Source organism: Cydia amplana, chromosome 18 (genome assembly GCF_948474715.1).
Source record: "Cydia amplana chromosome 18, ilCydAmpl1.1, whole genome shotgun sequence".
Taxonomy (NCBI): domain Eukaryota; kingdom Metazoa; phylum Arthropoda; class Insecta; order Lepidoptera; family Tortricidae; genus Cydia; species Cydia amplana.
The window spans coordinates 1,479,299-2,552,011 of NC_086086.1; the positions used below are offsets into that span (position 1 = coordinate 1,479,299).

The window sequence follows — 1,072,713 nt, forward strand, 5'->3', positions numbered from 1 at the left end:
CGCCGATACAAAGGTTTACTTAACTAATCCGCGAAATAAGTAATAACATACTAAGTAGTTAATCAGTGCTAACCTATTATACTTATTTGCGTATTTTTTCATACAATTTTGGATTGGAGGGGATTGGTCACGATATAAATATGGCCGACCATTCAAGTCAGCTCAATCGGACGCCAGACCGTCAACATCTCCAGCACCTCTTGAGGATGCCTTGTAGAGAGGTGAAAATGTGTCAAGTTTTGTACTAAACTTTTGGTGGTGGTTTATTCTATTTATTTTTGGTGGGAGGGTGGGAACATGCAAAAATACGCAAATAAGTATAACGAGTAAGCACTGACTGATCAGCGCGTATTAGCAAAGTAATATTTTTGTCTTAATTAGTGGCATATCTGTTTAACTTCTTCGTATAATCCGTATCTCGCAGCTTACAGCTGCCACACGCCGAAGCCCTTAATCCCTATTGGCGGCGTTCTGTTGTCGCCGATAACGAGTTCAATGGGGCTTGATTTCAGTACTCGGTATTTGTGATTAAATGTGGAGCTGGATGTGGCAGAATCTAGACTCTAAAAAAATTATCACTGCAGACATAATTAAGATGAATTATAGTGACAACTGTACATTCGGATGGCAATTGTAGCTGCATTTCTGTAAAGTGAGTGACGTTCGTGGCTGCACGGCATTACTGCCTCGATTAAAACGTTTAATCCGTCACTCGGTTTTTTAACGAAATCGAATATGACAGAGCCGGCGTCAACGTCGCAGCAGTAATTTCTGCAGTTGCCATCCGAATGTCATCTCAACACATTTTCATATTGTTTCCAAATAATAAACATTACATTACATCATATTCATGTTTGTATGAGAGTGGCACAAATGGTTCATCCGCTACGTACGAAATAAACTATGTTATATACTCGTGTTATGTTATTCAGAAACGGTGCCAAATCCTAACTCCTACGTACTCAACACATTCCAATCGCTACCAAAGCTACAGCCGCGGTGATAAAGTACCTAAGTAAGGATTAATCCCTGCCATTTTCTGCCAACGCTCTACGCGCATTACCTTCGTCACCACAGATGGTGCGCAGTTCCCAACTGTGCGTTTCTCCAGAAACTTCTTACCTCGCACAGCTAAACGGTGAAATGAACTATCGCTCGCGGTATTTCCGAACCGATACAACTTCAAACCTGCAAGAAAAGAGCGTACTCTCATCTTAAAGGCAGACAACGCACTTGCTCCTCTGGTCCGATCACTGATCCGATTCACAATGCCGATGCTGACGAGTAGGTGTCTGAAGATTACATTTGGATTGAGACTACATCAGCATCACTGCTACAGCGTAGCATTGTTGATCTCTCGTCACTCTAGAGATCACGATACACTAGTTTTTTCGAGATCTCAACTCTCTAACCCATGTAAACTCATCTTGATCTGAGATGCAGTCGTGACAAGGTTGTGAATCGCTGCACTCACACAAGATGGTTCCCGATAGCGGGTTGCATTTCAACGAGACTTTATTCAGGGCTCGCTTGATAAAATTATAGATCTCAAAACTTGGAGAATGAAACGAATGAAATCACACTAGTAAACATAGAATGCAAATAATAGTACAAGTACCTATTAATTACGATCATAAAAAAACTTTTCTCATCCTCTCGCGGTCCCTAAATAATACATTATGTCTCTTCCAGAATATTTAGGATCCAATTCATCCGCCGAGTTTGATTGAAAGCCTCTACTCTAATGCGTTTACAGACGAACGACTTTCTGAGGATAAACGCAGAGTCACTTAGCTTGTTCGCATGTAGATAACTGACATAATATCGAATGACTTGAGTTTGAAGACTTTGAACAGGTATACTTGTATTAGGTGTTCTGTGAGTTCAGGTCCGTTTCCGAACGCAGCTCGTTAAGAGGCAACAGGAGTGGTAATTTCTCCATACAAACGTACTTGACTGTTTCCTCCGTTTACAGATTATTATTATTAATATCTGTGTCGGACTATTTTGCTTTTTTTGGTATTTTTGTTTTTTAACGCGCTAGCACTTCAAATATTTGCAAAAACGGCCTGATTTACTAGACTGCAAAGAGAAGCATGGTATTCAAAACTAATATCAATTAGCCCAAAAAGCAAAACAGTCCGATAAAGATAGTTTCATTACCATTTAGATCTCAAAATTTCGTTATATTTGGTTATGTTTGGGGGGAGGAAACAGTCGAGTACGAAACCTCGTTATTTGAGATTTTTATGCAGTTTTTTTCGCCGTCCTTATCGCACTAGTTTTAGGAGCCGCTTCCATTAGCGAGACGGGTATATTTACCTAAAATATTTAAATCTCAGTTCCCGTATCCTCTTAAGCAACGAGTTAAAGCCTGCACGGCCTATACACAATGATGTCGCAGAACTATAGCTATACACAATGAATAAATTAAAAATCAGACGGCAACCTCCGCCGAAATTACAATATACCTAGTTCAATAACAATTAATTGTTTGTCTTTGTAACTGAACAAACTAGGCATCCAAATCCGAGGCTGTGTTTATTTATTTATGGATCACGAAGGATTCGTTAAACAATTATTCGGGTGAAATCGTAACCTTGATTCAAGCAATGACAAGTAAACATTTAGAAAATTTGTATTCCATTTTGGAGCTTTGTTTGTGGTGGCAGATTGAACTTTAGATGGATAAGCGGTTATGACAATTAAAATTTTACTCAGACTGAAATATACAACAAAAACATAGGAATTATTATGATTGACCGAGTGGAGCACAGGGGCCCGTTTCTCAAAAGCTTGTAACTTTTAATACAAGCCGAAGTCAATAGCTTGTATTACAAGTTACAAGCTATTAAGAAACGGGCCCTAGGTCTCCGTTTCAGCTTGGACCAAAATGCTTCCGTCCGAATGTTCTCTCATACATCCATTCCTGGGCACCATTGTGGTAAAATAATCAATTCATTAGAACCTTAACGCCAAGTTGCTACCAAATACAATCCCCAAATTCAATAACAGTAACAATTAAAACCTTTTTATTTCCGATTTCGATGTAAGCGCTAGTCTCTGTTTATCCGGCGTTGTTTGTAGAACAATCCAGCCGAATTGAAACCTAGTTGTAATCGGGCGGACCATTAGGCTGGTAGGGATGCGCGTGATGTTGCCGTTGCCATTACAATATTGCCACGGGTGGAATTCGGATGGCAAATACAGCAGCATTGCTGTTACAATATAAAGGTGACGTTCAGATGTCAACTGCATATGCATAACTGGTGCTGCGTCGTTGTTGCTGCCGCTTTTTCGAATAGTTTCCGCAATAAATTGAGGGGAGAAAGGGACCTTTGGATGCAATTATTGAGATTTCCCATTTATCCAGGTCCCAATATACAAAGCTTCACTCTGTAATTATAGATAAAGATAAAATAAAAAGCATTTATTCGTGACAATCACAAAACATGTACAAACGTACAGACAACAAAAGCAGAAAACAGAACATTATGTGCGCATCACGAAATAGACCCAACTCAGTAGTACAATCAAAACCAGCGCTGCGCTAATAGGGCCCACTCGGTGATGACACGACAAATAACACATAAAAAGGTGTATCACAACAAGTGGAGAAGATCGACATATAAATTTGATTTCAGGGAAGACCGCCAAGAACTCTCATAATTTTGACCTTACAAAAATATAATAAATATATCAATCCCTTTCTAATTGCGATTTGATAATATTGTCACAGAGTTTTCCCGAATTCCGGCAACATGCCAACTTCCCAACGCTACGGACGATCGCAAACACGTGTTCAATTGTTTACTCGATTACTCGCATGTATTTGTATTAAATACACCATCAGCGTTGAATGGTATTCGTTACGATTAATTAGAAAGTTAACGTATAACGTAGATTCGGACCTTTATTACAAGCTTTTATTTAACTTGCAATAATCTTGCAGAAGTAAATTAGACCCATGTCCCATTATTGATGCCAGATTTTATCGCTGACTTCGGTAACAACTGGCTTGAAATTCAAGTTAAAGGTGGCATATTGGGACGGTATCCTGAATTTTGGGCATTCAACTTAGGTCCTAACTTAACGGTATTAAAATATGAAAACGCTTTACATTATAGAACATTTTAAGCGAGTTTCTCCTAACACAGCTGGCTGAGCACTGAGCTAAATATTGTAATTGAATTCTTTTTTTGTGTACGTATTTTAGAAGCAATTTTCACCGCCACAATTGTTACAAATGTATTTATTGATTTACTAGAGAAAGATTGCTATTAATATTTTTTGGCAACCATAATAATTATTATATCTTGAAAACGCGCTATAATTTTTCAAAATGTCTGCTGCCTGAACCTAATACACCTTAACAGATTTCCACACGCCGTTTTAAAACACTTCAACAAAAACATAAAAATAAAAATTAAGACTTTTAATTTAATCTCAAAGAAGCAGTAAATTCCCGTTTCGCGGCCTGGAAAATGTAACTGCGCTGGAGTTAACTTCATTACTGCTCGAGGGCGGGAATCTTGAGAGGCTTAATTTTATTTATCACTGTCGCACATTAAAACGACGGTGTTTTTATTTCCTTGAAATAATTTTGTCATAGAGGTGCTAAAGGGAACCTGTTACTTGATAATACATATTATTTTATTTGAATACCTACAGTATTTATTTTTATTACATTTTTATTGCACTTAAGGCGGACTTAATGCAAAAAGACTTCATACCAGTGAACTTTAATGCAAAACAGAGAGATTGTGGATGGTTCTACTCCTACCAACAAAATATAAAAACACAAAAACTAGAATAAAATTTAAATTTTAACAAATTATATTTCTTAATTGCACCTACTTATTAATGTATGTGTGTGAGTATTTACGTCGTGTGTTCCATTGCAGGTAAATGACTTTCAGACCACACCACCATCATTACTGCAGCAGTATTCCAGTGCGACATTTATTACTGCCGATTGCATTACTGTCGCAAATGTTAATATTGATGTTGCTGCCCGGATTTTTGTAATGTTTGACTTTAATAAGCTTACTTTGGAGTAACTGACCGTTTCAAAACATTAAATGTCCAACGCAAAAGCCTAGTCCATTCTTAAACTTATAAGTCAAGCGTTGTTCCAAGATTATAAATTAGACGCATAAATAAGGATTATTAAAGTAATTATTTTTTTAAGAAAAAAAAAACAGAAAAATTACAGAAGTATGGAGGGTTCAGTTCAGGTTTATTAAGACGAGAAAAGGTAAGATAAAAATGCGGAGATCTTAAAAATAAGGTCTTCAAATTTATCAAAATAGTGCAAGTCATGGCGTTCGTAATTTTGATTTTGACAAGCCAGCAACCAGACCTCGTTTTGAGTATATTTGTGACGAAAATGGAGGCCAAAATATAGCTGTAGTAGTGTTTTGATTAATTATTCGCTATGCGGTTGATTGCGGTAAGTATTTAGTAATTTCCGGTCATAGATTGAGAGCGAAACCTGAAGCGGTAACGATCCTTGTATTAATATAAATACACGAATATCTAAAAATTTAAAAAAGAAAAACAAAATGGGATAAATTCGCCTTTGTACTTCTTACTACTTGTATGTTTTATTAAATTATACAACGGGACTTAATCGCGTATCTAAGTTTTAAGATTTACCTCCGACGTTTCGAGGACGGCGTTGTCCCCGTGGTCTGGGAGAAGACTGTCTTCTGACGCGATTAAGTCCCGTTGTATAATTTAATAATGTGTAAAAATCGTGAAAGTTTAAATCAGTGTTACTTGTATGTTATTTTTAATATGTATTTTTGCACAATAAAGACTTTACTACTACTACAAATAATACTTGCAATTCAAAAGGACGAGATAGATCACATTTAGGTGCAGATTTTGTTTTCATAATGGGAGTAAGACTAAATAAGATTAAATTAATAAAAAGCTTAACCTTACAAAATTATGCAAATTGTCTTTGAAGCAAAATAATTTTGCATCAAACACTAAACTATAACTAAATTAATAAACTAGACTAGAGCCGGTCAACTTGTGAGTCTTGTGACCAGCGTGTAACTCTTCGTATAAAGTACATTGGTGATAAAAGAAGTGCATTCGATTAAAAAAATAGCATGATCTTTTAAGCTGGAAACAAATTATCGGACGCGGCTCACAGCCGCGACTTATAGGTATCTAGATAATGAATATACACTGAACTGTGCAAACTATCGGAGGTAAGCCGTGGACGTAACCTTGAGCCTTCGGACATCCGACAGAAATCTGGCGCGCTGGATGTTCCTGACTGTGCACACTTTTATGTCGCGCGCGTCAGCCGCGTCCGATAATTTGTTTCCAGCTTTAGTCTAGTTTATTAATTTAGTTATAGAGGTTAATAGAGTATCCCGCTGCTAGACAAAGGCCCCCCTCCACCCTCTCCACGTATGCCTTGACCCCTCTCCCACCAGTTTCTATCAAAGCTATTTGCTAAAGCCAGCGCTCTATACCGATCATCATTAAGTCTAGTACTTACATAATACACATCAAGAAAGTGTTTATTTCAACATGTTCAGCTGCAAACATATTTTATCCCCAAGACTTTCAAAATCAAAGTCTCAAGAAATTCCTAATTCAAATTATTGTTATAATTCAAAATGTTTATCTTCAAATTGCCTCGAAGTGTCCTGTTAATATAAAGTAAAGTTTAACAATAAATCCCGACCCAAAGGAAAACAAAGTTCAAATTAAGATTTCCCAAGCTTGATAGATGGGTAGACGTAATGTTCGCCTCCATGATTCAGCTAAATTGGGCTAAGCAAGCCAATCTGTTTAAGGCTTTTAGTAAGTCTTTTCAATTTGACTAAACGGAATTATATAGGGTGAAAGTTTAGACGCAAATGTAAATACCCAAAAAAAAATCGTAGATTGATCGTAGATTTTTTGGTAAATGAAGTGACAAAGTTAAAACGGGCAAAAACAGCAGTAGCAACAATTACACATCACAGCAGCGGGAATATCTAAGCAAGCGAGATGTTCAAAATGATCTGAACATAGGTTTGTGGTTTGAAAGGTGTGCATTTATAAACCCCCACTTAGTTCCTTATGCGGCTGACTGTTGCACTAATAATGGCGTTTCTTGTAAATGTATGCAGAACATCATTTACATCATTATTTTTGTATTTATACCTACATTAGGTATTCAAAAACACATTTAGATTGTCAAAAAATGTTGGAACTATGCAGATTTCAAGACTGCTATTAAAATTTCGGAAATAAACATAATACATTCTATATAATCTCTATTAGGTTTAATGTTTGACATATGAAAATAGTATAAAATTTACAATAATATATTCTTCACTTTAAGTATATTGCATAAATCCAACCCTAGTGCAATGAAAAACCATAATACTTTCTTTAACATTTTGATAAAATAACTTTGCAGGTACTTACCTATACCAAATCTTAATCCATCCCGCTAAGTAAGAAAACAAGCTCAACGGCGTTTTAACTCATTCAATGTCTATTGATAAATTCAAAGGGTTTAACCCTTTAATACTTAAGGTACACACAAAAGTTGGAGCCTTCAAATAAATGTGAAGCCGTCAATTTTCGAGGCTGGCAGATTTGGCCCCTTTGCACGGTTAAATAACAATAAAAGGTAAAATAAATCGAGGTATTCACAGTAACTTTTTATCCTTTTCAGAATACAGTATAAGAAATCTAGCTTATTCTTTGCTAGAAGACATTTTTAAGAACGTTGAGTACCAACTTTGTCTAGTTTATATGAGTTCCTTGATTCTCATTTTTGGAATCCACGGGCCTATAAATCCCGGTCTTTTGATAGGCTTGCGTGGGGATATAGTTCCAACACGTAGAGGCCCTTTGGAGAGATGTAGCTGTAATGTCATGTAGAATGCCTGCTGGGACCGGTACACAGGTGCAACAATAGACACCCATGAACCAGTCCCAGCAGGCATTGGGGCTATTGTAAAAAAAAAGTGAATTATATTAATTAATTCTCATTATTTTTATTTTAAGACATATTATATCGACCATAGGAATTTAAACATTACGTAAAACGATTTTAGGTATTATATTATTTAATTATTTAAAGTTGTTTCTTTAGATTACTGTCCATATAATCCAAATTATGGTAAATGTTTGACATGTGAAAATTATATTTACAATAATTACAATATATTGCTGACATAGTTTTTCTGTAGGGAATTTCATAAAACTTCTTAAATTGAACATAACTTAAAAAGAATTTTAATTTATTCAATAAAAGTCAAAATACAAATACAAAAAACAGTAACAACTTAAGACTAGCCTAGTCAAAAAGTCCCCCGCGAGTTGTCCCCGGCGCAAAGGTACCCATCACACTAGCAGCGTTACCACGTTGAATGGCGATGGACAACCTTTGCACCAGGTAGGTACCTATGAACCCGCGCGGTAGGTAGGTAGGTATGAGCCCCCCTCTCCCTAATACGACGTCCCACTTCCCTAATAAAGGCAATAGCCTCCGACCTCCAGCACCCAGTAGTCTCAAACGCAAGGGGCACAAAATAATAATTACTGGCCAGGTTCGCGTACTTATCCCGCTTCTTGACCGCGGCAAAATCTGCAGCGGCACCAGCCGTCCGCACAGTTCGGCCGAGGTGTGAGGCCGCGAAAGTGCTAACGCACGTGGCGTCCCACAGCAGGCACTTGCCCCTCTGCCACGGCACCAAAGTCAAGCCGTCCGGCCTTCTACCATCGGTGCGGCAGAGGTCCGGAGGCTCGAGGACACAGGGGATATTGGCGGATATTAAAGCCCTCCTTACAATGTCATTGAGAGCGTGGTGACGCGGGAACCTTCCTGAACAACGACAACAACTCAAAGCGTGATGGCCAGTCGCCTCCACCATGGAGCTGCAGATGCATTTATGAGGCACACAAACATCGCAGCCCAGGCGGAGAGCCACTGCCACCCGCAATGAGTCGTTGTCCAGGAGTGTTCCCAGATGAGGAGCAGGCAAAGCTTGCAACCACGCTCCCGCTTCGGCGTTTGACACCGACTTCAACCTGGCCAAATTCACCCCCGTGGCTACCCCCATAAGCCGTGCAAGAGCATCCCCAGCCCCCACATCGTCCCAAAGTCGCTGTACTCGCGGAGCCTCGGGCAGCGACGCCGTAGGGTAACGAGCCGTCCACCTCGACAGTGCATCCTCGACAAACGGAATGGTAATCCTTTCTTCCTGACAACATAAAATTTTAAAGACAAGGTCACCAACTCCATGTGCCGATGCTAGGAAGGCTGGCAAGCCCACATCCCCCGCACACCGCAAACCGAGGCCACCGTGACGTATCGGCAAAGACGCTTGAGTCCATTGTTCATCTGAAAAAGACACATTCAAGATAGTCTCTGCCGTACCCCTCAATGCACCGTCAAAAGAGGATATTTCACGCGAACACAACCATGTTGGAGTGGTTCTCAACAGGTATGTAATTTTGGGAACCGCGAAACACATACGCAGCAGAGTCAGGGCGACATGGGCATTAATATATTTTAGGCGCTCTCGGGTGAGTAAAAGGAGACTTAAAAAGAGGTATTCTTGCAAAAGTAAGTTTCAATTTTAGATACTACCCTCAAAATAATAGAAATAATTTTATGTGTATTGTAATATTCCTTTCACTTGGAAATTATCTCTTCCACTGACGAGTTTGAAATGGTGGCAGTCTGTCAGGTTTTCAATCCTTTTTTTTTGCTTTATTGAGATATTTTAAATAGAGAAATGATGCAGCGGACACGATTACGGAAATTCGGGAGTAACGAATTTTACATAACAAATTAATAATTATTCTGAATAAAGTACCTATCACAAATTACCTTTTGAACACCACGCTGTGTCAATTATGTCAATGTCAATTGTCAATTTCATTAGGTACTTATTTAGATTTTAATGATTGACCTTGAATGTATGTATTTGGTGTTTAATAAAATGTATTTCTCCCTCTCTCTCTCTCAGTTTTATGAAGTCATAAATAAAACAATATTTTTTTAACTATCTTAATTCATTTCAATGTATAAATAAGTTTTATATTATTATTTTAGTTAAATATAAATAATTAAATACCTAAAACACATCCCATAGCTCAACAACAAATATCTGTAATAAATACACAATTAAATATGCCCATACCATGATTCGAACCCGAGACCTACTGCTACTAATTCTAATATTAGGTCAGCGTCATTTCTAATAACACATTTAATATGCATTCTTAATTGATTTACCGTAAGTTAATAAAATAAGCAAAAAGTGACTCTAAGAAAGAACGAATAACGTGCATTCTCGAATAGCTAAGTGTCTTCTGCATTTCTTTTAATCGGAAGACGAATCCTTAATCTGTTCGCTTGTAAAAGGAATGCCTCAAGCGTGTCTAATAAGGAAGAATCTAGATTGCGACAATTCTGTCCTTGTCTTTACAGTGATTGGTCTTGAGACAGAAGCTGATTCTGATTTAACATGTTGATATGATTTTCAATCGAATTTGACACGACTAGACGATAGTGGATGAACGCTTCTCTATACAAATATAGATAGATTCATAGGTAAACACTATTTATTTCCACAACATATTTACGTACGTGGTAATTAAAAAGAAAGATTTAATAAATAGTCATGGAGCTTAAATTTAAATGAAAAACTCTTTAAAATTACACACACATAAAACATTTTTTGAAGTGTAAACTTCTTTAGCGGCGCTGTGCACTTTTTGAGGTGGGGAAAAAATGTTAAACTCGAGACAGCGTAAGACGATCACGTGGCCGTAAGACGGACACGTGACCTGATCGAAAAACTGTTACATGTAATGTCATTGAGTTTTTCTTTATTGATTTAAATGGCATCTAGTGAGTTTCGCTCTAACTGGTATTAATATAACTAGAGTACTAACAGTGATGTGCTTAGGGGTTTCAAGTAATTAACGCTAACGCTAGATAGCGTTAACCTCAATAATTATACATAGTGCATTTTGCAATAGTCATTGAGTTTTCACTTCTGCCGGCACTCTCTGAGTGCAACCCGTTGTTTTTTTTATCATTATTATAAGAGTTGGAATTTGGTTTTCGCTCCTAACTCATAATTTAAAATTGTTAGTTAAGGTTAACGAACTGTCAGAGTGTGGGCGATGGTACTCACAGTCAAGGTCGTATCAGAACAAGATGTAGCGGTATCAAATTGTTGAAGCAGATTCGGCCTCACAATCCCCGACCCAGTTCCTGTGAACTTATGTACTTACAATATTCTTTGGAGGGTCATTGAAAATTCAAAATAAAGACTAGTTATTATTATTGTTATTAACTTAAATTGAGACTTCATCTCATTTCACATTTAGGAAGACAACCTCTTTTTATAAGCTTTTATTATTTCATAGACATAGGCAAATTTTGATAGATATTTTGAAAGGATTTTAAAGCTGGCTTTATTGCTGGATTTTATTTACTTTATGAAAAAAAAAAATATCGAGCAAAAGTTGTTTAATCAAGTACTTGGATACCTAGCCTAATAGTAAAAAATAATAAGCTAATGAATTAAATGCATTTGTATTTGTATTTTGTATTTGTAATAGGAAAGATTAAAAAATTCACCAAATAACAGGCAGTTTATTACATAAAAAAGAACATCATTCGTGTGTGGAAAACTAGTCATGTAACTAATTGGATAAACTTCATAATAAAATCCTTATAAAATCTCAGAGAAAATATACTCACTAAAACATCAAAAGGTACTAAATAAAGCTCTAAGATAAAAATATGACTCGATGAGAAAGTATTCCCGCTGCATCCTGCAGAATGAAACGCAGGCCGAATACAAATGGCTGCGTTTTGTTATTCCTTCACTGGCAGGTGTTATTCCAATCGTCTTAACTGAGCACGGAGGAGTTGAACTCTCAGCGCTAACCTACATTATATAAGGTATATAAATACTATAAGCCTTATGGTGGTATTTTCGGTCGAAAGTTTGCTTTTGGCAGAAAACTAGCGAATACCGAACCTTCGGTTTCGGAAAAAATCTTTCGGTAACTCGCCTACCTACCTCTACCTACTATAGTTTGTCAAGCCGGATATGTCAGTAGCAATGTAAAGCAAACTAAAGTATGGTATCCCTAGGAAACGAACAAAAAGCAGCAAATGTATCGAACAACGATGAAATGTAAACAAAACCGTTCCATAGTAGATAAGATAAGATATAAATGACACACGAATTTCGAACAATTCAAATGTAGTGTTGCTAAACCTCGAATTTTCAAATTTTCCGCCGTTTTCTACTGACATGATTTGCTTGACCATCTATACCTATAGTTGGGGAGCTGACGATGCTAAATGTGTACTTACTCGAGCGTCGTAAAAACCTATTGGAATCGAATTATTAGATGATAAGAAGAAAAAAATATATATAAAGTTTTTTTTTCCAGCGAGCCGGAAAGCGTCTACAATTTTTTTTTAATTTCGAGAGGTTGGTGGAGGGTTACAAAATCGTTAAGCAGTTTGTGGGTTTAGTCGTTTTTGTCCACGTTAATGCTATATTTTTTCTATAACTTAATATAACACTTATTTGTAGGCATTTTCTTAATCTGACGAACACAAGTTTGACGCCTAATTTTTACATTGTAACCGTACGATTAAGGAAATGCGTGCAAATAATTATCATATTTAGTAATAGAACAATTATAGCGTTAATTTGGACTAATATGACCAAATCCACAATCTGCTTAACAATTCCAAGGGCTCAACATAGATGGCTAAAAGGGATAAAGGTAGACTACACGGGGTAGCAAGATATCACTCATATCTTAATCTGACGCGCTCGAGTAAACACAAAAATCCCCTCTTGGGCTCCCCTACCACTATCAAAGTTACAGTGAACAAATGATTACCTACAGCTTGTTGAATTTGACAGACCTTTATTTATTTATAATTTAAACCTTTATGGTTGAATGAATAAAGCATACTTATAAAAAACCTGACTATTTCTTTGAGAACACAAAAATTACGCCATATTGCCAAGAAAAACTAAAAATAATATCTGAAAGATTACAGAGCCAACCTCGCCTTACGTGGAATTCCCCGATGATAGTAACATGTTTCCCGATAGACAAAAACTTTATTTGCATGGCTTACGCTTACCTTTAAAAGTAATATATTGTTGACATGATAAGATTTACCTACGTAAAATGTTATGGGATAGTTTTTGAACCCTAACTCAGATGTAATAGTATATTTATCTACTCGTACTACAGACATGATTCTTCCTCGCGTTGTCTCGGAATTTTGCCACGGCTCATGGTTCGCTTGGCTACTAATCCCAGGAATTAGCGTAGGCACCAGTTTTTACGAAAGCGACTGCCATCTTTACTCTGACCTTCCAACCCAGAGGGTAAATCAGAGGGTAATCGTAGTTCCCATTTTCCGACCTGCATATTGACATTAAAAAAAATATTTTTCAACAATTGTAATATATTGACCATAATTACCTATGCAAGGTTTACTGCGATACCTGTGCGTCTAAAACTTTCGGCCCTATATCGATCTTCTAAAAATAAAATACATATTCAGTTATACCTACATATATTTCTATTTTCATTCCAATTAATAGGAATTACATCGAATCTCATGGAAAATAAATCATACCTAGTAATATCCCCGAACCAATTCAAAACTACCCACCCCCACCAATTAATCTTAAAATCGAATTGAAATCTTTATCCTCAAAGAAAATTTGCATTTCAAAAGTTTCAATGAATGAGCCATAAATGACTTCTGACATTTGTAAATGAAAAGCGTAATTTTGCGGACATTTTAAACTACGCCTTTGATAAATTGCCACGCGATATTCAACTTTGTTGTTGAAGGAATAGCGTCGCATTCGAGTACCTTATTAGATGGGTGCACAGTGCAGGCAAAATGAATAAAAGGGTAAGAGCACTGTCCACACGAACTCTTTTGTCTGACAGCGTGTGACCGCAGCTTATAACAGCGAGGCGTTTATACGGCAGGCTCGGTTTAAATCCCTACTAGTTCCTACTAATATCCATATGAATATTATAAATACAAAAGTAATTCTGTCTGTCTATTATTAAACCACTGAAACGATTTTTTTTTTGTAAAATTACTCTTGCGGGCTTAGGTACAGTTAGTTAACCCCAAAACGCTCACAAGATAATATTACCCATGCAATGTCAACTTAATAAATAGGTAAATAAATTAAAAATTATTTAAAATATTAGAATTACAATGAAATGAAATTAGTTATGGTTATAGGTTAAATTTGTTATGGATTTTTGTTTGAGGCCCGGAGAAGGACATAGGATAATTTTAATCGTTCATCATCATTCCATGGAAATTGCGGGTAGAGGCTAGTTAATCATAAACCTCATTCGACTTCTTTATAAACCTAAAAATTGATTAAATTTGGATTTACTTATACTCATATTCCTCGCGTTGTCCCGGCATTTTTCCACAGCTCATGGGAGCCTGGGGTCCGCTTGGCAACTAATCCCAGGAATTGTCGAAGGCACTAGTTTTTACCAGAGGCAATCCAGAGGGGAAACTGGGGACCTTATTGGGATTAGTCCGTATTCCTCACGATATTGTCCTTCAAATCACCTCCAAATAAAATAATAATAAAAACACGACAGCTTCTTTAGATTGCTTGCTTTGGTCTTCTTATATAAGAGCCATAATAAAATTATAAGAAGACCGACTAGATAATTCTAACAAATTTTTACTTCAAAATAAAACATATCAGAACTGTTTACGCTGAAATATTTAAGCTACGTAAACTGAGAGCGGGGAGTTAGCCACGCTATGAAAAATGGAGGGCTTACCCGCAACTTATGAGGAAGCTAGCTTTCGCCACGCGCTACGTTAAACCATGTTATATCATATTATACAGACAGTGCATGGTACATGTACGTGCCTCGAGTTTTCTATGCATCTCCACCTATCCTGCTTTTAATATGAGCTACCTGTAGCAACACTGAGTTTTCGAGCTGTCTTATTTTTAATATATGAGCTCCCTTCGTTGAAGCTCAAATGCAAAAGTTTCCTATTTCTACGAAAGAGGACTGAATTATTTCTCTTCAAATAAGGTTTCTTTGTTACGAGTATATTGCTTCGCCAGGCGTGGCTCACTCAGCGATGTCGTCGCGTCGCTACAAGTACCTACAAGTACATGCGGCCCACACAAATTTTGGTGTCTAGCCATAGTAGATGCCGCGCACCGCTACGGAATGAACGCCTGCTTGCGCTTGCGCCACCTAGCGGTCATATCTGTCATAAAAGACGCGTTTTGTTAGAGTGAATCTTCTGTAGCTAGTACTATTATTTATTCCGAAGCTTCGCTTCAAATTGGGACCTACGTATTTAATGAATACCTTTCCCTCGAATTTAACTTTGCTCAATGTAAAAGAAAATTAAAAATGACCTTCAATTTTATAGGTTTAACTAGATTAAGTAGGTCTAATAAAACTTTAGGTTTTATGCTGTAGGCATATGATGGTCGCACTTATCTACGTCACGATATGAAGCAAATTAACTGCGATATCCAACCAAGTTTCGTTCTTTAAATATACTTCTCTATAATGCCTATACTTAATCCGGTTAAGAACCAGCAGAAGACACCAAATAAATAGCTCCAAAAATTGCGATTTATCACTGACTTCGTTGAAATTCCTTGTCGACCTGAAAGAAAAATAGAACACATTTGTTGCCCGACGGTGTGCACTGCGCGACTACCAACTTCCTGTCTAAAACGTCGTAAAGGCCCCCTTATTCCTATTAACATACAACGTTGTAAATAACGTAGTCCTATTCTTCGATAGTTCCAGCAGAGACTTACAAACTCATCAGGCATCCGATGGAGCTCTTAATGCGGTATAAATAAGGTCGTTTATTGACTCACTCGGGTGTAAAAACAGCACGTGCTGTGTCTTTAGGTGCACGTATTAGCTGCGTCAATGCTCTTTAGCTCAATACAGTACAAATATTCCCCATTTTTCACGGAAAATAGAATTGAGCCACCATTTATTTCCGGCCAGTTTGTCAATCTCATGAGTGTGAAAAACCGGACAAGTGCGAGCCAGACTCGTGCACGGAGGGTTCCGCACCATCAACAAAAAATAGAGCAAAACAAGCAAAAAACGGTCACCAAGTACTGACCCCGCCCGACGTTGCTTAACTTCGGTCAAAAATCACGTTTGTTGTATGGGAGCCCCACTTAAATCTTTATTTTATTCTGTTTTTAGTATTTGTTGTTATAGCGGCAACAGAAATACATCATCTGTGAAAATTTCAACTGTCTAGCTATCACGGTTCGTGAGATACAGCCTGTCGACAGACGGACGGACGGACTGACGGACGGACGGACGGAGTCTTAATAATAGGGTCTCGTTTTTACCCTTTGGGTACGGAACCCTAAAAATCGTGTATTTTACGAGATATTAAATTCATAAATTAAACTTTAAATAAAGATCGCATAGGACGAGGAATTTCGTACATTGATTCGACTGTTCCTATCTCTATCGCTCCCGCGTTATATCCCGCACATGATGACGGCGGTCAATGACACTGTGCGAGCGGGATAGCAATATAATTATGCGAGTGCAATAGTGACAGGAACAGGCAGGTCCATGACTGTACGAAATGACTCGTGCTAATCATCGTCCTTTCTTCATTGAAAATATCAATGTCATTTAAAATTACGCGATTAGAATGTTATAGCTGGTCAAGCAAATCTTGCCAGTAAAAAAAAGGCGCGTTATTCAAATTTTCTATGGGACGATATCCTTTCGCGCATACATTTTTCTTTGCCGCCTTTTTCTACAGCCATGATCTGCTTGACCAAGTATGTAACTTATGTAAAATAAGTTATTATTTGTAACGCTGCTGTTACCATCCAAATGTCACCTTTTTACTACAAAACTAAGAAATAACTTAAAAAAAAATTATAGACCGATTTATCATCATTAAGAGTTGTATTGATATTGCAGAGAAAATAACAATCAACAGTAGTAAATGGTAGTAATAAGCATGTGTAGCCTACTGAGAATTTCAACTTCTACTTCGTTTTAGCACAATTATTTATGTTCTGTTTGTCTAAATGTATTTATATAATAGTGCTAATAAAAATTTCTTATTCTTATTCTATAAATAATGCCTTACAGCTAATTTAATAAGCACTAAGTGTACATCTATTTAGCTTTATTACATATATTTCGTCGCATTAATTGAAAAAGTAACTATGTAGGCTTTATTGAAAACAGTGAATAGGTGAGTTATGTGACTCTACTCTTATTGGGACTTGATACGTCTCGCCCTCAGGCCAATTCGAACGCGATCCTGACCCCTGACATCAGAACAATATTGGATTAATATTGTAAATATTGTAATCATATCAGTTAGCTGTCATTCGCACGGGCATCACGCTCGCACTAATACAAGTACGGACAGGTCCGAGCGAAACGAACGCGCGAATAACAGCTAACTGATATGAATTAAATATCGTTTTGATGTCAGGACACCTGAGGGCCTACCGCGAACCACGTTCGACGTGTTACCTCCCTGTCACACTTACGTACGAATTTACAAGTGCGACAGAGAGGCAATACGTCCCCCCCTAGTGTAAATTTCATTTAATAGCGTGACGGACGTACGCGTTTGCGTTAAGTCTCCTTTTGTATGAGATTTTGAACAGCGCGCCAAGCGGGGCGTTTTGGTAACTCAAAATACCATACAAAATGACACATAATAAACGCGTACGTCACGTCACACTATCGAATGAAATTTACACTAGGGGTACTGATACACATAATAATTGGCTTGCCTGGCATCTGCCTTCAACCGCAATCCCAGTGTAAGTGTAAGGCCTGAGTGGACGCTCGAAGCGGAGCGTTCGGCGGGGCGTGCAGCGTGGCGTCGGGCTCAGGAGTAATTTGAGCAGCGTGTACTAAGGCCGCTGCTATACGCTTGCATTTGTTTAACATGCACGCCACACGCCCAACTCGAGCGTCCACTCAGGCCTTACACTAAGGCCTGACACTATGGCCTGAGTGGACGCTCGAGTGGGCGCTCGAATGGATTATTGCTATACGTTGAATAATTTTACGGTTTGGACTAACTTGTTTTGTTGTGAACGCTGTTCGCGCTGTTAGTGATTGAGAAAGGAGACCAGGCTCTCTGTTACGAATCGTTCAAAAATAGACTAATTTTTGATCCTGCATTCGTTAGTTATTTGTTTGCAATTAAAAAGGCGCTTCCTAAATTATCTAAATAATTTGAATTTCATGTAATAAATTACTAATATTATAATTAAATTTAGTTTTCAAATTGTATATTTTTTAATTAAAATATTCATTGAAAATGTATAAATCCAATCATAATTCAATGTCTCTATGTTTCAAATTTAACTATGGCAATTTTATATTCGAAGCTTTGACAGTTAGAGCTTTCAAAAACTTAATTGGTCATGTTCGATTCCCACCAAAGATTCACTTTGCCACTTTTTTTTGTATTTTTTGTAATTTGGAAGTAAACCAGCGTTTTAAACTACAGTCCACTTGTTATTTCACCTCCTTTACAACACCTGAGATCAGCGAAGATTTTACACTCTCCGAAACATGTCGCGCGAGTGACTAAAAACAAGTGAGTCCGTAAAATTATTCAATGTTAGTATGTCCGACAACAGTTTCAATTCGATTATTGCTTTACGTTTGGTTATGCAAGACCATTCAGTTACGAATATAAGCCGCATTCATAACATTGAAAATTGTGTACACGTGATTTATTACCTGCAACAAAGAAGCGATTTTTATACAGGCGATGTTCTTCAAAAAAGGAGTGTACCTACAGGTTTTTAAAGGTTCGGCAACACGCATGTAACTCTGGAGTTGCAGGCGTACATAGGCTACGGAGACTGTTTACCATCAGGCGCGCCGTACGCTTGTTTGCCACCGACGTAGTATTAAAAAAAGCAATTTAGCATGAAACCGTATCGAACACTGCCGTCAAGAACTTTTTCCATGATAGACAATACTTCACCTCAAAAAAAATTGCTACCTCCTTGTTTTTCACCTTGCTTAGAACGAACGGCTGAAGATGAATCCTGTGGCGGTTCCTTGATCTAACCCACTGGTTTGGTTACCACGAAAAATGTAACGTTTTATTTGTAACCCGTCATGTCGAGTAAAGACTGTGAGTTAAATATCGTATTTCATTAGACGCCTCGTCATCCACGATTTAAGTATCTAATGGGTTATCTATAGTATAATATGCCCGTGATTCCCGACATGCTACTTATAACACACTTTTAGCTTCACTGCGTACGTATATTTATACCTACCTATATCTCTTTGTACAACCTATCTATGGTGCTTCAAATCATGTAACTTTCATTTGAATTCCCGGTGTCTGAATGAGCTGAAATTTCGGATACTTCCATATTTCCGATGACAATGCAATAACATGCTAACATGCAGCTGATCTGATGATGCTGTCGGAAGGTAGCCAAAGGAACTCTTCGATGGAAAAACATAAACACATTGAGTATAGGCTCATTTGCAAAGGTCTCGAGAAGTACTTGATAGAGACAGACATGTAAAGTTGAGAAAGTACATTCAGCAATAAAAGTGTGTATCAAAACATATTTTTGACGGTTACTTGTTAATATTATAACTTACGTCGGCAAATGCCTTCAGAGAGACTATAGAAAACACAGAATAGATTCCTAGAGGGCGCATGTTCCTGGTCAGCAACACGAGAATTATGGAGCGACTTTTCGGGATCCAAAACCTCTCCCACCCGCACTCGTATATGGCGACTCGGAGCTCCTCTCCCTGAAATAAAAGAACGGTGAGTTTTATGAGTAACATTACATTAGGACAATCAATTATCATGCGACCCAATATAGACCCAAGAGCTTTTGCCCGCGACTTCGTCTGCGTGGAATCAGTAATATCAATCCTTCAATTTGAGCATTGCTTACACCAATCAACAGGCAATTCATTTATTTTCTCATTTCCATCCCCCTTTTCACCCTCTTTAGGGATGACTTCCAACATAAAAACTATCCTATGTTCTTTCCCGGGACTCAAACTATCTATATGCCAAATTCAAACAAAATCCGTTCAACGGTTTAAGCGTGAAGAGGGAACAGAAAGACAGACAGACAGACACACTTTCGCATTTATAATATTAATATATAGTATGGATAATAGTGGTATATAGTATGGAGGATAGTGCGCGTATTTTCTCCGAGCTGCGGTAGTAGTAGTCGAAGTAGCTGATAACCATAATGATTCATCTCGTGCTGATTTAATTTCCATACAAGTGTGTAAGTTGCCTACGGTAGAATGTAAGATAAAAACTTACTTTTCCCAAGAGAACTTCACTATAATAGCACGGAATTCCGCTTTGCATAAGAGCAGCAAAAGAGAAGCAAATTAAGTGAATGTTTAGACTGCCTTCCTTGTAAGACTGCGAACGAACAAATTATTAAGTGAGCAAAAGTTAATACTTTTAGTTAATACTTCACCGCAAAGATACAATAAACCTTTGGTCACTAACCTTTTTTCATAATTATAAGCTATGAAAGTAACTACGAGTAACTGGCCACCGAGCCGAGACGCTGACATATTAGTAACAAAATATGGATTGAATCGTCCGAAATAAATTGGACACCGATGGCGTCTCTCACTATCCAAGGGAAATGAAAGAGACGCCCTCATGAATATTCGCCGCATCCCGATATGTGAGGCCGTAGCCTAGATCCTCTTTTGTTCAAAATTCAGTCAGCACGGCAAAGTTTGTCAAATATTTTAAGTACATACAACTTACTCAAAAATATGTCCCATGGTTCTTATTCCGCTGACATAAGATCTATAGGACAGGACTATTATGGGACTATAGGACATATTTTTGAGAATGATGAGTGCACCCATATTTTAACACTTGAGGGTCGTTCTCGCATTTCGTGCAAATCGGTGTTTTCGGAAATTTACCAAAAATGTGGTGGCGTTTTCAAATATCTGTTAATGCAAGGTTGTAACATAGGGCCTAAAGTATATGTCTCTCCAATGAACAATTCTAAAAAGATACGTATTTTCTTTATATGTACAATTAACACCCAAATTTTTCATTCATCTCTACATGTAACGCGTGAAGATATAACTTTGACCTACATTTTAACCTTAAGATACTACAAATAGAAAATTCGTTGTTTGTTCAATAAATGACTTATTTAGTTATGTTTTAAATCGTATAATATTAGAAGCTAGAAATAAATAATAAAAACTATACAGCCTTATAAGTGTATGGTTCAAGTAATTTCTTCATTACCGACGCGAGAAATAGATTAGCTATATTTTGCTATATAGCGAGGGTATATAGCGCCTACCGCCGATGCAACACATTGTTCGTCAGTCAGTTGGCCGCGTGATCTCGTAGCGGACGCCCGTGTGCCGCTGTTAGCGAAAATATATACGATCTCTCGGGTTGGGAAGGAGTGTGGTTCTCGTTAGTCTTCATCGCCATCGCGTGATTTATACAGTAAGTAGCAAGTGTACATTATTATAATTATACGTAATGAAGTGTTTTAGTGTCCCCTTTCAGATGGTTTATTCTGCAAAATTAAGGTCTGATGCCAACTGATGTAGGCGACAAAAACTTCCAAAACTTCATTCATATCGGTTTCATTCACTTCTTTTCCTTCTAATTTTACTGGGAAAGGTAATGAATGACTTAAGAAGGTAATGATAATATATTCGAGGCAGTGCATTTAATGGAAAGAGGCTTAGTTATTATAAATATTACGTTGTTATAAACATTTAAAACTGTATATGATAATAGGGGAGCCCAACCGGGGAGCCTTTGTAGTCTAAGATGGTCGACCTTCACCGATATGTCTGACGGATGAAACTTACATATTATGAAAGAAAATATATTCCTGAACATAAATAAATAGGGTTGCTTAAAGAAATATGGTCAAAACTATGTTTAATTATTTTTTGAAAAAAAAATTTTTTTCTTTAAATTTCACCGATCTGTCTGACAAACGAAATAAGTTCCAATGGAAAGTATACAACTTGTACAATATAAATCAACTAGGTTGCCTATCTTTTTCCGGTCACTATTATGTGGTTATAGGGTTGCTTGCGAAAATCCGGTCACAAATAAGGTTTGCCAGGCTTTTAAATAAAATAAGAAGGGAAGACTTTTAGCGATAACTCATAAACGGCTTAACTTATCAAGTTCGCTTTAATTTTGTTTGAATGAGTTTATTAAGCACTATTTTTATGATTTTTTTCCATATTTTTTGGATCGATTTTTCAAAAGTTAGAAGGAATAACCGTTTTTTATTCTTTCTAAATTATTATTTCCGAATTGATTGACTTTATCAAAAAATGTTGTTTGCAAACTCCTATTTATTTTTAAAGACCTATCCGACGACACCCCACACTATAGGGTTAAAACGATTAAAAAAAAAATTACATAGGTACAAAACGCGAATGATTTAAATATATTTTGTCTATGCTAATTTTTGAAAATTTGAAAACTATGTTTAATGTGATATGGTGCGCAGATGATCAAACCGACTTAACAAACACTTGGGGTTAACAATCTCGACTTATAATGATGATAAGTAAATGGTGAATGTACCATCTAGCTTGAACATTATAAGTTGAGATTGTCAACTCCAAGTGTATGTCAAGTAATGCTCTTGTAATTCAAGATAAATACTTGTATTTTATGTAATTTTTCTCATTAAGCGAAATGTAAATTTCTTTGAGAAATAAAGTTCTTTAAACCTAAGTCGGTTTGATCATCTCCGCAGTGCTTAAGACACATGTTTTTAATATTGTTGATTTTAATTGGTGTTAATTTTCTTGAAATATAAATAATAAATAAATAAATAAATAAATAAATATTGGGGGACATCTTACACAGATCAACCTAGCCCCAAACTAAGCAAAGCTTGTACTATGGGTGTTAGGCGACGATATACATACGTATATAGATAAATACATACTTATATACATAGAATATGTTCGATTTCATAAGTTTGTTTCATTACCGTCCACCAACCGTCCACTGATAAAATTACCATCTCGGCCGAATTCATTACCAGCGCGTAGTTCATTACCAGTAGCCTTATTAAATGAAAAGTAATAACGTTACAAAGGTGCCTTTAGCAGAAAAATGTTAATAAATGAATCCACAAATTGACGAAACTCAAAAGTTTACCATTTAAAACAAAAATTACAAATCGAGAGAATCTCACCGATTTGCACGAAATGAGAGAATGACCCTTGACTGTCAGGGACTGCCGTTTCAAACAAAATGTGGTCACATCAGTATTTTAATGTCGTTCATCAGAATTTAAATTAAACTAAACAAATGACAACACAGGTAATAATACGTTAGGTATAATAAGTATAAATATTGAAGACTTACCTCGATAATAGCAAACGAAGAAATCGCAACACAACTAATACTTGTTTTGAGACACATTTCATATAAGAGTTGATGAGTATGTCGTATTTGATCTACAAAACTAGGAACAGACGATAAAAGTGTAAGTAACCAAATATTTTCAATATTAGAATAAATTGAAAAGTAGAAAAATTACTATCTAGGGTGAGACTTGAACTCCCGGCCTAACTGGATTCTGAATTCTGAATTTTCAATATTCTTAAATTCTTCTAAAATAATCTATTTTTTTAAATTACCTGTTTATATGCTGAAGCCGGTGTGTTATATTTTTAAGTTTCTTCAGTACATCATCAACATCAATGTCATTATCCATAAAAAGTCTATCAAGTTGCTGAATGGCCACTTGTATTTGGCCACAAGCATGCATTATGAATATCGGACCCAGTACATTAAACCCCGCATACATGAGAGTCGTGAACACGATGTAAAAAGTTTGCGAAACAAAAATAACAATGTACATGAGAAAACCATTCTTTCTTTCTTCTATATATGGTGGATACGTTAGTTCATGTATAGCGACCGGTTTGAAATTCCCCGTTAGGACAGAGTAAGAGGTACCGATGACGCTTTTGCAAAAAAACATAACACCGCAAAGAGCACAGCAGGAAGCCCAAAGCTTTGAAGCCCGTATCCCTTTAGCAGTAAATTCTTTAACTGCCTTTTCATCTTCATCAATTAGTTCTCTCGCATCAAGCAAGTCTTCTTCCACCATTTTGATAATGTCAATGAAACGTTTCTTGTAAACAATTAGAAGAACATAGTTGAATATGTTTATACAGTAAAGTGTTGCTAGACTGAGGTTCGTGCAACTTTTAGTGAAGCTATCATAGAAGATGCTACTGTATATCAAAGATAGAAAACTTGGCGTGTAGAGAACATAGAACATAAACATTTTTGTCGCCCATTGTAGATTTATAGTCAATGATGGATGGCCTAAGTTCAAATACAAAGCCGTAGAAGATAATTTGAATGTATTGTCAAATCGAATATCCATAACTGTGCGTTTAGAGTTATGTGTTACAACAACTGCTTGCAAGACAAGACTAACTGCTATTCAATTTTAAAAGTCCACTGCGCATTTGTCTTGGTCTGTTATTTTCTTCAACAGGCAATTATTTACAGTTGAAACAAATAAAACCTTATTGTAGAGTTGACGTGCTTGTAATTACGTAACAGTACATTCATAAACTATTTAATATTATGCATGAAATAGCCAATGGGTAAAGATGTATAGAAAAAAATAAAATATGAAACATTGAAAAATTATAAATTAAGCGCGTTTAGGTAACGTAAATAATTATACTTCCGTACAAAAGCAAGATTTTAGCAGCAATTTAAGAATTATAAATTCTGCTCATTCAAAAGTATCTAATTGCATGTTTAGTCTTTCTGTCACAAAATTGAAAAACGTTTACCGCTATTCTCTTGCACAACATGTCGCGCTGGTTTTATATTAAGGTAAATGAGACTAATTCCGTCATAGGGACTATTCCGTCTACTAGCGTTTTTCTCGAACAACGAACAAAATTGATACTTTCATAGACAAAAACAGCGATTGCTTTTAGTTTCAGCAATCAAAAGCAGATGGTTTCTTCTCCTACGATTGAAAATCAAAGAAATATACGCTCGTAGACGGAAGAGCCCCTATGACGGAATTAGCCACATTGACTAAGTTCTATTATCTTGGATTATTGCTTAATTATCATGTATCCATAATTTCTTTGCTGTATTTTATTACGTACTTACCTATTTCAGTACGTTAAACAGAATATCTCCGTCTCCGTCAGTAAAAATAATTGTTCAGCCCTTCCTATAACGACTTGAAATGCTTATCTGCTTGAAATTTGCCTGCATAATGTTAAGAGATGACGTTACCAATAAATCCAGTTTTCACCTTACTGACATTTTGTGACAGGTGATAAAATAAATTCAGTTCCAAGCTGCATTTAAAACATTGAAAATTCTGTATGCCTGACTGTTTACCTGTAAAAGAATATGTATATAAATCAAAATTTTAAAATTTAAATACCTCTTTTTTTATATTCAGAAAAATATAGATAGGTAGGTAGGTACTTTAAATGACGATTGCTTTTAGTTAAATAAATAGAAAACCCAACTAACATCCGAACATCGCGCGTCGCCTTAACGCGATTTACCAAGGAAATTGATAGTTACATTATCCGCGTCAACTCTGTAACTGTAAAATTTCAACACTTTACGGACCATTGCCGTTGGGATTCAGACTTTACCAGCTTTACTGTTGCAATATTAAAAATAAATCAGTGAATGTTCTAAGGCAATTTTAGACATAATTGTAAGCTCCAAGAGGCTTGTGTTATGAGTACCGGGTGACGAAATATATTTGTATATAAATATTAATATAGATAATATAAAGAATACATCCATAAGGGCTCATTTAGACGGCGCTAGAAGTCGCATGCGAGTTTCATAACATTGCGTTATTTGATCGGTCGGCTGAATTGATGCAATGTAGGTAACTAAAATCGCATGCGAGTTCACGCGCCGTCTAAATGAGTCCCAACTCAGGAACAAATATTCACTACCAACTAGGCTACTAATATAATACGAAGGACCTCAATAATGCGGTGCGATATTGCTGCCGATTGCATTACTACCGCAAATGTTGCTGACCGGAATTTACGGCAGCAATACAGTCGGCAGTAATCTCAAGCTACAATACTGCAGCAGTATAATGTCGGAATCCGAACGGTACCTTAACTTTCATAGCAATTTGATGACATGAACTAACATTAGCAAATGCCTCAAAGCAGACTAAACTGAACACTGCATGTATCCGCAATGGGCGCGCTGTTCTGGTTAACATCAGCAAAATCATGGAACGACTCTTCGGCCCCCAGTATCTTTCCCAACCACAAGAATATATGGCGTTTCGGAATTCCTCGCCCTGAAAGAAAGAGTCGAATGAATAAGTCCTTCAAGACACATTCGGGTTACGACTACACCGGTATATATGGTGCAGTATTGCAGCGTGACATTATTGCTGACTGCAATACTACTGCAGTAATGCAACCGACTGCATTGTGGCAAGAAACCTTATAATTATTAAAAATTTAATTTACGATAGTATTACAGTTGGCAGCATTGCTGCAGCATTATTGCAGCGCGACATTATTGCCGACTGTATTACTGCCGCAAATGTCCAATTCAGGTGAAGCCCGAATCCAAACGGTAGGTTTTATGAAAGTCTTGAATCTTGGTAAAGTAGTCTTTTAACTTTTCCTGTAGCAATTTGATCGAACCCCGGACCCTTGTTGCACTTCACATTGTTTGCCGTCCAGTTAAAAATAACAGCAGATCAGGAAGTTCATTCTAACTTATCTGGTTTTGATACGATCTTGAGGATCATCTTGGTGATTGGCGGGTATCTCATGCAGGGTTTTCACTTTCACCAATCAGCGTTAGCGATCTTCAAGGTCGTATCAAAATAAGAGCTAAGCCGTATCATTTTTTTAAATATGAATCGGGCTCTGGAGGAAACTAACTTTGCGTATAACAGGCAAATACGTAGCCGATGAGATCGAGGCTTAAATTGTCTTCGTGATACGACTGAAAAAAATGTTTATGATTTAAAATGGTAATCTGCCAGCCTATTATGGATAGCTTTATCCATCTTTATCCACGTGATAAAATAACTGTCACTGTTTAACACCGTGGGAAAGAAAGTGACGGACACCGTTTTATCACGCTGTCACGTAGACAAGAACGACCATCATATCCGTACTGATTATAAGTATGTACTTAGTTTAATGATACACAAATTTGGGGAACAAATCAAATTATTTTTATCAAATAACTATTTTGATATTAATTTTCTGACTGACATCAAGGTTGTTTTTGGAAAACTAGTTTTAACTAAAGAAAAGTTGTTAAAACTAGATGTCTGACTCATTCTACCTAACAATGATATGGAAATGAAGGTTGAGTATTGTAAATACTTAAATAATTATGGTTAAAAACAACATATTAGTAAAGTAGGTATTCTTTCTTACCTCAATAATACCAAAACAAGAAATGGGAATAACAACCGTGCTGGTTTTCAAATACATCTCGAGTAATAATTAGTGCGTCTCTTGTATTTGATCTACAAAACTAGGAAGAAAATACAAAAGTTAAAACAAACGAACACTAAGTATTTTAAAAGTATAAAAATACCAAGTATAGTGTAGGTAGTAGGTACCAGTAAACATTTTGTACAAGGCGCACTACGTCTCTTAATCTGCGTATTGTCTCTTCAATATTAAACCGTTCGTTCTCCAAAAATAATCGTCTCACTTGCCTAATGGCTAAGTCCATTTGCCCACATGCATGCATTATAAATATAGGACCCAGTGGGTTAAACCCAATATACATCAGACTCGATAGTAAAATGTAAAACGATTGAAAGCCAAATATCAACACGTACATTTGAAATTCATTCTTCTTTTCATCTAAATTCGTAGGATACGTGAGCTCATGTATAGGGACAAGTGTGAAATTACCCGCTAGGGCAAAATAAGTGGTGCCCAAAATAGCTTTGCAAATGAAAACACCGTCGCAAACTATACATACGATGAGCCAATATTTTGTAACCTTCCTTCCCTTAGCAGTATAGTCTCTAACCACGATTTCATCTTCCATGTTCAGTTTACTTGAGCGCTCTAAGTCTTCTTCAACTATTGTGATCATCTGAATAAATCGCTTTTTGTAAACTATTAAAATGGTGTAGTTAAAGCTTATTATAACGAAAACGGCTGCTAAACCGAGATTTGTGCAAATTTTGCTAAAACTGTCGTAGCAAATGCTACTGTAAATCATAGATATGAGAACTGGACAGTAGAAAACGTAAATAATGAGCATTTTTATCACCCATTTTAAAGTTACAGGTAGCGATGGATTGCCTAGATTCCAATATAAGGCTGTGGTAGATATATGAAAAGTTTTATCAAATTTGACACCCATCGTAAAGTAAAAATAGCGTGTTTCAAGTGCTGTTGACATTATTGAACTGCGTAGTATACATACTACATAGTAGCCAAAGCAAGGTCTAATATTATTTCCTCTAACTGATATTTTTCTCAAGCTATCATTTAACTGTTAACATATATGTAATTAGTACTACACAAATACAAAACATAAGCGACGAGCGGAACTACTAATTTATATTACAAATTAGAACCAGACAAACTATAATTTGTAAAAGGATTGTCTCATTTCAAACATAGACAGAGAGAATCATACTATCTTTGTCTTACACTAGTACCCAAAAGAAAAGGATGAATATAGTTTGTTTTGTTCCTATTTACTGACAATTTGGTTTGACCAACTATAGGTGCTTGCTGATGTTTATACTTGTTGGACGCTTTGTGACTAAATTTTTACTAGCAAAGGATTTTGTTACATATTCTTATTGAAAAATGTCTCTTAAATGGATAATAGATATACCAATTTAATGCAAATTAATATTGAAGGCACAAAAAGTTCTCTGATTACCAGTATTTGTAGTCTTCTCCGAGACCACGGGGACAACGCCGTTCTCGAAACGCCAGAGGTAAATCTTAAAACTTAAATACGCGATTAAGTCTTGTTGTATAATTTAAAATTTGTATATATTTTTTAAATTTACCTTTGTCCACTTATCCCTTACACCGAACAGAAGGCGTGTGAAAATTGCGATATAATTAGTGTGAATAAATAAAAAATTATACCCACCACAAGAGTCGTATAGGTGGAATATCGATTTCGATCGCGAACCACGGCAGCAATGGCGAAATTTAAATGGCGACTTCGCAGTGGTCGGTATAGCGTAGAAATTTCAAATGTATATTATTGTTTGCTTTATTTTATAATAGGTACTTACATAATATATAAGTTGTGTAATGTAAGAAAAAATAAAGAGAAAATATAAAAAAAAGAATTGAATTGAAGAAATTTTAAACAGACTTTATATCAACATTAAAATTAATGATCGAATTTAAACTGTTGTGAGTCATACTAACATTGAATAATTTTACTTAAAACAAGTATAAGTAAGCACTAGTGCGCGAGTGACTTAAAACAAGTGAGTCTAAACCGTGAAATTATTCAATTAAAATATATATAAAAAAAAATGTTTGTGCTCACTGAATCTAAAATCATGCAAATTTTATTGAATGTGATATAATGATGTTCTAGGAGAAAAACAATCCTAAAGAAGGCTTCGGTACGTTTGAGGCTGGTAAAGGAATTATACCAAAAGATTTTACCTTAGATGGGTATTGCCAGGGCCGGATTAACCCTAAGGCAGAGTAGGCAACTGCCTATGGGCCCCGCCTCGGCTAGGGGGCCCCGCCTCGGTTAGGGGGCCCCGCGCGCGTCAAAAAAAAATTTGTTTCATATGGTCAAAAAATAATAATAATTATGGTACCGACTTATACCTAATGTCCAATATCAGTTTCTCAGACACTCAGTCATTAGATGATTATGTAAATTATGTTATTTTATAGCTTTTAAAGTCTGTAATGTCGAGCACGAATTTCAGGCTCCTGAGGGCCTAAAACCTCATCAATGGAACTTCGGCCCTCCGAGTAACTCTTGTACATATGACACATATTATTGTTGAGTAACATTTGACGATTGGTTCGTGTCAGAGCGCTGCTGCACGCTACTTTCTTACAGCTCGATCCTCGGCGTCGCTTTTTAACAAATATCAACATTGATTTCAGAAGCTTGGCCTTTTGCCTCGCATGAAAGCTCACCTCGCTGGTTATAAGTACGCTTTGGGCTTGTTAAGTAATGTGGAGATTGCTGAGCTCGACCTTCAGCCAAAAGTGAGGCTACCTCACATTTTGGTTTGTCTTCCAAATCTCCTCTTCTTCAGCTTAGCCTTTGGTCTCGCTGCGCCAAGCTCGGCCTGCGGTCTCGCTTTTTAATACAATGGACATTCGTTAGCGTCTGTGCTCTAGCTGAGCTTGTCCTGAAGCACGGCTTTGACCTCGCCTGAAAGCTCGCCTTACTGGGGAACTTCGAATTTTTAGGGCCGGCCCGGCCTTTCTAACACGCTTTTATTTTAATATTATTATTATAGTTTTTTTATGTAATTCGACATTAAGAGACCTTATACATCTCTAATTGTATTTCGTTAGTTTGATTTGGTAGTTGTATTTTATAATTGTTGGTGTATTATTATTTTTTTTTTTGCTTGTATGTAAATTCAATGTTGACGTGTAAAAGTGCCCTTGTGGCCTATTTGTTGAATAAATGTTGAAGTTTGAAGTTCGGATCGTCTCAACCGACACCTGAAGGTTGAAATAAAAACCGAAAACTTACTTCCCTGTACTGAACATTATGTATGCAGAATTGACTATAAGGGGGCCCCGAGCATTGCACTGCCTAGGGGCCCCGACACGCTTAATCCGGCCCTGGGTATTGCGAAAATTTAAACATTTTAAACCAACATACTTGCAGACTATCACAATGCCCAGTGGGCTTAGCACGGTAGCAGTTATCACGCAATATGGTATAAAATATGTGAATAAAACGTTAGTTACCGACGATTTTATCATGCATACTATGGTAGCAGACGATATATGGAGTTATCCACATTTGACAGCGGTAGATGACAGAAGACAATTTGCATAACATGGGGGTTGGATAATTTGACATATTATCCCATTTTGACAGTTCAACTTAGTCAATTTTATCTAAGTGCTTCTTAGGTGACGATAAGCCTTGTCGTGAAAGCAAAACTAGTGAATAAACCTATTACAAATACAAATTACAGGTAAATATCCGTTTTTCTATGATTATATTGAGAGTTATTAGTTACAATGTTCCGCTTTATATAATATAGTCAATATTTTATTTGCAGGGAAGTCAAATTTTATTATTCCTACTCGCGGCTGCTGTTGAAGAAACAAAGCGTCGAAAAATCTCGTGCATAGCTTTAAGAAACGCTTGCAACCCGTTTGATATGCCAGACGAAGAGTTTCGGCATATTTACAGAGTGTAAGGAGTGTGCAGTGCATTTATGTGCCGAACTTAACGCAGAGTCTCAAAACGGTGATGGATTACCAAAACACCTTAAAGGTAAAGCTTAATAAAATTATAGTGTTTCTTTAAAGTTAATATGTATTCCATGTAAGACAGGCGTCTCAATGACAATGCTACTAAACTCTTAAATACTATCTCATATTATAATTGTAAAAATTAGTATGTTAAGATATTCTGTTGCACAATCTTATACTTATGCTACTAACTTACTAACAGAGGTTACTTATTTAAGCCACTTTTTACCTCAACATTCATATCCTAACCTAAAGGGGAAAGTCTACTTACCTAGGTACTTGAAAATATTACATCTATGTTCTTATTTGTTTTAGGTTTTAACAGTATTAGCTGTAATACTGGTAGCTGATGGCAACTACCAACGCGGGACTAGTCAAGATGATGGCTTGTCCATTGGCCAGACTACTGTAAGTCAATACCTTTCTCGAGCAACTTGCACACAGAAGGTAAGTTCTCTTGAGCACTGAATTAAGTACTTACTAGACATAAAAAACTGTGACATTCCACTAGGCGTGTCTTAGTAACTTTTTTGAATAAGTATGAGTGTGGCTGTATTGTGCAATGAGATAGGTAACTATTGTTTGATAGTTATGTTAAGTAGTTACTGGGTCTAGGATACATACTGTTATTCTTCATATTCAATTATTCATTATGTGAAAAAAACTGACAATCACAATATAAATTCCTGAAAATCTACCATGTGTAATTTTAAGTGAAATTGTATATTGTGAGATAAATAAATCATATCATATCATATCATAATCTGGGAATGCATTTAAGGTTTAACTAAGGCATCCAGTTCTAGTTCTAATGTGCTGCATTGTTGACAAACATACTTAGTCATATTTTTATTCAACAAAAATAATACAGGCCTATTGCTTGATGACTAGCGGAATGCGCAGCAAGCAGCAACCTCGAGTCTAGGACAAAACTTAACTTTCATATTTTTGGTGTGCATCAGTAAGCGTTCATATTGCTCTTCACGAGACTCCAATGGATAATACATATATATAAAAACTAGCGGATAATATATATAAAAACCAATGGATATTATTCCCCGAAATGGTCGTTCCCGTCGATTAGTTACTAGTAGCTATATGTTGGGTGCAAATAGCCTGCACTCATGTGAAAATATTTCATTCATAGCTGCCACATGAACCTGCTGTTACTTATTACCTTATTTTTCTTCCAGAAAACTTCTCGTGGATACAGGGGGAAATTAAGGAAGGCGCTCCCCGAGGACTTCCTAAGCATCATGCACAAAACCGGCTGTTGTTAAGAGCCCATCAACCTGCACACTAGCGCCACTGCTAAGTAATCGTGATTATTTCAATTTAACGAAATATATTTAAAAAAGGGGGCCGCTACGCATTGTATCTTGTATTAAAGTACCTTTTGAATACTCGTACATCAAACTAGTTTCTATGTTGCTGGATTCGTCAATCTATGCGTCCAAGTTAAAACGGCCGTTTTTGTTTTGAGTTTATAGATTGACGAATTCAGCAACATAGAAACTAGTTTGATATATTCACAAGGTACTTTAATACAAGATACAGTACGTAGCGGCCCCCCTTTTTTAAATATCTTTCGTTAAATTGAAATAATCATGATTATTTAGCAGTGGCGCTAGTGTGCACGTTGATGGGCTCTTGAGAATGTGCGCGTGCGAGCCAGCTTAATAAATACTTATTTCGCCTATAACCAACTATGTTTTACTATCACACAAATACCTACCTAATCTATTTACCTATTTTTCTATGGTCAATCTTCATACAAAACAGCATTCCCCGCATGTAGGTGTCGCTTATTCTTATTTTTCATTTTAGCGTACAAAATCTGTCACTGTTACTACTTATAGCTTCTAAACGTATTTAATCCGACTTTCATATATATATACACTATAGTATAATTAAAGCATTTTAAGCACGTTCTTATTTAAAGACGCATCTAGTTAGTCTGTGGCGGTCAAAAGGTTAAATAAGAATATTCCTAAATGCTCTATTATGCTATAAGTCTACCTACTTTAGTAACTATAACTACGGTCAGACAGAGTTTAATATAGGTGAACCAGGATCTATTGAGGGTGCGCCATGTTGCGGAATTTCACTGGAACTAATTTTTTCATACTACACTGAATTGTCACCCTATACATGAGAATAACAGCGCCCTCTTGACAATTATCATATATTACTGGTCAGGCTATACTCTAATAATTAATGTTAAATTTTAAAAAACTATGTTAAATCCATTAACAACAATGTCAATATTCTCGCGGCGTTGGCACTGTTGTCAGTCTTCTATGTTTACTAGGTAAGTTAAGAGCCCGTCAACGTGCACACTAGCGCCACTGCTAAATAATCGTGATAATTTAAATTTAACGAAAGATTTTTTTAAAGGGGGCCGCTACGTATTGTATCTACATAGTATTAAAGTAACTTTTGAATACATCAAACTAGTTTTATGTTGCTGGATTCGCCGATCTATGAACTTAAAACAAAAACGGCCGTTTTAACTTTGGACGCATAGATTGAAGAATCCAGCAACATAAAAACTAGTTTGATGTATTCAAGAGGTACTTAAATGTGACGGAATCTATGAAAAGGGACCTTATTTTCGATGGCGCTTACGTCATTATTAAAGATGCTCCGATATAAATATAATGCCGCGCGATGTAAGCGCCATCGACAATAAGGTCCCTTTTCATAGATAATGCCCCAAATACAAAATACAGTACGTAGCGGCCCCCTTTTTTTAAATACCTGACGTTAAATTGAAATAATCACGATTATTTAGCAGTGGCGCTAGTGTGCACGTTGATGGGCTCTTAACAATATCGGCTCTGTGCTGCTGGAGAGAATATTATAAATGGGTAAATAACACAACTATTGCCAAAAAGATAAACCAAGTTTATTTTCACATTAAATTATGGTATACAAACAAATCATTAATTGTCGTCCCCGGTGCGAAAGTGCCCATGATGCTAGCAACTTTTCAACGCTGGATTACTATGGGCAGCTTTTGCACCAGGAACGGCTCGGAGCGAGGGCCGTAATGTATAGGTATACATAGTAATGACCTGAAAAGGAAAAAAGTGTTTTGGTCTCAGACACACTCAGAGTACTCAGACAACGATATAACCGGAGAGTTAGCCACGGAAATAGGTACTTATGCAATTTATAAAGCAACGTAATCCCTCTAGTTAGTGTGCCATACTATCATTATTAATTAATCCGGTCGCCTGGCAGCAGTTCAGCGGTGGGTGTGAGAGTGGTTGGGCAACAACGGAGTTGTAAAATCAATTGAAGGTGTGCAATTTATAGAGCTCTGTGTTTGGTGTGATATTATAGCTAATTATGTATTTAATTCAAATATAACAATGCCAGGCGTTTTTGCTTTACGTATATAATCCACTCGTACTTTTCGCAATCGTACTTTTTGTACTCTGTCACAGAATAAATAATAGTACTACTCTGTTCGATTACGCCTAGGTATGTGTTAAGAAAAAGTAGAAGACATATACAACTATGCGTGAAGCAATTGTGAGTCAGGTGCAATTTGCTCATGGTCTTCCTGCAGGCGCTCAAGTGGTTTGTGTACTTTCATCACCTGACACTACTATTCCCCCAAATAAAACGCCTGGCATTGTTATATTTGAATTAAATATATAATTAGCTATGATATCATTTTACAACCCCTTTGTTGCCCATCCACTCACACACCCACCGCTGAACTGCTGCCATGCTGGATTAATTAATAATGATAGTATGGCCCACTAACTAGAGGGATTTCGTTGCTCTATAAATTGCATAAGTACCTATTTCCGTGGCTAGCTCTTAGACTAATATATATAATATACAAATACTTAAATACATAGAAAACATCCATGACTCGGGAACAAATATCTGTGCTCATCACACAAATTAATGCCCTTACCGGGATTCGAACCAGGACCGCGGCTTCACAGGCAGGGTGACTACCCATTAGACCAGACCGGTCGTCAAAACATATATATGTACTTACATAAGAGAATTTGGGACGTTAGCCGCGTACCCTGCCTCGTTTCCAGCCTTGGCCACCGGTGGACTTGATCACTTTATCTTTAGTGTATGACATCTATTTCAATTTATAAGAACTGAAACAAACTACTAATGATGTCGCGGGGTAAACTATAAAAATACTAACGCGTTGGCCACATTGCGCGACTGGCTCCGGCTAAGGCAGGGAAGGCTAGATGGGAACGAAAGGTCCGATCGCTGTGTCTCGCTACAACCTATGGTTGTCGCCTTAGCCGAAGCCAGTCGAGCAATGTCATGGCCAAGCCGTAAGGCTAAAGGCTTCGTCACACGGGCGCGTTTTCCGGGCGGGGCGTTAGCGGGGCGCGCCGCTTTTACATATAAAACGCTCACGCCCCGCCCGGGAAACGCGCCTGTGTGACGGAAACTTAAGCGTATGCTGAGACGCAGGCGACGTAGGTCACGCAGCGCAGCACAGAGCGATTTTTGTAAAGTATAGAACGTCCTTTAGGTACGCACACTCCAGAGTAAGGACGTTCCATACTTTACAAAATCTGCTCTGTGCTGCGCTGCATGAACTGCGTCGCCTGCGTCTCATAATACGCTTAGCCTAGTGGCATTATTCATAAAAGTGTTACTGCCCTGAATTAGCTATGAATCGTTTGTCTTTATCTGTCATTTTGACTTAGATAAAGATAAGATAAAAGATAGTTTATTCAAGTAGGCATAATTACAATGCGCTTATGAACGTCAAATAAAGCTAGGTAGACCGGCTCCCTTATGTATTTGAAAGAAAGGGATAAAAAATTATTTAACTAAATCAGGTCCGTAAAGTTTTATGAATAAGGTGGTAAGTACATATCTTGTCAAATAAAAATGATATTTTTGATAAAAGTTTTTATTGCCGACTATAAAGGCCCCTGTACACAATGGGCCATCGCCGGCCAAACCAAGGGACGCAGCCATGCGGTACAATGAGATAGCAATATCACTTGCTCCCTCTAACGCATAAATGCGTCCCCCAGAATGGCGCATTGTGTACTGGGGCCTTAACAGGCAATTAATACCTACTCATAAAAACAATTTCTAAGAAACCCAAACACAAATTAGGTTGCTTTATATATATCAAAGAGTTTCTTTGACCACATCCTGCGTCCATCATCAGATATTCGGTGGTACCATAATATTGCGTTATCAGTTATCACCCAACTTAAATAATGTATATTAAGTTTTAGCTCAATCGAATAAAGAGACGTGGGGTCTAATTTATCTTGTAATATGTACTTGATACATACATTGCAACTTAAAGGTTTGTTAGAAAAAACCTTTTAAATACCATTGTAATAGTTTCACCTACATATGCTTAACAAATAAACACTTTTACTATTGACTTCGAAATGCATGGACGTGCCTGCTGAGAAGTGTGTTCCAGGCAGAAAGTCAGAACTTTTTTTTGGCGCACTCTCTCGTTCTATAGCTAAATATTATGACTATCCCTTTTCTAAATAAGTCATTAAATAATTGAGGCTGCAGATTTTAGTTAATTTCTATCGTGTCCTCGATAACTTGAGTGTCCTCCAATATGTTATGACTGAAACAGAAACAAATAGATTAGATGAGGTCATGATTCTATAGTGGCGCAGGCTAGTACAGAGGTTCATTTGCAAATTATAAGAAATTAATGTCATTTTTAGAAAGCTGTCGTTTTTAAGTCAGGGGGATTTTATAGTTTCATTGGTCCGATTTCGTTTCGACTGAAAATAAATTAAATTTTGTTCCAGGAACTATTAATCCGTTATTTAAAGCATTTTTGTTATTATTATTTTATTAAAGAGTACCTATTATGTATTAAAGTGTAGTCTATGCCACCTGCGGCATAAAAACATACCAATGAACATCTTATTCAACAATATTTGTCTCAGTAGTTCAGCTTTTATGCTAGGGTAATACACGACACAAACATACCCACACACATACATACATACCTACATACATAGGCTGCTAAAATCATAATTCTTCCCATTGTCACGTATACAATCAAACCACTTAGGGTATTGCAAATGAAAACATTTAAAATAAGAGTACCTACTTAAATCTTTCAATTAAACTGCTGGCAATACACACTAGGCTATGCCTGCGCAGTTTAGCATGTACACTGTACAGTTCAACTGCACAGGTAAAGCCGGTTTGGAAACTGCAGTCGAATGCCTTTTTACCTGTGCAGTTAGACTGTACATAAAAATTAAATATTAATAATATTTTATCCTTATGTCTTAGATTCATGGCACAAAGTGTGGTGGTGTTTTTCTTTTGTCAATACACTTGAATTCTTACATACAAAACCAGCTTCTACAATATTCAGACAGGGTAAAAAAAAACAATTTTGAAAGTGAGGTCTACGGGTTCCAAAGTTTTTAATTGTTGTTACAATCATTATGACCTTTTTCTGCAGTGTGAAAAAAATGTCAATTGGTAGTTTAGTAGTGTATCTTTCAATGTTGTTAACTCTAGTTTACCAAAAACAAGTATAACAAACTAGAACTTTCTAGTTAGGTAATTAATCTACAGTTGGATCAACTTTTACAACATCCATTGTTGCCATGACAACTTCATGCAATTATAGTAGTCATAGAACAGTTTTTAACAAACTTTTGTCACTTAGTAGAACATAGTCATAGTAGAAGATCAGTGTCAATAGTTTTAAATGGCACAATAAACTCTTCATGATTTTAGTTTAAGAAAGGTGTACTTACATCTCCAATCCTTGATTCTTCTGGATCCATTTTAGACAAGCCAGTTCTCCCGGTAATTGGTTGAGTTACCGCTCACTGCTAGCGGAGCCTGGGTTGCTGCCACATTGATTTTTCTAACTTTGCAGCTCAATTAACGACAAGTCTGACAATAAAAATAGAATTTATAGATAATTGACACATTTAACAGCTAAATTGTATTCAGTGATGACTTGATGACCCTACCTGCAACGGTAGTTAGAAACTGGATTTGGGCTAATATCAACAAGATAAACAACAAACATTAACACATTAACTGCCAGCGACTCACTAGGGGAGTTCACTGTTCGTAGGCGCTTTTTGCTACATACGGATTTTCCCGTGTTATCGGCTACACTCTTAGCGCGTAGCTCGCGCTGGCACTGAATGTTTTAAGTAATGCTAAGTTATGGATGTTTCTTGTGTCCATACTACAAACTTTGCTTAGTTTGAGATGAGGTTGATCTGTATTAATTATTAGCATAGTACTTACCGACTTCCATGCCTGCTGCCACTGATGCCACTGATCTGTACGGATCGTGCTCTCATAGAACTTGTATGCAGCACTGCACTTATCTCTGGCTTCCGAGAGGCTCATTTTCGAGGGAGGACTCCCTGTACTCCCTGTAGGCGAACAGGGGATGCTGAGTTATATATTTTGCTAGCATTTTCTTTTGCGTCAAAGCATCGACTGAAAAACATATTCATGACAAAATCAGTTATGATCAAACGAATTATAACTTTTTCTGTAAATAAATTATTGGTTTTTAGAGAAACTTACATTATGCGTGGCATTTTCTTTAGATTTCACAGCAAATCAGTATTTTTCTTCAACTTGGTTTGTATTCTGATATTTTCACTGATCACGCGCGTACGCGATGCTTGTCAATGTCAAATTATTGTCAATTGACTCAATTGTCAAACACGATTATCCGTGCATGTTATAATGTAGGTCAATTTGTATAAAGCTGTCACTCATTTAAACACTTTTCAATTTGGAAGTGTAGTAATAAAATTGACTATTCATGTTCAAACTATGTCCGACACACGTCCGACATATGAATAAGGGTAGCCATTGAATAGATTTTTCATAAGCTCTACGCATAGACAGTCGTGGTCACTATCGTATGATAGTCGATAACTTTATTCAATATCGACGTGGTAGGCTTATCGTAGCTCGGGGCCATGCTCAGCGATATGACAAATTTACCAATAACGTTAGAAGACAACGTATCATACCACGTGCAATATGATACGCCCGTGCTAAGCCCGCAGCACGATATAACCATAGATACCAGACAAAATATAAACATCGTCTCAATTTATTCATAGAAAGATGCGAATAAAATTCATGTGTTGTATTACCCCGTCGTAAAGGGGAGCAAGGGTCGCACGGACGTCTGCAATGCCGTCTAGGGTCATTTACATATGGATTTACCCCGGTTTACCCTCAACAGATGGTTTTATTTTATTTTTTGCAGGTTTAGTAATTTGTAGTAGACCATCGGGAGAGGGAGTGTTTTTACTGAATTCAATTAAGTACATGAGAGTTAAATTTTACGATGTAGGGATTAAATTGGATATTGTTTTTATTATCATTGTAAAACGCGTTCGCCATGCTCTGTTATTTCTCAGCCTATTTTCGTGAAATTTTGTGACCAGGTTCGAAATAGTTATTTACGATACAAGTGCGGAAAAGAGGAAATTCGAAACGAGTGGCGATAAATTAAAACACGACCGAAGGGAGTGTCTTAAATCGACACGACTTGCGAATTACCTATTCGCACGCATATCGAACAACGTTTTACAGTACATATGCCCCTTTAAATATTGACATAGCAACGAAAAGTGCTTATTTACGCACTAGTACGGGAATAAGCACTTTCCGTGTCTATGTCGAAAATTTAAAGGATCACAAGACACGTGCGAATAGGTAATTCGCCACTCGTTTCGAATTTCCTCTTTTCCTCACTTGTATCGTAATTAACTATTTTTGTCAATTCAGTTTTTGGATCGTTTTCAAAAAACACAAATATGTTAAAAGACTTAAAAGTAATTTCTGATTTCTAGATTCAATTTTTCAAACGCTGTTGAAAAGTATTTGTGAAATTAAATACTGTTTTTCATGTTATTTTACCTACCTTCCAAAGAACCTTATCCTTTGCACATTGGAGAAAATTCAATTTTCCACCTGCTACGTATGTAACCTTTATGTTATTATGCTGTATGTAGTACAATTAATCTTCTTATTGTGCCACACAAAGGAGTCAAACAAAGAACACCCAGCTGAAGCTAGTTTAATAACGTGCATTGATTACCTCTCACTAGATGCCGCTAAAGCTAAAGTTAGTAGGTAGGTATAGGTAGTTAGTTTCAGGGACAGACATAATATAAAACAATGAGTAAAACTCAACGGCACCAATAAATTCCAATTCCAATTTCTTTAAGATTCCCACGTTACAAGCTGAAGCCTACAATTCACCTCAGAATTTAGGGAAAAAATACTCTATACTTCTCCTAAGTGTTGTTTATGTGTAACTTTTTAATACTTCGCGTAATTCGGGTATGGTCACAGAATAAATAATAGTACTAAGTACAGAAGACTCACTCTCTAACAAAACGCGTCTGTTACGATCAGCACAGATATGGTCGCTAGGTGGCGACAGCGCCACGCGCGGCTTATGGCTTTCCCCAAAATTGGGGCCGAACGGATGTACTTTTAGCTACCTGTAGCAAAGCGACGAAATCGCGGAGTGAGACACGCCTGGTATGGTAAACCTTTTTTAGATTGAAAAAAATCATATTATAGAGGTGATACTACCTACACATTATTGGCCGGAATTGCACAGTCTAGTGGTAACTAGCGATCTGTGATAACGGTCCTCACACAGACCGAGCCATAAAGCCACACGAGCCAAGCTTTATTAAAAAGGAGACAATGAAATATAAATTTGATCTAACGGGTCAGGTAAGTGCATAATGGCACGGTTATAGGTTATCGTAAAAGTGGAATGGCTTAATGCGGGTCCTTTCTTATAAGTTTTATCAGAGATAAGTAAGTAAGTAATAAAGACTAGGTACTTAGTCGAAGCCGTTATGGATCGCTTCCATACATAACCCATTTTTTTTTTATTAAGCTATGAGCTTCATCACATATGTTCCTTGAGTAATTCTAAGCATTTCAAGTACGGGAGGCAATAAGAAATGTGCGTCTAGTCGGAGAGAGCGGGGAACAAAGCTCAAAGATGGCCGCCACCCTTCATATAAAAAAATTATTCTCTTCCTGGTGGCTACTAGGGCAAGTTTGGTATCATTTTCGTATAAACTGAAGACGTAGAATTCATTGCTGATATTAGTTTTTTCACTTTCATAGTAATTTTAGGTACAAGAAAAACGTAAAAAGGTAAAAATGTTGGTTGGAAATTTTTGCTTTGAGAGCTAATAACTTTATACGGGCGCGTGTACACGGTGCCGCCTCCGCGCCGCCGCCGCACCTTCGCGCTATGTACACTACACGAGAGGCGTAAAACCCGCGACGGCGGGCTATACGAGTCTCGTGTACATAGCGCGAAGGTGCGGCGGCGGCGCGGAGGCGGCACCGTGTACACGCGCTCTACCGGTAAACTGAGGCTACTTTGATTCGTGGGGTAACATTGATCATCGATTTTGAAACTTTAAACAATTCGTTTATGAACGCTTTTATCATTTGCATTTATGTTAAGGTTGCCAACCACATCAGAAAATTCTTAAGCTCGCTTTTAAAAATCAACTTCCTGTTGCTCAAAAATCGATGACCAAATTTAATGTTACCCCGCCATTCAAAGTAGTCCCAGTTTGACCTTCAAGATGTCAGTATTTGAGAGGTCAAAGGCCATGTATTTTGTGCAGTGACTTTTCCATCCATGTTAGTCGCTTTGTAGAGTCTGTGCGTAAAGAGAAGAGTCGTGGAACGTATCCCAATTATACATTCCACGACTCTGCTTTTTCCGAACAGACTCTACGCTTATTTGTTTCGTTGTGCTTTTCATAGATGATGTGTTTTGAATATATTGGAATGCATCAATATTTTTATTATTTATTTTACGCATCTTCTCTCAGATATGCGTTTTAAGATTGATGAAGATTGATGATGTGTGATCCCCTGATAAAAGCCTCCTCCATCTTTTTCCATTTCTGTATGTCTGCAGCAGTATTTTCACAGTTCTTCCCTGCCACCCTCTTAAGGCCCAGCCATTCAAACGAAACATCCAAAATTTGCCACTGAAATTTTAACCTAAAACGTAGGAAATAGAGTAGATTTTGCGTTGTTTAAAAATTTAATGAAACAAAGCAAAAGCGACTCTGTTCCAATTGAACATGGTTTAAATTACATCGAACTGAATAGGTAATATAGGTAGGACCTTGGGCCTTAGGAGGTAGCTATGATGTTGTCAACTCAACTATTTCTTAGTCTCCCCGGGTTCCGTTTGCCCAGTGAGCCTTTTCATTTCGTTGTTTGAACAGTCCACATACAGACGTGCAATTAGCAGAGAGTTTCAAAAGGTCCGAAATTTCCTCAGAAATACCAGGACAATTCCACAGGAATGGAAATGGAAAATATCGATTCCTATACAAAAATATGAAAAGTTTCAAATTTTTTTCAAGTCGAAATTTTGCAAGTTCGGAAACTTTTCGACGGCACCACAGTAAGTCTATCTCTTGTCCTTTTATTGTCTTGGCTAGAAAACATCACTAACTAAGGAGCTAAATATTCGTGCTCATCACACAAATAAAAGCTCTAATCATGATTCGAATACAAGACCACCAAATTAATCAGGCAAGTCAACTACTAACCAGGCTGATATTAAAATAACAAAAGCTTAAAGCAAATTTTACCATAACCCCGTCACACAATGTGATAGTCACGGGACTTTTCACATTATTTTCAATTCTATAAAAGCTAATATCACAGAACCTCTCAAAGAATCCACTTTGTCGGCTAACCCCGCCTCAAAAGCTTATCATACAATGTTTACACTCTTCCGTCACCATTATGAGGCATTTTACCTTAAAGTGCTGTAGGTGCTCTATAGAATAGTCCTGGACCCTTCCGGGCCCAAAAGGCCCTGTATTCTTACTATCACAATATATTTTAACGCTGACTGGTGTTCAACAGGACCAATGTAAATGTACCTACATACTTACTTACTCGTAATCTCCAGATAACAAATAATCATAAAACAAATTATTATACTCTTTATTTTTCATTTCTCATGCTCTGAAAGAGGGTCATTGTTGTTCTAAAAGTTGTGCAGCTGAGCAAATGATACGTTTGTGCACTAGAGCATTTTACGTCCCAAGTACGATTTTTTTATTTTTATTAGGATAAGCAATTGAAATTTTGGTTTAATTGGATTGGTTATACAATGTCCATTCTGATATTTAACTCCATATTCCATAAATAACGATACTTTTGCTTAAATTGTTATTTGAAAGTACCCTCAAGAAATACATACCTACTATAAAAAAAAACTTAGTCATCTTAAATAAAAAAAACACATGCATTTTACTTTCCTCGTATTCGAAATGAAAAGTAGAGTGTTTAACTCGGGTGAAAGGCATAATTTAATCCCTTGTTTAACAATCTACTATTAATTGCGCCATGTTAAAAAAAAGTTATATTATCATGTCCACATATAGAGTCTGTGAGGAAAGAGAAGTCTTGGAATGTATGGGGCCCAATACATTCCACGACTCTTCTCTTTCCGAACAGACTCTACCTAATATTGAACTCGTGGACCGTAAAGGGGCCCACTAGGGTTTGCACGACGGATCCGAAATGTATGGGAAGATCCGCGGATCCGGATCTAGATCCGGATAATTTCATACATTGCGGATCCGGATTGCAAACCCTAGGGCCCACTGATTAACAGTCCGCCGGACGGTATCGGCCTGCCAGTTGTACGGAACTGTCAACTTTTTGTTCTAACTGACAGGCCGATACCGTCCGGCGGACCATGATTAGTCCGCCGGACGATATCGGCCTGTCAGTTAAACGCAAAAGATGACAGCTCCGATCAAAATTTTTCTGCGTTTATTTGGAATTGAATTTGTATCATAAATATCGATTTTTATTGTAATTTTTAAGCAGAGCTCAACCTAAACCGGTTGTAAGATCAACTATAAGAATAAGTGACCTGATAGGCCCTTGTCACAAACGTTCAACGGAGCCCATCCTTGCTTCGAAACTTTCTTGAGGGTTGTTTAGATAAGAAAATTGGCCGAGCAAATTCTTAAACATCCCGATTTTCATAATATTTTAGCTCCAATTTTATGTTTACTGATATTTTTCGGTCGGTCAAGGGAAGACGGGACGAATATTTTTTTGGGTCGTCACTACTAGCACTCTACGACTTATTTTTTAATACGGATATTTCCTTCAAAATGAAAATACAAGGAAAATAGGAAGTCAAAATTATTTTCGCAATTTCGTCGATTTCCTCATATTAACAATTAAATTACTTTGGTCCTGTGACAAGATACGTTTTCACCAAATTTTGATTGTAATTTTATTTTTTCCCGGCTTCGCACGGGTTAACAAATTATACATAAACCTTCCTCTTGAATCACTCTATAGCTGGTCAACCAAATCTTGTCAGTAAAAAAAGGCGCGAAATTCAAATTTACTATGGGACGATATCCCTTCGCGCCTACATTTTTCAAATTTGCCGCCTTTTTCTACTGTCAAGACCTGGTTGACCAAATTTATCTATTAAATAAAAAAAAACGCATCAAAATCCGCATACATAGGGACAGAAAGACAACGGGAAGCGACTGCTTTACACACTATGTCTGTATTTTCGTCATTTTAGTCTCAACAAGTATAGTGAAGTTGCAAAAAGTAATCCTCAATAATCCTGCCTCGGCCACGTGAGGGCTTTTCTTTATTATATGACATTTATTTTTGTTTATAATAATGCTCAAAATTAACTTTTTTTGTAAACTCAACACAAAAACGAGTCTAGTTTGATCGTAGCGATAATCGTGGGATAACAAAAACGTTTGACTCGACCGAGCTAATACGCTCAAAGATTACAGGAGATCGATTCAGATTTATCTATTTGATACGGTTTTGATATTATTTTAGTACAACAAATTATTGTATTAAACGAAAAATTGCAAAATTTTCCGCTTCCAGCAGGTCTCAACCTTGTGACCTTTCGGAACAGCGATTCGATAGCTACTACCAACTGAGCTGCTATGCGGTTCAGTTCAGTTTCCGTAGTTCAATTTGTAGCAGTGATCTGACCTGTGTTCCTAAAGGTCGCAAGATGTGAATGTCTCCATTTTTCCTTTAGTGTAAAAATTTGTAGTAGACGCAGACGTTAGAAGACTGCTTGATAAAAATTAGTTTACCTATTTCGCTGTGGATTTTGATGACGGTTTGTATTTGTATTTAACAAAGGGGTTCATGTTTATTTTGATGTGACCTTGAAGATCGCTCACGCTGATTGGTGCATGCGAAATTAAGAGAAAGTAGTGCGTGAGATGCGCGCCAAGACGATCGTCAAGGTCGTATCAAAACCATTTAAAAACCGTAAGGCAAGGTAAATGTGGCTAATTCCGTCATAGGGACTATTCCGTCCACGATCGTTTATTTCTTTGATTTTGAACCGTAGGAAAAAACACATTTGCTTTTGATTGCTGAAACCAAAAGCAATCGCTGCTTTGTCGATGAAATTATCAATTTGGTTCGTTGTTCGAGAAAAACGCTAGTAGACGGAATAGTCCCTATGACGGAATTAGCCACATTCACCTTAACAAGTTGTTACATCTGAATCGGGGTCTGGTATCTGCTTTATTAGCATAATCATCTAACTTCGCAGTACTCTTACATGTAAACAAAACATTCACGTTGATCTCATAATTAGAGTGGCATGTACTGCTGAGAGCCATACACGGTGAAGTCTGACAAACTCCGCGAACAAAACAGATTATTATACGGAGGGACTTTTAATACGTGAAGGGGGTATTACTGCAATGTTGTGCCGCCAGAGTGCAGCACTAGCCCCAATCGTAAACCATAGAGTAAGGGTAACATTCCATTTCTAACCGCAGCTGCACTAGTGGTACTGAACGCGTCGCTGTTACTGTCAATTTCCATAGTAAAATGAACAGTAGTGCAGCTGCGGTTGGAAATGGATTGTCACCTTAACTTATACATACTTGCCTCAAATGTGCGTCGTCGTAAGAGTTGCTTGAACCACTCTTCTTCTTCTCGAGCCTGAGGATGTACCCCCGAAGGGCCCGAAACATGTCGCCAATAGCGACTAAAAATTGAAACCGTTGTCGTATAAACACTTCTTAAATTTCTTTATTAGAATTACCTCATTAAAAACACTTCAATTGTTCAATTGAACCCATGAAGATAACATCATATTATTATATTATTTTCATTTCCAATAATCAATCGCAATCATTTGATAAGATATTTATCTATAGATTACATATTAACAATCAACATTTAAAAGCCATATTCTATTATCTTTTAATTGGAAAGACCATTCTTATACACGTAGTGAAACGATATCATTTTCAAAATTCACGTATTCTACATTACACCTTCCTTCATTTCGTTAAATTATTTTATATCTTTAAATACCGCTTTGATATTCCCCATTCGCTTGTTTTCAAACACTGAAGATGCTCATTTGTTTTTTATTATTTTGTCTATTGAACTTGTCTAATAACATAGTGTTAGGGTTGACTGAATTGAGTTCTTTTGGGTATCACGTCAAAGTAGGGGTGCCGAGAGCAGATGCGATCTTGCGAACTGAGAGTGTGGTGGGGAGAATAGTGGGGGGCACGCAGACGGCTACGACTGATGCATATCCTTATAAGGTTAGTTAATAACGTTATTATAAAATAATGTGAATTTTGTTTATGCAATCTCTGGTGGGCCAGATCTTTTACATTAGAGAAGACAGATTTGCGCCTAGTTCATGTGACTAAAAAACAGGGAGTGTTTCAAAACCTGAGTATAATATAATAAGATGATTATGTAGTCATTACCTAATAAACGATTTTATTAAATAAAAAAATAAAGTCACGTAAAATGGTATCGTAATGAAAAAACTTCTTCTATACCTAGGTGATGACGATGGTGATGATAGGATTAAGTTAAATTAATAATAGTTCGTTTTTACAATTATAATAAGTCGTTTTTTAGCTTTTTAATGTAACGCTAGTATTAAGAAACAGGACGCGACACATGCAACTGAAACTGTACTGAAAGTTTCGAACGTATTCGGAAACTTTTCTCCAACTAACTTCTAACCGAGCAAGAATAGACTTTTCAATTCTGTAAAGTGTCCAGAAGAATTTAATTGAACTGAACATGCGGCAACTGGGAACCAATTCAAACTTACATTTTGATAGGTATCAAAATGATGTCTTTTTATGATAATTCTCGAAAATGCGACCTTTTGTCTCCATAGCGCGTGTAAACAAAAGAAAGAAATGGAAAAATTCGCACAATTCTACTGTTTCGGTAGCCCAATATTTGATTAAAAGCGATTGGATCGGCGTTCCACACCGTCGCTAGTTCAAGTCTTGCCCGAAGCAGTGAATTTTCCATTCCTCCTTTAGTTTAAGAAAACGACATAAATCAAAATGTTCCATTAGATAATTTAATTTATACTATACTAGTTACCCGCCCGGGCTTCGAACGGGTTAACAAATTATACATTAACCTTCCTCTTGAATCACTCTATCTATTAAAAAAACCGGCCAAGTGCGAGTCGGACTCGCGTTCCAAGGGTTCCGTACATTAAGTCCGACTCACGCTTGACTGCACATTTTTCCTGTCATTTATAGGTAAAGAACTATTTTGTGTATTTTTTTCAAAATTTTAGACCCAGTAGTTTCGGAGATAAGGGGGGGGGGGATGGTCATTTTTTGCCTATTTTCTTGAATAACTGCTAAACTATTCATTTTAGAATTATAAAAAAAAATATTTGAGATCCTTACACTGAGCTCTTTCATTTGATATGTAACACGATATAGATTGATAAACTTTATTTTTTAATTTTCTCATTTACCCCCCCAAATATGGCTTCCATATTTAAAATTTATTTATTTACGTTACACGTCCATCTTCGGGCCACAAACTTACATATGTGTGCCAAATTTCAACTTAATTGGTCCAGTAGTTTCGGAGAAAATAGGCTGTGGCAGACGGACGGACAAACAGACGCACGAGTGATCCTATTAGGGTTCTGTTTTTCCTTTTGAGGTACGGAACTTTTCCTTTTGAGGTACGGAACTTTTCCTTTTGAGGTACGGAACCCTAAAAACGCATCAAAATCCGTTGCGTAGTTTTAAAGATCTAAGCATATATAGGGACAGACGGCGGGAAGCGACTTTGTTTTATACTATGTAGTGATTTATAATTGTAATCTATTTCCAGGCCGGTATCGTAGTGACTCTAACCTCCGGCTGGACATCAGTATGCGGTGGTTCTCTCCTCTCCGACACCAGGGTGCTAACTGCAGCCCACTGCTGGTGGGACGGACAGAACCAAGCGAGGACCTTCACTATAGTCCTGGGTTCTTTGACGTTGTTCTCTGGTGGAACCAGGGTGGATACCGCAGACGTAACCGTTCATGCTTCGTGGAAACCTGAGGATATTTTGTTCGATGTTGCCATGGTGAAGATTGGGAGCGTTAGTTTTAATAGTAAGTATTATTCTATGTACCTAAGGTCAAATCCGTCTGCGGAAAATTCTGTAAACGAACGTAGTTTTCTTTTTTTTTTCAAACGTAGGAAATAGAGCCGATTTGCTTTTGACTGCTGACATTAATTAAAATACCTTTTTGGTGCGGAACCCTAAAAAGCAATCGCAGCTTTGTCAATGGATTTAACAATCTTGTACCTACTATGGTTTGAAACATTTTTATTTACAGCTCCTTCTATTTTTGTTATGATTTTATTTGATTTATACAAATATTTACCCTACAACATTTAATTAATAGTCGCACGTTACCAGACCAAATACATTCTAATTAATTTTGGACCATAGTTGAGAGTAATTTGACTATACAATAATATAATAATAAAACCTTGTATAATATTTAAAACCTTCGCGATTTGAACACGTATTAACTCACATTTATAGACGGGTATATAAAGGTAATTGAATAAATTTCGCGTTATTGACTATAGTTGGCCGTAAACCGTACCGTAACGTAACCGTAACCGTATTACGGTTTCTTAAAACGTGTTAAAAGTCAATATATGAATAATCCTGTCAGTATTCCAGAATTTATAATTATTATGAACCAAAGTAGCTTTAAATTAACGAAATGGAGCCATTTAATTTTAGTGTAGACTGTTTTAGCACGGAGTGTTTTTGGTACCTGAAATGCTTCAGGTACCAAATTCACTTATAGTATAAGATAAGATAACTGATATAAGGTACATAATTGACAGACCAAGTGTTTTCTTTTCATTGTAACTTAAGAAACTAAAATGTGATAGGCATATTTGGACGAAAAACCCATTAAAATTTGCACTTTAAAACTTAAATATTGTTACAAAATTATATTAAGATGAAAGGTGTTTTGAATTATTTAATTGTCATTAGGGTTCCGTAGCCAAATGGCAAAAACCGGAACCCTTATGGATTCGTCATATCTGTCTGTCTGTCCGTCCGTATGTCACAGCCACTTTTTTCCGAAACTATAAGAACTTTACTGTTGAAACTTGGTAAGTAGATGTATTCTGTGAACCGCATTAAGATTATTTTTACACAAAAATAGAAAAAAAAAACAATAAATTTTGGGGGTTCCCCATACTTAGAACTGAAACTCAAAAAAAAATTTTTCATCAAACCCATACGTGTGGGGTATCTATGGATAAAAATTTCATGCATGTAGCTTATTGTTGTATTTATTGCCTCGATTATACGATTATACAGTTAATCATAATCACAGTTTAATCACGGAATTTTGGCACGAATAAATTTACAACGGCAATTAACAAACATACAAAAACAGTTCGCAAGACAAACTGAACGCCGTCTGTTTGTGCTCATACATTACGAACTAACACGATATTTAACCAGCTGTATACACTGGGTACAGTCGGCATCACTATTAGGCTAATACAATTGCGCCAAAAGTATCTACGATCCGCTAATAATAATAATAATATATTTAGGAAAAAAAACCATTAGCTTTTGTTTGCTGAAAATAATAGCAATCGCTGCTTTGTCGATCAATTTATCAATTTTGTTCGTTGTCCGAGAAAAACGCTAATGGACGGAATAGTCCCTATGACGGAATTAGCCACATTGACCTCAGATGACATTAAAGCTCCTTGGTGGGCTTCTACGTAGATCTATATCCCCACGCAAGCCTCCACATTTGCTTCCTCCCATCGGTTGCTTTTTGCTGATCGCACCATCGCGTCACTCATTAAGCTGGAAACAAATTATCGGACGCGGCTGACGGACGCGGCTCACAGCCGCGACTTATAGGTATCTAGATAATGAATATGCACTGAACTGTGCAAACTATCGGAGGTAAGCCGTGGACGTAACCTTGAGCCTTCGGACATCCGACAGAAATCTGGCGCGCTGGATGTTACTGACTGTGCACACTTTTATGTCGCGCGCGTCAGCCGCGTCCGTCAGCCGCGTCCGATAATTTGTTTCCTTCCTAACCAGACTGTCAATCCACAGATAACATCCAACCAATCCCACTGCCGTCAGCAGCAGACGTAAACCAAGATTTTGCCGGCGTTACCGCCATCGCCTCAGGTTATGGAAAGACCAGTGACGGTGAGTTACCTATACTTAAGTGTTTTTAGTCCATGAATAAGTAAATCGAAAGTTCGAACACACTATGATGATGATGTGGTGCCAAAAGTAAGGTTAACACTTTACCTGATACAAAAAATAAGTACTAAAAGTTTGATGTTATTGTTTGTTTGTTATGTTATTATGTGTTCCTCTATAGAGTCTGTGCGGAAAGAGAAGAGTCGTGAAATGTATGGGGTCCAATACATTCCACGACTCTTCTCTTTCCGCACAGAGTCTAATACTCTATTATGAACGTGACGCGACTTAAAAAACTGTAATCACTGCCGTGTTGCGTAGATTTGCATATTAAAATGACTGATTCATATCACAGCTGGAATTCTTACTTCAGTTACAATTTTATCACAATTTGCGTCTAAATCTAGCAAATGTACCAAAATATGTTACCTACAAATTTTAATATTTTGGTTAGCTGTAGATTACGCGCTTTATGTATTTAAGCTTCGCATGAGCACTAATTAGACGCTTAATGTAAAGCAGACATGCATCCAATCGTAGCGTAATTCCCAGCTCTGGACACATACTGATTAGTGATCATAAAAAAAACTACAGAAAAGATAGCCCTTTCAAAAAAATTCTTATTCCAGCTCAAAACAACTTCCCAACCACGACCTCCCTCCACCACGTGACCCTGCAAGTCATCACCAACACCGTTTGCCAGCAGAGCTTCGATGTGGCCATACATGGCAGCCATCTTTGTACCTACGGGGCCAATGGGGTCGGGACATGTGACGGGGATTCCGGCGGACCGCTGACTGCTGTGTGGAATAATCAGAGGATTCTGGTTTGTATGCTAATGGAATTAAGTTTTACAATAGTGTAACAACTTTTCCTACACAACGTGACTGCAAGTGATCACAAATTAGCGTCGTCAGCAGCGTTATAATTTCTTCGCATTACAATTTCTAGCGACAAAAACTATAATACCAGCACCCCTATCATGATTGGCGGGATAGTATCTCGCGACGAGATAGACTACCCGTCTTTTTCTATCTGCCGTATTCGAACTTCAAGATATTCACAAGAGACGACACGTACTACACTCTAAAAAAAAATTGGTTGGCCCTATCAATATCTTGATAGTCGTAATCAAGCATCTTGATTCCATACGAGCCTAACAAGAACTTAGACACATCAAATAAGGTAATTCTGATTGCTATTACTATATCTATGTAACTGAACCAATTAAGATCTTGTTCAATATTTACACGAAAAATAACTATGCTAACTAATTGATCCTAGCAAGATCAACTAAGGGCTTGATAATTATTATCATGATAAGTTACTGTACTAACTAATACAAACAAGTCAGTTTAACTAAGATGTAGGTCAATATTAACATGAAGAATTACTGTATTAACTATTTGACCCAAATAAGTTCAACTAAGAACATGATTACATCGACTAATGCACCTTATTAGCCTGAACTAAGATATTGTTAAATTTGAATCTCAATTGTTTAATCATTTCAACTAAGATGTAAATCAATGTTAACATGAAGAATTACTGTATCAACTATTTGACCCTAATAAGTTCAACTAAGAACATGATTGCATCGACTTATGCATCTTATTAGCCAGAACTAAGAAATTGTTAAATTTGAATCTCAATTGTTTAATCAGTTCAACTATGAAGCTTGTCTAGTACAATATACCATTCTTCATCAATTGTACTAGTACAATAAAACACAACAACAAACAACAAGCTTCATAGTTGAACTGATTAAACAATTGAGATTCAAATTTAACAAAGTAAAGTTTTATGAAAAGGGGGTAAATGAATAAAACAAAAAATATATATAATAAGATGTTATTTATTCATCTAAACATTTAGAAAACTAAACGTTTTACATTTAAAAATCGAACTTTCTTTTACATACCTTACATATATATTATAATTAACATTTAAAACGGGCTACAAATATAATGACCGTTTGGCGTACAACCGTCGATTTCCCCCTTATGGGTACCCGTTGGCGGCAGGCTCGGGGACGTCTGTCGCCTACACGAGGGTCCCTGGGATGGCCAATGCGCAAAAAATGGCGCACTCTTAGAGAAGTAAAGGGAAACAGTTCCTCCGAAGTCGAGTCCGCAGTTCGGACAGCCGCTGACGGGGTTTCGGAAGCATGGTCCCGATCATTTCCCGTGCCTCGCCTTAAAGCCTTGAGGCGGCCAACAGGGGTTTTACTGAGTAGACCTGGGGTCTCATTAGTCCACAACAGGGATTCCCACATAACCATCCCGGCCCGTCCCCGCGCCGGGTGGTAACGCATTTGAACTGCTGTCAGTTAAGGGGTTAGGTTAGATTAGCACTTGCTCCATGTTGCACATACACTATTATACATTAGGTACGCAAAGCAAAGGTAACACGTTCACTGTTCCAGGCTTGCCGTGAAATAAAGGCACAAGTAAAGTTTATTTCGTTGACGCGTACTTGAATGACTAAGTAGTTGAATGTTGAACGTTGAGGTTGAGACTAGTCCGGCTTGCACGGTCTCAGACGCCGCAGGGGCGCGGGCGGGGAGGAACGCGGGTGCACCGGCGCCCCCCTACTTATCTCTTGATTGAACGGATTAACTGATTATTTAATTTAATTATGAAGAAAATCTATTTAACAAATAATTCTTAATAGAATGGAATATTAGTTTCGTAATTAATACAATAACTTGACCATAATGGGATTGAATGTTTTATCTTCGTTGTTCTAAATATTATATGTTTAGTTGATTAAAATACCAAGTCTTATGTAAATCAACAAAGAGAAAATAATCACATAAACTATTAAAATGTTCATAACTATTAACATATTTATCTGTTTTAATTAATTTGTTAAGGATTGAATCAACCTACGTTACATAATTATGCCAACAAGTTAATGATAGATGCAAAGTATACAATTGTTAGGATTAATAACATACCTATTTTATTAGTTCAATCACAGATACACTTATTGTTTTAAGTAATCAGCTTTCTTTGATTTATATAAGATCGTTATTGTTATAATTAACTTAACGTCAACTAAGAGAAAACTGCTCTTAGTTGGTCTTCATTTTTTAGAGTGTAGATCCATTCTAGATACGTTATAGTTTAGATTTCAACTAGTTCTCTTTTGCAGCGCAATTCGGGCAACCAATGTCACTTTTACGTTAGATAGAGTTAGATATCTATTAGATGTGAATTGGATCTCTAAGTCATAATATCTTGTGGAAATCGTTCAAGAGTATCTCCAGAATCGACTCACGCAAATGTCAAATTTGACAGGTTATATCGTTATCGTATCTTGGTGATGTCTAAAATATGTGACGTTATCTATGAAAAGGGACCTTATTGACGATGGCGCTTACGCCTTTGTTTACGGTGCTCCGATATAAATACAATGCCGCGCGACGCTGAGCGGCGTAAGCGCCATTGACAATAAGGTCCTTTTTCATAGATAATGCCACATATATCTAATAGATGTCTATTTCAAAATCAGAATCTGGCCCTATGTTAATTAAAAAGAGGGACGGGTAGTCTATCTCACCGCGAGATACTGTCGCGCCAATCATGTGCTAGCCCGGCAGACATAGATATATGTAATACAATACATATAATTATGCTACTTGAATTTTAATTTCTAATTCCATGTTATTTTACACACACACGACACGGCACACACACACACACATCACACCCGAGAATAATATAATTCTGTTTATTTTTCTAGATCGGTTTGACGTCATTTGGCATCGGCGATCGCTGCCAAGGGGGATATCCTTCAGTATTTAGCAGAGTCACGGCATATCTCAATTGGATACAAGGAAACATGTAATTTGATAATTTTTACATATTTATTCAATACAAAATATAATTTTCCGTCATTAATATTTTCTTATTGTCAATGTCCTTGATAAAATGAGTCTGCATTTGACATTCGAACATCCGAACATGCCTAACAAATTGTACACAACACAAATTAAATATAATGTAGATAGATAAACTATTTAATACATTAGGAAAAGGAAAGTACATACTAGGTGTCTAAGCAATATGAATGAATGAATGAACAGAACAGAAAGTGCTATTTGGAAAGACATTCCAGGAACCTCAATTCCAAGTAGTTACGTAATTACCCCACAACAGCTCCCCTAAATTACCAAGGAAAGGAGCAAAGTAAACAAACATTTCATAGGTCTAAACAGGGATAGGCAAACACTCCTAGCGTTAACTAGCCCTGAGTAACGACGCCCCTAATCATAAGTTGTTACATAACGTCTCAGACCGTAAAGGTTACATTCCATTTATGACTCCAGCTGCGTTACTGTTTCGGCGTTGACGCGGGAGATGTCATTGTGAATTCTGCGCTGTCGCGATTAAAGGATGACTCACGTTAGACAGGGTCGTGTCCGGGCCGGAGCTTCCGGCGCTTACTTTTCTATGACATGACCGGTGATCACGTGATGCTTTCCATAGAAAACGAAGCTCCGGAAGCTCAGGCCCGGACACGGCCCGGTCTAACGTGAGTCAACCTTTAGGCTCCGTTAACGATTTTAGAGCCAAAATGTAAAATTGATAGATTTAGTCGTTGAAATTGAACTCCTTTTGTTACGTAATATCTAAATAACAAGTATTGGTTTCTATTAACACGTCTTCTCATCTTGCCTTTTAATAATAAGGTCCCGAGCGTGCGTCACCGGCAATATATGACGAGAAGGGGCAGTTTTTAAAAATTCATCAAAAATTTATAGTTATAAATTATAAAAAATGTTGTATAAGAACAGTTTCAGGAAATGTTGTAGATTGTTAAAGTATCAAAATTACGTTGAAATTAAGTCGATTTTCACAAAAAATGTTTACTTGTTTTGAAGTAATTTCTGGTGTAAATTGATTTCGTCTAACATTCATTTACTCTTGTTCAATATAATATAACAAAAATGTAGTCTATGCAAGTTGGAGTACAGGATATGTGTAATAAAAAATTACCATTTTTAGCAGTCCAAACTTTACGAAATTTACAAATAAGATCGACTAAATCAGTGCTTTACGCGCGTTTACCTAAACATCCATCAGAAAAAAAATCATTACTAATTTAGTGAGTCAGTTTTCAAAAAAATGATCTGTACAAATGCAAGATAAGAAGACGTGCTAATAGATACCAGTACTTGTTATTTCTATTACGTAACAAAAGGTGTACAATTTCATCGACTAAATCTATCAATTTTACATTTTTGCGTCTAAAATCGATACCGGCCTCTTAAACGTTCAATCTGTCACGTTTTATCAAGCAGATTGGCAATGACATCGCTAGAGTCAATACTGCAGCAGTGACGCTGCTGCAGCGTTACTGTTGCAACATGGCTGCTACAAAGCACGTTCATTGAATGTACTAATTGCGTCAGCAATGCGGAAACGATAGCAACAATATGAATGATAAGGCTCTACTGTACCGCCCTTGTTCAAAATTATTTGCTAATGGTCTAACAATTATAATTATATACTACTCACGGACAAATTTAGAGGAACGCAAAAAAAGGATTACTGAATTACAGCAGAATTTGCGTGGTGGGACCTACATGTAGGTACATATGTAAAAAAATATTATCTTGAACACAACACAAGACTATATAGGTACCGTTTTGGTCGTTCAAATTAACCACAATGAATAATATCGCACATGTAGGCTTTGCTACAGTGGCACGGATTTCAACATTACTTCAGCTCCTACAAAATATTTCAAACGAAAACAGAATAACAATTCAGCCACGCATATGTCGACACTTAGGATTGAAAGATAAAAATTATTCTTGCAATATGGACTTTATATTTTATATGCTAAAGATTATTTCGCAATGAGCAATTGAATAAGATACGAGCTACACGAAATAGCGGGTGATATTGACAGTGCAAACTGAAATGCAACAAGTCGCTAATAGGCTGCAGTGAATTTTCAACTTTAAGACAACTGCTTTGAGTTTGAACATCATTAGCACTTTTTTGCTATAAGACTTATTGGATTTGTTTTTGGAAGGTGTCGCACGTGCTCTCTTTGCAAAGAAAGTTCCAAAAGTTCTTAAAGTTTCCTAAACAAAGTTCGCGGACTTTTGGAAGTGCTAGGTTTGCGGCAGTTGCACGGTGACATGATTAATATAAAATAATTAGCGTTATTTGCTAAAATATGGCCAATTAACGCAGCTGTTATAAGTATTAGTTTCTCAAGACAGAAAAAATATACCAAAATACGAATATTACTCGCAGTCGAATGGCTCAGTACCAAATTATCTATCTGGGGGCACGGTAGTGCCCCCGCCAAGACGAGCAAAGCGAAGCGCAAGGGCACTACCTACCTTTTCTCGAAGCGCTTCGTCGTTTTTTGGAACCCTCTTAACTTGGGTTTGGATTATACCAGATAAACAAAACTCTCAGGATATGATGTCAATAGTGGACTTATTACGCATAAAAAATTTCAATTGCATAGCTCTTATACTTTGGATTTTATGAATGTCTAAAAAACCCCGATTTCGTCACTGACTCATTCACTCACTGTTGATCATCAAAACCTCTAGGGTACTTCCTGAAGTCCTAGGAAGCTGAAATTTGGTATGTGAGATAGTATTAGTCCACAAACAACAATAAAATTCAAAAACTTGAAATTATCAGCCCCTAAGAGGGTGAAAAGGGGGGTGGAATTTTGTATGAAAAATCGATAACCGCGGAACCGATTTAGTTGAAATTTGGTATGTAGATAGTTATTGTTATGGGGAAGGATATAAAATAGTTTCAACCCCAAAATCACCCCGTAAGGGTGAAAAGGGGTGGAAAAAGGCGTTAGGGGAAAAAGGGGGTTGAAGTTTGTATGGGGAATCAGTAAAAAAGCAGATTGTATATAAAAGATGCCCCCCAAGTACGTATTTCAGGATTTTTAATAGTAAATCACCCGCAACCCTTTAAATCAGAAGATTGTCATAAGCAACTTACAAAAAGATGTGAAATCCCACCAAAAACATTTTCATGTAAAATGTTGCCAAGACGAAACCATAGGCTCGCACTGACAAAAAGTTATCAGATATCTTGTAGAGCCAAGCTTCTAACTCTAACAGGCCCTACCTTCACAGACTCTACACCTTAGTCAAAATATGTGGCTTGGCCGTTTCATTATTACAACAACTATTTTATAATAAAAAATAATGAATAGTGAATACATATTTCGCCTTACGCCCATGTGACGAAACGGCCAAGCCACATATTTGGACTAAGGTTTAGAGTCTGTGAAGGTAGGGCCTGTTAGAGTTAGAAGCTTGGCTCTACAAGATATCTGATAACTTTTTGTCAGTGCGAGCCTATGGTTTCATCTTGGCAACATTTTACATGAAAATGTTTTTGGTGGGTCTATCTATCTAATACCTTTAAACGAGCAATTCTATATATATATATATTTCGGGGATCTCAGAAACGGCTCTAACGATTTCAATGAAATTTGCTATATGGGGGTTTTCGGGGGCGAAAAATCGATCTAGCTAGGTCTTATATCTGGGAAAACGCGCATTTTCGAGTTTTTATGTTTTCCGAGCGAAGCTCGGTCACCCAGATATTTATTATTATTTTACACTTCGGTAAGTACTCACCGGCAGGAACACAACACTTAGAAATGATTGATTAATGTTATGTGTGTAAATAACTTCTCAAAAGTGAAATATTTTCCCAAAACGAGATAATTAAAATCAAGTAGCGCCAGTTCTACTGACACCGTCATTTTGAGATTGATAACATCAGCTTCATCAATTTATCACGGCGTTATTGTTGGGAAGTGTTAAGCGTAATTTAATTAATATTACGTCAAGTGACTGGGAACGGGTTAACTTTATTGCTTTTGTGGCGTTAATATGATGCTCTCAAGTAAAATAGGTCTTGGGTTCGACTTCCGGTAAGGGTTATTTGTGTTTATCACGAATATTTGTATGTATGTATAAACTCTTTATTGTACAAAACACAGAACACAAATTTATGGCACAGGATAGGCAGTACAAAGGCAAACTTATCCCTTTAAGGGATTTCTTCCAGTTAACCTTTGAGTAGATGAGAATTGATGAAGAACGGTAGACAAGTATAGCACGAGTACAATAGACTGTTTAGATAGGATGATGGCTTATTGGATGTTTTCTACTATCTAAGTTGTATTTTTCTATTAGACTATCTATGGATATCGTCGCCTAGTGCCAATATAGGGAACTTCATACTGTTTCTGTTGCCCCGAACAAAATTATAACTACGAGTAGGTACCTATAGACAACTTTGGGAACAAATCAATTTATTTTTTAAATATTTTGATTTGTGTTTTTTAAGTAGTCACACTTAAAGAAATAGATGTCATAATTATATAAAAGCCCTCCAGTGGTGAAGGCCGTATCACATTTTCTTTAATATATGACATCTATTTCAGTTTATACGAGTAGGAGATATGTTTCTCTTACCCCTTATGACCTTAAGAGTATGAATATTCAATGTTTTACATAGGTACCTAATGTATTGTTTTTAAGTTGTTACTTTTGTCTTTTGTTAAAGATTGTATTGAATTTTAAGTAGCGGCATTTTACCTTCTCAGACAAAATTGCCAGAGGGTATGATAATAATATAACAGGAAATTGACGACTAGCGTTTAGAGTTTGCAATCACTCAGGATTCTACGTATCCCTTGTATGAGATGAGTATAATATTATTAAATTGTACAACGGGACTTAATCGCATCGGACCGTTGTACAATTTAATAATGTGTAAAAATCGTGAAAGTTTAAATCAGTGTTATGAGTATAATATTTATAATATAGCTGCTTAGGACTATTGGTCAAGTTGTTTTCGAATTGGTCTGAGTTTTTTCTTCCATTTATGAAAACAATTTGCCTTAGAACTGATGCTTCTTTGAGGTAAATAATATTTACACCTACACGATTTAGGACCAGAACAGTGATTTTACCCGCTAATGTATTTAATAGAAAAAAATCTGTATATTGTCTATCGATGCAGTTATAACAAGATCAAAAGCAAAATACCTACAATAAATAAGTTCAATATTACTTAAATGTACTTTTCGAATTATTTTTTTTGCTTATTTTCGCTCTCTTGTAAACCAATGTAAGTGGCGTATGGCACACAAGCGTATTCTCACCCGACGACATAGAAACTATAATATCAGCAGATATTATGTACCTAGGGTATTAATATCAGTGCATCGCGCTCCTATACTCGATCATACATCTAACGTCTCTTTGAGGTAAGTGCATTGCACGTAAAATAATCCGAGTAAGTACACCAACCTCTGCGAACAATGCTGAAATTTATAGCTTCACATAATATCGTGTATAACGGTGGCATTTTCGTATGCAAATGGGATACTATCTAGGACAAACTTTAAATATTTAATAAACAACTGAAATTGTATCTTTAATTTTTGGGCAATTTTATACGATGGTTACCGCATATATTTGCATTTAGACTGCACCAGAGCGTTAGTGTTGCTGCCGCAAATCTTAAAAATCTGTGAATACACTTGCATGATCAGAGCTACAGATTGAGTGGATAATCATTTATCATCGTATTTTCACGGAACGCACGAATTTCAGTCAGTCTCAGTACAAAAAGCACTGCAACCTCAGTGCACTGAGGTTGACTGAAATAGCGATAGCGTGACAAATACAAACGTTTTCGAGAAAATACGATGGCAAAGGATTGTAATGTTCAAGATGGTAAAATCAATAATGATCTACTTATCTATTTAATAACATCCAACTTCCTAATTATCCTGAATAAACCAAACTATGTAATGTGAACAATATCAGGGCAATTAAAATTTTCATTAATTAATTTCTCTCTTTGCACAACGGATCGTAAAGTACACAGTAAAACAAATAAAACGGGCCGAATAAGGAACAATCACTCCCAAGGGTTTAAGTGATGCTCCGATGCCGGGAATATTACGAAATTCCCGAAAACTCTTAAACTTAAATATTCATTTCATTCTGTTTTTAGTATTTGTTTTTATAGCGGCAACATGAGATACAGCCTGGTGACAGACAGACAGATGGACAGACGGACAGTGGAGTCTTAGTAATAGAGCCCCGTTTTTACCCTTTGTACGAAACCCTAAAAACTAACACATTTACCAACAAATACATCTCTCAGCGACTGAACAAATATAAAAAACAGGACAAGTGGGAGTGGGACTCGCCCACTGAGGGTTCCGTACTTTTTATTATTTGTTGTTATAGCGGCAACAGAAATAAAACATCTGATGTGAACATTTCAACTGTCACGGTTCATGAGATACAGCCTGGTAATAACAGATAGACATACGAACAGAGGAGTCTTAGTAATAGGGTCCCGTTTTTACCCTTTAGGTACAGAACCCTAAAAAAAGAAAGTTAAAAAGCGTACTCTTGTCTCCGAAGAAGTAAGAAACAAGCACGAATAAGTAAAAATTTCAATCCGTGAATGCGAAAGTGCATGCAATGTACTTATTATATTGAGCGTACCTCGAGCATAGGGTTTTTCAATTGATATTTCCCTGGCAATATACCCTGCTAGGTCCCATCACTAAAATAAATGAGAATCCTTAGGTACTTTAATTTAATGCCCAAACCAGTGAAATATTATTATGAAATTTCAAATGTTACTTCATTTCCGGTGCTCTGATTATTTGGGTTTGAGGCACGTGTCGTCAGTTGGTTTTATTTATAGAATAAACGATTTTGCTTATTGAAAGGTTTCGAAATACGGGGTGATGCCTTTTGATTAAATAAGGGTCCATTAGGTCGCTGTTTATTACATATATGTATAGGTATGGGGTCCCGTTGTTTCCCATAAAGTTTTAAGTCAAAATGTATTGTTTGTTATATTATCATTAGTCATAAAACTGAAACCATTAACATTTCAGGATTTTCGTTAGGTTATCCTATAGGTTTGTTTTATGGCAATCCTGAAAAGTGACACATTTCTGAACCAAATGAATTATGACTAACGAAAATGCGGGCAAACAAATACATTATGCTTATAACTATTTGGGAAACAATAGAGACCCTATAGGTATATTATGTAAATAGTGAAATATAATTCTTGTTAAATTTTAATTGTAATTATTAGAATTTATGTACTAAGATTTATAAGGGACTAGCGACCCGCCCCGGCTTCGCACGGATTAACAAATTATACATAAACCTTCCTCTTGAATCACTCTGTCTATGAAAAAAACCGCATCAAAATCCGTTGCGTAGTTTTAAAGATCTAAGCATACAGACAGACAGACAGACAGACAGCGGGAAGCGACTTTATTTTATACTATGTAGTTATAGTGATAGTGATGTGTCATATTATCATATGTCACCATGAAAGCGTTTGCAAAATGTTTGGTACAGTCGCCACCAGATATTACGGAGCGGCCAAGGCGCTCACAAATATCTGAATACGCCTCTATTGTCAAGGCGTTAAAATGCTTGTTCAGATATTTTTGAGCACCTTAGCCGCTCCAATATATCTGACGGCGACTGTACAAGAAATTCCATAGTATACTGCTGAGTAACGTTGATTAGTCCGCAAATTCCATATTGGTCAAAACACAGAACAAGTTAGAATGGCGATGCGAGCAGGGTACGTGTCGCCGCCGGTTTTGAGCAAACGCTCGCATGCTACTCGCCTGCGCTGACCGAAAACGAAGTAAACATGCCTTTTTGCGCCACAATAACCTGCAGATTAAGAAGCCAGACATCAAATCTGTCTAAAGGAGGCGTATCCATTCACCAGGCACACAAGTTTTTACTACCGTTGCGCGAGCGTTAGTAAATGTGGAGAGGAACGAGCGGCGACACCGGTTCCGATACTAACTGCGCGCGATAGCCATTCTAACCTCTTTAATAATGTTCTGTGGTCAAAACACAGCAGCTAAAAATTCCCTCCAGAACAATAAAAATCTGATTGAGGTAAGTTTTAATCTACCTGGCAGACTCAGCACGGCAGTCTTGGCATCAATTCCGATTGTCCAAACAATGCACAAATAGCGTCCAAATAGTTCGGGACAAACTCGAACACGTTTTATAGATTTTATAATCGGTCAACGTTGGACTCGGTCCAAGCGGGTGGCGACAGCGCTTGGTGGATGTTAGGAGAGGCAGCGTGAGTCAGGGGAGAAAGTAAGAGTACGAAGGAGGCCTTGGTCGAGTTCTTTGCTAAGAGGTGACATTTGCAGCAGCATATTCCTCTTGATTGTGTCGGTATTCTGTCATCTTTGTTTGACGTGTGTGTTTTCACTCGTTTAGTTTTAGTTTAGATGTAGCTTAGTTTTAAGTCAGGTACCCATTGAAAATCAGAGTCATGGCTTGCCGTGGCATTATCCTGGGGATCCTGATCTAGGTTTTGTATATCTGTGTATTTTAAAGTATGATGGTTCTTCTAGTATGGTTACTCTACTATTAACAATACTACAATGGAGGTACTTGCAGGTACTCTGATCTGACCAATCCTTCACGATGTGTCCTCTTTGACTGCCTCGATCCAGGTGAACGAACTGCACGAGCCTGTCCAACTGGCCACGTGTCCCCACCACCTACCGTGTTGCCAGTAGTATAATGTTATTTTCCCAACTACCCCTGTATTAATCGGGATAACGCAATAATATTGCCACATTAAAATTATTATTCAACTGCTATCTTTAATGTAAACATAAATAAATCATGACATTCGGCCATCCGATTTCGTGCATGACTCCGGCGCACGAACCTTTTCACCAAAAGTTAGTTCCGTTTCATATGTTCCGCCAATCATTATAAATTAAAACTGTTTAGGAACTGTAAATTTAAAACGTAACTTATCGCAATTGATACATTTACCTGATCAGCAAAATTTTTAAATAAAATTATGATGTATATCCACTTGAAAATAATATCATGACAAAAGTATTGTCCATGGTTTTTTAGATGTTAAATAAATGTATTTTCTTTCTTTCTCTCTTCTATTTCTGTTGCAGCGTTGCTTCTACAGCATTATACGGGTATTCCCGTTGCCAGGGAGGTTTTGGGATTATACTGAGCAACTTTTATTATGGGACCAACCCCGAATCACGAAATAAAAATTTGGCTGTTTTATTCATTTTGGCTGGTCCATTTTCTACGGGAGGGTATTTTTTTTGTGATTTTTCTTCTCTGTTGAACTTGAAAAAGGTTGATATTTACTCCGGTGGATATAGTTGATCCCATTAGCTGTTGTTAAATCCTATAAAGTAATTTATCTGTAATATCGTCCAATTTAAATTATACTTGGTCGGCCAGTCCCTACTGCCTTGGGCAGGCTTGCCACGCCGCTTTCCCTTGCCAGCGGGCCAAGAACTCCGCAACTGTTTTATTCCGCCCATGTTTTGGTGCCATTTGAATTTAATTCCTTCAGACTCAAGTTAGCGAGTCTTCAAGAAACTTTATATTATGTTCGCCACATTAGGTACCTTTATTATAGCCAATTGGCGAATATAGTTTCAAGTTTATTTGTTTTCTGTCGAATATGGTATTTGATAGAAGTGGCAATGTCTCGAAGTATTTTGATTATATTTATTTATCGTTAAGTACATGCAGTAGAAAACTGGCGTACAGGAGGCGTTGGAAACTGTGTCTACCATGCATTGGAATAAATGGGGCTGGTGTGACTCCCCTCAGTGCCTGTCCTGAGCAGACGGTCGAATACAATGTCCTGGAATGCCTTTTCACCAAAAACAAGGGACAGATTGAAGACCTCGCGAACCTCAGTGAAAGGTATCTGAAGAGTGCAAACTTCAATCCCTAGAATAATACCTACGTATTTACAACCTCTAGAATAGTATTTACTGAAACCCTAGTGTACATTTCATTCTATAGAGTGATGAGCGTTCGCGTTTGCGTTATGTCTATTTTTGTGTGGGATTTTGAACAACGCGCCAAGCGGGACGTTTTGTTTTGGAAACTCTAAATCCCATACAAAATGACACTCGCAAACGCGTACGCTACGTCACGCTATCGAATGAAATTTACACTAGGGGTACAGGTGACTAAGCTTACAAAGCTTACTACTTAGGTATACTGTCTCCATGTATAACAAATGACGCCACCCTCTATGCTAACGGTAAATATAACTTTGCGATGCAACATGGAAGGCACGCTTTCTTAGCCGCATTCTACACTCATATTGTATCGGATTTCAAACTTTAATGGCACGTATGAAAGTCGTAATTTCGGTAACGTAATCAAGTGATATACGAGGTTGTTTATGTTATAGTATTTGTAAGAATAGCCAAGGCGCCAGGCGGCATCCCACATATTGCAAAGATGCCAAGAAATATGTGTAGTTTATTCTAAAAAAGCTTAAAAGCCGTGGAAATCCTATGAAAATAGGATGTTTTATTGGAAGTGTATAATAAATTGAATCTCTAAGCAGGATATGTTATCGCTTGGCAGTGGAAACAAGTTGAGTTAATATCACATTTTCATATTCACAAACCTTGACCGCTACGCCATAATGTTATACCGGGTACTTTCTTATGCATGGAATTCTACGTACCTACCCTGGATAAGGACGACCATAATATACTTATGACATTACGAACTGCTTTAACACAAGAAAATTACAATTGTGTATAGGTACTTTACTCATAATGGCTCTTCTCGAATGATTGATTACTTATTTCAGAATCAATTATTTTATTCATGATAAACAATATATAACCGGACACTTGGTCCTGTCAACGGGCATCTCATCAATCATCATGCGCTTCGAATAAGTGCAAGCGAGATGTCTAATAAGACGAATCCCGGTTGCATTTTTAGAAGTGATTTTCATGTGAATAGCTTTTGTGCAAAAATAGGGACAACTTTTTAATAATGCGTTTTAAACCTATGTTCGTGATTTTTTTATCAAGCGAATGTTTTTAATCAAGTTTCATTCAAATCGATGAAGTTACTAGAGAAAGGCCTCAACATTACTATAGGGAGCGTGCATGAACTGTAGCGGGCAGCACAACGTGTTGAGTCGCTCACTCGTGAGGCACCTCATTTGTACCACTCATTTTGTTAATTTGTCGCAGTACTTCGTACCGCAAAAATGTCTTACTTCACTCCTCTATTCATTTTACTTGATTCTAAAATTATCTTTCTCCTAAAAGTTCTATTCTTAACCTCCAGAATTGCACTCCAATTAAATGTTACTATTTATTTATTTATAAAGGAAGTTATGAATACATAAATATGTATATACATTAAATATTTTTGTCGCCGTTGGAATTAATGGAATAGTCGACGCTGAAAATATGCTAGTACCTCACCTCATTTGAAGTAAGACATTGTAACACCTCATTTTAGAAAATGAGGTACTCATACAAACTCATTTTAAATTGATGTCCTACCCATCACTACAGCACAGGAGCCGTCAGATTTTTGGTGCGAGGCGTAAATGTGAATTTTATGCTACCAATGTAGCCCACAATATGGCAGAACCTACTATGCACAAGAAAACGTACGAGAACGGTAGATGGCAGCACTTGCTTTGGCGTGAAGTGTCAATGTACATGTTTATGTTTCCGAAACAGGCCACAAGATGGCAGACTCTCCAACGCATACGGCCCATAGGTACCTATACCTTACTTACCAATACCTTACTTTTGGCAATAGTATTACGGTCTAAAACAGCGCAGATTTTTCAATAACTGGCTGAACGCACTTCACCTTAAGGGAAAGCTTGGTGGCTTATATTTTTAAATCACACAACCATGCCTTGGAGCAAAAAAAAACTCATATCCTTAGCGTTTGATATCAGCCTTTCTAAGGCAAATAGCAATATGTCATATAAAACTCGTTTGCAGATACCGCTTTTTTGCTCAGAACGGTAGAGCTGCCTGCAAACCTTGGTTTAATTTCCGTACCACAGCGAGTAAGAAGCACGAAAAGCAATATAAATTATTTATTTCTAAATGTACACTCAGCTGCAGTTGTTTGCAAGGAAACAGGTCAATCCAATAACACCTCTGTAACACGGTTGAACATTGAACAATATAAAAAAAGCAGCCAAGTGCGAGTCGGACTCGCCCGTAAAGGGTTCCGTATTTAGGGGATTTATGACGTATTAAAAAAAAACTACTTACTAGATCTCGTTCAAACCAATTTTCGGTGGAAGTTTGCATAGTATAATGTACATCATATATTTCTTTTAGATTTATCATTCTCTTATTTTAGAAGTTACAGGGGGGGGGACACATTTTACGACTTTGGAAGTGTCTCTCGCGCAAACTATTCAGTTTAGAAAAAAAATTATATTAGAAACCTCATTATCATTTTTGAAGACCTATCCATAGATACCCCACACGTATGGGTTTGATTGATGAAAAAAAAATTGAGTTTCAGTTCTAAGGGGTCATCCATTAATTCCGTCACACGAATTTCTAGGTTTTTTGACCCCTCCCCCCCCTCCTTGTCACACTTGGTCACATTTGGCAAACCCCTCCCCCCTAGTTTGATGTCACATTTTTTCTACGAAATCACCAAATCGAATTAAGTACCTAAGTATTATTAATATTTTATCAAAATATTTTTGACGATATAAATATTAGTAATTTTATAACCCAAAACTGCTTAGGAAAGAAAATTAAACAAATGAAAACGATTATCGTTTTAAAAACTTGTTATTTAAATGTACAGCGAATAAAATAATTTAAATAAATTTTCGGTTACTGATGAAGTTAAAGTGATGTCACAAAGTTTGTGTCTCCCCCCTCCCCCATGTCACAATATGTCACATTTTCTTGACCCCTTCCCTCCCCCTAAACGTGTGATGTAATTAATGGATGACCCCTAAGTATGGGGAACCCCCAAAATATTGTTTTTTTTTTTCTATTTTTGTGTTCGAAAATCTTAATGCGGTTCACAGAATACATATACTTACTAAGTTTCAACAGTAGTTTCGGAAAAAAGTGGCTGTGACATACGGACGGACAGACAGACAGACATGACGAATCCATAAGGGTTCCGTTTTTTGCCATTTGTCTACGGAACCCTAAAAAATCATCTATGCAGTTCTTTTTATTTTTTGAGGGACAGTCTTACACAGACCTAGCCTCAAACTAAGTACATACCTACAGTACAGTCGCCATCAGATATATCGGAGCGGCCAAGGTGTTCACAATATCTGAACACGCACTCTAACGCCCTGACAATAGAGGCGTGTTCAGATATTTGTGAGCGCCGTAGCCGCTCCGATATATCTGATGGCGACTGTACCTACTTACCCAAGCTTGCACTATGGGTATTAGGCAACGATAAGTATACATATTTATATATTTACAAAGATAACCCGCTTATTAATTTGGGAACATTACCACGGACCGACTGGAGTCGGGCCGCGCCCGAGCGCATTTTCAATGTATGACAGAAGTTTATTATGGCAGAAGCGCTGGAATCCGTCCGGATCCGGTCGCGTCCGCGAGGAGCCGACCGGCTTCCGGCCGTACAAATGTGAAATGCGCGCCGACTCAAGTAAGTATAACGGGTAAGCACTGATTGACTATTACTAAAGATAATTACGTTATTATTTTGCCGTTGAGCAAATTAATAATTTTGTTTTAATCTATAAAATGTTGACTATACGCTCACCATAAATTACGAGTTTAATATAGTTACCTCGTCGTCGTCTTTATGAATCCAACTTAATTTCTGACAAGAACCTCCTAAGGTTATTCGAACTTTATAAATCTTATATTGATTTGATATATATTATACACTCACACTAATTAAGTACGAGTGAGATGCAATGCGAGTGAAATAAAATTAATGTCATATCAAGAACGGATTCTAACGTTAGAATGTCGCTCTAGGTACAAAGCCAAGATTTCCTCCTAGATTCGTAGAAGCACGCATACCATTCGCTAGCTTGAAGCAAGGAGTAGAAAAGGGAGCGGAGAAACCTACACCTACCTATACCTACCTATAGATGACAGGAAAACCTATTAGAAATGTACAGTAAAACGTGAGTCGGACTTAATGTACCGGAACCCTTGGAACGCGAGTCCGACTCGCACTTGGCCGGTTTTTAATATTTTAGGGATTAGTCTTTAAACAGCAAAAGTATTTGATAGTCTTTGAAATAACCTTTGAGGATTTCAATCGTAAAAACAAATCCCTTCTGTCATCGCACTTAATCCAACAAATGGCCCAAAATCAAAGCTTCTAAGAGAGATCACTGCGGTACGATACCGATCTGATAGTGTCAAAAATGACGTTTTTGGTTGAAGAAATGTCTTTTTTGACATTGTCAGATCGATATCGCATTGTTCGAATACGTCCATAATTTTCGGTCAGTCTTTAAGCAACCTTCCGTAGCGCGGGTATTAAATTAAATTCAATATTATAGGACATTTTTGCTGGCTGGCTGGATGTTTAGGAAGAAAAAAGCAAACCCTGGGCTCCGAAACAATAGCGGAGGATGCACCCGGCATAAACGCTAAGGAGAGAGACAGAAGATTTTGTTGTGCAATTAGGGTGTAATCTTACAAAATGTGTTTACTAAATGATTTCGGACGTAGATTATCTTCATTTATTGATTTATTATAACTCAAGATAGTTATATGTTATAGGCGTTCCTAAATTGAATCGCTTACCTTATGACAAATTGTACAAATTACCTTTAGTCGCATCTGGGCAAGCGAGAAATGTGAACGTGCTAACGAGCTCCCCGAGGGCGAAAGAGAAATGCTCACGAGTATGACAAAGATAAATGCAATGCGAAAATTAATCAAAAATAACATATTTCTTCGTAGGTACAGAAATAAATCTGGAAGTATTTTTTGTGCTCCTTATGTCTGAGTATAACCTATCTATAGTAATATAATATCATTGTCATTCTGGAAGATTTCCATGCTCCATGGCTCACCTCCACTTCCGCACTCGCCGAGCTCAGTGGATGCGGAAATGAGCTCTACCAGTTCTCCACTACTCTGCGGATTTTACATGTTCCGTAACAAAATCTTAAAAAAAAAAAAAAAAATTTTTTATACCACATCGGTGGCAAACAAGCATACGGGCCGCCTGATGGTAAGCAGTCACCGTAGCCTATGGACGCCTGCAACTCCAGAGGTGTTACATGCGCGTTGCCGACCTTTTTAAAAACCTGTACACTCCTTTTTTGAAGAACCCCATACTGTAGACCCTCGGGAAAACCTCGGAAGGGAGCTCATTCCACAGCCGGAGCGTCCGCGGGAGGAAATTTCTCTTAAACCGCACAGTACGTGACCATTTAGGTTCTAGGGTGTGTGGATGAACACCCTGCCGATGGCGAGCGGTGCGGTGATAGAAAGCTGCCGTTGGCATCATGTCAAACAATTCTTCAGAGCACAGTCCATTGTACAAGCTGTACCTATTAACTAGTCTCTGCATTTGATTTCGTCTGCGGGAATGACTTTCAAACCTATGTTAGTGAAACTTTACGACATTTAAATAATATAATGCATATTTCTCAACCTCCATTTTGGTTAAGGCTGTTCGTTGCGCGTTACGTTGGTATCTAGCTAGGTACATAACGTGACTAAAATATACTGGGTCAACCAAATCTTGTCAGTAAATAGGAACATAAGAAACTATACTCATCCTTTTCTTTTGGGTGCTAGTACTAGTGTAAGACAAAGATAGTGTGATTCTCTCTGTCTATGTTTGAAATCAAACAGACCTTTGACACACTATACTTCTCTACTTCTTTTCAAATTTGCCAATGTGAAAACTCCACGATTTAAAATATCTATTGGACTATTTATGACATTTTTGAATGATTCACAGTTAGTTTCACTAGACTTATTTATATCGGCCGGGATATGAACCGTGATTGTTTTGTATTGTTTTCGAGCTCCCGATATCCAAATCACGAATATTCCCGGATATTTCCGGTAATCACTGTTCATATCCCGGTCGATATAAGTCTAGTTGGACTATTGATGCTCAGCAAGAAACTCAGAATATTAAGTACCAATATCTAAGAGTAATAGAAAGGTGGTCTGATATTTAACTTAATTATCTTAGTATTCATTCAGTCAACTTACGGCCTTCTAGCCTAGCTAAAACATTTTGGAGCATTATATCAGTTCCCTACGAATAAAAGTTTTATTTGAGTCTAAGCCGCACAGTGGTTACAAATACCGACTATTTATTGAAACAATTTCATGCGAAGTGTATTAATTAAATCCCTTTCAGTCCTAATCGACTAAACAAAGGACAAAGGGTTAAAAAAACTTCGGATTAATCGTTTTTTGAAAACTGTGTTGATGGATGGAAGCGCCAATTTCATTGACACAGTGACTGATTCATTGTGAACCGTATTACAGAGAGATAAAGTCTATCAATTGTTAGTGTTGCTGTCAGTGTATCGTATCATAATAAATTATTAACATGTGTGGGCTTTGTTTAAATCTGTTTTGATCGCGTAAAGATTTGTAATTTGATTGATAACTTACTCGTAGTCTAGAAAACCCTAGCCAAAATGAAATACGGTTGTAATCGTGTTTTAACGGACGATAAAGTTTTTTGAGACTTTAAAGAATACAAATAATTTCTAGAAATATTAAAGACGAGTTTCTTTTTAAGTAAGTAAGGGCCTGATTCGGATTTTGTAATAGATATCTTTTAGACATCGCCAAGATAAGATAACGATATTTTTAAAATCTAACCTGTCAAATTTGACATTTCCGCGATTCTGGAGATACTCTTGAACGATTTCCACAAGATATTACTTAGAGATCTAATTCACATCTAATAGATATCTAACACGATAAAACATACGTACGTAAAAGTGACATTGGTTGCCCGAGTTGAACTACAAAAGAGAACTAGTTGAAATCTAAACTATAACGTATCTAGAATGGATCTAGTACGTGTCGTCTCTTGTGAATATCTTGAAGTTCGAATACGGCACGGCAGTAAGTCGAACTTCCCCCTAATTATAATAAATACTAAATAAAATGTTTATACGCCACGAGTGCCTTTTCGATATTCATGCGTGGAACTCAAAAAGTTCCCCCGGGCACCTCGCCTGCAAATTCGAAATCGGAATCAAGCAACGCGAGAAATTAAAACGTCATGACCATTAGCACACTTCACGACTCGTAAATTGTTTTAACTTTTCCCATTAAACGGGAACTTTGCCCAGGCCATTATATCCCTTATTGCTTGAATGATTGCGACTAAATTTGCGCAGTCTGCGCCAAATTGAGTAGGCATTTGAGGGAGTTCGACGCGTTACGACCTATATACTTGGTGAGTCGGCGTTTTGTGGAATGCCTGCCAAGTTTGGAATAAATCTTTGAAAAATTAAAGTGGTTAGTTGGGACTTTAGGGAGATGTATCGGTAAGCTTAGCAGACGCTGAGTTAACAAAATAGTTGGGCATGAAACTGTTCCCTAAGGAGAAGTGTGGTAAAAAACAGCCATATACAATTTTTAGTTAGGAAGCTGATCGTCGTAGGGCAAGAACGTCTCGTATTTGCATACGTACTTCCCTCATAAACTTACAGTTACAGAGGAAGAGTTTCGCTCCTGTCCCTATAGGGAAGTAAGTACGCTTAATACAAGCGCAAGAATTAGAAGCGACGAAAGAGAGTATTAAGCGTATTATACTTATATTCTTTGACAGTCTTAGCTGATAGACGGTCTTCACCACGTTGATCTTATGTCAAATAAACTAGGTATATGTATTACTATAAGTATTTTTTCAAAGAAACATAATTAATTCTATTTAACAAAATTAAAGCCGATTTCGATGAGTATTTAACGTACCTGGGACTTTATATTCATTATTTTCCAAATTATTAACATAATTAAGTTTTCGATGAGTACGAGATAATGATATTGAAATGAGCCGGGTGCATTCATGAGGCCAGTGCACATGACTAGGCTTTCCGAATGATGTCACAATGTGCATACGCCGAACGTCACCGTGTCCCGACTTGTGAAATTGCGTCAGTTACCCACTAGTGGGTGTGTGCTGTAAGTAGGCTTCGCGACATGCTTACAAAAATAAAAAAATGTAAGTACTTCATTAAGTCATTTTCGAATAGTTTCCAAAACACGGAACGATAGAAAAATTCTAACTACAGAACCTGCTCACAATATTTTGAGCGAATCGGTTAAACGAGGTCGTCTGCAGATGAAAAGGAGTACATTCGGATATACGAAAGTGTTTTTGACAAGCTAAAACTATTATTAAAAAAAAGATGTCGTTCATCAAATTGGAAAGCATGATCAGATCTACAAAGATCAACCCATCCAATGAAGCTACCATGTTTACGTCGACTGGAATGCGAAATAGCGTACGATATTTTGGGGTCGAATATTCTTTGAACGCGAGGTATGCCACCTTTGACTCGGAAGCTACGAATGCCAGCCTTAGGTAAAAGGTGAATTTGCACCGTTTACGCCTCTAACCAATGAAGGCATAGTAAATACCTCGAAGCACGTAGATGTAGAAAAACTATTTTACAGGATGAGATGGGATAAAACTTTTGATTTGTTTTTTTATTGCCCCAGCTGTAATAAGTTTTTACACTTTAGCGTATTCATTTGTCTATAAATAAGGGTGAATAGGAATGCCATTATGATTCTAATTTTTAACAAGCAGTCTGCGAACGATGCTATTAAGCTTAGAATAAAATTTTAAGTGGAAATATTACTGTCTTGGGTGAGACATGAACTCACAGCCTCTGGATTCTACTACTAAGTTGGCATTTTGATATACAGAAGTGCATTGTAAAAGGTCCAAATTGAAGAATAAAGAATGTCATAGGTAGGCACTGACCTACACTAACGGATTTTATCGTAAGAACAGAATTGTGTAAACCTGTGCGGAAAGTTTACACAATCCTATTGGTTTGCCAGCTATTTCTAAATTGAATTGAGCACGCGATTGCTCACGCTTATTGTAAACTAAGCGTGAACTCACAAGTACAGCGCAAGATTTACTGCAAGCTTAAAGAAAACTTTGTTAGCAACTAAGTTTAGCTTAGCAGCGTGTTTCTAACTTAATGGACACGCTAATAGTATAGGAGCTGGCCCCGGAAAACGGTCTACACCATGAGCAACGAAACCGGTGTTCTGGACCCTGTTTCACTATGCTGACAATTGTCGCCTGGACGCCTAGCCGATATGACAATCATTTGCAATCGTGTACATAGTGTAGGAAATGATAGCATTTCGTTTCGTTTTCTGCAAACGATTGTCATCTCGACTAGAGGGCCCCTGGTGTTGATAATAATGATTAATGATCAAATCATTAACCATACATTGTTGAGCCAACAACATTGATGCTACGTACCAACTGTCCAGGAGGACAATAAGAACTCCAGCAATACTTTTATAGATTTATTACTAAGTTCACAAGTTAAATTACGAAATTATAAAAATTGACTCTGAGCGACGTGCGCGTGCTTCAGAGGTGACTCGCCGACTGGTGGGAGCGGCCGGCGCTCTTCTATAGTGTGGGCTGCGTCCCGCACCCCGCATCCCTTCGTGGCCGTTAGGTGCTCGTACACCAGCCGTCATTGCTTGTCAAATCAGCTCAGTGTCAGATGTCAATTGTTGAGTTGGTGAACTAGGCACCTAGCATTCCCTTTTCCCATCTAAGAAATGTTGGTACCTCTTCTTTTCTGTATTTTTTGTATTGTTTTCTGTAATGATGTGTGCAATAAAGAGTAGTTACATGTATTGTATTGTACCCGCTCACTCTAACCTCTCATCATTCGCTTACTCTTATCACATTCATTCGGGGTCAGCGCAGCATGTCTTTTTCTTCCATACCTCTCCCTCGCCCCTCATCTCATCATTCACTCGCGTTCGTTTCATATCACTCACTCCTCACCTCACCATCTAACCTCTAACCATCAGCAATGCAGTCGACAGTAATGTCGCGCTGCAATACTGCAGCACGAATGATGGTGTAGTCTAAATTCCTAAAGAACATTACCTATTCTTTCTCCTCAGTCGGCTAAAAATAAGAATCCATTATACTCCATTCCCAACGATATTTTATAGGAACCGAAGGAATGTTCCAAATCACACAAATTAAGCCAGCCAGTGTCAATATTAAGTCTGACTTGATTGATGCCGATTATTGCCCTAAAGGTTCGTCCACACCGCAGCGCTGCTCAAAAGACGCACCGTACACGCAGACTACGTAATTTTTAGCGTTCCGTACAAAACTTTGTTCACAGAACACTTATGGGATATGGGAAGTTTCGGTCTTGCAAATCGGTTACATGCATTTTTCTCAGAGACCGGTTAACGTAGCTAAAATTTGGAACAGTTATAGCAATTACCACCACAACTGGTTAAGGCTAGAATGTTACTTACATATTTATGGATCGATGCTCTGAACGGAAATAAGGCTTTTTCATTTTATTTTATTATATTTAACACTAGCAACCCCCCCGGCTTCGCACAGGTTTAAAAAATTATACATAAACCTTCCTCTTGAATCACTCTATCTATTTAAAAAACCGCATCAAAATCTGTTGCGTAGTTTTAAAGTTCTAAACATACATAGGGACAGACAGACAGCGGGAAGCGACTTTGTTTTATACTAAATATACTATACAAGGTTGAATCCATTAGATACCTTGGCGTTATTCTCGATCAGCGTCTCTCCTGGTATGGGCATATCGAATATGTAAATGGCAGAATAAGAAAGTTAACCTGGTTATTTAAGAAATTAAAACAAATCGCGTCTCTTGATTTATTAAAACAAATATATACTGCTTTGGCCGAATCCATTATGACATACTGCATTACCATCTGGGGAGGATCAAGCAAAACCAAGTTTATTGATGTCGAACGAGGCCAAAGATGCTTGTTAAAACTCATGTACTCAAAACCTTACAGATTCCCTACAACTGAGCTGTACCAAATATCTAATCTTCTCTCAATGCGTAAACTATATATTTTAAATACTATATTAAGATTACACAAATCTCTCAAATATGAAGAACCAAATACCACACGTAGGAGAAAACCTAAAGCTGCCCCCATTCCCAAGCTAAAATCTGTGTTCGCGAAGCGGCAATATGTTTCACAAGCAGCCCACTTGTATAATTCGGTTGATGCCACACTATCCATCTATCCACTCCAGACATATAAATGTAAAAAAGGAGTCCGGAATTGGTTAAATAATTTAAACTATGAGCAAACAGAGTTATTATTACATTCTAATACTCGGTAATAGATATAAATTAAATTCATCTTATAATTTTATTGATAACTGATCAACATACTTATACATATCATTAACATACGGTCTCTCACACACGCACATATACACACACACACACACACACACACACACACACACACACACACACACACACACACACACGCATTATTAATATAGGTAATTTAACATAACTCGTAACAAAGCATAGCCTATTATTTTCCTAATGTTAAAACAAAACTTTCCTACTATATATACTAAAATAATTATTACCCCTATATAAAGTACTCTCAGATTATAACATTACATTGAATAGTTAACTGTTGTTACTTTAGTTTAATTATATGTTTTAATGTATTACTTTCTGTACCTACATAATTAACGAGTATTCCATTGGTTTGTAACTTTGTATACCCTTAACTTGGTGCTGGAAGAGCGGGGTCTCCTGTCACAAGTATTGATATACTTACTAGGAGGTCCCAACCCTTTCTAAATTTGTTACACAATAATGACTGTGACCAATAAACGATTTTTTCATTTTTCATATGTAGTGATGATTAAGCGGCCGACCATAAGCACGTCATGTGATGACTTATGCGTGCGTCAACTGTTTTTGAACACCAGTGTGGGCGAACCTTTAGACGTGATCTTCTATTGGTTTTATGATTGAAATGATTTATGATCGGAGTTTTGGTTTCTGATTAATTAACAAACAAGTTTGTTATATAGAAACAGTTCAAATTCAATTGTTTTTTTACTATTACGTCACTTAATAACTATTTTGAAACCTGGAATGATGAATTAGATTAAAAGCCCAATAAATTCGATATCATGTTATTTGATGTCAGTTTTATTACAAAATTATTTCTTATTAACTTTGATATCAAATTCACCTGTGATAGTCTGACAGACACTGGATTTGTGCACATTTTTGACGAAAGCGACTGCCAGCTTGAGCATCCGACTCAAACTCAAAATATACTTTAGGTATTCATGTAGGCCTAGCAACAAGCACTTATGAATAGTAACTGGTTATTACATATATTATATTATCTTAAACTTATTATCAAAGCAATTAATTGATATTAATATTATTCCATAATAATATTGGATTATAACACTTTAAACTCTCGCGTTTTGTACACATATTTAATTACACAAACGGGTCTAGGGTAGTTCAGTGGTGTTTTATTAATATCTCCGTTGACATTTGTTGGGACGTCAGTCTTTCCGTGACCACAGCTGGTGCAACTCAGCTGAAACGTCGGAATTAAAGGTAAAAACAATGAAATTATATCGCGGTAGACCCGTTTGTGTAATTAAATAAATATTGGATTATTACAATAACGACACCGTCGGCGCCAATAGCGACGCCGTCACCGCAACAGAACCTGATGCATATGCACTATGCAGTTATAAGATCCGAACGTCACCTTTATTGAGATCAGTCCAGTTTATGATGGTCGGCTTTTTATCTTCTGTGATCATGCCTGTCACGTTCTAACAAGTATGCAAGTGACGCATGAGCTCATGACGTGACAAGTGATAAAAATGCGACCATGATAGCGCCGCAGCGCATCAGGCCACATCCAGCGCGGAATGTTCTCGAAGCTTCGTTACTCATTCATGAGCGTTCTTTGACACTTGACAATCCAAATCTTCTTTGTTTTTTACCAATCACGGGTAATTCCGTGGATATTTCCTCCTTATCCTGATTGCAAGGTACGCTCGCGGGTATCAATTTGAGATTGATTTGAATATCACATACGTTTTCTATTTCCGTACCTATCTACAGCGTTTTCAATATTTGAAGCGTTTTTATACAGGGTGGCCCATTTAGATCGGTCAGTATGGGAAAATCTGAAACTATAAGACATACGACGATCTCTTCTTAGGAACCATGTCATCGATTTTAGTACCTAACAAGAAAAACTGCATTCATACTCGTAGATTTAAAAACAAATGTGTACTCAGCTGGAATCGAACCCGGACATTTATAAAAAATAAAACTAACACTATTTCTATTTAGATATCGATTGTGTAAGTCTTAAGCAGTAAATGTTACTATGAAACATGATGTCTGAAATTAATAAAATGCATTGCTTTCATATCCTTTAATTTATTTTAGTAAGTTTTCGAAATGACCACCATTTTTAGGGTTCCGTACCCAAAGGGTAAAAACGGGACCCTATTACTAAGACTCCGCTGTCCGTCCGTCCGTCCGTCCGTCTGTCTGTCACCAGGCTGTATCTCACGAACCGTGATAGCTAGACAATTGAAATTTTCACAGATGATGTATTTCTGTTGCCGCTATAACAACAAATACTATAAACAGAATAAAATAAAGATTTAAGTGGGGCTCCCATACAACAAACGTGATTTTTGACCGAAGTTAAGCAACGTCGGGCGGGGTCAGTACTTGGATGGGTGACCGTGTTTTTGCTTGTTTTGCTCTATTTTTTGTTGATGGTGCGGAACCCTCCGTGCGCGAGTCCGAATCGCACTTGGCCGGTTTTTTCAATACATTTTACATATTTTTTTTAAATGTATGAATGCAGTTTTTCTTGTTACTAAAATCGATGACATATATGGTTCCTAAGAAGAGATCGTCGTATAGGTATATCTTATAGTTTCAGATTTTCCCATACTGACCGATCTAAATGGGCTACCTGTATACTTTTACTCAGCTTCTTTTAGCGCTACTGCACCATTCCACTAACCCGGTTAAACCTGGAGTTACCAAGGTTACCAGTACAATTTGACCTTGGGTTAACGGTTTAACCGCTTAACCTCGAGTTAGTGGATTGATGCAAGTGGCGCTTAGTTTAGTGCTTTAAAAATCTGTAACTTTAATTTTAACCACTAGAAGCCCGATTCAGATTTATCATTTTTATCAACTTGTTACGGTTTTGATCTTATTTTGATACAACCTTGAAGATCGCTCACGCTGATTGGTGCATGCGAAATGAAGTTAAAGTCGTGAAAAGTCGCTAAAAATTTTAGAGGATGGATCGTTTTCGTTAATTTTTATGATATAGGAGGCAAACAAGCAGACAAATTGCCTGATAGTAAGCGATTACCATCGCCCATGGGTACCAGAGGATTGTAAGTACGTTACCAGCCTTTAAGATGGATTTACGTCCAATTATAGTCATGAAACTTGTTTTTTACATTTTATGTCCGAATAAAGTTACTTTATACTTCTGATACTAATATTACTTCATTTCATCAAATTCTCATCTCATTTCTCCTAACCAGCCGCTTTTCGCGTAACAAGAACCAATCTCAATCCAACAGTCCACCAAAGAGAATATAATCACTACGTTTTAAGAGACGGGACTTCCATACTAGCCACCTGAAATTCTGAGTAGTATGAAGCGTATGCTAGAATCCTGTACCAATAGGACAGAAATTATGACAGCTTGATGACAGCAGATGTGGACGGCACTGCTGCCAACATGAGCAACAAAAAGGGATGTGCTTCACACACTGATAGATATTTTTTATCGATATCGATAATTTGAAAAAAAAATTCGTTGCTTTTAGACTAATTATTAAACTTTTGCAATAAGTACTTTTCGTAACTACTATTTTTTTACTTAGAAGTTACGAAAAGTATGATTGTAATAAATGATAACAACAGTTTTCTTTTTATTAATTAATTTTATTAGATCTTTTAAAATAATATTTACTACTGTAGGCGACGCATGTATGTAATGTAGACTGTATCCTAGATTTATTACTTTAATTTTAATTGGTTAAATTTGGTACATGCAGTGCCATCTAGTGTAAATTATTCTAATTAAAGCTACATAAAAACAATGGAAGGTAGCGAGCCCAAGTCATGCGCTGCACCTATATGTAACTGTAAGGTAGTAGTATATTTCCAAAAAAAATTCACACCCGCCGCGTTGGCTCCTCGCTCGTACCATAGTTTTGGGGTTCATATTTTGCGAAATTACGGCTTTTATTTAACCTGTCACCTACAATAAAGTGGTCTTCGAACCAGATCTGTGTTAGCGATGTCCGACAAGACGCCATCGCAGGTTAAAACCCGTAAACAACATCGCCGCGAACTCGAGCGCACGAAATTGCAAATGGCGAGTACATCGAGCAACGCGCCCGCGGAACCTATAGTTAACAAATTCCTAGACCTCGGCACCGATAGTGATAAAGTGATACAGTCGAAGGTTTTGGAACAAGTGAAAATGGAAACACCAAAAAGTGTACGTGGTTCAATTTCGTCAGCCAAGTCGAAGTTATCTACGTCATCATCCATTGCGAAACGTAAGCAGTTGGAATTTGAAGCCGCTCAAGCCAAGGCCCAGATTGAGCTGGCACTTATTGATAAAAAGCTAGACGCTGATCTAGCCCAAGTTGACGCCGATGAATCGCAGAGTGAGAGTGAGCGCGGTAGTGTAGCGAGCGGAGGCGCGCCTAGCAACAGAGCGCAGTCTAACGTCGAACAATGGTTAAGTCAAGGTCACGACGAAACTACTTACATACCGCAGCCTGATGCGCCTTATCAGCCACAGCACCGAGCACTGCCATCACATCCTGCACCAGCACCCGTCAACTTACCTATAGTCCGGCAACCCGATGTTCCAAGTGACAGCATTCGAGAACTAGCGCTTACCTTGAAGGATATCATGACGAACTCGTCAGCCAAGCGTGAGGATCGTTTGCTTAGCCGCCTGTCAACGCCACGTGACTTACCGATTTTTAGCGGCGACAGCGTCGAATGGTTGCACTTTAAAAAGGCTTACACGGAATCTACTCGAGTCTGTGAGTTCAGTGAGTCTGAGAACCTGGAGAGACTACGTAAAGCACTGCGAGGCGACGCCAAGGACACGGTCACCGCTTTGCTGATCGGTAACACCCCGCCCGCAGCCGTCATGGAAGCTCTCGAATTAAGGTTTGGCCGATCGGATGTCATCATCATGAACCTTACGACGCAGCTGAAGAAGCTACCTTCGTTACCCACGTCGTACCATCATGACCTAATTGATTTTTCAATTAAAGTTAATAACTGCGTAGCAACAATAGGTGCGCTAAATAAGCCAGATTATCTACGCAGCCCCGAGCTCGCATCAGCTGTTCTAAGCAAGCTACCGAGCACTTTGATTGGCAAATGGACCGACTTCGCATACAAAAGGTTAGATGAAGGTCAGCCTAAGTTGACCCTGATCTCTGAGTTTCTTAAACATGAGGCACAAATGTTATCACTAGTTGGAATGGCACAGGTACGTGAACAAAGTAAGCCGAGTGAAATAAAAACTACAGCGAAATACTCAAGTGATAACAAAGTTCGTACTCATCGGCCCGTATTAACAACTAAAGCCGTCGAGGAAAACAAAGATTGTAAATTTTGCTCAAAAGGATTTCACCCGCTGCCAGAGTGCCGTGTGTTCAATCGTGCCATGCGCCGTGATAGATGGAAGTTCATCAAATCTCAAGGACTTTGTTATTGTTGTCTGACGTCACGACACGACAGAGCCACATGCCCCGCGCCCGTATGCGACATAGATGGTTGCGGACTCGCACACCACAAGATACTACACTGGAAGAAGCCTACGTCATCACAATCAGCTGACGCGGTCGTCGACCCGCCGCCCGAGCCGGCCCCAGCGCGGGCTCAACCGCCGGTCCCCGAGCCGGCACCTTCGGCCCCCGACACCGTGGCACACGTTACATCGGATTGTGGTAAACCTTCTTCTGTGGATAACGTCATGGTAAAAGTAGTGTCAGTGCGATTGCGTGGACCTAAAGGTACCGTAAGTACATACGCGCTTCTGGACGATTGCTCTTCTGTGTCCATGATAGACTCTGACCTAGCAGCCGAGTTAGGTCTTAAATGTGAACAACCGCGTTCTATAAAGTTTACCGACGCGTTTGGACTAGAAGTGTACCAGTCAGCTGTACCGACCGTTATCGCTCAGATAAGTGGACAAAACAATAACAATAGTTATAACATTAAGTTGCGTAAAGTGTCTAAATTACATTTACCAGCACAAGATTTATCTGTAATTAACAGTTTAAATTGTAAACGATTATCTCATATTAAGGATTATGTGTGTAAAAGTCGTGTTATACCGCGCATTCTTATTGGGGAAGATAATTACTTTTTAATCGCACCGATTGAAATCATTCATGGTAGTGAAACCGAGCCCTATGGATCTCTGTGCAAGTTAGGTTGGTCAATTCATGGCAATTGTGGTCGCACTCACTCTAACGCTGCCAACGTGTTCCATCTCAGTCACACAGACAGCGAGAATATAGGTGAATTAAATGATTTAATTAAACATTCTTTTTCCCTAGACTCCATAGGAATTTCAACCTTACACCGTGAAAATAGCGATCATTTAAGGGCGTTGCAGATACTAGAAGATACAGCGCGCCTTATCGGGAATCAATGGGAGGTTGGTCTGCCGTTCAAGAAGGACGTATTCACCATGCCTGATACACGCGAAGCTGCCTTTACGCGACTACAGTCTTTAATGCGTAGATTTGCTAAAGATAACGCGTACGCAGATCGCTACCGAATGGAGGTAAACAAGCTGTTTGCCGCTGGTTATGCACGTGAGCTCAAGGAAAATGAACTTTCGGCCGACCGCATATGGTATCTCCCGCACTTCGGAATTCAGAATCCCAACAAACCTGGTAAGTTGAGACTTGTTTATGATTGTGCTGCAAAAGTAAATGGGAATTGTCTTAATAGTTATTTATTAACGGGACCAGACTTATATAACTCACTTATGGGAATTATGCTCAGGTTTCGCGAGAATAAAATAGTTATAATTGGGGACATTAAAGACATGTTTTTAAGGGTGAAAATAAGGCCGGAAGATCAACACGTTCTTCGTTTTTTATGGCAGGAATCTCCGGGCGCACCCGTAAAAACATGTGTTATGCAAAGTCTATTGTTTGGTGCTACTTGCAGTCCGTTTATAGCTCAATTCATTAAGAATAAAAATGCATCTAAGTACGATGATTTATATCCGGAGGCGGTAAATGTTATTGTAAATAGTCATTATATGGATGATTGTTTATATTCAACTAGCAGTGTAGAAAATGCAGTCAAGTTGGTTGAACAAATTACTCTTATTCACAAAAGCGGGGGATTCGAGATACGAAACTGGTCCAGCAATAGTAAGGAGGTATTGAAAAATATACCTACCGATGCGCTCGCGCAATCAGCTGTTCACTTCAAAGACGGAGTCATGAATACAACTGAGCGCACATTAGGGTTAATGTTTCATCCTTCAGATGATACTTTTGGATTTAGAATTTCATTTAATCGTGTCCCACAGGAGATATTAAATGGATCTGAGGCTCCCACGAAAGCAAAAATGCTTAGTGTCATAATGTCGGTTTATGACCTTCACGGTTTTTTGTCACCTTTTATTATAAAGAGCAAAATAATATTTCAGAACGTTCACCGCAGTGGCGTAGATTGGAGCAGCCGCATCCGACCAGAGGAGCACGCGTGCTGGGTAAGGTGGCTCGACGAGCTTAAACTACTAGCATCGCTGCGCATACCACGGTACTACGCTGACGCGGGAGCATGGACGTGGTGCTATGACGATTCGGCGGATGGGGTAAGTGACCCCACTATTATAAGTACCGAATTGCATGCGTTTTGTGACGCCAGCAGTAAGGCATATGCCGCTGTTGTTTATTGGCGTTTTCTTCGCTCAGATGGAACTCTGAATGTATGTTTTGTGGCGAGCAAAAGCAGAGTGACACCTCTACGTCCGGTATCCATACCGCGATTGGAACTTCAAGGTTGTTTGCTCTCTGCTCGTCTTGCCGCCACAATACAGAGCGAGCACAAAGATATTAAGCCAAACAAGAGGTATTTCTGGACGGATTCTAATACCGCCCTTCAATGGATTCGCAGCGACCCTAGGGACTATAAACCATACGTCGCTCACCGCCTTGGTGAGATTGACGAGTTAACCACTGCGTCAGAGTGGCGTTACGTGCCCACGGCCTTAAACGTAGCCGATGTGGCCACTCGTGAGGATGCGCCACCTCTGCAGTTCGATGATGTATGGTTCCAGGGGCCTAAGTTCTTGCGTGAACGTGAAAGTGAGTGGCCCAAGGATCTCAAGGGTTCTAAGCAGCTCGAGGAAGCGCTCTGTGAACGTAAGATTGTTAATGTCGTATCCTCGGCCGACTGTACTAGCACGTTGCCGGTACCTAACGAAAATAACTTTTCGTCGTGGATTCGATTACTTATGACAACTGCACGGGTATTGTTATTTATTAAAAAATGTCAACGTAAATGCAATCGAATCGACACCGAGCTGTTACAATCGGCAGAGGACCTGTTGATTCAAAAATGTCAAAATGATTCTTTTCTTTCAGAAATTGATTGTTTAAGGAAAAATAAGCCGTTATCGAAAGATAGCCGGCTACTGCAGTTAACACCTTATCTTGACGATGCGGGCCTACTACGGGCAGGAGGTCGTATCGACAAGACTGTGGGTGTCAAGGAGTCTACGAAGAGACCAGTGATTCTTGATGGCAAACATCGAATCACCAGACTGCTTGTAGAACACCACCACAGACGGGCACTGCACAGAGCTCAAGAACTAGTAGTTAATGAGCTAAGGCAGCGCTATTGGATTCTGCAACTGCGACCAACTGTACGCGCAGTCGCAGCTCATTGTCTGTTATGCAGATATCGCCGTGCCACGCCGCAGCCGCAGCGCATGGGTGACCTGCCGGCTGCTCGGCTGCAGCACAACCGGCGTCCGTTTTCGTTCACCGGAATTGACTTTTTTGGCCCAATGGAGGTCACAGTAGGTCGTGGTAGGCAAAAACGCTATGGCATGTTATTTACGTGTCTGACAGTTCGAGCTGTTCACGTTGAAATAACGGAAAGCCTTACCACCGACTCGACCATTATGGGTTTAAGACGGATGATAGCACGCAGAGGTACCCCTACCGTGATATACTGCGATAATGGGACAAATCTGAAAGGAGCCGATTTAGAATTGAAACGCAGCATCGCTGAACTAGACCGCGACGCGCTGCGCAATGATGGACTCGTGAGAGGAATCGAGTGGAAGTTTATTCCGCCAGGCGCTCCAGAGATGGGAGGCGCGTGGGAGCGCATGGTGCGCACTGTAAAATCAGCCCTGCGAGCAGTACTCAAGGAACGCGCACCACGCCCAGAGACGCTCTCAACATTGATGGCAGAGGTTGAAGCCCTGGTCAACAGCCGTCCGATCACGTACGTATCGACGGACCCTAATTATCCGGAAGCTCTGACACCCAATCATTTTTTGATTGGTACGTCATCAAATGGACCAGCTTTTGGTAAGTACGACAACGAGGATCTCCAGCTGAAACGGCAATGGCGGATAGCACAACGTCTAACTGATATGTTCTGGGCACGTTGGCTTAAGGAGTACTTGCCAACACTTCTTCCGCGACAGAAGTGGACGCGCGAAAGGCGTTCCTTACAGGTAGGAGATTATGTTATTTTAGTCGAACCTAACTTAGATCGTGGATCATGGCGGCACGGAATAGTGAGTGCGACACACCCCGGTAACGATGGGCGTACTCGCGTAGTCGATGTCCGCACGCGCACGGGAATTTTACGCCGTCCCGTAACACGCGTCGCCTTACTTGCACCAGAGATGGCTCGTGATGACTAGTCATCACTAAGGGGGTGGGATTGTAGGCGACGCATGTATGTAATGTAGACTGTATCCTAGATTTATTACTTTAATTTTAATTGGTTAAATTTGGTACATGCAGTGCCATCTAGTGTAAATTATTCTAATTAAAGCTACATAAAAACAATGGAAGGTAGCGAGCCCAAGTCATGCGCTGCACCTATATGTAACTGTAAGGTAGTAGTATATTTCCAAAAAAAATTCACACCCGCCGCGTTGGCTCCTCGCTCGTACCATAGTTTTGGGGTTCATATTTTGCGAAATTACGGCTTTTATTTAACCTGTCACCTACAACTACTTTGATATACCCTGTTGTTGACCTTTTTTTACAGTGTCTACTAAGGGGTCTTCTAATTCCGCGAAAGATCTATTTTTAATTCGGCATTCGTTTCTGATTAATAAGAGGCTTAGTCGCCTCAGCAGTTGGTCAGTCATGGTTGCTTGATTTTCAATAGGCACATAGGCTAAATCTTCATTACCCGTCACTTGAACCCATCTTTTACACCTGGAAAGGAGCAATTTTTTTCGATATTAATAGAAAGATATTATACTCGGGTTATTTTAGTCAAGTAGTGTTTTTGCTCGTCTCTTTCTATTTATATATACCCATGGCAAGGGAAACCAAAACATTTTTCAATAACATGGACCTAAGAACTGGTCAGAAAAAATATCGATATTATCTGGGTACTTCCGCACTAACTTTTACAATGATATTATTTTATTCCAGAATTTATTTTAATTTCTAAAGAAACATGCGTTATGTGTTTTATGTAGAAAAACAAATAGAATTTTGAACTTACCTATCTTCATCCAATGGAAATTTAGCCATAAATGTTCGTTTTTGACCACCAACCACCAAGACGACCGGCCTTTAAACCGCAAATCTCACACGTTTTGTAGTGCATATTTGCTTTAGATCACATAATAGGTACACATTCACGGGCTCAAACCAAGTTATGGTTGTAACTGTTACGTCAAATCAGTAAATATCAACAGATTTTAAACACAAAAATGCACGATTCAAAAAGCCCGGCGAACAGTAAACATAAATCATGGCGGACAATGGCGGATGTGAAGGTAAGTGAGAAAGGGATGCCGCTGTTAGAGCAAGATATATATATCCGCCATACCAGCTAGCTTAAACTTCATACAACGATTTTTATAAGGAGACTTTCGCCAGACTGCAGTCCACATTCTATTCTATTGTGTCTGCACTGACGTATTACCAGAGAACAGTGAACAGTGAAGATTGTATTTATACACAGAGACAAAACATACACATGTTAACTCACATTTATAGACGGATTAATAGCGAAATTTATTTTATTACTTTAATTTACCGACATTTCGACACAGGTTTCACTGGAACCAGCTGGTAGTGAAACGCTGTGTCGAAGCGTCGGTAAATAAAGGTAATAGAATAAATTTCGCGATATCGTCTATAAAATATATGTTCAAAACGCGAAGGTTTTAAATATTAAACAGACACATGTTGATGGACAGTAAAGGATGTATTTGCGTTGCTTATCTTATGCTGATCTTATGTCCGGAGCAGGTAATGTAGGGTGGCATTACTGTCAACTGCATGAGTATCACAATCAATGATGCTGCCAGAGTTTTGACATTTTTGACAATCTTTACACAAAAAGTACCAAAATGCAAGAAAAGAAAAAATGTCACATAGATACTCGTACGCATACGAAACATTCACCTACCCGATACAGCCAACATTTGGCGGATATCACCAGTCCTTATCGTTGTCTCGTCATTGGTCCGGTATTACTTAAGAAATCGCTCCAGATTCTAGAAACATCATTTTCTTGGCAAATTGGAAAATTGCCTGCGAGCTATTTGCGATGAATGGAGCCGTTTCGAATGCAGTGATCGATTGTGCTTTACAGGTTGTGTTCTCGAAAAATCGTTATCGGCCTGTCAGTTGTGCGGAACTGTCACCTTTTGCGTTTAACTTACAGGCCGATATTGTCCGGCGGACTGATAATCAGTGGGCCCCTTTACTGTCTTAGCTTAGTTGTAAGCGTTCATAACCCTCCAATTGGAGTTCGCTCTGTCAATTTGACGAATACGCCAATTTCTCAGCAGCAAACGTAATATTCAGGAGGCCGCTTCTGATTAACTCATTTGTTATGTTTTTGATCTTGTTGTGATACGACCTTCACACTACTCATAGTGCATTTCAGATGAACTAATAAGCGCGAGCGAGATGTCTAATATGACACAACTTCCAGTGCATTTCGCGAACCAATCAGCGTGAGCTATCTTCAAAGTATCAACGTATCAGTCGTCCCAAGCCTCTTCGCACATAAGATGTGTACAGACACATCTTATGTGCTTGTGCTAATCCCCACGCTGCCCAATGTGGGTTAGGGACTTCTATAGGTACACCATTGAAATTCTTCGCAGATGTATGCAGGTTTCCCCGCGATTTTTTCCCTCACCGGAAACCAAATGGTAACTATCAAATAATATTTCGTACATATTAGGTTCCGAAAAACTCAGTGGTTGATCCAGGATTTCAACCCGCGACCTCCGGATTGAAAGTCAGACGAGAGATTCACTGGTGGCCACACCATCGCTTCAATATTATAGAATTAGATCAAACCCGTAATAAATCGTTAAACCAGAATCGGCCTCCAGTGTCCAAGACAAATGTCGCATTCAGAAATATTCCAGTTGTGTTTGGTATTTGGTACATGATTTAGCTTTCGCAGTGATTTTATTACTTAATATTATTGAGAAGATAGGAAACTGATGGCCTGCCGCAAAACCAGTGCACGTTCGACGTGTTGCCTAAAGCTTACTCCGTTATACTTCGTTTTTTTTAGCATTAGAAAAATACTAGGCGATCTAGAAGTGTCTTTAAATTGAAAAACGGTTTTTAAAAATCAGTTACTATAACTTATGAAAGCAAAATAATGTAAATAATCGTATTCGTATATGATCCATAATTGTGACATATTTGCCGTGACTGTAATAAGTGTTTTTCAATAAAAAGACCCGTCAAGATTGTTTACCTTTTTTCTAATGCTAAAAAAACAAACTATAGTACTGGTCAGAGGTCATGAGACTCATGATTTACGGAAAAAACTAGGATTCTTGACGCTTGACACAGCGACATCTAGCGATTAATCCGGTAACTAAAACAAACTTGCAAATAAAACTAGCAAATGCATACGCCGGTTAGACATTCCGCCCACCGAAGACAATAAAATAAGCCGATTTGAAAGCACAAAAAATCGAACGACTTCCTAATGTCTCTACATAAAAGCTTTCTTACCCATATACGTGCTATTGTGACTCAATTTTGGATTTATTGTCATTCTCTCCTAAGCCACAATAAATAAATAACGTAACCACAAGGGCCACTTAAATGATTTATCCTCGGTTTGTCCTTTCTTCACAAAGAGAAAAGGCAGATGTCCATTAAGAATTACATCACATACGATTTTTTTCGAATAAGATAAGGAACTAGCTTGTTCGTAATGTAAGGAGTGGATAAGAAGGATATTTACCTTATACTTGGACGTAGGCACTTTATTGTAATATATGACACGCAATGGAGTGAAATAGGAAAAAGATCTCGGATATGTTTTATGGCCCGAGCCCAAGCGGGTAAAAAGTCACACGAACGCGCCAAAAAGCCGTCTCATTCAATCGAAATTCTCAATTTAACCTTTTGGACGCGAATTACCGATATATCCGCACCGTAGGTTCAACGCCAAAGACCGATTAATCGGTCACATATCACAGAGCAACATAGACCTACGTGCATACGCATAAAGTTCAATTTCAGTTTTGACACTTCGGTGACGTGGCGTCAGCGTGATAGCTTTTGTGTTTGACACGGGGTCGAAAAGGTTAAAACGACATGCTTACGAGTAAGTTACATGAAAGTTGGCGTGAACGTCACGTAACTTAGTTAGATATATAATATGTTTGGTACTTAGTTTTCGTTGCTCAAAATTATTATACCTACAAAATAGAGCGACTAGAACGACCAATAAAAACTAAAACCAGACATAGATACCTATACAATACAATACAAATACTCTTTATTGCACACCTCAATAAACGAAGACGATACAAAAGAAAACAGAAATACAAGCAGAGGTAAACAACAGGCGGTCTTATCGCTAAAAAGCCACCTCTTCCAGACAACCTTTACTTTATATATTATATTACTTGAATGTTAATGTCATATTTCATGTTATTTCAGAATGTCAGATGTTCAGAGCACTTCGATTGTATGGCGGCGCGGCGGGGTTCGTGTTGACTCTTTATAGACGTCCACAAGAAAGACGCATAACGCTAACTGTAATATATAATTATGTATATATACTAAACATTTAATATCTGGACGACCGAGCTTTGCTCTGAAAACATAATATACTCGTATAAAAACTCAAAAATGCTAAACCTAGCTAGATCGATTTTTCGCCCTCGAAAACCCCCATATAGTAAATTTAATCGAAATCGATAGAGCCGTTTCCGTGATCCCCGAAATATATATATATAAATAAATAAATAAACAAGAATTGCTCGTTTAAAGGTATTAGATAGATAGATAGATTGGCCACTAAAGCATTACTAACACTCATATCATCACTACATAGTATAAAACGGATATGATGGTCGTTCTTGTCTACGTGACAGCGTGATAAAACGGTGTCCGTCACTTTCTTTCCCACGGTGTTAAACAGTGACAGTTATTTTATCACGTGGATAAAGATGGATAAAGCTATCCATAATAGGCTGGCTGGTGCAGACTTAATTATACGGCAAATGATGATGATGGAATTTCCTTTTGCAGAGTTGCTCCTTTTGACTCACAGATTGATTTAGGAAGGGGAGCCAATCGAATTTTTGATGCAAAATTTTGACTTCAGGGGGGGTGCCCCCCGAAATTTGTAAAAAATAAAGTTTTGCTATTTGGTCAAGTTTGGTATCATTTTCGTGTAACTCAAGGATGTTAAATTTATTTCTGATATTTAATTTATATGGTTTTTATATAAATAATTTGAAAAAAATGAAAAATTAAAATTTGCTATTTTATTTTTTTCGGAATAAATGCCAAAATTTTCCTTATTTTAATATATACACAAAAAATAAAAATTTCATGAAATAGCCCTACTGTTCCACGTTATAAAAAGTATACACATGGCATATTTATTTCAAAAAAATGTGAAGAAAAAAAATAAAATGTAGACCTATTTTCGACCACAAGCTTGACGAAGAGTATATAGGGGTGCCCCCCTTGAAGTCAAAAATTTGCATCAAAAATTCGATTGGCTCCCCTTCCTAAATCAGTCTGTGGGTCAAAAGGAGCAACTCTGCAAAAGGAAATTCCATCATCATCATTTGCCGTAAATCGCACTTTTTGTCGTGTGCGCCAGGGACTAAAAGTCGTTTCCCGCTGTATGTCTGTCCTTATGTATGCTTAGATATTTAAAACTACGCAACGGATATTGATGCGGTTTTTTTAATAGTGATTCAAGAGGAAGGTTTATGTGTAATTTGTTAACCCGTGCGAAGCCGGGGCGGGTCGCTAGTTATGTATATACTAAAAATTTATTTCACCCACAAGCGTAATAATATACCTATTGGCCACTAAAGCATTAACACTCATGTCATGTTCCAATCGGTTCACCAAAACTTGTTAACTACTACGAGCGACACTTCCTCATCTAGTTGATCATTCATCGATAGTCTGTCGAGCATACATCACACAGACCGGAAAGCTCTATTAGCCGCCGTGATTGGGTTCTATTCCCGTTCAAGTCACGCTCGGCTTGTGCGACCTGCATTAATATTACAAGCATATTATGTTAGCCCCCGAAAGGTTGCGGACCCCTGCAAATATCGCTCTTTTGTCCGGAAGCCGTGTTAAGGGATTTTCCATCGCAGCGGCGGGTCTTATGTGGCCCCGTGAAAGGCTTTAGGCAGTAGTTGTCAACCTTTTTTTGAAGATGAATAAGTAATTCACGATATGTATAGGAACTCACTATACCTATGTTACGTAGGTAAAATCCGCTGGTGAAAGTTGTACATTTTTCGAATCAACCAACTATCGATAGTTTTGTACGTAGATATTATGTACCTGTTTAAATTCCTGCAACCCAAATTGATGTTGCTCGCCGTATTTTTGACATTTGAGTCAGTAATGCAGTCGACAGTAATGTCACGCAGCAATACTGCTGCAGTAATGCTAGTGTAGTCTAAATCCGAACGCGAACGGTAGATAAGTTTAGGTACCCTAATTCTGATGCAGTAGTCATCCATAAAGTGTGACTCGCGTTAGACTGGGCCATGCCCGGGCCATGTCCGGGCCGGAGCTTCCGGCGCCTACTTTTCTATGACAGATGACAGGTGATCACGTGATGTTTTCCATACAAAACGAAGCTCCGGAAGCTCCGGCCCGGACAAGGTCCTGTTTAGTGAGTCATCCTTAAGTCACCTTAAGTCAGTATTATCAAGCTACACTAGCTGCTTGAGATGTAAGTGTTCACTGCTTAACGTGTTTACAGTTTAATTACAGAGATTACATCGTTCGGGGCACGAGTAGCCGAGAGTTATGGCCGGATTACACGGGACAGTGCAGTGGCTTGTTGGACAATGTTCCGTGGTCAGTTCCCGTACCCAGGTAGACATAGACATATACATAGACATCATTTATTGGTAATAAGGTATTACAGGTCACAATTACCAAAGTTATTTCTATACATCTTAAATCTATTATTTACACCAATTCGGATATTACACTTTCTTTATAATCTAAAAACTCTTTAAAACTATAAAAGCTTTGCTTGACTAGCTAGTTTTTTAGCCTTGTTTTACAGGAACTAAGCGTTGCCGCTTCTGTGATGGAGACTGGCAGCTTTTTGTATACTACCGGACCAGCAACATACATAGTCTTTCCGGTTTATTTTATTTTATGGGTAATTTAATATTTAAAACCTTCGCGTTTTGAACACATATTAACTCACATTTATAGACGGGTCTAACGCGAAATTTATTCAATTACCTTTATATACCGACGTTTCGACACAGGTTTCACTGGTCATGGTCGCGGCCAACTAAAGTCTCAGCAAAATGTCAAAACAGAGATTTGTGCAACTACCCGACGAAAAGTGTATGAAAAAGTTTGGGGTAGACATCACATTTTCAAACCACCCACTACACATAATGTTAATTATTGTCAATAGTCCGACACGCAACACTCACAATATCCACGCACACGTCCGAAGATAGAATAATTATGGGTAATTGTTTATAACAAGTGCGTATTTCGGGTGACCCAGGCAGATCCATCACCTCGCCTGCCCTATTGCCTACCAAATACAGCTATTTGAAAAATTAATAGACACGGTATTGTTAGGATCCCGAGTGCTACAAAGTGTGGTACCGTTCGGATTCAGACAACACCAAATTGTCAAGCGGAACCCAGGCTCCCATGAGCCCGTGGCAAAAGAGGATGAGCGTTACAATATCATTAGTATCATTAAAAGAATAATCAAAGCATTAAATTAACTCTCAAGGTAACCGCGGCCGATATAGAACGGCAATTATACTGAATGCCCCCGGCTCCAATGCAATTATATCTCAAGTGCTGATCGACACAAAGGAACTGAATTATTATAGAAATTGAATGAATTAATATTACAATGCTTTTTAAAGTTTCACTAACCCGTGGAGCGCCCTAGTATCACACGTGTGATACTAACTCAATTTGACTCGTAGCGGCTCAGTATCAGATGTGTGTTAATACAGATCAATATGGGTCAAATTGCTTTGCATTTATCAAGATAACGCCAATCGAAAGTGAAATACGAGTACCTAAGAAAACGTTAGACGCATTGGAAATCGGTTTCCAAAACCGATATGATCTCATAAGTGCCCCGTGAACAAAGTTTTGTACGGAGGCCTAAACTAAAAAGATCCCGGTGAATCGTAAACCTTCGAAATCTTTAATTCAGTGAATAACAGCATACATGTTGATTTTTTCTGAACAGGGGGCCAACCACTAGTTTTCAATTCTATTAGTAGAACTTATATGCCTATAGTAGTGGAGATATTACTGAACGAAATACACGAAATCGAGTGATCGAAATTCAAAAACCGGCCAAGTGCGAGTCGGACTCGCGCACGGAGGGTTCCGCACCATCAACAAAAAATAGAGCAAAACAAGCAAAAAAACGGTCACCCATCCAAGTACTGACCCCGCCCGACGTTGCTTAACTTCGGTCAAAAATCACGTTTATTGTATGGGAGCCCCACTTAAATCTTTATTTTATTCTGTTTTTAGTATTTGTTGTTATAGCGGCAACAGAAATACATCATCTGTGAAAATTTCAACTGTCTAGCTATCACGGTTCGTGAGATACAGCCTGGTGACAGACGGACGGACGGACGGACAGCGGAGTCTTAGTAATAGGGTCCCGTTTTTACCCTTTGGGTACGGAACCCTAAAAATTGGCCCCCAGACTCTGAGGGGTGAATATGTGGATCATACAGTGGACAATTTCGGGTTGGCAGTAAAATTTATTCAGGGGGCCGATTATTGAATTTCAATCGCTCGATTTCGTCACTCGAATAACGGTGGAAAACGGCGAAATGCAAATTTTTGGAATCGAGTGGTATGGACCACTCGTTTTCAATTCTATAAGTAGAATTTATATGCCTAGTAGTGGAGATAATTATTATATTACTGAACAAAATACACGACATCGAGCGGTCGAAATTCAATAATCGGCCCCCTGAATAACTTTTACTGCCAACCCGAAATTGCGAAAAAAATCTGTTGATCCATAGAAAACATTGACATGATTCGCCGAAAAATGTATGAGACATTTGAGACAACTGATTTTCCTTGCGTTTTCGGGGTTGGCTCCATTATTAATTTCAGTGTCTACATCTAGCATCGAGTAGCAGAACTATCAGTACTGCTACATCTATTGTCAAGTAGCAGTACTGATAGTTCCGCTACTCGATGCTAGATGCTAGATGCTAATAGTCTTTTTGGTTCTAAATCTGATGTTACGGAGTGAGCACTCTATGTATTTTTTTCTCTATGGTATGACCTACATATAAGTATTCATTCCTCGGTTACACATAACAAAATCAACCTGTTACCCTTATTTTATTACTCGTTGGGTATATTCAGAACAAAGCAGGCTAATTAGCAATTACTTGTATTCGTTCCGGGCGCGGCTATCTAATTTATGCGGTGTCTCCGGGGAGTGCAGTTTCCGTGACGGGGGTAGGCTATGGAAGGCCTGGATAAAACTAACGGTAAGGATTTCAAGCATCACTACAGTGTTTATACGTAAAACAAATTCCCCCGCCACGTCTGTCTGTTTGTATGCATCGGGATAAACTTGAAAACTACTGAACGGAGTTGCATGAAGTTTTCACCTGTCAATAGTGTGATTCTTTACGAAGTGTATAAGTTGTCAAGGTTTTGTGTAACCTGTGGGTCGCTAGTGGACTAAGACTAAAACAAGAAGACTGGCAGCAGCGTCTAAACTTAGGTATTTAAAGAAAGTAGTACATCTATTACACTTGCAAATACCCTCAGCCATCTCGTCAGTAGTGACACAACACTTCTGTTAGCAAGCGTGAAACTTATGAATGGGAGTAAAAGAGGTCATAAAACATTCAAGACCACTTATCCACGGAGCAATTACTGTACGAGGCCAGAAACTTCAGTTTTTCGGCTAGGGCAATACCGAAATTCCAGAATCCCGAAATACCGGAACATCGAACCGATTTTTTACGATACCGGAATGAAAGAGGAACATCATCGAAAAATAGGAAGTATGGTATAGCTTGTCCGATTTCTAAGCTCAAGTTGGCATACAATTACTATGGCGTACTTGATCTTAGAAAAGCGGACAGACTATACCTATTGGATTTTATAGTTTCGTTTTATGAAAAAATAAGAAATTTTGACTTAAACTGCGATTGTTGTGAATATTTCGACCTAAAAATCATTTTATATATTTTTTATGAAACTATTTATTAGAACTTTAATTTTGTGTACCTACCCATTTTATGAAACGCAAAAAATAAAAAATATGATGCAAATAGAATACTTTCATGTGGTCAATATCAATACCAGAATTCCGGTATTCAGGGCCAATATCGGATTCCAATACCGGTATTGAGAATTATCCGATTTGGAAGCCCTATCCGCGATATGCATTTTGCTCAGAAACCTTACAGGCTATAAAAGGTTTCTTGGATCAAATTATATACGAGGATCTAATACTAAATGGTTCCTTACTTTGTTCACGGAAAATTCAATAAGTCTAGATCGGAATGCTTTGGCCTAGGTACACAATTTCAATATAAACGTACAGAGTTTAAGAAGAATTTCCCGATAAAGTTTAAATTTTAATATTAAATAGTGGAAAACTTTATTTTAATAATAAATATTAAGGGACATCTTACACAGATAAACCAAGCCCCAAACTAAGCAAAGCTTGTACTATGGGTGCTAGGCGACGATATACATACTTATATATAAATACATACTTATATACATAGAAAACACCCATGACTCAGGAAATATTAGTGTTCATCACACAAATAAATGCTCTTACCGGGTTTCGAACCCAGGACCGCGGCTTTACACGCAGGGTCACTAGGTCACATCCCACTAGGCCAGACCAGTATATTTTTCACTTGGCCACGGAAAGCCCGAAAGGTGATGTAAATCCGGACAAGCATCCTTGAAGATAGTTACAAAATTGGTTAGTTTCCCCAATATCAATAGGGTATTTGACATTTTTTATGAATGATATCAGTCGATCGGGCTTGTTCTGAGGATCAAAATCTGTATGGGACCCATTGTCTTAAAGCAATACAAAAGTCACAAATGATGGTCAAAGTCTGGCACCCGCACTTTACTGACGAAACACTTCTAACAAAATGTTTATAGGTACATCTGACGTCACTATCTAACGTTAGAAGCCGTTTCGATGTATGGAAAACAAGGAAATGGCGATTTTGTCGGTGGAATATTGCATTTATGTATAATGTTGCCATACAATATATTTTTAAATAAAATGCAAGGAATCGAATGGTACCATTATTTCTTTCCTATTTGGAAGTTAATATTTTTTTTATCGTTAAGGTCTTGTATTTTTTTATTCTTCCCACGTTTTTTTAAAGTTTCCAATGTATTGTGATAAATTGCTAATTTCCTATCTATTTAACTAAATTTAGTAATAAAATTCAACATGTGTCAACAAACCTATTGTGTGCGTAAATCACAAAGCAACCTCGCCTTAAGAAACTGTATGAGTCTGAGGCACTTTAGGTCTCCTTTATCTAGTGGCTTAATGAACTTCGCTTAACCACCGCACCGCGCGGCTTGTACAGTCGGCCTATGTTTATAGGGAATAATATAAAAGTATAGTTTCTTGGAAAAATAGAATGTCTAGTAAAGTCTGACATTTATAAACCTAATCAATAAGAGCAGCATATAGGGTTGTCGTACCTACGTCGGAATTTTCCCTGATATATCAAGAGATAAGAAGAAGAGAGATGTGGGCATGGATACTGGGGATATTACCTTCCAGGATTTTTCGCAAACACATAATTATTATTTAGGCTGTCCGTGGTAATCCAGCGTGGAAATGCTGCGAGCATCATGGGCACCTTTTCGCCGGGAGCGGCAGGGAGCGGTTTGTCTTAAAATTTATAGTTTTAATTTTTAACCGACGAAAGAAACGGAGGAGGTTCTCAAGTCGAAGCTTTAGTTGCAGGTAATTTAACTTGTAGTTTGTATCCTTTATTTTTAGTTATATCAAATAAAATTTACGCAATTACACTTAACCCTTTAGTCCGTAGCAACATACTTGCCATCATACTGGAAACAGAAACGCATCTCTACTATAAGAATTACGGTTCGGAATCGTATAACTAGAAAGGAATGTCAAATGGTTAAAGGGTTAACATCTATCGGATTTTCGTCGCACTTGTAAAATTTGACACTTAACTTTGGCCTAATTTTACTTAAGAGCTACAATTGCAACACTTTAAAAAGCGGCCAAGTGCGAGTCGGACTCGCCCATGAAGGGTTCCGTATTTAGGCGATTTATGACGTATTAAAAAAAAACTACTTACTAGATCTCGTTCAAACCAATTTTCGGTGGAAGTTTACATGGTAATGTACATCATATATTTTTTTTAGTTTTATCATTCTCTTATTTTAGAAGTGACAGGGGGGGGGACACATTTTACCACTTTGAAAGTGTCTCTCGCGCAAACTATTCAGTTTAGAAAAAAATCATATTAGAAACCTCAATATCATTTTTGAAAATCTTAATGTGGTTCACAGAATACATCTACTTACCAAGTTTCAACAGTATAGTTCTTATAGTTTCGGAGAAAAGTGGCTGTGACATACGGACGGACAGACGGACAGACAGACAGACATGACGAATCTATAAGGGTTCCGTTTTTTGCCATTTGGCTACGGATCCCTAAAAATTGTATAATCTATGATAGTGTTCTCATGCTGACTGTACCCCGAACAGTAATAGTTAGTGACACAAGTACTGCGACAATTAAGGTTAATTTTCTTTGTTACTTTGTAATTCCGTTCCGTTAAATTGTAATTGTAGTGCGTCATTGCGACTTAACGTTAGAATGGAAGTGGAATTATTCAAAAGCATTAATTTGTTACTTTGTTTGAAGCTCGAGTTCCGTCAAATGTGTTTTCGTAACTTTGTTTAGTATTATATAGAAATTTTAATGTACCTAGAATTCAAATTTAACAACTTTTTACAGTCGAAATTAAACTTTCGTCAGACATTGGTTCGAAAACCCCGACGGGCTCGAATCATGTCGCCAATAGCGACTAAAAATTCAAGTGAGTTAAACCGTTGTCGTCTAAATAACTTTTTACAGCTTCGATGTTATTTTGATACGACCTTGAACATCACTCACGCTGATTGCTATGCGAAATGAAGTGCAAGTAGTGCGTGAGATGCTCGCCAATCACCAAGACGATTGACACATTATCTTTTTTTTCTAATTTCCTGGTTTCTAATTTCCCGGCTCGGATAGTTAAGGGGCGCCTCTTAACTATCCGAGCCGTTTCATCAATCAGAACCAAGCATGGCTCACTCCGCGATTTCGTCGACAAGTACATGCGGCCCACACCAATTTTGGTGTCTACCAGTAATAGTTGCGCTCGCGCTTGCGCTTATATATCTCGTAATAAACGCGTTTTGTTAGAGAGTGAACCTTCTGTACCTAGTACTATTATTTATTCTGTGTCAGAACTATGCGCTTATATATCACGTAATAGACGCGTTTTGTTAGAGAGTGAACCTTCTGTACCTAGTACTATTATTTATTCTGTGTCAGAACTATGCGCTTATATATCTCGTAATAGACGCGTTTTGTTAGAGAGTGAACCTTCTGTACCTAGTACTATTATTTATTCTGTGTCAGAACTAATAAGGCCTGTCTAGACATATATTTCACCTGTCAGCGCCTATTATGTAAGGGCCTCTTAAAATTAGGTCCCTCCGCCCTATGACAGCCCCGACCACCGACAACTTCCCAGTATAGGTGAAGTTCGGGATGGCGACTGCAGTGGAATTACTGCTGAAACGTTGCTGTACAATATTGCTGCTGGAAACTTCATCAAAATAATTGTAATTTGTTGTTATAGTTGAAAAAAAAACTACTATTTTTTGCAACAATACAGTCTGCAGTAACCCTGCACAGCGTTAAGGTGATGTTTCGATGTTAACTGAAGGTGCATTTCTGTTGCGGCATCATTGATAGGTAACACCGCTGTAATTGTCAATTTCCTCGATAATATGAGTAAAGTTCGCCCCCGCTTTATTGATCGTTCTAATCGCAACAGCATCATGACAGCCTGCATCAGCACCGCACCAGCGTTGCTGTTGCAGCCTCTATCTGAATATAACTTTAAACTTTAAAGGTATCGTTCGAATTCTGACTGCACCAGCATTACTGCAGCCTTTTGAGATTAGGGGCAGTAATGATGTTCATATAAAATATGATTTTCCTGCAGTAATGCAGTCAGCTATATTTTTGACATTTGCGGCAGCAATACAGCCGGCAACAATGACCTGCCGCATTACTGCAGCAGTAGGTACTGCTGGTGTACACTGAATTCGAACATTACCTTAAAATCTTAAAACAAACGAAGTCTTCTTTCCTCACTTAAATGAATTAACTTTAACGACGACGCTGGCTTCCGTTCCTTTCATTCTCGTTTTGATTGAGGTTTTTTTGCAGCTTGTGTTTCTACTAAAAACGTAATTACGAGCAACTTTCCTCTTTAATATTTGAAGAACGGAGTTCGTAATTTTTTTGGCTAGTCAAGGCCTTTAAATGTCTTCAAAAGGTCACTGAATGAATGAGCTTATTCCAGTCAACCAAAGTAACCAACATATCTAAGGAATTCTACGTATTTCACATTTAAATTAAGATGTTATAAGTATGGTGTCACACTGTTGGGACTACTAGAATAGGGTATTATGCTGTATTTAAAATAAATTATTTTACACCATGCATGAAATAAAGCACCAGATAATTATTAGAAAAACACAGATAGGAGTTATTTTTAAACACAAGTTCTATTTAATAAATCGGATAGAAATATAAAAAGTACGTGAGTTGACCGTGACGTCACGATGTAATGTTTCATATAAATTCCATATTAGCAAATCGTTTTGACAGTTCTAAAAAAGCGGCCAAGTGCGAGTCGGACTCGCCCACGAAGGGTTCCGTATTTAGGCGATTTAAGACGTATAAAAAAAAACTACTTACTACATCTCATTCAAACCAATTTTCGGTGGAAGTTTACATAGTAATGTACATCATATATTTTTTTTAGTTTTATCATTCTCTTATTTTAGAAGTTACAGGGGGGGGGACACACATTTTACCACTTTGGAAGTGTCTCTCGCGCAAACTATTCAGTTTAGAAAAAAATGATATTAGAAACCTCAATATCATTTTTGAAGACCTATCCATAGATACCCCACACGTATGGGTTTAATGAAAAAAAAAACATTTTGAGTTTCAGTTCGAAGTATGGGGAACCCCAAAAATTTATTGTTTTTTTTTCTATTTTTGTGTGAAAATCTTAATGCGGTTCACAGAATACATCTACTTACCAAGTTTCAACAGTATAGTTCTTATAGTTTCGGAGAAAAGTGGCTGTGACATACGGACGGACAGACAGACGGACAGACAGACAGACAGACAGACAGACAGACAGACCGACAGACAGACAGACAGACAGACAGACAGACAGACAGACAGACAGACAGACAGACAGACATGACGAATCTATAAGGGTTCCGTTTTCAACCCAGGGAGGGTTGAAAGTTTATGGAATGGTCGTATTTATTACCTAAAATAAAAGCCTCTAGCAAAACCATTACTGTTTTCATCTGTGCGGTACTTTCCTATTCTGTATATTGTTCTCATATACTAATTAATCTAGCGAAAATTATCACTCAAAACTTCAGCACTGAAATGACTGCTTGTACAAATTGTCTGCAAAAGTTGACTACCACTGATTTGACTAATATTACACGTTCGAAAAGTTTGCAAATGGTCAGTGGTGTCACAGTATATACAACTATGACAGTAGCTAATTCGTTTTGAGCTAATCGCGTAAAACTTACGTTAAATAAACGTAAGTATTACGCGATTAAGTCCGGTGTTAGTTTTAAAATTATTAGTGAAAATCGTGCTAGTTTAAATCAAAATAACCTGTGTAACCTACCTACCTACATTAAGCAACACGACAGCGTCGAATCCCAAAATGACGATAAATTTTTTGTTTTTTATTTTAAAAAAAGTCACTTCGGTAATGTGATTTTAGAATTCCGATAATGTTTACCCTTGTAAGCATAATTAAATATCCAGGGAGGAAAATGAGTACTACCTACGTTTGTATGGAGAACCGGTCGTCAATTAACTCTTTTAATGAGTTTTTGAAAATTTAACTCAACTTCATGCAAGAGTACTTAACTTTAAAATTTATGATTTTATATGTATGTATACCCTATATAAAGTAAACGTACTGGTGCTCGACGCGGTCCCATTACATGTCATCTTGAAACTTAAGTCATTGTCAATAGAGCTGACAGCAAGGTGTCATCTAGAGGGCATTAGCATGTCGAGCAAGAGTACCTTACCTACTGTTTTTCGCAGGTGAACTGCGGCGGCGGCGACGCGCCGGCACCGCCTAAAGTTTTTACATTACGCGCGCTCCGCTGCCGATGGAACACGCGGTTTCCAATAAACTGGGCTACACTTGCGGACAATACAATGGATCTCTCTTATTACTTACCTACTTATACTTCAGTAGGTATAGGTACCTCTCGCTTCGAATGATGGTCCCTATGACAGTTCATTTATATATAGAGTACCTCCCAACTAGCAAAATAGATACTTATAGTATTCTTCGAGCCTAATACTTCTTTTGTTATATTGGGACATCCTTACACAAATTAACTTACTGCGGGGGCAAGAAGGCTAGTGTTGTGTGTGAGTACACACAACGACATAGATAAAACAATGTATAAATACTTAAATACATAGAAAACACCCATGGCTCAGGAACAAATATCGGTGCTCATCACACAAATAAATGCGTTACCAGGTTTCGAAGCCGGGACTATCGGCTTCACAGGCAGCGTCACTACCTACCGAGTAGGCAAAACCGGTCGTCAATCAACAATTGAAAACAATTAATTTTATTGTATTTTTTTAATGACGGTGTATTGGTACGAACACTAACTTATATTCTGTCTTTGTTAAATAAGTTAGAGCAAAACATTTAAATACTTTTTTTTCTTTCACAGTTTACGTAGCGCTTTATTATGTCTCAAAGTGTATTTGTAGAATAAGACCCAGATGTGTTTCAACTTTGTTCAGCAACATCTAAAATGAAACTACTTTTACTAGTCTAAGTACTAATTAACACTATTTTAATGACAAATTTCTCTATTTTAATAGAAAAAAGCGGCCAAGTGCGAGTCGGACTCGCCCATGAAGGGTTCCGTATTTAGGGGATTTATGACGTATTAAAAAAACTACTCACTAGATCTCGTTCAAACCAATTTTCGGTGGAAGTTTGGATGGTAATTTACATCATATATTTTTTTTTAGTTTTATCATTCTCTTATTTTAGAAGTTACAGGGGGGGGGACACATTTTACCACTTTGAAAGTGTCTCTCTCGCAAACTATTCAGTTTAGAAAAAAATGATATTAGAAACCTCAATATCATTTTTGAAGACCTATCCATACCCCACACGTATGGGTTCGATGAAAAAAAAAGTTGAGTTTCAGTTCTAAGTATGGGGAACCCCCAAAATTTATTGTTTTTTTTTCTATTTTTGTGTGAAAATCTTAATGCGGTTCACATATATAGTTTCGGAAAAAAGTGGCTGTGACATACGGACGGACGAACAGACAGATAGACAGACAGACAGACAGACATGACGAATCCATAAGGGTTCCGTTTTTTGCCAGTTGGCTACGGAACCCTAAAAATGAGGACTACGTTTGCATCAAAAGGCGATTTCGCGTGGGTGGAAGACTTTCGTCTTAAATTACATGAAATTGGCATGTACCTACTTACTTACATTTCATTTCATTTATTTTCTTACAACCATGATGTTTACAGGTTCATTTAACTATAAGCAGTACATACATGGACCCCGCTAGGGTGTAGCAATGTTACATCTAGGAATTTACATTATATTCAACATACAACATAGCATGCAATTTTCAATACATTTCCATTTTAAAATTAAATAAAAATAAACATAGTTCTTAGTTATCACAGACATTAATATTTACTTACACAGGTATTTAGGGTTCAGTTTCTAGAAACTCTTGCAGCGTATATGGGCACAAGTTTATAAGGTACAGTCTAAGCTTGTTAACAAAGGTAGTACATTTTACTTGCCCTGAGATACTTATAGGAAGTGTATTATTAATTTACGTGCGTGTGACTCGACTTAGTGTGAATCGCACATACCTAATCGAGCATGGTACGTTCTCATGGAGCTGTCAATAAAACGTCGGAACTTGAACATGGGGAACGTCTAACACAGGCCACTTGCTTCACTGCCCTACCCATTAGATCGGCCATGGCCATTAATAATCGAACATGTGTGATGTACAGTGGAACCTCGATAGCACGAATCTCAAGGGAAACGCCAAAAACTTCATGCTAACGAGGCTTCGTCTTATGTAGGGCATCGACTTAAGGAGGTTTTTCTTCGTAAAACGCATGATTCGTGTTAGAGAGGTAATCATAATAGAAACGCATAAATTACAGTCTTATTGTCTTTTGCGAGTTACAGAGGTTAGTTAGTAAATAACTCCGAAATATAGGAGTGGTAAAACAAAATGACTTATTTTTTCGAGTTGTACAGGTCAAATTTCATTATTCATTCATCATTGAATAACCGTGAAGTAGTTGGTTACTTCGTCTTAATGAGGTTAAATATTTCGAGTTATGGAGGTTTTGGGCGCTGAAGGGAAGGGGAAGAATAGCATTTATTCATGTTAACGAGGATTTCGTCTTATCGAGGTTACAGTTAGCGAGGTTCCACTGTATATTGTTTAGGCTTTATATGGAAATACGTAAATTGCGTGGCAAATATATTAAATAAATAAATAAATTCGTTTATTTCAGGACCACCAGGGATCATTTTTAGGGTTCCGTACCCAAAGGGTAAAAACGGGACCCTATTACTAAGACTCCGCTGTCCGTCCGTCCGTCCATCCGTCCGTCCGTCTGTCACCAGGCTGTATCTCACGAACCGTGATAGCTAGACAGTTGAAATTTTCACAGATGATGTATTTCTGTTGCCGCTATAACAACAAATACTAAAAACAGAATAAAATAAAGATTTAAGTGGGGCTTCCATACAACAAACGTGATTTTTGACCGAAGTTAAGCAACGTCGGGCGGGGTCAGTACTTGGATGTGTGACCGTTTTTTTGCTTGTTTTGCTCTATTTTTTGTTGATGGTGTGGAACCCTCCGTGCGCGAGTCCGACTCGCACTTGGCCGGTTTTTTGTTAGTACTTACGACTATGCCTTATAAAATATTGTTAGTATTATGCTCTATAAACTATACCATGTCATTTTGCTACCACTATAAATAAATTAAATTAATTGAAATTAAAAAGAAATGAAATTAAATCAAAATATAATAGATAATAACGGCTTGCATTAAATGAAAATAAATATTCGAGCGTTAAATTACAAATTAGTTAATAATGTTAATGTAATATTGGGCGGCCTTGGAAACTTGGGTAACTTGGGGTCGTAATGTATGGACAAATAGGCTTATATGTATTTACTGACGCAGTTATAGATTGTTCAAATTTAGAATTATGGGCACGTTTACATCGTTCGTCGCTTTAAACATCCATCCCTTCCAACTACATTATATGTGACGTTATCTATGAAAAGGGACCTTATTCTCGATGGCGGTTACGCCATTATTAACGATGCTCCGATATACTTAAATACAATGCCGCGCGACGCTGTGCGGCGTAAGCGCCATCGACAATAAGGTCCCTTTTCATAGATAATGCCCCATATGGTAAACTAAACTACATCACACTACACATTACATACTTATATATGTCATCGTAAAATTGTAAACACTCGTCAGATTATAATCTCGCTAGTTAAATTATAAACCGACCGTAGGGATATTATAAACTAACCTAACCTAACCTACGTTAGATTATAAACTCCGTTAGTTTATAATCTAACGTAGGTTAGGTTAGGTTCACAATCTTACGGTGTCATATATACATATAAGTAGGTATGTAATGTGGAGATCGAATCCACCACTACTTCACATATCGTCTGGGCAGTAAACACTTCGTATGAACGGTACGGTACGTTTTCATTTAAAACATACTTGTTTTATAATTTTCATTATAATTTAATTCTTTTAGCCAAAGCTCAGTTGCGACCTTTCGGAACACCGGTCGCTGAGCTACGGAAGCTTACCAGACGCATGCGATCTTTCAAATCCTTCGTTTTATTTTTGTTTAAATGCTTTATGCAGGCGCATCGCGACATCTACCGTAAGAATTTTCTTAAGGATAAGTAAGTCATATATTATTAATAACCTTGAAATTGTACATTAAGGTTCAAACTGGCTGTGACATATATGGGAAGGCGTTCGAAGGGTTAATTAGACATGATCAAAATGGATATAATTACATGTAAAACTAACTTTAGGTCGCATTGAAACTTATCGCGTGTACGGTTACGGACAGGCTCATGTAAGGGTACACGCCTAATTACGTTTTCTGAATATTATAAATATTATAATAGGGTCGAGAGGGTTGAGCTTTCCATATTGACGTGAAAGCTTACTAATTAAGGAAATTACACGTGTCACATGTTTGTGGATTGGCACCGATCAGCTGTCATAGAAAATGACCTGTCGGACGCCTCAGCCCGGGCCCGGGCCGGTCTAGCGTGAGTCATCCTTTAAACGTGTCATAATGTTAGTCATAATAATAACGTGTCATAATTCATCAATAATCAATTAAAAAGGGTCCCATCCTCAACCAACTTTTGCTCGCTCGGCACTGTCGTCAGAGACGCGATGAATGGGCACCGGCACCGTTGGAGGCAGATCATAAAAACCAGGTGTGGAGCATCTACATCCACCGATAACCACGATCCTCAGATATGCCCTCATATCTGAGGATCGTGGGAGGACCGACCGACCGACCACAGAGAGAAATCAATAATATACATTCCTTAATTGAAAACTAACCGGAATAGATTAATCTGTGAGATAAGTAAATCTCCGTCGAAGTTCCTTATAGAGCCCGCAACAATTGCTAGCAACTTTCGCTAACTAGATTTGTTGGTGAGTTTGTATGTACAAGTTACTCTTAAGCAAGTTACTGGTCTCGTTTCGGTAGTTATTAAGAGGATTGGTACTGAGACTGTTTAACGAAGCCAAGTTTTAACAACTACAACCACAGTTTCTGAACGTACGTATGTACGCTACGTGGTAACTAACAGCTTTCGCTGAAAGTAGACTTGTAGTGTTTTTATCTAGGTATACTTATACAGAAGCGTTGGTAACCTAGCGGTAAGAGCATTCAACTTTTGATCTAGAGGTCACGGGTTCAAACCTTGGCTCGCACCAATGAGATTTTCGGAACTTGTCAAGAGGAACCGTGACGTGAAAACGTGACGACTGCGGACTAATCCTAATAAGGCCTAGTTTCCCCTCTGGGTTGGAAGGTCAAATGGCAGTCGCTTTCGTAAAAATTAGGAACCCAGGCTCCCATGAGCTGGGGCTAAAAATGCCGGTATAACGCGAGGAAGATGATGAATCATCATCATCATTTAACGAAAATCTTAATACCGCTCCAATTCTATGCTTTTGCAGCCTCATCATTCAAGGGAAGTAATTTACATTAAATCTGGCTAAGCATCAGAAAGTTAAGTAGTTAGCTGTATCGTTAAATTTGATGTCTAAGTTAGTTAGTCGTTAATGAGTGCTAGACAAGAAATCGCCTTTAAAGAAGTTTAGCAATTAACAGTTAAGTCACTTAGATATAAATAGCCTGACAAGTCTCCGTTTGGCCTTCGTCATGTTGCGGATTTTTAGTGGTACTAGGTAATTAATTTTACTGGAAGGATTACTTTTTCACGATAGACGTACAAATTCATCGAATGTCACCGATGTAAACAAAACGAAAAATATTTTGAATACAATAAAATATAAACAGGACGAAGGATTGCGTAGCATTTCAACAATGTTTTGAAATGGGTTGTTGACATGATGGCACTGACATTTTATTTGACAAATGCCTAGAATCTTGTCCGGCTTTAAATGATGATTGATGACAATTAGATTCACGTTCAAGGTTTGAGGCCATAAGGGGAGGACATAACATAGTTTTTATCAATCATCATAATTTCGGGCAAAAACTAATCATTAAACAAAAAGTAAGTACTTAGGTCTTATATTTTACCAACTACAAAAATAATAGCGTCATGAATTGAATACTTTCCTACGAGTTGGGAAGTTTTAATCTCAATTATTGTAAGATAAAAAGTTATCTACTAGAATAAGACAAGCGCAAAGCGCCAGTGGCGATTTAAAAATTCATACTCGTAGTTTGAATGCAAGGAATCCATTAGATTTATCTAAAAACTTTCTAGAATAACAAAAGGAACCGGAATTTCCAGATAGTCCAGCTTTATTCGAGAAAGTTCGAGATCTCGAGAGGTAGCCTAATGACTCAAACTAGAACTCTAAACTCTGGTTTGACTTTTTAGGTTGATTGGAAAATTCAGCGAGCTGCCGATTTTATAAGGCCTATTCCAGTTTTAGTTATTAAATCTCATTGCCATATGATACTGATCTGTCAGTGTCAAAAGTGACGATGTTCAACACTTTTGCCCGGATTTTTGGACATTTGCAGCAGCAATGCAGTGGACAGCAATTTCGCGAAAAACGTGGGCAACCTTATATTTTATTAACTAATTACCTTTTCGTCCCAGTAGCCGTGGAGACGTCCGGTTGTTGGTGCGCTGAGGCAAAAACCTTCCTTAGGGAAGTAGGTCACCGCCTGCAAGAAAGGGGCCTTGACTTGAAGGGGTGCAAAGGCTGTCCATCGCAATTCAACGCGGTAACGCTGCGAGTGTGATGCGCCAGGGGGAGGGCGGGGAGGCCTCTTTCAGTAGTTTTTTTATTCATTGTTTTATTTTAGATATATTCAGGGTTGTTAGTTTTAATTTAGTATTATTCATAGATGTATTTAGTTCATAAATTGTTTAATTTGTCTTTTTACTGCTTTTTCATAATAAGAAAATTATTTGAACTTTTATTAACGCATTTTGCACTAACAGTAAAAACACTCAACGAAATGAAATTGTACGTCGGCATGATTTCTGTCCAGATTATTAAGGTTGTTCAGCCTCAGCATCTAGCACTGAGCAGGTTGGATTCCGCGTAAGCCGATTTAGGGAACAAATCGCGGATTTACACAATAATTCACCCACACTCGTATCTCTACTAATCAACTATTCGAAAAGCAACCTTAAAGTTACACAATTAAAGTTGGTTTTTGATGGCAAAATGTGCAGGTTGAGAGGTTGAAAATATTTGGAAATGAGAGCAGATCTCGAGGCTTAGCAAGATTTAACCTGTCACATTATCTTTAACGGCCGCAGATAGAATGAGTGAAACGGGATTTCGCGTTCCGTGAATGCAATTAGGGGATGCAGAAGCCAAAAATGTATCAAGTCACATTACCCTTTGAAATGTTACTCGCGTTACAGATTAATGTGATATGGAGACTAATGACTTCAGTTGTGTCTTTTAAGGCGAACTTTTTATGTAGGCAAACCTTGGCTTATTATCGATGATACTTGGTAATTCGGTGATACTCCGTTATACTCTTACACAGTTCTCACCATGAGGAAATGTGAGCTATAAAATCGTTGGCAGCTGTCAGTTTTGATGCTGGCAATCGGGTTGACAGTGATTTGCTTACATTTCAGTATTGTAAGTAAGCTCAGCGTAAGATAGCAACGCATTATCACCGAATTACCAATGTATCACCGATAAACCTACAGACATCAGATTAAGGGGGCAAAATTTAATGACCGGTAGGGAGTTCACTCCAAGCCGTCAATTTAGTTTATAAAAATAAAATTTTATTGAAATAAAAAAAAAACATCTCTGCATTTTGCTTAGTCGCTTTAACAAAACAGCGACGAAACATTTAAACAACCTAAACCTTCTGTAAGCAGATATCAACCGATATTTAATCCAAATAATACTCTAGAAAGGTAGTAAGCACCTCCAAATACAACCACATTTAATCCTTTTTCATAGTGAACCAGGAAATATTGTAATTATTACAAAACCCTCTACCGGCGATAATTGCTCCAAGTTTGTTCTTAAAAGGATTTCAAATGGTGTCCATTAATTTCTCTTTCCTACCGATTTATTACCGCAGGTGGATTCAGGTTTTAATTTGCATTTTGTTAAATTGACTTCATAGGTGCCCAGATGCCTTCAAAATACCTTTCATTTCATTGTGTTTTAAATCTTCATTTTGACATATTGAAACTGCATTTTGAACCAAAAAGAATACACAAAAAGAAAACATTTTAAACTTGTGGAGGTGAGTAAAGGTAGGTATGTAGATGGTATTTGCACGGCTACACTTACGGAATCGTTATTTTCGCCACATTTTATCCACACGACTGGCAAATTACATGCATTAGTAGTTTCAAATTTTGATTTGATTTGTAATCTTTTAAATTTAGTACCTATGTTCGTCGCCTTGGTGCGATGAAAAATTTTGTGTTTTACTTCACATCAATTATTGTGTTTTACTATTCGATTGGGATTTGTCGACAAACGATTGCCATTTTGGCTAGTCCCTGTTCTGAGATTTCACAACAAGATCGAGTTGTGTCTAAGGTAATAACATTGAAAGCCAGTTTAATATCTACCCGCAAATTTCATTAATTCATTATGTTCTAATTTAGGCGTCAAGTAACGCTTAATCAGCGACCTAGATACTAGACAGACTTAATCTAATGTTCTAGATGTACCCGAATTCATTATAGAAGCCTCTTAAGCTTCCGAATGAATACCTTAACCTTAGCTTTAACCTTATTAAACATGAAACCAAAGCTTTTTAAACTAAAACCTTGTGTTGAACTTGAAGAAAATACTAATATTCATGTACCTAGGGCGAAAGTTTTTAATTACATAATAATTTTAACAGGATTATATTAAACTTGCTCCTCTTAAAGTCAAAAGGCTTCGAGTATTTAAATAAAGAACATCTAATCACAGTTTTTCCATATTATTTTTTTAATTAAGAGCGCTCTAACGTTTCGGCGTTGAGCGAGTTTAGGTATTTTAAGCGCTGCTGCCTCAAACTATCTCATCAAATTTCATCTAAATCGGTTCAACGGTTTAAGCCTGAAGAGGTAACAGACAGAATTACTAATAGAATCGGCCATTACTTTGCGGAAATCCATATTTATTAAAATTAAAATATTACTTTGGTAATCCGCAAAACAATAACATGCTAGTCGTGTAGTGCGTGCGTTTGACTAGCACGTAATTATTTCGCGGATTAGAGTATTTATGTATTAATTTATAATACTAGTTAGGGATGTACCTACCCATTCACACAGAATATTAACAGGATAGCTTTCCCAATGTGGTTAGCAACTGCATAGCGACGCAGTGACGTGATTAAATTGCTGAACTGCCAACACGCCGAGATCACGGGGCTAATTTAGTGGAGCAATCTCACACGTCTCTATACAGTAACGTAAACCACCCAACTATAGGTAGTCCATGTAAAACTTTAAACTGTCGATGTCGCGTTTTGTATAGATACACATAAATAATGTCATTATTTAACGGGTCTAACACCATTAAATTTCATACTTTTCAGCCATGTTGCACTTAACAAAAACGGGTAAATCGATTTATCCCATCAAAAATATTACATGTAAAAAGGTGCAAGTCTCGCAACGCTTTTACTACAAAAAAGTTTTGAGATGTAATGTGAAACCAAGTCGGTTATTTTAATCAGTGCCAGGGGGAGTTAAAACCGTATCAATAAGATATCTTTAATTTGTAATACGTATAATGACTTTGGCCATCGCACGGCAGCATAATCACAAAAGGATCATCGTCACCTATTAAAAATAATTCTAATTGAACATAACGCTAGTGCTAGTTGCAGTTTGAGCATTACACATATTTACGAGTACGGTACGAGTAAAGCATTATGTGCGATTGCCAAGTCATTATATGTATTACAAATTAAAGATATCTTATTGATACGGTTTTAACACCCCCTGGCACTGATTAAAATAACCGACTCGGTTTCACATTACATCTCAAAACTTTTTTGTAGTAAAAGCGTTGCGAGACTTGCACCTTTTTACATGTAATGTTTTTGATGGGATCTCATCTCTTTTTGTAGGCAGTTCTTCTTTTCGGGTACTCATACCCATACTATGTATACACATATCATAACTAAACATATCTTCATTCATACTCACATCGTACATCGTAGTGTACCTTTACTTTACCTACTATTTGTAGGAACTGCAACAGTAACTTTGTAATATCATATATTTATATGGGATTACAAACTTACTTATGCAGTTCTTAGATCTTTAAAACGTGACTGATATTGCAATATTTTTAGGTTTTCCCTTTATGTGGCCATTAAACCCTAACTCTGTACCAAATTTCAGCTCTCTGAGTTTATGGGAAGTACTAGTTCTATTCTGATGATCATGAGTGAGTGTCATAAATGCAAAACTTTGCTTTCGCTTAACTTCGGAACTAAATGACCTACAGACTTGAAATTTTGGATTTTAAGTATGTGATTATAGCTTACTGGATGACGAAAATTTCTGCGTTCTGGTCTTATCCAGAGGTTCTCAAATAGGGGCCTGAAAATGCGGCGAAATGGTTCCAGTAAAGGATGGTACGGCAGTGTTTGCTTCGCGCTCGACTTGGCGGGGGCACTGCCGTGCCCCCAGATTTGTCTACCCTGTCCATTTATAATCATATTAATAATGACATTAATTATGTACCTACATTACGGCGTTATTCATAAACATCTGCTAATTAACCTTTTCGACGCCGTGTCAAACACAAAAGCTGTCACGCTGACGCCACGTCACCGAAGTGTCAAAACTGAAATTGAACTTTATGCATATGCACGTAGGTCTATGTTGCTCTGTGATATGTGACCTATTAATCAGTCTTTGGCGTTGAACCTACGGTGCGGATATATCGATCATTGGCGTCCAAAAGGTTAAGTTAATCAGCTGATGATCGTCGTTTGTCCCTCTCTATCGCACAACGACAGATAGGGACAAACGACAATCATTAACTGATTAAACTAGCAGCCGTTTATGAATAACGCCATATATGTATAGTGTTTTATTCCAACTAGTTTCTGCCTGCGACTTCGTAATGATGAACTATCCTAAGTCCTTCCCCGGGCTCAAGCCCTCAAACTACTTAATCTCCATACCAAATTTTGCAGCAAAAAACCCGCGTGTCATCGGTCCGACCTATTATGAGCGATTACCTGCAGAAATAAGGACGGAAACATCCGATACAACATTCAAGCGTCGATTGAGAAACTTCTTACTGGACAACCCATTATAAATAAGTGATTTTTTTTGTTTTTAAGTATTATATAAATCATTTATTTACAAACAAGATATATACAGTGTATTACTAAAATAAATTAAAAACTAGCTTAAATCTAAAATAGACCCTTGAGGCATTGTACCAAGGATGCTGGCGACATTTCCTCGCTGTATCGCAATGCTGATACGTTGTGCGAGGTAGCCGCCAGCTTTTCGGTCAACAGTTACGTCAACCAGACACTTCGCGATTTCTGCGAACAACTTATGCGCGCTGGGCCCCCATGGACCTAGAGTTTCAACTCCAAATGGTACAAAATGGTACTCTTTACCGAGGCTCTTATATTTGTTACGTTTTAAAATTTCGGCGCTTTCCGCCGCCCCACCCGCTTTTACATTAGTCCGTTGGAGGTGGGACGGTGCCAGTGTATCTACGCAGGTAGCATCCCACACTAACATCCGTCCCAAGCTCCAAGGAACTAAAGACACCCCATCGGGCCTCTTGCCATCGTCTCTGAAAATGCCAGTCGGCTCAAGAAGAGCAGGCACATTGATGGTGGCAAGAGAATTTTTTGACATAACTGTATAATTTATAATCGCGTTCCTATTTTTGACATTGTTTTCGTTTGTTAATTAATTATTAATTAATTATTGTTATTATTTGACGATCCTTCTCAGATGAATTTTTTTCATATTATGAATTTATTTGGATTAAGTATCTTGCTATTATTTAAATATATTTCTGACGATCACAATATAGATTCTTATAAATTGACATTAATGTAATTTGTACTGTAATCATATATTGTGAAATAAATAAATCTAATCTAATCTAATCAAGTTTTTAGGGTTCCGTACCCAAAAGGTTAAAACGGGACCCTATTACTAAGACTCCGCTATCCGTCCGTCCGTCTGTCACCAGGCTGTATCTCACGAACCGTGATAGCTAGACAGTTGAAATATTCACAGATGATGTATTTCTGTTGCCGCTATAACAACAAATACTAAAAACAGAATAAAATAAAGATTTAAGTGGGGCTCCCATACAACAAACGTGATTTTTGACTGAAGTTAAGCAACGTCGGGCGGGGTCAGTACTTGGATGGGTGACCGTTTTTTTGCTTGTTTTGCTCTATTTTTTGTTGATGGTGCGGAACCCTCCGTGCGCGAGTCCGGCTCGCACTTGGCCGGTTTTTTTTTTCTTAAAGTAAAGGGTATAAAATTCAAATACCTCCGACAATGCCTCCGATCAAAAGATTACGCCGACAAAGGCGAAGTTTCTTTTGTCATGCTGATTTGTAACGTGATAAAGATAATTAAGAAGACCGAGCTGTATTTAATTTCATTATTGTATCATAACTCGTAAGATTGTTTACGCTTTGTTTGTTGTGAAACCTCAGAAATAGGATGAGGGAAATAATTAAATTGTACCTACCTATACTTAACGGTATTCAGGCTATAATTCACACATCCATAATTTTCATGTAATAGGCTACATGACTAATTTTTTTATGGTATCAATCGATCGGGTTTGTTTTTAGGATCAAATGTCTATATGGGACCCATTGCATTAAAGTAACACAAAAGTCAGAAATTGTAGTCAAAGTCCGACAGTCGCACTTCACTCGCGAAACGCCCTATACAAAACGGCCAGAGGCCGTGACGTCATCGCCCATCTTGTAGTATGGACAAAACAAGAAAATTGCGTTTTTGTCGGTGAAATATTGCGTTTATGTATATAGTTGCCATACAATATTTTTTTGGATGAAATGTAAGGAATCGAAAGGTACCCTTACTTTTATCGTTTTTGGAAGTTAAAAAAAACTTAAATTTTGAAACTTTCAGGTCCTGTAATTTTGTAATTTTTCAATATTTCATTTTAATATCCACATTATTGTAATAAATTGCTCGTTTGCTATCTATTTTACTAGATTTTGTTATAAAATTCAACATGTGTCATCATCCCTATTAGAGTCTGTGCGGAAAGAGAAGAGTCCTGAAATGTATGGGCACTTTCCGCACAGACTCTACCTAGGGGCCCGATTCGGATTTTGTAATAGACATTTATTAGATATCTTTTAGACATCGCCAAGATACTATAACGATATGTTTAAGATCTAACCTGTCAAATTTGGCATTTCCGCGATTCTGGAGATACTCTTGAACGATTTCCACAAGATATTACTTAGAGATCTAATTCACATCTAATAGATATCTAACACGATCTATAGTAAAAGTGACATTGGTTGCCCGAATTGCGCTGCAAAAGAGAACTAGTTGAAATCTAAACTATAACGTATCTAGAATGGATCTAGTACGTGTCGTCTCTTGTGAATATCTTGAAGTTCGAATACGGCAGTATATTTCTTTATATTGTTGACTAAATAGTCCTTTAACATATAATTCATTGACATATAATTCAATTAGACACTCGGATGGAAACTGCAGCAGCATTACCTGTTGCGGCAAAACTGTCGCGGCGTCAACGCGAGCGCTGTCACTGCAATTTCACTATCATTTTTCCTTGATAAAATGAGTGACAGTCAGTGCCGACGTACCTATTACTCCCTCGATTAGAAAGTTCAATCCGTCACTCTTTTTATCACGGAAAATAACAGTTGACTGCGCCACAGAATAAATAATAGTAGGTACAGAAAGTTCACTCTATAACAAAACGCGTATATTATAGTATGGCTCTTCTCAGGTGAACTTTTCGCTTCGAACCTTAATCTTTCAAACAAAGGCCATTGTCTCTATTATCGCAAAACCGCTAGCTCGAGCGTTAGCACGTGCCAGTACAACATTCATATTGAAAAACAACCGGTATCGTCATAGTATTAAGGTTCAAATTTAATGTCACTGATATTCTAGATATTACGTTTTGGTAGCCCCGAAGCGATGCGGCACTCATATTATTTTGATACTTAGTGTGATGTTAAAAATGAAACGTGGTTATTTATGATAAAGCGTTGTATATTTGTTATATAACAAAATCTAAGGTAACAATGTAAATTTAAGATTAATAAGTTTAACATAGGTATAATCAACATTTTTCCGTGTAGGTATATAAACAGTTATACGTACGTGGTTACATATTTATTATATTGTTTTATTTAAATTATTAGCTTGCGGTGGTAAATGTAATAATTTACAAAGGTGCAGCTGCAAGCATTGTTATTTTTTCTTATCTTTAAAATAACGATACCTACTGTGAAATTAGCACCTCTGATGTGATGCCGACGCATAGTGACAGTAGAAACACTGATAAGGATTTGCGACCTGACCACTATTGTTTTGCATAGGTAAATACAATAGGTTTATGAGAAGAGCGGTGTGCAAGATCCGTGCTGTGCATGAGTAGGGGGGCACATTATTTTATCATTTAGCGACCCTAAATCAGGCTTAGTCGGTTTCTAATATCCTAACCGTGTGCTTCGTGTTATTTATATAAGTACTCTGCCCGATATTGTTAAAAACTTGACGACCTGCTTACGTGACCCTGGATTTTAATTGCAAGAAATTTATTATATCTGATTTTTTATGACACGATTTTATCTAGTAGTAAGTACGTATAACTGTTTATATACCTACACGGAAAAATGTTGATTATATATACCTATGTTAAACTTATTAATCTTAAATTTACATTGTTACCTTAGATTTTGTTATATAACAAATATACAACGCTTTATCATAAATAACCACGTTTCATTTTTAACACCACACTAAGTATCAAAATAATATGTGTGCCGTATCGCTTCGGGGCGGTCTATCGTCCTACACTACCAAAACGTAATATCTAGAATATCAGTGACATTAAATTTGAACCTTAATACTATGACGATACCGGTTGTTTTTCAATATGAATGTTGTACTGGCACGTGCTAACGCTCGAGCTAGCGGTTTTGCGATAATAGAGACAATGGCCTTTGTTTGAAAGATTAAGGTTCGAAGCGAAAAGTTCACCTCAGAAGAGCCATACTATACAAGAGATTATAAGAGCCAGCGCGAGCAGACGTCCGTTCCGTAGCGGTGCGCGGCAACTGCTACTGCTAGACACCAAAATTGGTGCGGGCCGCACGTACTTGTAACCGAGGAAATCGCGGAGTGAGCCACGCCTAACTGCGCTTGCATCATCGCCGCGACATTTGAGTTTTATTAGATCTTATTTTAAAATATAAAACGTTTTCATTTTGAGCACTGTCAAACTATCAGTGGGTTTTATGAGGCAATAAAAATAAACATTTTAAATAGGTACTTTCTTACATTCAAGAGACAGCCAATAAATGTCTAATTTGAGCAAAACTGAGCCGGAATCGTTATTCCGGATTTACCCTATTTTAAGTGGATCAGTTATTTCCATAAATCCGAATAATCTCAGCCGTCCGAGGTATTTCAGAATTAAGCCTTGAGATTTGTATTTAGATACTGTCGAGCTCTTACCAGCTAGGGTATTTTTAGGTTTTTACTCTAAGGGCAAGGCGTATTCATAGTCTATTTAATTGCGGGCCAGGCATTATCACTAATAAATAATGTAATTATTTTTAAGTAATGAAAGTACTAACTGACAGTGTAGTAATTGAAATTAAATAAACGAATGATAATTTTATTCATATCATACGAACGTTACAAGAAGCGTACGTGGTATACCGTGGTTACAAATTATTTACGTTGACATCGACTTTAATGTTAACTAGGTTCATATTCAATTGTTTGACATGTTTTTCTTTGTACATGACGATCCTTATTGGGAGACACAATTAATCTTTATCTTATTATTTTTATTTTAAATTTATAATGTAATTTTTGACGATCATGATGAGAAGATAAACATCATTTTGACGAATGTAGCAAATTTATAGTGTAATTTTCATCTTGAAATAAAGAAATCTAAATCTAAATCTATAAAATAATAATTAAAAAACCTAAATCAATCTTAACTAAACCTTAATTACCTATTAGAAACCCAGTTACGTTACAGCTAATTTCAAGATAATCATCTTGAAGGAACGAAATGGCCGAGACGGAACGTCCACATTACAGTCATGTAAACTCCTTGCTTAGAACTCTGCAACTTTTAATTAATGGCAACCCTTGAGAGATGTCCTCACCCCATTTCGACAAGGTTATAACTGCCATTAGGTCAAAATTAAAATAAACCTTTTACAGATTATAAACCCCGAGTACTCGATTGGATCCTTTGACTGATCAGAAAGTCGTAAGTAAGTCAATTATTTAACTTTAAGCTTTGTATAAGTACAGACATTAATCGTTTTAAGTGAAGATGCGGTGGGGAATTCAATTATTCAGAGAACTTAAACTGTTTCATCCGAAGTAGGTTAAACCGCGTTTGATAGGGCACGTTTTAACTTGATACTTAATTGAAATTTGGAATTTTGAATTGAGTAGGAATTTTGTATGTAATTTGGGACGTCAAGAATTGTGTGTAACGTAACAAAGTTATTTACCTACCTAATGCAAAGTTAGTCAGAATTTAATTTGATTAAATAAACACGTCGCAATTGTCAATTGGTAGGCCAGAATGTAGATTTATCATTTAAACCTTAAGGCTAAGCAGAGAGAGAGATTGATAGGTACCTATCGTGCCTAAATACATTTTGTTGGCGTCGTTTCCGCATTACCTATAGGTACACACATTAAACTTATAATAACACCTCTTTTTCTCATGGGTCAAAATCGTCCCAATATTCTTTTGTGAACAAAATTATAACGCTCCACGTCCCAAGTACAAGAAACCGACCCAAATCCGAATTTAAAGACATTACCTACCTTATTCGATAACGCGCTTTTCACACGTTGAATGTCTGTCACCTGCGGCCGACAAAGAAAGATTGATGGCCGCCGGATTCGGGATCATTTTGTACGTGCTCGGAATATCCGGGTGAAGGAGAAGGTTATCTGTGGGGAAAGTTTAATTAGTTGTTACGTCGTCTTGGTACTCGGTAACCGTCTTACTGTTAAGTTATTCATGCGTAATAGTCTGTCGTGATAATCTGAAAGACTTCAATGTGAAGTTATGTTGTAAAAGGTCGCCTTTTATGGACTAGTAAGACGGCATAATTATATTGTGCGTACCTAATGGCGATTTCACACTAGGGCAGACCAGTGAGGCAGAATAGTAGTTCAGAGCAATGAGGAAGAAAGTGAACGTTCGAATTTAAAATTAATAATAATATTTTTCTAAACACAAAAACCTGCCTATGTAAGTATTCTCACGCAAAACAAACATCCATCGAGAGCGCTGGCCAGCCGCATAACCGCGAAAATCGAAGTTCGTCACTTGCGGGCATTTTTCTCTGTCACTCTAATTACGTTTTAATGAGAGTAAAAGAGAAAGGTCACCGCAATTTGCGAATTTCGGTTATGGCGGTTGGCCCCCAGGGCAGTCGATTAAAAATCAGATGGAGGAAGGCAGCTGTCCCGAAAAAATAGACTAACAGTACTGTTCTGCCTCGGCCAGCGTGTTAAAATTATATTAGTACTGTTCAGTTCTGTCTTCATTACCACCTTCAACTTCTTCAACTTCAACTTCAACATTTATTCAGCAAATAAGGTAAAGGGCCCCTGTTTCGGCAGGTTAAGGCTCTTGAGAGTTTGTATATTACTAAGCATTTTTTTTAAATATTACTAAGCATATCAATACCTTGAAAGCTTTTGAGTAAGTTATATTAGTTCTTTGTTAATAATTTAATGTATAAACTATAGGGTTTTAGTTGAAACTTTTTTTTATATGAATTTTTTCGTGAACCTCTTATTTGGCTCCCATTTCGTGATACAAATTTAGCTCAGCTCCTAAGTTCGTGAATTCGTGTCCCCTGTTTCGGAATAAAGTTTTCTTAGAGTAATTGGTGATAATTTGCTGATAATCATTTAAATTATTTAACGGTCTTACCTACTTACGAGTAATTGTAAGGTCAAATTAATAATAATATTTTAAAAAAAATGTTAAATATTGAGAGCTTGCTTAAAATTTTTGTACTCGTAGTCTTTAATAGTTGAATTAAGACTTCGTAAACCATATGGGTACTTTATTACTTGATTAAAAGCCGAACTATATAAATAAAAAATAATAAGAAAAATAAAAATAAAAAAGAATAATATATATATATATATATATAGAAAAAAAATTTACTATCTTATACGTTAAATATACTTTGTCAACCAGATCTTGACAGTAGAAAAAGGCGGCAAATTTGAAAAATGTAGGCGCGAAGGGATATCGTCCCATAGAAAATTTGAATTTCGCGCCTTTTTTTACTGACAAGATTTGGTTGACCAGCTATATAAACATACACAAAAATAAATCAAATAAATTGAATTATAAATAAAATTGTGCTAGTAGTTAATATGAGAATATACGTGGAATATACCTTAAAAATTTAAACTCGGGTCACATTCAAACTCGTTTTATGAGAATTCTAGTGAAAAAAGCATATACCGAATTTCGCTCATACGAAACTTCATGAAATACATTAATTGTTTTCTAATTATTTTTTTTAATTATCTTCGTTGTTCTATTTAAAAACAAGCACTCAAAATGTATCTAGAAAATCCTTGATTCGTTAGTGGCACGAAATAGGAGACACACGAAAAATAAAATGACCGCTATTTCGTGAGTCGATTTATTGCAATTTTAAGGTATTTCTATGCATATATTCAATATGTTTTCTTATCAAATCAATTACTAAGGAACCCACAGAAACACTCCCAAAAACTTTTATTCGAATGGGTTTAGCTTTTCCTTCCTATAAGCTTAACAAGTGAGAGCGCGCACCTTACGCCTAAGAAAAGTACACGCATATAACACAGCTGTTCGCGGCCGTCTGACAGTTTCAACCGTCGTATTACTCTCAGTTTAATCACTAAAATATTGGTTATTATTTTATTGAAGAGATTAAATAATACAGATTTTTTTCATATGTATAATTTAAATAAACAATACTTGAATTCCTTATTATTTGCGCCAGAAACAAAACTAACGAAATAACGTACTAACACGAACTTGGGGCCCTTTACCTTAGGCCACAAGGGCACTTTTACACGTCAACATTGAATTTACATACAAGCAAAATAATAATAATTATACATCAACAATTATTAAATACAACTACAACCTCACTCTCCTGCCCCGGTGTGGAACCCGCATAACTCATCTACGTGTGATATCATAATAACAATTTGTAGCAGCTTCACCATTGTTTATCACTGTGCCTTTCAAACAAAGGTTCAAATAATTTACACGAAGCCTCATACATCATAATACAATAAACCAATTCGAGATCGACAAAGCACGTATTCTAGGTGCAGATGATAATAACATACTCGTAATGTCGGCAAGACGGATCGCCTGTTGGTAGAAGATGGATGGTTTTGCGAAATTCGGCACCATTTCTAGTAAAATATTGGAGGATACAAAAGTTAACCAAATTATAATATAAATTATAATATATAATACATTTAAATATGAATTGAGCAGTGTGTAGCAAGAAGTTTGTAAAAGACATCCATTGATGAAGAATAAATATTTGATTTGGTTATTCTGGAAGCTATTACTGAATAATAGGCTGTTACTGAAGCGATAAGCTGCCTTTCCACTTAGGCGGTGATTAGCGGAGATGAGAATGCTAATGGTTGATCGCACGTGTCTCTAGACGATTATGGGTTGTTCGTTTTGTTCTATTGGCTAATTTACTCCCCAACCACCACTGCTTTTGTACCAATTTTGTGCTAAATTGACAACTCGGTCGAACTAGTTGGGGCAATCGGACTGTCGTAGTGTTACTAATTTAAAAAAAAGTAAAAAAAATGTGCGAACTGAAAAGCTAAAGTTTTAATTCTAAGCCGGTCATATTGTTTTATTTTGGTATTTAAAATAATAAAGATACTTGAACCCTGAAAACAAAACTCTTTTTGGGCAACCGTTCAAAAATTCAAAAGCAGGCCCCACGTCATCCATGTCGTTATATCGACACAATACAGCGCGTGTTAAAGGGCACTTTCTTCCAAACATGAAGGGTCGGGTAAAAAAGGAGATGTCCGCCATAACGGCCAACAATAACTCATCTATCGCGGGCCACGGAATTAGAACTGTTGGAAAACACTTCCAAATCCGAGATTTAAGATTGACCTCAACATTGCATAGGTGCGCCAAAAGCCGCTCCCGATTATACCTACACAGATGTAGTGCATGATTATTTTCCATTTTATTTTCACGTAAACGTACGAACGCGTCTTGCTATTTTAGTCAGTCTCGGTACAAAAAGTACTGAGGATGACTGAAGTAGAATGACAAATACGAACGTTTCCGAGAACTGGGATATCTCAAAAGTAAATAAGATAAGATAAGATAAAAGATAGTTTATTCAAGTAGGCATAATTACAATGCGCTTATGAACGTCAAATAAAGCTAGGTAGACCGGCTCCAACCCTACACCTCTGCCCCGAGAAGATTTAAATCCCCCCTCAATTGGAGGAGGGTATCCCAATATGGGACCGGCAACAAACTCGGCGGGACACATCTTTTCAAACATAATTACATCTTATAATTAACATGCATTACGAGAAAATAAGGGAAAAAATACAATTTAAATTACTATAGAATTCATGCAATTATACACATAAGGTGTAATAGAAATTTGATTTAGAAAATATACATATGTACATGGAATCATACAAATTCGTAGCTCTTTCAGAATTCGTGTTCGACACTCCGCGCCCAGGATGTGAGCTGCGTACCTCCCGCATTCTCAAACTGACCATACCTTCTCATCGTACTGGTTTCATGACTCATTCTTTCGCCGTCCAGGCTAGCCGTCTTTGGAATTCACTCCCTCTAAATATTAGACAAGCTACTAGAAGTTTTCTTTCAAGCGGATGTTACGTAAGCATTTGCTAAAGCAAGAGTTCGAATAATATCCATCATTATTATATTTATAGTATGTATTTTATAAATATGTGGTAGTTTATATATATTTTATTTATTTATGTAAATTATAAGTATAGTTTGCTTTTTTTAACTCACTCAATATATTTTCTCTCTCTGCACCAATTGAAGGTATCTCTGTTTGGCCCTATTGTTGACTGGTAGAGAATGCCATTTGGCATTAAGTCCGCCATTTGTACATTGTTGTATATATTTTGTGCAATAAAGTTTAAATAAATAAAAAAAAATGATGGAAAACAAAGTATGCACATCTATCTGTAATCGAAGTTACGCTCTCATTTTAAAATGACATCACTGACTTAATATAAAAGAAATAGACACACAAAGCAGAACAAAAACGTCAAGAAATGTGGATCCCAATGACGTTTCGCACCATTTGCATTGATGATAAAAACGCTTACGTAAATTTTGAGTCAAGATAAATGTTTCGTACAGAAAAGAGCTTAATGTCGTAAGCATTAAGTGTCAAATTTGCAAACATAAGTACCAACACTGTTAAAAAATTTAGTCCGATGGCACTACGTAACGTATGTACGTCAAACAACGTCAAACGAGAATAATGAACGAATGGAGTCACTTTGGTACACTTTAATATGTATTACTGTACAGGAAAACCAATTGAAGTAATAAATAAAACAAATTTAATTTAATCGGGAGCTCAAATAAAATTAATTCGTGGTTCAAATTCAAACAAATCAAATTTTTAATTCGTAAGTATACGTCTTTAAATAATAATTTCCTTGAAATAAATTCTACTTATTAAATAACTGTGTATTTAAGATCTACATTTACTCATAGCGCGGGTGCACGGGGACATTTAGATACTGATTGGATTTTTTTTATAAAGTCTACCTATACTTTATAAAAAAAATCCTGTGGTTGTCACTGTGTTCCGACAGGTTTAGCATTTACAGTTAGTCGATATAAGCCCTTATTGGTGGTGTATATGTCGGAAACAGGGAAATGGGCCGAACACACAAGTGCCGTTTTGCCTTGTTTAAAACTGCATCACCCCTATCTCTTGCTATAATTAAATAGCAGTCCACTTTGCACGTCGCATAGGTTTTCTTGGAAATCTTGAATTTAAACATAATATTATTTCTTATGAATTCCATATAAAAATATAAAAAAATATTGACCTCACATCGACTCATTAGATTTTTGTTCCTTAACATCCCTTCTTTGGTACTAACAAATTAATTTATTCAAAACCATAAAATTACCACCAGATTACATAAATTATGTAATGCTATCCAAAGAACTAACCGAAAGAAATACATTCCATCCTTTTTCCTTGTTTTATCATTGTTATTTTTACATATTTTAACGGCACATTTCGTAATTGTTGACAACTTCACATTTGAGCGTTTCAAACAAGACTAAACGAAAAAGTAATGCATGATCTGTTTTGACATCACTTTTGTGGGGCCATTTTTGGCGGCTGATTGGGTATCCAGTTCTTTATACTATATCAATGAATGACATGCTTAAATTACATGAAACCTAGCACGAACATTTACGTAACATATATCTATGTCTGGTACTGGTACTAATAAAAATTGAATTTTAGAGACTCACTACGAGACGTTTTCCGTCCGTGACGTCCTTACACTGACCGGAATCTACATTCTAGAAGTCAGCTTATTTGTAAAAAAAAACCGGCCAAGTGCGAGTCGGACTCGCGCACGGAGGGTTCCGCACCATCAACAAAAAATAGAGCAAAACAAGCAAAAAAAAACGGTCACCCATCCAAGTACTGACCCGGCCTGACGTTGCTTAACTTCGGTCAAAAATCACGTTTGTTGTATGGGAGCCCCACTTAAATCTTTATTTTATTCTGTTTTTAGTATTTGTTGTTATACTTGTTATAGCGGCAACCGAAATACATCACCTGTGAAAATTTCAACTGTCTAGCTATCACGGTTCGTGAGATACAGCCTGGTGACAGACGGATGGACGGACGGACGGACGGACGGACGGACGGACGGACGGACGGACGGACGGACGGACAGCGGAGTCTTAGTAATAGGGTCCCGTTTTTACCCTTTGGGTACGGAACCCTAAAAACAACCTAATTATTTTACAGCTCACTCTTCAACTAAGTGCAATGCTAGGACTCAATATAAATATAACATTATAACTATAGGTATGTCACCGTAAAATTGTCAACACTCGCTATATTATAATCTCGCTAGTTACATTATAAACTGACGGTAGGGAGATTATAATCTAACCTAACCTAACCTACGTTAGATTATAAACTAACGGGTTCACAATCTTACGCTGTCATATATATATATACTACCAAAAACAAACACATCCATATACAAAAAGAGCACTTTTGTGTAACAGCTATTCGAGTATTTAATCACCTTCCAGCCGATATTAAGGCTGAAGGTAACCGATTCAGGGTAAGGTTGAAACTGTTGAAAAACTTGAAAATAGAGCAAGTAGAAGTTTTGTATTTAAAAATTTTACGCATTCTAATTTCTGTGTATTACAATTTCTAACAAGATACGATACGACCTTCAAACCTTCAAGAAAAGAGCGTACTCCCATCTTAAAGGCCGGCAACGCGCTTGCAACCCTTCTGGTGTTGCGGGTGTCCATGGGCGGCGGTAATCGCTTACCATCAGGTGATCCGTCTGCTCGTTTGCCTCCTATATCATAAAAAATAATCTTTAATAGAAAAAAACCGACTTCTCTAACTACTAGCCTGGACCCACTTAACGGCGCTTATACTTTATTTGGTAATATGTATACATTTTATGGTAATCATAGTGGTTTGTTTAGTTTAGGTATCATAGTGGTTTTCCGGATCAAGGTCCGGGTCCGTGTCCGGATCCGGGTCCGAGTCCGAGTACGGGTCCGAGTCCGAGTACGGGTCCGAGTCCGGCCGAGGCGGGCCCAGTCCAAGTCAAAATCGAAATTCAGAATCACAAAACGTGTACTATGCGTCGTTGAAGAGTTCTGTTCTGATCATCATCAGCAGTTCCACTGCATCAAATGCGACAGTTTTTAATGAAAATGCTTAATTTTTTGATGAAAATACAAAAATCTCTATATGCATGCCTTTAAGATTTGAGGAGTTCCCTCGATTCCTCATGGATCCCATCATCAGAACTCGAGCTTGACAAAAATATGGCTTAAAAACTTAACTTGCTTAACAAACATAACGGAGAGGACAAATCGTCAAACGTGTACTATGCGTCGTTGAAGAGTTCCGTTCTGATCATCATCAGCAGTTCCACTTCATCAAATGTCACTTTTTTAAATGTATATGCTTGATTTGTTGATAAAAACACAAAAATCACTATATGTACGCCTTTAAGATTTGAGGAGTTCCCTCGATTCCTCATGGATCCCATCATCAGAACTGGGTTTTGACAAAAACGGGACCAATCTGTATGCATATACATACAATCAAAAAAAAAATTGTCAAAATCGGTCCAGTAATGACGGAGATATGGAGTAACAAACTTAAAAAAAAATAAACCAAAACAACCGAATTGATAACATCCTCCTTTTAGATTTGGAAGTCGGTTAAAAAGATAGGTATAATTCAAGTATAATTATGTTATTTAAATTTCCATGTCAATTTTTATGTTTGGGAGCATATTAAACAAGTTTGATACCTACCATGTGTCTGTGGCTGTGGCCTTACAAATGCACTTTCCAGTATGTAGTGTTTTATTATTCCACGTCCCAAACCCTTTCGTTTGTTATCCTTTTTTTAGGGTTGATGTTTTTTGGCAACAGAACACCTAATATATCGTGTAAAATAAAGCCTTTGTCTGTCTTATATATTCATGAATATTCTAAAGTGTTACGTTGCTAAAGATTTTATGGCATATTAAATCACATTTACAACCGGGTATCGCGAATTTTGTTACCTTTATTTACCGACGTGTCGACACAGGTTTCACTGGTCGCGGTCACGGCTAAGACGTCCCAGCCAAATGTCAACACAGAGATTTGTGTCTCTTTTCGTCGGGTATTCACACAGAGCTTGTGTTTATTTCTAGTATTAATACTATGAATGTCACAATGTTTCCTAAAATATTTCACTTTTAATACCTACATCCTCTCTCGGCGTTAGAAGAGAGGATTCTACACGTGTTTGTGCAAACTACACCGTTGATTCGAGCGTGACACTTATGCAAACTTCATGCGAACATCGCTCTGCCGAGGGTAAGTAGTCGCTGACAGGCGACGAGCGTTATTGAGAGAAATGTTGTTACAATAATGTAGTAATAAATAGAAAAAATATTATATACTTACGTCCTATTATTAAGACGGGCTGAATTTTTGCAAAAACTTAAAAACAGCTTAAGCGGATTAGTTTTACCTGAAAGCTTTTATTAAGCTTTCCGTTTAAGTATTTTTTTTATATAAACGTAGTTTTTTTTTGTTGTAAGTATAAAAGAGAAATGTAGATTGTAAATTAGGCGCTATTGGCAAAAGGTAAAAATAAGAAATAGTGCTCATTTACAGCCTATTAAGAGTTATTTGGATCAAAACCGTTGGAGAAAACCGGCGTCTTTTCTGTTGACATTTATATAAAAGTTAACGATTTGGGCACATTTTTCTAACACTTTCATCAATCAATCAATCAATCAGTTTCATACCTATACAATTATAAAACGTAAGGTTTTAACATGCGGATAAGGATAAAGTGCGAAAATTAAGCTTTAAAGTCTGTTTATTGTATGATGTCCACAGGAAAGTCGCATAACCTTAACTCGTATCTACTAAAAAATTTTAGACGACACAAATGAATTCCGCTATCCGTTCATGCCTTGTGTTTACAAACATTACCCCGCAAAATAAAGCATAACAGTAACATGACCGAGAACAAATCTTTGCGCGAAACTTACTGGAGCGTGGCTTGCTAGTTTAGTGCAACTCCGAGCTGGCTGTAAATACTAACAGCTACTTATAGACAGACACTCAATGGAATGTCGAACCAGACTAAAAACCGGACGAGTGCGAGTCGGACTCGCCCACCGAGGGTACTTTTTAATATCTGTTGTTATAGCGGCAACAGAAATACATCATCTGTGAAATGTTCAACTGTCTAGCTATCACGGATCATGAGATACAGCCTGGTGACAGACAGAGAGACAGACGGACAGAGAAGTCTAAGTAATAGGGTCGTGTTTTTACCCTTTGGGTACGAAACCCTAATAAAAACGAGTCAATACAACTTCACCGATAATCTCTTCTGAAGTCTGAATCCCTAGTGTAAAGTTAATCGATAGCGACGACTAATTTCAGCACAATCTGACACGGGGTATAGTGGTATGAATTTAACTTACAAGAATTTAATCAAACAAACAATTATGAAGTATAATTTTCACTAAATTAATATACCTACCTACATTTTGGTAAAGTGACCAAACAACTCCAAACTCTTTGCCAAACAACCAAGACTTTTTAGGGTTCCGTACCCAAAGGGTAAAAACCGGGACCCTATTACTAAGACTTCGCTGTCCGTCCGTCCGTCCGTCCGTCCGTCCGTCCGTCTGTCACCAGGCTGTATCTCATGAACCGCGATAGCTAGACAGTTGAAATTTTCACAAATGATATATTTCTGTTGCCGCTATAACAACAAATACTAAAAATAAAATAAAATAAATATTTAAGGGGGATTTCCATACAACAAACACGATTTTTTTGCTCTATTTTTTGTTGATGGTGCGGAACCCTCCGTGCGCGAGTCCGACTGGCACTTGGCCGGTTTTTTATTTTATTTACATACTATATTAGGTAAGTAAGAATGTTCAAAATATTTACCATTGAATCGTGGTAAAAAAATTTATACTTGTCATTGAACTAACTAATAAAAAGTAGTAGCAATTAAAAACATTGTATTATGTATAGAGTTATAGGTGACACAGCTCAGGTAAGCAGGAAAGCACATCAAATATTATATGTTGGTAATTAATAATAATCAATCAGATTTATATAATATGTTTTCCCATTTCTTTTAATAACTTTATTTTCTTTTCCTTTTGTAAGAATTTGATATGTTTTCTGAAAGAGCTACGATTTTGTATGATTCCATGTACATATGTATATTTTCTAAATCAAATTTCTATTACACCTTATGTGTATAATTGCATGAATTCTATAGTAATTTAAATTGTATTTTTTTCCCTTATTTTCTCGTAATGCATGTTAATTATAAGATGTAATTATTTTTGAAAAGATGTGTCCCGCCGAGTTTGTTGCCGGTCCCATATTGGGATACCCTCCTCCAATTGAGGGGGGATTTAAATCTTCTCGGGGCAGAGGTGTAGGGTTGGAGCCGGTCTACCTAGCTTTATTTGACGTTCATAAGCGCATTGTAATTATGCCTACTTGAATAAACTATCTTTTATCTTATCTTATCTTATCTTGAAGTCGATCCTAGATAATCTTTAATAGAAAAAAACCGACTTCTCTAACTACTAGCCTGGACCCACTTAACGGCGCTTATACTTTATTTGGTAATATGTATACATTTTATGGTAATCATAGTGGTTTGTTTAGTTTAGGTATCATAGTGGTTTTCCGGATCAAGGTCCGGGTCCGTGTCCGGATCCGGGTCCGAGTCCGAGTACGGGTCCGAGTCCGAGTACGGGTCCGAGTCCGGCCGAGGCGGGCCCAGTCCAAGTCAAAATCGAAATTCAGAATCACAAAACGTGTACTATGCGTCGTTGAAGAGTTCTGTTCTGATCATCATCAGCAGTTCCGCTTCATCAAATGCCACAGTTTGTAATGTAAATGCTTGATTTTCTGATGAAAATATATAAAATTATATACGTATGCCTTTAAGATTTGAGGAGTTCCCTCAATTCCTCATGGATCCCATGTTCAGGACTTGAGATTGACATAAATGTGCCTAAAAACCTAACTTGCTTAACAAACATAACGAAAAGGACAAATCGCCAAATGCGAGCTATGCGTCGTTGAAGAGTTCCGTTATGATCATCATCAGCAGTTCCACTGCATCAAATGCGGCAGTTTTTAATGAAAATGCTTAATTTTTTGATGAAAATACAAAAATCTCTATATGCATGCCTTTAAGATTTGAGGAGTTCCCTCGATTCCTCATGGATCCCATCATCAGAACTCGAGCTTGACAAAAATGTGGCTTAAAAACTTAACTTGCTTAACAAACATAACGAAGAGGACAAATCGTCAAACGTGTACTATGCGTCGTTGAAGAGTTCCGTTCTTATCATCATCAGCAGTTCCACTTCATCAAATGCCACTTTTTTAAATGTATATGCTTGATTTGTTGATAAAAACACAAAAATCACTATATGTATGCCTTTAAGATTTGAGGAGTTCCCTCGATTCCTCATGGATCCCATCCTCAGAACTGGGTTTTGACAAAAACGGGACCAATCTGTATGCATATACATACAATTAAAAAAAAATTCAAAATCGGTCCAGTAATGACGGAGATATGGAGTAACAAACATTAAAAAAAAATAAAAAAAATAAAAAAATAAAATAAAAAAAAACATACAACCGAATTGATAACCTCCTCCTTTTAGATTTGGAAGTCGGTTAAAAATACGGGAAGAACAAGGAAATAGAACAATTTAGCTTGATCAAACGGAAAAAATCCAATGATCCCTTCTTGAGGACACTCGTATTGATTCAAGTAAAAATTCCAAAACGCTTTCGACAAAACGTTCCAGAAAAATACACCCAATGGCCGTCAGCTATTTAAAAAGGGAATATCTAAAACATTTTTTAATGAGAGAATTTTTTTGTCTTTGATTGTCTTGTCTTTGTGGAGTACAAAGAGAAATGGAGTCTGTTTATTTATGTAATTATCTCCTGCTTTCGACTGGGTCCAGATGGATTGAACTAGCTGGCGGCGATGCAGAGGAATCCTTTTTGAATTAAAATTTTGTGGAATTCTCTGCAATGCTAGTGAGTTTTCGCTTTGTAGAGACGAAGATTAGTGTTTGACTAGAACGACTGAATAGCAAGTAATTTGAAGCGAGTACGAGTAGATAGCTTAGTCTATTTCGCGTTTTTCGTAGGACGTCGTTAATATACAAAATGATAGGCGATAGGCGGCTTTAAAATTAGATATGTAATGCATCTGAGTGAACCTAGAGATGTTTTTGGCTGTGATACATTTAGATCTGTATGTGGCAACGAAATCTACCAAATAGGATTCCTTGGCCGTAGCCAATTTTCTCTCTACGAGTAAACAAGACTGAATATTTAAGAGCCACTAGATATACCGGGACTGGGTCCGAGTTCAGATGTGTCTGCGGTGTGCCCGATTCAGATGCAGACCGTACCATACCAACTTGTTACGATTTTGATCATATTTTGATACGACCTTGAAGATCGCTCACGCTGATTGGTGCATGCAAAATGAAGCGAGTCGTGCGTGAGATGCACGCCAATCACGAATACGATTGTCAAGGTCATCATAAACGAATATAAATGGGTAAAATTCACAATTTGTTATATTAGACTCGCCCACTAGGGGGGCCTGAGAAACATATACGGACTAATTAGAATTTGAAATGCACTTCATATTTCTAAGATATTATTGGCACTAATTGCTAAAACCGTGTTTAAGGATAATAGCCAGAAGCAAAAAGGGACGAACGTAACGGAGCTCTGAATTCTTAAATAATAAAAACACATAGGTAGCTTTATATTGTACCCCGGATAATATTACAAAAGAAAACACATTTACAAAACCACCCTACATTTGCCATCAACAGACGTTACAAAAATTTAAGATTACAGTTAAAAATGTTAGGAAAATACGCTGAACCAAGAGTTTTCCAGCCGCAAAATTCAGTTGGTGACGGTATATGAATTAATTCTACTGACATAGGTTTGTTCCTTAGCTTAGGTGGCAATTTTGTAATAACTCCTTAGCAAATCCGGAGCGACTGCAATAGCCACTTGCCCAATTTAAATAGATTTTCATTTTTGTTCTTGTATTAATAGCGGATTTATTTTTTCAAATTGTCTCCTAAGTCCCAGACAAATATATATATATATAAATATACCCAGTTAAAAGGGCCACATAAATTCCCTCCAAATGTTCAATTCTCGCCTGTCCCAAAAATTAATGCCTGCATTTTCCGCTGTTTCGTTTCGCCTGTCGGGGATCACATAAATTGGTATAAACAGAGGATTTCGCACTTTAAATATGACGAATATAATAGTAATAGTAAATATTGGAGCTAACGTTTTATTTCAGCAATAATTACATAATTTTATGGCAATTTTACTAGCTTTTGCCCGCGACTTCGTCTGCGTGGAATTAGTTGCAGCAGTTAGAGTACCTAAGCATAGCGCCTGGATAAAATCTAATGGCAATAATTTTGAGCATAACAAGCTTACACGAATTAACAGGCAAATCATTAATTTTCTCATTCCATTCCTCTTTTCACCCTCTTTAGGGATGACTTCCGACATAAAAACTATCCTATGTAGTTCCCCGGGACTAAAACTATTTCTATGCCTTTTAACTAAATCCGTTCAGCGGTTTTTATAAGCATGAGGAGGCAACAGACAGACAGACACACTTTCGAATTTATAATATTAGTATGGATTGTCGCCTAGATGACGGGACTGAAAAAGAAATAGTTGATTCACCCAGACTGTTCCTTTTACCCAAGTCTTCTTCTAACCCAATTGACCTTATAAATTTTCCATTTCGTACAATAATTCATCTGTGCCGTAATTCCATTTCCAGCACTCCATTTCCGTTTAATTACAATGTTAAAAACTCTTGATTAAAAACAAACAGTAAGCTTTATGACATTTCTCTTTTTAGGGGCCAACATTAAAACAACAATACACGTTGATAATGAAATTAATGAAACACACAAAAGTAATAATTTTGAGGATTTCTTTGTCCTATGCAGAATAAGATGACGGCTCAGAGGCGTACTGCGAAATAAGAATGTACTTATTCAGTAAATTATGGTTGTCCCGCAAATCGGTGACTGGTGTGATACGAAGGTGATTAGAAAGTTTTGAGCAAGAAGTTAACAATTATGTAGCTATTCTGAGTATTCTGAGCGCTACCTAGCGCTATTTAGCTAACTTCGTGGAAACTATGCAATTATGCATCCTGGAAGTCATAGTGCACGTTTTAAGGCAAAATATTGGCATATTGTTCAACTGCTACAAACTATGTATGTATCTAACTATAATATTTAAATATAGGTAGTAGGTACCTATCTAGAGATGTATGCATGTGTACGAGTAGATGTAAAATGTCATATAGCCTCCTAAGGCCCAAGGTCCTACCCATAGTACTTATTAACTTTCTTATTCAGACCCAGCTCCTACAACAATCGTGTAGTCATAGCGTACCACGGTCCTACCAGTAGGACTTAATAGAAAACCCATTTCAAATTTTGCGCTTATCGAAATTGGCGTGTACGAACTTCTAAAGGACTGTTTTGTTTTGTCTGTGAGCCCTTTAACAAGTTCGTAAAAAAAATCAAAGTGCTGTACAAGGTGCTGTATAAGTACAATAACATTAAAAAAAAAGTATTTTAAGTACTTGGGTCTGAATGAGTATAAAACAATAGTACTACTGGTAGCGGGCTGTACTGACTACATACTCAATTTTTCGTTGGGCCTTAGAAGGATAGGTATGAGCACAACTTGACTGGTTTTAGACCCATCCAGGCATCCAGTGTCAGAGAAATTACAATTTGAGGTATGTAGAGATACATATTATGAACATGGCATATTATTTTAGTTAGTTTACTCAATTTTGTTCAACATTAAGGGTAACTTACTTACATAAGGCATAAAAAATAACTTATAATGCAGGCAATAGTACACGTAAATGCGATGATTACCAATTATAAAGGTACTTAGTTTATGATTAGTCAAATCTAATGCAACTGAAATTCGGTCAAGTGTCAGTCAAACTGCCGTCGCGGAAGGGAATGCCATTCACTGTGATAACCGCGTTAAAATCTGGACATCGCGCTCGGTCTAACCTTGTTCCCGTACGGTCTCTAAGTCCCAGCGTTTGGAGAGGAAATTAACGATACGGTCCCATCCTAAAGTGATTCAAATTGGCACCCATTACCCCGTAATGAGGTACTGTGTGTACCTATTATATTTGCAGCAATTTGTGGGCAACAATTAGAAGGGTTGGGGCGATTTGCGAAATCGTTAATTTTAATCTTGGTAATGAGTGTGGGGAGCGTATGAGTGCGAGAGTGATGAGCTGGCTATTTCGCGAGGGGCTCACGGAATAAAATCAGGGCAGGCCGCATCAGCAATTTTAATATTGTACCTATACAAAATAATAAAATACTTAAAATCAAGCTATCAGAATCAAAAATTTAACTAAATCAACTAAAAACAATTGCAGAGGCGCCTTCAAATATAACCGATCATTTACCATCCAGTCTAACTACTTGATTGGATGCGGGCTTCCTATAGACCCAAACTGATTATTCATTTTCAGTGCTGCTTAAATATAAACCTTAAACCAAGACTGTTCGGTCGGAATTTCCATTACCTTTCCTTTTGGAGTTGTGTCGTTTTGGCATCAACTTTCGTTAGTAAATTAGATCGTTCATGACATGCAGTGCTACTATTCCGTTGGTGTAGTTCAATTTTCAGATTATCCAGTATACTTTGACCTGTAGATCCTTAACTGTTATACGTAATCGGAGGTCAAAATATATTGGTTTCAGTGATAGTAATATCTGCTATTGATAGAAACCCAATCGTTCTAATAGGCTTGTTTGGTTAAGTATCTGGATAATGAAATTGAATTGATTTGATACCCATAAATCATATCATTTTTACATTTCATCATATCATTTTGACTATAAAGTCAGGGGGTACTGTATTCCTAGACCCAGCCTGGGGCCAGGGGGGCCCAATCTGATCGTTATTGGATTATCAACGAAGGCTATTGTGCCTGTTGTTGTGTTTCAATACTTTCAATACAAGACACAGCTACACACACACAGAGGATATCAACATACTTAATCAACATTTGCCATTTTATAAACAAATTAATTCCTCTTTGTTCAGCCAGTGACACTGTCGATAAACACATTCACTGCCAAGAACACGCTAGATGAGTTCATTTTGTGCGGCGCTTGGCACCGAAACTGTTAAAACTTTTCAACACCGTAAAACCACTTACCTACCAACACTTATCAACTATGTAGGTATAGTCAAAAATATCCCAAAACTATAGTCCAAAACGAAGTAGTAGTAGGTAGTAGTAGTAGAATATCTTGGTTAAGGTGTGACTATTATTTTTATAACTTAGTTCTGAGGCTACATAGTTTCATAAAACACCCAGAAAATACTAAAAATACTATTGGTACAGTACATAACAGGGATTGGAACCGGTTTTTAGCAAAAACATTGAAATAACCATTTTTTCGAATTATTTTATACTCGATATGTAGGACTCAGTTGTGTGTTTAGGTAACAACTTCGTATTATTAGATTGCCAAATTAGAAATGAAATAATTAGTAAAGAACGAAAAAATACCGTTTTTGTTCCCATCCAAAAAATACCGGTATCCGATCCCTAGTACATAACTAAGTGTTGAACTTGTGAAGCATAGTCGTAGTATTGGACTAAAGTTGGGTGCATTCTTTTTCTCATTACCTTCTCGCTGGCCTTACTTTAGGCTTAGAACGCACTGCGATTAATTTCTTCCGGTTTCAGTCTAATTTCTTGCGTTTTCAGTCTTGAAAGTGCTTGCCCTTATAAAGCATGCCGTGCGTTACATTTTTTGTCGTTCGTTACATTTCTGAAACCGCAAGAAATTAATCGCAGTGCGTTCTGAGCCTTAGACCTATATACAACAGTATCTATAGAACCCAAGCCGGCCAAGCCCCGCTATCGATCATTCTATTCAGATAAGCAGCTCGCAAAAACTTGATTAATGTTCTAACAATTTGTCCAGTGAAACGATAGCGTCTGTCCTCCTTGGATATCGGTTTGGGGGAAGATCTATCTATATCAGAAGTGACAATTACTAGCAGACAGCCTAAACAATTGAAAGGGAACAGTACCAAGACCAGTATACTATACAGAGTGTTCTATCTAAATGGAACAAGGAAAATTTGAAACTATAATAGATAGGTTAAATTTATTCTAAGGTCCATCAGAACCATCAGAGGTGGAACCATCGATCGCAGACGTTTCTGCTTGTTAAAAATTAAAATATAATAGATAGGTACGGAACGTTCCAAAATTATATTTCTTGACATGGCCTTATCGTTAGAAAGGCGTGTAAACAAGTAATAAGTATATTATTGGAACGCTTACTTGCTTGTGAACTCGACGTAGGTACCTACAGGCGCGAGATGCGCTTCGAATAATCCAAACTATTACGAGTATAGTTTGTTGATTTCTAACAGACCCTTTGTCTATTGTTAAGTTAAACCGCACGTGCTTCTACCTGCCTAAAAAAATGGTTGGGCCGGTTTTACCGGTTATTGAATTACCACTCTATGAAGATTGCAATAAGTTTCAAAATGAACTAATGGAAAAATATTTTTCTAGGATGTGTGTGGTCCATTTGACTCGCCGGCACTCAGTACTACGGTTACTGAGCACCGGCGAGTCGAACGCTACAGTCGCTACAGAACCAATCTAAAATGTGTCATCGAGATGCGTAACAAAGGCGCGTTATCGAGAGCGCACCTACACTGGTTTTTAGGGTTCCGTAGCCTAATGGCAAAAAACGGAACCCTTATAGATTCGTCATGTCTGTCCGTCTGTCCGTCCGTATGTCACAGCCACTTTTCTCCGAAACTATAAGAACTATACTGTTGAAACTTGGTAAGTAGATTCTGTGAACCGCATTAAGATTTTCACACAAAAATAGAAAAAAAAACAATAAATTTTGGGGGTCCCCATACTTAGAACTGAAACTCAAAAAATTTTTTTTCATCAAACCCATACGTGTGGGGTATCTATAGATAGGTCTTCAAAAATGATATTGAGGTTTCTAATATCATTTTTTTCTAAACTAAATAGTTTGAGCAAGAGAAACTTCCAAAGTGGTTAAAATGTGTCGTCGTCGTCCCCCCCCCCCCCCTGTAACTTCTAAAATAAGAGAATGATAAAACTAAAAAAAATATATGATGTACATTACCATGAAAACTTTGTTTGAACGAGATCTAGTATGTAGTTTTTTTTAATACGTCATAAATCGCCTAAATACGGAACCCTTCATGGGCGAGTCCGACTCGCACTTGGCCGGTTTTTGAGCGTTGGACTAGCCCGCGCTCAGGTGTCAATTAGAATAAATAAGACCCTTTTATTGCAGGTAAGTAGCACGTGCGGTTTAACTTAACAATAGACAAAGGATAAGCCGTTCGGGGTCTGTTAGAAATCGACAAACTATAACATAAATCTGAAAGTAACTCTGCCTTCCCTTTTCACTGATATAAGTTTTATAATATTCAGTGTAATTTCTATTCCTTACGATTGATATGTCTGAAGGACTCTGAACGTTTCCATCAGTATTTGGAAACAGTGTCTGCACGTGTTCCCGACATCTAGATGCGAGATACGCGGAATCCTCCCTGATGGCTAACATTAACAAGCCGCCGTGTCGGCCATTTTTCTCGCAACACACTGCGGCATTTGAATTTTAAAAATGTAATTTTGATTCGATAATGCATTTGAAAGCGCTGGTGGCCTAGCGGTAAGAGCGTGCGACTTGCAATCCGGAGGTCGCGGGTTCGAACTCCGGCTCGTACCAATGAGTTTTTCGGAACTTATGTACGAAATATCATTTGATATTTACCAGTCGCTTTTCGGTGAAGGAAAACATCGTGAGGAAACCGGACTAATCCCAATACGGGCCTAGTTTACCCTCTGGGTTGGAAGGTCAGATGGCAGTCGCTTTCGTAAAACTAGTGCCCACGCCAATTACTGGGATTAGTTGCCAAGCGGACCCCAGGCTCCCATGAGCCGTGGCAAAATGCCGGGACAACGCGAGGAAGATGAATGCATTTGAAAGTCTGGGGATGTAGAAAAATTAGACTGTGACAGATAATTTTGAATTCGAACTGTAAAGAAGAGAGAAGAGAACCGAGAATGGCAGATACTTTTGACAGTGGGGCGACACTCTTTTCGGGCATTGCTCCGAGCAATTATTATGGTTGACACAACTTGACATCCCTTTGCGTGCACGACCACAGGACTATAACCGCGAAAATCTAAGTTCGGGCATCTTTCTCTGTCACTCTAATTACGCCTTAATTCGAGTATAAGAGTAATTTGCAATTTGCTAATTTCTGTTTTTGCGGTAGGTCCTCAGATAAGATGACTTGACAACCCTAAACAGCCGAAAGGGATACTGCCATTAGAAAGGGACAGCATGATTCGTTCCTGAGTCGCTGTCAAACTTCGGTTTTGTAGGAAGTGTCCTTTCTGTACGGTAGTAGGTACCTACTATTTATTCTGTGCTTTTGGCACGGTGTTCCATACGCTACTATTGATGGTGACTATACCATGGGATCACTTACCAAGGACCGAGCGTATTATCAAATCAATATCAAATTAGGAACAGATTTTTTGTTGAAACGCCGCTTCCGGATCCGAACTGCTGTTATTCTAGTTGACCAACCACTCGTCTCATACAAACCAGTTACATGTATGGCCTCGACTTCTATAAAAATGCTGTAGGATAACAGATCACACTAATGCTGGTCCTCGAAGCTGGTAAGGAAAGTGAGTAGTAGTGTAATAAAATATAGCTTCCTTGTAAAAATCTCGTCAGTGTGCGTTGGAACAAATAGACCTGAAATCAATCACATAAATTGTAATCCAGTAAATTGAAATTGTAAAAAAACCGGCCAAGCGCGAGTCGGACTTGCGCACGTAGGTTTCCGTACCATTACACAAAGAGACAAAAAATGACGTTTGTTGTATGGGAGCACCACTTAAATATTTATTTTATTTTGTTTTTAGTATTTGTTGTTATAGCGGCAAAAGAAATACACCATTTGTGAAAATTTCAACTGTCTAGCTATCACGGTTCATGAGTTACAGCCTAGTGACAGACAGACAGACGGACGGACAGACGGAAAGCGGAGTCTTAGTAATAGGGTCCCGTTTTTACCCTTAGGGTACGGAACCCTAAAAAGGAAACACGTGTGTAGTGTAAGATTTATCCATTCAGTAATCGTAGTAGAGAATTAAGTGGCGAGATAAATGCGACAGAGACTGATGAGCTCTTTCAGAGCACTATGTACCTACTTACATATAATTCTGCACATTTATTACCATTTATATATTTACCAGGTATGCCTCAACCACTGACAATCCAACCTCTAGACTGAGCTTAGGCCAATTCTTTCATGAAACCGATGCTGCCAAAAATACGGGGGTGCGGGGGGACGAGGTGGGCGAATCCCGTGCCGTGATTGGTCCGTTCAAAGACACGGACCAATCACGGCACGGGATTGACTCGAAGATGGAGTAACGCTACCGTATGTGTGGCAGAGGGGGTAGCGCGACAATGCTATGTCTAGAGGTTGGATTGTCTGTGGCCTCAACCGTTGAAAATATACATGGTGAGATGAAAGCGCCTATTGTGTGAAAATCATATGACATGTGATGTGTGAGAATCACCCAGTACGCCTGTCAAATTTTGCGGCTACAATATTTTGCTCTATGTACAATCACCTGCAATAATGTTTCACAAAAATATCTGACACGATCTTACTTATAGAGCCATAAGAGCGTCTCACATGTTTTAAGGCCTTCGAAGAGTAACATATTACTGCAGGTGACTGTACCTACGTATGTAGGTATCTTATTATTTAATTATTAGGTAACTGAGGTTTTTTTTAATGAAACTAGGTACATACTTTGATTTATTTTAATTCGCTTTATTTCAGTAATTTCCCTTAATTTTTGATCGATGATTATTTCATGATTTATATGAGCAACAAATTGCAGCGAGATTTCTGCATTCGCAACTCAAAAAATCGATATAAAATCGCTGATCAAAAACGCTAGTGTCAGAAGGCCTTAAACACTAAAAAAGAAATATTTGGCTCGTGGTCACATTAACCACTAAGCACTTAGGTATGGATATATATAAGAAGTTTAAAAGAGCTCCAACCAACTTATAATTAATATGCAATTATACATAACCTATAGTAATTACCTAGATCAAAAATAAAGACTAATTTCAAGCATCCATCATTCCACACGAATTAAAACTAAGTAAAACAAAACTAAGTTATCGACCTAAACTCACTAAATACATTTATGCAAATCTTATCTGTATATCATGTATATTATACATATTATATAGTCAAACCATTTACCAACTTAGGAAAAAAATATTGGTAGTAGTATGTAAAACCTACTTTACCTACTATATGTAGGTGTAGGTGTACTTAATTTCTAATCTCTATAAGTTAGTCAGATATACCAAAAACATCACTGCACTGAATAACACATTATATTATATACCTATGTATCGCTATGTATAACAGAAAGAAAATACACTTTCGACTTTATATCTATTCCTCTAAGGTTCAAAATAATAAACTTCAGCTTTCCACCATGGTTGACAAAGTCAAAAACATCTGCATCTGAAAATTATTTGGTAAGTTACAATCGATGGTGATTGTAATGTGATTCCAATAAGAAAAAACTTAAGTTAACTACAACTAGGTCCATAGATTACTAGATTAGATACTGTATAAAATTACAAGATGGCTATAAAATTATTGAAAATTTAGAAATCGCCTTTAAAACTGTGCCTGCCTAACTTTTTAAATTACAAGTCAAATGTAACTCAAATTAGTATATTTTAAAGTAGGTAAGAACTAGAATTTAGAAATTAGAATTTACTTGAAACAATAATGTTAACCATAAAAGTTAAAACATTGTTAAGTATAACTTAAAACTAAAAGGTTTAAAAAATCTCAATGTACCTACTCATTCAGGTATCATCATCATCAAACTCTTAATTTTAGAATAGACATAATAAAATATTAGTTAGTATTTTAACCATAATATCCTAATCACCTTAATGCAACATAAAACTTATTCTCTCCTATGTAGGTATCAACCAATTTAATTTACTTATTAAAATAAAATTAATCATTAAAAATACTGTATTTAATTAGCAGCAAAAATTCTACATAAGAACATCTGTAATTTTATCTGAATCAAGTTAAAATCTTGCCAATAGCCCAATAAAAAAACATTTACACTGATAATTCGTCGTAATTTCTAAATGTGATTCACCCAGGCAGACCCTCGATACAACTATAACACAGGACTCAGAACATTACTGTGCACTTATATTTTATTATTATTAATAATAACATCAACTTAGTATAAGTTGTTATCACCGACTGTACTTTAATTAATTTACATAACTACCTACAATATGGGTTGCCATATAAAAAAAATGCAATATCCTGACAAAACCCCGAAAGTCACCCTAAAAATTATGACTTTTCCTGGGTGGTAACTTTTCCAAGAATACACCCATTCATCCGTATCTTGAAGTTGTTTATCACGCACTCGTTTTTGCCAAGAAAACTTTAAACCAATATTTTCGAAGCTAACAATAGATCTTGGTGGCAGTTGTCGCTCGGGCCACTAGCCACTAACCTCGCCACCATATGCTATAGCTAGTAGCTACAGTATATGAGTATAACCGTCCCTTACCGCTGCCCAACTCCTAACTTTTAGCTAAATTCTAGTGGTTGAGATTTCTAAAAAAGCTTCCCCCCGCAATCCTGCCCAAGGGCCAAAAATCCTGACATGCATGTCAGGGGAAATCCTGACGTATGCGAAACTTAAACTCAATGACGTAACGGTATTATATCACCTATTTCCTATGGCCATTTTCCGTCTCCATCATCAGATCAGCTCTGTACCTACAGCACTGTCGCAGCTCTACCGAACGTAAAGCACTTCTAATCTAGCCTCCAAGTTTTATGCCACATTAGTATGTGTAATATAATAATAATAACGAAATGACACAAGTTAAATAAGCTTATAATGGCCATTCAAATTTCAAACCCAACCGATGCGATGACTATTTTTACGTGTTTATGTGGCTGCAGTTTCTCAATCCAACGGAGCAGCAGTTGACGTCCACGAAGGTTCATAACACATCGATATTAACCATTTCCAAAATTATAACAAGTCTGTTCTGGCCCGCGGTCTAAAAGACGAAAGTATACGAAAAAATACAAGATAAAAATTTATCTCTGTCTCTGCCACTCTTATTAAACAGATTTAAATATAAATATAGATAGTTTTAATATTTTCTTTTGTCCTATGATTATCACTGAATAAAAATGAAAAGAAAAAAATATATAAATATAAATTTATAGAAACAATCACATTCGCACACATTTTTGTGTTTGTTTTGATTATGTCTATGTTTTTATATCGTACTAACACTAGTTATAAGATTTAATGTAACTTACTAACCATGTGGTATGAACTTTCAGTCTGAATTAAATGTTATTTTGTAGGTAGGTAATGTAGGTATACTTATTTATAACTTGATCTATCCCTAAACTGAGCAAACATCGTTTTGTGCCTACTCACCTATCACTGTACTGTCTCTTTTGGAAATAATTTGTTTTTATGTTTTTTATGTACTATAGTTAGTAGTTACATTAGGTAGGTATTTGGCGACGATACACATACCTACTTTACTACTAAAATACCCATAACACAATACCGATTACCGGGTTTCGTTCCTATTTCAAGTTGTTTATTGTTGACCCAAAAACGTACGGCGAATTATCAGTGTCCTAGGCGTTCTATAATTATTATTTAGACTTATAAGACGATAAAGAATACTATACGTCAACAACATACTTACAGTTTTAGATGAATCTGACGTCGATCAGGTTTCCTTCCAATCGCGATTGGTCGAATTGCTCTGTGGTAAAATGTTAAGGAATTTAATAATATGCATTTAATCCTTTTCTAAGGTCTACTTATTAATCCTTTAACGACGTCAACTGACGCGAGCAGCTACAGCCCAATATCAACCTTCGTGCATTGCGACAAGGTTCACAATGATAGGCGTGGCGCACAAAGGTTGACGTTTGATGAAATTTAAATCATGTCATATCATGTCAATAAATTCGGCTGTCCCATAGAAGTCAGCGGCGTCACATCAGCCGGTTCGAAACAGACAACTTTATTTTCTCGTTCGGCTTTCAGCATTGGTCCCATAGTAAAAGTTGTTCAGTATGACCTATAAAGTCACTACGCAGAGTCAGTGGCGGTACTTCCATACAAGCCCAAAAGCCGGGCTTGCCTTAGTTGCCTTACCGAAATTACGTAGTGATAAGATCAATACAGATTATTTTAAAACAGCGCGCCAAAAGAACCCGTATTATTAAATTCAAGCCACAGCGCTCCGACCGCGGCGCGTGTTGCAAATTTTTGCCGTGGCGCCACTTCCGCGCGAAAGAAATCAGTCGCAGGTTATGCTCGCTATTCTGCTCGCACTCGTCGGCTTGCAACCGGGCTTGCTTTTTCGTCCCGCTCTTAGGCGCTCTAGCCTACAAACCGCCATATAATGAATGTAACTATTTGTTGGTATAGATAGCACTTTTGTACGGCGATTTAAGCCTGGCTTTTGGTGTGAAGTTAGCTGCATAAGTTTGCACGAGCGCGATTTCTTGCGCGTTGACTTCAAGTGTATTATTATTTAGTCAAAACAAAAGTTGAATTAGTGAATATGGATTTGTTCGTTCGTTGTGGCGTTTATAAGTGTCTAATTAGTGCAATGGATGAAGTTGTTCCTTGTGACGGTATGAAATGCGTCCACGTATTACTCAACGAAGGCAAGGTAAAGTCGTTAAATTAATTTCGTGGATAAATTCTATCTAGTCACTAGTCATCATCATCATCATCATCAGTAGTAATAGTAAGCCGTATGCCCTCAGTGCGCTATGATTAGCTAGCCTCGATACGGTAGCAGAATGTATTTGAGTCCGAAGAGTGAAGATTAGACAGTTATTTTATTACGAAAACATATCTTTCGGCTTGCCTTACTCCAAAACTCTAGGCACACCACTGCGCAGAGTATGCGTATGCCCACAGAATAAATAATCGTACTAGGCACAGCAGGTTCACTCTCTAACAAAACGCGTCTATTACGACAGATATGGCCGCTAGGTGGCGCAAGCGCGAGCAAGCGTCCGTTCCGTCGAGCGGTGCGCGCTAACTACTACGGCTAGACACCAAAATTGGTGTGGTTGTAGCGGCGCGACGAAATTGTGGAGTGAGCCACGCATAGACTAGGAATCCTCTAGACGGAGTTTAGAGCAATTATTTCATGAAACCGATGCTGCCAAAGTACTGGGGTGCGCGGGACGAGGTGAGCGAGTCCCGTGCCGTGATCGATTGGTCCGTCCGAGACACGGACGTCACACAAAGACACTTTGACTCGAAAATAGAGTAAAACTACCGTATATTTGTGGCAGAGGGGGTAGCGCTACTATGCTCAGTCTGGAGGATGTTTTGTCTGTGGAGCCACGCATGATATGGCTGTTGATTACATTTTCACCTGTATATGTGACGTTATCTATGAAAAGAGACCTTATTGTCGATGGCGCTTACGGCATAACGATGCTCCGATATAAATACAATGCCGCGCGACGCTGTGCGGCGTAAGCGTCATCGACAATAAGGTTCCTTTTCTTAGATAGTGCCCCATATTTTTAGGGTTCCGTACCCAAAGGGTAAAAACGGGACCCTATTACTAAGACTCCGCTGTCCGTCCGTCCGTCCGTCACCAGGCTTTATCTCACGAACCGTGATAGCTAGACAGTTGAAATTTTCACAGATGTATTTCTGTTGCCGCTATAACAACAAATACTAAAAACAGAATAAAGATTTAAGTGGGGCTCCCATACAACAAACGTGATTTTTGACCGAAGTTAAGCAACGTCGGGCGGGGTCAGTACTTGGATGGGTGACCGTTTTTTGCTTGTTTTGCTCTATTTTCTGTTGATGGTGCGGAACCCTCCGTGCGCGAGTTCGACTCGCACTTGGCCGGTTTTTTATAAAGGATACGTCGACATCTCTCCGCGTGCTCTCTGTGAGCGAAAATGGCGACCACGCAGCCTGGCGTCGTGAACTGTATGGACAGCAGCTGACCAACTTGAGACAGTTTCTCGCTTAGCAGCGCGAATGTGGTCGACGGGGGCAACTGAAGCAAAACAAAAAATACTGAGATTTTTTTTTACACTTATACAAATACAAATACTCTTTTCACCTCAGCAGCTCGAACAAGGGTACTTTGCTACTTAAAAACAGTGAGCAAAATCGCATTTTGCTCACTGAGTGAGACAAAATGAGCAAAATGCGATTTTGCTCACTGTTTTTAAGTAGCAAAGTACCAAGGGTTCGAGCTGCTGAGGTGAAAATTTAATTGTTGGTATATCTTAAGAAAACATGAGTGAATAGAGGTAAGTGATGAAGAAGGAATACATTTTTCGGGTTCTCTAATATGTTCTCACTGCTGAGGTGAAAAATGTTGTGTACTACACTAGATCAAAGTTATTTACATCTCGTGCGCTTTTGAGTCCCTTACTACGCTCAAGATTCTAAATTAGATTCTAAGCACTCGAAGTAATATCAAACTTTGATCTCTTGTTGTACAAATAACTATTATTGCACACCTCATTACAGAAAACAATACAAAGAATACGGAAAAGAAAAGGTTACACAACACGCGATCTTATCGCTAAAAAGCGATCTCTTCCAGACAACCTTTAGGTAGCGGAAATTGATAAATTTATGTCATGTCAGTAAGTGTTTCAGATGTAATAAAAGAAAGCTAGCACAGAAAAAATACAAAACAATACAATATACATATAAAAATAAAACTTGTACTTTCTCTCATTTGATTGATTTCTTGAGACCTTTCTGACCTAGTCTAAACTCAATGAGATTTTGTTTTCCTATCGAAAAGTGCCTTTAACCGACCGACTACGGTCAGCTCCAGTCAGAACATAAATGCATTTTCATCGGAACTACATTTTTTTTAGATTACTACTAGTATCTTATTACTTTTGATTATTGTGGATTTGAATCAGTTTCATGCATATGACGCGAAGCTAAGTAAATGTCTATACTTAAAATTTATTCTTATTCTTAAAATGTATTCTTATACTTACGTTACTAAACTGCAATTTCGCTTCCGATCCTGTTGATGGTACATTAGAACCCATTGGTACATTAGGTCCAAACGAATTCTGTGCAGGTCCCGGCATAGAGAAATTAGGGCCTATCATCGGACCGGACATTGGACCGGCTATTGGCCCTACCATTGGTCCTGACATCGGACCGGACATGGGACCGGACATGGGACCGGACATTGGACCCATCATGGGACCTGGCATTGGACCCATAGGACCAGCCATGGGGCCTATAGGGCCCGTCATTCCCGCATTAAACATCGGACCCTGTGGACGCACCGGCCCCGACATAGGACCCCGAGGTCCCGGCTTATTAAGTCCGCCTTTGAAAGAAGTGGTTCCTGGGGCGGGAGGCTGTGCAGGCTTCGACCAAGGTTTAACAGGTGCAGGTGATCGAACAGCATTTATAGATCGATTGGTGATCGTAGAAATTTGCTGGGATTTTTTAGCGTTCTCTGGCGGTTTTTTAGTAGTTTTAGCGTCTGGACTTGGTGACCTCGAACCGCCACTAGAGCTTACAGGACTGGGCTGGCTCTTCCTTTTCTTTTCTAAAGACGAATTTGTCTTATCTTCCTTTTTACTAGTTTGGGAATCGGGTGTGGATGGTTTATTGTCTTCTTTAAGACTCTCGATTATAGAATTAACGTTTTGGTTGCCTTTAATTGATTTCAGTACCGTCATTAAATCGTCTACTTTCATGCCTTGAGCGACCAAAGAAACCAGCGTTTCTAAAGCTTCTTTCGCTTTTCTCTTATCGTCATCGCCCTTTGAATAAGTGTCTTCATCATGAAGGCATTGTTCTTTTGGGGTTCTGAATAAGCTGCTATTTAATTCAGTGTTTTGGCCTTTGACAAATCTTTCGTAATGCCTGACGATGTCTCTTAGAGGTGTTCCGTTTTTAGCCAAGCCTGGGCCGATGCTGTTGAGGCCTTTAGGTAAGATGCCGGTGCAACTAGTTTTTATTATTCGGACTATTAGAGGGACACCATGGAATTTTTGATTATTTAACATGGAAACAGCCTGAAACCAAAAATATAATAATAGTACCGTTGAAATGTTGTAAAGCTGTAAAGCTTTAGTAGTAGACGATGAACATGAGGAAGCAGATATTATTTTCTAACGCCGTAATTCATAAACGTCTGCTAAGTTAATCAGCTGATGATCATCCTTTGTCCCTCTCTATGGCATAATAACAGATAAGGATAAACGACGATCATCAACTGATTAAGTTAGCAGCCGTTTATGAATAACGCCATAATTCAGCACCCCTGAAAACTTCGAAATCGACTACTTTAACTACTTAACACAAATCATTTCACGGCCGCATCCCAGAAAATCTCAAAGTTGACAACCTTGCACTTTCCTGGCTAAGTGCATATCACGATTGATGATTAATTTCGAACGATTCAGAGGTCTAATAACTTTGGTCACTTGGTTAATGCCAACACTTTTTACGCGTTAAAAATTAAAGATATCTTATTGATGCGGGTTGAACACCCCCTGATGGCACTGACTAAAATAACCGACTTGGTTTCACATTACATCTCAAAACTTTTTTGTAGTAGAAGAATTGCGTTGCGAGACTTGCATCTTTTTACATGTAATGTGTTTGATGGGATAAAGAAATTACCTGTAAGGCTTCGAGCGGGTGCCTGTACATGACTCGAGCGTACGAGTTGGGGTTAGCGAATGTGACCACGCACACTACCACTTCACCCGCCAGGGTCAGCACCTCCTTTAGGTCCTCTTTGGAGCACCGGAACTAAAAAAAAAAGCGGCCAAGTGCGAGTCGGACTCGCCCATGAAGGGTTCCGTATTTAGGCGATTTATGACATATAAAAAAAAACTACTTACTAGATCTCGTTCAAACCAATTTTCGGTGGAAGTTTACATGGTAATGTACATCATATATTTTTTTTAGTTTTATCATTCTCTTATTTTAGAAGTTACAGGGGGGGGGGACACACATTTTACCACTTTGGAAGTGTCTCTCGCGCAAACTATTCAGTTTAGAAAAAAATGATATTAGAAACCTCAATATCATTTTTGAAGACCTATCAATAGATACCCCACACTGGGTATGGGTTTGATGAAAATAAAAAATTTTGAGTTTCAGTTCTAAGTATGGGGAACCCCAAAAATGTATTGTTTTTTTTTCTATTTTTGTATGAAAATCTTAATGCGGTTCACAGAATACATCTACTTACCAAGTTTCAACAGTATAGTTCTTATAGTTTCGGAGAAAAGTGACTGTGACATACGGACGGATTGACGGACAGACAGACAGACATGACGAATCTATAAGGGTTCCGTTTTTTGCCATTTGGCTACGGAACCCTAAAAATATCTTTGTCTCTTGCAAATTCCATGTGGTGAAAGGTCATACTCATAAGTCATAATGAATAACTTTGAGTGTAGTTAAAACAGTGAAGTATGTACTCTTACCGGCTTGTAAGGATATTGTGGAAATGTGTGGACAATTTTTTTTTGTGTCGTTATTCTGCCTCTGCTGCCTTAATGTATGTAGAAATGTTATAGACCTACTAACATGCTTAGTAGAAAGGCCACATCACTACCACAAAAATACAATATTTAAAAAAATTACAACGCTTGTTGACATCATGACCATACATCGGGGTTTTCGGTGCTGGAATGATTTCGTGTATTTATAACTTTGTTCTTTGTAAAATAATTACCAAACTATGAATAACTATTTTTATAGTTAGTAAGCTCCAAATGTGCTTAGAAATGTTAAAATAGTATCAGTGTTTACAGTTTTTAGTGTAAAACATTCCCGCACCGAAAACCCTGATGTATGATCATGACACGCGGAAAATCCCTAAAAGAACTAACAAGGTACTTACATTTTTTACCAAAACCCAGTTTTGAAGTGAGCCCTCTATACCCAAGGAGGCTAAGTACTGGGGTCTGACCCCATAATAGCCTTTGGGGTCCGGCCTCCACACATCCATATCAAGACCCCATGGTTTTTCATCTGCTTCCTTTTTCCTGTTAAGAACATTTTATTTATATTTAGTTTTATTTAACACTAAAAATTACAATAAAAATATCAGTCTTCACAATGAAACGTAGGTATAGTTTATTTTATTTTATTAAAAGTAAAACTGTGGAAGCAGTGATTAACACTTTGAACGCCATTGTGGACCTTGTTGGAATGCACGAAGGTTGATATTGGCAGGCCCGGATCTAGGGTAGAGCGAGTGGAGCGACCGCTCTAGGCGCCGGATGGCAAAGGGGGCGCCAAAATCGCAAACGAGAAAAAAAGTTTTAAAAGACGCGAGTGTGGCGGGGGCCTAAAATACGCTTGAAAACTTCAACGAAGGGCGCCAAAACCCGATTTCGCTCTAGATACCCTGATCAAGGGCTCGGGCCGGCACTGGATATTGGGTTGTAGTCGCGCGCGTCAGTTGACGTCTTTGGCAGTCAAACGGTTAAGAATATTGTGAATTATTACCTCTATGCTTAGAAATAACAGATGCCGGTCATTAGCAGACAAATGTGCCTAATCCAAAATAATACTTGACTTCTTTTTTGGAAGCTGGTATATAAATTAAACTAACCTTTTAGCTTGTGGTTGCTCATTTTCTTCCAAGTCTGAGTCATAAACTAAACAAAAATAACAATTATTAATTATATTTAGTGGTATTTTAGTTTTAGTCCCTTTAGGTTCTAAGGTATTCATTTTATCATCCTTGCTTTTTGTTTTTGTATTTTATGTATTTTTGATTAATAAATTATATTTAAGTATTTCATAATAATTAGTAGATATATCAATATAAATAATATCATGTAAAAACATAAAAAAAATATCTGAGATGAGATGGCTAACACAATAAAGAAAGTTATGCAAGTTTGAGTAAAAATATTTAAGTAAGGCTGCATTGGAGTAATATTAAAACCGGCCAAGTGCGAGTCGGACTCGCGCACGGAGGGTTCCGCACCATCAACAAAAAATAGAGCAAAACAAGCAAAAAAACGGTCACCCATCCAAGTACTGACCGCGCACGACGTTGCTTAACGTTCGGCTCGACGTTCGGTCAACAATCACGTTTGTTGTATGGGAGCCCCACTTAAATCTTTATTTTATTCTGTTTTTAGTATTTGTTGGTATAGCGGCAACAGAAATACATAATCTGTGAAAATTTCAACTGTCTAGCTATCACGGTTCGTGAGATACAGCCTGGTGACAGACAGACGGACGGACGGACAGCGGAGTCTTAGTAATAGGGTCCCGTTTTTACCCTTTGGGTACGGAACCCTAAAAAGCACTAGTATTAACCAAACCAGAAGTACTTCATACTTTGGCAACACTTACGCTACTGTAGAGTCTGAGAAGAGACGAGTCATGGAATGTATGGGGCCCAATACATTCCACGACTCTTCTCTTTCCGCACAGACTCTAACGCTTATCATCTTGCTTACTGTTGCTATAGCAGAAAATGCTTCTAGTTCAGTAGATATTTGTTATTTTAAAAATTACCCCATTTTGAAGTTACTCCTATCTAAAGACACCTTCACCGGTGGAGCACCCCAGTATTACCACAGTATAATAAAGAGTACTAGCGTGCAGTATGGACGCTCCCTGCCTCCCGTTGAAAGTGCCCACCCGCTCTCGGTTACCTCAGTTACCCTACAATGTCTTATCTCACACACAAGCATGGTACGCGTTCACCTACACGAGCTTAGGCTGTGTGCTTAGGAACGCGTTTGTTTTATACATTTGATCGCCAGTGTCCGAGGTGTGGTATTATTTATTTATTTATTTTATTTTATTTATTTGGGGCATCAACAGCAATACAAAAAGTACATGATACATAGCACAATGAACAGAAAACAAAGCCAGTAACAGATGTCCACAATAATACAGCTAACATGCAATAACAAGTGGCAATAATATAAACATCTTTAGGAAAAATGAAGGGAGAGAAAAAAAAAAATATACAAAGTAGGTGTGGGCTTGCGTAACGTGTGTGTGTGTGTGTGTGTATTACAGTAGTATGGAACTCCTGTAATAACTACTATAACACGTGTGCAGTAGGGCGCTCCACGGGTTAACTAACATTAATGTATTTAGCAAATCAAAACTTAAGGTTTACCTTGTACTATTGGTGACTCCACCCTTATGTGGACTTTATCAATAGACTGCGAACCTAGAATTTTCTTAGCTTTCTCCCTAAGAGCTGCACTTCCAAAAATCGCCTCAACTACCTTCTTGTCCCCATTCTCAGATAAGCTGACTTCACATGGCCCGCACTGTTAAAGAAATTACAAAAAATACACTCCCTCAATAATTGAAGATACCACTACCTCCACAGACTAATCTCAACAAGGGCCTATTTTACCCTCTGGGTCGAAGGTCAGATGGCAGTCGCTTTCGTACAAACTATAGTGCCAAGCCAATTCCTGGGATTAGTTGCCAAGCGGACCCCAGGCCCTCATGAGCCATGGCAAAATGCATTGGTTGAAGAGAATGTAAGGTGAATATGGTAATTCTGGGTCTCTATTGTTTCACAAATAGTTTTAAACCATAATGTATTGTTTGCCCGCATTTTCGTTAGTCATAATTCATTTGGTTCAGAAACGCATCACTTTCAGGATTGCCATAAAACAAACCTAACCTAACCTAACCAAACGAAAATCCTGACATGTTAACGGTTTCAGTTTTATGACTAATGATAATATGACAAACAATACATTATGACTTAAAACTTTATGCGAAACAACTGGACCCTGGTAATTCTATCTGCGGGGTAAGAATGGCTGGCCCTCACATTTGGGCCTGTTTACACATAGGTCAGTGTTTATTGCGAGTTGATACATTGCTTGTGTTTTGTTTAGTGGTAAATGTATGAACTCTCACTTATAAATAAAATAAAAAAATAAAAAAGCCTTTTATTTCTGGTTTTCATACATGGATTTTAAAGCATTGGTAACTTACCTATGCTTAAATCTAAATTTCACCAGAACCCTCTTTGGAGGTATAGGCCTCTTCCAGCTTTTTCCATTTTATGCGGTCTTGGGCCTCCCATATCCAATTGGCCCTTGCTACTTTAGTAATGTTGTCAGCCCAACTCTCACTTAACACTAATCAATATGTAAACAAGTCCCGGTATGAAGGCCAGTTACACTTAACACGCAGCCACACTTAGCCATATTGACTTTACCAAAGATGTTTCAGTGAATAATATCAATGTAGTTAACATTTAGCAATAGCTCTGACATTTTTAGATGAACGTATAATAGCCTGCAAATTGATAAAACAATTTCTACAGGTGATATTTTAAAGTTATGTGCTAAAGGCGAATTAGGGTATATATTTTTGTAAACCCTTATTTTCCATGAACTTTAACATTGATTTGATTGTAACTAAAACTCATATACAGTATCACAGTATACAGCCAAACTTGTAGTTGTAATAGAATTATAGCACTTACCTTTTTCACCAAGAAATCAGTCATCTTTACCAAACCATAATTTTCTGGGAAATTTGATACTAACAGAGGAATAACCTCGTGCTTTCTCTTTCCCGAATTGAATTTTTCCACCTCTTGATCTTCTGAATCTAAATTGGAGCCCTCTGAAGTGTTACTATCCCGGTTTATCTCGGTTTTAATCTTTTTATCACTTTTCGTGTATGATTTTGTACTCGCATTTTGACCATTGTTTCTACTCATGTTTCACAAGTTAATACTTTGTAAACAGACTTGAGCTTTATAGATTATCAAGAGAGTAAGATATAGTTTCACAAAAAAACTCTTTCGCTAATTAAAATTGGCTTAATTCTTAGTTCAATGCCGGTTTTATTATATTCTTCCTTGACACGCTACGCTACTCCGACGCCGAGTCCGGTTAATGCTCAACCCAGGAATGTACAGCCCAATAATTGGCGTCCACTTTTTTGGACGCGAGTTATTGGGTTGTACATTATTGCCCTGTCCAAACAGTGGCTTCATATTATTGGCACGGACCAAGCTTGTACACCCTGATAACGCTCAACCCAATAATACACGACCCAATAATACGAATCCATTTAGTGAACGCCGAATATTGGTCGCATATTATTGGCCCGTACCGATAATGCTCGACCTGGGATTGCTCAACCCAGGAATGTACAGCCCAATAATTGGCGTCCACTTTTCGCTGCATACCACAGACTATAAATATTTGACACATAGAGTGATATTCTAGGGATGGGACGACGATTTTTAAGTTTACGATTCAATAATGTTGTCATGCGCAAAAAATAAAGCAAATACTGTACTGGTATTATGATGTATTATAGCTGGTCAACCAAATCTTGTCAGTAAAAAAAGGCGCGAAATTCAAATTTTCTATGGGACGTTATCCCTTCGCGCCTACATTTTTCAAATTTGCCGCCTTTTTCTACTGTCAAGATCTGGTTGACCAAGTACATAAATTATAATTTGTCAAAGGACTGTCTCATTTCAAACATAGACAGAGAGAATCATACTGTCTTTGTCTTACACTAGTACTAGCACCCAAAAGAAAAGGATGAGTATAGTTTATAGGATGAGTATTTTTTTGTGGTAACACACTATCGCACCGCCCGCGACCTTGGTGCGTGGCACCCATAAGTGAGAGCGAGAAAGAGATATCTGTCTCTCGCTCTTATTTATGGGTGCGACGCACCAAGGTCGCGTTGCGGTGCGGTGCGATAGTGTGTTATCACTTTTATATACTTACAATTTGGTTTGACCAACTATATATTTCTTTGTCATAAGCCCCCTCCACACTCATGCGCGAATCGAGGCGCGAAGCCGCGAACGCGAGTGCGGAGTCGATTTCGCAGAGTGTGGAGGGGGCCTAAGGTGGAAGTTGGTGGAAGGATATTATGGTCTTGTTACGGAGCTCCTGGATGTGGTGGTGCAATTTAGGAGGATGTCGTCGGCGTATTGCATGATTGTGGTTGCCATTTTGGTTGTTTTAAGCCCCCTCCAGACAATGTGCGTGAATCGCGGCGGGAAAACGCGAACGGGAGTGTGGAGGGGGCTTTAGAGGCGGTCCAGATTTTAAGGCCCCAGTACACAATGGGCCATCGCCGGCCACTCCAAGGGACGCAGCCATGCGGTAGAATGAGATAGCAATATCACTTGCTCCCTCTAACGCATAAATGCGTCCCTTGGAGTGGCCGGCGATGGCCCATTGTGTACTGGGGCCATAGCAGGTAGCATCCTATAGAAGTGGTCTACGCGTGCCTCCGTGAGGGACAAAACATACGCAGTGCGACGCTATGATTGGTCGAATTTATTCGTTGCTTACCATAATCCAAACTAAATTATGGTGGGGAATAAAAAAAAATGTGAGACTGTGACAAGGACAAACAATAATAGCGCTTTCGCTGCTACTCCTACTGAAAGTTACATAAGACTATCCCGTTCTGTCAGTTATTCCTACCACTCTTGCCCAATCTTGTTTAATACTAGATTCATGACTGGGGCCTTTACATTATTGGTCCCAGCACTGAGCCCAAGTCGTAACACACTACCGCACCGCACCGATTTTTGCGCGCCCATAAGTGAGACCGAGAAACATATATCTCTTTCTCGCTCTCACATATTGTTGCGGCGCAACGTGGCCTTGGTGCGGTGCGGTAGTGTGTTATGGCTATTATGTTTTCCGGCAAAGATTTCAAGGATATGATAGCCTGGCCACACAAGCACGGAATTTTCATTCGGTTTCCGTACGGAATATCAGGTGGGAACGGGACGTCCCTCTACAAATGCATAGCGCTGTCTCGCTTGCACATGTAAATTCCGTGGGTGTGCGGCCAAGCTATAGCCCCCTCCAGACTCCAGAGTATGGAGGTGGCTTAGCAAAAGAAGTAAGCTCCCATTCGCACGGCAGCTTTTTCAACGCGCGTTAAAAAAGCGTTTGAATGACACAAATGGATACATGTGTATTTATTGACACGACAGCGGTGGCGCTTTTTATCAAGCGTTATTGGATTTTAAACTTTGTGCCTTGGTTGTTAAATCGAATTTAGAGTGCGGACAGATTCAAGCGCTTTTTTAACGCGCGTTGAAAAAGCTGCCGTGCGAATGGGGGCTAAGGCCCCATACTCACGAGCGCTTTTACAAGGCGCGTTAAAAAAGCGTTTTAATGACACAAATGGATACATGTCTATGAAGGATATGGTCTTGTTTCGGAGCTCCTGGATGTGGTGGTGCAATTTAGGAGGATGTCGTCGGCGTATGCATGAATGTGGTTCCCATTTTGGTTGTTTTAAGCCCCATCCAGACTATGTGCGTGAATCGCGATGCGAAGCCACGAACGCGAGTGTCGAGGGGGCTTTAGAGGCGGTCCATGATTAGACTGGTGATCCATCCAGCGTGGTAATGCTGCGAGCATCATGGGCACTTTTGCACCAGGAAGGACTTGAAGCGTTTTGTCTTTTTTTTAATTTATAATTTTTATTTTTATTTGTAATTTTAGATCTTGTAACTATAATTTGAACAACTTCCCAGTATCTGATTCAGTTGAAATTTGGAGTACTATTGTAATTCCGGTGCCAATGCAATAATATGCTAGCAGGGCGGTGATCTGATGATGCAGTCCGTAGCAGGGATGTTGCGAATCTGCATCCGCATCCGCATAAAATCGATGCGGAGCTTATGCGGATGCGGATGTCGAACAAGTTGGTACAGGAACGTCTTAGCGGCGGCGTAAGTGCTGGGTAATTTCGTCATTACCTATAACGAAATCGTCTAGATCCAGAAAAGTCGGCCAAGTTACTGTTTATTAAATATAACGCACCTATATTCTTGCTCAAATACTAAACGTTTCGTTTTTTTTTAAATAAAAAAATACTAAAAATTTAATATTTGACGTTTTCTAAGTACCTAATCTTGACATCCGCATCCGCATCCGCATCCGCATCCGCGGATGTGAGCCTTTAAATATCCGCATCCGCATCCATCATCATCATCATCATCATCCTGGCGTCAATCCCAGCTGTGCCCCCGCGCGGGGCGCGAGGACCCGGGGTCCGCCTTCCGACTCCTTCGTGTCCACTTTACCCGATCGGCGTCCCTGGTGGTGAGTCCGTTGGCACGCATGTCCTCCTTAACGACATCAAGCCATCGCTTCCTGGGCCGGCCTTTTCTTCCCGCATCCGCATCCGCATCCGCGGATGTCAAAATATCTACATCCGCAACATGCCTGGTCCGTAGGCAGCCAAAGGAACTCCTCGATGGAAAAACACAAACACAACGAGTTAGGCTCATTAGAAAGGTCTCAAGCAAGAAGTACTCGCTAGATAGACATGCAAATAAGAATAAGTACAGTCAGAAATAAAAGTGTGCCACGATTTTTGAAGTGAAAACTTCTTTAGCGGCGCTGGACACTTTTTGAGGTGGGGAAAAAATGATAAACTCGAGACAGCGTAAGGCGATCACGTGACCGTAAGATTTAGATGGCCACATTTAGATGGCATTTAAATCAATAAAGAAAAACTCAATGACATTACATGGAAAAGGTTCTAATCTTGTACGGGCTGAAATACGAGTATCTCACAGTTACATTCTAACTTTATAATCTTTATATCACTCAAATATGTCACAGAATGGCCTGGATCATCAGATTATTGTCTATTTGTGGGCATCCTAATGACTAATTAGTCCTAGGGTTCCTCGAGATAGTAAAACAGTCTAGATTCAACTGAGACACACTATAATTGCACGAAAGTCAATAAACAACATACAACATCCTTGTATTGCCAAATCTCTAATCAGAATCACTAATTAGGTAATCACAATTAATAATCGGAGATCAATGCGTCTACACGTGTCAAGGGTCGATAGGAACTATCCGGCGCAGCACTTGAGATTAGGTGACGTCATCAGGCTTGACCCGTGGTTTGTGCACTGTGTTCCCGACATCAATAAAGCTAGGTACATCTCGATGAAATCGCTAATAAAATGAACTCTAGTACTGGTGAATAAAACTCAAAATATCATGACCACATATATTTAGATGCGAGGTCTGCAAGGTAACTTTACAATTTCTATTCGAATTTTAAACAATTAACGCTACAAATTTGTATTTCGAATTTTAAACAAGCTCACTGACCAGCAATTTCGGAACTAAAGTTTTTCAATAGAAAGGAGGATGCAGGATGGGTCAATTATACATAGTGCTGCAGACATTTTGGACTAGTCATTGAGTTTTCACTTCTGTCGGCACTCCCGGAGTGCAACCCGTTGTTGGTTTTTTTTTGGCATAATTGTGTTAAAAGTGCACTGAGTGACGCCTTCTGTTATTGAAAATCACAACCCTTTTTAGTTACAAAGCTATTCACAATTGTTTAAGCAAATGTTAAGTTAATGTAGCGTGAAATGCGCTTTGTTTGTTTCTCCCTCTAATGCTGTAGGTATCCATTTTAATGTGTTTATATACTTAGCCATAAGAATCACTGGACACGTAGGTACTCGGTCTTTCTTCTCTGTCTAACCATTAACGACAAACGTGATGTGAACTTTAAACTAAAGCGCTCTTATAACCCGCATGGTTCGTTTGTAAACAATTTAATCTGAAAAAGGCGATGTTATAGCTATATAAAATTACTGTTTACAAGCGGGTAAATGTGTCCATGCATATCAAGTTATATGGAACATCATGGTATAATGTAATTTGTGCCCAATTTTAAAGAGTTAATTATAGGTACCGTAAAACGGGGTGAATAGACACGATTTTCAACTTCAAGGACGATTTTCACCAAGAATCCAAATGATAAAAGTAATAATTTTGACATCATGATTTGAGTCTTGCTTAGTTCTTCAATTCTGTATACTTATTTTTAATTTCAACCCGCTGATTTTAGAGAAAATGAAGAAAAACTACCCGATTTCGACATATCGTAAAACGGGGTCGATAGACACGTCATATGGGGTGATTAGAAAAAACAGTCACGGCTGTCACAAACTTCAAATAGGTTTTTATTAGGATAAAAGTAAATAAATAAACTGACTTTCACTAAATCATTTTTTTATAAATCAACTATAATTAAACTAGTCACATACTCATAAAACGTATGAGAATTGTATATAAAAAATCAACTTGGCTTACACTAGAAGCATATTCTTTAAGTACCTACCTATTATTTAAGGAGCAGTGATAAATATTTATATCACAATACATAAAATCACAATGAATAACTATGATAAAAAAGTGTTCAAACTCAAAACTCATATTTAATACCAAAATTTATGAAACATTGCTAAATTTTATACTTTATAGTATTGTATAATTTAAAAATTTGAGAAAATACGTTTTGACAACCCTAGCATAAATATTTCCATTCACCCCTATTCGTTATTCTTCACCCCTCAGTCGTGTCTTTTCACCCCATATGACGTGTCTGTTGACCCCATATGGCGTGTCTCCTCACCCTGTTGTCGTGTCTATTCACCCCGTTGGGATGTAAAAACGGTTATGATTTGTTTTTTGCACATTTATCTTTAATTAATAAGGAAAATCGGCATTATCTTTTATTATTTAAACACTAGAAGAACTGGTTTACTTAATACATTATAAATAACACAATAACTAACCTGTATTTCACTGCTACGTCAAAGATCAGATAGGCAATATATCTTACTTTCACAAGGCCTCACTTCAAACTAAAATATTTATTATTTGTGACCATCTTCATGCTTGATTCGTGTTACCAGATTAAATATTGAATATTCTACTATAATTGTATCTCAAAAGAATTGGGGATGGTAGTCTACTTTTTAAAATATAACAATGTAAAGGAAAGTACCGAAATTTTCTCTATTCACCCCGCGATTTCTGGTGACCCCGTTTTACGGTAGGTAACGTTGACATTTAAATTGAGATCTCTGCCGAATTTCTTCATCATTTATAGGTAAACTAATTATTTTAAACGTTCCAAAATTGATTAACTACTTATCATACTTGTGCCGGAAGTTTGAATCGTTTTACTTTCTTGTATGCTCAGTGTAGGTACTCGTTGATTTCCATAGTTGCCCGCGTCCGTCATTTTACCTGAGAGGGGATAACTTTTTTCATAACTCAAAAATGGGTCAACTATGTATGTTCAAAATACCTAGTTTTTTTCGTATTATGGGGAGGGGGATGGGGGCATAATTTCGGTCTTTCGGAGCGATTATTTCTGAAAGTGTGTTTTTAGGGTTCCGTATCCAAAGGGTAAAAACGGGACCCTATTACTAAGACTCCGCTGTCCGTCCGTCCGTCCGTCTGTCACCAGGCTGTATCTCACGAACCGTGATAGACCTAGACAGTTGAAATTTTCACAGATGATGTATTTCTGTTGCCGCTATAACAAAAAATACTAAAAACAGAATAAAATAAAGATTTAAGGGGGGCTCCCATACAACAAACGTGATTTTTGACCGAAGTTAAGCAACGTCGGGCGGGGTCAGTACTTGGATGGGTGACCGTTTTTTTGCTTGTTTTGCTCTATTTTTTGTTGATGGTGCGGAACCCTCCGTGCGCGAGTCCGACTCGCACTTGGCCGGTTTTTTATGTATTTTTACAATGGACACCGCGATTTTTTTTTATATCAGTTTGTCGGCATGATTGATACTGACATGCAAAATTTCAGATTTCAGATCACTGTGCTAAACCGTGAATAGAAATAAACTGTATCAAAGCATAAGAACTATAACCAGTGGCGGATTTCCCATAAGGCACAGTAGGCTCGAGCCTAGGGCGGCGAGATATTAGGGGCGGCAAATTGTGGCAAAAAAATCGCTGATGATAACAAGAAATAACACAAAATTAGGCCAGGCAACGAATTCTCAAAAAAAGGTATAGAGGGAAATGCTTGGAACACAATTTTTGACTTCTTAACTTTGTTTGAACTAGTTAGGAGGAGAACATATCAAAAGTCCCCGGCCGTAGCACTTGAGCCGGGGGAAGAGGGAGGTTTGAAGGTCCTATTTTTCGGTTTTTCGCTTATATCTCGGAAACGGTATACACCTACTTGCCAGAATTTCATTTGCCATAATTTCATCTGCCATAATAGTCAACAGCCATTATATTGTTTCCCATAATTACATATGCAATACTTATTGTTTACTATATTAGTCACGTGCCAGAAACTTTGTTTGTTTTGTAGCCATAATAAAATTTGCTATTCAAATTGCTTCCCAGGAAGTAGGTTAGGTTAGGTTAGAACTGTGACCTCCTACAAAATAAAACGGCTACCAGAAAGTAGGTTAGATTAGGTTAGAACTGTGAACAAGCGAGCGAGCGAAGGGAGCGAGCAAGACTTTCCGGGGCACTCCGACTCGGATAGGTTAGGTTCAGAAGTCGATGTTAGGTCTTTTTTTTTGCGCGCCTTGCTCCGGCTCTTAGGGCGAACTGCGTAATCGTAATCGTATGCCAGAATTATAGTGACTAGATAGATTCAGGGAAAAACCATTATTTAGTATGGCGTTGAAATATTCTATTAAATAGTATTATTACAATTAATAATATGGACAACAACACGTATGGCACTCGTACGTTCTGAAATCTAATAATCGGGTAAACAAAGAGTATGTCACATCATTTTTATGGTAAACAAACAATTCGGGCAAATAATATTATTATTATTATTTATATTTTATTATTATTTTATACAATTTTCGGACAAACAATAGACAACCCTCGGAAACTATGCGTTCTAACGACTCATCATTGTACAAAATGAAAGCTGATTAAATTTGCTACAAGTTTTATTTAGTACAGTTTATCGATATCTTGAGGGCCCACCACAGTTGTACGCGAATCGCGGCGCGAAGCCGCGAACGCGAGTGTGGCGTCGATTTCACAGATTGTTCACGCCTTCGCGCCTTGTTCCCCGTTTTTTGTCGGTTTTTCGGCCAGCGTCAAAGGAGGCGCGGAGCGCGAACTTGCAAGACTCCACAATACACACTATTTTGGCTCATCAGTTGCAAGATAAATATTAATTCTATTATACATAGCGGCTATATTTTACGGTTTTACAACAAAACAAAATGGAAAAATAGCTACAGCAAGTATGATGCCTTAGATAAATGACAGTTAAACTCGATAAGCTGATGCTTTTCAGCCATCTTGGCCTGAACTAAACTGCGAAATCACCGAGAAGTTTGCGAGTGTGGAGTCATACGTCAACGTCGCGATATGTTCGCTCGGCGAAATCGCGCCGCGATTCACGCACAATAGTCTGGAGGGGGGCTTGTATAGGGCCCTCCACACTCGTGCGCGAATCGCCGCGAACGCGAGTGTGGAATCGATTTCGCAGATCTGCTACACTGTTAAAATCTTTCGGGTTCCTTTTCTCGTGAGCATCGTGAATATTATTGATGGAAATTTAATGCAAAATTATAGACATTCAAGAGCAAGAACAGAGTCCAAACAAAGTTAATAAGTTAAAAATGTGTCCCAAGCCAATGGGCTTGGGACACATTTTTAACGACGAAAACGTATAAACGTAACGCAACGAAAAGGTATAGAGGGTAATGACCCTCTATACCTTTTCGTTGCCTGACCTAAATGTAGTCAATATGATGGGTGCTGATGCTGAAGGGGCGGCTACAGGGTCTGAGCCTAGGGCGGCAAAGACTGCAAATCCGCCACTGACTATAACAAAGCGGGCAGCCAACCGCTCACGGCCGGCGCTACCAGACAATCGAGTTTTGCTTCTCACAATCACGAGACAGGTTAGCATGGACGAGAATAGTTAAATACGAAAAAAGTAGAATGCGAATCCTGACAAACGGGAGGATTAAAATCCGAAATTATTTTTCGCCAGTAAGTATCTGATCCCAATTGATGATTCCTTCTACATCGAGTGGTTTGGAAATCCAAGGAAAAATTGAACTTCCAAGGTTCACAAAATTTATGCACACCTCCTGGAATTGAGCAAACTCTGATTACACGCATTTATTTTAGGACCAAATGAAGGTATTAAAACGATTTCCAGCTTGTTGAGAATTAATTCCTCAAAATGCTGTTTTAGGTAGGAACACAAATAAACCGTATACTTACTCAGGTATAAATCTATTTGTATTAAGTATCTAATATTTTAGTTTTTTTTTCACTTGCGGAAGCGCCCCCCTGGGCAGCATGAACGCCCCCCAATCGCTTCCGCGGCCCTTACCGCCCCCCTGAAACTCTTCAGCGTCCACTGGGGGGCGGTATTGACCACTTTGGGAAACTATGGACTAAGTCAATATTGAGGTAATCAATTTAACTTTCAGGCCTCCATTTTGATGATATATTATTTTGTGAACGAATACAATACAATTACCTACAAACAAACAAATCATCAAAAACATTACATGTAAAAAGGTGCAAGTCTCGCAATGCTTCTACTACAAAAAAGTTTAAGATGTAATGTGAAACCAAGTCGGTTATTTTAATCAGTGCCAGGGAGTGTTAAAACCGTATCAATAAGATATCTTTAATTTGTAATACGTATAATGACTTGGCCATCGCACGGCTGCATAATGACATAAGGATCATCGTCACCTATTAAAAATAATTCTAATTGAACATAACGCTAGCGCTAATTGCAGTTTGAGCATTGCACATATTTAGTGTACGGTACGGTGAGTATACGGTACGAGTAAAGCATTATGTGCGATTGCCAAGTCATTCTATGTATTACAAATTAAAGATATCTTATTGATACGGTTTTAACACCCCCTGGCACTGATTAAAATAACCGACTTGGTTTCACATTTTACATCTTAAACTTTTTTGTAGTATAGAAGCGTTGCGAGACTTGCACCTTTTTACATGTAATGTTTTTGATGAGATCTCATCTCTTTTTGTAGGCAGTCCTTCTTTTCGGGTACTCATACCCATACTATGTATACACATATCATAACTAAACACATCTTTAAAACGTGACTGATATGGCAATATTTTTAGGTTTTCTATGGCTTGATAAGCTGAAAACTACTTATGTTTAAAATGTGAAGCTTGTGGGTATGCTAGAAGTACCTTAGAATTATGATGATCGTGAGTGAGTGAATCAGTGTCGAAATTAAGGAACACATACAATCATTCTTAAACTACAAATTCAAATTGAATGTTTTTGAGAATATATCTTAAGCATGTTAAGCCCTATAGATTACTGAAAATTCAGGGTTCTAGCTTCAGCCATTCAGCCAGCACAAAATTACAGGACGTCGAAAATGGCCTGAAATCCTGAATCGCTTCGAGAAAAGGATGGTACGGCCGTGCCTCTTTGTTTTGCTCGACTTGGCGGGGGCACTGCCATGCCCCCAGATAACATTTAGTTTGGAGAAAATTATTTTTTGTTAATATAAAATATTTTTTCACCTTTTCCAACTGTAAAACAGTATGCAATAGTTATAGTAGAAACTTTATCGCTGGAATCCAATCTTGGATCTATATCTAAATCCCTAAAGTCTTTTCTCCTATCGATGCATTCCCTAATATTGTTTGTCATAATGATCAGTTGTCCTAACACTAAAAACCCTAATTTTGGTTATCCTAATATTGATTACTTATCTGAATGTTATTATGCATATTTTCTTTATTGCGAGGGTCGCAGTTGAACCCTAACCTAACCCACTTTTGTGGCAGCAAGTTCTAAAACCTAACCATTTTTCAGAACCTTACATTATAGAAAATAATCGTTATGACAATTAATCGTTATGGCATGTGCCCATTAGGACAAACCAGTTAAGGCAAGTGACTTTAGGACAAACGTTGTTAGGGATTCAGAATGACACCCCCAATCTTTACAGTATTTGAAAAAAGGTTTAAATTATAATAGCACAACATAACAGATTAGGATTGTCTGCCTCCGGCTTGCCTTAGCCGGCTGTCCAGAGTGGAGTCGTGAAATCTACGTTCTCGAGGGTAGATGTGAAAACATAAGTGGCAAGTTAGCTACAGGTATGTTTAAAGTCCAGTGACACCTCTCTAGTTCTCTACCCTCAGCCCTCGCACCGGTGTTGCGCTTGAGTCAACTTAGATGTAGCTTAATGTGGGGGCTCACCTTGTACGTGGGGGCGAGTCACCATCTGCCCGAAATAAAATTGTATTACCTATACCATTTTATTAGGCAGGCGTCTGGTTTACAATGCCATAGCATAGCGGTAGCCCAGTAGGCCCAGTAAGTCCATGGCTTTGACCCAATAGCCTAGCCTAGTCCATTTTAGATTCCATCAACTCTCAATTAGTCTTTATTAGAGATGCCCCGAATAATGGTTTTGGCCGAATACCGAATATTCGGGCACTCTCTCGGCCGAATACCGAATATTCGGCGACCGAATATACGGCATGAGATGCGAACATTGTGAGTCACAATATTATGAAAACTGTTCGCCAACAAAGCACAACGTTTCGTTCTAAGATATATTTTTTGTAAAACAGGACTAATGAATGTAGGGTTAGAGTCAATGAAATCAGACCCATGATAAAAATAAAATATTTCATAATCAACAAATGCTTAAATAAAGGGTCTTCCTATTTAACAACTTTCCAATAATACTTTTTAAATATTAAATACTTATACCTAATATTGGTATTTTTTTGTGTAATTTTTCTTTTTAGTTAGAGGCAAGAGATATTCGGTATTCGGCCGAATAGTAGACAACATTTGGCCGAATACCGAATATTCGGCAAAAAGGCCGAATAGGCCGAATACCGAATAGTTGCCGAATATTCGTGGCATCTCAGTCTTTATACACCTTGGCGGGTGCTGCTTCCACGTGCGTCCCATGATGGGCAAGGGCAGCATCCACTCGGTGTAGCCCCTACAGGCATTAAAATGTCAAAAGGCAATATATTGTCTTCGGCTCGGCAAACGCCTCCCACAGGTCCGGAACATCATTGTTTCGTGATAGGAAAGACATATTAATATTAATACTAGAGATGCCCCGAATAGTGGTTTTGGCCGAATACCGAATATTCGGCATGACACAAATATTTTTTAATCAACAAATGCTCAAAAAAGGGTCTTCGTATTTAACAACTTTCCAAGAACACATTCTAAATATACCTTACCTACATAGTTTTTGATTATTTTTATTGTGCAATTTTTCTTTTTAAGTAGGTGCAACAGATATTCGGTATTCGGCCGAATAGTAGGCAACATTCGGTCGAATACCGAATATTCGGCAAAGTGGCCGAATAGGCCGAATGCCGAATAGTTGCCGAATATTCGTGGCATCAAACTTGCTGTAACGGTTTGCTATAAAACCTCGTTTGCGCTAAGCGTTTTGTGCTGGCGGATTGTAAAAATTTAGAAAACATTTTCAAATAGTTTTCAGAAGTCTGTCACTTGAAGAAAAATAATGACATCGTCGACAATTTTATGCAAAAAAGATACTAAATATCTCTAAAATAATGTAATTTATCTAACTTGATATTATTTTAGATCATGCCCTATTAGTATTATGCTGTGTACATTTCCCCGGATCGGGTAAGTGTTGTGAATCTTTGATCTAAGTTTCTTATGGGAATAATGTTACGTTGTATTCTTTTATACTGTTAACTAATCTGTTCTTTCCTGACTGCTTCATCCGTGAACACTAAAGAAATGCTAAAAGGTTAACATTCCTGATATTTCTTTCCTTGCGGGCCGGATGACGCAGTCACCGTTGTGTGCATATTCTAATAAGACCAATATTGCTAGGGATCAAGTCTGGGGTTGACTCTGAAAGCCCACTAGCCTGTACTACCCCGGGTTGCGCTATGCGCATGCTCCACAATCTGGAAGGTTTCCATTCCGAGCTGAGGATCCTGGACCACAGTGCGGAGCCTTCTTAGAATACTCTGGACCTGCGACTTCGATGCTTGCTTTGTTCAGCGGAGCCATCTACAACTGCCCGCCTGCGAAGTAGAGTCTCAGGAAACTGCCTCCGATTAAAGACTTGTTTCATTATTTCATTCTTGCCGGCTCAGTTATAAGGACTCACGGCCCTAGCTAACTTATTGTAATTCTAAATACCTAATATTAATTAACTTTTCTAAATTAAACTTTCATTTCCTTCCTACCTCTTTCCAACTTTCATTTCCTTCCTACCTCTATCCAACTTTCATTTCCTTCCTACCTCTTTCCAACTCTAAATGCGACGCTAAACGTCACATTGGCGCCCATACTAGGTTTAACTGAGCTGAGCACTACCGAAACAAGTCTTTAGCATTTTTTTTAGTTTTCACTGATGTTCATGTAGGTTCATTACTTTCATTAGTCATTCTAGTTTTTGTACAATCATATCTACCTAGTTTAAGTTTATTTTGAGCAGTTCCTTGGTACGTGGTTATCTTTATCTGTTCAATTTTGTTTTTTTGTTACTATAAAGTAGCTTCTACTATCCTAACAAATTTGCAAACGACGTACTATGAAACTTAAACTGTTTTTTCTACCTATGTAATCCTGTAACCTGTGTAAAACCTGTGTAATCACAACACTCACCTAATTCGTGTGACCATGGCTTATCCTATTAAGTTTCTATCTCTGCAAAAAGCCGAATTAGAATATGAGGTTATTCTAAGGGGTGGTTCAGCTGGCTTAGTACAAAATCTTCGAAGCCAGATTGTAAAATTAAACATACCACCTGAGGATATTTTAGAATATCACTTAGAACCTGCGATTGATCTAGATGGTGTCAAGGATAGTCTTTCAAAGTCTCAGACTATGTTGTCATCCTTAAAGTATTAAAATTCATTTCTTCCCTTGTTGCTATCTCTACGTCTATCTACGTCTATAGTCTAATTCTGTAAAACTACCCTCATGAAACTCGTACTTACTAACTAAACCGCTATCATATTCTTTGAATTTTCTAATTACTTATTAGGTACAATTAATTTTTTATTAACCCCTACCGGTTAATGAACTTCTACAAAGTTCGAAAAATTAATTTGCCATTATCCCCTACCGGTTAATGAGCTGTTTGCCTATTATATTAGGATATAAGACTTCTACAAAGTTTTATAAAAAAGAATAGTATGCGGAACAACTTGAATACTGAGGTTTAGAGTTAGACTAATCAACATCTATTAATAGTTATATGAGAGTATTTTATACTATCATAAGTAAAATACTCAGCCTGTATGGACGCAAAAACACTGTTCTATAGTGTTTATTGCTTGTTTGTCTGCGTGTTGTATGAATGAAGAGGCATTTTGTGTGTGAAGCCTGATTGATAACTTGTATTTCTATTAAGTAATAGAGACTTAGCAGCGGATTTTCTTAGCAAAAATCCTAACCTAAAAAGGGGGGTATGTAACGGTTTGCTATAAAACCTCGTTTGCGCTAAGCGTTTTGTGCTGGCGGATTGTAAAAATTTAGAAAACATTTTCAAATAGTTTTCAGAAGTCTGTCACTTGAAGAAAAATAATGACATCGTCGACAATTTTATGCAAAAAAGATACTAAATATCTCTAAAATAATGTAATTTATCTAACTTGATATTATTTTAGATCATGCCCTATTAGTATTATGCTGTGTACATTTCCCCGGATCGGGTAAGTGTTGTGAATCTTTGATCTAAGTTTCTTATGGGAATAATGTTACGTTGTATTCTTTTATACTGTTAACTAATCTGTTCTTTCCTGACTGCTTCATCCGTGAACACTAAAGAAATGCTAAAAGGTTAACATTCCTGATATTTCTTTCCTTGCGGGCCGGATGACGCAGTCACCGTTGTGTGCATATTCTAATAAGACCAATATTGCTAGGGATCAAGTCTGGGGTTGACTCTGAAAGCCCACTAGCCTGTACTACCCCGGGTTGCGCTATGCGCATGCTCCACAATCTGGAAGGTTTCCATTCCGAGCTGAGGATCCTGGACCACAGTGCGGAGCCTTCTTAAAATATTCCGGACCTGCGACTGCGATGCCTGCTTTGTTCAGCGGAGCCATCTACAACTGCCCGCCTGCGAAGTAGAGTCCCAGGAAAGTGCCTCCTATTAAAGACTTGTTTCATTATTTCATTCTTGCCGGCTCAGTTATAAGGACTCACGGCCCTAGCTAACTTATTGTAATTCTAAATACCTAATATTAATTAACTTTTCTAAATTAAACTTTCATTTCCTTCCTACCTCTTTCCAACTTTCATTTCCTTCCTACCTCTATCCAACTTTCATTTCCTTCCTACCTCTTACTAACCCTAACTGCGACGCTAAACGTCACATTGCCACTTACCCATTTAAGGCTCCGTTAACGATTTTAGAGCCAAAATGTAAAATTGATAGATTTAGTCGTTGAAATTGTACTCCTTTTGTTACGTAATATCTAAATAACAAGTATTGGTTTCTATTAACATGTCTTCTCATCTTGCCTTTTAATAATAAGGTCCCGAGCGTGCGTCACCGGCAATATATGACGAGAAGGGGCAGTTTTTAAAAATTCATCCAGAAATTATAGTTATAAATTATAAAAAATTATGTATAAGAACAGTTTCAGGAAATGTTGTAGATTGTTTAAGTCTCAAAATTACGTTGAAATTAAGTCGATTTTCACGAAAAATGTTCACTTGTTTTGAAGTAATTTCTGGTGAAAATTGATTTCGTCTAACTTTCATTTACTCTAGTTCAATATCATATAATAAAAATGTAGTCTATGCAAGTTGGAGTACAGGATATTTGTAGTACAAAATTACCATTTTTAGCAGTCCAACCTTTACGAAATTTACAAATAAGATCGACTAAATCAGTGCTTTACGCGCGTTTACCTAAACGTCCATCAGAGAAAAAATCATTACTAATTTAATGAGTCAGTTTTCAAAAAAATTATCTGTACAAATGCAAGATAAGAAGACGTGCTAATAGATACCCGTACTTGTTATTTCTATTACGTAACAAAAGGTGTACAATTTCATCGACTAAATCTATCAATTTTACATTTTTGCGTCTAAAATCGATACCGGCCTCTTAACAACACAATACATTAAATAACTAAGCTAACATAAGCTTTAAAGTTTAAAGAATAGTGGCATACGACCACGGCTATCCTCTGAATATCTATAATTTAAAGATAATAAATATAAAATATTTTCTAAATGCGATTTCGAGATGAATTTTTTTCTTGTTTCATACTTTTAAGAGCGCAATTTTTCAGTAGTCGGGTTTTAGTTTTTGAACTTATTTTTGAAGTGAAAACTTCTTTAGCGGCGCTGGGCACTTTTTGAGGTGGGGAAAAAATGATAAACTCGAGACAGCGTAAGGCGATTACGTGACCGTAAGGGGCGTAAGGCGATCACGTGACCGTAAGCCCCGTAATTTATGGTGGCCACTCATAATTTAAATGCCTTTTAAATCAATAAAGAAAAACTCAATGTTATTTGACATTGTAAGTCGGGTGACAATGCAATATTATGGTACCATCGAGCTGATCTGATGATGGAGACAGGAGGTGGCCATAGGAACTCTGTGATGAAACAACGCAACCTAATTGTGTTAGGGGTTTTTAGAATTGTCTCGATGAGTATTAGTTGTCTGTCGTAAGAAAAGTACAGTCAGCGATAAAAGCTTGTACCAAAAATGAAATTTTTGCCAAAAACTTATTTATTTTAGTATGAGGGCACCTTCGGTGCCCGGCATTGCAGTGCGACACGTACGTCGGGCTATGCCCGACGCATTTAGTATGAGGTGCCTGGTATTGTCGTTCGCCACCTACGTCGAACTACGCCCGACGCATTAGTATGAAGGGCACCTTCGGTGCCCGGCATTGTAGTGCGCCACGAACGTGGGGCGACGCCCGACACATTTAGTATGAGGTCACCTTCGGTGCCCGGTATTGTAGTGCGCCACGTACATCGGGCTACGCCAGACATATTTAGATGGTAGGCATTGTAGTGCGCCACGTACGTCGAGCTACGCCCGCAGCATTTATAGAATCCTGAGCGCTAGCGGATCCGAAATTCGTTTTAACCGCAATATTAATGTTTTATCGGGTAGGTACATGCAGGGCCGGATCTAGGGTAGAGCGAGTGGAGCGGCCACTCTAGGCGCCGGATGGCAAGGGGGGCGCAAAAATGGCAAATGAGAAAAAAGTTTTAAAAGACGCGAGCGTGGCGAGGGGGGTGGAAAATAAGCTTGAAAACTTCAACGAAGGGCGCCAAAACCCGATTTCGCTCTACCCTGATCAAGGGCTCGGGCCGGCACTGGGTACATGCAAGCAAAACCGGGGGCAAAAGCTGTACATATTGTATGTATGTACATATTTGAAATGTGCTAATTACGCTCTTTCAAATGATATATGACACGGCATCATAACCTTAAGGAATACTATCTTTCCCTACCTTAGTTTTTATTTTTATAATAATTGACACTGTTGTTTCTTTATTTAATAGGTATATATTGTAGTTTTTATGTATGTATGTATGTCTAGATGTATGTTTATGGTTGTATGTATTTAAGTATGTTTATCTTTATTAATGTTTTGTGTTGTTTGGTTATATTCAATTCGACTTTTCATATTTTTTATTTGCGCCACCTACCGTATAGGTATTCTAATTATTTTGTCTCCGATTAGGGCTTGCAAATATTCGAAACTTTCAGATATTCGAATATTCGACTTTTTCTGACGACGTATTCGAATATTCGAATAATTATTCGAATATTATAAAAAATAAGAAAAGGAACGAGAAATCGGTTTATTATCGTTTTATTCAAAAGCATATATTGCTAAAACTAAGGATATTTAGCAGAAATCCACTTAATTGACTAGATTTTATCATCCTACTATTTATAAGATGCCCACACTTATAAAAACAAGTAAAACGCCAAAATTAGACGTATTTAATATTTCTAGATAAAACTTATTATAAATGCGTCGTTACGTGAAATAATATAACTTTAACGATCCAAACACCTAGGTATGTAAGATATTTTTTTTAGTAGGTAATTATTTTCCGATTTAAATTAACTTGTAATCACTCAGAGGCCTGTAAAAAGGCCTTTAATTTCATTGTATTTTGATTCTTTATTGACTTTATTTATTTTGGCAAGTTATTATCCCTAATGGTCGGCTAATTATATAATATTGGAATATTTAAGGGAAAAAGTTAGTTGAGTACTGGGTGGATTATTCGTCACCTAAAGGTGCATGGGTAGATTACCAAGTTGGGCAGGTTTGGTATGATTACATTTGAGAATTGCGATAAGTGGCAAGGTTTAGACTTCAAAAATTCGCTTAACGTACGCTTGTACTGAATAAACAGAATGACCCTTTAACTTAAAACTTACGCACCGTAAAAATAACATACTTTTTGATTTCGTTTTCTTTTAAATTGAGTTAGGTTTCACTGTATTCACGAAGTCTATCGAGATGAATATAGTAAAAATATTATTTCCTTCGTATTTGGGTACCTACCGTTCCTCATTCACTGTAAATACCCGTAAAACACACAGAAACTGTAACTACAGCGGATGACATAGATTTTTTTATAGTAATAAAAAATATTCGAATATTCGAAACCTGAGCGGCCGAATATTCGAATATCAAAACAGGTCGAATATTCGACAAATTCGAATTGCAAGCCCTATCTCCGATATCCAAAGGTTGTCTGGAAGAGATCGCTCTTAAGCGATAAGACCGCCTGTTGTTACCTTTATTGTCTTTGTTTATGTTATTGTACATTTATTGTAAACTACGTGTATGTGAGGTGTGCAATAAAGAGTATTGTATTGTACTTCATTTAATTTTTTTGTTCCTGACTTTATGACCTCTAGAGGGCGCCATGATCAATTTATTGTGACGTTATAAGCCTATAACCAGCGGACAATCAAGACAATTCGAATGACACATCATTTGTCAAGTTATAATGCGTACTTTTGAAGTTATGAGGGAACAGATGAACATACATACATACATACCCACATACATAAAGGTCAAAATCATAACCCTCCTTTTGCTTTGCCGTAGTCGGGTAATAACATCATGAAAAAAAAAACATGTATTCATAGCATAATTTTTATTTATAAGTGATAATAATAATAATAAATAATAAATCAGCCTTTATACGTCCTACTGTTGGGCACAGGCCTCCTCTCATGCGCGAGAGGGCTCGGGCTATAGTCCCCACGCTAGCCCAAAGCGGATTGGGGACTTCACATACACCTTTGAATTTCTTCGCAGATGTATTGCAGGTTTCCTCACGATGTTTCCCTTCACCGAAAAGCTAGTGGTAAATTGATATTTCATACATAAGTTCCGAAAAACTCATTGGTACGAGCCAGAATTGAACCCGCGACCTCCGGATTGAAAGTCGGGCGTCATATCCACTCGGCCACCACCATTTATAAGTGAATAACAAGTAAATTAATAAGTGCATAACCTAATATGGAACAAGTAAATTAATAAGTGCATAGCCTAAAAACAAATAAATTGATAAGTACATAGCCTAATAACAAGTAAATTAATAAGTACATAGGCTAATAACAAGTAAATCCTAATAACAAGTTCTATTCTACAATATTGAGATACAATTCTATTGGCTATATTCAACAACATCATACGAATAAATTCTATTGGCTATAATATTCGATCTATGCCCATGTTTCCTGGGACGGCACATAGTTGAATATGGGGTAGCCATAGTGATAATTATAATACATTCATTAATGCTAGTCTTACTAAAATCTACATATGTTTCTAAAAATGTATTATACTTATCGCCAATTGGCAAACACGACATTAAGTTTAGCTTATTAACTATCGGTGTATCCTTAATTTTTTCTAAATTTACTTCTAATCCTAATTGATTAGTTGTTAAGTGAGTAGTCGGTGATGTCAAGTCTGGTGAATAATCATAGACTATGGCTCTTAATTCTAATAACCACTGTTCTTTAGCATACTGTTCTAATAACTCACGATCATTATTGTCTTTGTTTTTCACTTCACTTTTTGTTATAATGTTTTTCAAGTGGTCTTCCCACATGTCATGATTGTTGTCTTTAGTAATGCAGAATCTCTGTGTGTAATGTTTTCTCATTGCTAACTCCACCCTGGCCAATTCTGCGACGTCATCTGCTGGTGCTGGTTGGGTGATCTGCATGTAGTGTAAGCGTTCTTCTATTTGTGCCTTCAAATCCTGCAGGTCTGCGATGTACTTGGGCTCTAATTGTGGCTCTTCTAACTTGCATGTGATTGATGCGTCTTGAAGTTTTCTGAGTCTTTCTTCGTAGACACGGCGTATCAAGACTGGTCGGTCGTAGAAGTGGTACTGCCGACACGACAACTTGAGCAACTTCTAATGTTCTTCACAATATTTGAATTTCATTGACACATATTTTTTACATGGTTTGTCCCAAGTATAGGCTGAACATATCAGTCCCACAAAATTCCCAAAGTTACCATCTTTTCAAATGCCAAAAACTACCTGCAAGTCGTATCAGGTAACAGTCGTATTAGGTAACAAGTCACTGTGGGATTGATTGATGTTATCGAGGATGCCGACACGTGGCCTAAGGCCTAAGCAGGCCACACTTATGGATCAGAGACTCAGAACAGGGTTCTTGCATCTGTACTGATATGATTGAAGCTCGCCGTGGGTTATGTGATTCTTCCAGACGCCATTGGTTATTCTGGTTTCGCTCAGCAAGTAAATGGGCCACGTCTACACTTAGCCGTCTTCGTTCGAGTCACGTCCGTACTTCTGTATTCCTCGCAAAAATACATGAAAAATAAAAATTGATACAGAAAGCAACTTAAGCAACAAGTGTCAATACTGTCAATGTCACTGATAGATGTCACTGGAAAAACCGATTATTTTTGAGCTGTCAAGATCTCATGTCAGAACGTCACTACTAATTTTGACAGCTCCCTTAAAAAAAAGAATGTCTCTGGTTTTTGGCTTCCAATTATTGGGTCGTACATTATTGGGTCGGGCTTTCTCGACCTGTACCAATAATGTTCAGCCCAATAATTGAAAGCCAAGGGACTCAAATTAGTGGACGCGAATTATGGGGTCGTACATTGTTGCCCTGTGAAAATAGTGGCTTCGTATTATCGCCCCGGACCAAACTTGCGCGGACCGAGAATGCTCAACCCAGGAATGTACAGCCCAATAATCCGCGTCCATCATGGACGCCAATTATTGGGCTGTACATTCTTGGGTTGAGCATTATTTGGTTGTGTATTAGTGGCTCCCAATTGCATCAGCTTTTGTCAGGGCTGACAACGTCTCAACAAAAAGAGCAGTTTGTTTTTATTGCGCACTTTATAATGACACGCATTTTAATACCATGCTCAAAAATTATTTGTAGTTTAACTTTCATATAAAACGCCTTTTAAACGTCTAAATTCATACATAACCTCAAAACATCGAATTTCGCCATCAAAAATAAAATTAACTAATTAATTAACTTTTCTAAATTAAACTTTCATTTCCTTCCTACCTCTTTCCAACTTTCATTTCCTTCCTACCTCTATCCAACTTTCATTTCCTTCCTACCTCTTTCCAACTCTAAATGCGACGCTAAACGTCACATTGGCGCCCATACTAGGTTTAACTGAGCTGAGCACTACCGAAACAAGTCTTTAGCATTTTTTTTAGTTTTCACTGATGTTCATGTAGGTTCATTACTTTCATTAGTCATTCTAGTTTTTGTACAATCATATCTACCTAGTTTAAGTTTATTTTGAGCAGTTCCTTGGTACGTGGTTATCTTTATCTGTTCAATTTTGTTTTTTTGTTACTATAAAGTAGCTTCTACTATCCTAACAAATTTGCAAACGACGTACTATGAAACTTAAACTGTTTTTTCTACCTATGTAATCCTGTAACCTGTGTAAAACCTGTGTAATCACAACACTCACCTAATTCGTGTGACCATGGCTTATCCTATTAAGTTTCTATCTCTGCAAAAAGCCGAATTAGAATATGAGGTTATTCTAAGGGGTGGTTCAGCTGGCTTAGTACAAAATCTTCGAAGCCAGATTGTAAAATTAAACATACCACCTGAGGATATTTTAGAATATCACTTAGAACCTGCGATTGATCTAGATGGTGTCAAGGATAGTCTTTCAAAGTCTCAGACTATGTTGTCATCCTTAAAGTATTAAAATTCATTTCTTCCCTTGTTGCTATCTCTACGTCTATCTACGTCTATAGTCTAATTCTGTAAAACTACCCTCATGAAACTCGTACTTACTAACTAAACCGCTATCATATTCTTTGAATTTTCTAATTACTTATTAGGTACAATTAATTTTTTATTAACCCCTACCGGTTAATGAACTTCTACAAAGTTCGAAAAATTAATTTGCCATTATCCCCTACCGGTTAATGAGCTGTTTGCCTATTATATTAGGATATAAGACTTCTACAAAGTTTTATAAAAAAGAATAGTATGCGGAACAACTTGAATACTGAGGTTTAGAGTTAGACTAATCAACATCTATTAATAGTTATATGAGAGTATTTTATACTATCATAAGTAAAATACTCAGCCTGTATGGACGCAAAAACACTGTTCTATAGTGTTTATTGCTTGTTTGTCTGCGTGTTGTATGAATGAAGAGGCATTTTGTGTGTGAAGCCTGATTGATAACTTGTATTTCTATTAAGTAATAGAGACTTAGCAGCGGATTTTCTTAGCAAAAATCCTAACCTAAAAAGGGGGGTATGTAACGGTTTGCTATAAAACCTCGTTTGCGCTAAGCGTTTTGTGCTGGCGGATTGTAAAAATTTAGAAAACATTTTCAAATAGTTTTCAGAAGTCTGTCACTTGAAGAAAAATAATGACATCGTCGACAATTTTATGCAAAAAAGATACTAAATATCTCTAAAATAATGTAATTTATCTAACTTGATATTATTTTAGATCATGCCCTATTAGTATTATGCTGTGTACATTTCCCCGGATCGGGTAAGTGTTGTGAATCTTTGATCTAAGTTTCTTATGGGAATAATGTTACGTTGTATTCTTTTATACTGTTAACTAATCTGTTCTTTCCTGACTGCTTCATCCGTGAACACTAAAGAAATGCTAAAAGGTTAACATTCCTGATATTTCTTTCCTTGCGGGCCGGATGACGCAGTCACCGTTGTGTGCATATTCTAATAAGACCAATATTGCTAGGGATCAAGTCTGGGGTTGACTCTGAAAGCCCACTAGCCTGTACTACCCCGGGTTGCGCTATGCGCATGCTCCACAATCTGGAAGGTTTCCATTCCGAGCTGAGGATCCTGGACCACAGTGCGGAGCCTTCTTAAAATATTCCGGACCTGCGACTGCGATGCCTGCTTTGTTCAGCGGAGCCATCTACAACTGCCCGCCTGCGAAGTAGAGTCCCAGGAAAGTGCCTCCTATTAAAGACTTGTTTCATTATTTCATTCTTGCCGGCTCAGTTATAAGGACTCACGGCCCTAGCTAACTTATTGTAATTCTAAATACCTAATATTAATTAACTTTTCTAAATTAAACTTTCATTTCCTTCCTACCTCTTTCCAACTTTCATTTCCTTCCTACCTCTATCCAACTTTCATTTCCTTCCTACCTCTTACTAACCCTAACTGCGACGCTAAACGTCACATTGCCACTTACCCATTTAAGGCTCCGTTAACGATTTTAGAGCCAAAATGTAAAATTGATAGATTTAGTCGTTGAAATTGTACTCCTTTTGTTACGTAATATCTAAATAACAAGTATTGGTTTCTATTAACATGTCTTCTCATCTTGCCTTTTAATAATAAGGTCCCGAGCGTGCGTCACCGGCAATATATGACGAGAAGGGGCAGTTTTTAAAAATTCATCCAGAAATTATAGTTATAAATTATAAAAAATTATGTATAAGAACAGTTTCAGGAAATGTTGTAGATTGTTTAAGTCTCAAAATTACGTTGAAATTAAGTCGATTTTCACGAAAAATGTTCACTTGTTTTGAAGTAATTTCTGGTGAAAATTGATTTCGTCTAACTTTCATTTACTCTAGTTCAATATCATATAATAAAAATGTAGTCTATGCAAGTTGGAGTACAGGATATTTGTAGTACAAAATTACCATTTTTAGCAGTCCAACCTTTACGAAATTTACAAATAAGATCGACTAAATCAGTGCTTTACGCGCGTTTACCTAAACGTCCATCAGAGAAAAAATCATTACTAATTTAATGAGTCAGTTTTCAAAAAAATTATCTGTACAAATGCAAGATAAGAAGACGTGCTAATAGATACCCGTACTTGTTATTTCTATTACGTAACAAAAGGTGTACAATGTCATCGACTAAATCTATCAATTTTACATTTTTGCGTCTAAAATCGATACCGGCCTCTTAACAACACAATACATTAAATAACTAAGCTAACATAAGCTTTAAAGTTTAAAGAATAGTGGCATACGACCACGGCTATCCTCTGAATATCTATAATTTAAAGATAATAAATATAAAATATTTTCTAAATGCGATTTCGAGATGAATTTTTTTCTTGTTTCATACTTTTAAGAGCGCAATTTTTCAGTAGTCGGGTTTTAGTTTTTGAACTTATTTTTGAAGTGAAAACTTCTTTAGCGGCGCTGGGCACTTTTTGAGGTGGGGAAAAAATGATAAACTCGAGACAGCGTAAGGCGATTACGTGACCGTAAGGGGCGTAAGGCGATCACGTGACCGTAAGCCCCGTAATTTATGGTGGCCACTCATAATTTAAATGCCTTTTAAATCAATAAAGAAAAACTCAATGTTATTTGACATTGTAAGTCGGGTGACAATGCAATATTATGGTACCATCGAGCTGATCTGATGATGGAGACAGGAGGTGGCCATAGGAACTCTGTGATGAAACAACGCAACCTAATTGTGTTAGGGGTTTTTAGAATTGTCTCGATGAGTATTAGTTGTCTGTCGTAAGAAAAGTACAGTCAGCGATAAAAGCTTGTACCAAAAATGAAATTTTTGCCAAAAACTTATTTATTTTAGTATGAGGGCACCTTCGGTGCCCGGCATTGCAGTGCGACACGTACGTCGGGCTATGCCCGACGCATTTAGTATGAGGTGCCTGGTATTGTCGTTCGCCACCTACGTCGAACTACGCCCGACGCATTAGTATGAAGGGCACCTTCGGTGCCCGGCATTGTAGTGCGCCACGAACGTGGGGCGACGCCCGACACATTTAGTATGAGGTCACCTTCGGTGCCCGGTATTGTAGTGCGCCACGTACATCGGGCTACGCCAGACATATTTAGATGGTAGGCATTGTAGTGCGCCACGTACGTCGAGCTACGCCCGCAGCATTTATAGAATCCTGAGCGCTAGCGGATCCGAAATTCGTTTTAACCGCAATATTAATGTTTTATCGGGTAGGTACATGCAGGGCCGGATCTAGGGTAGAGCGAGTGGAGCGGCCGCTCTAGGCGCCGGATGGCAAGGGGGGCGCAAAAATGGCAAATGAGAAAAAAGTTTTAAAAGACGCGAGCGTGGCGAGGGGGGTGGAAAATAAGCTTGAAAACTTCAACGAAGGGCGCCAAAACCCGATTTCGCTCTACCCTGATCAAGGGCTCGGGCCGGCACTGGGTACATGCAAGCAAAACCGGGGGCAAAAGCTGTACATATTGTATGTATGTACATATTTGAAATGTGCTAATTACGCTCTTTCAAATGATATATGACACGGCATCATAACCTTAAGGAATACTATCTTTCCCTACCTTAGTTTTTATTTTTATAATAATTGACACTGTTGTTTCTTTATTTAATAGGTATATATTGTAGTTTTTATGTATGTATGTATGTCTAGATGTATGTTTATGGTTGTATGTATTTAAGTATGTTTATCTTTATTAATGTTTTGTGTTGTTTGGTTATATTCAATTCGACTTTTCATATTTTTTATTTGCGCCACCTACCGTATAGGTATTCTAATTATTTTGTCTCCGATTAGGGCTTGCAAATATTCGAAACTTTCAGATATTCGAATATTCGACTTTTTCTGACGACGTATTCGAATATTCGAATAATTATTCGAATATTATAAAAAATAAGAAAAGGAACGAGAAATCGGTTTATTATCGTTTTATTCAAAAGCATATATTGCTAAAACTAAGGATATTTAGCAGAAATCCACTTAATTGACTAGATTTTATCATCCTACTATTTATAAGATGCCCACACTTATAAAAACAAGTAAAACGCCAAAATTAGACGTATTTAATATTTCTAGATAAAACTTATTATAAATGCGTCGTTACGTGAAATAATATAACTTTAACGATCCAAACACCTAGGTATGTAAGATATTTTTTTTAGTAGGTAATTATTTTCCGATTTAAATTAACTTGTAATCACTCAGAGGCCTGTAAAAAGGCCTTTAATTTCATTGTATTTTGATTCTTTATTGACTTTATTTATTTTGGCAAGTTATTATCCCTAATGGTCGGCTAATTATATAATATTGGAATATTTAAGGGAAAAAGTTAGTTGAGTACTGGGTGGATTATTCGTCACCTAAAGGTGCATGGGTAGATTACCAAGTTGGGCAGGTTTGGTATGATTACATTTGAGAATTGCGATAAGTGGCAAGGTTTAGACTTCAAAAATTCGCTTAACGTACGCTTGTACTGAATAAACAGAATGACCCTTTAACTTAAAACTTACGCACCGTAAAAATAACATACTTTTTGATTTCGTTTTCTTTTAAATTGAGTTAGGTTTCACTGTATTCACGAAGTCTATCGAGATGAATATAGTAAAAATATTATTTCCTTCGTATTTGGGTACCTACCGTTCCTCATTCACTGTAAATACCCGTAAAACACACAGAAACTGTAACTACAGCGGATGACATAGATTTTTTTATAGTAATAAAAAATATTCGAATATTCGAAACCTGAGCGGCCGAATATTCGAATATCAAAACAGGTCGAATATTCGACAAATTCGAATTGCAAGCCCTATCTCCGATATCCAAAGGTTGTCTGGAAGAGATCGCTCTTAAGCGATAAGACCGCCTGTTGTTACCTTTATTGTCTTTGTTTATGTTATTGTACATTTATTGTAAACTACGTGTATGTGAGGTGTGCAATAAAGAGTATTGTATTGTACTTCATTTAATTTTTTTGTTCCTGACTTTATGACCTCTAGAGGGCGCCATGATCAATTTATTGTGACGTTATAAGCCTATAACCAGCGGACAATCAAGACAATTCGAATGACACATCATTTGTCAAGTTATAATGCGTACTTTTGAAGTTATGAGGGAACAGATGAACATACATACATACATACCCACATACATAAAGGTCAAAATCATAACCCTCCTTTTGCTTTGCCGTAGTCGGGTAATAACATCATGAAAAAAAAAACATGTATTCATAGCATAATTTTTATTTATAAGTGATAATAATAATAATAAATAATAAATCAGCCTTTATACGTCCTACTGTTGGGCACAGGCCTCCTCTCATGCGCGAGAGGGCTCGGGCTATAGTCCCCACGCTAGCCCAAAGCGGATTGGGGACTTCACATACACCTTTGAATTTCTTCGCAGATGTATTGCAGGTTTCCTCACGATGTTTCCCTTCACCGAAAAGCTAGTGGTAAATTGATATTTCATACATAAGTTCCGAAAAACTCATTGGTACGAGCCAGAATTGAACCCGCGACCTCCGGATTGAAAGTCGGGCGTCATATCCACTCGGCCACCACCATTTATAAGTGAATAACAAGTAAATTAATAAGTGCATAACCTAATATGGAACAAGTAAATTAATAAGTGCATAGCCTAAAAACAAATAAATTGATAAGTACATAGCCTAATAACAAGTAAATTAATAAGTACATAGGCTAATAACAAGTAAATCCTAATAACAAGTTCTATTCTACAATATTGAGATACAATTCTATTGGCTATATTCAACAACATCATACGAATAAATTCTATTGGCTATAATATTCGATCTATGCCCATGTTTCCTGGGACGGCACATAGTTGAATATGGGGTAGCCATAGTGATAATTATAATACATTCATTAATGCTAGTCTTACTAAAATCTACATATGTTTCTAAAAATGTATTATACTTATCGCCAATTGGCAAACACGACATTAAGTTTAGCTTATTAACTATCGGTGTATCCTTAATTTTTTCTAAATTTACTTCTAATCCTAATTGATTAGTTGTTAAGTGAGTAGTCGGTGATGTCAAGTCTGGTGAATAATCATAGACTATGGCTCTTAATTCTAATAACCACTGTTCTTTAGCATACTGTTCTAATAACTCACGATCATTATTGTCTTTGTTTTTCACTTCACTTTTTGTTATAATGTTTTTCAAGTGGTCTTCCCACATGTCATGATTGTTGTCTTTAGTAATGCAGAATCTCTGTGTGTAATGTTTTCTCATTGCTAACTCCACCCTGGCCAATTCTGCGACGTCATCTGCTGGTGCTGGTTGGGTGATCTGCATGTAGTGTAAGCGTTCTTCTATTTGTGCCTTCAAATCCTGCAGGTCTGCGATGTACTTGGGCTCTAATTGTGGCTCTTCTAACTTGCATGTGATTGATGCGTCTTGAAGTTTTCTGAGTCTTTCTTCGTAGACACGGCGTATCAAGACTGGTCGGTCGTAGAAGTGGTACTGCCGACACGACAACTTGAGCAACTTCTAATGTTCTTCACAATATTTGAATTTCATTGACACATATTTTTTACATGGTTTGTCCCAAGTATAGGCTGAACATATCAGTCCCACAAAATTCCCAAAGTTACCATCTTTTCAAATGCCAAAAACTACCTGCAAGTCGTATCAGGTAACAGTCGTATTAGGTAACAAGTCACTGTGGGATTGATTGATGTTATCGAGGATGCCGACACGTGGCCTAAGGCCTAAGCAGGCCACACTTATGGATCAGAGACTCAGAACAGGGTTCTTGCATCTGTACTGATATGATTGAAGCTCGCCGTGGGTTATGTGATTCTTCCAGACGCCATTGGTTATTCTGGTTTCGCTCAGCAAGTAAATGGGCCACGTCTACACTTAGCCGTCTTCGTTCGAGTCACGTCCGTACTTCTGTATTCCTCGCAAAAATACATGAAAAATAAAAATTGATACAGAAAGCAACTTAAGCAACAAGTGTCAATACTGTCAATGTCACTGATAGATGTCACTGGAAAAACCGATTATTTTTGAGCTGTCAAGATCTCATGTCAGAACGTCACTACTAATTTTGACAGCTCCCTTAAAAAAAAGAATGTCTCTGGTTTTTGGCTTCCAATTATTGGGTCGTACATTATTGGGTCGGGCTTTCTCGACCTGTACCAATAATGTTCAGCCCAATAATTGAAAGCCAAGGGACTCAAATTAGTGGACGCGAATTATGGGGTCGTACATTGTTGCCCTGTGAAAATAGTGGCTTCGTATTATCGCCCCGGACCAAACTTGCGCGGACCGAGAATGCTCAACCCAGGAATGTACAGCCCAATAATCCGCGTCCATCATGGACGCCAATTATTGGGCTGTACATTCTTGGGTTGAGCATTATTTGGTTGTGTATTAGTGGCTCCCCCGACGCCGACGTTTGACGTTTTCTTTTTGACGTTGAAGTTTCAGATGAGTATTTTTAGGCCACATAATAAATAATGAAAGGTTTTTATAGTTGGTCAAACCAATTTGTCAGTAAATAGGAAGAAAAAAAAACTATACTTATCCTTTTCTTTTGGGGGCTAGTACTGATTCTCTCTGTCTATGTTTGAAATGATACAGCCCTTTTAGTCTAAGATCCGGCATATATGGTCGACCTTCACCGATCTATCTGACGGATGAAACTCACATATTATGAAAGAAAATATGTTCCTGAATATAAATAAATAGGGTTGCCTAAAGAAATATGGTCAAGGCTATTTTAATTAATAAAAAAAAAAATGTTTTTCTTCAAATTTCACCGATCTGTCTGACAAACGAAATAAGTTCCAATGGAAAGTATACAACTTGTACAACATAAATCAACTAGGTTGCCTATCTTTTTCCGGTCACTATTATGTGGTTGCCTAGTTTAAACAGGTGAGTTTTAATCGATAATTGCACTCATCTGTCTGACGCTTGAATTATACATCAAAATGATGGTAATTTTATTTCGAATACAGTGGCATAAGGTTGCCTGCGAAGATCAGGTCACTATGATTTTTTTCATATTTTTTGGATCGATTTTTCAAAAGTTAGGAGGAATAACGGTTTTTTGTTCTTTCTAAATTATTATTTCCGAAATGATTCACTTTATCAAAAAATGTTGTTTGCAGAACCCTATTTATTTTGAAAGACCTATCCAACGACACCTCACACATTTTTTGACAAAGTGAACATTTTCGAAAATAATCGCTTCTAACGAAACAAATTGTAGGTGATCATTATTTTTTCCGTTTCAACCATATGATATGGGATATCGTTGGATAGGTCTTTTAAAATGAATAGGGGTGTTAGAAAAACATTTTTTCATAAAGTGAATATTTTCGGAAATAATCGCTTTAAAAGATACATAATGTGTGTGAATTTTTTTTCATCCTTCAAGTCTATAATGTGGGGTGTCGTTGGATAGGTCTTTTAAAATAAATGGGGGTTTTCTATAAACATTTTTTGATAAAGTGAAAATTTTCGGAAATAAACGCTTCGAAAAAAACTAAATGTGTGTGGCGATTTTTTTTCGTTTCAACCTTAATGTGTGGGATGTCGTTGGATAGGTATTTTAAAATGAATAAGAGTCTTAAAAAAACATTTTTTGATAAAGTGAACATTTTCGAAAATAATCGCTTCTAATATAACGAAACAAAATGTATGTGAGGTTTTTTTTTTTCACTTCAACTCTACGATGTGGGATATAGTTAGATAGGTTTTTTAAAATAAATAGGGGTCTTAGAAAAACATTTTTTGATTAAGTGAATGTTTTCGAAAATAATCGCTTTGAAAGAAACAAAATGTATGTGATTTTATTTTTATCGTTTTATCCCTATAGTGTGGGGTGTCGTTGGATAGGTCTTTGAAAATAAATGGGGGTCTGCAAACAATATTTTTTGATACAGTGTATCATTTCGGAAATAATAATTTAAAAAGAACAAAAAACGGTTATTCCTTCTAACTTTTGAAAAATCGATCCAAAAAATATGAAAAAAATCATAAAAATAGTGCTTAAAGTCCGTCAACCAAATCTTGTCAGTAGTAAAAGGCGGCAAATTTGAAAAATCGCGGGTTAGCAACACTGTGTTCGAATAATTCCAAAATGCGTGTCATCTGTGTTTTATCTGTGGAATGCGGATCGTGATGGGATCGTGAATGACAGCCGTCACCTTATTTGTTTTCATTCTGAATCGTTGCTGTTTCAAGAGATATTTCTGCTGTCACCATTAAATACCAATACATTAAATAAGAATAAGCAAAGCTAAGGGGCCTACAATGTACAATCATGCTCGTTGATGGTAAACATTACTAAAAATTGAGGTTATGACAAGTACATACTGGAAGAACTCTTTCGAACTTTTAAGATTATGTTCAGTTTTTTTGTTTTAGGGTTAAAAGGCATAAATAAAATTAAAACGTATGCCTAAATCTATCCAACAAGACCATAAATTGTGTCCTGGAAACCGTCCATAGGCCCACATGTCTAATATTTTCAGCAATCAGCTGTGACTATTTACAAAGATGCAATAGAATACTACAGAGTATTATGCTTGGTTGAAGTGACCCGGTAACATTGGTAACTTCATTATATTTTTTCAATTAATGACCTGAATTATAGTGTAAGCTAAAGTGACCCTTATCTTATTTACCTTTAAATTAAATAAACACCCAAATATCAGTTGTTTTATTTTTAATATGTAATCCTATTGTACAATATATACCAATCAAAAAAAATACACAGGTAAGTATGTCATATTCATCCAGAAGAGTACACTAATTTACATTAACAAGTGGCATATTATATTGTAAATAACAAATATATGCACTATCTAATTATCTGCATTTTGATATGATTTTATTTTAGTAAACTTAGAAGACATAGATAGGGAACAAAGAGAATATAAACACTACGATAGGGAGTTGTTTTTGATATCTTCAAATTTGTTCATCATTTTGATTAACATTGTTTTAACATCGCTTTTAAATTGTCCGTCCATGTTTCAAATTTTTTCAATAAACCGCGAGTGACAATTTGAATTGACGTATTACGTAATACGCAGGGCGCGCTCAGCGGAAAAAAAAAATCTTTTGGTTCGATGTACATTGCTGCTTTTCTTAGCGCAATACTGCTCTTTGAGTGTTGCCCTACTTTAGTTTGCTTTACATTGCTACTGACAAGATTTGGTTGACGGACTATAAAAACTCATTCAAACAAAATTAAAACAAACTTGATAAGTTAAGCCGTTTATGAGTTATCGCTAAAAGTCTTCCCTTCTTATTTTATTTAAAAGCCTGGCAACCCTTATTTGTGACTGGATTTTCGCAGGCAACCCTATGCCACTGTATTCGCAATAAAATTACCATCATTTTGATGTATAATTCAAGCGTCAGACATTTGAGTGCAATTATCGATAAAAACTCACCTGTTTAAACTAGGCTACCACATAATAGTGACCGGAAAAAGATAGGCAACCTAGTTTATTTATGTTGTACAAGTTGTATACTTTCCATTGGAACTTATTTCGTTTGTCAGACAGATCGGTGAAATTTGAAGAAAAAATTATTTTTTCAAAAATTAATTAAAAATAGCCTTGACCATATTTCTTTAGGCAACCCTATTTATTTATGTTCAGGAACATATTTTCTTTCATAATATGTAAGTTTCATCCGTCAGACAGATCGGTGAAGGTCGACCATATATGCCGGATCTCCTACTATTTGAAAAACTATTTGTCCGTTTTGGTAGGTTCTCCTATATATTATACTAGGTACTCTTTGGTTTCCACTAAAAATAAGTTTCTACCGTCGTATACAGCCACAGTAGAACCGACACTCGACTCAAGACCGAGGATCAAGTCCAAATCAAGTCTCACCAAGTCGATTACGCGACAGCGTATTTACCCTAGGGACAAGGGGGCCATGATGGCCCGGGCGGGACGGCAGGCTTTTTTTTCCTTGCATGAGATACATTATCATAGAATAAAACACAAAAACCTTTTTTTTTTAAACACAAAAAGATGACTAGAAATTCGGTCATGATTACTCATGATACGATCCTCATAATATGTACACAGACAAAAGCTTAATAAATAATAAAATAACTATAGATGGTCAAGCAGATCTTGTCAGTAGAAAAAGGCGGCAAATTTGAAAAATGTAGGCGCGAAGCGGTGACTGGCCCGAAGGGATATCGTCCCATAGAAAATTTGAATTTCGCGCCTTTTTCTACTGACAAGATTTGCTTGACCATTTATAACTAGTTTTTTTTATAAGTATATCACGAGTTAATAGACACCTAGTTAGAAACCTTTAGATCTTAATATGTCTTAACGATTATGTGGCTTGTGACCCGCTATAAAATCCGCCGTTCGGCCAAAATGCAATATCAAACCATTTAAAGTCGAATTATTTTGAATTTGTTACGAGGCCCGAGGGTGGTATAGCTGGTCAACCAAATCTTGTCAGTAAAAAAAGGCGCAAAATTCAAATTTTCTATGGGACGATATCCCTTCGCGCCTACATTTTTCAAATTTGTCGCCCTTTTCTACTGTCAAGATCTGATTGACCAAGTATAAAGGAAATTTTGTAACAATGGGATAGCTGCCCTATTATTAAGTACTAGTCTTCTAGTGCGTTAGACACGCCCATGCTAAATCAACAACTAGAACTCCTGCAGTTAATGTTAGGGTCTGACAGGCAGTTAGATAGGCTCCATTAGAAATCTGGGTAGTCATTAGGCTATGTTTAGATCTAATGATTGGGATCTAAGTGAAACCACTTTGGACTGGACTGTGAACAATTGAGAGCGATCACCGAAAATACGACTAACTCAAACCGCCGGTCGCTCCGATAAGTATATCTGATACTCGACTGTACCTAGTCCCATTTTTGTTTTCGTTATTTGGAGCCTCGTCATTATACTTATTAGCACTAAGGACCATTTTCCTTGCAAACAACACAAAACACATCAAATATGCACCCGACCTTACCATCTTATGTAACGAGGTTTTCCGTTAATTAGGTACTGTCAGCAGCAGAAGTTGCTAAGCGTGCCAGGTGTTCAAAATGATCTTGACGCGACTTTATTATTAAGGGAATAAGAGCGTGTCAAGGTAATTTTGAACAGCTCGCCCGCTTAGCAATTTTTGCTGCAGACTGTACGAATAGGTAATTATTAATCGAAACTCTGAACTCAAAATCCATTAATTAAAAAGTTCAATCTAAAGATTAAACTCATTATTAGACTTTAGAACTTTCTTTACCCTTTTCAGAGTTATATTGAAGTTTGAAGTTGTTAAGAAGTGTAATTTAAGATGAATACCGCGTATAAAAGGATCATAAAGGTCATTTTACCTTATCAAAACCAAGAAAGCTTTTTTTATGATTTAGTAGGCAAACGAGCAGGCGCATCGCCTGATGATAAGCGATTTACCGTCGCCAATAGACACCTAAGGGGTTGTAATGCGCTGCTGACATTTAAGATGGGGGTACGCTCTTTTCTTGATCTAACCAAAAGGCTGTGTTGTGTCTCACACCAGTTACGATGTTTTAGGTAGGTACCTATCTACATGCGTACATAATTTTTTGTAAACTATTATACGCGTCCCCCACTGTTACTAATCAACACATAGGTACATTCTGTGTCGCCACAGAATAAATAATAGTACTAATACCGTACAGAAAGCACACTTCCTGCAAAACCGAAGTTTGACAGCGATTCAGGGACGAATCATACTGTCCCTTTCTATGTATGACACTATCCCTTTCGGCTATATAGGGTTGTCAAAATTCATTATCACATTAGACGTCAAGTTGTGCCAACCCTAATAATTGCTCGGAGCAATGCTGAACCGAACGGAGCAGAGAATCTTAGTACCATATTTTTAGCAAATAAAGAATATTTATTATTTATTTATTGAAGTGAAAACTTCTTTAGCGGCGCTGTGCACTTTTTGAGGTGGGGAAAAAACTCGAGACACCGTAAGACGGTCACGTGACCTGATCGAAAAACTGTTGCATGTAATGTCATTGAGTTTGTTGTTAATTTAAATGCCATCTAGTGAGTTTCGCTCTAACTGGTATTAATATAACTAGAGTACTAACAGTGATGTGCTTAGGGGTTTCTAGTAAATAACGCTAACGGTGCATTTTGCAATTATACATAGTGCATTTTGCACAAGTCATTGAGTTTTCACTTCTGCCGGCACTCCCTGAGTGCAACCCGTTGTTTTTTTATTATTACAGGAGAGTGTCGCCCCACTGTGCACTGGTGCCGCGCAAATTTTGCGACGGCAGATAAGGATATATCGCGTGGATTTTTTACCTCAAATACACTAAAATTTTGCTTGTGACGTCGCTCAACGAAGCGCCTGTTCCCATTTGTGTCCGGCGGGGACTAATGGGAATTCACCCAGATCTCCAGGAGTTAATTAACAAGGAGTGGAACTCATCTTACTGACCCATCTCAAAGAATTGGATTGATTAAAGTCTATTTTTTTATTCGGTAGACTAAAATGACATTTCATAGTATGAAATGACGTTTTACGTTCATACTATGAACTGTCATTTCAGTCTACCCAATAAAAAAATAGACTTTAGGTGTGATATTAAAAAAAATGCATTATTATATTAGGTACATTTGTATAATGTTTTTATTTTTATTTTAAAACCTCAATTATTGCTATATTTACAGATACATATAGTCTTATTTAATTATAAGTTGTGTAAATAAATAAATCTAAAAAATAATACTACCTTGTAGATCTAGTTCTAGTAGGCTACAATAATTATAATAGCTAAAATACTGATTATAGAATTATTATGATTGTGATAATTTACCACAGCCATATTTATTATGTTTAAGAACAAAAAATGTCATGTTATCCAATAATATATCATGCTTAAATTATTTATAAAAAAAACGAATTTAAACATGATTTTGCGCCTCAAAAAAGGTTGTTGAAAAATAAGCACTTAATATTAATTTTATTAAGTATGTCATAAGATGAGATTCAGAGATTTTCCTTATGGTCCCAACATTCATAATGCTAGACTTATATCGACGGGATTTGGACCGTGATTAGTATAGTGATTAACCTTTGTATTGTTTTTCCGGTCGATATAAGTCTGGTAAAACTAACAGTGAATCATTCAAAACTGCTATTCATAATGCTATAGTTTGTCAAAGGACTGTCTCATTTCAAACATAGACAGAGAATCATACTATCTTTGTCTTACACTAGTACCTACTTGCACCCAAAAGAAAAGGATGGGTATAGTTTTCTGTGTGTGTTTGTGTTCTTATTTACTGAAAATTTGGTTTGTCCAACTATAGTTACAAGGTGGGCATAGTTTGACCCTATGCAATCCACATTCCGGCTACTCTGTGGAAATGCTTTGGTTGTTTTAGGCTAGAGATTTATGTTCGTAAAAGTCATGTCATATTTTTTTAGGGTTCCGTACCTCAAAAGGAAAAAACGGAACCCTTAATATGATCACTCGTGCGTCTATCTGTCCGACCATCTCCTCCGCCCCTTTATCACCGAAACTACTCAGTCTAAAATTTTGAAAAAGTACACCCTAAAACTTGAGTAAAACCTATTAGTAATGTGCAGTCAAGCGTGAGTCGGACTTAATTACTTAGTATTTGATCCGACCCCTACGGGTTTTTTAAAGACATTTCATTCACGTTCCGCATAAAAAAATACTTTATTAAAAATTGGACAATGTCCGGAAATCATGGAACGCGAGTCCGACTCGCACTTGACCGGTTTTTTTCATTGTACAGTATGTTCAAAATTATTTATAAAATGACAGACAATCTAATCCCGTAGTCGCCAACACATTTCATTTCACACGAGTATGGTTTTTACATTAAGAGCCAACAGGAGTGGTCATTTCTCCATACAAACGTACTCGACTGTTTCCTCCGTGGGTTTTGAAGCTAGAGCAATGATTTTTTCAACACAGATTAATATTGTCAATATCTGTGTCGGACCGTTTTGCTTTTTTTGATATTTTTGTTTTTTAAGGCGCTAGAGCCCTTCAAAAATGGCCAAAATGGCCTAATTGACTATGCCGCAATGAGAGACGTGCTATTCAAAACTGACATCAATTAGTCAAAAAAGCAAAACGGTCCGACACATAATGTCATAATCATTTAGATTTCCAAATTTGGTTACGATTGGTTAAGTTTTGGAGGAGGAAACAGTCGAGTACGAAACCTCGATTTTTGATATTTTTACGCAGGATTTTTCGCCTTGTCCTTATCGCACTAGTGTTAGGAGCCGCTTCCGTTAGCGAGACGGGTATATTTACCTAAAACATTTAAATCTTAGCTCCTGTTGGCTCTTAATCGCAAAGCGCGGGTTAAGTACCCTTATTCCCAACACATTTCGCACGAGTATAGTTTTTCACTTCTAGCAGGCGTGGCTCACTCCGCGATTTCGTCGCGTCGCTACAAGTATATACAAGTACATGTACACCTATTTTGGTGTCTAGCCACAGTAATTGCCGCGCACCGCTACGGAACGGACGCCTGCTCGCGCTTGCGCCACCTAGCGGTCATATCTGTCGTAATAGACGCGTTTTGTTAGAGAGTGAATCTTCTGTAGCTAGTACTGTTATTGAAGTGAAAACTTCTTTAGCGGCGCTGTGCCCTTTTTTAGGTGGGGAAAAAATGTTAAACTCGCGTGAGATCACGTGACCGTAAGACGGACCTGTTACATGTAATGTCATTGAGTGTTTCTTCATTGATTTAAATGCCATCTAGTGAGTTTCGCTCTAACTGGTATTAATATAACTCGAGTACTAACAGTGATGTGCTTAGGGGTTTCAAGTAATGCGACGTAATAACGCTAGATGGCGTTAACCTCAATTATACATAGTGCATTTTGCACTAGTCATTGAGTTTTCACTTCTGCCGGCACTCCCTGAGTGCAACCCGTTGTTTTTAGGGCTCCGTACCCAAAGGGTAATAAAAACGGGACCCTGTTACTAAGACTCCGCTGTCCGTCCGTCCGTCCGTCCGTCCGTCTGTCACCAGGCTGTATCTCACGAACCGTGATAGCTAGACAGTTGAAATTTTCACAAATGATGTATTTCTGTTGCCGCTATAACAACAAATACTAAAAACAGAATAAAATAAAGATTTAAGTCGGGCTCCCATACAACAAACGTGATTTTTTACCGAAGTTAAGCAACGTGGGGCGGGGTACTTGGATGGGTGACCGTTTTTTTGCTTGTTTTGCTCTATTTTTTGTTGATGGTGCGGAACCCTCCGTGCGCGAGTCCGACTCGCACTTGGCCGGTTTTTATTCTGTGTTTCTAGTTACAAACCGCGTGTGGCTCTAGCAGCGGTCGCCGTTTCCTCGCGCGGCTGACGTATGGCGCGGGTTGACGCAAGTGCACGGTGCGCACGTGTAGCTTACGGCTGTTGGACTGCCCGAACGCCTTGCCGCATACTTCGCACTCGTATGGTTTTACGCCGGTGTGACTCTGGAATTAAATATTTTTTTAGACACACACAGATAAATATTACAAAAAAAAACATAGGTATTAACACATTCGGAGCGCCTTAGCCGCTCACAAATATGAACGCCTCTATTGTCAGGGCGTTAGAGTGCATGTTCAGATATTGTGAACACCTTGGCCGCTCCGATATATCTGTACAAGTATATCCGACATCTCTCATCTCTACATTACGTTCTGTGTATAGGTAGTTAGGTACCATAATTATTTTCCATCGTATTTTCACGGAAACAGTCAGTCTCGGTACAAAAAGTACTGAGGTTGACTGAAGTAGCATGACAAATACATACGTTTCCGAGAAAATACGATGGAAAACAATTAAGCACTACATCTGTATACCTAAAATAAACAAATATAGATAGACATACTCTGAAGTGTCTGTCGAGTGCCCCCTTACACTTGAAAGCCTTAAAGCACACAGAGCACGGGTAGGGCCGTGCGTCCGAATGCGTCTTTTCGTGCATCTGTAAGTTGGTTCGGTTGTGGAACGCTTTGGAACTGACGCATGTGTAGGCTCTTTCATCTACAAGTTCCTTCTATCTCAGTCTAAATTATGAGTAATAGTAGAGACAGACATACCCTGAAGTGCCTGTCGAGTGCCCCCTTACACTTGAAAGCCTTAAAGCACACAGAGCACGGGTAGGGCCGCGCGTCCGAGTGGGTTTTTTCGTGCATCTGCAGGTTGGTTCGGTTGTGGAACGCTTTGGGGCAGACGGCACATTTGTAGGCTCGCTCTTCGAAGTGGGTGCGTTTGTGGTAGACGAGGAAGGCGTTGCCCTGTTGAAAGAATACAGAGGTTTATTTGAAATATTTGACATAAAAATGTGTCATAGCTTTGAAAACAATGAAAAACCGGCCAAGTCGGACTCGCCTACCGAGGGTACAACAACAACAATGTTTAGTACTTGTTGTTATAGCGGCAACAGAAATACATCATCTGTGAAAATTTCAACTGTTAACTATAACGGTTCATGAGATACAGCCTGGTGACAGACAGACAGATGGACGGATAGACAGACCGACAGAGGAGTCTTAGTAATAGGGCCCCGTTTTTACCCTTTGGGTACGGAACTATTGCCGCAAATATCGCAAATGTAGTTCTGGATGGGGTAAGGCTTTTCCGGGTGCGCGCGACGGAGGTGCGTCCAGTATTGTCAACCAACATTAGACCTTATTGGAAAGAGATAAGGTCCAACTACGACTCACCCTAAAACTCATGCCGCAAATATCGCAAATGTAGTTCTTCTGTATGGGGTAGGGTTTGTCCGGGTGCGCGTGACGGAAGTCCGTCCAGTATTCACGGGTCTTAGGAATCTCTTCTGAACACTGATACTATTGTCAACTGACATTAGACCTTATTGCTAAGACATAAAGTCCAACTACAACTCACCCTAAAGCTCTTGCCGCAAATATCGCAAATGTAGTTCTGTATGGGGTAGGGTTTGTCCGGGTGCGCGCGATGTTAGTTCGTCCAGTATTGTCAACTAACATTAGACCTTATTGTAAAGAGATAAGGTCCAACTACGACTTACCCTAAAGCTCTTGCCACAAATATCGCAAATGTAGTTCTTCTGTATAGGGTATGGTTTGTCCGGGTGTGCGCGACGGAAGTGCGTCCAGTATTCTCTCGCGTTCGGAATTTCTTCCGCACACTGTGGAAATATTAGTTTGTCAAAGGACTGTCTCATTTCAAACATAGACAGAGATAATCATACTATCGTTGTCTTACACTAGTACTAGCACGGAAAAGGATGAGTATAGTTTTCCTGGTTCTTACTGACTGACAAATCGGTTTGACCAATTATAGTAAACATTAGAAGGGTATAGGTATCATATAGGTAGGGCAGGTGAGTTGAGGTGAATGAACACACGGCTACACAGAGCAACAGTATTGAATGAATGAGTGAGTGAATGTGAGTTAAGCGCACGATATGAAGTCAAAAAAATAAAAAAAACTTGAAATTTTTTGGTCCATGAGGTCCATCGTGCAGTTGACTGTTCAACTTGCTAGCGGTACGAATAAAGATACACTATAGTAAGCGCCACTTGGACCAAACCCACTAACCGGTGAAACTTCAACCCAGTATCAAATTGCATTGGTAACCCCATGGTTACCATTAACTCCAGGTTTAACCGGTTAACCCCGGGTTAGTGAATGGTGCAAGGGGCCCTAAGTGAGTTAGTCCCACTTGCACCATCTCACTAACCCGGGGTTAAGCGGTTAAACCGACAATCTAGTGTCAAATTGTACTGGTAACCATGGTGACTTTATCTCATTTACATAAATTTGATTTTTGTACTAAACAATCCAAAAATCCTTGTGGAAACCGAAAATGTAAAAAATATTGAAATATTACATGAAATACTACTTACCGATGATATGAAATGCCTCCATGTCTAATATTTTTTGTCCCGCTAGTGTTTTTACACACCAAAATGGAGCAGCACGTCATATTTGTAATTATTTGTAATTTTAACTGGAATCGTTTTCACATCTGACATCTCATAAGCGCCATACTGAACTGACACACGACTGACAGTAGCTGTAGTGAATGTGAGTTTAGCTAAACTTAATGCTGCCACAAGCTATACACGTACGTTTCACTTCTATTACTTCTTTGTTTTGTGTGTAAAATGTATATTTTATGAATAAAACATTGAATTGAATAGGGATGTTGACAATTTTTTGGAACTGGTTTCATTTTGTAGATAGACACGTAATAATTACAGAAAAAAATATAAAAAAATATATTCATTAATTTTGAATAAAAAAACATGTATAATAAGTTTCGTGTTTAAATTTCGCGCCTAAACGCTCCAAACTGTCACGTGACCTTGATGACGTAACGGCGTTTTAAACAAACTGCTGTCAGTCATTTTTTTTAATTCTTTATATGGCAACTGACAAAAAATTTTAAAGCCTTAACACACTACCGCATCGGACAGCGACCTTTTTTCTCGCTCTAACTTATAGCTGCGTCCTTAACGCACCACCTTACACACTATCGATTCGTGCGCCGCACCGCACCAAGATCGCGTTTCGGTACGATAATCTGTAGACACTTAAGCAGGTTTTATAACTTGTCTTTGGTGATTCCACTGTGATTACGTCACGCGCTCCGATTGGCGTTTGCAGTCACGTGATACTGGGCGTTATTTTAAATACTTTTGATTCTTTTTAATTAATTTATTACGCATATTTACACTTGCAAAATATGATTTTCCGCGTTCTAATATTCCCTGCTATGGTAAAAACATAACACGTTATATATTCGCGATTCATGTCAACATCCCTATTGTTGCGACCTAAAATGAAAAATTTATATCGATTTACTTAGACGACTACCGATTCATAACGGCGCCACCGTACCTACTGGTATACATATAAAAACTGTCGGATTGCGTAAATAGTTATATAAGTATTTTCTATGCTTTTGTCGAACATGGTTTAAGAGCCAAGTGTATTGAAAGACTTATCATGATTTCTCATTACTCATTATGTTTAACCGGCTAACCCCAGGTTAGTGGAATGGTGCAAGCGGGCCTTAGATGATAGGAGGGTAGAAGGTACGTTGCGGTACGGACATGTTCGCAGGGCGCGGGCCAGGCTTGGTCTTGTTTCTTGCCGTAGTTCTTGGGGCGGCGGCGCGCGTGCGCGGCGCGGTGGTGCAGCCGCAGCTCCTCGCCCGTCGAGAACACGCTGCCGCACGACCGGCACCCGTTCCTGCACATACCACACATTTATACATATACAGGGTGGCGCATTCAGATCGGTCAGTATGGGAAAATCTGAAACTATAAGACATACGACGATCTCTTCTTAGGAACCATGTCATCGATTTTAGTAACAAGAAAAACTGCATTCATACATTTAAATTTTTTTTATGTAAAATGTATTGAAAAAAATGGTGGCCATTTCGAAAACATACTAAAATAAATTAAAGGATATGAAAACAATGCATTTTATTCATTTCAGACATAGTATATTTATTTATTTATTTCATAGTAACATTTACTGCTTAAGACCTACACAATCGATATCTAAATAGAAATAATTTTAGATTTTTTTTTTCAAAACGTCCGGGTTCGATTCCCGAGCTGAGTACACATTTTTTTTAAATGTATGAATGCAGTTTTTCTTGTTACTAAAATCGATGACATGGTTCCTAAGAAGAGATCGTCGTATGTCTTATAGTTTCAGATTTTCCCATACTGACCGATCTGAATGCGCCACCCTGTATATATACATATTTAGAAACAATATTAAACAGTCCCTCTGTCATAAATCCCTACACAGAATAAATAATAGTACTAAGTACAGAAGACTCACTCTCTAACAAAACGCGTCTGTTACGATCAGCACAGATATGGCCGCTAGGTGGCGACAGCGCCACGCGCAGCTTATGGCTTTCCCCAAAATTGGGGCCGAACGGATGTACTTTTTGCTACCGGTAGCAAAGCGACGAAATCGCGGAGTGAGACACGCCTGCTTGTACTAACTTGAAGTCGTTAGAGGGCGCGTGCTTGGCGGAGGTGACCATAGTGCCGCTTCCACGCCTCCTCCGAACTGCACGTCGCACTCCTGGCAATACGGTCCCGGTTCCTTTTCTACGTCTGGTCATAGAGAAAAAATACATAGAGTGCTCACTCCATACATCAGTTCAGACTACTCATTTCAGTGTCTACATCTAGCATCGAGTAGCGGAACTATCAGTCAGTAAGTAGCAGTCTACTTGACAATAGATGTAGCACCGACCGGAAAGTCTTATCCCAACAGCATAAGACTTTCCGGTCGGTGGCGACATCTATTGTCAAGTAGCAGTACTGATAGTTCCGCTACTCGATGCTAGATGCTAATAGTCTTTTTGGCACTAAAACTGATGTATGGAGTGAGCACTCTATGTATTTTTTCTCTATGGTCTGGTTCAGTCTTTTGTTATACATACTTACTTGAAACTGGTGTTGTCTTTATTAACGTCCTCCTTGACTTCTCTCAGGCTTTTGACTATCTAAACATAGGTTTACCGCCTAAATTGAATATGGTTTTGACCACAAACCAGGAAATGGCTTGAGAATCACCTCTATTAATCGAAATCGAATCGAAAAGACACAAGCCAACGAAGCTTAGTCTTTTAGAAAATACTTTAAGAAAGGTTGAGATAACTAGAGGAGTACCACAAGGATCCGTTATTGGTCCGCTCCTGTTAACCATACATTCCGCGAACACTCGTAAAATCATTGTAATTAACACATCTACGCAAAGCATTAAGCACCTTATGTGTTTGCAATAAGGTCTAGTATACTAACTTGAAGTCGTTAGAGGGCGCGTGCTTGGCGGAGGTGACCATGTGCCGCTTCCACGCCTCCTCCGTGACGAACTGTACGTCGCACTCCTGGCAATACGGACCTGGTTCTGCGTCTGCGTCTGGCTCAGTCTTTTGTTATACATACTTACTTGAAACTGGTGTTGTCTTTATTAACGTCCTCCTTGACTTCTCTCAGGCTTTTGACTATCTAAACATAGGTCTATTACCGCCTAAATTGAATATGGTTTTGACCACAAACCAGGAAATGGCTTGAGAGTCACCTCTATTAATCGAAATCGAATCGAAAAGACACAAGCCAACGAAGCTTAGTATTTTAGAAAATACTTTAAGAAAGGTTGAGATAACTAGAGGAGTACCACAAGGATCCGTTATTGGTCCGCTCCTGTTAACCATACATTCCGCTAACACTCGTAAAATCATTGTAATTAACACATCTACGCAAAGCATTAAGCACCTTATGTGTTTGCAATAAGGTCTAGTATACTAACTTGAAGTCGTTAGAGGGCGCGTGCTTGGCGGAGGTGACCATGTGCCGCTTCCACGCCTCCTCCGTGACGAACTGTACGTCGCACTCCTGGCAATACGGGCCTGGTTCTGCTTCTGCGTCTGGCTCAGTCTTTTCCTGTGATAATACATTACGATATTTACGTTTACGATTACTATTTTCGCTCTTATTGCGCGGACATAAAGTTGTTTCCTATCGGATTTTGTCGAATGCGCGTCGATATATCTGGGGAGACCGTTAGTAAGCGAGCTGGAGATGTCACAGAGGATCTGTATGATGACATTAAACTGTTTAAAACATAAATATTACTGAATCGCGATTAGAAAGGGATTGAGATAGCTGTCAATCCATATTGATTTTGACGTAAGTGTATGGAAATCTGTTATTTCTAATCCCTTTCTGATCGCGGCATGATAATACTTACTCGCGATCAATAACCATAGCTACCAAGAGTCTAACTCAGCGGATTCCTTAACACCAGTTAATCATACACACATCACAAAGGCTGTGACTACAGGCAAACTATCCGTTCCTAGAATTAATAACTACTACGGGGATAGAACACTTAGAAAAAGAATTCCATACTTACTCAATAGTTTGCCTGAAGCTATAAGACGCGAAAACAAGAAGTCCAAATTTAAATCTATGTTAAAAAAACATTACCATGACACATTGTAGTAATTAATTTACCTACTTTAAGTTACATTAAGTTACATATTAACCAGAGACTGATGACCCCACAGTCAAACTCATTGTTGAGTTTTGCGGGGCTATGATTATAGTTAAGAATATCACTGTACTTTATTAATTAAATAAATAAAAAAATAAAAAAAATAAGGATAAACTGGCGCAGCGTGAAAATATTTTTTTTATTGTAAAATCAAGTAATCAGTACGTATCTTTAATTTGTAAAGCACTCACAACATAGTCCTTATGCATCATGGTCTTATGCATGGCGAGTCCGAGTTTGCTAACGTAAGAGTATCCACACACGCCGCATATGAACTCCGAGGGGTGCTTGATTCGTACGTGGCTTAGGTACGACGTCCATTTACTGGAAATACACATAGCGTTATATACAAAAATCATTGGGCTAGAACCTAGTATAGTGCGTTCTTTTTGTTATATAAAGGGAAGGAAATATACGACGAATCTTTGCGCAAATCCAGACAACGAACCACGAAGTAACCAGGCGGCCTAGCCAAGGTGACAATCGCTATCGCTTCGCCATCGAATGGCTTTGTGTTTCTCTATCACTCTTCCATATTAGTGTGACAGTGACGTTTGCGTTTCGTTCGCTACGGAGCGTTAGCGATTGGCATGTTGGCTACGGGGCCTGGTGGTAACGTTAAAAGCGAAAGCAACCGACGCGCACGAATGACGGTAGACATAGCGCGTCTACACAACTTTGAAATCCACCCGCTCGGCTATCTTCAGTTACCCGTGAACAAGATGCATGTAATAAATAAATAAAATAAAATAAAAAAGCCTTATATTTCTTACAAAAAATAAAAATTACACACTTTTAAATAAACCTATTTCTACAAAACAGTAATACGTTCTAACATTGCTTTATACCTAATTTATAATATCTAATAATGTAAGAACCCCTCGCTACTCGAAGGTGTAGGCCTCCTCTAGTGATTTCTAAGCGTCTCTATTATTAGCTTTTTGCATCCATTGATCACAAGATGCATGTAACTGCGTCTAAATATCGGAAGCTCGGAAACAATATCTACAAAAGGTAATCACGGTCCATATCCCGGTCGATATTATGTCTCACGAAGTGGTTTTTCAAGGCACATTATAGAACACCAAATTCACCAACTAGCACATTCATACCATGCGATATGGTTATACACACATTAAATTATGTATTTAAATGATGACTTAGAATGATATGTATTATGACAATTTGTATTATATTTTCAATAGGCATCTAATTGACATTGTATTTATTAATTATATGGATAATAATAGTGATGGAAATCTATATTTTGACATCTACAATTCTCATGATCTATGTACCTGATATTCATTAATTATCATAGCTGTAAGTAGGATTAGATTATTACTCGTACTCGGTGAGCATGATAGTTTAGTTGCTAGTATTAAGTCCAATGTTTTTGTACGCCGTTTGGCAAAATATAGTGAAACTGTACATATTATAAACTGACCACCACTGTAATTCTACCTATATTTACAAATAAAACACTTACTTACTTACTTAATAATGTGACATTGTACACTTATACCGCCACTTCGTGGTTTGTCATTGCGTTGCGTCGCTGCGTCACTTTCGTTTGACTTATTGAGGAAAGAGATGCAAAGAGCGCCCTGTTAACAGTGTACAGTTAAAATTGTCAGCGCTTTTTCAAATTAGTAATAAACGATTGGTAGACTTACGTAGATATCTCGTCGCAGTATTGGCACTTGTATGTGACGCCTTTATGCCAACGCTGATGTTGCTTCGCTTGCGTTCTGCAACACAAAAACATTTAGTAAAGCATCGAAAATTGGGGTGCCGTTCAATTTTAATACAAACATTTTGCATAATTACATTTAACTACTTTTAAAACTCATAATAAACATAATGTATAGAAACAAAATCCATAATATTATTCGTTATAATAATTAAATTACAGAATGTTCTATAATCATAAAAACGCTGTGTATAACGATCATTAGGAATAATTTTACGTGTTATAAGATACAGTTAGTATTATGATTAAAATGCAGAATTATATTTTAACGAATGATCGGGTAACATAATATAATATGACATAAATTATAAAAGAACTTACATATTCTACCTTAAGGCAGGTCGCCGTTAGGTACGACGACGAGCGAAGCGAGGAGGAGTGTTAGGTAGAACTGCGACCCTACAGCGCGCGAGCCGAGCGAGCGAAGCGAGCGTGCCGCGGCAGCGGCCGGCGAAGCGCCAGAACCGACTTATTTTATAATAATACACATTTTATTACCCTCTCGATCATGAGAGATGGTAATAAAATGGAGGTAGATGATACTTTTTAAGAATAAATAAAGAGTAACCTTAAATTTCCTATAATAAAATAAATCCTAAAATGGAACGAGAACGTTATGAGCATTAAATAGTATGCAAAGTGATCATTATACTGATTGCCTGTTATGCAAATACATTACTATGCAACGGAATTATTATTATTACTGATATTATGCAATTTGTTCGTATTCATTTTGTTTTTATACTAAATAATCATTTCTGCGTATCGAAATTATGCAATTCAAATTATGCAAAATGAAAATTCGAAAATAGTTGTTATTAAAAACATTACACACCCCGAAAATTGATATAAATAAAGTCTGAGAAAAAAAACGTGCTTCGGAAATGACCTTTGGATGTATTTTTTCGGATTTTCCTATCCGCTATCTACGTTTTGTTACATTCACCTACTTACACCTTTTAACTTTCAAACTTATATGGCGTATTAGGGTGGATCAACTATTTCTTGTTGTTATTCTGTCCGGTCAGCCAAGAGACAATAGTAGCATAGTTTGTTAGAAGACATTGTCCACCACCTTCTTCTGACACGCTTGGTAGACGACCCTCAATGGAGAGGGTTTATAAGTTTCACAAAAAACCGTGTTTGGAGGATTTAAATGCCTAAAAAGCAGGTTTTAAAGAGTGACCCAGGGGAAGGTAACCATGGCAACGAGTGACAAGAAAAAGTTGATTCACCCATTTAGTTTTAATCCTGTGTCGAATGGCAGTAAATTTACTGTGACTACAAAATTTACTATGACAATAAGCCTCTATACATTCAATTCTGTTTGGTATAAGATAAGATAATATAAGATACACACGTGGTCTTGGAAACGTATGGGCAAGATCGGCAGGCATATTTTTTCTCGTGGTTGGCGGCGTGTTTCTGCAGCGCGCGTCGGGAGCGGAAACGGAACTTGCAAATATTGCACTCCACCTCGCCTGCGCTCTGTAAATTCAAAAAAAGTTGCTTTAAGTGCTTTAACACTTTCAGCCATTTCCAATTTAAAAAACCTGTCTAGTGCGAGTCGGACTCGCCCATGAAGGGTTCCGTATTTAGGCGATTTATGACGTATTAAAAAAAAACTACTTGCTAGATCTCGTTCAAACCAATTTTCGGTGGAAGTTTACACGGTAATGTACATCATATATTTTTTTTAGTTTTATCGTTCTGTTATTTTAGAAGTTACAGGGGGGGGGGGGACACACATTTTACCACTTTGGAAGTATCTCTCGCGCAAACTATTCAGTTTAGAAAAAAATGATATTAGAAACCTCAATATCATTTTTGAAGACCTATCCATAGATACCCCACACGTATGGGTTTGATGAAAAAAAAAATTTTTGAGTTTCAGTTCGAAGTATGGGGAACCCCAAAAATTTTTTGTTTTTTTTTCTATTTTTGTGTGAAAATCTTAATGCGGTTCACAGAATACATCTACGTACCAAGTTTCAACAGTATAGTTCTTATAGTTTCGGAGAAAAGTGGCTGTGACTGTGACTGTGGTTCCGTAGCCAAATGGCAAAAAACGGAACCCTTATAGATTCGTCATGTCTGTCTGTCTGTCCGTCTGTCCGTCTGTCCGTCCGTATGTCACAGCCACTTTTCTCCGAAACTATAAGAACTATACTGTTGAAACTTGGTAAGTAGATGTATTCTGTGAACCGCATTAAGATTTTCACACAAAAATAGAAAAAAAACAATAAATTTTTGGGGTTCCCCATACTTCGAACTGAAACTCAAAAATTTTTTTTTCATCAAACCCATACGTGTGGGGTATCTATGGATAGGTCTTCAAAAATGATATTGAGGTTTCTAATATCATTTTTTTCTAAACTGAATAGTTTGCGCGAGAGACACTTCCAAAGTGGTAAAATGTGTGTCCCCCCCCCCCTGTAACTTCTAAAATAAGAGAATGATAAAACTAAAAAAAATATATGATGTACTTCCACCGAAAATTGGTTTGAACGAGATCTAGTAAGTAGTTTTTTTTTTATACGTCATAAATCGCCTAAATACGGAACCCTTCATGGGCGAGTCCGACTCGCACTTGGCCGCTTTTTTTTTTATGGTATCAATCGATCGGGTTTGTTTTTAGGATCAAATGTCTATATGGGACCCATTGCATTAAAGTAACACAAAAGTCAGAAATTGTAGTCAAAGTCCGACAGTCGCACTTCACTCGCGAAACGCCCTATACAAAACGGCCAGAGGCCGTGACGTCATCGCCCTTCTTTTAGTATGGACAAAACAAGAAAATTGCGTTTTTGTCGGTGAAATATTGCGTTTATGTATATAGTTGCTATACAATATTTTTTTGTATGAAATGTAAGGAATCGAATGGTACCCTTACTTTTATCGTTTTTGGAAGTAAAAAAAAACTTAAATTTTGAAACTTTCAGGTCCTGTGATTTTGTAATTTTTCAATATTTTATTTTAATATCCACATTATTGTGATAAATTGCTCGTTTACTATCTATTTTACTAGATTTTGTTATAAAATTCAACATCAGTCATCATCCCTATTACTACTGCTAGACACCAAAATTGGTGTGGGCCCCATGTGCTTGTAGCGACGCGACGAAATCGCGGAGTGAACCACCCCTGTTTAAGGTATTTAAATTTCTGAATACAGCACTGTATGATTTAAATAAAAGAATACTAACCGGATCATGTTTACCAACATGATGTTTCCATGCCAACGCGTCTATGAAGCCTTTATAGCAAAGATTACACTGGAACGGAGCGTTCAGGTAGTTTGAAGACTGCTGGCGTTTTGTTATCTCCGCTAGTTGCTCTTCGGGCTGTCGACAAAGTAAATGGTTTGTACATGGTCTGAAAAGGGACACCCTGTTTGAAACTACCATGAGCATTATTAAATTATAAGGTCAAGTGAGGTAAATGCAACTATGGGGTTATTGCGTCTCTCCGTTCTTTCTCGAATACGATTGGTCGAAACGCCCTCTACTATGCAACGTTTCATGCCTGAGCTACTTGGAAACGAAACGTTGCATAGTAGAGGGCGTTTCGACTAATCGTATTCGAGAAAGAACGGAGAGACGCAATAATCCCATAGTTGCATTTACCTCACTTGACCTTACCTACAACGGGACTTAATAGCGTATTTGACACAGTAACATTCCTAGTGCGCAAAACGTTCAAGCTGATAAATAAGAACAAGTGCGGGTAGTTCGAAAAACTAGCGCGGTTAGATGTTGATGTCAACTTTAGCCAGTCTTCTCCGAGACCACGGGGACAACGCCGTCCTCGAAACGTCTGAGGTAAATCTTAAAACTTAAATACCCGATTAAGTCCCGTTGTACAATTTAATAATGTTTAAAAACCATGAGCATGTACAACATTTTCGCAGAGTATAGTTAACGGGCTTAAGGGTGTCAGAAATGATGTAAAATTGAACCCAATCACTCACAAATAATGATGATGAAAATGATTAGTTCATTATGGGTACTTACAACATTTTACTATAATGAATTTGACCTGTCACATGTCGCCGCAGGCATAAGGCAAAATAATCAATAGAACAAAAGTATAAATAGAAAATAAACATTCCCTTTATAAACAAACGTAAGGACATATTAATAAAATACTTACAGTCAACTTAACTACAGTAACATATTCCTCAAGGTCTATATCATCCACGCCCACGCCCCCAGTATTGCGAGTCCGACGGGACTTTGGCTTCGCTTCTTTCTTGGCCTCCGACATCCGAGGCCGGCCTCGCTTCTTTTTAGGGGCCTCTGGGAGGCCTGAGGCCTCTTGGGCTTCCGAGGCATCTGCGGCCTCTGGCGCTTCGGACTCGAGGGTCATTGGCATGTCGGTTGTTGCCTGTAATAGTAAGTATATGTATTTATTTTCCCATTTCTTGTCAACTAAATTATGGTCCAAGTTTTTGAGTTTATCGCGAACATACAGACATAAAGACAGACGCAGCGGGGAACTTTGTTTTATAAGGTGTAGGCTTGTAGTTTAAAACAAGGGGGTTTAAATTAAAAAAAATTACAAACTAAAGTATCCTTACTTTAGTTTAAAATTCTTCGTGCCTAGCTTCCTAGCTAGGCACGAAGAATTTTGTACATTGATCCCTCATTTCCTATCTCTATCGTACGCACATGACTATTCATTATATTGCTGTCCCGCTCTCACAGTGACATAGACTGGCTCATCAGCGAGACAGCAATATAATATAAACAGCAATATAAATAAATAAATAAAAATAAATATAATTATGCGCGTGCGATAGAGATAGGAACAGGTGTAGCGTCCTGCACTTTATACACAAGAATAAGAACAAACAATAAATTATTACCTCAATATCCAGTAACTCTCCATTACATTCCAAACCAACTTTTACTTTTTTCTTCCGTCCCCTCTTTTCTTTTTTCTTAACTTTCTTTTTATCTTTTAGACTCTTTTGTAACGAAAGCGGCTCATCGTCACTTGACATGTTAGTCATTACGAAGTCATTGTAATCTTCTTGCTTAATAGTATCTATTTCAACGAGGAAATCAGCGTTGATGGGTTTAGGGGATTCTATTTTCACTTCAACGTCTTGAACATTGTCATCATGTTCATAGGATATTATATTATTTTCATGGCTGACGGAAAGAGCAGAGATCAATTTAAGTTGCCGGCGGTCTATGCTGTTTAACCCTTCAACTGTAATCTGAAAGCAAAAATATGGCAGATATTTTCGTAAGTTGTGAATATGTCCAGTTAACACCTTTGTGGGACTTAGTGTTTTCAACCCCCTATCACAGTGAATGTGTTGACGGATCAAAAGAGAGAGGTCACAAATTGTCACAAAATACAACTTTTTTAATTGGTATATGTTAAAGTTAATAGAAGTCTGTTGAATAATGGCTCAGTTTCATTGGTCGATACTTCGATAGGGCCCGCATTTGGGGAACTGTTTTCATTGGTCGATAGGCCCCGCGTGCGGTAGTTTTCATAAGAGATCGACCTACTGTAGATCCCCTACCTTACTATACAATGAATATAGAAATTTTATTATCGGCCTCTCTATTGCTCTTGTTAATTGAAATTATAGAGAAGCAGATAAAAAACTACCTAAGTAATGCACCTTACACTAGTAAGTAAGTAGGCAGGAGGCACCTACCTGAAAGGATTTTTTTAAAGATAAATATTTAAGAAGATATGCATTGGGACGACAACATCAAAAGGACTGCGGGGAAGATGTGGCTCGGTTGCACAGAACCGTGACGAGTGGCGTAAAAGTAAGGAGGCCTACACCCGAAGGGTAGAATAGGGCTAAAGAGAGAGAGAGAGATTTAAGAAGATAATTATAGCGCAATACCTTGCCAGTTGCCTGCAACACAGCATACAGCTCAGCCTGACCGATGAGACATCGCTCCTTAAAGTTATACAGCTTCTTCATCAGCGCGACGCATTCATAACACCCGTACGGAGGGAGGTCCATCATGCTTAGAGGCTGGAAAAAATGTTTTTTTTTTTTATAATTTGACTAGAACTAGGGCTACTTTAGATATTATATGTATAGCTGACCACCATAAAGCATTATCTTTTTGTATTTTTTGTGATAAAAAAAAAAAATGCGTTTATTTCGGACAGCGTATCCATAATTACAAAAATTAGACAACACAAATAAATTTACAAAACACACAAACAATAAATCAACATGCACATTATCCCAAACTTACATTAAATTTTACAAATTAAATAAAAATTATAAATTAAATTAAATTATAAATTCAATTATCAAATATTTATTATTTATTATTATTCTCCACATTCTCATTTGTCATAGTGCGCATGTGGCGCATGAGACTTCGCCCAGTGGCCAAATAATGTGTTATGCAGATTTTTTTGGACTTAAAGGAGGCAATGCATTTTTCAAATCTTGTTAAATTAAAGGCTTAAGCTATAATGTATGTACTGACTTTCTTTCTAACTTAGTCATAATCTAGTAAGCAAATGATGCTAGTATCTTTGGTATGGTCAAGTAATTTAATTTCAGTACCATTTCTTACCTTATCACAGGGACAATAGTAGGAGTTCCCTTGCGACTTTCATATTGATTGTCACTAATTATGACAAGGTATAAAATGGTATGTAAATTAACTACTTTGACTGTAGGTACGACAGACATATTTAAAAATGTTATATTGGTATATTTGTTTCTTATTTAAAAATATTTCATAGTTTTTTTTGGCAGATCTTGAAAACTAAAAGATTGGTCAATTTGAGTAAAAAAAATTACACGAAACTTATTTAGACCAAAATTGAGATTTCTAAAACTATTTAAAGATTTTTTACAGTTAAAGTTTACAGTTAAAACTTGTACTTACATTGATCCCAATAAGTGATTCAAAGTAACCATATAATGGATACGTATGCAAGTTGTACATCTTTACTCCCATAACAAGACATATTCGGCATACTTTCACGTCTTCCATCGCGGTGAATAATATATTTTATTCATAAAATAATCAAAACATTTACAAATACTTTGTAGTTCGCGGTATGATAGAGTTATAAAATATTAGAACTCTCTCTAGACAAAACATGATTGAGAACTAAAATACTACAGTAGAGTTCCTTGTCATGCTGAAAACTTGTTACATTATTACAATATAATATGTAATAGAGGTAAATAAAGCTACAAATATGGATTATGTCTTATTATCAACGGAAATAACAGAATGGAAGAATGTCTAATTTTACACAAGACGCCAAGTCGCTGCCATTTTCGTTGTTGACAATGTTGACGTACGGACCGTACGGTACGTTGTGTGCGTTTCGTTCTTTAACGAACAAGATTATATAAAAATAAAATATGGAAGATTTTGTATGGTATTGTAACTTGAATGTAACCCGCAAAAAAATATATTGAACAAATAATACTGATGCATTTACTAACATGATAAATGTTCATGTTATTGTCGAATTATAAAGACTCCACAACATATTGCCTTATTTGCATCTTATTACTCTAAATATAGCTGGTCAACCAAATCTTGTCCGTAAAAAAAGGCGCGAAATTCAAATTTTCTATGGGACGATATCCCTTCGCGCCTACATTTTTCAAATTTGCCGCCTTTTTCTACTGTCAAGATCTGGTTGATCAAGTATATCTGTCTTGCATCTCGTTAATTAATATCATATCCGTTTAGACTCTCGCGCGAGCCACGAGACGAGCCCAAAGAGTAGTATAATATATAGATGGTCAACCAAATCTTGTCAGTAAAAAAAGGCGCGAAATTCAAATTTTCTATGGGACGGTATCCCTTCGCGCCTACATTTTTCAAATTTGCCGCCTTTTTCTACTGACAAGATTTGGTTGACCATCTTTATATATGAGACGAGCCGTGCCACGATACGCGAGTGTAAGCGGTGGGCTCGTGGCTCGCAAGCTCGTCGAGCTAATATAATTTAAACACTAACGGCACGGCATAAGGTTTATAACCGAATGACAAGCCGAACGTGAGTGTGTCCAGGCGAGCCACGAGACGCGCCGCTAGCCGAGCCGCGAGCCGCGAGTTTAAATAGGTTATCACAAAAGAAAAAAAACGCACGTTGAAAGAGCGCTCGTGCGATGGGGCCTTAAGCCAGCTGTCATGTCAAGCTGTCAATGTCAGTCAAAACAAAGAAAATAATAAAAAAATATAACCGCTTCTTATTGAGCGTGTTGAAAATATTTAAAAAAATAAACATAATTTAACTAAAACTGTATAAAATATTCCTTTTTAAACTGCAGTAATATGTCTGCAAACAAAATTTTGTTTGAGAGAAGTGTACGTAATGCTGTGAGTGTCTAAACCATTTCTCCTAAAATGTCCATTTATAATCACATTTTTCTAAGTTACTTATTACATTTGCTTTTCAGTCTCAATCTGAGCAGTATGATGGGGTCGAAAGTAACGACTGGGACGACACCTCGCTGAACTCCGCGTACGACACGGCGATGAAAATAGCTAAAGCTGAGGTCGCGAAACGAGTGGCTATGTCTACAAACACACAACCAGAGAACAGCGATGGTACACATTTATTTATTTATTTAGAAGTTTAATTCAGGCAACAAGGCCCATATTACAAATACCTTACAGACTAACATACATATATATTTTATAAAATTAAAACTAAACACTAGTTATTTAGTCGACAAAACGGCATGGCTCCGTTGCATCGGAGCAGTGTGGATTCGGCAGTTTGCCCCGGAACCTCCGAAACACGAATAATACTTACTTTGAATTAACATTTACTTTGAATAATGTTACTACTAGCTAAGGCATGTTAGTTAACTTGAGGTTACCATAAATTGGCCCTCACATAACTATTTACCTACACATTTATTGTACTCACAACAAGGATAACAGTGCTTTTTGATAGGTACTTCTAATTTTTCTCACACAGTATGGACTATGTACATTGTACAGTCAGCAATACTATTACATTAGCTTAGCAGCTTTGCATACAAACTTCTACACAGGGGAGGTACCTTTTCTCTGCAGCTGACTTCTTATTTAAGAGCTGTGCTCTTGTCCGTGGAGCAATCTCCAACTCGTCCTGTCCTCTGCCAACTCCTTAACCTTCTGGTATGACACGACCTGAACCTTTTATTTGGTTGAAGCTGACTGTACATTCTAAAATGTTTAAATAAACCCTTCTGTTTTTGACTCTTTTTAGACCAAAAAAAATCCAAAAAGGCGCCAAAAGCTAAACAACCCGTGGCCAGCTCATCAAAGACGAAGAAAGAATGGAAAGCAGGCATGGCATGCAGAGCGGTTTATGACGATGATGGGCTGGAGTATGAGGCGTTTGTGCTCCGAGTAGTTGATGATCAGCATTGCGTAGTTAAATTCTTAGGTGAGAAATATTTTCCAGTATGACTACTACTTACTTACTTACTTGGCTGGCACCATCAAGCCATGTGTTGGAGCCTGTGCCTTTTAACAGTATTTAAAAGCAGCGATGACTTAAAGAAAACGGTCCAATGATGGTACAGAGTGGCTAGTCAATTTTATTTCACTCATGGGTCAATGTTACACAACATAGGCCGCAAAAATATCTGACACGATCTTAATAAGAGCATGTCACATATTTTTACGACCTTCAATACTCATGTCGAAGATTTCTCAACATGTTTCGCTCTATAATGGGAGCATTTGTTAGTGGACCAACGCAGTCGAGTCTGTATCTCATGGAAGTTTTTAAAATTAGACCAAACCTAGCAAATTTATATGACTCACATATTCTATACGCATAATAGTCTGTCAGCAGCAGAAGTTACTAAGCAGGCCAGGGTTTCAAAATGATCTTGATGCGACTTTATTGTTAAGAGAATAAAAGCGTGTCAAGGTCATTTTGAACACCTCACCGGCTTAGCAACTTCTGCTGCTGACTGTACCTTGCATAGAGTTGATTACATGAACTAATTATAGTTGGTCAAACCAGTTTGTCAGTCAGTAAGCACAAGGAAAACTATACTCATCCTTTTCTTTTGGGTGCTAGTAATAATTTAAAACAAAGATACTATGATTCTCTCTGTCTATGTTTGAAATGAGACAGTCCTTGGGCAAACTACTTATATTACAGGATACGAAAATTGCGAAATGGTGCCAATAGACAGCCTAACACCCAGCCTTGGCAAGAATGAGCGTCAAAAGCAAATAGAACAAGCTGCGCTTGAGAAGGAAGACTATCCCAATTTCGAATGGAGAGACACTGAGAGTGATAGAACTATGGGTAAGACGCAAAAAGAACAGGGGACGGATCAGCCAAACTTGGAATGGAGGGAATGTGCGAGTGATAGAGCGATGAGCCCTGGAAGTACAGGTAATACACATTACGTTGTTATATACTTTTTTCATACAATAAAAAATCGGCCAAGTGCGAGTCGGACTCGCCCATGAAGGGTTCCGTATTTAGGCGATTTATGACGTATTCAAAAAAAACTACTTACTAGATCTCGTTCAAACCAATTTTCGGTGGAAGTTTACATGGTAATGTACATCATATATTTTTTTTAGTTTTATCATTCTCTTATTTTAGAAGTTACAGGGGAGGGGCACACATTTTACCACTTTGGAAGTGTCTCTCGCGCAAACTATTCAGTTTAGAAAAAAAAATGATATTAGAAACCTCAATATCATTTTTGAAGACCTATCCATAGATACCCCACACGTATGGGTTTGATGAAAAAAAAAATTTTGTACTTCAGTTCTAAGTATGGGGAACCCCAAAAATTTATTGTTTTTTTTCTATTTTTGTGTGAAAATCTTAATGCGGTTCACAGAATACATCTACTTACCAAGTTTCAACTGTATAGTTCTTATAGTTTCGGAGAAAAGTGACTGTGACATACGGACGGACAGACGGACAGACAGACAGACAGACAGACATGACGAATCTATAAGGGTTCCGTTTTTTGCCATTTGGCTACGGAACCCTAAAAGTGAATTAGATTGTAAACCTTGGATTAGTTGGATTGTACAGCCAAGTGTTAAAATATGGGTGCACTCATCATACTCAAAAATATGTCCCATAGCTCGTATGTTAGCGAATTAAGAACTAATGGGACATAATTTTGAGTAAGTTTATATGCACCCATATTATTACACTTGACTGTACCTAGGTACCAATAAGCTTCTTGGAAAACATTAGGAGGAATCTAGACTCAGATGGCAGTAGCTTTAGTAAAACTAGTGCCTTTGCCAATGACTGGTACAGTCAGCAGCAGAAGTAGCTAAGCGGGCGAGGTGTTCAAAATGATCTTGACGCGACTTTATTGTTAAGAGAATAAGAGGTAATTTAATAAATAAACGTGTAAAGGTAATTTTGAACACCTTGCCCGCTTAGCCACTTCTGCTGCTTACTGTATTATGTACCCTAGTGGACCTTTTAGGCTACATAAGCGCGCTGTGGCAAAAATGCCGTGATGTATATAGATGGTCAAGCAAATGTTGTCAGTAGAATCGCGCGAAATTCAAATTTTCTATGGGACGATATCCCTTCGCGCCGACATATTTCAAATCTGCCGCCTTTTTCTACTGACAAGGTCGGCTTGACCAATACTTAGGAAAATGATAACGTTTAAAACTAATTGATTTTTTCTACTAATTGAATTCCAGATTATTCATACGCAAGAAAAGAGAAGTCGCCCAAAAAAAAGAAGAATCAGAAAGCGAATTTCGAGTTTCCTGATATGCCGTTCTCAATGCCCAGTATTCCCAGTATGCAGATGAGAAACATGATGGCAAACGTGAGTTAATGTTTTTATTATTTATTTATTTAAATTGATTTGGACAATGTTACACGCAAGATAACATTATTGAAATAATGAAATTCTTTTTCAGCCACTGTGCGAAATTGTTATAACCTCAAAAGTAGTGGTAACTTTTTTCCTCCAAAATTAAGTCTGAGTAACTATTATGCACTGAATTATAGTGTCATTTACATATATTAGATACATCGACATTAGACATCATAGGAACCCTAGCACTTCGGAAGAAAAAGTTAATTACCACTACTTTTGAGGTTAGAAAAAATCTAAAGCTAAAAAGAACGGGGTATAGCATAAAAGATAGACAGTATGATTATCTCTGCCTATAGGGAGCGCGCATGAGCTATAGGGGGCAGCACAGGAGCCGTCAGATTTATGGCGCGAGGCGTAAATGTGAAATTTATGCTTCCGATGTAGCCCACAAGATGGCAGAACCTACTATGCACTTGCTTTGGCAATGCACATGTTTATCTTTCCGATTCAGGCCACAAGATGGCAGACCCTTCAACGCGTACGGTCCCTATGACAATGATTCTGAACTTTAGAAAAATATCCTGATAAAGCAAAGAGTACACTTAAGAACGCACTGATTAATATGAATTAATGTAAGATATAACTATGTAAGTATTAACATGTAAGCACTAACTGTAACAAAACAATATAAGTTTACATATAATAAAGGCTAAGCTTAGTTTAAATAATCTCCAAATATAGAGATTGTAACTGAGATTGATTGTACAACTAACCTCTTGATTGAAAATAAACAGATTAAATTTTAAATTTTTTTTCTTGCCAAATTAGAACTATTAATGCAAAATAATAGCAAATTTATATTCTCTTGCAGCTCGGTTCCCTGGACATGCCGTTACCCCCACCGCCCATCTCGATCCCAACGGAGCGCCCTGACCCTGAAGAACAAGCGGTATCTTCTATGCTGATGAGCTGGTACATGAGCGGGTATTACACCGGACTGTACCAGGGCATGAAACGGTAAGGATACCAGCCTTGTTACCTAGGCAATAGGGTCTCTTACAGCTCGTTTCTCTAGGTCTCGAGCCCACCGGAGCGCCTTGACCTGAAGGAACAAGCGGTATCTTCTATGCTGATGAGCTGGTACATGAGCGGGTGTTACACCGGACTGTATCAGGGCATGAAACGGTAAGGATACCAGCCTTGTTACCTAGGCAATAGAGTCTCTTTTCTTACAGCTCGGTTCTCCAGTTCATAAACTTTCTAATGCTAAAATAAACGTAGTAGGTATAGTGACGTTCCATAATGACATTTCCCTTGTTTCAGAGCAAAGCAAAGCCGCAAGCGGGTATGATTTTCAACCAACCACTAGGAGCGAGAGAAAAAACGTTTTCCATTTTTATAAATAATGTATTTTTAGTTTCCCATAACATTAAAATGAATATTAGTAATGCAGTTCATTTAAATTAATAGGTACATTAAAGTATGCCTGCGGATTTAAGAAGTTTTATGTACAAAATATACAATTTCAATATTACGATTTATTTATTTTAGAGGTAATACATTAAATTTACAGTACACCTGGTGCTACTTTACCGCCCTAGTGCGTGCTTATGTCGAAAATTTAAACGGCCATATTATGTACTGTAAAACGTTACACGTGTCGATTTAAAACACTTCCTTCGGTCGTGTTTCAATTTATCGTCACTCGTTGCGTCCAATTTATCGGCGACCTCTACATTTCATGTACGGTTTCTTGTGCATGTAGCTTCTGCCATCTGTTGGGCTACATTAGAAGGTTAAACTTGAAATTTACACTTCGCGCCATTATACACGGGGCTCCTGTGCTGTCCCCTTTAGTTCATGCACGCTCCCTATAGGTTTGTAAAATGAATTTATAAAATTACTAGCTTTTGCCCGCGACTTCGTCTGCGTGGAGTTAGTAATTTGGGCAGCTTATTTTTACCCTACCTGCTTTTTAACGATTCCCCATACAAACTTCCACCCCTTTTCACCCCCTTAAAGGGTGATTTTTGGGATAAAAACTACCCTATGTCCTTCCCCGGGACTCAAACTATCTCCATACCTACCAAATTTCAACTAAATCGGTTCAGCGGTTATTGATTGCCCATACAAATTTCCACCCCCTCAAGGGGTGATTTCTGAGATAAAAAGTATCCTATGTCCTTCCCCGCGGGACTCAAACTATCTCCATACCAAATTTCAACTAAATCGGTTCAGCGGTTTAAGCGTGAAGAGGTAACAGACAGACAGACAGACTTTCGCATTTGTAATATTAGTATGGATATAAAAACTCTTTTTATGACAGACACAATTGTACTGGCCGAAACTAACAAAAGAAATAATCAGGGCGAAACGAAAACGTCATTGCCAATCTAGCATTTTTGAGAATCGTACAGAATTTCGAGAACTACATTTTTTACTAGCAATGGAAACTGAAAATTGCGATAACCAAGAAATAAACACGCACGATCAATCCAACTTCGACCAGATCTCTACGGCAGACAGCGCAGGCCAGCCCCAGGAGAGTCGACGAGATGCTAGCAATGCGGGATCTAGTGCAAAGATTACAATAAGTAAAACTAGATCGCGTAAATACGCCGATTTGCCTAAGCGTCCTTATCTTACAAGGAAAGCTAAAAATCACGCCAAGCGGGTTATCGCCATGATATGTGACACGAAGGTAAGAAGGAACCTAATAAAAATGTTATATATTCGTCCTAAAGGTAGGAAGATACAGAAAAAGGTTGCAAGAAGGCCGAAAAGGGCCAATTTTGGACGGAAAAGTGTAAGAGCACGGTTACCAAGGAGTTTGGATAGTTCCAGTTGTTCCTGTAGCTGTGGAAGCCAATCTATTTGATTATTTTTCAAAGCAATGTACCTAACTATACTTGGTCATCCAGATCTTGACAGTAGAAAAAGGCGGCAAATTTGAAAAATGTAGGCGAGAAGGGATATCGTCCCATAGAAAATTTGAATTTCGCGCTTTTTTTACTGACAAGATTTGGTTGACCAGCTATACCTACCAATAGTTCTCATTGGGAACCATAATTATGGCAAGCACACAGCAGTTATTACCTATCGACTTCAATCCAATGAAAAATGCCAGGGGCTCGTTTCTCAAAAGCTTGTAACGTGTAAGTGTAAGGCCTGAGTGGACGCTCGAGTTGGGCGTGCAGCGGGGCGGGGCGTGCGGCGTGCATGTTAAACAAATGCAAGCGTATAGGAGCGGCCTTAGTGCACGCTGCTCAAAATCACTTGTGATCCCGACGCCACGCTGCACGCCCCGCCGAACGCTCCGCTTCGAGCGTCCACTCAGGCCATTAGTGTACTAATACAAGCGTCACAAGCGGATGTCACTTTTTGACGGCTTTTGTTAGAAAGGGACTTCCACTTGTTACAAGTTACATTAAGCTTTTGAAAAACAGGTCCCAGGTCTAAATGATTAAAGTATCGCGGGCCAGGCACAAATTTCGTTGGTCATCGCATCGGGCGATAACTCATGAATAATGAGTAATGATCACGTGGATGTCAGCTGCCGCTCCGTTGGGCAACCTAAATACACATCCCAAAATCGCAATCACAATTGAAACTTTGTCAGATGACAGCTTATATGATAATTGTGAATAGATTATCGTCAGCCGGATGTACGAGGGTTCATTACACATCGCCCTTAAACACTTCGAGTTATCGCCCGGGATCCTATCGGTAGGCTATCGGGCATGAAAAACTGTTCCTGGCTCGCGGGCTAAGGAAGCCCTTGTTGAACGGCACTTAGATAGCTACCTAAAAGGCCATCTTGGATTGTATGGTTTCGTGTAGGGGCTGTACCTACTGCCACATTGTATGTTAATGTTTTTTATGACTATCTATGTAATGGTTTATATGAACGATTTGATTTTTAAATAAATTACGTAATAAATGTAAAAGTTTTTTTGTATTTGATGTACTGGTTCTCGACCGCAGTTTCGTGGGTTTCTAGAGCCATAGAGACATTACTTTCCCCATCTCAGGTTGTTTAACCGGGCCCACACAGAACGAGCATACGCGCGAGGCAATTTCCTCGCGCACAAAACGGCCTAAGACTTGCCTCACGCGCGCCGCCTCGGCCGAGACACGTCTACACTGGCCATATTGTGCGCGAGTAGGGTTTGCACGACGGATCCGAAATGTATGGGAAGATCCGCGGATCCGGATAATTTCATACATTCCGGATCCAGATTACAAACCCTATGCGCGAGTAAATTGCCTCGCGCGAATGCTCGCTCTGTGTGGACCCGGCTAATAGGAAACCAAGGAAGAAAATAAGTACGTAGGTTTTTTTTCGATGAGCAATATCTTCTACTTTATAATAGTTTTCAAGGAAATAACCCATGACTAATCCGAACTATCCAAAACATATTTTTTAATGGGAGGAGGATTGGGATAACTTCGAAAATGGCGTCAATTTGAAAATGGCAAATAAAACCAGAAGCATCGAGGCGTTTCTTACTGTTTCTACAGTAGGAAGTGCTTCTAATTTGGTAGATATTTGCCATTTTCCAAATTACCCTAATGTACCAGATTGAAGTTTTCGATGGATTTAAATAATACACAGAAACTATCTTAACATTAATTTAATATATTATTAATAATCTCGATCCTAACACACAAAATTTCAATTCTCATCTCAGTCATTCAAAGCGAACAATAGTTGAAAGCTCAAAACATGGCAAATCACATAATATTGTGATGAAATATATTTACAACTACCATAAATATACAAATATTATTATTATGTTTACCTACTCTTCCACATGAAACTCTGGTCAAGTAGCTTAAGTCTGTATAGGCAGTGGGGAGACACTCCTGACTTCGGGTAAACTCGACTCCGTTTGGCTCAGTCGGTACTTGTAAGCTTATTCAGAAAGCTTCAGACAAGAGTGCTGAGTTCGTGACAGAGATCGATATTGGCGGCCGTGTGTGTCCTGGCTTGAAGTAAAACAGCAACATTTCAATTGCCAACTCTGAACGCGATGCCATCGAGATACGTTAGTCGGTGCTTGGAAGCGTAAGCCTCTAATATCCAGAAGACTTCAAGAGTGCTAAGTTGGTAAGTCGTGGCTTGGCAGAAAACATCGTTTCAAAGGCCATGTCTGAACGCTGTGCCTTCGTACGTTCGTCGGTACTTGTAACCTTATCCAGAAGGCTTCAGACAAGAGTGCTGAGTTCGTGCGCGTCGTGACTGAGGTCGATGGTGGCGGCCGGCACGCCGGGCGTCGCCGCGCCTTCGCCCGGAGGCGTGCTCGTCGGTGGTCTGAAAATACGAATTGCTTGTTAATTTCTTTCATGACATTGTTTTCTAGTGGGCAAAATGTAAGTTGATAAGCAACAAGGGCATAAGGTTAAAATTCTGGCGCGGCTAAAAGATGAGTTAGCCAGTCTTTCTACAGGACCACGAAAGTCATTGTCGCTTCTGGTGACTTACAAGTTCTGGACCTGTACCTTCTAGCATCTAGCAGTAGGTAGACGTCTTAGTGTAAGGCCTGAATGGACGCTCGAGTTGGGCGTGCAGCGGGGCGGGGCGTGCGGCGTGCATGTTAAACAAATGCAAGCGTATAGGAGCGGCCTTAGTGCACGCTGCTCAAATTACTTGTGAGCCCGACGCCACACTGCACGCCCCGCCGAACGCTCCGCTTCGAGCGTTCACTCAGTCCTTACACTTAAAGCCCCAATAGACGGGCGTGTTAATTAGTTTTAATTCCTAAACTAATAAGCTACCTTCTACCAGAAAATTCCGCCGCAATTTCTCTATCGCCTGAAAAGTGGTTACTGATTAAGTAAATTACCTAATAATATAGGGTCCCTGCTGCAGCAGGGTGATGGGGTGCGAATAAGGCGCTTGCCTGTGGAAGCTCAGGTTGCCGGCGCCGCTGTTGTTCAGGTGCCCATTCATGACGATCCCGTTGGACGTCTGATTCTGAGACGTGTTCATGTCCGCACGAAACGCCTGGAAACAATGTTGTACACGTTACTTAAAAACTGATCAAGTAAACACTTAAAGCGTTCCGGCAGAACGCGGATCTGTGTACGAGGAAACTAAGTATACGAGAGTTTAATGAAGCATATGATAAGCCTAATGGCACTCACTACAAATTGGCACTCCCGTTACTCGTAAAACTAATAAAAGTTTACAATTTTAACAAGAATCGCAGGAGAGCTCCTCAGGACTTTTAACTTAGGCTGGATGTCACTTATAAGTATCATGCTCTAAAAAAAATATGCTACTTTCAAGAGATCCACTCTTTAGAAAGACTGGCAATTCCAATGACATTGGTAAGGTTCATATTTTGCGCACCAACAAAATTACTTAGACTGGAACTGGACATTCAAATCCTAATACAAGGCGGAAAACACCTTCCTGCTTCATCACCTGCAAAACCCTGAGACAGAGAGAGGCAGATGCCTTGACTAAGTTAGTATTTTCCGAGGGGCCTTTCCTTAGTTGAGGAGATAGACCTCGTGAGAGTAGTCAAGACAGAAAGAGATGGTCATACCTTGAACAGGTTAGCTTAGTCTCCTTCTGCCACACGAAGACATATGCACCATCGGGCAGCCGGCCCCCAGCTGAGGGGATATAGCTTGTGAGAGTAGTCAAGACAGAAAGAGATGGTCTTACCTTGACTAGGTTAGTCTTCTCCTTCTGCCACACGAAGACGTTGTGTACCATTGCGCAGCCGCAGAAAATGATGCCGACTCCGATGAACACTGACGTCACTATTGCAGGCGTGGAGTGGAACTGGATGAATGTGTATAGGATTATCCCTGGAAAAGAATTATGTAAGGTCAATACGGGTAAGTGTGACTGGTCTTCACATTGGGGCATGTTGTTGTTTTATTGCGTGTTCATACATTTGCTATTTGCGATTAGTGGCAAAAGGAAAACACATCAATGTGTGAATAGGCCCCAATCTGAAGTGGCTTTATCGCTTTATCTCTTTTAAAAACATTTACTATGTGACCATGCAACCTCGAAATAGCGAAAAATTTGGCTCTGCCATAGAAAATATTCACATCCACAATTTTTTTCGCGATGTCGACCCGAGTGAGTTCCGTATATATTTAAGAAATTATGGCTAAGGGTGCAAGACACCCTGTAAGTACTTGTATATGCGAAACTGGTGAAGCATTCCACACAACATAACTGATTACCAGTCCGCCGGACGATATCCGCCTGTCAGTTGTTCGGAACTGTCAACTTTTTGTTTTAACTGACAGGCCGATATCGTCCGGCGGACTGGTAATTAGTGGGCTCCTTAACAAAATACTAACCTGTTAAAAACACAGGTATTGATATAAAGAATCCCCCTACAGCGCATACTCTCGTAATCGCCGACTTTTGCAGATATTTGTTTGACCTGAAAAAGAAGAAAACAAAATGTTAGAGTCTGTGCGGAAAGAGAAGAATTGTGGAATGTATTGGGCCCCATACATTCTCTTTCTCTTAAAAAAAAGTTTAACACCTATAGTTATTCGTAAACGTTTGTCAAATTTAACAAACTGATATATCGTTCGTTTTATGCGTCATTTTGACATTTTCTTTTGTAAGAAAATGACATTAACCTTTAACAGAGTGTATTCAATATGGTCCTTCGAGCCGGATTGTGTTGTCTATTTATATTGTTTGTTACTTAATGTTTACACATTGTTATGTGTAAAGATTTAGTTTACACAATCAGGTTAAATACAAACATAAAGTCGTCGAAGTTTGGCAACGGCAAAATTCGTGTATGTACATACAAAAGTGAAATCTCCTCTTAAATTAGCAAGTTGAAGCTTGGCAAATACCTACAGATTTCTTTCAAACAAATCTTCGTAAGAAATATGAATATGTTTAGTTAGCAGTTAGTTAGGTAGGTATACCTAAACAATGTTGTCTTGTTTAAATTTAAAACTATTTTTTTTACTTCATTAAATTACGATTTTGAAAATCGTAATTTAATTTAATGAAGTGAAAATCCTGCCGATGCACGCCAATCATCAAGACTAACGCCAAGGTCGTATCAAAACCAGTTTACCTTTTCGACGCCGTGTCAAACACAAAAGCTGTCACGCTGACGCCACGTCACCGAAGTGTCAAACTGAAATTGAACTTTATGCATATGCACGTAGGTCTATGTTGCTCTGTGGTCTGTGACCGATTAATCGGTCTTTGGCGTTGAACCTACGGTGCGGATATATCGGTCATTGGCGTCCAAAAGGTTAAACCCATAACAAATTGTTAAAATTAGGATCGATGCGTTAGCGATGTTTGAAATGTATACTATTACTAAATTATATTAATTATCTCCATCTCCAAACATTTTAATTTTTACCTATCCATGTGAGGGCATCCATTCGTTCATCATTCATTCATCATTGGTTCCATTCGCTCTCAAAATTGCACCATGCACTTAATAAGTCGGCAATTTTAACCGCTCATCTACCCAATATACTCGTATCCTACGTTTGGCGTGAGAAATCTAATCTAAAATAAGCGTTTCTTACAATTTTATCTCAATTTTCTACACGCATCTGTTAGAATACTTAGAATTAAGGGAAAATTGAACCGAACTCATTCGCTTCCAGTTTTTTAGGCACTTGTTTTCTTTACCTAACTACTTAATTATCTGTGCGGAAAGAGAATATTCGTATAATGTATTGGATCCCATACATTTCACGACTCTTTTCTTTCCGCACAGACTCTACCTACCTCTAATTAATATAATTAATACATAATAGTTTATAATGAAAGGCATTAAAATACGTTCGTTACTCGTTTATGAAACGAGCTCAAAGCGAGTTCTGTTTTTGAACACATCATAGAGGGGTTTATGATATACGTATATGTGTGTTGATAAATATCTTTTTCACCTCAGCAGCTCGAACAAGGGTACTTTGCTATGATCTGAGGTACTTTGCTACTTAAAAACAGTGAGCAAAATCGCATTTTGCTCACTGAGCGAGACAAAATGAGAAAAATGCGATTTTGCTCACTCAGTGAGCAAAATGCGACTTTGCTCACTGTTTTTAAGTAGCAAAGTACCCTTGTTCGAGCTGCTGAGGTGAAAATTTAATTGTTGGTATATCTTAAGAAAACATGAGTGAATAGAGGTAAGTGATGAAGAAGGAATACATTTTTCGGGTTCTCTAATATGTTCTCACTGCTGAGGTGAAAAATGTTGTGTACTACACGAGATCAAAGTTATTTACATCTCGTGCGCTTTTGAGTCCCTTACTATGCTCAAGATTCTAAATTAGATTCACTCGCTACGCTCGTGAATCTATTATAGAATCTTTCGCTTGCACGGGACTCAAAATAAGCACTCGAAGAAATATCAAACTTTGATCTCTTGTTGTACAAATAACTATTCTATGTAGGTATTTAATTACATAATTATAATCAGTGAATGCACTTACAGATTAGACTGCCTAAATGTAGTCTATCTAAGGAGCCGATTATTCGCAAGACCCGCGCGGGATATGCTACTTACAATTTATATTCGTATAGGTACATATAAGTACTAGTAGGTACCACAGATCTTAAAGACGAAATCGACGCCATCCAACAAGATACGGCTGTATTAATAAGGTATAGATTACAAAGTGTACGTAATCCAGTTAGAAATACGACGGGAAGTCCGCTCGGAGAAGTAACGGTGTACGGGCGTTATTATAGGTTCTAGGCTGCTTGGCTTGCCTATTACGGATACTTAGAAGAGTGTTCAACATAACTTAGCTTTATGACTAGAAAAAATAATTTAAAAAATACCCGACTTCAAAAACGACAAAATATAATATGATCCCTTTTATGTGCGCTAGCAACTGATATGCTAGTCGGTAGTGTTACCAATCCAAAAGCGTCAACATACTGTGCGCTTCGAAGAGAAAGCTGTCCATTAGTTTCTTGGGGGTAGGTTTTACGGATGACTCACGCTAGAATGGCCCGGGACCGGGCCGGAGCTTCCGGCGCTTCGTTTTCTATGGAAAGCACCACGTGATCACCGATCAGCCGTCATTGAAAATGACATGTCTAGCGTGAGTCATCCTTTATTGACCAGTATTTATTTATCTTGAGCGCTGTCATCTAGGCTACATTCAGAAACATGGCTATGACAATCATTTCCAAGAACATATCGGCTTATTGTGTTTGTATGTCAAATGGCAAGGTTCAGTAGCACATGCCGTACGCAGGCAGCGAAGCGAGACGGGCCGTTGCAGGACCGTTGGGTCGCAGGTCGCAGCTGGTGGCTCAAACTGCACTTTATTAATTACGTGACTTCTGTTTATATATACGAGGGGTATTCAAAATATTCTCGGTATGAGAATGAAAACAAACAAGTACGAAAAGTTTGATATTTTTATTTTTCAATATACTCCCCCCCTATGTTCATACACTTAAAACTATCCGGTGGCGAATGCACTAGTCCCAAAACGCACTATTAGTCAATACACTCTAATTTCGAAAGCCCCTCTTCTCATAAGAAACTAGGCCCAAAATACCATATTTCCAAAAAGGCTCATTCTCGATTTACACGAGAACCATTGAGAACTAGTCCCAAAATACACCTTTCCCAAAATACCCCAAATTGTGTTCACCTGTGCGTGGCGTAATACTTTATTCTCATAATGCGTAGGTCTCAAAACACTCTAGTTCCAAAATACCCTATTTTTTTGGAATGTCTCTTTGTGACTGCTTTCAGCCGTAATCATTTTACCCGTTTGATGCCTAAAATTTTTTTTTCAAAAATAGGATTTATTTAATTATTATTTTGAGCTATACAGGGTGTAATCGTTAAGTGTAAGAAACTACCCTCATTTATGGCATTATTGGCAATAATGCCATAAATGAGGGTAGTTTCTCGCCCACCTAATTATGATAGTTCCATACACTGCTTTATCAACACAGGCATTAAAACACTCGTGTGTATATTGCCCTTCACTTTCACTATATGCACTTTCGATATCAATTTGAAATTTTCTGATATCTGCTATATTTACGGAACTATCGCCGAGCAACACTTAACGATTACACCCTGTATAGCTCAAAATAATAATGAAATACGTAAATCCTATTTTTGAAAAAAATATTTTAGGCATCAAACGGGTAATGATTACGGCTGAAAGCAGTCACAAAGAGACATTCCAAAAAAATAGGGTATTTTGGAACTAGAGTGTTTTGAGACCTACGCATTATGAGAATAAAGTATTACGCCACGCACAGGTGAACACAATTTGGGGTATTTTGGGAAAGGTGTATTTTGGGACTAGTTCTCAATGGTTCTCGTGTAAATCGAGAATGAGCCTTTTTGGAAATATGGTATTTTGGGCCTAGTTTCTTATGAGAAGAGGGGCTTTCGAAATTAGAGTGTATTGACTAATAGTGCGTTTTGGGACTAGTGCATTCGCCACCGGATAGACTTAAAAGATCGATCAATTATTTTTTTTAATCCCTCGTAAAAATATTTTTTATCTTTCGTGTAAAAATGCTCCTCCACTGCCGCCTTCAATGCTTCATCGTCAGAAAATTTATTTCCACGCAGATCCTTTTTAAGATTGGGGAGCAAAAAGAAGTCGCTGAGGGCTAAGTCCGGACTATACGGTGGGTGAGTAACAGTTTTAAACCCACATTCAACAATAGCTGCCTTGGCAATATGAGCAGTATGGACGGGGGCGTTGTCATGCAGAAGCAGAATACCTTTGGTTAACTTTCCTCGCCTCTTTTCTTTAATTACATCCTTTAATTGACGTAGAATGTTAGCGTAGTACTGTCCTGTGATATTTACACCTTTTTCTTTATAATCGATTAGTAATACTCCTTCACAATCCCAAAATATCGTGGCCATGACCTTGCCAGCTGAAGGGATGACCTTGAACTTCTTGGGATGAGCTGAACCCTTAATGTGCCACTGCATGGACTCTTGTTTACTCTCTGGGTCATAATGATGAACCCAGGTTTCATCTCCAGTAACTATTCTTTGCAGCACCTCATCAGGATTTTCACCGCACAGGTCAATAAAATCGGAACAACAAGCTACACGCATGTCTTTTTGAAGCCGAGTCAGCATTCGCGGAACCCATCTTGCACTTACTTTTGACATATTAAGATGGTCATGTATAATATCATGTACGGTACCAATAGAGAGATTGGTTACTTGTGCTATAGATTTTACCTTCACTCGACCATCTTCCAATATAAGTTTTTCCACTTTATCAATATTTTCTTGTGAAGTAGCTACTACAGGCCGGCCAGGTCTAGGGTCATCTTCAATACTCTCCCTTCCGCGTTTAAACTCGCTTGACCACTTTTGAATGGTAGATAAAGAAGGAGCAGACTCACGGTAAACACAATCCATTTCCTCTTTTATGGTTTTTTGATTTTTACCCTGTTTTGTCAAGAATTTTATCACGCATCGATGTTCTAATTTAGTTAACATTGTCAATTCGCACATGATGTTCATGTTTGTTCAGCAATTGCAGAAAAACAAAAGACCATCTCGGTTCGAATTATACTTTTTTTTAATGTCAATGAATAAACCTTAGCGGCCAGTAACGAAAGAAATTTTAGAAGAGGTCGTAAGATATCAATACCGAGAATATTTTGAACGCCCCTCGTAGATGGGTCATTTCGGGTCTCTATTGTTTCCCATAAAGTTTTAAGTCATAATGTATTGTTTGCCCGCATTTTCGTTAGTCATAATTCATTTTGTTCAGAAAGCCTCACTTTTCAGGATTGATGCAGGATTGCCTAACAAACCTAACCTAACCTATATATAGGATAACCTTACGAAAATCCTGAAAAGTTAACGGTTTCAGTTTTATGACTAATGATAATATGATTTGTTGTTGTTCTAAAAAGTGTGCAACCTATCTATAATTTTATTGAATGTTTATGTTAAAACATAATTAAATATGTCAGGAAACAGATAGGTATTCATTATAAAACGATACGATTTCCTTAATTATCTCACACATTGCGACATTTGCCATGAGCATATGCTAAAATCCAGTAGTTCTCTAGGTCACCGCCGAATTTAGAAACACAACTCACATAAAAACATACTTTATAACTAGGTATAGTTAATTTTTTTAAGATGCCCGAAATGTAGCAAGAGCTCTTATGTGACATTTGTTTACATTATCTGTTTAGTTTTCATTTACAGTTTAAATATACATTATTCGCATTTTATATGAGTGCAATTATCGATATAAACTCACCTGTTTAAACAAAGCAACCACAAAATAGTGACCGGAAAAAGATAGGCATCCTAATTAATTCATGTTGTACAAGTTGTATATACCTATACTATTACCTACTTATTTATTTATGTTCAGAAACATATTTTCTTTCATAAAGTATCAGTTTCATCCGTCAGACGTATCGGTGAAGTGAAGGTCGACCATATATCCCGGATCTTAGACCATTTTTCATTGTAAGGTTCCGTCATTAATCTTCAATTAAACTACGCACCTACGCATTAAAAACGTATTATGATGCAATAATAATAGTTAACACCGAGTTAATTATAGGATAATAATAATTAAGATATAAATTAAAAGCGGAAGTACCTACATTTATTTTTAAAGAACTCGAATCCATAAATAACTGATTCCTGTACAGACCGTATCAAATAGATAATGACAGCCAAAGAAGCTAAAATAGCCAAATATAATTATATTATACCTATAGAAAAAGCCCAGCCCTAGTAGCACGGTCGCAGTTTTATCATTTATCACCATGCCTGTCACGTTCTAACAAGTATGTAAGTGCGAAAGTGACGGGCTTAGTGATAGTGGATAAAAATGGAACCGTGCTGAGCCCGCAGTTTTGCTAACATATGAATAAGGAATATTAGCACCATTTATGAGAGATCTAGCAACACCGTTATCCTTATCAATATCGAAGTAAACACTAAATAGTTTCTGATAAGATTGCGTTATCATTTTATCATTATCAATTTTATTGTCCCCTGCTGTAGTGTCAACCGGTTCCACACAACACAGGTACGTAACGTAACACTTAGTATAACCTAAAGTGAAACCGACTATTGTACATTTTCACGTTAAAACACTTAAAACTGGGATATTGGTGGCTATTATGAATTTGCGAAACACAGTAAGATAGAGGTCGCGAAAAGTCTGAAAAACATTGAAAAATGGTGGAAATATTCGCTACTGAAATCGTATTTCAGCTAGTAGAGCGGTAGGCTGTCGCGATTTCTCGTCTCACCCGAGGTATTGATTTGTTTTTTATTTCAAACAACCCTGTTTTAGTTAGCAAACAACTCTTGGGGCTTAGCCAAGATGAGAAACCTACACCGACAAACGCCAAACGTAAAGACAAAATGTATCATGATGACCGATGCTACCAAAAAGATTACTTGATTGTTTCGATTGGTGTTACATATATCTGTCAATGATTGTCACCTTGGCTAGGCTCCCTGTTTAGCACAAAGTAGCGTATCAAAATCGAATTATTACGATAACCTATTGAAATGGCTAAGAACGTTATCTGTGACCTAATATCAACGATTCGATACGATAAGAACTGGATATAAACAAATACTGCGGCCGTAGAACGGTCGCATTTTTATCACCTGGCACCATGCCTGTCACGTTCTAACAAGTAAGTGTGAAAGGGATAGGCATAGTGCTAGGCGATAAAAATGGAACCATGCTGCCACCGCTGAATGGCATTATGCAGCCAAGCGCAGCGAAATGAAAATTGTACAATACTTATCTCAGTGTCGTATAGGTAACAGAAGAAAGCAGGTTTAAATTACAAAATTACGGCTTTCTACCGACCTTTGTTTACAGAGAATACCGAGTCTAATCAATAAGATTGTAACAAATACTACAATTTTTCATACATTGACCATGGTTCTGGTTACATACGTGGGTTAAGATTTTTCCCATTACGGCTACCATCAGTTTGGCACTGACATAAACGCCGCCGAGAACGTAATTTACTTTTCACCTCAGCAGCTCGAACAAGGGTACTTTGCTACTTAAAAACAGTGAGCAAAATCGCATTTTGCTCACTGAGTGAGACAAAATGAGCAAAATGCGATTTTGCGCACTGTTTTTAAGTAGAAAAGTACCCTTGTTCGAGCTGCTGAGGTGAAAACTTAATTGTTGGTATATCGTAAGAAAACATGAGTGAATAGAGGTAAGTGATGAAGAAAAAATACATTTTTCGGGTTCTCTAATATGTTCTCACTGCTGAGATGGAAAGTTTTGTGAACTACACGAGATCAAAGTTATTTACATCTCGTGCGCTTTTGAGTCCCTTACTACGCTCAAGATTCTAAATTATATAGTATTAATTAGTATAGAATCTTTCGCTTGCACGGGACTCAAAATAAACACTCGAAGAAATATCAAACTTTGATCTCTTGTTGTACAAATAACTATTCTATACCTACGTTCTCGATAGCGTAAATGTCAGTTTTGACACTGTCAGTGACTCATGGTGCGGGCTCTGGGACTGGTACCTTTGAATACTTTATAGGTAAAGTAGATGGCGCTGTACCGTAAAATAACGTGCAGCTAATGACGAATTAATCTTGAAACGCGTTCAACCATTATTTAGTAAAAGCAACTACCGAACAATGTCATGCTCTAGATAAGAGCACACTTTTGACATTGCCGAAATCTTTTTTTTATGGAAGCCTTTATTTAAAAGAAGAAGTAGTATAATAAAGAACATAATGAAGCCGGTACGGCAACTGTGTGGCAGTGGCAGCCTGTATGGGCTGTCAAAATCGAAGCACGGACACAGAATAACTAATAGTACTACCGTACAGAAAATTCACTCCTTCACAAAAGTCAGATTTAGGTATAAAATTACACCTATATCGCCGCCTGCAAGCAAAATTGAAACTTATAACCGCGCATGAACCGTGAATCTCCTTTGCGCGCCGCAGTTTTATGACCGAGCTGTGAGTGTCGGCACGGTGTTATCACTTGACAAGTTTTTATACCTAAAGTATATTTTTTTATTCGGTAGACTGAAATGACAGTTCATAGTATGAACATAAAATGTCATTTCATAGTATGAACATAAAATGTCATTTCATACTATGAACTGTCATTTCAGTCTGCACGGATTAAGTCTTAATGGGCCCACTGATCCGCCGCCTGATGGGTCCGCCGGACGATATCGGCCTGTCAGTTAAACGCAAAAGGTGACAGCTCTAGGGTTGCCAGATCGTAAGGCGCTATTATCGGGAAAAAATATCAATTTTTCGGGATTTTGGGACTTAGGCCGGGAAAAAAAACATTCAAATTAAAGTAATTGTATTAAAAAAAACAAAAGTTTACATTATTGGCACTACGTCAGCTGCTCTGTCCATTACGACTCGACGCGGGTCGCTCGCTCGCTCGACGACAGTTCGAAACTTGAAATTATTGTTTTATAACGTGAAGCTGTTTTTCGGGACAATTTTCACTTGGTCGGGAATCGGGAACACATGCTAAAAATCGGGAGAATCCCGCCAAATCCCGACCATCTGGCAACCCTAGACAGCTCCGAACAACCGACAGGCCGATATCGTACGGCGGACCGATCATCAGTGGGCCCCTTTAGATTTTAGATAGAGTAGAGTAGAGTCCAGACGAGCTGGGCAAATCGACGGATTTGATCAGGAAAATAATAGGCGCCAATCTCATCTAGCGTCCACACGTACACAATTTAATCAATAATTTTCATTACATAGATATTAACTTCGAAAATTGGCATTTTTGTGTCCGCACCTGCTGATTTGATGGAGAATCAATTTGGCGTTTGCGTCCGCACGGCCTGATTCGATCGGACAATTTCATCAGATTGGCGAAAAATTGTTTCGTCTGGACTCCACTATACAATAAGTACATCAGTACGGATATGATGGTCGTTCTTGTCTACGTGACAGCGTGATAAAACGGTGTCCGTCACTTTCTTTCCCACGGTGTTAAACAGTGACAGTTATTTTATCACGTGGATAAAGATGGATAAAGCTATCCATAATAGGCTGGCTGAGTATCGTGCATAAATCGTCGCCAGTGCGGATACGATGGTCGTTTTTGTCTACGTGACAGCGTGATAAAACGGTGTCCGTCACTTTCAGTTGCGCTCTGCCACAGAATAAATAAGTACATAAGACTCACTCTCTAACAAAACGCGTCTGTTACGATCAGCACAGATATGGCCGCTAGGTGGCGACAGCGCCACGCGCGGCTTATGGCTTTCCCCAAAATTGGGGCCGAACGGATGTACTTTTAGCTACCTGTAGCAAAGCGACGAAATCGCGGAGTGAGCCACGCCTGGCTCTGCTAAAAAGTGACGGATATTTTGTCATGTGGATATTGTGGATAAAGCCATCCATAATAGGCCTGCAGTACTTATATATAGGTGTGTGGCTTCAGGAATGCACATAGTTTGTAAAACTTAAGGAGTCAGTAGGTTACTATGTTCCATAAAAAAGGCCGAGTTGGGTTCATGTTATTGGGATACTTAATGCCTTTTTCTTTTAGACAGTTTCTTATACCTGCGCGAGTCAAGGTGGCAAGGTGCAACCGACTGTTGTTTAGTGTATTAAGCGAAATTAGACTCTATGTGTATGTAGATAAGAATTCTGATAAATAAATACAAATAATATATAAGAATGAATGACAGTAGCAGTTTCGGAGGCTCAAACGAAAGTGATTGTTAAGTCACTAAAGAATTTCGATATCTTATCAACGCGGCATGGAGGCGATTTCGACTTCTTTTAAAATATCTTGTGACATAGGTCACGCTGAACGTTTTTGGACTAAGACGAAGAGGGATCGTGCAGTAAATAGAAATATTTAATTTAAACTATATACGTATTAAAAACTATCTAAGATTACCGCGAAAATCGAAGTTCGCAAATTGCGGGCATCTTTCTCTGTCACTCTTAATACGCCTTCATTGTAGTAAAAGAGAAAGATCCCCGCAATTTGCGAATTCAAATAGGTAAAGTACCTACGTTGCTTAGCGTAGCATGATCCTTGGTCACGAGTACGGAGTACGTCTCCGTAACAGGCTTAAACGTAAGGCTTCGAAGGCCCGATTTGTGACAAGGTGAATCTGTTGAATGGAGAAATGTGTCGAGCCATAGAGAAATATAGTAAGACAAGAGTGCTCACTCCATACATCAGTTCAGACTATTAATTTCAGTGTCTACATCTAGCATCGAGTAGCGGAACTATCAGTACTGCTACATCTATTGTCAAGTAGCAGTAAATGATAGTTCCGCTACTCGATGCTAGATGCTAATAGTCTTTTTGGTACTAAAACTGATGTAGGGCAAACCTTGGCTTATCGGTGATACTTGGTAATTCGGTGATGATGCGTTGTTATCTTACGCTGAGCTTACAATGCTGAAATGTAAGCAATTAAATCGCTGCCAACCCAATTGCAAGCATCAAAACTAACAGCTGCCAACAATTTTATAGCTCGCATTTCCTCATGGTGAGAACTGTGTAAGATTATAACGCAGTATCACCGAATTACCAAGTATCACCGATAAGCCAAGGTTTGCCCTATGGAGTGAGCACTTTATGTATTTTTTTTCTCTATGGTCGAGCTCATGCTTCTTTGAACTGAGATTTACTTACAAACGGCTCATGTGGATTTTTTTACACGTTTTTGGTGTAAGTTGTAATGGTTGCAATCTAGGTTGTCTTCTAACCCCCACTATAAACGCATTACAAGCCTCAATTATTTAATTTATGTTTTATCCCTTTATTACAAATACATGAGTCAAAATGACATCAGAAGCCTTACCATGATGTCCTTATTTCGATTCTGTTTAGGACCTAAACTTAATTACTAAAGGACGGAGCTATATAAGTCGCATAACTCCGTCCCTTAGCAATTCAGTTTAGGTCATGAAAAGAATCACAATAAGGACATTATCATCAAGACAAACGGTTATTAGCTAATTCAGTCTTATAGTGCGTTTATAAGGGGGTTATTGTGCAAACCATTTTTCGACCAATTATTGGTAGCCGACTGAGCTGAAATTTTGCAATTTTTGCATCTTTATGTGAGGTCCGTACCTATTACAATATACTTACCTACTTTATTTTGATATTTACCATTCGAACTAATCTAACTGTTGATGAACACCGAAGATGGTTATTTCTACGAAGCAACCTAAGAAATGTCATAATGAGTTAATCTCCATAAAGATAGCTGACTTAGATCGTTAGTTAAGGTAAGCCGATACTCTTATAAGTTCCTTATAGTATCATCAACACTTTGTTAAGGAAATAAGGCACATTTTTCTCTGGATAAGTCTTATTCAGCTAAACAGCTAAAGCATAGAGAAAAAAAGACATAGAGTGCTCACTCCATACATCAATTTTAGTACCAAAAAGACTATTAGCATCTAGCATCGAATAGCGGAACTATCAGTACTGCTACTTGACAATAGATGTAGCACCGACCGGAAAGTCTTATGCTGTTGAGATAAGACTTTCCGGTCGGTGCTACATCTATTGTCAAGTAGCAGTACTGATAGTTCCGCTACTCAATGCTAGATGTAGACACTGAAATTAATAGTCTGAACTGATGTATGGAGTGAGTACTCGTCTTACTTATTTCTCTATGGCTAAAGCAAGCCAAATAAGAAATCGTACAAATGAGTTTGTCTTTGTCTTTGAAAATTAATAAGCGTGCTTAAATATGACGACACTAGTATGCGAAGGTACAGTCGCCATCAGATATATTGGAGCGGCCGAGGCGCTCAAAATATCTGAACACGTACTCTAACGCCTTAACAATAGAGACGTGTTCAGATATTTGTGAGCGCCTCGGCCGCTCCGATATATCTGATGGCGACTGTACTATACGACAATTGTACGTTAAGGTGCTATATGTTGTAGTAATAACCATTATATAAAATATCTTAGTGATAAAAAATCTCGGAAAAATATTTTTCCACAAATTGAATTCCTAATTAAACGGTTTTTATCCCAGGAAGCAATAGAGTATAGAGGATTGTAAATGGACATTTTCAGATAGGAGTGTAGAGTCTGTTTGAAAAGAGAGGAATCGTGGGATGTATTGAGCCCCATACATTCCACGACTCTTCTCTTTCCGCACAGACTCTAACTACCATTTGCCATTTTACGAAAAACCATACAAATTTGGGTTATGTCCTTATTTATACAAAGAATGATGAGGACTGTCGATTTAATAAAGAAAAAGCTTTCCGAAAAAAATTGCTAGTTTTGTGACGCATTTTAATATATATTTTGTATGGAACGTCACAAAACTGACGCCCAAAACTTGTATGAAAAACTGGAACATTCTTTAAAAAATCAATAGTCCTCGTGGTTCTGAGTCTAAATAACCCAATCTGATTAAGTTCTCGAAATAAAGAAAATGGTAGGTAGGTGCTCACAAATACATATCTGAACACGCCTCTATTTGACAATCGACCTACCTTGATAGGCGTTTGAGTGCGTGTTCAGATTTTTTTTTTACGACTTACACTTTTTTCTATTCGGAGTTAAGCTGTGCGCCGATTTACAAATAGTGATATCAAATACCTATTGAACAAAAGAATAACTTATTTTTTGTCCCCAAGTGGGATAACTACAAACCGCAAACCTCGAAATAGCAAATTCCGATTTGCCTTTTTACAATAACATTCCACGGGGCGTTTTTTGCCCTCTTTCTGATTGAGCATTCGCTAGTCAGGTATTGGAAAAAATGTATATTCACACGCACATCCTCCATCCTGCTCTGGCATAATGTAAGGATACAGGATGGGATATAATCAGGCAGTTAAATTCAAATGATCCTGACATTACCTATATGTAGTTAGAATGAATCCTGTGGTGTGGTCCATTCAGTTATGAGTTTTTATTTATTATGGACTCTCAGGGCTCATTTAGACGATGCGAGAACTCGCATGCGAGTTTCATTACATTGCGAGTTTTGATCGGTCGGTTGAATTGGACGTAAACCAACAGTCCGCAAAGTAAGTAAAATCGCATGCGAGTTCGCGCGCCGTCTAAATCAGCCCCTTGGCGTGTGTTAAAGTTCAAATCTTGGTAATTACTTACAAGTTTGATTTGAAAGTTATATTGATATATGACGTACGGTACGTTAACACTTCGTGTCAAATTGGCGATAAATATCAACTCAAGAGTCATAACAAACCTAGCCGACGTCATACAATTGACGTTACGCTCTTATTGACCGAAGCGTAGCGAAGGTCTACGTTTTGACTCGGGCATTTTGCTTTTGTATGTCCGGATGCTCTCCTCTACAGGTCGCAATTCTTAACCGATTCTTGCGAAATTTTGTGACCAGATTCTATGAGTAGGTAAATAAAAAATTTTTGTCGATCCCGTTTTTGGAAATTTTCAAAAATGGAGGAGTTGTGATACCTCGCGCTTAAACAAATAGTCGTATCGATATCATAAGAGTATATTCTTTTTGGGACATATTTACATAGTAAATGGCAAAAAATGCAGAAAAATTGTATTGCTGGTTTAGGCGGTATTTAGATATTTAATTTGTACTCGAGAATGAGTAGCCGAATTTCGTCAGCTTAGCTAAGAACTATCATGGCGCATTTTCTATACAATCGCTTTTTTTGTTTGCACACAGAAAGTCTGGGTTCGATCCCCAGTAAGACATAACTTTTTGTATTTTTTTTTTCACTTAAACTTCGTATTTTTTTTAAATAAATTAAAATCTTTGTATTGTTGATGGCCAAACCGCTGTGTGGCGCTGTCATCGTGCACGGTCCCAATAAGCTATGCTCGCGAGGTTTACAGCTCACAGAGCCACTAGTATTATTTTCTTCTGTCGTAGGTTCATACTAATTAAAACCAAAATATTACTTTGCTAATCCGCGAAAAGATAACGTGCTAGTCAATCGGTGCCAACCCGGTGTACTTACTTGTTGCTTGCAGGTTCATACCCTGATACTAGGCGTACGAATTAAGCTTTTGTATTTTAATATGACGTATAGCAATCATCTTCCTAATAAAGGGTTAATGGCACCCTAACGAAAATGCTTCAAAAAACTTTATTAGTAAAATATGATTTCATCATAATGGTCACTGAACACGGCAGTCACATCGTCACAGTGACATACAGGTTTGTGTGGGCGGCGGGGTCAAACGAGCCCACGCGAACCATCAACCGTAATAACCGTATATGGTTAAACGCTGAAGCTTATTGGGTGATAACCAGCAGTGACACACACTGATTACACATCGTTAAACGGTGCAAGGTAGGTTGGTAGCTAGTTAAGTGATAACCAGTAGTGATAATGGGAAAAATATGCGTTTGAGAATTACACGACCGAACCTAGCAGCCGCCATACAGTCAAAGTTATACGCTCTTATAAAACTACATTCTAAAGAAACAAAGTTCTAAACGCTATGCATCCAGCTTTATCATGCGTATGACTTAGAAGTGGAATTCAATTCTGCAAATCTATTCCCAGTCCACTATACCTTGGATCTATTTAAATCGAGAGTGAATAGACAATTAGACATCTTTTAGGTAAGCGTGTTCCATCCTAGACTGCATAGGCACCTACCATCACACCATCAGGTGAGATTGTGGTTAAATGCTTACTTTTTCCAATGAAAAAAAAAATATATTTTAAAAATTTGACGTAAACATTTAAGTAACACGTATTTGTATTTGTTTTAATTGCTAGAAATTGTAATAAAAAGAAGTTAGATTAGGAGGTAGGTATAGATATTTTCAAAATTATCCCACTTTCGAAGTTGTTCCAATGCACTTTACACGCCCACAACTGTTTACTGTGAATCATACAGGATGGTTTTTCAAACTTTAGCACTTATATTTTGCGCCCCACCGAAACTAAAACTAGAATGTTACCCATATTAGTTTACAGAAGTCGCAGGGAATAAACTATCAGGTCACCTCACCTGTATCATATGTCCCTTTGTTGGCAACCAGACCGTAAATCCAGCTGCTAAGCTAATATGACCCTTTTCGTCTTCCACAGTCTATGATTTTCATGCCTTTTGTGCCTTTTGGCTTGGATGCAGACAAATCCGTTACGACCTACCCTAGTAGCACGGTAGCATTTTTATCGTTTATCACCATGCCTGTCACGTTCTAACAAGTATGTAAGTGGGAAAGTGACGGGCATAATGATAGTCGATAAAAATGCTTCCGTGCTGAGCCCGCTAGGGTCGTCAAACGGGTATTTCGTAAGACTCCACTTTTGTTTAAAAGCAATATTTAATCATTATTTTCTAAATTCTAAATAGTTAGCCTAATAAGTTTCTTAGCGCCACTTGCACCATTCCACTAACCCGGGGTTAACCGGTTAAACCTGGAATTACCATGGTTACCAGTAAAATTTGACATTGGGTTAACGGTTTAACCGCTTAACCCCGGGTTAGTGGGATGGTGCAAGTGGCCCTTAGGAGATAGTAGGATATAAGACCTTTTAGTGCGGAGAACGAAATTCACTTGTTATAACGGTTACGTTCGAAGTTTTTCGAATTCTTCAACCGTCACAAGGTCGATTGTATTTGTGACGAATTCGGTTTTTCGTTTATGGAATTCTATTCTACTGCAAATGAGACTAAGAGCAATATGAATATTTTGTACTCATGATTTAATGTTACCCCTTTTAAAATAATTACACAAAAAAATTAACTGACCAGCGTCTCAAATCGTGTTCGCTCCAGGCGTCATTAACACCTATTCCATTCAAACCTAGACTCTACACCTCTACAATAAGACACATTATCACATTAACACATTTTTATAGGAAAGTACCTACCGGAAATAATCGAGATTCATTCAAAGCGGCCTTGTTCAAGGATCTTCGGCTTTGTGAAAGAGTTCTCTCTATTTTACATTCTAATTTGAACTCTATCACCCTTTTAAATAGCGTTCAAAATTATTTAAGTCAAGTCATGTGATACAGAAAGCAGAGAACCTACCTTGAACCACGTAGATCGAAATTTCGTTATCTGCCTCTATCGCGCGAAGGTGCAAGAGTGATACAGACGCATATAACGAAATTGAGCGTTTTCCAAAAAAAGTGTACATGTCATTCATGTCTTCAAAATATTGACTTCTTGGGCTCATTTTACTCAGAATCATTTGTACATTCACGCCTCATACATGAAAAAATGTGTCCCAAAATTTTGTATGAAAACAATTTTTTCCAGTGCGTCACGTTCATACAAATAAAAAAAAAATTCATACAAGAATGTGACGATCAGGAAAGGAAATTTTTGGACACATTTTTCTATGTATGAGGCGTGAATGGCCCTGTGATTTGTTCAACACTGCAATTTGACTGGATGAACCAGTAATGTACCTATTTATAGCGGTGTTTTAATATTTCAGCGGCTCTGTAGGTGGTCTAATTATTTATACAGGGTGAAATGTAAATCGTGACCCGAAAAAGATAGTGAATTTTAATTTACTTTCAAAATAATATTTATCAAATACATATTTGGAAATTTTTGGTATAATACGAAATAAAACTTTTTTGTCAGTTTTTTGTCGTTATTTTTCGAATAATTTGTAGGAATGCCCTCTCGTTATATTTCAGGCTTTTATCACTAGATAACGGGCACTCGTGATTCACGTTGTTTTAAAAAAAATACGCAATAATAGACGCAATAAACCCATAGTTGCATTTACTCCGGTCGACCTTAGATGTTACACGTAATAAACGACCTAATTCCAATAAAATCGCGAACTATAACATAAATGAACGATCGGCCAATAATAGGCCTTATTTTGATAACCTTTAAAGTGATTTTACGATAAATCTCGTGTCGGGTCTTATTAGCGTGAGAATATGAAGAAGCCATATTCGAATTTTAAAAATCTGATTTTGATATTACAGTGTTATTCGCTCGTCTAAATACTCTAAATATGACGAGAGAGATGCATGAAGAGTAATGTCAGGTTAATATCAAATTAAAAACAGATTCTATGGGTTTTAATGCAGCTCCATCGCGCAGAGAGAGATGGACACAGTGTCGCGAAGCGCAGTAATTTAAGAGGATAATTGATCACCGTTTCTTCATACAAATACTAACCCCATTTCCCTCTATGTTGGAAAATATAATGGAAAATATTTTGAGACAGTTTGATGTATATTAACGATATCTATTTATGCCTTTTTGTTCGATTTTTGTCAATTCACTTTATTCATCACAATGAATCGTTTTTTCGAAAAGTACCTAGGTATATGTAGTTAAACACACGACGCAAACATACCACAATATCACAATAACATACATAAATAAATGCATAGAAAATTGGTGACATAAAATAGTAGAAATTAATTAAAATGGAATGAAAAAAATTCATACAAATTTTTTTTTACGCCAAAAATGTTATTTACGTGGAAGTGGCCCCTCAATAGTTTTCTACAATTTCTCGTCGGACTATATAACTACATAGACTGCTAAAAATGTCAAATCATAACTCCCCGAAGACAGCTAAAAAATTAAGAATTAAAATGATATAAAAATAATTTTGACTTATTAATGAGTTTTTTGACCGCTTAAGCCTCTTCCCATCTCGATAGTGCGTATGTTTACTGTGCCCATGCTGGCGCGCCGTATGCCGTACTCGAGAGAACCGGTCTGAAATATTTGCGGCGACCTCGTGCGGCGTGCGGCCCATTCAGACACACCCGGCTACGAGTTAGTGTATCTGAATAGCTTTTGTTTTGATGACTGCACATTTGACAGGTAGTTTAGAGATTGACTTTTGGTATCTATAGCAGTCAAATACGAGTATAGGCTTTACCAATTAACACAACAACAAGCTACACGTCAAATAACATTACAAAAAAAACATACATACGAAGAAATTTAAGAGTTTGGCCAAGGAATTTTTATAATTATAAAAGGGAAATAATTTAAATTTCATACATAATTTTACTACCTAGCATTCCTTTATTGAGAACATGAACGTGTTCTTAAGTGACATTTGTCGCCATATTTAACGTTAACTGTTCGTGTTATAAAATTTTGTTAAAGTTAATGAACTAAGCATGTTTACCATCTTAAATGGAAGCAACTACAAGCATCTTATCTTGTTTAACTAACCTATATTACTATGGGTACGAGTTGTTTGCGGCATATCTAATTCTGTAAGCTCAATTACTTAACCGTTATTCTTAACGTAACACTCGTAACGTGATTTTCCTCACAGATGTATTGAGATTTATTATCTGGCTGCCCATACTTTACTAAAGAAATATCACGAATAGGTACCTAAATATAGTAAATGTAACTACTAACATACAAAATTCGCATAGCCATCTTACATACGCATTTTTTTAGAAATTTAGAATAATAATGTTGAAAACCCTCTTTCTTTCACAATCGGTGTTGTCAATTTACAATTTACATTAGTCAGTTTACTTACAATACAATACAACGCTTGTTTGTATGCCAAAAAAATTATGTATGGTCAATGTGGCTAATTCCGTCCATTAGTTTTTGTTTAGAACAACGAACAAAATTGATAAATTCATCGACAAAGCAGCGATTGCTTTTAGTTTCCGCAAACAAAAGCAAATGGGTTTTTTTCCTACGATTGTTAATCAAAGTATTATAGTTACGCTCGTGGACGGAATAGTCCCTATAACGGAATTAACCACATTGACCTTACAACCAGTTTAAAAGTTTGTCCAAATCGAAAACAACTTTTAAAACAACAAAGCTTTTTAACGTAACCGCATTCTTTGAAAAAATAAGTAGGTGAATTGGGTCATACACGTAAAATACATTTTTTTAAACATTAAAGTATCGTAAAATCGGATCAATATGCGATATCAGTTCTTTAGAATTTAGAAAGCGCATTTTTCGATGGCCTCAAAGTTATAAAATGACGAAGAATTTGAAAATATAAATTTAAAAATACAAAAAATATTTTAAGTCGTATTATTTTTCATCAGCGCTTCATTCGACAAGACAGTTACCGCTAAAAAGCCACCCTGTATGTCACAAATAAGTCCTACAGCATAAAACACGAATTTTCATTACAAAGAAAGGGCAGATCCTAAGGCACAATTTTTTAATGCTTTTTATAAGTAATACCTACAAGTAAAAACGCCTACAAAATACTTTCTCACGGTCAGAGAATAAAGGAAGGGACAAAAGATGAGTTATCAAAGAAGCTGCCGGGAAGTATTTACCGATTTGATGTACGTACGCGTTTTATGAGGAACTAGCGACCCGCCCGGGCTTCGCACGGGTTAACAAATTATACATAAACCTTCCTCTTGAATCACTCTATCTATTCCGAATCAAAATCCGTTGCGTAGTTTTAAAGATCTAAGCATACACAGGGACAGACAGACAGCGGAAAGCAAGTTTGTTTTATACTATGTAGTGATATATTTATCACAGAAAAACGGGACTGATAACTTTTTAAAATGTTTACTTTATAATTTAAGTGATTTGAAAACCACTAGTTTTTTTGTTTGCTACTTGACACCCGCTCGTATTTCGGTATTTTAAAATAGAAACGAACTAAAAATAAATTCAAAGTAACTAAAGTAATTAAAACTATAATATTCTAGTTAAGTACACTAAATTAAGTATTTCAATCTTACGTAAACAAAATTAACCAGCACTCATACTTCGTTAGGTTCTATCTATAGGTAATTGAATATTACTTTTTTTATGCAAACTCAGCATCATACTATAGGTAATGATTTACATTTAGGTACATACCAATAATTAAACACCGGTCGAATAACAGACTGAAGTTCCCACGACGCGCATGCGTCAAGTCAAGAATTGCTCAATTTCGTTACATTTGAGATCGACTGTACGCTACAATTAAATTTGAGATAATTATCTTATTTTTAATTACAATTACGGAGCGTATCAGTAATATCAGTATATATTTTTTTACAAATGAATATGAAATATTGTACAATTTCAAAAATGTTTTTAGGATTCCGTACCCAAAGGGTAAAAACGGGACCCTATTACTAAGACTCCGCTGTCCGTCCATCCGTCCGTCCGTCCGTCCGTCCCTCTGTCACCAGGCTGTATCGAGTCGGACTCGCGCACGGAGGGTTCCGCACCATCAACAAAAAATAGAACAAAACAAGCAAAAAAACGGTCACCCATCCAAGTACTGACCCCGCCCGACGTTGCTTAACTTCGGTCAAAAATCAAGTTTGTTGTATGGGAGCCCCACTTAAATCTTTATTTTATTCTGTTTTTAGTATTTGTTGTTATAGCGGCAACAGAAATACATCATCTGTGAAAATTTCAACTGTCTAGCTATCACGGTTCGTGAGATACAGCCTGGTGACAGACGGACGGACGGACGGACGGACGGACAGCGGAGTCTTAGTAATATGGTCCCGTTTTTACCCTTTGGGTATGGAACCCTAAAAAAGAAATCACTTAATACAATAACATAGGCAATAAATAGTAAGATATGAAGATTTCCAATTGAAAAAATAGCGACTACTTGACTAACATTCGCATTCAAAGCTTGTATATTTAAGTATAGTAGTGTACCAGATAATTTAGACAAACTAATAAAATAGCAAAAATGAGAAATGAGTGATTTATAATTAATTATTATAATTTTTAATAACATGGTACGAGATCTATAAAAAATATTATAAAATTGAATTGAGGGTTTCCTACCCAAAATATGGAATCTAGAAACGGACTCTCAAGATTTTTCATTTGATTGTTAGAATATTTTAAATGCAAGGTTTAAGAACCTACAATCTGTCAATTTTTAAAGTAAATAACCAGAACCATTTTTTTTTAAATAATAGATCATTTATTCAGATGAAATAAACCCTAATATACAGATTTTGGAATTCAAAGCTATTCAATAGCTACTCAATCAGAATAATTGAAGCAAACGTTAACTTTTTCATGTAATGTAATAAGTTGCATTTTATAAACATTCCGTTACTCTCCGAATAAAAAAAAACAACCGGTTTGTTCGGATGTGAGTATTTTTAGCAGGTAGTTTTGATTAAATGTGATGATATGAAAAAGAAATGGGAATGGAATGGACATCATGAATGTATTTTGCAGTTAAAATTAGAATAATAACGGAAAGGAGCAACGAACGGCGTTTGATTATTTTGATTAAGCATTTGTGGAATCTGTGCGGAAAGAGTAGAAAGTCTTAGAATGTTGTATTGGTTAACATATGTATTGTTAGGCTATATCTGTGCTTCTTTTTATCAAATCTATAACGAGCCTGTGAGCCTGTGTTATTGTATAAGCATATATATAGATGGTCAAGCAAATCTTGTCAGTAGAAAAAGGTGCGAAATAAAAATTGTCTATGGGACGATATCCCTTTCGCGCCTACATTTTTCAAATTTGCCACCTTTTTCTACTGACAAGATCTGCTTGACCAAGTATAGCTAATAGAAATGCGCTATTAAAAAAAATGATCTAAAAGTCAGGTCTTATAAAATGGTCCTTCGATCCAGACTTTGTATTCTTGCGCTATAATTGAACATTATCTTGCTAGGCTTAGATGAAATGCCTGGAAACCTGTTCCCTAGTCAATGCAAGTTATGGCAGGCGACGCCAGGTGCCTAGAAAAACTAGTCATCTAGACTGGTTCGTTAAAATCTAGATTCAGTCTGGATGTTATGTGAGAATGTAAGATGCAACCTAGTTGTATATGTATCTTATATTTACTTTAGGTACCTATGAGGTTGAGGCATTTATTAATTTAGGTACACGTTGAGTTAATTTTATCCAGCAATTTAGTAAAGTAGCAGAGAGTGCAAGATGGTCTGATTTAAATAATTACAGTAAGGGCCACTTGCACCATTCACTAACCCGGGGTTAACTGATTAAACCTGGAGTTACCATGGTCACCAGTACAATTTGACACTGTGTTAGCGGTTTAACTGCTTAACCTCGGGTTAGTGTCCAAGTGGCCCTTAGTGAGTTCTTTGGGATTGGGAAGGTTACCTGCTTTGAATTCCCCAATGCTTAATATTTCCTACACCTATAGGTACCTACAATTATGTCTAACTAATAAATTACTTCGATCTGTCAATTAAATAACTGACAGCAATGTTCAAACAATTTTTTTTTGTAATATAGTGTTATGATTTCTAATGGTTTTTGATACTTAACACTGTTAAGTGATAACTGATAACAGTATCCCATATATCCTGCGAAAGCTACGGTTTTTAACCCCCGACGTAAAGAGAGGGGTGTTATAAGTTTAACGTGTCTGTCTGTGGTATCGTAGCTCCTAAACGGATGAACCGATTTTCGTTTAGTTTTTTTTTTGTGTCATAGATAATAGCGAGGCAAAAACTATTGCGGATATGTTTAAAAACCACTTTATGGTGCAATCGCCGTTGGGGCATACGCTGCCGGTGTTCGATGCTGAGGTTCCTCCGGAGGCCAACGTGACAAGTTTTACGGTCAAAGAAGTGTCAAATATAATTTCTCATATGACTAGGGGTAAGTCACCTGGGCATGATGGTCTCAGCATCGAGCATCTGCAGATGGCTGGTGCTCACATGCCGAGAGACTTGGCCATGTTTTATTCGATGTGTATTAGTCACTCTTATTTGCCGCACGATATGTTAAAAACGATCGTTGTACCAATAGTTAAGAACAAAACCGGTGATCTATCTGATAAAGGAAACTATAGACCCATTTCATTGGCCACGATTATAGCAAAGGTGCTGGACGGTCTGCTTGACTGCCGTCTCGGTAAATACCTAGATTTGCACGATGCTCAGTTTGGGTTCAGGCAGGGGGTATCAACCGAGACGGCCATTCTGAGTCTGAAGCATACCGTCAAGTATTATACCGACAGGAGCACACCGGTGTACGCGTGCTTCCTGGATCTCTCCAAGGCCTTTGATCTGGTGTCATATGGTATCCTGTGGGATAAGCTAGCTAGCACGAGTGTACCTCGTGAGCTCATAGGTGTTCTTAAGTATTGGTACAATAATCAGTTTAACTATGTTAAATGGAATGACTCACTGTCGGGAGCATACAGGTTGGAGTGCGGGGTGAGGCAGGGGGGGTTGACCTCCCCTAAGCTCTTCAACTTGTATGTTAACGGTCTGATCGAGGAGCTCAGCAACATGCATGTAGGTTGTCATGTAGATGGAGTTAGCGTCAATAATATTAGCTACGCGGACGACATGGTGTTGCTGAGCCCCTCGGTATGTGCTCTCAGGCAAATGCTGAAAACGTGTGAGTCATATGCGAAAAAACATGGACTTATTTACAATGCCGGTAAAAGTGAATATATGGTTTTCAGGTCACACAGGATGAATCCCAATGTGTACCATAAAATACAACTGAATGGTAAATCACTGGAAAGAGTTACACAATTTAAATACTTGGGACACATCCTGTGTGAAAATTTGAAAGATGACCTCGACATTGAAAGGGAAAGGAGGGCGTTGGCGGTGCGGAGTAACATGTTGGCCCGTAGATTTGCTCGCTGGTCGAAACAAGTCAAAATTACCCTTTTCAAGGCGTACTGTCAAGTATTTTACACGAGCAGTCTATGGGTCAACTATACTCAAAAGGCATACAACGCCCTCCGAATCCAATATAACGACGCCTTCAGGATGCTGTTGGGACTGCCCCGTTACTGCAGCGCTTCAGGGATGTTCGTCGCGGAACGAACTGATGACTTCTATGCCATCCGGCGTAAACGAATAGCGTCTCTGTTGTATCGGGTGCGGGGCAGTCACAATAGTATACTTAAGGTCATAGCAGAGAGGGTGGATTGCACCTTTTTGAAATTTTGGGTAAATATAATAGTAATTAAATAGTTATTATTATTTAATGTAGTAGTAGTTAAGTAATTAACGTAGTCATAAGCCAAACTAACAATTCTATGGATAAATTATTATCTGAAATAAAGAATAATAATAATAACAAATCCGGCGGAACAAGGAGGCCCTCTCAGCCGCTTGGATTGACTACAAGAAGGCCTATGATTCGGTGCCTCATTCATGGCTGGGGAGGGTCTTAGAGCTGTATAAAGTTGATGCAGCTTTGAGAGCCTTTCTAAGCGCGTGTATGAGACAGTGGACCACAGTCCTTCGTCAACCAGGAGGCGGGGATGACCGCCCTGGCCCGCAGGATTTCATAAGGATTGAGCGAGGAATATTTCAGGGTGATAGTCTGAGTCCCCTATGGTTCTGCCTAGCTCTGAATCCCCTCAGCACCCTGCTGAAGGATTTGGGACTAGGTTGCCGGCTTCGGAGAGAGGGTGAAGTAATTTCTCACCTTCTGTACATGGATGACCTCAAATTATTTGCACCAAATAACCAAGACTTGACGGAGCTACTGAAAACCACCGAAGTCTTCAGTAGTGCCATCAACATGGAGTTTGGTGTCGATAAATGTGCGGTTATGCATGTACAGCGGGGGAGGGTTGTAAATTCAACAAATTTACAACCTTCTGAGACAATGTCTTTCAGATCTATCTCTGAATCAGAAACCTATAAATACCTTGGTATGTCACAGTCGTTGGGTATTGAGGACGAGGGTATTAGACGGTCGGTGAAGGAGCGCTTTTTCAGTCGGCTCACAAAAGTTCTTAACAGTCTTTTGTCAGGAGGCAACAAAGTGCGCGCCTTCAACGCCTGGGTAATGCCCCTACTCACATACTCCTTTGGCATACTAAGGTGGACTCAGACCGAGCTGGACGCCCTGGATCGGAGGGTCCGATCACTGCTCACCGCACATCGCATGCTACACCCACGCTCGTCAGTTATGAGATTGTACATCCCACGGAAATGTGGAGGCCGAGGCTTCCTAAACGCCAAGGATCTCCACAACCGCGAGGTGTACAATCTTAGGAATTATTTCCTTAACAACCAGTGTGGGATGCATCGTGATGTGGTGGCAGTAGACAGGAACCTCACGCCGCTCTCCTTGGCAAACGAGAACTGGCGCAAACCTGTGGTACTAAGTACTGCGGATCGCAAGACGGCATGGGAGAGTAAGGTGCTACACGGGCGGTTCTACAAGGCCCTCACGGGACCCGATGTGGACCTGCTCGCGTCGGTGAACTGGTTACGATTCGGGGATCTCTTCGGAGAAACCGAGGGTTTTGCTTGTGCAATTGCGGACGAAGTAATGATGACGAACAACTATCGGAAATATATCCTGAAGGACGGTACGGTCGACATTTGTCGGGCATGCCGCCGTCCCGGAGAGTCACTCAGGCATATCATTTCCGGTTGTTCTCATCTTGCTAACGGCGAGTACTTGCACAGACATAATCTCGTAGCCAGGATTATTCACCAGCAGCTTGCTCTTCTATACGGTCTTGTGGACCGCGAAGTACCGTACTACAAGTATTCACCTGTGCCAGTTCTCGAGAATGGTCGTGCCACGCTCTATTGGGATCGATCTATTATCACTGACAGGACTATTGTAGCCAATAAGCCTGACATTGTGATAATAGATCGAGCGCAACGCCGGGCCGTGCTCGTTGACATCACCATCCCCCATGATGAGAATCTCGTGAAAGCCGAGAAGGACAAGTCCAGTAAGTACCTAGACTTGGCTCACGAGATAACCGCCATGTGGGATGTTGATTCGACGATCATTGTCCCGATAGTTGTTTCAGCGAACGGTCTAATAGCGAAGAGTCTCGACCAACATCTTGAGAGACTCTCGCTAGGTGGTTGGATCAAGGGCCGGATGCAGAAGGCGGTGATCTTGGACACGGCGCGGATAGTCCGCCGGTTCCTCTCTCTGCGGCCCTGACCACCGGTAGCTTGGGCCCTGCCCCGCTGCCGGCGGCATTCTAGGTTAGGTTTTTTATAATGTGTTTATAAGTATTTTGTATTGTTTTTGTAAGTGTTTTTGTATTTTATTTTTATATCCATATTATAAAATAACCTAGCCTAAGAGTTAAAATAAATAAAGAGAATAATAATTTTAAGTTCTTAGCCATGTTTATGTTATAGTCGGGGGGGGGGGGGGGGTTTAATTTTTTGAAATTTTGGTCAGGTTAGGTTATTTTTTCTACTCCAGCACTTAAATGTGTCAATTAAATGACTGACAGTGATATCTAAAGCAATGTCATTTGAATGCTTTGTCTATAGGCTCATAAGATGACTGCTAGCAGTCATCTTATGAGTATAATACAACTGCTTTATTTTTTTTAAAGATACAAGTTTCGATCATCTTGATTGAAAGAGGTATGTTTTCATTTACAATAATAACTCTTTTTTTTTTTAAATAATAACTCAATTTTTTTTAAATAATAACTCTTTTTTTTTAATAATAACTCTTTTTTTTTAATAATAACTCTTTTCTTTTTTTTTTTTTTTTTTGCTGCAGCTGTCATAGAAAAAGTAATGTATGCAACAGCTCATAATTGGTTCTTAAAATTCTCGGGTCTTTTTTTACAAAACTCGACTACGTCTCGTTTTGTAACTTCGACCCTTGAATTTTAAGAACCCTTATTATATCACTGTTGCATAAACTACTATTAAAATGTATTGTACAGTTATGAATGCCAGTAGGTATTCTGTCAACATGTTGTTAATCAAGTTTTTGCCATCGTAAATAAAGTACTTGTCTGACTTTTTCTTTACAAAAAATACTATAATAAAGTAGGTATGTAGGTATATAGGTACTAAAATTCTCATCTTCTTTTGAATAGGTACTCCGTCACTTTACCAATTAATTTGTTGGTAACAATTTGAGCCCTATTCAATACATGTCACGTACTTGTATTTGATGCTTTGCCCAGACGGGTGTCAGTAACCTTGCCTTAATGCAACTACTCTTCAGAGCCAGTTTTTTCCCACAGGTGACCGGCTCTTAGGGTTCTGTATATAAATGGAAATATTTCAATTTTTTACAATATCTAATACTACTTATATGAATGAAAAATTTATTGATATATTCATATAAATAAATTTTTCATTCATATAAGTAGTAAGATAGCTGTAGTTAACTATACACTATGTCTATATTTGACGGCCCGGCGGTATGTAGGCGGCGGTATTTATATAGATTTTTCAATCAATTTAAACGTAATGGTATAAAATAATATATTCAACATATTTAATTTGCACAGTGAGGTACCTAGGTGAGGTATTTTAGGTATCTAGGTCAATTATCTGTCTCTGAGAAAAACTCATTTAACCGATTTGCAAGACCGAAGTGATCCCATAAGTGCTCCGTGAACAAAGTTCTATAAAAAGCATTAAAATAAAACACATACATAAAAATACAAATATAGTTGTTTAACAGCTCTAGGATGGGTGTTTCATATATTTTATTAGAAGGTGTGGTGGTTCAGATGCTGTAATCACTACACCTTATAAAACAAATTCACCCGCCGCGTCTGTCTGTGTGTATGTATGTTCGCGATAAACTCAAAAACTACTCAACGGATTTTCACGCGGTTTTAAGTTATCAATAGAATGATTCTTGAGGAAGGTTTAGGTGTATACATTGTTAAGGTTTTGTGTAACCCGTGCGAAGCCGGGGCGGGTCGCTAGTTTTTTTTATACTTATAAAAAATGTTATGCTCATTAGAAAAACAAGTTACGACTTACAAAATAATAGCAGCCGGCGTGTTGCAAACGACACTGACATGTAACCTTTCAAATTATCTGGTTTGAGATTTGCATAAGCTCTTTATTTCAAGGTCGGTTACTCACTTGTATGCGGAAGAAATTAAATGATTAAATGAATAATTAATTATAACTTATTACTTATCTTTATGATACATTCATTCTTAATTAACTGTTATGAAATGGAAATCATTCAGGATAATTTTGAGACTTAAAGGTTATTTTGGCAATATGACAGCTATTTATTATATTAAAAATAAAATCATTATCGCCTACCTGTTGACGTTACTTACGAAAGAAAGGTCACGAATATGTGATGTTTATAATGTCGCGATTTTTATTAATTTACTTAGGTATACATATATTTCAACAATAGTGAAAAATCTTGCATAAGTTTACTATATTTCAAAAATTAAGAAATAATCTTCCATAAGTTTACTTCCAATAGTAGATAATGCAGGGAAGTTTACTTCGTGTTTATGTATCAAGTCAATTTTAAGGGGCCCACTGATTACCAGTCCCCCGGACGATATCAGCCTGTCAGTTGTTCGGAACTGTCGCCTTTTGCGTTTAACTGACAGGCCGATATCGTCCGACGGACTGGTAATCAGTGGGCCTAGGGCATGCAGTACCGGTCCCGGTACCAAGAATTTCATTTCCCGGTTCTGGGTATAGCCGGAACCGGGATTCCCGGTTCTTCCCGGTTCTCTAGGCATCTTATGATTATTTTTAAGAAATTGTTTGTGTTAGCGTTAATGACTTATTTTTATATGAATAATTGCATAAATATTCATAAATGACTTATTTTATAAAAAAAAAACACTTTATTAGGGTTCCAACCTATTTTACGAAATTAACCGGCACACTTTGCCTCCGCCTGGGCTTTAAGGTGTACGAGCCACACGACCGTAATTGATGCACTCAGCACTATGACGGTACAGATACGATAGAAGAAGATATAATAGAAGGGTCAAAAGGTAAAAATTCAACCCGAGAATGGAATATTTTCATATAAAACCAACTTACTAGAAGAATATTCGAATATAATATCCTAAAACTAAACTACTAAAAGATAACTACCTACTATTGAAATGGGAATAAATACGCAAACTGATGAGAACCGGGAAGTACCGGTACCGGGTCTTCAGTACCGGTTCTTTCAGCACTATAAAATTCCCGGGAATTCCCGGGAATTTGAGAACCGGGAATGCATGCCCTAAGTGGGCCCCTTTAAACGCCATTACGCTTAAGCTTCCGATATGGTGGAGATGATGGGATGTTTGGATTCGTATCCAAACATCCCATCATCTCCACCATATCGGAAGCTTTTCAACCCCCGACGCAAAAAGAGGGTTGTTATATGTTTGAAACCGATGTCTGTCTGTCTGTCTGTGGCATCGTAGCTCTCCAAAGGATGTGGTAGAACTAGCTATGTTAGATAGAAACCGATCCAGCAATTTGAAGAGTATCAGCTCTTTTCCAAAATGAGAAGGCATTTTTGGCATAATAAAATTGATATTTTTGGGATATAGCGTAGCAGGCCTTTAATTTTTTTTAATTTAATAGGTAGTTGGGAGTTTTTTTTGTTGTCCCCTACACTTTTTTATTCAAATTTGGGTTTTTTTATGTTATTTCTACTCAGAATCACGAGCTCTTTCTATCATAATAGGAGAAAAAAAGTGTCCCAAAATTTCCATACATTTTTCGATCTTTCCATTCCGCGACCGCCATACAAAGTCTATGAAAAATGGTGACGTAATGGAAATAAAAACCTTAGGACACTTTTTTTCTCCTATTAGGATAGAAAGAGCTCGTGATTCTGAGTAAAAATAACAAAAAATCCCAAATTTGAAAAAAAGTGTAGGGTAGAACAAAAAAAAAACGCCCAGTTATCAGTGTTGTCATATCATTCTTAAATCTAATACAAGCGAATGCACAGTACACCCCAAAAATATATATAAGTACATAAGTATGTGGAAATAATGCATCATATCCGGTTTATATCGCAACCCCTTTATACTTTCGGAGGGATGTTAACAAAACATTCAGTGACCAAAGTCGGCAAAGTCATGTTGTTAAGTCGAAATTACTAGTTGCCAAGTAACCATTTTGATTAGTTAGGTAGGTACCTATGGCTTCAGTTTTTATCATACTGTATGATATAAGATTAAATAGAACTATCGTTTTAATCTTCAACATACAACTTTAAAGAAGTGGAAGGTTTGATTGAACATTCTTAAAAGTATTCGGCAAGAAAATTTGGTTTTATAGTCCATTTATTTGTGGCTTTCCATTAGAGAAGGGTCCTTACGCTTCACCTGCGATAAGGACCTTTTTATCAAGATTTCTATTGGAATTTCAGATGGAAACATTCTTATTGCACTTGAAGCAGGACCCTTCTGTAATGGAAAGGCACATTTTATGATGTCCACAGGAAAGACGCATAACCTTAACTCATTATAAAAACAGTTTTTGACCCACTCCTTAAGAACTCCTTAAGAAACTCTACCTTAAATTATATTAAGAACTGCGCTTTGTTTAATGATTTTAATGAACAAGTACATTCAGCTGCAAAAGTGTCAGCCATAATGTGGGTAGCTATGCATTTATAAAATGGGTATTTACTTTTGTAGCTCGCTGTACACTGGATTAAGTGCTCAATAATGTCTACATAAATCGTAATCTCCTAAGTTTTACGAACTAACACATATTTTCATCACTCGCTACAATAGAGTGTAATTCTAAATATATCCAGACATTACAAAATAGATACACCTATTATGCCTAGTGCTCGGCGCGTTCCAGTGATCTTTAGAGTATGCGGTCACAGACAAACATACATACACAATGTACAACATAGCAATGCGGAAATCTGTCCTTTTACCCGCTTTACAAGAGCATTGTTTACGAGTAGAATTTTACGATTTCAAAGAAATTTTTTGTACCTGTTCACTAACTTTCTGGCTTCTATTGAGTAACATGATAAAACAGACCATTAAACTCCTGCTTACGGCGTAATTAACATTATCTTCCATAATAATCAATTGTCACATTCCTACTAATAGATTAGTAAGTTACCAATGAGTTAAGTGATGATAGCAAAGCTTTCAATTATGAAATTCCTTAGCAATGGCGCTTAAACAACCGGTTGTTGGTTTCGACTAGGAAGATGTCTCAACAGGTTCATATAGCGTTCAAGCTCACTCTACACAGACTTTGCAATGACAAAGTGTACAGGTGTCACTATAATCGTCAAAAGGTCGTTCTACAAACGCAACAAATGGCGATTTTAGATGCTGGCTAAGTAGGAGCAACCGATTCAATTGATCGATCAAATGCCACAATGTGTCTCAAATCGCATATTATGATGGGTGAGTTTATTTTTATTAATTTAACACTTAAAATAAAAACTTATAAATACACAATTTGGCCTAGGTCGTGGTCGCTCGGTAGGGTACCCGGTACCCAGAGGGCTGGCCGCATTGCCCCGCGCTGGATGGCAATGCTGTTCCGGTGGGCAAAATATTGGCCAGCCCTCGGATCACCAGAAGCCTCTATAAGGCGCTTTGACAGCTCCTTATAGTAGAGGCTACGCGCGCTATAGGTCCCCACGGCCGGCGGCCCCAGGGTTTCCACCCCAAACGCCGCAAATATGTAGCTATACTACTAGTGTCGCATATTTGCGACGTTTGAGGCTTTCGGCTGATACGAGTATTTTGTTAGTGATCTTTGGAAGGGCCACTAATTAAATGGATTCCAAAGGTAGGGCCATCAAAGACATCATGTAAATGTTATGTAGGTAATTAGGTATGGGTTGTAGGATATTGTCTTTGATTTCAAATCGAAGGTATCTTGGTCAAAAGAAATATGTATCAGATAAACATTTAGATCTGAATTTAAAGTAGATGTGTGCCTTTCCATGTGTTGATAAAAAAAAAACCAAATTATGTAAAATGAGTTAAGTAGGTACACCTGTGAGTGATTTTAAAAATTGAGTCTGTAACACTCTTGCTGATTGAAAAATGGTTGAAGTGCAGATGTGTCTGTTTAGTAGGTAGACCAAAGAGTAGACTTAGAAAGAAGTTGAGGCAGACTTAGAAAAGTAATTTTGCTTTTCCTTGGCTTTGCAAAACTTTTCGTTCTTTGTATTTATTGATTGTGTAAAGCCATGTGCTAACTGCAATGTAAACATTGTAAAATAGCGAACTATTATGTTGCTATCTGATAATAGGTACCTATAATATTGTAAAAAACATTGGAAGCTTGTTGTCTCGTGCGATTTACCGCGTACCCGACCATTTGAACCCGCAGTTTTTGCGATCCCATTCAAATCATTCAATAACCGTCATGAGCAACCGTTAAACACCTGCCGCGACCAGCGGAGGGTAACACCGATAACCCCAACCGTAGAAATGAAATTATAAGACAAAATGCCAAAAAAACTGCGTAAGAATCCGACTACAGTTACGTCTAACGAACTTTATTAATTATACAAAATCCATAAAGCCGAAAAGCACCACGTTTATTTCGTACAGTTAGCCGTTGTGCAAGATAACCAGAATCGAGATAAGACTGTTTGCTCTTGGACGTCCCGTGGCAAGTCTGAACGTAATCTTTATACGCGTTAAAGTGCTGAACGTGAATATAACCAGTTTCGGAGCGTTCTTAACGGTTAAGGCGCCGCCGCTTGACGGATGATTGAATTTTTTGAAGACTCACCTTCCGTTGGGGGCCGATGGGGAGTGCACCAGCTTCACTGCGAACAGGAACTGAATAGCACACACGAGAAGACAGCACAGGTTCAGAGAGAGCGTCAACGCACACAGAGCTAACGTCACTTCGTACACAACCGCGAACTCTTCGGGAGCACTCGTGGCCGGCGCGGATATCTTCAGAAGGAACAGCAGCGCCAGCAAGGCTAACAGGAGACTGACGAGGCAGAGGAGAGCCAAGGAAGTGAGCGCTTCTTCGGTCGCCGCTCTGATGCTCCTCGATTTCCCGATCGTTGAAGTCCTTGCTCCATTCACGTTTCCATTGGCTATCTTTGGCGGAGACGCGACAGGAACGGGAGACAGGACGGGCACGCTCGGGTTCGGCTGCCCGCCCGGGCTGACGCTCGCCGAGGTGCCTCCGACGGAATGCTTGGAGGAATCCAAGGTGGAGACGTTGAGGGGTAAATGATGGTGCGGCCGCCGAGGCATGTTCTGATAGCGTTGGTCGGCATCGTTCGCCGCCGGCGGCCGCTGAGCATGCTTCAACATGTCGCGGTTAGGCCGCTGGCCATACCGCGGACCTGTTCGCGGGCATAGCAACCGGCTGTGTGTGGCGGCGGGCGTGCGTCTCGCCGGCAGTCGCGAGCTTACTGAGCGGTCGGGGAGCCCCTCTCTTACCTGCGCGTAATTATGTCAGTTACAGTGCAGGCGCAGGGTGCACTCGGATCCTCAGGAGCATACAATGGTTACCAAAACAAAATAACTCTCAATACATTGTTTACAACAAGTTACTGTTAATTGTTTGTAATTTGAGGATTGTTTCGAGTTGTTTATAATAATGGAATTCGTAAATATTGTAAAAAGACGGTTGGAGTGTTTTTGAATATGAAGGAGTGTTTATATATTTTTACATGCCAATGGCTTTAGTCTTCTCCTGCTATCCGACTCTACCACTTTTTTATTGCCGTGTAAAGCGTAACTTTTTCAGCATTTGTGTCTAAAACATGTTAGTTTTCAATGTTTTTCTTTCGTACTTCCGGAAACATAGTACGAGAAGCTGACTAAAAAAATATTTACCCGTTTAAAAAAGCTTACAATCATAATAGCGTCAAATTACCTAGGTTACATTATAAGATTTATAAGTTATAAACAAACTAAACAAAACGAATATTTCCATAATTACCTAATACAACTTCGCGTTGCTCAGACCTAATAATGGTAGGTGTACCTACCTTATTAGGTAGTAGGAGACATGAGTAATGGCCGTTCCTAAGTTGAAAAGTTAGCGCTACTAAGGGAAATGATAACGTAGGAATTTGCACTTTGTACCATCGTCTGAAATAGGTGTGGATATCTCAGAGTATAGCATCCTTCCATGCCATTTGTATATTAAGCCTTAGTTCCATCCATGGTTTGGCTTAAAACGTTTGCAGTGTCAAAATAAAACTTCTCCACCATATTCCTTTGGACACATTTTTGACAAAGTGTTTCGACTCATAGGAAATATTATATTTTAATATAATTGCCGTAAAAACCTAGCTGCACCATTAGACAGGAAGCTTTGACACATGCCTCGGCCCGTGCCACCACCTGCCACAGGTGTTCTGTAAAAACTGCAACACATGGACAATGCACAATTTGTATGCTTCTTTTTTGTCTACAAGTGCTTATGATCGTGTGTCTACTTTAGGAATTAATTTAATTTATATTTAATATTAAAGCTTTTAATTTAAACAGAGGAATGTCTTGTAATCTTTTACCTTTACACGAGCAATTCTTGTAGGTATATTTATAATGTACCTATATTGATTTATATATTTTGAAGGATCTCGGAAACGGCTCTAACGATTTCAATGAAATTTGCTATAAGTATGGGGGGTTTTCGGGGACGATAAATCGGTCGTCATCCCTTCGACAGATATTCAAATTTAATGTATTTTGTTTTAATGTAATTGTGTAATACGTGAGTACCTAATGGTCGGCTTTTGCCGATTCCGCGTCGATATATCTGGGGAGACCCTAACCGTAAAAAAGTGTTTGACCCACGTGTGGTCTGAATAAACGACAAGGGGTCGTTGGTCGTCTTTAAGCAACGGAAGGAAGCCCTGTAGTCTTTCTCAGTCAAGTTACAAGGATATCCGGCCACATTCGTTCAAACCGCATAACTTGAGAAGGCGATCAGAACCTAAATTCGACTTTGTATTCTGTCAGCTCATGATATACTGGTACAGTCAAGTGTAAAAATATGGGTGCATTAGTGCATACAACTTACCTACTCAAAAACATGTCCCACAGTGCTTCGTTCGCTGACATACGACATACATATTTACATATATGGGACATACATATTTTGAGTGATATTTTTACACTTGACTGTACTATAGTCAAAAAAAGAATTTAGTTTCCGTACTTTTTCGTACTTTGTCACAGTACAAAAAAAATCGGTTTAAGAATTACTTATACAGTTGTAAGTGTTAGCGCCTCTTTAAGTTAACAAATAAAATACCTACCTGTGTTAAGAGGCACCGGTCTTCCTTTAATTGGTATCTAATTTAACAATATTTTTTTTAATTAAAATAGAAATTTAAAGAAAAAATATGAACACATCAGAGAATAACAAAAGTAATTAGTTATAGTTTAATTTAACCCAATGAGAAAATGGACTTGCAAGATCAGTATGCAATTGTCGCTACTATACTGTATATTGTCACAGTGACAAGGTACGAAATGGTGCTGAAATTAATTTTCGTGGCCGTTATTCAAAACTAGGTACCTACCTGCTTTATCACTATCACACCGGATGAACAGCAGTCGTTAACTGACTATTAGGTAGGTGAGGGTGGGGAGGGTCGATCCCTAGGGGACACTTGGTAAACTTCATTTTTAATCAAACCAAACGAGATACAATTTTTTGCGCTGGTAACACTCATTCATTCGTTCCTAACTTCACGTTCTGTCATGGCACTGTATCGGAAAAGTCAGTGGTTCAAAAATGGCGGACGGTGAAAGATTTTCTGCGTACTATATTCAATTTTCGGTAAGCTTTAACTGGATTTATTTTATAATATGAGATGGAAATGATGTTAGTGAGTGTGCTTATTTTATTTGTTGTTTATTGAAGTGATGATTAACTTGGATTACATTGATATACGCGAACACATGTTTCGAGTACGGCACGTTTTATAATCTTACTATGTATGGGGAGACTTTGTCTTTTTCTTCAGAGGAGATATGATTCCGGGATCATGTCACCCCCAAAGCGATCAAGTATACATTGTAATAAATTTACTTTCAAAATGATTCATAGAGCTATCATAAATATTTTCTTTTCTTTAGTAAATCATGCCGCGAAAGGTTTTTGACTCATTATTGTTTATTAAAACGGAATTTAATGGCGTATAATTCAGTTTTTAATTATACAACCGACTCCGAAAACGGAATTATCCCCGTGGCTTTTGAAAAGACTGACTAAAGTTGACATCAACATTTTACGAACTACCCGTACTTGGTCTTTTTTATCAAGTTAAACGTTTTACACACAGGGGATGTTACTCGGTCGACAAAAAACACTTATAACGGTATTTGGTTTTCAACCGGCGATATTTGTTTTTATGGATGAAATGCTATTTCAATGGCTTTCCGACCTTATGTACTATAGAACCGACGGTCCATAGAAAGGATTTTAGGATTATGCAGCTCAAACATCGTCCTCGAAACGTGAGCAGTAAATTTCTAAACTTATTTATTATAGTAAACAATAACGACCAGTGATGGGTAAAAAAATTAAAATTGCTGTAGGTATCTGACGCTAAAAATACCTTCATAAGAACTTTAAAAAAATTAGCTTGTTACAAGAAATTTTATGTTAATAACTTAGATTGTTGTTTTATTTAACTTTTTTTTTGTACAAAAATTGATTCCCTATTTTATGTTGTTTTATGGATAATACGATTACATTGTTTTTTAAAAGTATAAGATTATGGATTCATATGTGTTTGATATCTTCATTCATTAATTTTCTGTAGATAAAGTGAAAAAATTAATGTAGATACTACCCTCGAAATATGACATTGCCACTTAAAATCTTTTTACCAAGTGTCCCCAAATCTGGAAGACTTGATCCCTTCGGCTTAGACATCTGATTACCGGAAATACAACTTCAAAGCATGGAAGATGCAATATATATATGTTTGCTGTGTATTTTACAAATTATAGATGCATTGCTAATAGCGATCCGAGTTATATCATCAATGAGAATCTGGTATGGGGAGACATGGTAAAAATATGTTTACCATGTGTCCCAAGAACCAGGGTCACTTGATCCCCCTAGGATCAAGGCTCCCGACCAGGGGTAAACAAGTCTCCCTTACATAGGGGACACATGGTAAAAGTCAACAGTATGGGGTTTCATTAAATAATGATCTAATTTATTGCACAAATCTGTTCTAATTGAAACTATTAATGAAGAGATAAATTCTGAGTCGTATGGTCTATAAAGTTTTTCAATACTACAAATAGTTAAGAAAATGTATGCTAAAAACAAAAGGGGTGATCAACCCTCCCCAGTTTCCCCTAAGTATAACAACAATGTTTGTATGAAAATGTTAGCGACAGAGGCCTTCAGAACAGAAATAAGGACGTTGTCCGACGTGATTGAAAAACTTGCATCTTTTGTAGTGTGACCATGATTTCATACAAATAGAAATACACTAATTTGCACAAATAAAACATAACAGACATGTATACATTGACATCACAACAGGTGGTCGTATATATAAAAAGAGATTCGTCTCAAGTCTAAACAATCTAGGTATTTATTACAATTACCTACGAGTATAAGTATTATCAAAAAATATAAATTCACTGATTTATGTACCTACACTAAGTTATTTTTATAAATAAAGACAGAAATAAGTAAAGAAGGCGAATTCGTTTGTAATAAATTTACAAATATAATAAAACGATTGCCATCAAGGTTTCTTTGTGCGGTACATAAACGTAATGTCCGTGACCGAGATGAGGTGCGATTGAATATATTAGGTAAACAATCAACTAATGATGTAATGATTATTTCATTGTCACTGTTTAAAACTGGTTTTTAAAAAAGCGATACCGCACAGCAATATCACAAGTCGCAAGAAATCGTACTTACCAATAAAATATAAAAACGTTTATTACAAACATTTTGTCAGTTATTTTGTAAATTTACCCTTTGCTTTATATTTTGAACTGAATAATTCTGTAGTCAGGCCTTTTTTTCGAATAATGCCCAGGAGAAAAAACAATATTAAAAAAATTTACTTCTGACATGGCGATGTCCTACACCTAATAGAGTCAGACCAAGAAAAGTCTGCAGCGGATTTGATAGCCCACGCAGTGCAAGTGTTATTTACACGTCATAATTTCATAGAAGTTTGACGTTTAAAATAACACTGGCACTGCGAGGGCTGTCAAATCCGCTGCAGACTTTTCTTGGTCTGACTCTACCTACCTACTTAACTGTTAGAAAAATATAAAGTAGTAGCTTAGCTTAGGAGATACTAAAATAAAAGTTTTATTGGCCTATTTACTAGTTACTTAAATGATCCTTCTTTTGTGCTAAAATTACAGATCGCTTTGACAAATTGCCATTTTAGTGTCTGGAATATAAAAACAAGTGTTCCGTGAACAAAGTTTTGTACGGAACACTTACAAGTACATACCTATTAAATATTCGAATTGAAATTACGAATGTGCTCGGAATCCGGTAATATCCGGAATTTTCTTTAATGGGTCTTGTTTGTGGTCACCCCGGAGGCGGCCCGTTGTGCGCAAGAATGTTGCGAATCTAGTCGGCGGCTACGCAAGCTACGGACTTGGGAAGTTGGGATGCTTATTTGGCTCATAAAAACAAAACATAGAACAAAAAATGGGATTATTCCCACGATTTACCGCGAAGTTGTTACCAGCGGGGCTACCGCGAAAACCGAAATTCGCAAATTGCGGGATCTTTCTTTTTTACTCCAATGAAGGCGTAATTAGAGTGACAGAGCAAATGCCCGCAATTTGCGAACTTTGCGCGAAGATTTTCGCGGTTATAATATATCTCTGTATTTTTGCATTAAAACTGACATTTTTAGGTCACCTGTCGCCACCCTCCAGTGGTAACAACTGAGCAAAAATAATCCCACTAGAGTCAGACCAAGACAATTCTGCAACGATTTTGATAGCACACGCAGTGTACGTGTTATTTTAAACGTCAAACTTCTATGAAATTATGACGTAGGTACCGTACCTATAAAATAACATTTGCACTGCGTGTGCTATCAAAATCGTTGCAGACTTTATCTTGGTCTAACTCTAGTTACCACCAACTCACTTATGGTTTTGTTAAGTTTCGTATTAGCCAAAATCAAAAATCAGGTAGGCTTTATAATTCTTAACCTTTGACTTATGACTCATTAAATTATGACGTTGTCTTGTAGATGTTTTTTTCTTTCATAATTATAATATGTACTATTTTTCACACAGCTGTCATCTCAATAGATATTTTACATATTTTGCGTTTTATATTAAGCTTATGAATTGTATGGATATGATAGCTGACACAGCAGCAGTAGCCAAGCTGTATGAAAAATACTATCTTTTAAATCTTAAGTCCGCAGTTTTCGCAGTTATTTCGTAGTAGAGGTTAACCGCACGTTCTTAGTAGAAGATACTTACATTTATTTTAATTACCGCGTAAAATAGCCGTATGAGTGCAAGTTTAAGGTCTCGGCTACCATTTTTGTCTCTTTCTTTTAGAAGATAGAATGGTTACATATGTCTGAGAGGGACATATAGAGGTCTATATCGGGAACCCAGAAATTTCATCGAAATCGTTGGAGCCGTTTCCGAGATCCCCGAAATATATAAATATAATATACAAAAAATGCTCGTTATACGATGGTATACGATGAGTGAAAATCGTGCTAGTTAAAATCAACAACGAGAAAGAGTAGATTGTTAACCAAGGGGTGAAAGGCACTCATTTCTGACGAGGTAGTTTGGTGCTCAAATGCAATGAGAGCGCCAATAGTCCGAGGCTGAAATTATGCCTTTTACCGGAGTTAAACACTTACACTTTTGTTTAGAATACGAGGAAAGTAAAATGCAGGTAAAATAATCGTTATTTATGGAATAGGGAGTTAAAAATCAGAATGGAAATTGTATAACAAATACATTTAAAACCAACCACACCACCAACATTTAAAATCATTTTCGATTGTTTATCTTAAAAAAATCGCACTTGGAAAGTTAAATGCTCTAGTGCAGAAACGTATCATTTTCTGCACATCACCTTTTAGAACAACAATGACCCTCTTTCAGAGCATGAGAAATGAAAAAAAAACACAGCCCGACGCCCCGCTGCACGCCCCGCCGAACGCTCCGCTTCGAGCGTCTACTCGAGCTCACGCGTGATGTGAGCAGCGTGCACTAAGGCCGCTCCTATACGCTTGCATTTGTTTAACATGCACGCCGCACGCCCCGCCCCGCTGCACGCCCAACTCGAGCGTCCACTCAGGCCTTACACTAAGAGCAAACGCTAGGGAAATGATCTATGGTGAATTTTAATATGCTGACAACCATGAATGTACGCACTACAAAACAATTCATATCATCGCGCTATCACATTATTCTCCAATTGTGATAACTTTCGATCACTTAGGTACTGACCCTGGGGTCAATCGAGATAAAGCTTGAGTCAGTTGTGTTGTGTAGTCGCTATAAGTGCACGGCTCCACAAATATGTCGTAAGTCTTTTTAATCATTATTACCTAATATTCCTTGCTTTAATTTTACTTTATTGACCCGAGCGGAGCCGATTTTTTTTCCCAGCAGTTACCACTGGTAAAAGGTGGAAAAAATCCCCAGTAGTTACTTACCAGTCTTACCACTGGTAACTATTGGGAATAACCCAGTAAAAAATGCTTTCGTATGTCCGTCTGTTCCAATCTACAGCTCATTTCCTCGATTCTCGTGTAATGTTGTGAATAATTTCAATATACATATTTCATATCAAAAAAGTTCAGAATGTCGTGTGTCCAAAATTTGTGATGATGGAATTGTGGGTGATTTTCGGAATTAATCAATATTTTAAAGTAGTCGGAATTACCCGAATACATGTAGGTATATTTTTCCAATTCCTTTAGGATCATTTTCAAAATGGAGGAGCCATTGGGTGTTTCACCAGGTCACAGAGCCACTAGTAGATATTAAACAGCTAATTTATTTTTTATACTCGATGGTTAGGATGAATTTATAAGTTTAACAAAAAATAAAATCCGGCCAAGTGCGAGTCGGACTCGCGTTCCAAGGATTCCGTACATTAAGTCCGACTCATGCTTAACTGCACATTTCTAATGTTTTCCTGTCATCCATAGGTAAAGAACTATTTATTTTGTGTATTTTTTTCAAAATTTTTGACCCATTAGTTTCGGAGATAAAGGGGGGAATGGTCGGACAGACAGACGAACGAGTGATCCTAATAAGGGGTTCCGTTTTTTCCTTTTGAAGTACGGAACCCTAAAACGCCAAATCCCGGAAGATTGTATTGAAATGATACCTGTCATGTCAGCGTACCCATCGAGTATAAAAATACTAACTCCCTAACTACCTATTCCTAACCTATACCTATACTAACTTATCTATTCTGTGGTACCTAACCTTGACTGTGCGTTCCTATTCATTCGCGTAATAATCTAAAGATCGTAATGTTCGCGATATATTTTTAGGTTAGTTTGGTTATTTGGAAACTGAAAAGTATTTTTGTTTCCGTACGTCAACTGTTTTATTTCAGTGTTTATATTTTCAAAGTTTCTAGTATTTTGTTGGTTATACTGCATTGTAAGTAAGTAGCTACTTATATTTATTATTATCATACAATACAATATGATTATTTAGGTACTTACCTATCTTATAACAATCAGTTACTCTACTTACTCTTAGGTCCAATTGCACCATCCCACTAAGTGTCAAATTGTACTGGTAACCATGGTAACTCCAGGTTTAATCGGTTAACCCCGGGTTAGTGGAATGGTGCAAGTGGGCTTTATTATGTGGTAAGCGGTATTGACTTAATAAGTGTTTATGCTTATTATAGGATTTCTTCCAAATTTTGTACCTACACATACACAACTTTTGATAACAGTCTTATCACTTGGAGTCCACGCATTTCGTCGCGCGCTGTACGTAGGGTTGCCAGATCGAAAGGCGCTATTATCGGGAAAAAATATAAAATTTTCGGGATTTTGAGACTTAAGTCGGGAAAAAAAAACATTCAAATTAAAGTAATTGTATTAAAAACAACGATATTTTACATTATTGGCACTACGTCAGCTGCTCTGCCCATAGACGTTTTTATAACGCTGACGCGCTCGACACGGGTCGCTCGCTCGCTCGACGACAGTTCGGAACTTGAAATTATTGTTTTATAACGTGCAGCTGTTTTTCGGGACAATTTCCACTTTGTCGGGAATCGGGAACACATGCTAAAAATCGGGAGAATCCCGCCAAATCCCGACCATCTGGCAACCCTAGCTGTATGCAGGGCGCTACACATTAAAAAAAATCGTATTTTTACAGACAACTCATGGACGTAGTGGTGGTAGGCTGCGGCGCATCAGGGATAGCCGCTATACGGCGTCTCCACGATGCCGGGCTGAAAGTTCTGGGGCTAGAGGCCGCTGACAGGATCGGGGGCAGAATCAACTCCGTCCAGTTTGGAGACGGGAAGGTGGACCTAGGGGCTGCTTGGTAAGTGTGTGCAGGACGAGTATAGGGTCTGCTTAAGTAGCATACCCAACTAACAATTATAAGATAAGATAAGATAAGATAAAGTTTATTGAGTTCAACGTTCAAAAAGTTACATCACATACATAATTTCTTAAGATATGTTACATTCTGTCCAAGATCTTTCGCTGATACTTAAATTAGGTATAAACCTGAGCTATAATTTTGAGGCAGAATGAAGTTATATATTAGTAGGTCAAAGAACAGCCGTTGTTCTGGATTACGGTTTCAGACGACAGTCATACGTAGGTAGTGGTAGTATGAGCGCGAAGGTGCTGGGGCTAGAAGCTGGTGCTTTCGGCGCGGTAGCAGGTCACAGATCCGCTGTTGCTATCTCTCAAGGGCTCAAGGAATACGGTGTCAGACCAGTCATAATATACGGAGCAGGCTCATGAGTAGCCGCCAATGTTGGCCGAACGTTAATAGCAATTGACCATTATCCAGTACAAATTGAACCGTAAACCGTAACGGACGGTTACAGTTTACGGTTTAATTTGTAATGGTTAATGGTCAAAAATGGTCAATTGCATTAACGTTTTGGCAAACACTGGGTATCCGCTCTACGGCGTTTGCAGTCTCCATAACGCACGGCTGAAAGTGCTGGGGCTAGATGCCGTAGACAGGATCAGGGGTAGAATCAACTCTGTCCAGTTCGAAGAGCGGAAAGTGTACCGTGGTGCTGCTTGGTAAGCGTTTCGTCACATATACCTACTAAGTGGGTGTTTTTCGTGCTTTAATGTTGATCTGGAGTTACGCAAGTCACTTTCCAACACAATGCCAAATGAACAGGTTTTATATTGTTTACTTAGTACCTACTGTTTGGTCTTTACTTCTTTAGTCTGATAGCATGCGGTAGGCTTAGAAAAAAACAAAATCCTGTTTTTTGCCAAGGAAACATTCATATTTGCGCTCCAACTGAATGTCTTATTTTCTAATTCTAGGTGCCATGGTGAAAAAGACAATCTAGTGTTCGAGCTAGCCAACCCATTGGGTCTACTAGGCCGGCCAGAGCCAGATAACAAATGGGTCCTTCTGTCAAACGGGGATCTGGTGCCAAACGATAAAGCCGAGGATATCATCGACGCCTTTAATGAGGAAGTGGCGAAAGCGGATAAGAACAGTGAGAAGGGGATTGCTGAATGTGTGAGGAATGCGTAAGTTGAATTTATAGCTGTATAATTTAAGTTAAGGAAAATTCGTACGGAAAGACTAGAACTCGCAATTCTTGGATTTTTTACCAGACAGAGGGATCAGGGAGTTCCATTGGTTCTGATTAATCTGATAAATAGTCGTAGTAGATTCTATTGATCATCAGATCTGAGTTTATTAAAGCTACAGACCATCAACAGGCTCAGGCCTCTGGAATTCTTTTAGTAATGTTAAGTCAGGACCTCAGGACCACAAGGTAGAAAGATCTAACTAATTAATCTAGGTAATTATTTTTGCAAGCTTCTAATTTCATATCTTTCACAGTGCCAAATCAAACACAACTCTAAAGAAGGATCCAAAACTGACCAACATGTTCCTGGAGTGGTATGAAAGAAACAGTCATCTGGGAGGCCAGAAGGACCCAAAGCAAGGGAAGTCACTGAAGGGGTTGGAGGAGTTTTGGAATTCTGAAGGGGAGTTCATGCTCCATTGGAAGGGAAGGGGGTACGTTACCATATTGGATGTGCTTTTGGTAAGTATTTCCAAAAAATATCATGACAAAGGGCTATAAATCTTTCAACAAATCGCATATTTTCGATCAAATCGATTTCGGTCAATTGCGACTTTAATAACGTACAAGGCTGAGTGAATTAGCGACTTAACGTTATTTTGTCTACTCGTAAAAACAAATAAAAAAAATGTGGTCCAGTAAAATTGCTATGAGTCTGTTCGGAAAGAAAAGAGTCGTGGAATGTATTTGGCCCCATACATTCCACAACTCCTTTCCGTCCGCAAAGACTCTATTACAATAAGGATATTCGTATTGACAGAACAAATACCCAGACCCGTCAAAGGCGATTCCCGTCAACATCCTGCTAAACAAAGAGGTGGAGAGCATCAAGTGGAGCAGCAGCCAAGGGGACTCTGGCAGCCCTCTGGTCCACGTCAAGTGCAAAGATCGAAGCTTGTACGCTGCTAAGAGTGTCATTGTCACTGTTTCTATCGGAGTTTTAAAGGAGAGGTAAGTTATTGTCATCATCCTAGCTTTGTCCCGGCACTCCCGGCATTTTGCTAAGGCTAAGGAGGCTTAGGGAGCTTGGGGTCCGCTCGGCAATATGATCTCAAGAATTAACAGTTGATACAGGCACTCATTAATGCGAAAGCGACTGACATCTAACCTTCCAACTCTTCCAAGCCAGACGGGGAAGTTTGCCTTATTTGATCTGTTCCAGTTTCCTCATGATGTCTTCAACTTAGATAGAGTTTCCTCATGATGTCTTCAACTTAGATAGTAGGCAAAAAAAATTGTCGTCGATTTTTTTCTGCAAAATTGCAGACAAGTTGGATGACAGGAGAACATGACTGGTCGTTGTGGAGGTCTTTAAAAAAGGCCTAAGTTCAATCAACGTCTTCGGCTGATATAATGATGATGATAAATATATTTTACCTTAGGTACTTATATATTATTTTCCAGGCATTCGCAACTCTTTAACCCGCCATTACCCGCCGAAAAAGTCAACACAATAAACAACCTACAATTCTGCGTTCTCGGCAAAATCTACATCGAGTTCGAGAAGCCTTGGTGGCCGAAATCACCTGCCAACTTCACTCTCCTCTGGCAAGAAGAAGATAAGAAGAAATTCTCTAAAGAAGACAAGTGGATCACGGAGATCTTTGGATTCATAACGGTGGAGAATCAGCCTAATGTGTTGCTGGCGTGGATATATGGAGAAGGTGCTGAGGAGATGGAGCAGGTCAGCTTGGAAGGGGTGAAGGCTGGAGTGGAAAAGTTGCTGGATATTGTGAGAAGGCAGTTCGAAGTGACGCCGGTTAAGAATATTATAAGGTAAGAGCTAAAGGCAGACCTCCTGTGGCCATTTCAATTATGTCGGAGGGGTGCTGACCTGCAGCGAGTGTGGTCGCACATTCGCTGTAAAAATGGCTGTTAGTCACCTGAGAGCGCACCAGCGACGCTCTCAGCGGTAGAACGCAGTCGCTGTGGCCGAAATCGGCTAGATGATAATGATGATTCGACTGACATAGAATAGTCATAGACAGAACTAAGTTTTTATTTCTAATTTTGTCTTACTGTACCCGAAAGTATGTAAAGATTGATGGAACATATGTCCACAATCAAGTATTCAAGTTGATACAGCCATTTTACCTACTACAAAGCGAACCTCGAAATCTTGAAAAAAAAAACGAACAGACTACCAATTACTCAATGTCAAAAAACAAAAATTTAGGACAGCAAATCATGTTGTACTCTTCACTGCAGAGTTGGAAGACGCGTTCTCTTTCTCGATCTTTTGCCTATTCCTTTAGCCTCGTGCCACCCACCATACAAAATTACCTATAGCCAAGGAAGTTTGAATCTTGTTGTATTTTCAATTGGGTTGAATTTCATTTGTTCGATAAATTTACGAGACAAAGTAAATGCTACCTACTTTGTTATTAATTAAGGTTGACATTCCATCAACTGAGTGTACATCCTAATGTACATTGGGCGGCACGAGGTTAAGACTGCTCGGAGCATTCGTGAGCCGAACGCACCCAAACAGATGTCATTGTTTTTTTTTTTTTCAGAACGCAATGGGCTTCAAATCCCCTAACCAGAGGCGCGTACGCCTACCGCAGTGTTGCCAACGAACAAAATGGCGGCAGCGCCATAACGTTGAGCGAACCTCTTTACCACAACAACAACTTCCCTATCGTGTGCTTCGCGGGTGAAGCCACGTCGCACCATAGACACACCGCGGTCCATGGCGCCATAGAGGCGGGATTCAGAGAGGCTGACAGGTTGATAGAGAGTTTGAAGAAATAAAAATATTGTCTATTGTTTGTTTTATTTTTTTTTAAATAGTAGACTGTTAAGTGGAGTCCAGACGAGACAATTTTTCGCCAATCTGATGAAATTGTCCGATCGAATCAGGCCGTGCGGACGCAAACGCCAATTTGATTCCCCGATCAAATCAGCAGGTGCGGACACAAAAATGCCACTTTTCGAAGTTAGTATCTATGGAAAGCAAATTGGTGATTAAATTGTGTACGTGTGGACGCTAGATGAGATTGGCGCCTATTATTTTCCTGATCAAATCAGTCGATTTGCCCAGCTCGTCTGGTTTACGGTTTTATAGTTAGAAAAATGTATGGTAACATTTAGGTTTACAAAAATCACCACATCGCATAAAGTGCGTAATTAAACTAAGCATCTTTTATGGGACTCTGAGTTCGCTTTGGCAGACTAACCCCAAGAATGTAGTGTACATTCGTTGAGCGAACCTCTTTACCACAGCAACAACTTCCCTATCGTGTGCTTCGCGGGTGAAGCCACGTCGCACCATAGACACACCGCGGTCCATGGCGCCATAGAGGCGGGATTCAGAGAGGCTGACAGGTTGATAGAGAGTTTGAAGAAATAAAATATTGTCTATTGTTTGTTTTATTTTTTTTTAATAGTAGACTGTTAAGTGGAGTCCAGACGAGACAATTTTTCGCCAATCTGATGAAATTGTCCGATCGAATCAGGCCGTTCGGACGCAAACGCCAATTTGATTCCCCGATCAAATCAGCAGGTGCGGACACAAAAATGCCAATTTTCAAAGTCTATGGAATGCAAATTGGTGATTAAATTGTGTACGTGTGGACGCTAGATGAGATTGGCGCCTATTATTTTCCTGATCAAATCGGTCGATTTGCCCAGCTCGTCTGGTTTACGGTTTTGTAGTTAGAAAAATGTATGGTAACATTTAGGTTTACAAAAATCACCACATCGCATAAAGTGCGTAATTAAACTAAGCATCTTTTATGGGACTCAGAGTTCGCTTTGGTAACCTAATCCCAAGAATGTATTGTACATTCGTTGAGCGAACCTCTTTATCACAGCAACAACTTCCCTATTGTATATTATGCTTCGCGGGTGTAGCCACGTCGCACCATAGACACACCGCGGTCCATGGCGCCATAGAGGCGGGATTCAGAGAGGCTGACAGGTTGATAGAGTTTGAAGAAATAAAAATATTGTCTATTGTTTGTTTTATTTTTTTCGTAGTAGACTGTTTTACTTAGAAAAAATAATGGTAACATAATTAGGTTAACAAAAATCACCACATCGCATTAAGTGCGTATAAGAAACTAAAGGAACTTAGAGTTTGCTTTGGCAACCTAACCCCAAGAAAGTACAATGTTATGTCATTATAAATGATGTAGTTAGCCTAAGCTAACTCTTTTTTTTTATGATATAGGAGGCAAACGAATGTATTGTACATTCGTTGAGCGAACCTCTTTATCACAGCAACAACTTCCCTATTGTATATTATGCTTCGCGGGTGTAGCCACGTCGCACCATAGACACACCGCGGTCCATGGCGCCATAGAGGCGGGATTCAGAGAGGCTGACAGGTTAATAGAGAGTTTGAAGAAATAAAATATTGTCTATTGTTTGTTTTATTTTTTTCGGAGTAGTAGACTGTTTTTTACTTTAAAAAAATAATGGTAACATAATTAGGTTAACAAAAATCACCACATCGCATTAAGTGCGTATAAGAAACTAAAGGAACTTAGAGTTTGCTTTGGCAACCTAACCCCAAGAAAATACAATGTTATGTCATTATAAATGATGTAGTTAGCCTAAGCTAACTCTGCACAAATTTTAACCTGTCAGATCCCAGTGGCTCCAATAGGAGTCGGAATTGTATGGATTTGAGAGGTCCTGGGAAATGAGGGGTTAATACAACGAAGTGTGGAGGTGTCATTATAAACGTGACAAACGTCATATTGTCATAGAAATTTGACATTTATAATGTCATTCCCACACTTTTTCATTACAAATTACATGCAGATTTGCATGTTCAGATATTTGTGAGAGCCTTAGCCGCTCCGATATATCTGACGGCGACTGTAGAAAACATTCAGTGTTGCTATACTACATTTTAAAATGTACCAGTACCACTAAAAAGTATCACTTTGATTATTATCGATTTAAAAACAATTATCGCAATAAGGTAAACGTACTGGTGCTCGACGCAGTACCAGTACATGTCATCTTGAAACTTAAGTCATTGTCAATAGGGTGACATCAGGGTGTCATCTATTGGGCATTAGCATGTCGAGCACTTGTACGTTTACCTTACTTAGTTTAAAAACTAATATCACTCGATCAGATTAACCAATCCTATTTTCTAGATTGTTATCAATCATCAATTAAATTCAATCGAAAGATTAAAAAACATGATATCCGCGCTTCCGCGCACACACTTCCATCTCGCTCACGCTCGCTCAGTGAGAGTGAGAGAACACCAACACTTCCATCTCGCTCACGCTCGCTCAATGAGTGAGGCAACGAACTCTGCACTCACGACGCCAAATCACCCTATTTTAATATCACTCACCAACACATCGGACTTAATAACCTCAGAGCAAATAATGTTACCCTCCTCGTCGACGTCGCACATCGTAATCTCGACCGTATTCCCATCGCTTTTAGGTTCATTTTTCATATCATTCTTAAGCGTGATTTCGAAGCACGTCGGCGTGGTGGGTGTAGGTTTAGCCTTTTCTTCTAGATTGAATTGGAACGTGTTTAAATTAACCCTTTAACCGCCAGAGTCTGATATATAAGACTACATATCCAGCTCATTTCGCCACAGTCTGATAAATAAGACAAAGATGTGATTTGGTTTTTACAGCACATTTATAACTCCCGTAACTATGCCAACCTTACTCTGCGTGGTACAATTACTGTCGGTGGCGACACGAGCACGCTCGATCAAAAATTGCTGGCGGTTAAAAGGTTAAAAAAATGATATCCGCGCTTCCGCGCACACACTTCCATCTCGCTCACGCTCGCTCAGTGAGAGTGAGAGAACACCAACACTTCCATCTCGCTCACAAACTCTCAGTGAGAGTGAGAACACGAACACTGCACTCACGACGCCAAATCACCCTATTTTAATATCACTCACCAACACATCGGACTTAATAACCTCCGAGCAAATAATGTTACCCTCTTCATCGACGTCGCACATCGTAATCTCGACCGTATTCCCATCACTTTTAGGTTCATTTTTCATATCATTCTTAAGCGTGATTTCGAAGCACGTCGGCGTGGTGGGTGTAGGTTTAGCCTTTTCTTCTAGATTAAATTCGAAAGTGTTTGAGAGGGAATCTTTGGGGCCGCTGTAACCGTCAACGATTTGTTTGGAGACCTCAAAGATCTCGTACTGGGTCGTTGTTAGGCGGTACATGCCGTCTTCGCTTATTTGGTATATCTGAATTGGTATACGAACACTTCCATCTCGCTCACGCTTACGCTCAGTGAGTGAGAACACGAACATTTCCATCTCGCTCACGCTCGCTCAGTGAGAGAGAACATGAATACTTTCATCTCGCTCACGCCTACGCTCAGTGAGAGTGAAGAACACGAACACTTCAATCTCGCTCACGCTCTCAGTGAGAGTGAGAACACGAACATTGCACTCACGACGCCAAATCACCCTATTTTAATATCACTCACCAACACATCGGACTTAATAACCTCCGAGCAAATAATGTTACCCTCCTCGTCGACGTCGCACATCGTAATTTCGACCGTATTCCCATCGCTTTTAGGTTCATTTTTCATATCATTCTTAAGCGTGATTTCGAAGCACGTCGGCGTGGTGGGTGTAGGTTTAGCCTTTTCTTCTAGATTGAATTCGAAAGTGTTTGAGAGGGAATCTTTGGGGCCGCTGTAACCGTCAACGATTTGTTTGGAGACCTCAAAGATCTCGTAACGGGTCGTTGTTAGGCGGTACATACCGTCTTCGCTTATTTGGTATCTGTAAAAGAAACGTACAGTTTTAGAACAGTACGAAGTAGTAGCAACAATAATGAAAAAAAAAAGCCTTTTATTTCTTGCATCCATTTTTACAAATGAAGGTTGAAATGATTTGTTTTTTATTATGCAAGAACCCCTCTGTGGGTAAAGGCCTCCTCCAAAGTTATCCAATCTTCCCTGGTTTGTGCTGTTTGTATCCAGTGTTGGCCTGCTGTTTTTCTGATCTCGTCTTCCCATCTAGCATATGGTCGCGCCTGTTTCCTTTTACATCTAGTAGCAACAATCAAGGCTCGGAACCGGTTTTTTTGTAAAACCCAAAATAGCCCAGTATTTTTAATTATTGTATGCTCTTTACGTAGGCATGAATCATGTATTTAGGTAACACCTTCGTATTATTAGATTGTCCCATTAAAAATGAAATAATAAACCAAAGAACGAAAAAGAACGAAATAATGCCGGTATTTTTTGTATGAAGAAAAAACCGGTTCCGAGCCTTGGCAACAATACGAAGTAAAAAACCGGCCAAGTGCGAGTCGGACTCGCGTTCCAAGGGTTCCGTACATTAAGTCGGACTCACGCTTGACTGCACATTTCTAATAGGTTTTGCCTGTCATCTATAGGTAAAGAACTAGTTTTGTGTATTTTTTTCAAAATTTTAGACCCAGTGGGGGGGGAATGGTCGGACAGACAGACAGACAGACGCACGAGTGATAATATACCTAAGGGTTCCGTTTTTTCCTTTTGAGGTACGGAACCCTAAAAATGCAGAGAAAGAATATGCACCTTCACTAAATGCGTGGTCAACAGCTTGCTATCTCTCTCGCACACAAGGCTGCGCTATGTCCCTCTCACCTGAACCCACTATGTCCGAACGGCCACTGCATACAGTCAGCAGCAATAGTTGCTAAGCGGGCGAGGTGTTCAAAATGATCTTGACGCGACTTTATTAAGAGAACAAGAGCGCGTCTAGATCATTTTGAACACCTCGCCCGCTTATCAACTTCTGCTGCTGACACCATGCACCTTCACAGTATGCTATCTCTCTCGCACAGACTGAAATAGTAATTTTCCGAAAATTGTTTTTTCCTAGTTGCGATTTCTGCCATTCGCAAATTTTACCACTTTTTAATTTTTCAATAGGTTCCTTTCCCGATAGCATCTCTAACCAATTCGCATATTTTCCTATATATTTCTTTTTCAATAGATTATTTCCCTAACAGGATTTCTAACCATTCGCATAATTTGTATAATAGTCTTTATATGTAAAGTTCGTTACTCGTTATATTGTAATGTTTAGATAGTTTTTTCTTCTCTGATATTTTTCACTGTAGCTATAATATGGTGTTAATTAGTTTGTAATATTTCCGCTAAATTGTAAAACATGCTGTGTACACTTGTTTTGGATCTCGTGCTAGATTTAAGCCATAATGTACAATTGTATTACCCATGATATTGTACGATGTCTGTTTAGTGTACCTAATAAAGTAAAAAAAAAAAAAAAAAAAAAAAATTCCCGCTATATTTCATTTGTTTACAATCACTAAAGAGTGTCATTTGACAGAGCCTAATTAGGTACGACGACGAGCGAAGCGAGGAGTAGTGTGTTAGGTGAACTGCGACCAAAACCAACATATATTTTATTGAACAATATTGATTTAGTTAGGTACATTACAGATAATAAGAAAAGTTATCCATACTATTCGAATGGTTTCAAAACGTACCAGGAAAATAAGCTATTGAAATGTAATTATAATAGGAAAATATGCGAATTGGTTAAAAATGCTTCCGGGTACGGACGGAAGCTAGTGAGAAAAAATAAAATGGTAAATTTTGCGAATGGAAATATTGCTTCCAGTAAAATTCGATTTTCGGGAAATAATCGACTGCATATTAACCTCCGAGTCACCTTGCCGTCCCTCTCGCACACGCGGCCCGCGCTATTTCCCTCTCACTCAGACACTAACCTAAGCGTGCTGTCCAAACGGCCACTGCGCGCTTTCATCGTATGCATGAACGGACCACTATACATCTTCCCTCCTCGCACACGCGTCAAACCCTATTTCCCTCTCACTCACCTAAACCTGCTATGTCCGAACGGTCACTGCATATCAACCCCCGAGTCACCTTGCCGTCCCTCTCGCACACGAGGCCCGCGCTATTTCCCTCTCACTCAGACACTAACCTAAGCGTGCTGTCCAAACGGCCACTGCGCGCTTTCATCGTATGCATGAACGGACCACTATACATCTTCCCTCCTCGCACACGCGTCAAACCCTATTTCCCTCTCACTCACCTAAACCTGCTATGTCCGAACGGTCACTGCATATCAACCCCCGAGTCACCTTGCCGTCCCTCTCGCACACGCGGCCCGCGCTATTTCCCTCTCACTCAGACACTAACCTAAGCGTGCTGTCCAAACGGCCACTGCGCGCCTTCATCGTATGCATCAACGGACCACTATACATCTTCCCTCCTCGCACACGCGTCAAACCCTATTTCCCTCTCACCTAAACCTGCTATGTCCGAACGGCCACTGCATATCAACCCCCGAGTCGCCTTGCCGTCCCTCTCGCACACGCGGCCCGCGCTATTTCCCTCTCACTCAGACACTAACCTAAGCGTGCTGTCCAAACGGCCATTGCGCGCGATCATCGTGCCACTATACATCTTCCCTCCCTCTCGCACACGCGTCAAACCCTATTTCCCTCTCACCTAAACCTGCTATGTCCGAACGGCCACTGCACACCATGCACCTTCACAAGGTGAACCGTTAATCGGCTCCCTCTCGAGAACACCTTGCCGTCCTTCTCGCACATGTGGCACGCGTATTTCTTCCTCTTCTTCTTTCCTCGTTCGGAAATGTCGCTGTCTCCTTTCTTCCGTTTCTTTGTGTGCGTTTCTATGTGTTTGCGGAGATCGGATTTTGTTATTGCCCTGGTTAAATTAAAAAAAAAAATGTTGAACTTTAAAAGGGTGGTATTCCACCTGTCCAATTTTTTTGCCCAATGTGCATTGCGTCTCACTCTATCATTAAGTAAAATGTGAGACGCAAATACACATTGGACAGATGGAAAACCATCTTTAGTATTAACTTATTTTGCTAGAGTTTACAAGAGAGGTAGGTATAAAAAGAGCCATTTTATGCGAAGCAATTTATCGCACCGAATAAAAATGGGCATTTATGCCCTAGTTATATACTTTGCATTTTTTACCGTAATTTTGTAAACAAAGAAAATCATTCAAAAAAATTAACTAAAAAAAATCCATACTAGATTGTACGTCAAAAATGTGAGTTACGTAGAAAGTGGCGTCCTCAATAATTTTCAACAATTTCTTGTCGGACTATAACTGTGTACATAAGATGTCAAATACAATAAATATACATATATAAAAATAAAGCTACATACTTGTGCGTGCAGTGCGGGCAGGCGTGCGCGCGGCAGTGGTCGGGCAGGTGCCGGTAGCGCACGTGCTGCGCCAGCGTGGCCAGCGTGGGCGCCGACATGTCGCACAGCGTGCACGCGTGCTGCGAGACATGTTGCCGGAGTAGATACTGTGTGTAGGAGACAGCTACATACTTGTGCGTGCAGTGCGGGCAGGCGTGCGCGCGGCAGTGGTCGGGCAGGTGCCGGTAGCGCACGTGCTGCGCCAGCGTGGCCAGCGTGGGCGCCGACATGTCGCACAGCGTGCACGCGTGCTGCGAGACATGTTGCCGGAGTAGATACTGTGTGTAGGAGACAGCTACATACTTGTGCGTGCAGTGCGGGCAGGCGTGCGCGCGGCAGTGGTCGGGCAGGTGCCGGTAGCGCACGTGCTGCGCCAGCGTGGCCAGCGTGGGCGCCGACATGTCGCACAGCGTGCACGCGTGCTGCGAGACATGTTGCCGGAGTAGATACTGTGTGTAGGAGACAGCTACATACTTGTGCGTGCAGTGCAGGCAGGCGTGCGCGCGGCAGTGGTCGGGCAGGTGCCGGTAGCGCACGTGCTGCGCCAGCGTGGCCAGCGTGGGCGCCGACATGTCGCACAGCGTGCACGCGTGCTGCGAAACATGTTGCCGGAGTAGATACTGTGTGTAGGAGACAGCTACATACTTGTGCGTGCAGTGCGGGCAGGCGTGCGCGCGGCAGTGGTCGGGCAGGTGCCGGTAGCGCACGTGCTGCGCCAGCGTGGCCAGCGTGGGCGCCGACATGTCGCACAGCGTGCACGCGTGCTGCGAGACATGTTGCCGGAGTAGATACTGTGTGTAGGAGACAGCTACATACTTGTGCGTGCAGTGCGGGCAGGCGTGCGCGCGGCAGTGGTCGGGCAGGTGCCGGTAGCGCACGTGCTGCGCCAGCGTGGCCAGCGTGGGCGCCGACATGTCGCACAGCGTGCACGCGTGCTGCGAGACATGTTGCCGGAGTAGATACTGTGTGTAGGAGACAGCTACATACTTGTGCGTGCAGTGCAGGCAGGCGTGCGCGCGGCAGTGGTCGGGCAGGTGCCGGTAGCGCACGTGCTGCGCCAGCGTGGCCAGCGTGGGCGCCGACATGTCGCACAGCGTGCACGCGTGCTGCGAAACATGTTGCCGGAGTAGATACTGTGTGTAGGAGACAGCTACATACTTGTGCGTGCAGTGCGGGCAGGCGTGCGCGCGGCAGTGGTCGGGCAGGTGCCGGTAGCGCACGTGCTGCGCCAGCGTGGCCAGCGTGGGCGCCGACATGTCGCACAGCGTGCACGCGTGCTGCGAGACATGTTGCCGGAGTAGATACTGTGTGTAGGAGACAGCTACATACTTGTGCGTGCAGTGCGGGCAGGCGTGCGCGCGGCAGTGGTCGGGCAGGTGCCGGTAGCGCACGTGCTGCGCCAGCGTGGCCAGCGTGGGCGCCGACATGTCGCACAGCGTGCACGCGTGCTGCGAGACATGTTGCCGGAGTAGATACTGTGTGTAGGAGACAGCTACATACTTGTGCGTGCAGTGCGGGCAGGCGTGCGCGCGGCAGTGGTCGGGCAGGTGCCGGTAGCGCACGTGCTGCGCCAGCGTGGCCAGCGTGGGCGCCGACATGTCGCACAGCGTGCACGCGTGCTGCGAGACATGTTGCCGGAGTAGATACTGTGTGTAGGAGACAGCTACATACTTGTGCGTGCAGTGCGGGCAGGCGTGCGCGCGGCAGTGGTCGGGCAGGTGCCGGTAGCGCACGTGCTGCGCCAGCGTGGCCAGCGTGGGCGCCGACATGTCGCACAGCGTGCACGCGTGCTGCGAGACATGTTGCCGGAGTAGATACTGTGTGTAGGAGACAGCTACATACTTGTGCGTGCAGTGCGGGCAGGCGTGCGCGCGGCAGTGGTCGGGCAGGTGCCGGTAGCGCACGTGCTGCGCCAGCGTGGCCAGCGTGGGCGCCGACATGTCGCACAGCGTGCACGCGTGCTGCGAGACATGTTGCCGGAGTAGATACTGTGTGTAGGAGACAGCTACATACTTGTGCGTGCAGTGCGGGCAGGCGTGCGCGCGGCAGTGGTCGGGCAGGTGCCGGTAGCGCACGTGCTGCGCCAGCGTGGCCAGCGTGGGCGCCGACATGTCGCACAGCGTGCACGCGTGCTGCGAGACATGTTGGCGAGCATGTTGGCGGAGCAGGTACTCTGTGGCGTACGAGAAACTGCACACGTTACATGTGAATTCGCTAGAGGGGTGGACGTTCTGAAACAATATATATACAAATACGTTTTTAAATGGTGGGAAATATCTAGCAACCATATTATAGTACTTATTAGTCTTAATTAGGATGTCTATAAGTACCATTTTGTAATCTTGCCTATAAATGTTATTGGCCTGTATCTGTCTTTTTTTTTTCAATAAAGAAATAAAGAAAGATGTTACTTTATATACTTATCTGTTTATAAGACTGTTTGTTTCTTAATAAATAAAAAAAAAAAAAAAAAAGCCTTTTATTTCTCGCGAATATAAAATATACAGTCACATAACATAGTATTATTTATCACATAAAGACATACTTCGTAGAAAGTCACAGTACATTTCTATAGGTCCCTATTCTATCATGCATTTTTTTTAATTACTCATTAAGTTTAATACATTTAATTAAATTGAATATTTTCATGTCATTTCATACTTAATAAATAATATAAAATAAAAATATTTATCTTAAACTAGCGACCCGCCCCGGTTTCGCACAGGTTAAAAAATTATACATAAACCTTCCTCTTGAATCACTCATCTATTATAAAAAACTGCATCAAAATCCGTTGCGTAGTTTTAAAGATCTAAGCATACATACGGACAGACAGCGGGAAGCGACTTTGTTTTATACTATGTAGTGATAAAGGTAGCCTTCGCAACAACAGTGGTAAATGTAGTATTGACTAGTTAGTTGGTTAGTGTTTAGTTTAGTGATTAGTTGATGACCGACCTGCCTGGTGCAATGGTCTATGATCTTCCTGTTGGTCGCGAAGTGCCGCCCGCAGTGGTAACAAGCTATCAGGCGCTCGCCTGTAAGGATAGCGTTTCATTAATACCTACACACCGTATTTTATTGAATCTCGTTGACTTCGGGGTATGGTTGGGTTCGTTTAAGAAAACTAAATGGCATTGTTTGCTTTCAGTTTTTTATTAGAAGTAATTAAATGTTGCATATAGCGTTGTTGTAACACGGGCATTACATTTAACTCAACCAACAATTGAAAGCTGTGACATATCAACGTCATTTCGAAAATCGGTCGTCCGAGATAGCACTTTAGTTTATTTTATTTTATTAAGAACATACTACCTACTACTATCTAGTATTAGTACTACACTACTCCTACTATTATACTACTACTACTACTACCACTGGTACAGTCACTATCAGATATATCGGAGCGACCGCTCCGAGGCGCTCCAAAATATCTGAACACGCACTCTAATGCCTTGACAATAGAGGAATGTTCAGATATTTGTGAGCACCTTGGCCGCTCCGATATATCTGATGGCGACTATACTAAGTTTTCGTTGCTAACATCGCTACCTATACAAATAAAACCGGCCAAGTGCGAGTCGGACTCCGTTCCAAGGGTTCCGCACATTAAGTCCGACTCTCGCTTGACTGCACATTTCTAATAGGTTTTCCTGTCATCTATAGGTAAAGAGCTATTTTGTGTATTTTTTTTTTCAAAATTTTAGACCTAGCTTTTAGTACCGCAACAGACGACCTGCAATTAGTATCGGAACTGCACGCCAACTGCACCGTCGTGCAGTCGGGTTGCAGTCCGTCAGTATCAGTGTTTATAGTTTGTAGCTTTCTAATAGACCCCGAAGGCTAATCCTATTGTCTATTGTAAAGAAAAACCGCTCGTGCCACGTGCCACAACCACCTGCATAAAAAATCGGTACTTCGGTTACTGAGTGCCGGCGAGTCGAACGCTACAGAACCAGTCTAAAATGTGTCATCGAGATGCGTAACAAAGGCGCGTTATCGGAGAGCGCACCTACACTGGTTTTTTGAGCGTTGTGGACTAGCCCGCGCTCAGGTGCCAAATAGAATAATTAGGACCCTTTTTTGCAGGTAAGTAGCACGTGCGGTTTTACTGAACAATAGACAATAGGATAAGCCTTCGGGGTCTACTAGAAAGCTACAAACTATACCTGTGTGCGCGCGCACGTGCGCGGCCAGCACGCCGGCGCGCGAAAACGCGGCGCCGCACCCCGCCCACGAGCACGCGTGCCGCGCCGAGTAGTGCGCGTGGAGAGACACGTGGTTAAGGAACGCCTGGAGACATTTGGCTATATTTTATTTATTTATTTATACCAGGGATGTTGCGGATGCAGATTTTTTGACATCCGCGGATGCGGATGCGGATGCGGATATTTAAAGGCTCACATCCGCGGATGCGGATGTCAAGATTAGGTACTTAGAAAACGTCAAATATTACATTTTTTGTATTTTTTTATTTAAAAAAAACGAAACGTTTAGTATTTGAGCAAAAAATAAGAATATAGGTGCGTTATATTTAATAAACAGTAACTTGGCCGACTTTTCTGGATCTAGACGATTTCGTTATAGGTAATGACGAAATTACCTAGCACTTACGCCGCCGCTAAGACGTTCCTGTACCGACTTGTTCGACATCCGCATCCGCATAAGCTCCGCATCGATTTCATGCGGTTGCGGATGCGGATGCGGATGTTCGCAACATCCCTGATTTATACTCATACTCATACTCGTTTATTCATAAAGCCAATTTACATGTCAAATAAAATTAGAATAATACACTTACACTTAAACTTAAAATTATATATACAATCATAATCGAAAATTAAAACAAAGCTTATTTACATGTCGAATTAAAATTGGAAAACGTTTAAAATTAAAATTGAGGTCAAGAAGAAAGGACTTAAAATTTAAAATTAGGATACATTTTAAAATTACAATTAATATTAAAAAAAAGCTGATTTCCGTGTCTTTATTTTATTAAGTACACCAAACAGAGATCGTACCTACACCTAAAAACAGATCTTGCGCAAAAAATCATAAGTCGAGATTGGATGTTTCGAGATCTCGCAATGTAAGCGGGACCAAAACGTTTCTTCAATGTTTTTTTTTTAACTTAGTATCTTGCGCTTAAAACACATTCACTCGATTCATTCATTCAATACGATTAGTACAGTCAGCAGCAGAAGTTGATAAGCGGGTGAGGTGTTCAAAATTACCTTGACACGCTCTATAATTCTCTAAACAATAAAATCGCGTCAAGATCATTTTGAACACCTCACCCGCTTAAAAACTTCTGCTGCTGACTGTACTCAGTGCCGGCCCGAGCCCTTGATCAGGGTAGAGCGAAATCGGGTTTTGGCGCCCTTCGTTGAAGTTTCCAATCGTATTTTCCACCCCCCCCCCCCCTCGCTCCACTCGCTCTACCCTAGATCCGGCCCTGACTGTACTAATCGCGTACTCTATGTAGCAATGTATGTAATTACCTACTAATTGTTGTGTCTACAATACCTATAGTTCATGAGACGAGAAGGTAAATACATGATGATAACACACTTATTAGCACCTCTTGCACCATTCCACCAACCCGGAGTTAGTGTAGTAACCAGTACATGCAGTACAATTTGACACTGGATTAACGGTTTAATCGCTTAACCCCGGGTTAGTAGGATGGTCAAAGTGGTGCTTAACAAATTAAGACCACCAAACCGGGGTTAGCGTAGCAACCAGTAGAGACAGTACAATTTCACACTGGGTTAACGGTTTAATCGCTTAACCCCGGGTTAGTAGGATGGTCCAAGTGGTGCTTAACAAATTAAAACCACCAACCCAGGGTTAGCATAGTAACCAGTACAGGCAGTACAATTTCACACTGGGTTAACGGTTTAATCGCTTAACCCCGGGTTAGTAGGATGGTCCAAGTGGTGCTTAACAAATTAAGAAAAACTATTCTGAATTTGGTTTACCTGCATAGACTTAAACTTGTCCCCGCACCCGACCCAAAGACAACAAAAATCCTCCTTCAACAACGGCAGCTTGTTTCTCAAGCTGGAATCCTTCTTGCAGCATGTCAGCTTCAGCGTGGCTTGGGCATTGAAGCCGATGCCAAGCAGGCGGCCGTGGTAGGCGTGGTAGTTCATGTGGCGGCACATCTCGTCGAAGTCCGTATTGCTGTGCTTGCAGGAGTCCCATAGGCAGAAGTAGGTTACTGAAATTAAAAAAAAAAAAAAAAAAATTGCTACACCGGGGTCCATGTGCAACTTAACATAATTTGTAACATCTATGTAATACCATGGTTTGCAATAAAGATTTACTTACTTACTTACTTTAATTTTTTAGGGTTCCGTTGCTCATGTAACGACCCTTATTGGCTTACCCTATGTAACTCTGATTGAGGCTCAGTGAGCGGCCGCCAAGCCACTTTTTCCAACAAATCATTCTGTCTGTACCTTCTGCCTAAAGAAGTTCTTTGAACAACTAAATTATGGAGGGGGTAAAGACCCTACCAGAGTACAAAAAGAAAGAAATTAAGTCTTAACTAAAGGTTCGGGCGCCTGGCAGAAAGCACAGAAACAGATTAAATGACCAGATACCTCGTATGAGCAAAATAGTCTTTTAATACTAGGGAGGGCTAGGAGAGAAAGGAAACAAACTTATTGCCTTATAAATTATATTGTATCGAGGAGGCGGGTTACAATTAGGTTGACAAGTTATTGGTTTTGCAGCCCCACAGAAGGTGGTATCTAAATTTGAGCTAAATAAATCTAATAAGGTTTTTGAGACACATTGAATAAAGAAGGGTCACCGACCTGTGGGTGGGCACTACATAATACCCGCGGGATGCCTTGGGCAGAGGTCCTCACGCGGCACGAGCTCCACTGCGCGGAGTCAAAGATCGTAGAGCCCGGAAAGGATGTCATCAGCGTTCCCGCAGGTGTAGGCGGTTAGAGCTGTTCCGTCATCGCCGACCCGGGCGAGCACGTGGGGTACGGAGGTTAGAAAAGCATCATGAGCTCACTCGCCGCGATCTCATAACCGGCGCATAGCGGCGGGAAAATGGAGGAGACGAAGGTTCTTTTTTTTAAATTAAAAGGATTATAAGGGTTATAAGGGCTAACACGCCCCTTATCTGGAAAAGAAAAATGGCGCGAGTCAGCTAAAGTCGAACCGGAAAATTTAAAAGGAATCGCATTTTCCGAAAGACGATTGTGGAAATTGAGGAAAAACTTACGTTAGCCCTTCATTAGGTTGCCGGGGTTTGCCGTGGCGGCATTATTTTCGCCCCTAATCCATTCCTATAACAAAGAGGAATTCCATGTGAAATCTGGCGAGACCGAATTTTCATATAAAATGGAAATACTAATAGAAATCTACATACCTGAGGGACGGAGCAAACCTCCGGAACAAAGCACTGCCGGTATTTCACCAAAATAATGGAAATTTACAATGATTTTCTCGGATCAAAATTTTATCTGTTTTCCAATGAGAAAGCTGACAGTAAAATGACAAGACGGAATTCACATCGAACCATCGATAAGAAGAAATGTTACCAGATCCGAAATAAGAATGATTTTTGCTAACCAAAATGCTAAAATTGTAATAAATTTTGAACAATTTTTGACGAATATATTATTAAATATATTATCAAATATTGTCGGATCTATTTTTCCTAAAACAAAACTACCACTTGCGAAATTTAAACGAAAAGAAGAATTTATCAAATATGAAAACGTTTGAGACAATTTTAAAGGCATTGGAATGAAAGTTACCGAATCTGTCAAAGACAACGAAACTCAAATAGTTCGCTGTCAAACGTCAAAGTGACAAGCGAATGGTTGTAAATAAAACAGGAATTGGGAATATTTTCTAATTTGGAAATAAATCTAAACAAATGTAGGCTAACTCATGGAGAACTTTATTAAATATGTGTTTAGTATGTGACGTGACTTATTGACACGTTACACTCAAAAGGAAAAAACGGAACCCTTATAAGATCACTCGTGCGTCTGTATGTCTGTCTGTGCCGGGACCCTTTATTTCCGAAACTAATGGGTCTAAAACTTACAAAATAGTTCTATACCTATAGATGACAGGAAAGCCTATTAGAAATGTGCAGTCAAGCATGAGTCGGACGTAATATTCGGAACTCTTGGAACGCGAGTCTGACTCGCACGTGGCCCGTTTTTTTGTAATTTAAGCATGTTTTATAAAATGAGACCATCATTTGTATGGGTGCGGCTTGGGCCGCGGCATTACTTCAGGCAGTCAACGAGTGGTGTATGTTAGAAGCGATGAAAGAGCATATAGACAGTCTTTTTACCTGATACACGGTTCCCCACATTGACTTTAATACTTTTTCTAAAATATGTCTAAACAAATATAGAAATAACATACTTTTACCATCCTCCTCAGTAACTTGCAAGTCTGAAATGTGGTTGCGGCAATGGTCTTGGAACTCTCGGTAGTCCTCAGTGGCAAGATCGCATGACAACCATCCACATTCCATCCGCACATCTTTGCTTCGTAGTTTCTGTAATTTCTGAAAGAAAATAAGTAAATTAGCATGTGGACTGAAACATGCCCAAGATTGCACAAAAAGAAATAGAAACACACAATAATAGAAATAGAGACACAGACATTTAAATTGGACAAGAATAGAGGACAACATTGCAATTTTGGAAACTACATGCAGTCAATAAAAATCAATGATTTCAAAAGTAAAGATAGGCCCGTCACACGCGCGATTGTTCACAATCGCAACTAGTTGCGTTATATAGTACTATTGGCTCGAATTAGTGCGGGACACCCAAAGGCCAAAGTACCGCTGAACTGGCACCATTCGTAGGCAAGTCTTTACGAAGTTATATATTATAGTTATAAGTCAATGATCATACCACAGCCTTTGGCTCCACTGAAGGCTCCCCTACGCCGTTCGGGACGGTCGCGTCATCCTCAGCGGCGGACAGCAGAAACTTCTTCCTAACGGCATTGTTCTGGATAATAAACTGAATGTCATTCTTATTTTGTTGCGACAACTTTTTCGGCTCATCACTGTTCTGCTTCTCAACCCAGTCCTTGCAGAAATTGTACCGCACGTCTGTGATGGAGTCGTCTGTGGTTTTGTTGACTTCATCGCTCTGCCCGCTCATTTTTGTACTAAAATAAGACACTTCATAAAATATGAAGCTTAAAGAACGTGTGTAGCTTTATTCACTTATTTTTCTGTATTCGGAACTGGGAATACTAGTATGTACTTCATCTGTGATGGGATATACTGAACTTATGTTAGGAGAATACATTAAATAAATAAATACAATATTTTATAGATTTTTCTCAAGTAAACATGGAACAACGTAAATACATACATGAAATATACCTACGAAAGGATTGGACGAAATTATGGACATCTGGTGCGGGTGCCGCTGCGTTACATTATCGGAGCATTCAAACATCAATTCCTGCCAAACCTTGGTTTGCTAAAATCTCTTTGCCAAAACCTGCAACTAGTATGTTAATTCGAATGAGATTGGGTCACGTATGTACACCGGAACACCTGAAACTACTAAATCGCGTGACCAGTTCTGCGTGTACTTGTGGAGCTGATCCCGCTGATCTTAATCATATATTCTTTGCATGTACTTGTACTCTATATGACCGTTCTATATTATTACGACAGCTGTCAGATTTGAAAGTTCCGTTTCCCACATCTATTACAACACTCCTGTATATAGTCCGTCAACCAAATCTTGTCAGTAGCAATGTAAAGCAAACTAAAGTAGGGCAACACTCAAAGAGCAGTATTGCGCTAAGAAAAGCAGCAATGTACATCGAACCAACAGATTTTTTTTTTCCGCTGAGCGCGCCCTGCGTACGTCAATTCAAATTGTCACTCGCGGTTTATTGAAAAAAATTGAAACATGGACGGACAATTTAAAAGCGATGTTAAAACAATGTTAATCAAAATGATGAACAAATTTGAAGATATCAAAAACAACTGCTTATATTCTCTTTGTTCCCTATCTATGTCTTCTAAGTTTACTAAAATAAAATCATATCAAAATGCAGATAATTAGATAGTGCATATATTTGTTATTTACAATATAATATGCCACTTGTTAATGTAAATTAGTGTACTGTTCTGGATGAATATGACATACCTGTGTAATTTTTTTGATTGGTATATATTGTACAATATACATATTAAAAATAAAACAACTGATATTTGGGTGTTTATTTAATTTAAAGGTAAATAAGATAAGGGTCACTTTTCGACTTGGTTGCGTTGTACACGTACATAAACCGCCATAGGTAAGTATTGTCTGAAAAGATACTACGTACTACGAACGCCTTATATTGGGCAAGATTTAATCCTGCAACAAACATGTATGGATTAGGTAGATATTGCGAAAGAACGGCGATATAATCAAGGCTCTTAATAGTGTTTAAAAGGTTTACCTTTGTAAATAGTCACAACTGATTGCTGAAAATATTAGACATGTGGGCCTATAGACGGTTTCCAGGACACAATTTATGGTCTTGTTGGATAGATTTAGGCATACGTTTTAATTTTATTTATGCCTTTTAACCCTAAAACAAAAAACTGAACATAATCTTAAAAGTTCGAAAGAGTTCTTCCAATACTTGTCATAACCTCAATTTTTAGTAATGTTTACCATCAACGAGCATGATTGTACATTGTAGGCCCCTTAGCTTTGCTTATTCTTATTTAATGTATTGGTATTTAATGGTGACAGCAGAAATATCTCTTGAAACAGAAACGATTCAGAATGAAAACCAAATGAAAACAAATAAGGTGACGGCTGTCATTCACGATCCTTATTCCACAGATGACACGCGTTTTGGAATTATTTGAACACAGTGTTGCTAACCCGCGATTTTTCAAATTTGCCGCCTTTTACTACTGACAAGATTTGGTTGACGGACTTTATTAATGATTCCTCTCCAGATATATTTAAAATATTATATTCATTCCTTTCACATCATAATATAAAACTATAATTTATTACACGTTACCTTTCCCTGATCCTTTTCCAAAATTCCGACTTACCCGTTATAATATCCTTTAATTCCGTTTCCCCGTTTTACTCGTCTGGCTGAATGCGCCAGGAGCGCGATGCCATATAAAGAAAAAAAAAAAAAAAAAAAAAAATACAATAACTGATGCTACTGTCAGTGTCACAGGCTGTCACTGTCAACTGTCACTATTATTGTCAAGTACATGCGCCGTGTGGCGAAAAACGTTCTAACGTTCTGTCACCCGCTTCCCGCTTTTTTGCTAATTTTTTTTGTATTCGTCATGTGTTTGTCTGTGATGTTCATAACAATTATTTGTTTTTAGGGTTTCCCAACCACATCCTTCCAAAACTACAAAATTATTATACCGAACATTCTCCTCACGTGTGAAAGTCAACACCGACATTGGCAAATTCACCCTGTGCAAAATTGCAGGGAGTAAGTCAGAAAAAAAAAAAAAAAAAAAAAAAAAAAAAACGCGAAATGAACATATTAATCAGATTGTGCGAAAAATCGTCCCGTCTTGATAAGTCATTAAATGTACATAAGTATAGTCTGTCAAGCTAGATATGTCAGTAGCAATGTAAAGCAAAGTATTAAAAAAAAATATTAACTTCCGGAAAAACTTCTGGTCATACCACTTTTTGTCTGTCAAGTTAATAAAAAAAAAAACTTGTGAAGAAACGAGCTAGGCTAGCGCGGGTGCGCCGCATTTACGGGACGAAGTGGCAAGTCCCCACGTTGCCACAAACTTCTCTTATCATTAATTAGTCGGTCATATATAGTTCAAGTTGTTATTCGCATTACGCATATCGCGGGTGACGGTCGACGGGTCATTTCTGTCCTGAGCTGATGCCATCGACTGCATCGCAAGAAGAACAATTAGTTAACAAGTTAGACAACCTTGTTTTGCCATTAACCACAAGAATGCCGAACATCAAAGTGTTCAGCGGGAGCTCCCACCCGGATTTGGCGCAGAAGATCGTCGATCGACTGGGAATCGACCTGGGAAAGGTGGTAACCAAGAAATTTAGCAACATGGAAACATGTGTGGAGATCGGAGAGTCGGTGCGAGGCGAAGATGTTTATATCGTGCAGAGCGGCAGCGGAGAGATCAATGACAATCTAATGGAACTCCTAATTATGATCAATGCGTGCAAAATAGCCTCGGCGTCGCGCGTAACTGCCGTCATTCCGTGCTTCCCGTACGCGCGACAGGACAAGAAAGACAAAAGCCGAGCGCCGATCACTGCCAAGCTCGTCGCCAACATCTTGTCCGTGTCCGGCGCCGACCACATAATCACCATGGACCTTCACGCGTCTCAAATCCAGGGATTCTTTGACATACCTGTAGATAACCTCTTTGCTGAGCCCGCTGTCTTGAAGTGGATAAAAGAAAATATTCCTGACTGGAAGACCAGTATTGTGGTGTCGCCTGATGCTGGTGGTGCTAAGAGGGTCACTTCGATTGCTGATCGCCTCAATGTTGAGTTCGCTTTGATCCACAAAGAGAGGAAGAAGGCTAATGAAGTGGCTTCCATGGTTCTTGTTGGTGACGTTAAGGACCGCACAGCCATCCTGGTTGATGACATGGCTGATACTTGTGGAACTGTCTGCCATGCTGCTGAGAAGCTGATAGAAGCGGGTGCAATCAAAGTTTATGCCATACTTACACATGGTATCTTCTCAGGCCCCGCTATTTCGAGGATCAACAATGCCTGTTTAGAAGCCGTGGTTGTCACAAACACCATCCCTCAGGACCGGCATATGCAGGACTGTCCCAAGATCCAGTGCATCGATGTGTCTATGATGCTCGCAGAGGCGGTCCGGCGTACTCACAACGGGGAATCAGTGTCGTACCTATTCTCAAATGTTCCATATTAGATTAATTTGCTTGTTTTAGTTTTAAGGACCTCATACATGATTTGAAATATTATATGTAATGCTTACATAGATATTGTTTATCTCGTGATAGTGTTAACCCTTTGATAGCCTCAGTTGGTAGCATATTTTCATGTTTTGGATACGGCTGATGTAAGATTTGTTGTCACACTAAAATAAATGTTTCTGTAATATGAAGATGTGCAGTTGTTTTGCTAACTGCGGAGGTCAAAGGTCATTGTTTGAGGTCATGTAGTGTTTAGCTGTAATCTCACTAAGTTTAAATAGGACCTTCCAGTTTTGTTACTCTGGTATACTGTTTATTGTGAACTAGCTCAGTGATTTGTTTATGTTTTTAAAATGTGTTTTTATTAAATATGTTCTGCATTTAAAAACATTTTCTGCAAAGTCTAACTTTGTGATTTTTGCTTAAACTTAAAGATCAAACCAAACATGGTAATATTTTTTTATTATACACCATAAAACGCCATATATGTGGCTTAGCTATCATAGGTTTCAGATATCACTTAGAAAAGCCTATATCTGCATTTACATTCATAAAAGTATTCAACATAACATAATTCATTATTTTTATTTTGGGTAGTTAATGTTTAAAGACAATTTAGTTTATAATTTATAATAATGTAGTTTTAACACATTTTGATAAGCTGTTTCATACAATTTTTCAGGTTTTTATCATTTGTTACCTTATATTGTCTAAAACGTTAAGATATTTCATAAATTCAATATGAATATGTATAAATTTGCCTTAAAATTTGTGATTTATTTCCTTTGTAGATGAGGAAATTTTCTTTTAACATTGGATGTATATTGTTGTTGTTTGTTAAGAGTTCAGAAACAAAGTGGTATAACTAATTTAATTGGCTTTGAAATGGCGATAAATGTGTAGTGGGTATTAAATTGTGATGAGAGATTTTCTAAATTTATAGGATATAAATGTATATTTGAACTATATACTTAACATCAAATCGCTAAGTAATTTTAGGATATTATAAAATAAAAATAGTTTATCAAAGTCTGCGTTTTATTGTTGTCATGGAGAAAAAGACTTATCAAACAGTGTTTAAGTATTGATGTAAGTAACAAAATTATAACTTTTTCGTGAGTAAATAAATACCTACGTTATTAGGAGAACCCTAAAGTGGCATGACGGAGATATTGATACAGTTGAAATGATGACCTAGATTTGGGTAGAGTCGAGAACTTGTAATATGATTTTCTTTATATTTGACGTTTGGCCACTGTTACTTAGGGGCGAGCACCCTAATAATATATACCTAGTACTTACTTATACACTTTGACCTAGCTTTTCGCATAGCAACCGTAAATAACATCCAAAAACTCCTTCAATTACTCACCGTATTCCCGCGCAATAAAGTCCATTTTTTTTTTTTGATGCAGACGAGTTTTAAGTGGCGATGGCTAGCCAGGAAACATAAACAGAGAAAGTCCCTAACAAGCTAGATCCGGTCAAGATCGTAAGAAATTGGTAATTGGATGAGGGCAGCGCACGGCTGTTGTGAATCGGAGGCCCCTGCTTAGCCACAGTGACCTATGTAGGTACGACTACGAATAGTCGCCATCCGATATTTTATTATAGAGGCGGCCAAGGTGCTTCAAAATATAAACGAGCAGACGAACCGCCTGATGGTAAGCAATTACCGTCGGCCATGGACACCGCAGTACCAGAGGAGTTGTAAGTGCCGGCATTTAAGATAGGAATACGCTCGTCTCCTGAAGGTAGATGTTTTTCGGCTGATATGATGTTAACCTTTTGGCCGCCGGACCTAGTCCGCAAAGACGCTCACTCACACGCCAGAGTAAATTTTAAGTAAACAACTAATAAAAAGTTTAGGGATTGCAAATAGTGATATCGATATCTACAATTTATGGTAAAAAACTTCTCAATTTGGCTTTGTTCTTAACCAACTTTAATTTATTTCGAAAATGCCAATAATTAACATGTTTTTTACACACGACAATGTTAAAAATAAAGGTCTTTATCATTAAAAACAACCACTAAACAATATCGATTCATGACGTAATATCACCGCACTAGGCTGTACGAGAAGTCTTGTATACAAGACAACGGCGCGCATGGACTGCCCGCAGTGCAGACCGACAAGGACTGTTTCCGCGCGGATTAAGTAATAATAGTCTCTAGGTCAACGGCGTAAGCGCTTGTCGATACGTAAACTTTATAAGCGTAAGGTTAGAGCCGCGCATCGTGTGTTGATAATATAAATGTATCGGAACTGCATTGGGGAAAATTACACGTGGGTTGAATTGTCAATGAGTGAAGAATATATAATAATATTGGAAAAGGGTGGGGATCGGAAATGTTCGGGAATGCATGTTTCACATTCGAAATGTTCCTTAGATGAGCTTCTCAGTTCCCGTATTACATCCTCCCTACCATGACAATTTTTCGTCAATTTCAAATATATAACATTCTCATAGTTAGGAGACACTGACTATTCAGAGCGTCCGCCTGTACCATTCTTGTGCGAAGCGGTCACTTAAGGGTATCACTCCCCACTACACTATCATCTCAAAATTAATCATTTGTTCTGCAAATAGACCACAAGGACAGATTTACTTGTCTAACTCTACTATCGACAGCTGAAAAAGCTCCCTGAACTTCAGCCAGCTATAGTTATGCCTGTCTCTCTCTCGTTTAACGTATTATAGTTACTAGTTACCACCAATTGGCATTTAAAAGGTGTTCAAATGCTTATAAAACTAGATTTGCGATTTGATATTTATTTTGAATATTCTCATATCGAGTTAACATTCCCATCCCTAGCTGTCTTGTATACAAGACAACGGCGACGAGGAACACGAAAAACGTTGAAATCTGGAGCAATTTTTTGATAGCCTTATTATAAAAGAATGGATTTATATAGCTGCTTTAAATGCAATTATTTAAAAAATCTAAGACCTAAAACATTAACACGAGTGTAAAAGCAATACAATTGATGTTTTTTTTACATTTACCGAGCGGTTGAATTTGTGTCTTGTATACAAGACCGCGGCGCCAGTGTATCGTTCTATCGTTGTCTTGTATACATGCCAACGGCGGTCAAAGGGTTAAATAAATGAGGATGTGGGATCAAATTATATTAGGAACTTAAGTTCCTAACTATATGATCTAGTACCTTTATCACGCTCCGCGATTGTTACCTACGCTATGCCATTTAGAGTCCTAGCGAAATTGGTTGTTCCATACCTTAGGTACGCTATAGAACCCTAAATGGCATATATAACAATCACGGAGCGTGACTGTACATAGTACATACCTATCGATCTAATCAACTTTTTGACTTGTACACTAGTGTACTATTGTACAATACAATGCCCAAATCCTCCGTCAGTGATCTATTAAAGCAACGCGTTACATCATGACCTCGACGATCGCTCAAACGATATCAATATGAAAACGGCCCGCGAGGGTCAAATGATGTAAATTGTTTGTCGCCTGACCGCGGCCCGCGGCTGGCTTTTGCGTAAATAATAACGAAAACAAATTAATGACGTATACTTAGGTACTTTTAAGTTCTAACAGCTCAAAAACAAAACGATGAATCGATTTAGATGATTTAATCTATGATATCTGGGGGCACGGCAGTGCCCCCGCCAAGTCGAGCAAAACAAAGAAGCACGGCCGTACCATCCTTTTCTCGAAGCGATTCAGGCCATTTTCGACGTCCTGTAATTTTGTGCTGGCTGAAGCTAGAACCCTGAATTTTGAGTGACATATAGGGCTTAACATGCTTTAGATATATTCTCAAAAACATTAAATCTGAACTTGTAGTTTAAGAATTATTGTACGTCAAAATTCCTTATTTTCGACACTGACACACTCACTCACACATGCAGTCACCGACCATCATACTCGATCTCATACTTCTAGCATACCCACAAGCTTCAAATTTTAAACATAAGTAGTTTTCAGCTTATCAAGCCATAGAAAACCTAAAAATATTGCAATATCAGTCACGTTTTAAAGATCTAAGAACTGCATAAGTAAGTTTAATAATAAATAAATAAAATAAATAAATAAATAAATATTATAGGACATTATTACACAGATTGACTAAGTCCCACGGTAAGCTCAAGAAAGCTTGTGTTGTGGGTACTCAGACAACGATATATATAATATACAAATACTTAAATACATAGAAAACAACCATGACTCAGGAACAAATATCTGTGCTCGTCAGACAAATAAATGCCCTTACTGGGATTCGAACCCAGGACCGCGGCTTCACAGGCAGGGTCACTACCCACTAGGCCAGACTGGTCGTCAAACCTAATCCATATGTCTAGTTTGTAATCCTATATAAATATATGCTACTAGCTGTTGCCCGCGACTTCGTACGCGTGGATTTGTATATTGGTGTGGTTCTACATTAGCTTAGAACATTATGCAGCAAAATATTGCAGTAGGGCGGTTAATCATTTGTTAATTATTAATATTATACAACGCATGAGACTTGTCTATCACAATCTACGAAGTTTCTAGCCCCTGACTAAATAAAATTGTTCTCGATATAATCCCTCTCAACCCCCTTAGAATAATTTTTTGTCCTCTATTTAATAAAACCTACTACCTAACCTCCTGTTTACGAAGTTTGAAGTAAATAAAATTAAACCCTATATAAACTTTGAACTCCTTTTTAACCATTTATGGGGATGAATTTTTAAAAACGCTGAAATTACTTTTCTTGTATTCTAATAATATGCCTATGTACAAAGATTCAAGCCCTGTTCTCACAAAAATGTTTGAACTCCATACAAACTTTCAACCCCTTTTTCACCACCTTGAGATATGAATTTTCAAAAACGCTGAAATTTTTTTTTCCGTTTTAAAATAATACCTTTTTACTAAGTTTCAAGTTCCTAGCTTAAAATAAAATTTGAACCCCGTACAAACTTTCAACCCCCTTTTAACCCTATTAGGGGATAAATTTTACAAAACGCTGAAATTACTTTTCCTGTCTTCTAATAATATCCCCAAATACAAAGATTCAAGTCCCGCGCTCGAAAAAATGTTTGATATCCATACAAACTTTCAACCCCTTTTTCACCACCTTAGGGGATGAATTTTCAAAAACGCTGAAATTAACTTTCATGTATTTAAATTTAATATCTTTTTGCAAATTTTCAAGTTCCTACCTTAAAATAAAATTTGCTCCCCAAGACGAACTTTCATCGCCTTTTTAACTCCCTTAGGGGTTAAATTTCCAAAAACGTTGCAATTACTTTATTTTGTAATCGGGTATTATGCCTTTCTAAGAAGTTTCAAAGCATTTGTTTGGATTCAAACTTTCAACCCCTTTTTAACCCTGTTAGGGGATGAATTTTCTGTAATTAATTTTCCTGTCTTTGAATAATATCCTCAAATACAAAGATTCAAGTCCCGCGTTCGAAAAAATGTTTGGTATCCATACAAATTTTCAACCCCTTTTTCACCACCTTAAGGGATGTATTTTCAAAAACGCTGAAATTAGTTTTCTTGTATTTTAATAATTTATCTTTTTACGAAGTTTCAACTACCTAGCTTAAAATAAAATTTGAATCCCATACAAACTTTCAACCCCTTTTTAACCCTGTTAGGGGATGAATTTTACAAAACGCTGAAATAACTTGTATTGTCTTCTAATAATATCCCCAAATACAAAGATTCAAGTCCTGCGCTCGAAAAAATGTTTGATATCCATATAAACTTTCAACCCTTTTTTCACCACCTTAGGGGAGAAATTTTCAAAAACTCTGAAATTAGTATTCTTGTATTTCAATTTAATATCTATTTGCAAAGTTTCAAGTTCCTAGCTTAAAATGAAATTTGCACCCCAAGACGAACTTTCATCCCCTTTTTAACCCCCTTAGGGGTTGAATTTCTAAAAACGTCGCAATTACTTTACTTTGTAATCGGCTATTATGCCTTTCTAAGAAGTTTCAAAGCATTTGTAATAGGTTCAAACTTTCAACCCCTTTTTAACCCTATTAGGGGATGAATTTTCAAAAACGCTGAAATTACTTTTCCTGTCTTATACTAATATCCCCATATACAAAGTTTCAAGTCCTACACTCACAAAAATATTTGATATCCATACAAACTTTCAACCCCTTTTTCACCACCTTGGGGGATGAATTTTCGAAAACGATGAAATTAGTTTTCTTGTTTTTTAATATAACACTTTTACAAATTTTGAAATTCCTAGCTTAAAATAAAACTTGTACCCCATACAACCTTTCATCCCCTTTTTAACCCCCTTAGGGGTTGAATTTTTCAAAATCGCTTCTTATCTCTTGTACACTTTATAAATGCAACCTAGTGTGCAAATTTCAACTTTCTAGCTTTTGTAGTTTCGGCTCTGCGTTGATGAATCAGTCAGTCAGTCAGGACACTTGCATTTATATATATATAGATTACAAAGTTACTGTTGCAGTTCCTACAAATAGTAGGTAAAGTAAAGGTACACTACGATGTACGATGTGAGTATGAATGATGTGTTTAGTTATGATATGTGTATATGTCACCGTAAAATTGTAAACACTCGTCATATTATAATCTCGCTAGTTACATTATAAACTGACGGTGGGGAGATTATAATCTAACCTAACCTACGTTAGATTATAAACTAACGGGTTCACAATCTTACGGTGTCATATACATAGTATGGGTATGAGTACCCGAAAATAAGGACTGCCTACAAAAAGAGATGGGATTCCATCAAAAACATTACATGTAAAAAGGTGCCAGTCTCGCAACGCTTTTACTACAAAAAATGATTAGATGATTAGATGTTATGTGAAACCAAGTCGGTTATTTATGAGTTCCCTAGCAGTGGCGGCGAAAGACCAAATGGTGTGGGCAAGGTATTTACATTTTGAGAGGCCTGGTGGCCGAATTATGCATAAACCATTGGGACGCGAGACCATAGGCGTTGGCCCACGTCGCCTTAACTTACGTAGTACCTACTCGTAAAGGCCCCAGTACACAATGGGCCATCGCCAGCCACTCCAAGGGACGCAGCCACAAACTACTAAGATACGACGCAGCCATGCGGTAGAATGAGATAGCAATAATCACTTGTTCCCTCTAACGCATAAATGCGTCCCTTGGAGTGGCCGGCGATGGCCCCAGCGCAAGCGATAAAATATAGAGACGGAGAGAACAGAAAAAGTTCTTCAGTCTACAAACGCATTCGGTGTGGCTTCGTCTTTAATGTGAACTATGGAAAAGTTAATAGTTACTATATAACTTAGTAAGCGAAACAAGATTATTGACGTCCAATACGTGCATAAGATAACCTTTTAACCAGACCAGCCCCCTACTGCAATACGTCAAACGAATTTACATAAACAATCGCGGATACAATTAAATTACTAATTTCGAGGACCTTATTCAACGGTGTTAAGGTTTAAAATACTTACATATTTTGTTTCTATCAGGGATGTTGCGGATGCAGATTTTTTGACATCCGCGGATGCGGATGCGGATATTTAAAGGCTCACATCCGCGGATGCGGATGTCAAGATTAGGTACTTAGAAAACGTCAAATATTACATTTTTAGTATTTTTTTATTTAAAAAAAACGAAACGTTTAGTATTTGAGCAAGAATATAGGTGCGTTATATTTAATAAACAGTAACTTGGCCGACTTTTCTGGATCTAGACGATTTCGTTATAGGTAATGACGAAATTACCTAGCACTTACGCCGCCGCTAAGACGTTCCTGTACCGACTTGTTCGACATCCGCATCCGCATAAGCTCCGCATCGATTTTATGCGGATGCGGATGTTGAGAATAATGCGGAAGTTCCGCGGTTGCGGATGTTCGCAACATCCCTGGTCCTATCTATTATAAGTAGGCGCTATTTCTAGAATGAGTTCAGATAACATGAGAAGCAGTAATATAACGTTATCACTGGAGTAAATAAATAATTGGTATTTCTTCAGTAGCCTTTCATAGTTCCTTGACATTTAAGTAATACTCAAGTGACGAAGTGTGACATTGCCACTATAATTGTCATATGTATTTTGAAGTCTGTGGTGGCCCTCCTACACTCAGTGCCACTGCCAGTGTGAGTGGAAGCCAACTATAAATACCTAATGGTCATATTTTCAATTATTTGATGTCAATAGTGGCACACTTATAGAAATAGTTTATTCGTGGCAAAAAGAACTAACAGATTTTTAGTACCTATCACCCTGGATCTACAAAAAATTGGCTAAAAGGCCTTGTACCCAGGCCACAATCTTAAGCCTTCATAAGGCAGGAAAACATTTCCCACCTGATTTTGAACTTTAGATCAATTTCAATTTTGCATAATTTATGACGCCCCACCACCATCATTTTGATGTATAATTCAAGCGTCAGACAGATGAGTGCAATTATCGATAAAAACTCACCTGTTTAAACTAGGCAACCACATAATAGTGACCGGAAAAAGATAGGCAACCTAGTTGATTTATGTTGTACAAGTTGTATACTTTCCATTGGAACTTATTTCGTTTGTCAGACAGATCGGTGAAATTTGAAAACATTTTTTTTTTCAAAAATTAATTAAAAATAGCCTTGACCATATTTCTTTAGGCAACCCTATTTATTTATGTTCAGGAACATATTTTCTTTCATAATATGTAAGTTTCATCCGTCAGACAGATCGGTGAAGGTCGACCATATATGCCGGATCTTGGACTATTATGCCTTATAAAGGGTTAAAAGAAGTATTATTAGTTAGTATATTGAAATAAAAGGCCGCAACTACGGTATAACGCGTTTATTAGTTTAGTGGTGGTGGTGCGCCTGCGCAGCGGCCTTCCTCATCTGCGTGAGCACGTTGCTGAGCTCCTCGCGCTTCCTCTTGGCGCGGATGTGCGTGCCGAGGCGCCGCTTCAGGAACTTGAGCGCGCGCTTGTCCTTCGACACCTGGAAATATAGGTAAAAATTTAGCACAGAGACAGCATTATGGAAGCGTTTATTAAGAGCCCGGGGATGCGGGATTAAATAGCTCATTTTAGATTGCTTATAAATATTTCGTTGAAATACCTAGAGCGCCATCGTAACGATCGCAATTTTACTTGTAAAATGCTATGCTGTAAGTTGCAGTTGAATAATCTACACCAGGGGCCCTAGACACTCCTTTATTTTCTTTTGTAATGTCTAAGGCTGCTTACAGACGAGCGACAGTACGCGACACACTGTCGGCGACGGTCGCTGACGACCGCCTGCGACGGCTATCGGCGACGGTCGGTGACTGTCGGCGACGGTCGGCGACTGTCGGCGACGGTCGGTGATAGCTGTCGCGGCGTCGCTCTTGTGTCACAGCACGCAGTCTTCGATGTGTAGTTCAAGAAAGAGCACGTATTTTCTTTTTCAAAATGAGTAATGACGATTTTGATGCTGATGCATTATTGTTTAAAGAAAATACGTGCTATCTCTTGAACTACACATCGACAACTGCGTGCTGTGACACAAGAGCGACGCCGCGACAGCTATCACCGACCGTCGCCGATAGCCGTCGCAGGCGGTCGTCAGCGACCGTCGCCGACAGTGTGTCGCGTACTGTCGCTCGTCTGTAAGCAGCCTTATACAACAGAAAGGTGTAGTTTGTTAGTTTTACATTTTAAAATAAAAATCAGCCAGAACAGAACTAGTTTGGAATAAATGCAAAAATAAGGTCAAAATGACAGATCACTTGAGAATAATTTGGGCAATCAGTTTTAGGATCTGGTGTTTAAAAACCAAAGTTTAATTACTAGCCCAGGGGTCGGCTTTTTTAGACATACAATAAAATTGAGGGTCCCGTCATCCAAAATATTGACACTTGAGTTCATAGCTTATTGGTATTCCACCTGTACAATTTCTTTGTACAATGTGTATTTGTGACTCACAATTTGCTTAGCGAGAGAGTGAGATGCAATGCACATTGGACCAAGATATTGAATTCAATTTGACAGTTGTAGCTCTCTGTGATTTCTAAAACTGATGATTTCTACAACAGATCACTTTTCAAAAGTTTACAGAGTCCGGAGCTAGCCTAGCTATTTAACACATTCATTGCCACCCAGTCAAACAAGACATAAAACCACCAGGCCATAAAAATTTCGTCATATCAAGCTGTAGTGCCACGAATCGCCCACAATCCCGACTATCAGGTTGTCTGGCCTGGGAACTATATCATAAAATACCCGATAGTAGATAAAATAATTACCTTCAACAACTCCATAGCCCTCTTCTCATACTGCGCGTGTCCGACGACCTCGCGAACCAGGTCACGCACGAACTTAGAGTGCTTGGTCTGAAGCTGAAATGACAAACAAGATAATGTTCAATAATTGCAACCATACCATAAGTATTAAACTGCCAAATATGTTAACCCCTCGTTTCCCAGGACCTCTCAAATCCATACAATTCCGGCTCATATTTGAGCCACTGGGATCTGACAGGTTTAATGGACTGACCGTCCCATTACCTAAACCGGACTATGTCAGGCGACTTAAAAGAGCTGATGTGCTGGATATTTGATGGAAGGTAGGGCAATTGCCCATTGCAATAAATTTCATCTCGTACAAAAAGCCCCACTCTGTCACATTTTTTAGGGACAAGAAACAAGACAATGAAAAGAATTTTGACCCAAATACGTAAAAATATTATTTAATATTGATATGTCAGTATTTAACTAGCAGTTTGAATGACAGGCTAAAAATAATACAGGTTAACAAATTCCTATTGAAGTCCTGGCTTTCAATTAAGTTGTATTTTGGACACATTAAGTATAACATGGTTCAAAAGCGGGTTAAATTTGAAAATGGAACTAATATTTACCAATTAGAAGTACTTTTATTGTAGCAACGGTAAGCAAGATGCCATGATACGCGTTGCGTAGCGCAACTTTGTAGCTAACGTTTGAAATGAAATGCTTCTGGTTTAGTATTATTAGCCATTTTTAAAATTATCCGAAAGTTCCCTTACACTAGGTCTAAGATGCTGTGAACTAGAATGAGAGGTTAATCTTTGCGAGTTTCCTATTAAATTTGTGATACATAAATCACAAACATAACCTTGAATGAATGTTTTCTAAACTAGTCAATAACTTACCCCCTTTAGCCTAGCTGGGCGGATTTTGATGGCTTTGTCTGTAATGCCTTTCCTGCCGGCGGAGATTTTAGTGGTTTTGTGGCCTTTTCGCAGACCAACCGCGATTTCGAACCGGGGAGCCATGCTGAAAAATCAAGTAACGTGATCTGTAAACACTAAAATATGAAACGAACTATGTCACCAAAATAAGCAGTAATTAGATTTCGATGTCCAAAAAGAGAAATATCACAGGATTTAACGAATAAAATACAATTTATTTCACAAAAAATATTTACGTACATCACGGTTTGACAGAACCGACGAAAGAATTTGTCAAATTTCAGTTCGTTCAGAAATCACATCATTATATTACGGTCACAGACAACGATCACCAACTTCTGTTGATTTATTTAAACAAAAAAATTCATACGATCGAGACGTTTTGTTACATTGTATATTTTTTTTTTGTAATATTTAACGTAATTGCAACATGATGATAATCAAAAATGAAAATATGTTAAAGGTAGCATTATTTTCGAACGAAATTCTGCAAGTGTTGATCGAGCTATTCAAGCCATTTATACTAAAGCATAAACTAGATTCTTGAACTAAATCACGCTTACACAAGTTTTTTTACATAAGTTGATAAGTAAATAGGATTATAAACAACACAAAATTTCAAAATTCAGATTGTTAATATTTATGATATTCATTTCATTGGCAGTATTAAATTTTGCTTGAATAGCCTGAACTGTCACTGTCATCAATATGTCAGCATTGTCAATGCCTGAATGTCAGCAGTCAGCAGTGTCAGCACAGCATGGTGAATGAATGTGGAATAGTTTTTACGTGTAAATTATAAATTATTCCTCAAGAAATATTGCTTGAAATTTCTAATTCTTCATTGCAAGTATACCAATAGAACCAATCGTTTTCAGCTCACTTAGTGTATCAATAACATCTACAGCCATTTTCAAAGATATTGTAACATAACCCCGCGCCTGTACATTTTCATATTTGTAAGCCAAAATGGAGGTCGGAGCAGTGAAACAAGCATTTAACAATGAGGTTAGTATTCTATTTCCTAAATTAAGTGCCTGCAACATCTCTAATAATTGTATTTAAGACACAAAAACAATTTACGCATGTCCAGCTAATGGCATATAATCATATCTGTTATCAATGAAAAACCCGACGTGGTGCTTTGTTTTTTTGATTAAATGTTAATATGACACAATTTCCTAATAATTGATATTGCCAACACTAGCTGCAAGCATTTAATATAACTTTATTTGTAATAAATACTGTCATAATCATTACAGGTAATACAGCTGAAGAAAAACTTAAATCAAGCCAAGATACATACGATACACAAGCTCACGAGGAAGGCTAAAAAGGAGGTTAGGAAAGAGGCCCCTGAAAAGCTTAAAGAGAAGTTTAAAAGGCAAGCAGCATCAGCTGTTAATGAGGTTCTCATCATAAAGGTAAGTAACCTTTTACCCTACTATTTACCTGGGAAGATTGGACAGAAATAACATCCGATAGAGACAGTTGGAAATGCCTGGAAGAGGCCTTTACCCGCCGAGGGGTCCACACCTAAACAATGTGTTCAAATTTAAAATATGACATTTTATTCTTACTGCAAAATTAATATTTTCTCAATTAAATTGACAATTTCTAAACGCAAATAAAAATAATAAGTTATTAAAAGAAAAAAAAATTTTAGAACACTAAATTTAAAACTATTTTTAAATGCATGCTAGTTAGAAAGAAATAATTATAATGTAATGCAAGTGAATAATTACAACTAAATACTGTATGTTATGTAAGACTTTGGAATAATAAAGGCTTTTTTATTTCTTTTTTATTATACCGTGTAGAACTCGTGAACCCCCATGGCTCCGCTAGCTCACATTGAGTGTGCAATCACTTTTCGGAAACAGTTTAAAATATAATTAATTATTATCTTAATAACCAAACTAATTACAATTCTTTCTATTTTTTCCCAGAAAATCAAACCCAGAGACATAGCCAGGTTTACGGTCACTCACACTGGAGAGTTACAACAACATATAAACAAGCCAGCGGTAGACCAAGACAAGGCATGCGCCCGGCTGTTACTGCACAAAAGTTTGCAGCAGAAGTACAAGCATATTAGAAACACCTTTTCTTGCATCCCTATCAAGGATCTACTGATGTCTCGGCAGGAACGGTTGAAGTTGAAAAAAGAGGCGAAGCTGGATAAGAAAATGAAGAGAGGTTTGTATTGTTTCTTATATTTTGAAAGCGACAGCGGTGTTGTGTGTGGTGTTGTGTGTGACTGCAAAATCTTTGGTAAAATAATTTATTTATTTAATCTTTTAACCGCCGTAGACTGATATATAAGACATACAAAATCGGGCTCATTTTGCCGCTGTCTGATAAATAAGACAAAACTTTGTGTAACTTCGTACCCCCCGGCGACATGAGCACGCTCGATGACGTCTTCTATGGCAGTTAAAAGGTTAATAAGCAGGCAGTGAGTTATAACAACAATATCACACGCAAAGATATAATATGCTTTCAATTGTTATTATTGTGTAGTCAATTCCAAGTTCAAACCAATATTGTTCAAAGTCGGTGTTGTTGTAGGTAGGATGAATAGTGGATTTACAAACAATATAATCCAGCGCGTTTTTTAGTGGAAGCCCCACGCCTGCATACATCAAGCGTGACTAGACATGTGAAGTTGTGGCAAGACGTGCTAGATTGATTTTCTGATGTGAATTTGTTCTTAATTGCATCTCACAATTGTATTTATTATCTTTTCTAGATAAGAAACAAAAAGTCGTTCATGCGGAAGGAGAATGGGATGTTGAGGACATATTATTATTATTATAGCCTATTCTTCCATACTCCTTCTTTTAGTTTATCTATGTTTATCTTAGTTGTTTTGTTTGTTTGTATGGATCCCTCTCTGGGTGAAGGCCTCCTCCAGTTTCTTCCAACTTTCTCTATCTTCTCCTGTCTCCATCCAATGTTTTCCGGCTATTTGGGTAATGTCTTCAAACCAGCGTTTCTTCGGCTTGCCGCGGGGGCGTTTTCCGTGTGGTCCCTTCCATTTTGTAGTTTGTATGGTCCATCTTTTATCTGTCATGCGGGCTATATGGCCAGCCCAGTTCCACTTAAGCTTGAGAGCATGGGTAAGAGCGTCGGTTACCTTGGTTTTTTCTCTGATTCTTGTGTGTCTTATTTTGTATATTTTCCGCAGCCCCATCATACTTCTCTCCATAGCTCTCTGCGTAGTTCTTATTTTCTCCTTCACTTTGTTAGTGTATACCCATGTTTGTGAGCCATAGACTAGGCATGGTAGGAGACAGGTGTCACTCACCACTTTTTTTAATGTCATGCTGTAGTCTCCCTTCAGAACTTCTTTCAGAGACCAGTACTTCTTCCAGGTTATAGTTGATCTTCTATTGACCTCTTCTTCGTTGCTGGTTTTGGAGAATGAAACCTGTTTACCTAAATATATATAGTTATTTACATACTCTATTGTCTCGTTACCAATGATTATAGGCTTTTCATAACTGTTGGTCATCACTTTTGTTTTATTAGTGTTCATTTCAAGTCCTACTTTGCTGCTTTGTTCAGTTAGTGTTCTCATCATGGTTTCGAGGCTTGTGGCAGTTTCTGAAAATAGCACTATGTCGTCAGGGAATCTTAGATGACTTAGATATTGATCATTTATCCTTATTCCATTATTTTCCCAGCCGAGCTTCCGGAAGATTCCTTCTAGCACTGCTATGAAGAGTTTAGGTGAGAGTGGGTCACCTTGCCGCACACCCCGTTCTATTTTTATTGCTTGCCCTCTTCTGTCTAACTTTACTCTGCTGGTGTTGTTTTTATATATGTTCTTAAGAATGTTGATATATTTTGTGTTAACCTGAGCTAGTTCTAGAGCTTCCCATATAGCGTTATGGCTAATAGTGTCAAAAGCTTTGCTGTAATCTATGAAGCCTATGTATAGTGGTTTGTTAAACTCTTTGTATTTTTCAAGTACTTGTTCCAATGTATGTATATGATCGACAGTGCTGTATCCGGAGCGAAAGCCTGCTTGTTCTACGGCTTGGGCCTTGTCGATGACTTGTGTTATTCGCTTGAGAATAATTGATGTAAAGAGTTTGTATGTGCTTGCTAGAAGGCTAATCGGTCTGTAGTTTTCTATGTTTAGTGGATCTCCTTTCTTGTATATTAGAGTGATGTCCGAGTTTCCCCACTGTTTTGGTATATCACCTGTGTTTAGTATTAAGTTAAATAGCTTTGTTAGGTAGTTAATTAGAACTGGTGCTCCGATTTTGATGGCTTCGTTGGGGATAGAATCTGGACCTGGACTTTTCTCACTCTTTAGGTTTTTTATTTGGTTGTATACTTCTTTCTCTTCTATGTTTAGTTCTTCACTAGTAAAAGTGTTTTCATAGTTTTGTTCTTCTAGATTCTTCTGTTTCTTATATAGATTTTGGTAGAAGGATGTTGCCGAGTCTATTACATCGTCTCTTGATCTTGTTTCGGTATGGCCTTTATTTAATTTGTGTATCCAAGTTTTATGAGTGTTCAGTTCTTTTAGTGCACGTTTAGTACTTCTAAACTTTTCCAAATTTTTAGTTATTATGTTTTTTCTGTGGTTACTATAGTCTTTTTTGATTGACTTCCTGACTTCTTTGTGTAGTGCGCTGAGCTCATTCTTTATTTGTCTATTTTTGTTCTTAATTAGAGTCAAATCTCTTCTTTTTTGTATTAAGTTCTTTGTGTGGTTACTGAATATTCCATTTTCCTTTGCTATTTTGGTTTTTTCTTCTATTTTTAGACTTGTTTTAATGGCAGTTTCAAGCATGTTGTAGTAGGGTTGGACATATTTGGGTTCCATTTCATAATCTAAGTTAGTTTCTAAGTTTCTCATGTAAGTTTGTATTTCCTTGTCCGTTTTTGGAGTTTTTACTGGTGTTTGGAATTTTTTCCTGCTTAATTTCTGATTAGAAAGTTTGACTGTTGCTCTAACTGCTCTGTGGTCGCTAGGAAATACAATGTTGTTTAGCACTTCTATGTTGGTTATTTGGATTGGTTTGTTGGAGAGGATATGGTCGATTTCGTTCCTAGTTTTGGAGTCTGGAGATTCCCATGTCCATCTTTTGCTATCTTTTTTCTTGAATAAGGTATTCATTAGGCACAGTTTGTGTTCAAAAGCATGTTCTATGAGTCTCTCACCTCTTCTATTCCGATCTCCATAGCCATAGCGACCCATTATTGAGTTTTCATCTTCTCTTGGTCTCCCGGTCTTCGCGTTGAAATCTCCTATTACCAGAGTGATTCCTTTTGTCAGTGTGTGGGCTCTTCTCAGGTCACTGTAGAAAAGTTCTATATCATCTTCACTTGAGCTGCTTGTAGGAGCATAAGTTTGGATTATTGATATATTTGTACTATCAAATTTGAGTTCTAATAAGGCCACTCTTTCTGATATTCCTGTAAAGTTGACTAAGTTTGCTTTTAAGTGCTTTTTTATTAGGAATCCTACTCCATGGTGACCGTTGGTTTGTCCCATGTAGCAGAAAATGTACTCTTGGTATTCTTCTATTTGGCATCCTAGCCTTCTGGTTTCAGCCAATCCTAGTACGTCAAACTTTATGTTTCTTAAGGCATATGTCAGTTCTATTAACCTTTCCTCGGATGCTAGGGATCGTACGTTGTATGTACATATTCTTAGTTCCATTGTCTTGTTGTTATTGTTGGTACATTTTTTATTTAAAACTGGAGGGTTTTGGTCGTTATCCCCACGGGGACCAGCCGGCTTGGGGAATATTGTGTTGTTTTGTTTGTTTGATTGCTCTGTATTAATATTTGGTTTTATTGTTGTTTTCCGGTGGCCGGGGTTTCTTCGTTTTTTGACTGTGCGTGGAATGTGTGGGTGATTTTGGTTTGTTTGGCAGGCTGATTGATTTTGTCTTGCTTCTCAGGATTGCTAAAGTTATTTGGGGGTGTTGAGGGAGGTGAAGATGGTAACCTTTTCCTTTTTTCCGTTTGATGTTCATTTTTTTCTTTTATTATAAGCTTGTCTTGTTTCAGGATGGCATATTTTCCTGCCTCTCGCGCTTCTATCAATTTTGGTATAAGTGCCTTTCTTATTTCCAGAGTTTCTTTTGTAAAATCTTCAGTTATTTTTAAGTTCTTTGGGTATGATTTTCTGTTTCTGAGTAATTCCGTCTTTCGCCATTCCAATGTGAGTGTTATTTTAATGGGTCTGTGTTTGTTCTCAGTCTTTTTTCCTAACCTTTCAACTTTACTAACTTCCCACTTGTCCCACTCGTTCCACTCGGTGCCTTCCTGATTTTTGTCCGAGCCGTTCAGTACTTCCAGAACCATTTTCAAAAGTTCGGTGTTATTGTTTTCTTTTTCTTCTATTCCATGAATAATAACGTTATTCTTTTTCGATTCTGCTTCTAGGTTCTTTATTTTGGATTTCAGTATTGTGTTCTCGGCTTTCAGTTTCTCAGTTTCCTGTGTAATTGTTGTTAACTTGGCTTCTATTGTTGTCGTGATTGTATTTTGAACCGTTTGGTTTATTGCATCAGTTTGTTTTTGGAATTCTTCCTTCATTTTGTTCCATAACGAATTAATCTGCTCTTCCATGTTGCTTTGCATGTTGGTTTCTTTGCAGTAACAAAACGTTTATCGTTTGGATGAAACGGAACGTAAATTATTTATTTTTGTGCTGACAACACTGGTCCCCGCCCTACTTGACCTCCGGTTTATCTTATGTCTATTTTGACGTTTTAGTTTTGAGGTTATGTCTTATAATTTTTCTTTGCAGGTTTTGATCGTAATCTTTGCGTATCGAACCGATATTTTCACTTGGTTTCTTTTGTGATGACTTTCTAAGAGGTATTATTTGTAGTTTGGTGGTTTTTGCTTTGTTTACACTGAGAATGCAATTATTTTTTACGGAGACCACTGACACTCGACTTCACTGTTATAGCACCGGAACCGGAAAAAAAAGTTGAGGACATAAACACCCGTAAAGTTAAAGATGCCCCAAAGAGCACATCTAAAAAGTTCAAAGAGAGTGACGATGAAATATCTGAGAATGAAGAAATGGAATTTGATGAAAATGCTAATGAAGAATCTGATAAAGAAGTCCAATCAGATAATGAAGAAGATATTTCACATGGCGAGGAAGCCAATTCAGATGATCAAGAGGATGAAGAAGATGGCAATGAAGAAAATCAGTCTGATGAAAGTGAAGCAGAAAGTGAAACTAAAATGGAAAGTGACCAGGATTCAGATGATAATGAACAAGAGAGTGAAAAGGAAGAAGTACTTGAAAAAATTGTAAAACCTAGTCCAGTTAAAGTCAATATAAAAGAAAATGAAAGTATAATGTCTGCCTTAACCTTTGAACAATTAGGAAAGAATAGAAGAAAACAAGAAATCAAGAAACCGACAAAACCAAAAGATATGCATAAAAATAAAAATTTAAATGACAAGTTACAGTCAAGGAAGTTTAAGAAAGAGTCAACTGAGTCTCAAGTTAAAGAGACAAAGATAGTTGATCCATTCTTTATTACATCTACAGGCGAAAACTACCTGTCGTTAGCGGAACCAAGACAGCCTGATGAAGTCAAAGAAATACATAAACAGGGCAATAGAAAAGAAAGAAGAGCGGCCATGTTTGGACATGTCCCTAAAGTCAAACCTAGACAAGATTTCAGACAAAGTAATTCGGATAGACCAAATAACTTTAGGAATAAGTTTAATAAAGATGACAGTTATGATAAAGGAAATGATGGGAAGAATAAAAATGACTCACGATTTAATGGCAAAGATCAATTCAGAAATCAAAATGACAAGTCATTTGGTAGAAATAATCAATTTAAAGGACGAAATGATAGACCAGGCGAAGACAGGAATGATTTTAAGAGTAGAAATGATAAGTTCAAAGGCAGAAATAATGATGCGGTAGAAACTAAAGTGGAGAAATTGCATCCATCGTGGGAGGCAAAAAAGAAACAATCAGGTATTTTACCATTCCAGGGTAAAAAGATAGTGTTTGATGAAGGTTAATGTAATATTTATTACTAATAAATATTAGTATTGATAACTCGGTTTTATTTTTCACTTTTCTTCATTGCCGTTAATTTTATATGGTTAGGGCACGTAGCGATAATTATTTACGGGTATTGTTACTATTTGGCTTGGCATCGACTTCAAACATGGTTGGTATAACAACAATAGGATAATATTTTATTTTATCCTTTTTTAAGCCGGTTTTAAAAAGTGTTAATAATTTGTTAAAGAAATGACTATTAAGTTGTTATTGTTATCGTTTTTTTACACGTCACGTCATATTATCAACCGAGAGGGTTCAAGGAGAATAGATATCCGTTGAACTTAAAGATTGTGTGATGTTTTCACAACATTTTTACTTTCTATCACTCTTAGGTTGATGAGCATAGTTCATGTGCACTCAAACACTGAACTGCTGTTCTAGCTATTCCATTTAAAAATGTGTTTCTTAAACTATAAATTTCTTATATTTCTTGCGGGTATTAGTTTTAGTCATTGTGTTACAATTGGTGAAGTAACTGATAAGGGTGAATGGAGTCTTAAACATGAGCTTTCTATCCCATTTACCATTAAAGACAAACATTACATGGCTCTTACGGAAAACATTGGTTCATCAGAGAGTTGCTAGAAGACGGAAGAATAGGTCCAGAGACAGATGCTGGTGTGTGGGAACATTTTTAGGGTTCCGTAGCCAAATGGCAAAAAACGGAACCCTTATAGATTCGTCATGTCTGTCTGTCTGTCTGTCTGTCCGTCTGTCTGTCCGTCTGTCTGTCCGTCTGTCTGTCCGTCCGTATGTCACAGGCACTTTTCTCCGAAACTATAAGAACTATACTGTTGAAACTTGGTAAGTAGATGTATTCTGTGAACCGCATTAAGATTTTCACACAAAAATAGAAAAAAACAATAAATTTTTGGGGTTCCCCATACTTCGAACTGAAACTCAAATTTTTTTTTTCATCAAACCCATACGTGTGGGGTATCTATGGATAGGTCTTCAAAAATGATATTGAGGTTTCTAATATCATTTTTTTCTAAACTGAATAGTTTGCGCGAGAGACACTTCCAAAGTGGTAAAATGTGTGTCCCCCCCCCCCCCTAACTTCTAAAATAAGAGAATGATAAAACTAAAAAAAATATATGATGTACATTACCATGTAAACTTCCACCGATAATTGGTTTGAACGAGATCTAGCAAGTAGTTTTTTTTTAATACGTCATAAATCGCCTAAATACGGAACCCTTCATGGGCGAGTCCGACTCGCACTTGGCCGCTTTTATACTAAGGCAGTGTCATACTCCCTAGATGAAGATCATGACTGCAGGGGTTTTCTGTACCTTATCAGTAATCAAAATTCTTGGGTCATCCACGAACTGCTGCCCAGTGGAAAAATGGGTGAGAAAACGGACTATGGCATACTGGATTCAATGCCTTCAGTGATATTTCCGTTAAAAATCTACGGTGAACATTTTATCTTCCGCCAAATTGATCATGATTGGTCTATTCATAAAATAAAATCAGGTGGTAAAATGGGTTCCCAAACGGACGGCGGGACCTGGAATAGCATTTATACGGTAGCATTCACATAATCACATTATATCTATGGTTTCACTACCGATGCTAATTACCTACTACTTTATTCAAGAATTACTACCATATGGCAGACTGGGTGATGTAACAGTTACACAACATTGGAATGATATACATATCTCCAGACTCTCCATCAGTTACCCATTTAGTATGAATAGCAAAATCTATTTGTAGTTAGTACTCACAAACACAAGGGGAACAAGTATAGATACGAGGGGTATTCAAAATATTCTCGGTATGAGAATGAAAACAAACAAGTACGAAAAGTTTGATATTTTTATTTTTCAATATACTCCCCCCCTATGTTCATACACTTAAAAGATCGATCAATTATTTTTTTTAATCCCTCGTAAAAATATTTTTTATCTTTCGTGTAAAAATGCTCCTCCACTGCCGCCTTCAATGCTTCATCGTCAGAAAATTTATTTCCACGCAGATCCTTTTTAAGATTGGGGAGCAAAAAGAAGTCGCTGGGGGCTAAGTCCGGACTATACGGTGGGTGAGTAACAGTTTTAAACCCACGTTCAACAATAGCTGCCTTGGCAATATGAGCAGTATGGACGGGGGCGTTGTCATGCAGAAGCAGAATACCTTTGGTTAACTTTCCTCGCCTCTTTTCTTTAATTACATCCTTTAATTGACGTAGAATGTTAGCGTAGTACTGTCCTGTGATATTTACACCTTTTTCTTTATAATCGATTAGTAATACTCCTTCACAATCCCAAAATATCGTGGCCATGACCTTGCCAGCTGAAGGGATGACCTTGAACTTCTTGGGATGAGCTGAACCCTTAATGTGCCACGGCATGGACTCTTGTTCACTCTCTGGGTCATAATGATGAACCCAGGTTTCATCTCCAGTAACTATTCTTTGCAGCACCTCATCAGGATTTTCACCGCACAGGTCAATAAAATCGGAACAACAAGCTACACGCATGTCTTTTTGAAGCCGAGTCAGCATTCGCGGAACCCATCTTGCACTTACTTTTGACATATTAAGATGGTCATGTATAATATCATGTACGGTACCAATAGAGAGATTGGTTACTTGTGCTATAGATTTTACCTTCACTCGACCATCTTCCAATATAAGTTTTTCCACTTTATCAATATTTTCTTGTGAAGTAGCTACTACAGGCCGGCCAGGTCTAGGGTCATCTTCAATACTCTCCCTTCCGCGTTTAAACTCGCTTGACCACTTTTGAATGGTAGATAAAGAAGGAGCAGACTCACGGTAAACACAATCCATTTCCTCTTTTATGGTTTTTTGATTTTTACCCTGTTTTGTCAAGAATTTTATCACGCATCGATGTTCTAATTTAGTTAACATTGTCAATTCGCACAGGATGTTCATGTTTGTTCAGCAATTGCAGAAAAACAAAAGACTATCTCGGTTCGAATTATACTTTTTTTTAATGTCAATGAATAAACCTTAGCGGCCAGTAACGAAAGAAATTTTAGAAGAGGTCGTAAGATATCAATACCGAGAATATTTTGAACGCCCCTCGTATGGCTCGTTACGTCACCAGTAGCTGGGATCGACACATCCGCTCTCACCAACGGCTCTCACGTGACTGTCGCCCCACCACCCGTGAACCCGAGACTACGTTATCCCTACTGTAGCTCAATGACACAAACACTACATCCCTTCCTTATTACAATTTTATTAAAAGAAATCGGTTTACATTTGCATCAATAATCACAAGAACTTTATTAGTTTCCATTCGTACTTATACATTGTCTTTAATTTATCTCTTCATTTACTTCCCCCTCATTTTGATTGTCTTTTGTATCTCCTTCATCTTCGTTTCTAACTTTCCATTCACCTTCCACTCTTTTTAAGTGAATCACATTTCGTCTAAGTGTCTGGCCAGTTTCCTCGTTCCTTATTATCACATCTCCACCTTCCGCTCGTTCCACAACATGAGGGGTTGCTTTAAAGTTTGCCGACAATTTATTTTTCTTTTCCATTTCTTTAACATACACTTTGTCACCTTCTGTAAATGGCGCCTCCTCTGCTCTTCTCTTCCTGTCCCCATACTCTTTCCCTTTCGCCTTATGTATTGTGTCTCTGTCTCTCACCTCGGAATCGTCTAATCCATGTTCGTTGTATAATAAGGATGGCACTTTGTCCTTATTTTGTCTATTGAAAAATAGTTCGGCAGGTGTTTTTCCCGTTACTGAATGCGGTGTCGAATTGTACATCATTAAGTACTCTATTACAGCTTCTTTAGGATCTTTCTTTTGAATTTCACTTATCTTTAGCCTTTTGACTATATCTCGGTTTTGGCGCTCTACTTCTCCGTTCTGCTGTGGCCAATAGGGAATGGTGTTAAACAACTTTATATTGCACTGTTTGCAATATTCCTTAAATTCCTCACTTACAAATTGACGGCCGTTGTCTGCTGTAATAGAAGTGGGGTAACCGAGACGGCTGAAGATTTCTTTCAATAATTTTATAATCTGTGAGCTCGTAATGACCTTGGTAAATTTAATCTCTTTGTATCTGCTGTAGTAATCGATAACTACGAGTAAATAATCATTATTTGGTAAAGGACCGAGCAGGTCCATTGCGATGTCAACCCAGGCAGCAACTGGAAGTTCACGGCGCTTCATAGGCACTGGAGGAGTAGGCAGTCCCACCAAGGTACACCCTTTACATTGTTTTACCTTGGACTCTGCATCTTTATCTATGCGCGGCCACCACACCTTTGACCTCAAGCGACCTTTCATCGCCGCTATCCCTGGGTGACCTTCATGGGCCGCTTCCAGAACACTGTTTCTTAAATCTTTCGGTATTACAATCCGACTGCCACGCAAGAGAACATTATCATAAAAGCAAAGCTCCGATTCAAAAACTTTATATTCTTTTACAGATTCGTGCCATTCATTACTATAAATTCCTTTTTTGACATTCCTTATTTCAGGGTCGTTTTCCGAGCTTCTGGTAATAGCATGCATAGAAACAGCGTAGGGACGAGCTTGCTCCACTATCTGATGGACATAATCTTCAATAGTACCTGATGGTATGTTAGAGTAAGTACAAAGTCGAGACAGGGGGTCGGCAATGTTAACTTTGCCTGGTTTGTAACGCACGTCAAATCGATAGGTCTGTAATCGTAGCACCCAACGCTCAACCCGGGCACACGGCTTTGACTTAGGACCAAACAAGAATTCCAGTGGCTTATGATCCGTGATCAGATCGAATTTCTTGCCAAACAAGAAGATACTGAAGTGTTCGACAGCCCAGACTAAAGCAAGCGCCTCTTTTTCCGTTTGGCTGTATTTTCGTTCCAAAGTTGATAGCGTTCGATTACCATAGGCAATTATCCTCGGGCCTCTGCTATCTTTCTGGATCAGGATAGCTCCTAAGCCAACTGGACTTGCATCTGCGATAACTTGAGTTTCATCTTTGGCATCATAATAACCCAATGTCTTGACTGTAGATAACGCTTGTTTTAACTGACGGAATGCTTGATCTTGTTCTCCAGTCCATAAGTCCTCAATACTAGCCTTTTTCGCTACCTTAAGTCTCAACAAAGCTTTTAATGGTTCTGTCATGGTTGCAAGATTAGGCAGCCATTTGTTAATGTAATTGACCAAGCCCAAAAAGCTTTGGAGTTCTTCAATTGTTTTCGGGGTTCGAAAATCTTCAATGCTGGTCATATATTTTTTTAATGGTTTAACACCATCAGGCGTTAGTTCGTGTCCGAGAAAATTGATTTTCTGTACCTTATATACACACTTGGCTTCATTCAGTAGTACATTATTTTCCTTTAAGGTCTTGATCACCTTTTCAAGTCGTTCATCATGCTGTTTTTCGTCTTCTCCGAAGATCAAAATATCGTCGATGAAATTTATTACTCCTTCTAGTCCCGTTAACATTCTCTCCAGTATTTTCTGGAATAACTCTGGTGCGCACGTGATACCAAACATTAATCTCTTATAACGATATAACCCCTTTGATGTGATGAACGTCGTCAGATGTCTAGAATTGGGATGAATTTCCACTTGATGGAAAGCATTTTTAATGTCTAGTTTCGAAAAGTATTGTCCTTTTTTTATTTTTGGTAATAGGCTGTCCATACAAGGCAGAGGATGATTTTCCCTCAAAATTGCCTGGTTGGCACGCCGCATATCAATGCAAAGACGTAGGTCATCATTGTCTTTTAAAATTGGTACTACTGGTGAAATCCATGCAGAGGGGCCATGGACTTCTTCAATAATGTCACTATCGAGTAATTCCTGTATTTTGCGTTCTACTTTCTCCTCGATAGGAATTGGTATACGTCTATAAGGCTGTGATACAGGTTTGCACGTCTCGTCAATAGGGATTTCAATAAGAACGTCTTTGAATTTCGGAAATGGCTTGTACGTTTGCTCAATCTCGTTCACCTCCATGCCTAGTTTCAAAACTCCTAAACGAATGGCTGTGGTTTTTCCTAATAGATCTCTAGAACCCCCGTTGACCACGTATACAACTGCTTGTTCAGCTTTCCCATTCGTTTCAATAATTGTTTGGAAAGTCCCTTTTATATCCAATGGTATTTTACCACCATAGGGGTACAAAGTTATGTCTGCTCCTTCTTTATGATTGGTCAGCTTTACTTGATTTTGTTTTAACATGTCCCAAGTCTTATTCGTAATAAGGTTAAACTTGCACCCCGAATCTATTAAAAGACATACTTTGACTCCCCCAACTACGCATTCTATGGTTGCATCATCGTTCACGTTGAAAATGTAATGGACATTTTCGGGTTTAGCTCCGTCTTCAATAAAATTTACTTTCTTTTCATCTCTGCTTCTTTTAATTTTCCTATCTTCCTCTTGGCTGGTTTCAATCTTTCGTTTTTGAGGTTTACTTCTACACAACGCGCTAAAATGCCCTACTTTTTCACAAGAGTGACATTTTTTTCTTTTTGCCGGACATTCCTGATTTGGTAAAGTATGCGTATTATAGCCACACCTTCCACATTTTTGAGTTCTTGGTTTATTGAAACTCGGTTTGCTTGAACGATTCAAAATCGCGTTAACGTCGGAATTGTTAGTTGACGCATTTTTATTTTGACCATATCCTTCCAGCTGATACCCTACCGCTTCCAGTGTATTAGCTTCTGTAATTATTTTGTCTAAAGTGGCATTGTCTCCTAAGGTCAATATTTTTTTTCTTAGCTCTGAAGACGAACATTTATCTACGATTTGATCAATCAAGTTTTCATCTGTAGACGTAAAATCGCATTTGCTAGCTTGATTTCTCAACCTAACTACAAATTTCTCAAACCTTTCGCCGTCCTCTTGTTTGATTTGGCGAAACAGGTGCCTTTCGTAAATTTTATTTTTCTTAGGAAGGAAGTATCCATCCAGTTTCTCAATAGCAGTTTTGAAAACATCGACATTTTCAGAAGCTTCAACATATGCTCCTGGCACATTATAAACAATTTCTTGTAACTCAGATCCACCCAAAAGTAACAAAGTAGCTCGCTTCTTCTCTACACTTTTAATTTCAGTCGCATCCAGGTAGATTTGTAGCGACCTTTTCCACCTTTCCCAACGCAAAGCGATTGTGGCGTTGTCACCTTCGAGATCAAGTTTCTCGGGAGGTGGAAGTAAATTTGCCATGTTTGGAGTATATTTGGGGCGACCTGAAACCAAAAGTTACCTATGGACCACACAGTCAACAAACGTAGGTATGATTTACATTTTTTTTTTTTTTTTTTTTGAAGCCCCATACTGCCTTAATTCGTACTATTTCACATTGGTGCAATTACCTATTATAGTGTATTTTACGTACGTATTTCACTGCCCACAACACGCTTACGCACGGTTTACAATTTCATGAAGGCCCGTACTGCCTATACATACATACTTACGCAAGGTTTACAATTTCATGAAGGCCCGTACTACCCATACACACACATTTACGCACAGTTTACAATTTCATGAAGGCCTGTACTGCCCATACACACACTTACGCACGGTTTACAATTTCATGAAGGCCCGTACTGCCTATACACACACTTACGCACGGTTTACAATTTCATGAAGGCCCGTACTGCCCATACACACACTTACGCACGGTTTACAATTTCATGAAGGCCCGTACTGCCTATACATACACGCTTACGCACGGTTTACAATTTCATGAAGGCCCGTACTGCCTACGCATACATACGCACTTACGCACGGTATATGTTTGCACGTCGTACTGACAAAATAATCTGCTGTTTGAACAAGTACTGTAAATAGCGGTTTTCTTTTCTTTTTCTTTTTTAACCAATATTTTATCCATCATCCCACAAGACACAACAACATAGATTAGGTTAGGTTAGGTTAGTATCTCATTGCTAAAAAACTAACATGATTAGGTATATTTACTCATCAGCATAGTTACACATCGGTAAGTATGCACAAACGTTTATTACGGTCAATATGGACAGCATGGTTAAATAAAATAGAATTAACTTTGCTATAGAAAAGATGTAATAGGTAATTAATGCACCCGTCTATTATCAGTGTAATAAAACTAGTGATGACGTAGCCAACTAGTTATTCAAAATCATATTTCACTGCAATCATCAAATATCTGATGTGACACTGTTTACTCAATCCGTCCAATATACATCTAATAGATACAATTTATATAAGTTGCTTTGTTTACTTCAAGCTACCAACAAAATTTTATGTTACTGCTTTTTTTTTTGTAACTGATTATCCATTAGATGGCTTGAATTCGTGTTATCTACTCAATTATGTTCCCTGAGCGTGTAGTTAAATAGAAATCGCAGTATAGTTAGCCATAATACTTAACGTAAACAAGCTAACCTCTAACCCTCCTTTCCTTTGTGAAAATGTATCTACTCAAAATATATATTTCCACTGACCTTTTTTTCTCGTCGCCACATGTAGTTAGTACTCACAAACACAAGGGGAACAAGTATAGATATGGCTCGTTACGTCACCAGTACGGTTACCATCAGTTTGTCACTGACATAAACGCCGTCGAGAACGTAATTTACTCTCTATACATCTCGTTTGCACTAATATGCGAGTGCGAGCGAGATGTATAGAAAGTAAATTACGTTCTCGACGGCGTTTATGTCAGTGAAAAACTGATGGTAACCGTACAGTAGCTGGGATCGACACATCCGCTCTCACCAACGGCTCTCACGTGACTGTCGCCCCACCACCCGTGAACCCGAGACTACGTTATCCCTACTGTAGCTCAATGACACAAACACTACACTATTTTTATGCTTTAAACGACAAAAACAATTGGTTCATACGAGAATTAAGGCTGGCGTCCACTAGACTCGCCGAGTCGAGTCGAAACTCGAAACGCGTAGCCGCAGAAATTCGCCTGACGAGCAATACGCGCGGAGATTCGAATCGGCGCGCCGCGGCTCTTCGTCAATGGACGCAGTTGCATTAGAAAATATAGGAGGCGAATTATTGCGATTCGATTCGATTCGCCTCGGCGAGTCTAGTGGACGCCAGCCTTTACTGTCCAATGGAAAAGTGGGATCCGAGAAGTCGACAGGCACTTGGCCAGTATATTATTCAGTGTCTTTCCTTTTCCATGTTAAGGGAAAACTATTTTTGTATGGTCTACACTCTACACAACTATTATTGGAAAATTTGGGAAATTGTGGTCTCCGATGAAACTACGAATGATGAATAACTACGTCATTCGAATTTAGAGGAATTATTATTAGGCAACTGTTGAAGGTAAAATTTACGTGACAAATACCTAATGAAAAGATAACAGTACCTACCTTTGAGCAGCAATCTTGATACAATAAACATTTAAGAGGAAATTTAATTTGGAGTATTATTGATATTTCACTTATACCTACCTGAAAATTTTCTACTGCTTTGCGCGTTAAATATTTAAAAGTTGAAATTAAAATTGGGTACTTATTGTTTGTTTTTATTTATTTATTTTACCTATTAGATTACCTACTTATTTTATCTAAGTTTTCAAAGTTTAAGGCTGCCTGTCCATTACAGCGGAGCGAGCCACAGGAGCGGTGAGCGGGATAACAATTCACCAATATAATTGGTCGATATTTATCTCGATCACCGTTCCGGTCCAGTGGATGGTAGCCTAAAGATGACATGTGCTGGGACAGTGAAGAGCAATCGAACGTCTATCCTTAGATCAATATCTTAAAGAATTAGGCGCTTAAACTGTATTTATGTACCTTTTAAGCTTTTATTTTGAAATTATAATTACTTATAAAAATAACATTGGCCATTCGGCGCGGTAATGATACTAATGATGCCAGTGTGATGGGGACATTTGAGTTACGTATATACGATTCGTAACCGTTATTTTATTTAACTTTAATTTTATTCTTATTAAACTGACGAAGCTAGTTGCGGATATTTAATATTAAACTGGATTATTTTTAAGGTTTGGGTTTGGTTATTTTATAAATTCAGTAGGTATATAACATTAATGTTCATAATAATTCATATATTGAAAAAGGTAGTGCATGTACCAGGTTCATACAAAACTGTTCAATATATAGATAGATAGATAAAAACTTTATTGCAAAACATTATCGTGACAAAAAAATTGGACTTATGATAAGAATAAAACTAAAACTTATGTCTAAGTAGGTACTATACTAAACTAATTACTAACTAACTACATACTAGGTTTGTTTTTTTGTCACGACTGTGTAGTCGCGAAAAGGCGCCGACTCGGCATGTGCTGCAGCACTGCTGCCACAGCGCTGGTATTCTGCCGGGACCTAGCAGTGCGCGCGCAAACTCACGGTATCATCAACCACCAGTGACAAAAATTACTAAAAAGTTATACTAGTCCGTTTTCTACTGGGAAACAGTATGACATTTTGGGGTACAGCAATGCCACTTGGCACGAATGCCACACACGTCATCATTATTAGGGTTCCGTACTAAAAAGGTAAGGTAAAGGTACTTTATAGACCCTTATAATATTTATACCTATATGTCTGAATTTACATACTTATTTGTAATTCTTATACAGCCATGGGCGTCTCACTCTAATTATATTATAACGAATTTATAAAGATCAATTCATAACCAGTTATATTAAACATTATTCAAAATTCGCAGGCGCGCTGGATAAAGCGTCTTTGAATTCGGTACAAAATAGCGGCTTTTGTTACGGAGAAGCGAACCGAAAACCGTGACAAATTAATTTAATAAACGACAAGCCTTTGAACCCGGCTCCGCCTCTTGTAGGGTTATACAAAAATTCAATATTGAAACATCGCCTTTCGGCGTCATGATACTTTCCGGTTTTGTAATCACAAGTAATAAATATTTATGGCTTCTATTAGTGCGTTTCTAACCAAATTTACTTGGTAGAATTCGGATATACCAACCTAGTGGCCACCTGGGGAGAGAGCGGGTCGGGGATTTCACATAAGTAGGTATAGCTAATATTACCTACGCATTTGAATGCAGGGTTTATCACGATGTTTTCCTTGACCAAAAAGTTAGAGGTAAAAATATTAAATGATATTTAGCACATAACTTCCGAAAATCTCATTAGTAGATATGAGCTAGATTCTAGATTCACCAGGCGTATTATGGATGGCTTTATCCACGTGATAAAATAAGTGTCCCTTTTTAAGACCACACAATTAAAAGAGACGGACGCCATCTTTATCACGCTGTCAAGAGTCACGTAGATAAATACAACCATCATATCCGTAAGTACAGGACTGAAAGTCGGAACCAGTCGGCCCAAAGTGTATATACAAGTAGGTATATTTCCTTTAAGTTTCCATAAAGTTTGCGTTGATACCTAGACACCTACCCATAGATATTGGACCTAAGCCAGCCACAAAATCTTTAGATTTATCTGTGCGATAAAACTGCATTCGGAGAGTAAGTAGTGTTAAGAGGGCTCAGAAATGAGACAAAACTTGAACTTAAAGTTATTTATTTTCGTGATCGTTAACTCAAAGGCTCAGTCGACGGTACGTATGCGCTGCGAGGCGGGTGGCGGGCAAATGGACGAGTTGACTCTTGCGCTGCGGCGTCTGCGGGGCGCGGCGCCGGTGGGGGGGGAAGCTCCGCCGGCGGGGCGACAGCCACCGGAGTCCACCTTCTCTTACAGTCGTCCATCCTGATGGTAATACGTCCCCGGATTACCTGAAATTCATATAATTCCTATAGTGAAGGTCAGAGGAACGTAACAAATGAATGAGTATCCAGCCGGCCTCAAATCTGACTGATCTTAGCCTGCTGGCCATGAACGTTGTCTAACTGACCTCGCTCACGAGGCGGACTTTTCAAATCTTTTTGATCTCAAACCTATCTGGTCTTAACCTTTCTGGTCATAGGCTCCATCTGTCTGATGATTCTGAGCCTACGAGATCTAGAAAGTAAATACTTTGTATTTTTGTTATCAAACCAATCTGATCTGACTATAGACTCCATCTATCTGATGATCCTGAGCCCATAAAATGAACACGATATAGTGTAAACAACGGAATTTCACTGAAAAAGACCGTAGCGTAGTGTACCAATAACTCTGAACTTTGAATTCTAAATTGGTAAAATCCAGCGTTCCAAATATAATAAAATAAAACATTTAACTAACCTTGTATTCGACATGACCTCCAGGCCATTTTTATACTTATTTTACGTTAATGAATGATTAAATAACAAAATCTGTTTAAGTATGGCAATAGTATTTATCCAACAACATCAATCTCTCTCTTTTTTTTTCTTAATGTTTTATAGCAAAACACAACAAAAATAATAATTGACTAAACAATCAGATCACCGACATAAATTAAGATTATTTTATAATCACATGTTAACTTAGGATTACAACAATGTTTCATACGTTCTATTTGGAAATTGAAATAGTCAAAACAGCTTGATAATCAAAAATCACATTTTTTCGTATTTATTTATAGACAGAAAATATCACTCAATTTTCGGATTCATCATCATCCGTATCACTTTCTAAATCAGAGTTCGCTTGTATTCTAAACGGTTTCATTTTATCCGCGGCTATAACATTACGATATTTACGTCCACGAGAATTAAGCGATTCAACCTCGTATCGATCATTCGGATATACCCTCGTAACCTTGTAAGGACCTGCGTACTTGTCAACTAATTTCCCACTAGTTATACCCTTTTTCAATACTCTACGTTCAACTTGAACTAAATCATTAATTTCAAATTTTAAAGCCGAAATTCGATTACGATCGTAACGGGTTTTCATGTAAGTCGCGTTCGAGTGTAAGCGGTCAGCCACCTCTTTACGAATCTTATCAGCGTCGGAAATCTGTTGATGTGGAAAAGAGACTTCGAGAGGAAATCGAGGCCTAAATGAAAATACTAAACTTTCGGGACTCTGTCTTGTGGAATTATTAATCGTCGAGTTAATACCACGTTGCACCTGAGACACATAGTCTTCCCAAGCATCGTGCTTGTCTCCAATACAAGCAGTGAGAGACTGTAAAACGGTTCTATTAACGCGCTCAACCTGTCCATTCGCGCGGGGACAAGCAACAGCGTTCATGACATGTTTTATATGTCGACTGGTGCAATAATTTGCCATCTGCTGACTGGCAAAACATTTACCCCGATCACTTATAATACGAATGGGTCGACCAAATACTTTCTCAAGTAATGCCAAAGTGGTTAACACGTGTTCTGCCTTCGTATTTGGTACTGGCTCTAACCAAGCGTACTTAGAAAACCCATCAACTGCTAACAAAAGATAAGTGTTACCCTCTTTCGACTCGCAAAATGGACCTAAATGATCGACGTGAATTGTCTCAAATGGTTGGTTTCCTTTATCAATAGGATTTAGTTTACCACGTTGAATACCTGTTGGTTTCTTTGCAAATTGACAGGAAATACAACTTTTAATATATTTTGTGACAAACCGACGTAATTTTTCAAACCAATATTTTCTTTTTATTAGCTCTATGACCTTTTCTTCACACATATGACCGTTGTCATCATGAAACATTTTAACCATACGCCACCTCACAGACTTAGGTATTACTATTCTCTTTTTGCCCTCCAAAACTTTGCACAATAATCCGTCGGTTATACAATATTCTTTTTTGATATCCTTATTCGCGGTTTCACTCTTCAAATCATGTATAATGGTATTTAATTTAGGATCAGCTTGTTGCACAGCCGTAACCCAAGTCGTTTGATCAATATGAAGCACTGATTCAACTGGGTTTCGGCTAAGCGCGTCAGCGTGTTGCATTTGTTTCCCTGGACGGTAGGTAACTTTAAAGTCATATTCTAATAATTCTAGCCACCATCGACCTATCCGGGGAATCATATCACGCTTAGTCCATGTCGTGCTTAAGGCATTACAATCGCTCACAACCGTGAAAGGTTTTCCCAATAAATAAACCCGAAACTTCTTTAAGCTCATGACCACCGCAAGCGCCTCGAGCTCATACGAGTGATACTTGCTCTCAGCCTGTGTTGTTTGTCGACTCGCATAAGCTACGGGCTTAAACTCTCCATTCGGTTGTTTTTGCATAAGAACTCCTGCAAGCCCAATTGCTGATGCGTCTGTGTGAACTTGTGTTTCAAACTCCTCATTATATATGGCCAATACCGGATGTGAAACTAAAATCGATTTTATTTTGTTAAAAGATTCGTCTTGAGATTTTTCCCAAAGCCACTGCGCATCTTTTTTAAGAAGCATTGTTAATGGACGTGAAATCAATGCAAACGAAGGTATAAATCTTCTAAAGTAACTGGCTAATCCGATGAATTGCCTTAGCTGGTGAACTGTGCTAGGTTTGGGAAAATTCTCAACCGCTTCCAACTTCTTTGATGAAGGTCGAATTTCACCCTCCGCAATGTCAAATCCGAGGTACTCAATCTGAGTTTTAAGGAACGCACACTTTTCTTTGCGCAACGTCAGACCTGTCGATGATATCAAACTAAGTAATTGTTCGAGTCTCTCTAACCCTTCGGAAACTGTCTCGGAGTAACACATTATGTCATCCAAATAAGCCCCAGCAAATTTAAACCTAAGGTTCCCCAACATCTGATTAATAGCCCGTTGGAAAACAGCCGGAGCGTTGGCCAACCCGAATGGGACCCTCTTGTATTGATATTGCCCAAAAGGTGTGACAAATGAAGTGAACTTCCTGCTATCAGGGTGTATCCACAATTGATGATACCCCGAACACAAGTCTAAGGTACTAAAATATTTTTGTCCCCTCAATTTGTCGATTTGGTCCTGTATTAAAGGTAAAGGATACCTGTCTTTTTTAGTAATACTATTAAGGTGCCTATAGTCCACACACATCCTTGGCTCACCATTTTTTTTTGATACAAGTATCACGCGGCTTGCGTATGGAGAGTCACTGGGTTCAATAATATCTTGATCTAGTAAATCATCAACAATTTGTTTAACCTTAGCTTGTTCTTGGGATGACATTCTATACGGCCGGTAGTAGAAAGGCGTTGTACTTGTTAATTCAATAGACATCTCAATATTAGAAGATCCTATCCGGCCCTCATGTCCCGCAAAACAGTGTTCATATTTTTTTAACAAACTTTCTAAATTTTCACGATCTTCACCTGTCAAGTCAGTGTTCAACGTATTGTCCTTAACCGGGTAAGCCCTCGCAACACATTTTGATGCGTAAATCTTTATAGGCGTCAGACTATGACTTATCAGGTTAAGTTCGCCAAAACTTTCGTGTAAACGAATTGGACATCCTAAAACATCTAGCTCTCTACCAGGGGTACGATGATGAGATGGTTTTACCATAACTGTATCACCACTGTGTTCTTTACTATCATCGGCTAATGACACTAACACCTTATTAACGCCTTGGTATAAAGTTGTGTCGTGAACAATGTTTAACTTTAATATCCGGTCAATTGATGTAGGGTTATCAGGTAACGGATCACTACGTTCGGCACAATTTGTGTCTATTTCTTTTATTGTCAGCTGATTGAAAGTCTTAATCACAAGTAGATTGGGTAGCTCAGTAAACGTCCTACCTATTATCATATCAGTATCCTGTACTTCGTCTTCTACCACATAAATTGGCACTGTTGCCGAAACCTGATCTAGCGCAATGAGAGCTGTTAATTCCCCAATAGGTGTTATAAGGCCACCACCGTAAGCTTCAATGCAACGCGATGATCCCTGCGTATACTGCAAGCCCGTACGCGCAACGGCTGTAGCCGTGATAGTGTTAATAGCGCTGCCAAAATCCACGTATGCCATTAACTCAACATTATTTATCATCACAGGTTTATGATATTTTCTGTCATTTACAGCAACATCTGACATTTTAAACAATTTTGGAGGCTTTGTATTTGAGTCTTTCTTGCGAAAACAGTTATCAGTGACATGACCCCACTTGTCGCAATTTGTACAATGTCTCTGCTCTTTGCAATCAGTACTAATGTGTCCATATTTAGAACATCGATCACATTGCTTTACATCGGTTTTTGTGCAATTCGAAGAGAAATGACCTTTATTACCGCATTTATAGCAAGTGATGTCATCGCGCTGAGACTGTTTTCGCGCTATTTTAGATTTACCCGAATCATTATTAACCGAACTATTAACCTTACTTTTATTTGTATAATCAAAACCAGCATCTGTTAAGTATTTCAATAGACTTTTCGTATCACGGCAGGAGGCACCCCGCGCGCCGGCTCTCAACAAAGAATCGTTCAACGTGAAAATAATGACGTCAGTTATAACGTGATCTGGTTGATCACATTTTTTTCCTAGTAATAACTTTTTGTAATAAAAGTCCAAAACGTTTTCATTATTCTCACGTTTTACGGTCACAAAATCATACAATTTTGAGGCTATGCCCCGTCCTTCAGGAAAATCACTTATTAATTTTTGTTTCCACTGGTCCCACGTATAATCAATGTCTTGTTGCGAATTAAACCACAATCGAGCATTCCCGGCAAATTTGTTCGTCATTTGATAAATAAGAAAGCGTTCATTCCAGTTGAATATTTTTGCTAGTGCCTCTAAACGTTTTATCCAAACTTGCGCTGTCATGTCACTTGATGCATCACCGGTAAAAACAGGTATATTATCAGAGCCCGATAATAATTTGTTCATCTGACCTTGTTCCGATGTACAAACTGTGGAAGCGCCGCAGTTAGCTCCCGAGCAAGAGGCCGCTGCAGGTCCAGCTTCTCTTGGTGCACGCCGGGCGAAGGCGGCCGGTACCGGTAGCAGCGGCGACGGGGGAATGGCGTGCTCCCCGCGCGCCCCCGGTGACGTCAGCTCGCCCGCCGACAACATGGCGCCAACGCCGCCAAGTTCTGGGGTAGACATTGCTGTCGGTGGCGTCGTTGACATCGAAGCGCAATCATTTGTTGGGTCTACTGCAATTGAAATGGCAGGAGTATTATTTTTTTGTCCTTTTGACTTATTTTCCACCGCCGCCGAGCCTTGAGCAGATGAATTTACTATTTTTTTCATTAAACGCTCTAATTTGTTAAGCCTCGTATCTAAATCATCATCAATTTTATTCGATTTTCTCCTTTTTGGAGTACGCCCTCTCGATCTACTTCTACTATATCGTTTGGTACGCGAACGTCGTCCAGAGCGCGAACGCTGCCTGGAGCGCGAGCGCGAAGGTGATTCTTTATTATTCATCACAATAAAAATATCTGTAGTGGACGGGTGATGTTTACTTTTTAAAAGTAAGCTCGATCGCACTTCTGAACTGTTAAGAGGGCTCAGAAATGAGACAAAACTTGAACTTAAAGTTATTTATTTTCGTGATCGTTAACTCAAAGGCTCAGTCGACGGTACGTATGCGCTGCGAGGCGGGTGGCGGGCAAATGGACGAGTTGACTCTTGCGCTGCGGCGTCTGCGGGGCGCGGCGCCGGTGGGGGGGGAAGCTCCGCCGGCGGGGCGACAGCCACCGGAGTCCACCTTCTCTTACAGTAGCTACCCAAACTGAGAGATAAAAGTGAAGATTTAGTGACAAAGAGGAAAATATATGTAAAGTCGCTCAAAAATACACAGACCGACACTGGGACTGTTTCTAGGTTCAGTACTTTTGTTTATACCTAAAAATTCGAACATTGAAAACAGCCTTAGGCTAGTATTGGGAAAAAGGAATGTTAAATTAAGCCTGGCAAAAAATCCCTGATGGAAAAATTGGAAATTAAATATCAAAAATTAAGAATGAATTCAAATACACCCGATAGGCACCTACTTACTGGCAAGTAGTACCTATCTAGTTAGTGGCAGTAGCGTGCGAAGGCACTAGTTTTTACTAAAGCGACTGCCACTGATCTTTCAACCCAAGGAAACTAGACCTTATTGGGATTAGTCCAGTTTCCTCACGCTGTTTTCCTTCACCGAAAAGCGACTGGTAATATCAAATGATACGAGTACCTATAAAGTACCTATTATAATAAGTTCCGAAAAGTTCGGATCATTGGTACGAGCCGCGACCTCTGGATTGAATGTCGTACTACGCTCTGACTACTAGGCTACCAGCGGTTTTATCAAAATCATAAACACAATGGTTCTACTACTTCTACATCAATTTAACAGTATCCATATACACATTTTATGAAGTAAATGCAACTTCATTGTTCAAAGAAAAAAAATATGATAAAAGCATTCTTCATAGTAGGAAGCAGTACTTATTACTTGAAAGTAAATTCATTCTACCTTTTGCTTGTTCAAATTCCGAACTTAATAGTGCATAGCAACTCCACACTGCTCACAACGGAAATGGCAAACCTCTTGAGCGTTCGAAAACTTTCTTAAAGCTCCCCCTTTAACGGGATTTTCAATCAAGTCGCACTCTCTTTCGCTTTATCAGTCACAGTCGACAAAAAATCTGCCTATGTACATTGTCTCTATAATCGATTACAAATTGAAACTTTAATCGCATCGGGATAAAGCCGACTTTATCTCGCGCGACAATTCGGCGGAAAAAATCTTGAAGGTGAAATCGGGAGCGCGCGCCATAAAGGCAGTGACTCGAAGCGTTTCGTCAGTTTACAGGCTCCGTAATAAGATATCGAACACTCTATCACGCTAGAAAATGTCTTTATTATGCCCCTTGAAACAAAGCTGGCGCGTTGACGGAAATGTAAGACGGGCGCCATTTATAATGCTAGATTACCAGATATTCAATACCGTATTTATCAAACGTGATTGCGGTTCTGTTTGCGTGATAGTGGGGTTTATTTCAATGTAAAGGGAACTGTGATGAATTAGAGCTGTTATTTCATGCCTAATATCGTGAGCAGTGGTATAAATAAAAACGCTTTTTGAGCTTCCTGTTGGGCTAGGTCTAGTCGATTTGTGTACTACACTGAAAAAATCTTTGCATATATATATCAGTAATAAAATATTATGTAAGTAACTAGTTACTTAGGTACACAAAAACGGGACTGGCGAATTATTATCTGTTAGTTACCTGTTACAAAGTCGGATGTAGGATATTGTCAAAATTTATATTTTTTTATTACCTACTCAATGAGTTCAGCTAATCATTTATATTTTTACACGACTGCCGAAAAAAATATTGTCAGTCTAAGATTGTGCCAATTTTTTTCAATTTAATGTACTTTGTCCTAGAAAGTGACGTTTTCAAAATTGATACGCTAATCGCTAATAGTACGTAGGCCATTTGGTATTTTTCACTCCAAAACACATGTTTTCAAACTACAAGCACCGAACTATAGTGCAAAGAACGCATGTATCTAACATCGCAAACATAATACAAGTGCATTCTAAACCCACTCGCAGCTAGGCCATAGCTCCACCGGCTCTTTAGAAAATTGCTTCCAAACCTTTGTTTGCATCGTGCCAAACGGTTCGGTGACGTCTTTCCCACTAGTTCCGAACTCCGCAAGGGCGAGACGTGTTCCGGGGAAGGTAATTTGTCGCTAAAATCCTTATTTATTGCAACAGCGAAGTTGGATCGGCCTCGGGGGCGAATTCGGAAACTTTACTCCTTTAACTTTGCTCCAGTGAGTACGGACACACTTGAGCACATATTGAGGTTGAATCCTCTATTCTTGTTTCACTTGAATTATGGGGGAATAGTTTAATAGAATTCTGGTAAGAGTTGCGGAACTGTATGGGTCAGTGACTGCATTCTGTAAAACCAATTTAGTTAGAATTTAGTACAGATTGTTCTAAAGTCGGGCCCCTATTTAGAAATGAAGAATTCAATGTCAATTTAACATCAACAGGTCTGGCAACGCGTAAAGCAAGTGAGTGCCGGGAACACAATTTCCATACCATAGGTACCTATTATTTCGATGTTTATAAGCACATTTTAGGCCGTCCGCTGTAATCTAATGATGGACAAAGGATTGCCAGGTCTGTTCGCGTGCCGCCTACATCAACCTAGGTTTTTATGACCTTGACTTGACCAAACCATCTGCCCACCTCTGCACATCCTTCTGCCCCAGCAGGCAGCAGCTATCAGTTCTACGAGTATTTTTTTCATTTTTTTTATGGAGGGGGAATGCATTACGCATACCACCCAGGCCGGGGGACGGACCTTGGTTAATGTGGGACTCCCATACAGGTTTACCCACTAAAACCCCTCTGTTGCCGCCTCACTCCTATACGGCGAGGTCCCAGGAACGACGAGCAATGTGCCTCGCCCAGTGCCACAAGTCTGGCAACTCTTTGAACTACTTATATGGATATTTTACCTAATACGTAACCGTATACCTAACTACGGTCATATGGAATTGTTTGCCTCTTTGTACAAATGGAATTTTGCGTCATCCTCACTGACTTGTTCCCTATAAAATAGGAACGCACAGGACTTATAAACACTACATTGCAACTTCGAAGGAAAAGCTGAAATGTAATCCTCTCTTACCATATTGCACTAAATAGAACTTGAAATTTAGCTCGGAATTTCCTGCATACCGTAAAACGGGGTGAGTAGGTTTCGCGGGGAGAGGTGGGTTATGAATGGGGAGAGAAGGTTTCAGAGGGGGGTGAGAAGGGATTTTCAGGCTATTACTGCTACAAAAATAATGTATTCCAATGTAAAATGGAGCTATAGTAATACGCATAATAAAAAAAATCGATCCAACAATCTTCCAAAATCACCTTTGTATGAAAACCTCTCTCACCCCAAATACGAGGCACTACGGGGTGAGGTGGGTTTCCTCTTTATCGTCAAAGTTATGAAATTGAACTACCCAAAATAAAATAAAAACTAAAATACAAACGTCCGGAACACTTATTATAATTATATACCATTCAGTTTTCATATGTAAAAATAAAATGTTATCGAGGTTTGAATTTTAGTTTTGACCCTACTCACCCCATTTTTGGAGTTCCATTTTGGACGCCGTACCGAGTGGTCGTGCCCAGAGCGAACAAATAAACCTCATAAACGCGCAACGAAACAATAGCACCCATCGCCAGATGGTCGAGCATCGCCGCGCCAACATCTAAGAGCCATCTCGCGCTAAAGCTCTCGGGTCGCTTGCTTACTAAATTACAGAATCCCGTGAAAGTGTTTATAGTTAAGGTTATCAGTGCACCTCAATTATAAAATATTTACGTGTACAAGTGCGTTAATCTGTATGCGGCCCGTGCCTGTGCAAGCCCACCGTGACGATCGTAGGTGCGATCGCTGCTTCATCAACGTCGGTCCAACGTCGAGACGCGGCGTCTGTCGTCCCCGCCTACACCACGGCCAAACTTGGTGAGATCGCTCCGAATCTGCTTGCTCATAGGCTAAAGACGCCCATCAGGCCCTAAACCTAAATCCCTACCCTAGGTAGGCAACCTAACTACGACTAAAGCTAGGCCCATAATACTACCCTAATCTACATAATAACTACTTAGACATATTTTGACGGGTCTACTCTTCGACAATCGCTTGTTAATCCTAAAGAGCCTTAAATAAGCGAATAAATAACATAGGAAGGCACACATATTTACCTTCAACTACCAATTGTTAGTACTCCATAAACGGTATAGTATATAGATCAAGTATTGCACATAGTTTTCCCAGCTTTAATTTATACCAGCACCAACAGGCCACTGTTGGCTTCTACCGACTCATATCGTTTTAGGTAAGGAAGGCAGATCACTTACCTACCAGTTGATTTCAGTTATATCTAGTTTCATCTACCTAATCTTTTTTATTAATAACGCCTTATTTTGCCAGCCTTAATTCCAGTACCTCTAGCCTACCACCATCGAGCTAGCTTTGGCCCAAAGCGCGATTATTTAGTAGGAAAGCTGATTTCATAGCCAATTTAGTCCGTTTTTATTATTCACGAATTTAGTTTGGTGCCATTGTTCCACATTTAATAATATTAAATGATATCCTGAAATGGTAGATTATCCTACCTTAACAAGACATCAATCGTATAGGTGCAGAATAATATATATATGTTGTATTCCAGAGAATCAATTATCATAAAACAAACTATATCGTAACTACTTACACATAACAGGAACGATATTTGGTATTACCTACCTACTTTACTCACAATAACCCGAAGGCATATTGCTCCCCGGAAAGCCCGAAATATCCACATCTGCCGCTCAAAAAAAGGGATTTCTCTCTGCAACTAGTTGAAACAATACCAACGCAACTTATTTGTAAAAGAGTACACATCTGGCACTATTCATAGTAGTTCTACAAAATACGGTCATTAACAGTAATAATTACGCAAGGCACTACCTACGCAAGGGTTGTTTGCCTGCCATTGTCTCCATTTACAGGACACCAGCGTGAACATAATAAAACAGACGGCCACAAAATCCGGGTTCCTTAGACAATTCTATTATGCTGACAATAACGCCAAGATCCTCACAAACTTCATCAAAGAGTCCCGTATGCAATACGAACGAATAATCTTAAGAGACATGCTAAATAAGTCAGGGACAACGCCGAGGCCCAGTAAGATTCGCGATATACTACACGGCAAAACAATAACCAAAAGGATAAAATGCCTACGAATGTGCTACCTAGGACACATCCTAAGACAGCAAAAACCGCACCTCCTAGAAGTAGCATATATAACTATAGAGCCAAAAAACTTGAAGTTGGCAGACCACTCTACACTTGGGAAAACTCGCTGACACAGGACATGGAATATTACACCAGGCATCCATCTGAGTTGATCGACATGGCAGACGACAAAGGCGAATTCATCTAAGCAGCAAGAGAAATAGGTATATCAACTGGACGAAACCGACAGCGAATCAGACGAAGAAGAAACAGCACTTCGAATCGACGAGCAAATGCCACCTCATGAGGACATCGACGCTTGATACAAGATACTACGAAGACCGAAACGGAAACGACGAGCACCATATCACCAACGCTCTCCTTCAACGACATAACCTACCCCACCTATCTTCCAATATTGGCTTGAGGCTGCATAGCCGGCTGATTGTAACTATCCCTCCCCATCCCAGAGCGTGTCACTCCCTTAAAATTTCGTCCCCTGGTATGCCGGCTAGTCCGGAGCGGGCATGTCCCCGGCTGGGTGTGGCGCATTCTTGTCTTGTCTTGTCTTCTTGTCTTGACCCTACTCACCCCATTTTACGGTACTATGATTTGCCAACGCTGGACTGAAGATATCTCCAAAGTTTCATGTTTGCTCGATTTTATGTAATAAAGCTAGCACAGTTCTCAGAATCTAGATTCTAGACCACGAGTATGCTTGCGGTGAGCTGGGAAAGTGTATGAACTAGCGGAAATTGCGTTGTGAGCACTTTGTGGGCAGCAGTGAAGATTTGAAACTAGTGTTCGTTTCCTTTGTTGAAATTGTAAGAATTTCTGTCCATCATCTGTAGGTCTATTGCATTGAAATAAAATGTTTGCATAACCAGTAACAATTTTTTTTGTTACTTACACATGGGACTTGCGAACTAGGTATGTGCTATCTGTTGCAAACTTGGTTTTAGGATGGGTATTAAGCAAAATTTATTTCTTAATTAGGTACGTACTTAAGTCACCTTAAGTACAGCTATGTATTGAATTACTCAATACATTCGGCAGATTTTTTTTTTTCGGTGTGATGAGCTTAGGCTTAGGATACGCCCTTTGCTCCTTAAATCCAATTATTTTATTACATTTTTTTTTGATATTTGTCATAATTAACTTCTTAACTTGGCGTGGTCGGACTTTAAGTACCTACTCTTCATTCGTAACACCACTTATAAAACAATACCTACTTGAATAAGTTCGGGTTAGGAAGCATGTAATCAGGTCTAATAAACGCGTGCCCCAGGTTGATTGCGTGAGCATAAAGGTGAAATGTCTAATTAAACCTGACGAAGGAGAACACGGTTTTATTGCCAACTTAATGGAGCAAGTGTGGAATATAAATGAGGTAGCTGTTAAAATTGATTTCGCAGAACGGATGGATTATCTACATGGATAATCATTTAGCATACCTACCTAGTTTTATTGTGAGCCTATTGTGTCCCACTGCTCACGGGGGTATTACCTTTAAGTCTAAGTATAAGGCCTGAGTGAATGCTCGGAGCGGAGCGTTTGGCGGGGCGTGCAGCGTGGCGTCGGGCTCACGAGTAATTTGAGCAGCGTGCACTAAGGCCGCTCCTATACGTTTGCATTTTGTTTAACATGCACGCCGCACGCCCCGCCCCGCTGCACGCCCAACTCTAGCGTCCACTCAGGCCTTACACTACGACTATTTGAACATTCTGTACTTTAGTACCTACTATTACTTATTCTGCGAATTCTGTGATGTCAGTTGGAATGAAATAACAATGTAACGCCTCCGCTCGTCTCCATGATTATCATAGGGGAAAGTCGGCTATAACATACCGCTGGACGGTGGTTGGGCTTGTATGGATAGTTACCCTCAATATAAAAACAGGTTCGTATTTGTTGTCTTCAGGTGTAATAAACCATTCCACTAACATAAAATAAACAAACTGATAACCAAAAAATATGTGAAATGTATACTATGTACATACCGGAAAATGGGGTGAGTAGGGGCAAACCTGACATTAAAACCTCGATAACGTTTTATTTTTACATACTTATGCAAACTGAATGGTGTATATAATTATAATAAGTGTGTGTGTTATGGAACTCCATTTCATAACTTTGACGATAAACAGGAAATCCCACCTCACCCCGTAGTCCCTCGTAATTGGGGTGAGATGCAATTTCATACAAAGGTGATTTTGGAAGATTGTTGGATCGATTTTTTTTTATTATGAGTATTACTGGTTATCTGATTTGGCTGTTTAATTTGTCAATATTTCTATTGTATAGTTGCTTTATATTTTTCTAATTCTTGTAATTTTTAGTGTATTTTCCCCATTCCTTTTTGTGTAATATATGTATGTTTTTCCTATAAATTTTGTATGTATTTATATCCTTTATCTTTTTGGTACCTTGTTGTACATTTTGCTGCATTCGTCTGTCTTTTTGTACAATAAAGAATTTTTACTACTACTACTACTATAACTCCATTTTAAATTGGAATACATTATTTTTGTAGCAGTAGCCTTAAATTTCCATCTCACCCCCTTTTATCGCTTCTCTCTCCATTCATAACCCAACTCTCCACGTGAACCCTACTCACCCCATTTTACGGTATTTCAAATCCTTTTGAAAATACAATTAAACATTTTTTTACACTTTAATAAATACAAAGCTGGTACGATGTAACTGACTTTCCCCTACATTTGTATTTCTATTTCGCACGTGTCTAAATCTAACAATTGATATTGATTCCTTTCAGAGAAATGTAGGTTCCGAGTTTGAGCAAGGACAATAATTATTTGTACCTAACATTATCATACGTATTTTGTTTCATTTGTCTCGTGTTCTATTGCCTACCTATTTTATTATAAATAAATGATTCTTATTCTTATTCTTATTCTATTCTATAAATGGGCCAGTTTTGATTTGTGGTCGTTTTTTTCATTTTTGCGTTTGATAAAATTTAATATACGAGTATTTAATGATTCGGTCAAATTGTGTTTTTAGAAAAAAAAAAAATTAGAGTTAAGAAAAAAACCTTTTTTGTTAAGCATTAAAAAAAACTTTCTTTCATTGACACTGCCAAAAAAAAGAACTATCAAGTTGATAGTTATTTTTATTAGTATCAACCTATCAACCGGGACATATTTCATGCTAATAGAGGGAGTTGCGTCAGGGGGAGGGGAGGGGATGCTAGTGTGTGTATAAGCACCATACCCAAAGGTATTATACTACATTCAGGCTGGCTATAATTTGTTTATGTATGTTGAGATAACACATGGAAAGAATGAATGAAAGAAGGTTGACAAAGAGAGTTGGAAGGGGCAGACCTCGGTGAACTTTCTCTGATCAGATCGGGGAAATCCTGAAGAAAGGCCAGGTCAAGAGCACCCTAAACCGGCGAGCGTGTATGAGGAATGTTATGAAAGTAACGGAAGCGAAAGAGGTATGTCAGGATCGTAGCAAATGGAAATCCGTGGTCTCTGCATACCCCTCCGGGAAATAGGCGTGATTATATGTAAGCTGATGTATAATTTGTTTGTCTTCCCCATACCATACATTAGAACACAACTTGACCGAATCATGCTTACAAAGTATATTTTAGTGATGTTATTCTGAAAACAGCCCGCTCAATTGCATTAATTAAGCTTCGTCACCCAAATAAATCCAATTATGACACGTATATTATTAATCCCGACATTTGGGGATTTATTTTCATTAAACACATTTCGTGTACGCAGCGTTACTTACATGAAATTAAATTCGATTTGGTAAATTAAATCCTACACAAAGCATTTTCATTAATATCGTGTTACATGATAATAAATTGGACATAGTAAATCTAGGCTTATTTAAATTTATTCATTTTATTGACGTACAGGCCAATGATGATTTAAATTTAGAGTCGTATTGATCATTATAGTTTATTTATTAATGTGTTAAGCCTAGTTTTGTGCAAACAGATATGTACAGTCAGCATCAAAACGTAACAGACTACACTCTAAAAAATGAAGACCAACTAAGAGCAGTTTTCTCTTAGTTGACGTTAAGTTAATTATAACAATAACGATCTTATATAAATCAAAGAAACCTGATTACTTAAAACAATAAGTGTATCTGTGATTGAACTAATAAAGTAGGTATGTTATTAATCCTAACAATTGTATACTTTGCATCTATCATTAACTTGTTGGCATAATTATGTAACGTAGGTTGATTCAACCCTTAACAAATTAATTAAAACAGATAAATATGTTAATAGTTATGAACATTTTAATAGTTTATGTGATTATTTTCTCTTTGTTGATTTACATAAGACTTGGTATTTTAATCAACTAAACATATAATATTTAGAACAACGAAGATAAAACATTCATTCCCATTATGATCAAGTTATTGTATTAATTACGAAACTAATATTCCATTCTATTAAGAATTATTTGTTAAATCGATTTTCTTCATAATTAAATTAAATAATCAGTTAATCCGTTCAATCAAGAGATAAGTAGGGGTCGCCGGTGTACCCGCGGTCCTCCCCGCCCGCGCCCCTGCGGCGCCTGTGACCGTGCGAGTGGGGAGTCAGTCTCAGCCTCGACGTTCAACATTCAACTACTTAGTCATTCAAGTACGCGTCAACGAAATAAACTTTACTTGTGCCTTTATTTCACGGCAAGCCTGGAACAGTGAACGTGTTACCTTTGCTTTGTGTACCTAATGTATAATAGTGTATGTGCAACATGGAGCAAGTGCTAATCGCGGCGACGGGAATAAAAGGCGCGGGGACGGGCCGGGATGGTTATGTGGGAATCCTTGTTGTGGACTAATGAGACCCCAGGTCTACCCAGTAAAACCCCTGTTGGCCGCCTCAAGGCTTTAAGGCGAGGCACGGGAAACGATCGGGACCATGCTTCCGAAACCCCGCCAGCGGCTGTCCGAACTGCGGACTCGACTTCGGAGGAACTGTTTCCCTTTACTTCTCTAAGAGTGCGCCATTTTTTGCGCATTGGCCATCCCAGGGACCCTCGTGTAGGCGACAGACGTCCCCGAGCCTGCCGCCAACGGGTACCCATAAGGGGAAATCGACGGTTGTACGCCAAACGGTCATTATATTTGTAGTCCGTTTTAAATGTTAATTATAATATATATGTAAGGTATGTAAAAGAAAGTTCGATTTTTAAATGTAAAACGTTTAGTTTTCTAAATGTTTAGATGAATAAATAACATCTTATTATATATATTTTTTTTGTTTTATTAATTTACCCCCTTTTCATAAAACTTTACTTTGTTAAATTTGAATCTCAATTGTTTAATCAGTTCAACTATGAAGCTTGTTGTTTGTTGTTGTGTTTTATTGTACTATTATTATATATATTATTATTATATTATTGATGAAGAATGGTATATTGTACTAGACAAGCTTCATAGTTGAACTGATTAAACAATTGAAATTCAAATTTAACAATTTCTTAGTTCTGGCTAATAAGATGCATAAGTCGATGCAATCATGTTCTTAGTTGCACTTATTAGGGTCAAATAGTTGATACAGTAATTCTTCATGTTAACATTGATTTACATCTTAGTTGAAATGATTAAACAATTGAGATTCAAATTTAACAATATCTTAGTTCAGGCTAATAAGGTGCATTAGTCGATGTAATCATGTTCTTAGTTGAACTTATTTGGGTCAAATAGTTAATACAGTAATTCTTCATGTTAATATTGACCTACATCTTAGTTAAACTGACTTGTTTGTATTAGTTGGTACAGTAACTTATCATGATAATAATTATCAAGCCCTTAGTTGATCTTGCTAGGATCAATTAGTTAGCATAATTATTTTTCGTGTAAATATTGAACAAGATCTTAATTGGTTTAGTTACATAGATATAGTAATAGCAATCAGAATTACCTTATTTGATGTGTCTAAGTTCTTGTTAGGCTCGTATGGAATCAAGATGCTTGATTACGACTATCAAGATATTGATAGGGCCAACCAAATTTTTTTTAGAGTGTATGCGTCAAAATTGTCTACCATTCTCTTATAGCTTAAATCCCCATTTAGACGGCGGACATTCTTCTGTATTTCAATCAATAGTGCTTGTAATTTTTGCTACATACCTACGATTTTTCCCGTTTTATCGGCTCGTACAGTCGCCATCAGATATACCGAACCGGCCAAGGTGCTCACAAATATCTGAACACGCCTCTAATGTCAAAGCACTAGAGTGCGTGTTCAGATATTTTTGAGCACCTCGGTTGCTCCAATATATCTGGTGGCGACTGTATAAGGACTCGCGTGGGCTACCCGTACGCGTTGACGCCGGAAAGCACTGTTGGTAGATCATATCCATAACAAATCCAGATCAAATGCATAACCCGTTATTACAATCAGAATGAGGCTCTAGAGGTTGCTTACATCTAGTCCCCTATGGTCTGTGTGCCACAAATCACCACGACAACGCATTGTCTGTACTGCGATTGTCTAACCGCCTAATTAGGCATAATGCTGGGTTATTTGCGCGACTCGCTGCGGCTCCGGACGAGTTTAATAATAAACACTACTAATCTGAGTCACACATAGTTTTCAAAACAAAAGTTGTCACTTTTGTGGACAATAGAATCCAGTTTGTGTGATGTGCATATAGATAACCAGCGACCCGCCCCGGATTAGCAAGGGTAGTTCAACGAACTACCTTTGCAAATTATACACCAAAACCCTCCTAAAGAATCACTCTATTATTAGGTGAAAACCGCATGAAAATCCGTACAGTAGTTTTTGAGTTTATCGCGAACATACAGACAGACAGACGCGGCAGGGGAATTGGTTTTATAATATGTATTGATGATGATTGATATTGATAAGTTTAAATTAATTTGATATTAAGCAGAAAACGTCTGCGAGCGATATCACAATGCTTAGATTTCTAAGCTTTCTAAGAAAAGTGGAAAAAAATCACTATATCGAGCGAGGCGAAACCCGAACTCGCGACTCAAGTTTATATTTATGGAGTATGAACACCGCTGTCGAGTGGCTTGCCTATAGATTTTCTGCTGCATTCATCGGACATCCAGATAGTTATTTACACGAAGCAATACGTAATTCCTAAAGCACTAAATTTCATCTAAGGCGCCGTCTGCACATTCCATTAGACACAGACTTTTCCATCGGGACAATGAGATATGTTGAAAATGGTGAGTAGTTGTTATTATTAACTTGTCTTTACTGCGGCCATGTTAATTATCGAACTGCGATGTGTGCATACAGAGCCTCATTATCCCGTCCGATCAATGTTTGATTTCTGATTACATCAATCAATTTATTAATCAATCATCATCATATATCTTTTAATTAAAAAGTTTATTTTAATATAAATACATGTACCTAATTCACTCATCATTTATCGCTAACCCGCGATTCTATTCACTTGGGGAGCCTGGGGAGACTGCAATTTAAGAGGGCGCGTGAAGCCAGGAAATTATGATTAAATACATTGATTGAAAATACATATATATTACATAGGTACATACATATAATCACGCCTATTTCCCGGAGGGGTAGGCAGAGATCACAGATTTCCACTTGCTACGATCGACATACCTCTTTCGCTTCCGTTACTTTCATAACATTCCTCATACACGCTCGCCGGTTTAAGGTGCTCTTGACCTGGCCTTTCTCCAGTACGGATATGATGGTCGTTCTTGTCTACGTGACAGCGTGATAAAACGGTGTCCGTCACTTTCTTTCCCACGGTGTTAAACAGTGACAGTTATTTTATCACGTGGATAAAGATGGATAAAGCTATCCATAATAGGCTGGCAGGATTACAAATAAATAATAGTAGTTTGTGTTACAAGGGATCAAAATGATATATTTCCGTCAAGGGCGTACATTGAATCCTGAGTGTAATGAGGGATTCAAGTGTTAACGCCCAAGACGAAATAATTTTGATACCGTGTGACTGCTTTTCACATCAACTATGAGGAAAATAAAAAAATCTTAGTGTTGACACAATCTGATGCTTAAACAGATTCTTCTTCTTCCTCGCGTTGTGCCGGCATTTTGCCACGGCTCATGGGAGCCTGGGGTCCGCTTGGCAACTAATCCCAGTAATTGGTGTGGGCACTAGTTTTTACGAAAGCGACTGCCATCTGACCTTCCAACCCAGAGGGTAAACTAGGCCGTATTGGGATTAGTCCGGTTTCCTCACGATGTTTTCCTTCACCGAAAAGCGACTGGTAAATATCAAATGATATATCGTACATAAGTTCCGAAAAACTCATTGGTACGAGCCGGGGTTCGAACCCGCGACCTACGGATTGCAAGTCGCACGCTCTTACCGCTAGGCCACCAGCGCTTAAACAGATTATTTAAGCTAAAAAAATAATGTGCAATAAAATGATTAAATAGTGTGCTAGAACAGAAAAGTGCCACTTTCATCCCTCCTAGCAGGGAAGAAAAAGCTCTTTTCCGAATAGGTGGTGTGAAAAGTAAATATGTTACGTGCCTATTTCAAAACTGTACACACAACTATGTTATAGGTGCTTTATTTAAGTTTTTTCGTATACATTACATAAACATATCCCGTTTTCACAGCAATGTCACAACTCTAACAATAGAATTAAAGTTCTGGACAAAGACATCTGCTTTGTACTATTTGACGTTCAAAGTTTTCGAAACATTTTTAAATATTTCGCGTCGCAAAAGTTGTTTGGATCCGGGATTAGTGAGGCAACCCTGAGAAATGGGGGGTTGGAATTGGAAAAGTTGAGGTTAGAGGGGTTGGGGGGGGGGAGGGATTACTCGGGAAACAGATGCTGGTGTATCGAAACAGGCTTACGGATATACGGTCTGGGCGCTACTTAGGGACCTTTGGATTGTGAGATCGGCACAATGCGAGCTACAAATTGATTTTCGAAAAGGTGCAAGTGCGTTTATATTTTTGTTTTTAGGTGAGCAGACGTAAATCAATTAGATACGGGATATTGAGTAAAAATGAAATATAAATGTTCGTTTATGGAATACCATTTATAGTAAAAACAGGCAGTAGGTACAGGAATTACGAACTCGTGTTAATTAAGCCCTTGCCTCGGCTTCGGGATTAAATTCAAGCTAGTTCGTGATTTCTTGTTTACCGCTCTTTACACTATGATACACTATGATTTAACCTACTACTATGAAAAATCCATACGGGAAGCGATAAAGATAATAATGTGTATTGTTTTTACTCGCCCATGTTTTTACATGTGCGAAAAACTTTTGTGCGACGAAATACTAACTAGAACTACTACTAACAAGAAGGCCAACAATAAACCATTACATTTCCAGCAAGTAAACAAGTCCGTATAAAAGTTAGCGTGCTTCCAGCAAAACTAACGACGAACTAACTACCCAACAGGCCAACAATCTATGTACCTTCACCTTCATCTTCCAGCGCCTATAATAAGTAACCTTACAAGTCTTATAACATAACTTGTAATAATGGCCCATAATATAACTTCTAATACAATCTTACGAAACGTCGAAAGCTCCTTTATCTCCTTGGCGAATAATGTCCGCAATTTATCTTGCTTGCTATTGCCTCATAATTCCAAGAAATAGAATTCGTCTTCATCTATCAGTGGCATTAGAAAAACATAGATAAGGAAATATTTTGTGAAGAAAATTCATGATTAAATCCTTGGGCACCTGAGGTTCGGCAAAATCTACTTACAGCAACATCAGGAATGTTTCACGCATAGTTTCAGAGTGAGGTGACATGATTGAGGGAAAAATACTTAAATAAGATATTTCCTTAGTGTAACAGACAAGCTATACTATTATTAGATATAACATCTTCTAGGGATTCGTATTGTAATAACTGACCATAGGAATAAAAAAACGATAGGTGACTGTTCTATGTGTAAAGCGTGAACTATTTTCAAATACAGCGTGTACAGATTATGCAACAAATCCGTTTCCATCGCATTTTCTCGGAACCGTAAATTTTCTGTACCTACAAAAAATACAGATTGAAGTAGCATAGCAAATATCCGATATTTTTATGTATTTCGGAGAAAATACGATGGTAAAGGATTATTCACTAAATCTGTATTTCATATGAACATCAGTTTAAACCACGTCCATTCATCTCATGCTTAATCAGATGATTAATTGATTAGGTACATTATCTCGTACATTTATTTTTTATTTTACTTTATTAGGTACACTAAACAGACATCGTACAATATCATGGATAATACAATTGCACATTATGGCTTAAATCTAGCACGAGATCCAAGACACGTGTACACAGCATGTTTTACAATTTAGCGGAAATATTACAAACTAATTAACACCATATTATAGCTACAGTGAAAAATATCAGAGAAGAAAAAACTATCTAAACATTACAATATAACGAGTAACGAACTTTACATATAAAGACTATTAAACATTGCAAATGAAACAAACTTAGAGGATTAAGGCAGATGTCATCAGTTTAGTGGGAGAAGAGGACGCCAGCCAAGCACTTCCTAAACCTAGCGATGTGAGGGTCAAAAATATCAATGCCCCTACCGCGATGATCACCGGCTGTAAAATTGTTATATTGGCGGCACATTCTTGTAATTGGATTGGCACATTACAGTAAGAGGCAGACCAAAACAGAGTAGAAATGGCGGCATGACCTCGACACATTTAAAAAAAGTGTTTTGTTTCTGGAAACGCAGCGCTATCGGTACACGTTGTTTCCGGGTGTGTAATTGTTCTAGTCGGGATATGGTGTTTGTGATTGTGAAGTGTAGTATGTGTGTGTGTGTGTGTGTAGTGTGAAGTGATTTCAAAAGGAAGAGAATGAGAAATGAACGAATGAACAGATGAGTGATTTAGTTTTAAGTGCCGTTGAAAGATTTTAAATTGTTAACAATATATTCTACGAAATCATTGAAGACACATTTATTTTCCAGCGACTGGCGGGATGCACCAAAAAGTGATGAGTGGCGGAAGGAAGGGGAAGTCTATCTTTGCCCAGCAGTGGGACACAAAATAGGCTTTTAAAAATACAGTAATTTCCTACAAAGCAATGCACGTCATGTGGCCGATTCTGATTTGACAATTTGATATGGTTTTAATCTCACGAGTCGTGTCCTCAGGACAGAGCCTGTGCGGATAGAGAAGAGTCGTAGAATGTATTGGATCCCATACATTTCACGGCTCTTCTCTTTCCGCACAGACTCTAGCGAAGATGACAATCGTTGATAAAAAACGCCAATTGAAACTTTAATAATCTATATAATTAGTCACGTGACTTTTCGTAGCATATGTCGTTCCGATACATTTTTTTTCGTTGGCGTTTGTCATGTCATGAGACCTACCTCAGTGTGCCTAACCATAGAGAAATATAGTAAGACAAGAGTGCTCACTCCATATACATCAGTTCAGACTATTAATTTCAGTGGCTACATCTGGCATCGAGTAGCGGAACTATCAGTACTGCTACTTGCCAATAGATGTAGCACCGACCGGAAAGTCTTATCTCAACAGCATAAGTCTTTCCGGTCGGTGCTACATCTATTGTCAAGTAGCAGTACTGATAGTTTCGCTACTCGATGCTAGATGCTAATAGTCTTTTTGGTACTAAAACTGATGTATGGAGTGAGCACTCTATGTATTTTTTTCTCTATGGCCTAACCGAGACGCCAATCCTTCGAAACACTTTCGATTTTGTCAATCAAAAAGTAAAAGTAAGTAAAGTACCTATGTGCAAGTTAGAACTGTTTCCAAGCATGCTACCGTGTAGTCTACACGATCGATCTAATAATCAAGAGGAAATGCTCCTCAATACCGAGTGCCCTTGACATCGATATTGTACATGATATTTGCGTTAGTCGAGGGGAAGTCCTTGTTCTTGTCTACTTGACTATGGAGAAAGTACATATGTTTACTTATATATCATTGGCCTCGAAATCTATAGCAGATAATTGTTGCAGCGTCAGGTAATATCAGGTGTTGCGGGGAGGTTCATTGCAGATTGCGATGACTGAAGAGTCCAATACCAGAGCGGCATCTTCTGCTACAGCAATCACAGACATGACGAGAGTCCATGGGAGTCTATCCTGCCTCACAGGTACTCTAACCAGTCCTTGTCATGTTAGTCTACACCCGCTTTGAGATCTCGACGCCACTCTGGTCGCCTTTCAGCCTGAGACTCCCAATGATGTTTACTTATCAAATTGGATCAAAAAAAAGCGTTTGAGGAGTTAATTCCCAGCAAGCTGGAAATCGTTTTAATACCTTAATTTGGTCCTAAATGCGTGGAATCCGAGTTTGCGCAATCCCAGGAGGTGTGTGTAGGTACCTATATCACTTTCAAATTGTAAATGTATCCGTATGCAAATTTAAACAAACATGATTCGCCTACAAGCTCTTTACTGCGGACTTTTACGACCACCATTACCGTACCTTCGTAAATTAAACCGAATCGCCTTACATTCGAATACGCCGTACCCTGTTGACATTTGAAGGTAAGCATTCGAAGCATATAAAGACTCGATATCGAAACCCGCAAATAAATGGAACATAATGAAAATATATTGCGGCCCTGCTCGTAAACGGCGCATATTATTCAAATAAACATTACCATCGAGTTCGAGGAATCGTTAAATTTATAACTATGTAAAATTATGCCCGTATAAGGTCAGTCGGAATTACTCGGAATCGAGTTGAAAAGCACTAGAAAATAATGAAAATGTTAAGTGGAAACGGACGCGGACGGCCGCTTCTCCATACAAATGTAGTCCCTATTTTCCTCTCTCGATATTGAAATTATGGTTAATATTTTTACATAATTTGATGTATATTGATCATAGCTAGCTAGCCTCTACGTTCGACTTTTTCGATTTTTTGATTACTGTAAAAATTAGGAGCAAAAAAGAAAGTATCATACAAATTTTTGAAGGCTCCTATCTCTTATTAGAGTCTGGCTACTGAAATATTACACAAATGTTTGGGGGAAATTAAAAAAATCTTGGACTACTCACACTTTGTGTAGTAGGAATTATAGTTTTGATACTAGAACATATTTTTGATTTTCTGTGCAGACGTAAGGTTTCTAAGGATATAAGTTACGAGAAATATACGTTGACGTGCACTCAAAGTCAGCTCACATAATTCCTACCACCTATGTAAAGTACAGTCAACGATAAACACATAGCTGTGGTTAATATACATCAACTGTGTCAAAATATTTTAAATAATGTTAATATCCAGAGAGGAAAATGAGGACTACGTTTGTATGAAAAGGCGATTTCGCGGGTCCTCCACTTACGACTTAAGGGTGCTTCAACGGATCGTTTTGTCCTTCCAAATGGTACGTTCTCTTTGAATTTCTATTGACGTTAAGTTAATGAGATGGTCGTAACTTGTTTCATACCGATTTAGATAGACGTAGGTACGTTTGAAGTGCTTGATTTGAAGGGTATCGATGGAAGGTTTGTTTTGTACAAAGTTGGTATTTCAATAAATTTGCTTGGTAACAACTAACAAGTAAATCTACAAAATATTTGGACTAAAGTATCTCTGTTGCGAACGCAACCTTTATATTTGTATAAAATCTCAATACCTATATTCCTAATGCAGTATAGCTAAACGCGGCCGTCGGGCTCGGCTAATAGTATTCGGAAGCTTTTTCTTAAGCACCAATAGGAGCGCTCCACATACTTTGTATCGCGGCCAATTAGAGGCACCCACATTTAAACCACCTTTTGTACTGATCAAATATTACAAATCACTCTCTCATCAGCCTCCATACAATAACTACACCACTTCTACATTTAACCGTTTTGGCAAGAACCCTTTGTAACCAGTATCTTTGGAAGATTACATCAGTTTACTTTAAATCGAAGCTTTTTATTTGAGTCGTCGAGATCTTGTCCTGCACGGCGGCTACAATCTCTATTGTTTTAATGTTGACAATGGTCACAGTTTTAAAAAAACTACCTACTTACTGCATACGGAACTAACTAGGTACTGTATGGAAACAACGCGACGCAATCTAATTAGAAACGAAATTAATTCGCACTCTATTTAATGAATGCATATTTTTGACTTAATTTGAGACATTTTCTACCCAGAACGAGCACTTTCGATCCTACTAGGAGAAAAAAAGGTTAAGAATTACATCAGATCCATATCTAATCCAGATCTAATTCATACCGGTTTTAAAAATCAGAATACGCCTGTTTAAATATAATGGGCCATTGAATACTGGCGAAACAGGCGTGAAACGAATAGTCGGGCGAAAATGACTGTCCTACCATAAGAGTACCTACACAAATACACAGTCATGTTTGTTTGTGTTGTGCAGTCGCTATCAGATATATGGGAGCGGCCAAGGTGCTCACAAATATCTGAACACGCCTCTATTGTCAAGGCGCTATCGCTAGAGTGCGTGTTCGGATTTTGTGAACACCTTGGCCGCTCCGATATATCTGATGGAGACTGTACGAGTACATAGCAGGTTTTAAACGGATAAAGGTTTTAATAGTCTTATTCCTTTCGTAAAGAACCAAGCTCGATATAAGCCACGCTTATTAGTTAATACATAGTTAATATTTACACCACCATTAAGGGCAGGTAGCTGGTACGGCCAAGTCGCAAACTAATCCGAATGATTGATCAAGAGTGCCGGTGATCCATCAACCACAACGCGTCTATGTCTACCGATTAATAAGGAGTCTACATACCTAAGTATATGACTACGACGCTGAGCACGGGAGAGTAGTAAATATAAACACTGACAACCGCCATACAAGGCCGCGTGACATGCTTTTCTCATCATCACGAGATAATTCTTGAACCATTTATTTACATAAAACATATTATACACAGTGGTACTACTAAACAAAATTAATAACTATAGTGCGTCAAGCAAATCTTGTCAGTAGCAATGTACTGCAAATTAAAGTAGGGTAACACCATGTAACACTCAAAGAGCAGAATTGCGCTAAGAAAAGCAGCAATGTACATCGAACCAAAACGTGTTTATTTTTCCGCCCTTCATACGTCAGTTCGAGTGAATTATCATAACCTCAAATTTTAGTAATGTTTACCGTCAACGAGCATGATTGTATATTGTAGGCACCTCAAGTCATGCATAATCTTGGTATTTAATGGTGACAGCAGAAATTTCTCCTGAAACAGAAACGATTCAGAATGTAAACAATAAGATGATGGCTGTCATTCACGATCCACATTCCACAGATAACACACAGATGACACGCGATTTTGGAATTATTCGAACACAGTGTTGCTAACCCGCGATTTTTCAAATTTGCCGCCTTTTACTACTGACAAGATTTGGTTGATCCAGTATAGCTTAAATCTAAAATAGGCCCCTGAGGCATAGTAACAAGGATGCAGGCGGCATTTCCTCGCTGTATCGCAACGCTGATACGTTGAGAAAATTAAGAGCTGTAGCGCTTTTTAGTGGAGTAAACTTCAAGTCCTTTTTCTTTAGCCTTCTTGACAGCCGATGTTCACTTTCTTCTCTCGGAAACGGCTCTAACGATTTCGATGAAATTTGCTATATGGGGAGAAAAATTGATCAAGCCAGGTCTCATCTCTGGGAAAACGCGCGTTTTTGTGTTTTTATATGTTTTCCGAGCAAAGCTCGGTCTCTCTCAAAGCTCAAAGTTAATCAAGTTTTAGCAACGCCATCTACTTTTAATATTTTTTTACGATATCAAAGAGTTCGCCAGATAAAGCCATAAAAATATGCCATAAATGAACTTAACTAAGCCACGCGGGGCACGTCGTGCAGTAAAGCGTTATTCTAAGGAACTTGCTAACTATGCAAACAAAAGTCACTAGTAAATTCATTATTCAGAGACAATTTCAATACTTATGGCGGTTTGTTTACATATAGTTAGCAAGTTCCATAGAATGACACTTTAGTGAGTAGACTTGAGTAGAGGTTGTCAGTCTTCTACATTTAATAGACTCTGATAGCCTATACAGCAACATCGCTGAGCCGCACTTAATTAATTTATGGATATGGATAGGTACCTACTCGGTGTAATTGGAGCGAGCGGGTCGATTTTAGATGTCAGCGGCATTCTATCGTTAAAAGTTTCATCTTGATTGGATATTGATTTGGCATGAAGAGTTGAAGACTCATCTCGTTCATACTCTGTGAGGTAAATATTAACGTCCTAATGAGACTATCCTTATGGTAATAAATAAATAAAATAAAAAGAAATTGCAACCCCAAACTTGCAAAAAAAAAACAGTTTGTTTTTTTGGTACTTACTCATGAGCAGAGCCCGGAATTCTCGTAGCATTTTTAAGCTGTCATAGAGACTTCTCGTTTATCGACTTCCGATTATACATATGTATATCGATAAATATAGAATACAATATGTAAAAAATATGATTACGAGTTACGAGTAGAAGTAAACAACATGCAGTCTTGAGTGAAGTTGCAGTGAAGAGTGATAGAGATCGAGACACCAAGAAGCGATAGCGATTGTCACTTTGACTAGGCCGGCAGATCAATATTAAATTAAGATGAGTTTTTGAGTTCGAATGCCTGCCCATGTATGGTATGTTACTATCATCAACTATTGAGAAGTTATTAGTTTGCCACTTGATTAAACATTCGTCCGATTCAGTTGGTAGTGAGATTTGCATGCATCATTACTAGCTTAAGCGGTCAGGTCTTTCGCGAAATAAAGGATGACTCACGTTAGAACGGGCCGAGTCCGGGCCGGAGCTTCCGGAGCTTCGTTTTCTATGGAAAGCATCACGTGATCACCTTTTATCTGTCATAGAAAAGTAAGCCCCGAAAGCTCCGGTCCGGACACAGCCCGGTCTAACGTGATTCATCCTTAAGTTCAGGTCATATACGTATATCGGGTGAATAAGGGGGTTATAGTACAAATAATTTTGCCCTGTACCAATACCAACATTGAAAACCTAGTGTAGCTTTAGTGCTTATTCAAAAAGCCTGCCAAATTGAGTCGTTTAAAGCCTCTTTGTTGACAAATTCAATTTGACACTAACACATTTCAATTACGTGTCTACTCATAGATGGTAGGATCCTAATAGATGTGGTATACGCGTGCGTCCGTGAGGGACAAAACATAGGCAATGCGACACTATGATTGGTTGAATTTATTTGTTGCCCACCATAATACATACTAATTTATGGTAGGGAATAAGAAAAAATGTGAGACTGTGACAAGGACAAACAATAATAGTGCTTTCGCTGCCACTCCTACCGAAAGATACCTACATAAGACTATCCCGTTCGGTCATTTCCCCCACCCTTCATGCCCGATCCAGTTAAAATACCAGATTCACGTGTCTACTCGTAACATATGTCATTTAATTGTGCCATTTCGTTTTGCTTCAGCCAAATGAATAGAGTAATTAATTCGCTTAACGAACTACAAATGAACTTTTCGCATGACTGTTTGTTTTAGACCGTTTTATTATAAAAATATAAATTACATAGGTTTTTATAATTACTTACCTACTCAATTTGATCAATGTATAGAAAATAATTGTTTTTCGCATTTTTAATTGTATAGTGATTATTTTTGAAGTACCTAAAACTTTGTCATCGTCTTTTATGTACGTGTAGTTGAATTGAAACTTGAAAGGTCTATAAGAAATCTTGGTTTGTTTTTTAATGATATTGTCTTCGGTTACCGCGATAGTTACTCATAAAATAAAACTATTAAAACGGATTATATGGCGTATATTGAATTTATACTACAGCCCGACGTTTCGAACCCTTTACAGCGTTCGTGGTCAGCAGTGGTGGTGGTTGTTTTAATGATTTAAAACTGAAGTGGGGAATTCATTCGTGATTCGGATCGGATTTCGGTCCAGAAATTCCAGGGGCCCATTTCTCGAACGATATTAGGCTAATATTATTAGTTTGTTGTCATGGAAACCCATACGATTTGACAGGGGCCCATTTCTCGAACGGTATTAGTCTAATATTATTAGTGTGTTGCCATGGTAACCCATACGGGTTGACAGTTCGGGAACTAAATCTGTGCCTCCAGTGTAAAAGGGTTAAACTCAAAAAATTTAGTTTTTCAGTATGGCCAAAAAACGTTTCAAACCGTGTTTTCTCTGCATTCTTTTAAAAAAAAATAGGTTTTTGTTTTTAGTTTAGATAGGTGAAGAAATGAGTTATATTTTGTCATTTAAATTAACCTGACTTATGTGAAAGTAACAGAAATATCGGCTTTGAAAAAAAAACTTATATCCCTTTTCACAAAAATAATGAATGTGTGAAAGGGTTAAACTGCACTTTCTCTAGTGATGCTAAAATCTTTTTGAACTTTTGTATTGTGTAAAGAAACCATTTTGGGAACTATATATTGCATTTTTTTTAAATTAAGGTAAAAAAACAAACCAAAATAATAATATCAATGTAGGTAATTACAGAGTGACTTAATTTCTTTAATTCTCTGCTGAAATTGCTAATGGTTCAGTACAACAGGGCAGGTCCCGTAGACAACATGCCAATCGCTAACGCTCCGTAGCGAACGATACGCAACGCTGTCACTGTCGCACTAATAAGGAAGAGTGATAGAGAGACAAAAAACATTTCGCTGTCGAAGCCATAGAGATTGACACCTTGGCTAGGCTGGCTGTTGCACTTGTTGGTTTTTGTTCCTCATCTTTGTTTTTTTTTTGTTTTTCTTTCTCCAATTATTTCATAATCAATCTTCCAGATGTCATTTCTTCTACAGGACTTTCTTTTTGATATTTCAATTCGCTCACCTTAATAAACAACAACTTTTCCTTTTTTATTTGTTTACGTTTCTCGCAGTATACTTTATTTCACATTGACCAACAAAAAATGTTTATATGGAAATGAATCTAAGTGAACATTAACCATAATCATTAACTCAATTTAGCGAAACTAGATGGTGAAAAACGGTCAAAGTATATTATTTTATACCCCTTTACACATCATGACATCGTTTAAATTGTTTGTGAATAATGGAGAAACATAAGTTTTACCGTTATTCACGAACTAAACCCGGTAGTCGAAATAGATCTAAGTGAATTTTGATTTCTTTACACCGAATGTTTCTTGAAATGTAGTTCATTTACTAAGATTAAACTTTACTTTAACCATCGTTTGCAACACGATTCTTAAAATTCTATTTTTTAAACAAAATAATATAAAAATAAATCGTTTTGAACATAATGGTTCAGATTTTTGATAAACTTTAACCCTTTTGCACAATCGATATCTCAGAAACTAGAAGTCGTAGGGCAGTGGGTTTCAGCACAAAAGATGTAGTTTCGTAAAATAAACCTTTTAGTAGCAAAATTTGTAATTTGGATAAACTCGAGTTAAACCCTTTTACACTGGAGGCACAGAAATAATATTAGCCTAAAACCGTTCGAGAAATGGGCCCCAGGGAGGCGTATTCTGATTATTATAACAAGTTCTTTATGAATTTGATCTGGATTTGTTATTGATATGATCTGACAGTGCCAGGGGAAATCGCTTTGTCGCCCTTTTATAAATAGCGAAACTTAATTTTACGCGATGACTGTGAATTTTTTTGGAGTTTCTTCTATGTATATTCATAATATATGGCTATCATAAACTACTTACTATCTACACATAAGTCTAGAGCTTACATCATAAACAAAACAATTTGCGTCAGATGTTACAGTTATTTAACGGTGCGCTGGTGGCCTAGCGGTAAGAGCGTGCGACTTTCAATCTGGAGGTCGCGGGTTCGAACCCCGGCTCGTACCAATGAGTTTTTCGGAACTTATGTACGAAATATCATTTGATATTTACCAGTCGCTTTTCGGTGAAGGAAAACATCGTGAGGAAACCGGACTAGTCCCAATACGGGCCTAGTTTACCCTCTGGGTTGGAAGGTCAGATGGCAGTCGCTTTCGTAAAAACTAGTGCCCACGCCAATTACTGGGATTAGTTGCCAAGCGGACCCCAGGCTCCCATGAGCCGTGGCAAAAATGCCGGGACAACGCGAGGAAGATGATGTTACAGTTATTTAACAGAAAAACCCAACTTATTTCAATATACGTCTGGTATTCACTATATTATTTACCACCCCTAACTTAATCAATAAGTAAGTAATGAATAAGTAAGCAAAAAAGATATATGACCGATTCCAGGGCAATCCTTAAAGGTTTACACGGATTTCTCGGAATGTAAATAGACGAAGAGCTAGCGTCAGAAATTGTACATGAAATTTAGTTTCCTATATCATCCTTATTACCCAATACAGATAACGCTGCTCACGAAACCCTAATAGACCTGGAGACCGTTTCTCGAAAGCTTGTAACTTGTAATACGAGCGGATGTCACTTTTTGACAGCTTTTGTTAGAAAGGGACTTACAAGCTTTTGAGAAACGGGCTCCTGTTCGCCCTCGGAGTACCCAACTGGCGTTCTTCTATGTCAGAGGCTTCTTCTTCAACCTAGCGTTTTCCCGGCCTAGTGCCAGGGTCCGCTTTCCTGCTCAGTCTTCACTTCGCCCGGTCTTCGGCATCCTCAGGTGTCAGATTGTCGACGTCCAGCCAGCGCTTTTATTTATTCTGATGATGAAATCAGGGATGTTCCGGATGCCGATTTTTTGACATCCACGGATGCGGAAGCGGATGCGGATTTTTAAAGGCTCACATCCGCGGATGCGGATGCGGATGTCAAGATAGGTACATAAAAAACGTCAAATATTACATTTTAGTAATTTTTATTTCAAAAAACCGGCCAAGTGCGAGTCGGACTTGCGTTCCAAGGGTTCCGTACATTAAGTCCCACTCACGCTTGACTGCTAATTTCTAATAGGTTTTTTTGGCTAATGACTAAATTACCTAGCAGTCTAGCACATACGCCGATGCTAAGACGTTCTTGTACCGACCTGTTAAAAATAATGCGGAAGTTCCGCGGTTGCGGATGCGGATGCGGATATTCGCAACATCCCTGGATGAAATATAGGAGTCACTTTAAAAAAGAGACCAATTTTGGACTTTTCTCGCTTACCTTTCTGCCAACTGAAAGTTTTTGCTGTCCTGTCATTAGGGCTTGCAATTCGAATATTCGAATATTCGAATTTGTCGAATATTCGAATTTGTCGAATATTCGACCTGTTTTGATATTCGAATATTCGGCCGCTCAGGTTTCGAATATTCGAATATTTTTTATTACTATAAAAAAATCTATGTCATCCGCTGTAGTTACAGTTTCTGTGTGTTTTACGGGTATTTACAGTGAATGAGGAACGGTAGGTACCCAAATACGAAGGAAATAATATTTTTACTGTATTCCTCTCGATAGACTTCGTGAATACATTGAAACCTAACTCAATTTAAAAGAAAACTAAATCAAAAGGTATGTTATTTTTACGGTGCGTAAGTTTTAAGTTAAAGGGTCATTCTGTTTATTCAGTACAAGCGTACGTTAAGCGAATTTTTGAAGTCTAAACCTTGTCACTTATCGCAATTCTCAAATTTAATCATACCAAACTGCCCAACTTGGTAATCTAACCATGCACCTTTAGCTGACGAATAATCCACCCAGTACTCAACTAACTTTTTCCCTTAAATATTCCAATATTATATAATTAGCCGACCATTATAATAAGGATTACCTATTGTTTAAAGGCTATTGTTTTGTACTAATTGTTTTGTTTAGGTGCATGATTCGATTAGTTAAGTGAGCGCTTCATTCGCCAACAAACTGGTTACAGTTTGGCGACATCATAAATTTTGTTTGTGAGCAATAGTGAGCATGTACCTTTTGTGTAAATAAAAAAAAAAAAAATTAGGAATAATAACTTGCCAAAACAAATAAAGTCAATAAAGATTCAAAATACAATGAAATTAAAGGCCTTTTTACAGGCCTCTGAGTGATTACAAGTTAATTTAAATCGGAAAATAATTACCTACTAAAAAAATATCTTACATACCTAGGTGTTTGGATGGTTAGTTATATTATTTCACGCAACGACGCATTTATAATAAATTTATCTAGAAATATTAAATACGTCTAATTTTGGCGTTTTACTTGTTTTTATAAATGTGGGCATCTTATAAGTAGTAGGCTGATAAAACCTAGTCAATTAAGTGGATTTCTGCCAAATATCCTTAGTTTTAGCAATATGTGAAAAAAGCTTTTGAATAAAACGATAATAAACCGATTTCTCGTTCCTTTTCTTATTTTTTATAATATTCGAATAATTATTCGAATATTCGAATACGTCGTCAGAAAAAGTCGAATATTCGAATATCTGAAAGTTTCGAATATTTGCAAGCCCTACCTGTCATCATGTTAGACCGTTTTCCGGTATTATGTACCATTTTCCGGGGCCAACTCTTGTAAATATCGGGTAACCTCTAGTTATGCGAGTCACGTCGCGCTCGCTGAACACGTCCGCGGAAGGGTGGAAGATAATTTGGTCCTGTAATGGTCGTCAGCGATCGTCAGCAAAGCCTTGATCACTTCATTATAATTCACGTTCTGTTACACCTTATTGAAAGGGTGTAAGATAATTTAATAATATACCGTTTTACCTTTAGAAATTCAATGTATTGTGTTTGCAACGGCTCTCCAACACGAACATCACGTGACACGTCTGCCCTTTTTTTGCCCAGGAAAAATCTTGGGAAGACTCCCCAGCGCCAGGGGAAACGGGGAGGATATGTGAGATTCCTACGCACTAAAAAGCCTGGACGTGTTCATCTCTCTGCCTTTGGGGCGGAGTCACGGGCACGCGGCATCACTCATCCGCAACTGACATGTCTGCCCTGCGGCCCGCCATCGACTGGACATATTGTCACCAGTCAGTGACGTCACCATGATGTAAGTATTTGAGACGTCTACAAACTAGTATTTGGTCCTGTAACGGTCGTCAGCAGGCTGTCAATCATTATGAATTATGTTATGATTCACGCTCGGTTCTAAGACGTTTGGTTTATTGTCACACGAAACCGCCGCAAAAAAACCACTGCCGTAGAACATAATTACGCTCTCATTTTATGGAAATAAGACGCCTACCTAGCATAAACATTTACGTAACATCTAGTATAAGTTTTCATTGCTAATAAGATTAGACCTACAAAGAAAATACAGCGAGTATAGACGTCTTGTGTGTACAACTTCTATACAGCATGACAATTTGTCATTAATTAAATATCTGAATTCAATACTTCCAATGACAAATAACATCATTCTCAATTTGGTCGCGTTTTATTTTTGACCGATAATCTTGTACATAAGCCATACTGTATTTTAGCCCTAGTAGTTTCTGAAATCTTCAGATCGTAATGTTTACGAGTAAACTTCAACGAGTGACTAATTTGCGATCCGCCTGAAAGAAATATAAACAATCTAACATAACAGTGCCCTCGCAGGCTCGCAATCTTAAGTGCCCTTCATATATTATGTTGATACGGAGACCAAAATACGCTGTTGAGCTCACTCTCATTTAAGGTCAATATGATAAAGGTGTAATGGGGTTATTCCATAAGCTGCGTAAGTCAAAAATCTCGTGGTAATGGGCCATTTAAATAAAGTAGTAACATACTTTTTTTGGTATTTATTATGTTATTTCTACTCCAGAGGGCCTACCGCGAACCACGTTCGACGTATTGCATCTCTGTCGCACTTGTAAATTTGTACGTAAGTGAGACAGGGAGACAACACGTCGAACGTGGTTCGCGGTAGGCCCTCAGAATCAGGAGCTCTTTCGATCCTAATAGGAGACAAAAATGTCCCATGATTTTTATTTTCATTCCCATCGCCATCTTTCATAGACATATTGTATGACGGCAACGGAATGACAGGATCGAAAAATGTATGGAAATTTCGGGACAGTTTTTTTATTAGAAAGAGCTCATGATTTTGAGTAGAAATAACATTAAAATCATTAAAAAAAGTGTAGTACAACTATAAAATGGCCTAGACATTATTTTTCTCGAAGCTCTATCTGTAGTTGTCGTTCGCTCCGATCTCTAGCAGTAGTAGGTTACGAGCTATCATCTAACTTTCGGGCAGCTGTCTTTTATGTTTTTTTGACTCATATGTAGTAACCTTTTAAAGGAATAATCCCGATATCCCTTATAATCCTTATAACGCTTCGCTTGTATCCCAAAATAATCGTATTACTCGTACGCACTTATCCATAATACATGCCCAGTAGTGTTGTGAATAACGCTCATTTCGAGGCTTAAAGACTCGAACCCTTAAGACTCTCGAGGCTTAACGCCTCAAAGGCGGCAAAGACGATTTCTTACATCCATAGGCGTAAAATAAATAAATACAATTCTCAAATATAGCCGAGTCTTGAAGACTTACGAGTCTTGTGGGCTCGAGTCTTTAAGCCTAAAAATAAGCGTTATCCACAACACTGATGCCCAGTCGAAGATCCATTGGAGAAAAAGGAAAATTCAAGTACAACTGAAAGGGAATACAATATTACTCGAGTGAGAGATTGCGAATACAATTTCTTGTACAGATGTTGAGGAAAAATATGATTTTATGATACTTGGGTAAGTGGGTATTATTTTCTAAATATGGTATCTAGGTCGTCCGATGAAAATAAGATAATAAAATAACAGAAAATATAGGCAGATAGATAGATAGCGTAGGTTATATTTCAAATCGAATACAGAAATAACAGTTTCTAAATCAAATAAACCAATAGTATTTACTATGCTTTATAAATACTCACACTTTCGAATTTAATTACGCAAAAGGATTTCAAAGAACGAAAAAACTTATTGCTGCCTTTTACTCCAAAGAGAATAGGTATTATAATCACTACTTTACACGACCAAACGATTTCCTATAAACGAGTATGCATCACGTCAGTATTCAAACGACTCGTATGATGCAAATTAAGCTCACTATTGAAGCACAAGACTTGAACATACATCCAATACTTGCAGCCACTGAACAAGCGTAGCAAATTCGACTTACAACCATTCACACAATGTTCAAAGTTGTTTAAGCTGGCCTGGGGGGTAGCTACAGTTGCTCGTGCCAACCGTTGCTTAGTACCGCCAAGATTGGCCATATTAATTTGTGATGGCGGAAATCGGAACAAGCGTTATGCACATGTACATGTATGAGTTTAATTATATTTTGAAAATTACATTTTAGTTAATAGACAGGATAAGTTACAGTTTAGTATAGATAGGTGAGTTAGTTTGACGCCTGATTTGCTGGCCTTTTTAGTTATTTAATAATTGATACGAATGGTGTAAAAATTATCCTAAGGAAGCTAAAATTATTGCCACGTTGTTACAGCTTTTGTTTCGCACATACGAAGTCTTAATTCAAGCATTGCAGTCGACGAGTAGAAAAAACATTTTTGTCGCAGCATGGTTGAAAGAGTACCTATAGAGGCAATATGTGTCAAAAAGGTTATAGTTTAACTCAACTATGTTGCAGTGAAAATAACTTTTCATATAGTTTTTAACGACTTCTACAAGTGACATGCGATTGTCAACTGCAGCTGCATTACTGCGGCGGTGTTAATTCCGCTTCCGTATCTCGGTCTGTCAATTGGGTCTCTATTGTTTCCCAAATAGTTTTAAGCCATAATATGTATTGTTTACCCGCATTTTCGTTATTCATTTCATTTGGTTCAGAAACGCGTCACTTTTCAGGATTGCCATAAAACAAACCTAACCTAACCTATCTATACAATTACCTAACGAAAATCCTGAAATGTTAACGGTTTCAGTTTTATGACTAATGATAATATGACAAACAATACATTATAAATTACAATATTATGTACACCAGTACGGACTTGAGTACGGACTGGAAGTTGCAACCAAAATACATTATGACTTAAAACTTTATGGGAAACAACGGCACCCCCTGTCAATTTCCTTGACAAAATGAGTGACGAAATGAACGTCATTAATGTCAAATGGCATCAGCAAATAATGCGGCGGCGAACGTTACTCATTTTATCAAGGATATTGATCGATGCAGAGGCGATTGCAGTAAAGTCGCAACAGTAATAATTTTTAAGAAAAAAAAACTGACTTCTATGCGGCCCGGTGAAAGATTATTGTAAGTAGATGGTGCGCTATGTAGAAAACGAGGTAAAACCACCCACTTTTCTAGTAGCAGTTCGTTTCTGTAAGGCTCGCAGTTCTAACCTAACCTAACCCACTTAACAGCGCATATGCGGTGCGGTGTACGGGGGTTTGAGCGGGAGGGGTTTGGCCTCATCATACTTTATACTTACATTTTATGGTAGGTAATCATAGTGCTTTATTTAGTTTAGGTATCATAGTGGTTTTCCGGGTCAAGGTCCGGGTCTGTGTCCGAGTCCGGGTCTAGTCCAGGTCCGAGTCCGAGTCCGAGTCCAGGTCCGGGTCCGGGTCCGAACCGGATCCGAATACGAGTCCGGATCTGGATCCGAGTCCGGGTCCCAGTCCAAGTCAAAGTCGAAATTCGAAATCACCAAACGTGTACTATGCGTTGTTGAAGAGTTCTGTTCTGATCATCATCAGCAGTTCCAGTTCATTAAATGCGACAGTTTTTAATGTTAATGCTTTATTTTATAATGAAAATACAGAAAATTCTATACGTGTGCCTTTAAGATTTGAGGAGTTCCCTCGATTCCTCAAATCCTCATGGATCCCATGTTCAGAACTTGAGCTTGACATAAATATGGCTTAACAACCTAACTTGCTTAACAAACATAACGAAGAGGGAAAATCGCCAAACGCGAGCTATGCGTCGTTAAAGAGTTTCGTTCTGGTCATCATCAGCAGTTACACTTCCTCAAATGTTACTTTTTTGAATGTATATGCTTGATTTGTTGATAAAAACACAAAAATCATTATATGTATGCCTTTAAGATTTGCGGAGTTCCCTCGATTCCTCATGGATCCCATCATCAGAACTGGGTTTTAACAAAAACGGGACAGTAATGACGGAGATATGGAGTAACAAACATTAAAGAAAACATACAACCGAATTGATAACCTCCTTCTTTGAGATTTGGAAGTCGGTTAAAAAAGATTACTTATCCTTGTTTACCCTCGTAAATTAATCGTTACATGTAAATGTATACGAAATAGTAGACGTGTAGACGAAATGCAACACATATTTATCTTAGTTTGCATAGTTTACTTGCTGAAGACGAGCGCTCGTAAGCTTGAAGTATTTGCTGCGTGCCAATTCAGATAGTCTACTGCGAAACACGAAATACGTCGTTATCAGCTTCTCTATCGGTCGAATATGAAAGAGTGATAGTGAGGCAGATAACGAAATTTCGAATTTCATGTTTCGTGGTAGGCCCTCCGATGTAGACGTCACTTGCGCAAATATTAGCTCTACGACGTCCAGCTTAAGCAGCATCGTATGAGGGTATGGCGTAATCCACCTGATAAAATAAGCGTCACGTTTTAACAGCGCGCGATTGAAAGGGACAGGCACTGGCATTATCACGGTGTCACGTAGACAAGTGCGACCATCATAACCGTACCGTTAAGAGGATTGTGGTGAGGCAGATCAAAATGTTGCGGCTTAATCGGAACGAGCGTGGTTTAGAAATAAATGGCAAGTTGTGAACGGAAATGTTATAGTACATAGTAGTAATCAGTAAATATACCATACTCATGAAATTATATCTACATTGTAGGGACCTATCTACTGATAAGCTTTCTAAGTTTCCAAAAAAGCGAAAGTCTGAATTTTCTGGAAACATTTCCAACTGTTTGCAAATATTCCGCAAATTTCACATGTAATCTCATGATTTATAGTTATTTATAAGTTAAAATAAAAGAAAAACTTGTAAAAAAGTGCAGAGAAAATCTTAATTTAGCAATTGTATGTAAGCACACTGTGACAAGGTACAAAATGGGTCATAAATTAAAACTTTCGACCGCAAATACATAGGTACTTATAGTAGATAGGATATCGGATGAGAAGAAAAACTACAAAGCCTTACATTCTCGTCGTGTTGTTCGGACTAATAGGGATAAAGCTTTTCTTTGTGATCTGTACGTGTTCGGAAATCATAAAATTAGGACATTAAGACGCTTGGTTTGCTGGACAGCTATTGAATTTTTCTTTGTTCGAATGTGCATTCATATTACTTTAAAAGTTTACAGTTAGCTTAAAAAAAAGAAAAAAATACGAAAACATGTCTAATTTTAATTTATTTTTATTGTCACTCGCGGGACATGTTAATTAAATTACTAATGACTGTTAGAATGTGTCAAGATAGTTTAAAATCGATTTAAATTGTATTCTAATTTCCTGGCTTCACTTCCCCACTTAATAAGCTTAGCTTAGTGACGTCCCAATTACGGCCCAACTATCCACTTTAGGGCCTCATTTCAATGGGCCTCATTAAAATATTCATCAGCAGTTCAGACAAAAAGTTGGCGTAGATTTTGACCCAAATCTTTGTTGCCGCCGCGGGCGCTCGGTTTTATTTGAGTTTTTACCGGCCATAATTCCCTGTGTAAATGGATACTTCCAGGACCGTTGGGGATAGGGAAACAGAAATGTTTAGAATTATTGAGTAGGTAATTAATTAAGAAAAGATTTTCTTAATATGTTTACCTATTCTCTTTTTTAGGGTTCCGTAGCCAAATGGCAAAAAACGGAACCCTTATAGATTCGTCATGTCTGTCTGTCTGTCCGTCTGTCCGTCTGTCTGTCCGTCCGTATGTCACAGCCACTTTTCTCCGAAACTATAAGAACTATACTGTTGAAACTTGGTAAGTAGATGTATTCTGTGAACCGCATTAAGATTTTAACACAAAAATAGAAAACAAACAATAAATTTTTGGAGTTCCCCATACTTCGAACTGAAACTCAAAAATTTTTTTTTCATCAAACCCATACGCGTGGGGTATCTATGGATAGGTCTTCAAAAATGATATTGAGGTTTCTAATATCATTTTTTTTCTAAACTGAATAGTTTGCGCGAGAGACACTTCCAAAGTGGTAAAATGTGTGTCCCCCCCCTGTAACTTCTAAAATAAGAGAATGATAAAACTAAAAAAAATATATGATGTACATTACCATGTAAACTTCCACCGAAAATTGGTTTGAACGAGATCTAGTAAGTAGTTTTTTTTTATACGTCATAAATCGCCTAAATACGGAACCCTTCATGGGCGAGTCCGACTCGCACTTGGCCGCTTTTTTCCGTAATTACTTCAAATCGGCCCTGATTTTTGGCAAATTTACCAGGTACCAACAGCTTTGCAGCGATAAAAAGTAAAAAATCCAGAGGTCTACAAACGTATCACACTAAAATTAATTTCTCCAGTTTCCGATCGTCGTACAAAATATGTATATATTAAAAGTAAGTATATTATGTAAGTTTCCTAGCAACAGCTAGTTATGTGTGTGGGTCGCAGTCCTAACCTAACCTACTTCACTACTAGTTCATTTCTGTTGAAGTCACAATTCCGGAGCTTCTGGCAGCGGTGACGCGCGGCGCTTCATAGAAAATGACGTTACGGACGCATTGGCCCGGGCCCTGCCCGGACTAGTGTGAGTCATCCTTTATTCGTAAAACAAAACAGATTCTGTTGTTAGAGTCTGTTCGGAAAGAGAAGAGTCGTGGAATGTATTGGGCCCCATACATTCGGTAAAGGGTTAAGTAGATACCTAAGTTTAAGTTACCTATCAACTACCTAGCTTGCATAATATACATAAAGGAGCCTCGTCTGCCAACAAACCACTCTGTGGTTTGGCAGAAGAATATATGTAATTAGTTGTAAGCAAGATTTCTGAATAAACGTTTTATTTATTATTTATTTTATTATTTTTTTATTCCACGACTCTTCTCTTTCCGCACAGACTCTACAAGTAATGTTTATTCTTGTGAACGTTATTAATATGAAATTATATATATTATTGTTGTATCCCGTGACACGCATCCAAGGGAAAAACGTGTCAGTAGGAATACTCGGAACAGCAGGTTCAAATAATATACGAATCCCATGCACGGGGTAAACATAAGTTACATAATAGGCCATTTGTACCCGTATACTAAGCTAAAACTTTAACTCCTAAACTCCTAATAGGCAAACTTTATCAACAACTAATACCTTAAGGCGATAGCCTCAGCAACCTTGACCGTAAGTACATTGAACGCGAAGTCAATGCATGCGAAATTCGACCTTAAATATACTTAGGTCAAACTGAAAGTTCGTGAAAATCTCAAAAACTCTAGTGAATATGCAAAATTTTGTTTCTTTTAAACTCTTTCTCGCTGTTAAATTAAGTTTTAAATTGTCATGTATGTAAAATATTATCTGTAACTAAGAATAGGTACAGTCTCGCTCCGTGATTGTTACGCCATTTAATAGGGTTCTAACTAAATTGGACATTCCATAGCGTAAGTATGGTACAACCAAGTTAGCTAGGAACCTAAATGGCGTAACATTCCCGTGTGGTGACTATACATACAACAGTGCTCAATTTTTTGATTTGTTTGTTAGAAGACACAAATAAAAGCGGGACAGAGTGATCAGAAACAAGACAACGAAGAGTTTTGACCTACCCAGTCGCCTTAATATCTTTATGCTACAATATCAAAACAATATGATGAATCAACTTCCTAACAAACGAAACTGCCCAATCAGTACAAATACAAACAATAGTTCACATTTGACTGAGCTATTATAAATCTTAATCCATAGAAATAAGATCTACCGACGGTCATCTGATGTTGCTGGTACACTGAGGCCGATTCTGCTTTAAAGTGATATAGTTGTCATTTCATTTTGATACGATCTTGAGTCATATTATCAGTCATCTCATGCTGCAGCAGTAATGCTGGTGTAGTCTGAATCCAAACGGTACCTTAAAGCTGATTGGTGCTTACTTTCAAGGTCGTATCAAAATGAAATGTGAACCATAACAAATGGTAAAACACAATCGGCTTCTCTGCAAACTTAGTTGTTAATTTGCTTCATTTGCCCCGCGTTATGAAAGTTTGACGGCTGACTAGAGTCGTAATAAAAACTTTTGGGTTGCGCGTGATTCCATACAGAAATACCTACATTGTAATCAAAATTTAACTAGCGCTGAATGCTAGTTTGAATTGTAACAGTGTTGTAGGATAAATGTGTAACTAGTGAATTATGTTGTTGAAGAATTAAAATAAATGTTATTTGGGGACAATCTTACAAAATTCGACCAAAAATGATGTTAAACTCAGGAACATTATTTTGTTCCTGAGCAGACAGAGAGCAGGTTATTTTGCAATGACTCGTTTGGAATGCGTGCGTGAGAGGATATTATATCTTCTTCATTTAATAACAATAAAAATAAAATAAACCGTACTGTGCGGTTTAAAGAAAGAAAGCGGTAGCGAAAGATTCGCGAGGCGATTGAAATTGGACGCCGTCCTAACTTCAATCGGGACGGGGCCGGATGCTGCCACCTGCATGGAAACCTGTAATACCTGGCATTAAGCGGGAAGTGCGTTGTGACGATCGCGTGGACATAGTGAGTGCAGTGTGCTGGACGTCAGTCGATACAGCCGCCCTACCAAACCTTCACGTGACAACTCCGGATGCAGAGTGCACCGCGCCCCCCGCCCCCGCCCTGTCAGCGCGCGCGCAACGAGCGACGAGGCGGGCGGCGCGATCAGTGCACGAGTTGCAGTCGCCGCGAGCACTCGAGCCTGAAGATGGACCCCCGAAGGGCCCGAAACATGTCGCCAATAGCGACTAAAAATTCAAGTGAGTGAAACCGTTGTCGTATAAACAGTATATAACACACCTCTTTTTGCGTCGGGAATTAAAATGCCAGAAGTGTGCTGATAGAGTTGTTCGGTAGTTGCGTTTTCAAGTTTACATAATTCTTCATTCGGTGCACACGTCCATAGTTCACTACATAGTAAGCTAATGCGTTTCAAGTTTACATAATTCTTCATTAGGTGCACACGTCCACACTTCACTGCATAGTCAGCTAATGCGTTTCAAGTTTACATAATTCTTCATTAGGTGCACACGACCATAGTTCACTGAGCATACATTATTGAGCAAGAAAAAAACAAATTCTCGATTCGACTTCGACCTTTTTGAAGTTCAACCGGAAATCCGTGGGAAGATATGAAGAAACCATTGATAAAATGCTAGGCTTTTGTCACACTATATTTTAACTTCAACAGCCAATGTCACAAAGGATAGGGAAGTTTCCGTTTTGATTACCTTATAATCATACCCTTTACTTTTATGAGGAAATGTCTATTTTTGGACACACTTTAGTAACATCTGCACGTTATTAAGTTGGATATAATTTCTTTTTTCTGCTGTCAAAAGCTTAGGTATTGGAAAATAGGTTCGAAACATATTGAGCGAGCATAAAGAGGGATTCAAATTATCCCTACAACAATTTCAAAGGAAGGAAAACTTGGTGATACCCAAAGAGGATTTCATAAGCATTTATCTTTTATTATTCAATATCTATATCCAGATTTGAAAATGAAAATATCAATCTGGTATTTTGTACATACTCTTGTACATACATTTATATATTATGCATATCTACATTCAATAACGTTTGATATGCGTTTAATAAATTATATTCAGAAATTGTGTTAAATTGTCAGATAAAGCGGTGGCATCAACGCCGCAATAGTTATGCAGCTGCAGTCGACATCCAAATGTCACTTTGACAGTGACATTACCCACGTCAACGTTGCAGCAGTAATGTTGCTGCAGTTGCAGCCAAAAATTCGACATCACCGAAAAGTAGGTAGCATTTAGGTTGGTGCTGCAGCATACCAGCGGGAAATGTCAACTTTACCGCTGTTTATTTCGTCAGGTGACAAGCAAAACTCACTAAGTACCACCACAAGTTCATAGCCATAGTGAACCATATTAGTAGGTACGAAAAGAAGGTTGATTTTTGTTTAAATATTTTTTAGTAATTAGTGAGTTTTGCTTGTCACCTGACGATTTTAAGTAGTAGAAAACTACAGAAGAATGAAAGCGTGGGGTGACCGCTATAGTTATTGCCATTGGCCACTACAGTCACAGGGCGGACACGCCATACATCAAAAATCATTTGCGTTTATATGTGTCATATGTGTGCACGGCACGTCTGTACGCGTCATTGTGTATGTGTGGGTAAGTCGCTTTACTGAGAGCACGCCCGAAGTCCGCCAGATTTATGTCGCGGCGCGAGCACGGGGCGAGGTAATGCGAGTCGGGGCGGGGCGGTGCGTGGCCGTTCTGTATGATAATACTATTACTTATTCTGTGACATAGTCATTAGCCACTCTTAACAATGCTTAAAATGGCTTGTTTCTTTCTAATTTGTTAGGAGTGGCCAATAACTATATGTAGTGGCCAATAACCCTATTTGCATATACGTGATGTAATGAACACTCAAGAATACCCTCACCAGTTAGCAGGCCAAATAGCAGCTGATTGGATAGAGCTTCTACAGGCGGCGTCCGTTCCCGGAATCCGCAGCGGCAATAAAGTGGTGCGCAATAAATAACTGATACAACGCGGGCAAGTGGCCTGCAGCTTGTGACCGGATTACACTGCGGTGCGGAGAAGGCATAGAAAGGGTATAATTAGAGATGCCACGAATATTCGGCAACTATTCGGTATTCGGCCAATTTGCCGAATATTTGGTATTCGGCCGAATGTTGCCTACTATTCGGCCGAATACCATATCTGTTGCACCTACTTAAAAAGAAAAATTGCACAATAAAAATAACCAAAAACCATGTAGGTATATTTAGAATGTGTTCTTGGAAAGTTGTTAAATACGAAGAACCTTTTTTGAGTATTTATTGATTTAAAAACATTTTAATTTTATCATGACTATCATGAGTCTGATTTGTTTTTGTTATCTTAGCTAACGTCATCTAACGTTGAGCTTTGTTGGCGATCAGTTTTCATAATAATTGTGACTCAAAATGTTCGCATGTCATGCCGAATATTCGGTATTCGGCCGAGAGAGGGGCCGGGTATTCGGTATTCGGCCAAAACCACTATTCGGGGCATCTCTACAGTATACATATTTAATTTCACAAACGGGTCTACCGCGATATAATTTCATTGTTTTTACCTTAAATTCCGACGTTTCAGCTGAGTTGCACCAGCTGTGGTCACGGAAAAACTGACAACCCAGCAAATGTCAACGGAGATATTAATCGAATTTAAACTGTTGTGAGACATACTAACATTGAATAATTGGTTAGTGCTTGAGAAAGGAGACCTAGGCTCTCGGAAACATGTCGCGCGAGTGACTTAAAACAAGTGAGTCTAAACCGTTAAATTATTCAATGGAGATATTAATGTTGAAACCAGCGGATATATCTTCGGACCAGTGTACGGAAGTTTTATCATGATATTCGTCACTCATTTTATATCAAGGAAATTGGCAGGTAGTATACAGTGGTGGCTACAACGACGCCACAACATTACAGTAATGCACCTGCAGTTGATATCCGAAAGTCACCTTAACTTAAACATGTCCTTGTACAGTCAGCAATACTATCAAACTTTGCAAACTTCTATGCTTCTCTGCAGCTGACTGTACATGTTCCACTAACCCTGGTTACAGGGCCTGCCCTGTAGCCAACATGCCAATCACTAACGCTCCGTAGCGAACGAAACGCAACTGTCACTGTCACACTAATAGACGTGAGAGACGTGAAGCGATAGCGATCGTCACCTTAGCTAGGCCGCCAGAATCATTATTGTGTTAGCCGTAGTCAGTTAAAAATTAGCAGCGTCATCCAAATAATTCGTCGCTCCGTGGCAAAGGGAGTCTGGCCACTCGCCAGGCGAAGCTGCGGCGGACGACACAAATTGTGGACAACCTAATATCAGTAATATCGTTCACGAGTCATTTCAATAATATTAAAACTTACATAATTCATTATTTCTTGAGATTCGTGTTATCGAGCCTTTTGAACAACCTATTGAAAATTAATAACAGAATTTCAACGCTATTAAAGTGATTTAAATTTTGATATGAGATAATAATAGAGTTACCTACCTAAAGTACAGAAGTACCTATAGGTACCGCAAGAAAATAGCTAAATGTGTTAAACAATTACGGCTGATTAGAGGTAATATTAAATAACAAACAAGGTGTCATTTTTGTGCTATTATTGTTTGAAAAACTTTAACGCTTATTGTGTCATTTCGGCCACTTAGTGTGGGGTAAAACTTTTCTACAAATGACTTCGACTATGAAGCCTCATTGCTATTTTATGAAACATTTTATGACGGGTTCTGTTCTGTGAATATCGTAGTTTTGGACACTCTTATCCCAGTAATGGCCACCTGATTGACCGTTCTATTAGTATAGATTAAGATTGAAGGTAATATCAACTAATAAGGCAAAGTCGAACTCTATATTTTCTTTAAAGTAACGTAAATTAAACTTCGACTATATAATGTTATCTATGTTAACCGTATGGGAGCCCGAATTATGCCATCTTTCGCCCGTGCGTTCTCGTTCTTTCCTGTAAACCTATATACGAGCGAGATGAGCTAAAGCTAAATTAACATATCGATGACAGATTTTCGAAGTTTTCCGCTTTGAGTCCTTTAAAAACGTTATAAAGGTAAATATTATATAATTATGACTTATGTGCCTTACGGATCTCTGGAAGAAAAACTAATATTGAATTTACTTAGGTACTTACTACTAGTAAATATCCTATTATTATATAACTTCATAATCTCTCAAAATTAAGCCAATTTACACCTGCAGCTGTTAGTTTACTTATTCGTTAAGGAGAAAGCTTGTGCCTTGGAAAAATCCTACCAATAAAAATGAAAAACTATTTCATTTTGAAAAACTTATGCAGAAAAATGTACTTAGCAGGAGCGGGCGATTTTTGGTTTGAGGAAAGCGAAATAAGCAAAGGGAAAAGTTTGCGATACCGACTTCTATGCTTTATATTATTTGCTTTTTATATTTCTATGACTGTATTGGAAATTATTGGGGTGTTCTTCGGGGACATGCCTAATGATGAAAAGAGCGATTGTACAACGTTCGCTGTGAGCCATATTATAGTTCTGTGCAAGATGTTGTCAGTCATCCTGAATAGGAAGCGCGTCAAGGAATTGAACAAGAAATTGGTAGAGATTTGCAAAGACCACGAAGACGAACATCGAGTGGCTGAGAATTACAGAATTATGAAAATTAACGCGGTGGCATACGCGGTGTTTGTTTATGGTACATTTGTTCTCTTTATATTTGAAGGCATTCGGAAGATGATGACAGGTATATATATATATATATATATATGAATTTAAATATCCTCCGACTCCTGCGACAAGTCCAACTACAGGCCTATATCTCTGGCCACTATTTTGGCTAAATAATATTCCGCACATACAGATGGGTGATTCTTATTCTTATGCATTTTTTGTGTAACACGTAAGAATAGCATGTATTTTTGTGAAAATAAGTAAACTCTATATCAATATACTTAGCAATTTACCTCTAGTTTTAGGTCAACCTAAATGTATTGTCCTAAGAGGTTTAGATACATATAAAAAAAAATTACAAGTGCGAAATGTCACGGACCGTGTAGTGTGACTTCCCCAGATTTTGTGATAGAGACAAACCAAAGAAAGTCTGCAGCGCAATAATTTGACATTGAATTAAAAAACTACATATGGCAATGTTTTTAAGCAGTCAGTAAACGTCATGCACTATGGTATATGTTTGTCAAAATCGTTTAAATATTCATTGTGTTTTGTGATGAACGGAATAAACATGGTGAAACCTTACAAAACCGGCGTGCGGGAGTTACTTTTCCGCGTGACGAATAATTTTACACTTGTAAAAAGTCAGCACGAGGCGATTCAAGCTGAAAAACGACAATGTTTACAAAATTTGGAGTTGATGAAGGGTAAGTGGAATGAAACATCTTAATACTTCACCATATGTACCTACTTAGATAATATAATATTGGTTTAGACAAAGGTTTCACAGCAAATTGAACACACCTAATAGGTATAGGCATACTTATGAACTTCCTCTAACATTTCGAGAAACTCATTGGTACTAGCCGGGTTTTGAGCTCGAACCCACAACCTCCATGCTTATGCTCACGGCATGGGTACCTACTAGTTAAAGCTAAAATTAATTTTTAATATATGTTTATTGTTTTAATGGTTTATTTCGTTTTTCCGAAAACTTTAGTTCGCAAATTGCGGGCAATTTCTCTGTCAATCTAATTACGCCTTAATGGGAGTAAAAGAGAAAGATGCTCGCATATTGAGAACTTCGGTGTTCGCGGTAGGCCCTCTGTACCTATTTACCGCCGTCGCGGATATTACAAAAGCTTATTAATTTTGATGAAGCCAAATTTCACATTCTCCCAATATTATTTATCAATATTAGTATATGTCTACATATTAATAGTGACATCTATTGTTGGAATGAAATTTATTTTACCATAAAAATTAAGCTGTGCATACAGCTTAATTTTTTCATAGACGGTAAATATGGTAGAAATTTCACAAGTATCAAGACTATTTAATCCATTTTCTGTGGTGTTGTCGCATACTGATTTTTAAAAACTACTTTTAATATAGCGCTGCAGACTTTCTTTGGTTTGTCTTTATTATATTTTTTTTGAAAAAATATGAAGTGATTTTGCAATAATTTTTATCACATATAAAACACTAATCCTTGTTCTACAACACTGTTTAATAAATTTATGGATTTATAACTATTTTATATAATTTTAAACAACATACATTTTGTGATTAGTTTTCGCGTCACCGCCGCGCGTGGTAATATAAACATGCAGTACTCGGTAGAAAATTATCTTTACTACTGGCAGCCTTATTATAGTGTTTTTAGAACAGCAACACTGTGTTGTTGTCAGGTTTACAAATGGCTGAAGAGAGAAGTTTTGTCGAAAATTATTTATTTGTGTTCATTTGAAAAAGCGGCCAAGTGCGAGTCGGACTCGCCCATGAAGGGTTCCGTATTTAGGCGATTTAAGACGTATAAAAAAAAAAACTACTTACTAGATCTCGTTCAAACCAATTTTCGGTGGAAGTTTACATGGTAATGTACATCATATATTTTTTTTAGTTTTATCATTCTCTTATTTTAGAAGTTACAGGGGGGGGGGGGGACACACATTTTACCACTTTGGAAGTGTCTCTCGCGCAAACTATTCAGTTTAGAAAAAAATGATATCAGAAACCTCAATATCATTTTTGAAGACCTATCCATAGATACCCCACACGTATGGGTTTGATGAAAAAAAAATTTTTGAGTTTCAGTTCGAAGTATGGGGAACCCCAAAAATTTATTGTTTTTTTTTTCTATTTTTGTGTGAAAATCTTAATGCGGTTCACAGAATACATCTACTTACCAAGTTTCAACAGTATAGTTCTTATAGTTTCGGAGAAAAGTGGCTGTGACATACGGACGGACAGACAGACGGACAGACAGACGGACAGACAGACAGACAGACAGACATGACGAATCTATAAGGGTTCCGTTTTTTGCCATTTGGCTACGGAACCCTAAAAACGGTCAACCTTAACGCGTCACCGCCGTGTTAGAGTTTTAAAAGTAAGTTGCAGTTTCACGTTATTGTTTGTAACATAAGATATACCTCATACATTGCAGATTAAGCTAATTATTTAACATTTGCAAAATCAAAGGAAATGTTTATGTAATATCGAACATGTTCCAAATTATCACGACCGTGGCCTCAAAAATCTGTCACCGCTACGGAATTTTGAGTCCACGTTCGTGACATATAGACACGTGGTCGTGTCATTCTTAATTCGTTTGATTAATTTAGAGGCATATGCACTTTTTAGAAGTGCATTTTTATTAGCTACATTTCATTTGCTATTATGGCCCGACTGCCAAAGCAAAAAAAATGTTTTTCGCTTGTATGTATGTATGATTTGTATCGAATTCTTTGTCACGCTCTACAGCCTTTATAGTTTGACGGATTTCAACGTCTGAGCTATTAGGTTTGTCGTAGTCATAGGAGTGACTTAGGCTATGTTAAAATAACTATATAAATCAAAATAGCCGAGTTGGCCACCAAAATGCCGAAATGTCACAACTGAGGGATACTTTATCACAACCGTGTTTATGTACTCATTTTATTTACCTTTCCTGAGGGTATTAAGCTTGACCATATGAATCAAAAAATTGCTTTTTGTATGTACTTTTGATATATGTAATAATATGTGAAAAATAAAAACGTTTATGAAAAAAAGTTTTTTTGGACACAATTTAAGAATCACCCAGATGTAGAGCATAATCCTTTACCATTGTATTTTCTCAGAAACGTTCGTATTTGTCACGCTGTTTCAGTCAACCTCAGTACTTTTTGTACCGAGACTGACGTGAAAATACGATGGTAAAAGATTATGCACTACATCTGTATGTACATCTGTGCATAGTTCCCGCCAGACAGCCCGGATTGACACCTTTGCCTTTGTATATCCCGAGTTATTCCCTAAGAATAACTATTTTTGTACTTTGCTAGCTTTATTGGCAGGTATTATGAGACCAAGGCAAGGGCCCGTTTCTAAAAAGCTTGTAACTTGTAATACAACAAAAGCTGTCATAAAGTGACATCCGCTTGTATTACAAGTTAAAAGCTTTTGAGAAACAGGCCCCAAAAAGCTACCTACTGATAATGTGTTTTTCCAGGATCCCACTTCATAACAATTGTGACATACTGGCCATTTTACGAAGATAATTCCTCCATTGCTGTTACATTTCGATTCATTACAACAGGAGTGTTGGGCGTTATGATGGTCCCCATGATATGCATTGACTCCTTTGCTTTAGTCACTCTGATCATGTACAAGTATAAATTTATCACGTTGAGATATTATTTGGAAGGTCTAAGGGAACAGTTTGATAGAAACAACTATGCAGGAAATGAGGAATATGCTACAGATCAACTGCATTCTGGATTGGTTGAAGGAATCGTGATGCATAGTAATCTTATAAGGTACCTACTTATTTATTTGGTGAAGTCTTGGAGGATATAACCAAACGGACGCCTTGTCTGTAATTTTCTGTACATAACAGTCTGCCGATTTTTGCGGGAGAGGGGCACGTCAAATGTATACGTAACGTAAAAATAGCCATGTCAGATAAACGTCAGTCCATACATTGTGTATGACCATTGGCCGCCTATTTTCGACAGAGGGGAACGCCTGTTAATGGCTACACCGTTTGGTTATATTATCCTCTAAGAGGGTAGTAAGTAGTGAAGGAAAAAATCCAAAATCCATATCCGATATAGAACAATTTATATTGTACAAAGACAGAATACTTGTGCCCAGTAATGGGACGCATGTAGGGAATGGTCATTATTTATGTACCATCATCATTAAAACTTAAAATAAGTTATCCTCTTGTCGGTGGAGTATCTTCCAGCATTCCCTATCTTGCGCCAGCTCTTTGACTTTCTGAATACGACACGACCCCCACTTTTTCTTTCACTTGATCTAAAAAGCTGCGTCTGGGTTTTCCTCTATCACGCTTGCGTCCTATCCGCCCCTCCAGGATAGTTTTAAAGAAGTTGTCCAATAATTTTTCCGCGTCTACTTGCGATAGTGTTCAGGATAGCTCTCCTTTCATAGCACCTCCTCATTCGTTATCCTGTCTCTCCAGCTAATGCTTTCCATACGCCTCCGGCACCACATTTCAAATGCTTCCATTCTCTTTATATACATAGGTTTAAAAACACAAGTTTTTTTGGTTTTGCTATATGTATATGTGATTATCTTGTAAGGTTATCAAAAGACATCGACCGGTCCGTCGGCGGAGTCCTGGCGCTCCAAGTTTGCCTGAGCTCGGGTTCCGTCGTGTCGTTGATGCTGCAGTTGGCCGTAAGTTTCTATTATACAGGGTGGCCCAAAAATGCGTCGTGAAACAATTTTACTGCGGCACATTTTTGAGCTAAAATAGATTATTTTGAAGATAATACGTTTTTTTTGTTAATCGATATTCCTAATTGTTTTGTCAACGTTATTTTGGGCGAACCTGTAGTTCTGCCATTTAACTGAGGCGATTGGTAGGAGGTCCTATGGTCAGCTGGTCGAAGGCTTAGCTGCATTAAGTTGTTTTCTATTATGTTAAGTAAAAATAAAAGTCCATAAACTCAGTTAACTTCTACTAGAAAATTACTGCGCCATTTCTTTACTATGATTAGTAGATCTATAGAGAAATTCCGGTATGTGCACGGAAAACCGATAAAATAAATAAGATGAAATCCCCAGTGTTTGACATCCTGACTCCAATAATTGACACTTGACAGATTGTTTGGTAATCCTTGTTGGTGCCGTGATTGAAGATGCCAATGCCAACTATTTGACAGTGTTAAGCATTCTGTAGGCCTAGCACAGGAGTGGCGCGACAGTATCTCGCCCACGAGATAGACTACCGGCCCTTTTCTAAGTATAAAAGGGGGAGGGGAGAGCTATCTCGCGGGCGAGATACTGTCGCGCCACTCTTGCCCGACTGGGACATTTATTTTATAATATACATGAATAAGGCATTCTCATAGTAATATTACTATGAGAATGCCTTCCGTCCTACTATATAGTAGGACGGAATTTACCTAGTAGCGCAATTGCGATTTCAGGGAACCAGCTCAGTTATGGGCTTAAATAAATATCATGCACGCTTAAGCTAAATTGCATGCGCTTAGTGATGTGCCACTGGGAATTTCTCTTTGGAAATTCTGAATTTGGGAATTTTCCCAAAGGATAAACTGGATTTTTTTCCCTGTATGTACAAAATTAAATTGCTTATTTTTCAGCTTTCAAAGGACATAACTTTAGGCGCCCAATTGAAAATAATTTTGTTTGCAGTAGCGTTATACTTTCTACTCGCTCTTTTCCTTTGCAATGCTGGTGAAATAACGTATCAGGTAAGTCTTAACCTTAGGTTCCTATTTTAAAACAGAAACGCTCGCTATCGGGAAGAAAATACCCAGGATTTTTTAAACACACCAGGAAGTTGAGACGCTTAAATTGATAGGTAATTATGCCTAAATATGGTTCTGGATTATAAAACTCGGCGAAGTGATTGTATGCTAAATGATACTGTGCGATAGGTAATTCTGCCAAACGACATTTCTGCCAAGCAAAATCATGCAATACAAAAATATGCCAAAAAACTTTCTACAACAGATTACTAAATAGGTAGGTATACGTGTTAGTGGTGGTTAAAAATCGAGGGTACAAACCCCGATTGTGCTGTATAGAGCAGAAAAAATCGTTTACGAACAAAAAACTAAAAAATGCCTCAACTTAATATGCTAATATCTTAAACACAGACAAAGGGTTACCTAAGGAGACAGTTCCTCCACATCCACTGTTCTTTTTTAATTACCTATTATAATATGATGTCTGGAAGAGATCGCGCTTTAGCGATAAGACCGCCTGTTGTCTACTTCTTTCTTTAATCAACAATTTTTCTTGAAGCTGTATCTTTTACTGAGGTGGTTTAATAAAGAGTGTTCTATCTATTCTATCTATCTATGTATGATCCTTTAGATGCATGATTGTTTTACTTCAGCTGACTTCTCCAAGTTAAATACTTCAAATGTTCTCAGGCATCTCTTCTGTCCGACTCAATCTTCTACTGTGGCTGGCACGCCAGCTCCATGCGACGTGACCTACGCCGACTAGTGCTATTCTCATGCGCGGCGGCGCAGCGACCAATCGTCATGAAGGCCTTCAATATGCTACACCTCACTTATGGCACCTTTATACAGGTTAGTTCTCCATGCGACGCGACCTACGCCGACTAGTGCTATTCTCATGCGCGGCGGCGCAGCGACCAATCGTCATGAAGGCCTTCAATATGCTACAGCTCACTTATGGCACCTTTATACAGGTTAGTTCTTTAGCTGAATTAGTCTTAGAGACTGGAATGACAACTTTCAGTCAATCAATTAAGGTTCAAATTTGATGGACTATCGACGGGTGACATAATTACGATGCGACGCGACCTGCCGACTAGTGCTGTTATCATGCGTGGCGGCGCAGCGACCAACGGGCCAATTGGACTATCTATCTATCTATCTATCCAATTCTAATTTTAAGATACGTCTAATACTAGAGATTGAAACGATATGGATTGGATATGTCAGTGTCAAACAAGTGTCAAAAGTGACGTTTCTTCAAACAAACACGTCATTTTTGACACTTGTTTGACACTGACATATCCAATCCATATCGTTTCAATCTCTAGTATTTGACGTATCTTAAAGTTAGAATTGGCCCGCAATCGTCATGAAGGCCTTCAATATGCTACAGCTCACTTATGGCACCTTTATACAGGTTAGTTCTTTAGCTAAATTAGTCCTAGATACTGGAATGACAACTTTCAGTCAATCTATTAAGGTTCAAATTTGATCGATTATCGACGAGTGACATAATTACGATGCGACGCGACCTACGCCTACTAGTGCCGTTTTCGTAAGCGGTGGCGGCGTAGCGACCAATTGCCTTGAAAGCCTTCAACATTTTAGAGCTCACTTATGGGACGTTTATAATATTGTATAGTGTTTACTGCGGGTTCATACATTTGCCACTAAAAACAAGTAGCAAATAAATTATTTAATAATAAATAAATATTTGGAGACAATCTCACACAGATCGACCTACCCCCAAACTAAGCAAAGCATTCATATACTATGACTAGCCTAGGAGGCTGTTATGCTCATACTTGTGTTTAGTAGCAAATGTATAAACTCGCATTAAATACTCTACCAGCTACCTAATCAATAAGTAAACAGGGCCCTTATGCGTGGTAGGACATGTGTGTAATGTACTTTTTACATTTCAGGTTGTAAGAGGCACATATTCGGTGTTCGCCCTAATTTATGCTCAAAACGAGTCTACGGCCGAATAAATAGAACCTTTCAAGCACACCATAACTTCGAACTTCGCGCTTAGAATGAGTATTAGGTATTTATTTTGAGTAATTACCTAAGTTGAAAAACTTACTCGCCGCTCTGTCACATAACTATTTCATTATGATTAGCTTATATATGTAATTATGTAACGTTCAACACATCATATGTATTAAACAAAACCTATATAGATTTATCACAAAATAGCTGGATTTTGCATTTTCATTTTTTAATAACCTAGTTTTAACAAAGCCTGCAGTTTTGTCGGATTTTCTAAGAACACCCATTTTCCAATTCATTTCTATGAAACTGATGATGGGATCACATTTCGTAGTATCCACATTGTTGGTTTGCTATCGGAAATGGGAAAAAATATTTGAGATTTCTGATTGAGAGAAGCCATGATTCAACAGTGATATATTGGTGACATTCGAATGACATTTTCAGCAGCCAAATAACAACAACGAAAGTTCATCCTGGGTGGATGAAAAATATGCAAATATCACAAAAAAAACAACAAACATTAAAAACAACATAAAATATTACAATGCGACAACAGTTTACTTAAATTGTAGGTCTTGTATTCAACATTATTCTGGCTACGCAGTACTTGTGGGCGAGGTAAGATTAAAGTTCCGCCCTTGATATATTGGGTGCGTTGCGTCGCACATTCGCTATTCGGGTCCGGTCTAGTATTATTCTCCTTTCTAGGATGTTATTATTGCGGCATACCGAGCGCGCCCTTCGCTACACGCCGACCAGTAAAAGTATCACCGTCACCAATCCACTGCAAATCAGGGATGTTCAGGCAAGGCAAAACGTATCTATTCGCTACACATTTCAAATAGCGCGGGAAAACGCCGTGTTTGCGCCAACCGCGCGACAGTCACGCCACTCGCCGGTTAGTTCCCTCCGTGGAAGAAAAGGGAAACCAGTCGCGTCAGAAAACAAAGGAGCGACGGCACGTTTTTGCTGTGGCGGTGTATTAAAAATTGTTTGATTGTGAAAATACTATCTGTGACGGTTCTGTGTCTGTGTATTAAGTGCCAGGAACCTCGGAATATTAAATTGAATCATCAACAAGAGCGGGGGCTCTGCCCCTGACGACCTTTGGAGCCGGCTTCCATCCCATCACGAGGCGATTAGCAACAGGTAGGTAGGCAACTAATTTGTTTGTGTAGTTGATGATATGTAATTGCCTGAACATAGATAGGTATGGGTTGGTGATAATTAAGTTAAAATAATAGTTGTTAACACGGGATATGCTAAAGGTACCGTTTTGATGCAGACTACAACAGCAGCAATACTGGCTGTAGTGCCGCGCGACATTACTACCGACTGTATTGTTGTTGCTGCCGCTAACGTCAAAGCCTTGCTGCTCGGCTTTGACATTTGCGTCAGCAAAACAGCTGAAAGTAAAATGTCGCGTCACAATACTGCAGCAGTAACGCTGGTGTATTAGTCTGAATAAAATATAATCAGAGGTACTATTTATACAATCGCGTTTACTCAGTCACTAGCTTACGAGTACTAGCGTTAACTCAGTTTGCTAACGTACCTTACAGACTCGAGCAGCATAGTAGTTTACATACCTTACATTTATTTAGACTGCCTTTGCACTGAGCTGGAGATGAGCGGAGATGAGAGGTGAATTTGAAGCTCGCTGTTTTTTTTTAGAATCGAGCTAATATGCAAGAACGAAAGAGAGGCAGATTCGATTTTTGATGTTGGCGGTACACCAACCCTCTGTACCCTGGTTTGGCGGAGGCAAAAGCGCGGCAAACGATGAGAATCAAAACGATAAATTTTCTCAACGGACGGAAATATAAGAAAATGTGGAGGCCCGGAGGAATAACCGCGACACGACTTATATGGACCCGCACTTTAATTTCTATGCATGGAGTGGTTTCCGTGTCAAGGCCGAAGCTCTTTCTTTAACGATATTTTTCTACGCTTTCAGGAGGCAGTTTTACTTTTGCCGAACATAATCTGGTTTAAATGCAAACAGGAAGGGATCATGTTTTATTAATCAATGGTAACGGCATCAATGATGAGACATTTCAGACAAAATTTAATGTCTCATGATTGGGGTAACTAATAAAACAGCTAGGGAATTTAGGACGAGTACCTACCGCCGTGACAGGGTAGTCTAGTGGTTAAGACGTTAGCCGCGTAAACTGAAGACGCGGGTTTTATTCGCTAGCAGTAGTCGGCAGTAATGTCGCACTGCAATACCTAGTGCAGCAGTAGGTAATACTGGTGTAGTCTGAATCCGAACGATACCTTTATGCTCTTAAAACGTTCTACAGTACATCTAGTGCTCCATTACGATACCCTGTGCTATAATAAGCACAATACGTAACTACTTGGAAAATTTAAAGGGCCATGTAATTATGTAGGTACCTACTGTAAAACGTCGTACTACTCCCTTTGGTCGTGTTGCGAATTCCCTATTTTTCGCACTTGTATCGTAAATAACTATTAACTGTCAGAAACAAGAAAAACAAATAAAAACGTGAAACTCCGCGAATGCCCAAATACCTACAAACATGTTAGATTTTCCAGCCGAGTGGTCAGGGTGCCTACCGCGAACCACGTTCGTTCGACGTGTTGATGTTGCCTCGCTGTCACACTTACGTACGAATTTACAAGTGCGACAGAGAGGCAACACGTCAAACGGGGTTCGCCGTAGGCCCTCTGGCCTCACATGAGAGGTTCCCGAATCGCGAATCCTTTTCCTTTTGCCGTGAATAAAAAACTTTCGACGTCATAAAAGTATATGAGTTCGTCCCAATACTGTGTCGATGACTTCCAATCTCTCTGTACCGTACCCAACCCTGGAGATTACTTTTTCTCCCTCATCCAGTAAATTGAATTAAAATGAGAAGCAAACGGGTAAAGAAAAGGGTGTTCGGCGATTTTCGCGAGTATTTTTATGTTTCACGCGCTCCGTGTAGGTTTGATAGACAAAAAAGTTATTCGCGAAGTACTTATTGGTAATTGATATTGAGTTAATCCGCGAATTACTTAAATTTGTGTATAGGTACTATTGTAAAATATGAAGTCTACTGTAATTTTGTATTACTATGTTGTGGTCACATTACATAATGTTCTCAACTATCACTACATATAGTATGTATAAAACAAAGTCGCTTCCCGCTGTCTGTCTGTATGTATGCTTAGATCTTTAAAACTACGCAACGGATTAGATAGATAGAGTGATTAAAGAGGAAGGTTTATGTATATTTTGTTAACCCGTGCGAAGCCGGGGCGGATCGCTAGTTATCCAATAATTTCTAATCAGTTAAATGATTAATGCTTAATATTCTCGGATTATGTTATTTTCTGTTAGCCAGGAACAAACCCAGTAAATAAAGTAAAATTGAGTACTTACCTACTTTTTACTAGAATCATAATAAAATAATGATCCTTACGAAAAATGGCTGAATTTGTTTGCATACAATAATGGGATTAGTCCATTGTTTGTATTTACTTATCATTTTATTGAATTTAGCCATTAATTTTTATGAGATTATAGTAGATAGTGTAAACATTAAATGTTTGCTTGAGTGATTAATAATTGCTTTTAGAGAACTGGCGTTGCTGGCAGTTTTTAGGGTTCCGTACCCAAAGGTAAAAACGGGACCCTATTACTAAGACTCCGCTGTCCGTCCGTCCGTCCGTCTGTCACCAGGCTGTATCTCACGAACCGTGATAGCTAGACAGTTGAAATTTTCACAGATGATGTATTTCTGTTGCCGCTATAACAACAAATACTAAAAACAGAATAAAATAAAGATTTAAGTGGGGCTCCCATACAACAAACATGATTTTTGACCGAAGTTAAGCAACGTCGGGCGGGGTCAGTGCTTGGATGGGTGACCGTTTTTTTGCTTGTTTTGCTCTATTTTTTGTTGTTGGTGCGGAACCCTCCGTGCGAGAGTCCGACTCGCACTTGGCCGGTTTTTTTTTAATAATGTTGCCTAGGTACCTATAGTGAGTCGGTACTTGGTGTAGAAGTCTCCTATGGATTTTCGCTCATGTCATCTCGTATATGGCTATATTTGGTACCTACAAGGCATTCAGTATGATATTTTGAATACAAACATATGAGACGACAAGCGCGAAAATGGCGGGGTAAGTGTATGTGACGTCATAAAGACGGTAGTACTCAAAAATGTTGTCGTTCTATCATATTTAGTTACCTAAGTGATAAAAACGCTACTTTTTTAAACACCAAGAGACATCTAAAATCTTCACAATTTCTGTAGTGATCGGCGTTTTCTATCGACTCCATCAACACTAGAATTATTTAAATCCCGATGAACAGTTCACATCTTCCGAGACATCTCTACAGACCGCTTTATAAAAATTCAAATAGATGCTTTCTGAGAATTCCGACCACTTTGTCCGTGTCAGACAAAGAGAATTGATTGTAATAGAGAGGTAGTCTACTTAAGCAAAAAACGTGCCCTTTAGTTTGACATCCAAAATAGATGGCGCTGTACTGCGCCATATGTTTTGCGGTCACTGAATTGTCAAACGTCAACTTTTGACAAGCAGATATTAGTTACCGCAAAATGTATGTCAAGTTAGTTAGATTTTACCGTCTGCGTCTGTTTTACTCAATCAATATAGGTTATTTTCTTCTTTAGTGTTAACGAACTTCGTGGGTTAAAATAACAAGACTGTTTCGCATTTTACATCTCATTTGCCCGAAAATGGCCGCGTTCGTCTCAGTTGACTTTCACGCGACCTTCTAAATGGGACTATGAAATTGTATGCGGTCTGAAATGTAATCCTAAATCTAAATCTGTAGAGATTTTGGACCTAACTTCTGTAGCTGCAAACTGTTCCATTTGAAACTTGTAAAGTAGGGAACTTCTAAGTCCAGATATTTTGCTCTTTCGCTATAATTGACATGAAACATAGGTACTTATGTGATAATTATGGCAATAAAATAAGTAATATTACTATCTCGAAAGATGCCACATCTGGCATCTGGCACCATCATACCGTGATCATCATCACGGTCTTCATAAAGCATGTGAAGGGAGATACAGAGATCTTTAGGACTCATGGCATGGGTCGGCCTAAGATACACTTATAAATTTTACTTATACGTAAGTAGGGACAAAGCTGTTTCTTAGAATGAGATAACGATATTCATCTCTGACATCTCTCATTCTGTGTTATAGCAGAGCTGTGTCACTATTTACTTAAGTAAAACTTACAAGTGCATCTTGGGCCTCAGGGAATAATGCGTTAGCCTAAAAAACATTTTTTTTTCTTTGCCTATTTGTGTGTCCCACTGCCGGGCAAAGGCCTCTCCCCTGGTTCTCCACGACTCCCGATTCAGCGCTTCTTCCGGCCAGTTGTTAAGGATGGCGTCAAAGTCGTCCCGCCATTTCTGCCTTGGCCTGCCCCGCCCACGCTTTTTCGTCGGCATCCATTATGTTAGCTATTATGTTAGCCCACCTATCCGAATGCATGCGATAGACGTGGCCGGCCCAGTACGGATATGATGGTCGTTCTTGTCTACGTGACAGCGTGATAAAACGGTGTCCGTCACTTTCTTTCCCACGGTGTTAAACAGTGACAGTTATTTTATCACGTGGATAAAGATGGATAAAGCTATCCATAATAGGCTGGCTGGTCCCATTTGAGCCTCAAATAAATTGCATAAATATTAAATAAGTAATCAAGATTAAAAAAGTCTTAACCTAAGCGAGCCACTTAAAAATACGCTATTTACTTTATTATACGCGACAAAATACGAGTAGTACAATAAAAACGAAAGTAAATAAGTATGTAAGTTCTTAAGTATTTTTCAAGTTATATTCGCTTTCATGAAGCAATCAAGTAAAATGTTAATGCCCCGTTGCCCGGCTTTAACATCGATTCCCATCAACTTATCTCCCCCACTCAGTTTCGTGCGAGTTTCGATCAAAAGTGAGCTAACTCCATAATTAATCATTCGAACAATCCGAAAAAGTTACTTCATAAAACTGGCCACAAACTATTAATTGGTCTGTCTGAGCACGTGCCTTTATTCTATCTGTCTTAATCTAATCCATACATGCTTTAAAACATACCCTACAATATACAATACAATACAAATCCTCTTTATTGCACAACCTCAGAATAAATGTACATGGAAACACAAATAATACATGAAGACAGACAGAGGTAAACAACAGGCGGCCTTATCGCTAACGAGCGATATCTTCCAGACAACCTGTACTTTAACTAAAATTTAAGTATAGAATTACCGAAATTTTTCATGCAAACATTATGTACCTTTAGGTATTACAGGGTTATGCACTAGTTTAAAAAAAAACTAGTTCCATCTTATTTATCGTCACTGTATCGCGCTAGCATACTAAATGTATGCTAGCGCGATCCGCCTCCGCCACAAAACGTGCGGTCTGAGAGTGCACGCGCGACACACATTGGTTAATAAGTTTTTATGTCAATTTTTAACCGCCTTCAAAAAAAAAGGAGGTTCTCAGTTTGACCCGTATGTATGTATGTATGTATGTATGTATGTATGTATGTATGTATGTATGTATGTATGTATGTATATTTGTTCGCGATTATCTCGCGTTTGGCTGAACCGATTTTGATGCGGTTTTCAGAAAAGTGTTTCTTACATTCTGGAGAAGGTTTTAGTATACATAGATCTGAGCTGATGCTGAACCCTGGCTGTACCTAGTGGAACTCAGGTTTGGTGCAACATAGGATCACGCTGTTTTGGTCATCCGACACGCCTTGATGAGCACTTGGGAGAGCAGTACCCAAGATAGAGCTGATGATGAACCCTGGATGTACCTAGTGGAACTCGGGATGTACCTAGTGGAACTCAGGTTTGGTGCAACATAGGCCCACGCTGTTTTGGTCATCCGTCTCATCTTGATGAGCACTTGGGAGAGTAGTACCCAAGATAGAGCTGATGCTGAACCCTGGCTGTACCTAGTGGAACTCAGGTTTGGTGCAACATAGGATCAGGCTGTTTTGGTCATCCGACACGCCTTGATGAGCACTTGGGAGAGCAGTACCCAAGATAGAGCTGATGCTGAACCCTGGATGTACCTAGTGGAACTCGGGATGTACCTAGTGGAACTCAGGTTTGGTGCAACATAGGCCCACGCTGTTTTGGTCATCCGTCTCATCTTGATGAGCACTTGGGAGAGCAGTACCCAAGATAGAGCTGATGCTGAACCCTGGCTGTACCTAGTGGAACTCAGGTTTGGTGCAACATAGGCCAACGCTATTTTGGCCATCCGTCACATCTTAATGAGCACTTGGGAGAGCAGTACCCAAGATAGAGCTGATGCACCAAACCACCCTGGCTGGCAGGGTTCACCCTGGCTGTACCTAGTGGAACTCAAGTTTGGTGCAACATAGGCCCACGCTATTTTGGTCATCCGTCACATCTTGATGAGCACTTGGGAGAGCAGTACCCAAGATAGAGCTGATGCTGAACCCTGGCTGTACTTAGTGGAACTCAGGTTTGGTGCAACATAGGCCCAGGCTATTTTGGTCATCCATCACATCATGATCAGCACTTGGGAGAGCAGTACCCAAGATTGAGCTGATGCTGAACCCTGGCTGTACCTAGTGGAACTCAGGTTTGGTGCAACATAGGCCAACGCTATTTTGGCCATCCGTCACATCTTGATGAGCACTTGGGAGAGCAGTACCCAAGATAGAGCTGATGCTGAACCCTTGCTGTACCTAGTGGAACTCAGGTTTGGTGCAACATAGGCCCACGCTATTTTGGTAATCTGTCACATCTTGATGAGCACTTGGGAGAGCAGTACCCAAAATAGAGCTGATGCTGAACCCTTGCTGTACCTAGTGGAACTTAGGTTTGGTGCAACATAGGCACGCTTTGTTTTGGTTAACCGACTTGTCGTCGTGTGCCTGTTGCGGAGTTCCACTAGGTGGGTCGATGAACTTTTTTCTAACTGCCTTTAAAAAAAGGACGTTCTCAGTTTGACCCGTATGTATGTACGTACGTATGTATGTGTGTATGTTTGTTCGTGATTATCTCGCGGTTGGCTGAACCGATTTTGATGCGGTTTTCAGAAAAGTGTTTGTTACATTCTGGAGAAGGTATTAGTGTACAGTACATGGATGGTTTGAAAAACCAATTGGACCCCGTAGGTGGCCATGCTATCGGTATACCTACCAACAAATTTATGTTGCTAAAACCGATTTAGATAAAATAGTGGGAGTGGGAGTCGGACTCGGACTGGGACTGGGAATGGGAGTGGAAGTGGGAGCAATATACATACAAATCGTTTAGCACCAAAACGTCATATTATGTTGTGTCGCGATTATCATCGAGTTAGGCCATCATCTACATTAGTAGACTAAATGGAGAGCCTAACAAACTAGTATTTTAGCCCAAAACCTAAAATAAATGAAGTATCTACCTGTCACTAAAAAGTAAAAAATAAAATAAAATAAATAAAAAATAATTAAAAAATTAAATATAAACAAAAATAAAACCAAAATAAAATAACTTAATATAATATCTTTTTTAAAAAAAGGGAACCGCCTTCAAAAAACCAACCCACTGAAAAGTACAAAATAATTTTTATATGGCACCCCTTTACGTGTCCAGTCCCTATCCCACGGCGTAAAGCAATTTTTTGCCAAAAAGTAATTAATACCTAATAATAAGAAAATTAATAATCATCCGGGTAATTACTTAGTTTTTGAAGGCGGTGCCATGGCACCCATATAAAAATTATTTTGTACTTTTCAGTGGGTTGGTTTTCTGAAGGCGGTTCCCTTTTTTTAAAAAAGATATTATATTAAGTTATTTTATTTTGGTTTTATTTTTGTTTATATTTAATTTTTTAATTATTTTATTTTTGATACAAGTTTTTATTACTAACTGTACCTTCTACTGTAGTTACAAGTAACTAATACTTGTGAGGAAAAATCTAACAAACCCAAATACAATTAGGTTACATTGGTTATCACAGAGTTCCCATAGCCTCCTCCTATCTCCATCATCAGATCAGCTCGATGGTACCATAATATTGCATTGTGTTTTTTTTTTGGGAGGAAAATCCGTTATGGATACCTCCGCACCGCAGGGACAGCGCGGAGGTTATGTTGGACTTTCACCGACTAAAAACTTCCCAGTTGTCCTCCTCGGCGCATTTCGGACGGTTCTGGGATCTCCAATGAATGCACCAGTGCCGTCCTAGCGTTGTGCCCCTTTATGGGTCCCCACTTTTTGCAGTCGCAGTCCCTAACTGCGACCGTCTCCGACCCCAAGGACCCCTTTTAGTCGCCTTTTACGACAGGCAGGGGATGCCGTAGCCGTATTCTTACGCCCGGGCTACAGGGCGCTGCATTGTCACCTACACTTACATTATGTAAATATGTGAAGTGTCAGCTCAATTGAATAATGGGAAGTGGGTCTAATTTAGCTTACAAGATTTGACCCGAACAAACATATTACAAGCATTGCAAGTGAAATAAACGCTTATAAAAAATGTATGGCGATCGGTTACAGCGTCAAGGAGCGTGTGTTTCGTGGCCCTCGGGAGCTGGGGACTATAGAAAGCAAGTAACCTAACGCTCAAACCAATACACTTCCAATCTAATATCAATATGGAACATTTTCATTTAAGAATGAACTATCAAAACGAATATCAACTTAGACAATGCTCTGCGATTTTATTCTGTTGATTTTGTTTTAAATGAAACGAAACAGTTTTGAGATAATATTATTGTTTCATTAATAAATAATTACGTTGATGGTTACTCTAATTTGGGATCATTCTCAGTAGATCCATTGACCAGATCCATCATGTATCTACTGAGATATTTTTTTCTCAATTGATCCAATTTTGAACAATGTGGATCTACTGAATAGTACTTTTCTCGCTAAATCCGTTAACCAAAAAATTCTCAAAATGTTGAGTTCTCAACTAGACGGAGCCCCGCTTCGCGGGGCTCCTATTTCTGGGCGGTTTGCCCTTAGGGTATCTGAAGCTATCTAACGAACCTAACCTATTGGTTTAGTGTGATATTCGTGAAAACATTACACTTTGGGGAAAAAAGCGTAGGTAGGTAGGTAGGTAGGTTAGGTTCGTTAGGTAGCTTCACGTGCCCGAAGGGCAAACCGCCCAGAAATAGGAGCCCCGCGAAGCGGGGCTCCGTCTAGTTGGGAACTCAACATTTCTCCGTCTAGTTAAGTTGAGGATTAATATATTAATATATCTATTAAGACTACATTTTCTCATTAGATCCATTTTATTAAACAGCAGATCAATCGAGAAAAAAATATCTCAGTAGATACATGATGGACCTAGTCAATGGATCTACTGAGAATAATCCCTAATTTGGATAGAGCTCTGTTGATTATGAAAATATAAATGCACAAAACATTCAAATACTTGATAAAATCACAGTGATGCAAAAACGCTAGAAAAGTCTTCAGCATCTTCCGTGCAGCGTGCACCAATAGGGTGACCTTCGGATGGCAGATGCAGCTGCGGACTGAGGGGTTACCGCGAAAACCGATTCGCAAATTTCGGGGATCTTTCTCTTTTACTCCAACGAAGGCGTAATTAGAGTGAAAGAGAAAATGCCCGCGATTGACGAACTTCGATTTTCGCGGTTATAGCCCAGACGCATGCGGCGCGCGGTGTGGCGAGCGGCAAATCAAGGCCGTTCGTATATTTGGTTATTGATCAGACATCCGATATCGGAACCGATAATGTGAAAACGCTCTACTTAAGGCACAGACAAGACATCCTCTAGAAGTCTAGACTGAGCATAGTAACGCTACCCCCTCTGCCACTTATACGGTAGTTTTACTCCATCTTCGAGTCAATCCCGTGCCGTGATTGGTCCGCGTCTTTGAACGGACCAATCACGGCACGGGATTCGCTCACCTCGTCCCCCCGCACCCCCGTATTTTTGGCAGCATCGGTTTCATGAAATAATTCCTCTAAACTCCGTCTAGAGGATTCCTAGTCTATGACTTAAGGCGTTCGTAAGCGCCTTTTGAAGCCCACGACCTTCTCGATCCCATGCACCAAATGTCACGACATAGGGGCTGTTCATAAATTACGTCATCTATTTTTGACGATTTTTGACCCCCTCCCCCTAAAATCATCCAAATACCATGCTTCCAATGACCCCGTTTCCTCCTACGTCATGTTACCATCATCCGATGAAATGACGTAATTTATGAATAGCCCCGAAGGTACGGTAGATGGCTATATTTAGTTAGCCTTTGAGCCGGTATTGAATTTACATTTCTAAATTCGGAACATTTTAGCCGTGGTACAATAGTACCTAAATTAGTGTCCTTAAGACCCAACTTTGTTATGGGTCGAATGAGCAGTCATCTCATTTTCGTTCGATGTTACATTTACTTTCAAAAGACTATATGGCACAATTCTTAAACTTGTTGTTATTGAGTAAAGGGGCCCACTGATTAACAGTCCGCCGGACGATATCGGCCTGTCAGTTGTTCGTAGCTGTCAATTCTTTGTTCTAACTGACAGGCCGGTATCGTCCCGGCCCCTTTACAAACGTCCAAACAGTAGTATTATTTAGGTATGAGTAGTATAAGTAATTATTTTAGAAAATCAATAAAAAAAAACGTTTACAATCCCACGCTGAAAAATTGCACAAGGCAGCTAAGCGTCGGGCCACGATCAGGGACTACTATATAACATTGCATTAGTGATCTTAAGGCTTCTACTACGCAAGTTACGTAGTTTTGTGTTCTGTTTAAACTATCAAAAATTATTTAATTTATTTTAATTTACCTTACTGACGTACCTACTCAGAAAGTGACGAACTCCGAAAGTGACGTCCTCAGAAAGTGGCGTTCTAAGAAAGTGACGTACTCAAAATGTGACGACCTCAGAAAGTGCCATACTCAGAAAGTGACGTCCACAGAACGTGACCTAACTCGAAAGTGACCTCCTAAGAAAGTGACGTTGACATACTCAGCTTAAACCTTATTATCTACCTAAGTTGTTGACTCTCGTTTACCTGCAGGCTAAACTGTAAAAATGAAAGCACTAAGATGTGACGACTCGGAGTACCTATGTAATATTAAGTAAGTACAGTATTCTCACTGTCGCCATGAATCATGTCGTCCAGTCGACGTAGTATTTAGATTTATTTACAGTTTCACCTCATTACAAAGAAGTATTTAACATAACATTGACCACCACCATCCTGTGAAAAGAATAATGAATATACTGTTTGACCCTGGAATTAAAATAAGTATATTGAAAAAATATCATTTTTTTAAAGCGTTTACTCAGTTCAGAGTTATTTGATACGCTTTTATGAGATTGTATCTAAAGCAAAGGCTGATAAATTGTATCTAAGAGCGTCCGTAGCTGACGCGGTTGCACGGAGCGGGTTAGCGGGTTAAAGAGAAATAATATAGACAACGCTAACGTCGCTAACTGGCGCGTGGCGAGGATGCGTGAGAGGGATTTTACCAACAAATGGCACCCGCGTACTTGCGCCCGCTCCGTACACGCACCAGCAAGCGGACGGCCTAAGATCGCTTGTACAGACGTTGAATGGTTGCCCTGGTACCTTTCTTGTCAAAGGTCTTAAGTATCAAGATAATCTTATTAAGTTAAACCCTTTCGCCTACTCATGGACGCTTTGGCCATTAACGATGGGCTCTGATTTCTACCATCGTTGCGATCTAACGAGCAAAATGCTTTAGAGTGAAGAATTGTTATGATCTTTTACTTGAAACTTAGTAACTGCTACACGTAAAGAGCGATCACTTGGTTTTTTCAATGCACGATTGGAAAAGCTTATTCGTACCTACCATAAACTTGCACAATATTAACTACCGAACATCATGACCTATGATTTGGGAAACGCACGCATTACTGCTGCTAACTAGCCAATTTTTAAAGAAAAAAACATATAATAGGTATAATGTTCAAACACACTTTACAAGAAGGTATCTTCTGTGGCCAATATAATAAAAGTTACTTGGCTACATATAATATCAAGGATTTTTTACGTGAGTCTCAAGTACTGAACTAATGTATCATGTCTGTAAAATTACAACGTATAAATTAGCTTTGGAGTCCCTTAGCTTTGCGATATCGACAGGAAAGACGAGTTAACTATACAATAGTATGTATAAATTTAGATTTAGATATTTATTCTCATGATATGAAATTACATTATAAATTATGCTAAACTAATCTACTTACATGAATTTATAGTATGATCGTCATTAACATTAACATGATATTATTTATTAGATACAAATTAAAAATGTCTTAAAAATAATCAATCTTCTGTCAACAATTACAATTATATGACCGATAATCATTTTAAAAATATCTTCACAAAGAGCCATCATTAATCATCGTGTTTTATAGGTTTAATCCAAATGTTTCGAACTGAAAATACAATCGGCATTTGAAATCGCAAACAATGGTGTTTCTAATCTTTACACAGTTTAGCGTCAAAAATAAATACACAGTTTTAGCCTTATTACAATTGAATAAGGTCTAAACATGTAAATATATTTTTGGCAACTGTAGTAAGCTGACAGCAATATTAGTGATTAATATTCATCAGACTGACTACCTACTAACCAATCCAATGCTAAATCCCTGTTTATGTTGTTAATCCAGTACTTATTGGTAATTTATGTCACTAAACACTACACATACAGGTACTTTATGATAAAACGTTTGTATACTTATTATTTTACTTTAACGGGACGGAAGATTTACAATTACCTCCGACGTTTCGAACGTCGGAGGTAAGTGTGAAAAGTTTAAGGGTAACAGGGATCGTAGCTAACGTGCAATCGTTAAAGCTTCGTAGCGAACGAAACGCAACTGTCACTGTCGCACTAGTGTGGAAGAGTGATAGAGAGAGATGACTTGACTACGATACGCTACGGAGCGTTAACGATTGGAACGTTGGCTGCGCGCCCCATAAAACACTGCACTATTTTTAAGTATAATCGCCTTTTTAACGTTGAGCTAAAATTATTATTTATTCCTCCCACGACATCATTCTAAAATGTATAATTACACTAGAAACACGCGTTTTATGGTAGTTACACCAACCTTGCACAAATACAGTAGCCACGTAAGGCTTAGGGTTGTATTCCACCTGTCCAATTTCTTTGTCCAATGTGTGTTTTGTCTCACATTTTGCTTGAGAGAGAGATAAAGACGCCATGAGATTGGACAAATGTATTGGACAGATGGAATACCGCCTTTACAGAAAATTGCTGCCTTTCCCTAGCGGGTAAAGTGCGGTGCATAAGGAACCGACTGACAAGTGCAATTGCCGAGATACTAGATAGCGCAGGCCCGCCCCGCCGTTAACACTTCCCTGGCACGCCAGGGGGCATGACCCCGCCAGATAACACACAGCGATATTTAAGTGAAGCTCTAGTAGACTGTCTTAATGATTTACAAGTTACCCCAAAAATACGCTGATTATTTGTTTTACAAGAGGCAAAGCTTTTGTTGAAGCCCTCGAGCTAATATTGATACCCGAGCAAGCGAAAAATTCCAAGATTGAGCGCACAGCGAGAGAGGTCACTGTAAAATTCCTTGATAAAATGAGTGACGTTCGTTGCTCATTTTTTTTATCAAGGAAATGTGCAGTTCTGCATCAATTCTACAGAAGTATTGTCGCTACAGTCATGCAGCATCCAAGCTTCACCGTAACCTGTACACAGTGGAATAGAATATACACAGTCAGCGTGACAATAGAATTTTGTCACGATTTGAGACCTCACTTTTACTCTGTCATAGAAAAACTCTCTGAATTTCAAATATATGAGTAGAATCAACATAAAAAGTTATCTAACAGCTTAAAAAAGAGATATGTCCACATGTAGAATAATACAGACTATAAGAAATAGTTTTGAACGCGAACTGTAATATGCCTGTCTCTATTTTGGAAAGGTATTGACTGACTGTAACTATATACATATACCATCATATTATGTATTGTAATTAGCTGTTGCTGCTAATTGCGGACTCCGAGACTTGAGGGTTACCGTAATCTGATTAGCTTCGCTACTGACACGGTTGGCCGGCCAGTATAAACTAACATAATTGAATCTCAAGTTTGCTTACTACACGAGTAAACATTACGTTAACGTCGTCACGGCGTCGCACATGTGACTATAATAAACCATCGATATAAGAAGACACATAAAGTCTTTATAGAACATGATTGCGAGCGCGCTCAGATCGTACAACTAAATCAAACAGTACCAAGACTTGTCTATGATCTTGATTGTGATCTTGGGCATGTAGTTAACATGGTTTAGCTGTAAAAATAATATGTTGATCCCATCCCCTTTAGATTTACGCCTGTTTTTGTATATCTAGAAGTTCATGGGTAGCAACCAGTATGCCAGGTATAATGCATGATAACGTTAGCGTTGGCGATGACGTGTCTATGGCGCCGATAAAGCAGTTGTTATTTAGACATGTTTAAATAAATGTGGTCGAATGTTATGAAAAAGGTGTGTCCTACCCAACAACGTTGGTAATTTTAATATTTTTTTTCAACACTTAAAGTTATGATCATTCTCACTCTTCTTGTCGTATATTTTTTGACTTCAATTCGTGACCATCTGCACCATTGACCATACGTTATAAAACTTGGTATTGTTATCTATGACCTGGTCAGTCTACCGCCCACTACTACCAGTTACTTTCTCAAGGCCTCCCCTCCGCGTAAGAGTCATGGTACTGCTCATAATATTATTGCTGTGTTGTAATCGAGCCGTGAGCCCCCGTAAATGTCGTTCGTCAGGAGAGACTTGCAATAAACCCCGTAAATCTGTCTGCCTTACCAACTCGCTTCTTTGCATCTTATTCTATAAGAAAACTCGGAAATTTAGTAGCAACTTCATACTCTTATAGGGTTTCCCTACGTCAGCTGTTAGAATAAGCCGGAATAAAATAACTTTGTGATGGAAATCGAAACGAAGACGAAGTTGGTGACTTTCAGACCACACGGAAGTTTGAAATATCGTAAGGATGAAAGAAAAATGAATAGGTAGCGTTTGTTATGCTTTCATCTTGCTTGGTTCGAGTGGCAACTGTTATTTCAGTTCAATTTATAATTTCAAATCGAAAAACTAGTTGCACTTTTGTAACTTCAGTAAAACTTAGTTAAGTGGGACCTGGATAAGTCAGAAACCTCATGCGTCTTGACACTTTATTTGTGAATTACCTCTGTTAGTGGGATAAACATTATAAACAAATCTCTATACCTATTTGGGATTAGTTAGATTAGACGATTTTATCGTCATAATTACCTCTTATTTGAGATAGCGAGTGTGTTTATTTCACCTCACCACATCTGTTCCAGTTCTCGACAACCTTTTAAAATTAAAATTCAAGTTAAATACCTACTACTGCACTCGAAGGGAGGCTATGTGCTCAGCAATAGCTCAAAATAATCCGAAAAAGAAGCTAGTGATGATCATGAGTTAAATAACGACATAAAATATGAACAAAGGGGCCTCGAACGGTGATTTTGGCGCAAGTCAATAGCAATAACTTTCCTTAACACAATTTGACTGAGGCGTACTACGTTACTCTTACATAGTTAAGCTTCCTCGGTGATGAATGTGACACTTAAATTTGAGTGTTACGATTACGACATGTCGTTAACTCGGTGTATCTCGGCTTACTCACCTGAGGACCTGATACTGCTAGCACTAAACTTGGGAATTTATTGTGTTTAATTATTCAGGCATTAGATTAAATTTATTGAGCGTCTCTAGGTCATGCTTACACGTGTCTTTATATTTAAAAAGTACAAACCTTAGAGACTGCAGCCAAGATTACAATCGTTTGTCGACAAGCGAATAGAAATAATGTATCGGCAAGCAGGCGACTCTAGCACTAGGCGCAAGAGGCTGTTGGAACTGTCACGCACGCGACGCATCAGGGAGGCCGTTCTATATTGCGTATTATTGCACCGAAGCAGTCAGTGCGCGCCTCCGCGAAAATACCTGACAAACGAACGCTCTGCTAAAACGAGGCAGTCCCAACAGCATCCTGAACCCATAGTTGAACTGAGTTTCGATTGGCGTTTTCTGTTAAAGATTGAAATTGAAATTAATATTGAAATTTTTTAGCTTGATGGCGAGGCAGGCTGATAGGTACAAGTTAACATTATATGCCTCGAAGTTTTAAATAAAAGGACGTAAATATGATCTAATAAAGAAAAGTTCGTGACCTATTACTGAAGGCAATTCAAATGTTAGCAAGTATGTCAATACCAGCCTCTGATGGAAAGTTTTAACAGATAGGATAGATCATAGATCGAAACAAAAACTAATATTTGTTGGGTCAATTTCATATGGGATTCAATTTCATATAATTTAAATTATGGTTTAATCGCAGCTGTTGTTATTTATTTTAAAACATAATTATACAGTTACTTTATTATAGTGAATCTAAAAACATTTTTAATTATATATTTTGACACAGGAGCGGTTTTGTTATAGAGTTGGTGTGTCAATGGCAATTCTTATCACACAGAAGGTAGGTAATAATATCAAAATCGTCGATAAAATTCAATACAAAATTTGGATGATGACAAAAGTTGAATTTTATAACAAAATCTCCGCAAAGTCAAAGATCCGGGCAGCAAAACCGATTGTGACATTTGAAGCAGCAATGCAGTCAGCAGTAATGTCGCGCTGCAATAATGCAGCAGTAATGCTGGTGTAGTTTGAATTCGAACGATACCTTCAAGCGGATTTTACGTAGGTAGTCTAGAAATGGCTAAGTGTTTTAGTGTAATTGGGCCAGTTTAAAACACGTTAACAGTAAAATCTATGTCAACGATTCACACAGTGCGAACTACTGGGTACCTATTACAGCTACTAACACAATCGCGTGACAGTAGCTTGATGCTCGACTCGCCGCTCGCTCTGTTTAACAAAAGTGCGCTGAGTGGCAAGTAGGTACGAGTTAGTAGGTCACAGTTTTATGTACCTAAGTAACGAATTTGTACCCTGAAATCTGATTTTTATTTGACTTGCTTTGGGATGCGATGTTAGTAATATAAACACAACCTAAAATAAAAACCCATTTTTAAAAGATTTAGGTAGTTTTAATAGGGTCAGCGTACGTTAACACAGTTATGTTATGGCAATCGTACTCGATAGACTGCCCAATACATGACACAGTTATCCTTTATCTCTATTGCTAACGACGTAACTTTTAAAATGTTATGTACTGGGACATCCGGACGTCTGCCTTATCAAAAATACCTATATATACAAATACACAGATAAGTAAGGAAAAGTGGTAATCCCGTTGGCTACGTGCTTGTGATATTTCTACTAGAATTCCGAGCCTCCATGTCTAATTGTCTACGGTATAAACCTTGTTACCCCCGTCATTGTATAAAAATATCACCTTAGTGTTTTACAACTCCCAAACAATCATTTTCATCCGAAAAAGAAACTAGAGCTGATCAAAGTTGATAAATTCAATATTAGGTACCTATCCTTTACCTATTAATTTTGCACGCCAGAGAACTGATTTATTTCACTATCCAGAAAAGCCAAACCTAACAAACTTTTGATCAGTGATCGCACACTCTTGATTTATAGTAGTTTCCATGATATATGCACGCTTTCGGCTTCCAATTCGCAAAAAAAGGTTACCTAAAGGCTGTAAAAAAACCTCGAAACACACTTTGACTTATCTTGTGAAAATTATGTTCACCAGCTATAGGGGTTAGTGAATTACAATAAATCGTTATAAGCATAACTTTTGTAAAAATACGTTGTATTGTTTGAGTAGAATAAAGGACGGTGGACAAAAGCGGTGAGAAAAACGTGTTCTCCGGAGACGCCATCGCGGTCAGACCAGTGATTAATTACTACTGAGATTTATGATGAAGAAGATCGATTATTCTTGTCGATAACATAACAGACAGGCTTACAGAAGCGTGTTTATGGCCGCTGAGACTGATAGCGGTTCGCTAGGGGATACTGGTACCTAAATTCACTTCGATCGAGCTATTTTATTCGCTTCGGCTTCCAAGCATTGAAGTCAACTACTGAACATACTAGCAACATGCTGTAGGTATTATAACTTTAAATAGGTCAAGAAATAAAACTATTAAAACGGATTATATCGCATATATTGAATTTATACTACATCCCGACGTTTCGAATCCTTTACAGCGTTTTAATAGTCTTAACTAATAGCGTTTTAATTTGACGACCGGTCTGGCCTAGTGAGTAGTGACCCTGCCTGCTAAGTCGATGGTCCTGGGTTCGAAGCCCGGTAAGGGCATTTATTTGTGTGATTAACACTAATATTTGTTCCGGAGTCATGGATGTTTTCTATGTATATAAGTATGTATTTATCTATATACGTATGTATATCGTCGCCTAGCACACATAGTACAAGCTTTGCTTAGTTTGGGGCTAGGTTGATCTGTGTAAGATGTCCCCCAATATTTATTTATTTATTTATTTATTTATTTATTTATTCAGTGGAATATTTAGAGATACTGTTTACAAAGTTATCTACATATTACATCAAATGAAATTTAAGATTTAAGTATATTAAATTTAATGTAATTCATTACCAACATTCTAAATCTACCTGATTAAAATTCTGAGATCGATTCGAAAAGTGTTTAAAATGCAATGTTGATAGGTTAGCAAGTAATTGTCTGAAATTAAACTTTAAATCATGACGAAAATTTTATGAAATTCCAATGTAAGGTAGAGATAAATTAAATTTGTTACAAAAGTCCTATTGGACGCTTACGGTCACGATATTAAATTTATGCCATCAACTGGTATTCAACGAACGGGCATTTAACTTAGATTTTCAATCGCGGGATTCAATATTAATACCTGGAATGTACCTACGCTCTCAATCGAAATTCGCAGGTTGGATTTTGTTCCAAAATGTGTTCCGTTTTCATGTCCAATATAAATTAATATCTGCCTTCCGATTAACGAGCAAATTGATACCGGTTTTAATTATTTCATATCAATTAGGGAGTCCATCGTTACCTCACCCTTTTTAACATGAGCTGCGTATCTGCAATATCGGCATGCTATATTTATTTGTTCAAACATGAATTACGTTTAGGGATTTGTGCTCTTCCAGATAATAAATCAATGCGTTTCTTAACTATACCCTGACAAGTTTCGCTATAGTTTAGGTACTACCGGAACATTGAACTTTAATCGTATTTGACTAGTTTTCTCCTATCGAAAAATTGTCAGAAGATAATCAATTTATTTAATTAATGCCTGCTGCAAACTTTCACGAATTTAACGCACCCCAGTTAAAATGACTACGAGGGCACTTGCCTCACACTAGGTACAGTCAGCAGCAATTGTTGCTAAACGGGCGAGGTCTTCAAAATGATCTTGACGCGACTTTATTGTTAAGAGAATAAGAGCGCGTCAAGGTAATTTTGAACACCTCGCCCGCTTAGCAACTTTTGCTACTGACTGTACGTACGTATAGCGATAGCGAGTATAAGTTTTACGGAGCGTAAAAGGACATGTCGAAAATCCGTGATCGTAAAACCGGCGGGCTACAGCCTACGTAATAATACCCTCGACACACTATGCTCCTCACGCTGCTCCTCGCTCTGCTTTTCGCGCTGCCGCAATACCTCCTCTCCCCCTCTCAATAGGAGAGTAGGGCTGCAGGAGGGAATCCCACATATCCCCCAATGGCTCCTCAGGCCGCGTAATGCATTTTACCACTCTGTCAAAAAAAGAAAAAAGAAAAAAAGGCGTGTCTCCTCCGCGATTTCGTCGCGTCGCTACAAGTAGGTACCTGCGACCCACACCAATTTTGGTGTCTACTTAGCCATATGATAGTAGTTGCCGCACCGGTACGGAACGGATGCCTGCTCGCGCTTGCGCTACCTAGCGGTCATATCTGTCGTAATGTTGCTCTCTGGCCACACACTGCTCTACTCGTGTATTTAATCGCGACGCTCCGCAGTCCGCACTAAGTTCTTTGCCTGTGTAACGCGCGCTCGCGTTCATATTGCTGGTCCTTTGACTCGTGCCGAAAAAACCGACAAAATAGAGAGCGGTGGGCATGACGAGGATCACATATGTGACGTGCGGCATCTACTACGTCTCTGCCTACTTCCCTCGACGAGTGTGTGGCAGGGGTATAACACAACACTTAACTGACCAGAAATGAATCTTATGGCTTTACAATAAGGTTTGTACGAATGGTCAACACTAGTGTGGACGATGGTACTTGAAGCCATCCGTACGTACACTTTAGTCCCTACTTTACGAGAATAAAGTGTAAAATGACACAGGTTGATTATCCAGGAACGATATCAGTCCGTTTTACGACAATATATATATGTATAAGGCAAAATCTCCAAGCGTACTCATAAAATATGTAAGTACCTACTCGTAAAATCAAAGCCGATTCCATTCCGTACACATTCACACTTCAGAAAATCATAATCTACTTGTAACGTCGTTTCTCGATCAAAGGGCGCAAAAATACAGCAATAAGATGGTTTCTGACATAGTTTCCTGAGACGATTGCGCGATAACAATTTCCGGGAAGTAAAAATGAAGTGTGTCAACTTCTTGGTTCAATAAGAGCGTAAAGCTAGGAAATTAGAAGGAACCAAAAGATATGGTGCGCTGCGCACAACTTGCGACAGAAGTAATTTTTTTTTATATGGCCGGGTTTTTAAGTTTTATCATAATTACTCTGAAAATATACTGCTGTTTAAAATTTTGCTTGATCCCTAGGCTATATTACTAGCTATTTTATACTGCTATGGTAAGAAGGGTAACGATATACAACTGAAAAACCAAAATTGAAATTAAAATTGTTTCAGTTAAAGAAGTTGCAGAACATTCGCACAATTTCTGAAAAATTAGGGTAAAACTCAATGTTCTTTAACTGTTACCGACTGTTTTATTTAACATTGAATTTACGCCTTCAAGTATCATAGATATCGAAACTAAATAATAAGAAGTTTTGGCAATAAACGTGCAGAAAAAAATACCGACAACATTTTATGGGAACTTTGCAATTAAAAAAAAAATCTCTTCGACACATTGCTATCCATCCTAAATAATCCAGTTATATACTATACCTACCTGCCTTATTTGTATACAAGTGGGCGAGATGAATATGCGTCACCACGCTTCGGGTGCGGTTTCATGTATATGTTGTAGTCAAACCCCGAAACTCCGGCATATCTAGGTTTGCCTACTCATCTCGTTTGGCATCAAGAGGAATTCGGCCTTTGACTAGTCAATCCTACTGATCAATTCACTAGTCAATTCTAATACCGTAAAACCACCCAAGTATAGTTCAGTACGGATATTATGGTCGTTCTTATCTACGTGGCTCGTGATAAAACGGTGTCCGTCACTTTCTATCCCGCGGCGTTAAAAAGTGACAGTTATTTTGTCACGTGGATAAAGCCATCCATAATACGCCTACAGTAATCTGTATCCACTACAACTATGGTTCACGCATTCAATACGTATTTAAGAATCGACCAAAAGTACCAGCAGAGTTCTTTCAGTTTTTTCTTCTAGTTATCGTAGTTCGAAATCCATTGCATCGAATAATGATACAGTTAATTTTATTATAAAATCGATTATAATATTTCAAAATTACATGACGATGTTGATTTAAATACCTACGTCTTTATTTTATCGACGTCGACTAATAGTAAGATTCAATTGTACTTACACTTTTTAAACGTCGAACTAAATGCGCACGTCAAACCGGGGTAATTGTTAGAGTCTGTGCGGAAAGAGAAGAGTCGTGGAATGTATGGGGCCCAATACAATGCACGACTCTTTTATTTCCGAACAGACTCTATATTAGTCATCCAGGTAAATTGTAACTTTTCAATTGGCATTTGTCGATAAAAGACTGCCTTTACGCCACGGCTCTAGACCTGCTTGCATGACGGCGCGATTCGGGAAATGATTTAGAGATTCACTAGATATGAAATAGTAAAGATATGTGACGTTCCACGGCAAAAGGTCGCATGGATTGCCCCGGCTGAATATTGGAGCGGCGTTAATAATAGCGTAAGCGCCAGCCGCCATAAGGTACCTTTTTCCATGGAACGTCACATATCTTTACTATTTTCATATCTAGTGAATCTCTAATTCATTTCCCGAATCGCGCCGTGAGTCGATTTCATACATCTAGCGCGACTTCAAGTATGGAATCGCGCGCGAGAACGCAACTCATGCTAGACCGCCAGATATCAGCATGCAAGACCGTTCTACTATTCCATGCGAGCTTTTATTTGCAAAATCGCCGAGGTGAATGGATTTGAACTACGTGCGTCGCTGGCGCTCAGATTGCCTACCACCAACCACGTTCGACGTGTTGCCTCCTTGTCACACATACGTACGAATTTACAAGTGCGACAGAGAGGCAAGACATTAAACGTGCTTCGCGGTAGGCCCTCAGTTTGCCGTCATTTGCGTAAATTACGAACGCCGTCACAAACGAGAGACCCACCACAAACGGAAATTCAATTTTAAACAAAAGTTCCGTTTCGCTGATGCTCATCTGGCTTAAGCACTAGCCTGTATCATACCCTTGTCAAACGTTTTCGTTAAGCAGTGTTTAGCTAGTCACTTATAGGGATATTTGCTAGGAATTCAGCGACATAATACACATAGACGACTCTCAAAAAAATTTTGACTGCGAAAAACGGTCCATATGTATGATGCTTATCTGACACATATCACTAAAAGTTATCCCTTTTCCGTAATCTCAATCACGCTCAGATTTGCTGATTAGTAAATAGGACCTATAGTTATACTGAAGGAAACTCAATGGTTCGTAAAATAGACTTATTTAGTCGTACATAAGTAAATGAATATTATGAGATTCAAGACCATTGATAGACATTAATTAATATAATTGATAGATTGATAGATTAATACATATATATAATATCAAATAATACACGCAAAACACATATAAAGGAACGAATAGGCAGGGTCACTACCGACTTAGCTAAGGAGGAGGAGAGAGACTTTTAGGAGGCCGTCCTTGCCCAGGCAAATACCCAGGGGTTGTAATACTTATAATGATGACACAATAAGAATAGATACCTGAACTGAAGTGAAACCAAAAATAACGTATGACCTTCATGGTATTGAATTAGGTACTTACAATTAGTCTACTAATAATTTAAAACCACGTAGTACCTATTTAAAGACAACAATTCTTTTTATTTCGAAATTGACGAAATTAGTGGTTTCGTCTCAATTGTATTTTCAGACTCATTTTAAAAGCTTTGTAATAGAAGTCTTAATTTTCTGTTTTCGTTTTATGAAACGAATATTAGATTTTAATGAACCCACGTAGCGTAATTGTTGCCGGGAACAATATTTGCTACAGCTCCTGTAATTGTGGAGTATAAAATGCTATATTGTTTTATACCGCAACATTAACAAATGTTAAAGTTTAGTTATTCTAACCGCAATTTTATTCAAAAGAAGATAGTAGGTACCTAAAAACATATACATATTATGTTTTCTCTGACCACTTATTGTTAAAATATAATATTAACAAAACTACTTACATAAAACAAAATAAGGGGAAAGATTAAAACTAAAACTACGAACTATACTTATAAATAAAACACTGGCTCCAACTCGGTGCTTGTACCACTTAGAAATTTGATTACAATCCCTGCTAAACTTTTATTAAAACATATCTTTTTGCATCTCTAGTATCATTTATAATCGCGATATATTTTTGTCTTGTTTTCGTAGGTGATATTACTGATATTCGATGACTTTCAACGTTTGTTGTAATCATAATCATAATAATCACTAGTGACCCGCCCCGGCTTCGCACGGGTTAACAAATTATACATAAACCTTCCTCTTGAATCACTCTATCTACTCAAAAAAACCGCATCAAAATCCGTTGCGTAGTTTTAAAGATCTAAGCATACAGACAGACAGACAGACAGGGAAGCGACTTTGTTTTATACTATGTAGTGATAATCAATGTAAAATAGTCTCCTTGGCAATAAATAGAAGATTGTTAACCAAGGTGTGAAGTTAAACACTCTTCTTTTCATTTCGAATTCGAGGAAAGTAAAATTTTAAAAAACATGACTAAGTATACATTTTTATACTCTTTGTCGAGGGTAGGTACTTTAAATTAACAATTTATTAGGTAAAAGAATCGTTATTTATTGGAATGGGGGCTTAAAAATCAGAATGGAAATTGTATAACAAATCCATTTAAAACCAAATTTCAATTGTCAAAAAAAAATCCTAATTTGAAAGTTAAATGCTCTAGTGCAGAAACGTAGGTATCACTTTCTGCACACCTTTTAAAGACTCTCTTTCAGTGAAACTCACCGAAAATCCGCAACATGGCGAAAGCCAAATTAAATACATATAAGTAGTCAGGGTATAAATTAGGAGAACATTCGAAAACCATGGTTGACAAAAGATCCCATCACAAGCGTTATTACGGGGCGTGGCGTTCTAATCTAAATAGTCATTCTAACGCCGCTAAAACAAAATTACCTCGTAGTTCGTTAAACTTGCTAATCGCTCCCAGAATTAGCGCCCAAAATGTCCCTCGTAATGGACTGTGTTCACTATATTTTTGGTAATAAAATAAATAGATATTGATGTTGTCCTAATTTAATGGGAAGTGTTAGCCTAAGAGCTAGTACTGGAAATAAGTATCGTAAAACCACCTAACTATAATCCAGTACTACAACTATGCTCCACTAGTTCAATTAGTAATTAAATATAAATATCAGTTATTTTTGATTTCGCTGAGTTTTATTTCTTCTCTCTCTCTCTCTCTCTCTTCAGTATTATTATTCCCATCTGATTGTTGGGTCCGCTTTTCTGGTCTTTTCCTTCCACTTCGCGCGATCGGACGGGTCGTCTACTGAAACGTCGCAGGTCCTCATGTCTTTTGCTTCTATTTATAAAAATATTTTGCTATAGAAAAACAACATTCAAATATTCAAGTTAATTTTGATATTAGAATTAATTTTAGGACCGGATTTGGGAGCTTTTGGGCTATAGTTAAGTGGTTTTGCGGTAAATAAAAACCGGGCAAGTGCGAATCGGACTCGCGCACGGACGGTTCCGCACCATCAACAAAAAATAGAGCAAAACAAGCAAAAAAACGGTCACCCATTCAAGTACTGACCCCGCCCGACGTTGCTTAACTTCGGTCAAAAATCACGTTTGTTGTATGGGAGCTCCACTTAAATCTTTATTTTATTCTGTTTTTAGTATTTGTTGTTATAGCGGCAACAGAAATACATCATCTGTGAAAATTTCAACTGTCTAGCTATCACGGTTCGTGAGATACAGCCTGGTGACAGACGGACGGACGGACGGACGGACGGACGGACGGACGGACGGACAGCGGAGTCTTAGTAATATGGTCCCGTTTTTACCCTTTGGGTACGGAACCCTAAAAAATCAACGAAACTCAACAGTTGGTGTATCAGCGAGGCCTCGTCGCTATTACGCTGCTGCTGCAAAACAGAACACATTCGAGGGTGCCTGAACATGTTTCTCGTAATGTGAAGCCATGCCGCACCGAGAAAGCATTTACACTTTATTATTGTACGTATGTTAGTTTGTAAGCTATGTATGTATGTATGAATGGTGTGCTCACATGCCCGCAATGTTCGCGAACGTTTACAAACAAGATTGGTTATGTCAGCTACTTGCGGAGCATACCATCGACAGCAACGGAGTTCATAGCAGCCGCCCTGGCCGTATCGGTCGTGGATAATTTATTTTATGGGCCTTAGTTGCCTGAATAAAAAAATCGATTTTTGATTTTGATAATTATGTACCATTTTCCGTGCCTAGCTCTTCGTCTATGTTCGACTTCGATATGAGACCGTAATTAGGAACAAAAATATATCGATATCATACATGCATCTCGCTCGGTTAAACCTGGCTACGCTAAAAAATGGGTGAGCACACGCAACCAATATGTTTTCGATACAATTTTGATACGATGGAGCCCGTTTGCGAGAACGATTATTTTGTATTTAACCCAAAGTGACAAATAATTGCTTTAGGTTCATTTTGAGTTAATTGCTTACGGATCGTTTTTTTGTAACTACTGATTAAACTTTACATGTTTAATATCATGATATTTGATTAGGTTACATTTTATTTGAGGGTGACCCGAAAATACGTTCACCAAATATTTTAATCATATATTTTTGGGCAAACCTGTATTGTGTAATTTGTAGTCTGAGTCTTAAATTGCGTTTTTATAAATATTTTTCATTTCTCCAACCAATAATTTATTGTTCTAAGTCTTAATAGTAATAAATATTATTTCTTCAAAAAAAAATTGTTATTTCAGTAGTTACGAGATGGTCAACAATTTATTTTGTATTATACCTACGTTATACCTTTAACGGACTAGATAAAAAGAGACACTCGTCATCGTCTTAATTTAAACCGATAATTACCTTTGCACAAAGCTAAACACAATCCAACAAACAAAGCTACCATGCATTATAATGTTACCATTATATTTCCGTCCCCAGCATCGCAGGTTATTTCTAGAGTTCCATTTTAGTAAGTAATATATTGAAATGACGCTCCAGCCAGTATAATGGGCTATGCGAGCGGTAAGCGCCTGCATTATGCGGGTAATCGAGCGTGCGCGGCCATTCCGCGGGACACCGCCGCGATTTGCCGCGATTACTCACAGCGCCTGGCAACACCAAACATAGTTTTTCTTAAGCTCAACAAGTGTGTCCCATTTGTCACTTTCTTGCGTAAATATACAAGTTTTGCTGGATAAATATTTCACCATGTTTTCGACGGAACACCTGTGTAGGTGTGTAGTCTTTTGTTTCTTAATTTAAAAGAGTGAATTGCAAAATAATTGTACATAGTTAAGAAGATGTAATTAGTCTAAAGTTTATTGATTCCAGTGTGTTACGATAAGTTCGACAGGGCCCTCAGGACGATATCATTTAGCGCGTGGTGTCTAGGAAACCGCAACTTAATGCCTAATGGCCATTAACTAGTACGGAGATTTACATGGTTAATGTTCGTAACACAAATGAATCAATTAACTTAAAACTAATCTTAAGCGTTTTGGGGTTAAGAGTTTTCACAAATAATAAAATAAAATAATAACAGCTTCTTTGCTACGCTTAATTACGTACCTACATTTTTTTATGCAATTCACCCAAAATGCTTGATAGTTGTTCGAAATAAGCAATGATTGCCTATTTTGGAAATACTACGACCTATTTTACCATAATGGGCATTAAAAGTGCAGACTGCTTTTCAGCGAATTCGATGAATGCAAAGATATCGAATCATTCTGCTGAATCGAGAATTGTTTATGGTAATGATGTGCTCAGCGATACGTGAAATATTCATGGGCCTATTCCAACGTGCACTGATATCAGAATGATATCTAACTGATGTTCATTCAATTATCGTGCATTTCGCTCGTACTTGTTCGTACATGTATTGGCGCGGGCGACACGCAGGATATCTAAATAGATGATTCAAATTTCGTTTTGATGTCGTTCGAATTGGCCTGTCAGCTTTTATTAACGTCGCCCGCCAAATGCGCCGTTAATGCTAGTTATAAGTAGATATTATTGATTGCACTAATACATTTTACATGTAAAACTACAAAGAAACTAGAAAATGAAACTAGGTAACACCAGGCGGTCTTGTAGCTAAAAAGCGCTCTCTTCCCAAGGTTATAATAAGATAATTATATACAGACATACTTATAAAACAAAACCTAATACATTAACGTGGCAACGCGGTCAGTGTGATGGGCACCTTTGCACACGGTACAGCTCGCGGAGGTCTTTTTGATTAGTATTAATTAATTTAGATATTTTTGAGTTTTTTTAAACGAAATTTGCTAAATAAATTATCTATTATTTTAATAATTATACATTAATAAATATACAATACATATTTAATATATTTATACATGTACTACATACATATTATAATGAAAGGGCGGTAAGTGCTTGATTCGTGGCGTGTAATTAAACATCAATTTATGGGTCGTAAAAGATGATTAATTTATTAGGTAAGGCATGATACGTTAAATGTGTTATTAGTATCGTTTGTCTTCTTTATTGTACTTGCCATGAGTGTTATGTTTATTATTAATGAAAATAGTAAAACATACACATTAATACGACTTGAGTTCTTTTTCGTATTAACATATTAATAAAAGATTTCATATTTAGATTTAAAAATTAGACTTTAATAAAAATCAGTACAGTATAAATCGTCAGAGAATAATACCACATAACTACAGACGACTACATAAGTATTATAGGTACAGGTCTATCGTAGCGCAATTATTATTAAAAACATAAGTACAGGTTTAATTAATTTTCTTTTAAAAACAATGAACAATGTCTCTTAAAAAAAAAAAAAAAAAAGCGTACACTTTATATGATATACTGATAATTAATGAGAAAATATTAAGTATAGAATAATCTAATGTATCTAATACCTTTATACGAGCAATTTTTGTTTGTTTATATTGAGCTAATAAAATTTGCATAAAGTTGCCTTTTAACGATCAAAAAGGAATACATATTAAATTATTTAATATTTAATACCTTTAAACGAGCAATTCTTGTATATTTATTTATATATATATTTCGGGGATCTCGGAAACGGCTCTAACTATTTCGATGAAATTTGTTATATGAGGGTTTTGGGGGTCAAAAATCGATCTAGCTAGGTCTTATCTCTGGGAAAACACGCATTTTTGAGTTTTCATATGTTTTCCGAGCAAAGCTCTCCCAGATATTATTTTATCAACACACATCATAAATCCTCTGTGATGCGTTCAAAGACTGCATTTACTGCATAATCTACTCGTAGCAAACTTAGAAAATCTTAAATTTAGTTGTAAGTTCTAAGTGATATAACATAATCTAGTGGACTAAATCTCACCTAGAACCATGTCGCCCCAGTCTCCCCTCATAAATTAAAAACATGTTTTGGTCAAGCTTGGAGTCTTGAGTATTAAATAAAAATCGCAGATACCTAAAAAGCTTCTAATTCTGGTCCCACAGAGGTACTTAAGATTAAATTGTATGGAAAAATATATTTTGCGTGTGTGACGCGCACATGAGCGTGGATCTAAGAGCCTAATGGTTCGCTATGCGTCTGTAGAGTCGACGGGGGGCGCGGCTGATGGGCCAACTGGTTTAGTGGTGTACGGTCCCCGCTTCCCCTTCGTTGGTAGGAGCCGCAACATGTTTAATTCTACCCTACCTGTGAAGCCGCGGTCCTGGGTTCGAATCCCGGTAAGGGCATTTATTTTTGTGATAGCACAGACATTTGTTCCCGAGTCTTGGGTGTTTTCTATGTATTTATGTATTTGTATATTATATAGGTATATCATTGTCTGAGTACCCACAGCACAGGCCTTCTTGAGCTTACTGTGGGACAGTCAATCTGTGTAAGAATGTCCTATACTATTTATTTATTATTTATTCTAAACTAGCACATCTACTTTACTACGTAATCTATGGTCCAAGTGAATGATTAAGTTTCCATAGATGCAAGCGCTTCTCAAATGCTCTACTAAATTACAAACGCGTCGGTAAGCACCCACTTTCTGCTGCGTAATTAAAATATAACAATTTACTGCACCGTAACAGAACTTGAAGCCGATTCTGATTTAACATTTTGTTTTCTTACAATCTTGACAATTTCCGCGCGTTTTAAAGAAAATTAAAAAAAGTTTGTACTGGCGACTTTATGACGTCACAGCAACTACCCCCACAACTTTCACGCTTGTAATCTCATATATTTGTGTTCAGGGCATTACGCTGAATGCATCGATACCATATTCACGCATATCTGAGACGACATGAACGAGAACTAACCTAAAGCCTGTGTTAACGCTCTACTATTTACAAATTTGTATGAAATATACGTATTGTTAGCACCTACTTTTTTTCGCTCGCACTGATTGATATTGATGGTGCACTGCGCGTGCAATGCACAGCGAGACATGTTAAGGTCGTATAAAAGATCAAAATTATAACACATTGTTAAAATAGAATCGGCCTTATTGCCGATTAAAATTTTATGGCCTGCTCATGTTTTTTAGTGGTTGGTCGTAAATTTGAAATAGATGGATGGATGTACCTATTAATGTTCCGCTTAAGTAGGAAACGAAGTGAACTGGATAGGTTATACCCAGTTCACTCCGTTTCCTACTTAATGCATTTATTTTAGAGTGTTCAGCGATAAGACCGCTGGTTTTGTTATTTATTCTAATACTTGAGTTTAGACCTTTGTAGCTCATGTAGAGTCTGTGCAGAAAGAGGAGTGTATACTGTAGTTTCCTAAATGGCAGTTAATACCATTCTCATTTTTTTCCACTTTTTATTTTTCTCGTAAGCTTCATTTATCAATAGCAATTATAATCATTCTCATATTTACCCATTCTATGTATTTATTAGTAGCTTATTTTCTCGATATGTTTTTGAACCGTTTTCATATTTACTCATTCTATGTATTTATTAGTAGCTTATTTTCTGCCTGACATAACAACAACAAACTATGAAAAACGCTGGGGTGTCCATCAAATCTGGAGTTCGTCGGACTGTTTCTTTTCAAAAAACATTACCTTTGCAACTTAACTAGACGGAGCCCCGCTTCGCGGGGCTCCTATTTCTGAGCGGTTTGCCCTTCGGGCATCTGAAGCTACCTAACGAACCTAACCTACCTAGCTATTGATTTAGTGAGACGTCCGTGAAAACATTACACTTTGGGGAAAAAAGCGTAGGTAGGTAAGTAGGTTAGGTTCGTTAGGTAGCTTCAGATGCCCGAAGGGCAAACCGCCCAGAAATAGGAGCCCCGCGAAGCGGGGCTCCGTCTATTTAAGTTGTGAAGGAAATGTAATACGGCGGATTATACAATCTGACTACGACATATATAATAAGTGTTCCGGACGTTTGTATGGAAAATAATGCGAATGGTTACAAAACATACCGGGAAAATAAGTTTTTCCAAAAAAAAATAGAATGGAAAAATATGCGAATGACTAAAGTTGCTATAGGGAAAGGAAGATTACGAGAAAAATATAAAGTGAGAAATAATGCGAATGGTATTAACTGCAATTAGGAAATAACGATTTTCGGAACATACAGTATACACTCCGGAAAGAGCAGAGTCGTGGAATGTATGGGGCGACTCTTCTCTTTCCGAACAGACTATACGAAATTTTTGCACGAGTAATTCAGATAAAAAACTTTGCGAGAACGAGCGACATTGTAGAACAATTAAAGTTAGTCTCAAAATAAAATAAAATAATTCATTTTCACGGAGCTTGTCAAAACGGTGTATTCTGTATGGCTACCACGACTTTGACACGGGCATATTCGCTAGCGTGAGCGTAACTTACTTTCTACGCATCTCGTAGTAGTAGACTGTTGTGGTAGTGCCACCCTGCAATCAATAAGTAACAGTCACATACCTACACTGCGAGTGATGCCATAATAACATGAAATTGCGATCAAATGTAAAGTCCATTGCCGCTCCGAGTCTCGACCTAACTACATTAGCGATATTAACAAGACTTAATGGCAATATCGCACCGGTGTCTGCAGGCGGTGCACGTACGTACAGATCTATTTATCAGAATCAGGGAGTAATGCGGAGGTATAAAACGACAGGGAGGAAGGGGGGGGGGGGACAAAAGTGTCCTTGAGCTGGAGCTTGTTTCAATTTAACAACTTATTACGTTTTTGGCCTTATTTTGATACTACGTATCTTGAAAATCGCTCACGCTGATTGGTGAATGCGAAATGAAGTGGAAGTCGTACGTGAGACCTGCCAATCACCAAGACGTCAAGGTCGTGTCAAAACCATTGCACAACCATAACAAATGGTTAAATTAGAATCGTCCTCCTCAATTGATATCTTTGGGCAGAATATTATATTTCCTTAAAAAATGCTTGGGAAAGACGATAATTAGACGATAATAATCAGTTGCTTTGCAATAAAGCATAGTTTACCCTTTGATTTGAAAGGAATGGTGGATTCAGCAGCAAGATTGACGACGAAAGAAAATGTTATAGGTAAATATCTCCTGTGCCCGATGTTGGATTTGAATCAGGGTTTAATTAAATATTGTTTGTAAAATTGACTAACAAACTAAGTGGATATATGTCTGCAATACAAGCTAACTAGTAGATATATGCAACATTTTAAAGCAGGTCAAAACTGTAAATATACGGAAATAATCCCTAACTGGTTAAAAAGTATCTTTTTCAATCCGTTAAATTACAAAAGGTGAAAATACTAAACAAGTAACACGATCGCGTCCCAATCGCCACAATGGAAACCACAAAGAGGGTGGAAAACCCGGCTTGAAAACGAAACATTTCGCACGATACGGATAAGGATCGTTCATAAAAAGTAAGTAAATACAGAGAAAGCCACCTTTTTAGTGTGCAATGCATAAATTGCCCGGTATCTGGCCATCGCCTGACCCGTAATGGCCGCAAGGTGGGACAGATGGTTATCGCGAGAAAATTCCGCCGGTCGCCCACTTTGTCGATACAAATTTCGACGCTCGTTTGCGCTCTAATGCCGAAATGTGTTGGTCATGACGAACGATTTTATTGGTTAGTCTTGACTGCGTTTTAATGGCGTGAAAACTGATCTAGTATCAAGTGTTATATCAGCTAGGTATATGTAGTTTTCTTTTGATTCTTATAACATTGCGTTGTCTACAAGAAAGTTGCGAACGAGTTAAATATATAATAAAATAATGAGACAATAAACACTTATAAAAATTCGGTTGTAAACTGAAACCTCAAGAAGAGAACAGCTGGACATATGAAAGCATTTTTGCTAAAGCTGAATCGAAAAGGAAACGCTTTGCGCTCGCTCGGTCAGTTACAGCTATGTATATATAGTCCCCACCACGGGGCTTTAAATAAAGGGTTCGATTTTATTCGCTAAACTGAGCTACTTTTACAATTGGACCAACCCCAAATAGGAATTTTCATACTTTATGGCTGACCAGATGTCGATGTTTTCTATGGAAAACCCATATTTTTTTCTACATTTCGGGGTTGCTCTCATAATAAAAGTAGCTCGGTTTAGCGAGTAGATTCGAGCCCTGCATTTAATGACTCAAAGCCGACGGTAGGTACGCTGTATAATATATACAGCGTGCCGTCGGTGTATAATATAACAAGTTACTAATATTAATAGCAACGTAATTAATTATCGCCTGTCCTCGTTCAACCTAGTTACTTATGTAGGTACCTACTACTGTAGCACGCCATCTTTCAACATCCTGTTCAGACGTGAACATCGTTTGTAAGTACACAACGGGTCACGCAGCCCATTCAGAATACTTGCTTATGGGCCCGATTCGGATTTTGAAATAAACATCTATAAGATATCTTTTTTTTAGTATTTTTTTTTTAATCATTTATTTACAAACAAGATATATACAGTGTATTACTAAAAGAAATTAAAAACTAGCTTAAATCTCAAATAGGCCCTTGAGGCATTGTACCAAGGATGCTGGCGACATTTCCTCGCTGTATCGCAATGCTGGTACGTTGTGTGAGGTAGCCGCCACGCCAGCTCTTCGGTCACCAGTTACGTCAACCAGACGCTTCGCGATTTCTGCGAACAACTTATGCGCGCTGGGACCCCATGGACCTTCAACTCCAAATGGTACAAAACGGTACTCTCTACCGAGGCTCTTATATTTGTTCTTTTAGACATCACCAAGATACGATATCGATATGTTTAAGATCTAACCTGTCAAATTTGACATTTGCGCGATTCTGGAGATACCTACTCTTGAACGATTTCCACAAGATATGGCTTAGAGATCCAATTCACATCTATTAGATATCTAATTCTATCTAACGTAAAGTGAAATTGGTTACCCGAATTGCGCTGCAAAAGAGAACTAGTTGAAATCTAAACTATAACGTATCTAGAATAGATCTAGTACGTGTCGTCTCTTGTGAATATCTTGAAGTTCGAATACGGCAGTATAACTAGCTTCTACTTGTAACCTCGTCTGCCTAGAATTCGTACTTCCATGGTACCTCTCTCTTTTCACCTCCACTCCATAAAGAATATTTTTTATGAAAAGATAACTATATCATCTCCTTCCCGTGACTATTTTCATATTCATATTTATTAATAATATACATACATTACACGTCAAAACACAATTACAATTCGTGAAATAATAACAATAATTCAGCCTATATACTTCCCACTGCTGGGCACAGGCCTCTTCTAATGCGCGAGAGGGCTTGGGCTATAGTCCCCACACTAGCCCAATGCGGATTAGGGACTTCACATACACCTTTGAATTTCTTCCCAGATGTATGCAGGTTTCCTCACGATGTTTTCCTTCACCGAAAAGCTAGTGGTAAATATCAAAGGCACGTATTTAACCGGTCAACTAATTAATTGATCTTGGGTAGTTTAAAAAAAATAGAAATGGCTATTAAAATTAATAGTTTGGCAACAAAAACGGAGTCTTAAAATATTTCAATATGAGCTGTATTTTAAAGCCATTACAGCGTTTGAATATTTTTAGGCAGGTACCAAGTATTTATTAGGCAACTGAATTAATATATTGGAGACTATTTATGAGGGTCAATTTCTGAACACGATTTTTTTTCTGTCCGTGATGAAAATCGCGGGTTAGCATCAGATAATACTTACCATTTTTTTTTTACATAAAGAAGTCACACTTTCACACCGAGTTCCATATGAATTCACTGATTAGTTGGTTTTTAGAGTACACATAAAAATACCTAAAGGCTCAAATTACTACTCCCGTGCCCTGTCCGGAATCTACTTTTGAGCATAATGAAAAATCCTACGAAAAATTCTACATTAGTATCACTAGTTTAGTGTCAAATACTTAAACTAGATGATATTTACTATCACTGAGCACATATACTATTAACTTCATTGTGGTAAATAACTTGTGATCGATGTTTAAATTTTGTCCGAGCGCGCGAGTAAAATTTCGTCGGCAAAACTCAAAGGGCTCTGACAGCCGACGTTTGTATTTGAACCGCCTCGTGTCCCGCCTCACCTGTACTGGCAGTATTCGGCTGTCTCTCAAAGCAAGCGGATGTAAGTCAAGCCGCGGCGTGTTCGAGCAAATCGCGTAAGTATTTCGGAATCCGGGTGGGCGACAATATTTTTCTAATTTCGATGCCCCTTATAAATTTTATATTCCACATAGCTTTTCAATGACAATTGTCATATTTAGGAGCCCTTTATGTATCTTTATGTAAGCGATAACATAACAGTTTGGTCAAACACGATTTAAATTTTTGGCGAATTTTTTTATTACGAATTCTAATTTCCGTGCCCTAATTCCCATAGCAAATTTACCTAAAACAGCTGATTAAGTGGCACGGGAATTAGAAAGTATTACATATATTGTCAACAAATCTTTTATTCCGGCACTGTAAGTTAATTGGCAATGTTTACGTCATATTATTATTACACATATATATATTGGCATTGAATATATATTATATGTAATAATAATACGACGTATATCTGTCTATTTTACATTTAAGGAAATCTTAAAGAATGCACAAAAATCTGTGAATAGTTTTTTAGTATAAGTACTATAGTACATACAGGATGGACCCGAATAACCCGGGCAATTTTAATACGTAAGGTAAGGTGGGGTAAGACTACACCGGGGTAAGACTATCACTTGTATGGAATCCTTGTACTGTTAGTCTTACCCCACCTTACCTTATTCATTGATCATATTATAACATTAAAATATTATATAAACATAAAACTATTTCTGGAATTATTACATATTAAAATACCTGTACCTAAGGTTACATGAAACAAAATGAATCACATTTGCAATGTTTTGTTTTTGTAAATTTGACAGCTGACAGCGTATGCCGTATAAAGTTTAAATATCTGGGAGACCGAGCTTTGCTTGGAAAACCTACCTACCTAAAAACTCAAAAATGCGCGTTTTTCCAGAGATAACACCTACCTAGATCGATTTTTCACTCCAGAAAACCCTCATATATGATCAAATTTCATCGAAATCGTTAGAGCCGTTTCCGAGATCCCCGAAATATATACAAGAATTGCTCGTTTAATAGATTAGTTGTTATAAATTAAACCGTAATACTATTAGATACCTTATTAGGGTTCCGTAGCCAAATGGCAAAAAACGGAACCCTTATGGATTCGTCATGTCTGTCTGTCTGTGATAGTCTTACCCCGGTGATAGTCTTACCCCACCTTACCTCATATGTGGTTAAACAATTTTTTGTGTTATGAATTTATGAAGGCAGCATATTCGATTTCTTCAGATTAACTTACACAATAACTTCTTCTCTCTGTGCCCCTATTTATATCTTAGTATCATTTCCTATACGGCCATATACCAGATCATACACCTTGCACCTATCTACATGCAGATACATAATGACACTTTTTAATGAATAGTTTTGTATGTAAGGTGGACATGTTTACGCTACTACTCAAAGTATTGTTTTGAAATATGTATATTTTACTAAGAAAGAGAGATTAGTTGCCATTAAAATCAAGGAAACGATTAGTCAAATACGTAGTTTTTAGTGTATCATACTTTCGTAGATTTGTCGTCCGAAACTAAAATTAAAGAAGATATTATGTTCGATGCCGCTTCAGTATGGTTGAAGTATATTATTGTAGATTAAAATATACATAAATAATAGTTTTAACTACCAAAATAAGCTAAGAAAACAATTCCTGTGCCATGTTCTAATTTCCGTGCTAGTAAAATCTAATTTCCATGGACACACTAATTCCCGTGCCCTGATCAAAATTTTAAATTGAAATAACTTTTATAGTTTTATGAATTTTTTTACCCCATAAGAAAATTAATGTTTATTATATTTTTTATCAAATTATCAGCATAATTTTTTTTGTGTAATGTTGGTATTTCAAAATTCCATGGGAATTAGACAAAAATGCTCGTTTGGTGAAATTGACCCATGAAGCACATTTTAAAAAGAAAACAGCCATCTATTAATTCAAAAATGAAGTTCTTTTAAAATATTTTGTTTGGTCATTACACTGTCAACCTACCACGCTCCTCCTCGCTTCGCTCGTCATCGCACCTATCTGTTGACTCTAGCAGAACACAGTGGTAACTATTGAAATTAGTAATTAAAAATTCAAAGATCTAATGGTATAATGGCCATTAGGCGTTTCATTATTAGAAATTTCGACTATAAGTATACTGACCATTGCGTATTGGTAAATTAATTTGAGGTGTTTTGTGTAAAAAGTGACCAATATTCATTAAATTTAACTGCTTTCGTGTTAAAATACTACCTACCTGAATACGATATGCTCAGTTATGATTAGTTGATTACTTAGGTGTGAACAACTAGATGACAACTTAATTTTATGATCGCTTTACAATATTAGTTGCCAATTTATTATTTTAGACGCCAACCTATCACTTTAAGTTTCCTATAATTTTTTTAGGTGGCTTGATTTTGCTGCCAGTTTTTTTAATAATATGATGCTTATATTTGAGGCTAAAATATTTTTTTTGGCGCCAAAATATTAATGCACAGCCAAATTATATTATTATATGCCCAATGAAAGTTCCTGTTTAATATTTTAGATGCCCGGTTAATAATAAGCCAATATCAAATGATATTCCGTAGGTACCTAAGTTCCCAAAACCTCATTGGTACGAGCCAGGATTTAACCCGCGACCTCCGGATTTAAAGTCGGACGTCAAATCCACTCGGCCACCACCGCTTTAAATTAATTAGTGAAATAACAATTACAATTTTAATTAAGAGCAACATGGAAATAATAATAGTAAAATTATTCACAAATCATATTTTAATTACGTACCATGTTTCATTTAGGTTTACACGTGTATTTAATTAATTATTAATTTCTTTCGAGTTGTTTGCCTCTCCACTTTAAAGGTCAAATGCTTAATAATATAATCTCGGGGATTAACGTTCAAAAAAAGATTCCCGTATTTTTTCGACACCAGTTAGCTACTTTTACACGGCTTTAATACAGTAAGTACTTCTCTTTCCGACCCACATAAATTACATGTAGCCGTATCATGTTGTTTCTGTCTCAAAAACGACGCAGATTAAGGACCACGTAATTCTAATTGCGGCCCGCGATAACGTCCTGAATAAAAATTTAGGTCACGTTTCTTAAGACTTAACGTTAACATTATGGTGGTTGTTAATTGGGCCGTAACGTAAAATATTCAAACGTCTAATTCGCACTGACAAGATGGGAGGTTAATGAACTATACAATCCGCAAGAAGAGTAAGGTAAATATTAATCAGAATGTTCTAGAAGCACGCCCTAATGAACCCGGGGCCGGAGGGTAAGGCAAACATTTTTAATCCTCGGCGCATCTCATAAATTTCAACCGGGAGTCTCTTTTGTTTTTCTTCTCGAAAGAAATATTTTTCGCTAAAACAGTGCTTAGTTGGTCGCGGTTGCCGGGTGAAGTTTGCTCTTAAGACGAAAGTGGAGGACCCGCGGGAAATCGCCTTTTCATACAAACGTAGTCCTCATTTTCCTCTCAGGATATTAACATTATTGAAAATATTTAGACACAATTCGTTCTATATCAACCACAGCTATGCGCCTACGTTTGACTTTTTTAGATTTTTTGATTATTATAAGAGTTAAGAGCATTTAAAAATTTGTATGGAATCGGTTTTTCGCTCTTATTTTTTACATTAATAAATAAATTGAAAAAACTGTTAAGTGCGAGTCGGACTCGCGTTCCAAGGGTTCCGTACATTACTCAATTTTTAATGTTTTTTTTTTATGTGGATCGGTCGGATCAAAAACGAATTACGCTTTCCGACTTACGCTTGACTGCACATTTCCAATAAGTTTTCCTGTAATATATAGGTAAAGAACTATTTTGTGTATTTTTTTTTAATTTAGACCCAGTAGTTTCGGAGGTAAAGGGGAGGGAGGGAATGGTCGGACAGACAGACAGACAGACAGACGCACGAGTGATCCTATAAGGGTTTCATTATTTTCCTTTTGAGGTAAAATGTTTGACTAATGCTATAGCTAGCGATTAATATATATTCGTATCAAATTATGTTAAAATATTTTCCATAATGTTAATATCCAAAGAGGAAAATGGAGACTACGTTTGTGTGGAGAAGTGTCCGTCCCTATCCTCTTAAGATTTTTCTTCTATTGTCGGAATGCATTGTTGGAGCGTGTGTGGGGAAACTAAACAATTATTAAAGTCACGTATAACGTGTGTGGTTATTCCGTACGCACAAAGCCGGATGTAGCCTAGTTTGATATTTTAGTCTTTTTTAGGGTTCCGTACCCAAAGGGTAAAAACGGGACCCTATTACTAAGACTCCGCTGTCCGTCCGTCCGTCCGTCCGTCCGTCTGTCACCAGGCTGTATCTGACGAACCGTGATACCTAGACAGTTGAAATTTTCACAGATGATGTATTTCTGTTGCCGCTATAACAACAAATACTAAAAACAGAATAAAATAAAGATTTAAGTGGGGCTCCCATACAACAAACGTGATTTTTGACCGAAGTTAAGCAACGTCGGGCGGGGTCAGTACTTGGATGGGTGACCGTTTTTTTGCTTGTTTTGCTCTATTTTTTGTTGATGGTGCGGAACCGTCCGTGCGCGAGTCCGACTCGCACTTGGCCGGTTTTTTTTTCATATGTTGTGAGCGTGTGTGCGGGAGAGACCGAGCATGAAAACAATTATTCGAGTCACGTTTAGATTGGTAACTATTCGCTTCACACGCGGTCCTGTGGCAACGATGTTTGTGATAGTTAAAAGACTTTGGTCTGCATTCAAAGCAATACTGGAGGAGTTGGGTGCCAATTGTTGGAATCGGGATGAAAATCCCTAGGTTGTTTTTAGGGTTCCGTACCTCAAAAGGATAATAACGAAACCCTTATAGGATCACTCGTGTATCTGTCTGTCTGTCCGACCATTTCTCCCCCTTTATCTCCGAAACTACTGGGTCTAAATTTTTTTTAAACCCACAAAATAGTTCTTTGTGCAGTCAAGCGTAAGTCGGACGTACAAACCCTTGGAACGCGGTCCGACTCGCATTTGGCCGGTTTTTTTTATTTTATGATATAGGTGGCAAACGCGGAGATTGATCGTGTGATGGTAAAGCAATTTAAGTCACTCATTTAAATACATCACAATAAATAAATAAATAAATAAATAAATAAATAAATAAATAAATATTATAGGACATTATTATATTTTTTATAATTTCAACTTTCCAGTCAATGGGGCAGCAACAGTTTTAATAGATTAGATTGCCGAACAAAACTGCAAAGCTTTGCATTTGTAGCTTATATTTATTTTTATATAGTTTCGTATTTTACATTAAAGTCCTTCTCCAATATCTGGGAGGATACACTAAATATCTGGGAGACACACAAAACATAAAAACTCAAAAATGCGCGTTTTCCCAGAGACACGACCTAGCTAGATCGATTTTTCGCCCCCGAGAACCCCCATATAGCTAATTTCATCGAAATCGTTAGGGCCGTTTCCGTGAACCCTGAAATATATAAATAAATATACAAGAATTGCTCGTTTAAAGGTATAAGATAAGATAAGATTACATTTCTTAACCAATTTCGTCCAACCGCCGTGCAAAATAAACATAGGTACTATCTCCCAGGCATTTACTCAACTTTACTAATAATTTTGAATTATTGGCGTTCTAGTTTCGCAAGGAGTTCAAAGTTCCCCTTTTTAAACAAGTTTCAGTTTAAACTACCGTTTGTCTCGTCTGAACTCTGAAGCAAGGTAACAACACTCTAAGGGCTTGAGTTAATTGAAGAATAATATAACTTTGGAACAAAGATATTGCACGGCTTTTGTGATATTAATTTTGTTTTGAAATAAAGTATTTTGAAGAGAAACTATACCTGTAAACTTATCTGTAATGACTAAGGGCTCATTTAGGGCTCAATTAGACGATTCGAGAACTCGTATGCGAGTTTCATTACATTGCGGGGTTTGATCGATAGGTTGAATTGGACGTAACCAACAGTCCGCAATGTAATTAACCCTTTGAGCGCCGTTGGCATGTATACAAGACAACGATAGAACGGTACACTGGCGCCGCTGTTTTGTATACAAGACACAAATTCAACCACTCGGTAAATGTGAAAAAAATATCAATTGTAATTTTTTTACACTCGTTTTAATGTTTTAGGTCTTTGTTTAAAAAATGCATTTAAAGCAGATATATATGTAAATCCATTCTTTTATAATAAGGCTATCAAAGAATTTGCTCCAGTTTTCAACGTTTTTCATGTTCCTCGTCGCCGTTGTCTTGTATACAAGACAGCTAGGGATGGGAATGTTAACTCGATATGAGAATATTCAAAATAAATATCAAATCGCAAATCTCGTTTTATTTAAGCATTTGAACACTTGATAAATGCCAATTGGTGGTAACTAGTAACTAGATTACGTAAAACGAGAGAGAGACAGTCATAACTATAGCTGAAGTTCAGGGAGCTTCTTCAGCTGTAGATAATAGAGTCAGACGAGTAAATCTGTCCTTGTGGTCTATTTGCAGAACAAATGATTAATTTTGACATGATAGTGTAGTGAGAGTGATACCCCTGCAGTGAGTCATTTTAAGTTAAAGATGATTACAATTTTCACATGCATATTTTTAGTCACGCACACGTGTTCAAGTGTATAAAAATACCACACTGTTTTAAATCACACGTAGGAACAAAGGACGCACCGCGCGCCGAGCGTTTATTATGTGACGGTTTATAACCTTTAAAATTATCTTTGTTCACTCGAACCGAAAAACACAGGAACCAAACCGAAAAAGGACAGCTGATTATTTTTTGATAAGAAGTTAGGATGGAAAGTTAAAAAACTCCTAATTGTTCGTTGATAAGGAGTTAGGATATAAAGTAAAGCTACGTATGCTACTATTAAATTGTTTTTCAAACTATTACATTAATAAATGACTGAATAAATATTATTGTTCTTCACTCATTGACAATTCAACCCACGTGTAATTTTCCCCAATGCAGTTCCGGTACATTTATATTATCGACACACTATGCGCGGCTCTAACGTTACGCTTATAAAGTTTACGTACCGACGAGCGCTTACGCCGTTGACCTAGAAACTATTATTACTTAATCCGCCCGGAAACAGTTCTTGTCGGTCTGCACTGCGGCCAGTCCATGCGCGCCGTTGTCATGTATAAAAGACTTCTCGTACAGCCTAGTGCAGTGATATTACGTCATGAATCGATATTGTTTAGTGGTTGTTTTTAATGATAAAGACCTTTATTTTTAACATTGTCGTGTGTAAAAAATATGTAAATGTTTGGCATTTTCGAAATAAATTAAAGTTGGGTAAGAACAAAGCCAAATTGAGAAGATTTTTACCATAAATTGTAAATATCGATATCACTATTTGCAATCCCTAAACTTTTTATTAGTTGTTTACTTAAAATTTACTCTGGCGTGTGAGTGAGCGTCTTTGCGGACTAGGTCCGGCGGCCAAAAGGTTAAAATCGCATGCGAGTTCGCGCGCCTTCTAAATCAGCCGTTAGACGGTGCGAGAACTCGCATGCGAGTTTCATTACATTGCGTCATTTGATCGGTCGGCTGAATAACATAACTATAGCTGAAGTTCAGGGAGCTTCTTCAGCTGTAGATAATAGAGTCAGACAAGTAAATCTGTCCTTGTGGTCTATTTGCAGAACAAATGATTAATTTTGACATGATAGTGTAGTGAGAGTGATACCCCTGCAGTGAGTCATTTTAAGTTAAAGATGATTACAATTTTCACATGCATATTTTTAGTCACGCACACGTGTTCAAGTGTATAAAAATACCACACTGTTTTAAATCACACGTAAGAACAAAGGACGCACCGCGCGCCGAGCGTTTATTATGTGACGGTTTATAACCTTTAAAATTATCTTTGTTCACTCGAACCGAAAAACACAGGAACCAAACCGAAAAAGGACAGCTGATTATTTTTTGATAAGAAGTTAGGATGGAAAGTTAAAAAACTCCTAATTGTTCGTTGATAAGGAGTTAGGATATAAAGTAAAGCTACGTATGCTACTATTAAATTGTTTTTCAAACTATTACATTAATAAATGACTGAATAAATATTATTATTCTTCACTCATTGACAATTCAACCCACGTGTAATTTTCCCCAATGCAGTTCCGGTACATTTATATTATCGACACACTATGCGCGGCTCTAACGTTACGCTTATAAAGTTTACGTACCGACGAGCGCTTACGCCGTTGACCTAGAGACTATTATTACTTAATCCGCCCGGAAACAGTTCTTGTCGATCTGCACTGCGGCCAGTCCATGCGCGCCGTTGTCATGTATAAAAGACTTCTCGTACAGCCTAGTGCAGTGATATTACGTCATGAATCGATATTGTTTAGTGGTTGTTTTTAATGATAAAGACCTTTATTTTTAACATTGTCGTGTGTAAAAAATATGTAAATTTTTGGCATTTTCGAAATAAATTAAAGTTGGGTAAGAACAAAGCCAAATTGAGAAGATTTTTACCATAAATTGTAAATATCGATATCACTATTTGCAATCCCTAAACTTTTTATTAGTTGTTTACTTAAAATTTACTCTGGCGTGTGAGTGAGCGTCTTTGCGGACTAGGTCCGGCGGCCAAAAGGTTAAAATCGCATGCGAGTTCGCGTGCCTTCTAAATCAGCCGTTAGACGGTGCGAGAACTCGCATGCGAGTTTCATTACATTGCGTCATTTGATCGGTCGGCTGAATTGACGTAACCTCAATGGTCCGCAATGTAACTAAAATCGTATACGAGTTCGCGCATCGTCTAAATAAGCCTTAAAAAATCTAAGCAGGTCTTTATTTTATTAAGTACTTACCGGTACTCACGGGGGATATAATTATTTTTTATTTTAACTTTAAGGCTCATTTTACATACCAAGGTATTTTTAGATTTTACATTATACAGCATTATTAAGCATTACTATGAATTAGTAATACTTAACCACTTTATTGTCAATAAAATACTGATGTATGTAAGTGTCAAATTATATTTATTAATTCAGATTAAGTTTTGTTTATTCTTCCTTGTATCTATTTCAGAGACGTATGCATTTAAACATCTCATTGTAGATCATGAAATTCATGAGACTTATTCTGATTGCAAAAACAAGTTATATGTGTAGTGTATGATCTGGATATGATTCTAACAGTGTCCAAAGTGACGTTTTTTTAACCAGAAATGCCACTTTTGTTACTGCTAGATCATATCCACAACAAATCCAAATCAAATTTATAACCTGTTATTACAATCAGAATGCTCCTCTGTATCATATCCCGTATTTAGAACACTACAAAAACATTATCATTCCAAACTGATGCCTCACCTAACACAAGCTACAAAGATTAATTATACTGTAACCCACAGATAAGTTTAACTTGGATATAACTGTTAGTTGGGAACACCTGAACAGCAAGTTCTGTTAATTCCACGCTACGTCTGTTGGGCAGACAACACAACAGACACGCGTGCAAACTTGCCCGAGTAAGTTTAATACAAGGAATGAAGTCGAGAAAAGCGTGAACATACCAAATAAGGCAAATGTTTCAACAAATGACATGCGATTTTAGTAGTGTTGTGAATAACGCTCATTTCGAGGCTTATAGACTCGAACCCTTAAGACTTTCGAGGCTTAACGCCTGAAAGGCGGCAAAGACGACTTCTTACATCCATACGCGTAAAATAAATAAATACAATTCTCAAATATAGTCGAGTCTTCAAGACTTGCGAGTCTTGAGGGCTCTAGTTTTAAGCCTAAAAATAAGCGTTATTCACAACACTGGATTTTAGGTATCAGCTTAAATACACAGGGCCTGATTCTGATTTTAATAAACGTCAAAAAAATTATCTCAATACAATATAGATCGGATCTGCCAGTGTCAAACAAAAGTGACGTTTCTACAAACAAAAACGTCACTTTTGACACTGGCAGATCCGAACAAACTGTTATACAGTTTGGCGAAATTGTTGTTACTGTTTATGTATGTGTTTTTTATATAAATAAATATATAAATATTAATTAACATAACTTTTGACCCTACATGGTTTTCCTAACCACAATCATTAGGATCGAGCATAGTGAAGAAGTGAACTCACTATCTCGGCTATTTTATTCGATCACGTTATTTAAATTGGATTTTAAACTTTTTCAACTTTCTGTCGGTCCCGACATATACATGTGAACACTTGCATCACTTCTCCGGAAGACCGCGCTGCGCGCTATGAATAAAACTTAGCCATTACTAACTTGCTCTTTGTGCAGTTAAGGTACTGGTAATGCTTTTACTGTGCCGGTGGGGGTGACACACATTTTAATTAAATGTGGTGGAAGGTCGATAATTCACAAAGACTTGTTAACTCCATACTTTACATGGTAATTCAGAAGATGGAAGGGAAGAGATTTATTTCCGAATAGTTCACTGAACAATTTTTAATTTCTTTTATTTCTTCTATAAGCAATTCTACTAAAGATTAGATAGAACTAAGTACTCCAATCATTTTACGGGCCAAAAGTATCGTGAATTGCTGTTTTTTTTATATTTTTGCGGTGTGCAATAGAATATTTGTATCGTTTTTTTGCGCTCTAGATTGCTTTTAGCATTTCACTCTTAATGACGGCAAGCTTATTCCATGCAATACCAGGATTGTAGCATTTGTAGCACGTAAAGATAATAGTGTTTGTTCTCGAGGAGTTACGGGTGGAGCGATTTGTTAGCCGTTCGTCTGGCTCGCATTTGGTCCAGGTCGCTGTTTGTCCAGTTCGCGTTTGGTCCAATACGCAATTTGTCCTAAAATCCGGACCAAAAGCGAATTGACTTAGTAGCAGTTGGTCCCAATCGGAGTTCGCCATATACGCGTTTTGACACACTCGCTGCTCGCCCCAAATGCGGTTCGTCCTATACGCAAATAAGCCTTTTTCGTCTTTCTTTGACTAATTGGACGTTTAAATATTGTATTAGCCTTTGTTTTACAAGGCCTTCAATAAGAAAATATACGAATGGTAACCACTCTCCCCTGCCTACTCGTCTAGATACGAGTAGGCAGGGGAGTTATTGCACGGTTTGAGATGTTAAAATCAGATAATATACCTACAATCCTAAAGCAGCGTAATAATTGAAAGAAAACTCTCATTTGGGCAAAACAGTTTATTTATTTAAAAAACAACTTAAAACTTATCTTAACATCAACAAAAAAAACCTATACTTAGGACCTTGTCTTGGCTTTATAACACCAGTGATACATTATGTTTTACACTTCCTTAACCTTTAAAACACTATAAGCGTTAAGATAGAAGGAAATTAAAATCAACAAGTAACAGACTTGTTAACGAAGCATGGAATGTAGCTAAAACACATTGTTGTCTGTTTGACGATGTCATTAATATTACGTTATATAACGTCCAATTAGTCAAAGAAAGACGAAAAAGGGTTATTTGCGTATAGGACGAACCGCATTTGGGGCGAGCAGCGAGTGTGTCAAAACGCGTATATGGCGAACTCCGATTGGGACCAACTGCTACTAAGTCAATTCGCTTTTGGTCCGGATTTTAGGACAAATTGCGTATTGGACCAAACGCGAACTGGACAAACAGCGACCTGGACCAAATGCGAGCCAGACGAACGGCTAACAAATCGTTGGAAGCTAGGGTTGCCATAATATCTGGATTTTCCTTCAACCGTCAGGATTATTGGTCCTGTCAGGGTTGCGAGGCAAATTGGCGAGTGTCACCGTTTTTTAGAAACTTCGATTAATAAACATCAACCTACTTTGTAAACAAGAGAGATAGTCAAAAGAAGCGAATGGGACAACTGCTACTTGGAAAAAATGCTTCGAAAACGTAGTTACCTATAAAAAAGAAAAGTTTATTTATTAAGACGAATAAGACTAAATACTTAAAATTCAACGCTAAATGTTTTCTTGGCAAAAACTGTAGTATTTGTTTATAGTTACAAGATTAAAAAAAAAATAGTTATATTTTTGGACCGTCAGAAATGTCAGGATTTTTAGGGTGATGTCAGGACTTTTTGCAGGATATTGCATCTTTTATATGGCTACCCTAGTTGGAGCCAGATAATGAACACGCGAGACTGCTAGAAAGGTATTATTCCCTTTGCGCACTGTGCACAGGCGAGTATTCGTGTCACGCGAAATGTGTTTGACTCAGTAATACCAGGCGTGGCTCACTCCGCGATTTCGCCGCGTCGCTACAAGTACCTACAAGTACATGCGACCCACACCAATTTTGGTGTCTAGCCATAGTAGTTGCCGCGCTCCGCTACGGAATGGACGCCTGCTCGCGCTTGCGCCACAGAGTGAATCTTCTGTATATTCTACACTATTATTTATTCTGTGGCACTATATCTGGTTTTGTACTAAAATGACAGCTTAAGATTCACACGAAAGCGCTACCAAAAACGCTAACATATAATCGAAGTTGCGTTCTCATTTTAAAACGACATGCTAAGGTGGGGATCACTGTACTGCTTTTATTGAAACTGTATTTCTTCAAATATTTTTTTTTAATTAAATGAAACTTGGCATAAACATTTACGTAACATGTATCTATGTGTGATATAAGTTATTGTTGTAAAATATTGTTATACAAAGAAAATAGAGCAAGTAGTTTTGTATGTAAAACTTATATAGCTTTGTTTGAGGCTAGGTCAATCTATGTATGATTATCCCGAAATAAAGAAATAATAGTTAGAAATACCGACAAGCTTTACTTAACTTCAGATCTCATATACATAGCATGAGGCGATATGCTGAATGACGGATGAGAATAGCGGCTCTGCTGACGGGTGTTCTCCTGCCGCAGATATGTTAATCACTTTATTTGACCAATGTTAACTGTACAATTTGTAAACCTTATTCCAAACACATAAGTTCCATCGTTGGTTAATAGTGTTGCTCTTTATATAGTTTTATAAAAGTGCGCCAAGGGATTAGTTACACTTTTATAATTCAAGAGATAAAGTATAAAAACGAAGAAGTTTTGTGTGATTTATATTTAATAATTATGTAGGTACTTAAGTATTCAATTAAAAAATATTTTTTACTCTCATTACAATTCTTGACCTTGAATAATTGTTCTACAAGAATCAACTTTTGACTTTTTGATATTTTTAGCGATCTGGTATTAAAAATCATTTAAAACTGTAAGGAGCTTTGCTATGCGAGGCTTACACGAGCCTAGTGTCAAACTACTTGTCCGCTAGTCATGTACAAGAAGCTGTTTACACATTGGCAGAATGGAGTGGTACGAGGCTTACTGCACTTAACATAATAGATGCTCACAATAATTGATACACGACAAGTGTAGGGGAAACTGGGGAGGGTTGATCACCCCTTTTGTTTTTAGCATACATTTTCTTAACTATTTGTAGTATTGAAAAACTTTATAGACCATATGAATCACACTTTATAGACCAAGTTTAAATCAGTGTTTCTCTGGTCGTACTTTCGCGGCATGATTTACTAAAGAAAAGAAAATATTTATGATAGCTCTATGAATCATTTTGTAAGTAAATTTATTACAATGTATACTTGATCGCTTTGGGGGTGACATGATCCCGGAATCATATCTCCCCTGAAGAAAAAGACAAAGTCTCCCCATACATAGTAAGATTATAAAACGTGCCGTACTCGAAACATGTGTTCGCGTATATCAATGTAATCCAAGTTAATCATCACTTCAATAAACAACAAATAAAATAAGCACACTCACTAACATCATTTCCATCTCATATTATAAAATAAATCCAGTTAAAGCTTACCGAAAATTATATATAGTACGCAGAAAATCTTTCACCGTCAGCCATTTTTGAACCACTGACTTTTCCGATACAGTGCCATGACAGAACGTGAAGTTAGGAACGAATGAATGAGTGTTACCAGCGCAAAAAATTGTATCTCGTTTGGTTTGATTAAAAATGAAGTTTACCAAGTGTCCCCTAGGGATCGACCCTCCCCACCCTCACCTAAGGCCTGAGTGGACGTTCGAAGCGGAGTGTTCGGCGGGGCGTGCAGCGTGGCGTCGGGATCAGGAGTAATTTAAGCAGCGTGCACTAAGGCCGCTCCTATACGTTTGCATTTGTTTACCATGCACGCCGCACGCCCCGCCCCGCTGTACGCCCAACTCCGGCCTTCCATTTACACTAAGGCCACATAAGGGCTCACGCTAGACAACGTCCATGATGTTTATTTAGGGTCGCCGTCATCGAAAACGATGAGGAGGACTATATATATATACACACTTACACTAACATAATAGATGCTCACAGTCACAACAATTAATACACGACAAGTAAGGTAAACGTACTGGTGCTCGACGCGGTCCCAGTACATGTCATCTTGAAACTTAAGTCATTGTCAATAGAGGTGACGGCAGGGTGCCATCTATTGGGCATTAGCATGTCGAGCACTCGTACGTTTACCTTATTATTTCATTGTGGTTGAGGGTTGCTTGTTGCTCAATAAGTAAGATCGTCTGGTATTCACTTGCAATTTATACATCGCACAATATAAGCCTTATTGAGCATACTTTGGGAGTAAGTCGATATATTTATTTTTATTTATAGTTGACGTAAAACGCCCACAAGTAAGATGTTTTTCTCATCTTATTGGTTTTCTAGTTGCGTCTTTTAACAGCCCGCGATCTTTATTTTCAAAGTCTCGATTTTATATTCTTCAAGGTAGACATACTTACCTATTATTGAAATAGGCTACATGACTAATTTTTAACCGACGAAAAAATGGAGGAGGTTCTCAAGTCGACGCGTATATTTTTTTTTATGTATGACCACGCATAACTTTTTACAGAGTAGTTCGATTTTAATAATTATTTTTTTTATTGGAAAGGGTATACCCCGAAGTTGGTCCCATATAAATTTGGAAAAAAAAAATCCAACTTTAAGGGTAAGAAAATAGGGGATGATTGATTTTTGACTCACCGATTGAAACTAAAAATGGAAAAATAAAAACTTTTTACAAAAAAAATAAACCCGACTTCAAAAAGGATGAAATAAAATATTATCCTTTTTGAAGTCTATGCGTTACCAACTGATATGTTTGAAGTCGGTGCCAAGCCAAGTAGTAACAATACCAGTCAAAAATAATCAGCTTTATGGCTATAAATCCCAGTTTTACCTTTACCTATATAGTTGCTTTATAATATTTTTTGGATAAAATGTAAGGAATCGAATGGTACCCTTACTTTTAACTATAAAAGTTTGGAAGTAAAAAAAAAACTTAAATTTTTAAACTTTCAGGTCCTGTATTTTTGTAACATTTCCGTAATTTATTTTAATATCCACATTATTGTGATAAATTGCTCATTGCTATCTATTTTCCTAGATTTTGTTATAAATTCAACACGTGTCATCATCCCTATTGACAGTAAAGGAAAGCGTCTGTCATCTGTCCATCAAACGTAGAGGAAATGAAATCTGATTGGGTATAATTGGCCATTTTTGAAAGGGATTGGTCAATAAAAATATTTGAGAAATTTATTGCTATGAGGCGGCATGCGGTAGTGGTCACTAAACTCACGTAAACTTAGCAATATGACAGCTCAATTCAACATAAAACTGGTAATTAACTTATTGTCTGTGTATGAGTATGAAATGATCATAACTGACTGATCATTTTTTTGTAAAATGTAAATAAGTGCTCCGAGGTGAACCCAGGATTTATGACCAACACACGTATATCAAAGGTTAAATATACCTACTATATAAATAGTGACAAAATTAATATTATTCCAAATTAAACGCTTTTCCAATTCACAGAAAACAATGAACTAACATTGCACGTACATTGTAGAAATTCATATACCTGCTGCTAACTCGAGGCTATTATAACTTGAAAGTCCAATTTAAATGGCGGTGCAAATTTTACTACACTATAAACTGAGATTTTGTGAAATTGGACCGAGTAAACGAGGTACGGGACACGGTAATTACTAACATGTACTTGATATACAGACCGCAGAAGGTATTTACGCATTTATCAACTTTATTCCTTTGTATCAAGAAACAAATTAATAGTAAATTTGGCTGCTATTTGACGATTTAGGTAAAAGGTTCTATTAATAACGTACGAGTACAAAGTGAGCACTTAGAAACTGTTAGGCAAAGTTATTTTAAGAATATATTATAGTTATTGACGTCAGAGCATTATAAACGTCAATGTGGTAAATATTTTCACGTAATTATGTTGGAGCCATATTTGCTTCGCCTTTCTTGGATAACAAATATTACGGTAGTGTGTAGAGACACACTACCTTAATATTTGCGTACCGTTATATTAAAATAGAGATTTTAATTTATAAAACCTGTTGTCACGCAATCAGATGTTCTCAACTTAAACTAAATTCAGAGGGAAAAGATGAGATACGTATTAGTTATTTATTTATATGATTGATTAAAATTTATTTTTATCTTACCAAGGTTTAGACCCAGCTGCAAAATGTTATGCCCACTTTATGGATGTATTCATTAATAATGTGTCTATGCAATTTTGCAGCTCTACATTTCTACATGTTCACTTATATGTGTTTTTCTTGAAGGTAAGTTCTCAGAAATATTTTCCGAAGTTTTACAACTCTGACAGCAGGCGCGGAGAATATTGAACTTGGGATCTGGGCCAAAATACAGCTATTAGCTTGATACAACTACCCCGATTATCTACATGCGCGGGTTAAATCTTCAGTTGAGCAATCAAAAAAAATTGCACGTCTATTTTGAGCTAGTGCGGGCTAGTGCAAGCGCGCCTAATTTATACCAGAGGATAATCCCAGAACGTATGCACTCATTTCTCCGTTCGAAAAGGGCTTAACTTCATTTGCATCTGTGTAACTTATGCTCTTTTAAAACGGTGCGTATGAGCGTGCGCTCGCATTCCATTTTATAAAATAAAATGTTTTCCATTCGTTTTATTGTTTGCGCCGCGGCGACATCCGTGACGTGTCAGCATGGCAAACAAAATGCAAGTTAGAATATTTATGTTCCAATTTGAAATATTGTCCTTATTGAGATCGAACCCTGAATAATATTTATCATGGAAAATATTCGAATTATTTAATGTAAATTAATTTTATGAATAAAACACAAATTATAAATATGTACTTAATAAGGTACATTCGCAAACTATATACCTACCTAATTGGAGTAAGTATAATCTTGTTAATTCAATTCCGTCAATTGTAAAATCTCGAGCAGAAAGTTACATTAGGTATTCATAAGAAGCTTGAGAGCTAACTAATAATATTTTGTTGACCGAAGCGTAGCGAAGGTCTACGTTTTGACTCGGGCATTTTGCTTTTGTATGTCCGGATGTTCTCCTCTACAGGTCGCAATTCTTAACCGATTTTCGTGAAATTTTGTGACCGTATTCTATGACTAAATAAAATTTTTTGGTCGATCCGGTTTTTGGAAATTTTTCAAAATGGCGGAGTCGTGATAGCTCCCGCCTAAACAAATAGTCGTATCGGTATCATAAGAGTTTTTTCTTTTTGAGATATGTTTATAGATTAAATGGCCAAAAATTCAGAAAATTTGTATGGTTTTGGCGGTATTTAGATATTAATTTTTACTTGAGAATGAGTAGGTAAATTTCGTCAGCTTTAGTAAGAACTATAATGGCGTATTTTGCAAACGTTCGCTTTTTAGGGTTCCGTAGCCAAATGGCAAAAAACGGAACCCTTATAGATTCGTCATGTCTGTCTGTCTGTCTGTCTGTCCGTCTGTCCGTCTGTCTGTCCGTCCGTATGTCACAGTCACTTTTCTCCGAAACTATAAGAACTATACTGTTGAAACTTGGTAAGTAGATGTATTCTGTGAACCGCATTAAGATTTTCACACAAAAATAGAAAAAAAAAACAATAACTTTTTGGGGTTCCCCGTACTTCGAACTGAAACTCAAAAATTTTTTTTTTCATCAAACCCATACGTGTGGGGTATCTATGGATAGGTCTTCAAAAATGATATTGAGGTTTCTAATATCATTTTTTTCTAAACTGAATAGTTTGCGCGAGAGACACTTCCAAAGTGGTAAAATGTGTGTCCCCCCCCCTGTAACTTCTAAAATAAGAGAATGATAAAACTAAAAAAAATATATGATGTACATTATCATGTAAACTTCCACCGAAAATTGGTTTGAACGAGATCTAGTAAGCAGTTTTTTTTTATACGTCATAAATCGCCTAAATACGGAACCCTTCATGGGCGAGTCCGACTCGCACTTGGCCGCTTTTTGTTTGCATCGGGAGGTCCCTGGTTCCATCCCCAGTAATTGTATACTGCTACATAACTTTTTGTATTTTTTTTATACTTAAATTTCGTATAGTTGTTTTTTTTGTTGAAAAAATGAAAAATTTCGTATTTTTTATTTATCAAGCGCGGGTTAAGCGTATTCGTTTAATTTTTGTTTGTAGCTTTATGTAGTTTTTAATTTTTTGTTTATATTACATGTACTATACCTATATTTTAATAAATATTTTTGCCATACATTTATTCAGTTTTAAACTCTGCTCGCGAGGTCTACAGCTCACAGAGCCACTAGTTTAGCTAGTTAACAAACTTCATTAAGATACTGCAAACTAATAAGGTAATTACATTTGAAATTGACAAGTTTCTAAGATATATAAGAATTTTGAACTCAGAAATTATTATAGGTACGCGTGCAAGCCTAAATGAGTTTGTAGCAGAAGTAGGTATAGGTACATACCTACGAATAATTACTTACTTTGCGTGCCTTATATTATAACTTTATCTTTTATGAGGTTTATATGTAGTGCCTAATCGATCCTAATCCCAAGTTTCATTATATGATTTAAAATACGATAAATATCTATAAAAAATCAATTTAAACTTTATTTTCTTGTTAGATTTTTATGCAACCGTTGTTTAAGAGAGGGCAAAAAAGGCGAGTGGCGTGAGTAACAATTTGAGGCGAAGCCGAAACGCCACTCGCCTTTTTTGACCTCTCTTAAACAACGGTTGCATAAAATACTATTAATGTACCTAGTTGGTGTTTGAATAACGTCGCTTTCATTTTTAAATTCAGACAGTTCAAAACGCAACACCCATTCAAAACAGAAAGTTGATTCAAATTTGTTATGTTTTTGAACTGATATTGATACGACTTCACACTGATTGGCGCGCATTTGACGCACGACTTTCATTTCATTTCGTATGCACCAATCAGCGTGAGCGATCTTCAAGGTTGTGTCATGATACTTTTATAACTACCGCGGGACTTACTGCCGTATTAGAACTTCAAGATATTCACAAGAGACGACACGTACTAGATCCATTCTAGATACATTATAGTTTAGATTTCAACTAGTTCTCTTTTGCAGCGCAATTCGGGCAACCAATGTCACTTTTACGATAGATCGTGTTAGATATCTATTAGATGTGAATTAGATCTCTAAGTAATATCTTGTGGAAATCATTCAAAAGTATCTCCAGAATCGCGGAAATGTCACATTTGACAGGTTAGATCTTAAACATATCGTTAACGTATCTTGGCGATGTCTAATAGATATCTATTACAAAATCCGAATCGGGCCCTTAATCGCGTAAGACTTGCGTTTATTTATGGCCTGACGTTTCGAACGTGACATTACGATCGTGGCCACAGGCAGACTGGCGAGGAATTGTGCAACATCTTCTTGCTGCGCGGGTTTTGCGAACTACCCGCACTTGACCTTAGTTATTCACTTGCACGCTAGGGTTGCCACTTTGCCTACACACAAAACTCACGACATCCGATGGTATGAGATGGGATGTTTACATTCGCTAATCACTGGATTCCAAGAAGACGAAATCCCCTATCCCTCATTTTGATTGGAATTTTTTATAAAAGTATGAGTGAGTTTAGTTTAAATCAATATATGGTGTCTGATATCTAAAATCAAAACCGTACCATATTGATGAATCAGAATGGCTGGCAGAATGGGCTCCAGTTGTAAGTAAACAACGCTAGATCAATCGTTTTAGTATCAGACATAAACCTTAGAAACTCCTACGCTTTCGTTTAAGTGTATTGCATATACGCCGTTTTAGCTACGCCCAAGTAGTGAAATATAGAAGTAGTGAAACTTTTCGTAATAAATTAGGAGCGGTAAGAACTTTTGAAAGAAGCGAGTGGGCGCGGCACCTTGTATGATGAACGGGATTATTATATCTTTACTGAGAATGAAATAATAATGATCAAATGCCGTAGTATATTGACTATGTTTAGCAACAAAAATGTTGAGGAAAAGTTAATACAAGTAGGGGCTGGACACTAAAATCGCTTACGATACATAAACATTTACACATTTTTGAGAAGTAGGTCACAACAAGATGCTTCCTCGCTGGAATCTGAAGAAGGTATAGCGGGTATAGCCCAACTGGGAAAGCACCCCACCTTGAAAAATAAATAAATAAATATTTGGAGACAATCTTAATGCAGATTGACATAGCTCAAACTAAGCAAAGCTGTGGGTACTAGGCGATGATATACTTACGTATGTAGATATATACACAGAAAACACCCAGAGCCATGACTCGAACAAATATCTGCGTTCATCACACAAATAAATGCCCTTACCGGGATTCGAACCCGGGACCATAGGTTTCATAGGCAGGGTCACTAATAGTGTCACTACCCACTAGGCCAGACCGGTCGTCAGAAGAACATGGCATATAACTTTAAACATGTGTAATTATAGGAACGCCTCTACCGCGATATAATTTCATTGTTTTTATCTTAAATTCCGACGTTTCAGCTGAGTTGCACCAGTTGTGGTAACGAAAAGACTGATGTCCCAGCAAAATGTCAACGGACATGTCAACAACACTGAACTACCCGAAATAAGTTTATTAAAACGCGAGAGTTTTAAGTGTTATATGTGATAACAACCAATAGCAAAGGTAACCCAGCAGAGCGGAAAAGACAACCACTCCTAGTTGGTTCCCGCACGTCTGCTCTCTTCTCCGCTCATCTCCACCTCAGTGGAAAGGCAGCTTTATTGTTGTACGCAAGATGCACTGCGAGTCGTATGATACTCGTACTATGTGTAGCAATAACATGTCAAAACTATACTAAACGGTAAAATCTAAATACTGCTCATGGATTGTTGCTTGTGTATACTCAAGATCATCTCACGCAAATGCCACATAACTAAATTATCCCGGTAGGTAACCTAGGTATGCTGTAGGGATACGGCACCCGTTATTAACTAGTTTAGCACGCTTCGAATACAGCTAAGCTAGTAAGGGCTACATTCAACGACAATATTATTATGATAAAAACTTTCAAGATCTTGACACAGCATTATTCACTCAAATGGGACTTTGAGTATAACCTAGCTTTAAAATTAGAGCAGAGACGATTTCCACATGGATTTTCGTACATAGACCTGCCTGTTGCTATCTCTATTGCACGCGCATAGTTATATTGCTGTCCCGCCCATGATGCCAGTCAATGTCACAGTGAGAGCTTGACTGAATCATTTAAGGGGACGGTATATGACGTTTTCGATTTAGACCTCACTTTGTGCAATCAATTTGTTCAATGAATGATTAATAACTGCATTAAATTATACGCAAATCTGTTCACGAAGAAGCCGTGTACCGGCTCTTCACGCCATATTTTTTTTTATTTCCTGTAATTCTCTACAAATCGACACTAAAAGTGTCCAAAAATCAAAATATGGAGTTCCGTTTGAGCAAGACGCATTACAGTTTTGTCTTTGACAGTAATTGAGTTGTTGTGGGATTTTGAAGGCTAGATAACTAAACTACCAGATTATTATCTACTTATATTTTTACTCACAAATACAACACAGAAATTCAATCCCAAATGTAAACTTTCGTATAATTTCCATACATTGACGACATCACTCAAAACTCTTCTTCGAGTCAGATGGCCGTTGGCCTTGCATCGAAGCAGACGTGTACATCGTCATAGCTCGTTTTTGACATTAATAAAGACATTTCATCATATACGCATACGAAAATGTATACCAGTAGATAAATTGTATTTCATAAAATAGGGTAAATAAATATAATCACGTCGAGCTCCAGTCAAATTTTAAATGTGAGTTGTTGTTATTTACGGGTCGTAACGGTCGAAAACAGCAGTAAATTATCCTAAAACAATACGATTACAATCGAATTTAAGTAACTTGTTCCTTCAAAACCCGCTTAAAATGAAAAAAGTTTAAAGACTCGTTTTACTGATTGGGATTGATTTTCATTATGCTGGTATCAATTTTGCGTCATTATAAAAATGTATATGACTTCTGTACGTCAATGACTTTTGATGTCAATTAATTGTAATCTTGTATTTATGTTAGAGAATATTATATGTTCATTTAAATATTACTCATCTATTAATACGAAGCGTAATTCGTTTAATAAGTACCTAAAGACTTGCAGTGTCTACACCTACTTTGTTGACGTTCGTTCCGTCTATGTATGCGATTACGTAACGTGCTGTTCTGATAATCTTCAAGAATCAAGATAATTAATAACGGCAAGACCAGCATTTAGTACCAGCGAGTTTTGCGGATTTGGAGACCGAGATGAAGCTTACAGGCCAATATCGCTGCGGCCTGGCCTGCTTATTGTTATGTGTATAAATCGAATGTTATATTAATTTACTATAAAAAACAATGTTTTATTTCAATGACATTCTGTGCGTAGAGGTATGTATGTTTCGGTGATTATAAGAATTATGTCCACACAATAATCGTGCAAAGCAGAGACTGCATTATTTCTTTACGGTATAAGCGGTAAGGAAAAACTCATTGGTATCCTGGCTCGTACCAATGAGTTTTTCGGAACTTATGTACGAAATATCATTTGATATTTACCACTAGCTTTTCGGTGAAGGAGGAAACATCGTGAGGAAACCTGCATACTCGTAGTGCATACATTTGCGAAGAAATTCAAAGCTGTGTGTGAAGTCCCCAATCCGCATTGGGCTAGCGTTGAGATTATTGTCTATACAGGGTGGTCCAAACCGTGACGTCCAAAAATCGTGGGCTATCATAATGTACCCCATATGTATGTTAGCCGATTTTTCGTAGTTTTCAAGTTATGATTTTTTAAGCTTTTAACTTTTCCTATGTAGGTAATATTCTCCGACCGTCCTTAGTCTGGGACCGGTCTGAAAACCAGCGCCGGGCACCTAGGCCCGGCACACGCTGAGACTGGAACCCTGTGCCTAATACAAAGATCTTCTCACTTTTGTTTTGTATATGATAACAACTGTTTTATTTTATTATGTAAGTAATTCTAACTCTATTTTATGTTCATGTATGTGGCAATAAACAATTCTTATTCTTATTCTATTCTTATTCTTATTCCTATGAAATTCCGGGGTTCCCATACAGAGTGGCTGAAAAATAACTGCATTCCGTTGCCAGGGAGGTGTTGGGATTATACTGAGCAACTTTTATTATGGGACCAACCCCGAAATCGCGAAAAAAAAATTGGCTTTTTATACATTTTGGCTAGTCCATTTTCTATGGAAGGGTAATTTTTTTTCGCGGTTTCGGGGTTGGCCCCATTGTAAAAGTTGCTCAGTATAATCCCAAAACCTCCCTGGCAACGGAAATGCAGTTATTTTTTAGCCACTCTGTATGGGAACCCCGGAATTTCATATGAAAAGTTAAAAGTAAAAAAAAATCATAACTCGATAACTACGAAAAATCGGCTAACATACATGGGGTATATTCTGATAGCCCACGACGTGAGGAATCTAAAAAAAAATTTTTGGACGTCAAGGTTTGGACCACCCTGTATATAGGCTGAATTATTATTATTATTTATAGGCGGTACGGTACCGTTATTATTTATCAATACCGCTTCGTTTTGAAGGTACTATACCTGTTGAAATATAAAGTACGGTACCGGTATAAAATTGCAGCAGGTACAACAATTTTTTATAGGTGTACAGTCAGCTGCAGAGAAAAGGTACCACCCCTACATACAATCTTCTATGCAGGGGTGACCTGCAGCTGACTGTACCTAAACCATCACTGACCGAGCGTAGGCGAAGGTCTCCGTTTCAGCTTGGGCAAAAATACTTTCGTTTGTTCGAATGTTCTCCTTTGCATATCACATTTCTCAAATATCTCGAGAAAATTTGTAAGCAGGTTCGGTAGTTGGATATAATTACTCGGTTTCTTTTTTTTTATAAGTTCTAATAGGCAGAGATTGGCATAAAGGACTTAAGCGACAGTAGGGTCTGTGGTACTTAAGACCATTGTGATTATTCGTAGTGTCCGACCGAAGATTCGGTTTCGGTTTCGGTTTCGGCCATAAAATCATGTTTCGGCCGTAGTTTCGGTTTCGGCCAAAAAACGGCCGAATCTTTCGGCCTGGCCGAAACATACGAAATAGTACTTCGTATTATGAAACTAAACTATGTGACAAAGACCAAAAGTTGGCGAGCAAGTAGGACAACAATATTTATATATACAGAAATTTGTGTTTCGGTCGGACACTAATTATTAGGTACTTACTGATTACGCTGCGCCGCGTGGAACGTGAGGTGCGTTGGGGTAAGTACATACAAATCATTCAAGAAAAAAATCCCTTTTAAGATCACTCGTGTGTCTGCCCCTAATAGACTAATTCAATTGAAATTTGGTACACATTTTTCACATATGACAAAGAGTCGGTGATCCAAAGATGGACTAGTAACGTAAATAAATAAACTTTTAACTTTGCGGCCATTTTTTTGTATCGTGTGATATATCAGATATTAAATTGTAAGATATTTACTAATAATAAGCATTGGTCACGTAAATTATTTTTAGTCTTTTTTTGCAAGTATGAATGATATAGAACATTATTTCAATTATTTTTAAAATTAAGCCTATCCAAAGGCGACTTGGAAGATGTGTCATGGGGATCTATATTCGTTGGGTGAAAAACAAGTTTTTTTGTCTAATTATCGTTTAAAACACAATCGATCGGCAATAACGCGGGCACATAAAACAAAAAACTTCTTTTTTCACTCATAAAACTCCTTAAACCTAATAAGAGCTAAACAAAAACAAGTGCGAGTCGGACTCGCATTCTAAGGGTTCCGTATATTAAGTCCGTCTCACGCTTGACTGCACATTTCTTATAGATTTTCCTGACATATATAGGTAAAGAACTACTTTGTGTATTTTTTTCAAAATTTTAGATCCAGTTGTTTCGGAGAAAGTGGGCGGAGAATGATCATTTTTTGCCTATTTTCATGAATAACTGCTGAACTATTAATCCTAAAATTATAAAAAAAGTTATGTTTGAGATTCTTACAATGAGCTCTTTTATTTGATATGTAACACTATATAGTTTAAAAAACATATTTTTTAATTTTTTCATTTACCCCCCCCAAAAATGGCTACCGTATTTCAAATTCTCTAAAATACATTTTATTTACGTTACACGTCCATCTTTGGGTCACAAATTTACATTTGTGTGCCAAATTTACATATGTGTGCCAAATTTCAACTGAATTGGTCCAGTAGTTTCGGAGAAAATAGACTGTGACAGACGGACGGACAGACAGACAGACGCACGAAGAATTATATGTATATGCACTTATCCCAACGCACCTCTCGTTCTACGCTGCGCGGGGTTCATTGCCGCTCCTACCGCCGTAAGTGTAAGTACAACTACATCATCAAGGCTACGATCGAAGATAATCAGTTCAGCACTGAAATAATAGCGGTGGAATGCCAGTATAATATTTAATTATTTATTTTAATTTTATAAATTTAATAGCAAAATAAATAGCGAATATAGGATACTCGTACAAGTAAATCTGTAAAGATCTTAGGGGTACATCAGCCGACATATATTATTAAATTTTATTTTGTCGGCCTTAATTAAATTTCCACCCTGCCGAAACTTTATTTATTTAAATTTTTAATTGAATTGATTTTTCGCCTTATGAATAACCGTATAGAGTAGTAAATAACATTTTACATCTGACTTAATGACATCTGGGTTTATTCGGTTTAACTTTACAAAACGCGTATCTCGACAAAGCCATAATAGAAAATAGTTAACAATCAAATGAATTAAATTAGAATTTAAATACGTCACGTGTGACATGAACAGACAAGGAGAGCAAGATTTAATGTATTGTTTCTCTTTCTTCTTTCAATGGAACGTTTTTACAGTTTCTGTTCCTCAAAAGAGGTCAGTGGTTAACACTAAACTCAAAACGCAATCTTAAAAAAACTTGATGGGTCAATGACCTGTCCCAGTAAAGTGAGGTAGTGTGCGTGAAGTGCGCTTGTGTGTGAAATGGGGTAAATTGACAGAATCTGAAAATTTACCCACCTCTACCGTCACCTTAAATAATAAATTCACAAATACAGCAAGGGAAATAACGACGACGGCGCGTATACGATATTAGTTACATTGCGGACCATTGAGGTTACATCAATTCAGCCGACCGATCAAATGACGCAATGTAATAAAACTCGCATGCGAGTTCTCGCACCGTCTAAATGAGCCCTAAAATGCAGTTGCAGTTGATATCCGAACGTCACCTTAAGGGTAACATTCCATTTCTGACCGCAGCTGCACTACTGGTACTGAACGCGTCGCTGTTAGCTACTGTCAATTTCCATAGTAAAATTATGGAGTGTAGAGGAAAGGAGTACAATCTCTTATGGGAAAACTGTCGCTAAAGTGTCCAGCAGGCAGCACTAAATTATAGTTCCAAATCTCTCCGGTGGCTCTGGGGTAGCACAAGGACAGGACGTGAAATTAGACGTGATTGACGGAGTGAAGTGCGCTGTCATTGATTTGATATTTTATTTAAAAATTAAAGAAATATATTTTAACGATTTAGGATATCCTTTTTTCGCGGGGGTTGAAGTCTTGCCCGCCCTAGGCCCCAAGTGCTAGCTCAGGTGCAGTAACACTAGCCGCCCCCTTTCTCAGTATGCATCATATAGATTCATCATATTGGTTCGCAATGCATAGTGGCGCCGCCTATTTAATGTTTTTGAGGGACACTTTTTAATACATGAAGATTGTTCTCCTTACCTCTACACTCCATAAGTAAAATGAACAGTAGTGCAGCTGCGGTTGGAAATGGACTGTCACCATACTGTGACGTTTTAGATCCAATCTCAACACGTCAAAAGCACATGCGAGGACAGATCTGTTTAAACGCAATATTGAACGGAACTCTAAATACGTGGAAGCACGTAGGCATGCTACAGGTCTATTAATCAAATCGGGTGAACGTCTGACAGTGCCATTAAGCTATTGATACCAATATTGTCGTTATACACCTGTTAGAGAGAAGGATAGATAGATAATTTCTTAATTCATACCCACAACTTCCCACAACATACATGCCATTGACATCAGGCGGCCTAGCATAAAGTTGCGCGCGAGAACGTAACTCATGCTAGCAAGTCAGATAGTAACAAAAAAGAGAAATACGAAATAAAAGCATGCAAACTTAATTGTTAAAAACATTACATAATGAAACCATGTGTCGTGACAGACGGCCTGATTCGAACGTCCTAAGATACGTCAAAAATTTGCTGAAGATACAAATACAAATACTCTTTATTGTACACCTCATTACAGAAAACAATACAAAGAATACAGAAAAGAAGAGGGTAAACAACAGGCGGTCTTATCGCTAAAAAGCGACCAAGATACGACATGGATCGGATATTTCAGTGTCAAAAGTGACGTTTCTTCAAACAAACACCCCTTTTCATGAGGGTTTGAAGGTAGTATTGGTTCGGAAATACCGCCCGTGACAATCCATTCTACAGTTTAATTGTACAAGCCAGGAAACTTCTAATACTAACAAAACCACAACAGATTTAAGTTCTGAATACCGTTCACTGTCTCTACAAATAAGTTTAAATTTTTAATAAGCTGGTTTCTAAGATAGCTCGATTCGGATTTAATAAAACGTGTTATGGTTTTGATCTTATTTTGATACAAACTTGAAGATCGCTCTCGCCAATTAGTGTATGCGAAATGAAGTGAGATGCACGCTAATCAGTAAGACTAGTGAAGATCGTGTCAAAATCAGTTCAAAGCTGTAACAGTCACCAGTTTAGAGCGTCCTTAGTAGGTAAATAACGACATCATTATTACCAATGCGGGATCTCAGTATTCGTCGCTATACTTACTCAACCTCATATCTGCAACAATCATTTGATGGAAATGTCGCTTTTCTTTCATTCGGAATACGGGTGTTTTTGTCATCAAATGAGTGTAGCGGCGATATGCATGTTTCGAAGTTTATTTCTACATGAACATAAAGTTGTTAAATCGCGCTAATATTGTGCTTACACCGCAAAACCGCCCATTTCCCACGTTTCAGCATACTTAGGGGAATTATAATTATATAGGTTTGGAAACTAACAATGAGGAAATTATTATAGCGGATAATTACACTATGTTTAGACTACCGAACATTAATATAGGTAAGACGATAATCAAATTTGTTAACAGGGACACGAGTAGAGACAAAAGTTAATTTAAGTAAACGGCCCGATTCGAATAATACTTATAAGATGTTACAGCGATACGATACTGATCTGTCAGTGTCTAAATTGTCGTTTTTGGTTGAGAAAATAATAAATACATAGATTTTAACTTGAAGAAACCATATTTATTACATAGTAAGTATAAACTGAAACAGATGTCATATATTACAAACGAGAAAGTGACTAAGGTCTCCAGTGCCCAAGGCTGGAAGCGAACCAGCGTTATCTGCATTCGTGGCAGATGCCTAGACCGCTCGGCCACCCGGGTCACGGCGACATTTTCGAAATATTATGCTATCTTGAGACTACGGCGCCCTCTGGAAACGGAGGCCTTGGTCACTTTTTCTTTCGTGTACCTAGATGACATATGTCTATTTCAATTTATAATGTATGTACATCGTAGTGTTTCTACTTGAAATAACACAAACTGGCTAAGCTACAAAATCGATTGAATCAGCCGTCTGCTCGTCACAGACGCCGGCATCGTTAACTACGGGTTTTTTGTTGTTGTTTGTTGCTGTTGCTACCGTGTTGTACAGATAACCCAAAAAGGTCGTTAAGCCTTCTACCTAAAGTGTCCGAAATGTTACGTTTTTGCGTTGAGAGTGGTGTAGTTAAAGTGAGCCGAACTAAAGCGAAAGAGGTGTAGTTAAATAAATGACATAGTTATCAGGTTTCCTCAGGATATGACCAAGTAGTCACTGCGATGTCTAGAGTGTAAGGCTTGAGTGGACGCTCGAAGCGGAGCGTTTGGCGGGGCGTGCAGCGTGGCGTCGGGCTCACAAGTAATTTGAGCAGCGTGCACTAAGGCCGCTCCTATACGCTTGCATTTGTTTAACATGCACGCCGCACGCCCCGCCCCGCTGGACGCCCAACTCGAGCGTCCACTCAGGCCTTACACTTAGAGTCTGTTCGTAAAGAGGAGAGCCGTGGAATGTATTGAGCCCCATACATTCCACGACTCTTCTCTTTCCGCACAGACTATAAACCTGAACTATCTATTCGACCGTTTTCCGCGCGTAAGGCATATGACAAGTTCTATGCTGCGATTTCTTCAAAACTTGTTTTACATGTATACTGCCCCTTTATTGCTATTTTTATTCATTTTCTTATACTTGTATTATGGAATATGGCAAAAACAGTGCACTCACTAGTTTAGTTTAGTCTTAGTAATATAAGCACACTATGGTTTCTGTCTTGTACGTGAATTATTGTTATTCTTTGAGGAATTAAAGATATCTATTTCTTCTTCTATTCTGTTCCAGTTTTAGCACAAAGTTTCAAGTTTTAATTTAACATAACCAAATTAGGTTCATTTTCTTTTACCATTGTCGAAAATGGCGAATGTAAATAATACAGCTACGACTTAGCAGCGTTAATGAAGGTTCCCTAGCTCTTCCCGATTTAATTATTCTCTCGGCGCTATGAAACAGATCTCAGATATTATTTGTAATGAATTTAAATGGAACAAAGAATGTGAAAAAGAAGATAAAGTGTCAGAGTACTGTAAACCACCTAACTATAGTCTAGTACTACAAGTACTACAACTATGATCCACAACTTAAACACGATCATAACGTAAGTACCTAATTAAGTTTCAATCTCAATCTTCTTTTTGGTGCTGTCCGAGTTTATTCTTTACATATTATTTTGCAATAGAACTGAGACTTTCAAATAAAACCACGTCACACATGAACATTATACCTAAATGTTGTCTGGAAGACATCGCTCTTTAGCGATACGACCGCCTCCTGTTGTTACCTCTGTCTTCATTTATTATGTGTGTCTCTCTGTAAATGTTTTATTGAGGTTATGCAATAAAGAGGATTTGTATTGTATTGTAACATTCATTCTTGGACCATAGTTGGGAGCTTTTGGACTATAGATAGATGGTTATAATGATGATGATGGTATCCTGTTATCCCTCATCAGGGACATAGGGCTCTCAGAAGGGATTTCCATTTTTCGTGGTCCAGCGCGGCCTCCTCCAGCTCCGCTGTGCCTGTCTTTCTTTCCACTGTGCGCCTCCAGGTGGTACGTGTGCGACCTTGCCCTCTTTTTTCGGGAATTTTCCAAGTCAGCCCTTGCTTGAATACCTATGTGGTTGATTGGCCTTCGTTATAATAAGTGGTATTTTAATGTTTAATAACCACGTGATTGCATATTACTGGGTCATTTCTGGTTCTATTTCTTTCGTTAAACCCGAACGGCCCGATTTGGATTTAACAGCTTGTTATGGTTATGAAATGGTTTTGACACGACCTTCATATCGCATGCACTATGCACGATCTTCAAATTCGTATTAAAATAAGATCTACTGCCGTATTCGAACTTCAAGATATTCACAAGAGACGACACGTACTAGATCCATTCTAGATACGTTATAGTTTAGATTTTAATTAGTTCTCTTTAGCAGCTCAATTCGGGCAACCAATGTCACTTTTACGTTAGATAGAGTTAGATATCTATTAGATGTGAATTGGATCTCTAAGTCATATCTTGTGGAAATCGTTCAAGAGTATCTCCAGAATTGCGGAAATGTCAAATTTGACAGGTTAGATCCTAAAAATATCGTCATCGTATCTTGGTGATGTCTAAAAGATATCTTATAGATATCTATTTCAAAATCCGAATCGGGCCCCTAAACTCTAACAAGTTATTAAAAATAAATCGGGCTCCTGGTTAATTTTTGTTTTTGTAGATTTGTTTTATTATTAAATTACGTTACGTATGTTACAAATTTTACGGCACAACTACAGTTTGTCCAAAGATGCGTACAATTTAAAGGATAGCCACTTTAGCAATAACAGTTTCCAGTGAAACACAATGATTTAATAGCGCACTCTGAACCGGTTTGCGAAACGTGTCGGAAACGGTTATGGGCAGTAAACCGCTCCGAACACGCTATCCGACCATCTTACAATTCTTACAATTTGTTGGAGATGAATCTTTATTACCTAATGTGGTTCTGGCGCTCGAAGATTCAGTGAATAATGTATTAGACTGGGTTTTTTAGATTATATACTAGACGATGCACTGATATATTTCAATTTCAATTTCAATTTATTAAGTAAAGATAACACGATCTTATATTTGTTAGTACATTCTTAAAAATAATGTTAGTACTTAAAAACTAAATTAGATTTGACATTTAAAATTATTTCATTAATTACAGGACAACACACGTGATCAGCTATCATCTTTAGGATGCTGTTCGGGCTGTCCCTCGTTCTGCTCAACAGAGACGCTGCTTTCTTGCGCAAAATTGCTGCAAATCCATCCGTCCGTGACTCCGCGAACATGTTTGCTGCAGAACTTGGGCAGGCCAATCAGCACTGATTTAAACTTTCACGATTTTTACACATTATTACAGCAGGAAAGTACGGGAAGCCATTGAAATCAAAAAACATAGTAATTTCAATCGGGACGAGGGTTTCAAGATCTCATCCACATGGAATCCAGTCATTAGTAAATGTAAGCGTAAACGAATATCGACAGTCGATAAATCGAATATCGTTAGTGTTGTGTGTCGACAGAGTGACATCCCTAGTGCGCAAAACGTTCAAGCGGATAAACAAGACCAAGTGCGGGTAGTTCGAAAAACTCGCGCGGTTAGACGATGCTGATGTCAACTTAAGCCAGTCTTCTCCGAGACCACGGGGACAACGCCGTCCTCGAAACGTCGGAGGTAAATCTTAAAACTTAGATACGCGATTAAGTCCCGTTGTATAATTTAATAAGGCCAATCAGCATCCTAAAGGCATTGTTGTACTGCACCCTAATAGCATTGTATGACTTTTGGGTATATCGGACCCACAGGCTGCCAGTGTAAAAAGACGAGCAGTATGTCTTGAATAAAGTAATTTTCACTGCATTTGAACACTTAGCAAACCTGCGGGCCAGCATGTTCCCCCTAACACACAATGCTCTTCGCTCTCTTTCCATATCTTTCCATATATTGAAATAAAATTGCTATTATTTTGACGCTTCTGCACACGCCAATTAACAGTAAAATGTCGTTCGGATTTTGACTGCAACAGCATTAGTGCAGCAGTATTGCAGTCAAAAAGGTAATTTTATCGAGAAATGTATATAACATTTGACGTTTTGCAGTAATATCACGTTGCAATACTGCAGAGCAGTAATGCTGATGCAGTCTGACTCCGAATATCACTTTTAAAAGTTGCGTACAATGTGGACACATTCCTCACACATGCCAACGCCGACACGAGTCGTGTTGGCGTTAACACGACCACGGTCTTACGTGTTTGCTACGCAATTCGTAAACCCTCAATTAATACGTTTGTAAGCATGTAGATTGTAGCACTTCGTAGCACAAAACTACTTTACTATCGTATAGTAAAATATGTGTGCTACGCTGTATTTATTGGCTGCTATTTAACTGATCACCAGATTTAGTAAAATTTAATACCAAAAAAATGTATTTTACCAGCCTAAAATAATGAATGATCACCAAAATTATAACTCCATTTTAATGTGAAATGATTACCAATTTTGTTACATTTTACTATCCTATTAAAGGAAATGACACCAAACTAATCATTATTAACCCAAAAATAGTAAATGATTACCAAATTTCAAACCCCATTTTAATGTGAAATGATAACCAAATTTTTACATCTTGCTATCCTATTAAAGAAAATGACACCAAAATAATCATTGTAAACCCAAAAATATTAAATGACGACCAAAATTAGAACCCCATTTTAATGTAAAATTATAACCAAATTTTTAAATCTTGCTATCCTATTAAAGCAAATGACTCCAAAATAATCATTGTAAACCCAAAAATAGCAAATGACCACCAAAATTGTAACCACATTTTAATTAAAAATGTGCAAATATTTAATATATCGTTATCCTATTCACTTCGTTACCTTTTTCTAGTAGCATTTTATTTCTGTAACAGACGTAGTTCTAACAATCTAACCTAACCCACTTTTCTAGTAGCATTTCTTTTCTGTAAGGGTCGCAGTTCAAACCTAACCTAACTCACTTTTCTAGTAGCATTTCTTTTCTGTAAGGGTCGCAGTTCAAACCTAACCTAACCCACTTTTCTAGTAGCATTTCTTTTCTATAAGACCAAGACAGCCAGACAGACAGACAGGGGCTAGTAATTTTGGCATCATTTTACTTTATTTGGTAATATGTATACATTTTTTGGTAATCATAGTGGTTTAATTAGTTGAAAATATCGCATTAATTTGGTCTTCAAGATTTGGTGATCATTAATGATTTTTATACAATTTGAAGTGCAGTCGTAATTAAAACGGTGGTACTTTTGTAATTTTAGGCCTTATTTTTTTGGTGTTCAGTAATTTTTTTTGGTAAGCATGATTTTTTTATTTAGGGTACCAAAGTATTTTTTGGTGGTCATTATATTTGTAGCCGTATTTATTCACGTAGCAGCTATGCTTCTCATTATCAGCCCTTTATCGCACAAAGCTGAGCAAAGGAGGCCAATTCGAATGTACACGTTCACATCAAAATGGTGTCATTTAGTTATCATCTGCGCGTTTATTTCGCTCGTATTTGTCTGTACATGTGTTGACGCAAGCGAGACGCACGGGCATATAAGAACAAAATTACATTATTTTGATATTGTTTTGATGTGAAACGTAAGTTCTAATTGGCCTCTAAGTTACTTACTTGTATACATCCGGTTTAATCGATTTATCCAATCTATACGATTAAAAATCTGTGTGCCAAATAATGTCACCGATAGGCCTATTTATTAAAGAAAAAACAACTAAATTTTTCCGTCGCCCTGTATTAGACCGGCGATGATAAATTGTCGTTTAATTTCAAGTGTCACCAACCTATACAAAAAGTGACGGAAATTAATATTACCAATTACGCCCCTTGCTCATCCTCGTCTCGGAGAAGGAATGGTAATTTTGTGTTAATTTCTAACCGACTTCAAAATAAAAATAAATATAATATTTATTTAAACGTGAACATCTGTAACTGTACCCTTTTCACGCAAATAAATGATTTATGATTTTATGATTTAAAGGACAAAACCTTATTAACAATTAATAATGTCCTGTGGCCCCACACTATTAGGCTATTCCTGTCACGTGGTAGCCGGATTCGTAATTCGTAAGCTGAAGGTTAAGTAAAGACTAATATAATAATAATAATAATGAGTACTTGCACAGACATAATCTCGTAGCCAGGATTATTCACCAGCAGCTTGCTCTTCTATACGGCCTTGTGGACCGCGAAGTACCGTACTACAAGTATTCACCTGCGCAAGTTCTCGAGAATGGTCGTGCCACGCTCTATTGGGATCGATCTATCATCACTGACAGGACTATTGTAGCCAATAAGCCTGACATTGTGATAATAGATCGATCGCAGCGCCGGGCCGTGCTCGTTGACATCACCATCCCCCATGATGAGAATCTCGTGAAAGCCGAGAAGGACAAGTCTAGTAAGTACCTAGACTTGGCTCACGAGATAACCGCCATGTGGGATGTTGATTCGACGATCATTGTCCCGATAGTTGTTTCAGCGAACGGTCTAATAGCGAAGAGTCTCGACCAACATCTTGAGAGACTCTCGCTAGGTGGTTGGATCAAGGGTCAGATACAGAAGGCGGTGATCTTGGACACGGCGCGGATAGTCCGCCGGTTCCTCTCTCTGCAGCCCTGACCACCGGCAGCTTGGGCCTTGCCCCGCTGCTGGCGGCACCCTAGGTTAGGTTTTTTATAATATGTTTATAAGTATTTTGTATTGTTTTTGTAAGTGTTTTTGTATTTTATTTTTATATCCATATTATAAAATAACCTAACTTAAGACCAAAAATAAATAAAGAGAATAATAATGAATTGTGAATCAGGCGTTCGTGGGGACGGGTATTGAGCCCCGCGACTATATTGCCAATATCACGGAGCGCATCGACTTTCTTAAGCAGAAAGTCTATGCATGGGCAAACCGTATTCGCCGCTACAGAGAGCGTGTGGATCGATTCCAGCAGAATCGTCTTTTCCAGAGTGACCAAAGGAAGGTGTACCGAAAGTGGGAGGAAACTAACCTTCGTGAGTCCGACACGCAGCCGCCGGATCCTACTGCCATGACTGACTTTTGGCGTAGCATCTGGTCGGTGCCTGTCGGACACACCGAGGGGAGTTGGATGAATGTTGTCGAGCGTGAATGCGAGTCCATCGAACCTATGGGGGTAGTCACTATCACCCCCGATGACGTAAGTTGTGCCATCCGCACGACCCAGAACTGGAAAAGTCCTGGGCCGGATGGATTGCACAACTTCTGGCTAAAATGGTTCCGATGCTCGCACTCGTGCTTGGCAGCACAATTTCAACAAGCCCTTGAGCTTGGTTCTCTCCCACCTTCCTTAACAACTGGTGTAACCTTCCTGCTCTATAAGTCCGGTAGTACCACGGAAGCGAAGAACTACAGACCCATCACGTGCTTACCTACACTCTATAAGCTCCTTACATCCATTTTAAGGACAAAAATCAACGCGCACATTGTCGCTAACAATATTTTGGCCCCCGCTCAAAATGGATGTAGGGTTGGGTCCCGTGGTACTAAAGAGCTCCTCCTCATAGACATGACCATTTGCCAACAAATCCGGCGGAACAGGGAGGCCCTCTCAGCCGCTTGGATTGACTATAAGAAGGCCTATGATTCGGTGCCTCATTCATGGCTGGGGAGGGTCTTAGAGCTGTATAAAGTTGATGCAGCTTTGAGAGCCTTTCTAAGCGCGTGTATGAGGCAGTGGACCACAGTCCTTCGTCAACCAGGAGGCGGGGATGACCGCCCTGGCCCGCAGGATTTCATAAGGATTGAGCGAGGAATATTTCAGGGTGATAGTCTGAGTCCTCTATGGTTCTGCCTAGCTCTGAATCCCCTCAGCACCCTGCTGAAGGATTTGGGACTAGGTTGCCGGCTTCGGAGAGAGGGTGAAGTCATTTCTCACCTTCTATACATGGATGACCTCAAATTATTTGCACCAAATAACCAAGACTTGAAGGAGCTACTGAAAACCACCGAAGTCTTCAGTAGTGCCATCAACATGGAGTTTGGTGTCGATAAATGTGCGGTTATGCATGTACAGCGGGGGAGGGTTGTAAATTCAACAAATTTACAACCTTCTGAGACAATGTCTTTCAGATCTATCTCTGAGTCAGAAACCTATAAATACCTTGGTATGTCACAGTCGTTGGGTATTGAGGACGAGGGTATTAGACGGTCGGTGAAGGAGCGCTTTTTCAGTCGGCTCACAAAAGTTCTTAACAGTCTTTTGTCAGGAGGCAACAAAGTGCGCGCCTTCAACGCCTGGGTAATGCCCCTACTCACATACTCCTTTGGCATACTAAGGTGGACTCAGACCGAGCTGGATGCCCTGGATCGGAGGGTCCGGTCACTGCTCACCGCACATCGCATGCTACACCCACGCTCGTCAGTTATGAGATTGTACATCCCACGGAAATGTGGAGGCCGAGGCTTCCTAAACGCCAAGGATCTCCACAACCGCGAGGTGTACAATCTCAGGAATTATTTCCTTAACAACCAGTGTGGGATGCATCGTGATGTGGTGACAGTAGACAGGAACCTCACGCCGCTCTCCTTGGCAAACGAGAACTGGCGCAAACCTGTGGTACTAAGTACTGCGGATCGCAAGGCGGCATGGGAGAGTAAGGTGCTACACGGGCGGTTCTACAAGGCCCTCACGGGACCCGATGTGGACCTGCTCGCGTCGGTGAACTGGCTACGATTCGGGGACCTCTTCGGAGAAACCGAGGGTTTTGCCTGTGCAATTGCGGACGAAGTAATAATGACGAACAACTATCGGAAATATATCCTGAAGGACGGTACGGTCGACATTTGTCGGGCATGCCGCCGTCCCGGAGAGTCACTCAGGCATATCATTTCCGGTTGTTCTTATCTTGCTAACGGCGAGTACTTGCACAGACATAATCTCGTAGCCAGGATTATTCACCAACAGCTTGCTCTTCTATACGGTCTTGTGGACCGCGAAGTACCGTACTACAAGTATTCACCTGTGCCAGTTCTTGAGAATGGTCGTGCCACGCTCTATTGGGATCGATCTATTATCACTGACAGGACTATTGTAGCCAATAAGCCTGATATTGTGATAATAGATCGAGCGCAACGCCGGGCCGTGCTCGTTGACATCACCATCCCCCATGATGAGAATCTCGTGAAAGCCGAGAAGGACAAGTCCAGTAAGTACCTAGACTTGGCTCACGAGATAACCGCCATGTGGGATGTTGATTCGACGATCATTGTCCCGATAGTTGTTTCAGCGAACGGTCTAATAGCGAAGAGTCTCGACCAACATCTTGAGAGACTCTCGCTAGGTGGTTGGATCAAGGGCCAGATGCAGAAGGCGGTGATCTTGGACACGGCGCGGATAGTCCGCCGGTTCCTCTCTCTGCGGCCCTGACCACCGGTAGCTTGGGCCCTGCCCCGCTGCCGGCGGCATTCTAGGTTAGGTTTTTTATAATGTGTTTATATGTATTTTTTATTGTTTTGTAAGTGTTTTTATATTTTACTTTTATATTCATATTATAAATAACCTAACGTAAGAGGAAAGATAAATAAAAGAATAATAATGAATGTAATAGTTAGAAAAATTAAGCAAATTAGGAGGTTATCAATTCAACCGTTTTGCAACTAATGAACATATTTGTTTCTTTCTAATCGAAACGCGGATTGGTATTCGGTTAGACAGTATGTTGACGCTTTTTAGATTTGGTTTGGCACCGACTTCACACATATCAGTTTCTAGGGCATATAAAAGGGATAGTACTGATTTTAAAGAGTAGTTTTTTAAATTATGAACAGTAAAGCCGATAGGGTATTTAAACAAAATAATTTAAGGCATATTTATAAATGTAGATAATGTGTAACTTAAAAATAAAAGGTGATAGTGCCTTTGCCTTGCTAGTTGCTTTAAGGTTGACTGGTAGAGAATGCTTTTAGCAATAAGTCCGCCTTTTGTACGATACGTTTTTATTTTGTAAAATAAAGTTTAAATAAATAAATAAATAGTGAGAACGAGGTTTTATAGTTTAATGGGGGTGACGGTGTGACTGCTGCCTTAAGCCTTCAAGGTTTGGTTAATAAAGCCTCAGGCTTACAATACATAATATACATAGTTATAGGTAGGTGGATTATCCAAATACGCACCACGTGACAGATTATGTCGATGTTAATCTTTAACAATCCCTCCTTCATCAGGACAGGCATACAGATTACATAATCATGTAACAGATACACAAGAATAACATTTCGAAGTAGGCCACAATTTTCGATGTAAGTAATGTTATAAATGTAGAGTATGTGCGGAAACAGAAGAGTCGTAGAATGTATGAATTCCCATACATCACGACTCTTCTCTTTCCGCACAGACTATGAGTAGATTAAAGAATTAGTTTCATAATAGCAAATAGCCTTCTTATTTACGGATGTAGACTTATAAATCTTATAATTATATTTGTTTCTATTTTTACAATATGTTCGCCATATGATGAAATAAATAAAATTTACTGATGTACTTAAATAATGACCTCTCATGTAGTCGCATCTCTTTGTCATGAGAAAAGCGAAGGGCTAAGATGGACGGTTTTTTATCATCTGTCATATAAATGCATGTATGTAATATCCCTTCTTCATAAGTATTTCAGGTTACCTATGAGTTTGTCGCCTCGTACGACATCCTTATTCTATGTGAGGGTTGGCGCTATTCTAAAGCCGGCCACCACACGGCACCAGCAAACAAAGCAAGAAACAGTCCACAAACGAAGCAAGAAGGTAGTTCGTTACAGGGGAGATGGTCGTCCTCTTAGCATTGGTTTGTAATCCATACTCCAAAATAAAACCCGGAATGGAGTTTCCGTAAGGCGCGAGTAGGGTCCAACCTGAAATAAGCGGCAGATTCCTGCAGCTAACCTGTCTCCACACGTATTGGCTCGCCTTTCCCGTGGGATAAGACAGTGAAGCCGAGAGGGTAATGCAGGTGCTGGGCATCCCTGCGTTTCCTTAATTTCGTCCCAGGCGGTGTAATAGGATATTTCTCCGGTTTTACACCGTAAATCGTCTGCATTAGACGCTAAGGCCAATAAGTTTGTGAAAAGTAGACGGCGTATTGTGTATATGTATGATCTGTGACAATACAGCCTCATAAACCGACAAGTAGCTGACAGATCTAGGTCTGTGAGCCACTTATCGGTTACATACGCGGTTATTAAGACAATAATCAGCTTATTTGCAGTAGGTATATTAGAGGCTAATGTTCATAACTAACACATATATGGAATAGGGTAATTCGTCAGTAACTGGCCACCCTAAACTAAAAATGAATTTTATTCACCTATAAACAGAATTCATGTTAGTATAAGGTGGCTAGTTATTGAAGGCTGGCCAGTGGCCAGTTATTGAAACCTTATACTAAAATGAATTCTGTTTATAGGTGAATAGAATTCATTAAATTTTTAGTTTAGGGTGGCCAGTTATTGGCCAGTGGCCCTACATTGAGTTAGTATATATAGCTGTAGATCTGCCTAACAGTCATACCTGGCGGGAAAGCTGACAAAATGTATGGCAAACAACGGCCAGGGAGCACCAAAATCCGCCATAATTCTCGCAAACATGACAACGCTCTACCTACCAGAGCCCGTACCTACATGAGTCACTGACAGTGTCAAAAGTTTTGACTCAAAATTGACTAACGGCTGAATTCGAACTTTAAGATACGTCAAATACTAGAGATTGAAACGATATGGATTGGATATGTCAGTGTCAAACAAGTGTCAAAAGTGACGTTTCTTCAAACAAACGCGTCACTTTTGACACTTGTTTGACACTGACATATCCATTCCATATCGTTTCAATCTCTAGTATTTGACGTATCTTAAAGTTTGAATACAGCCAATAAACGCTATCGATAACGTAATTTACTTTCTATACATCTCGTTTGCACTAATATGCGACTACGAACGAGATGTATTGGCAAGGTGCGAAGTCGGTGGAGGGGGAAGTGGCGCTGATCGTCACAAACACAGGTAATCTTATGGAATGTCCGCCATTAGTACTAGTGGCAGCCGCTTGAACTAATTTTACTCCATAAGATTCAACGTAGAAAGTCCGCCAAAATGAGGGCAGCACCAGTCGTGCACCTAGCGAATAGAAAGTAAATTACGTTCTCGACGGCGTTTATGTCAGTGGCAAACTGATGGTAGCCGTACAGGCAGAGCGATCGGTGAATCTGTATGTATGGCTGGCTTACGTCACTACATAGTATAAAACAAAGTCGCTTCCCGTCTGTCTGTCCCTATGCATGCTTAGATCTTTAAAACTGCACAACGGATTTTGATGTGTTTTTAGGGTTCCGTAGCCAAATGGCAAAAAACGGAACCCTTATAGATTCGTCATGTCTGTCTGTCTGTCTGTCTGTCCGTCTGTCTGTCCGTCCGTATGTCACAGCCACTTTTCTCCGAAACTATAAGAACTATACTGTTGAAACTTGGTAAGTAGATGTATTCTGTGAACCGCATTAAGATTTTCATACAAAAATAGAAAAAAAACAATAGATTTTTGGGGTTCCCCATACTTCGAACTGAAACTCAAAATTTTTTTTTTCATCAAACCCATACGTGTGGGGTATCTATGGATAGGTCTTCAAAAATGATATTGAGGTTTCTAATATCATTTTTTTCTAAACTGAATAGTTTGCGCGAGAGACACTTCCAAAGTGGTAAAATGTGTGTCCCCCCCCCCTGTAACTTCTAAAATAAGAAAATGATAAAACTAAAAGAAATATATGATGTACATTACCATGCAAACTTCCACCGAAAATTGGTTTGAACGAGATCTAGTAAGTAGTTTTTTTTTATACGTCATAAATCGCCTAAACACGGAACCCTTCATGGGCGAGTCCGACTCGCACTTGGCCGCTTTTTTTGTAATAGAGCGATTCAAGAGGAAGGTTTATGTATAATTTGTTAACCCGGGTTAAAGGTTAAAGCCGGGGCGGGTCGCTAGTATTAGGTATATATGTTCTTTTTTAGTTGCTATAGTAATGTTGCTATGTTTGTGCCAAATCAGCTGAACAAGGCTTTAAAAAATATGCATACAGATAGATGATAACCTGGCCACCCCTTAAAGGATACTTTAATTATATAATTTTCCTTAACCGTTTAAAAACAGACAAGATTATAAGAAATTTTTAATTTTAGCCTCATTGATCTAAAAATAATATAAAAATGAAATCCAAAAAAATCTGCTTCAGGGCATATTTAATATGCAAAAAGATAACGTTTCAAAGAGATTAGATTTGTTTTCCTTATTAAGAAAGAAAGAAGAAAGAATACCTATAAATTTATATCTTATCAATAAATTTATATATTATATTTAATCGTGACCTTTATTAGGGTTAATGAGTAAAATATGGTTTTAAAAATAATCTGAATGAGTAATTATGAACATAGTTGCGCGCAAATTTTAGTACATAATAATTAATAAAATACTGTTGTATTAATACACTAAAGAAAGACTCACGATAAGATAGAATAATCCGCGCTTTGTATAGAAAGCATCTCATGGTCACCGATTACTCGTCATAGAAAATGAAGTAGGTATCGGTAGCCTTGGCCCAGTCACAGACCGTTCTAGTGTGCGTTCCTTATCCTTCATTCTACGTAAAAAAAGATGAAATAAAGTCTACTAAAATAGAGTAGTAAAATAACTAATGAATGCGGTGAAAAATCTAACCCTTTTCTGCCAAGGTGTAAGCTCACGTAAAGCCCACTTAAGGTCCCGAAAGACCGCATTTGATCCCGTTTTCACTTCATTAAGGCACATCGGAGACAGCGCGCCCATAGCTGAATGCATGATGAGTATAATGACATAAAACCATAGATTAGTCATCATAGGTTCCGCATTGAGATACCGTTTGGATTCGGAATGCACTAGCGTTACTGCTGCTGTATTGCAGCGAGACATTGCCGCCTACTGCATTGCTGCTGCAAACAGCGAAAATTCGGGTATTCAAATTGACATTTACGGCAGCAATGCGGTCGGCAGTAATGACACGCCGCAAGCTGCAATACTGCGGAAATAATTACCTACTCAATGACTTCGGTTAATTATTTGAACATTCCATCTAACGGGTAAGTGATCTGCGTATAAAACGGAAGTTTTACGACGGGTTTCCATTAAACTTGGGTATAAATTCGCTGCGGACATCGTGCAAATGTGCCCAGACTAGTGGCTAACTGGAACTTGGTGTCTTTAACAAGTAGACGTGCATGGGGGATGCTAATTACTTGGTGTTTCTAGCCACAAGTTGAAATTAAAGATACGAGTATACACAATCCATAAGAAGTCACTTTAACGTGTCTGACAAGTAAAAACAACGGGTTGCACTCAGGGAGTGCCGGCAGAAGTGAAAACTCAATGACTAGTGCAAAATGCACTATGTATAATTGAGGTTAACGCCATCTAACGTTAGCGTTAATGACTTGAAACCCCTAAGCACATCACTTTTAGTACTCGAGTTATATTAATACCAGTTAGAGCGAAACTCACTACTTAGATGACATTTAAATCAATAAAGAAAAACTCGATGATATTACATAACTAACAGTTTCTCATGTAATGTCATCGAGTTTTTCTTTATTGATTTAAATTCCATCTAAATGAGTGGCCATCTAAATCTTACGGTCACATGATCTTACGCTGTCTCGAGTTTAATATTTTTTCCCCACCTCAAAAAGTGCACAGCGCCGCTAAAGAAGTTTTCACTTCAAAAATTGCCGGCCCAAAATGGACTCTAACAGCATAAGACAGATCTAACTGGCACTATCTGGAGGAGGCCTTTACCCGAGAAGGGGTTCTTGCTTAGTAGGCATATGGTTAGTGGTATTTTAATGCAATTTAAATTTAAATTTTGTAAAAAATAATGACATTACGAATAATTTTTAACAATCATAATAATGTATATTCCTTTTGAATTAAAATTTATGATGACATTGTAGCTACTTGCAAGAAATAAAAGGCTTTTTTTATTTACATGTAAAGTGAAATCAGAGCGAGATAAACGCTAGAAAGACATCTAACTGATATTATTCCATTATGATTCAAATATCGGTTTGATGTCACGTGCACGTTGGAATTGGCCTGTTAGTCGCGTATAGTTTTATTTGGGATTGTAATTTCTTTGCCAGAATTATAGTACTGATTTAAACTTTAACGATTTTTACACATTATTAAATTGTACAACGGGACTTAATCGCGTATCTAAGTTTTAAGATTTACCTTCGACGTTTCGAGGACGGCGTTGTCCCCGTGGTCTCGGAGAAGACACCACCGACTTCTTCGAGACCACGGGGACAACGCCGTCCTCGAAACGTTGGAGGTAAATCTTAAAACTTAGATACGCGATTAAGTCCCGTTGTACAATTTAATAATAGAATTATAGTAGTTTATGACTAACTATGACTGCTACATAATGAAATGCATTACGGTACGGGTGTGGGATATACACTTCTGTCTACGTCTTGTAAAAACACTTATACTTAAGTACAAGATTTAGAGCAAGTTCGCTCTTGGTAAGATCGCACGTCCCATTTATATTGTTTTATGTTTCATTCTATTCCATAAGCTTTTACAGAGGAAATTTAAAAAACGCCAACGTACTTGGACGTATATTACGACATATTTACTGAATAATGACTACCTATATTTAATGAGAATTATTTTATGAAATATTTTGATTTGTGTTTTTATTCTCTAGTGTATGTATTTCTCATTTAGTAGAGAGTTTGCGACGGGTGGCCGGGTGGTCTAGTGGTAAGGACGTTAGCCGCGTAAAGTGAGGACGCGGGTTCGATTCCCGCCTCGGCCACCGGTGGATTTGGTCACTTTTTCTTTAGTGTATGATATATATTTCAGTTTATAATCATAAACTATTTTATTTTACCATAAAGTCAAACAGATTTTTGTCGTAGGACGTTTTGCATAATTTGTTTAGCGGCAATGAGGCTACAAGCATCCTTGTTAGCTCATGAAATAGGCTAGTACTTAGCTTTCATAATTACTCTGAACCTGTGGAGTCAGAGGGATCTAACTCCTTTATGTTTTGCAGGCAATTATGCCGTTAGTGGCTAAAGTATTAAGTTTTAGAATTGCTTGAACTTACTAGACTTATGTCATCTTGAGCTTAGGATACCTAATTGTCTGAGAGTTCAATTTGCTTGTCGAATTAGTATTAACGAAGAATTTTGTAATTATAAGCCTATGCTAAAGTAACGACGTAACAAATTCATTTTGTTACTAAAGGTTTATAGGTATATATGTCACCGATGTAAACAAGAATTAAGAAAAAATATACATATAAACGATTTTACCACAAAAGTAATAAAAAATATTGTCATAGTTGCAGGAGAAATCTTTTCTAATAAGTATAACAAAACATCAATAAAAGGACGAACAATTGCGTAGGGGCCAATTTTATTTTTAATTGATCTTTACGACGTACGCACCATCACAGTATTGTCATGTCATATGTAAGCTGATGGTAGCAACACTCTGCCGTATTCGAACTTCAAGATATTCACAAGAGACGACACGTACTAGATCCATTCTAGATACGTTATAGTTTAGATTTCAACTAGTTCTCTTTTGCAGCGCAATTCGGGCAACCAATGTCACTTTTACGATAGATCGTGTTAGATATCTATTAGATGTGAATTCGATCTCTAAGTAATATCTTGTGGAAATCGTTCAAGAGTATCTCCAGAATCGCGGAAATGTCAAATTTGACAGGTTAGATTATCGTATCTTGGCGATGTCTAAAAGATGGGTTCCCCTCATCTGGCATAATATTGTTTGTCAGAAATACATTTCGCATAACATGTATCGCAGAAACACTTTTAGTCGGATGATAATTTTGCATATCTATTACTTGGCATTACTATTTACTACGCATACAATACATTTTGCAGCATATCATTAAGCAGAAGATTACTGTTGCCGATTTTCGTTTAGCATAATTTTATGTACCATAACCATCCTGCAGCATACTCTTATTATGGCATAATGATTTTTTCTGCTAGCAGTGGGTTAAGTTAAGTAAGAACTGCGACCCCAACAAAATTGGACGTGTGCCAGAAAACAAGGTTAGGTTAGGTTAGAATTGCGACCTCCTACAAAAACGAATGGCTGTCAGAAAAATAGGTTAGGTTAGGTTAGAGCTGCGACCTCCTACAAAAACGAATGGCTGTCAGAAAAATAGGTTAGGTTAGGTTAGAGCTGCGACCTCCTACAATAAAAACCGGCCAAGTGCGAGTCGGACTCGCGCACGGAGGGTTCCGCACCATCAACAAAAAATAGAGCAAAACAAGCAAAAAAAAACAAGCAATAACGGTCACCCATCCAAGTACTGACCCCGCCCGACGTTGCTTAACTTCGGTCAAAAATCACGTTTGTTGTATGGGAGCCCCACTCAAATCTTTATTTTATTCTGTTTTTAGTATTTATTGTTATAGCGGCAACAGAAATACATCATCTGTGAAAATTTCAACTGTCTAGCTATCACGGTTCGTGAGATACAGCCTGGTGACAGACGGACGGACGGATGGATGGACAGCGGAGTCTTAGTAATAGGGTCCCGTTTTTACCCTTTGGGTACGGAACCCTAAAAACGATCGGCTACCAGAAAAGTAAGATCTACTGGCATAAAAACAGATTATGTTAAAGCATACTAGGTACTGCAGCACATTGGTAAGTCAATTAAAACCGTTTATAACATCGCCCTTAATTAAACTTGATAGCTTTATGCCACCAAAATAGTATGCAATAAATTTATCTGCGAAATCTATATTCGTCTAAAATACTATTATGTCATACATCAACAGTATGCCAAAATATGGTTGGATTATAAAACTCTGCGAAGTGATTGTATGCTAACTGATACTATGCGAAAGGTAATTCTGCCAAACGACATTTCTGCCAAGTAACATTATGCAATACAAATATATATGTCAAAAAACTTTCTGCAACACATTAGTAACTCCTAAAAGATATCTAATAGATGTCTATTACAAAATCCGAATCGGGCCCACTATCTCAGGGCTATTAATTAATGTAGTTGTTAAAAACTACCATTAAAACTGTACATATTGAAAGAAACCTAAAGTTGAAAAATCGCATGTTAATACCTAGTTAAAACCATAAATTAAAAATGGTGGCAAGTATTCTTCTTCAATCCTAGCGCAGAAATTGTGGTACTAAGCACATTCATCATCATTTCTCTCTTGAGATTAATAAAATCTTACTTTTCCTCTTATCTTTTCCGTGTAGCCATTTGTCACTATCTAGTTAAAGTTCAAAAATAAACACATTTTACTTCAAAATTAAATAGTTGCCGCTAAATGGGTCAAATACTTAGGTACATTTCAGGAAAAAGGTAGGTTTTAATAACAAAACTTCCGTGAGACAAAGACATATTAAATATATTAAAAAACGGGTCACTCACGTGAAACATGTCGAGCGTTTTTCGACTTAAAATACGTGAGTGACCCGTTTTTTAATATATTTAAAAAGGTAGGTATTCTGGTCAATATAATAAAAGTTAACTCGGTACCTACTGAAAAAATGTAACCTGGTTGTAAGAGTATATTAGGGTAAACTGCCGAACCCGACAAAAGACCCAGGGCCCCTATTCGACATGTGCAACTGTCAGATTTCGCGTCATTTGAAATTCAACTGCTGAAGTTCATTTGAAGTTCATCAAGTGCTGAAGTTCATTTGGTACAAACAATAATTTAACAAAAAACAACTTTGTTTTATTATTACTTTAAGGTTTATAATGGTTTGGTTTGGTTGTCACCTAACTGTGGATTGCTAATGTCAAATTTTGACAAGTAATGATTCCAAAGGTAGACTTGGTTCTCTATGACCTTCGGCACCATCTTGGAGTTTTTGACGTGCGAAAGGGTAATTTATAGCAAAGAGTAAAACTTTTTTTTTTCAGTACGTAAGTTTACATGAATTAATGACATCTTGTGAGCGATAGACCAACGAATGCGCTGTAGGCGATGCGGCGGCGAGTAGTGGAACTTACGTGACAATTTCCATCAATCAAAAAGGGACTACATTGCTGATGGTCGATAAAGGCTATTAATAATTGAATTTTAACAGCAAGAATGCCTTATTGACAAGCGATCTTTTTGTTGAACCCACACCTACACGTCAAATAATGCTTGCTCCACACATTCTCCTATAAACGCTCAAAATTGTAAAAAAATGAAACAATTTACTCATCACCTCTCTCAACTCAAGCTGCCTATTTCTAAACCACGTTAATAAACCACAAGTTGTACCTTAAGAGCCTCCTGTTGGAGCTGAGATTTAAATATTTTAGGTAAATATACCCGTCTCGCTAACGGAAGCGGCACCTAAAACTAATGCGATAAGGACAAGGTGAAAAATCCTGCGTAAAAATCTCAAATATCGAGGTCGAGTACGAAACCTCCTGTTTCCTGTTTACTTTTAACTGTTTCCTCCTCCAAAACTTAACCAATCGTAACCAAATTTGGAAATCTAAATGATTATGAAATTATCTGTGTCGGACCGTTTTGCTTTTTTGGCTAATTGATATCAGTTTTGAATACCACGCCTCTCATTGCGGCATAGTCAATTAGGCCATTTTGGCCATTTTTGAAGGGCTCTAGCGCCTTAAAAAACAAAAATATCAAAAAAAGCAAAACGGTCCGACACCGTTATTGACAATATTAATCTGTGTTAAAAAAATCATTGCTCTAGCTTCAAAACCCACGGAGGAAACAGTCGAGTACGTTTGTATGGAGAAATGACCACTCCTGTTGGCTCTTAACACATTTCGTAAACCACATATTCAGAAAAGTCCGTATTTTATTACTAAGTGGAACATGAATAGCTTGTATTACTTTTTTGGCATAAAAGTAATCTAAATTAGTCAAAATATTTTGACTAAATATTGCGCTACTGCTACCTACTATATAGGTACCTACTACCTTAGTAACTTGGTAACTTTGTCAGTCACCAACTATTTTGATGCTACCTACAAAGAGCATCAAAATAGTTGGTGACTGACAGGTCAGGCTTCGGTCTTGGTAAGTAATATAGTCAAATACAGTAGGTCATAAGACCTAACATTACTACCAAGACCTAAAAGTACCTATTGTTTAATATGTATCTACTCAGAGATGATTTTTAATTAAAGGAGATTAAATACATATATGTTATTCAACTACAAATAAAAAAATTAGATCTATTTCAGTTTACACATTTTTTTTCGTTTAATTTTAATAAAACATTAAAGTTTTTAAGCATTCAACTTTATTTAATTTTCTTCACTTTATTATTTTCTGATATTTAAGTAGGTATGGTGTTTCAGGTTGGTAACAGGAAATAAGAAAACCACACCTCTCCAAAAACTCTGCTGGTGATTGACATCTGTAAGTTTAAATATGAAACATGATAAAAACACTTAAATTAAAAACTTAATGTCTGGGAGACCGAGTTTTGCTCGGGAAACATATAATAACCCAAAAATGCGCGTTTTCCCAGAGATAAAACCTAGCTAGATCGATTTTGCGCCCCCGTAAACCTCCATATAGCAAATTTCATCTAAATCCGTTTAGAGCCGTTCCCGAGATCCCCGAAATATATATACATATAAATAATTAAATAAATTTACAAGAATTGCTCGTTTAAAGGTATTAAAAACTTATAAATAAATTATTAGCCCTAAATCCTGGTAGTGAGTGTAGTGACCTACCAAGTGCGGTAGGGTGCCCTTCTGCAGGCTGCCCGCTTGCCCCGCTGGATAAGAATGCTGATCCGCATCATCAAAAGCATACAGATATAAAGCGCTTTGACAGCTCCTCATAGAGGCAACGCGCGCTAGGCCGCACGCCATAAATCTAAGCTAAAGTCTTAAATTCGAGATCATGAACATGAAATATTGTTCGCTATAATATTAAAATCATAGGTATTAGACCTATGATTTTACTATTATAGCGAAAAGTTAGCAGGAGACGGCCGTGCCGTGGTCGTGATAGGTACAGCATGCGTGGACCAGACAAGCAAACCCTGAATTATGTCCCTACCTATTTGACTATACCTTTGTTCACCATTATGTTCACCTATGTATATTTACTCTTCTTTCCAAGATAATCATCTTTTTCAAGATGTAACCCGTATAATCGGGCTGTATAATTGCCTCAATTTTTTTTACACAAAGTTGTATGTAATCTTAATTCGATAATTAATGATGTTTTACATATTTATCATATACTATTTTGCAAATTTTTCTTGGATATTTGTACGTTGTTTATTTCGATTGACGATTACTATGACAGCGTTTTTTTTTTCTTTTTTGGCATTTACTACAGTAGCCAGTGTCATGTCGATATAAAAACACTTTAAAAATGGAAAGGTTGAGTCCTCAATACAGTGACATTATAACTCAAACAAGAACCATCCAAAGGGGGGTGGGGGGAAATTTCGTTATCTGCCTCTCTATCACTCTTGCATATACGAGCGAAATTTAATGGTGGCAGATAACGAAATTGGTATCGCGGCAGGCCCTCTTTAAACAAACCGCCTTGATTCATCAATGTTATATTTATTAGGAACAAACGTTGACTGCCGACTGTTCTATATATTATACTACTCTTTGCTGCCCACTTCTAGCGCTGGCGGTACACCGCGAAAATCAGTAAAATGCTGCAAATGGTGTTAAAGGTCTGAAAATCGGTACGATTGATCTTTAGGACATTTGAAACAATTTGACCCGAAGCGCCAACAAATAAAAAAAACGAGAGGAGTTATGACGTCATGTTTTTTTGTATGAAATAAAAAAAAATGTTTAGAAACCTATCGTGTATGGTATTAAACGAAAGGGCTTTCTGAGCCAATGCTAAAAATATATCACATAGTTACATTTCAGTCATTTTGTTTAAATTATAATAAAAATAGTTTTCAAAACATACCAAGTTTGGGCTTCTCCAGATACAATACCATAATTTTTTTTTGTAAAATATACCTCAAATTATCCCTAATATCCTCATATCTAACCCTAATAAAGCAATTTTGAAATTATTTACATTTAGGTTTTTTTTTTTAATTTTTCAATTTTACAAAGTGTAATAATAGCCCTGCCGAATTACTCAATACGAGTAATAATGTCATTCGGGTAAAATAAGAGTATTGAAACTTGCTTTTTCTACTCCCGTACTTTTATTTGTCATTTAAAGGGTCGTGCACACACCTTTAAACCCCTAACTTATAGTTATCAACACAAGTCTTTAGTCTATTCCCCAAAAAAAATATTTGTGCATACACGCAGTATCTTTTTGGCACTTTTACGATACTTCGTGTAATCACCACTTAAAAAATATTGTATGGAATACATTGTTTCCAATCTAATTTTAATTGTCATTTCTGACAGATGAGTAAACCATATACATGTTTTGGTTAATGGTACGATTATTTTCATCTTTATAGGGCTGTATCTCCTAAACCGTGCGTCGTAGCACAAAAATAATCAAATTTTCGTTCCCCTTTGAAACTCCTAAGTAATATTTAGAAAACACAAAAAACAAAAAAATAAAGATTTTTTTTTATAGGGTTGTATCTTCTAAACCGTGCGTCGTAGCGCAAAAATATTAAAATGTTCCTTCCTCTGTAAGAAACCCTAATTAATATTTAAAAAAAACACAAAAAAGAGATTAAAAAACACAAAAAAAAAACTTTATAATGCTGTATCTCCTAAACCGTGCGTCGTAGCGCAAAAATAATCAAATTTTCGTTCCCCTTTAAGAAACCCCTAAGTAAGATTTAAAAAACACAAAAAAAGAAAAAAAAAGAAAAAAAAGAAAAAGAGGAAGAAAAATATTTATAGGGCTGTATCTCCTAAACCGTGCGTCGTAGCGCAAAAATAATAAAATTTTCGTTCCCCTTAAGAATCCCACGCACTGAACAACCTATCACATTAGGACATGAAACAATCATCATCATCCATTTTTATTATTATTTCATTGCATTTCAAAGTAAGTGCTTGGTCGTAGAAAAAGTATTGTATGCAACGTTGTTTAACTGAGTCAAAAAATACTAGTGGCGTCTTTATTAACAATTTTCGGTTGTTGTTTGTTGTTTTGTTACTCACGCCACTCGCCTTTTTTGACCTCTCTTAAACAACAGTTGCATAAAATACTATTACATGTTCCTTTGGTAATATCTAAGCTTTAAGTAAGAAAAAGTTCTGATGAGTGGGGGGCGGAGAACTCGGGAAAGGGGGGACGTTAAAGGTGAGTTTTTTCGGTTAATTCTTTCTTAATTATTACATAGACAATTTTTACTACGACTTATAGATTCCGAGATATAAGCGACTTTCTGAAAAAAACCGTTATATATTAATTTTATGCTTTCTTTTTAAATATTTAATTGAGAGATTCATAGATCACACTATGTAAAATTGAAAAATAAAAATAAAACCTAAATGTATATAATTTCAAAATTGCTTTATTAGGGTTAGATATGAGGATATTAGGTATAAGATTAGAGGTATATTTTACAAAAAAAAATTTGCCGTATTGTATCTGGAGAAACCCAAACTTAATTGGTATGTTTTGAAAATTATTTATATTATAATAAAAAAAAAATACTGAAATGTAATGATGTGATATATGTTTGGAATCGGCTCAGAAAGCCCTTTCGTTTAATACCAAACACGATAGGTTTTTAAACAATATTTTTTTTATTCCTTACAAAAAAAGCGGCCAAGTGCGAGTCGGACTCGCCCATGAAGGGTTCCGTATTTAGGCGATTTATGACGTATAAAAAAAAAACTACTTACTAGATCTCGTTCAAACCAATTTTCGGTGGAAGTTTACATGGTAATGTACATCATATATTTTTTTTAGTTTTATCATTCTCTTATTTTAGAAGTTACAGGGGGGGGGACACACATTTTACCACTTTGGAAGTGTCTCTCGCGCAAACTATTCAGTTTAGAAAAAAATGATATTAGAAACCTCAATATCATTTTTGAAGACCTATCCATAGATACCCCACACGTATGGGTTTGATGAAAAAAAAATTTTTGAGTTTCAGTTCGAAGTATGGGGAACCCCAAAAATTTATTGTTTTTTTTCTATTTTTGTGTGAAAATCTTAATGCGGTTCACAGAATACATCTACTTACCAAGTTTCAACAGTATAGTTCTTATAGTTTCGGAGAAAAGTGGCTGTGACATACGGACGGACAGACAGACGGACAGACGGACAGACGGACAGACAGACAGACAGACATGACGAATCTATAAGGGTTCCGTTTTTTACCCTTTGGGTACGGAACCCTAAAAAGATGACGTCATAACTCCTCTCGTTTTCTTTTTATTTGTTGGTGCTTCGGGTCAAATTGTTTCAAATGTTCTACAGATCAATCGTACCGATTTTCATACCTTTAACATCATTTGCAGCATTTTACTGAATTTCTCGGTGTACCGCCAGCGCTATATAGGTATACTTGGTCAACCAGATCTTGACAGTAGACAAAGGCGGCAATTTTGAAAAATGTAGGCGCGAAGGGATATCGTCCCATGGAAGATTTGAATTTCGTGCCTTTTTTTACTGACAAGATTTGGTTGACCAGCTATATACATATTATACTACTCTTTGCCTACGCCTTTGTTTTAAACTTTTTTTTAACAAGTTTTCACAGACAATTAAAAATTTGACATAGACACATCAAGGCGGTTTGTTTACAAAGGGGCCTATCGGGAAGTGCGAAAATCGAAACTCAGCTATTTGCCTCTTTATCGCTCGAATATGCAAGAGTGATAGAGAGGTTAGATAACAAAATTTCTAATTTCTAACTGTATTTTTCTTTAAATATTTTCAAATATAATTAAGTTGCGTTGTTTTATCACAAAGTTAAAAAGACTTAAAAGACCACTGTCTGTATCATCACCATCAGATCAGCTCGATGGTAACCATAAAAATATTGTATTGTCACCCATATTACATATTATGTACTTATGTAAATTTTCAGCTTCATTGAACACCCGAGAAGTGGGTCAAATCTAGACACGCGGTAGCGTGTCCAGCCAAGTTCAAAGAAAAAGGAACTGGCGACGCAGCAACCGTGTGTAATATTACACGAACCATTTCGAGCTACTTTTGACCCCTTCACAACTTGAAACCTACTTAACCTACACACATGAAATTTGGCACATGTATTCAAGTCCCTTAGCTTGTTCAAAATACACTATTTCATAAACATAGCTCAAACAGTTATTGATAAATTAACCTTTAAAAACCGGCATTTTTGTGACTGACTGACATATAGATCAAAAACCTAACCCACTTCCAGGTGACCTAGAAACTTGAAATTTGGCATCAAGGTAGACTATTAGGTGTATATAGAAGGAAAAATGTGAAAATTGGAAATGATTGATATTTTGATGGAAAAAATAATAATTAATACTTATAGACCAAAAACCTAACCCACTTCTAGATCACTTAGAAACTTGATATTTGGCATCAAAGTCGACTATTAGGTGCATATAGAAGGAAAAATGTGAAAACTGGAAATTATTGATATTTCGATGGAAAAAAAATAATTAATACTCATAGACCAAAAACCTAACCCACTTCTAGATGACTTAGAAACTTGATATTTGGCATCAAGGTAGACTATTAGGTGCATATAGAGGGAAAAATCTGAAAACTGGAAATTATTGATATATCGATGGAAAAAAAAATACTTATAGACCAAAAACCTAGCCCACTTCTAGATTACTTAGAAACTTGATATTTGGAATGAAAGTAGACTATAAGGCGTATACAAAAGAAAAAATGTGAAACTGAAACTTTTTGACAATTAACCGCGCGTTAGCGAGGGTCTCCTTTTCAGCTTAGGCAAACTGCTTTCATGATGAATACTATAGTAATTTCTGTACAAAAAGTAATGATATCCCAACAAAAACATAAATGTGAAATGAGAGCCAAGTTCAATATTGAGAATATGTGTCGTTGTTAACTCGCCGACAAAAGAATTGAGATCTATATGGGTGCCAAGTTCTGTGCTGTGTAGAAAATCCTGAGATTATAAAGGATTTGTCTTGGCTAGTTTTTACGTATAGGCATATAGGTAATATATATTTTTCTGTTAGTTTTTCAAAAACTTGGTTTGTTGTTAAAAACTAGCCAAGACAAATCCTTTATATTTTCAGGATTTTCTACACAGCACAGAACTTGGCACCCATATAGATCTCAATTCTTTTGTCGGCGAGTCAACAACGACACGTATTCTCAATATTGAACTTGGCTCTCATTTCACATTTATGTTTTTGTTGGGATTTAATTTGCATGATTTGATTGGAACCACATTGGAACAGACAGACAACCAACGGGACAGATGAAACTAAGTAAAAGCTTGAAAAAATGTGGCTTTTTCAATTTCTATTGCAACTTCAGATGAAAACGGGGTTTCTATTGTTTCCCAGATAGTTTTAAGCCATAATGTATTGTTTGCTCGAATTTTCGTTAGTCATAATTCATTTGGTTCAGAAACGCGTCACTTTTCAGGATTGCCATAAAACAAATCTAACCTAACCTAACCTATCTATAGGATAACCTAACTAAAATCTTGAAATGTTAACGGTTTCAGTTTTATGAGTTATGATAATATGACAAACAATACATTATGACTTAAAACTTTCGTCCAGGAACATAAAGTTGAATTCCTAAAATGTTGAAATCCTGAAATGTTGAATTTGACTTGAACTTAACTAGGGAGCCCCGCTTCGCGTGGCTCCTATTTCTAGGCGATTTGCCCTTCGGGCATCTGAAGCTACCTAACGAATCTAACCTACCTACCTATTGATTTAGTCTGATATCAGTGATATCCGTGAAAATATTATTCAACATTTTGAGAATCCAACATTTCGATAATTCAACATTATGAGAATTCAACTTTCTGTTCCTGGAGGAAAACTTTATGGGAAACAACGGGACCCCATGAAAACGTCCTTATTGAAGCATAAGGACCCTTAATTTATGGAAAGCCACATATAACAACCAATTCGAGGCTACTAGGTGGCAAAATACGACTCAATACGAGTAGGTAGGTCAAATACACGAGAGTAAGGATTTATATTTGGCCAAATATTCTTGTGACAAAGTTATTCTTCCTCGCGTTATCTCGATTTTGCCACGGATCATGAGAACCTATTGTTCGCTTGACAATTAATCTCAAGGATTGGCGTAGGCACTAGTTTTTCCGAAAGCAACTGCCATCTGACCTTCCAACCCAGAGGGTAAACTAGGCCTTATTGGGATCTGTTAGGCTGTTAAAGTTTAAAGTTACCTACTCGTAAGTCTCGTAACACAACATATAAGTTTCACATAACAAAATTACTTACATATATATATATATATATGTATATATATATATATATTATGTACCTAAACATATTACTTTTCTAAAAAAAGGACTGAAATCTAGTGCTGCGAAGAAACGGTATTTTTGTTCGGCTTTTTTGTTGCTATTTTGGCATATGGATACATGGTAGAAGAAGTAAGTATGGAATCCTCCTCCGTTTTGCGTGGTCCGACGCACCTGGCCGGGTTTTCGCGATTTTCCGTCAATGTCTGTCAATACCTTATTTCTTACGAACACCTAAAATAATAAGTTTAAAATTAATCTCAATGTCTCCAGTTTGCTGTTCATTCAAACTGACAAAATCCAAATTTTTGAGGCAATATACAACCGCTGTCTTATATAAGCCATTAAAATTCATCATGAATAACCCCACGTTGCGTTGTTATAAATTTAATTAAAAAAATAATTATTGTATTTAATTTATAACAACTAATTAGGCATAGCGTCCAATTTAGAATATGACACAGGCACTAGTTCTTACGAATTTTACCTTAATTTATTAATCAAAGGACCTGAGGTAAAAGTGAGAAGAGGTTAATAAGCAGATGCACCAGCTAGTCGCCGACGCTCCGCTTCCCCCGGGATTAGCCCTTAAGCCTGCACCTAACAGACTGGCTCATAGGGGGCTATGAGCTTGCTGTTGCGTCAATTTTCATTTTTAGAAAAAAAAACTAGTCTACTAACTACTAACAACACAATAAATGCTTATTTTGCCGCATTCTTCACTATCTCTCCCTATTTCACTGCCATCTAACCCAGAGGACAAAAATATAGCTTATTGTGGCTACTGGCTACTCCGTCTTCCTCATGACTCATGATATTTTACTTCACCATAAAGTAATTGGTGTAATATCAAATGATATTTTTCACACAAGTTACAAGATGTTCATTGCTAAGAGCCGGGGTTAGGACCCACGACGATTGGTTTAAAATTTAAACTTTATATATAATTTGTTACCTAGTAATTATACTAAATCTGTTTTCTTTTTGACATTTAGTGGTATATGTATTGCTGTATGTTTATTGTCAAGTTTTTTTTATTTCTGGACAATTGTCATATATTCGTTTTCATGATAGATCTACACCAACGCAACTGCATGTCATGTTCTTGCGGTTTATTTTTATAACGCCAAGATCGAAATTTGACTGTTAACTCCATCTTGCGTCGAGTAGGGGAATCAAAAAACTATAGAAAATAGAAATGCAGTTTACTCTATGCCATAGAATCCCCTTTTAAATGTCATAAATCCAAACATGGCGGCCATACCAATAGACAACCAAGTCTAGCGATGAAATGATTTGTTTACATGAGATTCACTGACAGGTGACACACTTTACCTATTCGACAACCCATGATTGTTCAGATTCAAATGAACTTCAACATGCGACGTCAAAAGTGGCATGTCGAATAAGGCCCCTGATTATTCAACGGAGCCACGCCGTTTTGTCGCCAAATTAAGGTGACAGTCCATTTCCAACCGCAGCTGCACTACTGTTCATTTTACTACAGAAATCGACAGTAACAGCGACGCGTTCAGTACCAGTAGTGCAGCTGCGGTCAGTTTTTTTTATTATTATTAGAAATAGGTCAGCATTTGACCACAATCTCACCTGATGGTAAGTCCCGATGCAGTCTAGGATGGAACATGCTTACCTAAAAGACGTCTATTCACTCTCGATTTAGAAAGATCCAAGTTATAGTGGATTGGGAATAGATTTGCAGGAAGTGAATTCCACTCCTTAGCCGTTCGCATGATAAAGCTGGATGCATACCGTTTAGTAGGAATCAGTGGCAGAGCAATGACGTACGTACGTAAGAAATGGAATGTTACCCTTAGTGTTAAGTTTTAAGATGGTCTTAAGTTTATGAAATTTATAATTATGTATACAGGGTGCTTCCTGTAACAGGAGCAATAAATTAAACTGTAGGCTGTACTCCTCAAACTGACCAACATTTGTTCAGCAACTTTTGAAAATAACTCATGTTTTGATTTTTATTACACTTTAAAGTTTATTCTAAGACGCAATGTATTGCGAATTTTGTTATGTTTAAAGGGTGACAAGCAACGTCAAACACACTGATGTCAGCGTACATTGAAGGCAATATTTATTTTGTATGAAAAAAAGGAAGTCTAAAGGATTCATAATTGTTAACAGTTGCTGAACAAATGTTGGTCAGTTTGAGGAGTATAGCCTTTAGTTTAATTTATTGCTCCTGTTACAGGAAGCACCCTGTATATGTTAGTTTGTAAGTTATTTACCTTAGGTATGTATGGTATGGGCCTTTGTTGTTGCCTGATAATAAACGATTTTTGATATTAGTTTTTTAACTTGACTTTAGATTTTTTTTTCCTGGTGTTTACAGGAAAGAGTATCGAGTTCACTTCACGTTCAAGACACCAATGAACACAAAATATTCTATTTTCGAAAACAACGTTAACATTAACCAGACGATTAATACCCGCAGAGCTCCAAAGTAAATGATAAAATAAAATGATAAATTGTCGCAGTGGCCCCGTCCAGTATATCGTTCACTGAGTCGGGCGTCCTGGGAAAAGTCAAGAGTCTATTTTATACTTGAGACATTTTATAGTCTGTGGGAATTATGAATTTCTGAGGTACAATTCCTTGTAGTTTTTGTTTTATTTACAACATTACAAATCATGGTCGCTTTAATTCAGGGACTTATGTTATTTTGATGAAGTGAAATTGGCTTTTACAAAAAAAAAACCGTAGTAACTTAAATAGACACTTATCACATAAATGTTGCACCCTAAATACTCGCTTCTTGACGTATTATATCGGGTATAATGAATTAAAAAATAAAATTGCGTGTTTAAAACCACCAGCCTTAAAATTATAATTTATGTTCATTATTTTTGTTTGCGAGGTAGTTTTGCACATTGTAATTTTGACAGACGTGAATATATTTTCCTCAGTTTCCCGTTGACCACGAACGCTGTAAAAGGTTTTTGATACCGTAAAACGGGGTGAGTAGGTTTCGCGGGGAGAGGTGGGTTATGAATGGGGAGAGAAGGTTTGAGAGGAGGATGAGAAGCGATTTTAAGGCTACTGCTACAAAAATAATGTATTCCAATTTAAAATGGCGCTATAGTAGTACACATAATAAAAAAAAGCGGCCAAGTGCGAGTCGGACTCGCCCATGAAGGGTTCCGTATTTAGGGGATTTACGTATTAAAAAAAACTACTTAATAGATTTCGTTCAAACCAATTTTCGGTGGAAGTTTGCATGGTAATGTATATTATATATATCTTTTAGTTTTATCAATCTCTTATTTTAGAAGTTACAGGGGGGGGGGGACACACATTTTACCACTTTGGAAGTGTCTCTCGCGCAAACTATTCAGTTTAGAAAAAAAAAATATATTAGAAACCTCAATATCATTTTTGAAGACCTATCCATAGATACCCCACACGTATGGGTTTGATGAAAAAAAAATTTTTTGAGTTTCAGTTCTAAGTATAGGGAACCCCCAAACTTTATTGTTTTTTTTTCTATTTTTGTGTGAAAATCTTAATGCGGTTCACAGAATACATCTACTTACCAAGTTTCAACAGTATAGTTCTTATAGTTTCGGAAAAAAGTGGCTGTGACATACGGACGGACAGACAGACGGACAGACGGACAGACAGACAGACAGACAGACAGACATGACGAATCCATAAGGGTTCCGTTTTTTGCCATTTGGCTACGGAACCCTAAAAACGATCCAACAATCTCCCAAAATCACTTTTGTATGAAAACCCCTCTCACCCCAAATACGAGGCACTACGGGGTGAGGTGGGTTTTCCTCTTTATCGTCAAAGTTATGAAATGGAACTACCCAAAATAAAATAAAAACTAAAATACAAACGGAACACTTATTATATATGACACCGTAAGATTGTGAACCCGTTAGTTTATAATCTAACGTAGGTTAGGTTAGGTTAGATTGTAATGTCCCTACCGTCAGTTTATAATGTAACTAGCGTGATTATAATATGACGAGTGTTTACAATTTTACGGTGACATATACACCATTCAGTTTTCATATGAAAAAATAAAATGTTATCGAGGTTTGAATTTCAGTTTTGACCCTACTCACCCCATTTTACGGATGTATTTATTAAAATTAATTAATACGCGATATGATTCATCATGACTTAAACTCTATGTTATATATTTCATCATTAACTATCGCGGTTATCGAAGAATATAAATTATTTAAAAATATTGAAATCCACGTTTATTTTTTATCTAGGCGGGTTCTCAGTTCGTAGGCGCTTTTAAAGCGGTAAATACGTGTTAGCGGCTACGCTTGTCGCGCGTAAATAGCTCGCGCTGGCAGTGTAAGTATGCGTTAAATATTTTTATAAGTATTTTAAGCTCAATTTATTTTCCATTACGCCATCAATAGCGTAATATAGCTCAGTTAATTTTCCATTAATGGAATAAACTGCTTATTTTACCAGCTCTATAAAACAAAAGCGAAATCACATTCATGTTCCTAACTAAAGTTATTAACCAGTGAATGAAAGGCAAGAGCAATACTTATGGCATAATACGAACTAACGACCGTGCGAGGGTGTGTTCCAAATTCATAGAAAGTGCCGTGAAGTTATCCCTTGGATAAACCAAGAATACGTGCGCTCATATTACGGGTACTTGTTACAGATTTGGAGGTCATGTTATGCTGGTAAGACGAATAAAATAAACCCGTATTTAGGTAATCCTTGAGAATTCATGCAGATTCTGTAAATTCCTATTGGTCGAGGGCTTGCGTTGCGGTTGATCCGAATAATCCAGTGTAATGAGAGCTATATATCGAGTGACTTTAGGACTAAACAAATCTTAATTTGATTTGATATTTTATTAACAAAACTTCCTTGAGACACAAACATATTTATTAAAACGTTAAACGGGTTACAAATAAATGTAAGTCATATCACCACAAGTCAAAAATGTAGTGAGAGCTACGTCTATATAATACTAGCTTTTGTCCGCGACTTCGTCTGCGTGGATAAGTAACATGGGGAGTTTATTTTTATCCAATCTGCTTTTTATTAATTCCCCATATAAACTTCCACCCCCTTTTTCACCCCCTTAAGGGGTGAGTTCTGGGATATAAACTACCCTATGTCCTTCCCCGGGACTTAAACTATCTCTATACCAAATTTCACCTAAATGGGTCAGCGGTTTAACCGTGAAGAGGTCACAGACAGACAGACAAACAGACACACATCGTTGTGCATTTTATGATTTCCTGTGCTTCAAGCCACCGGAGCTCGCTAAGCGACCGGAACTACGCCCCAGGTGGCGGGTGGTAATGGTGTCGGCGCCATTGACGTATAATATCTAAGGACGGGCTAATGGGGCACTAAACATCGTACTAGGAAAGCGGGTAGCTCGCCGCGCGCGCAAGCGCTGGCTCCGTATTTTAATTTATTTTAATATGTTTAAATGCATTATTAGCAATCAAAAGTACATTTAAAGTCAAGTGCTTAACAGTGTTCATTACTATAAGTGTTCGCAACTAAATCGGATATATAGTTTCCTGGATAATAGCGTGCAAAGTTTTTAAATAGTGCCGTCGTACTTAGAAACCGACCGGACAGCTGACCGCTTCGATCCCCCGTACCACGATAGTAGTTTGTATACCTGTGACGGCTAATTGCAGATACAAAATTATCGAACGATCGCTCGTCAACCGGTATCGTGGTACCGGCCAATCATTTGTTTACGTGATTGTTTTTGTGTTATTGACAATGTCGAAGTTCCAAAGATCTACAAGGGCGGCTAGATCATGCTCTGGGTGCCACAACACCATCTTAAAAGGCTCGGAAAACAGCATTGTGACCTGCAAACTTCCCGCCTGTGGGAAGCCATTTTGTAACCTCTGCAGTGGTTCGGCCAACCTCACCCCGGAACAAATAACAAATTGGACGTGCCCGGACTGCCGAGCCGCCGCAAAACGAGGTGGCGACAACACTTCAACACCAGTACGGCCTCAAACTCAAACTCCGGCGGACAACCCTTCGGTCCTTAAAAAAGAGATACAATCACTACCGGAGGATAAGATGGACCAGACAGAAATCGCAGAATTAACTGCCGAAATAAGGAACCTACGAAGCGATGTTTCTTCAATGAGATCCCAGATCGCGGAGGTGTTGAGTTCACTGCAAAAATGCAATCAGCGGTTGGACACTGTTACAGGTCAGATAAGTGATTGTGAACAAAGAATTACATCCTTAGAACAATTTCAAACAGAAAATGCAAATTTAAAAGCAATTGTCACAGAGCTGCAGGACCGTTTAACCACACAGTCGCAGGCGGCTTTACAGACCGAGGCGACATTTGAACAATTAAGATGTGATTTGAATGACAAGGAGCAAAGCCTGTTAGTAAATGATATCGAGATAGTGAATATACCGGAAACAAATAATGAAAACGTCTACCACATAGTAAGCGTTCTTGCCTCAACTTTGGGAACAACTTGCGAAGAGACCGACGTCGTGGAGGCATATCGGGCCGGCCCGCGGCGCCTCGTAGTGAGCGACGCTGGCGGGCCCCAGGCTCAGCCGCGCCCTCTGGTGGTGCGCGTGACTCGCCGCGCCGTCAAGGATCGCCTGCTGCGAGCGGCGCGTGTACGGCGCAACGTAACTACAGCTGATATGTCTCTGCCAGGGAAACCCACTTCGGTGTACGTAAATGAACGATTGACAAAAGAAAATCGTAAGCTCTTCAAAAAGGCCAAAGAAGAAGCGAAACGGTTGAGTTGGCGGTATGTGTGGACGAAATATGGAAAAATATACGCTCGAAAATCTGATGGCTCTCAGCTATACACACTGCGTTCAAGCAAGGATATAGAAGAGATATTTCCACGCGAAATAGATGGCATTGATTCCTCAGTTGACGGCAGGCAGAATAATTTTCAGTTATGACTTATTTTTCTTGTGCCTAATCTAAGCATGTTTTATTCTAAGTTACTTTTAATAATAACTTTAGTAAATAGTTATTATGAGAGAATACTTTACAAAAATTACTATAAAATCTATAATTATCTATTAAATACTTTTAGCACAGGACACCGTGATATGAATATATCTTCAAATGTAGGTCATTTTTGTTTTTATAGGCGGCGCGACAAATAAACGGAAATCGCATTTGTTATTGGGACTATTAAACGTGAGGTCACTTAATACGGGTAAAGATGAGTTATTATTTGCAATGACCAGTTATAAACCAGATTTATTAGCTCTTAACGAGACTTGGTTAAAACAAGGCGAAGAAAAGTGTGCACCAGTAGTACCGTAACACGCCGTGTGCACGTAAGTGTTCAAGCATAAACCTCGTGCAGGCGCAAGCAGAGGCGGCGGGGTGGGGTTCTATGTGCGGCGCGGGTTGCGGGTGCGCGTGCGCGACCACCCTGTATCGGCGCTCGAGCAAATGTGGCTCGAGGTTGTCTTGCCTGGCGGGTTGCGGCTGGCAGTGGGCACAGCCTATAGGCCAGAGTCGTTGACAGTGGGCAAGGCTATAGATGCGCTGAGTGAGTCGGTAAGTGTTTTCGCTTATTGCAATTATGTGTTCTTATTGACTGACTTTAATGTTGATCTCTTACAGCCAAATAGGAACCATGGGTCCGAATTATTGACTTTCTTGGCACAACAGAACCTTAAACAACTGGTTCAAGAGCCGACGCGTGTAACGGAACATTCTGCTACGCTTTTAGACTTAATCCTGACAGATGCTCCTGAATTATGTAAACAAACCAATGTGTATCACAATCCGTCCTTAAGCGACCATGCGATGGTTATTTCAGAATTTCTCATCAAGAAGCCAAAAGAGGCACCGCGGTTAATAACTTGTAGATCTTTAAATAGGATAAACGAGGCGGAATTTCAAAGTGACCTGCATGCCGTACCTTGGTCAGACGTTTTGCTGGCGGGCGATGTTAATGAAATGGTAAAACGTTTTGAAAGTTTGTTGACAATATTGTTTGATAAGCATGCACCAGCTAAACGAGTTTGTGTACAAGAGAGACCGCATCCTTGGCTGACTGATAACATTAGGCTTATGATAAGTTTACGTAATAAAGCACTTGTAAAAGCAAACTCAACCAGAACCGAATCACATATAAAATACTATAAAGAAATGCGTAACTATGTAAACAGTTCTATTAAACGAGAAAAAAAAGCTTATTTTAATTTTTATGTTAACAATAATATCAAGACGCCTATTAAAATGTGGCAGCATTTAAAACGCTCTTCAGCGTTAGGTAGCGAAAATGTTATGATAATACCTGACCATCTGAACAATCCCGATGACATTAATGATTACTTTTTGGATGTGCCAGGTAATGGTCACCTTGATCTAAACACTTATAGTTATTTCATTAAGAACAGGTTTGGAGACAATACTTTTGATATTCTAAAATGTTCCGAGGATCAAATTTTAAAAATAATTACTAGTATTAAAACGAATGCCTGCGGTAGTGATTCAATTACTATTCAGATGATTCGTATGACCCTGCCGCTCACGCTGCCAATAATTACGGCTATAATAAATATGTCAATTTCTGAAAAGGTATTTCCGGAGGCATGGAAGCTCGCCAGAGTTAAATGTCTGCCCAAAAGTACTTCTGTAGAATCTCACAAAGACTTACGACCAATAAGCATCCTGCCGGTCATGTCAAAGGTTCTTGAGAGAGCGGTTTGCATGCAGCTGACTAACTACGTGGAACAAAATAATATGCTACCGAGCGTACAGTCCGGGTTCCGTAGCGGCCACAGTACGGCCACCGCGTTAGCCCAAGTTACGGATAACATAATATCAGCTACTGACGATGGCAAATGCACTATATTAGTATTACTTGATTTTTCACGAGCATTTGACTGCATCAGTAAGGAATTGTTAATAGCAAAAATGGCTTACTACGGATTGTCAGTATCAGCACGGAAATGGTTTATGTCGTATTTGACAGATCGTAAGCAGTATGTTCTTACAGAGGATGGTGAGGGACAGGAGATACGGTCGACTGTAAAACTAGTCAAAAGAGGCACACCACAGGGCTCGATTCTCAGTCCGTTGCTTTTTATTCTGTTTACTGCTGACCTTGGCAAACTACTCAAGCATTGTAGTGTTCATTTGTATGCCGACGATACGCAGGTATATTTTTCATTTGACCCAAAAGACACAAAATGTGCTATAGAGCAAATAAATGAGGATCTGGATGCAATATACAAATGGGCGTATAACAATAACCTAGTTTTAAACCCCTCAAAAACTAAGTACCTTATATTTGGATCTAAGTTACAGCGGAGTCGGATAATTAATTCTGATCCTAGATTAGTGATTAATGGTAAAAGGATTGAGAGAGTGGATACAGCCAAAAACTTGGGATTGATTATAGATAGTGACATGCGCTACATTGATCATATCAATACAAAAATAAGAAACGCATTTTACAGGCTAAAAATTTTGTATGGTATTCGAAATTACCTAACGGAAGAGGTGAGGCTGGTTCTGGTTGAGGCGCTAGTGTTGTCACAGTTTAATTATTGCGATATCGTTTATGGACCACGTCTGCTGGCTAAAACCGCGCATGCAATTCAAAGAGTCCAAAATGCTTGTACTAGGTTTTGTTTCTCGGTGCCAAAGCGAGCCTATATCACACCGTTTCTTAACGAGAGGAAAATTCTAAAGATGGCAGCACGTAGAACCTTGCATATGTCTAGTATGGTTAAAAATGTAGTTTCTAGTCAAAAACCAGAATATCTTTATAATAAGTTTCAATGGATGAAAGACATTCACGATCGAAATACTCGCAGTAAGTTTCTAAATAAAATGTGTGCTCCGAAACATAGAACAGCTGGTTATCGTGGCAGTTTCAAATACTCTGCGTCTAAGATCTGGAACGACCTACCAACGCCATTACGAGCTAAAATGTCCCTTCCAACTTTTAAACGCAAACTGAGCCTACTTTTATTAAATCACCAAATTTCGACAGAGGATATAATTACTTAAAATGGTGTTGTGCTATACTTATATAGGGCACTTTCTTTTCCTATTGTTTATAATTTTGTTTTTTTTTTTTTTTGTTTATTATTATTATTTATAAGTATTCTCTCATACAAAAAAGTACTTATTATGTTTACTTACCTATTTAGTAATAAACTTAAGCACTTATAAATTTAACCAGTAGTTAATGTCAAGCTAATTCGTAATTTAACACATTGTAATATTCATTTGTAGTAAAAATAGTCCTGCAAAACGATTTTTAACATACTTCTAATAATAATGTCGGTTTTTTTGTTTTTCTAACTGTTAAAAAAGTACTTATTTCTGATAAATTGCAAACTGTAAAATTAAGATAAGACTTATCCAATAACAAGACTTAAACTATTATTACCTACTTTAAATAGAGATCTTTGTAGTGGTTTTTTGTTTAGAATTTTTTTTTTTTAACCCGCATAAATGTCAATGTGGTTCAGTGAAGGGGACGGACTGAAAATCAGCGCTGCGCAGGCAATTTGTAATGAAATGACTGACGCAGCGTATGCTGAGCCCGTTCCTTTTGCCGCACAATTATTCTTATTTTTTCAATCCTTATGTTTTGTAACCTGTATGCTTTTTGTGTTGCAATAAATGGTTTCTTATTCTTATTCTTATTCTTATTCTTACTAGTTCAGCGGTGCTACCCACGAATTCCAGCCAATCGTGCAGTCTAACGCGACTAGTTGCGACCAATAGCGCGCGTAATGCGAACTCGTCAACCAATCGCGCGCGTGATGCGAAATCATCAACCAATCGCGTTGTAGCGATTTCATACCGCTGTACTGGCCCCCGTCATGCCTCATTATTATTGCCCGTAAAGCCAGTCCCTAGATATCTATGTCAATGGTCGGCGCCCTGATGAATAGGCGAGGACGTGGCTCGGGTGCAAAATACGCCATTCTATCGCCGTCTCCTCTAAAATATTGCCGAAATCGCCCGCTCAACTCTAACTAATTCAATGTTTAGATTGATTTACTAAGGTACCTTCGTCGCTGTTTACAAATGGTTTAATTTCAGTCCAAAAGAATCCGATAAAGCACCGGAAATTCGATCGACCCTTTCAGCGCCATACGTAATTTTATTCACAGAAAGCCCTGTACAACATTAAGTATGATAAACGCCAAAAATACATTACGTCTCAGCCAGATTCTTACCAAGCCAAGATTTATTGAGAGGCTTTTGATTTATGGTCCGCTCCACACATGGGTCTAAAGGATCGAAAATAGAAAAGAAAGTTTACTTTTTTCGGCAAAAACAAAAGGATTCGTCCATTTGAGAGTTCCGAGTGGATATTTCCTTGCCATGTCTACGTATCTACGTAAACCTTTATATTGGACACATCTTTTATTGCGTGTTTTGGTATTGGTTTTATTTCTTTTCATTCGATTCTATGTAAGGAAGGCTCGAGGACTACATATTGAAAGGTTGAAGGTACATATATATACAACGTGTAATACAATCTACTGAAAACATGAATACAGTTTTTTCGGAAAAATCGGAATCGGTGCTAGCGTCGGCTACACTATTATTAATAAAAAACCGGGCTAGTGCGAGTGGGACTCGCGTTCCAAGGGTTCCGTACATTCAGTTCGACTCACGCTTGACTGCACATTTCTGATAGGTTTTCCTGTCATCTATACGTAAAGAACTATTTTGTGTATTTTTTGCAAAATTTTAGACCCAGTAGTTTCGGGGCGGCGTATGTTGTAGGTATTACTAAACGACGATATATAAAGAGATTACTTAAATACATAGAAAACATCCATAACTTAGAAATAAATATCTGGGATGAACACATAAATAAATGCCTGTACCATCAGGATTTGAACCCGGGATCTCGTGCCACGTAGACATGGCCACTGCCATTTATAGGCTATGAGGCCGTGAAACTACCACAAGCATCAAATATAGGTAACATCAAATTCTAAATATTCCTTAGAGAGCCCACTCTGTCATATTCTATAACCCATCCGCTAAACTTTGTCTAAGAACGATTCCTGTTCAAAACTACTTCTTCAGCCGCTGCTTAGGTACCTAAATCTATTTCCAAGCCGCAACTCACTCCAACTTTTACAAACTTCTCAAACTCGATGCGATCCCGATATAACGTGTTTTATCTAAAATCAATTCGAGTTAGAAAGACTGACAAAACATTCGACTGCAAGTTAATTGTTGGCTTTAGTTTTAAAAGAGATTGTACAGATTGTACGAGTACAGTGATTTTCTGAAATAGATGTAGTTAACTGAAGTTTGCGATCGAATAAAGTTTGTAGGATAAAACGAATAGGTAGGTAGGAGGTAAATTTGTTGTTATGATTCTATTCCTTCGTAAATATTACTTTTTTCTGTTACCTAACCCTTTCAAAAGCATTAATATTAAAAAACATTATTATAGTATGATTCGATGCTTAAAATAACTGCGATAAACAATTAAAAGTTTTTTAAACCAATTTTATCATTAGAGCGGTTTATTATTGCGAGTACCGTAAAATGGGGTGAGTAGGGTCAACACTGAAATTCAAACCTCGATAACATTTTATTTTTACATATGAAAACTGAATGGTGTATATAATAAGTGTTCCGGACGTTTGTTTTTTAGTTTTTTATTTTATTTTGGGTAGTTCCATTTCATAACTTTGACGATAAAGAGAAAAACCCACCTCACCTCGTAGTGCCTCGTATTTGGGGTGAGAGGGGTTTTCATATAAAGGTGATTTTGGAAGATTGTTGGATCGATTTTTTTTATTATGCGTTTTACTATAGCTCCATTTTAAATTGGAATACATTATTTTTATAGCAGTAGCCTTAAAATCCCTTCTCACCCCTCTCTCAAACCTTCTCTCCCCATTCATAATCCACCTCTCCCCGCGAAACCTACTCACCCCGTTTTACGGTATTTCATTTATTTTCTAAATCTTAATTCCAGTGTACGCATGCATACATAAATTGCACAAGCCCTAAATCGTTAAGTACATGCACCGCGTCACATGCACCTGCCCATAGATCAAGGCTCGCAATAGAATGCCCCGTGCATCCGGCCCGGCGCTATTTATCAACTCGGGGGCCATTAGCGACCCCCAACACGCCAGATTAAAATGTTAACTAACCACCCTTTGTCTTCGGTGCATTTACAATGGGTTGTTAAGGTAAGTCAGGGGCGATTTTATCATGTGCTTGATAAGTGGAAATCGTTTGCGATGGGTTTACGTAAACAAATAAGAAACGATAGTGATAACAACTTTCACGATTTTTACATAATATTTACTCGCTAAAATGGGAGTGAAATACGTATTAAACTTGAAAATTAATCTAAACTGTCAAGACGATATTGGCTTTGTGGAATGGAAGAAAACCTGTATTTGACATGAACATCTTCTAGCTGCACGTGGTTTTTCGAAATTCCCGCATTTAATACCTATTAAGCAATATGACAATTTTGCTTACTAGAGTTGTCACTCGGTCAACACACAACACCCTTAATCGACTTTATCCAGTAGGTATTTCTTGGAGATGAAACTTTGAAACTTCAGATGTAATTTTCAAGTATTTTTAATACTCGAGCAGAAGTATCAGAACCCGTTTTTGTGAATAATAATGATCGTAACATAAATGTTAATCTGCACACTCCAGTTGGCAGCGTAAGCCTTACTACTTAATTTAAAATAGGTCGATATAACTTATTGAAAGCACCGAATAAAGCTCTTTTGGGGCTTTAGTGAATGTAAACCCATGTAATGCTGCGTTTAATGGCTGCCACAACATGTGAGATTGAAATGTTAAAACCTTCCTCTGAAATTCAGTAGGTAGTTTATTTCATAATAATTATGTTTTAGCATTAAGAGTTTAGGTACATTAACAGCAAAGCGTTATATTTACTAGTCTGATAAAAAGTAAGTAATATTACTTTCATAAAAAGCATAATAACAGTAACTAATTTAAAATATCATTACTTGTTATGCTAAGTGCGGTCCGGTATATTTCTGTAAGTTATTTACCTTAGAAAGGTAATAATTGAAGCAGTTTACTTAATCAAAGGTTAATTGAAAGTCTAGGTAAAAACACTGTTTTTGTAACCGTCATATAGGCCGTATTGGTCCTTACTATCAGGTGAGATTCTTGTAAAATGCTTATACCTTTATCCAATAAAAAATATCCTTAAATCTATGACAATACGTCATATTATATTCTCTATGATATATAAGCGTTCAGCTTTATTGCTTTTTCTGCAGCAGTTACAAATCGATTTGGCTTTAGGCCAATCGCATCATTTTAATAGCTCTTCTGAGCCGCGCAGACTTTACCACGTTTTACGCCTAAAGGTTACATTCTGTTGTCGACTACAGATACCTACAGCAACGTCGCAGTTGCAGCAGCGTTTGCTGTAGCGTTGACGCGGGCGATGGCGATGTCACTGTCAATTGTATTGATAGAATGAGTGACGAGTAGAATGTTCGTGGCAGTAATGGCCGACCCACACTAGCGTCTTTTGAGCGTCGCGTCGGCGCTATGGAAAATGGCGTCGCGGCGTAGTTGCGTCAACGTCGGGCAGCAGCCATAGAGTTGAGTAGACGCTGACGCTCGTGAGACGCTGGTGTGGAATCTCTCTTAGAGACATTTCGAGGGCGACTGAAGCATCTACTTTTACACCACTGCAGCACCGTTTATGCGGGCGATGTCATAAATTATAATCGTGACAGCAACACAATTTATTATGGAAAGTGCGTACTCCCATCATAAATGTCGGCAACGCACTTGCAACAAAGGGGTGCTGCAGGTATCCACAGCAGCAACAGCAGGTATACATGTATCGCCCGCGTCAACGCAGCAACCCTGCTCCAGTCGCGTGTAGACATTTCATTAACGTTCGTAAAATAATTATCGGTATTCACCAGCATTAATTTGCATGCTATACCGAAACACTGTAAATTCGTAATTGGTTAAATTTCGAATCTTTACACGCTTAAAATTACAAACGTTAATTGTTTTTATGAACCAATATGCTGATTGCTATAATTCAATCAAATATATTTAAACCAGATTAATTAGGTTTATTTACTGGTGGTCGATGCTTTTTAGGTAAATACAACCTAATAGGCGCGCTGTTCAAAATCCTATAAAAACAGACATAACGCGAACGCAAATGCACGTCACGCTATCGAAGTAGTGTCCGACCAAAGTTTTGGTTTCGGTTTCGGCAAAAATCGACTTTCGATCGGACACTAGTAAAAAAAAAATCAATTTCCAAACTAAATGTATTCCAAGATTGGTATAAGTATTTCACTCTGATGCTCCAAGTTCCGGTCCATTATTCAATATCACTGAGCAAAATCAGCCCCCAGGAATCCTTTACGGCATTGCATTATAATATTTTCTCTTTCATTGTACAGTTTTTACGGTAAGTGGAAGAGAAAACGGTGAAATTGCAAGAAAGGATACAATAAGGGGATAAAAGGTCTTTCAGTATCATCTCTATTCATTGGCTTAATCGTGGATTTTTTGTTGGGATCGCACCGGGTAATGTTATAATAAAATGTTTAATGGTGTTTACAAGCATTTGAGAACTTTTTTAAGCCATTTTACGGAGTTAATTGTCGACACCACGTTTTTATTAATTCGAACAAATTAATGTTATTTCTACTCTCACGGGATTCTTTTCACCTTGATATTCAAAAGTGTTCCAAGATTTCTATGTACCCTTTTCTTACCGTCCCTTCTGTTTTCATCTAAGGAAAATGTTTACGGAATAATAATTATGTAATAAAAAACCTCGGTAACTTTTTTTCTTTTACAAGGATCTAGGGTTAATTACTAGTAGAAATTACATAATTTAAAAACGTGATATGGAGCTTTTCGTAAAATGGACCATTTCATTATTAGGTTATTAAACTACTCTTAAAAATAAACTTGTATTATACGTCACGTTTGGTCTAGAAAATAAAGAGTAAAGTCACGTCTAAAGCATTTTGCTACGTGAGGCTATTAAGAGGTTTCGGAGGTAATACAAGATTTTCTTGGCGAAAAAAGTCACTAAGTGCAGTATTCTCAGTCTTTTCAAAGATAATTTATAATAATATGTTCAAGAGTCCCTAAATTTATGAAGGGTAAGGCCGGCAGATAAAATTGAAATCGTATGAGATGAAGTATGACCCTCGCAGATACAATTTTGAGCTTTGGTTGCTGAATTAAATTACCATATTATTATTAGGTTCAAGAATATATAGGCGAATAAAATCGGACGAAGCTATTTCGCATGGCATTTGCAAGACAGAGCGTGGCAATGTCAACATTAATGTTAAATTTCTATGACAGTATGACGTTTACGTCCTCTGTTCAAGTCGGTCGAAAGTTAGTTTAGACAGACTCTTAGTTATATTGTACGTATACCAAAGTTATAGTAAATAATCCTATATTATATACCTAATAGTAAATAGGTATATTGTGATAAGCGCGCTTTGTGTCATTGGAAAAACTTTTGTTTCGCTTGCCAAGTTTGAAAGCTTGTACAATGCAATGTGTTTTAAATTCCTTTTTTTGTTTATCGTCGTTTCGTCCATACCTCATTATAATAAATATAAGAAAGTTTTAATGTCGCTTCTGTGAAAATATTACGGCTCAAACTGCTACGGCTACAACAAACCGAAAAAAGTCAAATAAATTGTGGTAAATATTTATCTATTTATTCTTTATAAAATTGGTACGTTGATAGGACGTACGTATATAAATAATTATAAGCTTGTTTTGTATTCAAAAGATTACACTCCTAAGTACGATTTAATTTTAACAATACGCAAACAATCATAAGATTAGAAACAAGGCTTTACACACAAGAGCAGCCACTTGCGTATTTCCAGTGAGCATCGAAGAATCTGCCGCAAAAGGCGAAAGGGTAAAGGGCGCAGGTCCTGCTCATTGGCTCGTGCACAAAGCAAGCAAGGGCAAGGGTCCGACAGAACCATTCGCCGGCTCGGTAGGCTTCAGCCCGGTGAGTACGTTACGGGGTACAGATCAAACGTACCGGTTAATCGCACCGGATTCTTGAACGGTCTTCAACGAGGCGTAGAAAAATAGAAGCTAGTAAGCATTCTTTTGTTTAATTCTACTACTTATAGGTGTTGGCAGATGACGTGATTACACATACAGTTATGGAGTTTTTTTTACAGTTTTTGTTGTAGCTCATTCTGTTTTTTTTTTTTTTATAATTTTACATTTTTGATAATTAAACGTGATTATTCTACAGTTATGGCGTACTTATGATGCAAGAAAGTTAGAGAATTAACGAATAAGTTAGTCATATATAGTGTGATCACAGTCTATAAGACAATACAGTCATTTGACAAAGAAATCGAAGTCTTGACAGGGCAATCGTGCGGAGTGCGAGGGGTGAGTCGCGTGCAGCCGAGCTGCATTCATCGCCATTGTTATTAGCTCGGTACTACTTACAGGGGCTACCAGCTAGCGTGTCTTATTTGAATTGTTTGTCTCATTTGAGCAGTTGTGTAAGTCTGTGACGACCCTACTGTGTTCTTGTGCGGTGTCGGCATTTACGCACACATCGAAGGCGTCGGTCCACTGTTACTTTTTACACTGTGGCGTGATAGTGAGAGTGTCCGTTTCTTCCAGTCGAAATTCTATCAGGGTCATTCTCTGGGAATATGTCTGCGGTTGCGTCTAATTGCCACGACTCTTTTCGTATATTTTGTATGGGTCGTGGCAATTAGATTGCAGACGTATTTTTTTGAGAATGACCCTTCACGTGAATAGCAGTACCATCAATCCATCATTCGCCCCCTGAACTGATGTACTTGAAATTTGGTGTACTGATAGCATAGGATACTTTATATTACGAGAATTCTCCACTGAAAGAATGACCGCGTACGCAATTTATCATACCTAAAAATGTCAGGCGCACGCCAGTAGGTATCATAGTAAATATAATTAACCCCTTAATCATATTTGAAAGCCTGAAGGTTACTTTGACACAGTATATAATTTATAATTGTTTAAACTTAAAAGAAGTTGCGAAAGCCTAATCCCGGGCCCGAACCGTTCTAGCTAGAGTCATCTTTTAAGCAATGAGCCAAACCATAGCATTGAAAAACCCCATTACATAAAAGAAATGAAAACATATATTTACTTTTATTTGTCGTTTTCGTATGTATCATAGAGGTGCCTTGTTTACGTAATAACAAGCGTTTAACTGCCCATAAATGCGATTTATTGCGAGGGAACATATGCAATACCACCGTATTCGGTTTTAAGACTCATTTACGGCCTTATTGAAATGCTACGTCTTCAACGTGTACGAGTAATGTATGTTTTATAACGCCTGTAAATGCGGTTTTTACTTTCCTAGTTTTAATGTTGCTTACCTGTATGCTTCTAGATATAAAATTGAACGTATAAAAAAAGCGGCCAAGTGCGAGTCGGACTCGCCATGAAGGGTTCCGTATTTAGGGGATTTATGACGTATTAAAAAAAACTACTTACTAGATCTCGTTCAAACGAATTTTCGAATGTACATCATATATTTTTTTCAGTTTTATCATTCTCTTATTTTAGAAGTTACAGGGGGGGGAGGGGCGAGACACATTTTACCACTTTGGAAGTGTCTCTCGCGCAAACTATTCAGTTTAGAAAAAAATGATATTAGACCTATCCATAGATACCCGCCACGGGTTTGATGAAAATTTTTTTTTTGAGTTTCAGTTCTAAGTATGGGGAACCCCCAAAATTATAAACCCCAAAAAGTATAGTTCTTATAGTTTCGGAAAAAAGTGGCTGTGACATACGGACGGATAGACAGGCGGACAGACAGACAGACAGACATACATGACGAATCCATAAGGGTTCCGAATCCCTAAAAAGGAAACGTTAAATTAGTAAGAAGAAAGCACGGTACAGTCACAGAATAAATAATAGTAGTAGGCACAGAAGATTCACTCTTTAACAAAACACGTCTATTGCTACGTGCGAGCTACGCCTGGTATAGTCAGAATTAAAAGTTCCGGATCAAACAATGAGTCATCTCCAAATTAATTCAATATAAACATTTCAGTCATACAACCACAGAGAGGTTCTATGTTAATAACGAAAGCATTCCGAGGTGCCTTTTAAATCACGAAACCCTCCTAACAGTCAGTGGCCTTAATAGAATTAGTCCACAGTTACAACTATGCAAAGTTCGAGGTGAGAATGTAGAAGTGCGCACCTGCGATCCTTAACTTAGACGTTATTCCTGACACTTCCCATGTCGCAAGCAAAACCGAACCAGGTTACATGCGCACTGCAATGACTGCTAGTTGCAATGAGAGTTACGCTGGTGGAACGATGCGTTCGACTCGTCGGCGTTTTCTTAGCAATTGGAATTAATGGCATGAAGCAGCAACCGTTGGCATGAATATTAAAACACATGCATATTCCGACTATGTTTGCACTTTTCTTGCGTGTTAGCGCACTTTCGATGCAGGCGCGGGTTTACATTAAGCGTTGCCATTGTTCATGACAAGAATCTGCGTTCAGCGAGAGTCAGTGTAACGAATTTAATTCAAAAGGAAACTTCCTATTCTATCATTATCTTAAAAGTAGGGAAAAACAAGTCACTTTTGCACTCTAATAGTAGTCAGTAGGTATCAGTGAAATAGGTAGTGATAATTACCATTGCAAAAAAGGAAGAGTACCAAATTTTATAGACTTTCTGAGCCATTATTATTGGGACATTACTATTTGAACGGTTTTAAAAGACCCCCGTTCTTTAACGTAAAACCTATCCAAATAATGCAATGAGTAAAGCTATTATAAATAGGTGCCTACAATGTATTCAATGTAATAACCTTAGACAATAAAGCCGACTTTATAGAATAACTGTGTTACCAAGAATAAAAAATAAAACTCGCACATGTGAACTAATGATACAAAGGAGGATATGATATCTTACAAGAAAGTACCTATTATTTTACGACTACCATCCTCGAACTCACTAAAAAGTAAATTAGTATGCAATCCTACGGCGCTGCTGCACTCGCGCGAAGTTACTTTATATTTCACATTGAATAAAATTAAACTTAGTCGCAAATGTCTTGACCTAGACTCATAATAACTCTCAGAAGTCTCGTAACCTTAATCGGTAGGTCAAAGTTAAGATATTTTTGACTCGTTCTGGCTTTATTTTTAGAAGGCTTGCCGAATGACTTCATGATACAGCGCGCCGCCAGTGCAGCACGAGGCCGCACTGGCAAGGTCGCCATGCAGTGTGGGACGTTAATTACGAGTAAGACAACCGATATGGGGCCTTGTGCCTGCCGCTGTATCTGTTAATTTCCTTGATAAAATGAGCGACGTTCATCGCGGCATTACTGCCGCGATTATGGCATTCAATTCATCTCTCATTTTATCAAAAAACCGGCCAAGTGTGAGTCGGACTCCCATTCCAAGGGTTCCGTACATTAAGTCCGACTCACGCTTGACTGCACATTTCTAATAGGTTTTCCTGTCATCTATAGGTAAAGAACTATTTTGTGTATTTTTTTCAAAATTTTAGACCCAGTAGTTTTGGGGATAAGGGGGGAGAATGGTAATTTTTTGTCTATTTTCTTGAATAACTGCTAAACTATTTATTCTAAAATTATAAAAGAAATATATTTTAGATTCTTACAATAAGCTCTTTCATTTGATATGTAACACGATATAGTTTGAAAAACTTTGTGTTTTAATTTTCTCATTTACCCCCCAAAATTGGCCTCCATATTTAAAATTCATTTATTTACGTTACACGTTCATCTTTGGATCACAAACTTACATATTATGTGCGCCAAATTTCAACTCAATTGGTCCAGTCATTTCGGAGAAAATAGGCTGTGACAGACGGACGGACAGACAGACGAGTGATCCTATTAGGGTTCCGTTTTTTCCTTTTGAGGTACGGAACCCTAAAAATTAACAGATACAGCAGCGGCGGCAACAACGACGCCGTAACAGTAATGCAGCTGTACTTGACATTAGAACATCACCTTATCCTGCAAATTTCTTGTCTCAATGATACAGAGAGCTTCACAGTTCCCTGTATTCTTAGTAGTGATGCGTAGAACTACAACAAGGCAATGTTGGTAAGTCTGTCAAGCGAAACTTAGCCCCGAAGTACTTAAAACTTGAATACAGTTCGTCGTTAGAGCACATACATAATGCAGTTCCGCCGTAGGCACCGCCAGTCTCCAGCATTTTGTTCGTCTAACTTACGAGGATTAGTCTTTTTGCTGGAGTACATTTTGCCGAAAAGATGCAACGCCTTGCTGGGTTTAATGCGCTTCGGTTAAGATGTTTTGTTTCTTCTAACTCTAGTCATGTTTCGAGAAAAGTATGACGGGGCATACTAAACTTGTGTTAATATATTTACATCAAACCTGGGGCACGGTAGTGCCCCCGCCAAGTCGAGCATTGACTATTTCCCATGGTGTTAATACTTAGAGACCACAGGCCATATAGATGATAATAAATAATAATTAAAAAGCGTATTAAGCGTAGTAAGTAAGTACTGATAGTTTTTTTCGTATTGGGTAAACATAAATCTAATTGAGCCTAAAACTATTTTGAATCATTACAAGTTGAGGTTTGAAACTGTTGGCAATTAAACATTTCAAGGTAAATATTCATTCAAAATCGCAACTTCCCCATCCCAAATGAACGAAAGTCAAACAATTACAGTTACCTAACTTATTCTACAATTAACTCCTCCAAACTTTCATATTTTAGTATAAGTGTACCTCGTTTCTAATATGGCATAAAATATACGGCACCCGTTTTCCTAGAGAGTTTTAGGAGCAAACTTGCAACGAGACCCTTGGGAGCTATCAACAACACTTACTCGCAGGTTATCTGCGGTGTCAAGGTTCCGTGAAATTTCACTTATATATTACCTGGCTGAGAAACTTTTAATTTAAAATAAATGCTTTGCCAGAGAATAGAGAATTTTAGCTAGATGTTAAACTAATTTTAATTAAAGTTGTTGGCAAATATTTAGACAGTAAAGGACAGATACTATCATAAAGTTTGAGCAATACCTCTGTTTCTTCATGCAAAATATGGTTATATCTAGAACCTAGTTGTTTTCAGGAACAGAAATCCACGTGTTTCTGAAACACAGAAACAGTTGCGGCAAACACTATAATTGTTTATCGCCAAGTTCATTGTATCTCAGACCGTCCACACATTGGATTGTTTATGTAAAAGATTTTTTTATTATTTTTGTATCCCAAACATTGTTTACTTATATAATAGTGAATCTGCACCTTTAGTAGTAGTAGTAAAATACTTTATTGTACAAAAAGAAACATAAAACATGAAAGAACACACATCATTAGTACAAAGGCGAACTTATCCCTTTCAGGGATCTCTTCCAGTTAACCCTTGAGCAATTGAGGGAGAATTGGAGAACGGTAGACATAAAAGCTGTACTAATCGGCATAAAGATAAGAGATTTAATATCCTACAAGATAGGTCAAACCTATATCCTACTATAAGTCCTTTAGAATACGAGTACTGTGGTCTCCTGCCCATTCAATCCGAGTAACTGAGGCTGAGGGCTTTACAAGTTTTCCTACGACAGTATCTATCGGCCGTCTACAGGCCAGGTTTAAAGGCGAAATCCTCACGGCGTACCCATTCAAACTTTATATAGATACATAGCATGTTATAATTATCTGGTGGTTTCAATTGCCGGTAGTTTTGATGAAAATATTCAACTAAACATCATTCAGAATGAATACCAATATAAGCATCTTTTAAATAATGATTTCGCCAAATGAAACATGTAGATATAGGTTATTTAGAATCTGTTGAGTGTGATACTGATTTAAAGTTTCACGATTTTTAGGGTTCCGTACCCAAAGGGTAAAAACGGGACCCTATTACTAAGACTCCGCTGTCCGTCCGTCCGTCCGTCCGTTCGTCCGTCCGTCTGTCACCAGGCTGTAAAACGGCTAGCCGTAATGTAATACGGCGGATTATACGATCCGACTGCGACATCCACATTATTGTGATAAATTGCTCATTGCTATATATTTTACTAGATTTTGTTATAAAATTCAACATGTGTCATCATCCCTATTGACAGTAAAGGAAAGCGACTGTCATCAGTTTCTGTCCATCAAACGTAGAGGAAATGAAATCTGATTGGGTATAATTGGCCATTTTTGAAAGGGATTGGTCAATAAAAATAAGGAAACAACATCTGCCCTTGAGCTATTTTTGCTTGATTTTTTTTATATAGTGTACTCATATCTAGTACACATCACACACAAAATATATAAAAAAAAATCAATGTGGTTCCGTAGTAAACCGACATTAAGTAAAAAAATATATTTTCGGGTATATAGTTCGACTGTTAAAGAGGTATATGTGATTAACCTGTCGAATCCCACGATATGACGTCACCATAAGCGTTCTGGCTCATATATGAGCCGTGGGAGCTGACAGATTAAAAAAAGAACTACCAACCTTTGATTTTTAGGGTTCCGTACCCAAAGGGTAAAAACGGGACCCTATTACTAAGACTCCGCTGTCCGTCCGTTCGTCCGTCCGTCCGTCCGTCCGTCCGTCCGTCTGTCACCAGGCTGTATCTCACGAACCGTGATAACTAGACAGTTGAAATTTTCACAGATGATGTATTTCTGTTGCCGCTATAACAACAAATACTGAAAACAGAATAAAATAAAGATTTAAGTGGGGCTCCCATACAACAAACGTGATTTTTGACCGAAGTTAAGCAACGTCGGGCGGGGTCAGTACTTGGATGGGTGACCGTTTTTTTGCTTATTTTGCTATATTTTTTGTTGATGGTGCGGAACCCTCCGTGCACGAGTCCGACTCGCACTTGGCCGGTTTTTTTTTTACATAAAACGAGACTCCATCGCGTATAATTTAGTTTACAAAATAAGCTCCGACGCTTGGAGGACGGTATTATCCCCGTGGCTGAGTCTGACTCAATTTATTTGCAAACACGGGCAACATAAAGTTTTTAACGCAATTTGATTCATCAAGTTAAATATAAACAGTTGATTCGAATTCGGTTTGACTTTGACTTTGAATTCAAACAATTTTCACTACGGGACAATTCCCGAAATCGAGAAATTAAATCGACTGTTCCAAAGAGATCATGGACATATGATTCGCTGAAATGTATGAAACAGCAGATCAGTCCGTTATTTTGATATAAGCAGCTTATTTTCTGTCAAAATATTTTATCCACATGCACGTTTCACAGGTACTATCAAAAAGAAATAAACATTTGGTTATATTAAAATACAAAATCAATACAGTAGATACCTACCTACAAAGCAAGAAGATATCTTCAAAGACTCGAGGATACATTTGAATAGATTAGCTTCTCATAGGCATACACAAATAAGTGAATTATAAATACAGTGGTAGGGCAACTCACATAAAATTTAATATCTGGTAAACCGAGCTTTGCTTGGAAAACATATAAAAACTCAAGACTGCTGTCTCTGCTATATACAAGAATTGCTCGTTTAAAGGTATAAGATGAAGTGTCATCGAAACAGTCTAGACATTTGAAATGGAAATCACCTATAATCTGGCTTGGTCGCGCCATTAAAGAAAGAATCATAGCCCGCGATGTTAACTGAGACATTAAAATATTCACGTAGCTTTCCCGCCGTCCTTTGGAGCGTAAATCTTTGAGTCGATCGTAAAAACAGTCCCAAGAGCGGGAAGTAACTCTGTTTCATTGGAATCGATCCCTACCATCGGCATTGTCCTCATACGCACGCCGAAAAAGACCAATTTCTTAGATTTCCGAAGGGCTTAGCTTCATTTCCTTTTATATCTCCCCAGATACTAAATTCGTTCAGCCAATAATAAAAAATCGTTGGGGACATTCGGAATGGACTTGACGCCGAATTTACTTTCCGTCCCGGAGCAAATTGGACATTACAATGCACTTAAATCTCGTATTTCGCTCAGGTAGACTATTACTTAGCCGTTATTGAACTTTTTAAGCTTCCCTTTACTATGATTTGATGCAGGAAATTTAAAATTATGAACACCCCATATTTCAATACCTATAAATTTATCAATTTAAATTATCTAAATAAAGTCACTTATTTACAAATCGATTTGTAAGGATTTGTACGACGTTTGTTTCTATACGGTTCTCTGAATGAATCTATTTATATATATAAATCTAGGTGAAAATCATTAAAATTACGCAACAAACTAAGTATCAATATTGAACTGTAAACTGTCAAACAAGTATTATTTATAGCAGGAACTATTTAAGCAGGGTAAATATAACTTCTAAAGTTATGTGTTTGTTAACATTTCGGGTAATAGTTAAAGTAGAATTTAGAATTTATTGTTTTACTCGTCATCTTACCCAACTTAAAGTGATAAAATTAAATTATACTTAAAGTGGGTTTGGGGATTTCTTAATTGGTTTAATTTATAATTAAATCATTCATCAGATCCCAAGTTTTAGAAGCTAGAGTTGGCTTACTTACCTAGTAACGACGATAAATTGATAAACTTTAAGTGGGAATGGATTGAGATGTTTACCTACCAATTTGTCTCTAGAATCGAAAATACAATCTGGAACAGTAAATCAAATTTGATTTATTTACGAGTATTGATTCGTTGATAATTTTAAAAACAAAATTCAAAAGATGAAAACTTCATCTTCAACATTTAATCAGAAAATAGGCCACAAGGGCACTTTTACACGTCAACATTGAATTTACATACCTACAAGCAAAAATAAAAATAATAATACATCAACAATTACAATCTTATCTGGTATGCTATATTAAAGTATCCACCAGTGGATTATGATAATGACACTTGTTTACACCAATATTCTAATTTTGACAGGAGAAGGAAATTATACATATTTTTTATGGTTTTAGAAAAAACAACAACTAGAAACTCTTCTTTGTGCAAATATATAGTAATATAAAAACTGGTGTGAATAAAATTTATGTCATGTGTTAGGACATGGAATTCTCGGGGCGCGAGTCTTTCTTCATAATAAATTTAGGTACCGCCTTTAAATGCTGTATTTACAAAACACGAAATGAAACATTAAAAAAACTTATTTTAACAGAAACCTAACAACGTGAACTTTTTTGTTGAACAAAATTCAAAGCACAAATAAGTTTCGTTCGTCGTTTATTCTATTACAGTTTTCACAGTTGGCAGACAATTCTGGTAAAAGTTTGGAACGACAAGTTTCAGACGGGCTGGTGGGAACAGATAACTAGGTCTGCTTGTAGCTAGCCTCAATTGTTATTATTTACCATGGCTAAACTCCACATGTTTTTTTATTCATTTATTTACGATCACTAACAAACAATAGATCATAAAAATATATATTTTGTATAGTTTGTCATAGGACTGTCTCATTTCAAACATAGACATATATAATCATATTATCTTTGTCTTACACTAGTACTAGCACCCCGAAAGAATGAGTATAGTTTTTTTGGTTCTTATTTACTGACAAATTGGTTTGAATAACTATAGCTTACATACAATTAAGGGTAGATGCTTCCAATTATAAGTAAGCACAGCTGGTATGTATTTAGAAGAGGTACCTATTTGTTTGAGTACAGGAAAGCAGGGATACTTATAATTATAACATGCCTGACTTGATTGACTACTTATTTTTTTATTAAGATTCACCAACAGTAGCCACAACTTATGGACACGCTTGCGTAGTACCGTAAAACGGGGTGAGTAGGTTTCGCGGGGAGAGGTGGGTTATGAATGGGGAGAGAAGGTTTGAGAGGGGGTGAGAAGGGATTTTAAGGCTATTGCTACAAAATTAATGTATTCCAATTTAAAATGGAGCTATAGTAATACACATAATCGATCCAACAATCTTCCAAAATCACCTTTGTATGAAAACCCCTCTCACCCCAAATACGAGGCACTACGGGGTGAGGTGGGTTTTCCCCTTTATCGTCAAAGTTATGAAATGGAACTACCCAAAATAAAATAATAACTAAAATACAAACGTCCGGTACACTTATTATATACAACATTCAGTTTTCATATGTAAAAATAAAATGTTATCGAGGTTTAAATTTCAGTTTTGACCCTACTTACCCCATTTTACGGTAATATTCAATTCACATCACTGCAAATACAAACCACAGCTAAATTGGGGCATGAACTATCGACCTTGGTATTTCCGGACCGATACGACCTTCAAACGTTCAAGACGAAGCGTTCAAACGTTCAATAAGAGAAAAGAAAATAGTTTTAACGAGAGATATAAACTTTTGCCTTGATTAACTTTTGTCACTATGACTTCCATCGATCGATCTTACGAATACGTTAAATCCCCGACTTGATTAATGACTATTTAAGTCCTTCCTAAAGAAGACGTGAAAAAGTTATAATAACGACCCTCTACTTAACACTCGTTAAGCAAATAAAATGAGATAGAGGGCGAAAAAGTCAGAGAAACATCTGATTCGCATAATACTTAAGGAAGGAAATTAAAAGTATCTTCGGAGAAACATTCAGAATGCCAGCATTATAAATGCGAAAAGTTAGTGGCTTATCGACTCGACGGCTATTTATGCACGTATACACCAGTCAAAGGAGGCTAAATACGACCGTTTAGTTTTGCATAACACAAGCAACCAATAAGCTTGAAATTTCACTAAAATACAGCGTGTATTTTAAATTCAACCGCATGTTAAATCGAGGCCTAGCTTTTAGTTCTACGGATCGTTTTTAAAATATATTTTTAATGTACGCTTAATTATAGAAAGCAATTATTTTTTTAATGTTTCTTGAGCGCCAATGTTAAGTACACGTATTCACCACTTAATGACAGTTCCAAAAAGTTTGACATCGTGTTAGGAACTCCGGCATTTTGAATATTACGTGCTGAATTATTTTATAGGAATATTAAAATAGGAATGTACGACATGTTTAGTTAAACGTAATCCATTTTCATTCATTCATTAAGGCCTAAAGTGGTTCATCATCATCATTTTAGCCTCCATTTGAATATAGATTTTTTCCTATCATCTTTTTTACTATCATTATTACGATTTTCTAGAACCTGTCCCTTATAGTTTTTTTTATTCTAGAAGTGAAAATATGTTTTATTTAGAAACATTGACATTGTGCGAACAAATAAACCGATCCGTGGAAAAATATCCTTTTCTATTAGAGTAGGTACGCTCGTCGCACTGGGCGAGAATTTTTATAATAAAAGGCGGCATCGTCAAACAGCGGTCTTGACATCACTACGAGAACCGGCAACACTGGGAGCAGCATTATGACGTCTGTCATCTAGAGATCGGTTTTTGCGCGTGATCGGCGTCGCGTATTACCTAAGTCCAAAACTCTGATTATTATTGTGATTCCCTAATAAATATTGTTTAAAATGGTGCTCTGGTGTTTTTACCCTTACAGCTTCAGAAGTGCGATAGTGGATTCCCGCCTACTACGATATAATTTGTCGAAATTGACATTACGAAATTTACCGCGCGTAGTCCTTCCTTATTTCATTGTTCTGATCGTTAATCTGATTGTAATGAGTAAATGCACCAACACCACTCATCAGTTAGGGATTTAAATATACAAAGTCCAAGATTGGTGTCAAAATCATACCTACAAGAATAGCCTACAAAACTAACCTGTGCCGGCTATTGGCTGGCGTATCGTACCTTTGCCGTGTGTTTTGTGTGTTTTGTGTTTGATTTCAGAGACCTATTTCAGTTTATGTACATCAATGATCATGACTGTCAAAAATAAAACATATTGACAGTGTAATAAAGCTGCTGGCATGTATGTATTACAATATTCACAGCAGAAGATCACAAGACATAAGCTGACAGATACCATTAGGTACAATTGAATTTTGATATTGGTATGAATGAAATAAATCCTTGGGATTATAGAGTAACTCAGGTAAAAGTTAACTCAGGTAAGAAGTCTGTCGATCCAACACCTAACAGTGCTCCGGGGCCATAGTGGTAAATATTCACTGCCTCACTTATATGTTGTGTTATTTTGGTAATTCATGTGCTTTCAGATACATAACATAATGTGATTAAGTATGTCTACATGACATATTAACAAAATGCTATGAACATTTTCTAAAGTTTGTGTCGTGGTGAAATTTACATTCAAGTAAAAGCATATAAAACAAGTTTGGTAATGTAAATTTAGCCTTGTTTGATGCTATATATATGGTGGTATTATGTTTTCATGATTAACAATGAGTGCTATTTAATACTTTATCCTTTCAGTCAAATTAAAATAGATTTCATGGTTTCAAAAACACTGGAATATTGGTTACAACAACAATAAGGAGAAATTACTTGTTGTTTCATATGTGTGTGTGTATGATATTACACATGCTTATTGCAACTGACATAATGCTTTGTTGGTGTGTTTTTGGTTTGTGTAATTTCCAGAAATTTGACAGCAATGATTCTTGAATTGAACGACCATACCGTCGTTGAAGACACTAGAGTGGCTATCGGGTCAGGCCTCTATAATGAACCCGGATGGACATGGCTAATATTTCAAAATTAGTTGGTTATGGATGCCAGGTATATTATGTCCTAGTGCTCATAATTCATATATGGAGAAAATATGTTGATAAGTGGCTAATCTCCGATGTCATGGAAAATGAGGTATTTATTTAGAAATAAAATGTTTGTTCATGTTGTACATGTATACTAACGGTCAGTATGTGTTACATTGACTGTGTGTGGTTGGTAAAATGTGCTTTGTGAATAAGCGAAAGGTGACATTTATTTCAAGCTGGTTAGTAGTGTCTGTGACAAATGTAGTCACTCCATGTTTCTGGAGCCTCCTCGGACTGAATATTTTAAAAGACAGTTCATTTCACATATAACCTCCTGCATCTTTGCAATTAACATTAAGCTGCAGACATACTGATAAATAAGGCAGTAAATCATTTGAGATGTTGAGAAAATTTCTGTCTGTACATATTATTGATTGGTTCTATGTATGAAAAATCTTATGAATGTTTATACAAATTAATTGCATACAGCTTATAGTATGTTGTGGTTGTTGTTTTGTTCATTGGGATGTTGGTTAAAGTTTGCATTGCAAATATTTTTCACAAAATGTCATGTTATAAAATGAACCAAAGACATATATTTAAACAGACTTACCAAACTAATGAAAGTTTTATTGGCATGACATTGTCAAGTGTTTGAGTTATTGACAATGATAATCATTTGTGTTCTAACAGTATGTTTCAGATGCATTTCATTATAACAAAACTTTATTACTGATGAAGTTTGATGAATTTCCAAGGTTAAAATCTTGTCAAAGAGATGGACATATTGAACAAGATATTTACTGAGCTGAGTATGACACTGGTAAAGCAGGTTGTTGCTAATGGTAAGCGAGGTAAATACTTTCAGGAGTCAATATGGATATTGACGGTCTACATGATACATGTCTTTTACATACAAGTGCGACTGGACTCTAAACGTTCCAGTCCGATAAGTGTTTTATGGGTGAATATTAAACGAAGGTAAATAGCTTGGTTAAAGCTTTCCAAATAACTATTTTAACCCATTCACTGCTAATGAACATTGACCGAAGAATATCATGTCATGAGCTACTGTTTGAAGTTATTGACGGTTTTCGTCTGAACTTGTAGTGTGTTATGGTACCGTTTGCATTAATAAACAGTACACTGTTATTACTTCTGGGTTTCATAAATCAGAAGTTATAAATAATAATATGTTTCACAAATTTTGTGGGTTCACTAAGTATGTATTTCATTGTTTTGAAAAATGCATAAATTGTGGTTTATTATGTTATGAACTCATTTATCTTACAATGTGTGCTTGCATGGCATTTAACAAAATTATTTAGTTTTGTGCAGGTATAAGTTAACCTGGATGATGATGTGTTGAGTTATCTACACATAAAATGCACATGCACAGCTGGAGAAAATCAACCATGTGTGTCTTGGGATTGGAAGCTTTATGGTTTAAGCATATGTGCCATGATTTGACTGATTGATCATTATCAATATACACTTCATGGTGGTTGAAAAATACAATTTGTGAAACCTCGATAAGGCGAACCTGGGTAAGAGAGGAACCTCGATAACATGAACTTCTGTTCAGGCTCTACTGTAGTTCAATGTTAGTATAGTAAGAGTGTTGCCTTTATTTAGGGGCACGGAAGAGGCAAGCCAAGTTGCACATGATCATTTACAATTGGTTGCATAGTAGCAACTGCTTATTATTTTATATTTCCCATGTTAAGGGCAAATGCTGTTATTTCAGGTACCGTTTTCAGATTAAGAACTGACTACGAGTATATTCTCAGATTAGGAACTGAGATATAATTTTATGAGACACTCGGATTGAGAACTGAGTGATTATTTTATTTATATTACTTACTCTCGAGTTTGGAATCGAGTTGTGATTTTGTTTTATCCCAGATTTAGAACTGGGTTACTGTTGTCATACTTATGTGTTTTGTTAACAGGTTTGGCGACTAAAATAAACACATTGTGCTTGATTAATTTTATTAGACACTCGGATTGAGAACTGAGTGATTATTTTATTTATATTACTTACTCTCGAGTTTGGAATCGAGTTGTGATTTTGTTTTATCCCAGATTTAGAACTGGGTTACTGTTGTCATACTTATGTGTTTTGCTAACGGGTTTGCCGACTAAAATAAACACATTGTGCTTGATTAATTTTATTAGACACTCGGATTGAGAACTGAGTGATTATTTTATTTATATTACTTACTCTCTTCAATGTCTGCTATAGAGCTTTAATTATTATGTGCTCTTTAAGAAGGGCTGTTACTTTAGTCTTGGCAAGGGATGCTATCCTTAATAGGCTACTTCCTGGCGCCGGTAATCGCAACAGAGGCTTTAAGGAGCGGCCTGTTGCTTGTCACTATCCTTGAGAGGGTGGTTGTTGCTGATATTTGCAGTGTAGGCTTTAAGAAGCGGACCATTGCATGTGATATAAGACTATCCTTCAGAGGATGGTTGTTACAGGTATTTGCAGTGTAGGCCTTAAGAGGCGGACCATTGCATGTGATATAAGACTATCCTTCAGAGGATGGTTGTTACTGGTATTTGCAGTGTAGGCCTTAAGAGGCGGACCATTGCATGTGATATAAGACTTTCCTTAAGAGGATCGTTGTTACTGGTATTTGCAGTGTAGGCCTTAAGAGGCGGACCATTGCATGTGATATAAGACTTTCCTTAAGAGGATCGTTGTTACTGGTATTTGCAGTGTAGGCTTTAAGAGGCGGACCATTGCATGTGATATAGACTATCCTTGGGAGGATGGTTGTTACTGGTATTTGCAGTGTAGGCTTTAAGAGGCAGACCATTGCATGTGATATAAGAGTATCCTTAAGAGGATGGTTGTTTACTGGTATTTGCAGTGTAGGCTTTAAGAGGCGGACCATTGCATGTGATATAAGACTATCCTTAAGAGGATGGTTGTTTACTGGTATTTGCAGTGTAGGCTTTAAGAGGCGGACCATTGCATGTCATATAAGACTATCTTAAAGAGGATGGTTGTTACTGGTGTTTGCAGTGTAGGCTTTAAGAGGCGGACCATTGCATGTCATATAAGACTATCTTTAAGAGGATGGTTGTTACTGGTGTTTGCAGTGTAGGCCTTAAGAGGTGGACCATTGCATGTGATATAAGACTATCCTTAAGAGGATGGTTGTTACTGGTATTTGCTGCAATGCAGGCCTTAAAAGGCGGACCGTTGCATGTGAGCTTAGATTATCCTTAATAGGCTAATTTTGTTACTGGTATATCTGCAGTGCAGGCCTTAAGAGGCGGACCATTGCATGTGATACAAGACTATCTTTAACAGGCTAGTTTGTTCCTGGTATCTGCAGTGCAGGCTTTAAGAGGCAGACCATTGCATGTGATATGATATTATCCTTAAGAGGACCATTATTTCTACTACCGATAAATGTTTTATCTATATCGTATCGTACTATTTGTTGTTGACCTTGAGAGGTTGGCTTGAGACCTTGTTTACAAAAGGATATTTTAATGACCTTAAGACTGATGATCTCAAGGTTACCTTGAAAGGGTTGCTTGCACTTATACCTTCTAGGGATCGCTGGCGAAGTACCGGATCCAGTAGAGTTGGAGGGAGTGCCTGTTCAAAATACCCAGTTGGAGCGAGTGCGTGCACCGGGCTCCGTGACAACCTTATCGTGAAGGGCTAACTTCTACGGTCGTTGCGCCTACAAGGGCAGTGGTGTCCTAGCCTAGGCAGCTCCGCACATGCATGAGACGGGTCCCATGTTAGCCTCTCACGAGTTGTACGCATTTTTGTGCGTGCATGCGAGGGAGTCTTACATCCTACAACGGAGAAGCCAATTGTGAGTTTGTTCCAAGTCTTTGCTTTTAAAACGACACAAATAGTCATTGTTACGTTAAGCGGTCAGTATGAACGCACCGCTCAATGGAAGGTTTGGGTTAGCTGCATGGGTATACATGCTAGAAACTTATCAAAATCTAATAAATCCTTCAAAGTTATATGACGTTATTCACAAGAAAATAATTTATGTTAGATGGTGTTACAAAAAAGGGGGTGGGTTATCTACCTGCCGCTAGATGTCACGCTCATCGCAATATTTTATTATTTTGCATAATTAATTAATTGGTATTTATATCCTCTTGGTGTCATATGCACGTGAATTAAGCCTTTTGTGTATTTCAAGCAAGTGCTGAGCATACTTGCATATCCTAACACCTCTCATACCACGGATTATTTGGTACCTAGCCTGGTCATGCTTTCTTACATTTGGTTCAGTCGGCTTAAGCCCTTACTCCAATTCGACTGAAATAGAAGTAAATATCTTGGTGTAAGTTGACAATAACGAAATAGACCGTTTCAACGGAACTCGAGTCGAATTATTCAAAAGGACCAAGGCTTGTATATCGGCTGAGCGTAAAAGGTGCTTGTTCAATTCGCAGAATATTGAACTGGTGGAGGCTACATCCACCTGGTGAAGACCCAGCTTGCTGCGACTGCGTTGGCTGTGGCAGACTTCAGTGGCTGCACTGATGACAGTGACCTGCGGGGCGCTGGTCGGGTCAGGTGATGGCCGAGCTAAAAGGCGGCATCGTCAAACAGCGGTCTTGACATCACTACGAGAACCGGCAACACTGGGAGCAGCATTATGACGTCTGTCATCTAGAGATCGGTTTTTGCGCGTGATCGGCGTCGCGTATTACCTAAGTCCAAAACTCTGATTATTATTGTGATTCCCTAATAAATATTGTTTAAAATGGTGCTCTGGTGTTTTTACCCTTACAATAATTACCATTTCTTTTGCTCTGTTTAACTGGTGGTTTTTATGTTGCTGAAATAGTCTTTGGGTCAATAGGCTCTGCAATAGCTTGAGTACTAAACTCATCTTTTTTAAGATTGTAGGTACTTATTATTATATGTAGTACTGGGGTCCGCTTGGCAACTAATCTCAGTAATTGGCGTGGGCACTAGTTTTTACGAAAGCGACTGCCATCTGAACTTCCAACCCAGAGGGTAAACTAGGCCCGTATTGGGATTTGTCCGGTTTCCTCACGATGTTTCCCTTCACCGAACAGCGACTGGTAAATATCAAATGATATTTCGTACATAAGTTCCGAAAAACTCATTGTCACTTTGTCATACTTTAGTTTCAATGAGACTTCTTATACCTATTTAGCTCAATTTGTTACGTAATTATTTTGAACTTTGTTGAGACACTTGACAACGAAGTTAGATCATAGTTTAATTTAACTTCACTCGAAATAAAAGGCAACTGGCTGGTAGTATTACATATATAATTATAGCTTTGTATAAAGCTATAATTATATTTGAACGATCTAGCACGTGGAAACAATAACCGTAGTCATTCATCATAATAATAACAGCACAATAAGACCCCATCGCCGGCTGGTTTTACCAGTGCAATCAGTCAACGCTGGGCAGCTTGTGGCGAGCTGTCCGTGTATAGCGACCCCAGCCCACGTACTAGGGTTTGCTCCCGGTACTGAGTTTGTATGGCGAGACCCGGGAATTCCCGGTTCTCGCCATACAAACTCAGTACCGGGAGCAAACCCTACCACGTACCCGAGTGTTACTGGGGGAGATCTGTCATCCGAAAGAAGAGCGGGTGGGACAAATTCCTCTGCCTTTGGCTTAGCCGACCAGCCAGAGTGTAGTCGCGAGAGCTGCGTTGTCGAGGGTAAATGTGGAAACGTATGTGGCGAGTTCGCTGTATGTATCTTGTCCAGTGACACCAAAAACAGCTACAAACGCGCTTTCAGCTCGTTTCATAAACCAACACTAGTATTTTAATGTCGTATTACGTAACAGTCCTACACCTATGTTTTTCATTATGTGACTCACGTTAGACCGGGCCGTGTCCGGGCCGGAGCTTCCGGAGCTTCGTTTTCTATGAAAAGCATCACCTAATCACCGGTCATCTGTCATAGAAAAGTAATCGCCGGAAGTTCCGGCCCGGACACGGCCTGGTCTAACGTGAGTCATCCTTTAAGCCTTTTTTTCTCTCCCATGATACCATTTTAATGCTTTAATAAATTATTAAATATTAACAGCGCCTAATTTTTTATTTCAATAGCCTCAAAAGATGGATCTTAAATATAAAATGAACGAAATATTGGTGAAATTAATATTGAAAACGGAGGCTGAGAGAGAAATATTGTTCTGCCATTCGAATTATGCTCGGCTTTCATTATTTTAAAGGTCTGATTATATGTTTATAATGAGAATTATAATCCCGTATTAGAATTTCAAAATATCAATGGGCTTACAGAAGTTACAGCTTAATGTGCAAATCGAAATATAACATTTATTTATAAAAGTTCTGTCAGTAGTAAATTGAGCCATTGTCCCTATATTAGTACAAATGCAAAAGTTACTCTGTCTGTCCTTTACCTTTCACATTTAAACTGCTGAACCGAATCAGATAAAGCTTGGTGGAGATAGTTAGAGACCCCGGGAATATAGGATTGTTTTTATCAATCATCATATTAATTATTCCTCGCTTATAAAGTTTCGGGTAGAGTAAGGAGAGTTGGTAGTATAAACATAAATATCAGTAGACAAAAAACATTATTTTACGACAAATACCAATCTTATTCCTATTTAAATAATTATATATTGTCAAACATTTTAAACCAAATACTAAAACCATTTTTAACCTTCTCCACATTTTATTTGTTAAACTCACCCTATTTAAAATTCAATCCGTTTTGTTTTATAAACTAAACGCTTATGCTCCAAAAGGAATGAGATTCTTTCCACATTGTGATTGTTCTATTCACTAGTCCATGATTAACATTCAGCGCCGCGACGGCTTTTAATGGTTTCAATTGTGCAGAAAATTTTATTGCATTCAATGGATCTGCGGAGAAATTTAGCCTCGGGTGAAACCCCTTTAAGCCGCACCTTTGAATTGATTTTGCTTGCCTTTTTCTATGAAGCTTAGCAATTAATTGCCGTGTGGTAGCAATCGAGCTCGCGCGGTTTAAGTGTGTGCCTCAAATACGAAGTGTTTGAAATTTTACTTTCTGTAAGCGACTACCACTGGATATGAACAGCCAAGTACATCAAGTCAAGTGAGAATTTTATTGGTTTAAAAATAAAGATAGGTAAATTAAGTACCTAATTGTAGTTCTTATAATATAGTACTTAAATAAGGACAACTAGTAGTATTTGTCAATTATAATAACAATCGAGATAGAAAAGTTGATTAGCTATTAAATTAAATTAAAATTAAATAATATATATTTCTAGATATAACATGCTGCGACACGACGCCTGCGTATTTTAGTGAAACAGGTAAAGTTGACATTCCAAGTACCCACATACACGACAGACGCCATACTATATTCACCTATCTATTCTAACGCAATCATATTCTACAATCCCATTCGTAATAATTAGATATTAGATGTTACATCTAAATTCAAGTAAAGACAAAGCTCTTTAAAACAGAACACAAAGCATGTTTAAAAATTCCGTTACAAACACCCAGAGCAACAATAGCAATGGCTAATATAAATTCGTTTTTTACAGCAACCGGTTTAAAATTCTTACGTAGCCACTCTCCGGAAGCATCTCGCTAGTGTTAAAGGCCGTTAATGAGGCTGGAGCCGCTCTTGAATTTTTTCTCTCTTCCTTGAACATCAAAAGTTTCCCTTTTGCGAAACGCTAACGAGAATTCCCATGTTAATTGCCCCGCATTGCCGGAATATATAATTGCATATATTGTTTCTCCTGTCTCGGCGGAAGTGGGAGATTATTTGTGCTCGGTAATTAGAGTTCAGATAAGAAAATTCCGAAGCCAAATGGGATAGAGTTAATTTTATAATGCAATTGTGGTGTTCTGTGAGTGGCTTGGTAGCAGCTTAATGTTTTGTGTGTATTTTCACTTGAATAAAATTCGCTAAACGAATCGGAACGGGTTTAAGAACGTGACAATTAGTTCTGACTTATCTTTAGAGCTTTTATTTTCAGATGAATAGAAATGAATGAATGTGGCGGTTATGGAATTGTTGTTGGGTCAGAGATAAGTAAACTTTTCTAAATTGTTTCGTACATGTTTACTTGCTGTGCCAAAAAACATGATTTCCCAAACCGCGAATCTGTTCTGAAAACTTTTGCAAAGTGCCACCTGCGCTCTCCAATACAACTCCACTACCACTACCCATAACAACCGTAAGGTGACATTTGAAAAACAGTTATAACTTGGAATTAGATATGAGCGCCGCGCCGGCGCGCCGCCGCCGCCGACGAAATTTTCGCGCCGCCGCCGCCGACGCTGCCCTATCGGCGTGACCTTGGTAGTTACTACTACTTTCAGAGGTTTAAGAACCAGATAATATATCTTAAATCGAGTTTAGATCTATAACGGCGCCACTTCGAATAGTTTATAGGCATTCAAAAGGTATTTTAGGCCCATATAATTCAAAAATATCGAAGGTAAATGCAAATTTATTTGTCTAGTAACCGCGCTACTAGTCTTGGGGAAACGATTTTTTTAATATCAATTTAAACATCAATATGCTCGTAATAAACATACTGATTTCCTTCCATTTTTATTGTGGAACGTACATTACAATTTATAGATTGTATATACACTAGATATGTCAATCACAATGAAAAAATTACCTGTGATCAAATCAACTCTGGCTAACGTGAGACTCGAATCTTTGGAGTATCGACCCAATGCATAACTAATTTTGCCAACTGTTAACCATCCGTCATTTACCGCGAATTTAACCATTGCAAGCATGATTAATCGTCTTTAAAAGGTATAAAAAGGGGTTAATTTTGAGATATTAATGGTTTCCACGTCCAAATGTCCAGCCGTTGGCTTCGCGCGGAAGGGCGTCGGAATCGGGTCTTATTTAAACTTGGCCACTGATCAAATTTCAAGCTTTGCTCTCTCGCAGCTCAATCTTTGGCCTTGCATCGCTTGCATGGAAGTAAGTCACTATCTGAACCTGTAAGTTTTTGGCCCTGTTTGGAGCTCAGCTTTCGGCCTCTTTTAAAACTCTTGAGCATTGGTCCTTGTCTGATCTTAGCTCCATTGCAGCTCGGCCTTTGGCGTCGCACGAATGCGCCCGCAGGAAAGCTCCAGATCTTTAACACTATGGCTTCGGTCTTTATTAGCCTTCGCCCTCGCTCTGCTCTCTTGTAGCTCCGCCTCGCACAGAAGCGCGCTGTTGGCGTTCGATTCTTAGCTGTATGCTTACCTGCAGCTTATCCTCTGGCCTCGCATTGGGAGGCGTCGAAATCAAGTCTTCGGTGTTACATGGAGCTCGGCCTTGGGCCTCACTTTTTGACATAAATCGGTTTTGTTGGGTCGATGTTGGTTAATGACGGAGCTCGATTTTATTTAAAAAAAATTAAAATTTAAATCTATTTATTTCGCTAAAAAAGTACTTAAATCTACATACATTTGTGTGCAAAATCTCTAGTATGAGATTATGTGCGCGGTCACTAAAACTCGCGTTTTGATGTTACCTAATAATACATTGAGTAATTCGAAATGTAAATATCTACTTTTCTTAATTTAACTAATGGGTTTATTTTAGTTTGTTTGCCAGTATATTTGCCAGAGCATTATCATTTGTGAAATATTCCTTTAGAATTTTATTGAGTTACGATGATTTTCTATTTTCTAAAATGTGTACTAATTCCTTAGGTAATTTATTTAATATATCTGAACTGTCGACAAGACGTTCCCTGATACAGTATATCCGCAATTTTTAACTTACCACAAAAGATAAGGGCCTCGCTAAGATCTTCCGGCCTGAACCTCGCCAAGATTAAGACCGCCTTTGATGCAGCGCGATACCGCCTATCCACAGTTTATACGATATAAAACTTTTTTCGTATCATTACTCAATAAATTATCCTTGAAAAAAGAAAAAGCATTTATTTTATAACTTTCTTACAGCAAAAACATGTTTTTTCGGTAAAATTTTGGTTTGAATTTTTTTTTCATTAATTGAAGGTGTTTCAAGGCCACGCCGCCGATTCGCCGCCGCCGCCGACCAATTTTGACCGGCGCGCCGCCGCCGGCTAAATGCCTATCGGCGCTCATATCTACTTGGAATACGGGAAACAATGGAAAGTGTACCTATTTGAATGTCAATTATTCTTCTTTTTAGTTGTTCCACTCTTGACAGAGTGGTCGTAGTCATCAACGGATGGTGACGAGATTCTTCTCTGGCTGATTTTCTAGCACATTAGTGTGTCAACCCAGCCACTGCAGCTTTGACCTGGTCCCTCCATCTCATTGGTGGTTTTTTTCGTGGCCTGGTACTATCCACTCTCCCTTCAGTCACGTCACAATTGTGCAATTCAAGCGTGGGAAGAATAGGTATGTGTCGTTGTTATTAATTAGCGTTGATGTCAATATATTATTTGATAACAAGATAGGTGTAGACAATTCCTCAATTTCCTCTTATTATTGTTATAATATTATCGCTAAATTTAATAGTTCCTAGTTCTCACCCAGTGCATTGATTTGCGCGAATCTCTACTGTAGGTACTTATAAAATTTAGTAAACCTTTGTGTACATTTTTTTACAAAGATTATCAAGGGCTTGTTGTGCGTTTGGAATGTAATGATGCATTGCGTGCTAAATTGATTTATAAGGAAATATAATTCTTATTTTTTTAGTAAAATACCTATATGAAAGTTGATTCTTTTGGGCTTATAATTACTAACTACCCTTTTGTATAAATATGTAGTCGTATTAAAAATACACGCTGTGTAATTGAATGTGCGCGTCTCACTGGCCGATAACCATATTTAAGTTTTCTAAATGAATAAATGTAATATGAAAACAAATGAAAGTTAATCTTAAAAACTGGACTTGATTTTCAAAAACATCAAAAACCAAAATATGCATTTTCTAGTTTCTGTCAACTAAGCTCAGGCATTTTAAATCATAACCTTAAATATGCCTTGTTCCTTGTACGCAGGAAAAATGTGCACCTCAAAAGCATTAAAAGCAATTTTCCCCGCGGGAGCAAAAGCCTTATTTGCCACGAGTTCTGTCATTAGCCGGGTAAATTGTTTTCCCTACAGCCTTCCTCAGATCTAGATTAAGCGGTAAACTGAGCTAATTCTCTACTGCTATTTCATAGCCTATTAAATGATTTTTAAGAAGCCACGAGTTCCGCTTATTACATTAGAAAGACATTTTTTTCGAATCCAGCTATAATTAAATTACGGTTATGATTAAATAAATAAATAATAATACATATTAGGGGACATCTTATACAAATTAATAGGTGAAACCAAAGCGCATCGTCTCCGATGGCTTGGCCATCTCGAAAGGATGGGTGAAGATCGGGCAGCCAAAAGGGCCTACTTGGGTCGACCAACGGGACGCTGTCCTGTTGGTCATCCTAAATATCGTTGGGCGGACAGAGTGGAGGCAGATCTCCGTGAGCTCGGCGTCGGCGAAAGCTGGTGTGATACCGTTCTGGACCGAACAAAGTGGCGTGCTCTTGTGTTGGAGGAGCAAGTCTTGACTCATTTTGGGTCATCGCGCCAGCCAAGTAAGTAAGTAAGTAAGTTACACAAATCAACCTAGCCCCAAACTAAGCAAAGCTTGTACTATGGGTGCTAGGCGACGATATACATACTTATATAGATAAATACATACTTATATATGTCGGAATCGTGGGCGTATCATACTATCAGGAGCACATCAGGACCTTCAATAATGGATGACGAGCCCTCGTCAATGAAATACGTTATTCAACTCACAGTCTTTACTGGATAAGACTGATTACAAATCAATAGCACATGTTACCATTCTTATTCAAAGCAAACCAGTGGATTAGACCCAGGAACCGCCACAGACGTCATCTTCTCCCGTTCATTCTCATCAAGTTCTCATCTGAAGATTGATTGACAGCATCACTTCAATTGTTCTGGCTTTCATTTGTTTTTGACAGCGCACTCTATGACGCCTTGGCGCCGAACGCCACTCAGGTGTACACATAATACCCTAGTTTGCTCTATTTGTCAAAGATTGCGTGATGAAACACCTCTCAAAGGCGGTAGATGGCACAATTCAGTCATTCTCCGACATATACATAAAAAAGTAAGTAAAGCCTAAGTAAATACACTTTATTGCACCACAAAGAAAAATACAGTAACAGATTTACAGTGTAATTAAAGGTAGCAACAGGCGGTCTTATCGCTGTAAGCGATCTCTTCCAGACAACCTTGGGGTAGCAGGATATAAAAAACATCTATGACAGGAACAAATATTTTGTGTTCATTACACAAATATATGCCCTTACCGGGATTCGAACCCAGGACCATCGGCTTCACATCAGGGTCATTACCCACTAGGCCAGACCGGTCGTCAAAATTTTAATTTAAATTAAACGATTCGATATCTAAAAATCTTCAATTAGTTGGTTGTGAAACTGTTTGCTCTACCCGTGATTGGGCCTCACAATAGAATTACCGAAACATGAAAAATTCGCCAATGCACGTTGCACTTTTGCATTAAAAATAACCAAAATCTTACAACTACTTGGTGCTTGTAAATATTAATAGAAATTCTTAGAAGTCCGCACTAGGCATATTGAAAGGAATCGCTTCTTACGAATGAAAGGAGTACTTCTATCGACAAGATGAGAGTAAAGTCTCTTTTAACTTTCCTCTGATCTTTTCCGTAATGATAACGAAAAAATAATGATTTCCGTGGACTGGTTTCCGTTATTTTAGTCTCAGTTTACGGAGTTTAACAAATCTGGGATTCGCTGGGTGGGGTTGACAGCGACAGGCGTAACAAGATAAGCGTGGTGTCGCGTGCGACCCGGTCCCGTCCGTCCGAACGTCCGACCGTGTCCGCCCTAATCTCCTCACGAGACAATGCCGCGCCACCACTGAACAAAAAGACGTATCGATGTAAATGCTCGAAGAGATATGTGCCGCTTTGGAACTACAGTGGTATTGAATGTTCTAAATTATTGTTTGAAGGCTAGAAATATGAGCACCGGTCAGTCTAACTAAGCAGTGTAAGTGTGTATACCTATTAAAATAATAAATAGGTAAGCTAAAGCGACTGATAAAACCTGCCAATTATGCTGTCCATCCCGAGACATGACCCTTTCTCGTGTGTCTTCGCGTGATATTCGGACTTCTCAAATGGAACTGGGCCGGCTAAATATGTATATCGCATGCATCCGGATAGGTGGGCTAACATAGCCACCACCAAGTGGATGCCGACGAGGAAACGTAGCCGGGGCAGGCCCAGGCAGAGATGGCCGGAGTTTGAATCCTTAACAACTGGCCGGAAGAAGCGCTAAATCGGGAGTCATGGAGAACCAGGGGAAAGGCCTTTGCCCAGCAGTGCGACACACAATAGGCTAAGGGTAACATTCCATTTCTGACCTTAGCTGCACTACTGGTACTGAACGCGTCGCTGTTACTATCAATGTCCATAGTAAAATGAACAGTAGTGCAGCTGCGGTTGGAAATGGACTGTCACCTTAAAAAAACACCAAATTTAATTAAAGAAAATACAATTTGACTACTAAATATAAACCGGCCCATAAAGTTAGTATAGGTACATTTTTACAAAAGTAAATTAATATTAACCATACAAACCCAACGCCGAACATTAAATATGTATTAAATACCTGGATGTCACAGAGACATCAAAGGCCGCTGGTGTGGTGTGCAGTGAATGGCAAATGGGTACGTACGTTTTTTAGGGTTCCGTACCCAAAGGGTAAAACGGGACCCTATTACTAAGACTCTGCTGTCCGTTTGTCCGTCCGTCTGTCCGTCTGTGTGTAACTGATGAACCGTAATAGCTGTAGCTGTTGAAATTAACACAGATGATGTATTTCTACTGCCGCTATAACAACAAATAATAAAAAATATATTTAAGTGGGGCTTCCATACGGGTGTTTTTTTTGCCGTTTTTTGCGTAATGGTACGGAACCCTTCGTGCGCGAATCCGACTCGCACTTGGCCGGTTTTATTCTATATCACCGTTACGTTTATATGAGCGAAATTTTTACGGCGAATCAACTTTCAGACTTTCTTCACTTCTCCGGCGTTACCAAGAAATCAGGTTACCAATTTAATATTTGTGTAAATTTTAGATCTATCAGAGAGCAAATCGCTTGTTTTAATGTATTTCAAAGCTATAATGTTACGTACCTATACCCAACAATTTAGTTCATATAAAGGATGACTCATGCTATACCGAGGCGTTTATTTTATATAACGGCTGATCGGTGATTACGTGGTGCTTTCCATAGAAAACGAAGTGCCGGGAGCTCCGGCCCGGCCCCTGCCCGGTTTAGGGTGAGTTATCCTTAACATTAAATTATAATATAGATAAAAGTAGGTAATTTATTATTTATAAGCGAAAATTTCCATTTCATATTAATTTTTTAACAAGCAGAAACGTCTGCAAACGATGCTATTAAGCTTAGAATAAATTTAAAATTGGAAAAGCAGCTCTAAAAGCTTGAGCTAGAAATTTCGAATATGTTCGTTCGTACAAATGTCAAATTTCTATGAAATTATGACGTTCATACACTTCCTCACTTTGTTCTCTTCAAGACGGTGCAAAGTTAAGCTTAGACAGTCTCTACTTGGCTAAATACTTTATTTTTCGCATTCTTGGGTATTGAAATGGTTTTAGTGATGCGAAATTGTTTTAGTGTGCCCTAAATTCAGAGCGGCTTATCTCGACAGAGGTTTTCCGCTGTTTTAAAGCGTCGTAAGTTACCACAAAATTCGTAGATATACGGCTTTTTGTTTGGATGGCTATGTGCACAATAGATCAACCCTCATAAGAAAGACCATATGGAAGTACTAAAAGTGATATTCCAACGTCAACTGCAGCTGCACTGTTACGATGTTACTGCGGCGACGTTGGTGTATTCGCTGTACGAGTAATGTGTGGAGTATTCATTATTTGTACGAGTATCTGTCAATTTCTTTGATAAAATAAGTGATTTCGAAGTCGCAGTAGCAGTAGCAGATGACAACGGGTCCATATTGGGTCGCATAATAATTTATTGTTCTAATGTAATGTCCCTCATAAAACTCATTTCGCATAGGTAATTTTTATTATGCTGAATATAGGTATTCACATTTCTAAAAAATTATCAAAGAAACCTAACCTAACCTACCCTGCTGTCCTACACAATCTATGCAAAATATTTTCGAAAATTCTTTTTGTTCCAGCTGGAGAAAAATTATGCGTAATTATGCGTATTTTAAATAAGTGTCACTTCTTAATATCACGCAATTGAAAGGGACGGAGACTCTCACTATCACGCAATCACATGACCATCATATCCGTATAGATTTTGAACTCAGAATACCGCTCCTAGTGGGACGTGATCTTTGGATGTGTGTCACGCTCTGAGCGGATTGAGGGATTTTCCAACACAGCGCCACCGCTGTCTCGATTTTCCGCCTTGGGAACATACTCCAAGGTTAAGTTGTGCTGGATCCATACAGATCTACGCAATTGAGAGATCGAGCATTATATTTTACATTAAAGCTCAAATAATAATAGACCTATAGGTATATATGTATACCGATAAGTATGTAGCACATAACGTCAAACGTAAAATAGTTAAATGTAAAACGCAACATGTGTTACGCACCCATTTGGTTGGAAACCCTAACGCCTTCGCAATAGTAAACATTATAAATACAAGAAACACGGCCACCATTATAAATAGCGTGTAAAATAAGTTAAGGTGTTTTAATAATTTACTTTTGTACCAACACAATATCCGAACGCCTCTACAATAACGGTAATAGCCGATTCAAAACGCGTTAAAAGCCGGTACCAATTTATTAAAAGCCAGAGCCTTACAAAGGAACTATTATTGGACAATGAAAATGGAATAGAGCGCGAACGAGAGTAAACAAAACAATAGTGCCGAATAGGGTAATATTTTCCTTACAGACGAGTTTCCCTTGTAGGAAATTAACAGTTAGTGGGGCCATAAAGCGGCCGCCGCGACTTTGTACGCATTGAGTGCTTTTGGCTATTAGGTTAACTTGTCCATTAACCACTGGGATTCGTTGGGTGCGGTGACGGCCTTAGAATTCATGGCTAGTTATTTTATTAGCTGGCTCTGTGGCCAACCCCATCTATGAGGGTAATGAGATACCTCGAGCTACTTAATTTCGATGGGTTCTTTATAGTATAGACCTCGTTTTTTTAGCATTGGATAAAGACTACACGATTTTGACGTGTCTCTTTATTGAAAAACACTTTTTTCAATAAAAAGACACGTCAAGATCGTGTAGTGTTTTCTATTATTGCTAAAAAAACTGGGTATAAAGTAGTGCTCCTTTAGGGCACCACTCACATTCCAACAAGTCGCAAGTGATTTTCGATAACTAAATTGCGGATTTTGATAAAATAAAAATAAACTCGTATCAAAATTATTTGCATCACGATTATTTGACTAAGCAGTTTGTTAGTGAGAAATGGATATCGTTGCCATGTCTGACATAATATAAGCTGTTACAGATGTTCGTTCCCAATAAAGTATGATGGGAACGGATTATTCACTACACCTGCATTAAAATAAACCGAAATCAAAAACTGGGTCACTACAAGTCGACTCTTCTCATGAATCACTAATATGGGGAGGTATTTTATATAAGTGTTATTATAAAATATTTACTTGTTGTACCTATCTAAAAAAATCTTACAATAAATAATTAATGTCTAATACATGAATTATATGATAGCCACGTACGACCATCAGTATACTTATTTATAAGTCATAAAGCCGTGAAATTAAGTTCGATTGAGGGTTAAGTTTTAAAAATGAAACAAGTTATTATTTCCCCTTTTGTTCTGGATGTCGATTCTGCTTTTAAAGATTTGATACGGTTTTGATCTTGTTTTGATACGACCTTCAAAACATTTTTACGCTGATTGGTCCATACGAAATGATATAAAGGAATGCGTAAGATGCGCACCAAGACGATCGTCAAAGTGGTATCAGATCAAGATTAAAACACATTGTTAAATCAGAAGCGGCCTCCTGGGGCAGTCATTGAGTAGTTCACTGTCAGCTCAGCTCGATGTCATAAAAATTGCTTAAAAATTAGCTTATCACTTATGATAAACAAGCTAACAAAACCCACAAGTTAAGGAAAAGCATTTAGATGTACCTCATAATAATAATGAAAATACCTACATAACCAAAGTCAAAGCATTAACGCTTAAATATGGAAGAAAACATCCCTACAATAAATCCCGTTTATCCATCTTCAACATGAAGCTCTCAGTTGACATATTTTCCGTGGTGGAATGGCAAATATTTTGTAGGGAGAGCCAACAGTCTTCACACTCTTTACCTAAACATTCGTGTCGAAAGCTCAAGTTAGTGAAAACGTCGGGGAAGAATAAATAAAGACGGCATGCAAAGGAGATCCGGCTCGTAACCTAAACATAAAACTATTTCCAGACAGTACATTAAGTTGGTGCAGTCAGTGCCCCAACTTAAGTATGCCCACGTTGCCATAATAGGGTATTTAACAATTTTTTATGAATGGTATCAGTCGAGGTTTTTTTTGAGGATCAAATGTCTGTATGGGACCCATTGTCTTAAAGCAATACAAAAGTCACAAATGATGGTCAAAGTCTGGCACCCGCACTTTAATGAAAACGCTGCGAACAAATTGGCAATACACCGTGACGTCACCATGTATTCTTTGTTGTTGAATCCAGTGTACTGATTGTTGTTGAATCTTTCACGACATATTCAAATTGTGCTCATAGTAATGCATTGTTATTATTTTATCTTTAGTGCTCCGTATAAAACTTTGTTTTCGGTGCACTTATGGGATCACTTGTTCTGGCAAGATCGGATTAATATTTTTTTCAAATGATTATATTGTTGTGTAGATAGCACGTTCCGTTTGTAAGTAAATTTCATTTTCGGGGAACGGCTTATCTTATTTTATCTAATCAAATAGACAAAATGTGAAAGAAGATCAATGTATTTTCACCAGACAGACATAATTATTATTATCAAAAGAGTAAAAATTACCGTGATAAAAGGGCATGCCAAAACTCTGAATTTAAAGTGTACCTTTTTTAATGATATTTATTTAAGTGTCCTTAAACGTGCGGTATCTATGAACTCAATGTACTGATTTCAGATCTCCTGCTTGGCTGTATAGCGTTAGCGGGCCTCGCCCCCCATAGTGTTGTGACAGCTTGGATTTATTCGAATAAAATTCAATACCGATTCCAACTGTGTGTTGTTTTAAACAATGCTCAGCGTTTATAAAGTGTGTCAGGATTAAAACAGGTTTAAATAAACATTTAGGTGACTAGCTATTAGTAGCCATATTTTCACCACAGTCTTTAAAGGTTTTTATTGAAAATTCTATAAATCAAACATGCTGCTATTGGTCATCGATATGCTAATGCCCAATAACTTAAGTAAAATATGACATCTATCGGGAAAGTGACGAGAACTTGACGTCTACCTTACCACTTTGGTATGTTTTTAATTAAATTTTTTCAATAGATAGAGAGAAAAAAGATAAAAATTGGTGAATTACAATTTATTCAAAGGAAAAAAACTCCGCTCCGGTGCTTTTTTCAGCTCTAGTTAATATTAACTCTAAAGAAAAATCTTCCCGCATCTGCAAATGTTTTAATTTTCAAGTTCGAAGCCTTCGTACGACCTTACTTATTTACCCGTATCCCAGAGTGTTTGCCGACTTGCGGGGTGGAATCACCGAAGATTGAATTTAGAATTACGCAAGCAATCCGCAGTGTGTGCGTACGTTTATTAATAATGAACTTATGGATTAGATTGTACCTATATGGCGACTTGAGTTCAACATTTATTGAGGCATATTTTGGAATTTAATCGCATAAGGTACCCTTTGGCGATGTTATTACCTAACAAAAAGTACCTACCACTCATTCGCGCACTGAGGATTCGGTGTAATTGCGTAATACTACTATTACCTAAAATGACCAGCGTAAAACTAAGTAAATTGAAATGACGATTCACTTTCAAATTATAATCAGGCCTTTAGTAATAAGGGAACAGAACCGACGAAGATACATGCAGCTAGCTTCCTAATAATCCATAACTTCAGTAGGTAACTGTGACAGAGAACTGTGAAACACTCAGCTATGAAATAGTTGAGCTTGAGTCTTATCACGAGTCTGCTGGCACGTCCCAAAGCATTCCTTTAGCCGTCGCCCCGGGGCTTAAGGCGCCTTAATAAACTGTTACACTAGTGCATTTTGTCGCCAAGAAAATACATCTAGTTTATGATTGAGTTCCGCTTTACAGAGGTTGGTTGGGCAGCTTCTCAGCCGGCCGTAAGACATGAATAAAATGGCTCCATTTCACAGGCTTTAATGCTACGTAGATATGCAATATAATTTAGAAAAATGAATATACCATTTAAACAAAGCTATTGATACAAAAGCTAGTTAAGTTTTGAAATTATTTACAAAAGATGGTCGGTCAAGGTTTGAAATTATTGCTAAGTGTCAGAAAATATACTTATCGAACGAGCGAGCAAAGTTCTTACATTCAACTTGGAACGGAACACACTAGGAGCACTTCCCAGCATTTCGATGTTTTTAAACTGAACTATCAGGGATTTTGAAACAACTACTCGGACAGGGTTGTGACCCACTATATCCGGATTGAAAGACGATACCTTACCGGTAGGCCTCAAATATAAAATTGCACTTTAATTCGCTCCTTGTACTTTAATTTCCTTGCCCTTTTGTCTAATCTCATTTTCCTCTTTTAAGGGTGACAGTGACTTGTGAAATAATAAAGTTGTAACGAGATTCCGCCGAAAGATGAAGGCTTTAATAAAACCGTAAGTATGAACCAAGACAATAATAAATATATGATGTATGAACTAAATATTATGACACACTTAATAGTTACTTTAATATTAGGATGAGACGCTTTATGAACTAGGTCAAGTGCACAAGAGTGATACTCTTGCATATTCGCGCAATAAAGAGGCAGATAGCTGAGTTTCAATTTCGCGTTTCGCGGAAAGCCCTTTGTAAACAAACTGCCTTAATGTAGTATCAATGTCATATTTTATTGCCTGCGAAAACTGGTCAAAAAACAGTTTAAGGCACAGTATGTATAAGTTACTCTATGGTTTACGATGGGTGCTATTCCTGCACTCTGGCAGCAGAACATTGCAGTAATCCCTCTATTTGAAAAATTTCGAGAATCGCCTTGACTCGTGTCCGCACTTTGTCTTAGTGGGTTTCATTTAAATCTGTTGGATCAAGGTCACTTAAATACTTGTTTTTGTAAACAATATTAAAGTCAAGCCGTGGTGGCGAAACAGTGGCAATTTGAAGGGATATTTTAGAAGCCATGAGGCTTCTAGACTAATTAAGTGTCACCGATTAGTAGACCTAAGTAATATTGGTTAAGACTCAAGTTCTTTGAGTCCTCTGCTTTTAGACTCAATTCAGTCCTTTAGTCTTTAGCCATTATGCTGGGACTTGAGTTCTTATTGAGAATTATTGAGTCTTTTGTAAAGACTCGAGTCCTATAATCATTAAGTAACGCCTATCTTTCCTTAGTGTTCATGTAGATAATTATACATATAAACCTACAACATCTTTGACGAAGTCTTTTTCCATAGGCTCGAATCCTTTTAAGCTGCGCTTCTAATTGTTATATTACTTGTTATGTAAATGATATGGTACAGATATGAGCCAAATAGCTTGAAATATATATTTTTATTAATTTAAAATTAATTTTAAAAGACTTGAGATTTAAAATACCTACTCGTTTCTTTTTAAACCATTAGTAGCGAAAAAATGAGTTGAGTTATTCTAATATGGACTCAAAAGATTCAAGTTCTTACCAACACTATTCCTAAGTATACAAGCTTTATGTATTGAGGCCTCTTTAGATTCTGAATCAGAAATAGAACATACTTACCTACCCAACATTACGGCTAGCGAGACATTAAGTCATCTCCCTAATGGCGTATTGACTGGTATCGAAGCAGATGCCCATAATTAATTCAGTTCTCGAGGAGGTAATAACGCAATATTAATACGTTATTAACACATCACCGTTATGCGCAAATATAACTACAAATTATGTTTCGACGCTATTTGGAAATAATTAACCTACTTTCCAAGAAACGGCGTAAAGGTACCGATCGGATTCCTGCTGCAGTTATGCGGCGCGACATTGCTACCAAATGATTGATCGGTGTTGCTGCCCGGATTTATGACATTTGCGGCAGAAATGCAGTTGGCAGTAATGTCGCGCTGCAATACTGCTGCAGTACCTAATAATGGTGTAACATAAATGGGTACCAAATCGGTTCAGAATTAAAATCACAATACTTTAATCACAACGTGACCGTGCCTACACTTTTTTTTGATGATAATTATACTTAAATAATAAAATATTTCCAACTTGCCAATATTCACGCTTTTAAAAATAATACATTTTAATATCGCCTCGGCCATGATAAAAACGGAAAATATATTGAATACATTTTCAAATACATAATGCGTGCAAAATTGTTCCATATTATTTTTTCTGATAATTTGGGTATTAAATAAAAATGCATTCTGAAAAGGCATTACAAAAGCGTTTTCTCTGAAACGGGTTTTTACGATAAAATAGGCATTTATTTCATATTTTGCCAAAAAACGCGAAAGTTAACGAGTAAGTACCTATTTTTCTAGCAGACGAATAGCGAATGTTAAAGCTAGTAATAAAACATAATAATGATGGTTTAACGAAAACGAACGAAGCACAAAAATCATAATTTTCCCTTCTCTCTGTGCCTTCGCACTTCAAAGCCCAGAGGAGACCGATTGTAATTTTACAATTTGAAATTATTTTCATGTTATTTTGATTCCACCTTTGTGGTTACCATCAGTTTTGCACTGACATAAACGCTAGCGTGAAAGACATTTCTACCAAATGATTGATCGATATTGCTCGGATTTGTGACATTTGCGGCATCTATGCAGTTGGCAGTAATGTCGCACTGCAATACTGCTGCAGTACCTAATAATGGTGTAACATAAATGGGTACCAAATCGGGTCAGAATTGAAATCACAAAACTTTTATAGCAACGTGACCGTGCCTACACTTTTTTTTTGATACTATACTTAAGCAATAAAATATTTCCAACTTGCCAATACTTTTTCATATTATTTTGTTTCCACCTTTGTGGCTACCATCAGTTTGGCACTGACATAAACGCTAGCGTGAACGTAACTTACTTTCTATGCATCTACCTCGTACTGATATATTAGTGCGAGTAGAAAGTAAATTACCTCGATGTTAACTTATGTCAGTTTTGACACCGTCCCCGCTCGCACTTTTTGGTGTCCATGACATGCCTGAGGACATGACTGAAGTTCGTATCGAAAATGTCAAATCAGAATAGGCCTCCCCGGCGCGTTCGCCAGTTTTACGACTTGTAATATTAGGGATACGTTTAATAAATTTCGCCGCCTCGCTTAAAGCTCCCACATAAATTAAAACGTAACGACATGAATGCTAATGTTGTTTTCTGACTCACTTAATGCCTTTTGAGGTACCAATTTGTTTCAAACGACAACTCAAGTTCGTCCTTTCATCTTATGTGGAGGCTGTCGACAAAGTTATAATTAATTTAATTATTCTTGGTATAACACAATAAGCTCACTTATTTTTGTAGGTATCTATCTATCTAATACCTTTAAACGAGCAATTCTTGTATATTTATTTATTTATTTATATATATATATATTTCGGGGATCTCGGAACCGGCTCTAACGATTTCGATGAAATTTGGTATATGGGGGTTTTTGGGGCGAAAAATCGATCTAGCTAGGCGCTATTTTTTGAGATTTTATATGTTGTCTCCTAGATATTGTTGTATAATACCGGAAACTGGAAGTTGACGTGTTATTAGGAAAATGGACTCTAATTTTTACCTCTACCTCTAAAAACGCAATAAAAAAACTGTTCTGTGTGTGTATGGAAATAGGAACGGCAGATTTTTTTTCGAGATTTTGGGGTTGGCTCCTTAGGCAAAATTGTTTAAATGACCTACATAATTTTTCTCCTCTCAGAGTCTCTCCATAACAACAATACCCTGAAAAAACTTTTAGTAAAAATCAAAATGTTGCTATAGTCAAGCCATACTTAACCATAAATTATTGTCCTATTCCATTTTATCCGCTGTTTTTAGTGTTTTTCTGTGGGAAATAATAAAAAATATGAGTTGTAAATTTCAGGGATTAATGATGGTTTTATGACATTCATATTTCTAGAATATATTTTTATTTGCAAATAATGTAATTCCGCTAATCTGCAGCTGCATTTGCCATCCGAATGTAACATGTCACCGGGTTTTGTTCTCAAGTTTTACTTTTTTTCCTTAAGACCGAATCAAGCTTTATTTCAATGTTTAAATTTTTCCTTAAGACCGAATCAAGCTTGACCGGTTTTTATTATTTGTTATACAGAACTAATATATTCATTTTTATTATCTTACTAACCAGATTAACCAAAACTCGGACGTACGAATAACGCAAGCATTTCAACTACAACTATTTGCGTGTACGTAACCCAAAAAGGTTCTAAAACTGCAAAGATTAACAATGATACAAACAATATAAATAATATATGATATTAACCAGTTCAGCTGAAGACTGGCGTCCTTTTCCTCTGTCTGAGCAGCGTACTGATGCGGCAATAAGTGGTAAAGTTTCCTCCGTATCTCTCTCAGGGGTCCGCGTTCGTGGAATTCTTCATGAGCTTCTTGAGCCGTTATTCTTTCCAATGTGTATTATACACTTTTAGCACTTTCTCCTGACATACAGGGTCATCTTTGGACCGATAGCCATATTGTGCGAGGTGATTAGGTAGGTCATACTGAACAACTTTTTGTATGGGACCAACCCCAAAATCCCAAAAAAAATTGGCCTTCCCATAGAAAACGTCGACATCCACTCGACCAAAATGTATGAAACGGCCAAAAAATATATCAAATATAAAGTGTTCCGTTTTGTACAAAGCTGTGCTGCCGAAAAACAAATGGGTGTCAAGATAAACTTGTTTGTCTGTCATGTTCAAAATGGAAGTCTTTGAAATGAATTGGGAACCGATATGATATACCGAACGGTATGCATAAGGGCACAGATTTATTCGTCTAGCGACCTTCACCAAGGAGGCGTTTTGGCCGAAGGGTGTCAAGTTTCGGTGGTTCCGTGGCCGGCCGGCTCCCTGACATAGCGGGGTTGCGAAATGTATGTAGTGTGGGTTTTAATCACCATCGCGAGCGCGGAATGCTGGCCGAAGGGTGTGGTGTTTCGGCGGTTCCGTGGGAATCTGCCAAATCCTACACCGGAACAGGCGACACAACAAAAAACCACCGTGTCGCCGAAATAAAATATTTTTAGCTTGTAAGATTTTTATTATTGTATGTATGTTCGTTTGTAAGGTAGGTCATCTATGGGCCTTAGTTGCCTGATAATAAATGATATTTGATTTATTTTTGATTTTTAATATTTAAGTAAGTATGCTAGTTTTAAGGTACCTATTTATCTATGGGCCAATAGTTGTCTGAAAATAAAGATTTTTCATCTCATTTCATTAAATGTAGTATGAGATGCGTAGAGAGAAAACATTTTATTGCGTCCCCGAATTTGACAGCTGAAGAAGATAGCTCTGTGCTGTGAAGCCTCATATAATATGTGGTAACTGTGGTAACAATTTAGGCAACCAGAGTTACCATTAACTGACAAATCGAAGCACGAATCGGTCTCAGACTTTACACATATTACAATTAATTATTTTTTTAAATAAGGTGATTTAATAATTAATTGGATGTAAGTAGGTGTTTATTGCATTTTATATTATTGCCGATAAGGCAATCATATTAAGTTTTTCCACAAAGCAAAGCTATCAAAAACAATTTAAAATATAATCGAATGACGCAATATTCAATCCATTAAAAATCTCATCTGACGCTTGAACAACGATTTAAAAGTAAAAACTCCATAAACCGAAATCAAAGTGATTACTACCGCGTATGTCGTGTTCTTATTTGAAAATCTCTCACGGATTTAATGTAATCCCCTCGCAAATTTCGTCTCGAACCTCCATAAACCAACGTGAATTACATCTCACTCTAACGCTCTAAATTATAGATATGCTATTAAACTTCATCATGGAAACACGCTTTACGGATTATGACTCCAAATTTATTAAGTCAAGAAACAAAATAGCGGGAGCGGCGTTCAGCAAATTGGTTAATAAATTAAAAGCGGTAGTCTCGGCGCCGTCGCCGACAGATGGCGCTTGAAATACGACAGGTATTTAGCGTGTTGCAACACCGTCCGCCGCGATCCGTGTTTTAATTTTATGCTTTATGAGCAATTTTTGTATCAATTTTCCCTGGCCGTACTTTACATAATTCACCGGCGCGCTTTTGACGACTATACGGCAATTTGTGAGAGAAGGCCGTTACCAACTCTGTTATTTGCCTTTTTTACTGGGTTGTGCGATTTGAATTAATAAAGGTAAAAAAGGGGAAATGGGATTTGTATTGCCAAATATATGAGAGGAATTAATCGCATCCACTGACCGTTATACGTCTCTGTCTTATGTAACAACGAGTGAAAGCTTATTAATTAATGTTGAATGTAATCTGAGTCATACCCGTGTGAAGTGACAGACATGATGAAACTTAAATATAAATTTTCACTACACCAACTGGAAAAGGCTCTCTTGATTGTTCAAAAACTGATAGCAAAGTTGCACTTTATTCACATGTGAGGCAGAGTATGACATTGTCAAATACAAAATTTGAGTTTTTTTCTTATGTTTGCTGGTAGAATTTACTTTTAAATTATTATTTTGAATGATAAATATTTAATAACATTCATTTGATTTGATTTGGTTTGATTGTGTTTGATATCTTACAGTTAATATTTTCTTCCGGTTGGTGTGGTGAAAAAATTTGTGATTCACTCGGGGGCAAATTTTGTTTAACCCTCGTGCTTTGAAACCTTTGCAACGCTCAAGATTCCATTTTGGAATCTCTTTCGCTTGCTCGGGTATCAATATTAGCAAGAGCGGTTAAACAATAACTTTGCTCCCTTGTAAAACAAATAACTATTACGGCTAAGCAACGTAACGACAGTAGGGAGAACGTCTGAAATATTTACCTTTCACCTGCTGGTAATTAGCCACAGTTCGTGTGGTCTTCCTTACCTCATTTAGAAACCGCTTTGACACGCATTTTTACAAAGTGTGAGCATTAAAACAAACGTACCAGTTTGCAATCGTTAGGCCGCCGCGACGTGACCGCCAGCTCCTGATTTACGAGCAAAATACAACAATGATAACCTCCGAGGTACGTGGAACGAGCCACTTGAAACGTTTCTCTGGAATAACTTGTATTGTTGCTAGGTTCATTCTAACTTTGGACACTTAGAACTTGTTGAAGTTATAAATAACTACCTACACCATTAGTATTTGTGTTGACTTGACAGAAAGCAATATCTGTAGTTTGGGAAATGCCATAGAGAAAAATACATAGAGTGCTCACTCCATACATCAGTTTTTGTACCAAAAAGACTATTAGCATCTAGCGTCGAGTAGCGGAACTATCAGTACTGCTACTTGACAATAGATGTAGCACCGACCGGAAAGTCTTAATATGCTGTTGAGATAAGACTTTCCTGTCAGTGCTACATCTATTGTCAAGTAGCAGTACTGATAGTTCCGCTACTCGATGCTAGATGTAGACACTGAAATTAATAGTCTAACTGATGTATGGAGTGAGCACTCTTGTCTTACTATATTTCTCTATGGAAATGCTGTATCTAAAGTTGGAGATAGCAAATTAATTTTATAATATGTGCGATTATTTTTTCAATAATTGTTTTTAGCAGGTTATTCATACTTATAAAGACGATAGAATCTATTTGCAATTATTGTAATGTGCGATTCTTTGGAATGGTCTATTTACCCTATTTCAATATGATTTTCTTCGTTCTTAAACACATCACATATGATTATATTGCAAATAATCAATGTCTAGATTCAATGCGAGTTATAAATAAGAAACAGCAAAAATACATAAATTAAATTTTTCGTGTCAAAAAACATAAAGAACTTTTTTGTATTGTAGGCCATTTCGTGGCACTTCAATCTTATTTTATGTTTTCTTTTATATTATGTTGTCTCGTTTGTGTGCTTACGAATAAATGTATTCTATTCTATTATATTATATTATAGTTAAATCATAATAACATAAGATTACATAATCAATCCCAGTCACTCAAACTTAATCTAATTACCCAAACGAACAACGCGTGCGAAGTGTTTTATCACATCTGTCCCGGACACATCGACTGCTCGACGTGGCATCACGCGCCCTGATTTATGAAAGGAAACTTGGACCAGGCCCGGGGAAAATGTTTCGTCCGATAGCCTTTGCGGGACGTGTCCCAATGTGGGATGTCACGAATGTCGCGTTCTTCACATTCGCGAATGCGAATCTAGGAATCGGAACCGGTTTTTTGCAAAAACTTAGAAATAACCATATTTTTCGAATTATTTTATACTCGAAATGTAGGACTCAATTGTGTTTTTAGGTTACGACTTCGTATTATTAGATTGTTCAATTAGAAATGAAGTAATTAGCAAAGAACGAAAAAATACCGTTTCCGTTCCCATACAAAAAATACCGGTATCCGATCCCTGTGCGAATCCGAATGTCCCCCTTCCAGGATGCGAGTGTCCGAATGCGAATATGAATGTTAGGGAATTGTTATTTACTTTCCTCATTAAAAAAATCGGTTAGTACATTTAAAACAAACAGAGATGGCGGGACAACCTCGATACATGTCATTCTGTGTGGAGTGGCATTGGACAGAGCCAAGTCGCGGGAAAGAGGAAGACCTTTGCCTAGCAGTGGGACACACTAGCAGGCTAAATAAAAAAAAATAAAAAAAAAACATTTAAAACATATGTTACCTCAGAACGGGATGTTAAAGTGTTGGAAAATGCTGTCTACTGGTCATAATGCATTACTTGAAAACAGTTTGCGCGCACTGCCCATGCGCGAGTTGATGCGAGAGATCGGTGCGGGTGAGACAGCACACCTGCGCACATTCGCATTCGCAAAACATTTGCTTCATTTGATGCGAATATTCGTGACATCCCTAGTCCCAATCCCACTCGTTTTATTCAGTTAGCTGGATGAGACGTTTATCGTGTCGTGTGATGATTTACGCTGGTTGAATGTGAGGCTCAACTTTGTAGATAGAAGAAATTTGCCACATAAAAAGAACAGATATTTATGTATAGTCTGGTAAGCCCGTTTTGTCAGTAGAAAAAGAAGGCACTTTTGAAAAATGTAGGCGCGAAGAATCGATGTTTCATACAAATATTGAATTCCGCGCCTTTTTCTATTTACAAATTTGGCTTGCCAGAAAGTATACAATATTCTCTTAGGAGGGATTTAAAATTAATCCTAAGCTTTGAATATGTACATACATTTTATAACATTTAAAAAAAAAAACAAAGCATGATGAATTCGGAATCAAAAATTGACTGAACACATTTTGATAAATGTTCTCGAAAATAGAAAAGTTGGTAGCGTTTGTCAGCGAAATCGTTTTCCAATTCCTTTTCCTTGCAGAGCTTTTTAAACCTCCATTGTTTTTCTTAAGTTGCATATAAATAACTCGTTTTATTTTCTAGAAAAAGTTTTAGTAGCATAGTCGAAGTTTAAATTCTGTACCAGTAAATATCGTTCACATAGAGATGATAAATATGACAAAGAATATTTATTTTGCTTCGCTACTGCAAAAGTGTAAGGGGTCATCCATTAATTACATCACACGAATTTTTAGGTTTTTTGACCCCTCCCCCCCTCATTGTCACACTTGGTCACATTTGGCAAACCCCTCGCCCCTGGTGTGACGTCACATTTTTTCAACAAAATCGGCAAATCGAATGAAGTAGGTTGTACAATGTACCTATTATTAATATTTTACGAAAATATTTTTGAAAAAAGAAATATTAGCAATTTTATATCCCAAAACTGATTAGGAAAGAAAATTAAACGAATAAAAAGCGGCCAAGTGCGAGTCGGACTCGCCCATGAAGGGTTCCGTATTTAGGCGATTTATGACGTATAAAAAAAAAACTACTTACTAGATCTCGTTCAAACCAATTTTCAGTGGAAGTTTACATGGTAATGTACATCATATATTTTTTTTAGTTTTATCATTCTCTTATTTTAGAAGTTACAGGGGGGGGACACACATTTTACCACTTTGGAAGTGTCTCTCGCGCAAACTATTCAGTTTAGAAAAAAATGATATTAGAAACCTCAATATCATTTTTGAAGACCTATCCATAGATACCCCACACGTATGGGTTTGATGAAAAAAAAATTTTTGAGTTTCAGTTCGAAGTATGGGGAACCCCAAAAATTTATTGTTTTTTTTTCTATTTTTGTGTGAAAATCTTAATGCGGTTCAAAGAATACATCTACTTACCAAGTTTCAACAGTATAGTTCTTATAGTTTCGGAGAAAAGTGGCTGTGACATACGGACGGACAGACAGACGGACAGACGGACAGACGGACAGACAGACAGACATGACGAATCTATAAGGGTTCCGTTTTTTGCCATTTGGCTACGGAACCCTAAAAATGATTATCTTTCCAAAAATTTGTTATTTAACTGTACAACGAATTAAGTATTTTAAATAAGTTAAAGTGACGTCACAAAGTTTCTGACTCCCCCCTCCCCCTGTTACAACATGTCACATTTTCTTCACCCCCTCCCCCCCATAAACGTGTGATGTAATGACCCCTAAGTAGTTAAAATATTCAGCGCCGAGCCGTTTCCAATTTTAATTGGAATGCACGTATAATTATACAATATTTTTGAATTTTTCATTTTAGAACTTACAAGTCAATAAAAAAGCTCTCTATTTTATTTTTTTACTTTTTCATATCGTACAAAGCTGCAAAATCGTTACTAATGTTTGGCACGATACGCTTTTAGCATTTAATTTCACCGATTCGATGAATATCATAAAATATTTAATTTAGTAAAATGCGACGTTTTGCAGAGGGATGTATTTTCCAGATTTTTTTTATATTTTTCATTAGTTGGTTTTATTAAATTCTATAAAACTGAAACCTTTTCATAAAACCCCCGGTTTACATTATAATTTAAAAGTAAGTAGTAGTTTAAATGGTCATTGTTACACAGATCCAATAAACTGCAAATCGATATCTACTTCTTCTTTGAGTCAGACAGTTACTTGAAATTAATGAATTTTAATTTATCTTTTATTTGCCATGCCCTAACGGACGTCGGCGAACACCTTTGCCATCTCTCCCCTGCTGCCATACTGGCAAGAATGGCTAAGAGCAGGAGAGAGATATCTACTAGTAAATGCTAGAAGTTGAACCGTCAGCACTGTTAATGATTATGGTAACGAAATAAACCTTCCACTTTAATACAAATTTAATTTGTCGACTGAAAGTTTTGAGACAAGGCAAGTCAGCTCACATTATTTTGAAAGGCAAGCACTAAACTTCCTGGTTTCTCGGCTGGTGTTAAATTGATTTTGAAGTTTCCTGAGTTAAAACTGCAAATTGATAACTATTCATTTTTTGTAATCAGTAACAGCCTATTCAGTACCAGTCATATTTGGTAGTGAACCTGCCTACGAAGCAGAAGTTTAAGGGTTCGAAACCCAGTAAGTGATTTGTGTTGTTTATCATGACTATTTCTTCATGAGTTATGGATATTATCTATGTATCAAAGTATGTAAATAGAAATCGTATCTACATTAAATTCGTCACCGAGTAAATACCCAAAGTACAATTTTTGCTTAGTTTGCATTTATTTATTTAAAAAGACAGCAATGCCGATGTTGTCACTTTGTAAGAGAAAAAGGTAGAGTAGCTTAGGCAAATGTTTATATAATTATATTTTATGCGTTATTCTGATAAAGCAGGCTTTTGTAATAACTACTCTTTAAACAACTCGCACAAGGACAAACATAGAAAGACGTATAGGCATATTCATTAGGGTGGAGCGAAATCCAAAATTCTTGAATATAGCAATGGAACCCCTCTAAAAGGATGTCTAATTTTTTATTATTTAAGGGAAAAATGATAAAAAAAATATTGGTATATACTTTTAGCCCTCTACTATTCGATTATATATAGCAATATATGTATATTTTTAATTAATTTAATTTATGCTTATTTTTTTTATAACAAGTTTTATTCATTAAATAATTATCGTACTTTAATACAAGTAACAAACAACAAAAACCCTTAAAATAAAAATTATAACTAAAATTAAAAACTAAGCCTAAATTAATTATACAATTTAATATTTATATCTAAAATTACAAATTCATTAAATAACATCTTTTTGTTACAGATATACTCGATTCCTATACTTATTTTTGTTTATAACGTATATTTTTATGACACGGTAAAACCACGTAAATCGAGGTTTTATGGAAAAGGCTCTTTAACCCGGATACTGTGCACAAATTGGAGTTTACAACTAATTACAGGACCGTGAAAATTATTTTGAACGTGATAAGATAATAAAAATACTACTAGTAAAAGTAAATATATATGCCTAACATACGTGTGAACATGACCCAAAAAGGGCGTAAGCGACGCCGAAGGGTTAAATTAGACACTCATTTAAACATATAAATAACCCATTTTTTGCAGTAAAATGATACTTTTCGTAATCAATAACACCGTTACTTTGCCACAAGAACGTCTAAAAAAATAACTTATATATTTTTTTTACACTGTAGCATTTTCCTTGTTTTGCATGAAATTGCTGTTTAATATGAAAGTTTGAAATTTTATTATTTCATAAATATTGAAAAAGGCACAAAAATTTTGGTAATAACTTAATAAACGCTTATTAAGTATTATATAATTTCAATAAAATGTACACATATTAGTGAAATAGTATATATTTATAATTGATGAAAATTTACCTTTATTAATTTCTTTAGCGGCTGGGTAGAGGGCTAAAAGTAGTGTTTATTTTGTAACTTGATATAATCACTATAATCTACATGACAAACTGCAACTTTTTGTACCGGTTCCACATTGATAATAAAATTTTTATTTTTTCCCATACAACGACGCTCCACCCTAATATTCATGTCTCGTCCTGTACGACGTTATATGGACTATGCTAACTAAAAGTTATTCAACTTTAGTTTACGCCTAGTAAGGGTCGAATTATAGCCCAAAATCCATGAATATTAACAAGAATTTAAGGATAACGCTGCCATTTTTCTATGCTCAGACAGAAAGTCGCATGTCCATACGAGTTTCATAGATACCTACGACCGTTTAATTTACACCAGCTGTTACTGTCGAGTTCATAATTCACAATTCATAAATATGTACACATTTCTTAACCTTTATCCATTGCAATAATGTCAAAGAATGTATACATATTTATGAACTCGACTGTACACGTTACAGAAGGCCGCTTCTGTTTAAACGATTTATTTTTTATTTTTTATAAACAATTTGATAGGATTTTCATCTTTTCATTTCGATACAACCTTGAGGAAGAGGCTAATTCCAACTTACATTGTGACATCAAAATGATATCTATATCTATTAAAACAAATTAAATAATTTTCAGAAAAAATATATATAAAATATATAGGTAAATATAGATATCTATATACCGTTCATGGTAATTTGTGCTGACGAATTGCAATCAGGAGTCGGCTTGTTGGCGAAATGGAACATAGACTAACACTAAGTGTTTTATTATTTTGTCATTATCACACAATGTTTTATTTATTTACTCCCTCTCGTATGGGTAATAACACGATTTATGGTCGTATCAAAATAATGTTGCAACCGTATCAAATTATAAAAACAGAATCTATCTCCTGAATAATGAATAGAATAGATACGTTCAGCGGCGATTCTGAAACTTTTCTATTTTACTTTATCGGTGAAAGTTGCCGTTGCCATATTTCGAAAACTGATGTTCACTCAGTTTAATACGGACACAAATAGAGTTAGTTAATAATATGAATTCACCTAGGCACCATTTGTGTGCCTGTTAAACTTTTATTGTCAATAAAGATATTGTTATTGTTATAAATATTGTTATTGCATACAACCAGCTAGAGAACCATGTATTATATTTATATTATATATTCTTTAAGATAAGCTTCGTCTCTCTCTTTGAAAGGACACTAGAAAAGGAGCATAATAAATTGCCAAACAATGTTTTAACTCCATAACTCCAAAGTGATAAACTGATAAAGCCTATAAAATATTATCGTTAAAAGTTACGCGCCTATTCGTGATTGATTCAACGCTTACCCTTTAGCAATTTTCTATTCCTTTTACAATTTTCAATAATATTTTACACATTTTTAAACAGATTATCTCACATTGGTGACACGACAGTTCAGTGCAAAGTGGTTAATGCACCAATAATCTGGTACTGCAAATAGCCTGCAGCAGCAATGCACACTGCTGGTACAATCTGAACGGTACTTTTAACCTCAATCCAAACGTATTTACGATACGCGTGCGGCCTCAGTCACAGAATAAATAAATAGTACTAGGTACAGCAGATTCACTCTCTAACAAAACGCGTCTATTACGACAGATATGAATAGCGCAAGCAGGCTTCCCCGTTCCGTAGCGGTGCGCGGCAACTACCGTAAAATGGGGTGAGTAGGGTCGAAACTGAAATTCAAACCTCGATAACATTTTATATTTACATATGAAAACTGAATGGTGTATATAATAAGTGTTCCGGACGTTTGTATTTTAGTTTTTATTTTATTTTGGGTAGTTCCATTTCATAACTTTGACGATAAAGAGGAAAATCCACCTCACCCCGTAGTGCCTCGTATTTGGGGTGAGAGGGGTTTTCATACAAAGGTGATTTTGGAAGATTGTTGGATCGATTTTTTTTTATTATGCGTATTACTATAGCTCCATTTTAAATTGGGATACATTATTTTTATAGCAGTAGCCTTAAAATCCCTTCTCACCCCCCTCTCAAACCTTCTCTCCCCATTCATAACCCACCTCTCCCCGCGAAACCTACTCACCCCGTTTTACGGTACTATGGCTAGACACCAAAATTGGTGGGGGCCGCATGTACTTGTAGGTGCTTGTAGCGATGCGACGAAATCACGAAGTGAGCCACGCCTGCCTCAGTGTACGCTGCTGCTCAAAGCTTGGCGCCACGCTGCGCTGCACGCGCCGCTAAACGCGCAGCTGAACGCGCAGCTGAACGCTCGGCACTAATGGCTCCTCTACACGATGGGCCAGCACCGGCCACTCCAAGGGACGCAGCCATGCGGTAGAATGAGATGGCAATATCACTTGCTCCCTCTAATGCATAAATGCGTCCCTTGGAGTGGCCGGCGCTGGCCCATCGTGTAGAGACTGTAGAGGAGCCATAGACAGTACACAAAGAATTGCTTTATGCGCAAACCTAGACCCAATTTAAAAACCAGACAAATACGATTCGGACTCGCCCACCGAGGGTTCTGTACTTGTTAGTATATGTTGTTAAAGCTGCAACAGAAATATACCATCTGTGACAACTGTCTAGCTATCACGGTTCATGAGTTACAGCCTAGTGACAGACAGACGGACGGACAGCGGAGTCTTAGTAATAGGGTCCCGTTTTTACCCTTTGGGTACGGAACCCGCAAAAGCAAATAAGTGCAAACAAAAGACGCGCAGCACATAAACCAGTTCAGAACTGTCACGGCCTCATTACACTACGTTTGTTTTGCAACTAGTGGGAACTTTGCGAATTGGTACCTACATAAATAACATTTAAATAGAGCTTTATTTGACCGAGTGTCGGTGTGTACACATGAGACCGCGGATGACAAGGGTCCGTCTGTTTGCTTAGGAAAACAAAATTTAATATCCTATACTGTCTACATGAGCATTTAAACAAACACGAGTGAAGGTAATTTGAACTAGTGGTATTAAAAAAATTCGGGAATGAATTAAAAAGTTTCATTGGATATTTGGACGGTAACACCATTTTGTGACGTGACCAGGTTTTAAAGAACGAGTTTAGTAGGTACTTTTTTATTATTAGGTATTTTCCCGTCTATACTCAGCGATTTGTTCTAGTTTGGTCGTTAAGTCCAAGAAACTTTGGAAATATAATTCAAATAATCTAAGAACGATTACGGAGTTACAAGTAAAAAATGAAGAAAAAACATACTTCAAGTGAGTGAAACCGTTGTCGTATAAATAGTTTAAATATACTTATTCGCGACGATCACAAAACATGTACGAACATGTACAGACAACCACAGCATCACGAAATCTAACAACCCAACTCAGCATAATGCCAGCTAATATGTACGTAGGTACCTAAATTTTAAAACAAAAACATAATTCGATTTTAACTTCAGTTTATGAAACTCACAAATACACGAAGTTAGCATATCTACTAATGAACAGATATTAATGAAATATCTGGGATACCGAGCTTTGCTCGGAAAACATTAAAAACTCAAAAATCCGCGTTTTCCCGGAGATAAGAGCTAGCTAGATCGACTTTTCGTCCCCGGAAACCCGGAATACATATACATATATAATAGGCCTTTACCATCTGTGTCAGATGTTTAAGCAGCATCCCGGTTACGACACTTGTGTTCGTGGCTGAAAAGCCCTATACGAGAGAGGATCCCTCGGCCACACACGCAGCAGGTGTATGCTCCCCCAGGTGGGCGGGGGTTGGAGGCCTGCTCGTGGCGCCTCATGCGTTTTTCTTTTAATGAGGAAAACCAGGCATCGTCGTGCTTGGATTGACCATCATGAATAGCACGACGCCACATGGGTCGGTCTTCGGCCAGTTTCTGCCATTGGTTGCATGAGATGTTAAAAGCAACCATGTCACGTTTCGCGCAATCTTTAAAGCGCAGTATTGGCCGCCCGACCGGTCTTTTTGCATCCGCAACCTCTCCTAGCAAGATTTGGCGTGGCAAACGAGTCCGTTCCATTCGATACACATGCCCAAGCCACCTCAATCGTCTCTTCTTCAGTGTGGCTGTGATACTGGGGAGCTGTGCCTCGCTTAGAACAGACTCATTTGTCACGCGATCCCTCCATGTGATGCCAAGTATGCCCCGCAGACAGCGCATATGAAAGGTGTTCAGCCGGCGTTCTTGTTTTGCGTAAGTCGTCCAGGATTCCGCTCCATACAGAAGTGTGCTCAGGACACATGCTTGGTAAATAAGCATTTTCGTTTTTACCGTGAGATGTTTGTTGTCCCAAGCCCTTGCACGGAGCCTCCCGAACGTAGTGGCTGCTCTGCCGATGCGGGAGTCGATCTCTGCGTCAAGCGAGAGATTGCTCGACACAAGCGAACCAAGGTAGCAAAACTTGCTGACCACCTCGAGAGGTGCGCCGTTAAGCATGATCGTTGGCTGTTCTGAACATCCTTGCGCTAGTATGGTGGTTTTCTTGCCATTAATGGACATGGAAAATAGGTCACAAGCTCTTGAAAATTTATCCATGATGGCCTGCAGCTGAGACTGACTGTGAGCGACGAAAGCAGCATCGTCAGCAAAGAGAAGGCTGTCTGCATAAAAGTCCTCCCTATAACGCTTGGACTTAAGCCTCGTTAGGTTGTACATCTGACCATCGGATCTTGTATACAGGCGTATGCCCTGTAGATCGTTTCCAAAAGCAACCTTCAAGAGTACAGAAAAGAATATTCCAAAGAGAGTAGGTGCCAATACACAACCTTGTCGAACACCTCGGCGTACGTCGAAGGGAGCAGATGTTTCGCCATTGTAAAGGATTGTGGCTTCCATACCCTCGTGGAATGATTGTACTATCTTCAGGAGCTTTGGAGGGCAACCGATACTGTCAAGAACCGAGTATAGCCCCTCTCGGCTCACAGTGTCAAATGCCTTATTGAGGTCGACAAAAGCTACGACAAGAGGACTGCTTTGCTCCCTACATTTTTCCTGTAACTGTCTCAGTGAAAATATCATATCGACAGTTGACCGTTGGGCCCGAAAGCCGCATTGTGCCTCTGGGTATACGCGGTCAGCCAGCTTTTGTAGTTTAGCCAAGGTGGCCCTAGCAAAAGCTTTGCCGACGATACTAAGGAGGGATATTCCACGGTAATTGTTACAGTCACCGCGGTCGCCTTTGCCTTTGTAAATAGTGACGATATTAGCATCGCGCATATCTTGAGGAACGCAACCCTGTTCCCAACATTTGGTCAGGTTGTTATGAAGGACGGGAAGGATGCACTTAAGCTTGACGATTTCGGTGCACACTTCGTCTTTGCCCGGACTTTTACCGTTCTTAAGCTGCTTGACGGCCACGTAGTTCCTCTACGGTAGGTGCGGAGTCTAATTCGTGCCAAGTATCCAGGATAAATACATAAATAAATAAATAAATATACAAGAATTTCTCGTTTAAAGGTATAAGATAAACACAAAGATATGACAAATAACTAACCTAAGATTAATCTAAAACCCGTTTAGCGCTATGCCGGGTCCATACGTCCTCATCAGGTCATCACACTAGCAGGGCGTTGCCCAATGCCCCGGTGTACGAGTATGGCGATTGAGATCTGACAGCTACCAAATTGTGCAAATAAATCTTTGTTTCACATTCGTTTATTCAAGCACAAATGCATAACTATACGAGTCCAACGCGTGGTTTATTAACGCACTAACATTAAATTTACTAAAAGTATATTTACAATGAAGCCAGAGCAAAGTTACACTGTAAATATGTAAATATATCCAACTAGAAACACAAATACATGTCGACCATTGTATGTGTGTCATGTCTAAACAGAAACACATTTGACACAGTTAAGGAAAATAATTACTGCATTTTACAAATACAGAGTGGAAAGGCTCCGAAATTTCTAGGGTAGAATACTTTAATAGGAATAAGGCCAGAATAGTTTCTATGGTTTATAGTAAAGTATACAATTTAGAAGAGCTGATACCGTCAAACTAGAAAACCTTGGCAGTTTTAAAAACAAAAAAAAACTGATTTCTTTTAAATATTTTTATTATAATGATTTAATATTCATTTCAGGGTTCATGTGACTCTGAAAGAGCTGGCAACGCGCGTGTAACTCGATTAGACGAGCAAGCATTGACGTACGAGTATATCTCAGGACTGGCCTTACGGCAGGGGGGTGTCACTCCGCAGTTTAGGTACATTTGGCCGGCGCGCCCATCGGACAGGCGTATGGCAGTGGGCTGCCGCTCGGCGTGCACAATACGTGGCGCTCGTGCAAAATTTAAAATAGGTACACAATGGCTTCGAAACTTACTTCCGTGAGAATCAGACATACTATCTCCGGATAAAAAATGTATGTTTACATAATCAACGTTTGTAATTCCTACATATTTATCTTAAAAATAATAAATCAGTGGGTATAGGTATAAAAACTTGTCAAGTGATAACCCCGTGCCGACACTCGCAGCTCGGTCATAAAACTGCGGCGCGCAAAGGAGATTCACGGTTCGTGCGCGGTTATAAGTTTCAATGTTGCTTGCAGGCGGCGATATAGGTGTAATTTTATACCTAAATCTGGCTTTTGTGAAAGAGTGAATTTTCTGTACGGTAGTACTATTAGTTATTCTGTGCTTACGGGCAATAAGAATGGGGCCAGTACAGCGGTGTGACACCGCTACAACGCGATTGGTTGATGAGTTCGCATCAGGCGCGCGATTGGTCGCAATTCAGTTGCGTTAGACTGCACGATTGGCTCGAATTCGTGAGTGACACCGCTGAACTAGTACCATTTTTAGTGCTCGTAAGGCCCGTCCTGAAATATACGTCAATGCGTGCAAGTGCTCACAGGCTGCGATGGTTGCTTAACATTAGACGAGTCAGTGGGTGTTGTTTACCGTAGTGACATAAAATATTTAGGAAACAGTGAATTCGCTCTATCAATATCAACATCGGGCAGTTGAAACAATTGGGCAATAGTTATGTACATAATAATATCACATTTTAGTTATGGTATACTAACAAACAATGCCCTTTACAATTGTGAAAACCGCCGTAAACTGGTATTCAGTTATAACTGCAAACTAATTGTATTGTTGTTGTTGTAGTTATAATATTTACTATAACGCACGTTATAGTTTAAACACAGTGTCTGCAGAAAATAAAATACGATATAGTTAGTAGATATTACTATTTCCGCAAAAACTAGTGTTTGATAAAAAGTCCTTCACTGTAATATCAGGTTTAAGACTGTAATACCGCCTCGCTGAATTGTCTTATGCCAAGCAATGTGCCTTAGGTTCTCGTATTTATAGTAATGCAAAACGTTTACCCTCTTATTCCTCTTAAACCTCAATTAGCTAATAATCGTTTGTCCTTATCTTCGTTTCGTTTGTAAATCGTTTGTTCTTTTGACGACCGGTCTGGCCTAGTGGGTAGTGACCCTGCCTGTGAAGCCGCGGTCCTGGGTTCGAATCCCGGTAAGGGCATTTATTTGTCTGACGAGCACAGATATTTGTTCCTGAGTCATGGTTGTTTTAATACATAGTTTGTTTAAATACATAGAGTATTTAAGTATTTGTATATTATATATATCGTTGTCTGAGTACCCACAACACAAGCTTTCTTGAGCTTACCGTGGGACTTAGTCAATCTGTGTAATAATGTCCTATAATATTTATTTATAAAAAAAAAAAAAAATATTATCTGTCATTTTTACTTAATGTAAAACCTAATTTAACTAAATAAGTCGTAAAGTTTTATGAATAAGGGGGTTAGTCTACAGACTGTTAACAATATTCCGTGCTTGTTATCTGGCAGTGTGTTTTTCAAGTGGAAATAGGTCAGATGCTTATCCTTGCTGATATATGCATGATACAAATCTGAAGGCACTTGCGTTTGTTTTACACGATTCTAGTCCAAACTAAGTAAAATACAGAGCAGCAGGTTTTGGATAACAAATAAAAAAATCCTTTACATTAAATAAAGTTATCTTAACGGATAATATCGCGTAAAATTAATTTAAAATACATCCGAAAGTTTCGAAACCTTTACAGCGTTCGTGGTTAATGGAAAACCGAGGAAGATCCCCTCTTTTGTGGGAAAGCCCGACAGGTTCGATCTACTTTGATATATATTTATGACACATATAAAGTTCAAAATTGCTCGGCCCCCTAGGCCCGTTCACAGCTCTGTCAAAATTACCTACAATGTACAAAACAATCCACATACAAAAATTAAGTATTAAACAATAGGTAAATATACATTTTAAAGCTAGCTAATTATTAAAATTATAATTTAAGTAACTCTATACTAACCTGTTAACACGTTTCAACACTATGGTCTCACAGTCCTATGTCTTGTTTGTTCCTTTATTAGATGGACTCGTGGATCCCAGAATTGGTGGTACTGGAAGGTCTGACTGGTGGTACAGAAAAGCCATCTTCTGTATAAGAGAGAGGATAGGGAGAGGACCTCTGATACTCGCGCGGGTTCGTACCTGGTGCAAAGGTTGGCCATCGCTATCCAACGTGGCAACGTGGCCAATGTGATGGGCACCTTTGCACCCGGCACAGCTCGCGGAGGTCTTTTTGATTAGTTTATTTGTAGTGTATTAATTAATTCTCATAATCATTTATTTACAAACAAGATATATACAGTGTATTACTAAAAGAAATTAAAAACTAGCTTAAATCTAAAATAGGCCCTTGAGGCATTGTACCAAGGATGCTGGCGACATTTCCTTAATTAATTTAGATATTTTTAAGTATCAGTTATCATAACATTCTAGGAATATATCGCTTCTCCTACTTTTTTTAGTATCCACACTACTCGCAATTTTTCTTTTCTTTATGTTCACGTATGAAAATGTTTTTTAAGTAATTATCATACTTATAGGTATAATCACAACCTTTCCAAACTACTTAATCCGTACATCCGTAAAGTGATTCCTTCAGCACAGGTTAACATCACGTAGGAAAAGCTTAATCTAGTGATTAGTGGAGGCAAAAGCATTTGGCTATCTTGTCACGTATTGCTCAATCTGCTTAGTAGGAACACCTCTGGACCCTTTTATTTGGGTCGCCCTTAGTTAGATAGAAACTGATCCTGAGATAAACACTGTAGGCTTGGCAAATCAACGTCTTATATCAGTGTGTTTCATAGGCTGATACGTCTTTTAGCAAAAACTAGTGAGCCGCCCCGGCTTTGCATGGGTTACACAAATTATACACCTAAAGCTTCATCAAGAAACCACTCTATTGATTGGTGAAAACCGCATGCACTTTTATCTCAATTACTCTTAAAATATACCTACTTCTGTTAAAAAAATTTCTCGTCAGGTCTTTTGGCTATATCACAAGCTATATTATACTAAACCGTTAATTCTATTGCATGCAGGCTAGCGATACAAAACTGAAAATAAATGAAAATTTAACATGTGTTTGTTATTTTGTTTCTATCGAACCAACTTTTTAAGTAATTGGTTAGAGTCTGCCCACTTGGTCCGCTAAATAACTAGCTATTCCTGGAAAAAGACGTGTAATTAAAATGTTACCAGAATTTTAGTAATATGTATAACTACTACTTTACCAGAATTATTGCGATGTGTAAATACATATTTATTACAGGTACATACAGGGTGCTTCCTGTAACAAGAGCAATAAATTAAACTAAAGGCTGTACTCCTTAAACTGACCAACATTTGTTCAGCAACTTTTAAAAATTATGAATTCTTTAGACTTCCTCTTTTTCATACAAAATAAATATTGCGCTGACATCAGTGTGTTTGACGTTGCTTGTCACGCTTTAAACATAACAAAATTTGCAATACATTGCGTCTTAGAATAAATTTTAAAGTGTAATAAAAAGCAAAAGATGAGTTATTTTCAAAAGTTGCTGAACAAATGTTGGTCAGTTTGAGGAGTACAGCCTACAGTTTAATTTATTGCTCCTGTTACAGGAAGCATCCTGTATAGTTGGGTAAAACATAAGGTTTAGATACTCGTTGACACGACCTATTTTTGGTTGAACAGTTTTAAATGAACACGCCAACCTTTTTATCAACTTATACAGCTGCCAAAACGGACAGCTTTTTGAAAGCGTCAGTCCATTTGTGCTATTTTGCAACACCGGAAACTGTCGCGTATTAATTAATCACGTATCCGGGTTGAATTGTTTTTGGGGCCGTATTCTCTTTTTTTATACATTTGATGACACTAAAGGTTCGTAAAATTTTAACAGGTGTCCGTAGCATATATTAAAGCTTGTATATGACATATGCGTTTTGCGTTGGCTACCCTTTTAAAACCTGCACGCACACGCATCTCTCGAAGGTTACATTTTGTTTACTTACGTAATTACTTAGGTACATCCACTGACTCTTGGCTTCCTGGCACAAGAGAACGCCACTTATTATTCTGCGCCACTTCACGCCAGTTGGGTTCTCGAACGAACAGGTCTTTTAGGTCTTCGTCACTCCAGCAGCGGTATCTGAGCCGCCCGATCGGACGTTTTCCACCCAGGAGTTCTACACACACACAAAAAGTCTCGAAGGTGTAACCTGTAGTTAATATAACTAGGTAGGTATTGTACTATAGTTAAACAACTTTACCACCAACCGTGAACAAAACCCAGAGACCCGTAGATAGGAACAGTCGCCATCAGATATATTGGCGCTGCCAAAGTGCTCATAAATGTGTTCACATATATTATAGAATAGAATAGTTTTTTATTCGTAAACAATCAGACAATAGACAAAATTACATAAAAAGAACATACCGTAAAATGGGGTGAGTAGGGTTCGCGGGGAGAGTTGGGTTATGAATGGGGAGAGAAGGGATGAAAGGGGGGTGAGATGGAATTTTAAGGCTACCGCTACAAAAATAATGTATTCCAATTTAAAATGGAGCTATAGTAATACTTATAATAAAAAAAAAATCGATCCAACAATCTTCCAAAATCACCTTTGTATGAAATCCCATCTCACCCCAATTACGAGGGACTACGGGGTGAGATGGGATTTCCTGTTTATCGTCAAAGTTATGAAATGGAACTACCCAAAATAAAATAAAAACTAGACTACAAACGTCCGGAACACTTATTATATACACCATTCAGTTTGCATATGTAAAAATAAAATGTTATCGAGGTTTGAATGTCAGTTTTGCCCCTACTCACCCCATTTTACGGTAGTGAAAATAAAGTGTCACGAAATGGCCCCATCTCATATGTTTGAGCATCTAGGCCGCTCCTATATCTGATAGCGACTGTATGGGTGGTTCCCTTATTAACTTCAAGAAAAGTCCACCGCGGTTTATATCGCTATAAACCAATATGCCATCGCCAACTGTGCACAAAGCACAAAGCCAATTGCTGCGCCTGTCCGGTTATCTGACGGAGAAAAGGTCTATTATTGTATTTGGCACTCCTTTTGTGCGTTATCAATGTAGTTGTAGTATCTCTAAGATAGATGTACTTTGTTTGAGGTTTTATTAAGTAGAGTGGGACAAAATGAGTTGATAAAGAATTTTTTGGGACTCTAAACGAGTATTTTACAAAATATAGGTTTAAGTAAAATTAAAAGTACAATTATTTAAAACAAAACGCATCATCTTCAAAATATCACTTTCGTTTGTACCTATTTTACTTTTTCAGCATCTTCCAACACGCACCTGGACTTCATTAGTCAATCAAGGATTACAACCGTATTATGACCACCCACTTCCTATAGTAAATCAGCAATTAAGATACCAGCACCGATACCGAGCCCAATACATTCATTACTGTCTTTAACGGCCTATAATTGCCAGCAGAACCATTATGTGAGCTTTGCGGGAAAAATATAACGTTATTCCGAAATATTGCTTTTGTTCAAATGTAGATAAAGGTTTTACATTAAGTCAGGTTGGATTCATTGTTTCTTTGAAAGGGATTTACTCTAATAATATATTTAGGCTTTAATTTAGTCAATGTACCGTTTCGATTTAAGTCTGCAATTGAAAAGATAATTTGGGTTGGCCATATTTAATTTCATATGTTATTTTTGAAGAAAAAACTAACGAAGGTGACCGAATTGACTGCTGATTTTGACCTAAGTCTAACTCGTCGTCGTCGAGGTGGTGTAGGTAAATATACAGCATGAGGCCTGTAACACGGGCGAAAAATTAAAACGTAAATTCTACTCCTCAAACTAGACAATGTTTGTTCAACGACTTTTAAAAATGTGGTTTGGATTTTAAAACACTTTAAAATTTATTCGAACACGCAATGTATTACGAAATTGATTATGCCTGTACGGTGACAAGACTGACAGGCAATGTCAATTAGACGGAATTTAAAGTACATTGAAAATATTATTTAGTTGGTTTGAAAAAGGGACAATCTTAAGACTCCATAATTTCAAAAAGTTGTTGAACAAAAGTTTTATTGTTTGAGGAGTAGAATCTACGTTTTAATTATTCGCCCGTGTTACAGGCCACAATACATGCTGTATTTTGTGGCACGTTGGCTTGTAAAGACGTTTGTGAACTCGATCGTAGAAGATCTTAACCCTTTATAAGGCATAAAGGTCTCAAAAATTATGAAAAATTGAACCTTATCACTGTGAGACAAAGTTCAAGATCATGTGGGAAATATGTTTAATATGAATATGATTTTGAGAAAGATGAAGTGGAAGGTTAAGTAGTAAGTACGAATGTATAGTCAGTCAAGCAGGATATGTCAGTAGAAATGTAAAGCAAACTAAAATATCTCTAGGAAAAAAAACAAAAGCAGCAATGTAAATACATCGACCAACGATAAAATGTAAACGAAACAATTCCACAGATAAGATATAAATAAATAAATGACACGCGATGATTTTCGAACAATTCAAACGTAGTGTTGTTAACCCGCGATTTTTCAAATTTGCCGCCTTTTTCTACTGACAAGATTTGCTTGACCAAGTACACTAAATCTATTTAATTTTAAAGATAACTTTAGTGCATTAACACAAGGATACACGTGGAAGTCGTCAGAATGCATATATGCCTTGTTGTCTCGAAAGTTTCCCTTCAGATAAACATGCAGAGCTGTATGTGACGGTAGATGCATTAGGGTAAACTTTTAATGAGTTTTGTGAAGAGGAAAGGAATACATTTACGAATTCGACGATTAACACAAAAGTGTTTATTATAACTTCCATTTCTTAAGATTCATTGTTGGTGTCGTTATCTGAATAAAAAAAAACAATTATTAATTTTTGCTAATTTAAGTCTAGCGTTTCGTAAAATTAAATCGTAATAATTGTTTTGTTAAGTACCTACCTGAAACAATATCTGAAGAAAAACAGGTAGTTAAGTAGCATGTAACAAGTGAGGCTTTCACAAAAACATATTACCTAAATTAAGACAACATGTTTAGATCTAAATTATTTTATTACGACCTTGAAGGTCAATCACCAAGACGGTCGGTTTCGTATTTTGATAGAACAAATACTCATCTCCAAAGTTCGACTCAATACGCATACACATGTATCTTACAAAATCTTAACATCATGACAGATCGTACCAAAACCGGACGTACAGTCGCCATCAGATATATCGGAGCGGCCGAGGTGCTCATAAATATCTGAACGCGACTCTAAGGCCTTAAGGTGTTCAGATATTTGTGAGTGCCTTGGCCGCTGAGATATATGGTGACTGTACAACGCTCATGAATATTCGTTTACATGTTTCATTAACATATTCGTAATGGATGCATGTAATGTGCTGGTTTGAGCTCGTCTGTTGCACTTGTAACGCTTGTTGGGAGCTCGACACAGCATGCGTACAATAGGGGAATTCAGAGTAATATGGGTACCCGGGGCAATATGTTTTTTTAGCCTTAGTAAATTTCTAGATTGGATTTTTTTCTCGAGAAATATTTTTCTTAAACTGAATGATAGGTATGCAATTATCTGAGCAAAAGGCTTCCCCCAGTGATCTCTACAACAACCAAATAAATTAAATCAATAAAACCCTATTTTTATAATTTAACTGGTAATAAATAGAGCACATCACAAAATAACCTTTTCAGATAAATAACAACAGATTGCGTGCATTGAATTATTACTTATAATAATGTATGTACGTACTCGTATGTACCCACCTTTATTAGTATTCTATCGATATTTTAATTAAACAAATACTATTTAAGTGGTTTATTATTAATTTTATTAAAACTATTTTTATTTGCTGTTACTATCTATCTGTAAAAAGAAAAAAGTGAAGAAACGAACTATTATCTAATTTAAGAATAGCGGGCAATTATGTTAACTTCTTTGATGACAGTCTCAGCTCTCATTCTAGCGCACTTTATTGCAAAATAAAATAACTAAACATTTTCTCGAAGTTCGGACCTTGCACTTTGAAATGGCCTCGGGCAGTTTCTTCAAGAAATCTTGCTTTAGAGAAATAAAGACCTATCTGACTGTAATACTCATAGTTACATGAATCTTTGCTATCTTGAGCACCAGATTGAAGTTCTGTAATAAAAATACTAAGGACGCTCGAAGCTTTTTTTCTACATAATCTAGCACTCCGTTTATTTTATAATCTTTACGCTTAACAGTGCACGGTGGTCTGGCTAGTATTCATAATTCAAAAAAATGCAGGTTTCATTTTCAAATATAGAATGCCGTCATGTCATTGGCCCATAAATGTACTATAATTAACTATAAATAGATCCCGCATAACTATTTGTTTTCATTCCTTAAGGAAACTCTAAAGTGAACACAACTTTCGTTTGCACGCACACCCTTATCAGTGACTCATTAAATGACCGCTCATTAGCGGCTATCTTTAGAAGTTTGTGATAAAAGTGACCATTCATAATAATGGAGCTTCAAGAATCAGGTATGTTGTTTTATATTATATTACTTATTTGACATTTTTATTAAAAATATAGATATAACGATGGGTCTACGCCACGACATTATTTTATTTCAAAATTATTCAAAATTGTAATTTACTCAAACTTTTAACTATGTGCTTAATGATGAATAATGATATTTTTTTCTTAATTAAGAAGTCAAATGTGTCTAGACTAACGGCCATAACTCATTGTCTGCGGAAATTTGCAGAGTGTCTAGTTACAGGCCTTCTACGCCTGCGTAGGCCTAAGTGTAGCAACGCTACGCAAACCTTACGATTATGTTTATTGACGTTGTTTTATTTTTTCAGATATGCAGTACATCGGATCCTTTTCAAGGGGTTTTATATTTGAACTATGGCAGTCTTCGAGTGGTTCAGACGCAGAAAAACGCCGTCAAGTGTTACAACAGCTAATATACATGGTGCCGGATGCAGAAAACATAGATACTGCCAATTTGGAGAAGTTATCAAGTATATTTGCCAACGACTTACCGTTTTATGGAAATCTGCATTTCGAAAAAAAAGCACCGTGTTGAATAAACATTCCAAGTGGCTGAGTGAAAAAGAAAGTGTAAATCTTCCGAAATTATCCATATTAAACGAAAACAAATAAGTTAGACTTACATTTAGGTACGACCTCGTCAACAGAAAGTGTTTTAGTGTTAGATAATAAGTTAAAAAGGCATTAAAAAGAGCTTATTGATAGATTTGGTACAATTTTAAAGTGTATTAATTCCGGGTACAAAATAAATTCTGTGAAATACAATGATTATGCGTTAGAAATGGCCCGGAAATGTATAGAAGAATATGAATGGTACTATATGCCAGCTTCTGTTCATAAAGTAATAGTTCATGGAGCTACAGTGATTAACCACGTGATGTTACCAATAGTAGAGAGCTTTCAGAAGAAGCTGCTGAGTCCACAAATAAAAATATTAAGCAGTTCAAGCTTAACAATACTCGGAAGATGTCACGCACCAAGACGAATACGGATCTTTTAAATGGTCTCCTATCGGACCCTATGATTGGGCCTTGGGAAACCACCTAAGAAGAAAAAACAATCGTTGTCACAATATGTACTTAGTTTATTGGCTGTTTAAATAATATTTTAGATTATTTTGAAGTATTGATTAGTCTAAATTAGTTTTTTAAGGTGGCCGAGACGTGACGTGATAAAATTTTGTGTTGCACAATTTGTACGATATTTGTATCTCTGTAAATATATAAGTTTTAATTTTAAATATATGTTTTTTACATTATAATTAATATTAAGTATTAGTTTTATCATATTATTGAAGAATACGTTGTAATATATTTTTTTATTGTATTTTTATAAGGCTTTAAAATTGTATGTATTCTGCATATTTTTTTTGTCATCATTTGATTTTTTTTAATGATAGTATATACAAAGTAAAACTTCTTATTACTGTTTTTTTATTAGACCCTAAAACAACAAACATATACGTATTTTTATTTTAAACATATCTTTGATACTTTTGGAGAAATCGATTTTTGACACTCTCTCCATACAAGCCGAACCACCGTGCAGTGGGAATTTTAATCTATTACTTCTGTTAGATTTAAAAAATACTCTAGCTGATAAAATGATTTCAAGATAAGATAAGATAAAGATAGTTTATTCAAGTAGGCATATTACAATGCGCTTATGAACGTCAAATAAAGCTACACCACCGGCTCCAACCCTACACCTCTGCCTCGAGAAGATTTAAATCCCCCCTCAATTGGAGGAGGGTATCCCAATATGGGACCGGCAACAAACGGGCAACAAGGATTTCATATGATGGCGACTGCACTGATTTCAGTTGTAATTGGAACGTTATAAGTTATTTTTAGAAGTCGCTGAACAAATATTGGACAGTTTGAGGAGTACAGCCTACAGTTTAATTGCTTCTTTTATAAGCAACACCGGTATAAAAAGGAAATACATAACAGTGACATAGGCCACTCTCGCTGCTACGACGCTGCGCTAGCAACGCTGCAGTAGTGATCTGAATATCACTTGATTTAAAGATGTTTAGCGGTTTGCGATACAATTTAAAAAAAAGCGGCCAAGTGCGAGTCGGACTCGCCCATGAAGGGTTCCGTAGCAGCAAGTAATTGAATGAAAGGTAAATTGCGGTTTACGATTTATGACGTATAAAAAAAAACTACTTACTAGATCTTGTTCAAACCAATTTTCGGTGGAAGTTTTCATGGTAATCATATATTTAATGGTATGGTAATGGTACATCATATTTTTTTTTTTGTTTTATCATTCTCTTATTTTAGAAGTTACAGGGGGGAGGGGGACACACATTTTACCAATTTGGAAGTGTCTCTCGCGCAAACTATTCAGTTTAGAAAAAAATGATATAAGAAACCTCAATATCATTTATGAAGACCTATCCACACTGCCGTATTCGAACTTCAAGATATTCACAAGAGACGACACGTACTAGATCCATTCTAGATACTATAACAGTTTGATTTCAACTAGTTCTCTTTTGCAGCGCAATTCGGGCAACCAATGTCACTTTTACGTTAGACAGAGTTAAATATCTATTAGATGTGAATTGGATCTCTATATCATATCTTGTAGAAATCGTTTAAGAGTATCTCCAGAATCGCGCAAATGTCAAATTTGACGGGTTAGATCTTAAACATATCGTTATCGTATCTTGGCGATGTCTAAAAGATATCTAGCAGATGTCTATTTCAAAATCCGAATCGGGCCCATAGATACCCCACACGTATGGGTTTGATGAGAAAAAAATTTTTGAGTTTCAGTTCTAAGTATGGGAAAAAAAACTACTTACTAGATCTCGTTCAAACCAATTTTCGGTGGAAGTTTGCATAGTAATGTACATCATATATTTTTTTAGTTTTATCATTCTCTTATTTTAGAAGTTACAGGGGGGGTAAGTACACATTTTTCCACTTTGGAAGTGTCTCTCGCGCAAACTATTCAGTTTAGAAAAAAATGATATTAGAAACCGCAATATCATTTTTGAAGACCTATCCCCACACGTATGGGTTTGATGAAAAATATTTTTTTGTGTTTCAGTTCTAAGTATGGGGAACCCCAAAAATTTATTGTGTTTATTTTTGTGTGAAAATCTTAATGCGGTTTACAGAATACATCTACTTACCAAGTTTCAACAGTATAGTTCTTATAGTTTCGGAAAAAAGTGGCTGTTACATACGGACGGACAGACAGACATGACGAATCCATAAGGGTTCCGTTTTTTGCCATTTGGCTACGGAACCCTAATAAATTGTATTGGTTATTGGGTTTAAATTGTGACCTATTTCGTTTTTGCTCCAAAATCTAAACGACCACTATCTGACGACATCCCTCACAATAATACGGATAGGTGTTTAAAACAATTTTTTGAAGGCGTTCTTTTACAAAATATGTAACTTTTAAGAAAAAAAGCCAGTAAACAAGAGCCAAGTAGGGATATAAAAAATTCTTATACCGAACCACACTCTCGCCATGTTACACGCTACATTTCCCAAGTCAATTCACGAAACCTTTTTTCTCATAAGCCACGAATCGATAGCTTATAAAGGCGTTTTCAGATCTCCAGGTGCGTTCGTGACACGTCGGATATTAATTCGTGATGGATCTCTATTCCACGGACCCGCATTTTAATGTTCGCGAGTTTTCGACAGCTGTCGGCGCTATTCAGTACATAATTGATGCAAGGGATTAGTGCGTAGTGTGATTTAGACTGGGACAGGCTTAACCACATTATTCATTCAGTTTGAGCGATTAAGACTTCGTCCATTGGTCCACTTGTTTTATTACATGTTATTAATAGTTTGACAGATTATTAATGTTGAATTCTATTTGATTAAGTTTCCGATTTGTCTTTCCCCGGCAGCTATTTTGAAAAGTATATGTTTTGATACCATTTTAATTTATAACGCCAGGGGGTGGGTTGTTTATAGGTAAGGTCTCGTAAGCGTGAAAATTTTCTATGCCAATTTCAGCCTGGCTTAACAACGGCATACAATTTGTTTTTTACTCTTGGCGATGCGTCAGCGTCAAATGAAAATTCCCTTTTGACCACTTTTTAGTACCATATATCAATTGCCCTGCAAATAATAACATATTATTGATAACAAATCAAGAACTATGTTTACAGTCGAAATGCCTCTTTTATTTGTGAAAGCGAGAGCGACGATTTGATTATTTTGATTTTAAATATACGTTTCTGAATTATCATCTTCCTCGCGTTGTCCCGGCATTTTGCCACGGCTCATGGGAGCCTGGGGTCCACTTGGCAACTAATCCCAGGAATGGGCGCTAGTTTTTACGAAAGCGACTGCCATTTGGCCTTCCAACCCAGAGGGGAAACTAGGCGTTACTGGGATTAGTGCGGTTTCCTCAGGACGTTTTCCTTCACCGAAAACTGACTGGTAAATATCAAATGATTCGTACATAAGTTCCGAAAGACTCATTGGTACGAGTCGGGGTTTGAATTTGAACCCGCGACCTCCGGATTGCAATTCGCACGCTCTTACCGCTAGGCCACCAGCGCTTTCAAGTATTTCGTTTTCGTTTCTGAATACAGAAGTAATTAAATATTTTTGGACTTCAAAGCCATTACTAATGAAAGCCAGCGAGGGACCGGCTCAAAGGCCTTCGAGGACTGTTACGTACATCTTTGAGAAACACCAATGGGATGCTTAATCGTGTTCAATTGCTAAAAAAAGCCTTCAAGAGAGGCGCACAAGGACCCACTTAAATACTCCAAGGCGGTTCAAAGAAGTTCAAGACTTGGCTGCTGATTTTTAGGGTTCCGTAAGGGTAAAAACGGGACCCTAATGTCTGTCTGTCTATCATCAGGCTGTATCTCATGAACCGTGATAGCTAGACAGTTGATGTTTTCACAAATGATGTACTTCTGTTGCTGCTATAATAACATATACTAATAACAGAATAAAATAAATATTAAAAGTGGGGCTCCCATACAGCAAGCGTGATTTATTTGCCGTTTTTTGCGTAATGGTACGGAACGCTTCGTGCGGAAGTCCGACTCGCACTTGGCCGGTTTTTTTTCCTTTAGGCACTCTCGTTTTGAACTTTCCGTCGAATAATAATGGACCGATATAACTAAAACCTATCCTTTTCTAAATAAAATCATAAGCTGTTATGCATACGGTTGAAAATTGAATAACTGAATGCATTGTAAGAACGCGTGCCCATTGAATAACATGTTTTTACATTAGATACTTTTAGGGTTTCGTAGCCAACATAGAACCTGCAAATGTGAACTCCAGCTACCTTAAGGATGACTCACGCTAGACCGGGCCGTGCCCGGGCCGACGCGTCCGACACGTCATTTTCTATGACGGTTGATCGGTGATCACGTAGTGCTTTCCATAGAAAACGAAGCTCCGGAAGCTCTGGCCCGGCCCCAGCCCGGTCTAGCGTGAGTCATCCTTTACTGTCGAGAAATGACTGCTACGGCCTTGATGCGGGCGCTATATTTGTCTATTCACTTGAGAAAGCGTTGGTCCTTACTGAAAATCAGCGTCGCACACCTACTGCCGTATTCGAACTTTAAGATATTCACAAGATCTATTCTAGATACGTTATAGTTTAGATTTCAACTAGTTCTCTTTACCAATGTCACTTTTACGTTAGATAGAGTTAGATATCTAATAGATGTGAATTAGATCTTTATGCCATATCTTGTGGAAATCGTTCAAGAGTATCTCCAGAATCGCGCAAATGTCAAATTTGACAGGTTAGATCTTAAACATATCGTTATCGTATCTTGGTGATGACTAAAAGATATCTTATAGATGTCTATTTCAAAATCCGAATCGGGCCCCTAGCTGACTGAGTGTAGTTTTAAGGTTATATTATTGTGCTAATAAATGCTTTCTTCTTCTTCTTCGTCTTCTTCATAAATTGAGTGACGTTTCAACTTTGCGTTTCAATCCGTCACAATTTTTACGAGTATCAAAGAAATAAGAATAAGAAGGTTTTTATTGTCCATTGTGTATACTGTGTAAGATGATCTTACAAATAATAAATAGTATCAACAGCTGCCCTTTGCGAACATACAATACAATTCTTAAAACTACTTATAAACTAAATATTATACTACATTAACTAAATTATTTACAGTTCGTTGTCACATGCATCGTCAAAAAATTCTTTAAGATTGTAATACTCCTTCTCAATCAGCCATTTCTTTAATTTATACTTAAAAATATTGCCTTGCAACATTTTGAATTCATTCGGTATTTCATTAAATACACGTATAGCTGTTAAAAATGTGCTCTTGTAATACATTGTATTGTTAGCAACTGGACGTATTAAATTAAATTTAATCGACAGATACAGCGGTGATATCAATGCCGCAGCAGTAAAGACGGAACAGTAGTGTAACTGCAGTTGACATCCGAACGTCTTTATTCTTCTTCACACCACCTCGGTTCCCGTATTTTAAAAAAAGCACTTGTTTACTGTGTCCGTCAAATAAACGGCAAGGTCAAATGCACACCCTTTTTAGGGTTCCGTACCTCGATAAGGAAAAAACGGAACCCTTACAGGATCACTCGTGCGTCTGTCTGTCCGACCATTCCCCCTCCTTTATCTCCGAAACTACTGGGTCTAAAATAAAAATAAAAAATACACAAAATAGTTCTTAACTTACACATGACAGGAAAACCTATAGATACTTGGTGAAGCAGATCTTGTCAGTAGAAAAAGGCGGCAAATTTGAAAAATGTAGGCGCGAAGGGATATCGTCCCATAGAAAATATGAATTTCGCGCCTTTTTTTACTGACAAAATTTGCTTGACCAGCTATATTAGGAGGACTTAATGGTCTCGACTCGCACTTGGCCGGGTTTTATTTACCCGTTCGTATTTGTATTGTAAACAAACGATTGTTTGCATCACACTATTTCAATACAGCCTGATCAAGAGGAATAGTCGCTTTCCAATGTCTAACGAACCTAACCTCCACGCGACTGAGTGTGCGTCTCCACGTGACCTATATGACTTCAATATATCTTGAGGAGTCTGTCGAGTTCATAGGTACGCAGCAGAAGTTGCTAAGCGGGCAAGGCGTTCATAATTACCTTGACGCGCTCTTATTCTCTTAACAATAAAGTCGCGTCAAAATTATTTTGAACACCCCGCCCGCTTAGCAACTATCGCTGCTGACTGTAGGTACGAACATTACATACTGCGGAGGTCGTTAGCCATCGCAAATTGGAATTAAGTATGTACGTGCACTTAACTGAAGGTCAATTCTGATTTAAAAAATTGTTATGGTTTTGATATAACCTTGACGACCTTTTTAGTGATTGGCGCACATCTCACGCACGGTTCACTTAATTTCGCATGCACCAATCACCAAGCCGATCGTTAAGGTCGCGTTAAAACCAGTTTAAAACAAGTTGTATGTTTTAATAACAAAACTTCCGTGAGCGTGAGACACAGACATAGCCATATTCGAACTTTAAGATACGTCAAATATTTGAAATATTACACATCTATTAGACATAACCAAGATATGTCAGTGTCAAACAAGTGTCAAAAGTGACGTTTGTTCAAACAAGTGTCCAAAGTGACGTTTGTTCAAACAACAAAGTCACTTTTGATATTTGTTTGACACTGACATATCTTGGTGATGTCTAATAGATATCTAGTTCAAAATCCGAATCGGGCCCATAATTAAAATTTCGACGCGTTACCGATCGTTGCGTCGCGTTTTCGGCTTAAAATACGCGAGTGACCCGTTCTTAATATAGGTACCTATTTAATAAGTTGTAAATTCTGAATTGGGTTGTTGGTATTTGCTTTGCAGTAATGTAGGTACTGTTATAGTTTGTAGCTTTCTAATAGACCCCGAAGGCTAATCCTATTGTCTATTGTTAAGAAAACCCGCTCGTGCCACGTGCCACAACCACCTGCATAAAAAATCGGTACTTCGGTTACTGAGTGCCGGCGAGTCGAACGCTACAGAACCAGTCTAAAATGTGTCATCGAGATGTGTAACAAAGGCGCGTTATCGGAGAGCGCACCTACACTGGTTTTTTGAGCGTTGGACTAGCCCGCGCTCAGGTGCCAAATAGAATAATTAGGACCCTTTTTTGCAGGTAAGTAGCACGTGCGGTTTTACTGAACAATAGACAATAGGATTAGCCTTCGGAGTCTATTAGAAAGCTACAAACTATACATCCCAATTAGCATTCTTCATGCAGTAAAATAACTTTACAAAACAAACATTCGTGACAGCAAACAATAAAACGTTAGAATGAGGTGCTGATTTAAAGGCACATTCAGACTTAAATGCCGTTATTATGACAATTAAATTTCTTTGTACAAAAGTACAAACGCCATAAGCTTTTGTAATTAGCTTGTAAATTACAATATTCCACGCTATTTTGTACTGAAAACTGACATGTGGGTGTAGGAAACATTTGTGTTATTTAATATTACCTACACAAAAAATCGGTACGAATACTTGGTTGTTTTAGCCGATGAGTGATTATAAAGATTACGCCCACTTATTTTCTTTGTGTCTTTCCGGGCAATTCGAAAGTACATTGACATCAGAATGATATTTAAATAATGTTATTTAGTTATCAAGTAGAGATTTGAAGCGCTGGTGGCCTAGCGGTAAGAGCGTGCGACTTGCAATCCGGAGGTCGCGGGTTCGAACCCCGGCTCGTACCAATGAGTTTTTCGGAACTTATGTACGAAAATCATTTGATATTTACCAGTCGCTTTTCGGTAAACGAAAACATCGTGAGGAAACCGGACTAATCCCAATAAGGGGGCCATTTTGATAAATTTATTTATTATTAGTTTACTCTTCTAAATTCTGAATAGCGTAAAGTCGATGTGGATAGCAGTCTAATAATAGTCTATATATCGCCATCTATCGCTTTTAATAAAGACTCAATGGCATTCGTCTCTCCAAAGTTTAATCTATATGTTAATGAACCGGGCATATTAGGTTCCCGTCACTGTATCGAGATGGTCAAAGGTACGTAACTTCTCTCATACTTTTATTAACTCAGTATGCACATAATTATTCAATGATATACTATGAGAATGTTAATAACTCAATGTCAGCCTTTTGATGTAATATTTTGATGGTTAGCCATATTTGTAGTTATTATTGGATTTGTTTTATGGGTTTATTATAAATATACGAGTATATCTAAAAAAAAAAGCAAAAAAAATGATGATGTAAAATTTCAATGAGATTACGTATCATTGGAAACAGTGCCCGTTCAGAGTGACCATATAAATTAAACATCCTCGGAAATTATGTTAAAGCTAGTTATGTATAAAAACCCTGGTAACTGAATATCAGACACAAAGACATTTTTACGGTGCCAACAATAAAATTGGAAATATAAATTTGGAACCTTGAACCCTAGCAAAGATGAACTATAAAGGTCATAAGACTCATTTATTTCAGTATCTTTATAATATATGCTTAGGCAAGATTACTCCATCCTAGACCGCATCGGCACCATCATCAGCATCATCAGCATCGGTACTCTCCTATATCCAATAAAAAAGTATAATTTATTCCATTTCCAACTGATAAAACTCAAAGTCCGTTTAATGCCCGTCACAGTCGGCCGAAAACATCCGAATGTCTTTCGTTTAATTTAAGTGCTCTCGTAGGAACTATATCACATTCAGAGAAATTTCCTTCGGGAGAACCCCTTGTTGGATGCCAAACTAAGCATTTTATGCCGATCAAAGCTTTCAATAAATATCAATGGTAACATACATAAGGCATTTAGCCTTCAACCCCTTCAACACTTAGGTAATGCTCATACATACATACATACATACATCACTGGCTCAGTGACCCAAAGAGGATCTTAGCCTCTGACACAAGAGAGCGCCACTCTGCCCTATTCTGTGCCACCTCGCGCCAGTTGGGTATTCCGAGGGCAGACAGGTCTTTTTGAGTTTCGTCACTCCAGCGGTATCTGGGACGCCCAGACGGACGTTTTCCACCCGGGCGCCCCACATACGCTCTTCTCACAGCACGTAATGCTCAAATCCGACACAATCATAACCTTCCTCGCGTTGTCCCGGCATTTTGCCACGGCTCATGGGAGCCTGGGGTCCGCTTGGCAACTAATCCCAGTAATTGGCGTGGGCACTAGTTTTTACAAAAGCGACTGCCGACTGATCTGACCTTCCAACCCAGAGGGTAAGCTAGGCCCGTATCGGGATTAGTCCGGTTTCCTCACGATGTTTCCCTTCACCGAAAAGCGACTGGTAAAATCAAATGATATTTCGTACATAAGTTCCGAAAAACTCATTGGTACGAGCCGGGGTTCGAACCCGCGACGTCCGGATTGCAAGTCGCACGCTCTTACCGCTAGGCCACCAACGCTTCCCCTCAAACCCGACACAATATGTATGTATATTAGTTAGTGTGGTTCAAATCTTGGAAGCCAAATTGGACCCACTTCCCGATTTCTGATTGAGCTGGAATTTTGAATACATCATTATGTAAATGGGATGACAACGCAATATTATAATGACATGGAGCTGATTTGATGATGGAGACAGGAGGTGGCCATGGGAATTCTGTGATAAAACAACGCAAACTAATTATTGTATTCGAGGTTGAAGTATTTAGTTGCCTGCGGAAAGAAAAGTACAGTCAGCGATAAAAGCTTGTACCAAAAATGAAATTTTTGCCAAAAACTTATTATATTCAGAATGTTTGCAACGTTCGCCTGCCGCCCGCGACATGTCAGGATTACCTTCGTTTCTTTTATAAAAAGTAACATTTTCTGCTCTACTCTGCACGTCTATTCTGGTCGTAAAATTGAAATAGCCAGAACAAAATACGTAGCTTAATATGGATGCAGCTGTAAATGAAATGCTAAATGTATTGCAGGTAATCCTTATCTTTTGCTCTGGATAGATTATTCTGTTATGGAGCTAGCTTTGTATTATTTTAGTTAGGCAATTCCGACGAGATGACGCTTGGATTAAAATATATTACAAACGTACCTACCTACGTAGCTTAGCTGCTACACAATCACAGCGTATTAACTTACGGTTAGGTTAATATAGAATATTTTGGTTATGTCTGACTATATTCTGACGAGTACCTAGGTCTAGGTTAACTAAAGAACCAACCCCGAAATTGCGAAAAATTTATTTAGCTATTTCATAGAAAACGAACATGAATAACTTTTGTTATTCATGTTTGTCCGGACAGTCCGGACAGTGCGAGTCGGACTCACCCACCGTGGGTTCCGTACTTTTTAGTATTTGTTATTATTAGGTATAGCGGCAATAGAATTACATCATCTGTGAATATTTCAACTGTCTATTCACGGTTTATGGGTTACGGCCGGGTGACAGGCAGACAGACGAAAAGTAGAGTCTTATTAATAGAGTCCCGTTTTTACCCTTTGGGGTTATCCTAAAAATGTATAGGCAGATTTTTTTGTTACAAAATAAGTGCGTTACCTATTAACGTTACCGTTCACGTTTCCTTTCAATGGTGATTTCAAAATAAGTAAATACTTCTCAGAACCGTCGTATGATGAGATTCTAAGACGATATTGAATATTATTAATGTCCTACCTCTTATTTGTTTGCTTGAACATGAAAGATGTCTTTGACATCAAAACGTATTCAAATCCTAAAGCAATTGAAACGTTACATTATAATAATCAAGCATTTATTATAATAATCATAATAAATAGGCAACGGGGTAGATAATACATAGATAGGGTAGAAAAGGGGTTTCAATCGATGTGTGGAAGGGCGGCACCGTCGTCGACCCCAAGCCACCTGGCAGTGGAGTTAAACCGGTGGCGTGTGCCTCGGATGCACATGCTGGTGGCGCGTATAACGGCGATACTGATCCTGCATCTCAGCCAGCCCAGTATAGTGCTTAGAGAACGGTTCCACCGTTGAGATATAGTTTCTGCCATAAACATTATATACTCGTAAAATGTATGTAGGTACCTAAATAGCATTTGTAAATAGGTATTTTTGTTTTCTGGGCATATTTATGAGTACCTATTTTATTTTACAAAAATATTTCTCAAGATGTTTTTTCAAAAAAGCGAACTCAATGCATTAAGGCATTCTCTACCGGGCAACCATTGGGTCTAACAGAACTAAATTGGACCCACTTCCCGATTTCCGAATTAGCTAAAATTTTGCATACATATGTAAATCGGATGACAATGCAATATTATGATGATATGGAGCTGATCTGATGATGGAGACAGGTCGTGGCTTCTCTGTGGGAACTCTGTGATAAAACAACGCAAAAGAATTGTGTTTGGGGTTGTTAGGATCAAAATAAGGGTATCAGTTTTTGGCAAAAATGAAATTTTATACACTACGTTTTGAATTAAACTATGTTTTCAGGACTAAAAAGGTACAACACCTGGTACTATCATTAAATTGCCTTAATCTGAAAATGAGAGACCATTTAACTTATGGGGGTGAACATGCATGAACACGAAAGCGATTAACATGATAATGGTTTTTTTTTTTTTTTATGTCCCCCAATATAAAAAAAAAAAAAAAAAAACAATAACTTATAAAGACTTATAATCTCATATAAGACAACACAGGATAACACCAGCAACAGAGACAATATTAAAGACCCATGTAGATGTAGTGTAGGGACGCCCAGCAGGAAGCAGACGGGCTGTAGATCACGTGTCGTGTTCATTTAGCTCTGTTCCCTGGAGTTGGAGCTGCAGGTTACTGTCCCGGCGGCATTCCCACACTATTCTCCTCGAATCTTCTTGTTTTCCTGCAGAACAGGACATCTTTGAGTTCGAGAACTAAAGGATTAGTTCGTGTTCTTTCAGTGTATCTCTACCGAATGTATTATATCGCGGTGCCGCGTACATAGTACATTCTGCTAGTAAATGTAAGCTATAGTCTCCTCCTTACCAGAGTGTGGGCAGGAGGTGTCGGATTAAAGACCCATACTTTGAGCGTTCGTTCCGTGGCTCTCGGGTATCTATGGGTGAGTGAGCGACTCAAAGGAGATCTTGGCCTCCAACACCGTTTCGCACTCGTAGAATGCCACTAAGTTAAATAAATTTCAATTTTATGGTATAATTTAATTATATGGTATGTTATGTATTAACATATAAATAAGCGCAAATTAAGTGCTATAAACGCCCCGCTACTGCTACTTCGCGTCACCCCTTATGTACACGTACACTGCAATCCGCTAACGCGTGTACATTCCGCGGTCAGGACATTACGAAATGTTGATGTTGGCACTAACGGTTTTATAAACGGACGCACGCAGCTTTTGTTGCTAATACACCGGCCGTTCTACCATTTGGGTCATGTTCAGTATGTGTGGCCAGTTCTGTTTTAACGATTTTCATATTATGTTGACCTTGAAATATGGTTTTTCATCTTATTCTGACCTTGAAATATGGTTTTTCATCTTATTTTGACCTTGAGTCAGTCGCCAATCAGCAATCCTCATCGCTACTGATGACTATGATGCTCTGTAAGTAAAAATAAAATTAATAAACTAGTATACCTTATCCAAAACTAAGCTACCTTTTACTAAAAAGAACGCGGAAGTGCCCCACGAACGCCTTAGTTAGCTATACGATTAGTTATAGCTTCGACACCAGCAGTAACAATCATAAAACTTGCCCTTGAAGGTCAAAAGAAAATATCAGACTTTGAAGTAATCGCTCTCTTGCCCTCGTTAAATCCTATGCTGCAATTAAGAAGGGCATTTCTGAGTAGCACCGTAAACTGATTACTTAAAATGAAGCGGTAACACCCGGCATTATGCCCCGCATTTGCATAAATAAATGTTATTTCGGAACGAAAACGCTTATTTTCTGTTACGGCCAAGAAACCCGATGTTACCATTATAACATTTTCTTTTCACTTTGAAGCTTAAGGCTGGTTCGAAACACGGCTCTTACTGCCGTAAGATGGATTCATCACTTTCATGTTACGGTGTTTAAGCTTTGATGAAACGTGAGCTTTTTCTGTTTGGCATTCGTAATTTTTTGCGTTCTTTAACAATTTTAATCGAAGCGGAAATCCCAAATAAACGCGTGTTTGGTTTTGGGTGTCTTTACTTTTATTTATTAACCGCGAGGTCGATTCTAATTTAACAATTCGTTATGCTTGTGAATCAGTTTTGATACGACTTTGACGATCGTCTTGATGTATGGCGCACGATTTTCACTTCATTGCACATGTACCAATCAGCATGAGCGATGTTCAAATTCATATCAAAATAAAATCAAAACTATGACAAGTTGGTAAATCTGTCGTATTACGCGTAACATGCTAGGGTCGGACCACGTTTTCATGCTAAGTGCTACGTCGACTGTAGCGCCTCTATTCGTCGACTATATTCATTGTCATTGCCAACTGAGCGCGTTTGGAGTCTAAGGCATTTTTTTATTAGCCTATTTGGTGTCCCGCTACTGGGCAAAGGCCTCCCCTCGTTTCCTCCACTAGACCCTGTAATCGGGTAGAATGCGTCCAAGTCATCCTGCCATCTCCTTTTCGGTCTATCCTTTCAGTCTAGCCTTGTCGGCCGGTAAATCCGGCATTGCACTGTCTATGGTGTTCCGTGGGTCCCACTGAGTAACGATTTTAGCCCACTTTTCTGGGTGCATGCGACTGACATGTCCAGCCCAGTCCCACTTGAGCTTAGCGGTCTTGACGCCTAAGTCTACAACTCTAGGAAAAATGAGTTGAATAATTGATTCATAATAATCTACTATGAGGGTCTATTGCTGAAAAAAAAAACCGACAAACGAGGCGTGATCATTTATGGTTAAAACAAAAGGACCTAATATTGAAAAATAGAACAGTAGATACTAATATAATAGGTCAGTTCCTAAACTTCGCTTACGAAGTTACCCTGAGCACATTAAATTATATAGCAGCTTCTAAACCATAAAAAAATCTAAAATTTTCCTCTTAATATAATTTTACAAAGCCTAGTCAAACACGGCTTCCCGACAATCCCTTAAAGATCAGCAACCTGACAAGAAAATAATCTTACTTATAATTATAAAACAGGAGCCAATTAGCCACAAAGGCTGAAGTCCTCAGGGCAGCCTAGAACATCGTCGCACCTTCAAAGGTTGCAAACACAATGACGGCAGAGCAATTTATCGATGGCTATCTTGAATAAAGACTTTACTAATAATTGTTTCGAGTATGAAAAAACAAACTATATACCTAGGTAAAAACCTATCATTGCTCATATTTATTACGATTATAATGAAGAACTACCTATAGGTATTCACCATGTGCACCACAGTAACGGCACATGGCAATCATAATATACAAATGTACACATTTCCTAATAGTTAATTAAAAGACTCATTAAAATTGGCAAATACAATTTTTAGAGGAATTTGTTCAAGGAAAAATGGATATTATTATAAAAACCGGTTTCGAAAATTGTTTTGACCGACTTCGTTTAAAATTCGTAAGGGTTAATAATGAATTTAAACAGTAAATGTCAAAATCACACTTAATTCCTTCTACCAGCGGTCTGTTACAGAGCATTATAAGTGTAAAATAGGTTTTTAATAAAGACTTGGCGGCGACACTGCCGCGGGCGCATTGTTCCCGCAGCTCCCGTGCACCTTTTATTTGCGTTGCACCGATCGACTCTAAAAACATCTACACAATATTAAACCTTTTCCCTTGGACACAAGTTTTAAAATTCAAGAAATGGGACTATATAAATCTTTCTCGACGCGACAATTATTTATGGGAAATTCAAAGATACTTTGCAATTTACTTGGTAAATACGCAAAGGGTCATGAAAACGAAATATATAGACGCTTATGCGTACTTTGCCTTTAATAACAGGCTATGAATTAGATTTGGATACCATATGGATCTAATTCATAACCCGTTATTAAAATCAGAATACGCCTGATTTTAATAACTTTTTACTTTATAAAAACGTGCCCCGGTGAAAATGACGCTTATTTTTACCCGACTGTAGCAAAGCCTATTGATGATTTCAGTAATCTATGTATGTAATATCGAAACCATTGTGCCCATTTTGATAAATGAGAAGTAATTTGATTTATTTCTACTAGCCATATTTATCTTGTACTTATGTGCCCAAACTTTCAATAAAAAACATAATAGATTACTACTGAAAAGTATACATCATCATAACCAATTCTTCGATTTAAAAAGTTATACCTAGCATAAGTTCAAAATTTGTATAGCTATAAAATATAATTTGTTACAACAGATATTGATTTAGATGCACCAATGTCACGTGTCAACTAGTTGACTCTTTGTTCACACGTTCTCATGGATTTTCCAGGTCAGAATTCTGTATTTTCCCAAGCAATCGCGGCTTCAACGTAAAATACGGCATGCTTGCGAACAAAGATTGCTTCGAATACACACTACACTTTACAATATGCGAGAGCTATATGTATGCTTAGCTGTCGAGGTGAGCTGGAACGATTTCCCGGACCTAATACCGCTGGGTGGAGATTATAATATACCTAACCTCGGTTAAATATTCTGTTCTGGGCTATAACCGCGAAAATCGAAGTTCGCAAATTGGGGGCATTTTTGTCTGTCACTCTAATTACGCCTTCATTGGAGAAAACGAGAAAGAGCCCCGCAATTTGCAAATTCGGTTTTTACCCCTCCGATTAGGTTACATCAGTTACATGTGTATATTATAAATCTATCATTATAATTACCAATATAGAGAAAACACTTTGATATCAAAACAATAAACGACGTCATTTTAGTTATCATTCGAGTTTGCATTTCGTTCGCAAAATTATATTGGTACGAGTGAGACGCATGGATCATTTAGATATAGTTTATTGAATTAAATGTCATAATTTTTTTACTTTGTTATATATTTTTTATTTTAATTTAACTGGCGCGATCGCGAGCGACGAATTTTAACTACCTACTTACATTGGCACGTGCCCGCTCCGTGCAACCGCGCCAGCTAGCGGACGCCCTGAAACAGTAGGTACATTAAAAGGTAGGTATTGGAAATGCGACGAACGTGAATCAGGTGGCCTAGCCAAGGTGACAATCGCTTGCGCTTCGCCATCGAATCGCTTTGTGTCTCTATCACTCTTCCATATTAGTACGACAGTGACATCGCTTCGATCGCTCCGTTAGCGATTGGCACGTTGGCTACGCGGCCAGGCCGCATTTGTATTCGTTAAGGGCGATCCGAGGTAATCTATATGATAATCGCCGCAGTGAGGACATAATTGTGAGGCGGTTGCTTGCGACATTTACATTCACCGAAGAATTGTTCAGGGGTAACATACTTAGCGTATACGTAATTGGTTTGGAGCCAAATTGGTACGGTCGCAGATAAATTGCTTAATCAGCTGCTTTACAGCTTGTTAATTTCGATACGAAGCCGTTTTATACACAGTCTTGTACAATTTCAGCTTCAGCAAAACATAGTAAAACCTAAGTACTAGTAAAAACGAGTGAAATTTCACACAATAAAGAACAAAGTGAAATCTTTTAAGCGGCCAGTCGATTTGCGGCAGCACTGCGGTAATTAAGTGCGCCTTCACTGCGCTTTAAAGACCCGCTGAAACGTGTTTACGCCCCTTTACGCCACTTTCAACACTCGTTGAAATGTGTACGCCCACACGCCTCTTTACAAAGTCGTTTCAATAATGCTTGCATTACTTTCAGGAGTTTATTTTATACTAGCGACCCGCCCCGGCTTCACACGGGTTAACAAATTATACATAAACTTTCCTCTTGAATCATTGTATCTATTAAAATAACCGCATTAAAATCCGTTGCGTAGTTTTAAAGATTTAAGCATACATAGGGACAGACAGAGAGTGGGAAGCGACTTTGTTTTATACTATGTAGTGAACATTAACATTTTATATCATTTGATAGTAAACTAACCTAAGGCCAATTAAACTTAAACCGAGAATTGAACCAGATAAAATTATAGCGGAAATATATTTTAGTCTAAACTTAAAAAAAAAATCAGTTTTCCGTTTCAGATTTTGAGTCTCTATTTATTTACAAGTTCATGTTTGTTTAGCATAAGATCCTTTACTAAATATATTAAAACGAGTCACTCTCGTAAGTCGTATTTTAGAGGATTGCTCGACGCGTGCTCCCGTTGAAACTCGTCCTTATGGAGCAAAACGGAAGTTTAGTTATTAAAATAGGATCCTTTTTCGGCAGCTGATTAAAACTGAAACATAGATCACCGAGTCACAAAGAGTATCTGTTTAAATATCATTCGTCAATATTAATTCAATAAATAATTTAGAAGCTACCGTGCCGTGGGACGCCTTGGCAATACATTCCTTTTTACTTTGCCGTAGGAAAATGCGAGTTATAGCATTGGCAACTATCCTAACTAACATTGTGGGAAAATAATTTTTAAGAAACTAGAGTCTGGACATCTGTCCAGTACCTACATCTTATCTATACTGCAAGAGTTTTGGCAACAGTTTCCCATTGTCACCCAAAAAAGAACGCATAATGCAAACAATACTACAAAAACAACATAACGAACTAAAATGAATGGATGGATGGATGGTGTAACCGCACCCCTCTTTGCACTATAATTTTAACCTCTAAAAAACTACCCTTACCCCATAACTAAAACAATATTTAACTACCCGACTACCCCAGTAACCGAGACCAAAACCCACGAACTTAAAGGATGAAGATTACCCCAGTCTAGATTTAAATCAATTGGCCAAAGAAAATCGTGATCGTCTAATATGTAGGACTCCTAAGTTGCGTGTAATAACTCAAATTCTTTTTACACTAGAAGGATAAGATTAGCCCATACTAAGTACCAAAAATTATTACATGATGACAAGTAAGACACAAGTAGATTATGATTAATTTATATGAATGTAAATTAGGGTAAAGTATTGTAGAAATTATTTTACATGAAGTACACAAAATAAATATAAGATATGAATAATAGTTTTTTATAAAATGGGGTTAATGTCCCCTACCTACTGGAGACATATTATAGGTATATATATCATCTATAGCATTTCTCCAGCTGAAGCGTGCGACCAAATGAAGTAGATGGCTCAATTCTCATTCTTATAATTGAGTAATTAAGTTCCTTAGAACACTTAGGAGGAGATTCAGAAAAGTGTCTTAACACTTCTGAGTGAGTACCAGTTTAAAGTACTATAAAAAAGACTAAAATAATGAACACATGATCTCTTGTGTTATTTTGAGTTGCGAGATCTTATTTTACACCAACTTCACTCTCTGTCATCAGGATGAGGACGGCTTCTTTCCTATTTTCGTTCTAGCAAAGAAAGTGGAATTCCTTTGGGATATTCCTATTTGGACCCTTATCATTCGGTCATCTTTTGATACTAATAAGAAATTCACTCATTTAAAGTACAATTCCGTCATATGGCAAGTCCTTGGACTCAATTTACCCTTAAGTAAAAATAAAGTATAGATAGGCCTTAGCCTTAATGAATTATTCAAAAATCCGGAATATAAATTCAAATTGCATGTAATGATACCACGTTCCAAGTATAGCGGACCATCACCTGACTTTGTGTTACACTCAGCCAGTGCTTGAATTGTCCGTTTTCCTGAACAATTCTCCAGTTTCTAATAAAATGAACAGATGGATCTATTGACTCCAACTTGCCAAAATCAGTAAATTATACTATCAACAAACTACATTTTGTAGTTTGATAGAAATCTAATCACAAGCTTTCAGTGATAGAGACGAAAACCTACCATAATAAAATGGCCTAAGCGCTGAGAGATGTGAATTTAAAACAAAACACTAGCTTTATTTATAAAATTTATACTTCTTTAGATATAAAACAAATATTACTATGTGAAACAGTATGTCTTCCCTTAATAAATTTTAAAATCCCTGTCTAATTTAATATTGTGTTTACTCAAAATTACTCTATATAATTTAATCTATTCTAAACTCTTAAAAATAATTCTAAATTTGAATATGTCTACCATAGTTACAAATGGACTTATTTCAAGAGCTTTACTAGTTCTGTTATGGTATGGAGTGTCAGAAAATAGCTTAGCCCAAATCCCATTTCGAAAGCTCACTACAAGAGGAAATAAGCATACATAATTTAAATATATAATATCTATAGAGAATAAATAATTACATCATTAGTAAACATTTTTTAGAATGGTTATTTAATGTTTAAGAATGTAGATACAAATTGAGCAAATAGCTCTATAGGTATGAAGATTTAATGGTTAGGGTAAATTGTAAATCAATATGCTAAACGCTATACTAAACGCTCTGAAAAATATACACAAAGAAATCTATTTTTACGTTTATTTTGTAAAATTACACAAAACAAACATATCCTGAAAAATCACACATAAATCACTTAATTCGCAAAGCTCCGTACACTCTGTAACATACATGTAAATAAACATTTCCTAAAAAAAGACACACATAAAATCGCATAATTTCAAAGTTCCGTACGCTCTGTAACATACATGTAAATAAACATTTCCTAAATAAAACACACATAAAATCACATAATTTCAAAGGTCCGTACGCCTGTAAATGTACATGTAAATAATCAATTCCTAAAAAAAAACACACACATATAATCACATAATTCCAAGGTTCCGTACGCCTGTAAACGTACATATAAACGATTCCTGAAAAACACACATTAAAACCAGTTGCTCCAACCATTTTTTGATAAACTGAACATCATTAACCGGCATGCCTGACGCTTTACTATTAGACTTTCCATAAATAACTTTTTGAACTCTTTAATAATATAAACAGATTGATGCAACTGACTCTATCACACTTTAATGAAAATTCACTCACCGATTCAGGACCCCTTCTTCTCGTTCAACAACAAAGTCTATGTCAATCTGACTTACGTTAGTATACTATTACTGCCCTAGCTTTAAAATGGCCATCTGCCTGATTATCACTTCGAATCAAAACACTTATCACTCCTGAAATCACTGATTAACTCGAGAGCTTCGTTGGCATCGTTATACATATCCACCCTCAAGTTGAGCAATGCTAATAAAAAGATTAGTACACAAATTACATTTAAATCAAGGAATTAATGGAACATAATCATTGATACTTTCAATCAAAATTAAGTTACTTGTTAGGATATTAATCTATAATTTATGACTTAAATTATTATTACTTACTGTGAGACTTAGTCAACTTGAGCAAGAAAGTCCTATAATATTTATTTAATTAATTATTTATTTATTTATTATGAAAAATGTACATTTAAAGGTCAAATAGTCTTTCTAAACGAGAATAAAATTTAGTTAATCAATCTGTTATTTGTTAAGAAAAATATAATAAGATAAATTAGCTCACCACCCCGCCGAACTTCTCTAAATGTACTTCAATGCACCCTGCTGCTCCCTGCTGCACCCTGTAGACGCTCCCTGCTGCACCCTGCTGCTCCCTGTAGACGCTCCCTGCTGGCTCCAACTCCTGACCGAAGCTCAATGCCTCTCGGCGCGATGGCAGAGCTATGTTTAATTTACCACACAATCCATAGGCTAGGCTCAATGTACGGACGGACAGAGCTTCGCCTTACACGTCTGAATGTTTGAGAATGAATGACCCTTTTGAATTTAAATTAAGATTAAATAAGTAAACACGCACAAATAAATTTCCCGAAATAAATCTAGGACTAGGCTCAATGTACGGACGGACAGAGCTTCGCCTTACACGTTTGAATTTCCGAAATTGAAATGACCCCTAAATAAAAAACCACTACTATTTATGGTAAATTTTCTTTTCTGATCGAGGTTTTTCGAAATTCAACCCTATCCCCTTAAATTTATGGTTCATTTTCTTTTACTTCCAAACAGTCCACATAGTGCATATCGTGTTCATAGTCCAATCTCTGCAATCACTGTTGGTCATGCGCAGTAAGCTCTTCATTCGCGCATCGCAGCGGTCGGCAACCTTTTTATTCAGTATTCAGTATTCAGTATTCAGTTCTTTATTTGCGAATATAGACAAAAGCCATGCAAATACAATAATAAAATATCAAATAAATACTTAATCAATCAGTCAACAATAAAAACATTATAACAATAACAAAAACAAACAAAGAAGAAATCCAGAAATAAAACATTACCAACAGTTAACAAATAAATTAGATTGCTTAATTAATTGTAAGTATAAATAAAGTGAGATTGTCAAAACAGTTATAATTTGGTCCAGAATTTCATAAAATATTCGTATCAATAAGAAGGATTTAAACTATGTCAAAATATGAAATTAATTAAAATTGGGTAAAATAATTTAATCAAAAAATCGAGTATAATATTCGTTTAGGCTGTAAAAGGGCCTACACACAAGATAGTTTTTAAGTTTTTTACTAAATATTTGGAGATTTTCAGCTGTCTTTATGTCATCATCTAGTTCGTTAAAAATATTTAATGATACTCGACAAATACTATTTTTAAAATGTGTATAATTTGACGTCGGTAGTGCTAGTTGAATTCTGCGCCTTAATGGGTAATTCATTTCTTGACATGTGAGTTTAAATGAGTCAATATTTTTATACACATAAATACAAATGTGATATATGTACAGGGCTATTACTGTGAGGATTCTATACTCTACAAAAAGGTCTCTATGCGTTTCTGGAAAGTAACCAACGATAAGTCTTAAACTTTTTTTCTGTAGTAATAAAATTTCATTTATTTGTGTGCTATTTCCCCAAACTTCTATGCCGTATCTAACTATGCTTTCAAAGTAGGCGTGATATACTGATTTTAGCGCTTCTGAATCGGTAAGTTTTGACAGGGATTTTAATGAAAAGCATGCACTTGCAAGTTTTTTACGCAAAATGTCTATATGGTGATGCCATCTTAAATAGGGGTCTAATTCAATTCCAAGGAATCGTACACTATCAGATTTGGTAATTGGCAGATCAATGAAATAATCAGGCGTATGTACTGCTCGTCTGAAAGTGATGTAGTTACTTTTGTTTAAGTTTAATTGCAAGCCATTAGCCTTAAACCAGTTATCTATACTATCCCAACACAGCTTAGCTTTTTGGCCCAGTTCATCAAAGGTATTGCCTTTTATAATGATACTAGTATCGTCTGCATACAGATACGGGGTCCCGCAAGGCAGACAGTCCGGCAAGTCGTTAATGAAAATAATAAACAGTAGCGGCCCAAGTACTGAGCCTTGAGGGACGCCGCACTTTAATAATCTATGTTCTGATTTGTTGAGTACTTCTCTTCCAGATTCGTTGACATTTTTAATTTCAACATACTGAGTACGACTGCTAAGATATGATGTAAACAAATCTAGTACAGAACCACGAACTCCATAGTAATCTAGTTTACTAATTAATATTCTGTGATCTACACAATCAAAGGCTTTACTCAGATCACAGAATATGCCTGCACATTTATCGCCTTGATTGAGGTTGTCAATGACCTCTGTAACTAAACCCACCATAGCTGATATTGTATTCTTATTTTTACAGAACCCATGCTGATGTATTGACAAGAAATTACAATCATTAAAGTGTTTAACGAGTCGTTCTGCCAGACATTTTTCAAATATCTTCGCAATGATAGATAATAACGATATGGGCCGATAGTTATTTACATCAGATTTACAACCTTTCTTATGTATTGGTACTACGCGGGCGACTTTAAGGGCAGTGGGAAAGATACCTTCATTAACATGTTCGTTGAATATGTGGCAAAGTGGAATACAAAGAGCTTCTATATTGTTTTTTAGCAGTGCAGTGCTCAAATTGTCCGGACCACATGAGTTACTATTCTTGAGACCCTTTACAATCCTAATTATTTCTATCTCATCTATTGGACGTAGAAACATAGATTTACAATTACATACGTGTTTTTTACAGAGAAATTCTTTGTATTGCATTGTGTTGGTAGATCCATGTTTTGAATTACAGCCTACGTTTACAAAAAAATCATTAAAAGTGTTACACACCGCCGTAGGGTCTTGCAGTGTTGTGTTGTCTTTTTTTAGTACCCATTTGTCATTAGTTGTTAATTTAGATTTGCCGGTGTTTGTTTTAATAATTTGCCAAGTCGTTTTTGATTTATTTTTAGCTCTTTTTATACAATTTTTGATATGTAGTCTCTTGGCCGTAGTAAGCGTATTTTTAAATATAGACCGATATAAATTGAAATGTGATCTTAGATTTTCGTCTCGAGTGTTTCGTTTTAGTTTTAAATGCAACTGACGTTTATTCCTACTGCTCTTTTTAATGCCTTTGGTTAACCATTTTTTGGACTGTTGTATAACATATGTTTTCTTTAAGGGGTAGTGCTTATCTATCAAACCATTAATAATGTCATAGAATTTGTCTAATTGTTGCGCGCAATCTATTGATTGGAAAATATCATACCACTGTATATCATTCAAATCCTGTTGAAATTGAACATTAGACGCTTTAGTATAATGCCGTTTCATCACCATTTTTCGTGGACCGTTTTGGTTAGTATTATGTTGTTTTATAAAAATTACCTGAGCATCGTGATCCGAAAACGAGCAAGGTAAGACTACAGATTCAGTCTCTGTACAATCTGTAAATATGTTGTCTATTAATGTAGCCGACTTTTGTGTAGTTCTAGTTGGTTCAGTGATTGTCAATTTCAAATTATGTTCTAGAAATGTTTGTATGAGTTTCTTAGCTACCAGTGATTTGTCGTTGGATAAATTAATATTGAAATCACCGCAGACTATAATGTTGTGTTTATTAAAATTACACAAGAACTGTTCCAACCTTTCTATGAATGAAACCGGATTACCTTGTGGGCAACGATATACAACAAAGATATGGTAAGTGTTATCATTAAAGCTTATGGTGATTCCACAAATTTCACATGTTTTCTCCAAATTAAATTTAGACATATCCATTACTTTGAATTTATTTCGAAGGTTTTCTCTAACAAATATGAGTGTCCCTCCACCTCGCGTGAGAATGCGACTCGTTTCAGTAGCTACCTGATAACCTGGAAGACAAATCGATTTATATTCATCTGGTTCTAACCAAGTCTCTGTAATAGCAATAATGGTAGGTTTAGCTATGAGGTCATATTCTATAAAAGCTTCTAGACTCAATAGCTTGTTCCTAAGGCGATTAATGTTTAAATGCATTACGGAGTGTTCTGTTGAGTTATATGGAAGCGAGTTAAACGTACTCATAAAAAATTAAGACTATTATAATGTTTTTCATTTATAACTTTTAATGCATCATTTAAAGCTATTGCAATTTTGTACTTCCCTCTCATATTTAATTTGTATCCGTCAGTCTTATAGTCTATGTCCAGAAGTTTTTCATCTATACTTTTAACTTGCAAATATTGATATTTATCTACTAATGTTGTCAGTCTTAAATTTATTTTGGTTACATAATTATTAAAACTAACTGCATTACAATTAACACTATTAGGTATTGAACATATTATGACATGACAGTGAGATAATGATTTAACCGCATCATCCAATTGTTCTACAACCCTATCAGTACTACTAATTCCAAAATCACTGCCGCCACACAATATCACTACACAGTCATTTTTTGTAAAATCCTTGGTCTTTTCGTGGAGATTCTGGAGAATCCTATCCGTTGCTCCAAAGTAAACTACATCTGTATATATGTCGTAATCTCTTTTCCGAATTTTAGATAAAGTATATGATAGTTCTGTTCCATGGAAGTCTGACAAGATTAACAATCTCGGTTTAGCCTTTGTAAAGTTATTCCTATTAAGAGTTTGTTGATTTTCGGATGTTTCCTCTGATGTTTGAACGTTTTTGTTTCTTTCAGAATCTTGATGTGCTTGTCTCTGATCAATGTTAGCAGATTCTATGGTACATTTACTATTTTCGGTAATCAGTTTTGAAATGTTGTCCACTTTTTGTTCAAGTTTATACAATGATCTTTGTGTGTAACGCCATGATAATTTTATACTTTCTAGTTCTTTGTATTTCTTTTGCAGTTGTTGATAATCTTGTGTTATTTTATTTAATCTTTTAAGGAGTACGGTAATTTTTTTATTCGTTACTTTAGAGTCGTTTTCTGAGTCCTGCATGGGTAATTGTTGTAGAAAAGCAGTAGTTCTAACAGAGTCTTGATCTGCTACTGTTTTACTCAGTTCAAAGTTTTGTGCCTCTAATTCTTCAATACGCATAGCTAGAGTCATATTCTGCTGCTCGGTTTTCTTTAATTTAGTTTTTAATGGTGTTAGTATTTCCAAATTATCAGTTTCAAAATTACCTATATCTAATGTTAAGTTACTGTCACTCTTGCCATTGTCCTTAATTAATATTTTTAATGATTTATTTTCTTCACATATCTTCTCATAATTTATTTTCTGTTCATTTTGCTTGTTTTTAAGTTCATTTATTTCTATTTCTAAGTTAGCGACCAGTTAATCAAGTGTTCCATAGTAGTTTTTATAGTTGATGTGTGCCGTAGGTTATTGACCACTGATGTACGGTGTTACCAGCTACAATTTGAATTATCCAATAAAATTTCCGTTCCACTCGTTTCGATGATGATGAAAGGCATTTATTAGAAAATATTATCCATACTATTTTACAAGAGCATATTTAAATAATATTGTAAGGTGTACTCGGGCACTCCCGAATGATGTATAGTGGCGGTTAATTCCGAAAGCTGACTCTTACTACAACGGAATATGAGTGATTTTACAATGATTTTCGGAATTTCCCGATATCCCGAATTACCCGAATAAACCCCACATTATTAATTATTCAAAGTATACTTTACACTAATTAAAGTTGCTTAGTGAGTTTTTTTTCTTTAAATTGATCTCTTCGATTTCTAATGATAAATCTGTCCTCCTTTAATTACTCATTTAGCTATCTTTAATTTTGTATTATGAACTTTTTCTTAAAAATAAAGAATGTTTATTAATATAATTAGCTAATTTATACTACAGCCTTTGTATATTTCCTAATATTCTACTGCTTATTCAGAAAATACTCTTGAGCCTGGAACATTCATCCTTGCCCACTTTCCACTAAATAAATATTACCCAACAAGAATAGTACTTGTCTATTATTTCCTTTTACATTATTTTATTTTGTTATTATATAAAAACCCTTATGATACTTTACCATTTCAAATTTCTCATTCTCCCGTCGTTCGGCATAAATCTCCCGACTTTTCGAGTAATCTTCCGACCCCTGGTATCCCCAACTCCCATAGCAACGACCTTGACCTAATTTCCTCGGAGCGCACCTGGTGTTCAAGGTCACATTCCATTCAAGCTTTTTGATTATGTTAATTTTATAGCAATGTTTTATGTTTTAAAATTATCTTGACTTATTTAATTGCGAATGTATATTAACATATGTTTAATTGTATTTGTTATATATATGTATATATATATATATATATATATATATATATATATATATATATATATATATATATATATATATTATAGTTTATACTTGTACGGGAGCCCGTGAACCGTTACAGATTGCCCCCTTCATTCCGACCCTGGCACAAGAGCTAACAACTATTGTATCAGTGTCGAAATGAAAACTCCATATAATTATTCAGTTATTGAAATTTTTAATTCCCTTCATGTAGATGTAGTGAGTAAATATGACCAATACTTAAAAGAATCCTTATTATCCAGTGCGAACTATAAACCTAATGGTTTTCCAATTCCATGAGTCAAATCATTGCCAGCCATGAATTTTCATTCCAACAAAAGCATTTGGTTGTGAGTCAAATGTACCCTAATGGTAAAATTCTTGCATCTTCATTTGAAATCTATAGCCACATTGTTCGGCAGGCGATCTCGCTACCTACATTGTTCAGGTATAATGAACCTACAAAAATCTCTTTACTAGAATGAAAAAGCCTTTCTATTCCAAGTAACCAACAATAACTGTTCTCCCCATAGTCTAGGAAACCAGTCCACAATCCAGCACCATACAATAATACTCCTTCTTTCTTGGCATTTGTCCTTTGTACAAATGAGATCAATCAGATAGTTAATTATCTTTGAAATTATTCCTTTTTGAAAACAAAAGATTTTATATTTTCATAATCCAAAATTTTGGATCAAGAAAAATAGTACATAATATTTTTATATATTAGATGATTTTCCTGATTTTTCCCATAAGAACACAGGATGAGTGTTTAGTTCGGTTGATAGCTTCTTGTAGAGTGAGTTGTTATCAAAAGAATGTACCTATAAAAGGTATGATAATTAAACCTAGCTCTTAGATTCTTTTGATATCAAATTTATGTATTCCCTTTTCCCCAATGTCAAAATCTCAATAACCACTGTCACTATTCCTAGAAATGCAACTATGATGAAACCCTTTTGAAACTAAACACTATTTCGCTCATACGCCTTGGTTTACATTCATCTATCTAATACTCCATACTCCTGTAGTGTATACTAGATATAGTTATGTACGTAGTTCATAGTATATATATAAGGACCATTTACTAATGTATTTAGGGCAGTAATAAATCATCATTCTAGCTGAACACTTGTTTGTACTCAGCTCCGAATCCTCACCTTACATGGCGATCCTGCCATATACGGTGTCGCGCGTGCAGTCAGTCACCGAGTGATATTGAGAGCTCAATTAGTTACAATGTAAACATAGCTCAAGTGGACGATTAATAGAACAATTAAATAATGTAATGCTGTTTCTCACGGTTAAGTGGTTACGCTGTTGCTGATTCAAAGTTTCATCATGGGGGCTACAAAATCAAAAGAAGAGGTTATCATCGCACAAACTGCGGCCGGAGGTGACAATAAGGCTTCTGCGGGCACCGACGAACTTCGATTCCACGCAAGTACCACTAATATTATCCTGGGTATAATGCTCGTCTTATTCGTCATTGGAGGAGGCTACGCCCTGTACAGAAGGTGTAAGAAAACCCACAAGAAATGGATGCGCCAGGAGGTCGCTCTAGCTGAGCTGCAGCGTGCTGCTCGTACGGCTCCTATAAGTGTTTGAGTCAAGTGTTAACGGATAACGTATATCGTGTAGTGTGTGTATCGGATTTTGTTTTATGATACAATTCAACGGACCGAGAAACAACTGTTGCTAAGTGATATAGTGAACAAAGTTTCATATGAAGCAAATTAAGGACAGTAATGTGACGCCAATGTAAGTTAAAACACGTAGGTATATTAAACTAGTAGTTATAATTTTGTGATGGCAGATGAATTATTGAAATGTTACGAAGAGTTAATCGTAATAAGAAAATATTTAGTTAAAAAAGGGAAATCAAGGTTTGAAGGTAACATAACAAAAAATCAACTGTCAAAAGTTAATGATATTATAGATAGGTGTAATAATTTTATCGCACAATTTTCCCTACTAAAGGACGTAAAATCAGGAGTTATTGAGGAGACCAACAAATTGTATGCTAATATTACTAGTTTGCATAACGAAATATTAGAGTTATGTTCAAAGTCTGAGGTAGAGGAAATTACAAGTAGCGATAGCGAATACAGTGAATTCGACACCATGGAGTTCGATTTAAAGTCAGCGTGTAGTCTTATACCACTTATGGATGGTACTGAGGAAACAACAAAGAGATTAATAGATGCTGTTGATATGTATTCGGGTATGTTAAACGAGACAGGTAAAAAATCGCTAATTACATCGCATTATTAATCGCATTATTATGTTATCTTTTCCATACACTTTTCATTCTTCCTCAACCGCTCACATATACTGTTTCAGTCATAGCTGCTAGTCTATTCTGAATATGACAATCATAAAACTTAATCATTATTTTCACTAAGTGTAATTATTTAACTTACATGCCCTTGATGCAAAAGACAAAATATCACAATTAACGCCAAATGCCCTTATAACTACGCATTTTTATGCAAAACAATATTTATGCCAGGTACCGCAAATAACTTGCTACGCTTAGCCGCTTTTAAAATACTACGCAAATCCCGCAACATAAATAATTGTAAAATATTTGGCTGTAATATAATTTGTATATAACCTAGTATTTTCTAATTTTATATAGTGAAATTTAATAGTTTAGTGAATAAAATATATATAATATAATTAAATGTATATGTACAATATATACATGCCCCCCCTCCCTTTATTTTCTCATTCCTGAAAGTGTACTTCTCCAATCTGCATCATCAGAAAATATCACAACATTACTTGTCAACTTTTCTTTATCACGTTATTAACATAATACCCGTAGATTTAAACTGTTTTGTCAATCAGGTAGCGACCCACAACTAGGCCACATGGAGGCCCACATAAATCCAAGTTTTTACAGTGAAATCGAACCACAATCGAATGCAATTAAAATGTATTAAATAACCTTACCTATATCCTATTGTCTTCATTTTTGGAAAATCAGACAATGATCCTCACTTTACACAATTCACATTAGGTCATTCACTTGTTAAGTCTGTAATTATTTGCCGATGTAAGGTTCTATAATTTCAATGAAACTTTTTGTTTGATAACAAACTGTTACCATCAAGTTGGAAACGTCAAAACTAAAACATGTTTCTCGCTATGGCGCAATTTCACCTAACTTCCTTCTGCTCAATTACTAGGCTCATCTCTATGTTAATATAAATAAAGCCTATTTTCGCTGCACTTAATTCTACTAAATATCTGTTCATTGACGTTTTTAGCACAACCTACATACACACTACACTATGTGGAAAGAACTGTCAATAAGGATGCGTTCTGAAATTAATTAACTTAAAAATACCATAAATGAATGGTCTGAGACCTGCTTTTATTTCATAACTATGGTTATTAAATAATAACCCGCAATACATCAATTTGAAATATCCGAACGATTAGTTTACTCATTCCTTATCATACACAACACAACGTACTATGTTCATTTAGAAAAACATCATTTGAAATTTAACAATAACAATAACAATATTTTTATTCATAATAAAATATAGCTTGTCAAAGGACCGTCCCACTCCAAACACAGGCAGAGAGAACCACACCATCCCCCTCCCACACCAGCCCCAGCACCCAAAAGAAAAGGACGCGTACAGCCCCTTCGCTCCCACTCACCGACAAATAGGTTGAACAACTATAAATGTCGTTCGCATATTTTCCGTAGTACAATTCGGACCGAAAATTCGTTATTTTTTTGCACTGTAGCAACACTGACAACTTGACAGACAACGCCATTGGACGCCGACGCACACGCATACATAGAGTATAGACCATCCCGTCTCGTCATTGGTTGACTCAAGGTTACATTCAAGATAACGTTTGTCTATGGTCGCTTTCAAGCCTCTACAGACCTTAACAATGTGAAAAATCTTATCTATATTTCAGTAAAATTCGAAGTTACAAACACAACTTAAAATTTTACACAAAAATGGAAACGGACACGAACACACTACTTGAGCAACAATAATATAAAATCTCACACGACTTGTTAAGCCCTTGCACTACTACAAGAAAACGCAAACGTAAACACGATCTGTCAAGTCACACACACACGCAAAATTTCAGAAATTGTGTTTTTCTTAACGATATTTTAAATAAATAATCAAAACAAAATGACCCGAATTAAGGCAAAAGTATAAGAAGTGAGTATTATTTAACTTAGTACTACTAATTGTTGATTCTAGTGTAATAGTAATTACGTAAAATGTGTTGAACAAAGTAATAATGGTTCATTCGGTTTTAGGTTATATTTTCCCGTCGTGGCGGAATCAGGCGGCGTTTATTGCAAGATTAAGATGTGTTTACAAAACAATAGAACTGTGTTAGAACTTCTACGACATCCTAATGAAGATGCGTCTGCTTTTTACTGTAAGTTCTAACCTAAATTATGCAATATCGTGCTCAGTACCTACAAGTCTGTAATTTAAAATACAGCTTGGTTAACTTACTAAATATGGGTACAAATTCCCTAGATTGTCACTATTCTAACCCTAACCACAGAATAAATAATAGCACCAAGCACAGAAAACCCTCCCCTCAACAAAACACGTCCGACACGACCAGCACAGACACGGCCGCCAGGGGGCAACAGCGCGGCTTATGTCCCTCCCCCAAACCGAGGCCGAACGGATGCTCCTCCAGCCACCCGCAGCAAAGCGACGAAACCGCGGAGCGAGACACGCCTGCCCCAACCAATGATAAACTAACAAACTACTCTAAACCCTAGGTCTTAGCTCCATCAACGGCGTCAACCCGTTTAGATATACCTATTACTTATATTCTTACTTACATGTTTCCAGATATGGCATGTTCAATGCCCCCCAAAACTTACAAGTTAAGACCAGTGTCCAGCTTCTGCATCCCTGAGTGCAATACTCGTCACTAACCCCGTGAAGACAATGGGATAAACGGATGAATAATGTGTTATTAATAATGTGAAACGCAATGGGGCCTCTATTATTGATTGGTAAGTTGTACTAATTCATTACTAATAATAATGAACTAATAAACCTATGTAAATGTTTATCCCCATTAAGACATACATATATTGAATCCCAACAGACTTAACCATTTTAAACTTATTTTGGTTTGTAGTGACTCCGGTAAAACAATTTTGAAAATTATGTTTATGAGTATATTAACCATTTTTTTATTTGATTTACTAATATTTGAAAATTGTCAAGTACATTATAGTTATGAAATATCTGCCAATCAACTTTTCCTTATATCTAAGTCTTATTATTACATAATCCTACATTTATATTATGTATTTTCTCTTTTCAGAGTATGCTAAGCTGGCTGATTTGCCCCCTCTTTCACCAGACTGCTATCCCTTCGCCACACTTATCTACATATGGAGCTGAATGAAATTTGAATCATACCCAAAATGATACAATTGGCTCCAACTTTTACCGTCCCAACTGAAGAATGGTAAATGATTTTCTATTGTCTAAAATCAGTAATAGTGATCGCACCGGTGAACCCTGAGCTCCTGTACTGACAAGTTTACCGAAGACCCACTTCAAATGTTCACTTAATGCTATTGAGTGTTAATAATGTCTAACTATTTATTTACAAACTTACTGTATATGCTTTCTAATTACTGTACTTGCGCTAACTCTAAACCAACTCATGGGAAAGCTGACAGACTGATAGCTAAGAACTAAATGTGGTAAACTATAAATGTCCTATCTGGCCTACTTTTCGACTTTGATGTAGTTGAAATTTTCGCATACATAAGTTTGCTGGATGACAGTGCAACATTAATGTACCATTGAGTTGATCTAATAATGTGACAAGAGATATCCACGAAACCTCTGACAAAACAACACTATGTAGTCAAGCTTTGGGACTGCTAAAACTGTCTTGATGACTATAACCTGTCAGTGGTTAGATTTGTGTAATAAATGATAAATCACTATATGTGTAAAATAAAATTATTGCTTAACTTAACTTAATTTCTAACCTGATTAAAAAAAATGATAATTTTTATTTCAGATAATGATGATGCATGAATTGGTACCCAAGAGGTTGCACACGGAGTCAGAAGACACCTTGAACAAGATGGGAGGATGCACTCAATCTCACAGCGGGCCCGAAATGGTGAAGAGTGGCCCCCGACAGACCCCAATGGAAAGAGCTAGAGGAGGCCCTTGCTAAGCGGCACACTGAGCTTCGAGACATACTCTAATTCAGAATAAAAGGCTTAATAGATAGATAGAATGGATAGAATGATGATGCAGTCTATATGGAGAGTCAAGAGAAGCCAATTTATACCTAGTTACTTACAATCTAAGCTTATGTACTAAACCTACTTCTGTTTCTTTCTACTGTGGTTATGCACTGTACTAGCACAGAATAAGTAATAGTATTATTGTACTGAATGGACACATACCACCCTGCAACGACTCAGATTTCCTCCCCACGACTGGCCTCGACATGAATGTGTGCGTAAGTCGCTCTACTGCGAGCATGCCAGAAGTCCGTCAGACACACAATGACGCGTGTACAGATGTGCCGTGCTCGCATATAAACGCAAATCACCTCTGATGCATGGCGTGTACGCCCTATGGTACTAGTAATGTTTTTAGATTCCGTTAAGTCACTAATAAAGCATTTAGTCTGAAGAGTTTTATTTTCTACATCATACAATTGCTTGCTTCCTTTTTTTTTTATTATACTCATGATTTTGATGAAATGTACTGCTAGATAATTGAATAAAAGCCTTCAATATACCTACAAGTTACCTTTAAATACTATACTAACACCGCTTCATGTCTATAGTTAACAACTTTTTGATACCACTAGCTTTTGGCTAAAATAGAGATATTGAATTACCTAACTGTTCGAATTTCTAATTCCAAGGCTTTTGATGATGATGACATACATAATACTTACAGTTAGAACTACCTACTTAATACATACTATGCTTAGATGCTAGATTTTTTCTCTATGAGCTTAGCTCAGGACCGGAAAAAGTGGCATACTAGAAGAGTGGCCTATGTTCAGCTATGGGCGATAAAGGCTGATATGATGATGATGATGATGATTTACCTAACCAATTAATTAATGATCTAAGCTTATATGTACCTTTCATCATTTTAAGCTACTGATTCCTCCAAGATTTAAGTCTTAATCTGCTGAAATAAAGTTCAATGCCTAACGCCTATACATACTTACATTGCATTCCTATATAAATGCCTAAAGGATTTCCCTCTTTATTCCCAAGCTATCTATTCTTAAGTTTGTTCTATAAACAATGTAAATATTCCTAATAAAAAAATAATCCTTACACCTAGTACTTATGTTCTAATACTACATTATTCTACAAATTATAATTAAACTGATCTGTAGCCCAGGAATCTTTTGTGATAAGAGAGTTTCAATATTTGCCAGTGAGAACATAATTAACCACCTAAACACTGCATCCTTAGAAGCATACTTTTATATTCTCATTATTCTAGTTTATTTATTTATATATTATTAATTTATATTACCACCACTGATAAGATGATAGAGTGATAGCATGAATGTCATAACGAGGTGAGAAGAGATATTGTTAAGATTGAACAAAGCCAATGCTTGCCTACTATAAATGTCAAAGTGACATTTCCATCAATAGCCTTATACACATCGATTTTGACAAAATAAAATCTCAATACCTATAAATGACAATGAAACTTATCATAGTATAAAATTGGCTTATATCTATACTAGCGATCCGCCCCGGCCCCGCACCAGCCAACAAACCACACAAAAACCCTCCCCCTGTACCACTCTATCCATCAACAAAAAAGAAAACCGCACCAAAATCCGTTGCGTAGTTTTAAAGATACAAGCATACAGACAGACTGACAGACAGACAGACCGACAGACAGCGGGAAGCGACTCCATTCCATACCATGTAGTGATGCTTATGACATTAATCCTACCTATCAGGTTTTTAAATTCAAGTGATTGACAGAAAAATCATAACTAATTAACTGAAATCGACTAAGATTTAAGAGATCCGTATTTCGCCCAAAACAAAGGCCTATTTCCATATACGTAAAATAAATGTCCTTTTTATAACATAATAATCATTCCGAAATAATTTTGTCTATAAAAGCTATTTCAGTATGTATTTAAACGAGCAATTTTCCGCACAACCTGACCAAATGACAACCACTCCGTGTGACTATTCCTTTACGATGACAACTAATTGTTCACATTCACAATGACCTCAAATAGTTTCTTCTGTCCCCGGTACTGACTTGGTAATTATCAAACAATGCGGCTTTTCAATTTGCTTGCATTCATTATAACCATTTTATCTATAAAGTTAATGTGTTAAGTGTGGTAATATATGCGCAAACGCATATTAACTTAAAGTAATCGATTTAGTTGAAAGTAAAATCATTTAACACCAGTTCTTATGCAAATTTACATATAATTCTATCCGGTGTTTTAGGTTATGTGAAATATATCTTGTTAAATACAAGATGAATCTGTTAATGATTCCAATATTGTGTCTAGTGAAGCTAATGATGAGTGAGATATATTATGTGCTTAATTTGTGATGGAATTTACCATGCCGGATTTACAATTTTGCCTCATAATAAACCCAGGTTAGTGCACTTTCCCGTATGTGCTTATAAGAATTCTAATATGCACTTCTATTGCTACATCTGTGACGACTTAAAACTATCAGATAAAACTTCTTGTACCAACTAGAAATAAGTGTCGAAATAAATGGTTATTTTGACGCAAAAGGCTAACAAATCCTTAACTAATGTATCTTATTTCACGGCAAAACTTTGTGACAAACGTCACACTAACATAACAAGTAATTTAAACCAAACAAAGAGTGTAAATTCATCCTCTGGTCTACGGCTCCACCACTTTGTAACCGCACCATCTTTGCACTATAATTTTAACCTCTAAAAAACTACCCTTACCCCATAACTAAAACAATATTTAACTACCCGACTACCCCAGTAACCGAGACCAAAACCCACGAACTTAAAGGATGAAGATTACCCCAGTCTAGATTTAAATCAATTGGCCAAAGAAAATCGTGATCGTCTAATATATGGTAGGACTCCTAAGTTGCGTGTAATAACTCAAATTCTTTTTACACTAGAAGGATAAGATTAGCCCATACTAAGTACCAAAAATTATTACATGATGACAAGTAAGACACAAGTAGATTATGATTAATTTATATGAATGTAAATTAGGGTAAAGTATTGTAGAAATTATTTTACATGAAGTACACAAAATAAATATAAGATATGAATAATAGTTTTTTATAAAATGGGGTTAATGTCCCCTACCTACTGGAGACATATTATAGGTATATATATCATCTATAGCATTTCTCCAGCTGAAGCGTGCGACCAAATGAAGTAGATGGCTCAATTCTCATTCTTATAATTGAGTAATTAAGTTCCTTAGAACACTTAGGAGGAGATTCAGAAAAGTGTCTTAACACTTCTGAGTGAGTACCAGTTTAAAGTACTATAAAAAAGACTAAAATAAGGAACACATGATCTCTTGTGTTATTTTGAGTTGCGAGATCTTATTTTACACCAACTTCACTCTCTGTCATCAGGATGAGGACGGCTTCTTTCCTATTTTCGTTCTAGCAAAGAAAGTGGAATTCCTTTGGGATATTCCTATTTGGACCCTTATCATTCGGTCATCTTTTGATACTAATAAGAAATTCACTCATTTAAAGTACAATTCCGTCATATGGCAAGTCCTTGGACTCAATTTACCCTTAAGTAAAAATAAAGTATAGATAGGCCTTAGCCTTAATGAATTATTCAAAAATCCGGAATATAAATTCAAATTGCATGTAATGATACCACGTTCCAAGTATAGCGGACCATCACCTGACTTTGTGTTACACTCAGCCAGTGCTTGAATTGTCCGTTTTCCTGAACAATTCTCCAGTTTCTAATAAAATGAACAGATGGATCTATTGACTCCAACTTGCCAAAATCAGTAAATTATACTATCAACAAATTACATTTTGTAGTTTGATAGAAATCTAATCACAAGCTTTCAGTGATAGAGACGAAAACCTACCATAATAAAATGGCCTAAGCGCTGAGAGATGTGAATTTAAAACAAAACACTAGCTTTATTTATAAAATTTATACTTCTTTAGATATAAAACAAATATTACTATGTGAAACAGTATGTCTTCCCTTAATAAATTTTAAAATCCCTGTCTAATTTAATATTGTGTTTACTCAAAATTACTCTATATAATTTAATCTATTCTAAACTCTTAAAAATAATTCTAAATTTGAATATGTCTACCATAGTTACAAATGGACTTATTTCAAGAGCTTTACTAGTTCTGTTATGGTATGGAGTGTCAGAAAATAGCTTAGCCCAAATCCCATTTCGAAAGCTCACTACAAGAGGAAATAAGCATACATAATTTAAATATATAATATCTATAGAGAATAAATAATTACATCATTAGTAAACATTTTTTAGAATGGTTATTTAATGTTTAAGAATGTAGATACAAATTGAGCAAATAGCTCTATAGGTATGAAGATTTAATGGTTAGGGTAAATTGTAAATCAATATGCTAAACGCTATACTAAACGCTCTGAAAAATATACACAAAGAAATCTATTTTTACGTTTATTTTGTAAAATTACACAAAACAAACATATCCTGAAAAATCACACATAAATCACTTAATTCGCAAAGCTCCGTACACTCTGTAACATACATGTAAATAAACATTTCCTAAAAAAAGACACACATAAAATCGCATAATTTCAAAGTTCCGTACGCTCTGTAACATACATGTAAATAAACATTTCCTAAATAAAACACACATAAAATCACATAATTTCAAAGGTCCGTACGCCTGTAAATGTACATGTAAATAATCAATTCCTAAAAAAAAACACACACATATAATCACATAATTCCAAGGTTCCGTACGCCTGTAAACGTACATATAAACGATTCCTGAAAAACACACATTAAAACCAGTTGCTCCAACCATTTTTTGATAAACTGAACATCATTAACCGGCATGCCTGACGCTTTACTATTAGACTTTCCATAAATAACTTTTTGAACTCTTTAATAATATAAACAGATTGATGCAACTGACTCTATCACACTTTAATGAAAATTCACTCACCGATTCAGGACCCCTTCTTCTCGTTCAACAACAAAGTCTATGTCAATCTGACTTACGTTAGTATACTATTACTGCCCTAGCTTTAAAATGGCCATCTGCCTGATTATCACTTCGAATCAAAACACTTATCACTCCTGAAATCACTGATTAACTCGAGAGCTTCGTTGGCATCGTTATACATATCCACCCTCAAGTTGAGCAATGCTAATAAAAAGATTAGTACACAAATTACATTTAAATCAAGGAATTAATGGAACATAATCATTGATACTTTCAATCAAAATTAAGTTACTTGTTAGGATATTAATCTATAATTTATGACTTAAATTATTATTACTTACTGTGAGACTTAGTCAACTTGAGCAAGAAAGTCCTATAATATTTATTTAATTAATTATTTATTTATTTATTATGAAAAATGTACATTTAAAGGTCAAATAGTCTTTCTAAACGAGAATAAAATTTAGTTAATCAATCTGTTATTTGTTAAGAAAAATATAATAAGATAAATTAGCTCACCACCCCGCCGAACTTCTCTAAATGTACTTCAATGCACCCTGCTGCTCCCTGCTGCACCCTGTAGACGCTCCCTGCTGCACCCTGCTGCTCCCTGTAGACGCTCCCTGCTGGCTCCAACTCCTGACCGAAGCTCAATGCCTCTCGGCGCGATGGCAGAGCTATGTTTAATTTACCACACAATCCATAGGCTAGGCTCAATGTACGGACGGACAGAGCTTCGCCTTACACGTCTGAATGTTTGAGAATGAATGACCCTTTTGAATTTAAATTAAGATTAAATAAGTAAACACGCACAAATAAATTTCCCGAAATAAATCTAGGACTAGGCTCAATGTACGGACGGACAGAGCTTCGCCTTACACGTTTGAATTTCCGAAATTGAAATGACCCCTAAATAAAAAACCACTACTATTTATGGTAAATTTTCTTTTCTGATCGAGGTTTTTCGAAATTCAACCCTATCCCCTTAAATTTATGGTTCATTTTCTTTTACTTCCAAACAGTCCACATAGTGCATATCGTGTTCATAGTCCAATCTCTGCAATCACTGTTGGTCATGCGCAGTAAGCTCTTCATTCGCGCATCGCAGCGGTCGGCAACCTTTTTATTAATCAAGTGTTCCATAGTAGTTTTTATAGTTGATGTGTGCCGTAGGTTATTGACCACTGATGTACGGTGTTACCAGCTACAATTTGAATTATCCAATAAAATTTCCGTTCCACTCGTTTCGATGATGATGAAAGGCATTTATTAGAAAATATTATCCATACTATTTTACAAGAGCATATTTAAATAATATTGTAAGGTGTACTCGGGCACTCCCGAATGATGTATAGTGGCGGTTAATTCCGAAAGCTGACTCTTACTACAACGGAATATGAGTGATTTTACAATGATTTTCGGAATTTCCCGATATCCCGAATTACCCGAATAAACCCCACATTATTAATTATTCAAAGTATACTTTACACTAATTAAAGTTGCTTAGTGAGTTTTTTTTCTTTAAATTGATCTCTTCGATTTCTAATGATAAATCTGTCCTCCTTTAATTACTCATTTAGCTATCTTTAATTTTGTATTATGAACTTTTTCTTAAAAATAAAGAATGTTTATTAATATAATTAGCTAATTTATACTACAGCCTTTGTATATTTCCTAATATTCTACTGCTTATTCAGAAAATACTCTTGAGCCTGGAACATTCATCCTTGCCCACTTTCCACTAAATAAATATTACCCAACAAGAATAGTACTTGTCTATTATTTCCTTTTACATTATTTTATTTTGTTATTATATAAAAACCCTTATGATACTTTACCATTTCAAATTTCTCATTCTCCCGTCGTTCGGCATAAATCTCCCGACTTTTCGAGTAATCTTCCGACCCCTGGTATCCCCAACTCCCATAGCAACGACCTTGACCTAATTTCCTCGGAGCGCACCTGGTGTTCAAGGTCACATTCCATTCAAGCTTTTTGATTATGTTAATTTTATAGCAATGTTTTATGTTTTAAAATTATCTTGACTTATTTAATTGCGAATGTATATTAACATATGTTTAATTGTATTTGTTATATATATGTATATATATATATATATATATATATATATATATATATATATATATATATATATATATATATATATATATATTATAGTTTATACTTGTACGGGAGCCCGTGAACCGTTACAATGGAGTTGGATGGATCTGTGTAAATAATGTATGGAGTTCTGTGAGGCGATGGATAAGCGTGAATCTTCTGTCTTGTATTAGTTTTTCTTTCTCTCATTTGTTCTGTTTTTCGTTTCTAGACTGTATCATGTACCTTGTTTGTATTAATATGCAGTCTATTATAAATTTCACAGTGTATTAGTCCGCTGTAATGCTGAGTAAATTTTATGACTCAATAAAATAAAATAAAAAAATTATTTGCAATATATGCAGTGCCACCAAAAAGGCTGAAATAGTGAACTATAATAAATATTATTTAATATTACTGGAATAGTTCCCGGTACGCGAATAGCAGGCGAGGCGCAAACCGCCGCTGCCTCGGGCTCACAATACACTTACATTCCGAGTCAAAACGGCGTAAGTGCATATAAAACATATAAAAATACGTCTTTCTTATTTCCCGTGATCTCACAGCCGTCCCATTGTTCGATATAAACAAGATTTTATTAGAAGCTCCTCCAATAAATCGTTTTCCTATTTCACTGCCTTTAATATGGCTTAGATTTTTTTCCTCGAGTAATTGCTTTCAATTTAAACATGGGCCAGTTGGAAGTATTAATTTTCTTTTGTCTAAAGTAACGACGAAATAAAATCCTTCAGAAGGCGTATCCATGTGGTTATCCACGTGATAAAATAAGTATCACGTGATTTACAAACACTTACACTGTCATGTGACATTATCTTGCTGACGTAGATGAGTACAACCATTTAAAATTTATCAAAATTTATAATAAAAGTAAAAGTAAAAGTATTGTCGGAGAGCCTTGACTGCCCTATAACTAAATACTGGGTCGAAGTGGCCATCGGCAGGGCCAAATAGGATAAGGCTAAGTTCTGTATATATTCTGTACCTACTAACTTAGTTATTAAGTCAAAATTGTTACTAACATTATATGGATCTTTGATCTGCAATAAATGATTTTTATTTTTATTTTTATTTTTATTTTTTTATTTTTATAATCACCTTCCGAATTCTCTGAAAAACTTACAAAATCCCAAATTATTCCAAAACAAGTTAAAAATATTCCTTATTAATAAGTGCTTTTTATAGTGTGAAAGACTACTTTAACTAAAAATATGACTAAAATGATCTCATAATATGTACCTACCTAATAAAAATTGTAAATACAGGGTGCTTCCTGTAACAGGAGCAATAAATTAAACTAAAGGCTGTACTCCTCAAACTGACCAACATTTGTTCAGCAACTTTTATATAAAAAAATATGAATCCTTTAGACTTCCTCTTTTTCATACAAAAAAAAATATTGCCTTCAATGTACGCTGACATCAGTGTGTTTGACGTTGCTTGTCACGCTTTAAACATAACAAAATTTGCAATACATTGCGTCTTAGAATAAACTTTAAAGTGTAATAAAAATCAAAACATGAGTTATTTTCAAAAGTTGCTGAACAAATGTTGGTCAGTTTGAGGAGTACAGCCTACAGTTTAATTTATTGCTCCTGTTACAGGAAGCACCTTGTATGTGTTATTGTTAAGTAGCTTTTAAGTTAATTGTAGTATAGGTATAAGTAATATGTTGCTGTGTCCTTACAGGGCGTCACTTAAACTAACCCAATAATATATGTACCACCTTTATAACTGGTTTGTGATATGCAATAAATGATTCTATTCTATTCTATACTCTTCTATTCATCCACCGTACAGATTTGTTAAAATGTTCACGACTGTCAAGTATGTCATTCAGTCAGTTAAATGCAGATCGGTCCGATCGTAATTTTGTGTGTTGTTACCACAAAGATTTTGTAGTTAGTTAAGTTTCCTGGCTTTCTAAAACATTTACAGCAGAAATTATGCTTCTTTGAAATATTCGATATCTACCTTAAAATAGGTACGCGTAAAACTAAACTTCGGACAATCTATCGAATATCTAATTATACACAGTATACACACACGTTATTAGACTAGTAACGTGTGTGTATAATTACCTTACCTCAATGAAACTTCATAATAAAATTAAATATAAGCAAGTAAATACAAATAAGTAAGCAGTAGGTAATTCATTTAATTTGTATTAGAAATAAGCCTGTCGAAAAAAGATAGGTATATTATAAATGTTCAACATTACATTTCAGAATATAATAGATTTACTTATATTAGAAAAATGTTTATATCCATTGTCGACATTTCGACTAAATACTAAACAAGAACCATGTTACAAAGAGTTGCCTTTGTTACCTGAAAGCTTTACACGGTAATGTTCTTAAATACAATACAATAAAGGTTACGAAGAAGCTGGTAAACATATTTTTAAATGGTTAGTATTAGGTAGATAGATCGTCCTATTACTGCAAATACCTACTAAGTGCAAAAATCGTGTTTCGAGATAATGACGTTTGAATGTTTGGATGTTATTTTCTATGTAAAAATATGAACAAATTTACACTGTATTTATAAATTCCTAAGCATAATTTTATCTAGTTTACTACTTACCATGCAAATAATCCAGGTTGTGTCTAATTGCCGATAAAAACAGGATTAAAATTAAATAGTCGCGCACTTGGTATGTTTTGCCTGTAGAAATACACTTTGCTATATATCCCCCAGGAAAGCATTTATGCCTGTATACCTATTTAACTCAGCTTTACTTTACAAAAAATATATCTACCAGCCACAAAATAGTAGTAAATACCTATAGGTTTTCGTGTTTTTTCGATTTAACTGATAATCGATCAAAGTATAAGAGGTTTTAGCTGTATAAAATATTGGAATTTCTTATTTAAGTCTCAATAATTTTAATGAATATTACTAATTTCAGTGTTTTCACTAAAGAAAGTAGTTGTTAGCACTTAGTTACAATTTGTTGGTATTTGAAATGAAAAAACTGAAATTTTATCAACGTATTATGGTTATTTATTCATCAAAAATGCTAGAAAGTTAACAATCGTCTTCATCACTGCTGGATTCTGATGCTGCAACATCCGGAACTCGGTCAATAACATCATTGTCACAGTTAAGCGAGCGAAACCAACCATGATACTCTTCAGGAATGACGCCTTTATCGCAAAGACTGAGTAAATCCTTTTTCTTTGCTGCAGAGATCGTCAAGGGTATATCGTACATTTTTTTTAAACCGTGACTAAGAAATGCTTCAGGAGTCGGAGGTGGTTCCACAGAGCCAGGATTCGACTTGTTTTGGTTCCTTGTCCTGTACCGAGAGCCAGATTGGGGGGTCGCCGTCGCCTTGGTATCAAAGTTCAAATAATCTTCAGATGAGTCGTAGTTGAAGTATATTTTTGAGTCGCCTTTGACGTATTTCATTTTTTTGATCTTTAGCCAGAGGACTTTATTCCCATTGCAGTCCTTGCTTTTATTTTTCAATATAGCTTCAGCTAGACGTTTTAGGTCGTAAAACTCGTTGTATTTAAATTCCTTAACATTATAGGGATCTTTTTTTACCTTTTTTTTGCCAACATTGTACACTCCTTTCGATCTAGCATTCTTAAAAATGTTTTTCCAATCTGTCATAGAGAATACGTCCTTGTTTTTCTTAGAACTTTCAATACTGCTGTGCATTGAATCGGCTTCCATGTAAGAATGCCCCGACTCAAGAAATTTCTGTTCAATGACTTGAAGATGATCGATTTCGTTAACAGCCCAAAGTAATATAGCCGCAACGTTTTGGTTACGATTTTGACCACCGCAGGTGTCGGAGAACAAAGACACACTTGTTACGTTCGTGGAGATACAATTTGACAAGTAATGGTATAAAATTGTACCAATCTCCGCGCTTCCCTTTTTGCCATGTACTTCGGACCAGGAAAAGCAAAAGGCATTGTTGGGTAAGGCACTCTCATACACGGTCAAATTGTATACGGTCAGTTTACGCACGTAATAAAGCAAGCCAACTTTTGAACATGGTATTTGTAATATAGCTTGCAAATCAAAAGACACAGATAAAAAGGTTGGATCGGTCCCTGTTCTTTGTTTGTCTCTTTCTTTTTCAGCCTCGCATGCAACTTTTCTTTGTATGTGCTCGCTATAGGTCGTTTCCAGATCAGCTTTATCTTTATCTTGTGCTGAGGTGTACTTGTTACATGCCTGACACTGGTCTTTTTTTGGGACAAAGAAACTCAAGTTGAACTGAGTCGAGAAAATTCTGCGATAAGTTATTGCAGACACAGGATTGTTGTTTTCATACTCTAGCAAATAAAGTTCATGCATTTTATTCACTGAAAGTGTGCTTTCCAAATATTTACGTTTAGATTTTTTACGAATATAATGTCCCTCCATTGTAGGAAAGGAAGAAATGTGGTCAAGTACTTCTTGCACCTTTTCTGGGGGAGTTTTATTTGGCGGAACATGATGTCCTCGTCCATCAGCACCGGAGTAAAATCCAAGTTCATCTCGGTTTTTAACAGCGTCACTGAGTGTTGCACTTGAGATACCTAAAGCAGAGCAAAAGAATTTCTGACAAACTTGTCGCTTCTCTGTGCCTAAATCAAAATAACACTTCGTAGTGTAAGGTCTAGCTGGTCGTTTTCTCTCTACCAGGATTTTCTTTGGTGGCTGGACTGTAATACGAGCCAGTATAAAGTTTTTTTTGCTTACAAAGTCCAAATGCCAGTAGGTTCTACAAATTTTCGCTCGGTCTTGTTCGGTGAATGTATCTGTACATTTGAATAAGCATTTTGTACAATCAACTGTCTTAGGGACTTTGGGGGCTCTTATTTGGTTATTAGTTGTATACGACAACCCTTCCGCACGTCTCTTTTTTGCGACATTTTTTTTTCCAATTGCTCGGATCGGCAGTTCGCCAACGGCTTAATGTTTTCACTTCTGCCCAAACCAACTCTAACACATCTGATAATATTAGAGTAGCAATGTCAGAGACTGTGTCATTATTTATCTCTTCATATTGGTGAATGGTGTCTGGCTCTGGTGATATAGTAAAAGATTCAATGTTTTCCTTAGCATTGGGGCCTAATAAGTCCTGCAACGTAATTAAACCACCATCATCATCGCTGTGGTTGCCAGGAGACCGCTGCTGGTCCTCTTCGTCTGGATGGTACGTAGGATCGTTATCAGAAAAGTCGCCGCCGAATAATGACGACTCTGACTCTGATGTCGTTTCCGAGATTCGCCTTGCAGGCAATGTTATTTTAGTCCGTGGTAGCTCTTGCTCCGACTCTGGCGTGCTATCATCGAGATAAATATTATCATTAAATATCTGCTGCATCTGATCAGCTATACGTTCTTGTGACTCGTCGAGATCTGAAGCCTGGCGTTGTTCGTACTCCTGCTCGTGTTTATCTGCAAAAAAATACCCTGACAATTTATTATTATAGATATACCTACTAGTGGCTCTGTGAGCTGTAGACCTCGCGTTATGCTTAGAAAATGTAAAAGTTAAAAATAATTAGGTCGTTGAGTCGTTATATAAAATTTGTAGATTATACAAGTCAGTTACGGCTACTAAACAATAATTAGGTAAGTATGTGAACAGTATTTATACGCAGCAGTAACTTACCGTGCCGCAGTACTTGATGTACAGCGCGTGCACTTGCGGGAAGCGGCTGATCGTCAGCTGAAAAATAAACGTACAGATTAATTTAATACAAGTGGCCAAAAATACGTTGACTAAAATTTTTCACACTTACAGTGTAGTGCATAATTATTCCAAGTATCCACCGGCCGGCATGCCCAAATACTCAAGAAATACCGTAAATTAAATTAGTCAGATACAGGCAAATTATATACATAAATAAATTGATATATAAATATTAGGTAAAGACACTCGGGGTTTGCATATAAACACAGAAGTAGGTACCTACCTACTTACATAGTCAACCGGCCGGCACGGCACGCAGCGAGCGCCTTGGATATTTGAATGACCTTGTACCTGCCTACATCCCAGGTATATCCTCTTTGCAGAACTATGCAAGTCTATTCTTTATTAGAATCTATAGTATATATATACAACAGTTAAAAATATTCATTCACCGGCATAAACGTCTCGAAAATACACACATACTAACCTCAAATTTAAATTTAGGCCATAATTAAATAATATTACTTACGGTTTCCATCCTTGTCTTTCGTGGCCATTCTAACGAGTCTTCTACTCCTGGCACTCATTTTTATTACACAGTGTCATTAACTTAGGATTCTAAACAAATTATTCACAACAATTATCAGAGCATCAAACGTTACATCGGCGCGTGAGTCGCAACTGAGTGAAGTTAGCTACGGTGCGAAGCTAGTATTAAGCGCACTTAGTTCATTCTGCCTGTACAACTACATGTTAACATTGCAATAAAGTTACATGCAAACCCTACTAAGCCGTTGTACATTTTTTTGGCTGAATGATATTGCAGCTTAATGAATACGTAGATCTTCAGACAAAACAATATAAAGATGTTTAGTATATTTAGCTTGGCATAAAATAAATAATTAGCTGGATAATCTTTTACGCAAATACCAAATATGTATACATAGAAGATACTTTTAGAATATACCACGGATATAATTTCATAAAATGAGTATGCAAAAACACATTAAAACCTGGTTACAGTTTTTACTTGGAGGAGAACACATGAATCATTGTGCTATGATACACATTTCAATTTCTTCCAGTACATAATGCTACCAAATCATCAATAAGTTGCCTTACGCTCGAGCTATCTTCGGAACGAAAGGTAGTATCAAAAAATGGGTTTTACCAGTTTGTAGAGCTTGAAAAATTAATTCTAATGGTCTAATAAAACCACTTTCGTCATAAAGTCACTTAACAGGTATTTGCAGTAATAGGACGAGATAGATAGATAAAATCTTTATTCAACCACAACTTATATGTTTTGTGACACAATAAATAATAACAAGAGACAAAAAGAAAGTTGACAAGAGACAAAAAGAAGAAGGCAACATACAATTTGACACTAATAGCAGTAATAGCAATTTACATATTTATTTTACATAAGTAGAGGGTCATGTGTTGTGGTAAAGAATAGGCGCTGACTCAGCAAAGATACTGCGGAGACCGCAGCGCTGATCTTCCGTCAGAACCTTAAATAAGCCTACAGTAATGAACGACCAGTGCAGCGCGCCAGTCGATTTATGTATGAAATACGTATATATTTATATGTATTTGTATATTTGTATTTGTAGATACTATAAATATTTGAAATAATAGAATTTACATAATATGTGTCGCGTAACGGTGTGGGTACAAACAAAGTACGACGCATAAGTTAATACTTACTTGTTAATAATTTAGTATTATAAGATTAATATGATGTGAACGCAAGTGGACAGGCAGCGATAGGTAACGGCAGGTACATTTATTTTTTATATTTATTACAGAAATTGTATACAATATAATACTTATATAGATAAGAAATTTCAGATGGCACTCGCTTTCGTAAAAAATTGTGCTTACGCCAATTCTTGGTTAAGTTATGCCAATCGGGCCCCAGGATCCCATGAGCTGTGGCTAAAAATGCCGGGATGACGCGAGCAAGATGATGTCCATAAATTTCCATTTCCATTGTCTACTGGTTCAAAAACACCCAAATAAATTCCGGAAAGTAGAGAATATTTGACCCAATTCCTAACTAGTATCCTCCAATCCAGCCCTTATGTAGTCTTGACCTATGTCAAAATTACTTAATTACCGTAAAACGGGGTGAGTATGTTTCGCGGGGAGAGCTGGGTTATGAATGGGGAGAGAAGGTTTGAGAGGGTGAGAAGGGATTTTAAGGCTACTGCTACAAAAATAATGTATTCCAATTTAAAATGGAGCTATAGTAATACGCATAATAAAAAAAACTCTATCCAACAATCTTCCAAAATCACCTTTGTATGAAAACCATCTATCATCATCCATGCATCTCATCGATCCATCGGTACCAAACGGACGTCTCTTAGTTGGTCGCCCCAGAAAAAAAATGACAAAATTATTGTCATAATTAATTGCATCAATGCCCTTAACATTCGAAATTAGAATGAATTCATGAAAAAAAAAAGTTACAGCACCAAACTATAATATGTAGTCACAAAATTCCAACCGTCGCATTACCCGAAAGTTGTAGAAATACGCGACATTTCTCAAGAGATTAAAGTCGGCCTTAAAAACAATGTCTACACTGATGCGATGTAATTTGAGTGTTACGAGTTTACGACTTAATTTGGACTCGTAATCAGTTAAGCGAGCACCTCGGCCCGCCAGATTACCCCGCGACAGCCACAGACATATTTATATCATAGAAGATTGAGCTGCTGAAGAATTTATTTATTTATTTTATTATTCATATTCGTTACACAGCGTTACAATATTACTACCAAGGCACAAAATATTTAAAAATACAAATAAAAACAGAGACTAAGTCTGGCCACCCAACGAGGTAACGCTGCTGTTGCTGCCAGTCTTCTGGGCACCATAACACATGATGATAGCGACCTGGGGAGCATTTTTTATTTATAAGATTATTTTAAGTTTTATAATACACGTAGTTTAGTTTTATTGTCAAGTTTATTTAATTATAATGTATATCAATCTCCCAATAAAAACAAAATATTAGTAAGGTTTGGGAGAGTGAATTTTTACTATTGAAAGTTATAAATGTGCATACCTAACTGAAGAATAAGGAATCCTTGTACAGTTAAAAAATTTTAGTACATGCCAAAGAATGGTAAAATAATATGCCCTTACCAGGATTTGAAACCGCTGCTTCGTAGGCAGGGTCACTCCCGAATAGGCTATGAAGCCGTTAAACAGGCCATGTCTATTCAAATATATGTCTGCGGCGACAACAAATGTGCTTCCCGCCACATAAATTTGTCATTATTAATTACGTACATCTTTGCTGCGGATATAATTATAAGTTAGTCGTTCCAGGCTGTAATCATATCTCGCAGTTTGATTACTTTACGAGTTTCATTTTGTGGATTAAAATGAAAGATGTACTTTAGGATTAAAACTGGCCCATGGGAGTGTGCCTCGAGGGTTCACTAGGAGCCCGATTCAAATTCAATAATTTGGTATGGTTTTGATACGACTTTGAAGATCGCTCACGCGGAATGATGCATGCAATAATATGATGTAAAAGTATTGCGTGAGATGCGCACCTCCAAGTCCTCAGTTTTTATTACCATTTATTATGTTTCCGAATCTGAGGTCAGAATCTTTCACCGTTAGGTATATAAATAGCAAAATATAGCTGATAAATCTAATAAGAAATTATCATTACGAAAATGTATCACTTTTAGTAACTTATTTATTACTAACTAATTATGCTAGTGGTAGTCTTAAGCCGGCTTCCCACGGCCCGTGTTTATTACAGGCCAGGCAAGATCGCGCCACGCCTGTGGATGCCTGTGCGGTTGATTACATCGGCTTCCCACGGTCCGTTGTTTCACAGATCTGACCACGCCTTTACAGGCCGGCAGATCTTGGAAACGGTTGCATCCGACGAGGCCTGTCGCCACCCGCACGCGCTGACCCAGGTGAAATGAACCGACGCAGACGCGCCCCTACAGGCCGCGACAGGCACCGTCGCGCCGCGCCGCGACGCGTCTTTGAAGTTACCGACTCCCGACGGATCGGACGGGTGACCACAGGCGACCACAGGCCTCGTCGGATGCGACCGTTCCCACGATCTGTCGGCCTGTAGAGGCGCGGTCAGAACTGTGAAAAAACGGGCCGTGGGAAGCCGGCTTTAGATACCTATAAATAGCTACGAAGGTATGAGAATATATAATTATATATTCTATGTCAAGGTGACCCTATTGTACCTTTTGTTCTTGTGTTGAGAACGATTATCCAACTACATTAATTATACCTACTTAGTCTAATCTTGCTATTAATATTGTCTAGACTTACCAGTAAAGGCGCGCAACATTACCATCTACATTGCAGCTGAAACGCATTGGCACTAACGTGGCGCTACAACATTGCTGTAGTAATGCAGCCAATATTGCTGCAGGATACGTCAGCAATTTGACACTTGCGGCAGTGATTCAGTCAGTAGCATTACTTCCCGAAACTTAGACATATGAGACGGCAGTAAATGTCGCCCTGCAATAATGCCGCAGTAATGCTAGTGATACCTAGCTAATGGGTGGACTGTATAAGATGATGGAAACACGTATGTATTGTAAATTATTTATTTTAATTAAATAGAATACAGCACAAGATATATCAGTTCGGCTGTGGCAGGCAGAGGCAAACTGACATGGAAAAACACATTTTACAAATAATAAACGGCGCGATTCGGGAAATGAATTACAGATTCACTAGATATGAAATAGTAAAAATATGTGACGTTCCACGGCAAAAGGTACCTTATGGCGGCTGGCGCTTACGCTATTATTAACGCCGCTCCAATATTCATCCGGGGCAATGGTACCTTTTGCCGTGGAACGTCACATATCTTTACTATTTCATATCTAGTGAATCTCTAAATCATTTCCCGAATCGCGTCGAAAGTCAAAGTCAACAAAAGAGGTCACATGCCAGCCAGTCGTAAACAGCTAGTGTAGACTGAATCCAAGCTTACCTTACCTCAAACTGTACCTTAAGCCTCAAATGTATTTATGTACGTATATATTAAACGTGTTAACAAGGATTAAGCGTAGAGTTTGCAATCAATGAAATACACTCACTACATGTTATTTACTTGATGCAAAGCCGCCTCTCACCTACACAAAGCCGTGATTGACAGAACTAGCTAGAAGCTAAAAGGATTTTGCATTAGAGTACACAAATGTGTTTTGAAAAGGGGTCATAGTTGAAGTGCTCTATTTTAAAATGCAGATACGTATTGGTGACCTGTTTTGCGTGTAAAAAATAACTGAGTGGACCGCGCTTTTAATATGAGATTCATTTTATTTCTGTTTAAGTAAGAATCTAGACCTATATTAAGCTAACAGTGATAATCAAAATTAATTTGAAATTGTAATGTGTGTAGTATTCAATTCAGATTTTAATGATTTGCATGTAGTTTTTGTAGTGGCTAGTTATCTTTATTTGACAGCCTCCTAGCATAGCCACTTGCACCATCCCACTAACCCGAGGTTAACCGGTTAAACCTGGAGTTACCATGGTTGCCAGTAAAATTTGACACTGGGTTAATGGTTTAAATCTGGGTTATTGGGATGGAGCAAGCGCTTAGCTGTTATTATTTAATGCGAGTGAGACGCCCGCGCTAATGACTGCTAACTGATATGATTCCAATATCATTCGAATATCGGTTTGGAGTCAGGTGCACGTTCCAATAGGGAGTATTACTGCAATGTTTTGCCACCAGAGTGCAGCACTAGTGACTCAAGTATACCATAGAGTAACTTATACTTATACATACTGTACCTTAAACTGTTTTTTGACAAGTTTTCACAGACAATCAAATATGACATTGATACATCAAGGCGGTTTGTTTACAGAGGGCCTACCGGAAAACGCAAAATCGAAACTCAGCTAACTTGCCTCTTTATCGCTCGAATATGCAAGATTGACAGAGAGGTTAGAAAACCAAATTTCGACTCTCTCGCTTGCGGTAGACCCTTAGATTGTCACTTATTGTGGGAGTGGCGCCCTCTACGCAGACTTTCGCGTAATATTCCCTATTGGCCTAGCTGGCTACAATCAGTACAAAATTTGATTGAAAGAGGGCAAAACATAAATTTCCACTGTTGCGCATTGAAACCAGAATTAAATTGCAATGAAAGGTTATTAACTGTCGTAATTATTTTAACGGGACACTTTCACGGTGATCGCTTTACTCAGTGAGGTTTAAAACTGCTTTCATTCAATTTGATCACCATATTTAAAAAGTATTTTAGCGTTTAACAAAATAAAAAATAAATATTATAGGACATTCTTACACAGATTGACTAAGTCCCACAGTAAGATATTTGATCTGTGCTCATCACACAAATAAATGCCCTTACTGGGATTTGAACCCAGGATCGTGGCTTCACAGGCAGGGTCACTACCCACTAGGCCAGACTAGCCGTAGTCTTTGACATCGTATATTGATTAACTCACAGAACTACTCTACTACTTTTTGGATAGGTAACGTGTTATGTCTTTTGTAGCATTCGTTTATAAGACTATGAGCTTAACAGTTAAGTAAAGGAACTCGTATTCTGCCAGTAAAATAAAACAATTCATTATGCTTACAAAAAATATGGATCGTTTAATATTTTAGTATATTTACGAGTTGGCAAAAACAAACCCCTATTTATAAATATCTCATTTTGTTTGCAGTCGCGCAAAGCAGTCTACTCGGTGACGCACTAAGCTTTCAGGCCACGGGTTCCCGTTGCCTACTTATTGAGGGCTCAGGCCACCAGTATAGTAGTAACCTCTAGATACAAATGCCTGTGCCATACTTTGAATTAAAGAGCCGCTCTTTCCTAAAAAGTAGACTTACTAGATGGGTCATGGCCTAACAGCGACTTCCTTTATTTTTCTTTTGTATTATCGAAGGACACACTATACTTGCAACAGCACCAAGCGGCGAGTCAGGCAATAAGAGGTAGGTACCGTACCTTTAATGCGTAAATACTACACTTGCACTACTGTTGCAAGTCCCGCACCATGAGGCCTTGCGAGTCCAAAAGAGATGATTCCGATGATTTATCTACTACCTTTCTCGCCACTTAGTTTTGCGGCAAGGCTTAGTTGAGTCGCGGTGGAGTCGGTCGTGGAGGGCATGCGAAAAAATCGTCACGCTTACGGCACGTCACTGTGATTCCGTACCGTTACCGTATTTTGAGCAGAAGCGAGTGCGGCCGATCTTTCATTTGGCAATTGCGGCAAATATAAATGCCTCATTCGGCAAGTCGCCGCGTTTGCTGTGCAATTGGAACATCGCCTCTGGGTGCAAGGCTAACAAGCGCATCATTAGACAGAGCAGTAATGAGGAGCCTGACCTGCCGTCTGCTAACTGCCCCGTGCTTCTGTCTATTTTTTAGTCTGATGCGTTCTAAGTTATATCTATATAACTTATATGTTTTCTTTTTGTCTTTGTTCATTCATTGTATTATTATTAGTATTTACCTCGTTTTTACCTCAATAATTATTAAGCAGGTATATTTAGTTCAGGCTGGCCCAAAAATTCTTTGACTAAACATTTGTAAAGGAATGTTTTCCTAAACTATTTAGACGACAACGGTTTCACTCACTTGAATTTTTAGTCGCTATTGGGGAGTGCACGAATTGCAGTCCCCGCGAGCACTAGAGCTTGAGGAAGGAAAGGCCGAAGGGCCGGAAACATGTCGCCAATAGCGACTACAAATTCAAGTGAGTGAAACCGTTGCGCGTTGTCATCTAAATAGTTTAAAATATGTCTGACGAAAGTTTAATAGTGATTAATGTTTTCCTATGACAAAATGAGACAAACAATCTCAATATCCCGGTTGACCACGAACGTCGTAAAGAGTTCAAAACGTCGGGATGTATTTAAAATTAATTATACTTGATATAATCCGTTTACATCGTTTTATTTTATGAGTAGGTAACTATTCGCGATAACCGGAGTTCAAATAAGTTTCATTTACATATATGGTTGGAATAAACATTTCTTAGGTATTCTTGTTGATGTCCTGGTAAAATTTACAAAAATTTTGCGCTGTCGCGTTTTCTTTATTTAAAGTTTCTTATTAACTATCAGGAAAGTGAAATAAGTTAACGATGCACTATGCGCATATTGTAGTGCATCTGGCACATGAATTAGCTTACCCGCGCGCGTGTAGCGACATAATCCCGTTTGGACACCAGCTGCCAAATTTGCAGGCAGACCGCCGCTGATCGATGTCGCCACAATGTGGCTATGATGCTATTGATCCCACTGCTGAGGGACTGCATTTCGAGATTTACACATAATACTAGTCATTAAGTTTTTTTTTGTTTTACAAGGACGCAAAGTTGTTGTTTAACTACTCGTGCTAATATTGATAGCCGAGCAAGCGAATGATTTCAAATTCAACCATGCCGTAGCGAGTGATTCGAAAAGTGGAATTTTGTGCGTTGCGAGCCAAAGCACTGTTTCAGTGTTGCAGTTTTTTGAAAATTAGGGTTGGCAAAAACTTCGGCCAAGTAAAATAATAGTTTTAGGTACCATGAACACTCTCACGATACATTTCAACTTTGTTGGCAAGATCATTAAACAAAATTTATCATCAATAAAAATTTACCGTAAAATGTAAATAAAATGTGAATTAAACAAGCGCTATTAAGCTAATACAGCTGAAATCCGCTCGCACCGCAATGGGCCATTTAGCCAGCGTCGGATAAAACTGCCGTAAGCCAGCCGCGTAATGTTTATTAGGAAAAATGTGTGATTGCGTTCTGTGCTGTGGTTCTGCGGCACGCGTGGACAAAGTTAGACGATTCGACTTGTTTTAATTACTAATTATGATATCACTAGTATCACTACATGTCGTGGCTTCCAACCTCCGTGGCGACCTGACGTTGAGATACATATTTGGCACTACGGACATTTAAATTCAAAATTAGACATGACAACGACACTACAAAATATGATCAGTTCTCGACGGACAGACGACCAGCAGACTGTTCACTACACCTTATAAAACAAAGTCCCCCGCATCTGTCAGTGTGTATGTAATGTACCTATGTTCGAGATATACTCAACTATTGAACGGATTTTCATTTAGTTTTCACCTATCAATAGAGTGATTCTAAGCAATTACCAAAGCCCAGGAACACCGGAGGGGTTGAAAGTGCGTTGCCTGATTTTACGATGGGAGTACGTTCTTATCTTGAAGGTTTCAATGTCGTATGATATTTATAGTTAACGATTGAAGGTCAATTATATTATTAACCCCCTTGTCCCTATTTTTAAGGGAATTAGTAAGGCACAATTTTTTCAGACATTGCGGCTCACGTTAACCTCGCAAATCCCTTTGTACTTGTACAAGTACAAATTAAATTCGAGTTTTGAACTCAGAAATAAAAGAAAGTTCAAAATTCAAAAGCGCCAAAATTGCCCTGGGTCTTACGAGGTATCAATAGGTAGGTACCTAAGTGAGCTACCAAACGAGTTTCAATCGTACAAAAGAACAATACTAAAACACAAAATAAAATAAGGTACCTAATTAATTATTTGTTACAAACTTTTTGCCTTAATAATGATATGTATCAAATGTAGCAAAGTTGACGGCCACAGTATGATATAAAAATTTAAATTCTATATACTATTGCCAAGCGACAAAATTAGTAAATTGGCATCGAATAATCTCAAGGCTACTGAAAAGCTCTAAAACAAATTCTATTAATTATTTTCAATCAATTTGACTTGATTAACTGTTACTTAAATCAATCTTATTAAAGCTTCACGAAATGAAATGGATTAACAAAGTTAAATTGGTTTAACATTTTGCATCGTTGAATATTTCACGTGAACTTAGATGATTAGTCAGGAGCCGTCTGTTGTGGGCATAGATCCTCCCACTGGATGCCTCATCATGATACACGGCTAGTTCTCTTGAAGCAATACAGTCAGAATGAATAGTAGCAGATGAAATAACGCACCAAATACCTATATCTGCTAACCTGAAATATTTTTCCTAATACAAATAAATCTCTACAGTTTGCCTTTAGATACGGTCCAAATGTTCTACATAACAGACACATATCTCTTTTTCTTATGCTACAAGAAACTACCATTTTCTTATACTTTTGACGCGTAGTGTGATCCGCTACTTTTGACAGTAGTAACCATTTTTTTCTTAAGGCATTCTCTAGCAGTGAACTACTGCGCAAAACAGTATCCCATCCCAGCAGTGGGACAGAACAAGCTCTCAATAATAATAATGTTGTAATTTAAGATGTTGTGCGTTGGAACTGAATGTGGCTGAATGTGACCGTATTACTTAGGTATTTTATAAAAAAATTAAATACATTTTACTCGCCAAGCTGTGAAGTTTGGTGGCGAAAGGCATGAGAGATGAGAGACACGGTTTTGTGTGAGTCGCTCTATACATATATAATGCTTTATCTTGTAGTTGTGATCTGTTATGACGCTGTTCTGTAGAAGGCAGCAAAATAAACGTACGTAAGAGCGATTGTGGTAATGAAAATTAGTATTTACCTAACTGTTATTAACCTCGTTTACGGTCACTTGGTTCTAAATGGATTAGTAATGATCTTAGATTCGCAGAAATCAAGAATTCAAGCAAGCACAATGAAGTGATTACGAGTATTACGATCTTTTCAGGCTGATTCTGATGTAACAATTAGTTACGGTTTTGATCTTGCTCTGATACGACCTTGACGATATATTTATTGTTTGTATGTTAGTCTGTAAGGTATATAATTTATGGACCTTTGTTGCCTGAAAATAAATTATTTTAGAATTATTTTTCGTTAAAGATCCAAACCATAGATTAGTGAATCAGAATCGGCATCCTTAACTAATATTCCTGGAAGCAAACTATAATTTAAAGTAACTATATGTAAATAACTATCAATTTCGTGGAGGTAGTTCATAATTGTGCTTCATAATCACTACATAGTATAAAACAAAGTCGCTTCCCGCTGTCTGTCTGTCTGTTTGTATGCGGTTTTTTTTAATAAATTCACTCTATTTATTAAAAAAAACCGAAGAGGAAGGTTTATGTATACATACTTTGTTAACCCGTGCGAAGCCGGGGCGGGTCGCTAGTACAAATATATTTTTTATTCATGCCCTTAATGGGCTTCAATCTAATTAGCTTTAGTACAAAGTACCCTCATTAGTTTAGTTAGATACGAACATTTAATTTCATTATCGATTTTAGAGATGTTTCTCATCAAAACATATAATTATATTTTAAAACAAAAGCAATACACCTATGGTATGCATCCAGCTTTATCATGCGAACGGCTAATCATGCAAATCTATTCCCAATCCACTACAACTTGTGGATCTTTTTAAATCGAGAGTGAATAGACATCTTTTAGGTAAGCATGTTCCATCCTAGACTGCATCGGCACTTACCATCGGTGAGATTGTGGTCAAATGCTTACCTATTTCTAATAAATAAAAAAAAGGCCACACTTTAGTGTCATGTCGGTAGAAAATATAATTCCCTCTGCCAATATACTGTCCTGCAGTTTGGCAGAAGAAGAAATTAATTGTACAAATAGGGTTTACTTCGCCTGAAGAAATGATTTGTTTTTTTTTTATTATTCACAGTCTTGTGTTCTTTATATTGTTTTCTTTTCATGTTACAACAGTCAAAGCTTACGCCCCTCTGAACGTTTACAGCCCAATTCGAACAATGCTTATAATATGTCACAGCGATACGATACTGATCTGTCAGTGTCAAAAGTAACGTTTTTGGTTGAAGAAATTACACTTTTGACACTGACAGTTTGGTATCGTATAGCTGTGACATCTTATAAGCATTATTCGAATTGGGCCATTACAATACAATATTATGCAATACAAACACTCTTTGTTGCATACCCCAATAAAAGAAAACAATACAAAAAGAAAACAGAAACACAAACAGGTAAACAACAGGCGGTCTTATTGCTAAAAAGCCATTAGTGAGCTTAAAGTGACATTCAAATGTAAACTGGATGTAATGCAGCAAGAATTACTGTCAATTTCCTTGATAAAACGTTTGCCAACGCATTAATGTCGCGATTATGACATTTACCGTCACTCATTTTATCAGGTCAATGTCCCTGATGACAGTTGCCAGCGGCGCGGGCGTAGATGCCACGGCAGTAATGCAGCCCTAGTAGCACGGTCGCATTTTTATCGTTTATCACCATGGCTGTCGCGTTCTAACAAGTATGTAAGTGCGAAAGTGACGGGCATAGTGATAGTCGATAAAAATGGAACCGTGCTGAGCCCGCAGCTGTAGTTAACCCCTCAATGTCACCTAGTCTCTGGCAATACTTTACATCAAGGCAGACCAGTGTCACCATTATTACAGTTTGAAAAAAAAAAACTAACAAAAACTAGGTAGTGTCATTCAATAGAACTTGCTAACTATGTAAACAAACCGCCGTACTAAAATTGAGACAGAATGTCAATTTACTAGTAACTTTTGTTTATATAGTTAGCAAGTTCTATTGAATGACACTTTAGGTACATAACGTTAAAATAAGCAATTATTAATTTACATTCACACAAACTCCAACTTTAAACACTTCCCAATGATTGAAGTTTCACATAGTTAACGTCAACTGCGCAACATAAATTTTAGTAAGCTGTCCTTGAAATACATTATGATGTCTCCAAAGTTTCCCCGCAAAGTTCCATCCCTGTTCGGGACACCGCTGTCACAACTCCGAAAGATGCCTCAATAGGCTCTTTTCAAGTTTTAATGCTACGCTGAAATTTGTGGATACCTATGACGCGCCAACCCTAATGAGGTTTTTAGGGTTGACTCGCATGTCTGAATCATAGAAGGTAGCATCCTATAGAAGTGGTCTACGCGTGCCTCCGTGAGGGACAAAACATATAAATTCGACCAATCATAGCGTCGCGTTATGGTGGGCAACAAATGAATTCGACCAATCATGGTGGTCAATTTACGGTGGGGAATAAAACAAGATGTGAGACAGTGACAAGGACAAACAATAATAGCGCTTTCGCTGCTACTCCTACTGAAAGATACATAAGACTATCCCGTTCTGTCAGTTATCCTCACCACTCATGCCCAATCCAGTTATACTAGATTCATGGTCTGAATACTGTAGGTCTACCGTTTAAGTAGTTAGTAAGGAGTTATTAGACTCAGGTACAGGCTTGGCTGCATGAAGTTGATTTGTATTATGTTAAGTAAGTAAACGTGTTATTTATAAACTAGTCCTAGTCCACGTAACTTCTTTGCGAAATGCCTGAGATAACTAGTAGCTTGTTTCGGTTGGAGACTGAATAGAATAGAATAGAATATAATAGTTTTTTATTCGTAAACACACAGACAAAAGACATACATAGAAATAACAAAGTGAAAAATAAAGTGTCACGAAATGGCCCCATCTCAGCATGTTGCTGGCGACTTCCAGCGCTGATCTTCCGATGAGACCATCAAGTGAGGATAATCACGGAAGGTAACAGACAAAAAAAGAAACATAAAATAAGCCGAAAAATAAAATTACACACAATTTACACAACTAATACAAAAAAAGAGATACAACATGACGACATAATGGATTACACAACTCTTTGCAATTAAATTCACACACATCAAACATTAAAACAAAATCAAAACTTGAAGAAACTGTTATATCAGAATCGGTTCAGGGTTGCCTCGCATTATGTCCGATGCGGCGATGACTAATAGTACTCTCGAAAACTAATACATCATAAGCCCTAAAGCTTACATAGTTTGGGTCGCGGAAGTAATAATGAACGTAATTTAGGATGAAGCGTTTGTGGCCAAAGGATAATATCGCCATGGCTTAGGGTTAGGGCGTTAAAATATAGACTGCCTCGGGTATTCTTGTAATCAGATCATTTCACGATTATGATTCTGCGTTAAGGTGAGGTACAGATTCAGACCGCACCAGTATTACTGCTGGGAAATTGACACGGACATATTCCGCGTCAATGCTGCAGCAGTAACGTTGCGATAGTAATTCTGTTGCAGCTGCCTTCCAAATGTCACCTGCGGCGCCCCTCGAACGTCGACGTCGCAGTGACGTCCGCGCGGCGTCGGCGCCGCGGTAGCGCCGCGCCTCCTCGACGTCAGTGATGGCTGTCGAGCGTCGGAGCGTCTGACTGGACGTTGGTCGCCGCTGGCGTCGCGGAGGCGCTGCGCGGGCGCGGCGTCGGCGCCGCGCGGCCGTTGTTGTGGCGTTGACGTTCGAGAGGCGCCGCAGCGTCGCGTCGCCGCTGCGGGAGCGCGGCGTCGACGCCGCGCGGGCGTTGGTGAGACGTCGACGTTCGGGAGACGCTAGATGTGGGGGGGCCCGAAGACCAAAGAGCAGAGTCACATGAACCGGCCACCAAAAATTCGCTCCCATACAATCGAGAATAAGCTCTCTTTTTAAAACGACAAGTTTAAATAACATGGAACTTGGCATGAACATTTGTTATCTTTTCTTGAAGTTTTGCATACAAGACTTCTACTTGCTCTATATTTATTCTTTGTAGGTACCCATTAAATTTCTAGCAACTATAAAACTAATATGTTACCTGAATAATCATGTCAAGTTTAATTTTATTTCAGAACATCGTTTTTAAATGAGATTGTACCATCGATTGTACGGCAGCGCGGTTGGTGTGAATCTTATGACAAGAATGTAACACCGCAAAACATTCCCACTTCGACAGCTAAATACATGTGTATTGAGCAACTTCTCAACTTCATTTCGAGTTTGTAGAACTTCCAACTATGACGTGGGTGAGACGTTTCCTAATGTGAAACCTACTTACGTTCCTAAACACCACTTGTATGTATACAGAAGGTCCTATTTTTACGAGCTTGATGACCACAAATCTTTAGCGACGAGATATATAAGTTCGTTTCAGTGTTTCTACAAGCTTACATAAATATGCTGTACATTTGTAGTGCCTATACAATGCTTATTAAGTTATTAAAGCATCCTCGCTTATATTTACTACCTGATAGACATCACTTGAGTCAGTTCGATTGTTGAGTGTATTTAATTACATAATAAGTGTTCCGTGAACAAAAGTTTTGTACGGAACACTAATAAGCGCATCTATGCTCGTAAATATTGAACTCTTGAACGTTAGCCTTTACGTACACGCTTATATTAGCTTACATGCATGCGCTGAAAAAACGCAAAAGCGCTCTTATTGCCATGCAATAAGTACACAGCACTGCCCGCCATTCACTTCGAGCTCGGTTCGGTGTACCGTAAGTAATCCCCGTGGGTCAAATACAGCACCCGCTCCATTTTTGTTCGATCGACTTTCAAGATATTCAAAAAGTCCGAAACAAGGCTATCTCTGTGTCACGTGAGACAACAATAGCACGGAAACATGTTCCAGTACGCACGACCGCACAATACTGCCCGATATGGTGCAGCCATAAGCTTCGCTGACATGTTATGCCAAGAAGTCTTATCTCCATGCGCGTTTGCATATACTTATGACCTTTTAGGTCCGGGTGAGGCGTCGTGTCATAAAACCGTTGCTGAAATGAAGCCACGTACAGACCGCGAAACTTCGTTTACGGAGCGTTGGTGAACACGGGCTCTAATTTACTTATTGTTACATACGCATGGTGTAGTGTTATATAAGGTTTGTAGTTCATCGACGAATGTTGTTTTGCGGCCGTGGATTTCATAGATTCTCTCTTGTTTTCAAGACAGATGTCTAGTGTCCGTCTAAGATAGCTTTGCACCGACTTAAACAGAACAAAGTGAAGGGGATTCATTGTAGGTACTTGACCATCATATTTTCATAGAAAGTTGACATTAATGATGACATTGCCAAACTGTGTCATTGCAAATGCCACGTAAAGTTAGCTTGGTCCAACTCTAGGACAATACTGGCCTATATAGCCGATCTACATAATGAGCGGTTTAACTTTATTATGAAACCCTTTACATACAATACCTATAGATTAGATTAGATTTAGATTTATTTATTTCAAGATGAAAATTACACTATAAATTTGCTACATTCGTCAAAATTATGTTTATCTTCTCATCATTTCAATCATCATTGTTTACATGTCAAATATACATACCTATGTCATAACAGAAATTGGGACTCTTCTCGATGCTCCTAATTTTTTTTTTAAATCAACAATCAATCGAAACCTCAGAATTTTTTTCTTTTGAAAACACGCAGACTTAAAATAAAAAAGCTTCCGGTTAAATGAAAATAGGCAAATGAAAAACCGGACAAAAATTCTTTGGAAGTGTTATATAACCTACAAAAATTCAATTAAAATTAGTAGGTATATTAATACCACAGTCACACGTTAACCAGCTAAAGCGCACGGGAAGATAAACTTTATATAACAGCAGCAGACGTTGCGGCTTTTACCAGCGAAAGTTTTAACTGCGTGCCGTTTACTCAAAATGCAAATTACATGGTTCATACGGGGGGAACGCCCCCTGGGATGTGATACACAGGAACCCAATATTAAACCACACGATTACGCTATAAATTTCAACTCGGCGAGTGTAGGTTAGTTTAGGCACCACGTTTATACGTTTTTAAGCACCTGTACACTTGCAGAAGTTGTTAAATTGTATTACAACAAGGAAAGGCGGGTCGAGTTCTAATGACGAAGCGTGAAATGGCGACTATATTGTTATTAATTTTTTAACTAGGTACCCAACGGAAAAATTGAAAAATTCACCGCTTTGTACAGAACTAAGCTACCGACACTTCAGTAGCTCAGTTGGTTAAGAGCGATCGAGCCGGCAGTGTCCCAAAAGGCGGCAAGAGCCAATCTTGCCAGAACCTGCTGTCGGATTTTATAGTCTTACAATAGCAGAAATTTTATGACAGTATTTTTTTTAAACCATATACCTGGCCATTCTTAAGATTCTTACGAGATTCTGGCGAAAACTTGTAGGTAGTTGATGAAATATTAGTTGTTATCTAAGTTTTGACGTAAAACGGTTACTTATCATAACAGCTTAAATAATTTATCAACAAGTTCAACAACTTCAACACAAATTACTTACTTAACGGCTACCTGTCAAGGTTATTATGTACTTTCTTCTAAGTTGAGGTTAACTTTAGTTGCGTATACTTAATAGTTAATATATTGATAAGTAAAATGATTGCTTGTAATTCCCATTAAAGAGAAATATTTTGGTACTCACGTTCGATTATAATTGTTTTTTTTTTTTGTTAAATTAGATAAAATACCATGCCAACACCTCATTAAAAAAGCAAACTACGTAGGTACCTACTACTAAGTGCTAAAGTTTGTCGCGCTTAACAGTTTTCTATTGAAAGGATGAACGTAAATATTTTAATAATGTAGATAAATACTTGTTACAAGAGTAAACTTGTCTATCTTTCTTACTTCGCAAATAGTTTAATTGACTAGTACTAAAATACACAAAGCCTAAGGATTACTTACTTGAGAGTTTAAGACGTTTAAGTACACATAGACAGGGTGATAAGTACACTTTAAATACTCGTATTTACTTTCTTTTGTTATTTTTACAAGATTTGATTTATTATAATTTATAAAGGTTTTTTTTTGTCATCACTTCTTGAGTTTTTAACCTTTTGTTTCCCTGTTAGTTGTTTCTCTCTCAGGTCTCTGGAAAAATACTTTTATAGATTCATAAAGATAAATTGCAATATACAATTTTTAAAATAGGTAGGTTGTTTTACTTTTTTGAAACAACATGATTTAAGTTTAAATGAAAAAAATTAAGTCCTTTAACTTAATTAATGTGGACCACATATTATTATTATTGGGGGTGTTGTGGGCCTTTGGATGCCACTTCGACCAAGCTGTGATCTATTGTGACGGCCCTTTAAAGTTTACTACTAATGCCCGTTGAATTCAGGAAATTCCAGATTCTTTGGGCCGTAATGCTATGTATGTACCTCATAGGGTTCCAGTATGTGTCGCCCTAGGTAGGTACTTCTTTTGGACATTAGTGGTCCGCAGGAACAGAGAATGTGCATAGCAGTCTCCTCTGACTCCTGGCAGAACCTGCATGTCGCATCTTGTTTTTTCCCTATTTGGAACATGTGTTTGTTCAACTTGCAGTGTCCAGTCAAAATTCTAGTCACCGCGCAAGTTTTGTGTCTTTGGACCACATAAGTACCTATCTATAAATAGGTACATGATTGGTAACTTTAAAATATTTATGTCCAATAAATAAGTACATAACTGAAACAAAAACATTTTTTTTTTAAAGATATTCTTAAACTTCTTGTCGCCAGTGAAACGGAATTATGAATTATAAAATACCCATGTGATTAGGTACCTAGGTACATTGCTTAAATAATACACAAAGCTAACATATCCTACCAAATTTTAAACCTAATGGTTGCCAAGTCAATATATTTGAAACAATAAAAGTACGAATAGAACAGTGAAAAACTTTTAGCACCCAAAGAAGCGTAAATGTATCTATTGTTACTTCCAGATAAAAACCTAAACTGTCGTTTAACAAAAAAGGGCGTAAGCGACCAGCTATTCGTATTAAATTACGTCGTTTTGTCGAAGGTCGCGAACTACTTCCCAATAAGCTGGGTAATGCTTCGAGAAACTTCACTAATGTATCTAACTCTCACTCCGTCTCACAAAAACTATCTTCCTCCTTTTTACCTACAAAACTTTGCTACTTGTTTGGTTCCGTATAAAATGGCAAACGGCCCGATTCGAACAATTCTTATAAGAAGTCACAGCGGTACGATACCGATTTGTCAGTGTCAAAAGTGACGTTTTTTGGTTAAAGCAGTGTCAGGCGGGATACATTTTTCATTACTGGAGACTGAAATACATTGACGTATAATATCTAAGGACGGGCTAATGGGGCACTAAACATCGTACTAGTTCAGCGGTGCTACCCACGAATTTCAGCCAATCGTGCGTCTTAACGCGACTAGTTGCGACCAATCGCGCGCGTGATGCGAACTCATCATCAACCAATAGTGTTGTAGTGATTTCACACCGCTGTATATAGAGCGCCTACCGCGAACCACGTTCGACGTGTTGCCTCTCTGTCGCACTTGTAAATTCGTACGTAAGTGTGACAGGGAGGTAACACGTCGAACGTGGTTCGCGGTAGGCCCTCTGGCCCCTATCATGCCTCATTATTATTGCCCGTAAAGCCAGTCCCTAGATATCTATGTCAATGCTCAAATAAGAAAAACGGGATATATTATTATTATGTAACAGAGTCAATAACATTCATAGCATCGTCCACAGAAGCGACCTTGTTCTAAAATGTGTTAGTGTAAGGCCTGAGTGGACGCTCGAAGCGGAGCGTTCGGCGGGACGTGCACCGTGGCGTTCGGGCTCACAAGTGATTTGAGCAGCGTGCACTAAGGCCGATCATATACGCTTGCATTTTTAAATGCACGCCGCACGCCCCGCCCCGCTGCACGCCCATCTCGAGCATCCACTCAGGCCTTACACTTAAACCTAATTATTAATTAAAATATGATTTAATCAGAACAACGCTTCATGTAGGTACGTACCTTACTTATTGTCTTATCCTACACCGACTTTTTGATTAATTTCTTTGTTTCCGCTACCCAAAGGTTGTCTGGAAGAGATCGGTCTTTAGCGCCAAGACCGCCTGTTGTCTGCCTCTACATTTAATCAATTGTTCTTCTTCATTCTCCTTTGGAATGTTAATTTCTTGAAATAAATATATTTTGAATTAAAAAAATATCTATCCCTTAGAGGATATAACCAAACAGAGACGCCTTGTCTGTAATTTTCTGTACAAAACAGTCTGCCGATATTTGCGAGGGAGGGTCACGTCAAATGTATTCCAGTAAAGGATGGTACGGCAGTGTTTGCTTCGCGCTAGATTTAGATACGTAACGTATTTTCGACAGAGGGGAACGCCTGTTAATGGCTACTCCGTTTGGTTATATCCTCTAAGATCTATCCTGCTGCGCCAAACGTAAATTATAAACATTATTAGTAAGAAAGAGACAAACAATCATCCTTCTACACATGTAATTACCTAACAATTCCAATTTAGCTATATTGCCTTTGCCTCGTGTTTCTACACCGGCAACATACTTCGCCGAAATATTTGTCTTGTATCTCTTTCCTTCATATTGGAAACGAAGGTGACGTAGCTACATTGATGCAAATACTACAGCGACGTGTGTAAGCGTGAATATAATAACTTTTTCTCAGGCTGAGATGGAAAATATTTGAAGAATTCTTTGTTCTAAAACTGACTTTTTAAATAAAGGGAACGGACAATTTGTTTTTAGCGAATAATTGATGTTTCAAATATTATTAAAGGGTTTTATTTTCGTTGTATTTCGAAACTGTAGGCGTATAATTTAATAGCAAAAATATATTTAACGAAATATTCAACTTACAATTTTTTTTAATTTATTTTACATTTAAATATCGGCTAATTAATTATTGTTTTTATACTCAGCATTTGCCAGTAAATCTATTTATCCCTAAGAATTATTTGAATAAATAATTAATAATTATTCATCACACTAAAGTTTATTCTTATTAGCCAATAACTAATTCAATCTTATTAGTTACTTGAATAAATCTACCCTATCCCTACCAGGTAGCTGGTTACATAACTTGACATCTCGTAAACAGATTAATCCCTCACCAGCTTGAGTTAATGCTCTAATGAAAATAGCAACCCTCGCTCGTTTATACTGCTATAAGGGTTATATTGCTTCTTACGACGTGTGATATACGTCTTATAATTATTATAATATGTTTAGGTGACGGATGATTTGAAGACAGTGCCGAAATTCCGTATATTGAAGTTAAGTCAAATCACGCGTTACGAGATTAGTAGATTTTGTTTATAAATATGAGTATTAAATGGACGTGGTTAAGCAAAATTGTGTCAACCCACTTATTCGCCATTTTAAGATAATCGTGTTTAAAGATGTAACGATGTCGAACCGTGTATAATGATGAAAATTAAGAAAACTTAATGTCATCTTTTCTTAATTTTCTCAGTTTCGTTACGAATGTTAGCCATACAAAATGCATTTTTGCATGGTTAATTTTCGTTACGAAACGGAGAATGTTAAGAAAAAATTAGACAAAGGTACAAAAAAATTGCAAATGACCAATGATTAATGATGGCTTTTGTCAAGCGTGTACACATTTTTTAAATTTTTGTAACCATGAAGTGTTCATTCATTTTTGGTGTTGTTCATGAAGCTATTTTACTATATTAATTTGGTTTGTGTCGCAAAATAATTTATTTTACATAAAATAATACCAAAATATACATTGATTCTGACATCGCTAATCTTGCACCGACTTGACAGTGACTGTGACAATGCATAGAAATCCCATAGGACCGGCATAATTGACGTACTTAGTATAATTTTGCCTTATGGAAGTAAGATTCTGGCCATTGGGGACTCGTTCACTTCTTTTCTTTAGTAGGTAATATGAAATATATTTCGATTTATACATTTTTATAAAAGTGTGACTTAAAAAAACACAAATAAAAACATTTCATAATAATTTGATTTGTTCTCTAGTTAAATCTAAAATGATGGCCTTCAAGTTTCGAAGACAAAGGAGAAGATGCTTTTGTTTTACCGAGTTACCGTACAAACTACGTATACGCATGTGCTCCCTCAAATACGAATACAACTGACAGGCCCTTTGTACAGATTGTATGTTCATATCAACTTCAGAAGACCAATTCAAACTTACATTTTGACATCAAAGTTATATTTAAATGATGTCGTTTAGTTAGCATTCAATAAAACACTTAGCATTCTCATCTTCCTCGGGTTGTCCCGGCATTTTGCCACGGCTCATGGGAGCCTGGGGTCCGCTTGGCAACTAATCCCAGTAATTGGCTTGGGCACTAGTTTTTACGAAAGCGACTGCCATCTGACCTTCCAACCCAGAGGATAAACTAGGCCCGTATTGGGATTAGTTCGGAATAAAACACTTAGCATTATCAAAAGCAAATCATTTACGCAATCACAGTGTGGAGGGTGACTGCTAATATTGGCCACTACATAGTAATTGGCCCAGGGATCGGATACCGGTATTTTTGTGTGGGAACGAAAACGGTATTTTTTCGTTCTTTGATAATTATTTCATTTGTAATTGGGCAATCTAATGATACGAAGTCGTTACCAATAAACACAGTTGAGTCCTACATTTTCGAGTATAAAAAAATCGAAAAATATGGTTATTTCGAAGTTTTTGGCAAAAACCGGTTCCGATCACTGAATTGGCCACTTCTAACAAATCAGAAAGCAACATGCCAATTAAAGCCTTAATATTAGAAGTATTAGAATAATTTATATTATTTTCAGGAAATATTTTATTTTGTTTTTTTTTAAGTAGAAACACTACTATATAAATAAATTATAAAATGAAATAAATGTCATATACTAAGAAAACGTGACCAAGGCCTCCAGTGCCCCAGGCTGGAATCGAACCAGCTCTGCTATCGCGGCAGGTGCCTGTGTCATTCGGCCATCGGGCCATAGCGGCATTGGTCGATTTTTTCCAAGTACCAAGTAGGTATATGCACTTTTTACTGAAGGCTTATTGTTACGAGAGGCCAATTACTATGTAGTATGTACTATAGCAGTCACCCTATATTATTTCTGAATCAATACTTCCAGTGACATAAGACATCATTCCGATCTTGATCGCACTTTTGATATTTGACAGGCATCTTACTGGTGTGGTGTGGTAGAAACATGTTTGCAGAGAGCTCAGTTATCTCTACAGCTTACTGTATATAAACGTCAAGTTTATAAACTCAATCGAGCCAACTTTATACAATCATAGATAACTATTTAATACCACCAACGCTGTAAAGGGTTCGAAACGTCTTGATGTAGTATAAATTCAGTATACGCGATATCATCCGTTTTAATAGTTTTATTTCGCGGTAACCGAAGACAATGTTAACTATTTAGTAGTTTATCGGGACCGGGACGTCAACTAGTGACAATACTAAATTGTTACATGATTGCATAAACTGTGCTATACGCAATTGTCTGCCGTATTCGAACTTCAAGATATTCACAAGAGACGACACGTACTAGATCCATTCTAGATACGTTATAGTTTAGATATCAACTAGTTCTCTTTTGCAGCACAATTCGGGCAACCAATGTCACTTTTACGTTAGGTAGAGTTAGATATCTATTAGATGTGAATTGGATCTCTAAGTCATATCCTGTGGAAATCGTTCAAGAGTATCTCCAGAATCGCGCAAATGTCAAATTTGACAGGTTAGATCTTAAACATATCGTTATCGTAACACTGATTTAAACTTTCACGATTTTTACACATTATTAAATTATACAACGGGACTTAATCGCGTATTTAAGTTTTAAGATTTACCTCCGACGATTTGTCAGGTGAACAAGTCTGCCGTGGCTGAGCATTTACTGGAGTCAGGACCAAACCACTGGATTGAGCTGCATAACCCTAAAATCCTGTCCACGGATCGTCATTTCTACAGCAGGAAAGTACGGGAAGCCATTGAAATCAAAAAACATAGTAATTTCAATCGGGACGAGGGTTTCAAGATCTCATCCACATGGAATCCAGTCATTAGTAAATGTAAGCGTAAACGAATATCGACAGTCGATAAATCGAATATCGTTAGTGTTGTGTGTCGACAGAGTGACATCCCTAGTGCGCAAAACGTTCAAGCGGATAAACAAGAGCAAGTGCGGGTAGTTCGAAAAACTCGCGCGGTTAGACGATGCTGATGTCAACTTAAGCCAGTCTTCTCCGAGACCACGGGGACAACGCCGTCCTCGAAACGTCGGAGGTAAATCTTAAAACTTAAATACGCGATTAAGTCCCGTTGTATAATTTAATAATATCGTTATCGTATCTTGGTGGTGTCTAAAAGATATCTAACAGATGTCTATTTCAAAATCCGAATCGGGCCCTATGTCTTGGGTACAACAACAAACGAATAATCAAATCTCGTGTTAAGCAGGCCAATTCGAACGTGCACAGACATCAGAATGGTATCTGATTGATGTCATTTAGCTCATACTTATCTGGACAAGCGCCAGTCCGCCTTTTGTACTAGAAAAACTTATCGTACAAAAGGCGGTCTTAATTCCAAAAGCATTCTCTGCCAGTCAACCTTAAACTACATTATTAAATTGTACAACGGGACTTAATCCCGTCCCGTTAAGTACCGTTGTACAATTTAATAATGTGTAAAAATCGTGGAAGTTTAAATCAGTGAACCTTAAACTATCTAGATATCATCAAAACTGGTCGCGTGTCTATTCAAACAATAAAGCCATAGTTTGTTAATTAATTAAGTAAGAATCCTAGTAAAGTCTCTCGTCTCTCGATATTAAATCAATCTATAGTTTTAATTAACCATGTTGGGTCAAAAGTAATTTTAAATATTCTGGTAGGTACCAAACTTCTGAAAACTTACTAATATATCGTTTATAAAAATATCAACCCACGAACTCAACTATTAGATATCTAAACGATATGGATCGGATATGTCAGTGTCAAACAAGTGTCAAAAGTGACGTTTCTTCAAACAAAAACTTCACTTTTGACACTTGTTTGACACTGACATAATTATCCGATCCATATCGTTTTGATATCTAATAGTTGCCGTATCTTAGAGTTTCAATATGGCTGTAGAAGTAGGTATGAGTACTCGGACTACCTAATAACTAGTTTGGTTTTCATTTTTAGAAATTGTCGAAAGGCGTTTTCAACGTTTTTAAGTAGGTATAATATAATATTATGACATACTTCATATACCTATTTTTATTTATGTCCGAGCTTAAAATGCTCAGGTTTCAATAAAACAAATATCCTTCCAGCTTACCATTAAATATTAAAATATATAAAACGTCGATTAGTACCACATTATTTCATTCCTAGGCACATCACCAATCTATTACAAATTCTCATTGTTACTTATTTTTTTCTTTTTTAATTTTACTTTAATGTTACTTTAATTAGGCTTAATTGTTTTTTTAATTACATTTTTACCATCGAATTACCAATTAAAACTTTAAAATATAGCATAAAACAAGCAACATAAAATAAATTCATGTTAAAAAAGTTTACGACAGACGATCTGTTCGAGTTAAATTAAAACTTGTGAAATATGTCTGCTCTTTGAAGCTATGAAACTAAGCTCTTAAATGGTTTTATTCACTCAACTACATTAATATTAAAATGACGTAATAGCCGCTTAAATTCTATTATATTGCAGCGTTTCAGCTCCAAGGTAACAATAATACTAAATAAAACTCGCGCGGTTAGACGATGCTGATGTCAACTTAAGCCAGTCTTCTCCGAGACCACGGGGACAACGCCGTCCTCGAAACGTCGGAGGTAAATCTTAAAACTTAAATACGCGATTAAGTCCCGTTGTATAATTTAATAATACCGTTATCGTATCTTGGTGGTGTCTAAAAGATATCTAACAGATGTCTATTTCAAAATCCGAATCGGGCCCTATGTCTTGGGTACAACAACAAACGAATAATCAAATCTCGTGTTAAGCAGGCCAATTCGAACGTGCACAGACATCAGAATGGTATCTGATTGATGTCATTTAGCTCATACTTATCTGGACAAGCGCCAGTCCGCCTTTTGTACTAGAAAAACTTATCGTACAAAAGGCGGTCTTAATTCCAAAAGCATTCTCTGCCAGTCAACCTTAAACTACATTATTAAATTGTACAACGGGACTTAATCCCGTCCCGTTAAGTACCGTTGTACAATTTAATAATGTGTAAAAATCGTGGAAGTTTAAATCAGTGAACCTTAAACTATCTAGATATCATCAAAACTGGTCGCGTGTCTATTCAAACAATAAAGCCATAGTTTGTTAATTAATTAAGTAAGAATCCTAGTAAAGTCTCTCGTCTCTCGATATTAAATCAATCTATAGTTTTAATTAACCATGTTGGGTCAAAAGTAATTTTAAATATTCTGGTAGGTACCAAACTTCTGAAAACTTACTAATATATCGTTTATAAAAATATCAACCCACGAACTCAACTATTAGATATCTAAACGATATGGATCGGATATGTCAGTGTCAAACAAGTGTCAAAAGTGACGTTTCTTCAAACAAAAACTTCACTTTTGACACTTGTTTGACACTGACATAATTATCCGATCCATATCGTTTTGATATCTAATAGTTGCCGTATCTTAGAGTTTCAATATGGCTGTAGAAGTAGGTATGAGTACTCGGACTACCGAATAACTAGTTTGGTTTTCATTTTTAGAAATTGTCGAAAGGCGTTTTCAACGTTTTTAAGTAGGTATAATATAATATTATGACATACTTCATATACCTATTTTTATTTATGTCCGAGCTTAAAATGCTCAGGTTTCAATAAAACAAATATCCTTCCAGCTTACCATTAAATATTAAAATATATAAAACGTCGATTAGTACCACATTATTTCATTCCTAGGCACATCACCAATCTATTACAAATTCTCATTGTTACTTATTTTTTTCTTTTTTAATTTTACTTTAATGTTACTTTAATTAGGCTTAATTGTTTTTTTAATTACATTTTTACCATCGAATTACCAATTAAAACTTTAAAATATAGCATAAAACAAGCAACATAAAATAAATTCATGTTAAAAAAGTTTACGACAGACGATCTGTTCGAGTTAAATTAAAACTTGTGAAATATGTCTGCTCTTTGAAGCTATGAAACTAAGCTCTTAAATGGTTTTATTCACTCAACTACATTAATATTAAAATGACGTAATAGCCGCTTAAATTCTATTATATTGCAGCGTTTCAGCTCCAAGGTAACAATAATAATGGTCGTGCAATTGTAAGGCGTTAAATAAATCCATAGTAATGAGGCGTTACTGTAAAACACGTTTTTTTTATTGCCTTTTTAAGCGCTAGAGCACACATAAAAATGGTGTCATTTTGTTCATTCGCCCTTGTCTAGCTCACGCCCATACATGTACGGACAAATACGAGTGAAATGCACGCTCGAGTGGTATCCAAATGACCTCATTTAGACATCAAAACGTACGTTCAAATCGGCATCCAGATTATTGTACATTGACTAGTACATTTGAATAAAAGTGATTTACGGGATATCTCACCATTGAACTATTAATAATAAATACTAACAATTTACCGGTTCTATAAAAAACCGACACACATAATAAGTATTTTTTTCGCCATGAGTTGATGTTGTTTTGACAACAAAACATAGAAGCGAAGTGTGTCTCGCGACCTAAACGCGTAAGCGCCATGAAGTTTACGGCACTTACGACGTGTTGTTCGCGTGGTACAGGTTGCGATTGCGACACTTTTATTATTTGGTATGGCTTATCTATAGTAATAATAACTTCATGTATCTCACTCACATTTTTGTAATAGAATAAAAACAAAATGTTTTTTAAATTGAATGCTAGCACCTGTGAAAACTAAAAATGTCTATATTTGTGCTCATTTAATGTTATCTCTGTCAAGAAAATTGACAGATAAAGCAGCGACATCAATGCCACAGCAAATGTCGCAACAGTAATACAGCTGAAGTTGACATCCGCATATCACCTTTACTTGGTTAATTTTGTGACATCAATCGTTGAGATGTCACAAAGGTCTGCTGAAAGTATATTAAAGTAAAACGCCCTTGTAACTAAAGTAAGAATAATTTCTGATCGCTTCAACAAATTTAGAAGTAAATCATTTAGACAAGTTTCAGGTTAGGCTATGAAACTTACTAGACAATATTATCTAATCGCAAACCCTAACTTAAACTTTATTTAACAACTTTAATTGCATAAGGCTAGGTAAATGTTTGTGTCTACGTTAAGAAATCTTGATTACTTTCAAACTTAATTTAAATCTTAATGAATAATTGGGTTTTGTCCAGAGCCTGATTGTTATATGGTTTTGATCTGTTTTTGATACGGCAATCAACGTCTAGGTGATTGGCGCGCATCTCACGCATGACTTTCACTTGGTTTCGCATGCACCAATCATCGTGAGCAATTCCCAATGTCGTGTCAAATCAAGTTCAAAATCGTAACAAATTGTTAAATCTGAATCGCGGTCTAAATATATAATTTATAAAATCTTAAACGGAGGTGGACCCAAGGTCTATATATTAGTTTCGATTTTATTTACTATCAAGTAGAACTATGTATATGTATAGGTACCTACTATTAGCGCTGTCAGATGATTAACTTGTGACGTAGCATTATGTTTACACAATTACACAAAGTTCGCTCGATAGAAAACTAAATTGAAAAAAATCGAACCTTACCTTAATCTCATTGATGATTGTTCACAACGAACAACCAAAATTGTAATCCCAGACCTTTTTTCTTCGCTCGAACAATCGTAAGGCGCGCTTCACAATGGTCGTAAGGGATTGTTTGCAGGGCGCATGCACGGCCCGCCGCCCGCGGCTCGACGCCAGTATCACCGCGAGCGCGACCCGCGTCACGCCACCGCGTCGCCAAGTGTAAACAGTTTAACCTAAAAGTGCGAAGTGACTGGTGAAAAAGTTTAAAACCAGGAAGCTCACGGTGCGTAAATGTAAAATGTAAAACGTGAATGATTAACGTTAGCGCTCGCTAAGCGTTATTTTGTGATATAAATTGTAGAAGTTATTTTTTTCCAATTTTGGAGTCTATTATTTATACAAATAAGGCCTATTTATTTTGAGCATAAATTAAATAATGTTTATGTTGAAACTAGTGCTAAGCGGAGCCGTAGGTATATAGCATAATTTTATTTAAAAAATATTTATTTTACATTGAAAAGCAAACCTATTCATCTCAAAGGCCATATTACAAATTTTAATTAAAAGAAAAATACAAAAAAGTCCACCTTGCGACCTTTTGGAACGGTGCTCCAAAGATAGCATGTTCGAATCTTGCCAAAAGCAGTAAATTTTTCCTTTAATATAAATGGAAAAAAAATACATTATTAATATTTTGTCAGGCTTTAAGTAAGTAACTATTTCATAACAATTAGCTTTATAATATTTGATAACAAATTTATTTAATGCATTTACGACAGTGAAATCACATTTCTTTCCATTCAAATTTAAAAGGCGAAAAACCTTAGAATAGCCCAAAAGTGGAATAATAATGGGAAGCCAACATTAATCAGCAGTTATCACGCGAGCTTGTTCTTCAGCCGTGATGGCTCGTTTGTTAATTTTATCGCGTTTGTCACTGAGGCTTTGGAACATTAATAGGAGTAGCGTATTTTTATCGGCCGCTGCCATAAATCTCTGTTTATTACACGTTAAGATAACGCTTCGAAGGCACGGTAGGTATTTAAACAATATTGTAAGGTCTGATAAGTCCGCACGTTTGGATTCACGTGTTCTGTACAAGCTTAATATTGGAAATAAGTTAATAAAAACAATGATGTTGGCGTGTGTTTGTGGGCTCTGGTAGTATGAAATAAGTTTTCTAGCCAGATTCATGTATAAACATGTGATTCTCTTCTAAACATTTGCTTGTGCGGATGCACAATATATTTGGGATTCTTTATATGGTATTTTATTTAGTAGTCCACGGAATATCCAACATTTATTACCGGTCTACATATCTATAGGTCTGGGACTCTGGGTGAAGACTCTTTTCATAAAAGGGTTTCTGTTGTAGGTCGCATGCTAGCCACATATTAGGTACTGCAGATTGAAAAGCAAGATGCCTGCAGGTTGGGTATAGCACACAAACTATTGCACAATTAATAATAAGGAAAACGTACTCTTATTTATTCTTATATACTCTCACTTATTTAATCAAGGTCAATAAAAATTTATAGCTTACTGATCGAAACCATGACACACACACACATGACACCATTACAAGACCATGACCATGAGCTGCTTGTTATTGTTGATCATACAATATTTCTTTAAGTTCATTCGCAAAATTGAATCCAATAATAAAATTAAGAGGAGGGTGAACGATCACGCGCAATTGCTTCTCCATTGAAAATTAATCCGCATTTTCCTCTCTGCCATTAAGTATATACGTGTAACATTTTTATATATTTTTCTCTCTCATATACTTAACCTTAACTACGCTACTTCTTTGTATTATAAGTTTTTGTATTATAAGTTATAGGAGCTTCCAAAATGTTTTATCGCTCTTAAGCGATAAGCATTCTTAGATGGAGAAAAAATCACAACAATTTAGTTTAGCACAGTTTAACACAATTGCTTATCCTTAACTTCACAGTGGCATCAAAACGTCACGTTAACTTCACTTATTGGCAAAATGATTTATCATTCTTCAGCCAAACTACTCCCATAGAAAGCCAAGCCTTTTGAACGTGAGATGAAAAAGGCAAACAGGGAAATATTGAAAGGTATTTTTGAGGCATTTTTGGAAGTTCCGCAACGTGATATAATTTTGCCTTGATGCTAATAATATTTTCTCAAATTATATTCTTTTGTATTATACGTTGAAACCATGAGACTTGTTTTTCCTTGAACAGAGTGTCAACATTTATATTCTTTGATAATATAATGAATTTGTTTTCAATCAACATCGTAAATATTTAAATTCATAAATATTTTTAATACTAATTGAGGCCAACTATTGAAATAGCGCTGATATCTATTTTCCATAGAGGCAAGAAGCGCTGCACGCTGGTGGCCTAGCGGTAATGAGCGTGCGACTTGCAATCCGGAGGTCGCGTACCAATGAGTTTTTCGGAACTTATGTACGAAATATCATTTGATATATATTTACCAGTGGCTTTTCGGTGAAGGAAAACATCGTGAGGAAACCGGACTAATCCCAATACGGGCCTAGTTTACCCTCTGGGTTGGAAGGTCAGATGGCAGTCGCTTTCGTAAAAACTAGTGCCTACGTCAAATTACTGGGATTAGTTGCCAAGCGGACCTCAGGCTCCCATGAGCCGTGGCAAAAATGCCGGGATAACGCGAGGAAGATGATGTATTTTCCATAGGTATCAAAGAGACTCGACTCTGTGTACTTTCACTCATAATTAGGCTGCCTTTCTTCTAATGCAGAGATGAGAGGACACTTGCGAACTCCGCTGGGTTACAACCAATGATAATTGGTTGATTGCCGCGCATCTCCTCTTATGTCCGCCTCAGGGGCTATTCATAAATTACGTCATTTTAAATTGGGGGGGGGGGGTCTGGACATCGGATGATGGTAGCATGACGTAGAAGGAAACGGGGTCATTCGAAGCATGATTTTTGGATGTTTTGATTTTAGGGGGGGAGGGGGGGGTCAAAAATCGTCAAAAATAGATGACGTAATTTGCGAACAGCCCCTCAGTGGAAAAGCAGCCTATGATCCAGCAAATCTCGCTTGCCATACAAAGCGGCAATAATTTAATTAGTGATTTTGGCACTTTTGGACCTATTATCATATTTTTAAATAAGAAGGATGGAAAGGAAGGATTTCTTTAGGATGCTGATAAGCAATAATGTGTTTACCCACATAAGCACCATTTTGAGAGAATGGCGTCTAAAGATTTTTTCGCGGTTTTTGAGTGTTTGTTCTAAAAATTAAAGATTTTGATTAATTAGTTTCAAGTAACGGATTTGTGTTAACCTTTTTTCCTTCTTTTGAAATATTTATAAATTTCAAATCACTAAGGTCATTTTTGCAAAATGAAGTCGAGCGGACCAGCTACAATATGGCATTAAAATCAAGCATTGGCATTTTTAAGTTTTTTAAGTTTTTGTGGGTTGACACATTATTGTTTATCAGCATCCTATTGAGACGATCGATTAAGGCACTTGTTAGCATTTTGAATATTTTTTTGTATGTATAATCATCTTAATGGATAATCGGTGTCATGTGACTGAGGGAAATGAAAAACAAATTGAATTTATTTCGAGTGTCAACCGTTATTATTCTCATATACATTATAGGTGTTATTCTTCAGGAGGAGTATAAATAAACGTTCTTAAATCGTATTTGTAGTATATTCAGACGGCGTCTCGCAGATCTGCGCGGATAAAATATTCAAGATTTCCGGATCTTCGTAATAGACTGTTGCTTATTGAAAGTGGTATGACTTTTACTTCATGACAAGACTTGAGATTACTTTAGATTTATACTTTCGAAAACTTTATAATTATATTTTGCAAGCTTGCAAAATAAATGTGATTTCGAATAAATGCTAGCTAGCCTACACTCCATCGACAATAGTTATTTGTACAACAAGAGATCAAAGTTTGATATTTCTTCGAGTGCTTATTTTGAGTCCCGTGCAAGCGAAAGATTCTATAATAGATTCACGAGCGTAGCGAGTGAATCTAATTTAGAATCTTGAGCGTAGTAAGGGACTCAAAAGCGCACGAGATGTAAATAACTTTGATCTCGTGTAGTACACAACATTTTTCACCTCAGCAGTGAGAACATATTAGAGAACCCGACAAATGTATTCCTTCTTCATTACTTACCTCTATTCACTCATGTTTTCTTAAGATATACCAACAATTTAATTTTCACCTCAGCAGCTCGAACAAGGGTACTTTGCTACTTAAAAACAGTGAGCAAAATCGCATTTTGCTCACTGAGTGAGCAAAATCGCATTTTGCTCACTGAGTGAGCAAAATCGCATTTTGCTCATTTTGTCCCACTCAGTGAGCAAAATGCGATTTTGCTCACTGTTTTTAAGTAGCAAAGTACCCTTGTTCGAGCTGCTGAGGTGAAAATTAAATTAAAACTCTTTATTTATTTTAAATAAACAAATATGTATATTATGTTTATATAAATGTATCAACATTGCAATTTTTAACCGTATTTACAATGTTTAATACCTATTTAAGGTTTTTAACAACAGGTATACTCTACTCACATTTTACATCACTTACAACCATATATTATACATAATGAACCTGCACTGCGACTAACGTCAAATCAAAATCTAATAGGTACCTACAATAAGACATCAAAACTTAATGCAGGATAATTATGATGGTCATTATTATCTACGTGACAGGTTACTAACGCAAACGGTATCCGCATGGTATAATAATATACTCCGCCTGGTACTCTCTTCCGAGATTCGCGAATGACCTAACTGTCACTTGCCTACGTCATCATGCTGTTTACAGGTTCTCAAACTTTAAAATGTGGGAGAATTTTAACCAACGGTGAAAATTATTTTAACGGCATTAATTTTAAGTTATTCATGTAGAAACATAGTAAAATAAAACAAATCTATACTGCACTTTTCACCCCTACTCTTACAGTTCCGAATAGAGCAGCCAACCATTTTCGTAACAAAACATTAATTACCAAGCTTACGACGTGAAAAGTTTGGAAAACACTGCGACTGCTGACACTGAGCGAGAAGGAAATAACAATTAACACGCGTTCGACAAGGATGACGGTCAGGGACAAAATGGCGGATTGTCAAATGTGACAGCGCTATCCTGTGTTGCCAGTAGTGTAAACAGAATTACCCGAACGTCTGAAATTTCTTTCGTGAATCGGAAGATATTGCTAACGAATAATTAAAAATGACGTGTTATTGTAAAGTTTAAGATAAAATACATATAAATGAAAATTATAAAATTATAAAGAAATATTTTAACTTATTAACCATAGATATAATGTACCCATGTAACATGTTATGTTGAAATAAAGTGGCAATGTTATTGTGACGTAGGCAAGTGACACTCTGGGAAGAGAATACCATGTTTTATTAGACCATGGGTATCCGTCACTTTCAATCCCGCGGTGTTAAAAAGTGACGGTTATTGTCACGTGAATAAAACCATCCATAATACGGCTGCTGAACTAGATAAAGAACGATTTGATTTGGCCTGTCTTAGAAATCCCCAAATATAATTTTGTGGTGTCAGAATAAATACCTACTGGTGGTTGTCGCGTGTCCCGGGAATCTTAAAAGTATGAAAAACGTATAAACATCTGTGTACCTATTGATGTAACTTAGATGTAGCAGTTATCAAGGGGTCAAACGACCGACCGACATAAACTTTCGCGGAAACAAGACAAATTGTGTCCCAAAGAGGGGAAAAAATAAATCGCAAAAGACCGGGTTATAAAGATCCAGCCTTCGTATTAAGCTCCAAACAAAAGTTGTGGATTGAAGTGGAATTAACTAAAGAAAGATGCTAGGTTCTGAGAACAGAGAAAGCTGATTTTGATTTGACGTTAGTCGCAGTGCAGGTTCATTATGTATAATATATGGTTGTAAGTGATGTAAAATGTGAGTAGAGTATACCTGTTGTTAAAAACCTTAAATAGGTATTAAACATTGTAAATACGGTTAAAAATTGCAATGTTGATACATTTATATAAACATAATATACATATTTGTTTATTTAAAATAAATAAAGAGTTTTAATTTAATTTTCACCTCAGCAGCTCGAACAAGGGTACTTTGCTACTTAAAAACAGTGAGCAAAATCGCATTTTGCTCACTGAGTGGGACAAAATGAGCAAAATGCGATTTTGCTCACTGTTTTTAAGTAGCAAAGTACCCTTGTTCGAGCTGCTGAGGTGAAAATTAAATTAAAACTCTTTATTTATTTTAAATAAACATGTATATTATGTTTATATAAATGTATCAACATTGCAATTTTTAACCGTATTTACAATGTTTAATACCTATTTAAGGTTTTTAACAACAGGTATACTCTACTCACATTTTACATCACTTACAACCATATATTATACATAATGAACCTGCACTGCGACTAACGTCAAATCAAAATCAGCTTTCTCTGTTCTCAGAACCTAGCATCTTTCTTTAGTTAATTCCACTTCAATCCACAACTTTTGTTTGGAGCTTAATACGAAGGCTGGATCTTTATAACCCGGTCTTTTGCGATTTATTTTTTCCCCTCTTTGGGACACAATTTGTCTTGTTTCCGCGAAAGTTTATGTCGGTCGGTCGTTTGACCCCTTGATAACTGCTACATCTAAGTTACATCAATAGGTACACAGATGTTTATACGTTTTTCATACTTTTAAGATTCCCGGGACACGCGACAACCACCAGTAGGTATTTATTCTGACACCACAAAATTATATTTGGGGATTTCTAAGACAGGCCAAATCAAATCGTTCTTTATCTAGTTCAGCAGCCGTATTATGGATGGTTTTATTCACGTGACAATAACCGTCACTTTTTAACACCGCGGGATTGAAAGTGACGGATACCCATGGTCTAATAAAACATGGTATTCTCTTCCCAGAGTGTCACTTGCCTACGTCACAATAACATTGCCACTTTATTTCAACATAACATGTTACATGGGTACATTATATCTATGGTTAATAAGTTAAAATATTTCTTTATAATTTTATAATTTTCATTTATATGTATTTTATCTTAAACTTTACAATAACACGTCATTTTTAATTATTCGTTAGCAATATCTTCCGATTCACGAAAGAAATTTCAGACGTTCGGGTAATTCTGTTTACACTACTGGCAACACAGGATAGCGCTGTCACATTTGACAATCCGCCATTTTGTCCCTGACCGTCATCCTTGTCGAACGCGTGTTAATTGTTATTTCCTTCTCGCTCAGTGTCAGCAGTCGCAGTGTTTTCCAAACTTTTCACGTCGTAAGCTTGGTAATTAATGTTTTGTTACGAAAATGGTTGGCTGCTCTATTCGGAACTGTAAGAGTAGGGGTGAAAAGTGCAGTATAGATTTGTTTTATTTTACTATGTTTCTACATGAATAACTTAAAATTAATGCCGTTAAAATAATTTTCACCGTTGGTTAAAATTCTCCCACATTTTAAAGTTTGAGAACCTGTAAACAGCATGATGACGTAGGCAAGTGACAGTTAGGTCATTCGCGAATCTCGGAAGAGAGTACCAGGCGGAGTATATTATTATACCATGCGGATACCGTTTGCGTTAGTAACCTGTCACGTAGATAATAATGACCATCATAATTATCCTGCATTAAGTTTTGATGTCTTATTGTAGGTACCTATTAGGCTAATTAATCGTAAATCATATAAACGTGAATTTATTGTCATTGTTGCCCCATATATAAAAATCTATTATTTCTTACACAAATTAACCACAATTATTACACAAAGTCCCACCGTAATCTCAATAAGGCTTGTGTCGCTTGTGATCAGACGAATCGCCTGATGGTAAGTAATTACCGTAGTCCATAGACACCTGCAACACTAGAGGAGATGAGGGTACACTTCTTTCCTGAAGGAGTTTATCCAATAAAGGATGACTCACGCTAGACCGGGCCGCAGCTTCCGGCGCTTCGTTTACTATGGAAAGCACCACGTGATCACCGATCAGCCGTCATAGAAAATGACATGTCGGACGCCTCGGCCCGGGCCCGGCCCGGTCTAGCGTGAGTCATCCTTAACAGTAGATTACCACCATTACGCAGAGCGAGGTCACACAAGTCGGTCGAGTGACTAATATAAAACGTTTACTACCAATTTAATCATTCATTCTGTTTTCTGTGCAAATGTAATAAATAAATAAGTACCTAAATAGATAATTGAATCAATATCAAATTGAAATTGGAACGGATTTAAAGTAACTTATTTACGGCCTCCCTTTCACCCTTTTATAGGATACTCGGACAAAGTTCGGAAACAAACATCTGTTTGGAAATTATTGTAATTTTAAATAATTAACCCTTTAACCGCCAGAGTCTGATGTATAAGACATTACATATCCAGTTCATTTCGCCACAGTCTGATAAATAAGACAAAGATCTGATTTGGTTTTTACAGCACATTTATAACTCCCGTAACTATGCCAACCTTACTCTGCGTGGTACGATTACTGTCGGTGGCGACACGAGCACGCTCGATCAAAAATTGCTGGCGGTTAAAAGGTTAAAAGCTTCCCGGTTACCAACCAACGTTATATAAGGTTACAATCGAATTTCGACTATATAATTTTTGCTGCTGCAGCGTTGCAGCAACGGGGTTGGATCATGGACAATATTCACATTGTCGATCTCCTTGACAATATGAGGGAACATATTTAATTTCACAAACGTGAAACGGTTTAACGCGATATATTTTCATTGTATTTACCTTAAAGTGTTATAATATGAAGGAAGGTTTACGTTTCAATTGCGACGACAACAACAACTCAATTCGGCCGTTTCAACATTGCAGCAGCATACGTCTGCCAGCGACACTGACTCGAACCTGCAACCTTTTAGAACATCGGGCCAATCAAATGATGCACTAGGACTAAGCACCAGATTCGAAACCTATGTATTAAAAAGAAAATACAAACTGCAGCTTTCATGTGAGTATCGCATGTATTTAAAAAAAGAAAAATTGGGACTCTAATATATTACGTTTTTTACGAACACAACTGAACAAAAAACATATCTATTATAAAAAAAGCAATAAAAAAGTCACAAACATTATAAGTGTAAATTCTCGTGTCAAAGACAGCTTAAACTTATCAGCAATCTCGTCCCTCAACTTAACAAAATGACTTTAAAATGTTTAAAGACGTGGATAAGGCGTCACGTGTCAAACAAATGGGAGTTTTCGTTACAAATAGCACTTCCGTGACCTCATTTGTAAGTCGACGGCCAAGCGTCGCCTAGTCGCTTCTTGAATGAGACTTGGAGGCATATTCAAACATTCAACAAGCGACATCAAAGCAAGAAGTTTAATTTCTTGTTATTTAACGGTATTTTTTTAAGATACATTTGGCAAACCGTTTGAGCTTAGGCAGGTACGTACGTGGGTAGATAGGTAGGTAAGGATAGGTGTTTGGAGCTCAAATTTTACATACAAAATGTTTGCCCCTGCGGCCTCTACTCTGCTCTTTTCCTTACGCTGGGATCAACCTAAAAAGTACACGGCTCATTTTTCCTCAGGCACTTTCTGCATGAAAATCTGGGCCCTCGGTGGTTTTATATGGTGGTTGTGGGGTATCTAATTAGATTCATATTTATTGAGTATACGTGTATATGTAGGTATTTTTGAACTCTTTAGAGCAGACAACTGCGACTTTATCTAGATTAGAGCAGCGGTGTTAAAAGACGTCCTCCTCAATCCTCTGTAAGATTAATACCAAAGTGACTAAAATTATAAAATCTTACTACACGTAGTCGCACGAAAAGTTGGCTTCAATAAAAGATAATCAAAGCCTATCATAACTTTGCTGTCAAATGAGGCACATTGAAAGTCGAATACAATTTTAATACGAATTTCTGCGGTCAAAATTATAAAAATGCCGGCAGTGTGAAAATTGTATGCCTAGTACAATTTTAACACTGCCGGCATTTCTAAAATAAACATCACACCCACACAATAAACAATACAATTTATTTAAATTGTACCTCAATAAATATACAAAGAGATATATTTTCAAACAAGAAACGTTTTTATTCACTGCGTGATCTCTAAATGGCTCGTTATAAAAGCTTTTAGTACTGACAACGAATAAGATTTATAAATGTAGCTAAATGAAATACAACAAAAATATCTTTAAAAAAAAAGTAAATGTGTTTTTAATATGAGTCTATTAATCATAAAAGCAAACTTATTCCAAAGATTTCTTGGGCCATGTATACCCCGTGTATACTCTTATGTTTGTTACTATATACTCTTAAATATCTTATATATTACGCTTAGGACTTAGGGGAGAGTGGTCGATATAGTACCGCCGGTTAAGTCTAGATTTCCTACTGAATGACCTAGTTTATGCTCTCATGATATTATCATAAAAAAATAAATATAATTATATAGCTTAAAGCTAAACAATGAACGAACATCACCCAAAACAATCGCTAAAAACCGCTAAGAACTTGAAAAAAATACCAATAAAATTTAGTTTATTAAGGGTTGTGATAGCTTTGCCCAGTAACCATAACGAGAAAATTTTCAATGTGATCGATTTGATTTTTCTTAAGCGGCTTTTGTTTCTGTCTGACCTTCGCATAAGGCGATTTAATACTATTAAACAAATACCTAATTGTTTTGATAAATATGTTTAACATTTTTGGCCTGCAAACGTTCACAAAATTATTGAGACCTCATTCGGTCCCGCACAATGCCTCGTTTGCACTCTCGTGACTGATTATTAATACTTTTTCACTCCACAAAAGAGAGCATTTTACTGCCCGTCATAAAAACCCTCGATTATGCATGGCCCCATTTCTAAATAATTATATTTACATAATAGATTTACTTTCCGAAAAGTGTTAAAGTTTTATGCGTTGTGCGTGTGAAACCCGATTATTCCATTAAACTACCCCTATTTAGAATCACTACTATAACATTTTAGTATTTATAAATCTATGTTAAAAGACATAATAATAGTCTACATACGATAAACTTAACCAAATGTACTTAAAGTAATGGTATCTGAAAGCGTAAAGCTTCGTATCATTTCCAATATTTTCCATTCCCCCTTTGATACGAGTTGCAACGTACATTTTCATATCACGCAGACACGCGAGATGTCATGGTTCTTATAAAAAGCTCTCTTGGTTTATGATTTAGCTGGTATGCTATACTAAAGGGTTGAGAGTTGATGAGAAAGAAATGGATAATTACGTGTTTAATTTAGTAAAGTATAAATAAACAAATATTTGGAGACAATCTAAGCTAAGGCTTTTACTACTAGGCGACGTTATATGGAAGTAGCGTCTTATTGACTACCAACAATGTACCCTTTTGGTTGAAAACGGCATAAATGCTGACCGGGATTCGAAACTTAGGAGGCAATGAAGTATACATAAATATGACAATTCAGGCCACATCCCTAATAATATTATAAATGCAAAAGTATCTCTGTCTGTCTGTCTGTCTGTTATCTGTGTTTATTTTCATTAATTCACTTATCACTTCAAAATTGTCTTGTACTAGACAGCTAATCTTGCCTATCACACAGCTATTCTTGTCTGTTACCCTCCGTGATTCTTCTCACTAGATAGTCTCATCGGAAGACCAGCGCTGAAAGCCACCAGCAACATGCTGAGATGAGGCCATTTCGTGGCACTTTAATCTTATTTTGTGTTTTCTTTCATATTATATATTGTCTGTGCTTACGAATAAATTATATTCTATTCGATTCTATTCTATTCTAATATGATTTATTCCCCTTGTTAAATATCCCTTGTTTTTCAAATTGCATATTTTTATCTTAACCCAAGTAAAAAATGCCTTGGTGTAATGACTCAAAAATACCTTATTTAGGCAGTAGGACTGACTCCTAGTCCTACTATTATCCTATTATTGGAATAATAGGCTAGAAGGATTGACGTCGATAAATAATTAATTGACATTGGGAATTCAACAACGTCTAACACCTGACTCATTGAGGACAGCTCTTAAAAATCAATAAAGAAGGTTTTAGGTTCGACATATAACCCACTGTGCTAAATAATTTTTTTCACAACGAACTATAATTAATTAAACACTATGCTTGTATAAGTATAGGCTTAGCATGAACGCCTACCCGAGAGGCGTATTTTGATGGTAGTTCTTTAATCAGAAACGGTACTTTTGATACTGACACATCATATTCATAACATATTTAGATCAAATCTATAACTTTTTATTACCATCAGATTACGCATCATAGTCTATCCCGCGCGCAAGATACCGTCGCGGCGCTCGAGTGCTAAGCCTACATATTACATAATTGCACAAAACCTTACTTGTTATTTTTAAAAAGTTTAAATGAATCAACTTTAAAAGCAATAAATATAGTTGCCATTTTATACAGCGTGGCAAATAAACCACAAGTGTGAAACGCACGCTAACCGATTAATGCAGTTGAATATTAATTATCATTGTATACCGGCTGGAACTTAATAGCAATTAACCTTCACTTAATGAGACCTTGTTTATGAACTTCTTTTTGTTTTCATACGATTATTATGCTCTTTTTTATTTTTTTATTTATAAAGATAAAAATCATCTACTTCCCGTGTTCGATTTACGAACAACATACCTACGGACATTTTTAAATCTGCATGCATTTCTCTACTCACTACGCATTAACTTTAGTGACTAAGTTTTGACAAGTAAATTTAAATCCATGTTGTTTGAAAAACACGTTAATTGCATTACCTTAATAAACTAAAAAGCTTAGAAAACTCTGTTGCCAATTATAAGTATTATAACTAAGTGGCGTTTTACTTTCTACTCCTTTTCTAATTAATTTCTTCATTTCTTAAGTCATGTTTTCATAAAAAATCAATTTCATTTTATTTCCTTTATATTATGCATTGGACGGGATTACTTAAATGTTTTAGTTAAATCTTAAAATTACTTTCCACCCCACCCTAAGGTTTTAAGTGGCACTTTCCACTCGGGTGTTTGTATTAGCAGTTTACTTTCCGAGAATGAGCGATGGAGCGAACGCGTCGGGTGTCGATAGATGAATGAAAAGAAAAAAATAAGTAGGGTTTCTTGAGTTTTTTCTCTCTTTTTTTTTAACCCTTTGACACAAACTTATAACAAGTATGTGAAATCACAAAAAGCTATCTTTTTTTATATAGAATTCATTAAAAAAATAGATGATAAATGCCACAAAATACAAACATTACAATCCATTTAACAAAATATTCCAGTTATTTTTCACCTCACACGAAAAAAGAATGTTAACGAATCTATGCCTAGCTCTACCTAGCTTTATTTGACGTTCATAAGCGCATTGTAATTATGCCTACTTGAATAAACTATCTTTTATCTTTATCTTATCTTATCTATGGAAACGTTAGCTTTATTCCTTTCAAACTCTGAACGACTATTCGAATTTCCCACACAATCGTACAAACGTCGAATCCGAAGTAGAGTTAAAGAGAACAAACGGTTTACGTCACATTTACCTACGTTTATCGATACCACTTCAAACGGTGGAGGTTTTATTAAATTGTTGTTTTATTCTCGACGTCGCGCGCATTGGTATTTTTATGATATTGCGTGCCACATCATACGTTTTAACGATAAATATTGTGTTAGACATAAATTAGCGATTCTGATATTTTGATTAGTTTAAAGAGCTTAGGAACCTTAGATATTTAGGTATTGTGATAGAATATTTGTACGAAAGCGTTAGCGTTCGAATCCGGGCCTACACCACTGGAGGGCTTTGTCACTTTTTCTTTAATATATGACATCTATTTCAGTTTATAATTTATATATAATAGTGTAACTACTTAAAAAACACAAATATTTTATTAAATATTTTATATTTAATAAAATAATTTGATTTGTTCCCAAAGTTGTAAACATTTGTTTAAATCTCATTTAGTAGGTAAATGTTGAGTGTTTCTTAATTGCTGTTTTTCTGTGGGTATTTCATTAGAGAGACGACATGTTAAAAACTAATTTATTCAGTAAGATCAGGTGGCAAAAGCTTTCATTGAGTGTTTACCTAATTCTTGGAAAATAACAGACTTTTGTTTAAACCGGAAAAGCGATTAGAATATAAGAAGAAAGCAAGGATTAGTGATTCAAAAAGGGAACGCAGCCAGCCTTAAGGGAGTCCTTTCACAGGATTGGAATGTAGGGGAAGTAATACGTAATTTATAATCTTGGATTAGGTAAGTGGATCTACTATTTCTTGACGGTTTTCTGCCGCTTAGGGCTACTTGCACGATCCCATTAACCCAGGGTTAATCGGTTAAATCTGGAGTTACCATGATTACCAGTACAATTTGGCACTGGGTTAGCGGTTTAACCGGTTAACCGCGAGTTAGAGGGAATCTGCAAGTGGTGGTGGCTTACAGAGAGGGCTTATAACAACACTAAACATGTTTAGTGAATTTAACACATTCACTGCCAGGTATGGAGGTTGTGTTATCGTAGCGGAAAACCAACGTTATCGGCTACGCTCATAGCACTAAAGCTGACAGTGAACGCACCAAAAGCCTTAAAACTAGCAGCCCGATTCGGATTTTGTAATAGACATCTGTTAGATATCTTTTAGACATCGCCAAGATACGATAACGATATGTTTAAGAACTAACCTGTCAAATTTGACATTTCCGCGATTCTGGAGATACTCTTGAACGATTTCCACAAGATATTACTTAGAGATCTAATTCACATCTAATAGATATCTAACACGACCTATCGTAAAAGTGACATTGGTTGCCCGAATTGCGCTGCAAAAGAGAACTAGTTGAAATCTAAACTATAACGTATATATTATGTATATATTCTCCTATTAGGATAGAAAGAGCTCGTGATTCCGAGTAGAAATGACATAGAAATTCACAAATTAAAAAAAGTGTAGAGGCAACTTTAAATAAAATGGCTCAATTACGTTCTTCAAAAAGTAGGTAGGTATTTAGGGTTCTCAAATGTTGGCAACACATAAATGGCACCTCTGATGTTGTTATGTCTATGGGCAACGATGACTGCTTCCCATCTGGCGGCTCGTTTGCTGCCTATTACATAAAATAAGTACGTCCAGTAGGTATAACGCTCAAAATGCCTTTTTATCCGTGTAAAAATCAAAAGTGGTAATACAGCGCAAAACATGAAAGAGTCAAGTGGTCGCTGTGGTCGCCCCGGAGTGTTTGCTGAACATGACGTGGGGTAAAAAATGGATGTAGCATGTAAATTTCATTTTAAAAATGGCTGCTTTGCAATGTTTTGTGCAAATTTGTCGACAAAGCAGAATATTTACAATAAATTTATCGGGTTTGACGGGAACATGTGACAGAAAAGGAAAATGCCTTATACTCGTAGTTACAAAATACGATAAGGATTACAGTGCGAGATAAAATAGTAGAAATGAAATAAAATGGAACTAAAAAAAAATCATACTAAATTGTCGCCATGTTTAAACATTTTACGTCAAAAATGTGACAGTCACGTAGAAAGTGGCGCCCTCATTTATTTTCTTACTTTTTTATGTCTATTAAAGTGGTAATTCTGTCTAGGACTGTATTATCAGGTAAATCAATTTTTAGATTCACTGGTTGCCATGTTTATACGGTTAGTTATCCAGAGCCCGTACCATGAGTCATTGACAGTGTCAAAACTGACATAAACGCTTTCGAGAACGTAATTTACTTTCTATACATCTCGCTTGCCTTAATATGCGGGTACGAGCGAGATGCATAGAAAGTAAATTACGTTCTCGATGGCGTTTATGTCAGTGTCAAACTGGTGGTAGTGGTACAGGTGAGAAAAAACACTTGATATTATTTATTTTAAGCAACCGCTCTGTAAACCAGCGTTCGGCTTTGTAAACTGCCGTATTACTATTATAGAGCGAATCATCCGGATTACTGGGCGTGCCGGATTGGCTAATACCGGGATAAAGAGTGCATAATGTAGATATTTTAAATAAGTACCTAACCTATTTCTTCCCTTGTTTCAGAACCCTTTGAAGACTTCCGAACCCACCTTCAGCAATTGACTATGAGAGAATAAGCTAAAAACAATGTCCGGACGCCGGGCGAAGTGTCTGAGTGTCGAGTGTAGTGTGCAGTGAACTGTGAAGTGCCTGGAACATGTGAAGTCGAGCACGATGTGGACGGCTGAGCTTAGCTGTATTATCATATTGTTTGGTAAGTTTGCACATTCACTTTAGCGACGGCCTTTTTACGGATTACAGATGTAAATTGCGCCTTCGTTTCGTTAGGTGGTGGTATATTAGGAGCCCTTCATATTTAGAGTCTGTGCGGAAAGAGAAGAGTGGTGGAATATGTATTGGGCCCCATACATTCCACAACTTAATACGGTTTTGATCTTATTTTGTCACGACCTTGCTCACGCTGATTGGTGCATGCAAATGAAGTAAAAGTCGTAATTGAGATGCGCGCCAATCACCAAGACGATCGTCAGTTTAGATTATTATTTACCTATTAATTTAGATTCATAGTTATTAACTCCTTTATTTCTTTTCAAACTTAAGTTAGGTTATTTTATAATAACTTAAGTTTGGTTATTTTATAATATAGATTAATAGTTATTATTATTGTTATTGTGTTGCGACGATCTTTTTGTGAATGCATTTTATTGTGACGTGTAATGTCCATTTTCAATGAGAAATAAATGAATCTAATCTAATCTAATCTAATCAGTCGTAATAAAACCAGTTTCAAATTGACCTGAGACAACTGCTTAAATTTAAAATTGACCTCCAGGTATTTATTCTCGAAATCTTGAGGAGCAAGGTTTATATTTCAGAGGTGTTTCTAATTGTTATAACAGTTATTGTAATAAAAAGGCGATAGATCGTTGAACCGACAGCTCTTTGGAATCCAAGATGTTATTGATTATTCCTACTCAGAATGATGAGTACTGTGCTAATAGTTACGCTGCAAGATACAAAAGCACCCCAATTTTCCGGAATCGAATACTTAACTCTACTTTTATTTATCCATTGTATTGACGTCAAACTAGAAAATGTAGGATTAGGACTATTAGGTTTATTTTTTTCTTCTAGTAGAATCACTAGTACCTGCATGATATGATTTATGAGACTTACTGAGTAGAAATACCGTAAATTGTATCAACTACACACAGGCCTCCGCCAGCGCTGCAGATACGTTGTCCGCATACAAAGACTGAGATAATAGATATTATTTTGTCCTTCTCAATTTGTTAATAGGGGAGCGGGGGGCTTGTTGTAACAGTTTTCGTCTTAAATATGTATAATTTCATGACTCTGAGTATGAGGGTATGTAAAGTATTTATCTAAGCACTAATTCCGATTACAAAATAATTTTAAATGTTTACGCATGTTTTACACCAGACACTTTTTGAAAAACTGGGAGTTGTTACAACTTACCCCGTAATTGATTATTGTATGATTCTGAGTATGAGGGTCTGTAATCTAAGCACTAATTCTGATTACAAAATAATTTTAAATGTTTACGAATCTTTTGCACCAGTCACTTTTTGAAAAACTGGGAGTTGTTACAACTTACCCCCTATTTCTTTTTCAATACCTGGTCGAAATAGAGCTCGTATGTACATCCACTCGCTTCGATGTCTGGCGGGGCAATGGCGGTGTTTACGTTATTCCTCGAGTTATAAGAAAGTCATTCAGCAAAAAAAAATTATAATGTTTTTAATTCCCCGTCAAAATTGAGCGTTACTACTTACCCCTGTTACATTAAGCCCCCGGCTCCTCTACAGCCTCCGAAACTGTGTCCACAATGCGGCAAAATAGCATTTGCTTATCATCGTGCGTTTGTCGTGCAGCCAGTCGGTACTCACATCAGGGATCGGATACCGGTATTTTTTGTATGGGAACGGAAACGGTATTTTTTCGTTCTTTGCTAATTACTTCATTTCTAATTGGGCAATCTAATAATACGAAGTCGTAGCCTAAAAACACAACTGAGTCCTACATTTCGAGTATAAAATAATTCGAAAAATATGGTTATTTCTAAGTTTTTGCAAGAAACCGGTTCCGATCCCTGACTCACATAATTATTATTATAAATATGAAACAAATAAATCGGCTACAGGTGACCCCCGCGCAGGCAGCTTTCTCGCTCAAATATTGGCCATAGCAATCCAGCGCGGGAACGCTGCCTGCGTGATGGGCACCCAAGCCTACCAAGGGCAGGCGTGTCTCACTCCGCGATTTCGTCGCTTTGCTACAGGTAGCTAAAAGTACATCCGTTCCGGCCCCAATTTTGGGGAAAGCCATAAGCCGCGCGTGGCGCTGTCGTCACATAGCGGCCATATCTGTGCTGATCGTAACAGACGCGTTTTGTTAGAGAGTGAGTCTTCTGTACTTAATACTATTATTTATTCTGTGCCAAGGGCTCAAAATTTTGATAGGCACTTTTAATTTTTAGTTTTAGTTATTTTAATTGTAGTTAGTTTTATTTTTTACCGCTTGTTATAATAAATGAGTTCTTAAATAATAAAAGTGGCTACTAGACGATGATACATATCAGGGATGTTGCGGATGCAGATTTTTTGACATCCGCGGATGCGGATGCGGATGCGGATATTTAAAGGCTCACATCCGCGGATGCGGATGCGGATGCGGATGTCAAGATTAAGTACTTAGAAAACGTCAAATATTACATTTTTAGTATTTTTTTATTAAAAAAAACGAAACGTTTAGTATTTGATTGAGCAAGAATATAGGTGCGTTATATTTAATAAACTGCAGTAACTTGGCCGACTTTTCTGGATCTAGACGATTTCGTTATAGGTAATGACGAAATTACCTAGCACTTACGCCGCCGCTAAGACGTTCCTGTACGTGTACCGACTTGTTCGACATCCGCATCCGCATAAGCTCCGCATCGATTTTATGCGGATGCGGATGCGGATGCGGATGTTGAAAATAATGCGGAAGTTCCGCGGTTGCGGATGCGGATGCGGATGTTCGCAACATCCCTGATACATATATCACTACATAATATAAAACAAAGTCGCTTCGCGCTCCGCTGTCTGTCTGTCCCTATGTATGCTTAGGTCTTTAAAACTACGCAACGGATTTTGATGCGGTTTTTTTTAATAGACACAGTGATTCAATAGAAAGGTTAATGTATAATTTGTTAACTCATGCAAAGCCGGGGCGGGTCGCTAGTAATTTGTATATAGTTATATAGAAAACGTCCATAACTTAGGTACAAATATTTATGATAAACACAAAAAAAATCATCAATTTATTTACATAACATTAGAAATCAATCAATTTATTTACATAACATTTTTTGATAAGAAATAAGAAACCTTATCCATTTCTCGTTGGCCTATTGAAATAAAGACTCAATTAACGTTTCCCCGAAACACCAAATTTAATTAACGTTTGTTAACGTCAGTTATTTGTTGGGTTTGTTCATAATAATTCTTTAAAGGCCTGTGCACACCGGCTGCGTGTGCGTGATGTGCACGTGCGCGTGCAGCGTTGTAGTATACATATCCTTATGAGAGACGGCACACCGCTTGCGTGACGTGCGCGTGTGCGGCTCCAACATTTTTGCGCACGTACACGTCACGCACACGCAAGCCGGTGTGCCAGGCCTTAAGTCCCTAGTAAGAGATGCCAAACAGGAATCTATTTGACATCAAAATTTAAGTTTTGTCCCCACTGCTTCAAGTGCGAAAACCGAAATTCGCAAATTGCGGGGATCTTTCTCTTTTACTCCAGTGAAGGCGTAATTAGATTGACAGTGTAAAACTTCGATTTTCGCGGTTATAGCCCAGTTCTTTCGCACTGATAAGCTATCGTCAATGAGATATCGTCAAGGTCGTATCAAAAAAGGGTCAAAACCCTAACAAATTTTTCAACAAGAATCGGTCTCACCGTTCTCTCGCGAAGGGCGAGTGTTAATCACGCGAACGGCATTGTTTCTATTAACCCCAACCAACAGTCAAACTCAATTTCACTACAAATCCAGACAAATGAGACTCTTTTATCTCACAAAAATTTCCTTTTCAATAAGCTGAATACAAAATGAAATATTTACAAAACGGCCCGGTTAATGTCCAAAAAGTGGAGCATAAAAAATAACGGCACGTGACGGGAAACAAAGTAGGTTTTTATCGTGCGAAGGGATCTCTCTAATGGAGGCTGTATTTGGACGTAATCGGGTGAAATCCGTGGGCTTAGGGAGTAGTCGGGACGATTCCGAAATTGGGCAATAGGCGGTTGAGCATTGACCAGTCAGCCTGAATAGCGCTTAGAACAACATGCCACATTCTACCGCACCTTAATAATTTTACAAATAGTGATGAGCAAAACGATTTAGTGCTCTACAAGGTAATTCCTCTCCGTGCCTGGCGACATATGTATTATATTGTATGTATGTATGTATTGTTTTTCACCGAATTATTATGGAACTAATAGTAAGTATAAGTAAGTCTTCTTCCTCGCGTTATCCCGGCATTTGCCACGGCTCATGGGAGCCTGGGGTCCGCTTGACAACTAATCCCAAGAATTGACGTAGGCTCTAGTTTTTACGAAAGCGACTGCCATCTGACCTTCCAACCCAGAGGGGAAACTAGACCTTATTGGGATTAATCCGGTTTCCTCACGATGTTTTCCTTCACCGAAAAGCAACTGGTAAATATCAAATGATATTTCGTACATAAGTTCCGAAAAACTCATTGGTACGAGCCGGGGTTTGAACCCGCGACCTCCGGATTGAAAGTCGCACGCTCCTACCGCTAGGCCACCAGCGCTTATATTGGTCCTTCGAGCCGGATAGTAAGTATAAGTAAGTAAAGGTATTAAACACTTTATTGTACGAAACAAAGATAGGTAACAGCAGTTGTACATTGATAAGTAATTATCCCTATAATCAATGAGATATATCTTCCAGTTAACCTAAAAAAATAACCAAAATCTATAACTGAATCGATCGAATTAAAGAACTAACACAAGTGACCACTTATGACACACGTGCCATACTTATTTCTAACACTCTCACACTCGGTAATCTCCTGAGTAATTGTCCCAATTCCTCCCTGTGCATACCGTTTTAGCCTTGCTAGTGTTTCCGATTAGTGCAATGCGTGCTTTGCGGAAATGCGGACGCATCGCCATGCTGATTGCTGTAAATTCAGTTGACGCATTCCCAAACGGTCAGCCGAGATGGTTTGTATACCTCTCTTGAGGATTGGGTGTCCCATCTAATCTTCTGGGTTCGTAGCGTCCTTCTACGAATACATGAAGACTGATTATTTCCGAAAAAACACGCATTTTTAGCACCGATCATACACCGTTGCCGTAAAACTTTGAAACTTTTGGTTTAGGCCAATTACCGAATCAACGCGGACTGAGGCTTCTACAAATGTATGTATGGAATGTAGCAAATTTATAGTATTAATTATGAATGAATGAATGAATGATGCTTTATTCGAAACACACATACAAAACAACACTAAAATAGGCTTAAATCTAGGTAAATTAGTAGGTAAGTAACAGTGCTGCGAGGGGTTCCAGAAAAGGATAACACTCAGCATGTGTCGCAGCACATGAGTTGTGTTACGACGCTGATTTTCCGTGTACCCATTGACACTTAAAACAAACACAAAACAACACAGAACCAGTGAACGCATATCCGCACAGAACATAAAAACAAAACCGAAGCAGAATACAACAGAATGTGCAGTTAACACGGTAATTTATTTACCAAAAACCGGGACATTTTCATCGTGAAATAAAGAAATCTAATGTAATATTGTCTTCGGTTACCGCGATAGTGGATTATACGAGGTTTATGCCATTATTGTTTTTGCCTATGAAAAAAGCGGCCAAGTGCGAGTCGGATTCGCCCATGAAGGGTTCCGTATTTAGGGGATTTATGACGTATAAAAAAAACTACTTACTAGATCTTGTTCAAACCAATTTTCGGTGGAAGTTTGTATGGTAATATACTTTATATTTTTTTTAGTTTTATCATTCTCTTATTTTAGAAGTTACAGGGGGGGGACACATTTTACCAATTTGGAGGTGTCTCTCGCGCAAACTATTCAGTTTAGAAAAAAATTATATTAGAAACCTCAATATCATTTTTGAAGACCTATCCCTAGATACCCCACACGTATGGGTTTAATGAATTTTTTTTTTTAGTTTCAGTTCAAGTATGGGGAACCCCCAAAAATTTTTTTTTCTATTTTTGTGTGAAAATCTTAATGCGGTTCACAGAATACATCTACTTACCAAGTTTCAACAGTATAGTTCTTATAGTTTCGGAAAAAAGTGGCTGTGACATACGGACGGACGGACAGACAGACAGACAGACATGACAAATCCATAAGGGTTCCGTTTTTTGCCATTTTGCTACGGAACCCTAATAAAACGATAAACGCTGTAAAGGGTTCGAAACGTCGGAATGCAGTAATGCGGAATACGCGATATAATCCGTTGTTAATAGTTTAATTTGATAATCTAATCTACATAAAATTTCTTCCGACAGGGGTATCAGCAGACGGTGGGGGCTGGGAGCCGCTCGGGCAGCCGTACTTCGACAACAGCACGAAGCGGGAGGCCACGGCCGCCGTGGGTCAGCCAGCGTACCTGCACTGCCGAGTGAGGAACCTGGCCGATAGAGCGGTAAGTCCGCAGTGAGACATCAGAGGGGCTACCGCGAACCACGTTCAGCGTGTTGCCTCTCTGACGCACTTGTAAATTCGTAAGTGTGACAGAAAGACAACACATCTAACGTGGTTCGCGGTAGGCCCTCGGAAACCTGTCCCTGTAGACAATATGCCAATCGCTAACGCTCCGTAGCGAATGAAACGCAACTGTGACCACTAATATGAAAGAGTGATAGAGACACACAAAGCGATTCGATGGCAAAGCGCAAGCGATCGGCACCTTGGCTAGGCCGCCTGTACGGAATATAGCCCGCAATTTAAGGAACGGCTTCTTTCTATCTTTTCTGGAAAATGGAACGTCTCATATATAATTAATAACGCAATGTACGCAACAAGTAAATGTTTACTTAGTTTAGGTATTGTTATCAAATTTCCATTAGCGACAGAAAATACACATTTGTCCGGTATTTATAGTTCTTAACATGACCTTTACTTATTTTAAGTTGAATCTATGAATGTACTAGTATTTAAGCATAAATTGGATAACTACCATTGTATCAATCAAATTAGCATAAGTTTTAAATGAATAAAAAAAAATAACGCAATGAGAATACTACGCCTCACGTGTATTGTGACTCGCGGTCTGACCAAACATAGATACGCGGAATGTCGCGGGGATTTTTGATTGCACTTAATTTAATAGCTTACGAGTAGGTGACGTATGATTTTATTTCGAATGCCTGTGAATGCTTACTAAGAATGGATTATAAAGGTAGTATTAATTTTACGTGCTCTCGTATAAAGTTTAGGGTTAGTTTTATGATCCTTCTACCATGGACACCTAAAAGCACGTCGCGTTTCACCAAGCTACAAGCAGCCACAGAGATCAGAGTCAGAGAGAATCAGATTATACGGGGAGTTCATGACCCTCAGCAATGAGGAACACGACTCCGAGGAGGGTCAAAATTGACACATTCTTCAGAAACCTTTCGCTAAACTACGCTCAAATTTGAACAACGATTATGTGTTGCCCAATGTACAGTCGCCATCAGATATATTGGAGCGGCCAAGGTGCTCAAAAATATCTGAACATGCACTTTAACTTTATTGATAAAAGAGGCTTTGTTCAAGATATATGTGACCACCTTGGCCGCTAAAATAAATGTGACTGTAAATACCACATAATCATCGCTGTATGGTTGATTTAGCACCGCAAGTCAAGCAATCGCGCGTGAATGCCCTTCTGTTTGAACGCTCCAATAAGTTACCATATGTTTGATAACACGGGTCATGACACGATGAATTGGATAAGTACACAAACTAAGACGGGAGAAGAAGTGTAGATGTTGATATGGGGAGGGGCTAATAAAACTAATCTCATGGAGGTTGAAAGGGCGCAACGTAGTTTGCTTAAAGTCATATATTCTAAACCTTTTAGATTCCCTACTACTGAATTATATCGGATTAGCGACCTACACTCCGTAAGAAAACTCTATATAGAAGCTCTGCTTCTCAAACAACACAAGGCTATACAATTTGTTAATGACAACATGACTCGACGTAGGAGAATACCCAATGTTATTAATATTCCGTCTACCAAATCAAAATTTGCCCAACGCCAATTTCCGACTCAATCAGCCAAGTTATATAATTCTGTCAATAAAATACTTAACATTTACCCAATGACATATCTAAAGTGTAGAGAGAGTGTTAGATCATGGCTAAGCACACTGGATTATGAAGAAACGGAGGCACTGTTAGTCTGAATCCCACTCACATACACATTCACACACACTCACACACACACACACACACACACACACACACACACACACACACACACACACACACACACACACACACATACATATACACACACTCACACTCATACACACATGCATATACACACACACACACACACACTTTCACTTGAAATATAATTATGTACCTGTATTTTTGTTTTATAATACTATAGATCTTTAATTGTAATTACACAATTGAAACTGATCATTAATTGTAAATTGTATAATAATTTGTAAGTACAATATAATAATTTGTAAATTGTATATTGATTTAGTTAAGTACAGTTTGTTGGTTATTACCCTATTTCCTAATGGAAGAGCGGGCTCTCCCGACACAAGTATTGTTTTACTTAATGGGAGACTCCAGCCTTTTATGTAAAGTGTATCATAAGTTAAACCAAATAAACTATTTTGTATTTTTTGTATTTGTATTGATAGACGCCTCCCGAAGGCTATGTTGGAAATATTCGCTGTCAACTGGTAAGTATCGATAGCTCAGTTGGTTGGTAGGCTAGTATTCCGGAGTCGCGAGTTCTCGAGACAGTGAGTATTTCTAAGTATTGAAGTTCAAAGGCCTTTGGAATACAAGTATGTTTATATTTTACGGTAACCCCTTACAATTGGCGACCAAAGCTCTTATTTTCCAAATAAATCTATCACGGGTAAAGTCATTTAGCCATTCAGTCACAAACGGTTAGTTGGTCTGGTTTTGTCGGTTGTTCCAATACAAAGCCAGAGTGACTATGCGGGATCAATCCGTGCCGGCGAATTCGTATTTTATGCGTTGTTTGTTTTTCTGTGTTTTGTGCAAGAACGCAATAAATAAGAACGTAGCAGGGAAGTTACTTGATAAGAGTATACTAGCGTAGGTAACCATTTAGATAACATATTATATTATTAATGAAATCGACTAATAATAATTATAATTTATATAGTAGTGTGACTACTTAAAACACACAAATCAAAATATTTAATAAAATAATTTGATTTCTTGCCAAAGTTGTGTAATGAAATCGATTTCAAATTTGGTTGACTTAATCAACGGCCTGTGTACAGTCTTTTAACTCCAAAATATAACAGAAAACTCATTTCGGCATTCTCCGACTACTTTATTAATTGTCATCAAGTGTATATATGTAAAACAAAATATTTTATGCACTCACCTAATTTACAGTGGAAAACGTGTGCTTAAATTTTTACCTCACTATCTATCGTCAAAGATGGTGCTGATATAGAAACAAAAGGGTCTATTTTCTCGCATATTTATAGGGAAAAGCAAAAATAGTTAATTCTTCCAATCAAGTAATATATAGGAAAAACTTAGTGGAAACTTGCCACTCAATCATCAGACCAACAGAAAATCACGATCGAGAGGCAGGCCTCACTAAAACAGGGAGAAAAGATGTTTATTAATATAATTAATAACATCTGGGTGACCGATCTTCGCTCGGAAAACATAAAAAAACTCGAAAATGCGCGTTTTCCCAGAGATAAGACCTAGTTAGATCGATTTTTCGCCCCCAAAAACCCCCATATAGCAAATTTCATCGAAATCGTTAGAGCCGTTTCCGAGATTCCCGAAATATATATATATATAAACAAGAATTGCTCGTTTAAAGGTATTAGATAGATACACACTACACTCAGGTACTTGCTTTATGTAGTCTGGGCCCTATTTTCCGCATTGCTTCGAAGGTTGTACTATTAAACACCAAATAAGTAATCCAGGGAACGTTAATATTTCGGCGATATTTGACGCTCGATTAAGCGGAATTGGTCCGCAATACATCCGATTAACGTGTGTCGACATACTTGGAGTTTGCGTTTCGTAGTTGCCAAACGTTTGGCAAATATCCTGGAGTTATACTGGATGTGCTGGGAAATTATTGCAGTGGCAATGGCTGGATGTTTGATTTAGACGAGTAGTCAACTTCAGAGTGCCCGCTCTGAATGTTAGTTAAGCGATATAAATGGGCTGAAACACAAGTGGCGCAGACTTGTTCTAGAGAAGTCCCATGTATGCGTAGTCATAAACTTATTATTATCAAACATATACGTCTGCGAGTGATACAATTTTTTTATATATATTAAAGGAAATATTAAAAAATTCAACGCTTCGGCACCGGGCATTTAATAAACCCATACTTAATGTTACTAGTGCATTCTCAACATAACTTGGAACTCCGGGTGCCGTTAAGATAGAATATTATTACGGTAAACTTTGGTAGCTCTCAGTGTTCCGAAAGGTCGCAAGTTCGAGTCTTGCCCGATGACGTGAATTTTTCCATTTGTTTCAGTATAAAAATTAATAATAATTTACTTAAGTAGTGTACTTAAGTATTTATTACAGCAAAAGCTCACCTAAGTTAGTCTAAAAACAGATACAACAGGAAAAATATTTTATTAATAAAAGGTATATATTTATCAATCAATCAACTGTCAATCAATCTATCCCAATTCAATTATACCAAAAAGGGAATTATGAGTTTGTAATATCGTCAAAAGATATTTGATATAGTATTATCAGACATAGAACAGGTATTTGGATAATTCAAGGTAGGTAATGATTATCCCTGTATATAACAATGAGCTATTTTTTGTGATAGGTAGGTACATAGATTTTCAAAATAGACTATCACGTTCTGCTGTTGAAAAATATTATGTCCCAATACTGTTATTCAGTATTCATTTATTGCGAAACAATTTTAACTTAAATTCCTAGGTAGCACGAAAAACCATTTTTAATTTACGATGGATATTATTACAAAGAGCGAGGATATACTTCGACACTTCCATTTAATGTGGTCGGATCACGGGCTCAATCCGAATTTGTATTCGAGGCGTCTCGTTCGAGGTTTTAAAACTTTCTTCAGCGGTTTAAAGCGGAGACGGAACTAACTGGATATAACTGGATATCCCATTCTTTCCCGGCGCTCGACTTTTTATGGGTCAAGCCCAGATCAAGCAGGATTGAATTCATTGTGTAATAAAACGAAATGGATACGTAACTATTTTAAATTTTCGATTGCAACACGTCAATAGGTGAGATTATGATGGGTTAGTTAATTTCTATGTAATTTATAAAATATCCAACCCTCTCATACTTAGGTATGTAATATAAGTAGGTAGTAAGTAGGTACTGTTTGGGTTTCCAAAGTACAGTTAGTTAGGTAAAAGAAAACTTAATATAAATAACGGAAAATACAATTACGCACGGATAGAAAACCATGAATTTATATATAATATTTAGACACAACAATAATATATTATTATTTTAATTAAGTACTTGTAAAATTGAAAATATTATATCATCATAAAATAATACTATAGTGAGTAATTTTTAACGTAATTCCGAAGTATTTTTAACGCAATTTCGGATATTTTGTCAAAACAGAAAATGAACTAAGCGCACTTAGATAAAATCGCAAACAAATTGATAGACTTCCTCCGAAAATAGCTTCCGTGCGAATGCTTTTTATGTGATTTTTTGTCGCCGTAAATGAATTCGGCGGGTCAAAGGTGAATCGACGCAATCTAGAGGGAATGAGTCGGCCTCTTCACTAGCAATTTGGCCACTATTCACTCGCCGTTCGCATCGGAAGCCACATAAAAGGTTACCCACTCTCCTAGCACTGTATCACTGTGGGTGGACAAGCATTCGACTGGTCAGGACCAGTGCAGCTGTGCCTTGGGTCACCGTATCAAAAGCAACAAACCGAAGGCTATATTAAACTGGAGTACCTATCTGAGTAGAACGCTCGCCTGTGGTATGTGCGGGTGAATAATCTCCTGGATAGTTTTTTACTGCTACAAAGGCAATATTTTTATCCCCGATTTTACATTAAGAGTGTTATTTGCAAAGAGTTTCCTCGAAAATTAAAATATCTGTAAAAGCTTAATTCCATTAGACGCAAAATAATAATTATGATATTCCCGTGTGTATTTGATTTTTAGGCAAAAGTATTATCGTCGAGGTTGTTGCCGTAGGAGAGCATCCGACACTGACATATCCGATCAATATCGAATCTTTAGCAAATTTTTGACGTATCTTAAAGTTCGAATCAGGCTGTTAGTAGTGAAATGTATGGGATCCAATACATTGTACAACTTTTTCTGCACAGACTCTATAAGTAGTTACATTGTTTTAGATTAGTTATAGTTTGTATTTTATTGACACTCCAAGCAATGGAAAACTTTTCCATATAAATTTAGTGACCAACATTAATCGACTAATTGTTGAAGATTCTTATCGCGTTCAGGTAATATTCGATCATTTCTATGATAACTAAGCCAATTTCATTATAAACAAACTGAATAAAAAATATCCGTCCCAAACCACATTCGGTCGAAAAAGATCTTATCCCATACCGGGTGTACTGAAGGGCTAAGGCCTATATTGTTCCCGCGGGAGTTATGGATTGTGAAAAGAAAAGGTTTTACTCTTGGGAGTTATAGTTATTTTTGTTACCTATTTCACTTATTCATACGAACTAAGTAGGTTATAAGTAAAATACTTGTTTAAATAACAGTTTTGAATGATTCACGGTTAGTTTCACTAGACTTATATATTGACCGGGATATTGACTGTGAATGTCTTTTGTACCTATTATTTTGACATGTATCCTGTTCACGGGTAACTGAACTCAAGATAGCGGGTGGGTGTTAAAGTTACCGTATTCCTCTTCCTTAATACTCAAGTGAGTTAAGGTGACTATTGAATGGCATCTGCAGCTGCATTACTATTTACTACAGCGACTGCGCTGCACTGGCACGAGGTGTAATACCAATTTCCTTGATAAAAGGAGTGAGGGATTCGACGGATTGAACGTCAAAATCGGGGCACTCGTTTTGTTAAGGAAATTTACAGATACAGCGGCGATCGTAAATCAATCTAGCGGAGAAGACAAATGTATGTATAAGCATTCCGAATGATTACCAGGCATGGCAGAATTGTATGTTATGAAATTAACTGTCTTAACTTGATTTGTTAGTGATATGATATTGCTTTTGGTAAATTAATAGAAATATAACTTTGTTTGCGCAAAATGCACTGCAAGTCAAAGTCACAGTGTGACTGGTCGTATGCCTATTACATACCTAGTATTAACCTAATTTGTTCATTACAAAACACACAAACTAGAAAGAAATACCTTGAATACTAAAATCCCTTTCAGTCGCGTATTTCATGCATGATTCCAATGAATAATGTCACAATTACAATTTTTTTTTCGTATTTCACCACTTGTGGTTTCATTAAATATATAACCCACTATAAATTTTTTGCTATTTAGATTAATAACTTGCGTAAAATAACCGTTACAAGTTGAAACTAACCCAAATATGTGAACTTTTGGCATTAGAATGACAGTGACATTGACAGCGTGACGTTCGGTCGTATTGAAGTCTGAACTCCTAGTACAGAGTTAATACAAACAGTCCAAAACGCCTAAGATTTTAAACTTCCCGCTATGTTTTGAGTAGGTTTGCTACTAATAAACGTAAAATACTTCCACACAGGAGTGTTTTTCGGAAAGAGACTAAAAGTATCCCAAAGTAAAATAATGCTTGCAGGTTCGTGCGTGTAGAGGGGCCATAAAGCGTTCCTTTTTATTACAATTTAGTCTACTCAAACTGACTACCCGATTATTGCCTGTGAATGTGTGCGTAGACGTCATTGAGAATATCTCCGTCTTTCTCTAAGACGCAAGCGTGAAAGGGATAGATCTTGGTAGCATCGAACTTTACGACTTTTGACCTCTTCCTCGGTTATGGTAGCCTGGTACTTTTGGTAAACATTTGTCTTAATAAATCACTGGTCGTCGGTTGCATATCGCTAATAGGTACGGGGCAAATAACCTCTTCCTCAGTCATGGTATCCTGGTACTTTCTGATTAATGTTTGTCCCAGTATGTCGCCAGTATGTCGCCATTATGTCGCCATTATGTCGCCATTATGTCGCCATTATGTCGCCATTATGTCGCCAGTATGTCGCCGTTATGTCGCCAGTATGTCGCCGTTAAGTCGCCAGTATGTCGCCATTATGTCGCCAGTATGTCGCCGTTATGTCGCCAGTATGTCGCCGTTATGTCGCCAGTATGTCGCCAGTATGTCGCCAGTATGTCGCCATTATGTCGCCATTATGTCGCCAGTCGCCATTATGTCGCCAGTATGTCGCCATTGTGTCGCCAGTATGTCGCCATTGTGTCGCCATTGTGTCGCCATTATGTCGCCATTGTGTCGCCATTGTGTCGCCGTTGTGTCGCCATTATGTCGCCAGTATGTCGCCGTTATGTCGCCAGTATGTCGCCGTTATGTCGCCAGTATGTCGCCGTTATGTCGCCAGTATGTCGCCGTTATGTCGCCATTATGTCGCCGTTATGTCGCCAGTATGTCGCCGTTATGTCGCCATTGTGTCGCCATTATGTCGCCATTATGTCGCCAGTATGTCGCCATTATGTCGCCAGTATGTCGCCGTTATGTCGCCAGTATGTCGCCGTTATGTCGCCATTGTGTCGCCGTTATGTCGCCATTATGTCGCCAGTATGTCGCCAGTCGCCATTATGTCGCCAGTATGTCGCCAGTCGCCATTATGTCGCCAGTATGTCGCCGTTATGTCGCCAGTATGTCGCCAGTATGTCGCCATTGTGTCGCCGTTATGTCGCCATTAGGTCGCCGTTATGTCGCCAGTATGTCGCCGTTGTGTCGCCATTATGTCGCCAGTATGTCGCCATTATGTCGCCATTATGTCGCCAGTATGTCGCCATTATGTCGCCAGTCGCCAGTATGTCGCCAGTATGTCGCCAGTCGCCAGTATGTCGCCATTATGTCGCCAGTATGTCGCCAGTCGCCATTATGTCGCCAGTATGTCGCCGTTATGTCGCCAGTATGTCGCCAGTATGTCGCCATTGTGTCGCCGTTATGTCGCCATTAGGTCGCCAGTATGTCGCCATTATGTCGCCGTTATGTCGCCATTATGTCGCCATTATGTCGCCATTATGTCGCCAGTATGTCGCCATTATGTCGCCATTGTGTCGCCGTTGTGTCGCCAGTATGTCGCCATTGTGTCGCCATTATGTCGCCAGTATGTCGCCATTATGTCGCCAGTCGCCAGTATGTCGCCAGTATGTCGCCAGTCGCCAGTATGTCGCCAGTATGTCGCCAGTCGCCAGTATGTCGCCAGTATGTCGCCATTATGTCGCCATTATGTCGCCGTTATGTCGCCATTATGTCGCCAGTATGTCGCCAGTATGTCGCCATTATGTCGCCAGTATGTCGCCAGTAAAAGAGTATAAAAGGCAGGTGCGGACCGCCGGTATTCATTCATTCTTCAACCATCGGCTAGCAGTGACTCTGGTTCTCGGGCGTTTAAATATTCGGTGAGCAAAGTTCCTCTACTACTGTTACTATGTTTGTTTTTGCCGGGAATTAACCTGGTGAATTTAAACGTGGAAATGGTGTCTGTGTTTGGTTTTGCGGGGACAGTGTCGTCGTAAAGCTGATCTTAGACTTTTGTGGAGATTCTTTGTTACCGTGTACGGGATTTAAATATAGTGAAGTTTCCTACGCAGTGTTTTTCTAAGTGCCGCCACGTTATGCAGGGACAATATCGTTGCATAGCAGGGACTTGGAAAGCGTGTCTGTGTTTAGTTTTACGGGGACAATATCGTCGTAAAACTGAACTTAGGCTATTGCGGGGATTCTTTGCTACTGTGTGGTGTTATAGTGAAGTTTTCTACACTGTGTTTTCTAAGTGCCGTCACGTTATGCAGGGACAATATCGTTGCATAACAGGAGCTTGGAAGGCGTGTCTGTGTTTGGTTTTATGGGGACAATATCGTCATAAAACTGAACTTAGATAACGGTGTCTAAGGGGATTTCACTTCTGTGTTTAGTTAGTTTAATTTTGTGTGGAGTTTGGTTCGTAAAATAGAACCTAGTTATTTTAGTGTTTTACTATGGGGTCTTTTGCTATATTTTTCAAAACCAGATCATTGTTTGGACTGACTGTTTGTCCGGCTGGGCAGCTCACCCCTTGCGGTGTTAAATGTGAGCTGTCTAGGAGTCTTTTTGCTCCAAGATGAGGGTTATCTTGGCACCTTCTCTTTACCAACATAGAAGGTGAAAAACGTCTCCCTCCTTAGCTCTCCAATGTCCAGCTGTTAGATGAATAATGGGGATGTCACGTGCGCATCATCCGGAGTAATCTGGGCCCATTTGAAATCTACAGTATTTGGAGGCTTCGTATATTAAATATATTTATTTATACCACTTATATACATAATAGGGCCCTGTCTTACCCATGTTGCCACCCTGCCTTTGTGCAACCCGCCATGGGGGGAGACAAGTCCACGAGCTGTTAGGTTGCATTCTCGGAATCGCTCGCCGAACTCCTACAGCTTCTTAGTAGGGATACACTTGCGTATATTCCAAAGTACCAGGTCGATGGTAAGTACGAACTGTACTTTGGTTATACTAGAGTAGGGACAAGGGTAGGTTTAGGGTAAATTCACACACTAATTATTCGGAATTTAGGGTTCGTTTTAGTCTTGGTCTGTAAAATTGATATATTTCTTCTTTTAATGGACTTCAACTACGGTCTCGCTATACTAAAATTGTGCGTAAATAGGTATAGGGGTTTAAATTGCTTAAATCTTCCAGTATTTTAATTATTTGGGGAAAATAATTAACGTGAAATCTTATCTCTATTTTTATTTATGAGATTCTGGTTTTCTGGTGTAAAGACGAGGTACTGAGTATTATAATCTTGTTTCTAAGGTATTTACACAATAAAAACTTAAATATCAAGCTGGGATTAGGAACACAGTCTATTCGGAGATAGGAAATCGACGTCTAGCTGTTTTAGGGAACCTTTGGCAGGCAAGAGTAATCCAAAGGATGATTTGAGTGAAATAATGCTCATCTTGATATTTCAGTCTCATAAAATATAGTATATTTTTAACAAATAAACTTAGTACTTCGTTTATGCTTCTAAAAGACTAGAAATACAGTTCATATTTTAGTTCTGGGGAATGGAAATGGGATTCGCATCCCTAGCTTTTGAAATAAAAAAGAATAGTAATTTTGATGACTGATGGATACTTTGACACTTCTCTTCATAGTCATCTAGGTACGCATAGGTTCCGAAGTGTTGGTCATAGCCCGTCTGGCTAGAAAGGTAGGATAGGAGTTCCAATTGACCTTGCTGATTGGACTAGGAGCCTCCAATCCTGCATCGAGCGTATGGGTAGCATATTTCGAATAGAAGCTGGTAGATAATAATATTAAATGCTAGGGTGTAAATGGGCTTACCCCAGGAGTGCTACTCATATGTTATCCCGGAGGCTTAATAGATTGTAGCAGGCTTCTACCAACCCCCTTTTTAAACTCATTTTACCAAATATATTCCTTTTATATTCATATTATCATGTATGCTGCATTTACCTAAATAATATCATTTGAAGTAAAATATAACAACATTTACATTACAATAATAAATTCTGGTAACTTTCAGTACTATTTCTGTATTTTAATAAATTATTCTAGTAAGTTACTCGTTAACATCATAATAAATGTGCTTCCAATTTCATAATATATTTTTCCCAAAGTCCAGGTAATTGTAAATAAAATCAGAGTCCAAAATTTAGCTGATACTCATTAAAGAACCTAGGGTACCGCGGTTCACTTCGAGGGGTCCTAACGCTAGACTAGACGATCACGACTAAATCACATGGCCAAATTTCAGGGGTAAATCTAAAGGGGGTGTTTATATTATGGTTAGTATGGGTAAGTAAGTAAGTAGGTAAAGGGAGGTGACATTTTGGGTCCGTGACCAAGGGATCTAAAATTTACCTTTTAGGTTCATTTTGGATACCGAGGTTTCTAAAAATAAATAATAGAAAGTAGCCTTTACGGCACATTTTGCTGACCGTGTTATGGAATGGGTACACTTAGTTTGGACTCTGCTTTTATTGTGGTAGAAATAAAAGTCATGAAGCATTATCTTTATTATATAATAGTCACTACGCATTGAAAAATAAAATAAATAAATCCTTAAGAGTTACTGTTTAATAAAAATAAAAAAAGTTTTATTATTTTCATTCATCATTCTTGCTGTTGGTAGGGATTCCTTTTTATATTCATGAGTTAGGATGATTACCATCAGAAAAAATCAATTTTAAGTCCATCTTCTTGCGTCATTGATATCTGAAAAATAAAGTAACAAAATTAAAGCCATGTAGTATAATTTTAGCTCTTACAACGGTTATTTTAAGCGAATACAATCAGACATTTTCCCTTGCGTCATAGATTCGTTAAGAAATTAGTTTTATCGCCAGTATCATTAATGAAATAAATAAATAAATATATCGGTCAGGACAATCTTTCACATATCAACCTGGCCTCGGGCTAGGCAGTGCTTGTACTCCTGGTATTAGGCGGCGCAGTGCATACCAGTATGGATAAGTACATACTTAGATAAATAGATAATATTCATGACTTGGGAGCGCATATTCATGTGGTAGACGCGCAGGAGCATGCCGTTGCCAGGCAGTATTCACAAACCGGGTCGCTATCGACTGGGCTAGGAAGCAGTTGCCAATATTCTAGACATAGATTTATCTGAGATAACCTAGGCTAAGATAAGATACCTAGTTGTATAATAATATATACTGTAGTTGAGAAATCAGGGGGGCGTGACACTGTTCATTTCACGTAGGATTTCTGGAAATACTAAGGAACAGGGGGCGTCCCATCTTAAAAGCCAGCAACGCACTTACAACTCTGTTTTTCAAACAGTAATCATTCACCACCGGGTAAATTGCCTGTTCTTTTGCCTTCTATATCATAAACAATAAATAGCTACGCACAGCGTGGGTCTAAGTGACAACCACACATACTAGGACTGAGCCTAGTTGATTAGTGTATGTGTACACACACACATGTATGTATGTATGTGCAAGAATCTAAATAAGTAATAGTATCATTATTCATCTCAGCCGAAAGACTTCCAATACTGGACTAAGGCCTTCCCCAAGAATCTCCACGACCATTCATTCACTGCCCTCAACTCAAACAGCAATTATTACTAGAGGATTAGTAGAACATACATAGTATTTGAACATTTACCTACATACTCTACGGTACGGGACCCTAAAAATGTCACAATGTCTGTCAAGAATAAGAATAGCACTGAAATATGTATAATTACTGTTTCATTGTTTCATTCATTGTTTTACCGTTATCTACAAGGGCTCCTGCGAGCTGTCTTGTGTACCTCAGTCATTTGATAATGACTAACTACTCAATCAATTTCATGAAAATCGATTAGGATTTGTAACGAGTTAAGCACCAGCCGATCATGTGCTAGGGGTGCTGGGCGAACAGTGTGCATACATAAGCATTTTTGTAGTACAAAGTGGTACCATGTTATCATAGCTTGGCTTAGGATTACAGTATACTGTTCTGCTGACGGCACTTTGCTATCATGTTCTGATTACTATCAAATAATAGTGTACAGTAGGTTAAGTTAGCATTCTTAGTACCTAACATGAAGGAAAATCATGGTGTTTCATTTTTTCGGTAGTGTTCTGTGTAGACAACAGGCACAGCCATGGTTGCAGCAAAAGTCTAGAGACAAAGCCGTCGAACAGGCGTCTTGAAGTATCAGTAGCGGCAGGGCCCTTGTTAGTCTGAAATAACATAGACAAGTATTAGGAATTTCAGTTAAAAAAAAAGTAGAATAAGTAGCTGTTTTCTTTTCCTTAGAGTCAGTTTTAGATGGACAATATGTCAACATTATTCTTAAGTCATCCAGTCGCGGGGGCGCATTATTATTTTTAATACATGTGCAGTATAGTGAAATACGAGGGTACTTCAATAAAACCAGTCTGGATTTGTAATAACAATGTATATCAATGCATCCATGCAAACTGGCGTGCTCTTGTGTTGGAGGCCAAGGCTCACTTTAGGTCATTAGGTCTTCGTGCCGGCCAAGTAAGCAAGTAATCAAGTAATACACCCATGGAAATGTTAGGCTTCACCGAGTAAACTAGGCATTAGTTACTTAAGTTTTCCAAAATCCAAAAAGTTTGAGAATCATTGCTCATACAGGGCACATTTCCATAAAGTTAGGCCACCAATAAGCTAGTTTTAAGTTTACTAAGTCAACAGAATTAGAATAATGAAAAGCAGAATACAGTTTTCATATCCCCACTCTTTCATCGAGAACTCTCTTTAAAATATTAGTGACAGACATAAGCCATGAGTTATTTAGCTTATAATAAGTTTTGAATTTATATAATAAGATCAAATACCTTTTATAAATGGGAGCAGTCAGTAGATGTACAGTGAAGGCAGTGTTGACACTGTGGCACGGGTAGTTCTCCGGGAAAACACTGGAATTGAAAGTGTGGAAATGTTGGCTAAAGTAAGGTGTATTTATAAGCCTCATCGAAAGTGTTAATTATCTACTGCAAGTAGGGTCTTCACAGAAAAAAAATTGGAAAATAATAAATAATTCAGAGATTTTTGAAGAACAAATGAAAAAAATTTTAAATTTATTTATTTTTTAAGTGGGATTCAGTCTAAGAATTACGTTCTAGTGGCATAGTAGTTATACTTACTAGAGTAGTGTCGAATCACTATGAAGAACCACGAGGACAGCGATGGAAGGTTGCTCCGTTCGACTTGATGTACCATTGACGGCAGCTGACCATTTGGTTTGCTGAAAATTTCGGCATATATTGGTGAATTTATTGCAACAAGATGAATAGTTTTCACTAGTGAAACAATTGGATAGATAGATAACATTAAAATGATATTTTGTGACCACTTCAAACGTTAAGCCGTTCACTCTAAAATGGTTTGTACATAGTTAACTGAGAATAAATTGTAACAACAGATAGAACGGGTCAAGAATGTGTTTATGGAAATTGTTTTCAATATTTTCAGCCATAAAAAAAAAAATAATAAAAAAAAAATGATTCATTGTAAGTTCACAGTCAGTAAGTAACTAATATAGTGTGTAGGGACATTAACGATAAAAAGCCTTTTTTGAATGGAGATTGTCTTCTGCAGATAGTAGGGTCGACATACTTTATTTAAGTTGCCGGACCACCGCTGGTTCCTTTTTAAGAAAAATACATATTCACTACAAATTGCCATTAACATGTAAAGAAACCTGTTTATTTTTAGCTGAGGCATTCATATATTTAGTCAATTTTATTGTATTGCGCTTCCAAGTTCGAGTTTTTATTTAAATTGAGCCAAATCATCTTTCTAGAACGTCGACATTGGAAAATTCCAAATACAGTAAGTACAACTCTAAGAGTATTTGTATGGTAACAGAGTTGTTTTACTTACATTAAAAGGTCAGGAAAGAATCGTCAAAACCAGCAAAGGGAGTTTCCACAGCATAATTTCAACTTCTTGTTCTTCGGTAACAGGTTATGTCATATCGGACACCGGGGATCATTTCAGTAGTTGTCAGCTTACTGAAAAGGCAATCGTAGTTTGTAAGTATTATTGCAATATAAATAGTGTAGAGAAGGACTATTAATGTTAGATAGACAGCGATAAACAAAAATCGACACGTCCTTTTTTTTTTCAAATACCGGGTTTTACTTTGATCTCTTTCAGTTTTTCAAGAAGAAATGTGGTTAAGTTGCTGTACAAAGAGTAAAAATAAGGCAACAGGATACATTAGTCAAAAGCATTATGAGTAGAATCATAACAAACTATGGAAACCATATAAAAAGTTAGTCGGTAATGAACAGAGGATCGGTCAGAAAAGTAGGTTTATTTATAGAAACTTAGGTCAAATTGCGACCGAAATTACTTTCCGTTAACTGATATTTAAGTATATTTTACAGGGTCACCACAGGAGTGAGTCGTCTAAAAATGAGAAACAAGAACGTAATCTTACCTTGTTTGCAGGAACGGTCTTTAAACTTTCAACAACATTTCTTTCACTTTGGTAGTAGTTAGACACATTAAACCGCCTTTGTTTTAGATTGTAAATTCACTTGTTAACACAAGAAACATCGTCGAACTGATGAGACAAGTAGAAAACACGTGTTCTATCGGTAATTTTGTTTTTCCATTTCATTTGTCTCGTAGTATGCTTGTCGGATTCCGCCATGACACTACAGGTGAAAACATATAAAACTTTTGCAGACATTCTTAGCGTTATAGTTTTGTTCTTAAAATTAGTTTAGCGATTTAATTTAGCCATCGTATACTTCTAAAGCGTCTTCTTTAAAAGTTTTGAAGAGAAAACACACAAATAAAAGTACGAAATACAACGGAACTTAGAAAATTGACAGACACTAAAGTTACTATAGACAAATGTCTTCGAACGTTCCGTATCATTCCGATTTCATCAAATATTCTGAATTTCTAGTTGTAAAATGTGTCTATTAATATAAAATACATATTAAAACAACAAAATCTTTGCTGTTTTTTATTTATTTAAATTCAATCACAGGTAAACAAATGAACACGACCATATTGTGTTGTTGGTTTGGTGTATTGTCGGGTGCGTTAGAGCGTGTGTTATCATTTCGTCACATTGTGTATGCGGTCCATTGTAAAAGTGAGTTTACACGATCAATTTCGTTTAGCATAGGAATAAATAAATAAATAGATTGCCAATCATTACTTTATGAACATAGATAAATACGGATTAATTTTTAAGCAGAAAATTCCAACCGTTGTCATAAAATCAAGTACTAATTCCGTTTGTTGTCAAATTACAGTTTGATTTTCTTTCTTTCTTCTTTCTGATATTTTTAGTTATGTAATATAGATGTCGTTAGTAGTCTAGAAATTCTCCGAAAACCTAGATTTATTTAGTTTCAATTTTGACAGATTCATTAACATTATTATTATAGTTCGGAAGCCGAGGTCGCGGTGCGGTGCGGTAGTGTGTTAGGACCAATCATAGTGACGCGTTGCGAATGTTTTGTCTCTTTTGAACGTCCACGTATAGCACATCTGTAGGGTTCTACCATCTATGGCGGACATAGATACAATAAGTGCAAACAAGACTAAATATTACTAACTTATTTCTAGTTGATAATTGTTCGTTTATATTGCTAATAATATAAAAGGGATAGGTTCTAAAAATCACTAAAGTAAAATACAATTTAGCGGGACGCGCGGGATTCAAGTTTTACTTCTGAAAGGCCGGGTTTTACGCATACATTTTTGGGTTTGCCGCCATTGCTACAGACAATCGTGGTTTGACAAGCTATACTTAGAATGTTGCCTCTAGAATGATTGTCAGTTGTCAAAAGTTATTGTAAAGATGGAGGTTGTTTTTGTTTTTAAGGAATGGAAAAATAAGACTGGCCTGCTTTTAATGAAAATCTTTATGTAAGATAAATACGGATAGCTGTAAAGTTTAGGTTAAGTGCGTGTTAACAAATTACGGCCATGATATCTGGTCAAATCGTGTTAAAATAAAACGTGTCGGTTTTGTAAACGGGTCAACTTTGTTTTGGACAGAAATATGTTATTAGGCAGTATTACAATGGAATATACAGTGTTTTGAACAAAAATAGAAGTAGATGCTTACTCAGAGAAGGTTCTTAGTGAGTGAAAACGCGTATTTTGAGTGAAAAAAGGAGTTATCTTGCGAACGCAAGACACGCAGTGTACGAGTCCATTTTGTAAACAAAGAATTAAATTCACGTACTTTCCTGTGGCAAATTTACATTAAAGTGGTTATTTTACGTGTTTTAGTGCAGTGTACATATGTACAGCGGTGATAATAGTCAAGAAATAACACGTAAGTACAAATATTTTGACAATTAGACCCGGAACAATTGTAGGTTACGATCGTATATGAAAAAGTATCTAAAATCGCCGGTTCACATTACATAATAATGATTTGCATTCTAATTCCAATCCTTCGAATGTTCCAAAATATTAGACACATGCTTTTTTCTCGTTCAATAGCGGGTTTATAAAGAATTCCGTGTGATTTGTTTGTGTGGATTGTAGGTACAAAGTGTTCGTATTTACCATTTAATTGTTTGCGTTCCATTTTGTTTCCTTTATAAATAAAAATCTTTTTGTTAGTAAATATGCGCTTAATTTACTTGAAAAATAAATCAAAACAAGTAAAAGTGTTTCTTTGAAACCCATTGCTAAATTTGTCCAGTTTTCTCAATGTTCAGTTAGCCTAGCGGTCTCAGTGTCGGACGAATGTATGGAGAAAATGCTTATGAATTCGAGTTCGAAGCCTGGGTAGTGAAAAATGTTTTAATTTTTATTGTGAATTTATGAGACATTTTGCAATTTTATTGCTGTATTTAGGATAATTTTAGAGCTTCATTTTATGTAATTTGTTTAAGTGACGTGGTATATTGAGGTATTTTTATTAGCAATACAAAATATTTTATGAAACAAAGACGAGTTATGAATTAAATTACGGTCAGTACTCAGTGGTTAAGGAACACCTATCTACGTACCTATCTACGTACCTATCTGCATACCTATCTACGTACCTATCTACGTACCTATCTGCGTACCTATCTGCGTACCTATCTACGTACCTATCTACGTACCTATCTACGTACCTATCTACGTACCTATCTGCGTACCTATCTACGTACCTATCTACGTACCTATCTACGTACCTATCTACGTACCTATCTGCGTACCTATCTGCGTACCTATCTACGTACCTATCTGCGTACCTATCTACGTACCTATCTACGTACCTATCTACCTACCTATCTACCTACCTATCTACCTACCTATCTACCTACCTATCTACCTACCTATCTACCTACCTATCTACCTACCTATCTACCTACCTATCTATCTACCTACCTATCTACCTACCTATCTACCTACCTATCTACCTACCTATCTACCTACCTATCTACCTACCTATCTACCTACCTACCTACCTACCTATCTACCTACCTATCTATCTACCTAGGTACCTACTTAGTTCTCAAGATACCTAGATGTTTAAAAGCATTGAATCGGGTTTTATTGAATGTTTTATAGTGTAAATATAAGTGTTAAAACCAGTTCAGGTGAAGTGAAAAACGAAACTAACGATATTCAAATTGAGTGAGATAAACGTTGAGAAAAGTTTTAGTGTTACAGTGAGTTATGTGTATAAGTGCATACTAAGGCTTCGGAATTTTTGGATATTTTACAGATGCCCGTTGGCAACCGGATAAACTGGACAAGATGGTTGTGCCATCGATTTGGAGGAGAAGAGACAGCATCCAGTCTTCAAGCTGCTAGTGTAACTAAGAAACAACAAGCATTACTGTTCCTGTGGCTACCATCCTAAGGATTGCAGAGAACTTACAAGACACGATTTTCGGGATAGAAGATACAGGTCAAGAAGAGATACCTATACATAAGCTTTTGAACACTCAATGGGAAATTTATGTTTTTAACACTTTTTTTTATTATATTTTAATATGAGGTAGCTAAGATCAAACAAAGTGAATGTTTTGTAGCTTAAAACCCCATTTAATATGAAGGTATAACATTCTTGTATGTTTGTAGGTATAGTTATTTGATGTCAACGTAAGTGCGACAGGTCAATGACCTTAGGTAAAAAAATACATTAAAATAGGTATCTACCTAAAAGTTTATAGAAACAAATCGTTTTTTGAGTATGTTTAGTTGCATGTATTGTAGTTTACTAGTATTTATGAATCATCATCATCATCATAATCAACGTTACAAACGTTATAAATGTTCGGTATTGTATTGGGAAATAATTTCCGATAAATTTTAACTTGGAACCTTCTTGCTTTGAACCTTATCTTATATGTACCTTTAAACGAGCAGTTCATGTGTATTTGTATGTTTCAGAGATCTCGGAAACGGCTCTAACGATTTCGATGAGATTTTCTATTTGGGGATTGCGGGGGCGAGGAATCGATCAGGTTGGGGCTTGACTCTGGGGGAATCGAGTTTTATAATTATGTATTTCTAGCGGGGCTGGGTATCCCAGATATTTTTGTTTATTCGTAAACACGTTTTGAAAGATTTTGACTACCCAATGGGCTAATCGTATAAAGGAAATGTACAAGTACAAGTAGAGTCGAGTTAAATGTACGAAACTCATTCTAGTTTTGTTCGATTATATTTTTTTTTATAAGAGGCGAACAAAGCCTTGTAACAAAGTTACCCAGTGTTAAAGTGCTTAGGTCGGAATCGTATGACAATCAGCCGGTACACGGTTATTGGTTCGGCGATTTTAAAGAAATATTTGCGCGCTGCAAACAGCCATATAAATTATCTGGGCTTGACAGTGAAATATAATAGCGCTTCTCAAAATTAATTCCATTAATTGTATGTACAGTCAGCAGTAGTATTCGCTTGTTCTTTTCTCGAATCCTCATGACTAAGGGCCGAGACCATCTGAGGTCGTTATTTTGTTCACCCAAACCTTCCACTCTGCAGACGCCTGTGCAGATCATTATTCTCTATCCTTATTTATTTTCACTTAGCACTTAAAATCATACGCAGAAGGGTCGTTTTCTCTGCCACCTGCGGTTAATTATCTTAATGTTTCTTTTCTTTCCCTAAATAGATCATGTTTAATAAATAACAAGAAAAATTAAAAATAGGGTAGGCTCTGGATGAGTGCCAAGTTTTTTTATCATATCGGACTATAAATATAATGGACTTTTTTTTAAACCATCTAAAACTAGAAATAATGGGCTTTTATTTGGATAGGACGGTATTGTTTTTTTTTGTTTCAAGTGCATATGTAACTATAGGCTTGATTTCTATTATTTCATTTTGATTACATGACAACGCCTTGGCTGTCTGTTTCAATCGTGTGAAAGTGTAACTGAGGAGGAATGCGTTGAGTGCTTATAATTATTAGTTATGTGGATTTATGAGAGGGATGTATGATTATGAGATGATGGATGTTTAGTGGATGAATGTACCTTTATTGGAAAAAATGGATTGCTACAGATAGACATAGGCTAGAGTGTAATCAAACTAGATTTGTCGGTATTTTCAGGGGATCAATCAGGGGTGGGAAGGGGAAACACAACTAGCCAGGAAAAATCTTATCAGTAGGTTAAAATCCAATGGATTAACCCATTTACAGGGTAGATTTTTATGGCTAGTACTCCACAAGGTAATAAAACTTTCACGAAACCACTCACTCGTCTTGGATGAGATATATCGGCATTCGACATATTCTGATGAGCCGTGAGCGTCCAGAAAGGGCGAGGCTCTTTTCAAGAGGTTATAATTATTTAATTATTTAATGTATTCACACTTTTATGTTGTTTTATTGGTGGTATGACTTATAATTATTGTCAATTTTTTTTTCTAATTTGGATTAATGATTCTTTGATTTTATATGTTTATCGTATCATGTTGAGGTACTTGTGTCAATTTTAAGTTTGTTTTCTATAAAAAAAAAACACACCCAAACAAACTTAAAGGTCGGTGTATTTTATTCAAATACGAGACATACGCCAAGAAAACGTGGCTGGGGGTGATAAGGCAATGAAGTTTGGTTTGAATTCTGGCAATGGAGATTGAAAGCTCCGTACTTATAAAAATTAAAGGTCTCTTCGTTTTGCATGGAAGTTTTTGCTGTCTCATCAGATGCTCTTCTACGGAAGTGTACGGCGCTAAAGGTAGAGACAGGAGTAATACCCGTGCTGCCGGGTTGAGCTAGCAAGAACGGGTTAATTAGTAACCTGCCAGACCCACAATCTGGTTATCTTTGGCGGAGCGAGGTGACTGGGGAAAGGGCTGTCATGGTTCATTGACAGAGTTCTGATGGACTGATTACAAAGCTGAGTCACTAACGGTCACTTAGTATTGAGACACACACTACACGTTTAGAAAAGGGGGGGATATTTCCGACTAATCTAGAGAAGATTGAAGTTTTTTACAAATTACTGTTGTAATTCATAAAACACTTAAATCGGGGGCGGATGTGACTGGTCGTATGCCTATTACATACCTAGTATTAACCTAATTTGTTCATTACAAAACACACAAACTAGAAAGAAATACCTTGAATACTAAAATCCCTTTCAGTCGCGTATTTCATGCATGATTCCAATGAATAATGTCACAATTACAATTTTTTTTTCGTATTTCACCACTTGTGGTTTCATTAAATATATAACCCACTATAAATTTTTTGCTATTTAGATTAATAACTTGCGTAAAATAACCGTTACAAGTTGAAACTAACCCAAATATGTGAACTTTTGGCATTAGAATGACAGTGACATTGACAGCGTGACGTTCGGTCGTATTGAAGTCTGAACTCCTAGTACAGAGTTAATACAAACAGTCCAAAACGCCTAAGATTTTAAACTTCCCGCTATGTTTTGAGTATGTTTGCTACTAATAAACGTAAAATACTTCCACACAGGAGTGTTTTTCGGAAAGAGACTAAAAGTATCCCAAAGTAAAATAATGCTTGCAGGTTCGTGCGTGTAGAGGGGCCATAAAGCGTTCCTTTTTATTACAATTTAGTCTACTCAAACTGACTACCCGATTATTGCCTGTGAATGTGTGCGTAGACGTCATTGAGAATATCTCCGTCTTTCTCTAAGACGCAAGCGTGAAAGGGATAGATCTTGGTAGCATCGAACTTTACGACTTTTGACCTCTTCCTCGGTTATGGTAGCCTGGTACTTTTGGTAAACATTTGTCTTAATAAATCACTGGTCGTCGGTTGCATATCGCTAATAGGTACGGGGCAAATAACCTCTTCCTCAGTCATGGTATCCTGGTACTTTCTGATTAATGTTTGTCCCAGTATGTCGCCAGTATGTCGCCATTATGTCGCCATTATGTCGCCATTATGTCGCCATTATGTCGCCATTATGTCGCCAGTATGTCGCCGTTATGTCGCCAGTATGTCGCCGTTAAGTCGCCAGTATGTCGCCATTATGTCGCCAGTATGTCGCCGTTATGTCGCCAGTATGTCGCCAGTATGTCGCCATTGTGTCGCCATTGTGTCGCCATTATGTCGCCATTGTGTCGCCGTTGTGTCGCCATTATGTCGCCAGTATGTCGCCGTTATGTCGCCAGTATGTCGCCGTTATGTCGCCAGTATGTCGCCGTTATGTCGCCAGTATGTCGCCATTATGTCGCCGTTATGTCGCCAGTATGTCGCCGTTATGTCGCCATTGTGTCGCCATTATGTCGCCATTATGTCGCCATTATGTCGCCAGTATGTCGCCATTATGTCGCCAGTATGTCGCCGTTATGTCGCCAGTATGTCGCCGTTATGTCGCCATTGTGTCGCCGTTATGTCGCCATTATGTCGCCAGTATGTCGCCAGTCGCCATTATGTCGCCAGTATGTCGCCAGTCGCCATTATGTCGCCAGTATGTCGCCGTTATGTCGCCAGTATGTCGCCATTGTGTCGCCGTTATGTCGCCATTAGGTCGCCGTTATGTCGCCAGTATGTCGCCGTTGTGTCGCCATTATGTCGCCAGTATGTCGCCATTATGTCGCCAGTATGTCGCCATTATGTCGCCAGTCGCCAGTATGTCGCCAGTATGTCGCCAGTCGCCAGTATGTCGCCATTATGTCGCCAGTATGTCGCCAGTCGCCATTATGTCGCCAGTATGTCGCCGTTATGTCGCCAGTATGTCGCCAGTATGTCGCCATTGTGTCGCCGTTATGTCGCCATTAGGTCGCCAGTATGTCGCCATTATGTCGCCGTTATGTCGCCATTATGTCGCCATTATGTCGCCAGTATGTCGCCATTATGTCGCCATTGTGTCGCCGTTGTGTCGCCAGTATGTCGCCATTGTGTCGCCATTATGTCGCCAGTATGTCGCCATTATGTCGCCAGTCGCCAGTATGTCGCCAGTATGTCGCCAGTCGCCAGTATGTCGCCAGTATGTCGCCATTATGTCGCCATTATGTCGCCGTTATGTCGCCATTATGTCGCCAGTATGTCGCCAGTATGTCGCCATTATGTCGCCAGTATGTCGCCAGTAAAAGAGTATAAAAGGCAGGTGCGGACCGCCGGTATTCATTCATTCTTCAACCATCGGCTAGCAGTGACTCTGGTTCTCGGGCGTTTAAATATTCGGTGAGCAAAGTTCCTCTACTACTGTTACTATGTTTGTTTTTGCCGGGAATTAACCTGGTGAATTTAAACGTGGAAATGGTTTCTGTGTTTGGTTTTGCGGGGACAGTGTCGTCGTAAAGCTGATCTTAGACTTTTGTGGAGATTCTTTGTTACCGTGTACGGGATTTAAATATAGTGAAGTTTCCTACGCAGTGTTTTTCTAAGTGCCGCCACGTTATGCAGGGACAATATCGTTGCATAGCAGGGACTTGGAAAGCGTGTCTGTGTTTAGTTTTACGGGGACAATATCGTCGTAAAACTGAACTTAGGCTATTGCGGGGATTCTTTGCTACTGTGTGGTGTTATAGTGAAGTTTTCTACACTGTGTTTTCTAAGTGCCGTCACGTTATGCAGGGACAATATCGTTGCATAACAGGAGCTTGGAAGGCGTGTCTGTGTTTGGTTTTATGGGGACAATATCGTCATAAAACTGAACTTAGATAACGGTGTCTAAGGGGATTTCACTTCTGTGTTTAGTTAGTTTAATTTTGTGTGGAGTTTGGTTCGTAAAATAGAACCTAGTTATTTTAGTGTTTTACTATGGGGTCTTTTGCTATATTTTTCAAAACCAGATCATTGTTTGGACTGACTGTTTGTCCGGCTGGGCAGCTCACCCCTTGCGGTGTTAAATGTGAGCTGTCTAGGAGTCTTTTTGCTCCAAGATGAGGGTTATCTTGGCACCTTCTCTTTACCAACATAGAAGGTGAAAAACGTCTCCCTCCTTAGCTCTCCAATGTCCAGCTGTTAGATGAATAATGGGGATGTCACGTGCGCATCATCCGGAGTAATCTGGGCCCATTTGAAATCTACAGTATTTGGAGGCTTCGTATATTAAATATATTTATTTATACCACTTATATACATAATAGGGCCCTGTCTTACCCATGTTGCCACCCTGCCTTTGTGCAACCCGCCATGGGGGGAGACAAGTCCACGAGCTGTTAGGTTGCATTCTCGGAATCGCTCGCCGAACTCCTACAGCTTCTTAGTAGGGATACACTTGCGTATATTCCAAAGTACCAGGTCGATGGTAAGTACGAACTGTACTTTGGTTATACTAGAGTAGGGACAAGGGTAGGTTTAGGGTAAATTCACACACTAATTATTCGGAATTTAGGGTTCGTTTTAGTCTTGGTCTGTAAAATTGATATATTTCTTCTTTTAATGGACTTCAACTACGGTCTCGCTATACTAAAATTGTGCGTAAATAGGTATAGGGGTTTAAATTGCTTAAATCTTCCAGTATTTTAATTATTTGGGGAAAATAATTAACGTGAAATCTTATCTCTATTTTTATTTATGAGATTCTGGTTTTCTGGTGTAAAGACGAGGTACTGAGTATTATAATCTTGTTTCTAAGGTATTTACACAATAAAAACTTAAATATCAAGCTGGGATTAGGAACACAGTCTATTCGGAGATAGGAAATCGACGTCTAGCTGTTTTAGGGAACCTTTGGCAGGCAAGAGTAATCCAAAGGATGATTTGAGTGAAATAATGCTCATCTTGATATTTCAGTCTCATAAAATATAGTATATTTTTAACAAATAAACTTAGTACTTCGTTTATGCTTCTAAAAGACTAGAAATACAGTTCATATTTTAGTTCTGGGGAATGGAAATGGGATTCGCATCCCTAGCTTTTGAAATAAAAAAGAATAGTAATTTTGATGACTGATGGATACTTTGACACTTCTCTTCATAGTCATCTAGGTACGCATAGGTTCCGAAGTGTTGGTCATAGCCCGTCTGGCTAGAAAGGTAGGATAGGAGTTCCAATTGACCTTGCTGATTGGACTAGGAGCCTCCAATCCTGCATCGAGCGTATGGGTAGCATATTTCGAATAGAAGCTGGTAGATAATAATATTAAATGCTAGGGTGTAAATGGGCTTACCCCAGGAGTGCTACTCATATGTTATCCCGGAGGCTTAATAGATTGTAGCAGGCTTCTACCAACCCCCTTTTTAAACTCATTTTACCAAATATATTCCTTTTATATTCATATTATCATGTATGCTGCATTTACCTAAATAATATCATTTGAAGTAAAATATAACAACATTTACATTACAATAATAAATTCTGGTAACTTTCAGTACTATTTCTGTATTTTAATAAATTATTCTAGTAAGTTACTCGTTAACATCATAATAAATGTGCTTCCAATTTCATAATATATTTTTCCCAAAGTCCAGGTAATTGTAAATAAAATCAGAGTCCAAAATTTAGCTGATACTCATTAAAGAACCTAGGGTACCGCGGTTCACTTCGAGGGGTCCTAACGCTAGACTAGACGATCACGACTAAATCACATGGCCAAATTTCAGGGGTAAATCTAAAGGGGGTGTTTATATTATGGTTAGTATGGGTAAGTAAGTAAGTAGGTAAAGGGAGGTGACAACAGGTAAGGCAAAGCATAAAGTGTCATTCTATGGAATTTGCTAACTAATGTAAACGAAAGTCACTAGTAAATTGACATTCAGATACAATTTCAATATGGCGGTTTGTTTTCATAGTTAGCAAGTTCCATTGAATGAAACTTTAAAGAATATGGTCACTATACATCAAATTGTGTAATCATACTTTCTACGTTAATATCCAGAGAGGAAAATAAGGATTGCGTTTCTAATGGAGAAGTGGTCGTCCCCTTTCTTCTCCAGTTGGAATAGTAGATTGTTAACCAAGGGGTGAAATTATGCCTTTCACCCGAGTTAAACACTGTACTTTTCATTTCGAATACGAGGAAAGTAAAATGCATGCGATTTTAAAAAAAAAAGACTGAGTATAAGTTTGTATACTGTTTCTTGAGGTTAATATCAATTAACAATTTAGGTAAAAGAATCGTTATTTATCTATGGGGTCTTAAAACTTAAAATGGATATTGTGTAACAAATCCATTTAAAACCAAGCTTCAATTGTTTATCTTAAAAAATGAAAAAAATCGTACTTGGAAAGTTAAATGCAGTGCAGAAACGTATCACTTTCTGCACACCTTTTAGAACAATAATGACCCTCTTTCAGAGCCATGAGAACTGAAAATATATTTTAAGCCAAGTTTATATTTTAGATTTAGAACGCGGCTCCTACACTAACTTAAAATACTTCTCTTGTCGCCTAGGTTGCATTGAAACATTTCATCCCCGAATGCGACGCCATGCTTGTGACCGCACGTACAGCTTTGAAAGCTTTTACACTCTCACTCGTCACTTTGCACTTTAATTAGTCCACTAAATCCTGTAAAATATAATTCAGTTACAGAAATTGTGCACTTAATTCAAGAGAGAAGGTTAATTTATTTATACAGACCTATTCAAGTACATAAATAAATAAATAGAGTTGTGAAATGCTGCCAAATCGTTGTTCAAGCCATATCTGCTTGAATATCACAGTTGTATTTTCTTTCTTGTTGCTATCTTTGTATTATCACGACTTTTACAATGTAAAACAAGCTACCCGACAAATTTAAAGAAATAATGAAATATGAAATAGTATATGTTATATAGGTATGGGTTAACTACTAATATTTCTTTTAGTCATAACTATTTTTTCCTTATTGCTCAGTTAGGTTTTCTTTATTTAGAAATTTCCAAATATTAATAGGTAGGTACGTGCTGCTACATGCCGTGATTGCCGTGGTAATTAATGAAAAAAATAATGTCTAGGTTTGAGGCATCCTAAAATCTGAAAATTTACTTTAAGACCGTGCATCGAAAAATAACAGGATTTTAGAAAGGTGGCAGTGGCTAGCCCCGGAAACAAACAGTAGTTATTTTCGGATATAATGTTTCTTGACTATATGACAAGAGATTTCATACTAGTCGAAACACGAATGCTTAAAATTTTCTCGATAGAAAATAAATCCAAACTTACGTATTCATTTTTCGGTTTTAGCTTCGTGCAACTAGAAAACACATCCATATCCAGCACTACCCACCTTAAAGCAAAGGTTTTCATCTTGTCTTAACTTTCATAGTTTAGTGTTAGCGGGGAGGGAAGAACTAGCGGGCGTGGTTTACGAAGTGCCAGACGCGGCTGCAGTGGGCCCTTAATGCGTAATTTGCTTGTAAGAAATCCTTGATGCGTGATTTGTAAATTAAGGCTAAATCTGATTATACAATTGTGTTAAAGTTTCGACTGTTTTATCATTATCAGAAACGGCCTCAATAATTTATTTGAGTTTTATCCCAGACTTTCAAAAGCCTTTTGTTCCCAGGTATCCTGGATCCGCAAACGCGACCTCCACATCCTGACCGTGGGCGTCCACACGTACAGCAGCGACGCACGGTTCGCGGCGCTCCACGCAGACGGGTCGGACGAGTGGACGCTGCGAGTGTCGCCAGCCCAGCCCAGAGACTCCGGCGCGTACGAGTGCCAGGTGTCCACGGAGCCGAAGATCAGTCTGTCGTTCCGGCTTACTGTCGTAGGTAAGATAAACACAGACCTTGTTCAGACAGATATATGTAGTAAGAAGGCATCTCGCTTTTAGTGCTATAATATATGCGCTTTGCGCATATAGTTAGGTCGAAGCAGATATAATACGTGGATGTCTCTGACGAATAGACGCTGCGCGTGACATCCACCCAACCGCGTGACTCAGGTGCGTACCGTTTTTGTCCGGCTAACTGTATGAGGATGAGTGTATAACATATTTAATGTTTGATACTCAATCATGCTGATACATAGTGTTAATTTATTTCTTAGTTAAATAAATAATTAATAGTCTTGGCAACCTTTGGCCCCACGTTGGGCGCCACTTGTAGCGTTTTAGGTATCTAGGGCAGAAATGAGCAATAAAGCCAAGCCAAGCTACAAAATGATATCAATTGATTTTATTGGTCCTCTTTCTTCAAGTGGGATATAGAACACATTTCTACTCGACTACTAATAGTGTGCGTTGACCAACGTTAAAAAGCCCAATAAAACTAGGCTTTATTGCTCATTTCTGCCCTCGACACCTAACGCTACAATGAATACATCAATAAACTTCAACAGACATAAAGTAAAAACTAGATTAATAGAAATGCTATATCTAATTCTTGTAAATCCAGATCTTGTGTCATCAAGTTCCAAGCAGAAGGAGTCGCGGGTAGTTGCTATTATTAAAAAGGAGTTGAATCTATAACCTTCGGAAAATATTCCCAAAAGCATTCCATAATACAACGTAAGTGCTGCGTAAATATTACATCTACTGGGTTATATTTAATGGGGTGTCGAAAAGAAGCATTAAATATTTACGTACTTTATATTTTGGATCTGTAAGTAAAAGAGAGCTGCTCAGGAAAAGAACTTATTTGATTATTCAAATATAGCTGCGAAAATTCGTGTAAATGAAATAGCCACAAGATAAAAAATATAGCTATACCATAGAGAAAAAAATACATAGAGTGCTCACTCCATACATCAGTTTTAGTACCAACAAGATTATTAGCATCTAGCATCGAGTAGCGGAACTATCAGTACTGCTACTTGACAATAGATGTAGCACCGACCGGAAAGTCTTATGCTGTTGAGATAAGACTTTCCGGTCGGTGCTACATCTATTGTCAAGTAGCAGTACTGATAGTTCCGCTACTCGATGCTAGATGTAGATACTGAAATTAATAGTCTGAACTGATGTATGGAGTGAGCACTCTTGTCTTACTATATTTCTCTATGGCTATACCCACTTAGCTGTTTACGATGTGTCTACGAGTAGGGGGGAAGGGGTAGGGGGAGAGGGGAAGGCGTTACAAGTTACGTATGTCTAGTAAGTAATAAAGTCCACGTTTTAATTATGTCATTATTAAACGTCGAACTTTCAATTCTAAATACTGAATTATAAAATTAAGAATGTAATTTAAAGCGTGATATTTCGAATGGTGAAATTCAAAGACGTTATCTTTCTTGCAGCATTGCCGTCAAATATATACTAGATCTATGTTTAAATCAGTCGACAAATAAGTAAATTAACTATGCAAGTAATAGCATAATTAATAAAACATTAAACAATATTAAACTTTAACTTAATTCATGTTTAGTTTTGTATCGTAATTGTTTTTTATTTGTAGCAATTATGTTGTCTAATTTTAAATCTATAATAGGTACTAATAAAAATATATATCCAGGAACAGTTGCCATGCAGTGAAACTATGTCCTGCATTGTAATTTTCACCTTTCTGCATAGACAGTAAGATCGATTATGAATTGTTCTGATAAATAAATTACTCTAAAATAATTTCTAACTCATTACGGAGGAAACTGGCGGTAGTTTAATTATACGTTCAACTGTTAGAGGATATTTTATGTATTAAATCTTTGTATGAAAACCCAACTCACCCCAAATACGAGGGACTACGGGGTGAGGTGGGTTTTCCTGTTTATCGTCAAAGTTATGAAATGGAACTACCCAAAATAAAATAAAAACTAAAATACAAACGTCCGGAACACTTATTATATACACCATTCAGTTTGCATATGTAAAAATAAAATGTTATCGAGGTTAGAATGTCAGTTTTGACCCTACTTGGGGTGATTTTACGGTATACGAAAATTGTAAGAAACAATATCTCTGTTCATTTTACAATCGTATCCAAGCTATCGATCAAAGTAACTTGAGTTCCAATTCTCATTAAGAACCCTTTAATGATTCCAACATAGACAGTATTAAATTTCTAAAGGCCGATTCTATATGTAATAAAAAAAGATAAATTATGGTTTTCATCTTATTTTGATACGACCATGACCACCTTGAGGAAACACCAACCAACCAATCAGGATTCCTTCCTTGACCTTGATCAGTGTTAATTAGCAACTGTGCTGACTAACGGCCTTATTTTAACTTTAAGATACGTCAAACATTTACTAAAGATACTATATGGATCAGATATATGTCAGAGCCAACAGTGTCAGAAGCGACGAGTCACTTTTGACACAGACATATCTCTTCCATATCGATTTTTTGCAAATTTTTGACGAATATTAAAATTCGGAAATGAAATCAGGATTCAATTCTTAAGGCATTTCACTCGCACTTATAGGTACACGTGAGATGCCCGATGACACAACTCAAGGCCATATCTCATATCCAAATGAGATTAAATAAAACATACAAAAATGAGTAAAACAGAATCAGCTTCCTGGCTCCTAAAACAAAATGAAAATAAAAACATTAACAGCCCTCGGAAAGCAATAAGGTCACAGTCGGAATTCCTGACCCAAATGTTTAATCCAAATTATTCCGCTAAACTGAATTTTATACGACATTTTATTAGTCAAATGTTAGATTTATTTGCAAACATCAAATACCTGCTGCTACTTTTGTCTCATTTGCTTTTATTTAACCCTTTATAGGGCAAGGGTCTCAAAAAAGACCACCCTATAACATCATCTTTTTGTATTTTTTTCTTGTTCAAAATTTTTTGTGCTATAGATTGGCGATGAGGCTTGAATTGAGGATTTTTTTAAGCCTTGCCCGCTAAAGGGATAAAACTAGTAAACTATTGTAAATAATAATAATTAACTACAAAGTTTAATACCGGTTTATAAAAGTTGAAAATCAATTTTTGCGCTGAAAAACAAGAATCAACTGGTATTACCGCAATTGGGTAAAAAGTTTTATTGAAATTTCACACCTGCATCCTCCTAAACACACACAACCCGATTAACAGCCCGATTCAAACTTTAAAATACGTCAAATAGTACATCTAGATACGATATGGATAAGATATGTCAGTGTTGAAAGTGACATTTTTGTTTGAAGAAACGTCACTTTTAATACTGACATCCATATCGTATCGTATCGTCATGTAATCCATCCCTAGTAGCACGGTCGAGTTTTTATCATTTATCACCATGCCTGTCACGTTCTAACAAGTATGTAAGTGCGAAAGTGACGGGCTTAGTGATAGTGGATAAAAATGGAACTGTGCTGAGCCCGCATATCGTACCTAGACGTAATATTTGACGTATCCTTAAGTTCGAGTCGGGCCGTAACGTAACGTAACTCTTTGAAACATTACAGGCCAATTTGAGTTTTAGTTATTAAATCTCATTCCAATATGATACTGATCTGTCAATGTCAAAAGTGACGTTTTTGGATTCGAGTTTTAGTTAATAGATCTCATTTAAATATGATAACGATCTGATACTGATCTATCAGTGTCAAAAGTGACATTTTTGGTTGAAGTTTGACTAATGCGCAATTCAGGAGGTCCTCCAAAGGAGATTGCAACCATGAGATGGCATGATATCAGATCCATGTTACATCAGTATCACATTATATTGTTGGAATTTTTATGTTAAGTATTTAGTAATTATGTTAATATAAACTAACTAACATTTATAGACGGGTCTAGCGCGAAATTTATTCAATTACCTTTAGTTACCGACGTTTCGACACAGGTTTTACTGGTCTGGCCACTGGTCTGGTGGTCTGGTGGTTGGAGTTAGTCGCGACCATGACCAGTGAAACCTGTGTCGAAACGTCGATAAATGAAGGTAATTGAATAAATTTCGCGTTAGACCCGTCTATAAATGTGAGTTAATATAAACTAAGACTAGATACATACATTTAATTTGGTTTACATGTACCTAAAATAAGTGTCCTTGTACCCTTGAATCAAGACTGATTACACATGGTATATGAAATATATGAAATGGGTGCTATAAACAAAATAAAATTAAGCGAAATGAGGACCGCGAAAACGTAATTTTCATATTAATTAGGTATTCATGAAATATTAAAACTTGTAATATACCTACTGTTATGTGTATCAAGTAATAATAAAACAGAATGTTTTAATTACGAGCCGCCTTTATTGTAATATTTAATTAAATTAACAAAGTAAAATTTAACACTATCAGGTATGCTCGGAATAAATCAAAGTGATATTTGATGCCAGTTTTAATAGTAGTTTAATTACACGACCAATGTCGACGAGAATGAGAATTAAATTGTGAAATGTTATTATAAAACGTTCATCTATAAAGATCCCATTTCGATAAACGAAAGAAAAACTAGTGATTTTATAGGCAATTTTACGATTGTAATAAATTACGGCCATGTTCATCATGAAACATCGTAAATTTCTAAAAACATGTATCATTCAATCGATATCTGATAACCAACGGTTTGTTATCGCTATTGTTTCGAAGTTATGGCCTTTAGTTTGTTACCCCTGGCCGCGTAGCCAACGTGCCAATCGCTAACGCTACATAGCGATCGAAACGCAACTGTCACTGTCGCACTCATATGGAAGAGTGATAGAGAGACACAAAGCGATTCGATGACGAAGCGATAGCGATTGTCATCTTGGCTAGGCCACCTGATACGCGTAGCTTGCTACGCAAACCGCTACGAGAGTTACGAGCGTGTAGAAGCTCTACGCTGCCTTGCTATGAACCATGTACAATAGAATATTATAGTGCCGTTTAAATTATGGTCTATTATATCTAAGTACGAACACAAGCGTTTTATTGGAAGGTTACCTGAATTGTTAGATAATGTTCTTTAAAAGGTATTGTGGATCCTTTTAATGGAGTTTCTATTACAGTTTGAGCTTCCCCGAAATTCCTTAATGCTGTCTTGGTAAATAAAATTGTATAAATAACCAGGAAGAGATGGGAGCATTGTCCTACCGAGTTCTTTTCTGATCATCCATGCCTTGTATACAGGGTGGGAAGTGGGAACGGGTAACCCGATATATTATAACCACGTATTCCTGAGGTCAGGAGCAAAAAAATCCACTTGCATCCTTTACACTTTAAACTATTATTACTATGTATAGAACCAGCACAGAGAACCAGTATTTTTCGCCATGAGTTGTTATTGTTTTGACATCAAACCATAGCGGAACGTGAATCTCGCGTCCTAAACGCGTAAGCGCCATGAATTTTACGACGCTTACGATGTTTTGGTCGCGTGATACAGGTTGTGATTGCCACATTTTCATTGTTTAGTATGGCTTCTCAATAACATTGCAAAAGTGGAGCGCGCCATGATCGATATCAAGCTTCAAGATCGAGTAAGGGCTCATTTAGACGGTGCGAGAATTGCATACGAGTTTCATTACATTGCGTCATTTGATCGGTCGGCTGAATTGACGTAACCTCAATGGTCCGCAATGTAACTAAAATCGTATACGAGTTCGCGCGCCGTCTAAATGAACCTTAAGGAATGTCGAGATCCGTCGCCGCACCAAGGTGCAAGACGTGGGTTGCGTCATTACCAAACTAAAATGTAGTTGGGCAGGACATGTTGCTAGGCAGAGTGATGGCAGGTGGACTAAAATGTTAACAGAATGGTGGCCGCTTTCGGATGAAAGAAGCGCCTGGCGTCCGTTAGCTCGTTGGGTGGACGACATCCGGAAGATTGCGGGTCACTTCTGGATAATATTAGCTCAAGACCGGGACAAGTGGCGTACTGGAAGAGAGGCCTATGCTCAGCAGTGGGCGATAAAGGGCTGATATGATGATGATGATGAAGAATAATAATAACATTAATAACTCAAATGCCTCTACATGTCTCACCCGACATGCTGTGTCAGAATTTAAATGTTTGTATTGTTGCAGTGTCGAAAGCGGAGATTCTGTCCGGGCCGGAGCTGTTCGTGCGCGCGGGCTCCGACATCAACCTCACCTGCGTCGCTAAATACGCTCCCGATCCCCCCAGGTAAGTTCAGCCTACCCACAGGCAAGACATCGTAACGCCACAGGGCGGACACGCCATACATCAAAAATTATTTGCGTTTATATGTGTGCGCGGCACGTCTGTACACGCGTCAATGAGTTTCTGACGGAATCCTGACATGCTCTCAGTAGAGCGACTTACGCACACATTCATGTCGCGGCCTGTCGCGGGCGAGGTAATCCGAATCGGGGCGGGGCGGTGCGTGTCCGTTCTGTATGATAATACTATTACTTATTCTGTGGTAGCGCTACCCCTTCTGGCACTATATACGGTAGTTTTACTCCATCTTCGAGTCAAAGTGTCAGAATCCCGTGCCGTGATTGGTCCGTGTCTTTGAACGGACCAATCACGGCACGGGATTCGCTCACCTCGTCCCCCGCACCCCCGTATTTTTGGCAGCATCGGTTTCATGAAATAATTGCTCTAAACTCCGTCTAGAGGATTCCTAGTCTATGAGCCTACTCCTCTCAACCCCCTTTTCCCCCTAAAATAAGCGGTTTGACTTATTCACAGTGTTATTGGGCCGTTTTATTTAAAGTTGTCCCCTACACTTTTTTTTTAATTTGTGAATTTCTATGTTGTCTACTCAGAATCACGAGCTCTGTACAAACAGTTTACTTAAATTCCCGATAGATGTCGTTTTTCAATTCGGAAACTAGCTAACGCTTGTATACCGTAGATTTAATAAGATATTCATTTTATTTTGTATTATTTGTGATTTGTGTGAGCCCAATTGTGACGTTATCTACGAAAAGGGACCTTATTGTCGATGGCGCTTACGCCATTGTGAACGATGCTCCGACGTGAATACAATGCCGCGCGACGCTGTGCGGCGTAAGCGCCATCGACAATAAGGTCCCTTTTCATAGATAATGCCCCAATTATACATACTACGGTTTTTCATAACGTGGTGTTTGATTTAAGCTTTTCCTTCGAAACCTAGTTCAAGATTAAACAAGCTCTTTCTATTCTAAACACAGACAGGTGCTCAGCTAGTCTATTATACATAGGTAGAAACAATTATCAGCGCAATATAATTATCAGCATTAACAAAATTGCTTACATATTAAAAATGTATCACTACAATCAATTACCTCGTATATAGATAAAATTGTAACTATATTGTACTCTTCAAAGAAAAACGTTTAAGTGTAAATCGGACTCACTCATCGAGGGTTCCGTAGAATTAGGTAACTGGAGTTAATAAACTATAAAAATATCGACTAAGGTAAAATTGGACGCTAAGAGAAAGTGTCACGTGATCGTCACTCATCATAGAAAACGTAAATGCGGACGCTTCGGCACGGACCCGGACCGTTCTATTTACAGTCATTTATAATGCTTCCTTTCATTTCCTTTTGAGGTTGAACAGGCACCTTCTGGGCAGGCTCGCTCCATCGTAGGCCACGTCTTCGCCTCGGCTAGTCTGTGGCCATGAGTAAGCCCACTTATAATAAAAAAAAAGGTACGAGTACGTAACCCTAAAACATACACGGTTATTGATCTAGTTTCAGATAAATGAATAGATGCCCAAGACTGATACCGTGGCGGCAACCTTGTATGCGCAGTCGTATATTTAGGTACAGTATCGTAACATCCATAACTAAACATGGTTATTACTGAAATTCATAACAGTGTCTCTGTTCCGTGCACACTAAATGAGGCATTTAGCAACCTAAAAACATTGCTAGGCTTCATGGAGGAGCTGGGGTGGTTAGAGTAGCGCTACCTCGTTTCACGCAAAATCGGCACAATGGTTGTCGATTTGCGGAAAATGCCCAGAAGCACTAACTAAGTAACAGTGTCTCGGTGTTTTTATAATTGTTCGATGATAATAATAATTTTATTTTTAAACTTTGTAAACCGGCTTGATATTTTGTGTTTGTCTGAAAGAAAATACCTCCAAACTCCAAAGTGCGTGTATTGTATTTAAAAAAATACTTTTGCCATTATAATAACAAAAAGTAAGAATTCCCGAGGAATCAAAATGCTTATTTTCTATAGATATAAAATAATCTAACACGCGTTCATATGAGACATACGAAAATTTCGTAGCTATTTATACGACTGTGGCAAACAGCCGTAGTTCGGTCCGCCTGATAACTAACGTCTATCACAACTGTATACTTGCAACTCAAGTAGAGCGTGTTCGGAAAGAGAAGAGTCGTGGAATGTATTGGGCCCCATACATTCTACGACTCTTCTCTTTCCGCACAGACTCTGAAAATAACGTCAACGTCAAACGTCAATAATTTTATCAAGGAAATTGACAGTGAACGTTGCTATAGTAATGCTGTAACAGTCCATCACGAACGTCACCCTAAGTTTTGGCTTTCTTACTGTTCTAAAATAACCGATTGTACTATGTCGTCTGCGACATCGTTAAGTAATATCAAGGTCGTATATTATTATTGTGGAACCGATATACGCCGAGCAACCGATCTGAAACATGCTTACAAAGAGTTAATAATACCGCAAGACTAAATAATTATATTGAAAAGGAGGAGGCGGCTCAATCTTCTACATATAGCATTATTGAAATGAATCGTGACGTAAATGTTTGATTTATGATGGAAGAGATAAATTATTTTTAAACATTTTTTGATGCTGAGCTGAAGTCGATGAATTCTTCTATACAATACTCAACAAAATAGTTTAAAGAAACTTTTAGTGCCACTTGCACCATTCCACTAACCCTGGATTAGCAGAGTTTACCTTGGAGTTACCATGGTTACCTGTACAATTTGACACTTAGTTAATGGTTTGACCGCTTAACCTTGGGTTAGTGGGATGGTGCAAGTGGCCCTCAGTGTTTCTTGCAATTCACTGTTTAAAGCTGGAAACAAATTATCGGACGCGGCTGACGGACGCGGCTGACGCGCGCGACATAAAAGTGTGCACAGTCAGGAACATCCAGCGCGCCAGATTTCTGTCGGATGGCCGAAGGCTCAAGGTTACGTCCACGGCTTACCTCCGATAGTTTGCACAGTTCAGTGTATATTCATTATCTAGATACCTATAAGTCGCGGCTGTGAGCCGCGTCCGTCAGCCACGTCCGATCATTTGTTTCCAGCTTAACTTGCTATCGGTACAATATAAGAACAGTAATTTCAAAACCTCGCTGTCACTAGTGGCTCTGTGAGCTGTAGACCTCGCGAGCATAGCTTATTGGGACCGTGCACGATGACAGCGCCACACAGCGGTTTGATCAATCAACAATACAAAGATTTTAATTTATTAAAAAAAAATACGAAGTTTAAGTGAAAAAAAAAAATACAAAAAGTTATGTTTTACTGGGGATCGAACTCAGACTTTCTGTGTGCAAACAATAAAGCGATTGTTTAAAAAATGCGCCATGATAGTTCTTAGCTAGGCTGACGAAATTCGGCTACTCATTCTCGAGTACAAACAAAATATTTAAATACCGCCTAAACCAGCAATACAATTTTTCTGCATTTTTTGCCATTTACTATGTAAATATGTCTCAAAAAGAAAATACTCTTATGATATCGAGACGACTATTTGTTTAAGCGCGAAGTATCACAACTCCTCCATTTTTAAAAATTTCCAAAAACGGGATCGACAAAAAAATTTTATTTACTCATAGAATCTGGTCACAAAATTTCACAAGAATCGGTTGAGAGTTGTGACCTGTAGAGGAGAACATCCGGACATACAAAAGCAAAATGCCCGAGTCAAAACGTAGACCTTCGCTACGCTTCGGTCAATTACATGACAAGTGTTGTCGTGTGCGTAGCCTCAACTCTCGTGGAACTACCTATAGTAGTAGTTTCAATCTTGAAATTTCATTGGCTTCTATAGGTAGTAAGGTGCACTCCGACCCCACGGTTAGTTTGAATTTTTGGAGATTTTCCGTAGGTAAAGAAAACATACATTAGACTAAGAAAAAGAGGCTTTATTCTGTAAAAAAATTGACTTTGCAAAGTATTTACAAACCTTTTAAGTTCCTCCAAAATAAATCAGTACAATAGACTGAAAATGTTACCGCACACTCTATAATGGAAGTATGTTGTCGTGTACCTTCACCTACACATACGTTATAAACATGATAAGCTTATTTCAGATAAAAGGGTCGGTTGGGGTCCCTAAGTGAGGCATTCTTTGCCTATCACCGTATAATGGTCTTCTGTGTCTGAGATCTTTCAGCGAGAACCTTCAATTTGAATATTGATAGGGTGATACGCCCCGCGCGAGCTACCCCAATCAATGGGGTTTTTATGATCCTGGCATAATGTTTGGTTCGCCAAAAGGATAATGCATTAGTAGGTTCTCAAAATATTATATTTCGTACAGTGAATACGTTTAAATGAAATAATATTTTAAATCAAGTTTGATGACACGCAATGTGAATACACACACACGCACACAACAACACAACAAATCAAATACACGTATTGCAAATATTGTTTGTGTTATACTGTACTGTAATCATAAATTAAACGTAAGTATGCATTTAATTCTAACAAAATAATATGATAGTTGCTACACACTATAGACACTTAATAAGAGTTCGAAAAACCAAATTGTACCTATGTAACAAAAATAGTAACTAACATAGTTATATTGATAACTTTCAAGAAACAAAATACAAACGAACAAAATAACCAGGTCCACACATAGCAAGCTGCCTCGCGTCGCAAGGCAAACGGCCCATCCTCGCACGGTAGCGTCGGTCGGTAAATTTTCAGGGCTCGTGGCTGGCCGCCTATTTCCTCGGTTGCGGATTCAAGATGGCGGTATACAATCAGCTGTTACTTTTATATCCAGCTATTTATAGTAACACAAAGAAGGGAAGAATCGTTTATTTGTAAACAATACGAGTAATTTTAGATGTAAAAACATTTATTAAAATATGTGTACAGTCAGCAAAACGATTAGCTTAGCACCCCTGCATACAAATATGTATTCGTATACAAATATATATGCAGAGTTACTAACCTAACAGTTTTGCTGGTTGTACATTTTGTACAGAGATGTAAATTTTCTGCAGAGACGCATATGCATTTTGATCTAATCCATGCAGGTCGTTCATCTTGCACACGTATCGCAATTCCTCTCTCAACCTAGCCGTAATTAAGTCACAACACCATTTTGTAAACTAGACTGATAGCCTTATAACTATCATTTTATATTTGCGATCTTTCTGTTAATACTATAGTTCCATAAGTATAAAAAATAGTAGACAATGAAACTGAAATAGTTGACACAGACAACTTAGATTGATTATATTTACAGTTACAAAGCAAATTCGCAACCTGCATAATCATCTTACAGCTAAAAATACATCAAATCAATATTAAAGCGATGTCTGTTTGCTGACACTAATCTTTATTTAAGTATCCTGCTTTGGAAGCATGAATCAAAGCTTGGGGCCGTATTTAGATGTAAGATACGATTGGTAAACCTTAAAGGTAATTGGTAAACAAGAAGTGTTATTTCTTAAAATGTTGTTCCAGTTTTCTAATTCTATTATAATGCAAATCGTGACGGGGTGGTTGGCGTTTTTCAAAAGCTTTCAGGTTTGACATCTCAAGCAATGAAGACCGTGAGAGAGACTAGACCTTTTTTTATATGGTTCTGACTACCTAGTATAGTAGTTGATTCGCTATTTTAATTTTAAACATTCTGCAAAAACATTCATATTATAAGTATTCTTGCAAATGAATAATCTTTATCTTTAAGTATTACGTTGTGAAAGATGGTTCAATAAAATTGCCCATCATCTTATTGCCCCAGATCTACCATACAAGTCATAGTGAAGAATACAATTGCAATTAACATAAACAAATGCAAAGAAAGTCGTCTAAAACAAAATCCAGTTGCCACTTAATCCGCCGCACCTGGATTGAAGCCAAAACAAAGCACTTTATCCCAGCGTTCCGCTTTTAATTCACCCCAGTTTGTTTTGATATCCAGCGAGCATCCTTAAGGCAAGCTTCCACAAAAAAGTACGATAAATTTTGTATGTACATAATTTTCTTCCGCTCCAAATAAGGTGAACTGAAAGAAATAAGGTGTAACCAGAGAATGTTCGCGATACAAACGCTTATTGCAGGCGAAGTTAACAAGATCATCGGACTGTTGGTAGTAAATCACGGGCAGAAGGCCGCATTGAATATTGATGACGCTTCTATTTGTGGGAGCCATTTTTTGCCATCTTATGGAGTTTGGTGGTGGAGGATCATGTGCATTGATACTGATACATCATATAGCCTGAAATTCGCACGTACCATCAGCCGTTAAAGTACATGGCGAATTTATGAATTAGACAATGAAATATTCAAGTTGCTTTAAGTTGATTTAAATTTAAACTAACACAATTTTCACTCAATTAATTATTAAAACTGAAACGTGACTTACGTTTACGTTGTATTTGGCCTAATGATGATTTGAAGTTGCTTTGTTAATGTAGCACAAATTCAAACGTCGTAACAAAGCGATAATAATCCGATTAAATTTAAATTGAATTGAATTGCTGTCGCTCAATGCAGGCCTGGATTAAGTATGTGAGGCTCAAATTAATTTATTTATTCCAGCGAATTGATCAAGTTTACACCGACCAAGAGATTTTATGGCTTGTTTTGTTGATTAAAGATTCTGTACATGTAGTAAGATAAGATAAAACACAGTTCAGTGTTATAGTGATTGACTTTTGTAAATTTTTACTGATATAGTAAAACATAATTGAACACGCATTGCGTTTACGTCATGATCCCAAGTCGATTAAACAGCCTGTAGTAATAGACGATGCCTTTTATAGTAAATTATATAAACGCATTTATCCTTCCTGATTCGTTGGCGAACAATAGGCCATCCTACCCTCTTTGTATTCACAAACGAATAATCAATACTAATTCAATAGAAACGGGAGCTTACAAATTGATGTACCTAATTTTTATCGTTGTTTTGTTTTCATGCGTGCAATGTCCCGCTCTAACTAATATATTGGTGCAAGCGAGTTGCACTGCCATAACAGTCATATCAACAACAAGCTACTTAATAACATAATTATTTTTAAAACAGTTGCAGTAATAATAATTATATCACTATATCAAATGTAAAAAAAACTTCCTGACATTATAGTGATAGATAATGTACATACCATATCCCGTATTTCTAAAGTCGTTTCAGTGAAGACTTTTATTGATTTTACTTAATGTAATAAAATTACAGTAATGTTTCTTAAAAACTTGGTCAAGTTCGTTCCAAACTCGCGTGTGGTAGAAAGTAGATATGCGAAGTTGGGCCGATATTTATTTTGTTATTTTAGGTTATTAGATTCAGATAAACATTAGCCGGTACGAAGATATGTTCTGGAGTCTGGATAAATATGAAATCACAACTTGTCCCGAAATATTCACCAAATTTTATCGAAATTGAACGAAAAAACAAATTTGACAACAAATAAAAATCGGCCATTATGAATTATTTACAGCAAGATTCAAAAGTTTTGATTACTCTTAGGTACTAAGGCATCACCTGGCAAAATATATGTACAAGTGTACATAATATACAGTTTTTTATTGTTATATCGGTAACCATATTGCAAACCACAAAATCCTGTTAGGTACTTTGAGATCCTCATATCCTTTGTTGCATGTCAGCGTATCGTAAATTTGTAGTATTTCAAGTTATTTCTTTACGTATATTGAATAAAGGGCGCTATCTAGCGCGGGAGACAGCAATGCGCTCCGATATTGACATGAATGCGACATAAACACTGCGACGGCCGCTCCAGATCCGAAGAAAAGCTTACATATACCACTTCTCAAAAGCTTTGTTTCTATTGCCATTGCGAAGCAAAATAGACCTTACAATCACGCCCTTTAGGTCTTGTTCTTTGTGAACAAAGTAAGAATACCGCTTTTGATAGATCATTGTGTGCCAAGTGCAAACAAACGAGTCTTGTTATTAACTAACGTTCTTGAACGAAACTACCTAAATACTAAGCTTTTGGCTAAGTTTAGTACATAATAATTATACTGTAGCATTATAATGATGAATTATTAAACGTTAATAAGCGTTTAGTAAATCTTGTACATTACGTTATCTATTAATGGTTTGCCAGAGGACAAACTAAATTCGTAATTATACCTATTGTAATGGAAATTTTAATTAGGCCGGTTAGTGCTTGTCAGTAGACATATTCTGCCGTATTCGAACTTCAAGATAATCACAAGAGACGGCACGTACTAGATCCATTCTAGATACGTTATAGTTTAGATTTCAACTAGTTCTCTTTTGCAGCGCAATTCGAGCAACCAATGTCACTTTTACGTTAGATAGAGTTAGATATTTATTAGATGTGAATTGGTTCTCTAAGCAATATCTTGTGGAAATCGTTCAAGTGTATCTCCAGAATCGCGCAAATGTCAAATTTGACAGTTTAGATCTTAAACATATCGTTATCGTATCTTGGCGATGTCTATAAGACATCTAACAGATGTCTATTTCAAAATCCGAATCGGGCCCATTGTGTCGTTCACGAGTGACTCAAAATAAACTATATCTTTTGATTGAACTCACTCACTTTTCAACTCACTGATGATTTAACTCGCTCAGTCATCGAATTTAAACTGTTGTGAGACATACTAACATTGAATAATTTTACGGTGAGTGACTTAAAACAAGTGAATCTAAACCGTAAAATTATTCAAACTCGCTCAGTATTTATCTCAGTAACTCATCTATCTCAGTGCACCTACCTATATCAGATGATCGATATTCGAAATATCATTAATTCATATGTCATAGTTTTCAATGGTTTGGTGGATTTAAAAATGTCCGTGCTACAACAACAGCGCAATTAATTATTACTTAGCCATACCCCGAATTTAACGGAGTTTAGAAAAACACCGTGTAATAAATATAAGATACTTAACATTTTGCAATGCCGGAAATTGCTTTATTTATCAACATTTCGTATTAAATGACTCAGTAAAAGGGCGTTTGAAGAAAATTGTGGCTAAGTTATATTCAAGTTTTGAACTTAAATTAGGAACAAGAGCTGAATGTGACACTTTATAACATTAATGTTGCTGAAAGGTAGTTTGAAAGAGTTTTTAATTCAAGCCAGTAAAATTTTGTTATGCTGGGAACTAGCTTTTTATGGCAAAATTATGCTCACAGCGCCAATAAATAGTAAATAGTTTTCTACTGTATGCGCCATTTGATAAATCAAATATGATTGTTTGCGCATATTTATAATCTAATCAAATGGAAAAAAGTCTTTTGAGTGAGTTCCAAGCGTCTTACTTTATATTATGCTTTTAGAAATGGTATTCACTATTTTACTACTACGGTCTGTAGTCCGTTTGTCATACTTGGATCTGTTTTACGACATTTCTAAGTACGGTGTACGTCGGTATTTTTTTATGATATAGGAGGCAAACAAGAACATGAATCGCCTGATCGTAGGCAGTTACCGTCACCTATTGACACCTGCGACATCATACAGGTTGCAAGTGCGTTGCTTGCCTAAAAGATGGCAGTACGTTCTTTTCATGAAAATTTGAAGGTGATATCGGTCCGGAAATACCGCGAGCAACCATTTATTCTACAGTTTAGTGATGTATCTCCGTGAAACTCGAAAACTTGTGTAATGTATGAGGAAATGACTAGAATATTTTATGTTGTGTATTGTTCCAGTTTCATCTACTGGTACCGCGGCGACCAAGTGGTCAACTACGCGCAGCGCGGCGGCATCAGCGTGGAGACTGAGCAACGTACGCGCATGAGCCGGCTTCTCATAGCGCGCGCTGCGCCGCATGACTCCGGGAACTATACGTGCGCCCCAAGCAGCTCTGGTTAGTACCCTATCCGTAGTTGCCAGGAGAACAAAGTGCAGCGTAGAGACAGTAGAATTCAAAACTCAAAAAAATATTCTGTGCCCTAGGCACTCTTTCACAAGTCAACATTTACAGTAACATGAAAAATACATAGGTACATACATATAACTAGTCAATTCGAACGGACGAATTTGCTCAGCGCGCCGCACGATTCGGGTAAATATTTACAAGTTTGCTGGCCTGGCCCCGTAGACAACATGCCAATCGCTAACGCTCCGTAGCGAACGTAACGCAACTGTCACTGTCACACTAATATTGAAGAGTGATAGAGAGACACAAAGCGATTCGCTGGCAAGCGATTGTCACCTTGGCTAGGCCGGTTGGTCTAGTCAGTTTCTAGTTCATGTGCCAAAGCGACAAAATCCAACGTATCGAGATTTCTCTTATAATATGTTCAAATGATTTACCAGAACAACAGCAAAAAGTGTAAGAATAACTATTCTTTCTCCCCGTTACAATAAATCTCACCCGCGACATCATCGGAGTGGAAACATTTCTTGCGCCCGAAAAATCTATACATTTTTCCTAATCATGTTTTCGGATCAACGCATATTTTACTCGTATTTGAATACTACATTTGAAACACTCTTACCCCCCTCTAATTAACTAGACGATCACGGCCCAATATTCTAAATGATTACCCCATCAAATTCAAAGAACTTACTTAACCCTTTAATAAAAACAATTGAAAGTTAACCTAGTATTTACCATATACTTACCAATTACTGAATACTTACCATAACTGAAGATCCTAATAGCTTATTAAACTTAACCCTATGAAGTCCAGAGCTCCATGCATGTGTGGCTTATCTTACAAACTAATTTGGCCAGGCTTGTGATCAAGTGGTAGGACCCAACATTGTAACGAATAGTAACTCAGGTACTTTAAAGAGAGAGAGGCATATTATTAAAGCAAACAACAGAATAACGTTTAAGGCATTTATTAACTAAAAGTTGATTTTATGTTATTTGAGTTTTGTTTTTGAGTGTATTTATTTTAACCCTAACCTTACCTGCCTATCAATTACCCTATCAAGTCTTTACCATGGGTTCGTAACTTACAGGACTGGCAGAAAGAACCCACAAGAAAACTGCCAGTGTGACTGAGACTAAAATCTAAAGCTCAAACTAAAAATTTATAACTCTCTGTTTAGAATCAAAAACTAAGCACATAGAAATCGCAATTGCTTCAAATCTGTGAGTCTCTATCTAGATTGAATATAAAATAAAATCATATAATTTGAGTTTCTTTGACGAGAAGTCTCGTAGGAGCGGAGATACCATGATGATACAGACCCTGTAAATTATTAATCCGGTAGTATTCCGATAGAGAACACCTAACCCTTAAATTTATGCTTTTACATGCTTCTATTTATAATTGTACCTATCAAACATGAATCAGAGTAAAGCCCACATATAAATACATTACAATTTCTTATATTCAGTTCAAGATTCATTTCCTTTTATTTGGTTTTGAACACAGAGTACAGATGAGGTTTCATTACATCTGTAAACTTTCGGAATCGCTCAGCTATCCGATGTTCACCAAATATGAAAACTGAACAGAATTTTGGTATACTTTTCTATACCTAGCCTTATCATTTAGTCTAGGCTTCACCCTAAATTTTATTCATATTTCATAAGTCTCTCAAATTCTTAGAGCAAAAGCATTTTATTCTCATTTAATTCAGTTTCAATATATTTGAATGCAAGGTTTCTTTGTACCTTATCAATATATTGCTCATAAATTCATAATGCCAAAGCTGAAGATTATTTAATTAATTATCTCTATATTTAATCAGTCCCTAGATTTCAATAAATAATTCGCATTGCCAAGATCTTATTTTCTTATTCTAATAAGTTCATATTCTATATTCATTTTTTTCCCTGAAATTATCTCATTCAGCTTTTTAGTAACATGATAGGTACTAGTTTTCCCAAACGACCTAGAATAAAAATCACATAATAACACAATTCATATGAATAAGTAAGCACTCACCCGGAGATTAGAAGGCTTCGAAGAATTCAGGAACCTCTGCTACCCGCTCCGACGCTCTGCAACCTGCTCCCGGAGCTCTGCAACCAGCTCCCGTCGCCGAAGTTGTTCGGAGAATGCCCGCTTAGGGCTCGCAGTCTTCCTCGGAGTCCGTAGGGCTGCCGGAGTCCGTAGGGCTTCGTGTTCGGAGAATGCCCGCTTAGGGCTCGCAGTCTTCCTCGGTGTCCGTAGGGCCGCCGGAGTCCGTAGGGCTTCGTGTTCGGAGAATGCCCGCTTAGGGCTCCGCAGTCTTCCTCGGTGTCCGCAGGGCCGCCAGAGTCCGTAGGGCTTCGCTCTTCTGCTTCCTGGATCCTCTTCTTCGTTCTTCTTAGGAGGTCTTCTCTGGTCCGCTTCCGTAGACTGAATGTCCCCACCCTGGCTCTCACGCTCCTTTTATACCCAATATTTTGTGGTTCTCTCTATGCGAGAATGCTTACTTCGAATTTTTAGTCACTTTAGTCAACTAAAACAATTGCCACCCTTTGTTTGTTACGTCAAACCATTTTTTTAGGCTAAGGTGCAAACGATTTTGAACCTTTTGTATATGAACTTAAGGTCCATTTTCCAATGAACTTGTATACTGAAAATGTTCTTATGGAAAATGTTTTTTCTAAATTTTGAGTAAAATACTTGTTTTTGTTTGTCCTTTTATACAAAAATGGATGTATTTATTTTTTATCTACATATTCCAATAAGCTTCTTTCGTCCAAACTCTATATTTTCGAAGTTTTGATCATAAATAACCTAACATTTTTATTTACAAATTTCTTCGATTTTTCCAATGTTTTCACTATTAAAACTGGCCAAAATTATCTTTTAAACATATATTCTAATTTTCTACAGCATCAATCAATATCAAAACATAACTTTCTTAGTTTTTACGTACTTTTGATTTCGTCAAATACGAAGTTTACCTAACAAATTATTTTCTATCCTTTCTCAAGTTTTCGAACATTTCCACTATCAATCATGGCTAAAATTATTCCTTAAACATCTTATTTACCTTTTTATAACATTCAGTGATAACAATAACCCTAACTTTACCATAATTTTTAGTGTCTAAACTTTTATTTTTCAAATTTTTACTAATAAGGACAAATGATTTTTCCTTAATTAAACGTCTAAATTTATATACATTATATTAAATAAATCGATTGAAATATTCTCCCCTTAAGCCTTAGAGTCCCTAATCTCTCAATTGCAATCTAAATCAGACTTTTTCCAGGTGCATACTCTTGCATACAATCAACAGATTTTCCTTTGTAAATTTTAGCCCATAATCATATCATAAAGTTTCATTACCTTACTTAAATACATTCTACATAATCAATATATAATTTGTTTCTCTAATTTTACAGTTTTCTTACTAGATGGATTGTCCTTTTACATTTTATTTGCTTATCCTACTTATGTATAAATAGGTACCTGTGTGCTTATAATGAAAACAATTATTTTACATTAAATAATTGATTGACTAAAACTTTCATATAGAGTACATACAGGGACTCGTTTTATATTAAAATAATGTATATTGGTACTTTAGTTTTGTAATAATTAACAAAATTAAGTTTTTATTTATTAAGCGAGCTTCTATATGTTATATAATTTTTTTGAAATACAAGGTTCCTTACATCTGAGTAGTAATACATCAAATTCCTCTTATTTCCTTTTACAGTAAATTATTCTTTATGAATATTCTTGTTTTGCTTACATACATAATTTTATTTTACATAATTCTACAACGCTTAATGTAAAACATTTGTCTTCCTATCAAGTTATTTATTCTTTCAATCCATGTAAAACAACTCTGCATATAACCAAGCATATATAATTAATTAATCTAATAAAGTCTGAGAACATTTTTGTGATTAAATTTGTTGTCCCAACAAATCCAATGTATATAAAAACATTCCTATATGTAATTATATGCCCATAACTTTAATGAACGATGGCAGAGAACATCGGTATCGTTTCACATTGTATTAGGTATCAATATTGTATTTATAATCTACCTATATACTAATGACTTCTAATGCAACATACCTTACCAGTTCCCAACGTGATTGTATCGCATTGTTAGAATTTTGTACCTGGTTATAAATGTACCTTACAAAGCGTCAAAATGGTAATAGGTACGTAATCTACATACCTCCCGAGTTCATTTACATGTTTTTCATCGCGATACGAGGAAGTTACAGATAAAGTCAACTTTGTAATTTGTCTATATTCACCATATTCGCTACTTGAGGTCCAAAATCCAAATGCATTAAAAATGACATCAAATAAATGCAGATTATGTACCTATAGATTAAAATTAAAATTAAGCAACATGTGTATTCTTTTCAACGAAATATTATTGACTTTTGCGTAATCTGTAGGTATAAAATCACTACTAAAACTAAAGCGATGCCTGCGTACGCGTTCCTATAGGTATAGATATCCTGTTATACAAACGGATTTTTACTATTTGCTTTTCTTCTATACTACATGATTCGATTTCACGCGACAATACTTCAGTGAATTTTACAAACTGCAACCTATGCTGCCGCACACAAAGTTAACCTAACATTATTTTATGTAGCTCGCAATGATAATAGTTATTTGTTTTACAAGGGGGCAAAGTTGTTGTTTAATCGCTCGTGCTAATATTAATCCCGAGCAAGCGAATGATTCCAAAATTGAACCACGAGCGTAGCGAGTGATTCGAAAAATGGAATCTTGATCGTTGCAAGGGTTTCAAAGTACGAGGGTTATACAGCCCTCGAGTGAAACACTAAATTTTTCATCATACCAACCCGAAGAAAATATTAACTGTAAGATATCAAACAAAATCAAATCCAAATGAATATTATTAAATATTTATCATTCAAAATCATGACTTAAAAGTAAAATCGCTCATAAAACAAGAAAACAACTCAAAATTTTCATTTGATTACTTCGCTTCAGTGAATAACATAAAGTTGTTTGCTATCGTTAAATTTAATATTGATAGCCACAAATATGAAAACTAAATTTTTCAAACCACCGATAAACGTCCGATCATCAACATTTTTCAAGCCGTCAACCATCCAAAACTACCGATTGTTCAAGCCATCCATTAATTTTGCGTATAAATCAGCAGCGACTGCGGTTAGCTCACAGAGCGGATTCGCAAATCGCCTGAATAATACTGCATTTTGTAGATATCATCTGCATGCTGGCATAAATTGGCTAACTAAATTACACCGAATGAATCACTCGACTAAATAGCTCGAAACTAAAATGTACTATATCCCTTTGTAACCTTTTCTCTTACGCTACTCATTAATCAACGGAAATTGCAAAGCTTTACAATAAATATCAAGTGTAATCGTCAGATTATTGTTTGTAATAAGTAGGAAAGCCAATTCTCATTTTCATTTATTTAATGTACGTATTTATCACGCGGCCAATAATTTTAATTCCGTTGGTTAATGAAGCCATTGGAACCAGGTTGTTTAAATAAATCTTTATACTGAGGGTTGGAATCTTTTGTAAAGTTAGAATTTGAGGATTTACCGTGTTCCCATGTATCCAATGTACCTAAATTTAACACCATTTCACTTTTTTTAATTTTTTCGGTTAGGACAGCACACCACATTTCACAATAACTACACCAAACCATCAAGTTTAGAGTTTATTATAATATTAGGTTAAAAATTACAATTATTATTTCTAAATACTACCCTATCAATGTTACAATTTAGATATATATATCACTTATAAATTTATAACAAAGTCCCCCGCCGCGTCTGACTGTATCTATGTAGGTTCGCGATAAACTCAAAAATTACTGAACGGATTTTCACTTAACAGTAGAGTGATTCTTGAGATAGATATAAGGTTCCGTCATACAGGTGCATTTTCCGCTTTTACATATAAAACGCTCACACCCCGCTCACGCTCCGCCCGGAAAACGCGCCTGTGTGACGGAACCTTTAGGTGTGTAATTTGTTAAGGTTTTGTGTAGCCCGTGCTAAACCGGGGCGTGTCGCTAGTTTGTTTTTAAACCTCAAAATAAATCATCAAAAACACTCACAAATAATTTCACAGACAACAAAACACTTCCAAGTCACACTTTAGCACATAATATATATTTTTAAAACGTAGGTACTCATACAAAGTTTTACCCTTACCCAACGCATCCCTTACCCAAACCTCGCTCTATTTTCAAATTGTATCCGTAGGTTATTTTAGGATCGTGTCAAATATACGTGACACCCTGTCCTGAGTTACATACAGCCACAAAACATATTTCGCAAATAACAAGCAGAGTTACATTATTTTGCTTAACAATGTCCGGACCCTAAAGTTGGGCTTGTCAAGGGCTTAGAGACCTAGCTTATAAACTAACATAACACTAAAATAACACTATTTTGTTTAACTACTAGGTCAAACAAGGGGTTAAACAATTTAAAAAGCAATATCTGGGAGAGCGAGCTTTGCTCGGAAAACATATGAAAACTCAAAAATGCGCGTTTTCCCAGAAATTAAACCTAGCTAGATCGATTTATCGCCCCCGATAACCCCCATATAGCAAATTTCATCGAAATCGTTAGAGCCGTTTCCGAGATCTCCGAAATATATTATATAAATGAATATACATATAAATAAATAAACAAGAATTGCTCGTTTAAAGGTATAAGATAAGATAACTTTAACTGAAACGGATGTCCGTTTCAAATGTTTCCTATTTAGCCTGCGCCTTTCTTAACATCGCCGGATTTACCCAACAACGTTGTCAAAGACCGAATCATATTAATTGTGTCATTATGTTTTGCTGCTGTTCTACTTATTAAGTTCATTCAAACGGGTCAAGGCTCGCTCAGCACACCTGTCACGTACCGTCTTGAATGGCCTCATTTTTGTTGCAGAGTCCGCCTCGGTAATAGTGCACGTACTGAGCGGAGAGCGGCCGGCGGCCATGCAGAGTTCCGGGTCGTCCCCGCCCGGCCTCAACCGGGCGATCTTAGGCCTCGCCACCGCCACGACAGTCTCCTGCCCTCGCCTGTGGCTCGTACTAGCGCTCCCCGCCGTCGCAAGCCAACTCACCACCATCACTCTCCTCGTAGCCATTGCACTAATCAGCCCAGCTTTGGATCTCATCAACCATGTAGTAAACCAAGGCTTAAATTCGAGATGACCAATTTTCTTACACAAGTTTTAAACAATAACGGAATATAGGTATTCTAGTCATTTGTGTAAGTATTCAATTTCAACCATACCATTGTTGGATGTATTTAAATGCAACGACTATAAAGTAGATGCTAATTTTTCGTGTTGATATTAGGATTAAATCTTTATTGTCAAAATATTATCGTCAATTTTAATGGTACTTAATTCTATAAAAAATTTGCTCATAGAAGCTCTGAGCCTGTTGAATTATTGAAAATTTAAAGCTTTCTTTGTAATTTATGCTACTGTAGCGTAAAATGTGATCAGTTATAAAAAGAAAAACATTTAACATATTACACCCATTCGTTCATATCAACTTGAAATGTATTAAGGCAAGTTTTAACTTGACTTGTATAGTTTGATGCTTAACTATAAGGGTAGAATTAATATGCTGAAGGATTTGTACAGTAATATTAATAGTTTTAAACAAGTATAATAACCGATCTTCGGTATTTTTGGAGGAAAATCCAACTCACAGAGAGAACAAAGCTATGAGCGATTACTATTTTAACAATAAGTTAGATTATCGGTATGGGAACTCATAATATGCCTTGGAATTTTTCCCCAAAAATCCGACTCCGACTATAAATTGGGTTTTAATGTACAACATGACTGAGAGACGGCGTCATGTGAATCTAAATAGGTTACCGTGACTTGAGAACATTTATAGACAGTTGATTTTATGGCTTATACGTACGTACTTAACTGACTCTTCAATTCTTTTGTTTTTCCAGCTACCTTAATCTCGATGAAGATTACGAGTAAAACGATTTTGTTATTCGGATCAAAAATGAACCAAGATTCAATGCGAAGGGGCTTATTTGTTTGTATAGGATGACTAAGCTGTTAGTAACTAACAGAACAACAACTGTTGTTCTCGATACCACGATCAGAACAACTAGGCTAATCTGTGGGTTAAGGAAAATGCCCCTTATCTTGTTGTTTGCAAACTGTTGGAGTATATTGCCATGTTCTCTGCCTCTTATTAATAATGTATATGCCTAAACTTAAAGCAGAAGAATCTTTTTTTTTATATATTTGGCAGTATTTTTTTAATGATTCAGAATATCTACAGGCTGTAAAACGGCAGATTTCCGAATTTAGTGCGTACGCCGCGAAGGAGGACATTTCGATAATGTAATAAACAAAAAAATAACCCCGCATTTATCTTATTTTCTTGAAATAAATAGTTTTAGTTTATATTTTTTAGTTTTGAAATCAGGAAACTGCCGCTGGACATCCTGTATTTTGAGAAACTACTTGAAACATGAGAAGGACACAAAATGGTTGTAGGTACTTACATATTTACATAGTTAACACGACCCATAGAGAAAAAAATACATAGATTGCTCACTCCATACATCAGTTTCGGTACCAAAAAGACTATTAATTTCAGTGTCTACATCTAGCATCGAGTAGCGGAACTATCAGTACTGCTACATCTATTGTCAAATAGCACGACGACATCTATTGCCAAATAGCAGTACTGATAGTTCCGCTACTCGATGCTAGATGTAGACACTGATATTAATAGTCTTTTTGGTACCAAAACTGATGTATGGAGTAAGCACTCTTGTGTTACTATATTTATCTATGACTCGACCCATTTTGAGATAGAAAAATAACCGAAATACTTTTCCCTCATTATTGTGCCCAGAGAGCAAGACATCGTTAGGCAGACTGTCCACGATACTTGAGGTAATAATAAACGTCATTCCTTTGTGTTAAACTTAGTAATGATACTTCATAGTTTGTTCTACCGGTATACACTTAACAAAGAGCCTTCATTTGTGCTGTTCTTTTTAGCTTTTTCTATTTAACTATTTACTTTAAGAAAATGTTGCAATTAAATGTTTATTCGACAAATAATTTATTTTTCACCTCAGCAGCTCGAACAAGGGTACTTTGATTCTTAAAAACAGTGAGCAAAATGCGATTTTGCTCACTGAGTGAGACAAAATGACATTCAAGTGACCTTTATAGTCAAATGTCATTTCAACATGCGGGGTCTAATAAAAGTTCGAAATACTTGGGTTCTATTATCTCTGTCCCTTTCACACTGTTAGCAAAAAGAAACAGACAAAAAAAAGTTAAAACAACATTCAACAGTATATTCACGGTTTATAATAGACCCCCGAAAAACTTTAGACCGCATCGTTCCAAACCACGTACGAGTATGAATTCTTAATAATTAATAAATAAAAATAAAGTTTAAGATTTGATAAAAACTGATAAAATACTATATTTTAGGTATTTTATTGTACAATTAAAATAACGAACTCAAAAATACACAGATCATCACGCAAAATTAATTATTTTACTTTTAAGAATTTCTACCATAGTTGACAAATAGTTACGTATCCGCAATTCGGACCGTATCTTACAAAGATTTTTTTTACAAAAAAAAGTTGTCGATTGAAGTGTCAGTTAATGTTTGTTATTTCTATATTATTTTAATGGAATTTATTATTACGTTTTGTTTTTGTGTTCCATTGCGGTAATTAAACTTAATTGTTTGTATATCTTAAGAAAACATGAGTGCAGGTATTAAGTGATGAACAAGTCAAGTTCAAGTTGTCTAATAGGTATGTTCTCACTGCGCTGAGGTGAAAAATGTTGTGTACTACACGAGATCAAAGTTATTTACATCTCGTGCGCTTTTGAGTCCCTCACTACGCTCAAGATTCTAAATTAGATTCACTCGCTACGCTCGTGAATCTATTATAGAATCTTTCGCTTGCACGGGACTCAAAATAAGCACTCGAAGAAATATCAAACTTTTATCACTTGTTGTACAAATAACTATTATCAGTGGTCACAAAGTGGATAAATTCAAAACATATAATTGATTTTATTTTGTAACAAATCCAAAAGTACGTGATGTTTTATTATGTTAAGTATTACATAAAAATAAATAAGAATCCTAGTTTTAATTAGTTCTTTTTTTATTTTACTACGAGTACAGATATAATTAACAGTGAATGGGGTGAGCTTATAACTGAACATAATGATATGAACACTTATGTTTCAAAGGACATTTGTATATCCAAAAAATCTCCTCAACTTTGGATAAATACATTATCAGTAAAAAAATGGTATTTTTTTCTTATATGTTTGTACAACATTATGTAATTCCTAGCATGTAAACTTGCATAAGATAGATATAATTGTATCATATGTTTAAGCTTAACTGTCTCATGCCCATATATATATACCTTTAATATTTTAGACAATACCTACATTTAATTGGGTGGGTGGGTTCCATGGGTGCAATGTGAAGTGCGTGATCGTTTTTCGTCTTAAAGACAATTCAGACGGTTGTTTTTTTAGCGTTGTATGGTGGCCTCAGTATGAGTGGGCCACGATAGTATATAGGTACCCGCGCAAAACAGACTATCGGTCTTTTTCAAGTTGCATTACTTATAAAGGGATGGGTAGTCTACCTCGCGCGCGATACTGCCGCGGCCCACTCGTGCAAAGCCTGCAGTTGCGAAACAGGACATAGGAAGGTTTCGCTGACAGATTTTATGACAGAAGTAAAGAAATTAAATTAAAGTTAAATCCAAATACGCAGGCACAGGCTTAACCAACGAACTCTAAATTTATTCTTATTTATTCCAAAGAAACTGAAAAATAGTGCTCACATTCGGCTAAATAACCTATTGAGAAGTAGGTAACATAATTTATTCAAATAAAGCGTTGAACGCTTTACTTTTACTTGAGACATATAAGCTATCTTCCTATGAGATAGGTACTCGTACTCAAAAGTCAGTGCTAAAATTCAAATTTACTTTTGGCCTGATGAATGAAGACAATTTTTGCATTCCTATTTTTATTTTGATAAAATTCTATCATTTTAAGGAAATGTTCTTGTAAATAAATGTACATAATACATGTAAATAGAGAGTAAACTTAACTTAGATCTAAAAATTTAAAATTATTTGTAATTTCATGACAGCCAAATATAATTTTGTGTATTCATTAAAGTTGTTTTAAAAGCAAATGTTGCAACAGTCGGTTAAAAGTAGATAATGAAATGGGTTGTGTAATAAATTATCAAAATGTAGTTGTATTTAAAAAATGTTATTTAATGATTTATAAGAATAATAACAACTAGTCATAAATTATTCGAAAACATCTAGTTTTATTTATAACCTTAATAATTCCCTCCGATCGAGTAAGTACCTAGACTTGTAATAGTTTGGAATGATTCACGGTTAGTTTAACTAGACTTTTATCGACCGGGATATGAACCGTGATTAACTGATTACCTCTTGTATTGTTTTCGAGCTCCCGATATTTCGACACAGTTACATGCATCTTGTTCACGGGTAACCTAGACTTGGTTGACGATATAACCGCCATGTGGGATGTTGATTCGACGATCATTGTTCCGATAGTTTTATCAGGGAACGGTCTCACAGCGAAGGACAGGGTGCTGAGGGGATTCAGAACTAGACGGAATATTCATAGTACATATTAATAACCTCACTGCTAGGTTACTACTAGGCTACTGCTAGCTGACTACTGCTAGGTTGTAGATCTTAACCGACGACAAATAAATAAATAATTATCTATATTAGATACTTAATATAATTATTTATTAACAATAGACAGGTATACATTACATTGACAGTTTTCGTCTATAATCCTCTTAACATAATCAATTAGGAGTTGAGAAAATAATGTGAAAATTAAGTAGGAATTATCTTTATAGTCCCTTTTCGTTAAATGAAGCATCAGAGATGGTAATTAAAAGGTAAAGCTCCCGGAAATGAGATTAAGACCCTTCTTGCATTTATACCAGCCCTCACTCAAGTCAGCGGCAATATATTTTTCACCTCAGCAGCTCGAACAAGGGTACTTTGCTACTTAAAAACAGTGAGCAAAATCGCATTTTGCTCACTCAGTGAAACTTAATTGTTGGTATATCTTAAGAAAACATGAGTGAATAGAGGTAAGATGATGAAGAAGGAATACATTTTTCGGGTTCTCTAAAATGTTCTCACTGCTGAGGTGAAAAGTTTTGTGAACTACACAAGATCAAAGTTATTTACATCTCGTGCGCTTTTCAGTCCCTTACTACGCTCACTTGCTCGCTCTCTCTCGCTACGCTCGCTACGCTCGTGAATCTTGTATAGAATCTTTCGCTTGCACGGGACTCAACATAAGCACTCGAAGAAATATCAAACTTTGATCTCTTGTTGTACAAATAACTATTATAGAGTTGCTGATATTTGGGGCATCATCGGGGTAAAACTGTACCTTATTTCATGGCATGGCAACGACTTCAAACGTATCAGTAGCTAGCGCATAATATGCGCTAGGGTTTTATATTATAAAACCCTGTAGGTGGTTGTCTCTGTTCACCCAGCTCAGATCACCTGGGTTAATTCATCATCATTGGCCTTAAAGTCTATTACAGACTATTGAAACAGTGTCAGGTAGGGCGACAACGTTTTTCGTGGCTATGTAAGCCAATACGGGAGCGGCAAACACGACCACAGGCCTGGCAGGTGTAATATACCCGTGGCGAACAGGGTTAATTAAGTAAACTAAAAAAAATACACTTAATTCACCCATGATTTTCTTGGGGGTATTAAGTAGACTTTAAGTATATGTGATTCACTGTTTGTTCACCTAAGATCAAGGACCATAAATGACTTTTATGGTCCTTGCCTGAGATACACAAAGTTAACGGACAGTGAATTTAATGGACCTGTGACCAAGTTTACTTTAAGTACATTTAATTCACTCATATTCACAATTTGTCCTTTTTGAAGACGGCTTTACTTTTTTTTGATAATCACATTTCTTAAATGTCGATATTCGCTGTGTTCACTCCCGCAACCTTTTCCACATATTCCGAAGTTAATGCTAAGCTTGCGCCTTCCTGCAACACTCACGAAACTAGAACGAGAAATTTTGATAAGAATTATGTCAATTTAACATCGGAAATCAGCCGCCGAACACTGTATCAAAAATGTTCACAGCATTACCAATGAAAATCAAGGACGACAGATGTAATATTGAAATCACTGATATATAACTTACTAGTACATAATATAACAGACATAATATGGATAGTATTCAAACAGACATCGATTTCTGAGAAAACCAATATCTGACTGATGTTATGTAATATCCAGGTTATGAGATATTGTTTACAGTAGATTGAGATGTGTTACAGCCGAAATTATATACATACAAATTATTATTGTAATTGGGATAAAACTTCCGAGAACTACAACGAACTTAATATAAAACTATGTAAACAAATTACATCGCGTACCTATAATGAATTAAAAATACATCTCGACGTTTCTCACCCTATTACATGGTTTGTGGTCAATGTGGACTAAGGAAAAAATATATTCACGTCGTCAAAATTACAATGTGCAAAACTAACCACAAACAAAAAAAACACATTTAACCGATTTGCAAGACCGGAGTGATCCAATAAGTGTCCGTGAACAAAGTTTTGTACGGAATATACTAATAATAAAACAAAAAATATACATTTTAAGGCTAGTTATATTATATATGCAAAATAGGGTCATAACGCTAGTTATAAGTACATTACAACTATTTTAAGTAACATAACGTAACACTACTAGGTATACTAAAACGTCCACACCCTTTAACACTATAGGTATGGTCTCACAGTCCTGTCTTGTTTATTCTTTTATAAGATCGATTAGTGGATCCCAAGCTGGATACGCGATATAATCCGTTTACATAGTTTTATTTCATGAGTAACTATCGCGGTAACGAAAACAATATTATAACAGTTTCTCAAATTATTATCTAGACAATATTTTTTGTAAACTTTTAAAGTTGATAAACCTCTCTGTTCATTTAATTCTAAGTAAGACTCCAAATTAAATAAAGCAAAAATGAACACAATCTAGTTTAAGTTAACAAACCAAACTTGCTCAAAATATACAAGTTAAAAAGAAGAATAATATCATTGTATTAAGTAATGCGGAGCACACCAGTGCAGAGAACAACCTAATATGTTTGCGGAGATCTGCATATCATTAGGACCTTTCTCTTCTAAGCTTTGCAAAGATGAAGGCATCGACGGAGGGGATAAAGGCCCGAAACGGAGCGTATCTAAATGAAAAGGAGCAGAAACACGGAATTCTGACTTATTTATTACAAAGGGCTTATCATCATACGGAATCACGAGGAGTTAAGCTGTTTTAGAGCTATGTAGTCGGCATATCGTATTAGATATATGTGCGCCACGGAATCATTTAGGCTGATATATGCGTAAGGGGTGTTCATATTGGGCGGACAGTTTATCAACTACTTACTATTTGTTCTTTGGTTATATGCTATAAAGATCTTATAAGTTATAAAATATATATATTTTACTCGCTTAAGAAACATGCCACGTGGTGTCATCACACACAGCTTGGTAGCAGGGACCGGAACCGGTTACCTTAACCGGGGTTTTTCATAGGGTTATTTTAGAAGTGGTTATAAAAACCCCTACCATAACGGTAACCGTCTGATAAGGTAACACTTTGATTCGGTAACCGTATCAGATCGAGTTAACCCCTGTTACCGGTAACCGAAATAAAAACCCCGTCTATGCTGTTACCTCATAATAAGGTTTTGAACCAGTTCAAACGATTGTAAACTTTACGCAGACTTAAATTCAACTTATTATTGAATAACCGTGGTTGGCATGGGCGGTCTATGAAGCCTCCAGCACAAACAAGTTTTTTTGCCGGTAACTTCGCTTATTGTCAATTCAAACAATATTGCACTTTGAGTCCTTAAGCTAAAATTGAAAACAAGTGAGCGATTACAGTATTATTTTTAGAGCGACAGCCGCGGCGCAGCGCGGCCATTCCTTTGTTTATCTTTATACCTGTGTGTTCCTATTGTTTTTGTCAATTCTAGTTTAGAAATTTTTAGAAAAGGGGTTGCAAGTAAACAAGATCCTATCCTAGTAATATCTGCTATTATTTAGGTATATTTTATGCTACTTAGATTATTATTTTTATTTTCGGGTTCACACTTGATATGTACCTACAGATTAAAGACTGATTTAAAGAAAAATTTTCACCTAACTAGTAATTTTACTGGTACCTAGTTAGGTATAATTTATCTTAAGTGATTTAAAAAAAAAACACTTTGTGATAAAGATACATGCGCTAGCGGATTGTGGTAGATATTTTACCATTGTTAACAAATGACATATGTACTAGTTATTATGAGCTTATTTTATAATAAGCAATTAAAGTCTATTTTTTTATTCGGTAGACTAAAATGACATTTCATAGTATGAAATGAAATGACACATGATGTTCATACTACGAAATGTCATTTTAGTCTACCGAATAAAAAATAGACTTTAGTTTAAAATGTTTTCAGATGCGGTGAGTTGTATGAGCTAAGTCGTAATTTACCTTGTACCGCTTAATGCAGCGATCAGAAAATATATATCTATAGCAGTTATAAACTTATTTTAATACTACAAATCTTTCATTAATACCAGGGGGCTCAGCACGGTTCCATTTTTATCGACTATCACTATGCCCGTCACTTTCGCACTTACATACTTGTTAGAACGTGACAGGCATGGTGATAAACGATAAAAATGCGACCGTGCTACTAGGGCAGAATTCATTATACATATTCATTGGGTATCTATAACATTGGTAGGTGAAATAGTTTTGATTAAATTAAATAGATACATACATTACATACATACTTAGTAAGCAGTGTTGGGCATTCAAGAATAAAATCATTATTTAAATAAGAATTCCTAAGAATAAAATCATGTTGATTTTATTCCCGTCAAAATTATTCAAATAATTTTGATCGGAAATAATTCGTATGTGAAAAAATTGAATAAGAATCATCTCATTCTTAATCAAATAAATATAATCATGATTTTATATTCTAAATAATATTCCTGGATTAAACATGTAGTATGGGTGCCGTATAGGCGTTACGTATAGATAGAAGTAAATTAGACAAGAAACTATTATGTTTCTTGACTAATTTATACCTGATTTTATGCAATAAAATCTTACAAATTTAATTTACTGCCGCATAGTCTTGGTATTGGACGATACCCGTATTTATTTTAATGTGATAACTAAATCATCAGGTACAATTCAGCTGCTCTGAACGGATGGTGGATAGCGAAACTCTTCAATGGCTCACTGTGCCTAAATTAATGTAAAAAATAAAAAACCGGCCAAGTGCGAGTCTGACTCGCGCAGGAAGGGTTCCGCACCATTACGCAAAAACCAGCAAATAAATCACGTTTGTTGTATGGGAGCCCCACTTAGATATTTATTATATGCTGTTTTTAGTATTTGTTGTAATAGCAGCAACAGAAATTAATTATTTGTGAAAATTTCAACTGCCTAGCTATCACGGTTCATGAGATACAGCCTGGTGACAGACAGACGGATAGAGGAGTCTTAGTAATAGGGTCCCGTTTATACCCTTTGGGTACGGAACCCTAAAAAAGATGTTTTTAAAGGTAGGATAAGGAATGGCTTGATATGGTGTATTCCTATTTCTCCCCGCCGGGCACAGATGGGAATAGGCGCTTCAGTTAAATCATTCCCATATGTCCCCGCCTCATGTATCGCGGCGATCACGTTGGGCAGGAACAAATGGGGAAAATACTCATGATTTTTTTCTGTTTTCGAATTATGTTTATAATTCGTTTTTTTTAGCATTAGAAAGAACTTGAAAGAAGGTAAGCGATTTTGACATGTCTTTTAATTGAAAAACACTTTTTAAAAACCATAACTATTACTTATGAAAGCAGAAGACTATAAAAGATCGTATTAGATTCATAATTGTTACATATTTACCGTAACTTATTTTTAAAATGTGCTTTTCAATTAAAAGAGACATCAAGATTGTTTTCTCCAATATGCTCGGAAATGTTCACCTTATTGTAGCAAAAATAGTACGGGAAGTTCTACGTTATTGTCAAACTCTAATTTAAAAAAATCAAACTATCGCTGTCCTGTTCTAGCGGACGGGAATGAAAAAAACACTACAGTAATGACTTATTACTGTAGTGTTTTTTACTTTTTAAAAATAAAAAACGCAAACAGCCAATTATTGTAGCCGCGAGCCGCGTCTACACGACCCGATCAGCTATCATTTCAAACTATAGGATAGAGTGAGATAGTAAGATAAACGACCTTACTTGTCTCGTTCTTACAAGACCGTTGTGCTCGTGTATGATCGTGCAAATACTGCTTAATAAAATCAAAGATTATTTTTATATTTTTTTAAGGATCTCATCCGTGTACATAAACAGAGACAGAGAGAATCATACTATCTTTGTCTTACACTAGTACTAGCACCCAAAAGAAAAGGATGGGTATAGTTTTCCTGGTTCTTACTGACTGACAAATTGGTTTGACCAACTATATTGCACAATTATATTTAATGGTACTGAATGGCAGAATAAGTTTGTGCCCTTAACTTAAAAAAAAAATATTTTAGAGGGAAATTGTTTTTGACATTTTTGATGTGAAGGTTCGATTTGAGTGATGCTTGCTGCTTAAATAATTATTATTTTACCTTATTTCCTCGCATGTTTGGAGAAAAGCACTATATATGCCTCGGCAGGAATAGCAATTCGTGGATTCGTCTTCTTCGAACGAATCGAAACTCATCCACGAATTGCCCTTTCCCGGCCTCTGCAATAATGTACTATTACCTTATTTCTAATGCTAAAAAAAAACGAACTATAGTATGTGGTTTCAGTATCCGAGTTACTACCAAGACTTATGGTGTTTTTAAAAGCTCTTCTGATATTTAAAATTTGCATTTATTATTTAGACGGAAATTAACAGGTATATTTGACACAACGCTTGCCGCACGTGTTTAGCAAATGCTGACAAAGAATTCACCACGCCACGACTTAATCCTATTGTTATTGCCAATGAGTAATGAATGACGGTCTCAAGTGCAAACACGCCTGCAACTTTCTGCAAATCTATTTAATTATAGTGATAAGCGTAGGACTCTTTTCTTACCTGCAGTAATTTACTATCTCATTCACTTTCCGTAGGTGTGAAAGAGATAGCATACGTAAGACCTCAAGGCTGGTAGGAATAATAAACAAAATACATACTTAATACGCAAAGAAATATACATTGAACCATCATAATTATAATTTCGCAGTTTACTTTCTATGTAGCTTCATTATAAAATTATCATCACCGTTTCGAAGGCTTCAAAAAATTCAAATCAATCCCACCATTGAAAAGAGGGGTGAAATTCATTTTACTATCTATATACATTGTACTACATATAATATGACGTATAATATGACCAAATAAATGCCATTTAACCTTGTTACCACTAACTCATGTATCTACAATTACATCAATAAGTCATGACACGGCAGAGTACTGATAACAATACTGTAGTGTAGTACAATAATAAGGCTTTATTGTTGTCACTATGACTCTCACCGCATTCTGCTTAATCCTAAATATCCTAATACAATAGAAAATACCACGACCTTTAAACATTCGGTGCACTTGCGTTGTAGCGCGTGCCAGCGGAGCGCAGCGTTTCGATTTAAATACGCATGTTGCTTCGCCCGTGTAGGTATATTTATTATCTTCATGTTATTAGGTACTAGGAAGTGCAAATAATTGACTTCATACATGAAAGATATTTTGCAGATTTTGTTCTATAGTCACCTTCAACAACACGAGAGTAATCTAGAGCAGAGTTGGGCAAAAAATAACTTGAATAAGAATAAGAATAAAAACAGAAATTTCATTCTTATTCCAATCGATTTGAATAAGAATAATTCTTGCACTCGTTATTTTAGAATAAATAGAAAGTGAATAAATCATGACACTTTTATTTTAAATGAAAAAGACAAAACGGAATATTTATTCCAGATGTAGGATTATACTAAATAACGTTTTATTCAATTAGAATGTTATTCTGAATTAATTTAACTTTTGTAGTTACATACTACTACTTTTAATTTTGTAAGTTTCTAAAATAAATAAAACAAATAAAATAGATAAAATAAATGAAATAAATAAAAAAAAACAAATAAATTATATTATTGACATCTATTTTATTAGTATTGCATTTTAGTTTTTATATAATATTATAAGTATAAGTTTAATTTTTAAGTAGGTTTATTTTAATTTTAGTTTAGGTTTTAAATTTTTAATTTATAGATTTCATAGTTAGTTGTAATGTTTTTTTATTATTACCTTTTAAGTTAAATAAATGAACTTTATCCTAATAAAATAAATAAGATAAATAAAATAAACAAAATAAATAAAATAAATAAAATAAACAAAATAAATAAAATAAACAAAATAAACAAAATAAATAAAATAAATAAAATAAACAAAATAAATAAAATAAACAAAATAAACAAAATAAATAAAATAAATAAAATAAACAAAATAAACAAAATAAATAAAATAAACAAAATAAACAAAATAAACAAAATAAATAAAATAAACAAAATAAATAAAATAAACAAAATAAATAAAATAAACAAAATAAACAAAATAAACAAAATAAACAAAATAAACAAAATAAACAAAATAAACAAAATAAACAAAATAAACAAAATAAATAAAATAAATAAAATAAATAAAATAAATAAAATAAATAAAATAAATAAAATAAATAAAATAAATAAAATAAATAAAATAAATAAAATAAATAAAATAAATAAAATAAATAAAATAATTAAAATAAATAAAATAAATAAAATAAATAAAATAAATAAAATAAATAAAATAAATAAAATAAATAAAATAAATAAAATAAATAAAATAAATAAAATAAATAAAATAAATAAAATAAATAAAATAAATAAAATAAATAAAATAAATAAAATAAATAAAATAAATAAAATAAATAAAATAAATAAAATAAATAAAATAAATAAAATAAATAAAATAAATAAAATAAATAAAATAAATAAAATAAATAAAATAAATAAAATAAATAAAATAAATAAAATAAATAAAATAAATAAAGTAAATAAAGTAAATAAAGTAAATAAAGTAAATAAAGTAAATAAAGTAAATAAAGTAAATAAAGTAAATAAAGTAAATGAGGTAAATGAGGTAAATGAGGTAAATGAGGTAAATGAGGTAAATGAGGTAAATGAGGTAAATAAGGTAAATAAGGTAAATAAGGTATATAAAGTAAATAAAGTAAATAAAGTAAATAAAGTAAATAAAGTAAATAAGGTATATAAAGTAAATAAAGTAAATAAAGTAAATAAAGTAAATAAAGTAAATAAAGTAAATAAAGTAAATAAAGTAAATAAAGTAAATAAAGTAAATAAAGTAAATAAAGTAAATAAAGTAAATAAAGTAAATAAAGTAAATAAAGTAAATAAAGTAAATAAAGTAAATAAAGTAAATAAAGTAAATAAAGTAAATAAAGTAAATAAAGTAAATAAAGTAAAAAGTAAATAAAGTAAATCAAATACATAAAATAAAAAATAAAAAAAAATAAACAAAATAAATAAAATAATCAGAATAATCAAAATAAATTATATAAATAAAATTAACAAAATTAATGACAAATAAAATAAATGAAATAAGTAAAATAAACAAAATAAAAAAATAGACAACTTAAGTAAAATTAACAAAAACATTAAAATAAACAAAAACATTAAAAAATGCAAAATTAAAAAAAAAATACAAAAATAACAAAATAAACTATTAGTTCTATTAATAAATTAACTTTTTCTTTTAGTAGGTATTTGACTGACGGCACATCACTAAATACGAATGTAGCAAACCAATAAGCAACCGATAATAAAGGTTACCATAACTGAATAAAAACCGGTTAAAAACCCCTAACAAAAACCCTAACGCGATGGGGTTTTGAGATTAACTCGGTTAAAGGTTAAGGTTACCGTTTCAATAAGCTTACCGTTACAATCAGGTAACAGTATGATAGGGTTACCGAATGATACGGTAACCGAATTGATTGGGTTACCGAATGGATAGGATTAAGCGTAAAGAGGGGTTTTCCGGTCCTTGCTTGGTAGGTACGAAATGAAAAGATTAATCTTCACATTCAGTGATCGAAATGTTTTGGTCGACTTCATTTGTTATTTCAATATAAATGAGTAAATATACTTGACAAGATAATTAAATAAGTTTAGAGAGCTAAGTGAAAGAGCAGATAATTACTACAGATACATATTTAATTAGGTTAAGTTATTTATAATATAATTTCAAACACAATGTTCATTGTTATATGAATAAATAAATATGAAACATGAAATATGAAATACAGACATATAGCTGGCTGGATGTTCAAAGAAAGATAATTTAATTAGTCGTGATAATATGTACGAGTATGATTGGCTATGCGAATCATTGCAAAAAAATTTCAAGTGGAAGAACGTATGATATTTGGTCCGAATCTACAAATAAATTAGCCGCGGATGTAAAACATATGATTATAATGAAATAAAACTGATTTAATAATGAGTTGGGTAGCTAACATCTGTTTCCAAAATACCCAGGTAAAGGTGACCTATACAGGTAAAGGTCCATTTCCAACCGCAGCTGCACTACTGTTCATTTTACTATGGAAATTGACAGTAACAGCGACGCGTTCAGTACCAGTAGTGCAGCTGCGGTAAGAAATGGAATGTTACCCTAACAGGGGTGGAAGTGACGTTTGGATGGCAACTGCAGCTGCATTACTGTTGAGGCATTACTGCTGCGGCTACACGTGGGCGTCGTCACTGTCAAATTACCTGATAACAATAGTGATAAATTGAACTTTCTAATCACGACAGTAATGTGGTAACGAAGGTTACATATTTTATCAATGTAATTGATTGACTGATGATTTATGACGTAAGAAAAAGAGAAGGGCAATAAGGTAGGCACGTGTAAAAAATAAGGCACCTACTAGTAAAAATAAAGTAGTGACATGTGTAAAAGGTAAATCGAAAACATACTCACTTTATTTTGAACCTAACTGTCCGATGTTAAGGTTTTAATTCAACGTTGTATTAACACTTATTTTTATTCATAGCCACATAACCGATTGCTTCCGGAAAATGCCGTCCAAACAGTGTTTACGTCGTCGACTTAAATAAATAATAATATGTTTATTAGTCAAAGCGTCGTACGCGACTGATATTTAGAAAGAGATACGTCTTTTTTACTTTTGCGATGTATTCTTCAGCTAACAACCTGAGGAAATTAAACAAGTAACGTTTCGAATCAGAACTCATCCATCAAGAAGTTGTGGTGATCGATTTTTCTTCCTGTGGTGAAACAAACTCGGTTATTTCAGATAAACGTTAAAGATAGAGATAACTTTAATATAATAATATTAGGTAATAATACATATAGATGTATCTAATATTTAATAGATGTATTTCTTTAGTGAAGGTTACAGTTATACGATTACTTTTATAAATATAGTATCTACTTTTGAAACTTTGCGACGGAAATAAATACTTAAGTTAACCTATTTTTATATAACTATTTATGTCACTACCATGGTATAATAATTATACTCTATTATGTAGGTAACTAGGTACTGGAAGGGTCCTTCAGGAAGGTATGTCCAGGAGCAGCAATGAAACACCGAGCTAGCTCAATCGCGTGTATTTCGGAACTGACATACCAATATGTTTAACCACCCTCTAATCGGCGCATGTAAACTTAAGTCTACCCTATATTACATATATAACACCCCCCTTCTTAATTTATACTAACAATCTTAACTATTAGAGGTAACATAACAATTAACCTATGAAAACAATATAGTTAAGAGTGGTAACTACTTAAGAGCAAAGAATTACATTTTAACAACACATGTAATAAGTTTGTCTCATTTACTTACGTATGTACTACTAACTAAATAGGTATCTATTAGGTATATAAAGAAAAACAAAGTAAACAATAATTATGAAATATTAACCAGGATATTTAATTTAATCTATTTCGAAACCAAAACGTACAGGTGGTTTCCTAATGCGTTTCAAGTCTGGGGCCGGGGCCAGTGTCAATGCGGGCTCGGCAGGCGGCGCTAGCGGCGCGGGCGCGGGCGCGGGCGCCGGCGGCGGCGCGGGCCCCGCGGGGGCGGGCGCGGGTGCGGCCGGGGAGCGCGGCGGCGGCACCGACGCGACGTCGGGTGACACCTGCGGGGTGCTATCTGACGGAATCGAGCTTGGCCAACAATACACTATTCGCGACTTTAATTGATCTAAGTGTCTACTACATGTGGTACCGTTTTCCTTTGTCACTACGAAATTACGAGAACCCGTTACTTTTGATACTGTTCCCGGTACCCACTTATCCCTCGCGTTAAATTCTTGAATCCATACTGGGTCCCCTTCGCTCATTTGTTTAGGTAGAATACCTCCTGCTGATTCGATCTGTTTCTGTTGAGCGCGATGTACTCTCTTTTCTACTGCACTGGTAGGCTTTAATTGGTCCAATCTAGAACGAAGCGGTCGTTTCTGTAGTAACATAGCCGGAGTTTCTCCCGTGGTACCTTGCTCACAGTTACGGTAATTCAGTAAGTAAGTTTGTAATGTTTCCTCTACGTCTTGATTTTCTCTTATAGCTTTTTTTATAGCTCTTTTACACAATTTAACTGCACCTTCTGCGGCCCCATTGGATGCTGGGTGGTATGGCGCTGTAAATGTATGTGTTATTCCATTTAATCTCATAAATTCATCCATCTCTTGACTTGTGAACGTCGGCCCGTTATCTGACACGACCTCCTTTGGCAGTCCGAACCTCGCGAAAGTCTCCCGTAACACCTTAATTACTGCCTTTGCCGTTGTCCTGGTCATTAGGAAAGCCTCAATCCATTTGGTGGTTGAGTCGATCAAAATAAAAAAAGTTCTACCTTCATAAGGTCCCAGAAAGTCCACATGAAGCCTGCTCCAGGGCTCCGAATAGTACGGCCAGGGTTGAGATTTAACTCGGGGTGGTGCAGAAGCCTCCACAGCGCATATAGCGCAGTTTCGACTCATCGCTTCTATATCACGATCAATATTTGGCCACCAAACGAAACTACGAGCCACACTCTTCATCTTGACCATACCTTGGTGACTGCTGTGTAATTCCTTTAAAATATAGGCTCTTACGTCTTCTGGAATGACCATGCGATAACCCCACATTACACAGCCACCTTCGACATACAGTTCCTGCCTTCTGGAGAAAAATGGTTTTAATTCTTCGCTAGTACAAGATGCTGGCCACCCTCCTCTAATGTATGTAAGTACTTGCCTTAAAATTAAATTTTTCTCCGTCGCTTTCTGGACGTCCTGGCTAGTAATGGGCAAAAAGTTTTGTACGAAATTCAGATACGTTATTTCCTCACTGGTCTGATTACTATCGGGTCTGTGCGGCGGTAGTCGGGAGAGGGCGTCAGCTCCATTTTTAGTAGTGTGCACATACTCAATATCATATTGATAGCCTCCTAAAATAATTGCCCATCTTTGCATGCGACTGGCCGCCATCACCGGTATCCCGGCTTTGTCTCCGAATATCGTCACCAAAGGCTTGTGGTCGGTCCTCAAAACGAATTTGCGGCCGTACAAATATTGGTGGAATTTCTTTACTCCATAAATAATGGCAAGGCCCTCTTTTTCTATCTGTGAGTATGCCTTCTCCGCGCTGTTCAATACTCTCGAAGCGTAGGCTATGGGGCGCTCCGTACCATCCGGCCATGCATGTGATATCACGGCGGCCACGCCCACGCTGCTCGCATCTGTCGTCAGAATCAGCGGGAGGTCTGGCGAGTAGTGGGCCAGCACCTCACTGGAAGCCAACAATCGTTTGACCTTATTAAAAGCCTCCTGACAAGATTGAACCCATTCAAATTTAACATTTTTCTTTAGCAACTCATATAGGGGTGTCAGTATTGTGCTAATATTTCTCACAAATTTCGCATAGTACATCGCCATTCCAAGAAAAGAACGTAACTCGGACACGTTACTAGGCGTTGTTACATTCAAAATATCCCTAAACTTCTTGGGACAGGTGTGGAGTCCTTCTTTATCAACTACATAACCTAAATAGGTAATTGAATTGGCCAGGAAAGAACATTTATCTTTTTTAATCTTTAACCCGTATTTTTCCAGCCTCTCAAACACCTTATATAGGTTTTCTATGTGTTCCTTGTCATTTACGCCCGTGATGACTACATCATCTAGGAACACACCCACTTTCGGCAAATCTGCAAACATCTGTTCTAGAATCCTTTGGAAAATGCCTGGACTCGAGGATAAACCGTAAATCAACCGGTTGTATTTAAATAAACCTTTGTGCGTATTAATCACAGTGTATTTGGCCGTATCGTCTAGCACCAATTGCGCATATGCTTGAGAGAGGTCAATTTTGCTAAATTTTACACCTCCATGCAACTTTGTAAACAAATCCTCGACCCTAGGCCACAGAATAACTAATAGTACTACCGTACAGAAAATTCACTCCTTCACAAAAGTCAGGTTTAGGTATAAAATTACACCTATATCGCCGCCTGCAAGCAAAATTGAAACTTATAACCGCGCACGAACCGTGAATCTCCTTTGCGCGCCGCAGTTTTATGACCGAGCAGTGAGTGTCGGCACGGGGTTATCACTTGACAAGTTTTTATACCTATACCCACTGATTTATTGTTTTTAAGATAAATATGTAGGAATTACAAACGTTGATTATGTAAACATACATTTTTTATCCGAATATAGCATGTCTGATTCTCGCGGAAGTAAGTTTCGAAGCCATTGTGTATTTTCAATTTTGCGCGAGCGCCATGTGACACGACTATCGTGCGCGCCGGCGGCAGCCCACTGCTATACGCCTGTACGGTGGGCGCGCCGGCCAAATGTACCTAAACTGCGGAGTGAAACCCCCCTGCCTAGGCAAAGGAAAACGGTCCACATCTAAATGTTTATTAAGACTTATCTTGTAATCTCCGCAGATGCGTATAGTTCCGTCAGACTTGACCACCGGTACGATAGGTGTCGCCCACTCGGAGGTCTCGACGGGCGTGATGACGCCGTCGCGCTCCAGCCGCTCCAGCTCGCGCTCCACCGGCTCGCGCAGCGCGTACGCCAGGGGGCGCGCGCGCAGGAACACGGGATGCGCGTCCGGCCGCACTCGCAGTGACACTAGCCCGCCGTTGTACCTCCCCAGGCCCTCCGAGAACACATTCTTAAACCTGGAACTGAAATTTGACAGATTAAAGTCTTTCGATGTTTTTACATAATTAATCGAGTCTGACTCGAACAAACCCCTAATAATTCCTAACTCAACTAACCATTGCCTGCCTAGTAAATTAGTTTTACCATCCTCTATAACAAACAAATCGAGCGGCATTGAGCGATCCTTATACTTAATTAGTGGCTTCAATCTACCTAACGGACGAACTTTCTCCCCCGAATAATATCTCAATATTAGATGACCCGGTTTTAGCTCACAATTAGAAAAATATTTTTCATAAACGTTTGGACTAATACAACTTATAGCACTACCCGTGTCAATCTCCATCTTAATATCGTGATTGTTTACATTGAGGGTCACATAATACGGTTTATATTTACTGAAATTATCTTCTTTAACAAATGAAAGATTTACCTCTAAGTCATATGTTTCGTCTTCCGAATACTCATCCTCCACGTAGTTAACCTTTGTCAACCTGGGGCACATTTTTTCAAGTGTCCGTCTTGATTACAAACACGGCATACATAAAGTCGAAATTTGCACGTCTGAGCCGCATGCGCACCTCCACACGCTGAGCACGTCCCGTGTCCTTGTCCTAATTGCGCGCGGTTACCGTCAGCTGATCTCGACGTCACCGGTCCCCGGTAACTATTGTTCGGCCGCTGTCCGTTCGGCCTCCATCGGTTAACTTCGTTGCTAACTACTTTGGTTTGCTCGTCGCGTTTCGGATAACTTCGGTTGTTCCGTAATGGCGTCTTGAAACTGGAATGTTTGTCGTTGCTTATAGAAAAACATGGCGCCGTGGCGTCATTTGCTGATGACCGACCTCGACTTTCTACCGCTGCCGCATTAACCTCCGCTGCCTCCATCGCTATCGCCAATCCCTTAGCCTTAGCAAACTTCAGGTCTTTTTCCGTAAATAATCGCAGACGAATAGTCTCACTATACAATCCGCATACAAATTGATCTCGCAAGCTGTCATCCAACCACGTACCAAAATCGCAATATTTAGTTAACTTTTGCAAGTCCGCTATAAAATCCGCTATAGATTCATTTTTCGACTGCTTGCGTTGACGAAACTTATATCTTTCCGCTAAAACACTCGGCCGCGGCTGCAGATGATTTGACATAAGTTTGACAAGTTCATTGTAGGTTTTTTCTGATGGCTTAGTTGGGGTACACAAGGTCACTAATAAATCGTAGCTATCTGCTCCCATCGCGGTAATTAATAATGGTACTTTGCGGTCATCTTGCACATCGTTTACTATAAAATACTGCTCCAGCCTGTCTATATACGACGCCCAATTATCCTTGTGCCGATCAAACGCGTCCATCTTGCCCACCGGCATTTTTGCCATTCTGTTCGCACAAGATATCACTCAACCACGTTCGCGCACTCGCTGATTCGATCCCATCCTCGTCGCCAGATTATTATGTAGGTAACTAGGTACTGGAAGGGTCCTTCAGGAAGGTATGTCCAGGAGCAGCAATGAAACACCGAGCTAGCTCAATCGCGTGTATTTCGGAACTGACATACCAATATGTTTAACCACCCTCTAATCGGCGCATGTAAACTTAAGTCTACCCTATATTACATATATAACATACTCCACCTGGTACTCTCTTCCGACTACGTGACTGACACAAGCCTACGTCATCATGCGACAGCGCTATATAATAATATGCAATAGCGCTATATATAGTGGCAATGTCATTGTGACGTAGGCTTGTGTCACTCTGGGAAGAGAAGACCATGTTTTATTAGACTATGGTCACTACATTACATGATGTCACTGTACTTAGTAAATGTTGTATTAACTTATGAAAGAGCCCTTGAGGCGTTTTTACAAAACAAAATTTTATAATTTTTAAATATGGTACATACTTCCACAAGGCAATCAATTGTCAAGGTAGAAAATTAAACTGGATGCATTCACATATTCTTAAATTTGACGACTGGTCTGGCCTAGTGCGTAGTGACCCTGTCTGTGAAGCCGCGGTCCTGGGTTTGAATCCCGGTAAGGGCATTTATTCGTGTGGTGGGCATAGATATTTGTTCCTGAGTCTTGGGTGTTTTTTGTGTATTTATGACATGTATTTGTATATTAAATATATCGTTGTCTGAGTACCCACAACACAAGCCTTCTTGAGCTTACTGTGGGACTTAATCTGTGTAAAAATGTCCTATAATATTTATTTATTCTTACGCCAAGCGATTAATATCCGAAGGAATATTGATGTCACCACTGAACAAGTTAGAATGGCGATGCGGGCAGGATACGTGTCGCCGCCGGTTTTGAGCAAACGCTCGCATGCTACTCGCCCGCGCTGACCGAAAAACGAAGTAAACATGCCTTTTGCACCACAATAACCTTCAGATTAAGAAGCCAGACTTCAAATCTGTCTAAAGGAGGCGTATCCATTCACCACGCACACAAGTTTTTACTACCGTTGCGCGAGTGTTACTAAATGTGGAGAGGAACGAGCGGCGACACCGGTTCCGATACTAACTGCGCGCGATAGCCATTCTAAGTAATTCTAACCTCTTTACTATGTTCTGTGGATGTCACACTGGACTCCGGAAAGATTACCAATGCACAATATAATAAATACAGGTGTGATCTTAGTTTACGCAAGCACGTGTCTCGAGCTGAAATGTAAACTGGTTTGTTAGAATACACGTGGCCGGTATACCATGTGAATAACGGCCCTGGAACTTGACACTCAACGGCTTCGTCTGTGAGTTCAAAGGAGATAAGCCGAACGCATTTGAACTGAAGCACAAACTTGTCAGTAGCAGATGTCTACAAACATGAATGCGCTTAGATTGGGTCCATGTTTCTATAACTATCTAACCTAAATAAACAAGTATCTGCAAATATTTATGGTAGATACATTTAAAGTTATGTTCACAGTTTTTTTCCTTGGAAATATTTCTGACTTTGATTGAATTGTGCGTGTAAGTATATTCGTTACCGGTTACCGGGTCTACCGTGAAAAACGATAACGGAATGTTCGTTATCTGCCTAGAGATCGGTCTTGTATAATCGAACGTTGTGGACTCGTTTCGCATGTGCTTTAATTTTTCAAAATCGAAATATATATACGGTTTTGTGTTTTCGTTTATATTTTGTATTAAGTTAATAGTTATTTACGATACAAATGCAGATAAGAGGAAATTCGAAACAAGTGTTTTAAATCGACACGAGTTGCGAATTACCTATTTGCACGTGTATCGTACAACGTTTTACAGTACATTATGGTACTTTAAACTTTTGACATACGCACGGAAAGTGCTATTTCCCGCACTAGTTCGGGAAAGTAGCACCATATGTACAGTAAAATATTTTTGATTACATTGCTCCTTACATTCAACGCGCAGTACAGCTACGCCCCTTAGCATCCCAAGACGTAGCATTAGATATTATTTTATTACATATCAGAAAAAAAAATTTGCACCTTCATGCATTGCACATTTTAACTATAGGCACGTTCCAGTTTTAATGAAAAATGAAAACAGTTACCGAGTTCAAATTAAAATTATACCTATTTTTTTGATTTAACCTATGTGTGTGTCCCACTACTCGGCAAAGGTCTCCCCGAAAGCCATATTGTATGTTAAAAAATCGTTAAACTTGGACTGAAATAGATGTCATAATATATTAAAGAAAAAGTGACTAGCCCGTAATACCATGAGTCACTGACAGTGTCAAAACTGACATATACGCTATCGAGAACGTAATTTACTTTCTATACATCTCGTTTGCACTAATATGCGAGTACGAGCGAGATGCATAGAAAGTAAATTACGTTCTCGACGGCGTTTATGTCAGTGCCAAACTGATGGTAGCCGTACTAGTGGGGTGTTTCCGGAACCGGCCCTCCCTACTGCCGGGGCCGGCATTCCAATTTATAATTTATACTCCTGTATATAAATTATAAATTGTGTGACTACTAAAAAACACAAATCAATATATTTAATAAATATATCTGTTTTGTTCCCTACTTTTCTTTAAACGTGGCTTGCGCCAGCTAATCATGTGCACTTAATGACTTAGTTACTAAAAAAAATATTTCAGCTTAAAGAGTTAGGTCCTAAAACTCTTAACAAATACGGTTACGGATAGTCTCGATCGTCCGTAAGCGTCATGTCATGTTCGGCGCTCCCCTGAGTCGCAAAGTTACCCGCACGTTTATAGAATGTATGTATTTTTGCCATCCGCTGTGCGACCATTCCGCGCCCATCTTGCCAAATTGGAAAAATCTTTTACGTTCGTATCACTGAATACTATGTATGTAAGCTGTTAGAGTGGGACTTAGTTGGTTCAGTCGTTTGAGAAGGTTAGTCGGGTATTAAACAAATTTTGCGGTTTAAACTCACATTTTAGTCACTCGTAAATTAGTTTAATGTTAGTATGTCACACGACAGTTTAAATTCGGTTAGTAAGTTATTAGATAGCAGTATGTGAGAAATAAAATTTGATGATATTTTTGAGTCTAGACATCTAAGAATTTAGGTAAATATGTATAATGAAATTAAGATACAATGAAACTAAAACTGTTAAAACTATACACGACGTCTATAGACGGCGCAGTCACATTTTATATTTTTTTAATATATGTAACTACGTCTACACCCTTAACCTATATCTGCCATAAAAAAAAACCTACACCATTTTAATTTAGCTCCATTTCATCTAAGAAAATCCTTCAAAGGATTTCTTTTACATCTACATAACACACACATAGAGTAAAAAAAGTTTTTAAGGCTTAGTAAAAGTGTTAACTCTACGACAACCGTTTTAAGGCTCAAATCGGGCTACCAAAAATATTAGTAAAGGCTTCATTGTTCACAGGTCACGGCTTAGCTCCGATATAAATCTTCATTAAACATCGTATGTTATGAGTAAACAGGTGGTGGTTACGACCTTCTGTGTTGGAAGAGTGAGGTTTAGCAAGTCACCAACCCGCTCGTATGTCACCCGTTCTACTGACGAAATTTAGGTGACCTCTTGTTGGTAATCTTAATATTTTATAACATGCTCGATGCGTAGGTTTGATATCTCAACATTATGGACAACACGAGTATCTATATTTGTTTAGGATAATGTAAACATAGTAATATTGATTGAGGGTTGTTAGATACACTAATATTACTACTGTTGTGGGTAAATAGTATAAGTTTAATTACGTAAAAGCAGCAGTAGCAGTTATTGACCGAAGCGTAGCGAAGGTCTACGTTTTGACTCGGGCATTTTGCTTTTGTATGTCCGGATGTTCTCCTCTACAGGTCGCAATTCTTAACCGATTTTCGTGAAATTTTGTGACCGAATTCTATGACTAAATAATTTTTTTTTTGTCGATCCGGTTTTTGGAAATTTTTCAAAATGGCGGAATCGTGATAGCTCCCGCCTAAACAAATAGTCGTATCGGTATCATAAGAGTTTTTTCTTTTTGAGATATGTTTATAGACTAAATGGCCAAAAATTCAGAAAATTTGTATCGCTGGTTTTGGCGGTATTTAGATATTTAGTTTTTACTTGAGAATAAGTAGCTAAATTTAGTCAGCTTTAGTAAGAACTATAATGGCGTATTTTGAAAATGTTCGCTTTTTTTGTTTGCATCGGCAGGTCCCTGGTTCCATCCCCAGTAATTGTATACTGCTACATAACTTTTTGTATTTTTTTTATACTTAAATTTCGTATAGTTGTTTTTTATTTTATTTTTTTTATTTTGAAAAAAATGAAAAATTTCGTATTTTTTATTTATCAAGCGCGGGTTAAGCGTATTCATTTAATTTTTGTTTGTAGCTTTATGTAGTTTTTAATTTTTTGTTTATATTACATGTACTATACCTATATTTTAGTAAATATTTTTTCCATACATTTATTCAGTTTTAAGCTCTGCTCGCGAGGTCTACAGCTCACAGAGCCACTAGTTTATGATATATGAACACGTGTAAGAGCAAAGTAATAAAACTTATAACCGAAATGTGCGTCATAAAATATACTAATCTAATTGATTCGTGAAAGATTCTTCATATTTATTGATTTTGGGAGAAAAAAAGGCTGACGTAGACATTTGAATTTTGAACAATGATAGTGACAGTATTGGAATTGACTTTTGCTGTCAAATTAGATGTACGAGTAGATGTAGCTCACACCGTCGCAATCATAGATATGTTTTGTTACTGGAGATTTCAATAAGAACAACTTTTTTAAATAAATTTGGAAACATCTCGAATATCTACCAAGTTAAATCCAGCGTAAATTCAGCCCTTAACATATACAATACCGCGATAATACCACAAATTAAAATACCACGAGCAATTTCAATTTACATGAATGTACGGTCGGTGCCTCAACTTAAGTACCCAAGTGGCCATACTAATTGAATTGAAAAGTGGATACTTATTTTAGGGAATCGACTACACCTCAGCTCAATACTTTCTCTTTCTCGGCAAGGTATTCTCAGTGTAAAATATACCGCGTGTTTTTGTACAATATTTGTAGGGCCTACTGAACAAACTTTACTATGGGATCAATCCAGAAATTACGAAAAAAACTGTCGGCGGATGATCGTAAGATCAGAGAGATCATAATGTTCCTGTGTAATGTTTTGACGATAGTGACATTAAACCAATATATAGGTAGGATAGGTTCGTTAGGTTGCTTTAGATGCCCGAAGGGCAAATTGCCCAGAAATAGGAGCCCCGCGTAGCGGGGCTCCGTCGACTCAGGGAACGGGTCAAAGATTTTCACGTTTCACGATATGCCTAGGAATTTCACGATATGCCTGATCTTACGATCGGCCGCCGACAGATACATTTTAATTGAGATGGATGTCGATGTTTTATATGGGACATTCAACATTTTTTTTGGGGTTGTTTCTATAGATGATCAGGATTGAGACTACATACTAAAATCCTGCGTACCATATAGTCTACCTTTTAGTCTGAATCAGAAAGGTATCTTCTCGGAAAATTTGGCTTGAATAGGGTTGAAACAAACCCTTAGGGAGCATATTGTCTGTAATTTGTAATATATTATTTACCTCATCAGTAGTCTTCTGAAGCTGTCTAGCGATGAGCCTAAGTTAATACGCCATTATCATAAACAGCAGATTGTTATTCTCGTAGCGTCCGGCTAATACCAGCGGTAAGCCTGTCGGAATACCCGCTCTGTCGAGTTCGATCCACAGACCAGAGGGCCTACCGCGAACCACGTTCGACGTGTTACCTCCCTGTCACACTTACGTACGAATTTACAAGTGCGACAGAGAGGCAACACGTCAAACGTGGTTCGCGGTAGGCGCTCAGTATTGTACCCGTACCATGAGTCACTGACAGTGCCAACACTGGCATATACGCTACGTAACTTACTTTCTATACATTTCGCTCCCACTAATATGTGAATACGTGCGATATGCATAGAAAGTATGTTACGTTCTCGATAGCGTTTACGTCAGTGCCCAACTGGTGGTAGCCACACTGACTGTATTAGATTTCCGACTGAGTCATAGATGTACAAGATTGGCTGTTAAATGTCAAAAGTACGACCAAAATCGGAATGACGTCAAGTGTTATTGGAAGTTGGAAGTATCGAATAAACAAATGTATAACTTATTCAGCAAATTTCGGTAATAAAGTCTTAAACAAATAACTTAAAAATATCTAAATTAATGAATAGACTACAAATAAACTAATTAAAAGGACCTCCGCGAGCTAAGAAATAATAATATGTGATTGCGTAAATTAAATTCGGTTCAATGATTAAAATTTGTTGTGATTCACACACCGATGATTCTATCGTTTACGTATTGTCAGACATACGAGTACCCAATAAGTTTAGGAGCAAGACTATATTGGAGCGGTGGTGGTTTATAACATAATTAACTACTTGTTAGATGTTCAAACATCAATCATTTCAAATAATATAGTTCATATTGTATGTGTACAGTGTACAGTGTTATTAACTCAAATGCTTCTGAAATTGGGAGGGTTATTTTATCCACATAATTATAGGTACTTAATAATTATGTATATTAAATTCCATAAACATATAAATTTGCATAAAATATACTTGCAGACCTTTAATGGACATCCCATTTAGTTATTAACTATGTCAGTATATTCAAATATATTTCAAAATCTTCTAATATCGACGAAAACATGGTCGAACCGGAAGGGAAATAAAAATAAAACGTTATAAATACTTTTGTATTTATTTATTTGTATAAATACTTATATAACAATGACAAATAAACTGCAAGAAACTAATAATTTCGAAGGAGAAAAAATGGGCAACGAGGTTCAATCGAAAAAATTAAGGCACTTATGGTAAAATAAATATTACATGTAGATATTTCGCTTTTTACTACTGAATACGAGTAACAACCGATTTTAACGTGAATCAAAAACGTGGTTGTAGCCGAACTTTTATTACGTAAAATCTGACTAACGAACGAAAATATTGTTTTTCCATTGAGTAAATATATTCGAGAATTAAAAAGAACTCGTACACGTACTGAGGATGTGCCTTATTATTATTATAATATGTTTGGAATTAATTTTACGTAAATTGTTATATGTAGGTAATTAAAAAAAATACACGTAAATATGTACGTACGTTTATTACGTGTATACGTTATAATATATTTTATTTGAAATTTATTTTACGTAAGTTTTAATGTAGGTAATTAAATAATTAGACGTACTTAAATACGTACATACGTTAAATACGTTCAATAAAAGCGATAGTGCATAATTACCGTGATTTTAATTCACAGTTTTCACGCTAAATAATTTTATACCGTTACGTCTTACGTATTAACATTGATCGCAAATTCTTTTATCAGATCTCCATATTATATGCCGCTTTCGGTGGCTAGAACATGGATAGATTACTTCATATTTTATTCACGTCTGTATTTATTTTATTTTTTAATTTATGTTATTTTGTTAGTTTGGGTCACATCTTGGAAGCTAAGTTTGACTCACTTCCCGATTTCCGATTGAGCTGAAATTTTGCATGTAATACCGTAACATGGGGTGAGTAGGGTCAAAACTGACATTCAAACCTCGATAATATTTTATTTTTACATATGCATACTGAATGGTGTATATAATAATAATAAGTGTTCCGGACCTTTGTATTTTAGTTTTTATTTTATTTTGGGTAGTTCCATTTCATAACTTTGACGATAAACAGGAAAACCTCACCCCGTAGTCCTTCGTATTTGGAGTGAGTTGGGTTTTCATACAAAGGTGATTTTTGGAAGATTGTTGGATCGATTTTTTTTATTATGAGTAAGCTCCATTTTAAATTGGAATACATTATTTTTGTAGCAGTAGCCATACAATTCCATCTCACCCCCCTTTCTTCCCTACTCTCCCCATTCATAACCCAACTCTCCCCGCGAACCCTACTCACCCCATTTTACGGTACTTATGTACACAGTGTACACTATTGTAAATCGGATGACAATGCAATATTATGATGTGTGTAATAGGGTTGTTGACACATGTTGAATTTTATAACTATATCTAGTTAAATAGATAGAAAATGAGTAATTTATCACAATACATTGGAAACTTAAGGCATGGGTGCCAGACTTTGACCATCATTTGTGACTTTTGTATTGCTTTAAGACACTGGGTCCCATACCGATATTTGATCTTCAAAACAAACCTGATCGACTGATACCATTCATAAAAAAAATTGTCAAATACCCTATTGTGTTTGGGGTGGTTCGAACTATCTCGATGAGTATAAGTTGCCTGTGGAAAAATAACTTTTATTGCTGACTGTAAGTAATAAAATCTGGTACCAAAAATTAAAATTATGTCAACAACTTATTTGACTGTCAAATGCATAGTTTTATTTTATCTTAACTAATACGAGAGCACTGCCAAAACAGACGTGTTCATTGTGCGGACCGTCGTTAAGGCGATTGTCCCTGTCCGGCGACTACCCACACAATTTGTCATGCGACAAGCGGTATTATGCTTGTCTGAATGCCGACCCGTGGGCTCCTTGTCCTATTGTCTACGGATAATGACCGTCCTCAACTCCCGCGATTAGTGTCGCGAATATTATGGAAATTATCAAATAACAATTGTTCAGTTGCAAATGTCTCAAGCTCTGTATATAAAGGAAAGGTAAGGTAAGGTTATTATTTATTTACCGTATGGCTACAAAACTTATACTGATTTAAACTTTAACGATTTTTACACATTATTAAATTGTACAACGGGACTTAATCGCGTATCTAAGTTTTTAAGATTTACCTCCGACGTTTCGAGGACGGCGTTGTCCCCGTGGTCTCGGAGAAGACTGGCTTAAGTTGACAACACTAACTATATTCGATTTATCGACTGTCGATATTCGTTTACGCTTACATTTACTAATGACTGGATTCCATGTGGATGAGATCTTGAAACCCTTGTCCCGATTGAAATTACTATGTTTTTTTATTTCAATGGCTTCCCGTACTTTCCTGCTGTATAAATGACGATACGCGATTAAGTCCCGTTGTACAATTTAATAAAACTTATACTAACAACTTAAAATTAAAATTTCGCCCTACTCAGGTATGCAGCCGCTTCTTCAGCCAGGATATTGAAGGCATTCACATGGCCCATATATTTTGTCAGGGGATATTCCAGCACTGCACTAGGTTATCACTATCACTATCACTACATAGTATAAAATAAAGTCGCTTCCTGCTGTCTGTCTGTCTGTATGCTTAGATCTTTAAAACTACGCAACGGATTTTGATGCGGTTTTTTTAATAGATAGAGTGATGCAAGTGGAAGGTTTATGTATAATTTATTAATCCGTGCGAAGCCGGGGCGGATCGCTAGTTGATAATAAATTAACATTATGTGTAGTGGGGGGGTTTGAAAATGTGATGTCTAGCCATTTACATGATGTCTAGACATTTAGCCGCGACCATGACCAGTGAATCCTGTGTCGAAACGTCGGTAAATAAAGGTATGTGAATAAATTTATCGTTAGACCCGTCTATAAATGTGAGTTAATATTTACTTTACTTAGTTGCACAAATCTTTGTTTTGACATTTTGATGGGACATCAGTTAGCCGCGACCACGACCAGCAGTGAAACCTGTGTCGAAACGTCGGTAAATAAAGGTATGTGAATAAATTTATCGTTAGACCCGTCTATAAATGTAAGTTAATATTTACTTTACTTAGTTGCACAAATCTCTGTTTTAACATTTTGATGGGACATCAGTTAGCCGCGACCACGACCAGCAGTGAAACCTGTGTCGAAACGTCGGTAAATAAAGGTAATAAAATAAATTCGCGATAGACCCTTCTACAAATGTGAGTAAATATGTGTTCAAAGCGCGAAAGTTTTAAATTATTATAAGGTAAGGTAAATTTTGTATCTTTACCTTTGAACAATATCCGCTTATTGTAGGTTGACTCGTATCTCAGTAAAGTTAAGTAATTAGCTTCCAATAATGAAGACCACTCGTGTACCAAATTCTAAAAGTATTTTTAAAATTATATATCACTTACGTTAGTTTTCAGATAAATATTTTGCGATTCATGTTTAGCTACCATCAAATTAAATTACGATTGGGTAGGTACAGTCAGCAGCAATAGTTGCTAAGCGGGCGAGGTGTTCAAATTGATCTCTACGCGACTCTATTGTTAAGAGAATAAGAACGCGTCAAGGTAATTTTGAACACCTCGCCCGCTTAGCAACTATTGCTGCTGACTGTACGTAGGTGACGCGTATTAAATATTATCAGTATGAGTTCGGGTTTTATTGTATGACTAGCTTCTGCCCGTAACTTTTACGTGGGTTGATGATGATTAATAAAAACTATCCTATGTCCTTCCTCGGGCCTCAAACTATCTCCATACAAAATTTCATCTAAATCTTCAGCGGTTTAATCATGAATAGGTAACATATTAATACTAGAGATTGGCATCCTACTACAGGAGGAAATGATCCGAGCCAGTAGACTTGTCAGTTTAAAACTAAATATAGATTCTGCAAATCTATTATCTCCTAAATTAAGTATTCACATCACTGCCGTAGAACACACTCAACCCGACTACCGACCCAATAAGTACCTATGTATTCGTAGTATCCCGCATTGTGATATTTGTGATGTTTCGCAATGGGATTAACAAAAACAAAAGAAAGGGATGTGTGTAGCATTTATTTTTTTAGCGATAATATATCTCAAGCCCGACAAAGGATAAAGTCTGGTGGGACGTTTTTTGTTGAAACATTTTCCGTTTGAAAACCGATCCTGCTTTATACGGGAAACACCGAAGAAAAATGTCCGAACCGCAAGGCTTTGTCAATGGGTCTGACGTGTTGTCATGCAAACCGCAAATTGACAATTTCAGTGTTCTGCGTTCGAATTTAAAATATGTGTGCAGTTTTGAAGTTCGATTTTTAAACGAGTGACTGTACCTATTCAGTTACTTATTGTGTATTGAGTTAATATATGTATTCATCACACTCTATGTAGGTTAGAGTATGATGAAAATATATACTATTATATATACCTAATATACAGTACCTAAGAGTCTTTCTTGTAATTGTACAAGTATTGATACAAATAAAAAAATACAAAAGTATTGTTTCTATAAAAAACGTGGTGTTTGATCTAGGAGGTATGTATACCCGCATATATACATTTATTTTGGATTTAAATCTGTTTTTCTAATATATAAATCGTAAACTTTATTATAATTATGATATTCAAGTTCAATGAAACGGCTTTTTTTAATTTAGAACGATTTTCTTATTATTTCTAACAGATTTCTTTATTACATTATATTTTTAACAAAGTAAAATATAACGATTGGCCTCGTGCTTATTCCAAAACAAAGGCTCTGTAATTCGTTAGAAAGTAATTAAAAGGAAGATGAAAGTGCCCGCCTATAACATAGCCCAATAAGGTTTCTGTATCAAGTACAAAATTAGCTTGATGAAGTTTGTATAAAATTTGTGTATCCTCACGTAAATTATGCAAATAGGTAGTTTGCGGTTTTGGTCAACGTTGCCAGTTTACAGCGACAATGATATACCTACGAACGACGAACGATATTGAACGGTATTGAACGATTTATTTATCATTTATTTACAAACAAGATATATACAGTGATATTATAAAGAAATTAAAAACTAGCTTAAATCTAAAATAGGCCCTTGAGGCATATTGTACCAAGGATGCTGGCGACATTTCCTCGCTGTATCGCAATGCTGATACGTTGTGCGAGGTAGCCGCCAGCTCTTGGTTGGTCATGCCAAGTTCTTAATACTTAAATTCTTAATGCTCGTATCATATCACGTTTCCATTTTTAATGTTCGAATAAGCTCCCAGGTGAGCATTCCCGCCTCGACTGAGCAATTTTGCGGTGCGCAAAATTCACATTTGCCTTCTACAAGTATATTACCTACTAGCTGTTTTATAAAATCTAATGAAACGCCATTTAACATAACAACATGACTCGACTTTATTCTCTATACGGAGTTTAGGCTAATTATTTATGATATACTCGTATGCACGTTATTTTGAATACCAAGTATTTGGAGCTGCATTGAGGCTGTCCGTGGAAGCTAGAGTATTTTATACATTTGCGCTTAGCGGTTTAGATGAAACATATTAATTAATGTTGTTAATGAAGTTCAGTAAAGTTAATGACTTCTAGAGTTGATTTGCAATAAAAAAGGTACCTTATAACGGCTGGCGCTTAAAACGTTACATAGCACCGCAATAGTACCTATTGGAGCGGCGTTAATAATACCTTTACACGTGGGACGTCACATATTTCATCTACGAGTATTCCAAGTGCTCCTACAAAGGTACTGTTCGATGATTTGTAGCGGTATTTTGTCACCAAAGTATGAAAGCGGCCCAAAAATAAAAGCAATCTTATTGACCAAAAAAGTACTGTTATAAATTAAGGGGCCCACTGATTACCAGTCCGCCGGACGATATCGGCCTGTCAGTTAGAACAAAACGTTGACAGTTCCGAACAACTGACAGGCCGATACCGTCCGGCGGACTGGTAATCAGTGGGCCCCTTTAGTATCGGTCAGAACTCAATTTTCCCGGAAAAATCTTAACAGCGCGAAATATAATTTTTCACAAACGGTACAGCGACATCTAGCGGATAAGTATTAATCTAAATCATACCAACAACGGTTGAACATAGTAAATCTTTGTATCAATGCGATCGTATTTTATCATAATAAACCTTTATATTTCTGATACAACTGCAAACTTAAACAAGACGATTGGTTTTAATACGTGAATCGATTCTAAAAAAAATTGTTTATGTATACTACCAAAGCGTATTTTCTTTTGAAACGGCATGTATTTGGTACGACTTGATTTCTTGTGACAGTTGGGACGTCGCGTCAGTAAATGAAACATTTAAAACAAAGGACTTACCTACTTAGCAGTGGCGGAGCGTCCATAGAACTCTATACCCATCGGCTTGCCTATTTTTAGAGACATCTGAGCCTTTATTATAGAAATTTTAAAGAAACAGCAAGCCAAATAAACTTCGGCTTACCTACTTAGTACATTCCTTGCCGAATTATTTAGTTGGAAAAAATTAAAGTCGAATATTTGTTATAAAACCAACGAATTGTGTTCATAAGGGCCTAAACTAACTAACTTTCTACTAGATTAGATTATGCGATCGTATCAAAAATACGTGTTCTAAGTATGCAATGTCCTTCAAAAGTACCTCTATCTCAATAGACCAGCACGTTTTCCTAAAACACGTACGAGCGTTAGGTATATTGTGTAAGGTTTCAGAGCCTGTCTTTATCAGTACGAAAGCAGTCCCACGAAAAGGTACTTACGGAAGAAGGTTCATTCCCTTTAAGTCTGAGATATTTATTTTACGAGTATTATGGTAGGTCAGATATAATGCGAAATTTTGGCACTCTTGTACTTTACGCTTGAAAAGGTTGATCGTTAACAGTAATGGAAGAAAATAAACGTGTGATTACAGTGATTACTTATAAGAAGAATGTTTTTAAATTTATTTTTATAGTAGTTATTTTCTAAGGCATAAACGCTAGGGACTGCGTCAACTCTAACGCAGTGCATCTCGCTTGCACCGATATCAGTACGAGGGAGATGCATTTTGAGTTAGTTTAAGAGGCTGTCAATACCTACAACTCGAACAATGTCTATTTGTATCAGAATAAATGAGATAGCACTGTCGCATGTTACTGGGACTGGGCAAGGGAATAATAAGAAAACTATTGAAATAAAATAAAAATTTGGCTTATTTGTTTAATAATATTACTCGTTAGCGGTTTAGGTTTTGAAATTGTGATTTTAATTGCAGACCCATAAGTCAAAAAAATTAAGACATAGAACCGTTTAATGGTGATTTTAAGACCAAACTTTTCAATTATTTTGTATCCAGCCGATTTCGTAAATTCATGAGTACTTACAACCACAATCTTTGAAATATAATGAATATGTATTATCATTTTTTTTGCTTTACTAAAACAAACAGTTCTGCTTAAGTAACATCAAATTCAAGGACATTGGGTGTTGACAGCCTCAAAAGCAGTCGCTAGCGTATATGTCAGTGTGAAACTCGTCGTAAAGATACAGTTCAAACCGTTACAAATTTTTACATAAGAACATGCAGTTTCTGTGGAAGCAACCTCGTTGTAAAGTTCCTCTGTGCCCTTATCGCGACACGTCTCTGGATGCTGAAACCCTCTCCGATGATAAATGGATGCCCTACGTGATTCACTGCTATTGTACGAAAAGAAACTGCCCGCCCGATGTAGCTTTGAATTATTTTAATGCATTAAAAGAAAAGAAGGTCGACTTTGATATATCGACTACAAAATAACGAAGCGGTATCACCTTTGTACAAATTTCGCTGTCATTGTGTTGATAACTACAATAAATTGTTTTTTGGCTTAGAAGCGTGTTTGGTGTTAATAGCTTAAAAATAATTTTGTTTTACTCGTCAACTAACATTTTAGTAGTTTATAGACCAAATTATAATCGCAAAACAATTTAATAGATCAAGATGCGATGCGATCTCTTCCAGAGAACCATTGGGTACTCGATTAAAAATCAATGTATTTGACTGTTTTAATCACTATCACTACATAGTATAAAACAAAGTCGCTTCCCGCTGTCTGTCTATCTGTCTGTATGTATGCTTAGATCTTTAAAACTACGCAACGGATTTTGATGCGTTTTTTTTATAGAGTTATTCAAGAGGAAGGTTTATGTATAATTTGTTAACCCGTGCGAAGCCGGGGCGGGTCGCTAGTAATAAATATTTTACTGTTTCAGTAAAATCGTCAACATCCGGGATCTAAAGATGAAAACAAATGAGCGTAATGTGCATAAATAAATATTTAAAATTGTCGTTAAAAATCACGTATACCCTCGTCAACCTCTGTCTACTTATAAAGAGATTAAGTGACATTCATGTGTAATTTATGCGTTTGTTTATTCAGTTAGTTGAATTCTACTTCCACGTACATGATCCCTAATTAAAATTTTATTAAGACCAAAAAGGTCCATATTTAATCGGGTTACAACAATTTAACACTGACTCAATGTCACAAAAGATGATAACGCCGGAAGACCAGTACCACTACCACCAGTTTGACACTGATATAAACGCTATCGAGAACTTAATTTACTTTCTATGCATCTCGCTCGTACTCGCATATTAGGGCAAGCGAGATGTATAGAAAGTAAATTACGTTCTCGAAAGCATTTAAATATGTCAGTTTTGACACTGTCAATGACTCATGGTACGGGCTCAGCGCTGACTTTAGAGTTAGCATTATGCTGAGGCGGGACCATTTCGTGGTAAACTATAATATACCTACTTTTTGTTTTAAATATACTTTTTGTAATACGTTTGTATGAAATGTAGTTTTAGTTTGCCTTGAATGAACGAATTTATTCTTATTATGGACGAAATTTTCCGCTGCTTGAAAAATTATGAAAAATTAATTACGCTCTGGTAGTTAAGACTAACAATTTAAGGCCGTATCAGAAAAAATACGATGTAGATGAATTAATTGAGGCGCAGGTGGTACCAAATTGATCTAGACCCATATATGGCCCTAATACAACTGTCACAAAACTATATGCCTCCTTGTATAAAAATCTAACAAGCCATTTCGGCAACAGGTACACAACAATCGCAAAATGGACTTGCCCACCCCTTGCAACAGTCAATGAAAAAAAGGAAAAAAAATCTTAGCATTTTCGAAATAACTGAACTCTTTTCTCACTAAGGTTTCAAAACTATTCCAATGGAATCCCAAGAGAATTTCCAAGTACACAAAAGTGCTCACTAAACTGCAGATAAATGAAATTCCTCAAAAACCTTGAGAAACTTTTTACAAATGCTAACAAAACGGTCTTGTCTTATTGCCTGGGAGAGTTATTTCTCAACTTTTCAATCCTCCCCGCACTTATAACTTTTCCCATCACAATGCCTCTCCTTTAAGGAGATACAAATAACAGAAGTCTCGTGAATGAACCCTTTAATATTTTAAATACGTTTTTGTCTGGTAAAGTGAAAAGAAGTTTGAATAACTTGATTTAAAAAATATTTTTTTATAAAATGTGTGAGCAGCATCTCGTTAGGAATTTTCACGTATTTGTGATTTACTAGGTAGGGTATAATAGTTATTGGCCACAATACAAATAGTAATAGGCTAGATGACAAAATTTCATTTATGGTATCAATCAATCAGGTTTGTTTTTAGGATCAAATGTCTATATGGGACCAGCATTAAACATTAAAGCAATACAAAAGTCAGAAATTATAGTCAAAGTCAGACAGTCGTACTTCACTCGCGAAACGCCCTGAACAAATCGCTATGTGTACGTGACGTCAAGGTCACTGAGATCGTATGAACAAAACATGAAAATTGCATTTTTGTCGGTGAAATATTGCGTTTATGTATATAGTTGCTATACAATCTTTTTTGGGATAAAATGTGAGAAATCGAATGGTATCCTTTTCTGACCGTAGCTGCACTACTGGTACTGAACGCGTCGCTGTTACTGTCAATTTCCATAGTAAAATGGACAGTAGTGCAGCTGCGGTTGTAAATGAACTGTCATCTTTACTTATTTCGTTTTTACAAGTTAAAAAAACTTAAATTTTGAAACTTTCAGGTGCTGTATTTTTGTATTATTTACATATATTTATTTAATATCCACAATATTGTGATAAATTGCTCATTTGCTATTTTACTAGATTTTGTTATAAAATTCAACATGTGTCATCGTCCCTATTGGCCACTCTTAACAATAAGGCTTCTAAGGCAATTAGCTTGTTTATTTCTCATTTGTTAGGAGTGGCCAATTACTATTTAGTGGCCAATAACTTTAGCAATCACCCTATCCTACTGATATGTATTATAAATGTTAAAGTTTGTATGTTTGCTCCTCAATAAACTAGGTTTATCAATACATAGTATAAAACAAAGTCGCTTCCCGCTGTCTGTCTGTATCTATGCTTAGATCTTTAAAACTACGCAACGGATTTTAATGCGGTTTTTAATAGATAGAGTGATTCAAGGGGAAGGTTCATGTATAATTTGTTAACCCGTGCAAAGCCGGGGCGGGTCGCTAGTCTACTATAAACAGTCTCGCAACGCGTCTAATATTATACCAATTCGATAATGCACGTTCCAACATGACTCAAATGTTCAGTAAAGGTGACAGTCCATTTCCAACCGCAGCTGCACTAGGTACTGTTCATTTTACTATGGAAATTGACAGTAACAGGGACGCGTTCATTACCAGTAGTGCAGCTGCGGTCAGAAATGGAATGCTACCCTAACTCGTAAAATGGACGTAGTAACAATTAATTTAATCTTATAAATCTCTTTCGATTCCTTTTTAATATGTGACTGTGCGGTCCAAGGTTCCTATAAATTAAATTGTTCGAAAAACTTACTTGGACCCAATTGTAATTTAGTGTGATCGTTAGAAGTTTTACGACCAATCTTCGGGTCTCCTGGCCATAATCTGTTTTAGCCGGTGCCATTAAACTTGCCTATCAGATTGTTCCTCGAGACTCCAATGATGGCTTCATTTATGTTATTATCGAGGGGATATTATCAGAACTGCCAAACGATCAAGTCCTATTGTCTTGACTCGAAGCTCCTTTATTGCGACGCCGTGCACGACCAATTCGACATTTATTATTGCAAATAGACCAACTTAATACGATATAACTCTCTTTTTAAGGTCCCGTACCCGGAGGGTGACAAACGGAACAGTATTACTAACCTTCCGCTGTCTGGCTGTTTTTCCGTCGGTCAGTCCCTGTATCTTAATTACGCTTATACTTATTAACTCACATTCATAGACGGGTCTATCGCGAAATTTAAATAGAGGTAACAAAATAAATTTCGCGATAGACCCGTCTATAATTGTGAGTTAATATGTGTTCAAACCGCGAAATATTTCAATGTTATACGCTTATATTAACTACTGTTACTGGCATATATCATACCGCAGACGAATAGGTAGTAGGTAGTTTTCATACCTACGATTAAGTGGTAGACCAATCGCATACTTAAGTGCCTTTACGCATACCTAGCAATTAGGGATATGTACCGACTAGTCGGCAAAAATGGCCGATTAGTTGGCACTTCATAAGTGACAGAAAAACAGGACAAAAAGAAATAAACAACACATATTTTCATAAGCTTTTTAGCTATTTTACCCAAATTTTTATTTAGGGTGCTTACGAAAACTTTTGTTAGAAATTATTGACCTTGTGGTCATTTTTAGAGTTCCGTAGCCAAATGGCAAAAAACGGAACCCTTATAGATTCGTCATGTCTGTCTGTCTGTCTGTCTGTCTGTCTGTCTGTCTGTCTGTCTGTCCGTCTGTCTGTCCGTCCGTATGTCACAGCCACTTTTCTCCGAAACTATAAGAACTATACTGTTGAAACTTTGTAAGTAGATGTATTCTGTGAACCTCATTAAGATTTTCACACAAAAATAGAAAAAGACAATAAATTTTTGGGGTTCCCCATACTTCGAACTGAAACTCAAAAATTTTTTTTTCATCAAACCCATACGTGTGGGGTATCTATGGATAGGTCTTCAAAAATGATATTAAGGTTTCTAATATCATTTTTTTCTAAACTGAATAGTTTGCGCGAGAGACACTTTCAAAGTAGTAAAATGTGTCCCCCCCCCCCCTACCCCTGTAACTTCTAAAATAAGAGAATGATAAAACTAAAAAAAATATATGATGTACATTACCATGTAAACTTCCACCGAAAATTGGTTTGAACGAGATCTAGTAAGTAGTTTTTTTTTTATACGTCATAAATCGCCTAAATACGGAACCCTTCATGGGCGAGTCCGACTCGCACTTGGCCGCTTTTTTATGTCCGATTGTGCGGTCGCCGTATGAAATATAACCTTAGGATTTTTTTATTTAATTTTTTAGCGTTACTATATGATAAATAGCGCGACGAAAGGGTAAAAGGATTGTTTTTTAGTGCATTTGCACCGAACTTAGACCAAACTAATGATCTGGCCGACTAGCCGACTAGTCGGCGCTCCGACTAATCGGCCATCCGAGCGCCGATTAGTCGGCTAGTCGGCTAGTCGGCCAAATCAATAGTCGGTACATCACTACTAGCAATACGAATGAGAAGATGGTTGATGGTTTGACTAGCCCTCTTAAGAAATGGGAATACCCGCGGCTACGCAAGTAGAGTTACGACGCGGACGGATATAAAGTGGTGTTACGAAGATATACCTACTCAAGTTAAAGTAACTTACGTGCTGATACTCAATTCAGTTGAAATAAGATCCTTTTCCCGTAAAATTGGATTTATGGAACATTTTTTAGGCAACAGTACCTATCTATGTATGCTTTCTACAGAAAATGAAGTGTCGGATGTCTCGGCCCGAAACTGGACCGTTCTAGCGTGTGTCATCCTTAATTGAGCTCATTTAAACGATTTGTATTGGATGGACTTACAATTAAATACATTTTCTTCGTCTGATGGTAAGATATTTGGGCGTTTTTTTTTTTGTTGTCCCCTACACTTTTTTCAAATTTGGGATTTTTTATGTTATTTCTGCTCAGAATCACGGGCTGTTTCTATCCTAATAGGAGAAAAAAAGTGTCCCAAAATTTCCATACATTTTTCGATCTTTCCATTCCGCGACCGCCATACAAAGTCTATGAAAAATGGTGACGTAATGGAAATAAAAACCTTAGAATAGATTTTCTCCTATTAGGATAGAAAGAGCTCGTGATTCTGAGTAGAAATAACATAAAAAATCCCAAATTTGAAAAAAAAGTGTAGGGGACAACAAAAAAAACACCCATTTATATCATTATACCTACCTATACATTTTTGGGGCTAATATGGATGAATTTATCCACGTAATAAAACCATTTATATTATAACGAACGATAAAATGATAGGATTTGACGGTCGTATTTGTCTAAGTGACCGCGTGATATTGATATTATCTTTCCCTTTCAATCGCGTGGTGTTCAAAAGTCACACTTATTTTACTTGGATAAGTGACCTTATCATGCAAATAAAAAACTCGAAAACACTCAAAAAATCCAGAATATTTTAAAATTGATTTATTATTTTTATAAAAAAGATGATTATTCACTTGTGACCACTGAATCGAAAGAAATATAATGTATTATATGAACCGACTGCATTTGTTAATTATTGAACGAATTAAAAAAATAGATAGAGTACCTAGTAAAAATCATCGCCGCTTAAATAATAAATGCTGGAAGACCGTTGACCGATTTTCACAATGCCGAAGCGTAATTGCATTCCAAGTTTTACCTCACCGAGCATTTTTACCGAAAAATATCTATGTAGGTACGGAAATAGCGGTACTTCGGATGATTCTGAGCTTGAAAAAAGACGATGGCTAGAAACGGTAAGCCTGTGAAGCGTCAGACACAATTTTGGCTACGATACTTCCATTAAGTTTGCGCTCATTTCGGCCCACAAGGCTTGCTCGAAACATTTTTAGGGTTCCGTACCCAAAGGGTAAAAACGGGACCCTATTACTAAGACTCCGCTGTCCGTCCGTCCGTCCGTCCCTCCGTCCGTCCGTCCCTCCGTCCGTCCGTCTGTCACCAGGCTGTATCTCACGAACCGTGATAGCTAGACGGTTGAAATTTTCACATATGATGTATTTCAGTTGCCGCTATAACAACAAATACTAAAAGCAGAATAAAATAAAGATTTAAGTGGGGCTCCCATAAAACAAACGTGATTTTTGACCGAAGTTAAGCAACGTCGGGCGGGGTCAGTACTTGGATGGGTGACCGTTTTTTTGCTTGTTTTGCTCTATTTTTTGTTGATGGTGCGGAACCCTCCGTGCGCGAGTCCGACTCGCACTTGGCCGCTTTTTATTCAACGTCTCGCACACAAATTGGGCTGAGTCAGGTCCGGTGCTCATTCTGTGCTGAATTTGTATTCTCTTCACTTAACGACAGCAAGTAAACGTTTGATAATGGGCTACTAAAATAGATGACAATCTCCGTACAATGCCGCGTTATTCATATTGTTGTATTCGATTTTAATTATTGTCTCTCTCAAATTTGAAACAAATTAAACAATCTCTTTGAGGTAAACAACAAAAAGTAGGAAACAGAAATAAGTGGCGAGAATAAAAAGTTCGTGTAAAAAAGATTTATCCAAAAATAAGGTCAAAAAAAATCTAAGATAACCTAACATAGTCAGAACCTAAGATAAAATCTAAGGTAATAAAAGATAAAAAGGTTGGTATAGTCGAAAGCTGCGTTAAACTGGGCATTTTGGCATTGAGGAGATACTACAGGACATTTGACAAGCAGTATACCTGTGTCTGTATCTTTCCATCGCTAAATTACATATAACCTATCCTATTATGTATTTATATCGTTGTTTTGTACCTACTTAGATGTCAAATAAGTTGTGTTACTTTGTTATATTTTCCAAATTAAGAGCCAACAGGAGTGGTCATTTCTCCATACAAACGTACTCGACTGTTTCCTCCGTGGGTTTTAAAGCTAGAGCAATGATATTTTCAACACAGATTAATATTATCAATATCTGTGTCGGACCGTTTTGCTTTTTTTGATATTTTTATTTTTTTAAGGCGCTAGAGCCCTTCAAATATGACCATAATGGCCTAATTGACTATGCCGCAGTGAGAGGCGTGGTATTCAAAACTGATATCAATTAGCCAAAAAAGCAAAACGGTCCGATACAGATAATTTCATGATCATTTAGGTTTCCAAATTTGGTTACGATTGGTTAAGTTTTGGAGGAGGAAACAGTCGAGTACGAAACCTCGATTTTTGAGATTTTTACGCAGGATTTTTCGCCTTGTCCTTATCGCACTGGTTTTAGGAGCCGCTTGCGTTAGCGAGACGGGTATATTTACCTAAAATATTTCGTCTTAAGTCTAATTTTATTCTTCTTTGCATTATAACTCATCATGTATACGGGCAACCACTAGGAACTCCAGTCTACAACACAGTAAACAATACGTGTCTAATTATTTATTATTATGATCATTTATTGGTTCTTGTTCTTGCTTGAGGTAAACACTCGGCAGCGCTCACTAGACGGTTGGAAGTACTGGGCAGGCGTAACAGAAGGCCTACCGCGAACCACGTTCGACGTGTTGCCTCTCTGTCGCACTTGTAAATTCGTACGTAAGTGTGACAGGGAGGCATCACGTCGCGGTAGGGCCTCAGTACCATGTTTCATTTCGTTACCGTTGTTGCTACAGACAACGCGGGGATTACGTCGCGCCTTGTTAATCAAGTCCCGCTTTAAACTAAACAACTATTTGACAGATTTTTAGCAAAAATATGGCATATAGTTTGCCAAGAGTCGTTAGGCAGTAAAACATAGACAGAGAAAATCATAGTTACTCTATTTTTCTTATGCTAATATTATGACCCCAAAAAGAGACATCATAATATTATTATTTTTTCTACCGTTGCACAAAATTCTTGTTTCGACTACGTAACAGCGTGATAATTTTAAAAGACAAACGTCTCATATTGTCACGCGGTGTTGAAAAAGAGGTATTTCATCAACAGATGTCTTTGATAGCTCTGTAACACCATGAACCGCAATCACACAGGCTGGCATGTGAGCCATAACCTTTATCCATAACGCCCTGGGCAATGGAAACATTGTACATTGGTTAGCAATTACAAGCGCTGTACATGGAACTAATTATCTACAAGTAGAACGAGTTAAATAATATCTGTATCATAAATGCTCATATTGTTTTAAGCATTTATAAAATTAGCAATATTTAACACTTATATTATGTTTATTTTGTATAACATTTTCCGATTGAAGATTTAAAATACAGTTATATGTTATATACATATAGGTATATCAAATATAGGTACATAATATGTTATATACATACAGGTGATAAAACGAACGCAACACAATGAAGTTCGGGAACATTTGAATTTTCTCAATGAATAGTTGTTACAAAGAAGATTGAGTTGCAAAATGCAAAGTGACAAGAAATGTCAGTTTTGACACTGAGAGATCATATCAGCAACAAACCCATATCAAATTCGTAACCTGTTACAACAATCAGAATAAATACGACTCCCGATATTGGTTATTACCAAAGTAGGGTATAGGTTTTGGCCACTAGGTACATAGTAATTGGCCTTTCCTAACAAATCAGCAAGAAACAAGCCAATTGAAACCTTATTAAACAGGGTCCTGTAACACAGGGTTTCCTAGCTCAGGACGCAGGGTCGTGATTTACTGTATTCCTAGCTATTTTCCCTAATTAACTTTACTCCCCATCTTATAATATAATAGTTCCTTTAGTACTGAACCGACTGAACGTCAGCGGCACAAACAGTAGTGTAGGAAATGAAGCAAGTTGTTGTATGGAGACCCATGCATTAATTTCTCAATCGATGAAATTTTGCTTGGTTATTGTATAGTATGAGCCGAAACTAACATATAAATATCCAAAAAAAACAACGGGTTGCACTCAGGGAGTGCCGGCAGAAGTGAAAACTCAAATGACTATTGCAAAATGCACTATGTACAATTGAGGTTAACGCCATCTAGCGTTAGCGTTAATTACTTGAAACCCCTAAGCACATCACTGTTAGTACTCTAGTTATATTAATACCAGTTAGAGCGAAACTCACTAGATGGCATTTAAATCAATAAAAAAAAACTCAATAACATTACATGTAAGTTTTTCGATCAGGTCACGTATCCGTCTTACGGTCACATGACCGTCTTACGGTCACGTGACCGTCTTACGGTCACGTGATCGTCTTACGCTGTCTTGAGTTTAACATTTTTTCCCCACCTCAAAAAGTGCACAGCGCCGCTAAAGAAGTTTTCACTTCAAAAAACCACTCCTAAGTATAGTATTTATACGTAAAAATATATCTGTTTATATTATATTGAACCGAGTAAATCCTCCGTCCAAAATTATTTTACCAAATAACTCAAATAAGTTACTTGTATCAGTAGGTATGTGATACTGGAATACATTTTTCATTTTTTCATTTTTTTCATTTATTGTTAAGAGTGGCCAATTACTATGTAGTGGCCAATAACTAAAATGGCCTACATATAACTACCTATACATTCTTGTAGGTCTTCTACTTACTGGAATGCGCTCAACATGAATAAGCACGAACTCAAAGAGCCATAATATGAAAATGTTGAAAGCTTTTAGTTCGTAACTTTTTTAAATTATGTAAAGGAGCTACACGAACGTGTGTGGAAAACTTAAGCGATCGAATTGAAATTTGAAATTCTAGTATCTACTTATACGATAATGGCACCAACAGTGGCACCAATCATGAGACATTTCAGAGAAAATACCTACAGTAGAATCCGCTTATTATAATGACAGCGAAGGGAACTGACAAACACGTCATACTAACCGGATGTCATATAAAGCATAGTTGTACAACTTCTTATTTTTGTTAAGTTTTCCAAATTAATTAAAATTCTTTTGTGAGAGATGAGTTTTATTAAACTTGTAACAAATATCAATTTGTCACTGGGAATCAAAACTAAAATACCTTACACGCCACGAACGCACCAAACGTCCTTGTAGGGAAAGATGTGGTGACGGCCACTAAAACCAGCGAAGGTGTCAGTATAACCGGACATAATTTCATGGAAATAGGATTTTTAGGCCATAGTAAGCGGTTTGTCACTATAAGCGAAGTCATTTTATCCGAATTTGTCACAAAGAGTTTTATATGAAAACCAAACTTCGCACAGTAATTACGTCATAGTAAGCGGTTGGTCAGTATAAGCGGAGTCATAATAAACGGATTCTACTGTATATTTAAAAGTACTTATATTTTGTTAGATCCATTGAATATGATAGTGACAGTGTTCAGGTTTTTTCATACAGGCCCTCCTCAGTTTCAGATAAATTGGAAAATTAGGTCTTTATTTTTTATACTATTACAACGTTACCTTTTACAGATATAAGGCCCACTTACACCATTCACTAACCCGGGGTTAACCAGTTAAACCTGTAGTTACCGTGGTCACTAGTACAACTTGACACTGGGTTAGCGGTTTAACCAGTTAAACCCGGGTTATTGGGTTGGTGCAAGTGTCGCTAAGATAAATATCGGCCTGTGAGAGCATTTTATACTAGATGCAGGCGTGTCTCACTCCGGGATTTCGTCGCTTTGCTACAGGTAGTTAAAAGTACATCCGTTCGACCCCAATTTTGGGGAAAGCCATAAGCCGCGCGTGGCGCGGTCGCCACCTAGCGGCCATATCTGAGGGCCTACCGCGAACCACGTTCGATATGTTGTCTTTCTGTCACACTTACGTACAAATTTACAAGTGCGGCAGAGAGGCAACACGTTGAACGTGGTTCGCGGTAGCCCCTTTGTGCTGATCGTAACAGACGCGTTTTGTTAGAAAGTGAGTCTTCTGTACTTAGTACTATTATTTATTCTGTGCTAGATGTGAGGTTTTCCTTTTAAAATGACGTTAATTAGGTATAACATTTTCATGTTGATCTTAAAAACATTTCAAATTTTCATAATAATTTGGGAAAATTTTCACATTTTTAAATCCATTTGTCGTGAGTATTAATAAAAATACACTCCACAGGCTGAATATTCTGTCACACGCTTTCTCTGTTTGCAGGTGTCTACATGATGACCACAAAAATTAATTTTACACCAACAAAAATAATGAAGGTCGAAATGGTCTGCACAAATTTATAAAACGTGGATCTCGTTCATTGGGAAGAAAAAAATGTTTGCGCAAAAACAGAGGATTTAGGTAAATTTTAGTATGCCATTATTTGAGTAAGCAACGCTGGGGTTTTTCGTATTTTACCTGTGCACAAACATTTCTGCTGCCGAAAATTCAGAGCTTCAAAACGTTATTTTTTGTAAGAACAAATCGACGTTATATTTTGTGTACTTACCGATTAAAATTAATATAAAGCGACCGGGCTTTACAATTATAGGTACCTACGTCTAAAAGGATGTTGGGCTCACAAACCTTTTTTAGTACGAGGTAAGGTTACGTCTTTGCTGTGGATATCATACAACAAATGGAATTTAAATCTGGGGGCACGGCAGTGCCCCCGCCAAGACGAGCAAAGCGAAGCGCAAGGGCACTACCTACCTTTTCTCGAAGCGCTTCGTCGTTTTTTTGAACCCTCTTAACTTAGGTTTGGATGATACCAGATAAACAAAACTCTGGGGATATGATGTCAATAGTGGACTTACTAAGCATAAAAATTTTCAATTGCATAGCTCTTATACTTAAGATTTTATTAATGTCTAAAAATCCCCGATTTCGTCACTGACTCACTCACTCACTGTTGATCATCAAAACCTCTAGGGTACTTCCTGAAGTCCTAGGAAGCTGAAATTTGGTATGTGAGATAGTATTAGTCCACAACTAACAAAAAAATTCAAAAACTTTAAATTATTAGCCCCTAAGAGGGTGAAAAGGGGGGTGGAATTTTGTATGGGAAATCAATAACCGCGGAACCGATTTAGTTGAAATTTGGTATGTAGATAGTTATTGTTATGGGGAAGGATCTTAAATAGTTTCAACCCTAAAATCACCCCGTAAGGGTGAAAAGGAGTGGAAAAAGGCGTTAGGGGAAAAAGGAGGTTGAAGTTTGTATGGGGAATCAGTAAAAAGCAGATTGTATATAAAATATGCCCCCAGGTACGTATTTCAGTATTTTTAATAGTAAATCACCCGCAACCCTTTAAATCAGAAGATTATTATCATAAGCAACTTACAAAAAGATGTGAAATCCCAGCAAAAACATTTTCATGTAAAATGTTGCCAAGACGAAACCATAAGGCCGCACTGACAAAAAGTTATCAGATCTCTTGTAGAGCCAAGCTTCTAACTCTACAGGCCCTACCTTCACAGACTCTACTCCTTAGTCAAAATATGTGGCTTGGCCGTTTCATTATACAAGAACCATTTTATAATAAAAAATAATGAATAGTGAATACATTTTTAACCTTACGCCCATGTGACGAAACGGCCAAGCCACATATTTTGACTAAGGAGTAGAGTCTGTGAAGGTAGGGCCTGTAGAGTTAGAAGCTTGGCTCTACAAGAGATCTGATAACTTTTTGTCAGTGCGGCCTTATGGTTTCGTCTTGGCAACATTTTACATGAAAATGTTTTTGCTGGGATCCAATTTTTTTTTGCCGGACCCTTATATAATAGGTATGTTCTAACCTTTTATTTCTTTTACTAGCGACCCGCCCCGGCTTCGCACGGGTTAACAAATTATACATAAATCACTCTATCTATTAAAAAAACTGAATCAAAATCCGTTGCGCAGTTTTAAAGATCTAAGCATACATAGGGACGGACAAACAGCGGGAAGCGACTTTATTTTATACCATGTAGTATAAAATGAACCTTAGAAAAATGTACCCAAAAACCGATAGTTAGTTTCCATCTAGGTAAACTGTGTTTTCAGCTTATTATCTCTCATTCCGAGAAGAAACCCTTAATTTGCCTGGGTTATTATACTTTTTTCAATTAAAATTACTTATGTGGCCTATTTTCTACCTACCTTTATTAATTTCCGTTTTTAGGGTTCCGTACCCAAAGGGTAAAAACGGGACCCTATTACTAAGACTCCGCTGTCCGTCCGTCCGTCCGTCCGTCCGTCCGTCTGTCACCAGGCTGTATCTCACGAACCGTGATAGCTAGACAGTTGAAATTTTCACAGATGATGTATTTCTGTTGCCGCTATAACAACAAATACTAAAAACAGAATAAAATAAAGATTTAAGTGGGGCTCCCATACAACAAACGTGATTTTTGACCGGAGTTAAGCAACGTCGGGCGGGGTCAGTACTTGGATGGGTGACCGTTTTTTTTGCTTGTTTTGATCTTTTTTTTGTTGATGGTGCGGAACCCTCCGTGCGCGAGTCCGACTCGCACTTGGCCGGTTTTTTTTTTGCTAATTTATAAAAATAACAGTGATTCAGGACTTCTGGCCGTTTAATCAAACTTCGTATTTTTTGTGTGTCCGAGCCCAAAAATGAATTCAATTGTAAACTTCGAACATTGAATGCCTCCCATTTAGCATTCACCGACAAATCAAGGGTCTATGTTAAAAAAATAAAATCAATTATTTATTCTGCCAACGCGCAATGCCTCTTCAGACTGGGCCGGACAAATGACGTAGAAGAGCGACACTCATTATTTTTAATCACACTGAGCTTTGGCCTCACTCTCTTGATTAGGTTTTCATTAACTATGATATTTTAATGCGGAATTAAGAATAATTCCCGTTGTTTATCAACGGCGTTTCGTCAGAAATTACACAAATAAGTGCAAAATCAGTCATGCAAAAGTGACAATGTTTACACGATAATTGATTGAAAAAGCTTGTAATTCATTTCAATTCAAATGAGAGTCTGTGCGGAAAGAGAAGAGTCGGGAAATGTATGGGATCCAATACATTCTACGACTCTTCTCTTTCCCCACAGATTCTATATACTTTTTGCTCTCGAAAAAATATATAGCTAATTTAGACTTTCTCGAAGTTTATCACGCTAGATCAGTGTTTTTCAAACTTTATGGTGTCACGGCCCTTTATGACCACTAAAAATTTTTCCCGACCCCCAAACCCCGTTTCTACGTTTTTCTATCTAGTACCTATAACAAATTTGGAACCACAGACCAGTGTTTGGAACGCACCTTTCTATCATTCACTCGGTTACATATACGTTTTGGCTGAATATCCCCATCTAGTAAATGAAGCCCTTAAAATTTTGATCCCATTTGCTACTTCATATTTATGCGAGCTGACGTTTTCATCAATGGTCGAGATCAAAACCAAAAAAAAGAATAAGTAGATTGAATTGGAGTTGAAACTCTTAGGTCCATGGGGTCCCAGCGCGCATAAGTTGTTCGCAGAAATCGCGAAGCGTCTGGTTGACGTAACTGGTGATCGAAGAGCTGGCGGCTACCTCGCACAACGTATCAGCATTGCGATACAACGAGGAAATGTCGCCAGCATCCTTGGTACAATGCCTCAAGGTCTTATTTTAGATTTAAGCTAGTTTTTAATTTCTTTTAGTAATACAACCAGTTTATATATCTTGTTTGTAAATAAATGATTTTTAATAGATTGAATTTGGAAAATGATTTAATCGTCTGCGTGTCGCGGCAGGAACTTCGGTTAGACAAATTAGTCAAAATGAAACAAGCTCATTCTTCACACTGAATACAGTTAAACCTTTACTTTTAAAATACAGTTTACCCGTCTAATAATGATTTTTTTATTAAAATATCTACGTTAGGTAACGACCTTTAAAATTTAAACTTTAAATTTTAAAGGATTGGATTAATTTTAACTTTAAAAAATGAAATTTCTTTCCATAAGTTTCTCTCAAAGCTGAACTTCGCGACCCCCTTGGACAAGTGCCGCGACCCCCCTGGGGGTCGCGACCCACACTTTGAAAAACACTGCGCTAGATTAACCAAGATCTAACTCTCAAGGCTATCATGTACGCGTACTTGTAATGTCTGTAAGCACATAACAAGCAACATGGCTGACATCTTCGTAAACATGTTCAAAGGCTGGTTCCGGCGCTCTTAAGCATGTTTGCCCAACGTTACGTACGGACATGTAGGTAATATTATAGGTACCTACGTAACCTACCTTAGTCTTGATTGAAAGAGTAGAGCTTAAACTTGTGTCAGCAACTATAAGAATCAATCAATCAATCAATCTTTGGGTAATATGGCTCCATCGATACTGTCGATGATTTCGCCAACGTCGAAGTGGATCCCTCGTGGGATCGAATTAATATTATTTGTAATAAATAAACTTCAGCCAGTGTACGGTATATAAAACTATAAAATTATGGCCTCTAGGGCTCTAGCCAGCCACAGTTAGAGGTAGAAATACCAAATGCTCGTAGAGCACGACGTTGTTCGGTTGTATTATGAGCTCTTGTAAGGCGATAGCTGGACTTTACAAGGGCCACGTGGGGCTACCTGGCGTTGACGCCAGAATGGCGATTAAACTCGTATCAAGATTAATTCTTCATTATCCGCACACTTCCATATTAGTTTACTGTATAATAAGCTATCAGTATTACACTTTAAACAACATTAATGGGCAAAAACAAAGAAATTAATCACGACCCGATGTGACCAAGATGGCGGTCGACAAGAAGCCCCCAACTATAAGAAGATATCTGAAGTTAATAAACTTGTATGTAATAAATTAAAATCACAACTGTACGCTCTTCCAGTAATATGTTTCCGTTAAAAATACTGACAGTTCATGTACAAAAAATGTACAGTAAGCTACAGAGATAACTGACCCCCCTGCAAACAAGTTTATATACAGGGGGTCAGTTATATCTGCAGATTAGTGTAATGAGGTAGTGAGGAAATAATTCATTTTGGTACATAATGAAACTTGCGCACGTAATATCATAATACATATTTGTGAGAAAGAATCAAACTAAACAAAAATTCACATAAAAGTACATAAATAAACATTGATATACCTACTTAAGGTTTGTAATTTGATTAAAACTTACAGATATTTATAAAGTTTTGTTAAAGTCGGACGTTCCTTACAAAGTTCATTACTCATTCAATGTTTTCCATTTTGTTTGATTCATCACAAACTCGATTCGTAATTTTCTCATGGATCTAATTTCGTAAAAGAAAAATTTCCTACCAATAAATCTGGTCGCCTCAATAAGTTACTCCGTAGTTCCCGAACGACATGCCTACCTACATCTAATTTAAGGCAGTCCAACTTTTAAAAATGTCCCATTGGAACGTCTGGCGGGCAGTAAGTTGAATATTAAATATTTCGACTCACTTCGGTGCTCATTTGTCATTTCAAAGTGAGTGCCGTAGACTTAGAAGTCGGTTTGCACGTAGTTTACAAATGTATGTCAATTTTATTTCATTTTATTATTTTTTTTTTTTTTTTTTTTTTTTTTTTCAAAGTATGGTACATTTAACACTTATATTAGGTTCGCCAAACTTACGTTTAACGGCGAATTGATGCACTCATTTTAAACGTATATAGCAATCGTCCGTGCATCTTGCCCTAGCTTAGCTGACCCGGAAGATAGTATTATGAAAACGAAAGCAATGAAATTACTCAAGTAAATTGTGAAATCACTATTAACTCCACCAATGAAAAGCTGCCAGACTCCTGGGTCCAGTAATAAGGATAGAATAGCAAACTAACTATCTATAAATAGGTAAGTATAGTTTCGTTGCTCCTAGCATCATTTTTATTTATTGATCAAATAAGTAACACAGCATTACAGTATAAAACCAAGGCACTGTGAAACTACAAAAAATATAAAAGAAAAATACAAAGAAAAACAATATACATAAAAATGAAATTAACTAAATATTAGATTTGGGCGACGACGTAACAGCGTGGCTCCGTAGCGTCGTCTGACTCGGCGTGGGGTTCGGCAGGTTGCCCCGGAACCGTCGAAACACCACCCCCTTCGGCCAGAAGTCCGCGCTTGCGATGGTGTCCTGCAGCGGCCGCGGCACGCGCACCACAAATGAACTGAAATGCACCTATCTGTGACTAGCTCTCTGTCTATTATTTTAATTCTTATTATTGAGCGTTCCGACTGAACTTAGTGACCTTTAACAAGGAGGAGTTTTGTCGAAGGGTGTGTGTTCCGACGAATCGCGGCCGGCTCACTGCGAGGTTGCGTAAAGGGGCCCACTGATTAACAGTCCCCCGGACGATATCGACCTGTCTGTTGTTCGGAACTGTCAACTTTTTGTTCTAACTGACAGGCCGATATCGTCCGGCGGACTGTTAATCAGTGGGCCCCTTAATGCATCGCAACATTCGCAACCATAATATGTTTTGTAGTTTCTAGTTTTAAGATATATTTTAATAATAATATATAGGTATGCTAGTTTTAAGGTTCATCATTTTTAAGCTCGAAAATGCCGCTCTTGGCCAGTTCCGAGGGCCGCACAGAGCTTGAGAACTGCACGGAATTATGACGGCTACGAAGTGAAATTTAAACGTACATTTGCATTTTGTACCATTTTGAAACACTATCATTGTCTGTATAATGACGCTTAGAGCGTTTAAAGTAATATCGGAGGAAATGTTTACAAATACAACAATATTTATGCTTTTAATGTCGCTGTTGTTCCGTTTAATTTTTATTTCTGAAATACAGTTTATTTTCTTATATTGATATCGAAGGCCTTGTTTAACTAAATGTAATACATGAAAGCTTATTTATTTCAAGCCTCTGAGAGAAATTGCTATTAATAAGGATCCGGGGTGAAGCTACTAATGAAATCATTTGCTACTTGAAGCTAACTAAAGCTGTGCTTAGAGCGGATTTTGGTGTCAAATTTGTGGTTCACATAATATAGGTATTTCAAAGTATGGTAAAACGTAGAAGTGAGGGAAGTTCAAAGATCATAAATATTTGCAATCATTGCTGACATTTTCAAAGTACCTACCTATTAATTGTTACGACCATGAGAGAATACGACCTGAGGGCCTAATAAAGCCCTTGCTACACGGTCGCCGACAAGCCTTCAGACCGCGTGGCCTTGGTCTGTCCCGGACCGTGTAGACAGTTGTTTCCAACAAAATTTGACCAAAACTGACCAAGGACAGACCAAGGTCAGACGGTTAGAAGGCTTGTCGGCGACCGTGTAGCAAGGGCTTGAGATCATGTTATAATTATGACTAATAATATGTTTACAGTCACGTATTTGCATTCAGTTCTTCACTACAGTGGCTATCACCTAGAACAATGCACAAACGAAGAAGTCTGCGAAAACTTTCAAATGGAAATATATATTTGGACGATTAATATGATGTACATGTAGGACATATTTACAATTAATATTTTTTCTGAGAGTTATCAAAAATGGACAAATATTTTTCGACCTGTATCATATTTGACATTATGCTGAATGGACAATTTTCCTAGTGTATGTACCTACCTATTGTTGTCATTTTTCTACTTTGACGTATAATTTCGAGTGGACAATTTTCCATTTGTACCTAATGATAGTAAACCGATACCAACGTACCCGTATTATCTATTCTAATATCTGGATGACCGAGCTTCGCTCGGAAAACATATAAAAACTCTAAAATGCGAGTTTTCCCAGAGATAAGACGTAGCTAGATCGATTTTTCGCCCCCGAAAACCCCCGTATAGCAAATTTCATCGAAATCGTTAGAGCCGTTTCCGAGATCCCCGAAATATATATATATATATATATAATAAATAAATAAACAAGAATAGTTCGTTTAAAGGTATTAGATTAGATAGATAGATAGATTAGATAAGTAGCGATCGACCGGATTCGCCCAGAGTTTACCGAACTTACGTAAATAAACGTTGTTTAAAGTTGTTCCCGTTTGTTTGCCGGATTGCGATTAGCAGTTCTAAAGGCTGCTTCAACCGGCATTTCCGGACCGGATGCGTTATCGTTGGGTATTATTCGCTTGTTTTCCATTCAAAGATTGCTTAAAGATCAATTTTGTTGTTATTTATTATAAAGTTATAGGAAATTAGCTTTTTGAAAAATTAATCAAATGTGTTTTTTTTATGATTAACGTCATATTGTAAACTATAATTGCAGTCGGCTACACGATTTCTATGTACATAATATATTTTACCACATAATATTAGAAATAAGAGAAACATTTGGGCAAAATAATCACTTGTAGGGAATCCTCAAATTGTTTTATTGGTCCGAGCAAAAAAATATATGTTTTTCTTACTCCCCATTACCTTATTCATCATATGAAACATGTACTCGTATTAAAAGATTGGTTTGACCTTTATATCAATGATAGTAAATTATAAAATGTTTGAATACACCGAGGATACGTGAATTATTACCTCAAATTCGACATTACAACTTTCATTTCATTCGACAACACATGCAAACCTTACAAAATAACACAACTAAAGTCATACACAGTACACACATGCAAAACACACTGTTCAAATTCTATGTTACACTTTTCAGGCAAATTAAGCTTTACAATGCGTCCCAGTTACAATGTGTGTAGGTAGGGACAAAAAAATTCTCACCTTTTATGATATTTCCCTGAAGCATTGGCGTATTTCGCGGCATCCACGCAAATCGACAACGACATTACATCAACGCGGCTTAATGAAAAGGAACGGACGTCACAAAGTCATAATTTTGTTCATCCGCAATTCCAAATGATAGGTGATAGTGATATATTCCACTGGGGTTTCATCATCAGATCATCTAAAATGAAAATAATGCGATAAAATAGAATAGAGTTCAAATAAAACCACTTGAAAATTCAATGGCCCCATGGGTATATTTAGTGTTAGCTAATTTACTTTCCGTTTTTCAATTTTTGCAGTAAGCCCACGAAGCTTTTCTATAATAGTAGACCATTATCAAGATTTTTAAATGTATTCAGGTTTTGATATTACATAAAAAAAACTGTTTATTATAAATAAAGATTTACAAAGTTTACGGACAGACTTAGCCTAATCTACACTATAATAGATTGTTAGCTAAGTGAGAGGTACGATCGCTCGCGCTGATTATGACTCGCAAAATGCACTGTGGATATTGTCATAAGTCATAAAGCATCTCTCTAGCATTTATTGGTGTGCGCAAGATGCACTTCAAGTCGTATCATAAAAAAAAAGAAATTTCAAACCTAAAGTTGGCGTCCATATGTAAAAATCCCTACAAAATGATACCCACTTCAAGTCGGTTTTTAAAAAGTTTATCACGGCGCTTTCAGTATGCGGACTAATACTCGTCAATAAATGAGTTTTTTATCACGTCGCCAACACACGCGCGAATGCCAACAAACAATAAAAGCAATTTATTTTTCCGCGTTTTTTTCATTAGCAAACGAGAATGACGTGTAAAACAAGCGGCCATGACGAGGGTCTCTGTAAATAACCGAAGGGAAGTAATTATCTTGCTGTTTGTATGTAAGCATTAAAAATCTAGGACGTCAGGGCGAATTCGTCGCGTGTTCATTGAAATCTACGAATTATTAAATTGTCACAATACTCAGAGGAAGGACGGATGATGATAGCAAGATCACGCGGGAACGGGATTATTATCTCTTATTGAATGGATAGGGGGCTAGTGCATAATTGTAGCTTTATAATTTACTTATACCTACGTTTCGTACCTCCGTTTTTATGACCGGCAACTGCCATGAAATAATTTACAAGGAAACTAGTTAGTTATTTGCCAGGACAGACTCCAACTAAAACAAAATTGGTGTGCCAGACTATAATTTAAGCCCTTTCTTTTCCAGAAATGTAATTTTGCTCTTGATGCTGTTGTAATTTTTCTTCCTGTGTGTGATATTACACGGAAAATGAGCCTCAAGCATATTACTAAAACAGCTATTGCCTATGAAATTGAAAAAATACGAGTTCTTACGTGCCTCTAACGAGGTTTTCATAGCGGTTGCTTTATCAAGATTTACAGTATGCCGCCTCTCGTTTTTAAAGGTTCGTAAAGTAAGTAGTTCATACTGAATTAAATATCAATCGGGATTATTAGATTTTTTTTTGGGTTCTGTACCTACTTTAAAGATGTCATTTGGAAAACTATTGCTAAACTTACTCTGTCAGCGGGTTCCTTCTAAAGAATCGTTATAAAAAAATTAAGCCCTAAGGAGAAAGCTACTGTCGCATTTTTATCGCTTGTCACCGTGCCTGTCACGTTCTAACAAGTATGTAAGTGCGAAAGTGACGGGCATAGTGACAGGCGATAAAAATGGAACCATGCTGCGCCCGCTAGAAGCATTAGGCGAACTCATGCGACTTCGCCAAACTTCGCCTGACATAGTATGCATACTGTGCATAGGAAACCGCGCCATTTTGTTTACATAGACAACGTTCTAGTGACGTCATGTGTCCGTAATACGGCTGCTATATGACGGCACCGTTATCCTAGTACAACAGAGCTTATATTCATAAGCGACCATGACCGCTACCCGTCATTGGCCTTACCAGTAAAAGGGAGAAAACCTACCTACTGTCGCCAGATAGTTTGTGCGGCCTCTCGGACATCGGGGACTTCCTGCATTACGTCACGTACAAGACACATTTATCATCCCAAATCCAACCCGGTTGGGACATATCGTATTGCCCTTATTAAACATGTCCAACTTATAATTGCAACCTTTTGTAATACAGGCTACAGCCACATAAAATAAAGTTGCTTAACGAGATTTAGCGTCAAGGGGTTGATTGACAGGTTTTTTAGCAGTATAATATTTAAACTTTCGCGTTTTGAACACATATTAACTCACATTTATAGACGGGTCTAGCCGTGTAGCTAGCCTAGACGCGTTAGACCCGTCTATAAAATGTGAGAATATATTTTAGCAGTACCGCCGCCAGACTAAAAAGGATTTTTGATATTTGAGCAACTTGCAATCATTAAATTATCGATATCCCGTTTTCAAATTAAGTTTTACTTATTATAGGTATGAAATAAAATTATTAAAACTGATTATATCGCGTATATTGAATTTATACTACATCCCGACGTTTCGAACGCTTTACAGCGTTCATGGTCAACGGGTGACTAACTATCGCGGTAACCGAAGACAATATTATTATAGGTAGTTGATATCAGAAGCCAATCAATGTGGCAAATTTTCCTAACAATAGCACATCCCTTGTGCCATTTTATTTTGTTTAACTTTTAGTATTAGTTTATATGTGTTTTTTGATAATTTTTTATCATACACTGTAGGTACGTACTATGATCATAGTATTTCTTTTGTATATTAAAGGAAAAGATAATAAAATCACCGCTTCGGGGTAAGACTCAAACTAGCGACCTTTCCAACCATAGGCTCGATCGCTTTTAACCGCGGAAAACTTTTACCATTTTAGTCGTTCGTCGATGAAAATCAAAGTACCAGCAAAGGATGGTAAAATCGATTGCAGATGTCCCCTTTATAAATTATAAAGAATTAAGATGTTGATGTCGTGTTGACGTTAACAAGATGTTAAACCTGAATCTAGTTCCTAGTCTACAGCCTGAAGGACTACAGGTCTCTCTCGTAGGTAGTCGGGATAGTACTAAAATTAATCCACTAACTACATTTGAATAAATTACCTCAAGCCCTTAAAATGGAGTCACTTCCGTTTCCGAGTAGGTAAACAATGACTGTGTGTTCCGAGAGCTACATTCATATTTTATCCTTCTCGACTTGACATATGTGCCGTCGCCACGAGATGTTATCCAATTATCACAAGACTCCCGCGGACGGGAGCTGCTTACGCAGACAATAGGCGTATCCACAGGTATCATAATTCAAAGGTTTATTTTGTGAACACGTCACAAGTGCGTGTACAAGTTGGCTCTATTGGCGCTTCGGGATAACGAACATGAACATAAAATCAGGGTCAGAGTAATGTTTACCTAAGCAAACCTAAGGCAGTTTTATTTCATTGGCATAAATAAATAAATAAATTAGGTAAATAAATGCAGTTGGCAGTAATGCCGCGGCGCAATAACAGCAGTAAGGGCCCGGCCACATGTCAGCGGTGCGGCGCCGCCGCCGCCGCGCGGCGCGGCACCGCAGAAATCTGCGGCGACGCCCGCCGCAACGCAAAGCGGTGAGTTTCGCCGCGCGCGGTGCCGCAAAGCGGTGAGTTTCGCCGCGCGCGGTGCCGCCAAGCGGCGTGCAGCGCCGCGTGCGATGCCACGCTGCATAGTAAAGAATAAAATTCGACTACCAGTTGTTTAATCAGACATGGATCCCTTCACACGTGTTCTGCTCTTGCTGTTGTTATGGCGATAGCGGTTCGCCAAAAAACGCAAAATGGTGTTAAAGGTATGAAAATCGGTACGATTGAGCTTTAGGACATTTGAAACAATTTGACCCGAAGCACCAACAAATAAAAAAAACGAGAGGAGTTATGACGTCATCTTTTTTTTTCCACTCCCGTACCTTTATTTGTCATTTAAAAGGTCATCATACACACACCTTTAAACCCCTATGTTATAGTTGTCAAGACAAGTCTTTAGTCTATTCTCCAAAAAAGTATTTGTGCATACACGCAGTATCTTTTTGGTACTTTTACGATACTTCGTGTAATCACCACTTAAAAAATATTGTATGAAATACATTGTTGCCAACCTAATTTTAATTGATTGATGAGTACTAAGTGCATTGCTGCCAATTTACAAAACATTCATTAGGTTCTATAGTAGAAACAATAAAATTCCTTCAGAAGTCAGAAACGCGCATGTGACACCCGTAATATAGCAAGATCCATAGACTACGAACACCGCTTAGCGTTGCTTGTTAGTCTCCATAGGCTACTGTGGCCAAAATCGAGAAAAAAAAACTATCCAAAATTGTAATTTAACTAAGAGCAAGTACCAGGGCCTCATGAGTTACTAGAGGTGTCGCTGACCATTCGGCCGTGGGGCGCGGGGCGCGGTGGCCGAGTCGCGTATCTTAGCTGTATACTTTTGGTTTGTTTACCTACATATATGTCCTATATGATTCCACTTGTTTAAAGTATTATTTTTGTTGAATGAAAAATATATGTTAAATTTACAATTTTTTTTTTCAAAGTAAGTAAGTGCTTGGTCGTAGAAAAAGTGCAACGTTGTTTAACTGAGTCAAAAAATACTCGTGGCGTCTTTATTAACAATTTTCGGCTTCGCCTTAAATTGTTACTCACGCCACTCACCTTTTTTGACCCCTCTTAAACAACGGTTGCATAAAATACTATTTCAATTTTACAAAGTGTAATAATACCCCTGCCGAATTATACTCATAATGTCATTCGGGTAAAATAATATTGAAACTTGGTTTACATGTTCCTTTGGTAGTATCTAAGCTTTAAGTAAGAAAAAGTTCTCATAAGTGGGGGGTGGAGAACTCGGGGAAAGGGGGGGGGAGGGGGTTAAAGGTGAGATTTTTCAGTTAATTCTTACATAAATAATTTTTACTACGACTTATAGATTCCGAGATACAAGCGACTTTCTGGAAAAACCGTTATACTTATATTAATTTTATGCTTTCTATTTAAATATTTAATTGAGAGATTCATAGATCACACTTTATAAAATTGAAAAATTAAAAAAAAAGTACTTCATGAAATTATTTTCAAAATTGCTTTCTTAGGGTTAGATACCTAATATCCTAATAGGATAATAGGAATAATAGGATATTAGGTATAATTTGAGGTATATTTTACAAAAAAATATTGAACGGTATTGTATCTGGAGAAGCCCAAACTTGGTATGTTTTGAAAATTATTTTTATTATAATTAAAAAAAAACGGCCAAGTGCGAGTCGGATTCGCGTTCCAAGGGTTCCGCACATTACACAATTTTTAACAATAGGTTTTTTTTAATGAAAAGTCAGTAAAATGTCTTTAAAAAACCCGTAGGGGTCGGATCAAAAACTAAGTACTTAAGTCCGACTCACGCTTGACTGCATATTTCTAATAGGTTTTCCAGTCATTTATAGGTAAAGAACTATTTAGTGTATTTTTTTCAATATTTTAGACCCAGTACCTAGTTTCAGAAATAAAGGGGGGGGGGAAGGGTCATTTTTTTTCTATTTTCTTGAATAACTGCTAAATTATTTATCTTAAAATGATCATTCCAAAGTTTAATTAATAATTAAATTAATAAACTTTACTTTGAAACACTTTTAGGTACAGAAAGGGTATAGCCGGGTAAGCATGGCCAAACTGCCCTTAGCGAAAAAAACAATTTCCTTTTACTGGATTATTAACCTATATATAAGTCGTGCTTTCACCAAATATTAAGCCTCAAATGCTTCAGATTTAAAAAAAAAATGCAAAAAAAGAAAAATCATTTTTATTTTATTACAGCCAAAGTACTAATCCGATTTCTTTGTAATTTGGGTATGTTGTATATACAATTAAGGTCGCTTTCTGAAAAAAAATATATTGAATTATCTCTTAAAATAATAGTAAAAAATTGAGATGAAAATTTTCAGAAAAATAAAAAAAATACATGCGAGATAGCGACAGTTATCAAATTTACATATTTCATGTAGAATTTAATAATGTTTAACATATATTTTTTTCAAAAATTAAAATCGGGATTAACAGTGTTAAAAACTCGAATTTGTAACATCCCATAATACCTTCTCTTCATACAAAATAACTTGTACGTTATACTAGAAAGTTATATTCCCAACGCAATTTGAATTTAGAACGCGACTTATTTTGCTGAGCGCGGACCTTAAACTCCGTGGCTGTATGCGGCTAGGGCGAACGGCATTCAGAGATTAAAAAAAAAAACCGGCCAAGTGCGAGTCGGACTCGCGCACGGAGGGTTCCGCACCATCAACAAAAAATAGAGCAAAACAAGCAAAAAAACGGTCACCCATCCAAGTACTGACCGCGCCCGACGTTGCTTAACTTCGGTCAAAAATCACGTTTGTTGTATGGGAGCCCCACTTAAATCTTTATTTTATTCTGTTTTTAGTATTTGTTGTTATAGCGGCAACAAAAATACATCATCTGTGAAAATTTTAACTGTCTAGCTATCACGGTTCGTGAGATACAGCCTGGTGACAGACGGACGGACGGACGGACGGACGGACGGACGGACAGCGGAGTCTTAGTAATAGGGTTCCGTTTTTACCCTTTGGGTACGGAACCCTAAAAACAGGAACAGGAACGGGAACAGCGCGGGAACAGGAAAATAGGCACGAATTTTATACAGAGCGTTAACGATTGAAAAATGTCTGTTCCTTTGATGAATAAAATACGTCACATTCTAAATTCAAATTCGTAAAGACTGCGTTCACAATATACTTCATTCGTTTATGACTACTTAGCTTTGCTTGTATGAAGAGAGAGTATTATGGGATGTTACAAATTCGAGTTTTTCACACTGTTAATCCCGATTTTAATTTCTGAAAAAAATATATGTTAAACATTATTAAATTCTACATGAAATATGTAAATTTGATAACTGTCGCTATCTCGCATGTATTTTTTTTATTTTTCTGAAAATTTTCATCTCAATTTTTTACTATTATTTTAAGAGATAATTCAATATAATTTTTTTCAGAAAGCGACCTTAATTGTATATACAACATACCCAAATTACAAAGAAATCGGATTAGTACTTTGGCTGTAATAAAATAAAAATGATTTTTCTTTTTTTGCATTTTTTTTTAAATCTGAAGCATTTGAGGCTTAATATTTGGTGAAAGCACTACTTATATATAGGTTAATAATCCAGTAAAAGGAAATTGTTTTTTTCGCTAAGGGCAGTTTGGCCATGCTTACCCGGCTATACCCTTTACAAACTTTTCTCAAAATGAGCTCTTTCATTTGATATGTAACACGATACCTTAGTTTGAAAATCTTTATTTTTTAATTTGCTCTTTTACCCCCCAAAAGTGGCCTACATATTTAAAATTCATTTGTTTACGTTACATATATGTCCGTCTTTGGGTCACAAACTTACATATGTGTGCCAAATTTTAACTTTATTAAAAGTGATTAAAATGTCTTTAAAAACCCCGTAGGGGTTGGATCAAAATCTAAGTACTTAAGTCCGACTCACACTTGACTGCACATTTCTAATAGGTTTTCCTGTCATCTATAGGTAAAGAACTATTTAGTGTAATTTTTTCAAAATTTTAGTCCAGTAGTTTCAGAGATAAAGGGGAGGAATGGTAATTTTTTGCCTATTTTCTTGAATAACTTCTAAACTATTTATCTTAAAATTATAAAAAAAAAAATATTTGAGATTCTCAAAATGAGATCTTTCATTTGATATGTAACACGATATATTTTGAATAACTTTATTTTTTTATTTGTTCTTTTACCCCCCAAAAGTGGCCTCAGTTACATGTCCGTCTTTGGATCACAAACTTACATATGTGTGCCAAATTTCAACTTATTGAAAAGTGAGTAAAATGTCTTTAAAAAACCCGTAGGGGTCGGATCAATAGGTTAAGAACTATTTAGTGTATTTTTTTCATTATTTTAGACCTAGTAGTTTCAGAGATAAATGGTCATTTTTTGCCTATTTTCTTGAATAACTGCTATTTATCTTAAAATTATAAAAAATATATATTTGAGATTCTCATGTGCTCTTTCATTTGATATGTAACACGATATAGTTTGAAAAACTTTATTTTTAAATTTCTCTTTTACCCCCCAAAAGTGGCCTTCATATTTAAAATTCATTTATTTACGTTACATGTTCGTCTTTGGGTCACAAACTTACATATGTGTGCCAAATTTCAACTTTGTTGGTCCAGTAGTTTCGGAGAAAATAGGCTGTGACAGACGGACGGACAGACAGACGCACGAGTGATCCTATAAGGGTTCCGTTTTTTCCTTTTGAGGTACGGAACCCTAAAAAAAATGACTGAGATGTAATAATATGATATTTTTGGAATCGGCTCAGAAAGCCCTTTCGTTTAATACCACACACGATAGGTTTCAAAACAGTTTTTTTCAATTCCATACAAAAAAAGCGACCAAGTGCGAGTCGGACTCGCCCATGAAGGGTTCCGTATTTAGGCGATTTATGGCGTATTAAAAAAAGAAGTACTTACTAGATCTCGTTTAATTAAACCAATTTTCGGTGGAAGTATACATGGTAATGTACATCATATATTTTTTTTAGTTTTCTCATTCTCTTATTTTAGAAGTTACAGGGGGGGGGGACACATTTTACCATTTTGGAAGTATCTCTAGCGCAAACTATTCAGTTTAGAAAAAAATGATATTAGATACCTCAATATCATTTTTGAAGACCTATCCATAGATATCCCACACGTATGGGTTTGATGAAAAAAAAATTTTGAGTTTCAGTTCGATCGAAGTATGGGGAACCCCAAAAATTTATTGTTTTTAGGGTTCCGTACCCAAAGGGTAAAAACGGGACCCTATTACTAAGACTCCGCTGTCCGTCCGTCCGTCCGTCCGTCCGTCTGTCACCAGGCTGTATCTCACGAACCGTGATAGCTAGACAGTTGAAATTTTCACAGATGATGTATTTCTGTTGCCGCTATAACAACAAATACTAAAAACAGAATAAAATAAAGATTTAAGTGGGGCTCCCATACAACAAACGTGATTTTTTACCGAAGTTAAGCAACGTCGGGCGGGGTCAGTACTTGGATGGGTGACCGTTTTTTGCTTGTTTTGCTCTATTTTTTGTTGATGGTGCGGAACCCGCCGTGCGCGAGTCCGACTCGCACTTGGCCGGTTTTTTTTCTATTTTTGTGTGAAAATCTTAATGCGGTTCACAGAATACATCTACTTACCAAGTTCAACAGTATAGTTCTTATAGTTTCGGAGAAAAGTGGCTGTGACATACGGACGGACAGACGGACAGACGGACAGACGGACAGACAGACAGACAGACAGACAGACATGACGAATCTATAAGGGTTCCATTTTTTGCCATTTGGCTACGGAACCCTAAAAAGATAACTCATCTCATTTTTTTTTAATGGTGCTTCGGGTCAAATTGTTTCAAATATCCTAAAGATCAATCGTACCGATTTTCATACCTTTAACATCATTTGCAGCATTTTACTGAATTTCTCGGTGTACTGCCAGCGCTATTCAGAAGGCGCAGAAATAAAAAAAACAATTGAAAAGAAAATTTTGGGTGAACCCATATCTTCGTATAATGAATGAAGATGCAAATCATTTCAAAAGAAAATACCGGCGCGGCACCGCAGAAATCTCCGGCGCCGCACGCCGCTCGGCGGCACCGCGCGCGGCGAAACTCACCGCTTTGCGGCACCGCGCGCGGCGCCGCGCACCGCTTTGCGGCGCCGCAGCGCGGCACCGCAAAATTTTGCGTTGCGGCGGGCGTCGCCGCAGAGCGGTTTGCGGCGCCGCAGATTTCTGCGAAGAAGAAGAAGAAGTATATAACAAACATTCTTCCCATTATTACAAACGGAGTTTCGTTCCCATTTTAAAACTAAATACGTGTTGAATTGTAATGAAACTTTGCACATACAATGAAATGAGGTAATGGCATGCCTGTAATTAATTAAAATATCTCCAGCTTATAAAACAAACGAAATAAAGAAAAAATAAGTTTCGTATGAAAATCTTAAATTCACTGGTTTTTTTTACTATGGTATCTGAAGCTACATAAACGAATTACAGGCATATTAGATAATAGTATACCTTATCCTGTTGTAAGTTTACCTACAAAGTTTCAGAGTAATCAACCTAGTCGTTTTAAAATTAGAGGGTAACTAGGTTTTTATGGGAAACCGAGCTTGCTACGGACCCTTAAATAAACTGTCGTATCATTGTTGCTTCGGGATATAGTAGGGGAGAGTGGGGATAAACTCAACACTTTGTACTTTAACCTTAGTTTCTAGTTAGCCGTTATTATTTTGATGAAATTAATGTAGTCATATATAACTTCAGTTCATGTTCTGTACATTTAATATCTAAACTATAAAAATAAACCTACAGATCAATAGTTACTTTCCACCCGCCGTTACGTTTGTCCCCGCTCTCCCCTAACTACTTTCAAAAGTGTATCGACCCTTTTATGTCAGACATTTCACCTTTATTTGCTCTAACCATAACAGGACACTTATTTGAATTGGTATTGACATAATGATTGAATTCGTAACATGTTTGTGACGTATATCACCGTATTATGAAGCTTTACTCCGTATATGTTTTTATTGAATTGTTTATAAGCCTGACCAGTAATAATATGATTATTGTCAAGAGGGCGCTGTTATTCTCATGTATAGGGTGACAGTTCAGTATACTATTGAAATTAATTATACAATTAAGTATACTTAAGTATACTTCTGCGATTTCGTTGTCAATATAATAATTTGCTAATTTGGATCCGATGATGCAGCCTAGAAAAATTACAATGTTCCTAAAATTTATATGTTAACAGAAAGCTAAACTTTCATTCCAATGAGTCTTTTTGCAGAATTGTAACCAACGGCATCAAGTTTCACTCGGTCGGAATTTATGTACAAAGAGAAAAATTATGTGTTACATTCGCCAATTCGTACAGGACTTTTTCTTTTGGCAGAAACTAGATATCTACACTCTACACAGTTTTTACCAATACTCACTTGTATACAAACTCACTTTATTTTCAATTACAAAGCACATACAGTAGACAAAGAGATTTTCTGTCATGAAGCCTTTGTTACCTACAGTGAATAATTTATCTTGCTGACTATCAAAGGCAAAATGAGAGGCATGGATATGACAACACTGCCACGGCACAGAACCGAAATGACGTAAGTTCCTAAGCTCCCAATGACACTTTGCTCCCTTTTAATTAGTGAATAGAAACGGATTTGACTCGGAAAGGTCAGCCACCATGTTTCCTGGCAACATTGTGAATTATTATAGCTATTTATTTTGTGGTAAAGGATTAAAGGGGTTGTACCTAAACGGGTTTAAAACTCTTCGATTAACGTATAAGGATTGATGAAAATTAAACTGTGTTTTAACATCCCGCCAGAATTATTAAACCGTCCATTTACCCTTTACCGCATACGAAGCCATATATGGCGGATATATTATAGTTCAGTCATTATAGATTTTGACCTGTGAATAACCAGTTCTTGCATATTTTTTTCGTAGGTCCCTCGGGGCGGGTCACTGGGAGTGTAAATTCAAAAAGTAAACTGAATCAGGCTCCAGTGTATATTCGAAAAACGGTTTTTCTTGAATAACTCGGCCATTTTTGATTTCACAGTAAAACCGTGAGGACAAAAATTGTAGGAAATTTGATTCTCTACAAGTTTGGTCCTTACAATTTTTCTTCTAGGATCGATATTTTGGAAATTAAATTTGAAAAAGCGACAAATTCAAAATTTGATTCTCTAGAAGTTTAGTCCTCTTCATTTATGCCGTAAAGTTGAAAATAAACGAGATGATGAAAATATTTTGAATTTCTCGCTTTTTTCAAATTTAATTTCCAAAATATCGATCCTAGAAGAAAAATTGTGAGAACCAAACTTGTATTGTATTCACTGGTAGGGTCGGTTTTTTAGATATAATGACTGGACTATTATGATATTCAAGTCTAATGACAGCTATTAAAATTCAAATTTCAACAAAAAAAATTATTACATGCATTAAGAGGTTAAAAACAACTAATTGTAGAGTTATTTTTCGCGTTGCAGACATCGAATAGCATTGCATTGCGTTTCACTCCTCTATTTTTATAAATCATAAATATCCAAAGCAATCGAAAGATCGGTATACAAAAAGTTAACATCAATAGTATCGAATAACCAATTTGTTTTGTTGCACCGATTTGAATAGAACCTCACAAAAATAGCAAGTTTTTAAAATGCAGAGCAATTCAATACATATTTTTTTTATGATGTAAGCGAATCGCCTGATTGCAAGCAATCACCATCGCCCATGGACACCTGCGAAACTAGCGGCCTGTAAGACTGGAGTACGCTTATTCCTTGAAGGTCGTATCGGTCCAGAAATACCGCGAGTTAAATACAGTTCAACAAACATTTAAAAGACATTTGCGATATTTAAAAAATATATATTCACTGTAACTTAGGTACATTAAAATTAACCATAACCTACAAATCTTGCTTATTTCCAGCAAAACGCTCCTACTCAATTACATATTTATCTCTCTGAATGACTTACTCGCTCGAGTAGACAGACTTGACGCAACACGCGCTCAGATGAAACGTCTTCATCAAATGTTATTTAATAAAGCGTGTTGAAATTAGGCATCATATTCAGAGCGGCACTCTTATTATTTAAAATTGTACATACGAGATATGCTTTCGTCTTTACGGTAAGCCGTGGAAGTTTATTATAATTATGAGATTATGAACTTATCATATTACTTTACGTAATAAATAAATTGCTTTTGCCGCTTGTCGCACAATGTTGACTAAATATCATTATCGGCCGGATATTGATCGTTAAGAAACTCTACAGACCCGGTATATAACTTTAATTAATAATATTTTCTACAAGTGTTATCTCGAAATAGGAGGAAATAAGTAAAGTAGCTTTATTTATGGACAATGATTCTGGGGCATTCCATAATAATGTCGCTCAATAGGTAATTACTTCTGCCTTGTATGAAGATTTTGATAATTTGTTAGCCTAATTCTAAAACTCAGATTCAGCATAGTATTTTCAGAAGTTGTAAAAATAATGGCATTTCGTAAGCGACGTTCTCGCGGAATGCCTCCTCCAATGATATTATATAACCATATATAGGTTATACTCATACTTGAGGAGCACAAAAAATACTTCCATATTTATTTCTGTGCCTACGAAGAAATCTGTTATTTTTGATTCATTTTCTCATTCCATCCATCTTTGTCACACTCGTTGTTATACATAAGGTCGTCTCTTTCTCTTTCGGTGTGCGGGAGCTCGTTAGCACGTGCACATTTCTCGCTTGTCCAGCCGCGACTAAAGGCAACTTGTCCAATTTGTCACAAGGTAAGCGCTTCAATTTTGGAACGCCTATAACCTATCTTGAGTTATAAATCATTGGCCTCCTCTCGATATTTTGATCTGATACAACACGATTCAGGATCAAGTGTAAACCGATACAGCACTTGTCACCGCGAGCTGTGAGCACGATTGGAACTTATTTCGAGTGTTGTTGTTGAGAGTATCGAACGCCTCGCACAAGTTGGTAAAATCAATAACAATAAACACGAGTACAGTTCGGACCCTACTTATACTTACTCTGCTACCTACTTTAGTTCGGTTAAGTACAGACGCTTCTCCATACAAACGTAGTCCCCATTTTCCTCCCTAGATATTGGCATTATGGAAAATATTATCACCTAACATAATTTATTACGTATCAACCATATTAGCTGATAAGTGATATGCTTCATCGTTTCATTTTTCTTTTCGCTTTTTATTGTATGTTTATCCCATCACGGAACAATGGCGTTCCGGACCTTTGAGAAGCGTCCTTTTTCGCTTTTTTGTTATTATAAGAGTTAGGAGCAAAATACAAATTACAAACTCATTTTTAAAAATTAGTAGGTATGGGTAAGAGAAACATAGTTTCTTATACTCGGGGCAAGAAAAATAGTATGAGGATATTGAGAATTCCCTTACAAGTATTTATCTTACCCCATCTAACCCTACATCAAATTGCGTAAACATATTTTCTATGATGTTAATATTCAGAGAGTAAAATGGAGACTACGTTTGTATGGAGAAGCGATCATGTGACGTCGTCGTCCCCTTTCATGTGAAATTACAACCCAAAAGCATGTCAACCGTTTTCACAAAGGCCGGTAACGTTCCTTTTAAGAATGGTTAATTCTTCACGTCGTTATGTATTAAATAAACGGCCCGTTATTTAGGCACTTCAACTTCACAATATAGAGCCACAAATCACGGGGGCAAATCGCGTTCGGCATTCGGCAACGCGGGTTCGTATTGCGTACGACATTAATGGGATATGAGTCATTCCTCACGTCGCGACTTTATTGGACCATACATCAGCATGGGGTCATGCCATCACCATATGAATTTTTGGAGTATGATTTCCACTTTATGGAATGGAATAGGGAAATGAGATGACAGGCATGACCTGGTCATCATGATGCTGGTCGGCAGCGCCACTATGAGTAAGATACTAAAGTGGTATCCAGATGAGACAATTTTTCGCCAATCTGATGAAATTCTCCGATCGAATCAGCAGGTGCGGACACATAAATGCCAATTTTCATAGTAATTATCTATGGAATGAATTTACCTGATCAAATCATGTCATGTCATGTCTGGATACCACGTAATACTAAGTTAAGTACTATGACATATTCTTGAGATTGAACATGACTGTGTTATAGAGATGCGCTAAACGCTTCACTGAGTTAAAAAGATCGAAACTGGTCATCAAAAATGAAACCATAGCATTGCGCACAATTTTTTATTTTTTATTTTACAATAATAGTTATTTTCGATACAAGTGCAAAAAAGAGGAAATTCGAAACGAGTGGCGATAAATTAAAACACGACCGAAGGGAGTGTTTTAAATCGACACGAATTGCGAATTACCTATTCGCACGTGTATCGAACAACGTTTTACAGTACATATGGCACTTTAAAGTTTCGACATACGCACGAAAAGTGCTATTTTAGACACTAGTGCGAAAAAGTATGTGCCCATATGTACTGTAAAAATATTTTAAAAGCCGTCCAATCCTATCCAACCGTATTTATTTATAATCAGCAGGCTATATACATATAAATAGTACCTACATAGAACCTAGACAAACCCAATTATTACTTCTTTCTGCGTAATATTCACTAAAATTTTATTTACACCTGGCCAACAAGATCAGAAAGGCAGAAAATAAACAGCCTCGCATGAAACAAACCATTTATATTGCTAAAAGAAATCTCCCGGCGGTACTAACTCGTAAGTTAAAATGTTGCGAAACTGAAAAACGCAGCACTATTTGTCATGACGACTTTGCGTCACAGACAATAACTTCACGTTGAAAAATCCCGCACCACCCCTTTGTCACATTTTGCAAAGAAAAGTATTCGCTTTTATTCATTTTGTCGGCTGCTCTTTACTTGGATTATGGAAAACCAGACACTTTTGTGAATGTGAGGATAATCAGATGACTTGGGGGCTAATTCTATTAAAACTTTTTTTTTATGACGAGATGAACCCCTAACCGCCTTTGGAGCCAGTGAGGTTTTCAATATGTATACTTTTTCTTGTATAAATCAACATATCTGGGTGACCGAGCTTCGCTCGGAAAACATAAAAAAACTCGAAAATGCGCGATTTCCCAGAGATAAGACCTAGCTAGATCGATTTTTCGCCCCCAAAAACCCCCATATAGCAAATTTCATCGAAATCGTTAGAGCCGTTTCCGAGATCCCCGAAATATATATATAAATAAATAAATAAACAAGAATTGCTCTTTTAAAGGTATTAGATTTAAATCAGTAAGTCGAATAAGGTTTGTGACCAATGACCATTTATTTTTTTTACTTATTTAATACCTACTTTTTAGTACGATTAGGTGCACGAGGTTTTAATACTTCTTTGCTAGTTACGAAGCACATATTATAATATATTTAACGCTCATATTTACGCATATTAGCAGAATTGAATGCTTGTATAGGTAGTTTTCGAATAAAATGGCTGTGACATAGGTACTGACAGACAGACGGACGTACGGACAGACGGGCATGACGAAACCATCAGAGTTCCTTTTTTGCCATTATGGCTACGGAACGGTAAAAAGCCCTGGTGGGTTAGAAATGCTTAAGCCCTAAACGGAAGGAATTTAGAAACAATTTATTCGCAAAAAGGAAATCCGGAGTTGGCGAATACCTTTTCAAATATCAAATTCGTCTCGACACGAGGCATTTGGGATTAATGCTCGAAAACAAGAGAGAGAGACAAACGATTAACAAAACATGGACTTTACACTGAAATTGTGAAAATAACAATTGCTTTTACTCGTACTTATTGATTTCCCTGTCATCAACAAGACACAACAACATCCTTAAAAGCATTTATTTATTCCCACCAATCAATAAATCCACTTTCGTTTTTCATTCAATACATTCAGTTGAAAGAAGAAAAAAGCGGCCAAGTGCGAGTCGGACTCGCCCATGAAGGGTTCCGTAATTTATGACGTATTAAAAAAAACTACTTACTAGATCTCGTTCAAACCAATTTTCGGTGGAAGTTTGCATGGTAATGTACATATATTTTTTTTAGTTTTATCATTCTCTTATTTTAGAAGTTACAGGGGGGGGGGGCACACATTTTACCACTTTGGAAGTGTCTCTCGCGCAAACTATTCAGTTTAGCAAAAAATGATATTAGAAACCTCAATATCATTTTTGAAGACCTATCCATAGATACCCACACGTATGGGTTTGATGAAAAAAAATTTAGAGTTTCAGTTCTAAGTATGGGGAACCCCCAAAATTTTTTTTTTGTTCACTTTTTGTGTGAAAATCTTAATGCGGTTCACAGAATACATCTACTTACCAAGTTTCAACAGTATAGTTCTTATAGTTTCGGAAAAAGTGGTTGTGACATACGGACGGACAGACAGACAGACAGACATGACGAATCCACAAGGGCTCCGTTTTTTGCCATTTGGCTACGGAACCCTAAAAAGTAATCTCGTGGATTGGGCTCGAACACGCGAGACAGATATTGGAAACCACCCGAGAAATAAGAACAAGTCTTATATACCGTCACAGATTATCTCAGCGAGTACCTATGTAGTAGTAAGTATATTTAGGTACATTTGGGAACTTTGCCGAGCCCAGAAAGTTTGGGAAGATAGATACGTGGCGGCGGCCGCGGCTTAAAAGTTAAATACATACTTTTAAGTCTCATTTTTCTTTGGTTTTTCTTGTTTGGTAATTTGTCGGTTTAAAGAACCAGGTTAGTTTATAATATGGGATTATGGTAGCTAAGTTAATAATTACATTCTAAGGTCGTTATTTTATAGGTTTGATGCGGCAGCGACTATAAATTTTACTTATCCAGACATATCCAGATTGTTTCTTTATTTTTAATTACATAGGCTAGAAATAGCTTGATGATTTTTCTATTTAGGATTCATTTTCAGAGCCTTGTATTTAGGTAAGTTAGTAAAACTCGTTTTACTCTTATTTTCAGAATAAGGCGTAGGTAAATGCACAAAATGTATAAATAATATTTTTTATTACCGGAATTTATTCGCACAAAGTAAATGAGATAGAGCCAAAGTATGAAAATAAAAGTAACATTAATTCATAAAAAAACATATAAATTGTAGACCATCAGGCGGTAATATCTTAAATAAATACGCACACATCCGTTTTATCAGTTCACTATTCCTCTAGATCCCACAGTAAAATCACTCAATTATTTACTACCTTTTCCAGTTCCAGTTTTAAATAACTGTTCATTGAACTCATTTGTTTTAATGCACACTAAAAGGAAACGCCCGTGGGAAGGGACATGCCTCCTGTAGAGTGAAATATGATTCGCGTTACCTAAAGCTCTTGTTGTGTTGTTTTTATCGTAGCTCAATGAAGCGGTGTTTACACGGGGCCCTCAAAAACGACGGGAAATTTATAAGGGTAATTATTTCGGTACTTATATACCACGATAAAATGCCAGGGGAAACGATGAGGTATGCTATGAAGTATAGAGCTTATGAGATTGTACTTTGGTGATCCTTTTTTTTCGCACACTGACAATATAATATACAAAATTCCTCATCAAAATCTAAACCATAACACCTGTAATACCGAATGAGTCACCAAATATTGAATGAATCAGACCGTAAAGTTACGGGCGAACTTGGTTTCAAATCGAAATAATTACATGAATACATTTAGGTAATAAAAAAATACCTTACACGCAGGCTCCTGTGTCTTTTTGGAGTGATCAGGCATGGAGATGGATCGATAAGCTTTTTTAATACTCTCGGCAACCAAGCAATCTTTTAACACCTCCGGAGCGAAAATATAGCCGTAAAAATAGGAAAAAGTGGATATTAGTGGAGAGGTAGTACCGATATATCGTAAGATTTGTTTGTATGTTCGCGATAAACTCAAGATATACTGAACGGATTTTCATGCGGTTTTTACTCATCGATATAGTGATTCTTGAGGAAAGTTTTTGTATAATTTGTTAACCCGTGTAAATCCGGGGCGGGTCGCTAGTTCTAGAATAAAACTGACATTCATTTTTATTTCACGTATACGCAACGTATGACTGAATAACACATTAGAGCCCGTACCATGAGTCATTGATAGTGTCAAAACTGACATAAACGCTTTCGAGAACGTAATTTACTTTCTATATATCTCGCTTGCAATAATATGCGAGTACGAGCGAGATGCATAGAAAGTAAATTTCGTTCTCGACGGCGTTTATGTCAGTGACAAACTGATGGTAGCCGTATCATAAGTTAATTCTTCGACCCTTAACGGCCAGTCATGCTTGGTTTTGAGGCGAGTATCATTGAGCTCAAACAATACAAACATCAATATTTTTAAACTTATATCTATCCTTCGTTGTTTGCGTTGGAGGTTGAAAATAAGAATACAATGAAATTCAATAAACTTTATATTAAAAGAGTTAGAGTTCGATAAAATTTATATTTTACAGATAAAGCTGTGCGGAAAGAGAAGAGTCGTGAAATATAAAGGAACCAATACATTCTACGACTTTTTCCGCACAGACTCTATAGACAAATGAAAGTGTTTTTCTTTGTTTGTATGTATTTGTACCTATAACTATAAATGTTATTTATAAAGACCATATGCAAATTAGTGTTGTTGGCCTTAGCTTTTTCCACCAATATTCGAATGGCCTGAATCGCGTCGGAAGTGCTCCTTCCAGCAACAAAGCCACATTGATTTTGTGTGTAACCTTTGAGTTGAGTGTAACCTCACTGTAACCTAAAAAAATAAAATGCAATCTTAAAGACAGGCGGTCATACTAAAGAATTTTTGCGCAACCTGAAACGAAGACGCTTCGCACTCACTCGGTCAATAACTTTACGGGAAAACGAAACCTAGTTGATAACGTATATATTATCCCGCCAAAGCCTCAATATGAAAAATATGATCGTTTAATAGTAAATTTTTGTTCAATATTTTCATTCCAGTTACCTATTTGTATTCATAGGGAATTTCTTTGAATAGATAAACGGATAAGAAGGGTTTTTCCGTATTAAATTTGCAAGGGTCTGACGAATTGGAAACAAACCTAGATGTCGTAATGAAATTTTATTACATAGGTACTAACTCATAATAACATTCCGGGGATCCATTCTCGTAACTGAATTTACAAATCCATACTAATATAATAATATTATAAATGCGAAAGTGTGTCTGTCTGTTACCTCTTCACGCTTAAACCTGAACCGATTTAGTTGTAATTTGGTATGGAGAGAGTTTGAGTCCCGGGGAAGGACATAAGGTAGTTTTTATCACAGAAATCACCTTTTAAGGAGGTGAAAAGGGGGGGTGGAAGTTTGTATGGGGAATCGATAAAAAGCAGATTGCATAAAAAACAAGCTACCCAAATTACTAACTCCAGGCAGACGAAGTCGCGGGCAAAAGCTAGTATGGAATAAAATTAATACTCATTTAAACAAGCGCCAAACTGTAAAAAAAAAACCGGACAAGTGCGAGTCGGACTCGCCCACCGAGGGTTCTGTGCTAATTTAACTTATTTTTTATATAGTTTATTGTTGTTTTATTTTTTACAAATGTTTGGGTTTTGATATTTTTACCGTACTTGTAGTGTATGACGATATTACGTACCAAATTTCATGGTTCTAGGTTAACAGGAAGTACCCCTATTAATTTTGATTTCTTGAGAGTGTCAAAATATACGTTTTTTGCGGCATAAATTAAAAGTTTGATACAGCTTTAAGGGAATAGACCATCATTCAAATAATAATAAGTTAATAACGACGAACGATAATAAGAACGAACGAACAAATTTACACAGGGACAAGTTAATTAAGTTTTAGAACTTAATTAAATAACTTGCCTGGTTTTTTTTTTATAACCTAACATTTAACGGTTAGGCGGCGTCGATGCACTTTTTCAACGCGACCATTTTTCATTCGGAAAGCCGTCCCGGTTACATGGTTTTGTGGGGAAAGCTACTCGTAAATATAGGCGGTGCATTCACTTTAAACAAACCTACCTTAGCTAGTAATTATCTTGTAGTAACAACGAAAATAACTGCTTTTTCCTGTGCCTAGTGCTATTATTCGTGGTTGTCGCTGAGAGCCGCGAAGAATTTATATTCCGCAGTGCGACTCATAAATTTGAGTGAACGTCCTCGGAGCTGTTAGTTTGTTCTACGTTCGCAGCAATTTATGATGTACCTACTCTTTAAGATTTCGAAATTAATAAGTACAGAAAGTAATCAACGCAAGTGTAGGTATTCAAGAAACTTAGGTACGAGCGAAGTGAGCGAAAACTTAATACGCACAGCTGAAACATATCGGCCGTTACCATCGCAAAAAACGAATATTCACCGTTAAATATAGTTAAAAAAAAATTTTAAATGTCACTTTTATAAATACGATAAACTACGATTTTTTTAGGCAGTTGTATTCGTATTATTATTTCATGGTAGTAATTATACCTACAGCATTTATAGAGTACACTGATTAGTTGATTACCTTAGATTTTGATCAAGTTATTCACAAAGTAATCCCAACCCACTCTACAGTAATAGTAATAATTAAATAAGATTAAACTAACTATTCCCATCATGGGGATGTTTTGTGTCAGCAGCAGATGGTAATAATGATCTAATTAATCAACAAGTTTAAGCAATAAAGTTGCGCAATATTTGTGTGTTTACCAAAAATAAAAAATAAATTGGAATTGATCACTTAAATATCAGGATATAAACCTAAATCGAATAGATGTCACAACAAACGCTCATATTATCTCTGTTACCTATTTATTTATTTCCCAGGTCACACTCGATGATTAAAGTGACAGTCCATTTCCAACCGCAGCTGCACTACTATCAGGATAATGTATATAAGTAGGTAGGTGTGTATTAATTACAAGTGACATTTTACGGATAAGGGTAACATTCCATTTGTGACCGCAGCTGCACTACTGGTACTGAACGCGTCGCTGTTACTGTCAATTTCCATAGTAAAATGAACAGTAGTGCAGCTGTGGTTGGATATGGACTGTCACTTTAATCATCGAGTGTGACCTGGGAAATAAATAAATAGGTAACAGAGATAATATGAGCGTTTGTTGTGACATCTATTCGATTTAGGTTTATTTAGGTTAGGTAGGTATATATACGTATAGGTTTGGTAAAAAGGCGTCAATATGTTTTTATCAGATAACGATCAAATAAATAAATAAAATCGATAATCTAGTAAAACAGAGCATTCTTAAACAAACATCACAAACCGTATTTTCTTACATCAATTTATATAACTTATTTACATTCTTCGTTTCCCAATGCCTATTAACTCCACCTTCAAATTACCTTTTGAAGTATACTAATTTGCGAAACATTCTGAAACTTTTCCCTTTTCGTAGGTACCGAATTCCCACACATGCGCGGAATAATACCTACTCTTACTCTCACGTGTCGCACAATGGTGCTAAAAAAAACTTGTTTCGTTAGAGCAGTTCATTAAGAGGGCGACGCTGGGTAGTCTGCTTGACCTAATTACTGCTCCAGTGTCACAGTGATGAGATTTTTTTGTAATGTACCTATTTATCTGCTAGCTTGTGCCATCCGGGGACAGATGTTTTCACATTTTACGATGTGCAGCAATTAAAAGATATAACGCGCCAACCTCGAACGTCGGCCCGGCCGAATGAAACTCGCGGATTGGACCATTTCAATGCTGCACCGCATGAGCCAATCACGGCTCCGGATCGCGACGCACCGCGCGTGAGCGACCGGATACAGATCCGCACACGCCGCTCCCGCGCAGTTCGGCAACCGACGCGATACGAGTAATAACGTGACTATCCTATTTTGTAAATCACAACAGTAATTTAAGTGCTAATTCTAATAAGTGTCCTATACCCGTGAAAGTACTTAGCAGAATACACGATTATACCGATATCTGTGTTGTTTCCACTTAACTTAGCCCTCAATCAACGAACCCCGAGCTAGCTGAGGCTACAAAATGGCTGCCCAAGTGTGAGGCTAAGTGAAAAAGTGGATTTTTTGTGCCGTGACTCATTAAAATAAACCATATAGTGTGATAAAATGCCGACGAAATCAAAGAGAAATCGACGTGTGTCGACGCCGACGCGAGAGGACGTCGAGCCCGCTCGTGAAGGTTCTTTCACCAGAGATGACGTCGCGACGCTAGTGGAGTCGTTACAACGGTCGCAAACCAACGCCTTCAGGGAACTGCTGGAAAGCGTCATCACGACCACTAGGCACCCGTCGTCGTCTGCTACATCGACACCGTTTCCAGTAGAAGGAGGAAATTTCTCTCGCTGCAAAGCTCGATTCGCTGGAAATTCCGATGAGTCCATCGAAGGTTTTATTGACGCCATTGAAGCATACAAAGATTGTGCAAATATCTCGGACGATAACGCCATTCGAGGGTTATCTATGCTATTAACGCATTCAGCCGCAGATTGGTGGCAAGGCATAAAACCGGAGACAACTTCATGGGCCGAAGTAATTGACAGCTTGCGCCATACCTACGGTGACAATCGAGCTCCGCCGCGCATTTATCGCGACTTATTTGCTACACCTCAAGGCGACGAAAACACTCATATTTACGTCGCGAAGTGTCGAGCGCTGTTTTCAAAATTGCCGCGCAACGAGTTAACTGAGAAAATACAGTTAGACATGGTATACGGACTTCTACACAAACGAATACGTAAACGTGTTAAGAGGGAAGAGTGCGCAACGTTTAAGATATTGTTACAAAAGGCGCGCGCTGTCGAAGAATCGTTGAACGAGAGTACAACCGATACAAAGGCCGCCGCTGCCGCTTCCAAGAACGTGAGCCACGCCTCGCCGAGTCGTCCCGCCGTCGTGTCAAAGCCGCCGCGCGCTGCCGCGAGCGCGAGCGCCGCGCCGCCGCCCCGCGAGCCCCGTGCGCCTCCGCCGCGTCGTACAGATGATAACAGTGATAATAACAATACCGCGTCCGCCGCGAAATCTAAATCGTATAGTAAGAAGTGCGGGTATTGTAAACGTTACGGTCACGTAAAAGAAGAATGTAGAAAGTTAAATAAAGACTCTAGCACGTCTAATGATAATAATAATAACGCATCAGATGTTAACGTGTTACGTTGTTATGGATGTGGTCAAATAGGCGTTATACGCATAAATTGCGAAAAATGTAATTCTACATTCTGTACTGTCAACTGCAGCATGGATTCGTCCAATCCAGGGTTAAAGGGCACTGGTAAGCAGACTAAGAAGCTCTCCCCGGTGAGTAGTTCTCTTATCACTATACCTAATGTTCAAAATGATAAGCTTGACGAGACCTTTTTGTCTCTCACTGATTTTCAACATGCACTTCCTGCAAATTTCTTTGGTGACGGTTTAGTAGCAAGGCCGGTGACGCCCCGCGCCGCCGACAGCTCCCAGGACGACCCCGTAGTTGTTCAACAATCGTGCACACTTTTTGCAAAGTCCTTTATTGATAACAGTGATAAGCAAGTTAATAGTTCCCATAGTAAGGAAATGTCATTTTGCACCGTGTCAAACAATATTTGTAACATCCCTGTGCTGCCAGAGCAGGTCATTGACGCCAAACCTAGGTTGACTACAGCTGTTTTCGAATCAGCTGATAACAGTAATAATAATGGTCACTGTTGGCAAGTCCAACAAAACTTCTTACTTTCGTTACCATAGAAACCGTAGTAACATGGCCTTCACATTTTTACACCTATACGAATAGTACGTGTTAATTTTCTACTTTTATATAAAATATATTTGTGGCTACAAGACGGAGTTTCTGTTCTTCTACCTCTACGAACCAGCTACAACCACCGCACCGCTGAACATTGGTCCTTCGAGAGAGAAGAAAGGACGAAGATTGGAAATTCCAGCTTGCGATAAATGGTCACCGATCCATCGTCTTCTTCGTGCGAAAATATTCACGCTTTTAAAAAGAAGTACGCAAACGGCGCGAAACAATAGGGCTACAATACCTATTCGCCGCATATATTCATCGTCATATATATTCGTGCATCTGTTCACGCAAAAATTCGCGTGCGACGCGAAACCTATTCGTCGCATCGCGCTATAACATAACGTCGGTTCTACGCTTCAATTCATCGTGGACCTACATTTCAAGCAAAAATTCGCGTGCGACGCGAAACCTATTCGTCGCATCGCGCTATAACATCGGTTCTACGCTTCAATTCATCGTGAACCTCCCATTTAAAACAAATATTTCAAGCAAGTAAGCTACTTCGCGGGCGGCGCGAACTGTGAGAAAACCAACTCATTCGTCGCATCGTGCAATTCTTTGATAAAATATCTACAATTTTAATATGTAATTCGTCGAAATTTAATTCGTCGCGAAAATTTGTATTTTTTATATTCGCCGCCATTGGGCTGCCAAGTCCGCCACCATCGCCATGCTTTGGCGCTGACGCAAGTGGCGCAACCACGACGTAGCCACGCGCAGCAGAGGACGTCGCCCAATCAGAGGACCGGCCATCGTTGAAAACTTCAACGCGATTGGAGGACAACAAATATCGTTCGTTCTTTTCATTCCACACTTTCATTCTTTGCAATAACTTCACTCAATTTGTCTTTGGCACATCGTTATTTTTACAAGACGCTTTAACGCCATTTTGATAAAAAATATTTCGTTTTCTTTTAGTGAACGCTTTATAATATAAATATTTGATGGTTATTGCAGGAAGTGAAAGTTGTGCATTTTATGTTATAAGTAGTTTGGACTGTGGTCTGCTTTGTGTAAAGTTTTATGTGGTTCTTTAAGTCACAACCATTAACAATGGCTCCGACATCAGAGGATTTGAAGCAGTTACGAGCCTCCCGAGGTTATACTAAGGCTTCAATTACCCGCCTTTATAATTTTACCAGCAATGAAAATGATGTAGGTCTTAGTGCAATGTTTGCCTTGGAGACAAAGCGTACAAGAATAGTTGAGTTGTTTAACGAATATGAACAGTATAACAAGGAGATTTTAGCCTTAGACGAAGCAGACGCGGAGGATGTAGCGGACTATGAGGCAAAGTATTACCACATCCTCACGATTCTAAACGAGGCAATCAAAAACAAGTCCTCGCCCTCGTCCAATGCACCTGTGTCATCCTGTCAAAATAACTACAAGGCCAAACTGCCTACCATCAAAATTGATACATATACTGGAAAGTACAGTGAGTATACGGGTTTCGTTAATCTATTTAGGGCCATAATACACAATGACAGATCCATCGATAATGTCCAGAAATTGTACTATTTGCGCTCATTTCTGGCAAATGAACCCTTTGACTTGATTAAGAACCTTCCTCTTGCTGAAGGCAGCTATGAGGAGGCTCTTAAGCTTTTAGAGGAAAGGTATAATCATAAGTTTAAAATTGTAAATGAGCACATTAATTCCTTGCTTGATATAAATGCCTTGGTCAAATCTAACCCAGTAAATTTAAGACAGTTTGTGTCAAGTGTCAAACAATCTTTGTCTGCATTAAAGAACTTAAGTGTAAGTACTGATAACTGGGATCCTATTATATTGGCTATTTTGTACCGTAAATTAGACACCTACACGTCACGGGCATACCAATTGGAGCGCGATGACACCGAGGAGCCTACAGTCACCGAGTTCCTGCTGTACTTGGAGAAACGCGCCTTGGCACTGGAGAATGCTGAGCCGTCGCCGACAGCCGGGAAGTCTCACCACAAAGCAGTAGTAAATGTGACAGCGACTGCCTCGCCTGCCTGCAGCTATTGTAAGTCTAAACACCGAATATTTGACTGTAGCAAATTCAAGATGCTTACTAGTAGTGAAAGGATAGCTTTCGGCAAAAATAATAGCCTATGCTCTGTCTGTCTAAACAAACACAATGGTAAATGCCGCTTTCATTTCCGGTGTAGTACTTGCAAACAAGCTCATAATACCTTACTGCATCCGGACTCGGCTAACCAACCCCAAGTTTCTTTAGTATCAAATTTGGGGCATAATGGGGTACTATTACCCACAGTCAGAGTAAAGCTTTATTCACGGACAGGTAGCGAGGTAAATGTAAAAGCTCTTTTAGATTGTTGTTCACAAAGCTCTTTAGCCACCACTAAATTAATAGGTATTTTAGGATTGACCCCAAGCAAGGACAACAGCAACATTATTGGTGCTGGAGAAAAAAGTACTGATACACGGTTTTCTATACCCTTAGATGTGTATTCTTTGACCATGCCTTACCGAGTCACTGCGAATTGTAATATAATGGACAAAATTACCTGCAAGCTCCCACAAAATGAGATCAAATTGGACGCTATTAATATACCTGATGGAATCACTCTGTCCGATGTTGATTTCCATCAGCCGTCTGAGATCAATTTACTTCTAGGTGCGGACATATTTTTCCAGGTCCTCCTTCTGGAGCCAGTTCCCGGTCAGCAGGAGCGGTCTGCGCAGCCTGTTGAAGATCCAGCCAGTTCACACCCGACGGTTGTAAATACAAAGTTTGGCTACATCATAGGTGGGGGTTTACCGCGGCAACAAACCAGTGACAAAAGTAAGGTAACGCTTTTATGTACTCAATGTGACTCAAGTCTTAACGAGAGTCTGCAAAAATTTTGGAATGCAGAAAGCATCCCTGAAACCTTTTGTGAAGGCATGTCTGAGCATCAACTGTGTGAAAACATATTTCAGAACACAACTGTGTTGGAAAACAACAAGTTTCAGGTTGATTTGCCTTTAAAAGTTCCTTTGAATGAGGTCAATGATGTGCTCGGTAGCTCTTTTGATATGGCTTATTATAGGTTCCTTAACCTCGAAAAAAGATTACACAAAAATATAAATTTGCTATCAGATTATGAGAAGTTCATCAATGAATATGTAGACTTGAAGCATGGGCACTATATTGACTTCAATCAATTGGATTTTGAGAATGATCCTCTATACTTTGCATCCCATCATGCTGTAATTAATGACTCTAGCAAAACTACACGTACCCGGGTAGTTTTTGACTGTTCTTTGCAATCTAACAAAAAGGTATCGCTCAATGACATTTTGCTTAATGGACCTCCGGTACAAAAAGACTTGTTTGACATAATGCTTTTGTTCCGATTAGGCAACTATACCTTCTCCACAGACATACGACGCATGTTTCGATGTGTTGAAGTTAATCCGATGCATGCCAAATTACAAAATATTTTGTGGAGAAGCAATCCTAATGAGTCTCTAAAATGCATACAATTAGATACTGTTACCTACGGGCAAAAGAGTAGTTCATATTTAAGCACTCGATGCTTACTAGAGCTCGCAGATAGGTATGAAAGTGATTTCCCACTTGCAGCTTATATATTAAGGAATTGCACCTATGTAGATGACATGTGTTTTTCAAACTCTGATTTAAAGGTTATGATGGAAGCCAAATCGCAATTAAGGGAGTTGTTAAGTAAGGGTAGTTTCAATACACACAAGTGGGCATCTAATGATCAGCAAGTCTTAGAGGGCATTCCCAACGATAAACGGCAGTTTGATGACTTAGACTTCCAAAAGGATAATTTATATTTAAAGACTTTAGGTTTAAAACTTAATATGCGAGAGGATTTCTTTGTTTTTTCTTGCCCCGAGGCCTTTAAAAAGGAAAAACCTACCAAAAAAGAAATATTAAGCTATATTTCGAAATTTTATGATCCGCTAGGTTTTATAGCGCCAATTATCATGAAGGCAAAGGCTTTCATGCAAAATATATATGCTGAGAAAATAGGTTGGAATGAGGTTCCTTCAGCTATGCTGCTTCAGGAGTGGTCTTCATTTGCTTTCAAGTTATCTCAAATGGAACCCTTCACCATTAATAGGAACCTGCACATCCCCTCGAATGCTTCTGCATTGCAATTGATAGGGTTTGCTGATGCATGTAGCACGACAGGTTACGGCTGTTGTGTGTATCTTCGGGTGGTCAACGAACACGGTAATGCTTCACTTTCATTACTTTGTGCTAAATCTCGAATCAACCCCCGCAATAAGGATACGCTCACCATAGCTCGCTTAGAACTGTGTGCTATGCTACTATTATCTAAACTCATCGCTCGTGTTTATGAAACGCTAAAATCGCAATTAAACATAGAAGATGTATATCTGTTTTCTGACTCGCAAATTGCGCTAGCATGGGTGAAAACAGAGCCTTTAAGGCTTCAAGCTTTTGTTGCCAATCGGGTCAGGTTGATTCGGGATTTCACAGATAGATGGCGCTGGCTGTACGTACCCAGTGGAGAAAATCCGAGCGATTGCCTGAGCAGAGGCACAGATCCAGATGAGCTGCGCCTCTGCTCAGGCAATCGCTCGGATTTTCTCCACTGGGTACGTACAGCCAGCGCCATCTATCTGTGAAATCCCGAATCAACCTGACCCGATTGGCAACAAAAGCTTGAAGCCTTAAAGGCTCTGTTTTCACCCATGCTAGCGCATACCCATGTGGCTGCACGGCCCAAGCTTTCTACAGGAAGGTAACTATAATTTTAATGATAAGCTTAACCCTCCTGCAATCGATGACCTACCTGAATTGAAAAAGGCGCCCTCTAGTGCCAAGGTGACGCTAGTTACTCAAAAAGGATCAGATCCTTACGATTTCTTAGAAAGGTATTCTGATCTCAACAAAATGGTAAGGGTAATGGCCTATGTTATGAGGTTTTGCTCTAATTTAAAAACTAAAAACACGAATAATCTTGAGCATCTCTCCGCTAAGGAGCTTCAATTAGCTTTACTCCAGATTATAAAACGTGAACAAGGCATTTACTTCAAACATGAAATTGACAGTCTCAAGGCTAACTTAGATAATGTTAAAGGTTCGCTTAACTCCTTACATCCTTTTCTTGATAATCAAGGTCTGCTGAGAGTTGGTGGCAGAATAAAAAACGCAAATGTGTCATACTCACAAAAACATCCTGTGATACTACCGAGGGAATCTCGCATAACAAAGCTTATTGTAAAGCACGAGCACCTTAGGCTGCTACATTCTCCGCCCAAGTTATTATTGTCAAGCTTAAATGATAAATATTGGATTGTAAATGGTCTTAGCTATGTAAAAAGTATAGTTAACAAATGCTTACCTTGTTTCAGAATGAAAGCTCAGTGTGCAAAACAGCTGATGGGTTCTTTGCCACCTGAAAGGGTCACGGCCTGCCGAGCATTCCAAAAAGTCGGCATCGACTTTGCAGGTCCGATTGCAGTGAAGAATTCTCGAGTAAGAAGAGCTTTACAGACAAAAGGCTATATATGCGTATTTGTTTGTTTTGTGACAAAGGCTATACATCTGGAGCTCTCTTCAGACTTAACCACTGATGCTTTCCTTGCTTGTTTCAAGCGATTCATAGCGCGGAGAGGCCTTCCTACCGACGTATTTTGTGACAATGGTGGATGCTTTAAGGGGGCAAAGAATCAATTAGCTGAGCTGTACAATTTAAATGCATCACAAGTTCATCGGACTCTGGTGCAATCCTATGCGGCACAGCAACGCATTACCTTTCACTTCGTGCCAAGCTATTCACCAGTGTTTGCTGGTCTTGCCGAAGCTGCTGTTAAAAGCACTAAGTACCACTTGAAGCGCATATTGCAAGCTTATGTACTAACGTATGAACAAATTCATACTATTTTATGTCAAATTGAAGGGACCTTGAATTCTAGGCCACTTTTGCCTGTAACTGCTGATGATATTAACGATCACAGCTATCTTACGCCTGGCCACTTTCTGATTGGCACTTGTATGACATCCCTACCGGAAGCGGACTTGGCCGAGTTACCTAATAATAGATTAAAGTTCTGGGAAATCTGTAACAAGGTTAAGGGCCACTTTTGGAAGGTATGGCATAAGTATTATTTAAATGTATTACAATGTCGTCCCAAGTGGCGCGATAGCCAACCAAATGTTAAAGTTGGTTCGTTAGTTATTATGAGAGAGCCTAACTCTCCCCCCATGACATGGCCCATGGCCAGAATTGTTAAAGTATATCCTGGTGATGATGATAAGGTGCGCGTTGTAGACCTCTTGGCACCTAATAAAAAGGTGTACAAACGATCCTTAAGCGGTTTCGCTGTGTTACCTATCGAATAATTTGCTTATGTATAGAAATCTGTTATGCATTGTGTTTAATACAACTATATGTTTGGACCATAAATATGCCTAAAAAATGTTAAGTTTATAGTTGATAAAAAGGCTATTATTATTTACCTATTTGATTATAACTGTAAGTTTGTTAGTTTAACTACTATATTGTTAATACCACTCAGAAGTTAAAGAGTGATTACCTAGTTTACTCCATTGTGTTCATCAACATATGCGTTGTATTTCTTGTTATTTAGCTAATATTCCTTAAGATGATCTCAATAGTATTGATCGTCTCTTGTTTTTTCTGTAGGATTTGAATAACAAAAATGTTTAATAAGATGTAACATTTATAATCTTTTAAGGCGAAGGTTTCGGCCCCGCCCCAGCATGTTGGCAAGTCCAACAAAACTTCTTACTTTCGTTACCATAGAAACCGTAGTAACATGGCCTTCACATTTTTACACCTATACGAATAGTACGTGTTAATTTTCTACTTTTATATAAAATATATTTGTGGCTACAAGACGGAGTTTCTGTTCTTCTACCTCTACGAACCAGCTACAACCACCGCACCGCTGAACAGTCACAATATAACTAGTTACAGTATGTCATCTTTGGGTCACAGTATAGATAATTCCAGTATGTCAACCAAACCTTGTGAGGGAATTATATTTTCAGCTGTGGATTTTTCAGGGACAAACCAGAAGGTTGAGGACTCCAAGGAGCCTGCACCTGTAACCCAAGTTGACCAGAATGACACTGAGGACCCCGTGTTGGAATTATTTGAGACATATGAGGAATACACAAATAGACATCAGCGGCCAATTTTAGGGATCGGAATCCTGGATATGCAAGGTATTGCCTTATTGGATACAGCTGCAAAGAGAAGCTTGGCTAGTCAAAAGCTCTACTCACTGTTACTTGAGAGAAAGCAACAGTTCTGCGAGAAGCAAATGAGAGTGACATTAGCCGATGGTATACCTCAAGTTAGAAATGTGCTCAAAATCACCTTAGATGTCAAAGTGAAGGATAGAGTAATACCTCAAGAGTTCCTTATCTTACCTGAAGCTGAAGAAAATGAAACTTTACTGGGAATCGATTTTCTGAAAGCATCCCGTCTCGACTTGGACTTTGACACCCATACTTGGTGCTTTCCAGGTGGTGAGAGGTATCCCATACAGTATGAATCTGACATGCCAATGCAATTGTCAATTGCTGCAAGCAATATACTTCATGCTGAAGAAGGATCAATGCTCAGCGAAGGTGAAAAGATGGAATTAGCCGAAGTGTTAGAGAGGAATAGTGCAGTCTTCAGTCTAGGGGGAGCGCCCACTCCAATTGTTGAACATCATATTGATACAGGAGACCATGCACCTATATCTGTACCTCCATACCGGCTCACACCTGCAAAGAAGGAAATAATGAAAGCGGAGATTGAGAAGATGCTCCGGGAAGGGATAATAGAGGAATGTGAATCTGCTTGGACCTCACCGGCAGTTCTTGTCCCTAAGAAGAATAACACTGTCCGATTCTGTGCTGATTATAGAAAGCTGAACAGCGTCACAAAGACAGATAACTATCCCTTACCCTTAATTGATGAGCTGCTGCAGTCGACAGGAAGACATTGCTACATAAGTACCATAGATCTGAGATCCGGATACTGGCAAGTAAGTGTGAATCCAGCTGATCGAGATAAGACTTCAGTGATCACACCATTCGGTACTTACCGTTTTGTACGGATGCCATTCGGTTTAAAGAATGCACCTGCAACCTTCCAGCGGTTGATGGATAAGTTCAAATCCGGTGCCAGCTTGCAAAATACTACAGTTCTAGCTTACCTGGACGATCTCCTGGTTATATCTGACAGTTTCGAGAAACACCTGGAAGACCTGCAACTTGTGTTTGACCGACTACGTCAGTTTGGCTTAAGAGCAAACCGAGAGAAATGTGTTTTTGCCTGCAAAGAGGTCAAGTACCTTGGACACCTCATCACCCCTGACGGTATAAAGCCAGATAATGGGAAAGTTGAAGCTATTTTAGCCATGAAGGAGCCAAATAATCTCAAGCATCTCCGGACATTTCTTCAAACCTGCGCTTGGTTCAGAAAATTTGTTCCAAATTTCTCAGCGGTAGCTCAGCCGCTTACCAAGCTTACTAAGAAAAATGAACCATGGAAATGGCAAAACGAGCAACAACAGGCCTTTACGGAGCTCAAAACCAGATTAACTTCTGCTCCAATCCTGGTGCAAGCGGATTACAGCAAACAATTTATTCTGCGGACTGACTCGAGCAACTATGCCCTCGGAGCTTGCCTTATGCAAGGCGAAGGACATGATGAGCGTCCCATTGAGTATGCCAGCCGGCTGCTCACTCCAGCAGAACGCCGTTACAGCACAACGGAAAGGGAATGTTTGGCTGTGATCTGGGCGGTTGAGAAGTACCGGCCCTATATTGATGGTCATACAGTTTTAGTGAAGACGGATCATCAGCCGTTGAAATGGCTGCTGACTCACAAGTCACCAAGTGGTCGCCTTATCCGGTGGGCACTTAAACTGCAAGGTTTTGACATCAAATATGAATACACACCTGGCAAGGCCAATGTCATAGCAGACACATTGAGTCGACCGGTCTGCGATGAAAACTCCAAAGAAGAATGTGGAGTCTGCTCTATTATTATTGATATTCCACAAGTTAACCCGACGGAACTACGTACTGCTCAGCTCGAAGATCCAGAAGTCGCCAAGATTGTTCAAGACCTGGAAGACTCTGATCTCATTAACTCAACCAGATGGCTAGAGAGAGGATATGTCATGGCCCAAGGGGTTCTCTACTATTATAATCCCAACTCTGAGTCTGAGGAAGCTCAGCTGGTAGTACCTAACTCTATGAAGGAGGCCGTCCTAAAAGAGTACCACGACGCCCCAACAGCAGGTCATCAGGGCGTAGAAAGGACTCTCGCACGCATCTGTCAAAAGTATTACTTTACAGGAATGCGCAAATACGTCACGGAATATCTAAAACTCTGTGAAGAATGCCAACGCTACAAGATAAGTAACCAGAAGCCTATGGGACTACTACAGACCCCAGTGCTTAATCAAAGAGGAGAGGTACTAGCCATAGACCTCTTTGGCCCTCTACCTGAAGGCGATAATGGAGAGAAATGGGTGCTGCTCATCGAGGACACGGCTACACGCTGGGTGGAGCTGATAGCCCTCAAGGACGCGACAGCAGACGTCTGCGCTCCAGCCCTTATCGAGCAGTACTTCCTACGGTATGGATTCCCAAGAAGAGTCATTTCAGACAACGGAGTTCAGTTTGTCTCAGCTGTGATGCAGCAGACCATGTTCTTGCTGGGGATCAAGCAGAATTTAATACCACTCTATCATCCTGAGGCCAATCCTGCAGAACGCAAGAATAGAGACCTCAAAACTCAACTCTCCATCCTAGTGAAGAACAATCATCGTGCGTGGCCCAAGTTCCTGCCAGCGATCAGGTTCTCGATGAATAGTGCTCTTTGCGCCACTACTGGATGCAGTCCAGCTCACATGATGTTCGCTCGAGAGATGAGGACTCCTTTTGATGCTCAACGTGATTTAAAGGCTATTCTATCAAAAGAAAACTTTCTGCCACAAATAACTCCTTACTTGAAGAAGTTTATCGATAACTGGGATGTTATCAAGGAGAAAGCAGAACGCCAGCAGGACCATAAGAAAAGCGACGCTGACCAGCACCGACGGCAGTCACCTTCGTTTTGCGTTAATGACCTAGTTCTGGTAGACACTCATTTGCTTAGTAACGCTTCTAAAGGTTTAACGAAGAAATTCATGCCAAAACGGGATGGTCCCTATCGCATTAGTAAAGTAATTAGTCCAACTTCTTATGTTATATCCGACATTCAAACCAATACCGACCTGGGTAAATACCATAGTTCTGATTTGACACCATTCACACCAGGTCAAGGTATTCCTTCGGTGCCTGTCCAACCACGGCGACTGCGTGGTCGCCCTCGTAACTTAGCGCGAGATGTTAGTGTTACCAAGTCCCCAACGGGTCGTTCTGGGAACTTGGAGGGGGAGTGTATAACGCGCCAACCTCGAACGTCGGCCCGGCCGAATGAAACTCGCGGATTGGACCATTTCAATGCTGCACCGCATGAGCCAATCACGGCTCCGGATCGCGACGCACCGCGCGTGAGCGACCGGATACAGATCCGCACACGCCGCTCCCGCGCAGTTCGGCAACCGACGCGATACGAGTAATAACGTGACTATCCTATTTTGTAAATCACAACAGTAATTTAAGTGCTAATTCTAATAAGTGTCCTATACCCGTGAAAGTACTTAGCAGAATACACGATTATACCGATATCTGTGTTGTTTCCACTTAACTTAGCCCTCAATCAACGAACCCCGAGCTAGCTGAGGCTACAAAGATCAGATAGATCTGTGAATAATTATACATAATGTCATATTATTTGTAACCAGCTTTTGCTCGCGACTTCGTCTGCGTGGAGTTAGTAATTTAGGTAAAGTAGCTTATTCCAATCTGCTTTTTATCGATTTCCCATACAAACTTCCACCCCCCCTTTTCACCCGCTTAAAAGGTGATTTCTGTGATAAAAACTACCCTATGTCCTTCCCCGGGACTCAAGCTCTCTCGATACCAAATTACAACTAAATCGGTTCAGCGGTTTAAGCGTGAAGAGGTAACAGACAGACAGACAGACACACTTTCGCATTTATAATATTAGTATGGATTAGTATGGATTTAGATAGGTATTTCTTTTAAGTGCATGATACCTACCTAATAAAATATTTAAGAAATAAGATTTGACAAGTTAGAATGTTCTAGATAGAAGGTACCTACTCTTGTAACTGACTAATTTGGTACGAAAATAATATTATTTCTCTCAAACTAAAATAGGTAATTTAAGTGAAAAAATACGTGCCTGAAATTAACAACCAGTATATTTTTACAGCACAAAAATAGAATACAGGACGGAATAACTTTAAATTACTCGACTTTCCTTTCTTCGGAAAGTGTTGTATTATTTATTAATGGCTACGAGTACGCTCTTTTCTGTTGGTATGTAAAGTTTTTTTTGGAAGGGTATAGCGCCAGTGAATTAAATCTCCTTAGGTATGGTATTTCTTTTATTACGTACCAAATTTCAAAATGATAGGCAAACATAAAAATAAAATTGGATATGTAGAAGTTGGCTCAAGTAACTACATTAAATTTATCATTGTATATTCGAGTATATTTTATGATTGTAAATACATAAATTTTGCTTCCGTGATGTTTGTTAAACGACAGGCTTAGAAAATGTCGGAACGCCGTACCTAACAGAATTGTTATGGAAATTAAATTGTTCCGCGTTTGTAAAATGTACGATGACGGTATGAAAAATCCGCCGAACGGAAATCGTATTGGCGGAAATCGAATACTGGTAGCGCGAAACTTTGCTAGTCGCGGTTCTGACATGCGTTGTTTTATGGGTATTGGGTTAAACTTATGTACAGATGTAGTGCATAATTGTTTTCCATCGTATTTTCTCGGAAACGTTCGTAATGTTTTGCTACTTCAGTCAACCTCAGTACTTTTTGTACCGAGACTGACTGAAATGGGCCCGATTCGCATTTTGTAATAGACATCTATTAGATATCTTTTAGACATCGCCAAGATTCGATAACGATATGTTTAAGATCTAACCTGTCAAATTTGACATTTCCGCGATTCTGGAGATACTCTTGAACGATTTCCACAAGATATTACTTAGAGATCGAATTCACATCTAATATACACATATGTATATCTAACACGATCTATCGTAAAAGTGACATTGGTTGCCCGAATTGCGCTGCAAAAGAGAACTAGTTGAAATCTAAACTATAACGTATCTAGAATGGATCAACGTGTCGTCTCTTGTGAATATCTTGAAGTTCGAATACGGCAGTATATCTGTAATATTTTACCTACTCGTATACTTACATACATATTATGCGAAACTAACTTTATGTTACTATCTATTTTAAGAATTACGCTTAAACCTCTAAATATATTTAAGTAGATGATATTTGGTAACGAGATATTTTGAGTCCCGTGGTTTTAACCATACTTAGGGTTTTTTCATCAAAATCTGCTTATTCAAAGTCGTGGGCCAACCTACACCAAGCTACGCTAGGGCGTGTCCAATATTATCGTAATACATAGTACATACATTTACTAGTTACATTTTAAGTGGATAGAATATGCCACTATGCTTTCGGGTAAAACTAAAACCAATAAAAAACTGCACATGATTTCAAACACTTAAAGATGACTGACCGCGGTATTCGGAAAACAAGATCCGTTCTAGAGAAGAGAACGATACGATATGTACTAGATACCAACTAATTTAGATTCCAACTAGATATCTTTTGCAGCTCAATTCGGGCAACCAATGTCAATTTTAAGTTCAATTATCGTAGTAAGATCGTTTCGTTTTGACATCTAAAAATACATAAAGAGACGTTTTAGACATTGTGAAAATCGTTCAAGATTATCTCCAGAATTGCGGAAATGTCAAATTTGATAAGCTGTAACGTAGTGTTACATAAACAATATAATTAAGTAAATTAACGATATTAACTTAGCTTTAAAAACTAAAAACTTAGGTAATAATTATAAATATAATATACATTGATAAAATATTTAATGTAATGCATCGCCTTAACGGTATTAGTGCGAGGCGTCGCCTTAACATCTTGACTGGTTCACAGGACCAGTTTTTTTCTGCATAGGAGTTTATAACCAGAGTGCCCGCCGGGTCTCGACATTCCCCCTGCGGAGACGATTGAGGTCGGACGTGCGCTGCGCCCGCACGGACATTATTTCCGTGTCGGGACGCACGCGCCGGTCGCGTCCGACCATATTTAAAGATTGATTTTTGTATTGTCTCACAACTACATATTTAGTTGTCTTTGAGATGTTCTTACATTAAATTAAGTGTGTTCGCGCCCCATATACGGGGTGCGTTTATTAGATTGAAACCTTTGGCGTCGTGTTGCAAGACCTGCGTCCCCAGTAGCACACGACGGCTCACCCCCATGCGCCCAGGACGAGGTGCCACACCCTACTCGCCGGCCGGCTACCCCCTGTGAAGACGTGAAGCTCGGTTTCCGGGGCCTCCACCACCTTTCGTCAGCGCCGACCACCAGCGCCAGGGCCAGGGGAGTACCAGCGATCCGCGGAAGCGAACCATACGGGCGTAAAGACCTCAGACCTTGAGACTTTTTAAATAAATTTGTGTGGACTAATGGTGATGTTTCAATTTTCAAAGCCGCCATCTTAGTTACCGTCACAAAGCTAGATCTTAAAAATATCGTTGTCGTATCTTGGTGATCTCTATTAGATATCTAATAGATATGTAGTTCAAAATCTGTATTGTGTTTTCTCTCTTTCTTTCTTTCAAAATCCGAATCGGGCCCTGACCTTCCTATGTCAGCCGAAAACGAACCGAGTGGAGAAGCTTCTTAAAATTTATAAAAAAAAATGTTTGACTTCATTTAAGTAACTGAATTAACGGAAATGCTGGATATGTTTCATTGGTCCGCATTGTACATTTAAAGCTAAATCTATCCCCTTCTAAATCGTATCCGAAAGCGGTCTATCAACGCAAAGGAATGTGCCTGAAACTCCAACTTATGTGAGCCATTCTTACAAGTTTAATGAACGCAGAGCTAAGTGCAGCCCAATCAATCGCCTTTATCGATCCTTAGCGGAATCTGTGCTAGTTCTTTTAGTATTTTTTTATAGAACGACCTCGATTACGTTTCCGAGATTAGTGATGTGCAGTCTGGGGGAAATTCCTCAGAGGAATACTGGCAAATTCCTGAGATCCATGAATGTAGGTAATATTTTAATAATATTCTCCAAAAGTACCCTATAAAACAGACTTTTTTTTATCAGAGACTGATCCTAGTTTCCTTTTATTGGAATAAGACCATGGGCTAAGATGTAGCTTACTAGTCCCGTAATATCTTATTAACCCTTAAAGAAGTTTAGTAGGACATTGCTACTGAAAAGCAAATTGTTCTAGTCCTTTCTTCTTCTTAAATTTATTTCTGTCTGGAACAGTAGCTTGAAATCAGAATATACTGGCTTTTAAGTTTCTGTAGGAAACAGGCATGAAAGCTGTCGCTCAAGCGAAAAGAAAATGCTTTCCCGCCGGTGCCGGTATTGTAACATTGCTTCAATAAGAAAGTATTGTTCGAGACATAAACATATGCCGACCAAGTCCCTTTTCTTTAAAAATGACAAGAATACACATAATTGTTTATTTGCCAAACTACATACAAACTTAGAAAAAACAAAGCTTTTTCACTTTTAAACTTTATGTAAAACTAAAACTCGTATGGGAAAACGAAGTAAAAGAAACGAAAATCTTTCTATGTTATCTTCGCGTCCGAGGTCGTGTTAAGACTATTTCGAGTTCACAAGTAGCCGAACTATGTTGAACAGCGTGCAAAGTAGGTAAAATGGTCTTAAGAGTAAGAACGCTTTATTCGTATTGCTCTAGACTCTCGGGAGCGAAGCGTGTGACCGGGCAAAGCAAAATCGGAGCCTTAATCAAATTACGTTGATTTTGTGTTTAAAAATATACGTATTAAATCACTATTCCCGTATTTGCTGAGGAAATTCATATCATTTTGATATTTACCAGTCGCTTTTCGGTGAAGGAAAACATCGTGAGGAAACCGGACTAGTCCCAATGCGGGCCTAGTTTACCCTCTGGGTTGGAAGGTCAGATGGCAGTCGCTTTCGTAAAAACTAGTGCCCACGCCAATTACTGGGATTAGTTGCCAAGCGGAATCCAGGCTCCCATGAGCCGTGGCAAAACGCCGGGACAACGCGAGGAAGATGATGATTTGCTGAAGAAATTGCATTGACGTTTATTAACATAATAATTATTTTCATTAAGTTATGTAAGTTGGAGATACCTATAAAATTAAGGAGTATGTTTGGATATTTTTGTGTCAACTAAAGTTATTTATAGGATATTTTTTAATAGGATAGATTTCTTAACATTTTAAATATTTCCGTTACGTGTACACTTCTGAGGGTCAATCATCTTCGTTGAAAATTGACATCTTCGTTTGTAATTTTATGAATGCTCATACCAGAAGAGAAAACTGTCACCTTAATGTGGCACCTTTATGTGTGTGTGTGTGTGTGTGTGTGTGTGTGTGTGTGTGTGTGTGTGTGTGTGTGTGTGTGTGTGGCGTCTATATTTCCGAGCTCATATAACCCGGCAACCTTCAAATCAAGGGTGAACAGGCACCTTCTGGGCAGGCTCGCTCCACCGTAGGCCACGTCTTCGCCTCGGCTAGTCTGTGGCCATGAGTAAGCCCATTTATAATTTAAAAAATATATACCTGTATATACCTAGTCTTAATTTTAAAGGTTAGGTATACCATCCTCCACATACCTACTTATTAAAAATACATAAAGTCAGTCAAAAGCGTTGACGTGAGTGCCACAGTTCCTCGTTTCAAATGCTTTAATAATAAAAATGAAATAGGTATGATTCCGAAAACACAGTAATATAATTTTTATGACTTTCGACAAATATGACCAGCGGAAATTAGAACTTTCACAGCAAGAGTGTTATGAGCAAATTTTATGAACTGTAAAATTTATGTAGCTAAGCACTGCAGTAAATGTTATATAATTTTTCATTGCACATTTCTTGTACACAATAAAATTCCTAGAATTAAAAACACAGGCTCTATAGTTTGGACTGGAATAGGTACGACTGAAATAAATGGAAATAAATAAACTCTAACAAAAAAACTATTAACTAGGATAGGTACCAACTATTTAAGTAACTCCGTAAAACGTCTTGAATGTCTCAGGATTTCTGCGAAGTCTTTTTATATGTATAAGATAAGGTATCCATTTCTATTTTTCCAAGGACCTGCTTTATTTAAATAGTCACGACAAAAGTTCAAACTTCAAAGATTTGAACTAAAGTTGGAAAGATTCGTAATAAAATTTTACACTACTCGACGAATAGTGTTAGACCAAGAAAAGTCTGCAACAATTTTCATAGTATAGGTACTTATAAATAATAAAAATAATAAAAAAGCTTTATTTCTTCCACACATACTTCAAACAAAATAAATATACACATGTATAACATTAAAGTAAAAGATAACTTAAAAATTAACTTTAAAAATATGTGGGCCCCTTTCGGGTAAAAGCCTCCCCCAAGGAGTTCCATTCCTCTCTATTTTGGGCTATGTCTAGCCATTTTGGACCCGCCGTTTCCACTAGCTCGTCTGACCATCTGCCACGTGGTCGGCCTATAGGTACTTACGCCACCATAAGTGTTACCTATTTATACGTCATAATTTCTTAGAAGTTTGGCGTTTGAAATAACACTTGCACTGCGTGTGCTATCAAAATCATTGCAGACTTGTCTTGGTCTTACTTTATCTGCAATACGTATTTTTCGCTCTAGAAAACTCAAATTGCCGACATCAAAACACCACCGATTAAAAAAACAAAACCTTGCTCGATGGATAAGTCCGGAGCTCGATTCGAAGGCGCTTTAATTAAAAAAAAGTTAATTATCACCCTCCGTCAGTGATGCCGTCGATCGTACCCCGATTTGTTTTACATTCCAAAACATGGAAGCCAATCCGAACTTAAAAATGATGTCATTAGTTTATCGTTCGCCCGTGCGTCTCGCTCGCGCCAATACATGTACAAACAAGCACGAGCGACACGCACGGGAATGATAACAATATGATATCGGAATATAAGTTCGAATTGGCCTCAGGATCTTCTCACCAATTTTAACAAGTGAGTTTTATTCTCAGATCGGAGTTCCTCGAAACTTTTCCATCGGGCCTGCGGGGAGCAACTTTCCACTTAAATTTCTACTTAGTAAACGGGAACAAAATATTCCTTTCATTGGAGTCGGAGCGGACTCACAGATTATTTTGTTTTGTATACACAATTAAGCAGGTTTATAGATACTTCAATTTTTATTGGGTAATTTTATTATACTGCGCTTGTAGGCAGATAATGTTACAAGCACAGTTGAAAGGAATTTGATTTCTGTTTAATTTCGTACCTTGTCACAGTCGCCAATGAATTGAAATTCACTAACTTGATTTTGTCTGAAGGATGGCTCACGCTAGAACAGTCCAGCTCCATGCCAAGACGTCAGTCAATTCAGTTTTCTCACTCATTATAGAAAACGAAGTTTCGGAAGCCGCGGCCCGGACCCAGATGTCGTAGCGTAGTCATGATTTAGGCTTTCGGATTGCTTTTACAAAACTAGACGCCTTAAATAAAATTCACAATTGCAAGCGACTCAGGCGCGTCTGGCGTCCGGGCGACCGCCATATATCAGCCGGCCGCTTTTAATCTCGCACAGGCCTATTTATTTACATTTATTTCTAAGATATTTCCCCACCGGAATTTCCCCTTTGGAATTGGCGGAATTTCCTTGGCTTAGCTGATTTGTATGGTTGTTGTTATTGTTGATTTGAATAGCAAAATAGCCTCTTGTTTATTACGAGGAAAGCAGCCGGTGTTGGCATATTTAGGAGCGTTTATTAAATAAATTTAGGTAAAATTTCAGCAGTTATGTAAGTAGGGTAGGTATATGTCACATCATCATAGTAACATATATATTATTTTAACTAGCTGTGCCCGCGGCTCCGCCCGCGTGTAATTCGGTCTGTGTCAGTAAGCTAATTCATCCCTAATTTCTCTTTCTCTCCCCTGGAGGCGGAACTTGAAGTAAAGTTGACAGATGGATACGATTAGCGGACTGAAGTCCAGATAAAATATTTTAGAATTAGGTAGGTACCACTAAACAAAACTACACTCCAAAACCAAGAGTTTTTTTGCCCTTATTCCAATATTAGACGTGATTTAAACGACACAGAGTAGTAGGTGTATAACACAGTACTACTTTTGTATTTTTACGTTCTTGACTGTACGTATCCAAATCATGTCCATGGCAAATATCATCCAATTCTGTCCTCCAGTCAAATCATTCTGAGCATGAAAAATTAAGAATTATACACATAGAAATCCATACTTCCTAACAAACTTTCGAATTTAGGTCTAATATTATATTAGTTAGAATTAAGATTAGAGGAAAGGAGAATATTATAGATATCAAAAACTTGAGGCCGAGTATTTACACTTTATTTACAGTTATGTTTATGTATGCACAACTAAATATCTACATATATGTATGTACCGGGGATTACTTTTAACAGTGTAAAAAAATGTTTAATTATAAGTTTTTAATTTAAGTGTTATTTAATAAATAACACTTAAATAAAAAAAAATGGCCTAAGTCGTAGTCGCTTGGTAGGGTGCCCAGAATGCCATCTTTATTAAAGTAGGGCTTAACCCTTAAAATCGTATTAAAAACGCGAGCGTAGCGAGCGCGAATTTTTTTTGAAAGAAAAAAAATTGAGAGATGCTATGTCAGGGGTCAGGGACACAGCCGCAATGGTTTACGTAAAACGTCGGTGTGGATATCTAATGCGAAAGCCGAAGGCCGAGCTCCATGTAGGCCGAAGGCCCGAAGTCCAGGCTGTCAGTGCTTTAAGCACAGAACAATAGTATAAGTGTCTAAATACGAAGGCCGAAGGCCGAGCTTCGTGTAGGGTCGAAGGCCCAAAGCGTCCAGGATGTCAGTGCTTAATCACAGAACAATGGTATCAGTGTCTAAATGCGAAGGCCGAAGGCCGAGCTCCGCGTAGGGCCAAAGACCCGAAGCGTCTAGGATGTCAGTGCTTAAGTCGTAGTAGTAGTCGCTCGGTAGGGTGCCCAGAATGCCACCTTTATTAAATTAGGCTTAACCTTTAAAATCGTATTAAAAACGCGAGCGTAGCGAGCGCGATTTTTTTTTGATAGAAAAAAAATTAGAGAGGCTATGTCAGGGACATAGCCGCAGTGGTTTACGTGAAATTTTGGTGTAGATATCTAATGCGAAAACGGAAGGCCGGGCTCTATGTAGGGTCGAAGGCCCGAAGCGTCCAGGATGTCAGTGCTTAATCACAGAACAATGGTAGGTATCAGTGTCTAAATGCGAAAGCCGAAGGCAGAGCTCCGCTTAGGGCCTGAGGCCCGAAGCGTCCAGGATGTCAGTGCTTAAGTCGTAGTAGTAGTTGCTCGGTAGGGTGCCCAGAATACCACCTTTATCAAATTAGGCTTAACCTTTAAAATCGTATTAAAAACGCGAACGTAGCGAGCGCGAATTTTTTTTTGATAGAAAAAAATTAGAGAGGCTATGTCAGGGACATAGCCGCAGTGGTTTACGTGAAATTTTGCTGTAGATATCTAATGCGAAAGCCGAAGGCCGAGCCCTATGTAGGGCCGAAGGCCCGAAGCGTCCAGGATGTCAGTGCTTAATCACAGAACAATGTTAGGTATCAGTGTCTAAATGCGAAAGCCGAAGGCAGAGCTCCGCTTAGGGCCGGAGGCCCGAAGCGTCCAGGATGTCAGTGCTTAAACACAGAACAATAGTATAAGTGTCTAAATTCGAAGGCCGAAGGCCGAGCTTCATGTAGGGTCGAAGGCCCGAAGTGTCCAGGATGTCAATGCTCAAGTCGTAGTAGTAGTCGCTCGGTAGGGTGCCCAGAATGTCACCTTTATTAAAGTAGGCTTAACCTTAAAAGTTAAAAAAGCGAGCGTAGCGAGCGCGAATTTTTTTGATAGAAAAAATTGAGAGAGGCTATGTCAGGGACACCGCCGCAATGGTTGAATTTTGGTGTGGATATCTAATGCGAAAGCCGAAGGCCGAGCTCCGCGTAGAGCGGAAGGCCCGAAGCGTCCAGGCTGTCAGTGCTTAAACACAGAACAATAGTATTAATGTAGGTTAATGTGTGTGCTGGGAGTCCTGAAGCACTCAATGAGTTTAGGAACTCCAGAGGGTCTGTTGTGACGTTGCTTTCATCCAAGACAGTGTTAATACACTTTCGATTTCCGCCAATATCCGTGTATGTGTAGGTAAGTATAGACGCACGACTCTCTCCAGTACGCGCTGATGCACCACAGTACTTACCGTCGAGCGCGTCTGTCGTGCGAATCCGCTGAGCGGTCAACCGTTCTTTGCACTGCGTGAACGTCTCCGATTCTTCCTCAGATTCCTGAGACCATGCTACCTTGTAACCTCAATACATTGCGAGAATTTCGCGAAAGATTCGTTTTTTTCGGAAAGGTAACGCGTTTAAAATGCAAGTCCCAAATTATTTGACATTTACAAAAACATATAATATTTAAGAACTTTCGCGTTTTGAACACATATTAACTCACATTTATAGACGGGCCTATCTCGAAATTTATTTTATTAGGTACCTTTATTTACCGACGTTTCGACACAGGTTTCACTGGTCGTGGTCGCGGCTAACTGATGTCCCAACAAAATGTCAAAACAGAGATTTGTGCAACTACCCGACGAAAAGTGTATGTTAAAGTTTGGGGTAGACATCATATTTTCAAACCACCCACTTCACATAATGTTAATTATTGTCAATAGACCCGCGATAGACCCGTCTATAAATGTGATTTAATATGTATTTGCAAAGACGTTTGACATTGACTAAGAAAAATGTTGTTTTTTTTACAAAGTACATACACAAAAAAAAGTTTGCACCACTTTCTTAAGTTAGCGCCATAAGATTCAGGTGCAAACATAACTTAATTGCGTGTAGGGGCCACCCCCCTTTTAGGGGTTGAATTTTGTCTAGCCTAAAATAGGGCCAGGGATCTTCTTGACAGATTAGTAAAGTTTGCATCAAAATCCGTTCAGCCGTTTTCACGTGATGCGCGGTCAAATAAACAGATAAACAGACAAACAGATAAACAGACAAACAGACAAACAGACAAAAATTCTAAAAACTGTTGGAACGTGTTCTGTTATCGATTCTAAGTATCCCCAACCAACTTTTTTTCGAATATCTTCCATGTACAGACTTTCGACTCTCTTCAGCTTTATTATATGTATAGATGAAGAAATTAATAAACTGGCGGTAAATTTCACAATATATGGACAGTGAGTCATATCAAAGGAAAATAGCTTCAAAGATATCGTAGGTATATTACTAGTTATGCAACCTCACTCCGAAAAAATACTTGCGATAAATAAAAGATTTATTGAATAAAACGTTAGTGAAATTGTGAATAAATCCTTAATGAAAACAAGTATATAAAATTTGTCATCCGGCGGCGTGTAATTTTTTATCTCAGCCCCACTAGCGAAGATCACAGTCATAACTCATTTTATACAACGTCTGAAAGTCAAGCGCGAATATTTTTAACTTCATAATAAACTTAAGACACTCCGGATTAAATATCTCTCATAGGAGTGGTTTTATGCGCATTTTATGTGAAATGACTAGCTTTTATAGTGGGAAAACGCTTTATGAATTTAAAGAGAATGTTTTAAATTGAAACGGTTGAGCTATACCGCTTTGATGCCTGGTTTGTGAAAAGAGGAAGAAATAGTGAAAAATAAAGATAAAACTGGAGGAGAGTTAGTAGGATTATTTTAATGCATTAGCTTTCTTAAGCCTCGCAGAGCTAAGGTTAAAAACCTTAAGTTAACATAATAAAAAAAAAATTTTAGTGAATCAGTTAAAATTCGTTTGGAATACCTACTTCATACATTATAATACGTATAAAAGATTCAGAATAAGCCCTTGAACTTGGGTTTACCCACGAGTAGGTACTTACCGTCACCCGCCACGTAAAACCTCTCCATAATTTATTCCCCACCGTAATTCGTCAACCCGAACAATATAGTTGGAGCTGTGATTTTTCTAACGCCGAACAATGCCAGCACTCGCGGATTTGTCACCGCGACGCAACTAGGGAAAGTTTCGAGAAACGTCGTCCGCAGCTGTGCACCCAATCTGTATTATTCACAATTTACGTAACTAGTGCCTCAGCTGGCTTGAGTGCCTAGGTACTTTTCAATAACTATTGTTGCTTTGTCCTAAAATAACAACGGAATGTTCTTTTGAAATTTTAGTCCTACGAATTTAGCTAAGGACAGTTTTAGCTTCATCTACGATTATCAAAACACCTGTAAGTTTCGTCATAATTATGTACAATGTTACTATGTACAATTGAAATGAACGTAACAAATATAAGAGCCTCGGTAGAGAGTACCATTTTGTACCATTTGGAGTTGAAACTCTAGGTCCATGGGGTCCCAGCGCGCATAAGTTGTTCGCAGAAATCGCGAAGCGTCTGGTTGACGTAACTGGTGACCGAAGAGCTGGCGGCTACCTCGCACAACGTATCACCATTGCGATACAGCGAGGAAATGTCGCCAGCATCCTTGGTACAATGCCTCAAGGGCCTATTTTAGATTTAAGCTAGTTTTTAATTTCTTTTAGTAATACACTGTATATATCTTGTTTGTAAATAAATGATTTCTGTATATTGAAATAAATGTAGGTACCTACTTGTGTTAATATATTTGTTCAAGCTTTTCATATTTACTTCTATTTTAATATTTTGGATCCCATTGTTGTTGTCTCCCCGTAAATCTGCTCGAACCCCTTGTTTGTTGTTTTCTTCGGCTAGTGAAAACATTTGGGCTTCTGCCTGATTTGGCAGAAAGTCTGCCATTTTATATTTTTATTTATTACGTTCAATAAAGTTTAAACAATAAATAAATCTATCTCTTAACGTCCACCGTATGATGCTTCTACATTTGTAGCACTCACTATAAGACCGTGTTTAAAATTTAAATCTTTAGTAAATAAAGTACAGAAGAACCCTCTTGAAGTAGAACTAACATGGCAAGCACTTAGCTCGCATCTATGTCAAGGGGAAAGTAGGCACGCCCCCTACCTACTGAGTGCAATACTAAGTACATAAATACTCAATTTATTGTAACAAATAAAAGGATCCGAAATAAAACGCGGCTTAAAGCTTCTCCGTTTTTGTTAATGGAGTTTCCAGTTGTTTTGGAAAGGGTGGTTTTGTTACCGTAATATTAAATATTGAATGGCAATTATATACAAGTACTTACATACGTACAGTCGTTGTAGTAAATACGTCAATCGTATGTCATTAATTGTTATGTACAGTTAAGTGTAAAAATATGTCAGCGAATTAAGAACTATGGGACATATTTTTTTGTATAGCTGGTCAAGCAAATCTTGTCCGTAAAAAAAGGCGCGAAATTCAAATTTTCTATGGGACGATATCCCTTCGCGCCTACATTTTTCAAATTTGCCGCCTTTTTCTACTGACAAAATCTGCTTGACCAAGTTTAAGTTATACTTACTTGACTCTACTTAACCATAATTTATGGGAAATTTTCGGTGTTTCTCTTTCCGGTTTCGTACCATAATATATTAATCAATCCAGCCAAAAAGGTTATTTAAGGCAGAGGGTCTTTGAGATAGTATTTTTAAGTTCTTTCATTGCCAGACGAGCTTAGAGGTATTAATACATATAACTGTTCAACGCGGTTTGCGAGAAACGGTTGCTTATATGAAAGTTCTTAAGAGTCGTGGAATGTATTGCCCCATAAATTCCATGACTCTTCTCTTTCCGCACAGATTCTAGTAGAGAAACCCATGCAATACCTAGTATTTAAATACCAGTTCCGTAATGTTCTCATCTCCGGCTGTGTACATAGCTCGACTGCATCGCTGGCTGACTGATCACACCGCCCTTTGTCGTATATTGACGACAAACTCATGCTATAGCAGATCAAACAGCGCTCCGAACGGTTCGAACTACCTATAATAATCCTTTCAATTCGAGTGCATAGTAATAAAATCGGAGCTACAAGATATAGGTATTATTTCAGTTTGCGAAATTCGGTCTTAAGTTATCTTTTAAAGTGGATGGACAAATGATCTCAAACATACACATAAAAAACAAAAAGTAGGTAGAGAGGGAGCCCGATTGCTCTTCATATTAGCATTAACCGAATTACTACGATTAAGGTTTAATATTTTTTTACGGTTTTGATCTTAGTTTGATACGGCCTTGAAGGTCGCTCACGTTGATTGGTTCATGCGAAATGAAGCGAAAGTCGTACCTACGGGAGATGCGCTCCAATCATCAATACGATCGTCGAGGTCGTATCAAAACCAGTTAAAATGGTAGCAAGTTGTCAATCGGTCTCCAAGTTTTTCGAGATGGTAGTTAATAAGTTTTTAGCAAAAATTTCATTTTTGGTACAAGCTTTTATCGCTGACTGTACTTTTTTTTACGACAGACAACTAATACTCATCGAGACAATTCTAAAAACCCCTAACACAATTAGGTTGCGTTGTTTCATCACAGAGTTCCTATGGCCACCTCCTGTCTCCATCATCAAACCAGCTCGATGGTACCATAATATTGCATTGTCATCCGATTTATACATGCATGCAAAATTTCAGCTCAATCGGAAACCGGGAAGTGGATCAAATTTAACTTGCAAGATTTGATTACAGACAGACAATTTAACGGTCAGGTGAAAGTAAATAAAAGCTTGAAAAATTTGTTTTCATTACACTCTTATCATTCATATAAAAGAGTGCCCGCAAAACGCAAATAACAAAAAACATATGACAACAGAACACAAAATAATATCGAAAGATAATACCCCAGTGAATAGCGATATCGCCGGAATGATAGGTGTGTTTGTGGGCCTCGGAATCCGCAATTTTTCCACACAATTAACTTTCACGAAGCATTTGATAATACTCGTATATGTAGAAGAGTTGTATTTATTCCCGCAGTAATGGTGCGTTATTCGGGTTCTTCCTCACCCTTGATTTACTTAGTGTAGGTAAAGCCTACGGATATTTATGGCGTAATTAAGCAAAAAGTATCTTAGTGCGCTGTATTAAAGTCCCTTTTGCTGAATACAGACATGTTATTCACGGTATGGACGTTAAATGTAATTGAATTGGTAGCGTAGTTTGTGTTTCTCTTAAAAAACGTGGTACATTAAATGTAATTGCGCTAAACAACGTAGTGTGCTGCTAAGTAGAAAATATACCTAAATTAACCTAGTTTTTACTAGAAACGGTACATTTGTATTTTATTGGGTACAAGAATGATCAAAATAATCTTTTGCTTCTTGAATTTTGTTTAGGTTTACATCATCATCATCATATCAGCTTTTTATCGCCCACTGCTGATCATAGGCCTCTCTTCGAGTACGCCACTACTCGAAGAGGCCTATGCTCAGCAGGGGCACACCACGGGCACAAGTCTCAAGTGCTGACTGGAGCCTTCACATACACCTTTAAATTTCTTCTCAGTTGTATCTATACAAGGTTTCTCAGACGTTTTCCTTTCCATTACGCTTTAAGTTTACATTCTAGTTGTAGTAGCAATGCTACTCGCGGTCGCGGTTGACTGTTGCGACACTTGATTTGTATGGTTCTAATAAATACATTCTGAATAGGGGCGGGCGGCGCGACGCGACCGCGGCTGAACCGCAAGACCAATCATATCATGTCGCGGCACGTCGCGCACCGCCGCGCAATTCATGAAAAGTGACTGAGTTTACTTAGGCACACTGAGGAAGAAATTAAATATTTTTATTAAATCTCTCATTAATTATGATGCGTGAATCACCACACCAACCGGTAAAGGCTCGCTTGATTGTTCAAAAACTGATAGCAAAGTTGCATTTTATTCACATCTGAGGCAAAGTAATCAAATGCAAATTTGGAGTTGTTTTCTTATGTTTGCTGGTAGAATTGACTTTTAAATGATGATTTTGAGTGATAAATATTTAGTAACGTTTATTTGGATTTGATTTTGTTTAATATCTTACATTACAGTTAAAATTTTCTTCGAGTTGGTGTGGTGAAAAATTTTATGTTTCACTCGGGGGCAAATTTTGTTTAACCCTCGTGCTTTGAAACCCTCGCAACGCTCAAGATTCCATTTTTCGAACCACTCGCTACACTCGAGGTTCAATCTTGGAATCTTTCGCTTGCTTGGGTATCAATATTAGCACAAGCGGTTTAGGGACAACTTTGCCCCCTTGTAAAACAAATAACTATTATAAGGTCATTGACGTTGACGTGACACGCAGCGGTGCTGCCACAAGTTGAAGGTAACCTTGACCGGTTATTATTTTACGTAGATATACGCATCAGTTTACCTAAAATAAAGTCATTCATTATTTCGACTCGGCCCCAAAATAACGTCAAGAGACAATAACTCAGCCCTAAGTAAGTGGTTGACATTACTAAAGGTAAATATTTGTACGTCCCCGTCATTTTATTCCACATTTTCACACTCAGAAGCACCACATTAATGTAGTCGAGTGAAATGCCTCACCGCTTAATGAAGATTGATGACCGGGCCTTTGTGACGTCACACCCCCCTTGTCTCTTTCCTACTTAAAATTCCAATTCCACTGAGAAACGTGAAAAAACCCATTTGGTAACATTCGCCTCCAGATAAAATTTCGAAACAAATTATGAAACGAGAGCAAGATTATACGCACGGAAAAACAGTCGGAGCGAGCGTACAAATTAAAAACATTCTGCCCGTTTGATTTGGGACGATACTTTTTATGATTTCTAATATTATCTTTGTCATGCAAATATTGATTCGCACGGTTGATAGCCTTTTGTTTTATCCATTTTAGTTTGTGTGCACACGTTTTTAATCGGACCGAAATTCATCCAACTCAATTGAATATTTTAAGCACTGTTTTTAAGTAATTTTTAATGAAATAAATAAATTAACAGGTAAATGTACATTAATCAATAAATAAACTAACTTAACTAAATAAAACTAAATTAAAACTAAAAACTAATACTAAATAAAATTAAAATAAATCTAAAAAGTTGGACCCCTTTGGCATGGTGCCGAAGACGCTGGCAGCATTTCCCCGCTGTATAGCGAGGCTAATACGCTGCGCGAGAAAGCTGCCAGCTCTTCGGTCACCAGTGAGGTCGATCAATCTTTTTGCCAGCTCTTTAAAAAGTTGTAGGGCACTAGGATCCCACGGGCCAAGGGTCTCAACCCCAAATGGCATAAAAATATACTCGGGGCCGAGACCCCTGTACTTATGCATTTTAAGCTTTTCGGCCGCTTTAGCCGCCGCACCAGCTTGATTACTGGTTCCGGTGAGGTGGGAAAGGGCCAGTGTGTCTACACAGGTAGCGTCCCACACTAGCACCCTTCCCTTAGCACCCTTTCAATATTATATCAATTTGGTCCGGATTCGAATTTAACTTTTGTTTTTGTCTAGTTCTAATTGTAAGTAGAGTGAGGGTTATTCATCAGAGATCAAAAGATACTATGTAAGTGTGTCGTTGAATTGGTCTCCTAGTTCGTATGCTACGCTCCTTTATGAAACATTATAGCAAATTTTAAGTTCCAGCTTTCGGGCTTTCGTTACCTAATTACAAAGTTTTGACATCGTAGACCAAACTAGGCAGAATAAACGTGCATGCAGTTTTAATGTATACTTGTGCAATAAATAGCACATTACGTGACTGTGTCGAAAATGTAAAGGGCAATAATGGCCTACAGATATACAGATACAGATATACTGTAAAACTTTGTACGATACATGTGCGAATAAGCTAATTCTCAACTCGTTGTAAATCGATTAAAGCCGCTGGTTGCGAATTTCCTATTTTCCGCACTTGTATGATAATGTACCTATTTACCATTTTTATGCAAAATTCTAGTTTTTTATATATCAATAGAAGTTGTTCCCTTTGCTTAACAATAACGCCAATGTAACGACGTACTCACTGGGCCAGCAAAGCTGCGATACTATAATAGTTCCTTCCATTAACTCTCCATCGTCAGAAATGTACATTTTTCCGACCTCCAAACTCACGCCAACTTCGCTGCTGAACTCAACGTCCAGTAAATAATACAACAGGAAAGAATACGGAAAGATATAATGAAACAGGCGGCTGCTAGTTACTCGGAGATCGGATATAGCAAGTTCTCAGAGTCCGGAAGTTTTCCGCGCTGCCGCTTGACTGGCAACCCCCTGATGTTATGGCTTCTATTTACAACTGGCTCATTCCACTTAGCAAACATTGTTTGTGGATTTTGCCAGTTGAGGGATTAGCCCTGTCAGCGGCGGATTTTTCATCAGATTATTTGTTTGGAAATGCGTCTCTTGTGGTAAATACGTCTTTCGAAAATATCTTCAAAACGCAACATATTATAGGTAACTATTACTTATAGCCTTCATTTAAAGTTCAGTGACCACACTTCGAACAGAGAGGGTTGCAATACTTGCAATAGTTCTAAAATATTCCGTTTAGAAGAATTTTTTAAAGGACTCATTTACCTCAAGTACGCATTAATCCCGGTTGACTTACAACACGCAGTGATCTAGCACACGCATAGATTCCTATATTATAATTATTTTTATTGAAACATTTCCTGATGACATTTTACAATACAATACATCAATTCAACAAACTATTAATAAATTGCATGCACACCTCAAATAAAAAAGCTGAATAAAATACATTAAGTTACACAGAATATAAGTTTCACAACACGTTGTTATATTTGACGTTGCTTAACTTCGGTCAAAAATCACGTTTGTTGTCCATACAACCCTCCCATGAGCCCCACTTAAATCTTTATTTTATTCTGTTTTTAGGGTTCCGTAGCCAAATGGCAAAAAACGGAACCCTTATAGATTCGTCATGTCTGTCTGTCTGTCCGTCTGTCCGTCCGTATGTCACAGCCACTTTTTTCCGAAACTATAAGAACTATACTGTTGAATCTTGGTAAGTAGATGTATTCTGTGAACCGCATTAAGATTTTCACACAAAAATAGAAAAAAAAAATTTTTTTTGGGGGTTCCCCATACTTAGAACTGAAACACAAAAAAATTTTTTTCATCAAACCCATACGTGTGGGGTATCTATGGATAGGTCTTCAAAAATGATATTGAGGTTTCTAATATCATATTTTTCTAAACTGAATAGTTTGCGCGAGAGACACTTCCAAAGTGGTAAAATGTGTGTCCCCCTCCCTGTAACTTCTAAAATAGGAGAATGATAAAACTAAAAAAAATATATGATGTACATTACCATGCAAACTTCCACGGAAAATTGGTTTGAACAAGTACGGCTACCATCAGTTTGTCACTGACATAAACGCCGTCGAGAACGTAATTTACTTTCTATGCATCTCGCTCGTACTCGCATATTAGTGCAAACGAGATGTATAGAAAGTAAATTACGTTCTCGACGGCGTTTATGTCAGTGACAAACTGATGGTAGCCGTAAAGATCTAGTAAGTAGTTTTTTTTTTAATACGTCATAAATCCCCTAAATACGGAACCCTTCATGGGCGAGTCCGACTCACACTTGGCCGCTTTTTAGTATTTGTTGTTATAGCGACAACAGAAATACATCATCTGTGAAAATTTCAACTGTCTAGCTATCACGGTTCGTGAGATACAGCCTGGTGACAGACGGACGGACGAACGGACGGACGGACGGACGGACAGCGGAGTCTTCGTAATAGGGTCCCGTTTTTACCCTTTGGGTACGGAACCCTAACAATGATAGCAATAATAATACAAATACATATTTAGACACATAAATATACATGCATATTAAACACATATGAATATAAAAATATGCATACATATATTACATATTCAATGTAACGTAAAGAAATAAGGACATTGATAGTATAAGTACCAGTCACACAATAAATATTTATAAAGATAGAATATTAAACAGCATTTTTTTTAACTTTTATTTACCTAATACCTATAACACGGCCATATTAATTAACTCAATGTTTTCGTTCCAATTTACCGGTCAGCATAATTATTCTTTAACATAGGTATCCCTTTAGGCTTATACATTGGTAGGTAGGTACGGTATACCGCCCGAAGACCGGTGGGCCCGGTCTCGTAATTTATGTCCAACCAATACCTTGTTCCGGTATATGAAAATGTGGAATACATTATCTGTGGAATAAAACTGCTTACACGAGTGAGTTATTAACTTACACGCTTATTTGGTTGATCATCCGATAATCAATCGTCGAAACAAGAACAAACAAACAATTATTTACTTACACAAGCCAAAGCTTTCGTTATTTCCTTTCCGTATGCTTTTGGAATTTCGTATTAGAGATTCATTGACTGTGTTACACGTGTAATGTCTAATACCTATAGAAAACTGACTTTTAATATGGCTAATGTAGATTTAAATGATAAACAAAGTTTAAATGATAGCTAGCGTATAACGTGACCTGTATGAAGTAGTTGTAGGGTAAAACCAAGTTTGTAGATAGATAATTAAATTTGTCCTCGCTAAAAAAGTTAAAAACAGGAAAAAGGATTGTTTTACTATACGATGGTGAATGATCCATTCACATTTATTGAGTGTGTAGGGTTGGTCCTGCGTTTCATGAATCACCTTGTATAAGCTAAGCTTCTTGCGGACAGATAGAAAGTATAAAGATTCCGATATGACTAAAGAACCATATAAAATCGATCAATCACGAATCGGAATCGAGTCGTGTCTCGAAAGCTCCGTGGGAACTATTGCAAAATATTTGAATTGTTTTTCTTTCTTGTTTTCTCTAGATAAAGAACGGTTAAGAAGATTTAAGAACGCCTTTCTTTGCATTGTGTTTACGAATAGCAAAGAGGATAGATAGTATAGAGGGGTCCTATCATAGTAAATTTTGTAGTCACAGTAAATTTACTGCCATCTATCGACACACGATTAAAACTCAAAATGAAAATGTATAAAACTATAAAAAAAATTACATACAGAGAGGGTTGCAAAAATGAAAAAAATATTTTATTATTTTTATATAATTTTGACCCCGTTTTCTTACCCTGTTACCTATGAATTAAAATTGTTTAATATCAAACGGTGTCATCAACTCCTAGCCTCCTAGCCGAGCATGGGCCAAAGGTGTGCGCGCCATCTATCCGAGAATGACTTTTTCTTGATTTCCGAGGCCAGTTTTTTTCCTAAGACTTTATTCATCTTTTACGGAGTTACATATTATATTCTTCTTCCTCGCGTTATCCCGGCATTTTGCTACGACTCATGGGAGCCTGGGGTCCGCTTGAAAACTCCGGATTGAAAGTCGCACGCTCTTACCGCTAGGCCACCAGCGCTCTTATATACGGAGTTACATATATCTTTGCGAATAGTCAGACGGTAAGATCTTCGCATTATATAAACGGTGTTATGCTAAATACTCACATTCATTTATTCTAGCTGGCACAGGAAACAGACGGGAGACAGACAGGCTACTCCCAAAGGCACACATCACTATGCATCGCTAATTCTAGTAGATAAAGTCACTAATAACAAAAGTTTTTAATCACTTCTCTGGTTTTAGTACACTATACTTGCATTAATAAAAGTGCAACGTGGTGTCCCGAAGGCTGTTACTCTTTGTACGACAGAGTTTGATCATTATATTTCACGAAAATAAACGAATGTTCATTAACAAGAAGCAGTGGCCAAATGCAGTGGAAATATTATATTTTTGTAGCATTGAATTAAGTAACTTAATTATATGAATACTGATTTTGCAGTGGAAAAACGATTTTAGCGTGGTCTGAGATTTTTATAATTAAAGCATAATGAACATAATTTGTCCGTAATTTGTTGAGGAATGTCGTAAATAATACAATGCAGACATTTATATACCTTGTATTCGTCAAAAATATAACTAGTAGTTCGCCCCGAACTGAGAACTCGCGGTTCGCCAAAAATATCAATTGAATGCAGTCGTCAAAGGATCGAAAACCGCGTACGATTTATTGCAAGGTCTGTGGAGCCCTTCACTGATAGGTACTGTATCTGTGGTAAGCCGAAATATTTCCTGTCAAATGTCAAATACCTATATTATGTTTATTTTATTTTATTTTTATCTTGCTAATTATTTCAAAATGGTAAATTTAAAAACGATATTATAAAAGTGTAAGCCGAGCACTTTCATTTAATACCAAACTCGACCATACTTTCTTGCAAATAAAATGACCAGAATAGCAAGACACCTCACAAACAGCTTTTTGGCCTTCTAAGCTCTTCTAGCTCAATAACCCCTTGATCGAGCCTGCTCATAATTTAATGACTAAAATATAATGCCCTCGACTACACGTTTACCCAATTTCATTTAAATTAGAACAAATTTACTTAAGTTATTGTGTATCAAACTATCTTCTGACAGTTCAGCTTAAAAACATCGAAATGCCGGGACGTGCCGCTAGCCAGCCGCGTGTTCATCAAAGTTGAATGTAAGAACTTCGCTTCGCTTCGCTTCGCTTCGCTCGCTCGTTCGAAAAATACACCATTATTATAACTATTAAATTATAGACATATTTAATAATCATAATCATAATATATTTATTGTGACTATAGGTATACAAAAAAGGTGCTACAGTTCATAAGTACTAAAACCATAGCCTACCACACACACACACACAACATTTTTAAAGTAGGTTAAACATGCTTAACATGGAAACAGAAAATATTATAAAGAACTAAAATCGTACATCGAACAATCAACGCGCAAAAGTTATTGCCTTAAACTGTGAAATACTAACAAAGATAAATCCCCAGTCCAGTCATTAAGTATATAACCGTCACTATTACCAGCCGGCACTTCCCGTCCAATGTCCTCATTAGCGGGCGTCAACTAATTACCAGAGATTGATGACGCTCAACTCAATATTTCATCTTACGCTAGTAGGTACACTCGAGGGTATAACTTACGTGCCTCCACATTGCCCGTCTTATAACACATTTGCAATGAACAAGGACGTTCAGCACGGGGACAAAAATTATGTAAGAATTCTCCGAAATCCAAAAAAGTATCTACTTAATTTTCCTGACGTAGGTATAATTTTCGTCGTGCAAGTTAATTTTTTTTAGCACGATTAAATATCCTTACAAATAAACTTGCTCAATTTTTTTAAAGACACGACCAGGGAAATTACGTAGGTATACATTCATCCGATTATTCAAAAGTTTAACTAAGACTAAAAAATGTATGTACCTACCTATTTACCTAAATGTGAATATTATAATACTATACAAAGTAGTCCTACCTAGCTATAAGCATACTTGCTATAGGTACCTTTTATTAATCAACTATTTCTGATTTCAATATAATACACAACACGCTCGACGTTTTAGCGCAAATTAAACATGTTTGAAAAATAACGGCGCGATTTATGGCGGCTGGGGCTTATGCTATAATTAACGCCGCTCCAATATTCAGCCGGGGCAGTGGTACCTTTTGCCGTGGAACGTCACATATCTTTACTATTTCATATCTAGTGAATCTCTTATTCATTTTCCGAATCGCGCCGTAAACAAAACCTAAATAGGACATCATTTCCACAGATGCTGAAGATAAATATGACGACGTCATTTCGAACGCAATAAATTTTAATTTTCCACCAAAAGCTTATCGTTTCACATTCAACTTAATTAAGGAGCCTGTTAATTTTAATTCCGCCGGACAGTGTTAGAATGTTCGAGATGTTTTGTAAGGGCACGACACGATCAGACGGGACGATCAATCTTCATTAATCAGCCCGATTGGCGTTCACGACTTCTAATGACCCGTTATTAGGTCGAAAGAGGGAAATCTACTGGTATCAATTTTGGACGCCTATCTGTGTTAGACGCTTAACGGCCTAGTTTATTCGTTTTACTAGGAAACAATGTCTGTAATTGGTAATGTCTAGTTACATTTTAAGTTGTGAAAACACTTGTGTTATTTATCAATTGTGGTAGAAATTACCTTAAGCTATTATGTCCACCAATTGTACTTTATTTTAATGGTCTCATACTTTATTTAATTTAACTCATAAATATCAATAAATCTTACTGTTTAATCGAGAAATCGAAATGGAAATAATATTAAGTGGACTGTATGAATTTACATTAAAGACGAAAAATTTATCTGCTATCAAATTCACGAGAAATAAAAATTTAGAACAGTGCACAATCACATACCTTTATGTTAATGATGGTGAAGGTTCGCGCTGGTTCAGGCTCGCTTCCCGAGGATTCCAAGGTGGCGGACAACGTGCGAGCTCGGCTTACCGTACCTTAACCTGGAATACCTCCCTGCAAGGCCTGCCACTTATCCACGCGCACAATGCAATTGGCACTTCTCTAAATTACTCCGAAAATACAGAATCTGACCGAAAGTTGGCTTTACAATAGTTTTTTCACAATTTTAACTTGGAGCAACGTACGTTCAGTCGTCCAATTAGAAAGTTAATAGCTGCCGGAAATGGTTAGTGTAGTGGCTAACCCTACCGGATGTCAAAAGCTAATAGAGATGTCCCCAAAACCGATATTCATACGAAAGTTGAACATCCCGCTCACCTAAATATGGAATATTTACACTATCAATAACGTTGGAATGCGACAGAAAGCTTAATGCTAAAATACTATGCTAAGTGGTAATACAAGTACATGTAAGATTAATTTGAAAGTGGTAAAGGACACAGCTTTACGACTGGTCTCCTGTACTGACCAGTGGCTGTCTGGACTGTGACCACTCTACACACACCGTCAACTCCAGGGTGTAGAGCAACGATGCGCCCAAGAGGCCATTTTAGAGGACTTGTCTGTTCATTGATCAAAAGAACCAAGGAACCGACGACAATATTAGTGGTTACCTTATTCCACTTCGTTCTTTGTTGCAAAGTATGGACGTACTCAGCGTGCCATCTACGCCAGAAATCTTGATGCATTTTTTGTATCATTTTCCAACGATGGCAAACACTTATTTTTTGGTCAACAAAATTTTCCTCGGGAACAATCGACAAGGGTTCCAGGGTCAAAAAATGACCTGGGGTTAGGGCCGAGAGATCACTCGGATCCGAGCTAAGAGGTGTCAATGGCCGAGAATTCAGCAAAGATTCAACCTGTGTCAGAATTGTATAAAATTCCTCAAAGGTCAATCTCTGATTACCGACAACTCTAGCGAGGTGAGTTTTGACTGAGCGAATCCCAGCTTCAGCAAGACCGTTGAAATGCGGACTGCCTGGTGGGTTGAATGAAAATTTAATTTCTTGTGCATCAGCGACACTTTTCATGAGTGAACCAAGGTAATTACTTGCTCCGACAAAATTTCGACCCTGATCCGAAACGATGCTACTGCACCGACCACGACGAGCGACAAATCGTTTGAGAACACAGAGGAAAGCTTCTGTCGACAGCTCTGAAGCAAGCTCTATATGAATAGCCTTGGTACTCGTGCAGACAAAGACACAGATGTAGCCCTTGTAAGTCCTTGCACCGCGGCCACGCCCGAAGGCGATATCGAAAGGTCCTCCATAATCGATGGCGACACTCGAAAAAGGTTTTATTTGCGAGACACGATACGAAGGCAAATTTCCCATAAGCGGCGCAGATGCCGGAGAAGGATTAGCGCGAAAGCATTTCACGCAACCTCCAATTACTGCCTGAATCGCCCGCTTTGGCGACAAAATCCAAAATGATTGCGTAATCAAATTTTGTAAAGTTTGGGCACCTGGATGTAAAAATCTTTTATGATATTCGTCAATTATTAAAACTGTTAGACGGTGGGAGCGGGGCAATAATATAGGATGTTTAATCGAAAATTTGATAGGAGCATTTGCCAAGCGACCGCCCACCCTGACAATACCCGCACTGTCAATAAATAATGAAAGCTTGCGCAAACATTTTGGCAATGAGTTCAAACGACCCTCCCTCAAGTGATTGATCTCTATACTGAACGAAGTGAGCTGCACATGTTTTACTAAAAACATGAGAGCTGCAGTCGTCTCAGAGGACTGTAGAGACCCGACGACCTTCTCGTCCTTAGACGACCGTAAAACCCGGAAACAGTAAGCTAACACACGCTTTAGAGTGAAAAGCGAGGAGAACCTGTTTAGGACTTCGTCAGTTAAAGTAGGGTCGCTTGTAACGACTAAACTACAAATACGTTGTTCTTCAACGACACTATCGTTGTTTGGAGTATCCAAGGACGAGCAAGGCCAATCCTTTTCCTCCTTCCATAGCCAAGACGGGCCCTTCCACCAAATATCACACTCTACCAAATCTCCGGGCAGTAATCCCCTAGATCCTACATCAGCGGGGTTGTGGTGTGTACTGACGTGACGCCAGCGATCAGGAGCAACAATATCTTGGATATGGCTTACTCGATTAGCAACGAAAGTCTTCCAGCGCGATGGACACGACTGGATCCAAGCCAAAGTTACGCTGGAATCTGACCATGCGAATATCTCCTGGAAAACATGTAGAGGTTTTAATGCCTCTTGGACGGACTGCATCAGGTCTGCCAGCAACACGGCAGCCTGCAGTTCCAATCGAGGAATAGATAATTTACGCAAAGGCGCGACTTTAGATTTTGCACAGCAGAACTCAACAAATGTAGAGCCCTCTGTGGTGATGATACGACAGAAAACGACAGCAGCGTAACCACGCTCCGAGGCATCACAAAATCCATGCAATTGCAACGATAAAAACGAATGAATGATACGACGAGGAATGACAACTGATTTTAATGACGAAAGTTGATCTTTAAATTTCATCCATTCTGAGGCAATTGCTTCTGGCACATCGTCATCCCATTGAACCCCAGATGACCACAAAACCTGTATTAAATATTTAGCATGGAACGTGACAGGACATAAAAATCCTAACGGGTCATAGACTCGCGCTATGTTTGACAGAATTATACGTTTAGTACATCTTTCATCACGTGGTGATGCAACCTCAAATTGGAACGAGTCTGTTTGTGGACGCCAAGACAATCCTAATATTTTAAGCGATAAATCCGAGAGTTCATCGAAATGTTTAAAATCACTCGAGTATAATTCAGAGGATGGAAGATCAGCGATAAATTCTTTATGATTGGAGGTCCATTTTCTCAAATGAAACCCACCCGACGACAAAATTTCAGAGAGGTCTGATCTAATTTTTAAAGCCTGTTCAATGGAGTCGGCGCCTGTAACAACATCGTCGACATAGATGTCTCTACCAAGCACTCGCGACCCTTCCGGGTAGGAGGCAGCAGTATCTTCAGCTAGCTGCGCTATAGTTCGCAGAGCTTGATATGGAGCCGATTTTACACCGTAGGTTACTGTTCGCAGCCTATAATCCTTTATTGGGCCATCAGTCGAAGGACGCCACAGAATCCGCTGATAATCTGCGTCCTCTTGCGACACGAGGATTTGACGATACATAGCTTTGATGTCACCCGTGAAAACTATTTTATGCCACCGAAATCTAGTTAGGACATCAAAAATGTTAGTTTGCAACTTAGGCCCTGCCAAGAGTGTATCATTGAGCGAAATTCCATTGCTGTCACGACAGCTTCCGTCAAAAACGGCCCTTAGAGGTGTCGTGACAGATTCTGGCCGCAAAACAGCATGATGTGGTATGTAATTAAATTTCCCGACACTAGAGGGAGGTGGCTCTACTTGCTCCATGTGACCGCTGGTCTCATACTCCTCCATAAATGAAGCATAAGCTTTACGAAAATCCGCATGCGTAGCTAGCTTGCGTTCTAACGAGAAAAGTCTTCGCATTGCAATTTCACGAGTATGCGAAAATGTGGGCTTATTCGTAGGATCGACAAACGACAAGGGTACCTCGAATCGGCCTTCACTCGTGCGACAAGATTTTGCAAGGAAGGTATCTTCACATAGTTGATCCTCTTTCGACAAAACAGATTTACTAGGACTACTAATATTTTCCAACTCCCAGAACCTTTTTAGAGAATCATCCAACGACAACGACAAATTTGATTGTGAAGCATTCGACACGAAAAAACAATCCTTCCGACAACTTGTGAAGGATTGTGCATGACAATCATAACAATCACCCATCACCAGCCAACCAAAGACAGAGTTGACCCCTGCGGGTTGACCCGCCTCACCTTTCACTAATCCAGGTTGAAGTGCTGAGACCATCAGACCCACATTCATCAAAATATCTATAGGTCCTGGCTGACCAAATTGAGGATCGGCTAGATCCAGATCCTTTAGGTGAGTCCACGTCGAAGTATCCAGTTGAACATGCGGCATATCCAAACAAATATTTGATAGCACAAAGGCCTCGAACGAAAATTTATTGTTTCCTTTTGAAGGCAATACTTCACACACAACAGACCCAAGTGGGGCTGTTGATATGCTTTCAATACCATTGACAGATCGGTTACACTTAGCTATCGATAACCCAAGGCGGTCTGCACAACTCTTGGTTATGAAGTTACAAGCCGAAGCACAATCAAAAAGAATCCGAACGGGCACCAACTGTCCCGTGCAATCCCTAACACGAGCAAGGGCAGTAGAAAAGACTACTTGAGTATCATGAGTATACACCGATAATGTTGTCAACTGCGATGTAGGCTTTGACCCTTGACCACCTTCATCAACCTTTTCAAAGTGAAGTAATGGGTTGTGACGATAACTACATTTATCACAGCGAACAGTTGACTTACAATGCTTCATACTATGGGATGGCTTAAGGCACACAATACACAGTTTATTCTCTTTCACCTTGGAAAATCTATCAGTTGGCTTTAATTCTAGAAAACTGGGACATTTTCCCAGCTCATGGCCAGCAACCGCGCATACTGGACAATTTAACACAGTTGCCGAGGGCACAAGAAGTGAAGATTTATTTTTACTTTTATTACCACCTGACACAGCCCTAGCGTCCGCCACCTCCAAGGCACGGATCTGTTTCTCGACAAATTCTTGCAAATTTTCAAATTGAGGGATCTCGTTTGAGTTGAACTCAAGTAGGAAAGCCTCCCGTGTTGACTTATCTAATTTTCCCCATAATAAATGAAAGAGCATAAAATTTTTGTCCGGTAAACCAAATCTGTCTAATACTTGTAATGTTTCTTTAAATATACGATTTAATTTTTCTAATTCAACTGCAGATTTAGATTTGACCTGATCGCAATGCAACATTTTTTCATAATAACCAAAAGCTATCTGTCGTTTCCTGTCATAATAATCATGCAGCGCATTGTAAGCGTCAATGTAACTTTCGTCCGAAATTGGGTAGTTCTTAATTAAATCTAATGCCTTACCTTGACATGATGTCAGCAGGTAATGGAGCTTTTCAATATTCGAAATGTTTCGTTTATGAATTAATGAATCAAACAATTCTTTAAATGACAACCAATTATGTAATTGACCGTCAAACGGTTTAATAACAATTTTAGGTAACTTGGCCGAATTGTTTTCACTTTTGAATAGTTTATGATCATTTTCATAACATGTTTTTATGGCAGGAACCAGTTTCCGTAACCTGGTCAAAACTGACTTTAATTTTTGTTCGAAATCGACAGTAACCGAAAACTCCGCATCCATGTCTTTCGTTTTAAGCATAATTGCCTTTTGAGCGCGATGAAAATCATTAATTATAGGATTTAAATCACTTTCACAATAACCTTCTAGATTTACAGAGTCATACAACAATTCTATCCGCATGACCGCGTAACTCCGCTCGACCATATCCATGTCCACATCTCTATTGTTTGCGTCACTGTCCGAAACCATTTCTCACGCAATAACCACTGTTTTTATCGAAAATACAACGAAAAAACGAAACGAAAAGCAAAAACAATGTTATTGTCGCGTACTTTGACAGTTGACACAAGTGACAGTGACAGTTATCCGAATTGTTGCCACATGCACGAGACTACGATACGACCGAATGACCGAATGGATGAGCGGAATGATCTGTTACAATGTTGCCAACTAAAATTCTACTATTTTCTACTACTAAAGCCACTTCCTGTCAGCCATTAACCGAACTGAGAAAAATAAAGTTTACCCACAAGTTTATTACAAAAATATTACGACACGACAAATATGATATTTTAATGTAAAAATAGGTAACTTTTCAATGAATCCGGCTCGAAGGACCAATGTTTAATCGAGAAATCGAAATGGAAATAATATTAAGTGGACTGTATGAATTTACATTAAAGACGAAAAATTTATCTGCTATCAAATTCACGAGAAATAAAAATTTAGAACAGTGCACAATCACATACCTTTATGTTAATGATGGTGAAGGTTCGCGCTGGTTCAGGCTCGCTTCCCGAGGATTCCAAGGTGGCGGACAACGTGCGAGCTCGGCTTACCGTACCTTAACCTGGAATACCTCCCTGCAAGGCCTGCCACTTATCCACGCGCACAATGCAATTGGCACTTCTCTAAATTACTCCGAAAATACAGAATCTGACCGAAAGTTGGCTTTACAATAGTTTTTTCACAATTTTAACTTGGAGCAACGTACGTTCAGTCGTCCAATTAGAAAGTTAATAGCTGCCGGAAATGGTTAGTGTAGTGGCTAACCCTACCGGATGTCAAAAGCTAATAGAGATGTCCCCAAAACCGATATTCATACGAAAGTTGAACACTTACAAACAACAACTTACACTAAAGTCATACCCACGCCCAGCAAAGCCACATCTTATTTGCACTCCTAAAAGCGACATTGTCATTACTCAGGCACTTGGCAAATCCTCAGGCACAATTGGAAGTGCAGCAAAGCTTTGCTTTAGTGTCTGAAAGTTTATCTGTAAGTCGACTTGCGAGTGAATTTAATTCTACTTTGTAACACGTTCAGTCCTTCACAATGGCAAGCTTAAAATGCTGATGCTGGCGCCACACGAACAGATGAGACAAGAGATTAACTTTGACGTTTAATCAAACAAAAACTTCACTTTTGACACTTGTTTGAGACTGACATACCCTTGGAGGATACAACTAAACGGAGTAGCCATTAACAGGCTTTCCCCTCTGTCGAAAATAGGCGGCCAACGGTCATACACAATGTATGGACTGACGTTTATCTGACATGGCTATTTTTACGTTACGCATACATTTGACGTTCCCCTCCCCCGCAAAAATCGGCAGACTGTTTTGTACAGAAAATTACAGACATGGCGTCTCCGTTTGATTATATCCTCCAAGGACATACCCGATCCATATCGTTTAGATATCTAATAGTATCTTGAAGTTCGAATATGGCTGTATGTTGTTTCTGATTAAAGGATGACTCACGCTAGACCTGGCCGGGGCCGGGCCGGAGCTTCCGGCGCTTCGTTTTATATGGAAAGCACCACGTCATAGAAAATGACATGTCGGACGCCTCGGACTGGGCACGGCCCGGCCTAGCCTGAGTCATCCTTAATATTACTATTGCTATTACTTATAATAACAACTTGTTATGTAGCGATGATATATAGTTAGTTTTTTTTTAGCATTAGAAAGAAGGTAAGCGATCTTGACACGTCTTTTAAATGAAAAACGCTTTTTAAATATCAGTAACTATTACTTATGAAAGCGGAAGAATATAAATGATCGTATTAGATTCATAATTGTTACATATTTGCCATTATTTATTTTTAAAACGTGTTTTTCAATAAAAAGATACGTCAAGATTGTTTACCTTATTTCTAATGCAAAAAAAACGAACTATAGTCACATACGCCTAATTTCATGATGACGACCATATTCATAATATAAAAGCCTATTTGTACTTAACAATTTGAGGTAATTTCGCTATAAATTGGAATAAATGTCATGTCATATAAGTATACTATAAAGAAAAAGTGGTCAAGGCAAGAGGCCGGATTTGAATGGACGCCATTCACCGCTGGCGCCATAATAGGCTACCCAATCACAGCGGGACCCGACCACATTTCCTGGGTGTATGCAATATTTAAAAGCTTACTCCCCTGACCATACCCTCATATATATTTTGACGTCACTCGTAACACATCTCGCTCGCAATATTTTATTAACTATGAGTGAGATGATTTACAACTTTTACAAGTGCTTTCAAATTAAGATCATAAAAACATATCTAGTTTAAAATTCTCATGCCGGGTTAAATTTATCATTCATTCGTGTATCAGGGGTGCTTAGGGGGGGTATTGGAGAAAAAAGTATTTACCTACACGTGCCGTATCCACGTGCCTCTTTTCTAGCTAGAAATAAAATGCAGTTTTATGTCCATCCTGCCGCCTCGGGGAGTTCGGAGTTATAACGCGTGCCCGGTGGCCGTGAAAATGGCACCAATAAACACTTTTAGCTTCCGTAACTTAGTAACACAACACCGAGTATATAAGGTTAATACGGATAAGTGTGGCATAGGGCCCATAGGGGTAAGTGTCGCTGCCTGGCTGGGCTTCACATTGGGGCCTTTTTACTCATTTTCTGATGTTTTTTTTCAAGTTCATACATTTGCTAATTGCTACTCGCGTTTAGTGGTAAATGTATTGAACTCGCAATAAACACTAATCAATGTGGGAAGAGACTCAATGTGACGGCTAGCCACAATTACCGGTATTGACATTGACATTACGTAGTTTAGTCAAGAAATTGTGCAAGTATGTTAGCCGTAAAGGTGGTAGTCCATTTCCAACCGTAGCTGCACTACTGTTCATTTTACTATGGAAATTGACAGTAACAGCGACGCGTTCAGTACCAGTAGTGCAGCTGCGGTCAGAAATGGAATGTTACCCTGAGTTATGTAACTTGAGATTGTCTTATTGGCACGAACAGAGATTAAAATTTAGTACCTACCACCATTAAGCATTATACTGCCTAGCAATGTCAGCCTATTATGAAAATCGAGTGAAATTCCTGACAGTTGGTAAATTAGTTTGAAATTGCCACTTCCATATAAACACTGTCCTTCGTATTTGAAACTTGTCTGTGTCTTAGACTAGATAATTATGCTAGTAACTGACGGAACCCAGTCATGTGAACTTTCCATGTCGGCGATGTTAGTATTTAGCATAATACCAACATTGTAGAGATCGTAGAACTTGTGTACTCAAGAAGATATCGCTAAACCATAATTCCCCCGTATTTTTATTTTTATGGTAACTGAATAGTCGAACGTCAACTTTTTACTACCTAACATGAGTTAAATGCATAGTATGCTACATCAACTTTACCTGTCAAATCGAGGCACATTTTATAAAAGACTAGATAGTAAGTAGCGGCTGTGGCCGAGTGGATCTTATGTCAAACTTCCGTTCGGTCGCGGGTTCAAATCTTGGCTCGTATCGATGAGATTTTCGGAACTTATGTACAGAATATAATTTTATATTTATCACTAGCTTTTGGTGAAGGAAAACATCGAAAGAAAACGCCTGCATACATCCGCGAAGAAATTCAAAGGTGTATGATGTGAAGTGTGAACCCACATTTTGAGTCTGCGCAGACGTAGACTCACACTTGTGTACTAAGTAATTTAACTTAAGGGCCACCCCACATCTAGCGTCTTTCGAGCGTCGGCGTCTACAACTCTATGACCGAACGTCATTTTCCATAGCGCTGACCAGACGCCGACGCTCGAAAGACGCTAGATGTGGGGTGGCCCTAACTTTAGGCATATCTTTTCTGTTATTAATATGAGTATTCAGTAGTTAATCAAAACCAGTGTACGCTATGTCAACTAACGGAATAAATGCACTAACCCACTCGCCACAAGCTTATCTATCGTATATTCAAAAACCACGACCGGGGTAGTAAACATAAAAACGCTATAAATCCAGCACTGCGCTCCGGCAATCTGTGCCGTAATCAAACTGAAACATTGCGCTGTCCTAAATACTCAATCCCGGGACAAATAATCTTTTGCATAATATTTACAGGCTAATTCAAACGTACACTGATATCAAAATGACATCTAACTGATGTCATTCAAATATTGTGCATTTCGGTACATAGATATGTATTTTGGCACTGGCGAGAACGATAACTATTATATCGTCGTGAGGAAACCGGACTAATCCTACCAAGGCCTAGTTTACCCTCTGGGTTGGAAGGTCAGATGGCAGTCGCTTTCGTAAAAACTAGTGCCTACGCTAATTCCTGGGATTAGTTGCCAAGCGGACCACAGGATGAGCCATGGCAAAATTCCGGGACAACGCGAGGAAGATGATTATGATGAAAACTATTAAACGGATTATATCGCGTACCTATATTGAATTTATACGACATCCCGACGTTTCGAACCCTTTATAGCGTTCGTGGTCAACGGGGGACTGAGATAAAACTACACTGTGCAAAACTACCCACTTACAAAATAATGAATCATCATAAACTATAAAAGGTCAGTTATACATAATTAAAATGATTCAAATATCAGTGTATGTTCGAATTGCCCTGTGAAACATTGCACTGTCCTAAATACTCAATCCCGGAACAAATAATATTTTGCATAATATTTACTCCACATAAACTCGAAAAGGTACCTTTCGAATTCAGACTCCACCAACATTACTGTAGGCTAGGTTCACACGGCGTATTTTTTTCCCGTATACCGTATACGGGATTTTATCGAATACCGTAGTGACAGCCAAATTTGTAAGGAAACGTTCAAAGTCGTTCAGACGGCTAGACGGCTTTCCCGCATAAAAATCCCGCATAAATTTTTCTGTCACTACGGTATTCGATAAAATCCCGTATACGGTATACGGGAAAACTTTACGCCGTGTGAACCTATAGCCTAATGTAGCGCAACATTGCTGCCACAAATGTGAAAATCCTGGGCAGCAAAATCGATGTATCTATTTGCAGCAGGAATGTAGTCGGCAGTAATGTATAGCTGCAATACAGCTGCAGTAATGCTGCAGACTGAATTGTAGCATGAATCATCAAAAAGGCCTTTTATCAGGACATTTATATTAAAGACATTTCCTGCAGTAAAACCGGACCTTAAGTCAGTAAATCCGAGCGGTACTTTAAGTCAAGTATATTTGGGTCTGTGTGCCTTCATAATGTGGCCACAGCTTTGGGGCTAAGTCTGTTAATAAAATGGGGTGGTTATTGTGCACACCTTGTGTTGACACGTATTGCAACGACGATAAAAACGAAAAGTGCTTGAGAGAAAATGTGATTTCTTGGCTCAGCTAATATTTTTAGTGACTAAACTGGTATAATAGCTCACGTAGATATAGCATTAAAGCAAAAACTGTTTAAGAGGCATTCTAGAAAAGTTTCGGATACGTATGCTATTTTTTAACCTTTTTGCCGTCAATGACTTGATACAATGTCAGTAGGTACATTTTTTCGTGCTCCACGCGCCACGATTTGATATGTTATACGGGTTATTTATGTTACAACTTTTCGGTTTCAAGAAATTTATTGTCTAAGAAATTACAGAAATTTCACTTATAAGACAACTTATAAATAGATAACTTACAGTATTTATAAGTTACGCAATAAGCAAGCACTTAATGACAGTGTTTAACAATAAACAGTTGCATTTAGATTTAAACTAATAATTAAAACACAAGAATAAGACTAAAAATCGACCCTAATGGTCTTAACATAAGGTTTAGATTTAATTGGTTAGTAATAGGAACATGCGAGGGTATCTTTTTTGTTCGACTCATGACGGCCAGACTTGTTTATAGGGCCAGTTAAACGAGACATTTAAGCTGTAGTTAATTATCGGTTATCGATATGACTTTTCTATTTTTATTTTTATAATATTATTATTTTAAATATACTTAAGTTATTATAACTATTTTATCCTATATATTTATTTTTTATCTTTTCTATTTTATTTATTATTATTATTTTATGAATATTCGTTTATTTTACACATTTGATAAAACCAGTGTACCTATGTGTATTAATTGAACTGAAGTAAGCATTTTAAGCCTTTTTTTTTCACATACATAGTAATTTTATATTACGTTATATTTCTAGGTAGGTATATTTTCTTTTTTATTATTTTAAGTATGTTAATTAGTTTCGCTTTTTAGATCTACGGTATTTTTTTTTTTCATCTTCGTATACCTAAATGAAATACATATTACTATTTTATTTTGACAGGTGTTTATAATTTCGTTTTATTTATTTAAGTATTTTTGTTTTAACTGATGTTAGTTTAGATGGTACTTTTTATGTTGTGATATTGTTTATAACATGTAATTTTAATTTGCTTTTAAAAGTTTTAAATGGTTTGATATCTTTCAGAGTTTTGGGTAGGTTATTATATAATTTTGCACCATCATGCATCAAATTCAGGGTTCCATATCTGGTTCTAGGGAAACGTAGTGCTAAGTGGTCCGCGTTTCTGAGTTTCATTCTTTGGTATTTACTTTTGGTGTTAAAGGTAATTTCCGAATGTATAGTACCATCCAGTATTTTACGTATCAAGACACATGTTTTATATACGTGTATTTGTTTTAAGTTCATGAGACCTGTTTTTTGATATAGTGTTTTTGTAGGTGTTAGATAGTCGTAGTTGAATAGTACTTTAATAACTTTGTTTTGCGCAATCTGGAGATCTTTGAGATTGGTCATTGCTGCATTGCCCCAGATTTCAGCAAGATATTCCAGGTGGGGTTTAATTAGGGCATTATAGATATTAATACGAACTTGTTTTGGAAGACAGTTTGAAATGTTGCGCATAGCGGCGGTTAGAGAAGTTATTTTAGGTCTTGTTTTAGCTATATGTGCTTTCCACGTGAGTTGACTGTCAAGGATCAAGCCTAGGTACTTTTCGTGGTCCTTTTTTTCTAAAAGTTCGCCATTTATATATAAATTTAGATTTTGTTCAATTTTTTTATTTTTGGCTGAAAAGATTACATAGCACGTCTTAGCCGTGTTAATAGTTAATAAATTACTTTGGAACCAGTTGAAAAGTAGGTCTAGATCTTGCTGTGCCTGTTGAATTATACTGGAGAGCGAAGATCCAAAATAAAACAAACAAGTGTCGTCCGCATATAAAGTTAAGTGGCCCTGTAGTCCTGCTTCATGTAAATTATTTACATATATTAAAAAGAGCAAGGGACCTATAATAGAACCTTGTGGTACACCGCAGGTCACAGGCAGCGGGGAGCTTTCATGCTGGCCTAGTTTAACTACTTGTTGCCTATTTGTAAGGTAGGACTCAAATATGCTATACGCCTTGTCTCTTATTCCGATTTGTTTTAATTTGTTTAAGAGCAAAGGGTGGCTGACTGTGTCAAATGCCTTTTTCAGGTCGACAAACACCCCTAATGCAATATTTTTTGAGTCTATATTGTTCTTTAGTTTAGTAACAAGGTCTATAGTAGCAGAAGTTGTATTACTTTTTGGTCGAAAACCGTACTGTCTTTTAAACAAAAAATGAATGGAATTTAGGTAGTTAAATAGTCTGTCATGAATAATTTTTTCGAAAATTTTAGAGATTGTAGGTAAAACGGAGATTGGGCGGTAGTTGCCAGGCTCCATTTTCAACCCAGACTTGTAAATGGGCGAAACTTTAGCGATCTTGAGGGAGTCAGGAAACTCGCCATTACTGAAGCAGGTGTTTATACAATCAGTTAGTTCATTTGCTATTGAATTTTTTATGCATTTTAGGGTCTTTGTATTAATACCATCTACTCCGGTACTTACGTTTGAGTCTAGGCAAGAAATGATTTTTAATACCTCATTAACTGAAGTTGGTTTTAGTTGTTGTAGCTCATTTGTACAGTTAGTATTTACATTTGATGGTACATTATTTATTTGTCTAAATCGAGTTGGAATATCATTACATAAGTTAGAGCCAATAGTTGTAAAATATTCATTAAAGCACTCGCAAATTTGTTGTGGGTCTGTAAATATTTTATCTTGATATTGGAGTTTAGGGGGAATGTAATTTGATGTAATTTTGTTTTTGGACAACGCGTTTATGAGACTCCACATTTTTTTTGGATCATTTTTACAATTTACAAATGAGTTATGGTAGTATTTTTTCTTTGTTTTGGTGATGTTGGCTGTTAATCTGTTTCTTTCCTGTATAAATTTCTTGCGTATTTCTTCATTGTTAGGTTCTTTCTTTAGTTTTCGCCACAGTTCGTCTCTTGTAGTAATCGCCGAGATGATAGTTTGGTTAATCCAATCATCCTTGGGAAGGTTCAATATTTTGGTTTTTACAGTCTTCGACCGTTCTATAGCTATCTTGATGTACTTTTCTAGTCCGGAGTAAGCATGGTCTTTGTTAGTGAAGTTTTGATCCAACATTATTTTGCTGAGTTTATCATAGTCCACTGCCTCATATTTTATTTTGCTTTTTGGCTTTGGATATCTTTTTAAAAGTTCTAAGTATATGTGTTTGTGGTCGGACATTGCTGAGTCTATGATATGGAAATTAAAATTATCTTCTGAAAGGTTGGTATAGACGTGGTCCAGGATCGTCTTGCATGTTGTCGTCTCACGGGTGCAGTGTCTTTCTTCGATTTTGTTCAGGATGGAATAACCAGATTCTTCGATTGTAGAAATATATTGTGTTGTTGTTTGGTCACGTGACAGGAGGTTGATATTAAAGTCGCCAAATACGATCGATCTCTTGTGTAGCTCAAGTTGCTGTTCAAACGTAGTTAAGAATTCGCTGAGATTTGTTCTACCGGGCCTATATACCACTCCAATATTGAGGTTAAGTTTAGTTAGTGATACCCATAGATAATTGTTTCCTCCTGAGTATTGTTCAAAAGTCGAGATGTGATCAATGCTGTTCTGGATAAATATTGATACACCGCCGCCTATTGTGTCAGTCCTTGTATTAAAGTAATGGGAATATCCTGGTAGTTGTAGTAGTTTGGCTTCCTCTTCTGTTTTAATCCAGGTTTCAGTAAGCAAAACTAGGTGTGTTGTTTTCGGAATACTTTTTAAAATACACCGAAGCTCATCTAACTTCCCTGGTGTAACTATGCTTCGCACATTAGCATAAAGGAAGTTAAGGGAAAGCGAATTACAGGATATTTGTTGGTATTTGTCGAGTATATAATAGTTAACTTTGTCGGATTCGATTGATGTATCGTCGCAGGTATTGGTCTGTGATGAAGTTTGAGGGGCCGTTAGTTTTTTGTCGGTTGTTCTATAATCGTCGGGTTACCTTTTATGTATTTAATAACTAGATTTTGTTCACCGTTTTTCTGGCGCTGTGATAGTTCGTCCCGAAGACACTTTAAATATTGTTGTTGTTTGTAGGTCTGGTCTGCGTAAATTTTTATTCCAGTTTTTATGTTACTCCTTTTACGTAGGATGTTTAGGGCAATTTTTTCGGTTTCAAAACACGCTTTGATTGGGCGGTTTGTCTTGTCATCGGTTTTTTTTCCAATTCTATAAATTTTCAGCGGCTCGGGGCAGTTCATGTCTACAGCCTGAATAATTTTCTGTACTTCGTTTATGTCGTAGTTTATTTTATCAGATTTGTTTTCGGTGCTCAGCTCTGGAATACCAATAATAATAATATTTTTCTGTCTTTGCGTCCGGTCCTGGAGCTCCGTAAGAACTTGTTCATAGTCTACCAAGTTACATGACTGCGATGAGGATGGCTGTGAGTTTTTTACAATATCCATATCACTTCGGAGACAGTTAATACTGGTTTGGTTTTGAGCACACTGAGTTTTTACTTGGTTCAATTCAATTTTTAGGTTATTTTGTTCTTCAATCACTTTGTTTGTGGACACCCTAATGTCACTTATTTGGTCCTTTATTTCCGTGATATCTTGCTGCATTTTACTCATCAACACGTTTTGGGAGGCGGAGAAATTATTCAGGAGTGATTTCATGTCAGTTCTGAGACATTGAATGTCTTCCCGTAAGGATAAATCCGGGTCGGGTTCTTTACGCTTTCTAAACGTTATTTGAGGTTTATCTGAAGGTTCTTCATCTCGTAGTTTTGATAAGTCGGGTTGGGATCCACCGATAGAAGTTTTTGGCGAACGAAGTGTCACACTCATTATTGCACTGAGTTTGTATTTAAGTCCGTATTCGTATGCAGTTAAGGCTCAATACACTATTGCTCAGGTAAGAAAGCGCATAAACCACGTTGCTATCGTCAAGCGAGTTAAGTAGTAAACAACACGACAACGTATGGTCGTAAGTCCTTATCACTCACACAGAAATATGAACACTATTACTATTATTTTAAGAGTCAATTTTTCTTGATGAGATAATAATTAATATTTTAAATAATAGCTGCACTGTGGACACGTCCGGCTCGCTCGCTTATCGCGGGGGGAAAGGATTAATTTCTTTAAACCGAACTTTTGACATGGCGTTGATGACACTTTATTAATTTATTGACGTGGCCGCGAAAAGGCCACTTCTGATAAAGCTAAGAAGCCGATATTTGGCATGATAACGTGTGTGTGTGTGTGTGTGTGTGTAGCTTTAAATTTAACGGTATATAAGCTATACAGATTTCTGTAGGCTATTATTTAAGGTGGCTGCCATACGCGTCATGTATTGACAAAAACCTTTTTGTAAAATGCTCTTCAATGAGAGCACAGCTGCTCTTGTAGTGATATTAAATCTGGATTAAATTTTGATTTGAATAGTTACTTGGTAAGAGTATGCTATTACGCACCAATATTAAAGGGAGTGAGATATACTGAGAGTATTTTTTTTATCAAATTATAAAGACGCCTTTTCAAGCTTTGCTACGAAGTTTACGCCGTAGCGCGTAAAAGTACTCGTAGCGAAGAAATGTAGGTAGTTCGTAGTAGATAAGTTTAACACGTAACTACTTCATGAACACATATTATATTTATAGACGGGTCTAACGCGAAATTTATTCAATTACCTTTATTTACCGACGTTTCGACACAGGTTTCACTGGTCGTGGTCGCGGCTAACTGATGTCCCAGCAAAATGTCAAAACAGAGATTTGTGCAACTAAACAGAGATTTGAGATTTGACATTTTGCTGGGACATCAGATAGCCGCGACCACGACCAGTGAAACCTGTGTCGAAACGTCGGTAAATAAAGGTAATTGAATAAATTTCGCGTTAGACCCGTCTATAAATGTGAGTTAATATGTGTTAAAAACGCGAAAGTTTTAAATATTATACTACTTCATGAAGTTTCATCCACCGAGAGGTCGATTCTAATTTCTACTTAATTTGTTATGGATATGATGTGTTAGTGTCAAAGTGACATTTTTTAACCAGAAACGTCAATTCTGACATTGAAAGATCATATCTACAAATTCATATCAAAATCATAACCTGTTATTACAAGCAGAATGGCTTCGTTTCCTGGCTTACACCGGATTTATAGGTACATCGCTTATATACGAGTGAATGTTCTAAAAAGTCTTCAACAAAGCTTTCTCTTACTCCTTTATTACACCATTGAAAACGACCACTTTACGTCAGACGGCGACCGTCGATTCAAGTGCTCAATAATGATATATGTTCTGTGATTTATGAAGAAGAATTGATTGAACCATTTTAGGTTGGATAATTCAGTTTTAAAATCTTTAGTTGGCTGCCATATACATTTCTGTTTGTATTCACCTGGCATTTATTATTGATGTGCCTAAGGAAACTTTCCAAAATTGCGAAATGTTCCGGAAATTTAACGTAGGAAAAATTCGGAAAATTTCTTATATTTTTGTATGAGAATTGAAACTTTCCAATTTTAAATTTAAATTTCCCATATTTCCTAGTGAAATTTTCATAAAATTTCCGAGAATTTATAATTTTATGGAAACTTTCCGCAACTTGCACATTTGTATCTGGCATTGACGGTAAGATCAAAATAAATGAGATTAGTTATTGAAAGGTCGCAAAGAAAATCACTACATAGTATAAAACAAAGTAGCCCGCTGTCTCTCTGCCTCCATGTATGCTTAGATCTTTAAATCTACGCAACGGATTTTGATGCGGTTTTTTTAATAGATAAAGGTGTTTCACGCGGAAGGTTTATATCGTCGGGTGACAAGTAAAAGTCCCTAACTAATGTCATTGAAATTATTGGACAATAAACCGTGTTACAAGTGTAATAAAGTGCATTGTTACTTTAATTTTTTGATAGTGCTTAGTGACTTTTACTTGTCACCCGACGATGTATAATTTTTTAACCCGTGCGAAGTTTCATCCTCCCACGTACCTTAGTATTTCTTGTTGTTGGTAAACTAGAGTAGAACTCCACCCACTCTATTTCTTTTACTTAATTTCCGCCTGAGAAAAATCGCGGAGAAGCATTGTTGCGTTAAAATTGTTTTTTATTTCTGCACAGAGTGAAGAAGGACACACTGTTTATAAAGAAAATGATAATTATAATGAATTGATGAATTTACATAGGTACAAACAGCAACACCCCTAACTGTACATTGGTGGTCCTTATTACAACAAGCATAAGGTCAACCGATGTACAGTTAACAGTGTGGGCGATGGTACCTTAAAAATATGTACAAATTAGGGTATATGTATACGCGTTTCTTTCTACTTGAGATTCTGAGGGGCTACCGCGAACCACGTTCGACGTGTTGCCTCCCTATCACACTTACGTACGAATTTGCAAGTGCGACAGAGAGACAACACGTCGAACGTGGTTCGCGGTAGGCCCTCTGCACAGTCTGAATTCATCACATTAGCAATTTACCCCATTATTTTTTCACACTCGGTATTTTCATACAGACGCGTTTCTCGTCGTAGTACGAACTCGCGATTCTCCACAAAGTTAATTTTGCCCGTCACTCGCATAATATTATTAGTATTAGTTTCTAAGCGGACCCCAGGCCCCGCGAGGCGTGACCAAAAGCCGGGATAGCGCCAGAAAGACGACAATTACTCGTTAAAGTCGATTATCGCTCAACGTATTTCGAATCACTTCGACGAGCGTCAATTGGAACAATACCTGCAGCCAGAGTGCCTGACGTGTACTGCGGGTATGCGGCCTGGGCTATAACCGCGAAAAACGAAGTTCGCAAATTGCGGGCATATTTCTCTGTCACTCTAATTACGCCTTCATTGGAGTAAAAGAGAAAGATCCCCGCAATTTGCGAAAAACGGTTTTCGCTTTAGCCCCTCTGGTCGCAATCTACCCTCTTTGTCATTTTTAACAAATTTTGGGTTGCACAAATGCACACAACAAATTACTACTTCACTTTCTAAAGGCTCGTCTAAACTTACATCAACTAGTACTTAAAATTGTTTTCAAGCTCATATACATAACTATTCACCATCTATTCACACTATGATACATTGCCACGTGTGCACGTCAACTTATAACCGATTAGCAACCTTAACGCTACGTGACAAACGTTGGTAATTACTGCATACTATTAAACATTTTATTACCAAGAAGCTAGTTACAGGTATGTAACTTTAATCTATGTTCATAGTGTTTATTGCCAGTCAGTGCTCGTTGAAAGCCGAGGTGCTAGAACCAAACCGTGCACTCGCGTGCTGACAGATAGCAATCAAACTAAGGGGAGCACGCGTTATTTCTAATTAATGGGGGGGCTATCGCGTGAAAACGAGCCATTTGTCTACCCGCCGTCGGATGTTCACAGAAGAATTGTAAGCGATACAAATACCTTAAATGTTCTCAAACACTTACCCCCGGTGAAGTTTCCTTGCGCAATCTGCAATTATAATAAACGAGCCCCAAATTGTTACGTGTGGAGTTACGATAACATTTCTTGCGGTTGGTTTTTTATTTAAATAAGCGTTGCAAATGAATGCGATAATAGTTATTTTCGATACAAGTGCGAAAAAGAGGAAATTCGAAACGAGTGGCGATAAATTAAAACACGACCGAAGGGAGTGTTTTAAATCGACACTAGTTGCGAATTACCTATTCGCACGTGTATCGAACAACGTTTTACAGTACATATGGCACTTTAAAGTTTCGACATCGCACGAAAAGTGCTATTTTACGCACTAGTGCGGAAAAGTAGCCCCATATGTATTGTATTATTAACGAATCATATATACCGGGTGTTGCCTGTATCACGAGCAAATAATTAAAACATATATTATACTCCTCAAACGTCCTCAAACTCGTGACAGCGGACATGCAAGAGAACAATCTCACACCTAAGGATGCCGAAGACCGGGCAAAGTGGAGAAGACTGAGCAGGAAAGCGGACCCTGCCGCTAGGCCGGGAAAACGCTAGGTTGAAGAAGATTATACTCCTCAAACAATAAAACTTTGGTTAAACAACTTTTAAAAATTATGAATCCATTAGACTTCCTCTTTTTCATACAAAATAAACATTGCCTTCAATGTATGCTGACATCAGTGTGATTGACGTTGCTTGTCACGTTTTAAACATAACAAAATTTGCAATACATTGCGTCTTAGAATAAACTTTAAAGTGTAATAAAGATCAAAACATAAGTTAGTTTCAAAAGTTGCTTAACAAATGTTGGTCAGTTTGAGGAGTATAGCCTACTGTTTAATTTATTGCTCCTGTTACAGGAAACACCCTGTATATGATCAAGAAATATTGTCTACATTATTTCAGCATCTCTGAGATATATGATATGTCGACATAAAAGTTTAATAAGCAAAAGATGGTACCCGTTACTGCCTGCATGCCTACCTATAGTGTATTAAGACTAACGCAATCAACTGTCCCACAACACGAATAACAGACTATTATTTGAAAAAAGAATGCTGCGGTTGGAATACTAAAAAGTGAAATCCCCATAGTGGCATTTGTTGTGCTGTAATAGATAAAAGAACACAGCCAATCCGTGGCATTCTATTCAGTTTATCACGGAGCGTAACAAACAGCAGCGCAGTGCAGTAGCACAGAATAACTAATAGTACTACCGTACAGAAAATTCACTCCTTCACGAAAGGCAGTTTTAGGTATAAAATTATACCTATATCGCCGCCTGCAAGCAAAATTGAAACTTATAACCGCGCACGAACCGTGAATGTTCTTTGCGCGCCGCAGTTTTATGACCATCGGCACGGGGTTATCACTTGACAAGTTTTTGTACCTATACCTACTGATTTATTATTTTAAGATAAATATGTAGGAATTCGAAACGTTCATTCTGTAAACATATTTTTTTTATTCGGAGATAGTATGTCTGATTCTCACGGAAGTAGGTATGCCACAGCCGTATTCCTTTGAAAATATGTCGGTCAGTTCCTAATAAACAACCAATATTCAATAAATGTAGGATGTTTATTTTAGCTATTAGGTACTAAGACATCCGTAAACAGAACAATATGTTTTATACGGATTAGATCGAGATTTAGGTTTCGAAGCCATTATGTCCACCGTCTTTTCAATATTGCGCGAGCGCCACGTGACACGACTATCGTGCGAGCCGAGCGGCAGCCCACTGCCTTACGCCCGTCCGTTGGGCGCGCCGGCCAAATGTACCTAAACTGCGGAGTGACACCCCCCTGGCAGTAGCTCGCAGGCTAACACGAGAGCACCTGCACACTCGTAGCTATTTTGTACACCCCAGGCTAGTATGGAAACACGCTGACTGTAAAAAACTGTGATTTTTCGCGTTCGATTTTTCTACTACTTGTAGAATATAAGAAAACAAAATAGTAAAAATGATAATAGAACATTATAAAAGTAAATAACTCCAATTCTGGTTACGATAGTTGCCATTGCATATTTTGTAAGGCAGTTTTAAAGGGTGATATGTAACTTACATTATTAGGATGTTTTAATACTAAGGCTGTATTTTCATTCGTTTATTTAATTTTTTTAGTTACTAATAGACAATTATAAATACAAATACAAATACAAAATACAAATGTTTATTTCTTAGAATATGGTAGATACAATGATGGTCAAATTACAATAAGTGCGTCATATTCTGCCTCTACCATGTCTCTCTGCCTCTATGCATATATATTATAGTATTTACATGTCCAGTTTTTATAAATCTTATACATAAGTACCTAAGAAACATATTGGCACAATAGTAGTTAAGTCAGGTTTCATTTACAATACATTTAATTTATAAATATCTGGGTGACCGAGCTTCGCTCGGAAAATGCGCGTTTTCCCAGAGATAAGACCTAGCTAGATCGATTTCTCGCCCCCGAAAACCCCCATATAGTAAATTTCATCGAAATCGTTAGAGCCGTTTCCGAGATCCCCGAAATATATATATATATATATATATATATATATATATATATATATATATATATGTCGGAGCGAGACACCAGAAAGACGTATTGCAGCATTACAGTTCATAGTTAGACGCCTGTATAAAGTCGATTAGCAATGTTTGGCTACGTATTATTTGCTTGTAACGAAATAATAAAGTTGCGTAATGAATTAACGCCACCATCTATTGGCGTATTGATGAACTAAAATAACAGGTAGAAGGCTTTGGAACGTCAAGAGGAGTATCTTGAGTGAACGTAGGCACGAGCAGGCATTTTTGTCGTTATGTTGGTACTGGACTGGTCAGGCAGGTTTACCAACTTGAATTGGAGGCGGGAGCGGTTGGCTCCGCCGCTGGAACTGGCTTCCTTCTTCTTGATCGGACCGCGCTAGAGATCGGACTTTAGCCAAGCTCGTGCCTAATTCGCTACGTTCCTGAAGGCTTACACCTGAAGGATTATTCTGAAAGCTTATAGATTCTCACATTGTTTAACCGTTTAGCCAAGTGTTTTATTCCAAGTGTTATTTTGATTTCTTATGTGCCATTAGAAGCTTACTTTTGTAAAATAAAGATTTGAACGGTTTCATGTGATCTTTTTATTTTGATTCAAATAATTTTGGAATAGTGATTGGTCGTTGTGATTATTTAGTACTAAAATATAGTAGGCACTAGTATGGTTAATGAGTCCGAATGTTTATTTCAAGCGTTGGTGGCATACCTACTATTTTGGCTGTGAAGTAATACATCTAGGTACTACCCCCACGCGCCCACCGCCATCGGGACCATCCGTCGCCGACATATAAATAAATAAATATATAAATAAACAAGTATTGCTCGTTTAAAGGTATTAGATAGATAGATAGATAGATAGATAATGGAGTTGCAGGCGTCCATTAGCTTATGTGACTGTTTACCATCAGGCGGGCCGTATGCTTGTTTGCCACCAACGTGGTATTAAAAAAATGAGTTATTAAGGAAAACAATATTGTTTCCACACTTTTGGCCTAGGGTGTATGTTGGTAACAAATACGAGTAAGCATTCTCACTAGTGTCTACATAGTAGCGTTGTGAGATCACGTATTTCATTTATGTGCCCCAACGTCGGTGATTATGCAAATTTGACGGCCCCATGTGAATCACATAAATCGTTTCATATTTTATCACTTTTTAGCATTTTTTGTGTAATCCGGCGATACGTCAGCGCCTGTCAGCCGTCGTCATTTGACGCGTGATATTCTAAATGTGCTTTACTTCCATTGAGTGCTTATCCGCATTAGGTATGTATCTACTCACTCATATCATACGTCAGATTTGTGAGTTGGCAAGCGGATTAAGTTTCGGTTCTTATAAAGATTCTGTTAGATGTATGTTACGGTTGTGGCTCAGATGTGTCGGTAATGGAATATTTAAAGGGGTCAAAAACGTTCGGGAAATCCGGCGCCTTTTCATTTTTGGATACATTATTTACTATTTTAAGACTTTCATCGTGCAAATTGAAAGTAGAAGGTTTTAAACATTTCGACAAGAACCAAGTATGAAAATATATATTTTAATATTCGTTTATTTAATGTCAAGAAAAGTCGCATAAACTTAACTCATACTTACTCAAAAAGTTTTTGACGCAGAGAGCTGGCGCTGAATGTCTTTAGTAAAACATTTAACTTACTATTTATAAATTTGACTAGAACGTTTTCTGTACAACCCCCCCGGGGGTGAAATGAAACATCAAAAAACTAATATCGATCAAGCAAAGCAAGTAAAATATAAATACTTATACTAAAATAATGTATATTTGACTTTAACTTAAAATTATAATGAGTCACCAAAATTTTACTCTTGTTGTTTGTTGTATATTCTTATATAATTTTAAATCTCGTTTCACAAGTTCTTTATAAATGATACGACACTTTATTTCGTCCCTTTATTTTATATGTTTATCTGTTATGAATTCCTTCTGAAGGAATTTACTTTTATAAATGGGTTACAATTTACAAATTCACATTACACATTCTAACATAATTAACATAATAAGTAATAAAATACACACATTAAAATTAACATATAACTAGGACAGTTCACGCAAAATAAATAAATAACTTAAAATTATTATGAATTTCACTTCAAAAATGAATACAAATTTAATTACTAAACATGCCGGCGCAAAACCGTGCAAATTCCTGCATCCGGCACAATATATTTAATAACAAATGATTGAAACCGAAGATCTATTGTTTCCGAACATGTACCTATATAACATAATCCAAAATATTTCACTATTGAAAATACTAAAATTTTACCAATTAAATTTTGAAACAAAACATTTTTTTTTGACGTGCATACTGAATATTCAAATATTAATGGTTCTTTGAATTCTTTGCGTAATAATTATGCTGATTTAATAATATTCAAATAATTCAAAGCGATCAGCTGAATTGTTTAGAGCGTTGTAGAGTTATGGGTCTGTCAAACAAATGTTATATGTGGCGAAAAAACAACAACATTTTTCGTAAAATAGGTACTAAATATATTCAATATTTTTTTTTACAAATAAAAAAAAAGTTATTCGCTTACACTTAACTGAAGTTTCCTCTTTTATACCATTTTATTGCATCGAAATAATTCGATCTATTGAAGGTTCGAAAGGGTAACGAGGGGAGACGTGGCACTGCGGCCCACCTCGAAAAGGTCGTGCGGCTTATAATGAAACAAAGTGAGACGCTAAGTGACAGCTCAAGGGCTCCCCTCGTCTTCCACGAGTCAGTGGCGAGATACAAATTGAAAAAGTCCAGTTTTTATACGGTTTTCATTATTAAATTTATCAGAGACGTGTCAAAATAAAAGTGTGCATCTAAACATTTCTTTATGATAGGATACTTCATTTTTTTTACTGCCCCAAAGTTAAAATATGTAAACCTTGATATTTTAATTTCCCTGACTGTGTTTTTATTTTTTATTACTTAACCTAATAACACCCTTAATTAGAATATGAAACAATTACCTTCATTAATATTCAATCAAAATAATTTCAGTTCAGATCAGACTTTGATATTATATGGCACAGAAACGGACTCCTTACTTGGATAAGTTTAAAATTTTACATAATTAAAGTACAGTAGAGTCCGATTAGTACGACTTCGCATATAACAACCAACCGCTTATAGCGACGTAAGTATAGGCACTTGTTTGGTTTTGGTATGAGCTACTATGAAAGTACAACCGTTTATTACGACTCCGCTTATAACGACCGATCGCTTTTAACGACGGAAATTGACTCAAAATCCGTCCCTCGAGTCCGGTTACAACGACGAGCGACGTAGTTTTTACAAATAAATAGGTAGTTGGTAAGAAGCTTACTCCGTCCCGCGCACCTAACTACCCTCCCCCTTTTGCGTATACGCAGCAAGATGAAATAGTCATGTGACTTTTCGTAATCTTGCAAACTAAATAAAACCCAATTCCCATTATTCAATCGAGCTTAAACTTCACATATATATTTATGTACATAAGTTGGGTACAATGCACTATTTTGGTAGGTACCTACGAGCTGATCTAATGATGGACACAGATGGCCATAGGAACTGTGTGATAAAACAACGTCAGATCCCCAAGAATCACGACTTTTTATTTTACGGGATTCGAGTAATTTGCGGATGACGAGTGAGTTGACTACGCGTACCTTGAAAAGTGTGGCTTCTTCTAAACATACAAGTCTCTCCATTTAAGACAAAGTGTTGTAATACTAACGTAAATAAATATTTTAAAGGTAATGTTTTTTTTTTCTTTGATTGTCGCATAAGTATTAATAAATACAAAATTACGTAATTATTTTGATTAAAAAAATATATTAAAATTGGCAGTTCGTTTTGTACGACGTCCGGTTAGTACGACGTAATATCAGCGGTCCCTTGGGCGTCGTTATAACCGGACTCTACTGTATAGTAAATTATCTCTTCTCACTTCCTCCTCTCATTTACTCAAAGGTTAACTCGAAGAGATCCCTCAAAAGGATAAGTTAGCCTTTATATTTAACTTTTCCTAATCATAAGTTACTTTTATTATGTTTTTGTAATACAAAATGTAATACTACTACTTATTTATACATTTAGGAAAATATAGGTACCTACTATTGACGATACCATGACGTCCAACACGATAATATCTCACGTTAATCAAATTAACGTAAAGAAACATATTAAAAAAAGGTCGGCAACGCGCATGTAACACCTCTGGAGTTGCAGGCGTCCATAGGCTACGGTGACTGCTTACCATCAGGCGGCCCGTATGCTTGTTTGCCACCTATGTGGTATAAAAAAAAATTATATTTAGTCTGAAAATCTCAAAGTAAACCCTTTCTTTCACTAAAAAGTGTTCATTTAGCAGACTATAACACTATTTCATTTAAAATTCACAACTTGAAAACCATTTTTGAACGGTATCTTTCATTCCTTGTTCAAATATTCGCAAAGAACTCTAGCTGGAAATCATAAATATCATACTTTGGAAACAATTATCTTCCGTCAGAAGTGGGCTCCTTTTCCAGACGTAATTACCCCGCTGTTCTAATTATTGTAATTGCTATCGGTGATATATTAAACGAACTTTTAAGGGAAAGCTGAGATTTATGACAGGGTGAAGTTTTAACCCGTTTAAAATAATAGGAAAACCAATAATTAGATCTTACTGCGCCGATAGTTGTGCCGTTCTCGAAAACGTTTTCAATTTATTATCCTCATAAGTCCCCTTGTACTTGTACAAGTACAAATTAAATTTGTCTTTTGAATTCATATACAAATAAAATTACAAATTACTGGCGCTGGTGGCCTAGCGGTAAGAGCGTGCGACTTTCAATCCGGAGGTCGCGGATTCGAACCCCGGCTCGTACCAATGAGTTTTTCGGAACTTATGTACGAAATATCATTTGATATTTACCAGTCGCTTTTCGGTGAAGGAAAACATCGTGAGGAAACCGGACTAATCCCAATACGGGCCTAGTTTACCCTCTGGGTTGGAAGGTCAGACGGCAGTCGCTTTCGTAAAAACTAGTGCCCACGCCTATTACTGGGATTAGTTGCCAAGCGGACCCCAGGCTCCCATGAGCCGTGGCAAAATGGCCGGGACAACGCGAGGAAGATGATGAAGATGATTATACAAATAAAATTACAGAGTTAATCTGTTACCGAAATAGTAGTGTTTCTACTTGAATAATGTATTTTCATAGAAAGTAATTTAATTTGTGCTTAGAGTTAACCTTACACAAAACAAATAGCAAACTTGATGATGATTACTTACTAGAGTTTCAGTCTGGCTGACAGGGCATACAATAATAAAACACTCAAATTCTTAAATAACAATATATTATGCTAACAACATATTAAGTTAGGTTAAGGTTAGGTATCATTGTTATTTTTATTTAACAATGTAGGTATCAAACTATTTAACACGTGTTTTTCCTTCTGAAAAACAATTAAGAACTTCCTCTTAACAAATGTCTTTCTGCTTACAAAATAATATATAATACCCACTTAATGTCGCTCCCTCTCAGCTTTACGAAAGCATTTGAAGCGTATCAGGAGACATTCTTAAATTACCCGAGTAAGGCTCCGCTTGTTTTAAAATAAAAGGAATAATGAAATTTTCGAGCGAATATATGAGGGAGAAATTGTCTTTCCTAACTCCTTTTCTGCCGTATGGCGTCCTAGAATCTTGGGAGGGTCTTAATCCGAGACTTTACCACGCGGTGCACATTTATTGGTTAAAATTCTACGGGTTATGGTACAATACGCATCCGAAAACCAGTTTACTCTTCTGGGCGCACATGGTTTACGCAATAGTGGTGCTCTGGCTCGTCTGCTGTCTACCCGGGATAGGCGAGGTCTTCTATTTACTCAAACGACGAGATAACATTGGAGATATCGCTGAGGGGTAACATTTTCCTTATTTACGTAAATTCTCGCACAAAGACTTCCTTACAAGAATATATCTTACGTTTTTGTCTGTCCTACGACAAAATAATGTTTGATATGCATATTGATTGAACAAAATTGGAGACATGTTTACTGTTTACTTCGATGATCTGAGTATATTTGCTACAATATTCATAAATTGATATCGAATGCTTACAGATTGTATTTGTTCTTAAGTGAAATGTATACGTACATAAAACTGTCAGTATTTTGGTTGAAGAGGAAGGAAATAATGGAGCTCCTTGAGTATCTTCATCGAGATGAGTTCAAAGTCAAGGAGCCGGAGCATAGAGATATCCTACGGAGGAGTATTAAAAGGGCCCGCTTCGTGATGACTTATTATTCAAGCATGTGTGTGGGCGCAGTGAGCGGTAACGTAGCACTTTGTTATATTAACCCCGCGAAACTGGAGCAAATATAACAATACACTCACGAGTGAAAACGGCTGCAGTTTGTATAGAAGTTGTTTACAACACAAACTGTACCTGTTATCATTGCTCTGTTTTCTTTTACTTCTATTTATACAAAAAAATATTCTATGCATTTTTCGGGCTCTTGATTTTTGTGTCAATTTTTTTTGCCAGGATCAAATCATTGTTTAAATCATTGTTTAATTATATCTTAACTGTTATTATTTTTTTATTTTATTTTTATGACATGTTTCCCTTAAATCAATTAATTATATTTTAGTACCTAGGTAATATCTTAATTTAATCTATTCTGTATTTTTAATTTTAGTTGTAATTTTAATTTTTATATTTCACAGCCTTTTGAGCCATGTTGCTTGATTAATAAAATATATTATTATTATTAAATGTCCCTATTGTTCCAAAGCAATACAAAACTTAAATAACTATTTACCTATTAACTAGAGTAAAAGTCGTCCTACAGAGCTGCAATTGGCTACTAATCGTTGGCAACAACTAGGTATCTAAACGCTATCCAAGGTAAATAATAATAGGCTAAATCAACCACCAATTGGGCCCCACTAAGTCGAACTCGATGTCGCGGCAAACCTCGACTCGACGGCGTTGGCGGGACGACCTCGACGCCTTTGACAGGAACTGGTGCGAGACGGGTCAAGACAGTGGGACACTCGCCTCTAGACTCATATAAATAAATAAAAATAGTAGACGTACTCAGGGCCGGATTAACCCTAAGTCAGAGTAGGCAACTGCCTATGGGCCCCGCCTCGGATAGGGGGCCCCGCCTCGGCTAGGGGGCCCCGGCGGCCCCGCGCGCGCCCAAAACAATATTTGTTTCATATGGCCAAAATTCATAAATATTGTTTTTATTGTACCTAAATGTTTATACCTAATACCTACTTAATGTCCAATATCAGTTTCTCATATACACAATCATTAGATGATTATGTAAATTATGTTATTTTATAGATTTAAAGTCTGTAATATCGAGCTCGATTTTGAGGCTCCCGAGGGCCTAATACCTCATCTCCGAGTAACTCTTGCACATATTATTGTCGAGTAACATTTGACGATTGGTTCGTGTCAGAGCGCTGCTTTCTTACAGTTCGACCTTCGGCGTCGTTTTTTAACAAATATAAACATTGATTTAAGAAGCTTGGCCTTTTGCCTCGCATGAAAGCTCACCTCGCTGGTTATAAGTATGCTTCGGGCTTGTTAAGTAATGTGGAGATTGCTGAGCTCGACCTTCAGCCTCACTTTTTACCTCCATTTTTGGTTTGTCTTCCAAATCTCCTCTTCTTCAGCTTAGCCTTTGGCCTCGCTGCGCCAAGCTCGGCCTGCGGTCTCGCTTTTTAATACAATGGACATTGGTTGGCGTCTGTGCTCTAGCTGAGCTTATCCTGAAGCACAGCTTTGACCTCGCATGAAAGCTCTGCTCACTGTGGAACTTCGGATTTTTAGGCCCGGCCCGGCCTTTTTAACACGCTTTCACAATTTTTTAACAAAAAATTTCGCGCTCGCTGCGCTCGCGTTTTTTTGCTGCTTTTCTGGTTGACCCTGTACCTACATGCTAACTTGACTGGTGAATGAATAGGAATTTAAACCTATGGAATATCTTTATTATTACGTTAATTTTAATCATGTGGCTCGGCGTATGGTATTATGGTCGGACAATCGCTGTTCAGCCTCGCACAATATTTAACTAACTATTGAGAAAAAAAGGGCTCTCCCCACACTTGACGCAAAAAGGAATCGGCAAAAACTGATAGAAAAAAGCTTTATGTCCACGCAATAAGAGCGAAAAAGACATCGCTTGGCATGTTCGGATCGACTCAACCGACACCTGAAGGTTGAAATTAAAACCACAAACTTACTTCCCTGAACTGAAAAATGAACATTATGTATGCAGAATTGACTGTAAGGGCCTAAGGGGGCCCCGAGCATTGCACTGCCTAGGGGCCCCGACATGCTTAATCCGGCCCTGGACGTACTTACCTATTACAATTATTTTTGTAGAGGAATTGGTGTCATGTTCTGGCTCAGCCAGAATTCAGCGTGGGTTTGTAAGATGATACATTACATTGATAAACATTAAAGTGCCATATCGTTTTTTGTAAGGCTCCAGGTGGTAACTCATTTAACATTTATGTTTAATAAACGCGTGTTAGAGCGCTTTTTGCGGCAATCGTTGTTTATCATCTTTTACCTTTTCTAAATCCATGATCTACAATCAAGATTGATTAGATTTGAACATCTCAATTCCGAGACTAAAACCGTAGCTATTCCACCCTTCCAGGAAAATAAACAATCAACCTTTTCACAGTGGGAATACTGATGCCGCTCGCCGAACAGTTTGAAGTGCTGCCCACGAACGTTGAATATCCATATTTCGATGTGTATAAATCACCGGAATACGTAATCATTTACATACACCACGTAAGTGTTTGGGAAACCATGAGATACAAAATGGAATCCATTTGAGGCTAATAAAGATTGACGTGTTTTATTTTTATGCGGGAAACTTTTCTCCCTCTTCAGAAAAATAGAATAATAACATTTTAGCATTAATCCTGTTTTTATTATATATTCCACTGCTTTGATACTAAGTTATAACAAACAATATAACTGTTACCTCATTGTATTACGTGTATAATGCTACATTTAAAATTGATTGACTATACAGTTTTTTTTATTTATATTACCTTGAATTGTATTTGAATGTGGCAATTCGAATAATAGAGATTATTAAAAAGTAGAATACATTATTTAGATTTGTAATCTTAGACGAAGAAGAAGACGTGAAAATAGGCACCTACTAAAGGCTAAATTAACGTTGAAAAAGCAAATTAAAAGTAGAAACGTTTAAAGATTTTTTATACCAACAATTTCGGCGTTCATTTATTTGATGAGTATAATGTCAAATAAGAAATACCCACATCACATTAACCTCTAACATTTACATACATAATAATAAATACCTAACATCCTATTGCAGCCTATTTATAACTTTCCTTTGAAAGTCGATTGTTAAAAAAGTTAAAAGACTTTTTCTTCGCTCGTTTGTTAATGGCGCCTTATATCAATATCTATTCCTTTTTACATTTTCATCCTCAAATATTTTCAGATATATTACAAGCCAGCAACGTGCATTATTGACGGCGTAATGGATACCATATTGGCGGCTTTCATCGTCTCAGCAAGTAAGATAAAACTCGTCTCTATATTATCGATATGTGAAAGGGAAAGAATCCCAGAGCGCGCCAGTACGCGACTCTCGAGGGAAAGACATGCATTTTTACTAAGAATATATCAATATATAAAGTTCGAATAGAAACTTTATCGAAATATCTGTAAAAAAGTAAGTAAATTATAAATGATGAAGCAATATTTTAGAAAAATTCGAAAGATAAGTTTAAAAGAGATTTAAGTTAACCTTTTTACATCGTCTTTGTACTTAATAAATCTAAATGTTTATTGTCATCAAATTCACTTACTTAACTCATAGAGAAAAGGTATGATTATTTAGTAGGTAGTAAGGTAAGGTACAAGCAAGGTCATTACTAAGCATTAGGTATCATTTCAATCGGTAGCATAATGTTATCATTTTGGTTAGCAGAAAAACGTATTTAGCGATCAAAAACATTTATTGCCCTTAACTTTTATTAATGTACTTATCCTCAAAATAGTTCATACTGTATTTTAAACTGTTTATAAGTACAATCATGTTGACTAATATATTTTGTTAAACTAGTGACAATTTTTAGCCAATTTTGCAGAACAAATTTTGATTAAAAAGCCTGATTAAAAGCCTGAAAAAGGATTTGCTAGTCTATTTTTGCTGACTGAAATGATTTCATTGCAGTTTTTATATGCTAACCAATTTTAATACAAGCAAAGACCAGACATTTTCATTTCAAAAATATAGACGTCTATATTATATAAACTCGTAATCCGCTTTTAAATCATAGAACCTGAAAGCATAATCTATTTTATGGCGTAAAATGTACCGTTATATGTATAGGTACCTATTCCGTTTTCATTTGCGCGGCTGAGGGCCCGATTCGGATTTTGTAATAGACATCTATTAGATATCTTTTAGACATCGCCAAGATACGATAACGATATGTTTAAGATCTAACCTGTCAAATTTGACATTTCCGCGATTCTGGAGATACTCTTGAACGATTTCCACAAGATATTACTTAGAGATTTAATTCACATCTAATAGATATCTAACACGATCTATAGTAAAAGTGACATTGGTTGCCCGAATTGCGCTGCAAAAATCTAAACTATAACGTATCTAGAATGTATCTAGTACGTGTCGTCTCTTGTAAATATCTTGAAGTTCGAATACGGCAGTGAGTATCTGCCATAATTAGTCATTGTGTACAGTAAAAAAATTTAACTTTCTACCCATTTTGTATATTATCATAGTGACAATTAAATACGTTACGTTTATTAAATGATAACCTTGACTGACCAACTACCGGTTATTATTATTTTCAGTTGGTCAAATAGACGTCCTAGTTTTCAACCTCAGAAACTTCAACCTAATTGCAGAGCGACGTCGCACGATGCTGCCGTTCGAAAGAGTAAATAAGAGTACAAAGCACATGCCTTTGGTGGACCACGAAGAGTCGACCCGGCATTGCGTTCGCGCCGTGTTTAAAGACATCATTAAGCACCATAATAGCATTATAAAGTTTGTTACATTCTTATAAGCTCTATTTTATTATCCTGGCAGCGTCCTCGCTCAACGTGTCAGCTTAACAATCCGGAGAGGAAATGCTGCCAGCATACAGCATCTTTGGTACTAAGCCGCAGTCGCCATTTTTAGATTCGTTTAAAAACAAACTTTATTATCTACATTATAGGTACATGTTATTTAATCTTTTACTAATATTCCTAGTTTGATATATAAAGTGAATCTCGAATTTTATATAGATGCCTACTCTTTATGAAAAAGGAGTCGTGCCAACACTCAAACTCAAAACCTGTCGAATCTCAAAATGAAGGTAATCTTATTGCACGGTGAGTGACGTGCCGATAATTGTGCTTGAGGTTTGGCTGTTAGTTACAGAGCGTTGTTCGATCAGTACGATTAGTAACTGTAAACCTGAGAGAAGCAACAGAACGAACCAGATTTGTGGAGATTCGATTGCACGTTGTGCACGTTAAGTCGTTAATTTTGAGTTTACCGATTAACAAATTCTTTGAAAACTAAAGTTATAAACTCAAGCCAAATTGTAGTACCTATACAGGGTGCTTCCTGTAACAGGAGCAATAAATTAAACTAAAAGCTGTACTCCTCAAACTGACCAACATTTGTTCAGCCATAAATAGAGTTTTATTCAAATCTCACGCGTATTTATTCCTGTGAAAGGATTACGATATCGCTCGTATGCTATACTTTATCGGTCTACCACATTTTACCGTCACCCGCGGGACCACTCACTCTCACCAGGAGGCCAATTCGAACATACATTTTGATATCTTAATGATGTCATTTTGCTATCAATCCCGCATGCATTTTGTTCGTACTTACTTGTCGTAAATGTATCGAAAAGGGTCCTCTTTGGAAGGAGAGACAATAAGCTGGAAACTGGCATTTAAATATACACCTTCATTATGGCCTTCTAAAAGTTGCTTTAAAACACATGTGCGCATCGGAAGTTATTCAAGATTCACAGAAGAAGGTTTTTCGCGAATATCAAGGTTTCTATAGCTCCAATGTTATTTTTATCTAGCTCTTCATTTGGCAAAGTCTCACAGCGGGAATGTAAATTTATGTAATTGACAGAATGTTAGAATTATTCCAACAAATCTAAAGTTATGTCTGCTACTTGAAGGGCTAGATAAGAATTAATTATCATCATCATATCAGCCTTTTATCCCCCACTTATGAGCATAAGCCTCTCTTCGAGTAGATACGCCACTTATCTAAGAATTGATGTATTACAAAGTTACCATCGTATCATCTCTTAAATCCTAACTGAAAACCCTAATTTTCCTAGATCATTTTGACACGAGCGAGATGCACAGGTGAATGATAACAAAATGACTATATCAAATTGCAAGTTCGAATTAACCTTCTAGTCGTTTATTTTTGATTTCAGATACATTACGCTGATCGAGAGCGCGTTCAGTCTGGCCTCGGCCCTGCAATTAATGCTGAGTGTGATGGTGCTCTGTTTGGTTGGGATACAATTCCTTTCGGTAAACATGCCTGTTTGTTTTTATGAGGGTTTTGTGAGGTGGGACGTTGAACACATTGTGTAAGCACACATTTGCTGTAACATTTTTTTAAATGACGACGGAGTAAATTAATAATGACTGGTAATTTCATTGTAACTAAACAATTTCAGTTCCTATTTATTATTAATTAATTAATAATTTATAAAAGTTTTACATACAAATACTTCTACTACCTCTAGGTATCGCTCTATTTTAGGAGCAATAAATTAAACTGTAGGCTGTACTCCTCAAACTGACCAACATTTGTTCAGCAACTTTTGAAAATAACTCATGTATTGATTTTTATTACACTTTAAAGTTTATTCTGAGACGCAATGTACTGCAAATTTTGTTATTTTTAAAGCGTGACAAGCAACGTCAAACACACTGATGTCAGCGTACATTGAAGGCAATATTTATTATGTATGAAAAAGAGGAAGTCTAAAGGATTCATAATTTTGAAAAGTTGCTGAACAAATGTTGGTCAGTTTGAGGAGTACAGCCTTTAGTTTAATTTATTGCTCCTGTTACAGAAAGCACCCTGTATAGTTCTATTGTAATTATTATATAAATTAAATTGCAAGAGATATAATATTTGAATATAATGCATAAATATGCACAATCATAATACTTTTTTAATGTTACGTAAATGCGGACTTACATGTTATTTTAAAATGAGAGTGTAAAGGATAACTCACGTTAGACCGGGCCGTGTCCGGGCCGGAGCTTCCGGCACTTACTTTTCTATGACAGATGACAGGTGATCACGTGATGCTTTCCATAGAAAATGAAGGCCGGAAGCTCCGGCCCGGACACGGCCCGGTCTAACGTGAGTCATCCTTAATTTCGATTGTATGAGAGCGGCTTTTTGGCGGCGGGTTCGTGTGATTCTTAAGTAGATATAATCTAATGCTTTTCCAGATTGAAGAGCCTAGCAGTCACCCCATACAAATCGCCTGGATGGCAATTTATCTCACCTGCATGCTCATCGAAGTTTTCATTATATGCTGGTTCGGAGATGAGCTCATATGGAAGGTAAAACACTGCAGTGTCTATGGTAAGGTATATATAGCTATAGCTAGTCACTCAGCTGGTCCGAGATTGCCCGGAAGTTGGGTGAAAATTGAGCGAAGTAGCCTTGCCTTTAGTAGGTTTGAAAAAAAAAACATCAAGGTACTAAGTATAGTAAATTAACAAATTATGTAATTCAAAACCTCGCCAGTACGTAGTCCAGGTGTGGTTATGTTTTTTTAATTGCATTAATTGTTCACTGATATTTCAAGATATATAAACCTAGTACAGCTGTTTCCTTGGCTAGAACTTAGAGTGCCCGGTTTTTACATTAGTATTCTTACTTGAATAATAAGTTGTTTGGGAGGTATGGTAAAAGTAGTAAAACGTATTGGTAGCTTATAACTACAAATACGTTACATATAAGTTTGCTCAAATCCCTTAGATGCTTCGCCGAACGCGCCACTTCTCGCCTGTAAGCTCAGCTTAGTAGCTGGCCGTACTAAGACCACGCTTTGTTCAGCCGATAAAGTACTCCATAACATTTTATTAACAGAGCTGGGAGCTCCACCAAGCAGCATTCGACTCCCCTTGGCCCTCAACTGACCCCAAAACCGCCATGTTCATCGTCATCTTCATGGAGCGCTGCAAGCGCCCCCTGCGCGTCACCGCCGGCAAAATCTTCACGCTCTCACTGGACACTTACACTAATGTAAAGCGATTTATTCTCCCACTTTACATACAATATTTGCCACTGAAATTTGAACCTAAACTGTAGGAAATAGAGTTGATTTTGCGTTGTTTGAATATTAAACGAAACAAAGCAAAGCGAATCTGTTCCAATTAAACATGGTTTAAATTACATCGAAATATGGGTAGGACCTTGGGCCTTAGGAGGTTAGATAATGGCCTTTAAAAACTTTGTACAAACTTTTTGAGTAACAGCCTCTTTGTTTCGTTGTTAGCAAATCTTCGAGGAGTTCTCGTCGTGTTCTTTTGTTTCGTTGAATTGTTGCACCTATTCAATAGTCGGTGGCCCAAAAATACGTTGGCAAAAACTTTACTGCGGCATGTTGTTGATAATTTTAGCTGGCGTTTACCTTTTTGTATCGAAGATAAAGGAAAATAATGGAAAGATAATACGTTTTGTTTTAGTTAAATTATTGAAGTCTTAATATTTAATGACATTTTGTAAATGACTTAAGTAAGAAAAAAAATTAAAAATTATTTGTCACCGTTTTTTCGGCGAGCCTGTATTTATACCAAGAAGACAATGCGTAAGCCGTAATATTATATAAAATGCTCTCTATGTGATTGAAACAGACCCAGACAACTAAGTCCCATTTGTAACTAAGTTGATTGAGTTGCTCTAGTTCTACTATAATGGATTTGACATATATTTTATGTGAACGACGTTAAAACTCAGTCGAAATAGTAGTTTACGTTAATACAATGAAAATAAATCATAGTATGTAGTAGGTAAAAAAATGAAGTTGAACCAAATGTCAACTAGCCACGTAAACATAATATTGTCCAACTTTAAGAAGGCTTAGTCCGGCCCAAAATAAGCCTGACCGGAGGCCTTTGTCATTTTTCTTTAGGATATAACATTTATTTTCTATTTGTTGTCTAATAGCTGGGCACGTGGCTATGCCCGATTGGGCTTCCATCTCAGTCCCCCTGCTTACTCAGAGATTATCAAAAATTAATAAAATATACTACGATTAATGAAAAAGCGTTGTCATCGTCCATTGGAAAGATATTCATTAATTCATTCATAAAATCATTCAAGGATTTTACAAGATAATTTTTCCCGCTTTTAAATTTTAAATCAGCATAAACTCATATTATAAAGGGGATTCACCAGAATATTTATGACTTCAAGGAATACGTCTCTAACTTCACAGTAAACATTGTTTTAAAACAATACAATAGAACCTCGATTATCCGAAGCCGACTTAGCTTATCCGAACGCTCAATTATCCGAAATATTTCCAGCGTTTATATTTTAAAGTTAATTTGTACGTCAAATTTTAATATACTGTACTGTTTTATGCCTGTATTTCGTCCCAATATATCAACATTTCTATTATCCGAATTTGTCATTACACGAAATAGTCTCGGTCCAAATTCGTTCGGAACGTTTAACGTATTATAGTACCTAGGAACGTTTTGCAAAGAGTTCATTTGATTTGTTAATAAAAAGCCTATTCGAACACAATTTCCCAACATATTTTTACAATTTACCTTTATTTTTACAGCTTATCAATTGGTCCTACAAAGCCTTCGCAGTCATGAGGAAAATGAAGAAATAAAACATGATGACTCACAAGAAAATAATTTCAAATAAAATCGTACACAGTATTTTAAGAAAAGTGCCTTTGCACGCATTAACTGTCAATAATAATTATTACATAGCAATTTTGAAAACACGACAATTATTATTTTATATTGAAATACTTGTGATCAAATGACTAGCACTTAATATAATTTCGTATGCTGTCGCCTTGAATTTGCGTTGACATTTTATAGGATTTAGCAGCTAATATTGAATTCGGCTTGTTGTGAAATGAGTCAAAGCTAATTTTAGTGATTTAGAATAGTCGTTAGAAATAGAGCAATATTAGAGGCGGCCATTATGGCAGCTAATAGGGATAATTGGCAGCGGCGGCTATATTAATGTGTATCAAACATGCAACACTGTCTAATGCTCAGATGCTTGTTGTAGCGCAGATTTTGGCGTCAAAAATATAAGCGTTTCATTGACTTGTGAAAGGATGTATTCAACTATTGAGTTATTGTTATACATTAAAATAAAATAAAGTTGGTGTGTAAATGTGACAGTTACGTAGGAAGTGGCGCCCTCAATAATTTTCTACACTTTCTTGTCGTTGTTGGTATTTATTGACATTGCATATATAAATTGTTTCCATGTAGCCGTTGTTAGAGGATGCGCAAGATAAGTTGCGCGCTAAAAATAACGTATCGTGTCGTACCGTTTGATTTTACTCCCCATAAATTTTCATACCCCCGGGCTTATACCTACATAAAATCGATTCTTAAAGAGTAAACCCTCACCGGAACCAACAATAATGGCCTTAACTTACATATAGGGTACGTGGCTATTTACATCGATAAGAAAGTTGCGCTTTCGGAAGGCTCTCATGACGACATCTACCGCAAACAGTATAGAAGTTCTCGAAGTTCATTATTGAAGAAGCCACGGCGAGATTTGAATTTTTTTTTCTGAATTATCAGTTTAGGTTTAGGTAGGTAGGGATCATTTTAAACTTTTCACACTAACAATAGTCCAGTCGTAATTTCATAAACTTGTATTTTACTAATAGCTATAGTTACTGTTAAGAAACGCTGCAAGTTGTAACGCTTAATAAACTTAATAGTATTATTAATTTAAGTCTGCTTAGTCTGTCATAAGTGTCAAGTACAATATTTAATTAAATTTTCTTTGTTCGCTTCATATTTTATTATTGCATTTACCTGAATTCAAATTACACATTTTAGTTTTTCTAAGAAATATTTGCATTATTTCAGCAGTCTTTGTGTATTTTTTTCACTTGAATCTTTCTACTAAAACGATCACAATAACAACGAACGTAATATTAAATATCTAAATCAAATGATAGGTCTTGCCAAACAACTAAAACTCTCCAAAATACCATTATAACTCTGTGTACCTCCGTTCCTTTGATATCTCGGTAAACAAAAGAAACGTGAATTGATTACATTCCTATGCAAATTGACGAGCGTGAGGATGACGTAGGTTGAAGCACCCAATAAATTTCATCAGCCGGTTTTATAGGAAATTCCTCCTGTTTCAATGAAACGCCGCTGTAAAAGCAAAAACAATCAATTTGAGAAATGCTAATTTGGGCATCCTTGGACGTAATGAAATTGATGGGACGATACTTGGAGGATACAACTAAACGGAGTAGCCATTAACAGGCTTTCCCCTCTGTCGAAAATAGGCGGCCAACGGTCATACACAATGTATGGACTGACGTTTATCTGACATGGCTATTTTTACGTTACGCATACATTTGACGTTCCCCTCCCCCGCAAAAATCGGCAGACTGTTTTGTACAGAAAATTACAGACATGGCGTCTCCGTTTGATTATATCCTCCAAGGGACGATACGTGACTGGGCAAAAGCGAAGTTAGTGTGCAAGCTTTCTTTGAAGTAGACTTCAAAAAGCAATTTTAACTGCATGTAGGTACAGTCTCCTGCAATAATATGTTGTAGTTATTATATTAAGGTACTAATCGGGTTCAACCTTCAAACTTTCAAGAAAAGAGCGTACCTACTCCCATTTAAAGACTGGCAAAAAACTTGCAACCCCTTTAGTATTGCAGTTGTCCATGAGCGACGGTAAAATATTGCTTCCCATTAGGCGATTCGTCACCTTGTTTGCCTCATTTAACATAGAAAAACTCTGCAAAATTACGGGGCTACATTGCTGTCGACTGCGTTGTGGTCGCTAGTTATTAAAAAAAATCGGACAATTACATTGATTTTGACATTTACAGCAGCAATGCAGTCGGCAGCAATAATTCTGCAACTGTAATGCTGTCGACTTCATTGCTACAGGAAACATCTTATTCAATATAAATGTCTTGAAAAATTACCTTTTTTACAGAGCGCACAAAAAATCTCCTGTTTTCCTGTGTTAAGTATTTGTATATTATATATATCGTTGTCCGAGTACCCACAACACAAGCTTTCTTGAGCTTACCGTGGGGCTTAGTCAATTTGTGTAATAATGTCCTATAACATTTATTTATTTATTTATTTACAGTCTTGTTTGTTAATCCAGAGTAAGAGGCAGTCATTTCATTTTATCTCAGCATAAATATTATCTACCGTAAAGCTACCCAAATCCAAAAGTTCCCAACTAAGGTTAAAACTAATTCGTATTATCTTCAAAAACTGAAATAAATGTCATATACTCAGAAAAAAGCCAATATTTTCTTAGTTCATAATTTATATAGTACCTGTGTTTCTACTTAAAATAAAAACAAATTAAAATCATCATCATCCTCGCGTTGTCCCGGCCATTTGCCACGGCTCATGGGAGCCTGGGGTCCGCTTGGCAACTAATCCCAGTAATTGGCATGGGCACTAGTTTTTACGAAAGCGACTGCCATCTGACCTTCCAACCCAGAGGGTAAACTAGGCCCGTATTGGGATTAGTCCGGTTTCCTCACGATGTTTTCCTTCACCGAAAAGCGACTGGTAAATATCAAATGATATTTCGTACATAAGTTCCGAAAAACTCATTGGTACGAGCCGGGGTTCGAACCCGCGACCTCCGGATTGAAAGTCGCACGCTCTTACCGCTAGGCCACCAGCGCTTTTTTCAAAAACAAATTAAAATATTTTCTAAAAATAATTTGATCTAATCGTATTATCTTCGTTTAGGGATTATTTTAATGTCGCAGTTAAATAAAAGGCAGAATATTTTTATTACTCATAAAATTCAGACTACATCAAAAACATATTTCTATATTTAATTATTGTGTTGAACTTGTAGACCATAGTTGTAGTATTGGAGTATAGTTGGGTTGTTTTACGGTATCTCCACTCATACAGGTCCAACTATCTCAACTAACAACAAACAGAATCATCAAAACTCATGGTATATTACAATTCAGCTAGCTGGAGACAGGCGCTGCCGTATTCGAACTTCAAGATATTCACAAGAGACGACACGTACTAGATCCATTCTAGATACGTTATAGTTTAGATTTCAACTAGTTCTCTTTTCTAGCGCAATTCGGGCCACCAATGTTACTTTTACGATAGATCGTGTTAGATATCTATTAGATGTGAATTAGATCTCTAAGTAATATCTTGTGGAAATCGTTCAAGAGTATCTCCAGAATCGCGGAAATGTCAAATTTGACAGCTTAGATCTTAAACATATCGTTATCGTATCTTGGCGATGTCTAAAAGATATCTCATAGATGTCTATTACAAAATCCGAATCGGGCCCGCAGTCAAAGTTAGCCCACACAACTTCGCCCTAATGAATGAAGGCTTGCCAAACTAATTTGCTCCGACGCCGCAATGACAGCGTGCCTTAAAATTAATTAATATGGCTCGCTTTATCGCGTACGAAACTGATGGAACTGGGAAATTAGGAAATGGTTCCTTGACAACGTGACATGTCAAAGAGCTTGGAAATTAAGTAACAACATGTTTATGAGGCATCGTTACGGATAATTTGAAGCCACGACCACCGTATAAACCTCCCTTTATAAAGCGTTTACGTAGACCAAGATATCACCACATAGACGGCATTTACTTACATGAGAAATACTGTGCAAGCCACATCAGTCGGTTGCGCTAACCAACGTCTTAAGAATTTGCGTTTAAAAATCAAGTCCCTAATGTAAAGTAGGGTTACTTTATGGTTTACGGAAATACATGTATTTTTCTAAGAATACCTATTAAAACAATATAGTTTAAAGAAAATGATCACGAACACCTAGGAAAGAAAACGAAATAATGGTAAATCTATTTAGATAGGTACCTATAGTATCTGGTTCCGCTGTATTAGCAGTGTGCCTTTATATCTCAAGATAGGATATACCTTATACCTACAAATCATGCCAGTTTAATAAAAGGTAGGCATAGGATATAGTAAATAAACAATAAGCTCGTATTTACACTGCGATATGTTTAACCTACATTATCCGTAAAAGCCAATATGGTGCTTTGGGCATACATATTAGGGTTACCATAACGAATAAATGGAATAACCTGACAAAAATCCGGACATCACCCTTTCTTCACGCAAAATTCGAGTTGCGGAAACCTACCCGTGCACCCTAAAAAAAACCCTAAAAATCCTGAAATTTCCTGGACGGTCATCACCCCAAGAAAATATGCCATCACCATCGTCACCATATGCTGTAGAGCACAACCTTCCCCTTTCATCTGTCCAACTCCAAACTTTTAGCTACTAGCAAGATTCTAGTCTTAATTTGAGGTTAGTAAAAAACCCTGGCACTCGCCAAGTCTCCACAAATTTCAACGTTACAAGTCAACAATCCTGACATGTCAGGGGAAATCATGACGTATGGCAACCCTAGGCGTTCAGGACCACATCGATCTACTCGTATGCTAAATTATTTATTCAGATCACTTCCACCTCATTTAAGATTGAATTACACGAACTGAAAATGTCAGCAATTTTTGCAAGGGTACGTAGTATGATTGTGCGTAGTTAAGGCACGGTAGAAATTGTGGCTGCAATGCAGCTTGCAGTCGTGTTCGACCGCAGCGACACTTAACTTGTGTGAATGGTGGTGGCAGCCGACCTTAATGGCCATTGAAATTCACAAATACAAAAATTTCAATCGTGAAGATGGGTTTAAACTGTCAAATGTGCGAAATCCTGTGATTTGTTTGTCTAAAAACAACCAGTGACATCCGAATCAAACTCGCGTAGTGACACTGTGAGTGTATAGTGTGCTTGGATAAACCAACAACTGTGAGCACGACCGGACCAACGAGTGTGAACCCGTGAACAAGATGCATGTAACTGCGTCCGGAGCTCGAAAACAATACTAAAGTTTCATATCCCGGTCTATATAAGCCTAGTGAAACTATCCGTGAATCATTCAAAACTCTTAATGTCCCTTTTTCTCGGATTTTGATATTTGTAAAGAAGAGCCAAAAGTTCCTGACCACCTCATGCTTCCCAAGAAATCAATCAAGAAAATTTTCAAGAAACCTCTTCTATCTCGGCTAAGCCCCCGAGACTACCTAAGGGCCAGCACTAGAATAGAAAGGAGTTTGCGAAGCAAAAGAGGCAACGTTTACAGTTTACACTAGGTTTCCAACCTCGTGTAAACGCTACCTTACCTACTATAGTTACGGAAGTCGTATCACATAAGTTCTCTCTAATGAATGACAGTTCGCGCTTGTCACCGCGTCGAGACTAATGAAATAGCTTAGGGATATCAAGAGTTATGTATGTGGCGTTCAGGGTGTCTCCTATCATGGAGTATGCTTATATGTGTCTCTGTCTACACACGTACCTACGTATCTACGTATAATACAATTATTGAGTAAGTAAACAATTAGGTTTCTACAGTTACTGAGGTAATTAAATCTTGATGTGATTAAATCGAATCTCAATTAATTTCCGTGTTTCGTGCGTGCTATGTGTGCGAACTTCCACGCCTGGCCTCACGTTCACCGGCTATATACCTAACATATATCTTACTGCCAATTAGTAAAGTTCAAGAACCATTCGTGGGGCTCTCACAGGGAACCATCACAACGGCTATTAAAGACCATGCCAAGACCAAACATCAGGAAGAATGGAACAGTCTGACGGGTCTAAAGCATGCAAAGCTCTTCATGCAAGGAGTAGACTCCGGCTGGAGCAACAAGCTTTGGAAACTTAGCAAAAGACAACTCCAAATCATAACGGGGTTGTTCACTGGCCATTACGGGGTCAAAGGAATTCTGGCCAAGATGGGACACTCTGACAACACCGATTGTCGTATGTGTGGCGAAGAGGACGAGACAGTGAAACACTTAATGTGTGAAGAAGGACTTCGGAGCAGGATATCTGGAACCAAAGGACTTTAAAACGCTACCCATGAGCTCCATCATCCGACACATGGATATGGTGGGAAAAGCTCTTGAGTAGCTGACGGATCTTCTCCAGGGGGTAATTGCACAAAAGATCCCTATGGGTCGAAGTGTATCCGTAAGGGCCCCCGAAAATAATAAGATAAGATAAGATAAAGTTCAAGTTCAATTGGCAACCACGGCTAAAGCCATTAATATCCCGCGAATGTGTTAATATTAATTAATGTCATAAATAATAATCATTGTTTTCATATCGTAACAATGTTCTTAATTTCTTCTTATTCCTATAACAGCACATAAACACATATCTTAAATAGAAGGTCGGTATTTTTTATGCTACATCGGTGGCAAATAAGCATACGGCACGCCTGATAGTAAGCAGTCTCCGTAGCCTATGTACACCTGCCAGAGGAGTTACTATGCGCGCTGTCGACCCTAACACTCCGCACACTCGGCCTCGTTCAGCTCTGGCAACCTTACTCATCGGCAGGAACACAACACTATGAGTAGGTTAGTGGTATTATGATGAATAAATCAAGTTATCAAGGAAATTTACTGTTACATCAACCGTTTTACCACAGCTGCAACGCTGCAATAGCTATGCTGCTGCAGTCACAATCAAAATGTAACCTTTACGGTAGCATGAGTATTGCGGGGCAGCTACAGACTGCATCAAATGTTAAAAATCGTAAGACGTAACTTCAGCTAGGTATTTGTACTTTTTTGCTTGCACGAGTAAAAAAGTTTAAACAGCAAACAACTATTTCACCAACATATATTTGCAACCCGGCATTAACCTAAGGTAACCTATCCACTTTCAAAAATTGGATGGCCAGCGGAATGCGAACTTCACGGATGAAAAAACGCAAGAGAAACAACTGCTTTGTCGCAATTCCGTGAGAGCCGACGTACCCGGGCCAATCACGCAGAAACCAATACTTGGCTAACAGCAGCCCTACCTTGTAATGGTAATGCCGCGGCCACACGGTGTTAGCAGTACGAGTAGTGTTTACTTGCTATACTAGCTGTGTAGTGGAGTGTCGTAAGCTTTTTCCCAGGAGTCCCGAGTGTTTTGCGAAACTGTTTGCATCCAATTATCAAAAGATTCAACAAAAAAGTTTACCTATAATGTTCAGCAGGCTTAAAAAAATGTTAGGTATTAGTAGTAACGTCCTTGGCTATTTCAAACACTCTACCTCGCCTCGTAATGATAGTGTCGCGGCCACACGGTACCAGTTGGCGTGTTTATTTGCTGATGGGTTACCTACTTAACCAGTCTGCAAAATCTTCGAATCGGGAAGGCCGCTGTCAATATGACATTGTAAACGATGTCGTCCTATTTATTCCTCGAAATTCAATTATCTAGCATACCTGATTATTGCAACTTCAGCAAGCGTACCTATACATTATTGAGTAAACCAGATTTGGACGGCATAAACGTCACTGTTGCAGAATTCTGCAAAACTGTCAAAAATCCAGACACCATTATTGATTTTGACTTTATCTGCACCAATGCAATGTAAAAACAATTAATGATTTGATTGACCTTTTACGGTGTTACAAGTTACTGGCATGCGAGTATTCGTTCAAGTCTAAGGAAAACTCGCCCCGCGTAACCTGAGCTTTCCTTCTGTTTCTCAATACGCCGATGCGGCATGCCGGCGGGGAGAGGGTTGTTTTAGTTTTATGTCTAAAACAAAAGAGAGACCTTAGGTATTATTTGTTTAGGATCAAACCCAACTCCTTGGAGAAAATGTCGCTATTTCACAGCTAAATATTATCGCTTAGAACCTTTTTGTGGAGAGACGCCTTATTTGCAAGGAGTTTTTTGTCCCGATACATTTAACTCTTAGTGATACGACGATGTTCGAAAATACGGTCGTGTTAACAATACCCGCCGTAACTACATTTAAGGTATCATGCAATTTTAAACCATTTTCATATGAAATAAGTTATACAATTAAATGAATTTTTAAATATATTTACAGCAGATATTCTTTGTAAGGTAAAAATCCGTCTTTCGGACAGCCTGCGGCGCCGAAAACTGTTGAAATTTAGCTTTATGATGATATTCATGTTTTAAGGTACGACTTTCTGAAATATTCAATTTAGAAAATATATATATTACTAGAGTTAAACCGCATAATTTATTATGTTATCCAACTAAATAGGAATAACATTTATAACTATTAACGTTTACTGATGATTTACGTAGACTAAAATACGCGATTTGAATAGAAATTAAAGTAGGTAAATATTCGTCAAATCAAAAGTCTAAATTATGGAAAAAAGACGAAAACCTAAAATTTTCCAAAGGCAACTCAGATTTTAAAATCACGTTACATTCATTGTAATGTTACCCTTTCATAACATACAAAATAGGTAGGTAGGTACGGCAAATATTTATAACATCAAGCCAAGAATGTACCGCAAGGCGATAAACAAAATCTGCCTTTCTTTATCACCATCCGCGGTATAGGCACACAATTTACCGCATACCCTTGCCCAGGAACTGTAAATGCTATTTACGGCGCATGCCGACATAAAATATACAGCCTTTTTTTACGTCGGTTAAAATCAATGATTTCGCGGCACGGCCCTCTTCAGTAACTCGTCCCGTCCATGTGTTTAAGGAGTGTAAAATGGGTTATTCCTAAAGTAGTTACAGCTCTAACGTTCACTTGGTGATGAACTTTATAAGAATAGCTTAAAGTCTACGATTGTACGGAAGTGGTAACTGCTGGGAATAACCCCGTAAAATTTATCTAGTTGAAATAATCGCGGGCAGACGGTAAGTCGTTACGGTTTTCCATTCGCCAGGCGCAACCAGCACGCATCGCCTATTGCCAAATATTACAGTTTTGCACTAAATAGATATATCCTCTAGCCGCCCAGATACCTATAAAAAGGTCTCCTGTTCCATTCTAATTTGAACTTTGTGTTGACAAAATAAAAATTCATTTTGCTTGGCGAGGTTTGAAGTATGGGACGCTAGAGGATAATGCTGTGTGCGCACCCATAAATAGAGAGCCTGTTAGAAGAATAAGCAGAGATCATTGTTGGAGCATTCCGTGAAATTGTTTAGGGCTTGTCCTGTACACACGCGAATTTTCTGAAGATATGCAGGCAGTTCAGCATGGATAGTTATAGCCACGTGATAAAATAACTGTCACTTCTTAACACCTCCTAGAAAGTGACGGACACCGTTTTTTTTATCACGCTGTCATATAGACAAGAACTACCATCATATCCGTAGGTACAGGAGCTTCTTTTTCTGTGACAAATAGTTAAAAATATGCCCCGAAAGATAATCATCGACTTTACTTTTTATTTTGGATATTAGAACGCCGTAAGTTCTAATATCCAAAATAAAATTCGTTTGTAAGGGATAGTCCGTGGAATGCTTCTTTTCCAGTTATAACGGCTTACACTTAACTATTCTCATGAATATTCTTAATCTTCAATTGTCGTTGTCATTTGAAATCCATGGATAAATTTAAACCCGTTAATATATGACAGCTTATCAACTCAATTAGTAAAGTTCACTGAATGTATACCTACATCACTGTAGGTTGGACATTGTAAATGCCTAGCTCAGAGAGTTGACAGGCTTAAATAGCAGTGCAGTAGCCTTCGTGGAACTGACAGCATTTAAGATAGAGTTGCTTTCGAGTCACGACAATCCAGTACCTATAGTGGGTTTATGATATGCCTTACATAGATCACAGGAAAGAAGGAAGGCCCTTGAAGAGTAAAATTGTTAATGAAATAAATATCGTCACCCTAGTTCACAATCGTACTAATTAGGTACGCGGAAAATTTGGTCGTAATATAAACCTTTTGTTTGCACACTAATTACAACAAAATTTTCGCCGTAATTAGTACGATTGTGGACTAGGGTGACGATATACAAACACTCAACCGTAGGTAACCCTTAAAGCAGCAACACACTACCGCACCGTGACCTTGGTGCGGTAGTGTGCCACGGCTTTTATACCGACATCACTAATGGCCAGATTACACTCCGCATAGCCGTCCGATCAATTGCCTAACTAAGTTAGTGCCCATGATCGTCCGTCGCAATTACAGCCTTCAAACGGACAGATATATCCCACACAAGCCAATCAGCTCCTATGAACTCGTCTCGACCGTTTTCCAATATTCTCTCGTTGGACCATTGCCAGTGACATTACTTATTCAGGCTTCCCGATTAAGCGTGACTTGGCCACCTGACTCTAATTTAGGTGCATGTTACGATTATATTAAACCGGGCCTTTGTTGCTGTACGAGGAAATTATTAGGTGAGACTTTTTGGTTATGAGCTGTGATTGAAGTTTAATGTTTGTTACGTAGGTAATTAAATGCAAAATGTCGACTAAAAAATCGGTCAGGATCCTTATCGTAATACATACAAGAGGTGAATGTATATCAAATTGTGAAAAAAAATGATTATATTAATTACCAAAGAGGTAAATGGGGACTACGTCACCATAGTTCACTTACCTATTACCACAGCAGTACTTTTTTTTTACTAAATCACATTTAATATGTGTTCAAAACGCGAAAGTTTTAAATGTCTCTATTTTTTCCGTCACGCCTGTCGCAGTACAATAGCCTGTACTCTAGGCTCGTTAACTTATCGACCTACTGTAATTATGCATGCGAGTGAAGTCACATGTGCTCCCAAAGATCCTCTGGATGGTAGCCAACTGCTTACTGACTGCATATTAATTTACAACAACAAATGGCCTGCTAGCTGCTGCTGTTTTTTTTTTTGCTCAGTAAAAATTGGGGGAAAACAATTACTCGCGTCCTCAGGAGGATTGTTCTCTGGGTGGTTCTACAAAGTAATCAACTTTCGGCCTGATTCGAATTTTAAGATACGTCAAATATTAGGTCTAGATACGATATGGATCGGATATGTCAATGTCAAAAGTGACGTTTTTGTTTGAAGTAACTGCAGCGATATCATCATAGAATTAGAATAGACAAGAACAACTGTCAATCTTCAAAAGTGCGACCAAAAATGAAATGCAAGTGTGTGCGTAAATTGTCTATGTGAGATCAAAAATAGTGTTGTCATGTTACAATCTGTCGGTGTTTGATTGCTTTATCGACTACTTTTTCAAATGTGTTATTTTAAACGTTAAAATTCTACGACATTATGATGTATAAAATAACACCTGCACTGCGTGTCCTATCAAAATCGTTACAGCCTTATCTTAGTCTAACTCAGCGGTTCTCAATCTTTTTTTTTGACGGAACCCTTTTGGAAAGCGAAATACTTGATGGAACCTAGGGCTTCCAATACCGGGATCCCGGGATCCCGCCTTTTTAAACGCATTTTTCAATACCGGTATTTTTAAAGGCAATACCGGGATCCCGGTATTTTAAAAAATGAGGGAAATGCGCAGTATAAACCCTTTAAATCCATTATATTCGGCTGTATAAAAAAGCTTACTAAAGGTCAGACGCATCTAGAGTTAGACCAAGAAAAGTCTGCAACGATTTTGATAGCACGCGCAGTGCAAGTGTTATATTAAACGTCAAACGTCTATGAAATTATGACGTACAAATAATACTTGCACTGCGTACTGCGTATGCTATCAAAATCGTTGCAGACTTTACTTGGTCTAACTCTAACAGGTCTCTAGCCCGCATTTTATTATTGAAACAAGATCGTTGCCTAATGTGTCAGATAAATATTTGGTGGTTGGTGGTGGATGAATCCTGAAGTTATGTGAGTGATGAATATGATGTGATAGTGACATTAACATTAACATAATTAGTTCTTATAATTTTATCAAAAAATAAAACGAAAGAGCAAGGATAACTGTAATAATGGCAAACAAATTTTGACGGAAATTTGAAAAAATGTTGTCTGGTTGGTTAAGTTGGGCTACAAATGTGACTGGTGAGGTGAAGTCAACAAATTGGATAAAATTACTGCCAACCTGGAGTGTGAAATAAAATTATTGCAGATGGCGGCATTGATTGTTTATTGTTGTAATAGCTTTTAGGACATATCTGGTATTTCAGTGAGCCTTTCTAATTCCCCTTTATAATAAAACTATATATTTTTAAGCAATTCATATCCAATACCGGGATCCCGGGATCCCGGTATTGATAAAGACAGTTTCGGTATTAATACCGGTATTGTGAGAAGTCCGGTATTTGGAAGCCCTAATGGAACCCTACAATAAAACAATAGTTTTTAGAAGTGTATTTTTTTATTAATAAGCATAATAATTATGCTTATTTTATTATTCTAAATTCTTGCGGAACCCCTGCAGGGGTGTCGCGGAACCCTAGGGTTCCGCGAAACACACTTTGAGAATGGCTGGTCTAACTCTTACTGTGTTGGAAAGTGAAGTTTAAATTTACTGCTAAACATCTGCACCTTCAAAAAGGTATAACAATCGTTATTATTTGAAGTCGGTTATAAAGGTTAATATCTTAATTATGTCTTGTGAAGAAATGATTACATAGCTATTAATATACCGACAAGTTATCGATACTGTCATCTGAACATTTTGTCAAGCCCTAGCGTAAAGTAACAGTTTATGTTTTTACACAAAATATTTTAAATTATTGAGTAATATGATAAAATATTAGCACACAAAGGAAGAAAAACTTATAATCAACTGTATAAACCGGCTTCTTACACTTTTTATGCTGTTAATTTGACAAAATATCGTTAAGAAAATTTCGCTCGGAATATCATTATTCCTCTGAAATAAGTATTTGCTAGGTTTATTTGGCCCCGTGACACTGAAATCCGGTACACTACAAGACACTATCTTCATTGTATTACTTTATCAAATAATTTTCTTCCGAATTTGTGTATATTTTTCAAATTGAAAATTACGGTGATACGCTCTTGGCCGTCCGCGGCCGTCGTCAAACTCAAAAATGGTCACGTTTTCTCATTTGTAGTCTGACTCTTTCGCACTCATGCGATGTTCATATACGTGATGGCTTCCCTTTCGCACACTTCAGCTGTCTGTCAAGCGCGAGCGCGAAAATGACAAGTCTGTGGATATCATGGTCGCGTTTTTATCACCTGTCATGCATATGTCATAACGTCACTTTCGCACTTATATACTTGTTAGAACGTGACGCATGGTGACAAATGATAAAAAGCCGGCCATCTTAGCCCTTCTGGCAATCCAGCCGGCTGGCCGGCGGGTTCAATAACTTTTACGAAAGCCTCGCAGCAGTAAGCCGATACTATAACCTTCCAACAACTACTATATCGGGTATCAGTTACCCGTGAACAAGATGCATGTAACTGCGTCGAAATATCCGGAGCTCGAAAACAATACAAAAGGTAATCACGGTTCACATCCCGGTCGATATAAGTCTAGTGAAACTAACCGTGAATCATTCAAAACAACTATTATAAGCTCAATACGAGTAAGTGTGGCATAGGGGCAAGTGTGGCTAGCCTTCGCATTGGGCCCTATTACACATTGATTAGTGTTTATTGCGAGTTCATCCATTTGCTACTTGTTACTTGCGTTTTATGGTAAAGGTATGAAGTCGCAATAAACACTAAATCAATGCGTAAATCAAACAGGCCCAATGTACTTAAAGGGGCCTACTGATTATCAGTCTGCCGGACGAACTGTCAACTTTTTGTTCTAACTGACAGGCTGATGTCGTCCGGCGGCCCCTTAACGGCCAGTGACACTTATTCGTATGACAAACTTACCTATACTTTATTGACATTAAATTATTCTTTTTAGGTTTTGCTTGCGCAACTTCCTCTTGGACTAGAATTTCCGTATGCACTTTATTGCAATGAAATACTTCAAGAAATATTATATCTCGCCAACTGTATCGCCATTCAAAGACATCTACAGAGCTGGCGTAAATTGAATTTTCTCGCTCCTAGCTCCGTCCCTTTCATTTTAATTATAACCTAGCGAGCGGGAATACAACTTGATAACCGTACTAAGCGAACAAGGCGATGGATTACTTAATTCACAACAGATATGTAACTCTTGTGATAACTTTGTCTAAAGAAATAATCTAATGCTTACACTTTGTGACAACAAAATGATATCTAAATGCTGTCAATCGCCCGTGCCCGTGGCGGTACGTCTCGCTCGCGCCAAAATATGTACAGACCAATACGAGCGAAAACATCCTAAGATAATATCAATTTGATGTTACAGTGTAAGTTTGATCGCTAGTTCCTTTTTCTTTGAACTTGGATGGACACGCTACCGCGTGTCTAGATTTGGCCGCCTATTGTACGTCATGAATACTTACAGTATCTACCTACTGTTTTGAAAAATAGACTCGGTCAGAGATCCCTCTAAAACCATAATCATGTCAGTCAGTTGATCTTTTTAAGCCCCGTAGACAACATGCCAATCGCTAACGCTCCGTAGCGAACGAAACGCAACTGTCACTGTCACACTGATATGCTGCCGTGTCACGCCAAACTCCGTTAACTCGAGTTACATGAGTTACGGATAACCAGTCTAAATCATCTTAAAAACCATTAAATATATATCTTCAAAGAGAAAATTTTCAAAATCTTCATTATTTACTGAGAAAAGCATATGACTAACTCATGTAACTTCATTTTTTTGCCGATGGCGTCAGACATAACACAGTTAACTTGAGTTGCATGATATATGTTCTTAAGATACCGGAGTTAGGCAACTTAGGCATGACTGGCGGAGCGCTTGGTTTAAACGACAACAATTTCGCTTAATACGTGGCACGTCTGATCATGCGTATGTCATGTAACTTGACTTACATGAGTTCGTGTGACCGCTATAGTATGGAAGAGTTGGTCACGCGAAACCATTTAATTCGAATAAAATGAAAACTATTCAATTATGCGAAAAAAAAATTAAAGATCCTATTCTGTGACCATATTTCCTACATGTAGATTAGAAAAAAATAAAAAAATACGAACCGTCATCGATAACAGCATTTGTATCTTTAAAACTTTAAACGTAATTATCTCGAAACTCAACTTTTAAAGTTACATGACATGCGCGTGACACGGCAGTATCATAGAGAAAAAAATACATAGAGTGCTCACTCCATACATCAGTTCAGACTATTAATTTCAGTGTCTACATCTAGCATCGAGTAACGGAACTATCAGTACTGCTACTTGACAATAGATGTAGCACCGACCGGAAAGTCTTATCTCAACAGCATAAGACTTTCCGGTCGGTGGCGACATCCATTGTCAAGTAGCAGTACTGATAGTTCCGCTACTCGATGCTAGATGCTAATAGTCTTTTTGGTACTAAAACTGATGTATGGAGTGAGCACTCTATGTATTTTTTTCTCTATGGCAGTATGGAAGAGTGATCGAGAGACACAAAGCGATTCGATAGCGAAGCGATAGCTATTGTCACCTTGGCTAGGCCGCCAGTATTTATTTCTAATGGGGTACTTTCCTGCTAGTCAAATCAGTTTCCGGCCGTGTTCTATTTAATCTGTGGCCGGAGGCTCACAAATGGAGATCCGCTTGGTATTTAAAGGTAGCGCTCCGACCTCTTAAGAACTAGTTCGATCTTATTAGTCCTTTAATCCTTTTAGTACCCGTTTTGATCTAGGAATGAATAGGGACCCTTTCGATCTGTCGAGTTCATGTAGAATTGTATTTGTTCGTTACTATGGCAGCCGGCACTGACTTTAAATTACCAAACGTAATTCAGGGTCATTACAATTTTATTGATTTCATAATTATCTGACATATTACATATGGCATATTTTGCCCACTTAGCTTAGTCGTGCATCTCAGTTGTACTTGCATTGTCAATTGTTCTCATTTTTGCCATCATTCCCATTGGAACCAAGTTTGTCATTGACTTGCTATTTTCGCTCACTAAAGCATTGCACTAAAGTCTATTTTTTTATTCGGTAGACTAAAATGACATTTCATAGTATGAAATGACACATGATGTTCATACTATGAAATGTCATTTTAGTCTACCGAATAAAAAAATAGACTTTACTTTAATCTGCCGGCCTAGCCAAGGTGACAATCGCCACCGCTTCGACAACGAAGCGCTTTGTATCTCTCTATCACTCTTTCATATTAGTGCGACAGTGACAGTTGCGTTTCGATCGCTACGGAGCGTAAGCGATTGGCATGTTGGCTACGCGGCCTGATTCGAAGAAATAACTTATGACGAAAGTTATTAAAAAAATCTCAGTCCAAGTATCTATTTATAGAATCGTTTTATATATTTGTCAGTACCTAGAAGATTTTCTTTTATTACGTGGCATATTAAAAGTTTCGCATACTTACGCGTCTCGATAATCTGTCTCGACGTGATATGGCAATCAATAATTTCGTTATGAGTCGAAATAAATATTTCTATACTTCTATTATTACATTTGACCTGACCAAGGGCGGCCATTTTGTCGCGGCATCTCATTTACTTTATGCTATCAACCTCTATTTATTTTATTCAAGTGGGAATAGAAAGTTAGGTATGAGATTATAGTTAGGCCTGCGCGATGTTATATTAGGGGCTATGACTAACTTCATAGAGAAATAACTAAACTAAACCATTAAAATACACAGTGGTAATGCAACTCACGGTATGTAATATGCAACTTGCATCCCAGGCACAGAATAAATAATAGTACTAAGTACAGAAGACTCACTCTCTAACAAAACGCGTCTGTTACGATCAGCACAGATATGGCCGCTAGGTGGCGACAGCGCCACGCGCGGCTTATGGCTTTCCCCAAAATTGGGGCCGAACGTATGTACTTTTAGCTACCTGTAGCAAAGCGACGAAATCGCAGAGTGAGACACGCCTGTCCCAGGATAAGTTGCGCATAGATTCTATCATAAATCACAAAAAATATGTAAGCTGGCTATGCTGTACCTACCTAGGAATGTAGCTGGCGCAGCAGAGTACGTGAAACGTTTTTAGTGAGCTAAAATTTTAGTTCGGACCTTTTTCTTTCTTACCCTATATAGCTACTGCGGGTTTAGAGCTTTTAATAACTAAAACATTGTATTCTTAATAGAGGCTCACTCCAAAATGTAAGCCACTGTTACTAGTTTGATAATTTATACTCGTTCGCTATATTATGAACAACATGATCGTCATATGATATCATTCCGAGTCGAAAGCACATGGCTACGGACACGGAAGGAACGCTTCACGTCCTCAGCGTAGCGGGAACATACGACGATGTTTTTCTACGTGCTGACCGAGCCGCGGCAAAACAGACGTGAAACTGCCTTCATGCATACTTCAGCCTGCAGCTGCATTCTACAATACCTACCAATACCTCTCGCATCGAATGAAACCCTAGATGACAGTTTATTTTCATAAGGACTATAAGGAGTAGCTGTCACGTAAAATGTTTGTAACTTGGCAGACTAGTTTATTTTGGGCCACTTGCACCATCCCACTAACCCGAGGTTAAGCGGTTAAACCGTTAACCCAGTGTAAAATTGTACTGGTAACCATGGTAACTCCAGGTTTATCCGGGTTAACCCCGGGTTAGTGAATGGTGCAAGTGGCCCTTAGAAATGTAACATTTAAGTAATCAAAAAACGGTAAAATATATAATTTGTTCATTTTTTTTTATTTTATTAGCACACCCAAAAGAGACTTGAAGAAATTATTATAAGGACCATTAATACCATCATTCGACGCGAGAGGTATAAGAAAACTAGGGATATAACAGTATTTGTACTAACCAGCAGATATAACAGTGATAGGACCAGCTGATCCTTCGGTAATATTTCGATATTTTTGCGCTTGCAATCGGCCAAAGGATTTGGTTTGATTGACGAGTTTTAGATTTTTTTTATACGGAGAACATACGCGTAGGTAGCGTCTATCTATGATGTAACTATCTATGAAACTATCAATCAAAACTTCAGAAAGAAAAGCTCGAGTTTAAAAAATAAAAACCTAAATAGTAAATAATTTAGGGTCGGCAACGCTTAAGTGACTCCTGTGATGTTGCTTATGTCCATGGGCGACGATGACCGCTTCCTATCAGGCGGCTCGTCTGCTCGTTTGCTGACTATGACATAAAAATCGTGAGTTTTTGGAAGGCATGAAAGAACTTTATTTTGGAACAAAATAATTTAGTAGAATATTCGATTCGCTAACGTAACATAGGTATATATGTCGCAGGGAAATGATCAAAACAGAGATTTGAACAAATCTCTAAGGGATATGATCAAATCACGCAGGATGTTAAAATGGCGAATCCATATCATCATTTCCCTAGAAAAATTCAGTCATTTGACCAAATCACTGACTCTGTTTAGTGAAAAGACAAAATCGGCCAATAAACGCGAAACGCTTTTTCATTTCACTAGATTTGTTTAGGAATTTGACAAAATCCCTAACCACGACAGTAAGTTGACGAAACGAACTTAAAAAGTCAACTAGTTTTATCATTTCGCTAAACAAGTTTAGTGAAATGGTAAAGTCTCAACTGGAAGATAGTACCTATATGGTGATTTGATTAAATCTCTGAACAGTTTAGTGAAATGACGAAAGCAAGACAGAATACAACAGTTTACTCTACAGTTAAGCGATTTGATCAAATCTCTGACTAGATTAAGTGAACATTTTTGAAAATATCGGCTGAAAAAATGAAAGAGACTTCTCTGCACAAAGAGTTGCTAATCAAATCAAGCGTGTTGGTGGACGTCCCTAAGGTAGACAGAGATCCATTAGATGGAAGTAATGTACCGGGGATTATTTTAAATAGGTAGGTATTAAAAATTATCTGTACCAAATCGGTACATCTGTCGGCATCATAATTTCAAAAAATTTCACTTAATCTAGTCAGAGATTTGATCAAATCGCTTAACTGTAGAGTAAATTGTTGTATTCTGTACTTGCTTTCGTCATTTCACTAAACCTTTCAGAGATTTAATCAAATTACCATATAGGTACCATCTTCCAGTTGAGACTTTATCATTTCACTAAACCTGTTTAGCGAAATGATAAAACAAGTTGATTTTTTAAGTTCGTTTCGTCAACTTACTGTCGTGGTTAGGGATTTTGTCAAATTCCTAAACAAATCTAGTGAAATGAAAAAGCGTTTCGCGTTTATTGGCCGATTTTGTCTTTTCACTAAACAGAGTCAGTGATTTGGTCAAGTTACTGAATTTTTCTAGGGAAATGATGATATGGATTCGCCATTTTAACATCCTGCGTGATTTGATCATATCCCTTAGAGATTTGTTCAAATCTCTGTTTTGATCATTTCCCTGCGACATATACATACGTACAGTCAGCAGCAATAGTTGCTAAGCGGGCGAGTTGTTCAAAATGATCTTGACTCGTCATTTTTGTTAAGACAATAAGAGCGCATCAAGGTAATTTTGAACACCTCGCCCGCTTAGCAATCTGGTGCTAACTGTACGCTCAAAATACATTTTGCTCCCTTATCTGTCGATCAAAAACCCCTGAATTAAATACCGCAAATATGTATTATGAATACCTAGGTATAACATCACTACGTGAATAAATTCAACCACGTCGCCAGCCTGAATGGATAATGGAATACCTGAATGCCTTCTAAGGCGGCCTTCATAGAGATTAAAATTAAGACGCTCTGCCCGACTTGGCCTAACAACTTAATGAATAAGAAATACCCTCACTAAAGAGATTGGAAGCTATATGAGGGTCGAGCAACAGCTATATATTCAATTAGGATTATCCCAATCTATGGCGAAGGTGTGTGTCGCCAGATGGATACAGCTTGTTGGATTTAATTTGATATATTTGCGGAAGTTGATCATATTTCGGTAACAATAGGTATATTTTTTAAATCATAAATCACGGTTACGTCTTGGTCTTTTTGGCAATGGTATTTTTACTGATATATATGTCATATACATACTTAAAATCACAAATCATTAAATATTTAATAAAATAATTTGATTCGTTCCCTAATAGTATTTTTACAAGTTAAAAAACAGAATGAATGGTGCGGAATAAAGTTCTTTATCTCTCAGTTTGAGTGAAATCACCAACAACAACACATCTGTTTTTCAAACTCGGAAAACGCATCAATAATACTCCTCTAAATTAAAACTATTTAAAAGCATTACATTGAAACAGAAAACTCCAGAAATCGATTAACTAAGTATTTACATTTAGAGAAACTAATTACAGTGAACATTCGACACGTTTAGTAGAGTTTACGGAGGTAATGTAAACAAATGAAGCCGAAATTAATGTACACAAGCAACCAACATTCACTTCATGATAATGCCGTAAACTTGATACGTTTCTCAGGCTCACATTCTTTGCACTTCCTTACTATAGGTATACATATAATCGGTTATTTATGAGTTTCATGGCCAAATTATTAATTTTATTTATTAATCAAAGCACACATTAAAATATACAAACGAACAAGAAGGAAATAAGATAGGAATAAAAACTTAAAACTAAACCTTAAGACGAAACAGGAGCTGAGATTTAAATATTTTAGGTAAATATACCCGTCTCGCTAACGCGTAACGGAAGCGGCTCCTAAAACTAGTGCGATAAGGACAAGGCGAAAAATCCTGCGTAAAAATCTCAAAAATCGAGGTTTCGTACTCGACTGTTTCCTCCTCCAAAACTTAACCAATCATAACCAAATTTGGAAATATAAATAATTATGAAATTATCTGTGTCGAACCGTTTTGCTTTTTTGGCTAATTGAGATCAGTTTTGAATACCACGCCTCTCATTGCGGCATCGTCAATTAGGCCATTTTGGCCATTTTTGAAGGGCTCTAGCGCCTTAAAAAACCAAAATATCAAAAAAATCAAAACGGTCCGACACAGATATTGTCAATATTTATCTGTGTTGAACAAATCATTGCTCGAGCTTCAAAACCTACGGAGGAAACAGTCGAGTACGTTTGTATGAAGAAATGACCACTCCTGTTGGCTCTTAAAACCTAAGTGAACAAACTAAAAATAAACAAGTCCTCTCCTTCCGGCAGAGACCCCAGAATGCTGGCGGCGTTACCTCTTTGTACCGCCAGACTCAACCTCTGAACAATTATTTGTTCCCGAACCCGCTCTGTGGTTACCCGAGAAACCTTTCAGACGTTCCGACACCTTTTGAATAAATGCCAGTGCCAGGCGTTAATTATCCATTGCATACCCTTTCACAGTTTTCTATCAATTCTATTGCATACCCACCTGTAGAATACCTACTATATTATGTCTTAATCATACAATTTCACTTAATAGTAGGTATAGGTAGTTAGCCCCGAACTGAGACCTCGCGAACCTTTTAGAAAAAAAACTCCATGTTTGTAAAAACAATCTTATCCTCGTAAGATCAAGGGCATTGTGCTTTTGAATTTGGAACATTCTTTTATTTTACTAAGTACATAATAAAAAGCCTACCAAGAGTCGTAAAACAAACAAAAGTTACTTTTGCTAATGATTTTACCTAGTAGTAATTGAGATAAGAAGAGAGTTGGCCAGTGTCCAAAAGTCAAGCCTCACATTGTAGTGGTTTGGTCCAGTTCAGTCTAAAAATGTGAAAGCCTACTTGCTTATAAAATAACTTTTCTTACTGCACGCGCATTAAGAGCCACACACAGACACTTTCCGCACGGAAATCAGAAAATGAGTTAAAAAAATAGTAAGTTTATCTTATTTGATCTCAAAACAATGTTTTGTTGTATACTTATCCATTATTAACAAAAAAAAATACTACCTATGTATTTTTACTCTCATGTAAAAGTCGAAATTTTAATTGGATTGCAGGTTGTAGACGGATATTGAATTCAGTTAGGTACCTAAAGTCAAGAAGTTAATCACAATAACAGGGACGCTTAGTGGCGGTAGCGAGCTAACGAGTTACCACCGAAGAATAAGTTTGTAATATAAGAAAAGAACTAGGTGTAGCAAAGCTATAAGTATCGGGCCAACCGCTTCGCGTGAGGCCCGTGAAGGCAAATGATGTGTGCGTCTGTGTGCGCGCACCACACACACAGGGATAGTCCTTCGCTACGCGGCGCCGCCCCCGTCAGCGCGACGGCGATATTCACCTCAAAATCTCAAAATTGAGATCGGGCTCACATCCTGTTTCGTCTTAAACCGGTAAGTATAATAATTTTAGAGTTAACTTTACGTGATAGTAAGTATAATATATTGTGTATCAGTGTTGGCCGTAATGTGTAATTCTAATTAACAATTAATCATTTCCATTAACCATTAAATCCGCAATTAATCAATTGCATTACGCATCAATTTAATTAAAGTTAATTAGAATTGAATTTTGAGACGTTTAATTACATTGATTGTCAATCTAAATTAACGTTTAATGCAATTAAATCAATTTTTTCATAAACTAATAATTAATGCTTAGAAACTTGGAGCTAGGTATTAAAATTAAATATAAGCATATGAATACAAGCTTCAGTGAATTATCAGGTCGTGATGAAAATTAAAATGAGACACCAAAATGACCCTGAAACCTGGCAGTAGGTACCTACGAGGGGTATTCAAAATATTCTCGGTATGAGAATGAAAACAAACAAGTACGAAAAGTTTGATATTTTTATTTTTCAATATACTCCCCCCCTATGTTCATACACTTAAAAGATCGATCAATTATTTTTTTTAATCCCTCGTAAAAATATTTTTTATCTTTCGTGTAAAAATGCTCCTCCACTGCCGCCTTCAATGCTTCATCGTCAGAAAATTTATTTCCACGCAGATCCTTTTTAAGATTGGGGAGCAAAAAGAAGTCGCTGGGGGCTAAGTCCGGACTATACGGTGGGTGAGTAACAGTTTTAAACCCACGTTCAACAATAGCTGCCTTGGCAATATGAGCAGTATGGACGGGGGCGTTGTCATGCAGAAGCAGAATACCTTTGGTTAACTTTCCTCGCCTCTTTTCTTTAATTACATCCTTTAATTGACGTAGAATGTTAGCGTAGTACTGTCCTGTGATATTTACACCTTTTTCTTTATAATCGATTAGTAATACTCCTTCACAATCCCAAAATATCGTGGCCATGACCTTGCCAGCTGAAGGGATGACCTTCAACTTCTTGGGATGAGCTGAATCCTTAATGTGCCACTGCATGGACTCTTGTTTACTCTCTGGGTCATAATGATGAACCCAGGTTTCATCTCCAGTAACTATTCTTTGCAGCACCTCATCAGGATTTTCACCGCACAGGTCAATAAAATCGGAACAACAAGCTACACGACACGCATGTCTTTTTGAAGCCGAGTCAGCATTCGCGGAACCCATCTTGCACTTACTTTTGACATATTAAGATGGTCATGTATAATATCATGTACGGTACCAATAGAGAGATTGGTTACTTGTGCTATAGATTTTACCTTCACTCGACCATCTTCCAATATAAGTTTTTCCACTTTATCAATATTTTCTTGTGAAGTAGCTACTACAGGCCGGCCAGGTCTAGGGTCATCTTCAATACTCTCCCTTCCGCGTTTAAACTCGCTTGACCACTTTTGAATGGTAGATAAAGAAGGAGCAGACTCACGGTAAACACAATCCATTTCCTCTTTTATGGTTTTTTGATTTTTACCCTGTTTTGTCAAGAATTTTATCACGCATCGATGTTCTAATTTAGTTAACATTGTCAATTCGCACAGGATGTTCATGTTTGTTCAGCAATTGCAGAAAAACAAAAGACTATCTCGGTTCGAATTATACTTTTTTTTAATGTCAATGAATAAACCTTAGCGGCCAGTAACGAAAGAAATTTTAGAAGAGGTCGTAAGATATCAATACCGAGAATATTTTGAACGCCCCTCGTAGTGGAACTCAGGTTTGGTGCAACATAGACACACGCCGTTTAGGCTATTCGACTCGTCACCATGAGCACTTTGGAGAGCAGTACCCAAGATGGAGCTAATGCTGAACCTTGGCTGTACCTAGTGGAACTCAGGTTTGGTGCAACATAGACACACGCCGTTTTGGTCATCCGACTAGTCTTGATGAGCAGTTGGGAGAGCAGTACCCAAGATAGAGCTGATGCTGAACCCTGGCAGTACCTAGTGGAACTCAGGTTTGGTGCAACATAGTCAGACACCGTTTTGGTCATCCGACTGGTCTTGATGAGCACTTGGGAGAGCAGTACCCATAATGGAGCTGATGCTGAACCCTGGCAGTACCTAGTGGAACTCAGGTTTGGTGCAATATAGACACACGCCGTTTTGGTCATCCGACTCGTCTTGATGAGCACTTGGGAGAGCAGTACCCAAGATAGAGCTAATGCTGAACCCTGGCAGTACCTAGTGGAACTCAGGTTGGGTGCAACATAGACAAACGCCGTTTTGGTCATCCGACTTGTCTTGATGAGCACCTGGGAGAGCAGTACCCAAGATAGAGCTGATGCTGAACCCTGGCAGTACCTAATGGAACTCAGGTTTGGTGCAACATAGACAAACGCCGTTTTGGTCATCCGACTCGTCACAATGAGCACTTGGGAGAGCAGTACCCAAGATGAAGCTGATGCTGAACCCTGGCAGTACCTAATGGAACTCAGGTTTGGTGAAACATAATCAGACGCCGTTTTGGTCATCCGACTCGTCTTGATGAGCACTTGGGAGAGCAGTACCCAAGATAGAGCTGATGCTGAACCCTGGCAGTACCTAATGGAACTCAGGTTTGGTGCAACATAGACAAACGCCGTTTTGGTCATCCGACTCGTCACATCATAGCACTTGGGAGAGCAGTGCCCCTGATGCTGAACCCTGGCAGTACCTAATGGAACTCAGGTTTGGTGAAACATAGTCAAACGCCGTTTTGGTCATCCGACTCGTCTTGATGAGCACTTGGGAGAGCAGTACCCAAGATAGAGCTGATGCTGGACCCTGGCAGTACCTAGTGGAACTCAGGTTTGGTGCAACATAGACACACGCCGTGTTGGTCATCCGACTCGTCTTGATGAGCACATGGGAGAGCAGTACCCAAGATAGAGCTGATGCTGAACCCTGGCAGTACCTAGTGGAACTCAGGTTTGGTGCAAGATAGACACACGCCGATTTGGTCATCCGACTCGTCTTGATGAGCATTTGGGAGAACAGTACCCAAGATAGAGCTGATGCTGAACCCTGGCAGTACCTAGTGGAACTCAGGTTTGGTGCAACATAGACAAACGCCGTTTTGGTCATCCGACTCGTCTTGATGAGCACTTGGGAGAGCAGTACCCAAGATAGAGCTGATGCTGAACTCAGGTTTGGTGCAACATAGACACACGACACGACGACAAATCGGTTAACCAAAACAAAGTGTGCCTATGTTGCACCAAACCTGAGTTCCACTAGGTACAGCCAGGGTTCAGCATCTGCTCTATCTTGGGTACTGCTCTCCCAAGTGCTCATCAAGACGAGTCGGATGACCAAAACGGCGTTTGTCTATGTTGCACCAAACCTGAGTTCCATTAGGTACTGCCAGGGTTCAGCATCAGCTCCATCTTGGGTACTGCTCTCCCAAGTGCTCATCAAGACAAGTCGGATGACCAAAACGGCGTTTGTTTATGTTGCACCAAACCTGAGTTACACTAGGTACAGCCAGGGTTCAGCATCAGCTCTATCTTGGGTACTGCTCTCCCAAGTGCTCATCAAGACGAGTCGGATGACCAAAACGGCGTGTGTGTATGTTGCACCAAACCTGAATTCCATTAGGTACACCCAGGGTTCAACATCAGCTCTATCTTGGGTACTGGTCTCCCAAGTGCTCATCAAGACGAGTCGTATGACCACACGGCGTGTTTCTATGTTGCACCAAACCTGAGTTCCACTAGCTAGACAAAAATTACGGGCGCCTTTATAAAATTGCGATATATTTTTGTTAATTGATAATTATCAATAATATTTTTAATTGTCATTAAAAATTGATTTAATTTTTAATGGTTTGTAAAGCATTAACCATTAATTTTTTTTAATTTTTAATGGTTCGAAATAAATTAATATTAATGCAAATTGTTGTTAATGCGAATTGACAATTAAATTTCCTTCAATGGTTAATGGTTAATTCAAATTAACCTTTTCAATGGTTAATTTTTAATGGTAATTGGCATTAACGTTCGGCCAACACTGTTGTGTATGATCATTATTTTCACGTTGGTCAATGACAATAAAAATATCAAGTTAAATTTTTGCTTTGATGCCACCAAACTGTAATAGTGCATGGTGATACAAATAGATACAGGGTACTTAATCTGATTTTGTTGTATTTAACAAGACGAACTAATATTCGACAAAAACTTGTAGGTTCAATCAACAAGGTGAAGAAGAAGTGCGTAGGGTGACCACACGTCCCGATTTTATCGGGAGATCCCGATTTTTAGCTACTGCCGTCCCAAAATTCGTGGACGTCAACTGACGCGCGCGGTCACAACCCAATATCAACCTTCATGCATTCCGGTAAGGTTCACGATGGTGCGCGATTGGTATGGCGTCCAATGTGTTAAGTATTTTTTTTTTTATAACCAATATGGGCAAATACGTACACATAAAGACAGGTTTGGTTTCAAAAAATCGGACATATCTATGGGATGGGATATTAATATTGTCCCGTAATACAGAAAATTTGATTTGGTATCCCTAAGTGCGTATATCTATTTGTTTCTCGTCATATTGTTCCATTGACAGCTTAATTGGTATAAAGGCAAGATATGGGTGTAATAACGAGGCGATTAATTACCTAACTAATATTGAATTCGTATCTCATCGCAACAGGCTCTTGATAATTATAAGATCTCCATTGAGATGCAGTAATTTATTGGCTAAACGCCACGGCTGAATGAATGTGCACATATTCTTCGACAAAGATATTACATACAAACTATACTATCGCGCATGTTAAAGTTTGTCTGAAAAAGATCGCTTATTATCGATAATAACGCCCGTTAAAAGAATAGCTATATGTTTTACAAGGGAGAAAAAATGTTGTTTAAGCCCTCAAGCTCTTGCGAATAATTCCCAAATAGAACCACTCTCCGTCATCCGTCGATCGTGGTTCGAAAAGTGTTTTCTTGAGAGACACACGAGAAAAATACCAACTGATACTTACTTATAGAAAAAAATAAAATAAAAAAAAAGTAAAAAAAAAAACTTCAAATCAAATCAGATACGAATGTACGCTATAAAATGTTTATCATTCAAAATCATCACTAAAAAGTCAACATGAGGAAACAACTAATTACTTTGCCATTATGGTGGATAAAATGCAACTTTCTCATCAGTTTTTGAAGAGTAAAGATAGCCTTTTACGAGCTGGTGTGGTGAAAATGTAATCAATTTATGTTTATGTATTTTTCTTTCTATTGAGATATTATGCTATACCTACGCAAACATCATAATAATATCTCTCTAATCCGCTATCTTAAAATTCTTAAATGGTCGACGCAATTTCCGTCCAACACAACAGTGAAAAGCGCTTAAACCAAAAGGTATGAGACGAAAAAAAAACTTTTAAATTGCTTCATCCGTTTTAGAGTTACAATACAACAGACACTGGCTTCGGGCTTCAAATTTCAAATATTCTCTTGCTGTGAGCTTAGTAACGGTAGTTGCTAACGTCTATTTATTTTTATAGCTATATTAAGGATATTAAGGATGACTCACGCTAGACCGGGCCTATGAGTAGGGAATATGAGTAGGTACCTATTATGGCTGGTTTGATATGCGTACTTACTTGTACTCTGATAAGTGACCAGCTGTTCATTGACTTTAAAAATGGATGTAGAATGTATAAATGTAAAATAAATAACCTTAGGGTGATTCCACAAGCGCCGAAGTTTAGATAAAATTGATGTGGTGATCGATATTTTCTACCCAATTCCCAGTATTCCCACCTCAAACATAGTTAATGTACAAGCTTTTATGTTAATTGTATGTTACATTGTACATGCTTATTTGATTCAAAAAAAATTTACCACAACCCCCTAGCCATGATGCTCACTGCGTTCGAGTAACAAACTACCTCGGTAGAAATGAGTGCCATTCATCCCTTGGTTAACAATCTAATATACCTACCTACGCTCTCCACTTATTAACTACGCTCAATATTCAACCTTACGAACCACTCGCTGCGCTGCGTCAATTTTGATAACTTTCCCTTGCTCGGGTATTAGTAAGAGTAGTTAAACAACAACTTTGCCCCTTTGTAACAAATAACTAATTAATCATATGCCTGTCTTTATTTACTTGAAAGATGACGCATATACTGTGCACTGTGTTTGAAAACTTGAGTGAAAGTGGTTAGTTACGAGCTACTATTTATAAAATGTATCTCCTAAGCAAAAGATTGAAAACAAATATGTCACCAATGGTCCTGATCCATTCTGACGAAGGCCTGAACTTTATTCTACATTAATGACGGCCATATCTCAGCGACCCTACGAATGGACCTTCCTATTTGTCATATAGATTACCTACTTTTTACTTGAGGGAAAACTCGTAATGCGACATCCTATTTATATGGTAACCGTTTGTCTTTTTATCATGATAAATCTGCAAATAAATGTAAATTCATCGCAAAAATGTTGCATATTTTTCAGCCGGAGCAAAAGGCGTATCATGGATCGCATTTATCAAGATAAATAAGGAATTCAAACGATAAGTGCGACCATCATTATCCTAATGCAACCAGCGAGGTATGATGGCTGCCCCTTCATCGTCTGTCACCATAGCTGTCACGTTCTAACGAATAGGTAAGTGCGAGAAGGTGTATGACATGACAGTTGATAAAACCGCGACCATCCTATCTGGGAATTTAAATTTATTGTTGCTGCTCCTCGTTTTCGACATCGTGCAATAAACTAAAGGGTTAACTGGAAGAGATCCCTTAAAGGGATAAGTTCGCCTTTGTACTAATGACGAATGTTATTTTTCCTGTTTTGTTCTGATTTTTGTACAATAAAGTGTTTTACTACTACTACAACTAAACAAAGGTCCCGACGGATTAAAATACTTCTTTTTAAAGCCTTTTAAAAATTTAAGTCCAGGTAAAATAAAAGTAAGGTAGGTATAAGTTAATCCTAAGTAAAAGGCCTACTAATTTAATTCTTATTTACTTTATATAAGACTTAGAAGTATGAAGTAGATCCCGAGGGACGAAATGGTAACAATGAAAACAAACTTTTGAGAAAAGTTGTATATATGTATATTTATTATATTACATTTATATTTGTGCCTATTAATTTTAAACATCAAGTTTTAGTGTTCTTTACATACCCCGCCCCAACTATGCTTCTTTGTTTGGCCTAAAAGTTGACTGGTAGAGAATGCCGTGTAGCATTAAGTCCGCCTTTTGTCACTGTATATTTTTACTGTGCAATAAAAAAAAAGTCTTGTAAATTGTTCCTCATTGTTCTGTAGAATAGTTGGAAACTTTTAATTCTTTTAATATAACTACACTGGTGTTTTTGGGTCGGCTAAATGTTCCTAAGAACTCTGATAATTCATACCCATTTAGTATTCGCCTGTCCGTAGTTAATGTAACAAATTGCGAAAGCTTTGGTATTTAGAAAACTTGAAATCGTGAAACGAAAGTTACACTATACAGTGTGAACATGGTTCCAATTTCCTCTTAGTCACTAAGAGAAAATTGGAACCACTAAGACTTAGTGCATATAAATGAACTTTGTTCTTCCCAGCTCTTTTACTATAGGTAACACTAATATACTGTGTTAGTTTCAGTTCTTCCTTAGTGCTTTTGTAATTTTGTGTAAATAATTGCTTTAGCCAGGTTTATGTAAGCTTAGGCAATTATACTTTCACACATTTTATTTTATTGATAAACATGTTTACATCAAGTGACATTGGTGCAAAAGTGTTGCATACGGGTAAGTGTGACTGGCCTTTATATTAGGGCCTATTTACACATTGATTTGCTACTAATAACCATACCAAGTAGCAAATGGGCGTTTTTTTTTGTTGTGTGAAGAAGAAGTGTAGGGGACACTTCTTTTTCAAATTTGGGATTTTTTATGTTATTTCTACTCAGAATCACGAGCTCTTTCTATCCTAATAAGAGACAAAAAGTGTCCTAAGGTTTTTATTTCCATTACGTCACCATTTTTCATAGACTTTGTATGGCGGTCGCGGAATGGAAAGATCGAAAAATGTATGGAAATTTTGGGACACTTTTTTTCTCCTATTAGGATAGAAAGAGCTCGTGATTCTGAGTAGAAATAACAGAAAAAATCCCAAATTTGAAAAAAAAAGTGTAGGGGACAACAAAAAAAAACGCCAAAATATATAAACCAGCCATAATAAACACTAATTAATGTGTAAACAGTCCCAAATGTCAAAGCCAGCTATATTTAACCAGCAGCCACAGTTACCGTACTGACCTTATTACTTTCTACCTAATGGTGTTGCTATCTATAATAAAATTGAATGGACAAATTCATAAATACATTCTAATTTCTAAATTACCCTTTTAGCAGTAATCTTTTCTCGGAATTCTCGAAAGCCCTAAATGTAATATTGAACCCTTACTCTTAAAAGGCAAAATTCCTTGATTAACATTCCGTAAAACAAGACTCGCTGAGCTCACAAAGTACATTAACATCGCTGTTTGTTACCCGACCGAACGATTTCAAATATATTTTGAATATTTTATAATACACACACCCATTGCAAAATCAAACTTAACAAAACGTAGCAAGGTCGTTTTAATATTGTCAATTCATATGGGATAAATGGGAGGTACACGTGACGTCATGAAAAATTTATTCCTCAATGATAGGGAGTTTAACGAGCTGTGTGTGTTCCTCGTTTAACCTGCCATAAACTGTGCTAATGTGACGTCAGATTGCAGCCTATAGACTGGGTGAAATCACCCAAATTAAAGAATAAACACGTTAACCGTTCACGGGGATATGAATGATACTAGGCCTGCTTTTATCCCGTATAAAGGTAACTAAATACCGTGCGGATTTAGGCCGCAAATGTCAAAATTTAACATCCCTAAATATCTCTATAGAAATGATCTTTTAGACGTTTTCTTTAAATTCAATGTAAAAATCGATACTATTGCCAGGATTTTTGATGAAAACGTGTTCGGTCGAATGAATATTTCGGGGTTTTAATATCGGCTTTACATTTTTCGGAGATTAGATAGGTAACATTTAGGTAACCTCCTCACTTACTCAGGTCAGGATTGCCGAAAATTCAATTACAATAAGTATCCTATGATTGTTTCTAACTCCAAAGACGTGTAAATGTTGATCAAGCATTAATTAATAACATATTACAACTCACAGTATTAAATTAACGTTAGCAAGTGAGTTTGGGTCGATCGGCGTGCGTAATGATCGAGATTTCAATTCGGTTTGATGCCCCTTAATTAAATGCGAATCTCTTGCTCATTGCCGCACTAGCGCGTAAATTACTTTTTGATATGCTTAATGGCAGCCTTCATAGATATCTTCCTTGTTGAGGGTTCTATAGTCGACAAGGAACATTTTTAATTCGTGATGTCCGTCTGCCTCCGAGGTTTAACTTGAAATGGGTTCTTAAAAGTGAAGTGAGTTCAATCGGACTCGGATGATACCTAATCAAAAGTATGAGATTTTAAAGCAATAACAGTATGGCAGTTACTGGCAGTATATTTTTTTGCTCCTTAATATGTTAACGATTGAGAGCACTAATAATATCTACGTGTGTGTATTGACGAACGGTCTGGCCTAGTGGGTAGTGACCCTGCCTGTGAAGCGGCGGTCCTGGGTGACCTGGGTTCGAATTCCGGCAAGGACATTTATTTGTGTGGATAGCACATATATTTTGTTCCTCAGTCATGGTTGTTTTCTATGTATTTAAGTATTTGTATATTATATATATATCGTTGTCTCAATACCCACAACACAAGCCTTCTTGAGCTTACCGTGGGACTTAGTCAATATGTGTAAAAAAATGTCCTATAATATTTATTTATTTATACACATCACATGCTTAACTCAACACATCAAACACATCAAGATTCGTTTTCTGGTAAATCGCATTACTGTATAATTCCGTAAACACCATATAAACGGGGAAACAACATTTCCAGGTACGGAACATTAACTAATGTAAAGCGTGGTAATAGCTAACGAAATGAGATAAATAATGTAAAAGAGCAATTTTCGTATATATATTTATTTATTTATATATATATTATATTGCGGATCTCGGAAACTACTCTAACGATTTCGATGAAATTTGCTATAGGAGGTTTTCGGGGGCGAAAAGTCGATCTAGCAAGGTCTTATCTCTGGGAAAACGCGCATTGTTGAATTTTTCTCCCAGGTCCCAAAGATCGGTCTCCCAGGTATTTGGGATAGCCAGCGATTATTCTTCTCTGACTGTCTTTCATATGCAATATTTGTCGTCAGTTGGTCGAGAAGGCTGTGGTTGCGTGATTTGTGGCACAAGGAAGCTGTCATACAGAGGGTTTCAACATTTGGACCGCCATTTCTGTTTCACAGTTAATGTGTTCAATAACACTATAAGCGATTATAGTATTTTTCAAACAGTATGAGTACGGTGGAAGATGTCATCTCCATGCAATGTATAACCTAAACTAGTACTGATACTGAGATATGACACCGTATGTTACCGTACCCATGTTGTTTAAAAAATACCTACTATAGTATTTTTTCCAAATGAAAAATGGATCCCTAAAAGTTTTTTTTTTCTTTACACTGCCCTTGTCTGCGTCCCGGGGTTTAAAAGAAGTCCACTTTTATAAACCCTTAAAACGTCACAAAATACAAATGAATCCACACTCCAAACGTGTCCCATAAAGCGTTACTACGCCAATAAACTGAAAACTATCATCTTTTACGGGTTGCAAGGGTTCCAATAAAAGGGAGAGTGCGCATCGCCATTAGCCGGTGATCGTGTGCGAATGGCTCATTCTGAAGCTATCCCTTCCTTTTTCCGTGCCGTAATACAAATTTTACAACTGGAAATATATTGCGAGCCGGCAAATCGAGTTTTGTTCGAGTAGACCTACACTCAGTGAAATTAAACTGTTAAATTAACAAATAGTAACGAATTTCTTAGTTTTCAATTCAATTTATTTGTTTGATGAATGATCGTTAGTTTGATAATAATTATGTAAACTGTAGTGGTAGAGATGAGGGCAATAGAGAGTACTCTCTCCAGGCGGGTGTTATATGCCTGGCTGGGGACCGAAGTTCACTGAGAGGTAGTCAGAAGGAGTATACAGGGTGGCCCAAAAATACGTTGACAACGTTTTTTCTGATTATTTTATTAAGTACTTGTTAACGCTCTAAAAGCAACACTTACCAAAGAATGGGAAGAAATATCCTTGGAGGAGCTGCGGCATTTCGTTGAAATTTTACAAACGTTTGCGTTTGTGTATCAAAGTGAAAGGAGGCTATTTTGAAGACAATTAATTTTAAATATGTAAATATTAGTGTAAGTAGGTACTACTAAATATAATTTCGCCTACAGCCGATGTTTTGAGAGCTTTATAGGATTTTACTACGGGAAAAACTGTTATTTGAACAATGATTAGATAAACAGTCAAAATAATTGTAAAAAACACTACAACTGTTTCTGGAACTGGTCAGTACATATGGTGCAGTTACAGTACATATGGTGCTACTTTACCGCACTAGTGCCATAGTTGGCACATTACGTGACTACGTAAAAAATATAAGAGGCCTATTGTGCACTATAAAACGCTAATTATACGAATTTCCTATTTTTTTGCACTTATATAATAATGTACTATAAAATAACTGCGAATAATAATTACGTACTTTTCACCTGAAAATTAATTCTCTCTTTTAAGGTGACCTACTAAATAAATCACACACGGAGTGTCCCTTGAAAAAGGTTCCAGGGTGATTCATCACGGTGACAAATACGCGATGAATCAATTCGGGAGTTCAAAGGATTACTTAACGCTGCAAAGTACTCCGCAGGATCTTAGATCTGCTATTTATATTATTTTACAAGCATTTGCTTCAAGCTAACCAACATAATCTTGACTGGGAAACAAAACAAATTATTTTGATAAAATGGGGGCATTCTTGAAAATGGTCTATAGATATGGTCTGCGACGTGACGCATAAGTAATAAAAGCGTTTAAAAAAACAGTATAGCAGCTGTCAAAAAGTGACATCTGCTCGTATTACAAGTTACAAGCTATTGAGAAATAAGGCACCTGATCTCAGATCCCCCGTATCTCGGTTCGCTTGAGATTAGTTCTCGGCAACCGACGGTAACCACTGCCCAGATCTATCATTCTCTGTCTTGGCCCGCCTTCCTTTAAAACGGCACTGTGTGAAGCCAAGCTTCGTAAACATACCGAGATTGTCCTGATAGTACAGTCCTGATGTCCAGTAGGTACAGTCAGCAACAGAGGTAGCGGGTCAAACTACGCATCAAAAGTATTGCTAAACTAGCATTTTCTAACAGTTTAACATACCTGTCTCTATTTATGTAGAACAATTGGACTATCAGTGCCCTGTTTATCAAAAGCTTGTAACTTGTAATACAAGTGGAAGTCCCTTTCTAACAAAAGCTGTCAAAAAGTGACTTCCGCTTGTAATTACAAGTTACAAGCTTTTGAGAAACGGGCCCCAGAAAGATGTCATTCTGATATCAGTGTACGTTCGAATTTGCTTATATGGCAGAGTGTTTTTTGATCGCCAACGCGAAACGGAAGAGATTCATCATTATTTGGAAAAATACTCAATCAATATTTGGGTAATTATGGCTCCATCGATACACTGTCGATGATTTCGCCAACATCAAATTGGATCCCAGGTGGGATCGAATTAATATTTTATGTTATAAATAAACTTCAGAAATACCGAAAAGTGTGTTGAAAACAAACATTACCTAGTATTGTCTTCGGTTACCGCGATAGTTGCTCAAGAAATAAAACTATTAAAACCGATTACATCGCGTATAGTGAATTTATACGCCGACGTCTCGAACCCTTTACAGCGTTGCTAGTCAACGGTGGTGTAGGATAAATCCAATATACGCGATATAATCCGTTTTAATAGTTTTATTTCATAAACATTACCTACTCAATATTTATAAACGAAATATTACGAACGAGTGGGGAACCATCCCCGTATTCAGAAAATGATTTATCTTTTCCCGTTAATGGCAAATCAACAATTGAAAGACATAATATCATAATATCAATAATAAATCATTTCTTTATCTACGAGAGGTAGATAAAGAAATGATTGCTCGAATATGCAAGACCGATAGAGAGGCAGATACTTACCGACATTTCGATTTTCGTTTTTTGCGGTAAGCCCTCTGAATGCGGGTGCGGATCAAGTCGAACGTAAAACAAGTCAACTATTGTGACGAAGATAGCTACCGGATAATCCGGGATCAAATATTATTTGCTAGTTTCTGCTTGAATATTTAACCTTTTAATGTCATTACCTAGGATCTATATCTGAATAGAGTTAGACCAAGAAAAGTCTGCAACGATTGTGATAGCACACGGCAAGCACACGCAGGCACTGCAAGTGTTATTTATACGTCATCATTTCCTAGCAGCTTGATTAAACGTCAAATAACACTTGGTGCATCAAATGCATAACCCGTTATTACGGTCAGAATACGCTTCTATGACTACTAAAATAAGTTGTCATAATTACAATACAGTAATGTATGAAACAAAAGTAATAAATAACAGTATCAGTGAATATTAATATAATATATCAAGCCAGACTAAGGCTAAGTGTTTGTGTAATATGTAAGGAGCCGAAAATTGGCGCAGCGGAGCCATTCCATAAAGCCTATTAACTTGAACCCATTGCGGCGGGCATCATTTGTGTAAAGGAATCCGCAATAAGGAAGATAACGTTAACATTTTTAAGGTGCAGTTAGGGTTACCAGATGACAGGAATTTTCCTGACATGTCAGGAATTTTGGCCTTTTGTCAGGAATGGGGACGGAACACGAAAATGTCAGGATTTTTTGAATTGATAGACTTTATTATATAGTACCTTTTTATTTACTTAAATTAATCAATTAATCAAAAACATTGTAAAAAAATAATAAATAGATCCACTCAACTTATCAATAACGTCATAATTATTAATTACTTAACAAATCTTTAATCAAGCATACATATACATGACGCGCTCGGCTCAATCGGATGGCCATCGCTAACGGCTAGAGACCCCCGTCGTCGTCGTGAAAAATATGAATGTCAGGAAAAATATTCGGAAATCAGGAATTTTGTCAGGAAATTCTAAATTTGTATCTGGTAACCCTACGTGCAGTGGGTTCAGCCAGGTCATTTAAAAAAAAATATGTCTGCGGTAAATACAATTTAGCGGTCCCATATAGGTTTTGCAACTCGAATCCGAAATGTATGGGAATAACCGCGGATCCGGATCCGGGTCCGGATAATTTCATACATTTCGGATCCGGGTTGCAAACCCTAGTCCCATAGAAATTAGCGGCATCACATAAGCCGGAATGTATGATGTTTCATCCAATCCAATTTTTTTTCGCGATTTCGGAATTGGTCCCATAATAAAAGTTGTTCAGCTAGCAGAGTATGGCTGGTGGCTAAAATTTCACCCTGTATAACAAACATGAGCTTCTGTATTTAGACACCTACCTAATCAAGTTACTAAACATAGTTTAATAATTTAATTTCACCTGTAGCATTTAAATTACAAAGTCTTATGTCGACGTGGTTGTTATAAATTGGCAATATCGAATACCATAACTTGAATATCTATTAGGGTCAATTTCTGAACACGATTTTTTTTCTGTCCGTGATGAAAATCGCGGGTTAGCATCAGATAATACTTACCATTTTTTTTTTACATAAAGAAGTCACACTTTCACACCGAGTTCCATATGAATTCACTGATTAATTGGTTTTTAGAGTACACTTAAAAATACCTAAAGGCTCAAATTACTGCTCCCGTGCCCTGTCCGGAATCTACTTTTGAGCATAATGAAAAATCCTACGAAAAATTCTACATTAGTATCACTAATTTAGTGTCAAATACTTAAACTAGATGATATTTACTATCACTGAGCACATACACTATTAACTTAATTGTGGTAAATAACTCGTGATCGATGTTTAAATTTTGTCCGAGCGCGCGAGTACAATTTCGTCGGCAAAACTCACAGGGCTCTGACAGCCGACGTCTGTATTTGAACCGCCTCGTGTCCCGCCTCACCTGTACTGGCAGTATTCGGCTGTCTTTCAAAGCAAACGGATGTACGTCAAGCCGTGGCGTGTTTGAGCAAATCGCGTAAGTATTTCGGAATCCGGGTGGGCGACAATTTTTTTCTAATTTCGATGCCCCTTATAAATTTTATTTTCCAGATAGCTTTTCAATAACAATTGTCATATTTAGGAGCCCTTTATGTATCTTTATGTAAGCGATAACATAACAGTTTGGTCAAACACGATTTAAATTTTTGGCGAATTTTTTTATTACGAATTCTAATTTCCGTGCCCTAATTCCCATAGCAAATTTACCTAAAATAGCTGATTAAGTGGCACGGGAATTAGAAAGTATTACATTTATTGTCAACAAATCTTTTATTGGGGGCACTTTAAGTTAATTGGCAATGTTTACGTCATATTATTATTACATTTATGTATATTGGCATTGAATATATATTATATGTAATAATAATATGACGTATATCTTTCTATTTTGCATTTAAGGAAATCTTAAAGAATGCACAAAAATTTGTGAACGGTTTTTTAGTATAAGTACTATAGTACATACAGGGTGGACCCGAATAACCCGGGCAATTTTAATACGTAAGGTAAGGTGGGGTAAGACGACACCGGGGTAAGACTATCACTTGTATGGAATCCTTGTACTGTTAGTCTTGCCCCACCTTACCTTATTCATTGATCATATTATAAAATTAAAATATTATATAAACATAAAACTATTTCTGGAATTATTACATATTATAATACCTGTACCTAAGGTTACATGAAACAAAATGAATCAAATTTGCAATGTTTTTTTTTTGTAAATTTGACAGCTGACAGCGTATACCGTATAAAGTTTAAATATCTGGGAGACCGAGCTTTGCTTGGAAAACATATACCTACCTAAAAACTCAAAAATGCGCGTTTTCCCAGAGATAACACCTAGCTAGATCGATTTTTCACCCCAAAAAACCCTCATATATGATCAAATTTCATTCGAAATCGTTAGAGCCGTTTCCGAGATCCCCGAAATATATACAAGAATTGCTCGTTTAATAGATTAGTTGTTATAAATTAGCTTTTCTAATACAAGAAAAAATAAATATATATCCTATTCTTACTATATTATAAATGCGAAAGTATCTCTGTCTGTCTGTCTGTTATCTCGTCACGCTTAAACCGCTGAACCAATATCATCTTGATGATATTTGGCATGGAGATAGTTTGAGACCCGGGGAAGGACAAAGGATCTGGGGGCACGGCAGTGCCGCCGCCAAGTCGAGCAAAACAAAGTGGCACGGCCGTACCATCAAATCTCAATAACATTCTATCAAAATAACATTTAATGCACTTTACAATCCCTTAGTTTTGTCACTGACACAATCACTCACGATCATCATTATTTTAAGGTACTTCTAGCATACCCAAATTTGAAACGTAATTTGGTTTTAGCTTTTTAAGCCAATAAAAATCTAATAATACTGCAATATTAGTCACGTTCTAAAGATCTAATAACTGCATAAATAAGTTTGTAATCCCATAGAAATATATGCGATAACAACGTTACCTTTTAGTTCTTACAATTAGTAGGGAAAGTAAAGGTACACTACGACGTACGATGTGAGTATGAATAAAGATGTGTATACATAGTATCAGTATGGTATGGGTATGATTACCTGAAAAGAAGGACAGCCTACAAAAAGAGATGGGATCCTATCAAAAACATTACATGTAAAAAGATGCAAGTCTCGCAACGCAGTTCTTCTACTACAAAAAAGTTTTGAGATGTAATGGGAAACCAAGTCGGTTATTTTAGTCAGTGCCAGGGGGTATTAAAATCGTAATACTATTAGATACCTTATTAGGGTTCCGTAGCCAAATGGCAAAAAACGGAACCCTTATGGATTCGTCATGTCTGTCTGTCTGTGATAGTCTTACCCCACCTTACCTCATATGTGGTCAAACAATTTTTTGTGTTATGAATTTATGAAGGCAGCATATTCGATTTCTTCAGATTAACTTACACAATAACTTCTTCTCACTGTGCCCCTATTTACTTATTTCTTAGTATCATTTCCTATACGGCCATATACCAGATCATACACCTTGTACCTATCTACATGCAGATACATCATGACACTTTTTAATTTAATGAATAGTTTTGTATGTATGTATGTATGTAAGTAGGTATTGTTTTGAAATATGTACATTTTACTAAGAAAGAGAGATTAGTTGCCATTAAAATCAAGGAAACGATTAGTCAAATACGTAGTTTTTAGTGTATCATACTTTCGTAGATTTGTGGTCCGAAACTAAAATTAAAGAAGGTAAATATGTTCGATGCCGCTTCAGTATGGTTAAAGCACATTATTGTAGATTAAAATATACATAAATAATAGTTTTAACTACCAAAATAAGTTAAGAAAACAATTCCTGTGCCATGTTCTAATTTCCGTGCTAGTAAAATCTAATTCCCATGGACACACTAATTCCCGTGCCCTGACCAAAATTTTAAATTGAAATAACTTTTATAGTTTTATGAATATTTTTACCCCATAAGAAAATTAATGTTTATTATATTTTTTATCAAATTATCAGCATAATTTTTTTTGTGTAATGTTAGTATTTCAAAATTCCATGGGAATTAGACAAAAATGCTCGTTTGGTGAAATTGACCCATTAATACAAATTGCGTATTCAGTGATTACTTGCATAGTTTTGCAACTACAACTATTTTCAATAATAATTTGGTATTTTCGTAAAGTATCATTATTCAACGGAAAATATCGAAAATTTGATGTCAGCGCCGTATAAAAACTGAATAAGAAGATTAAATCCCGGTATCTACTGGCATTCAATATCGTTTTTATTAACAAAGTTTGCGAGCACCTGTCGAGACGCTATTGCTCCTTGCCGATCCCACTTGAAACTTTCTACTTCCATTTTAATATTTTTAATTTCTAATGGATCTGACCTTCACTCAACAAATACTTCCTCCGCGTTTTAATTTAAAACTCGGTATTGTTTGTTCTTAATATCACAAATTTAGTCGCTTCATTTTTCCTTCGAACAATTGACTTAAGTATACCTACTGGAAATCCGTCGCGAAAGGAAGGCGACACCGCCTTCGCAAATTATCAAAGGTAAGTTATTCGAGAAACTTTATTGTTACAGTAAAGGAAGAACTCCAACAAAATTGTGTGTTCTTGAGTAACAGAGAATAAAAAATATGATTTCTCTTTAGGGCTCTACGCGTATTTATGCAGATTGTGCGGAGCTTGAACGTCTTCGTTCAAATCCTCAATTTCTAAACACTTATAAAATATATATTTTTTTAATTAATCGGACAAATTGGATTGCTTTCCTGTAATCCATTATTATAGCTGGTCAACCAAATCTTGTCAGTAAAAAAAGGCACGAAATTCAAATTTTCTATGAGACGATATCCCTTCGCGCCTACCTTTTTCAAATTTGCCGCCTTTTTCTACTGTCAAGATCTGGTTGACCGAGTATATAAAGATTTTTTAATCGAGTAGTTTTGACGAGCACCTTGTTCTACCACAGATAAAATTAAGTAAATGCATTTATTTTGTAACTTATTAAACAGGCTAGCTTTGGTCAAAAATTTGGAGGTGTCGCTGACGTGAAAGTAATAAAAATTTTTTTTTGAAAAAAGTTATTGTATTTTTTTTTCTTTTTTGTATGGCAATATATCCTATAGTTAATTTCATATCTTTGTTATAATATGTCTTTACTATGTGCACATTATACGTGACGCACGTCAAAATCGGCTTGCTAGAAAAAAAAATTGAATAAAGATCATATTCCGTTTTTTATTTTTTATTTTTAAAACTATAAACTTTTGGGGGCTCAAATTTTGCATACTTATTATCAATACAAAGCCACATCATCGAAAAAAATTACAAGCCAAAACTAGCTGGGGGTAGATTCACTTAGCTTCTCCTGCCATGGCCTTTACTATAAATATCAAATTGCAACGTGTAAAAGGCTGAAGCGAACAATATAAAATACGCTGCCGTACCTACGCCGTATCGCAAATTACGAAGGCAATCTGTTAGGACTTGTTAATAAGCTCCCAAAGACGCCATCATAAATTTCCAGAGACAACAGAAATTTAATATCGACGCGAAAGATGTAATTTTACGTGAAAGTTTTGCAATAGATAGCTAACTTTGACTCATTGGAACTCCCGTTTTGGGTAGAGTTACTGAGTGCTACTTTCCACGTAAATCAATATGCTTTGAGTGAACAATACGAGTTCCATTGAGTCATCACTGGCTGGGACTAAACGTCAAATTTGCTCTTCGTATTTAAATACGGAAAATAAATTAGTATAATGTAGAAAATAAGAAAATATTGTGATAAATGGAAGCATCATATTGTAATTAAAGTGGACAAGTGTTATTATAAGTTTTCATGTAACATAAGAAGCAAAATATTGACGACAAAAAACAAACAACAGGCTTGAGGCAACACTGGCTGGGACTAAACGTCAAATTTGCTCTTCGTATTTAAATACGGAAAATAAATTAGTATAATGTAGAAAATAAGAAAATATTGTGATAAATGGAAGCATCATATTGTAATTAAAGTGGACAAGTGTTATTATAAGTTTTCATGTAACATAAGAAGCAAAATATTGACGACAAAAAACAAGGCAACTGTCAACGAATGTAACGGTTAAAATTTAAACTTGCACCGCATTTGCCTGTATTTCTACGAGGATATTTACAGATGAGTATTGTTTTCATAATTTATAAGCCCAGTTGTAGTTTATTTATCCAGAATTACTAGTTGCCATACTTCCTTTTGTGCTACCTGTTACATGTTTTGAGGAGCACTTTGTGTGTAATATGACAGGATTTTAACATATCAATATATCATAATTCCTTATTAAGTCACCTTAAAAACAATTAAATCTTACCCTGTGGTGATCAGTTAACTTGTACGACAGTGAATAATAAAGTTTATTGTATGAAATCTTACATAGAAAATCACGTCAGTGGATTCATGTTTACATTATTCTAGTCACTATATTCTGTTAAAAGCATTGCAATTCATTCATTTCTCTGGCTCAGATATCTTACATTATGAATATGTTTACAGCAAAAACTACTAAAATGACTACACGCAGAGATGTCCTGGTGGCCAAAGTGCAACAACTACAGAAAGACCTCAAAGAAGCCAATGAGTTGAATAAAAAACTCCTTCAAGAACAGGAAGAGAGTGAACAGCAATTTGAGAGTGTTGTTCGAACAAATACTACTCTCAAAACTCAGCTTGCAAATCAGGATGTCGAATTTGAAGACATGCAAGGGCAGCGGGATGAACTTCAGGTTGCCGTTGACCGATTCCAGCAATGCCAGGAGATACACGAGCAGGCATTGCAACGCATTCAGGACCTGGAACAGCAGCTGGAGGAGTCGGAAGCAAAAAATACATGCAAGTATTGCGCAGGCCAGTCCGGACCTCCCGACAACAATTTAAGTATTTTTGCTGAACTTAATAGTTTTGAAGTAGATTTAGTTAATGACAGCACATCAATGTTAGGAACTGTAGGTTCGACAAGTTCTGTGCCGATAGAGGGCAGGAGTGATTATAATAAAATTACACTGAACGGATCCAAGAAAATTAAAAATTATTTAAAACTAAGTAGATTCATAAAGAGATCAAAACTTTTACTAAAACGCCACAAGTCAGTATTCAAGGCACTGCAATCTAAATGTAATAGTGTCGCCTTATGTGATGAACTTCTACGCTGTCAATATCAACTAGACCAGACAGTAGAAGAATTGAATTACCGCTCCGATGAATTAAGAAAATTAGAATCGAAGTTAAAAGATCTCAATAATAGAGACGAGCTATCAAGTAAAGCATTACAGGAATACATAGCCTTTATGAATAATGTTCTAGAACCGGGCAGCGGCTACCCTCTGCGCATGGACTCGCCGCGGCCCCCGCCACGCCCCGCCGCGCCGGAGTCGCCCGCGCTGCGCGCCGTCCTGGCCGCGCCGGGCTCGCCCGCGCTGCGCGCCCTGTTCGCGTCGCGCGCCTCCCTCGCGCCCGAGCCGCGCCGCGACCCCGAGCCCGCCCCCAGCCTCGCGGACCCGGCGCCTCGGCCCCCACCATCGCCGTCGAGCCTCGTCGAGCTAGCTCCATCGCGGCCGGGCCTCGGCGAGCCGACTCCCTCGCTGCCGGGCTTCGTCGAGCCGGCTCCGTCGCCGCCGAGCCTTGTCAAGCTGGCTCTGTCGCTGCTGACCTTTGTCGAGCCCGCTCCGACGTCGCCGCCCTTCGTCGAGCCTGCACCATCGCCGCCTCGCCTCCCCTCGCCGGCACCGTCGCCGCCTCGCCTCGCCGCGCCGGCAGCCCCGCCGCCGCGCCCCGCGCCCGCCCCCGCGCGCACCGCCCCCGCGCGCACCGCCCTGTACTCGGACGAGGGGGGCGCCGGCCTGGGCGCGCTGCTGGCGGAGCGCTTGTCGCGGGGCGTCATCAACAACTGTCACCCGGGGGCCTCCGTCGGTCGTCTGGTCGATTGTATTGCCGCGGGCGAGTTTGACCGCGACTCGACGCTCGTAGTCTTCTTAGGGAATAGTGTCGACTGTACTAAGCGAGATATCTTAAAATTATCCGCTACGCTCTCGGCGATTGACCGGGGCGGGGTTGCAAAAATAATTATTTGTGCGCTCCCATATAGAATGTCGAGCGAGGTCAATAGGAGGGTGTTTCGTTACAATTCTTTGTTGTACAACCTTTCCTTGTACAGTAGTACGATTTCGTATTTTGATACGAATAAATTTGTAGACGATTTTGTTATGCCCCATAAAAGAACCTACCTCCCGAGAAGATGTCTAGTACGGTGTGCTAATCTGTTAGCATATAATATTGAAGACCCCGTCGTGGCTAGCCCGGCGTCTAGTAGCCTTAAGTCGCCTAATAATATTGTACGCCTTGGTAGTGTAGGTTTTGAGATGGAGCCGCCTGGTGATATGAATTTAAACTAATCGCTCCGACAACGTGTGCACCGGCCGGCTCCGTTCCTATTGATCGCTGCGATGCTAGTATGATTAGTAAAACCAATTTATTGAACTTGGTTCACCAAAATATCCAAGGATTTACCTGTAAGGAACTCGAAATTGATCTGTTTTTACAGTCCACGAATGTTGACATTCTCTGTGTAACTGAGCACTGGCTTAAAGGTCATGAATTTATGTTTAACTTCAATAATCATAGTATAGTAAGTTCTTTTTTTAGGAAATCTTGCAACCGCGGCGGGTCATTGATAATGGTTAAACATAATTTAAAAAGTAAGGAGCGTAGAGACATTGTTGACATGTCTGTGGAACGCCATATAGAACTTTCCTGCGTTGAGTTGGAACAATTTATAATCATATGCGTGTACAGACCCCCATCGGCAGACTATAACTTATTCGAATCGGTCATAGATGAAGTGCTTAGTGCTGTTTTTAGAAGTCAGAAAATTATAATTGTATGTGGTGATTTTAACATTAATTTGCTAGAAAAATCGCCATTATGTGGAAGGTTACTAAATACTTTTAAGTCCTTCAATTTAGTCAATTTATTTTGTGAACCTACTAGAATCACGGCAACCAGTGCTACATGTATAGATAACATCTTCAGTAACCAGGATGCGATTTGTAAATCTGTTATAAATACCCTAAGTTCTGACCACTGTGGAGTAAAAGCCTCGTTCAGCGGGAAAATTGAGGAAATTCCACAAGACACTATGTGCAGACCGATTTCCGAAAGGCGTTTGGAGTTATTCAATCGAAATATCAAGAGAAGATTATGTTATCTTTCATGTACCCAGGATAACCCTGACTGTTTGAGCTCAGAGTTGTTTAACTGTATTAAAAAGGAATTTGATGCCTGTTTCATTCCAAAGAAGTTGCAGGGCAAGATCAAGACTAAATTTAGCGACTGGGCTACGCCGGATATTCACGAGAAGAGACGCCAACTCTATGATTTATATGATTTGAGAACAACAGATAAAAGGCCGGAATTTCTAGAGTACGTAAAGAATTTTTCAAAATCTTTTAAGATGATGTGTGTCGCCGCTAAAGCTGATTATTTGTCCAAAAAGATTCTAAATTCCAGCGATAAAGTTAAAACTGTATGGCAAGTAATCAACAACGAAACTGGAAAACGTAAAATGAAGGATCCGCATTACAACCTACGAATCGCTGACACTTTAGTAAGTTCCGACCGTGAAGTGGCAGATCATTTCGAGCAGTTTTTCTCGAATATACCGGTAGAAACAACAAAGTCACTTAATTCATCGCCAGAGGTCGCTGAAGAAATTCTGAAGACAACCGTAGCGGAATGTACAGAAATGTTCACATTTTCTTATGTCACTCCGAATATAGTTCTTAAAACTTTCAGATCATTAAACTTAAAGAAAACGGAAGATCTCTGGGGATTATCAGTAAAAGTATTACATTCTATTGTAGAATCGATCGCACCATATTTAGCCGGGATTTTCAACAGATGCATTGATACTGGAATTTTTCCAGATATTATGAAACACAGCAAAATTATCCCACTGTTTAAATCTGGAACGAGAACAGACCCCACCAACTTTAGACCAATTTCTATACTACCGGCGTTAAGCAAAGTTTTCGAGAAACTTATTCTTAATCAACTTTTGTCTCATTTTAACAGAAATAAATTGCTTGACAATAATCAATTTGGTTTTACCCGAGGTCGGTCAACTACTGACGCCGGTGCGGTACTTCTAAAACACATCTTTGACGCTTGGGAAAAAGCTCAAGATGCTGTTGGAATTTTCTGTGATCTATCAAAGGCATTTGATTGCGTTGATCACGAGAATTTAAGAAGAAAATTATGCCGCTATGGGATAAAAGCTACTGCCCTTGATCTTGTTTCTTCGTACCTTTCGGATAGAACTCAGCGAGTAGTTATCAATGGAGCTCAATCGGCGGGGTCTCCAGTAGCTCTTGGAGTGCCTCAAGGTTCCATTCTTGGTCCCTTTCTGTTTTTGGTATACATTAATGATCTACCAAAACTAGTGCAAGATAGACATGATATAGTGTTATTTGCAGATGACACGTCTCTTATATTTAAAGTAGACAGGAAGGAAAACAGCTTCGACAACATTAACGATGCACTTTCCACCATAGTAGACTGGTTTACGGCAAATAACTTACTTTTGAATGCCAAGAAAACCAAGTGCATCAAATTTACGCTGCCGAACGTCAAGCAGGTAAACAACAGCAATATTAAAATAAAAGGTAATACGCTGGAATTCGAAGATCGAACGGTTTTCCTTGGAGTCACTTTAGACGCAAAACTGCAGTGGCATGCACATATAGCCACTCTAGCCGGCAAACTTAGTTCTGCTGCCTATGCAGTGAGGCGAATCAGACAGCTGACAAACGTAGAGACGGCCAGGCTGGTATACTTTAGCTACTTCCACAGTGTTATGTCGTATGGAATCCTGTTGTGGGGAAAAGCGGCAGACATTCAGACAATATTTGTGCTGCAAAAACGAGCTGTACGTTCTATCTATGGACTGGGCGCTCGAGCATCCCTGAGAGAGAAATTCAAAGAAGTGAACATTCTTACCCTTGCATCTCAATACATACTTGAGAATATTATGTATGTTCGGAAAAACGTCTACGAATTTAAGCTTAACAGTGATATCCATAACTATAACACTAGAAACAAACATAAACTTTCTGTGCCCGCCCACCGCCTCCGTAAGGTTAGTACGTCTTTCGTCGGGAACTGTACACGTTTTTATAACAAAGTTCCCACTGATATAGCGAATTTACCACTTAACAAATTTAAGTCACACATTAAGCGCTCCTTGTTGAGTAAGGCGTACTACACTGTAAATGATTTTATAGATGATAGAGATGCCTTTAAGCCGGCAGCTTGATTTCGATAGTATAATAAGAGTTAATATGTATTGTTTTTCTTTTCTTTTTTTTTTCTTTTCATTGTGAATTAATCATGCTAGTCTCCAGTAGAATTGACACATGAGACCATCATGTTCTCGATTAATTAGGTATATTGTTTATATTGCTTAATTTAATTTTAGTTTTTGACACTTGGAGACCTTATACATCTCTAAGTTTTAATTTTATTTTTAATTTGTTTGTACATATTTATATTTTTAATGATTCTGACACTTGAGAGACCTATACATCTCTTAGTCAATATAGGGCATTTTGCTTAGTAATTATGTGAAGATATACCGTTTTTCATGTAACATACAAGAACAAAATGTTGTGTCTCACAGCTATACGTTATTACAATTTAAATATTAATATGGCCCGGCAGCTTGAATATGTCATGCTCGCTTAAAAGTCTTTGCTTACGGTGGCGTTGTTGATCGGGTCGCCACTTTCCCGAATGAAGGTTGAGAGAGGCGATGGCTGAGATACGCGTCATACTCGTGAACGGGTGCTGTTTGTGGAGACTGGTCTATTTAAGCTAACACGAGCTATTATATTTAGTAACTTTATTTTTGAGTATAATTACATGGACACACCTCATTCGGTTCTCGTATGCTATTTTATTTTTACTATCATTTTCTTTAATTTAATGAATGTTTTAATTAGGTATACAGGATTTTGACTCTTGGAGACCCTATACATCTCTAAGGATAATTTGATTAACTACTATATATTTTAATCTTTTAGTTATGATGACACTTAGAGACATTTACATCTCTAAATAATTTTAGATTATAGTTTTTGTATCTTTGTGTTTTTTTTTTTTTTCAATACTATTGTTATTGCGTTTTCTGTAATTCGACATTTAGAGGCTTTATACATCTCTATGTTAGTTTGATTTGATATTTACGGCTTAGTTGTATTTTATAATTATTGATGTGTTTTTTTTTTTGCTGTATGTAAATTCCATATTGACGTGTAAAAGTGCCCTTGTGGCCTATTTGCTGAATAAATGTTGATATTTGATATTTGATATTTGATATAGAGAAATATAATAAGAATAGAGTGCTCACTCCATACATCAGTTTTGGTACCAAAAAGACTATTATTTTCGTAATCGTCATCTAGCATCGAGTAGCGGAATCGTCAGTACCGTTACTTTATACTAGATGTCTCGCGAGTCGCGACTGACGAAAATTGTTTTGAACAACAATTGACAACTAATATTAAAGCAGGAGTTGAGAATAGAGTTCCGGCTACTCCGGTTATATAATTAGCTGAAAATTGTTGAGCATTAGACTTTTGGGCCGGTGCAACATCTATTGTCAAGTAGCAGTACTGATAATTCCGCTACTTGATGCTAGATGTCTTTTTGGTACCAAAACTGATGTATGGAGTGAGCACTCTATGTATTTTTTTCTCTATGATTGAGTTTAGTTCCTGACGCAATTTACCTGGTAACCGTGGCAAGTTATGCTTGCCAATTTATGTGTCTCGCGTCCTGTACGTACTGTGGTTGAAGGTCTGCAATTCAGCACAATGCAATATCACGCCAACGTTACACAATCGACCTAGTCCCGGACTAAGCGCTAGGCTAGGACTGTGGTTATACACGACAATGCAATATAAATACTCTTGATTGCACACCTCAATACAGACAACAATACAGTGAATTCAGCAACTCAAGTAGAGGTAAACAAGAAGTGGTCTTATCGCTAAAAAGCGATCTCTTTCGGCTACTGTTAGGTAGTGGAAATTAATTAATTTATGTCATCAAATCAAAAGAAATCTAGCACAAAATATACTCCTAACATAACAATATAAGTACATTACAAATAAAATAAAATACATACCTAAAAATATTTTGAATTTGTATCTAGTTGCAGAATCTGAATTGCTTGAGATAACGATCTGGAACCCCTTAAAGGGCACAATAAGGAAAAAATGACGCCGCAACAATATAATGTTTTTGTATTAATTTTCTTATGCAGAATTTTTAGGACTATGAAATGGCAATGAGGTTTGAATTGATGATTTTTTATTGGTCCCTTAAAGGTCACCCGGGTCGAGCGAGCTTCTAAATCTAATTTGGTCAGAGGAATTAGGTAGGCGCAAAAAATGCATGAGTTCAAAACTCTGTCATGGATATTAATAAAAAAATAAAACGTTTAATTCAAAATAATTTAATTTTGGATTTTGGCATCAGACTCTCTATGACAAAATAAGGTTATTTGTTATTATTAGTAGAAATAGGCCTCATCGTATCGGTGAACACATGTGCCCGATTCAGATTCAACGACATGTTACGGCTTTGATCTTATTTCCTACGAAGCAGATTGCTAACGCTGATTGGTGCAACCGAAATGAAGTGAAACTGCGAGCTGCGTTAATCGTGAAGGTCGTATCAAAACTAGTTCAAAATCATAACAAACTGTAAAATTAGAATTGACCTCAATGCCTAGAATAGCCTAGAAACTGGTCAATAAAGCCAACTCAGCCGCCCCTCTGGTAGAACACGGCAAACACCGAATAAGTCATCCGCGCCACCTGGATATGAAAAATTAAATGGAAAATTGAGAATTAATTGAAGCTTAAGGTAACGCAAATTTTTACCATCGGGCAAATTGTCGTATCGAATTGCTCGAACGCTAAATTAATACGATTTATGTGTACCTAGTTATTGGCAGAGTAAATGAGAAATATGAGATAGTAGATTATATTACTCAATGAAATCGACCGCATGTTATCTATTTATATCTTTCTGTTGTAAATATAATTGACGAACATCATACCTAAGTACGTTTAATTTTTTTTTTTAATAAGACCGAAGTATCGTATGCAGCACTAAAAAAAGACTTATTTTATTATAATAAGTACCTAAAAAGTTCTTAAACATTGCTGAACCCGGGCCATAATTTCGTTTGTAATATACCTATTAGTACACAACCTAAGTTTTTAAAATATTCATATATTCTTGTGCAAATTTGAAGCAAACTGTTCATAATTGTGGCTTTCTTTTGCATAAGTAAATGGGAAAGAAGTAAATTATTGAATAAGTCAGTAAACTGGGTAGGTATGTTGCGAAGTTCGTACTTGAAAACTAAAGTTTCTAAAAGGTTGCGTAATTGAGAAAAGCTTCAATTACCTACACATAAATAAAACTTGCCTTGCTTAATATTTTAAGAATAATTATTATTTGTAACATATTCAAAATATACATATTGATATTGAATAAATATATTGATGAGCTAGCGGTAAGGTGTGCGACTTTCAAAACCTAAGGTTTAGAACCAAGCTCGTACTAATTGAAATGAGCAATGAGTTTCTTGAAATATCCTGAATTGGTTCATGCTTTGTTCGTAATACTGAAGCACAAAGGTGACAAAGTGACGCAGTAGTAGCAACAACAATATATATCTAATACTGTCACTTACACACAGGTCAGTTAACTTAGTGCTTAATATATTATTATAGAGTAGAGTAACTTTTCGGGGCTATAACCGCGAAAATCGAAGTTCGCAAATTGCTGGCATTTTTCTCTGTCACTCTAATTACGCCTTCACTGGAGTAAAAGAGAAAGATTCCCGCAATTTGCGAATTTCGGTTTTCGCGGTATAGCCCCTCTGACTGCGTTGGTGGAGTGAAAATAGTGATATTGAGCTCAACGATATGCACATGCAGATGCACGGGTTGCGACGCGCGACATCGCGTCACTTCACTCTCGTTACTTAATTAAAACAACACAGAATTTATGTATATCTCACCGATACAAAAGTGCTGTAGGACAGATCCTGTATACCGAAGGCTTTAAAGACGAGCGGTTTCTGCGCCTGCGCGCACGCAATCAGCACGAGGCGGCGTATGTCGCGGCGCGGGCGCCTCGCCGCGCACATGTGCCAGCCGCAGTAGAACACGGCGGGCGACAGGAGGGAAGCCTGCGGGGAAAATCAGCTGTGAAAAATCACACAAGGGCCACGGAACATTTGTTTTGGGGTCTCTATTGTTTCCCAAAAAGTTGTAAGTCATAATGTATTGTTAGCCCGCATTTTCGTTAGTCATAATTGGTTTGGTTCGGAAACGCGTCACTTTTCAGGATTGCCATAAAACAAACCTAACCTAACCTATCTATAGGATAACCTTACGAAAATCCTGAAAAGTTAACGGTTTCAGTTTTATGACTATTATGACAAACAATACATTAGACTTTAAACTTTCTGGGAAACAAAGGGACCCTTTTGTTTTGTTTTTAATGCGGCAGGCGGCGTTTCGTGGCCGAGGTGTCATACGCACTCCGTGTCAATCGTTCGCTCCGTGGTCAAGCTTTACTAATAACCGCGTGCGATCGTAACATAATCAATAAAAAAATCATAATAAATTTTAAAATCTCAATCATACTAAACATTTGTATAAAGTATAAACAAAACTTCCGTGAGACTCAGACATATTAAATAAATGAAAACGGGTCGCAGTACAATTACAAACATGTCGAGCGAATTTCGAATATAAAACATGAGTGAGCGCGAACAAGTAACTCCGTACGAAATCAACAAATATTTAATTTTTTAACTTTACTGTTAACGCCGCAACCTGATCCCGGCTTATCCCGCAGAATATCTTATATGTACAGTCACGCTCCGTGATTGTTACGCCATTTAGGGTTCTAGCTAAATTGGACATGCCATAGCGTAAGTATGGAGTAACCAATTTAACTAGGACCCTAAATGGCATAACAATCGCGGAGCGTGACGGTACATATTACATATATTATTTACCTGATAAGTGATCTCGCCTGCGTTCCAGAGATTAAGAGCGAGCAAATAGAACAGAGTTCCCACGAACGTGTACGTCATGAATGCATTAGTGAGATCCATGTGTGGGGATAACTAGAAAAGGGAAAACATTTCATTTTTAAATTTCAAATTCAACACCTTTTTAACTTCACTAGTAACTAACTACTTATAACTAACAATGTGTTATTTTGTGTTTCCATGTATACATTTATTCTGAGGTTATGCAATAAGGAGGATTTCTATTGTATTGTATTGTAATGTTATAAATCTTAGTTTGTACCGTAGTATGTACCTACCTACAGTCACGCTCCGTGATTGGTATGCCATTTAGGGTTCTAGCTAAATTGGACGTGTGTGGAATAGCGTAATGGAATGTCCAATTTAGCTAGGACCCTAAATGGCACAATAATCGCGGAGCGTGATGGTACAAGTAGGTAAGTAGTTTAAAATCGTATGCATTTGCCAGTGAAATAATGTGCGTGTATTAGAATTCTATTAAATCGACTAGATTAAAAACTTTCGACACGAAATCCAGGTGACAGTAAGGTAAACGTACTAGTCGACATGCTAATGTGGGCAAATATAGATGACACCACAGAACATATTAAAGAGGTTAGAACGGCTATCGCGCGCAGTTAGTATCGGAACCGGTGTCGCCGCTCGTTCCTCTCCACATTTCCACATTTCTCGCGCAACGGTAGTAAAAACTTGTGTGCCTGGTGAATGGATACGCCTCCTTTAGACAGATTTGATGTCTGGCTTCTTAATCTGAACGTTATTGTGGCGCAAAAGGCATGTTTACGTTTTTCGGTCAGCGCGGGCGAGTACTAGCATGCGAGCGTTTGCCACGGCCGGCGACACCGCACCGGCGGCGACACGTACCCTGCTCGCATCGCCATTCTACTTGTTCTGTGGATGACACCCAGCCGTCACCTCTATTGACAATGACTTAAGTTTCAAGATGACATGTACTGGGACCGCGTCGAGCACCAGTACGTTTACCTTACTATAATTTGGCACCATTGAGTGTTGGCGGAGCCTGAAAGTTAAGTGTTAAGGTCAGTCCATTTCCAACCGCAGCTGCACTACTGTTCATTTTACTATGGAAATTGACAGTAACAGCGACGCGTTCAGTACCAGTGTAGTGCTGCGGTCAGAAATGAAATGTTACCCTTACATAGCTTGTATGCTTCTCGAATTTGGGAACATATATAATCATTCCTTTTAACTAATCCAAAACTTTGGGGTTATAAAGTGGGCAATAGAGTGTGACCCAAAAAATGTATTTTTGTCATAAAGTTTTTCACTTTATTTCCAAGTCTATACCTAAGTAGGTCTATATAGGTATCTTTTTGTTGGACTTACCGCCAAACGCAGCAAAAGCAATACTGCAAACGCAGAGCTTTCACACACTTGAAGGGACATTATTGTTCCGAATATCCGATTGATTTCGTCGGCGAGACTAAAAAACAGAATTGTTAAAATTGGGCGTTTTCTAAAATAAATATCGAAAACCTGATTCTCACAGATCCTGGTGTTTTTGGGTTCTTTCAACTCAGAATCACTAGCATATTCAATTCTGATGATAAAATAAACTGTCCCAAAAATTTGTATGAAAATTGTACGTTCCACTACGTCACGCAGATACAAGTGATTTTTTTTTTCATACTAAAACGTGACGTAATGGAATGGACATTTTGGGACATCTTTTTTTAATGGCGGGATGAAGAATTCTGTCGATTCTGAGTTGAGCCCAAGAACGTCCAGATTTGAAAGAATCAGGTTTTCAATATTTATTTTAGAAAACGCCCAAAATTACGTCTCATTCATAAGTACGTAGGTAAAAATTCAATAAAAGGGTTTATAAATGGGATTAAGGTCCCTCCTATTTCTAGTTTTGTTCTATCTATAGGATTTGGCTTAAAGAGTTAGCATCAGGGTCGTAAAATTAGAAAAATAAAAACAATAATTTGACACCATTAGTTGGATAAACCCGTTCAAGCACCATGTGTTTAATGAGAAGCTTCGACCGGCCAACCTTATTGAAAAAAAAACTATAAATTAATTCAAAAATCTATTTTCACCTCAGCAGCTCGAACAAAGGTACTTTGCTACTTAAAAACAGTGAGCAAAATCGCATTCTGCTCACTGAGTGAGACAAAATGAGCAAAACGCGACTTTGTTCACTGTTTTTAAGTAGCAAAGTACCCTTGTTCGAGCAGTTGAGGTGAAAATTTAATTGTTGGTATATCTTAAGAAAACATGAGTGAATAGAGGTAAGTGATGAAGAAGGAATACATTTTTCGGGTTCTCTAATATGTTCTCACTGCTGAGGTGAAAAGTTTTGTGAACTACACAGATCAAAGTTATTTACATCTCGTGCGCTTTTGAGTCCCTTACTACGCTCAAGATTCTAAATTAGATTCACGAGCGTAGCGAGTCGTAGCGTATCTTTTGCTTGCACGGGACTCAAAATAAGCACTCGAAGAAATATCAAACTTTGATCTCTTGTTGTACAAATAACTATTGTCTTGAATTAAGAAATCCATCGTCTGAAGAGTATAGTATAGTTGTTAGCTGTAGGTAGATTCCGCCAATTAATAATTCAGAGAAAAAGATGAGGGACGATTGAAATACGACTTTTGATCTTGCTTAAACTTGAAATGAATTTTTAAAAATTCTTTTGGTCCCTAAATTACGATATTTTGGGGTGACCAGCGGTAGTCTAGTGGTCAGGATGTTATCCTTATCCGCGTTAACTGAAGACTCCGGTTGGATTCCGGCCTAGGCCATCGTCGGGCTTGATCACTTTTGTGGCTCCTCTACACGATGGGCCAGCGCCGGCCACTCCAAGGGACGCAGTCATACGGCAGAATGAGATGGCAATATCACTTTCTCCCTCTAACGCATAAATGCGTCCCTTGGAGTGGCCGGAGCTGGCCCATCGTGTAGAGGAGCCATTACATATGTACTTATATGACATCTGATTTATGACATTGTTTATGAACATGAACATCTTCGTTTAATAGGGTACCAGCGGTATCTACTGTTGACCTCCCTACTAGTTACCACAGGTAACAACTTGGTGGTAACTAGTGGGATAACCCTTTTAAACCAACAACTTACTACATTAGCCTTTGATGCATCTTGATTCCCTCCAAACAGCCAATCCACAGTTTTTCCTCGGCATCCTCCTTCCTCATCGTCACTAAATCACCATCAAACTCCTCCCTAATCCTCTCGAAGTGACGTCGGAGGGTGACAAATTTGTACGCGATGCAGATGAGGTGCGCGATGGGAATGCAGTCCACGGACATCATGGGTAGCATCATGTATAGCCATGTGACGTAAAAGAATACGCGGAAGATGGCAGCTATCACTGTGGGGTCTTCGTACGCGGGCCAGTAGGTCACCACAGTGTAGAACGGGGCACCTATACAGTTATAAATAATACAAATATACATATACTTAATAAAAGGGACCGCGTAATCTCTGTTTTTATATTCCGAATACTAAAATGGCAGTTACATTTTCTAAGCAATTGGGCAATCTAAGTGTAATTTTAGTGTATAGAATACGAAAACAGAGCTAGGTGGGTAATGTGGAAGGTATGTAGTTGTTATCTTATAGTTTCGGGAGCCCTTGCGCACTTCGATCCATAGCGATCTTTTGTGCAATAGGCTACATGACTAATTTTTTTTTATGGTATCAATAGATCGGGTTTGTTTTTAGGATCAAGTGTCTATATGGGACCCATTGCATTAAAGTTACACAAAAGTCAGAAATTGTAGTCAAAGTCCGTCAGTCGCACTTCACTCGCGAAACGCCCTATACAAAACGGCCAGAGGCCGTGACGTCATCGCCCACGTTGTAGTATGGACAAAACAAGAAAATTGCGTTTTTGTCGGTGAAATATTGCGTTTATGTATATAGTTGCTATACAATATTTTTTTTTTGGTGAAATGTAAGGAATCGAATGGTACCCTTACTTTTATCGTTTTTGGAAGTTAAAAAAAACTTAAATTTTGAAACTTTCAGGTCCTGTATTTTTGTAATTTTTCAATATTTTATTTTATTATCCACATTATTGTGATAAATTGCTCGTTTGCTATCTATTTTACTAGATTTTGTTATAAAATTCAACATGTGTCAACATCCCTATTGCCCCCGTACAGCCCCCGTAAGAATGATCCTTTAACTACTCAAGGTATGTAGTTAATCGTTAACTATAAATAGGAGTGACGAGGCAATCAATTATTTATTTTTTACAGATTTAACTGTCGCTGATTATTTTCGTCTTTCATAAATAAATGATATTACTTTATTAAATTAAGTTTACGGTTACACTCACGTATTTTAGTTGAGTGAATTGAAATTGATTTAGGCAATCAAATGTTAGTATCATACTACTTCGTGATTCATAAATCACGCGAGTTCAAACTCCATGATTTCAACCTAGTTAGGTACATTGAAAATGAAAAAAAAAATGAAAAAATGAAAATATTTATTTACATTAATAAATGTTACATAACAAGGTAACAGGTTGGGACTCCCTATTAAGTATATTATACCTGTATCAGGAAGCCCCGCTCCTCCGTAGCAACAAGTTGTAGATTTAAGAAATATTTAACTAGCATACAGAAAGAAAACTTAAGCTAATAGTACAATTTATTTTAACTTTGTGTGTGTGTGTGTGTGTGTGTGTGTACGTGTGTGTGTGTGTGTGTCTAGGTATATGACTGTGTGTCAGATCGTGTGAGTGCAAGTGAATATGTTGAACTTTTCGGAACTTCTTATACAATAGGTAGGTACTGTAAAGCATAATATCGTATTTTAAAAACTGGTAAGTACTTAAGAATTTAAGTTAATTAAATAATACCAACTTAGTATATCAGAGCCTCTGTCTCGTAATAGTTAAGTATTTTAAGCCATTCAGTTAGTGTTTTTTTACATTTGTACAGTTGCAGATTATATATATTTAATACTTTGTTTATTTTATTGTACACATATGCAGATTGCGCCCCGAATTGTCTCTTAGCAAATACAGATTTTGTAGTTGAAAGGGGAGCAACATTATGTTTTCTTCTACGATTTTGCAGCTCCGGGTTAAATGGTAATGTTTTATGTAGGTAGTCGATTTCCCCGTATGCCAGCCCTCTCCATCTTGTGAATAAGAGTGGGGAGAGAGACGGTGTCAAATGCAAACATTGTGTTTAGGTACATACCTTCGACGATCGACTTTCTCGTGCTTTCAACTCCATAAGCTCCGAGTGACAAATAAACCGTTACTACATAAAACAAAATCCCGTATTTCACTTTCCAGTACTGCTTCTTCATAACATTATCCTCCTCCAAATGTTCGCCAAGAGCCCCCATCTCAGAGTTTAATTTTCTTATAGACACTTTGTGGTACAAGAAAAGATACGTTTTAGTGAGTACGATATTATGAATAGCCGCGAACATGACAGCCGAGTTTTTTTCCACCGAGGGAAATGAACCGAATACGGCCGCGACGTTTTCCAGAAAAATCATCACAGCGTAAATTGAAAAAGAAATAAAGCGGTACAATTTGAACGGGATTGTTTCATGATTTATGTCTTCGTACCAGTAATTCCCGCACCCTGCATAGTACACGAATTTGCAGCAATCTTTTAACAAAAACTTGGTCCGCAGAGACATTTTTGAGGCAATAATTTCACGTATTTAATCGGAAATACGTTCGTTTCTGGTCAGAATTTGCGGGAGAATAAAATAACACAAAAATACCAATTATTTTAATTCCTCCACAAGTGTCGAATTTGGTGAATAAAATATTTATTGGACAACTCGAATATAAATTACGATAAACGAAAATTAAGAAAGTTTGTTGTCAGTGTTCGCGCCGAGCGTTCATTAATTATGGACTGTTAATTAATTGTACGCGCGGTGCCATTAATATTTAAAATAAATTATAACACCTGACAATTACGATCACGTCATAAGTATAGTAGGCGTTATGTGTAATGTTATTGGAAAAAGTTGTACCTAAGGAAAGGTAAAACAGATCAAGTGGTATTGAAAACTTGTAAGTAATGAACGGAACTATTTCTTAATATTATTTGCTCGTCATGCCGATGCTGAATCGCTGAGAAAGCTGCTTACAGTTGTCAAAGTTATGACGGAACTCAATTTTAGTCAGTTCGGAGTATGTAGTTGGAACAAAGTTATTTAGTTAGGAGCAGTTTCATGCTATCAGAAACAAGAAGCACAAATCAAATACATTACTTGCAATTTTGAGCATTTTATAGGTACCAACCATCCCGATTTCAACGTCATCTTACTCTTAGTAAGATCTCATAATGCGATCTATGAGAAATCTATAAAACTTGGTAGGGTAAGTGTGGTAGGCCCTTGTAAGAAGAACCTAAAGGATTTTTTCTAAATTGTATAAAAAATATTATTGTTTTCTTACAATCATGTGTGGATCAGGCTAGATGGAAGCCGCTTGGTATTTTACTTACTCAACGTAGTTAAAAAGAAACAGAAATGCTGAATAAGGAATAATAAGGAAAAGAAAAGGCAAAATACCGGGACACCGCGAGGAAGATGATGATGCTGAGTAAGGATTTTTGTAAAATTAAAATACCCAATGCGAAAAGTTCGGTTCTGCACCCAATACGTTCCCAATGTCATTTTGACACATCAAATACACATTCCAGAATCAGGCACTTGTATCGAAGTCTGCATATCCTATGAGACCCTCGCGTCACCCCTGCCTACCTTAAAGTGCCCTTGACGGTGCAACGCCCTTCTCAGTAAAGCTGTGACCATTAGGGTCAACAACACAACCACTAAAGGCTCAGTTTGAATAACCATTGACTGTATATGATGTCTAAGTTTAAGAAAAAAATTGTGCTCCTGAGTTTAACAAATGAAAATATTTACTTATGCTTCCAATTAGGCATAGGTATACAAAGGCCAGACAAGATGGCGCTTTACGGCGTCATATGATTTGTGGTAACTGAAATTTTGTCAACCACCAGAGTTATAGCATTATGAAGGCAGCACCAGCTTAAAAGTAGGTAGCTTTTAAATTCAAAACACAACATTTTCTTAAACATTACACATAAATAAATCTTGGGTTTGAAGTTTGCGTAGAATCAAGAGCACACCGCGATCTCATGCGTCTCACACTCGGTGCCATACATCAACAAAAATTCCTTCTTAAATAAATCTTGATAAATGTGACAAAAAGTGACAAAGAATAAGGGCCCATCCTCAAAAATATCGAGTGGGAGCGTCAGCGAGCATTCGACTCTGAAAGTTGCCCGCTAATTTAACTTTGAAATGACCTTTTCGCAACTTTTCTCTATTGACAGGGAAATGTTGGTTTTTGCGAAATTTAAAAACTTATTTCAGTCGATTCCTTCGTGAAAACTGAACAGAGCAAACAAATGTAACTGCATTTTGCTTTTAACTTGCCTCTAGAAACTTTGTCGTGGACTTTATTAATAACATAAAATGTTAAGTGATTTAATTTTGTAGGACGATTCGAGGGAACCATACAATTTCGACTGTACCTAACCGTGGGTACATAGTTAAGAGATAGGTAATCATTTCCTACACTCCTACTTCCTTGCATACAAACTTCTATGCAGACGTCTCTGAAAACTCGTAATAATACGACTATAAGAATGTTTTGCTTATGCAAAATCATATACATGCTTGAATATAACATGCTTAGGTACTGAAATGTAAATAAAACGGGTACTTACAGATGATAGAATAAATTGCATACTACTCGTGACTCATTTTTGTCAGCCGAAAGATGTCCACTGCTAGGCCTTCCTCAAAGATTTTCAAAACATATATCCCATGCTGCCGTCATATAACTGTTATCTGCGATCTTGATTGTCCCAAATTTGGTTCTTTGGTACATGGTCACCACTCAACCAACTTTCCTGCCCTAGCAACCGTCGGTTTTATGATTAACTTAGACTAATTACATACATGCTCTAATAGTTACTAAGAGAAGACTCGTTTATGTCCAAGATAATAATAATGGGTATTTAGAAACCATGTTACCAGTTTCCAGTTCCTAATTAAGTATTCATTCATGCTTTGCTCGCACGTTCTATCTCAATAGAGACCATCCTCGAAATTATAAATTATGCATATTAGTTAAAATTAACATCTCTTTCTTCTAAATTATACAGTTGTTTTGTAAGTTGAGCAATTTGTTTGACGCACAGTATTTGTTCACGTATTTCACGCTGAGATTGCTAGCTGCATTGAAAGCGAGTATACCTACATGTATACATCAAAAAAATGCAGGATATACGGATAGCCCCGCAAAAAATATCAATATCATTTTGCTGCTTTACAATTTGATGGAAGAGCCAAAATTAGGTTCGTTATTTGGGAGTATTAGTCCCATAGTAAAAGTTACTCAGTATAGGTATACCTATATCGTGTAAATATAATACCTTGAAAAACAAGTCTGCATTACACAAAAAAGCACGTCCGTAAACAGTATCCTGCAAAAATAAGAGCTTATTTGTTAAAATAATTCCAACACGGGGATCAGATGTTAGAAGTTTTCCCTCAGTGGCAGATAATGCCTGGGTCCGTCGAAAAACACTCTGAGTACGTGACCCACACACTTTATCCTTCGGGAGCCTGCCATTGATATATTGTAGTATCGGGGATCTCAGGGTTACCCCACCTAACCTATCCTCGTGGAGTGTGTAAATCTTCTGGCTAGCGAGAATTACAGCTCATTAGGTTGTTGGTACAGTCTCATTGGTAAGTTATTCAGCTAATACATTGATTTGGATTTAATATAGGTACTTAGTTACAGGATCGCCCAAAAATATGTTGACAAAAATGATTATTCCCAGAGTACAACTCCCAGTTTTTCAAAAAGTGTCTGGTGTAAAAGATGCGTAAACATTTAAAATTATTTTGTAATCGGAATTAGTGTATAAATACTTTACAAACCCTAGCTCATACTCAGAATCATAAAATTATACATATTTTAGACAATACATGCCTTTTTCCTAAAACTGTTACAACAAGCCCCCCGCTCCCCTACTCTGTACTCATATATCTAAGAATTAACATCTAAAAATGCTTTATTTTCAAATACAAAGCAGTTTTATGCAAAAATTGAATCTATTTACATTTGGTCGTGTTGTACAATATTGGGATTTATTTATATGCATTGGAACTGTAGTATCGGCTGAAATAAATTGGAGTTGTTTCCTCGAGTGTACTCGTGATTTATAGGCTGCAATCAATAGGTATCCAGTGGGAGGTGTGGGTGGAACACGTTAAATATCTTACAATTGAAAAAGTTACTCTTTCAATTCCTTACTATGTTTGCGTACCAAAGCAAAACAGTAAAATGTATTTTTTGGTAGTTTTTCCGTCCAGTATGGCGATTTACGAAGTTTGTCGATAACTACAAACCTTTTCGATATTTGGTGGAACTAATTGGGAGCATGCTTAAACTGTAAAATTAAAGCATCGTGTAAAAGGAGACCGTTGATTTTGTTAAACAATTCGGCCCAGTACATACTGGAGTATATAACATTGAAACGGACTTCAAATTAATGGTCATCATTTTAGATAATGATGGTGAAAACAAAATCACGAAACTTAACGGGAATTTTTCCTGCAACGAAAACTTGAACCGGACAAGAAATACTTCCTGATTTAGACCACAAGATAGTAGACCTATATACTTAATACACGAGGTGCCTATTCTTTCAACAAATAACTAGGCAGTAACTATAAGTTACAATAAGCACCTCGATACTAGTACCTAACTACAATTAGGGAGACATGTGTATTGGCAGATTTACCGCACTCAAACAACTATAGGCACGCACGTAATTAACCACATCTTTAGTGACACAAAACATAACCAAAATATAGATATGTATACATAATACACATGAGGCGGATTGTTGATTAAATATTCAAATCGGTCAACAGAGACAAAATCTTTGTTCCGAATACAACGTCGACTCATTTATTAAATTGGTACGATCTCCTCATATTCCGAAAAGGTTTGACCCTTCAAATGCTTTGTATTTGACCATTTCCAGCCCAGTCTTTCAATTAACACATCACGGAACCTTTTACTTGATATTCGTATAACTATATGGGTACCCTTACAGGGAAAAACACTTAGTATTTGGCCACTTTATCTGGGCACCTGATCACGTAGGCGGAAATCTGCCTGGCAAATAATACACCTTTACCCTTTACCATCCTTACCCAATTTGTATTCAGGGGAGATGCGGACCCGGCGTGGATTACAAAACTGTGTTTGGGAAGTGGCTGTGAACAGCTTTGGCGCCTTAACATGGATTAGACAGACAGACCCTGCCTTTATGTTATTCCTATTTCTAATTTATTGCGTAAGTTTTGCCAAGTCCCTAAGGAACGTTTGACAAAGTATATATATAAATCTTAACAATGTAATCACGTAATTTTTAGCTGGACATAGATAATGAAAAAACAGCGATTATATTATACCGGGCCGGGAGGTACGGACACAAAATATATCGTAAATATTTATTTTGTGGCACTCACGTTCAATATCCGGATTGAATATGATACGATTGACAGCTTTTCAATATTCTAGCTTTCATAGAAATTGGAATCTGAGTTTTAATTTGGCTAAAGGTTAAATAAATGTCACGGGCCTGAAGCCTATATGTCATAATGTTGACACAATGTCGCTTTCATTATACATCAAACGAAGGATAATATTTATAAGAAGACTTTGAGAGCTACCTTTTTGACTCCCATGTATGTTACGCGAAAATGAATGCGTCTTCATCATTGCCTTCATTCCAAATCTACTCGTAGAGCGGGGTGTTCCGCGTTTTCGCCGACTTTTCGTTTTAAGGAAGTATAAGTGGTACGGAACTGATAGCTTTCACTATACCTAGGGTATGTGAAAAATAATATAGGTTGAGCCAGCAGATTCTATGATATAAGCAATGGCGCAATTAGTTTTTTTTTAACAAACATCTGACAGAAGAACGGCGCGAAGTCTAACTAAAGGCTTCGTCACACTTCGTCGCTCGGATAACGCGCCTGTGTGACGAAGCCTTAAGCGCTCCTAAGATACTTGGTACCTGTAAAACAGCCATGTTGAATATTTCTTCCGTCTATTTCAATTTATATATATGGTCATGTGCAAAGAGAATTAAATGACTACGTTTTAACATGCCTAGAACGCCAATTTAACTATCAGTATTTAATCTCCGACCAATAAGCCCACCTGCAGGCAAATAAAGTGAGAGGAATTTCAACCGAAGCTAAGAGCTCTCATAGCTGATAATTCCTATTTATTCCATAACCGCTGGCGAGTTGAGTTTCCAGGTAAACCATTTTAACGTGACCGACAGATCCATGAAAATCTTACGTAATCCAAGAGTGCATTTATACTGGTTCAGCTTTCTTAGTGGCTCGGTAAGCGATTATAAAATGGCACTCCTGCAGCCGCATTCAACCTTTAAAAACCTTAAAAGTGATTTGATATTTGTATAATATTTGCAGTCCATAGTGTCCCTATCCCTTCCCTATCAATACATACCTACGTTAGAGCAAAAGAGACTGCAAAACTCCTTCTCATATTCGCATTTTCCCGGTACAGAATTGACGTAATCACTCGAGCGACATCTCACCTTCGAATTATGAGGGGCAACAAGACTGCTAGATTAGTACAGTTTCCTCAGAAAGTTCTTCACTATAAAGCGACTGGTAAATATAAAATTATATTTTGCCAAGGTTCAAGCCATTTCGCTACGAACCAAGATTTAAGCCATTACTAATGAAATTAACTGTTAGTAACCAAAGTTCAAACCAATTTCCTATGAAACTGAACGAAGATTGAAAACCACGACTTCCCATTTTATTTGAAAATCCCACATGTAAATTTTTTACAACTTCCAAAAGATGCTTTACCACGTCCAGAGACTCAAGATAATAATTTCAAACTCCGAATCCGGCTGAAGCCGTGAAATATTCCGAGCGAGTGCGACCCGACTGCACATTTGCAGCGAATGTGCAATAACTGGTGAAATAAATCTGCACGAGTCTTGCAGGCGCGTGAGATTGGCACCACTATCAGATATCGGCCGTTTCAGCCCGATTTTGTCCCGTTTAAATGTATTATGCGATTTCGGTTTTTATTTTTAGGCTTCCGTACCTCAACAGGAAAAAACGGAACCCTTATAGGATCACTCGTGCGTCTGTCTGTCTGTCCGACCTCCCCCCCCCCCCGTTTATCTCCGAAACTACTGGGTCTAAAATTTTGAAAAGAATACACATTATAGGTATATTTTATCATATAGTAGCAATTATTAAACAATCAAATTTTCTGGACCTAAAAGCTAAGAACAGGGTTTTCTTTCATCTCATTATGATCTAATTTTACGTCTTGTATTATATAGTTATTTCATGGTATGATAGTTTTAAGTATATGGGGATGACGATATACATTTACGTTTATTATTATGTTAATATACCTACTTATAGTTATATAACATTTATAAACAAGTGTCACACGAGTAAGTCTGATGTGCTTCGTAAAACCGGTTAAAGCAATTTTGTGTAAAACTGGTAAACGACATCCACCATCCGTCAACGATCCATCGATCAACGTCAAATATGTATGCTTACAAGATCATAATGTATAATTACATCACTTTCCATCTTGTTCTAATAAAATAAGTAAGAAAACATAGTCGATACTTTGAATAGGGAATATTACGCAAAACTCTGCATACGGTGCGCCACTAGCACAATCAAAGGTCCTACCGCGGAACATGAAAACCGAAATTTCGTTATCTGCCTCTCTTGCATATTCGAGCGATAGAGTGGTAGATCACGGCACTCGTGCACTCTGCATGAACTCACGGCGGTCACTTAATAATAAATATCAGCCCCGCCCCATCTTCATCATAATTTACAATTTACCAAAAACACCTGTTAAAATTTCTTTATATACCCATTTTAGACACTAATGCTCAACTAAACTAAAATATTATAAAATTAAAACTAGAATTAAACCCAAAATGATTACCTATTATTTACTAAACAAGGTGTTTACAAATTCAATACAAATTCACGGAATACATTACTAGATAAACGAGAAACAAGTACCCGTAGTAATGTTTGTTTTCAATTAAGCGATCTCGCAAATAGTTGCGTCTTCTGGCGAGTGGATTAAAGGTTCGCCCACACCGGCGCTCAAAAGACGTTTACGTACCGTTAACGCAGTGACGCCAGTGACTCATGACGTCATGACCCACGTTTGTATTTTCCTTTATTCTACCAAATACAGAGACGCATGACCTGCGTCGAACAACAACTACAGTCTGGCACAGTAATTTTGTAACACTTAAACTATATACACTCCCTTCTCTTCAAGAGTCGAAGAAAATTCGAAGTCGGATGTGTAGATATAAAACAGGCCATGTTAACTTTGCACCAAGGACCTTTTTCGAGCACCGCTGTGGCCGAACCTTTACGTTGGATTGGAAGTACGTTTGACGTAAATATCATTACGAACCAGAATAATTCAATTCAGGGAAAATACATGCGTTACCACCGTGGGACTTAGTAGACTTTTCAAATTATGAAGCGGTTTATAACCGGTTCATTATAATGCAATGATTATGATGACTCGTAACTAGGGAATGCAAATCGGTTATTTTCGGTTATTTTTTGTATGGAAATAATCGGTTATTAACCGAAACCGCGGTTATTTCCATACAAAAAATAACCGATTTGCATTCCCTACCCGTAACCTTCAGTGTCGTCTAGCAAGACTATAATCTATCTAGTGATCGTTAAATAAGAATATGAATAGGAAAACACTTTTAAAACCTGTAAATATGTTATTAAGTATTAGTATTTTAGGTAGCATCTGAATAAAGCTAAAATCACTTATTTACTCCTAAATAAATTCTTACCTATAATACAAAGTTTTATTTATACTCTTGTACAACGGCAAAAAGAAACGACAGCTATCACCTATTCACCCTTCGACCTTCAAACTTTCAAGAAAAATGCATACTTAAGGCCGGCAACGCACTTACAAACCCTCTAGTGTTGCGGGTGTCCATGGGCGGCGGCAATCGCTTCCCATCAGGTGAACCGCCTGCTCGTTTGTCTCCTATATCATTAAAAAAAATCAAACAAAATTAGTTGTAGGTATTTGACATCTGTCCAATCAAGATTTAGTATTTAGGTCTCCTTTGTAAAGCTTTACTTATACATATACAGCTTTATTATAACTTAATGTCGTAATAATGTGCCTGCCTAGTGCCACTGAATTTTTAATCAAAATGTTAAGTAGGCAAGAACTTCCTCGCGAGAAAACGAATAAAGTTAGTACCGAGTATTGCTTGCTGAAAGTTTGTCAACTCATTTTTATTTACTTGATACTTATAATAAAATGATAGTCTCTTAAGTCTTAGATTAATTTATACTCATTTAATTTTATTAAGCACGAGTAGGTACATATCATAGTCTTAGGCCCAATACATTGCACAACTCTTCTCTTTCCGCACAGACTCTAATAGCAAATTAGACACATATTATAACATTATATATTTACCAAACATTATAAAAGTCCATCGATCGCCTACCTTTAAGTATAGTAGGTACATACTTACCTACTGTAACTCGACACACATACAATGTATACAGACACACATACATACCTGACACGATGGTAATAACTGTATTTAATACAATTTGGCCCCGAACCTGTGCAAGTTCTTAACTGCTTAATTAATATCTGTGGCATTAACTTGCGGTTGAATAGTGAATAGCGGCCAAGTTTGAATGTGCTGGAGCGAACTACGAGGGGCGTTCAAAATATTCTCGGTATTGATATCTTACGACCTCTTCTAAAATTTCTTTCGTTACTGGCCGCTAAGGTTTATTCATTGACATTAAAAAAAAGTATAATTCGAACCGAGATGGTCTTTTGTTTTTCTGCAATTGCTGAACAAACATGAACATCATGTGCGAATTGACAATGTTAACTAAATTAGAACATCGATGCGTGATAAAATTCTTGACAAAACAGGGTAAAAATCAAAAAACCATAAAAGAGGAAATGGATTGTGTTTACCGTGAGTCTGCTCCTTCTTTATCTACCATTCAAAAGTGGTCAAGCGAGTTTAAACGCGGAAGGGAGAGTATTGAAGATGACCCTAGACCTGGCCGGCCTGTAGTAGCTACTTCACAAGAAAATATTGATAAAGTGGAAAAACTTATATTGGAAGATGGTCGAGTGAAGGTAAAATCTATAGCACAAGTAACCAATCTCTCTATTGGTACCGTACATGATATTATACATGACCATCTTAATATGTCAAAAGTAAGTGCAAGATGGGTTCCGCGAATGCTGACTCGGCTTCAAAAAGACATGCGTGTAGCTTGTTGTTCCGATTTTATTGACCTGTGCGGTGAAAATCCTGATGAGGTGCTGCAAAGAATAGTTACTGGAGATGAAACCTGGGTTCATCATTATGACCCAGAGAGTAAACAAGAGTCCATGCAGTGGCACATTAAGGGTTCAGCTCATCCCAAGAAGTTCAAGGTCATCCCTTCAGCTGGCAAGGTCATGGCCACGATATTTTGGGATTGTGAAGGAGTATTACTAATCGATTATAAAGAAAAAGGTGTAAATATCACAGGACAGTACTACGCTAACATTCTACGTCAATTAAAGGATGTAATTAAAGAAAAGAGGCGAGGAAAGTTAACCAAAGGTATTCTGCTTCTGCATGACAACGCCCCCGTCCATACTGCTCATATTGCCAAGGCAGCTATTGTTGAATGTGGGTTTAAAACTGTTACTCACCCACCGTATAGTCCGGACTTAGCCCTCAGCGACTTCTTTTTGCTCCCCAATCTTAAAAAGGATCTGCGTGGAAATAAATTTTCTGACGATGAAGCATTGAAGGCGGCAGTGGAGGAGCATTTTTACACGAAAGATAAAAAATATTTTTACGAGGGATTTAAAAAAATAATTGATCGATCTTTTAAGTGTATGAACATAGGGGGGGAGTATATTGAAAAATAAAAATATCAAACTTTTCGTACTTGTTTGTTTTCATTCTTATACCGAGAATATTTTGAATACCCCTCGTAATTGGCGAGCTAATACATCGTACGTAGGTATAGTACATACGTCGGCGGCGATCTAATATATCGTAGGTTTCAGATCACTCCTTTGACTGTGGTTACGTTTGAATATTAATTAGAAACTATTTTGAGAGTTACTTTCATAAATAAGTTTTTGGCAAAAATTTAATTTTTGGTACACGCTTTTATCGCTGACTGTACTTTTCTTACGACAGACAACTAATACTCATCGAGACAATTCTAAAAACCCCTAACACAATTAGGTTGCGTTGTTTCATCACAGAGTTCCTATGGCCACCTCCTGTCTTCATCATCAGATCAGCTCGATAGTACCATAATATTGCATTGTCACCCGACTTACATGTGCATGCAAAATTTCAGCTCAATCGGAAACCGGGAAGTGGATCAAATTTAACTTGCAAAATTCCATTACAATTTAGTTACATACAGGTCGAGTTCCTATGGCCACCTCCTGTCTTCATCATCAGATCAGCTCGATGGTACCATAATATTGCATTGTCACCCGACTTACATGTGTATGCAGAATTTCAGCTCAATCGGAAACCGGGAAGTGGATCAAATTTAACTTGCGAGATTCCATTACATGTTCGTTACATACAGGTCGACCTAATAAAAGCGTGTTAAAAAACTGGGTGATGAGGAAAACGTAATTAAAATTTGAAGACACGTTTTGAGCAATTATATTTACTGAAACTTTTAATATTGGAGTCGTGTTTATATGTGTGTGGGATAGATGGATGCGGTTCATACGTGCTACAGAAGAGTTTTCAATACCACTCGATAGACGCGGACGATACTAGCATAATTTGAGAGTGCTTCAGACACAGACAGATCCTTTTCTAAGTTTAAATACTTTACACACATATCATAAAGCTTCTATGTTGCGTTCAAAAATCGCCAGAGCTGCAAAACCAAATGGTCATGATCCTCAGTAATGAGAAACCGAACAAGAAGAACCTAAGGACTATAGTGACTTTGGTCACAGGGCGGACAGGGGACCGATTTTTGAAATTCGACCGCTCGATTTCGTGTATTTCATTCAGTAACATACTACTATGCATATAAATTCTACTAATAGAATTGAAAACGAGTGGTCAATACCACTAGATTCCCAATTTCTATCGCTCGAATTTCAAAAATTACCATTTCGCCGTTTTCCACCGATTTTCGAGTGACAAAATCGAGCGATCGAAATTCAAAAATCGTCCCCCAGGTTACTAGTACAATGTGGGTGTAAGTTCCTTGGGGATATCAGTCGCTGTGTTTGAAAATATTTAGCGGGACTAAGACAACACGTTGATTGTTGAACTGAGATTCCATCCATCTTCAGTCATGGCTGGGTAATATAGGTAGCTTTAGGGGCGGAGTGAAGCGTGGGCTTTCTGTACGAAATACTTTTTTATTCTATACTGTGGTTGTATATCCAGCAAACGATTACAAACGGGGGTGGCGTCTTGAGCGCACAATTCTTATTTAACTTTAAATAGCTTTGAAACGAACGAGGTGAGCTCGCGGCCGGAGATTGAGGCGCCGGGTCCCGGTGAACGACCGAGCTTCGACAAAGAGTAATGATCTAACTGCGCCGGACTGCGCCAATGTTCTTGTTAAGATGGCTACATACAAGATACAATTTGTGTGAAGTTGTAAATAGTGCCGGTAAGTTTAATAACTAACCTTGAATGCGAAATGAAGTGAAAGTATGGGTCTTACTATATAACGAAAGCCGAAAAGCTTCATACCTATACCTCCATGCCATTGTAAAATTTAATCCCTATCCCAATGAGACCTACTCAAACAAAATACGTTAACCGGCTCCATTATAAAAGATCAGCGGTTCGGTTTGTTTGCCATAATTAAATTAGAGCTGATGGGGTTAAAAACTGCTTATCTCTATCGCCGCCAATATGAAAAATCACTTGTAATTAAATTACCAAAAAAATCCGTACAGCTATACGTACTTGGACAAAAAACTTTTTAAGTATGAGTTAATAAGGTTATTTGACTTTCCTGTGGACATATCAAAATACTTTAAAACCTAATTTTCTTGCTGTTTCGCTCCCTTAAGTATATACGTAGACATGTTCAAACCATCTAGGTACTTACTTCTTAAAAGTTCTATGTTAAAAATAAAAGCCTTACTACAATCATTAACTTTCATAATGTCCACAGAAAATACGCAAGTTTTCTCAAACGTTTTTGGCCCACTTGGTACATTTTCGAAACGTAAACTTGAAAACCGTCTTAACCTACCTTACCTACTACTACTGTACCCTACATTTACCTTACCATTGAAGTTAATATTTGGCCCCTATCCCAATGAGGCCTACTCAAACAAAATACGTTAACCGACTCCATTGTAAAAGATCAGCGGTTAGGATTGTTTGCCATTCCATCGGCAGCCGAACGAAGTTGTTATCTCGGTGCACGTTTTCTTGAATTACTAAGAGGGTACAGACAAACGGGCAGTAAGAAACGGGGAACGATCTCTACGGTGTTGCTAGGTCAAAGATTTGAATATTATGGAATTCATTAGACATTTGAAACACTTGAATACATGACTGATGTTTCATAGGCGCTTAAATAGATCTGTGAATTTGATTGAATATGACTATAAAATCGAAATTAAACTTCCCTTCCAAATATCACCCATTTTCATAAACTGTAAATATATCATCTTATCTTACAAACGCTAATCATGATTAATCGGCCATATGTTCATCATGATTAGGGATGATGATGATGATGATTATTAGAGAGATTTAGACAAGCTTTCATAATTAAATATCATATTATATTTAAAATATGTACTATTTTACCCTCTAACTTTTCCCTTGTGAAACTTTCATTAGAATAGTCATTCTTCATTGGCGCAAGAATTAGAAAGGATTACCTGTATAGTTAGTGTTGACTTTAGGTCTTCAGGCTTTCCCGTAATCTTAATTTACTTTATTAGTTACACTATCGTAACGATATCGTACAATATCATGAGAAACATACAATTACACATTATGGCTAAAAAACTAGCACAAGATCTAAAACAAGTGTACACAGCATGTTTTACAATTAAGCGGAAATGTTACAAATTAATTTAACTATCATAGCTAGTGACAAACACTTCTCTAAAAATTTGAATCTCTATAAATACACTTTTCTTTAAGTTTACAATAACATAACACATCTGGAAACAGGAAATCTTTTTTTTTTTAATAGATTTGTAGTTTTGTACTGCCCGGCCTAAAATCTGTAACTACGGATTTTTCAGCAGGCCTGGCAACACCGGCTCCCCGGCCCACTACGAAAACGATAGTGGCCGACTAGTTACGATAATAAATAGCGGCTTAACGCTAGCAAATGGCCGATTAGGGCATTCTTGACTACAACACGGGCATTCTGATAAAGTTCGCGTTTGTTTGCAACGAGTCTCGAGGGTTGGCCGGTGAATGGATCGCTCCCCAGCTAAATCACTACCATGTTCCTCTGTTTGAATGACTTGCTCGTTTGCAGCGCTTTGGCTGTTAATTAGGTTTGCCAAAGTTCGAGTTTGAATAGCTTTGATGAGCTTAGATGAGTTAGATGCTGTCATAACATTTGGAACCGATAATCTGTGCAGTGTGCAGCGTGGCATGCAAATTGGTAGGTAAGGTACCTAAAAGTACAGAACAAGTAGCCCTGTGAAATACAGTCATTTGCACATATTCTTGTAGGAAAATTACTACTATTGCATTAAAATAAGGCTAAATAGGCCAATCATTGTGGAGCACAAGTAGCAGGCTGGCGCTGATTTTTTTTTTCTTAATTAATTCCTTTAGCGTCAGTAAATGATAAAATGAAATTTCAACATTCTACATCGTTCATTTCAACATTCTAAATCGACATCTTCAGGTTGCGCGAGCTCTTATGTTGTCCAAAGGATTTTTGCCTCTTTCGGGTTTTTTGGGATAGGTAGGTACATATATATTTTGACCGATTATTCGCACAAGAATACAGTAAAGTAAAGAATTGAATGAGCTTTCTAACAGCTATTAGGTACGACTGTTTTGCTTGGCGGGGATTTGGTCAACTTTCATTAATATACGGGGTAATGCACACAAAGCAAACTGTAACATCGCTATTTCCCCAAAAGATAGTCATAAAATCGCCATGTCATGAGTTGTTATTAAAACGGGCCGACCATTCCCTTTGTCAGGAGGAGACATCTTGCGCGAAATGTCTCCATTAAACCTTTCATTAAGGACACTTGACTGTATATCGCCGGCGAAGTGTGTTTGAAGCAATTGGGACCGTGTGAATTGTTTTAAAATCTCATATTTTGACGTTTATAAGCGCATTGTAATTATGCCTACATAAATAAACTATCTTTTATCTTATCTTTATCTTATCTTATTTTGTGCCACGATTGTAACAAACTACGACTACTGTAGCAATAGCGATCACCTTTATCCTGCACCTATTTATTTATAGCACCTAAGGTGCCTCAGACGCGCTGCCTGGATGTCACTACTTTTGACAAATAACAGGTACATAACGCATAGCGCGCAATTTATCGAGGATGATGACAATTAAATTGTTATCAGAATTTAAGATAAAAGTAATAATAAACTAGTGCAGGCACCAATTCTTTAAACTCCTCTATCTGATGCAACCGAAAAACCTGGTCAGGCTTTATATTCCAAGAACCGGAGTCTTTAATAATTGCCACACATCATAATTTTTGTAGCAAATTCGGTGCAGCTAGTTAAGAAATTGCTAAAAACAATTTCTAGAGAGATGATCAATTGAGACTTAATCGCGTATCTAAGTTTTAAGATTTACCTCCGACGTTAAACAGTCGATAAATCGAATATCGTTAGTGTTGTGTGTCGACAGAGTGACATCCCTAGTGCGCAAAACGTTCAAGCGGATAAACAAGACCAAGTGCGGGTAGTTCGAAAAACTCGCGCGGTTAGAAGATGCTGATGTCAACTTAAGCCAGTCTTCTCCGAGACCACTAGGAAAAACGCCGTCCTCGAAACGTCGGAGGTAAATCTTAAAACTTAGATACGCGATTAAGTCCCGTTGTACAATTTAATAATGTGTAAAAATCGTGAAAGTTTAAATCAGTATGATCAATTGAGGTTCATAATTACTGTTCTTAACTCTAATAAATCGTTTCAGCTGGCTGTAGGTGTACCTACAGATCCTATTAACAATTCTGCACCGAAATTGCTCCACAATTTATGATTCTAGTTCTAGTTCTTGTACCTAAGTGTAAGTACCCAACTTACCTGGGCAGTTTTATTTAGTTGTACTTACATCAAAACTTTTTTTTAGATTCGAGATTTTTTTGTCTAAGATTATTATTCCATTCCATTACCATTTTTATAGACTTTGTATGACGGTAACGGAATGGAAAGAACGAAAAATTTACGAAAATTTTGGGACATTTTTCTCCTATAACGATCGACAGAACTCGTGATTCTGATTCTAGTTCTAGTTCTTGTACCTAAGTGTAAGTACCCAACTTACCTGGGCAGTTTTATTTAGTTGTACTTACATCAAAACTTTTTTTTTAGATTCGAGATTTTTTTGTCTAAGATTATTATTCCATTCCATTACCATTTTTATAGACTTTGTATGACGGTAACGGAATGGAAAGAACGAAAAATGTACGAAAATTTTGGGACATTTTTTCTCCTACTACGATCGACAGAACTCGTGATTCTGAGTCTGAGAGACACAAGTTTATGGGACCAATGCAGGTGCATTGATTTTGAAGGCCTCCAACCAAGTCAGCTGTGGCCTTGCCTAACGATACGAAGCAGGCGAAAGATGATTTGTTTCTGAGTTATGGATGTTATATATATATATATATATATATATATATATAAGTATTTACAATTTACTTACAACTACATTATAAATATATATGTCGTCATCTAGTACCCACTTACACACAAGCATTATTGAGCTTACTAAAGGTCTAGGTCGATCTGTGTATATTAAATAAATAAATATTATAGGATAAATTTTATCCTATAAGTAATATTTATTTATTATGGAATAAATGGGCTTTTTATTTATTTACTTTTTTTACCCCACCCACTGATTATCTAACTAACCGTATCATTTTACCAGAGAAATGATCGTTTTGTAAAGCAATCGGTAACAATAACATAAGTCATTTCACGTTAATGTTCTCGACACACAAAACGTCCTTATTGTTAAGCTAACAATCAGAATGTTATATTGTAGTTAAACAATGTTTCGACATTATTTAATATTTATAATATAATCACATGGTCAATAAATAATACAAAGAGGTGAAAACGCAAAAGCGTGGAGAGGCAAGTAGGTACTTAAATTTTATAAAATCATTTAATTAATAATATTAAATAGGTACTTATTAAATACGTAATTGACTTTCTATGCATCTCGCTCGTACTCGGAATGTAATGAAGATAATTTTAACATAGGATTGTTGGCCTCCTGAGCTCCCTAACTGATATTTACTTTAGGTATATAGGTGCCTACTTTTATTTATTTATAATAATATTCTGGAAAAAATTACTATTTTGTTTGAATATCTGTACCTGCACATTGTAATAAATAAGTATCAAGATGAACGCAGATGGGCTCGTCTAAAATAAGGAGGATTATGCAAATCTTACTCGAAGAAATTAACGTTTGGATTAATTACCCTCTAGGATGAACAGAACATTCAATAATTATAAACCGTTGTGAATTACGAGGGGGCTTAATACGGTATTAGGCTATAAATAGACCTATACCCATAGCGACTAGATTATATTTCATGGACAATATTTCCCGACAAAAAGCCCGGTATTAGCCTATAGATATAATAATAATAATAATAATGGTTAGGTTAGGTTTTTTATAATATGTTTATACGTATTTTGTATTGTTTTTGTAAGTGTTTTTGTATTTTATTTTTATATCCATATTATAAAATAACCTAACTTAAGATGATAAATAAATAAAGAGAATAATAATAATAATCTTTATTTCCAAAAATACAAATTACAGAGTGTGGCGGGGTCTCCGCACTAGGCTTCGCCTGTGTCGCGGTGTACCAGGAATACATTTTAACCAACAGAATGATAGTTACTAACATAAAGTCCAGCTTTTGGCAAAATAAACTTATAACTAACAATCATATTGCATCACAAAGAAAGTAAACTATATTATATATAGTTAAGTACTTATGTATACATTAATTTTAAAGTACACTATCTAACATAGCTTCTGTCTCGGCATAGCTAAGAGAACTTAAGAATTTAAATAAGAGATTTTTTGCTTCTATGGTGGTGCTAGATCTAAGGTTACACTGTTTAAGTATGGAATTGTAAGTTGTCACTCTGATGCGATCTCCAAAACGTTTTCCAAATGAGGAACGTACTTCGGGAATTGGTAGATTGATGAAAATGCGTTTTTTAACTAAGGTGTTATATAAAGGCAGTGTTTAGAGACTCGTCGGTATACTTCCAAAACATGATAACTGACAAAATGGTCAAAAACGAGTTATATATACAGTTTTGTTCAAATTTTGTTGTTTTAAATATATATGTGACATTTTTTAATTTATTGTTATTATTTAGAAAGTTATAGAGTGTAAAAACGTAATAACAGAAAAGAAATAAAATATAATGTGCACTATATAGGTACCCACAGTGATTAAGTTAACTCGTTAATATCTTCAGATGAGTGGCGGAAGACAGCGAGGGACACTTTAATTGTCCAACAGTGGGGCACAATGAAAGATTTTAAGAAAACTACCAACAGACTTTTAAATAAGAATGCACCGATATGCTATATAAGTCGTTCGAGAGATATTTGCACATTATATTAATCGTACATTACATTTTACATCTTAGAAATAAAATCCTCAATTTTCCATTCCCCTCATTTATTAGAGAAACCTATAAATTAGATAATGATTATATTTCATGTATTTTGTAAAAACTTATACTATATATAATTAAAATTTTCCAAATTTTCACGTTTGATGACCATGCGCTCATTTTTTTAAACAAATATAAAAAGCATCTTAACCTATTTAACTACTAACCGACATATTACTTATACGTATACGTGACAAATTTATTTGATCATATCTCATATCAAGTTGAGTTTTGTAAAATACGAATAGGTCTCCTATTTGTTTAATATACGATCCTATTTTATCAAGGAATGTAAGTTTTGAAAGTTTGAAACTGTACACTACACATTGATATAAATTAATATAGTGCCATAAAGAGCACCCGTACTAAAGCTAAACTCCAGTTATAAATGAAAGCTATAATTATTACGCGAAGGCCTCTCCAGGGACGCCCTAGTCCTCAGCTTCTGACTCATTAGCGCTGAACACCGTCCAACTCCATAATTCCATTTCCTACCGTCTAGGGGACACGATAATCACACTAACTAATAAATTAATCGAAAACCCACATATTATGATTAAAGAGAAGTTACTGATGATTAAAGAAAGACGGAAAATGAAGAGAGAGAAGCTTATCAACTATTTACGGACTGAATTACGAAGCTCGACGACTCATGGGCTGCCCTATATTGTAAACACGGAGATACATTGGTTGGAGAGGTAAACATTGACATTTCATCACCGTCGCGGGAAAATTACGAAAAAGCTGTTTTTTTATCGGATATGTTTACGTAGACTTATTGACGATATACCTACCTAACGGCTGTGGCTAAGTAGAATTTTGTGAGGGTATACAAGTGGATTAATATTGTCTTCGATTTGATTTGAACAAGTGGCTTGTTGTGTTGATACATTTTTCAGTATATATATACTTAGTTATGTTTTGCAAAATACACGTGTATTTTGTTATTCTCGTATCTTTTGGTTTATTGCCTCGCGTTACTATGTTGGATTAATTTAATATTTTTCATAGGTGAAATCTGAATTTAATACATTATTTTTTAAATTCCGCAGAGCATACTGGGTGGTGAATTTTGCAATATGTTTGACAATAGCAATCATGTTGCTGACCACGCAATACGTAAGATTCCTGGTAAGTATTAATTAAGACCTACCGTCAATTTGTACCCAAATGATATTATATAACTATCGTTAACTAGGTTATAAGGATCACAAAAAAATACGTGCATATTTTTATTATTTATATCATACGAATGAATCTGTTTTTGTTGGTTAATTTTCGCATACCATTCGTCTTCATAACACTCGTTGTCTCTTTTTCTGGCGATGATCGGGAGATCGATAGCACGTGTACCTACATTTCTCACTTGCCTAGGCGAGACTAAAGAGTAACTGAACAATTTGTACAATTTAAGCGCCCCAATCTTCGTACGCCTAATAGTTCAAAGTACCCTTCATTTAGCGTAATAATAACAGCAAATCTACTTTATCCAATAAACTCACTCATATAGTTCATTGGTCTGAGTAAGCTCATTAAAGTTACAAACATACATAAAAAATTACATTACCTACTATCGAATTAACTGATAAGTTAGATACAATTAATTATAAGAAACATGAAACTACGATCGCGACTTACTATAGAGCGTGCTACTATCTCGAGGCCATGTATTCAAGCCCCACGTTGGGCGCCATTTATTGTACCTACTTGAATGAAACTACGGACGCTTTCGAGCATTCCATTAACGATTGGTAAAGCCGTTCTAGATGCCAATTCGAACTTACAAATTCGATTTGATCCCATTTGGTTATCATTTACCGATATTGGTGCGAGCAGTGTGCGCTGAGCTCGTGTGCAAGTAAAATGGCGTACATATTATTTAATTACGGCATCCGTCGTGTAATATTTTGTCCGTGATTTCGCAATGGCCAAGTTTGCTCTCCGGGAAAAACAAAAATTGACGGTTTCACGAAATAATATTTATTTCTCTGCATTTGGTTTCAAATATTTGTTGTTACTTGTGTTGCCAGAATTCGCCAGTTGTGATGAGTGTGGAGATGGATTATTTCAACTGGAACGTCTCTTACCCGGCTATCACACTGTGTCCTACTGGCAAAATTAATGAAGAATTATTCAGTGCGCTACTTAAGTGAGTATTACAATAATAAAAATTGATAAGTATTTTTTTAAATTAGGTCAACCGAGTTAAATGGAACTATGGGATTGTTGCGTTTTTCTTTATTTCTCGAATATGAATTCCGATTGATCGGAACGCCCTCTATGTTACGTTTTATTTCCAAGTAGCTCAAGCTTTTATCACTAGATGACGGGAGCTCATGTTTCTTCAATTAGTCGCAATAACCCTAGTTATATTTAGTTGCATTTACCCCCGTCGACCTTAATATGAAGATTATGTAACATTATATAAATTATTTAAAAAAAATGTAATAAAATAATTTCCAATTTAAAAGGAGCAAACAAATATTTTCTTTGCCAATTTCGCATCGTTTGCACGCAGAAGCGACACGGCCGCTTTACGTAATCTAAACAAACCAACTGTCCTTCCAAGTTCGAAAGGATAATAAGATCAGCTCGAGTTAGTTAAACTAATGGAAAGTAGCCGTTAATTCCGTTTGTTCCAGTGAGACGCGGCTGAGGACTGGCAAGACCTTGTACTCGTACTTTTGGTCGATTGCAACGGCGTCTTTGGACACAATCGATAAGCTGGCTTTACAAAACTCGGAGACCGTAAAGGTAACACTAAAGTTTATGTGCAAAGTTCGTTTTTGCTTCGAGTGTTAATTTTGAGTCCCAAGCAAGCGAAGGATTATTCTGTTGTAGCTTAACTTTGTTTTGTTGTTACACTTTTTTATTAATATACCTACATATTTTAAATTTTAATACGAGGGCTGTTTGATAAGTACCCGTTTTCCAAATGTATTAATATCACGGGCCGAAAATATGTATACAATCGTTTTAAGCCATTTTTCAGAGGTGGGAAAATTTAAAAAAAAAACAGCATTCTTTTGTTTTTTTCTCATTTGACAGCGATTCAGTGAAAGCGTGAACTTAAAATTGTGAAAATGGAGAAAGAGCAGTATCGGTCTGTAATTAGATTCTTGTTTTTGGAAGGAAAAACATGTGATGAAATAAAAGTAAGAATGCAAGCGGTTTACCATGAATGTGCTCCTTCTATGACAACCGTCAGATACTGGTTTAACGAGTTTAAGCGGGGGAGAACAACCGTCTTTGATGAGGATCGCCCAGGCCGCCCAATTGAGGTGACTACAGACGATATGGTTAAGAAAATTGAAAATATCGTTTTAGCCGACCGCCGAATTGAACTTCGAGAAATCGTTGATGCTGTAAATGTTCCAATCGAGCGGGTACAAAACATATTAGAAGAAAAATTGGGTATGAAGACAGTATCGGCGAGGTGGGTGCCGCGTTTACTCACGGAGGAGCAAAAACGGAACCGACTGACTACTTCGGAGCAGTGTTTGGCCGTGTTCAAACGTAACCCGAAGGAGTTTCTGCGTCGTTTCGTGACCGTAGACGAAACGTGGGTCACCACTACCCCCCGGAAATGAAAGGGCAGTCGAAGCAGTGGATTTTACCGGGTGAACCTGCGCGAAAGATAGCAAAAATCGTTCCATCGGCTGGAAAGGTCATGGCGACCGTTTTTTGGGATTCGCAGGGTATTATACATATTGAGTTCTTAGAAAAGGGGAAAACGATAACAGGGCAGTACTATGCCAATTTATTGGATGAATTTGACGCTGGGTTGAAGGACAAACGACCCCATTTAAAAAATAAAAAAGTACTGTCTCATCACGACAACGCACCAGCTCATTCGTCTAGAGTTGTGATGGCTAAATTAACACAATTACGCTACGCCCTATTGCCTTACCCCCCGTATTCTCCAGATTTGACCCCATGCGATTTATTTTTGTTTCCCAACCTGAAAAAATGGCTCGGTGGTAAGCGATTTGGATCAAATGACGAAGTCATTGCCGCCACAGAGGCCTATTTTAATGACTTTCCGAAATCATACTTTTTGGATGGTTTATTGAAGCTTGAATATAGGTGGAACAAGTGTATAGAGTTAAAAGGAGACTATGAAGAAAAATAAATGCATATAAACAAAAACAACTGATTATTTTTTTCATAAACGGGTACTTATCAAACAGCCCTCGTATGTATATGATACCACATAAGTGCTCTGTTGAATTGTGTGTAAATTTTATTATAATAAAAATAATATATTTCACCATTTTGCATATACCGGTAAATTTTAGAAACTACCTTCAGTGTACATTTTGGCAGTAACTTAATTACGAGTAGGTACACGTACTGCAGACATAATACTCGTATTTACCGTAAACGTTTTAGTGTCTACACTAATAGGTACCCTAGTTCCAAAAAAAAACAGATAGAACAAGAGGTCAACAATTAGAGTATCAAGCACTGGTACACTAACGTTTACACCAAAACTCTTTTCAGTTAATAAGCCCGAACGAATACGCAGGCATAGCCGGGCTACTGTTCGAGAACTTTGAGAACCGAACGGTAATGACAAAGACCAATTGGCCGGTTACCGTTCACGCGGTGTTAACCGAGATGGGCATGTGTCATGTCATCAACTCGAATGTTGCTGCCTTCCATGACCCTTTGTAAGTAACCCAGAGACACACAGGTGACAGAGTAATAGAGCATACCGAGTTCATTCTTACTCATGCAACTTTCTCTCCGTCTTTTATTTTAAAGTTAAACGTCTCTAGCAGATTATTTTTCTTCAAGGGCCATCCGACATTGATATCGGATCGGGAAATGTGAAAACTCTCTTACGTAAACGTAAAATTTTACTTAAAATTTGTGGGCAAGTTAATTTAGTTAATCAGATCATATTACCATTGAATTTAATAAAATTAAACTGTAAACGTATGTTTGCTAGTTAACAACTGATTATAAAATAATACCGCCCGCCCGCCCCGTCAAATTCCTCTTTTATGATGTAAAGCTATCAAATACTCGCTTAAAACAACCAGCCAATTTTCTCACGATTTGTATTAAGATAGAAAATTTCATCTGCAATCCTCACTCTATTACAAAGTAAAGCAATGACAACATAAAGTACAGTGTAGTTTTCTTCTCATACCGAATTTTCAGTTGTATTTCTAGCAAATGGAAAGACGAGACGATGGCGTACGTTAAAAACAACATAGAACTCTCGGCGCATGACATAGATTTCTTTACACAGATAATAAATTATGCTGACGAGTACAAGGTTAGTACCTATCTATTCTATACAAGTAGGTGCGTTTAGAAAATCTGCAAAGGTAATTTGGTTCATTCTATGAAATTATGACGTTTAAATAACACTGGCACTCTCTGTGCTTACAATTAGCTTAGCGCTGCCAACTTAGCTGGGTCTAAGTCTAGTCTCCTATACTTTACAATTGGTATTAAAAGCAATATAAAGCCATAAGAGCCCGCGCACACAGCAGGCGGTCAGAACTCCGCTTTGACTGCCGCGGTCTGACCGCCTGCTATGCGCGATATCGTAAAGAGTCACGTACATTCGAAAGAACGCAGAACTCGGAACTGCAGACCGCTCTGTCTGCGCGGGCTCTAAGCAAGCACCTAAATCGCAACCAAAACTAGTTTTTGGTTGCCTATGGCCCATGGAGACTATTAGTTTCCTACATAGGTCCCTGCGCCGGAGGTATCCATAACGGATTTTCCTCCCAATAAAAAAAAAAGGTAGCTACACCTACTACCTGTCCGAAATAACTTACGTGTTTCTGCATGTGTATGACCCTCATGTCATAGGTATACGTGCACAGTCCCAACGAAATCGCACTCAGCACCACACCGTCATACACGTTCGATACGGAGGGCTACGTGTACTTCGGCTACCGAGTGTGGACCGCCAAGATATCCGATACGCTGAGGCATGTGCCCGTCTCTATACGAAAATGCAGGCGAGTTCCTGTATTATAAGCCTTATTACATGGGTACTACAGACGTGCTCACCACACCGTCATACACTTTCAACACTACGTGTACTTCGGCTACAGAGTGTGAACCGCCAAGATATCCGACATGCTGCGGCATGTGCCAGTCTCTATACGGAAATGCAGGCGAGTTCCTGTATTATAAGCCTTATTACATGGGTACTACAGACGTGCTCACCACACCGTCATACACTTTCAACACTACGTATACTTCGGCTACAGAGTGTGAACCGCCAAGATATCCGACACGCTGCGGCATGTGCCAGTCTCTATACGGAAATGCAGGCGAGTTCCTGTATTATAAGCCTTATTACATGGGTACTACAGACGTGCTCACCACACCGTCATACACTTTCAACACTACGTATACTTCGGCTACAGAGTGTGAACCGCCAAGATATCCGACACGCTGCGGCATGTGCCCGTCTCTATACGGAAATGCAGGTGAGTTCCTTTATTATAAGCCTTATTACATGGGTACTACAGACGTGCTCACCACACCGTCATATACTTTCGACACTACGTGTACCTACCTACTTCGGCTACAGAGTGTGGACCGCCAAGATACCGACACGCTGCAGCATGTGCCCGTTTCTATACGGAAATGCAGGCGAGTTCCTTTATTATAAGCCTTATTACATGGTTACGCCTTAAGCCTTATTACCTACCTTACTTCATTTCCAATTTCCAGATACTTGGACGAGCCTCTGGCGAAGAGGTACCCAGTGTATTCGTATAACCATTGCTTGGTGGAGTGCAGAATCAGAATGATCCAGACGCTTTGCGGATGTGTGCCGCATTTCTACAAACATTTAGGTCAGATTTTTACTTAATTCTATTTTATGGCTCCTCTACACGATGGGCCAACGTCGGCCACTCCAAGGGACGCAGCCATGCAGTAGAATGAGATAACAATATTACTTGCTCCCTCTAACGCATAAATGCGTCCCTTGGAGTGGCCGGCGTTGGCCCATCGTATAGAGGAGCCATTAGCTTTAAGTTTCTGCAAGTGGAGGTGTCAGTTCTTTTCGCGCGGCTCGCCTTGAAATATAGTAAGTACCTACAGGAGTTTTCAACATTTAGCTACACCTGCCTATCCCGTGAGGTGAACGTGTATGTGTAGGATGAACTAGTGTTGCTTTGGGGATAACACCTAAATCTTGGACAAAATCTCCGAAATCTAAATCAACTTATGAATGGTTTTATACGATTATAGATTTTTTTACAATTCCGGGGTTGGTCTCATAGTTCGGTACCTACCTAGTTTAGTAATAATAGTTCAGTATGACCAAAATAATACTAATTGTAAGTAGGAAAATAATAGTTGAAAAAAAAACCCCTACTGACTGTACCTTACGTACTCTTGCTGCCTACAGTGCCTACAGTACCTAATAAACAATCTCGTTACTGGAACTCGATTTTCTACGGCTCGCCTATTTAAAGCTAATTGAGCATCTGATCCCATCGTACAGCTCTTAGAGAAAATTAGCTCCCTTTTGCAGTGGCACAGCAAACTGAAGTGTCAAGTTCGTAAAGAAAAGAGACCTTATTGAACCACGCGCTATTTTTGATGACGCCGCTGTAACACTACTAATCTAGGCCTCTATTTATAGTCTTTTTCATACAAATGACACGTACCTACCTATCTGTACCGTTACTTTACTATAGTAGTTTTAAACTAGAGTATGTGTGGAAAGACAAGAATCGTGGAATATATGGGGCCCAATACATTCCACGTAACGTATTTTCTTTTGACATGCATGAACTATGTCAATACAAATAATTTTCACATGCCATAAGGCCGAACATATCATGGGTCAATATGTACACTTAATAACATCTACTGTACCATATGTTTTCGTGAATAAACTTTTCATTTCATTTCATTTCATTTCACGACTCTTCTCTTTCCGAACAGACTAATATGCTAAATATGTGTAATAATATAATATCAAAAGTAACCAATGGCTCACTATTTACTTACCTTATTTTTCAGATTACGAAAAAATTTGCAATTTGTCTGAACTGCGTTGCGTCTTACAGCACAAAAACGAAATAATACGACTTTCTGTGACCAACGACACTCTCCACAACCACGGCAACGTACCCTCCTTACCCAGAACCTCGAGGGACTGCGACTGCCCGAGCGACTGCGAGTCGCACGTCTATTTGAAAGACGCTGAAAGTATTCTGTCGCAGTCTGACATGAACCGTTTAAGGATCAGCATTTCTAGGTTCCCGAAAGTGAGGGTGATGCGGGAATTCATTTTCAGCACGCATGATATGTTTTGTGAGTAAAATCTATTGATAATTTAATAGATTCACGACACCCATATTGTGCATATCGAGTCGTGAATGTAAAATTTCTCCAGTTTGTCAGTTACCAGCATCAGTGTAGCAGAGGGCCTACCGCGAAAACCGAAATTCGCAAATTGCGGGGATGTTTCTCTTTTAATCCAATAAAGACGTCACTAATCAATTTAGTTCGACTCCATTAATCTTAAAATTACGAATTGTTACAGTGAAAACGGGAGGCGTTATAAACCTTTGTATCGGAAGTTCGGTAATATCTATAGTTGAACTGATACTAACAGCCGTGAGGATTCCCATATCTAACCTGACCGAGTGGGCCGCCGAGAAAATTATCAAGCTCAGAGACAGGAAGAAGAAATAAAATTACCACAAATTTGTAAACAATCGTAGTCTTTAATAGTCAAATAAGTTGGTAAATAACTACACTTCTATACAAAATATCACCATGCTAGTCAAAATCTAATGGAGCATTGTTGCGACGCAACCTTTATATTTGTATAAAATCTCAATACCTATATTCCTAATGCAGTAGCTAAACGCGGCCGTCGGGCTCGGCTAGTATTCGGAAGCTTTTTCTTAAGCACCAATAGGAGCGCTCCACATATTTTGTATCGCGGCCAATTAGAGGCACCTAAATTAAAACCACCTTTTGTACTGATCAAATATTGCAAATCACTCTCTCATCAGCCTCCATACAATAACCACCACTTCTACATTTAACCGTTTTGGCAAGAACCCTTGTAAACCAGTACTTTGGAGTATTATATCAGTTCACTAAGAATTGAAGCATTTTTATTTGAGTCGTCGAAATCCTGACCTGCACGGCGGCTACAGCATATTACCTGCAAATAAATAAAGTCGATTAAGTAAGTAAACATATCATGTTTTAGAACTTTTTAACACATTCACTGCCAGGAACCCACCTGGTGGGCGCTCGTGAAGTTGTTTTATATGCAGCTACAGGCGACCGGTTTCTGGGGTAGCGTGCCGTTTTTTGTCTGGCAGTGTAAATGTGTTAATATCTATCTAATACCTTTAAACGAGCAATTCTTGTATATTTATTTATATGTATATATATTTCGGCGATCTCGGAAACGGCTCTAACGATTTCGATGAAATTTGGTATATGGGGGTTTCAAGGGGCAAAAAATCGATCTAGAGGTCTTATCTCTGGGAAAACGCAAATTTTTGAGTTTTTATATGTTTAACGAGCAAAGCTCGGTCTCCCAGATATTGTATTATAATATGTATAATCTTGTTATTGATATAAGAAATATATACCAAAAGTATAGTGCACCAATACATACTTTTATTCGCCTGGTTATATTGTGTTTATTTTATCCGTTGTATAGTATCGGTAGCTGGATAGAGTGGAGGTATATCTCCGTGAGCACAGCGTCTGCGAAAGCTGGTGTGCTTTTGGGTCATCGCGCCAACCAAGTAATACTACTACTAGAAGAATTTATAGACATAAACATATATAGAAACATAATTACCTTCGCTTGCTACAAACATTAGCGCGAGCACATCATCTCCTTTGACATCGTATCCTCTGTGAACCATCTACCCTCTGGGCTATACCCGCGCGCGTCAGTTGGCGTCTTTGGCGGTCAAATGGTTAAGGATTGGTCAAATCCATTTTTTTTAATCCATCTTGTAACCTGAAAATAGCACAATACTAGACAATAAAAATAATATAAAAAGTATTAAGTAATTCTGTTAAAACGTCTATGAAGGTCTTATGAAAGCAAAATGTTGGATGTCTAAATATTTGTCACACAATAATCCATGCCCAACAGAGCACCCACATTGAAAATATGGATATCCACATACATCCAACTCGTATTCGACCCATAGAAGTCGCAAACATTAATTTCATCGTTCAAATAGGTACTCTGCCTTAGAAAGGCGAGACTTGGTCGAGTTACAGTAGTATCATCATCACGAATATAAAATTACATCGACGGTGTTGCGCAAGTAGATAATTTTTAAAATGAGCCCTGTTATTTAAAGTGCTTTTAATAAATTGGCCCAAATACAAGATTGATTAGCTCAAAAAAGTATAGATGTATAGAAGCATCAATGAAATATATAATAGTGATACTACTGTATCAATAGGGCAAATACCTAATTCCAAATGGAAAGCAGAACCTTAAAACCGTATACAATTTTAGAAACAACAATCCTACTAAGACTTCTTGTTGTTCAGAATCACAAATGGTATATTTCGTCGCCACTGTCGTGTACACGTCATATAAACGTGTAAATCCCAAAGCGCTTTGCCAAAACATATTTGCTGTGACAGTTAAATTTTATTAGAAGCAACGTAGAAGATAGGCGATACGAACAATGAACGCAGCTTCAACGTAGTTAACATAGATACCCAGCGCACGGACGTAAGATCAAAAGAATCCCCATGCAAACCGTCAAAACTATAAGGGCCAGCGACTTACCATTTATTGTAACTTATTCTGAAGCTTGAAAGACATCGCTGGAATCGATTCTTCGAGATATCTTCCCTTGGCGAATCAAAATTTGGTGGAGTTCAAGCGAGAAGTGGCAAGAGCGGAGAACTTGACAAAACCGCCATGTTGACCAACCTCTCAATTCTTTCTTGTATATTTGTCCTTTCAGATCACACTTAACGAATAATAACAGTGAACTCAATGTCGAATAACCTTTTAGAAAGCACTCGATAGAATTCATAAGCCATCGTTAATACTGCATATTTCTATTCTTTCTAGTTCACTGCAGAAATACTCGGGCTGTAACCATGTGAGCGACAAAAATAAAAAATCATTGTACACGATACATTAAAATTTATTTAATTTACTTTTGCATGTGAATGGAAGTTATGACTGAACAATATTCATTAGACCTTAACAATTGTGCCGACTGGCTCGTTTTAAACATACAATACACTACGCAAACTAACTTAAATTGTATTAGAAGGGTTTCAAAACATCTTGTCTCCTCCCACAAGGTATCCTAGAACCTAGAATTCGTCGCATTTTTAAATTGTAAGCAAATAAAAGTACCTGATTCATGCTAAAATCAACAGAATGTTTCAATAGAAACCCAATTGATCAAAATTGTGAATAAAACACCACGATTTAAGTCCAATTGAGCTCCATAACACCTGTCGGTAGTTTCCTTAGTGTAATATCCCAAATCAGGGGAGTGAAACAAGTGAATCGTGAACCAGCTTAATATTACATCGAACATCAGCATATCACGCAAGTTCGCGTGTCACGCAAGACAAAGATCGACCCATTCTTAAGACCAAACCTATTTTTAAACAATTCTAAGTCCTAGATTTGTATTCCGGTAAACTCACAAATAAAATATTCCAACTTACAAATTAGAAACTAAAAGTACGCAAATAGCAAACCTGACAACTTACACTAAACTTAATATACATAACTAATCGATTGTCAAACACAAAGTGGACTATTTAATGGAGAGTAAAGAACAAAGTTTTCTATGCAGGCAGCCGTTATACAAACCCCACAACTGATCAACTTGAAACACTCCTGAAAACACAAAAAAAAACATACTGTTTAAGCTGAAGGAAGAGTCTCCGGTTAACCAAGATCGTGTGTAAGAATTGCCTGTCAGTGTGGTTATAGGAGATACAAACACAGGATATATTCATCCTGATGTTGCACCAATTATGTACAAAAAACATGTCGTGTTGTATCGAAAGGCGAAGGTTATAGCTGGACCTCTGTCGACTAGGACCGACGCAGCTCTTAAAATGGCAAGCAAACCCTGACAAGATTATATTTGGCCTTCGACATGTTGCGGATTCATTTTACTGGCAATGAGACTTTTTGACAAAAGACATTCAATGTCCCGATGTAAACAAGAAAAAAATATTTCCAAAACAGATGGTCAAAGTTTCAAGAAAAAATATTTTGAATATCAGTATCAGTACATATTTTAAATAAAGTCCCCTGCCGCGTCTGTCTGTCTGTATGTTCGCGATAAACTCAAAAACTACTGTACCGATTTTCATGCGGTTTTCGCCTATTAATAGAGTGATTCTTGAGGAAGGTTCTTGTGTATAATTTGTAAAGGTTTTGTGTAAATTCGTTGAACTACCCGTGCGAAGCCGGGGCGGGTCGCTAGTACATAATAAAACATTTAAGTACACAATTCAAGGATAAAGCATTCCAATAAACAATGTTTTAAAATTAGTCGTTGACATGACCGGTACCTCATCTTCCTCGCGCTATCCCGGCATTTTGCCACGGCTCATGGGAGCCTAGGGTTCGCTTAAGCCTAGGCCTAGCTAGCTAGCTAGCCTAGCTTAAGCCTAGGGGGCAAATAACCAACTAACTATAGGTAGGGCGTACCTACGCACATTATTGCCATATGTAACCTGCTTGTAGCGACACTATCTCAGGTCCAAATAGAATCTTGTCAGATTTTACTTGCTTTTGCAAACTGTAAAGACATTTGGAAGAGTCGGATCAAAAGGACCGGAAAAAGACTCATTTACATCAGTTAATTTACTCGCCTACACGACCGAATGATTCACTTCAACTGAAGTCCACCCAGCTATCCGAACGATTTACCGACCATTTTTCATCATGAGTCATTTTCTAGTACCGACTTAAATGCAAAAGCGACTTTTGTTCAAAAGAAGTATGCAAATTTTATTTTACGCACGAATACCCTACAAAATTTTGTAAACTTGTCTGTTTTTGAGAGTCCAACAAAATTCGTACGTGCAACAGATTGTAATGAACCAAATGTGTACGTTATTTGAGGAAGCCGTACAGTTTTATCAGAAATGCATGGTCAAGTTAAAAAAAAATATACTCGTCGTTTGTGGATCACTGTATGTTGTCGTCCAAAACAGAAGCCCTTGACTAGTCAAAATGTCAACATCCCGAAGACGATCGTAATTTTGAAAATTGTGACCCAGGAAAGAAGTACCTACGAGGGCAGAAGGTCGAGATCCAGATGAAGAACCGACGTATTTCTTAAAGCTCAAACAAACATCGAAAACATTGAAAAAATTATTATTTCGGTCAGTACTTCAAATAATCACGACTACTTAAAAAATCGATAGGTACACCTTTTTTCAAGCTGCTAAATGGTTCAAGAACTCGTATGCAATATTCGATACATTGCTAACTACAAAGTACACTGAATTAAGTCGACTGACCAAATAAGTAGGTAGGTAGGTACCGCAAGGTAACGAAAATCGCATACGTTTTTGAACAGTCTAAATGGGGCATAAGAGTGAAATAGGCAACTAATGACAAAAAATTTCAATGTGTTCGATCCTTGTATTTGAATATGAAAATGTTCAGAATATGAAAAATATGTCAAAAATCATGATGGCAAAAACATCTGTGACCAAAATATAGATGGTGTAAAAATAACAATCTTACCTTGTTTCCTCGTCTCAGAAAAATCGGACATCAATAGTTCTTCCGTCAATACGGGTCCTGTCGAACATTTCTGAGAATAACGTTAAGAAAAATTATTTAGAATCGCTGTTATAATTTAATAAACACAATCAATGTTATCTAGAGCAGCGGTCGGCAACCCGCGGCCCGCGGCCCGCAAGCCTCCCTGGCTATTTTGTATGTAATATTGACAGATGACAATGTCTGATAAAGTCATACATATTAACAAAGTGCCCGCGTCAACTTCGTTAACTACTATGTGACCCTTGGCTGCTAAAAGGTTGCCGACCGCTGATCTAGAGTATGATATACCGATTGGCATTCCGCAAATCTTTTCTGTGATTGATTTATGCAGCCAAAGTTGTTGATTTTAAACGCTGGTGGCTTTAGAGTTGGTAGGAACTCGAGTCCTTTGAGTCTGAATTTGAAGAACTCGGCTCGTTTTTACTCTCGGAATAATAAACCAACAGGAACCGCCATTAACAGGCGTTCCCCTCTGCCAAAAGTCGGCGGCCGCCGGTCAAGGAGGTTATATAAAACTAGTTGCCATACGTCATAAGCCATTCAGCAAACGTCAGTCTAAGCGGAATCTTAGGAGCAGAAAATGCCGAATTGTAGCGTTTTCTCCTGTAAAAACCGATCGGACACATCTAGCGTACTTAAAGAACATGTTTCTTTTCATATGTAAGTACTATTACATGTAAATATTATCAAATAGTACACTAATTTAGCAAAAAACTAAAAAACATTGTCAATCTGAAAGTGATACCACTTCATGGTACTAGATCTAATTTAGGGTAATATCAGGGGGGTTTCACTCCGCAGTTTAGGTACATTTGGCCGGCGCGCCCACCGGACAGGCGTATAGCAGTGGGCTGCCGCTCGGCGTGCACGATTGTCGTGTCACATGGCGCTTGCGCAAAATTGAAAATACACAATGGCTTCGAAACTTACTTCCGCGAGAATCAGACATGCTATCTTCGGATAAAAAATGTATGTTTACATAATCAACGTTTGTAATTCCTACATATTTATCTTAAAAACAATAAATCAGTGGGTATAGGTAAAAAAGGTGGGTAGGTATAAAGTGATAACCCCGTGCCGACACAGCAGTCACAGCTCGGTCATAAAACTGCGGCGCGCAAAGGAGATTAACGGTTCGTGCGCCGTTATAAGTTTCAATTTTGCTTGCAGGCGGTGATATAGGTGTAATTTTATACCTAAACCTGACTTTTGTGAAGGAGTGAATTTTCTGTACGGTAGTACTATTAGTTATTCTATGGTAATATTTAAAGAAGACTTTCTAAATATTCATTAGGTATACCTAACTTCTAATTTGCGTTGCTTATTATTATATAATTTATATAACACATTATTTTTCTATAACACCTTATTTTTATATCAACATAATCCATTCAATGAAATAAATAGTATAAATCATAAATATCGTGATATTATTACTGATATAGGGTCATTGTGCTAGTTTCCGTCCATGCTCTAGTCTCTAGTTTTCGTCAACATGACAGATTAGCAAATAACTTATTTGATATTTAATTTGCTACTTGCCAAATACATTTTTTATGTAGATAGATACTCGTATATTCTCTCGACATTAAGGATTGCATTAAGTCCAAATTTGTGCAGCAATTCAGTTATATTCAATTTCGTCAAGTGGACGAAAACTAGAGCTGGACGAAAACTAACGCACCTACCCTACTACTGTTTGAAAATTCATTTTTCTCTTAGTTTCTATCGTATATTTTTTATTTGACATGTCCAATATTTGTATTGTATTTTATTTATTTTAAGGTATTTACTGCCGTCATTTTCCATAAATAGGCACTTTTAATTTATTACTCTGGTATCACTCTACCATAGTTAGCGATGGGACACCATAAAAACCAATATCGATAAAATCTATATGAACATTATAAATATATTGTTATTTTGATTTATTTTTTTAGATTTCTAAAAGATGCAATAAATTTTAAACATAAGTAGTTTTCAGCTTATCAAGCCATCGAAAACCTAAAAATATTGCAATATCAGTCACGTTTTAAAGATCTAAGAACTGCATAAGTAAGTTTGTAATTCCATATAAATATATGCTATTACAAAGTTACTGTTGCAGTTCCTACAAATAGTAGGTAAAGTAAAGGTACACTATGATGTATGTACGATGTGAGTATGTCATTATTAAGTTATTATACGTATTACGTATTACATATTTAAGTCATTATACGTATTACAAATTAAAGATATCTTATTGATACGGTTTTAACACCCCCTGGCACTGATTAAAATAACCGACTTGGTTTCACATTAGCATTACATCTCAAAACTTTTTTGTAGTAGAAGCGTTGCGAGACTTGCACCTTTTTACATGTAATGTTTTTGATGGTTATAATTGACTAAAGCAGACAGTTAAAATTCAGTCAATAAAATATCGACAATATTATCGACAAGTCCCTCGCACTTCTACGTTTACTTAGAACTGACATCATGTCGTTCACGGACAGGGTTGTCTGTGTTTGTTCTTGTATTTGTGTGAATATAGTTTATGCTAGTGTTTGATAATTTTGTCGTGTGCGTGTGTAGCGACGCATGCAAAAAATGCATTAGTGTTTACATTATTTGTGTGCGTTCCTCGCCCCCCGCGCCGAAAACGGCAGAATTTTTCACATAGAAATTAGTGCGTGTCACCACTCCATATTGGATTATTCCTCCGAGTTTTTACTAGATTCTGCGCTTAAAACACTTCTGAGTCTCTTAAGTCCCGAGTCGAGTCTTTTTTTAAAGAAAAAAATCAAGAGTTCTCTGAAAAGGACTTAAGTCTCTACAAAAGACTCGGGTCTCTATTAAGTTGAAAAGAACTCGAGTTTAGGCTTAATTATAAGAGTATGAAAAACTGAGTCGAGTCTTGAAGCAGAGGACTCAAAGGACTAGAGTCCTACCCAACACTAGGTGGCTTGCCTGTAAGGCGTAAGGCTTCGGGAGGTCATGGTTTAAAACCAAGCTCGTGACTCTGTTTCATAGAACTTATGTAAGTACGAAACACCATCACCAGTTGACCATTGTTGAAAGAAAATATTGTGAGAAAACCGGGCTATGCCGAAGGTCAAAGTCCCAAGCAGTCACTGGGCTTTCCAGCCAAGATGTAGAGCAAGGGTCTGACCAGAGATGGTCAGGCCTCATCAGCCAGCGAGCTGTAGACCCCTAGACCCATAGACCCCGTAGACCCGTTGAATAGAATAGAATATAATTTATTCGTAAGCAGAAACCACAGACAAGACATCCTCCAGACTGAGCATAGTAGCGGTACCCCTTCTGCCACAAATATACGGTAGTTTTACTCCATTTTCGAGTCAAAGTGTCTTTGTGTGACGTCCGTGTCTTTGAACGGACCAATCACGGCACGGGACTCGCTCACCTCGTCCCCCGCACCCCAGTATTTTTGGCAGCATCGGTTACATGAAATAATAGGGATGATGACACATGTTGAATTTTATAACAAAATCTAGTAAAATAGATAGCAAACGAGCAATTTATCACAATAATGTGGATATTAAAATAAAATATTGAAAAATTACAAAAAATACAGGACCTGAAAGTTTCAAAATTTAAGTTTTTTTTACTTCCAAAAACGATAAAAGTAAGGGTACCATTCGATTCCTTACATTTCATGCAATAAAATATTGTATAGCAACTATATACATAAACGCAATATTTCATCGACAAAAACGCAATTTTCTTGTTTTGTCCATACTACAAGATGGGCGATGACGTCACGGCCTTTGTATAGGGCGTTTCGCGAGTGAAGTGCGACTGTCGGCCTTTGACTACAATTTCTGGCTTTTGTGTTACTTTAATGCAATGGGTCCCATATAGACATTTGATCCTAAAAACAAACCCGATCGATTGACACCATAAAAAAAATTAGTCATGTAGCCTATTGCTCTAAACTCCGTCTAGAGGATTCCTAGTCTATGGCACAAACAAACAAACAAAAAATAAAAGTAAGGCTAGTGTAGTAAAGGATACTGATGGCCCGCTCGGCGTCCCACTCCTTATGGAAGCGCACGATAGCGGAGTCGGGGCCGGTCATCTCGGCGAACTTCACGTCGCCGCACTCGCTGAACTTCTCGCGGATCAGCTGCCACGTCACGGTCGGGGGGAGCTGTTCAACATTCTGATGTTTAGGGAGGCTGCGTGAACTGAGGGCCTATCGCCAACACCATAGAGAAATATAGTAAGACAAGAGTGCTCACTCCATACATCAGTTCAGACTATTAATTTCAGTGTCTACATCTAGCATCGAGTAGCGGAACTATCAGTACTGCTACTTGACAATAGATGTAGCACCGACCGGAAAGTCTTATCTCAACAGCATAAGACTTTCCGGTCGGTGCTACATCTATTGTCAAGTAGCAGTACTGATAGTTCCGCTACTCGATGCTAGATGCTAATAGTCTTTTCGGTACTAAAACTGATGTATGGAGTGAGCACTCTATGTATTTTTTTCTCTATGCCAACACCGAAGTCCGCATTTTTCCCTGTCACTCACATTACGCCTTAATCTGTCAGCTCCCACGGCTCATATATGAGCCAGAACGCTTATGGTGACGTCATATCGTGGGATTCGACTGGTTAAGAGCCAACAGGAGCTAAGATTTAAATATTTTAGGTAAATATACCCGTCTCGCTAACGGAAGCGGCTCCTAAAACTAGTGCGATAAGGACAAGGCGAAAAATCCTGCGTAAAAATCTCAAAAATCGTGGTTTCGTACTCGACTGTTTCCTCCTCCAAAACTTAACCAATCGTAACCAAATTTGGAAATCTAAATGATTATGACATTATCTGTGTCGGACCGTTTTGCTTTTTTGACTAATTGATGTCAATTTTGAATAGCACGCCTCTCATTGCGGCATAGTCAATTAGGCCATTTTGGCAATTTTTGAAGGGCTCTAGCGCCTTAAAAAACAAAAATATCAAAAAAAGCAAAACGGTCCGACACAGATATTGACAATATTAATGTGTTGAAAAAATCATTGCTCTAGCTTCAAAACCCACGGAGGAAACAGTCGAGTACGTTTGTATGGAGAAATGACCACTCCTGTTGGCTCTTAATAGGGAATATTGCGCGAAAGTCTGCGTAGGGGGCGCCATCGCCATTCCCACAAAAAGTCACAATCTAAGGGTCTACCGCAAACGAGAGAGTCGAAATTTTGTTATCTAAACAGTCTATCACTCTTGCATATTCGAGCGATAAAGAGGCAAATAGCCGAGTTTCGATTTCGCGTTTCCCGGTAGGCCCTTTATAAACAAACCGCCTTGGTGTGTCAGTGTCATATTTGGTTTTCTGTGGTAGTTTAAGGTACAGTATGTATTAGTTACTCTATGGTTTACTAAAGGCGCTAGTGCTGCACTCTGGCGGCAAAACACTGCAGTAATACTCCATATTAGAGTAAGAGAGAAACATGGCCGCAATTTGCGAACTCCGGTGTTTGCGTTAGGCCTTCTGTAGGCAGCACAGAAGCCCTTTGTTTATTGACGAGTATAAGATTTTTCATTCAATGTATGGCCAAATAAAGAAATGAAGAATCTAAACAAGATCGTTACATTACTGATACATTGCAAATAGGTTGATTAACGAAAGCTGGCACGAATGGAGCGAACGAAACTTTCATTGCATGAGTGACACCTGTATCTCAGTATCCACACGTATGTCACAGCCACCATTATATTGGTTAATGTGATACACACAGAGATATTTTTTTCATTCACTCATTCATTCCATTCATGCCAGCTCTTATTATTATTATTATTATTTATTTAATTAATAAAGTACAGTGATATTCTTAACTATAATCATAGCCCCGCAAAACTCAACAATGAGTTTGACTGTGGGGTCATCAGTCTCTGGTTAATATGTAACTTAATGTAACTTAAAGTAGGTAAATTAATTACTACAATGTGTCATGGTAATGTTTTTTTAACATAGATTTAAATTTGGACTACTTGTTTTCGCGTCTTATAGCTTCAGGCAAACTATTAAGTATGGAATTCTTTTTCTAAGTGTTCTATCCCCGTAGTAGTTATTAATTCTAGGAACGGATAGTTTGCCTGTAGTCACAGCCTTTGTGATGTATGTATGATTAACTGGTGTTAAGGAATCCGCTGAGTTAGACTCTTGGTAGCTATGGTTATTGATCGCGAGTAGGTATTTATGTTTTAAACTAACTGGTAAAATATTGCAAATTTTAAATAGTAGTACAACGCGCGCGGTTCCATAGGTACGTCGTTTACATTGCCGCTGTGTGTAGGGCAATTCAGGAAGCGGGGATATTGTGTAATTGAGTCTGACCATGCAGCCATTTGCTATGGAAAGTAGTTTGTAACAGGGATGTTGCGGATGCAGATTTTTTGACATCCGCGGATGCGGATGCGGATATTTAAAGGCTGACATCCGCGGAAGCGGATGTCAAGATTAGGTACTTAGAAATGTCAAATATACATTTTTAGTATTTTTTTTATTAAAAAAAAAAACAAAACGTTTAGTATTTGAGCAAGAATATAGGTGCGTTATATTGAATAAACAGTAACGTCGCCGACTTTTCTGGATCTAGACGATTTCGTTATCCCGGCTCGCAAATCAAGAGGTGTCCAGGGTTATCCCGGCCCATTTCAAGAGGAGTCCAGGGTTATCCCGGCCCACTAACATCGTCGTAAGCAGAGCCAGCCATACGAAGCGTCAAGCTCGCCAGGCCACGCCAGCAGCAGCAAGAATGCCGGACGCGAACTCGCACCGGACCGGACGAAGACGGAGCAGAGGACGAGTGTGGCCCCCGCGAAGTCCACCGATACCAGAAGAAACCGAGCTGTAGGCCCCGCGTATAAGGTACTAAATGCGTAAAGCCTTAAAAATAAACCTACAGTAGTTTTTTTTTAGTAAAAGTTATCGCTGGATATAGAGATCATAAATTATAAATTGTAAGTGTCGAATCGAGTCCTCAATTAATTATTTCGCAATCATCAACACGCGCCGAGTAGTAAGGTGCGCGAGTCAGCAAAACGCGAGTAGGTCGCGTGCCACTCGTCGATTTATAGCAAGTTTTAATATTAAGTGAATGAAATTTGATACTCACACTTAGAAAATTTTAACCACATTAACTAGTTGGTCTGAGTAAGAATTAATATTGATACATCGCCATCGATTAAATAATTAACAACTCAATTCAATAAAATTATTTAATTGTTTCTTAGTAGGTAATGATTGATACTTTAGCTACGTGTCGGACTGATCACCTGATATGCAGCGAAGGTTTGATTTATTACATCATTTTTTTTTTAAATTTTGATAGTTAAATAACAAAGTTTATTTTATAGAAAGCTTACATTACGATACAAGTTTGAGAAGTTTTAAGGAGTTTAGGCACATTTATTTATAAAATGTGACCTTATAGCTAGAGCACTAGTCCTTCGTACTTGATCATAGCGTGATATACAGTATCCTCCGTGAAAGTTGTAGGAGACTTATTGTCTTAATGTATTTGTGTCTCTAGGTACAGGCAGAGCTGTACAGCCTGGCCTGATATGCCGCTATTATTATGTTTTAGGGTGACCATGCCCTCGGGTAGCCAATCCCACGTGTAGTTATGAAGTTCGGGTACGCACGGGAGCGTAGCCCATGATGTATTGATTATAGGGTGACCATGCCCTGGGTAACCATTCCCATTGATTTTGTTAGGAGTATATGACTCCGTCTTAATACGGCATTAGTTTAACTTAATACGAGGTTTAGGTACAGGGTACCGTAACTATATACAATTAAAGTTGAAGAATAAATATTTTAAAGCTGAAGAATAAATATTTAAAGATGAAGAGTAAATGTTTTAAAGATTTATATTTTTGAGAAAGATGATAATTAATATTAAAGAAAAACTGATAGCAGATGATTTAAAGATACAGGTTTACATTTTTGAGGACGAAGATAATTAATTAATATTTTAACAACATTTTAAGTAATGATATTTTCTTATTAGCAAAACATTTTTTTTTTCCCCTTAATAGTAATACGACACTTACGACGACACATAAGGACCAATCTAAATAAAGATGGTTTCATTATACCTACTTATAAAATTTGTTAACATTTTTTTTTTATTTTTGATTTCAGAAAAAATTGTAAGCAAGCAACATGCGTTAAATTTTTTCTTCTTCTTATAAGGAGCGATGTGAGTTTGTTGATGTAAACAATTTGTGTAAATTGTGTCTCAATGGTCATCGAGGTAGATGTTTAATGAGATTGAAATGTGCAACTTGTCATGAATTACACAACACTCTGTTGCATTCGCCAAACAAAGGTAAGGTAGCTAATGTTTCCTTGGCTGATGAACCCTCTCAGAATGTAAATAATAAAAGCAAATCAAATGATGGTTGTTTGCCTACCGACTCATCCATAAATGTGAGTTTGTCTGCTAGACCTCGGAATGCAAGTGTATTGCTTCCGTCTATAATTGTGAAGTTGAAGAAAAAGGATGGTACCTTTACTCATGCTAGAGCACTTCTAGACTCTTGCTCGCAGATACATTTTGCCACTGAAAAACTGATTGAGGAAGTAGGTATTTCTACATATGATACTGATGAGGTAGTGACTGGTGTGTGTGAAAGAGACAATAATATTGCGCAAAAGGCTGATTTAGTTATTTACTCTACCGTGGGTGATTTTAAAGTTGATGTGTCATGCTGTGTGACAAGGAAGATTACTTGTGCCCTTCCGCAGCAAACATTTGACACATCTCAGTTTGATATTCCATCCTATGCCCAGTTGGCTGATGAGAAGTTCAATGAATCGAATGAGAATTCACTATTATTAGGTGCCGACGTCTTTTTCCAGGCGTTCCAGTATGTGTGCCGGCAGCTGACACCTGTGGGTCCATATTTGGTGAAGACGAGGTTCGGTCATATTGTAGGCGGGGCGCTGCCCTTCCCTGCTGGCAAGAAGTCTATAAGTAACTATTGTGTTACATCTAAAGGTAATCCTATTGATTTTAATGTAGCTAGGGATGATTTGCAACCACCTTTCCCATGTGTTAAACAAAGTGAGGTTTGCTTGCTGTCAAACGATTGTCAACCTTCTGAAGACATTGTTGATATAATGTCCAAATTTTGGGATTGTGAAAAAGTACCTGACATCATTAGGGAAACCGGTACAGAGGTTGAGCAGGCGGAACAGATTTTTCAGGAGTCAGTTAAATTAGAAAATAACAAGTTCACTGTAGCCATGCCGGTGAAGGTTGAGTTGGATAAGTTAGACTTAGGTGATTCTTTTAGTAGCGCCTTGCAACGACTTTTCAATTTAGAAAAGCGGTTTTCACGCGATCTAGAGTTGGGTAAAAAGTATAAAAAATTCATACAGGATTACATTGACCAAGGTCATGCTAAATATTTTGACATGTCTAATTATGACTTAAGTGCAGGCAATGTCATGTTTCTGCCCCACCACCCTGTGATTAGTTCCAGTAAAACGACACCAGTTAGGGCTGTTTTTGACGCTGGTGCTGTCACAAAAAATGGTATATGTTTAAATGACATTTTGTTAAATGGTCCGGTGGTTCAAAAGGATCTCTTTGAAATTCTGATTTTGTTCAGAACTTTCAAGTATGTATTATTGTGTGATATAAAGGCTATGTATCGCCAAATTTTGATTGAGGATAAGTATCGTTGTTTGCAAAATATCTTGTGGCGCGATTCTCCTGACGAGTCAGTCAAATGTGTACAGTTGCAGACAGTTACATATGGTTTAAAGAATTCTGCGTTCTTAGCATGTAGGTGTTTGTTAGAATTAGCCCAAAGGTATGAAAGTCAATATCCCTTGGCTTCGTTCGTGTTGAAGCACACGTGTTATGTAGATGATATTCAGTGTGGTTCTAATGATTTGAATGAGTTAGCGCAGATGAAAAAGCAGTTGATAGGGATAATGAAGTTCGCTAGTCTGTCTCTGCACAAATGGTGTTCTAATAACCAAGAAATTTTAAGCGACATACCGGTTGAATTGCATCAACTCGATAGTAGGAGCTTTGATAAAAATAATGAATATGTTAAAACTCTTGGATTGACATATGACGTCATTACTGATACTCTCAACATGAAGTGTCCTGTTAAAGAGGTTCAAGAAAAGTACACGAAGCGTCAGATGCTTAGCTTCATAAGTAAATTTTTTGATCCTTTAGGATTATGTGGCCCTGTGTTAGTGCAGGCAAAGATATTAATGCAACAGGTTTGGTTTGAATCGTTGAAATGGGATGAGGTTTTACCTCAAGGTCTTAACAAAAAATGGGTTGACTTTGCCAATAGCTTAGTTCAAATGTCCAGCATCTCGGTCGCTAGGAATATCAATATTCAAGGAGCGCAATCCTTAGAATTAGTGGGATTTTCTGATGCTTCTAATGCTGCTCATGGATGTTGTTTGTACTTACGTGTCATTGATGCTGACAACAAGGTTTCGGTGAATCTTTTGTGCTCGAAGACGCGCATCAATCCTAAGGCTAAATCCTTGACCATCCCAAAATTGGAACTGAATGCTGCCCTGTTACTTGCTATTCTAGTTCGGAAGGTGTACAATGCTCTGTCCTTAAAATACTCAGTGAGTGCTCACCTTTATAGTGACTCCATGATTTTACTAGCTTGGTTAAAAACATTACCAGTTAAGCTTAACGTGTATGTAGGTAACAGAGTTGATAAGATTAATAAGCTATCCTCCGACTTTGAATGGCATTATGTAAATACGCATGATAACGCCGCTGATATATTATCTCGTGGTGTAGAGCCCCAATTATTGGAAAAATGTGACATTTGGTGGCATGGGCCAAAGTTTTTGTCTGACCCTACTTACCATCATAAACCTGTAGAACATGACATTTTAAAATCTGATGTACCAGAGCTAAAACCTACAGCTGAAACCTGTCATACTTGTGTAGATGTAAGTTCTAGTTCGATTGATGGTTTGATACATAAATATTCAAATATAAACAAATTGACAAGGATTGTAGGTTATCTCCTTAGGTTTGTATTTAACTGCAAAAATGTAAATCTTAACAAACGTCAGGGATATTTATCTCCCCAAGAATTAGACTCTGCGTTGCGCATGATAATTAAATGTGAGCAAAGAAAGTTCTTTTGTATTGATATTGAAGACTTAAATAATAAGTTGCCATTAAAGTCTGGCTTAAACAGTTTGCATCCTTTTCTTGATTCTGAGGGATTGTTACGTGTAGGTGGTAGATTGCAAAATGCAGGATTGTCCTATGACCAAAAGCACCCGATTATATTGCCCAAAGGTTCTCATGTCACAAAAATAATAATTCATAATGAACACTTGAGGTTAAAACATGCTGGTGCCACTTTGTTACTGAGTACCCTAAATGAAAAATATTGGATTTTGAATGCCAACAGAGAATTAAAGTCCGTTTTGTATAAATGTATAAAATGTTTTCGACTTAAGGCAAGAAATGCTACTCAATTAATGGGTTCTCTACCACTTGATCGTGTAAATATGACTCGTCCATTTCAAATAGTGGGCACGGACTATGCCGGTCCTTTCTATGTAAAGCAGACTAGAATTAGGAAACCTGTGATCACAAAGGCTTATGTTGTGATTTTTGTATGCTTTGTTACAAAAGCCATTCACGTTGAATTGGCATCTGACATGACAACCGATACTTTTTTAGGGTGTCTAAAAAGATTTATATCTCGTAGAAACAAACCTACTAAAATATATTGTGACAATGCAGCCTATTATAAGGGCGCGGAAAATGTTCTTAAGGAATTGTATGACCTTCAAAATTCCGCTAATCACCAATCAGCTGTGGTTGACTTTTCTAGTTCTGAAAGAATATCCTTTCATTTTATTCCTTCTTATTCCCCAGTTTTTGGTGGTTTGTGGGAAGCTGGTATTAAAAGTGTTAAATATCACATGAAACGTGTAATTGGTAACACGGTGTTTACCTATGAGCAAATGTACACGATTTTGGTTCAATTCGAAGCCATTTTGAATTCTAGGCCGTTGACCCCTATGTCTAGGGATCCTAGTGATATGACTTATTTAACTCCTGGACATTTTCTCACTGGTAGTTCACTGACTTCTTATCCAGAAACGGATATTACAGATGTAAATATAGGTAGATTAAGTTTTTGGAAACAATGTGTTCAATTGCAGCAACATTTTTGGCGGCAATGGCATAAGCAATACTTGGTTATGCTGCAGAGTAGGCCAAAGTGGAGAAATGAGTCTCCCAACTTAGAAATAGGCACTTTAGTTTTGTTGAGGGAAGATAATGCCTCTCCGTTGTGTTGGCCAGTAGGTCGAATTGTTGATGTTAAACCTGGTAAAGATGGTAAGGTTCGAGCCTTGCATGTAAAAACAGCAAAAGGTTTCATTGTTAAAACGAGTGTTACCAAGGTGTGTCCCTTACCAATTGATTACAGTTAGGTAAACTGTTTTATTCATTTGTTTATAATTTAGCGATAATGCTGAAGTTGGTTAAGGTTTAATTTTTGTTGTTTTTTAACATTGTAAGTGTTGTTTTTTGGCTAGGCCCCCAACATGTTCATAACCGAACACAAGTTATATTTATATTAAAACTCTTTAGGTTTTTTACTGTACTCTTGTCTATGATAGGAAACAATGGAATAGAAACAGTAGAAGAGATTGAGTTGTCATGATGTAAAAATGTAAATTTTGGTGGAGCTGAAATAAATTTATTTTAATACAAGTTGCAGTGAGTTGTTTTGAATGTGGAGACACGGTCAGGACCAGGGCCCCTTTAAATTGTCTCGCACAGCCACCCCGGCGGTGATAGGAACTTTCGGGGGAGGTGTAATGTGGTAAATGTCCACTTTTAGTGTTTAGCAGTAACGCTTTGGTTTACTGCGACATATACGCGTATTGCTTGTATCAGCGATAACTTCATATGTATAAAATAGGCAAACCATCGAATAAATTGTGCATTACTATACCTACACTCGTCTATTGACTCTAAACCTCTATACTACCCTTTTACCCGGCTCCGCCTCAGCGAATAGTATAATCTAATATATTTATAATATTATAAGGTAATGACGAAATTACCTAGCACCTACGCCGCCGCTAAGACGTTCCTGTACCGACTTGTTCGACATCCGCATCCGCATAAGCTCCGCATCGATTTTATGCGGATGCGGATGCAGATGCGGATGTTGAAAATAATGCGGAAGTTCCGTGGTTGCGGATGCGGATGTTCGCAACATCCCTGGTTTGTAACCAGCCAGCCTATTATGGATAGCTTTATCCATCTTTATCCACGTGATAAAATAACTGTCACTGTTTAACACCGTGGGAAAGAAAGTGACGGACACCGTTTTATCACAATGTCACGTAGACAAGAACGACCATCATATCCGTACAGAGTAACTTACATTAGTGATAGCAACCATGTCTGACGACTTGTCGCGGGAGCTTTGCTGGACGACGCTAGAGTCCCGGCCGTAGCCTTGTCCAGATCCGGTCACACCCACCATTTGTCTGCTTGAAGCTATAAATTAGAACGTATATTGTTTAGTTTGGGGTTAGATTGATCTGTGTAAGATAACAGTGTCCGTATAGCCGCAACAACAACGTAGGTATTAAAAATAATTTCAAATGAAAATTGACCCGAATTTGGTAGCCAATTTTCGGGTAATTGGCAAATTCCATGGCTAAAAATGGCGGGAAAACATTTATATCGTCATTGGCAGCTTGAGATACCGGGCCTTGTGCCTGGGCCTTGGAAATGTTATGTAATGTACTAACTAATCATATATTTACCTGAAAGCGGCCCGCTGCTCATAGAAGAGTTCCCTCCCATGACATTACTACTCATAGCGTTATTCCCAAGCGCGCTCAAATCATTATTCAGGTTCAGGCCAGTGTTCACATTGACCCCGACATTGGCAGCCTGGCCTACCTGGGCTTGTGCCTGGGAAGGGGATGTTATGTACTAACTACTCATTGAACGCTCCCGCTGCTCATAGAAGAGTTCCCTCCTATGACATTACTACTCAAAGCATTATTCCCAAGCGCGCTCAAATCATTATTCAGGTTCAGACCAGTGTTCACATTGACCCCGACTTTGGCAGTCTGGGCTACCTGGGCTTGCGCCTGGGCCTTGGAACAGGAAGGATATTTACTAATTACTCATATATTTACCTGAAAGCGGCCCGCTGCTCATAGAAGAATTCCCTCCCAAGCCTCCCATGACATTACTACTCATAGCGTTAGTCCCAAGCGCGCTCAAATCATTATTCAGGTTCAGGCCAGTGTTCACATTGACCCCGACATTGGCAGCCTGGCCTACCTGGGCTTGTGCCTGGGAAGGGGATGTTATGTACTAACTACTCATTGAACGCTCCCGCTGCTCATAGAAGAGTTCCCTCCCATGACATTACTACTCATAGCATTATTCCCAAGCGCGCTCAAATCATTATTCAGGTTCAGACCAGTGTTCACATTGACCCCGACTTTGGCAGTCTGGGCTACCTGGGCTTGCGCCTGGGCCTTGGAACGGGAAGGATATTTACTAATTACTCATATATTTACCTGAAAGCGGCCCGCTGCTCATAGAAGAATTCCCTCCCAAGCCTCCCATGACATTACTACTCATAGCGTTATTCCCAAGCGCGCTCAAATCATTATTCAGGTTCAGGCCAGTGTTCACATTGACCCCGACATTGGCAGCCTGGGCTACCTGGGCTTGAGCTTGGGCTTGGGCTTGGGCGGTGAGGACGGTGGCCAGGTCGCTGGCGGTGAGGCCTTGTTGGAGGAGCTGGTTTTGAAGGGCGCCCAGCCCAGTTAGACCTAGAGCCTGAAAAGAGAAGTTGTCTTAATATGGGATTCTTGATGTAGATTTAACACATTCAGTGCCGAAAACCCGACTATCGGGTATTTTATGATTTCGTTCCCAGGCGGGACGACCCGATAGTCGGGATCGTGGTACTACAGCTTTATATGAAGAAATTTTTGTGGCCTGGCGCGGATGTCTTGTTTGGCTGGGTGGCAATTAATGTGTTAAACAGTACCTATATAAATTAAGTTAAGAAGTATATAAATTAGCTTGCATGAGTTGCAGGGGGGCGTCACTTAATTCTGCAGCTTACTGTACCTACTAATTAATTACTTAGTTACAAGTAAAGTTTTTACTTTTAAACTGGTTTTCTAATAGGTAATTATAAAATAAGTTTCTTGTGTGGTGCGACAGATCTACAAATCGTCGCTATACTTACTCAACCTCATATCTGCAACAATCATTTGATGGAAATGTCGCTTTTCTTTCATTCGGAATACGGGTGTTTTTGTCATCAAATGAGTGTTGCAGATACGAGGTTGAGTAAGTATAGCGGCGAAATGGAAATTGCACTTCCAATGACGATTAGCGAGAAACAGCGATGAGCGAGTTTTTTCTCCGTCACCAAAATACTATGTTTATATTATTCTTGTATCTTCGTTGTTCTGGTTGTTGCCGTTTTGTTTTTTTTTGACACAATAAATTAATATTGCTAGGGACTTAAGGTCCACTGATTAACTAAATGTCCATGTTGGTGTTAGTACTACATACCTGTAATCCCAATCCTCCTCCTAAAGTGTTGGTAGTGAGTGGATTAGCGGCTAAGCCAGCGCCTAGTCCGTTCAGGGCCACACTAGCCGTCGGCACTGCCCCCAGTACTCCCGCCCCCAATGAAGAGTTAGTATTATTCAGGTTCAAGTTAGGCCCATTGGAGTTCTGAGGCAGATTCCTCGCTACATCTCTTAGGGGTTCTCCGTTAGGTCCTAGGCCTAAGCCGATGCCTTTTAGACCTTCCGGCAGCCTAAATTCAGACTTTTCCGAGTTGCCTCGGTCCATTCGGACTGTCATTCGACGTTCATATAACATTTGCTTGTCGAACATGGATATTGCCTGTAAAAAGAAGGAATAACACCAATTTTCGTTTACACATCAATTCAAAAAACGCAACTAATCACACGACCGAAAAGTCTAAATACTCAACAATTTTCAGCTAATATTACAACCGGAACTTTATTTTCAACTCCTTCTGCTTGTAATATTATTGTAAATTGTTGTTCAATACAATTTTAGTGAGACGCGAAACTCGAGACATCTATAGGGCTATGATGGTCGACTGTATAAATGATATAGTTGTATAAATGATGATAAAACTGACATTTTATCCAGTTTTTATTGATTTGTCGTCTTCTCCACTTTTGACAGCGATAGTCGTTAAACGATTAACTGCAGAACATGCTCGTTGGATAATATGTCATTTGTCTACTTTTCCAACTTAAACTTAGTTGATAAGTGGATAAGTTAAATGATATAAAAGACACTTGTCTAGATTTATACATTTTTATAACATTCATACCGTTTTGTCCACTTTGACAGCGATAGACGGTAAATGGCTACGTTTGTTGGATAATTAGACATATAGTCGATTTTTGACGGCTAGCCTTTGATTAATTTATCGTAGTGCTCACTGGGCACGACAAGGTGCTCTCATGGTATAGAAGTGGTGAAAAATACAATTTTTAGGGTTCACTCGTGCGTCTGCCTGTCCGTCTGTCACAGCCTATTTGTTGTCCCGGAATTTGCCACGGCTCATGGGAGCCTGGGGCAGCTTGGCAGCTAATCCCAGGAACTGGCGTGGGCACTAGTTTTTACGAAAGCGACTGTCATCTGACCTTCCAACCCAGAGGGTAAACTAGGCCAGTATTGGGATTAGTCCGGTTTCCTCACGATGTTTTCCTTCTCCGAAAAGGGACTGGTAAATATCAAATGATATTTCGTGCATAAGTTCTGAAAAACTTATTGGTACGAGCCGGGGTTTGAACCCGCGACCTCTGGATTGCAAGTTGCATGCTCTTACCGCTAGACCACCAGCGATTTTTTAAGTACAATAAATAGGTTAGAAGTTATTTAAGAAAATAGCCAAAAAATTACCCCCTCTCCCCACTTTTATCTCCGAAATTACTGGGTCTAAAATTTTGGACTCGCACTTGGCCGGTATAGTTTTTTTTTCCAAATATAATATATACTATTTGAACTCCATTTGTATTCATATAAGAATATCATTACATTATTTGTAGGGATGGCAAAGATATCATTTCTTCTTGGCAGCTGCTGCCATGGAAGAAAAGCATCAACAAAGAAAAATTCAACGACGTGCCATAAGGGATACATGGAACCCTTTGGATATGCCCAACGAGGAGTTTCGGCACATATATAGAGTGCTCAAAGACTTGGCACTCTATGTGTGTGCCGAACTAGACGCCGACCTCAAACTCAACATGGCGACGGATTGCCGGCACATCTTAAAGTACTTAATTATGCCATTACTTACTTTCAAGAAACTGGTCAAAGCACACTTTCTCGAGTTGCAAAAGGGAAACCACCCCCTCACTTAAACTCCTAACTAGCTCATAGGAAATCAAATAAAATCAATAAAATAAAATCAATAATCTAAATCAAAGTTTAATTAATTACATACACGTACACTCATACACAAACAATTTATATATATTGTATACAGTCGCACACATCTTGCAACCTATTCTTAGTTAGCCGTATAGTGAAACAGACCGACCGGAAAGAAAAATATATAAATAAATAAATAAATAAAAAAAATATATATATATATATGTTTATGTTATACGTATATCTATATATATATAGAAGGGACCAGGCTGAAAATCAGCGCTGGATATATGCATGCCACATATCTAGCACGAGCTGAGACTGGTACCCATTGCCTATAACAATATGAAATTTAAATTAATGTTAGTTCCTACCTACTATGTTTAAGGTGTTTATTCTAATTGTAAGATTTCTAGTTGTAAGAATGTAAGATTTCTAGTTGTGGCAATAAACTGTTTTTTATCTTTTATCTTTATCTTTAATTAAAGATATAATGTTGCACTGAGGACGTCACTTTCTGAGAACGCCACTTTCTGAGGACGTCACATTCGGAGTTCGTCACTTTTTTAGCATAGGTACGATTTAACAGTATAAAATACCAGCACGAAAGATGTATGTAATGCCAGCAACCAGATTATCTGTTCGACATACGGTCGCTTTTATATCCTACATACCAACACCAATCTCTGTTTGCCTTACGCCTGACTGGTAGAGAATTCCATTTGGCAAGACGTCCTATGTTTCGTGCAATAAAGTGAAAATAGAGAGATTAATAATAATAAAAAAACAATCTAATTATGTTTAAATCAGAGTATTTAATTCAGAATACTTAAAAACTACAAGCACCAAAACATTTAGCCACAGATTGGAGTAAGGCCGGAAACAGCTTCGATTCCATACACATAAGGGCGCGTGTACACGGTGCCGCCTCCGCGCCGCCGCCGCACTTTCGCGCTATGTACACGAGACGCGTAAAACCCGCGGCGGCGGACTATACTTGTCTCGTGTACATAGCGCGAAGGTGCAGCGGCGGCGCAGTGGCGGCGCGGCAGCGGGCTTTACGCGTCTCGTGTAAATAGCGCGAAGGTGCGGCGGCGGCGCGGCAGCAGCGCGGAGGCGGGACCGTGTACACGCGCCCTAAATGTTTCGCACAGTAGAAACTATGATTTTATCATACGCCGCTGTGATTAGCTCGTGAAGGTATCACGGCAAGCTCGCTGACACCAGTTGAAGGTCATTGCAACATATTTACATTTAAACGGACTGTCGCTCCTTTTGTGACAACATATTCTTCAGCATACCGCGTCTTCTGTCATGTCTCCATAAACTCTAACGTCTTTTTTATCTGCGTATAAAATCAGCTCTTGCAGTTTTTTTTTTCAGACAATATTTCCTCTCATGTCACCTGTGGAGAATAGGCGTCCAAGGATTTTTTCTTCATAGCGTTGCCGAATTTCAGAATATATGTTCAGCCATCAATCACTTCTGCGTATGGAGTGATCCATACTCTCATAGTTCTCATGTTCTGCATATATTTAATGCAATTTATTTGTTTGTTTTCTTCCTATAGGTATATGTTACGCAATGAATTTTTAAATTAATATTACATTGTACTTTTAGCCTGACTGACAATGAAAATCTATCATGTCGCCGATTTGACATCGCTGATTTTTTTTCTATAGATGGTCAACCAAACCTTGTCAGTAGAAAAAGGCGCGAAATTCAAATTTTCTATGGGACGATATCCCTTCGCGCCTACATTTTTCAAATTTGCCAACTTTTTCTACTGTCAAGATCTGGTTGACCAAGTATAACACTTGCACTGCGTGGGCTATCAATATCGCTGCAGACTTTACGAGTAGCAAGGACCTAGGACCGCCTTAGATTGCGATGGACAGTCTTTGCATCAGGAAAAATCCGGAGCGGGGGTCAAGGCTCCTTTCAAACAGGCGAGGTCCCAGCTCCCGGAGCATCCCGAAGTCTCGACACCGAGGGAGACGAATAAATACCCGCTCAGCGCCGAGTATTTATCTTTTTAGGGTTTCAGGAAAAACGGGACCCTATTACTAAGACTCCGCTGTCCGTCGGTCTGTCTGTCTATTTAGATGATATATTTCTGTTGCCAACAACAAATAATAAGTACTAACAACAAAATAAAATAAATATTTAAGTGGAGCTCCCATACAACAAACGTGATTTTGTTGCCGTTTTTTGCGTACCTAATGGTACGGAACCCTTCGTGCGCGAGTCCGACTCGCACTTGGCCGGTTTTTAAGAGACGCCGCATGCTCAGCAGCCGCTCCTGCCGACCGCATTGTACGACTAAGATGCGGGGCGGCAAAAGTACTGACGCACGTGGCGTCCCACAGTAAGCACTTACCTCTTTCCCACGGCACCAGGGTCTAGCCGTCAGGCCTTATGCCGTCCGATCGGCTAAAGCCTGGCGGCTCAAGCATACATGGGATATTAGGTAACTCTGACAATAAGGCTCTCCTAACGATGTCATTAAGAACATGGTGCCGTGGGAACCTCCCAGCGCAACGGCAGCAGCTCAAGACATGGTGGCCGTTGCTCCCCACAGTGGAACCGTAGATGCATTGGTGGGGTTGGCATACCCATGGCAACCTATTAGGCGGAGAGCAACGGCCACATGCATCGAGCAGTTGTCTTAGTAAGGTGGCTAAGTTTGGGGAGGGCCTACAATTTAGTTGATTTTGACAGATGGTTTGACGTATAAAATTCACCGTATTTGAGGTTAATAAGGTCTACTGTCCTTAAAATTTTGTATGAATTTACAAGCAAATATGAGCCTTCGTTAATTAAGTATTGCAGCCGGTTCTACCTTAATTCGATAATGTAGCTTATTTCAAAGACTATAAACTCTAAGTACTTAGAAATAAAGCTTCAAAAGCTTTAACCGTGGATAACTTTTAACTATCAACGTCACATGTGGATAAGTGGTGATAGGATGTCATTCGTTAAAATACGCTTTAAGTAAACTTGTTTAGAATTGATTTTTCAAAAGCTCAAACCACGGATGATTTTTATCAGTCAATGGCAAAAGTAGATAAGTGGTGGAATGTGATTAAGTAATCTATTCTTTAAAATAGGCCTTAAGTCATCGAGATTAAAATTGATTTTTCAAACGCTCAAATCATGTCACGCTATCGTTAGTCACTTGTACTTTATCCTCGCGTCTTTTTACCACATTTAATCACTTATCAGGTATTTCACATATCACGCAATAAATGATTAATGATTTGGTGACAAAGCATCATAGCCCTCCTAGTATCAAGTAGCGGTACTGATAATTCCGCTACTCGATGCTAGATGTCGACTACGAAAATAATAGCCGTTTTGGTACCAAAACTGATGTATATATATATATATAAATCATTTATTCCAGACAACAACGATCCATAGGTATGTATACATTTGAGATAATATTAAAAATAAATAAAATTAGGTATAGGTATAACATAAAAATTCATGACTAGACATTAAAATTAAATTAAACATAGCATTTGATAACTGATATTGATAGGTAATAATTAAAATTCATTGATTATTAAAAGATTAAAATTTTAAAACTATAAAATAGAAATTAAAAATTAAGGTTAAACACTGTAAATATATGCGCAGTCCAATTCAATTAAAATGTCAAAACTTAAAACTAAAATCAGTAAAAATAGGTATATAATATAAAGATCCATGACTAGACATTAAAAATAAACTAACTGAGCATTTGATAATTGATAAAAAATAAAATTGATAAGTAATAATAAAATAAAATAATAACATTATTGATAAGATTTACTTTAAAAATTATAAGCTAAAGTTTAAACGCTCTAAAGTTATGCGCAGTCAAGTTTAGTTAAATGTCAAGACCTAGAACTATTCTTAAGTTAGGATAATGTGGGAACATGGAGACTATCCCAGTGCCTTGCTATAGGACAATCTAGCCTATTAGCCACCAGACTTAGGATGCTGTTGGAGCTCTCACGTACGCGGCGCATAAGGGAGGCGGCTCGTTTTCGCATTATGGCATGAAAACCATCTACTCGCGTATCCGCAAACATACCCGAAGCGCTACAGAACTTAGGAAGACCCAACAGCATCCTAAATATGTTATTGTACTGAACGCGCAAGGCGCTGACTGCCCTGAGTATAGTTGACCCACAGGCTGCAAGTGTAAAAGGATTGGCAATATGCCTTAAACAGAGTTATCTTAACTTCCCTTGTACACCGAGCAAACCTGCGAGCCACCATGTTACCCCGGACAGCCAACGCCCTGCGCTCCCTCTCAACGTCTAGATCATACGAGAAGTGAGCACTTTATGCTTACCATATTTCTCTATGGTTTAACTAGTAGCTTCAGATAGTGTACGTTATAGCTGGTCAAGCAAATCTTGTCAGTAAAAAAAGGCGCGAAATTCATATTTTCTATGGGACGATATCCCATCGCGACTACATTTTTCAAATTTGCCGCCTTTTTCTACTGACAAGATCTGCTTGACCAAGTATATTTACCTGCACGGCTTCAACAGGATGGTCGTACTCGATAACGGCGAATCCCCTGCTGTTGCCATCCTTGTCTACCGCCAAGTCTATGTTGCGCACTTTGCCCGCCATTTTGAAGATTTCCTTTATTTTGGCACGATCCGCTTTGTAGTCAAGCTGCAAAGGAAATTGGTAAGAGCATATTACTATTACAACCGTGGCCTATTTTATAAAGCTACAAGTTACAATTTACAAGAGGAAGTCTCGTTCTAACACATAGGGTTAGAAAGAGACTTCCGCTTGTAAATTGTAACTTGTAGCTTTATAAAATAGGCCACTGAAGTGATTTTTTGTAAAATAAAAAAATCTCGCCCACCGAAGTTTAAACTAGCTTTTCAGCTATACTCATAAGATTTATGTTAAATCTTATGAGTATAGCTGAAATATTGTGTTATTCGGAACCAATACAAGTGTACCGACAATATTAAAAGGGATTCCAAAATTTGTCATCAGGCCAATTGGAAATAAACTTTACATTGACACTTCACACCACCTAGCGGTCATATTTCGTCGTTGCGCTTTCCAAAACTGATATGTGCTCGATTTTTGATTGACAAATAGTTACCTAGCAACAAAACACATAAGGTTATAATTCATTTGATTAAAATCGCGCACATATCAGATTTGGTAAGCGCAACGACGATTTGTCGTAATAAACGCGTTTTGTTAGAGAGTGAATCTTCTGTACCTAGTACTATTATTTATTCTGTGGCATAGGCTCTCAAATTCTTAAAGCTGGAGTAGGAACTTACATTGGCAACAAAAACTTTCTTGACTAGTGGCGGCTGAACATTGATAGAGTCGAGGAATTCCAGACTGAGCCCATATGTGTTGAAATTCTCAGGCTCCCGGGGTTTCATCATTCCCCAACTGGAAATAAATACATTACAAATTTTAACTCAACATTTTCATTCATATTGACACACACTGAAAAATATTGCCTGTACAGTTACCTGCAATAATATGTACACAACACAGGCCGCAAAAATATGTGACACACTTTTCGCGCTACAAATATTATGTCAGATATTTTGCGCGTGCGGCCCTCGTTGTGTAACATATTATTGGTGGTAACTATACCTTCACAAGTATAATAATTAGTAAATGTAAGCGTAAACGAATATCGACAGTTGATAAATCGAATATCGTTAGTGTTAGCAGGGGGGTGTCACTCCGCAGTTTAGGTACATTTGGCCGGCGCGCCCATCGGACAGGCGTATGGCAGTGGGCTGCCGCTCGGCGTGCACGATAGTCGTGTCACGTGGCGCTCGCGCAAAATTGAAAATACACAATGGCTTCGAAACTTACTTCCGTGAGAATCAGACATACTATCTCCGGATAAAAAATGTATGTTTACATAATCAACGTTTGTAATTCCTACATATTTATCTTAAAAATAATAAATCAGTGGGTATAAAGTCTATTTTTTTATTCGGTAGACTGAAATGACAGTTCATAGTATGAAATGACATTTTATGTTCATACTATGAACTGTCATTTCAGTCTACTGAATAAAAAAATAGACTTTAGGTATAAAAACTTGTCAAGTGATAACCCCGTGCCGACACTCACAGCTCGGTCATAAAACTGCGGTGCGCAAAGGAGATTCACGGTTCATGCGCGGTTATAAGTTTCAATTTTGCTTGCAGGCGGCGATATAGGTGTAATTTTATACCTAAATCTAACTTTTGTGAAGGAGTGAATTTTCTGTACGGTAGTACTATTAGTTATTCTGTGGTGTTAGAGTGACATCCCTGGTGCGCAAAACGTTCAAGCTGATAAACAAGACCAAGTGCGGGTAGTTCGAAAAACTCGCGCGGTTGGACGCTGATGTCAACTTAAGCCAGTCTTCTCCGAGACCACGGGGACAACGCCGTCCTCGAAACGTCGGAGGTAAATCTTAAAATTTAGATACGCGATTAAGACCCGTTGTACAATTTAATAAGTAATGGTATTACCTATTTTATTATGCAGTAGGCCCCAGGATGTGTCACTTGCTTATGTAATAAATTATTATAACTATCATGAATAAAACGAATGAGGGGCTGAGACAGCAGAGCAAGGTCACGCATGCTGTAAAAGGCGTAGCCAGTTTGAAGTGGGAATGGGCTGGTTATATATTTTATTTTATTTATTTTATTTAATAGGTCTGCCAACAGCGGTTACAATGATACATTGTTAGGTATAGATACATTCGATAGGTGTCTTAAGTTTATTGCACAGCTAATTATAGGCACACACCACATGTGTAAACTTAAAGTTATAGCACGAAAGACCGATTCGTGAAGTAAACAACAACTCGAGTAGCGACCATGGGGGGAAGAGCGTCCTCAAAGTAGACCCAATGTGTTGGGACGACGACATCAAAAGGATGGATGGGAAGAAGTGGCTCCAGGTTGCACAGAACTGTGACGAGTGGCATAAAATGAAGGAGGCCTACAACCGAAGGGTAGAAAACGGCTAAAGAGAGAGAGGGGTAGGGGAGAGGGAGAGAGAGAGGGGGGGGAGAGGGGGGGAGGGAGATGGAGAGAGGGGGGGAGAGGGAGAGGGAGAGAGGGGGGAGAGAGAGAGAGAGAGAGAGAGAGAGAGAGAGAGAGAGAGAGAGAGAGAGCTTACCCATCTTTATCATCCCTATTGTTCCTGTTGCCGCCACCGCCGCCCCCACCTCCTTGTCTTGCAGATCCAACCCTGTTGCGTTCATTACCTACAACATACAGTCTTGTTTAGAGAGACTGAGGCCTTAAAGACATTAAAATGGTTCAATTAAAAAAAAAATTTCGTGCTCATTACAAAAGCATGTGTTCATTACGCACACACGACGTCACGTTCAAATTAACTCCTCCTTCTACATAGTTATAATTAAACATATATATATTTATACAGTCAGCAACCCTATTGGACTTATGTGCTTATTGTGTCTTTTTTTTCCTTGTTTGTTTTGTTTTGTTACTGTGTTTTGCGACAATAAATGACTTTTTATTTTTATTTATTTTATTTTTTAAAAGCAGGATGTTATTCAGGAACATTAATTCAAAATAAGGTACCCGTCTCTTCTTTCAACACTAGCTTCCTTCCATTTAGCTCATGTCTGTGCATTACAAAGAGTGCTTTCTTCATGGCTTCAGTGTTTGTGAACTCAACGACACCACAGCCTCGAGGTTTCCCATTGTCATCATTATACAGCTCTACATATGCCACATCACCAACCTGGAATATGATAAAAGTGTTTAAGAAATTAAAAAGATAGAGCCTTAGCTGTACGGGATTTTAATTAAAATCACCCACTCGAGTGTATACTGTATGTTCCGAAAATCGTTATTTCCTAATTGCAGTTAATACCATTCGCATTATTTCTCACTTTATATTTTTCTCGTAATCTTCCTTTCCCTATAGCAACTTTAGTCATTCGCATATTTTTCCATTCTATTTTTTTTTGAAAAACTTATTTTCCCGGTATGTTTTGTAACCATTCGCATTATTTTCCAACTTAAATAGACGGCGGGGCTCCTATTTCTGGGCGGTTTGCCCTTCGGGCATCTGAAGCTACCTAACAAACCTAACCTACTTACCTACCTACGCTTTTTTCCCCAAAGTGTAATGTTTTCACGGACGTCTCACTAAGGCCCACTTGCACCATCCCACTAACCCGGGGTTGAGCGGTTAAACCGTTAACCAAGTGTCAAATTGTACTGGTAACTCCAGTTTTAACCGGTTAACCCCGGGTTAGTGAATGGTGCAAACGGGCCTAAATCAATAGCTAGGTAGGTTAGGTTCATTAGGTAGCTTCAGATGCCCGAAGGGCAAACCGCTCAGAAATAGGAGCCCCGCGAAGCGGGGCTCCGTCTAGTTAAGTTGCAAAGGAAATGTTTTTTGAAAAGAAACAGTCCGACGAACTCCAGATTTGATGGACACCCCAGCGTTTTTCATAGTTTGTTGTTGTTATGTCAGGCAGAAAATAAGCTACTAATAAATACATAGAATGGGTAAATATGAAAACGGTTCAAAAACATATCGAGAAAATAAGCTACTAATAAATACATAGAATGGGTAAATATGAGAATGATTATAATTGCTATTGATAAATGAAGCTTACGAGAAAAATAAAAAGTGGAAAAAAATGAGAATGGTATTAACTGCCATTTAGGAAACTACAGTATACACTCGTCCATCTGCAACTATGCACCACCATGTGTGTTTTAAGGCAAAAAAAAGTAAAGATGAAAAGTTTCACTCAACAAATTGTGAAAGGAAACATTTACGTACGTACAATTATAAACCCATAAAGCAAAATTTAATTATGCATACCTTTTCCTTGAATAAATCTTTTAGTTCAGTCCAGCGGAACTCGTATGGAATGTTGGACACGAACAAGCGTTTTCCATCTGATCGCGATTCGCGGTCATTGGAACGGTCTCTTTGAGCGTCTGAAAACCTGGAAGGCCTGTCTCCACGCTTTGAACGGTCGCGTTCTTTCTCTCTTTGGTTATCCATATCTTTATCAGGACCTAAATATAATGAAAATGCATGTATAAGGATAATCACGCGTAGTTTTTTGCTGTAATATCATCAAGTGGTATCAAATCTATGTTAATGACGTTATGGAAACTTTAATCGATTAGCCTGTATTGTATGTACTTGTACTGACTTGTACTTTGAACTTATTTACTAAAATTATTAGTAAACTAACGACTAACGTGGTAACTGAAACGATAGCGTGTTCAATCGCCGGTTAACATCCAATTACGCCGGCCGAATGTTATGTTCTCTTTGCCGGCCAAAGGAAGATTGGTATTAGAGTTATAATAATTAAAAAATACTTACTGTTGGCTGCTATGGACTATAATAATATGATAACTAGCGTAAAATTATAGAATGTTGTATCAATTAGTAGAATTAACGTGGTTATCAGTAAACAAATCACTTTCGCGAAATTGTACAAAATGGCGGTTCAATATTTTTTTTATTATTTTGGCAGCCTTGTCGCCACATCTATTCCAAGCCGTTTAAGATATTCGTAATGACGCAGAAATTTGCAATTTTTATCCAGGTTAAAGCGTGTACATTGATTTTATGCGTAGAATGGAGCGTTATTTCGGTCAAAAGAAGCGATGGCGCACTCTGACGGTACTTTTTGACATGTTCAGGTTTTGTGACATATGCACGCACACATTCATGGCTGTGATTGTATTGCTTGTACTTCATAAATATTTTTCGCCTACGACAGCCATGCAGGAGACATCCTGTGCTAGATTTTTAACTAAATAAGTAGTTATAAAAAAATACAAATTATGGAGCAGGCTAAATCTAGTTCACCTAAACTTTTTATGTGCACCGCTATAGAAAACAAGGATGAAATTGAAGAGGTACTGTCTAGGATTTTGCAGTTTTCCAACAAAGAATCATTTAGTCGGCCATGTACAGCAGTAATTTCCCTTATCGACGTTAGTGGCGCTAGTGGTTTTCGGGGCGCGAAAACTTAATTTGGTTGCGTGAGTTAATGTTTTCCTTATATTTTTAGTTATTTATCACGAAATGCTTATGTTTTCAGAGATACGAGAGAGCCTACAACTTCTTCCAATCCCTCGTAGCCGACTGCAGTGAAAAGGAAACACATGACGCACTCAACAATGCGGTTTGCAAAAATCATGAGGAAGTGTCCCTTGGGATGCTGATGTCCATATTGACGGAGCCCCACAACGCTACGAAGTGCTACCGAGATTTAACGCTAGTGACCCGCGACGGACTCACGTGTGTGCTCAACAATTTATCTAATTTGATTCTGGAAAGGTATTTAAAGTTTCAAGATACCACTCGAAATCAATTACTATGGTTGGTGAAAGAAATGATACGGAATTCCGTTACTGGAATAGACAGCGTTTGCTGGAACTTGATGCGATATGCTTCAGGGGGTGATATTACCCCAAAGAACATATTCTTAGTAGAATCTCTATTGGATATTTACATTGAGAATAGAGCATGGCTAGACAAGTTTCCTGTACTTATTTGTATGGTGGTGTACACATATTTACGATTAGTAGAAGACCACAATATTCCACAACTCATGGTCTTGAGGCAGAAAGAAGTGAACTTTGTAATTTCTCTAATAAGAGAAAGATTTGCCGATGTTTTAACATTGGGACGAGATATGATCAGATTGCTGCAGAATGTGGCTCGCATTCCAGAATTTAATCAACTGTGGCAGGACATACTAACAAATCCAAAATCTCTGTGTCCCACTTTTACTCATGTCTTGCAAATTCTACAAACAAGAACCTCTAGAAGGTATCTACAGTCCAGGTTAACACCGGACATGGAAAGGAAATTAGTTTTCCTTACATCTCAGGTAAGATTTGGTCATCATAAGAGATATCAGGAGTGGTTTCAAAGACAGTACCTAGCTACGCCAGAATCACAATCATTACGAAGTGACATGATACGATTCATTGTTGGTGTGATACATCCTACAAATGAACTTCTTTGCTCAGACATCATTCCGAGATGGGCCGTAATTGGATGGCTATTAACAACCTGCACATCTAATGTTGCTGCTTCCAATGCCAAATTAGCTCTATTCTATGATTGGTTATTTTATGATCCAGAAAAGGACAATATCATGAACATAGAACCTGCAATATTAGTAATGCACCACTCTATGAGATCACACCCAGCCGTCACTGCCACTTTGTTAGACTTTTTATGTCGAATAATCCCTCACTTCTACCCACCCTTTGCTGACAAAGTTAAGCAAGGAATATATAGTTCCCTTCAGCAGATCATAGAAAAGAGAGTGCTGCCTAATCTTCAACCATTGTTTGATTCTCCTAAGTTGGACAGAGAATTGCGAACAACAGTGAGAGAGACTTTTAAAGAGTTCTGCAGCAATGGTAACGGAGAAGGTGCCTCTGGGGTGATGGCAGAAACTAACGAGGAGATGCCTAGAGGTCCGGATGAGCCTGCATTCTCAGATGACGAAGAAGACCCGTTGCCAATTATAGCTGAGGACACAGATGATGACGACTTACCCTTGTCTGAAGTACGTGCGCGCGAAAGACCAGAATTAGCCGCTGCTTTGCCTTTGACGCTGCGGCCTTTAGCGGAGACTCTTCTAGACGACCGCTCCGCCGCCGCCGCGACCGCTCTGCTCAACGCTTGCAGCACATCAATGCCAACAGCTACAGCTCTAGCTGATCTATTCACAGCTGCAAGCCAGGAGGCGCCACCGATAAAAATCAGCGCAGACCCTACTCCGGCCGAACTAGAAGTACAAGTTACCACGCCTATTTTCGCCATGTTCAACTTCCTTTCCAAAGGCAGCGACGGAGGCGAGACTAAACGCAAATTAATACTTGAGGCATTCAAAGAAATCCGCGCTCAGAACGCATTTCACGGCGTCGGATACAGCCTTTTGTTTTACTTAAAGGTATGCTTCGAGCGCGACCGGCGCGCCGAACAGGACCTCGGGAAAAGGAGAAACGTGAAATTCAAGTCAGAAATTTACCGAGATTATTGTAGTTACTTGGAGCTTAAGATTGGCGACAGTTTGGCGGACGATTTTGAGAAATGTCAAGAATGCGACGCTAACGCTCTAGTGTGGTTGATACCGGACGTGTACAGAGAATTTAAGGATCAGGCTCAAAACCACATTAAGTTATTGCATGTGATCGTTTCCACTGTAGACGCTGGGCAGTTACAGCGCCTCGTATGTCTAACGTTGCAGAACAATTTGATGATGTTCAAGTCAGATGACATCACGATGATGCTATCGACAAGTTTGGGGTGGGAGACATTTGAACAGTATTGTCTATGGCAACTTTTGACTGCTCACGACATTTCCCTTGAAGATGTCTTGCCAATAATACCGAAGTTGTCTTACAAGGATCATGCGGAAGCCTTGACGTCTGTTTTACTGATGTTAAAGCAAGGAAAGCCGAGCGCAGATGTGCTGAGACAGCTATTCTGTAGGGAGGTGCAACAGGAAGACACGTTTGTTGTGTCAACACTGTTGTATTGGTGTCAAGATTATGAGGACAAGGTTGGGGATTTGGTAGCGGTGTTGTTGAGCACGCGGTATCCAGGAACGAGCCCCAACAAGAGAAAACGGCCCGGGAAACACAGCATTCCACCAAATGCCCCTCCTTCTGCTGAACTGGTTAGTAATTAATTTTTTTATCATAATAATTACAGCAGAAGCGCTGGTGGCCTAGCGGTAAGAGCGTGCGACTTGCAATCCGGAGGTCGCGGGTTCGAACCCCGGCTCGTACCAATGAGTTTTTCGGAACTTATGTACGAAATATCATTTGATATTTACCAGTCGCTTTTCGGTGAAGGAAAACATCGTGAGGAAACCGGACTAATCCCAATACGGGCCTAGTTTACCCTCTGGGTTGGAAGGTCAGATGGCAGTCGCTTTCGTAAAACTAGTGCCCACGCCAATTACTGGGATTAGTTGCCAAGCGGACCCCAGGCTCCCATGAGCCGTGGCAAAATGCCGGGACAACGCGAGGAAGATGATGATCATAATAATTACAGCCGTTAACTGCGTAATTTATTACCTAAGGCCCAAGATACACTTCCAAGTTTTACTTACGCAAGTAGGGACACAGCTATACTACAGAATTAGAAATGAATATCGTTATCTCATTCTAACGAATAGCTATGTCCCTACTTACGTAAGTAAAACTTACAAGTGTATCTCGGGCTTAACTGCCAAAGATGCAATCAATAGTGATTGCAGAAGAGTGGTAATCTGAGAAATAATCTCGCCCCAGAGTGACAGCTGAAGTAGACGGCGTTTTACACCGCCGCAGCGTTTATGTTGTTGTCAATGGATTGTACCCGGAGTGGAGCTTTTTGTATGGGGTGAAATTTTGTTTTTAATTTTTCTCAAGAGAATTATAATCTACAGCTAGAAAGACATGCAATAGCACTCAACTTTATTTATTTGATAAAGGACAAAAATAAAAGCTTGACAGAGTCGTCAAGAAACAAGCAACGAAAATAATTTTGACGCACCAACACATGCTCGAAAACATAACCCTCTTTCGGCGTAAAAGTAGGCTAAATAGACTAATCCTAAGAAATGTATTTAATATAACCAAGCAATAATTTCTAATTCCAGGTGCTTGGACATCTAGAGCAGATGAGGGTGCACTGCGTAGAACAAGATGATATGTCAATTTTTAATATGGAATGTATGCAGAAATCGCTGCAGTTAGCTCAGTCGAATAGTAGTGATAATTTAAGGGTAAGTTTATACTACTTTATACATAATATGTACATACATATATAATCACGATAATTCATTTCCCGAAGGGGTAGGCAGAGACCACGGATTTCCACTTGCTACGATCCTGACACACCTACCCCTTTCGCTTCCTTCACTTTCATAATCCTCATACACGCTCGCCGGTTTAGGGTGCTCTTGACCTGGCCTTTTTTCAGGATTTCCCTTTTTTTAATGGCGGGAAATGGTGTCCATACCAGGCGTAGCTCCCTCCGATATTTCGTCGCGTCGCTACAAGTAGGTACATGCGGCCCAAACCAATTTTGGTGTCTAAAGCTATAGCAGTTGCCGATGCCGCACCGCTACGAAACGGACGCCTGCTCGCGCTTGCGCCATCTAGCGGTCATATCTGTCGTAATAGACGCTTTTTGTTAGAAAGTGGATCATCTGTACCTACTATTATTTATTCTGTGCTAATACACCATTCCCGCTATTAAAAGAAAGTTGTAATTGTTAAATCAATATTTTGATTGGATAAAATAAAATTTGATGTCTAACCTATTGTTACAATATTTGAATGCGGTTGAGTCGTTAGCAGTACAATTCCCGTGGGGTACCTACATTTTGAGCTCTAGTCATTTGACTTAATTTGTTATGTGACATGACATGACAAATGCTAATGTATTTATTTTCTAATTCCAGAGACAGTACAGTGATTTATTTCTACTGGCATGGGAAGACGAGTTGCCAATATCCAGACGCGCTAGGAAGCTAGTCTCCAATTCACTGCCACTAGCACTAAGCACTAGCTTGCATTCTTCCAATGATGATAGTGAGGTAAATACATTTCTTTTTATTTTTGCTCTCTTACTCGAAAGTTTGCCGACCCTGGGTTTCTTCCTTGCCATTTAGTTTCCTTAAACGTACCAGCTATGCCTACGCCGAGGTTACCAGAATTCAATAAAAACACCGTGTGTAATAAGTATACAGGTTTCAAGGTTTCATATTTACCTAGATTCCTCATAGGAAATTGTTTCCCATGGTAACAACTTGTCCAACTTGATAGTAACACTAACAGCTGGAAATAAATTATAACCCCAATGACAATAACTACTGTGTACCTACAGGAAATAAACTTCCTACAAAAGTGAAGTTTGACAGCGATTCAGGTACGAATCGTGAACGCCATTCGGCTATTTAGGGTTGTCAAAATTCAAGTAATTATCTTTTCTGTGGTCGTACGTCAAGTTGTGCCAACCCTAATAACTGCTCGGAGCAATGCTGAGCCGAACGAAGCCGAGAAGTCCCGAATCTGGGGGCACGGTAGTGCGCCCGCCAAGACGAGCAAAGCGAAGCGCAAGGGCACTACCTACCTTTTCTCGAAGCTCTTCGTCGTTTTTTTGAACCCTCATAACTTGGGTTTGGATTATGCCAGATAAACAAAATTCTCGGGATATGATGTCAATAGTGGACTTATTAAACGTAAAAAAATTCAATTGCATAGCTCTTATACTTAAGATTTTATTCATATCTAAAATACCCCAATTTCGTCACTGACTCACTCACTCACTGTTGATCATCAAAACCTCTAGGGTACTTCCTGAAGTCCTAGGAAGCTGAAATTTGGTATGTAAGATAGTATTAGTACACAAACAACAAAATAATTCAAAAACTTGAAATTTTTTGCCCCTAAGGGGGGGAAAAGGGGGGTGGAAATTTGTATGGGAAATCAATAACCGCTGAACCAATTTAGTTGAAATTTGGTATGTAGATAGTTTTTGTAATGGGGAATGGCATTGAATAGTTTTCAACCCCAAAATCACCCCGTAAGGGTGAAAAGGGGGTGGAAAAGGCGTTAGGGGAAAAGGAGGGTTGAAGTTTGTATGGGGAATCAGTAAAAAGCGGATTGTATAAAAGATGCCCCGAGGTACGTATTTCAGGATTTTTAATAGTACCTTAAATCACACGCGTAACCCTTTAAATTAGGGGATGGAAGCAACTTACAAAAATAAGTGAAATCCCACCAAAAACATTTTCATGTAAAATGTTGCCAAGACGAAACCATAAGGCTCGCACTGACAAAAAGTTATCAGATCTCTTGTAGAGCCAAGCTTCTAACTCTATAAGCCCTAACTTCACAAATTCTACACCTTAGTCAAAATATGTGGCTTGGCCGTTTCGTTACTCCAAGAACTATTGTATTATAAAAAATAATGAATAGTGAATACATTTTTCACCTTACGTCCATGTGACAATAGCGAAACGGTCAAGCCACATATTTTGACTAAGGTGTAGAATTTGTGAAGTTAGGGCTTATAGAGTTAGAAGCTTGGCTCTACAAGAGATCTGATAACTTTTTGTCAGTGCGAGCCTTATGGTTTCGTCTTGGCAACATTTTACATGAAAATGTTTTTGGTGGGATATGGTTTTCTAAAATGCATAAATACTGTCATTTCTTTTGCCGGTTGGTTTTAAAAGTCGATTTTGACCTGAATATTCACGGACAGTTAATTTTTTATGTTTCAGGAAGAAGAGATAGTGAAGCCTAAACAGGCGAAACGACGGAAGAAGGCTATCTCGGACAGCGATTGACATATCTGGCGTAAAATGGTAACTTAAAACACCAAAGTGCAACTCAACAATACAATAAACATTATGTGTAATACATAATTACGTTCGTTACCTTATGTTATCACCCGGGTACAGTTCTAAGAATTGTTACCTTTAGTTTTTTATTTAGTTTTGCCTTTTAAGTAATTGTACATTAAATCCACACTTAATATACTCATGGTTGTTGGGGTTCTTAATGCTGTTGTTGGGCGGAGTTTAGTTTTCAAACATTTGCCGAATGCGTATTTCTTCATCTTGTAAGTACCTACCTAACCCTTCAAAATGGATCATAATTCATAACTAGCATTACCTATAACACAGAATAAATAATAGTACTAAGTACAGAAGACTCACTCTCTAACAAAACGCGTCTGTTACGATCAGCACAGATATGGCCGCTAGGTGGCGACAGCGCCACGCGCGGCTTATTGCTTTCCCCAAAATTGGGGCCGGAACGGATGTACTTTTAGCTACCTGTAGCAAAGCGACGAAATCGCGGAGTGAGACACGCTTGCCTATGATAAAGCTGTTCCTATATGAAAAGATGACAATTCGATTGTTCTGATACAGGATGTAACAAAAATAGTGGGCATATTCGGTATCGTGTTCTGATTACAAAAAAAGCAGAAGAAAAATTTTTTTGCGCGAAATAACATTTATTTATTTATAGGGCCAAGTCGGCCAACTCTCCATTAAGCCAAAAAAAATATTGCGTCAAAAAAGGTGTGTGAGATGGTATGTCTCAGTCATATGGGCCATTTTCGATATCAAAATGTATTTAGAGCTTCGTCTATTATATATTAGGTCGTTGGATTGCCCCAATTTTTCCAAAATCGGTTCAATTGCAACTGTAATTTTAGCATCTGTGATATAAAATCCCACAGGTTCTTTAGATTTGCCCGAATGTTTCATAATGAATTATTATGTGACATTACGAATATTTTTGCTAATTTTTGTTTGGCAAGGACGGAAAACCCATAAAACTGCATGTGCTATTCTACTAAGAAAATACGATGTAGATTTGAATCTAAAAAGTTGGTATTGTCTTTACTGGATTGTTCGTTTCTCCTTGCACCATCTTTGAGTGTTTCTGTTTGGCCCTATGGTTGACTGGTAGATAATGCCTTCTGGCATTAAGTCATTGTATATCTTTGTGCAATAAAGTTTAAACTAGTGGCTCTGTGAGCTGTAGACCTCGCGAGCAGAGCTTAAAACTGAATAAATGTATGGCAAAAATATTTATTAAAATATAGGTATAGTACATGTAATATAAACAAAAAATTAAAAACTACATAAAGCTACAAACAAAAATTAAACGAATACGCTTAACCCGCGCTTGATAAATAAAAAATACGAAATTTTTAATTTTTTCAAAATAAAAATAAAATCAAAAACAACTATACGAAATTTAAGTATAAAAAAATACAAAAAGTTATGTAGCAGTATACAATTACTGGGGATGGAACCAGGGACCTGCCGATGCAAACAAAAAAAGCGAACGTTTGCAAAATACGCCATTATAGTTCGTACTAAAGCTAACGAAATTTAGCTACTCATTCTCAAGTAAAAACTAAATATCTAAATACCGCCAAAACCAGCGATACAAATTTTCTGAATTTTTGGCCATAAATCTATAAACATATCTCAAAAATAAAAAACTCTTATGATACCGATACGACTATTTGTTTAGGCGGGAGCTATCACGACTCTGCCTTTTTGAAAAAGTTCCAAAAACCGGATCGACCAAAAAATTCTATTTAGTCATAGAATTCGGTCACAAAATTTCACGAAAATCGGTTTAGAATTGCGACCTGTAGAGGAGAACATCCGGACATACAAAAGCAAAATGCCCGAGTCAAAACGTAGACCTTCGCTACGCTTCGGTCAATAAATAAATATGCATAATACCCTTAAACAACAGAAGTAAATAAAACTTCTTATAGCCATCATACCACAACCCTTTAGTCAGTTTAGGGCTGGGGGGGGGGGGGCACTTTGGCAACTGCCTCCCCTTGGCGACGCTCATGCCTTTAGTAGTCCCCTGCACCAATTGAATCTCATTTAAAAACCCGTGACAGTACAAATTTTCAAAAACATTTACCACGCATTCCAGGTTTTCTGATACCTTTTTAGGGTTCCGTACCTCAAAAGGCAAAAACGGAACCCTATAAGATCACTTTTTTGTCCGCCTGTCTGTCTGTCTATTTTTAATAAATGGAACCAGATGCCGCCAACTTGGTACTTTACGAGTAGTAATATTGTTGCAAACATTAGTTCAACAAATATCACAATAAATGACTGAATAGATTAGAGGGCCTACCGCGAACACCGAAATTCTGAACCGAACCGAACTGCGGGCATATTTTTTTTCTGTCACTCTAATTGTAATTACGCCTCAATTGGAGTAAAATAGAAAGCTGCCCGCAATTTGCTAACTTCGGTGTTCACGGTAGGCCCTCAGGTGACAACCAAAACTCACTAATTACTACCACAAGTCCAGAGCCCGGGGCTACCGCGAAAACCGAATTTCGCAAATTGCGCGGATCTTTCTCTTTTACTCCAAAAATGCGCAATTTGCGAAATTCGGTTTTCGCGGTAGCCCCACTGTTACGCATCACTATGCCGACCTACTCGCAACACCGTATTTTCCAGCCGATTACGAACATGACAAAATTCCGAAGCATGTTTGACAGATAAGTTTAAATTTGAGCCAAGGCAACGCATTTTTGAGTACCTGAGCCATGAGTTGAAGAGGCAATATAAAGTGGAGCACGCTAGAGCGAAGACTAATCACTGAGGACCTACCGCGAACACCGAAGTTCGCAATCTTTCTCTGTCACTCTAATTACGCCTTAATTGAAGTAAAAGAGAAAGATACCCGCGATTTGGGAACTTCGGTTCGCGGTAGGCCTCCTGCTTTTGACGTGAACTACTTCGTTCCACTATTGTGCCGTCTAGCATAATTATATACGTGCATTCGAAAACCATTCAATTGTAGACCTTGCGTTGATGCAGTAAGTTTCACTTTCGTTTTCGGATGCACGTACAGGTTAATGCTTAGAGCGGCACTATTTCACTGCTTTTGTGTTCACAGTTCGCCACTAGTTCAATATTGAGATTTTTTAAATTATTCCGAATGAATTTTAAAAACACATGAAGTCAGGTGAAATAAAATATATTAATAAAAGCACCGGCTTGAACCTTGCCTCGTCCTTTACTTTTATGAAACTATCTTATTGCATGTCTCATATCGTCATCTTTGAAATAACTTACTTACTTACCTACTTATAAACATTTTAGGCCCCCCTAAAGGTCTGGGGCCGACGATCTAGTTGTGGAGTTCCTTAGCGGAGAGTATTTTTTTAATGCTGATAATACCTATCCTAAACCAATCCTAAACGTTGAAGTGATTTTCAGAAATGACGATATGTAAAGAACTACGACTTGAAAACTTGTGGTCAAAAGTTAAAAAACCTCAATAAGTGCTGATTAATGTGGGTACAGGCGGCCAACGAAAATATAGTTTAAACAATAACTTTGAAGCATGTTTCTTAATGCAAAAGGTTACGAATATGCTCAACGTTTAGTACGCGACTGTACCTGATGTAATATTGAACTAAAGGCCAGGGCACACCGGATGCGAATCTACATAATATATTGTAGTATACAGATACGTGTAAAGGCCCCAGTACAGAATGGGCCATCGCCGGCCACTCCAAGGGACGCAGACATGCGGTAGAATGAGATAGCAATATCACTTGCTCCCTCTAACGCATAAATGCGTCCCTTGGAGTGGCTGGCGATGACCCATTGTGTACTGGGGCCTTAAGAGACGCCACATGCACCGCTTGCATGACATGTGCGTGTACGGCTCTAACAATTTTGCGCACGATCACGGCTACGCACAGAACCGGTGTGAACAGGCCTTTAGGCTGAATGTAAACACAAAGGCATAAAAACAATTGTATTGTAAATTGTAGCACATTCGAGTAGTCATTATGTGTAAAGTTAAAATATTGTTGTACAGATTTTCTATTCCCATATTAGTGTTGGACTTATTTTAAGTGTAAGGGTATGAGACCAAGAATTTTATTCAAAGGATATATTGTATTATCGCAATTTTCGAATTACATTTTACACTAGGATCAATAAAGTATTTCCCCTTAATTTGTTAATTTTATTTTCTTTCGTACATAAAATGTTCATATTCCAAATAGATACATATTTACATTTATTGAAAACATTTTTTTAATAATCGTAGCAAATTCTACAATATACACCGTAGACCCTCGCTAATCCGGTGATCGCTGTTATCCGGACGGTCTCGGGCTGAAGAAAACGACTTTGATGTCACAAAACTTTGAAATTTCTTTCCCGACTAGTGCATTCAAAATGAAGTGCTACTGAAGTGATTTTTATGACATGAAAAGATTGCAGATGATCTAGAAACATCTGTAATCCGTCAACTGCCAGTTTTATGCCTGTCCGGATTAGCGAAGTCCTACTGTAAATCAAAATAGTAAAACTTGTCCCACTTGCACCCAGCCCATAACACAACATACCTACTGGAGTTTATTTCTCAAGTGACATTTTTTCCCTATTAAATTAATGTTTTAGCCATACTAGATAAAAGAATGTTAGACGAGTAAAGTAGTGCAAAATTGTATGCCGCGAAATTGATGACTAAAATAGGTCAGGTATTTTTTGTTCTAGATAGCCGAACGTTCATGATAAGGGGCCATACAACACTAACTCCCTTTCAACTTTACGGGCCTGATTTAGTTAAATTATGGTTTATCCCTTTCTTACAAATACATAAGTAACATGACAGATAAGGACAGATTCAAAGGATTGTAGCGCGTTTATGAATAAGGGGATAAAACACCATGTACTTCTAACAATTTACGGCTACAGTTACTAATTAATGTGCCTTCGGAATGTTAGCAAAATATTCACATAGGTACGTTTGTATGGGAATCGAAATTTTCCATTTCCTAAAAGAAAGTTTAATGTTTTAATGTTTATTTGGGTACAAACGGTACAATAATACTTACAGATATTAATATTATTCAATACATGAACCAATGAAGTTGCCACTAACTACTAACACCTTCGTTTCCTGTCATATTTCCAAGAACTTTGGGAATTTTCCACAACTTGCACATCTGTACCTAGCTACAATTTTTGCACTACTTTACTAGTTTTAATATTCTTTTACCCATATATGAGTTCAATGGGGTTGGCAACTGTCAAAGTTGCATAGATGGCACCATCGTAGCTTGCCCCTTTTTCTATGAGATTTGGCTTAAAGGGCTGGCATCCAGGGCATTAAAAAAAACAAAATTTACAATTCTAGAGATTGTCAGGGCAAGCTATGATGGCGCCATCTGCTAAATACTTCGTCCGGCCAACCCCATTGGGAGTAACCAACGTGTGAATTTCAATTTTATTAATAATAATTATTATATTTTGACATGAATTGTAAGTCTTTGAACAATTTTCGTATCATTGTAAGTACGTCTCATAAGTTTGGAAGCATTCACTTTGTGTATCAGTTATCACCCATCAACTTAAAATGTGATCTGAGATTCCAGATGAAACTTGGATAAAATAAAGTAAATCTAAAACTAATTTACAAGTTTTACTTTCTATAATACAGTCATGTATTGTTACCCCTAACCATTAAAATAAAATTTTATGTACTTACTACCTATATAAAAATCGACAAAAAAATTGATATTGGACAATTATGCCTCTGCTGAACAAGGAAACCCGTTTCGAGGAAATCAACCCTACAGTATTGTTACAAACAAAAATCTGTAAGAATCACTCATACAGAGAGAGTTATATTATATGGCACGGGTAAATAAACTGCCTCGAGTTTTCGCTTTTTGAGTGTAAGGGCCGGTACAGACGGATTGCAACTTGTATGGGAACTGCACGCCGACGTTGCAGTTGGCGTGCAGTTCCCATACAAATTGCAGTCGGGTTGCAGTCCGTCTGTAACGACCCTTAACCATTTGGACGCCAATGACCGATATATACGCACCGCAGGTGCAACGCCAAAGACGGATTAATCGGTCATAGACCACAGAGCAACATAGACCTAGCCTAGCTTAGGTGCATATGCATAAAGTTCAATTTCAGTTTTGACACTTCGGTGACGTGGCGTCTGAGTGACAGCTTTTGTGTTTGACACGGCGTCGAAAAGGTTAAGCGCATCCCACATCAATTCAGATATTGTCTATGACACCTGTATTTGGTATTTCCATACAAAATACAGGTGCCATAGACAATATTCGAGTTACTTAAGTGATCATAATAGATTCTGGTGCTTAATTTCAGCTTGTGTTAGGAGAGTCGGGAATGGTAAGCAGAAAAGTTACAAATATAGTCAAATTTGACCTATTAGGAGCCTATCTATAGGGACAATCCAAAACACTGACAATCCAATCTCTAGACTGAGCTTAGGCCAATTCTTTCATGAAACCGATGCTGCCAAAAATAAGGGGGTGCGGGGGGACGAGGTGAGCGAATCCCGTGCCGTGATTGGTCCGTTCAAAGACACGGACCAATCACGGCACGGGATTGACTCGAAGATACTCGGAGTAACGCTACCGTATGTGTGGCAGAGGGGGTAGCGCGACTATGCTATGTCTAGAGGTTGGATTGTCTGTGATCCAAAATGATTGAAACAAAACTTAACCCTGGACTAGAGCTTGCCCTGCTTGTATCTGTGTCTTGCCTGAGCCTTGCTGTACTTCCTCTTTTCCGTTGGAGTCTCTTTCTCTTTCGAATCGTCATTAACACCTGAAAACAAAAACAAAATGAACCCTTTGTGCATTTCTATAAGGTTTACAATGGCGTGTTGTATATATATTTTTGTCAGCAAATGTTTAAAGATTTTCAAAATGGCGGAGCCGAATTGCGAGGTCAGCAGCTCACAGAACCACTAGTCTGTTTTTTTTTTAAGGTTCCGTACCTACCTCAAAAGGAAAAAACGGAACCCTTATAGGATCACTCGTGCGTCTATGTCCGTCCGACCATCCCCCCCCCCTTTATCTCCGGAACTCCTGGATTTTAAATTTTGAAAATATTACACAATAAATAGTTCTTTAGATAATAGGAAAATAACCTATTATTAGAAATGTGCAGTCAAGCGTGAGTGGGACTTAATGAACGGGTTACGGAACCCTTGGAACGCGAGTCCGACTGGCACTTGGTTTTTAATAGTATGGAATGCTCATTTTGTTTATTTATACTTTATAGTTTAAAATAGGTTTTTTTTTTTAATCTCATTTACCTAAGTCCTCTGGCGGTTGAAGTGATTTACCAGGACTGCCGCTCATCATGGTCGCAGCTTTACCCGCCATCCACCCAATACCAGACAGGGCCATTGAAAACGCTACCATGCTAAATGGATTCTGTGGAAATTATAATTTCATAGTTACTTTACTAGGTGATGGTCGCTTTTATAGTTTATTGTAGACTAGCAACTAGCAACCCGCCCCGGCTTCGCACGGGTTAACAAATTATACATAAACCTTCCTCTTAAATCACTCTATCTATTTAAAAAAACCGCACCAAAATCCGTTGCGTAGTTTTAAAGATCTAAGCATACATAGGGACAGACAGACAGCGGGAAAAGACTTTATTTTATACTATGTAGTGATGTCTAAAGTCACGTAATTATTGTCCCAATAAGGGCGTAGCTGGCGCGATTGCACGGAGCAGGTTTACGAAAAATAGTATGAGCAATGCTAACTGGCGCGGACGCGTGCGACGGATTTTATCTACAATACGCCTGCACCAGCTAGCAGAAGCCTTAACCTTTTGGACGCCAATGACCGATATATCCGCACCGCAGGTCCAACGCCAAAGACGGATTAATCGGTCACAGACCACAGAGCAACATAGACCTACGTGCATAAGCATAAAGTTCAATTTCAGTTTTGACGCTTCGGTGACGTGGCGTCCGAGTGACAGCTTTTGTGTTTGACACGGCGTCGAAAAGGTTAAAGAAGTAGGCAGCAGGCCTAAAGTGAAATAATTGTGCATAAATATGATCTAAGCAACATCATTTGTTTTTTTAGAAGGTTTTAGTCCAAGGTGATCCAACTATAGTTTGTCAAAGGACTGTCTCATTTCAAACATAGACAGAATCATACTATCTTTTTCTCACACTAGTACTAGCACCCGAAAGAAAAGGATGAGTATAGTTTTTTGATGGTACGTATAAAACTTATGATAACAACATAATTCTATCCATTCATAGTTGAATCTCATAAATAACAATTAAAATGCTACTTACCGATAAAGTTGGGGTCTTGGTTAAACTATAGTCAAGTATAACAATAACAATACCAAATATAAGGCCAACACATGAGCAAATCCACATGATATTTTGACTATCTGTAAAAGAAAAAAGGGTTAACAAAACATTTGGTTGGAAAGACTGTCTTAAGGCACTCGCGTATTTGTATATAATATGTTACGCGCTGACACAGTCAGAAAGGAAGAGCTCTGCTCATTCAGCTCTACCAACCTTCTGTAAGTGGAGTATGTATACAAATGACACAAACGCTTGTTAAAAATTAGGGATTTAACGATACATGATTTTGCCGATACGATACCGATACCGATATTTAAAGTAAATAATCGGCGATACCGATATCGATAGCCTGGTAGTTATAGCTGGTCAACCAAATCTTGACAGTAAAAAAAGGCGCGAAATTCAAATTTTCTATGGGACGATATCCCTTCGCGCCTACATTTTTCAAATTTGTTGCCTTTTTCTACTGTCAAGATCTGGTTGACCAAGTATAGTTAATAAATTAAATAAATAAAGAATTATATCCTTTATATGCATAAAACATACTTATGTTTAATAGACACTCGATTTTAAGAAGTGTAAAAACTGAAAAATAAAAATAATGGAAAATATATTCCTATTAGCAAAATAGCACGATTATAGCAGCTTCACTGTTACATGACACATCAAGTTAAAATTGAGGTGATGAATATTCTTGCCCAATAAAATACCTTACTGTGGGTTGTTTACATTTTGTTATGATATTGGGAGTATTTAAATCGGCAACCGATATATCATATCGGTATCGGTATCGTTACATCCCTATTAAAAATCTTCCCTACATTGACCTTCCTTAGCAACAATCTTCTCTACCAATACCAACCTCTATATTTCTTTTTCTGTGTTTCACTTATGTTCTTAATGGACTCCATCAACTTGGTGTTGTGTGGGTCCAACTGCAGAGCCCTGGTATATGATATGAGGGCCTCATCGTACAAGTCACTGGCCGCTTCCACTTCAGCTCGACGGAAATATCCCTATATTGTTGAGAAAATAATTTTAAATAAAATATTTACATGAGAATTACATTTTTATAGGATAATTTCTTTTAAAATAGCTGCAATGGACTATTTTCTGGTTCAATATAAATATGAAAACGGTTTATTTTGGATAAATGAAGTGTGTTGCTTTTATTTTAAGCATAGGTATTTGAAAGTTCAAAGCTTGCATATACCATATTTGTCTTAAGTATTTTGCAATTTATTCATTCATTACTTAGTTAACACTTCCATAAGTATTAATCTTTTGTATTATTATTTTAATCGTCTTTAGTACAGCTTATAAATCCTTCATTAAGTATACTTCAAAATAATAATAAAAAAACAACAAAATATCCTCTAAGTACTTATTTCTTCCTAATTAGCATTTTATTTTTTATAAAATATAATATTGTTACATAATGTTTTTATTATTAATTATTATATTTATTATACAGTAATAGTCCAATAAAACTTACCTTGGCCCACTGAGGCTGTAACCTAACCGTCTCATTTGCATCTTGCAGTGATAAGTAATGCTGGTCTAGTTTCAAGAACGCCAAGGACCGGTTACTGTACAAAACATAATTGTTCGGGTCCATTTTAATAGCCTGGGTGTAATGCAGTACCGCTTCGATAAATTTTCCATCTTTAACACATTCATTTCCCTTGTATTTTAGATCCTCTACACTGGGGCTTTGAGCACCTTTCTTTGATTCTTCCATCACTTGCAAATTAGCCGAAATTCAAACTCTTGGCATACTCTTAAAGACACGAATAGCGGAGTGTAATATTAAGAAAATGAAACTTAATCCTATAGTTCAATATGCAATTTAAATGAAGGAAAATCGTAACTATCATCTAATTAAATATTGTAATGAATACAATGATAACCGTGATAAGACCTTTTCATTTTCTTACCTGTATTGGGGTACGTTCCAAAACGAGAATGATGTAGTTTGACATTTACTTTATTTCCTACACGAATTTAGTTTATTTGGTATTTATGTTTAATTATATAAGTATAATTAGTAATTATTCTTTATATTGTACACAAAAGAAGGGCACTACAATTTTCTATTCCAGAGGACCTACAGCGAAATTCCAAATTTCGTTATCTGCCTCTCTATCACTCTGTCATATTCGAATTCGAACGTTAGAGAGAAGCAGATAACGAAATTTTTATTTTCGCGTTGGACCCCGTAGAGTATAATACATATATACTTGGTCAACCAGATCTTGACAGTAGAAAAAGGCGGCAAATTTGAAAAAGAGAACAAGATTTGGTTGGTTTGGTCAACCAAATCTTGTCAGTAAAAAAAGGCGCGAAATTCAAATTTTCTATGGGACGCGATCCCTTCGCGCCTACATTTTTCAAATTTGCCGCCTTTTTCTACTGTCAAGATCTGGTTGACCAAGTATAAAATAAAATTAACCCTTTAGCGGGCAAGGCTCAAAAAAATCCTCAATTCAAGCCTCATCGCCAATCTATAGCACAAAAAATTTTGTACAAGAAAAAATACAAAAAGATGATGTTATAGGGTGGTCTTTTTTGAGACCCTTGCCCTATAAAGGGTTAAGGAATCCTCCTGCTATCACGCGGTCGGCGGCACCGAAGCTTCTTCCCCTCTGTCGAAAATAGGCGGCCAACGGTCATACACAATGTATGGACTGACGTTTATCTGAGATGCCTATTTTTACGTTACGCATACATTTGACGTTCCCCTCCCCCGCAAAAATCGGCAGACTGTTTTGTACAGAAAATTACAGACATGGCGTCTCCGTTTGATTATATCCTCCAAGTTACGCGGTGGGCAAGCAGGCAACTCACATCATGTCTGCAAAAGTTGTTAGAGTGCATAACAATTGGTATCTTCTTAGACCACAACTATTTTTGTATAAGTACCTATTATATTTATACTTATTACATTAGGTCTTGGAGGATATAATCAAACGGAGACGCCATGTCTGTAATTTTCTGTACAAAACAGTCTGCCGATTTTTGCGGGGGAGGGGAACGTCAAATGTATGCGTAACGTAAAAATAGCCATCTCAGATAAACGTCAGTCCATACATTGTGTATGACCGTTGGCCGCCTATTTTCGACAGAGGGGAAAGCCTGTTAATGGCTACTCCGTTTAGTTGTATCCTCCAAGCATTAGGTACCCAAGAATATATTATTATAAAACTACCTATGTAAAACACTTAGAATAAAAGACATTTTACCTTTTATTTATTAAGTAGGTAATTTTCTCAACTATCTAGTACAAAAATAACTCGTATGTAGTAAACCTTATTTTCTTAGTTACATTTTTATGGCACCATGGTAGATAATATTATTATCAACATAATTTATTCATAAATGACTTAAATCAGTGTAAAAATAGTCATTCTTAGTTAAACAGGATATAGTCTAATCCTTCATTGAGATTCATCGATTTGAGATTCTGTTCAAAAATGCCATTAGTCATATCCAGCTTCACACAAATGAGCAAGGGTGGTTTTGCTGCAGAAAAATGAATAACTGGTAGACTTATAAGCACTGCCTTTTTAACCGAGCAGTATAACTCTACTGTAGTCCCGATTTTCTTTTTATCAACATCACAAAAAGCTTCTACTTTTTTCAAATGCTCCTTATTCAATGCTCGAACCAATCTTCTGCCTGCTTTACCAGCATTCCAAATAGTGAATGTCTCCCAATTTGGTAAAACAAGCTTTTGCAATCGATCCAACTGGATTTGCCAAATCATTTCTCTTTTAACAGAAAATGTTGCCGCACCTTCATGGTAGGTGTAAATAAGTAATTCCTTGTTGACTTTAATCAAGTCTCCTCCCAGATCTAGGTGTGAATAAAAGAATATTAAGTCTTCCGGAGTGCCTTTGCCACTTTCATCAAAACTACCCACTCTTTCAAATACAGATCTGTGGCAAAACCAAGTAGGCATTAACAAGGTGGGCCCGTTGGCAGTGTAGATTTGTAATTTTAGTTGTTCATCACTGAGACTATTGGCCCAGCGAACCAGACGCGGAGTGGAGTCTTGCGGTATTCGAGAAATATTACTGCCAACAATTGCATTATGATTACTTTCTGCAGCAAGTAGCTGGAGATGTATCCTGTCTGGGTGCATTACATCATCGATATCTTGAAAACACAGGAATTCTCCGGTGCTGATAGAGACTGCCCCATTTTTAGCGGCACCGACGCCTCTCGAAGTGACAGATCCGGTCAAAATTAACTTGATTCTATGTTCTATAAAATAACGTTGCCATTCCTTGAGCAAAATCTCTGTTCTATCGTTGCTTCCGTCGTTATATATAATTATTTCGATGTCGATATCTGAATTAAGTATAGATTGATCTGCTATTGATTTTAAGCAGTTATTTATCCACTGTTCGCCGTTACGTACTGGAATTATTATGGAAACTTTAGTCATGCTCAAACTCCTTATAATTGGGCGCTACGTTTATTCATTACTACTGTTCACATGTCAAAACAGCAATTTTAGGATGTGAAATATGTCTTGAGGGCGCTTGAAATACGTTCATTGTTTACTTTACACCACAATAAGTACATTATAAGTTATAACATCCATCATCACGCCTCACGCCACGCAATCCACGCATGTTGTATCTCTTATTAGTCTCTGTGTTGTGCTGTGCAAATGCTGTGACAAGGACAAGTTTTGAAGTTTACACTCTTTTGACAGCTGAGGTTGGTTGCCAAATAAAATAAGGTTAGCTGTCGTCGCAGGGTACGTTCCAAAATATTAACAACGTAAAACAAGTTAATGTCAAAAAAATGACAATTTCATTGCTGACTGTACTTATCAGTACTTATTCTCTTTTCCATGTTTATTTTCTTCTCGAGACCTTTCTAATGCCGGCTACACACGTAACTATAGCTGGTCAACTAAATCTAGACAGTAAAAAAAGGCGCGAAATTCAAATTTTCTATGGGACGATATCCCTTCGCGCCTATATTTTTCAAATTTGCCGCCTTTTTCTACTGACAAGATCTGCTTGGCCAAGTATATAAATCGTAGCGATTAATCTGTGCAGTCCGATTTGGTTATGAGCCCAAACTCAATGTATTTGTGTTTTTCAATCGAGGAGTTTCTTTGGTTAGGTACTTAAAATTGATATTGGTTAAACAGATCTTGTCAGTAGAAAAAGGCGGTAAACTTGAAAAATGTAGGCGCGAAGAGATATCGTCCCATAGAAAATTTGAATTTCGCGCCTTTTTATTGACAATATTTGGTTGACCATCTATATTTTCCGGCCGGCTAAGCGGCCAGGTGTTCAAAATGATCTAGACGACTTTATTGTTAAGAGAATAAGAGCGTGTCAAGCCCGCTTAGCAACTTCTGCTGCTGACTGTACTAATGTAAGCTGTGTCCAGAAAAGACAATTTTTCGCCAATCTGATGAACTTGTCCGATCAAATCAGGACGTGCGGACGCAAACACAATTTGGCTCGCCAAATTCGACCGCCGATTATGACAGATATTACATATAAAATGGGGTGCGGACGGAAGAATACTAATTTGTGACGTATTTTCGTCTTGGAGCATTTTTTTAACTTAGAGGGCTCAAATATCACCATAAATCTTAAATTGGAGATGGCGCCAATTATTTTCCTGATCAAATCGGTCGATTTGCCCAGCTCGTCTGGATCAGGGATGTTGCGGATGCCGATTTTTTGACATGCGCAGATGCGGATGCGGATGCGGATGTCAAGATAGGTACATAAAAAAACCGGCCAAGTACGAGTCGGTCTCGCGTTCCAAGGGTTCCGTACATTAAGTCCAACTCACGCTTGACTGCTAATTTCCAATAGGTTTTTTTGGCTAATGACTAAATTACCTAGCAGTCGCAATTCGCATCGATTTTATGCGGATGCAGATGCGAAAGTTCCGCGGTTGCGGATGCGGATGCGGATATTCGCAACATCCCTGGTCTGGACACAGCTTTAGTTTTGTGGATGGGTGGATTTCATCACTAAAAATTTCACCATACAAAAATTAATTATTTTTTAATGTTTAATTTAACACGATTCTAACTATCTAAAGTTATAATTAAGTTAGTTAGTAAGTTAAAGTTAATTGTATAGCTTATATAGTGCGTCAAGGAAATCTTGTCAGTAGCAATGTACTGCAAATTAAAGTAGGGTAACACCATGTAACACTCAAAGAACAGAATTGCGCTAAGAAAAGCAGCAATGTACATCGAACCAAAACGTTTATTTTTCCGCCCTTCATACGTCAGTTCGAGTGAATTATCATAACCTCAAATTTTAGTAATGTTTACCGTCAACGAGCATGATTGTACATTGTAGGCACCTTAGCTTTGCTTGAGGTCATGCATAATCTTGGTATTTAATGGTGACAGCAGAAATTTCTCTTGAAATAGAAACGATTCAGAATGTAAACAATAAGATGATGGCTGTCATTCCATTGGCCACATTCCACAGATAACACACAGATGACACGCGATTTTGGAATTATTCGAACACAGTGTTGCTAACCCGCGATTTTTCAAATTTGCCGCCTTTTACTACTGACAAGATTTGGTTGATCCAGTATAGTTGCGCTCTCTCGAAAGGGTTTCCACGGAAGACCAGCGTCGGGGACTTCAAAGGTTCCTTGACATGAAGCTGAGTGGAGACCATTTCAGGAACGCTTTATAACTAATCTATGTCAGTGTTGTTATTAGTTAAGTTTAAATTAAGCGTTTTTGAATAAAGCTTTTTCTATTCTATTCTATTCTATTATAGTGGGCTGTATATTGAGGATATTTATGGTATTTATACAATCATTAGTGGCTTAAATTTGAAGTTATCGCTTTCGGAAAATAAGAACGTCAGACGGTGATGACAACCATGGTATGGTAATGACTCTTTTATGGACGGTAATGATACTGCATGTACGGTGATGTGTAAGCGGTGGACTCGCGTCTCGTGGCGCGGCTCGCGGCTCGTCTCGTGGCTCGCGCGAGAGTCTAATCTGCATATTAGAGGGAGCAAGTGATATTGCTATCTCATTCTACCGCATGGCTGCGTCCCTTGGAGTGGCCGGCGTTGGCCCATCGTGTAGAGGAGCCATTACGGTCCAATGACATTGGTCAGCGCACAATACAATTTCCAGCGATTGAAACCATAGCTCAAACAACATTTTTGAAGTTTACATTCTCGGCCTGACAGGCGGTCATTACTGTCCCCTTTTCCTCCAGTTATTTTATTATTCGTATTCGTAATCTTCTTTAGCCAGTGTATTTGACTAGGCTTATTTGTAATTTGGTGTTAGCATTTAAACGATGGGCCTTAAAGAAGCAGTTATTTATCTAGACAATCAATTGAATACATATTATGCCGGCCAAACAATTAATGGAAGGATAGAATATGTTTTCGATAGTCCCAAAAAAGTTCGTGGTAAGTAGTAGACTTGCGATGATAAATGAATTGATGATTCATTGTCTAATTATAATTCATGTGTAATCTTATAATTCATAAGTGCACCTTGTATGTTTTGCATTCTAATTTTCTATTACCGGAAATGATTAAGTACCTATAGTTGTAATGGTTTGCTAACTGTCGAACGTTCATTTTAGTCTGAGGTGTAATAAAAAAATGCGGGTATATACAAAAATACTTCTGAACTCTGTAAAGTTTTCCCAGTCTATCCTAATGGCTGTGAGTAAGAAATCCAATAAGTATCTTAATATTGTCACACCTTTAAGATATCATTGCATTCCAAAGTACCTAGTAATACTTGTGAGTTTGGTAGGTATTTGGCCATTCTATTTAAATTTGTACTGCTCCCTTGCATTCATTAGCAAATTAAATCCTATAAGGGGCTGTCCATAAATTACGTCATTTCAAATTAGGGGGGGGGGGGGGGGGGGGGGTCTGGACATCGGATGATGGTAGCAAGACGTAGGATAGGGTGTTTCATTTTTCCGAATTTTCGATTTTCATCTGACTTTGCTCGAATTCTGGTTCCTGATTAAAAAATATTATATACCAAAAAAAAAAATTTGGTGAATATTTAGAGGTTGCACAACATCAACAAAGTTTACTCAAATAACCAACGACTCTACATCGGAGGGTAGAAAATGGTTTAAGCGGCTACCATCAAAGCGATGAGTAGTGTGATACTGAACCTTCTACATATAAATCAATTTTAAAACTAGTAGTTAACATGGATTTTGGTTACTCGATAAATGTTCTAATTAAGATTTTTCAGTTTTTCCACCTGTTTCCAAAGGAAAAGTGGTTTTATCGTGTTTTAGACGCAAACTTCAGATTTTTCATTAGATTTTAGTATCAGTTCATTGTATTTTGTTATTAAAAAAAATAGTTAATTTTCACGCAATGTATGGGGTTCTCCCTCCATATTTTCAATTTGTGCAACCTTTAAACGTTAATCGATTATTATGAAAATTGAAATAGATAGTTTTTAGAGTGGGGAGGTTCGATTGGTGAGCAAAGTCAGAAAAAATATCACAACTTTTTTTTCTCCATACAAAAGTGAAACACCCTAACGTAGGAGAAAACGGGGTCATTCGAAGCATGATTTGTGGATGATTTTAGGGGGAGGGGGGGGGGGGGGGTCAAAAATCGTCAAAAATAGATGACGTAATTTATGGACAGCCCCTTATAGGATTTAATTTGCTAATTCTCTCTTTAATGCAAATTAAATCTTATCAATTTTGATCTTGCTGTGTATGGGTCAAAATTATTTTTGTTGTCTTGTTTTTTGTACCCCACTTTTCGACTATTTTTATTTGATAAAAGACAAAAATACAAGCATGAAAGAGTGGTCAGAAAACTCAGAAACAAAACAACGAAAATAATTTTACAGTACATATGGGGCTACTTTTCCGCACTAGTGCGTAAAATAGCACTTTTCGTGCGTATGTCGAAACTTTAAAGTGCCATATGTACTGTAAAACGTTGTTCGATACACGTGCGAATAGGTAATTCGCAACTCGTGTCGATTTAAAACACTCCCTTCGGTCGTGTTTTAATTTATCGCCACTCGTTTCGAATTTCCTCTTTTTCGCACTTGTAACGAAAATAACTATTGACCCATATTATGTGTGTTTTAACACATTCAGTGCCAGCGCGAGCTACGCGCTACGAGCGTAGCCGATAACACGGGAAAAACCCGCCTACAAACAGTGAACCCCCCTATCGAGTCGCTGGCACTGAATGTGTGAAACTAATACATATTTATCTGATTTATAAAGACAAAGGGTATAGCCGGGTAAGCATGGCCAAACTGCCCTTAGCGAAAAAAACAATTTCCTTTTACTGGATTATTAACCTATGTATATGTAGTGCTTTCACCAAATATTAAGCCTCAAATGCTTCAAATTTAAAAAAAAAATGCAAAAAAAGAAAAATCATTTTTATTTTATTACAGCCAAAGTACTAATCCGATTTCTTTGTAATTTGGGTATGTTATATATATAATTAAGGTCGCTTTCTGAAAAAAATTATATTGAATTATCTCTTAAAATAATAGTAAAAAATTGAGATGAAAATTTTCAGAAAAATAAAAAAAATACGTGCGAGATAGCGACAGTTATCAAATTTACATATTTTATGTAGAATTTAATAATGTTTAACATATTTTTTTTTTCAAAAATTAAAATCGGGATTAACAGTGTGAAAAACTCGAATTTGTAACATCCCATAATACTCTCTCTTCATACAAGCAAAGCTAAGTAGTCATAAACGAATGAAGTATATTGTGAACGCAGTCTTTACGAATTTGAATTTAGAATGTGACGTATTTTATTCATCAAAGGAACTAGACCAGGATCTCTAGAACTGTGTCGTATGCATAATTGTTAGACCGCAGTTTGACTTCTGATCCTTGTAGCGGTGCTCCCAAGCTTCAAGGAACTCGATGTTGCCGGGCTGAAAAGTGGTGCCGTTTCCACCACCAGCCCTTTGAATTTTCCCCTTACAATTCTCATACATTCGCTGTCGAAAAAAATAAACTTTTTTCACATTTAGGACTTAATGTGGGTCTAGCTCTTAGCGTATTTGCACTACCTAATTAAAAATGATATCAATTGAAAGTACGTTAAATTACCTTTACAATGGCATATTTTTTGTTTGCAAAAAATATTATTTATTTGAGTTTTGGACTTTAAAAAAAAAGTTGCAAATACAAGTTTGAAGGGCCGGTGTTGTGTATGTTTGCAAAAGCAGAGGCCCGTATGAAATGTGCATCATAGGAACCTTTTTTTAGCATTTTGAAATGTAGTTTTCAATTTATTTAGACCACTGAAAACCCTGATAAATGCCAAAACGGCTGAATTCACTTACCATAAACATATTACACGACCCAACTCTTATTAGAACTAGTCCACCATTTTAACTGATATAGCTCCAGTTGTTTCTATTATTAATGATAATTTTCTGGCTTGAGTTATGAAACGAGCATTAAACACAACTTTATCTAACACCTGTTAAGTGCATACTCCTCCTCCTGACCATTTTCAGGACGTTTTTACCATAACGGAGACGCTTTAGAAATTAGCATAACGCACCACCCTTCAAACAGTTATTTTCATGTTCTTTTCAAACATCTTAAACTCAATAGGATAGGAGGATAATATTTTCTGTAAACTTAAAATATGTCCTTGTAAAGGTAAATAAACGTTCTTTCAATTAATACCAATCTTAATTAGGTAGTGCCAATACCCTAAGATCTAGACCCACATAAGTCCTATTTGTGAAAAAAGTTTAATTTTTTCTACAGCGATTGTATGAGAATTGTAAGGGGAAAATTCAAGGGGCTGGTGGTGGAAACTGCATCACTTTTCAGCCCGGCAACATCGAGTTCCTTGAAGCTTGGGAGCACCGCTACAAGGATCAGAAGTCAAACTGCGGTCTAACAATTATGCATACGACACAGTTCTAGAGATCCTGGTCTAAACAGACATTTTTCAATCGTTAACGCTCTGTATAAAATTCGTGCCTATTTTCCTGTTCCCGCGCTTTTTTTTTAAATCTCTGAATGCCGTTCGCCCTAGCCGCATATAGCCACGGAGTTTAAGGTCCGCGCTCAGCAAAATAAGTCGCGTTCTAAATTCAAATTGCGTTGGGAATATAACTTTCTAGTATAACGTACAAGTTATTTTGTATGAAGAGATGGTATTATGGGATGTTACAAATTCGAGTTTTTAACGCTGTTAATCCCGATTTTAATTTTTGAAAAAAATATATCTTAAACATTATTAAATTCTACATGAAATATGTAAATTTGATAACTGTCGCTATCTCGCATGTATTTTTTTTATTTTTCTGAAAAATTTCACATCAATTTTTTACTATTATTTTAAGAGATAATTCAATATTATTTTTTTCAGAAAACGACCTTAATTGTGTATACAACATACCCAAATTACAAAGAAATCTGATTAGTACTTTGGCTGTAATAAAATAAAAATGATTTTTCTTTTTTTGCATTTTTTTTTTAAATTTGAAGCATTTGAGGCTTAATATTTGGTGAAAGCACTACATATACATAGGTTAATAATCCAGTAAAAGGAAATTGTTTTTTTCGCTAAGGGCAGTTTGGCCATGCTTACCCGGCTATACCCTTTGTACAATGTGATTTCAATATTTTAGGTATCCATGTGAAGTTCAAAGGCGAGGCCCACACAGAGTGGCGTGAGAGTAAAGAACAGCAAACATCCGACGGGAAAACCGAGAACACTGATGAAGTACACACGGGGAATGAGGAGTACTTCCAAATATCTTACTATTTACTTGGAAGCAATACTGGTATGTTTATTTTACTTATTTTTTATACAGAGTGCTTTCTTTCAAAGTCCTCTAGTTTCAAGGGTGCATTCCTGAGCTTAAATTAAATAACTTTCTCAAGGACACGGTATTCTAATCAACTCTCAGTGTACATTTGTCTTAGGGCCTTACATTACATATTGAGTAGTATGGGGTCTTAGCGCAACTCGGCAGACGACGGGGCAGTGTACGCAGAGAAAATCCTCTTCGATAATCTTTGCTACCGTCCGCTGGTTCGCGCAGGCCTATAATATCTTGTATTTTGATCTTATCAGGCAACGAGATAGAAGTGCCAGCAGGCAAGCAAGTGTACAGCTTCACCTGCGCCCTGCCGCCCGTGCTACCATCCTCTTTCGAGGGGGAATTCGGATATGTCCGATATACGGTGAAAGTGACTCTCGACCGTCCGTGGAAGTTTGACCAGGAGACGAAGATGGCTTTCACCGTTATCAATGCTTTGGACCTTAATCTCAATCCATCTTACCGGGTAAGTAGTTTAGTTTTTAATTCGGATATGTCCGATATACGGTGAAAGTGACTCTCGACCGTCCGTGGAAGTTTGACCAGGAGACGAAGATGGCTTTCACCGTTATCAATGCTTTGGACCTTAATCTCAATCCATCTTACCGGGTAAGTAGTTTAGTTTTTAATTCGGATATGTCTGATATACGGTGAAAGTGACCCTCGACCGTCCGTGGAAGTTTGACCAGGAGACGAAGATGGCTTTCACCGTTATCAATGCTTTGGACCTTAATCTCAATCCATCTTACCGGGTAAGTAGTTTAGTTTTTAATTCGGATATGTCTGATATACGGTGAAAGTGACCCTCGACCGTCCATGGAAGTTCGACCAGGAGACAAAGATGGCTTTCACTGTTATCAACGCTTTGGATCTTAATCTGAATCCATCTTACCGGGTAAGAGGTTTGGTTTTTAATCTTGCAGGGTTATCTCTACTGATGGTGCCGTCGGAAAGTTTTCAAATATGCAAAATTTCCACTTGGAAAATTTTCGGGAATTTCTCATATTTTTGTATAAATGTTTTTTTTTTAGGAATCGAAATTTTTCATTTCCAAAATGAAATCTTCATTTGTTTTGTGATATTTTCCTGAAATTTCCGAGATCTTATCCAACTTTTTGAAAACTTTCCGCAACTTGCACAAGGCACATATGTCGTTATCACACTGATGGTGTGTGAGTGAGACAGCGCTAAGTATATAGTAATGTCTTGCTCGCACACGGAAGCAGCGTGAGCACATCCAGTGTAACGACCGCCGGATGTAGGTCACGCAATACATTACTTTAGCGACCAAAGTAAGTAAACCATCCTCCAAATATAGTAGTAACAACTAATTTAGAACTTTATTGTACATGACAAAAGGTTCAATTTTACACTTTGTGGGTTGTGGGCCTAATTTGTAGTAGCGGTCCAATTTAATGTCGTATTCCGGCTGATAGCAATTTGTTCAGCTCTGGCTATGCATTTTTAGGGTTATTTTTTTGTAATTACTGTGGCAACACCAAAGTCACAGTTTGAATTCGAATATTGCTCTGTCATGAGCTGTCAGAGCCAGGATGTCATAAGCCTACTACCAGTTAACATCGTCTGTCGCCACTCTCGTTAATTTTATCGCAATTTTGTTAAAAGCACTACTGCCAAAGCTTAGAATATTTAGAATCAGTGCTGTGTAGCCGAAGGACACCGTGCTCATCCGTGCAGTGGAGAATCCCAAGGTTTAAGTTGGGCGACCAAAGGTAAAGGTTCTAAGCTTACCTCTAGCTTGCAACAAGGGCAGCTCGGACCATCGCCAGCGGTCCACAACGGAGACCAACGGTTCATCCCACAACCCCCGGATTGCAAAGGTAACTTCGTCTTACACTATCTAGCACTTGTAGTTTAATTTCCATAGGTTAATTTTAGCATACAACAACTTTCTTGCTCAACCGACCCCTAAATTTATCCCCCTATCGCCCATTTTTTTTTGCCCGTCTATCGCCAGTGAACATTTTGGTCCTTCGAACCGGATAATTTGAAAAGTGACCTTTGGTTTTTCGTTTGTCGTTGTCTGTTGCTTCTAAATTTAGGGTAGACTTATAAACAAAATCGAGGGTAAGCAAGAAAGTTGGTGGTCGTGTAGTAGTGCTTTTACTAAACCATTCGTTCACTCGTGGTTAATACTGCTGGCAACATTGTCACAGCTGTCAAGTGTCGACGTCAGCTGTCAGTGTGTCTAGTGTCAGTCGGTACTGAGGTCGTTATATTGCAATTATTTTGTGACTTGTGTTTCTTTTCGCCGGTTTAGTGTATATAATTGCATTTAAAACAATATGAGTGTACATGGTGATAGTGAGGCGGAGCCCGCGACCGTAGACATGTTCCGTGTCGCGCGGGGTTACGCTATATTCAGGTTAGAGAACATTGAAAGTTCGGACTTAAGAGGTTATGATGAATCGGACATAAAGGATTTAGAAAAAGACTTTCACAAGGCTCAGCTAAGCATTTTACGTCCGCTGAAACCTGAAAGACGTGCGGAAGAGTACGAAGTTACGAGGGAGTTTGAAAGTAAGTTAAAGTCAGTGAAATGTAGATTAAGACAAATGGCCAAAAGTGAGATAAGTGATAAGTCTGATGTGAAACCTTTAACGCTTGAAAATAATTTAGCCAAGCTTCCTAAAATAGCAATTAAGCCATTTGATGGAAAATTGGAAAGTTGGGTGTCTTTCAAAGAGCTTTATGACTCGCTCATACATAGTCGAACCACAATTAGTAACGTGGAAAAATTACATTACCTACTGTCAAGCGTTCAGGGTTCCGCATATGATTTAATTAAAAGTTTTCCTCTGTCGGGTGACAATTATAGCAGTGCATATGAGACGCTGTCCAACTATTATGATAGGAAGAGGCAAATCGCTGTTATGTATTATGAGAAACTGCTAAATTGTGAGCCAGTCAAAACTAAAACAGATTTGGAAAGGGTTTTTAGAACTTTTAATGAAAATTTAAATATTTTATCCAAATTTAACCTCCCCGATAAGAACTTTATGTTGTACTATTTGCTTTGGGCAAAATTAGATGTTGCCACTCGGGAAGCATTTGAATTACAACTTACTTCCAATACTGAGGTTCCAAAGTTTGAGGACTTGAAATGTTTTATTGAAAAGCGGAGTAGGGCTTTGGAAAACTCAAGTGTTAGTGTTAGGCCTCAAGCTCAGAACGTTAAACCATTGCCTAAAAACAAAACTGCCTTGGTCGTTTCGACTCCGTCAACACCGAGCTGTGTTTGTTGTTCGGGTCAACATAGTCTCGACAAATGTACCAAGTTTCTAAATTTAGATAATGATGGCCGGTTTAATTTTGTTAAGGAGAAGGGTTTGTGTATTTTATGTTTCTCGAATGCCCATAGAGTGAAAACTTGTCGGGCTTCTCGCTGTAGTGTGTGTCATCGTTCGCACCACAGTTTATTGCATTTTACAAAGAATGTTGAAGCATCCACGGTTACAGAGACTGCTACTGCAGCACCTAGCAATAACATGAGCAGTACTAGCAAGAGTAGTAGTAACACGGTTTTAACTGCTATGGCGGGAGAGAATACAATATTTTTTGCTACTGCCAGGATGTTAATTCGGGACAGTTCTGGTGTCTTCCGCCCAGTGCGTGCGCTTCTGGATGGTGCGAGTGCATGCAATCTTATATCAAAGTCTTGTGCTGAAATGCTAGGGTTTGAGACTTCTGGCCAACACACCGTGTTTGGCATTGGCAATTCGCCCAATCAAACATTTGGCTCACTTTCATGTGAGGTCAAGCCAATGGGTAATAAACCCTCTTCGCTGAGTACTAAGCTCGAAGCTTTCGTTTTGTCGCCGGTATGTGCTGACCAACCTCCACAACCTGTCGATTCGTCGGGTTGGTCGCACACCAAAAATTTATCGCTGGCTGATCCTGATTTTGCCCGTCCGGCGCCGGTGGACTTGTTGCTTAACGCACAGGTCTTCGTTTCGTCGTTGTTGCCCGGTATACGGCGCGGGGAATCTGGACAGCCTACTCTGTTGAAAACCATCTATGGATGGGTCGTTATGGGTGAGTGTGACGCCAGTCAGCTCACATCAAGCGCTCTCGTATCGTCTCGCAACAATAATAAACATTGTTTTTTCGTGTCGAGTCCCTCACAGATTTTGTCGCTCGACGATTCCATAAAAAAATTTTGGGAATTGGAAAACGTTAGTTCTCCGACTAAACCTGTCGTATCTGAGGAGGACCAACGCTGCGAGGACTATTTTCGTGAGAAATACTATCGTAATGAGGATGGCAGGTTCGTAGTTCCGTTACCATTTGTCGATCCCGCGAACAAACCTACCTTCCTCAATTCGCGCGAAATCGCTCTCAAGCGTTTCACGTCGTTAGAACGCAAATTGAATTCCAACCCTGAGTTCAAAAGGGCGTATGTGGAATTCATGGATGACTACGAGTCTCGTGGTCACTTGGAGGAAGTGGCACCTCCTTCTACGAGTGAAGGCCACTTCTATTACATACCTCACCATGGTATTCTGCGTGACTCCGTCACCACTCCTCTTCGCGTGGTCTTCGACGCCAGCGCTAAGGACGCCAACGAGAAGTCCTTAAACGCTACTCTTTTCGCTGGGCCCAAGCTTCAGACCAACATTTTCGATCTGCTCACACGCTTTCGTTGGCATGCCGTCGTCTTCACAGGTGACGTGAAACAGATGTACAGGCAGATTCTGGTTCCTGAAGAGGATGCTGAATTTCAGCGCATTTTGTGGCGGCCCTCTACTGTCGGTCCTGTGCGCGACTACCGTCTTAAAACGGTAACCTACGGGGTTTCTGCTGCGCCATTCCAAGCCCTTCGTACAATGGCTCAACTTGCTAGTGATTCTGCAGCCAACTACCCAGGTGGTTCAACCGTTCTCGCTCGTGACATCTACGTTGACGACGTCGTCACCGGAGCGGATTCTGTCGAGCAGGCGCGTTCGCTTCAAGCGGAACTTACTAACATATTGTCGTCGGGGGGTTTTCATCTCAGGAAGTGGACCTCCAATAGTAGTGAGTTCCTGGAGAGTCTTCCGTCTTCTGATCTGTACTCGGAAGACTTTAAACACTTCGAAGAAATGACTGACATTTCTTTAAAGATATTGGGCTTGCTATGGCAACCTCAATCTGATTCCTTTCGTTTTCGTGTAGCATCTACTCCTAACGGCCGATGCACAAAGCGCACTATTCTGTCGGAGATAGCTAGAATCTTCGATCCATTGGGTTTCCTGTCGCCTGTAACATTCCTCGCCAAGTATCTGATGCAGTTACTTTGGGTTTCGGGCGTCTCCTGGGATGGAGATGTCCCGGAAAGCATCAGACTGGAATGGCAGGAATTCAAAACTCAACTCTCGTCGCTGAGTGCTGTAGATGTGCCTCGCCGTTTAGTTGGTAAATTCGACGTGCTACATCTCCACGGATTTTGTGACGCGTCAGAACGTGGCTTCTGTGCCGTAATCTATTGCCGTACAGTAACTGAGGACAGTGACGTTGACGTCCAACTGGTGTGTGCTAAGTCCAAGGTCGCGCCGTTACGTAAATTGTCAGTGCCGCGTCTCGAATTGCTCGCAGCGGTTCTGCTGTCGGACTTGATGGCTTCGGTCGTGGAGGCTTTGAAGCCTTTCCACTCGGTAGATAGAGTCTTTGCATGGTCGGACTCGAGTGTGACGTTAACCTGGATCAAGTCGTGTCCGTCCAGGTGGAAAACGTTCGTGGCCAACCGTGTGTGCCATATTCAGGACGTCATCCCTCCCGACTCTTGGCATCATGTCAGAACCACTGACAATCCAGCCGACTGCGGATCGCGTGGTTTGCTTCCTCGAGACTTGGTCAATCAAACAGGTTGGTGGAACGGGCCTGATTGGCTCAGACTCCCCACTGAGAGCTGGCCTAAGTCAGTGCTGACGCCAGATAGGGATGTCCTTCACGACGAACAAAAGATTACGGTCCTCGTAGTGTCCAATGATAACGCACTGGTTGACAACTTATTGGAGAAGTTCTCGTCGCTAAGAACACTCCAACGTATCTTAGCGTATTGTCGCCGCTTCGCGAACAACGCGAGGAACCAAAAGACGGCCGCGAAGTTATTACGCGGACCTTTGACACCTCTCGAATTGAAGCAGTCACTGATGCTTCTCGTGCGCTCCGTGCAACAGCGCTGCTTTTCTCAGGAAATCGAAAAGATTTCGAATAGTCATTCGAACTCTCTTCCGAAAGCGTTCCGGAAACTGTCCCCGTTCACGGATGACGCGGGTCTCTTAAGGGTGGGCGGTCGCCTGTCGCGAGCTTCTCTCGACTTCGACGTGAAGCATCCGTTGCTTCTACCTCGCGACAGTCGTCTGACCTTCCTTCTTATCGACGAATACCATAGACGGTTCATGCATCCAGGCATCCAAACGCTTCACAACTTGTTGTCGCAGCATTTTTGGGTCATGTGTCCAAAACGGGCTATTTACGCAGTCGTGTCAAAATGTATGAAGTGCTTTCGGGTGCGGCCACCGGGTGCTCCTGCGCCATTCATGGGGGACTTACCTTCCTATCGAATATCCCAGCTGAAAGCTTTCTCGAGCGCAGCGGTCGATTTTGGTGGGCCTTTCGATATCGCTCTCGGTCGCGGACGCGGTAATAAGACGTACAAAGGTTACATTTGCGTCTTCGTCTGTACCGCCACAAAGGCCATTCACACCGAGCTTGTCACCGAGTTGTCTTCGGATGCTTTCCTCGCCGCACTTCGGCGTTTCGTCGCTCGTCGTGGTCGGTGCAGCCGGTTAGTGTCTGACCAAGGCAAAAATTTTGTCGGTGCGAACAACATCCTGCAACGTCTAGTGATGGATGCTGCTGCACACCATTCAATCAATTTTGAATTTAACCCGCCGGGTAGCCCACATTTCTCAGGACTCGCTGAAGCTGGAATAAAGGCCGTGAAAACACACTTGTCGCGTGTCGTCGGGAACCAAAGGTTGACTTATGAGGAGTTTTCGACTATTTTAACCCAAATCGAGGCTTTGCTCAACTCAAGGCCCCTCACTCCTCTTAGCACCGACCCTAATGACCTGACGGCTCTGACTCCTGGTCACTTCCTCACCACGGAGCCCCTGTCGGTCGTGCCTGAGGAAGACCTGTCGGACGTTCGGGTTAGCCCCCTCCAACGCTGGAAGCTGCTTCAGAAGATGCACCAGGACTTCTGGAACAAATGGTCGAAGGAGTATATGCATACTCTCCAGCAGCGGATGAAGTGGCACGACAGACAGCCCAACGTCCAAGTCGGCGCACTCGTGCTCGTTGTGAACGAGCAGACGAGCCCAATGAAGTGGCCCCTGGGTCGCATTATCGACACACACCCCGGATCTGACGGGATCTGTCGTGTGGTTACTGTGCGCACTGCCACAGGGTTGTACAAGCGGCCTGTGGTCAAACTGTGCCCACTGCCTGCGTAGTCGCTTTAGAGCGCTACCTTTGTGTTGTCCATTTGTTGTTGTTTAGTTTTAATATTGTCGCGCTTACTTAACTCTATTGTTTTATTTTCGCTTAGTCAAAATACAAATGCATTTTGGTGGGCGGAATGTTCAGCTCTGGCTATGCATTTTTAGGGTTATTTTTTTGTAATTACTGTGGCAACACCAAAGTCACAGTTTGAATTCGAATATTGCTCTGTCATGAGCTGTCAGAGCCAGGATGTCATAAGCCTACTACCAGTTAACATCGTCTGTCGCCACTCTCGTTAATTTTATCGCAATTTTGTTAAAAGCACTACTGCCAAAGCTTAGAATATTTAGAATCAGTGCTGTGTAGCCGAAGGACACCGTGCTCATCCGTGCAGTGGAGAATCCCAAGGTTTAAGTTGGGCGACCAAAGGTAAAGGTTCTAAGCTTACCTCTAGCTTGCAACAAGGGCAGCTCGGACCATCGCCAGCGGTCCACAACGGAGACCAACGGTTCATCCCACAACCCCCGGATTGCAAAGGTAACTTCGTCTTACACTATCTAGCACTTGTAGTTTAATTTCCATAGGTTAATTTTAGCATACAACAACTTTCTTGCTCAACCGACCCCTAAATTTATCCCCCTATCGCCCATTTTTTTTTGCCCGTCTATCGCCAGTGAACACAATTAATTAAGTATTTTATGTTCAAGTAAATAAGCCTCATTTTTGTACTTAATTATCAGTCTGTTTATTAGTTGTTGAAAGTTACACTAAAGTAATGATACTAATGAGAGTAGTTTTACTTTACTCTAAAAATTGAATTACATCACATTCATTAGAACCGGCAGTAATTACTTATTTATAAAAGCATAAGTGTTATTCATTAATTAAGAAAATTTTATTATGCAATTGCAAATTAACAAATAAGTCCACTTATTCCGTCTAAAGAAGGCGTAAAAAATGTCTAAGAAAAATCATCAGTTTATAAGATTTTTAGAAGAGAGAATGACAGGGAAATTGTTGGCTGGCTTTCCAAACCTTTTTGCCTCAAACCTCTATTCTATAATTAAAAATGAATTATGGCCCCTTTATTTTTTGTGTCATATTATAGTCCCAAGAGACAATAGTAGCATAGTTTGTTAGAAGACATTGTACACCACCTTCTTCTGACACGCTTGGTAGACGACCCTCAATGGAAAGGGTTTATAAGTATCACAAAAAAGCGTGTTTGGTGAATTTAAATGCCTTAAAATCAGGTTTTAAAGAGTGACCTAGGAGAACGTAACCTTGGCAACGAGTGACAAGAAAAATTTGATTCACTTAACATTAATAAAGTAATCACTGATTAATTTTGATAAAATAATTACTTATACAGGAGCCAATCCGCATGCAGCTGGAGAAGACGTTCTGCTGTTTCTGCTGTGCGTCCCCACCGCTGTCCGTGGACATCCAAGCCCCGGTGTCCGGCTACTGTCCGGGACAAGTGATCCCCTTGTCTGTGGACATTGAAAATAAGAGCAATGTGCAGTTGCATTTGGTTAAACTGTTTTTAAGAAAGGTGAGTGTTAATTATTTCGTGTTAATCCTCCATTCCGCTGCTTTTGCTGCGCTCCACCACTTTCCGTGGACATCCAAGCTCCGGTGTCCGGCTACTGTCCGGGACAAGTGATCCCCTTGTCTGTGGACATTGAAAATAAGAGCAATGTGCAGTTGCATTTGGTTAAACTGTTTTTAAGAAAGGTGAGTGTTAATTATTTCGTGTTAATCCTCCATTCCGCTGCTTTTGCTGCGCTCCACCACTTTCCGTGGACATCCAAGCTCCGGTGTCCGGCTACTGTCCGGGACAAGTGATCCCCTTGTCTGTGGACATTGAAAATAAGAGCAATGTGCAGTTGCATTTGGTTAAACTGTTTTTAAGAAAGGTGAGTGTTAATTATTTCGTGCTAATCTTCCATTTCGCTGCTTTTGCTGCACTCCACCGCTGTCCGTGGACATCCAAGCCCCGGTGTCCGGCTACTGTCCTGGACAAGTGATCCCCTTGTCTGTGGACATTGAGAATAAGAGCAATGTGCAGCTGCATTTGGTTAAACTGTTTTTAAGAAAGGTAAGTGTTATATTTATTTCGTGCTATTCCTCTATTCCACTGCAGTCAGCGGACATACAAGCCCCGGTGTCCGGCTACTGTCCGGGACAAGTGATCCCCTTAACTGTGGACATTGAAAAAAAAACTACCACAAAAAAAACATAAGACAAACGTACACTAGTTGTGTATCTTTATGAAATGTGAGGATGTCTTAAAATAATAAAATTATATAATAATTTAATTAATTGTATAATTTAGAAAAGTTGGTTAAGTACAAGAAGGCGATGCACTAAAACTGCATTTTCTAGATAACCTATTATCTTGAATTCCTTACGTCTGTAATATTATTCCAAAAACAACTTTACTCCATCTATCATTAAGTCCATATTTGAAAACGACGACGAAGTGATCCTTTCTTCTATATTTTTAACGACAATCACCTTTGTGTTTACCCTACTGCGGCGAAGCAAAGAAATTCTATGTGTTTACTTATCGGACATAACTACATAAGTACATACACAGGAGTGATGGGTAGGACATCAATTTAAAATGAGTTTGTATGAGTACCTCATTTTCTAAAATGAGGTGTTACAATGTCTTACTTCAAATGAGGTGAGGTACTAGCATATTTTCAGCGTCGACTATTCCATTAATTCCAACGGCGACAAAAATATTTAATGTATATACATATTTACGTATTCATCACTTCCTTTATAAATAAATAAATAGTAACATTTAATTGGAGTGCAATTCTGGACGTTAAGAATAGAACTTTTAGGAGAAAGATAATTTTAGAATCAAGTAAAATGAATAGAGGAGTGAAGTAAGACATTTTTGCGGTACGAAGTACTGCGACAAATTAACAAAATGAGTGGTACAAATGAGGTGCCTCACGAGTGAGCGACTCAACACTAATACACAGGTATGTCCGATTGTCATCCACAAATGTTCTCATGTAGACGTTTTAAAGCTATACCGTTTTTGATGAATGTATCGTCAGATTTATGAGGGGAGACCGCAAATGAAATGGGAACAGTACCGCAAAGTAAAATGCGCAGATTCGTCTTTTTTAACATTTACAATTCACCAAATTGTGAGCCTATCAAATACATATTTGGTAATTTTTGAGCCTATTGTGTCCCACTGCTAGGTAAAGGCCTCCCCCCTCCTCTTCCATTAATCCCGGTTTTGAGCTACATGCATCTGGTCAGTCTCTCAAAAAGGAGTCCAAGTTATCCCGCCATCGCCGACGAGGTCTGCCGGATCCCCGGTTAGACTCGTGGGGCACACTCCGTGGTTATCTTATCTAGCTTTATAGAACTACATTTACAAATTGATATTTAATCGGATTATGCTTACTATGTAAGGATTATTTATTTTTACGTATAATTTTAAATTTGTATCCAGACTGACATGTAAATTAGCTTTACGAATAAAATGATTATGATTATGATTATCTTGGCCCACGCGTCATTTGGCATGCGGCAGACATGACCATCAGCCCAGTCCCACTTTAACTATAACAATAGACACGTTGCAAAATATTTTCACACAGTTACCTCAGCGTTATGTAACGGATTCATAAAAAACTTAACCAAAACACACGAAACAAGTCTGTTACTCGTATTACGTCATCATGAATACATTGTGCTAATAACGCTAGTTGAGTCATAGGCTCAGCCAAATGAATGTGGTAAACAGCGGCTACATAAAAATAAAAATGTTTAACGTTAACATTAGTAACAGTTTGAGGAATTTGTACCCAAAATGGCAAAAAAGTGAACCAACCCTTAGTTTCCAAAACTAACAGAGTCCTTTTTTTTCGGTATATATTACAATATATACATAACAGTTATAAATGTCGCTATTTAGTGTACCTACTGAGTTAAAATCTTTATAGGTAGGTAAATATTTAGAGGGGTATTCCATGTAGTACACATACCTATTGTCCGCATTGCACTGATGACTCTTGTAGAATGTTGCTCTTTCTCGTTCGATAGGTTTTAAGTTGTCTCTGCAAAACAGCGTTATGCACGATGTCTAAATTTTGATTCCCATATTTCCCAATCATTTAAGCCTTTGAGCGCTTTATGTCATAAACACAAACATCACTACACACACAAACAGTAACTACTTGTAAGCTTCCTCTTAATTTAGTTAATCTCTTCTTAAATTAGTGAACCTAACTTTAACTTTTATACTAATTCTTAGTTATTTAAATGTCGGTAATATTTTCTGTAAATTTTTCTAATGTCAATTGCATTCTAGGAGCCCAAGTCACAGGCATAGCCTAGTTTGGGATCCACCTGTGTCCATGTGTCTGTAAGATCGTCTTCGTTTGTCAATAAAAAAAAAATCTATTCTATTCTATACTCAAACGTCAAGATTCCGCCGATCCCGCGGGCGCAAGCGACCTACTCGTAAGTGTGAAGGTTACTTTGACAGCGTCCGCCATAACACCTATAGTGGTCCTTGGCGCGGTGGGCACGACTAGTAACGACACCTTTATGTGTTCTTGGCGTTCAAAAGGTTTTTTATTTCAGGTTGTGACATACCGAGCGACTTCGCCAAGCACAGCCACAAAGAAATGCAAAGAAGTGGTACTAACGGTGCAAGAGGGCCCCGCCCCGGCCGGCTCCACCAAACACTGGGACATGCGGCTAGAGATACCCCCGATACCGCCCTCTAACCTCGTCAACTGCAGCATTATCGACCTGGATTACGATTTGAAGGTAAAGTAATCTGTTGTTATATCCTAACTAACAGAGAAGTGGTACTAACGGTGCAAGAGGGCCCCGCCCCGGCCGGCTCCACCAAACACTGGGACATGCGGCTAGAGATACCCCCGATACCGCCCTCTAACCTCGTCAACTGTAGCATTATCGACCTGGATTACGATTTGAAGGTAAAGTAATCTGTTGTTATATCCTAACTAACAAGGAAGTGGTACTAACGGTCCAGGAGGGCCCCGCCCCGGCCGGCTCCACCAAACACTGGGACATGCGGCTAGAGATACCCCCGATACCGCCCTCTAACCTCGTCAACTGTAGCATTATAGACCTGGATTACGATTTGAAGGTAAAGTAATCTGTTGTTATATCCTAACTAACAGAGAAGTGGTACTAACGGTGCAAGAGGGCCCCGCCCCGGCCGGCTCCACCAAACACTGGGACATGCGGCTAGAGATACCCCCGATACCGCCCTCTAACCTCGTCAACTGTAGCATTATAGACCTGGACTACGATTTGAAGGTAAAGTAATCTGTTGTTATATCCTAACAAGGAAGTGGTATAGTTTGTAGCTTTCTAGTAGACCCCGAAGGCTTATCCTACCGCACGTGCTACTTACCTGCAAAAAAGGGTCCTAATTATTCTATTTGGCACCTGAGCGCGGGCTAGTCCAACGCTCAAAAAACCAGTGTAGGTGCGCTCTCCGATAACGCGCCTTTGTTACGCATCTCGATGACACATTTTAGACTGGTTCTGTAGCGTCCGACTCGCCGGCACTCGGTAACCGAAGTACCGATTTTTTATGCAGGTGGTTGTGGCACGTGGCACGAGCGGTTTTTTTCTTAACAATAGACAATAGGATTAGCCTTCGGGGTCTATTAGAAAGCTACAAACTATAGCATTATAGACCTGGACTACGATTTGAAGGTAAAGTAATCTGTTGACAGGCGTCAACAGATTCAGAGTTTTAAGGGTAAAACTCTCGCGTTTTGTACAGTCGCCGTCAGATATATCGGAGCAGCCAAGGCCCTCACAAATATCTGAACACGCCTCTATTGTCGAGGCGTTAAAGTGCCTGTTCATATATTTTTGACCACCTCGGCAGCTCTGCATATTTAATTGCACAAACGGGTCTACCGCGACTTAATATCATTGTTTTAATATTAAATTCCCACGTTTCAGCTGAGTTGCACCAGTTGTGCAACTGTAAGATGTGTGCTGTGTTTGTGTAATTAAACTCTTTGGTCGTCAAAGAAGTCAAGTTAACTGACACGCGCGGTTACAGGCCCTTACAACCCAATAATAACCTTTGTGCATTCCGACAAAGTTCGCGATGATGCTTCGCGGGCGATAACCGTGGCGTTCAAAGGGTTATAATAATTTCAACTCGGTACCTCCCCGAGTGCCTAAGATAAAAGGATTTAAGACGGACGGATAAAGTGATCCTATAAGGGTTCCGCATTTTCCTTTTGACGTACGGAACCCCAAAAAAATTTCAGCAAAGTTTATTGTTATAGTTTAGTACTCAATAGGGTATTTGTAATTTTTTTTATGAATGGTATAAGTCGATCGGATATGTTTTGAGGATCAAATGTCTGTATGGGACCCACTGTCTTAAAGCAATATAAAAGTCACAAATGATGGTCAAAGTCTGGCACCCACACTTTACTGGCGAAACGCTTCTAAGAAGATGACAATACATCGTGACGTCACCATGTAACGTTAGAATAGAAGCCGTTTCGATGTATGAAAACAAGGAGATTGCGATTTTGTGGGTGAAATATTGCGTTTATGTAATATGTATAAGGTATTGTTGCTATAAGGTATTCAACACGTGTTAACAACCCTATTACTGACAACATGATATTTCCGCAGGTAGAGTGCGTAGTGTCGGGGCTGCACACGAACCTGAAGGACCGCAAGTACGTGACGGTCGGCACCGTGCCGCTCACGGGCGGCCCGCACCCCTCCGCGCCACCCGCCCCTGCCCCGTCGTCTCCCGGCCAGCCTGCTGTGCTGCCGCTCGGCCCAGGGGAAATTGCGCAGCCTAACGTAAGATCACGCACAGGATGGGTTTTTAGGGTTCCGTGACGGTCGGCACCGTGCCGCTCACGGGCGGCCCGCACCCCTCCGCGCCACCCGCCCCTGCCCCGTCGTCTCCCGGCCAGCCTGCTGTGCTGCCGCTCGGCCCAGGGGAAATTGCGCAGCCTAATGTAAGATATAGTGCCAATTGCACCATCCTCACTTGACAGACTGATCAACGTAACCCGGCGCGCCGCGACGCTTCACTATGAAACTTTCTTTACAATAAAATTAGCGAACTCTTTAACGATGACAAACAGTATTAAATTGTACAACGGGACTTAATTGCGTATCGTTTTAAAGATTTACTTCCGACGTTTATAATGTGTAAAAAGCGTGAAAGTTTAAATCAGTGTGATGACAAACAGTTTAGTGCAACCGACCCATAGTCTTGCAAACAAAATTTGACAGTCAGTAAGAACCTGAAAAACTACTCGTCTCTCTCTTTTGGGTGCTGGCCCTAGCGCAAGACAAAGATAGTATGATTCTCTCTGTCTATGTTTGAAATGGGACAGTCCTGGACCAATACCCTTCTTCATTATACGGGAGTGGCTTTTAGAACGCAGATTCTATAAATTGAATGATTTTTTGCTATAGTAATATAAAGGCTTAAATAAAATAAAATAAAATGTAAATTATAAATATTGTAATGTAATGTTAGAAATATTTATTATTTAGGTATATAATATTATTTAGTTATTTAGTCAATTTTCAATGAATTTGTACATATGTAAATAATTGTGAATATTTTGCATGCTATAGAATATGGCTAATTAAGGAATGTACATAACATTGTAATAACACCTGTAAACCAACCCTTATTATAGCAAAATAAATTGGATTGATTGATTGATTGATATATTTTGCCATGGCTCACTTTGGTAGCCCATACTAGTTTTTTCCGAAAGTGACTGCTATCTGACCTTCCAAAACTATTAAGACTAGGCCGGTTTCCTCACGATGTTTTTCTTCACTGAAAAGGGATCGGTATTATACCAAATCACGTTACGTATCTAAATTCTAAGAAGTGATCGCGAGGGATTCCAACGCGCGACTGAAAGTCTTTACCGCTAGGCTACCAACATATACTCTACCTAAATTGTGATTGTTCCTGTTAGATTAAGCCTGTTATCATAATTAATCATATTAGTTAGTACTAGATGCTTATTAGAAAATAAAACTTCAGCGTAGGATGTAGGTAACTCAATGTAGTAATGTTTTCAATCTGACTACACAATACAGGCGTAGCCTAGTGTGGCAGTCATAGGTTAAGTAAAACCTGTAAACTTTTTGGCAAATAAAACTATTTTTTTTTTTTTTAATATTTATTATTTAATCGCAGGGTCCGCCGGGAGGGGACGCGGCCGGCGGCTGGGTGATGCCCGGGTCCGGGCCCTCGGCGCCGCACCAGTCGCTCTACCCTACTCTCTGTAAGTATTTTTAGGGTTCCGTACCCAAAGGGTAAAAACGGGACCCTATTACTAAGACTCCGCTGTCCGTCCGTCCGTCCGTCCGTCTGTCACCAGGCTGTATCTCACGAACCGTGATAGCTGGACAGTTGAAATTTTCACAGATGATGTATTTCTGTTGCCGCTATAACAACAAATACTAAAAACATAATAAAATAAAGATTTAAGTGGGGCTCCCATACAACAAACGTGATTTTTGACCGAAGTTAAGCAACGTCGGGCGGGGTCAGTACTTGGATGGGTGACCGTTTTTTTGCTTGTTTTTTTACTTGTTTTGTTCTATTTTTTGTTGATGGTGCGGAACCCTCCGTGCGTGAGTCTGACTCGCACTTGGCCGGTTTTTTTTGTAGTGTCCGACCGAAACATGTTTTTTGCCGAAACCGAAGGTTCGGCATTGGCTCTAGTTTCGCCCGAAACCGAAACTATTGCAGATTTATTAAAATCGTTGAATAAATTTCATTAAACCGCTTTTATACACACGCGTCGACCGTCCAGTGGCGCCATCATTAGGGGAATTGTGTTTTCTAATAAACCAATTGATTTCTGTATAGGTACATAAATATTGTTGTCCTACTTACTTCCCAACTGTTGGTCTTTGTCTTTAGTTTAGTTTCATAGTACTATTTCGTATGTTTCGTCCCGGCCGAAAGGTTTGGACGTTTTTTGGCCGAAACCGAATCTTCGGTCGGACACTAATTTTTTAATTCAGTGAATATGTACTTTTGGAAATAATCGCTCTGGAAATCATAGAGTATGTTCAAAAAAATAAATATATAATTAATCTAATCAGCCGGGCTAGCACATGATTGGTGCGACAGTATCTCGCCACGAGATAGACTACCCGTGCCTCTAATTAATTAATACAGCTAGAAATACATACATATATACATACCGGTCAAAATCATAACCCTCCTTTTGCGTTGCCGTAGTCAGGTAAAAAGACGGGTAGAGTCTCTCGCGGCGAGATACTGTCGCGCCAATAATGTGCTAGGCCAACTGTGTCTGATATAAACTTTATCCACAGCCATGCCAGTATACAAGGAGTCCACATACACCGCGCGTACGATTCAGGACCGCGGCGACAACACACACACTCGTATCGCGGGGCCGGCCAACTTCGCCCCCTTCTACCCTACATACGCGGCCGTACAGCCTCCCCCGCTACCTCAGTAGTTTGTAGCTTTCTAATAGACCCCGAAGGCTAATCCTATTGTCTATTGTTAAGAAAAAAACCGCTCGTGCCACGTGCCACAACCACCTGCATAAAAAATCGGTACTTCGGTTACCGAGTGCCGGCGAGTCGGACGCTACAGAACCAGTCTAAAATGTGTCATCGAGATGCGTAACAAAGGCGCGTTATCGGAGAGCGCACCTACACTGGTTTTTTGAGCGTTGGACTAGCCCGCGCTCAGGTGCCAAATAGAATAATTAGGACCCTTTTTTGCAGGTAAGTAGCACGTGCGGTTTTACTGAACAATAGACAATAGGATAAGCCTTCGGGCTCTACTAGAAAGCTACAAACTATACCATCAGTTTGTCACTGACATAAACGCCGTCGAGAACTTAATTTACTTTCTATACATCTCGCTCGCACTCGCATATTAGTGCAAACGGGATGTATAGAAAGTAAATTACGTTCTCGACGGCGTTTATGTCAGTGACAAACTGATGGTAACCGTACTGATTCTGATTATAATTTTCCGATTCGATATTTAAACTTTCGCGGGACATATTTTAAACTGTTTAGACGACAACGGTTTCACTCACTTGAATTTACGAGTGTGTTTTGATTGCACGAGGTGCAGTCGCCGCGAGCCTGAGGAAGGACCCCCGAAGGGCCCGAAACATGTCGCCAATAGCGACTAAAAGTTGAAGTGAGTGAAACCGTTGTCGTATAAATAATTTTCCGATTGATAGGTAACATGATAGTATGTCAAAGGTATTTGATTCAATTCTTCGGGTGCTTGAAACTGCTTCGAATAGACATGAAAGCCACAGTCTAGTAAGGGAGAAAGAGAACGGGTACCATGCGTTAGGAAAGGACAGCGTGATTTCTTGACCATTCGCTATCAAACTTGTTAGACAATGTGATTGGTGTTGGCCGGTCGAAGTATTTTACAGATGACGCCAGGGAATCTACCGCGAAAACCGTATTTCGCAAATTGCGGGGATCTTTCTCTTTTACTCTCATTAAGACGTAATTAGAGTGACAGAGACAAATGCCCGCAATTGACGAACTTCTATTTTCGCGGTTATAGTCCAGTATAGAGTTTCCTGACAGTCCTAAGTGTCAAATTATTTTTTTATTAGATGCTAGCTCCGTTTAAGCCAAATCTCATAAAACCAAATTAGAGACAGGTAAAAGCCATGATGGCGCCACCTATATGGTAAGTATAGTGCGTCAAGCAAATCTTGTCAGTAGCAATGTACTGCAAATTAAAGTAGGGTAACACCATGTAACACTCAAAGAGCAGAATTGCGCTAAGAAAAGCAGCAATGTACAACGAACCAAAACGTGTTTATTTTTCCGTCCTTCAAACGTCAGTTCGAGTGAATTATCATAACCTCAAATTTTAGTAATGTTTACCGTCAACGAGCATGATTGTACATTGTAGGCATCTTAGCTTTGCTTGAGGTCATGCATAATCTTGGTATTTAATGGTGACAGCAGAAATTTCTCTTGAAATAGAAACGATTCAGAATGTAAACAATAAGATGATGGCTGTCATTCACGATCCACATTCCACAGATAACACACAGATGACACGCGATTTTGGTATTATTCGAACACAGTGTTGCTAACCCGCGATTTTTCAAAGGGTATAGCCGGGTAAGCATGGCCAAACTGCCCTTAGCGAAAAAAATAATTTCCTTTTACTGGATTATTAACCTATATATATGTAGTGATTTCACCAAAAATTAAGCCTCAAATGCTTCAGGTTTTTAAAAAAAATGCAAAAAAAGAAAATACATTTTTATTTTATTACAGCCAAAGTACTAATCCGATTTCTTTGTAATTTGGGTATATTGTATATACAACTAAGGTCGCTTTCTGAAAAAATAAGTATTGAATTATCTCTTGAAAAAATTGTAAAAAACTGAGTTGAAAATTTTCAGAAAAATAAAAAAAATACTTTCGAGATTGCGACAGTTATCAAATTTACATATTTCATGTATAATTTAATAATGTTTAACATATATTTTTTTCAAAAATTAAAATCGGGATTAACAGTGTGAAAAACTCGAATTTGTAACATCCCATATTACTTTCTCTTCATAGAAAATAACTTGTACGTTACACTAGAAAGTTATATAACTTCAACGCAATTTGAATTTAGAACGCGACCACAGAATAAATAATAGTACTAGGTACAGAAGACTCACTCTCTAACAAACCGCGTCTGTTACGATCAGCACAGATATGGCCGCTAGGTGGCGACAGCGCCACGCGCGGCTTATGGCTAGCCACCTAGGGCGTACGGCATTCAGAGAATTAAAAAAAAGGGCGGGAACAGGAAAATAGGCACTAATTTTGTACTGAGCGTTAACTATTGAAAGATGTCTGTTCCTTTGATGAATAAATACGAAGCATTGAAAAAACTATTTTCGAAGCAACACCGCCCGAAATCGTATGTTCACGCTTATGATTTATATGTATGTATGGGATATTCAAAAATGCGTACGCCGTAGCCATATCGCCGCCCAGCCGTGTCGCCGCCCGCGAGCCTCCCGCGCGCGCGCCCTCCCCCGCCTCCTTTCTTACAATATACTTCATTTGTTTATTGTCTACTTTGCTTGTATGAAGAGAAAGTATTATGGGATGATACAAATTCGAGTTTTTCACACCGTTAATCCCGATTTTAATTTTTCAAAAAAATATATGTTAAACATTATTAAATTCTGCATCAAATATGTAAATTTGATAACTGTCGCAATCTCGCACGTAATTTTTTTATTTTTCTGAAAATTTTCAACTCAATTTTTTACTATTTTTTCAAGAGATAATTCAATACTTATTTTTTCAGAAAGCGACCTTAATTGTATTTACAACATACCCAAATTACAAAGAAATCGGATTAGTACTTTGGCTGTAATAAAATAAAAATGTATTTTCTTTTTTTCCATTTTTTTTTAAACCTGAAGCATTTGAGGCTTAATTTTTGGTGAAATCACTACATATATATAGGTTAATAATCCAGTAAAAGGAAATTATTTTTTTCGCTAAGGGCAGTTTGGCCATGCTTACCCGGCTATACCCTTTGCCGCTTTTTACTACCGACAAGATTTGGTTGATCCAGTATAGTTTCCACTGTCTGTCGAGGGTCAAAAAATCGATCAAAATCGGGCAACAAGGCGCCAAAAAAGGCAATTCAGGACCACAAAGCTAGTCAAGAAGAAATAGAAAGGGTTCACATGATCTATTTAGATAAGAGGAGAAGCTATTCAAGCTATTGCTAAATAAATCGGGAAATTATTGCTAGAATCGGAAATATTACTGGATAACATTTTTCTAATTATAATAATTATATATACAAAAAGCTTTTCGATATATTTACAAACTTAGCGTAACGTAATACAGTGTGTGGCCTATAACGCGGGAGAATAATTAAAACGTAGATTCTACTACTCAAACAATAAAACTTTTGTTCGACAACTTTTTGAAATTATGTAGTCTTAAAATTGTCCCTTTTTCAAACAAACTAAATAATATTTTCAATGTACTTTAAATTCCGTCTAATTGACATCGCCCGTCAGTCTTGTCACCGTACAGGCATAATCAATTTCGTGATACATTGCGTGTTCGATTAAATTTTAAAGTGTTTTAAAATACAAACCACAAGTTATTTTTAAAAGTTGCTGAACAAACATTGTCTAGTTTGAGGAGTAGAATCTACGTTTTAATTATTCTCCCGCGTTATAGGCCACACACTGTATATAAGCGAATGCTATCGTGGTTTACTAACAAATATTTTGCAATTATTGTGGCGCAATAATGTTACCAGAGAATCTCTTTTGTAAAAAAGACTGGCTATATTTGGCTGTTGAACAAAAATACTGCTATCTTTTTATAGAATCTCGGTGCAGCTGAAGTAACAAAAATATAGCCATTTCTATAAGTTCTTTGGGCATATATTTAGGCACTATCTCATTGACAACTGATGCTTCCGTCCTAACGCACACAATGTAACGCGTTTATTATAAATTAAATTAACCTTAGTATTTTGGATTTGTATTTTCTAATATAATATGGACATTATTTTCCTTGTTTTCTAATATTATTTCAAAAGACAAATATAGTGTTTAATAATTCTTTGGTGTTTTATTTTAGTGATCTTGTTTCTGTAATGCAAAGAGAATGTAAAGGGACTGTTCGTGGGTCAAAATTCTTTTCGTTGTCTCGTTTTGTCCCCATAAAATGGGTCTGAGTGGAGCTTTTCTATGGGGTGAAATTTATTATTTATCTCAAGATAACTATAATCAACGGCTAGAAAGATATGCAAAAGCACTAATTTTTTTTCTTTATTTGATAAAAGAAAAATAGAAGCGTGACAGAGTGGTCAGATTACAAGAGAACGAAATAGTTATTTGTACAACAAGAGATCAAGTGCTTCTTCGAGTGCTTATTTTGAGTCCCGTGTAAGCGAAATATTCTATACTAGATTCACGAGCGTAGTAAGGGACTCAAAAGCGCACGAGATGTAAATAACTTTGATCTCGTGTAGTTCACAAAACTTTTCACCTCAGTAGTGAGAACATATTAGAGAACCCGAAAAATGTATTCCTTCTTCATCACTTACCTATTCTAATCATGTTTTCTTATACCAACAATTAAGTTTTCACCTCAGCAGCTCGAACAAGGGTACTTTGCTACTTAAAAACAATGAGCAAAATCGCATTTTGCTTATTTAGTCTCACTCAGTGAGCAAAATGCGATTTTGCTCACTGTTTTTAAATAGCAAAGTACCCTTGTTTGAGCTGCTGAGGTCAAAGAATTTTGACCCTCGTGCGTATTTATTGGTGTGCATTCCGGGAGGGATGCCGAATTGTCCGGTATTCTAGTTTACGCTAAAGTGTGGGTATGTACGTTTAATTAATAAAAATTAAAACAACATCGATGACATAGGTAAATCTTTATTGATTTTCCTTCACAAATGATAACAACGGCAGTTTTCTCGGTTACATAACATAATTTGAAACGCGCAACGCAACATTGCAGTTCTTACATCAACCAACAATTTAGAAACACTTTCATATTTTATACAAAAATATTTTCAATGTAAATTAGATCTCTTAGTACAATCTCCTTCGCTTTCAACTTCGGCAAATAATTTTGGTGGCAGCTAGGTCTGAATTAGTGGGACTTTGTGTTCTGTTTAACTTGAGAAGGAAAAACAATGAAGTATTCTACACTTATTTAGTCAGACTGACTTTAGAACTCGGACCGTTGACTACGTACTGTGGTCGTTAATGTTGCAGACGTAATTGATAACAGAGACGTCGCTTATCGGTTTAAATTTCAAGTAAAATGATTCGCACTATCGGAAATACAGACAAACTAGGGTCCCCGACCGAAATCTAAATGATGTCTCCTATATGAACAATTCGATTAGAATACAATAAACGTAACAATGAATTTAGTTTTAACAGTTTTAAGTTTTGCAATCTGCTCAGTTTTAGTCGCAGTTTAGAACGCTTTCGAACATTCGTCCCCGTCAGTCGTGTCGCCTCGGAGGCCGGCGCCGGCCCCCGGCCTCGCTCCCGGCTTTCGGCCTCCCCGCGGCCCCCTCGGCGTGTCGCGTCGGCATCATCCGCGTGCGCGCGCCGCTCAGTACTGTCGCCGGAACCCGCCCTGATACGTGGAGTCTTGCGATAGCAGCCCGTCCGGTTGCGACGGGCAGTCCGGCGCGGCTGATTCCTGGCTGAAATCTGGCTGCGACGCGCCCTGCGAGAGCGAAAGAGGCGGCTGCTGGGACAGGGGCTCCTGGGATAGACGCGGGGGCCGACGGCGGGCGGCGAGGCCGCGGGCCGCGGGCGGGAACGGGCCGCAACGGCCTCGCATGGGGAAGGCCGCAGGCGGAACGGGCGCGTGCAGCAAGGCGGCGCGCTCCGGGCCGACGTAAGCCAGCGGGTCTCGCAGCGGCCTCGCGCGGTCGTATATGGAGCCCGGGACCATGGCCTCGCGCGCGTCGAACATTGACGTCGACATGAAGTGCGAGCCGGGGTTCTGCGCGTTCACCAGCTTCTTCGGCTTCGCGAACTGAATCGCTGATTCCTTCAGGTTGGACAGCGGGCCCTCGGTCAGTACGCGGCGCTCCTTGTAAAACGCGAGCAGATGATTCCAGAGCGGCTGCTTGCTAAGTACCTTAGGGTTGCCGACGACGATCAGTCCGTACTTCGCGCGGGTCAAAGCCACGTTGAGACGCCGCGGATCGCTGAGGAAACCGATACCCTGATGCTCGTTGGAGCGCACGCACGACATGATGATTATATCCTTCTCCCTTCCTTGGAAAGCGTCGACGCTGGCAACTTCTATCTCCTGATACAATTTAGAGTGCAAGCTCCCCTGATACTGCATATGCTGTACTAGATACGACCTCTGCCCTTCATAGGGGGTTATAATACCGATCTGTTCAGGCCGCACGCCGGCTTTTAAAAAGCGAGTGGTCAGCTTTTCAACATTAGCCGCCTCCGTACGATTGAGATAGGACGTTCCGGATCCGGCTATCTCCTCCTGGCCCTGGGTGACGTAGAAAAACATGGGGCGGTCGGGTCTCGGCCAGGGGAAGTCTATCTTATGTAGTCTACGTTCCTCAGCGCTGACGCCATTCTGCAGGGATCCTTCGTAGAAAAAGTCGGATGGGAAGCGGGATAGTTCGGGATGCATACGGTACTGGACTTCGAGACGGAAGGGTCTGATGCCTAGTACCACGAGGCGTTCGAAGAGGCTCTGGCTGAGGCCTGCCTTGGCGGCCTTTTTGCACATGACGACGGGTCCGAGCTGGCAATGGTCGCCGACTAGGATGAGTTGCCTGGCCCCGAGGACTACGGGCACCATGCACTCGGGTTCCGTGGACTGCATGCCCTCGTCGATCAGGATGGACTGGAAGCGCATGCGCGCGACGCGGGGATCACCTGTTGTAGAACATTTTGTATATATCAACATGAACATCTTGTCAAAAAAAAACCATGAACAGTCAGCAGCAGAAGTTGCTAAGCGGGCGAGGTGTTCAAAAGTCCCTTGATACGCTCTTATTCTCTTAATAATAAAGTCGCGTCAAGATAATTTTGAACACCTCGCCCGCTTAGCAACTATTGCTGCTGACTGAACATAAATTGTAAATGTAAATTGAAAATATTTACAATAAGTGTTCCGTGAACAAAGTTTTGTACGGAACACTAAAAATTAAGCTTTAGGGGTGTACCGGGCAGTTGTAGCATAAAGTGGTGTAGAGGAAACTCAGGTATTTTGCGAAAATCATAGCATTTTACAAGTAAAATAGCAACCATAATGCGGGATCTGTGTAGTTTGAGACGTGGGGTCAGGCCCGGATCTAGGGTAGAGAGGAGCGGCCGCTCTAGACGTCGGATGGCAAAGGGGGCGCCAAAATGGCAAATAAGAATAAAAAAAGTTTTAAAAGACGCGAGTGCGGCGGGGGCGCAAAATACGCTTGAAAACTTCAACGAAGGGCGCCAAAACCCGATTACGCTCTACCCTGATCAAGGGCTCGGGCCGGCACTGCGTGGGGTCATTTGAGGTGTGGGGGAGTTGTATAGTTGTTGGTTGTGGGTGTGTACCTGCGCCGACAGCTCGCCCGCCTCCTTCAGCCGCGTCAGCCTGTGTGTCTCCCGCTAGCTACAGTAACAGTACGGACCTGCGCCGACGCAGGTGGTGCACACCACGTCCGCGGCGTCGAGCAGGCGGCGCTCGGCGGCGCGGCGCAGCGCGCGGTAGCGGCGCTCGTCTGTGTGTCTCCCGCTAGCTACAGTAACAGTACGGACCTGCGCCGACGCAGGTGGTGCACACCACGTCCGCGGCGTCGAGCAGGCGGCGCTCGGCGGCGCGGCGCAGCGCGCGGTAGCGGCGCTCGTCTGTGTGTCTCCCGCTAGCTACAGTAACAGTACGGACCTGCGCCGACGCAGGTGGTGCACACCACGTCCGCGGCGTCGAGCAGGCGGCGCTCGGCGGCGCGGCGCAGCGCGCGGTAGCGGCGCTCGTCTGTGTGTCTCCCGCTAGCTACAGTAACAGTACGGACCTGCGCCGACGCAGGTGGTGCACACCACGTCCGCGGCGTCGAGCAGGCGGCGCTCGGCGGCGCGGCGCAGCGCGCGGTAGCGGCGCTCGTCTGTGTGTCTCCCGCTAGCTACAGTAACAGTACGGACCTGCGCCGACGCAGGTGGTGCACACCACGTCCGCGGCGTCGAGCAGGCGGCGCTCGGCGGCGCGGCGCAGCGCGCGGTAGCGGCGCTCGTCTGTGTGTCTCCCGCTAGCTACAGTAACAGTACGGACCTGCGCCGACGCAGGTGGTGCACACCACGTCCGCGGCGTCGAGCAGGCGGCGCTCGGCGGCGCGGCGCAGCGCGCGGTAGCGGCGCTCGTCTGTGTGTCTCCCGCTAGCTACAGTAACAGTACGGACCTGCGCCGACGCAGGTGGTGCACACCACGTCCGCGGCGTCGAGCAGGCGGCGCTCGGCGGCGCGGCGCAGCGCGCGGTAGCGGCGCTCGTCTGTGTGTCTCCCGCTAGCTACAGTAACAGTACGGACCTGCGCCGACGCAGGTGGTGCACACCACGTCCGCGGCGTCGAGCAGGCGGCGCTCGGCGGCGCGGCGCAGCGCGCGGTAGCGGCGCTCGTCTGTGTGTCTCCCGCTAGCTACAGTAACAGTACGGACCTGCGCCGACGCAGGTGGTGCACACCACGTCCGCGGCGTCGAGCAGGCGGCGCTCGGCGGCGCGGCGCAGCGCGCGGTAGCGGCGCTCGTCTGTGTGTCTCCCGCTAGCTACAGTAACAGTACGGACCTGCGCCGACGCAGGTGGTGCACACCACGTCCGCGGCGTCGAGCAGGCGGCGCTCGGCGGCGCGGCGCAGCGCGCGGTAGCGGCGCTCGTCTGTGTGTCTCCCGCTAGCTACAGTAACAGTACGGACCTGCGCCGACGCAGGTGGTGCACACCACGTCCGCGGCGTCGAGCAGGCGGCGCTCGGCGGCGCGGCGCAGCGCGCGGTAGCGGCGCTCGTCTGTGTGTCTCCCGCTAGCTACAGTAACAGTACGGACCTGCGCCGACGCAGGTGGTGCACACCACGTCCGCGGCGTCGAGCAGGCGGCGCTCGGCGGCGCGGCGCAGCGCGCGGTAGCGGCGCTCGTCTGTGTGTCTCCCGCTAGCTACAGTAACAGTACGGACCTGCGCCGACGCAGGTGGTGCACACCACGTCCGCGGCGTCGAGCAGGCGGCGCTCGGCGGCGCGGCGCAGCGCGCGGTAGCGGCGCTCGTCTGTGTGTCTCCCGCTAGCTACAGTAACAGTACGGACCTGCGCCGACGCAGGTGGTGCACACCACGTCCGCGGCGTCGAGCAGGCGGCGCTCGGCGGCGCGGCGCAGCGCGCGGTAGCGGCGCTCGTCTGTGTGTCTCCCGCTAGCTACAGTAACAGTACGGACCTGCGCCGACGCAGGTGGTGCACACCACGTCCGCGGCGTCGAGCAGGCGGCGCTCGGCGGCGCGGCGCAGCGCGCGGTAGCGGCGCTCGTCTGTGTGTCTCCCGCTAGCTACAGTAACAGTACGGACCTGCGCCGACGCAGGTGGTGCACACCACGTCCGCGGCGTCGAGCAGGCGGCGCTCGGCGGCGCGGCGCAGCGCGCGGTAGCGGCGCTCGTCTGTGTGTCTCCCGCTAGCTACAGTAACAGTACGGACCTGCGCCGACGCAGGTGGTGCACACCACGTCCGCGGCGTCGAGCAGGCGGCGCTCGGCGGCGCGGCGCAGCGCGCGGTAGCGGCGCTCGTCTGTGTGTCTCCCGCTAGCTACAGTAACAGTACGGACCTGCGCCGACGCAGGTGGTGCACACCACGTCCGCGGCGTCGAGCAGGCGGCGCTCGGCGGCGCGGCGCAGCGCGCGGTAGCGGCGCTCGTCTGTGTGTCTCCCGCTAGCTACAGTAACAGTACGGACCTGCGCCGACGCAGGTGGTGCACACCACGTCCGCGGCGTCGAGCAGGCGGCGCTCGGCGGCGCGGCGCAGCGCGCGGTAGCGGCGCTCGTCGGCCGCCGACAGCTCGCCCGCCTCCTCCTTCAGCCGCGTCAGCTTGCGCAGCTCGCTGTCCGCCGATCCCAATGCGCGCGCCTGTTCAATATTTACATATATTTATTACTTGAAAAAAAAAAAAGAAGTTGGCGGCTTAACAGTAAAACCTGCTGTAAAATGGACTCTTATGCCTATTGGGAACCGGAACGGCGCGCCGCTAGCGGCAGTAATGTGCGTATGATCATGCTCAGTGGTGGATGCAATAGTGCCCTAGGTTTTTCATTGTCGGACGAGGCCAGAGCACTGTACAAGCTAGTAAATATAGGCCTTAGTAATCACAAATGAGGGTGATTATAAATATGTTGATTATATGAAGCGACATAATCTCTTTAATAAATAAAAAATAACCGGCCAAGTGCGAGTTGGACTCTCGTACGGAGAGTTCCGCACCATCAACAAAAAAATAGAGCAAAAAATCCTGTTTGTTGTATGGGAGCCCCCCTTAAATATTTTTTTTTTTTTTTTTTTAGTATTTGTTGTTATAGCGGCAACAGAGATGCATCATTTATCAAAATTTAATAATAAAATTGCATAAGTGATATAGGTATATACAATAGGATAGGAAGTAGAGTGAAAGAGAAAATAGAAGAAATTAAAAAAACAAACTAACCTGCTCATGCAACGCCAGAAAAGACACAGAAGACTCCATAGCCTCCCTCGACTTGGCGCACAGCCGCACGACCTTCAGCCCGGTGCGGTGTATCTTCTCAGTCAACTGGTCCACTGCCGTGTTAGAAGGTGCGCACACTAGCACGGGTCCGCCGGATTGGCGCACGAGCAACAAGATTCTATAGTTGGAGTTAGAAGGATAAATCAAGTGAAAAAACAGAAACTAACCTGCTCATGCAACGCCAGAAAAGACACAGAAGACTCCATAGCCTCCCTCGACTTGGCGCACAGCCGCACGACCTTCAGCCCGGTGCGGTGTATCTTCTCAGTCAGCTGGTCCACTGCCGTGTTAGAAGGTGCGCACACTAGCACGGGTCCGCCGGATTGGCGCACGAGTTGATACACGATGGTGGCGGACGTGACGGTCTTGCCGGTGCCGGGCGGACCCTGGATCAGGGACAGGGGGCGCTGCAGCGCGTGCTTCACTGCGTACACCTGGGGGAGAGAGATGTATTAGTGTTTTTTTCTACTCCCGTACTTTTATTTGTCATTTAAAGGGTCGTGCACACACCTTTAAAACCCTACTTTATAGTTGTCAAGACAAGTCTCTAGTCTATTCCCCAAAAAAGTATTTGTGCATACACGCAGTATCTTTTTGGCGATTTTACGATACTTCGTGTAATGACCACTTAAAAAATATTGAATGAAATACAGTGTTGCCAACCTTATTTTAAATGTCATCTCTGACACATAAGTGAACCATAGACATGTTTTTTTTTTTAATTTCATTCATTCATTCATTCTTTTCCCGCCAGTACCCTCCATTTTTGTTACTTCTTGAATTAAAAATATTTGTTAAATTTACAATTTTATTTCAAAGTAAGTGCTTGGTCGTAGAAAAAGTATTGTATGCAACGTTGTTTAACTGAGTCAAAAAATACTCGTGGCGTCTTTATTAACAATTTTCGGCTTCGCCTCAAATTGTTACCCACGCCACTCGCCTTTTTTGACCCCTCTTAAACAACGGTTGCATAAAATACTATTATTGTTCGTCTGGAGTTGAGCTCCGTTTAATAAATATAGCCGGGTCCACGCAGAGCGAACATAAGGGCGGCTCAAAACGGCGAAGCACGTCCACACTGGCCGTTTTGTGCGCGAGGAAATTGCCTCGCGCGTGTTTGCTCTGTGTGGACCCGGTTAATATCACGAAACAATTTGGAAAATTCGAATGGAATTGAAAGCATTCCTATTATGCTTCAAGTGCAATAAGGTCCTTTTTATCTGAAATTCCAACAGAAATTCTGATAGAATGGTATTTTTGCACATGAAACATAAGGAATTAAGGACCCTTCTCTACAAAGCTACATTTACTTTCCTTTCTAAACTTCAATATAGAGTGTTCGTTATTTACTTAACAGAGACGGCCGTATACAATAACCTAAATGATCGCGTACCTACTTTTTCTAAAGAATTTTCTGCCGCGAACACTCTGTATATAAAACATTCCCCCAAAGTATTTTAAACAAATTACAGCACATGGTAGTCCAAAAAAGTTTTATAAGGGTTGGGCAACATTTTATTTATTTATTTTTTATTTTTATTTTTTTCCACACTTACAACTATCTTTACAGGTAAACCTAAGACAATAGTGTAACTATTAACCATACATATCTAAAGTAAGCCATTACGTCTATAACATAATATATTTAATGTTGATATTGTGAATTCAGTCAAAGGGCATGAGAATATGTCAATATTTTCCGCTATTATATTGAGGGTCCGAATAGCGCGCGTCAGTGGCAGAACATGCATGTGACACCCCTGTCAGTACCGACCTGCGAGCGGTTGAGGTCGGGCAGGTTGGGCGCGCTGAAGTGCTTGGGCAGGTGCACGCGGAATAACACCTCATCCACCTCATGCCCCAGCAGGCGCCGGTAGATGTACGGGTTTATAAAGGTTCGGCAACGTGCATGTGACACCTCCGTCAGTACCGACCTGCGAGCGGTTGAGGTCGGGCAGGTTGGGCGCGCTGAAGTGCTTGGGCAGGTGCACGCGGAATAACACCTCATCCACCTCATGCCCCAGCAGGCGCCGGTAGATGTACGGGTTTATAAAGGTTCGGCAACGTGCATGTGACACCTCCGTCAGTACCGACCTGCGAGCGGTTGAGGTCGGGCAGGTTGGGCGCGCTGAAGTGCTTGGGCAGGTGCACGCGGAACAACACCTCATCCACCTCATGCCCCAGCAGGCGCCGGTAGATGTACGGGTTTATAAAGGTTCGGCAACGTGCATGTGACACCTCCGTCAGTACCGACCTGCGAGCGGTTGAGGTCGGGCAGGTTGGGCGCGCTGAAGTGCTTGGGCAGGTGCACGCGGAACAACACCTCGTCCACCTCATGCCCCAGCAGGCGCCGGTAGATGTAACCAGATACGGAGGACTCGTCCAGCGCGAACTTGCGGAGCGCCAGTTGCATCCTGGAAAATACATTCCAGTTAATTAGGGTTCCGTACCCAAAGGGTAAAAACGGGACCCTATTACTAAGACTCCGTCCGTCCGTCTGTCACCAGGCTGTATCTCACGAACCGTGATAGCTAGACAGTTGAAATTTTCACAGATGATGTATTTATGTTGCCGCTATAACAACAAATACTAAAAACAGAATAAAATAAAGATTTAAGTGGGGCTCCCATACAACAAACGTGATTTTTGACCGAAGTTAAGCAACGTCGGGCGGGGTCAGTACTTGGATGGGTGACTGTTTTTTTGCTTGTTTTTTTTTTTGCTTGTTTTGCTCTATTTTTTGTTGATGGTGCGGAACCCTCCGTGCGCGAGTCCGACTCGCACTTGGCCGGTTTTTTTTGCCAACATATTTGGTCGGTTACTGTTCTTCAACAAATGGAGCGGAAGCTAACGTTGACGAGGTTACATGATACAATTACTTTAACCATTTTAAAAGACGAAAGAAGTGTAAGGTTCCGTCACACAGGCGCGTTTTCCGGGCGGGGCGTGAGCGGAGTGCGCCGCTTTTAAAACGTTCACGCCACGCCTGTGTGACGGAACCTTTGGTGAAAATATCTGTTACAAACTCGCGGTCTATCGTTTATTTGGTCTCTTATTCTGCGGACCCCGCTGTCGTCTCAAACTAGTTAATTGTCGAATCGAACGGGGCGGCGCGAGCGGCAGATCCATACGACTCAAAATAGCGTCGAGTCCGCGGCCTATTGTATTTTTCAAAAAATGTCTGGGAGCCGGAACGCCTCAACAAAAAGTCAGTTGCTGAAAGTTCGGTCCCGCCCCGTTCCTGCGGCGGTAGCACGGTCGCATTTTTATCGCTTGTCACTATGCCTGTCACGTTCTAACAAGTTAAAGAATAAGAATAATTTATTGAGAAAACCTTATTGCAAATTTACATTGTGCGTGAATTTTAACATATTACGTACATTGTTACGTGTACCTGAACTAGGAATCCTGCATCTCGGGCAAAGAGATAATATACTAATTTAAAGAACAACATAAGTGTGTAAGTGGCAAACACAGTGACAGACGATAAAAATGTAACCATGCTGAGTGAGCCTCACTTAGCCCACTCAGCATGGTTACATGGTAGGTACCTGTCGAAGCTGGTGCTCTTCCATATGAAGTTATTATTTTTTTTAATTGTACCTCGATACAATTTGTAGATAATTTATTTACAAACAAGATATATACAGTTATTACTAAAAGAAATTAAAAACTAGCTTAAATCTAAAATAGGGAACTATAGGTCTATAAATAAATCAATTTGTAGCTATTAGCTAAGTTGCTCTTATGTTTATTATAAGACTGTTTGTTTCTCAATAAAAAAAAAAAAAAAAAAGTCGACGACGAAGCTGGCGGTGCAGTCGGCGGGCGCGCCGGCGCCGGCCTTGAGCTCGAGGCCCACGTCGTCGCCGAAGTTGTCCGGCACCTCCATGCTGAGTGAGCTAAGTGAGGGCAACGGTAGGTACCTGTCGAAGCTGGTGCTCTTCCATATGAAGTCGACGACGAAGCTGGCGGTGCAGTCGGCGGGCGCGCCGGCGCCGGCCTTGAGCTCGAGGCCCACGTCGTCGCCGAAGTTGTCCGGCACCTTGATCACGTGGCCCACCCCCGCCCAAGGCTTGTGCAGCTCGCCCACGTATCTGACAACAACATTCTACATTACTACTTCGCTTAACCCCTCAAATTCCCTTTGTTCCCATAAAGTTTTAAGTCATAATGTATTGTTTGTTATATTATCATTAGTCAGAAATCTGAAACCGTTAACTTTTCAGGATTTTCGTAAGGTTATCCTATAGATCAGCGGTTATCAATCTTTTTTTTTTGACGGAACCCTTTTGGAAAGCGAAATACTTGATGGAACCTTACAATAAAACAATAGTTTTTAGAAGTGTATTCTTGTGCAGGGGTGTCGCGGAACCCTAGGGTTCCGCGGAACACACTTTGAGAATGGTTGCTATAGATAGAGTGTAGGTTTGTTTTATGGCAATCCTGAAAAGTGACGTGTTTTCTGAACCAAATAAATTATGACTAACGAAAATGCGGGCAAACAATACATTATAACTTACAACTTTTTGGGAAACAACAGAGACCCCCTACTACTATAATCGCTATATCGAATCAGCAGAAAAATTACCTCTAACACAGCAGACGCGATATCGCACAGGACAAATGGACAGGTGGAATACTACCTAAGAATGAATATCTAACTAATAAAAATTAAAACTTCCTAAGTTCATCTCCATGCATCAGCTTCATATCGCTGTCGGTCTTGGCCAGAGTGAAGTAGGCAATAGTCTTCTTGTTAAGACCAACGTCCCAGCGAACCTCAATGCCCTCTTGAGTTTGAGACTCATTCAGTCTCTTGTCTAAGAATATCTAACGTATAAAGATTGAAACTTCCATACCTCAGCCTCAGTTCATCTCCATGCATCAGCTTCATATCGCTGTCGGTCTTGGCCAGAGTGAAGTAGGCAATAGTCTTCTTGTTAAGACCAACGTCCCAACGAACCTCGATGCCCTCTTGAGTTTGAGACTCTTTCAGCCTCTTATCTAAGAATATCTAACGTATAAAGATTGAAACTTCCATACCTCAGCCTAAGTTCATCCCCATGCATCAGCTTCATATCGCTGTCGGTCTTGGCCAGAGTGAAGTAGGCAATAGTCTTCTTGTTAAGACCAACGTCCCAACGAACCTCGATGCCCTCTTGAGTTTGAGACTCTTTCAGTCTCTTTAAGAACATTCTAACCTACTTATAAAAATAAAAACTTCCATACCTCAGCCTAAGTTCATCCCCATGCATCAGCTTCATATCGCTGTCGGTCTTGGCCAGAGTGAAGTAGGCAATAGTCTTCTTGTTAAGACCAACGTCCCAACGAACCTCGATGCCCTCTTGAGTTTGAGACTCTTTCAGCCTCTTATCTAAGAATATCTAACCTATAAAGATTGAAACTTCCATACCTCAGCCTAAGTTCATCTCCATGCATCAGCTTCATATCGCTGTCGGTCTTGGCCAGCGTGAAGTAGGCAATAGTCTTCTTGTTAAGACCAACGTCCCAACGAACCTCGATGCCCTCTTGAGTTTGAGACTCTTTCAGCCTCTTATCTAAGAATATCTAACCTATAAAGATTGAAACTTCCATACCTCAGTCTAAGTTCATCCCCATGCATCAGCTTCATATCGCTGTCGGTCTTGGCCAGAGTGAAGTAGGCAATAGTCTTCTTGTTAAGACCAACGTCCCAACGAACCTCGATGCCCTCTTGAGTTTGAGACTCTTTCAGTCTCTTGTCATAGTCCGCTTCAAGCTTGACCAGAGGACCGAAGATGTTCTGGTATTGGTAGCCGTCTTCGTATCTGTAATAAGTTATTGGTCATTCGAGATTCAAGTCATGATTTCGCAATTTAAGACCAAATCTCAAAATATGACCTCTGATTACAAAATTTACAAAAATGAGCAGGAGTGTCTTTCTAACGCGTCATTGAAAAATAGCGTAATTGAACATTGATAAAATAAATACTCAATTGGATATAATTGACTGAGCAAATGCAAAGCGCGATCATGGGCAAAAATGCAATGTTCGGCTGTTTTCCTCTACAGAACGTACTGCTCAACCGTGAAATATGAGTAGGTCCGATAATATTTTTTTCTGTCCATTCACTTTTTGGATGGTTTTCAAAACGACGAAGCCATGCGGGTTCGCGAGGTCCACAGCTCTCAGATAGTTTATAAATACTGGCTTTAAGTCACTTGTCAGTGGTCACTTGGGTCCAGTTCCGTAATCCCCACGATTCTATCGCAGCGTACTACGTAGGCGAACAACACGCGAACGCGAAGCGAAGCGTTGCGGGGCGATTCAATCCTTTGATACTTATACTGCCTTCCTAAGCCGAATACCGCTATCTCAAAACAAATGATTTTGAAAATGAACTATCAGCTATAGAAAGCAGTGTTTTTTTTTTTTTCCTCTTTTTATCTGCAATCGGCTGTTTTAGCCATAATCAGATGTTATGTCTTTTTTGAGGGTTTTGAGAGGTATTCCATTAAATACTCTCTCTTGACTTTGATAGTATTTATCTTCTAGTGCCACTTAGTGCCTCTGGTCTAGTCGCAATATTTGCCACCTTTTCAGCCTACTCGGTTTGCCATTGGTGTTTACCAAGTCCCTTGCAAGTTCGTTTGTATGTTTTTTTAGTCGTTCTTTGTACTTAACACAATATCTAGTATAAGTTAGCAGTGAATTTTCTTTTGAGATACCACTTTTTGGCTTAGCAGGGCAGTATAGAAGTGTCGTGGGCGATCTACCTTTTCTCGAAGCGCTTCGTCGTTTTTTTAACCCTCATAACTTGGGTTTGGATTATACCAGATAAACAAAATTCTCGGGATATGATGTCATTAGTGGACTTATTAAACATAAAAAAATTCAATTGCATAGGCCGTTTTGTTACTCCAAGAACTATTGTATTATAAAAAATAATGAATAGGTAGTGAATACATTTTTCACCTTACGTCCATGTGACAGTAGCGAAACGGTCAAGCCACATATTTTGACTAAGGTGTAGAGTTTGTGAAGTTAGGGCTTGTAGAGTTAAAAGCTTGGCTCTACAAGAGATGTGATAACTTTTTGTCAGTGCGAGCCTTATGGTTTCGTCTTGGCAACATTTTACATGAAAATGTTTTTGGTGGGATTTGGTTGAGCGTGGAAAGTTTTCTCCAGCCGTCACCAGCGTTTACCAGCAATACCAGTACGCACCTGAGCAGCACCTGGTGAGGTTCCTCGTCCACGCCAGGTTTCTCCAAGTCCTGGAAAGTGGCGTCTACGTTGTCGCGCCACAGCTCTTCCAGACGCCCGATCTGCTGCGGGGTCACCTGACCAAAACCGAATAGGTTATAAACTGACAAAACTTCCGCGAGACAAAGACATAGTAAATATATTAAAAAGCGGCCAAGTGCGAGTCGGACTCGCCCATGAAGGGTTCCGTATTTAGGCAATTTATGACGTATAAAAAAAAAACTACTTACTAGATCTCGTTCAAACCAATTTTCGGTGGAAGTTTACATGGTAATGTACATCATATATTTTTTTTAGTTTTATCATTCTGTTATTTTAGAAGTTACGGGGGGGGGGGACACACACATTTTACCACTTTGGAAGTGTCTCTCGCGCAAACTATTCAGTTTAGAAAAAAATGATATTAGAAACCTCAATATCATTTTTGAAGACCTATCTATAGATACCCCACACGTATGGGTTTGATGAAAAAAAAATTTTTGAGTTTCAGTTCGAAGTATGGGGAACCCCAAAAATTTATTGTTTTTTTTTCTATTTTTGTGTGAAAATCTTAATGCGGTTCACAGAATACTTACCAAGTTTCAACAGCATAGTTCTTATAGTTTCGGAAAAAAGTGGCTGTGACATACGGACGGACAGACAGACAGACATGACGAATCCATAAGGGTTCCGTTTTTTGCCATTTGGCTACGGAACCCTAAAAACGCAACGTTGCACGCAAGTGTTGTGTGCAACCCATCGTTTGACAATAATGCCATAAATGAGGGTAGTTTCTCGCCCCCCCCCCCCCCCGCCGCCACCGGCGCCTGCGCCGAGTCATCGGGCGCAGAGAGCTCAGTCTGCGCCGGTCCGTCACCGTAAACGCAAGCTCCTGATGACACTTCTCGGTACGAAGTGAAACATGTCGAGCGTTTTTCGACTTAAAATACGTGACTGGGTTTTTAATATATTTACTAGGTTATAAACTGACTTAGATCCCACAACCCTCATTGGGCATTTATCAACGAGTAACTGAACTTCAAATTCACTATTTTAATAGCAATGATTTATAACTCAAGATAGGTTATAGGCGTTCCAAAATTGAAGCGCTTAACTTGTGACAAATTGGACAAGTTGCCTTTAGACGCGGCTAGACAAGCGAGAAATGTGCACGTGCTAACGAGCTCCCGCACACCGAAAGAGAAAGAGACGACCTTATGTTTAACAACGAGTGTGACAAATATGGATGGAATAAGAACATTAATCAAAAATAACAGATTTTTTCGTAGGCACAGAAATAAATATGGAAGTATTTTTTGTGCTCCTCAAGTATGAGTATAACCTATCTATGGTTATATAATATCATTGTTTAACCCTTAAATGCATAGTGATGCATTTATACACACAACATAAACATCAAATGTTATGCATTATTAAACAAATTCTATTTGTTCTTGTATATTATTTCAATAGTAAAACTAATAAATTTTCCGAATTATTACATAAATTTACGCAGTATTTTAATTTATAAAAGTTACATTTGTTTATAGACGAAATGTCGGAAAACTTGGAAAAACCTGGAAGTTGATGATTTTTAGTATGTGATTTTGGGCAGATTTTTCGGGGTTTGTAATTATTTTATATTTACAAATTTTATCATAGGAACATCACAAATAGTGTACCTTTCTGTTGGCAGTTAAGATTTTTCCTATACCCCTTACTATAGCTATATATTTCCAAAAATATGATTTAGACTATGCAACTTTTAACACTGATTTCCCAGTGAAAATCGATGATATAATTTTTTTTACTATTTTTCCTAGAAACGGCAAACAATTATGTGATATATATATTATATTAATTTCGGGCAAAACGAAAAAATCATGTATTTAAGGGTTAATAGCACATTTTTGGCAGCCATATAGAAATAAACTAAAGGAAAGTAACCCCTCGAAACCGGATTTGAGCTGGCATCTTCATCTTTCGCGGCTAAAGCCATAACCGCCGGTCTATCCGGTCACGTAGTTCCATTTTGTCGCGTAGGTATAATGCTTTTAAAGGACCCAAGTGTCTTCTGATTATACTTATTCAGATGACAAGCAGTACATCTTTGTACCTCCACTTAAAATATTTAATTGAATTATTTGTTTTATTTGTAAATAGGTGTTATATCTGCCTTTGCCGCGAGATAATGAGGTGAATTCAAGCCGAATGTAAGGAATAATACAGCTTATATTACCTATAGTTAGCAACATCCTAATACATAGTATATGTGACGTTCCACGGGTAAAGGAACCTTATGACGGTCGGCGCTTACGTCGCGTAGCACTGCATTAGTATTGGACCGTCGTTAATATTGGCGTAAGCGCCGACTGCCATAAGGTGACTTGACTAGTGTTGTGAATTTTGAGGCTTAAAGACTCGAACCCTTAAGAGCCAACAGGAGTGGTCATTTCTCCATACAAACGTACTCGACTGTTTCCTCCGTGGGTTTTGAAGCTAGAGCAATGATTTTTTCAACACAAATTAATATTGTCAATATCTGTGTCGGACCGTTTTGCTTTTGTTGATATTTTTGTTTTTTAAGGCGCTAGAGCCCTTCAAAAATGGCCAAAATGGCCTAATTGACTATGCCGAAATGAGAGGCGTGCTATTCAAAACTGACATCAATTAGTCAAAAAAGCAAAACGGTCCGACACAGATAATGTCATAATCATTTAGATTTCCAAATTTGGTTACGATTGGTTAAGTTTTGGAGGAGGAAACAGTCGAGTACGAAACCTCGATTTTTGATATTTTTACGCAGGATTTTTCGCCTTGTCCTTATCGCACTAGTTTTAGGAGCCGCTTCCGTTAGCGTGACGGGTATATTTACCTAAAATATTTTAATCTTAGCTCCTGTTGGCTCTTAAGACTCTCGAGGCTTAACGCCTCAAAGGCGGCAAAGATGATTTCTTGCATTCATACGGGTAAAATAAATAAATACAATTCTCAAATATAGTCGAGTCTTCAAGACTTACCAGTCTTGAGGGCTCGAGTCTTTAAGTCTAAAAATAAGCGTTATTCACAACACTGGACTTGACTCGTGGAACATCACCACAGAATAACTAATAGTACTACCGTACAGAAAATTCACTCCTTCACAAAAGTCAGAATTAGGTATAAAATTACACCTATATCGCCGCCTGCAAGCAAAATTGAAACTTATAACCGCGCACGAACCGTGAATCTCCTTTCCGCGCCGCAGTTTTATGACCGAGCTGTGAGTGTCGGCACGGGGTTATCACTTGACAAGTTTTTATACCTAAAGTCTATTTTTTTATTCGGTAGACTAAAATGACATTTCATAGTATGAAATGACACATGATGTTCATACTATGAAATGTCACTTTAGTCTACCGAATAAAAAAATAGACTTTATACCCACCGATTTATTATTTTTAAGATAAATATGTAGGAATTACAAGCTTTGATTATGTAAACATACATTTTTTATCTGGAGATAGTATGTCTGATTCTCACGGAAGTAAGTTTCGAAGCCATTGTATTTTCAATTTTGCGCGAGCGCCGCGTGACACGACTATCGTGCACGCCGAGCGGCAGCCCACTGCCATACGCCTGTCGGATGGGCGCGCCGGCCAAATGTACCTAAACTGCGGAGTGACACCCCCCTGACATCACATAGGACTTTTAATAACTTACTTGACGAGCCCTCATCTGCTCAGCTTCAGAAGGTACTTTGACCAGCCAGGACAGAAAAGCGCGGTCCGCTGAAAGTGAATAAAGTTACAATTTATTTTTATAAGTTTATGTTTAAATCAAGCCTTTATGATAAACATTTGGTGCATCGCTTTTTTGTTTCGCCGGGAGAAAACTTTTCAAAACAGATATGAAAATAAATGTAAGTCTGCAACATGAGTTGAGTTTAACACATTCAGTGCCGAAAACCCGACTATCGGGTATTTTATGATTTCGTTCCCAGGCCGGACGACCCGATAGTCGGGATCGTGGTAGCTTTATATGGCGAAATTTTCGTGGCCAGGCGCGGATATCTTGTTTGGCTGGGTGGCAATAAATGTGTTAACAAATTTTACCGTTAGCATGGGCATTCAGTCTAGCTCTAGGCTGCCGATGAAATAAAAATACATACACTTTATAAAATAAGTCAGCGACTCTGAACCTTCGGTCTAGATATTATGGCTGGGTAAATAAACATTACCCTCCTTTATCAGGCAGTACAGAAATAATTTGCAAGCATAATGAGAATAGGTATTTCATGAAGGGAATATTCATAAGATTGAGCTGACCTTTGTAGTTAACACATTACTTAGCATTTCGAGTAGTGCCTTTGGTAGGTACTTAACCTCAACTGATTAATTATTTATGAACTCAACCATGGTTTTAATTATTTTAAAATAATGCAAATTAATACTAAGTGTTGTAGCAATTATAAATCCTATCATAAACATGAAAATACCAAATCACTTCATCAACAAAAATAAATAATTGACATCTAACTGGGTGCTAGAACACAGGATGGTCTGAGCCCACGCGCGTTGTAATATACAGATCTTTTTGAGAGACGGCACACCGCTTGCGTGACGTGTGCGTGCACGGCTCCAACATTTTAACGCACGTGCACGTTTATGCACACGCAGCTGGTGTGCTCAGGCCTTAATCCTATGTTTATAGAACTATAGTTCGTTTTTTTAGCATTAGAAATAGGGTAAACAATCTTGATGTGTCTTTTAATTGAAAAACACATTTTAAAAATAAGTTACGGTAAATATGTAACAATTATGAATCTAATACGATCTTTTATAGTCTTCTGCTTTCATAAGTAATAGTTATTGATTTTATAAAGTGTTTTTCAATTAAAAGACATGTCAAAATCGCTTACCTTCTTTCAAGTTTTTTCTAATGCTAAAAAAAAACGAACTATAGGTGCACACCCTGTTAGATTTCAATTATTTTGTTGGTAAAGTAACATTGGATTTGGCTCCTAACGGCTACCATGCTGTTAGTATTTGGTCCTCACTTTGTGCTTATTTTTAGCCCGAAAAGAAAATAGTTATGAATATACAGGGTGCTTCCTGTAACAGGAGCAATAAATTAAACTGTAGGCTGTACTCCTCAAACTGACCAACATTTGTTCAGCAACTTTTGAAAATAACTCGTGTTTTGATTTTTATTACACTTTAAAGTTTATTCTAAGACGCAATGTATTGCAAATTTTGTTATGATTAAAGCGTGACAAGCAACGTCAAACACACTGATGTCAGCGTACATTGAAGGCAATATTTATTTTGTATGAAAAAGAGGAAGTCTAAAGAATTCATAATTTTTAAAAGTTGCTGAACAAATGTTGGTCAGTTTGAGGAGTACAGCCTTTAGTTTAATTTATTGCTCCTGTTACAGGAAGCACCCTGTATAACAAAAACATTAAAAATGCTTTAAAAATGTACGCACAAATCAACGGCTTCCACTGCTCCTGGTCCCAGTTCATGTCCTTGAGGGAGCTCTGCGCCGCGCACGGTTGACTGCAAAACATAATGGTCCTCATCAACGATGTCGCGGGCACAAACTAGTGTAAGATATTTTCTTTGCAGTTGCATATTTCCAAAAGTTAAGACGCGTCCAAATCAAGCAAATACCGCTAGTTTGTTGAGGATTGCGGGCTCTATGCGAGTCATGCATGAGTTACGCTAATTAGGCACGCAGTCTAATTCGTTTTATAGGTCTGAATGCACCTTTACCAAACTTGTGTATCCACCGAGTTATGTAACCTGATCTGATTCTTTAGTAGACATTTATGGCTTGTTAATTTTTGATAGTATATGAGTCTCCGTTTTTAAAAGACAGTGCTTTGCCTTTTAAATAGTGTATGTTTGATAAAAGATACTCCGATTAATTAACAAGCACTTTATTATTTAATTTACTTTTTACATCCAGACGGCCATTGTTCTAAGTCTAGACGCGAACAACGAGCGGGACAACGAGGTGCGATAGAGACCGCATATTACGGTTGCGTTCACTAGGAATGCGTTCTCACAAATCAGATAGTATTATTAATGAATGACAGAATATGATGTAAGGATACTGGACAAATCCCAAAATGTTCTCCGCTCAGCCTTAGAATGGCCAGTTACTTTTGAACCTGCACTGCGTTAATTTGTCTAAACTGAGGTCTTGTCTAGAGGCAATAGTAGAGTGAAAACATGCTGAAGTGAACTAGCTGATTAATACTGATTAACTTTATAACTTACCGACACAGCAACACCACAACAGAGTCAGCCTTAGCGGGTATAAAGCCAAGAACGAAGACATTTCTCGCACCACACGAGTAGCACTCGAGCAGGGTCTCGCCCAGCGGCCCGTCGCGGTGCAGAGCAGCCTCCTTATGCTTGGCGCGGACCAGGTGGTTGATGATATGCGAGCCGGAGGTGTTGCCGCGGCCATTGCAGAACCTAGAATGGATAGGATTAGCATGAGTTGTTGTACAAGCTGGTTTAGACTAGGAAGCAAAAAAAACTTATCGCTTCTTATAAAAAAATCGAAACAGACGAGTGGACTCTTCACGCGACCGGCGGCGAAACAAGCTTGGTGGCGGGCGGCGACCGCCGCAGCCGCCAATGACGTGCAAACCGGATTCATTCAAGTCTATACGGCTCTGACCAAGTGAACTTAATAATAATAATAATTGTATAAGAGAAAAATATTTTGATGGCCTGCATCATCAGTGAGTACATAGTATAAAACAAAGTCGCTTCCCGCTGTCTGTCTGTCCCTATGTATGCTTAGATCTTTAAAACTACGCAACGGATTTTGTTGCGGTTTTTTTTTAAATAGATAGTGATTCAAAAGGAAGGTTTACGTATAATTTGTTAACCCATGCGAAGCCGGGGCGGGTCATGTTAATATGGTTCATAGACAAAGAGGCAAACCAAGATTATATACATGCCTTTATAATATGTGACCCTGCAATTGATTACTATCAGTACACAAAACATTAATTCACTGTTATCAATGTATGTTAGTATTATAATAAAACAAAGTACGCCGCCGCGTCCGTCTGTGTGTATTTATGTACGCGATAAACTCAAAAACTACTCAACAGATTTTCATGCAGTTTTCACCTATCAATAGAGTGATTGTTTAAGTATAATAATTATACAGATAGATTATCTTCAGTTCCTAAAGAAACATATTTTTATACAACTTTTGAAATAACACCAGAGACTTCAAATTAGAAAAGACAACTTTCATACAACATCAGCATCAATATTCCCATGTGCTTCATCATTGTACACTCGCAATTCTCGCAACTTCAAAATACATTGCGTTTTGGGTTTTCAGTTATCACCAATTGACGACTACACACTCTTTGGATAAATTGCGTTGCCACATATGCACATATCAAAGGTAATGGGATAGCATGCTGATGTGCCATCTGCAAGTTTCTAAACTTGTAAAGTTTCCGAAATTTTCATTTTTGTATGGCAATGATCTAAAGTGAAAGTTCCATTTATTTTCCTGATACCCAAGACCTTTTCTAACATTTATGAAATTTTCCACATCAGTATGTTTTAACCAGTGATGGCCGAAACGTTAATGCAATTGAAAATGTTGAACCGAACCAAGTTGTTGTTGTTTGTTGTTGAAATGTTGTTAAATTGAACCATAAACTGTAATCGTCCGTTACGGTTTAAGGTTCAATTTATAATGGTTAATGGCCAACATTTTCAATTGCATTAACGTTTCGGCCAACACTGGTTTTAACCACTAGCATAATCAGTGTGAGAAAATTGAAACCAAATTTTACTGACTCATGTGCATGCACCTACAACATATTTATATTTTTCCTTAAATATTTTTATAGTAGTTGTTATCATAGTTATTAGTTTTACTTTTAAAAGAATTTTAACTGGAAGGACCTTATTACTGATAAGACTTTTTCTGTGACCAGTATGCAATTACAGTTTACGATAACAGTTTGTTGCACAAAAATTGACAATTTAAGTTATGCTATCCTCATTACAAAAATTTTTAAACAGTTGTGTCAATAACACTGGTTACCAGTTAAGTATTTGAAAGTTTAACTGTTTACCATTATAATATACTATTAAGTCTTGTTAACATTATTATATCACTAAGCCTTGTTTAATATCCCTGATACGAACATTACAGCCAGATTACCCTAGTCCGACTGATATGTCATTTCAGTACAAAATTTGTATGAAAGCAGGATGACTAGGTAGTGAACTGGTCAATCAATCTATCATTCTAATAGCTGAGACATACAAACAGTAGAACAATGTCATTGTTAATATCTAACTTACCACTTATTGCATATGTTGCACATAACTACAGTCGCGGGGTCGTGGATACCGCAGTACTTGCAAGCATGGTCAGGCAGTTCCTTGCTGCTATACAGCGCTTCATCCTCTTCCTCAAATTGCAACTCTGCTATCGCATTCGTAACAGAAGATACTTTAGAACTCAGATCCAAACGACCTAAGCCGTTAACCTACAAGAACACAGAAATCATATGGTGTAATCAAAACGAGTAAATAAAACGAGGTTAGGTGCACTAGTTTACAGCTACTGACCTGGTTGGAAGTGGTTAGACCATGATCATGCTGCGAAGCCTGGGTTTGGCTCTGAGAAGGGAGGGTGAAATCAGTGAACTCGAACTCCGATCCCTGAGTATCAGCTCCTATAAGATCCGCTTCTTCAGTATCCAGAAATGTGAGCGTTTGGGAGCTCGGTCCATACGCGTCGACGCTCATGGTTGTGTATTGTAATTTAAGTTAAAATTTGGAAAACGTGTCAAAAAGATTAATAACAGAACGATAAAACAATTCTCCCATAACAGCCACGCAATAATTATCAAACGGCTAGGAAAGAATGACGAATAGGAAAATACGCCATGTTAGTTGTTGGCATGTTGGTAGCACTGAAAGTTTGTTTTCGATTACGAAATGAATCACCTTCAATTATTTTGTACATGTTTCCCAGAAAATTTCCTCAATATCATAGAAAGGTAAAAAAGTAAATTTTATTACGAAAAAATGTCTAGATGGCTATAAATTTTCTAATCATTATAATACATTCAGCTTTTATTGAATTATTTACCTTGGCAGCACTGAACTCAAGTTCATAAGTTGAAAGTTCCCCTCAATAACCTCTAGATGGCACTCAAAGGCTCTTCAACTCCACCAACTGCTGTCAACTGTCAAGTCGCCGTCAAGGCGCGAAATACGAGTAGGATCTTATGAAACCACAGACATGAAACTTATGAATTCAATTTAAATGATTTAATTCATCAAATTTTGGTTACAGATGAATAAATATAACTCGACCGCAAATGGGCGTTTAAATCCGGCCCAGCAGCGTGACCTCAAGTTGTAATTGCCGTCTCCTTCATCAGCTAGCTGCAAGTTATTCTTTTGAAAGAAGGTGTACCTAACGTTGTTTCCTCGAAAGCAATAGTTAAGCTACTTTCAAAAGAATCATCCCGCAGTGGTTTTAGATTGATTTCCAATGTTCCGCGTAAAAACAAAATCGAGATTTAGTTATCTGCTTCATTACCGGGAACACACTTTTATTTAGATCCGAGATTTTTTTTGTCTGCTATTATGATTATGAAGAAACCAAAAAGATACGTATTCCTGATGGAAACAAATGCGATCTTGATTAGACCAAACGTGCCCCTAATTAGACTTCCCGTTTGGTTTATTTTTTTAGCCAAATAGGATTGCCATTAAACAATCGGCTGATGGACGGATCCCGGTCAGTAGAACTGGGCACGTCATGCAACTATATACCAATGGATTGCTAAGTTTTCCCTAGATGCTTTTGTGTAGTTTCCTTTATTTAGACAGCGAGTTTTCACCAAATTTTCACATAGAGTCTGTGCGGAAAGAGAAGAGTCGTGGAATGTATGGGGCCCAATACATTCCACGACTCTTCTCTTTCCGCACAGACTCTACACAGATATTGTCACCATAAAGTTGGTGAAAGCTTAAACGAACTCTATCTGTCGGTTTTCCAAACCAACCTGTTTTTTAGGTTTTCTCAAAGAGTAGTATAATATATATATGAGAAAACAATTATACAAAACAATTTAAGAAATTGTCGTCTGTCACCTGTCACTTGACAATTGTCACTCGACATATGTCACTGACAAATGTCGGCGTGGTGAAACAAAGGTCTGTCATTTTCTTGACAATTGTCGTACCTGTCAGCTTGGTGAAATAGGGGCCAGTCTTTTTAGTAGATAAATTATGTGCGTATTATGCACTTCTACCTTATGTTTCATGTATGACTGTATGTGTTCTGAATAAATAAAAATAAAAAAATCTGTGCCGCTACTGCAATTTTACACCTATATTATAGCAGTAACTTGCATCAGGAATGACAGGAATACTGCTGCAGTCTGAATCAGAATATAACCTTTCAGAACATTAGTAACTATAGTGGCTCGGTAATTCGTCAGTTCGTATTCGGGACTTTGCATTTTGGTAGACGTAGGTATTCTAATATTATTATATCATTCATGTAACTGGCTCAGCCCAGCCGACGCTAAGCCTAGCTATTTTTGAACAAGCCTAAAATCGTGGGTGTCTGACTGATATCAGAAAAATGGGCCGTACATTAGCACAAGTCTGATATCATTTGGTTCTGCGAAATCTATTTCCGTTCTAAACATTTTAGTGACTTGGGTTTCGTAGTCATAAATTGAACCTTTTTTTTTAAATTTTTCTATAATAAGTACTTATAAACGAATAAGGCTCTAAATATCTATTTTCGGTAGCTTCACGTCATCACTGCTGTTGCATGTTGTTGGATTAGTGCTGCTTGTACACGGCGTCGAACCCACTAGCTAGGCCAGTGGTTCCTAACCTGGGGGTAATTACCCCCGTGGGGGTAAAACTGGTATTTTACGGGGGTAATAAGCTAACCTAATATAACAATACAACAAACATACACATTTTATTTTTTATTACAATTGGGAGGAGGGGTAAAATCAGGTTCCCTAGTTAGTCATAGGGGTGACCGGACTGAAAAGGTTAGGAACCACTGAGCTAGGCTCTAGCATGTCGGTCATCTCAATCCGGCTCGAAGGACCACTTAGTTAAAACAAGTTGCTACGATGCTACGTTACCAAAATAATTATTTTTACATTTTCCTAATCTTGGCACTTTCCTATCTTGTCTCTTTTTTAACTTGCCATTTTCTTACCTGGTCTCTTTCCCAAACTTGTCTCTTTCCTAACTCGTCTCTTTTTTGATTTGCCATTTTCTTACTTGGTCTCTTTCTTAAACATGTCCCCTTCCTAACTCGCCTCATTTATAACTTGGCTGTTTTAGGCCTACAATACCACATTTCACCACACCAACAGCAAAGTTGGCACTTCAGTGGCCAAGTTTATTTAACCCTCGTGCCTTGACACCCTCGCAACGCTCAAGATTCCACTTCTTGAACCAATCGCTACGCTCGTGGTTCAATTTTTGAATCTTTCGCTTGCTCGGGTATCAATATTAGCACGAGCGGTTAAAAAAACTTGGCCACTTTGCCCACCGCTTCGATTATTAATACACTTGGGGAGGGTTGGTTTTGCTTGGAAGCGTAAGCGGGAAGTTGGAGCTTAAACACGACCCAATAATAAAAGTGTCTTGACAAGCTCACGTCGGGCCTACAGCCATCGGCGTACGGCCCGCTATTTCGCTTGTCTAACTTCCCCCTCTCGGGTGACGCTTCGGGCCTTCGGCCCTACGCGGAGCTCGGCCTTCAGCCTTCGCGCGCCTCGACGCTTCGCCGCCGGGCCTTCGGCCCGCCGCCGGCTCGTTATAAAGACAGTTGACATGGTAGAACGCTTGGGAGAACTGCATTCACGCAGCTCGGCCTTCGGCCTAGCTTTAAATTACTTGGGGTTGCACGCTTGGGAGTCGGGGTGAAGCTCCGGGCCTTCGGCCCTCCGCCGAGGTCGGCCTTCGGCCTCCCAGCCTGAAGCTCGCCCTTCGGGCTCGCTTAACCTACTTGGAAATTTGACTTTTGCTCGTGTCCGCCGGAATGTTGAACTTTTCCAAAAAAAATTTTTTACATAGTAATCTTGGGCCCCCAGGCTCGCCGCATGCTAAATCTCAGCGCGCTCGGCCTAACTTGAAAAAAAAAAGTCGGCCATTTTGATTTTTTTTTAAATGCAGTCCCATTTCTCTCGAGGCCCTCTATGACATTTGGCCGACCCTTACCTTAGATAAAATCAGAAAATGGCGAGTTAAAAAAGAGACGAGTTAGTAAAGCGTCAATTTTTGAAAATGGCGTGTCGTCCAGAGGGTAGACCAGTTAAGATAGAGACAAGTCAGACAAGTTTGGGAAAGAGACCAGGTAAGAAAATGGCAAGTTAAAAAAGAGACAAGATAGGAAAGTGCCAAGTTCAGGAAAATGTCGAAATCGTCCTATATACATTCTACGATGAACTAGTGTTACCTAGTTTGCGTTTGTAACAGCGCCATCTTTTATGAAATTTGGTCATCAAACTAAACAACGTATTGTGAGATTTGTGAGAAAACTAAATCACTCTCGTTTTCGTTATGGTGAATTGGGGTAAATCAGTTTATGGGTGATTAAGGTGTAGTATTTGTGAGAGTAGGTACCTATACAAGTCATTTTTTTTCTATAATATAACTGGACTCATATTCACACAATTCTAATAAAAAAACATGTGTCAAACAAGAGTTACGAGCTTATAATCAACCTTGTTCTATCATAATCGTAAAATCCAAACATGGGATAGCTATAAGAATAAGAGCTTTAGGTTCCATTCCATAGCGTCAGCTTTGTTCCTTATAAGGGCTATGACCACTTAGGCAAGTTATAAATAACTGTAAAAAGCTATCTAAGTGCGAGGTGATATCGCACACCGAAGGTTCTGAATAGGTATGATTACTCGCGTTTTTAAGTCTTGATAGCATTAACGAAACAATTTGTATTCCAACGGAAAGATAGTTAGATACGACAACGGAAATATACAATACTATATACGATACGACTGTATGGTAAACTTATGGTTCCGAATTAGTGTAGTTAATCCAAAGTGATTCCAATTCACTTAACAAAATAAATGAACTGAACTGAACTCAATAGGTTAAAGCTGGAAACAAATTATCGGACGCGGCTGACGGACGCGGCTCACAGCCGCGACTTATAGGTATCTAGATAATGAATATACACTGAACTGTGCAAACTATCGGAGGTAAGCCGTGGACGTAACCTTGAGCCTTCGGACATCCGACAGAAATCTGGCGCGCTGGATGTTCCTGACTGTGCACACTTTTATGTCGCGCGCGTCAGCCGCGTCCGTCAGCCGCGTCCGATAATTTGTTTCCAGCTTAATTCTTTCTTTTGAGGGACGGAACCCTAAAAAATTTACAAAGCATTAATTTCGGTACACCATAAATCTATTTAACGCTCAAGGTGACATAAATATATCAATCAGCATATGCGAAATGAATGGTCCATATTCAGGTTGATGGATTCATTACCTATCACGATTTGAAAGTCCTTAACTGAGGAACTTAGAGCGAGCGTTTTCACATTGTTATGTACCTATCTGACTAGCGACCCGCCCCTTTGCAAGGGTTGTACAAAACCTTAACAAAGTATTGTTTTATAATGTGAGAGTAAACTCCATGTAACCGTGTAACGATAAGGTATAAATAAAATAATGGATATAGTTATAGATATGCACTTCCGTCCAAATTAGAAGCAGACATCTGTCTGGCAGCGGGCCAGATCCGATACCGACTCGAAATTGGTCCACTGGAATCAAGGTTTCACCAGCTGATGTATCAAATCTTACTAATATTACAAGGGGTAATCAATTATGGAAGATGTAACGAACGATTATCCAGTAACGTTTAGAAATTGTTCGGATTAATAGGGATTAAGGATTAATAGGTATTAGGGATTAGGGATTAGGGCGGTAGGTAGGGACTAGGGACCTACCGCTTCTTATCGCCATCGCGCGCGACAACATTTCCATCTTCACCACTTAGGGCCAGTGGCTACTTGCATCATCCCACTAACTCGGGATTAACCGGTTAAACCGTTAACCCGGTGTCAATTGTACTGGTAACCATGGTAACTCCAGGTTTCACCGGTTACCCCGGGTTACTGGGATGGTGCAAAGTGGCCCTTAGATGGTTGGCAGTCCTTAACTGTGCTTTTTTTCAGTAACTTCTAGAATCGCACAGTTAAACTGAACCGAGGAATATTAAAATTCCACTTTATCCTTCATATGCGCCACAGAGGGAAATAAAAAATAATTTGTTTTCAAAAATATTTTGCTAGTTTTCTTTCGTACCTAAGTATATATGTTTCACTGTTACACCACTGCTTTCATTTAATATTCATGTTGGAATAGCAACAACCACAATAAATTACATAGACCATATGACACATCTGTTGCTTGTAAACATTATAAATCATAACACTAATAAACCATTCGTAACAAATCGTAGTCATTCACAAGATTTACCATTCCGACCTAGTTTTGGTAAAGTTTTAATATTTAATTTACAACCAAATTAGGAGTGTCGTATGCCCACATGTCAAGTACTGTTTTAGAATAAATGTGTTACAAATTCTTGGTAAATATAATGGTTATAAGACCTTTTGGATTTGTGTAAGTGTAAAATGAGTGGGTTGCTCATGATTGGCATCAGATTACATTTCAGCATTAGCTGTCCCGTACCTTTCAGCAGGCAAGCTGTTGACTCTAACCAATATAAGTTGATCTCCAGAGTCATAGCTTCGATGAGTAATCAAAATCTCAGTTATTCTGGTTTCGTAGAGCGATGACAATGACAGCTCAGTTTAAAAAGACTAATTGATGTAAATGTCTGGACTGGAGACCAATGCCCTTAAATAAAGCAAATGCTGGTTTCACTTGATATTTATTGAGCTCAGTTGTAGACATTATGGGCGCATTCTTTAGCAAAGAGTGAATGAAAACATTTACTTCAGACAACAAAGGATAGGTAATGGAACTTAAAAGTCTTATAACTGCATACGGCTGCACTTGCATCAGCCGTAGGACGCACAACTCAGTCAGTTGCAGAGAAAATTTAAGGTGCTTAGAAGTTAGTATGCAATTGCAAAGGTGCGAATAGTATTGGTGACTGTATGTACTGGAGCGAGCGCAGCTGGAACACCCTCAATTACTGATGTGCCTAAGGAAACTTTCCAAAATTGCGAAATGTTTCGGAAATTTAACGTAGGAAAAATTCGGAAAATTTCTTACGTTTTTGTATGAGAATTGAAACTTTCCAATTTTAAATTTAAATTTCCCATATTCCCTAGTGAAAGTTTCATGAAATTTCCGAGAATTTATAGAATTTTATGGAAACTTTCCGCAACTTGCACATCTGTACCCTCAATCCACGCTAACTTCAATCAAAAACCTATTCGATCCATGCGTCAATCACGAGAACACCAACATATTTATATATATATATATGTATGTATTTGTGTATGTATATGTGTATGTATATGTATCTTATTTTATTTTATTTTTATTTGTGTTATACTGTTTTTGTATTGTGTTTTTCTGTGCTAAAATTCTTATATTGAATATGAAACACCTACTGACATGACATAAATTTATTAATTTCCGCTACCTAAAGGTTGTCTGGAAGAGATCGCTTTTTAGCGATAAGACCGCCTGTTGTTTAACCTCTTCTTCCTGTATTACCCGTATTGTTTTCTGTAATGAGGTGTGCAATAAAGAGTATTTGTATTGTATTGTATTGTATATTTTATTTTATTTGATATTTTATTGATTATATTCTTGTGACATACTTGTTTTGACGATCATAATATGAATTCTTTTAGATTGACATGTAATCTGTATTATGAAATAAATAAATCTATCTATCTATTAGAACAGCGTATTTTCAGTTCAACTTAGTAACCCTCCGACCTATGTCAACTGCGTTATTTTATTCTTAATTGGATATCTTTGTTGTGAATCTAATTTATCATCATCGAGGCTTACTGCCTCCATCTCCATAGCTCGTCGAATTTCAGTCTGTGACCCAAAACTAGTCATTTATTAGGATTTAATGACTGTAAGTACCTACCTAGTAGACTGTTATTGTAACAAGGTTCTATCGCTACACTATTTAATTCATCCTTCAAATCAAACTCAATATTAAAGCTCTTAATTTCGTTTGTTCCCGATGCGACGATAAAACACACTCCAAGAGCCGAGGTACACATAAAATTCAAATTTTACGATCTCGTTTATTCCATTGGAGCCATTATAATTATTAGCATGCAATGATTAAGTGCGCGTAGTAAACGCCGTGAGAGTTGTCGCGCGACAATTGTGGCAATTAGGGCGGCGCGGGCGCCACGCGTGATGTCACCCAGACGGTCTGTACTCCAGTCAACGAGTACAGAATAACACGACGTTCGTATACGGAATTTTACGTTCGTGCACGGAATTTTCCCGAAGACAACATATAATTTTGGGGATATTTTAACTGTGGGGTTTGTTTTTCATTTTTTTTTGTTTTTAGCAGCTGTATGCTAGCTAAATCCGAGTTATATTTTGACGCTTACTTACCTAAATAACTATGTGGTATCCTTTATTCCCTAATTGTATCTTTTTTTAAAGATACTAATAAATCCACTGATTTAAATGATCGATTTCCCAATCGGGTTTAAAATATAAAATATCATTAGTATCAAATTGATGAGGTTAAATATTATAAAACTTGTTAACGAGATTTCTTTTAATGAGTCTCGATACAAATCTGTCTCCGTTGATCAGCGTACATTCCCATCTAGCACACGTGGTTAAACAAACAAACTATGTAGTACCTTTCCTATTTTACTATCCTGTTCCAACAGATAGCCCTCAATTTAAGTCATATGGTTCAATATCTAAGTGGTTCACTGTCGAAAATATGCATTTACCAAAAATACGTTTAAAATGATTGTATGCATACATTACTAGCCATCAATTGTCTCAAGCTGAACATTAAATTTGAGCCTGCATTGTATCTATAGTAAACATTGTACTAACAGCGATCTAAACTGACTAGTAGGTAGGTACTATAACCATTGATGGATCTTACGCATTTGCAATAAGGTCGATTGTTAGCTAACAAATTCATGGCATTGGCATGCGAATAACCTATAATAGTTTTAGTGTCAGAATGAATTCAGGCGTCCCCAATTTGCAGTGATGCTATCTTTATGGTTATGGTCCTTCCGACATTTAATGGCCACGCATTTTGTTATGATGTGTCAAGGAGACTCCGGGGACCATTAATAATCAAGTGCCTAATGGTTATTTGATATTCCTGGTGGCATGAATAATGGATTTGAAGGCGGCGAGGGTTTTCAGGCAAAAACTCTTTAAAGCCATCAAAAGAAACATACATTTTCACCACTGCGAAAAAAAAATACATACGTAGGTACTAAGATGAATTAAACGAAGTCGTTGCTTCCTCGATTAATTCTTTCATAAAAGTAAAACGCTGTTTGGGTTCCGCTTTTCATATAACTAGCTAAAAAAAATCTAGAAAAAACTGCTAGTGCCTCTGCCCGAATTTCCTGTCAGATGCGACTTTTCGGCCGGCAGTTAAAAGGACTGGCAGAGCTGCAGAGTCAAGAGTGTCGGGAGCAGTGGCCGTGGCATGAGCATTTGTGGCATTTTATCATGCCACGGCAACATGCCACCAGACCAGCGGTACCAGCAGCTGGCATCAGCGAACATTTCTCTTCTTCTTTCTCAGTCCCTCATCACTCAGGAACGATCCACTTGGTTTTGCAGACCAGCTATCATGGTCGCTTTTTTATCACTTGTCATGCTATGCGTCACTTTCGCACTTACATATTTGTTAAAACGTGACAGCCATGGTGACAAATGATAAAGAGCCGGCCATCTTAGCCCTACAGATCTAGTGATTTTTCTCCGTTTATCCCGATCTCCCGTTACTCTCATCGATGGAATTTGCCCTAAAATAGCCTAAAATGCCAGTAAATGCTAGTTAAGATTATGTTTGTAAGTTACAAACTTGCGACAAACGTGTCACATTAAAATTATAAATATCATGTGTACTGTATATAAATAGAGAGTAGTAAAAGCAGACGTGAGCTGTAATTAGTCATACTTAACACCGGTAGTTAAGAGAGGAATGCCACCGGGATGGTATGCTGGTTTGAAAGAGATCCTCCCATATAGTACTACGTTGTTATAAAGCCGGGTACAGACTGGCGAGGCGCTCATATAAACCGTCGTCGTCGTAGTTTTAATTAACCTGCAGACATCTGTATTATACCCTCTGGACACTCTCCTCCTGGATACCCTCTGGTGCTCCTACTGCCCTTGTCCTATATACCGATCGGACCACATATTGAACTCTTTTTTCCGACTGGTCCGATTAATCGGACTACCAGGATTTGTTATTCCGCTTCGCCCTACCGATCGGACCACATGATTACCTACTAGCGACCCGCCCCGTCTTCGCACGGGTTAACAAATTATACATAAACCTTCCTCTTGAATCACTATCTATTAAAACCGCATCAAAATCCGTTGCGTAGTTTTAAAGATCTAAGTATACATAGGGACAGACAGCGGGAAGCGACTTTGTTTTATACTATGTAGTGATACCTACCTACCCTGCCGTGCTAACAACATATGCAGTAATCGCAGTTGAAAAGTCATGCAATTGTATATCTTGTTCTCTTTGAATAAGTTCTTTATTTAAACGATGATTTTCATGCAAGTACTGCACTTACTATTAGCAGGGCGGTAACCGTTGAGTTTAGAGCTAAAGCTAAGATATCTTGCAAAATATCGGGTTCTTAACTTCATCAAAAATTTAAAAAAATAGCGTCACGTACGCGCTTTAATACCGAAAGACTTATTTTCATTATTATTTTGCATACATTTTGGCGCAACCGTGTGTGCTATGACGTCACAGAGCGCGCGATTTTTGTATGGGGTGTTTTATGCGCGGTGCGCGCTCCACATTTATTTTCGTGATTTGGATGTTCCTGGAGTAGGTAAGGTACATTAGATAGGTACCTATCAGGTTTATTGGAAATATTTGAATCTCTGACAAACTGAGCTTCGACCATCAAAAAAGACCTACTGACGCAAGGCTTGACGCCGGAAAAGACCGCCTAAAATGGCGCCAGAGTTTTAGATGTGCCGACCCCAAGGCAAATGGGATAAGGCAAGGATAAAGATGATGATTTGAATCTCACAGGAAGTAGAATTGATGCCAAAAAATACATGCGGCAAATTTAAGTACTCTTTCTAATTACGATCATAGATACGAGTGTGTACCCGTCTTTACTCTCCGACAAAAAGTCGTCCAAAGTAGTCGTCCTTTGTGGCGCTCGCCGGCGCCGGCGCCGGTTTTGATCAGCATTCACGACGTGTGAAGATGACGGCAGGTCGGATGTGCGAACGACGGGCCTTAAAAGGGACTAGTCGGTAAAGGGTTTAGTTAATAAGCTGTGCTTTAATTTTATAAAAATACACGCTGTTTAGTTTTACTATGTACCGGTAACCATCCAATTATAGTTCTAAAACAAGTTACTATGGTCCAAAACTAATTTGAATTATGTTCGTTCAGGTGTAATGAATTGTAATCCGCGGTATTTCAGGACCGATATGAAAGCGTATAAATATTATACATACTAGTTAGTATCTTAAAGGCCGGCAATGCACTCGCAACCTCTGTGGTGTTGGAGGTGTCCATGGGCGGCGGTAATTGCTTACCATCACGCGATTCGTTTACTCGTTTGCCTCCTATACTATCATTTAAAAAAAATAGCATTTTATATCACTCTTGCTCTACATACATAGTAAGATTAATGGTCACAATTATTTCTATGGCACCTTATGGTACCTAGTTAGAGTTGCACCGCAATTGTTACAAATATGCATCAAATATGAGATGCATAAACGAGGAATCTAGACCCAGACTGACTCATACCTAGACTAAATTAAGAACAATTTACGAGATGGTTATTTTATGTTTGCAGACAATTTAGTTCACGGCTCATTGGTACCTTTATTTGTGTAACGTTTAAATGGCAGATTACTGTCATCGTTTAACAAACCGATTAGCGCTAACAGTAGCGCCAGCCAGGCGACTTGGAAGAATAAAGGTTATACATATACTCTGTTTGTGACTGCAGCAGCATTGTTGTCAGGCATATTCTGATTTTAATAACAGGTTAAGAATTCGTATCTGGATTAGAAATGGATTTTGTCATGTGCAAATGCCGTGCAGATTTAGATTATAATGTTGTGTTATTTGTACAATATAGTTATTGTGGGTTAGTACCCACGGTACGTATTAGTAAAGTATGTACATATAAGTAAATGTGTAAGTCTATCAATATAGTTTATATTCATAATTATATAGTCTTGTTTTCACATTAATTTACTTTAAAAGACACTGCACCTACTTAAGTTTTCTGGTTTGACCCATTGGTTGATTGGTAGAGAATGCCTTAAGTCCGCCATTTGTACCTTCATATATTGTGCAATATCATTGGCCTTAGCGTCTAATGCAGACGATTTATGGCGTAAAACCGGAGAAATATCCTATTACACCGCCTGGGACGAAATTAAGGAAACGCAGGGATGATAATTAATTGAGATAATTGATTAATGAAGATAATTGTGTAATAAAGATTAAAATAATATAGTAAAACAGTGAATTAACCTTAAAGCAATCCATTACAGGTTATATTCCAACGGGTTTAAGATTGTTGTTGTTTAAAGATTACAATGTATGACATGGTAAATTGTTACAAGTAAGACGAAACAAAGACAAGTAAAATATAAAGACTGACAGTCCCCATCTATAGAATTTCGCTACAGTCAGCAGTCAGCAATGTCAGCATACGGGTCAGGTGTATCAGCGGCGGCGGTATCATGGTCGCACTTTTATCACCTGTCATGCGTCACTTTCGCACTTACATACTTTGTTACAACGTCACAGGCATTATGTCAGATGATAAAAAAACTGACCATCTTAGCCCTTCAGGTCCCACCTTCTGTCAAATATATTAAATTACATTTATAACCGACGAATCCCAGTATCAAACAGATGGTTACCTAATAATCTGTTGGGTTATGTTGTGTTCGAGGGGAAGTAAAGTTTAGGGAATTTGTTTCGAAAACCAGATCTCCGATTGTCAAGCAGTATTTTTTCGTCAAAGTTTATTTATTCTTCTGTTTATTAGTATCTTGAAGAATAAAATCAGATTTGTAGTCAACTCATTCATATGTATATATCATCTAACCATAGTCCGCACCAGAAGTCTGGACAACTCTTCTTTGCCAAAGCCGTTATGTGTCAAGCTTGTCAACGATACGACGCGCAAGTCATGTTCTGACAGAAAGTGCCTAGTGTCTAGTCGTGTCTAGACACTACTAATTAGGCCGTGCAAACCCACATAAACATGTAGATGCATAAAGATGCAGGGTGCTGCCATTTACAACAGTATACACCCCCTTTTACAATTTTCACCTAACCATGGACCACTAGATGTCTTTACAACTAACTCGTCTCTGCCAAAGTGTTCTATGTCAAGTAATTGGGCTGTGTCAGCGACACGACGCGGAAGTCATGCTCTGACAGAAACTGTCTAGTGTCTGGTCGTGTCTAGTGTCTACACATTTCTCTTGCAATTAGGCCGTGTTTATTGTCTAGGGCGACTATTTTCTTGTTGTATTCTGTCCCGTGACCCAGGAGACAATACCTATGTAGCACAGTTAGAACAAATGTACTATAATCCTTACTAATACATTCTATAAATGCGAAAGTTACTCTGCCTTACAAATGTTCACTCAGATGATGTTTCTAAACTGAAATAAAGTAATATAGGTATGTACTAAAGAAAAAGTGACCAACCCTCCAGTGGCGGAGGCCGGATTCGAAACGAAACACAAATATTTAGTAAAAATTATGTAATTTGTTCCCAAAGTTATTTCAAAGCTTCCACTTCCTAAATTAGATAATATATGATGAACAAAATGTACATAAATCAGAACAGAAAGGCGCCCGTTTTCCAAAACGTTTTGATTCGTCGTAACAATGTGAATGTAACGTAACCTTTACAAGAAATAACTTTTTTTAGCACCACACACATTTTATTAAATATATCGTAACTAAATTTGCCTATTTAATTACATTTTTGTTATTAACAACCCGTTTGCGGCTAAGCTGTAGATTGCATTAAATTTGTCGATTAGAGTCGGGTTTCAACAAATGTAGGTAAATTAATTCTCAGAATAGTTTTACCCGCACAGAAACTCCCAATCAGATATAGCGTTTTATTAATCTATTTTTCAGTCCGCAACTTGACCTGCCTCGTTCTAGGAAGATCGTACATTTGCATATTAAATAGACACGTGTCATATACGATTAACATATTGATGTTTGTGGTCTGTGTTGAGAATAAGAATAACCAAAGTGGAAGTAATTGATTAATATTTAAACTCAGTACGCGCATGAAGCGAGCCATATAGACAGTCGTGTCGTAGATTATTAATATATTTATTATACAATTTGATACTTTTAACGGGACAAATAAATAATTTTTAAGCTGATATTTATCACCTTTTATTAGTATAGTGGTCCTACGCCATTAAAAAAAAATCTCCAAAAACGGAATCGACAAACAAATTGCATATTCATCGAGCCTGCTCACAGAATTTGTCGAAAATCGGTTGAGAAATGCGACGACGGGGCCCGTTTCTCAAAAGCTTAAATTGTAACTTGTATAATACAAGTGGAAGTCACGTTTGACAGCTTTTGTTTGAAAGGGAATTCCACTTGTATTACATGTTACAAGCTTTTGAGAAATGGGCCCCTGTAGAACTCAGGAGAATTATAACAGTCGGACAGCCGGATATGGAAAGTATTTTTGCTCAAGTTGCTACAGAGACGCTTTGCTCGTGCTTCGCGTTTGCTAGGTCAATTAGGATCGCATACAAACTGCAAACTAAATGTTGCACCCTTGGGGGCTTTATGTCGCTTACGAAAATTACCTTCGTTATTTGATCTGACGACATTCCGTTACCTACTCATGCAGAGTGTGTAACGTAAGCGACACAATAAAACATCTCTGCCTGGCTCTGCCCAGTAAAGGGTTATCCGGGTTAACGTAACCACTGTCAGCACCTTTTGACCTGTGTATTAGCGATGACAACACATCAATGTCGAATCAAACTACAAAAAGCTATAAAGTACTTAGCAAGCCGAGTACGCATTTATCTCGCTCGACTAATTTTGTTCACCTTATAAGTACAAACTGTATCCCTTTTTGGCAAACGACCTCGCGTCCCATAGTACTAAGTCTAACAGCTATTTTTTAACTATTTGTCGACTCTATGTCGTTGTAATAAGGTTTAAAAATCATCAGTTAACAAAGTGAACGATGGTAGATAATATGTAATTGTACTTTGTACTCCCATTTCGAGCCGTGACGTGGGAATGGTCCAAATGTATCCCTATGACGTCATGTTAATTTAATCCGTTATGGGATTCATTTAAATGGTAACTGAATTAGTGCTGCGTGCTGCGACTAGAGCTGTGCGCTGCCTATCGTATGCGTTGCTTCGTATGAACCAGTGTTAGTTTGAGCTCAGGCCGTGTAGCCAACGTGCCAATCGCATACACTTGGTAGCGATCGAAACGCAACTATCACTAATATGTAAGAGTGATAGAGAGACACAAATCGTTTTGTTGTCGAAGCGATAGCGATTGTCAGCTTGGCTAGGCCGGCAGTACATATCTGTATTTTCTATCGCATTTATATAAATAGGAGTGCTCCGAGAATTGTTCAGATTAATACCTGTGGTTTTTATCCGCCAGTCCTCCAACATTTCCATCTTCACCACTTAGATGGTCGGCAGTCTTCAACTCTGCGTTTCTCCAGAAACTTCCTGCATCACACAGCTAAACTGTGCAGTGAACTGTCGCTCGCGGTATTTCCGGACCAATACGACCTGCAAAACAAGCATAGGTACTTCCATCTTAAAGGCAGGCAACGCACTTGAAATCCGTGGTGTTACAGGATTACACTAAATAGTAGTTTACGTCCAAAACCGCAGGCGACACAGGTCTATTAAATTTGTACTAGTTCGCTTTTGTAAATCGTTGGGTAAGCGATGGATGTAACTCTGTGCATCGCTTTGACGCTTGATGTCTAGTTAATTCTCAATTAAATGTTTGGAGTACTAAATTGATAATTTAATCTATGACGTGACCAATCATTTTGTCGCGTCTAGACAGTAGCAGTAAAATATTAAATGAATTGTTTACGTTAACATACAATGTGCGACTTGCTGAAATTGATCCAATAAATTACAAGTATTACAACAGGTTCATTATTGCATATTACTGGAAAATTTGCCTATAGGAATAGATTACTCACATACATTTTTCCATGTGGAAAATATTGCAATTTCTGGAACCCTTCATGTCCCAACCCGGAGTCAGAAACATCCAGAAACACACTGCCCATTGTTCCCATGCAGTGATTTGTCGCTTCGGTCACATTTTATTGGCATTGTCATTTCATTTTAGAATGAGATATAGGTACAGTAATTTCTTTTAAGAATTTTTGTAGTTTTTAATGTTTAGTTGTCTCTGATGACTTGTACGGAAACCTCCAGTGGACGACCATTCTAATTTGAAAGTAATCGAGCATGAAATGTTCGTATTATTGGGCGTGGGTGCAACGCATCCTTATTCCGAGTTATAAATTATCTATTTATTTATGCCTTTAAACGAGCAAATCTTGTATATTTATTTATATATATATATATATATATATATATATATATCTTTGCTGTATGGGGGTTTTGGGGGGCGATAAGTCGATCTAGCTATAGGTCTTCTTCTTCTTCCTCGCGTTGTCCCGGCATTTTGGCCACGGCTCATGGGAGCCTGGGGTCCGCTTTGGCAACTAATCCCAGGTATTGGCGTAGGCACTAGTTTTTACGAAAGCGACTGACATCTGACCTTCCAACCCAGAGGGTAAACTTGGCCCGTATTCGGATTAGTCCGGTTTCCTCACGATGTTTTCCTTCACCGAAAAGCGACTGGTAAATAGCATAATGATATTTCGTACATAAGTTCCGTAAAACTCATTGGTACGAGCCGGGGTTTGAACCCGCGACCTCCGGATTGAAAGTCGCACGCTCTAACCGCTAGGCCACCAGCGCTTTTTAAGGTCTTATCTCTGGAAAATCACGCATTTTGAGTTTTTATATGTTTTCCAAGCAAACCTCGGTCTGGCAGATATTTGATCTTTATAAAGCGACTAAGCGAGAAAAAGCTGAATAATTGTTTTCAGTTAATTGTATACCTATCGTAAAGGGGCCCACTGATTAACAGTCCGCCGGACGATATCGGCCTGTTAGTTAGAACAAAAAGTTGACAGTCCGAACAACTGACAGGCCGATATCGTCCGACGGACTGTTAATCAGTGGGCCCCTTTACCCTGCCTGCATACCGTAGAAGTATAATTTTAATATAGATCGATAGTAATATTGCCGAGAGATCTCACGAGCAAAATTTTAAACAGAAGTATACTTTCAGAGTAAGTACTTAATTGAGATAAATATTTAAAATTCTTCTGTCGCAAGTTTCGCGCGGTATATGTTTTGTTCCCAAATTTCCCGGTTTTAGGCCCCCTCTTAAAAAAGCGGCCAAGTGCGAGTCGGACTCGCCCATGAAGGGTTCCGTATTTAGGCGATTTATGACGTATAAAAAAAAAACTACTTGCTAGATCTCGTTCAAACCAATTTTCGGTGGAAGTTTACATGGTAATGTACATCATATATTTTTTTTAGTTTTATCATTCTCTTATTTTAGAAGTTAGGGGGGGGGGGGGGGGACACACATTTTACCACTTTGGAAGTGTCTCTCGCGCAAACTATTCAGTTTAGAAAAAAATGATATTAGAAACCTCAATATCATTTTTGAAGACCTATCCATAGATACCCCACACGTATGGGTTTGATGAAAAAAAAAATTTAAGTTTCAGTTCAAAGTATGGGGAACCCCAAAAATTTATTGTTTTTTTTCTATTTTTGTGTGAAAATCTTAATGCGGTTCACAGAATACATCTACTTACCAAGTTTCAACAGTATAGTTCTTATAGTTTCGGAGAAAAGTGGCTGTGACATACGGACGGACAGACAGACGGACAGACAGACGGACAGACAGACGGACAGACAGACGGACAGACAGACGGACAGACAGACAGACATGACGAATCTATAAGGGTTCCGTTTTTTGCCATTTGGCTACGGAACCCTAAAAAGGTATGAAAGAAGTCTCATATATCTGAATAAGGCCGTGTTTACATCGCTAATAACACACGACATACGCCATTGAACAGCAATATAAGAATGATGCTTTGTCTGTTGTCTGGGAGACAGCGGATGCAGACGTTATAGTAATTGTAAGCATTATGTAAATCTAGACATACGGCTGTATGCAGTGTATGTATGTGCCCGATCAATTTCGAATAAAAATTAAATTATTGTATAGTAATATTCTCTTTGCGTTACCGCGATAGTTACTCATGAAATAAAACTATTAAAACGGCGTCACGAACGCTGTAAAGGGTTCGAAATGTCGGGATGTAGTATAAATTCAATATACGCGATATAATCCGTTTTAATAGTTTTATTTTATTGTATAATAGTAACTAAAAAAATGCCGGGACAACGCGAGGAAGAAGAAGAAGAGTAACATCAACATCCTAAAGGGGCCCACTGATGACGATATCGGCCTGTCAGTTAAAAAAGGTGACAGTTCCGAACAACTGACAGGCCGATATATCGTCCGGCGGACGGCGGACTGATCATCAGTACCCTTTATACCGGTTTTTATTTATTTCTTCTAATATAATAAATGATAACACAATAAGTCAACACGCTTTGAATAGCCCTTACACAGCCTGAAATAAGTATTTAGTCATACTACGTAAAGTCTATTTTTTTTTTTCGGTAGACTGAAATGACAGTTCATAGTATGAAATGACATTTCATGTTCATACAATTAACTGTCATTTCAGTCTACGGAATAAAAAAATAGACTTTAGGTTACATAATTGTTAACTTCATTCATTCATATTTGGTCCGCGCCGGCACTGAGCTAACAACAGGGCTTATGTGTCAACTATTTTAATATACATACGGCAATTCGCAGTTCAGAAGGATGGCAATTGCTTCAGTTCATGTGCATAATCGAAAACAATGCTTTTCCTCTTGAACGACACTCCTATATTGTTGAAGCTTACCGAATCACCGCATTACGAGTTAAAATAAATGATAATTTAGCCTAAATACATACGTCTTATTGCTGGGCATATAGGTGTTGTAGGTAGGTATGCACAATGTTTCTCTTCACCGAAAAGCTATAGCAACCCTGACAAAGTACTAAAAATCGGCGAAGTGTGAGTCGGTTTCGCGTTCCGTACATTAGTCCGACTCACGCTTGACTGCACATTTCTAATAGGTTTAGAACTATTTTGTGTATTTTTTTCAAAATTTTAGACCCATTCGTTTTGGAGATAAAGTGGCGAATGGTTGGACAGACAGACATACGCACGAGTGATCATATTAAGGGTTAAGTTTTTTCCTTTTGAGGTACTTACGGAAAAATCTAGACATGTTAGTTGAAATCCTGACGTATGGTAACCCTAACTTGAAGCGACGTTATACTGGCTTGTCTCAATGATTTATAACTCAAGATATAGACGTTCCAAAATTGAAGCGCTTAACTTGTGACAAATTGGACAAGTTGCCTTTAGACGCGGCTGGACAAGCGAGAAATGTGCACGTCCTAACGAGCTCCCGTACACCGAAAGAGAAAGAGACGACCTTATGTTTAACAACGAGTGTGACAAAGGTGGATGGAATGAGAAGATTAATCAAAAATAACAGATTTCTTCGTAGGCACAGAAATAAATATGGAAGTATTTTTTGTGATCCTCAAGTATGAGTATAACCTATCTATGGTTATATAATATCATTGGCTTGTCTGAGATAAATGCTCATAATATCAATAAGAATAACATCTCTAAAATGTATGCACATATTGTATCAACGCGCTTACTGTTCTCATTTTAGTCATACGTCCCTAACGTAAGACTAAAATGAGAACATTGGACAAGAAAGAACCAAATGCTCGGGTTTTGCAAGTTTACATTGTAGTAAGATGTTTTGTATTTCTAGGTACTTGTATATTATATGCTTTACTTTCAAATACCTACTAGCAAATTCACATACTCTTTCAATAATATCATTAAATCTTGTGTTGTGGGCATTAGGCGATGATATATGGATTTTGGAATCATAGACTAGGAATCCTCTAGACGGAGTTTAGAGCAATTATTTCATGAAACCGATGCTGCCAAAAATACTGGGGTGCGGGGGACGAGGTGAGCGAGTCACGTGCCGCGATTGGTCCGTTCAAAGACACGGACACGTCACACAAAGACACTTTGACTCGAAAATTGAGTAAAACCACCAATTTGTAGCAGAGGGGGTAGCGCTACTATGCTCAGTCTGGAAGATGTTTTGTTTGTGGTTGGAATCAAATAATCAAAAATCATCCCGGTTAACAATTAAAAACTTAACAATTAAAAACTAAGTGGTTTAAAACATCCCTAGAGATTTATACGTTTAAAAATCTTGTTTCAATATATATACTCTGTCAGCAATGTCAGCATATAACATTTTGTCACTTGAACTAAAGCTCATTGAACCATATCGCAAACATGGCGAAACCGTAAACCTCGACGGAACCCTAAAAAATTATAAGATTTATAAGCAATTCGTGTGATTACAATTGTTCTTGTGACCTCCTGTCTCAATGAAAGCTATAGACGAATAGAATATTGATGAACGATTTCAATTGTTTTAATGTCAATGGAAGATTGACATATCGTCGGGAATCTTCAGTTCACAGAATATTTAATGAAGTGAATGGAGCCTCGCGAAGTGCAATGCAGTTTAGTAACAAAAAAAAATCGTTCAGAGTGCTAGACGTCGAAAATTGTAAAGGTGGGGTGGGGCATATTGCTATTGCCGAAATCCAAAAGCCGCTTCTGGTTTAACCTCTTTTCTGTAAGTGGCAAAGATCCTTATTAGGTAACATTTTAGCATTTTTTTTCCACTGTTTAATTTTCTGCTCTATACAGAACAACAGAGTGATTAATCGTAATTAAACTTTCGTGAGACATATTTTAAACATGTTGCCAATAGCGACTAAAAATTCAAGCGAGTGGAACCGTTGCGTTGTGGCCTAAGCAGTTTTGAGAGCGATTTAACAATCACTTCTCCTCCTCAGTCCTCTTCAACACAGATAACTTTCCATTCTAATCCTTATTGCAACGAGATAACGTCCACGAATTATCAATTAAAAGTCTTGCTTTTATTACTTGACTGACAATTTAAACAGATAAAAACCTATAAAATCAATTTAATGCATTTGCCGTTTGGATGAACCGAGTAGATTAATAGAGCGGGTCAATCAGCGGCCATCAATTCAGCAATGAAACGGCAATAAAAGCTTGATCTATTTCTATTTGTTCTAAATTGAGGTGAATTGCAATAAATTATGGTATTACAATTTCTCCTGCGTTGGAACGATCTCTTATAGTTTGTGGGCTGTTGAGGAGTTGCTTTAAATTAGTTTTGTGATACAACTGCGCTTAAATTAAACGATGAACATGCCCTAATACAGGTACTTTATTCATAGGTCACACAGCAGAAGCGAGCTGTTATCTCCGCTAAACCAGTAACAAACATCTTGTGGACATTAACATGAGGCGAATAACCAATCCAGCCATCTGGGAGACGATCTGGGAGCGATCGAACCAACGATTGTACTTAAGTACAAAACGCTCTTTTTAATGGCAATGAGAAAGGGATTGATTTTATCTAGACTATTTAACTAAATACCTAATGCTGGTTGGTCACAGTGGATTCTCTCGGTACCTAACCAAATAGAGTTGACTTTAGTAATAAATTGTCTCGATAATAAATTAGCTTCGTATACATATATGTACTCTGATTTTGCTATGTATTGTCAATGCCTATTAATACTGATATCTTATATAATATACCTATTTTTCGTGCATTGTCTTGTTATGTATAAGTGTGACAGGGAGGCAACATGTCGAATGTGATTCGCGGTAGGCCCTCTGGTCCCTGTAAGCGTTAATAATCACAGGTCAAGCGTGTTGCGAATATTAAAACTATTGAAATTTATCGCTTGGGAACCACTTAGCGAGTGAATCAGCTTCCTCTTAACCGGTCCGCTGTCCTGTAGGAAGATATATGTTACTACTGAGGGCCTACCGCGAATCACACTCGACGTGTTGCGTCTCTGTCGCACTTGTAAATGCATACGTAAGTGTGACAAGGAGGCAACTCGTTGGACGTAGTAGGCCCTCTGTTACTAGGTACTTTACTAACTAAGTAGGTAAGTTATAGTTACATTTTCGTTGGTAGATAGTGCTGGCGTAGGAGGCACACCCACTGGGAAGTAATGAACAAAAGATATCTCATCATCAAGAAAGTTAAATGTGCAGTTTAAAATGTTATAAAATTAATTGAATACACCTACGAGTGTACTTTGAAGAAATAATTACGAAATGTATACACAGAGAGAAAGATAGGTAGACTTAAGATACTTACAAAGAGACATTTTAAGAGACCTGACCCCGTAGCCAACATGCCAATCACTAACGCTCCGTAGCGATCGAAACGCAACTGTCACTATCGCACTAATATGGAAGAGTGATAGAGAGGCACAAAGCGTTTTTCGTTATCGAAGCGATAGCGATTGCCAGCTTGGCTAGGCCGGCAGACTTGGTAATCTAGGAATAATCAATTTATGTTACTTAAATAACAACCCCCTTCAACTGATTTTGTGAACAGTTGATCAGTTATCCCTTTCTTCTCTTACAAATACATTGTCAAAGTGACAGATTAGACAAATCATTAATAGCTAATCGAGGCTTGTGGAGCGCGTTTCTGAAAATTATGAATAATGCCATAAATACATGAAAACTGTGGAACTTATTTTCATACGTATATTTTTTTTTATCGCCTACTAGCCTGCGGGCGCAGTATCGTTTCATTTTTATTGCCTGTTAGAACGTGAAAGGCATGGTGACAAGCGATAAAAATCCGACCGTGCTAGCGCCGCTGGTCAGTATCATTACTGACCCTAGAAAACTGGGACTACTTGGACTGGGAGGCTCCTTGGTTCTCCTACGTCGATCAAGATTTGCAGGAGGTGACATAGACAGACATTTGTCTCCCGCGTTCTTAATTCGATATTTATATGTAACTATATGAACTGTTTGGGAATCACGCAACTAAGCTAATTAAGTAATAGAGCTTCTTAAAATTCAAACCTGATAAAAAGAGCCGCGAACTTCTGATCTGACACAGTCTTTAATACCACTTAATCTCCACGGACGTTGACGGACGATCATCTATGCTCCCTTGTTTATCGCAGCTTGCATCCAACATATACAGTCACCATCAGATATATCGGAGCGGCTAAGGCTCTCACAAATATCTGAACACGCCTCTATTGTCAGGGCGTTAGAGTGCGTGTTCAGATATTGTGAACACCTTGGCCGCTTCGATGTATCTGATGGCGACTGTACAATCGATTCTCGGAAACGTTACACTAGCCGTTGTTATACCGCTCCAAATTTAAAAAGTCTCCCAAACCCACACAACACTTCTGTGCTGGCAACCTTTCAGATTTGCACACCTAAAACTGAACTGCAGAAAATGTGCGGCCAGGCTAGACCATATATCGAAGATAGAGCGACTGATTTTGCTTGGCATGTGTTACATTTTGGTGCAACGACCGTAAACGTGTTTTCCGATAGTCAATCGCGGTTCCCGGAAAATGACCTTAGGAAATATTTTGATATGTTAGTTCGTCAACAGTTTCTAAGTCAAATGGCGGTATTTCAAACACATTGATATTGAGAATAGATTTTCAGATAAATCATTTAGGGTACATGTTTGAATTTTCATTTGAGATACTGCTAAATGGCTTAGCAGAGAAGATTAGTTGACGAGTTATAAACATAAACCTTGAAAAATTGTCGTTTTTCGTTAAAAAATTGGCATACACCGAAATAGTCTATCGATTATTTTCAGGCGTTAATTATTTGCAAATGTACATCGCTTGATATTTCAAACTTGTGCCTCTATTGAAAGATCTCTATGAAATTTCCCCTTTCTAAAGTCAAGGGAATAGGTACTTATTGTATTATAGGTACCTATACATACGCGTGTTTACTAGGGATTCTACTCACCTATCTATTCAGCCCGTATTCAACCACTTCGCTCCGTGGGCACTAATCTCTCCCACTGCATACTTGTCGTTCGGCAGATATCTTCTGACCATCTTGACGATGGATTCCACGCTGACCTCTTTGAACCACATTCAGTAAAGCCCTTGCTACACGGTCGCCGACAAGCCTTCTAACCGTCTGTCCTTGGTCTGACCTTGGTCAGTTTTGGTCAAATTTTGTTGGAAACAACTGTCTATACGGTCCGTCCAGACCAAGGCCACGCGGTCTGAGGGGCTTGTCGGCGACCGTGTAGCAAGGGCTTGTAACTTTCACGATTTACAAGACCAAGTGCGGGTAGTTCGAAAAACTCGCGCGGTTAGAAGATGCTTATGTCAACTTAAGCCAGTCTTCTCCGAGACCACAGGGACAACGCCGTCCTCGAAACGTCGGAGGTAAATTATAAAACTTAGATACGCGATTAAGTCCCGTTGTACAATTTAATCACATTCAGTAAGACGTCTTGTCCATCTTCCATCGTTCCCTCTTCACATGTATGGTAGGTATTTTTCTCAAAAATGGACGGCAAAGTCGACGTTGCCGGTTAAAAAATAGGTCGCGAAGTGTGTAGTTTATGGTCATTCAAAAAATTAAAAAGTTAAAAACATTGCAGTCTCGATTTCGGGACTGCAATGTCGCATACAAATTCCATTATTTAACGAGTTCCAAACTTTTTAAAACTTCAAATGGCCATATCAAATGAAGGCATAGGTCCCTTAAACAGCCAAACAGATGATCAGCACTAATTATTATAAAGCCTATAACAGACTATCGCACCGCACCGCGACCTTGGAGCGTCGCACCCATAAGTGAGAGCGAGAAACAGATATCTCTTTCTCGCTCTCACTTATGGGTGCGACGCTCCAAGGTCGCGGTGCGGTGCGATAGTCTGTTACAGGCTTAATGTTGGTAGGTACCGCGACTATTTAGGTGTCTCAAATAGGTTGGCGTATTTTTACACGACTGCCCCAAAAAAAGAGTGTATTGTTTTCAGGGTTCATGTTTGTATGTGGGTATGTAAGTTTCTTTGTTACACCGTAACAGCTAAGTGCCTGAACCGATTTAGGTGTTTGAGATATCATTGGAATCCTTACGTCATCCCGAGTAACATAGGCTATGTGACGTCATCACAAAACCAATATGGCGGATTATGCATTGCAAATTGTGCAACCGAAACAAAAATAAAACTTATAAACCTATCGAGTTGGGTATTAAAATAAAGGATTTTGAAAGACGATTCTAAAAATGTACACAAAATATGGTTTAAACTATTCATTTGGTAGGACAAGATTTTACAAAATATAAGTATAACGCAAAGATAAATGAATTGTCTAAATCTATTGAATGGGATATTAAAAGAAAGGATTTTTTAAGGCGATCATATGAATATATATAAGTTATATGTTTAATAGTATCGTTGGAGAGAAAATACGAAATGTTCTACATCGCGCTAATGACATTTCTCTTTGCAGCTATATACGACAACGTCATACGTGGCGCTTACGTTATTTTCAATTACGAAAGTGTCAAATACGAAAGGAACGGTTTGAACGATTGACTAGGTGAGCATTTCTCAAATAATTTGTACATTTCGATCACATCTTAGATTTATATAAAAATTGGTATGCTGGTAAAGTACCTACATGAACATTTTTTCTGGTAACCAGATTTCCTTACACATTTGGTAACAAAAAAGGAATGTTTCATACAAACTTTCTTGGACATTTTGGGAAATATGGTGGAAATTGTTCAGCTTCATGTAGGTACTTTACCAGCATACCAATTTTTATAGAAATCTAAGATGTGATCGAAATGTACAAATTATTTGAGAAATGCTCAGGTACTCTGAATAAACATAATATTGTGCTGTTTATTATAAGATTTAACTTGAGACTTTGAATAGAAGACACTATTATCATGACTGTAGAAGGCAGGTCTTTGATGATGATTTTAATTTCGCACGACAAATTTTGCAAATCCCGGAGCACACGTGCTACTGTTGTGAAACAATATTTTACGAGAAGCAAAGACTGGGAGCTTAAGACAGATGGGCTCTTCCTGTGACTTCCACGAGTATTTTAATAACGAAAGCCGAAGGCCGAGCTCCGCGTAGGACCGAAGGCCCGATGCGTAAGAAAGGTGCACGCTTTTTGCAGTTTCCCCAAGTTTCTTAATTGTAAATACCGAAGGCCGAGCTTCGCGTAGGGCCGGAGTCTCGGAGCGTAAGAGAGGTGCATGCCTTCTGCAGCTTCCCCAAGTATCTTAATTGCGAAGGCCGAAGGTTCGCGTAGGGCCGAAGGCCCGGAGCGTAAGAAAGGTGCACGTTTTTTGCAGCTTCCCCAAGAATCTTAATTGCGAAGGCCGAATGCCGAGCTTCGCATAGGGCCGAAGGCCCGGAGCGTAAGAAAGGTGCACGCTTTCTGCAGCTTCCCCAAGTATCTTAATTGCGAAGGCCGAAGGCCGAGCTTCGCGTAGGGCCGAAGGCCCGGAGCGTAAGAAAGGTGCACGCTTTCTGCAGCTTTTCCAAGTTTCTTAACTGCGAAGGCCGAAGGCCGACCTTCGCGTAGGGCCGAAGGCCCAGAGCGTAAGAAAGGTGCACTCTTTCTGTAGCTTCCACAAGAATCTTAATTGCGAAGGCCGAAGGCCGAGTTTCACGTAGGGCCGAAGGCCCGGAGCGTAAGAAAGGTGCACGCTTTCTGCAGCTCGAAGTATCTTAATTGTGAAGGCCGAAGGCCGAGCTTCGCGTAGGGCCGAAGGCCCGGAGCGTAAGAAAGGTGCCCGCTTTCTGCAGCTTTTCCAAGTTTCTTAATTGCGAAGGCCGAAGGCCGACCTTCGCGTAGGGCAGAAGGCCCAGAGCGTAAGAAAGATGCACGTTTTCTGTAGCTTCCCCAAGATTCTTAATTGCAAATGCCGAAGGACGAGCTTCGCGTAGGACCGAAGGCCCGGAACGTAAGAAAGGTGCATGTTTTCTGCAGCTTCCCTAAGTATCTTAATTGCGAAGCCCGAAAGCCAACTAATGGGAAATAATTATGTAGTTGCAGAGATATTAAGCCATATCACTTTTCAATACGTCTGGTTTTTGGGTCCGACCTATTTAGGTTTTTAAGCACGTTTTATGCTAACATATCAAATATCAACATGATGAAAGCTCCTTGAAGCAACTTAAGTGCCTTAAATCATATAAAAAATGTGGTTGGTTTGTATGGTCACTAAAATGTATAAAATAAAATAAATTAATTAAAAATTAAAAAGCACGACTGCAGTTTAAGAGCGAACTGAAAAGCTAAAAATAATTTTTAGTTGTGTTAGGTACTCAACTTAATGAATGTAAAATATAATATATAGGTAAGTGTTCTTTCAGGGTCGTAAACAGCAAACGGAAAAGTTTAGGCTCATTTAGGGTCGTGACTGTACCTGTATATTTTATTTCGATGCAGTCGGGGACCTGTGAATGGGAAAAATTCAATATATCAAGGTCCCCGACTGCAATCGAAATAAAATATGCAGGTACAGTCACGATCCTAAATGAGCCTAAACTTTTCCGTTTGCTGTTTACGACCTTGAAAGAACACTTACCTATATATTATATTTTACATTCATTAAGTTGAGTACCTAACACAACTAAAAATTATTTTTAGCTTTTCAGTTCGCTCTTAAACTGCAGTCGTGCTTTTTAATTTTTAATTAATTTATTTTTCAGCAGAAAAATACACTTCTTTTTTTTTTTAAAGGCGGCAAGCTAATTTTTTTAATGGTTGTATTTTTTTCTGTGAAAATTAATGGAAAATTAGAACGTTGCTTCTGTAAGTTCTGTAAAATGTTTCTATTTCTTGCACCATTTTTGAGAAAAGCACTATATATGACTCGGCTGGAAGGCTACTTGCTGGCTTCGGATTCAATTAAACGGACTCCCAAGGTCGTCCGTTTAAAACGAATCCTCAGCCTGCAAGTAGCTACTTCCGAACCTCGACAATAATGTACTATTCTTCCTCGAAGTAAACGCAAAGGTTATCCATGTAGCATTCCGCGGGTAACCAGGGCGAGTGCGTGCGCTGCGTGCTTCGTACGTAAACATGCAACTTTTAACATTAGCTCTTGAATATTAGCCCAGTATTAGGATAACCAGGAACGACAAGAGAATCATGCAATATTAAACTTTATTTTATTAGAAGTAAGGGCTGTAAAGTAGTGATAATATACCGTGGTTTTTGTGTACGGGTTGTGACGTTGGAACTATTACTGTGTAGGGCAACAAGTATCTAAAACAAGGCAAAGGTTAATAATACTATTAGAGTAAGTTTTGATTTGCAAACATTGATTACCTACCTAGTTAGTTCGAAGAATAAACTTTTTGGTCTCTAGTTGAAAAATTGAGTTACATGAGTGATTATGCAAATCTGAAACAAAATGGGAGTAAAGTGAGGTAGGTAAGTATAATTATTAAGTTACTTTTAAGTTCACGGTTCTTATTTTTAGTTAAATTATTAGGTAGTACTGGTAGTACTAAGCTCTATTTATCTATCCAAATATTAGTTAGATACACTAAACTGCATCTCACACAGCGTGAAGTTAGAAAATGTCGATAATATTTATAAAATAATTAATATCCCTACATAGGTAGTATAAACAAAGTCGCTTCACGCTGTCTGTCTGTCCCTATGTATGCTTAGATCTTTAAAACTACGCAACGGATTTTGATGCAGTTTTTTTAATAGATATAGTGATTCAAGAGGAAGGTTTATGTATAAAAAAATAAAAATTATATCATTTGTTAACCCGTGCGAAGCCGAGGCGGGTCGCTATAATCTTAAATGAATCATTATTGACTTTCAGTTAACTTTCCTTATATAAATGTTGTAGTTCCCTAATAAATACACATTATACATTTAATATGACGTAAGTAGGTAGACTGCGGTTGGGGTTTACATAACCATAATACTTCACATTTCATTTAGCTACCGTTTTTAGGGTTCCGTACCCAAAGGGTAAAAAACGGGACCCTATAACTAAGACTTAAACACGGACACGGACAGCGGTCCGTCCGTCCGTCCGTCCGTCCGTCTGTCACCAGGCTGTATCTCATGAACCGCGATAGCTTGACAGTTGACATTTTCACAAATGATGTATCTCTGTTGCTGCTATAACAACAAATACTAAAAATAAAATAAAATAAATATTTAAGGGGGGCTCCCATACAACAAACACGATTTTTTCACGAAACCCTCCGTGCGCGAGTCCAACTCGCACTTGGCCGGTTTTTTTAACTTTATAAGCGGGAATAAAGTAATACATACTAACAACAACACATTTAACAGACCATTGTAGACCGTATTGCAATGCGTTAAGGATTACCGGTGGTGAGGTAAGTGTTGCTATTGACACCTAGTGAATTATTTTTGTAATTGGGAATATACAGGGTGGCCCATTTAGATCGGTCAGTATGGGAAAATCTGAAACTATAAGACATACGACGATCTCTTCTTAGGAACCATGTCATCGATTTTAGTAACAAGAAAAACTGCATTCATACATAAAAAAAATGTGTACTCAGCTCGGGAATCGAACCCGGACGTTTTGAAAAAAAAAAAAAAATGTAAAATTATTTCTATTTAGATATGCATTATCTTCTTAAGCAGTAAATGTTACTATGAAACATGATGTCTGAAATGAATAAAATGCATTGTATTCATATCCTTTACTTTATTTTAGTATGTTTTCGAAATGGCCACCATTTTTAGGGTTCCGTAGCCAAATGGCAAAAAACGGAACCCTTATAGATTCGTCATGTCTGTCTGTCTGTCTGTCCGTCTGTCTGTCCGTCCGTATGTCACAGCCACTTTTCTCCGAAACTATAAGAACTATACTGTTGAAACTTGGTAAGTAGATGTATTCTGCTTCGGTTTTGTTTTTATGTTCTGTGTTGTTTTGTGTTTGTTTTAAGTGTCAATGGGTACACTGAAAATCAGCGTCGTAACACAACTCATGTGCTACGACACATGCTGAGTGTTATCCTTTTCTGGAACCCCTCGCAGCACTGTTACTTACCTACTAATTTACCTAGATTTAAGCCTATTTTAGTGTTGTTGTGTATGTGTGTTTCGAATAAATTATCATTCATTCATTCATTCATTCATTCATTCATTCATTCATGTATTCTGTGAACCGCATTAAGATTTTCACACAAAAAAAAAAAAAAACAATAATTTTTTTTTTCATCAAACCCATACGTGTGGGGTATCTATGGATAGGTCTTCAAAAATGATATTGAGATTTCTAATATCATTTTTTTCTAAACTGAATAGTTTGCGCGAGAGACACTTCCAAAGTGGTAAAATGTGTCCCCCCCCCCCCCTGTAACTTCTAAAATAAGAGAATGATAAAACTAAAAAAAATATATGATGTACATTACCATGTAAACTTCCACCGAAAATTAGTTTGAACGAGATCTAGTAAGTAGTTTTTTTTTTATACGTCATAAATCGCCTAAATACGGAACCCTTCATGGGCGAGTCCGACTCGCACTTGGCCGCTTTTTTTCTATACATTTTACATAAAAAAAATTTAAATGTATGAATGCAGTTTTTCTTGTTACTAAAATCGATGACATGGTTCCTAAGAAGAGATCGTCGTATGTCTTATAGTTTCCGATTTTCCCATCCCATACTGACCGATATAAATGGGCCACCCTGTATAATAGTTACGTAGTGTTTATGAATCAACGAGTTTTTTTGTGGTTCAAATAAAAATATCTTATTATTCATCGTTATTGGGATAACTAATATTATATACTTTTAAGGTATATAACACCTTATTTGTCCTCTATTGCGAAATAATTACGTAATAGGGAAGTGTACAAACCAGTCCAACCTATGTAAGTATATTGTGAACGACAAAATGTAATCTAGGTATTGTTAATAACTACTGAAATGACGATTCATAAACACAATACTATTTTTCGAAGCATGCTCCATCATTAGTCCAAGTAGGATTTAATCAGTCGGATCGATAGCGCCGCTGCTGAGATTTCATTATGCATTTTATAAAGAATTCTCTCGGAGCTCAATGTTCTTTGTAAGTTATTAGTATCAAGATTAGAAAAGTACATTATGGTTGGCACAGAAAATGGAGGACGGGGTATAGTGGACACCCACCGACTCACTGGGTGGATATTGTAAAGAAGACCCGCCAGAGATACGATACAGGCGCCTATATTAGCGAGCGGGACAATCGTGCTGAATTAAGCTTTGGTGCACAGAATAACGACCTCATGCAGTCGCGACCCTTAGTCATGAGGAAACGAGGAAGAAGGAGGTATCAAGACAACTCAGCATCAATACCAAATACCAATGTAATTTTAATGAAATATCTTAAAGATGTAAATGAACACTAATTATACTGTAATTTTCAGTCGTCTGCACACTCATGGAACGGCGGGTAATAATCCAACGTGCAAAAATGCACCATTGTTTCCTTTCACACTCTCCTCTGAAATCATTAACCGCCGAAAACTTAACAATTGACCGGCTTTCTGAAGTGCGAGGCTCATGATATCACTGCCACTCCGTGCAAATTAAAACAATTACTATCATTAAGATGATTAACGCATCCTGATACTCTATATTACGAAGTCATTGGATATTGAACTCTATCCCAATACACACAAAAGACAATTTTTTTGAGCGGTAGTTTGGGAACGGTTTAAAGTAAATAGGTGTGAAAGAAAATTGGTATGTATAATGTCTGTACATATAAAAATGCGTTTGCAGACAGCTAGGCGCTTCTCTTTTAACAACACGCCTACGAAAAATGTGCAGCACGATTTTTGTTTGGGAAACGACATGATATTACTAAAATTCGTGTCGGAAAGGCTGAGTTGATATATTTAGAAATATTATTTTTAGGAGATAACATAATCGTGCTGTATGTAATTTAGGTACTTTATGAACTATAATATTCTTATAGCCTAATTTACCTTATTTTGAAACCGGGACGTTACTTTAAATATGTTTAAAAGTTATAGGAAATTATAGTGTTTCACTTTGTATTGTTTTTGCTTGAATTGACACATAACAATATTCAGTATGACAGGTATGGGTTAATTGTGAGTGCCCGTATACGGTGTGTGACTCAGTAGAATATGGAAATTTGAAATGCAAAACGGGAAGTTTAAACAATTCAAACGGATATTAAGGCAGAGGACGACACGTTCCTGTATTGTATTTATTATTCTGTTATTGATTCCTAAGGTTTAGTCAGCAGCAAAATATTATGCGAGCGTTATAAACGACGAGTAATGTCAAAACAATATCAAATCAAGATCAAATATTAAAGTTCTAATGTCGCTCCAGGCTGCAGCTCTAAATTTAACTTCTCCGAGATATGCTGCTGATGGTACCAGTCAACATTTCAGACGCGAGCGTTAACAGAAAGAAAATTAGAACGCTAGACGCGAAAGCATATAAACAATAAAATGAATTGGTCTAAATGAGTAAGTTTTTATTCTGGGGCGGTGAGATCACTCCCAACTCCCCAGTATCAAAAGATCGCATGATAATACTGATTTTAGAAATACATAAGACCTTTTAGAATGTTAAGGTAGATTAGGTGAATGTCCGACCGGGAAATGGGTCGCGGCATCCATGACATTGATGGCTTGGCAGGTAGTAAAAATATCGTAACTCGGCTAACTCGGGAACAGCACGTTTCGGTTAACGGGTTCGGATTTAACTGTTGCCCTTAAGTGGCGAATTCACGGTTGTTGGGCGCCATTTGGCATTGGTTTTTGACATGGTGACGATGATGTGGCGAGAAAAAAATAAGACATTTTCGCATTTTGGGACTAAGGTTTGGGATAATGTGGGGAAAAAAGTGATACTTAATGCAATTTTTGGTTGGAAAGACCGTCATTATCGTGTATTACGTACTTCACTTAGATACAGTCAGAAAGGAAGAGCTTCGCTCCTGATGCTTTTAAAATATTGAAGTCGTTTAACCTTTTCGACGCCGTGTCAAACACAAAAGCTGTCACGCTGACGCCACGTCACCGAAGTGTCAAAACTGAAATTGAACTTTATGCATATGCACGTAGGTCTATGTTGCTCTGTGGTCTGTGACCGAATAATCGGTCTTTCGCGTTGAACCTACGGTGCGGATATATCGGTATCGGTATCGGTCATTGGCGTCCAAAAGGTTAAAATTGTCTTCTCACTATATATTTTTTCTTTTGTAAATGACAGGCAGCTCATTAGAGCCTCCAGCACTTTATTGAAAAGGGCCCCCATAGTAAAAGTAGTTTTTATTATGTTTACTAAGCAAAGTACCTACATGTTTAAACGATAAAAAAACATACTGTAGATATGTAAAGTCAATCAACTCTGAAATTATGACTTTGATAAAATTAGGTTGTCTGAAACACGGAAATTAGAGAGAGTTTTTCCTAGAAAATCAGGCCAGAATTATAAATAGTTACGTGTATTAATATTCAGCTGTCAATATTTCAGGTTTTTAGAATACGTAAAGGCCAAATTCGAACCATTGAGATATTATTACTATAGTGAAGCCATACCAAACAATGAAATTGTCGCAATTTGTATCACGCGCGAACGCTTACGCGTTTAGGTCGCGAGACTCACGCTCCGCTTCTATGGTTTGTTGTCAAAACAACATCAACTCATGGCGTAAAATACTGTGGGCCGGTTTTATACGTTAGTAGTAATAGTACTCTTTGAGATCAAAATGAAGTCATTTCGTTATCACTCGCGCGTGCATTTCGCTCGTACGAGCAAGACGCGCGGGCGAATGAAAAGCAAAAGGACATGAATTAGATATAATTTTGATGTCAAATTGTACGTTTTAATTGCCTCCTAATTACAAGATAACAAGTAAAGTTAAAACAATTTTCTAACATAAGCAATAACCACCGCCGAATGAATTATCATTACTAGCTATGCCGCGACTTCTTTTCCCGGGTTTCAAATTATTCCCATAGGTACCTACTAAAATTGGTTTAGCGATGTAGGTAACAGACAGACAGATTTACACTCGCATTTATATTATTAGTAGGGCTGGGCTGATGATAAATGTACCATCACGCTCCGCGATTGCTACGCCATTTAGGGTTCTAGCTAAAATGAACATTCCATAGCGTAAGTATGGAACAACTAATTTAGCTAGGACCCTAAATGGCGTAACAATCCCGTGTGGTGATTGTACAATGCAGGTGTCGGCGGCCGATCGTAAGATCAGGCATATCGTGAAATTCCTAGGCATATCGTGAAACGTGAAAATCTTTGACCCGTTCCCTGAGTAGACGGTAGCGGGGCTCCTATTTCTGGGCAGTTTGCCCTTCGGCCATCTAAAGCAACCTAACGAACCTATCCTACCTATATATTGGTTCAATGTCACTATCGTCAAACCATTACACAGGAACATTACGATCTGCCTGATCTTACGATCGGCCGCGGACATAGATACGGCTTTGCATAAAGAATGAGATTTGTCATCATAACATTGAACGAAAATGTAACATACATAACTAAAACATCTTAAGTACGTAATATTTCTAATAATTTATTTTGGGATAGGAATAGGATCCAACGCCATTAACCTAGTTCGCTTTTACATGGGAGATATAATCTAGATCTAGGCGATAATGTCATTCGTTGTAAACGTTATGTTTATGGATTTCCGTTTGATCTATATCTAACAAATGGCGTAAATGCTAAAGCTGTTCGGGTATTTTCTAATAGTACCTACCTATACCTACCTGCAGCTTAGTTCCAAAACGTTATTAACTTATTTGTCTTCCCCATATATTGAAAAAAAAAAAAACAATAATTATACCGAAGACAATACAATAATTATAACCGAATCAAACATGTATTTTTATACAAACCATGCATTTTTGGTTACCTATGACAACCTGGGCATTTTCACTGAACTGTGCACCTTTAACGGCCGATTAGCAATCGTTACAAAACTGACGGTCAATGTCAGATCCCATACATTTTGTCAGGAATGTAACGGTTAGACGTTACTGAAACACGACTTAAGGTGCACAGTTAAGTGAAAATGCTCACCTACAACATTTTCCAAAATTGCTTTCTATAGGTGTTTATATTATTTAAGTTTCAGTTGGCGTTTTCTTTTCTATATGGAATTGTGTGGCTAGGATAGGACCCTGTATTCGTACCATGACATAAGTCACCGACAGTGTCAAAACTGACATATACGCTAAAGTCTACGTAATTTACTTTCTATACATCTCGGTCGCACTAATATGCGAGTACGAGCGAGATGCATAGAAAGTAAGTTACGTTCTCGATAATGTTTATGTCAGTGCCAAAGATGGTAGCCATATTGGAGACTGACTCTAATTTAAGAATCTGTTATGGTTTTGATACGACCTTGAAGATCGTCTTGGTGATTGGCGCGCATCTCACGCACGACTTTTACCAGGCGTGGCTCACTCCGCGATTTCGTCGCGTCGCAAAAGTTCATGCGGCCCACACCAATTTTGGTGTCTAGCCATAGTAGTTGCCGCGCACCGCTACGGAACGGACGCCTGCTCGCGCATATCATATCTGTCGTAATAGACGCGTTTTGTTAGAGAGTGAATCTTCTGTACCTAATACTATTACTTCATTTCGCATGCACCAGCAAGAGCATCTTTAAGGTCGTATCAAAACAAGATCATAACCGTAACACATTGGTATATCTGAATCGGGCACCGGTACTCATCAGGGCTGTCATCAGCGTTTGACGGGTAGTGATTAAACATCGCTATCAATCTCCTCATTGGCGAGTGATGGCGCCGTCTGCAGCCCTAATGGCCCGCCGACGCAATATCGTAATGACGTAAGTTCGAATACTTCTTACAGACATTGTAATGTAGACCTACAAATGTAAATCTTGGGTGTTATTAATGATCTTCAGCGGTATCATGGTCGTGTTTTTTTCACCTGTCGTGTCATGCGTCACTTTTGCACTTACATACTTGTTAGAACGTGACAGGCATGGCGACAAATGATAAAGAGCCAACCATCTTAGCCCCGTCTGCAAATTGCAATCTGCAACTAGAGAACATAGGATAGTTGCCACATGTAGAGTTCATCATCTTTCAGAAATCCAACTATGTATAAATGATTCAAAGCATTGAATTTCAGATTCAGACCACTTAGTTTTGAAATTCAATATCGATGCCTCGCGTAGTTGACATTTCCTGCTGTAATGCAGTCGGCATTGATGCTGCATAGCAACGCTGTAGGTATTAAAATGTGACGTCACTTGCTTGCATCGTAAATACATTAGCACGCTTAGCTTTCTTACACATCACGGTACATGTGATATCTACGTAGACATAAATCTGCGATGAAGCCAACCTTTTACGACGTTTTTAAACCAAAGTTCACCCGTCATAAGAGCAATGTCACAAGTGCCTATAAAAACTACTGGCGCTTACGACAATCTTGTTACAAGATAATGCAGTTCGTTACAGTCACTCATCGTTGTCGGAGACAGTTCTCATGACGGCTGATTGCTCGTTAGATTTAATTCGATTAAATCAATTAATTCGATATGAGCATGGTTTATTGCTAGCACGCATTTCGATTGGCGACACCCAGTTGATAGATTTATGTTGAACCAAATACTATTATGATTTTCAAAGATAGGTATTCAATTGATAATTGTTGAAAGCAATATTACTTATGAAACATCAAAACGGATCACAAGTAAATTAGATTTGAGAGCTGAGAACTGAGAGCCAAAGTGATAGCCAACATTAGCACAGGGCGGACACGCCATACATCAAAAATGATTTGCGTTTATATGTGTGCCCGGCACGTCTGTACACGCGTCATTGTTTATCTGACGGAATTCTGGCATGCTCTCAGTAGAGCGACTTACGCACACATTCATGTCGCGGCCAGTCGCGGGGCGAGGTAATCTGAGTCGGGGCGGGGCGGTGCGTGTCCGTTCTGTATGATATTACTTATTCTGTGACATTAGATAGACTCGGTCTACGCCGGTGTGTCGGTACGTCGGTTCGGTCTGGCCTAGCCCTGCTGAAGCTGATGATCCCGGCTTCGAATTCCGGTACTTAAGGGCATTTATTTGTGTGATGAACACAGATATTTGTTCCTGAGTCATGGGTGTTTTCTATGTATATAAGTATGTATTTATCTATAAACGTATGTATATCGTCGCTCAGTACCCATAGTACAAGCTTAGCTTAGTTTGGGGCTAGGTCGATTTGTGTAAGATTTATTAAATTCTTGAATCCCCAATAAAGTACCTACATTAGAACCAAAACATAAGAACATTTTAAACTGTTTAGACAACAACGGTTTCACTCACTTGAATTTGTCTCACGAAAGTTTTATATCCATAAGAAAATTTTATACAAATGTGAAAAATAAAGATAAGAAATCCATTTGTAATGCTCTTAGGTGTAAACTGAAACCTCAACAATACCAACGAAAACTTAAAAAGAGTGGCCTGCCATTGTAAAACCCAAATTATAATGTTAAGTCTTTTTATATGACACACTGGCGCCTATGCGGTTCTCGTCAGTAAATCATACAATTTGGCAACGCGCCGCCATGCCAAAGAATAGAGATTTGACAAAGAACGGTCAACACGCCACTCCACTTTCAACAGAAGGGTGTCGTGTGATGTTTAAGTTACGGGGTAAAAAAATATATAAGTAGCTGGTAGGGGGAGTCTGGGACACTTGCCCAGATGGAAAGGGAAAGTAATAATTTTATTTAAATAAATTAAAATAAGCCAATACCACCTAACGATACCTGTACGGATATTATGGTCGTTCTTTTCTATGTGACAGCGTGATAAAACGTTGTCCGTCACTTTCTATCCCGCGTTGTTAAAAAGTGCCAGTTATTTTATCACGTGGATAAAACAATCCATAATAAGCTTGCTGTTCGTACATGAGTTACATGACAGTTGACACATGCATGCTAAAAATAAATTAATTAAAAATTAAAAAGCACGACTGCAGTTTAAGAGCGAACTGAAAAGCTAAAAATAATTTTTAGTTGTGTTAGGTACTCAACTTAATGAATGTAAAATATAATATATAGGTAAGTGTTCTTTCAAGGTCGTAAACAGCAAACGGAAAAGTTTAGGCTCATTTAGGATCGTGACTGTACCTGCATATTTTATTTCGATTGCAGTCGGGGACCTTGATATATTGAATTTTTCCCATTCACAGGTCCCCGACTGCATCGAAATAAAATATACAGGTACAGTCACGACCCTAAATGAGCCTAAACTTTTCCGTTTGCTGTTTACGATCCTGAAAGAACACTTACCTATATATTATATTTTACATTCATTAAGTTGAGTACCTAACACAACTAAAAATTATTTTTAGCTTTTCAGTTCGCTCTTAAACTGCAGTCGTGCTTTTTAATTTTTAATTAATTTATTTTATTTTATACATTTTAGTGACCATACAAACCAACCACATTTTTTATATGATTTAAGGCACTTAAGTTGCTTCAAGGAGCTTTCATCATGTTGATATTTGATATGTTAGCATAAAACGTGCTTAAAAACCTAAATAGGTCGGACCCAAAAACCAGACGTATTGAAAAGTGATATGGCTTAATATCTCTGCAACTACATAATTATTTCCCATTAGTTGGCTTTCGGGCTTCGCAATTAAGATACTTAGGGAAGCTGCAGAAAACATGCACCTTTCTTACGTTCCGGGCCTTCGGTCCTACGCGAAGCTCGTCCTTCGGCATTTGCAATTAAGAATCTTGGGGAAGCTACAGAAAACGTGCATCTTTCTTACGCTCTGGGCCTTCTGCCCTACGCGAAGGTCGGCCTTCGGCCTTCGCAATTAAGAAACTTGGAAAAGCTGCAGAAAGCGGGCACCTTTCTTACGCTCCGGGCCTTCGGCCCTACGCGAAGCTCGGCCTTCGGCCTTCACAATTAAGATACTTCGAGCTGCAGAAAGCGTGCACCTTTCTTACGCTCCGGGCCTTCGGCCCTACGTGAAACTCGGCCTTCGGCCTTCGCAATTAAGATTCTTGTGGAAGCTACAGAAAGAGTGCACCTTTCTTACGCTCTGGGCCTTCGGCCCTACGCGAAGCTCGGCCTTCGGCCTTCGCAATTAAGATACTTGGGGAAGCTGCAGAAAGCGTGCACCTTTCTTACGCTCCGGGCCTTCGGCCCTATGCGAAGCTCGGCATTCGGCCTTCGCAATTAAGATTCTTGGGGAAGCTGCAAAAAACGTGCACCTTTCTTACGCTCCGGGCCTTCGGCCCTACGCGAACCTTCGGCCTTCGCAATTAAGATACTTGGGGAAGCTGCAGAAGGCATGCACCTCTCTTACGCTCCGAGACTCCGGCCCTACGCGAAGCTCGGCCTTCGGTATTTACAATTAAGAAACTTGGGGAAACTGCAAAAAGCGTGCACCTTTCTTACGCATCGGGCCTTCGGTCCTACGCGGAGCTCGGCCTTCGGCTTTCGTTATTAAAATACTCGTGGAAGTCACAGGAAGAGCCCATCTGTCTTAAGCTCCCAGTCTTTGCTTCTCGTAAAATATTGTTTCACAACAGTAGCACGTGTGCTCCGGGATTTGCAAAATTTGTCGTGCGAAATTAAAATCATCATCAAAGACCTGCCTTCTACAGTCATGATAATAGTGTCTTCTATTCAAAGTCTCAAGTTAAATCTTATAATAAACAGCACAATATTATGTTTATTCAGAGTACCTGAGCATTTCTCAAATAATTTGTACATTTCGATCACATCTTAGATTTCTATAAAAATTGGTATGCTGCACGGCTAGCACATGATGGGCGCGACAGTCGACAGGCGAGAAAATGCCGCGACATAGAGCTCTCTCGCGAATCGGTAGCATAAGAGCCGCGCGACAACCCGCTGTCTCGCGGACAAATGTCAAAGCGACATAATTTTGTCGTTTGACAGTTCCACGCGGGATACTCTCGAAAATCGTAGCACGAGTGTACTATGGGAGACAAAATGTCCCGCGTTTGAACGTCAAAATGAGAGAAATTGTCTTCGAGGCTAGAGGGTCGCGACTAGGGTTTGCTCCCGGTACTGAGTTTGGCGACAAGCGCATTTGGTCGAAGTTTTGTTGACTTTTGTTCTAAAAGAAAGATAATTTTCCATATTTTATATTTATTTCATACTACAACACTTTTTTGTTTAAGTATAATTTGAATCTTGAGTTTCATGATCATGCCATTAATATCAAAATTATTATATTTTTTCACAATGACTTGTTTGTTCTCTTAAGTTAAACGAAAATCCGACAGAAAAAAATCTAAGCCTAAGATTGTACGATCACGACCACATCAACAAAGCAAACCTTTGGTGGCGAATTGACTGGGGGATAATTAATAGAAACATAAATAATTGATACAAAAATATTACATTGCTAATCCGGGAAACAATTACGTGCTATCAATCAGTGCTAACCCGTTATATTTACACGCGTATTTTTACATGCAATTATTGTTGACAACCTATATTATGTCGCTCCTTAGGTGTTTCCATTCATTGTGGGATATAAACAACACAATCCCGACCTGAATATTGCGATCAACCTCACTTATAATAAGTAAATGCAAAAGTAAATCTGTACCTATGTACAGTCAGCAGCAATAGTTGCTAAGCGGGCGAGGTGTTCAAAATGATCTTGACGCGACTTTATTGTTAAGAGAATAAGAGCGCGTCAAGGTAATTTTGAACACCACGCCCGCTTAGCAACTATTGCTGCTGACTATATGTTACCTCTTGACGCTTAATCCGCCGAACCGATTTAGACGAAATTTTGTGAAACAACATTCCACAAAGAATGCAAATAATGAATCTGGCAGCTCAACTCAAACTCCACCTCACAGAAGACCACAGCCGTAATACTTACTTTGTAGTGTACGAGTTGGTACTAGCCTAATCCTTAAGTTACGATTCCCACCGACCGGCTGGAGTTGGGCCGCGCCGGAATGCTTTTTCAGTGTACCTATTTACATAATGTGTGGCAGAAGCGATAGAATCCGTCCGGAGCCATCCGATCCGCAAGCAGCCGACCGGCTTTGGGCATACAAATATGAAATGCGCTCCGACTCCGACGAATCGTACTTAAATCTGAGTACCTATCTCAAAAAGGTCAAAGTAAATAAAATCATTTAAAGTTTTTGGTAGTATTTATTTAAAAGTCACATTATTTGAGAAGTGTTATCAACACTCGACTGTCCTTGCACGGAGTAGGTTCCCAACTTGAGCCCTTCTATGTCCTCCGTGATGGCAGGAGGGCTGCGGTTAGCAGCAGCATGCTTAGGTGTAGAGAATACCTCCGTGTTTGATGATAGGCTTGTGCATGATTGTCATTCAATGTATCTTCGAAGCCAGCAATGCAGCGGCTAGCCAGCCATAAGGGAGATATGTCGGGGATTAGCATAAGATATTTAGTCTGTAAATAAGATTTAAAAGGAATGTAATTTTTTTGCAAAAGACAACGGAAAAGAGCTTTATGAAGATTGAATTGTGTACGTAAGTAATTACAACTTGACTTCTTCGTAAAGATGGTATTTTGTTAGCCAAAACTTTTAACAAAACGCCAATTATTCGTAAGGAGTTGTATTTTAATGATTAGGTAGGTAATCTTTAGATAATTATAATAATATATTCCAACTTGTAACGACAAAGCGAATCAAATTTTGATTGACAGTATTGACACTGACATTTTCGACTTAAAAATAATATTTGCTATTTCTTATTCTTCATACTGCGAGAAAGAGACAAAGTTATCGTGACTAGGGACGCTCCGTTTCTAAGGCTGACTATTCATTACTTATCCGATTATTATTTTACCGATTCAGTGTTGCCACGAATGAAAAGTTTGTTCCATGTATAAATGGCCACATTGGCTAAGTCGCGCGCGGGATGGCTCTCTCTCGTGGAACTCTTTTCTCGATGTGCGAACTCATGCTGCCAAAATCGAGGAATTGACAGATAGAGATAGAAATTTGTGACGGGCGACTGCCGTCTCTCGCGGCGCGAGCTATCCCGCGGGTAATCATGTGCTAGCCGTGCTGGTAAAGTACCTACATGAAGCTGAACAATTTCCACCATATTTCCCAAAATGTCCAAGAAAGTTTGTATGAAACATTCCTTTTTTGTTACCAAATGTGTAAGGAAATCTGGTTACCAGAAAAAATGTTCATGTAGGTACTTTACCAGCATACCAATTTTTATATAAATCTAAGATGTGATCGAAATGTACAAATTATTTGAGAAATGCTCACCTAGTCAATCGTTCAAACCGTTCCTTTCGTATTTGACACTTTCGTAATTGAAAATAACGTAAGCGCCACGTATGACGTTGTCGTATATAGCTGCAAAGAGAAATGTCATTAGCGCGATGTAGAACATTTCGTATTTTCTCTCCAACGATACTATTAAACATATAACTTATATATATTCATATGATCGCCTTAAAAAATCCTTTCTTTTAATATCCCATTCAATAGATTTAGACAATTCATTTATCTTTGCGTTATACTTATATTTTGTAAAATCTTGTCCTACCAAATGAATAGTTTAAACCATATTTTGTGTACATTTTTAGAATCGTCTTTCAAAATCCTTTATTTTAATACCCAACTCGATAGGTTTATAAGTTTTATTTTTGTTTCGGTTGCACAATTTGCAATGCATAATCCGCCATATTGGTTTTGTGATGACGTCACATAGCCTATGTTACTCGGGATGACGTAAGGATTCCAATGATATCTCAAACACCTAAATCGGTTCAGGCACTTAGCTGTTACGGTGTAACAAAGAAACTTACATACCCACATACAAACATGAACCCTGAAAACAATACACTCTTTTTTTGGGGCAGTCGTGTAAAAATAAATCATTACTGTTTTCATTTTAGCGCTTCCTTTTTAATAAAATGGTTCAAATCTCTATATTTGTCTCTTCACTGTCTTAGCTTGTAACAAAGTTTTACATTTATTGACACATAATAATTATATGAGTAGCAAAGTAATGTCACTTCTTTAAGCAGTGATTGCTATTCTTTGAAATAGGAGCATCTCTGTAACACGCCGCGTGTATTGTGACACGGTTATCTGTCGTCTGGGGCTTAGGAGTGAGAATATATTGTGGTTTCATAATTAGCCTGTCTTCCACAAGAAATTATCCCAAAAGGTAACCTAGAATTTGTTGTGCGGCGGAGCGGAGTCATTCTCGTATGAGTTTGCAGTTTTTAGGGTTCCGTAGC

General features: G+C 37.9%; 23 protein-coding genes, 3 long non-coding RNA genes and 1 pseudogene across 27 annotated transcripts; 12 read left to right on the forward strand and 15 right to left on the reverse strand.

Annotated features, from left to right (window-relative positions):
- Nucleotides 1-425: 425 nt before the first annotated feature.
- LOC134656558 (uncharacterized) lies at nucleotides 426-24,555 on the reverse strand. Its single transcript, XM_063512118.1, has 7 exons — nucleotides 23,758-24,555; nucleotides 23,483-23,582; nucleotides 20,402-20,506; nucleotides 19,711-19,866; nucleotides 8,567-9,227; nucleotides 1,064-1,188; nucleotides 426-563 (listed from the first exon to the last, which is right to left on the reverse strand). The coding sequence occupies exons 1-7, from the start codon at nucleotides 24,513-24,515 to the stop codon at nucleotides 426-428; spliced, it is 2,043 nt and encodes a 680-aa protein (XP_063368188.1). The 5' UTR covers nucleotides 24,516-24,555.
- An 895-nt stretch (nucleotides 24,556-25,450) lies between these two features.
- On the reverse strand, nucleotides 25,451-28,501 carry LOC134656559 (uncharacterized; annotated as a pseudogene).
- Nucleotides 28,502-47,014: 18,513 nt separating this feature from the next.
- LOC134656275 (collagenase-like) lies at nucleotides 47,015-55,035 on the forward strand. Its single transcript, XM_063511794.1, has 5 exons — nucleotides 47,015-47,246; nucleotides 48,814-49,081; nucleotides 51,088-51,186; nucleotides 51,813-52,009; nucleotides 54,931-55,035. The coding sequence occupies exons 1-5, from the start codon at nucleotides 47,049-47,051 to the stop codon at nucleotides 55,033-55,035; spliced, it is 867 nt and encodes a 288-aa protein (XP_063367864.1). The 5' UTR covers nucleotides 47,015-47,048.
- An 88,148-nt stretch (nucleotides 55,036-143,183) lies between these two features.
- Nucleotides 143,184-153,324, reverse strand: LOC134656562 (uncharacterized). Its single transcript, XM_063512119.1, has 8 exons — nucleotides 152,994-153,324; nucleotides 151,656-151,812; nucleotides 150,120-150,165; nucleotides 149,403-149,547; nucleotides 148,169-148,300; nucleotides 146,518-147,558; nucleotides 145,412-145,547; nucleotides 143,184-143,261 (listed from the first exon to the last, which is right to left on the reverse strand). The coding sequence occupies exons 1-8, from the start codon at nucleotides 153,231-153,233 to the stop codon at nucleotides 143,206-143,208; spliced, it is 1,953 nt and encodes a 650-aa protein (XP_063368189.1). The 5' UTR covers nucleotides 153,234-153,324; the 3' UTR covers nucleotides 143,184-143,205.
- Nucleotides 153,325-167,060: 13,736 nt separating this feature from the next.
- LOC134656563 (zinc finger protein 252-like) lies at nucleotides 167,061-207,793 on the reverse strand. The gene is made up of 16 exons (XM_063512120.1): nucleotides 207,353-207,793; nucleotides 206,341-206,475; nucleotides 205,333-205,689; nucleotides 204,618-204,851; nucleotides 203,672-203,809; nucleotides 201,826-201,953; nucleotides 200,389-200,463; nucleotides 198,904-199,036; nucleotides 197,966-198,099; nucleotides 195,736-195,874; nucleotides 193,683-193,802; nucleotides 192,730-192,927; nucleotides 191,959-192,117; nucleotides 181,615-182,091; nucleotides 173,267-173,743; nucleotides 167,061-167,132 (listed from the first exon to the last, which is right to left on the reverse strand). The coding sequence occupies exons 1-16, from the start codon at nucleotides 207,458-207,460 to the stop codon at nucleotides 167,061-167,063; spliced, it is 3,084 nt and encodes a 1,027-aa protein (XP_063368190.1). The 5' UTR covers nucleotides 207,461-207,793.
- An 874-nt stretch (nucleotides 207,794-208,667) lies between these two features.
- LOC134656272 (survival motor neuron protein) lies at nucleotides 208,668-213,627 on the forward strand. The gene is made up of 7 exons (XM_063511791.1): nucleotides 208,668-208,810; nucleotides 208,891-209,041; nucleotides 209,691-209,870; nucleotides 210,600-210,839; nucleotides 212,135-212,265; nucleotides 213,131-213,276; nucleotides 213,583-213,627. Exons 1-7 carry the CDS (start codon nucleotides 208,766-208,768, stop codon nucleotides 213,608-213,610), a joined length of 921 nt encoding a protein of 306 aa, XP_063367861.1. The 5' UTR covers nucleotides 208,668-208,765; the 3' UTR covers nucleotides 213,611-213,627.
- On the reverse strand, nucleotides 210,943-762,376 carry LOC134656295 (uncharacterized). Its single transcript, XR_010097502.1, has 3 exons — nucleotides 762,107-762,376; nucleotides 543,679-543,699; nucleotides 210,943-211,145 (listed from the first exon to the last, which is right to left on the reverse strand). It is a non-coding gene; the product is annotated as an uncharacterized LOC134656295 (long non-coding RNA).
- LOC134656268 (uncharacterized) lies at nucleotides 217,452-253,262 on the reverse strand. The gene is made up of 5 exons (XM_063511786.1): nucleotides 252,609-253,262; nucleotides 219,589-219,674; nucleotides 218,936-219,081; nucleotides 218,106-218,266; nucleotides 217,452-217,573 (listed from the first exon to the last, which is right to left on the reverse strand). Exons 1-5 carry the CDS (start codon nucleotides 253,148-253,150, stop codon nucleotides 217,468-217,470), a joined length of 1,041 nt encoding a protein of 346 aa, XP_063367856.1. The 5' UTR covers nucleotides 253,151-253,262; the 3' UTR covers nucleotides 217,452-217,467.
- Nucleotides 260,313-266,397, forward strand: LOC134656225 (spermine oxidase-like). Its single transcript, XM_063511726.1, has 7 exons — nucleotides 260,313-260,373; nucleotides 262,205-262,375; nucleotides 263,353-263,565; nucleotides 263,885-264,092; nucleotides 264,391-264,581; nucleotides 265,035-265,406; nucleotides 266,147-266,397. Exons 1-7 carry the CDS (start codon nucleotides 260,369-260,371, stop codon nucleotides 266,382-266,384), a joined length of 1,398 nt encoding a protein of 465 aa, XP_063367796.1. The 5' UTR covers nucleotides 260,313-260,368; the 3' UTR covers nucleotides 266,385-266,397.
- Nucleotides 270,044-283,137, reverse strand: LOC134656376 (histone H4 transcription factor). Its single transcript, XM_063511892.1, has 8 exons — nucleotides 282,733-283,137; nucleotides 282,233-282,377; nucleotides 279,805-280,046; nucleotides 277,993-278,116; nucleotides 276,782-276,861; nucleotides 275,837-276,054; nucleotides 273,090-273,311; nucleotides 270,044-270,378 (listed from the first exon to the last, which is right to left on the reverse strand). The coding sequence occupies exons 1-8, from the start codon at nucleotides 282,985-282,987 to the stop codon at nucleotides 270,051-270,053; spliced, it is 1,614 nt and encodes a 537-aa protein (XP_063367962.1). The 5' UTR covers nucleotides 282,988-283,137; the 3' UTR covers nucleotides 270,044-270,050.
- LOC134656377 (uncharacterized) lies at nucleotides 280,925-281,794 on the reverse strand. The gene is made up of 2 exons (XR_010097513.1): nucleotides 281,217-281,794; nucleotides 280,925-281,133 (listed from the first exon to the last, which is right to left on the reverse strand). It is a non-coding gene; the product is annotated as an uncharacterized LOC134656377 (long non-coding RNA).
- LOC134656375 (ribose-phosphate pyrophosphokinase 2) lies at nucleotides 285,553-286,820 on the forward strand. The gene has a single exon (XM_063511891.1). It carries the CDS (start codon nucleotides 285,725-285,727, stop codon nucleotides 286,754-286,756), a length of 1,032 nt encoding a protein of 343 aa, XP_063367961.1. The 5' UTR covers nucleotides 285,553-285,724; the 3' UTR covers nucleotides 286,757-286,820.
- On the reverse strand, nucleotides 295,560-298,079 carry LOC134656455 (large ribosomal subunit protein eL36). The gene is made up of 3 exons (XM_063511987.1): nucleotides 297,889-298,079; nucleotides 297,002-297,094; nucleotides 295,560-295,716 (listed from the first exon to the last, which is right to left on the reverse strand). The coding sequence occupies exons 1-3, from the start codon at nucleotides 298,009-298,011 to the stop codon at nucleotides 295,576-295,578; spliced, it is 357 nt and encodes a 118-aa protein (XP_063368057.1). The 5' UTR covers nucleotides 298,012-298,079; the 3' UTR covers nucleotides 295,560-295,575.
- LOC134656532 (DNA ligase 1) lies at nucleotides 298,769-305,958 on the forward strand. The gene is made up of 6 exons (XM_063512092.1): nucleotides 298,769-298,935; nucleotides 299,190-299,351; nucleotides 299,877-300,126; nucleotides 300,680-300,746; nucleotides 301,118-301,174; nucleotides 304,845-305,958. The coding sequence occupies exons 1-6, from the start codon at nucleotides 298,897-298,899 to the stop codon at nucleotides 305,956-305,958; spliced, it is 1,689 nt and encodes a 562-aa protein (XP_063368162.1). The 5' UTR covers nucleotides 298,769-298,896.
- On the forward strand, nucleotides 364,290-372,444 carry LOC134656288 (uncharacterized). Of its 2 annotated transcripts, XM_063511806.1 has the most exons (6): nucleotides 364,290-364,775; nucleotides 368,199-368,505; nucleotides 369,295-369,391; nucleotides 370,324-370,434; nucleotides 371,122-371,283; nucleotides 372,360-372,425. In XM_063511806.1, the coding sequence occupies exons 1-6, from the start codon at nucleotides 364,322-364,324 to the stop codon at nucleotides 372,423-372,425; spliced, it is 1,197 nt and encodes a 398-aa protein (XP_063367876.1). In that variant the 5' UTR covers nucleotides 364,290-364,321. The 2 variants fall into 2 exon arrangements, 1 of the variants encoding a protein (XP_063367876.1); XR_010097499.1 differs by lacking the exons at nucleotides 364,290-364,775; nucleotides 368,199-368,505; nucleotides 369,295-369,391; nucleotides 370,324-370,434; nucleotides 371,122-371,283 and adding an exon at nucleotides 371,291-371,405 and having other exon boundaries at nucleotides 372,360-372,444.
- LOC134656301 (uncharacterized) lies at nucleotides 551,161-551,346 on the forward strand. Its single transcript, XR_010097507.1, has 2 exons — nucleotides 551,161-551,215; nucleotides 551,252-551,346. It is a non-coding gene; the product is annotated as an uncharacterized LOC134656301 (long non-coding RNA).
- Nucleotides 632,095-690,946, forward strand: LOC134656273 (limbic system-associated membrane protein-like). Its single transcript, XM_063511792.1, has 6 exons — nucleotides 632,095-632,296; nucleotides 638,627-638,763; nucleotides 666,877-667,087; nucleotides 673,212-673,311; nucleotides 682,999-683,156; nucleotides 690,126-690,946. The coding sequence occupies exons 1-6, from the start codon at nucleotides 632,257-632,259 to the stop codon at nucleotides 690,392-690,394; spliced, it is 915 nt and encodes a 304-aa protein (XP_063367862.1). The 5' UTR covers nucleotides 632,095-632,256; the 3' UTR covers nucleotides 690,395-690,946.
- Nucleotides 710,103-711,166, reverse strand: LOC134656656 (uncharacterized). Its single transcript, XM_063512219.1, has one exon. The coding sequence runs from the start codon at nucleotides 710,993-710,995 to the stop codon at nucleotides 710,108-710,110; it is 888 nt and encodes a 295-aa protein (XP_063368289.1). The 5' UTR covers nucleotides 710,996-711,166; the 3' UTR covers nucleotides 710,103-710,107.
- A 68,973-nt stretch (nucleotides 762,377-831,349) lies between the features above and the next one.
- On the forward strand, nucleotides 831,350-841,880 carry LOC134656505 (odorant receptor Or2-like). Its single transcript, XM_063512065.1, has 9 exons — nucleotides 831,350-831,813; nucleotides 832,014-832,225; nucleotides 834,603-834,715; nucleotides 835,404-835,479; nucleotides 836,789-836,984; nucleotides 838,399-838,498; nucleotides 839,438-839,551; nucleotides 840,084-840,239; nucleotides 841,789-841,880. Exons 1-9 carry the CDS (start codon nucleotides 831,518-831,520, stop codon nucleotides 841,840-841,842), a joined length of 1,317 nt encoding a protein of 438 aa, XP_063368135.1. The 5' UTR covers nucleotides 831,350-831,517; the 3' UTR covers nucleotides 841,843-841,880.
- Nucleotides 841,881-893,013: 51,133 nt separating this feature from the next.
- Nucleotides 893,014-899,995, reverse strand: LOC134656236 (uncharacterized). Its single transcript, XM_063511738.1, has 5 exons — nucleotides 899,304-899,995; nucleotides 897,205-897,511; nucleotides 895,444-895,540; nucleotides 894,061-894,171; nucleotides 893,014-893,223 (listed from the first exon to the last, which is right to left on the reverse strand). The coding sequence occupies exons 1-5, from the start codon at nucleotides 899,755-899,757 to the stop codon at nucleotides 893,038-893,040; spliced, it is 1,155 nt and encodes a 384-aa protein (XP_063367808.1). The 5' UTR covers nucleotides 899,758-899,995; the 3' UTR covers nucleotides 893,014-893,037.
- An 18,482-nt stretch (nucleotides 899,996-918,477) lies between these two features.
- LOC134656565 (pickpocket protein 28-like) lies at nucleotides 918,478-926,863 on the forward strand. Its single transcript, XM_063512123.1, has 10 exons — nucleotides 918,478-918,859; nucleotides 919,214-919,292; nucleotides 920,192-920,310; nucleotides 920,804-920,915; nucleotides 922,644-922,834; nucleotides 923,343-923,448; nucleotides 923,994-924,145; nucleotides 924,870-924,994; nucleotides 926,175-926,468; nucleotides 926,701-926,863. Exons 1-10 carry the CDS (start codon nucleotides 918,714-918,716, stop codon nucleotides 926,850-926,852), a joined length of 1,476 nt encoding a protein of 491 aa, XP_063368193.1. The 5' UTR covers nucleotides 918,478-918,713; the 3' UTR covers nucleotides 926,853-926,863.
- A 2,796-nt stretch (nucleotides 926,864-929,659) lies between these two features.
- On the reverse strand, nucleotides 929,660-958,916 carry LOC134656287 (heterogeneous nuclear ribonucleoprotein M). The gene is made up of 12 exons (XM_063511805.1): nucleotides 958,777-958,916; nucleotides 958,261-958,460; nucleotides 957,000-957,162; nucleotides 956,572-956,659; nucleotides 954,708-954,825; nucleotides 953,926-954,072; nucleotides 947,545-947,883; nucleotides 946,530-946,794; nucleotides 945,371-945,486; nucleotides 935,956-936,091; nucleotides 931,897-931,966; nucleotides 929,660-930,024 (listed from the first exon to the last, which is right to left on the reverse strand). The coding sequence occupies exons 2-11, from the start codon at nucleotides 958,444-958,446 to the stop codon at nucleotides 931,911-931,913; spliced, it is 1,614 nt and encodes a 537-aa protein (XP_063367875.1). The 5' UTR covers nucleotides 958,447-958,460; nucleotides 958,777-958,916; the 3' UTR covers nucleotides 929,660-930,024; nucleotides 931,897-931,910.
- A 63-nt stretch (nucleotides 958,917-958,979) lies between these two features.
- Nucleotides 958,980-965,962, forward strand: LOC134656248 (integrator complex subunit 3 homolog). Its single transcript, XM_063511754.1, has 5 exons — nucleotides 958,980-959,318; nucleotides 959,504-962,104; nucleotides 963,074-963,199; nucleotides 963,881-964,015; nucleotides 965,705-965,962. The coding sequence occupies exons 1-5, from the start codon at nucleotides 959,244-959,246 to the stop codon at nucleotides 965,768-965,770; spliced, it is 3,003 nt and encodes a 1,000-aa protein (XP_063367824.1). The 5' UTR covers nucleotides 958,980-959,243; the 3' UTR covers nucleotides 965,771-965,962.
- A 6,504-nt stretch (nucleotides 965,963-972,466) lies between these two features.
- LOC134656501 (stress-induced-phosphoprotein 1-like) lies at nucleotides 972,467-976,054 on the reverse strand. The gene is made up of 5 exons (XM_063512060.1): nucleotides 975,616-976,054; nucleotides 974,983-975,136; nucleotides 974,100-974,200; nucleotides 973,092-973,212; nucleotides 972,467-972,598 (listed from the first exon to the last, which is right to left on the reverse strand). Exons 1-5 carry the CDS (start codon nucleotides 975,859-975,861, stop codon nucleotides 972,501-972,503), a joined length of 720 nt encoding a protein of 239 aa, XP_063368130.1. The 5' UTR covers nucleotides 975,862-976,054; the 3' UTR covers nucleotides 972,467-972,500.
- A 1,434-nt stretch (nucleotides 976,055-977,488) lies between these two features.
- On the reverse strand, nucleotides 977,489-978,581 carry LOC134656203 (UDP-GlcNAc:betaGal beta-1,3-N-acetylglucosaminyltransferase-like protein 1). The gene has a single exon (XM_063511706.1). The coding sequence runs from the start codon at nucleotides 978,568-978,570 to the stop codon at nucleotides 977,530-977,532; it is 1,041 nt and encodes a 346-aa protein (XP_063367776.1). The 5' UTR covers nucleotides 978,571-978,581; the 3' UTR covers nucleotides 977,489-977,529.
- Nucleotides 978,582-981,368: 2,787 nt separating this feature from the next.
- Nucleotides 981,369-1,002,957, forward strand: LOC134656289 (arrestin domain-containing protein 3). The gene is made up of 8 exons (XM_063511807.1): nucleotides 981,369-981,562; nucleotides 985,781-985,936; nucleotides 986,230-986,441; nucleotides 994,797-994,979; nucleotides 998,048-998,236; nucleotides 1,000,109-1,000,285; nucleotides 1,001,658-1,001,745; nucleotides 1,002,809-1,002,957. Exons 1-8 carry the CDS (start codon nucleotides 981,448-981,450, stop codon nucleotides 1,002,955-1,002,957), a joined length of 1,269 nt encoding a protein of 422 aa, XP_063367877.1. The 5' UTR covers nucleotides 981,369-981,447.
- A 5,563-nt stretch (nucleotides 1,002,958-1,008,520) lies between these two features.
- On the reverse strand, nucleotides 1,008,521-1,029,941 carry LOC134656282 (regulator of nonsense transcripts 1-like). Its single transcript, XM_063511801.1, has 12 exons — nucleotides 1,029,581-1,029,941; nucleotides 1,029,311-1,029,498; nucleotides 1,027,238-1,027,438; nucleotides 1,026,441-1,026,511; nucleotides 1,024,674-1,024,741; nucleotides 1,020,954-1,021,069; nucleotides 1,019,347-1,019,556; nucleotides 1,017,673-1,017,843; nucleotides 1,016,001-1,016,160; nucleotides 1,013,914-1,014,180; nucleotides 1,012,944-1,013,115; nucleotides 1,008,521-1,009,917 (listed from the first exon to the last, which is right to left on the reverse strand). The coding sequence occupies exons 1-12, from the start codon at nucleotides 1,029,758-1,029,760 to the stop codon at nucleotides 1,008,611-1,008,613; spliced, it is 3,111 nt and encodes a 1,036-aa protein (XP_063367871.1). The 5' UTR covers nucleotides 1,029,761-1,029,941; the 3' UTR covers nucleotides 1,008,521-1,008,610.
- Between the last annotated feature and the right edge of the window lie 42,772 nt (nucleotides 1,029,942-1,072,713).

Excerpts from the sequence above, each read along its gene's own strand:
- LOC134656565 (XM_063512123.1), top strand. The coding sequence starts at position 918,714 with ATGATTAAAGAGAAGTTACTGATGATTAAAGAAAGACGGAAAATGAAG. Across the intron at positions 924,146-924,869 it reads GTCTCTATACGAAAATGCAG|ATACTTGGACGAGCCTCTGG; the intron begins GCGAGTTCCTGT and ends TCCAATTTCCAG. Across the intron at positions 924,995-926,174 it reads GCATTTCTACAAACATTTAG|ATTACGAAAAAATTTGCAAT; the intron begins GTCAGATTTTTA and ends CTTATTTTTCAG.
- LOC134656268 (XM_063511786.1), bottom strand. The coding sequence starts at position 253,150 with ATGTTGAAGCATGCTCAGCGGCCGCCGGCGGCGAACGATGCCGACCAA. Across the intron at positions 219,082-219,588 it reads AATACCTGTGTTTTTAACAG|GGATAATCCTATACACATTC; the intron begins GTTAGTATTTTG and ends ATTCTTTTCCAG. Across the intron at positions 217,574-218,105 it reads CAGGGACCCTATATTATTAG|ACCACCGACGAGCACGCCTC; the intron begins GTAATTTACTTA and ends TCGTATTTTCAG.
- LOC134656288 (XM_063511806.1), top strand. The coding sequence starts at position 364,322 with ATGAAAAACTATTTCATTTTGAAAAACTTATGCAGAAAAATGTACTTA. Across the intron at positions 364,776-368,198 it reads CATTCGGAAGATGATGACAG|GATCCCACTTCATAACAATT; the intron begins GTATATATATAT and ends GTGTTTTTCCAG. Across the intron at positions 369,392-370,323 it reads CGTTGATGCTGCAGTTGGCC|CTTTCAAAGGACATAACTTT; the intron begins GTAAGTTTCTAT and ends CTTATTTTTCAG.
- LOC134656558 (XM_063512118.1), bottom strand. The coding sequence starts at position 24,515 with ATGGATATTCGATTTGACAATACATTCAAATTATCTTCTACGGCTTTG. Across the intron at positions 9,228-19,710 it reads CTCTGAAGGCATTTGCCGAC|GAAGAAAGGATTACCATTCC; the intron begins GTAAGTTATAAT and ends TTATGTTGTCAG. Across the intron at positions 564-1,063 it reads CACCATCTGTGGTGACGAAG|AGTCTAGATTCTGCCACATC; the intron begins GTAATGCGCGTA and ends TAATTTTTTTAG.
- LOC134656248 (XM_063511754.1), top strand. The coding sequence starts at position 959,244 with ATGGAGCAGGCTAAATCTAGTTCACCTAAACTTTTTATGTGCACCGCT. Across the intron at positions 959,319-959,503 it reads ACAAGGATGAAATTGAAGAG|AGATACGAGAGAGCCTACAA; the intron begins GTACTGTCTAGG and ends TTATGTTTTCAG. Across the intron at positions 964,016-965,704 it reads CTTCCAATGATGATAGTGAG|GAAGAAGAGATAGTGAAGCC; the intron begins GTAAATACATTT and ends TTTATGTTTCAG.
- LOC134656236 (XM_063511738.1), bottom strand. The coding sequence starts at position 899,757 with ATGTCTCTGCGGACCAAGTTTTTGTTAAAAGATTGCTGCAAATTCGTG. Across the intron at positions 895,541-897,204 it reads ATGCATCAAAGGCTAATGTA|TCTCGCCGACGAAATCAATC; the intron begins GTAAGTTGTTGG and ends TCTGTTTTTTAG. Across the intron at positions 894,172-895,443 it reads TGCTTTTGCTGCGTTTGGCG|TTATCCCCACACATGGATCT; the intron begins GTAAGTCCAACA and ends TCCCTTTTCTAG.
- LOC134656376 (XM_063511892.1), bottom strand. The coding sequence starts at position 282,987 with ATGAGCGGGCAGAGCGATGAAGTCAACAAAACCACAGACGACTCCATC. Across the intron at positions 280,047-282,232 it reads TACTGAGGAGGATGGTAAAA|TAACCTACTTCTGCCTATGG; the intron begins GTATGTTATTTC and ends TTTTAATTTCAG. Across the intron at positions 270,379-273,089 it reads TTCGGACATAGCAGGTTTAG|ATACCAAATAAGCGAAGACG; the intron begins GTGAGAGGGAAA and ends TTTCTTTTACAG.
- LOC134656203 (XM_063511706.1), bottom strand. The coding sequence starts at position 978,570 with ATGACTAAAGTTTCCATAATAATTCCAGTACGTAACGGCGAACAGTGG.
- LOC134656455 (XM_063511987.1), bottom strand. The coding sequence starts at position 298,011 with ATGGCTCCCCGGTTCGAAATCGCGGTTGGTCTGCGAAAAGGCCACAAA. Across the intron at positions 297,095-297,888 it reads GCCCAGCTAGGCTAAAGGGG|CTTCAGACCAAGCACTCTAA; the intron begins GTAAGTTATTGA and ends TTGTCATTTCAG. Across the intron at positions 295,717-297,001 it reads GGGCTATGGAGTTGTTGAAG|GTGTCGAAGGACAAGCGCGC; the intron begins GTAATTATTTTA and ends CTATATTTCCAG.
- LOC134656532 (XM_063512092.1), top strand. The coding sequence starts at position 298,897 with ATGGAGGTCGGAGCAGTGAAACAAGCATTTAACAATGAG. Across the intron at positions 298,936-299,189 it reads AACAAGCATTTAACAATGAG|GTAATACAGCTGAAGAAAAA; the intron begins GTTAGTATTCTA and ends TAATCATTACAG. Across the intron at positions 301,175-304,844 it reads CTTATTTTCTCCTTCACTTT|ACCACTGACACTCGACTTCA; the intron begins GTTAGTGTATAC and ends TTTTTTACGGAG.
- LOC134656275 (XM_063511794.1), top strand. The coding sequence starts at position 47,049 with ATGCTCATTTGTTTTTTATTATTTTGTCTATTGAACTTGTCTAATAAC. Across the intron at positions 49,082-51,087 it reads TGGGAGCGTTAGTTTTAATA|ATAACATCCAACCAATCCCA; the intron begins GTAAGTATTATT and ends GTCAATCCACAG. Across the intron at positions 51,187-51,812 it reads TTATGGAAAGACCAGTGACG|CTCAAAACAACTTCCCAACC; the intron begins GTGAGTTACCTA and ends TTCTTATTCCAG.
- LOC134656375 (XM_063511891.1), top strand. The coding sequence starts at position 285,725 with ATGCCATCGACTGCATCGCAAGAAGAACAATTAGTTAACAAGTTAGAC.
- LOC134656272 (XM_063511791.1), top strand. The coding sequence starts at position 208,766 with ATGTCTGCAAACAAAATTTTGTTTGAGAGAAGTGTACGTAATGCT. Across the intron at positions 208,811-208,890 it reads AGAGAAGTGTACGTAATGCT|TCTCAATCTGAGCAGTATGA; the intron begins GTGAGTGTCTAA and ends TTTGCTTTTCAG. Across the intron at positions 209,871-210,599 it reads TTGCGTAGTTAAATTCTTAG|GATACGAAAATTGCGAAATG; the intron begins GTGAGAAATATT and ends CTTATATTACAG.
- LOC134656563 (XM_063512120.1), bottom strand. The coding sequence starts at position 207,460 with ATGGAAGACGTGAAAGTATGCCGAATATGTCTTGTTATGGGAGTAAAG. Across the intron at positions 199,037-200,388 it reads TACTGCGACGAGATATCTAC|TAAATGGACGTCGTACCTAA; the intron begins GTAAGTCTACCA and ends GTGTATTTCCAG. Across the intron at positions 192,118-192,729 it reads CACTCGACAGGCACTTCAGG|AGTCACACCGGCGTAAAACC; the intron begins GTATGTCTGTCT and ends ATTTAATTCCAG.
- LOC134656656 (XM_063512219.1), bottom strand. The coding sequence starts at position 710,995 with ATGGCAAAAATGCCGGTGGGCAAGATGGACGCGTTTGATCGGCACAAG.
- LOC134656225 (XM_063511726.1), top strand. Across the intron at positions 263,566-263,884 it reads GCTGAATGTGTGAGGAATGC|TGCCAAATCAAACACAACTC; the intron begins GTAAGTTGAATT and ends TATCTTTCACAG. Across the intron at positions 264,582-265,034 it reads ATCGGAGTTTTAAAGGAGAG|GCATTCGCAACTCTTTAACC; the intron begins GTAAGTTATTGT and ends ATTATTTTCCAG.
- LOC134656562 (XM_063512119.1), bottom strand. The coding sequence starts at position 153,233 with ATGAGTAGAAACAATGGTCAAAATGCGAGTACAAAATCATACACGAAA. Across the intron at positions 148,301-149,402 it reads ACTGGGTTTTGGTAAAAAAT|TTCCGGTGCTCCAAAGAGGA; the intron begins GTAAGTACCTTG and ends TTTTTTTTTTAG. Across the intron at positions 147,559-148,168 it reads ACCCGCTCGAAGCCTTACAG|GCTGTTTCCATGTTAAATAA; the intron begins GTAATTTCTTTA and ends TTTTGGTTTCAG.
- LOC134656273 (XM_063511792.1), top strand. The coding sequence starts at position 632,257 with ATGTGGACGGCTGAGCTTAGCTGTATTATCATATTGTTTG. Across the intron at positions 667,088-673,211 it reads GTTCCGGCTTACTGTCGTAG|TGTCGAAAGCGGAGATTCTG; the intron begins GTAAGATAAACA and ends GTATTGTTGCAG. Across the intron at positions 683,157-690,125 it reads GTGCGCCCCAAGCAGCTCTG|AGTCCGCCTCGGTAATAGTG; the intron begins GTTAGTACCCTA and ends TTTTTGTTGCAG.
- LOC134656282 (XM_063511801.1), bottom strand. The coding sequence starts at position 1,029,760 with ATGAGCGTCGACGCGTATGGACCGAGCTCCCAAACGCTCACATTTCTG. Across the intron at positions 1,027,439-1,029,310 it reads TGCAACATATGCAATAAGTG|GTTCTGCAATGGCCGCGGCA; the intron begins GTAAGTTAGATA and ends TATCCATTCTAG. Across the intron at positions 1,024,742-1,026,440 it reads GCAGTGGAAGCCGTTGATTT|CGGACCGCGCTTTTCTGTCC; the intron begins GTGCGTACATTT and ends ATTCACTTTCAG.
- LOC134656501 (XM_063512060.1), bottom strand. The coding sequence starts at position 975,861 with ATGGAAGAATCAAAGAAAGGTGCTCAAAGCCCCAGTGTAGAGGATCTA. Across the intron at positions 975,137-975,615 it reads TACAGCCTCAGTGGGCCAAG|GGATATTTCCGTCGAGCTGA; the intron begins GTAAGTTTTATT and ends TCAACAATATAG. Across the intron at positions 973,213-974,099 it reads CCAAGACCCCAACTTTATCG|AATCCATTTAGCATGGTAGC; the intron begins GTAAGTAGCATT and ends TAATTTCCACAG.
- LOC134656287 (XM_063511805.1), bottom strand. The coding sequence starts at position 958,446 with ATGGATAACCAAAGAGAGAAAGAACGCGACCGTTCAAAGCGTGGAGAC. Across the intron at positions 946,795-947,544 it reads GAGGAGGATTGGGATTACAG|GCTCTAGGTCTAACTGGGCT; the intron begins GTATGTAGTACT and ends TTCTCTTTTCAG. Across the intron at positions 945,487-946,529 it reads GAGCAGCGGGCCGCTTTCAG|CTTCAAGCAGACAAATGGTG; the intron begins GTAAATATATGA and ends TCTAATTTATAG.
- LOC134656505 (XM_063512065.1), top strand. The coding sequence starts at position 831,518 with ATGAAATTTTCGAGCGAATATATGAGGGAGAAATTGTCTTTCCTAACT. Across the intron at positions 832,226-834,602 it reads GTGTGTGGGCGCAGTGAGCG|TGGGAATACTGATGCCGCTC; the intron begins GTAACGTAGCAC and ends ACCTTTTCACAG. Across the intron at positions 836,985-838,398 it reads CACCATAATAGCATTATAAA|ATACATTACGCTGATCGAGA; the intron begins GTTTGTTACATT and ends TTTTGATTTCAG.
- LOC134656289 (XM_063511807.1), top strand. The coding sequence starts at position 981,448 with ATGGGCCTTAAAGAAGCAGTTATTTATCTAGACAATCAATTGAATACA. Across the intron at positions 981,563-985,780 it reads TAGTCCCAAAAAAGTTCGTG|GTATCCATGTGAAGTTCAAA; the intron begins GTAAGTAGTAGA and ends TCAATATTTTAG. Across the intron at positions 1,001,746-1,002,808 it reads GTCGCTCTACCCTACTCTCT|CCATGCCAGTATACAAGGAG; the intron begins GTAAGTATTTTT and ends CTTTATCCACAG.